The 1,153,433-nt window shown below is 41.0% G+C and overlaps 3 protein-coding genes, 8 long non-coding RNA genes, 2 other non-coding genes and 1 pseudogene across 141 annotated transcripts; 5 read left to right on the top strand and 9 right to left on the bottom strand.

The window, feature by feature from the left end:
- Positions 1 to 103,789: 103,789 nt before the first annotated feature.
- On the bottom strand, positions 103,790 to 109,670 carry LOC145532083 (uncharacterized). Its single transcript, XR_014072972.1, has 4 exons — positions 109,198 to 109,670; positions 107,666 to 107,838; positions 106,878 to 106,989; positions 103,790 to 104,109 (listed from the first exon to the last, which is right to left on the bottom strand). It is a non-coding gene; the product is annotated as an uncharacterized LOC145532083 (long non-coding RNA).
- A 53,915-nt stretch (positions 109,671 to 163,585) lies between these two features.
- On the bottom strand, positions 163,586 to 167,992 carry LOC145531552 (uncharacterized). The gene is made up of 3 exons (XR_014072522.1): positions 167,469 to 167,992; positions 164,632 to 165,405; positions 163,586 to 164,386 (listed from the first exon to the last, which is right to left on the bottom strand). It is a non-coding gene; the product is annotated as an uncharacterized LOC145531552 (long non-coding RNA).
- A 106-nt stretch (positions 167,993 to 168,098) lies between these two features.
- On the top strand, positions 168,099 to 197,569 carry LOC145531550 (uncharacterized). The gene is made up of 5 exons (XR_014072520.1): positions 168,099 to 168,457; positions 172,958 to 173,018; positions 195,059 to 195,301; positions 196,385 to 196,494; positions 196,846 to 197,569. It is a non-coding gene; the product is annotated as an uncharacterized LOC145531550 (long non-coding RNA).
- On the bottom strand, positions 194,828 to 208,158 carry LOC145531551 (uncharacterized). Its single transcript, XR_014072521.1, has 4 exons — positions 207,978 to 208,158; positions 199,683 to 199,778; positions 198,565 to 199,010; positions 194,828 to 195,257 (listed from the first exon to the last, which is right to left on the bottom strand). It is a non-coding gene; the product is annotated as an uncharacterized LOC145531551 (long non-coding RNA).
- A 112,682-nt stretch (positions 208,159 to 320,840) lies between these two features.
- Positions 320,841 to 919,226, bottom strand: PARD3 (par-3 family cell polarity regulator). Of its 30 annotated transcripts, XM_081554391.1 has the most exons (27): positions 918,917 to 919,226; positions 909,549 to 909,692; positions 792,213 to 792,314; positions 667,916 to 668,096; positions 633,704 to 633,879; positions 615,706 to 615,837; positions 578,074 to 578,165; positions 575,746 to 575,829; positions 565,146 to 565,271; positions 563,755 to 564,134; positions 559,392 to 559,531; positions 556,443 to 556,571; positions 554,123 to 554,161; positions 544,525 to 544,713; positions 542,941 to 543,111; positions 534,516 to 534,666; positions 527,965 to 528,154; positions 525,433 to 525,486; positions 523,175 to 523,326; positions 522,079 to 522,123; positions 516,698 to 516,925; positions 502,617 to 502,848; positions 470,920 to 471,030; positions 460,516 to 460,758; positions 338,741 to 338,861; positions 329,239 to 329,366; positions 320,841 to 322,880 (listed from the first exon to the last, which is right to left on the bottom strand). In XM_081554391.1, the coding sequence occupies exons 5-27, from the start codon at positions 633,875 to 633,877 to the stop codon at positions 322,484 to 322,486; spliced, it is 3,708 nt and encodes a 1,235-aa protein (XP_081410517.1). In that variant the 5' UTR covers positions 633,878 to 633,879; positions 667,916 to 668,096; positions 792,213 to 792,314; positions 909,549 to 909,692; positions 918,917 to 919,226; the 3' UTR covers positions 320,841 to 322,483. The 30 variants fall into 30 exon arrangements, with proteins under 30 accessions (XP_081410517.1, XP_081410495.1, XP_081410496.1 ...); XM_081554369.1 differs by lacking the exons at positions 909,549 to 909,692; positions 918,917 to 919,226 and adding an exon at positions 883,696 to 884,136; XM_081554370.1 differs by lacking the exons at positions 909,549 to 909,692; positions 918,917 to 919,226 and adding an exon at positions 883,696 to 884,136 and having other exon boundaries at positions 523,178 to 523,326.
- Positions 599,532 to 599,604, top strand: TRNAE-UUC (transfer RNA glutamic acid (anticodon UUC)). Its single transcript has one exon. It is a non-coding gene; the product is annotated as a tRNA-Glu (tRNA).
- On the bottom strand, positions 687,213 to 694,847 carry LOC145531549 (uncharacterized). The gene is made up of 2 exons (XR_014072519.1): positions 690,517 to 694,847; positions 687,213 to 688,306 (listed from the first exon to the last, which is right to left on the bottom strand). It is a non-coding gene; the product is annotated as an uncharacterized LOC145531549 (long non-coding RNA).
- LOC145531548 (uncharacterized) lies at positions 826,585 to 827,036 on the bottom strand. The gene is made up of 2 exons (XR_014072518.1): positions 826,895 to 827,036; positions 826,585 to 826,775 (listed from the first exon to the last, which is right to left on the bottom strand). It is a non-coding gene; the product is annotated as an uncharacterized LOC145531548 (long non-coding RNA).
- On the top strand, positions 884,271 to 919,536 carry LOC145531547 (ferritin light chain pseudogene; annotated as a pseudogene). Its single transcript, XR_014072517.1, has 2 exons — positions 884,271 to 885,002; positions 915,815 to 919,536. The product of XR_014072517.1 is annotated as a ferritin light chain pseudogene (transcript).
- Positions 919,537 to 981,428: 61,892 nt separating this feature from the next.
- CUL2 (cullin 2) lies at positions 981,429 to 1,054,539 on the bottom strand. 50 transcript variants are annotated; one of them, XM_081554349.1, is made up of 26 exons: positions 1,054,400 to 1,054,539; positions 1,053,820 to 1,053,995; positions 1,052,518 to 1,052,677; positions 1,051,645 to 1,051,785; positions 1,051,463 to 1,051,523; positions 1,049,949 to 1,049,985; positions 1,034,559 to 1,034,702; positions 1,028,876 to 1,028,978; positions 1,026,206 to 1,026,300; positions 1,020,186 to 1,020,291; positions 1,019,391 to 1,019,473; positions 1,011,037 to 1,011,133; positions 1,010,830 to 1,010,940; positions 1,008,981 to 1,009,143; positions 1,004,766 to 1,004,890; positions 1,002,838 to 1,002,945; positions 999,304 to 999,363; positions 998,486 to 998,614; positions 998,303 to 998,389; positions 996,395 to 996,547; positions 995,852 to 995,929; positions 991,681 to 991,747; positions 986,710 to 986,912; positions 984,889 to 984,990; positions 982,776 to 982,892; positions 981,429 to 982,026 (listed from the first exon to the last, which is right to left on the bottom strand). In XM_081554349.1, the coding sequence occupies exons 7-26, from the start codon at positions 1,034,675 to 1,034,677 to the stop codon at positions 981,895 to 981,897; spliced, it is 2,238 nt and encodes a 745-aa protein (XP_081410475.1). In that variant the 5' UTR covers positions 1,034,678 to 1,034,702; positions 1,049,949 to 1,049,985; positions 1,051,463 to 1,051,523; positions 1,051,645 to 1,051,785; positions 1,052,518 to 1,052,677; positions 1,053,820 to 1,053,995; positions 1,054,400 to 1,054,539; the 3' UTR covers positions 981,429 to 981,894. The 50 variants fall into 50 exon arrangements, with proteins under 50 accessions (XP_081410475.1, XP_081410452.1, XP_081410465.1 ...); XM_081554326.1 differs by having other exon boundaries at positions 1,034,559 to 1,034,699; XM_081554339.1 differs by lacking the exon at positions 1,052,518 to 1,052,677 and having other exon boundaries at positions 1,054,346 to 1,054,539.
- On the top strand, positions 1,030,901 to 1,030,973 carry TRNAM-CAU (transfer RNA methionine (anticodon CAU)). Its single transcript has one exon. It is a non-coding gene; the product is annotated as a tRNA-Met (tRNA).
- A 29,152-nt stretch (positions 1,054,540 to 1,083,691) lies between the features above and the next one.
- On the top strand, positions 1,083,692 to 1,151,260 carry CREM (cAMP responsive element modulator). Of its 50 annotated transcripts, none has more exons than XM_081554261.1 (10): positions 1,083,692 to 1,083,915; positions 1,093,477 to 1,093,576; positions 1,099,024 to 1,099,147; positions 1,118,481 to 1,118,627; positions 1,121,794 to 1,121,891; positions 1,122,033 to 1,122,175; positions 1,131,806 to 1,131,994; positions 1,142,350 to 1,142,385; positions 1,146,169 to 1,146,325; positions 1,150,513 to 1,151,260. In XM_081554261.1, the coding sequence occupies exons 2-10, from the start codon at positions 1,093,533 to 1,093,535 to the stop codon at positions 1,150,655 to 1,150,657; spliced, it is 1,083 nt and encodes a 360-aa protein (XP_081410387.1). In that variant the 5' UTR covers positions 1,083,692 to 1,083,915; positions 1,093,477 to 1,093,532; the 3' UTR covers positions 1,150,658 to 1,151,260. The 50 variants fall into 50 exon arrangements, with proteins under 50 accessions (XP_081410387.1, XP_081410388.1, XP_081410385.1 ...); XM_081554262.1 differs by having other exon boundaries at positions 1,150,092 to 1,151,260; XM_081554259.1 differs by having other exon boundaries at positions 1,083,692 to 1,083,943.
- Positions 1,103,607 to 1,116,306, bottom strand: LOC145531541 (uncharacterized). The gene is made up of 2 exons (XR_014072515.1): positions 1,114,680 to 1,116,306; positions 1,103,607 to 1,104,519 (listed from the first exon to the last, which is right to left on the bottom strand). It is a non-coding gene; the product is annotated as an uncharacterized LOC145531541 (long non-coding RNA).
- Positions 1,137,844 to 1,146,311, bottom strand: LOC145531539 (uncharacterized). The gene is made up of 2 exons (XR_014072513.1): positions 1,146,195 to 1,146,311; positions 1,137,844 to 1,138,055 (listed from the first exon to the last, which is right to left on the bottom strand). It is a non-coding gene; the product is annotated as an uncharacterized LOC145531539 (long non-coding RNA).
- Positions 1,151,261 to 1,153,433: the final 2,173 nt, after the last annotated feature.

Raw genomic sequence — 1,153,433 nt, 5'->3', positions numbered from 1 at the left:
AAAAAAAAGTTACAACATTCATTATCAGCAAGTGGCATTTAAACTCCTTCCATACTTACTCAAAACCATTATTCCAAGCATAAGGGTCTCACTAGAAATCAAAGTCCACTGAGGTTCAGTAAGAAAAACTTGCTACTGAATTCAGGAGTAAAATCTGTTTACCATTCCATATCCAAAGTCAACTTAACTGCTTGTAAGAGTTGTTCAGTCACTAAGTTGTGTCTGACTTTTCTGCAACCCCATGGACTGCAGCATTCCAGGCTTCGCTGTCCTTCACTATCTTCCAGAGTTTGCTCAGACTCATGTCTATTGAGTTGGTGATGCCATCTAACCATCTCATCCTCTGTCACCCCCTTCGCCTCTTGCCCTCAATCTTTCCCAGCATCAGGGTCTTTTCCAGTGAGTTGGCTCTTTGCGTCAGGTGGCCAAAGTATTGGAGCTTCAGCTTCAGCATCAGTCCTTAGTACACCTCTATTAACCATGGGATTAATGGAGACAGTTTGCATTATATAAGAATTTTGGAATGTGAGAAATCTCACCTTTTACAGGAAAGATTAGGTGATTTTCATTCTCTGACAGAGGTAGATGCTTTATCTAAACAATCTGGTAGGTAAAGACAACCATGACAAAAAAAAGTGCAAGCAATAAAGTATGAATAATTCTGAATGTTATGGAAATATATATGTCAATATATAAGGATATATAATATTCTTTTAACATTCAGATTTATTCATATTTTATTTATGATTTAGCATATTTATGATATAGAAGGAATTTCAGCTAATATTTATAACATAAATTAAAAGTATGTCTGTTATACATTATTATAGAGTATGTGTAATTAGGATATTCTATCTCTCTAATCTCTTTAGATCTCTGTAGAAATGTTGCTTACAGGACAATACTTAGTCGATTAGAGTTTGAGCATCTGAACAGTCCTCTGCATCTTCATCTCCAGGCTGGCAGGGCCCTGGCTCCTAACCTCTTTGTCATCCTGCCTCCCAGAAGTGAGAGATGCTATTAGTGGGAATTTGCTATTCGGGTAAATGGTGTTAGACATGAAAAAAAAAACCTCATTAGAGCTTCTACACTAAGGCAATCAACTTCTGTGCATCGTGATAATGGGTTGACTTTCCAGGGGCTTGGGTTTCTTCCAAAGGCTCAGCGTCAGCACCATCAGGTCCAGTGGCTCTCTTGTCACACCACACAGTCCTAGTGGCCATGTCTTCATGTACATGGTGCAGAAAGAACACATTAAAGCAGCACAAGGACCATGCTCGATGCCCTTTCCAGTGTCAGACTCCTGTCAAGATACTGAAGCAAGATACACCAAGGCTGAAGGTCTATAATGTACAAGATTTTATGAAGCACCTGGTGAACCCTAAACAAAATGAAAAGGGGCTGAATGTGAGGAGTCCCAAAGGGACACCTCTACTCAGTCTTCCTTAAGCTCATCATCACAGAGGAAACAGAAGACTGAATCCAGAGGGGGAAAATTCTTCAGCCTTCACTCTGGAGGTACACCCATCAAGCATCCTTACCCCTGACCACCTTACTAAATCTATACATGGACCTGAAGTTAAGCTCTTCCCAAGATCAGATTTAATCTAAACCCCAGTTCAGTGTCTTCAATGAAATAGTTCTGTAAGAATCTGAAGCTCCTAAATGGGTTGCATACACTTGGCACTTTCTGCCAATGTATGAAGTGCATGCTTTAAGCATGGTGGGGCCCCTTCATGGTTTCAGCTGGTCATTTAAGCAAGTTCACCAAGTAAATACACATCCTGAAGCATGAGGAAAAAGGCCAGCCTCTCCAATTCCTTTACAGGCTTTTCAGCCACCCTCATTGAAATAAATGTACTGGAAACAGCAGAAGTAGAAAATAACACAAAGACGATAACGTTTGCATAAAGAAGCCATTAGGAAGGTGTGCCGATGGAGCGGTTGTGTGATGTCGCATAACAAATGCACGTTTTCGTTTACTTATTTTAAAGATTCCGATTATCTAGTAGTTTTTAGCAGTTAAAGAGCATGATGCTGAATGATTCTGCTGAGATGCCAGCAGTTCTTGAAAGAGCATTCACAGAATGATTAAAAACCTAATAAAAGAGTAAATCCCAATGTAATATTTATCCAGCCCAAATTTTTGGCTTAATACATCCAAACTCATCCCATCCCCCCATCTGCACAATCACAGCTTAATAAAGGACATATTTTAAAGTGTAGGCTGTTAGAAAACAGTGAGAGGAGCCAGAAACAGAACCACAAAACTCTTCCAAATGCCTCCAACATGGAGACTTACACACCCTCGAAACCGGGTGGAGATTTCTGGGTGCTGTCTTGAAGTCCCTGTCAAAGGCGGGAGCTGAAGCATCCCGGATGGCCCAGCAGGAGTGGTCCTGCAGGAGGGTGAAGTTCAAGAAAGCTAAATGTAGATGCTCAAAAGGAATGTAGAAAAGGCAGCCTCACAAGTTATGCAGATTAAAAGAAGAAATATTTTCTCATCTATCAAATTAGCACCAAGTAGGTTGGGTTTCCCAGGTGGTGCCAGTGGTAAAGAACCCGCCTGCCAGTGCAAGAGATGTAAGAGATGTGGGTGTGATCCCTAGGTGGTGGAAGATCCCCTGGAGGAAGGCATGGCAACCCACTCCAGTATCCTTGTCTGGAGAATCCCATGGACAGAGGAGCCTGACAGGCTACAGTCCATAGGTTTGCAAAAAGTGGGGCACGACTAAAGAGACTTAGCACGCACATACAGGTGATGCCTTAACTGGGGACCCTTTAGTCTCATCTAAGATACATCTAGCAGGATAGGCTGAGTGAGCCTCACCAGCCTGGAGTCTCTCCAAGAAATTAGAAATTTCCAGGCTCCCTTCCCACTAGGAACAGCAGTCTATCACCTGCTGCCCACTATCTGGAGCTCCAAGCAAACACTCCCCCAGCCCCTCTCACTGCCCTGCTCACACCAGCCACCTTACCAGCCCTCAAATTGATGGGGGACAAGGACAACCTCAGGGCCCTTGTACCTGGTCCCCTGCTGCCTGGATGTTGTTTCCTTGCGTCTTCACAAGGCTTCTTTTCATCCTGTTCCAGGCTCAGGTGTCATTTCCTATATAAATTAGATAGATCCAGTCCAAAATAACGTCAGCCTGGGACTTCCCTGGAAGTCCAGTGGTTAAGAATCTGCACTTCCATTGCTGGGAGCACAGGGTCAATCCCTGGTCAGGGAACTAAGATCCCGCATGCCTTGTGGTGCAGCCAAAAAATAAATAAAAATAAAAATTTTAAATAGCATCAGCCAGCAAACCCTTACTCTGGTTTACTTTCTTCATAGGACTAATGGTTACACCAACAATATACTGTGAATGTATTTATTTATTTTTGTCCATCTTCCCACAGGATCTGAGTGCCTTGAAGACAGGAAACTCTGTTGTTCGTGGCTATTATCTCAAGGGCCCAGAAGCATACCCAACACACAGTAAATAAGTGCTGATGGAATGGGCTTAAATGACATGACGTGGGATCATCAAGTTTGTTCTACCTGCATTCCTGTTCCAGGACAGTGGGGAGAGATGTGGGTACAATCAGGATGGGAAATCATCTGAAACATGTTATCAAACACCTCTAAAAAGTTTCTATCCTTTGACTTCATTTACTGCTTTTAGAAATTTACACTAGAGAAATAATCAGAGATCCAGACAGGAGTTTACATATGAAGACATTCACTGTAGTGTTATTCATAACAAAGGAAAATGGAAATGATTGGAATACATAGTAATACTAGTAATGAAACAGAATGGCTACACTGATTGAGGGCAGTTATTAAGTGTCGAGTAAGGTGCTAAATGATTTAAATGTTCTATAAACAAGCTGTGTCTAGTTTGCAGATGAGGACACAGAGGTAACTAGTCCAGGGCATCATTCAGAGACTTTGGGGAAAATTGGGACTCAATTTCTTGCTGCCCAGCCTGAGCTAAGAAATCATAGACTGTCCCTGAATTACAAAGCGATGCTAAGCATCATCTAATATAGGGGAGAGGCTGACTAGGAGAAGGGAGGGTCAGGGGTGTACTGGGGAGGCCGGGATCTAGGGGTCCTTTCAGCTCTGAGCATTCCCAGCTCCCCCTTGTCCTCTGAAGTTCCTTGTATGCAAAGGACTTTGCAAATATTTCTCAGTGACCTTTAGAAGATCAACATTCAGCAAACAAACCTTTCCTCTACTCCCACCCTCCCGTCTTCCTATTGTTGCCAGGATCCATGGCTTCCTCTCAAATCCCTGAACTATCCTCCGTGGAGTCTCACTCATTTCCTGTCCAGGGAGCCTTGGCATCCAATCTGTGGGTCAGAAGCAGATGGAGGAGCCAGCAACCTCAGGGCTGGTATCTCCTCATTGTCCTTGGGGAACCTAGAGGCTATTCTGCTGGCCTCCCAGTCCTGGGTGCTGCCACCTGGGTAGAAGGCCACTGGCCCTGCCCCCAGACCTGTGGACGGGTCCCCTTCTAGCCCTGCACCCCCTCCCCTAGAAGGATACTCAGCATCCCAGACGCTTGCAGCTCCATTGACTTCCTGTCTTCAGCTCCAGATGGTCTGGATTCACTTTTCCAAATGGCTCTGCCTCTAATTCCTGTGCTCATTTTAAGATTGTGTCCCATCTATGTTTTCTCCTGCTACATTTGAAATTGTTTTAAAGTTGATGCTGCTCAGCGAATTAATCAAATTTCTGCCAGCCACACCACCCTCCATGGGCATTTCAGTATATGTGAGTGCATGTGTGAGTGTGTGTGTATAAAGGGAAAATTCCTTTCACATGGCCTCTTGTCTTCAGAAATCTGAAAGTGTCTTTGTCTTGGCAGTTGTCCCAGCAGCACCAACCTCTGCCCTTTCTTTGGCTCATTCTTAGGGTATTTTGAGAAAAGCCCAAGGGTTTTGCAACAGCTACAAGTAACAAGACCAGTTTAACCCAGTTAGGGAAATCCAAATTTACCCAACAGAGGATTTGCTGGATCCGAACTGTAACTGTTCGCCTTGGATCTTGGACCCCTTTCCTGGCTCCCTTTGGCACGTCCTCTCCCCTTGCCCCTAATTTCTGTCAGCAGAGGATCCCTAATTACAAGCAGAGGTTCCAAACCATTTCTCTTTTCCTTGCCTTGTGTCAATTCCTTGGGGACTTTCTGGGGAAAATAAAGACCTGATGTGATCAGTTCATTAAACAGGCATTCCGAGTCGATGGACAATGGTAACCTCAGGTGGTATCTCAACAATTTAACATTTTCCTGTAGTATCAACAACATCTTAATCCAAAGGGGTCCTTCTTATGGGAACTTCAACCCCATAGAGTGGACAAATATTCTCAGTCATCCCATTTCTCAAGTTGCTGTGTTTTTGGCCTCTTTCCTTTCCCTCTAAAGCACTAGGCCATGCCTCTCCATGAGAGCAGCTCTGACCTCAGCCCTGAGAGGGGAGTATTCTTGGAGGCAAAGCCCTGAAGCTACTCAGGGCTCCTCCACTCACCGTGGACATTACCCTGGGAACATGAATGTTTAAAGCAACAGATCCCATGAGAATCTGAATATGGATTGGATTTCTAGCAGTTGAGAATCAAAAGTGAACTTCCTTCCTCTTTGACTTACACTGAGGTTTTCGCTTCTCTTTGCTTTTCTCAAAGCAGGATGAAGCAGGATAGGGGAGGAACTGGCCAGAGGACAGGGCCTTCTTTCTAATACTGTTTTTATTGATGAATAGCCATCTTACCCCATTTCCTGGCGCTCTCCATGGCTGCAGTGCAGTCAATTATAATCTCAGGGTTGTCTGCTACAGAGATCATTCTGCCTTATTCTTTTAGAAATTGGTTGGAACTTCAAACAAAGGGGAACGTGTTTTTAAGGAGGAAGAGGGGAAAGACTGCTCTGTCTTTCTGGCTGCAGACAGATGACTGTTTGGTGAGTTTGCAAAATCTACCAGGCTGATGCCTTTGTGCCTGGGTTCATTTCTCCAGTTCCAAAGGATGCCCCGAGTCTCTGCCAAAAGGCCCTACTCCAAGGTATGGCACCCCCAGTTGCTGGAAATAAAGAGGCTGCATGTGGACCAGTGTGCAGGGCAGACCAGGCCCCCCTGGTTCTTCTACACCAGAATGACCAGTCAACTCAGACAGAAAAAAACATCAAACCAATCCACTAGTGTCAACAGGCAAGAAGTAAGTTGATTGAAGTCATCTTCCAGTGGTGGAATGAGTCAGTAACCAAGAGAGCTTATGTAATTTTTAGCTCTGCCACTCTGCCAACTATAGGTCACGAAACACGCCTTTCACATCCCTCCAGGTCCTAGTCTGCTACTCAGTGGGAAAAAGCTCAGAACATTGGAGCTGTAGGGAGGATAAGATAAAATGTCATTGGTGAAATATGCATCTTAGTTGTGAGTGTTAAGGATACATAAAGGGAATTCCCTGGTGGTTCTGGTAAAGAATCTGTCTGACAGTGCAGGAGAAGCAAGAGATGTGGGTTCGAACCCTGGGTCAGGAAGACCCCCAGAAGGAGGGCATGACAACCCACTCCAGTTTTCTTGCTTGAAGAGTCCCATGGACAGGGGAACCTGGTGGGTTACAGTCCATGGGATCGCAAGAGTCGGACACAAATGAACATGACGACGATGACAAGGATACATAACCTGTTGATCTGTGTAACGGGAAGTAGTTTGGTCTCAAGAGAATGTCTACCATGCCCATCCCACAAAAGGGAAGGCACCCTGTCTGGCCCCCAATCTGAAGGGGAGGAAAAGATCATGTAGGAAACTGGATAGCTCAGAGGGGTGTGTGGCCCTTTCTAACACTAAAGGAAACCATGCACTTCCTGTATAGTTTTGTAGACCTGCAGAGTCACGGTGGGGTCCATCCTGAGTCAGAGATGCAGTCTCTGTTTCTCAAGGATGCAGCATTTCTGCAAAGGACCAGCTCTCTTATACATACATAGCTGCCCGCAGGGCCTCCTTACATGGGCCCCATCAGGCCACTCCTTTCTGGTGAAGAGGAAGGAGATGCATGATTTATGGTAAAGTGGGGGTATGATTCACTTCCTGGTGTATCAGCTTCTGCAAAAGAGTATTAGCTGTGGTAACTACCAGCTAAGCATTTCTCAACTAAACTTCACAGGCCTGTAACCCTGAGGGATTAGCTCCCAGCACAAGGCTGAGCGGCCACATCCAAAATTAGTTCCAAAGACATAGCTTGGAGATTTCCAGTAGCAGTTTCTTAAACTTTAAAATAAAGCCCCAGTTTTCTGTAGTTGAGTCCTTTTATGTTTTCTTGTTCCTGAATGCTCCTTTGAAACCAAAGGTATTGATATATTCTACCCTGCAGGGAAATCAATAAAAACTTTAATCACAAAATTAAATAAAAACCAAAGCTACTGACATTACACGGTAATACTCACTGAAGCAACAACTTGAAGTTTTATGGTTCTCCTGAGGCTGGACTTATTATTTGCAGGAAAATCAATATCATCTTTAGAGTAATTTGCGATGCATCTTGTCATCACAGAAAACAAGTTCCTAGTAGGCTTTACTAAAAAAAGGTAGAGATGAGGTATCAGAATGTGTCTGCCCATCCAGAAATGGATTATTCCTTGACTGCAGGGAAAAAAATACAAGAAGAGTGGCCCCAGATGTCGTGGCCAACTGTGAGCCAAAGCTCGTCAGCATCCAGGGCTCTGGGCCGCTTTCTACAAGCAGACCCTGCTGCTCTTGTCAATGGGTCACAGGCCTTTCCTGGAATGATGAAAAGCTGGAGGCAGTACATGAGTTAAAACGTCCCCGGAAATGCTGCCCACGCTTCAGAGAACTTGCAGTAATAGCACCCATTTGTCTTATGACCTTAGTGTTGTTAGGTAACGAAAGGTCCTATTTCATGTTTCGGGGGAGGAAAAAAAACGGCTTTTGCAAGTCACAGTATCATGGAATCAGATGTAACCTTAAGAGGCCTTAAGCTCAGTTAAGTCTAGCCCCTCTGGAGCATGGGGAGCAGCCATAGCTACCCCGAGGGATGTCATTCCTCTGAACTGTCATATTTCCGGCCTCATCATTCAGCAGCGATGCAGATCCAGAAACATGTGTCTGTGTACAAACTTTTATCTTCATGAGCCGCATGCTTTCCAGTTCTAATGAATTATTAGGCTGCAAGCTTGTTCCTCTCCCCATAACCCTGTCTGTGTGGTAAGCCACAGAGCGTAAAGTGAAACCATTGGCAGGCTGTACCATCTGGAGTCTCCCAGACAGGGATGTGGTAACACACTTTCAGTGAACTTTTGGAGAACCCCAGGTTGCTACAAAGGTTTATTGGAGTCTAACTCAATATGCTCAGTACGCTTCAGTCCCCGTGCTCTTGTGTTAGAACTTCAAAACACCGAGTTTTCAGGATCTGAGGCTGCTCGCTCAGAATCAAAAGCAGAACCAGAGAAGGTGACTCACTTCATATATGGCAGGAGTCCGATGGAGCAGGAGTGGACATTTTGAAATTCAGGAAATGAAAACCAAGAAATTTTGCAAGGGTGAGAACAATCATAAACACAGCCAAGGTCAGTACGCATGGGCCTGGAGTCGCTATCCTTGAATCAGAGGAGCTGGGCTTAGAATCCAGACACTGAGCTTGAGGACTGTTTCTCAAAGCAAGAGTCAGAAATCCTTGGCTGGATGACACCATCCTTGGGAAGCAGGAGGTCTCTACATATGAGATGACTGTGAATCAGTAGGATGCTCAAGGTCTAATACCAGGGTATCATCTTTTACAGGGATTACTGGTCAGGAAGCCCACTCCTAGGACTGTGATGGGAGGCGGGCAGATAGAGGGTGTGGGACTCTCCGGGTCAGTAAGAGCAAAGAAATCAAGGGTCATTCAGACACTTGCTGGCTTCTGTGTCAGCTCCCTAGGTCAGAGCCCTTCAGTTCTAATACGCTCTTTTGGAGCAACTTTCCTGATTAAACAAATAATTGGCTCATCAAGATAACTTCCTAAAGGCAGTCTGTTCAAGAAAGTTCTTCTCATGTGCACAGTCCACACCTTCCTCTTTTGTGACCAGGAATCCCCAGCAAGTGCACCCAGTCACCTCTGCCCCTTCCTAATCCACGCTTCCTCAGAAAGGGCTGTTCAAGCCCTTTCTTATGCTAAATGGAAACAACAAACAAACAACAACCACGCATGTTTCTATCATTGAGCAACAAATTGCATCTGAAAGGTTACACCATATGAAATGGTCAATAGCCATCATTTTGGACATAAAAATGGGCATTTCGTAAGGTTCAAATGAACAATTCTCCCTCTCTGTGTCTGTATCCTCAGCCAGACAATGAGGAAAGGCTGTATTTGGTTTTCTGCTTGTATAATCAGACTTTAATATGTCCTGGCACATATTTGGTCTTGGTCAACGGCCGATGGATGAGTGATGGAGTTGAGCCTGGGCTTTGGGAGCCAGGCCATCTTCTTGGGGAGACTGTTGGGGCTGAACATCTTCTGATAATAAAGAAGCTATGTGACCTAGAAACAACCCTTCTATCTGACAGAACTATAAACAGCACACATTTCTCTGGATAATCTATTTCCTCAATAAAACCATGACCACACTGACAGATAAACACACAATTTTATGCCCTGGCCCAGTGGTTTTTCCTTCAGGTTAGCATGTCCTCAGCACCTCACGGGATGGGAGCCAGACCCGGGTCTTACTTTTTTTTTCTGCTATTTACATTTGGTAGGCTGACAACAAAGGTCGAGCGATATTGGCTGAAGACACTGTCTTTAAACATTTCCGTACAGCATCATGCACGGCCAGTCTAGTTCCTGGTTAGGTGCTGACACCCATAGAGTGTTCATTGCCTTCTCTAAAGTGTTGGCTGTTGTGAACTCATGACCCTGCTGTTTCTTATACCATATCTGCTTCAAGGAGCCATGACTAACTTGCCAATTTGTGATCAGGCTGCCTTAATCACTAACTTGTGAGATTTCTGAGAAATCTTGCTGAAGTGTCTTTAAATCAAGATATTTTCTTCATGATTATCTTTGGACTTTTCCCAGAATCAAATGAAGACATCCTTCCAACTAAACATAGGATAATTTCTAGCATAAAAACTTCTTGAGAGCTAAGTGACATCACTTAAACACCAGGAATTTCTAGGAAAAAGATGGAGGAGGACAAGGAAAAACATTCTGCTACGAAACATTTGAAGAAGATTTTGGCTAAAAACGATGCTCATTTCAAAATGCATATGTCCCTGGCTTTAACAACTCTTCAATGAATCTCTGGGTAAAATTAGCACATTTGTTTTTTTGTTCTGCTTTCACAATTTATTTTCTCTTTTTGGTGGGTGTTGTTGGGGGCAGGTTGAAAATTTCAGCAACTTTGGAAAAATAAAGTTTTTGATCTTAACATTAAAATTTCATTCCTAAAGTCAATGGAGCAATTGCTCTAATGACTAGGCTTCTTTAAGATCTCCTCAGAATTTAAGAGTCAGATACTGGTCAGAGGGAGGGTCAGGGCAACAGATGATGTGTGGGGAGGGGATGCTGCTGAGCTGGGGTGGTCATCGACATTTCAGACTGAATTTCGATGTCCACACTTGCTTTGGCTCATGAGGTGAAAGGCAGAAGCCGTTGGCGAGATCAAGCTCCACAGGATTGTAAAGGCTTGTTTTACACCAGTGAGTTGATCTGGACTTGACCTTCTGATGTCAGCACCTATCCAAGGGGAATCAAATCAGATTAGCAGTTTCTTGGTCCTGAGTGTGGTGGGTGCGTTAAGTGATGAACTATAAAGCCCACTTTAAAGTTTCAAGCGGACAGTGAAAAGCAGAGTTCCGCTTATGGATGGTGGAATTTTGTTTCCCACTGCCCCTCTGGGTCTGCCTGATTTAGGGGATCAAGAGGAACAGGTGGTGAGATCTGCCATAACGTAACATGTAGCTGAAGTCAAACGTGTTCTGTTTATGTTTGAATTTAGATGACGTGGTGCAACACCTAACTCCTGGCTTCCCAGACTCTGTCTGCCGGGGGATCATCCAGGGCTTAGGTGACAATCCCAGTGGTGTTTGGTGCTGGGGTCCCCCGCTGCTTCTTCGCTGAATTCCACATCTCTCTACCAAGGGAGGCTGAGGTTGCTTTGTCTCCCAGGTGGTTGTCACTGTACCCCTGTTCACCTGGCAGATACCTCTGCCATGTCTGGCATCATCCTGAATCAGCCGTGAAAGTTTCCCCTCTCGTCACCTGCTGATGTCATGAATAGGGGACACTGCAATCTCTCTGTGCAGAACACAAGCTCGGCTTTCTGAGGACTTAGTCTAGTTGGACCTTCTGTGCTTCTCTCTTTGTTCCAGAGTCTTTTTTTAAATAGCATAGTTGATTTATAATATTGTGTTAATTACTGCTGTACAGCAAAGTGATTCGGTTACACACACACACACACACACACGTATGCGCTCAGTTGGGTCTGACTCTTTGCAATGCCATGGACTGTAGCTCGCCAGGCTCCTCTATCCATGGGATTTCCCAGGCAAGAATACTGGAGTGGGTTCCCATTTCCTACTCCAGGGGATCTTCATGACTGAAGGATTGATTGAAACTGTGTCTCCTGCATTGGCAGGCAGATTCTTTACCACTGAGCCACCTGGGAAGCCCATACATATATATACACACACATTTTTTTTTTAATATTCTTTTCCATTGTGGTTCATCATAAGATACTGGATATAGTTCTCTGTGCTATACAATAGGACATTATTGTGTATCTATTTATGTAAAAGTTTAGATTTGCTAATGCCAACCTTCCACTCCTTCCCTCTCCCAATCCCCTCTCCCTTGGCAGCTACAAGTCTGTTCTTTGTGTCTTTGAGTCTGTTTCTGTTTCATGGTGGTGGTGGTTTAGTTGCTAAGTTGTGTCCGACTCATGCAATCCCATGGATTGTAGCCTGCCAGGCTCCTCTGTCCGTGGGATTCTCCAGGCAAGAATTCTGGAGTGGGTTGCCATTTTCTTCTCCAGAGGATCTTCCTGACCCAGGAATTGAACCTGGGTCTCCTGCATTGCAGGCAGATTCTGAGCTCATACCAACTGAGCTATGACGGACACCTCTTTCTGTTTCATAGGTAGGTTCATTTGTGCTATATTTTAGATTCCACATATAAGTGATGTTGTTGCTGTTTTTCAGTCACTAAGTTGTGTCCGACTGTTTACTACCCCACGGACTGCAGCACACCAGGCCTCCCTGTCCTTCACCATCTCCCGGAGGTTGCTCAAACTCATGCCCATTGAGTCAGTGATACCATCCAACCATCTCATCCTCTGTCACCCTTTTCTCCTCCTGCCCTCAATCTTTCCAACACATGTAAGTGATATCATATGGTATTTGTCTTTCTTTTTCTGAAGACTCTTAAGTGTCTTACTTGCGTGTCCTTAGGACTTGATTATTGTTGTTTACTTGCTAAACTGGAAGTGGTCAAACAGGAGATGACAAGAGTGAATATCAACATTCTAGGAATCAGTGAACTAAGATAGACTGGAATGGGTGAATTTAATTCCTATGACCATTATATCTACTACTGTGGGCAAGAATCCCTTAAAAGAAATGGAGTAGCCATCATAGTCAACAAAAGAGTCTGCAATGCAGTACTTGGATGCAATTTCAAAAATGACAGAATGATCTCTGTTCGTTTCCAAGGCAAACCATTCAATATCACGGTAATTCAAGTCTATGTCCTGATCAGTAACACCAAAGAAGCTGAAGTTGAACAGTTCTATGAAGACCTACAAGAACTTCTAGAACTAACACCCCAAAAAGATGTCCTTTTCATTATAGGGGACTGGAATGCAAAACTAGGAAGTCAAGAAACACCTGGAATAACAGGCAAATTTGGCCTTGGAGTACAGAATGAAACAGGGCAAAGGCTAATAGAGTTTTGCCAAGAGAACACACCAGTCATAGCAAACACCCTCTTCCAACAACACAAGAGAAGACTCTACACGTGGACATCACCAGATGGTCAACACCGAAATCAGATCGATTATATTCTTTGCAGCCAAAGATGGAGAAGCTCTATACAGTCAGCAAAAACAAGACCGGGAGCTGACTGTGGCTCAGATCATGAACTCCTTATTGCCAAATTCAGACTGAAATTGAAGAAAATGGAGAAAACCACTAGACCATTCAGGTATGACCTAAATCAAATCCCTTATGATTATACAGTAGAAGTGAGAAATAGATTTAAAGGACTAGATGTGATAGACAGAATACCTGATGAACTATGGATAGAGGTTCATGACATTGTACAGGAGACAGGAATCAAGACCATCCCCAAGAAAAAGAAATGCAAAAAGGCAAAATGGCTGTCTGAGGAGGCCTTACAAATAGCTGTGAAAAGACGGGAAGTGAAAAGCAAAGGAGAAAAGGAAAGATATACCCATTTGAATGCAGAGTTCCAAAGAATAGCAAGGAGAGATAAGAAAGCCGTCTACAGTGATCAATGCACAGAAATAGAGGAAAACAATAGAATGGGAAAGACTAGAGATCTCTTCAAGAAAATTAGAGATACCAAGGGAACATTTCATGCAAAGATGGGCTCAATAAAGGATAGAAATGGTATGGACCTAAAAGAAGCAGAAGATATTAAGAAGAGGTGGCAAGAATACACAGAAGAACTGTACAAAAAAGTTCTTCATGACCCAATCACAATGGTGTGACCACTCACCTAGAGCCAGACATCCTGGAATGTGAAGTCAAGTGGGCCTTAGGAAGCATCACTACGAACAAAGCTAGTGGAGGTGATGGAATTCCAGTTGAGCTATTTCAAATCCTGAATGGTGATGCTGTGAAAGTGCTGCACTCAACATGCCAGCAAATCTGGAAAACTCAGCAGTGGCCACAGGACTGGAAAAGGTCAATTTTCATTCCAATCCCAAGGAAAGGCAATGCCAAAGAATGCTCAACTACCGTACAGTTGCACTCATGTCACATGCTAGTAAAGTAATGCTCAAAATTCTCCAAGCCAGGCTTCAGCAATACATGAACCGTGAAATTCCAGATGTTCAAGCTGGTTTAGAAAAGGCAGAGGAACCAGAGATCAAATTGCCAACAACCGATGGATCATCGAAAAAGCAAGAGAGTTCCAGAAAAACATCTATTTCTGCTTTATTGACTATGCCAAAGCCTTTGACTCTGTGAATCACAATAAACTGTGGAAAATCCTGAAAGAGATGGGAATAGCAGGCCACCTGACCTGTCTCTTGAGAAACCTGTATGCAGGTCAGGAAGCAACAGTTAGAACTGGACATGGAACAACAGACTGGTTCCAAATAGGAAAAGGAGTACATCAAGGCTGTATATTGTCACCCTGCTTGTTTAACTTACATGCAGTGTACATCATGAGAAACGCTGGGCTGGAAGAAGCACAAGCTGGAATCAAGATTGCCGGGAGAAATATCAATAACCTCAGATATGCAGATGACACCACCCTTATGGCAGAAAGTGAAGAAGAACTAAAGAGCCTCTTGATGAAACTGAAAGTGGAGAGTGAAAAAGTTGGCTTAAAGCTCAACATTCAGAAAACTAAGATCATGGCATCCGGCCCCATCACTTCATGGCAGATAGATGGAGAAACAGTGGAACCAGTGGCTGACTTTATTTTTCTGGACTCCAAAATCACTGCAGATGGTGATTGCAGCCATGAAATTAAAAGATGCTTGCTCCTTGGAAGGAAAGTTATAATCAACCTAGATAGCATATTAAAAAGCAGAGACATTACTTTGCCAACAAAGGTCTGTCTAGTCAAGGCTATGGTTTTTCCAGTGGTCATGTATAGATGTGAGAGTTGGACTACAAAGAAACCTGAGCATCAAAGAATTGATGCTTTTGAACTGTGCTGTTGGAGAAGACCCTTGAGAGTCCCTTGGACTGCAAGGAGATCCAACCAGCCCATCCTAACGGAGATCAGTCCTGGGTGTTCATTGGAAGGACTGATGTTAAAGCTGAAACTCCAATACTTTGGCCACTTGATGCCAAGGGGTGACTCATTGGAAAAGACCCTGATGCTGGGAAAGATTGAGAGCAGGAGGAGAAGGGGACAATGGAGGATGAGATGGCTGGATGACACCATCGACTAGATGGACATGGGTTTGGGTGGACTCAGGGAGTTGGTGATGGACAGGGAGGCCTGGCATGCTGCAGTTCATGGGGTCGCAAAGAGTCGGACATGACTGAGCGACTGAACTGAACTGAACTGACTTGCTAAGTCATGTCTGACTCTTTTGTGACCCCATGAGCTGTAGCCCGCCAGACTCCTTTGTCCATGGGATTTCCCAGGCAAGAATATTGGAGTAGGTTGCCATTTTCTTCTCCAGAGGATCTTCCTGACCTAGGGATTGAACCTACCTCTGCTGCATTGGCAGGTGGATTCTTTACCCCTGTCCCACCAGGGAAGCCCTGAGGAACTGATTAGCAGTCCCCAAATTCCTTTTACCATTTCTCTGTGGGATGCATGGAGAGCATAGGATTTCATGCATTAAAAAATCTGCATTGATACACCAGAGTTCTCGAATAAAGGTTACCTTCCCCTACCCACATTTCAGACATGACCCTTAAAATAATCACAGATCTTCAAGCAGCTAGTAGAAACCTCCTAGGAATAAAATTTAACAACTCCGTTTATGGAAAAGTAAATGGAAACAAAAGTGATCGTCATTTAAATAGTGAACAATTTGTAGGGACTGGTCATTCATAGAAATGGTCCAGTTAGGAAAGAAGGCAGTGAGTTACTTGTCATTGGCCTGGTGGGACAGAGGCCACTTCCAGAATTGAACAATAACACCTGTGATGGAAGAAAAGACAAGATTCTCATTTACCTTCTCCAAGGAAAAATGGCATTTCCTTTAAAAGAAATTCTAATTTTTTTCTTTTAAATGGAAAAAAAAATGACTGGTGAATAGGCAACTATGCTTTAAAACATCCACTTGGATGTATTTTCATATGGTTTTTAGTAGATACATCCCCTTGGGCTAAAATAACATTTAAAAGAAAATCTTTGGACAATGTGTAAATGTTCAGTAGGTCATATAAATGCATGGATTTTTTATGTACTTGACTTCTCAGCATGTGAAATGTTAGGGTTGCTGACTGTATTTCATGATATCCCAGAACTACTTTGCCTGGGCTTGAATTTTAATTTTGGAAAGCTTTCTCACAGAAGTGTGGAGATTTATGCAGAAGTGAGAACCATACTTGATCAGGGGTGATAAAGCTCCTCTCCAGAGAACATACAGATGTTTCAGACAAACTCGCAGGATTTTAAAGGACTTGCTAGGAATCAGAAGCAGCCCTACAGAAGGGATTGGCCTGGGGCTTCAGCCTTGAGATAGCAAAATCCTGGGAGTTTAGAAATCACTTCCCAGAGACAATGAAGCTAAACCAGCATGTTGGAGCCAAGACTGGCCCTCAGCATAATTACAAGTTTGTTCTGAATACTTCTTTTCTTCATCTTCCCCATCCACCTGATACCGTTAAGCTCTTGAGATTTACAACTGAGAATGAAGGCCAGAGGTTCACACCTCCCCTCCGCCACCATGTTCTCTGTCTGAGCCCCCGGCCCTGAACCCTGGCTGCCTTGATGTTCGTGAACCCATCCAGGCTCGTGGATTGCCCTCCACTCGGAAGAGATGTTCATTTAAACAGGGGCACCTTGAAAAAGCTATTCGCCTACATCCAAATGAATTCAATCGTAGAAATGTTAAATACCAGAGACTCAAGTGGGGACCTATTCGGGGGGCAAGAGGGGCCCCTTAAATTACATCATGTAAATGGCTCTTCTGTCACATATAAGTGTGACATGCTCTTACACTCCGAGGAGGTCCTTTCTACATCCCCCAGACTTCAGAGATCAATGTCAGCATTATCACTAAGAGCTGTTCTTGTTCCAAGAGCAAGCGGAAACCATTCTCCCTCAGACTGTCAAAAAGGACAATCTGCATTAGCAGAGGGTGAACTGTGGAATGTGTTCCTTTTTTCAAGTGTATACAATTTATAGATCTCAATTTTTTTTTAAAGTTTAGCAGAGGTCCTTGGGGAGCTTGTTTTAATGAACTGATAAGAATGACTTGTAGTTCAGGCATTAATTGCTTATATGTAAATAGCTGCTTCTGAGATGCTGAAGGTTCTGTTTGAAACCAGTTGTTCTCTTTAAACCTTGGCCTGCCATTTAATTTGCATTTGCAGTTTACTCCCAGACACTTTATTTTGTAGCTCATGCAAAGGTAAATTTCAGCAAACTAATCCACATATGAGGTCCAAATTTCTGTGGCTTTTACCAGAGTTGCTGATTTTTGAAACCTGGGGTTTCTGATGTTTTATTATGATGGGGGCTCAGTTTTAAGGCACATTTAAAACATGCAGTTTTGCTGTCTTTGCTTTGTGATGCTAATTTTAGCCAAAGCTGCAGTTATAAAAAAATCTACATAAATAAATACATAAATAAATAAAATCTACAAGGCTTCCTGGAACTACCCCTTTCCTGAAACATTAGTTTCCAGAAATGATTCTAATTAGTGAGCATTCCATTGGCTCCAGTGGGCAGCTTTATGGATGGTTTCCATTTGCAGGAACTTGTTCACAGCACACATCTACTTTCATAAACACACACAATACACGCGTGCGTTTTTTGTTAGTTTGTTGGCTTCGAGTATGTACCATCCACAGTTCAAATCATCCTGTAGCTAAATATTAAACATGGACGTGTAGGGTTCAGCTGACACCCTGAGCACATAGCATGGTGGAAATAACACAGAGCTCTCGTTCAGAGATCTGGTTGCTGATAAATCTGTAATCCCTTTTCTAACATTTCTGTACATTGAAAAATAGAGATTCGAGATTCCAGAAATACACACAATGGAAATCCCAATGGCAACGAAAGGGATATTGTGCAGGTGGCCCCCTTCAGTCTTGGGAAAGAGTTGACTTCCCATGTAGCTCTTCCAAACAGCTGGAGAAATCCAATCCCAGTGTCAATCAGATTCCAGCGAGTGGGGGTCAGCGCTCACATCTGGCTAGCCCAGTTTCCTGCAGCATACCCTCACACTCTGCTCCTTCCCGCACGTGTTCACTCTTCAGGAAATATTTTATTTATTCCACCATCTGCAAAACAAGATGGCCTCTGGAGCATAGACGAGCATTGGACCTCTTCTTCCAATTCGTCTTAGGTCAGGGAACAACTGTGCAGCAGAAAGGAATCTTTCCACACTGACAGAGTGATTAACAGTGCTCACCTCTCTTTTGGGGGAGCTGGAGCTTTTATTACGTCTCCTATGAGCAGAGATGAAGCCATGAACTTATAGCGATTTTCTTTTACAGGGTGAGAGAACGACAGCATCATATCAATTAGTGTTGGCACAAGAAAAATGAAACTCAATAGTTTTCTATGTCCCAGCCTCAGGAAAGCACTTGCTGTCGGAGCTACCCACGAGGCTTGTGACAAGCAGCAGCCTCACCAAAGGTCCACACCCCTGACTTTCCTCTTCTGATCCAGGGGGAGGGGCTGCCAGGGCACCGCGGGCAGAGGACTGGCTCTAGACTCGGGGACTCTAAAGATGTAAATTTCTGTTTGTGTTGGAGGAGCACCTTCAAAATGTTGGCCGACCATGTAAGGGATTTTTCCTTTGTTTTGGAACTTGCTTGAATGGAACCAAGCTCTGCTGGAATTCTCGTCAGAACAGGCTCTCTCATGGTTTCTACTATTTCCTGTCTCTGGCCAGCTTGTAGCGATCCCAACAAAGCTTCTCATGGTATTTTATCCTGTTTGGACTCAGTTCCAGTACAAACCTGAGATTAAGTTGAGGCAATGGAAAATGCAAGAGAAACATTGTTGAGGAAAAACTTGGCCTGGCCCCTGCATCCCAGCTAAAAGACCGTGAAAGTTTATTATTGTTGTTTATTTTAGTGGCAGGTTGGTGGACAGGAAAGCTCACCGTATTAAAGCCAAGGACCCGAGCTCCACCTCTTATTCTGCTGTTGCCTTAGATTGAATTTGCAAAGATATTTGGCCTGATCTGTAAAGGAGACTGGAATTTCTGTAAAAGTTTATCCAGCTTTCTCAGAGCCTATGCATATTCCGGGGGCTAATGCGTTTCATTCTGAAAAGGCTTCAACACTTGGAAAGGCTATTTTTCTGACTGAGTTCTTGACAACTTAGGTTACAGCACTGATCATCCATGGAGAGTCTATAACTCAGCATTTTTACTTTACCACTGATAGTAATATTTCAAGCATGTACTCCGGGAATTAGTCACAAACACCTTAACTCTAGTTGACGGTTTTGCTGATGCAGGAAAATTCAAAGCTTTTTGTCATTTTGAAAATGGGAACATCTGGACTCCCCTGGTAGTCCAGTCATTAAGAATTCACCTGTCAAGGCAGGGGACATGGGTTCGATATCTGGTCTGGGAAGATTCTGCATGCCACAGGACAGCTAAGCCCATGTGCCTTCTGAGCCCTCGCTCTAGAACCCATGCTCTACAACAAGAGAAGCCACTGCAGCAAGAAGCCACGCACTGCAACTAGGTTAGCCCCTGATCTCTACAGGCAGATAAAGCCCTCATGCAGCAACGAAGACCCAGCATATCCAAACATAAATAAAAATTAAAAGGAAAATTTTAATGGGAAAACCTGATGTTGTTTCTCCCTTCAAATCTTTCCCTACATAACAAGATAAAAGGAGAGAAAGGGCCCCCCGTCCCAAGCTTACCCAGGTCCTCCCTGTCCAACTTCTCAGGTCGTGCACTAGACAACAACAGAAGACTTTATTCACCTGGGAGGTGGTGAAATGACACCTTTGGAATCACACAGAGTGGTGGCCTCGCCCGTCACACCTTCCTGCTCTAATCGCATTGGATGACCTGCCTTTTCTGAAACAAGTCGGACACGTTCCTGCATCTTCTATCTTTGCTCACAGATTCCCCCGCTTGAGACCTCCACTACTGCATTGGAAGTATTGCTTTTGGTCTATTTCCTCAAACACAATAAAATCCTCAAAGGTGGGCACACTGCATGGCACCTCCCCGCACAGGTAAACAGAAGTCTTCAGAAAGCAGCCTGCCTTGCTGTGTTTTGCTTCGTTTACATTTTCCAGAAAGACAACTGTTAAGAAGAGGGAGAGATCACACGTTACATTTTAAGTGACACACAATTAAAAATGCCTCCTGGGAATCTATGCAAACCAATTTCATCCTGTCTTCTCTTGCACCTGACTGAACATCCCCAACTCAGTCAGGGTCCGTCTCCCTTCATCACTGTTCTCTGTACTGGCTTGTCCTTGAGGCCCCCAATGTTCAGAATGTTCCAGAGAGGCAATAACAAGTTTCCATATTTCTTTCAGTTTGATCTTTCTTCCATTATTCTGCTTACTGCCATTTTTAACAGCATTATAATACCAAAAGAAAAAAACATAAATGAAGGCCCACAGAACATTAAAATTCAGGAAACTGGGATAAGATATAATATGTAAAGGGATCAGCAAAGATAAAATGCGTAGATGGAACTGTAATATTAGCAGAGTCCTGACAGGGACACACTACAGGACAGCAGTGAGGAGCACTGGACCCGGAACCCTACAGACTGAATCAGAGCTCTAACACCTATTTACCTTCTCTGCGCCTCAGAGTTCTCACCTTTGAAATGGAAATAATAGGGTCGTTCTAGGATTAAACACATTAACATACAGTTGAATCGTATTATCTGCAGTTATGTGCAGTATTTATGTTTTATAAAGTTGTCAAGAACTCTGAATTAGTGAATACCGAACCATGACTCTGGAAGAAACATGGGCTTAGCCTCCCTGAGTCTCTGGTCCCAACATTTTTGTCAATTGACCAATATATAACCTGTGTGTGTGTGTGTGTGTGTGTGTGTGTGTGTGTTTATGAGACTTTTTAACTGAAGTATAGTTGATTTACAATGCTGTGTTAGTTTCAGGAGTACAGCAAGCTGATTCGGTTTTATACATTCTTTTTCAGATTCTTTTCCAATGAAGGTTATTAGAAGATACTGAATATATAATTCCCTGAATTATAAAGCAGATCCTTGTTGTTAATCTATTTTATATATAGTAGTGTGTATCTGTTAATCCCAGACTCCTTGTTTATCTACCACACCCTTTTCCCCTGGTAACCACAAGTTTGTTTTCTACGGCTATTAGTCTATTTATGATTTGTAAATAATTTCATTTGTATCGCTTTCTTTAGATTTGCACATCTAAAACAATATCATATGATCTTTGTGTTTCTCTATATGTCTTACTTCACTTAGTGTGAAAATCTCTGGGTCTATCCATGTTGCTACAAATGGCATTATTTCATTCTTTTCTATGACCGAGAGATAGTCCATTTGTGTGTGTGTGTGTGTGTGTGTGTGTGTGTGTGTGTATGCTACATCTTTTTCCTTTCATCTGTCAATGGACATTTAGGTTGCTTCCATGTCTTGGCTGTTGTAAATAGTGTTGCTGTGAACAGTGGGGTGCATGTAACTTTTCAAGTTAGAGTTTCCCTTTTTTCTGGGTAAACGCCCAGTTATATGTGTTTCTTTAAATCCACTTTATTTAATATACATTGTTAATTCATTAACACTGAACTCACATTCACAGCCAATAGCACTGTGTATAGTTCATGACTGAATGAAGCTTATCCGACACCCACATTTTCTTTGTAAAGCAGCTCTCAGCCTTTTTGTCTTAGGACACTTCAGCACATGTCAGAGAGCGACTTTAAACAGCAAAGCCACCACCAAAACACACAAAAATGCAAAGCCACAGCACTAAATAGACAGTAGAAAGGACGACTATTTACAGTTGGAGCTGAAACAAGCAGGTAGAATGTTGCTCTGCTTAGCCTCGGATGTAAATATGCATGTGTGGTGACAACAATCTCTCATCTGTGTCTACAAAGGACCATGAAGTGACCACATTAATTTATTTGGAGATTATAAATAGTTTTTAGTGTGTAGATGAATTTACATATACAGAATCCACAATCAATGGATTATGGATCAATCATTTAAGAACTAAGGATTTTTCCTGGCACATGGTAAGCCCTGTATACAGTGTTTGCTATCACACAAGATATTATTATACCAGGTTTTATACCCATGTGATGGCTCATTTCTTTGCTTTGGTGGTTAATTTTATATGCCAACTAGGTTACTCAGGTATTTAACCAAATAGTTGTCTAAATGCTGCTGTGAAGATACTTTGTCGATGTGACTAACATCTGCAATTAGTTGAATAAGTAAGGGAGACTACCCTCAGCAGTGTGGGTGGGCCTCACCCAATTAGGTGAAGTCTCTAAGAGCAAATATGGAGGTTTCCTGGGAAAAAAAATTCTGCCTCAATCTGGCAGCATCAACTCCTATCTATTCAGACTGTTAGCTTGTTACTCCCCACAGTCACATGAGCAAATTCCTTAAAGTATCTCATACACACACACACAAACACACACACACACACATATGTGCACACACATACACACCTCCTATTGGTTCCTCTGGAGAGAACTAATTGATAAATTCACTTCTGATGCTCTTCTCTCTTGTGATGACACAGTCAAGTGCAAGGGGTGCTGGACTGAAAATCAGGAGGACCAGACCTTGTCTCATGTGCATTTCCCCATCCTGCGTCTAGACTGGCCATTTTCTGCAGTTTTTCCCAGCTCTCAGATTCCCCAGACAGTGGAAATACCTGAGCACAGGGCTTCCCCTCCCCCACCCTCTCTTAGGATTCTTTCCATAGAATCATGGAGTGTGAGAGTTGGATAGAACCTTGGAGATTATATCATCCAGGCTCTTTGTTTCTTTATTTCTTCAAGTACAAATGGCTCACATTCCCTTTCTCCTTCCTGACATGGGGCATAAACTCTTATAAGACCTACTCAGTCTGCTCCCAGATTCTCTGAACCTTAGGAAAGTCCTGCCAAGTGCGGCCCCAATGACAAAAAATTAGGGGAAATTAATGGTGGGGGTGGAAGGGGTAGGCGAGATGGGATTCTTTGAAAGCCCTGAAATGCTAGCAGAAAATTGATCAAAGCCGAGATGAATTTCACCCATCTCTTCTAACGAGCTGCTAATATTGGAGTGGCAGTCCTGTCAGGATAATTTGTCACACACGTCCCCGTGTGGGCTGGAGCCCCTTCAGAGTCGTCTTCCCAACCCACTGCCACAGGCAACTTGTCTGAAACAAAGCTCGAAGACATAATGGAAAGGGAAATGTGGGTGGTGGAGGGAGAGCGATGGCCACCCACTCCCCAGGTCTCCCAGCCTCCAGCATCCACCATCATTAGGCTGGAAGAACCTGATGGGACTTCCACTACGTTTGTGTTCCTGCCAAGGCTGCAATGTCCTCTGCTGCAAACATGCTGTCCAGAAAAGAACACCACCTCCTGAAAAATAACACGGTGTCAACACTAGTTAGCAGACCCATTAAGCTCTGTGATAAGCGAGACTCCTCACCGAGGCAGGCTGGCAGGAATTTCTCTGCCAGGGCAAAGTTCTCTTGGGCAGAATGAGTGCCTGTGACCCCAGAGGGGCCTGGGTCCGAGCACCCGCTGTGGGATGCTGCTTACACAGCTTGTCCATCCATCAGAGGGGACCCTGGAACTTGCCTAAGTGGCTCTCAGGCAAACCATCAATTGCAGACTCTGTTGTCACCACTGAGCCTTACAAAGGTTCCATTCTTTCTGTCTGCTTTTAACATAAAAACAGCAACAAAACATCTGTTGTGGCTTGACCAGAGAACAAAAAGATGGAACAGAATTCAAGGTGCAGTGGGTATTGGGGTTAAAAATAATGCCGATGTCAGGGGCCAGTTTATAGAAGGTCTCTTCTGGACTGAGCTGTTCAGTGCGGAGAAGAGAAGGTGAAACCTCCCCTTATTTTTCCTCAGCTTTAACAATATGCCAAATATTTAAAAAACTGTATTGTTTCTTCAAGGAAGACTTCTGAATTATCTCTATGTTTATACACCTATTTACACATACCCTGCTCCAACTAAGGGCTTCCCTGGTGGCTCAGATGGTAAAGAATCTGCCTGCAATGTGGGAGACACAGGTTTGATCCCTGGGTAGGGAAGATGTCCTAGAGAAGGGAATGGCTACACACTGCAGTATTCTTGCCTGGAGAATCCCATGGACAGAGGAGCCTGGCAAGCTACAGTCCATGGGTTCATAAAGAGACGGATATAACTGAGTGATTAACACTTTCACTTTCACTTCTCCGACCAAAGTAGGTTTGAGGATGCATCCTTTCTGAAACAATGTTAATTGCATAACCACTTTATATGGAAGCTACTTGACTAAGTAAAATTAAGGAAAGACCAGTCACAAGTGTCCAAGGATGCTGTAGCTTGAGGCAACTTCAACACCACCCATCCAGGCCAAATCCATCATTTATCAGAAAAGTGCTTTGCCCAGATTGGTGAAGTGACTTTTCAAAGCTCATATTAACATATATGTGTGGAATCTAGAAAATGGTATTTGTTTGCTGGGCAGGAATGGAGATGCAGACATAGAAAATGGACATGTGGACACTGGGTAGGGGGGATTAATTGGGAGGTTGGGATTTACATATATATACTACCGTGTATAAAAGAGATAGCTAGTGGGAAGCTGCTATATAACATTGGAATCTCAACTTGGTACTCTGTGATAACCTAGAGGGATGGAATGAGGGATGGAAGAGAGGTCTAAGAGGGAGGGGATACATGTATACATACAGCAGATTCACTTCATTGTACAGCAAAAACTAACACAAAAGTGTAAAGCAACTATATCCTAATAAATTAAAAAAAAAAACAACACTCATACGGAAGCATGTTTCAAATCTAGATGTCCTCAGAACCCAATGTTTCTCCTATGTCTTAGTGTTAGTTGCTCAGTTGTGTCCGACTCTTGTGACCCAGTGGACAGTAGCCCACCCAGCTCCTCTGTCCATGGGGTTCTCCAGGCAAGAATACTGGAGTAGGTTGCCATTTCTTTCTCCAGGGGCTCTTCCTGACCCAAGGATTGAACCCGGGTCTCCCACAGTGTAGGTAGATTCTCTACCATCTGAGCTACCCCACCATGTTAATTTTATAGGAGCAAAAAAAGAATGAAACTCTAGGAGAGCTCTCTGTGGACAGAGAGGAGCATCTCAATTCCAAATCGTCAATCAGGGCTCAAAACTCAAGCCATCTGGACTGGACAGGCAGCTAGAAATTCAGGTTTAATGCCAGACAGCAAGGAAAGAGTATCCTAGCTGGGGAAGGACATAAGAATGCAGGCAACCAGGAGATAAGACCAACTTGAATCGCTGAACAGAGACAGAATTAGGTTAATATGGAGTAGACTTGAAAATCTTAGGGAAAAATTACTCTGACTATGAAATCACTAAATCCAACTTAAATTTTACTCTAGGAAAAGTAGAGTCTATAACCTTGTGGCAAGACTCTTCTGAGTAATGTACAGGATCACTTACCCATCAGTCAAGGAGTTCCTTAACATCCAGATGTGAAATTGCCAACATTGCTGATGACTGGCAACCTAGGTAAAGTCCACTTAGAGAAAACAGCATAGGTAAGCCCCCACATCCTGTCCAAAGGTGGGTGGTGACAATGTAGGGGAAAAAAGGGAAACAAAGCTCTGATAAAGTTTTAATTAATCTTCCAGGAGGAACAGTAAGGGAGTATCATGCTATAGAAATAGCAAAGGAGAGTGAACAAATGTTTTCTTGTATCTTTACTCTGCTCTCTGCGTTTTCCTCTGCTGTATTGCATGCCTTTTTTCCATCTGGGTTTTATATAGAAGGATATATATAGCAAGTTAATTTGGTAGGCATTTTTGGGAGGCAAAAGTCCGGAGAGAAATATTCCTCTAGCTAGACATTAGAACTCAACTTTACTCATCTTTGTTCTATTATTCCTGTTTGCCCATGTTCTTCTTCCCCAGTCAGCCAGAGTCAACAGAATCTAGATGTTAATGATCTCCATGAGGCAGAGTTTTAAAGAGACCCATTTATCATCCAGCATACAAGCAAATGGGAAGCAGAGGAGTAAAAGGGTTCCGATACATGACCCCAGCAATTGGGAATCTCCTTGTCTTGCAAATTTTCCCAGCAAAGAAATTGTTGCAGAGTTTCTCATCCTTTCTTAAATCTGTTGCTGAATTGTTGAATTCACCTGCCTCTTTCTTTGACACATGAATGATCCAAATCCTCAACTGCAAAGCACAGAGAGGTTCCAAGCAGGTAAAGAAGACAATGCTTGTAAAGCACAGAGCAAAGAGCCTGGCATGTATAAGCATGTTGTAACCACCCTCGTCATACTTTCTATCCTCTACCTCCTCTTCTCTTGCTCCTTCTCATCATCTTTATTGTCTTCTCCAAGCACTGATCTGATAGGTCACATTTTGTTTTCTGAGTTTGCTGTCAAGGATGAATGAATGTTAAATTTTATTATAGCCTTTCAAACATCTCTAGGGTCTTTGATGAGTAAGCATACAGAGTTGGGGGAGTAGCTCAGGGTTTAGCAAATACAGAGTTTTCTTCTCTTTCTCTCTCTCCCTCCCTCTTACTCTTCCTCTCTTTTTCCATCTGTATCTCTCCTTAACTTATTTCCTGGTAAGATAGAATGTATTAAATATTTTGAACCAATATATGACTGTATGAGATCACATGATTTTTAATTATAAAATTTCATTCTCATGGTATATATAATTGAAAAATCATTTAAAGGTTTAGTGATCAAGTTTGACAAGTAAAACTATGAATCACCTTGCATTTAATATCATTTTGTATTATTATAACATTTATAACATTATGCAAGTAATGCAACTGCTTTCTCCATGGCTTCTCATTATTTCCCTGAAAATGTTTTTTTTTTTTTTTATTGTACTCTGTCTTTAAATGATAGTTTAGCTAGGTAGAGAAGACTAGCTTCTCTAAGTTAGGAATTGCATCCGGCTACATGAATAGCCATGTGATCAATGAGGCTGGTTTGGGAGACTTGTCAAAATAGAGATCTTTTTAATGTAGTAAGAAATTGGAGATTGGAAGTCTTATGCTATTGCAATTGCTCAGAGAAGTCATCAAAATCTTCTTCTACTTTACAAATCTGCAACCCTCACCATGTGGTCTTAGTTCTCAGTGTCATAAATGGTTCATGTATCAATAATCATTAACTCTATGTTCCAGGCAGAAAAAAGGAAAAGGATAAGGAAAACATGTGCAAGGCAATTTTGTTCTTTCTATTGGGAAAATAACTTATTTCCAGGAACCACAGCCCAAATAACTTTCTGCTTCTATTTCTGTGTCACATGGCCAATCCTAGTCCTGAGGAAGTTTGGGGAAGTGAATATTTTTAAGTGCATACGTTGCTGTTCTAAGTAATGCTAGAATTTTGTTAGTCAGCAAGAGAGGAGAATAAAATAGATACTATATAGAAAACCAACAGTGTTGGCCACACAGATTTATAATTATTTCTTTTCCATACAAGAAATTGCTCAAAATTTGTTTTAATCTAGTTGGTGGGAAACCTGATGCTAGTCTGTTTTTTAAGTCCTCTTCTGATTATTCCATTGATTCTGTAGTCTTCATGGAAATTTTTCCATTTGTTGATGGTATTGCTTCTCTTTCATTTTGTTGAATTTCATCAAATATTAGAGGATCCCCAGGTACCTGTTTCTGAAGTTGAGATTCTAGGTTAGTCCACTGGCTGCCTTTACTGTACTGCTGCTTGACTTGACCTGCCAGGGTAATTTGGGGTAACAATGTGGGAGACAACTGTAGCAGAGGATATCTCAGCATCTAGTCCTCCACATGGTACAACTCCATACTTTCTGGGAGCTGCAAGCCAGCCCAGATTCTGCCAGTTCTCTCTTTCACAAGACCTGACAGTCACTTCTTTTATGAGTCAGATGCATCTACTATTGTTGTTTGTAGGATGGGGAGAGCAAAGTTCAGGGGTAAACCCACCTGACCCCTCCCTCTGAGGTATCATAATGAATCACCCTTCTGGTTGTTCTCTCGCCTCCAGCTCCCACCACCCCCAGGTAGGAAGTTTGTTTAGTGCTTCTCCCATCTGTATGTTATGGCTTCCTCCTAGGCCTGTCCTGGTCTCCAGCTTTGTTCCTTGGCTGATGGTCCCTCTGCAGTTTTTCATTTTAAGATTTCTCATAGTTTCTGTTCTCTCTTTTTTCCAAGTAAGACAATGCATATGCATTCATTTCCATGGTTATGATGGATTGGATGTGAGAAAAGGAAATCTGCAGTCAGTGTTTTTCTCCAACTAAAAAATTAAAGCCTTCTTCAAATACATTGTGAAACACATTTATATCCTTTCTTTCATGAGATTATCTCTGTTGCCCCATAAAGTAGCTTGTGTAGTTATTATGATACACAATTCACAGATGAGGAAATAGAGAGTAGGGTTAATCATGCTTATCTCCTACATCTAAGAAATACCTTACTCGTTACATGGTATTGTTTTTATAGTTTCATTTGCTATATGTCCATCTGCTTATGTTTTCATTTCTGAAAGCTACTTATTGCACCACTGGGGAAATTTGAAAGACAAAACTGAACTCTTTCTTTTCTGAGTGATAAAGCTCAGATTCCAAATCACAACCCTAACCCACATGGCATCCCAGATCACCTCTGTCTCCTACCTTCTCTTGGGCCTGAAGTTCTTGCTTCCACATGGAGGTTTCTGCTTGATCTCTTCAGTGCTTTTTAAAACTTCTGAATCTATCTGTTTTGTGTCTTCAGCTCCTTACCGTCCAATCTAGAAAGAAGCCAGAAAAGTAACTGACCCCAAGCTTTGGTGCTTAGAACCAGAACTATAATAGTTTAAAATTCATGTCCCAAAAATTCAAGGTAGGGAGAGTCCAAAGGGAATCTAATCTTGTCCTTTACAAAGGAGAAACTCAGGGAAATGAATAACTGTTGTTAATCTCGAGGGATAAACGTGGTATTAAGATCAGAGCCAAAGAGTAAAAATATAGAAGAATAGGAAATAACTAAGAGGAACAAAAAGAAGAAGAAGGAGAAAGAGAAGAGGAGGAAGAACAGGAGGAAGAGGAGGAAGAACAGGAGGAAGAGGAGGAGAAGGAAGAAAGGGAGAGGAGGAGGAGGGGGAGGAAGAGGAGCCAAAGAACAATAATTGCCACTACTATCACCATCACCGTGGAGTAAGGGCCTTAAGCAATTTTCTCAAATTGAATTATGGTACATGAGGCTCAGTGTTCTAGCTCCTGGTAATCTGGTCCATTTGTGGGTATTGTTGGTGTCAAGACACAGGGTTGGAGTCAGCATCCCTCATCTTTTCTCTCAGGTGCCATCTCTCCATCAGACAAATTAGCTGTTCTGATGAATTTAAGAGAAGACTAATATGTTATTTTCTTCTATGTAGTATATTTAGAACTAATTTCAGGTCCTATAAACATCTCTTGAATTTACTAATAAGGTTTTGGGGCTTCACAAGAATACTAGAGTAGGTCATTTGGGAGATGTGATCATCTATATTCTGTGGAAATTTGGAATTATCTCATTGTCCAAGGCAAGCCTTCCCAAGAACAACAGTAATTATTTTCAGCTACTCTAAATGGTCCACAACTGAGTGAAGATGAGGTGTGTTTATGCCTATCATATATTAATGGAAGATACACCCATTTTGCTACAAATACCTCTTTCAAGTTAGAGCAACCAATAACAGATTTGATAATGATTAGTAATGATTAGTAAGAAGAGAAATACTAGCTTTGGAAAGCTTTGATACACTTGCAAAGCAGATATTAATGGGCAAAGTATATTTGCCCAGTTTCAGTTTAGAGCTCTTTCCCTTGACAGTTACAGACGAAAGCCTGATGAAACCGGCGGGTAGAAGGTGACAGAGCATGCTGTGTTTCTAGCATATGCTTTATAGATGATGTCTTCTTATAGATTTTGCCATCTTTCCTGGTACACATGACTCCTTTTCTTTCTCCCAGATCTAGCAAGAAAGCTTGCCTCCTGAGAGTTTGTTTTTGTAACTTCCAGGATCTTGATATTCCTGTGGCATACTGAGAAGCAGAGCCAGCAGGAAGAATGTAGGATGGCAAAAACAAACTCCAAAGTACAAAGCTCAGTTCTCTAGATCCCTTCAAACTCTTGCAGCTGTGATCCGGAGAGATGCCCATTTTGCATATTTCTTCACTAAAGTCTCTCAGGTGTACCCTCACACCACCAGCTTTGTTATGAAATAACCCCATTTTTCCTGTGGGTTCTGGAGGAAAGAGCCTGAAATGACCCGAGGGATAGACTAATGGTCCCAGAAAGAATGTTTAACGGGGATGAAGTTTGCTCCTAGCTTACTTAAATTTCATCTCCTTCATAAAAATTTATCTGACTACCCAACTGAGGATGCTTTTCCAGTTCTCTGAATTCCTAAAATCCTCAGAATATATCACAGAAATAGTAACAACATGAGGCGATAGATACGTTTATTAACTTGATTGTGGCAATCACTTCACACAGTACACCTATGTCAATCATGGTACACTTTAAATATACACATATGTATTTGTGAATATCACCTCAATAAAGTTGATAAATAAATAGATACCTACTTATATAAATGCACAAATACATACATACAAAAGGGCTTCCCTGGTGGTTCGGTGGTAAAGAATCTCAAATATAGGAGACGCAGTTTCAATCACTGGGTCAGGGAAATCTCCTGGAGAAGCGAATGGCTTCCCACTCCAGTATTCTTGCCTGCCAAATCCCAGGGACAGAGGAGCCCTGGTGGGATACAGTCCATGGGGTTACAGAAGAGTTGGAAATGATTTAGTGACTAAACAGCAACATACATACATACATTTTTAAAAGAAACTCCTTTCCACATTGAATTACCTTGGCACCTCTTTCAAAATCAGTGAGCCATATAAGAGCAAGAGTATTTCTGGATTCTCTATTTTCCATTGATACACATGTTATTTTTATGCCAGTATTCAACTTTCCTGATTACTGTAGCTTTATAGTAATGTTTGAAATCTTGTAACGTAGGTTTTTCAGCTTTATTCTAGTTCTCTTCTCTTTTTCTCAAAACAGCTTTGTTTTTTCTTTAAGCCCCTTGCTTTTATAATATCAACAGAATCTGCTTGCTCACTGGGATTTGTATTAGGATAGCACTGATTCTATTGACCAACAAAGGGAGAACTGTCATTTTAATAAGATTGAATCTGCCAATTCATGAAAAGAATATATTTCTTCATTTGTTTACAGTTTGCTTCCTTTCTCTCAGGTTTGTCATAGGCTATTCAGTCTACAGGTATTAAGTATATTTTGTTAAATTTGTCTCTAAGTATTACATGTTTTGGATACTAATAATGGTATTCTTTTATTTCGATTTTCAGCTTTTCAATCATCTCCCTTCCCACTGAGGAAGGGAGGTGGCCTACACGTGGTGGAGCTAGGGTTCCACTCCTGCTTCTTGGACCAGCTCTCACAATTCTTAACATGCGCTCTGGGAGTCTAGAACTTGGCTGTGAGAAAAAGATGTTTAATAGAGATGTGTCTTCAGGAACTCAGCTGCCTGACCATCCCTCCCCTTTGAACTTTGGTCCACAGGCTTCTTCCTCTGCCTAAGGTTTTCAATTGTTCAGAAAATTAAGACAATATTTGTTAAAGAGGTCTGCAGTGTCTAGATTCCAGTTGTTGTTTTCTAAACTGTGGCTACTAGCAACTGTGCTTGGTTGGTTCTGATTGCTACACACACTTCCTATTCTATTCATTAAGGGGTGAATCATGTGTTTATTAGTTGAAGCACACCCCCCTGAAGAGTGCTCATATTATTAGTCCCATCTGAGAGCAAAGGAAAAATTTTCAGTAAAAGCACATCATAAAAATGCCTCCTCCTTGCACATCACGCTATACCTTCGCTTGCATGAACGCATCTGCTTTTCACAGAGACCCTCCTGGTTGGGTGAGTTACTTGCTATGACTTCTGTTGCAGCAGATGAAGAGACAAGAATGGTTTGGGGCTAAGTATTAGGTCCAAGGTCCCATGGAAGGTCGGTGGAGGAGCATAAAAACAGAACATTGGCCTCCTGCTTCCTCGGCTTAACTCTCCACCCCCACATCCTCTTAAATTATAGTGACTCAGTGGGATGGCAGGATGGGGTTTGGACAGAAGACAAGGTGGCGCTGACATCAGTAAACTGAAAGGAAGCCAAGTCAAGGACATGTCCTAATTGCCCAGAAGAGGATGAGGACTCTGGTGAAGGTCCTTGCTGACTTAAAGCACATCTTTCACTGCTTGGGCACAGCTCCCAGCCCCGGGGCTCCTCCAGCCTAGAGAGATCAGGGACTAGAGCCTTGAGCTCAAGGTCTCCACACGCTACTAGCCTAGAAGCTTCTCCTGCATCACTCCTGCTTCTCCACTTCTTCCAGCCTATTGGAGCTCATCAGGAGAAGCTCTCACCAGAATGCAAGGTGACTCCAGAGGGGAGGCACCCTCAGGAAAAAGGATGCTCTCCTCTTGCCTTGGTACTGACCTGGGTTTTCACTGCAGCTAGTGTCCTTTGCTCAAGAGAGGGGAGCTGGATTTTTCTTTTTCCTAATGCATTTTCAAGCACTTAGAGAGAACTATCTCTCTAGAGAGGAAAAGGCTGATTATTAGTAGGAAGAAAGAGGTGACAGAGGAGCAAGTCCAAACAAGTTCTGCAAGAAAGTGGCTCAGTATTTCCCTTTATTTGCTCTAGTGAAAAGAAAATGCCAATGGTGACTCCAAGGTCAGCAACGGACAGCTTCTTCTCCTCTACTTTGAACGAGATTTTTGCAGCAATTCTACTTGTTTTTGGATCAGAGGCAGAAAAGGAAACTGACATTTAAAATTGACATGGGAAGAAAAATATTTGGGGAGAAGCCCAGTGAATATTGCAGTTTCAGCAAGGTGATCCCAAAGGTAACTGCAACATTTGTAAGGATAATTATTATTAAAGTAGCCACTATGTACTGGGTACACTAGCTTATCTATATATGTATATGCATATGTGTATGCACACAACTCATTAAGTAGGCATGACTACTCTTATTTTACAAATTAAAACAGAAAAACAGAAACAATTGCTCAAGCTCATCAAGGCCAAATGATTTTCCCAAGGCCTGAAGTTTGTAAATTGTGTAAATAGAGTTTGGAATTAATTCTATTTGGGTCCCCAGACCACAATCTTTGGTAAATGTTTGCATGTTTAGTGCTGTGATCAAAATGCTTATTTCTCTCAAATTGGCAATATCAGGAGCTGGTGTCCCAGACTGAGGCCATTGCACCTCAGTGGGGTTACCATATATGTCAAACATTAAGGGTTCAGAAACTCAGCTATATGCATCCATCTGATGGTGGCAAAACATTGATGAGTTGATTGGATTGAAGGCAAAAGGAGAAGGGGGCGGCAGAGGATGAAATGATTAGATAGCATCATTGACTTAATGGACATGAATTTGAGCAAACTCTAGGAGATAATGAAGGACAAGGAAGCATGGTGTGCTGCAGTGCATGGGGTCACAAAGAGTCACACACAACTTACTTACTCAACAACAACAAATGAAGCCAACTTTATAAAAGTGTGTTTTTCATACCAGTAAATTGTCCACTTTTAGCAGAGTGACTTTTCCTTTTTGAGCATGTTTAGTCAATTCCTTATAAAGATTAATCTAGCACTTGGAGGTAGATAGAATTGGATGAAATCAAAGAGGAAGATGGAGAGAGCAGTTTGAATAAATGTAATAAGTAGGATAATGGAACTGGAAATAAACAAAGAGATATTGAAACTAGACACCTCCAGACTTGGCAGATGCCTGAATTTAGGTGAAGAAAGGAAGAGGAATTAAAGATGTTTCTGGTTTTTCCTTCATGATGAACAGACAGGGGATCCCATCTTAGGGAGGTAACTGATTACAACATGAGATGCCTTTAAACTTGAACATGGGCACTTTAAAGTCCAAGTAAGTTCAACAGAAGATATCAATTTAGCACCTAACATTGCAGAATCAATTAGGATAAAACAAAGCTTTAGGGTTTTCAGGGAGCACTTCAGCTACAGAGGATACCTAGATTGAAATTTTATTGGGGGCGGGAATTATGACTATTTACTATTTGCATCCCCTGTAACACATCCACTCTACCATCCAGCCACAATGCCAACCCCATTCTCAGCACCCTAGATTCTTCTATAACATCATGTTGTGGGCTATGAACAAGCTGTGGTTACTTGATGGAGTAAAGGATATATACTGGGATGCCTTTGTTCTCAGCACTAGAGAAGCACTACCAGCTTTCAGGAAGGTGGTCTTTATTCTCGGGAGGATGTTTCCCTACTCAGTTTCGATACTGAGTATTTCTATAGGGCCACCTATAGGCTTTTCTCTTCCCCACCTGTGAAGAAAAGAAATCTTAGGAGAGGAGGATGCAGCCAGCTGATGTATTCGGTGGGTATCCCAGGGCCTATCACTTAAGGCACAGCTGGGAGACGGAAAGAGTTTTAAATACTGTGGGAAGGAGAACTGACTCCTTTCCCACATGGAGCCTCCAAACGACCTGGAAATGTCCGCGGACCAGGCATCTTGCCATAAACGGTATGAGTCAGGTTCCCTGAGGCTCTCAGACATGTCCAAAAGCCTCATTTGGCTCCTTCTCCTCTCTGAGATACTCAAGACTCAGAGCAAAATCTCACCATAGTGGAGAACAGCAAGGGCTGAGTAGAAGCATCCAGCCAGAAGGTAATTAGGAAGTCTTCCCCGTGACCATCATTTGTAAAAAAAAAATTGCTTAGTCAGAAATGCTCCCAAGACCCCCTAAACTGTTATTCTCTCTCCTTGTAAAAAACTATAGTAATAATAAAATAATTATATCTGTATATTATAATATGTATTATGTATTAGATAATATTAGCTCAGTTGGTAAAGTCAGCCTGCAATGCAGGAGACCCTGGTTTGATTCCCGGGTTGGGAAGATCTGCTGGAGAAGGGATAGTTACCTACTCCAATATTCTTGGGCTTCCCTTGTGGCTCAGCTGGTAAAGAATTACCTGCAATGTGGGAGACCTGGGTTCAATCCCTGGGTTGGGAAGAGTCCCTGGAAAAAGAAATGGCAACCCACTCCAGTATTCTTGCCTGGAGAATTCCATGGACAGAGAAGCCTAGTGGGCTACAGTCCATAGGTCACAAAGAATTGGACAAGGCTGAGTGACTAACTTTCACTTTGTCTTATTAATAATCCTCTAACAATAACAATAGTTCACACTTATTTTGTGTCAAGCACTGTGTGATGCACTTCACAGTCATCAAATTTAATCCTCACAGCAATTTTGTAAACTTTTCTTTGTTAAGTAATTTTTAATCTCTATTTTGTTACCTATTTTGTAATCCTAGACTCTCAGAAGGGAGAGCTTTTTCAAGACCATACAGGCTAGACTGAGTCGTGAACCTGGCAGTGCCTGTTATCTAAGAATAAGCCTACCTGACTCCCACTTTTTCTAGACTTCTTGAATCAACCTACCAGTTATATCTTGGATTCTATATCTCTTGGAGTGTTTGCCTCAATCTTCATCCCCCTGACTACCAATGGACACCTAATCCTGATTCCTTAAGCCCACAAGACTCTGAGAGATTCTTTTGTCCATCTAAAAATACTAAATTCATTTATTCCCATTAATCTCACCCAGTATGTGGCAGAAACCACTTCTTTATTCTGAAGTTACAGTATGCATTTGTGAATGAATGACATGCCCTGTGCAAAGCAAGTGAGGAGCCCTGCTCTGCAGTTCTGCAGTGACCTTATATGGCTTATGGCAGAAACCCTGTCAGGGGTTTATACTGACCTGCCAATGGACTTCCCTGGTGGCTTAGACGGTAGTGTCTGCCTACAATGTGGGAGACGCAGGTTCAATCCCTGGGTCAGGAAGACCTCCCGGAGAAGGAAATGGCAACCCACTCCAGTGTTCTTGCCTGGAAAATCCCATGGATGGAGGAGCCTGGTAGGCTACAGTCCATGAGGTTGCAAAGAGGACACGACTGAGAGACTTTACTTTCTTGTATACTCATATGAGCCCCCTTTTCTACCCTATCTGCACATCAGTATTGAGTTATTTGTTGTTCAGTTGCTGAGTCGTGTCCGACTGTTTGCAACCTCATGGACTGCAGCACACCAGGCTTCGCAGTCCTTCACCATCTCCCAGAGTTTGCCGAAACTCACATCCGTTAAGTCAGTGATGCCATTAAACTATCTCATTCTCTGTCATACCCTTCTCCTCCTGCCTTCACTCTTTCCCAGCATCAGGTCTTTTCCAATGAGTTGGCTCTTCTCATCAGGTGGACAAAGTATTGGAGTTTCAGTTTCAGCAACAATCCTTCCAAAGAATATTCAGGGTTGATTAATTTTAGGTTTGACTGGTTTGATCTCCTTTCTGTAAAAGGAACAGTCCAAAGAACTCTCAAAAGTCTTCTCCAACCACAGTTTGAAGAAATCATTTCTTCAGGTCTCAGCCTTTTTTATTGTCCAGCTCTCACATCCATACATGACTACTAGAAAACCATATCTTTGACTATAAGGACCTTTGTCAGCAAAGTAATATCTCTGTTTTTTAATATGCTGTCTAGGTTTGTCATTTCTTTCCTTCTAAGGAGAAAGCATCTTTTAATTTCATGGCTGCAGTCAATGTCCACAGTGATTTTGGAGCCCAAGAAAATAAAGTCAGTCACTGTTTTCATTGCTTCCCTGTCTATTTGTCATGAAGTGATGGCACCAGTTCCATGATCTTTTTGAATGCTGAGATTTAAGTCAGCTTTTTCACTCTCCTCTTTCACTTTCATCAAGAGGCTCTTTAGTTTCTCTTTGCTTTCTGCCATAAGGGTGGTGTCATCTGTATATCTGAGGTTATTGATATCTCTCCTGAAAATCTTGATTCCAGCTTGTGCTTCATCCAGCCTGGCATTTAGCATGATGTACTCTGCATATAAGTTAAATAAGCAGGGTGACAATACACAGCCTTGATGTACTCCTTTCCCAATTTGGAACCAATCCGTTGTTCCATGTCCAGTTCTAATTGTTGCTTCTTGATCTGCATACAGGTTTCTCAGGAGGCAGATAAGATGTTCTGGTATTCCCATCTCTTGAAGAATTTTTCACAGTTTGTTGTGATCTACACAGTCAAAGGCTTTAGCATATTCATGATGTAGAAGTGAATGTTTGCCTGAAATTCTCTAGCTTTTTCTATGATACAACAGATGTTGGCAATTTGATGTGGGCAAATTGAGTTATTGGGAAGTGCTTATTCAACTCCATCAATCTCTACCCTAACAAGGTCACTAACAATATAGTCACTTACCAACCAGCAAATGATGTAATTGAAAAGTATGCCCCAGAACTTCCCTGGTGACATATTGCAGAAGAATCAGCCTGCCAGTGCAGAGGACATGACTACCATCCCTGGTCTGGGAAGATCCCATATGCCACAGAGCAACTAAGCTCATGAGCCACAACTACTGAGGCCTGCATTCCTAGAGCCTATGTTCCACAATAAGAGAAACCACTGTGATGAGAAGCCCATGAACCACAACTGGAGAGCAGCCACCACTTGCCACAACTGGGGAAAAGCCCAAGTAGCAATGAGGACCCAGCACAGCCAAACATAAATAATTAAAATTAAAAAAATATATATTTAATAAAAAATTGTGAAGAAAATTATTTTTTAAAAAAGTATACCCTTGAAAATACTCCAAATCTCGATTCAGAATCTCCTCTAGGGACTACACTGATGGTTCAGTGGTTAAGAATCCACGTGCCACATGCTATGGAGCAACTAAGTCCACATACTGCAACTACTAAAGCTGTGTGCTCTAGAGCCCATTGCCACAACTAGGACCTGACCCAGCCAAATAAAATAAATAAATGTTTTTAAAAAAGAATCTCCTCTAGATGGTTAAGTCATCTATTAAATAACATAAGACAAAAGAATTTGAAATTTCACATCACAAATGTTGGCTTAGAACAGATTGGTGAGTCTCTTAACACACATGGAGTGGGGTATCCTAGATTTGAATTTGACATCATCCAGATGGATTTTGACCCACCAACACCTTGCCTACAGGCAGCTGGGTCTTGGCTGATGTAATGTGAGTTGGTAATCTGTGTGAAGGATCTAGTTGGCAGATGGCATAAGTATCCCCCACCTCCACAGCGGACATCGTTGTAGGAACTCTGAGGATGGAATTCACAGAGCAAATCGGCAGGAGCATGGGTTAAGTGGCCTCCCTCGCTGGTCAACACAAGGAGGCGGCTGTGTCATGATCCACACGTTAGCAGTGCGCCTGTGCCGAGTGGATCAAGAACAGCCAATACCCACAGTCTCAGTGAATTTCCACTTCTAGAACACTAGAGTTCAAAAGAATCCGATAGGCATTTCTTTTACCTCCCAAATTCCTTGCCAATATAGGTCCATTGAGCCAAATCATTCTGTTCAGTCTTTTTTCTACAAAGATAGCAGGGACTTGGGGTGAAGACAACTGAAGAGTGCTAGGACTGGTTTCCTGTTGGTTCAGGTATAATTTAATTGAAGAAATACTTAGTTCTACTGCAGATTTTATCATCTCTGCTTCAAAATCAGAATGGGGTGCTCTAATATGCAAACCATGATGGTTAACTTAGTGTCCTGGAGCCTTATGGCCTGCAGGAAGAATGGCCAGCTCCCCAGGCCTGATTTACTAAGAGGCATTAACTCCACTGCATCACATACCCAAGGGTTGGGAGCAACACGGAGCGTGTCCAGCTTTCTGGAAAAAACTAGTCCCTGTCTTGAAACCAGATCCACTCATGCTTAGTTTAATTGCATCTGAATTTTATTTTTCCAAGAATCCCAAATTAAACCACTTTTAAGGGCATGATTCAAATATTTCTCAATCTATGGTGGTTTCTGTGTTTTTCATCTCCATTTTGCCCATTTTTTTTTCTGCTGCAAAACAAAGGCAGACTTGAAGGGAGACAGATGGGGCAAACATGTGTAAGGTAGGGCTGCTTTAAATGACAGCTCTGGGGAAGGACAGAAATGGGCTCTCCTCACGATGTTCATGGAACACTAAATATAAAGGAATCAAGCTGCTTTAGGACTCAAATGCTTATGGTAGCTCATATTGCACTGGGAGAAAATGTTAACATTAATAAGTTATGTAAGAATAGTCTCCAAGATCAACACATTCAAGGCCAGTATAAACACCAGCATATACATTCAGATATGCAATTCCACCAGCCTCGTGAACTCACAGGAAAAGAAAATTCCAATTTGCATGGCTGTGAGGTTTCTTTCAGTTGCCAGCAATCTCAAGGGTGTATTGGAATTTTTCAAATTAACTGAGGACGTTTTACTCAATTTTATCTCTCAGTGCTTTTGTGTCACTTTTTCTTCAAGGTCTGTGCATTCTACTGATTGAAGTGCTCATACGTTAATTCCTTGCAAAGGAACAGATCATCATTATGAGATTTTTTTTTAAAGAAGAGCTTCAGAACTTTCTAAAATTCCTTTCTGTGTCTTCTCTCCATTTTGTTGCTGTTGTTTAGTCGCTAAGTCCTAGCTGATTCTTTGCGACCCCATGAACCGCAGCACACCAAGCTCCTCTGTCTTCCACTATCTCCTGGAGTTTGCTCAAATTCATGTCTATTGAATCGGTGATCCTATCTAACCATCTCATCCTCTGCCACCCTTTTCTCCTTTTGCCTTCAATCTTTCCCAGCATCAGAGTCTTTTTTCTCCATTTACTTTCCCTCTTTCTAACTCTTCCCTCTCTTTATCTCCATCACTTCCCCACTAAGTCATTTCCTATCATTTCTCTGAGAAACTTTTGCAACATCTGGTCTTTAAAAAGGATCCTTCTTAATTCTAAAGCATTCTATGAAGAATCAGCTTCCTAAAGTCAGAAGAGGATCCCCTGTGCATGCCTGGGTCTAGGACAGGGTACAGGAGACCTCGAAATGCTGGCATATTAATATAATCTTAAATTTCAAATGCTGCTCAGTGGAGCCATACTATCTGAGCTTGCTGTAAATGGTAAATAAACCCAGCTTGTAACTTAATGATCCTTGTGTTTGTGTGTCTGTGAATACATTAAGAGCTCTCAAAGCAAAAATTGTGTAATCATAAATAAAAGATAGAAGTGAATCACAGGCAGTCACATAGAAACTCTCAATGTTCCCGCTCTATCAGTGGGGTTATGGACACAAGATTCTTTCCCCGTTCAGGTCATGATGGCAACTTGAATCCCACTCCAGGATGCAGTGGCTTGGGCCGTGAGGTTTGAGGGTCTTCATTTCATATCATCTGCCCTGCAAAACTCATCCACTTTGCTTGGAATTGATTTCAAAACCAGATTCATGTGGTGCCCGCTCTACCACAATAAACAAATAAATTAGCTGCTGAGATACGGAAATTTACATGATTCAGTGTACTTAAAAACTGTTAACTGTGAACTTATTAATTGAAAAACCGCAGGACAATAATCAGCATGGCCTTCAATGGGGAAATAAAAAACGAATCTCTTGTTTAAAGTGAATTTGTAAGGCAATAAAGATGCATTTCTTCAAACAAACCTATGCCTCCAGCCACTTGATGTGATATTTTTAACTTTATCTTTGGACACCCATGCTTTGTTTGTGGACTCCATATTGATTTCCTTCTGAAAATACTTAGTAGAACTCTACTTCTCCACATGGGCTTCTTTTTTTCCCGCCGCTCCATGCAGGTTATATTCATTTCAGTCAATCTTGTTTTTCTGCCTCCTGTCTAGAGAACTTTAATTAAAATGATCCACTAAAGCTTGAATCTCTTAAAGGGAGCACTTGGAATCTTAAATGATGTTTTCATCACAGAACTCTTCAGGAACATACGCCTTCCCCTTCAAACATATGCTCCAAGGGGAATGTTTGTCTAGAAGCGACTAGGTGACACTGAGGATCGACATATAACAAACCATAGGGGGAAAATAACAATGATTTTTACATCCAGGCATTCAAGCAGGCACATTTCTGAGATCTGGCTGGTCGAGCTGGCCAACACACAATTCATCATGATCCTCGTTCAGTCTCAAAGAAGAGGTCAATAGAAGATGAGGCTGTCTGTTCACTGTCCCAGCAGGCAGATCCTGTGGCCTCTTGGAAGTTGTCTTCTAAAACTGTCCAGCTGTCGCTGATGTTCACAGACTCCCTTGAGAAGGTTCGTGAATGGTACTTTCATGTAATGATTAAAAACATGAAGTCTGGTGGTCGTGATGGTTTAGTAGCTAAGTCAGCTAAATGCCTGACTTTTGGGGCCCCATGAACTGTAGCCCACCAGGGTCCTCTGGGATTTTTCCAGACAAGAATATTGGAGTGGGTTGCCATATCCTTTTCCAGGGGATCTTACAGACCCAGGAATTGAACCTGTGCCTGCTGCATTGAAAGCTTATTTTTTACCATCTGAGCTACCGGGGAAGCCCTCATGTAATGATTCAAAAAAAACATGAAATCTGGCTTAGACCATTTAGGTTAAAATTTAGTTTAAATCTGTTTCCAATGTCTTTATCATGTTACTTTACCAATGCTACTGTTCCCTCTAAGAATTGTATGGAAACTTCCTTCACTCTTCATCTTTTTCCCTTGTATTTTCCTTTTCTGGTTGACTTATCATGAGCTACTTGTGAAGTGGAAAAAAAAAAACAAAACACCTATTGCTCTTGAGGATTTCCTTCCCACAGAATTTAATTCAGAGGGTTGTGAGTGTTTCAGGAAGGGCTGGTGCCATGAGCTGTCAGCTCTCCTGGGACAGACAGGACACCCCCACCTGTGGTGAGCTGGAGTTCCTAGCTTCAACAGCAGCTTGGCACCAGTGGCCGTGTTTAGGATTGAGCATCAGACCTCTTATGAAGACAGCATTGATGAACTGCAGAAATTATATGTATAATTCATTAGAACCTTGATTATCACATGCCACTGTAATGTACTCAACCCACCAAGTGTGTGTTAGTTGTGCAGTCATGTCTGATTCTTTGCGACCCCATGGACTATAGCCCATCAGGCTCCTTTGTCCATGGAATTCTCCAGACAAGAATACTTGAGTGGGTTGCCTTTCCCTTCCCCAGGGGATCTCCCTGACCCAGGGATAGAACCCAGGTCTCTGGCATTGCAGGCAGATTTTTTTACCTTCTGAACCACCAGCAAATTCAATGCTTTTAAGTATTCTACTGATCTTTAGACATGTCTCCAAAGCTGACACATGAAAACAAACAGAAACTCCATATGAGTCAAGCATTACAAATGTGTAGCCTTTTTATGGGCTCATCCTTCCTTTCTCTCTCTGAAGAAAGCCTTAACAAAACTGTATTCCCATTTTATAAGATTTGATAGATTTGGCAAGTTGTTAATCAGATGCCAGTTAGATGTGGTTTTTTAAAATATGACTTCAACTTCTTTGACATTATTCCACTGATAGATGGGGTACAGGGGCCTCTTTCCTTACATCTCAACAGACTGGTAACTGCTTCAACTAACACAATGAAAGATGCTTTGTGACTTGTGAGACTAGGTCAGTGAAGACTAGGCAGCTTCTCCTCTGGCTCTCTCGGGGCGCTCTCTCCAGATGCTTCTTCTTGGACCCAGTCCCATGCTGTGAGAAGCCTGAGCCATGTAGAGATGCCACATGTCAGTGCTCAGGGGACAGCCCCAGCTTAGCCCGTGTGCCTGGCGTGTGAGTGAAAAAGCCTCCAGATGATTCTGGCTCCCAGCATTTTGAGTCACCGGCGGCCATTCACATCTTCCCAGCTGAGACTCCAAACATCACAGAGCGGAGACACGCCACCCTGCTGTGCCCTGTCCAAATTCCTGAGCCATCATCTGCAAGCATCACTGAAGCAGTGATTGTTTCAGGTCACTACATCTACAAATAACTGGGACATACAAAATAACAGCTGGCAAGGAAGGTAAGTACAGAATAAAAATAAAGATGCCTTCATACATTCCAGCCAAATGCTTTTAAAGGGGAAAAGAGACTCAAAAACCACTGTCATGTCCTTTATGGTAGACTTAGATGAAGACATGGAAGGTGGCTTTATTTGCTCTGCAGCTCACACAAGGTTTAGAGGGATAGAAAAAGTGGGATTATGGAACCAGCTCAATAAGTGCTCTTCAGAATGATACAATAAACCAAATCTCACAAGATGAAATATAACAGAGATACATGCAAAATGTTCCATCTGTGTTAAAAAATGAATAACCCTGAACAATATGGTATGAAGATGTGACTTAACTAACCAGGAACAGGATAAAAGGCTTAGATGTTGAGAGTGAGCTTCGCATAAACCAAGAGCCATGGAGGTTGCCTTGAGAAAGAACGTGGACTGAGGTCACATTAAGAGAAAGGAAGTAGCCAGAATAAAAATTAGATGGTGTTTTGGAGGTCCCCCTCTGCTCTCTGGTATCTGAGAGTTCATTCTGGCCATTTCTCTTCAAGACCAACTGAAGCATCCCACATGGTCTAGACCAGTGATCCCCAACATTTTTGGTACCAGGGACCAATTTCGTGGAAGACAATTTTTTCATGAATCAAGGCAGGGGGTGGTTTTGGGATGATTAAAATGGATTAGTGCACTTTATTTCTATTATTATTACATCAGCTGCACCTCAAATTATCAGGCATTAGATCACGCATTAGTTAAAAGATCTCGGAGGCTGGGGATCCCTGGTCTAGAGGGTACTTGTGAAAGATCTCTTATGGGGAATGGATGGAGAACCTGGGATATTTACTGGGAAAATGGAAGCTAATGGGTTTCATAAAAACTGCTTTCAATTTTATGGAAGGAAGTAAAGTCACAGTGGATGAGAATCCTCATGCACAGATCCAAGGATGGGGCCATGAACACTATGAGTGAAAACTCAAGGGAGCCCCAGACGTGCATGCGTGCTAAGTGGCTTCAGTTGTGTCCGACTCTTTGTGACCCTATGGACTGGAGCCCACCAGGCTCCTCTGTCCATGGGGATTCTCCAGGCAAGAACTTTGGAGTGGGTTGCCTTACCCTCCTCCAGGGGATCTCTCCAACCCACGGATCAAACCCAAATCTCCTGCAGCTCCAGCATTGCAGGAAGATTCTTTACCGCTGAGCCACTGGTGAAACCCCAGGGAACCACATGGAACCAACATAAAGAAGAGTTTAACACAAAGTCATCCATTCCAACCAAAGCTGAAACTAAGTGCTGACAGTGGCAGTGAGTATCTCAAAAGAAAAGTGTTTGGTAGAGATGGTGCAGAGGGGATTAAAAAAACAAAGTCTTTAACATTTAGCCACTGAGTTTCTCTAATTCTTTTGGAGATTGCTTATAGTTCAATTTGTTTGGATAAAATGTCATTTATCCACTCATTTGTCCATGTATTCAATAAATAATTAAATGCCTATGAGCTAGGTACTGTGGTAGGCCATGTAGGGGTTAGAAGAATGACTAAAAATTCAACCTTACCCACTAGGATCTCTCGTTATGGTCAATGGCTTGAAGTGAATAACAGAGTTAAAAGTATAAAAGAAAAACCTGTAAAGAAGGAGAATCAAAATGCTTTTTTAAAGAAACTTTTTAATTTTATATTGGAGTATAGCCAATTAACAATAGTGATAGTTTCAGGTGAACAGAGAAGGGACTAGCCATACATACATATGTATCCACTGCCCTCCCATCTAGGCTGCCGAATAACATTGAGCAGAGTTCCCTGTGCTAAACAGTAGGACCTTGTTGGCTATCCATTTTAAACATAACAGTGTGTACATGTCCATCCCAAACTCCCAACTATCTCTTGATTACATGGAGAGTGCCGTGCAATGGTCCTGAAATGTTTCACTGTTTCCTTTTAATGGTATGCTGAGATAGACTCTGATCCACAGTACCAGCAAGAATCTCACATCACTACCTTATTTGCATCAGCTTCAGGCTCAATGTTGGGCCTCTGTGTGAGAAATCTATGAAATCTATATTAACATTTTATTCTAGAAACACTCATTCAGAGCTCCCCAGTTCCCCAATTTTCTGATTTTGGCCCCCTATAAAAACGTTTTAGCAATAGGAGATAGTGATGAATGAGGAAGGTTATTTTTGTGTGTGTGTGGTTAGAGAGAAATAAATAGAAGAGTAGGTTATCCCCTGAGTGTTTAAACCAAACACAAAGATTACAATATTCATCGCTATACTAATGATGTGCCATCCGTTGTAAGTATCACCTTAACGATAATTATATCAGCTTGCCCAGGAGAACTCTCAGTATCAAATAAATTTAAGGGACTCACTTAAGGTTGGTTTAGTGTCGAACATATTGTCTGCTCTCTTATTGCTGCAATGAAATCTCATTCCCTCCCCCTGCTTGCAAGCATAGACTACTGGGTGCTTTGACAGTTGACATCAGGGCTCTTCGCTGGCCAGCTGTCAGGGGTGTCTCTCCCCTAGGGGCGGCATGCCTTATGGAAGTGACACATGCGTGCTGCTCCTCCCAGCCTGGCAGCCAAGGCAGGCAGAGCTTCAGGCTGGCAGTCCTGGCTTCCTAGTGCCTCCTGTTGCTGCACACGGAGCACCTCAGCTCTCCATCAGGAAGGAGGACAAAGAGCCAGAGAGGGGCCTACAGCCATCTTGGTTTGGGTTTGAGAAGTTTTAGGGTCCATCCTAAAGGAAATCAACCCTGAATATTCATTGATGCTGAAGCTGAAACTCCAATACTTTGACCACCTGATGCGAAAAGCTGACTCACTGGAAAAGACCCTGATGCTGGGAAAGATTGAAGGCAGGAGGAGAAGGGGAAGACAGAGGATGAGATGGTTGGATGGCATCACCGATTCAATGGACGAGTTTGAGCAAGCTCCGGGAAATAGTGAAGGACAGGGAAGCCTGATGTTCTGCAGTCCATGTGGCCACAAAGAGTTGGACACGACTGAGTGACTAAACAACAACATCACCTATTAAACATCATTGAAAGATGGACGTTCTGAGTAGAGGGAGATCACTACCTTGGGGCAATTACTCATTCTTTCCATCTTTAAAGTCTTTTAATGAATCTGCTAAAATATTGCTTTTGTTGTTTATGTTTTGGTTTTTTAGCCATGAGGCATGTGGGATCTTAACTCCCCAACCAGGGATTGAACCTGCACCCTCTGCATTGGAAGGTGAAGTCTTAACCACTGGACCTCCAGGGAAGTCCCTCCTCATCCTTTTATAAGTTCTTTCCGTATTGAAATAAGACTGGAATCCCTATGATAGCTGATGTGGCCATCATGGTCCTGCCCTCCTCCACCTTTAGAACTTATAGAAAGTAGCATATGTCCATACCCAACCTCCAATCTTCTCCATCGAGACTAAGCAACCCTCATCCCTCTTATCATTTCTTCTATGGCCCGATTTCTATCTTCTCATCTTCACTCTTGCCTACTTGGACACTTTCTAGTTTATTCCTTGTCATGTGATTTCCAGGCTTTGATTCAATACTGCAGCTGAATTAACCTCTCCAGGGAACCATGCAGCTATCACTTCCTTAAATTGGGCACATCCTTCCTAGATTTGACATATTTATATTCTGTGTCTTCATTTCATGCCCATTCCAAGGCCAAGTCCAGGCCATACAGAGCTCAGACAGAAACCCTGATAAAGACCTTCCTCCATGTAAATATAGATCCATTGTTCAAACTGCACAAGTCCACCTAACTTCGGAATCCAAATCACTGTTTCTTTCTCTTCCTGAGGATCTTGCTTATGTGTTAATTCACCAAGATTAATTGAGTACCTATTCTGTGCTAAGTGCCATACTAACGTTGTTAAATTCTTTGCTGAAATCAATTTATGTTAAAGTTAAGACTGTTTCACATTTCTTCCTCCAAGGGGGAGGGAGATGGTTTTGATGTGGTGAAACCATGCTGTTTCCCAGCTGTTGTTGTTTAGTCTCTCTGTTGTGTCCAATTCTTTGTGACCCCCTGGACTGTAATCCACCAGACTCCTCTGTCCATGAGATTTCCTAGGCAAAAATATTGGAGTGGGTTGCCATTTCCTTCTCCAAGGGATCTTCTCGAGCCCATGTCTCCTGTATTGCAGGTGGATTCTTTACCAATTTGCCACCAGGGAAGCCCACTATTTCCCAGACATTCCTCTTATTTTCAAAGTACGTGCAAGCCCTCACATAAATTATCTATTTCAGGGGTTCCTGTGGGTCTCTATTAAGCTTATCAAACTGGGGTTGCCAACACCCTCTTTTCTCAGCTTTTTGAAGATCAGAATGTTTGCCCATCTCTAGGATCCTGATTCTCAATCTATAAATTCTCAGAAGCCCTGGGGTAAACTTCACTGAAGCCTAGAGGTCTGGACCCATTTTAAAGGTTAGATGACCTCCTTGCCCAGCTAGATGTCCACCCTTTCCAATTCTTGAAGAAGAGCAAGAAAACAAAGCAGGGCTGGGAGGCTCTCTTCCCTCTGACAGCTGTGAACTTCACACTATTGTTCAGGTAAGGATCTGGTTCCTTTCTGCCTGTTCTCTCAACAGAAGGAGAAGTTGTTTCTGTTGCCTCGGGTTCCAGCTTTTCCTACACGTGAAACTCCTTGATAATTTCATGAAGTGTATGCTTTATCTTGTACATACCCTTTTATAAGAGAACACTGTGAACAGCAGTAAAGATTCCTCTGGCCTCTGAATCCCTTTTTCTTCCTCAATGTAATCGTGAATGATTATGCTGTCAGAGTTTGCTTTTCCCTTAGATCCTTCCCTCTTTAATGAACCACATTCGCATTTATGGTCTATAACCAGGAGGCTATAACATATTTCCTTTGAAGTCTTTGAAATCTGCTTTCCTAAAATCCCATGTTTATGCTTAACTGCTGCATATTTAATTTCTTTGCTCATTTGGACTCCTGGGTGAGACTTTCACTTCATTCCAACATCTCCATTCTATCTTCATCCTCAATAAGATCACGACAAGTCTTAAGTAGACCATATCTTCTGGACCAGAGAGTTATCAGCTAGGAAAAGCAAAGCTTTATGAGCCCCTACCTTGCAGTAATAAGAATGGTTAGGTAATTTCATTTTAGCAACCACCAAGGATGCTCATATACTTATTCTCCTTTACCAATGGGGACATAGAAGTTGGCAAGGATAAGCTCCTCGTGTGAACTCGGGCAAGTGGCTTCTTTCTGGGACTGAATATGCTTCCCAGCTTCCCTTGAAGTTCAAGCCAGTGGAATGTGAGTGGAAGCAATTCACTCCATTATAGTACAACCCATTAAAAAAAAATCTCATTTACCCAATCCACGCACTTTCTTCTTCCACTGGTGTGATGCAGATGCAGGCAGGTCCTGGAAGCCAAATGTGGAATGTGGCAGAGCTAAAAAGATAAAGGAAGCTGGGTTACTAAAGCTGTGTTTGAGAAAAGTCTCCCGTTATTCAGGAACACCTTTCTGAACACAAGTAAGAATGAATTTTTCATAAACCGTTGAGAGTTGAGATTTTACCCACTACTGCCACCAATGTTACCTTCATTGAAACAGCGGAGCAATTAAAGGTACCTGGAATGAAAGTCTATATTTAATTATAATCTTCCATCTTCAAGTTTCTCCCTTATAAAAGAGGGATGGTAACCGTTCTATCTCAGTGCTTGCTATGGGCGCTGTGTGAGATAACACTGGTCAAGTGCTTGGTAATAAGCAGCATGCCAAACATTTAGTATCTGCTCAGCAAACAGTCTGATGTGACTTAGCGACTAAACCACCACCACCAGAGCAAATACATGGCAGGACTAATGCTATCACCATATTGCACTTCCATGGAGCCATATTTGCCTCTAGACCTACTGTGTAATCTCTTTACAGAGACTTTATCTATGTCATTTCCTTGGCTGTGTTGTCTGGTATATCATAATACCAGCATATTTTTTCTAATTGGTCTTCCCTTGCATATACATGCATGTTGTTCTCTGCGATTCCATCCTTAGGTTAGTGCAATCCTACATAGAAGAATGAAAACCTTTTTTTAATTGATTATTATGTGTGTAATCTATTTATTGCAGATTAACTATACCTTTTCTCTTTTGTCATCAGGAAGCTCATGTTGTCAACTATCCTTCAGTGTTCATGGGAGATTTGTGGGCACCAAAACCAAGGGATGCTCGAGTCTCGTATAAAATGGCGCGTGTGTGTTCACGTGCACGTGCTCTGTCACTTCAGTCACATCTGACTCTTGAGACCCTACGGACTCCCTGCCCTCCAGGCTCCTCTGGCCATGCGATTCTCCAGGCAAGAATACTGGAGTGGGTTCCCATGTCCTCTTCCAGGGTATCTTCTCGACCCAGGGATTGAACCACGTATCTTACATCTCCTGCATTGGCAGGTGAGATATTTACCACTAGCACCACCTAGGAAACCCATAAAATGGCATAGTATTTCCATATAACCAATGTACATACTATAATATCCTTTAAACCATTTCTAGATGACTTGCAATACCTAATAAAATGTAAGTGCTATGTAAATAGTTGCCAGCATGTGGCAAATTTAGGTTTTGCTTTTGGGAACTTTCTGGAATTAATTTTTCTGAATATTTTCAGAAAATATTCTATCAGTATTTTCTATCTGTGGTGGCTTGAATATCCAGATTCAGAACCCACAGATATGGAGGACAAATTGAATTACCTTGGAGATAAAAGCTGACTGCTTGGCTAAAATTTTCAAGTGACTTTACTCCAACTTCTGAAACAATCATCCCATTGAAGGTCTAATATAGTCTTTCAGAGCCATGCATCACAAACTTTAATTTGTAGACAAATGACTTGGAGATCTTAGTAGAATACAGAATCTGATTCAGTGGAGCTGGGGTGGAGACAGATTTTGCAGAATCAATCAGCTTGGAGCAACAAGACTCTAGAGTTTTATAAAAAAAAATTCATCAACCACCAATTTGGTCACATTTCATTTAATTCATGCCAGAAGATAAACTTGTTCTTTGCCAAAGCCCGATAAAGAGGAAACTAAGCCATTCAATAAAGAAGAGAAATTAATAGTTCTTTTACAGCCAAAATAAGAAAAGCCCATGTAGAAAATAGAACTCTATTTTCAAAAGATTTAGAAAAACAATCTCATAGTCTTTTAATGTATTATATAAGAAAGTAGAGAAATACATTAAGAATGAGAAGGATAAGAGAAAATGCTGCCTTTTATTAGCAAGAGTTCTTAAATTCTCAGAGCTAGCACACATCAGAATCACCTTAAGGCTGTTCAAAACTTGGACTGGACTTGTCTGGTGGTCCAGTGTTAAGACTCCGAGCTTTTAATGCTGGGGAATGGGTTTGACCCCTGGGTCAGGAAGATCCCTGGAGAAGAAAATGGGAACCCACTCTGGTATTCTTACCTGGAGAGTCCCATGGACAGAGGAGTCAGATGGAATATAGTCCATGGGGTTGCAAAAAGCTTGACACAACTTAGCAACTAAACCACCACCACTGGGAACTAAGATTCCACATGCCCGCTTCATGGTGCAGCCAAAAAAAAGACGAAAACATGGACTGATGATTCTGTGGTCAGATTGCCTGACACTTTGCATTTCTTCCAAGTGCCCACATAATGCAGATGCTGCTGGTCCGAGGACCATGCACTAAGAACCTCTGATGAAAGGTTGGGGAAAATTGCTGGCAAATTTCCCCAAAGTCAAGCTATTCTATTTTAGTCTAGACACAGAGAAACCTGGGAATAGAAGAAAGAAAAATGTAGCAAAATAAGAGAAGCAGTTAAAATCCATTGCAGTCCCTGACAGCTTGAACTACAAACACTTAAGAACATGCCCAGAGTAATTTCAGCATCATTAGCTATCTTTTAAAGATTTTTTTTTCTTTTGACCAAAGCAAGGATGGAACAATTCAGATTCCTCTTCAAAATGCAGAAAGAAAATAACCCCGAAAAAGCCTGGACTTCTAACTACTCTATGTAGGAAGTTAGAGAAAAAGACAGAAAAAATAATCACAAAATCTGTCAAGCACCTTGGAAAGAACAGGGCAATGAGTAATAACAAAGATTGCTTTCCAAAGAAAGCGTTCTTTCACATGGTTTTATATTTGGAAAGGACCTTAAAATCACACGACTCCAGCAACTTATTTTAAAGATAAGAAAACTGATGTACAAAGACACTTTTGGCACCCAAGTTTATGCAGCAGATAGAGATGAGGGTCTTGGTCTCCTGGGTCATTCCTACAGCAATTTTGAGTTCTGCTGCTTTCGACTGGAAGGCTCAGCTGTACCTAGAACTTGAGCCGATCTGATGATGGAAGACACCTATTGGGAGCCCCAGGGTGCATCTTGGCCAAGTTCAACCCATGTGCAGCATCCTGGGTTCTATTCCCAAGCCCTGTCCTGTATGTTGGGTGGCCACTCAGACTCTTCTAGTCATACAGGGCAGGGGAGGCAGACAATGAGCAGGTTGGGTGTCCGGGGGAAGCCTTGCATCTCACTGCCCTATGATAAGACCTCTCATTCCATGTGTGAAATAGGCTCATCAATACGAATAAGACTAAAGTTCACAGTCATCCGTCTGGCACTAATACATGCCTGCAACACACAGAGAAGCATCGCTCGATGCCTGGGAGTATGAAAGGAGAAAAGGTTTCCTTATCCTTAAGTGCTTACTGGGTCCACAGCTCTATCATCAAAGGTCCATCATCTCCACATTCATGCTTTGTACCATCTTTAACACAAAGTGTGCAATGTGAGGTGGGTTAGAACTCTTCAAGTCCGACACCTCCAGATTGCAGTGCCCACAGGTGAGGCTTGGTGCATCAGGTCATGATTCTTTGGTGAAAAACATAGACTGAGGGCCCTCCATGCCCTTCCCCCAGTGTCATTTCCCTTTAGGGATCTCTTTTACTAACATCACCACCACCATCACCATCACCATCAGCTTGTCGTTGTTGTCATTCTGTTGCTAAGTCATGTCTGACTCTTTGTGAGACCATGGACTGTAGCCCGCCAGGCTCCTCTGTCCATGAAATTCTCCAGGCAAGAATACTGGAGTGGGTTGCCATTCCCTTCTCCAGGGGATCTTCCCTTGGAGAACCAGGTCTCCTGCTTGGCAGGCAGATTCTTTACCACTGAGCCACCTGGGAAGCCCTATCACCATCAGCATCACCTCTAAATGTTGGATCAGCTGTTCCCCATAGCCTTTCCCTTGGCTCCTGTTGTGCAGTCGATAAAGGCTCTAACATCAGTCACTTTGCCGAGAACAAGAGAAGAGCAGCAGAAATAGAGCATGGGAGCAACATAGGCTGCTTTCCAAAGCACAGCTTCTGGAGTCACCTGAGCCAGCTAGCCCCCTGAGACTTATAGACGCCTTGCCATTCCAGTCCTGAGTCCAGTAAAGAGGGCCCCCTTCAGGGAAGACTCCTCACAGCCCCCTTTTAACGTCTGGCCTCTTTTTCCCAATTGAGATCAGGTCCTGAGAGGCCCTCCAGCAGTGGCTTCTGTGACAAGAAGAATGTTCTGCACGGTCCTGTCCAATGCAGCAGACACCAGTCAACAGCCAAGGAGCCACTGAGCATTCCAAAGGTGGCTTGTGCAACCGATGAAATGAATTCTTGCTGTATTTAATTTTAATCACTTTGTTTAAACTGTCATATGTGGTCAGTGGTACTACACAATAATCCCATTAAAGGCGTATTCTATTCTGCATGAGAGTTGGATGTTAAAAAAGGCTGAGTGCCAAAGAATTGATGCCTTCGGATTGTGGTACTGGAGAAGACTCTTGAGAGTCGCTTAGACTGCAAGGAGATCAAACCTGTCAATCCTAATTAACCCTGAATATTCATTTCAAGGGCTAATGCTGAAACTGAAGCTCCAATAATTTGGCCACCTGATGTGAAGAGCTGACTCACTGGAAAAGACCCGATGTCTGGAAAGATTGAGGGCAAGAAGAGAAGAGAGCGGCAGAGGATGAGATGGTTGGATGGCATCATTGACTCAATGGGCATGAGTCTGAGCAAGCTCCAGGAGACGGTGAAAGACAGAGGAGCCTGACGTACTGCAGTCCCTGGGGTCACAAAGAGTGGAACATGACTGAGTGAAAACCAGCAAAATTCTGCAGTATCTTTCAGCCTCACTCAAGTAAAAGTGAGTTCTTAGTTCTGAAATGAAAAAAAAAAAAAATTAATAGTGCCCTTTTGTGGAGTTGCTTCAGAAAGAAGGGCTGTGAAATATAGTCCCTGACCTCAACATGAGCTAGAAGACGCTGCCATTCGGCTGAGCCACAGCCTGGGTAAGAATTAAATGAACCACTAGCTTCATCACTGACAAAAACCTCTAACGCACCAACACTTGATTTGGACTGGGGGGAAAAGTCAAGTTGAAATGTCGCAACAGCCACCTTTTTTCAAGTTTCCAGCACTTCCTGATTTCTTTGGTATCAAATGACTCTGCCTGTCACATTCCTGTGACATTAGCACTTCCTGGTTCCATAAATACTGGACATGGACATTTCGGGATCCCCAAACCAAACAAAGCAAAGCACCAAGGTTTTTGTTTTTAGTAACTTAACCTTTTGAACCTCCTTGTTGTTTATTCCAATGGGTAACAAGGGCTGGACTTGGATCCCCAGATAATCTGAAAAGCAAGGAAGCAACATTTAATTCTGAGAGTTAAAAAGTAAAGGATTAGTTAAGATCTGTAATTAACATCTGAGCTCTTTAAACCCTTGGTAGTTCAGATGGTAAAGAATCTGCCTGCAATGCAGGAGACCCGGGTTTGTTCCCTGGGTCAGGAAGATCCCTTGGAAGAGGACATGGGAACCCACTCCAGTATTCTTGCCTGGAAAATTCAGATTGCAGAGCATTGAAAAACGGAAGAGGGAAGAGAGAGTAGGCCAGTGCCTCGTGGGCCCTTGGAAGCAATCCAGACCTTCACAAGTAGGGGCCACTGCATGGAGGCAGCAGATAGGATAGGACAGCCTGTGCATTCACCCCAGCCTCTCCAGCCCAAGGTCCACAGGCATAGACATGACTGAGCGACTAACATTTTCGCTTTCCTTACACCCTTAACAGTTGTCTTGACCTGAATTCACTTGCCCCTCCCTTCCCTATGTCTGGCCCCTTGAGCTCCATGCACAAGTGTTTAAGAGCTGGTCTTTGGACTCAGACTGCCTGGAGTTGAAAACTCACCTGAGTAGCTGGGTGACCTTGGGCCAGCTACTTAATACTCTGGCTATATTCTCCTCACATGCTAAATGGGGTTGAAGACAGCCTCATTCACGTTGAGAAATAGATGAGTTAATGTTCATAAAAAACTTAGAAGAAGGTTTAGTGCATTTGCTGTTGTTTACATACTAAGTCGTGTCTGACTCTTTTGCGACTCATTTCTTAACGCATTTAAGCAGTCACGATTAGTGACATGAAATTTTTGCTCTGCAGCCCAATGGTTATGGAAACTTCGTCTATGTGCTTCCCTTCTAGGATCTTCTGTTTGTCTTCATTGAAAAAGAACAATACACTCACGCTAAGAGGGCTGTCATGAAGAGCGTAGGAGAGGATGCTTGTGGAAGTGACATTAGACAGGAAGCTGGTGGACATTCTCAAAGGTTCAAGGGTAATGGCAGCTGGGCTCCCCCAGAGCCTCGGGAGTGTCCACATCCACATCCAAGTCCGCTTTGCAGACTTGAAATCTGATGGGCTGCATGAGAGGCAGACACATCCTGCAGCAGGAGGGCAGAGTGGGGTACTGACCACAGCCACACCATTGTGCGCCCCAGAAAAGGGATTTCCTGGGTGGAGGAGGTGACCCCAGGTACATCCCTCTCTGCAACAGGCTGAGGGTCCATGCTGGGTCAGACTGGTTCCTTCCTCCGGCCTGAGCACTCTCTCCCAATGCTGAAATAAGCATCGCCAAAATCTTGCCTCCCAGACCCACCCACATGGGTTGCTGATTAGCACATTGCTTCATAGATGCACATGGGCTCACTGGTTACGTCCTAGTCCTGCTGACCAGGAAGTCATCTGGTCCCTTTTTACCTTTAGATGTCGATAGCATCATTTGATGCTCACAGGGTAATCTTTTTCTTCTGCTTCTCAGGGACTGCCTCCCAAGTAGCCTATAACAAAAAGGCTAAAACAAATATGTGATTGCTTCAATGCAGCTAGTAATTAAAGGTTAAAGTTACCTCCTGAAAGCCTCTGAAGCCATTTTGTCCCTGGGGTGTGTTTATTTGTTTTCTTTGGGTGCCGATGCCTTCTCTTTGATCTTCCAGATCTACACTCTGTCTTCTCCACCCTCCTTCCTGCCCCAGAAGGCTGGTGGATATGGATTCCATCAATGGACTCCCTGACTCCAGGCTTGGCGGAAGGCAGGGAGGGCTGGGAGGAGCCCGGGTTATTTACTATCCTTGGCCCCTTTCTGAGATATTCCCGTGGCCTATTTGCATTGCTCTAGCAAACGTTTCTGCCCCTCTCCGGAAGGTCTCCTCTATTAGTGGCTTAAGAATTCCAGACACTACTGGCCCCCTCCCTCCTGTTGTCTCCCCAGTCCTAGTCGTGCTGACTTCTCTGCTGCTATTAACCCCAGGTTACTACCATATTCCTTTGTGCTTCCCCACATTTTCATAAAGGGCCTCTTTGTGAACCAACCTTTGAAATGTCCTAATTCCAGTGAGCCATCTGTTCCTTGTTGCTGTCCTGAATGATGCACTTTGTTTCGGGTCTTAGTGTTCGCAATTTTCCACGTAGATGTATGGAATGTTAACATGTTAAGTAGTGAGCGAATGACCTCACGGCAGAAATACTTCAATGGCGTGGGAGGCAGGGACGCTGGATTCCCGGGCTCAGACCCTGATGGCATCATCCACCAGCCAAAATCGCCACCCACAGCCTCATGCCCCAAGCCGCAGCTGCCAGGACACAGGAAATAAATGTCTCATCAGTGCACACGGCCCCTCCAACATCCAAAAGGACCAGTCACAGCCATGAACAGCAGCAGTAGGAAAATTCACATTCAGTGTATTTTTATTAATTACAGACTCAAAATTTTTAGTGGTAAAGAGCCTTCCTGCCAATACAGGAGACATAAGAGACTCGGGTTCAATCCCTAGGTCTGGAAGATCCCCTGCAGGAGGGCGTGGCAACCCACTCCAGTATTCTTGCTTGGAGAATCCCATGGACAGAGGAGCTTAGTGGGCTACAGGCCATAGGATTGCAAAGAGTCGGACACAACTGAAGCAACTTAGCACACACACACACAAAATTTTTAGAGCTAGAAATTTTGTTAAAGACCCCCACTTTTCAATTCCCATGTAAAGAAACAAGCTCAGTCCTCCCAAGCCATTGAGCCTAGATGTTTCACAGAACCTGGTCAGGGACCCAGCTTCTTTATTTCCAGTCCAGTAACTTCTAGAAGAATACAGCTACTCCTTAAAATTTAAGAAGCCAGTCTTCCATCAGAGGTTTTTAAACATTTAAGACATTTCACTTGCTTAATACAGAAATTGTACCAACTTGCTTTCAATTTAGAGTTCCACTAAAACTCATCAAAAATAAAAAATTAAAGCATGGGAATAAAAAGATTTTTTTCAGATATATCTATTCTATTAGCACATATGTGTGTGAAGGTATGTGTATGCCCACATGGGTGTATGTGCCTATGTGCTAACTTGTGTGTATATTTCCTTTTCAGCCTGATCTTGGCTGTCATTAGTTTAGCTTGCTGTAGCCCTGGGCATGTGCCTCTCTTTATGGCTGGTTTAGCATTCACACCTGGGAATTGTGACAGCCTTTTCCAAACCATGAGGAGCAAGTTGGATATTGGATAGAAAAATTACCCATCAAATCACATTTTCTTGATGTGAGTTAACTTACAAAAAAATTAAGAAGAATCATTTCTTAAACATGCTATCTGAAGGTAAAAAGGAACTTAAGGCAATGCCAGAATATTGAAATGTAGGCAAAATAGGGAGAATTGGGTTCACCAAAGCCTTGTCATAAGTACTTTGACTTTTTATTCAAATTTTAATTTGGGCAATTTTTAGAAATTGGAAGTTTCATTTTGTCACTTGAGAATGCCAAAAGCAAACATTTTCCATTTTGATGTAATTTTCTTGTTTGGACAAAATCAAGTTTAAAAGGCCAGATGGCATCTATGAAGAAATATTGTACTTCAAAACCCAGGACTTTAGCTAAGCCCGAACTCTGGGGGCCCAAACCCCAGGAGTCAAGGAGTGAGATTTCCTTCTGGGCTGTGTCTTGTCTCTGGTGACCTGGAAGACACAGTACCACATGGACAAAAAGACTGACTCTACGTTCTGCAACAGAAAAAGTGACTCTTCAGAAGAAAAGCCAGGAGGGGACCCATGTGAAGGGTCTGGAGACCCCTGTGCATTTTTTCAACTTCCCTCTCAGAGCAGCAGCTGCTGGACTGGGGTCCCAAGGCCTGGGGGAATCAGTGGGTAGATGTCAGGGTTGAGCCAGAGACAGCATCCAGGAGGAAGCTGTGCCGGAAAGCCCACCAGACCACTCAGAAGGGCTCTGCAGTGGCTGTTCAAGGCAAGTCCAGTTGCGAAACTGCAGGACCCAAGGCAGGAGTGAAAGTGGTTGTCATGGGGACAGAGTGGCATCTGGATGAGACACCTGAGTCACTGGAGCACAGAAACCAGGAGGCTTTACCAGGACCTCCGAGGGGCTGTTGGGATGCCTCGTTGACAGAGGGCCTCGGTTTGCAAAGCAGTTTTTCTTTGTCTGACAACTTGTATTTGGAAATGGACCTACTTAGAAAGCCAAACTAAAAGAAACTAAGGCACAAAAGGAAAGTCTAACACTTCCTTATATATTGGTTTGCAAATGTCTGGATGGCATCCAAAAGGTAGGAGTGGAATGTACTCTGGGGATGTGCCCCAGCCTTCGCTCTTCAGCTCAGCCTTGTGGAAGATTCCATGATCTTCTCCCCTTGGGTCAGGGCAGGCCCACCTGGGTGCAGTGGTTTTGCAGCATTAGAAAGAGTTCACATGGTTTGTAACCCTTAAAAGTCTGAGGACCCTTCAGAGCAAGGAGCATAGTTGCCTATGAAAGTTCCATCAAATAGACATTCCTGCCATCACGTACCACAGGGAGCCATGTAGCAATCACTAAGGAAGAGGCCTCACCCTGCAGGGACTCTGGGGCATAAAAATGGATGAAAGTGCAGCTGTTGTTGGTTTCGTTCCTGTCTTCACGACTCCCTTGCCTTTATCTACCCTCTAGTCATATCCGCAAATGAAGCATTTAAACATCTGCTGATGCCAAGACCCTGGTGAGCCTCACACACATGAACATGGCTATAATCAGACATCTAGTCCTCAGTGCTGACCACAACTTGCCGTCTGCTATTTTTCCACTTTCCTTGTTTACGTATATTTACTATGCAGCCACCATATTATCTCACTTAAAACATAGATTTAAAAGGTCTGGTGGGTTTGTGATTTTTTTCCTTCCAAAATTATTGATTTGGAGAGAGGACAAACGGCAGGAGAAACTGTCAAGTTGAGCTCCTCAAAGGACAAGATTCTGGTATGTTAAAACAGCCCTTAGGTGCCTGCTCCCCACTCTCAGATGCTGGTTTTGAAAGCCAGCCAACTGGGTTTGTGTCTTGTCTCTGCCATGGACTGGCTGTGAGAACATCTTCCATGAGCTATTAGACCTTTCCTAGCCTCGGCTTCCTCCTCTAACCACTGGGGATAATGAGAAGGTCTAGCTGAGATTGTTGGGAAGGTTAAATGTGTTTGCATCTGTAAATGTGCAGAATGGAGTGGGGCTCAGAGTAAGCATTGGGCATGGGTATGGGTGTTGGTGGTGTCTGCATCCTGTATTGGTGTGGAAACTTTCCTGGGTTCCAGGAGCTGAGTTACAAGACCAAACAGGCCTGGAATAAAGGGAACATTTTCCCTAACACTGGGAAAGCCCTGTGACACATATTTAGCTTGAAATCTTGTGCCCCTGCAGTAATGCATGCAGATACAAAGAAGAGACTTGTGGACACAGTAGGGGAAGGAGAGGGTGGGGTGAACTGAGAGAGTAGCATTGAAACATATATATTACCATATGTAAAATAGATAGCCAGTGAGAATTTGCTATATGACTCAGGGAGCTCAAACCTGGTGCTCTGTGACAACCTAGAGGGGTGGAATGGGGTGGGAGGAATGTCCAAGAGACAGGGGACATATGTATACCTATGGCTGATTCATGTTGATGTATAGCAGAAGCCAACATAATACTGTAAATAAGTTATCCTCCAATTAAAAAGAAGTAAATTAAAAAAAAAAATACTAATAGTTTTCAAGGCTCTGCAACAACCCTCTCCACTTCCCAGTGTCATTGTCAAGTATCAATGCCTTCTCCTCACTTGCATGCTGACACTTTTCCTTGAGATGTGGAGCCCTCTCTCTAAATAGATCGGCAATTGATCACCAAGGATTCTTTCAGAAATCTGTGTTTATTAATGTACTTTCATCTTCTGATCCAAATGTTCTTAATCTTGTAAATTAGTAACCAATGAAGGTGATCGCTGCTGATTTTAAATACCTCATGTTGTTTTTAATGGGTTTTACAGAGCTGGTGTCTGATGAGCATACATGTAATAAAAATACATCCTCCTCTCTTTTTTTTTTCCTTAAACACATTTTCCTCATACGATTTGGCAAAAAGGCAGATACTTATAGAGTAAGTTCTTTTGCTGTTTATATTTCTCCTGGCAGAGCTCCAAAGAGCATTTAGCAGTGTATCAATCAGCCAGAATGGGAGCTCAACAGACCACTGCATTTTCCCTACTGCACCTGAGAACTCCAGCTGACTACTCAGCACTCTTGTTGAGCCAAAAATATCTTTTCAGGGTGTATTGAATTCATGGATTGCCTAGTCTCACCTTTCCCTTCCAGGTGAAGGCAGCGATTGCTAGTGGGACCTCCTAGCCCTGGGATTGTGGCAAATGGGAACCATTTGCTCCTCTAGACATTGGGAGAAAAATGGTGGCTTGGCTCTTACTCATATTACACCTCAGACATGTTCAGCCGAATTGCCAATAAGGGTGTAAGATGAAGATAGCCATGAAAATGGGACAATGTGATTAGTTTATCCTCTCCTTCATGATGAATTTGAACAGGGGTGGCAGGAGCTAGCTAGATTTGAATGAAACTCAGCTGTTAGGTTTTAAGTAAAAATGGAATAAAAGGATGAAATGGATTTTTGATATTTTAGTACAAGAAAATCCAAAAAGTCAATTTATCTTCCTTTATTAGATTTGTGCAGATATAGGAAATATCATACATTTTAAGTAATAGTAGTAGCTTTTCTCTCTGCAAAGATGCTGTGCTTCTAGGTCTTCCCAGGCAAGAACTGCTTCTTGCCTCGTCAGTTCTTCTTGGAGACTCTTTATATAATAAGCTAAACATGTGAGTTGCCAGCTCTCAATTACACAAGAGAAAGGAACGCTGATCTCAGAGGCATTGAGAACTGGAGTAATTGCCTCGAGGAAGATGAAGTCAACAGTGTGCCCAATGCTGGCAGAAAGAGTCTAGAAGGAATAACCACCTTTTGACAGTGTTGACATATCAGCAAAGTTAAACCTCTGGACGTGAGCATTTTTTAAACTGGCCTCATTGCCTCTGCTTGTGAGGAGTGTGTGTGTGTGTGGGGGGGGGGGGGTGTGGGTGTGGGTGGGTGGGTGTGTAACGGCATTGCATGCAAAGCTATGCTGTGAAAACATAGTTTGGCTTACAAACTGCCCCAAAACAAACTTCTGAGCATAGTATTTCCTTAAAGGTATATCTTGCATACAAGGAAGTCTCCCATATTTGTATATTTTCTCTGACTTTGTTTTATTCTCGGAAATCTGAGGAGTCGATTCCCTGGAGCCTATTTATAACGATGCTTCGGGTTCAGCTGCGTGCCCTCTCTGGCTTCTCTCCTAAAGCAGAGAAGCATTTGCACAGAGCACACCAGGTGTTACTTTCATATTCTCAGACATACTAGAATACATTAACACAAACACTAAATCAAAACATAGGGAAATTAATGATCATTGCCGGGATACCTAGACCAAACTCCTTATTACCGCGCAGGGTCTGTGTGCTTTGCATCTCTGTTCTCATTTGATACTGAGATTGGACAATTTGATACTGATACTAATCAGTATTTTTAACTGTGAGTGGATGTTCACATAAATTACAGACCAGAATTCATCATCTCTTTCAATCAGCATCATGTCATCCATTTCCTTTGGCTTGTTAGATAATGACATATCCAAAGCCTGGGTTCTTTGGGTTTCATTTTGCTGGCCTGCACCCAAAGAAAACTCACCCTGCTGGCTTGAGCCCCAATTTCATGCCTGGGAGCTAAAGCACATGACAACCGTTCGTCATCCCCGTTTCTTTCTTTTATTTTTTTCCCTACTATTTGGAAACCAGTTCACCAAAGGAAACTAGTAAAAGTCTCTTGTAAAACATTAAAGAAACTGAAGCGTGTGGGTATAGCCTTCCTAAAGATGCTGAAGGGTTCAGAGATCCTGGACATTCCATAGAGCTTTCTAATTGTATCCATGCCAGCAGCTGTATATGTGCCTCGTCCTTTCAGATATAAACCATATCCCATGTAGCTCCTAGTGGTTCAGACTGTAAAGAATCTGCCTGCAGTGAAGAAGACCTGGGTTTGATCCCCTGGTCAGGAAGATCCCCTGGAGAAGGGAATGGCTACCCACTCTAGTATTCTTGCCTGGAGAATTCCATGGAGAGTGGAACTGGCGAGCTACAGTCCATGGGGTTGCAAAGAGATGGACATGACTGAGCAACTAACACTTCTACTTTCTTTCATGCAGTTAAAGCAAAAACATAATTATCTGTCACGTCTTCTATTATCTGTACATTCTTTTATTACGTACTAATACAAGTATTTCTGTATAAAATATCATTTTATTGTCTTTCTAATTACATTTTTAGCCATAGTAACCCAGAAAAAGGAAATGTAGACTTTTCTCAAAACCTATAGGTTAGGAAAATAAAATTACTATCAGGTACCTCTATTCTTCCAGCTTACAGAAACTGCAGAAGTGAACAGAATCAGTTGCCATGAAGAAGGGAATGAAAACAAATACATCTCATTTGAAGTTCTCAGTCACTGGGTGTTCCCCATTCCCCACAAAGGAATGACATTTTCTGCTTACAGTAGTGACAGAGGATTGAGGAGGATTCTGTTGATCCACTGAGAAAAATGCCAGGGAAGGATCTGATCCAGAGGATCCCTCAGCGACCACCTTTCCAGACTCTAGGTCCATCTCTCTGTCCAAGATAAACCCGAACAACAGTCCTGAGAAAGTTCCTAAAAGGCCAGGAACGTGCACTGAATGACAGGTGACCAAAGGAGATACAGAATTCCCTGAAGAAAGCAGAAAAAGATTTACTCATCAACAAGGGAGGTAGATATTGCTAAAATTATTGAGTCAAAGATTTGCCCGTTTGTTCACAGAGAAAGCTGGGGAGAGCTCACAGAAGCAGTTGGTAATTTCCAAGTTGGAGATGGAGGAAACCCTATGTAAAGGAATAACAAATATTTTGGCCTTCCAATGAGTCGAGGACTCAGAATCTTCAGGAGCTTGTGCAATTTCATTGCCCCATAGATCTGCCACTAATTTCTGAACTAAAGAGAGGATGAAATGAAGAGAATTAACCCGTCAAAGACTCCATGAGTAACTATAAATTAGAGGAACTATTTTAAAACTGAGTGAGGACAAAGAATGAGAGAGTGACAGGGCAGGGGGTATTTAGGGTCCATCCATGGTGTTTCTCTGTTACCTGCTTCCTTAACCTCCCCAATTTTCTGTCCGTTCAATATCTACTCCAAGGCACTAACCGGCAAAGGAGTTAATGTTTGGTGCATTTTCTGAGTTCCCAGGATCCTGACAAAAAGAAGACGCCTGCAACAAACCTGTTTGCCTCAGAAATTGCTGCAGGTGTTTCTTCCTACTCTTTTTTTTTTTTTTTTTCAGTTTGATTTACTTTAGTTAGAACCAAAAAGTGACTGGTATGCACTTAGTGTGTGCTAAGTTCTATGCTGGACACAGTGATACAAAAGTGGGCAGGACCAAGTCCTGACCACAGGATGCTCAGAATGTAGTGGGAGGGGCAGATGAAGAAACCAGCCAGTGACTACGTGCTGGGTGTGAAGCGGTGATGAGGAGGAGGAAGTACAGAGGAAAAGATGATTCTAACTCTGCACGAGGGGATCTGGGAAGGCTTCCTAGAGGACATCAGAGGCATGTCATAAAGGGAGGTGCAAAGTGCAGAGAGGCAAGGTGAAAAGGCATCCAGAGACAAGAGTGTGGGGAAGGGCATTAAGGAGGTACCAGGAACATGTGGGCTTTAGAAGCTACCAGGAGTTGGATGCAGATAGGTTTTTGTCTGTGGGAGATGAAAGGAAGAGAAGAGGCTGGAGAAGAGGGCAGAGTCCAGAGCCGAGCCTCACACGACAGACCAAGGAGCTCACAGTGGTCTGTAGATGATGCGGTGCCACTAAAGGACTGTAAGCAGAGAAGAAACGACACCATCAGCTCTGGGGCCAGTGTAGGGTACGAGCTGGAATCAGGCACAACTAGAAAGTTTGGGTGCTGTTAATTTAGTCACTAGGTTATGTTCAACTCTTTTGCGAACACATGGACTGTAGCCTGCCAGGCTCCTCTGTCCATGCCCATGCAGGAGACAAGGATTTGATTTCTGGGTGAGGAAGATCCCCTGGAGAAGGAAATGGCAACCCATTCCAGTATTCTTGCCTGCGAAATCCCGTGGAAAGAGGAGCATGGTGGGCTACAGTCCATAGGGTCACAAAAGAGTCAGACATGACTTAACAACTACACAACAACAACAAAAAGATAGTCCAATAGACATGAGGTCCCTGTAGTATTTCAGGTGAGGAGGAAGAACCTCCGACTGACCAGCCACCAAAAGTCCTTCTGTTGAACGGAACAGACTGAAGCAAAGGCTCTGCCTTCTATCTGGTCCTGCTTTTCCTTCTTGGAGCAGTGCTGTGATCTTCTAAGCTCCCACAGATTATGCAGGCAGGAAAGGAATCTCTGATGGTATGGAAAGAGAATAAAAATGGGCTGATTCTCTGGGCTGCAAGTGGTCCCAATGGTACCTGATGGAATATGTCCACACAAATGGTACCTGCCACAGAGTTCCATGGGTGGCGACCCTGGAGGTGACCAGGGGAGCAGCCCCCTGCCACAAAATGGCGCTCGAGTCCACTTCCCGCCTCAAGACCAACCAGAGTAAATTCACCTTCCAGGGTCACCTTAGTAAGTGCAGTGTTTTGCGCACTGGCCAATTTAAATGTATAATTCAACTAAAAAGTGAAAATAAAAAGTTTTTTGAAATTTTCTCTTATTATGATTTTCCCAAGGTTTAGAATCTACTCATCCATCAACCTCACCACGAAATTCAAGACCTGAAACAACATAAAAAAATGCTTTTCTGATTGCTTTAATAATATTTTTTATACCATAATTTTCTGCCTCTACTGGTCAACATTTAGAGCTTTAGTTCACCAATATGACATGAATTAAGGCAGGTTTCATCTGTCAGCAAGTGAACAAACATTTATGGCATGCTTATTGGGTCTGGATGTTTTCAGTTATGGAAGATCAATACCTAGTTAGGAGTGGCTTAAGCAACCACAGATAACGCCCTATCTCACATAAGAAGTCTGAAGGTGGGCTGGTTCCAAGTTTGGTTAATTGGTAGTAGCTTGACAATGTTGTTCAAGTCCCAGAGTCTCTCTCCTTCCCACTCTGCCACCAGTGGATCTTAGCTTGTGTTCTCGAGTTGGGTCCCCTCATGATGCCAAGATGGTTGCCACAGATCCAGGCACCACATTGCCCTTTTCAAGGGCAAAGGTAACAGTCACAAAAGCAGAGAACAGGTCCATTTCTAAACCAACCACTAGCAACAAGAATAGGAAAACTTAAGATTGACTTAAAATGATTAAAGCGCACCCTCTGGGCCAGTCTGAGGACTAGCTTTTCTGAAGCAGTGAAAATTAAGGATTGTGTTGGCAAGGAAGAAAGTGTGGTGGCTGATAGATAATCAATTAACAATGTTGTTTAGTTGCCAAGTTCTGCCCAACCCTTTTGTGACCCCAAGGACTGTAGTCTACCATGCTCCTCTGTCCATGGGATTCTCCAGGCAAGAATACTGTAGTGGTTTGCCTTTCTTTGTCCAGGGGATCTTCCTCACCAGGGGATTGAACTCACATTTCCTGAACTGGCAGGTGGATTCTTTACCACTGAGTCACTTGGGAAGCCCAGTCAATTAAAAAGAGTTGCTCCTTTATTCTTAGTACAGGAGACCCATTAGCACACAAGCCCCAGGAGATTCTGGCTGTCAAGAAGCTTGCCTTCTAGTTGGGGGGTGAGGATGCTAGTGGCCAACTTAGAAGAAGAGGCCAACTTAGTTGTAGAGCTACCAGCCTCATGAAGTGAAGAACATGAGGCATCTATCTCTCAGTGGGTGGGTTTTAGCTTCATCAAGGGTATACTAAATATATTAAGTATATTCAGCATACACTTAAGCAAGACGTCCCTAGCTCATCCCAATGCTTAGCCTGCTTGTGCTTCCCAGACCGGCCTCCCCTTGGTGGCCCCAGGCTTGTCTTTCAGCATCAGGGTTGTCAGTTCCTGCAGTTCCCAGCTTGTTGTCTGTCTCATAAAAAGGCCCCCACTGGGTTCCGTCACAGCTACTCCCCAGCTACTGGGGTCCTTGGCCATCCTATAGACGCTGAAAACTACGAAACAAAAGAACTGAAATTTTCCCCAGCCTAGCAGAGGTCCTTCGGCCTCACCCACTTAGAGATGTCCTGCATAGCAAGAATACTGGATCAGGCTGCAGCAAGCCTGGAGCACCAACTCTCAGGGCAATTTCAGACACATTACATAAATTGCACAGCCTGTTTAATACCTGAGTTTCACCAGCTGTAAAACAGCAAAACACTCTGACGCCTGCAAAGAATCATAAAGGTATTATGAGACCCAAACGAAATGTCACGCATGAAAGCTGTCTGAGAGGGATGAGTCAGAGGACAACGGCACGAGGTTATGGTTCCTCTAGTCCTGGTGCCACAAGCCAGTCATGAGGAGGTGCACACCCTTGCCAGGGGGCCCAGCCTGCCCTTGCCCCCCACCCATCACCACATGAGCAGCAAGGCTTGAGGATCCCTTTCAAGACACCATAGCATGGAGGCTTACACAGCACAGACCTACTTTCTCATGGCTCTGGACACTTGGAGTTCAAGGTCAAGGTGTCAGCAGGGTTGCGGTCTGATGAAGCCTCTCCTCCTGGCTTGAGGACGGCTGCCCTCTCCACCCACATAGCTTGTGTGCAAACAGGAGAGCGATCTCTGGCATCTCTTCCTCTCCTCATGAGGACACCAGTCCTATTCGTTCAGGGCCCTACCCTTACAACCTCACGGAGCCTTAATTATCCCCTCAATGGGCCCATCTCTGAGGACAGTCACATTAGCGCTTAGGTCTTCAAACCTGGATTTTAGGGGAGCCCAAGTCTTCCCTCGTGGCTCAGATGGTAAAGAATCTGCCTGCAATGCAGGAGACCTGGGTTCAATCCCTGGGTAGGTGAGACCCCCTGGAGAAAGGAATGGTAACCCACTCCAGTATTTTTGCCTGGAGAATTCCATGGACAGAGGAGATTGGCAGGCTACAGTCCATGGGGTCGCACAGAGTTGGTCATGACTGGGTGACTAAACAACAACCTGAGAACAGGGCAGTTAATTCCGCCCCAAGGCACACTTCACGGGGTGGGGTAGGGAGTGGGGGTGCAGGGGGTGAAAGGCTTGGATTCCTCTGCAGGGAAGTTAGTGACAGAAGCTGAAGGGAGCTTAGAGCCCATCATTCCTGGTACTAGGCAGATCTGAAAAGTGGCAGCCTAGGACATCACACCTCTTCAGTCAGGCTCCTGCCAGCAGGGCTGGATGGACAGGTGCAGAGGGAGCATCAGGTGAGGGAGGTGGAAGAGAGATTGGCTTCACAAGGAGGAGGGCTGCTGCTGCTAAGTCGCTTCAGTCGTGTCTGACTCTGTGCAACCCCAGAGATGGCAGCCTACTGGGCTCCTCTGTCCCTGGGACTCTCCAGGCAAGAACACTGGAGTGGGTTGCCATTTACTTCTCCAATACATTTAAGTGAAAAGTGAAAGTGAAGTCTCTCAGTCGTGTCTGACTCTTCGCGAGCCCATGGACTGAAGCCTACCAGGCTCCTCCGTTCATGGGATTTTCCAGACAAGAGTACTGGAGTGGGATGCCATTGCCTTCTCCGAAGGAGGAGGGCAAGAATATTAAAATATCGCATTTCCATTACTTCTTTGACTCCACAAGCTTGTGAGGCCGGGGCATGTGGGTTAGATGATCACAGTGCTGGATTTCAAGACCCAGATTGTGGCAGTTCAGTTCAGTCGCTCAGTCGTGTCCGACTCTTTGTGACCCCATGAATTGCAGCACGCCAGGCCTCTCTGTCCATCACCAACTCCCGGAGTCTACCCAAACCCATGTCCATCGAGTTGGTGATGCCATCCAACCATCTCATCCTCTGTCGTCCCCTTCTCCTCCCGCCCCCAATCCTACCCAGCATTAGGGTCTTTTCCAATGAGTCAACCCTGCGCATGAGGTGGCCAAAGTAGTGGAGTTTCAGCTTCAACATCAGACCTTCCAATGAACACCCAGGATTGATCTCTTTTAGGATGGATTGATTGGATCTCCTTGCAGTCCAAGGGACTCTCAAGAGTCTCCTCCAACACCACAGTTCAAAAGCATCAATTCTTCGGCGCTCAGCTTTCTTCACTGTCCAACTCTCACATCCATACATGACCACTGGAAAAACCATAGCCTTGACTAGATGGACTTTTGTTGGCAAAGTAATGTCTCTGCTTTTAAATATGCTATCTAGGTTGGCCATAACCTTCCTTCCAAGGAGTAAGCATCTTTTAATTTCATGGTGGCAATCACCATCTGCAGTGATTTTGGAGCCCAAAAAAATAAAGTCTGACACTTTCCACTGTTTCCCCATCTATTTCCCATGAAGTGATGGGACCAGATGCCATGATCTTAGTTTTCAGAACGTTGAGCTTTAAGCCAACTTTTTCACTCTCCTCTTTCACCTTCATCAAGAGGCTCTTTAGTTCTTCTTCACTTTCTGCCATAAGGGTGGTGTCATCTGCATATCTGAGGTTATTGATATTTCTCCCAGCAATCTTGATTCCAGCTTGTGTTTCTTCCAGCCCAGCGTTTCTCATGACCTACAAGACCTTCTAGAACTAACACCCAAAAAAGATGTCCTTTTCATTATAGGGGACTGGAATGCAAAAGTAGGAAGTCAAGAAACACCTGGCATAACAGGCAAGTTTGGCCTTGGAGTACAGAATGAAGCAGGGCAAAGGCTAATAGAGTTTTGCCATGAGAATGCACTGGTAATAGAAAACACCCTATTCCAACAACACAAGAGAAGACTCTACACGTGGACATCACCAGATGGTCAACACCGAAATCAGACTGATTATATTCTTTGCAGCCAAAGATGGAGAAGCTCTATACAGTCAGCAAAAACAAGACCAGGAGCAGACTGTGGCTCAGATCATGAACTGCTTATTGCCAAATTCAGACTTAAATTGAAGAAAGTAGGGAAAACCACTAGACCATTCAGGTATGACCTAGATCAAATCCCTTATGAGTATACAGTGGAAGTGACAAATAGATTTAAGGGACCAGACCTGATAGACAGAGTGCCTGATGAACTATGGACAGAGGTTCGTGATATTGTACAGGAGACAGGGATCAAGAAAATCCCCATGGAAAAGAAATGCAAAAAAGCAAAATGGCTGTCTGAGGCGGCCTTACAGATAGCTGGGAAGAGAAGAGAAGTGAAAAGCAAAGGAGAAAAGGAAAGATATTCCCATCTGAATGCAGAGTTCCAAAGAATAGCAAGGAGAGATAAGAAAGCCTTCCTCAGCGATCAGTGCAAGGAAATAGAGGAAAACAACAGATTGGGAAAGACTAGAGATCTCTTCAAGAAAATTAGATATACCAAAGGAACATTTCATGCAAAGATAGGCTCGATAAAGGACAGAAATGGTATGGACCTAACAGAAGCAGAAGATATTAAGAAGAGGTGGCAAGAATACACAGAAGAACTGTACAAAAAAGATCTTCACGACCCAGATAATCACGATGGTGTGATCACTCACCTAGAGCCAGACATGCTGGAATGTGAAGTCAAGTGGGCCTTAGAAAGCATCACTACAAACAAAGCTAGTGGAGGTGATGGAATTCCAGTTGAGCTATTTCAAATCCTCAAAGGTGATGCTGTGAAAGTGCTGCACTCAATATGCCAGCAAATTTGAAAAACTCAGCAGTGGCCACGGGACTGGAAGAAGTCAGTTTTCTTTCCAATCCCAAAGAAAGGCAATGTCAAAGAATGCTCAAACTACTGCACAATTGCACTCATCTCACATGCTAGTAAAGTAATGCTCAAAATTCTCCAAGCAAGGCTTCAGCAATATGTGAACCATGAACTTCCAGATGTTCAAGCTGGTTTTAGAAAAGGCAGAGGAACCAGAGATCAAATTGCCAATATCTGCTGGATCATCGAAAAAGCAAGAGAGTTCCAGAAAAACATCTATGTCTGCTTTATTGACTATGTCAAAGCCTTTGACTGTGTGGATCACAATTAACTGTGGAAAATTCTGAAAGAGATGGGAATACCAGAGCATCTGACCTGTCTCTTGAGAAACCTGTATGCAGGTCAGGAAGCAACAGTTAGAACTGGACATGGAACAACAGACTGGTTCCAAATAGGAAAAGGAGTCCGTCAAGGCTGTATATTGTCAGATTGCAGCAAGGAACAAGAAAAAGCAGAGAGGAGGAATTTCTGAAGATAACTGAGCCTTATCTCCCCAGTATAGATGAAGATCAATCCTTCAGATATTGATGCAGAGAGATATGAGGTGGACTCTACGGCCCCACGTCTCTTGGGACAGGACACTCATGGTGTCTAATCAAAGCATAAGGGATTAAGGAGATCAACCAGTTCAAGGATTGTGGCCAAATAAAGGATACAGGGGCCAAGGCTCTCTTCTCCCCTGGAGCAAGATCAGCAGACTCAGAAGACCCACTCTAATCTTGACCTTATTTGTCTGACCGGGGAGGGTAGCCAGTACCTATCAGAGCAAAGATTTAGCAGCTGTATCTACACCCCAATAGAGGTCAAGTGTGGGGACCTTAAACTTTAGTGATGCTTTAATGAGGGTGACAGTTTCCTTGGATGGCTCACCTGCTCATGTGAACACCATCTGAAAAAGCCCATGTGCTCAGAGCAGGGGCAGGATGCCAGGAGCAGAGCCACCTGGTGCCAGGGATGGGGCCTCAGGAACACACAGCCATAGGCTCAGAAATCTCCCTAGGCATGGCTCTGTCACCAGAGGAGACAGCCGGAGAGTGCGATGACTTAATCAGAATCAGGAGCTCCAGCCAACAGGGCAGGTGGGATGATGTTTGGAAGCTGATCTTGGAAAAGCCAGACAGAATAAGCATCCACCTCTAGTTCACTGGAGGATCTTCAGCAGGCAGGCGGGGAGGCTGGACTCTGAATAAAGCTCACGATTTCGAAAGAAAGAAAAAAAAATCTCCATTAAGATCTCCTGCTCACAATCTCTGAATGAATTCCGATTTATTTCAAGAACACATTTTCCCCTTCCCCCCAGCCCTGAAATAAGTGTGAACCGAACTGTGAAAAACAGACCGTGACCATATTGTTGTCACTAGCAATTCACAGCAACAATCTTCAGTTTCAAATTCTCACCCTCTTTTTCTTTTTTGCATGGAATGATTTGGAGATCCAAAGAAATCTCCAGCCAAGATGACTCAAAAGATTTCCAACAGGAAATCATGATCCTTCTTCTCCCAGACTGCAGTTCTGCAGAGTGTCACCCAGGGGTGCTCCCTGAGACATGCCTTGGGAGCAGAGGCCTTCCTTGCCCTGGCTTCTGGAGAGGTCCCTCCAACATAACTGAGCCCTTCTCTGCAAAGAGAGGGAACTCCCCAGTGAAGTCAGACCTCAGCAAACCTCCTGCACAAACCAAGCCTGTTCTTTTCCATCACGTCCTCAGCCCATCTGAATGCATTACAAACCACAGAGTTGCAAATTGTACTTGATTATTTATAACCATGAAATAAATGGAATAATGTAGGTCTTGTGAATTTTTTTTCAATGACAGATAAGGCAAGGAATAGAAAACCCCCTGGTGGGGCTAAATTAATAATGAATGATGAATTCATAGCCTTCTTGCCTTTGACGACATTTCTGGAACGAGTGGGAACCAGTTTCCAGGATGCAAAGCCTACCTGTAGTTTCCACAACTTTCAGATTCCTAGCCCTGAGTTCTTTCATAAAACACTGGGGTTCAGAGAAATACATAAATTTTGAAGAACAAGTATTCCAGCCCCGCACCCCCCACCCCAACCCGGGGCAGCTCATCTTCTTGTGGCTAAGGCCACAAAATAGCATCCTCTCACCTGATTCTAATTTGGGATAAAGGCAAAAATAATATGCCTAGATATTTACTTCTGAAATCATGCTGGAAGAATACTCTGAGATGAAAGGAAGTCTTGTGAGTTGCTATCTGTCATTGGTTTCCCATGATTAAAGGTAGGGTACCTATACAACCTGGACAAGCCACATCAAAGCCTTCATTAGGCCAGCAGGTACAGTCCCTAGCATCTGACTACAGTGAGGCTCTGAAGCTAATATGCTTTCATTTGATAAAAGTCCAGATTCCTGACGAAACAGCGATATGGAGACAGCGATGTTGCCCCTCTGTACTCCTTTCTTTGGATGGACATCTGTCCTTTGTGAAGCTCTGGGTAGCTGGACCACAAAATTCCCATTGTTGTTGTTGGTGTTAGCTTGATGACAGCCAACATTTGTTGACTTACACACTCAGCGCTGTGTCAAATACTCCAGCCATGTTAGCTCATGTAATCTTCCCACTGAGGGTGTGAGATGGGTTTTACAGGTAAGGAAGGTGTCTAACATCTCACAGCAAGGAAGGTGCATGGCCAGAGCCCCCAGGGGGCCCCACTTACCTAGACTGCTTCCCTATTTCAACTTCCTACTTTCCACTTGGGGAGGGGAAAGGAAAAACCCGGAGCAGACTGGCCTGTGAATTCATTCAAGGGTTTTCTCAAAGGGCCCCTAATCAGTGAGGAGTTGTGGAAAAGGCAGGTGAGCCTGACTGGAGGCCACTCTTATTTTGGAGCCAAAGCTAAGGGAAAAAAAAAATCACCATCTGATTCTATCTGTTCATAAACCTCATAATCACTGCAAAGAAATCCAAATGAGCTCAAGAACGACTCTGCCTTCCTAAAGCGTTCATAATGTCATGTGCTGTGCTGTGCTCTTCTCAGTCACTTCAGTCATGTACAGCTCTTTGCAGCCCTATGGACTGTAGCCCACCAGGCTCCTCTGGCCATGGGATTCTCCAGGCAAGAATACTGGAGAGGGTAGTCATGCCCTCCTCCAGGGGATCTCCCCAACCCAGGGATCGAACCTGGATCTCCTGAATTGCCAGAGGATATTTTATCCGCTGAGCCACTGGGGAAGCCCTCGTAATCCTATCCTGGTCCCCTACAGGTTACTATGGGCTTCCCTGGTGGCTCAGTGGTAAAGAATTTGTCTGCTAATGCAAGAGACGCTGGTTTGATTCCTGGGTTGAAGAGATCCCCTGGAGGAAGAAATGACAACCCACTCCAGTATTCTTGCCTGGGAAATCCCATGGACAGAGGAGCCTGGTGGTCCATGGGGTCACAAAAGAGTCAGACACGACTTAGCAACTGAACACGCAAGGGTTACAGCAGTGAAGATCTTACACTCCAGCAGAGGGAAAGGGAGAAGCAGTAAATATGAGAAGCTTCCACTCCCACAGCACAAGAACCCTCTTTGAGAACACTTGCTTTCCATGGGCAGACATGCAAGCTGAAAGTAATCACCTATAAAGCGGACATCCAGATTGTGAGCACTGCCAACATGCCTGTCCAGTGTGAGCTGACTGGTCATACATAGAATGCATGGACCTACTCACTGGGAGAACTCTGTCTCCTGAGCCATGCAAGTACAGCCGGCACAGCTCCCCTGAGTGTGTGTGTGTGTGTGTGTGTGTGTGTGTGTGTGTGTGTGTTTAGTTGCTCAGTCATGTCCAGCTCTTTGCAGTCCCATGGACTGTAGCCACCCAGGATCCTCTGTCCATGGGATTTTCCAGGCAAGAACACTGGAGTGGGTTCCCATTTCCTTCTCCAGGGGACCTTCCTGACCCAGGGATGGAACTCGAGTCTCCTGCATTGGCAGGTGGATTCTTGACCAGGCTTCATGGTGAAAACCACCCCCACCTCGAAAATAGACTGTTCTAGAAACTTAGCACCTCTTCTACACCTAGATATGGGACAGAATATCCACTAGGCCTCTGCAAACAGCTGTGAAGTCTAAACCCATACAGTAAATTGATGTTGCTGCTAAGCACACTTAGCACAGGGAACTACTGTGCCTATGACACTCTGTTTTCAAGCTATTTAAAATTATAATTGCTTTGCAACGTTGTGTTAGCTTCTACTGTACAACATTGTGAATCAGCCTTATGTATACATATATCCCCTCCCTGTAGAACTCCCCTCCCACCCTCCCACCCCACCCCTCTTGGTCATCACAGAGCACCGAGCTGAGCTCCCTGTGTTATGCAGCAGCTTCCCACTTGCTATCTAATTTTACACATGGAAGTGTGTATAAGTCAATGCTACCCTCTCAATTCGCCCCCCCTCTTCCCCCATTGTGTCCACAAGTCCATTCTCTATGTCAGTGCCTCTATTCCTGTCCTGCAAATAGGTTCATCGGTACCATTTTTCTAGATTCCATATATATGCGTTACTCTTAAGTGGTAACAAACTCCATGGCTGCACAGTTGGACACACATCATCTGTATACATCAACACCATCACGTTTTCTGGCATTCCCAAAAGTTCATCTAGAGAAAAATGGTCCACATCTTAATGTCTTTCCATACATTTTATTTTCCAGAATCAGGGAAAGATAAATGTTTGCTAATACAGAATTAAATTGGCAGGTGCCAAAATGCTCCAGTGCTTTCCTCTGCCCGACACTTTTGCATGGTGGGAAAACAGAAAGGTCCACCGGAAGCAGCCAGCACTGCAAGGATGCTGATGTCTCTGAAATCTGGACTTTTTTTCCTGTCTTTTATGGCTAACTTTCAGAAGTAATTAGGGCACTCATTTCTAAGCTAATGCCTTCTAATGGTCACTTAATTCTGGACAAACTGCAGAGTAGAATGCTTTTGAAACTAGAATTAATTGTTTAAAAGACATTATTGGGATTAGTCTGCTAAATGTAGAGAGAGAGAAAAAAGATGTTTTACTGAGACATTAAAAATAATGAAGTCCCCTCCAGTCTCAGACCTCATACATTTTGTGGGTTTCTTTCTTTCTTTCTCTCTCTGAAAGCAATCAGCCCAGAGAATGAGGCAATACCAGAGACCTTTACACCTGTTTATGAGAGTTCAGTGATGTCTCCTATCATCGCATCAAATCAGCCAGGCTAAGGAAGGGGACACACAGAGCAGGAATGGGCTTTGCTGCAATTATTTTTCTCTCCTCTCTCATTTCAAAACATCTATCCAATCACTGCTGTGCTGAGTCTCAAAGAAAGCCAGTATAAAGCACAAAGGGAGTAAGTTGCAATCTTCTGCAGCTGCAGGCTACCAAGGGACTAAGACATGGAAACAGCAAAGAACACTGAGGCAAAGGCTACAACCAAAGTGAAGGGAGATTTCTGTAAGGGTCGATAAAGTGAGAGAATTTTGAGTGGGGGAAAAAATGGGCAGGTTTCAAAGGCTTGACATGTATGTGGAGAAGGAAAAGAAGGAAATGCTGGATTCAGGGAACAGCTGGAGCAGAGATCCCGAAGTAGGAAAATCGACAAGGAGCTTAGGCATATCCGACTGTCCTGGGGGTAAGGTAAGAGGGTGGCCACAATGAGGGAAACTCCACACACTACAGAAAGAGTGAGGGCATTGGTGTAGGAGAAACCATGAACCGTGAATGGTTTTTGAGTAGAAAACGACATTAATCAAAGTTGTAAGTTCAAGTTGTCATGGTGATTTTCTTTTCCCCCCATAGGAAAGATAAGACAGCTATAATTGAAAGGGAAAGGAAAAAAGAGGGAGACTTCCCTGATAGTCCAGTGGTAAAGAATTCACCTTTCAGTGCAGGGGACCCGGGTTCAATCCCTGATCGGGGAACTAAGATTCCATATAAGCCCGAGTGCCACAACTAAAGAAGTTCACACACCACAACTAGAGAGAAAGCCCACACACTGTAATTAGAGATGCTTGTACACTGTAACGAAGACCCAGCACAGCCCATAAAATAAAATGAAGATAAATTTGAAAAAGGAAAGAAAATTTATTTTAAAAAAGAAAAAAGTATGAAGACTCATGGGGGAAAAGGTGGAAAACAGGACTGGGAGCCTCAGTGATACATATTTCTACTTTGTCATGCTGTTTGGAGAAAACCTTCATTTTCTTTATCTACCTTTTCATTTCCTGTTTGTTGTTAAGTGTTGACAGTCTTCTCTTTTTAACTTCTTTGCAATGTTTAAATATCACTTCAAAACTACATCACTGTACTAGACTTCCATCCTGAGCTTTTGTCCTAAATTTTCAAATGCAAACTTGGCATATGAAGATAGATACACCATTGATCTTCAAATGCAAGTTTGGCATATGAAGATAGATATACAATTGATCTTCAGACTGGACAGAGCCAAATTTCTCTTCCAAAAGCTCCCTGATTTATTCTGTCTTCCCATCACTTGACATCACCTCCATCCTCCAAATCACCCAGACAGGAACTACAGAAGTTATTTTAGGCTATGCTTCCTTTCAACCCATCAACATAAAACATCTGGTCAAATCCTGTTACAAATCCTCTCTTAATATCTCTGCATCCACCCCATTCACTTGATTCCCTCTGCTGTGGGCCTGTTTCAAGTCCACTAGCTTCTTTTCACCCCTGGACCATCAGATGAAGCTCCTGATTGGTGTCCTTGTCTCCAGTCTGTTCCCTCGCTAATCTATCCTTCAGCGTGTAGCCAAAATCACAGATCAGAAGGTGTTCGACTTTTTCTCACAAACCTTTGTTGATCTCTCCACACTGCTACACAGTAAAGGCCACCACCTGAATATGGCATCCAGGATCTTGGAAGGATCCACCCAAACCTCCATTTAGCCCTCTGTGATTTCTGGATCCCTTGTTCTCCAAACCTGTACCTTTTCCTCCAGATTTACCTGTTGAACTCCTGCTGATTTTTCAAGTCCTAGCTCATAGGTTATTCTTGTTTTTCAGTCGCTAAGTTGAATCTGACTCTTTTGCAACCCCATGGGTTATAGCCTACCAGACTCCTCTGTCCATGGATTGCCCAGGCAAGAATACTGGAGTGGGTTGCCACTTCCTTGTCCAAGGGATCTTCCTGAACCAGGGATTGAATCTGTGTCTCCTTCATTGGCAGGCAGATTCTTTACCACTGGCCCATTGGGGAAGCCCAGCTCTTAGGTTACTGCTGCCACAAAACCTTTCTGATTATTCCAGCTCAGCTGAATAAATGGCTACTTCCTCTTCATGTGCATGCAAGCATGTGTGCACACAAACACACTCAAACATACATACAAACACACACACACATATACAAACACACACAAAGAGTTCCTCAAGTGTCCTACTTCTGTCTGTTATTTATTATTTTCTATGTGTTTTTCCAATTTTAAACTCCTTGAGTATAGGGTCATGTTACATCCATCAGTATGTTCCCTATGATCTAGCATAATGGCTTGCAAGTTGTGGACTCTCAGAGAATGAATGTAGATTTGATTTATCCTTGAATTTTTTCCCAAGCATTAAACTTTCTATAATTATAATATTCCTGACCAGGAATCAAATCAACCAATTAAAATGGAAATTGTGTCCTTACCTCTTTATTAAGTAATTTGGGCCTTAAGTTCTTAATGGTTAATCAAATATGTCTTGGATCTTAACTATGCATTCTAATAAATAATTTATTCATATACTCATTAAACAAATATTTATTAAACATTGACTTTGCTCCTAGGACTGTTCTAGGTGCTACAGATATGGTAATGAACAAATGAACCAGTTCAGTTGCATCTAGTTTAATTTCTAATGGGAAACTGATGTTTAAAACTGGATAGAAACACATAGGGGGATGAAGATAAAACAGAGGAATAAGATACTTGGGTATCTTATTGGGTAGTCAGTTACTTGGGTAGTCAGTGAAATCTCTCCAAGGAGATGACATTTCATCCTACAAACCCAGGTGCCTGCAGCAACAAGGGTACATATTAGAGACTGCAAGGAACACCAGGCTTTTATTTTGTATATAGGTGAATTCCTGGATCAGAAGCAACACTGTGCATTAGACCTTAATGATACTTTCCTTTCCAAGATGGAAAGTCTGCCACTGGATTACTACTGTCTACCCATACCCTCACCCTAGGAATATACTATATCAGGGTTTCAAGGCTACTTACTGATGCTAATAATTCTCTTAGGGAGGGTAGTGTCAGATAAACTCTACTGACAAAATGTCCAAGTTGTTGAAGCTATGCTGAGTCTCACCTCTGCCACCATGGTCACTTTGGTCATACACCCATGGAGGAGTCTAAAATAGCTGGACGATGAGGTTGGCTAATATCCACAAGGATTGTTGTTGTTGTTTAGTTGCTCAGTTGTGTCTGACTCTTCGTGAACCCAGGGACTGTAGCCCATCAGACTCCTCTGTTTATGGGATTCTCCAGACAAGAATACTGGAGTTGGTTGCCATTTTCTTCTCCAGGGGATCTTCCTGACTTGAGATCAAACCCACATCTCCTGCCTTGGCAGGCAGATTTTTTTTTACCATTGAGCCACCTGGGAAGCCCCCATCCATAGAGATAACTCATCTTGAAAATCTAACAGCCAAGACATATTTCTGTCATGGAATCCTTTTGGTGAGCGTTTGTGTGAATTAAGGATATCTCAGTCTGGACCCATTCCAGTAGGTCCATCCACATGACACCCTCCCTCCCTCATTGTCTGGTGAGTCCTTCAATCTCTTTCCTCCATGAATCCAACTATAGAGCCACATCATTAACTATCCCCAGAGCATAAGCTGGTACAGATTCTGATCTCAGGCTCTCTCTCTTTTCTGACAGTGTGTCTCTGAGATATTTCTATTCAGTCATTTGTGCTGGAAAAATCTCCATTCTCCCCTCCCTTCAGGACCACCTGTGATAAATGCAGCTGTAATAACGCAGCAGGCCCTTCCCAGTGGGACCAGCACACTTGCATTTAGCAGAGCCATCTGGAAACCAGGCTTAAAAATGATGCCTCTGTAGCCATCTTTTCATGGGACCTCCTAGGAGGGTGCAGGGCAGAGTCAGGAGGGTGTGGCAGATGAGGGGGGCAGTTACCCTGGGAATGTGAGCCGTGTGCTTATATAACTGACTCGTGCCCTCACAACCTGCTGATTCCTGCCTCATAGACATTGCTTCCACGTGATGAAGGCCCTCTGGGGATGTCTGATTTTCTGGCAACAGGAATCAGATAATCCTTACTCCATCATGGGCAACGTGAGTCACATGGTGGCTTGGAGTTTGTGATACCAAAGCCGGGTATAGAAAAGCTTTCTTTCAAAAGAAGAATATGTTCTCCAAAATATGTTTTGCTCCAAAATTCTGGTGATATCCCGTTATGTGCTTTCATGTTTCATTCAGTGCTTCATGTGAGCATTTTTATTTTTTAAGACACTTAAAGCACCAGAATTCTGCTAAGCCAGGAGAATTGAATAAATGGCTCATCCTCAGCATGCACTGACCAGAGATCAACATTTTTCTGTAGCTTCACCTTGTATTAATAAATGGATTAGAGTGAGGCATGCAGACGTTGTATATATTACCTCTCAAACCCGAAGAGGCTCCCATTTAGTGATATGAAGTCCAAGTATGGTTTTTTCAGGAGCGCCTAGAAGTTAGCAGTCACCATAATGTCACCAAAGTGGTTGTGCCTATATTTTCAAGAGATTTACCTTAGATCTTCTGGTTTGCATGTGTCTTACAGGAACATCATGACCTGACCTGCAGTGGACAGCTGCAGAAAGAAAGGATTCTGACCCCACCTGGCTGTGTAAGTTCAGACTTAGAGATGGAGAAATGACAGGCATCATGTTGGAACAGGAAATGAACCAGCATAGCCCAAAGCAAAGGGTAGTGCTAAGGAAGCTTAGTGGAATTAAGACATTAAATGAATCCACGATTCGGCCATTGGAGGGTTCATCTTTAGGTATATTTGAATAATCTTAACTCCACAGAGTCCAACAGGAATGGGAAATGTTAGTAGGCATTCTAGTCGCCCCAATTCCCTAGTAACTCATTATCAAATACTAGCTCATCCAAACTCCAGGAGCAGAGGGACCATAAACATCTTTTATGAGAAGCTTTTTCTTTGATCCGTTCAGGTGAGACAGATGAATCCTCTAGTCCTTGTTCCAAGAAAGCTCTCTAACTGCTGAGACTAGACTTGGTTTCATCAATAAATGAGCTGTTAAAATCGATTTCTCCTCATTGAAAGGCACTTCATTCACAAACATCGTCTGCCACATGGAGACCGTTTTAGTCCACAATCTGGGCTGTTCCAAACGGAACTCTTTCATGACAAGCATGCCTTTCAGAACTCTTATTGGTGGTGTCAGTGTGTAAAATCCTATTTTTCCACAGATTCACAGTACTTCCAACTTGAATGTCAGTCAGTGTTTCAGGGCTCTTTCATCCTTAGAAAAAAAACTTGTGAGTTTAGAAACCCTTTTATTCCTATTGCAGCCCCCACAGTGAACTATTTGGGAAAGATGCGTGTGTGGGTGTGGGTGTGTGTATGTGTGATAGTTGCTCAGTAGTGTCTGACTCTTTGTGACCCTATGGACTACAGCCTGCCAAGCTCCTCTGTCCATGGGATTCTCCAGGCCAGAATACTGGAGTGAGTTGCCATTCCTTCTCCAGGAGACCTACCCAACCCAGGGATCAAACCCAGGTCTCCCACATTGCAGGCGGACACTTTACCGTCTGAGATACCGGGGAAGACCTCTATTTGGGAAGGATAAATATCACTTAAGGAAAGATGACTTGTGATTGTCTTCTCTGTATCTCATGATAGCACGATTCAGCGTAGCACATGAGTGAGAGAACATTTACTCTGTTACTGCCATTCTTGGGGAGAAAAACACCTCTGCCAGAATAACATTGGTCATATTTTTGGAAATCAGGGAAATGTATAAAAATTCAGCTTAAAAAAAAATGTGTGGGCTGTCAAATACCTTCTCCATTCTTTTGACAGACAGGCAAGAGCAAGAAATTAACAAGCCGGCACAGGGTTAGGAGACCTCTGCAGGGGAATCTGCCGATGGACACCGTCTCCCTGTCCCAATTTTGCTTGCTGCCTCCTTTGTTTCACTCTGAAACTCAAAGAGGGAACCTATAACAACGTGCAAATTCAATGGTGAGTACATTTGAAAAGATGTCTGGGATCAATCTATTGTGAAATAAATATAATTATGGATAGTGTCCTAAAAGTGCCTGACAAGAAATGTTTAAATTTCTAAGATGGTTAATACTGTTCAGACTCAGCAAACTCCTTGCTGAACTCCTGGTCCACTGTCCCCCTCCTCCACAGTCCAAGGTGGATGCTCCCTCTTCTCTACTCCACACCCACAAAGAGTTTTATATTTGTCTGTGCCTAGTTCTATACGTTTCTTGTGACATCTGCTGGTATTTCCATTTAAAATAAGAAGATCATTGTAATTTCCAACCATGTCTCTTCTCATTTGGAGATGTGAGCCATTTTATAGTGCCTTATCCGTGAAGGCTAGGATTTGTTTGGCTTCCATGTGAAACATCTTGGTTTAGGAAAAGGCCTTTTGTTTTTTGCAGAAATACTTGAAAACAGTCCAGGGCAGGGAGCTCAGCACTGGGGTAGGCATGGGACAATGAGGCATTCTTATTCTTATTCACCTTTTGCTTTTTCTCAAACTGTTTACAATAAGAAAGGGAGGGAAGCTTTTGTTCCTTAGAAACCGAGAAGGAAAGAAGAAAAATGATTATCCTCTACAGATAATGGGTGGTCAGCAATTATATAAAAATGGAACAAACATTCGGAAGGGCCAAGTTATTCTATCAGCACAGCTGCACAATGACAACCATATGCTCTGGCCTGAGGGGTTAACTATTACACTGAAACTGATTAGAGTAGTTTATCTTCATGGAAAACAGCTCCATCTGAACAGATCATTACCAGCAATAGGTAAACATCAATGGGTTAAGAGCTTGCTTTATGTACCTCCAACTATGCTCAGAATATTATCCAGGTTACAAGAATTGATTATCCAATCAGACTTAAATTCACATAGTAACATTAAAGAAATGTTTTAATAGCATGAGGTTCTAAACAGCTGAAAGGATTAGAAAAAAGGCAGTAGACTGTCCAAGAAAGGTTCCCATTTTGTTGGAACCCCATGTTAGAGAGATAGAGCCCTAAAAATGTTAGAAAGCGGTTCTCAGTGGATGGGAGAGATGGACAGAGCTGTCTGGGTGACTTTTTCAGTCTGTCCACCAACCTCACGCTTGCTCTCTTCAATTCTGATGTGTTTCCATAAGATTAAGCTAGTGTATGTGAGTGTGTGTGCATGTGTGTGCACATGTGTTCACAGGCCAGTCTTTTTTCCACAGTTTTTATTCTTTATCCAGAATTAGAAAATACCATGTGTGGATACAAATGGAAAGCGGCTGCTTTTCTCCTGCATTGATTAACTGATTCATCCATTCATTCAATGGCATTTATTGAGATATTGTCTTAGGTGTTGGGATATATTGGTGAATGAGACATAGAAAGGCACTAAATAAATAGTATATATAAATGTAAACTCATCTCAAACCTAAACTAGGATGTAAAGAAGGACAGAGACAATCCCTAAAGTAATCTGCATGATGAGAAAGTGGTAAAGATGATGATTATGCTCATTATTAATAATAGCATGATGCTTGTGCACTAATTTTATATGCATAGTATTTCGTTTAAAACTATTATCATGTGGTATGCCATCTGTCTACGTTATATATATCAGTTTATAATGACTTATGAGACTAATTATTTTACACTTGTATATGTGTGATATTCCTGAGTAGGTTGTAAATTCCACAAAGGCAGGTCATATGCTTTTCATTTATTTATTAGCTGATTTTTAAATTTATTTTTTAATTGGAGGAAAATTGCTCTACAATGTTGTGTTGGCCTCTGCCTTACAGCAATGCAAATCAGCCATAATTATCCATATATCACCTCCCTCCCATCCTCCCAACCCAGCCCTCTAGGTCATCCAGAGTGTCAAGCGGGGCCCCCTGTTTTATGTAGTAACTTTTTTCCAGCTATCTATTTTACCCATGGTAGTGTATATATGTTGATGCTACTTTCTCTGTTCATCCCACTCTTTCCTTCCCCCACTGTGTCCACAAGTCCGTTCTCTGTATCTGCGTCTCTGTTCCTTCCTGCAACTAGGTTCATCGATACCAATTTCTAGATTCCATATATATCCATTAATGTATGATATTTGTTTTTCGCTTTCTGATTTACTTCACTCTGTATAACAGGCTGTAGGTTCATCCACCTCTTTTCATTTCTTAATCTTTCCTAATGACTATCAACGTGCTGGGGTTAAAGTATGTAGTAAAATATTGCCTCCCATTTATACAAATTTTAATAGTTTTCAAACACTTTTATAGATTCTCTCATTTGATTTTTATAATATCTTGTTAGTGAATTCCAATGATGAGAAACGAGAGGTTCGACGAGAATACATTATTTATTTATTCAAGATCACATAATTAGTTAGAAGCAAAATCCTTTGTCTTTTGGCTTTCTCTTTTGAGTAATGCTTTTTTTTTTTTTCATTGTACCATGTGGCTTCTCATGTGGCTGTGTGTATCGGATTTTTCAGGCACATGTCAGATATGTATCAAATATCTATTTATATACTGTGAGGAATGAACTCATTTTGGGAAATTAGGGATGCAAGCAGAGAAGATTAGATTGCCTGATAACTCAAATCAAGCTGCTTATCTTCGGGTAGCCAAGATGGTCTGAGAATTATGTGAGCAAAGGCAGAGATGTGACTGCACCACAGCTGTGGTTCAGGGGGACTGATGAGCTGAGGCCATTCACAGAATAAGTCATGAACACCCAGAGTCAAATGAAGATGGGTCTCTGTCATCAAAGAACGCACTTGAGGGCGTGGCAGGAAACAAAGGGCTGTGGAAACGATAACAGGGCCAAAATCAAAGAGTTACCCCAGCCTGCATCCCAGCCTTGCTCTTCATGCCTTCTCTCTGCTTTTCTGAAAATGAATGCCAACGCCATTCCAGGGCTTTCTTCATTCATGTTGGAAGCCCCAGGTGTTGACATAAAATATATTAGTCTGTCCACAGAAATGTGTAGCTTGTGTCTGATTATCAAGCAAGAGATATAAAAACAATTAAAGCCACCACCAGCCCTAGAACTCGATGGGGGGACGGGACACAAACTGACTGTGTTTCTACTGTTTCTGAACATCACACAGTTCTAGCCAGACTCAGCCTCATTTGTTGCAAATGCATATCCAGAAAAATCAATCAGGGATTCATGTCCTGCTTTTCTACAATTTAGCAGCAAGCATCAAACAGCAGCAATGTCAGCCATGAGACATAACTTTTATGCTAGTTTCGGCTATGCCCTATAAAGATTTTTTTTTTTTTCTCAAATCCATAAGGTCACAAAGACCTTTTCCTTCAATAACATAACTTAGATGTACAAATTAAAATTCCATTTCCTGCATCCTTTCCATTCATAAGATGCAATTAAAGTAGAGGATCTAATATACTCTGTGATGTTGGCAAGGACCTTAATCTTTATTTGCCTCAATGGGTGCTGCCAAAATACCTCTTTCATTTATTAAAGCCATTTGTGATCACCACCACCTTTGAGCTGAATGGCATCCCAAGGCCAATATGTTCATTCATCCACTTGTTTCAAGAAGCAAAAACCACTAGGTGAGCCATCAACTGATTGCATGCTAAGTTGCTTTAGTCGTGTCTGACTCTTTGTGAACCCATTGACTGTAGCCCACCAGGCTCCTCTTTCCATGGAGATTCTCCAGGCAAGAGTACTGGAGTGGGTTGCCATTCTCTCCTCCAGGGGATCTTCCCAACCCAGGGATCGAACCCTCATCTCTTACATCTCCTGCATGAACAGGCGGGTTCTTCACCACTACTGCCACCTGGGAAGCCTGTGCCAGTTTTTTACATTAGCATCTTTATCTCCATATTGAAACAAAATACACAACAATGAAAACTCTTTTTTTTTTTTGCAGGAAACTGCCCTCAGCCAGAAACCCCTTTTCTTGTCAACTTAGCGAAGGTACATTGTAACTAACTTTTAAATAAGGCACCCCCAAGCTCTGGCCCTAGCACATTTTTCTAATCTTTGATCACACAATACCTTGCCTATCCTGTTGGCTCTTTCCATAGATCAAAGAAGTAGAAATGAAGAATAAGTGTTTAACAGAGGACCAGCTCTCTTCCCTAGCTTCCTCTTCAGTCATCTCATGAACAAACTGTGTGAACTGTGTGAACAAGATAACATCTGAAGATAGATCACAAGAAGCCGACAAGCTTGCACGCAGTGGGGGATGCTGATGATGCTGACTCCCTATCTCAATGAGTAACTAACTGTGAGTACATCCCTCTTTCTCTTTAACAACTACCATGGCTGAGAAGAATCTTCGGAGCTGGTTTTAGGGGACATGAGTCCACCTCCTCCCCATATTGACAGCTTTCTGATCAAAAGCAACTTTCCTTGCTACAAACACTTGCGTCTCTTTGTGTTGATTTTTGAGCACCGAGAAGATGGACAGACCTGAGTTTAGTAACAGTAAGCCTCTATAGAACATGCAAAACTGTGCCAGCAGTGACAGGGAGATTGTTCTGCAGTTTTAGCCTTTTGCTTGGGATAGTCAGAGTTTGACTACCTGTGGCAATACACCCTCAGAAATCAAGATGGACTTTATTTACCCCTGGGAGTAACAGAAGCCCACCTGGCCACCCCACATTGGGCTGCTGGTCATTGCAGGCTAGGAATCACAGAAGGCAGCTACTGTGGTAGGAAGCAAGTCTGGGGAAGAAAGCTCATGGTTTCACTTTGTGGGAAGTGAGAAAATGCACACTGATTTTCCTCTATTTGTCAGGCCCCTCCACACAAATTGGGCTTCCCTTGCGGCTCAGGTGGTAAAGAATCCGCCTGCAATGTGGGACAACTGGGTTCAATCCCTGGGTTGGGAAGATCCCCTGGAGAAGGGAACAGCTACCCACTCCAGTATTCTGGCCTGGGGAATTGCATGGACTATATAGTCCATGGGGTCGCAAAGAATCGGACATGACTGAGCAACTTTCACACAAATTATCTCATTTATTTCCCACAAGTGTGTGAACTAGGTATTATTACCCCATTATGTAGATGAAACAACCAAGGATCCGAAAGTAGCTTGACCCAACTTCAGAGAGCTACGAAGCTATGCAACCAGGCTTTCAACCTAAGTCTGGCTTACTCTGGAGTCTCTTTCTACTGCAACAGTTTTCATGTAAACTCAGTAAGATCTCTGAGTCATAAAAGTGCACTTATATACATAATACAGAAGCAGCATAACAACTCTAAAATAGCCCGAATAAGTACAGTGTGAAAATGCAAATAATAAAGTGGAGAAATACACATAGTCTTCCAACAATTATCTTAGATAGTTAGAGGCGGAAAAAACCCTTTTTTGATTATTTTATATATAGGCTTCCCAGGTAGAGCTAGTGGTAAAGAACCCACCTGCCAATGCAGGTTAGATGAAAGAAACATGGATTTGATCTCTGGGTAGGGAAGATCCCAGGAGGAAGGCATGGCAACCTGCTCCAGTATTCTTGCCTGGAGAATCCCATTGTGTCTGACTCTTTGCGATCCTGTGGACTGTAGCCCGCCAGACTTCTCAGTCCATGGGATTCTCCAGGCAAGAATACTGGAGTGGGTTGCCATTCCCTTCTCCAGGGGATCTTCCTAACCCTGAAATCAAACCTGGGTCTCCTGAATTGCAGGCAGATCCTTTACCATCTGAGCCACTAGGGAAGCACATTGATAGATAGATAGATAGATAGATAGATAGACAGATAGATAGATAGATAGATATGCATACTCTAGATATAGATATAGGCTCCAAATGGCAGGTTTGGTGAATGATAACAAAAACACTATGTTGAGGGTGGAAGCTGGAAAAAAACAGTCCATTGGAATCCTGTCCTTGATGGCAATTCCCTGAACGTTTGCCCAAAGTGGAATCCACGCGATAACCCAAGTAGAAACTGCCCAGCTCTGTGTGTGTGTGTGTGTGTGTGTGCTCAGTTGTATCTGACTCTTTGTGACCCCATGGGCTGTAATCCACCAGGCTCCTCTGTCCATGGGATTTTTCCAGGCAGGTACACTGGAGTGGGTTGCCTTTTCCTTCTCCAGGAGATGTTCCTGATTCAAGAATTGAACCCACATCTCCTTTGTCTCCTGCATTGGCAGGCAGATTTCTTTACCACTGAGCTACCTGGGGAGCCCTGCCCAGTGTCTGAGAACCCTCCAGATGGGTCTGGTAATGATTTTTTTAAAGTATTTGTTGATTCAATTCCCTCCTAAAATTTATCATACAGAAAATCTATTAGATTATCTGTCTTAACAACAGAGATCATGACTAATTTATCTTTATTTTTTATTTACTTTTAAAAAAAATTGTGGGAAAAGTCACATAATATAAAATATACTCTTTGAACCATTTTTAACTGTATATTTCAGTGTCACTAAGTACATTCACATTGTTGTGAAACTCTTGCCATCATCCATCTCCTGAATTCTTCACTTTCCTAAAAGGGAACTCTGGGCCCATTAAACACTAAGTCCCCATTCCTCCTCCCTTCCCCTCCCTCCACTCCCCACCTGCCCCCTGCCAAAGGTATCTTGGTGTGGTGGCTGTTTATTAGTATCAGGTTTAGAAAGGAACATCAGCCATGTGAAACCTACCCTTCAAGAACTGGCATCACGGTAGCTGACTTGGCCAGTCAAGCCTTCACTGGAAGCTAGCCAGTTAATCGGAACTAGAGCAAGGACACAGCCCATTTCCCCAACCAAGGGCTTAACAGTCTGGCTCAGGGAAAAAAACATATTTTGGAATCTGCCTGGCAATGCGGGAGATGCAGTTTCGATCTCTGGATGAGGAAGATCTCATGGAGAAGGAAATGACAATCCACTCCAGTATTTTTGCCTGGAAAATCCCATGGATAGAGGAGCCTGGCAGGCTACAGTCCGCAGGGTCGCAAAGAGTTGGACATGAGTGAGCACTCACACACACAGTGATACTACACAAAGGAGATACCAAAAAAAGTGTGACTGAGATCTCACTCTACAGAGAACTTATTATGCTTGGGACATCTTCTTAGTTCACAAGAATTCCTCTTTCTGATGTCCAGATCTTTCTCCAGAGAAAGCAGATACGTCTCTACAAAACACCCATCCTCTTGGCTCTAAGCCCTTCATGCAGGACTGGACCGCTGGGCAAACAAAGCTAAACTGGCTCTATCAGATTCTTCTCTGTGGGAAGTCAGAATTTCCCATCAAGTGTCTCCCGGGTAGGAGTCCTTGCAGCTGAATAATGTTGCCATTGATACTCAAGAGAGAAAGTTTATGCTGTTTGGTCCCTGAAGTCACTAGAGCTGCCCTTCTTTTCTTCCCTTCTGAAGTTTTATTTGTTCATTTTTTCCTGGAACTCTATTATATCCCTTCAATGAATTCCTTCTCTTGATTTCCTCAGAGGTGGTTTCTACGAAGTGCAACCAAAAGAAATTTCAACACTTCAGAAGTGCGGCTAGATGACTCTAAGAATCAGTGTAGCCAGAACTAAGTGAGCTGAAACTGGAAAGAAAGCAAATATGCAAAGTTGGATATAGAAAGAAACATTTTTTGTAGTACAATAGAGTGAAACAAAGCAACTCAAAGTGAAGGAATGGACTAAATGACATGGAAAACATAGCATGGAGTCAATTGGGAGACTGAGAGTGAGGAGGAGAGCTCTGTTGCCAGCGGAACCCTGGGCTCCCTGCCAACAGTCAAGAGAAGATAATTGTGATGGAGGAGGCTGGCCAGATACCTAGGTAAAATTTAAGGGTTTCTTTTTTCTGTTGTTGTTCCTTTGGTCTGGGACTGTATGAAGTAACATTCTATTTTACAGGTGCATGTCACAGGAACTTTGTGTGGTGGCTTGGCATATCATAGCACTGATGGTTTTGCTATGTGAAAGGACATTTAACAAGGAACATCTTAAATAGAACTTCAAATCTGATGGATTTCAAGGGATGAGTGACCCTGGTGCCTGTCACAGGACAGATAAACCCCACCTACAACATGGGATTACCTGGGGCTTGGCCAGGGCCTTCCACGCCATAGTGGCTAGACCTGTCCCAGTACTAGTTGAGGCAGTCGTGATCAAATGCAACATCTCGTTGGCAGGAGAGATCTCCTGGAGCCACACACTGACAAAATTGGGGAAAATTACTTCATTTGAGTGTTTTATTTAGGAAGATTCAGACCAAGCCCTGTGTTGGCCCTTGGGGGTGGGTGGGTCCAGCCCGTCTCAGTGTCAGCATGAGGAAGTGGTCCATGCAGGACAGCAATTGTGACTTCACAGCCCATCATGAGTCTGGTTTCCTCAAATCGTCATCCACTGCTGCAGCTTTTGGATTCAGTTCCCTAGCCCTGTCAGCCCAGAGAAGCATGTGAGGTTTTTATTAATTTTACTTATTTAACATAGTGAAAGCAAAGTTAGATGTATTTTGCTTAAAAAATTTAGTTCCAGGGTCCAGTTTTCCTGAACCAAGTTCATACACATCAAAAGCCCAAGAAATCAGAATGCAGTGTGTTTTTTTGTCTAAATCTATTTCTATCACATCTTCTATTCAATGTCTTCCAATATGTCCTTTGAACCCTTCCAGTAAATTTTCTTAGCCTGAGGTGTCAGAGACTAAAAGGTAATTTTGAGAGTGATGACTTACTGTATTTGACCAATTGGATCTTATTCAATTAAAAGTTAAGGCTGATGTGGTAAATTGGTACAGTTTACTGTGAAGAACAATATAGAGGGCAGTATGGAGGTTACTTAAAAAACTAAGAATGGAGCTACCATATGACCCAGAAATACCACTCCTGGCTATATATCCAGAGAAAACATAATTCAAAAAGACACAGGCACCCCAATGCTCATTGTAGCTCTAGTTCTAATAGCCAGGGCATAGAAACAACCTAAACGTTCATCAGCAGAGGCCTGGATAAAGATGTGGTACATATACACGAAGAACTATTACTCAATCATAAAAAGGAAGGAAATTGTGCCATTAACAGAGATATGGATAGACCTAGAGACTGTCACACAGAGTGAAATAAGTCAGAAAGAGAAAAACAAATATTAGTATCATATAAAATTGCTTATATGTGGAATTTAGAAAATGGTACAAATGAATTTACTTGCAAAACAGAGATAGAAACACAAATGTAGAGAACAAATGTATGAATACGAAGGGGATAAGGAGCGTGGGATGAATTGGGAGATTGGGATTGACATATATCTACCACTATATATAAAACAGATACCTAATGAGAACCAACTGTATATAGCACAGGGAACTCTACGCAACGTTCTGTGGTGACCTAAATGGGATGGAAATCCAAAAAAGAGGGATATATGTATACATATAGCTGATTCAATTTGCTGTCCAGCAGAAACTAACATAATGTTGTGAAGCAACTATAGCCCAATGAAAATTTTTCTAAAAAACCCACGACCTCCCAAATTTTACCATATGAGAACAAATTATGCCTCCAGAAAACATGACATTGGCTATCAAAATCTAATAGTATTAGTAATTTGCTTCAGGGTTCACTGACCCAGGGAGAAAATGCTTTACTTAAAAAATAATTTCTCACCATGCTAAAAGCATTTAGAGAAATGGTTAATTCTTAAAATGATAAGCAACTATTTTCATTTCAGTAGGTTTCTATAATTATAATTTTCATTGAGGGCTAAGATTTTGTTCTATAAATTTAAGTGCTAAATAAATAGCATACCCTAAGTTCAGTCTAGACTCTGTCCTGGCCCAAAGGAAACTGATGAACAATTTTTCATTTGCACAACTTTTTCTTTCTATCAGAATTCTAAGTGAAACATAGAAATATCCCCAGAAAAATCCATCCTCTTGGTATTTGCAAAGTGGCAGGAAGTTCTGAAAGTCTTCTGAGAGCAGATTAGGGAAGTTCTATGACATTTCCTGCCTACTGTAGGATATTTATCCCAACCCAAACCTTGTTTTTTAAAGAGATTCATTTGTTCTTAGTTTTGGGTTTCACACCAGGCTTTTCCACTGACCACAGAAATGCAACAATAATCTTTGCTTGAGCCTCTGCAGAAAATATTAGACATTTGAAGCAGAATCTTGAACTATAACAGCTCTTAAGTAACCAGTTCATCTTAATAACAAATCTCCCCTACAAACTTTCCAAAACCATTCCAAGGCATTTGGAGCCTGTCTTTTCATATTGTTTCTTTGAGAACAAAATGAGTTTCTCTTGCAAGATTAATTAAAACGGACATGTTGTGGAAGCACAAACAAAACTAGAATTTCTTCACTATAAATGCTTGTCATGACAACATTTGCTATAATGTCAGCCTGACATCTTGCTTTATTTCTTTAAATATGAAAAAACAAATAAGGGAGGAAGACTTGCAGTAAAAGAAAAAAAAATTACGTCAACCCCATTCCATATCACAAACATAAAGGAATGAAGGATTAAGAGTTCTCACTTCTCTCCAGTTGGATAAAAGTTGCACTAGAAAAAACAAAGAGACAAATTTGGCATTAATAAGAAGATTATTAGCAATAATCAATACAGAGAGAAATGCTCTCTAAAGACCAGTGTTTGGCAAATTTGTTGTTTTTCAGTTGTTAAGTCTTGTCTGACTCTTTGCAACCCCATGGTCTGCATCATGCCAGAATTCCCTGTCCTTCACTATCTCCTGGAGTTTGCTCAAACTCATGTCGATTGAGTTGGTAACGCTATCTAAACATCTCATCCTCTGCTGCCCTTTTCCTCTTTTGCCATCTATCTTTCCCAGCATCAGGGTCTTTTTCAGTGAATCAGCTCTTCCCATCAGGTGGCCAAAGTATTGGAGTTTCAGCTTTAGCATCAATCCTTCCAATGAATATTCAGGGTTGATTTCCTTTAGGATTGACTGATTTGATCTCCTTGCTGTCCAAAGGACTCTCAAGAGTCTTCTCCAGTACCACAATTCGAACGCATCTGTTCTTCAGCCCTCAGCCTTTTTTATGGTCCAACTCTCACATCCATACATGACTACTGGAAAAACCATAGCTTTGCCTATAATGACCTTTGTTGGCAAAGTGATGTCTTTGTTTTTTAATATGCTGTCTAGGTTTTTCATAGCTTTCCGTACAACAAGCAAGCATCGTCTAATTTTATGGCTGCAGTCACCATCTGCAGTGATTTTGGAGCCCAAGAAAATCTGTCACTGCTTCTACTTTTTCCCCTTCTATTTGCCATGAAGTGATGGGACCTGATGCCATGATCTTAGCTTTTTTAATGTTGAGTTTTATGCCAGCTTTTTCACTCTCCTCTTTCACTCTCATCAAGAGACTCTTTAGTTCCACTTCACTTTCTGCCATAAGGGTGGTATCATTGGCGTATCTGAGACTCCAGCCTGTGACTCATCCAGCCCGGCATTTTGCATGAGTACTCTGCATATAAGTTAAATAAACAGGGTGACAATATACAGCCTTATCATACTTGTTTGGCAAATAATTGCAAGCAATATAAAATAAGTGCATGTATATGTATAACTGAAGCACATTGCTGTACACCTGAAACTAACACAACATTGTTAATCAACTAGACTCCAAAATGAAATAAAAACTAAAAAGTAAGTCCTTCTAATAACTTACCTGCAGAGTAAGAGATAAGAATATGAGGCACTTTATGAAAGAAATAAGGTATAATAAGTTCTAAAGGAGTACGTCAAGGCTGTATATTGTCACCCTGCTTATTTAACTTATATGCAGAGTACATCATGAGAAACGCTGGGCTGGAGGAAGCACAAGCTGGAATCAAGATTGCCAGGAGAAATATCAATAACCTCAGATATGCAGATGACACCACCCTTATGGCAGAAAGTGAAGAAGAACTATAGAGCTTCTTGATGATGAGAGTGAAAAAGTTGGCTTAAAGTTCAACATTCAGAAAACTAAGATCATGGCATCTGGTCCCATCACTTCATGGCAAATAGATGGGGAAACAGTGGAAACAATGGCTGACTTTATTTTTCTGGACTCCAAAATCACTGCAGATGGTGACTGCAGCCATGAAATTAAAAGATGCTTGCTCCTTGGTAGGAAAGTTATGACCAACCTAGACTGCAGAGACTTTACTTTGCCAACAAAGGTCCATCTAGTCAAGGCTATGGTTTTTCCAGTGGTCATGTATCGATGTAAGAGGTGGACTATAAAGAAAGCTGAGCATCGAAGAATTGATGCTTTTGAGCTGTGGTGTTGGAGAAGACTCTTGAGAGTCCCTTGGACTGCAAGGAGATCCAACCAGTCAATCCTAAATGTGATCAGTCCTGGGTGTTCATTGGAAGGACTGATGTTGAAGCTGAAACTCCAATACTTTGGCCACCTGATGCGAAGAGCTGACTCATTTGAAAAGACTCTGATGCTGGGAAAGATTGAGGGCAGCAGGAGAAGGGGACAACAGAGGATGAGATGGCTGGATGGCATCACTGACTCAATGGACATGGGTTTGGGTAGACTCCGGGAGTTGGTGATGGACAGAGAGGCCTGGCGTGCTGCAATTCATAGGGTCGCAAAGAGTCAGACACGACTGAGCGAATGAACTGAACTAAACTGAACTGAAAATGGACTTGATTTTTGAGGTTAGGATGATTGAAAAAGACTTAGGGAAGGAAAGAAGAAAGTCTTCAAATTTGAGTATTATGTGCAAAGTCAAGGAGAAACTGACTTGAGGAGGAAGATGATAAGTTCCTTGGGAATGGAAATGTAGGGAGGGGTGCAGACTCCCCCATGCAGAGTCTGATAGAAATGGAAGCATGGAACTGGAACTCAGGGGGTCTTCTGGGCTGGCGATGGAGGCAGCAGAGGTCAGGGTGGGGACATTAAAGGAAGTCGTGATCAGAGTTGAGCCCATTCAGGAAACTGAAGGAGGGGCTTGCTCAGGACAGGTCTCTGCAATATTCCAGAGTGGAACAGGGGAAGCATTTCATGAGAAACATAAAGAAAAGAAGAAAGAAAAACAAGGAGGGAGTAGTATCATGAAAGACAAAAGAAGGACCTATGTACAATGAGAGTGTAGACAACAGTGTCAAATGTTCTGAGGGAGTAAGGGTCTGAGTGTGTGGGGTCTTCGGACCCTGTGACCTTATGCCTGCAGTGCTCTTATAAGGAAACAAAGACCAAGGAAAATTAAAGCACTTGTTAATCATACAGCCAGTTAGGAGGGAGCCAAGACCAGAACTTAGATCCTGGACTTCTTGCTATGCTGTCTCTGCTCTGTCAGCCTGCACCTTGGGTTAATGGAACCCAGTTTCACCAAAGGAAAAATGTAGATCAGGTTTAGCAAGATAAGTCCAGGTGATGCTGGAAAGATACTAAAGTAGGGGTTTTAAATGTTATTCTAAGGAATGAGGATTCACTAAAGAACTTTGAGCAGGAGAATCTTCCTAACCAAAGAGGTATTGGGGAAATATTTATGTGGTAGTTTTCACACGAACTGTCAATATTTTGCTCAGAATTAACTGCTTCCCCAAATGATTGTGTTTATTGAATAAAATGCCTTAATTTTATCTGAAATTAATAATGATAAAAAGGGTAAATCTCAATTATAAATAAAGTCATCTATTGCTTAGCTCTATCATACCACCTAAGAAATATTTAGAAATAAAATGAAAGGTCCAATGATATTTGGAATCACCCCAGTCTTTAGGTTGAAGCCTGGTTTGGCCTGAGTCCACTATAGCCTATCCTTACATACATCCATAACTCTCCTAAGACTAATGATTAGTGCCATATGGTGATAGCTTATTTTACACAATCCCTCCCTTTTTCTTCTGTACATGTGCATCTGTTAGAAAGAAGAATAAAAGCATATTCTTGCACCTTTGGAAGAATGCCTTAGGAAAAATGCCCTGCACACAGGGCAGACTTTGTCTAAAGGGGCTGCCCTCCATGAGCGGATTGCTCTGGTTCCAGCCAAAGCCCTGGATGAGCTCTGCTGGGTCCTCCTCTCTCCACTCAGATCTTTACAGCTTTGAGATTCTCCAAAGTCAACATAATGGTCTGCCTCATTGAGGGGCAATACACTGATGGGTAGAAATTGACCTGACACTACGAAAATCCCAAGGTCCCATGGTTCCCAAAGTCTGATTAGCTGGTTCATTGCAAGACGAACATCAAGCGCTGGAACACAAGGGAAAAAATGCCACAAATAGTGTTTCAAATTGATTTTAGGGTCACAGCCATCTGCACTTCTGACCCTGACTTTGACCCCCCTCACATCTTACTTTCCATCTCTGCTGCTATCCTGACTGTACACGCTCTGAGCAGAGAGGACGCCCGCTTAACATGTGCTTGGGCTGAACACTGCCTTGGGATTGTTGCCGGGCAACAGCAGCCAGAACAATTTGTTTGGTGAGCATTTTGAGAATGATTGCACTTGCGGGTTGGGGTGGGTTGGTAGTGTGTTGTCGTTCTTTTTTTTTTCTTCCTGTGGTACCTATTCCTGGATGTTGTAAATATTCATCTGAATTTTGCATATATGAGGGGAAAACGTTATTTAAATGAGCTTGGGAGGGTAATTTGCTCGGGTGCATCACTACACTCTTTTATGTTTTGCAGGCAGTCTGCTGTAGAAGGAGGAAAAGCCATTTTGTGACCGTTATTGACACAGATGACAATGCTATGCTGGCTTGTTTCAGTTCCGTAGAACAATGGGAGCAGAAGAAGATGCAGTTTAATGAAGGCATTTAGCAAATTGTTGGTAAATGGTGGGGATACAAGGGCCCCAGCAAAGTCATCAGGCACATTTCCTCTCTAATGTGGCTGCAGTTACTCTCCTGGCCTCCCCGCTCCTCCTCTCCAAGCAGCAGACTTCCTCTTCCTCTTCTTTCCACGCTGGAATACAGCACTTGCCTAAACCCAGGAGAGCTGATTTGAAAGGTAATGGAAATAAACAGTTCCTTTTAAAGATCTACAGCGCACCAATTTCAGATGAATCTGTCGGGGAGGAATCGCAAATAACTTAGAAAATCATCAGTGTCAATATTGCCCACACCCCTGGAATATTAATATGTACACACATCCACGCACCCCCCTGGAGATGCGTTTATTTCACAATTCACAAATGGTAAAGAAACCTTACCTGAATTTTTTTTTCTTAGGGACTTGGGGATCCAGGAGTAAAATTGTGATTCTTCTAAATGCTTCCCCATATGACTTAAATACTCCCATTAAAGTGAATTTCCTCAGTCTACACACATTCTGTGGGTCTTAGTGACCACCTTCCTGAATCATGAAAGAGAAACTCTTCCTTGAGGCTGCTATGTCCCCTCTCTCAGCTGTGACTTAGTCAGAAGCCTCTGACCCTATGTGACAGCATTCAAGGTTGTAACACCAGCCAAACACAACAGTTGTGTTTAGGGCTCAGTCAGTTACAAACTCCATCTCTCCATCCCCAGGGACATGTCTGTGGATATAAGACATGCCTCTGGGCCATCTGACCATGTGAGCTCCCAAGTTGTGGGCTTCTGGTCCAAATTGTGTTCAAGTAGATATTCCTTCTAAAGGAGTCCCATCCCAGGGCTATAATCCCAGATCTTTGAGTTTATTTTTTAAGCTCTCTTATACAGGAGGCAGCTTTTGGCCAAGAATTCAGTAAAATTCCTTCTGGTTCATGGTTACCTCAAGAACAAGTCAAAGATGAAGTTTCATTTTGGGTGAGAGCCCTCAAATATCCAGGATTCAAACTGGTGTGGAAGGAGCCTCCATATCATTCTCCATAGAGTTACTGTGTGTTGTTGTTCAGTTGTTCAGTCGTGTCCAACTCTTTGTGAGCCCACAGACTGCCATATGATCCAGTAATCCCACTCTAGGCATATATCCAGAGAAAACTCTAATTCAAAAAGATACATGCATCCCAATGTTCATAGCAGCACTGTTTACAATAGCCAAGACATGGAAGCAACCTAAGTGTTCATTGACAGATGAACAGATAAAGGTGTGGTAAATATATACAATGGAATATTACCCAGCCATCAAAAAAGAATGAAATAATACCATTTGCAGCAACCTGGATGGACCTAGAGATTATCATACTAAGTGAAGTAAGTCAGACTGAGAAAGACAAATATCATATGATATTACTTATATGTGGAATCTTAAAAAGAAAAAGATACAAATGAGCTTCTTTATAAAACAGAAATAGACACACAGACATAGAAAGCAAACTCATGGTTAGTAAAGGAGAAAGGTGGAGTGGGGTATAAATTAGGGAGATTAATATACACACTACTAAATATAAAATAAATATCAAATGCCTACTGTATAGCACAAAGAATTATACTCAAATTTAGTAATAACCTATAAGGGAAAAGAATCTGAAAAAGAATATATATATATTCTTATATAAATATATATGGCTGAATGTATATGAATAAATATATATATATATGACTGAATCACTTTGGTGTACACCTTGAAACTAACATGATACTATAAATCAACTGTAATTTAAATGAAACACAAACTAGGGTGAAAGGTTGACAGTAAAGGGGATAGAGATATAGGGGGAAGTGAATTCAAAAGTGAATACATTGTTTACCATTCATCAAGGCATCCAGTGCTGGATTAGAACACCAGGTCCCTCAAAGTTTCCATCTGGACACTGCCTTCAAGACGGTGTTCAAAGCCAACAGCTTCCATGAAAGTGAAAGTGAAAGTCGCTCAGTCCTGTCCGACTCTTTGCAGCCCCGTGGACTATAGAGTCAATGGAATTTTCCAGGACTGAATATTGGAGTGGGTAGCCTTTCCCTTCTCCAGTGGATCTTCCCAACTCAGGAATTGAACCGGGGTCTCCTGCGTTGCAGGTGGATTCTTTACCAACTGAGCTATCAGGCAAGCCCCCACAACTTCCATATTTCCACCAAACCTGTTTGTTGAGCATGTGTTAGGTGCAAGCCATGTTCATAGGTCTTGCATAGGCTATTTGACGGTAAAATGCAGACTCTTCCCTCAAGATTGCAGACACAGGCTTTCTCGTGACTTTGGCGGGAGAGATTCAGCCTCAGGCAACAGCACCTGCATCAATCCAGCTCTATGATACAGCACCCAGCCCCTCAGAGAGGACACCTGACTCCAGTGATGACCCGCAGCCCCCTTTGCTTCTACTTCCCTTTGAAAAATATCCTTTATCTCCTGATTCAAAGTTTACCTCCGGGAACAACCCTTCTCTTTTGCTCACACCTCTAGGCGAAAAGCATATGTCACAAATGCCACAGCCATATTTAGACGTGTCTGTTGTTCAGCTCCACTGAGCCTGCCCGCAAGTTACCTTCTCCATGGCAATTACTCATGAAATCTGAACGCGCCTGCAAATTAGTGTTAGGTTGCTTTCATTTCCCAATTAAATGCCCACCTGCTAGTATATCATTCCAGTTTGGTGTGGTCAGCCTTTCCCCCTTCAACTTTTAGGAAGAATAAAAAAAGGTATCTACCTTCTTTACACAGAGAATAATTACTGTGCAGAGCTGTTCACCTAAGGCAACAATGCAACATGCACTGTGAGTGTATTCGAAGAAGGGCCGGACAAGGATGAAGAAAGTTCCATGGTATAAATATTAGACACACAGGTGGATGGATTTGGATAGACCATATGGCCCCCTTCTGTCTTGAAACATACAGAATTATATTTTGTGAAAATCTCTTCAAGAACTATGTCTAAACAGTAAATTATGGCAAAGAAAATTCTTGTGATGTCTGAGCCGTGTCCATTATTTCGATGTCGATTTTGTATTTCTGGGGATATGTTTTCAAGATAGAGCTAACACACTTGTCATAGCCTAAATGAGGTGGCGGAGGGTAAGGAGGAGAGACAGGGAAGAGGAATTCAGTATTGTTTTCTCAAGAGAAGTGGATATATACTTGACTAACTCATAGCCGAGGAAAATGCTGGTACCCCAGTGCAGCCCCTGGAAGCAACCACTGTGATGAGAATCCAACGTTCTGAGCCGAACAACAGACACAAAATGCACCAGATAATGAGAAACAGTGTCATTTCTGGAAAACATTAGAGAATATTTTTCTCCCCCTCAGGAAAGCAGAGCATATGATTCTCATTCTCACATTATGACAGAAATGCTGCATGTACTCTATGTGGAGGATTGCCGCCTAAAATTCCGAGAGTCCATACTTGATGAGGAGCTTCAAACATGCTTCTTCAAGCCCAGTTTAACTGACACCCTGGTTGACAAGATAACAGAGTTTTGACAGCAACTCTGCACTAAAAGCATTTCTCTTCCAGTTTTCAAGAAGCTCTTCTCGTCCAGAGGTTTGGATATGAGAAGTCCATAGCCTTTCTGAGCAACATAGTCTGAGCCGTTGAAACATGGCCGGTGTTTGGTGAGACCACTCCAGCCTAAGAACAGCAGTAAGGTCCTTAGCATCGCGACAAAACGGTACTTCTCTGTCTCACTCACTTCTGGCCACGCACGGGCAGAACGGCCTGCCCCTCTAATCCTCATGCTCCCTCCCAAGGGACTCTGGAGGTTACTCCTTTATGCCTGAGGCCTCTCAGGTACTCTGTGGCCCCTTCCATGGCCCTTCGATCTGGCTTCTTGCTGAGATGCCTCCAGTTGCTACTGACACTCAACTTGTCACAGTGATCCCAGCAGCCTGATCCTTCCACTAGCACCTTAAGTGTCCAGGGCCACCGTGGTACTTCCGAGGTGGTACCAGAGCCTGCAATGCTTATGGAAATGCACCAACCCGGAAATACCTGTGTGGCTACTGGGGCAAAGGCCCTTGCTGGAGCTGTGTCACGTCCCAGCAACAAGCTGGAAGGGAGAGCATTCCCTCCGTCCACACTGGCGCTGTGCTCTTGTGCTGGCCAGGATGCTGCGGTTCCTCACATGCGATACAGGGCTCTTAGGGAAATAGCGCTTGTCTGTGACATTGAGGTCTTTGTTATTACTTCCTCTTCCTAGGGCTGCTGTTTGAGTCCTTGGAGGTTTGGGTGAAAGATATTAGAGAGATGTTACAGTGCCCTTAATCATGTTCTTCCACGTGTCTCAATACATACTCAGGCCAAGACCTTCCCCAGGAGGATTCCCCATCATCACGCAACTAGAACCTAGCAGAGTGACAACAGCACCCTCAGGACACTGGCACCAAACTGGGCCCCATGTCACAGTGCTACGAATTGAACAGAACAGTATTTCTATACACCCTTGAATTTCACTTTTATATAAACCAATACCAAATCTCCAGCAAGAAAGTCTAGCAGGTGTTAGATGATTCTACTGCAGGTAAAAAGAGAATCCATGAATCTGTAAAGAGGAATAATTTCACTTTTTCCTCTGTTCTCTTGTCATGGATGAGACTATGGGAGAGTGTCAGGAGGTAGCTCATCCCTCCGAAGTTTGGGAGAATCACATTGTCTACAACAAAGAGAAGAGCGAGTAAAATATAGTAATACTAAACATCAAAAAAGCAAATGAGCTAATCAGATAGTCTTTTCAATCTTTTGTCTACTCTGCCTCCAAAACTAATTTAGATGATAACTACAAGATATCATACCAACCTATTGGCCAGCAAGAAAAATTAGGCATTTAACCAACCCTTTTATCTATACAGGGCCAAGTAATTGCTTTGAGTCACTTTTTCCCACCAACAAGACTGATTCATAGATTGCCTTGGTTGGTTGGCATTTGATAAACACACTAACGGGAGACTCCAGAAGGAAGTCATCACCAGCCTCCGTTTTAAAATATCCTTTCTTTTTTAATGCATCAAATACAATAAAAGTAATTTTGTAGGCAATGTTATATGTTTTCTCAGTTCGTTTAATCATGCAATCCATATGGCTCAAGAAATAAGGAGCATGTTTATAACCTTTAAAGGAATATGATATCCTTCTAAACTTTTTAAAAACTTCTTCTAAGCTTCTTTTTAAAAGTTCAATCTGGGTAAAAGATAATGCTTTTCAACTATTTCTCATTATGAAAATGCCAACAGTACAAACCTCCTTGTTATATTTTATAGCTTAGACTTACTAAAGCTACGCAAGATGACTGCATTCGATATTTGTGAGAAGACCAAAGTGAGAAATCCATCTTTTAGACCCTGAAAACTGAAAAAGGGTACTGTGCCCCTCTCCATAAACAACCTAAAATGCTACCCATCAGGGTTCATCCTGAGGTTAGAAATCTGCCAGTTTCAGAGGGAGATAAGCATCTCCTTCAAGAATTTATAGCCTTTTCACCATTTCCTTGTATCACTTAACAAAACAAATACAGTCAGCTGATACGCACCCAAGAGGAGTATCAGTGTATTGCCTTTTCAGTTTCTTGTGAATTCGAAGCCATCAAAGACATAATTAAAACACTTCCACAAAAAGAAAGCCCAAACTGAGACAGCTTCAATCCACAATCCCTGTCTCTTCAGAACCTGTAATTACTCCGTGTACTCAGTGCACAAAATAAGGTTTGCTTATAATTTGGGGACCATGCTTTCTGTTTGTGTAAAGAAACCCTTGTGTCAAATGATACTCCATTTTACAGAATGGCAGCTCTTGGTGGCTCAGTGGTAAAGAATCTGCCTGCCATGCAGGAGACACAGGAGACGTGGGTTCAACTCCTGGGTCAGGAAGATCCCCTGGAGAAGGAAATGGCAACCCACTCCAGCATTCTTGCCTGGAGAATCCCATGGGCGGAGAAGCCTGGAGGGCTACAGTCTGTGGGATCGCAAAGAGTCGGACACGACTGAGCGACAACAACAACAAAGGTCTTCCTGCACTGAAAGACGACAGCACTTGGCTACCTTGATGTGGTCCCAAATGGGATGATTACAATGAATGTAACAGAACATTCTGTTATATTATGTTATCAAATGCAACACCCTTTCATAAACTACCTCAAGAGATAACAATAATTTTAATTTTCCTGATACCCTAGCTCATGGGTCTAAAATATATGTTTTTAGAAGATAAGGACAGCAGAACCCAGTGACAAAGTGTGGTAGTTACCCAAATTTTGGGAATTCCCAGGATAATTCATCTATCAGAAAAGGAGCATCAAGACTTCCCTAGCAGTCCAGTGGTTAAGAGTTTGCCTCCCAAGGCAGGGGCTGTGGGGTGGATCCCTGGTTGGAGAACTAAAATCCCACATTCCTCAATAGCCAGTAAACCAAAACCTAAAACAGAAGCAATACTGTAACAAATTCAATAAAGACTTTTAAAATGGTACACATAAAAAACTTTTTTTAAAATAGGGAGCATCATTTGTATTTGGGAAATCTGCACCAAACAGTGGCTTCTCAGATTTTCCACCATTTCTAATTTACTATGAATTATGGGCTATACTTTAGGGCCAAGGGAGGTACTAGTTTACTTGTCTCTGAGGGGGTCTGGTGAAGCACAGAGGTGGAGAGGATGGATTTTTTGTAGAGATCCCTCTGTGTCTATCCTGATAGAGTGAAGGGGTTGAAGAAGCAAAAAAAAAAAACCACAAGCATTTGTGCTCATCCACTCCCCTTAAGACATACAAAGCACCAACCAGAGTGCTCGTTTTGTGCTAAATACTGTGATAGATGCTTGAGATGAGAAGCCTTCAAATGTGCTTTACAACCAAGAGCTGGCACACATCCATTACTGGTTGAATCTCTCATTTCTCAGCTACTCTCTGATGCCTAAGTGTGAAAAAGTCAGTATGCCTGAATTGAATTTTTAGATCGCTTTACGTCAATACACATTTGTTTGTTTTCTAAATCAACAACAAATACAACAGTAAATACTTGGGCTGCTCAGTTGTGCAGCCTTGCCTGCTGCCTGGTGCTGAAACGGGGTTCAGCTTGTTCACTTCTGGATTAAGCCTCATTCCATGAAGGGGAGTAAATGATTTCCTTATAGAAAACCAGCATAGTGGTTTGTGCACACCTCTGTGTGTGTGTTTGTGCATGTGGCATATGCGCATGCGTGTATACATGCTGGCAGTTGTTTCCACATAGTTTAGAAATAGCTAAGAAACAGTGTTAAAAAGGTGGATGCAAAGGCAGTGTACTCAGTTTTGTCTGGGACTGACAGAGCCAATTGGAACCCCATATTTAGTTCTGATTTTAAAGTGAAGTTGCAGTTTGCACTGTCCACAAGCTGGAGAAAGCTCTAGTCCCTCTGAAGAAGCAAGCATGTGGGGAAAAGCTGACTGTATTAAATATCAGAAATTTTGTTTCCAATTAGTCCCACAAATCCCATGGATATAGCCTTGAGTTTTAAAAAAAAATGCAAATGTGAAAAAATCCGTAATTTAATAAAGATAAACCCTTCATGATTTCTGAAAAGAATTTCTGCCTAACCAAGCAGGGGAAGATGGACCAGCTGTTCTTGCTGAGTGAGGGAGCAATGCTGTTCCTCTCAGATCCCAGAGGGCATGCCTGCTCTCTAGGGAAGCACCACCCGCCCAAGCATCTTCTCTCCTGCTCCTTCACCCTGCAAAAGATACCAGGTTGAGAAGCTTCAGCATGGTAATTTACAGTTTGAAAGACTTCTGTTCACTTATTCATTCATTCAATTGTATATTAGCTCTTTCTATGTAAGTCTCCATCTATGTAAGTCTATAGATGCCTCCTTGCTACCAAGTTCAAGCTCATATTGCTTATCTCATGACAGCTGATAAATCAAGAGATAGGGTGTTGAGAAAAGGAATAGTACTACTATTTGGAAAGTCAGCAGATAGAGAAGATGGTGGAAAGGAAAGGAAAGGAAAGCCGCTCAGTCGTGTCCGACTCTTTGCGACCCCGTGGACTATAGCCTACCAGGCTCCTCCGTCCATGGGATTCTCCAGGCAAGAATACTGGAGTGGTTTGCCATTTCCTTCTCTAGGGGATCCTTCCCGACCCAGGGATCGAACCCAGGTCTCCTGCATTGGAGGCAGACGCTTTAACCTCTGAGCCACCAGGGAAGTAGTGTCCTAAAGAACAATCTTACCAGAGTTAGAATTCAGACTTTTTTTATACTAAAAGGGAGGGCTTGTGGCTGGTTATTTCAAACTTCTTGATGCTGGAATCCTTTGTTCTTACAGCTGTCCAATTAGGTCTGATCACAATGTTTCTGTAAACCTGCAACAAGACAACTGCTATTCTCTGTTCTGCAACTTTTTATGTCTATGCGAATGGGAAAATGTTACACCTTTAAAGGGCAGAGCCTTGCGAATGGGCTCTACTATGTATTTCAGGGTATAGGCAACATTCTTTTACAACAGGTGCAGAGCCAGCCTGGCTAAGCTCAGACAATAGAGTACAGGGTTAGAGCTAAAGGAATACATTCAATATGGAAGTCTGTTCTTCTCTCAGATTTGTTCTTCTGTTACATCCTCAGTGCCGCTTGCACTACAACGGTGATGGGGGGAAAAGACTTAAACTTCACAGCATGTCCTTGAACTGAAGTCAGAGAAAGTATCTATGGATAAAGACAGCAAAAGAAAGAAATTAAAAGAAAGGGAAATGTATTCACATCTCCTATAGTTTCCTTGCAGCTAGTCGAGTCTGACCTTCAAGATTAAAGCCATGTTTGACCATAGACTTGGTCTGCTGCACACGGTAGAGCCATGAGCAGTTTATCTATTGTGAGGGTTTCCTGCACCTGGGGTGTCAGCGAGTCCACTCCTAGATAACCTGACCAGGGATAGGCTTCCTCTGAGGATGTCTTTCCTCCGGGGCTCCCAGTCTTATTACACACATACCCTCTGATTCCCCTGCATTCATTCATAGGGAGGGAAGTGAGGTGATGTATTAGTTTCCTAGGGCTGCTCTAAGAAATTACTACAAACTGGGTGATGTGAAACAACAGGAATGTATTGTTTCGTGGTTCTGGAAATCAGAAGTCCAAATCACGGTGCTGACAGGACTGGCTCTTCTGGAGGCTCTGAGGAAGAGTCTGTTCCGTGCTCCTCTCTTAGCTCTGCTAGCTTCCCCTGCCTTGTGGTTGTATCACATGTCTCTGTAGTCACATGTTTTTCCTCTCTCTGCATGAATGTCCCTGTCTTTTTTTCCATCTTTATATGAGCCATGTTCGATTAGAGACCCACTATCCAGGATGACCTCAGTCAGTTCCGTTCAGTTCAGTCGCGCAATCGTGTCTGACTCTTTGCAACCCCATGGACTGCAGCACGCCAGGCTTCTCTGTCCATCACCAACTCTCAGAGCTTAATCAAACTCATGTCCACTGAATTGGTGATGCCATCCAACCATTTCATCTTCGGCCATCCCCTTCTCCTCCTGCCTTCAATCTTTCCCAGTATCAGGGTCTTTTCCAGTGAGTCAGATCTTCGCATCAGGTGGCCAAAGTACTGGAGCTTCAGCTTCAGCACTTTAGCATCAGTCCTTCCAATGAATAGTCAGGACTTATTTCCTTTGGGATGGACTGGTTGAATCTCCTTGAAGTCCAAGGGACTCTCAAGAGTTTTCCCCAACATCACAGTTCAAAAGCATCAATTCTTCAGCACTCAGCTTTCTTTATGGTCCACCTCTCACATCCATACATGACTACTGGAAAAAACATAGCTTTGACTAGATGGACTTTTGTCAGTGGCTTCATTTGAACTAATTGTATCTGCAAAGACCCTGTTTCCAAAAAGAGTCACATTCATAGGTATCAAAAACAGGATCTGAATCTCACTGTGGCACACAGTTCAGCCCACAATAGATGGCAAGGCATGTCGTACTCAAGGGCTTCTGTATACTAAAATTAGGTGTAATGCTTTTTCATTGGAATATAGTTGCTTTACAATATTGTGTTGATTTCTGCTGTACAGTGAAGTAAATCAGCTATATGTATTACTCAGCTATTAAAAGTAATGGAATGGAGTCATTTGTAGAGACATGGATGGACCTAGAGACTGTCCTACAAAATGAAATGTCAGAAAGAGAAAAACAAATATAATATATTAAGATATATATGTAGAATCTAGGAAAATGAGCAGATGAACCTATTTGCAGGGCAGGAAAAGAGATGCAGACATAGAAAGCAGAAATATGGATGTGGCAAGGATGGGGGATAAAATGATCCGGATATTTACATATAGTTTTAATATTATTCAGTAGGCAACACAAGGGAATCAAGGAAAGACATAGGAGACATAACAAGAGAGGAGAATCCTGGAGACCTAGACAGAGGCCATTGCGGAAGCTCAGACAGTGGAGGTGTGGCTGAAGCAGTGGCCCAGCATGAAGAGGGGAGGAGAAGCCACAAACCCCTTCTGTTTGCCTGCTCTATGAACAGGACATTCCATACACAGCCAAGGTCCAGGGCTTGGAGCTAACAGACTGTTCCTGCCACATCAAATCTACAGTTGGCTGCATGTTTATAGTGCAGTATCTTGAAAGACACAGACAAAATAACAGGGATATGTCCTACTGTTAGGGGGAGGAATTTACTTGTAAGTAACTCTAAGACCCTGAAAAACTCACAGGCAGGAGTCCTTCAGTGTTCAGATGACCCTGACTTGGGAAGAGGTGGGCACGTGTCTTCTCAAGACTCCCTTGGGATGGAGGAAGACACATGAGTGAAAGCGAAAGTCGCTCAGCCGTGTCCAACTCTTTGCCACCCCATGGACTATAGAGTCCATGGAATTCTCCAGTCCAAAATACTGGAGTGGATAGCTGTTCCCTTCTCCAGGGGATCTTCCCAAACCAGGGATTGAACCCAGGTCTCCCACATTGCAGGCAGGCTCTTTACCAGCTGAACCACCAGGCATGAGAGAGAAAGAGCCAATTCCATTTAGGAATCCCTCTGTCAGGACCTGAAAGAGAAGGAATGATGGCAGATCCCAAGCTGCAGATGGCCCTGCTCTCACTACACTCAGGGGGCAGAGCTCCCGTGGGGACTCAAGAGGCTGGTAGACAGGCTAGAAGTCCATCCAGAATTTCAGAGGCAGGAGGACCAAATGATTGATGCTTTATTCACAAGATCTGCATTCTCTGATGCTGTGTTCTGTTCAGCATATGCTTTTCATCAATTTGTGTGGATGGAAACCACCTACGAAGGACATTTTTTAAAAATATTCAGAAACTACTGAAGGGAAAGCTTCTAGAACTTGTCAGTGCTGGCTTTCACTTTAACATCACCATGGGGTTCGGTTGGCAAGGATGGGGTGAGACCAACATCATTATTTGATGTGAGAAATCTAATAGGTCCAAGGAGTGAAATTAAAGGCTGGGGCACCCCACCTTCTCTGTGAATGGTTGTACCATTTCCCATGGATTCAATCTGCTGCCCTTGACCTCTTGCCACCAACCGAAGATGGAATTTTCTATTTGTCTCTCATCATAAAGCTCATCACTTAAAAAAAAGGAAAATTGTGTTAAATTTGACTCAGGTAATAGAATTCTACAGGCTGCTGACTTGTGAGGAAAGTAAGACAGCTGTTTTCATGTGTTAAGAAGAACTTAAATCGACAGTTCACATAATCTTCTGTGAACATTTTTCCCCACTGTGTGTAGATAACTATGTTTGGCTTGCGATGTTAAATCTCTGAATTTGCACATATGTATTAATATGCAACCAGCGGCAGAGAACTAATTGTCCACAGCATAGTCTGACAGCTCATGTTCCAAATGAGCACTCTTTCCTGGGGTCAATCACCTTCAAAAAGAAAAATAAATCTTAACGTTTTCCTCTCAACCAACAGGGACCTTTCCTGTGTGCCGTTGACAAGATGTGGACGGACCTGGTCCAGGAGTCCTGAGGCTGAGACCTCACAGGTGTCTGTGCTCGTGTTCAAGCCAGCACAGTCAGTGAGAAGAGCAGCTGTCCAGCAGCCCTGAGAGTGGAGCTGAGAACTGTCCCCCTCCAGGGAGACAGGGAAGCTGGCTTAGTTGAAGGCAGGCCAGTTGGAGGGCTTGTAACAGGCAAAAAGTGCTGACTGCATTCTCTGAATTTTCAAAATGCCCAATAGGAAGGGAAACCCAGAAAAATAAGCATCAGCTCAATCAAAAAGGGGAAGATCTCAACTTACCAGAAGGAAGAAGGTCTGTGATCCAGGATATGAGATGTTTAAATGGCATACCGCATTTGGCGATCTCTAGGACAACATGGGAGCTTCCCAGGTGATGCTAGTGGTAAAGAATCCACCTGCCAATGTAGGAAACTTTAGAGATGCAGTTTTAATCCCTGGGTCAGGAAGATCCCCTGGAAAAGAGCATGGCAACCCATTCCAGTATTCTTGCCTAAAGAATCCCCACAGAGAGAGAAGCCTGGCAAGCTACACTGGCTAGTCCATAGGGTAGCAAAGAGTCATACACAACCCAAGTGACTTAGCATGCGTGCACGCATGACCACCAACTATCTTGCTCTCAGGAGATTTTCTTCTACTTTTTAAAAAATAAGGGATAGGACTGGGCAGGAAGTGGGAGGGAGATTTAAGAAGGAGGGGATTTGTGTCCACCTATGTTTAATTCATTTTGACGAATGACAGAAATCAAACCAATATTGTAAAGCAACCATCAATCAATTAAAAATAAATATTAAAAATAAATAAAATAATACTTAATAAATAAATATATAATATGTAAATCCTACAATGAAGCAATAGTGTAATATCAAGAGTAAAGTAATAAATACATGAATAAAATACATAAGTAATAAGCACTAGTTGTACAAATTATAAACATTGCAAATAAAGCTGAGCTTCGCCCAGACCATGCTCTTCCCCAGACCTGATTTCTGTTTCAAAATATGTTTTATGCAATAGGTAATCTTCTCTGTCCTTTTCCAGATCTTTGTCTTACATGCACACACATGCACACAGACAGCACATATTCTTGTAGGGAGTATTCTATTCACACATGATAGATACTGTCCTACTACATATATTATTCTATATTTTTCATTTCAAAAATATTCATCTTGCTTATCTTTCCATGTCAGTATATACTGAGCCACCTTTTGCAAAGTATCCCATGATATGGATCTAAAGAGTTTATTCCCTTATTATAGATATTTAAGCTGTTCTTAAGTTTTTTGCAGACAATGGTGAAAGTATCAACTTACAGGCAGCAGTGTATAGAGAACACATTTCCTCCCACACTTGCCAACACTTGGTATCATTATGGGGTCCTTTAAAAAGAAAGTGTAAGCCTGGTCTGTCCTGGGTGACTTGGTCAATCACTTACTGAAAGACGGAAAGTCAGAAAGAAGATCTCTCAATGTCCACAGCAACTCATTGATTCAATGATGATGAGTAAAAGGATTCTATGTGATGTTCTACAGGAAGATTACCTGGAATGGGCATATTTTTTTAAAGGGTTTTTTTTTTTTTTATGTAGACCAGCTTTAAAGTCTTTATTGAATTTGTTGCAATATTGTTTCTAAGTTTTGGTTTTTCGCTCATGAGACCTGTGGGGTCTTAGCTCCCTGGCCAGGGATTGAACCTGAGGCCCCTGCATTGGAAGGTGAAGTCTTAACCACTGGAACACCAGGGAAGTACCAGAAAGAGGTATATATTTATCAAATATGTACTTGTATTAATTTCAATACATATATACTCACTAGAGGGGACAATATTGGCCGCGGGATCAGTGGAGACATCTCTTCCCACGTTTTATCCCTAAAGCGAATCTGAATGCCATGAGAAATATCTATCATGTTAAGGCCCTTTCCCTGCCACAATGTGGGCTCAGCCAAGTGCTGGGCTCTGAAAATGGACATGAAGGACACTTTGGCCATCTCTCCTCGCAAAGAATGCACATTCAGAATCCATCAGCTTCCAGTTCAAACCACAGAGAGACTGACTTGCTGAGGCAAAGCTGCGCTGCCTGCACAGTATAGATGCCTCCTGGGAGCATTCCGAGGGTGATCATAATTATCAAACACCCACACATTCTTTATACAGGTGCTGTCAACTGCTTCGCTCCCAAACACGTCCCTTCCCTTGTCCATGAATTGCCAATAAACCCAGATTCTGCACTGGCTGCCATTTCAGAGCTGCTGTTTGAGGGCAGCCTGGGGAACCCACAGTGGCTGGACAGGGACTCCCTGAAGCCCTGAGAATGATGCAATAATTGAAAACAGGGAGGCTATGTGTCTTTGTGACCCAGAGGAAAACAGATGTTTGCACATAGTGACCGATGACCCTGGGTTACTGCCCTTCTTTAAACTTTAAGCTAACCTAGGGTAAGATAACCATGTTTTTAACTTTGAAAATCCAAAGAAAACCAACTCCTCTTTGTTGTAAGGATACCTCACATGCACCAACTTTATAAGTGAGCATATTACTTAAATCGGTACTTAGATACTGACTCAATTAAATTCACAGGTGGTAAAATCTGAATGTGCTGTAGACAGAGCAATTTATCTATAGATGCTCACGTTTTGCCGAAAATAGAATACAGCATCTTCTACAGATGCTCTTCCCATGTTAGTTCTTATTTTTTCTAAAGATTAATTGCTTCATGTAGTAGACATTCGTTATCTTTCTCCCTCACACAGAGAGGAAGGACGTTTGAGGGGGGAGCAGTTCACGTAGCTCTCCAGAGGCGGCTGGTGAGCTGAAGGGGAGATGCAGCTGTCTGCGCAAAGTTGACATCTCCCGCCAGCATCTCAATGGCCACCATTGTTCTCTCTGCCCATGAGGACCTCATTGTGGATGGATGGGCCTTCCTCCAGGGTCCATAATGAACTCTGGGCAGGTGGAGGTAACAATCAGCCTTGGATGGAACCCATTGCTGCCAAGCTCACAGAAGCTTGAGTCTGCCAACTGGGATGATACCCATGATAAATTAGAACTGTCCATTAGGATGGTCCACTCCTCGCCAAAGGAAACTGGCCCCAAATCAGCAGTTCCTGGCACGGATGACTTTGAAAAGCTGACCTGGTATCCAAACTTGAATTGCTAAAATGCTCATAATCTTTGACCTAGTCAGTCTTCTATTAGGACTTATTCTAAGAAAATGATCTATTTATCCAGCTATTTACACACAAACAGATACGCAATTGTCCACTGAGGTAAACCTTTATAATAACCAAAAATTAGAAACTCTAAGTGGCATACAATGAAGTAGTATTAATTTGGAGTATCCATAAGGTAGTAATCAGTTCGGTCTTCAAAAACCACATGTCTGATGTATAGTTAATGGTACAGTAAGTGTTGAAGATTAAAAAATGTTACATGGAAAGAGGTGGGCATATAATTGTATATTTAATATGATGCCAAAGTAGTTACTTTGTGTGTATAGGTGTGTGTTTCCCTGCCAGACTCCCAAAGTATTTAAAGGTGGTAGGATTATGAATAGTTCTATTGAAAGGCTCTTTATATTCTTCTGTATTTCCCATTTCTATCATAAACATATATTAGTTAGAAAATAAATATGTATTTAAAATCCTTAGGTTTACAGTTGAAATTTGTCTTTATCATTCAGAATCTCCTGAAGACATTTACTGGATTCCTAATTGTATTATTTTAAGAAGTGCTAACCCAGTTGTCTCAAACCACCCTAAGTCTTTCTAAAGGCTTTCTAGACCTATGGACTTTGAAATTCCAGTTTATTAATCCCTTGATACGGTCTTTGAAATATTTAGCAGTTTCAAATATTCCTCTACCTGAAGGAGATGGGTGAGGGGCAAGGGGAAAAAAATTTGTTTAAATGAAGAGTAGATATCTAGGGGATTTCCCTGACTCTCCAGTGATTAAGACTTCCTTCCAGTGCAAAGGGTGCAACCAATCCCTGGTTGGGGAACTAAGAACCCACATGCCTTGGGGCCAAAAAATGAAAACATAACAGAAGCGATATTGTAAGAAATTCAATAAAGACTAAAAATGGTCCAGATACAAAAAAAAGAGAGAGAGAGAGAAAATGTTTAATATCTCATATTTTCTCACTTATAGATCTTTAAATAAGCTTTCTGGTTGTTAGAACCTAAAAAGATGCCAGAGGTATTGACAGCCCTGAATTTTATTTACCTACTAGGTGCAACCAGGATCCTCCAATGGTATTATTCCATTCCTTTCTCACTCGGATCTTTCAGAAGCAAAGGAGTTAGGCATCAAGCAAATGCACTGAGAAAACTCGTTTATAGTTGGGCTTGATTCTCTGGGAGCCCCTCCACTCAAGCCCCGCTTCCTAGAGCTACGACTGATGGTCTCATGTCCGACAAGCACTTTACTCTGGGGTTAAGACAGCATTTGTAGCAACTCAGGACATTTACCGTGGGCTGGAGGCCTTTGTGTAAAGCACCTTGTCATTTTTATTGCCTTTCTTTGAAGAAATATTTGCCCAACAATTTTTTTTTTATTAATAGATATATTTTTCTTGTAGCAAGAAGGGATTATTTGCAGACACTAAAGTATTTATTTTTCCCATAACCTTTCAAAGTATTGGCCTCAGGTTTGGAATTCACTTTCCCTATCAGGAGACTGGGATAGAAAGAATTCCTCAAACGGGACCTGTGAAGATAAACAGGCCAGTTGAGGAGCCTGCTTTCAGCAACACCAGTCATGCGAACATCTTTGTCTTGCCAGAGCAGAAAGGGCATGTTCTGACCTTCTCCCTACTATGTTCCCTTCTGAAGGAGCCCAGGGACTCAGCCTTGAAAAAGAATGAAATAACGCCTTTTGCAGCAACATGGATGGACCTAGAGATTATCTCACTAACTGAAGTAAGGCAGACAGAGAAAGACAAATATCATATGATGTCACTTATACTTGAAATTAAAAAAAAAATGCTGCAAATGAACTTACAAAACAGAAATAGACTCACAGATATAGACAAGAAACTTATAGCTACCAAAGTGAAAAGGGAGTCAGAGGGACAAGTTAGGATTTGGGGGTTAACGTGTGTGCGTGCATGTTAAGTCGCTTCAGTCATGTCCGACTCCTTGCGACACACTGGACTGCAGCCCTCCAGGTTCCTCTGTCCATGGGGATTCTCCAGGCAAGAATACTGGAGTCAGTTGCAATGTCCTGCTCCAGAGGATCTTCCTGACCCAGGGATTGAACCTGCATTTCCTGAATTGGCAGGCAGGTTCTTTACCCCCAGCACCACCTGGAAGCCACTGGGGAGTTAACAGATACACACTGCTATATATATAATAGATAAGCAGCAAGGACCTATTGTATAGCACAGGGAACTATACTTAATATTTTATAATAACTTATAAGGGAAAAGATTCCAAAAAAGAATAAATATATGTGTGTATGTATATATGAAGAATTTTATACATATATATATATAACTGAATCACTTTTCTGTACACCTGAAACTAACATAACATTGTAAATCACCTATACTTCAATTTTATAAAATCTTAAAAAAAAAAAATGAGTGAAGGAGCCCAGGGCACTCACATACCCTGAGAGTTAAAAGGGATCCAAAAAGACTGTAGCTGAAAAATCTCCTAAGTTGATGAAAAAAGATAAGGCAAATCAAAAGGAATCAAAACGCCAAGTATGTTCCTGTTAAATTAGACTTTTAAATACGCCATTGACATCAGAGGGGTTTGAGTGCAATTGTTTCCTTAAATTTGGCAGGGAAATCATTAATCATTTGATGTTAAAATTATACAGATTGTTGAATAAATGAGCGGCAGTAGGCCCACATGGTGGTGAACCAAAAGGAAAAAAAAGAAAAGGGGGAGACGAGAGAAAGGAGAGGGAAGAAATAAAAAATGTGTTCTTTGCAGGCGACTGAAAAAGCAAACCCAATTTTCATGGTCATTTCAAGTCCCAGTCTTTGGACTCTTGCCTTCCTAAATGGCAAGTTGTTTTAAAAGTTTGAAAAAGCTTCCCAGATCCAAAGATAGAGCTTACTCTAGTATCAGGCAGCTTTTAATAGATGTGAATTCAGTGCAGATACGAGTGTTGCATAACTTCAGGGCTTATGGCGTCTACTTGCTTGTCATCTGACGAGTTGCCAGGGCTCCTGTCATCACTGGGCACCAACATGTACAGTCCAGATGCTGAACGGTGTTCAGGGGACACAACGTTTCTGCTTTAATGGGGCTTCATGAGTGTGACTTTACAACTTCCAATCCATGTGGTTCCCAGATGACACGGGTTCCCCCTGCCTCCTAACACAGCTGTACCAAACCAGGTTTAGGGACCCTGAGTTCTACTTTTGCTGTTTGCCTAACAGCATGGTGAGGGAAAGCCCTCAACCTAACACATACAGACGACAGATTAAGGAAGCCAGAGAGATAAAAATCTACCAGATTTTTGGAACAAGCTGTTTTAGCATATCTTCTATTAACAGGACATCTTATCCAGTGAAAACTGTCAGTTGTGTAAACTTCAGTAGAACAGCCGTCCTGGACCTGTTTTGTCTTGTTGACTGTATTATTCAAATGTTCACAGGTCACTCAGTCATTTATCCATCAGAATTTTTAATTGAGCATCTATGCACTCAGGTCATAACACTGTATAAATACTACAGAGATCATGGGAATGGAGATGAGTTCTCTGCCATCAAAGACCATGTCTGTACCAAGCTTGCTATCTGTTTCCTAGCAGGAATTCCCAAATCACCTCCCCTTCCAGTCAATGACATTTATTATTTTCTTGAGCAACTTGAGACTCTGAGTCATCTCAGTCAGTGAGAATATTAAGCCATCGCCAACCTTCTTTATCCACCCTCCACCCATCAGATATGTTTCCCACATTCCAGGTCGTGGTTTCCAGCCCACCTGGCCTCACTGGTGATGGTCTTCTCCTATGTCTCCAGATCTCAGGATCTGCCAATCACCGTGCAGAGGTGAACGGATTCATTTTGCAAAAATTTCAGTTCCATTATATCACTTTCCTGAAGAATCCACCGAAGCTCCTCACCAAGACCCAATCTGGATTCCTCGCTGGGCACTCAGAACGGAACCCCATTATGGCACTGATGCAAAATTAGGAGATGTGCTAAGCTGCTCAGTCATGTCCGACTCTTTGCAACCCTATGGACTGTAGCCCAGCAGGCTCCTCTGTCCATGAGATTCTCTAGGCAAGAATACTGGAGTGGATTGCCATTTCCTCCTCCAAGGGATCTTCCTGATCCAGGGATTGAACCTGAGTCTCCTGCATTGGCAGGCAGATTTTTTACCTCTGAGCTACTGGGGAAGCCCAGTAGGAGATGTGGCATAACTAAAATAATCTAGCCAGTGGAGTTCCCCACCCAGTCTGAATATGTTAAGTGAGAATCACATTTGAATTGGCCTTACCTGTGGTATTTTGGGCTGCATTAATTTTTGTGAGTGGCACCCACCTTTATGCATATAAATTGGGTAATTATACTAGTAAATTGGAACTTTTACATTTAGAATCAGCACCTGTAAATAACAGGAGGTGAGAGAAAGAAGGCCAATTGAAACTTTGGCCCTTAATATTTGAAAGCAGCACTTTGTAGACAGCTTGAAGACTGAAAGGTTTTGAAGAGACCTCACAGAAAAAGAGAGGAAACAAAAGGAGTACCTAACCATTTTGTTTGTACATTATTTTCTATTTAAAGATAATAAGGTGGTACAGAAAAGTTGAAACACGAAAATTATATATTTGGTCATCTCATCTCAACTTCCCACAGAGTAACAGTTGTCACAAAATTACCATACTTGTGTTGGACATAATTTGTTACAACTTGATGGCCTGAAAGCTCACATCTACCCTGATACTGTGAATCCTGACCTCTCTGCCTTTCCAGAAAAAGTAGAGATGATAAATGGAGTTTGTTGAGGATTAACTTTGTCAGTCAGCCATCATTGATAATATTCTGTCAGTGCTGATCTGGAGTAAATCTGGATTAAATCGAAGCCTCATTTCTGCCACGAGGAAATTGACCATTCGGGAAGTGAAATTAACATTGTAGGTAAGCCTGCAATGCATCCGGCCATTTACCTGTGTTATGTCAACTCATCTCAGTGACACTGTGAATTAGGTAGTATTGTCCTTGTCTTATAAATTTAGGAAACTAGAAAGGTTCAGTAACCTCTCCAAACTCCCTCGGCTGGTGAGTGGCAGAACTAGGACTCAACACCCTCTGGTTTAGGTGTGGGTTGGTTCTTAACTAGAGATGGAGAAGCTGGCAGAAGACATAATATCTTTTCAAGCTACCCACCTAGCAAGATGTCCCGGGGGTCAGAGGGGCAAGCCAGCTCAGTCACTGTGGCCACTAGGATCTTCTTCAGTAATTTTAACATACAAAGCAAGAGTAAAAGCTTTCAAAACTCTGCCACTATGGGTCTCCCTGACATATTAAAGTCCTCTTCCAACAATAAACATTAAGAATTTTAAATCTCTAGTCGTGAAGCATAAGGACCTTTGGATTTGGCCTCTATATCATTTTATCTCTAATATTATTTTCAAAGCCAACATAATATTCAGGCTACTCATAGCAGGACCTGAGAGACAGAGGAAACGATTTTCTTGGACAACTTTCCCTACTGGTCCAGACTCTGTGCCCCTTTCCAGGACTCTGTTTTTGGCATTAGTGTATCACCAATGTTTGCTAAAATTTAAACTGAATCTGGGAGTTAAACAAGCTCAACCACTAACATCTTTTGCAAGCCTGTGCTTGTGCTTCTATGCATACACACACACCCATACATGGACACACCCAAACGCATACGGACACAGAAAAAGACACATGTGCGCGTGCGCGCGCACACACACACACACACACACACACACGTGCTTAGGCAGTTCATGGCAACTAGATTGAGTTTGTTAGGTTATTCCTAGCCAAGTGCAGAGTCCTAAGAAGGCGGGCAAGAAAGGAAATCTGTTTAGATGGAAAATGAGATCAGAGCAGATGCAGAGCCTGGGCATTTTCTGGGTGGCCATCAGGTAGGGCACCAAGCAGCACAGAAAGAGAGCCAAAGAAGCTGATTCAGGGCCCTGAGAGGCCAGAGCAAGCCCTCTACTTTCCAGACACTCCCAGAACTGCCTCCAAGGATGCTCCGGTCCCCAGCACTCTGACTTGACTGTGTTGACTTTCAGGACCTGGACCGTTCTAATCCACTCTATATAAAGCTGTTTCGTGGCCAAGAAAGAATGAACTTGGTTTCCACAGCGCCTGCATGAGGCCTGAGACGGGAAGACACAGATGCTCTCACAGTGGCTGTGGTCCATGTGCTCTAGAAAGTTTATGTAGACGCTCTTGCGGCACTCAGAAGCCATCTTCACATACTAGTGGGGCCAAGTGTGTTTATGCAAATATCCACGTTCTGACTTAGCCGTGGTTTATCTGTGAAATCCTCATTCATGATACTAAAGAGCAAAGTTTGGCCTGGATGGGGGAACTGTGATTATTTGTTGAAATGGTTGATGCTACGTATTAAACAAAAGAGCATCTGTTTTTAGGCTCTGAAATTCTCTTTTATTTCCATAGCAGCACTTACATTCTCTACAACACACACTCCCAAGGAAAATAAAAAGAGCCATAGCCCAAAAAGGTGCTCAGAGCTCCAGAAAGCTACAGGAAGTTCAGTTCAGTCACTCAGTGGTGTCCAACTCTTTGCGACCCCATGAACCCCAGCACACCAGGCCTCCCTGTCCATCACCAACTCCTGGAGTTCACCCAAAACCATGTCCATCAAGTCGGTGATGCCATCCAGCCATCTCATCCTCTGTTGTCCCCTTCTCTTCCTGCCCCCAATCCTTCCCAGCATCAGGGTCTTTTCCAATGAGTCAACTCCTCGCATGAGGTGGCCAAAGTATTAGAGTTTCAGCTTCAACATCAGTCCTTCCAATGAACACCCAGGACTGATCTCCTTTAGGATGGACTGGTTGGATCTCCTTGCAGTCCAAGGGACTCTCAAGAGTCTTCTCCAACACCACAGTTCAAAAGCATCAATTCTTCGGTGCTCAGCTTTCTTCACAGTCCAACTTTCACATCCATACATGACTACTGGAAAACCATATCCTTGACTAGATGGACCTTTGTTGGCAAAGTAATGTCTCTGCTTTTTAATATGCTATCTAGGTTGATCATAACTTTCCTTTCAAGGAGCAAGCGTCTTTTAATTTCATGGCTGCAATCACCATCTTCAGTGATTTTGGAGCCCACAAAAATAAAGTCTGATACTGTTTCCCCATCTATTTCCCATGAAGTGATGGGACCGGATGCCATGATCTTAGTTTTCTGAATGTTGAGCTTTAAGCCAACTTTTTCACTCTCCACTTTCAGTTTCATCAAGAGGCTCTTTAGTTCTTCTTCACTTTCTGCCATAAGGGTGGTATCATCTGCATATCTGAGGTTGTTGATATTTCTCCCGGCAATCTTGATTCCAGCTTGTGTTTCTTCCAGCCCAGTGTTTCTCATGATGTACTCTGCATATAAGTTAAACAAGCAGGGTGACAATATATAGCCTTGAGGTATTCCTTTTCCTATTTGGAACCAGTCTGTTGTTCCATGTCAGGTTCTAACTGTTGCTTCCTGACCTGCATACAGGTTTCTCAAGAGACAAGTCAGGTGGTCTGCTATGTCCATCTCTCACAGTTTATTGTGATCCACACAGTCAAAGGCTTTGGCATAGTCAATACGGCAGAAATAGATGTTTTTCTGGAACTCTCTTGCTTTTTCGATGATCCAGTGGATGTTGGCAATTTGATCTCTGGTTCCTCTGCCTTTTCTAAAACTAGCTTGAACATCTGGAAGTTCACAGTTCACGTATTGCTGAAGCCTGGCTTGGAGAATTTTGAGCATTACTTTACTAGCATGTGAGATGAGTGCAATTGTGCGGTAGTTTGAGCATTCTTTGGCATTGCCTTTCTTTGGTACTGGAATGAAAACTGACCTTTTCCAGTCCTGTGGCCACTGCTGAGTTTTCCAAATTTGCTGCCGTATTGCGTGCAGCACTTTCACAGCACCATCTTTGAGGATTTGAAATAGCTCAACTGGAATTCCATCACCTCCACTAGCTTTGTTCGTAGTGATGCTTCCTAAGGCCCACTTGACTTCACATTCCAGGATGTCTGGCTCTAGGTGAGTGATCACACCATTGTGATTATCTGGGTCGCGAAGATCTTTTTTGTACAATTCTTCTGTGTATTCTTGCCACCTCTTCTTAATGTCTTCTGCTTCTGTTAGGTCCATACCATTTCTGTCCTTTTTCGAACCCATCTTTGCATGAAATGTTCCCTTGTTATCTCTAATTTTCTTGAAGACATCTGTAGTCTTTCCTAATCTGTTGTTTTCCTCTATTTCTTTGCATTGATCTCTGAGGAAGGCTTTCTTTTCTCTCCTTGCTATTCTTTGGATCTCTGCATTCAAATGGGAATATCTTTCCTTTTCTCCTTTGCTTTTTGCTTCTATTCTTTTCACAGCTATTTGTAATGCCTCCTCAGACACCCATTTTACTTTTTTGCATTTCTTTTCCATGGGGATGGTCTTGATTCCTGTCTCCTGTACAATGTCATGAACCTCTGTCCATAGTTCATCAGGCACTCTGTCTATCAGATGTAGTCCCTTAAATCTATTTCTCACTTCCACTGTATTATCATAAGGGATTTGATTTAGGTCATACCTGAATGGTCTAGTGGTTTTCCCTACTTTCTTCAATTTAAGTCTGAATTTGGCAATAACAAGTTCATGATCTGAGCCACAGTCAGCTCCCGGTCTTGTTTTTGCTGACTGTATAGAGCTTCTCCATCTTTGGCTGCAAAGAATATAATCAATCTGATTTTGGTGTCAACCATCTGATGATGTCCATGTGTAGAGTCTTCTGTTGTGCTGTTGGAAGAGGGTGTTTGCCATGACCAGTGTGTTCTCTTGGCAAAACTCCATTAGCCTTTGCCCTGCTTCATTCTGTACTCCAAGGCCAAATTTGCCTGTTACGCCAGGTGTTTCTTGACTTCCTACTTTTGCATTCCAGTCCCCTATAATGAAAAGGACATCTTTTTTGGGTGTTAGTTCTAAACGGTCTTGTAGGTCTTCATAGAACCGTTCAGCTTCAAGGAAAATAAAGCTCCAGAAAGCTACAGGAAGAGATGCCATAAATAGGAAAGTTACGTGAGACACTAATTTACTTAAAATGATGTCAGTGATAGCAGCTGTCTCCGACCTCTACATTAGTGCACTTGTTAACCCATAAACTCTCCCAACAACAACCACAGGAGGTGGGTACACATATCACCCCTATTTTATGGATGACGACACCCAGATACAGGAAGACTAAGTTGTCCAGGGTCATCGAGATATAAACCCAGACAGTTGCATCCTTACCTTCTTGAGATCTGAGTGACACACTTGGACCAAGTCATCCTGGAGGTCTTATAGCCCTGCCTTTCTGCAGAAGGGCATCTATTCCAGTGGGGGTGGGGACAGGGGTGTAAAATCAGAAGTTAATGCGAATGACCCACATCTGTGCTGCATCATATGCCAAGTCAAAATGTGGAAAACTGGAAGTTTTCACTTTCTTGGAAAACTCCCAAGTTTTCACTTTTCTTCCACTCTGGCATTTCGAGGTGATAGAATCTGTTTGTCATAAACAGACTGAAACAACAACAACAGCAACAAAAGGGACCAAAAACACACAAAAACTTAGGAACAGCTTCAAGGTTTCTCTCTTGGAACCAAATACATGCAGGATTTCTGTTATCTCAGGCATATTTTTGCAATAATCAACAAGAGATTTTCTCCCCAGGGAGAAAATGAGGACTGGAAATACCAGCTGTATTAGGCGATGTTGTTTTCTTTCTTTTTTTTATTTTTTAAACTATGGATCTATTTTCATAGAAAAATGAGCTACTGTCACCTCAAACAAGTAACTTTGCCTCTGAGTATCTTTGACAGGCCTTCTGAGAAGAGTCAAACGTGTAGTCCCTTTAGACAGGTCTCAGCATCTGTTGTTTGTGTAGAATTGTAGGCAGGGCAGGAGCTAAGAAGGCTGAAAGGAAGCTATTTAAAGAGAAAAGCCTAAACAGTATCTGAAAGCAAATTTAGAAGGTTGGAAACGCTATCTTCCTTTCTCATCAGGCAGCACTTTTTTGTAAGGAGGTTTGCAGATAATAATCTGGTCTTTGTAGGTAAAGTTTATGCTCAAAAACAACCACAGCATTTAGTTACTGTGTTACTGCAAAACTGAACCCAATTTTGACCACATCCTACTAGCAACTTGGCCTTCCCATAACCCATCAGCTCTGCCCTAGGCTTCTGCGGCCTAAGAGGCATCATTTGTTCTTTTAAGTACTGGCACTCGGCCATCTTTTCTCTCACACATTCTACGTTCACATGTCTGTCTGGTGATAGGCTTTCCACTTTTCTCTTCTTACTCCAGGAACCTGCCCTGTCCTATGGCAGGGTTTTTTTAATTGACTCTCAAATGATCTTGAAGGTAGCTCATAAAATCAGAACCCCAGGCTCTCCTCATGGCTGCCAGCTCTGAGAGCTCTGTGTGATCTTTTAAACATTTTTGAAGAAAGGTGTCTGTGTGTACTAATCCTAGCAGCCCCCAGGGACCCTTTATTCCCCAGATCCCAGTGGCCTCAGGCTGCATTTCCCATTAAGGATTTATTTTCTGCTAAGAAGTGATGTTTCTGCCCCCTTGCAAGAGGTTCTATTCCCATTTAGTGTCTGTTAGAAGCTCCCTGAGACTGGATTGAGCAGGCGGTCTCAGTGTACAGGTTTCAGTGCATATTATTCATACAGAAAATAAAATCAGGGCTGAGAAAGTCCAGTTTTGCGATAGATGGGATAGAGGCAAGCCGTCATTCCTGCTCGATCCTGGGCGATGCACTGAGCCTCTGTCTTCACCCCTCCAGAGAACAGAGGGAACCAAACTAGTTCCCCTCCCCACCTTGTGAGAGTCTCGTGCGGGCAGTGACATGATGCTTTCGGAGTTCTTCAGTGTCCTTGCCTGGGAGCTGGAAGAATGTTGGATACCACACTTACCGATGGTCCCATGTGAGATGGGCATTTTTTTGGCTGACACGCCATCAGAATGGATCTGAATTGTTTGCAATGCACCGAGGCACAGCCTGTTGATAAATAGGAATCCAGGACTCACACAAGGGCTGGCCTCGGGTAAACCACGGCTCGCGCTCTATTTTTAGTTAATAGAGCTGTGCTGAAATAAGGCACTGAGTACAAGCCTCCTCACCCGTGGTTCGTCTGGGTCACACATAATAGCTGAATAGAGGAAGGAGGTCACGCTGAGCCATGTCAAGGTACACAACAAAAACTGAGCCTGGTGTGGGGGTCAATGGCCACACACACCCCAGTGTCACTGTCTCCCTCTGGGCAGTGATTATCACCCAGTGCCCCACTGTTCTCCCCAGGAGCCTGGCCAGGTGCTCAGAGCTCACCCTGCTTTCTGCTGAGCACCCCACGCTCCCACCAAGGGTGTCCATTCTGATTGAGACAATTATGACTATCTCACTTTCTGCAGCAAATTGTCTCCATTCAGTGGCTTCATCCTTCCTGCCACAGCCAAGCCCCTGCCTGTTGACTCTGATGCATCTTTCACAGAATCTCATTTTCATCCCTGTCACCAGAGTCCAAATGCCAACGTCCTGATTATTCTCGCTGTGACAAATACACCATCTCTTCAGCAGTCTCTTCAGATCTCAGTCTCCTGGGAAAACAATTCCCTCCTCTCTGAGCCTTCTCATAATACCACACCCTCAGATCACCACCATCCTCCCGCCCCCCCCGAATCCTTCACAAGCTCATCTTGCCCATTTTTCATATCTATTCTGAGATGGCATCTTTGCCCAAGTTCCGCTTCACCTGCTTCCTGCCTGTCAGTGTGTCTCTGGGCAGCTCCTTGGTCCATGAGACATATCCTGCTGCCCCTGTAGGTGGCTGCCAGGCTTAATTTTAGTGCTCCACCAATTACAGTAAGTCCTGTCATCAGATCAAAGCATCTGGTTGCTGGCCAGAATGGGGATAATTCTTCAGACACAGCAAACAACCTCGAGAATTTCTTTTGAGTCAGCTATGGGGTGCTCAGGCATGCAAAATCACAGGGCAAGTTCACACGTTCAAACCTAATGATGGGGAGAATCATTTGATATGAAAGTCAGGCTTGTATGCTAGCTGCCCCATAGGCCAGGCTGAAGGATGTGCTTCTATGGAAACGGTTATTTGGAGCTTAGCCCATCTCAGAACACCCCCACTCAGGCAAATGTATCCTAGAAGTAAATTTGATGTCTTTTTGATGAAGAAGCCCAGAATGACTGGTCAGTCCCTCCCATCTGTGACCACAGAGATGTCTTCCTTAAACTTTTGGATTTAAAAACAGTCAAATGACTGTTTCTATAAATATTTTATCAATGTTGATAAGTTATCAATAAAAAATTATCAAATGAATTATCAACCTTGCTTCTTTCTGTTTTATATATGCCCACTAAACTTTTCAGCAAGGAAACCACCATTCAGTTTCACAAATAGCAGGTCAAGGACATTCAGATCATTGCTCAACTGGTCCACCAAGAATATCCTGGTCAGTAGACAAGGCTCAATGTGCCCATGAGGAGAGGAGGAACTCAGATTATAAAACCAGATACTTTCCCCGATTGCCTCAGCTCTAGAACTGCCCCCCTCCCCCTGGATGGTCTCAGCAAATGCCTCACTATATAGAAATGATGTGTTCCAAAGAATCTCTCCCCTGATCAGTGGCTCCAGGTTTGTAGAATCTTTTTATTAGCCTATTTTGCTATTAAAAAAACAGTTGAGAAGACCTCTCCTCGGCTCTTACCAGTGGCATTGGGGAGAGTGGTGTGTGCCCACAGCCGACTCTGGACTGTTCTCTCTGAGTATCTCTGGTATCCCAGGAATTTAAACCTTAGGGATGTTGACAGGAGGGCTGACATTTCCCATCTGAAGTCTGGAAGGAGATCAGTCCTGTGAAACAGATAGGCTGCTCTTGAAATAAAGTTCATTGGAGTATGATTAAGGGAAAATCTCAGAAGCCAAGGATTATCAGGTAACAGAGGTGACTGCAAGGCCTACTGTGAGCAGTTAAAAAATCAGAGAAGTTGCTATATATGTGAAATGTGTTTTGTTTCAAAAAATGAGTAAAATTTTAAAGATAAATCAGGGAAGTGGGTTTTTGTTCTTTTGTCCACATTCCCTTCCTTTGTCATATAAAAATGTGGAGAAAACAGATCATTTGCTCTTCTTTTTCCACCCTACTTGCTGCATATTTTTATTATCTTCCTATATATTAATTATTTAAAAAATATTTTAATCACCAAGTTAAATTAAATTTGATTCAAGTCATATAAATGAAGAAATACACAATATTAGAAGGTCCTAGAAAGGAAGGAATACTGAGTTCCAGCACTTTTCACAATGCCCAGCACATAGTAAGTACTCACTAAACAGTTCAATTAATGGATGAATGAAGGAATTTAAGAAATCTACTTTACAGGCTTGGGTTAAGAATTAAATGAGATGACTGTTCCTGGTACAGAGTAGATATTCAATACTTTCTCTTTTCCTTCCCCCACAAAATAGAGAGATCTCTCTATTTCAGGCCACCAATCAATATTCACAAATAGCAGGTCAAGGACATTCAGGTCTTTACTTGACCGGTTCACCAAGAGTATCCAGATCAACAGGCAAGGGCCAATAGGCCCATGAAGAGAGGTAGAATTCAGATTATAAAATCAAATACTGCTCTATATTGCGTGAGCTCTATAATCCCCTGGATGGTCTCAGCAAATGTCTCCCTATAGAAAAGATGTGTTTCAGAGAATCTTTCTCCCATCAGTGAGTTGCCAAGGCCGAGTCCGGCTCTGTGTCCCTGCCCGTGGCTGCCCTTGGCCAGAGAGAAGCCTGAAGAAGGAATCCAGTTCTTGTTTACCTGGTCAGCAACAAGAGCTGAGCAGCAAAGGGATGGTGAGTAATTCTAAATTGCTCTATACTTTTTATTTTAAGGATAAGTTGGGATCTTCCTCAGCTGATTTGAGTATAATCTTTACCTAAAATGTGGCAACAAGCTTCAGACCTCTTGAGTGCTTTCCATCCCTAGAAATCTTGGAATGATTTAAAATACTCACATATTAACCTAAAAGAAAAAAAACCTTGTCTGGAAGGGCCCCCTTCATTCCTCCACTGGGAAACTCCCTCAGGTGGTGGCACACACATTATTACTGAAGCATGCATGAGTACAATCTGGCCAAAGGAAACCACAGTTGAATAACTTAAACATCAAACTCCTTGGAACAATTCCTACCAACTCATCATTTTTCTCACATAAAATGGCAATACCAACTGTACATTTTGTTTAAGCAAATGTTTGAAAAGTCATTATAAAGCAACCATGGAAGATCAGGATGTTTTTATTATAAACTTAGATCAGTATTTGCACTAAAGAATCAAAGAGACATGGAACCATTATGCAACAATTTAATTTTTTTTCATGTAAAGTTTCAATCCTGTTTGATGTCAGTTTCCTTGGCTATATCTTTAAATTTTATATTAGGTAATTAAGACCACTAGGAAACAACAAGTAGAGACTGGGCAGCTGTCTTCACGACTAAGTAACCCAAGTCAACATCACCAAGCATGGGACCACAGATACACATGTTTCCCCATGTGATGCACTAAGAAGGATACGGCTTCATTTTTGTAATATTATTACCAAAAATTCATAACTTAAATCTATTCACAAGGAAACATCACATAAACGCACACTGAGAGGCGGTTTACAAAATAACTGGCCTGTATTTTCCAAAAATGGCAAGATGTGGATGACTTAGCATTGAAAGGAAGTTTCATAATCACTTCCTCTTCTACTATTCCTCCTATGCTCTCCTCCTCTCTTCATCCCCCTGTGTCTTGGCTGGGGTGAATTCATGCCTACTTATTCCATCAACAACCAGCGGAAAGGATTGGAATTTAACTTTGACCTCTGATGAGACTGGGCAGCACAACAATCCAGGTTTCACTTTGGCCAGAATCATAAGCAAAGATCAGCAAATTCTGGCTCAGATAAAAAGGAAATTTGGTTAATGATCGTTTGATGGAATGGACAGAAGGTGAGTCTTGACTGTTTTGGTTGCAGAAATTTTCACACACGACATGTGAACACCACTTGCTATCTTGCCTTGTACCTAAATAGAAACACTGGAAATGAACTGAGATATCAGAGACAGTCAGAATAATTCTTGATGTATAAGGTTTAATGTACAAAAATCTGACCCATAGAAAAATGTTGCATTAGTTCTATCAAGTTTAGATAGGAGATTCCAAGTGGGTTCCTGTAATATATAGTTTACAAATCCTTTCTAATCCTCGCACTTCCTCTCTTTTAGAGACCACAGAGAAGCAATAAATGTCAGTGACAAGTCTAAAGAGCCCTTGTTCACTCTAAGAGCGTGGGGTAGGGGGGTGGTCCACACATTTTCAATACTATGTGAGACCATTAGAAATCATGGCACCACTGCATGATTTTTTTCACACCCCTATAGACAGCACTGACCAACTGAAATAGATTACCTCAAAAAACATAAAAGAAGTAGATGTAGCACCTTTACTTTGTCAAGATAGATGAAATCAGACTCCTTGCATTTGGTACTATCATGACAAAAGGAACAATTTCAGCTTCACTGTATAATAGAAAGATTTATGGCTGGAAAGCATTCTTCTCTCCCTTGGGCAAGAACATTTGGAATTATTAACAAAAATGCTGTGACTATTTCTTGGCTGTAATTTTTTATACTACTGGTGTGGTCCAATCAACTGGAGAAAAAACTTGGTTTACATATATATAGATACTGATATATATATATATATATATATATATTGACATAGTGAGAGAGAGGAGAAAACATTTTTATAATTTAATTTATGAGTTTGGGTTTTTCATGCACAGGATTATGCTTTTAGCCATCATATTCTTGGAGTAGTTAAAAACAACAGTTTCTCAATGTAAATATTTGCAAAATTCTAGTTTAGTTCAGGGCACTTGAAAAATAGTGTATTTACAATCCTCCAATAAAGGCCTCTAAAATTACTATCAGCAGTGGGACTCTGTTTATTTGTAGTTGAGATGACCAAGAAAATTGAGGTGAGATATTAATCACAGGGCAAATTCACTTATAATGTATTCAAACATTCAAGAGATGAAACTGGCTAGTTGTAGGCCTAAATATGTTCTTTATTATGGGCAGCTTCAAAAAATACTCATGATCTGCACTTGGAACCCCTCCTTTTACTGCCCTGGCTAAATTTTTGTCTGTCTGAAGCCAAATGGAAAAGGGAGATGAAGGAAGTTAAGAACATTAATCCACTTTAGAGGTCCTGAGAGCAATGGATGAAATTGTTCAGCAAAAAGCAAAGTCTTTGGGGGCACATCAGAGGTGCTACTTAGATATATAATATGACTAAGAACTGGGGCCTCTGGTTTACATTCCCATCTAAACCCCCATGTAGATCCCCAGCTTCCTGTTGCCTCCAGGTTTGGACCACCTGGTTCCCGTGTGACAGCTTAGATGCCTCACCATCCCACCCAACATGAGGTCCCCTCCCTCCTCACATTCAAAGTTTGATGAATCCTTCTCATTATTCTGGACATTAACCATTGATTTATTTTGACCAAACTTCATCTCTGATTTAAGTGTCTCCCTTTTTTGTTTTTCTCACCAATTAATGCTTGGCCTTTTCAAAACCCTGTATAAAAAGATGTATCACCTCCAACACTTGAACTTTCTTAGTTCACTCCCCTGCAATGAACTTCACAGTTCTTTTGTTGCCTTTTTTGCTCAGCTTCAGCTATAATTATTTACTTGTTGGTGTTTTCCTTCTCTGTTATCTATTTTCCATTAAAAAAAATTTTTACTGGAGTACAGTTGATTTCCAGTGTTGAGTAAGTTTCAGATGTACAGCAGAGCAAATCAGTCATATATATGGTGGCTCAGATGGTAAAGAATCTGCCTGAAATGCAGGAGACCTGAGTTTAACCCTTGGGTCTGGAAGACCCTGGAGAAGGGAATGGCTACCCACTCCAGTATTCTTGCCTGAAAAATTCCATGGACAGAGAAGCCTTGTGGGCCACAGCTACAGTCCATGGAGTTGCAAAGTGTTGGACATGACTGAGAAAATAACACTTTCACTTTCACATACATATATGCATTCTTTTTCAGATTCTTTCCCATTAGGTCAATACAGAGTACTGAATAGCGTTCCTTGTGCTATAAGTATGTTTTTATTAGTTATCTATTCTATACATATAGTATAGAGCTTCTCCATCTTTGGCTGCAAAGAATATAATCTATCTGATTTCGTTATTGACCATCTGGTGATGTCCATGTGTAGCATCTTCTCTTGTGTTGTTGGAAGAGGGTGTTTGCTATGACCAGTGTATTCTCTTGGTAAAACTCTATTAGCATTTGCCCTGCTTCATTCTGTACTCCAAGGCCAAATTTGCCTGTTACTCCAGGTATTTCTTGACTTCCTACTTTTGGATTCCAGTTCCCTATGATGAAAAAAACATCTTTTTTGGGTGTTAGTTCTAGAAGATCTTCTAAGTCTTCATAGAACCATTAAACTTCCGCTTCTTCAGCATTACTGGTCAGGGCATAGACTTGGATTACTGTGATATTGAATGATTTGCCTTGGAAACAAACATAGATCATTCTGTCATTTTTGAGATTGCATCCAAGTACTACATTTTGGACTCTTTTGTTGACTGTGATGGCTACTCCATTTCCTCTAAGGGATTCTTGCCCACGGTAATAGATATAATGGTCATCTGAGTTAAATTCATCCATTCCAGTCCATTTTAGTTCGCTGATTCCTAAAATGCCAAAGCTTTTGATTGTGTGGATCACCACAAACTGTGGAAAATTCTTAAAGTGATGGAATACCAGACCACCTGATCTGCCTCGTGAGAAATCTGTATGCAGATCAGGAAGCAACAGTTAGAACTGGACATGGAACAACAGACTGGTTCCAAATCAGGAAAGGAATGCATCAAGGCTGTATATTGTCACCCTTCTTATTTAACACATATGCAGAGTACATCATGAGAAATGCTAGGCTGGATGAAGCACAAGCTGGAATCAAGATTGCTGGGAAAAATATCAATAACCTCAGATATGCAAATGACACCACCCTTATGGCAGAAAGTGAGGAAGAATTAAAGAGCCTCTTGATGAAAGTGAAAGAGGAGAGTGAAAAAGTTGGCTTAAAGCTCAACATTCAGAAAACTAAGATCATGGCATCTGGTCCTATCACTTCATGGCAAATAGAAGGGGAAACAGTGGAAACAGTGTCAAACTTTATTTTTCTGGGCTCCAAAATCACTGCAGATGGTGATTGCGGCCATAAAATTAAAAGACGCTTGCTCCTTGAAAGAAAAGTTATGACCAACCTAGACAGCATATTAAAAAGCAGAGACACTACTTTGGAACAAAGGTCCGTCTAGTCAAAGCAATGGTTTTTCCAGTAGTCACGTATGTATGTGAGAGTTGGACTATAAAGAAAGCTGAACACCAAAGAATTGATGCTTTTGAACTGTGGTGTTGGAGAAGACTCTTGAGAGTCCCTCAGACAGCAAAGAGATCCAACCAGTCCATTGTAAAGGAAATCAATCCTGAATATTCATTGGAAGGAATGATGCTGAAGCTGAAACTCCAATACTTTGGCCACCTGATGTGAAGAACTGACTCATTGGAAAAGACCCTGATGCTGGGCAAGATTGAAGGCAGGAGGAGAAGGGGACGGCAGAGGTTGAGATGGTTGGATGGCATCACTGACTCAATGGACATGAGTTTAAGTAAACTCCAGGAGTTGGTGATGGACAGGGAGACCTGGCTTGCTGCAGTCCATGGGGTCGCAAAGAGTCAGACACGACTGAGCGACTGAACTGAACTGGACTGAATACATATAGTAGTGCATATTTTCCATGTTTTTTCTCATCTGCTGGGATCTTTGACTCTAGAACTACGTTGAAAATCATGATGCACTTGGATATAGGTTGTGTGAAGAGAATTGCTTCAAAGAAAATTGCCCAACCGTATGACAAAATCTTCAACCTCCAGGCTTGCTCTTCCCAAAGGATTGTTTTGAGAAGCCTCTGGTTTCTACCATTTTACCTGATTTGATTAGTTTAGACATACACTTAAGAGAAAATTTTAAGTTATTAGAATGAAAAAAACCCCACAATTTTTTGTGTTTTTTTAAACAAAGTAGTGAAAGATATAAGTAAGAACATAATAAACCATTAACTGAAGACCATTGAAAAGTTCAGTTCAGTCGCTCAGTCGTGTCCAACTCTTTGCGACCCCAAGAATTGCAGCACGCCAGACCTCTCTGTCTGAAAAGGGATCTTTCTAATTTGGCAAAATGTTTAGTATTTATTCCTGATAAAATAACTTTTTAGGTCCCTCCTTGAACTGTATTCCCTGGGACAGAAAGATGGAGAAGAACTTTTGTTTCCCCTCTCAAGCTGAGAGCAGCAAGAATGCATTTTGTTAGTTGAACTTGTTGTAAATCATTGCCAAAGGGAGAAACTTTTTTGTAAGTTTGTCACGGTAAATCAATGTATTTGTCATGGGTTAAAGAATGGCAGAAGATACATGAAAACCTGATGCTGATCACTTGGTTACAAATGACTTGCAGATGTTAAAATGTGTTTCTCAATAAAAAGGGGAAAAAAAGACAAAATGCCAGGCTGCCTGGCAAGAAGGGGCCAAACACCTGCCTAAAAAAAAATGAGAATCAAAATAAGTGGCAACCACCAAGACAGTCTGGAAACTTCCTTCCTAAAAGCTAAGAATAGCCCATTCCATATTCTTTTTTTCACGTGAACCACAGATTTCTATACTAAATACATACTAATTGCATCATGCTAATTTCTTTCTCAGCACAGATGAGACTTACTTACTTTTGCAACTTTGGTGACATTGTGATTTAGCAAGGGTCTGGTTCTAATTCCCTCATTGCTCTGTCTAGTGATAGTAGAACACTCCTTCAGATATTCTGGTAAAGTCCAGCATTGGGCTCTAAGGGACTACCACCTGATTGCTTACTCTTCATGTTCATCATAGAAGTTCAGGGGAATGTTTATAATGTGACAAATATAATTGCAATAAACCCTCCGATTCTCTTACCTGTATGAGATAGAGATCATCTCTTAAGTTGGATCATTTCTCAAAAACAGGTCAATCAAATTCCTGGAAGGCATTCTAGCCTGAGACGAAGGAGCTACAGGTCACCCACCACAAAGAGCAAGTTTGTTTCTCAGGTCAAGAGGCAAATACCCAATTACCTTCTAGAATAATCAGACCTCACTGAGACCCAACTTTCACATTTATAGGCAAGTTTGATGAATAGATTAAAGGATTTGCAAGCTCAGGAAGCACATACAGAAAGTGGATTTTGATAGTCTTCAAGGATTAATCAAACATTCTGAACTTCTTATTTTACTGTAAATGTTATAAAGATATCATTGTGATATGGTTCAAGATACACTGCAGTTAGACTCTGTGAATATAAAATTTTGATTCAAAGACCAAACATAAAATCCTTTTCAAAGTCCTTTTAAAATAAATTTAGGAAAACATCAAATCAGTAAGCTCTCCAGATAAGAAGACAATAGGCATTACTTTTTAAAAGAAATCACTTTCTCTCCATAAATAGTAGGAAATGTTATTTCTTTATTCAGACACATGGGCTCTTCCTCAATGGCTCAGTGGGTAAATAATCCACCTGCCAATGCGGGAGATGCAATGGATGTGGGTTCGATCCCTGGGTCAGAAAAATCCCCTAGAGGAGAAAATGGCAACCCACTCCAATATTCTTGCCTGAAATATTCCATGGACAGAGGAGCCTGGTGGGCTACAGTCCATGGGGTTGCAAAGAGTCAGGCGTGACTGAGTGACTAAGCAAACAGGCATCTTATTTGTGCTTTGAGAGGATTTTAATTTCCAGTAGAAATTGGTATGGGGACTTTCAGAGTTTGGGTTAATGTTTATTCTTTAAATATTTGTTTTGGTCAAATGTGAACTAACTACATCTAAACCTATTTAAAAGGTATAATTAAAAATAGTTAGGATGTTGAGACCAAACATTTTTAGAGTCTATTTCTTTGGCAGTTTAATTTTATGCAAAAAAACCCAAAAAACAAAAAACAATGAAGCCCACTTAAATGAACACCTGCTCAAAGAATAGCCTTGTAGAGAAGATCGTTTCTGAAATCAAACAAATATAAATTTTAAAAATCCACACAATAAAATGATACATCATTACTCTTGGTAAGCCTATAATGAAATAATGAACATTTATACGATGCAGTGATGAAACAGAATATAGACAACCATGCAGTCATTTTTTACTTCCAGTCTCCATTAATCACAGTCATTCTTGGTAAAGCAATTCTCAGGTGAAAATACAGATATAAAAGCTATTAAAATGAAGATATTCATAAATTTATTCATAGTCTCGCATGGCACACAATGCATGATAAAAGTACACATGCAAATATCGAACCAGCAGCTGAAAAATGTCCAGAGATCTGCCTTATTAAAGTAATGTTCATTTCTAACATTTCCATAGTTTAATTAAAGGATAAGCTATCTATTTTTGGTATATCATTCTTATGGAATTTTGTAAATGTCACTTACTTTTATAAATTCAAAAACTCAGAAAAGATATGGCTTATCTTAGATATTACTTAGATATTGTCCCTCCAATTCCATCCTCTAATAGCTATTCAGAACGTTTGTACTCTAAGATTATCCTATTTTACATTATTTTTACATAAGATAAGGCTATAAATTACATTTAGGGCCCTGAGATAAGATTTCAGCTTCTCCTTGAGCATAATGATCAGATCATACTTCAAACATTTCTCCAAACAGAGTCAAAATTCTTTGGACAGAGTCCATGCATGAAAAGTAATATTTATTTCATTACAGAATTTTTTTTTCTGATGTAGAACAGGTAAGCAAAATCACTGTAGTACTTGACTCATTCTGTATTTAATTAGTCATAGAAGATGCCTGAGTTTGCATCTGAGATGGCAGCTACCTCACATGAAAACTCCAGAAGCTTTCTGACCGGCATTTCAGGAGTCCCATCTAGTAGGATTTCTACAGAGTAACACTGTCGGGAAACATGCTCTCAGAACATGTTTACAGTCTTAAAGAGCTGGCATGACTCCTGCGGTGGTTTACAGAGTTCATATCCCAAACTTACAGAAGAGGAAGTCTTGATAAGATATTGATATTAGGGGAATAAGGAGCAAAACAGGCTTTTCCTGTGATTCACACGATAGAAACATATGACCATTCTATTTTTATTTATCCCATGTTATTAGCAGAGCTTTTGTACACTCTAATTCCCCTAGAAAAACTAGGAGATTGGTAAGAATTTCTATTAAGTTTTGTAAATGCTGAAATGGAAGTGAAGTCCATTCGGGTCTGGGGGATCCAGTCAAGTTTAAGAGATTCCCATGAATAGAACTGCAGCCCCTGAGATGTGCACAAACCCTGGTGGCCACATTTTTACAGGAATACAACAAGCAGAAGGAAGGGCAGCTTGAGAGCCAGAGGCAGTGGCTTCTCATGTAATCTGTGCAATTACTTGCTGCCTTGAAGGATGCAAATTTGCCTAGAGAAGGGGCTGGCTCCTGCAAAGTGGAGGAAAATAATAGAGGAAACCCATAAACAGCAAAGAGCAATGTCTTTCTTAGCTCCTCATTCCCACTCCTGGTTCCATGATGCATCTTCTTCCTAGTTGCTAAAGACTAACCCTGGTCAAGGTGCCAACCAAGGTTCAAGCACTGATCTCTCTTCAACTTTGGCCTTTATGGACCAAATTGTCATCATAATTCAAGGCAATGAATTAATAACAACAGTATCAATATGTCTGGAGTTTCTACCATGGGTCAGGGGCTTCATACACGCTGTTGCTTAAACTTCATAATAACCCTACTAAAGAGGAATTATTCTCAGCTGTTTCAAATGAAGGCTTGGAGAGGTAAGGAATTTGTCCAATGCCAACCTCTCATCAGTGGCAAATCCGGGATTTGGAATCAGGTAGGTTGAATATCAAATCCAGTGCTCATGCCACTTCACCACACTGCTTAGGTATGAACTTTCAGAATATGTGACAAAAGATAGGGGAGAGATTGTTTTATAAAGGCATCCTTCTAGTCCACCTCTATTCCCATCACCTGTCCACCTGCCTAATTTCAAGACCATATTTCTTCCAAGTGTTGCTCAATCTATTTTATATTGCTTTACCAAATCCAAGTACAGTCTCTTAACCCATGACTCTTAACTACATGACTTAGATAGTATCCCAGATAAAAACAACTTTATAAATCATCACTAGATTAGAGTGATAGTTTAGGTTAATTCAGTGGCCCCAAACAGGGGATTTATTTCATGGTTGGGATAATTTGGTAATGCAGGGAACTGCTGCATCAAGACAGCCTCTGAATCCTCTGGCCTGGATTGGCTAAGACCAGGGAAGCCTGTTAAGGCTCCTCCCACCCCTGCCCCACACTGTATAGTGTAACTGCCCAAGGGAGATGAACTTTGTCTCATCTTCCAGTTTCTTGCTTTCAGTGCACTGCATGAGCCTCTGTTCCCCTGTCTGTTCTGTCCTTCCCCACCACAGCCTTCATCTTGTGTATCAAACTTCCTGGGTCTGTAATACTCCTATGTGTTCACTGATTCATTAATAAATATTTATTTTCTGCTATGTGTTCAGCATCATGAACACAGACAGTGAGGAAGACATAGATTTCCCAAGGGTTCTTATCTCTTACTCCTGATCGCCTTGATTGGTACAGATCAGACATAGAGCATGTTACCCAGAACCAGCTCAATGTGTCTCTTCTAGTCATAGTGCAACAGAGAAGAACAAACCTGACTCCATATTGGATGTATTCCTTTAGCTCTAACTCTGTGCTCTGTTGCCTGAGCTTAGCCATGCTGGCTCTGCACCTTGCCTAAAAGAATGTTGCCTACAACCAGGAAAGCCCATCCTCAAGGTTCTAGACTTTAAAGGTACAACATTTTTTCATTCATATAGAAATTAAAAAATTGCAGAACAGAGAATAACTATTGCCTTCTTGGAGGTTTACAGAAACAAGTGACCAGATCTATCTAGACAGGTGCAAAAACAAAGGATTCTAGCACTGAGAAGTTTGCAAGAACCAGCCACAGCCCCTCCCCTTTGACTATAAAAGAAGCCCTAATTCTAGCTCAGGTAAAATAGTAATTTGTGGTGCTAGTCCACCATTTTCTCTGTCTGCTGGCTTTTCAAATAAAGTCACTATTCCTTGCCCAAACTCCTCATCTCTCAATTTATCAGCCTGTTGTGTGGTAAGCACTATGGGCTTGGACTAGGTAACAGTAAGCATGGATGAAGTTGATAAAGAGTTAGTGGTCATTTCCAGACCTGCAAAGAGTGCTACAGAAAGTACTCCTTCCTCTGTTGCCAGAAGGGCTGGTGTCTCTTGAAAAGTGTGGATTCTTCTAAGCATCTGGGCTTGGATGATTAAAGAACATTCCTAATCTTGATAAATTGTCCCTTGGTCTTTGTTATTTTATACGCAGGTTTGATAACATCTTTTTATCTGCCAGCAGAGGGGCTTCTGAACAAGAATGGGTGGATGATTTTCTCTGGAAAATGGAGAAAGGTGATCTGGTTGGTTTCCTTTGATGTTTTTGAACAAGACAGATGATTATCCTGGGTCCAGTGATTCACATGTGTGGGAGACCCTCCTTTGTAGTAGGGAGTTTCTTTCTTCCCAGGCATTCCCTAAATGAAGTTTTATCTTACAGATCCATCTCTAATTTGAAATTCCTTGTGAATGACGTGAATAAACCTTCGGCTCTTGAACTGTATGATCCTCTTGGCTTCTTCAATATTGAAATGAATTCTTGAGTAAGATCTGTAGGAGGACAATTTGCATTAATTATGATCACATCTGAAATTCTTGTCTTGACCGTTCACTAATCTAATTATTCTCATTTTTGTCATCAACCTAAAACAGAAGGAAATGATAGAGTAGTTAGAAGGACTGGTCTGGGAGGTATTTAGATCAGTTAAGTGATTTTAAAATCGCATCCTCTTTTTTTTTTTTTTGGCAATAGTGTCCTTTCTTCCCACAGTATTATAAATTCATATATAAAAAGATCATAGAATTGTTCTTATTGAAACAGAGTACAGAACCTTCTTCCATCTTGCCCCTGCTTTCCTTTCCTCTGTCTACACTCTTTCCCATCATGTGGGACTTTGGGAAGGGTCTATATGAACATCTAGAAGTAGAGTTTGAAAATGAAAAGACTAGATTTTCTATATGTGCAATCATGCCTAGCTCTAAAATTAACATCATTGATTCCAAGGTCAGTCTCAGCCCTATCAGGATCATGTCTCTCCAACATTACTGTTTCAAAATATTTGGAATCTGAATTTTGGTGCAGATTATAATTACTGTTCCCGTCACAATGTTAGTTGTTCTTTCACTGTATCATATAAGGTGTCCATTCCCTGAGTTGCCCTAGTAAAACTGTATCTTCCATAGAACCAAGCATAGAACAAGAAACATTATATGTTTTTCAGTTTATAGATATTTGACCCCCTACAGATCAAATGTTTTTTTTAAAATGTCCTTTGCTTTATGGAATTCTCTTAACAAGCCCAAGAATTAAAAACACTATGCGGGACAAGGTTTATGAGGGCAGGAACCATGTCTGTCTTCGCACCTTTGCAGTGCCAATGGCACAGAACAGGTGCTCAATAAATGCTCATTGAATGAATAACGTTAATTAACTTCCATTAATCTACTAAATGTTCATTTTATCTTGTTTTTCTAATTTACATCACTCTATGCTTCTGTATTTTCAGCTGCAAAACAGTATCTGGCCCATAGGGGTTATTGGAGAAATTAAATGCATTTAGTGCAAAGTAGGCAGTTAGTTAATATTTGTCAATAAGAGAAGAATGCTGCCTTTTTAACATAAGCCAAGTGTTTGAATTCACTGAATTATTCATTTGCTTTATTATCCTACTGAGGTAGGATTGTTTTGCTTTTTTTTTTAACCTGGAAATCAGACTAACCAACAAATAGTAATAAATCTGCCTTTTACATAACTCTTAGAGTGTTATGGGGATCTCTGTTTGGATAACTTTCTTTGTTTAGTTTTGCAGAGATTATAAAACAAAGTATTTTACAATGGAAATAGCCATTTTGATTTAATTCACCAATAACTCAGAAGCAGCTGCAGGCAATCTTTCTCTTATGTTCCAAAAAGAAAAGAAAAAAAAAAAAAGGCCTAAAAAAAGAAGCAAGGAAGAATTTAACCCCAAAGGATAATGTTTTGGAAAGTTTCAATGGACTGAAACTTGGGATTACAATAGAAATTTCTTACAAACCTAACTACAGCTTCCACTAGAGTGAAGAGCATAATGCATATTGTGGTACCCAACTTAATTTACTCTGTAATTGTACCAGACGGCAAACAGGACACAAACAAAGAGAACAGCAACGCCTTGTAAAATGAATAGCTGGTCAGAGAATATCGACAAAGGGTATTTGTCAGCAAAAAAAAGACAGAAGTGGGGCCTATATGGACATAGTTCTTTCCTCTATTCCTTGACAAGGTATTCATTTAAAAGGAATTTGCTATTCTCTCATGTAGTTTACTTGTCAGATGGTACAATTACAGTTATTTTGCAGAGACAATTTTCTGTTATATAATCACACAGACTTGTGTCTAATGCAACAGAAAATTGCCTGGGTGGAATAACTTTCAGGTGTTGGTTTGCCTCTTAGGGGTTTCCGTTTGCTTTTTGGTCCCAAAGTTTCCTTTCTGTTCAAGTCCATCCCAGAGAAATCTGAGTTCCAGCCCCACTCAGAAGAAGCACCATGTGTAGCTGTTAAGGGAATGAGTGTTCAAATCAGATAACACTGGTGTGAAATTCTGGTCCTACCACCTATCTGCCATTTATTTGTGAGTCTATCCAGTTGCCAACACATCTTATGAGACAAAAATAAGTTTAATACCTACTGCCTTGATGGACAGTACCACCTCCAAACAGTTCTGGAAGCATCTTGGGAAGAAAAAGAGAAGATTGTATCCTACTGAGGATTTTAAGTTTAGTTCAAAGGTAAGTTTTTCAAAAGCTGAGCCCTTATTCAAATTGAGTTAAGATAGATCACAGTACGACGGTCCAGATGAACGAAAAGAGTGAGGTGAGGGTTTTCAGACCAAGGATTCAAAGAATGTTAGGACATCAACCATCCATTGATACTTTCCATTGAAGGGGTGGTGGATCTTGAGGTTAAATTCCTGACATGAACATTTCAACCATTTGGCCGGCAACACACTTCCTGGAACAATAAAGCAAGGCTAATTCTACCCGGTGACAAACTTCTTGAAAATAAGTATCATATCTCTATATTTTCTGTGCTATGGAACCGAATACACGGCCTGAGCTCAAGAAACAGCTGCTGATCAGAACAGTCTCCCCACTCCACACCTCCCTCACCCCACAACCCCTTTAATCCCAGACAGAGGGTTAAAGCCTGGGCTCAGAAGATGCCCTGTTTCCAAGGTCACAATGGAGCTGTATCTGCTTGACATTTTAACAGTGTAGTCAAATTCAGTCTAAAAATCGAACCACTCCAGATGTCTTTAATGGGGGAGACAATGCCTGAGGCTTTGGGAAACATGCTTCAAGACTTACTGTCTTCCCCTCGGTCTACTGGAGTCATTGGGAGAGGGAGCATTAGAGGTTACAAACAGGAGCTGAGGTTTTCCTGCTCAGAAGCAGACCTTCCTGTGGATCTTGGGAATCTCAGCAGTATGGAAGGCACTGCCCAAGCAACTTCTTTGTGGAAGATTTCCTGCCATTGCACATTCTCCCTGGCTGTCATGTTCCTGACTGAGCTGTGCTATGAGCCGGATGGACTTGTTCTCCTCATTAGAATCTCAAATGTCCCAGAGGAAGAAAAGGACCATTGTGTCTGGCACACCTTGGCACTATCTGGTCTCAGTTCAGTTCTGCCTATTTATTTCTCATACTTTCTCTTTCTCTGAAGCCCTTTGGTATTATTCCAGCTCTTAATAGTCTACGTTCTGATGTTTTTCCCAAACAAAGCATCCTTGTGTCAGCTGTCAAATACTTACATTCAACTTTGCTTTTTTTGGACAAATAGGAGGAGGAGAAATGTTTTAGCTCTCTTCATTACTCTAAAACAGCAATTAAGACACTGACCAGAAGTCTCTTGCGCCCTATTGGAAACAAAGCCATCCCACTCAGCCTTCCCTAGAATTGAATTATGGAAGCTTGATGTCATTTTGGTTTCCATGCAGTACAACCCCTTAAGAGCAATTTCATCCTTCCTTAGGCCTGATAACCAGTCCGAGTGCCAATTCTCTGAGGTACCAGGGATCGAATCTTACAAGACCATAATTTCATTTTCCTTATCTGTATTATATCATTTCTTGCCACGTAACGGCTCTTAACATTGTTTGTATTTTCTTTATTATATTTGTGAATGAAGTTAATAAAACTTAGGCCATTTAAAATACATGGAAGATTTTAAAATCATTTTGGTAAAATAATTTTAGCATGCTTGTTGGAGCTGGTTCACTTCTTCCAAATGATACTGCAATCACACCATTCCAACACATCATCATAATTTTTTATATTTTTCTTATGAATTAAAGTCTTCTGATCAATTTTGTTATCTACCTTATACATTTCAGCTCAGTTTAAGACTATCAATGACCAAGTTCTTTACATGTGTTTTGTACCAACCCCTTGTAATAGGTTTCAGAGTTGAAAGATCAGTCTCTTTTCTTATAGGTAACCAATTTTCATTTTAACGGAAAAATAATAATTATTTTAGTTGTACTATTTCTTTAATGGAAATAGCAATCAATGACTCTGGAACTAGTCTAACCATCTTGGCTTCACTTTGAAATAACAGTCTTATTATTACAGGAAAGAATTGAATTTCAACTATCATTTTAACTCAATCTAAAAAACAGAAAAATGTTCTACAAATTATTGTCATGGAATTGAAGAAGATTATACTGCCTTGTGACTAGTTTCCAGGAAACCAAGATGCCCATCTCTTCCTAAAGCTTGCTCTTTACCTTTTGCTAAAATCCCTTGAATCCCTTGGAAGAGGACAGGGCAGGAGCCCCTAAATATGTGTGGGCTGCCTCTGCCATCTGCTACTGTATTAGCATCTCAGGAACCAGTGAAGTGACCTGGTGAGCTATGTCAAATTATTTAATAAACTCTGCTGTAGCCATGGCTTCCTTGGTAGCTCAGTTGGTAAAGAATCCACCTGCAAAGCAGGCAACCCCAGTTTGATTCCTGGGTCAGGAAGATCTGCTGGAGAAGGGATAAGCTACCCACTCCAGTATTCTTGGGCTTCCCTTGTGGTTCAGCTGGTAAAGAATCCACCTGCAATGCAGGAGACCTGGGTTCAATCCCTGGCTTGAGAAGATCCCCTGGAGAAAGGAAAGGCTACTCACTCCAGTATTCTGGCCTGGAGAATCCCATGGACTGTATAGTCCATGGAGTCGCAAAGAGTCAAACACGACTGTAACCATGAGTGTTTTATGAATTCAGTTGTGATCCAAGTTTGTGAGGGATAAGCTATATTAAGTTTTCAAACTAATTGTTTACTAGCAGAGTTAATATGCATTTAAAGTCCTGCAAATCAAAACACAGCACTCCATCTCTATTTGAGATCTAATGAAAATTCTAGTCCTTTCTGCTAATACACAAATGTTCATTTCTGAGACAAATTAGTTTCAAATGTTTTTAAGACTTGTCTCCTGACAGAAAGGAATACTCCGGACAGCATGTGTGGGTGTTTTCCCCACACCAGGCAACTCTGTGACACCAGTAGTGTGTCCTAGAATTTAATTCAATCTGTGCTCCAGGCTTGTTTGTGTCCAACTCTTTGCACCCCGTGGACTGCAGCCTGCCAGGCTCTTCTGTCTGTGGGGTTCTCCAGGCAAGAATACTGGAGTGGATTGCCATTTCCTCCTCCAGGAGATCTTCCCGACCCAGGGATCAAACCCACATCTCCTGTGTCTCCTGCATTGGCAGGTGGATTCTTTACAATTTAACACAATTATGACACTATTTACCTGGAGGTAGCACCATGTCTCACAGGTTAAGGGCTCAGTCCCACTTGGGATGCCAGTCACAAATAGTAGGTCCCCAGATTACTTGCAACTTCCATCTGACTTGGCTACAATTCAGAGGTTCCCACAATGTCCTCCTTGGGTTCTATTAACTTGCCAGAGTAGGTCACAGAACTCAGGGAAACAGAACTTATATTCACAGTTTATTAAAGGATAGAGTGGGCTTCCCTGGTGGCTCAGTGGTAAAGAATCTTCCTGCCAATGCAGGAGATACAAGTTCGATCCCTGGGGAGGAAATATCCCCTGGAGAAGGAAATGGCAACCCACTCCAGTATTCTTGCCTGGGAAATCTCATGGACAGGGGAGGCTGGTGGGCTACAACCCATGGGCTCACAGAGTTGGACACGACTTAGTGACTAAACAACAACAAAAACAATATAGTAAACAATGCAGAAGAATAGCTAGATGAGCAGATTCATAGGGCAGTTCTGGGAGGGTCCTGAGGGCAGGCTCTTCTGTCCCGTGGAGTTGGGGTGTATCACCTCCTGGTCCGTGGATGTGTTCATCAGCCTAGATACTCCCAGAACTCCACACCACTGGGATTTTGTGGAGGTTTCATCACATACAGATCAATATGCTCGCCCTCTCCAGCTTCTCTCCCCTCTGGAGGATGGGGGTAGGGCTAAAAATTCCAAGCCTCTCATCATGATTTGGTCTTTTTGGTGACTGCCCTCTGAGTCAGGAGTCTACCTAGAATAGCCTCAGTGGAACAGAAAACACTCCTATCACCCAGGAAATCCCCAGGGATTTAGGAGCTCAGTGTCAGGAACTGGTGTCAAGGACCAAACGTTAGAACAAAGGATGATCCTGGTACTCTTATCACTTAGGAAATTACAAGGGTTTAAAAACCTCTGTCCCAGGAATTGGGGGCTGAAGCCAAACTAAAAAATATATTTTCTATGATAAGACACAATATCTTCATCATGAAAAACAGAAGCTCAGATCCTCTCAGAGAACTAAGCTGGAGTTAATATTAGTGCAAGCAGGGTTGCTGTGTACAGTTGTATATGTTCTGCACTGCACAACAAATTGAGTGGTGTTCCCTGGAGCTGTATGGAGAGCCTGTTGTCCTTCAAGTGACATGGTATAGGTGCTTCCCTTTAGCCATAGACTCAACATAAAAGGAACACACATTTTGCTTTCCTAGCAGGGCTGTTAGATGCTAACTCACTGATCTCCATTCCCTTCGTCACTGTGAAATTTGGGTGGCTGGCTCAATCAACATCTTCTGTATGCAGTGCTCATGTGAAGGAGAAGAAACTTTTATGTTATATTAATTTTTTCTCATAGTTTCAATGATACACTTCATACATCAGTTTTAAGCCAATGTGTCTCGAGAGTTATGAATTATGAGCAGATACAGATGAGGTCTCTGAGTTCACGAGAGGATGATCAAAAATTCTTTGTGGGATGGGGAATTATGTGTCATTGCAAAAAGCTATAAAATAGCCTTTTATATTAGGGAGAAACAATTTTTAGCAACATAATCTGAAGAAAGCAAAGGTTGACAAGATCTTCCTTGGGCTGATAGTCAGGTGACTTTCAGGCAGGTGGGATGTTCCCCTTCAGGAAACAGATTGGGACCCTTACAGGAAGGGGAGTAAGGGGACAGTGCTTTCATTTTTCAAAGCAACATGGAGCATGGGTTATAAAAGGAACACGTCACAAACTACCATGTGTAGATTAACCTCTAGTCTGACTGCAGGTCATATGTGCAAATGTGTTGAGATTCTATCAGAAAATAGCAATAAAAGTAGACTTGCAATCAGACGGACCCTTGGCTCTACCATCTTCTAGCTCTGTGATCTTGAACAAGTTATTTAACCTCTCTGAGCCTCAGTTTTATCATCATAAATTGGGGTTACTACTAGTCATTATCTCTTAGGAAAAACCGTATGAAAAAATAATGCACACAGAAAGCAAGTTGCAGAAAACCCTCACTTGATAGTTTAAATTTAGACCATCTTTTGATTTCATAACTGTTACCCAAACTCTTCCTTTTCTTAAAGAAATCAGAGATTCCGAATCTATTTGTGTGTATTTAAAAGTTTTAGTGTGAAATGCAAGTGACATTTGCCTGTATCCACTGTCAGAGAAAAGTCATCAGAGGCTTAGCTTACCACCAAACCAGTCACAAGAGATAAGTGAGAACGTCTGTGCCTCCAGGAAGTTCTCCTGGTGTTTGGAGGCAAAAGAGTCAATTTCCGGGAGAGAATTTCCTGGGCGCCCCGGAGCAGAGAAAAATTACCAGGCAGAAGAACACATAGGGGTGCAGTTACTTCCATAGTCAAGGGTGCTGCTTGTTTGCAGGACACAGCTCTGGACAATTTTCCAAATCCAGATAAAAGAGAGAGATATCGAGCCAACTCAGGCTCTGTCTCTTTGACTCTCCACTCCCACCCATATTCAAAGACAGCCAAAAAATCTGGCTGTGTAGATAAAATACTCATTTTCAAGTTGAATATTTCATATTTCTATTTGGATGTTTGACAGCATGTATTTATGTACTTATGTATGCCCTACGTACCACCCCCAAGGGTTCAAGATGGCAACATCACAAAGACAGCTTTAGGTTATAATTTGCTCTAAAAACCCTCCAACACATGCCTTACAAAAACAGTGTTTGAAGAGGAGTTCTGGGCCTACGTAAACATAACACCACTAATTTCGGTAGTAAATGAAATTAATAAACAATGTATTAGGCATAAAATCAAATCCACAAATGTATCTTAAAATGCCAGCATGTATGCAATCATTTTAACCAGATGAGAACGCTCATCATTATTATAAAATTAATCTGCAAACCCATTTGTATTTTTCTTCATGTCTGACACTAACACACAATTTAAAAAACAAACTTCCTAAAGCTAAAGTTATTCCCACACCACTCTGGTCAAATGTGACCAGAGCAAAAATTCAGTGGGTCCTTAAATGAAAAAAGAAAGAACATACTAGGGAATTCCCTGGGGGCTCAGTGCTTGAGACTCAGTGCTTTCAGCTCTGGGACCCGGGTTCAATTCCTAGTAGGGGACCTGAGATCTCAAGCTGTGTAGTGAAGCCAAAAAAAAAAAGGAAAGAAAGAACACACATTATATCACACCCGGATGAAGGCTTCATTTCTTCACATCAATCACATAATACAGCCAAAAATGGAGCTCATCAAATAATAAACAGTGACCACAAGAGTGACAGCCACCATCTCTAGCTGAGAGTTACAGTTTGCTTTAAATACACAAAAGATACTGGTGCTGAACAAAAGCCTACCCCTAGTCTGGGTTGGGTACTTCTCATCACTAGATCTTCATGGTCATCACTGTATTTTATTAATAACAAATTAAAAGTAAGGAAAGGGGTTAGTTTATAAATGGTACAAGCATTCAATTCTGGCCTGTAGTAGTCCAGCCGCACTCGGCAAAGGATGCATTTTCTCAGGCCAGTAGATAGAAACATTCCCGCGAGTGTGAAACTGCACCATGGCTGCCTCACCAAGATTCCGTCAGGCTCTATCCAGGCTCACGTATTTGTAGCTGTCTTCAGAGTGCATGTCTCTCTACACGCCAGACACAAAATGACCTCCTTGGGCTTCACCATAAGTCCATGAGAAAGGTGTTAGTTAGTGTGCTTGCCTTACAGTGGAAGGAATGGGAGCCCAGAGACCTCAGACGGCAAGTAGGACAGCAGAGTCCTGTCTTCTGGGTCCCAAAGGCCCTGCCTAGAACCTCCACACTGTCTACCCTGTCCCCAGACTCTTGTTGGTATTGTTATTGTTTAGTCACTAAGTTGTGTCCAACTCTTTTGCGACCCCATGAACTGTAGCCTGCCAGTCTCCTCTGTCCCTGGGATTTCCCAGGTAAGAATACTGAAATGGGTTGCCATTTCCTTCTCCACAGGATCTTCTCAACCCAGGGATTGAATTCACGTCCCCTGCATTGGCAGGAGGATTCTTTACCGCCATGTCTCAAGGAAGTCTGTCCCCACATTCTTATCTCATGTTTAATTCTTACCCTTATTTCACATGGCTTCTCATCCTCAGTACAAAGAGTATTAGTGAAATGAAGCTTATGGTCAGAGTTTTATCATTGTCTTTATTTGTCTGTGGGTAAAACTAAAACACTAAAATTATGGGCTTGGGGACTTTTCTGGTGGTCCAGTGGTTAAGACTTTGCCTTCCAAGGCAGGGGGTGTGGGTTTGATCCCTGGTTGGGGAGAAAAGATCTCACATGACTCATGGCCAAAAAACCAAAACATGAAACAGAAGCAATATTGTAACAAATTCAATAAAGACTTTAAAAATGGTCCACATTAAAAAAAAATCCTTTTAAGAAATTTTAAAAATTAAAATAAAATTATGGGCTTACAGTTCAAGGCCCTGGCATATAGACCTTGGGGTATGGCCACACCTGAAGGACAATCCACTCAATGACAAAGGAGGATAATCTGATGACCGCCATGCTGACTCTTGGTGACCAAAGTATAAACTTCTTTCACTCACAACATGGGTCTCAGTTTGCTGCCCAGAGAGACTGTCAGTTAATTGAGAACAAGGACAGAACCTTACACTGTAATTCTCCTCATGGAGGTTAAAACATGCAGCATAGTCCTGTGCTTTGATATAGTGAGTGCATATTTTTATGTGATGTGTTCAGTAAATATAACATGCTTGCATCAAGATGGTGAGGTCAGGTTCCCAGCCTGCCTCTCCACCCCATGCCACTCCAGCCCTCAGGAAATGCTGAGCAGATGACTACAGATATAAGCCTCAAGGGCACTTGAACTTAACCTCCATGACACTTTGGAAGCTCACAGTCATCACCGAAAACCCAGCCTTTTTAATAACCACAAAGAACAGCTCAGTGCTAAACCACTTCCTAATCTTACTGTTGTCTCTCTAAATTCCTTCATATTAATCTAGTCAATCATTCAGCAAAACCTTAAGGATCTAATTCCGGGCAGGAGGAAAGAGAGATGAAAGATGACTGTGCCCACCTTCAGGGATCACAGCATCCAGTGGAGAAAAGAGGAGAAAAACATCCATCGCAATCCAATGAGGTTCGAACAGGTGCCTTGGGGTCACCGTGAGGGGGTGCCTTCCTGAAAAAGTCAGTGTGGACCCTCCCCAGGCCTCCACCTGGTCAAGTGGAGTTGGTCCAAGCATCTTTCTCCTCCCCTCTCCATCCTGCATCCTGCCCCCACACTTAGAGCATCTGCAGCCCCATCTGCCCCTTCACCCTTAGCTCTTGGCTCAGCCCTGTCAATGACAGAGGAATCTAGCCACCAGGCACAAATCCCTGAACATCTCACATCCTGGAAATATATATATCACAGTGCATACTCTCTTCCTAGGTGCCTGCATGGAGCTTTGGGCTGGCACCCTCTCCTGCCTCCTCAGGGCGCTGGTTGCCTTAACAACATCTCATCCAGTTGCCCCAGCCAGAAACCAGCCTGTCAAGATCCTCACTTGCACGGCCTCCCATTGAATCAATTACAGTGTTTGGCTGCATCAGTCTCTTTCAAAAGATTTCTCTTGAATTACCTCTAGAAAGTGCCCCTTCATCTCCAAAACAATAGTAAGGTAAGCAGTGGAAGTCGGGTCACGTGACTCCTGTTGCTTTTCCATGGGCATTCAAGGCCTTTCATCATTTCACTCCTGCTTACTTCCCAGGATTCAAGTATTTCAAGGCAGACCACTTTCATTCAATGCTTTTTCATCATGTGATCCAGCCTTCTTTCTCACCAAATGCTAACTTACAGAAACCCAGAAACTACTTATCCTTCCTTGGACACGCCATGCTTTTTCACATCCTTGAGGTTTTCTTAGAGTTTGCATCTGAATTACCCTAGACCCCTTCTTTTCCTTCACTGTCATGTCCCCATGGTCACTCTGTCTAGCTACTTCTATCTCTTCAATGGCTGTTTAACATGGCATTTCTATATCAGACTAAGTCTTGTTTGCCGGCAAAATTTCCCTTCAAGGAAAATTGCTCCTGCTCCTCCAGGAACTCTTCCCTGGGACCTTTCCTCCAAAGGCTGCCTCAGGTGCTTCTTCCCGTCCTTGTTTCACAAGGGATAATCTGGCCTGGTTTTCTTGCTTGTATGCAGGTGATAGGCCCCTTGGGGTTAATGGTGACCTTGCTTCTCTGTAATCTCAGTGCCTACTATGATGGCCAGGACATAGCAAATATTCAAATTGTTGCAAAATGGATGAGTATGGTAGAATTAGGAGAAAAATTAGAATGAAATGGGAGATTTGGTCCTTCTTTCTGTCCACGGCTGTCTAAGTTTTGGGTTCTTAGTGCCTGTTCTCATGTAAAAAGTATAAATGGCCAATATTTGCCCCTGTTTCAGTCAACCCCTCCCTGACCATTGAAATGCTACTCAACTCAAAGATACGAATCGGGGGAGGGAGACAAACTGTATATGGTGGAGAGAAATTGACAAGGTTTCATGGTTTCGTTATGAGAAGGCCAGTTTAAATAACTAAGATACACACTTCCCTGGTGGTCCAGTGGCTAGGAGGCTCACTCCCAGTGCTGGGGACCCGTGTTCGATCCCTAGTCAGGGAGATGGATCCCACATGCTGCAACCAAGAGTCCACACGGCACAGGGAAGACTGGGGAATCCTAGAGTGCTGCAACTAAGACCTGGCACAACCAAATAAATAAAAGAGATTCCTTCGATCAGCCAGCCCAGCCTTTGAAGCTGAGGGTAAGAAGTGAGCCAGGGGCTGCTGTACGAACGAGGGGGCCGGGCAGTTGGTTCCACTCATATGGGTTGATGTGTGCTATTACATACAGTGACATGGCTTGCTTCCCATTCAAGGAACACAGACTTTTTTTCAAGCATTTTTCTTTCTCTATGGATTTTTCTTTGAGAATCTTGAAAAGACAATACAAAGCTGCTGTTAAACTGTGGGAACATGTAGATCATCCAGTACAAATTTGTGCCACTTCCTTCCTGCCATTTTCTCCCCCTTCTAAAGAATAGCAGGGTTTTTCACTGGTGTTTTTGAACATGATCAAAAGGGCTATCCTGCAGCACCATTGATGGAGGCCTCCCAGCCGAAAGCTTGTAGTAACCACCATTCTTACAAGCCATATCCTGCCATTGATTTTTGCATAGAACTCCCCATTGATTGCAATAGGGAGTTTTTCCCCTAGATCGATGGCAGGATATAGCTAGTGACATTAAGCATAGATAAAAGATCCTGGCATTAACTGTCAACAGAACGAAAATTTAGATGTAAACCCATTTAACAAAAATTGACTTTCAAAGGTTCATCAGAAAAGAAGGCATTTCAAAATACCTCCCCTCCACCCCTTAAGTTCAGTGTAAATAAGATTTCTTATTCCTAAATCATGATTTCCTTAGATATGTCTTTTTGCTTTTTATGTTTATCAAAATCCAGTCTTCATTAATACTTCCAATAACTTTAAAAAATTTTTTAAAAGAAATGTGGATTTTGCCCTCAAATAGCAACTGTATCTAGTGGGGAAGAGAGATGGGTGCAGGTATAATTCTAATAAAAAATGGGAGGGAAAAAGAAAGCAAAGAAGGGAGAGGGTGTTTCAAACTCCAGAGTGTTAAGAAAGATGTGTGCAGAGCATTTATATGGGTTCTCAAGTACTAGAAGGAAAAAATCAAAGATTTTACCATTCAAATTTTTCATTTTATATGACACACACATTTATCAGTCCTAATAGAATACCAATAGGTATACCTATATTCCAAGCCAAAAAAGAGAAATTACCGGTAGGCAGAATGGGAAGGAAAGCTGTGACAAAACTAGATAGCATATTAAAAAGCAGAGATATCACTTTGCCAACAAAGGTCCACATATTCAAAGCTATGGTTTTTCCAGTAGTCATGTATGAATATGAGAGTTGGACCATAAAGAAGGCTGAGCACTGAAGAGTTGATGCTTGCAAATCGTGGTGCTGGAGAAGACTCTTGAGAGTCTCCCAGACTGCAAGGAGATCAAACCAGTCAATCCTAAATGAAATCAACCCTGAATATTCATTGGAAGGACTGATGCTGAAGCTGAAGCTTCAATACTTTGGCCACCTGACGCGAAGAGCTGACTCATTGCAAAAACCCTGATGCTGGGAAAGATTGTGGGCAGGAGGAGAAAGGGGCAACAGAGGATGAGGTGGTTGGATGGCATCACTGACTGAATGGACATGAGTCTGAGCAAACTCCGGGAGATAGTGGAGAACAGGGGAACTGGCGTGCTGCAGTCCATGAAGTCACAAAGAGTAGGACATGACTTAGCAACTGAACAACAAGAGGAATGGGCTGTTAGTAGGGTCACCTTACCTCCCAGGATTTCCAGGAAGTCCCAGTTGCCCTGATGTAATAATTAAGTAATTATTAACAGTGCCCCTTACACTCTCAAAGGTAAGTCAGCTAAGCTGATAGACTCCATGCCCACACTGTTAGCAATGCTGATATCACAATCTTAGTTGTGGGAAGTGGAAAAATGAGAATAGAATAGTGGAATGTGGAGGACAATGATGTCCCAGTTGGGGGTTCAGAGCCTGGGGGCCTGAGTGCTAAGTCCTCGGTGAGGCTGGAGGGTGGGTATGCAGTGCTGGGAGTGTTGCCCCCAGGCCACCTGTGGCAGTGGAGATGGGAACCTTGAAGTGATATTAGATTCCTTTCAATCTTGCCTCTCCTTTTCCTCTTTTTTTCATTTTGTCCATAGTTCTCTCTCCTTTTCCCATTCTCTGCTTTTCCTTCCCTCCTACAGTCACCAGTTGGTTTGGTTGGTTTAGTCACTAAGTCGTGTCTGACTCTTGTGACCCCATGGACTGTAGCCTGCCAGGCTCCTCTGTCCATAGGATTTTCCAGGCAAGAATACTGGAGTGGATTGCCATTTCCTTCTCCAGAGTCACCAGTTGCTGGATGGCTAGTCCCAACATCACCTGCTCCTCTGGCCAGAATCTCTTGCTGGGAAGTCATTCTTTCAGATCTGCCAGCTGGTCTATCAACAAATGTTGATTCGACAACTGTTTGACACTGGGCAGAGTGTTAAGTACTAAGGATCTCATGGAGGAAAAGTCATCAAGAGCTGTGATTGTTTATAGATGTGGATTTTAACATGAATCGACATTGCAGGACTGGCTTCTCCGGTAGCTCAGCAGTAAAGAATCTGCCTGGAATGCAGGAGACACAGGAGATGCAGGTTCAGTCTCTAAGTCAGGAAGATCCCATGGAGGAGAGCATGGCAATCCACTCCAGTATTCTTGCCTGAGAAATCCCATGAACAGAGGAGACTGGCAGGCTACAGTTCATGAGGTCGCAAAGGGTTGGACATGACTGAATCCACTGAGCATGCACGTACGTACCATGCAAGACAGGCATATAAACATGATTTCAAATTTGTAGACAAACTTGTGGTTTCCAGTCTAGCAGATTAAGAGCTTAGAAGTCATCGCCCCATCCTAACAGCAAGTAAAACCTCAACAAACTGAAAATCCACAACAGTCCTTTGAGCCAGCCTAGAGGTGAGGTCCAGAGAAGGCGATGGCACCCCACTCCAGTACTCTTGCCTGGAAAATCCCATGGACGGAGGAGCCTGGTAGGCTGCAGTCCATGGGGTCGCAAAGTCGGACACGAATGAGTGACTTCACTTTCACTTTCCACTTTCATGCATTGGAGAAGGAAATGGCAACCCACTCCAGTGCTCTTGCCTGGAGAATCCTAGGGATGGGGGAGCATGGTGGGCTGCCGTCTTGGGGTCGCACAGGGCTAGACACGACTGAAGCGACTTAGCAGCAGCAGCAGAGGTGAGGTCACAGGACAAACTGCTGCTTCCCAAATTGGAGACACTGAGAGGCGAATACAGAAAGTCATGACTTACTGGAGCAGAAACCCACAAGCCACAACCCTCCTGGGAACCAGTGCTGGGGCAGGAAAACCTCAACTGTCATGGATTGAACTTGAACTGAATTCCTGAAGCCTCAGTGTGGACAAGTCTGAGAGTTAAAAACTCCAGGGAGGCCCAGACACAGTGGAGGGGACAAGGGAGGGCATTCCTAGCCTTGGGTGAGTTTTTGCCTCCTGGAGATCTACCTGGTTCTAAGAGGGAAGAGCAGAGAAAACTCTCCAAGTGCTTCAGTCGGGGAGGGAAAAGCAACCATCGTGAAATAGTCCAGACATTCCATTCTATTAACCAGGGCTGCCCTCAGGAGAGACGAGTTAACCTCAGCCTCACCTGCTGGGCTTTCATCAGATCCCACTGACCAGCAGGAGGGGAAATACCCAACTCCAGCCCACAGCCCTCCTGTGCTATCTAAGGGACAGACTGTGGAGCCAAGAAGCATGTTTGAAGTTCACAGTCCAGAGTCACAGACTCAACAACACCGAGACCTCTTCCTAGGAGCCCAGCACACTCCCCACCAACCACCACCCAACCTCACCATCACAGCCCTAAAGACCTCCTTACAGCAGTGCCTTCTACCCAGCTCAGCATGTCCACTATCAAGAAAAAATTCTGAATTTGCTGATAAATTTGTGAACATAACCATATAAAATTGTCTTGAAGGTTCCATCAGTCTGGACAACTTAAGTTAGAGCCAGGAACTCTGATGAAACATTTTTCGAATTAGTGGGGGAATCAGGTGGGGTTGATTCATGTATATTTGAAATTGACATTAATTTCATTCAAACATGTTTAATGAATAATCATTAAAATTTGATATAAGTAGACTTCACAAATTATTCCATTTATAACAGAGGAATTATGTGGGTAAAATGAAGCACAGGAGAGCTTTGCTCTCTGGACATAACACCATCTGAACGGCAGATTAAAAAGATTCTCTCAGGCTCATGTGTCAAAATACTTTTATATTTTTAGGTACTTTCTTTCTTTTTCCCCCTGTTCATACACCCACGTAATGAATCTCAGATTTTACACAAAATAAGCTGCTTACATTGACATCCCGGAAGTGAAATCTTAAATTTGAGGAAATGGCTACGAACCCTGGCAAACTTACAGTTAGTACATATCAGACATTTGGCTTCCAGAAATTTCAGTTCACAAAAGGAAGTTTATACAGCTCTTGAAATTATTTTACAGGAAACTGAATTGTATGGCTCTCCCATCCCAGGAGACCTGCCATTTTGTCCACTGATTACCCCCTCATTGCACCCAGCAATTCAGAACCGGCTTGGATCTGGACATTCAGATGTAAGTGTGGCATTTGGATTTAGCCTGATTTGTAAACAGCATGATTCCCAAAAACCCATGTGAGTAACGAAAGAAAGAGGACAGGGTGGTGGGAAGCTGTAATTAACATGAACTCAAGGATTCGCAAGCTGTCCACTTCTTCTGGAATGCACAGGAGAAGGCAGCTCCTGTGTTGACCTGGATTCCAGCAGAGTTTGCCACATCCATAAAGCACTAATCATGCAAAAGATAGGTTAGAGCTGAGAAGATGGATCAAAAAAGATCACCCTCTTTTTAAGGATTACCCTCCGGGTGAAGAAGGAAGGAAAGATGTGCATGACCCCCAATTTCTTCTGTGATAGATAAAAATCATTACACAAGATTAGAAACCCAGAGGGTGGGAATTGCTTCCCTACCAGAAAAGCCTTTCTGTTTCTCTCCAAACCACCAGGCTTCCTGCTGGTGTCCTGAGCGGACGGCCGGCTTTCGGCCTCCTATTTGAGACAGTTTGATTCCTCTCTCCTCTCTGGGGCAGAGATGCTCTTCAGCCATATTCGGCTGTCCCAGCCTGTTTCTAGCTCAGCAGACAGGGGTTCTTTATTACTGTTATTAATTTTTATTGGAATATAATTGTTTTACAATGTGGTCTTATTTTCTACTGTACAGCAAAGTGAATCAGCTATCCATAAACATATATTCTCTCTTTTTTGGATTTCCTCCCCATTTAGGTCACCACGGAGCATTGAGTGGAGTTCCCTAAGCTGTACAGTAGGTTCTCATTAGTTATCTATTTTATACATAGTATCAATAATGTATATATATTGACCACAATCTTCTAATTCCTCCCACCTCCTCCCTTTCCCCCTTGGTGTCCATGCGTTTGCTGTCTACATCTGTGTCTCTATCTCTGCTTTGCAAATAAAATCATCTATACCATTTTTCTAGATTCCACACATACGCATTAATATACAATATTTTTCTCTTTCTTACTTACTTCACCCTGTATACAGTCTCTAGGTCCATCCATGTCTCTACAAGTGACCTAATTTCGTTTATTTTTATGACTGAATAATATTTCATTGTATATATATGCGTCATATCTTCTTTATCCATTCCTCTGTCGATGGACATTTAGGTTGCTTCCGTGTCCTGTCTACTGTAGACAGGGGTTCTTAGAGCACAAATGAAGCAGTTCTACCGTAGTTAAACACCTGGATGCATAAGAGATTTACAGGGGCTGGGGCTAGGGCGGGTATTATTTGTGTTTCTATAAGGTTGTTTATAGTCAGTCTTAGTTCTTCACTTTTGCATGCATATATACACGCATGCACACACACACTCAGTGGAAGTTAGGAAGGGCTCTCTGGAGTTTTGCATCCCCCAACTGGCTATCTGGGGTTGGCTTGCATGCAATGTGCAGTGTTTATAGCTGTGAACATCATCAGAGCTGTCCAGGACATCTTCCTGGATTTTCTTCTGAGCACATAGTAGGATTGCAATTCCTTTCCCTCCTAGACAACTATGGGCCTGTGATCAGCTCTGGCAAGAAAAGGAATAGGAGTGACACACTCCCTTCCAGGGCAAGCCTGAAAAGCCTGCGTGTGACTCGCATTCTTTTTCCTCTCCGTTGAGTTGACTGGCAATTTTTGAGCTGATGTTCTATCAGACTAGATCCCAGGGATGGGACAAGGCAGAAAATGGACAAGTGCACAGACAGAAAGTATACCCTGTTTTTTTCACACTGCTGAGATTTAGAAGTTGCTTGTCACCCCAGTTTAACCTCGAAAATTTCCCGGACTTCTAAGAAATTCCAGTGTTTACACGGCCTGTCTTACAGCAGAGTCTCAGAGACCAACACTTTCTCTGTGTGCTTTCTTTGAATCCCGATGGAAGTCCGTCCTGCCAAGGCCAGCACAGACGCCTGCTGGTTTCCATATCAGCCAAGTGCTTCATAAAACCTCCCCAAAGCTCTTGACATCAGATTTAGGCTGTGCACCTCTTCAAAGAAGAAAGGTTCACTTTAAGAGTCTGGGCCTTTAGTTGTTGAAACGAACTCTTGGTCTTTTTCCCTTTCCTACCTGAACTCACTCTCTCATAAAATTCTAACAAAGACAACTAGCCCATTAGACATTAATAAAGACATAGGGCCGCCAATCCATTTTGGGAAATACACACTGAGTCATCCATTTCTCCACCTAACTATTCATCTGCCCCCACTTCCAGGAATTATTTCTGTCGAGAACAGCAGTTATTCATTCTCCAGTCCCCAGTCTTCCTTGGCTCGGCCATCTCTCAACCCATAATAGGGCAATTTGAAACACAAACCAACTCGGGGAAGCAGTCTGTCTCTGAGCACGTGTGTTGCTGTCTCGGTCTCCTCCAGGAGCCCCTCTGCTGGGGTTGCCCTGTCAGCAGCCTCAGCAGCTGCTCTAAGATTCTCACCTTCCATCAGCTCACAAATAATGACAGACTCTCCACATGCAGCTCTCTGCAAACTCTAGATTCATTACCCTGCATTTAAAAAAAATCAATTGATAATATCAGAACCTACTCACTCCCACAGATCTGAAAGGAAAGAAACTTAGGAGGAAAAAAGCACAGTGATGCTGGAATATTCAAATATGGGATTTACATGACAATGGAGGAATAGATTCCATTCTTCACCATGCTACCTGCAAATGATCACAGCTCCCTTGGCACAGCAAAAGCAGATCATTAGATTAAACCTGGAAGTTCAAAAGATTGATGGACATTTTTTGCTCATTTCCAAAACAAAGGCAGCAAGAGACTCCTGACTACACCCTGGATAACTGGTCTTTCTTTCCAATCTACATAACTGAGCTTTTCATCTCATGTCAAAATCCTCTCTGCTGAGACGATCTGTAAAGTGGATTCAATTATGCCACGTTGTTCTGAAGTCATTTCTGTTTCTGGAAAGTGAGGCCTCTCTCTGGATTGGATGCCCCTTCTCTATGCTGCCCCAGGAGCCCTGGCATCCTGCTTGTGTGCGCTGTTCACGCTGATGGGAGCCTAACACCCTTATCTGACTGCATTCCTTAAGGGAGGGTCCACATCTGATTTCATTGCTGCATCCTTGGCAGTGAGCATCATGCCTGGCACAGAGCAGACACTTGATAAATACTGAATGTTGAGGGCTTTCAATGATGCCACTTTTGAGTATCTCAGACTCTCCTGCTGCCAGGATGCAGTCAGGGGAGAGCTGGGGTCCCCTTACCAGCTCCCTTCCCAGGAGACTCCAAGGAGCTCTCCTCGCCAAGAAGATGGCTCAGTTACCAGGAGCATTGTGGATCTGCTGAGAAATCAAATTCAGCAGAGGGCATAACGTCTGTGATTAACAAATGGGAGTGTATTCCACTCCTAAGCCAACTGACAGCTTGATTTGGGTTCAGAGGTTACTGAAGCAGGACATGCCATCTCTTTCCATGCATGATTCATACAACAGGAAAAGCTTAAGAGAAGTGCCTTTCTTTTGCTCAATACAGCATTCTCCCAAAATAAAACACATTTCCACATGAAGTCACAGGTGCCTAATTTTTGCAAATATACAAGCAGCAACCACCTAGAATACTATAAAATGAATTTTTGTGAAATTGTGGGAGACACTCTCTCGTGCTCCTTCCAACTCTAACAATTGTATAACTTTGGAGATTTATTTCACTCGCAGAAGATTTCAGATATGCAGATATTTCTAGTTCAGTGAAAGAGAGATCAGAAAAGAATAACATTATAAATGATACAGAAGGAATTTAATCATGGCCACAGCACGCAAAAAGAGCAGCCGAGACTCCACTTTGAAGCAAGTGTCTCAGAAAATCAGGAACGGTGGTTTCATCTTCAGAGGCTGATTTGTCCAAACAGGAAGGACCAGGGCCATGGAGCCATTTCAGAGGGTGGCCACAGGACAGGCGATCAGAAAAATCAAGTCATTCTCCATCTAAAACAGTCTTAAGTAGCTATTCTTTCTTCAAGAATTTAGGGCTTCCCTGGTGGCTCTGATGGTAAAGAATCTGCCTGCAATGCAGGAGACCCAGGTTCAATTTCTGGGTCGGGAAGATCCCCTGGAGGAGGGCATGGCAACCCACTCTAGTATTCTTGCCTGGAGAAGAATCCCATGCACAGAGAAGCCTAGCAGGCTACAGTCTCTGGGGTCACAAACAGTCGGACACCCTTCAAGAATTTCTTTTTGTAGCACTGGTTCTAAAATTGAGGGAGTGCGTAGGGCAGAGACACCATAGTAGAATTAACCCAGGAGTCTTTCTAAATTACATGTCCTTTCATACAACTGACTAAAAAATGTTTAATTTCATTTAGTAATCAAAGAAAATAAAATAATTAGACTATGGGGAAATAGTCTCTTCCTTCTCAAACTCTTCAAGGATTGTTGAAAAAAGAATACATGCAATATAAATTGATACATACTATTTTGGACTCCAATTTGGCAATATATCAAGAACTTTGAAACTTTCTTTAAGCAAATGATTCCATTTTATGGAGTTTGTTCCAAAAAATAGTTTGAAATATGCACCCTGGTTTAGCTATTCAACTTATCATTACTTGTAATGATGATAATTATATACTCTATATCCCAAATAAATGGAGAAACCTGGGAAAAAATGAAATAAAAATTAAGAAATAAATATGTCCTTGTGGAGAGGCTGAGAGAGTGGGTGGGGGAGGGGTGATAAGGCGAGAGTGTGTTTGAAAGTTTCCTCAGGTGATTCTCTGCTTCAGAATCATTTCACAGAAAATAGAATAAAAAGAATTTTCCTTCCTTTCCATCTATTTTGTTAACCATTTTTCCTCCAAAGTTGGCTTCACTTTTCACATGGCCTAACTTTCCTTCTGCTGGGTAGGCTGTTAAGGAAATGACTATAACAATTTATTCAATAAAACTGTCTTAGCCAAGTCTAAAAGGTTCTCTTTTTTTTTCCCTCAATTTCAAAAACCCTATTAATTTGTGGTGATAAAAATCTTTCTCATCTCGAGAGTTCAGCAAAAAAAAATTCAAACAATACGTGATTGCCAAAAGCTGTGGTAAATTCCCTTTGTGTTGCTGCACAAGTGAAAATTTACCCCAACCAGACCTCCCATGTTTAGGGACCTTCCTCAAACCCCTTGACTTTTTAAGATTATGAAACATGCTCTGGGTCCAAGCCTCTCTGAGTCCACACCCTCCCACTCCAGGAGAAGATGGAACATCTGTTCCTCAGCTCTGTGGGAAAGTATATTAAATTATTGGATGCTTTCCTTTACAAAATGGTGCTGGCTTTTTTCTTTCCTTTTTTTCCCCCTAAAGTCTCCAGGGCACAAACAAAATAAAATAATCCCTTCGATGTTTAAATCAGATAACTGCATCCGCATCCACAAAAATAACAGTTAATAGCACAAAATCAGGTCTTCTAGACCTGCAAAGAGAATCAAGAGTCAGGTATTGCTCTTCTCAGCATCCATGAAATAAATTTACCTCAGGAGAGTTGTGGACTTCCTTGGTGGCTCAGATTGTAAAGTATATGCCTGCAATGCAGGAGACCCGGGTTTGATCCCTGATTTGGAAGTTTCCCTTGGAGGAGGCATGGCAACCCACTCCAGTATTCTTGCCTGGAGAATCCCATGGACAGTGGAGTCTGGTGGACTACCATTCATGGGGTTGCAACGGACCTGACTGAGGAACTAACACTTTTAGAAGACTTGTAGATGCGAGGGTATGCTGAAAACTGGACAGTGGGGGAGCAGGAGAAGATGATAGAATTTTGCAAATTTGAGAATCCCACAAGATTCAACTTGTGTGTTTCAATCCTGGCAGAATCTATGGAGAATTACATAGTTGCATGTGTGTGGAAGAGAGAGAGAAGGGATATGTTGGAGGAGGGTGAAAACAAACCAAGTATGTAAGTTTTCTTCCTGAGAAAACATGACATCTTCCACATCATGTTTGAAAGACTGAAGAAATGAGAAAAGGGATTTCACTGGAGTCAATCTTAAAAAAAAAAAAAAAGTTTAAGTAAGTGTGAGCGTGGCATCATTCACATTTAAACACCAACCAAGGACCAGTATCACCAGCGTTTGTAAGACCTTTGTTGTTGTTGCAGATTTGTAATGCGCCTACCGTCTTCTTTTTTAAGTCCTGCTTTTCTAAAAAAAACAACAAAAACTAGCCAAAAAGAAGTTTGCTTTTGTTTTAGCAAGAGCAGAGAGGAATAAAGGAAACACACCCCAGTTTTGATTCAGTTCTGTGGTTATTTTTGAACACCTCTAAGCCTGTCCCTGCCTTCATGAAGTGGATATTTATCAGAGACACACAATCAAAGACACTGTAGTTCACCTTGGAAAGGAAGATTCCCAGAGAAGTGTGTCCACACTTGGCTCCCAAACTCCCAGAATTTCCAGGGGAGCCTTTGAGACTGCTCAAGCTCGGATGTCTCTCTCTGGATCTTTGGAATCAAAATCTCGAGGGGAGGATTGCCTGTTCAAATTTCCCCAGGAGAAGTGGAAGCTGGGGTCCAACCCTGGGTTCTGGGAGGAGAAGAACGATAAAGGATGTCTAGGAGGCTGCAGGTGAGACAAGCTCATTGGAGGGAGAGCTGAGAACTGGATGGGAGTGCCTGGTTCTTGGGAGCAGCTCAAGCTTAGCTGCGTGATCAAACTGGAGAACTGAAGTGGACAGATCAGAAAGGGTTTATGTGTGTACTGTTAAGGTGGTTGGACTTCACCCCGGGACAATACAGTTGGGTGAATGGTGACAACCTAATGGGAGCAGCGGAAGTGCTGGAGGCTGTGGGAATAAGCTGAGTGAGAGGTGTCAGGAGCCATTCCAGATCCACACCCCTCCCCACTCAGGGGTTAGTGCCCTGTTTATCCCTCCGCCCTTCCCCTTCTGTCTACACTCTACACAATTCACCACCAGGGAAAAAAGATGAGGTGGAAACATCCGCGTTGTTTAGGATGGGCAGGTCCAGCTCCCCTTTCTCACATGAGCTAATAGAAATGCACACGGCTTCACCCACGGAGAAAAGACACAGTCCTCCATCCTTTGCACCAAACCTCTCCAGGCTGCCTGGTGTGCCTTCTTGCTCTACCTAAAACTACTTCAGATGCTCATTTTAGCTGATCTCACTAGAAAACAAATGGTTGGTTTCATTCTCTCTCTGACGCTGGTGCTCACCCACCATAGGGTGACACATATCCGGTCCTCCAGGTCACATGACCATGGCCTCGGAGTGTGAATCTCCTCTCTGGCTTCATTAGAGAGTCTTGATGGCCTAAGCATCTGAGCACATGCAGCAGGGAGGAGCAGATCTATCACAGAGGAAAGGCCGAGCTTTGTCTTCAGGTGGATTTATGCAGCTCAACCTGCGAAACTGGAAAACGGGGACAGACATTGGCAGGAAGATTTAATAAAAACATCTCATGGTAACAGGTTAGGAAGGTGGATCTTTGAAAACCACACATTTCTCTTCTGTTTAAGTAAATACACTTGTACTAATAAGAAGTGAGGTTTCCCTACGTAGAGGAAGTGAGAGATAAGTGAGAGGAAAAGAACTCCCAGATAACAGAGGTTTTTTATCTTTGGCAGTAGCCACATAGAAAACAAACTGTATTGGGGAGGATTTAAAGCCATCACACACTGCTATATTTTAAGTGGATAATCGACAAGGACCTACTGTATATCAGAGGGAACTCTGCTCAATGTTAGGTGGCAAGCCTGGATGGGAGGGAGACTTTGGGGGAGAAATGGATACATGTATATGTATGGCTAGTCCCTTCACTGTTCACCTGAAGCTATCACAACATTGTTTGCTAATATGCAATACTCCAATACAGAATAAAAAGGTTTTTTTAAAAATGAAAGCAACCCTCCTTCATCCAGGTTTGTAAACAATGCTGTTGTTGAAAGCATCAACCCTTGTGGAAAATCTCCGTTTAACGTAACTGCAGACGTTTTCTAACAGGCCACTACATTCTCCCCACAGCTGCCCATGGCTGGGTTTCATGTTCTCAACTTTACTACGCCTTCATACGTTGCCGTGGGGAAAGCAAGGAGCCAAGATGAAGAGGATTTATCAAAGAATGACTGACCCAAAACTTTGTCTTCTATGCTGAGTCTGACCCAAACAACTTGAACCCTTATTCAAAAGAAAACTCAGAAATCTCTTTCTCCCATACTCAGAAATTTTTTCTCTTAAAGCTCTGTTAGTACATTGGAAAGAATATTCAGAGGTTGAAACTAATAAAAGCCATTATGAAGATCTAGAAATTAATTTGAGTGAAAGGAAGCTTTAACCAACACATGATTTTATGGAGTAGGGAGAAGTGTCTTTGCATTAGATTCTTGTTTGGGGGAAGAAAAAAAACCTAAATGTGAATTGAGTTACTATTCAAATGCTACGATTTAATTCATTTGTTGAATGAAGCCAAGATCCAGATTAAAAGAAAGGCAGTTTAAAATACAAATCTAAAAGATGAGCTCATAAGTGAACTCTTGAAAAAAAAGAGAGAAAATCTTTCACAACAGAAGCATCCCAGTTTTGAACTATTCTCTCTTCCCAGGAGAAGAAAAGAGAAATGAAGTAATAAGCAGAAACAGAAAGACACAAGGGGGAGAGGGAAGCCAGAATATACTGTTTTCCATGGGCAGGTAACTTGTCTGTGTCTCATACCCCATGCATGCCTGCCTGCTAAGTCATTTGCGTCATGACTGACTCTTTGTGACTCTATGGGTTGTAGCCCACTAGGATCCTCCATCCATGGAATTCTTCAGGCAAGAATACTGGAGTGGGTTGCCAATCCCTCCTAAGGGGGATGCTCCCAGTCCAGGGATTGAACCCGCGTCTCCTATGGCTCCAGCATTACAGGCGAATTCTTTACCATTGAGCCACCAGGGAAGGCCATCTCACACCCCACCTGAACCTAAATGCTGAATGTATAAGTGAGACAGAATAATAACCCTTTTAGGAGGTGTTTGACATAGTCTAATAAAACTTTTGACTGTAGTTTCAGAAACATCTGTCTCCTGCTTCCATCATTTGTCTTTGGTCTGCCTTAGACTACAGTCTTGGGTGGAACTAATAGCTTAATTCTGTAAGCTCATGCCTCCAGGAGAAGGAGGTGAGAACACAGAAATATTAGGTCCACATCAGAGAAACGACTCTAAAGGCAGCAGCTGACAACGTTTAGTTTCATCGACTTAACACAGACTATGCAGCTTTTAAAAGTGAATTATGAAAGCAGTCAGGGGCTTGCTTAAGGCAAGTGTTGGCAGGTATCACAATCAGACTGCTTGTGGCTACTTCTAAGCTTCCAGCGGACAGGAGTTTGTGGTCAAGATGGCACAGAGGATTCTTCAGGTCCTGGAGTTCAGCTTTTCTTAGTCTGATGCCAAACCCAAAAGGGGCATGAAAACCAATTTTTATAGAGTCCAAGGCACCGACAGTATATAAAGTTTTATAATCTGATTTCTACAACACGATCCTTGCTGTGTAAATTCTCATCCTGCTGAGAAGGCAGAATGGAAGACATGGGTTGTGAAGGCCAAGTCTAGACCTGCTCAAAGCCCAGGGGTTAAAAAGTTGATACTGGTAATTACTTACGCGGTAAGCCTGAAAAATTCAATATCGAAATCAGGGCTGGTTCGACAGAGATAACCCTGGGTGCTAGGAAGCTGGACAGAGAGGCAGGCGTGTGGCAACTGCCTGGCCTCCAACACTTTGGAGCTGTGGGATCTTGCTAAATGTTTTTATGAAATCAAAGCAGGGCAGATTTCTATGTGCAGCCCCTTCATGCTATCCTGACAGCAAACATTGTGCAATATCAAGGCAATTGTCTTCCTTTTTGGCTCAAAAATCAGGTTAAGTACATGCGACTGAAATTTAAAAATTTAGCCTCACTAATGACCATCCCCCTCAAAAAAAGATCTGTGATATAAGCAAGTAAACAAGGTATTAATTCTGACCCTGCACAGTGATCAACCCCTCTCTAGATGTACCTGCTGATATAAATAAATCAGGTATTCATTCTGACTCTGCACTTAAAACATGCTCAGCATTAGCACTCTGCTTTTCACTTATTTTATTCGTAATTATTCAAAATCATCCACTGAGGCATAGAATGATTTCTATGGCAATTTCATGGTCCTGACTTCAAAGAAGTCACATTATTTTCTGAGATTCACCCAACAATCTGAATGACAAAATCAGAGAAGTGCTTATTTCAAGCTCTCTGCTTGGCAGGTGACCCAGATGAGTGATGGTGTGACATGGGCAAACACTTCATTTCGGATCCTGGGACCTGGTTCGGGGCCCCAGTTCCAGCCCCTCCTGACCCAGTGGTGACAGATGAATCTTCCGTGAGGCGTCCTTTTGACTTGCTTTATTTTTGTTTCCTTTAAAACCATAGAGCATTGACATATATACACTACCATGTGTAAAATAGCTAGTGGGAAGCTGCTGCATAGCATAGGGAGCTCAGCTTGGCCCTCTATGATGATCTAGAGAGGTGGGCTAGGGGGTGGGGTGAGAGGGAGGTTCAAGAGGAAAGGGATATACATATACTTACAGCTGATTCACATTATTACACACAGAAATCAGCACTAGATTATAAAGCAGTTATCCTCCAATTTAAAAAGAGAGAGAAAATAAAGGGGGAAAGTGAAGGGGGAGTCATATTCCCATTGTTTCTCTTCTGAAATTCTTTAGCCTTGCCATTAAACATTTTTACTATGCTCACTAGAATCATGCTTTTATGAAACATTGATATGCTAAAGAATACAATTTCAAGCTACCTAACCATTGCATAAATACGTCTTGGAAGGAGATACCATGGTGACTCACATAAAGTTAATGAAAAAGAACGCCTAATGTATAGCAGAGTGTTAGATGGTCTGTTTTTATGAAATCAATATCCATGCATAATTTACAGAGTAAAATGTACTACAAAGTTTATCATGGATAACTAGAGTCATTCCCTTCCCCACACCTCTTTCCACCAAAGTCCAACAGCAGAGTGACAGGAGCTTCAGCTTTTTAGCTGATTCTTTCAATGTTTGCTTTCATGTTGCTAAATATTGTAATTAAATTCAGACCGAATATATCAATTCTCTGTTAAAATAGGGGAGGATTTAACTCTCATGCTAATAAATACACACACACACACACACACACACACCACACACGTCTCTGTTACCCATTATCCTCCCACAGTATTATATAACAAATTTGTTACCCTGTGCAATTATTGTTCCCAGCTGAATCACAGAGTGAACTGACTTTTCCTCCTTCATATAAATTTTTTTTCAGTTCACAATTGCCTTAGTTTGGTTGGCTGATTTGATTGGTTCTGTATGCCCCATCACTCAATCATTCTTTGATAGAGATGAGGCCTCCTAATATGCCCACATGCGTCATAAATCCTGACCCTTTTTTTGATTCGTGTTTCTGGAGCCTTCTGTCTCTTGCTCTAATCTGTTCTGTTCCCAATGAATGGCTGCAGTTCTGTGCCTTCTCTTCACCATCAACCCGGGAACATTTTTTTTTTTCCTCCCTTTTGCACCAAATCCAGTTTCCTGGTCTCCTATCTTTCTCTTTACTCCTTTGTCTTCCTAGAGCAATTTTCTAGTGGCTTGCATAGACAAGACCTAGGGATGCTCACTGTTTTGAGATTTTAATATGCTTTTGAAAAATCTTCACTTTCATTTGCTAGTTTGATTTGCTGAAGAATATCAGGTTGGAAAACAATTGATTTACAATTTTAAGGGCATTGTAATACTGTTTTTCCAGCCTCCACTGTTGTCACTAAGTCTGGTACAATTCTAAAACTCAATCCTTTGTGTATGTGTGTGTGTGTGCGCCTGTGAGTGTGTATCTGTGTGCTTGGTTTGTATTTTTTTTTTAATCTGTAGAAGCTTCTCAGGTTTTTTCTTTATTTCTCTTGCTCTGTAATTTCATAATAATGAGTTTTGGGTGCTTTTCTTCGTATTTTTTTGTTTTTAGTATTTTGGAATCAGTGTAGAAACTCAGGTCCTTCAGTTTTGAAATTTTTATTGGATTATATCTTTGATAATTTTCTCCCTTCTTTTTTCTCTGTTTCTCTTTCTGGAATTCTTATTAATTAGATATTTTACTTACTGGATTTTAAGTAAAATACTTATGTATTACTTACTGTACTTTTCTTCTTTTTCCCCTTTGATGAGGATAAAAGTCATCTTCATTCTTCTACTTTTTGAACAATTTTTAATTTTTCCCCTCTCTGTTAAATTTTTTTTACTATTATTAATTTCTAAAAGCTCTTTCTGGTTTTCCCATTGCATATTGTTCTTATTGAACTACACGTGTTCAGTCCACCTTGATGTTGAAGAAGGACAATTTTACTATTGTCATTATTATCAGTGATAATAAGGTTATCCATTAATATTTCTGTTAATAACTGTTGCTCATGTCCTCTGGCCACTGTGAATAAGAGGTAGTTTAAAAAAGAAGTGTGAGAACTCAGAACCTGGAATATTTCACATGTTTTTTGCCTGACTCTGAATAGCTCTTTCTTCTCCTTCTCAACTTGATTGCACCTTTTCATTGGCTTTCCCCAAACTTTCTGGGCTCCTTTCCTCCAGTCACTTTCTAACTGGCCCCTGACTACACCATGACCTCGCTGTGAACCCTCTGGCTCCTGGCAAGTCTTTCTCTCACAAACCCACCTTCATGTTTCCACATTTCCTTCACCTCTTCCTGGTTCCAATTGCCCTGGTTGGCTTTCTCCTTGTCAGGTCATCAGCAGGATCTCGATAATTTGGCTCACAGATCACTGACCCAGCAAGGCATAAATGAACTTCAAATTAAGTCCTTTAATTGCGGCACGTGGCCCTGAGCTCCTCAGAGAAAAGGCTTCGTGTGGAGCGGAAAATAATCACAGAAACAAGAACAAACAATGGCTTCTCGGAACACATCCCACAATTCCACGTACAAGCAGTGAAGGGAAACTGCGTATATCCTAGTCAGAGGGGTGTATTCTCTGACCTGAGCTCATAGAGAAAACACAGAAGGGAGGTTGCTCCAAGGTCTGCGAAGACCTCATCTCTGCCCTGGATGACAGAGGGAGAAATAGTGGGGTATCTTTCCTCCTTCTTAACCTGGAGTCGTTCACTGAATCAAGCCAAAATCCTTTCTTTGCCTGGGATGTGAATTATTGGCAACCCTTCCCCATTGACCTTTGAATACAGAGACTCAGATTTCTGAAGAAAGCGTCCATTTCCTTTCCTAGGTCTTTCCGCTTTTTCTCCCTAAGTACCGCAAGGTCTTCCTTCAGAGAATTGGAATTGTGGTTGCGAATGAGATCTCTGCTCTTTTGAATATTTCTCATGCCCTTGGGATTCTCCAGCTTACTTATTTATGTATATACAACAGAGATGGGAGTGCCCCAAAAAAGACCTTCATGCACTGAAACTTCTTGGTTTTTGCGAGAGTTTTCAACTCTGGAGTGAAAGAGCAGAGGGGAAAAAAATGTGAGGAAATATCAAAAGTAACAGCACCTGCAGGTGATATGAGCGAAGGGTAATTGTTTGGCAACTTGCTACCTGAAACCACAGTGCAAGAGCAACCTAGGCAAAGACACACAGTGAATCTTGCAAGCATGTGAGTATGGTTTAATAACAATACTGTTGTCTGGCTGAAATCTCCTGAATTGTTAACTGTTTAATACAAAGAAATGCTGGCAATACCTCAAGTTAGACATCCCTGGTTGAATTAACTCTCCACTCCCACCCTCCCTCAGGAAACCTCCCAGTGAGTTCAGGAGGTTTGCCAGTCCCACAAAATATTTTGGTTTAGAATAGAAGATTGTTTATCTTGGCTGCTAACATTTCACATGTCATCTCCGAACTTTTCTTGGGTTGAAAAATACTGAATTCGCAGAAGAGATAAGAAACCTCACCCTTCAGAATAAAATAAAGAAAATACGTTTTGATTCATCGAATACTTCATAGGAAGATTAAGTCATACATGTTCTTTAAATGTTCCCCCACTCTCTGTTGCCTCCCCAGACCATACTCCCTGCAGACAGACATTAGTAAGGCTGAAAAGAGGGACTTTATACCAGCCTCAGACCATTCAGGATACACTACCTGCCCAATCACAACAGTGAAGTAGTTTTCACCATCAATATCCAATTGTGAATAAAGTAATAAAAATAATAGTGTAATTTATCCCAGAAGTGACTTTCAAATAATTCTTTCATAGACATTTTTCCTTGTACAGAAGGGATCTTTGTAAATTCTGTAGGAAAATTGAAGTAATTTATGTAAAAGAAAGTTTGGGTGCTTTTTAATCAATTGAGAGAACCATAGCCAGTGGAACAATATGGAAGATAAAAGTGATAATTTGGGGGGGGAAGTATTTCACTAACCAGCCCTTTAAAATGCCAATATGGCTAAAGTTTCTTTATCTTCCCCAAAGCAGGGACTTTAAGATTAATATTTTAAAGCCTGCCCTGCGAAAGCAAGGATGCAGCTGCTGGCCTGTTTTTCTTGGCAGGCACCGGGACCCTTTGTGGGTACTGAATAAATCCAACATTTGGGGCTGAGCAACTCTAGAACGAGGCTGCTGGATGGTTCTCCTGAGAGTTCAAACACTTTAGTGAAAAGATATGTATAAAGCTCACTTCTTGTTTGGATGCCAGGAAATATGGACACTTAACCAGGTGTGAAAACATGGCTGAGCTTCTGTAAATGTGGTATTGGATGTCACAGGTCTCAGGAGGTGATGGGAAATGCGCCTTCTCGGGCTGCAGACTCTTGGCAAAAAAAACCTCAGCTCCCCAGCCTGCACCAAGAAGTGACCATCTACGCTTTGTGGACCATCTCTACTTTGCAGTTTCCTTGTGGCTTTCAATTACGAAAACATTCCTTTTCTCTTTTGACTGTTTTCAAGTTTGGTCCAGGTCAGTAAGCACCTGAAGCTTTTTTTTTTTTGGACAACAAATAATAAGCTTCATCAGCTTCCTGATGAGGGAAAATGCTTTTGGAGTCTTAGTACTAGAGGCTTTGGCATTTTCCTGTGCTAGCTAAGGCTGGGTAATATCTAAGATCAAATGCACTTGATAAGGTTTGAAGTGCCCCAAAGCTTACTCCATTTTTTTAAAAAGAGAACTTAGTCCAATTACACTCATATAAAAGTGGACCACTTGGCTTCCTCACCAGAAAGCTACCATTTTTAAAAAAGTTTTTTTTTAGAGCCAATAGCTAAATGTATCGAGAAATTTTTGTAACAAATGAGTTGCCCCTGGATGCTAAGAAGCCCAAGAAGAGAATGCTGCCACTTGGAAGACCATTGAAAAACACAATCTGTAGAAGTTACTAAAGTATTTCATTTAAGGAGGGCTGAGAGAAATTGAAAGAACAGTTTTATAGAAATAAACAATCCTTAAGGAAATCCTGGTGGCCCTTTTACAAGCACAGCAACTGTGACTTTCTTTGGCCAGTTTACTTAGTTCAACTTGCTATTCAAAAACAAAAGACAACATTCACCATTTCATTTTTACCTGTTGTTGCTAGAATTAAATCCGTAATTCTCAGGTATTTTTCTTGATCTCTGTAAATCATTGGGTGTCCAGGATACTCTGTACGTTTCCTCACGCGGCTCACTTACAGAAGATGATCACTTTCCTGATGACCAGAGTATCTTTCAGAGCACCTGAATCAGTCCCTTCAAGATTTATCTTACCTCATTACTCATGATTAACTGATAGGCAGAGACATGCATACTGCAATTACGCTCCTTGTTAAAGAGCCGAGAACCTCCTTTCTCTAGATGTGGTCTCCAAGCCCCTGGGTGGAACTGGGAGGGAAGATCTGAGTCATCCCATTAATGGGGGGATGTGTTTCAGTCAACAGAACCACAAAGCTCATTTGCCCAGAAGACATCTATCCAGTGGCACCTGACTTGTGCTGTCCCTGTCTGGCTCTCCCTTTTAACTTCTACTTAAAAGTCTCACAAACACAACTTCCTCCTGATTCTGCCTCCTCTGGCTCACTCCAACCCCATCCTAGCCCCAAGATCTGCTCTGCACATAAGGCTCCTGGCAGTGTGCCAGGCCATGGTTGCCTCGTCCCTGCTTCATAATGACAGTGAAAGTACATTGCCATGATGTCGTGGGTAATCATGACAAAGCGAACATCATCTCTGTGGCCCAGTGGAGGGAACTAAAGGATGACACCTGTCCTGGTCAAAATCAGCCTGTTGAGAGACATGGAGAGAAATGAGAAGTGAAGTCTGTATTTTAGACAAAGCTAGGGCATGCTGGTTTGAAAATAATACCATGTTACTAGATCTCCAGCAAATAATAGTGTTTCAAATAGATTCAGCTTATTCCATATGCTGGATTACAAGAAAGTTGAGAAGAGCTGTACAAAGAGGCAAGCCTTGTGCAAGATTTTGAAGAAGAGGCAGAATAAGGACTCATCATGCAGAGGCACCTGACTTGTGCAGTCCCTTGTCTTCTTACAAGAAGAAGAAATAGTAGCAGCAAAGGTGAGAGGGCACCAGGGGACAGGGGAGGCGTGACGCCAGGAAGGCAGCTGGAAGGTCTCTGGTTGGCTAGTCTGATTTTCGTGTGGAAGTAGGTAGACTCTTCTGCAGACAAAGGGGAGCCTCTTTTGGCTTCTGAGCAGAAGATTGTCATCATCAGAGTTGTATTCTCAAGGAAGATGAATCTGACCACGCAAGTGGGGTGGAGGCAGAAGAGCAAAGCAGACAGTACCTGGGAGGCTGGGGCATTCATCTTCAAGGGAGGTGAAGGTCTGAGTCACCGGTGAAAGTGGGGCTGGAAGTAGGGGGCAAAGGATGCATCAAAGACTCGGATATGAGTTGGACTTGAGGAGTGAGGAAGGAACTGCAGTTACTCTGAGGTTCACAGCCCAAGTGACCAGGATGGCTGTGTCACCAAAGAGGGACCCGAGGAACCTATCCTAGATGTTTCAATGAGGGGACAACCAGGTGTCCAAGTCTGGCCTTGAAGACACAGGCCTGCAGGAGAGAAATGAGCTAAGAGCCAGAAATGGGGATGGGTGTGTGCTGTGGGAGGAAGGGATGGGGTCTGCATAAGGTAAGATCCCAGGGTGACTGGCAAGGTGCTACTCACCTCCTAAGTATCAGTTTCTAAAATGAATGAGAAAGGGAGAAAATATGAATATATATTCACTAGCCACCCCCCTTACAGCAAAAATGGAATCAATGAAATTCAGATACAAATAAAGGCTGGAAAATACAAGAGACACAAGGAAGCAGGTGCTCTGAAAAAACTTAGTTAAATTGAAACCATTCCTGTCATCTAGAAATTATTTAATAAAATAGGCATAACATGACGTAATTATATCACAGAGCATAACTTGCACTAATGAACGATAACAACCACTCACAAAATCCAAGAATACTTTTTAAAGTACCGAGAGTACTGCTCTGTTCAATAAATCATGTAATCAAATAGACCTATGGCATTCTTCTGAAATAGTAGGTATTTCTGAATTTGAGGATCTGAGCATCCTGCTTGCCAAAAGTGGCTTATTACATAGGATGTCCAATCTTTGGAATCTCTCATTGAGAACAATGTTTCAGGTCATCAACTGTTGTAAATAATTTGGTTTGTTTGTTTATTCCCTCCTGAAACTAGCAACATGTTATAGCAGCGAAGTTTATAGACAATAGTTATTCCTTTAAACGATTGTTTTCTTATTTCTTGAGAAGTTGGTTGTTAGTGGAAAATCTGAGTGTACTTGTCCAAAAAATTGTCAGGGGCAGAGAAGAAATGGGGACATGTAATAATATTAACAATTTGTATTTCCGCAGCATCCTCACTTGAAAGAGCTGAGGATGGTTTTAGAGCTATTTAGTAATACCAGTGTAGATGGAAAATGTGATGGTCTTCATGCTAGTGATTTTTGAGCTTGGTTAGTAAAATTTTCTATACTCTGTGTGTGATCAGTTACTGAGTCATGTTCGACTCTTTGCGACCCCATGGACTGTAGCTTGTCAGGCTTCTCTGTTCTTGGGATTTCCCAGGCAAGAATACTGGAGTGGGTTGCCATTTTCTCCTCCAGGGGATCTTCTCAACCCAGGGATCGAACCCACATCTCCAGCATGTCCTGCATTGCAGGCGGATTTTTTACCACTGAGACATCGGGGAGGCCCTTTCCATACTCCACCAATAGAGTATTATTAAGATGTCAATTCTTAGATCTGAGTCCTCTTTAAATCAAAGGTCAGTCCTTTCTAAACCTTCACGGTGAATATCTCATCTGAAATGACTTGCACTAAAGTTCCCCTGTCTGTAGGACTAAGAATTAATAATTGGAAGAATCATAGCCTTTCATTTCAAAAGAAAATAACTTTGCTGCAGGAGTGATGGTTGAGGATAGAGGTAGAAAGGAGGGCCTTTGCTAGGAGATGGGAGTTGTATAGGGAAGCCACCATATGCAAAATTTAACTTCTATCAATATGTAAATAAATAAATAGACAGATAGACATTCCAACTCTAACAGTGAAATCCAGGAACGTCTGTCTCCACTTTTTCTCAACCCAGCTGCCAGAGATAAGGTAAAATGTATTCCAGCTATTGGGATTCATAAATAATTTGTACAAAGCCCAGGCATCTTTCAACTTTTGCTTCCTTTTGTGTGGTTCTCAAACAAGTTGGCAGCTAAGGGATCTAAAATCGCTCTCAGTCACCATCCTTCCCCCACTGCCACGAAGGAGGAGAGGATGAGGTCCCCATGATTCTGCCTTCCTGGCCCATCAGGTGGTCTCCCCAAGGACAGAGGGGAGCAGAGGAATGATCTATTCCAGTTGTGAGAAAATTAGCAAAGGCGGAGAAGCCCAGCCCAGACCCTTGCACCCGAGTCCACTGACACTCATGGAGAGCTAGTCTCATGAGGGATTCCAACTCCTGCCCTTGGGGCTTCCCAAGTGGCACTAGTGGTAAAGAACCCGCCTGCCAATGCATGAGACTTAAGAGCTGAGGGTTCGATCCTTGGGTCAGGAAGATCCCCTGGAGGACAGCATGGCAATCCACTCCAGGATTCTTGCCTGGGGAATCCCGTGAACAAAGGAGCCTGACAGGCTACAGTCCATGGGGTAGCAAAGGGTCAGACATGACTGAAGCGACAGCATGCATGTGGGCAAGCATTTGCCCTTAAAGAATATATCAACAGGGAAACTAAGAAGCTCCCCATTTGCTGTCACTGTTGGAGATAGCTGGGCCAAGGGACCTTTGCTCGAAGGCCCCCTTGGGCTGTGTGTATCCCTCCCACCACCCTGCCTCTTCTCAGCCCAGGGAATGGAGAGGGCAAAAGTGTGAATTGCTTCCTTTGTCTTGGCCCCCACTCTTTTCTCTTTGTCACCATGCTGCCTCCGGTCTCCCTCACCAGCTATCTCAGAAACACCAGCTTCCAGCTCCCATCTCCCTCCTGTCTCTCAGGAAAGGGTCTGAGGTCAGTGGCTGAAGAAGAAATGCCAGCGTTAAGATCTCAGGCTTTCAGGGAGAGGTGTCAGGACAAAGGTAATTGGTTGGGAGCTACCCAAGTTACTTTTTTGTCTTCAGGCTGGATGAGAAGACTGCTTTGAAATAGATAAACAGGGCTGAGCCTGTTTCAAAACTTACAAGGAAAGGGAAGTAAAACTGGCTTCTAAGCTGCTCTGTGACGCCACCAAGGCCACAGTTGTCATTGCACTTAGTGGATGAGCTAATTGTGGTCAGAGAAAGTGCTGGGGCTTGCAATGAACTGACATTTTTTTTCTAGAAAACACAGCACACAGGTGACATCCTTATGCAATTCAAGTGTTTCTTCAAGGGTTTGGAAAGTTATTTAAACCAAAAGAGTTCAAGATAAAGGGGAAGGGGGCAGAAAGGAGTATTTGTGTGTGATTGTGAAGGTTGAGTGGTGAGCAGGAAGGGAAGTTCAAAAGAGATAGAATAATGGCTCACAAAAGACAGCAAAACGTGGGAAGGAGCAATTAATTGAATCAGTCTGTTAAGACTCAAAACAGTCTGATAGAGAGACGACGTAATATCCTGATTCCCAAGCTAGGAGCCTGAGTCTTCCATATGATTAGTAATTAAAGCCAGCTCTGGGGAAATGCATTCTTTAATTAGTATATTCAAAACGGGCAATGCAGTTAGGTCTCTGACCTCAGTCCAAACTTTCTTTTGGGAAGGTAAATTCTTCAAGATCCTTGAAAAAAAAAAAAATGTTTGGAAGCATTCTATGTAACCATGACGAACTTGAGGTCCTAAGGAAAGAACCAGGAAACAGCTTTCACTTCCTAATGTGCAGCCAACCACATCCTACCCAAACCCCAAAGTCTACCTTTGAAGACTCAACCGCTAGGCTCCGTGAACTTGAAGGAATCTTACTAACAGTGATATCGCTAGCTTTTCTATTTCTTCCTCCATCTCGTTAGCTGTCACGCATACTCTCTATACCCCGTGCGTGCTAAGTCGCGTCTGATTTGTTGCGATCTTATGGATTGTAGTCTGCTAGGCTTCTCTGTCCATGGGATTCTCCAAACAAGAATACTAGAGTGGATTGCCATGCCCTCCTCCAGGGGATCTTCCATGACCCAGAGATCAAATCGTGTCCCTGCATCTCCTTCATTGGCGGGCGGGTTCTTTACCACTAGTGCCATCTGTGAAGCCCCAGATACCCATATCCATACGCTGAAGTCACCAGGAGCCCACCGGCCAATCTGACCATAAATAGAATCATATCAGCCCTGGCTTGGGGAGAGCCATGGGTACCAGAGGAATGGTGCTCCTGATCTCTGTCAAACAAGTCACTAGCACAGTCAAGCTGAGTGTGGAAGAATGTTTGATTGTCTTATGCTGTTTGCAAACTGGATAAGGCTCCTCGTCTTCCAACTCTGGGAAGGTGAGTTATTCAAGCTTTATGAGCTAGATCACGATAAGCAAGAAAAAGCCACTTAACTGCATGGTATTGGAGAGAAAGATATAAAAAGGAAATTTTTCTTTTCTTACAGGGGGATTTTATTCTCTGCTTCCACGAATAGACAAGGGTTCTCTCCACACAATAGGGAGAAGGTAAGCATAAAGTGGCCGCAGGGTTAGGAAGAAACAATGGAGTATACACTGCACTGCCCTGCTGGTGGGCCAGTGGGTGTGCGGGATACACCAGCTGGGAGGAAGCAGTCGAAGAGCATGCAGGGACAGTCTGTGAATGAAGGTCGCATGTTGAGGATGGCTGAGAGCAAGGCCGACACCAAGGCTTAAAGAGCCCAGGGAGCAGAAGATACCTCTAATCAGGGTTCAGCATCCACGGAATCACCTGTCATCATGCTGGGAGGGAGGGGAAAGAGGGGGTAGGGCCTCCAGCCCCAGAGATTCTGGTTTGGCAGGTCTGGGATGGGGCCAATACATTTGCATGTCTGACAAACTCCCAGGTGGTGCCAAGACTGCTGGCACTGTTGATAGATACATTTCTGCAAGGGAGCTTGGTTACTATGCAGGACTATGACAGGAAACGAGGTGTCCACGTGCAACAGTCTATTCTAGCTCATCCCTGCGATGCACAGAGTGTCCACTGGGGCCCACACTCTCAGGAACCAGAGACAGGGCTCATCGCTAAGTGTCATTTCTCTGCCTCAGGGAAAAGTTTGGTTCAAATGTATACACTGCTTTTCGAGCCCTTCTCTAAACTAATGGAAAGTCTCGCTATTCTGTGGTTCCACTTCTTTGTGTTCTCCGTTTCAAGATAATTCAAGAAATCTCTATATTTTAGGCCAGGATGTTGTTTTTTTTTTCTCTCCTTCTTCAGAAGCAATGGTTTGTATCCAGGCCTATTTTAAGTCCTTGGAGATGTCTGAACACCTGTTCAGAAAACGGAGAATCACATTAGCTCTGGAAAAAGCTAATATGGCTCAACACATTGGCTGTTTGGTGTTGAGTCGCTCTCCACGGGAAATTATGGTAATACACACCATACTTTTAACTGAAAAAGTCAGTGACTCCCAGACAGATATATTCCATTTGGCCATCCAGAAATTGTGTCCGCAGGTGATCAGAGTGAGATAGTCACTTTAGCTATTGGTTCAAAAGCCTCACTTCCACTTGTTCATTAAATTTAAAACATCAAAGAGGATTTGCAAATCTGGAAAACATTTATGAAAAATTTAAATGGGGTGTCACTTTGGCAGTGTAAGTGGCAAAACTGTTTGATTTTCAACTATTTACAGATGTATCTGACTCTAGGATTAATGCCTATATTTTTCCTGGAGAAATGGTGTCGGCAAAATCTTGACCAAATTGGCCTGAAAGAAAATTGGTCTAAATATATGTAAGGTGGAACGATTCTCCTGGCTATAATCTATGTCTCTTTGTGCATGAGAAAAGAGAAGCATCTTTTTTCAAATTCATCTTGTTTTATAGCTCTTGATACCAGAAATTCTGCATCAGAAAATTGAAGGACTTCATGTCCTAGCCTCATTTTTGTTTGGAACTCCTGAGTCCCAAAGTTGCCAAATCCTTTCTTTCCTAATTCATATTTATGTTTGAGAACTTTCTTTAAATAACTATTTGGGAACTGGTCACATAAGACAGCGCCAAAAGACAATGTGAATTGGGAACATGTCTGGAAGTCCACAAGTCTAGAAGTTTTCTCTGATATTGTTTTTCTACTGTAGATTCCAGTAAATGAATGATGCTATGACTCATAGCTTCAACCCTTGGGGAAAAAGAGGAGAAAGTTCAAGTCTTAGCCTAGAATATATTTGAAAGATTAAACATTTTCTGTAACTCATATTTTAGTTATTATTTATGTCACTTCTTACTCTTAAAATGATTTGCTGTGACTTACATAAGCACATACAATACTTTTAAAAGCAAGCCAAAAAAACGAGGAAAAAAAGAAACAATAATCGCTATAAGTACACTTCACTAAAAGTCTGCTGTATATTGGGATCTGCAATTTCTAGCAGCCAGCCCAAAGAAGGAAACATTCTTTTTGAAACTATTAGGAAAGAAAGAAATTGCTCAAGAGAAGAATAATTGATTTTGGTTCCAAGACCCAAGTGAAGAGTTTAACCTGGGTCAGTTTCGAAAGAATTCTCTGTATTCTCAACAGCTTTCCTACTTGATATAATAATGATGTTTAAAAGGCTTGGATTCTATACATCCCTGAATGCATGCCAGTGGTTCAACCCCAGAGGAGAGCTCAATCAGAGAATGCCATGATGTGGTGTCCAGAGAATACCAGAACATTCCAGAAAATCCACTGTACCCTGATCTGGCTTAATCCAAGACAATGTGGTCTATTTATTAAAAAAAAAAAAAGGATGGATTGCACATCTTTAAGGCAATTATCCCTTTCAATTATCTTGAAAACAAGCCTTTGAACAACGTTAAGCACTGACTCATAATCCACCTCCTGCATTTCACTTACGGAGCTTTGAAAATGCAAACATCTTCATGGTCTTCCTGAAATCTCAATCTTCTCTGCTTTCTCTATGCTCCTGCCCTAAGTCAGGTCACTGCACCTCCCTTGGAATCACTGAACTCAAAGGTCCTTCAGTCTCAACACTTTGGGAAGAGTTAGAATAGTTCAGATGGAATTATTAATAAGTTTTAGATTTCTAAAGTACACTTCTGACTTTAAAAGTCTTATTTTCTTTCACTTACATCTTTGGATCTCAACTTGTCTTTCCAAGCATTTTTATCCTGTACAGATTCTGCCCTTCCATCTCTTTGCCAATGCTCACACTGATTCCTCTAGGGGAAATACCTCTCTGATCCCAACAGAAATGAAACCCTATACCCATCCAGCACTCAAAGTCTGTTAGCTGTGTATCCCACAGATCAAATAGAACAATGTCTTTCCCAAATTTGGTGTCCAGTTAATATTGAATAAATAAGTGAATGCATGAATGTTCATCTCAGAAGTTTCTCTTGGCTGTGTTAGGCAGAAAAGTTAGAATTCTCTCTCTTTTTACTTTATTTAACACAATCCTTTCGGGGGAAAATTGTCATTTGGGCCTGCTTTGGTATTTCTTAAAAACCGAAGAGAAAAGCTTTCATATGTGTTCCCTTCAAAAATCCCTTCAAGTGAGCCACATGTCGTACCCTCTTAAGGAGACCTTGTTTCACACTATAAATCAGAGCATCTGTGAGGGGCGAGCCCAGGAATGGCACAGGGAAACCCACAGGACAGGAATTTGCTCAGGACCTTGAAACTGGGCACCTCTGCTACTGAGCAATAGATCAGTTAGTTAGGAAACAAGCGTGCAGGTTTGCTCGTCACCTGCCTGCCATTACAGGTGTTGTGACACCACAGGACACTGTGATTTATCAAAGGAAAATTGCCTGGTAATAGGAATAGAACCTCATTAAGATGAAACAGTGTCTGATATCCTCGAGTCAGACAAAAGAGAATATGAAATTGATGTGGTCAACATTATTGCCAAGCTGCATTTGAGAAGAATCAAACCAAGTGCAATTGACAGCTCTTGAGGAAGAAAATACCCACAAATGAAACAGTAGCATGCTGAATGTAAACCTCGAGTCTTAACTGCATTAAAATATGACTTTGTGTTTGATTTCCTTCCACAGTGAGATCATTCAGAGCAAATCTGAAAAAGGAACAAGGTGTGTACACTCAACAAAGCCCTTCGGCAGAGGTTGGTGGGAGGGTTAATTTAATTACCCAACTCTCATAATCTTAAAATAAGTGTGGGCTTGTTTTTCATGCTGGAAAGACCAAAAGCACTCAGGAAAAGGTGGCAGGGAAGAACTGGTTTTGCTTGGTGATGCTTGATTTGGAGGGTACTGCTGTCATCGGCCACCACCCTTGAAAGACCCTTCACCATGAGATAAAGGCCATGTCAGTTACCTGATCTGGTTTCCAACCACCTCCCAAAATTTGTAGGTGGCATGGCGGCATTTGTCTATAGTGCCCTCAGCTTGTGAGCCATACAGTCTCTGTGTATGTACAGCTTTCATTCACAGGAATGGAAGGTGGTCGTCATGCTTCTATCCATCATTTTTTAGAAACCCACCTCATCTGAACAAGTTGATCTAAAATGAGGGAACAATGGACTTTGCTCATTTTAATCTCATTTCCTAAAGTAAATTCTTCAAAAGGACAAAGAGACAATGTAGTGACAAACAAAGCAATAGCCTGGCAATGCCGAGTTTCAGCTCTACCTGTGGATGATGAGGACCCCAGGAGTCAATTACTGAAATTGATCCAACTTTCCCCACTTGCGAGGTGAGATTCAATAACTGACTTCTCATAGATTAAAAAGCTGTCCTAATAATAATAATAATAGATAAATAAGATGGAGGAGAAGAAAGCTTCTTTTGAAAAATGCTGAACTTCATGAATCAAATCACAGTATTTACATTATTCAAGACATTTTCTTAAAAGACTCACCTTCTAGTTTTGACTCTCCTGGAAGATTTTTTTTCTAAGGAGCATTGCAATGAGAAACACTATCTTCTACTACAAGATAAAGATGGTGCATGTTATCCACGGCAAGATGAGAGGAAAGGTGAAGAACTTCATGATGAGTTGCTCTAGGAGCCTGTGCCAACAACCCTATGAAGTCATTTTGCCAGTTAAGGGGAGATGGCAGAGTCCACTCCAAAAGTGATGCTGGGGTCAGAAACAAGCAATCACTACAAAAAAATTATAACCCTATAATTCTTACTGTGGAATGTGAGCATTTTATTTTCTCTGTGTTTATCATACAGCAAAGACTTATTTGTTAATGAGTTCTGTGTTTGGGAAGGAGTTTTTGTGATTTAGGGGAAAAAAAAGTGAAAAACCCATGAATAGAAGAACCATCATTTCAACATTAATATAATTCCTTTTCCCACCCATTTCTCACAATCATGTATACTCTTGATATATTTAATCTTTTGCAATGGTTCCCATAGCAACTCCTCCTGGTAGTGGCAGAGCTGAAGGCTACTGGAATCTTGAAACTCAGCCTGCCCTGGGCAGGTTTCTCTGTCTCTCTCTCTTTCTCCATTTACTTGTTTATATTAAATCTTGGGTATTTTAGAACTCCCTTGTATTTGCCTTCAAAATCCTGCCAGAGATGAGAACATGAGAGCATGAGATCCTTTTAAGGACAAAAAGATGTATTATTTTTGTTTTGTTTCATTTGGGGGTTTCCAAGCAGAGGTCCTGACTCATTTAAATCTGAACTCTCCATTACCATTTACATATTCCTTAACAGCACTTAACCAACATGAGGAGGTATTCCTTAAAGGATAAGTAGTCATTAGAATTTGTCCCTAAAGAGTAAAATCATCACCTCTGCTCTGCCCTCAGTTCTGGGGTGACCAGAAAATAAAGGTGCTGAAAATCTGTAAAAGATTCCTGTGTGACACAGACAGGGTTTGCAAAGGCAGCTTTGGGAACATGTAATGCTTACAAATTCAAATGGTAGAACATTCTTCTCATTTCCTTCCTGCAATTTGTTTCTCTGCCTCCAGATAATACCAGCTCTGAGGAGTGGGCTTGGGGACCAGAAAATCAAATATTATTATTAATCACTGTAATTACTTTTCTTGGCCAAACTGTAGAGCTGGGAAGCAAATCAAATTCTCTTGAGTTCAGTCTTAACTAAAACACGTTACTGAGCCATGATTACTTCATCCTTAGTCATCTTAAACTAGGACTATTACTGCAAAAAAATGATTTCTAAAATATAATCGATCTTGTTTATTTACATATATTCAACTCATAAATGACAGGGTTTAAAGCACTTCTTCCTAAAGATGGAGAAAGGTCTTGTTTAATTCCCAAACGTCTTGAAAACTTCAAGAGAAACAATTTTAGTTTAAAAGTTACTTACAAATACTGGTATGAGAATACACTTCTGCTTACTAGTTGAGGAAGATTAAAATTTCAGAGTTAATAATACTTAAATGTATTGGTTGAAATTATAGCAGTTATACTTCTAGTAAATTAGTGGAGCATTCTTTTTTAAAAAAACTTACTTTATTTTTATTTATTTTATTCTTATTCCTTTTTTGCACCATGCCACATGGCTTGTGCAACCTTAGTTTCCCAACCAAGGATTGAACTTGTGCCTCCTGCATTGGGAGCATGCAGTCTTAACTGCTGGACCACCAGGGAAGTCCTTGCATTTCCCTTTTCTGATAAAAATACATCTAGGGCCTCCATTGTTGCCAAACTCGAGTGAGTGCCACTCTCATTGAAAAAAGTCATAGATTTATGCATTTATTACAACAATTCTCCAGCAAATGAGATTAAACTCCTTTGATCTTAAAGAAACTGAAAACAGCATCTTGTGACAATTTTCTGAGAGCAGAAAGCAAAATTACCCTGAGGAAAGTATATCTTTTTCTAATTTGCACAGAAGCAAATACTAAATATATTAAATGCATTCCATTTAAAGCCACTGATATGGTCTGTAGAATATACCAAAATATTTTGATTGGGATTTATGATTAGATGAAACTCATGGATATTTTGTGCTACATTCAACAATGATTCAAAAGATTGCTTGAATGTTTCAACCAGTAGATTTCACCATCAGGAAGTCAGGTTTGAGACCACATGAGTATGACATTCTAGCCATTTGTTAAAATGTCACAGTGACTTAGCTTTATAGGTGGCAGGAAACCAAAACTTTCATTTCTGTGAGCTCGTTTAGACACACTGCATTGTTATGTGATTCAGGGCACATCAATTTACCCCATCCAGGCTAGCTTCTTCACCTAAAAAATATCAATGCTGAAACCCTAAAGTCTCTTGATTGTATATTTTATAAGATTATAAATTTGATCCATAACCTTCAGAAATTCACAATTGCATTGTAGTCAAAGAGCTACAGCCTTTTAAAAAAAGCTAGTTTTTCATAGGTCAAATGGTAGCATGTGAGACATTCAAATAGGTCAGCTTCTATTTCCTTTTTGAAAAACATATATTGAGCTATAAATGATATATAATAAACTGTACATAATTAAAGTATGAAATTTGATAAGTTTTGATTCATGCGTATACCCATCATCACCACAATCAGGATAATGACCATCTCCATCACCCAGACAAATTCCTTATGTTCCTCTGTAATCCCCCTTTCCTGTCCTTCCCTTCCCCTCAACCCCATTCCAATCCCCAGGCAACCACAGATCTGCTTTTTTCACTACAGATTAGGGGGTTTTTTTTGGAATTTTATATAACATTTTTACATTTAAAAATACACAGTAGGAATTATTTTTTGGTTTGACTTCTTTCACTCAGCATAATTATTTTGAGATTCATCCCTATTCTTGAAAATACTGATAATCTATTCCTCTTTATTGTTTAGCAGTATTCGATTATATGGAGATACCAGAATTTGTTTATCCATTAACCTGTTAATGGACATCACAGTTGTTTCCAGTTTGGGTTTATTACACATAAAGCTGCTAAGAACATTTGTGTATAAATCTTTGGACATATATTTTTATTTCTAAGAACAGAGTAGCTGGATCATATAGTAGGTGTATCTTTAACTTCTTAAGAATCTGACACACTGTTTCCACAGGGATTATGTGCATATACATTCCCACCTGCAGAATATGAGAGTTCCAGTTTCTCCACATCCTTGCCAACTTTGATATCATCAGTGTTTCTAATTTTACACATTCTAATCGGTGTGCATCAAGATGGAATTGAGGCTTTAATTTGCATTTTCCTATATTCAGCATGGGCTTCTCTGGTGGCTCAGTTGGTAAAGAATCCACCTGCAATGCCGGAGACCTGGGTTCGATCCCTGGGTTGGGAAGGTCCCCTGGAGAAGGGAATGGCAACGCACTCCAGTTTTCTTGCCCAAAGAATCCCCATGGACAGAGGAGCCTGGTGGGCCACAGTCCATGGGATTGCAAAGAGTCGGGCATGACTGAGCGACTAAGCACAGCACAGCATGTTCAGCATATTTCCATGAGTTTATTTGCCGCCCATATGTCTTCTTTGATGAAATATCTATTCAAATAATTTGCTCGTTTTGATTTTGGCTGTTTATCTTATTTGTTGCTATTCAGTCACTCAGTTGTGTCCAACTCTTTGCAACCCCATGGACTGCAGCATGCCTGGCCTTGCCAGGCCTTATTACTGAGTCTTAAAACTTCTTTCTGTATTTTGAATTCTAAGTTCCATAGCTGACGTGTGATTTGCAAATATTTTGTTCCCATCAGTGGCTGACAGTTTCTGCCTTTTAATTGGAGTGTTCGGCCATTGTGATTTAATGTAATTATAGAAATGATAGGGTTATATCCACCATCATGTTTATTTTTTTTGTCCCATCTATTTCTTGTTAAATGGTTGAATTATACCTATCTTTTCACTATTTATTTGTATTTGTCCTGTCTATTTCTCCCTCTCTTTTTTCTTCTTTCTCTGCTTTCCTTTGGATACATTGTTGTTATGTGTGTGTGCTCAGTCATTCAGTCAAGTCCAACTCTATGCAACTCCATGGACTGTAGCCTGTCAGCCTCCTCTGTCCATGGTATTTTCCAGGCAAGAATACTGGAGTGGGTTGCCATTTCCTTCTCCAGGGGATCTTACCGACCCAGGGATCCAACCTGTGTCTCTTGCATTGGCAGGCGGATTCTTTATCACTGTGTCACTTAGGAAGCGACTTTAAGATACAGTATCCCTGGTGGCTCAGACAGTAAAGAATCCACCTGCAATATGGGAAACCTGGGTTCAATCCCTGGGTTGGGAAGATCCCCTGGAGGAGGGCATGGCAACCCACTCCAGTATTCTTGCTTGGAAAATCCCATGGACAGAGGAGTCTGGTGGGCTACATCGCATGGTGTCACAAAGAGTTGGACACAACTGAGTGACTAAGCAGAGCAAATTTTTAAAACTGCTTATTTATTTTAGAGCTATTCATTTTCATCTACTTGATGACAGGCATTATTCCAGACACTGGAAATACAATAGTGAGTAAAGCAGACAAAATCTCTGTTACTCCCTAGAGATGTAACCTCTAGCTGGAGAGAGAAAAGGGGACCAGGATGACTGGAGTAGGGTGTGCAAGGAGAAGATGGGAGGAAGCTGAAATAAGAGGTTCAGCCGGGACTCAGATCACATAAGATCTTGTAGATCATGTTAGGGTGTTTGCCTTTTATTCTTGGTGTCATGAGAAGCTACTGACAGGTTTTGAGCATGAAAGAAACATAATCTGGTTTACATTTTAAAAGAAAGACTCTGGTTACCGCATGGCAAACCTAGAGGAGAAGCAGAAAGTGCAATTAGGAGGCTGTTGCATTTTTCCAAGGGAGAGAGAGTGGTGGTGTAGAGTAGAATGAAGCAGTTTAGATGTTAAATGGTTGGATTCTAGCTATATTTTTAAGGCAAGATGGGCAGAACCTACCAATAGGTCAGATTTGGGGGAGAAAAAAAGAGAAATCAGGGGTGATTCCCAGGCTTTTATCTGAGCAGCTACATGAAAGCTAGCGCCATTCGCTGCAGAAGATTAGGTTTTGCTTTGGACATATGAAACTTGACGCATTTATTAGATATTCAAATGGAGAAGCCAGTTAGAATGATGGACAGGAGCCTCAAAGATGAGGGTAAAGGTCATGTTGTAGAGGAATATTTCAGAGTCACCAGGGGGCTGTGTAAACTTTTAAGAAAGTATTTCAATTGGTACATCCCAGGAGGAGAAGCACTTATTTTCTTGTGAAGCATATATGCTATGTTTCTTTGCACTCCAAGTCCAACGCACAGCTTATACTTACTACATTAGTGGAGGTTCTTTCGATCATATACAACAGAAGCTGACTCTGAATAACTAAAGCAAAAAAAAAAAAAAAAAGGGAGGGGGAAGAGATTAGCTGAAAGGAATTTCCAATACAGTCACAGAATTGAAGGAATATTGGAAACCATGACTCAGGAAGGGCAGCATGAAGGGCCAGCTTAGAGACCTCTGGGATAAGAGTTTGAGGAAATGCTATGAATAAAACTCAGAACCATTGGTGCTAAGTCCTCCATAGTCATTGCAATGCTCTAAAAAGCCAGGAGAAGGACCACCTATCCCTCATCTGTTAGAGAAAGAGATTGAAAGAAATCCTTGCTATTAACGTGTGGTCTTTTGCCAAATGTTGCAGCCAGTATTTACTTGAATACTCTTTCAGTTCCACTTTCTTTCTCTTCTTCTTCTGAGACTCCACTGATACAGATGTTAGATCTCCTGGTATTGTCCCTCAGGTCCCCGTTATTCTTTTTATTTTTTCTATTTCCTTCTGTTGTTCAGATTAGATAAATTCTACTGATCTATCCTCAATTTCACTGATTCTATCCTCTGCTATACTCACTCTACCATCGAGCCATCCACCTAGATTTTGTTTCTCTTTTTTCTTTATTTAGTTGTATAATTTCCATTTGGATCTTTCTTAAATCACTTTAATTTCTTTGCTGAGATTTTCTTTTTTTTTTTTTTTCATTTGTTTCAAGAGAATTTGTAATACCTTGGTGAGGCATCTTTATGATCACTGTTTTATTTTTTTTTAATTTTTTAAAATTTATTTTTGGTTGCGATGGGTCTTCGTTGCTGCATGTAGGCTTTCTCTAATTGCAAGAAGGGGCTACTCTTCATTGGGGTGCACGTGCTTCTCATTGCAGGGGCTTCTCTTGTTTTGGAGGAGCACAGGCCTCTAGGTACACAGGCTTCAGTAATACTGGCTTAGTTGCTCCACAGCATGTGGAATCTTCCTAAACCAGGGGTTGAACCCACGTCTCTTGCACAGGCAGGCAGATTCTTATCCACTGTACCACCAGGGAACTCCTGATCACTGCTTTAAAATTCTGGTTTTTTGTGTACAGATGGCTTTTAAAAATTATTTCCTGGACTTTTTTTTTCTTAGCAGACTCTAGGTCCTCTTTATTAGTGACTCTTTTATGATACTAGGCAGTCACCACATTTGGGTTTAGCCCACAGGTCCTGGCCTAATTTTGAGACCGTGGTTCCAATGCAACTTAGTTTTCAGGGCCATGTGATATTATTTTGTCTGCTTGTTTTCTTTGGTGCCACTGGGGTTCCCACTGGTCCCCGATGGTACTTCTCGGGGTGATGGGATGTAGTTTTCTCAAAGTATCTAGTGCCTTTAGGTGGGGGAAGGGGTTCTCTGTCCAAAAGGATCAAGAGCCATCCTGGACCAGGTTCTTATTGTGGTGGGTTCCCTTTATTTGTGCCACCCAACCACGCTGGATGGAGGATGCAAATCTCAGGCCTGGAGGGAATTAGAGCACTTCCCTGGCCAGTTGCTGTTTTGCAGTGGGATCCCCCTTGACAATGCCTCCCGGTGAGGAGAGAGAGTTCTTCTCCTGGTCGTTTATCACAGGTCTCTCAGTCAGTCCCCCTGCTGGTGCCCCCGAGCTTCTTGTGTTGCTGGCAGGACTCTCATTCAATTGAGGGGAGGTTCAGCTTCTCTAGCTGGCATCATGACCTGGAAACATTCTCCACGTCATACCCGGGGTCATTCATGGGACTCAGCCTGGCTTGTTTCCTTGTCTCATATCTCTGTCTTTTATTGCCTGGTGACCTGATGTCCAATGTCCTGAGGACTTTTGTTTCACCTATCTTTCCTAGTCTTTTAGCTTTTTGAGTGAAAGGGTAAATCTGGTCCATTTTAATTTGTCTTGGCTTACAATACAAATGTTACCCTTATGTCCTTCTATGTAGAAAAGTGACTTAGAATTAATGAGTCAATGTGGGATTTCATTTAGGAGGCTGTGTCCAAGTAAGCCTAAAGAGGGAGAGAAGTGGATGGATTTGAGAGGTATTAGGAGGACTCAACAGTATTTGGTGACTGATGGGCAGAGGAGGGAGGAGAAGATGTTAACATGGCATGGATGCACGGTGACACTGCTCGCGGACACAGGGAACTCTAGAGGAGGAGCTGGTTTGGAGCGACATAAGTTTGGTTTGGAATACGTCCAGTTTGACTTGGATAAGCAGGATGTTTATGGAGTGAGGGGTGAAAACTCATTGAAAGGGAAGGCTAGGGGATGAAATAGTCAGAAAGAAAGTAGATTATAAAGAACAGAAATAGAAGAAGATAAGAACTGTGACCATGGGACTTCCCTGGTGTTCCAGTGGTTAAGACTCTGCACTCCCACGGTGGGGAATGTGGGTTCAATCCCTGGCTGGGAAACTAAGATCCTGCATTCAGCATGATATGGTTAAAAAAAAAAAAAAGAATTACAGGCATGCCTTTTTGTAGTATTTTATGAATCATTGCTACTCTCCTTTGTGAGAGGCATTTATTTAACACTTAGAAACAGATATTTCACTGACCAATACTGAGCACTTTGAACACATCAATAAAAAGTAAAGTTGGCTTCAACTTCTTATTTTAGAATTAGCAAAGTTAAAGCTTTGTATTAATGGAATAGGTCTTTCATAATGAATTCCTTGCTAGTTGCTTTACCTTAACAAGAGTGAAAAGTCATGATTTGCACCATCAGGCTGCTATAAGCTTACATCCTATTAAGAAAACACTGATCCCAAATGTAGCTGGCAGGCTGATGTCCAGAGACGTGAGGGCATTGAGCCAAACTGACAAAGCAAGGTATGAGGATTCACCTCAGGATTCAGGCAAGGTAACGGGTTTGGTTGTAACACACCACAGAGAAAAAAGGAACCTCCTGCTGTCAACTAAGAATTTCCAAAAGTGAAAAAGTAATTACTTACAAGAAATTTTCATTATAAAGTATTTATTCCAGCAACAGGAGTAATAAAACTAACAGTCCTAATTCTAAAATTGGAGGTGGAAACCATTTCTATTTTTATTGACATGTGAAAAGCAGAATTGTTTCAGGCTGACTCTGAACGATCTGATTATTAGCCAACATCAAATGTGTAGACAGTTTTCGGCAAGGAGAGCAAACACCTGCTGAACTTCCCATCATGGTTAATACTGTGCTGAGTTTTGAGATATAAGATCAGAGTTTAAATACTTGTCTAAAGAAACAGCATCTGGCTGAAGACATTGATCTTTATTTGTCTAAAACACACAGAACACTCTCTCTCCTGTCAGTGAGCATCGCTGTCAAATGCTCTGGGTGCAGCCATGAACACTGGCAGGATTGCAAGTTGAGGCATGGATGTTAAGCATGCATTTAATCAGCTGCAGAAGGTGAGATGGAGCATCACACTGACTAATTTCAGTAGTAACTGTAATAGGTTCTTAATTACATGTAGTGTCTGGTAGATTCATTTAGTTGCTGATTGCAAGATGTAGTGGCAAATATTGAGCAGGTTGTAGATGGTGCACATTTTGAAAAGAAACCCATATTCTCAAGCCACGTTATTATGAGTCTAAATTGGGGGAACGTCTTTGGAGAGCAATTTGACAACACCTATGGAAACTGAAATGTGCTTCTATTCCCTTCAACCGAGCAATGTGGATCTAACACTCCACCCTACAGATAGTTTTACAAGTGTGCACAAAGACATATGGACAAGGATGGTTATTGCAGAGTGAAGGGTAATAGCAAAATATTGGAAACAACTTAGGTGTTCATCAGTATGGAATTGGTTGAATAAATTATGGTATTTCCATACATGGGAATAAAGTGCAGTGAGGTGGCTCAGTGGTAAAGAATCTGCCTGCCAGTGAAGGAGACATGGGTTCAATCTCTTGGTTGGGAAGATCCCCTGGAGAAGGAAATGGCAACCTGCTCCAGTATTCTTCCCTGGGAAATCTCATGGACAGAAGAGCCTGCCGGGTTGCAGTCTATGGGGTTGCAAAAGAGTTGGACACAACTTAGTGACTAAATAACAACAATAAAAATAACGAGATGGTATTTCAATAAATACCAACTTGGAACATTTTCTGAGATATGTAGATATGTAAGGAAAACAAAATTCAGAACAGTGTGTAATATACTCCTATTTGCCCAAAGAAGGAGGGGCAAGTATAAATACTCTGCATATATAAGTGTATGTTTGGAAGATACATAAGAAATGAGTAATCTTGCTTGTTTCTGAAAAATAGGGAACCACAGGCAGGGAATGTGGAAAGGTTTACTTTTCATATATAACCTTTATAGGCTTTGAATATTTTACTATGTCATATATAAGCTATTCAAATATTAAAAATTAAAAATCCATCAAATATTTAAAATTATATCAAACTCCATTATGAATTTTGACATGGTTTCATGAAAAAATACTTGCTAAGAGATGGAGTAGAGGTACTTAAGAATGTACCAAATCCTGTTAAAATTGCATATTTCAAGGAAATGAGAAGTTTCTGATAAAACAGATGATGATTAACACGGTCGGAAATATAGAAACAAAGGAGTTCCGGTGTTTCCTTGCTGGGCACATCAGCTTCACATGCTGAGGAAAAAAAAAAATATGACAGCTTTTCTGAACAGAAGATACTTAGCTCCTCACCACTCCTCCTCTTCCTCTCAGAAGTTCAGACCCAGGAGTTGCACAGCATTCATTAGGCTTTTATTAATATATAAGTTGGCCTGAACAACAAGGGAATCGGGAAAATGAGAAAAGAAACCATTTGAAAGTGTACACAAATGAAAGAGCACGTTTACTGGGATAAAACATTTTACTGGAATAAAAATACTAGAATAAAAATATTTATCAAATTTCTAGGTAGTGAACTGTAACTATCAAAATGACCTTCATTTGCATGATTTGACCTCCAAGTTTGTAGAAGAATACAGGCCATAAACAATACACATGATAAAATAGGATAAGGGAGTAGTCAGCTCCTGAACAGCCCAGTAGACCAGAGAAAGAACATCCAGGCGATGGTGAGTGAAAGTGAAAGTCACTCAGTCATGTCTGACTCTTTGAGACCAAGGACTATACAGTCCATGGAATTCTCCAGGCCAGAATACTGGAGTGGGTAGCTTTTCCCTTCTCCAGGGGATCTTCCCAATTCAGGGATCGAACCCAGGTCTCCCTCATTGCAGGCAGATGCTTTACCATCTGAGCCGCCAGGGAAGCCCAAGATTACTGGAATGAATAACCTATCCTTCCCAACCCAGGAATCGAACCAGGGTCTCCTGCATTGCAGACAGATTCTTTACCAACTGAGCCACAGGGAAAGTCCAAGAATACTGGAGTGGTGAGTAATTCTTGGCAAATTTTGCTTGAAGATACAAACTCTAAACTTAAAGTCATTATTTTGCATTCATAAATATTAAAAGCTTTGTTAACTCCTTACTTTCATATTGAAAAGAATTTTCTTTTAATGGACATGGTTCAAGACCCTAATGCATTAAGGGAGTTTTAGTTTTAATTAGACATTAAAAAAAAGGTTTTGTTTTCTTGTTTTGGCCAGTTTTAACAATTATAAGCTGATGGACTAAAAGGCCGAATAAGGACAGTAGCTACCAGTTAGAGAAGCGTGTCACCAGGTGGAGGACATGCTTCAAAAATCCAAATGGCCTGGTCATGAACTGTCAGTGAGAAAAGTCACTTTTTAGCTTAAGAATTGCCCTCATCACTCATGAGAGATGCTCAACATCGCTAATCCTCAGGGAAATGCAAATCAAAACAGCAATGAGTTATCACCCCACACCTGTCAGAACTGCTGTCATCAAGAAAGAACACAAATAACAAATGTTGATGAGGATGTGGAGAAAAGGGAACCCTCATACACTGTTGGTAGGAATGTGAATTAGTGCAGCCACTGTAGAAAATGGTCCAGAGGTTCTCAAAAACTAAAAACAGAACTATCATATGACCCAGCAATTTCTCTCCTGTGTGTACATCTTAAAAAAAAACAAAACAAAAACAAAACACTAATTCAAAAAGATACATGCACTGCAGTGTTCATAGCAGTATTATTTACAGTTGACAAGATATAGAAGCAACCTAAGTATCCACCAGTAGATGGATGGATAAAGTAGAGTGTATATATACAATGGAATACTACTCAGCCATAAAGAACAAAATTTGCCATTTGCCTGGATGGACTTGGAGGACATTATGCTAAGTGAAATAAGTCAAAGAAAAAGACTGCAGGACATCACTTACATGTGGAATCTAAAAAAATACAAGAAACTAGTGAACATAACAAAAAAGCAGCAGACTCACAGATACAGAGAACAAACTAGTGGTTACCAATGGGACAAGGGAAGAAGGGAGGGGCAATTTTATAGGGGTAGGGGATTAAGAGGTACAGGCTATTAAGTTTAAAATAAGCTACAAGGATATATTGTACAACACAGAAACACAACCAATATTTTATAATAGCTATAAATGGAGTATAACCTTTAAAAATTCTGAATCACTATATTGTACACCTATAATTTATAACATAAGATACATCAACTATACTTCAATCTAAAAATAAAAGAATTGTTTTTATCAAAGTTTAATCACATTCCACAAGTTGTTGGATGTTTTCTTGGGCATATTCCATGCTGGTAGAACTTAACCGACTCTAAAGGCAACTTAGCAGAAGATGAAAAGCATATGCTCCCCAGCACACACAGGTGGCTGCATTTGAAAGAACTGAACTGTTGCCAGAGACAGATAGCAATTTCTATGGGAGAAACACAAGAAGAGAAGAGAAGGAAAAGCAAGAGATAATGAAAAGAGGATACATCAGAGGATTAAAAAAAAAATTAATTTCCTCTAGAGAAGCCATCTCCTCCCCTTCCTTCCTGCCTCATAGCTCCTCCAGACATCAGACTCAAGTCTCACCTCCATTCACCTAATAAAAACCATTTCCACCCCCTCCTCTCCACTTGAATCTGTCTCATGCGTTCTACCCTAAACTTGAACGGTTCTTCTCCCTCTACCTTGAAGTCGTTTGCTGAACGTCTCTGCACACGTGGGGCTGCAAGATGGCAGATGAGTAACTCATGATTCATCATCAAGCTCACAGCTGAGTAAGAGTTTGATGGCCCTTGACTCTGAAGCTTCAACTCAACAAAACAGAACAGATTTCAACATAATCTATCGTGACACAAAGGTCCTACCTGTGGTACTGACTAGAACTTAGGCTAATGGCTGAATGGAAGTATCTCCTCCCACTTTGGTTATTATTATTTCTTTTCACAGATTTTCTGTAGCTCCAAACACTACGTATTTGGTATTTGCATTGCTTCCTGTGATTCAACTAGAACATGTGTCATCTACAACATGGTGGGTTAGAAATGGTCTTATAAATTCCCTCATGCCTCCAGTTTTATCAGTCTATGATTCTGTACATAGGGTAACACAAAATCAGAGTAGCCTCAGTAAATTAATCATTCACTGACTCTATAACATACTTATAGAATGTTTAGTATCTGTCAGATGCTATACAAGGCCCTTAGGATAAAAAATGTGAACAAGACATAGACCTTACTTTAAAATTGCAAGACACCGAACATGAGTGTTGAACTGAAGGAAGGGCTGGAGAAAGCAGGTCACAGAAGTAAACAAATGGCTAAAATAATGATGACCCTTGCTATGGCAGAAATACACCTTCCATGGTGGAATAGCACAAAGGAAGGAAACTTAAAACTCGGGGTCAGAGAGGATCTCTGGGAGCAAGTGGGTTGTAAAAGAAATCACTAAGTTGTAAGATGTTCAAGCTGGTTTTAGAAAAGGCAGAGGAACCAGAGATCAAATTGCCAACATCCAGTGGATCATCGAAAGAGCAAGAGAGTTCCAGAAAAACATCTATTTCTACTTCATTGACTATGCCAACGCCTTTGACTGTGTGGATCACGATAAACTGTGGAAAATTCTGAAAGAGATGGGAATACCAGACCACCTGACCTGACTCTTGAGAAACCTGTATGCAGGCCAGGAAGCAACAGTTAGAACTGGACATGGAACAACAGACTGGTTCCAAAAAGGAAAAGGAGTACGTCAAGGCTGTATATTGTCACCCTGCTTATTTAACTTATATGCCGAGTACATCATGAACAACGCTGGGCTGGAAGAAACACAAGCTGGAATCAAGATTGCCGGGAGAAATATCAGTAACCTCAGATAGGCAGATGACACCACCGTTATGGCAGAAAGTGAAGAAGAACTAAAGAGCCTCTTGACGAAAGTGAAAGAGGAGAGTGAAAAAGTTGGCTTAAAGCTCAACATTCAGAAAACTAAATCATGGCATCTGGTCCCATCACTTCATGGGAAATAGATGGAGAAACAGTGGAAACAGTGGCTGACTTTATTTTGGGGGGCTCCAAAATCACTGCAGATGGTGATTGCAGCCATTAAATTAAAAGATGCTTACTCCTTGGAAGGAAAGTTATGACCAACCTAGACAGCATATTAAAAAGCAGAGACATTGCTTTGTCAACAACGGTCAAGTCAAGGCTATGGTTTTTCCAGTAGTCATGTATGGATGTGAGAGTTGGACGGTGAAGAAAGCTGAGCACCACAGAATTGATGCTTTTGAACTGTGGTGTTGGAGAAGACTCTTGAGAGTCCCTTGGACTGCAAGGAGATCCAACCAGTCCATCCTAAAGGAGATCAGTCCTGAGTGTTCATTGGAAGGACTGATGTTGAAGCTGAAACTCCAATACTTTGGCCACCTGATGCGAAGAGTTGACTCATTGGAAAAGATCCTGATGCTGGGAAGGATTGGGGGCAGGAGGAGAAGGGGACAACAGAGGATGAGATGGCTGGATGGCATCACCGACTCGATGGACATGAGTTTGGGTAGACTCCAGGAGTTGGTGATGGACAGGGAGGCCTTGGCGTACTGCAGTTCATGGGGTCGCAAAGAGTCAGACACGACTGAGCGACTGAACTGAACTGAACTGAAATGCCATCTATCAGAGAAGGGTGAGCAGGTAACAGAGCATCCAGAAGGGATGAGTCTGTTCTGGAGAGAACTGACCAGCGGGACCCATTTGTCCACTGATTTTCTCCAGTTTTTTTTTTTGGCCACACTCTACAGCATGCATAGATCTTAGTTCCACAACCAGGGATGGAACCTGTGCCTCCTTGCAGTGAAAGCCCAGGTTCATCTTAACCACTGGACTGCTAGGGAATTCCTTGCCCCAGTTCTAACACAGACCTGCTTTACCATGTGCCATCAGTGAATGCTTGTTGAATGAATAAATGTTGATGACTAATGTGGTTGTTCTATACATCTGTAACATAAAGAGGGGGAGAGGAATGTTAAAGAACAAGGTTTTAGGAGTAATATGGTCATAAAGAGAAATATGCCTCCTGGAAAGGAGCTTGCAGTTTATGCTATAGGTGGGTTTCCCAGGTGGCACAGTGGTAGAGAATCTGCCTGCCAATGCAGGAGATGCAAGAGACATCAGCTCAATCCTTGGGTCATGAAAATCCCCTGGAGTAGGAAATAGCAACCCTTTCCAGTACTCTTGCCTGGAAAGTTCCATAGAGAAGCCTGGAGGGCTACAGTTTCTGAGGTGGCAAAGAGCTGGACATGGCACACACACTACAGGTAACACAAAACAGTGAAGAATTATCTTCAGAAACAGACTTGGAAACATTCATCATCATTTTTCCCAAGAATTAAATGCTGTGTGTCCATGCCTGTCCTGCCTCAGTCTCCAGGAGCACAAGTGACAGTACCTGGATGCATCGTTTGAGCACAACTCTGCTGGTACATCCTTCTTTGATGGAACCTTTCTGTAAGGAAGTTCAGAAGGATGAGGATCAGACTGTGTGGGTTGGTACAAAGTACAGCCATATCCTTGATATAACCCTAGCACCTTAGGGAAGGGGAGATGTTGGGTCTGTCATCTTCATCAAAGAATAAAAATCCTTAGAGGCTCTATCATACTGAGTGAAGTAAGTCAGACAAAGACAAATATCCTACACCACTTACATATGGAATCTAAACAAATGATACAAATGAACTTATTTACAAAACAGACCCATAGACTTCAGAAACAAACTTATGGTTACCAAAGGGGAAATATGGGGGGAGGGATAAATTAGGATTTTGGAATTAGCATGTATGCAATACTATGTAAAAAATACTCAACAAGGACATACTGTACAGCACAGGGAACTTTATGAAACAATGTATATGGGAAAAGAAGCTAAAAAAGAATGGATGTATGTATATATATATAACTGAATTACTACCGTACACCTGAAACTAACACAACATTGTAAATAACTATACTCCAGTATAAAATAAAAACTAATTTAAAAAATTTTAAATTAATAAGTAAAACTGAAAAAAAAGAAAATAGTTGGAGGTTAATTTCAAGGAGTCTATTGAGTCTACCTTTCCAATAAGGACGTGCCTGGGCCAGTGCCATGACCAGCCTGTTGTTCAGTTGCTAAGTCGAGTCTGACGCTTTGTGACCTCATGGACTGTAGCCCATGAGTGGGGTCTGGCCTGAGTCTCTGGGCTGCTCATGAGGGCAGTCCCAGGAGGGGTGGTTCTACCACTGTGAGTCAGGAGGCATTCCTCAAATGACTGTCCATGGAGTCACCTAGGCTGGGATTCAGATTAACTCTCAGTAAATGGGGTTGGTCAAGGCAGGAAAGTGGTGGCTTGGTGCTTCCTATGAAGAGGGGTAAAGTGGGGATGTTATCAGAGTTGCTCAGGGAAAAGAGTGAGACGGTGTAAGATGTACCTTGTGAGGGTTGGGAATCTGAGTGCCTATTCAGGGCAGCCTTGCAAGGGTTGAGCTGTTCTCCTCCCAGCATGGGTACCTGAAAACCAGAAACACCATACCTGGTAAAATAGAAAGACCCAAAATAGGAACACACCCAAAGAACAGAGAACCTGAGGGAGATAGACTTTTAAAAGACTGAGACCACTTGCCAAGGCTCTTAGTTCCCATATGTAATTTCCAGATTCATCATGCTACACATCTGTGTTTCATAAAACTCTGTACCACTGTATGGAGGAGGATGTACAAGGTTTGTGCCCTGGAGGGGGATGACCAACACTGTCCACACACCTAAAGTACTTACAGAGGCTATGATCAGAGCCAAGGACGTGATTCTAACCAAAGATGCTCTAAAGGAAGGGTGTAAATACCAAGTGTACACGAGTACACATTCAGGCATTGAGACACATGAAAGGCACAAGTGACGTGTATCTACTGATGTCCAATCCTTCCAAGTCTCTAGAAAGAACATCCTTATCTTGGGTTAAATCTCCATGTTTGCCTGTCATTTCTTCAACACCACCCTCCAAACCTCAAGATGATTTCTTGTCTGGATGCTTCAGTCAATCAGCTTTATGGTTCTCTGATACTTTAGAGACAACATTCAATCTGAAATCTGCCTATTACGGTGAACAAAGCTAGAGTGTGAAGTCACAAAGATCTTTGGAGAAATTTTTAGTTGATATTTCCTTCCTTTTTTACATCTTATAACATGAGAAATAAATTAGGTTCTTAGTTTCAAGTATTCCAAACCAGAATAGAAGATAAGTATCTCTTCTCACCTTTATTTTGAGATGTTGCCATTTGTGGATAATATTTTAAGGTTAAGAATCAGGAAATTATATAATTAACACCCTAGAAAAGCTCATTTATGGTTGAGAGGAGTTTCCATGTAGGTTATAGCACATTCTCAACAGCTCCATTTTCACATGCACATGTCAACGAATAAAAAGCAATGACTGGGTAACAGACCACAGTTACCTTGTGTGCTCAAGGGCAAATCATAAACAGTATCAGAGGCAAAGGAATTTACAACCAAGGCATGTAGCTTTATTATTAGTCATACATGTTGCTGCCTACTGTAGTATCTACTTAAAATACTTTATTCCAGATTCCAAATTATAATTATCCAATTATGTATCACCTGGTTCAAGGATTATAGGTAAAGAGACTTTGGATGATTAAATAATGCCTAAAACACTTGTCTTAAAATTTGATTCTTTGTTGTTTAAAAAGAGAGAAAACACCTTAATTTTTGGAGGGGAGAAAACCGAGAAGATGTTAATGATGGTAGCATTCAAGTCAAATCACTTTATTTAGTGTCACGTGCTATGTTCATTTCAGTTTTCCTACAGAAGAGGAAGACTCACTGAAGGCTGATCTGATATCTCCTCTCTCAGGGCTGTGGGCTCTTTTCTTTGCCATGTCTCTCTGACAAATAGATGTACACTGTTACTTTCTGAGCATGCTCGGAGGCAGTGGCTTCAGCAGAAGTCCCCTTTTCTGAATTCCGCAGATTGAACCAGTGACCCATTAGAGAAGACAGCTTTGGCATGGGATTCAGGAACCGGACTGCTGGTCTTGGCTCCTCCGTCAGCTTCCATGTGACCTTGAAGATGCCATCACCACTCTGGGGCCTGAGTCTTCATGTCAGATTGAGAGGGGGCTGCACGGGATGATCTCAAGGATCCCCCCCACCCCTCATATCATCATCTCTGGTTATGGAAAAGAACAGTCAAAGAGAGAACAGAGAACAAAGGTAAGAGACTGGTCTGGAAGGAAACTAGTTCAAGCTGAAAATCCAGGCCAGCAATGTAATCCAAAAAAAAATGGCACGTGGTGGAATTGCAAGAGCCTGTTTTTCAGTTTCACAGTTTCCATCTCAGATCTCGGAACGCCAGCATCTCCAGTCTTTTCTCCACATTGGTGTCTCTGACTCCAAGTCAGCCCTGAGCCCAACCATTGGCTCCCGAAGTCCCTAGCGAAGGCCCCTCCTGGCCCCCGCGCGTCTCTCTTCCCACGTTCCCTTTCCTCTCACACCAACTCATCAACAGTACACAGAGTGAAGGGGCTGAGAAAAAATGAAGGGAATGTGCAGACACGCAGCAATGACACAGTGAAGGGGGGAGGAAAGCTTGTGTTGCAAAGGAATCCACAGCAAACAGAGGGGAGCAAATGGATGACTACAAATTGGAGGTCTGAGACACCCCTCATCCCCCTCAGTGGGTAAATATCAGAAAATACCCAGAGGAGGAGGAGAGAGGAAGCCCTAAAGAGAGTCAGCTTCCCAGGAATGACTGACAAAAAAATCAAGAAATGGGGGTGGGGGGGAAAGATTGAATCCAGAAGAGAATATATTACCCACTCCCAAGGGAAAACACTGATGATCCCCTCCTGGCATCACTCAAATCCAAGCAAGTCCAGGCATCAGAGAGACACACCAGAGGGATCGGGTGATAGGGCTGCGTGACTTAACAAATCTTTCCTCGTGTGTCTATGCTGGTCCCTCGGTGGGAGCTGCAGCGAGGGCCCAAGGGCTCCTCGAGCAAGAACAGAATCGGCGCAATCAATTGGACCTTAGTTGATGGGGCAGGGTATTAAATCACTAGTCTGGGCCAAGGGTATAGCAATATACAAGTGTGTTTTCTCTGCGGGTACTCAAGTTCTCCATGCCATAAAAGCAAACTGCTTCTTGACGATAAACATCCACCTTTCTTAAGAACATGTGGGTCCTTGTGGGATTTTCAGGTGGCTGATGGGGTATGTTTGGGGAAGGGAGGCATTTTATGTTGCATCCATCTAACTAAACATAAAGATGTAAACCCATGTTTTTCTGACCTAGATAACATCAGGAGAAGATTCTGACAAAGACCACAGCACTTCAGCCCAAACAGAAGTGGTGACTGTCTGCAGACAGTGCAGCCCATGTCCCCTTCGCCACAAACAGCTCCTGTGAGTGCCCTGCTAAGAAAAGTAGACTGCTGCCTCATCTGTGATATCAAAGAACAGCCAGGCATGCTGGAGCCCATCCAAATGTATTCCTGTTCCTCCCAGAGGACGGTACCCTGTGACAGGACAGTGCCTGTTTTTAGAGACAGGGAACTCCCAGGGTGAGATAAAACAGGTTTGCAAGTGAATTCTGGTCTGACATGGAAGCACCAAAGAACCAAAGCAAAACAACTCAGGCAGCAACCCAGAGCCCAGGTCACCGGCTCCCCACGCCCTGGGATGGGTTTTTCTGCTGCTGTTATGGAACAGGTCAGTTCCCAGTAAACAAGAATTCCAGATTTGTTTTCCTTGCAGGTTCTAACCAAGCTCCACCTGACAAGATCTTAGATTCTAACAACCTTTCTGCAAGAATGATGCGTCTTCCAGGATGAAACCTGACCATCTTCTTAAATAGCTTGGATCCTAATGAAAGGTTATAAGAGACAATACAAGAAGTTTCCTCCCTAAAAATCCAAATTTAGGGCCCGATAATTCACTCCAAAGAAATCAGACCGACTCAAAGCTATCCCTGGGTTCATTAGAGCTTCAGTATCATACCTACTGCTGAGCTGACAACAGGCGGGGATTTTATAGAAAATCAGTGAATCCAATTAGCTGCAGGGGTCCCCAAGTCAAGCGCTCCCAGGCTACAAATTATTGGTGAAATTTCTAGACACAGATTGACAGCTGGAGCCAGGACAGCCTTCTCTTCACCTTCGGAACATGATTAGGGAGCACGTACCCTAGCCAACTTTTCTAATCTACAATAGAAAAAAAAGTGCATCCTAGGAATTTTGTCACCTCATGGACTCATGCTCAGGGGACTGGCATATGCTTACACTAATGAACCCCAAACAACCTTGTCAGAGATGTTCACATTATGCACTTGTAGGAACATACATATCCAGGCGCCCAGATTGTATAAAAATCATTATCAAGGTACAATTGTATAGTTGTTGGTTGATGATGGAGTTACTTTGAGATTCTCTCCCTGGAAAATTTTAGGCACCAGTCTTGCAATAAAGGACTTAAGAGTTCACTTGTGTTTTAGACTATTCATTCTCAAACTGTTTCCTTAAAACAACAGGGCTCCAGAAGCCAGGCCAAAATATTCCACAAGTAGTGTCCAACAATGTCAGGCAGAGACAATTGCTAGGAAAAAGATGGAGTTATGACTGTCAAGTGGGTTTCCTCACATATATCTTTCTTAAATCCTTGATGCTTGTTCCCCACAAGGCCGTTACAATACACTGGCAGATGACAACGTGGGTGAACAAATAGCAAATAGTCAAGGAAACTGAGTAACAGAGGATACTGCTGATTCAACAGCTTGTTTCTCTTCCCCTATACGTATGTGCTCATGGTGGTGGTTTTATATCACTAACATGTCACACACCTGCGTTCAGTTTTTCAAGTTTCAGAGGAGGGGCAGTGTCTCTACCCCCAGCTCAACTGACTGTTTAAAAATATCTGTCTTGAGACTTCCCTGGTGGTCCAGTGGCTAAGACTCCACGCTGCCACTGCAGGGGGCACAGACTCGGTCCCCAGTTGGGGAACGAAGATCCCACATGCTGCGTGGTGCAGCCAAAAAAAATAATAAAAAACTTTTAAAAAGTCTATCCTACCTCAAAAGGAGGAAAAGAGTACACACACACACCCGCTACCTACTCATCAGGGACTTTAACTTCACTCCTTGTCTTTCTCGGTAAGAAAAACAAGACGGAAGGAGATTTGGTCTGTCCCCTTCTGCATAATCTAAAGCAGGGGCAAGCTTTCTCTGTAAAGGCCCAGCTAGTAAATATTTCAGATCTTGTGAGCAGCATGTTCTGTTCCAACTATGTAACTGCTGTCGTACAAATGCAGGCATAGAAAATATGTGACTAAATGAGAATTATGTGTTCTGATAAGGTTTTAATTATTGATACTGAAATTGAAATTTATATAATTTTCATGCCATAATATCTTTTTTTCAACCACTTCTAAATACAAAAAAAAAATCACATTTGACCCACAGACCATAATTTACTAACTTACCGTAAGGTCTAGCTGCTTTCAAATGCATCCTTGATCACTGGAGAACAGAGTGTCTGGCTCTCTGATTTTAGTCCTTGACTAGATTACATCCACTGAATTGGCTTTGCTGCAGTTCCATCAAACCATTAATACACAAAGAAAGCTGTAGAAATGGCAGATGAACTTCCTTCTTGAAGGAAATGTTAGATAGAAGCCCAATAATGCATCCGACATGACAAGGAGTTGATTTGAGTGAAGTGGAACCACAGGCCCAGGGAAAGAGGGTATAGGGGTCACCTTACGGACAGTCACTGGGAGTGCTTATTAGAATGACAGTTTTTCGGGCTTCACTTAGAACCTCTGGATCTTCTTCTTTCAGGTGTGGAGAATGGTCATCTGTGTTTTAAATGAGATCCTTGGACTACTCTTTGAAACAGTAAAAGTTGAATAACATCACCCAAAGAGCTCTGCTAAGGATAAATGGAAAAACATAGTTCCAGGTTATAAGACCAATTACTGAAGAATTTGGAGAGAATGGGCCTAGAGAGAGGGAGCCACCTGGAATATGGGGCAGGTTCTTGGCATACATGATGATAAGATCAGCCCCAAGATACATTTGTCTGCATTCAAATCCTGGCTCTGCAGGTTACTAGTTGGGTAACCTTGGGCAAGTCACTTAACCTCTCAGTAAGTACCTTCATTCTAATTGATATCACCCATTGTAGAAGGGATGTTGATAAGCAAACCTTTGCTGGGAAGATTCTGTGAGTGCCTGTAAGCTTTTAGAATAATTCCCACTTTCCATAATCCTTCCCTGTCCAATCAGATACTTTCTAATGCCTTTCCCAATGTCTCCTCCTGTTGTTCCTCTTTCTTTTCCTCTCCTAGTCTGCTATTTTACCCTTTTGGAAATCAAAACACAACATTATAGAACCAAAGTGGAGAAAGCGAAGCTGATCCTGGTTGAAGGTGTCAGAGTCAGACTGAAGAGATGAGGAGGCTTGGAGGGAAATAAACTTTGTTACCTTGAAGCCACACTATGGTGAAAACCCCACAATATAATACATAGTATCCTGACCAGGTGTGGTTGAAGGCACTTTCGCTTCTTTATTGGACTGAGCTGAATTCTGATGACACACCTGTAGACCAAGACCAGTTTTTGGATGTCCAGCTTGAAAGTCCGGCTGAGTCCTCACTGCCCCTTATGGCCCAGCAGCAGGAGTGTCGACATTAACCTAGAGGATGTGTTCACTCAAAGAGTATAATCTTTTACTACAAGTATACATTAAGTGTAATAAATACTTTTCAAAGGACTTCCCCAGTGATCCAGTTGCCAAGACTCTGCATCCCCAAAGCAGGGGAAAGGGGGTTCAATCCCTGGTCAAGGAACTAGAGCCCACATGTCACAACTAAGAGTTCTTGACCTACAAACAAAGATCCTGCAAGCAGCGAACTGAAACCCAGCATAGCCAGATAAATAACAAGTACTTTTCAATCATTAGCAATCATTTCAATAGGTTTTTGGCTCATACAATGCCCCAAGGAAACAAAACTAAGAGTGACTTGATAGAAGTATTGTGTGTATATTTCAATATATGTAGGGAGTGGGAATACTGCCCCAAGGTGATAACATCCATTCATTGGAGGCAAAAAAATCTCAGCATTATACAATAGTTTATGGTCATTTGGGGGTTCCCCTGGTGGCTCAGGGGTAAAGAATCCACTTGCAATGCAGGAGACCTAAGTTCAACCCCAGTGTAAGGAAGATCCCCTGGAGGAGGAAAGAGCAACCCACTTCAGAATTCTTGCCTGGGAAATCCTATGGGCAAAGAGACTGGCAGTCTACAGTCCATGGGGTCGCAAAATAGTCAGACACAACTTAGCACCTAAACACAATGGTCATCTGGAGGGCCACAGCACATTGACAGGTATACAGTATATTTGAAGCATTAAAATGTCATGGGGAAAAGGAGCAATTGAGAAAAAAGGTGTCTAAAAATCTTGGCAGGGTGGTGTAGGAGAAGATTAATGAAAAAAGGTTGAGAAATACTGTTTCAGTGAACGAGGCTGATGCAAATTTGGTGGCAGAAAAAACTGAGGATGCTCAGATAAAAAGAACACTAAAATAAACCTGATGCCTGCTGAAGATTCCGAGGGGGCCCTCAGAGTTTCTGGAAGACATCCTCATTGGCAAAAGTTTTAAGACGGGCCATGATGGGGTGAAATTAAAGCAATACATCGTAAAGTACACTCCACTGTATTGTCAGTTAGCTCCAAGCCTGATTCTAAAGAGCCTTATTGCTGGAAACTGAGAAATCTTTTTTTTTCCAAGAGAAAAATCCACTCTGTATTCTTGAATTAAAAATTATGCCCCATGAATTCTGAACGATAACAATAGCTACAATAAAATGATTGAGATGCCCAAATTCATCTAATCACACATTCTGTCTGGCCTATTCAAGCACAAAAGAATGAGACCCAGCCTTTCTTCTCACTGCTATCTGTAAATAGGAAAGAATGTATGAAAGATTGTGATCAAGTTCTGTCGGAAACGCTCATATTTCCACAAAATGTCGCTTGCCTTCTAGAGAAGAAATCGGCTGCAAATTTAGTTTATTAAACCAGGATACAAACACAGGGGTTTAAAAGAGCAGTATTAATATTCTGTTCAAATCATCTCCTGATTTCTATTTTGAAGGGCACCCTCCGACAGCTTGATTTTTATTACAGTGAAGAAAAAGAAAAACGGCTCCTTGTCACTAATCAAAAGAACCAAAAAAATAAGTCTCACTAAAAGCTGACTCTGACAAGTCCAAATGGAAAGTTTGATTTTTGTGAAGAGGTAAGGAATATCTTTCGAAATATTGCAATCAATTCTGAAAAACTTAATTTTTTTTTTCCTCCATAGCTTTGCAGCTATTGGCATCGTCCATCTCGAAGGCTTCCCTGAGTGATTTCCTTCTGTCTCATGGCAGAAAATGAACTATTTAGCTCCACACATAATGGCAAACTCCATTTCAGCATAGCATTAGGCCCAGACTTGCTCATACCCCGATCGATACATTTGGTTATGAAGCATCAGTCCTTCCCGAAGTGGAGATGCTCACTGGAGATAAAGACCGGAGAGCATCCCTGATTTATGCCCTCTCAGCAGTGCACTGACAGCCCAGGCCCCAGGAAGCAGAGTGGAAAACCAGATGAGGGCGACCAGAGGGTCCTTGGGGAAATGCTGACCAGCAGGGACCCAGGATCACACCTCAAAACCAACAGAACACAGCCCTGTTGCAGCACATCCTGCCCCGTGGAAAACCTGGACTCTACATCTGGCTAAAGCAGGTCTGTGAGCCACAGGGCTCTCCTGAAGCAGCTGAGGAGCCTGTCTCCGAGGTGGGCTCATGGGGCACTCATCAGAGGGGTGCTGCTCTTGCCCCTCTGTGCTCACTTCTTACAGCTTGCTTTGACCAACAGCTAGGATCAAAGCATCATTGCAGCTACAGCTCCCTGGGTGTTGGGGCTCAGCCTAAAACACCCCGCAGATCGAACACCTCGCAGCACAGGTGGCAACAGAGAATTATCGATAGCAGAGTCCTGGTCACAGGCAGCCCCCCAATGTTGAGCAGCCCCTTCTGTTTGAGGATGTGGTACACCTTGGTCGGAGTCTGAGGTCCTTGCAGTTTCTGCCCATTCAGCATCTCCTTCTCCAGTTCTTTATCAGTTTCCCAGTCCTGGAGAAGGCCTGGTTAAGACTCAGATTTATTTCACAGGACAGGTCTGTAAAAAGTCATAAACAGTTTCTTCTTCTGAATGGCACAGAGAGAAAACTTTGCAAATATCTTGCAGTTTTGCTGGAGAACTCTGAAACTCGTTAAACGTTTTGAGGGTAGCAGTGCTAGATCAATGGGCTTTAGTAAAGACCAAAGAGTAAGAGAAAAGCAGCCATCAGGAACATTCTAGCAGCCAAGCACGGATGACCCACCTAGGCCCATGTAAAGAAGGTATATATGTTCCTGGATTTATGCTTTTATATCTTCTCGGGTAAAAGTAAGTGTTAGTTGCTCAGTTGTGTCCAACTCTTTGTGATCCCAGGGACTGTAGCCCACTAGGCTTTTCTGTCCATGGGATTTTCCAGGCAAGAACACTGGAGTGGATTGCCATGCCCTGCTCCAGGGGATATTACCCACCCAGGGATTGAAACTGCATCTATTATGTCTCCTGCATTGACAGCCAGGTTCTTTACCACTAATCCACGTGGGAAGCCCGTAAGACAAACCACAAATAGCTTTTTGCTGCTGTTGTTTAACCTGCATGTATGTGTAATACTTCATAGAGATGATTGGAACAAAAGAGTCAAACATCCAAAACCTTCAAATTCATGCTTGGCTGTTAAACAGAAAGAAAATAAGGGGCAAAACAGGTTCCTAGAAAAAAGTGATATCAAAAACTGACATTGGAGTTCAAAAGGATCCATTTGGACAAACTCACACATCGAGCACAGGAGATGAAATGATCACTCACTCCTTCCAATGCATCTGCCCATCAGCTGTTCATACAAGCACAGAGGATCCATATTTTCTGTCAGCAATTTCATACAGTATGAATGCTCTGAGGAAAATCATTGTTTAAATCAGATAACCCACATGAGGGGTACTGCACACAGTAGACAACTGATGGAGGCTAGGCTCCTTCCTATGACTTGATAAGTTATTGTTGTTCAGTCGCTAAGTGGTGTTCAACTTTTTGTGACCCCATGGACTGCAGCACACTAGGCTTCCCTGCCCTTCACCATCTCCCAGAGTTTGCTCAAACTCATGTCCATTGAGTCAGTGATGCCATCCAACTATCTCTTCCTCTGTTGTCCCCTTATCCTCCTGCCTTCAGTCTTTCCCATCATCAGAGTCTTTTCCAGTGTGTCAGCTCTTCACATCAGGTGGCCAAGTTTTAGAGCTTCAGCTTCAGCATCAGTCCTTCTAATGGACATTCAGGGTTGATTTCCTTTAGAATTGACTGCTTTGATCTCCTTGCTGTCCAAGGGACTCTCCAGAGTCTTCTCCAATACCACAGTTTGAAAGCATCAATTCTTGGGTGCTCAGGCTTCTTTGATAGGTTAATTTGCTACTTTAGAGGATATCCACCAACAGAGGGAAAAGACCAATAACAAAATCCCCCTACGCACTCCCAGAAGACCTGTATTTATTCCAACATAGTGGCCCAAACATTCCCCCTCTGGTTTTGAGGTGAATTCTGACGAGAAATATCGTTTGTGGCTGTTTCAGGTAATCCATTTGAGATGATATTTTGCCAAGTCTCTCTTTTCCTTTTCTTGTTTTGGTTTGGGTTTTCATAACAACAGCTGGGCTCTGAATCAGCTTCTTTTTGTTCCTTCTAAAGTGGCTGGAATCTGAGGGGGCTTTGAAAGATGCTTCTCCATACCATTGATCAAAGATTCTTTTCCCTGAGAAAGGGTTCCCTCCCTATCTGTACATTCATCAAATCCTCCCCTTTTTCTCAAGCTCCAAGAGTGTTTTCTTTCCCTCCCTCTAGCCTGAAGTCCGAGTCCATATTAGGAAAGTTGATGGAGTGGTTCTGTTGTGAGGGAGATCCGGAGGGGCTTTCATCTCCAAGACCACAGATTCCATCTCCCAGTTAGCAAACTCTTCAGGCTGTGCCTTATCTGTCCCCTCGGAGCCCCTCCATTGCGGGGTCAGAGTCCACACCTGAGAACTAGCAGCAACCAATCTGGCATGTTTGTGAAGCGATGACCTACAAGGGACAGCTCCCCCTCCTCCCCAGGGGGGACTTGACCCTTGAACACACATCCGCGATCCTTTTCCAAATGACAATTTCTCACTTTCTTTGCTGTCAGCCACTCAGCCATTTGTCTTCCGTGAGTCATTTTATCTTTTGCAATAAATTTTTATTGGGCAACTATAATTCTCTTAGACTTGAAGCTCTAATTAGGAATCATCTTAGTCATGTAAAACTTTGGTGTTTTGGCCAGAATAGCATTAGGTAGCCACTCTTTCATTCCACAGAGCAAATGCTTTATTTATTCCATACACAATGTTGCCTTCCTAATCGTATTCTAATTGCCTGCATTTGGACTCTTTCTGGCTTAGCCAGTCTTGTTCTGAGACTAGCCCCTCTAATTTACAATGAAGAAGTAAATAAATGGCTAGTATTTACAGAACTAAAACATTGCACCCGTCCTTTAAGAAAGGAAGAGAACTCAGCTTGGGAATCTGTTGCCTAGCAACATGGCACTAACTTTTCTCTCCATTTCCCAAACCAGTTGATAGCCTCCTGTTGTTTTGTCAGCATTCCAATGCAAAACTTCCCCCCCCCCCCACCACCTTTTTAAAATTAGGAATGAATGTTTGGTTTTTTAGTTTCAGAGAATTGACTTAAACTGTCACCACTTTTTTTTTTTTCTGAATTTCAAAGTCGTCTTGATTCCTTCATTCTCTCTAGGCCCCAGTTTGTTTTCCTTCCCTGATAAAAACTGCTCTTATCCTCCAATTAAGTACTACATCTAAGAACAATTTGCATATTTCTCAGAAAAGGACATCAGCCTCAAATAGAAGTTGAATAGATTTTAATTAATAATAATAACACCAGGCAATTAGATGGCAATATATACTTTGCAAAACTCATTCACTGAATTCAACTTTTAGAAGCTCATCCAAACTTCTTTCTTGGCTTATGACACCATGCTGAAACATCTCTCAACTTTGGTAAAGAGGTTGGTGGTACTGTTTTTGGTGATTTTGCTCTGAGTTAGGAGACGCTGTCCAGAGGATAGGCTTTCACACGGTAATGTTGGCATTCCCATCCTCAGCCTGTTCAAAAATCCAGAGGAAAATCAGAATCTTTCCTCTGCTCTTTCTTTCTTCCTCCCACATGAAGCTTGATTTTATGAGCGAGCTAGGGAAAAGCTCATTTTTCTTGCTTCTTCCATTTCCAGCCCCTCTGGGTCTTCGATGGAAAGCAATGTCACTGAGCACCCGGGACAATGGCTGAACTGAGAAGGCTCCCGGGCTCATCCTTATCTTGATGCCTTTTTCTGACTATTCAAGGCCTTTGAAATATTCTCCAGACAGAAAGTAAAGAGACACTCTGACAAAGCATCTCATTATATCTTATAGCACATTTGCTGTCAATGCCACTGTGACCCACATTAGCTGTGTTCAGTGGTTCATGAGTTTTCGTTTTGACTCTGGTCCTTCTTGGCAGTTCGCTTCAAGTGGGCTTCCACTTGACTCACAAATCCTGGGCTAGTGTAAGGGGCTACAAAACACAGTGATTCCTAGTCTTCATTCATTCGGTCAGGGAGCAGTTTCCGGGGAGGCTGGGCCCAGGTTCAGCACAATTAATAGACAAATTTATGAAAACCACCCGTGTCTCCTCTGTTCAGTGAAAATACTCGGAGAGGTTTTGGTCTTTGGTTTCAGAGGTTGGAAACAAAGCTTCAGCACAACCGGTCTCAAAACCGCTCAGGGAGTCAATGTAAAGATGTGAATAAATTAAACTAGATGAGGGAATTTTCACTTCGAAGGCCTGTGTTTAGACATCAACAAAATGTAAGAGAAACAAACGTGTCCTAAAATATCGAAATCCTTTGGCAGCTGTATTATTTGGTTTGTGTTGTAGTATATGTGAATATGTATATTTTAAGGCTCCAAATATGTAATGTTAAAAAAAAGAGAGAGAAAAAAATATTCTTAAATATTCACCCTGACATCCCACAAAGCTTTCACTGACCAAGTAAACCTTAGTAGAAATTATGCCTCTTTCATTCCTTTTTTTTTTTTCTTTCACACCAGAAAAAGGATCTCCGGAGAGTCTTTCTCATCCTCCTCCATCATTTCCCCACATCCGGCAGCTGATCTAGTCATTGCCACAAAGGGGCTCATCTCCTTAGACCGTGGAGTAACAGTGCGCATGCCTGCCTGCGGGACCGGGCCAAGCACCGAGAAAGCATCCTTTACCAGGATGAAATGTTGGAGAAGGAAATGGCAACCCACTCCAGTAGTCTTGCCAGGAAAATCCCAGGGACAGAGAAGCCTGGTGGGCTGCCGTCTATTGGGTCACACAGAGTCGGACACGACTGAAGCGACTTAGCAGCAGCAGCAATGTTCTGGTGAAGGATGAGATCCGAACCCAAATGAAATATCAACCCCTATTTCAAAAATGATTCAAGATTTCCAGGTGGCAATAGTGGACCATGAAATCAAGTCCTGCCTCTTTCTTAGCTCTGGTCCCATGCAGCAGAAACCCACCTCACCTCTCGGAGAGGAAGCCCAAGAGGCTAGAACAAGTGCCCAGGAGAGGTCTCCGAAGGAACAGGAGACAGAAGAGTGAGGCCGCTGTTCTCCCTTCATCCGCATCCTGCTGGGTTAGTAGGAAAGTAGTTTGGGTCCAGAGGACAAGAGCATCCATCAGCATCACACATGACACTGGACAGTTATATTTAATACCTGCTTTTGCAGCAAACACCAGTAACAACGTTCTGAGGAAGGTATGTCAGTTTAACCAATGAAAGAAACTCAAAGAATGGGGCACCCTTCTCAGCTTTTACAACTTAAAAGTGTTTGGAGATTGGATTTTGAATCTTGATCTGGCTTCTCCCAAAATTTGTTCCCACTGTTGTGTTCTATAGGTTCAGAAAAGCCTACTTGTAATGACCCTTCTTTTCTGTTCAATCTTTTTTTTTTCATTGTGGTAAAAAGCACATAATATAAAACATACTACTGTTACCATATTTAACTATACAGCTCAGTGGCACTAAGTACATTCACGTTGTCTTGCAACTTTCATCATTTCCCAAATTTTTCACCTTCCTAAACTGAAATTTTCTTCCCATTAAACATGAACTCTCACTCTCCCCTTTCTCCCCCCTCCCCACTCCTCCTTCCACCCCCCAAACTCCCCCCATCTACCAGTATATTTCCTGGTATACAGATCAGAAAATAGCTGTAAGTACCAGTAAACTTTCCTGGGGAACAGCGATAAAACACTTTGTATCTGATCTGTAATATCCTGTACCCTGGGAGCACTAGCCCTGCAGTGAACAAAATTGCCATTTCTGCCAAATTTCATGGTCAGTGATGCTATGATATGGAGAAATGGCCAGTATGAATTAAAATGAAATCATCAATGGCCACACACTGACAACTTATGACAGACTTGAACCATCTCTCCCAAAAGGGCATTCATAACTCACACCACTTCACCATAGAGTCCACTAAAAGAGCATCAAGTATATGGGGAAGTGTCCATATAAAAACATAATGTAGGACACTCAAACGCTCCATATTATTCTTACTGGATACACTGTACTATCTCAGAATTTCCTGAGTTCAATAGTCAAAAGTCCATCTTTGACAAAAAAAGAAGCTATACTATATGCTCCAATACAATACACTAGAAAAACATACAACTCAAGGCCTGCAGCCTCTCCTTGGTTTCCACTCAGCTCCTTTGTATTTAGAGATGGTGCTGGACTCCACACTGTCCCTGGGTCTGTGGAGTCTTCCTCCCAGCTCTGATTCCACAAATTCACTTCCACTCTCCCCAAAAGCCCCCAATCTCCAGCTTTCACTTACTACCCTAAACTTCTTACATATTACTGTCATTGTTGTTCAGCCTAAGTGACCACTTTGTGACCTCATGGACTGTAGCCTGCCAGACACCCATGGGGTTCTCCAGGCAAGAATACTGGAGTGGGTTGCCATTCCCTTTTCCAGGGGACCTTCCCAACCTAGGGATTGAACCTGCATCTCCTGCATTGGCAGGTGGATTCTTTATCACTGAGCCACTAGGGAAGCCCTCTTGCATATTTAACGAGACTCAATTACCGTTCTCATTAGAAAAAAGAAGACATCTCCTATTGTACTTAGGAGTCTCATAGTCCCCCTTAAGTTCATTTTCACTCATCATCTCACCAGACTGTTTATCTCATTTTAAGATCTGCAACCACCTTCCTGTCTCCTGAAATCCTTACCCATTTCATAACCTAGTACCGAATGAATCGTCACAGAATATCAATTTGTTTGTGCTAATTTCCTACTCAGAGGTGCTCAGTGAATGATTTCTCTTTACCTGTTGAACAGAGTCCAATCTTAAGCCTCATGGTTAAATCCCTCCCAAATGCCTTCAACTGCACTTCCCCATCAAATCTTCCACCTACTCGTCATGGTCCCTGATGACCAGGATATTTCACTCATTCTAACTCTCCACCATCCGCTTCTCTCTAGGGTTGAAGACCTCCTGCTACTTCTAGCTATTAAAAATTTATGCATTCTTAAAGACCCAACCAACTATATCTTTATTGCCCAAGCTTCTCCCCCAATTTCAGTCAGAAATATGTAGTCTCTTCCTTTTCACATGCTTATTCTCTAAGATTACATATCAAGTAGGTGATGGTGTCTCATGTCCAGAGTATTATAATTACCATATTTGTGTTTAATTTTTTCACATAGCCTAGCTTTTGCACATAGTTCACCTCTTGGATGTCTAATACTTCTATGCAAATATCACAATATTAAATACAGTGTCTCACATGCAGTAGGCATTTGAAAAGTTTTCATCAGCCAACTAAATGAATGAATGAATAAGTCATCCTTGGCAACACCTTTGCTAATAATAGACTATTCTTTCTTAAACAGTTAAAAATTTTGCTCTCTCGATATTTTTTGTGGGAGGCAAGTGGCTTCAAAAGATGTCGATACAAAAAAAAAAATAGAGTTGAGAGGTGAATGAGAATATAATTAATTAGTTACTATCAATGATGCATGCACAAGTTTTTGTTTTTCTAAGTATGGTACTTAGCATGGGTGAAAGCAGGGTTTTCCTCGGATAAATTAATCCACAATTATCAAGCATCACTAGGGGTAGCTACGTGTGGGTTCTCCTATTCCATCATAGCTAGATGCAATTGGCCAGCTTCCCTGAAACAAAATTAGTATATGACCACTAAGTTTAAAATGCCAACTTAAGTCTAGGTAAAACAATAGATACAAAAACTCATAAAGTATAAATGAGACAAGACCTCCACAGTCAATTCTAATAAACACTCATGTAAAATTTAGCACACTCTCAAAATATTTCCTCTTTTTGCTCTAGCATACTGATAAAGGGAGGTCATTGCTAGCTCAGAAATGACTAGTTTCCTGTCTCAAAAGCATGGAAGTATCCATTTGAAAGGAGATTTTATGAGATGCTGCTTGTGCTCTGTGAGTGAAGAACCATCTGTCTGGCATCAGAGTTGCTATGTTCAAATTACTAATGTGTTTCTATACGTTTAAAACCCAAAAGGATATGGAGACCAATGACATGATTTGAGCTTTTAAAACAACCATGTGGGTAATGCCTCTCCAGTAGTGTTCAGCAAAGTATGCACACTTCTAGTGTCCATAGCTTTGACACTAGTTATTCATCCAAGCAGTTGACAATTGTCAGGTGCTGTGTTAAGTTTTAGGGATAAAAAGATGGACAAGGCATGATTCTCAAGGAACTCTCAGCCTAGGCTGAGAAACTGACAAGTAACTAGCGTTTAGCATGAGGTGAGAGCTTTACAGGGGCTTCCCAGGTGGCACAAGTGGTAAAGAACCCATCTGCCAATGCAGGAGATGTCAGAGATGTGGGTTTGATTCCTGGGTTGGGAAGATCCCCTGGAGGAGATCATGGTAACCCATCCAGTATTCTTACCTGGAGAATCCCATGGATAGAGGAGCCTGGCAGGCTTCAGTCCACGGGGTCATAAAGAGTTGGACACGACTGAAGCGACTGAGCACAGCATAGCATAGGAGCTTAACAGAGGCATGTCTATGTGAGGGAAAGACACAAAAGAAGTAGCCCCCACATCTGCTAGGGAAATAGAGAGAGATTCTTATAATACCTAATACAATGTAAATGCTATGCAAATAGTTGCTGCTGTGTGGCAAATTCAAGTTTAATAGCATTTTGGAACTTTTTGGACTCGTTTTCCTGAATACGTTTCAATTTACCATTGGTTGAATCCACGGATGTGGAACCTGCAGACACAGGGGGCTGACTGCATACCAAACTAACAAGCTTTTCTCTGGGCAGTAACATAAAATATAATGTTCTATTGTATTTACATAATTTTTTTCTATTTCCTACAACTGGCATAAAAAGAAATTTTTAAACAAAAAATGCTTTAAAGTTAGCTAACTACATTCACAATTTTCAACATCTTTCTCTGAGAACCCACAGGAATATTAAAAGAAATCATAATTTAGAGAAGAAAACTAGATGATAATTAAAATAAGTCCTACAGAGCCTGTGTTTTCTTTGTTTGAAACCATATAATTTCTGAATGAAATATCGTATCTCACTCCTCCGTATGCCTCAGTCAGATCAGACCTCATGAATCATTTTGAGGAGACACAATTCACAGGGTTCATCTAACACTTTCTAAACATTCCTCTTGATCTTTTTGATTTTCTGCAATTCAACTCCTCCCAACAGTGAGTCAGAAAGTACACTACAGCCCTTCTCTTTCAAACTCCAGTTCAGTATTTATTAAGAGATTTGGATCTCAACACAGGCAGGGAAATTTGCATCTCAGCCTTGATGATGAAATTGGTTAACTACTGTGATAACCAAGGCTAGATCTCTCTGCATTTTGCTGGTAATCATCGAACTTACACCATTTTGGAAAGCAGGAAAATTTGGAGTGGCACTTACCTATTTGTTTACTTACTTTATTTCATTATTTATTATACTAAAATACAAGTCAGTTAAGTTTCAATCATGTTGTTGGCCAGCAACAGAGAATCAAAAAATCAATTCAAAAAGAGTAAATGCAGACACATTGTGTGTAGTTTCTTCACACCTTGTAAGCAGCCACTGTGAGAAAGTATAGTTTCCATCACTTGCAACCCTCTTCCTTGGCCCCTTCCACATCTTCAGATAATAACTTCATCACAATATCCATATTCTTGGGTTCTTGAGAACAGACTGGTTGAGAGGGTGTACTGTGCTGTAAAGTACGATTTGCTTGAAAGGAGATTGCCGTCTCACTCATTAATTTTACATTACCATACTGTGCTTCTATTGATGTTTATCACAATGCTTTTTACAGCTACTTACAAAGATGGCAAAAATACACAGATTGTTCTGTCATTAAGCAGAGTAAACGATTTTTTTGAGTGATTCAAGGGAAGGAAAAACTTATATGATCATTTTTTCTGACTCTAGCAAACTATTCTATGATCACAAGTGTGTGTTTGTGTGTAAACAGTTGTGGGCAACATACATCAATGTGATAGAATTACTTCATTGCCCTTGGACTGTTGAACTGTTGGAGATCTTTGGCTTTTCTGCAGAATGTTGGGTTAATGGCACATAAACAAAAGAGGCTATTGACATTGTTATAAAGATGTGACTCAATCTCAATTTTCTCTTTTATTCCTACATCATTAGAAAACGAATGAGATGCAATAGTCGTAGAACTACTAGCCTAGTTGTTTGCTTAAGATTTAGTGTATCTGTGCATGTCAATTCCTCTCTTCCCAAAAGATAAAACCATCATAGAAAGCACTTTGGAAGCAAAAATAGTAATTTTATGTAGAGAAAGCATTGGACTAGGAATCAGAAAAAGGATTTCAGATGCCCATTGGTCACTTAAGCACATTCATTTGACAAGAGTCTGAAACTGATAAATGAAACAGACCTTGATTTAAATTGAAACTCTACCACATAAATCTGTGTGACCTTCAGCAAATTACTGCTGGAGACTCAGTTTTCTGCATCTATAAAAGGGACACAATAATAGTAACCAACTCAGGAGGTTCTTGTAAACATTGCACACAATACAACATGTGAAGCATTTAGCACAGCATCTGGTACATAATAACATCCAATAAATGATCTGTATCATTATTACTCCTAAGACATTATTTCTAGGCAGCAAATTCTTCAGCCCTATGACACAACTTAGCGACTGAACAATAACATAAATGTTCATATCTGAGGGTTCATCCAGGTGTAAGAGTCTATGATTGAACTAGACAATGGCTACATGTTATGACCGAATTCTTCACGAAACAATTCAAATGACAAAAATAGCAAGTCAACTCATTCACAGAAATATCAACTGCTATTTTATTATAGAAATTTTATGAGGTAGAGATCTGATATAAATGATAGTCTGAGGGAATTAAGACCGTGTTTCTCTGTATTTGTTTATCTTTCCCAATAGACTATAAACTTTTTGAGGCAAGGATTATGTCTTATTTACCTTTGGGATCCCAATATAAATGAATGAATCACTTAATGATGGGAACAAGCAACCTAACATCTCTGATTTTGTGAAGAATATAGTCAAGTGATAGACACGTTAAAAAAAAACTATACACAACATTGATAATTATTAGAGAAATGTAAGTCAAAACTACAATGGGGTATCATCTCACACTGGTCACAATGGTCATCATCAAAAAGTCTACAAATAATAAATACTGAAGAGCGTGTGGAAGAAAAGGAGCCATCCTACATTGTTGGTGGGAATAAAAGTTGGTGCGGCCACTATGAAGAACAGTATGGAGGTCCCTTAAAAATCTAAAAATAGAACTACCATATGATGCAGCAATCCCACTCCTGGGCATATATCCAGAAACTGTGAAAATTAATTTAAAAAGACACATGCACCCCCATGTTCAAAGCAGCACTATTTAACGTAGCCAAGACACGGGAGCAATCTAAATGTCCACTGACAGATGAATGGATAAAGAAGATATGGTATGTGTGTATATATATAGTATAAATGCATATATAATATATAAATATATATGTATAAATGTATGTGTGTGCTTATAGGTCAGGTAAAATAATGACCAAGAACTGACCACTGGGATTAGCAACATGAAGGTCATTTATGACCTTGAAGATGGAGGTTGGGAGAGGTGGTGAAGCAAAAGTATGATAGAGAGGATGCAAGAGAGAATGACTAGAGGGAAATTACAGAGAACGTATGTAAGAAACTTTCAGTTTTTATAAAAAGATAAACAGAGTAGTAGCAATAGGGGAAGTGCTCTCTAGAAAGATTTCTTATTTGTTGCATTTTTTTCTCAAATGAGAAACGTAATTGCATATTCATGTGCTCATGGGAGTAGTCCACTGGAAATGGAGAATGATGGTGTAGGAGAGAAAAAAATTGTTAGAACAATGTCCTAGTTTGAGACAGGATAAGATCTAGTGGACCAAGGGAGCAGTTGGCTGTAGCTAAAGATCAAGGATGGTTCCTTCACAATCCTCATCAGTGACGGTGAAGGAGAAATAAGCAGGTTTAATCAGGTTTTTTAAATTCATTCTGTTCTAATGATGAAAATAGATTGGCTTCTTTCTTAAATTCACATGTGATTACTAGAACAGCCCTGGAGTTATTATTCCAAATTGCAGATGTTATGGAAATAATTTTAATTCAGTGAATAATAGTTTCACCTGGCTTTTCAGGAATGCATCTATTGCCTAAAGCAAACTACCACCCGACAATATAGCTCACTTCTGGAACCAGCCATGGAACAGTGATTTTTTTTTTGAGAATAGACATTTAAATTTAGATTTACTACATAGCTTATTATCTCAGTATAACAGCAATCTGTAATAATATTTCCTATCTGAATTATCGTTCTATATTATGAAGCAATAGTCTTTAAGGTTCTTTTTGATTACTCTCCATCTGCTCAGAATGCTCATAATCCTTATCAGATGTGTCATTTATTTAACACTTTATCAGCTGGAACATTGTGCATTTTATTTCATGGATGTATGATACATGTGTGTGCACACATGTCAATTAACATAATATTTATTATAACTAATTGAGAATACAGGCCACATTTTCTTGTATTTCTGCATTACTGATGATGACTGAAGTGGTGACCTAAAAACAAGCAAAACCAGGAAATCTCTGGAGAAACATCCATTGTCATTTAGCCATAAAAACAGAGGTAGAAAATAAATTTAGCTATGAATCCACAGAGAAATTATTCTGGAGTACCAGAAATAAATGGCAAGCTTATATGTATTCTTCAAAGAAGAAGGCACTTACCAAAATGAATATCCAGTCATTTTTAAAAACAGTATCTTTCTTTTAAAAATTGGAAAAAAACTTTCCTGAGAGAGTACCTGAAAATAGAATTGCTAGAATTAAAGATCTTTCATATAAACCTTACATAGAGAAGTTGGCTGCTCATATATACAGATAATGAAAGGTAAAGTATAATCCCACATTGGGAGTTGGCATTCTAAAGGTCTCCACTGGTATACTATCAAGTGAAACTTGTATGCCTCTTCTTTCCTGTCTGAGGTTGATCCTCTTCTGCATGGTAGATCATATCTACCTGCTGTGTGTTTCTCAAGGGAATATCTTATACCATCTTATGTCATGGTATCAAGTACATAAAAGCACTTGACATATATCTGTTAAATTTAATTTTCACAGAGAAATCTTCTAGGCATGACAAATATTTCTGTAGACCACAGTTTCTAAATTACTAGAGAGTACATGTCAAAGCAAAACTCAGATTTAAATTGAAGAAAGTAGGGAAAACCACTAGACCATTCAGGTATGACCTAAATCAAATCCGTTAAAATTATATGGTGGAAGTGACAAATAGATTCAAGGGGTTAGATCTGACAGACAGAATGTCTGAAGAACTATGGATGGAAGTTCGTAACATTGTTCGTAACATTGAACAAAACCAACTCCAGGAGGAAAAAATGCAAAAAGGCAAAATGGTTGTCTGAGGAGGCCTTACAGATAGCAGAGAAAAGAGAAGTGAAAGGCAAAGGAGAAAAGGAAATATAGTTCCATCTGACTGCAGAGTTCCAAAGAACAGCAAGGAAGATAAGAAAGCCTTCCTACGTGGATCAATGCAAAAAATAGAGGAAAACAATAGAATGGGAAAAACTAGCGATCTCTTCTAGAAAATTAGAGATGCCGAGGGAACATTGCAGGCAAAGAAGGGCTCAATAAAGGACAGAAATGGTATGGACCGAACATAAGCAGAAGATATGAAAAAGAGGTGGCAAGAATACACTGAAGAACTATACAAAAAAGATCTTCATGTCCCAGATAGTCACGATGGTGTCATCACTCACCTACAGCCAGATATCCTAGAATGCAAAGTAAAGTAGGCTTTAGGAAGCATCACTATGAACAAAGCTAGTGGAGGTTATGGAATTCCAGTTGAGCTATTTCAGATCCTAAAAAATAATGCTGTGAAAGTGCTGCACTCAACATGCCAGCAAATTTGGAAAACTCAGCAGTGGCCACAGGACTGGAAAAGGTCAGTTTTCATTCCAATCCCAAAGAAAGTCAATGCCAAAGAATGTTCAAACTACCACACAATTGCACTCATTTCACATGCTAGCAAAGTAATGCTCAAAATTCTCTAAGCCAGGCTACAACAGTACGTGAACCAAGAACTTCCAGATGTTCAAGCTGGATTTTAAAAAGGCAGAGGAACCAGAGATCAAATTGCCAACATCTGTCTGTTGGATCATAGAAAAAGCAAGAGAATCCCAGAAGAACATCTACTTCTGCTTCATTGACTATGCCAAATCCTTTGACTGTGTGGATCACAACAAACTGTGGAAAATTCTTCAAGAGATGGGAATACCAGACCACCTTACCTGTCTCCTGAGAAATCTGTATGCAGGTCAAGAAGCAACCTTTAGAATGGGACATGGGACAACGGACTGGTTCCAAATTGGGAAAAGAGTATGTTAAGCCTGTCTATTGTCACTTTGCTTATTTAACTTATATGCAGTGTACATCATACAGAATGATGGGTTGGATGAACTACAAGCTGAAATCAAGATTTAAGGGAAAAATGTCAATAACTTCAGCTATGCAGATGATACCACCTTTATGGCTGAAAGTGAAGAGGTACTAAAGAGCCTCTTGATAAATATGAAAGAGGAGAGTGAAAAAGCTTGCTTAAAAAGATCATGGCGTCTGGTCCCATCACTTCATGGCAAATAGATGGGGAAACAATGGAAACAGTGACAGACTTTATTTTCTTGGGCTCCAAAATCACTGCAGGTAGTGACTGCAGCCATGAAATTAAAAGATGCTGGCTCCTTGGAAGAAAAGCTAAAGCAAACCTAGGCAGCATATTAAAAAGCAGAGACATTACATTTCTGAGAAAGGTCGTCTAGTCAAAGCTATGGTTTTTCCAGTAATCATGTATGGACGTGAGAGTTGGACCATAAAGAAAGCTGAGCACTGAAGTATTGATGCTTTTGAACTGTGGTGTTGGAGAAGACTCTTGAGAGTCCCTTGGACTGCAAGGAGATCAAACCAGACAATCCTAAAGGAAGTTAGTCCTGAATATTCATTGGAAGGATTGATACTGAAGCTGAAGCTCCAATACTTTGGCCACCTGATACGAAGAACAGACTCACTGGAAAGGCCTTTGATGTTGGGAAAGATTGAAGGCAGGAGGAGAAGGGGATGACAGAGGGTGACATGGTTGGATGGCATCATTGACTCGATGGACACAAGTTTGAGCAAGCTCTGGAAGTTGGTGATAGACAGGGAAGCCTGGGGTGCTGCAGTCCATGTAGTCACAAGGAGTCAGACATGACTGAGCAACTGAACTGAACATGTCAAAGCAAAATTCTGGCGCTTATTATTTGTATTAATAAACTATAAAGTGCAAATTACTGTGTTAATCAATAGCTTCCTAAAATGATTAAAGTGATACATTTTGTTAATATTTATTAATTAGGCTTTGCTAGAAAATGTTACAAGTCATTATAGAACAATTAGGAAATATGGAAATACACAAGGAAAAAGAAAAACACAAAGAGGTAATTTAATATTATCATTCTAAAACCATGCCCCAAATTCACTAATGTTTTGCTATATCTTCCCAGTAAATATTTTTCTAGCTAGTTGGCATTTTAGTATACCTGTTTATAACATGGGTTTCTTTGACATAATTAATAATATCAATATAACATAAATGATCTTCCATGTCATTAACCATTTCTACTGACCATATCAGTTTACAAATGCACTATACCATAATTTATTTAACAAATTTTCTGTCATTGGTCATTGATTTTTTTCTAATTTTTCATCATTATGAAAGAAGCTAAAATAAATATTTCTATTAATGAATTTCCAAAATCTGAGGCTATTTCCTTAGGTTAAATTCATCAAAGTGGAATTACTTAGTTAAAAATTGGAAGTATTATTGAGACTAAATATATACTGCCAAATGACCCTATAGAGAGACTGAGTAATTTACAGTCACCACAGAGTAAGAGAAAAAAACTGTTTTCTCTGTAATGTGATATTAGTTTGGGGAAATTTCTGCCTTCTTTAAAATGAAAGGGTAGTGTCCATATTGAAAATTCTGACATGAAAAATATCTCATTTAAAAATTTTTTCATTTTGTTGAATGCTGGTGACTTGTTCCAATCCCAAAGAAAGGCAATGCCAAAGAATACTCAAACTACCACACAGTTCCACTCATCTCACATGCTAGTAAAGTAATGCTTAAAATTCTCCAAGCCAGGCTTCAGCAAACGTGAACTGTGAACTTGGAGATGTTCAAGTTGGTTTTAGAAAAGGCAGAGGAACCAGAGATCAAGTTGCCAACATCCAGTGGATCATCGAAAAAGCAAGAGAGTTCCAGAAAAACATCTATTTCTGTTTTACTGACTATGCCAAAGCCTTTGACTGTGTGGATCACAATAAACTGTGGAAAATTCTGAAAGAGATGGGAATACCAGACCATCTGACCTGTCTCTTGAGAAACCTGTATGCAGGTCAGGAAGCAACAGTTAGAACTGGACATGGAACAACAGACTGGTTCCAAATAGGAAAAGGAGTACGTCAGGGCTGTATATTGTCACCTTGCTTATTTAACTTATTTGCCGAGTACATCATGAGAAATGCTGGGCTGGAAGAAGCACAAGCTGGAATCAAGATTGCCAGGAGAAATATCAATAACCTCAGATATGAAGACGACACCACTCTTATGGCAGAAAGTGAAGAAGAACTAAAAAGCCTCTTGATGAAAGTGAAAGAAGAGAGTGAAAAAGTTGGCTTAAAGCTCAACATTCAGAAAACTAAGATTGTGGCATCCGGTCCCATCACTTCGTGGGAAATAGATGGGGAAACAGTGGAAACAGTGTCAGACTTTGTTTTGGGGGGCTCCAAAATCACTGCTGATGGTGACTGCAGCCATGAAATTAAAAGACGCTTACTCCTTGGAAGGAAAGTTATGACCAACCTAGACAGCATATTAAAAAGCAGAGACATTACTTTGTCAACAAAGGTCCATCTAGTCAAGGCTATGGTTTTTCCAGTAGTCATGTATGGATGTGAGAGTTGGACTATGAAGAAAGCTGAGCACTGAAGAATTGATGCTTTTGAACTGTGGTGTTGGAGAAGACTCTTGAGAGTCCCTCAGACAGCAAGGAGATCCAACCAGTCCATCCTAAAGGTGATCAGTCCTGGGTGTTCATTGGAAGGACTGATGCTGAAGCTGAAACTCCAGTACTTTGACCACCTTATGTGAAGAGCTGACTCATTTGAAAAGACCCTGATGCTGGGAAAGATTGAGGGCAGGAGGAGAAGGGGACGACAGAGGATGAGATGGTTGGATGGCATCACCGACTCAATGGACATGGTTTTGGGTGAACTCCAGGAGTTGGTGATGGACAGGGAGGCCTGTCGTACTGCGGTTCATGGGGTCACAAAGAGTCGGACACAACTGAGCGAATGAACTGAACTGAACTGAACTGGCTGTTTACTGTTCATGTTTTGGAAATTTTTGCTTATGTCTTTTGTATTGGGATAATCTCCTTCTACTGATGTCATCTTCTTTTACTTTTCATTTGTGCATTTATGTATTTAAGATATTAGCCTTTTGCTCTCACATGTTACAAATATTTTTTGTTTGTTTTTTCTTTAATTGTATTAAAAGGTGTTTTCGATGTACTGAACTTTTTACTGGGGAAATCTACTGGTTTTTTGGTACTAAATGTTTGTATGTTGGCTTCCCAGTATCCATATCCTCCTTAGTCAAAGTGAAAGTATTAGTCGCTCAGCCACATCTGATTATTTGAAACTTCATGGACTGTAGCCCGCCAGGCTCCTCTGTCCATGGAATTATCCAGGCAAGAATATTGGAGTGGGTAGCCTTTCCCTTCTCCAGGGCCTCTTCTCAACCCAGGGATTGAACTTGGGTCTCCTGCATTGCAGGCAGATTCTTTACCTTCTGAGCGACAAAGGATATCCTCCTTAACAGCACTCCCTTTGGATATCCTCTAGAGCAGTGGTCCCCAATCTTTTTGGCCCCAGAGACTGGTTTCATTGAAGACAATATTTTCATGGACCAGGGTGGGGGGAATTGTTTCAGGATGATTCAACAGCATTACTTTTATTGTGCACTTTATCTCTATTATTATTACATTAGCTCCATCTCAGATTGTCAGGCATCAGATCCTGGAGGTTGAGGACTCCTGCTCTAGGGGACTATAATTAGATGTTTCACCTCTCTTCGCCAGAGTGTGGATACATGATAAAAATTAGTCCTTTAGTGCATGCTGTCTTCGAAATTTAAAGTTTTACCTGGGGAACAAAAGATACTGAAAAAGATTTGATTTCCTCCAATTCCAGTTAAGTGCCCTGTTTCCTGCTACAAAATCTTAGAATTTTAATTTCCTAGTCTCCAAAGCTCTTAGGATAACTGCCTGCATACTCAGTCACTAAGTCATGTCTGACACTTTTGCAACCCCATGGACTGTAACCCATCAGGCTCCTCTGTCCATGGGATTTCCCAGGCAAGAATACTGGAGTGGGTTGCCATTTCCTTCTACAGGGGATCTTCCTGACCCAGGGATTGAACCTGCGTCTCCTGCATTGGCAGGCAGATTCTTTACCACTGGGCCACCTGGGAAGCCCCTTAGGATAACTACCATTTCCCAAGCCTGGTTATTTCCAGGCATCCACTCTATGAGCTCTGGATAGTAATCCAACAACTGTCCTTTTCCTTAATGAATTAGCCTGTGTAAGAGCAATGCTGTGGTAATTTAACAAAGAACCTGACAAACCTCGCCCAAGTTCATCTGTTACTCAAGTTCCGTGCTGTCGAGAAAGTTCTGCTCTTCAAAGCCAATCAGGACCCACACTGGCAGAACTTTCATATGAATACATATGTCCATGGCAGTAGGGGCAAAGGAAATAGTAAGTTAAACTTCTCTGAAATTTCCTGACCAGAAGTGGCAGACCATTGTTTCTGCTTACTCTTCATTGATCAGAGCAGGTCATGTGACCAAGCCAGATGTTACAGAGGCAGAAAGGTATAACCGTTACCCAGTGAACAAATGTGAGTATTTGGAAGCAATATTAGTATAATATTGACTATGCTTAATTCATCAGAGAGGTTTCCTGCTGCTTAGAACCAAAAATCTTTTATAATACAGTTTTCCTTTTGGAGATCTACCTTCAATATTATGTCTAGAAAGTCCTTCCAAACACCAAAATTATAAAAATGTATCTTGGAACTGCCCTCTAGTTTTTTTTTATTTTTTAGATTTTAAATCCAAATTTCCCAAATTGGTATTATACTTTGAAAATAAAAATAATTCTACATAATTATGCCAAATGCTGCAGTCTACTGCAGCTCCTGAATTCACAATGCACATTAACTTCATTTTTAGAGTTTTTTGCTGTAAAGAAACCAGCTTAATTTAGTTTAATTTGGCACTTCCCAAACTTATGCATCCATAGAACTAGTTTTCATGTTAATTCTATTAACAGCCTACAAGTTAATGTTCCTTTGAACATGTTTAGGAATTGCTATTTTCTCTCCTACTTGGGATTTATGCTGTTATTCAGGAGGTAGAGTTCTATATCTGTAATCCACAGAGTTAGTGAATTGTTCCAGCACCATATGTTAAATAGGTTTTAGTTTATCTAGTAATCCCGTGGACTTTGGTATCCACTGGGGGTCCTAGAACCAATCTCCCATAGATACCTAGAGATGATTGTTTCCTATTTCAATGATCTTTTTTTTTGTTCTGATACAAGCAATACTTATTTTAAACACTATGGCTTTGCTGTTATCCATTACTACAGATCCTCTGCTACTCTTTTAATATTTTTCTTCCTGGTTTCCATTCAGTATTCCGCAAAACTGCTAATGCCAGGAATTGTGACAGGCAAAAGAATACACAGGTGAATAATATACAAGAGGGTCTGCAGACACGAGACTTATACTCTTGCAGGATATGCAACCATTAAGGGGTTAATTACACAAACTATTCTTTAGAATTTTCATGCATGTGAGGAAGTATGGGGCTACAGTGAAACAAGAGGGGATGAACTGAAGTCTGCCTTGAAATATATGGTGTTGACCTGGTTCTTGGAGGACAAGGAAGACATAACCAGGGGAAGAGGAAGAGAAAGAGAGTCAAACAAAAGGAATAGTAAAGACCTTGGGATGCAAATATACTAGCAATTTGTAGACTAAAGTTACATGCCCAGAGCATCCATGTGTCAGACCAGAAAGCCAAGATGCAGTGGGCGAGGTCAGAGGGGGCTGTGTTTGGAGGACAAGGAAGACATAACCAGGGGAAGAGGAAGAGAAAGAGAGTCAAACAAAAGGAATAGTAAAGACCTTGGGATGCAAATATACTAGCAATTTGTAGACTAAAGTTACATGCCCAGAGCATCCATGTGTCAGACCAGAAAGCCAAGATGCAGTGGGCGAGGTCAGAGGGGGCTGTGTGATGCAGGACTCTGTGGACCACAGTGGGACAGAGCTTGTGTTTGAACAGCAATAAGAAGCTATGAATGCAGAAGACCCCAGTTTGATTCCTGGATCAGGGAGATCCCCTGGAGAAGGGATAGACTACCCACTCCAGTATTCTTGGGCTTCCCTTGTGGCTCAGATGGTAAAGAATCCTACAACAATGTGAGAGACCTTCCCTGGAGTTGGGAAGATCCCCTGGAGGAGGGCATGAGAACCTACTCCAGTATTCTTGCCTGGAGAATCCCCATGGACAGAGGAGCCTGGTGGGTTATAGTCCATGGGGTTGCAAAGAGTCCGACACAACTAGCGACTAAGCACAGCATAGCAAGAAGCTATGGAAGGATTTGAAGCAGTGGAGTTATAAGATCAGAGACGTTCCTTATTATTATTGTTTAAGAAAAAATAAAGAATGGAGGTTGCCAAGGGCAATGATTGAAAAGGGAGACTACTTAAGAGGCAATCCAAGAAATGATAGTTGCCTGGATGGTAGGAGAGATGACATGATGTGGAGAAATGGAAAATATTTAAGGGATTAGATAATCTATGAGATTTTCTCAGATCAATTCAGAATCCAAAACCCACTGTGATTTAATTAAGTTCAATCTATGAATAGCTTTGTGGACAGTGGATGGTTTTGAACCATATTTATCCTCTAACCAGGAACATAGTTTGCTCTTCCGTTTATTCATACCCTCCTTTATCCCCCTTTGGCAATATTTCCTTCTCTTCTTCATATAAATCACATGTACTTCTTGCAAGGCCCACATTAAGGAGCTGTGTTTTCTTGTTATGAATTAGAATCCTTTTTCCAAATGCATTTTTCACCTGATTGCCACTTTGTCTGATATACAAGAAAACTTCCAGCTTTGGTAATGATTTTGTGACTCATTACTTTGCAATAGTATTCACAATTACATCTAATTGGAGAAGGAAATGGCAACCCACTCCAGTATTCTTGCCTGGAAAATTCCATGGACAGAAGAACCTGGCAGGCTACAGTCTATGGGGTCGCAAAGAGTCAGCCATGACTGAGCACATCAACACATTACATCTAATTTTTTTTTCCAATTGATTATCTTGGAGTTTCTATAGATAACAACTACTTAATTTATCCTTTCCAATGGCTGTACTTCTCTGCCAAACCCCTTCTCCAACTTACTACAATGCCAAAAGTTCCAGAGATGATATCCAATATTCTTGTCTTGCTCCTGACTTTATGGGAGATACAAGGTACAGTACTTTTTAAAGAACATTCCATAGGATTCTGATGCATGGTTATACAAATAAGAGATTGCTGGATCAAATAAGCTTGGAAAACACCATCTTGAGCAAAGTAAAACTGATTTCTTGATTGCATTTGATTCTCAGAATACTTACATGTTAACGTTCTTTTTCTTTTTTCTTTTTTTTTGGTTAGCATTCATTTCGAACATCAAAGAAAGAACCTGGCATAGAGTCTTTCCCAAATTTACATGAACATACATACCCCTTTCCTTTTCTCTCCTCTTCAGTATCTCTTAGGCTTCATGAAACACGAATTTGGAAAATGCTGCCTGACTATTTCACCACTGTTTTTCTCTACATTGCCTCGGTTGTAGGCAAGAGCTACTCAAAGTAACTCGCTTTCAGTTTCAAACTCCTGAGATGGGGACTTTGCTGATCCTCAACTACTGCCAGGGAATCACTTCACCTCCAGGCCTGGGACAAGTCCTGCACCCATGTCCCCTGGGGCCAGTCCAAGACTGAGAAGGGACAATTCTCAATTCTCCAAGTTCTGTGAAGACAGGCTATCAGGAAAATCATCTGTGTCTTCCCACTATGGATACAGGAGGATTACTCAAGAAAAATCCGCTGTGGATTTCCTGATGCATCCCTGGTTGGCACCAAACCACTAGACTCACTTAAAAATGAAGGACTGAGTCATTTACCCTCCATCCATTTTATTCAGTGATCTATGATTCTAGCATTATCTAACTGCTTGATACTAGTCTATGAAGGTGTGAAGACTACATAAGCGGTAATAATAAATATTAGTCTTTTTAGTGATGGCATAATTCCAGGGTGATCCTTGTCCACATGACAGCTTCCCAAAATTCAACCTACTTTTAAAAAAGAAAATTTTTATTATATGGACCGTTTTTCATCTTTACTGAGTTTGTTGCAATATTGCTTCTGTTAAATGTTTTGGTTTTGTGACTGCAATGCCTGTGGGATCTTAGGTCCCCAACCAGGGATTGAACTCACATCCTCTGCTCTGGAAGGCGAAGTCTTAGCCATTGGACCACGAGGTAAGTCCTAACTTTTTATTTTAGAAATAAAAACATTCTATCGCCCTTCACTTAGCATTGCTTTTTTAAAAAAAAATCTCATATCAAAGCAACCCATTCATAGTACAAACTGTAACACAAGTTGAATGGATGTGTTAGAAGAAAAAAGTCACGTCCGTTGCTGCCTGATGAGGGAACCTAACAGGTGAGTTGTCTGGACTGGCACCGCGGTGCCTCAAAGATGCAACCTTTCTACACAAACACATTAACCATCTGCAGCAATGTCACAGCACTGGCTGTTCTCTTTGCCCAGCAACTCCCCCACAGCGCATGTACCCACAGTTACACTCAGAACTCAAATTGTTTCACACCCAGAAAGCCCCAAAATATGAATGCGTAGCTATACTATACACATAACCAAAGATGCCGCTTGAATAAAGATATTTTTATTGCCACTCATTAAATTGCTGTGTTTGAAATGTCTCAAACAAATGCTGTGGAACAGCATCGTGCCAACCTACCCACACAAACAGAAAGGCAACTCAGCTTAAAAAAACAAAGTGCTAACAGCCACCGTGCTCTGATTGGAGCCACATGGGACTCTGGGCTGCCATGTGCTGCTTTTTCCACCCGAATTCACTGGGAACATTCCCTCCTGAGGGCCCCCCTCTCCCACTTCCTCCCCACTCCCTAGTTTAGAGCACATTGCATGAAAATTGAATGCTCTTTATCTTTTACCCACGGAGAGAGGACAACGCAAATTGATTATGATCAAATAGAGAGACCTGTTTATTTTCATCCGTGAACCTCCGAGACTACATTTTACGTGTTTCAAGAAGGACTCACCCAACTATCAGCCATAATCAGGATGCAGTTCATTTTCAGGAAGACTGTTGGCCCACCTGAGGTGTAGCCCATGGTGTGAATGTTCCCAGCTGCATTCTCAATGGAGACACTGTCTGCTTACAGCACAGCCCAGGACCCTGGGGGAGAAAAGATGAGATGATGAAAACACCTTTTACTGAGGAAGAAACAGAGATGTGAAGTTTCTTTCACTTACCCAAGATCCCCAAACTCCTAACAGATGAACGAAGGACAGAGATTGAGGGTAACCGACACCAAAGCCCCAGATGTGTCTGCCCTGTGGTTTGGACTCCTGAGGTCAGCTTGCAGCAAGGTTTCCCTTTTGCCTAAGAAAACAGTGGTGGTGATGGCTTAGTCACTAAGTTGTGTCCAACTGTAGCCCACCAGGCTCCCTTGTCCATGGGATTTCCCAGACGAGAATACTGGAGTGGGTTGCCATTTCCTTCTCCAGGGGATCTTCCCGACCCAAGGATCGAACCTGTGGACTGGCACCTCCTGCATTACAGGCAGATTCTTTACCCACTGAGCCACAACGGAAGCCTCAGCCTAAGAAAACAGCATATTTTAATCATGAAATAGTCAGACATTTATTTAATTGAATATTCAATTTGCCATATTTAGGACTATTGAAAAGCAGAGTTTCACTTTTAAAAAAAAAAAAAACTTTTCTTTTGCCTTGACTTGAGCAAAGCATCCGAATCTGCTTCTTTACTGCAGGGTCTCCTAAGTGCCACTATGTGGACTATCACGACAGCACTGTAGGGTATTTTCCCCACATAATGGATGGAAGAAGTGTCTCAGGATAAGCACAACATCCAGTTGAATGCCCTGTGTCTTGCCAGTACTTGATGCAGATGGGCGTTGTGTAAACATGGTACCCTCCCCTGCAGCTCATGAGGGCAGATTCCAAAGCATTGCAGCTGCACATGTGCACTAAGTCAGCACATCCTCTGAGCACTCTCAGGAGAACGCTCAGCATTTGCACCTACACTGTCACCACCTTGCCTCCCTGTCCCTTGGCCTCCTATAAATGCCTGGACCTTTCCTGCACTTCAAGAAAAGTTAGAAGCCACTCATTTGTTGTAAAAGAGAATTTGGGGAGAGCTCCTCTGAGCCAAGAAAACATATGGTCTAATTTCCTGGAAGAAAGAATGGAAGGAAAGGATTCTAAAAGAGTTCTATGTTTAGAGGGAAAAGGTATTGAACAGGATAGTGCATTGGCTAGATTGTTTTCAAGAATAATTTTGAAAGACAGATGCGCTGGAGCAGGTGTGATGTTTCCTGAAACCAGATCACCTTAAAAAAAAAAAACTAAAAAGGAAGTACAGGTCAATGTTTCACTCCCTGGACATTGGAAGTGATAAGGTTAACCATCCATGCCACCACCTCCTTGCCACCAGCAGCCTCGATTCCTAGCTACACAACCAGGCAGGATGGAGGACAAAGGTCTACAAAGTGACCATCTCTCCCCACGAGTAGAACTCTTTCCACTCTGACCTAGCCAGGAACTTAATTATCCACCCAAAACAATGAGATTTCCAACTCCTCCCCTTACCAAAAGCACAACACAAAAACACCACAGCTATGGGCAAAAACCTAGAAAACACTCAGAAGGAGAAACCTGCAGGACCATGCAGGTAGAGAAAAGGCCATTCGTAGACATCACTGTGACACAGGATTGATGAGTGTGGGGGAGAAGCAAAGCCCCCTAGTATGCTGCTGCTGCTGCTAAGTCGCTTCAGTCGTGTCCGACTCTGTGCGACCCCATAGACGGCAGCCCACCAGGCTCCCCCGTCCCTGGAATTCTCCAGGCAATAACACTGGAGTGGGTTGCCATTTCCTTCTCCAATGCATGAAAGTGAAAAGTGAAAGTGAAGTCACCCAGTTTTGTCTGACTCTTCTGCGACCCCACAGACTGTAGCCCACCAGGCTCCTCCATCCATGGGATTTTCCAGGCAAGAGTACTGGAGTGGGGTGCCATTTTCTTCTCCAGCCCCCTAGCATATGTTTGTTAAATTTTCGTCCTCTTGGTGAACTTGGAGCACAAGCAGAGGGTGAGGTTCTCTTCCAGCTGGTTCTGGGGACCCTGATACAAGAAGTTCTCATACTAGGGCCAAAGGTAGAATTCAGAGAGGCCCACTTAGAAACAAGTCTGTTGGGTTCAAAGCAAGAGAAATACTGCCTGATTCTAAAAGCTTTCTCATCCCCAAATGAGGCTCAGCATTCTCACCAGTTGAAACTAGGAAGAAATTGGATTGTTTTCCCCAAATCCTGATAAATAGTGGGACCAGGATTCAAGTACAGACCAGGTCATTTGTTGCACAGTGATGCTTTATTAACTACATGGAAACCACACAGAAACCTCATCTCATTCCTGGGTTCACTTGTTTGTTGATTATTGTTGCTGTGTTACTGTTGTCTGAAGCGAGATGGACTCTTCCTTAGGAGGGTTGACCGGGTGACTCTCTCCTTCAAGGGTCTTGGGTACCTGTGGGGAGACCAGGGGAGTAAGCTGTGCTGATGAGTAGCCCAAGCTGACTTCAGTCTGCATGGACTACGCCTGACATAGAGAAAGGGGAACTGGGCATATAATAACGAGATGAGGTGGTCCACTAGTTTGAGAGTCTGCACTTCCAGTGCACAGGTTTGATCCCTGCTTAGGGAACTAAGATCCCACATGCTGTGCAGTGTGGCCAAAAAATTTAAAGAATAATTAAATAAAAATAATGAGATGACACATTTACTGCATTCTTAAAACACAGTCTCATATCATGTCTTTCTGCCTCAGTTGTCACCCCACAATGGCCTGAGGCCCTACACTATGGCTATCACCTCCCAAGAAGGGTCCTTAGAGAGAGACTTCTTTGGAGGGCAGGGAGCTTGGCTTGTTCATCTTTGTAGTTTGTACCCTGTATTCTGGCACTCCCACAATTCCCGGAAGAGCAGCTCCCATACCACCAGCGCTCAATAAATATTTATTGGAGTCAATCTGCCGCAACCTTCTTCATGCTAGCACTTTGACAATGCTAAACATCTTAGCCAGTCAACTTGAGAATAACAAAACTGTTTTTCTAAGGAGGAAGCATATTTCCAAATGGCACGTGTGAGCTTTTTCTGATTACAGAAGTAATACATATTCATGGTAGAAATTAGGAAAATTCAGAAAAGCATAAATAAAAAGTAAAATAATTAATACTCCCATCATTTACAAAAGAACCACTGTGAACATGCTTATTCTTCCAGGTTTCTTTCTATGCCTCTATTCACATATATTACAAAACTGGGATCATAACGATTACTATTTTTAATCTTTTTAACATAACTTATGAGCTCTATCATGCATGTCCTTAAATATTCTTGAAGAACATGATTTCTAATGGTTGCAATGTGTTCTACCATATGGATGTTTCAGCATTCTGTAATTTAACCAATTTCCTTTGTTGGGTATTTTGGTTGTTTTTAATTTCCCACTATTATAAATAAAGTTTCAGTGAACATCCTAGCACATAAATCTTTGCACCCATTTTAATTATTTCCATATGTGAAGTTCATAGAAGTGGAATGGCTCAAGGACTAAAAAGCAAGAGTATATTGAAGATGAAAAATGATACGCAGGCCAGAGTCTAACTTCATCTGTTTAGGGCGGTGAGGATGAAGTAACTATCTCTCGGCCTCAAAGCACAACCCTGACTTTTTTGGTTCATCTTCCACTCCATGAGCAGACTATTCTGTTGAGCGTTGGTGCCACTTGACAAAAGGAAGCCGTGGAGCCAGACAGATCTGTGTTCTAATCCTGACACCTCCAATAGTCAGCTATGTGACCTTGGGTAATGCCCTGAGCCCTACTTTCTCCAAAGACAGTGAAGATAACAGAAAGAAGCGTCCAAAAATGCTAACTTGTTCTCTTCTTTTTCTTACTATCAGAACCTTGTTTCTCATTTGAGGAAATATTGTACTGAGTGAAGTTATGACAAAGTCAGAGTCCCTGGACAGTTAGATGTAGATAGAGGTGGCCTTAAGTATTATAACTTAATCCTAAGATGTAGAGGGAAATTGTGGAACTCCTAAAAAGACTTTTTTCCTAGCTTTTTTAAAAAATTGGAATATAATTGCTTTACAGTGTTGTGTTAGTTTCTGCTATCCAACAATGTGAATCATATACATATATATATAATATATATATACTCCCTCCTTTTTGAGCTTCCCTCCCACCTCCCATAATACCCCCACCCCTACCACCCAGGTCATCACAGGGCACAGAGCTGAGCTCCCTGTGCTGTATGGCAAGCAGCTTCCCACTAGCTCTCTATTTTACACATGGTAGTGTATATATGTCAATGCTACTCTCTCAACTTGTCCCACCTCCTCTGTCCCCCACTGTGTCCACAAGTCCATTCTCTATATCTGTGTCTCTATTCCTGCACTACAAATAGGTTCATCAGTACCATTTTTCTAGATTCTATATATATGTGTTAATATACTATATTTGTTTTTCTCTTTCTGACTTACTTCACTCTATATGACAAACTCTAAGGTCATACACTTTACACAAATGACTCAGTTTTGTTCTTTTTTATGGCTGAGTAATATTTCATTGTATGTATATATGTACTGTGCTGTGCTGTGCTTAGTCGCTCAGTTGTGTCTGACTCTTTGTGACCCCATGGACCCTCGGCCCATGGGGATTCTCCAGGCAGAATACTGGAGTAGGTTATGCCCTACTCCAGGGGATCTTCCCAACCCAGGGATCAAACACAGGTCTCCCACATTGCAGGTGGATTCTTTACCATCTGAGCTACCAGGGTAGCCCATATATATATTACACAGACATAATTGTCATACAACATTATGCAAGTTTAAGGTGTACAACATGATGATGTAATACACATATGTATTGCAAAATGATCACCTCATTAAGATTAGTTAACACACCCATCACCACATGTACTTATCTTGTTTTGTGTGTGTGGTGAGAACATTTAAGATCTACCCTCTTAGAAACTTTCAAGTATAAGACACAATCTTATTAACTGTAGTCACCATGCCATACACGTTTTTCCAGGGCTCATTCATCCTCTAACTCAAGTTTGTACTTTTGGCTAATATCCATTTCCCCCTCACCCTTGGAAACCATCAATCTGTTCCCTATCTCTATGAGTTTTTCTTGTTCAGATTCCACATACAAGTGAGATCCTATAGTATTTGTCATCCTCTGTCTGATTTATTTCACTTAGCATAAGACCTTTAAGGTCCATTCATGTTGTTGCAAACAGCAGGATTTCCTTCCTTTTAATGACTAAACAATATTTCTGCATGTATGTGTATATGGCATTTGTAACATTTGTATAATGTCTAATATAAAAATATAATATAAATGCCATTTTCTTCATCCATTCATCTACAGATGTACACTTGAGCTGTTTTCATGTCTTGGATGTTGTAATGCTGCAATGAACTTGGGAGAACAGCTATCTCTTTTTTACTTCTTTCTCTTTTTTATTAAGGTATAAGTGACATACAATATTATGTCAGTTTCAGGTATATAACGTAATGATTCAATATTTGTACACACTATGAAATGATCAGCACAATAAGACTAGTTAACATCTGTCATAATATATAGCATTCTTTTCTTGAAATAAGAACTTATAAGATTTACTCTCCCAGCAACTTTAAAGTATGCAATACAGTATTATTAACTATAGTTGCATGCTGGAAATTATATTTCCAAGACTTGTTTATTTCATAACTGGAAGTTTGTACATTTTGACTCCCTTCACCCATTTTGCCCACTCCCCACTCCTAAATAGCTGTTTGTTCAGTTCAGTTCAGTCGCTCAGTCATGTCCGACTCTTTGCGACCCCATGAATCGCAGCACGCCAGGCCTCCCTGTCCATCACCAACTCTCGGAGTTTACCCAAACCCATGTCCATCGAGTCAGTGATGCCATCCAACCATCTCATCCTCTGTCGTCCCCTTCTCCTCCTGCCCCCAATCCTTCCCAGCATTAGGATCTTTTCCAATGAGTCAACTCTTCGCATCAGATGGCCAAAGTATTGGAGTTTCAGCTTCAACATCAGTCCTTCCAATGAACACCCAGGACTGAACTCCTTTAGGATGGACTGGTTGGATCTCCTTGCTATCTGAGGGACTCTCAAGAGTCTTCTCCAACACCACAGTTCAAAAGCATCAATTCTTCGGTGCTCAGCTTTCTTCATAGTCCAACTCTCACATCCATACATGACTACTGGAAAAACCATAGCCTTGACTAGACAGACCTTTGTTGGCAAAGTAATGTCTCTGCTTTTAAATATGCTATCTAGGTTGGTCATAACCTTCCTTCCAAGGAGTAAGCGTCTTTTAATTTCATGGCTGCAATCACCGTCAGCAGTGATTTTGGAGCCCAAAAAAATAAAGTCTGACACTGTTTCCACTTTTTCCCCATCTATTTCCCATGAAGTGATGGGACCAGGTGTCATGATCTTAGTTTTCTGAACGTTGAGCTTTAAGCCAGCTTTTTCACTCTCCTCTTTCACTTTCACCAAGAGGCTTTTTAGTTCTTCTTCACTTTCTGCCCTAAGGGTGGTGTCATCTGCATATCTGAGGTTATTGATATTTCTCCCGGCAATCTTGATTCCAGCTTGTGCTTCTTCCAGCCCAGCGTTTCTCATGATGTACTCTGCATATAAGTTAAATAAGCAGGGTGACAATATACAGACTTGACATACTCCTTTTCCTATTTGGAACGAGTCTGTTGTTCCATGTTCAGTTCTAACTGTTGCTTCCTGACCTGCATACAGGTTTCTCAAGAGGCAGGTCAGATGGTCTGGTATTCCCATCTCTTTCAGAATTTTCCACAGTTTATTGTGATCCACACAGTCAAAGGCTTTGGCATAGTCAATAAGGCAGAAATAGATGTTTTTCTGGAACTCTCTTGCTTTTTCGATGATCCAGTGGATGTTGGCAATTTGATCTCTGGTTCCTCTGCCTTTTCTAAAACCAGCTTGAACATCTGAAAGTTCACGGTTCACGTATTGCTGAAGCCTAGCTTGGAGAATTTTGAGCATTTCTTTACTAGCGTGTGAGATGAGTGCAATTGTGCTGTAGTTTGAGCATTCTTTGGCATTGCCTTTCTTTGGGATTGGAATGAAAACTGACCTTTTCCAGTCCTGTGGCCACTGCTGAGTTTTTCGGATTTGCTGGCATATCAAGTGCAGCACTTTCACAGCATCACCTTTGAGGATTTGAAATAGCTAAACTGGAATTTCATCACCTCCACTAGCTTTGTTCGTAGTGATGCTTTCTAAGGCCCACTTGACTTCACATTCCAGGATGTCTGGCTCTAGGTGAGTGATCAGATAGCTGTTTGAGATAATGATGTATTTCCTTCAGATATATATCCAGAAGTGGGATTGTTGGATCATGGTAGTTCTACTTTTATTTTTTAAGAAATCTCCATACTGTTTTCCATAGTGGCTGGCCCAATTTATGTTTGGGGAAAACATCTTAAAATCAGGACTACTTGAGAAAAAACTCTTTCATATTCCCTCCTTCCTGATACTTGGAACTCAGATGTAATGGCTGGAGCTCTAGCAGTCATCTTGTGATCTTAATGAAGCTATTCCTTAAGAATATTAGGGAAAAAAAGCTAGTGTCCAAGTCCCTTGGTATACCATGGAGCTGTCACATTTGCTCTGGACTGACTCATTCACTTTCTTATAACTGTGCCAAGAAACATTGTTTGATTAATCCAGCCTTGTTTAGAATTTTCTCTTATCAGCAGCCAAACCTAATTCTAGTCGATGAGAATACTTCTATTATATAATCATTGTGAGGACAAAATAGAGTAATTTATTAATATGCCTGGCATGGAGCTGGCTCTCAGTGAAGATTTAGTCCTTTGCTGTTCTAATTGTATCCAGTTTTTATTTCCAGCACATGCTAACCTCCTCCTGACCCTCTCCCCTTTCCCCTTTTCCCTCCCAATATGAAACCACAAAAAGACCTACTCCTCCAACTTCCAGTGGAGACTTTCTTCTTGATAATCTTAGCAGTCTACCTGCTGACACAAATTTTTCCATTTTTCACCTTTTTCTGCTTCCCCCCTTGAATGCTAGGTTTCCATTGATTTACTGGGATTTCTGGACTTATATGCCTCTTTTAGGGATTCAGAACCGTTTCTGATTTTCCAACAATTAACCCAGAAATTTACTTTCTATTTCTCATCAAGACATAGTCATTAACCACTCCAAATAGCTTCAAACAGCTATCACACACTCAGACATATTTGTGCCTGAAGTTCTAATTTACAGTTTAGATTACCTCACAGATCAGATCTGACAAATTCCCTGGTCAGAAGAAACTCAGAATACTTTATTCTCAATTTGGAAACCAGAAAAATATCTATTCATCTAAAGTATTGAGCATGCTCTACCTATCTGTCTTCTACATTCTCTTAGTGGGCTAGGAATCTGAAATGATAACCAGGAGAGGGCCAGCTTCTTGAATGGTGAGAATAAAATTAGTCTAACCAGTCAACAAAGTGACCTTATGAAATTTGATCACAGTTGTTAAATTAACAGGCAAAACCATTGTTTGAACTGAAAGTTGTCTTCAATTTTGGTTGCAAATATACACAGAATTAAAGAGAATAAATTATATTTACTATAGGTTTAATATTGAAAAATTGGAAGCTACTGAAATGTAGCAAGAGATTCATAAATATAACCATAGATATAATCATCAGTTACAGAAGTATAACTGTACATAGAGTAGATTGCAACAAGGAAAACATTTGTAGTATTAGGAAAATGAACTACACAGATGGCATAAACAACAAGGCCATTCTGTCCGTCTTAGTCACTGTTAGCTGCTGATTTTTCAGTTTCCCCCACACATTCATGGAGCATTTTGGCACCTGCTTCACAATGTTGCTCTCCACCCTATTTCTATTCAGCCTTCCTGATGGCATGGTTATCTGATACAATATACATCCACGAACCTGGTGTATGGTTCTTCAGTATCTGGAATTCCAGTGTTCCACTATCCTAAGGTTCCTGGCTTTGATTCATTTTGAGCTAACTTTGGTATATGGTGTGAGATGGGAGTCGATCTTGATGCTGTCAATACTTGAAATTCTCTCTCTTCTTGACCTTCAATCTGGCTTCCCTCCAGTTTTCACCCAATCTCACTTCACTTTCATTCTGGTTTTATAAAAAGTGTTATTTTCTTTTCTACAGGTCTCCATTGTCATTGTTGATTTAATTTTGACTCCCTTTCTTGACTGCAAGTTTGTGAACAGAAACTTCCATATTTGACTTTATATTCACCAAAACCTCTGATAAAGGCTGGAACTCTGTGGGTATTAATCCATGTTTATGTAAAAAACAAAGATGACATCAGGAAAAAGGTTTGAAAGTAAAATATAGAATATATACGTGTGTGTGTGTATGTATGTGTGTGTGTTTGTGCATACACACAGATAGATATAGATCTTGCCTTTTTTCTTGTATTTTTTTATGGTAAAGAAACATAGAAATAACAGGAAAACATCTGTATTTAAGGAGAAGAGAGAGAAGAGCTAAAATTCTGGCAAACAGGAAAAATAACTCACTATGCTGACAACTTCATGTGGTTGCGAGATCAAATGAAACCTTGTAATTGAAAGCAACCTTTATTCGTAGCTCTCTACAAACACAAGGTAAAGCTCTAACTAAACAAGCCTCAGATGTTTATGCCCTTGTCATCATCCAGTAAAGTCTGAATTCCTTTAGGGAAAGACCCATTTCATGTGGCTCTCCTGTACCTCGCACCATGTCTGGCATGGAGCAATCAAAATTCTTTTGCTTACTCAACTAATCATGTCTTGAGTAGCTACCACGTGCCAGACGATGCATTGTTCTGGAGAATATAAACATCTGCCATCGTGACCTACTGTGCAGTTGAAACAGAGAATAGGTTTATATGAACAAAACTAAATCTGTGGGTGTTCTTGACATGCTGTCTTTTCATAATCTCAATGATGATGACCATGCAACATATTTCAACTGATTTTTAAGAAAGTGGGACTTCCTTCTTAGTCCAGTGGTTGAGAATCCGCCTGCCAATGCAGGGGACACAGGTTTGATCCCTGGTCTGGGAAGTTTCCATATGCCACAGAGCAACAAATCCTGAGTGCCACAACCATGAAGCCTGTGCTCTAGAGCCCATGCTCTGCAACAAGAGAAGACACAGCAGTGAGAAGCCCATGCACCACAACTAGAGAGTAGCCCTCGCTCACCACAACCAGAGAAAGACAATGAGCAGCAAGGAGGACGCAGTGCAGCCAAAAATAAAAATTTGTCAATTAAAGAAAGATAGGTGAAGAAAAACTAAGGAAATACTGGCAAAACCAAAACCTCTTAGGCATTTCCGGAGTACCTATTCTGGGTAAATTGCCCTAGAATCTGTGAGGAATAAGAGGCTATCTGAGACTTGCCTTCTGCCTAAGAAAGTGCAAAGACCAGTGGAGAGAAGGGTGGAGGGGTAGGCTCTGAGGCATGCTGGAAGGGAGGCTTGAACAAAATGCCGAGACCGTTCAGGGCAGGGCAGGATGACAAGGAGAACATCATGTTATCTTAGGCACGTTTCTGCTCATGCCTACCTGTCGGGCCACTTAAGTGGACTAGCTTTACAAAGAGATTGGGGCACCTGTGTGGTCATCTCCCTGCCCACACTGATGGGAAGATGGCTTCTGCAGGAGTCATCACTGAACACTGGGCTCCCGTGAATGTACTGGATGAGCCCCGAGTGTGGCGGGCTTTCCATTTCTTCCAGAACAAGTAAGTGGTCAGGATGGGAAGCTGGGGACCATCTAATGCAATCTCCCACTCTGCGCTTCATTAATTGTTTGTTTTTTCTATCTCTGAGTCTATGACCTCACTCAAGGATGAACGTCTTTCGACCCCACCTTTCAAGAGACCCTTGGATTTTTTTGATGGTACCCATTTTAAAGGAAAAGTTGAAGTAATAAGCATTCAATTAAATATAACACAGACAATCTGTTTTATCAAAGCAGATTGATCATAAATCAGAAGAAGAGGTGCATTCCAAATCACATATATGAAACAGAAACTTGGCAATGGCCCCATTCTGGAGTGCCGCCCTCCCAGGTCTACACAAGGTCAATATGGTAATTCATTTCCAGAAATTACTTAATTCTAGTGTCTGTAACCAAATGGTGATTTATCTTCAAGTACAGAAGCATGTCATGTCAGGTAAAACTGTTTTTTGAAAATCCAAGTTTACACTCAGGTGAATTGTTACTATATCATAAAACTGACTCTTTTATGGAAGGAAAATTTCTTAAACATGCTAAAATTGGACTCCACTGACAAAAAATAAAAGTCCTCTCTCACTCCCTTTCCTGGAACACAGTGCCTACCCAGAGCTGGGCATATCTCTACAGAAACCTTCCACTGTGGTCAGCAGATAGTGTCTGTGCTCAGGCAAGTTCCAAAAGTCTGAGTGGTAAAAGTCTTTACACTGCCAAGCCAGACTGCTGGAGGTCAGTCATAACTTCCTTTCAAATTATAGTAATTAATAACAGATTTTCTTCCTGTTATTGACCCAAGCATAAATGCAGGCTTGAAAAATAGCCAAGACAGATTTACATGATGCCCTACAAGAAAGTTTCCCTCTATGGAACCAACATAAGCCTTACTCCAGATTTCTGGCAGAGCGCATCTCCGTCGCCTTGCTCCAGCAAAGTGGGCCTACGCACACTGCAAAATAAACTCCGAGAATGCTCAGCAATCTGCTGGCGGAGGTGCTTGCTAAGTGAGCAGCTCTCCCCTCCGCCAGCCAAAGCGTGATCATTTCTCTGTTCACCTCATTTGCATTATCTAGTGAAAAATGCACAACCTTGGACCATATTTGAAGCCATGAATTTACTAGAGCTTGACAATGAGAAGTCAAATCCAGTATGGAGGACTTCTCTGAATGCCTGTTCAATGACACAGGACAGCAGACACATTTTATGATGATGTGGGTGACATGTTTTATCTACCTGTAGAAGTTTAATGCATTTATTTAATAAACATTTAACAAACACTAAGAAGACAAGGTAAGAACCTTACCCTTTGGTAGAAAGAGATAAACTTGGGGTAGGTCAGTGGACTGGCTGGACATGACACAGTCTGAGAGTAAAGGACGGACCCTCCAGAGACAGGTTGATTCTATCTTGGGCTGGAGAATGGCTGGACTCTTTGTATATTTAATGTAAAATTTGGGGAGATAATCTACTCTGGTGACCCTATAAACATCCTGCCTTCCTTGTGCAAACATGAAAGCTTTCAAATGATGATCTCCTTAGCAGAGATACAAATCTGTTGTTGTTTTTTCCTAGAATTGAAAGTGTGTTTGGAAGAATCCCAGTGATGAGTTACAATGAAAACTCCTGTTTTTGGTTTGTTTGTTTTTTTCCAAAAAAGAAAAGGCGATCTTCTTTTGTGCAGATGTAGGACATTTCACACCCTTTCTTACTCTGCTGAGTATTCACTTTCCTACTGGAAGTTTGGTGCTGCAGGTAAGCTAATGATATCCTACTTTCCCCTCTACTCTTTAAAGGAAGGAAATGACAGCTGGACCCGACACAAGGCATTGCCATCTGTAGGCATTAGAAGAAACCAATTTAATGTTTAGGACTTCCCAAGCCTTCGAAGCTAAAGGCAAAGAAGGGAGGAAAACCAGCGTAGACTTGCTGGGATTCTGGAAGTGATTTTTCTCTCTTATGTAAACTATTAAGATGATGGAAACTGACATCATTATATTTACTCCGTAAGATCCTGTTTTGTAATTGCATTTGAATATATTAATATATTACGGCAAAGGGAATAAGGAAAAGTAAGATGGGATGCTCTGTCAGTGTGGGAGCTGAGAGACATATCCACAGCAACCTGGACTTCTGGGGCGGGGGGGGTGTTGTGGACATCAGAACATAACAGGGAATCAGAAGCCATCAACAAATCCAACATGTTGTCAATGTACGAAGTTGTTCTGTGCTCCCTACAGAAAGGCACAAGCAGAATCAATCAAACTGGGCTTTAATGAGGACACAAGTCAATCATTAGAATTAGCCAGGACTGATTCTAGCACTGTCCAAAACCAAAACCAAAAAAAAAAAAAAAATCAATTTATTGTCTTCTGCTCCTCCTGTAAAAGGGAAGTATCTGCTTGATTAGAAAAAGACTTCATTCATCCAAGACAAATGAGGAGACTCATCGCTGATGTGAAGAGGGGTAAGAATTTCTATAACTCCAAAGAACGTGTTTACAGAATTACACAGCCTCCGATGAAATTCTCCTTGCATCCCACTAGTGGAGGTAGCGGGAAGGGAGTTATCCTCATCTTTAAATGCCAAGAATATCCCACCCAATAGCCTCTCTCCACAGAGCAAGGAAATGTGTAGTTTTGGGGACTGAATGCGCATTTAGCCTCCTCTTTCTGTGTTGGTTGTATTTCTCAAATTCATTTTTATTGAACTGGTCCAGCTTAAAATGGAATTGGCTTCAGAGAAGACAAAAATAGGTCTCCTAACAGTTGCACTGAATTTTTTAAATGTAAAATAGAAAAATTAAATGATGCAAGCACATTGATTCAAGGATGCCAGTTCCAGCCCACATTATATCCCACACATGTGCAGTTCCATCCAGATGGTATATCTTTCCCTTTAAGATGCCCAGAAAATGATTACATGTGTAACCATATTAAGCAATTTATCATTTGGCTTGGAAGGAGCAATTTTACCTACATTACAGTTCTGCACTTTATTTTTTTAATTTTTGTTGAAATATAGTTGATTTACAATGTTGTGTTAGTCTCAGGTGTACAGCAAAGTAATGCAGTTATACATATATATGTTCTTTTTTACATTCTCTTCCTTTATAAGTTATTACAAGATATTGAAATAGTTCCCTGTGCTTTAGAGTAGGTCCTTGTTGGTTACCTATTTTGTGTGTGGTATTGTGTATATGTTTGTCCTTAGCTCCTAATTTATCCCTCTTCTCCACTTTAATGTAAGAAAAGCCAATACATGTAGTTGCACATTTAGCAAGAGTTCCTACCAGGGAACATCTATTAAGAATTCACTTGCAGGTATAACTGTAGTGAGTGTTCAGTAGAGCTCACATGTGTCTGAGGAAGCCAAAGTGCCTTCCTGTAAATCACATACCATGAAACATCTTATTTTGTCCTCAGAATTCAGTTTTCATGTACAGACTAAATTTTTAATGATGATCTTTTTATGTTTCTCCACCAAAATATCATTCCCAGAATATTCTTAAGAGGCAAAAAGGCATATAGTTATTTAAACTCATCCATTTTTTTCCAGTTCAACTTGCATTTTTATATTAAGATCATAGTCTTTTATATTAATAAAATGACTCTGTGTGCCGTGATGGCTCTAGTAACCTGATGGGTTGTAAAAGCTCTTGTGTTTCTTCATTCAGATTTTATTTCCTCATTTGAGAGCAAGTCAGGGCAGTTGATATGAATCAAGTCCCCAACCCAGAGAAGAGCCCCACAGATCATGGGAAAGACTCACTTGCAACACAAAGGAAAACGGTCAAAATGGTCCACTCAGGAATATTTCTCCTTATCCTTTCCTAATCTCCTTTGTAGAATGCAGCCCACACCCTCGAGATGCTTGGAAGGGAAAATACCTTCTTTCCAATATTTCTGTGGAAGTTTGTTATAGGGCTACAAACCACTTGCCCTTGTAGGAACTCCTGGCGGAGAATTGAGTGTAGACTGGCTTCTCCAAAGAGGAGGAGGAAAAATTGTTTCTCTTTCTCTGTTCCTTGTCTCCAAGCCGCTTTCTGCTCTAAGTGCCTCTCTTTGTTTTCACCTCTAACACACACCTCAAATACCTTTCCCCAGTGTGGTCTAAACTCCCCTTTCTTTAATCTTGGAGAAGGAAATGGCAATCCACTCCAGTATTCTTAACCTAGAGAATTCCATGGACAGAGGAGCCTGGCAGGCTACAGTATATGGGGTCGCAATAAGTCCGACATGACTGAGAACTACACTTTCTTTAATCTAGAATGTGATTCAACTATTCTGTCCAGTCTTCTTTACTTCTTCCAAAATAAGCCTCTATAGGATCCCTCACCTCTTTCATTGCCAAGATTTTCATTTGCTCCTTTGACAAAAGTACCATAGCACCTGTGTTCTCTCCATTCTTTGTTTGGTGTAAAACGTGGCACATCCAAGCTGAACTGGATAGCGTTGAGATGTTCATGGAGCCAGTCACAGCTATGCTCCACCAGCAGTCCCTGCCCTCTGAGACTGCCCGGCGGAGACCTCCCAAAGCACTAGGGCACAGCTTTGTGACATGAATAGCCCTCTCCAACAGCATCAGAGATAGAGAACCAACTAGAAGGGGGATTTGGGCTAGACATGCAAGGAATGGTCAGTTGATATCATTAAGAATGGAAAAAAAAGAAAATCACATCATGACAAAAGATTGTGCTAATCTTAAGGGAGCACCTATGCTGGGCTTAGTTGCTCAGTTGTGTCTGCCTCTTTGCGACTCTGAGGACTTAGTTCATGGGGATTTTCTAGGCAAGAATACTGAAGTAGGTTGCCATGCCCTCCTCCAGTAGATCTTCCCAACCCAGAGATCAAACCCAGGTCTCCCACATGGCAGGCGAATTCTTTACCGTCTGACTACTGGGGAAGCCCAAGAGAGCACCTGACCTATCTCTATTTCCATGGCTTCCATACTAGCCCACATCTATCTTGAGTGAATGTTGCTTAAGATAGAAAATGCCTAATTAAAATGTACTGGCCCATCCATTTTCTCTTGACACTCAACCTCCTTCTCCCCTCCTCCTACATCCAGGAATCCTAACACTGTTGCTGATGGCTCTAGAACTTTCTCTCCACCCCTTAACCCTTGCTCCTTTAGCAGTGCATTTCCACTCATCAATCATGGAGGTTGTTAGACACAGCTAAAGGGCACACTCCTATTCCATCTCTTGAACTCACAAGAATATCCTAAAGACACTTTAGTTAAAGGCACTGGCTAGCTGAGTGCATATGAGAACAGCTGGGAAAGACATGTATGAAATATAGAAGGCAACCAGTTTTTGGAGCTGGTATCTAAGATCTAGTGGAAGTCAGAACAAGTAAACATGTACTAGCTTAACTAGTTCCAGAAGGCAGTTTAAGCATATGAGAAAGATTGGGGGTCAGAACCAGTGATTAAAATATGGTTCAGAGTAGTCTGGAGTGATAATTCATGGACCATTTGGGAAATGCAATAGATGCCTAAATGAAGATGGTTTTGCATGATGACCATTTTCATCTCCCGGAGTTTAATTGGCAGTTTTCTTTTTCCTGGAAATTTTATTTTTTATGTTTATTTCTGGTTCCTGTTATTGGATTAAAAGCAATGAAATCAACCCATCTTAAATTGTACTAAGTAGTGTTGAGCCCTCTGCTAGTCTGCAATTTATTATCTGGGCCATCTTTACCGTACCAGTGATGGCTTGCTTTGTAATAATGTTGCAGTTTAATGCATTTTGATAAAGTGTAGATAGAGCCTATTGTGAAGGAATGAAATTTGTGTTTCTACAATAAAACAAATGTCATTTTATCTTTTAAAGCCAAAGAGACTCTCTCCTCCAACCCCTTTAATTTGATTCCACTCTGAAAAACTATCTCCTTTCCTTCGCTTCACTGGAAGATGGTATTTTTATGTAAAAGTTGATGTAGACACTTTTATTTCTTAACCCAAATTTTTGTGTCCTGTGTTCCAGGAAGCGATCAAGTCTACTTACAATGGTTGTCAGCATCTCAAGTGACCAACTGACCCCTCTTTCCAAACAATTCATTGTCAACAAAACTCATGGACACCAGGGAGATCCCATAGATTAAAATTTCATTCGCTATAGAATGCAAGTACTTGAACTAAAGGAAACCAGTCAAAGTTAATTTGGCCTTAAAATCCCCATTGAGGAGAAAAACCTATCTTTGATATTTACTTTGTGGCAGAAAATATTCCTTCAATCAATCAAAAACAACAAGGAAACTTCTTGGAGATGCATGAACTAAAACATCATTGGCTCTACTCTAATTTTGTAATTATCTCTAATTACTCTGGACAAAATTAATCTTAGTTTAGGTATGTATGTGAGCAGGCTTCCCAGGTGGCGCTAATGGTAAGAACCCACCTGCCAATGCAGGAGACATAAGAGACGTGGGTTTGATCCCTGGGTTGAGAAGATCCCTGGAGGAGGGCATGGCCACCCACTCCAGTACTCTTGCCTGGAGGATCCCACAGATGGAGAAGCCTGGTGGGCTACAGTCCATGGAGTCACAAAGACTCAGACACGACTAAAGCGACCTAGCATGCACACGCCCACATGTGTGTGAGCACACACACACAACTATGGGTTTCACAAAGCACCTGCAAAAAAAAACAGGGATTTGAAAAGCAAGGTGAAGCCAACAATATTAGAAACAAACAAAAACTGGGAATTACTGGACTAGAAAATGTACACAGATTTTTGTCCTTTGCCTTGGACTGCAAGGAGGTCAAACCAGTCAATCCTATAGGAAATCAGTCCTGAACAATCATTGGAAGGGCTGATGCTCAAGCTGAAGTTCCAATACTTCAACCACCTGATGCAAAGAACTGACTCATTGGAAAAGACCCTGATGCTGGGAAAGATTGAAGGCGGGAGGAGAAGGGGATGACAGAGGATGAGATGGTTGGATGGTATCACCGACTCAATGTACATGGGTTTGGGTAAACTCCAGGAGTTGGTGATGGACAGGGAAGCCTGGTGTGCTGCAGTCCATGGGGTTGCAAAGAGTCATATACGACTGAACGACTGAACTGTTACTTTTCAACATTAAGTGCCGCTTGAACTGCATGATGACTGGTTCTCTTCTTTCTCTGCTTCTCACATGATCTCTGTCTGCTTAGCAGAGCACAACTTCAATACGAAATAGAACAGAACAAGATGCAGATTATCCTGGCTCTGGGTCATGGCTGTAAGCCCAGGACTTCAGGTCAATGCCTGGCTGAGAGGGAGCGGTCTTGTCAGACCCAGACATCAGGCCACAGGGGGCCGACGGCCCTGCTGCCTCCCTCCCTCTGAAATAGAGTTATCCTGGAGAGTGACAGATGACCAACCCTAGAGGCGACAGTCAGGCGCTGCCTCCAACAGACAGGGAGCCTGCAGAGGGAAGGAGAGCCACATCACCTATTTCAACTGGGTCAATAGCTGGTCTTTGTTTTCAAAACTGCCCTCAGGTTACCAAGGTTTTACTCCTCCAGTCTTTTGGCTGAGCTTTTTGGAAAACTAACCACACCCATTTCCTACAAACTGGCTTAAAGCGGCAGGCAGTTTCCAACCATCTCAGCTCACATGAGATGAATAACTCTTTCTCTCATAAGAGACTGTGCCTTCCCACTCCAGACCAGGGGTCGTGTTCCATTTAGAGTGTCATCTCTTTTAAGGAGGACACTGTCTCTTCTTGGCTTCATTTCAGTTCAGTTCAGTTCAGTCGCTCAATCATCTCCGACTCTTTGCAACCCCATGGACTGCAGCACGCCAGGCTTCCCTGTCCATCACCAACTCCTGGAGCTTACTCAAACTCATGCCCATTGGGTTGGTGATGCCATCCAACCATGTCATCCTCTGTCGTCCCCTTCTCCTCCTGCCTTCAATCATTCCCACATAATAGAGAAATGTTAATAAATATTTAAAATGGGTAACCAGCAAGGACCCATTGTATAGCACAGGAAAAACTGTGCTATACCCAAGTATTTAGTGCAGGGAACTCTGCTCAATATTATTTAACAACCTAAATGGGGAAAGGATTTGGAAAAGAATAGCTACATGTGTATGTATGACTGGATCACTTTGCTCTACACCTGAATCTAACACCACATTGTTAATCAACTCTACTCCCATATAAAGTAAAAAGTAAAAGCAAAGAAAGAGTATGTTATCCTTCTCCACTCATGTTTTTGGGTCCCTTAAGTACAAAATGTTCTGATATCTGATAGATTATAATGATGATCCACAGGGAGAACAGAAGCTGGCTCTTGGGTGCAAATGGCACATACAAAATTAGTTGACTTTATCAGCTATTTGCATCTAGAATCAACAGCTCTCCCGGTTGGTGCCTCCCAGGTTTGACTACCTGGCCTGTTGATTTACAAACACACTCAGCATCCCCTTGCTAACATCTTGCCTTCAACACATGAGATGAGACAAGGTGGCCTCATCTAATTCTCACTGCTGTAAGGCAATCTGTGCACTTACGGCTTTGCTAAAAATGTCTCCCAAAAGGTCCATCTAACGAGGCTACTCCCCACTTACATCCTATTAAATTAAAAAAAAAAAAAAAGCAAATCTTTGAATACAATATTTACCTGAGTTTCTGTGTTGAATCACTGAGACATAACACCATATATTAATCATCTATTACCCAACACTTGGGAAGGGTCTGCCTGACAAAGTCATGTACACAACAAAGACAAATTGTTAGCATTATTTGGAAGAAAAAACAAGTGATATGCTACCTAAATATTTAGAACATAAAAAGTACTTCACAAAATGGTCCTTTGTGTTATGATTTCTGTCCTGACTTTTTAGGTAAAGTTGATTTACTAAATAAAGGACAGAGTAGGCTGCCACTTTCCTCCCCTGACACGGTACACTAGCCTAGAGACAATTGCTCTGTGGTTTTCAAGTTTTTTATATTTTGGCAAATGGATCAGAGAAGAACCTTACTCACGTCATTTCACAGCTCTCTCATAGGTTTTCTACACGCAATGAAGATTGATATGTTGCTTTGTAACCTACATTGAGTAGCAAAATGATACTAAATTTTTCCTTCCTGATTTTAACAGATGTACCTTTAAAAAAAAAAAAACAAACCTTGGGAATTTATCACATATTGGATTTTTAAGAATTCAATTATCAGATTCATTATTCATTTCGAAAATATTAAGGACCTACCACCTACTAGACACCAAAAAAGTAAGAAGAAAAGCTATGGTATTTATTCCACAAAATTCCCATACGACAAATGGCTAAAAACTAACCTTTCTTTTCTCCATTATCTGGTTAGGTAATGCTGAGCCCTTTCAGCAAAGGAAATGTTGAGAGAGAAGTCATAGAAAATGGGCCCCGGAAGGCTATTGGTCATCTATCTGTTAAACTGCACTGCACTTGAACTTTAGAAAAAAGGAGAAAAAGCATACCTTTGAATGAAGTAAGCTACTTGCAATATGTCAGACAAACATAATGCATTTTGTTCACACCTTTTCTTATAACAGGTTTCTTTCAAAGGTAAGGTATATTTTTATACTAGCAATTCTTTTTAAGATCAGTAAATGCTGAGTTAAAAAAAAAAAATCTGCAAAGTGCCTAATTCACATATGGACGTTTTAGGAAGGATAGAGTTGGTTAGATTCAGGAAGACGTTCAGCATTTTCTAAATGCATACTAGTTCATCACTTTCCTCAGGAGGAAAGGTGAAGGCTGGCTTGCATTTTTCCCTTGCTGGAAACATCAGTGTATTCATTTTCTGAACATAAAATAATAATGATTTATAATAGCATCCCCTCCTAGTGTAGAATCTATTGGCTAGAATCATATTACTAATGGAATTTAAGCTATTTTCACTTATTATTCATAGTTAGACTCAGGTTCAGCTCTAGGCAAAATTGTTAAATAGGCAAAACTTAACTGCTGGTGCTGTCCCCTTTGGTAGAAATTTCCCCTGGTGGGGAAATCTAGACCCATACTTACTGAGGCGTTTATAGCAAATGTAGCAAAACATTCAAATTACCTCTTCCAGAGATATTTGTGCACTAACAAGGAATTGTTAACACTCCAGGAAAAGGTAACACTTAATTTGAGATTTCAGGCCCTTATGGTCAGCCAGAGAAGAACTATTTAGTTCAGAATTGCTCCAGGAGTGCCCTTCTTGGTCTTCCATGCTTCTCTATGTTGAGCCTTACTCTTATTAAAAAAAAAAAAAAGAAGAAAAAAACAACAGCAAATGGTTGCATTTTAAGTATAAATCTTGCTTATGACTCATAAGTATGTATTAGATGAGGTATTTCAATTTGACATTACAGAATAGCACTTTGCAGAATGTTACACGATCTGATTATACATGTAGCATTCCTATTCTCCATGCTTTTTCAAAATACAGAAGGCAAGACACTCAACACATTTTCTTTGTTTATCTGAAGGAAATTTCCCTGAACTGAGGAAGAGGAGAAATTGTAGAATACAGACAACATCTGTGGTCTCCTTATCTACAGATATCTTATGCATGAGAAAGAACAACAGAATTTCTGTTGACCTGACTGACAAATCAACTCCCCACTTTTAATCACTCCCAGAGAAAGAAGTGAGTAGAATGAAATGAATTTTGGACTAAGAACCAAAGTTATAAGTTAAAATCATGGACTTCCTGCTGTGAGATCTTGAACAAACCACATCTTCCTGGGCTAGGATCTAAAATTTTCACCCAGATGGAGAGCTTGATTTCAAAAATCCCCACCAGCAATAAAGCCTCTTGAATTTAAGGACACAATATTAGACAAAAATGAATAATAGTCCAATAAAAAACCCCAATGTGGAATGACAAAGTATGGCTTTAAATCTTTGAACTACTTGGAATAATGAATGGAATCCTTTCCCAAGTTCACATTCACACCTCTTATAGCCTTCCAATTTATGATTCATTAAGGAGAAAAAAAACCTTTCTTCCTGATTTAGTGAAAAGCTCATTTTAAACGTAATTCAGGTCAAAGTTTCCTTTTCTCTGTCGGGTGAAATTGCATAACTAACTCCAGAAATAGAATTACAGAATGGGTAGGATAATAGCATTTCCAATAATTAATGAGTCTGGTTGTCTTGGTAGACGCAGTGAACATTTCATGCAGATCCGTATTTATTCTGTAGTCAAATACAGGCCAAAATGAGACAGATAGCATTTGACTTGCACATCATACTGAGGGGAAAGCCTTGCCCAGTGTCCTGCTCCTTTCCACGAATTGCTTAATATCACTTAAGTGGCTTTTGAGAAATTGGATTTTCCCCACTTTTCCTCAGGCAGGAACCAGAAACAGGAAAAGCTCTAAATACAGTTAACAGGACCCTTTCCTCCAGACTATTTCCTGAAGCTGAATACAGATCAGAGCCCAGATTGTTCCCTTTATTTTCATTTAACATCATCTTCAGAGGAACACTTTTAAATAATAATAAACTACTCTTTGAGTCTCTGATTTAAGTAGTGACTATTGATTGGCTGGTTAGAACTTCCGTGCTTTATGAATTGTTCTCTGGAGGTGATGAAATGAGGAAATCAATGCTCCTATGTGCGTTTATAGTCAGTCTAGAGAGCGAATTGGATTTTCAAACACCAGAGACAAAAGGATATTTTAGAATGCCATTACTTAAGGAATACAGCTTTAAAAGGGCTAAGCACATCAAGGCCAATATTGCTCAAAATATCCCTAAATGTTCTGAAATGAGTTGTTAATGTGGAGAGTCCATCCTCAACCACTTTCTATAAAAGAGAAATTGTCATATGCGTCTTTGTTCCCTGGCTGTTTAATTCGTGCAGAGCAACATCATCGGATGACTCAGAGCATGACTTGGAGTCACATGGACCCGGGTTGGTCCCAGCTATGGGGCCTTAAGCACGTGGCTTAGCTCATCTAAGCTTTTGAGCCTTATCTATCAAAGGGAATAATAATAGTCCTTCCTCCAAGGACTGCAAGGAGGATTAAATAATGTGAACAGTTTTTAACAAGTCTATGGGAGGTAACCTCACAGAGGGTGATTACATGCTTAGGCGTGTCCAACTCTTTGTGACCCTTTGGACTGTAGCCCACCAGGCTCCTCAGTCCATGGGGTTTTCCAGGCAAGATTACTGGAGTGGGTTGTCATTTCCTGCTCCAGGGGATCTTCCTGACCCAGGGATTGAGACTGTGCCTCCTGTGTCTCCTGCATTGCAGGCAGATTCTTACCCGCTGAGCCATCGGGGAAGCCTGATGGTAGCTGTCATATCACTATTATCGTTACTACATAGTAAGTAGATACTCAATAACTGTTGATGGAGGGAACTTTGGAAAAAATGTCTTCTCCAGTGGCTCTCCCATGGTCCACCCTCATTCCCACTGACTTAGGGTATCTATTTAGAATTTGGTGATCCAAAACAAGACCCCTGTCTCTTGCATTCGGACCTTTGGGTGGGTGTTCATTAACTGTACACATTTCTCCAACCATACTCAACCTGCTGAACCCACTTCCATACTCATCCTGTAGAACTAATCCTTCGCAGCTGGCCTTGTTTCGGTAGTCCCTAACCATGGAGCACTAAATTTAAATCCCATTTTGATGTGGGATTTGGTGCTTGAATCCGAGTTGCGCTCAATCTTTTCCCCTGCAGGGTGGAAAAGGCTGGATTTCCCCGAGATGCCACGGGGAGGAAGGGAAATGGGTACTGGGAAGAAAAGCAATAACTATCCACCAGATTACTTCTCCAGATAAAAGTAATTATAACCATGTATGATGTTAGATATTAACCAGATTTAGTGTGGTGGTGATTTTGCAACATATGCAAATATTGAATCATTAGGCAGTACACCTGAAACTATTATCAGTATAATTGATATATATGTCAGTAAAAATGATCCAGCTCAAATTTGCTTCTTTAATGTAAATTCAATTCACCTCCATTGACAGTAATTCATCTCTCCTCTAAACTCCAATTAGGGTTTGTGCCTACCTTTCTCTCTCTCTCTCTCTGGTTTCATTTTTGGCTGTGCTGCAAAACTTGTGGGATCTTAATTCCCAGACCAGGAATTGAACCTGGACCCTCAGGAGTGAAAGCGTGGAGTCCTAACCACCGGACCACCAGGGAATTCCCCGCGTCTACCTTTCTGATATCATTTGATCACATTGTGCCTAATAGACCATCATTTCTGCAAACTCCAAGGCCTGAGTCACACTATGTGATTCTTTGTATTTGCTACCCAGTGCCCCACTATAAATAGTGTTTTATAAATGTTTATCAAAGGAATAAATTAATAAATTCCCTAATGGAAGTTTTACAATCAATAATAATTTTCATTATAATAACTGGTTATTGCATTTTCTTTCCTATCATTTTTACCGGTTATTCAATCTTTCCATCAGCCACTTTCTCTAGGGAAAGAATAACTTTAAATAATCACTTGTAAAAGTTTGAATGGTTATACTAAAGTGCAGGTGAGATTTATAATACTCTCACTTAAGGGTATATATCAAACAAGGGGTTGTTTTCTTTCTCTTTTTCTCATTGTATTCTCCAAAGGAAAATGGAGTCATTTGAATGTGTTTATTATTAAGTAAAGGGAGGTGTCTATAGGGTTAAAAATAACAGCAACTGCAACCTTACTCTTAAAAATGCTCTAGGTCCGTACTTCCCTGGTGGTCCAGTGGCTAAAACTTCGCGCTCCCAAGGCAGGGGGCCTGGATTCAATCCCTGGTCGGGGAACTAGATCCCATGTGCCGCAACTAAGTGTTCGCATACCACAACTAAGACCCGGCGCAGCCAAATTAATTAATTAATTTCAAAAATTCTCCAGGTCATCTCATCTTAGTGAAAACTGAAAAAGGAATTGTTTGTGTAATGCTTCTAGAAGACAAAATTTTTTCCTGGGAATGAGAATCTCTCCCACGCTCAAAGTTCACTGATTGTAGGACAGACCAAGGAGACAAGGGACCACAGATGGATGGAGGCAAAGACTAGCTGAGCACCCAGGACTGAAGCTAGATGTACTGTCCCCTAAATGGGCTACTATTCCTTCCCCATCATGAACAGAAATGGTTGGGACAGTGAGAACTAATGTGGGAGAAAACACAGGATATGTGAAGGAGTGAAGTCCAAAGGAAACACGTTTGCGCAACTAAAGGTTATCTTCCTTAATTATCATTATAATTAAAAGTATAAAACATGCCAAACTTAACCATTAAATGTCCAAAAGATCTAGGAAATCATTGGCCTATCTCCCCACCCAATGCTGAAATCATCAATGAATCTTTATTTTACACATCATTACGGTACTCATCAACTGGATCTTCTAAAGGTCTTGAGGTTAGCATTTAATCATGTGGGTGCAATTTCTATCCAAGCTCACCTTACAATAATCTGAGCAGAGTCACAGCCCCCCAAAAATGTGTTTGAATGGACGCACTTGACAATTAGCACACTCTAATGTATTTCCTGAGTTGCACTGCAAATCGTTAACGAACATTTTAAATGACATTTCTGTGCAGCTGGAAATTCTGTATGTTATATTTTACAAGTTCTTCCCTTACTCTACTAGCCTGGGAGCTTGCTGTAAACAGTGTGAGCAACAAACATTGTTGTTGTCTAGTTGCTAAGTCACATCTGACTCTTTTGAGACCCCATGGACTGTAGCTGGCCAGGCTTCTCTGCCCATGGGATGTTCCATACAGGAGTGGGTTGCCATTTCCTTCTCCAGGGGATCTTCCTGACCCAGAGGTTGCACCCACATCACCTTCATTGGCAGGCAGATCCTTTACTGCTAAGCCACTTTGAAAGCCTAAGTGATAAATAGATAAATCAAATTCTAGGAAAGTGACTGTTTCAGAATCATCATAGCAACACCTGTTAACATAGGTTACTTCTGGATCCAGATCCTCCAGATTGCTGGAATGATACTTTTTATTATTTATATTACTAGGAGTATAAGATACATTCTATAAATATTCTCAGTGTTACCTATTTCAGTATTGTAAATGTTATATGCAAAAAAGCAAAATGGCTGTCTGAGGAGGCCTTACAAATAGCTGGGAAAAGAAGAGAAGTGAAAAGCAAAGGAGAAAAGGAAAGATATTCCCATCTGAATGCAGAGTTCCAAAGAATAGCAAGGAGAGATAAGAAAGCTTTCCTCAGAGATCAATGCAAAGAAATAGAGGAAAACAACAGAATGGGAAAGACTAGAGATCTCTTCAAGAAAATTAGAGATAGCAACCGAATATTTCATGCAAAGATGGGCTCGATAAAGGACAGAAATGGTATGGACCTAACAGAAGCAGAAGATATTAAGAAGAGGTGGCAAGAATACACAGAAGAACTGTACAAAAAAGATCTTCACGACCCAGATAATCACAATGGTGTGATCACTCACCTAGAGCCAGACATCCTGGAATGTGAAGTCAAGTGGGCCTTAGAAAGCATCACTACGAACAAAGCTAGTGGAGGTGATGGAATTCCAGTTGAGCTATTTCAAATCCTCAAAGATGATGCTATGAGAGTGCTGCACTAGATATGCCAGCAAATTTGGAAAACTCAGCAGTGGCCACAGGACTGGAAAAGGACAGTTTTCATTCCAGTCCCAAAGAAAGGCAATGCCAAAGAATGCTCAAACTACCACACAATTGCACTCATCTCACACGCTAGTAAAGTAATGCTCAAAATTCTCCAAGCCAGGCTTCAGCAATACGTGAACCGTGAACTTCCAGATGTTCAAGCTGGTTTTAGAAAAGGCAGAGGAACCAGAGATCAAATTGCCAATATCTGCTGGATCATCGAAAAAGCAAGAGAGTTCCAGAAAAACATCTATTTCTGCTTTATTGACTATGCCAAAGCCTTTGACTGTGTGGATCACAATAAACTGTGGAAAATTCTGAAAGAGATGGGAATACCAGACCATCTGACCTGTCTCTTGAGAAACCTGTGTGCAGGTCAGGAAGCAACAGTTAGAACTGGACATGGAACAACAGACTGGTTCCAAATAGGAAAAGGAATACGTCAAGTCTGTATATTGTCACTCTGTTTATTTAACTTATATGCAGAGTACATCATGAGAAACACTGGGCTGGAAGAAACACAAGCTGGAATCAAGATTGCCGGGAGAAATATCAATAACCTCAGATATGCAGATGACACCACCCTTATGGCAGAAAGTGAAGAAGAACTAAAAAGCCTCTTGATGAAAGTGAAAGAGGAGAGTGAAAAAGTTGGCTTGAAAGCTCAGTATTCAGAAAACTAAGATTGTGGCATCTGGTCCCATCACTTCATGGGAAATAGATGGGGAAAAAGTGGAAACAGTGTCAGACTTTGTTTTTGGGGGCTCCAAAATCACTGCTGATGGTGACTGCACCCATGAAATTAAAAGATGCTTACTCCTTGGAAGGAAGGTTATGACCAAGCTAGACAGCATATTAAAAAGCAGAGACATTACTTTGCCAACAAAGGTCCGCCTAGTCAAGGCTATGGTTTTTCCAGTGGTCATGTATGGATGTGAGAGTTGGACGATGAAGAAAGCTGAGTGCCGAAGAATGGATGCTTTTGAGCTGTGGTGTTGGAGAAGACTCTTGAGAGTCCCTTGGACTGCAAGGAGATCCAACCAGTCCATCCTAAGGGAGATCGGTCCTGAGTGTTCATTGGAAGGACTGATGTTGAAGCTGAAACTCCAATACTTTGGCTACCTGATGCGAAGAGTTGACTCATTGGAAAAGACCCTGATGATGGGAAGGATTGGGGGCGGGAGGAGAAGGGGACGACAGAGGATGAGATGGCTGGATGGCATCACTGACTCGATGGACATGGGTTTGGGTAAACTCCGGGAGTTGGTGATGGGCAGGGAGGCCTGGCGTGCTGCGATTCATGGGGTCGCAAAGAGTCAGACATGACTGAGTGACTGAACTGAACTGAACTGAAATGTTATCAGTTTAATTGATGCCATAAATTCCAGGGTGGAGAAGAGAGAATGAGAATTTTATGGGAAGTTTTGTGATGTTATTCTTTTTAAATTATTTACAAGGCTGGTAAAATATACGTCCAATGTTTTGATTTCAATCAGAAACAGAAGTTTCATTTCGTCGCTGCTTGTCAGTATTTCTCAGTGCAGTCAGCTTTACAGAATTTCATTCCATTTAAAATCATCTTATCTTACAAGTAAAAGTGGCAGCTCTGAGTGAAATAAAGATATTTTCTTGAGTAGAAGCAGTAATTATTTCCATTTTTCATTAAAGTAACCCATTCAGTAGTAAAGATTAAAGAAAATTTAAATTATGAAATAAAATTGCCATGAAAGCAGAAATGAGCTAATGGAAGAAAACACATAAACAAGATATTCGAATATGAATATGTTTGAAAATTAAAAGTGCAAGTAATGATAAACATTAACAACAAATACCTTGCATTTCCAAAATACCTTATATCTAAAAATGTAAGGCAAATGAGCAAACAACTGCAATGCGAAGGAAGAAAGGCAAAAGAAGACAGGATTCTCTTTCATTTCTAGAAAAAAGAACTAGAAGTCAAAAGAAAAACAAAGATTTAAGGAATTTTTTTTTCTGCCTCACTCTTCACCTTTTAACATTCTTCTGAGAAATGAATTTTCTTTGAAGATATTTGTCTCTCCATGGGTTTTCTATATTCCATAGTTCCACTGGATCGTAGAGTGAGACAGTCATGGTGTACAGGGCCAAGATAGTAATGTGTGTGTATTTTGGAAGGAATACATTCCTTTCTTGTCTAATCTCATTTTTTCTCTTTGGTGTTTCTGAATGGAGGGCAAAGACAGAATGGAAAGGCGGGAAATAAAAATCCCTCCACTCTAACTCTGAGGCTTCTGGAAATCTCCTGGAGGTAATGCAAACCCATGCCAAGCTCATCAGAAAATGGACACAAGATCTGGAAACTACAGCATTTTTTGGTTGTACCAAGTGGCAGCTCTAATACCTCAGTCTTTGGTGGCATTTTCTCTGCCATGCAAAGCCATACTGTTATTACTAGAATAAACTGTGACTATACTTTTCTCCACCAATTAGAAATTCTGGAAATATCTTAATCCCAGCTTAATTAAGAAAAGAAAAAACAGGCATCTGTTTTTTTTTTTAATCTCAAAATTCTCATCAAGATTATAGAAATTTTATCCATTCTTCTGGGTATAGTCAAGGGAAAGAAAAATATGTTAAAAGAAACAGCTCTCAGGACAAAAAGCAATGCTGTTTTGGAGCACTCTATCACCTATTACACCCCCCCAGCAGCCATCACAAAGCACAGCCACCATCTGGTTTTGTTCCCCTGGTCCCCCTACCCCACAGTGACAGAGACACTGCTCAGAGGCCCTGGGACAGTCACTGTATCCAACATGAGTCAGATTTCTCACATCCAGGTTTGGGTAAGTCACTTAATTTCTTTAGGTTTAAATTCTTTCATCTATAAGATGGAAATTATATTAGATAAGGGGGGTGGGGGCTTCCCTTGTGACTCAGCTGGTAAAGAATCTGCCTGCAATGTGGGAGACCTGGGTTCGATCCCTGGGTTGGGAAGATCCCCTGGAGAAGGGAAAGGCTACCCACTCCAGTATCCTGGCCTGGAGAAGTCCATGGACTACAGTCCATGCGGTCACAAAGAGTCAGACATGACTGAGCGACTTTCACTTCAGTGCTAGTGCTCAGCAACTATTCCATATTTCTTATTAATTCTAGCCAGTGATCATTAAGAAAGAGACAAGTCTGTTTTAGAAATATTTTTTTAGTTCACCAAATGTTTAAATGAGCAGTTGATATCCCTGAGCTCAAAAGGGAACTAAACGTAACCATTCTACTGCAGAATCAGGTAGGAGGCAACAAGAATAGAGACAGGTCAGGACTTGAACTCATTGTGAATTTCCCCTACATTCGCAAAAACCTGTAAGTCTTCTCCCCGGCGAAAGAAACAGCCAACAAATGAAAAGGCAACCTGTGGAATGGGAAAAACATACTTGCAAATCACATATCTGATAAGGGGTTAATATAAAAAACATGTAAAGAACTTACAACTCAATAGCAAACAAACAGTCCAACTAAGATATGGGCAGCAAATATTTTTCTAAAGAAGACACACAAATGGCCAACAGGTACATGAAAAGATGCTCAATATCATTAATCATCAGAGAAATGCAAATCAAAACCACAGTGAGATAACAGCTCACAGCTGTTAGAATGTCTGTTGTCAAAAAGACACGAGATAATAAGTGTTGATGAGGATGTGGAGAAAAGGGAACCCTTGTGCACTGTTGGCGAGAGTGTAAAATGGTGTAGCCACTACGGAAGAGCTTGGATACACCTCAAAAAATTAAAAATAGAACTACCATATGACCCAGCAATCTCACTTTTGGGTACATATCCAAAGAAAATGAAAACAGGATGTCAAAGAGATACTGTATTTCCATGTTCACTGCAGCATTATTCACAATGACCAAAATATGGAAACAGCCTAAGTATCTATCAATAGATGGGTGGCTAAAAGGATGAGGTATTTTTATACAATGGACTATTATTCAGTCATCAGAAAGAGGGAAATACTGTCATTTGAGATAACATAGATGGGCCTTAAGGGCGCTATGTTAAGTGAAAGAATTTGGGCAGAAAAAAAAAAATGCTGTTTGATATATAGAATCTGAAACAGAGTAGAATGGTGGTTAACCAGGGGCTGGGGAGAGGAGGGAGGGGAAGAAGAAGACAGTAGTCAAAGGTACAAATTTCCAGTTAGAAAACGAGTAAGTTCTGGGACTGTAATGTAGAGTGTGGTGATTATAGATGATAAAGCTTGATTATTCACTTGAAAGAGGCTAAGGCAGTAGATCTTAAATGTTCCCACCACAAGAAGAAATGATAATCATGAGATGCGATGTGGGTGTTAGCTAAGCTAGGGTGGTAACCATTTTATAATATAAAAGTGTATCAAATCAACTTGTACAACTTAAATTTACAGTGTTACATAAATGTAGTGGGGGCAGTGGGGCAAACCTGGGTATCAGTCCTCCAATGCCTGTGGAAGGCTGCACTTAGAAGTGACATTGTATCTTTTAGGTGCGGTGGGTACCAAGCGAGATACTCTACTGAGAAAAGTGTAATGATTACATGCATTCAGCTCCTCTCTCCTCTCATGTCTATGCAACCTTGGACAGGTCACTTAATCTTTTTAAGCAAGTGTCCGCACATCTGTAAAATGGTAGATTTACCAGAATCTTCTCTGTTGGTGGTTTTTAAGAGTCAAGTAAGCTCAAATGCTTGTCAAGCGGTAGGTTTAAAATAAAGATTGGCTGTTATTTATTAATATGATTCTCTCCTAAATTAAAAAAGGTGAGGTAGACTGAGAAAATATGTCCATAACAAGGTCAGTTCGAGGATGCTGCCCTTGACCCCGGGAGCGACCACGGCAGCACCAAGGTTCACACAGCAATGTTCTCAAATGAGAGAGATGAAATGCCTGCTCTGAAATCTGAACAAGGAGTGAGCTCTTGGCTTTTGGTTATAAAACCAGCACTCACCCCATCCATTTTAGTCCTATGCTGACCTTTCCCTTTCTTGCTCAGACAGTGACTAGGGTGGCCCACTGGCTGGTATAGGTGGAGCCATCAATACTTCAAAGTGATGGGGAGGTCCTGCAGTCAGCTGCCACGTTATCTTTGAGCAGGTGACCAGGGTCCAGAGGTGATCATCATTTCCATCTAGCTAGGAGAGGAAGAAGGAGAGAACTATAATAATGTTAGTCAGGTAGCCACTTCTACCTTATCAGCTCCAGCAGATGCAAACACGTGCAGACAAATACTATACCAGAGGGTAGGATAAGAGTGGAATTAGAAAATAGCTGCCTTCAGGAGATCCTGAGCTTCCGAACTTGATACGCAATTGTCATATAGATAACATGGAAAAACGGATAATAAACACAGCTTTTAATTCAAACATGACCTTCAAAGAGCTTTTCCCTTAGAAACACAAATGAAAGGCCCCCAGACATTAAAAAGAGCAGATTCAAAGAGTAAGCCTTCCCCTGCAGGTTCCCCATACCCCGAGCACAGGACACACCCCAGACAGCTCTTCCCAAGAACAGCGTTGGACTGTACTTTATATAACATTTTATCACAAATTCTAAAGTTCCTTATCACATGGGAAAGCTTCCTTTACCACGTTTTTATCTCATTCCATATGTATCTTATCAATATTCACTGGGGCAGTTCGTATTTCTAAGGGACAGCACAGAACAGTGTATGATAAACGGAATATTGATGCCATTCTGATCGGTGGGAGAGATCAAGAGAAAGTGGCCAGCTGGAAAAATCAGCTGGGCTCGGCCGAAGTGCCAGGATCATCTATAATGTGTATAATGTGGCAGGAGTGATGCATCGCTGAGCCCAGGGACCATTCCGAAGAGGCAGGGGACCAAGAAACCCAACTTCGGAGTGACCCAGGGTTTCCTGCAGAAGTGGCTTCCAACTGCAGCCAAGTGGAAGCCACTTAGTGTCCTTGAGAGGCAAGCAAAGCTCTGCATTAAAACTATCTTCTCCTCAAGCTGTATTTTATGGGTGCCAGAGCAGAGCATTTTAAATGAGCTGAACTACCTGCGCAGTCCTCTTAAGTATCAGGCAGGCCCTTCCCACCGTGACATTGAACCAGAGACTGTTCCCGCTCCTTAGCAGTTTGTAAATCACATTGGAAATTCTGAAAGGACCAAGTCCCCTCCCATATCCCTGTTGTCTGCCTTTGTTCTCCCCCATCTCTTTGGTTTCCATTCTGAAATGGATCGTTAGTGTCTTGCATAGAAAACTTTCCAGAGGATAGGATGGGTAAACACACAGCTTGCTCTCTCAAAACAAGCATTCAAAATGCTTTACTCCTTCCCAAGAGAACTGTAAAACATGATTTTCTTAATGAGCTTGTATGAATGGTCTGGTTAAGAAAGATGATTACACAAAGGAATTAAATTCCACCAAATATAACAAGACACACACATACTTGTTCTTGATATGAAGACCCAGAAGCATTCTCGGATGAATCAAATAAAAAGACATAAACTCGATCTGTAAGAAGTAAGAGGAATTTGATCCTAATAACGAATATATTGTTGGATCAAAAAGTAGGTGAAGTGATACCTTTCAGAAAACTTCCTAACTCTTATCAGTCCAGCCCCTGGACACCAGGTGCAAAGCCAAGCCTGAAAGTCATCATTTACGGATGACCTAGGAGGCAGGTCAGTGACCCCAGTAGACACTGGGGCCCTTTTACTGGACAGAGAAGTTGCAATTCACAAGCAATTGAGCGGAAATGATTTCCTCTCTGGGGTAGTTGAACTGGCATAACAAAGTCACGAAAGCTGTGTCTGGGTTAGCTGAGTTGTTTCAGAAACAATGCTAATGGTGTCAGGGTGGCAGGGTCAAACCCCATATGGGCACATTGTCTTTTGAGAGGGAGAAATGATAAACACAGTCAGGGAAGCTTCACAAGCAAACATCTCAGGTCACATGGGGACCCAGTACCAAGACTTCACCAAACCCCATCAGTACTTCTGGAAAAGCAATCCAAAGGACAAACTCTCTAGCTAATTTTGCCCAATATGTGTGACCCTTGGACAGGAAGACATGAAGTTATGATAGCATCGTGACAGCCAAGAATTCTGGACAAGGCAATGATCCAATTTCATTGGATGTTGTCAAGGAGATCAGAGGAAAGAAAACTGGGAAATCAGGGCCGGAAGTATGACGGTTTTAAGAAGAGACAGTGGTGTCTCCCAAATAAAATCTAATAGGATAATCATAAATAACCCCAAAGGGGATAACAAAATGAATGATCTTAAAAGGTACAAGGAGCCCCAAAGAAAGACTCTCTTATGGCTATTCTTAACAGTCAACAAAACTCTCACCTCAAGGGGGCCCTCCCCAGCCCCAAAACCTAACACAGCCTCCCTGCTCCATCACTGAATTGCACTGCTGCTTTGCAGGGTATAACAGTCTTAAGACACATGGTTCTTTCTTTTTTTGATCTGTGTTCTCAGTGTGAAGTACAATTGCTATTCAACATGTCAGTGGATACTTGTGAATAAACACCACATTCTCAAGTAACTTAGATTTTTCCCAGTTTAAGTTTTGCACCATTATGAATTAAAGATAAACTACCACCTCTAAATAGGAATCTGGTGACTCAGCTCCTGGAAAACAAATTATTTCAACAGCAACAGCATCAAAGAGCTGACAGGTAAGCATCACCACCAGTTCAGAATTCAACTCTGTTCTATAAATATGTTTAGATCCTGCCTTCCAGCCAGGCTGTTGTATGTGACAAACACAAGCCTCAGCTCTGTTTGAAAAGTGAGAAAATAAAAAGGGACCATCTTTTTTAATGATTGGTTGACCAATCATTCAGAAAGTTAGACTGGATCCTGATGCTAACTAAGCATTTCCCCAATGAACACTTACAGGAAGAAGGCCATTCTTAAAAATGTAAGGGACAACCTACAATGGCGAGGTTAGAAATCAAGCAGAGGCTGTAAGGACTCAAGATTAAGATTTGACAGCTGAGCATGAGAGATGTGTTAAGTATGTCTTTGAGAAAGTCAGTGTTTCAAATCTCAGTTTTTCTGAAGGATTACACCCTCTTCAGCCCTACAAATAAAAATAAGCTCCCTGATGTTTTTCATAGCTTCTACAATGAAGATTGCAAACAAAACAATTACATCTCTTAATCCTGGGCCATGTAAAGTTACCGCTCTCAGGCTGTGCTTCCAAATTCCACAGACCTTTGTTTTTTTATTATTAATTTCTATTAGAGCACAGTTGCTTTACAATAGTGTGTTAGTTTCTGCCATACAAAAAAATGACTCATCTATATGTTTACATTTATCCCCTCTTTTTTGGATTTCTTTTTCGTTTAGGTCACCTGCACAGGTTCTCATTAGATATCTCTTTTATACATAGTATCAACAGTGTATATGAGTCAATCTCAACCTGGATCTGTAAGAAGTGAGAGGAATTTGATCTTCCCATCCTTGGCCCCCCTCAGTATCCATATGCTTGTTCTGTACGTCTGTGTAGCTATTTCTGTATTGCAGATAAGATCTTCTATACCAGTTTTCTAGATCCCACATATATGTGTTAATATACAGTGTTTGTTTTTCTCTTTCTGATTTACTTCACTCTGTGTGACAGTGTCTAGGTCCACCCGTATCTCTCCACAGACCTTTAGGACAAAGTCTCAAGAGATCCACACCAACAGAAAGGTCTAGATATGGACACCTCTATCATTTTTATATTATTACTGAAGTATAGTTGATTTAGAATATTGTGTTAGTTTCAGGTGTACAGCAAGGTGACTTAGTTATATATCTTTTGCAGATTATTTTCCATTATAAGTCATTACAAGATGTTGAACATAATGCTCCACGCCATGCAGCAGGTCCTTGTTGTTTATGTAATCTAGTTTGTATCTGTTAATCCCATCAGTTTCAGTTCAGTCCCTCAGTCATGTCTGACTCTTTGTGACCCTATGGACTGCAGCACACCACATTTCCCTGTCCATCACCAGCTCCCGGAGCTTGCTCAGACTCATGTCCATTGAGTCGGTGATACTATCCAACCATCTCATCCTCTGTCGTCCCCTTCTCCTCCTGCCTTATTAATAGGCCTAATTTATCCCTCCTCTCTCTCCCTCTCCTTTTTGGTTATTTTCTCCCTAAGTTTGTTTTCTGTCTGTGACAGACGCATACACTTATAAATGGAATCTATGATTTGATGAATATGCTGCAAACCATTTTGCTTGAGAACATATTTCTAGCTCTCATTGAAGAGGAGAAAGTAGGAGAGAAAAGGTCAATAGCCAAAGAGATAATGCTGACATGTCAGATGATCCATATAATCAACTTAAAAAAAAAAGAAAAAAACCTGGGTAATAAGGAAAATGAGAAATGTAATTAAGCTCTCCCGGTTCTATTATAAACAGAAGAATGATTTACTGTTTCAGCATCCTAATGATTGCTGCTCACACACCTTAACAGAGTGAAGCTTTCCACAAAGGATTCAGCCTGGGGAATTTCACATTGAACCATCTCGCTCGTCAAGCCCTTCCCCTGGACTCACGATGTCACATCTGAATTCTCCCTCAGCATGACTCTAGTCCCTCCTGGGAACATGAGATTGTCTCCTTGATGTTCAGGGAAAACAGACAAGGAGCAGAAGGATTGACTGTGCTTAGGGGTGACCTAAATGGGAAGGAAATCCAAAAGGGAGGGGATACGTGTATATGCACAGCTAATTCACTTTGCTGTGTAGCAGAAACTAACACAATATTCTAAAGCAACTATACTCCAATAAAAATTAATTTAAAAAAATAAGAGGGGTCGATCCTGGGATTGACATCTTCTACAACGATGTTTTGTATTTTCAAGCCTTTTCCTGACCAGCCCAGCCCAAAATCCCTGTCTCTCTCTTCCTCTCCACAAGCTCTTATCTTAAACATTCACTAGGTACTTGCCCTAACTGGTAGAGTTAGTTGTCTGTTTATGTCAACTTATCATGCTGTCAGAGTAGAAGGTAAGCTAATTGACACAGAAGCCATTGGAAATGAGATAATGTGATAAGGTCACATATTTTTATAATTCTTCCCAACTTCATTTAACACAATAGCTTGTATAGTAAATAATCAATAGATCTGTTAATTAAACATATGTATGTAAAGTATTTTGTTGGAGAGCCAAAACTTCATTACTCAAAAACCCATTCGGGCATTTAACTTAGATGATCTTTAAATTCCTTCTCAGCTTTAATAGTCTGTGGTTCTTATTCATTAATTTGCAATCAAATGTTATACTAAGGTTTATCTTTGCACGGTATAACAGTATAAGAAAAAAAAGATGTTTGTTGAAAAACTAACAGAGTCTGACATATAAGACTCAGGGAAAATGAGCAAAAGCTTCCTTTTCTCTCTCTCTCTCTTTTTCCCCCCTGCACTTCAAGTACATCTCTTTTTTTCAAATTGATTATTTAATTATGCATCCTTATTCATTTTGATAACAGTTTCATTTGGTGCTCTAAATCAAATTATATTAAAATATATATATAATCTGTGATTCTGCGCCTAGATCACTGAAATGGATTTCACTCCAGCTAATTAGTGGCAAACTCAGGCTTCAGTCACTGATCTATTTCCCTAAGACCCACAACCTTTCGAAAATCTTGCAAGATGGAAAACATCCAAATCATCTGATTGAATTGGCTATTCAAGTCACCACCTATCCTTTCTCTGCCACATCTATTAATAACAGCTCATTCACAGCCAATTCAATAAATATTTACTAAGGGGCTATTATATTTCAGGCAATGTACTCCCCACTAGAGTCAAGAAAAACATATAAACTAGGTTACAATTCAGGAGAGGTAGGCAGAATTATACAAGCAGCCATTACTCGGCAGTCACATGATAGAGAAGAGCTGCAGACTCTCCTGGCTGCAGGAGTGGTTCCCAAAGGAAGAGCATCTTCCCAAAGGAAGAGATCCCAGCTAAAATCTGAGGGCTTAGTAGCATCTGGCAAGATGTGATAGTTCTGTCAAGGGATACTCTGTAGTCATGAATACTCTTTGGAAGGACTGATGCTCCAATACTTTGGTCATCTGATGTGAAGAGTTGACTCGTTGGAAAAGACCCTGATGCTGGGAAAGATTGAAGGCAAAAGGAGAAGAGGACAGCAGAGGATGAGATGGTTGGAGAGCATCATCAAGTCTATGAGCATGGACTTGGGCAAACTCCAGGAGATGGTGAGGGACAAGGAGGAGGCCTGGAGTGCTGCAGTCCATGGGGTCACAAAGAGTCGCACATGACTTAGCAACTGAAAAACAACAACAACAAATTCTCTAGTCAGGAGGAACTGGTCATATGAAAGAGAGGAGGTGAGAAAGAGCATGTTGTTAGGGGAGCAATGTTAAGCTGGACTGGAGTTCAAGGGTGTAGAGGTGGAAGGAAGGAAGGGAGGGAGGGAAAGAGGAGGGCAGGAGGGAGGGAGGAAAGGGGACACCAGAAAAACAAGTGTGAGCAGTGGTAAGATCAGCCAGGATCTTGTGAGCCATATTAAGAAGTTTGGACTTTATCTTCTAAGTGATGGCAAAGCCCACTGAAGTAGCCTAAGATACAGGAATAGGGACTTTCCAGGTGGCTCAGTGGTAAAGAATCCACCTGCAATAGAAGAGACACAGGGGATAGGGGTTTCATCCCTGTGTCGGGAAGATCCCCTGGAAGAGGACACAGCAACCCACTCCAGTATCCTTGCCTGGAGAATCCCATGGAGCCTCGTGGGCTATAGTCCATTGGGTCACAGAGTCAGACCCAAATGAAGCTACTGAGCACACACACATGCAAGATAAAGAAATAAAATGATACAATGATATGAAACTGTAGTGTAGATAATTAATGAAAGATGGTCAAGACGTGCCCAAGGAGAGCAGTTAGGAGAAGGTGGTGTGACCTAGGCCAGGGCAGTTGCTATGGAGACAGAGAGAAGTGGTTGGTCTTTTCAGATATCGAGGTAACATCTAGAGGAGTCAGTGACTGGTTGAATTTGGGATGAGCAGACAGAGAAGTCAAGGATGAGACCATGGGTTCTGCCTTGGGTACCTGGGCAAATTGCATCATTCACTGAGACAGAGAACACAGGATGAGGAGTGGGGACCACAAGGAGACAGTAAGTGGAGTTTCTGTGGTATTGAGTTTGAGGTACTAGTGAAACACCCACTTGGAAGTGACTGGTTGGCAACTGACTGTGTGAGTCTGCAGACCAGACAAAGTCTCCATCTTGGGTCAGATGAGCTCTGACTTGGAGATGGGATCTGGGAATCATTAACATACAAATGGCGATGGAAGTCATTAGTGGCAGAAAGAGGGAATTAAGAGGAGAAGAGAACAGGGACAAAAACCTAATTAGCAGTACCATTTAATAGTGTTTGGGGATGAAGAAATGAAAAAGCTGAGTGGGAAGACCTGGAGAAGTAGAAGGAAAACTAAGTAAGTATGTTCTCATAAACATGAAGAAAAAGACTAGTTCAAGAAGGAAAAAGAGACTGTGCTGAGTGCTACCGAGAGATGAAGGTCAAATCACAGCCATTGAGTTCAAGGGCAAAGAGGTCACTGGAGGCCTTGTTGAGAACAATTTAGTAAAGGGGTGATTAAAAGGTCCAGTTGTAAAGCTCACCCAACAGACTTCTCAACAGGACTAGCAATAGCCACCCCCTGTTTCTCTCACAAGTTTTCATTGGCATCTGGGTTTTGGCTTCTCTTCCATCCCACACGGTTCATTTCCTGGATCTTTTTCCTCCCGCTCAGGCCCACTGGGCACAGGCACTCCCCAAGGTCCAGCCCCGAGACTGCCCTGCTCCCTCCTTGCTCTTACCTACCCTCCCCAAACCCCAAGAACCCCATTCTCCACCTTCACCACTTCCATGGCCAAAACTTATCTCCTACAGCTGTTCGTCCAGGCCTTTTGCTCCCTCTGGTTCTGTCCGTCTCTTCCTTCCCATCCCTCCCTCTCCAGCTCCGACAGAAATTCCTGTGACTCCCACCACAACCACATTGAGACCTGTGTACTTTGCTTCCATAACTTCATCAACCAGAAACACCTTAAACTCAAGACAATCCACCTGAATTCTGCACTGACACTCCACCCCTCCACCTCCCAACTCCTCTATTCCTTCATTTCCCTATTTCTCACTTTGGGCCCTGGCATCCAGTCTGTGGAGAGATCCCACCTACCTCATGCCTCAAGTTTTGCTCACTCTTTCCCTACCTTCCATTATACACCCCCATTCTGGTTTAGGTCATTCTTCCTCTTTGCCAACAGATCTTTCATTGGCCGTCTTAACATTCTGTCTCTTCAGCAGGCTGTGCATTTTGGTGGAAGGTCCAGCTCCACTCATGTTTCTGCTGCTTAGAAGTTTTCATGTCTCCCCGTTGCCTGTTGAATTAAGTACAAGCCTCTCCTCTAGGCCTTCAGAGCCCTCCATAACTTGACATTTCATAGCCCACCTTTCTAGTTTACTGTTCCTCTGTCTGCTCTCTAAATCCTAAGCAAATGAGACTGTTCACCTTTCAACAAATTAAGCCCATGTTTCTCACCTTATCTCCTCTCTGGAAATCCTTCCTTTCCATGAGGACCATCTCCAACGTCACATCAACCATCAACTCCTCTCCATCAATGTGTCCCTTCCCCTTCAAAAATTGCTCATAGCATTTCTATTGTACTTCTGTTGTGACACTCACTGTTTGTTTTTTTTTCCTTAATTATAATCATTTGTGTCTTGGAATTATCACCCTCTGCTGCAATCCAAGATTCCTCTAGGCCAAATCCATGTCTGTTACCCCAGGAGCTTTGGGTGGGTAGTAATTGTCTGTTGGCCTGAATTAATGAGATTCCATTGCACATGTGTAAGCATTTGTTAATAAGAGTTAATTTTTTTCTTTTCTAGTGGCATCTAGAACAGAGGTCCCAAATTGGCAGTTAGAAGCTGAATCTGGCCCACAGATGTGTTTTGTTGAATCCACAGTTATTTTTTTTAATTGAGTCAACATTTTTCAATGGAATATTTTACGTAAAATGCCAGATTTTCAGCTTCTCTAAAAGTAGAGTGTTCTGGCAACAGCGAGCCCATATTCATTTCTGAGAGAAAACGACTAAAGTGGGAGCCAGCCTGCTCCCTTTGGATGGAGTGTGTACACCTCACTTCACCCCACTCCCCAGCCCTCCCTGGTCCACTGGCTCATTGATGCAACCAGTGCCTCCCCTATGGGCATTAGAGTCCACAACCTCTGCTCTCAAGTCCTTGCAAGGGCAATCCATAGAACCTACATTGACCCATGTTACTAGCTCAGGACTGTCCCTCAAATCAAATTTGAGGGGTACATGAATTGTGCCCTCCACAACATCTCTGCTACAGTGCCAAAAATTCTCCAAGTAACGGGCTACATTCTTCTCATCAAAACGCACCTGCCTTCTAATGCAGGTTAGATGATTAATATGTGTTCAATGTTAATGAATTAATAATGATACTATTTCCTGCATGGGTATAGTATAAGTATGACAAATCTGTGTCAAGAACAATGTAACACATGCACACACATGAACACACATAGACACCATGGCCGACATCACAAATCAACCACAGGTCTCTTTCCAGCTAGATCCCCAGAAATCATCTCTATACAGCCCTTCAGGAAGCCGCCACCAATGGCTTGGAGCTGGCACTGAGGCAGGCACCCTGCATCCTTCATGTACATCACCTCTTTATTCACATAGTAGGGAGGTGGGTGGACAGAACAGACAACATTATTATCATTTTGGTGAGAAAACTGATTCCAAACAAAATCTGCCACTTGTTCAACATTAAGGAAGATAAAGGTATCTGAGATAAATTTTAAATCCTGCCCTCAGGGTCAAAAATTCACTCCCCTATAGGAAGGGGGGAGAAGTGACTTAACTATTCAACAGGAAAGATTTAGAAGCTCTGGTTGATTTTAACTGAAAAGAAATGAAAATATGACGTGGCTCGCCTAGAGTTAATGCGAACACAGGCGCTCCCTGCTCCAGGCTTCCTAGGGCACCTATGACCTCTGATGAGCACCTGCATATCCCAGTGGCTTCCATTTAACAGAAATAAACTCACTGGGGATGGGCAGTCCAGCATGAGAACAAAGGGTGACTCAGCTGGAAGGCGGATAAGGTGGCAATTACAGGCACCACACCAGAAAACTGCCCTGGACTCAAGAAAGAGGAGATGCCAGTGCATAACGTTGCTCACTTTGTGACCCATTCATGCCACTGGAAACATAGAGGAGGCTTTAGGAGGATTTTTTCACGCACTAGGTGGGGAGAATCACTTCATGTCTTCAAGATGCCTTCCATGATTAGTATTCTGTGCTTCCACACAAAGGTCACTTAGCTAGGAAGAGTGGAAGTCCAACTTTGCTGATGCCCACTCTGGCAGGCTTTCTTTCAGATAGTATATTTGCATTTTAACAGAGGACATTGATGCCTTAGATAACATGATACATACATACAACACAATGAGCTGGAGACACACAGCTTCTGCATGTCTATGCAGGAGACACAGGTTTGATTCCTGGGTGCAGGAAGATCCCCTGGAGAAGGAAATGGAAACCCACTCCAGTGTTCTTGCCTGGGAAATCCCATGGAGCCCAGTCCATGGGGTCGCAAAGAATCAGACACAACTTCTCAACTAACAACAAAAAAGCCTATGTTGTATGTTATCTTGTATCCTGAAACTTTACTAAATTTGTTCATTAGTTCTAACAGTTTTTGATGGAATATTTGGGGGTTTCTCTATATAATACAATGCCATCTGCAAATACAGAAATTTTACTTTTTCCTTTCCTTTCCAGTTTAGATTTTGTATCCTCTCTTTTCCTTGCCTGATTGTTCTGGCTACAACTTCCAGGACTATGTTGAAGAAAAATGATGACAGTGGGCATCCTTGTCTTGTCCTGATCCTAGAAGATTTTTTTTATAGAAGATCCTAAAAAAGATTTTTTATATGATATTAGCTGTGGAACTTGTTATATATGGCCATTATCGCATTGAGGTATGTTACTTCAATACTGTTTGTTGAGCATTTTTATCGTGAAAGGATGTTGAATTTTGTTGAGTGGTTTTTCTGCATCTATTGAGATAAATGTATGATTTTATCCTTCATATTGTTAATGTGGTACATCACCTTGATTTGTGGGTGTTGAACCATCCTGTGTCCCTTAAATAAATCCCACTTGATCACGGTGTATAATCCTTGTAAGGTATTATTGAATTCAGTTTGCTAATATTTTGCTGAGGATTTTTGCATGTGTGTCCATCAGGGATATGATAAGTCATTTGAGTTGCCCCTGGCAGTCTTTCACTGTCCTTGTATTGCTTAGTCCTTCCTCATAGCCAAGGTATTTACATGATGGGATGTAAATGATGAAACTGGGGACTTGGAAGGCTCGGGGGGCCTGAAAGATGGACTATCACTCAGCCTGGAGTGATACTCCAAGGAATCAAGACCCTGAATAACGGGACATGCCACTCAGGAAGTTTTCATAGCAAAAGATACTCCATAAAAAGATTAACTGTAGTACAAAAGGGAACACAACCAGAGCAGCAGAGAAAGGATGTCTCATCACAGCACGGCAGTCAAAAAGGCAACACTTACAGCCTTTCTGTGAATGTTGGGATGAAGTGAGGAAACGGTCCAGAGCATAGAGTTTTCTGAGTTTAAGACATGGCTGTTAGTGAGTGAAGTAAGTCAGAAAGAGAAAACGAATATTGTATATTAATGTATACATATATTTATATATAGTCTAGAAAAATGGTACTGGTGGACCTATTTTCAGGGCAGGAATAGAGACACAGACATAAAGAACAGATGTGTGGACACAGCAGGAGGAAGGAACAAATTGAGAGAGTAGCACTGAAACATATACATTACCATATGGAAAATAGATAGCTAGTGGGAAGTTGCTGTATAACACAGGGAACTCAACCCGGTGCTCTGTGACAACCTAGAGGGGTGGGACTCAAGATGGAGGGGACATATGTTACCTGTAGCTAAATCATGTTGTTGCATGGCAGAAACAATGTAACATTGTAAAGCAATTATCCTCCAGTTAAACACTTAAAAAAAAAAAGGACACAACTGTGAGCCTGGGCAGTAGACAGCCCTGACAGTCACTCTCAGGCACCAACACCCAGAGGATGCTGAGTGGTTCTGCCTGTGGAGGCAGAGCTCTGGGTCAGCTAGGAGCTTCAGGGAAGCTCCCCATGAGGTCAGGAGCTGAACCCATGGCAATTATAGCCCAAAGTGTAAAGGGGCGGTGAGAGAATATGCTGCCAAGAAAGGAAACAATGTGACAGCTCAAGGACAATTCAAGCCCATTGTAATGAAGCCATCTCTCAGATTCAGGGGCCTGCTTTACAGATTCCTCATCATACCATGTGTTGACTAAGATCTTAAGAAGTAATGTAGAAGAATGACTATTACTTTCTACCTTTCCAGAGCCCAAAATCAGTAAGTACATCACTGCTAGTATATGTTTATATATTCCTGTAGGTCCTTGTACACGCACACAGGTGCGCGTACACACATACACACACACACGCACATTTTTACATATACACATTTTACTTCCTCATGTTCTGAGCCAAAATATAGCTCATCTACACAGCTTGACAAGAACACAAGTGGAGTGAAATAGAAACAGAATATTCCAGCACTTCATGATCTGGCAACACTAATCTTACGGGTAAAGCCTCACCTTCTGCTGGATTTTCAATAGTGGTAAAACCAAGCATACATTCCCAGAGAGCAAATATTCCTCTGCTTCCTATGTGGCTGTGTCCTAGACAGCACCGCACATGGCCAGCTGCCAAGTGAATGCCTTTTCATGATTCTGGTGGGACACCAAAACTCATATGATCAACACGGAGTTTTCTAGAAGAGCAGTCCCCAACCTTTTTGGCTCCAGGGACCCATTTCATGGATGATAATCTTTCTATGGATCAGGGTCGAGGAGGGATGGTTTTGGGATGATTCAAGCGCATTATGTGTATTTCTATTATTATTACATCAGCTCCACCTCAGATCATTAGGCATTAGATCCTGGAGATGGGGACCCCCATTTTAGACTGTGTAGCTACAATGGCTTGAATTCCTTGAACACTCTAGGCCAATTCCATGGAGGAGAAAGCGTTAAAAGCATCAAGCCTCACTTAAATAGTTGACTGAATAGCTCTTTCAGAAGGCAAACTAAAACTAAAAAATAAAAGAAAAAAATTTGCTTGTAAAAAATTCCAAAAATAGTGATTAATGGATATACTTAACAGGGTATTGCTTACATTCATCTCTGTCATAAGTTGCCTTGATAGCTTTTGGAGACCTTTATCTGTGTTAATTTTGAAAGAGATTATCATGAAAAGTATGTTCCGAGATGTCATCTTTCATTTCTTAGGACTGGGTGGTAGGCTTGCCAGGGGTACAGCCTGGAGCTTAATGATGAGGCCACTTCTATGCCACCACAGCTCAAGAGACTGGAGAACACTGCCCGCTCTTCTCTGAACAGAAAATACTACTGTTTCTTCCTGGGCCACATTCAAGGATAGGATCAATATCAATTTCTTAGAGTCAGGCTTGGGTGATAACTCAGTATTAAATGCTTGACTGAATGGGGTTCCTTCTAATCAGCTAGAGGAGATAATCTAAACCCACTTTCTGGGCACACAGAGGCAGAGAAAAAGGGGCTGCAAACTATCCATATACTGCATAAAGAAGAATGTGAGGTCTGCTATGAATGAGGTTGTTGGATTAGCTCAGCACGAACCTGGAACCCTGGGACTCTAATGAAACTCTGTTGTGATTTGTGGAAACAGCTAGTGGGTGATGGGGGACTATTAGTTTCAGAAGCTGGAGTTTTAATCTGGAAAAATAGTCTGATGAACCTATTTGCAGGGTAGGAATAGAGACATAGATATAGAGAATGGACTTGTGGGCGCAGAGGAAGGAGAGGGTGAGACGAATTGAGAGAGTAGCCTTGACATATATACACAATGATTTGTAAGATATTAGTAGATAACTAGTAGGAAGCTGCTATACAGCACAGGGAACTCAGCTGGGTGCTCTGGGATGACCTAGAGGGGTGGGATGGGGGGAGTGGGAGGGAGGCTGAAGAGGGAGGGGATATATGTATCCATAAAGCTGATTCACTTGTTGTACAACAGAAACTAACACAATATTGTTAAAGCAATTATAGCCCAATAAAAAGAAACAGAAAGAAAGAAAGTTGAAATTTTTGGTCTTCTTTCTGAATGTCTCCTAAAGTAATGGAGATTTTTATAAACATCCATATTCACTCAACCTCTCTTATAGAAGCAATCTAAATGAATAAAATGTTCACTCGAGATCCATTGGCCTATTTACAATCCATAAGGAAGTTATAGGCAACAAGATACAACTTTAAAGAAAGAACTCAGGAGGAAAGGAGAGGCCAAGTATCGCCAGCACCTTCCTGAGGCCTGGCCTCACCATCCAGCTGCTTCTGCTGGGCTCCGTGGCTCGTGGCAAACTCCCAGGAGGCCTGTCCACACTTGCCTGTGGTCACCACACAGATGTCACCATGCCACACAACCCAGACTCCTGGGTCATAGCCTCAGGCTGGCTTTGTAGACACAGGACACAGACTCTTTCACGGAATGGGACACATAGGGAATAGTGGCATTGCCATCCAGACAGCAAATGGCTATGATACAAATTTTGATTTAATATGGACAAATCGCAGTGCTCTTTTCACTGCAGATTCGGGTCTGCATTGAAGGTGACAACAGAATTTGAGATGGTTGGATGGCATCACTGACTCAACAGACATGAATGTGAGCAAACTCCAAGAGACTGTGAAGGACAGGGAAGCCTGATGTGCTGCAGTCCATGGGGTCACAAAGTCAGACACAACTTAGCAACTGAAAAACAACAAATGACATTTCATCAATAATTGAGCCAGTCCCCTGCTGGAGAGGCATGGTTGTAGTGCTCACTGCATGCAAAGGATACCTGTGACCCTGGTGACAATGCTGCGGTTGTTGTGACTTTACCTGTGAAAGAAACCAGGCTCAGGGAGGTTGAGGAGCTCCCCCCCAGTGCCCAGGACAAGAAAGAAACTGAACTAGAATTCAAATGGGTCTGCATGGTTGCAAAGCTCTCTCTCCATGTGATCCTTGTCATCTCTCACTGATTCGCTTGAACTTGATGTCTCTGAGGGGGGAAAGGGCTGGGGAAAGAGCACAGAAAGGAGAAACGGGAACTAGACAGTGATGTGCTCTGAGACCCCATGAGCCAATAGTGTTCAAGAGGGCAGGTCAGAAAGTCAGGGCGAGGCAAGAAACCCAGAGGCCAAGCAAAGAGCATCCTCGATGGCAGCACAGAGAAGGGATGGTGCTAGAGAAACAGACCAAGTGTCCACATGCTGGGTGCAGGTCCCAAGATGCTCTGGGAGCCGAGCTCCAGCACACGGGGAAGACAGAGCCTGATGCTCAGACAGCGGACGCCCCCACGACCAGATGTTCTTCTTCTATCTCGGCTGGCCTGGCCCTGCGGGTCCTCAGAGAGTCTGGCCTCAAGCTCCACAGGTGAGGAGAATGAGAAGCAGCTGCCGGGCAGTGCGCCGGGGAACGGGAAACAGACCCTTTTCTCTGGCAAAGGCTGTCCCCTGACAGGTGGCGGGAGGAGAAGCTGTTCCCACTCACAGGAGTTGGATGCAGGAAGTGGAGATGAAAACCAAACGCGATGCCATCCCTCAGAAATCTCCACATGCCCAGGGAAGTGGCTGCTGGCCGGACCCTGGTTGGGGAGGAGGAAGACTCCTGGCTGAGAACTGCCACCCAGACGAGGGTCAGCAGAGACCCCCACCCAGATGAGGTCCTGACTCACGGGGACAGTCGTGATCTGAGTAACAGCAGCAATCACTGAAAGTTCTTTACAACCTAACATGCGTACGCCTTTCCCTGTGTTATCACCCCAACCATCCTGGGGTTTCCCATTTCACAGGCAAGGAGCCGGTGGTCCCCAGTGGCTGAGGGACTCGCCCACGGCGAGGAGAAATGCACACTGCTGTAGAAGAATGTGTCGCAGTCTGGAAAGGATGTCAGAGCCCAGAGCCTGCACCCCTCCTGGTCTGGAAAGGATGTCAGAGCCCAGAGCCTGCACCTCTCCTGCTGCAGCCCACGGACGTGTTCTCTCCCCAGCAAGCAGCTCAGCCTGGAATTCACTGGGAAGACACACACACACACACACACACACTGAAACAGACACATACAGATACATAGACACACAAACATTCAAACGTACGTAGACACAGGTACACAAACTTATACACAGGGACACAAACGCTCAGACACACATACACACAGAGACACTGAAACAGACACACAGAGATACTCAGACACACAAACACACATAGACACACAGACACACATAGACACACAAACATACATAGATACACAGACACGCTTCCTATATCACGCTTCCTATATCACGTTTGGCAAGATTCAAAAGTAATCCCAAATCTTTTGATTTTTGAAATTACCATACACATCCCCTTTTCTCCCAGAAGACGTATCTTAAAATATACTTAAATGGAAACATACATTTTAAACAGGAATATAAAATCCTTTCTTCACATCCCTCTTAGGAGCAATTTGCTTGTTAATCTTTTCCCAAAATTTAACTTTTTTCAAAACGGAAATCATATATATCCATTTTTAAAAATTAGAAAACATTATTTTAACTTCCTAGATCCAATTTCTTTTATCCAATATTTCTTAATTATTCCAGTTGAATTCAATAATAGTTAAGGGACTTGGATAAAATTCTCGGAACTATTCCCAGCTAGTCTATTAAATTCCCTTCTTTTAGGCCAGGAATTATGGGATCTGCAAGTCAAAATATAAGTATCCTCCACATGAGAAACCACTTGAAAAGACATTTTTCCCATACCATTCACTAAAATGTGTATTTAGCACTTTTGGCCTATCAACAGGACAAGAATGAGAGAGCTTCCCGGGAAAAAATAAGTGTATCTCACTCGTTCATCAGCAAGCTCTGTTTTTAATTTTAAACACACCGTGTCTTTAGAAAATCAGTTTTGTGGAAGTTGGTTTAAGGGCACATAGACATTAATAGTGGGTTGTTCTTATCTGTCATTTTACTAACAGCAGCAGCAAGCCCCTTCAAAGAAACTTCCTACGACTGTCGTGCCTCTAAGGGGTTCCTTTACTCAGTCCCACTGTCCTTGTTCCCAAAAGGGCTCTTCCTAACAAGCACAGAAGCTGCAAACAACCCCGGAAAAAAATATCCTGGAAAATGGTAAGCAGCCTTCTAATGGATTACAGATGGGCTGGGAACCTTCCTGCCATTTTTTATTGTTTGCTAGCTTCCTTTCTTCTGTCTGCCGTTTTATTGTTTGCTTTCCTTGTTAGCCTCCTGGACGCTTGAATCAACCCACTGAATCTTTCCATTCCAGAGAGGGGGGTTGGCTGGGGGAGGCAGAGGCAGGGTGGGCTGTACTCTGTACGTGACTGCATCCAGTGGATAGATGGAGAGGGTCCTTAGGCTGTGGGCTGTGTTTCCACAGAAGGTGCTCAGATGTGTCAGACCCTGCAAGGAGGTTGTAAAGTGTATTCCCGTAAAGACATTAAACTGACGTTAACAAAAAAATTTTTTTGTTGTTTTACTCTTCACAGGGAGAAGCATGTCCTTGGAGACCAGGAAGCTTATCCAGGTCAGCTTTATTAGGTCGAATATCAATCAGTAAAGCTCAGGCTGCCGGAGGACGATTACGTTAGAAAAGTAAGTCGCCGTGTTAATGGTTCTGCCTGTTTGCAGCGTTAACTGGTTCGCAAGACTGAGAAGGATTATGACCTGCCACATGTGTATCCTTGCTGAATGTGGCATGTGATGGTTCAAACCCAGCCAACATCAACTGTGTTCCTGACACGGAAATAACAATCAACAGAGCCAGACCACAGAAGCAAAGGACGAACTTGGGAAGTGCACCGGATGACGAATCCGAAAACTTGAATCCAGTCCTCAGGGACCATCCCAGGTCCATGAAGTCACCTCCATGGGGGTTGCCCACTCCCTCCTCCACTGTTTCTTCTGGGAGATGCTCTTCCTCCCAGACATCAAGCACTTCTTCTAATGGGGATGTGGATCGGGGCGCTCACTGAATGAGACCTGAGCTGCCCTGGGAATTTCTGACCTTTAACTAAGAGAGGATGGCTCCCTGTGCTCTGTGGAGAAGCTGGGAGACACCAGTGACCACTGGTCTTCAAGCCTGTATCCTAGCACCCTGTCACCTTCTTGCAAATTTCCTTCCTCTCTGGGGCTAACTGGGTCCTGCCATGAAGGGAAGAGACTCTTAATGCCATTTTCCTGCCTTCCTTCTATGGCCATGCAGAGCCCATCATATGGTTGATCAATCAATCAATAGATAGATGGATGTCAGATATCACTGACACCTACCTAACCACACTCAAGAGTGTTGTGAGGACTGTAGTTTGAAGCTCTGGATTCAGAACACCTGGGTGCAAACCATACTTCCATCAAAGTCTTGGGCAAGTTATCCTTTCTAACCCTCAGCAGCTTAATCTTCAAAATAAAGAGGATAATATTTACCTCATGGTTTAGTTATAAGAGTTGGATGGTACATAATAAGTAGTAGATAAAGTGTAGCTGATCTGTGCCATTAAACCTGAGCTTGCTACCCACTTGGCCATCACTCTGGGGCCATCAGCATCAGCCTCCATGGCTGAGACATTCTCCCCCTCCATCCAGTCCTGGCTTCTGTCCCTGTTTGCCTGTCAGTGTTGCTGACTCGTTGCTGAGTGCGCTCAGTTCCACATGAAGCATGACACCTCCTTGGTGGTAGACCCTCAGGAGGCATTTACAGAATCAGTGAGTAAATGAGCTCAGGAATTAAATATGATGCCAACATCCACTGTTCTCTAAATACCAGGAATCTACTCGAAGCAAAACCTGTTCAGCTGCTGTGTCAATAAGCATGGTGGCCTTCCCCATGGGATCCATCCTCTGTCCTTCAGTGTCACGGTCAGAAAGGAGCCAGCTGACACATCATGCCTTCATCTCCTAGGACTTACAGGGAGAGAACCACCATGTAGGAAGTTCATACTTGGTTCTGCTGCTGCTGCTGCTGCTAAGTCGCTTCAGTCGTGTCCGACTCTGTGCGACCCCATAGACGGCAGCACACCAGGCTCCTTTGTCCCTGGGATTCCCCAGGCAAGAATACTGGAGTGGGTTGCCATTTCCTTCTCCAACTTTGTTCTAAGTTTCTGGGATTTACCCAACTCTAACACTCAGGTGGCCTCCGTGTAGACGTGAGTCAGTCAACGCAATCTGTGTTCTGACTCCTGCAGTGAAACTGCCCCACTGTGGGGGTTAGTCATTTGGGGATGAGGAAAGTAACAAGGCTGTGAATGCCACCCAGAGCTTCCCACTGGGAATGAATTCTCAGGTGCTGGCATGGTAGCTGGGAGCAGATGCTCCTGCCCTGGGAACTGCACTGGCCTCTGATAGAGAGAAGAGTAAAAAAAGGTCAGAAAGGGAAAACTTCCCTATTCAGCTTACAAATACCTGTTCCATGAACTAAGGTTCCCTCTGTCACCCCAGAGCATCACCCCTGAGCACGACCCTAGGGTTTAGAACCAAGAACAATGTCCATGAGGCTTTGCTCCACTGATCATCTCAACCTTGCTTAGGGGACCCATCCACATAGACTAAAAATACATCTCTTTTCCTCTCATTTTCTATTCTCAAGTGTAAGTATCAGGTCCTGGAAAAATTTTGAAAGCAGTAGGAAGGAAAATGGTGTTCAGAAGAGCTAGAGTAACAAAGGAGAAGAAGGAGGCAATTTGATGAAAAGAGCGTGAAGATCAAGACAGATGGAAGAAAGGTGAGAATGAATCCTGAAGAATCAGTCGGGGTTTTTACATAACCAGGAACACATGGGCCAAGGATGCTCTGCCTGGCTTATGACTGCAGGAACCCACCCACCTGCAGACCTGCAAGAGACACAGGTGATTGAACTTGGAGTTTGAGTGCATCATGGCAGAGTGAGAAACATCATCAAAATATTTCACAACCATTTCCCCTTTGCAGTCCCTACTGTCACATCAGTGGTATAAGCACAAGCAGTGTCCCCAGAGAGGTTCCGCCCCCATGAGGCATGTAGTAGCTAAGCTGCAGACTTGGCCATGGACACCTTCTCCCCACTTCCCTCTCTCATGGCTTCCATCCACTGGGCATTGCTCCAGGATCGTGTCCAGCCATGTGGCCCTAGAAGGCAGGCATGGCTACAGGGCAGGTAGGGCATTAGCTGTCACTAGGAATCAAGGACTCCCCGAGGCTCTACACATCTTAGGGCCAGCCCTACAGTTTAGGGTACAGGTTTCCCCTACTGTCCGGAAAGAGAGCTCCTTGCAAAGCCTTTCATAATTGGAGATGGCATACAGTGAAGAATAAATGACCATTTTTACCATAAAAGTGAAAATCCTCTTTAGGTTTCTTTTGACTGGTGAAAATAGAGGCTCATGTAAGTTTTTCATCAAAGCAAAGTGGTGGAAAGGGAACTTTCAAACAGTGGGGTATATCTGTATCCTGCAAGCCAAAGGGAGAGCTATTTGTTTTGGCACTTTATTTGATTCACTGTCATGGCTGATTAATGGCTGCTACACGTCAGCCTTTTCCACTGCATTGGTTACATAGGCTCTTTAAGGTTGAGGATGGTATCCAGGGGGAGTGACTTCCCACACGGTGTAGAGCTGGGGGCCAACTACATCCTGGAACAGAGCATTTGAAGGTGGACTCGTGGACATCAGGACTGAACGCTTCAGCCTTGTTCCTCATCCTGACCGTCCTCTACGTATGGAAATATGACTTCCATCTGTGGCAAAGGAGCATAGGAGTTTGCCAAAATTCTCCCCGCCGCCGAGCTTTTCTCCCGCCAAAGATGACTCATCTGGGTTTTAAGCGAAAGACCTGGAAGGCCTGTCACTTGCCGGGGCCACATGCCAAGCGCGGGATGGAAGAGCTCACATCTTTCTCTCTGCCCACGTCCCACTCCACACAGCATCAATCTCCCCTCCAGCCTCTCCTCCAGTGACCTTCCTTTTGGGAGCACAAAGGCACCAGCTCGCTCCAGGCACAGCTTTGCCAGCAATCACAGATTTCTGCACCGTGGTATCTCCCCTCTTTCCCTGGAGAGCATCCCAAACCTCCTCTCACCTTGGAATATGAGGGGCACTGGGAGCCGGGTGGGAATGACAGCGTGAGGGACAGAACGGAGCTGAACTTTCCCCTTTCCCTTCTCTACTCCAGCCTTTGCTTGTCTCAGTGGAAGTAGAGAAAGGGGGTAATTGTGAATAGCACATAGAAGACACTCTATAAATGGTGTTGAAATATTTGGTCCCCAAACACAAACTGTGATAGATTCTCAAACATCACTAAAAAGCCTGATCCTTATAGGATTCGTCCTGGGATCGTTAATTAGAGAACTCTCAAACCATGGGAAAGAATACAGTATCTGGTATGTAACATGTGTCCACATCCCTGCATGTGTGTGTGCATGCGTGCTTAGTCACTTCAGTTGTGTCCAACTCTTTGTGACCCTATGGACCGTAGCCTGCCAGGCTCCTCTGTCCATGGGATTCTCCAGGCAAGGATGCTGGAGTGGGTTGCCATTTCCTCCTCCAGGGGATCTTTCCGATCCAGGGATGGAACCCATGACTCTTCTGTCTCCTGCATTGGCAGGCAGGTTCTTTACCACTGGGAAGACCTCCACGTCAGTGGGTAATCAACAGAGAATTATTTCCCTATCATTTCTGTTAAACTCAGCAAACATTAAGTGACTGGTTTAGGCAAACCTCTGTGCCACATTCCAGACCAGAATGAGAAGGACGCAGTTTCTGCTTTCAGGCAGCACAACTATATTGGGAGAAGGAAGGGTTCACAATTCATAGAGATGTGTTGAGACCCAGGTATGGTGACACTCACTGCATGAGTCTTCCTTGAGGTGGGACTGGTGGATGGAGGCAAGGAGAGGTTGATTTACAAAGCAATGTTTTGCTAGGCTCTGAGGAAGGGCTAAGAGTTTCCTAAATATTGATATGGCGCGTTGCATGATGTGCTTGGGTGGGGCTGAGAGTGACAATGGACCAGGGTTCCTGGAAAAGGAAAGTCACAAGTAAAGGCAGGGAAGAGTGAAGACACATGGGCTCTTGGGGAGCCTGGCTGGCCCAATGTGCCTTCAGTGGAGGGTGTACAGAGATGTGGAGAGGCAGAGGCCTGGAGGGACACGAGGGTCTGACTGTAAGCACCATTGTCTTCTGTGCTTGAGAGACATCCTGGAGGCCCTAATACAATCTTCTCCAGGAAAGCACCTGATTACATCTGCATTTTATAAAATGGATTACTTTCACCTATTAAGGAACCACAAGACCCTTCCTCACCCCCATTACCAATGTATTGATACAAAAATGGCATCCTGACAAGGAAAATTAAAGCACCACTGGTGTGCTGTGTAAAGGGATGTGTATCACATTGTCCTGGCTCCAGGTGGTTCCCGAGTCCACCTGCATACCCAGAGAGGCGTGTCCTTTTCCTTTCCATTGTACTGCTGGGTGTTTAGAGTCCCACATCTTTTTTTATTTTGAACATTTTTATGTGGACCATTTTTAAAGTCTTTATGGAATCTGTTACAGTACGGCTTCTGTTTTATGTTAAGGTTTTTTGGCCTCGAGGCACGGGGGATCTTAACTCCCCAACCACGGATTGAACCTGCACCCCCTGTGTTGGGAGGCGAAGTCTTAAACACTGGACCACCAGGGAGGTCCCCTCCATGTCTTTCTCTTGAACATTTTCAAGGATATTTTCGGGGAGCTCCCCACCCACAGTTAATCAGACCGGAAGGTGTTGGTGAGGATCCAGACAGTCCTCACCAGCTGAGCAGCTGGGCGAGTTGCTGGCTCAGCCTCCCCCTGGGGAGGGAGGGCGACCTGCACCCCGGTTCTCTCCTGTCTCTCTGATCTCTTCCCATGGTCTCCATCATTTTGCTCCATCGGCCCCTACTCCTGGGCCTGGACTTCTGTCCTGGTGAAGGGGGCTGAGGGAGAACAAGCATCAACTGGGAGTCTTGTTTTTACTCATGAGGTTTTCTTCTCCCTAATTTCGTCAAGGTTGAGTCCTTGCCTTTTCCATTAAAAGGAAAAACGATCCAGGAAGACCTTTCTTTTTTTCTGTTTTCTACTCTCATTTCCCCTTTAAGAGTCAACAGTTACAGACCAGTCCAGATCTTGAATGGGAAACAGGAAAAAAATAAAAAAGGAAATATTGAGGCACAGGAAATATTGCCAATATTTTATAATAGCTATAAGTGGAGTGTAAACTTTAAAAATTGTGAATCACTATATTGTACACTTATAACTTATATAAATTGTACATTAATTATACTTCAATAAAAAATTTCTGATATTTTTCCCACAAAAAAAGAAAGATTGGGGGACAGCTGATTCATATCTCAAAAATATCCTACAGCAAAGAGATTTTTTTAAGTTTACTGGGTTTTATTAATATATGTATTATATACATAAAATACATAAAATGCAAAATTCTTGAAATTGATCAAATACTTTCCTATAGGCATTTAAACATATTCAAATCACCAGAGCACAGGTATTCATAGACCGGCAAATACTAGTAAATCCAATCTGGATGCTAATTACTACAGTTATATTTCCACAAAGATAATACTTGAATGCTTATTACAATCATTCAACCAGCTGGCTGGTTCCTCCCCAACGACATCACTACTCTGAGTGATTGTGCATAAGAAATATCTCAGCAAATCACTTTTTGTATGAAAAAGGAATTGAGAGATAATTCATTCCATCCCTCATCTGTAAATCCTAATCCAGTCTAAGTATATTCATATCTCTCAAATAGTCTCCTTAGGCTCCTTAAGCTTTTGAGTCTCTTTCCAAAAATTGCTCAGATCTGAAAAACGTCTCTTACCTGGTTCCGTGAAGTCTGCCCTGGACTCCAACCAGCTCTGGAGACCCCACCTCTGAGGTCCCAACTCTGTTGGTAAAGTCTCTGGGTGCTGTAATACTGTTCTCACATCATATTTCACCCCTTGGAAAAGTGCCAGAAGGTTTTCTTTCTGTTCTGATAGATGACATGGCCCAAAAAGTTTGAGCGAGATCACCCTCAATGTAGTCCACCCAGGAATGTCCCAGTGACCCAGTGTATTTCAAGATGCACCCACACCCAAAATCCTTAGATAGAGAGGTCATGTTAAATAGATCCTGAATCTTTGTTAAGCCTAGAGGAAGCTCTTCCAAGAGTAAGTGGGAGCCACTGATGCAGTCTATTGAAGATTCTTGCCCTGGCTTTATTTTTTCTGGGCCTAATGCAGATAGTTTTGAAAACTCTTTCTTCTATCTGGTCATCCAATCCAGACATTTTTCTGATGGCCAGGAGAGCGTGGTCTGGGAAAGATGCCTTTGACTTGGGTTCTTTACATTCTGCTTTACATTAACTGAAATTAAAGGAAGTCATAGTTCTGCTATTTTTAGGGTGCTTGATTTTCATCTGACATTGCTCTTTCCAAAATTATATGTAAGTGGAATCACTATTCACATGGTGTGGTGACAGGTAGGAAAGTCCTTCATCACTTCAAAACATTAACTTTGCACCAGTGAGTGAGTGCCTGTGCGTGTGTGTGTGTGTGTGTGTGTGTGTGTGTGTGTGTGTGTGTGAACATCTTGCCTAGAAGCCCATCATTAGAGAATCATTCACTTGGAATTAAAAAATGTATATGCTTGACCACAAAGGAATTTTTGAAGTATATCTCTAACAGGCCTAACTTATTAAGTGATTATTTCTTCAAGTATCAGAGTCCACAGGAATGTCCTTTGAAGCTACAACTTTCTAGGTCCTAATTCTATGAAGTCAGAATCTTTGGTGGCAGAGGCTAAGGATCTGTGCTTTTAATGTTATATGAGCTTTTTTAAAAAAATTTATTTATTCATTTTCTTCGGTCGCTCAGTTTTGTCCGACTTTTTGCGACCCCATGAACTGAAGCACACCAGGCTTCCCCGTCCATCACCAACTCTCAGAACTTGCTCAAACTCATGCCCATCAAGTTGGTGATGCCATCCAACCATCTCATCCTCTGTCTTCCCCTTCTCCTCCTGCCTTTACTCTTTCCCAGAATCAGGGGCTTTTCTAAGGAGTCAGTTCTTCGCATCAAGTGGCCAAAGTAATGGAGTTTCAGCTTCAGCATCAGTCCTTTCAATAAATATTCAGGACTGATTTCCTTTAGGACTGACTGGTTTGATCTCCTTGCAGTCCAAGGGATTCTCAAGAGTCTTCTCCAACACCACAGTTCAAAAGCACCAATTCTTCGGCACTCACCTTTCTTTGTAGTTCAACTCTCACATCAATACATGACTACTGGAAAAACCATAGCTTTGACTAGATGGACCTTTGTTAGCAAAGTAATATCTATCTCTGCTTTTTAATACATTTTGATTCATTTTTTTGGCTGTACTCAATTTCAGCACATGGGATCTTCATTGCCACATGCTGAAGCTGAAACTCCAATATTCTGGCCACCTGAGGCAAAGGGCTCATTTGAAAAGACCCTGATGCTGGGAAAGACTGAGGGCAGGAGGAGAAGGACAGAGGATGAGATGGTTGGATGGCATCACTGACTCAGTGGACATGACTTTGAGAAAACTCTGGGATGTAGCTTTTGTTTTTCTGTTTTTTTTTTTTTTTTTTTTTTTCTGTTGCAACATGCTGGTTCTTTAGTTCTGGCATGCAAACTCTTAGTTGCAGCATGCGGGATCTAGTTTCCTGAACAGGGGTTGCACTCAGGCCCCCAGGGTTGGAAGAGTGGAGTCTTAGCCACTGGAACGCCAGGGAAGTCCTTCTAAGAGTTTCTTACGGAACAGAAAGTCTGGAACCATCAACAAAATGAAAGGAAAATCTGCTAAACAAGAAATATTTGCAAATGAAATGACAAATAAGGGGTTAATATGCAAAATATACAAATGCTCATACAACTTAATCTCAAAAAACCCAATTGAAAAATGGGTAGAAGACTGGAATAGGTGTTTTTCCAAAGAAAATATACAGATGGCTAACAGGCACTTGAAAAGATGTTCAACACCACTAATCATCAGAGAAATGCAAATCAAACTACAAGGAGATATTATCTCACACCTGTCAAAAAGACTATCATCAAAACATCTACAAAAAACAAACTTCAGGGAGGATGCAGAGAAAAGGGACCCCTTGTACACTGGTAGTGGTAATGCAAATGGGTACAGCCACTATAGAAAACAGTATGGAATTTCTTCAAAAAAATTAAAAAGAACTACCATTGTTGTGTTGTTATTCAGTCGTGTCCAACTCTTTGTGACTCCACAGAGTCCACAGGCATGCCAGGCTTCCCTGTCCCTCACTATCTTCCTGAGTTTGTTTAAACTCACGTCCATTGAGTCAGTGATGCCATCCAACCATTTCATCCTCCGTCATCCCCTTCTCCACCTGCCCTCAATCTTTCTCAGCATCAGGGTCTTTTCCAATGTGTTGGCTCTTCACATCAGGTGGCCAGAGTATTGGAGTTTCAGCTTCAACATCAGTCCTTCCAATGAATACTCAGGGTTGATTTCCTTTTGGATTGACTAATTTGATCTCCTTGCTGTCCAAGGGACTCTCAAAAGCCTTCTTCAGCACCATAATTCAAAACCACCAATCCTTCAGCACTCTGATCCAGCAATTCCACTCCTTGATAAATATCTAAGTAAAACAAAAACACTAATTTGAAAATATATGTTCAAAGCAGCATTATTTATAATAGCCAAGATATGGAAGCAAACTAAATATCCATCAACAGATGAATAAGTAAGAAAAATGTGGTATGTGTATATATGTGCATATATATATATATATATATATATATATATACACACACACACACACACACATACAGTGGAATATTACTCAGGCACAAAAAAATGAAGTTCTGCCATTTGAAACACCATGGATGGACTTATAGGGTATTATGATTATACTTACTGAAAGAAGTCAGATAGAGAAAGACAATTACTGTATTTTAACCCTTATATGTGGAATAGAAAAAAATAAAACAAATGAACAATTATAACAAAACAGAAACAAACTCACAGATATAGTAAACAAACTAGTGGTTACCAGTGGGGAGAGGGAAGGGCAGAGGGCAAGAAAGGGGTAGGGGATTAAGAGATACAAACTACTATGAGTAAAATAAGTAAGCTACAAGCATATACTGTACAGCACAGGGAAATATAGCCATTATTTTATAATAATACTTTATAGTATTGTGTATAAAAATACTGAATTATATCATACACCTGAAACTAGTATAATTCTGTAAAACAACTATACATCAATTAAAAAAATAATAAATTAGCTGAAATTAAGAATTTGATAGTTGAGTTTTGTCTCAGATTAGGCAGAGGAAGAGAAAGAATTTTTCTCATTACCCAAAAGAGAGGAAAAAACAAAAAACTTTAAGCCTGAGAACCACTAGATCTAATACTGGCTTATATCACACACTGGAGAGATACACGTGGTTGAGCCAAACCAGAGTCCATCCTCAAGGAAGTTCTATTCCGGGGCATCTGGATGAGAACAGAAAGATACTCATGGTGTGGAGCAAGTGGAGAGCTAAGGAGGGGGGCGGGATGCGCAGTGAGGCACCACGGCCAGTTCAGGGGCAGATGGAAGGCTTCAGCGAGGTTCCCCAAAGAGGGCCATGATTTACATGGGCCCTGGAGATGGGCAGGGCTGTGACAGATGGCAGAGGGGCGGGAACAGCTGGGACCTGCTCACATAAGGGCCAGAAGCCCGCCGTGGGTGGCGCTAAGTGAACACGCTTACATCCACTCACTCCAAATGCAAATGCTGCTCCTCAGCCAGGAGGCTCTGCACACTCCTTTAGGGTCAGTACAAGGTACCGAGAAGGGCAGAGTGTTTAAACTAAGGCACAGCACTGCTTCCGCACAAGAAAGAGAAGTCCCTTTGGAGCTAATCTTCACTCTCACGAGAGGAGTCATTTGGGTTGCTTTACTTAGTTAAAGAATTGCAGAGCCAGCAGGTGCCACAAGCATAAGGGAAACCCAAAGAGACACTCAAGGTTGGAGGAATGCATGTCCCCGGAATCCTTGGTGGAGGGTTCTGCAGAGGGGGCATGGCCAATGGCCAGAATCGCTTCTGGATTCTGAAAATCGGTGAGGCCAGCCAATATGGCTAGGGACTCTGGCTGTGGACTGTGGCAGAAAAGAAGCCAAGGAGCCCGAATAGGAAGTTCATCAGGGAAGGGGGTCTGCGCTGGTGACCTGCACTCAGCCAAGGGTGAAGGTCATAGGATGGACTAGTCTAGGCCCCTCGAGATCCACGAGGCTAGGGCAGTGCAGTGTTCTGGAACACATACCTGGGGACGTGAACAGGAACTAAAGAGACCGTAATATTGAAGCCTAATCAGTATGAGTTGTGGGGCTTCCCTGGTGGCTCAGTGATAAAGAACCCACCTCCCAAAGCAGGAGAGGTGGGTTCAGTCCCTGGGTCAGGAAGATGCCCTGGAGAAGAAAATGGCCACCCACTCCAGTATTGTTGCCTGGGAAGTCCCATGGACAGAGGAGCCTGCTGGGCTACAGTAGTCATGGGGTCGCAGAGTCAGACACAACTTAGTGACTAAGCAACAACAACAACAATCACTAGGGGATCAACCATCGAGCATAATCTACAATCCAAGCTGGGAAGCCCGCTCCTCCCCCCACCCCTTCCCAACACAGAAGCATCCACCAGACAGTGCAGGACCCCTCCTCCATGTAACAACTACCTCATTCTCAGCATAGAAGCAGCTGTGCTGGGCAACTTGGAGAAAGAGAAGTGTGTTTATCACATTAGTATCAGCTGGCCAGGAAACTCCCACCATTTCCACACTGTTTTGTTCACTGCTCAACATGGATTTCAGTGTATGCCAATATTGACATGCCCACCAGTATCCATGCCATCACTTCTACATGGTGAATTCCCAGCTGAGACTGTGGCTGTGTAACATGCAGGTTCATCCTAGAGAAGGGAGGCACCCAGACCACAGAATGATTTTTGATGAGGACATTGATGAGCAAGTACTTGTTAAACATCTTAAAAATCTTTCCTGTAGCAGGTTACACGTAGATTATATTAAATTCATGAGTACAAGCCTTGTCAATTTGTCTCATTTATATTCAATCCTAGACAAAAGTCCCTTTTCTCCATGGTTTCCTGTCACCTATTATTTTTTAATCAGATAATTTAACATCAAACTACACTGATGTGGAAGAAAGCAGAAGAATGGGAGGGACACCGGGTCATTTCAACTGGTCTTCCTAGGTTCAAATCAAGGTGCTGGATAGAACAACTGGTTAAATTTTTTGGAGTCTCAAATTCACCGAGATCAATAACTATACTTGCTCACTAGCTCGCCTTATCTCCTATCTGTCTCTCAAACTGCACCATTTTGTGTGATCAAGGAGTGAAGAACAGCTCCCCAGACCCTCAGGGGACAGTTCTGGTGGGACTTGTACCTTGAATGTGCTGTCAGAAGGAACTGCAGGGGAGCAGTGACAATGGCCCGGGGCTGCTGACCTGGGGACCCTGTCTCTGGTTTCGCCAGAGACACAGGGACAGACAGCTGCTCCAGGCATGTTTGTGTACGTGTAAATATCCATATACTCCCTCTGAACCCTGAGAGCAGTCTGGCCATCTGCCACAAATTCAGTGTATGTCTCATCCATACAGCAGTGTCACAGATGGAGTTGGGGTACCCACCAGGCATCGCTGCCCCAGTCTCAAGCATGCAGACCATCCCAGAGCTGCAGTTCTCAGCATTTGAGATTTTCTCATCCTATGATTACGAAAAATAAAGACGACAATTCAAATGAAATGTTGTCCTATTGTTCCACTGTTCCTAACGGGGCGGGAAAACGCCAAAGCATTATTAACAAGCCAAGGTTGAAAACACTCACACAATAGGACATCCATACCCTCTTCCTTCTCGTTCGTTCAAAGCTGTTCTCGAAACACCACCAATAACTCTCTCTCTCTCTCTCAGATTCAAGTCAGCAGCGCATTGAGAAAGTTCCTTACTTCATATCTCAGAGACAAAAGTGAACAGCTGAGCAGAGTCCCCAGTAAATTCTATCGTGCCTCGTCCCACCCTCCCCTCACCCCCACCCCAGGCTTCGCTGCCTCAGCTCTTCTTTCTTTCCCTGGATTCTCAGCACTGCTGCCTTGTTTCCATAGAGTCACAGAAGCCAAAGCTAAAAAAGATTTTGCGTGACTTTCCGCTTCACACAAACCCCAAGGGCAAAATGTTACCAAACTCCAACACTTAGAGCCATAGCAGATTTTCCTGTGGGGCGTCGGGTCTGAGCAGAGTCACCCATGATCAGTTCTGCCTTCCGCTCAGAGAACAACACTGGGCTTGGCAGGTCTAAGACGGCTGCAGGAACACTCTCTCCTTCCAAAAGAGCTTTCATCCCTCACCTCAGTTCTCATTTCCAGCCCAGGATTCGATGTGTCAAGTTCATGTACATTTCTAAAGCACTCTCATGGCAAAATCTACCTATCACTAATGCACAGTGTATACCCCAAGCCAAGAAACACTCAGGGAGATGGGTGGAACAGGAGACAGGGGAAGGGGGCACGTCAACTCCACAAGCTTGCTCCGGTCTGTGCCACAGGGTGACCTAGGGAGCTGCCCAGCCCACGGCAGGCCAGCAGGAAGCCAACTGTTCCAGAGATGACGATATTTTGTAACATCTATCTTGGAGGCTGGTTTCCTGTGACCCACTTATATGCCTTTCCTTCCTTCCCCCAGACCAAAAACTGTCTCCTGTGCTGTTGTTCTGGGGCCCACCTTGACTGGCTTTGGGCTTCCCTTGTGGCTCAGACAGTAAAGAGTCTGCCTGCAATGCAAGAGACCCAGGTTCCATCCCCGGATTTGGAGAAGGGATTGGCCACCAACTCCAGTATTCTTGCCTGGGAAATCCCATGGACACAGGAGCCTGGCAGGCTACATACAGTCCATGGGGTCACAAAGCATTGCACATGACTGAGCAACTGACACGTTCACTTTTGACTGACTTTACAGGATCAGTAAAGTATCAAGATTTGGTTACATGACCTAGCTAGCACCTTCAATATCTTAACAGTGAAGGATTGTCTAATGACAGAAAAGTAGAGTTTTGAGGGCTGGCCAGTTTGTAAGAAATATTTCAGAACCCAAATTAGTGATAGTAGATGACCATCAGAGAAGGCAATGGCACCCCACTCCAGTACTCTTGCCTGAAAAATCCCATGGATGGAGGAGCCTGGTAGGCTACAGTCCATGGGGTCACTAAGAGTCGGACACGACTGAACGACTTCACTTTCACTTTTCACTTTCATGCATTGGAGAAGGAAATGGCAACCCACTCCAGTCTTCTTGCCTGGAGAATCCCAGGGACGGGGAAGCCTGGTGGGCTGCTGTCTATGGGGTCGCACAGAGTTGGACACAACTGAAGTGACTTAGCAGCAGTAGCAGCAGATGACCGTCAGTTGTTTGGTGGGTTCCTGTGTTTATTCTTAAGCAATAGAACAAAACATATGAAGTTGATTTTCCAGTCTTCCCATTACATGATCTTTCCATCATAGATAAGTCTCCAGGTGGTGCATCAAATATTCAGACCACAGTGACAAGAAAATATCCCCAGATTTTCTAGTCTATAAGTCTGGCAATGTGGGCATGTGTCATGGCCCAGGGCAAGTCCTTCCTGCTGGACCAGCTCACTCGGGCACTTGTGCCCACTGACCAACCCTGTCCATCTGTGGAGAGCTGGTTCACACGCAGAACAAACATTTGATCATGAGTTGTCCAATTTCACAACTGTCGGGGGTCTGCTCTCTACACCAGTCTGAAAACCAGCTCTGTTAAGAATCTCCATCAGGCCTTATCAATCACTTCTCTCAGCATCTCTTTGAGGGATTCTCTAGATACATTTGACTGAGCTGGATTTAATTTAAACACTTGGCTATCTATAGATTCTATCAGGTTAGCTTTGTGAAAATTATGACATGAAGGTCCCAGCTTCTCTAAGGGAGCGTTGAGTCCCAATGTTCTCAATGTATTGCGTTTCCCCAGCTTGAGGAAGGATTTGGGTACATCTGCTCCTCTTTTCCACATGAACTCTGAGCTACTGTCACCTACTTCATCTCACCATGCCTTCTTGTCCCCCAGATTTCTCTCTCTGATGAGCAATGGCTTTCAGAGCAGTCTCTCTCCCAAGACCACACGCCCACCACTCTCAACATTCCACTCCACTCCAAGAAGCAACTTTCCTGCCCACGTAGAAAAATAAGGCAATTTGAAGGAGCCACATCCCCTTCCTACAGTATTTTTAAAAAATCATCTTTGACACCTCTGGAGAAGGTTGTCCTAGCCCGTGTCGGCTGGCCTGATTCTTTGATTCATTGACAGTGGGGCAGAGTGGGAATTACGGGTGCGCAGAGGAGATGGATTTTCAACCCCTTCATTTTCTCAAAAATATTTCCTCTGATCGTGTGAATGGAATTTTAAAAATGATATCTAAAGCACAGCAGGAAAATAATGTAAATCTAGTGCTAGGAAATTCTTCCCTCCAGGCATCATTCAAAAGCCAAACTCATTTGAGAGAAGGTGCAGGGGTTCGGAACAGCTGAGAGGGCACTTGCTCTGCGCGGCCTGATTACATCAAAGAAAGAGAGGCCAGTACGGAGCGGGTGAGCTTGGAGACCCTGGGAGCTGGGAGCTGGGAGCATGGAGCCGTGAGTCAGCCCTGGAGACACCCACCGAAGTCAGGCATTCAGACTTGTCGAGCTGATCATCTGGAGGCGTGTGTAGGTGGAGCTCATGTTGCAGATGCTTTCAGAGTATTTTGTCATGTCATTTGTTCCATTAAGATTTGTTTAAAAGAAGAAAAATAATTCCAGGAAGCTAATGTCAACAGCTAAGAGGATTTTTTTTTAAATATCATCCCTCCCACTTCAAGTGGCATTACCTACATCAACACTTAGCCATACATCAGGAATGCTTTTGAAAGGAATTATGTGAAAACAGCAGTCAAAAGTTCCTATTATTTCAGGAAGCTTTTCCCAAAACACCTACTTTGATTTCACACTTCCGAACATGAGTAGCCAAGGCCGTCCTTTTAAGTGGAAGCCTGTTCTGAAATGGATGAATGGTGTTGCCATGAAACAGGAAGCTGGCGAACAGCAAAACACAAGTGTGACCTGGGACAGTGATGGCCCTAGTAAGCTGCCCTCTCTCTAGTCGTGTGTGCTAGCCTGGGTGAAATCCATCCCCAAGGGATGAAGATCTGAATGGTAACGGGTGCTGAGAGTCCCCTCCTGGTGGGATGGTTGCAGTAAGACCTCCAAAGCACCAGAGATGAAAGTGCTGCTGCTGCTGCTAAGTCGCTTCAGTAGTGTATGACTCTGTGTGACCCCATAGATGGCAGCCCACCAGGCTCCACCGTCCCTGGGATTCTCCAGGAAAGAACACTGGAATGGGTTGCCATTTCCTTCTCCAATGCATGAAAGTGAAAAGTGAAAGGTGAAAGTGAAGTTGTTCAGTCATGTCCGACTCCTAGCGACCCCCTGGACTGCAGCCCACCAGGCTCCTCTGTCCATGGGATTTTCCAGGCAAGAGTACTGGAGTGGGGTGCCATTGCCTTCTCCAAGATGAAAGTAAGGTTGAGTGAATTCCTAGTCTTTGGGGTAACATTTGGATTGCAAAGGACTTCTGTTTTGCTTTGTATGTTTTTTTTTTCATTTTCTCACCTAAGACCATAATCTTGTAAACTTTTCCCACTGCATCAGTGGAAGGCATCAGTGGTCATGAAAGTTGTGTTTGTTTGCTGGATTTGGGAAGCATAAGCCAAGAACTGAGAACAGTAACAAGAGGAGTAGAAATGCAACTGGCCAACAATGTGAGGCTGGAGACGGAAACCTTTGCTCCCAGTGATCTTATCAGAGAACATGGAGAGGGGATCACCTGCTAGTACTAGATGAGAACACCCTACCTTAGCTGCGGGGTTTCTGTCCCATCCCAGGGAGGGGTTTGACACCAGCTCAAGTTTCAGGGTGATTCGATCTAACTAGGATGGTCTTTCAATCTAAGGAAAGACTTTTATTCCAAATAAAAACCTGGTGTGGTCCTTTCTATTCCAACCATTTTCTGAACTGCCCAGTCCTAGAGCTGTTAGGTAAAGCAGAACAAGGGCTGGATGGAGGGGGCCACAGTGGCCCAGAGTGGGCTGAAGATGCCATAGAGGATAAGGAGGGTATTTGCATAGAAGGGTCAGCGACAAGGGTCAGTGACTAGGGATGGGACCCCTAGCTGGTTGAGGGGGTATCTATGCAGAGTTGGCTTCACTGGGGACTGGACTCACAGACAAACCTAGACTGAGTGATGTTCTACATTGCTACCAGGCTGTAATCTTTAAAAATGTCAACATCCTGATCATCAAGCAGAAACTGAGAAAATTTCCAGACAGAGACTAAAACGGCAGGATAACTAAATGCAGCGCATGTTATTGGACTGGATCCCTTTGCTATACAGGATTGGGACAATGGGTGAAACTGGAATGAAGTCAGAGGATTGAAATGTACCCTTTTCAATATCCTGATTTTGATGGTTGCTCTGTGCTTAGACAGAAAAACGTTCTTGTTTACAAGAAATATACACTGAAGTATTCAGAAATGATGAACTATTAGGTTGCCACTTGATCTCAAACAGTTCCGTTAAAAAGAATTGCTGTATTTGTAACTTGAAAACTGAGATTCTTTCAAAAAAATGTTTTAAAAGAATCTTATAAGATAGGTAAATTCTGCAAAGATTTTGCATAAGTTAATACAGCAGTGCAGCTTTCTGAATAGTGATTCTAAGCCAACAAGCATAACAGAAATGTTTCAAAAATTTTCAAAACACACACACACACACACACACACACACATATAGAGAAGTATCCAAATTTAGCTGCTAATCCAAGCAGAATGAGCTCTAGAAAGGAGACACTAATACTAAACCACAGAATTGGTCTGTGGTTATGTGCACCTATTAATATAACACAAGTGAAGGTTCAAAAGAAAAGTGAGTTAGTGCAAAGAAGCATTTGCTATCTCTTCTCTTAATGATACAGTACCCAGATTATCACACAAGACTGATAACTCCTTCTGTAATCTATATGATTAATTCTCAAAGTTTAGGTCAGAATAATAGCAGGTACTCAATAAATGGCAGCGAGTATCATTACTGTATGCCAGCAAGGCATTTATCAAGGGAAATATAATTACCCCCTAAGTGGTAAGTGCCTCCTCTGGTGGCTCAGATAGTAAAGAATCTGCCTGCAGTGCAGGAGATCTGGGTTCGATCCCTGGATCGGGAAGATCCCCTGGAGAAGGGAATGGCAACCCAGTATTCTTGTGGGGAGAATCCCCATGGACAGAGGAGCCTGGGGGGCTACAGTCCATGATGTCACAAAGAGTCGGACACAACTGAGCGACTAGCGCACACAAGTGGTAAGAACCTGTCTACCTGAGACTCAGAGAGACTCAAGTTCTTGCTCAAGGCCACACAGCTCGAAATGTCATTAGTACCTTCTCTTCCTGACCCTGGGCAGAGGCCACATAGCCCTGCCTCCAAAGTACACTTCACTCAGTTGGATGAGCCCCACATTCTTGGTAGGAAAGACCTAGAAGAAAAATATGAAGGGACTACTTTCGAAAAGCAACACTTTCTCCTGTCAGAGCACCTTGGAATTGAGCAAAGTCACTTTGCTGTCAAGACACATCGTCACACCCCACCTGGGGGGGAGACTGAGGGTGCAGCTCTCCCCTTCCCCTCTGATGGAATCACAGCGCAGCACCCGGTGGGAGCCTGAGTCCTCCCCGCCTGCCAGCCTGCTGCCCCTGGAGGAGGCAGGCTTGTCCCCACTGCCCATGCTGGGTGGTGCTACCGCCTCTCTGACTCCCGAAGTCAGCCCTCTCGCTACCTCACCTTCAAAGAAAATGTTATGGGACAAAATCGGAAGGCCTGGCCCTCACACGCCTTTTCTATCCAAGCCGTTCTAAAGCCTAAACATACCAGGTCTTTATATAACACCTTTATATAAAGGTGCTTTATATAAGCACCTTTATATATATGAACAGGGCCCACTAGCTAGGGAAATGGCAATTTTGTGAGACGTACTTAGATCTGACATTAACACCTACTCAAACCTCACATCATCTCTTGCAAACTTCCAAAAGGAAATTCCTACAGATGTTGTCTTTAAGAAGTCTGTAAACCGGATACTGCATTTCAGGCCCCATCTTCATGTCCCACGTTAGTAAACCAGCAGTTTGCATTAGCCCCAGCCATAGTTTTTGGATCAGCTCAGGTATTGGAGGACCCTCAACAAGGAAGCAAGGGAAATAAGTATGGGGACCCTGAAGGCAGTGAGAAATGGGCAGAAATGCAAATGATTAAGTGATACAAAAATGGACTCAGTTTTAAGAGTTACCTTCCAGAGGCGAATGGTCCAATCCATTCACACATTCAACAAAGATTTATCGAGAGTCTGCTGCTTATCAGGCACTGTTCTCACCTCAGAGAATACAGAGATGAACACAATAAATAAAATCTCTGTCCCTGTGGAGAATCAATTGCTCATTCACTCCACACCTGCTTATTTGCTCATACAATATTCAAAGCCCTGAGCTGGTATGGCTGGTACCTTTCTGGCTCTTCCAGCCCCAGCTCCATCCAGCTACTTAGCTTGACGGCTGTGTTGGCCACCCATGATCCTCCCCCTTCAGTCCATGAAGGAAATAGTATGGAACTCTTCCTTTCTTTCTTTCAACTAACCATACAGAAGTCAGGAGTTGACAATCATGATTTCTTTTCTTTTTCTTTTTTTTAAATATTTACTTCTTTGGCTATGTAAGGTCTTAGTTGCAGCATGTGGAATCTAGATCTTTGAGCAGGGATCAAATCCAGACCCCCTACATTGGGAGTGTGGAGTCTTAGCCACTGAGCCACCAGGGAAATCCCAGACAATATCGAGATTTCTATCTCAAAGATGAGCACAGTGATACCAGCTACCAGCTGAGTAAATTTTTTTTATGAAGAGCAACTACAGAGGAGTTCTACAGGGTCATTAATGAAAATCAGGCACTTCGTACTCTACCTGGATACTAGCATCATCTAACTGTAAAGCTTTCAATACTCCAGAAAGCAAAGCTGAAAGAGGGGCCTCCGCTCTGCAGTCTGATCAGAGTGAAACCCACCGCCGGGTCCTTGCCAGTGACAATTAACCAGCCAACCCATATACTGTCTGGGTGCTATGAGATAGCTTTCAATGAATTCCACTATTTTTATGGCAAAGACAAACTCCTCGAGTTGTCTGGGATTTATTTCAGGCCCTCCTTATGATGGGAAAGAAAAGCCTCCCTATTTGTACAAGCCACTGCGTGTTTACAGAGGGATTCTAAACATACTGCCAACTGGATGGCATGGAGCTGGCCTAGTTTTGACAAGAATCTTAATTAGTAACACCAGCAAAAAAAAAATCCCATTTGGACCAAAATTTCATGTACCAAAAGTTTTCATCTCAACTCCCCTAAGGCTTACAGATGATTATTTCTGGAACAATCTGGAGAAGAGAGAGTAAGATAATCCAACACCATATATTTATCTCATTATATCAAAGTAAAAACCTCAGGCGACTCTAAACTCACAAGTTGGAGCATGAGAATGAGTCCATATAAACACTGATGATCCAGAACCTCGGGTTCAGTTGAGAGGTCCTTCTATCTCAGAAAGTTTACCGAGAGGCCCCATCTCCTTTCCTGGCCAGGACACAGAGTCAGTTCCTCAAACTTGGTTAAGGAAGGGCGTTTTCAGTTAAAACAATGTATCTGTTTTCTAGGTCCGCATTTCTCAATCATTAATATGTATGTGAAACTACCAGGGGATCTTATTAAAAATCAGGTTTTGATTCAGGAGGTCTGGGGTGAGACCTGAAAACCCACATTCCTCAGAAGCCCTCGTAAAATGCTGCTGCTGCTGCTCCCTGGATCACAACTTTGAGGGGCAAGGTTCTAGGTGATGACCAAGTGTGAGAACTTGGTGCTACCTTATGCAGAAGTGGCTCCCAACAAGTTGGAGGAGGGATGTGGTGCTGGAGAGCTGAGCCTGGAGGAGGAATGTTCACTGGTTCTTGGACCACTTAACCCAGAGATCCTCGATATTTTTGGCACCAGGTACCCATTTTGTGGAAGACAATTTTTCTACAAAGAGTCCAGGGAGGGGATGGTTCAGGTGGTAACGCCAGTGATGGAGAGCATTGAGGAGAAGTAAATGAAGCTTCACTCGCTCGCCTACCACGTACTTCCTGCTGTGCAGCCCGGTTCCTAAAAGGCCATGGAAAAAGTACCAGGTCCACAGTCTGGGGGTTCGGGATCCCTGATAACCCATGTATATTCCCGTCCAGCCTCTCATGAGAGATGTTCCCCAACAACAAACCACCTAATGCCCAGCAAAATACTTTCAATGTTTTTCCACATACCCATCCAAGGATGCTCAAATCTTATGCTACTGGAAAATGGAGAATTCCATTGGTGATTTAGCTTTACCATTTAGGGTCTCACTTTGGAAACTTTGTTCATTAGTATAAACTGACTGACTGCCTTCCTCCCCATCTGAGCAGATTCTTTGAAAATCTTTGGTTTATTCCTTGCTCAACAAGTCAAGCACATTGATATTCCCTTGGATGTGCAGCAAGGCTAGATCACTATACAAGTTTTAGATTCTCACTTTTCTGTACTCTGTGGTGGTAACTGACAGTTTGAAGACTGGCAGTCTTTCTGGGGACCACACTTTCAGTAGCACAGTTTTAAAGAATGCACTTCAGGCAGAAGGAAAGTGATCCCATATGGGTTGTCTGAGATACAAGAAAGAAGACAGAGCCAAGAAAGTGACTGATCTTGTTGAGGACATACTGGTAAGGAATCTGAATGTCAAGTTTTACATGGGAGCAATTTCACATTTCTTTTTAAATTAAGTGAAGCTGAGTTCTCTGTGGTGGCTCATTAAAGCAGTTTTGCAACCCAGCTTTTGATACATGGCAGGAAAGAGTGAATCTCACTGCAGACAGACAGAGAGACTTTTCCTCCTCTTTACAAAATCAAATACATTGTATACTGATGCACAGTCTTTTAAGGATTATCACCTCTCCCTGATGATATAGGTAATTGTGAAAAGCCACTTGAGAAAATTGCCCCAGAAAAATCTACTAAAACAAATTTTTATATCAACTATATTTTCTCTCTCATATTATCACAAATAACAAGCTAAAACAAACTGTGGCTGGGTGATTTAAGTTATGGAGTTCTCAGGTAGAGCGCCGGTTGGGACCCGACAGTATCATAAGTGTTTCTCTTTTGATTGGTTTAATAAATAATAATGTCACAGCATAAAAGAAACATTTACAACCCAAGTCTAGTATTCTTCAAAATAATGCGAGCTTAACAATAAGATTCCGATTGCTGACTACTAAGGAGTTTATTCTATCAACTAAATCAGAAACTGGCATTCCACTAGTTTATGTCTTTTATATGAGCACCCAAAATATATATTCGGATCTCATCTTTATCTTTCCCCATCTCAACTAATTAATTAATTAATTCCCTTTGTCTTCACATACCACTTCTTTGTTGTTCAGTCGTTAAATTGTGTCTGACTCTTTGTGACCCCATGGACTGCAGCACGCCAGGCTTCCCTGCCCTTCACTATCTCCCGGAGTTTGCTCAGACTCATACTCATTGAGTCGGGGATGCCATCCAACCATCTTGTTCTCTGTCGTCCCCTTCTTGTCTTGCCCTTATCACCACAATTGCGTTTAATTTGTAATCTTATAAAACAAATATTCTTCTAAAATGCATACTGTTTTGCATGGACATCTTTATTACATGCAGATACATGCAGATAGTGTTGTCTTATATTTTTTAACAATCTGGATGGCTTCTTATTTCATTGAATCATAGATTCACAGAAGTTAAATTGACCTTTGAAGTCAAATTCATCCTTCCTCCCAAGATCATCCCCAGGACGAGGGGCTGGATGTCCAGGTTGGCTCAAATATTCTCAGTAATGAGAGCCTCAGCCTTTGTCAAGGGGCCAATTTCATGGTGATTGTCAAATTCTTTCTCCTCATTAACACCCAACCCTAAATGCCACCCATTATAAGGTCTCTGTGTCAGGACCCACAGTGGCACCATCAAGACATAGTGGTACCACTCTACCATCTCGTTCCCCAGGCTCAGGCTTAGGAACTGGGTTTTTAAAGACCTACTGCCTGACTTATAATGACTTTGCTTCCCTCGGGTCATTTCCCTATTTAGAATCCTTCCTCCTTCTCTCTGTTTCCACTGCACCACGATGCCAGGGCTCTCCCAGCCCCTTATACACCAGTCTGTCCCTCCCTGGCGCCTCCCTTGCACACCTGCATTACAACAGGCACCCATCTCTGGCTCCCATGTTCACTTTGCTGGTTCCTGCCCGCATGGATTTGTTCACACCACTCTTTTCTCCTGATACCTTTTCCTCTCTCTCTTCCAAGACCCAGGGTAACCTCCACTTTCTCGCCAAGATTTGGAGTCCCTCCTACATTGGAATTCTGGAGCTGTCCCTTAGAGCAATTGAACAAATGACTCTCTCCTGACATTTGAATCTCAAAGTAATAAAAATACAGGAAATGGTAGAAGCCACTGTGTTCTGATTTCAGTGTCCTTTAGGTAGCTTCGTCTGGATCGCTGGCTGTTCAAATGGGTTTTTAAGATATATTTGCCACTCAATATCGTTTTAATAAACTCCTTTTCAGATGAAGGTCAGCAGCGTTGCTGTTGCTAGCACTTGAAGAACCCTGGCTGTCACAGATGGAATACCACCTGCTAGGAGGGGAACAGGGAGGGGGAATGACTTCTTTTAAAAAAAACAAAAACCTCTAATTCTGTCCACTAAGAGACGTTTAAAAACCAACTTTTGAACTACTTTGATGTTATTCAGGCCATGTTTTAAACACTAAAACAACTCTCAGCCCATCACGGTGAGAAGCAGAGCATCTACTCAAGTCCTCATACTCATCAGCACCCTCAACCCCACCAGTACTTGTATCTGATTTCTTAGCAAACACATACGAATCCACCTTGTGGCCTATGGTATGCATGTGCTAGGAAAGTGCCCGCAAAACAATGTATGACCGTCCTCTGGCTCTAAAGTCAAAGAACACATTAATTTTATCAGGGCTTTCAGAGCTAGGGTTATTCACCTGCTTCTCTCACCTCCCCCTAGAGATTAAGCCAAACACTGTCTCTCAGCTGTGAAAAACAAAACAGAAAGCAATCACTATTAGGAATATTAAACTTTAATCTTTGCTTTTTTCAGTGACACTAAAGACCTTTTGCCAAAGGGATCTTCTCTCAGGTTCCTGTTCTTCACTACAGAAGAAATCGAGACTTCCCGTGAAGCAAGAATTATGAGATCAGGTCCACAGGAGACAGACAGCCCGAAGCAGGTAATGGTATTTCATTGACCTGCATCAAATGAGTACACCATTGTAATGATTTTATCATTAGGAGAGTGGTTCACTCAGACCAATAGCCTGCAAGATGTTGTTTGTTGTTTGGTCACTAAGTCATGTCCGACTCTTGGCAATCCCACAGACTGCAGCCCTCCAGGCTCCTCCATCCATGGGATTTCCCAGGCCAGAATACTGGAGTGGGTTACCATTTCCTTCTTCAAGCCTGCAAGATATCATCAGCCTATAAAGGCAAGCTAAGTTGGATTCTAGGCACAGATTGCTCAATGATGGACCATGCCTCAGAACTAGGCAGGGACTCTTGCGTTTGCAATCACAAATGAGCGCCTTGGCACCTGGTGAGGAAAACCTGGGAAGACACTTGTGTGGTATGACATGCCTGTCCCAAGAAATGGTCCACCGCCACCTGGGCACTGTGTTGTTCTCCCAACTTCTGCACGGCACATCATCATACGGAACCACTCAGTCCCATGTTCAATTAAAAGAGGGTTTCTTAGCAACCAAAACAATATTATTTTGCGACCAGAAGAAAAGCATCCAATTAGCACAAAACCCCAATTCCAAGTTCTGAATTGAGACTTCTCCCCAAACACAAGGTCCGCCCTGGATGCAAAGAGGTGTCCAAGGTGACCACCCCAAATGGGGCTTCTCCTCCCCATCCATGGCGTGGCTGGCTCCCCTCGGGGGCTGGAGGCCAGGTGGAGCAGCAGCCCCAGTGCTGGAAAAGGGTGGCAGGGGTGCTGTGGGTGGCTCAGGAGGCCCCGTACCGGAAGGACCTGAGGACATAGGCTGTCACAGAGCATTTGTAAGGCCCAGATTGTTCCCACACAGCCCCAGGCCTCCTTGTACTTTGTTCCTGGAGCCACCTCCCTCCCAGGCCTCCTGACACCATTTTAGTGGGTGTAACACGATGTCCTTGGAGCTCAGCTCTTCCCACGGCTTGAATCCCTCCCCTGGGGAGCTGGGAGCCATCCTTCTCCTGACATGAACTCAGGAGTGTCTGTCTGGGAGGAGAGACAGAGCAGACTAGGATTCTGGGCGTGGCCAAAGACCGCAAAGACTGTTTCTTGAGAAAAAAGGAAGAATTGAGTGAAAATTTGAGCAATGTTTAGGAACCAAAAAGAAGCTAGCCAACAGATTAAAACATTAGATTTTGCCAGCCAGCAATGGATACATCCAGGCTCTGGTTGGTCCCTCTGTCCAGAAGTGACTAGATCATTTCTTCGCAAACACGTTGGGCATTTTGTAAATCTGGAGAAGACACTGGCTGTACTGTCCTGCTGTCCCCACATAGGATGGGGCTGGAATTACTGTTCCAAAGCCTGGCCCGTCCACAGCACTTTGTGCATGCGTGCTAAGTCACTTCAGTCGTGTCCAGCTCTTTGTGACACTGTGGACCCTACATAGTCCACCAGTTTCCTTTGTCCATGCAATTTTCCAGGCAAGAATACTGGAGTGAGTTGTTATCCTCTCCTCCAGGGAATCTTCCTGACCCAGGGATCCAACCCACGTCTCTTACGTCTCCTGCACTTGCTGGTGGGTTCTTTACCACTAGGACCTCCTGGGAAGCCCCCACAGCACCTTTGACAACCTCACTGAAGACAACACAGCCCCTCTTCACAAACAGGTCATGTTGGATCACTGACAGACAAATGACCCATAGGCAAGCCAGTGTTTCTGTTGGTCAGTGACATCCTCCTCAAAAAATATGGAACATGCTTATCGGAACTCTGAGCTGTGAAACCAAATCAAGCCAACAGCAAGAACAGTACCTGAAAAGATGCAAAGAGAACTTCCCAGAACAGCGGGAGCTCCACATGTTTACGGATAAGATAAAAGGAGCTGGGAGGTGGAGTTGGGGTCGTGGCAAGCCAAGTGCTGAAGAAGCAGAACCTGAAAGGTACAGAAGTTTGGACAGCACGGCAGCTGCCTTTCAAAGTCTGCTCAGAACATCATACTTTTATAAAGACACTGTTGAATCTTCAGGGCCTCACTTTAGGGCTGTGTGTTCTGTTGGGAAGCCCTTAGTGTGTCATGATTTTTTTTGATGGTGGATTTGCTCTTACCTCAGAGTGCATTATGGCCACATCTTATACACGTAGTTTGACAATCAACCAGCTTGAGAGAATCACTGAGCCTCTCCCTGGGCTTCAGCTGATGAGGAATTTGGATGAGGGTCACCAAGGTCTCTTCCAGTGCTAATGTTTTCAGCACAGCTAATGTTTTCTCACCATGATTTTCACCAATGCCTTCTCCTCCTCGTTGCATCTAGACATGAAAGAATACAGGTACATTATCAAGGAGGGTGAGGCTCCCTTGAATAGGCAGATTTGGTGGAATCTGACCCTACAAAATCCACAAAATTTAGAAACCACAGCTGCTGCAGTCAATATCAGCCTATTTGGTTACTTGGCTTCCCTGTGCTACCCCTGACCGTCTATTCTTGAGCCAGGATCACAGACCTCTCTTCTCTCATATCTCAGGCTTGCTTCCAGGCAGGGGATGGTTGGAGTTACTTTTACCAACATCTCTGACCTCAGCTGCAAGACCTACATACAATTTCCAAAGGCTACGTCACCAAGGGAACATGTGATTGCAAACATCGACTTTCAATTTTCTGATTTCCTCTGTTAGCATAATTCCATAAACCTAATCCCCAGAGACCCTGGGGTACAAACACAGAAACACACATTGAGTCCAAGTTCCCAGGAAGAAGGAAGCCAGGGGACTGTGGAGAGGAGGCCAAAGACAGTGATGTGCACTGCCTCAGGCAGTTGTGAAAAGAGGAAGGATACTGCTCCCGGCTCTGGGCTCGGAAAACTCATGCCCACGCATTTGGCAGATCAGACCGCCGCATTTTCTGGACACATACACATCCGGCCTTCCTGCCTTTGCTTCTTAATCTTCTTAGCTGTTTGCTGCCGGGAAGGTTCAGGTCCAAGGCAGAAGGTGGAGATTAGATGTAATAACGCCCCCTGCACGGGGGCGTGTTATGGAGCACATGTTTGCTCTCTTAGTCACTGCATTTCCAAAGGCCTATTGGAAATGTCAGGGAAAATTAGCTTAAAAGGGTTTCTGAAGTAAAGGCTGGTCAAAGGCACCTAGCAGGAGTCCTTTATGTGCCTGTCCACCCTGTGGGGCCTGGAGCAAGATTATGCAGCAGCTTCAGGACAGAGCGAGGTGGGTGGCTGAGCAGCGCCCGCCCACCCCAGGAATGATGCCTTGGGAAGTCATGGAGCTGTTTTCTCTAATCCCCCTGCATCCATTTGGGAAGGATTTGGGTCCTGAGAGGTAGATAGCATTGAAATCTCTCATGAGGAAAAAACCACAATGGACCAGTGTCTGGAGTTCACCAGCTTTGCTAGGAAGGAAGGGCTGTTTAACAACAGCGCCAGCCTGGACTTCACTTTGTGCGACTGCATCACTGCCAGTGCCCTCAGCCGGGCGTCTAGCACAGCCACCAAGGCTGCTCTTACTCTAGGCTGAGAGGAAAGTCAGGTGGTTCCCTGATGGGCCCCAGACAAGGATGGGCAGGGCCTTCTGTGACTGATAGCCCTAGGTGCTCAGACCTGGAAACCTCAAGACCCTTTGCATTCAGTGACAGACAACACACTTTTTGCGTGCGTTCACGCTCAGTCATGTCTGACTCTCTGCAATGTCCTGGACTGTGGCCCAGCAGGCCCCTCTGTCCATGGAATTCACCAGGCACGGACACTGGAGTGGGTTGCCATTTCCTTCTCCAGGGGATCTTCCCGACCCAGGGATCGAACCTACACCTCTTGCATCTCCGGCATCGGCAGGCAGATTCTCTACCACTGAGCCACCAGGGAAGCCCATATATGTCTTTTCTGAGGATGCAAAAGAACTACACTCCCCCACACTGTTGGTGGGGGTGTAAAATGGTACAAACACTGCCAAATTACTACATAATTTCACATACGTAAAAGTCTAGGAAATTCGTACTAATCTGTCTTGACAGCATCAGTGGTTTCCTATGGATGAAGTGGACAGCAGGAAGAGGTTACAGAAGGGCACGAGAAAATCTGGGGCTAATGAGTATATTGCTTATCTTTATTGTGATGGTGATTTTGCAGGTGTAAACACAGAACAAAGTTTATCAATTACATCCTTTCAATGTGTGTGTAGTTTATTGTATGGTAATTAGGCCTCATTAAAGCTGTTTTAAAAACACCTATGTCTTTTAGCCTTCTGCCTCTTCCTTACCCTCTGAGCATTGAGCACCTTCTCTGGGAAGATTTCTTGGCCACCACCCCTCCCCATTTCCCGCCCACACTCTGTTTAGGCCCACATCATGCCCCCCCTCCATCCCTCTATGATAACACTCTTTAGGTTATTTTGTAAGGATTGATCATCTTCTGTGGTACTGGGAGTTGGGCTCCAGCTTTCATTTTTGCATCTTCGGCACCTACCATGGCACCAGGAATGTTATGTTCAGTGAATGTTTGTTGAATGAATGACTAAATGAAAGAATTTTAAATATTTACTTTGCATCTTCTAAAACACCAGATACCAAAGAATGAAGATAATATGTGCTTACTATTCAACAAAAGATGGATGGAAGGCTAGATGGATGTATGGATGGGTGAGTGGATAGGTAGATGGGTGGAAGGATGGATGGATACATGGGTAGATGAACTGGTGGATGTATGGATGGACAGACAGGTGGATGGAGGAATGGATGGATGGATGGACAGGTGGATGGATGGATAGATAGATGTATGGATGGATGAACAGGAGGATGGATGGATGAATGGACAAGTGGATGGATGCATGGATGGATGCATGGGTGATTGGATGGATGGATGCAGCCCACATCCCATGTATTAGCATGCAGGAGGCACAGTAATAACCTACCTTGCAGCTGATGTAAGCTTCCAAGTTACACACAAAATGGCCTCATCACACCTGAGCCTGCAGCATTTGAGGTTATAATTCCTCACGACCTGGAGTAAGCTTCTGAATTCTCCCCTTGAAACTTTACCAATAGTCACAGTGCCCCCAGGCCAGGTCTGCCCCCAGGCTCAGAACCCATGCTCCCTCCATGTCAGGCATCATGAGATTCAGTCCAATCCAGAGCCCTGTTGTGATGTCAAGAATTTTTCTAGGCCTTTCCAAATCAAACTTCACCTGGAAATGTTCTATTTTGTCACGGCATTGAGTGGAGAAAAATGGAATAAATTGTTCCAGTCCAATACCTTCTTTTTTTCTAATAAACCCCAATTTCCCAAATTATAATTAAAAGAAAAATATTAGAGCACAAACAGCATTATAATTTTGAATTGCTGTGTTCGGTGGAGTTTCCTCTCTAAATCCACATCAATAGGTAATTTAACAAAAGGCGAAATCTCAATGGGAGTTCAACAGATGAAATTAACACAGCACACAGCTCCAGACTAAAATATTTCTTTGCCTATGTAATTGCTTGCAGCCACCCTTGTGTAAAAGCCCCCATCAGATTACAGGATTTGTTGTATGTAAATTGAAGACTAAATGGTTGGTAGCACCTTTCAACTCTGTGATGCTGGAAATGAGTTTTTTAATAGGAAATTAGATTAGTAATATTTTAGTCAACAAAAATGTGGAAAAATTCTGCATAAAGATGAGAAAATCATTCATGCAAAGAGACTTTAGACTCAAGAACGAACAATTGTTGAAATTTGTGAATGGTTATTCACAAAAGAATTGCTCCACATTTCTCCTGGCCAAAGTCCAGGGCAGAAAAATGATTTTCTTTATACCTTTATCACAAGAGTCCACCACAATGAGTATTCTAGATAATGATAGTGGAGTCCCTTTCTCCAACTCCCAGTGTTTTGTTTGTAACCTGGAAGCTTAAATCAGCTGCAAGGTTAGGTAATTACTGTGTCTCCTGCATGCTAATACACGTGATATGGGCTGCATCCTAAGAACGTTAGCTCACAGTCTCTGGAAGGCTGGAGATGGGAACTCATTGAGAGGGGGAGGGCGTCCAGGGGAGGGAGGTGAAATCTGGTGTCTGGTTCTTTGTTCCAGCAAATGGACCTGGCTGTGTTCTAGGAACTAGGGTGAGGCACCTGTTGTTCTAGCCCAGAAGAAAAAAGAAATGATACCTAGGTCTTGCTCTAAACCCAGGAAACTTGGAAACCAGGACTGAGCACGCTGTCCTGGTAAGTGGGAGAGACCAAGACAGAGAGAACCATACTTAGGAGCTGGTCCCTGAGCCCCTGAGAGGCAGGTTGAGGGTGAGCAGATGCTGGCAGCATCCCTTCCTCACATGCTGGACTGAGGAGGCCCTCCGTTCCTGGCCACATGGGCCCCTCCGGACCGCAACTTGTCTTATCACAGGGAACATAAGAGGAAAGTCAGAGAGACAAAGTGCCAGCAGGACTGAGGTCACCATCTGTTATAACCTAGTCATGGAAAAGCCCACCACTTTTGCTGTAATTGACGCACTAGACACATGGCAGCCCGCATGTGTGTGGGGTCGGGGGGCGCGCTTCGTGCAGGGGGAGAACAGCAGGAGGTAGGGATCATGGGGAGCCATTGTAGAGGCAGCTGAGAATGGGTCTCTTCCCTAATTTGAACAATTCCTCCCTTCTGAACTGCATCTGAGGAGAAGAGAGAGCAGGTCCTAAAGAAGGGGTGCTGCTCCAGCGAGGGCATTTCCTTCCTCGACTCCGCCCCTGCCTCAAGGCCGGAGTGCGGGTCGGAGCTGTGCAGCCAGTACTGCCTGTGTGTTGAGCGAGTTACTCAGCCTCTTGCAGTGATTCTTCCTCTGTGATAGGAATGTAAGGAGAGCCTTGCAGGGACTCAGGGAATAAATGAGTTGGAATCTACATAATGCCTGATGCATAAGGAGCACTCAGTCACTTTCTTTTCCTCACTCCATGTTTTGAACTATTTGTTGTCCCTCTGACCAAAAACATCCCCCGTCCTGTCTTCTCCCCTGAAACTTCTGACTCTTCTCTAGAGCCCCCTGAGGTCTCTTCTCTGCTCCCTCACATCTTGGAACCCACACCTCTTACTACTTGTTCTACAACATATGGACTTGGGAATTTGATCAATTTAAAACTTGAATGGATATGACCTCTTATTTTGGGACAAGCATTTCCTAATTTCATATTGGAAATGATGTCTCCTAAACAGCGAGCTGTTTGAAGGGAGAAGCTGTGCCCAATATATCATCTTGTATATTCTTTTTCAGATTCTTTTAGGTTATTACAAGATGTTGAGTGGAGTTTCCTGTGCTATACAGTAGGTTCTTGTTGGTTATCTAGTTTACATATTGTAGTGTCTATATGTTAATCCCAAACTCTTAATTTATTCCTTCTCCCCCTTTCCCTTTTAGTAACCATAAGTTTGTTTTCTGTGTCTGCAAGTTTATTTCTATTCTGTAAATAAATTCCTTTGTATCATTTTTTTTAGATTCCACATATAAATGATATCAAGTGATATTTGTCTTTCTCTGTCTGGCTTACTTCACTTAGCATGATAATCTCTAGGCCATCCATGTTGCTGCAAATGACATTTCATCCTTTATTTTATACACACACACACACACACACACACATACACATATACTCAGCCAATGTATATTCTTTTTTAAAAAATATCTGGGCCTTCCCTCATGGTCCAGTGGTTGAGATCCTCCCTCCCACTGCAGTTGCAGATGATTTTGCATGCCGTGTGCCACAGCCAAAAAAAGAAAAAAATATCTGGCACAGGGTGCAGCCCATAGCACCCACTGGACTGATTTGAACTAGTTCTCCTCCGTCAATCAGAGTGAAATGGATTCCATCATATTACCTTTCTGCACCGCTGTTAGGCAGGGAATTACAGGATTGATGAGCTGACAGTTTCCCAAAGAGTCTGGACTTGCTTTAAGTTAATCAATGAATCCAAAACGTGGCAGGGATGCTTCCAGGAGAGAAGACCCACTGAGAAAACACAGACACACAGAATATGGGCTTTGCCCCAGGGAAGCTGACAGACCAGGGAGACCAGTAAGACGTGAGCACAAAGAAGCATAACCAACAATGAGAAGCTAAGCAGGAGGAGTGCTCGGTGGGTGGTGTATGCAATCTAAGAGCTGTATGTGGAGGGGAATCACGGAGCAGCTGGGCAGAGTTTTAAAGGAAGGAGACAGGAATCGAGTTGGCTGTTGAAAGGTGAGCAGGATCCAGGCGGGCAGAATAGTTGGTGGCGAGGGCAGGGCTGAGGGAGACCTTTCAGTCCAGGGAATGTCATGGACCCGAATCAGACAGGAAGGTGGGATGCAGTTTGACAGGAGGGAAAGTTAGAGATGAACCTAGAGGAGAAAGGGTCAGAAAGGCGCATCTGGACCACAGAAAGCCTTGAAGTTAAACTAAGAAAGTTGGACGTCTTGTCACAGACCATGAGGCTCCATAGGTCCCTTAAGCTGCAGAGTGACTTGATAATGTTGATTAAGGAAGGTTGGTCTAGCCTCAGGATATAGCCCCAACCGGAAGCTCCCAGTACAGATGGCACCGAATAATCTAGAGAGTCACCCTCTGGCCATGGGACAGCCTGTTCCTGACCACCAGGGACTATTCACTGCACTCCTCGCCCTGGTGTGTCCACCTGCACTGGACGGCCTCGCTCACTGTTGGATGCTCCTTCTACAGGCTTCTATGTTCCCAGAGGGGCCGTTCTTACTGCAAGAGAAACAAAACAAAAACAAAAGCAAAGGGAGCCATTTGAGAATTATTGCAACAGCTGTGCAAGCTGAGTAATGGACAAATATTCTCTTACCTGAGACTGAGCAGGAGAATTAGGAAAAAGAATGAATAGACTTAATGGGTTTTTTTTATTGTGTCCCTTCCCAAGACAATATCCAAGTGTTCCCTGCAGTAGAAAATTACTCTAGAACACAACTACCTCCCAAGAAACCAGATCATCGTAATCATTTAAGGAACTTACGCAGAATAATAAGCTTCAAAAACAAATTATGGAGTTATTTAAATGACTACCCTATCAACATGTTAGGAAATTCCCTCTGAAGCATAACAGATCCCCAAAAGGAGTTAAATATCCTGATGATCCCCCCAGCCCTCAGGAAGCAAGGGTCTGTCACTCGCCAGCAGGCTGGGCAAGTGAGCTGGCTCTTTTGGGGACAGGAGTGGTGTGGCCTCTGCTCCTGGGGTTATTGTTGAATCCTTAACGCTGGGAAAATTGTTGAGGGTTCCAGCCTGGATGCACAAGCTCTGAGCATGTGATGAATCAGAGCCTGAAGTTTCCAACAGTCAATTTCTATAAAACACATCTGCTGGAGGGGAGGAGGGAACAGGAGAGGGATCAGTGGGTGGAGGATAAAGAGCTCAGTGACTGTCTGAGGTCCAGTTTTCTAAACGTCCCTGAAAACTCTCTTCTGAGCTGTGTGGATAGAAGGGGACTGCCAGGAAAAACTGAAGGAGATACCCTTACAAAGGAAACTGTGAAGAAAAACAGCATTTGGTGGGGGCAGGGGGCACTTAGGTTTTAATCATGGGACTAAGCAGTTGCATTATTGATGAATCCTCTTAACAGCTCTGTGAGGTAGGTACTGAAATGAGGTACTGTCCCCATTTCACAGATGGGAACACTGAGGCTTCCAGAGGTTAAAATGCAAGATTATCCAGTAAGTGGCAAAGCTAGGATCCAAACTCAAGCCAGTTGACTCAAGCCCCTGTCATGTAATATTGCACAAAATTGTGTCACAAGCAAGGCTTGGGACAATACTATGCAGAACAGGAGGCAGTGGGGGGAACAACGAGCCCCAGTGATGGGTGGAGGGTCCCCCGAGACCAGGGCCTCAGGCACAGGTACTGTTGAGTCCATAGAGGGCACCACCATCAGAGGGAGTGGCTCCTTGGGGCTGCAGACAGAAGCAAAGCAGAGTGAAGACCATGGGCAAGATGGGGGTCCCAGGGACATGGTGGCTGAGTGTCCTCTGTGTGTACATAACAGTGGAAGGGGTGAGCAAGAAGGGTACAGGGAAGAGAAGAGAAAAGGGCCCAGTACAAATCCCAGAGGAATAGCAACATTTCAGGGATGAAGAGGGGGGTCAATATTCCAATAGCCCCACTGCATGTGGAATCTTCCCAACCCAGGGATCAAACCTGAGCCTCCGGCACTGGCAGGCGGACTCTTTAACACTGAGTGACCCGTGAGCCCCTCCGTAGGAATAACTCCCTAACAGTCACTCAAGAGTCTAGGGGTATTTGCCTTCTTTAAGTTTTTCTACTTCAACTGTATTTACATCTCTTTCCTTTTTTTTTTTTTATAAAGTATTTTTTATGTGGAGCATTTTTTTTTTAATTTTTTTTATTTTTGCTGTGTTGGGCCTTCATTGCGGCACACGGGATCTTAGTTCCCCAACCAGGGATTGAACCTGCATCCCCTGTACTGGGAGGCAGATTCTTAACCACTGGACCACCAGGGCAGTCCGATGTGGAGCATTTTTAAAGTCTTTATTGATTTTGTTATAATATTGCTCATGTTGTTTATGTTCTGGCCTGTGAAGCCTGTGGGATCTCAGTTCCCCAACCAGCAATCAAACCTGCACCCCCTGCATTGGAAGGCGATGTCTTAACCACTGGACCACCAGGAAAGTCCCTACATCTCTTTTCTCAAACCTTGCTCTGCCTCTTTCTGTCTCTCTCTCTCACTGTTTACAGAAACACTACACACTTGCTATAAGTGCAAAGAAGGAAATCAGAAGGATGCTATCATCAAAACTTGAAGTCCTTTAAATGAAGTTTCAGGCAAAGCATTCACTCAACAAACATTTATTGAGTGTCTACTACAAAAAGAAGTCAGGAGAAGCCAGGTTAATTTCATGGTCAATTAATTTCACCAAGTTAACCTATCAGAGGTGATGGATGCAGTGTCCTGGGTGCCATCTGGGGACAGCAAATGTGGTCCAAGGCTGGAGCATGTTTGAAGAGATGCAGCTGAGCAGCTTGGTCAAATGAAAGGACAGTGAAGGCTGAGCCCCGAAAGAAGGACTTGCACAGGAGAGATGTGAACCAAAGCCAGAAATAAGCCTGAAATACAGCGCTGGGATTAAACAAGTCCCTGAGGTTATGGGGTGAAAAGATTATTTGGATATTTAAGCATCAGTATCAGCTCTCAGGGACTTCCCTGTATGGCTCAGTTGGTAAAGAATCTGCCTGCAGTGCAGGAGACATGGGTTCTATCCCTGGGTCAGGAAGATCCCCTGGAGGAGGGCATGGCGACCCTCTCCAGTATTCTTGCCTGGAGAAATCCATTGACAGAGGAGCCTGGCAGGCTACAGTCCATAGAATCACACAGAGTCAGACACAACTGAAGCGACTTAGCATGCACGCATGCATCGGGGCCTCGGAGCTTACCTGAAATCCAGGATTCAGGTGCACCTCTGGGGTCTCCAAGGGCTTCAGCTGTTTCTAAAACAATGAACCAAAGTCTCATCTGGATTTGAATGGACCTGAGGCCTGTACAAAAAAGATCTTCACGACCCAGATGATCACGATGGTGTGATCACTCACATAGAGCCAGACATCCTGGAATGTGAAGTCAAGTGGGCCTTAGAAAGCATCACTACGAACAAAGCTAGTGGAGGTGATGGAATTCCAGTTGAGCTATTTCAAATCCTCAAAGGTGATGCTGTGAATGTGCTGCACTAGATATGCCAGCAAATTTGGAAAACTCAGCAGTGGCCACAGGACTGGAAAAGGTCAGTTTTCGTTTCAATCCCAAAGAAAGGCAATGCCAAAGAATGCTCAAACTACCGCACAATTGCACTCATCTCACATGCTAGCAAAGTAATTCTCAAAATTCTCCAAGCCAGGCTTCAGCAATACATGAACCGTGAACTTCCAGATGTTCAAGCTGGTTTTAGAAAAGGCAGAGGAACCAGAGATCAAATTGCCAATATCCACTGGATCATCAAAAAAGCAAGAGAGTTCCAGAAAAACATCTATTTCTGCTTTATTGACTATGCCAACGCCTTTGACTGTGTGGATCACAATAAACTGTGGACAATTCTGAAAGAGATGGGAATACCAGACCATCTGACCTGTCTCTTGAGAAACCTGTGTGCAGGTCAGGAAGCAACAGTTAGAACTGGACATGGAACAACAGACTGGTTCCAAATAGGAAAAGGAGTACATCAAGGCTGTATATTGTCACCCTGCTTATTTAACTTATATACAGAGTACATCATGAGAAACGCTGGGCTGGAAGAAACACAAACTGGAATCAAGATTGCCGGGAGAAATATCAATAACCTCAGATTTGCAGATGACACGACCCTTTATGGCAGGAAGTGAAGAAGAACTAAAGAGCCTCTTGATGAAGGTGAAAGAGGAGAGTGAAAAAGTTGGCTTAAAGCTCAACGTTCAGAAAACTAAGATCATGGCATCTGGTCCCATCACTTCATGGGAAATAGATGGGGAAACAGTGGAAACAGTGTCAGACTTGATTTTTTTGGGCTCCAGAATCACTGCTGATGGTGATTGCAGCCATGAAATTAAAAGACGCTTACTCCTTGGAAGGAAGGTTATGGCCAATCTAGATAGCATATTTAAAAGCAGAGACATTACTTTGCCAACAAAAGTACGTCTAGTCAAGGCTATGGTTCTTCCAGTGGTCATGTATGGATGTGAGAGTTGGACAGTGAAGAAAGCTGAGCGCTGAAGAATTGATGCTTTTGAACTGTGGTGTTGGAGAAGACTCTTGAGAGTCCCTTGGACTGCAAGGAGATCCAATCAATCCATCCTAAAAGAGATCAATCCTGGGTGTCCATTGGAAGGTCTGATGTTGAAGCTGAAACTCCAATACTTTGGCCACCTTTTGCAAAGGGTTGACTCATTGGAAAAGATCCTAATGCTGGGTAGGATTGGGGGCAGGAGGAGAAGGGGACGACAGAGAATGAGATGGTTGGATGGCATAACCGACTTGATGGACATGGGTTTGGGTAGACTCCAGGAGTTGGTGATGGACAGAGAGGCATGGCGTGCTGCAGTTCATGGGGTGGCAAAGAGTGGGACACGACTGAGCAACTGAACTGAACTGAACTGAGGCCTGCAGCCTGCAGATGGATCACTTTGCATGGTGTTGCGATATCTTATCTTCAGATTCACCAAAACGGGATTGAGCATGCATGTCCCTAAAAATCTTTGTATTCGTGGGTTTTTTTATCCAACCGATGGTCCTATTTTCACAGGAAAAACCGTAGATCTTCACAAAGTAGATTTATAAAGAAAATGGATAGAGCTTGCCTGGTGACTCAATGGTAAAGAATGCATCTGCCAATGCAGGAGACACGAGTTCAATCCCTGATCCGGGAAAATCCCACAGGCCATGGAGCAACTAAGTCTGTGCAGCACAACTATTGAGCCTGTGCTCTAGAGCCTGGGAACCACGACTGCTGAAGCTTGCATGCCTAAAAGCCTGTGCTCTGCAACAAGAGAAGCCACCTAAACAAGAAGACCATCTACTGCAACTAGAGAACAACCCTCTCTTGCTGCAACTAGAGAAAGCCTGTATAACAGCAACAAAGACCCAGAGCAGCCAAAAAGAAAATAAATAATTTAAATTATAAATTTTAAAAGAATATGGGTAAAGAGAAGATGCATGATGATTGAGTCAGAAAGACACAGCATCTGAAAGGGAAAAGGAAGACTGTCAGAGCCATTAAAGTTACATGGTGGCAACATTCGGGATGGACACTCTGGCAGCAGACACTCCTTAATGTAGAGGTTTCTTTAATGTAGGCTATTAACCATGCTGACCACCTTAGGCTTGTGCTTGCCTTGGTAAGAAACTTTTAATCAAAGAGAGAGAGTAGCATTTCCTGCCCTGTGAGGGTGATCAATACTCCCACTCATGCCAAGAGCCCATCTGCCAAAGCCAGCATTTTCGTCAGTCTCTCCAAATTTCAAAAGGAAAGTTGGCACTCCTGAGCAGAGCATGAATCTTTGACAGTCTCCTAATGGCCAACATTATTAAATAGTAATCAGACGGCTCTAGACTCCTCTGCATCTTGTCATCTCAGGATTTGAAGGCCTGCCTATGTGCCAGGCACCTGCTCCTCATCCCAGCTCCTTCATCCTCCCAAAGATGAGCTGGAAAACTTGTACCTCAACTTTCCAGCATCTTACCTGACTTCTCTGTGTCTCTGGCTCACCCTCAGTTTGAGTTCTAGCAAAAAAAAAAAATTGTCATTGTTTGAATTCATTCTGGAAAACCTGTGATTTGGGCCATAAATGAGAGGAGAGAGGTCCTAGGGAGGTCCTCACCCTGTAGAGAACGTCCAATGCTCTTCCCCCACTAGAATTGGACTCCCCATCCTGAAGATCAACCTGTAGCTAAGTGACAGCTCTTACTTCTAGCATTTGTAAAGGCAAAGCTTTTAAACAATGCTTTTTCTTACTAAACTTTAAAATGTTTTGATAAAGGCCAGTCAGAAAAGACCAGGCCAAGAGTTCATCATTGTAAGAGATGTAAACTTGTTCCAGGTACTGAATCGATGATTAAGAAAACAGGCAAATGGTATGTAAGGCTTTTGCAGCTGAACCAAACTGAGGGTTTAGAAAACTTCTCAGGCTCCTCTTTACTGCACCCAGCTTTTTTTTTTTTTAAGGAAAAAATAAAACTCTTCCAAACCCCTGAACCAACTCATCGGAAAAGACCCTGACGCTGGGATAGATTGAGGGCAGGAGGAGATGGGGACAACAGAGGATGGGGTGGTGGGATGGCATCACCAACTCAGTGGACATGGGTTTGAGCAAACTCTGGGAGATGGTGAAGGACTGGGAAGCCTGGCATGCTGCAGTTCTTTGGGTCTCAAAGAGCAGAACATCACTTCGTGACTGAACAACAACAAACCTCTCTCACACATGCTCAATGGAAAATAGTCTCTTAATTTATTTAGCTGAAGTCACTGGTTAATACCAATGAATTCCCACAGAGCAAGTAGATTTGAAGAGAAGTCAAAATAATTTTGATCAATGTCACTTACCCAGAGAACATGGGATGGTTACTAGTTAGGAAGTTGAGGCAAGAGAAATTGGAACATTTCAAGGACTTCAAATTGGCAATAACTTGAGGACCTGTGAGGGGAGCTGTTTCAGGTATAGTGGCCATAAGACTCCACTATTCTCAGTCCATAAGTAAGAAAACTCAAGGTTTTGTCAAAAGTCACCCAGTTTGAGACCTCTTCTTTCTGTGGGCTTCTTGTAACATATTATGGAACAGTAAGAACCTTAGGGAAAGAAAAGGAACTGATTAAACTGTGACATATTTGTATTATTACACATCAACAATATTTCTGATTTTGGTTATTACTCTTCATGCTAAGTGATGTAGTAAAATATATCGGTGATCTTCACGTGGTAAAGCTTTCACAATCTGCATGGAGTAACTTCCTGAGTAAAAGTTAATCTCCTACACATACATGCTACATTTAAAGCTCATTTATTGAACGTTTGAGGGCTTCCCTGATAGCTCAGTTGGTAAAGAATCCGCCTGCAATGCAGGAGACCCTGGTTCGATTCCTGGGTCTGGAAGGTCCGCTGGAGAACGGATAGACTACCCACTCCAGTATTCTTGGGCTTCCTTTGTGGCTCAGCTGGTTGAGAATCCTCCTGCAATGTGGGAGACCTGGGTTCGATCCCTGGGTTGGGAAGATCCCCTGGAGAAGGGAAAGGCTACCCACTCCAGTATTCTGGCCTGGAGAATTTAATGGACTATATAGTCATGGGGTCACGAAGAGTCAGACATGGCTGAGCGACTTTCATTATTGGACTTTTGAGATATTATTGTACCTCTGCTCAGTTGTGATCCCCATCTGCTCCCCCTGAAATAGCAGACCCCTGGTTTCCTTTGCTTCTCTATTTCCTAATCTTCCTTCATTTTCCTCATGCTAGCATCACCCTCTGACTATTATAGAAATTCCTTGTTAGAATAAGACCTGTGTTACTCACTGGAGTGTTTTTAGCATCTAACCCAACACTCGGCGCACAGCAGGAGCTACGAACGAATGAGTGAGTTTGTGAGTGAGTGAAGGAATAAATGATTTTTCCTAAACTGACTCCCTATTACACATTGTGCATTTCAGGCCCTATACAGTGGCACCTTCTTTAAAAATCAATATTGGCCTCTTCATGGGCTTACAATTACCTTGAATAGATCACACATACAGGATATCCGTGACTTTCAATTAATCCAGAGGGAACCCTAAAAGGACTTAAGATGAGCAGCAGAAGATACTCGTAGAGTGTATGAAGTAGCCAATCAGAAATGAGAAGTCCCTGGTGAGCCATCCCCTAACGAACAGAGAGAGCATTTCCTGGCTTACAGGAAGGAGAGCGGAGCCCAGGGAAGTGCCTCATACAGCTGGATTAGTTACTGGAAACTCGTTTCCTTGGGCCAGCCAGTCCTTCCAGACGCTAAGTCTGTGGCTGTCTGCGTCTGTCCTTCAGGGGCACAGATCAGGGGAACAGAGTGGGCCCTGTAGCATCAGCTGCTGGCTTCCGCCTCACAACCCCACAGTCCATTTAAAGGAGCAGAGGATGGGCACAGCTGTGAGCTGAAGCAGCAGACAAACCCCAGAGAGCCTCATGGAAGAGGTGTCCCATCCTCCTGAGCCACCCAACCCTGCTCGTTGCCTGGAAAGACACCCAGTAACAGCCTGTGTTTCTCTCCAGACGATGTGACTGTGTTTGATTAGGATCTTGAGTGAAATAAGCTGGGAATGTCTCAGAGCTAAAAGTTCCTTTCTATGCATAATTAATATTCCACCTCTTTGGAGATAAATTTTATCTATCCAACTCTGTAAATGGATCGTTTCCCCTTGGCTATTAGTATGTCGTCTCTTTACCAAAAATACAATAAAACACAAAGAAAAATGATAGGTAAAGAAGAACGCCTCGCTAAAAATGATTTACATTTTTCTTCCAACGTGAAACGCTTAAGAATGTTTTTAATGCCTGTCCAGCTTGAAACCCGCCGCAAATGTCTTACAACATTTTGTTACAGGCTTTACCCATCTGTGCTGAAAACAGCTGATGATTTAATGCAAATTGTTATTGTGTTTTTGCACAATCTCTCAGCGATCTTTTCTATTTTGTATTAGCATTTGGGGGTCTCCTTTGCATCTGCTTCAGAAACTTGCCTGCTGGGGTTGGCTTTCTGTTGAGGCCACTCTCCTCGAATGCACACTGCCTTCCGCATGGTGCAGACCCTACTCATTTTTTTTTTTTTTTTAATTTCACTGTCTTTAATCTCATAGGACTCTTTCTTTTCTCAGCATTAAAATCTGGCTGAGAAATGCATACTTTCAGGTCTAAGAGGTTTAAATAGTGAAGCGATGGATCCAAAGCATGGAACAGTGGTTTCCAACAAGGGACCCAGTGGGGTCTGCAGGTCCACACCGAGGCTTGGCTGATCATCTATTTCAAAAGGCATCTGGGGGCTAAAGTAAACTGTTATAGAACCATTATATTTATCTCACACAATGTGTATAATATATGTACATATGTAATTTTCAAGTGTATGCAAATAGTATTATGATTAATAAAATGTATTTTGAGGGTGTTGTTAATTCTCTCTTACTGCACACTATTGTGTTTGTTTGCCAATCGATGAATTACCATCAAGTAAGGAATTTTAAATTGGTTCGAAACAAAAACGCTTTCTTTTGCTAAAACCCTCATAACCCCACAGGTTCAGGACAATGGGTTCCACCTTCCAATTGGGCTGGTCGCCAACCGGCAAGTCACAAACTCTCCGGGTTTCCTCATGCGTAAAATTGGACTCTCCTTGCTCTAACGTGCTTCACAGGGTTTGGGGATGCAAAAGAAGCGAATGCTGTACAAATTGTAAAGCCCTGCACGCATAAGTCCACCCAGTAATGTGGGAGCCAGGGGCCTCTCTGCACTCTGATGGCCACTTCAGATTTTGTGTTAACACTTTGGTTGCTTGGACCAGAGGGTGAGCTCCTTAGGCTCCGATGGGAGGCCAGTCACACAGAAAACATTAAAGGAGGCTAGGAAATGGAGTTGCAAGTCAAGGGCACGTGCAGAACAAACTTACATGGAGGTGCTGCAAGCCAAATTCAAAGGTCTACATTATTCCAAAATACCTGGCTTCTGGGGTGAGTCCTCATTCCAGCCCTCTCTGGGCTGTCAGGCTGATGTTTGCTCCCATTTCATCCCAAGGTAAACAACCATGGTAAGTTTGTTACTGCTGACAGCAAGAGATAGGAACTGAATGAACCCTGAAGCCAGATAGGTCACCAAGGTCATGACTGATTTAGACATGTGGGGCTGTTTCCTTCCTGTCACTTGCCAGCAATTTATGGCACGTCCCCCTTCTAGTTTGCAGTCGGCTGGGCCCTGAGCCACGTGAGACTGTTTTTAATGGCAAAATCTTCAAAGTTGTACTTAAAATATTTGCATCATAAAATCCCACATGGAAGCCAAACTTGAGCTTCAGGAGGAGTCTCCTAGCAAGTAGCGACTGGTCTTCAGAGAGGGGAGAAGGATTCCTCCTGGGCACCGCCTTCCAGAACTGACAGCACCCCAGGAGGAGATGCAGCTCCACAGGAGACACAGTAGAGATGGGAACAAATTCCACATGGCTCTCCTAAGCCAACAACAGTGCGAGGTGACTCAGCAGCTAGCTGAGCAATTCAAAAAAGCGTGTTTTTCACACATTTAATTGATCCTGTGAGGAAATAAGTTGTTAAGGATGAAAGATGAGTAGTTGTTCAAACTCACTGTGGGAAACCTTACTCCCTGTTTCTTGTACTTTTCTCCCAAGTCCAGACTGAAATAGACACACCTGGGGAGTGACAGGCTGATGCGCAGGTAATTCGCTTTAAAAAATTAAAAATGAGGAAATAAAAATTGCTCAGTGGGATTTAAACTCAGAAAGGAAAAGAAAACTCATGAAGGAACACGATTATCCTCTTTAGCAAAAACATTTGATCTTATCCGGCTCATAGTGAAATCTTTTATAAAAATGAAATTCTCCACTATAGGGTTTCCTCTAAAACTAAGTTTATGGACAAAGGACACCCATTGATTTTTCCTTGGCTGAATATGAAAGCTGAGGGAAAAGAAAAAAGAGGCAGAAGAAGATGTATGCTGACTAGGGAGATGATGAATTTTGGAGGGAACAACAACCCTCTAACGGGAAAATAAGTTCCTTCTGTGGGGAGTGCAATGATAATCCCACCTTTTCTCCATGAAATCTGAAGTAAAATATCAGTTTCTTGTTAAAAAAATAAAAAAGCTTATGCTCAGAATCACAACCCTCATCCTCCAAGCATTAAAAAAATAAAAGTCAATTTAATTCAACCAGCTTCGTGATCTAATCATTAGTCAGACTTGAAGGTGGTTTTCCATTAAAGTGTCTCCATCACTCTCACTTTCTGACCTGCGAACGTTCTTATTAGCTGCCTTATTAAGATGATATCCTGTCTCTGAAGTAAGAAAAGAAGATTATCGCTTTACCTGACATGTCATTGTCGGAGTAATCTTTGTTAAAAAAAAAAAAGAGAGAGAGAGAACTGTTAAATAGACATTTAAATTTATGGCCCATGGTGTCATAGGAGGACACTTACGATGGGACATATGTGATGGAACCTCAGTCACTTCCTCCACTAGGACCAGCAAAGCAAGCCAGAAACAAATTGCTGTCTGCTTAAGCTTAGGTTGGTATTAACTGGAGTCAAGACTTTTTTTTCCTGATTCAACAACTTTAGTATGTTTTTAAGTTAGTGCTCCATTGCTTTTATAGCTACCCCTTTATGCTTTAAAATTCAGTAAAACAAAATATACACTCTATTGTGAGTCAGCAATCATTATGTTAAAACAAAACTCTGGCATTCTTGTTATTATACAGAGGAACTGCTGTCTTCATTTGTTAGGGACTTTAACTTACTGAGGCTATTTTTTTTTCCTTCTTTGAAATAGCAGTTTATTTCAATTCTGTTGGCTAAATAGCTAGTGGGCTTCCATGGTGGCTCAAATGGTAAAGAATCTGCTTGCAAAGCAGGAGCTACAGGAGACGCAGTTTCAATCCCTGGGCTGGGAAGATCCCCTGGAGAAGGAAATGGCAAACCACAGTAGTACTCTTGTCTTGGAGAATCCCATGGACAGAGGAGCCATGGGGTCGCAAGAGTTGGACACGACTGAGCGACTAAACCTAACCTAACCTAACATAACCTAACCTAACTTAACCTAAATAGCTAGAAATGGGATTTCTGGATCGTACAGTAGTTTTATTCCTTTTCTTTTAACTTTTTATTTTATATTAGAGTATAGTTGATTAAGACTTGGGTTTTAAGGATGAAATAAGCAACACATGAAAATAAGCAGCTAAATATAGAATTCCGTATGCATTTCACACTGGCTGCATGTACCTCTCATGTGTATATGTGAACACTCTACTTCCTACGTGAACACTCTACTTCCTAATGGCAGCTCTGGGAGGAGGGAAGCAGCCCAGGAGATGCGAGCCCTTTGGGATAAGTCACGAGGACAGACAGCCTCTGGGGCCTGGCCTCTTCTTCCCTCTGGCCTCTTGTTCAGACTTATGCTGGTGACTCATGGTTCAGACAAGTGGTGGTCAGCAAGCTTTGCTTATTTTCTGCTCATTTTCAGAAAGGGTTTGCAGTAGAACCAATGGCTCTCACTCAACAAACAAAATTCACTTGGTTTACTGACTCAGAATTGATAGACTAAAAATAAAAAAAGAATTGATAGATCTGACTTCCTTGACAGAAAACCGGAGAAGCCTGAGTTTATCTCTCTTTCCTTTTAGTGAGGCAGCCTGACAGTGGTGGGGTGCATGCACCCCTGAGCCATTGTTGGTCTACCTGACCCCAGGGAGAGGAGGTGGGTATGATGACTAGGTTATACAGACTACCCATACATTACATAATGTTGCTTTTATAATGGATAATTACACATACATATTTATAGACTTTCTATAGTCTTAATGGGCTTAGATAGGTGGTAACAGGGGGACCACCTTTTTTGAAGAACTGTTGAGTGACTGCACCTTGATCCTCAGGTTTGTGGGTGCCTTGAGGTTGACACTCACCCCCATTCAAGACTCAGGACTTCTCCTTGTGAACATGTTCTTCCACTGGTCCCAGCAAGTCCTTGTGGGATGGCCTGGAGTAGAGGCCAGTTCATTTTTAGACAAGATGGCATCATAGACATATTCTCATTTCTGTGCTGACCCATATCCATTCCTCCTCCTCTTCTCTGTGCAGCTCCAATTGTCAGTTCTAATCTACAAATCTTCTGTGATTTGGACCCCCGTAACATTCACTACTGCCTCTTCTGCTCTGCTTCTCACTGTCAGTTGAGATAAATAACCTTCGAGTTTTGGCATTTGCAGCAGGCCTCCTGGTCAGTGAGAAAATTAACAAATCTGTCCATCTTTCTCTCTCCTCCTTTCCCACACCTTGTAGGCATATAAGAACCAAAGACGTGTTATCAGTCACCTTGGCTTGCTATACACCTCTCATCACTAATCCTGAGGTAACAGAATTTGGATTTAGTGTCAAGATGAGGGTAGCTATGACGACCAGCTGATGCTTGGCTCTCCGTGGGAGGGTATTTTGAACAGGTCTTTGCAAAGCCTGCCTTTTGGGCAGGGACCCACCCAGGGATCTAGTACTGTTTGTGCCTTCAAAGCACCATACAAATGTTAACTAGTGTCCTTCTGGAAGAAGGAGCAAAGTCTCACTGTGTAATTTGGGAAATAAGAACTGGACCAGTTGAAAGTGGGCTTGAATTTGGACTTCTCTCTGAGCTCCAGGTACACATGGTTAGGACTCAGTCAGAACATTCGGCCAGTCTAAATGGTCTGTAGAGCAAAGGACAATGGTGGAACTCTTACTAACACATTGCTCTCTGTACAATTATTCTTTTATTTATTCTAGTGTATCATCAGCTCCTTCCATTCATAATTTCCCAGCTACTCTGGGCAGCCGGGCCTTCCAGTGGACTCATTAATTAGGTCCTTCTCTCTTCCCAGCTCCCTCTCTCCTCAGGTGTTCAAATAAACAATCAATCACCCATTTCCATGTTTGCACAGATAGAGATGAGGAAACGTTCAACTTTCTCTAAATATAGGGGGAAAAAAATCACATCTGCTAATAGACTTTAAAAAAACCCAGCTAGGAGAGTTTTCACAGGAATACTAGAGAGACACAGAGAACAGGAAGAAATATGCCTTTTATTAGAAGTCTCGTATGTACAGGAAAGCTGTTCCTCACAGCACAGGGGAGGCTGTGAGGAAGAGCCACTGTCGTCAGAGGTCACCACGCTTGCACCGGTCACATCATTTCAACATCACCATGCTCCGTGAACAAACAGAACCATTACACAGAGATGCAAAAGAGACGCAGGTATGGGGACGGACCCCTCACATATTTTCTAAAAACAAGTGGACACAAAAATACAATGTGCCAGTAAAAAAAAAAAAAAATAGGCATATCAGTACATGTCTTTTTTTTTTTCTTTTTGTTAACACACAATATGCTGAGCTTTCATCTCAAGTTTTTTTCACGTTGGGATTTGCAGGCACTTTAGCAATCCAGCCATGGTTTACAACAGGATGTTCAGACCAACAGATGAGAAGATGGAAACATGGGAGCAAGCTAGGTCCTCACGACCCACACGTACATTAATGTAGTGACACAAGGGCAATCTTTTGTTATCACTGTTTGGGGACACCAGAACGTTCTGTGGGATGTGGAATGACTGTCCTCTTGTTTACCTTTTCTGTTTCATGGCAGAATTCTCTAGAAGCCTGATGGCATCACCAGGCAGGGAGATGGCAGGTGGATGAATAGACAAACATCGATTCCAATAGACTTTAAAGGCCGGAGACAACAGGTGAGATTTTGGAATCCCAAAATGAGTGTCTGCCTGATCTTTGTCCCACGCTATGCCCTTCTTGCCAACTCATCAAATAAAAACTAATTAAAAGGATGACTGGAAGGTACTGGGCCAGACGCTCATCCTGGGAGAATTCTTTCTCCAGCTATCACCCCTCCACGTCATGACACACACCGAGCTGGTGGGCGAGCAGCCCCCTGCTCCAGCGGGGCTGATGCCTGTCTCCCATGTTCCCCACGCAGAGCTGTGATGACTCAACACATGTGCAAGGGAACAGGACTAAACAAGGGTATTTATAAATGCAGACAGAATGATCACATCACTGGTAACACTGAGTTATAAGGCAGTTACAAAAGGACCTCCCTGATAACCAGACAGTGTTGGAATATGGCTTAGCTTCTTTTAGATGAAGGAAATTCCCATTACAAAGAGCTGAGGAAGAAAAGGGAAACCATACTGGTCACAAAGGGGTAAAAATGACTGTGCTGGGAAGTACCACAGAGCCCCGATTTCTGGTGTATGTCACCCACTTTCATCCACCAGAGATGGAGATGTCATCTCATCTGAGAAACTCAAAGCGAAAAAAAAAGAGGGATCAACATCACCTGTGACTTCAGGATGATCTGTTGCCACAAGCTGCGCAGGCGGTAACACAAAGCCATGGCTTTGTGGCTGGGCTGGGCCATGTTCCCAGTACCCAAGAGATGAGGAGCGTAGGATGCCTTGAACAGGTGATTGTCACATGATGGGAAATTCTTCCATGAAATAGACATGTGAGACACAGTGGCAAAGACATTAAGGCCTTCCATCAAACTGCCCACACTGCTTCAAGGCACTGATACCAGCAACAGAAATACTCCGTAGTACCACCAGGGTGTTAGAAAAAAACTCCCCAATACAAGTCTTCGTAGGAAAGTGTCCTTTATTGCATGACATGAAGTGTCCTCACTCCTCCTGCTCAGGAATAGAAGGGCCTCCCTTTCTCAGGAGTCTGGAGTCTGTTCAGCCTGGCGACCTGAGAAGGCGAAGGGGGCACGTCCTGCCGGAAGGGCCCCTTGGCAGAGATGTGACTGGGGTCCTGGACTTTCTTATATGAATCATAGTTGTTGAGCCCCTCGGGGGCCGGAGGTTGCTTCTTCATCTGCTGCTCTTTCCGCCTCTGCTCCTGGCGGAGCAGCTCCTGGGTCTCCAGCATGACCCTGGCGTTGAAGCCGTGCCCGCCCAGATAGCCGTTCCGGGAACCTTGGTAGCTTGAGTACCTGGGGTTCTCCTTGGCACTCTGGAAGCCTTCCCCGGGAGGGTAGTTCTGCTCCCAAGAATCCTGGGAGACAGAGCTGGCGTTCTTCCTGCTTTGCCTAGGAAGCAAAGCCCAAGGTGAGTGTGAGTGTTGGGAAAAGGGGAGGGAGGGAGACGAAGGGGAAGAGTGAGGGGGTGGTGGTGGGGGAGCCAGAATAGCATTTCTACATCTCGACAAACATCACAGCAAGTCTTCTATATATGAACCTTAAGTCATAAACTTTCAGACATGCAAGCGCGCATTCGTGTGTCCAATCACGTAAGTTAGTTCTTGTGTCTGGCGTACATTGTCATGTGCATATATCCTCTATAAGTTGTGCTTTTGTGTACTTTACTGTGCAGGACTGGAGAGAGTACAGTAGTACAGTATCTTTACTCCAAGACCAGGATGTACGCAGACGTCACTGGATCGTTTTGTCAAGAGGGTAGATAGAACTGAATCGAGCAAGGAACCCGAACCTGTGCCGTCAATATCAGGCATGACTGAAACTGCAGCTTGCCCTCTGTCTCCTGTTGCTGATGACCCTTCAGCTCTACCATCTCCCACCCCTTCTCCCTCCTGCAGTCAGTAACTCTTCTTGCCTGTTCATTCCATGCCAGCCCCTGTATGCCAGCTGTTGTACTGGACTAATACAGTTTTCAAGGTACTGTACCCTAAGAGCAAAAATGTTTTCTTTATTTTCTGTGTTTGTTGTTTGTGTATTATTTGTGTGAAAAGTATTATAAACCTATTCCAGTACGGTACTATATAGCTGATTGTGTCAGTCAGGTACCCGGGCTAACTATGTTGGACTTACGAACAAATGGAACTTTCAAATGCACTCGCAGAATGGAACTCATTCATATGTTCCCAGTAAGGGGACTTACTGTATTTGGCTTCAGCAGATTCTCAGACATTGTGATAGGAGCTGAAGGATGAAAACATGACTGACTCTGGCAAGCTCAAGTCTGAGACAAGTCTGCATGAATAATAGCTGTACAGGAGAGACAGCAAACAGATTCCACAGCTACTCAGAAACAGGGTCTTCCTTCTGTGTCTGGGCGGGTGTGATCTGTTCTGCTTAGGGTAACAATATATCCTGCAATTTAGACTCATTGGCAGGATGCTCTATGGGGGTATTAGAGATTTGGCAGCTTCTGTACCAGCAATAATTGCTCGCTTTACAACATTACAATTCAGTTCTAAACAAGCCAAACAAATATTTTACACAGCTGCCACCCTCATGCCAGAGATGCTAGCTAATATGAAGTACATGGAATGGATTACAATATGACTTCAGTTATGAAAGATTTAAGTCTAGACTCCTCTATGATTAAAAATGCAACAGGCAGTCCCTTAAAGCCCCGGCTTTCGAGTTATATATGTCAGCAACTGACAACCTCTGGAATACACGCTCATCAAGATTGCAGAACCTGGGTATGTGAGGACTAAGCACTATTTTCTGCCCACAGTATCCTCATCCAAGGCCAGGGTAACTTACTCATACTCTGTCACCCCAAGATGGAGAAATAAATCAGAGTCCTATATAAATTTCAACTTCTTATCCTTTCTGCAATAAAGTCGCACATCATTTTCAGGAAACATTATTGTTTCGAAACATCTTTAATTTACTATCAAGTCTCTAGATGCTTTTATGAATTTACAATAAGATTGGCTATGATAAAGTAAAACAATTTTGTGCCAGAAAGACAGACCTGCCCTAATTTTTTCGCCTTGAAAATGGAAGAGAGGGAGTGAGAATTGAGTCATAAAACAAAATATATTGCTCCATTTATCAACAAAAAAATGATTTGGTGACAGTATGTATTGTTCAGCCTTTCACATCAACACACATAACATGACGGAGTGTTCAAAAAGACTCGGGTAGGGGAAAAGTAAGGTCTATGCAGCATTGGGTCTCCCATAGGAATGAAGCCATTTGCATTTCTGAACATTCAGGCGTGCCATCAACATGGTTTGGGATGAAATCCGCCCATTTTCCATATGACCTAAAATGTAGTCAAGGGTATTCTCAATAAGGAAGATGAACTACTGTTCAGGATCATCTCTGGCAATGACTGTTTAATGATGAATTAAACAGTCTAAAGTATATTCATCCTTGTAATGGGAATCAGGCCATGGGTACAATCAGCTCAGGCAAGAATCCTTAGATTTGATGGAATAGTTTATTTGCCTAAAGCACTGATTATCTCCACTTAAAGAGTCATAAATTAATCTGCTCAGAGCCGTGAATGATGGAAAGTGCCAGCATGAAACCAAGGGATTTGATATTAATCATGAAACTTTAATTAAAACAACAAACTTGTTACTGATGTTATAGCAACAACATGGGATTCTTTCATGGGTTAGCTATCAATTTAAGGATAACTGGAGATAAGCTTCTTCAACCTTGGTCCACGGGGACCCACTAGCCCTGTCCATCCTCGTCCCCAGCTGCATGAAGCCTGAGGCTTTGCTCCACGTGGTCATGCACCAGAAGTTGAATTAGTCCAGGAAGACAGAGTCTTTTTGTAGTAGGACACATTGAAAATTCATTAACAGTTTGTTTGAGATGGAAATTATGACAATGTGGGAAAAAGAATTTCTTGTAGCTAAAATTTTCTTCAGATTAAGAAGTTTAGAGAGAAGGAAGAAAACCTCTCTGAGGTTTGAAGTAAGACATGTGGGCAAAGTTCATATACACAGATGTGTACATGTGGACACATGTACATACATACACACACTACCTTGGAAAGGAAGCTAGTGTATCAGCAAGCTCTTGATTAAAGAACAGGACAAGAAATGAGCAGGTTGTAGAGAAACACGAGAAAGCAGCAGACAGTAAGTTTCCTCCACTTACTGGAAGATGTGGCACGCAGGCACGAGGCACAGTGGAGACTGGCTGGGTGTCCCAAGGACATAGATCCAGCCCTGGGTCTGCACGTGCAGCTGTGAGCCTGGGAGGGTTCTCTATTCTGGGCTTCGGTGGCTTCATCAATGCAACAGGCAGAATCTCTAACCTCATAGGGTTACGGGGAGAAATAAAAGAAATCACATCTGTAAAATGCTCACAAAAGTGTAGCATATACAGTTCATGGGTGACCAATCAGTGACTTTGCCTCCAATGATTAGGCTCTGAGTTTTGGGGGAGCATCTTTCTGACCAAGGAAAAAAAATAAACAAAAAGATTAGCATTTTGTCCTTTGGGATGGAAGGGTTGGTAGAGATCAAGGAACAAAGAAAGGCACCAAAGACAAACCGGAGAACCTTCACTCGGAGAAGCAACTCACAAACACGTCCCAGAGTGAGAAACAGAAGCAAGCCTTCCACTGTCCCGGCGTTGCTCAAAGGCCACCAATAACCACAGGGGCAACAAAGCATCATTCCTTCCAGTGAATCTCTTTACGACCAACACACAGGTTTGTTGGATCCTAGAATGAGCTCGCCGGAGATGCCTGAGGCCACCCAAAGCCCACACCCCGGTTTGGCAATAATTGCCTCTTAGTGATTATGTCTGAAGACCACCCTCACATAGAGGACACCCAGAAAAGCCCCCGCACCTGAGGAAAGCTGTCAGGCATCACGTTGAGGAGGACACAGAGGGATGAAGACAGACCTGGGCTGACAAGGTGACAAACAGTGGAGACACGTAATAAATGGGCATGGTGGGGAGACTGAGTCAGGGCGTGGAGACACAACCAGGAAGCAAGGCGTATGAGCAAGAAGCCACCAATGGCAGGAGGAAAGATGGAGAGGAAACAGACGGTGGGAAAAAGGAATAAAGAAAAACATCCCAAAAGGGTCTTGAATACACTTTTCTATCAGTGACTATGATCCAATCTACTTCTACTGCTCAGATTTAGAGCTGCCTTTTAGATACTAGAACTTCTGTGGTAGCTCAGACTGTGAAGAACCTGCCTGCAATGCAGGAGACCTGGGTTCGATCCTTGGGTTAGGAAGATCCCCTGGAGAAGGAAATGGCAATCCGCTGCAGTATTCTTAACCTGGAGAATTTCATGGACAGAGGAGCCTGGCAGGCTATATAGTACATGGGGTCACATAGAGTCGGACATGACTGAGCGACTAACACTTTAACACTTTGGATACTAAGGAATAAAGCTAGCAATTTTAAAAAAGATTTTTAAAAAAGAGAGTAAAACAGAAAAGAGAAAACTAATTTAGGAATAAAAAAAAAAATCCGCCTCCAGTTAAGAATTGAGTGTTGCGCAGCTCAGGTCTCCTTTCCCCACTGATCTCATATTACCACCTGGCTAGTGTTTCTCACTGACATTTCACAGTGGAACCTGAATTCAGCCTATAGGTTTCCCTAATCATGGCAAGACTTTACAAACCCCTCTGGCGAGTATACAGCCCTCTAATTCAAACCACCTCATCTAGCGTGCCTGATCCCAAGTCCTGACCATTTGTTTTCTTTTATGCTCCACTTTGCAACTGAACTCTGTGTGTGTGTGTGTGTGTGTGTGTGAAATCTTTTTGGTATCAAATGCCACGGCGACTTGTTTAGACCAAACTCTGTCAATTGTCCATATCCAAAGAGCAGAGGTCAAGTGTCTTTGAAAACTATCATATGTCAGAAACTGGGATTTGCTTCCAGTTCATGTGGGTCACAGCCCCCCTCAACCTCCCTCCAGCCTCTAGCTGAGTGAGGTGGCTCTGCAAGGAACCAAGCTGTGTGCAAGACCCGCATTTCTAATTTCCTCAATCAGAGGTGCACATTGGGGCGTTACGGTTGACCCTTGAACTCTGTGTGTTCGGCTGCATGAATCCACTTATACGTGGATATTTTCCAGTAATGAATACCTCAGGACAACATGTCTGTGGTTGGTTGAATCTGAGGATACAGAGAAGCCACAGATGGAACCACGGATATGGAGGGCCAACTACAGTAAGTCCCCTACATACAAACAGGTTCCGTTCTGAGAGCGTGTTCACGAGTCCAATTTGTTCTTAAGTCCAACAAAGTTGGCCTAGGTACCCAACTAACACAATTGGCCCTATAGTGCTGTACTGGAATAGGTTTATAATACTTTTCACATAAATAATATATAAAAAATAAACACACAAAATAAAGAAATCATTTTTAATCTTACAGTACAATACCTTGAAAAGTACAGTAGTTTAGTACAACAGCTGGTATACAGGGACTGGCATGGAGTGAACAGGCAAGAAGTTACTGATGGGAGGAGGGAGAGGAGGTGGGAGATGGTAGAGCTGAGGGGTCATCAGCAATATGAGACGTAGGGCAAGCTGCAATTTCACTCACGCCTAACACTGATGGAACGCATAGTCCCATCTTTGAAGGCTCACAACTTGAAGATTTGTATGTAGGGGACTTATTGTAAAAGTTATATGCAAATTACCACCCCCCCACACACACCTGTACTCTCTAAAAGGAGTGAAGAGGGTGTAGAGGTCGACCAGCCCCGCACACCTAAACTCACAGCGCTCTTTCTTTTTAAGGTTTCTACTTTTCTCCTAGCCACACAGAGTAAAATGGCTAACCAGAAGGGAGCTACAGTTGATCAAAGGGCAAGTTCTGGTTCTTTAGGGAATCACTGACTGATAGCAGTGGTCCTGCAGCAGCAAGCCTCAGGTCTGTGGACTCACAGGTGCTTCAGAGGAGAGGTGGGAGGGAGGCATGGGGTGGGGTGCAGGAGAGGGTTAGCAGTGGACATGGAGAGGGGTGCGCCAGGACGAAAGGATCGGTTTGGAGGACCAAGCAGCTTTGGAAGGTAAGCAGGAGAAACCCGGTGGATGTACTTGCTTCTCTCTTGCCCTCTTCCCAAGGTTGGAGCCCCAGGTCTCCTCCCATCTTCCCGCTAGGCCCTCCCACCCCCCCTCCCTCCTCCTCCGCTTCCCAAGTCCTGGACATTTCTCTTCTCACTTCTCACACACTTTATGTGAGCTCTCCCCCATCCCTCAAAAATTAATCTCAAACACAACTAAAATACAGGAAGCCAAACATTTTGCCAAGAAGACCACAGCCCCTTGAGCTTTTATACTAGTTACACCTGTCCTTTTGGAGAACTCTAGATTTACGAGGTCCATTTATGCTAGTTACCCCTGAGCCGTGCAAAGTAAAAGTTCTCTTTCCATTTCTCAGCGGGGGAATCTGTCTCCGGCCCCCGGGAGGTCACAGAACAAACACCAGATCCCAGGTCTGACCCTTAAGCCCCGTCCTTGCGGGGAGCAGGTCACTTCACTTCCCAGGAGGGAGCTGTCAGCTGGGGAGGCTGGCATCTCCTGAAACACCTTCCTGCCTTGTCCCCCTGCCAAGCGGTGGTCTGGCAAGTAAGCCACGGTTCCCATCGTCTATGAGCGGATCCTCGGAGGTGGAACAGCCAGTGCATTGGGAAGGAGGGATTTCCCAAGGGACAGGGACTGGGTGGGAGGGCCGGATGGGGTGTGGCTCGTACCGGGGCAGCGAGCTGTACTGGCGCTGGGCCTGCTGGAAACTCTCGCGCTCCTCCTGCCGCTGCCGTTGCATCTGCACCTCCACGGACACCGAGTGTCGCCCGCTCTGCGCTGACGGCCTGGAGTTGGGCTGCAGGAGAGAACACAACACAGGTCACGGGAAAGGAACTCCAAATGGCACAGGACTCAGTGATTATTTCAGTTCTCAGAGACTGACGTAGAAACAATATGTGACTTCCGTGAGTTTTTTAAAAATCAAGTGCAGCTTTCTCATGAGGCATCTTTTTGGTCTTGTGAGCCCCAAATATCCTATCACCCTAAATTTTAATTACCGCCTTAGAATGGTTTAAAATGGAGAGATCCACCTTTCTAGTCTGCCTAGTGAGACTTGGTAAATACTGACATTAGACACTAGTTTACATCCCTTGTATAGACAGCAAATATAGGCAAACAACCCTGCTCGGAAGACTAGGATGGTGTGTGGGAAGCTGCTGTGCAGCACAGGGAGCGCAGCTTGATGCTCTGCGATGACCTGGAGGGGTAGGATGAGGTGGGGAAGGGAGCCAAGAGGGAGGGGATATATGTATACACATAGCTGATTCACTTCCTTGTACCGCAGAAACTATTACAACATTGTAAAGCAACTACAGCCCAATTTTAAAAGTGCCAAAAACATAAAAATTTGCTTCAATAATTCACAAAGTCCCAGGCTGTACACTGGAAGGTTGGTCATGCTGGTGAAGCTTTCAGTAGTTACGCATCTTAGCTAGCAGTAGGATGCAATGTAGCTGATTTTCCTTTTGTCATGGAACGACAGTTAAATTTTGAACTGAGATTAGCTGAAACTAGGCACAGTTCACCACATACAGGTCTTCTAATCCACCGTGGCAGCCACATGCGAACAGAATAGCTTATCCAAAGAATAAACCTGCAAGCTAATAGCTCCTGGAATTGGTTGTGAAATAATACACTTTGCCTTAGTTATTAAGAAATGGCATTTTTACCCAGGTTAATTATATGCTACAGAGAAATAGTCAATCCTTCTGGCTAAACACTTCATGCCGGTTGTCTGCTGATAGCTGCCGCTGACCGAAACCAGGTACTGGGGGAGTGTATGGTGCTGGGCCATTGTGCGTGCTTTAGCTTCTAGCCAATGGCTTTGAGCTCACCTTTACAATCTTGCATTTTGAAAGCAGCTCCACTCAAAAGAGGCAACGATGCCTCTAACTTTACAAATACGCGACAAAGGTTGATCATAGCATCAATGGCATGCACTCTTAAGTAACCCTTTTTGGCACTCGCCTACCTCTGTCCCCTTTGTGTTATGCAACATTGTGCAAAGGTTTATTCCAAATAAAGAATGTCTGTGACAAACAAGTTATTGATTTTTTATTTTTTTTTTTAGAGCTAAAAGCAAATAGCAGACTTGGACTCGATAATCACTTTCTAAAATAATATGAGTCTCAGCACTCATTTGGAGCCTGGAAAGATAACACGTAGGCTTGTTCCTTAAAGAGTGGTTCCTCTGGTGGCTTTTGTGCAAAGAGAAAGGCAGTAACCTCTATTGTCCCCTTTCTGCCTGGCCAGCATATCCCATTTGTTGGTAAGCAATAATGAAGCAATATGCAGGACAAAATTTCAAAGCATATGGGCATCGTCAGCGAGCATATTAAAAATATCCTGATACAAAAATAATATGTGAAGAGATTAGACTTTACGATACCCCAGTCTCTACTAGTGGATGTTTATAACCACACACATTGGAACAAATGTTTGTTCGGAGACCCACTCCACAACACGTTTCAAATAACATCCGTGGTACCTTCAGTAAAGAAAACATGTTGCCGAATGAGTTCTGCTTATGCAAACAAAGCAGGAAGCAATTGTCCATCAGCCACATTAAGGAGACAAACAGTCTCTTCCGTGATCCTGGACGAGGCTGGCCCAGAACAGTGCTGGGGTGATCTGGTGTTGGTGGGGAGCCTGGGGAAGGGCCAGTGGACAGGAAAAGCGAAGCAAGAAAATATGCCTCCAAAAAGAACCCCATTTTCGTTTCCTTTACACTCAGTCTAAGCTACACACATGTGTCAAACAGTCTTGAAAGACCTGGCATTCTGCTGCAAGATTTACTAACCAGCTTTTCAAGCTCACGCTGTTCTGTGACACGCTGCTTGTGGAGTTGTGAAAAGAAAATGCAAGGCCTTGTAGAAATTTCAGGTGTATTTTTAAATTGCTTCTCCCAGAGGCCTGAAAATTTGATACTGGTGGAGGGAAGAAAAAAAGTTGAAGGGCTTTTGTTTCCTCCACTGTGTGTTTTCTGGGACTGTTCATCTCCAATCTTATCAATGGCATATCTCAGTGCATCTGGATGAATCCCAGGAATGAAATTATCATCGAGTGGGATCTGAAAACTTAGAATGAGGGGAGGAGTCTGGAATCCGCAAACTGACAGATTTCATTGTTTGCTTCACTCTGATGAAATACACACCCCAGCCTTGCTATTAATATTTTACTCTCTCTTTTCAGAGCGTGTCAAAGAGTAGGTTATTAGAAAGAATCACCCTTATCTTTAGGATGAAAGTTGACTGGGCCACAGATTTCCAGGGAGATTGTGTGCGTGATGGACTCGGAGCAACAGCGAAAGAAGTTCGTCCTGGCCAGTTCTCTACTTGGGCTGCATCAAAAATAATCGGATTCATGACTTCAATGAAGATCTCATAAAAATGTGAATTGTAGAAACAGTATTACCACCAGGAACCCTGACTTTAAGACACTGGGGTTTTGTGGTTTCCATCCCAATGGCAGAAATAGAATGAAATGGCAGAAATAGAAATATATAGAGTCCAAAATCACAAAAATAAAGACAGGAATGAAGAAAGAGATCACGTGTAACCCCAGAGAGAAGGGCATGTTTTCAGATAAAACAGTAACAGCAACTACAATGACAAAGCAGCATCTATATGGGGAAACATACAGGCAAAGCATAATTGTAATGATTCTAGAGATTCACCAGATAACAAGACAGCAGCTCTGTTTTAAGAGAGCAAATTATAAATAACCCTGGCCTTGTTTGTGATGAAACTGGTGACAAGCAATGACCTTTTAAGGAAAAAAATAGCCAAGGCTGCCACAGCCATAATAATGACAGAGGTTGTAATACAGAAGTAAATACATGATTATCGCTTACACAATACGCTGGAGAACCATGAATACGTGACTCTCTTCACGGCTTATGTTTAAAAACCACCAGTCAAGACTATGCAGGTTGCTTTTGTAAATGAGCTGCAAAGTACTGGTGTTTATCATGATTATGAAGAGATACTATTTATATTATATTAAAAAATTACATAAAACTTTGAAAGCTGCACAATTTTGGTATTACTTACTAGCGTAGAACAAAATGTGAAAATCTCTTCTGTGTACTATTTCAGTAAATTAAGAAATGCTTCAGCATTTCTTTCCATTAAGTAAAATCATCCTTATTTTTCCAAATTAAAAATAGATAATACATAAAAATAAAAATACAAAGCCCAAACTGTTAATATACTAAAGAAAGAACAAAAATAAATATACACCCTACAAGTTTCAGAACTGATTAGAACTAGGTGATATTATAAGACTTTTAGAGCTTCATATAAAAATGTGCCTCATGAATAAAATTCATTAGTTCTATTAACATTTACATAAAGCATTTAACAATTTTTAAATACACTAATTTTTCTTCTTATAAATAAGAAAAAGCATGTAAGAATATGTGTGTGTTCTTTTGTGTGTATTCACACATACACATATATGTAATAGTCTTATAAGTGATTATTTTGGGTGGGTTTTCTACTTAAATTATGAATAACAAAAATTTTCAGCTCTGTAATGACCTAGAAGGGATAGATGTCAGGAGGTGGGAGGGGATATATGTATATATATAGCTGATTCATGTTGTTGTATAGCAGAAACTAACACAACATTGTAAAGCAATTATATTCCAATTAAAAAATTTTTTTCAAATTTTCACATATGTACAGGGCATGTAGAGAAAGCAAAAATAAAATACAAAAAGTCTGTGTGCTTTGGATGAAAACCTGTGATGAAGACGATGATGACAATGAAGATGACAATGATAACACAAAGAACAATGACATCCCTTGAGATTTAAAGTTCTTATTTTAGCAATTCAAATAGACTGTGATCCTAGTATGAATTCCATGTTCTGATAACAAAAGGTCATTGAATCATGTCAAGGGTGTTAAGTTTTTGACTCTGTTTAAAAGTGGTCATTGCTAAGACTGGTAAATGATTTTCTATTGTGGACTTAATTGCCAACTTCTAATCCAAGCTAAGTTAACTTTTGTCTGTGGATCCTGTCCTCCCAGCCCTCCTCCCCTCTACCCATCACACACTGTACTGACAAAGCTATCGATTGAACTCTGTGGGTTCTGAATGTTGAAAAGCTTAATTGCTACTAATGATGTGAGTAATGGTTGAAAAATGGCAGTGCATACCAATTTCCCTCATCAAGATTTTATAAATATGTGTTTTGGTCTTAACACACTATTTGTCTTCTTCTCATCTTTCCCAACCAGGGCTGGGATCGCGTTTCCCGTCTTTATCAGCAGACAGATTGAAAATAAAGGAGCGGCCCTCCAGTGTCGCTGATGGGAGGCAGGCGGCCTCATGCGCTTCACCACCAGAGGGCTCCTTGGGTATAACAGCCCTCAGGTCATGGGACTGCAAGAAAGAGGGCTGCTCTGCGGCAGCACAGGGACACCCTTCCACGACTCCAGGGCACCCCTTTGCTGCAAGAATGCCTCCCTCCAGGTGGATTTCCAAGGGAGGTGATGGCCACCCAATGTGAACTAGGGTCAAACTCCACACAGTCAGGTTGTCAACTAAGAAGGTATTTCCTGAGTCCAAGCGTGGAGGCCCGCTAGGACGGGATGACAGCAGATGCCTCTAAAGTCTTAAGAAAGAGGAAGACAAAAAGAGAACCATCATTTCCTCAAACTCCCCTGGTCCAGGGAAGGCAGTCTAGGGGTGTAGGATGGCTGTGCAGTCTGACCAGCCCTCTAATTAAAGCAGGTGGTAAGACGCTAAAATGGTAAGAGGAGCCGATAAAAGTCCAAGGTGGGGACTGCCCTGATGGTGCCCTGACTAAGACTCTGTGCACCCAATACAGGGGTCCTGGATTCAATCTCTGGTCAGGGAACTAGATCCCACAGATCGCAACTAAAGACCTTGCATGCTGCAACAAAGATAGAACATCCCAAGCGCCGCAACTAAGACCCGGCACGGCCAAATAAATAAATAAACACTTAAAATAAAAGTTTCTTTAAAAACAAAAGTCCAAAGTAGGAAAATAGAGAAAGGAGCAGATTTTGTTTTATTTGTTTAAGGACAGACAGCTAGGAAGAAAGCTTGGGGGAGAAGAGGATTTTCACATTGTGGAGGATCAATTTTCTATCTGAAGGACTAAACTACTTTCAGTCCCTACCCACCCAGGATGGAAAGGATTTAGCAATAGAGCTATTAAAGGCTCCATCATCCCATCCATCAACCGTTTCAGTCAGTAAGTCTGCTTGTGGGCAACAGTCAGGTATCTGCAAAGTTTTAACAGCATACTGTACTTAGGTCTGCAGCCTGCAATTTAATTCTTTTAAAAGCAACGCACTAAGTCCTGTCCATATCAGAGCTCTGTGATAATAACCCTAACCTCAGCTATTGTTCCATTATCTTAAGAAAGATTTAAAGCAACTTGCTGCTTTATTTATGCTGCACCTGGCACTACTTGGGGAAGAAGTTGCTTTTCCTGCTACTTCTTCTTTTACTAAACTTGGGAGATAACTCACTTCAATTATGGAACTAAGGAAATTTTCTAGGCCTCTGCTCATCTAAAGACCTTTTGTGCCACAAACCAGCTCCCTCAGGCCCAAACGTTATTTTGAACAAAAGCCCGGGAACAGGTGCATTCTGTGCTGCTAGAGTCAAGAGAACATTTTGAAAAATGGAAGAGTTAAAAAGGGCCACTTGGAGGAATTTTCTGCAGCATCTCTCTCTGTGTGTGAAGTCATTGGCTTGAACCATAGACCAAGCTACATTCTGAACAACTGAGCAGCTCTTCCTAAGGCAATAATGAGAATTGGTATGAAAATTAACACACTACATAGAATTACAGTCACTTGAAGCTCATTTACATGATCTGTAGAATGGGGAGTACCCAGCAAGATCCCAACTGTTTGAAAATGAAAAAATAAATAAATAAAAAGAAAAGGTCAACTTTTGACCCACAATTTAGGAAATTATTCCATTCCCAAGGTAATCAGCCTGTCATCCAAATAATTCCCTGCTCAATAGGAAAAGATCCTACAAGCCAAGTGGTCCATCTGAAGTTGCTATGGCATTTTTGATACACAATAATTTGGCCTGTGAACTTCAGTAGTTGAGTTTCCTAATGTATAAGATAGTCTCAAATTTCCAACATGATTGCTCGTATTCAATAGATAACACAGAAATATATGCCAAAATGTTCATGTCCTACATTAAAAAGAAAACTTACAAAGATATCAAATGGATACCAAATTGTTGCCACATCTCTCAGTACAAAACTTCTAGAGCTAAGGAGTAGGAAATGCTCATTTCGCTTCCAAAAAACCTGTAGAGCTTGCATGCAGACACGATGTTACTATCCAGAAATAATTTTAATTAATCTTAGGTCCCAAAGATGGGTTCCTCTGTTTCTCGACGTTACATATTTGAAATATCTTCCAACTTCAAAGATATGTTCTTTCAAGCTTTTTGTGCACACCCACAACCAATTTGGGTGTGATTCCTTTGTGTTCAAACGTCCCTGCTTTTCCCTATCAAGACTGCATGCAGCATTCCTTTTTTCGTATCAGCTCGATTCTAGGATTCTAAGGGCTTGCTTTCTTTGTTTTCCCGAGCCAAACACAATAATAAACAGAACATAATGAACACTCAAGAAATTTGATAAGTTAAATCATTAATTTTAGAATAAAACATGCTGCTTGGAAATTCACACACCCAGGTAAAGTAAAATGGCACAACACTGCCCCTGCTGGGGTGGAGCTCTATAGAGCTGGGGGTGTGAGAACCATTCCCATATGCTTATCCCTTCAGGCTGCACTGGCCCCATCCTTCCTTTCAGCACCTTTGTGAAAATATACATAGTTAAGGATGTTTATCCCACAACACAAAAGAAGTCTGCTTTAAGAAGCCTAACAAGTCTAGGTTGAGTCATTAAGGCAAACAATAGAAGTAAATGAACATAATTCCATCCTGTTGCTACATGGGAATGACTCATTTTACTTACCATCTAGGAAAATAAACTACATATTATTAATAGTGATATTGTTGCAGAGGACAATTAGATTTTCATAGGTATTTGCGTGTTTTATAACCTAAAGTCAGCTACCATTGATTTCTTCCAGGATGCAGTTCTCATCTTGTCTCTTCCAAGGCTCCCGTCTTCCTCACCTGAACCAAGGTGAGGTCCTTCAAGCTGGGATGACTTCTCCAATTTTCCATTCTTTCATTTACAAAACGAACCACAAACTCCAACTTGATCACCAAATTCCAGATCATAATGTCTATGGGTTTCTGGCTTTGTGTGGAGTGTACTAACCATGCTGGACTTTAGGTCCAAAGAGGACAATGATCTAAACTCTGGAGCAGTGCTTCTCACAGGTGGACCACACTTGGAGAAGCTCTGAACCATGGCTGCAGTCACCTGGGTCCACGGAGACCTCTGTATGCAACCTGAGGAGCTCTACTGATATCTGATTTACACACCCAGCTTCCTTTTAAATGTTTATTCTAACAAAAGGTTTAGTAACTGACACTCAATCAGCTATTCTAACCCCCTTGGTTTACAAATAACAAAACTGATGCCCGGAGAAAAAAATTACAATTATTTTCTGACCTGGCTACTGGGCCAGCATTCTGTTCTGATACCATCCATGGTCAGACTTTCCAACTAGCATGGAAAGCTCCTACCATTTTCCCATGTTTGTCTCTCCTTCCCTACTATTATGACCACACTCAGTTCTATGTCAGCCTTTTCTCATTCTCCCTTCTCATTCTCCCAAATGTTGAGTGTAATCATATTCCCGACACAGTGAACTGAACCCATTCACTTTTGGGACCCTAATCACTCCTGTGCTTTAAGAATTTACATGCATGGATGGGACACCTTTGATCCCAACACCATCCAGATGTTCCAAGACTCCAAAAACACATTCTTTTGACTGCAGCGTCCTAGGCTTCATAATCCTAGACTGCTGATACCCCACCCCCACTCCAGCATCCTCCTGGGCTATGAGGGCAACACCTCCCTGAGCTGCACTGACCACCTGCCCAGACGGGGCAGTGCTTCACCAGCATCCTCCCCAGGCTCGCCTTCCTTGACTTTCTGCCAGGTCTGTATTGCCATCCCTCATCACAGGATTAATCTAAAAAATCATTTTTCTAAATAATAAGGTCCTACTATATTGAACTCTATTCAATATCCTGTGATAAACCATAATGGAAAAGAATGTGAAAAGAATGTATAAGTATAACTGAATCATTTGCTATACAGCAGAAATGAGCATAACACTGTAAATCAACTCTACTTCAATAAAATAAATTAAAAAAAAATTTTTCTATTCCTAGACCTTAAAGTGTTGTTGGCTATGATTCCACCACCATGTGGACTAGACTTAACTAATAGATTACTTCAGCTAGATTTTCCTGCCTCCAGCAGCCTATTTACTCATTTCTAATTGACTCTCTCCCTCAAGTTTTCAATGAGTCTTCACAATTCCCATCATCTTGAACCCCCAAATCTGCTTCAACACCTCCCATCTGCACATGTGCTATCATATCTAAGACAAAACACAAGATCAGAGCTCAAGTCTGGGGCTGGATTGGGGAGGATTAATTAGCCTGCCACACTGTGGAATCTGGACTTATCTTGGGGGCATTGAGAAGCCCGTTCAAAGCTTTGCTATAGAAAGACCACTCTGGAGGTGTTGGGAGGAAGAAATGGAATTGAGCTATAGGCAGATACATGGCAGGGGTTCAACAAATACACATAGCGGGTGGGGGAGAATCAAGAATCTCTAAATACTGTACTTTGTACAGAGTAGATAAACCATAGATACATAGAACTGATCTATTCAGGCTCTGATTCTCAGAAAAATGTACATAGAAAATATTTAGTAAACTTTAAAAAAGGCGTAGTTGAGAGTGAGAATATTCCTGCTCTGTCTTGTCATCAGGCAAATGAAATGTATTATGCAATGGACAGATGGTGTAATAAGATATGAAATGAAATTAGCAATGATGAAACCCAGAAGGAAATGAGGAAAAAGGTCAATATGTTAAAGGTCAAAGGAATTTGGCTCCATCTCGTCTGGTTTTGTAAAGGTCTGAGGTCACAGCTATTAATGGCTTTTACTGCAGGGAAGTTGTAGGACTTCCTACAGCTGTGCTGAGGCACCAGACACTCACCCAGGGTTGTTCAAAGCTATAGGTACGTCGCCGATCCTCCACGTCTTCATCCTGTTTCGCTTGCTGAAATTCTTGCCGGAGACGCTGTATCCGATCATGGTTGCTAGGAGTTGATCTGTTGCTGAAAGACAAAATGGGCAACAATGAACACTCTTCAGAAATACAATCTGTGGATGGCAGTTACTAGGAAAAAAATGGCAGCTTGCTGTGAAATGGTGCTGTTTGGGAGGAAGTGAAATTTTAAGACCATATCTAGGCATTTCAAATGTGTTCATTTTGTTCTTATGATTAAGACTTATGGAGGTAATTTCAGGCAGATATTCAAGATGGTGAGCAGTATTTTTAGACATTCCTTTTTTATGCAGCTCTTTAAAAGCCTCATTTCCTCTCTGTAATCTGGTAAGGTGTTGGCAACAACAATAGTTTAGAAAGGACATTGCATGAAAAATCATAAATACCAAGGTCCTCTATCTTCTTGGAATAAGATACAGTGCCTCTGGACTGTGGCATCTTTGTATACAGAAAGTGCACATAAGAATCCTTTCTGCTTTAAATATCACAGTTGTAACAATCAAGTGAGATAACCTCATACATTATAGCCTCACAAACATGCAGTATTATTTACATAATGCCATTATATGATGTTCTTATTTATGAGTTATCAGAGGTCTAAACACAAAAGCTCACACTCACAACATAAATAAAAAACGGTTTAAAAACAACTTCAGGTGGTAGTTGAATTGAATCAATAAGTTAATAATATTGTTGGCTTCATTTTGATAACTCTGAATTCTGTTTTATCCTCACAGAAAGCTTATAAGATAGGTACAGAAGGTAGTATTTCACACACACACACACACACACGCACGCACACACAGATATAAATTTCCAGTCAGAGAAGATAAGTAACTTGTTTGAAGTCTCTAGTCTTTCCCTGGCCAGTAGGGAAATGTGAGACTAGAATACAGAATTTTCTGGCCACTCTCAGACAGTAAAGAATCTGCCTGCAATGCAGGAGAACCAGGTTTGATGCCCAGCTCAGGAAGATCCTCTGCAGTGGAGCATGACAACCCAGTCCAGCATTCTTGCCTGGAGAATCCCTTGGACAGAGGAGCCTGTTTGGGACCCTACAGTCCATAGGGTCGCAAAGAATTGGACATGACTGAAGCTACTGAATATACACAAATCAATCTTAAATCTCACAGTGCTTTTGGTCGATTCCATTCCCTAGCACAAAATCACATCCAATCCGGACAGCTGTTCAAGCACACTTGGTATACAGTGTTCCAATGAAACTTTCAGCTTCTTGAGGACAAGAACCAAGTCTTATATTTATCACATATACCCTCCAAGCTGCTGGCAGAATGAGAAGCTGTCAGCTAACAGAAGGGTCCCTTCATGGAACACACGTTGCCCTGGTTACTTTGAGCAGATCTGACTTCTCTTGGCCACACAGCTCTTGGGGTAATGGCATTTGTGAGAGGTGGCTTAGAAAGAGAACGTTTCAGAGAAGAGAATATAAAATTCTCAAACTAACATATGTCTTTGTATTAGTTCACAAATTTTGAGGGATTCTAAACGTTTGAAAATCTCAAATTGAAATGATCACATTGAGGACCATAACATGAACACCTTCTAAGAAGACAGGATTGTCTCCCATCACTTCATCTCCCGGGTGGGTTCCTACCACCTTCAAGTTTCTATTAATGTCATGAGAATTTTTGAAATAGTTGGTTGATACATTCAATTTGATGGTTTTCCCATCAATGAAAACTCATCTTCCCTTTGTTTCTCTTCTGACAATCTTTGGGATTGATCAGCTGGAGGACATGGAAAGTTAATGCTTCTGTAAGATGTGCGACTTGACACACGAGACATCCTTCCACTGCTTCAGACTTCACCTCCACACTTCTGAGCCTGGCAGGCTGTTATTCCTATTGGCTTTTAAGTCACATATACAGCATCTTATTTCGTCCCAGCAGACACATTTTCCCAGGGTAATGCCCAATCCACAGAACTCCTCACTCTCCATGGGAAACTCTGATGGCATAGGCGTGTGTGTACACTCCTCAGACAAAGGCTAGGAGAGCCAACATTCATTCATCTCACTCCCTCTTTCCAGCTGTGACTCTCTTTTGCTCCTGACTAGCTTTACAGCTTTTTTTTTTTTGACCAGGTAGCTCAGTTTGTAGAATCTTAGTTTCCCAAACAGTGATCGAACACAGTTCCCCTGCCATGGAAACGGGGAGTCCTAACTACTGGACTGCCAGAGACTTCCCTAAGTGTTCCTCTACTGTCCTTTCATTCTTTCTTTTTGACTGTACTGGGTCTTCAATGCTGTGCATGGGTTTTCTCTAGTTGTGGTCAGTGGGGGCTACTCTTTGCTGCAGTGTGCAGGCTTTTCATTTTGATGGCTCCTCTTGTTGTGGAGCACAGGATCTAGGCACATGGCTTCAGTAATTGCAGCACAGGGCCTCAGTAGTTGCGGTTCGCAGTCCCTAGAGGGTGGGCTCAGAAGTTCTGGCACATGAGCGTTAGTTGCCTGCAGGATGTGGAATCTTCCTGGATTAGGGATTGGACCCATGTCCCCTTTATTGGCGGGTGGATTCCCATCCACTGTACTGTCAGAGAAGTTCTATTTCACAGTTTTTAGTAGAGGGATTTAGGAGGCTTGCCTGATGAAGTATTTTACAAGTCCAAGTAGAAATATTTTCCTATTATTTATTTTCATGTAGCACAGTTTTAACCCCATAATTATCAGGTCCACGAAGTCCAAGCCATTGGTGAAAACAGACCTCTTCTTACTATTTGTGATTACTTGAACACACAATCTCCCAACAAGGGAAGTGGACCCAGTGTCCTTAATGTTCAATTCTAGTGACCTTCATGTTCCTCATAGGATAAGACAAGTCCTGGAAGTCATTTCTGACCTTATTTCCAAATCTGAGCTGCTGGTGAGACAACTGTTTCACTCTCTTTTCCTCTCTTCCTTTCTTCTTATGCGCTAGAAGAAGCAGACTGACCTGCCCAAGACTAGCAAAGCACCTGGGCGTTGAAGGCTGTAGCGGTTTCCTGATGGATGGAGGTTCCCAAAGACTGGGAGCCCATTAAGCAGCCTTGGGTGACAGCAGCTGGCAGCCTGCAGGTGAGACCCCGGCTTCCAGAGATGTAACACTGCAACTGCTCAGCTCTGCCTCTTGGGTCAGGCCCTAAGCGTCAATAACTCACATCTGGATTTCTAAAGTTTTTGGTTACCTCTTCTATCAAGAAGGCCAAAGGAAATTTAAAATACTCATTAGCATTAGTGATGAGTTCCTGCAGACCCCAATCAACTTACATTTGGGTTCATCGCCAACTTAAAGTTGCTCATTATTATTACTTTTTGGTGAGGAATATAATAAAGATATCATCTAAGTTAAACAGATGGGTGAGTGAAACAATAAAACTCTTAAAGAGGAGTCAGTCAGTCAATCAATTATAATTGATTCCCCCTCATAAGGAGGGGAATCACAGAGATGCTTTTTGTGCAAAAAAATCCACACAGTTTACATTCAACACTAGCATTTAGCATGTTGGTGTTTATGCACGTGCACACACGCATGTATGTGTGTGTGTGAGGGGGTGGATGTGTGTATTTTAAACTAAATGAAGATTCTAACAGAATCAAGAAAGCGTACATTGGATCAGATACTACAGAGATCCCTAAACCACATGTACAACCTAACCTTGACTTAGATGGAACTCAGATATTTCCCATTCAATTACCATGGGGATGTACCCTTTCCTATCAGAGGTAGATCACACAGAGTGCTAAGCCTTAAAACCTTCAGACTGGACTCCTGTGATGTGCTTCACAAATAGCTGAAAGTAGCTGAAAACACCAATCCATGCCAAATGCAGCCACAATTCTATTTGTAGATAAGCATCAGAGCCCATCCTCCATCCACGCTGCACAGGCGTGTGTACTCCAGCCATCTTCCTAGGTGCCCTGAATGAGGGAAAAAACTTCATAACCGTGGCTCTCACCACTACACACGTCTTGTATATGAATCTCATCATCTAGAATGCTTGTTTAAAAATGCTGACTAAGACTCACCTTGAGATAATCTGAGCCAATCAATCCATCCACTGCAGGCCCAGGAATCTGCATGCATTTGAAAGTACTGCAAGTGCTCTGAAAACTATGCCTGCAGGCTTCATTTGTTGTTGTTCAGTTACTAAGTCGTGTCTGACTCTGTGACCCCATGGACAGCAGCATGCCAGGCTTCCCCGTCCTTCACTATCTCCCGGAGTTTGCTTAAACTCAAGTCCATTGAGTCGATGATGTTATCCAACCATGTCATCTTCTACCACCCTCTTCTCCTTTTGCCTTCAATCTTTCCCAGCATCAGAGTCTTTTCCAATGAGCTGGCTCTTCACGTCAGATAACCAAAGTTTTGGAGCTTCAGCTTTAGCATCAGTCCTTCCAATGAGTATTCAGGGTTGATTTCCTTTAGGATTGACTGGTTTGATCTTGTTGTCCAAGGGACTCTCAAGAGTCTTCTCCAGCACCACAGTTCGAAAGCATCAATTCTTCATCACTCTGCCTTCTTTATGGTCCAACTCTCACATCCGTATATGACTACTAGAAAAATCATAGCTTTGACTATATGGACCTTTGTCAGCAAAGCAATGTCTTTGCTTTCTAATATGATAGAGGAGGAAATGGCAAAGCACTCCAGTATTCTTGCCTCGAGAAGCCCGTTAACAGTACGAAAAGGCAGGCTTCATAGTTGGGACAAATTCCAATGCCTGCAGGGCAATTAACTAAAGAGCGAAGGATACCCACTGTGCTGTGACAATTGGGGGAAATATGCTTGGTCTACAAAGGGAGGCCCTTACTTGGTTCCAGTAGATTGTTGTCCGGAAAGAGTACAGGTCTGATGTTGCCTTCTAAGTTTTTTTTGAGAGAGAAGTCAGAATTACAGGCTTCCCACCTCCTAATTTTAAATGTTGGCTTGTTTTATTTTTTCAGTCCTAGGTGAGACAAAAAATATGTTTGTTGCCTGCTAGCTTGTAATCTCTACTTTATATTCTGCAGATGCTGCTTATTTTATATGTTGCCTTGCTAGTCTATTTACTTCCACTGCACCAAGATAAGGCTACTGGATCCCTAGTAACTAGGACCAAGAAACAAATATTAAATTAAAAAAAAGACCACTGAGCATTGTCCATGGAGCCTTGCCTCTGCTCCTGAGGTGTCTAACCCACGGCACACTGGCCTGCAAGCTTGAGTTCTGACCTATCTTTTCAGACCAGCATTTGTTGAGATAGAAGTGTTTGTAACATGACTGATGAATTCTTTATGGACTAAAAATACTTTACCATTTGCATGTTTAATTATGCAGAGGACATCCAGAAAGCTGGAAGAGAGGCCATGGCTTTAAGACCCAGAATCTGATGGCAGGGAGAAAAACTACTCAGGGTTCTGGACAAGGAGGTACCACACTGGGACACACTTCCCTTCCTATGGAAGGAAGGAGAGCATGAAAGGAAAGAGAGGAGCTAGACAGAGGGAGGGGATGGATCCATGGGCTCAGGAAGGGGAGAAGATTCTAGTTTCTAAGAGAAGAGAGGATCCCAAGGAAGAGAGGAGATAAATTTGCTCATATCTTTCTTTCTGCGACAACCTCTCCTTTTATTTCCATCTTTCCATTGCTACTAGGAAGTCCAAGAATTCAAATTCCACCTCCTTGAAGCCTTTCCTTACACTGCAGCCCCTGTTCATTTTTTGCTTTCAACTCCTCAGTAATCCTTGTCCTCTGACATGTATATATTTTGTACATCACATCCCCATGGTAGGTAAATTGTTAGCAAATATTTATAATGGATAGGCTTTTCAGGTGTCCCACAATCCCTGTCTCTGGGATTCACACCTTTGTGAGTGAGTCATACGCAAACAAGTGAGTGTGGACAGGGCCCGAGACTTGCTTCTATCCATAGAAACATGGCAAAGGTCATGAAATAGATATAATTACATATATGTGGTTATTTAAGAATGCAGGGTCCATCTTGCTAGTCTGTCTCTCTCCTTTTTGGCACAGAAGAAGAAAGCCACCATGAATCCTACAGCTTCCAAGAATTGAATGCTGCCAACAACTCCAGAAGTGGGAAGTGGTGCTTCCCTAGAAGAGGAGCCTCTAGGTGAGAACACAGGCTGGCTGACATCTTGGTTGCATCAGGATGAGACCCTGAGCAGGGGATTCTGCTAAGCTGTTGTCAGACTCCAGACCCATGAAAACTGATACAATAAGCATGTGTTGTTTGAAGCTGCTGAGTCTGTGTTAACTTGCTCTTCAGCAAGAAAACTGATAACCACTGATGATGGCCTTGGCCATGTGACTTGATCTGGCTGGTAGGATGTTAGTGGGTGTGATGCAAACAGGGATTTCCAATGTGATTGCATGGTGGGTCTCCCCATGGTGACCACAAAAGATAACCCATAAATTCCCTAAACTTTCCTCTCTTCCACACACACACATATCCCCCACTGCCATCACCACCACATCATCCTTTGACAATGCGAAGGGGTTGTACACACTACTAAACATCAAGTGGCCTAGAAGGGCACACAGAACTATGCCTTGCCAACACTTGCAACCTAATAAATATTGCCTGTTGCAAAGCCTATTGGATAAAAGAGGAAGAGCGAGGAAACTTACTTGATGAATGAGTTTCACCGCTACAATTTATACAGTTAGTCACTCCGAAGTTTTGGTCTTGGAGAAAAATTGCCCAAAGTAAATATAATTACACAAGATGTCTGTGAAAGATGGTAACTGCCAGATCTTAATGCATGCAACCAACAGAGCATGCTTTCCTCTCGACACCAGTTACAGCCAAAAACGCCCCATGGAAGTCTATCTAATGGCTTAGGGTGACTCCTCTTGTCAAACTCCCCATCACTTCACCAAAACACCCCACTCTGACTCTGTGCTCTCTGCAATCAGCCCTCATAAGGTCAAAGCAGCATTGCGGGGGTTTTCCCAGAGTGTAGTGAGGGCAGACCCCCCAATCTGGTTGTTTGGTAAAACTAAACTCAAGGACTCATTCTAGTTTTCTCTTTCTGGCAGAGACTGGTAACCGGCTACGATGTGGGTCACATACAACCCACAAGGAGATATTCCTGGTTAAAATGAGTTTTACTTATTTTGCCAAGGATTCAGTACATTACAAGTGGTGCAGTAGTAAAGAATCCACCTGCCAATGCAGGAGATGCAGGAGATGTGGGTTTGATCCCTGAGTTGGGAAGATCCCCTGGAGAAGGGAATGGCAACCCACTCCAATATTCATGCCTGGGAAATCCCATGGACAGAGGAGCCTGGTGGGCTACAGTCTATAGGGTCACAAAGAGATAGACACGACTGAGCAACCAAGCATGCGTGCCCTACGTAACAGATTTCCTTCAAATCCCCAATTTACAAAAGAATAGGTACATAGCAAAAATTTTGGTTAACCATATCAGCTCATACCTTCAGCCTCTTCATTTTTGTTATATACTTCTCAGCTCCACCAATTTACTTTTTTGGCCTAAGTACAAAATTCTATTCTAAATGCTAGTGAATTTCACACCTGTACTTGGCATCCAATTACTAGGGATGCAAGAGGATATTATTCTTTTTCTCAATTAAAAAATGCAAAAGCCGATTTCCAAATTATATCTGAGATGGTGGAAATAATACAGCTTCACACTGAAAGCATTTTCCTGGTGTATATCTATCACCTCCCTGCAGGTATTCCATGGGCACACCAGAGGGGAGAATTGCCAACTTTTCTGCTGAAGGTACTCTTTCTCCTCCACCTGCCGGGACTTCAAAGACCTACCCTCTCCAGATCCTAGGATTCCACAGTTAAGATGCTGAACCCTCATTATGGTCTGCATCACAGCACATTTAGAAAGGAGAGAGTAAATTAAAGCTTCCAGGACTCCATTCATTTACACCCAGATCCTGTTCTGCTGACATCTGTCTTCTCCAAGATTTGGCGATGTCTTCAGGTAACAACTCAGCCTTCATGTGAGGTTCCTGGGTTTTAGTCGACTTATTTAAGGGAAGCGTATCTTTTTATTGATTTCCTCAGTATTTACACAGATGGAAAGACTAAAGATCCAGAACCTTATGGGAACAACCCATCCTGCAAGATTACTTGTTATTTTTGGATACATTTTCATTTGAGAAAAATTAAAGCCTATTTCCCTCCCTTAATTCTTCTAACATCCTAGGAAAGGAAAATCTTTTAGTCCCTTTATTCATACCAACGGCAAGTCTAAAATTCAACTATTTCTAGGATGTCACTGAAATCAGACACCAGGACTGAAGCAGGCCAAAAGTGACACTGGGAAAAACATATGTAGGGCAGACCTGTCACATAGCTATGGAAACAGGCAGCCAGCGATGACCACAAGCGTCTCAGATCATTAAGCAATGTCTGACTGTGATGTCACGCGTGGATGTACAGAGTTGTAATCCTTTCAAAACAGACAGATTGTCAGCATGATAAAGTGGGTATAAACAAGTTCTTGAATAAGGATGACTAAAATGTTGGGGGTGGGGATGTTACTGAACTAATAAGGGATGCTGGCTCAGGGACCAGGAACCAATGCTGTTCAGAGGCTGCAGGTAAACAGCACTATTTTCACTCAGATATTTTTCCATACTGATTAGCAATTCCATCAAATATTCCTGATCTTGTAATCGCCAGACAAGAAGTTATAATCTACAGATGTCAGATCTGAGTTCTTAATTGCTGTAAATTAGTGAGCAAACACAGGTTTCTCATTAAACCCATTACACCCCGTATGGTAAAATGGAGCACGTGCCATGCGTTCTCTTTCCTGGCATCCTTTGTGAAATCCTAGGGGCAGACATAGCAGCAGAGAGAGATGGTAGGGTATGCGTGGCAGGTTCCTGTCCCTGAAGGTATGTTTATTCTAGAGGGGGAAGAAAACCTCTAAATGGCAATGAATGTGTTGCCTATATTTTAACAATGAGCTACATTGCATCCCATCTTTGCTTCTTTAAGGCAAAGTGGTGTCACCCTTCTGAAAACTTCTGCTTCTCTCAGAGCAGTGGTCCCCACCCCAACCTTTTCAGCACCAGGGATCAGTTTTGTGAAGACAGTTTTTCCACAGACCCAGATAGGGGACGGTTTGGGGATGATTCAAGCACATTACATTTGTTGTGTACTTCCTTTCTTTCTTTTTTAAATTTATTTTTAGTTGGAGGATAATTGCTTTACAATATCGTGTTGGCTTCTGCCATACAACATGAATCAAGCATAAGTAATCATGTGTCCTCTCCCTCTTGAACTCCCTCCCATTCCATCCTGCCTCTCCAGGTTGTCACACCGGGTTGAGCTCCCAGTGTTATATAGAAACTTCCCATTAGCTATCTATTTTACATATGGTAATGTACATGTTTATTTCTATTATTATTACATCAGCTGCACCTCAGATCATCAGGCATTAGATCCCAGAGGCTGGGGACCCTGTCTTAGAGGAACCTGGAGACACTTCCTCCCAAGGCCTTGTCTCCTGTCCCCTGTGTAGGCGAAGAAGCATAAATTGATAAATTAAAAGGGAAGGAAGGAACAGGCTAAAATGCCATGACAAAGCCAACTCTGAACTTCAGCTTAGCTACGCACCTTAGTGCAACCTGGCTGAGAAAACAGGCTTTCTGCTATGGCTTTACCTCTCAGACTGGAAGATTTATGAGGAATAGGGGAAAGGGTGGGAGGGTTAAACCAAGAAATGTATCAATTACCAAACTACAAATAAAAATAGCTCCTCTGCACAAGCTTCATTAAGTTTTATCAGCAAGTATCTTGGGGTTTTACACTCAAACCACAGGTCATAAATTCACAGTAAATTCTCCATATGTTCACCAAACACCTGAATTCAATTTCTCTTCTGGTTGTGAAGTAGGAATGTGGTGCTAAATTAATTATGCATGCAAAGTTAGTTTCTAACAAGGGCAGTTTTTTTGTGATGCTGAAAGGTATTTATAACATCTGAAATTTGAGGATAGATCTTTCTTCAGTCTTAGTATTTTCATACTGGCATAAATTCTCTCTTCCAAGTTTGTACAGTGAAAAAATAAAGTTGGTGAATACCTTGTTATAATATAATGTTCGCATTTTTCTGTGGATACTCTCAGATATTTATAAGATGTAACAAACAGTCTTAACGTTTACTCTAAGGATTTTAGACAAATATTTCTATGAGTAGGTACAAATCACCTTGAATTACAGGGAAAGTCTACAGTGAGACTAAATGGCTATATTTATATATGTCTATGTGTACATGTGAAATTAGCTACCTGGGAAATATCGTGTCATTTTTGGTTTATTTTCACAGTTTTACTCATCATCTGTAATATGAAAAGAATTATGAGAAACTTATGCAAATCCCAAAGGCACTTACTTTCCTCAGCTGATAAAATTCATTTTCAGATTCTGACAGCCATGATTTGTTGTCCATTTCACACCAATTTCAGTGTAATAAATCATAACAAATTAAAAACATACAGCTCTGTTCTCTGGGTTGAAAAGGTGGTCACCAAAGCTGTTAATACTGCATCTGCTTCTGATGTGATGCGTCAGAGGGAGGGTCACCTCTCTCCATCAGAAAGACCTGGGACTGTTGCGAGTCCCTCTGTGGTCATTCCGTAAAAGGGCTATCATTTTATCAGCAGCAGAATCTCAGGAATGTACCCCTCGCCCCCTTTTATTACTATCATCATTCTTCCTTATTAGCCTGTCACTGGGTTCAGGCAGGAGTGAGAAAAATTTAGCTTTACTTTTTTCGAGGGGAATTCCTCCAGTTGCAAAAAATACACACACACATAAACATACATAATTTCAGGACCCAACAATAAATACACGAAAAAAGACGTTCCATTGTGAGCCTGAGGTGGCTCCTCCTGACTAGTAAATTTCACAGAAATAATCCAAGTTGGTTGCTACCCAAAAGGGTTGCTCAGTCTTCCAGTCACACCTCCAGTGAGGCAAATGATAAAACTCCGTATCAAAAGTAATATTGTTTAGCAAGCTTTAAAAAATTATCAATGTAAAATTATCAAAGAGATCATACTCTAATAAATCTTGCTAAACAGTCTTTGAATACTGTGAGGGTGAATGTTAGAATCTAAAACCCCAGGGATGGTGGATAAATTCATATTGAACCGACACAAGCCCCTGTGAGGGAAGAGTGCTGGGCCGTAGACAGAAGCAGGGTCCTGCAGGCATGAGTCTTCCTAGCAGGCAACTCTGTGTGGCTTTAAACGAATAAATGATGGGAGAGAAAATGTTTTCCAGGTATACCTATGAATTTAAATGCATTCTTGAAAATAAAATGTTACTGCCTATAAGAAACCACATATGTCATTTTTCTTTGCACAATGCAAGAAGCAGTTATAATTTGGGGTTAATGCCCAAAGTGCATTTACTTTTCATAAATCGTGTGATTTTCTTGAACTGTCTATTAAATGGCAAGGACATGTAAGGTTATTCTAATGGGTTACAGAGTTGAGGAAAGTTTATGGATTATACTATTCATTCAATAAAACCACTGAGAATACAAAGGTTAGTGAGTTGTGACCTACAGTTAAAGTCTATGCTTCAAACTAAAATATACATTTGAGTGAATAAAGAGTGAATGGATTTTTAATATTACAGGTGAAAACCTTGAAAAACTAAAAGTAGAGTGAAAATCAGGAATACATTATGGAAATTTGAAATAAAAAAGCAATGGAAATTAAATTACAAAACCTGATGGGTTTTGATGACAAAATAAAACGATTATCATGTTCTTTTTCACATTACAGGGGTTTTATCATACAAGCATAGAAACTAATTATAGAACCATTATTTTAATTCTTTAATCATGAAATGATTACATAGAATTTAAGACTAACATTGTCTTTGTTTTTGCATTCTGTCTTTAATGACAGCATAAATGCAAAATACTATACAAAACTCAGATTTTTTTTAAGATAAAAATTCTAACGCAATGTGGTGCTTAATGCTCATAATTCTAAATAATGGTTGAATTCTATATGGCTTTTCTGAAATGACTTAAAGTGGAAAATAATGTAACAGAAGATATAATGCCTGTAGGTTTCATGAGTGTCTGACTCTAAAAGGTTTTGATACCTAAAATAAAAGTAGACACATAAATTTATTCGTTTTCTAAAAAACAGAACATTGGATGGGACCAAATAGAGAGTCTTCATCTATTATTTTCAAACATTTTAAAGAGCATTAGAATATTTTTTTGACTGGTAATTATTCTTTTTACTTCTATTTGTGCTCTGAATTAAATTCATAATTATTAGTTAATAATTTACTTTTCTTCTATTCATGATTTGACCATGCCCTAATTTACAAATTATTTATCTGGAAATAAATGAGACAAAAATGTCAATCAATTGAACTTCTCATTCCATGCTTAACTGAATTATTATGAGAAAGCACAAACTATGTGACCATATTGATTTGGAATTAATGGTGGACATCATTAATGATGCTTTTATGTTTTATGCTTATATTTTTATTGGTGTTATACATATGTATGCTGCTGCTGCGGATAAGTCGCTTCAATCGTGTCCGACTCTGTGCGACCCCATAGACGGCAGCCCTCCAGGCTCCTCCATCCCTGGGATTCTCCGGGCAAGAATACTGGAGTGGGTTGCCATTTCCTTCTCCAATGCATGCATGCATGCTAAGTCGCTTCAGTCGTGTCCGACTCCGTGCGACCCCATGGACAGCAGCCCACCAGGCTCCTCTGTCCACAGAATTCTCTAGGAAAGAATACTGGAGTGGGTTGCCATTTCCTTCTCCATACACATGTATAACATGTGTATATACACATATATATAAGCTTGGAGTCTCAGCTTTTAAAGCATTGCACTTGTAATCTGCAAGGTTCCAAATATAAGTAAATCCTACTTTAATGATTTACCCAAATCCTCAAACTTTCTCCCCTAAACACATGTTCTGACATTAACATTCAAAACAGTTTTCCTTTCTTTGACATGTGATGAGATTCACAGTTCGGCTTTATGTTTATTATACATGTTTACTCCCATTGGTGGTTATGATATATCATTTTAATCCTCTACTTCAGTATTTTCCGGGATCCACTCTTAATTGTCCTGCCCAAGAGTAACCAGCTCCCATTTGGATCTCTTAAAAGCATTTCACTGGTACTCATGACAAAGAATGTGTCATGAGTTTCCCATTGTGCAATCGTGCCCTAACTACAGAGCATACTTTTAGAATACAGCTCCAGACTCCACAGACGCCACCACGAAGCTGATATCATTGTCCAGGTAAGAGCATAGTTTTATGGCTACCACATGTGAATTAATACAAGCAAATCAAATGTGGAATGTTGTTGTTTAGTCACTAAGTAGTGTCTCTTTTGTGATCCCATGGACTATAGCCCACCAGGCTCCTCTGTCCATGAGATTTCCTGGGCAAGCATACTGGAGTGGGTTGCCATTTCCTTCTCCAGGGGAACTTCCCAACCCAGGGATAGAAACCTGCATTGGCAGGTGGGTTCTTTAAAACTGAGTCAACCAGGGAAGCCCCCCCAAAAACCTATCATGAGATCCCAAATAATCATTGTCTTAGAAGAACCAATCGATACTGATTAACTAAAAGTTTATCAAAATCTTTTTTTGTATGTTTCAATCCTTATGTTCAAAAATCCTTACAGAAAGCAATAAAGTCTCTTCCATCTTCGAAAGAAGGAAAAATGAATATCATTTAAGTTTTTAAAAAGCTTTAAGATTCTCATGGCCTTTAGTTCTGATTACTGACTACTCTGAGTAGAAAAAAGGGAAGAAATTGAGCTGAATCTTACTCTATTGACTATAGGTATTACCCCCAAAGCCTTTTCACCTTTGTAACTTTTTTCTTTTTTTTTAAACAAATTCCCCATAATGGCACTTCTTATGTACTTACTTCTTTCTCCTAAAAAGGGCAGTTTGCATGCTCATTGGCTAATTGTGGATCTGCTTAATTGAGCTCTAGTTAATGGAAACTCCGTTGTAGCACTTTGCTTAAATATTTATACATTTTAGAATTATACTGTAGCTGAATGACAAAAAAATATTTCTTTTGTTACCATAGTATTCATAGAAGAGTTTCTTTTCTTTCATTTGACTTTTTCTTTCTCAATTTCAGGGATTTTACAAATTACCAAAAAAAAAAAAATCAATAATATTGAATTCCAGACAAATTATTTAAAATGTGGAAAAGAACGTTTTGACCTATATCAGTTCAGTTCAGTTCAGTTGCTCAGTCGTGTCTGACTCTTCGCAACCCCAAGGACCGCAGCACGCCAGGCCTCCCTGTCCATCACCAACTCCCAGAGTTTACTCAAACTCATGTCTATTGAGTTGGTGATGTCATCCAACTATCTCATCCTCTGTCGTCCCCTTCTCCTCCCACCTTCAATCTTTCCCAGCATCAGGGTCTTTTCCAATGAGTCAGCTCTTCACATCAGGTGGCCAAAGTATTGGAGTTTCAGCTTCAACATCAGTCCTTCCAATGAATATTCAGGACTGATCTCCTTTAGGATGGACTGGTTGGATCTTCTTACAATCCAAGGGACTCTAAAGAGTCTTCTCCAACACCACAGTTCAAAAGCATCAATTCTGTGGCACCGTCCAACTCTCACATCCATACATGACTACTGGAAAAACCATAGCCTTGACTAGACAGACCTTTGTTGGCAAAGTAATGTCTCTGCTTTTTAGTATGCTGTCTAGCTTGGTCATAACTTTCCTTCCAAGGAGTAAGCGTCTTTTAATTTCATGGCTACAGTCACCATCTGCAGTGATTTTGGAGCCCAGAAAAATAAAGTCTGACACTGTTTCCACTGTTTCCCCATCTATTTGCCATGAAGTGATGGGACTGGATGTCATGATCTTAGTTTTCTGAATGTTGAGTTTTAAGCCAACTTTTTCACTCTCCTCTCTCACTTTCATCAAGAGGCCTTTAAGTCTTCTTTATTTTCTGCCATAATGGTGGTGTCATCTGCATATCTGAGGTTACTGATATTTCTCCCAGCAATCTTGATTCCAGCTTGTGCTGCATCCAGCCCAGCATCTCTCATGATGTACTCTGCATACAAGTTAAATAAGCAGGGTGACAATATACAGCCTTGATGTACTCCTTTTCCTATTTGGAACCAGTCTGTTGTTCCATGTCCAGTTCTAACTGTTGCTTCCTGACCTGCATACAGGTTTCTCAAGAGGCAGGTCAGGTGGTCTAGTATTCCCATCTCTTTCAGAATTTTCCACAGCTTATTGTGATTCCCACAGTCAAAGGCGTTGGCATAGTCAATAAAGCAGAAATAGATATTTTTCTGGAACTCTCTTGCTTTTTCGATGATCCAGCGGATGATGGCAATTTGATCTCTGGTTCCTCTGCCTTTTCTAAAACCAGTTTGAACATCTGAAAGTTCACAGTTCACATATTGCTGAAGCCTGGCTTGGAGAATTTTGAGCATTACTTTACTAGCGTGTGCTGCTGCTGCTGCTAAGTCGCTTCAGTTGTGTCCGACTCTGTGCGACCCCATAGACGGCAGCCGACCAGGCTCCGCCGTCCTTGGGATTCTCCAGGCAGGAATACTGGAGTGGGTTGCCATTTCCTTCTCCAGTGCATGAAAGGGAAAAGTGAAAGTGAAATTGCTCAGTCGTGTCCGACTCTTAGCGATCCCATGGACTGTAGCCTATCAGGCTCCTCCATCCATGGGATTTTCCAGGCAAGAGTACTGGAGTGGGGTGCCATTGCCTTGAGATGAGTGCAATTGTGCAGTAGGTTGAGCATTCTTTGGCATTGCCTTTTTGGAATTGGAATGAAAATGGACCTTTTCCTGTCCTGTAGCCACTGCTGAGCTTTCCAAATTTGCTGGCATATTGAGTGCAGCACTTTCACAGCATCATCTTTGAGGATTTGAAATAGCTCAACTGGAATTCCATCACCTCCACTAGCTTTGTTCGTAGTGATGCTTCCTAAGGCCCACTTGACTTCACATTCCAGGATGTCTGGCTCTAGGTGAGTGATCACACCATTGTGATTATCTGGGTTGTGAAGATCTTTTTTGTACAGTTCTTCTGTGTAGTCTTGCCACCTCTTCTTAATATCTTCTGTTTCTGTTAGGTCCATACCATTTCTGTCCTTTATTGAGCCCATCTTTGCATGAAATGTTCCCTTGGTATCTCTAATTTTCTTGAAGAGATCTCTAGTCTTTCCCATTCTATTGTTTTCCTCTGTTTCTTTGCATTGATCACTGAGGAAGGCTTTCTTATCTCTCCTTGCTATTCTTTGGAACTCTGCATTCAAATGGACATATCTTTCCTTTTCTCCTTTGCTTTTCACTTCTCTTCATTTCACAGCTATTTGTAAGGCCTCCTCAGACAGCCATTTTGCCTTTTTGCATTTCTTTTCCATGGGGATGGTCTTGACCCGTCCCTGTACAATGTCATGAACCTTTGTCCAAAGTTCATCAGGCACTCTATCAGATCTAGTCCCTTAAATCTATTTCTCACTTCCACTGTATAATTGTAAGGGATTTGATTTAGGTCATACCTGAATGGTCTAGTGGTTTTCCCTACTTTCTTCAATTTAAGTCTGAATTTAACAATAAGGAGTTCATGATCTGAGCCACAGTCAGCTCCTGGTCTTGTTTTTGCTGACTGTATAGAGTTTCTCCATCTTTGGCTGCAAAGAATATAATCAATCTGATTTCGGTGTTGACCATCTGGTGATGTCCATCTGGTGATGTCCATGTGTAGAGTCTTCTCTTGTGCTGTTGGAAGAGGGTGTTTGCTATGACCAGTGCGGTTCTCTTGGCATGATTCTATTAGCCTTTGCCCTGCTTCATTCTCTACTCCAAGGCCAAATTTGCCTGTTACTCCAGGTGTTTCTTGATTTCCTACTTTTGCATTCTAGTCCCCTATAATGAAAAGGACATCTTTTTTGGGTGTTAGTTCTAGAAAGTCTTGTAGGTCTTCATAGAACTGTTCAACTTCAGCTTCTTCAGCATTACTGGTTGGGGCATAGACTTGGATTACTGTGATATTGAATGGTTTGCCTTGGAAATGAACAGAGATCATTCTGTCGTTTTTGAGATTGCATCCAAGTAGTGCATTTTGGACTCTTTTGTTGACTATGATGCTTACTCCATTTCTTCTAAGGGATTCTTGCCCACCGTAGGAGATATAATGGTCATCTGAGTTAAATTCACCCATTCCAGTCCATTTTAGTTCACTGATTCCTAAAACGTTGATCTTTATAAGGTGATTCATATGGTGAAATTTTCACTTGTCTATGTCTAATATGGTACTCAAAGACTTTAACCTGACACTCTACTCATTTAAATAACTTTCTTTAGGGGAAAAAAACCCCCCTAATTTAACATGATTACAGAGTTTAATAAAGATTTGTTTTTCTGCCATAAACATAGAATTTTTTATTTTTTAGTTAATATTGAAGAGCTGGAAAACAGAATAACTACCCAGCCAAGGTGCTCTTGAACCATGAGTGGGAGGAGCAAAGGTCATGAGAATTCAGGTGTACATTTCAAAACCAGCCTTGATGCCTGAAGGCTCCTCAAGGCAGCCGTAGTTCCAGCAACATCTGAGGACAGCGGAGAAAGAAATGGGACAAAGCAGCTGCTAAAGCCCAGTATGGTCCCTTACAAGCAGATTGTAACACCGCCTGTCCCATATTTTTATGTTCAACTGATGTCCAAGTACTGGTGTGCAGAGAAGCTAAGCCAAGAACAAACAGAACTAATTATGTGTATAGTAGAGCAGAAGGCCAGAATAAACGTAGACATAGACTTTGACATAGATTTAGGTGTTCAGTTCAGTCGCTCAGTCGTGTCCGACTCTCTGCGACCCCATGAATTGCAGCACGCCAGGCCTCTCTGTCCATCACCAACTCCTGGAGTCTACCCAAACCCATGTTCATCGAGTCGGTGATGCCATCCAACCATCTCATCCTCTGTCGTCCCCTTCTCCTCCTGCCCCCAATCCTACCCAGCATTAGGGTCTTTTCCAATGAGTCAACCCTTCGATTTAGGTGTAAACATTAGCAATTGTCTAACACAGTCATTTATACTAAAGAACTAGTTTGGGATATTTTCTTGAGTGGCAAAAGAAGGATTTAGAAAATATATACCAAAATATTACCCATGTTTGTCACAAACCACTTAATCTGACATGAAGTTACATTGAGTCTCAGGAGTCACAGATCTCAACGATATTGTTTTGTCTTTTCTCATATTGTAATGTCTCTACAGACTGGCACTGATATTGTTTCATTTTGATATCACAATAGTGTCTCCATGGATTTTGGCTGACATTTTGTTTTGACATTACGCTACAATAGACCTCTACTGACATTTCATTTTGTCACTGCAACATTGTTTCTATAGGTTTCTGTTACATTATTTTGTTTTGACATCAAAATGTCATCTCCATGGTCTTGGCACGACATTATCTACAGAACTTTGTGAAGATGTATGGAGTCCATGGAATAGATAGGTAAATTGCAGAACATTTAATAAATTTGAAGGTGCTTTTGATAAACACAAATTTATGTGAAACTTACTGCAAATTTTGCAAAATTGTTTCCATCAAGTCACTAGGGTTTATTACAACATGGATTCAGCTAAGGAGTTGCTTTTCTATCTTTCCAATAACATGTCAAAAACTTGGAGAAGTAATCCACTACTCTTCTGTTGCCAGAATCTAGTTTTTTTTTCTTTTAATCACTATAGTCTGTTTTTTTTTTTAATGTGTTGCAAACTGAACTAAAATGTAAGAAGTATGCATGAAGTATATAATTATAACTATATTTTGCTGAATTTAAGAAATCATTAAATCGCCATTTGTAGCAACATGGATGGACCTAGAGATTATCATACTAAGCAAAGCAAGTCAGAAAGAGAAAGATAAATATTACATGATATCACTTATATGTGGAATCTAAAATATGACACAAACAAACTTGTTTAGAAGACAGAAACAGACTCAGAGATATACAAAACAAATTTATGGTTACCAAAGGGGAAAGGAGGTGGAGGAGGGATAGATTAAGACTTTGGAATTATTAGATACAAATTACTATTTATGATATAGATAAACAACAAGGCCCTACTGTATAGCACAGGGAAATGTATTCAATTTCCTATAAAAAACCACAATGAAAAAGAATATGTATATATATGTATGCGCTTCCCAGGTGGCTCAGTGGTAAAGAATCCACCTGCCTATATTTACAAACCCTATACAAACATAATCCAATTCATCATACAATTTTAATTTTATAAAGTATATATGTGAGAAATTACTCCTAACACGTAACACTGGAGAAGGTATTCCTACATATGACCTCATATCTTTCCATTTATTGCATAATTGATCATAATAAAAACATTAATAAATCTCATACAACCCTTCCATTGAAAATGGTCATTTTGTTAAGCAATTTCCCTTTTACAAGTACGTATGTTAAAAATGACTCCTGGAACTTAGTGCTAATGAGAGCATTTCTCCAAATAAACTCATACATTTCCTTTTGTCATGGAGGATGGTTTTCATGTTGTCCTTTTTCCCTCAGCTACCAATAAACTCTGAGATACACTTAATGTCCAATTAAAATTACTTGTTCAATTTTCTAATATACTTTTACTTTTGGGAGTCCTTTTAAACTTCATCTTAATAACTATTTTGAAGAACTGCTTCCAGTAATTTTTAGAAATTCGGTGGTCAATTCTCCTACAAGAATAAATTTTGTTTTACTAACGACAGTGAGTTGAGGTCCACAATGACCACTCTATTGAGTATGGACTATAAAGCCTAGAATTTCTTTCCCTAGTTTGAGTAGTTATTTATTTTGACTCTTCTAATAGAAATAACATTTGGCTAATAATATGTGTATGCGAATAATGTGAGATGATGTCTAAGAAAGCATGTAACCCAGGCACTTGATAAACACTGAAGACAATGACTTCTGAGAGAGGCACAGAGTAGGTTGTACATCTGGTCCTGTAGCTCAGGAAAGAAGTGATTTCGAAGGGAGTATCAGCTGCCATCAACACATGCCATGCATATTCAAGCCATGACAGTGGATCGGATACAGAAAGAACATGTTGAAAGAGAAGAGGGATAAATATATATGATAAATCCAACAAATATTGTTAGGAAAGGAGCGGGTTTACTTTTTGCAGCAATAGAGAAGCAAAAAGGAAGGCTGGATTGTGCTTATGAAGGGGGGGATCTCATGATATAAAAATGTGCCCGGTTTGAGCAGCATCTTAAGTAACCTGGCAGGCTCTGCTGCTAAAGGCTCATTGCAGGGAATCCCCATGGGTGCAAGCACTAGCCTCTCTGCTCCCTTCAGGCTGGGCCTTGGGCTTGTGATCCCTGGACTGCTGGTAGGTGGCATCTGCTGCTGTGCTGGTGACAAAGAAGAGTGTCCTCAGGGGTTGTCAATCTAGTTCCTTTCATGAGAGCCAAGGTTTCACTAATTGAAAGAAATTTTAGAGTAATTTAAAATTTTGTTTGAATGAACTAAACATGACAGCTCTGATATACTGTTGTCTTGAGTATCCTAGGTCCAAGTCTCTAACTTTCTCATTTCCTTGATGTTAGGTGGATATCTGTTATCAAGTATGTTCCACCAAGAGTTTGGTTAACTCTTCTCAAGAAAAGAGTACAAGAAAGAGTCTAGTATGTGTCCTCTCCTGATGAAGGTTACCATTCACTATATTCTCAGTATTTCTTTACAGATGAGTTACTCAGTTTGTATAACTTCTAAGTCCCAATGGATATTATTATGAAGGAGACTTAAAAAAAAAAGTTGATTGGACAACTTCAATTAATTTGAGCACCCCCCCCAAAAAACCCCTCAAACTTAATAAGCTTTATTTATTGTCCTTGTGACTTTTAATCTTGTAACTAAGATCTCAGGATTTTAGAAGCAATTAAAATATCATTTTAAAGATTTTTACCAACAGTGTAACTCTCATTAATGAACAAAAGGAGCACAAAAGGACAACGAGGTTTTGAATTTTTAAGAGAAAAGCCAGGATTTATCAGTAACGATGACCATAATCTGTGTTTGGAAGATCAAGATGTTTAGAATTACAGAAATCTTTTATTTGACAACATTTTAAGTAAAACTCTCATTCAAAACATGGGTGTATATGGACTGTAGCCCCCTAGGCTCCTCTGTCCATGTAATTTTTCAGGCAAGAATACTGGAGTGGGTTGCCATTTCCTCTTCCAGGAGATCTTCCTGACCCGGGGATTGAACCCACATCTCTTGAGTCTCCTGCATTGGCAGGTGGATTCTTTACCACTGAGCCACCTGGGAAAACCAAACTTTCCAACTAAAGCTTAAGTTTGACATATGCATTTGTTACCCCTTTTGTATCCACTTGTGGGGGGTGTGCTCTGAGACTTGAGTCAAATTCAATCCATGAATAACCTCCAACCCTAGTCATATCACATCTTGCCAAGTTGTAACTGATGGTATAAAGGGTTGAAAAGCTTGCATTTTAAAACAGGCAGGCATTCTCAACTTTTTGCCACAGTGTGTTCCTAAAAACCACATCGTAAAGTGAATCATATTTTCCCATAGGAGCAATCTGATAATTGGAGGTTATGTTTCTGACAAAGGAGTTGGCGCCAGACAAGGCCATGATACAGTAACAATGGCTCATATAAGCAAAGATATAATAATTCTAAATCTTTATAGTTAGCTTAATGGTAAAAGTAGACTGCAAATACTGTAAAATGAGTTAAACTGTGATCCATGTACTACTTATACAAGAAAACACAAGATTCTAGAGAATATATATATAGCTATATATATCTATAGTACTAAGAAATTTTTAGAAATTTGGTACCAAATAAATGTGCCAACTAAATATCGTAATAGTTTTTTTTTTTTTTAACCTAAAATGGCTTTACAGAGGATCAAGATCAGATTTTGTTTTGGAAGATGAAGAAAGATATCTAGTTAAATCCTTTAATTTTACCCTATAGACCCAACATGCTTTTTATGTGATTTTTCACAGGATCTTTCAGTTACTTTGAAAAAATTTCCCTGTAGCTAACAGAGACTTTCGAATAAAATAAAGCCATCAACTTCAGAACTTTTCCAAAATGCTAGAGCCAGGACAACACAGATTGTCCAATTAAGTGTTTGGGTGTGTGTTGATCTCCATCATGGCACTTAACATTTTATTCAAATGCCATTTAAAAAACAAACCCGGCTTTAAAAAAAGAAATATTAATCATTTCCTAGATAATTGGTAGAACTGGCATAGAACAACATCCAGGCTGTCCTTGGACTGTCTGGCTTTCCTGTCTTCTAGTTCAGACACCGGCTGGGAAGGTTAAGGCATTGAAAAGGAAACCATAAGTGTTTCTTACATAGGGTGGAATGAACAGCCAACACTCAAATAAATTCTATACTGCAGATTCTAGTCTACCATCACAGGACCACTTTAAAAGAAGAACTGAAGAACACTCAAATCATAAGGTAGCTTTGAGATACTTCTCTTTATCAAGGAAGAAATTGAAGCCCAGAGATAAAGTGGCCTGCCAACGTTATTAACAAACTAGGAGACGGCGGATTCAAGATGATGCAAATATACAGATTCTTAGCCCAGGGCTATGCCAGGTTGGCCCATGTCTTAACATTCTGTTGTTGCTGTTGTCTTCCTGATGCATAGAAATTGGAGAAAAAGCTTTCTCATCTGTGCCAGACTCAAAGGGGATCTCTCTCTCTCTCTCTCTCTCACACACACACACGTATATATAATTAACTTTCAGATCATAATATGAATTTAAAGCAACCATATGTTGCCACAGAGCTCTCACCCTTCAGGCATTGAGACCTCCAGACACTACCCACCATCGACTATGGCAGAAACAACCCTCAGTGTGATCTGGAAACAATCTGTCAGATCCAGGGGAAAGGGAGATTTTTAGAGGTGAGTGTAGCCTAGGGTTTGAAAGCAGAGAGCAGGGTTCCATCAGGGTTCCTCCATCTCTGATCAGTTGATAAATTGAATCAGATGACAAACTGTCTAAACCTCTTCTGTGAAGTAGGAATATCCTTGCAGGTTCACTGTGGGGATTAAATAAAGAAAAATAGAAAGAACAGCCCAACCTTTGTAAACCCTGTCTTAACAGTTTCTTCCCTCTACAGAAATCCATCCTAAAGAGGTTGGGATTAGCAAATACACACTGCTACATATAAATTAAACAACAAAGACCTACTGTATATCAGGGAACTCTACTCAATGTTCTGTAATAATAAAATAATAAAAAAATAATATTCTTTTCCTATAAGGAAAAGGAATCTGAAAAATAATATATATATAACTGAATCAGTTTGCTGTTCACATCAAACTAATATATTGTAAATCAACTATATTTCAATTTAAGAAAAGCCACCGTAAAGAGTTGAATTAAAAAAAAAAAAAACATAAAACTACTCCTTATTTATTCCACATGGGATCAACCAAGTAAAGTCTTTAATGTATATTATTCTTAAAGAGCACCATATTTGAGGTACAACAAACACAAAAATAAGAAGAACACCAGCCTCTGGCCATTTTAATGCAGATCCTCTAAAAGTCAGTCAAATTTATAGGAGCCCTTTGTCCAAGCTCTGTCTTTTATTAGTAGTCAGTTAGATTCAAAGTCTGGTAGAAAAGATGAATTAAATATTAATCAAAGTCCAGTGAATTTTAAGCATCTATCCCATTATCTTAAATGCAACTGCAGACAAACCACCAAAGCAAATCTCTTTCCTTCCCCCTAACCCTTCAACATAAATAAGCCTTTTAGTCTTTTCCCTGATGGTGTAACTCATACCAAATGATGACACTATTTACAGTATCTGCTTTAAAAGGGCATAGCTTCCATTCCTATTTCAATTAAAGCCATTGTGCAATTATGCTTTCAAGAAACAATTAACAGAGGAAAAAACCATTTCCCTGGCTCCAGCCTTTTTAGAGCTGGGTAGTGCGGGCCCTTTCTTACCACGAGTGGCATTGAAGTAATTATTTAATGTTAAGGTTCACTTCCTCGGGTGTAAATTTTGGTTTTAGTTGACACTAAAAAGAAACATCAATTTATTAGGAGATAAAACTTGTTCTGCAGTAATGGAGCAGCTGCGTACATAAATTTATCGTAGTTTAATGTTCTCACACATAAAGCAATTAGAGTTTTCTGACAAACAGACTTGCCACTGACATGACAGTGTGTATGGTGGTGGGGATGGTGGCAGGACAGGAAACAGAATATGAGGCTTCAGCGGAAAACTCTCCGAGGAAACATAAAATGATAATAATGTGTGTTGGGCAAATACAAGTGAAGCTCTCTCTTTAGTCAGTGTGAATGAAAAGAAATATTGCAAATTTTACAGCCAGGGTGAATCCTCTCAGCACCCACAGCTTTCCTGGCAATGGACCGACTTCAGAATGCCTGGAACTGAGCCCGCCTGGATTCTGAGCAAAGGACGACACAGACAGTCCCAGACAGTCATCACCTGATTCTCCCCATCAATAAGGAACGACCGCAGACAGAAAAGCAGCCGCAGAGATTTCCAATCGCTGAATGCCTGGGCCACGCTCACTGGGTAGGAAAACTAAGGCACATTTTCCCAAGAGTGTGCCTCTCCCTACACTGTCCCTGTCTTTCACACACCACCCCTCCTTTTTTTAAAAAAAAAAAATTTTATTTTTTAAATTTTTTATTTTATACTGGAGTACAGTTGATGAATGACATTATGATAGTTTCAGATGTACAGCAGAGTGATTCAGTTATACATACACATGTATCTATTCTTTTTCAAATTCTTTTCCCATTTAGGTTGTTACATAATACTGAGCAGCATAATACACAGTAGGATCTTGTCGGTTATGTATTTTAAACATAGCAGTGTGTGTACATGTTGATCCCAAACTCCCTAACCATCCCCTTTCCTCACCCTTACCCCCTGGTAACCATAAGTTCATTCCTTGTCTGTGAGTCTGTTTCTGTTTTGTAAATAAGTTCATCTGTATAATTTTTTTTAGATTCCACATATAAGCACTATCATACAATATTTCTCTTTCTCTGCCTGACTTACTTCACTCAGTGTGACGATCTCTAGGTTCACTCATGTTGTGGTAAATGGCATTATTTCATTCTTTTTATGGCTGAGAAATATTCCACTGTATATATATGTACCCTCTTTCAATGGACATTTAGGTTGTTTCTATGTCTTGGCTGTTGTAAACAGCGCTGCAATGAACATTGGGGTGCATGCATCCTTTCAGGTCATGTTTTTCTCTGGCATATGTCCAGAGAGGAGTGGGACTGCAGGATCATATGGTAGCTCTGTTTTTAGTTTCTTAAGGAAACTCCATACTATTCCAATTGGTACAGTGGCTGTACCAGTTTACATTCCCACCAATAGTGTAGAAAGGTCCTCCTTTTTAATACAAGAGAGAGAAGTGGCAGGAACATGTGTTTTATTTCTTTGCACCTCCATCCCTCCCCCAAACACCACGCCTACAGGGTCGTAGTTGCCTCATTGCTTTTGGTGGAGAACGTTCTTCCCAGTTCCTATGGGAAGGTTAGCTGAGACATAAAACTGCTATAACATATTTCTGTAATTTGTAATCCATGTCAACAATCACCACTGTAATTTACTAATCATCTATTAGATGCCAGGTATCCTGCCAATTGTGGAGAACACCAAAGTGTGAAAAATGGTGGTAGAGAATCTGCCTGCCAATGCAGGAGACACAGGTTCAATCATGCATCAGGAAGATCCCCTGGAGTAGAAAATGACAACTTGCTCCAGTATTCTTGCCTGGAAATTTCCACAGGCAGAGGAGCCTGGCGGGCTACATTCCATGGGACTGTGAAGAGCTGTATATGACTGAGTGACTAAGCACAGCATAGCATACTCAACAGTCAAGTAACATAATAAAAAATGAGGTCTTAAGTCAGAAAATAAATGTATACTTTTTTTATGATGATAAGAGGAGAAGGCAACCAACTCTTAAGGGAAGGCAGAGACCCAGCCAGGGGCATTTTCATGGGCTCCCTGGATTTGGGATGGGCTTGGAGTAAGGAACAGCAGAGAGATGGACCACAGGTGATACAGGATTGAAAAGCAAGTAGCTCAGGGGAGCCTGACTGGATGCTGAAAGTTCCTTTGGAGAGGCTGCTGAGACACCAAATGAATAGGACAGGCAGCTTGGCTCTGTTCCAAAACTCCTATAGAATAACAACAGAGGAATAAAAAGTCTTAAAACCAAAAGGATAGAAAGACTGACAATAGAGGAAAGTGAAAGTGGAAGTCGCTCAGCCGTCTCCAACTCTTTGTGATCCCATGGAGTGTAGCCCACCAGGCTCCTCTATCCATGGAATTCTCTGGGCCAGAACACTGGAGTGGGTAGCCGTTCCCTTCTCCAGAGGATCTTCGCCCATGTTGCAGGCAAATTCTTTACTGTCTGCACTACCAGGGAAGCCCAACAATAGAGGAGACTGAAATAAATAAATAAAAGATAAGATTTTAGAAGCTGGAAGGCTAAGGGACGGGACTTAGCACATCTGAGAAGGTGAAAAGCTGAGCCTTCATGGAAGAAAAACCAAGAGGCAAAGTGTCAGTTCTGCAGGACCCCAGAAGGACTCGAGAATTGAAGCCCAGGAACCTCTGAAGATGGGTGGTTGGCCAGGGAAGAAGATGATCCTTTGGGCATTTTTGATTTACATAGTTTCCCCCTTTCTCCATCCTCAGAAACCACAAGCACTTTAAAGATATGTGTGTGAGTACACATGTGTGTACATGGTATACACACAAATGTGTTTATTTATATTAATATTTTTGGTTCCCTTGGCAGCAGCAGTGGTGCCGGTGAAAGGAAGCTCAGTGGAGAAGTGTGGCCATTGGTGGACAGACAGGTCCTTTGGGAATGGGGCATCTGTGTGGGGACCATCTGCACAGATCATCTCGCTCAGAGGTAGGAGGCGGAAGCAACACCACCCATGTACAACTTGATGCTCTGCCCAAGCAGGGTGACACTCAGCTGCTCAGCACAGTCCAAAGGTCACCCCTGTGACCCTGTGACCTGGGAAGCTGCCTCCCTCTTTGACGGTCCTTGAGCAAGAAGAGGGGAAGGAGACACAAGCCACATGGTTCGCAGGCAGAGGGTCAGTATTACACTGTACAGTTCAACTTCCTATTTTTATAGAGAAGCTATAAGTCCTAGATGTTGTTGGAAAGCCACAATTTCAAATAGTCTGTCCATGAACACAGTGCTCAGGGTCAAATTGCATGCCCTGATTTTTCAGTTGGTCCTAGCTGGTCAGCCTGGTATAAGGCAAGTGCTCCCTCAAGAGAACTCAGGAGGGACAGGTGACTTGCAGGCAAGGTTCTGCATGAGGAGGTCTTGCTTCCTTGAAGCTCGTAATTGAGCATAGCTGCTCAATTCCACTTCTGGAGGGAGCAGCCCCCCTGGAGCTGCGGGGGTTGAGCTCAGCTGCTCCAAGTCTCCGGGCTGCCGGGGGATGCTCTTCTCATTAGACCAAACCACCGCCCAGGCACTCATGAAACTCCTCGTCTTTTTGGTTTACATGAATGGGAAGAATGGCTTCGGCACATTTAATCTTCTTACTATAAATACCTCGGTGAAGAAAAACGGCGACAATGAAGGCTCATCCACTCAATTTATTCTTGTTAGCATTCTTTCAGTGGAAAAAAGGAGGAGGGAAAAAAAAACCCAGCACTTGAGTATGAATGCAACATGAAAAAACCCTCTGCTGAATCACAAGTGTGATTATGATATGAAAAGATTCAAGCTGAATTTTAAAATCTCATTTTATAGCTACTTATAAATCCTTGGAATGGCTGTGCATGGAACCCAGTGAACTTCACACTCTAATGAAGGGCGGATATTCTCAAACTCAGGATGATGAAGGTGACATGGGGCAGGAGATCCCGCTTGGACCAGGGAAGGCCCCAGGGATGATGATAACACCCTTCCACACCTCCAGCCCCCACGCCCAGCTGTCTTAGTGTTTTGGCTCTCCCTGGAAACAGGCAGCAAGCTTTCTGAGTGGAGGGACCTTGCCATTTTCATGTTTGTTCCCATAGCCCTGATCCCTATGCCACGAAAATGCATGCTCCCTTAATTTGCTGAATGAATGAGAACCTGTGATCTATGCTTTCCAGGGATGTGCTCCCTTCTCTCCCATTTCCTTTGATAAGTAGTTATATTTCATGCCTGTACCTCCCAATATAGAATATCACGAGTACATTACACAGTGTTTCCCCCATGAAAACAAACAGAAAGCATTCCCTCTACTCAAATCTGCAAATTACACAACAAAACTCTTTCCATCCTATATTTGTAAGATTTCCAAACTCATGACTTATGTGTTTTGAGATTTCAGACCATCATGTGCTTCCTGGACAGGGTCCCCCACTCCAACCACACACCCCCAGAATGAGGCACTTATTTTTCATGGTTGTGATACCCAGAAAAAGATGACAAAAACCTTGACAAAGCAAGTCTAACACTATTACAGACATGGGCATTGGAAAATGAGAAAAAGAATCCTATCTATTGCATTAGCTACAATTCTAACTCAGAGTTATTCAGACTTTGACCACAACCCACAATAAAAAGCACATTTTACATAGCAACTGGTACAATGTGTATATATAAATCTATAATTGAAATAGAAATTATGAAACAAAACAAAATGTTTTCTACTCTATTCCTGCCCTTTCTCTTTAAAAACCCTTGATGCTAACCTACTAAAATGATTTTATGAACTGACAATGGGAAGTGACCCATGGCTTAAAATCTAAGAGTTTTCTATCTCTCATTTCATCTCAAGAGAGAAGTTCTGATATGATTCAAAGGACATAGGGTAATCTGAATAAAAATTTCCCAGTTTACAGTCTACGCTATCAGCCAATGCCCAGAGCTAGAATACAGCTGGCCAAAATCAGTTCTCTGTGCTATGTGTGTGCCCAGTTGCTCAGCTGTGTCTGACACTTTGCGACCCCATGGACTGTAGCCCACCAGGCTCTGTGCTCTGTCATTCATGAGTGTATCCACAGCAAAAGCAGCTAACACAGCCGTGCAACTCTTTCCACATAGGAGGCCTGTCCTAGGCATCTAATTTCCAAAGTTCTAGGAAGTGAGAACAGTTATGCACATTCAATGGGTGAAATACCGAGGAAAAAGTGGAAAAATTAAGTTACTTGTCCGAGATCAACAGCTAACTGATAGCAGAATAGGGATTAAAATGTAGGGTGCACACTTTTAATCATTATACAAAACTCCCTTTATATGAGAAGTGGGTTTTTTTTTTTTTTTACAGAGTATAGGCATCTTAACATATTCACCCAGGAACTAGTATTTAAAATAAGATAGTAACTGAACAGCATGAAGGGCACAATAGTAGAAGTGAGAAACGGTAGATGACTCTGGAAGAACTCTTATAAAAGCAGACTAAAATATTTCAACAATCTGAAGTGATTTAATACAGGAGCCATCAGTTCTTTATATCTTGCTGCTGCTGCTGCTAAGTCGCTTCGGTCATGTCCGACTCTGTGTGGCCCCATAGACGGCAGCCCACCAGGCTCCGCCGTCCCTGGGATTCTCCAGGCAAGAATACTGGAGTGGGTTGCCATTTCCTTCTCCAGTGCATGAAAGTGAAAAGTGAAAGTGAAGTCGCTCAGTTGTGTCTGACTCTTAGCGACCCCATGAGCTGTAGCCTACCAGGCTCCTCCGTCCATGGGATTTTCCAGGCAAGAGTACTGGAGTGGGGTGCCATTGCCTTCTTAGGAACCCAATAATTAATGCAAGTAGATAACTTAGAATCATTAAGTAAGTTTCAATTATCATTTGAATAACTGCTGGGGCAAGTTAGGGAGTCACCACATTTACTGAAAGAGAATTTCCATTCAGTACTGCAGATAATACAGGGAACTGTTTTAGTTTTGAAAAGCAGTAAGTTTTAGTTAATTCAAAGATTCACTATACATATGAAACCCATGAACACACGAAGTAGCTACGCAGAACTAACAGGACTTCAATAAACAAAGTGGACTGGGGTACCTCCCTGGTGGTCCAGTGGCTATGACTCTAAGCTCCCAATGCAGGGGGCTTGGGTCCCTGGTCAGTTTGCCTCCTGGTCGGCCCCTAGATTCCCACATGCTGCAACTAAGGCCCAGCACAGCTAGATAAATAAATAAATATTTTAAACAAACAAACAAAATCAAAATGGACTAGATTCAGTGTCTTCTAAGTGCTTACATTCAAAAGAGAGTCTATAGTCCAGTGCAATCAGTAGGCATCTACACAACTGCCTTCAAGAGACTTGCAGTGTCAACACTGCTGTTGGGTACATTGAAAAAATGTGCTAAAATAATGGGCCAAGGAGGTATTCTGAAATTAGATCTAACAAGGGGAGTAATTGCTGTGCTAGTCATGCTAGTCACACACCATCTTGCCGGCTGTGTTCTCACACTGAGTGAGGTGCAGAGATTGCCTTTCAAAGGCATCATCTTCTGTCATCGTACTTCAGTGTTCCACATCCTTGTTTTCCAGTGGAGGAAGAAAGCAAGAGAACAACGGTGCGTATTCCCCAGATTGCAGATATGGAAGCTCTGGCCTTTCCGTGTGCAGTTATCGGTCAGCTGGACAGAAGGACTGCAACGCTCAAGGGTAAAGAAATGCTGTGCCTTTGGGACCTGTTTCTAGGATGCAGGCCCAGCTAAGCGAGCACATAGAGAAGGCTTATTATCCCACATGACGTTCCTTTTTAGGCCTGTGCAAACTAGGGAGAAGCATCATGAAAGAAAATAAAGGTAGTATGAATTGAGGGGTGGTACTCACCTGAAATTCAATGCCGAGAGGCTAACGAATGGATTCTTCCCCACATTTCTATGGTGTATGGTGAGTGAAAGGCACAGTGTTACAACCATAGGAAATAAAAAGATGAACAAGACACAGTCTCAAGAGCAGGAAAGGTATACACATGGGTGTGTGGACCTATTCAGGTCATTACATGCCTCTCTGCAGAGTCTGTTGTGCTACATGCTGGGCACAGGTGATGCCTAGAACAGGTAAGTGTCCTGTCCTTTTAGAGTAACTGCACCCATAAAATTTTTAACTAGAATTGTGTTACGTGCCAGGAAGGAGAAAAACAAGGCCACCTGGACTGAATCCACCCGAATTCTGACTTCATGAAATGGGTTGAAATGATTATTACAAATACTCCAGTAAATGTTAACCTGATAGGCTAGAAGGACCCACAGTGATGAAAGTGCCTTCGGATGGGCATCTAAAGCCCAGCCACACACATCCGACAGGACTGTGAGAATTCAGACTTTCCCCTTAGCCCTGGGGTGAGCTGCTCGGATGGAGGTCACCCCCTTGTGGGAACCTGAAACCCCATAATTTCAGAGCTGGAGATACTTCCTCAAACTGACAAGTTGAGTTATAAGGGGATAAGGGCACATATAGCTAAAAGCCAGCTAAGACTCCATCAGAGCTGAAACAAGCCCAGGTTCTTACTGATGCCCCTGAAGGGTAGCTTTTCATATCACTATAAACTAATTTAAATGCTTCTGTAATTATCAGGTGATCTAATATGCTACGTTTGACTTTATAAACAAGTGACTGTCACCCACTAGACTACGGATGATGGGGATGTAAGCCCAGCACTCAGGCTGGGACTCAGAGCAGCCACACCCGGGAAGGGCTGAGCCCTTATCTTAGAAGTTAAGTCTGGGGGAGACACCTGAGCTCCTGGACACTCTATGGGCTGGGTTAGGACGTACCATAAGGTGCAGCACAGACAGTTAGATTGAAAGTGGAGTAATCTTTGCTGGTAGAATCAAAGAAGACTTCTTAGGTGAGGTAGCATATATGTTGGATCTTAGAAGTAGAATTTGCAAAGACTAGGAAAAGATAATGTAGACATGATGATGTGGTTGGATTTTTTTTTAAAAAAATGAATGTTAGTCAAAAATAAGGCTGAGACACATGATACTCAACTGGTGAGAGAGGAAAGTGAAAGATAGAAGTGGGAAGACACAGGGGACAAATCATTTACAGTGGGATTGAGAATTCCTAGCAAAGTTTTTCTATAAAGGGCCATATAGCAAATAATTTTGCCAAACAGTTTGTTTTAACCACTCAGCTCTGCCCTTGCAGGAGACAAAGTACCATAGACAAATAGACGATATCTCCCAAGATGGCTCGTGGGACACTTGGTCTGACCCTGTGTTAGAAGACTTCAGAAAGAGAAGATCTGCTCAAGAACAGCTGTGGGGGGGGGGGGCGGCACTGGAACAGCAGAGGTCAAATCAGGGGTGTCCTGCAGGAGGACCCAGATGAGAGGGGGTCCAGGGAGTAATGCCAGCACTCGGAAGTAAGGATTCTTGCTATTCATACCATATGGTTTCCCAAGCAATACATACTAGACAGAAAGAGGTAACAAGGAGCAAAGGAACCCAACTGGGGTATTACTCCATGTTGTTACTTTCCCTAGTTATTGTAGTCATAATATATAAAGAGTAAACATAGACCCACAAATGGTTACATGAAAAAACACACACCTTGGCTGACTTGTGGAAAGCAGTAAACAAAAATCACTGAGACAGACTTTCCCTAAAGCAGAGAATAAGCTTGTAAAAGGCTTTGTATTTCCAACAAAGGGCTACCAAACAATGAAGAAAATGATGAGACGGCCATAAAAACCATTTCTTCTCTTTTTGACTAACTTGTGAGAGATGAGTGGAAAGGTCCTATTTATCTCAGATGAGCAATTTTTCCACTGAGCTGTTCACATTGGGGAACATGCTGAAGCACGATCACGGTTTAATGCTGCCGTTGGCGAATGCAAACAGCTTCTGTGTGAACTGCCATTATGCTTGCAATTTCCAAGAATTAACCCAAAAGAGATACCTTCTGCTTATTCAATACCTTAAGACTGCTGTCCTGCAGTTGCTAAGTCATGTCCAACTCTTTGCGACCCCATGGACTGCAGCATGCCAGACTCCTCTGTTCTCCACTATCTCCTGGAGTTTGCTCAAATTTATGTCCATAGAGTCAGTGAGGTTACCTAACCATCTCACTCTCTGCTGCCCCCTTTTCCTTTTGCCTTTCCTAGCATCAGGGTCTTTTCCAAAGAGTTGGCTCTTTGCATCAGGTTGCCAAAATATTGTAGCTTCAGCATCAGTCCTTTCAATGAATATTCAGGGTTGTTTTCCTCTAGGATCGACTGGTTTGATCTCCTGGCTGTCCAAGGGTCTCTCAACAATCTTCTACAGCACCACAATTCAAAAGCATCAATTCTTCAGCACTCAACCTTCTTCATGGACCAACACTCACATACGTACATGATTACTGGAAAAGTCATGGACTACACTTATCATAAATATATTCTGTAATATATTGGAATGTTCTAAAAGAACATGGCAAAGCTTTCAATGAGGAATAGCAGCTGTTGAATCATTCTTGCCAAGATATAGGACAGTGCAAGACAAAGAATCCCAGTCTGAAGCAGAGAGAACAGGAGACCAGACCTTTTTTTTAACTTCGAGAAACATTTAAGTAAATTTCAGCAACAAGTTTTGCAGATGTTTTACAGTCACTGCTGAACACATCTTGTAGCTTTACTATGGGCAAACAATCAAAAGCTGACTGTTCTTTTCCCACCTGGACGGGAGGGGAGTTTAAGGGAGAATGGACACATGTATATGTATAACTGAGTTTCTTTACTGTCTACCAGAAACTATCACAGCATTGTTAATCAGCTATACTCCAATATAGAATAATAAAAAGGTTTTTTAAAAAAGAAATTGTTCTTTTTCAAAATTTACAAAGTAATACTTTTAGTTTCTCTCCTCATTGGATAGACACACACACACACACACACACACACAGTACTTCATAGACACACACACACACACACACACACACAGTACTTCAATTTCATAGTCCTTTGTTTGCTTGTTTCTTAAAGGCACATGGTAGCATTTCTGAAACAAACTGACTGAAAACATCCACAGATGTTATCAAGTCATTAAATGGAAAATTTTCAAGAAATGGCCTTGACCCTTGACTTCAGTAAATTGAGTATCAGTTATTTAAAACAGATAAGTCTTTCTTTTTCCTTAAAATGAGGGGGCTTTTCTCTACAGCCCCTGACAGAATCTAACCCTAACATTTCCTTAAATTCTAAGACACAAAGAAAATCTTTAATTTAAACTCATTTCACCCTTATTTTAGCTTTCAGAAGAGTAGGAAGATACTGGTCAGACTCAGCCTCATAAACCCTTTGTGTTTCTGAGAATAAGAACTAGGTCTCCATCCAGTTTTCTCTTTCATAAGCTGAGTAAATCTCAGTTCTCTAGCTTTGACATGAAGCTTCCCCTCCATCCCTTAAGTCCCATCTGTGAAGCCCGCCAGGTCCTCCACAGCCCTTTCAATAAGCAGACATCAAATTTCACTCTGGCCTTCCATCACATCTCCAGCACACCAGAACTTTCTTCTATTAAAACTTAGGAAAATAAGGAATGTAAGAAGCCAGAGTCTGTGTTTCCTGAAACCATACTGTGTATCTAGCATGTTTTGAGGCTCTGTCTTGGGGACAAACTTCATCATGGCTCAAAAGGAAAAATGGTTCATGTTATTTTTCCCAAGGCTAACTCTAGCTTTTGTGTCTTCATTTTATACTCTCCTCCACCCACCTGCCAGCACACTGCCCTCTCTACCCCTGCTCATTCTGGATGAGTAACTAGGACATCCCTACCTGAGTTGTTTTTCTCTTACATCATCAGTGCCTCCTTCATCACTGGTTGATTTAATTCAGCTTCATAAGCTTTCCTTGACTTTCCTTCCTCTTCAGCTGAGTTACAGATGCTCAGTTCCATCTCTACCTTCCATGTCCAGTGTGGCCTGAGAACCACTGTATCCCCCATGCCCTCACTTCACACTGTCTTCTCAGCACCCAGCAGGTGGGCATCGACTCCACCCACTGCACCCTCACAGGACATTCTGATAGCTACATCAGTGAATGACTTCTTTAGGAGCTCATTTCCAGCACAAATTGATGCTGCTGCCTTTCTTCCCTTGGCAAAAACATGAATCCCTCATATTTGTTAAGGAGTACCCCAGATTATGACACATCTCTTATCTTTGCTGTAGCCCTAGGCTGGCACATTCCTTTACTGCAGCTCTGAACTCTCTCCTAAAACCCACATCCATTATTCTAATGGCCTGCCTGCCTGCTGGGTATCTCACCTGCATATGCTGATGACATCTCTAACCTGGTATACACAGTTGGCCCTCTGCATCTGTGAGTTCTCCATCTTTGAACTCAACAAACTGAGGATAAATGAAAAAAATTGGAAAAAAAAAATCCAGAAAGGTCCAAAAAGCAAAACTTGAATTTGTCAAGCACAGGCAACTATATACATAGTATTAGTGTTGTCTCAGGTATTATAAGTCATCTGTGCTGTGCCGTGCTTAGCCGCTCAGTCATGTCCAGCTTTTTGCGACTCCATGCACTGTAACCCGCTAGGTTCCTCCATCCATGGGATTCTCCAGGCAAGAATATTGGAGAGGGTTGCCATGCCCTTCTCCAGGGGATCTTCCAGACCCAGGGATCGAACCCAGTCATCTAGAGATGATCTAAAGTACATGGAGGTTGTATGCAGGTTATATACAAACACCATGCCATTTTACAGCAGTGAATTTTGGTATCTGTAAGTGGGGGATCCTGGAACAATCCCCCATGGATACAGAGGGACAACCAAACAAAAATGAAGTTTTTCTACCTAGAGCTTCCCCTCTTTCTCTCATCCCTATATTGGTTAATATGACCACCATTTTGTCTTTAAAATTAGCCACTTCTTTCTTCCTAATTTTTCCCTCAAACTCAATGAGCTGGACTCAAAGATATAAAAAAGGAATAAGGGATTTTACTTTAATGTTGATAAAACAATAAACTATGGAAAATAGTTCTGTTCAGTAAAATTTATTGGAAAACAAAATTAAATTTAGTAATAAAGCATGGTGTGTCCCAAAGTATGGATGATACTTTTTCTTAAGAAGTACTGGTGGATGTTAATTCTTCTCCTGAGACTCAAAGAAAATTCTATTTTGACCTTGACAAATGGAAACACCAGAAATTTCACTTGCATTAAAAAGAGCTCATAAAAATCCCAAAGACTCTGAACCCCTGTATGGCTGTCTGAGGCCCTTTCACCCCTCTAGAGGAGAGGATGGTCACAAAACACCAGGTAAACACTCTCCACAACACACACACACAATACCTAACCTATAATTCTGAAACACTTCTTTTAATTTTTTCCCCAGATTTATTGAGAAATGATTGACATACATTACTGTATAAGTTTAAGGCACACAGCATGATGGTTTGATTTATATTTATTAAGAAATGATTACCACAGTAGATTCGGCAAATATCCATCTCCTCTTATAGACATAATGAAAAGAAAGAAAGAAAAAAAAAAAAAGATTTTTCCTTGTGATGAGAACTCTTAGGATTTACTCCCTAAAGAACTTTTCTACAGATCATATTGTACCTTACCTCCCCGGTACTTATTTTTCTCGTAACTGGAAGTTTAAAAACAAACTAAAAGTAAACCTTGCCCTTCTTTGTGACCTATGTTTGCCTCCATTTCTAGTTAAGGATAGGCAGCTGCTATTATTCAGTATCCATATTCTGAATACTCCATCTGAAATAATGCACTGTGTTGGGGCCACTATTTGAGAAAAGTCAAAAAAATAAAACTATGGTGCCAACTAAGAGAGTGATTTGTGAGAACAAATAAAGCATGGCCAATTTGTCTGGGCAGTAATGATATAAACCTGGTGCACCACGAAAGATTTACACCTGCTGCGGCGTCAGCTCAAGCTTTCCGCTGCCTTCCCCTCGGCTGCTGGCATGCTGCGTCTGTGTGTCTGTCTGAGGCAGTAACCTCAGGCAGAGGAGTAGCTGAGTTTGGCTACCGAAATTTCCCACTTATCCACAGCAGCATATTAAATATTGTTGACTAACAATTATTCATCCAGATCTTACTTCCCCAAAGACAAACTATGATTGAGTATCCTTAGCCCAAATTATACTGAGCACCTGAGGGTCACTAAGAAGGTCCACCATCATTGTCCGCTTCCGCCAGCATTTGCATGTTGGTGTGATCGGCTGCAGTGCCTGAAGGCATGCCTTGCCATGCACAGTTAGGTTCCCAGGAAAGCCTTTTCATCACACATTCTACACTACGAACAGTACTGAGTGTGTTTCAAGAAAGGGTGCTCCATAAGTGACAAGAGTTCTTCATTCTCTAAATAAAAAGAAAAAAAAAAAACCTCTGAAGTCAAGAAATTACTCCTCTGGTTAGTAGGAGAAAATGGAAAAAAGCAATATTCAGGTAAATGGAAAAAAGAACATCTTCTGAAAAGAAAAAAATTAGAAAGCACATATAGGAGCAGAACTGAGGAAAATAGAAAAATGTCTTCCTTAAGGGTAATTTATCTGTGATATAGTCTAAACTTATTCTACCAATTTCAAACAGAATAACATGTTTATGCTCGAACATGTCTCTAGTAAGGAAAGATAGTTTTATAAGACATGAATTTCTCACTTGTTTTCTAATGCAATTATTTTCATAGCTATGCATGTGTGTCCTTGGGAACAATAACAGACTCTTGGTGCTAATTGAAACACCCACTGACCCTGTCCTAAAATCTTGTACCACCATCAACAGAAAGGGCCACCCCCTGGCCTTCACTGATCCCAGGGGTGCAGGGTATTATGTTGAAACATGGATCTTTCGGAGCAAAGGTCATGTCACTAGTGATGGTTTCAGGTTCAGTTCTTCTTTTCTCCTTAAACAAAAGGCTGAATATTTGACAGAACTGTAACATGTGAGCTATCCTCTCAGTTTATAGCTTTAGTATCAGTTGCTGAAATCGAGTTCTGAGACCCTTAGCTTAAATATTTTATGAAAAATGCCTCCTCCGACAGAAATGTTAATAATTTACTGCATGATGGGCTCTACTCTATGATTCAGAAGTAGTTATTTAGTAATAGTTTTGTATTTGGTAGGAAGGCTTAGTAGATAATTCTTTTGATGTACACTTTTATCTGAAATGGTGTTTTCTGCAAAACTATGTTAGCATAAAAAGGTGTATGAGTGAATACTCATTTTAAAATGAGTTTCTAATTTTCTATTTTTTTTCTTTAATCCAGAGAACTGAGAGCATGTTTTCGGGCTATGCCAACACGTCTTGCCAAAGCCTGGTTTTGGTGTTAAATATTCAAAGACCATACATTGCTATATGGTTCCACTTAGCCAAGAACTTGCCTGAAACATCGAGGGAAATCTCCTGGACAGGCATAAGATTTGGTAAGTCATCAAGAGGGTGATGTGCTTTGCTTTGATTGTCCTGACGGGATCTCCCTGTACAGGGTTTACTGGCTCCGAGGTAGTTACTAAAGAGAGCATCTATAATCAACAGCTGTGTCCTGGTGTTTTGCCAATCTGAGCTCATAAAACATGACATTGGTAACGTATTTTAAACATGGTTTGCTTTTGTCTTTTCAACACCAAAACTCCCACTTCTGCATTTCCTTTCATCCAAGGCTTTCTAATAGTTTATGGGCATTAGTTATGCCATACAAAATCCTTCCAGAGTAATTATTGGTGTTACTGTTATTCTAATTACCCATAATACCAACAAACCCAATTTCTATATAGGATTGCATCACAGAAATACCTTCATGGAATATGCTTTAATGTTACCTAGAAACGTCTGCTGCTTTGTTGACAAAGAATTCTGAAATGCACACCACAGACTCTTCCCTCTTTCACATTGCACTTTACACATTACATTTTGGTGCTCAACTTCTTTTTCTAAAATGCCTCTTCCCTACACAGTCTTTTCCCTGTGAGTAGGAATTAAGTTCACCAGCTATACTTCATAATTAATTTCAGACAGACTGATGCTATGCACATCAAAGAAAGCAACAGCTGCTGAAAACCCAACTTTGACTTACTATCCATTGCAGGAAATACAAAGAGGAGTGCAATCTTTCTAGATGCTTACAGTTGTAGGGGAAGATCAGATGCAGAATAGAGCATAGGAGTAAGTCTGGTGTCCCATGATGGTGACAAAAGGAGACAGGAAAACAGTCTGGGAGGAAGACACATAGGGAGTGGAGATGACAAAGCAAGCTGGATATTCTGGTGATAAACTTGAAGCTGAAAGTTCAAGTTTGTTTTTATAAATATAATGAGAAACTTTTGGAAACCCTAAGGAGATGATAACATGATCCAAGGGGTGGCCAAGGAAGACCCCTTGGAGGTGGCCAGCTGTTTCCCCCTCTCTCCTGGAGACTGAATGGAGGAAAATGGGCATTGAGGGATTTAGATTACAGCAAAAGAATACATTTCCAACAGTGAGACTTTATTAAACAAATAATGGAAGAGGTTAGAGAAGGAAACTGTGAAAATGTCCTCTGTGCAAGCCTTTAAAATTGGGATATATTTTCAACAACCTAAAGAATGGAGCAGGCTTCCCAGGTGCCTCAGTGGGAAAGAATCTGCCTGCCAATGCAGGAGATGCGGGTTTGACCCTTGGGTTGGTAAGATCCCCTGGAGAAGGAAATGGCAACCCACTCCAGTGTTCTTGCCTAGGAAATCCCATGGACAGAGAAGCCTGATGGGCTACAGTCCGTGGGGTCACAAAGAGTTGGACACGACTGAGTAACAGCAACAACAACAGAATGGGGCAGTGAGGCATGGAGTGCACGGAGTCGCAAACACAACCATTAACCTCTAAGGATTAACAAAGGCTCCTTGTCTCCCTCTGCTTGGATTCCTCCTCCAGCCTTGATGGTCAGAGTGAACCCCCATGGTCCTTCACATAGCATCCCCTGACCCAGAGAGAGCTTCTGCAAGGTAACCAGCACGGGGGAGCCTGGATCGGATGCAGGGAATCAAGATTTAGCTTCTGTGTGACATGAACCCACAGCATTAGATTCGTTTGCAGAATCCTTCACAAACTCAGTCCACCTGCTCAGATTTTGAGTCTGGCATCCTCAGAAGATGTTTAGCCTTTGATTTAAGATACTATTGAAGTCACAGGTTTATCCATCCAACAACTCAGATGCTTACTGTATGTAGGTGGTAGACACAGAGTAACAGAGAGTCACCACCACCCTGGGAAAGACAGGCATGTAAACAGTTAATTATGCACCAGAGTGACCCATGTTAGGACAGAGAGAAGCTCAGAATGTGGGGGAAGCACAGATGGCAGACATTGACCCTAGACAGAGGGTACGGGGACCCTGTACAGGGACAAGCGGACACAGAGTGATCCTGGGAGAAAGAGTCAGGCAGCTGACCACAGAGCAGAAAAGGTTTCTTCCCAGATAAAGGGCAAGCATGTTGGAAGGCATTAGGTGCCATCACAAAAGAGCATGGTGAGAAAGCCTACGGCATGGGGAAATCTGGCAAAATCACCATTACAATCTCAACTGGCATTCTCTCTGCCTTCCAGAGATGACGGTGCTTTTTACAATATTTAAGTAAGAACTTCAGCCTTGATTAGAGCATCTGTCATATGAATATGTATTTGCTGGCTCCTAAGAAGAATGTGTTAGACATGGAATTCGAATGCCCTTTTGTTTATCAATGGCCACTAAGAACTGTAATCAAGCCAAGTCTTCTTATCTAAACAAAACTCACTAAATGTAAGGGTAGATGTATAAACAGAAAACATGATTTACTGATCACTGATTTCTCCTCCCGTAAACATTCACTCTTCATTCGTGACATATATTCTCATATGTGGACATATGTGTTTATGCATAATATCCATCAATCAGGGGGGAAAAAAGGGTGTCACATGGAATATATGATTTGGCAAGCTAGAACTCAAGCTTTACCAAGAGGCAAAAAGAAGCTTTAATGCATTTTTTTAAGTTTTTCTGGTTATATATCAGCTCAAACTATAAAACTCAGAGTAAACCAAAGTTGCATTTGTAGGTTCATCACAGGGCTTCTTCACAGCCTTTGTCCACTTCATCAGCATGGCTAAGAGGTCGCTAATAGGAAATATGGATAAGGTCTCTGCTGGGGGTCAAATCATAGAAATCTCACAAAGGCATATAAATTCAATTTGTACAAGAAAGGGAGAGGAATGTCAATGTATGATTAGTAGAAATATGGGTTTGGGCTACGCTGCCTGACCTACACATGTCCTGTTTCTTTTCAGCACATAAACCTGTACCATTCTCCAACCCCACCCCCATCAAAGGTGTGTAAAACAGAAACTGTCCACATGGGGAGGCTGCACAAATCCGCCTCCAGATTCAGAAGCAGGAACCCAAACCCCAACTTCTCTGGGGTCTTTCCAATGATTTTCCCCCACTTCCTTCTCCCCATTTCTTTGCCCTTATGAAGGATTTACTCAAAGCCTGAGATTTTTTTGGACAGGCAATTGCTGTTGTAACACAACCTTCTCAAGGGTTAAGTGTAAATGAATCAGAAACATGTGGCCTAAATTTCCCACAAAAATTGAATTCATATGGATTCAGATATGAAAGGGAAAACAGTGTTTTCCAAAGAATGGTTTGAGTTTTGAAAAACTTCAAGTGCTGGGGAAATGGTTTTAGGTATTCACTTTGACTTTTAACTATGGCCAGAAATCAGTCATCCATAAAACTCCACAACTTCTTTCTCTTCAATAATGCGTCATGCTCAAGGAAAACTATATATATAGCGATTATATATACTGATATATAGAGAAGCACCCATCTTCAAAATTTTGTAAAGACCTCCCACAGAATCAGATGAGAATGAAACCAAGAAAAGTGCATGTGTATTGTTTGGGAATCATGAAAATTCACTGATTCGGTAGGTCTCAGATGGGGCCTGAAATTCTGTACTGACAGCAAGCTCCCAGGTAACGCTCATGCCAATGGTCCATGGACCCCACCAGGGCAGCAAGTCCCCATGCTGATCGTCATGTAAGTCATTTAATACCATGTTTACAGATCTCTGGGCTGCCTGAGATTCCTATTTGTTTGATGACAAGAAAAAAAAAATCCAAGCAAAATTACACAAAAGAAAATTAAAATATCCTGCTAAAAAGGTGTAGATAATTACTCTGAAATTTACATGACAATATTCACTGATTAGCAGTAATGAGTAATGTATTCATTATGACACATGAACAATGAGAAAACAAATAAGAAACAGTAAATATTCATCATTACCAGCTCTGCTACCACTTTACATCCTAATCCAACTGGGAATCCTCTCACAAAATCTTCCAAATCATTCCGGACATCAGAGAGACAGCCCGTTTTGAATTCAAGCACTTTGTGTTTACCACATGACTGATTAGTAAGACATCCGCTAGTCTTTTGCACGCATGGGTTTTGCACATACAGATTTTAACCTCTGCGAGGGTGAGGACTGCCTTCTTCCTTCCTGAATTCCCCAGAACCCTCAATGTGCTTTCTCAGTTGACTGTGAAACCACCCGCAGGGCCTGTATAACCATACAGGGTCCTGGTAAACCTCAGATGGCAATTTTTCATGGCTGTCCAACAGCCATAGCCATTTCTACAGTGTCAGAATTCATGCTGCTCAGCACGCAATAAAGCAGGTTCTATTTGTCACCTGGGGGGCGGGATGAGGGCAGGGGCTGAAGCTGGAGCTGGATACGGAAACACGCATGCTCTGAGAAAACATTCTCTCTTTACCCACGAGGCTTGTTGAAAAATGGGTGACTTCTTTCCCCTCTCTGGGGTTGAATGGGCCCATTTTTCATACATGCAGCTTTAGAGGAACCTTGTTAGATGAAGAATGCTACCTTTCTCCTGCTGGGTAAATGAAAGCAGAGAAGCAGCATCTCTAGCATCCCACCACCATGGCAACATGAGCAAAGAGATGAGCAAGCCCCTCAACTTCCAAACCATGACCTCTGACTGCATCTGCAGGAGCAAAGTAATCCCAGCTTCTGAAAAACCCACTCGCAAACCTGCCATTGAAAGAGCCACTGGTCACTGTCCTTCCTTTTCCACAGAAGAGCACCTGGGCTGCACTAACACAGAAGGTCCTCCCAGGAATTGAAGAAGGGCAACCAGCCAGTGTGGCCCCAGAATCCTAGCTGTGGGTTCCCATCCCTACTCTGAGTTTTTCTGCAGCTGAGACCCCCAAGGCCACAATCCCTATCACCAAGGGAGCCACACAGTCTGCTGACCACCCTCAAGCAGGGATAGGAAACATTTCCACCTTGCAGCATGTGACATGGTTGGCCACTTGGTCATGGATATGATGTCCTATGTGCTGGTTGGCTGGTTGACCCAAGCACGGGTCACGAAACCTAATGATGCTCTCCAGGAAAATGTACCCCAATGTACAAAGGGCCAAACAGAAATAATAGTGCTATCTATTTGAGTAGCACTGTTCAAAACGAACTTTTCGAAGATACAATGTCAAATTCACCCTTCAAGTGTTAGTTGAGCAGCAACAATATGCACAGCATGATGCTAGACTAAGTTTTTGAACAGTGCTGAATTTTCTTCTTATTTTTTAACTGCGGAGGGTTGCAGTCTAGGTGGGAAGACAACAGACACATATGTAAGCAGTTAAGCTGTGTTACAGAGCCAAGGATGTTCATGTCATGAAATGGTAAGAGCTACAAGAAAGAAAGAGGGTCCTGAGCTACGTCTTGAAAGTCAGGAAAAATGAGGGAAGAAAGAGAACGGTAAAGTGTTCCAGATTGAAGGTGTGCAATCTTGAAACCCTGAGGCTCACCTGTCTGAATGGTGCAACAAGGGCAAATCAGGTAGGAATTTAGGTTGTGGTGAAAGTAAGAGAACCATCAAATCAAAGTCTGGATGCCAGCCAGAGAGTGGACACTTTCCAAATAATGCCTCAGAATTCTAAGATGCTATAGAGATGACTCAAAATTCTCAAGGACTTGTATTAAAGTATACAAGTATAATACATTTAACCTTAAAAATAAGTTCATACTAATAAAATAAGGCTGTTTTGATTAGTTCTATGTACTGAGTTTCTATATAGCTTCATTGAACAGAAAAGATTAAATGATAAGGGAGAACTATCTTTTTTAGTTATTACAGGGAGGAACAACATTAGTTAATTTCAAGTATTTTTCTTTACAATACAAATTCACTTCAAGATTAATTTAAAATTCATTGTAATTTAAAAATAATACAAATGCTTCATTTGACACTTGGAGGTCCTAGTACCTATGATGGCAAAGTTATTACAGTATCATATTATTAATTATATCAATCTGGCCACAACCCATGATATGATGAGAACTAATTAAGTCGGAACATGTACTGTTATGGCATTTAACTGCACATGGTCAAAAAGAACTGCCTCCTGCTTCCTTAAATATACAACATCCACATTAACTTCACGGGGAGTTAAGCATCAGGCAGGGCTGGCCGATGATGGGCTTTTGTCCTTGATGACTAAAGAAAGATATCAATTTCAGTTTTGCAACTCATTCAGAAAATTGCCTTGATAACTTAAAAAAGCCCTGTTTATGCTTTCTGCCTGTGTGTGTGTGTGTGTGTGTGTGTGTGTGTGTATGTGCAAACACATGTGAGTAAATGTGCATGTGTCTGAACCCAAAGAAACCATGCCAGCCGTAAAGGAAATTAAAAATAAACTTAAATATGCTTCCATATGCCAGTGCAGGGGCCCCAGAGACTCGATCATAAACTTGCACATTTAAATTGTCTCCATGAATTTTTGATTCAAAAAGTGTACCAAGCAATTTCATCATCACAATCACATAAAACAAAATATATTTCCACTTGGGGAAAAATATTCCTCGGGCAAGCAATGGGATATTTTATTTAGATGTTCAAGTATCAGACAATTTATAATAAATGAACATTCTGGATTTTAAAAAGCCTAATAAAGCTACTACTTTGCTTTGTATTAGAAGGTAATATAGAGTGATAAATATAGGAGATATAAGAAAGGGAATTTAAAACAATCAAATTTATGGGATGATTGAGAGTTTTAAAGTAAAATTATATTAACAATTTAAGTGTTAAATCCCCATGTGTCAGGTCATTCCAATCCCCTTATATTGCTAAACAGAAAACAGGTGTTTAAGTTCTTACACTACATTTTTCATACTTCCACCACTGTTTTCCTCTAGCTGTATCAAGATAATTTTCAAATAGTGACTTTTGTTACTGAGCATCCTTCATACAAGGATGACTGAAAACAACCCATCAGTAGAGAAAGACGTAATTCTCTTATTCAAATATTCAACAAACACATCCCTCGAAAATTCTATTTCAGATTTTGGGATTAAAAGTTATCTCTTTGACATGATTTTTAAAATAAGAGTTTATTATAAAACTAGAGGGTGTCACCATGCTCCTACAGTGACTGGCACTTGTCTGCATGTGGACTACTGGCACTTGATTTATTAGATTCAAGAAAATAAAAAAAGAATTGAATCAATTTAATTTTAATTCCAATTAAAAAAATGTGTCTGGCAATTAAATGACAGTCACAGACTTTCAAGCCATGAGGATGCAAAAATAGGGACAGTGAGTCTCACTAATGTGTAACGTTATTAAGAAAAATTTCAGCAAGCATCAATTAAATGGGGGAAAGGCAACAGAGCGCTGGCGATTAAATTCGTAAAAGTGCTTGTTAGCAGAAAATCCACTTGTTTATTGAGAGACAGCCTCAATTAGCTGATGGTGGAAGTGGATAATTTGTTTATTGTTTCCACTTTGAGGAAAGGTTTTCTTACGTATTTCCAACTAAAATAATGGCCCCAGTGGTGTTGTGTTTTGTCTCTGGGGCAGCTCCTGCCACCTGTACCAGCCGCCTTGGTCCCCACCCCCACCTCCACCCTAGGCTTGCCAATCACTCTCTACACCATCACACACCTTGGAAGAGGCCTGGACTTCTTCGGGTAAGGGACTTAGGTGTTGCCAAGGCTGGTGCAATCAGATCCGAAAATGACTACAATTAAAAAAAAAAAAAAAAAAGCTTGCAAGGGGTAAGCCCCGCCATAGGGATGAAAGAGAGCCAAGGATAAAGCCCTAAATAACAAAAGTGCCTGAAGTCTCAACGCTTCCAGTGCTTCTCAGTGACAATTGTCAGTGGGAAGTGATTTGCAGTTATGCACAATGAAGGTTTTTTTTCTTTAAAAATCCTTCCTAGGGTCTTCTCTGGGGATCCAGTGGTTAAGACCCTGCGTTTCCATGGCAGTGGGCATGGGTTTGATCCCTAGTCAGTGAACTAAGATCCTGCATGCCACACAGCATGGATGAAAAAATAAAATTTAAAAAACAAAATAACATTAAAAAATCCTTCCTAAGAGGAGTGCAGTTGGAGGAATCTGTGCCATTATTTGTTTTTATTATAAATGTCTTGATCTTCTAATCTAAGGCTAGTATGGATATATATACGCGGAGACATTATGTGTATTCATATGTATAAAAAGACACAACATATATATAGACATTATATATAGGCACATGGAAGGCAAGAAAGTAGCAAAAGGACATGCAGTATTCTAGAAATATACCAAATATTGAACACTGCACTCAGGCACAGCAAATGCTAAAAACGGGAGCAGGAAATAACCAAGTGCTGGGCACTGCGGTGACCCGTGCTCTGCCCACTGCCCTCCCCACCCCCTACACAGCTCCTGGGCTGCTATTCTTCTTGTGGACACATCTTGGTCTATACCTCTTTTAGAGCTGAGATTTGCATTCCTGAGTTGATGGAAGAAGATAAAAGATAAGACAAAGACCTCCCAAATCAATTTGACAAATATTCATCAAGCGGATTTCAAAATGTTTAAGAAAGAAAACCTCTATCTTAGACAAAATAAAGTTTAAAAAAAGTCATCCTTTCTTCTCTCCAATTTGGTCTGCTCACTGAGCTGCCAGCTTTCAAGCCTGACCCTTCCTTGATATCCACTTATTGTCCCCAAACCTCAACCCACTGGGCAATTATAACACAAGAACTGCTCTCCAGCCGCCGCAGTTTAGTCGAATGCCTGATCAAGGAGTTCCCTTGAAAGGGCAGGAAGCCTGCGCCAGGCTGGGGAACATCACAGCCGCTTTCAAGATGCTGCGATGTCCGCCCTCACAGTTAACAGAACGACACCAGGAAGAGGAAGTCCTTGCTTCCCTGGCCCTCACCTCTTCATCTGCTGCAGCAGCTCTGCCCTAATGGGGACTCGCAGCCCTTGGCCACTCTGATTTCTTCAAGTGCTTCCAACCTTATAAAGCTGTTTATGCAAATTACTATCACTGGGCCTAAGAATGCACTGCAATAACACATAATCTAAAGCACTGCTCCCCAACCTTCTCAGCACCAGGGACCAGTTTCGTGGAAGACAATTCTTCCATGGACCAGAGGTTTTGGGATGACTCAAGCACATCACATTTATTGTGCACTTTATTTCTTTCTATTATTGTTATATCAGCTCCACTTCAGATCATTAGGCATCAGATCTCAGAGGTTGGGGACCCCTGACCTTAAGGATACAGAAAAATACTTCTGTAGGAGTATCTTCCAGAGAAGGCAATGGCACCCCATCCATCCAGTACTCTTGCCTGGAAAATCCCATGGACGGAGGAGCCTGGTAGGCTGCAGTCCATGGGGTTGCTAGGAGTCGGACACAACTGAGTGACTTCACTTTCACTTTTCACTTTCATGCATTGGAGAAGGAAATGGCAACCCACTCCAGTGTTCTTGCCTGGAGAATCCCAGGGACGGGGGAGCCTAGTGGGCTGCCGTCTATGGGGTTGCACAGAGTCGGACACGACTGAAGCAACTTAGCAGCAGCAGCAGCAGCAGTAGTATCTTCTATTGTCTTTGCTATAAAAACTAACATATATAAATTTTTTATGTTTGATCAAAGTGATTTCATTAGAACAATATATTTTGGGTTGCAGATCTCGGTAAATTGTACATTTATAGAGACAAGGAGGTTAAAATGTGTATCATGAATAGATTGAGATTTTTCTAACAAAATAACCAATCAACTTTCCTCTAACATAATTACCTGCAGCAAAGTTGGTTTCTTTTATTCATACATCCAAGTACAGAAAATGGAAAAACCTAAGATTTCAGCAGCAAAAGGTAAGATTATGAAAGTCAAGGCACCCTGGGGACAGGTTAACCAACAGCCCACTTTCCACCAGACCACAGAGACACGCATGCATGTGGCTAAGTCAATTCAGTCTTGTCTGACTCTTTGCAACCCTATGGACTGTAACCCACCAGGTTCCTCTGTCCATGGGATTCTCCAGGCAAGAATACTGGAGTGGGTTTTCCTCCTCCAGGGGATCTTCCTTACCCAGGGATTGAACCCATGTCTCATGTCTCCTGCATTGGCAGGCAGGTTCTTTACCATTAGCCCACCTAGGAAGCCCCACAGAGATGTGGGTGCAAACATAATTTTTTTCTTTTTAAGACAAGACAATGAGGTTTCATGTTTCTGTGAAAAAAAAGAAACCCATGAGCGAGAATGCTTCACAAACACTGACCTTTAGCGTCAGAATTTCTCCTAAGGAAAATCAGGGATAAGAAAGTAATCCTCATGGATCCTCCTTACTGAGTGGCTTCTATGGAATTATCTAAAATTACCACGTAGAAATGGACAGAGCTGCCTCCGTCTAAACTCGTCATTAAATGCTGGACCTTGAGGCATAGGGGTTAGCGTTTATAGAGGATGAACACAACTCCAAAGAAGAACGCTTTGGGCTAGAAGGAATGGAAAAAACAATTTGGTGATCATGGACATATATGATCATTTTCACTTCCCAGTCTGCATGGTGTGCTGCAGTCCGTGGGGTCGCAGAGTCGGACATGACTGAGCAACTGAACTGAACTGAGTCTACGTGGTGGTTAGCTAACACAGTGCTTTCATAATTGTTAGATGATTATAACTGTTTCACTAATGATGCAGTTGAGGTTCAAAGAAGATACATGATTTGGTTAGAATGTGATATGAAAGAAGCACTGGAATGAGGACTGGATACCAGGGTCCTGGAGCTGTCAGTGACTGGTGGCCTCTGCCAGGTCACCCAGCCAGCCAGGCAAGAACACTGCCCCCACCCCTAGGTCCCCCTCACATGGGACCTGAGGGAGAGGAAAGCCAGGAATACACTAGGGCGGGGGGAAAAAAGATACTAATATTTCTCCCTGCCCTTCTAACACAGATATAGCACACGGGTGATTCATTTAGAGCAGCCACACATACGCACCAAGTTAGAAAGTGTATTTTTTAATTTGCTGCAGGTCACAGAGGCCCTGAGTGGAGGCATCTATGAATAGCATGGGGATTGGAAGGGTAGCCCTCTGGTGGAACATTTCAACTATGTGGCTGCTGCTGCTTGGAACAATCCTCAAAGACACATGGCATCCTTCAGCTGGAGACAGCCTGTGAGTGTGGCAGGCATGGAACCGAGACATGGTTTCTATCATTTGGTAACACAAGAAACCTGGGTGTTTCTGTGGAGGAAAAGCAACGCTTCACATAAATCAACTCAAAATGTAAACATACCACTTAAAGATTAATCAAGGTGATTACAGAAAAATAGTGCAGAAAATCTCTGGAACAATCCAAGATAAATAAATGTCCCCAGACTCAAAAGAAATTCAGAACTTATTTGTTCATAATGTGACTTGACTTTCTTCACATAACTCATGCTGAATATCACATGTCAGACTACATCTGTCCTAAATGAAATTACCTTCTAGTTACTATCTGATTCTCATCCAGCAAACCTACACAAAACACATATTCAGGTTTATGAATGGGGAAAACGAAGTCCAGGGTAAAAAACAAACAAACAAAATCAACAAAAATAATCACAATATCCATCAAAGAGAACCATGCTGTATTTTTAATAAAGCAAGTTTCTCAACTGCTTCCTTTGGGAACATGTGAAAAAGAAGAATGAGCATGTATGCAGGGGGCAGGTATACTTAGGCCAGTCTGTGGCTAAAACTCCTTACTAGGACAGTACACCACTAACCTAAGCAGGCAGAGAAATAGGAGAGGCCAGTTCTTAGCATCCACCAGGAGAGAAATCTCTAGAAGGGTCTGAGTTGCAGTTTTGTTGAGGCAGTGAGGTTTGATGGACTCTCCAAGAAGGAGAAAACCACATCTATGGTATATGGTGATCTGGGGAAATAGGACTGCAGACAGAAGAAAGAGGAAGTGCAAAGGCCCCGGGGCAACAAAAAAAATGTACTTTTGAACAAGAAAAGCCTCATTAGCAGGGGTATGAGTGCTCAGTTCAGTGCGCAGTACTCACCATGCATACTCAAGAGTGTTAAGCTCCTTTTCATCCTCTGAGTCCTTTCAAATTGGAGAAGGGGCTAGGTTAAGTAATCCAAGATGATTACCTAAGCTGCAACATAGTTTTGGTCACCAGGGAGGCAACTAACACAGGAACTTACTAGCTGGGTGACCTGGGGCCAGCTGCTTTACCTCTCTGAGCCTCAATGCAAAATGAGGATAACTACTGCCATCTTGATGGGATTATCATGAAGATACATGCCTGGCCCACAATAGGTGTGCTAAACTACTGTTGACATGATGTAAGTACTCCTGTCTTGACCATTCTCTTTTAAGAAGATTCTCGTGTGGATTTTCTTTTAACAAGTCATTAACTTCTCAAGACACTTTAAGCTAATGCACCAAGACCAATGACAAGAGCAGACCAATTATAAACATGGATCAGTCAGCTCTGAAGCCTTAACGTGGTGGGAAGCCATGATCCAATTAACCAACATTTGGTTTGTGGATTGCTGTTCAAAAATACGAATCCGTACAATGTCCATTTTGCAAGTTAAAACACATTCACAGGCCAAAATTCGGAGACAGATTTACAGGAAGCTTCAGTTTCCATATCTCCAGACCACTTCTGTAAAGTGCTGAAGAAGAAAAGATCCACCAAACCAGAAAGGATGCTTTCAGAAGGTAAATACAACCAAGAGTCAGTTCAGTTCAGTTCAGTTCAGTTGCTCAGTCGTGTCCGACTCTTTGCGACCCCATTAACGCCAGGCCTCCCTGTCCATCACCAACTCCCGGAGTTTACCCAAACTCATGTCCATCGAGTCGGTGATGCCATCCAGCCATCTCATTCTCTGTTGTCCCCTTCTCCTCCTGCCCCTAATCCTTCCCAGCATCAGGGTCTTTTCCAGTGAGTCAACTCTTCGCATCAGGTGGCCAAAGTATTGGAGTTTCAGCTTCAGCATCAGTCCTTCCAGTGAACACCCAGGACTGATCTCCTTTAGGATGGACTGGTTGGATCTCCTTGCAGTCCAGGGGACTCTCAAGAGTCTTCTCCAACACCACAGTTCAAAAGCATCAGTTCTTTGGCCCTCAGCCTTCTTCACAGTCCAACTCCATCACCATAATTTGTAGTTGTTTATCAGTATGTCTAGTAGATACATACTAACCTCTCCAGTTTACAAGTTTGTTTTTTTTCCCTCGCAAATCAGTTTACACCAGAAGTCTTAATGGCCATAGGTAACAAGCCATCTTTCTGGAACCTGCTGACATCTGCTTACATGGGATTGCTCTGCAACTTCATAATTCAGGAGGTCCCTACAGGAAACATTGTGTTTGACCTCTATGCAAATAACATGGGTACTTTCAGACATGCTGGTGTTGCATTTGAAAATGTTAAAATCCAGATTCTTCCAAAGGCAAGGGAAGGATAGAAAAGTCGCACAGCTGGAAACAGGATTCATCCTCAGAAATTGCCCAACTTATCATATCAGGGTCAACTAAATGTGTCAGATAAGAATTCGGTGAATTTACTTTGGCCAGTGCAGCTCTCCTTCTGAGTACTCACGGCTGGTGAAAAGCCAGATGTTTTCAATCTGCAAAGCTTAACACCACCACATAGCAAAACCAGCTGGCAACAGCCTGAAAGAAAGCGTGTGTCTTGCTGGGAGGAGTCCCAGCCCCGGCGTGTTTGATCTTTTACACGCACCAAACAGAGCTCCTCTCTTCCTGAAGTCCATGCCTCTGTCACTGTCCTGGCAGCCAGCTCAGCAAGGACTTTGGAAGCAATAGCATCACCTCATTTTTTTTGTCCTAGAGCTCAAAAGTACTTGAAAAAATATACACATCCCCCCACAAGTAGATCTCTCCTTATATACTAGTTAACCTGAAAGTAACATAAAAATGATTTAACTCCGCCCTCCAATAATTTAACTGCTTCATCTGGTTTGCCATAGTACAGATATACATGTGCATGAACACAGGACAAATCTCAGCAAGTCATATTCCGTTTATTCTTATAACTCCGGAAAAGCCAGAGCCAGAGTGAAGTTGGCTTGTGCACCAGTCTATGAAGGGTTGTTGTGTAATTACTTGTATTTTTAAAAAATCTAACACAATGGGGGAATCTCTCATAGCAAACAACTGCTATAACCAGCTCTCAAGCACTTCAAAATCACCCATCCATCCAGGTGGTACAAGGGCCCAGGTTCCATCCCTGGTCAGGAAACAAAGATCCCACAAGCCACGCAGTGTGGCAATACATAAATAAATAAGTAGAACATCTAGGGAAATACTGACTTCCTGTGTGGTCCAGCTGCTGCCCATCCTCCTATACTGAGCCAAGGTGAGCTGAGCCCAGATCCCTACTCTTAGGTTTTAAACCAAGTACAAGCAGAGCTTGGATAATGAAGAAGGAACAGCAAGAGGCGAAACAATCACACAGCACAATTCCTGACAAATGCCTGGAATCGTAGGAGAGAAGTTGAACTGTTAATGGACAGGCCTTCACTCAACCCGGTCATAAAATCCAGGTTTATTCCCCACTCAGGCTGATCCACATTCTACCTCTGTAGTTCTTTCTCCTAAAAATTCCACACAACCTCCCTGGCTCCCACACCCACAGAGCTGGACTGACTTGGATCTTCACTCTGGCACGAATCTCTGGCCCTCCTTCGTGATTGGTTACTGAAGGCATCCTCTGGCTCACAGGGGGTTTAGAGAATTAGTTAATGTTTGCAAAGTGCTTGTAGATCCACAAGCCAAGGGGTATTATATAAATGCAAATTACTAGCATTATTCTGTTTTCCATAGGGGCAGATTGCCCAGAGCACTCATTCATGTCTTAGAAGAAAACTAAGTCTCCCTATCTGGAGAAGGCAATGGCACCCCACTCCAGTACTCTTGCCTGGAAAATCCCATGGATGGAGGAGCCTGGTAGGCTACAGTCCATGGGGTCGCTAAGAGTCGGACACGACTGAGCAACTTCACTTTCACTTTTCCCTTTCATGCACTGGAGAAGGAAATGGCAACCCACTCCAGTATTCTTGCTTGGAGAATCCTAGGGACGGCGGAGCCTGGTGAGCTGCCGTCCATGGGGTCGCACAGAGTTGGACACGACTGAAGCGACTTAGCAGCAGCAGCAGCAAGTCTCCCTATCTAGGTCTTCCTCTGTGAAGTGGGTTGTGGATTTACAACCCAGATCACCAACTTCTGCACATCACCCTGAGCAGGCCTTTGTGGATTTTTAATTTTTTTTCCTCGGGGACCTATTTTGGAACTCAGGTTCCTATTTTGGTTCTCAGGCTTGAAGCCTGCAAACAAGATCAGAACTCATTATAGAGAGCAAATCCCACCTCCAGAAAGGAATTTCAGCTCTCCCCTTCTCTTCACTGGGAGGAGATAAGACGGAGGTCTCGGTTTTCTGGAAAGTTCACAGTGTCCCCTGGTAGACTCGGGAGGCCCTCGCCAAATTCCACTTTGAGTGATTACATTCTGCTCACCTCAAGGTCTACAGCCACTCAAACCATGGGAAGTATTTATTGCCACTTTCTGCCCTTGAATGTTTTGCAGTCTCTCTCGGCTCTGTTTAAACAAGTGCTGCTTGTACCTGCCGCAGCCCCTCCTCCGGAATAAGGGGAGCAGGCCACCACCACCATGGCATCGCTTTTAGGGCCTAGACCCCTGGTTTATTTTGCTATGTAGATTGGAGGAGCCATTCATATATCATGTTTACACATGTACTCTCTGCCTTATCTCTTTTATTTTCACTTTAGACCTAGGAAAACAGTTGGGAGGTTATGTAAGCATTACCCTGGGTCTCCATCCTCAAATACCTTTGGCAACTTTTACTGGTCTCTCAGAATTCCATTCCTTAGTACTGAAAACCACTCTTTTCTATCATGTCATTCTAACACAACTTTAGGGTACGCTGCCGTAGAGGTCTCCAAACATGCTAGAGGAAGGAGAAAAGGATTTACATGAGTCTTCTTGTATGTTAAAAATAGGAACAAAGGGAAAGAAAGGAATCACTGTAAGGAAGGCTTCACTTGCAGGATATTTATTGAACTTTCCTATGGAACTCAGCCATGGAAGAAGGTGACAGGGCAAGCGGTGGCCACAACTCCCACTCAGGGCTTCATCTCAGAACCAGAACAGTTAATGGGAACGTTGACAGGCTTCAGAGTAGGAAAGGAGGAACAGTTAGGATTGAAAAAGTAAAACAACTCCTTACCTATCATATTACATACACATGTGTGTACATGTCATATATTCCATGGTAGACTTTCACAGTTTTGAAAGTGCTTTATGATGTGCTCATTTAACTCTCACAACAAACCCACAAGTACTACACCCATTCAACAGACAGGGAAACTCTGCCTCCAAGGAGTGGGTGACATGCCTAAGAGCACAGAGCTGGTCGAGGTGCATGTCCCAGACTTGGACCTGGGAGCTTGTTCTCCAGGGAGCAGTAGAGAGGGGTCAGCCTCTCACACTCTAACTCAGCTGATGATATGGAGGAAGAAAACATGGAAGAGAAGAAATGCAGGTAAGGTGGGTCAGGGATGTTCAAGGAAATGGGTTTCAGCTTTCCTAGACACCAGCTTCTCACCAGCACTTCTGTCAGAAAGACTTATCCTACATGCGTCTGCTTATACAAGTTGGAATATGAGGTCTGACCCTCAGTCACTGCTCACTGTGGCCCCCTGGCCTCCACTGGCGAGTCTGAGAGGCTTTCTGGAAGAAGTCATCCCAGAGACCGTGGCTGGCCCCAGATTTTATGCCTCAGTTTCCCTCTGATCAGCCTAGAGTGAGTTACTATCCCCAGGCAACACTGAGTGGGACTGCTGGGCAGGGAGTGGGGAAGGGGAAACACGTAAGCATTGTCCACCTCAAAGGCCCACGTGACCCACTGCCTGTCCTTTGCTGGATATTGAGGGTTCAGCCATCTGCCTCCCCACCAGCCTTGCCCTTCCGGGGTCAGCTCCTGTCTCCCGTATCCTTCACATTTGATGTCTCCTCTCTCTGCTCCAACCCTTCCCAGCAGGACTGTGACTTCCTGCAGCCAGAAGTAGGACTTCGTTTTTCTTGGTATTCCATGTAATACTAACTCCAAGCCAGACATTCCAAAACTGCCTACCGAATTAGCTCCTAAAAAATCCCGAGTCCTTTCAGAAGCCACCTTTGCTCTCTCCCACTGTTCAGCTGATAGTATGGACTCTATTCAATGTGTAAGAACATTTCCTTCTGGAGATAGGACCCTGTGCCAGCTGCTACCAACAGGTTGGATTTCAGTTTATTGGTGTGTGGAGTCTTGCTCCCAGGAGGTCATGGGAGGCAGGAGTGGAGTCTTCAAGGACTGGCCCTGAAGGCTGCTGGACACCTTCACAGCTGGCCATTTAAAGACACTATAGCAGCAGCAAGAGGCAAGGTACTGAGCAAGAACTGTAACAGAACATCTTGATGCTTCTATTAATACAAGGATAATGAGTGAATTGTGGCTGAAAATTCCCATCTGTTAGAATCACGTCTGAAAGCTCCTGGCTGAGACCCACACACTCCTGGACACTCCACAAGAACAACCCAAACAGGTGCTTGGAAGCTCTTCCCAGGGACAAAGGAGGGCTCGACCCTGGTGCAGATCATTCTCTTCTGCATCTCACCTCACAGAAAAAAGTAGCAAACCACAAAATTCATCAGGACATTATCTGAAAGGGCAAAGCAATGAATTCCAGATTAGAAAGTCTTAGCATAAGGAAGTCACAAAGCATCTTCAGTGACAGCAGTCATGTGGGGGGTTATATAAACCGAGCCCCAAATGCTTTCCACCTGAATCTCCTTCTGTGACCCCAGTCTCCCCGTGTTTTCAGGATAAATTAACATGACATTTATTAATATACCCACAATAGTAAACTGCTTTCCAACTGGAAGGAAATTAGCAATACCTTCCTTCTTTTTCTAGGGCAGTGTTAACTATGCTCTCGAAAGTGAAGCCACCAGGCTTTGTTTTAAGGCATTTAACTAAATCACTTTAATCAACCTAGTCAATCAAAGATGAGCTATATATTCTCTTTCTCTCATGGCAATGAAAACCTTCCTGTCACCCTTGCCAGGGTAGGACAGCAAACCACCAGGTGGGTATGGCTGGGAAAGGAGGATGGAGCAGCAGATAATTAAAGTGCTCAGGACCACTTGCCCATTGATTTTCCTCTTGTAAAGGTAGCTCAGTTGAAATGTTCAGAATAAATCATGTGTTCAAATTATCTTCTGAAGTAAGAGCTGAGAACATATTGATTAATAATTATTTGCACTAACAGACTCAACTAAGGCAATATCATCAATTGCCTTAAAAATTGTCTCAGATCAATCACAATGGAATAAGCTGAGTTTGAAGATGCATTGTCTTCTGCTTAGTATTTTTAAAGCGATCCACAGAAAGGCTAAGCTTCAGAATGGAATCCTAGACAAGCACTGCTGGCCTGAGAAGATGACGCAACCACTTCTGCACATACATTGACCTGGACCTTTTAACTGAGGAACGAGTCTCCCACACTTCCCCTGAGTGGGAAGTCTCCATGGTAAACAAATATTTTCCACATACGATACAGGATAAATGCATATCATCCAAGGAATGTACTGCTGATGATAAAACACAAAGTAACAGGCTGGGAGGCCAACCAGTCAACGGTGCCCAAACATCCAAGCTTACATACATGGATATATGTGTATATGCATAGGATTCATCCACCAAGTAACACTCACACAGTACATACGAGAACACCCAGAAATACCTCCAATCTAATTTATTTGTGCAACTGAATATGACTTGAGTAGACAACACTCCAAAGTTTTGAAAAATGAAGATCATACTCAAACTTATACATCCACTTGGCCACTCAAAAAAACATGGCTAATTTTGGTAGTGATGCCCAGTGCCAATTTCCCAAGTCCCTGGAAGATGTTCCACCTGCAGCCACCACAGTCCCTCTAAAGTACAAATCTGACCATGTGGCTCCTTTGGTCATGTCCTTCCTGGCACAGCACTGACTATCTCTGCACCCCTGCCAAGGACCTCACCCTGACCCTCTGGTCCGATGGTACTCAAAGTGTAGTCTGTGCACTCCTGGGTCTCCAAGACCCTTTCCAAGGGTCCAGAACTATTTTATAATAATACTAAGACATTGTTTGCCTTCTGTACTGGATTAACATTTGCAGTGATGGTGCAAAAAAGTGCACCAGGGAGCTGGTGAAACAGCTAGCGGTTTGGCACAAATCAATAATCAGTATTCGGCACCAAACAATAGTGGTGGTTGTTGTGCTCTTCAGCTCCAAGCACTTGAAGGAAAATGAGTGCCATTTTCACTCAGGCACAAACTTGATGAAGTGGTAAATATTAATGTTAGTAAATTTGACCCCAAGTATACCTCTTTTTAATTTTCTCTCCTGAGAAAGCAGGCATGCATAAAGCCGCTGTGTTACATACAGACTGTAGTATGATGTTTGTCTCAAGAAAAAGCACTTGTGGGATTGAGTTGCAAGCTGAACTAGCCTTGCCCCTCTCCCCGACAAAACACTATTTTTAATTAAAAAGAACATTTTTAATGAAAAACAGCAAAAATCTGCTATTCAGACTTAACTATTTAAAAGAAACTTTCTCAAAAATAAACAAAGTGCGTATTTGTCCCTTTGAGGAAAATTAACTGACAATATTTGTGCCAATGATAAAATCTGGGCTTTTTAGTAATAATTCAAACTTTGGAAAATACACCATGAGTTTGATAACTCCCTAATACTTTCAGCTTTCCATTCTGTTTTCCCTTACTGTATAATAAAATTATCACCATTTGGAAGATCTTTAGAACTTAGTTGACCCATATTTTCCAAGTGACCAATGCCTGGTGTAAGTAAATCATTCAGGGCTCAAAAAAAAAAAAACAAAAAACAAAAAAAAGGGTTTTGAGAGCAGGAGAGATCAATATTTCAAGGTAACAGAGAAAAGTTCATTCCTGTGGTTTCAGGTTTCATGTCAGAATTGAATGAAAGAAATTACTTCATGTCAGCTTTGGTGTAGAAAACTACCCACAATCAGGTGAACTGTCTTCATAAACTTTAAACAAAACCACCCACTGAACCAGGTCGAATGTTGAGACAGTTATGAGAATCCAGCTGTCATCTCTTAGTAAGCCAGACATTCTAAAAACATGAAGAGCTTTGAAAAAATATAAAACAATGTCCATCTTCTTAGTACATTTTATTTTGAAGAATAGTTATCTTAAATAAAAATGTACTTTGTAATACCGCATAATGAATTATTGTTGATTTTAAAGGAACGAACAAATAAATGTCTCAGTTTAAATTTCAAATATGGCAAATGTCAATATCTGTTTACCACACAATAAACAAAAGGTTCTTTGAAGGCCTCAGTAGCACTATGCAATGAGCGTGTGACCAGAGGCCCAGCACGCAACAGAAGAGAACACAAAAAAGAATGAAATAATGCCACTCACAGCAACATGGATGGACCTAGAGATTATCATATTAACTGAACTAAGTCAGACAAAGAAAGACAAACATCATATGATACCACTTATACATGAAATCTAAAAAAAAAAAAAAAAATGATACAAATGAACTTATTTGCAAAACTCACAAACATAGACTCACAAACCTAGAAAGCAAACTTATGGTTACCAAAGGGGAAAGGGCGATAAATTAGGAGGTTAGGATTAAAATATACACACTACTACATATAAAATAGATAATCAACAAGGATCTACTGTATAGCACAGGGAATTATACTCAATATCTTGTAATGGAAATACCTGTAATGGAAAAGAACTTGAAAAAAAATAGATACTACATATATATGTAGTATACTACACATTTACATTTACATATATATAACTGATTCTCTTTGCTGTATATCTGAAACTAACACAACATTGTAAATAAACTGTACTTCAATAAAAATATTTTTACTTAAAAAAATTAAAAATAGAAAAGAAAGCACAACATGCCCAGCCCAGGCGGGTGACAGAAGGATCATGAAGAGGAGTAGCAGGTTCCCAGGCAGATTATGGAAGATGCTGCTGGGGAAGGAGCATTTCAGGCAGAGAAAACAGCATATGGAAAGGCTTAAAAATATGAATGACATGGCATTTTACAAGTACCAATTTGCAACAAAGAGGTGAAGCACAGAATGTGGGGAAGAATAGAGAGAGAGGACAGGTTGAATTCCATGCCCAAAAGGTGAGAACGGGTACCAGAAAGTCTTTCATCGGGGATGTGACAGATGATTTGTGTTTTAAGATAAATCTGTTCGGCCAGCAGCGTGAAAAGAACAAAGGGGCACAGGAGGAGAGTGGGAGAGAGCAGTTAGGATGCTATAGCAGTAAATTTAGGTAAGAAATAAAGCAGCCTAGGTAGTGGCATGGACAATTTGAAGGGAGAGGAGAGCAAATGGAGCATGATTAACCAGAGGGACAGGTAGGGAAGAGGCCAGTTTGGAGCAAAGTTAGCAAGTTGAATTGGGATAGGTTGATTTTGTTGAATGTGGGACCTGCAGGAAAGGGACTCCAGATGGGAAGCTAGATGGACTCTAGGCTGTGACTGTAGCAATCACTAAAACCAACTAACTGACGGAGAGGCAGTCACTGAAAGTACTAAGGAATCAGAGTGAGAGAAAGAGGAAGGTAAAGAGACAGGAAGGCACACTCTAAGCTCCATATCACAAACATCCCCTGGTCCAAGAAGGGAACATCAACAATCATGACCCTTCTGATCAAACCTAAATTGACTTGTTGGATCAAAAGTGGACATCACCAATCAGATGTTATCCCACTCACAATCCCAAAGGCTCAGTATAGTAGGAGCTTCAGCCCCAGGGGTGTGTGGGGGTGAGGATGGGTCTGGGGAAGAAGAGGGAGGAAGGATCAAGGAGGCTGGCATTGAGTCAGAAGGGTTTCTGTGACAGCTAAAAAGAGCGAACAGAGTCAACACCCCAAATGGACAACGACAGCATCACCATCACCCTTTAATTCCTCACGGCAGACACCAAGGTATTCCAGAGGAGGGAACCTAAGTCCAAGAGAGTTTCGTACATGACATGTGATCAAAACTGTTTCATAACAAGGAACTATTTTTATCTCTGAAGCCAGGAAATAGATTCTCTGGGCTAACACATGGGCTCCATTTCAATCAGAGGACTTGGTCTGAATACACAATCTGGTAGGAAGGCAGAACTTCACCATGGGAAGTGGAACTTTGTGGAATGCTTCAAAATCAAGCATCAACCACTTTCCTGCCTACTTCTCATGTGGATGTGTCTGAGGAGGAAGCAGCATCAATCTCAGAAGACAGTTCATATCTTCTCAACACAAATCTTACATTTTTCAATTATTTGCTTGTTTCATGTGTTGCAAATAAGTCTTCCACTTATTTAAAAGTTTCCAAATGGAGATCAAATTCTTCTCCTTTTCTTCTGGCCCTGGCAAGGCTGGAAGATGCCTGTGAGTGGATGGCTTGGGCTACCATCCTGCCTGTCTTGCTTAAAAAAACCTTTCTTAGGATTTATGGGTAGCTGGCTGGCTGTGGTCTGTGTTTCAAGGCTTTCCATGAACTCAGTGCACACAAGTGTCATGGGAGCTTCATGTGAAATGGATAGAAACAGTGATATCCAAATCTCCACCCTCACTCTCTTGTCTGTTAGGGGGAAAGTCATTGTAAGCAGAATGCATTTTGATGGCATGCTCACTCTTAGGTTAAACTCAATTTAAAAGTTTGGCTGAGCCAGTGACATCTCCTAAAACTGATTTTTGAAGGAAATGGGAAGACTGCTAAGAAGAAGCCTTCCCTGAATTATACAAAACATCCTTTGAATTAAACAAGTAATTCTTCCCACTGAAGTACCTAATTTGAATTTAAACATTTCTTTACATGCTACCTTAATTAGATGCACGTTTCTCTCAGCATCTTAATTTTATGCATTTTACACTTCTAAGCAGCTTGCGAGTGAGGATTGCTTATTTGCATTCATTTACATACAATTTGCAAGAAATGTTGAAAAACCTAGAAAGGGAGAGATTGTAAATTCGTGGATTTTTTCCCCCTAAATAAAAATGTCAACTCTATGAGGAAACAAACAGTGCATTTCTTCCTTGCTTGCCTATAGTACTTTCAAGACTACTTTTAATATTTGTACACACAAAGAGATCCATTTAATGACTACTGCTGTAGGAAGATTTTCCCCTGCAAGTTAATCAGAAAGATGAAAAAGTCTCCAAACTTCTAATCGCCTTCTTAATAAGAACATGAAACATCCTCAAGCAGATAATGTCTCCTCAAAAATATTATTTGCCAAGTGCATCCTCTCAGACAATAAGGACATAGTTTATCAATTCTCCTCTAAAGATTCATCCAATTTAAAAACTATTTCTACTAGCTCAGGGTATTTATTCTGTATGACTTTCACTCCAGTTAATTGGATTTTTCTCCACATCCCTCTCTCTCTTGAGCTTAAATTTATCTTCACAATAACTCCGCCATCCTTACGAGAAGCTGGGGGAACGGTTCCGGCCACTCTTTACACAAGAAAATTCAAGTTGGTTATTTTGCAGAGATGGAAGCTGTTGATACTTCCCTGGCTTTCAATGCCTTGCATTTCCACTAACATTATAAATATGGGGTGCCCCGCTCCCTGTGACCTTGAGCATGGGATCTGATGGGGCGCTGGGATGAGATTTCCTGAGGCAGCCATTTCTGCAAGGCTGCAGAGGGAGCAAAATGGTAGCACATGCTTAAAATATAAGTGCCTTCCACACTAAAATTTTATCTCTCTAATTTCACTGGAACATGGCAGGGAGTGCTCCCACCCAAGCTTCATAAAAAGCCACTGCACTTCCAGAAGGCGCTCCCTTCTCCATATTGGGAGTAATTCTGGGTTACTGGTCTGAGCTTCAGGAAAGAAAGCTGCCTGTCCTAAAGAAGACGTACCTAAGCAGAATGAGAGTTTTGACAGTCTTCTAGGTGTAAAATAATGTTAACTGGCAGATGGAGTTTATCCTTGAAAGACAGTGGAAAAGGCAGGATGGAAGCTGCCTTCACAGAGCAGTCGGGGAGGCCGGGGCCTCGGGGACTGGAGAAGGCTCCAGCAGCTTCCTGTGTGGGCTCCGAGGGTCATGTGATTCCGCTGCCTCAGTCCCCCTAATGTAAAACCAAGATCTTGCAGAGAAAGCAAAAACAGATGCTGCACTTGAGATGATCTCTCTAAAGTAAACAAATTAGGGAATTTATATGTCAGCTGTGGTCTCTGGAAATGAGCGAGAACTGAGTTTCCTAAAATAATTCAAGAAATCACTATGAATATCCTGCAACATGCCAAAGCCATGTTGTTGCTGTTCTCTTTTTTTTTTTTTTTTTTTAATGCCTTTCTCCCTCCATTCTCAAGGAGAACAGGACTTTAGGTGGATGATGGGAGACAGATTGTGAATGAAAGATCTAAGGTCTCACCCTAGCCCCTAAAGGGTACCATGAAAAAAGAAACACCATTTTTATCTTGGGGCTTTAAGAAAACTTTGTAAACTTAAATTGTACAGCAGGTGTGATTACATACATTAGAGAAAGTAAAATCGGATGAACTTAATGTATTAAGTTAAAATGTCAGCATATGCTTGTTTATGAGACAGATTTGCTACTTTTGGACTAGCAAAATAATTCCTAGTACTGATTTTGCAACTTCCTGAATTGTCTTCAAATACTTCAGGATGCTCCAAAAGTGATTTCTCCATGCTTAGTAAATGGGAGAATCCAAGTTGTTTTATTTTACAAATAAATAATGTCAAACAATGTCTCTTAAGGAAAAGCATATTGATAATCAGTCAAATAGAATAAGATGCAAAACTGAACACAACCCAATGTTTGTGGCTTCTTCCTTCAATTTTCATCTTATCTAATTCCAACCTTAAAATAAAATTTATTTTTCATATGTCATTTTCAGACTTAGACAAATAATAGGATCCTTAGTGCTGACAGTGGACTTTCTTCACCACGCCAAGCAAGGTGTCTGCTCTTTTCTGAGCTGTTCTAGCAATGTCTGGCACTTAGAACAGGCATTCTGTGAACATAATGTATAATATGCACATTCGCAGAAAGCCTGCGACGAATACACACACGCACAGTTCAAAGTACTAAAATGAATATTAACTGATGGTACACACTAGGTGCCTGTCAGAGAAAATTTCTTTAAAAGAGACAGACCATAAGTTTACATAGCATAAACAAACATTTATGGAGTGTTTATGTACTGGGGCAGGAGACACATTCACCATCCTCAAGAAACCAGTTCCAGTTTGGAAGACAAGCTCTATTTATACAACTAACAATATAAGGCATCATATGTTACATGTGAAAGAGAAGGGACAGAAGGTGCCAGAAGAAGCAACGCTTAGAAATGTATTTAGAGTCATGTATATGGGCACAAATATCCCAAACAGAATCTTAGGAAGAGGTGTGTGATGTCAGCAAACAGAACAGGACAAGCTCTGTGTATTCACAAACACACCCTCACACCCTCACAAACAGAAAAGCTTGCCACTCTGTAGCTATGAAAACTTGGGCAAGCTCATAGTCATCTCTCTAAATCTTAGTTTCCTGATCTAGTCACCGTGGATCATAGCAGTCACGCACAGAGCTGTTGTGAAAGCAAAATGTACCAATGCCACCTGAATCCATGTCAAGCACTTACATGGTGCCTGATACATGGACCACGCTTTCAAGAAATATTAGCTTTAACGGAACTGATTGACGTTAAACTTACCTCACCCCTCTTAGCCCAATTATTCACTCTCATGTCATTTGATTTGCTCTCATCATCAGCCTTGCAGCTGGCCTGGGAGCCTCTGTTCTACACTTCCTAGAAACAAGTGACCCAGGCAGAGTTTGATGTTGGTTACACAGGATGACTGAGCTGAGTGACACGCAGCTTGTAGACAGAGGGCATGGATGCAATCACACCCACCCATCTGCGATCAAATCTCATGAAAGAGCACCCTAAGGCAAGAGTCACTTTTTTTTTTTTTTTAATCACTGTTACTCTTAAGATCTCTGAATGTCTGTGCATCGTGGACTGGTTCCTGTGTTTGTGATTATTTTTGACACACTATAGGGATAATCCTACCTCCCATTATAAGCGGAACAATGTGTGAAATAAACAGGGGGAGCGGACTTCCCTGGTGGTCCAGTGGTTAAAAATTCACCTGCCAATGCAGAGGACAGGGGTTTGATCACTGGTCTGGAAAGATCCCACATGCCGAGGAGCAACAAAGCCCATGCACCAGAGCTACTGAGCCCATGCTCTAGAGCCAGGGAGCCACAAGAGAAGCCACCACACTGAGAAGCCCACACACCGAAAGGAAGAATAGACCTGTCACTGCAACTAGAAAGACCTCTGGAAACAACAAAGACACAGTGCAGCCAAAAATGATAATAAATAAATAATTAAAAAAAACAAACAAACAAGAGAAGCCTGGAACTCATTCTGTCACATAGATTTTCATGACAGTGGCATTTTGTGTTACTTATTTTTGACCTGTATTACCTTTTAAGTTACAAATACTTTGTATACTTTCTGTTCCAATTACCAAAGGCTTTAAGGGGAAGTCCAGAACTAAAACCAGTATTTATGGGGCATCCCATGAGGGGCCCCCCCTCAGCTCCTTTTGTTCCTGATGCAACTTTGCAGTGCAAGCTTTGTGCGTCCCTCTCAGGAAAGGGCTGGTTGTGCCTGGACACGGGTAGTCATCATCCTTCATCACCTTGTCCTTTCCCACCTGTACTCAATAGATGAGAAGTATGTGTACACACTTACACACACACACACACACAGACGCACAAACATCTAGCACACCATCTTGAACAACTCCTTGCAGTGACCAAACACCATGTATGTATTCTTAGGAAAACACTTGCTTTTAGGATTCAGTTGGCTTCTGAGTATACACAGATGGTCTTCATGTTTTAATTATTCAGTCTGAGGAATTGATTGGACCAGAACTGGAATGAACCCTTCAACCTCCTGTTTTTTGTCCCATCGGCACTCTGTTCAGACAACTCTTAGGACGATATATTGTTTTCCTCTAAGAAAAAATGCAGACCACCTGCCCACCTCTAACAAACTTAAAACAAAAAAAACAAACATAAAAAACACCCCACCACCAACTGCCAAGTTCCTGGCGTGGATTCCTTCAACAATGCAAATATAGTTTTCATTTAATTCCTTTGGGACAAAAAAAAATTGCTCTGTTCTGCTCTCCTACTTAAACCAGGTGCATACAGAACTAGCAAATTCAGGACTCCAGGTTAATACATAAGAGATGTTTTTTTCTTATACATAAGTTAACTAGTTATTAGTTTGAATTCTCCACTATTGTTTACTGTACAAACCTTAGTTCCTACTACAGAAGAATGTAAATCTGTTATTATTTTATGAAAAGAATGAGAAATTCTTAGACCCTGACGTTCACAATATAATTTTTAACACCGATGATAGCAGCAAGATTTTAGAAGATGGTGCAATAATTAAAGTTGTAGGGGGAAAATCTATAAGCCAAGCACAAGCAAAATTTCTAGCCAACTTACATTTAAAATTATGTTTTGATTATCAAAGAACCATAATAAATTCAGAAAATACAGCTATATAAAAAAGAAGAAAAATCATTTTTATCTCGGCAATTATGAGTTTAATGTTTTGGTCTTTTTTCCTTCTAGAGACAGACCTCATTTTATCGTGCTTACAAATAACTGCGGTTTTTTTCCTTTTTTTTTACAAATCGAAGCTGTGCAGCAACCCTTTGTGGAGCAAGTGTATTGGCACCCATTTTCCAACACCATTTGCTCACTTTATGTCTCTGTGCCACATTTTGGTAATTTTCATACTCTTTCAAACTTTTACATTATAACTTTATTTGTTTGATGATCTGTGGTCAGGGATCTTTGATGTTACTGCTACCATTGCTGAAGGCTCCAAAGATGGTTAGCAATTTTTAGCAACAGTATTAATATTTTTAATAAAGGTATGTACATTTTTTAGACACAGTGGTACTGCATACTTAATAGACTACAATATAGTGTAAACATAACTTTCATAGACACTGGGGAACCAAAACATTCTGGTGCGTTGCTTTATTGCAATAGTCACTGTATTGTAGAGGTCCAGAACCCAGCCCACACTTTCTCCAAGGAATGCCCACAGTCAACATTCAATTAGTGACACAATGGAGATTTATCATATTCAATATGTTCCACCTAGGTATCGATTTTAACTAAAATTAATTTAAAATCTAGAAGAATGCCCATTTGAAATCACTGATTGGCATGTGTACACACATAAAGACACTTCTGGAAGGATAATCCTAGAAGGATGTTGATAGGATATGGGATCACCTTAATTTTTTTCTTTATGCTTTTCTGCATTATAAATTTTTTATAATGAATAATATCTTTTATTCTTAAAAATTATTCCATTTGGTGGGAAGTTTTCACTGACTGTCATTTTGTTTTACGATTGTCCACTGAGCCCCAGATGCTCCCCAATATCCCTTTACAGGTGACAAAATTGTCACAAGCAGTTAATTTCCTCAAAAGGTGTCACAAAATAGGCAAACACAAAGGAAAAGACAAATTGCTAGGTTGAACCCCAGACCTTGAATATACTGGGGCAATACTTTAGGCCGTGGGTTCAGACTAACGTGAGTGATGCCCTGCCCCCCAGGTGGGGGCTGTTTAAACAGAGTACCGGCCCCCGCCTGGAGAAACCACAGACGTGGAGGCTGGCTCCATGGAGCTGCAGACATACCACAAGTAGCCTTGAGGGAGGACCTTCCCAGAAGCACGGACGTGAGGACCACAAGATAACCATGAGTGCTATAAGCTGACATCCATCCCCAGTGGCTGGTTAACACAGTCAGAGCCCAGAGTTAACCAGGCCACAGTCACAGCTTCAAGCTGATGACCAAGGAGCCTGCTTGGCTGACGGCCATTGATGTGCACATGCATGCTCAGTCATGTCCAACTCTTTGCACTTCCATAGGCCGTAGCCCTCCAGGCTCTTCTGTCCATGGGATTTTCCAGGCAAGAATACTGGAGTGGGTTGTCATTTCCTCCTCCAGGGGATCTTCTTAACCCAAGGATCTAATCTTTGTCTCCAGCCACTGAGGCTGCCCCCAACTCCAGTAACCTGTTAGCAAAGGTGCCTGTCGTGTTGAGGAAGCTCAAATTAAGGACATGAGAATAAAGCAATCAGAGTACTAAAACTTCACCTTCCTAAGAGGTTATCAATAGCACCCTCCCTCCTATTGTTGAGAACAGAGGATGCAACCTTTCTATTTTGAGCAGATTCTCCTGATTACAGAAGAGGAGACTCAGTAGGTGGTCTAAAGGAAGGTGTGAGTTCTTAGTTATAGCCCAGTTCTTTTTTCCTGGCATTCTCCTAGGTTCTTTAACCACAAAGACCACCCTTCAAATATGAGTAGCAGCACTGTAGCCCAACAGAAAGCTGAATATTACATCCATGAAAAATGGGCTAGTGATTCCTGAATGTCATGCATATATCCTGCATTTCACTGAGGCAAGGAAATCATCAAGATAGCCATGAAATGGGATTTGTAAGTAAAGACCTGCTCAAAAAAGTGCAATTTTATAAAAGAACTATCTTTGAGACTATGATCATGTGGATCTTTGTCACAAATAGTGAAAACAGTGAAAATTCACTGACCTCTGGCTATGTTAAGCAGTTTATACACTGTCTCACTTAAATCTCCAAGTCAACCCCAGGAGACAGGAGAACCATGATTCTTCTTTCATGGAGTACAGCTTAGACAGGCTGAGTCACTGGTCTCATGTCACCTATCAAAGTTAGGGTCAGGAAGAGTGAGCTCCCTAGAGTATTGACTTTCAAACCCCTTAACAACAGGAAAAGGAAACCATAGATTTCCTGTGGACAGTTAACTTACTGAGGGATGTGTGATATTTTCACTGGTTGGGAGGGGAGGTTAAAAGAACATGTCTGCTGAACGTGGATAGACTCAGCGATTATCACACTAAATGAAGTAAGAAAGAGAAAGAAATACTGTACGATATTGCTTATATGTGGAATCTAAAATATGACACAAAAATCTACAAAATAGAAACCAACTCACAGACATAAAGAACAGACTTGTAGTTGCTAGGGGGAGGAAGGTTGGGGAGGGATGGACTGGAAGTTCGAGATTAGCAGATGCAAACTACTACATTCAGAGTGGACAAGTTCCTACTGTAGAGCACTGCAAACTACTATATTCAGAGTGGATAAGTTCCTACTGTAGAGCACAGGGAACCGTATTCAGTATTCTGTGATAAACCATAATGGAAAAGAATATGAAAAAGAATACATATACGTATGTATAACTGAATTACTGTGCTGTATAGTAGAAATTTACACATCAATGTAAATCAATCACACTTCAATAAGATAAATTAGAAAAAAATAGCTGCAGCTCTGTGGAAATTTGCCCAAAATGGAGGGAGTTAAAACTTTACTTTAGAGAAGAAACACATCAGAAAAGGAATTTGTGTCAGTACATGGGACCTATCTGTTATTTGCTCATGTCTAGATGAGGAGTCTCAGCCTGTCTTAGAAAAAGGAAACTGTTAGCTGCCGTCCGTCCATCCATCATATGACTTGCTACCTACCAAATTCCACTAAGACATCAGTAGCTCATTGGGGTTGGTTCACTGCTCAGCTAGATATGCAATAAAGAACGGGCTTGCTGGGGGACTGAGCATCAATAGACCTTGAGCATTGACAACAGGAAGGCAGAGACAAAGCATTAGTTATTAGGCTACTGCCTCTGTCCGCCCTAGGGCTCCTGCTGCCTTATATGGAACTATGGCCCCAGGTCGCCAGCAGGGCTACGACAGCAAGTGATTTTCAGCGGGCTGTGAGGCCTGCCCAGGCACCTGGACCAGTGTGGCCTAGTTGGCATCAGTCTTCACTATTTCATGAACAGGGCAGATGTCAAACAAACTCTTTGGCAGCTTCTTGGCAAACCTCCACTTTTCTCCCTCCAATAGATGTCTAAGTGCCTGTGTGTGCAACAGACACATGCACTGGCCAAGTTATCTAATCCCTGTATCTTCTCATGAGGAGGCAGCCTGGAACAGGAAAGGTGTGGGCTTGGAGACAGAGGGAGAACTGCGTTCCAGTCTGGTCTCTGTCCCCAGAGATGATTACACTTTACATCTCTCACCTGTCAATGAAGGATGCACTCACCTACTTGCAAGGAGCTCTGAGGATGAAGTCAAGTCACAATGTACACAGTATACTCAGTGAATGCGACTCACTAAAGCTATTGTTAGGAGCTGCTGTGCAGGAAATGCTGATAAATCACATTGTATTTCCACTGTGAGAAACTTCTGGGAGGAAAACAGGTAGTCTCTCTCATTGTTTAAAAACAATATTTTATATAACAAAGGAAGATCTTTATCTCAGCATAAGTAAAACTTTAAATAAATTATTAGAAAACCAAAGAGAAATATAAACTTAAAATTAGAAAGAAATGAAAAGCCACAGATATTAAGAAGGCTGACATATTTTGGAGAGAGAAATTCCAGCTGCTGGTTTATCTCTTCAGAGTGCTGACAGTGACTCTTTCATGAGGGGAGACTTCGTTTTTTAAATTTTAAATCAACATAGAGTAAAATTGACTTTTTGTGGTTCTCTGCATTAAAATCCATAGAGTTGTACACCAAAAATGTCAACTCACTCTCAGAAAATTAATTTTTTACACATCAAGAGGTTAAATAAAAATAAAATTCAAAAAGGAAACCAACTAAAGATAAAATATATTTTAAATTAATTTTAAAATAATATTCATTAAAATAATTTTTAAAATAAAATGCATTTTTATACACCAAAAATATATTTAAAATAAAATGGACCCATTTTCAAAGTAAAACGAATTCATTTTGAAACTGAGCTTTAACCCATCAAGAGACTTGTGTAAGTACTCTACAGTCAGGCTCCAGAGTCCATCACCCTAAAAATTTAAAGAGGAGAAGTAAGGTCTGTTTAGCAGACACTCCCCAAATGCTCACTCACGCTGAATGTGTCGGGTACTCACTAGAGAGGTGAAGCTGAAGGACAGGGATCCCCACCCTAGAGCCTCGCTGCTGTTGGTGAGAAGTACTAGAAGGCTTTCAAAGTAGTTTAAAGACTTTTTTCAAGCATATTCAATGCACATCCCTTTACCATTGTACAGATGAGATGTGAGAAAGCATCATCTCTGTCTAAACATTACATTGTATAAATGAAGAATAAAACAGAGGTACAGAGAAACTAAGTGATTTCACACTGTGGACGGAGAACCAGGGCCCCAGCAGGAAACCAAAACTCCTTCCCAGCTTATCTGAAAACTCAATAAGACAAACTTTTTCTTCCTTTTATTTCAAAGGATGTTTTTGCATATGGTGGCATTCCTTATATGTGTCAATACAATTATATCAGAGAATCATTCCTTTTATGAGTTTATCTCCAATTTAATGATAGAAGAAAAGAAGGAAAATAGGTATAAATAAATGTTTAATACGTTACTTTCCTGGTAACATTTAAGCCACAATACATGGATCGGTTTCTCTTATTGTGATACATATACGGAAGACAAGTGGCTTAGATCCAGAAAAAAATAAAAGGGTCCTCTCAGCGACAGTGGCCATCCTGACCCGGCTGTAACAGAATGTCTGAGGAGCCAGAGCTGGAATCCAACCAGGTCTGCACTTGAAGACAACCATGCCAGGGATTGCTCACATCGCCTTCCCCACTGCCCTGGCCCTTCCGCCATCTGCAAACCCATAGGACACATCTTCATTTCTCCTGTGCCAAGACATCAGGACAGTTTAATTTTGAAGGTCATTTGGGGGGTGGTTACAGGGTAAAAAGGAGCTCTGTCTGCTTCTGACTCTACTAAGAGACAGAAGAGTAAAACCCTTCAGTGTATGAGCCAAGCACCTGAAGAACGAAGACAAAAGGGACTAATCGCCAACAGCTCCTCCAGAGAGATCCTCCACTCAGATCAAACGAAAGGCGATTCTGAGGCTGGTACAACTCCCCCTGACTCCTAGCCTAGCAGAGCTTCTGAAGCTAACCTCCCAAATAACATCAGAGTCATCACCACCTGGAATCCACAAATCTGAGTTCTGTTGATCTATCAAAGACCGGTTTTGCTACAGTAGAAAATATACTCAAGTTATGAAATAGGGATGATGTGAAAATGTTTTTGTTCATAAGCAAGAGAATTTGGGAAGATGTCAAATCTATTTTGAAGAATGTTCTGAATGAGTCAAAGATACCTCTCATGTTATGATTAAAAATCAATGGCAGCTAGATTGTAATTAGAATATTCAGTTAGAGCTCTATACCTTGATTAAAGGTTTCTGAATAGTAAATGTATTGACTAAGCCTAGATCTTAAGTAGAAAGTAGAAGGAGAATGGAAAGTAAAACTTAGTATATCAACATTTATTGATGGTATTGATTTCAATGATGATAATATGTTACCTTTTCAATGAAAAGTTATATGGATTAGTTTTCAAATTATCTTTCTTGATGTGGATTTAGCCATCATAAAATATTCCAACTCATGCCACCTATATTTCTGGCATATAGTCAGAAATACGTAACTTTATACGTAGAACAATTACTTGTTTGGCAAACTTTGGATCTGCTTCTCTTATATCTAGGTACAAGTTTGTTAATTTTTACAATCATATTAAAGAACTCCAGCAAAACTTTCAATGACTCAAGGGAAAGGCAGTTTTAGACAGTCAACCATAATTAAGCATAATGATTGTACCAGCTTTATTAAGGCAAATGTAAGGCATAATTTGAGTCTGGGGACAATCATCTTCAAAAAAATTGGAAAACAACATACTGTAAACCTTTGCATCATAAGCACATTTTGTCAACAGCAGCCTCAGGGCTCCAGTGAAATCAATTAGTTGTGTTACATATTTAACAATGGAAAAAAACTTTGACCTTTGTATTTCTCAACTAAGAGACATCTGACGCTGAAGCCATTGGAACTTTCAGGTGAATATCAGCAGGAACCAAGAACTTTAACACCTTTGTGTTGAACTTGCCTAATCTGACTATATTTATTCTGTTATGTTGATATCTGAACTCAAGTTTAAAATATTCCTATGCTGGCCTAAATTCTCTTGAAATGCTTCACAGGCCAGGTGTAAATGAGGAAAAACTTTTCAATGTATTAGAAAACAGTTAATAGTGTATTCAAATCTTTCTGTCTTTTTTTTTTTTTTAAGGAAAAAAACTCTTCCAACTCTATTCCCTAGATCAGTTTTCAGAAGTAAGTCCATGAACATTCATCACATAGGCCTCTGGTGAAGTGTCACATGCAAGGGCCTGGATTTTGGAGAAGGATGCCAAGTCCTAAGGAAGCGAGGGGACAGACAGGGAAATAGGATACCAGACAGAGACGGCAAAGTCAGGGTAAAGCTACGAAGGGAGCAGAGACTGGGTCCTGGAGAAATGCAAGGACTCACCTTCTGATATTGTTCCCTGGGGCTCCCCACTTTTTAAACCTCATCTGGGGTCCAGAAAAAGCAGCAGATCCCAAGGACTCTCTGCCTGGTTTCTGCTGTGGCTACCTGGTCTGGAAGGAGGCAGCACCCTGGGGCACTTGCTCTGGATAGATAGAGTTTCCCACCCCTTGGGCTGGGTGAGCTGCTGTCATCAAACCCCAGGGGGCGGTGGCTGAGGACTGATGCTGAGCGTGGGAGGAGGGGCAGTCGTGGTGGAGGGTGGGGTGAGAGGGAGGGCAAGATGATGGAGAGACGCGTGCACGGATGCACAATTTGACCTTCAACCCCACACAGCATCTCACTGGAGACTCACTTCAGTCTCCTGGGAGACAGAAGTAGGGAAGTGGTTCAGAAGCAAGTGTGAGAGGTGGCTGTACCTAAGAAGGACCGAGGTGTGCCTACCTGATGGCCCAGAGACAGCGAGGGAATTGCAGGCTGGCTGGTCTAGCGCTCTAGCGCCCCCTGGCTGTAACCCGCAGACCTTTAGTATATGGAAGTGAAGTGAAAGTCGCTCAGTCGTGTCCGCCTCTTTGCGACCCCACGGACTGGTCCATGGAATTCTCCAGGCCAGAAAACTGGAGTGGGTAGCTATTCCCTCTTCCAGGGCATCTTGCCAACCCAGGGATCGAACCCAGGTCTCCTGCATTGCAAGCGGATTCTTTACCAGCTGAGCCACAAAGGAAGCCCTTAGTACATGGGGCGTGAAACTGGTCTAGCGCTTGCAGCTGGCATCGGAGATCCTGACAGATCTAGCAGATCCAGCAGTGTCAGAAAGCAGAAGACAGGTGACATTTTCCTAGAGTGAGTCCCTAATGCCCTGGTTATGTCTCTCCCTCTGCTACTGGGAACCTGTGGAGGTGCAGGCCTGTTCCATTTGTATGATACTGTAGGAAGTTCCCCTGAGATCAGGGACCTTACTTGAGGAAGTTCCCCTGAGATCAGAGAAAACTTGTGATATCTGTGTAATTCAGGAGGAGCAATGCAGGAGGCTACGCAGATTCATCAACTAACAGGCATCTAGCCCTCCCTCGCCCTGCACCCAGTTTGAAGCCACCATCTGCTGTGGTGTATGAGTGCCCGCAGGTGTGCTTGCTGGTCTGTGTGTCAGAGAGTTTGGGCAGGTAAGTTCTCTCTGCTTACAGTTTAACTGGAGGAACAAGACTGATGAAGCTCACATCAGCAATTTGCTCCTATATATTCCCCCTTTATCTTAGAGAGGGATTTATACTTTGTTAAGATTCAGTCTTCTGATTATTTCTCATTCAGATAGTTGTTTGTTTTGAAACTCTTGGGCAAAAAAAAAAAAAGTAATAAAATAAATAAAAACAGGCAGAGCGGTGAGTGTTTTCAATAAGTAATCCTCACACTAACTGCTAGGCAGTGGAGCCCATTTTCTGCAAGCTAATTTAATGTAAACAAGTCAGGACATAGAAAAAGTGAAACCCCAGCCATGGGACTCCTGGTAAGAGCATTTACTGAGTGGGTGGAGAGCAACCCCCCCCCCCACTCCCCCTACCCTTATCCTTAGAGAGAGTGTTAGAGGTCATGACAGGCTGCGACACCATGGATTGAATTTCACTCTCAGGACAAAGCTAGTTACATAAATAAGGCTAGAGTCACCAAAGGGTTAAATGCATGTTCCACCTTTTCTTTTACCAAGAAAAGATGATTCTTCCCCCTTTTTCTACAAATCCCCCAAAGCACACTCTATTAGAGATACACAGTAAACCTTATGGGAATTCCCAATTGATATTTATCAAAAGGGTTTCATTTCAGATTTCTCAATTCCAACTTTAAATAAAAATAACCAGTATGATCTGAGTTTTTAAGATATCAATTCCCTTCAGAGTGGACACTGAGGATTTAGTAGAAAAGTTCAAATATCTGATTTTTTTTAAAAACTACTTTTTTCTAGAAAATAGATATTTGATGTCAAAAGAGGCAGTGATCTAACTTTTTAAAAAAGAAAAAAAGTAATGAGCTCTCTCTGGACAAATTATGCCTGGGATTCTTATGCAAAGAATGTACTGCTCCAATTTTTCAAAGCTTGAATATTCTCTATGGTGTAAAACAATTGTAAGTACCTTTGCTAATTAATGAGCTGATTTTAGCTATAAATCAGCAGAATTGCATTTTTTTTTTTTTTAGAAACTCATAGCCATGAATGTAAGATTTACTTTTTTTTTCCTTCTCTGTATGTGTCATTTTTAAAAAATTCGATCTTTGTCACGGACACAAGTCAAATCAGGACTAATGAGCCATTCTCTAAAATGCAAATAATAGCGTTCATTAAAGAAGAAGTATTTTAGCAAAAAGTAACTGACAATAAGGATGACGTGTAAGTGAAGATTGCCTGCAGGTGGCCCGAATGTGGGATGCTGAACTGAATTACAGAGGTTTTACATGACTATTCAATTGTTCAAGATGAGAAGAGTAATATTTCTGAGTTCTCTTCTAACATTACTAACAATATTCCTTTTGTCTTCCATCTTCAGAATCCTTGCCAACACCACCAGGGGATGCCAGGCCGTTCAGTACATCTTTAACAAGGCTTTTTACTAACATATCACACCTCATGGAATAGGTTCACCTATGGCTGATTTCTTGTGAGTCTCATTTTATACCAAGTTACCCCTGAAAGGAAAGCTATGACAAACCTAGACAGCATATTAAAAAACAGAGACATCACTTTGCTAACAAAGGTCTGTATAGTCAAACCTATGGTTTTTCCAGTAGTCATGTATGGATATGAGTCAGTCCATAAAGAAGGCTGAGTGCTGAAGAATTGATGCTTTCAAACTATGGTGCTGGAGAAGACTCTTGAGAGTCCCTTGGACTGCAAGGAGATCAAACGAGTCAATCCTAAAGGAAATCAACCCTGGTTTCCCATTGGAAGGACTGATGCTGAAGCTGAAGCTCCAGTACTTTGGCCACCTGCTTCGAAGAGCCCACTCACTGGAAAAGACCCTGATGCTGGGAAAGATTGAAGGCAAAAGGAGAACGGGGCCACAGAGGATGAGATGGTTAGATAGCATCACTGACTAAATGGACATGAATTTGAGTAAACTCTGGGAGACAGTGGAAGACAGAGGAGCCTGGAGTGCTGCAGCCCATGGGATTACAAAGAGTCAGATATGACTTAGCGACTGAACAACAACAACAACAGATAACAGACAAAGCAGAAAAGATCCAGCAAAGATGGCAGGATGTGATGGTTCCCAGGTACCCCTCTCAGGACAGTTTGGTAGTGAGCAGGAGCTGTGTACTCAGCAATCAGTCCATTACTAGTAGTATTCCAGAAATATACTTGTCTGATATATTTGAATATTTTTACCAAAGGGGAAAATTAATATTTGAGGACAACCATTTTAATGCAAACTAGACGTTCACATATGATATTCTGACACTCCCCACCCCCAGAAAAAGAGAGGTAAAACAAAGCAAACTCATCCTGTCACTTAAAATTAACTAGAAGGGGGGGAAATGGCTTCAGATTTTCTTTCTACTTTGGTAACCTTAGAATCCCTGATTCCTTTAAATTCTATTTCTTGGGTCAAGAGAGGAAGAATATATGAATGTACTGGTTGTTTTAATGAGAAACAAACTTCATTTTGCAGGAAACATCTTCTCATCAAAAGTCTAGCAGAATATTTAGTTGGAGGATTATTTGGTTATTGGGAGCCCAAAGGATTCGATCTTACTTAGCTTCTTTTAATATGATGCTATTAAGTAGTTTAGAGGTAAAGGAGGGGTGGAATTTACATGGAGATGTTATTGGTGCCAAGAGTAGAGTCTGGACCTGGGAGAGAAGTGTTTGGAGAAGCAAAGCTTGGCTGATTCTGTTCTTTGCGAGATAACTGATATTAATGTTTAACATTAATGTATTGGGGAAGAACCACCATGGGAGTAAACATCTTTTATAAATAGGGAAAAGAGTTCTTAACTCAGTTTTCTTAACCAAGAGCAAAGAAACCTGAGTCAGAGAGAGCCGGGTTCAAATGCTGCCTCAACTGTTTGGTGGTGGCTGGAGCTTGGCTGGGTCACCCCCCTAAGTCTTCTGTGTACTGTTAAATGGCTTTAAAAAGTGCCCACATCATAGAGATGGTGCAGAAAACAAAATGAGAAAATGCATGCAAATTCTTGCTCGAGCAAGCACTTAATAAATGTTAGCTATTATTAGTTATCATTAACATCCTTATTTTTATCACAAAGTTGTGGTAATGATAAAACTATATTAGGTGAGATATTCATGGACAGAAATCCAAATTAGGTACCGGGTTTGATTATCAGGCACATGGAAACTTCATCCTCAGTTACCAAAAATCCTCCCTAGTGGTGATGAGATTCACTGAAGTTTTAATATGTTGCTTTTTAAAATTATGCACATATTACAAGGATAGAAAGATTTTATAGGATTCACACCAAATTGTGAACCTTTGCATGATACTTGGTCTGCGATGTTGTCAATACAAGACCAGGACTCAGGATTTCCCAACATGTAACATAAGAAAATATCTCACACATCACTTCTGTTACCATGATAAATGTAAAGATAGGTTGTGTGTATGAGTGCATATGTGTTGGGCGTGTGTGTGTGTGTGTGTGTTTGGAGGTGGTGGAAAGGAGAGAAACTGGAACAATATTAAGTGTATTTATTTGGTTTTTCCTTCTTTACTCTGTTAGGAGGGTTGTTTAATTCCTCAGTGACAAGTTAATATAAATCTAAACTGCTCTTTCATGGGTGGATTGCCCCCACATGTCTTGCTTGTGAATGTTGGAGGAAGTATTTGATGAGACCAGAGGAGACAGAAAGTATTTCAGGTAGGTACCACCTACCAGAAAGGGAGCCCAGGGATCAGCAGCATCTGACACAGCTCAACTTGTTATGGCTCCTCCATACACAACAAGGAAAGATCTAGCCAGTGGTACAACATGTAAATAGTCTATCCTTGTCTTGTGACTGAAGGAATAAATATTAATTATCACAAATTTGCAACCTGAGAAGACGTCATGAGTGTGAAGCAGGAGTGACTCACCTGTGTGCCGCAGCAGCCACAGACTAGACTCCTTTCCCAGGGCCTTCGATGGTCTAGGAGGACCCCAACCCCCTGATTCCCAAGAAAACTAGAATTCAGTGCACAATGGCCATTCACAAACTGACAATTTCCTCTTGACCTAGATTTTCAACACAGGAAGGAAGTGAGGGGTAGTGCCAGACCCACTGTGATCCCCTCCCCCCAACACCAGGAGAAGGTGACAGTGTCCTGCTTCCTACTTGCTGTGTCATGGTGGTCACATGTGTTATCTCACTGAACGCCTGCTCCGTGGGGCTGTCAGGAGGATTGAGAACATCCCTATGTTCATTCCAGCACTATCCACAATAGCCAAGACATGGAAACAATGTAAATGTCCATCAACAGGTGAATGGATAAACAAGATGTGGTGTGTAAACGCGCACACACACACACAAAACAGAATATCACTCAGCCATAAAAAGGATGAAACAATACCATCTGCCCCAATACAAATACAACTAGAGATTAACATACTAAGTGATATAAGGAAGATGAATACTATATAATATCACTTATATGTGGAATCTAAACTATGATACAAATGAACCCTCTATGGAATAGAAACAAATTCATGGACATAGAAAACAAACCTGTGGTTGCCAAGGGGGAGGGAGTTGGGGAAGGGATGGAGTGCAAGGTTGGGGTTAGCAGATGTAAATTATTGTATATGGAATGGATAAACAGCAAGGTCCTACTGTGTAGCAAAAGGAACTCTATTTAATATCCTATGATAAGCCATAATGGAAAAGAATATTTTAAAAAAGAATGTGTATGCGTGTATATACATATATATATATATATACACATAAATGAATCACTTTGCTGTACAGTAGAAATGAGCACAGCATTGTAAATCGACCCTACTTCAATTAAGATAAAGAGACAGAGAGCATATGTATAGCCCTTTGGCCTCCACCTAGCACATTATAAGCACTGGTAAACATTCTTTCTCTGCCCTTGACCCTTAATACTTACCCTTCTATAACGTCAGTGTAATCACCCCCCAACCCATAGATTCAGAAACATGTCTCAAGTCCTCAAGACAGGAAGTCACTGAGTAAGGATTTATGCCCAGATTTGGCCCATCTGACCCCAAAGTCTGGGCAGACCCTTTCCTCTCTGCCAAGTCACCTCCTCAAGTACATGCTTCCTCTTTAAGATCAGAGCCCTGATATTAGGAAATGACTACACACTTAGAAATGCTTAGAATCTGGTGGGGGAAGGGGGGTGAAGAAATAGACAAAGCAAAAGGAGGTGGAGGGAGAAAGAAGGATAAAGAGCAGGAAACAAAGCTCCAGTTGGAAAACTGAGTAGAGATGTGGGTTCCTTTCCCACGAGTCCCCCTGATCAAGTGGCATCCCCCCACCACTCGCCCTAACGCCCCTTCCCTACCCCTGCTGTCAGGAATCTGGGAGACTGTGTTTCCTCCTTTCCATCATTACCAAAGTTGACTTTTTGGTGTTCCATGTAAGATGTTATTTCTTTAGACTCTGTCAGTGCCCTAGACCAAGGATCCCTAACCTCCAGGATCTCATGCCTGATGATCTGAGGTGGAGCTGATGTCATAATAAAGTGAAATAAAATGCACAATAATTGTAATGCACTTGAATCTTCCCAAAACCATCCCCCACACTTAGTCTGCGGAAAAATTGTCTTCCATGAAACCAGTTCTTGGTGCCAAAAAGGTTGGGGACAGTTGCCCTAGACCACTTTTTTGGGGGGGAGGGGGGAGCGCTTCTATGTAGATTTCTGCCCACTCCTCCCATTTTCATGTCTCCTTATTGCAGTGTGCTCAAATCACCCTTGTCCCAGCTAAATTTAGGGCACTATCAGATGAGCCATGTTGGGGAATCCAATGCTCATAATTATTATTCTCCCCCCACATTTTTATTTCCCTAGATTCCCACAACTTGGCCAATATATATTTTTAAAACTTCTTTAATGAACCCATGTCAGAATGTGAAGTCCTGCTATCTAGGCCCATTCCTCTGGACCTTGTGGCTGCTTTCCTATGAGACCCTGCATCTTCCACATTGTTCTAGCCTGACACCCAACAGCAATCTCTTCTAGCCCAAATTAGCTTCATTATTTTGTCCTCTGCTTTCTGTTTTCCAAGCTTTTTGTTTCCATCATTAAAAGTCAGAATATTCTTCTAGGCAGTGAGATCTAGAAAGTTATTCAGAAAAGGACCTCAATTAGGTAGGGAAATAACTCCCAAGATGAAACCACAAAATGTTGAATACAACGGAGACAAGAAATAGGTGAGGGAGATTAAAAGTAAAAACTCCCAGCTGCAAAATAAAGGAGTCACAGGTATAGAATGTATGGTGTGGGGAGTACAATCAATAACTATGTAGTATCTTTGTATGGTGACAGATGGTAACCAGACTTACTGTGGTGATCATTTTGAAATGTATAGAAATTTTGGATGACTATGTTGTGAAACAGGAACTAACAGTGTTGCAGGTCAATTATACTTCCAAAACAAACAAACTCATAGAAAAAGAGATAATATTTGTGGTTACCAGAGACAGGGGTTGAGGGTGGGGAAACTGGATGAGCCATTCAAAAGGTAAAAACTTCTAGTTATAAGTAAGCATTAAGGATGCAATGTGTGTGTGTGCTTAGTTGCTCAGTCGTATTAAACTCTTTTGTGACCCTGTGGACTATAGCCTGCCAGGCTCCTCTTTCCATGGGATTTTCCAGCCACGAATATTGGAGTGTGTTGCCATTTCCTTCTCCAGGAGAATCTTCCCAGCCCAGGGATCAAACCCGCGTCTCCTGCATTGGCAGGCAGGTTCTTTACCAGTGAGCCACTGGGGAGCCTCAGGGATGCAACATGATAAATACAATTAAACGCTACTGCATGTTATGTACGAAAATTGTTAAGAGAGGAAATCCTAAGAGTTCTCATTGCAAGGAAATTTTTTTTTCCTATTTCTTTTATTTTACATCCATATGAGATGAGGGATGTTCACTGAACTTATTGTAATAATCCTCTCATGATGTATGTAAGTCACATCATTATGCTATACATCTTAAACTCATACAGTGCTGTATGTCATTCATATCTCAGTAAATCTGGAAGGAAAAAATATATATATACGTATACACATATAAGGGAAACAAGACCAAGACATGTCTTGTATGTCTTCAGCCCTCATGGAGTAGGGAATGATGGGAAGGTGGGTGGAAGATTCACAGGGGGTGTAGGGTACGACCGTGGGAGAAGAGGACCTGGATGGGCCTCAGTTCATTGTAAGATGCTGAGATGCCTGGATACGACCCTTTAGATAATGCAGGGCATGAGGGGGCGGGGGGGGGGTGTGTGGGAGGGAGGAGCAGTGAGAAAGGCTATTCATGAATCAGCAAACCCTACACTGAGGATGGATTTGGAGAGACCAGAAACTCATGAATAAATCAGATAGGAAGCACTTGCAAAAGTCCAGGAAAGAGATATACCCCCATCAACACTTGTTCCAACCCTCAGGCTCATCAGACCCATTGGGACATTCTTCTTGAAAGCCCTTTCGTTTCCAATGTTCCTCTTCTATCCTGCTCCTAGAATCATCTTAAATCAACCTAAAATTTTCCTGGCTTCTCCTTGTTCTTCACATGACCTCAGGCCTTTAGAAAACTCCCCCAGGTCTTTTATAAGATGAAGCCAACCATAATTTCACCCCCACTTCTTGTGCTCCATTCAGACCGAGAAAACCAATTGGCCTAACTTGATTCAAGTCAATGACCAAGTAAGTGTTTACTGAGGATGCTAAGTGCAGACCTGCTGCTCATCTGGTTGTGGGGGGACGTCAGGAGAGGCTCTCCGAGACTCACAACCAGAGGCGGAGATTGGATGTCAACAACACAGAGGAGGACAAAGTACAAGCCAGCAGCTCAGAGGATGGGAGGGGAAGCAGTCACTGCTGCTCCACGTCCCAGAACCTTTCATACGATGATGACTAACTGCTGATCTTTTCTGTGACACATTTTTCAACTTGTTGAGATTTCTTATATAGTAACTTCTCATGATGGTTTCTGTACGTGGAGTCTTTTGATTAAGCAGCGTGCTTTCATTTATAGCTCTTCAGGGTCTGCAAATTGGGAGCAGGGTGGGTGTTTGTGATTTCAGAAGCCATAGTGAAGCCACTGGCATTATTAATATGGCCACGCGTGCAATTTGTATGAAAGAATTCGGCAATTCTCCCTTCCCCATTGTCAGTGACAAGTTAAACTGACCACAAAGGACTCTGTGGTTTCAAGCAAAGTGGGGTGGGGTGGGGGTGCCTGGTCTGTACACACAAGAGACCAGCAGCCCATGGGTCTCCTACCAGCCCTTCCTTCTCATTGCTACCACCATTACACAAACAGGAAGAAACTGTGTTCTCATGGCAAAAACCACTACAATACTGTAAAGTAATTAGCCTCCAATTAAAATAAATAAATAAAAAAAAAAAAAGAAACTGTGGTTCTCTTCATTGTGTTTCATATAATGAATGCCTGTAAATAGAATACATGGAGGGGCCTTGAGCAACTCTTCCTCAGGAGAAATCTAATATCAGAAAATGACATTCTTAAGATAATTAAAAACTTGACAAAGTCAGGACTTTGCAGGAAGGGAAAACTACGAGATGAACTTTCAGCAAGTCAAAGAGTCTATGCTCCTTTTTGAAAAACCTAAAGTGATCAGGCTTGGGTTCCCTTAGCGACCAGCCCTGTCAGGAAGTTAACACACAAGCTTTGCTGATGGACATCATATTAGCATTAATGGCCCGTTGACTTATTGGGTCCCCCTTGCCTATCGGCATTCCAGGCACCTTGTATAAATCCTACAATAAAACCAATTAAAAACCCATTAAAAGATAAAACCTAAAACTATGCCAATAAATGCTAAACACACTTGAAGTACATTCATTTGCATCATTCTTAGAGGGCATAAAATGGAAAAGAATGGTGTGAATGTTGCAAAGCCTCCTTGCAGACAGTGGCGGACTCAGGAGATCAAAACAGAAAATGCAATTAAATTAGTAAAATATGTCCAGACTTGTTAGATTTCCAGGTCTGGTTTTCATCAGTACCATATTTAAGGGATTTCCTAACTTTTATATGAAACTGTTTCTACCTGTAATAAAGTAAGGGAGGATTTCTGAGATAAATGTATATTGAAAAATACAGAAAATGTCACAATAAGCAAACTGAAATGTCACTTACAAAAAATTTATCCTTTTATCCAATTCATAGCACATATGTCTTACTAGAAAGCATGGAATTTGCTCTGTGAGCATCCATCTCTTACAGGAACAAGGAGTTGCATTTTAAGTATGAAACTTAACAACTTGTGTGAACAGACTCAAAGAGCTGACCCACAGAAAATTTTTGAAGAATCCCAACCTCATGGATTATAAAAATGCCTTTCTGTCACTTTCTACAGAAGTATATAAACATACGTTTGACAACTCTCCTTCCCATAATGTTTGAAGCAAGAAAAGCCACATTTCCTTTATCCAGAAAGAAAAAAAGAAAGAAAATGAAAACAAATTATATGCACAACTAAATGAGTGTTTAGTGAAGAAAAGAAATGTCTGCATGTGTGTGTATACGTGAGCAGGAGGCAGGGGGAAGTGGGAGAGAGATGTATCCAAAAATAATACCTGAAATACTCTATCCACAGCCACAAAATAATTATCACTGGAGGTGACATTTGTGTTTTTCACTGTGCTTTTCTGTATTCTCCATGCTTTGGGCCTTAAAGATATAGTGTTTAGGAAAATAAGAGCTCTCTGAAAGTACATGAGTAGGTAGTAGAAATACAAAGAAGGTAGTTGATTCAATCTACTCAATTGGCCCCCTTTAAAGGGGGGAAAAATGCACATCAAATTGCTGACACTTATTTTTGGCACTACCTGCATTCTCTCAGGTGGGCATAGCTGTGGTCCAAGATGGTGCCACCATGTCCTTGCCCTGCCACCCAATTCAATCTCTTTATGCAAATATATAAGAAACATGCATGAAATTGAGTAAGTGGGTTACACTGCTTTAACAATAACCATTCATAATGCTATTGTACTACTACCTGCAGAGAATAACACTGGATCATCTCTTTGGAAATGTTATAAATGGAACACTGTCAAATTTATAAGCAACGTTTTAGAGAGCAAATATGTGGCTTGGATTTTAGCAGTCTTAAACACTGCAAGCAGCTTACCCTTATCTCCCAGTGCCACTGCCTTCCTGGAGTAATTGATGCTTGGAGTCCCCAATTTCACATAAACCAGGCCACTGTGTTATTGTATACAGCAATCTGACTGCTGGCAGGGACAGGAAACTGCGCTGAACCCAGATCAATAGACTTGTCAACAGTAAGCGGCTTAATCTAATTCAGCCTATCTCATCTCAGGACACAGAGTTTGCAATTTTGCTGTTGGGTCCCTCTGGCAGGAAATGGTTTAGAAAGTTTAGTCTTAAGAAGTTTAAGTGATATGCTTATCCTTCAGGCTCTTGAATGTTTATTTAGCAAAATGGCTGTTTTAAATGTTTTATAAATGGCAATAATGTAAACAAGGCATGTCTGACTTCCCTCTCCTGTGAAAACTATAATGGTGATTTCCTTGACCACAGACATCGGAATTAATACCACAGCCAGTCACACTTTAGAGGAAATTGCTCTGGTTCACATGTTCTGAGCTCTAGTCATGTTTAAACTCCATCCCCACACCGCAGCCAATGGCATTCTTCCGAAAAAACTCTTCATTTCAAATACAGATTTGTTTCTTCTCTAACTCTATTTTGGACAAATGACTACTTTAGTTATGAAACCTCCAGTGATTACCCATCAAAGCATCACTCTTCTTCCTCAGAAGAGTGTGCGAGATAAAGAGTTGGTGCGTTGGGGGAAGGGTACATTCCTGGCAAGGAGGATGAGAGCCTGAAATCATGAATTCTAGCCCTGCCTGTGACCTCACCCTCTCAGAATGGGGTGGGCCACCTGACTGCCCTCCTGTCACTGAGCGCTTTCCACACTCTCCACGTCATCACTTGGGAGATGGTGGCGAGTGCTAAGGACCTGATACCGCTTGCAGTGCTGGTGCAAGCTGTGCTTCAACTGTCAAAACAGGAAGGGCACAGACCACTTCTCACACATGTAAAAAGGCTCCATTTGTACAAGTCTCCATACTTTTTGGTAAGCCTCTGGAGATGGCAATTCATTATCACAATTACCCTTAAAATGACTTTCAACAGAAGTAAACCAGGTGATGAGATACCATCTTATGGGTGGAGAGGGCATCGAGGATGAGGAACAAGATGCCTGGAGGATGGAGAAGAGGGGTCATGAGGATGGGAAGATGGGGGCAAGGAAGATTACGGATGCAGAGCAAGAAAGAGAAAGGAGAAGGGCAAAAAAACTGATTCATTCTGTGATCAGTGGTATCTGAAAATGTCAGAGTATGAGGATATTTTAAGATCAGGTCTATGTTTGAAAATTGAGTAAGGGCCCCTCTAACGTCACTTAAACCAGCCCAATACTTTCTACGGCATGACAGTGAGGAAGCCCTGCCAAGTGCCAGCTGGAAGGGAAGCTCACATAAGAGCTGAAGCATCCAAGAAAGATCCAGGTGAAAGGGCTGAGAGTCCAACTGGAAGAGACCATGTCAAGGCTGGTGCCCAGGACTAAGAGCCCAGGAAAAAGTAATAATGGGGAATGTGGAGAGCTTCAGCAATGCAAACTGAGGGCCAAAGGGCAGAGGCAAAGCTACAGATATAGCATTCACAGGCCTAGAGAAGAAGGAAAGGATTGCTTCAGACGTCTGCATTAAAAATCAAAATTCCTGGTAGGAACTGGATTTTAATCCATTAATAATTGGGAATTGTTAATTCCCCCTCTCAGTTGGGTCTGTCCATTTAACACATTAAAATCAAAATGAAAGTCTAGTAACCTTTCTTCTGGATTTCTAAATAATCTCAACCTCTCTTTTTCTTCAAGGTGAATCATACAAACATGATGCTTTTTAAGAAACCGAGAAACAATACTGACAAACTAGATATAAGAGAAGAATCCTAGGAAGAACTGGTCCCATTTATTACGGTAAGTATTTTTAATTAAAGACGACGAAAAGCCCCAAAGAAATATGTCATTAGCTCTTTCATGGTAGCTGGACTATGCATCTCCCCCTAATTATGAAACAAGGTACACCTTTATGCACCTGATGATTTTCTAGGTAACGCGTAGTACAGTGTGCAACGGGGATTGTTTTAATAGGCCTGGTAATGAGATCTGGGTGAAAAATCTCTCTGCTAATTTAGCAGTCCTCCTGAGATGTTAAAATTCTAGTTGGCAAGTGTTTTAAATTTCCTCACCAATCCTGGCCCCAGCCCGCCCCAAGCCTTGACAGTAGATTCTAAATATCACCTGTAAACTTTAATCTGCCCTCAGCAACCATCACTTCTGCTCCCTTTCTGCCTCTCTACCACTGCGAGTCTCTTTTGATTTGCCCGGTACTAACTAAAATGTTATTAAATGAATAATTCGACACTCTAATAATCCATACATTTTGAAAGCAAATCACTGCAGACTTTAAACCCTAAGATCTTTCCTATCAAAGGTAAAGCATCCTCGAACAGTCAGAATTGAAACAAGCAGCTGTGGTCACTTCTCCACCTTTTTGTTTAAGGAATACATCAGTCCCTGTAAGCAGACTTAAATAATGACTTGCAAATTAAAAGAAACATTTCTCTGATTCATTGCAGTAGCTTGCTTTTTGGGATACAAGGTTAAAAGTGAACAGTAAGCCTTTTAAGGTTATTGAAACTAAATTATTAACGCTGTGTTTCACCTTCCTTTTGTCCTCTGTGTGGCATTCTTCCTGATTACTCACTGCAACTCCACTCCTACAAGTTGTAAATCAAATGAAAAATCTTTAAAGCACAAAAACAGCTGATTAAAATGTTCAACCACGGGGGAACTACAGAGATGATGGGGAGTGGCACGCTGCATTTTTTTTTTAAATGAAGCTTTTCATATAACCATTGGAAAAAATATGTTGTGAAAATTGTACACTTTCATCTTCAGGAGGAAGTGAAAGGGACAGTCCCACTTTTGAAATCCATTTGCAACCTTCAAACTAATGAGTGCTTTTCTCCACTTGGATCCCACATAGTGCCTCACACCTAGAGTGCATTTTACCTGTATGTTTTTACACTCAAACACTGCTTAAAGGGGACTGGTGACTTATCCAGGGCTAAGAAGGAAGCTTTCTTTCAGCCCTCACATTAGGGGGTTATTGACAAAGCTCTGAAATCAGAATATGGGGATCTGTACAGTAAATGAGGAATGTCAAAGCCATGTTACCTGCCTAGGGCCTCAATTTCCTCATCTGTAAAATGGGCTGATGATATTTTCTTCTTAGGTCATAGTTGCGAGTATGCACTTCCCAGCATACATTTAATAAAATATTCATTGGAAAATCCATGCTGTACACATCTTAGAAAACTGTGGTTCTGTGATTCACAGATAGTTTGAATTAATTAAATGTATTCTGATTAATAAAGCACATCCAGGCCCATCTCTTAGAGCTGCCACATGACATCTGGAATTCCAGGGAAAGAGCTATTGAAGTGAGGAAGGGGGTAAAGTGGGGGCAGGGTCAGACTTCGAAAGATTGATTTCAAGACTCTGCATGGTCTGATTTAATTAAGAAACTTCCAAGACTAGTGTGGTTCCCAGAATCTTCCCCTTCTACAACAATGTGTAAGATACCTACCAGGGACAGGGTCAGCTCCATGGGTGTGTGACCTGGCAGACACTCAGGGCCTGTGTTACCAAAGGGCTCTGCTTCAACTGTCTTGGTCATTTATCTTTGTTGTTGTTTTTTTAAGTCTTTATTGAATTTGTTACAATTTTGCTTCTGGCTTATCTTTTGTTTATTTATTTATTTTTTTGGCCCCAAGGCATGTGGGATCTTAGTTCCCTGACTAGGGATTGAACCCTCACCTCCTACATTGGAAGGCAAAGTCTTAACCACTGGACCTTCAGGTAAGTCCCTTGATCAATCGTCTTTGAACTTGTATTGTGGAAGTGAAGTCTCATGGGACAATGGAGAGTGTGTGTGTGTGTGTGAGGACAGGAGATCCTAGCAATGTCAGGTCCAGTGAGGGTCCTCCTCACCCCATTTCCATGTCCTGTTCTGGATGCTCCCAGAGCACAGGAGCTGATGATCTGGAGAAACCATGCTTGCCATTCAAACTAGAACTTATTTCAAAGGCAGAAAAGAGGTAACAGTGTTCTAAGAAATAGGAATGTTCAGGGAGCCCTACTACATCCTTTCTTATGCGTATGCTAAGTTGCTTCAGTCGTGTTCGGCTGCTTTGCGACCCTAAGGACTGTAGCCCACCAGGCTTCTCTGTCCGTGGGATTCTGTCCAGGAGTGGATCGCCTTGCCCTCCTCCAGGGGATCTTTCCAACCCAGGGATCGAACCCATGCCCCTTATGTCTCCTGCATTGTCAGACAGATTCTTTACCACTAGCACCACCTGGGAAGCCCTGTATCCTTTCTTCTGTTAATTTCTGAACTGATGAAACACAATATAAAAAAGGTACAGAGGTAAGGGAAGGAAAAGATAGAACAACCATAGTTCCTTTTCCGTTTAATTCTTCCTTACTCCCTCAGTAAGTCAAAGGCAGGGAGTGTGAGTACAACACACATTCATCCAGTGGTTAAGACGTTACCTTAGGAAGGGGGTGTGGGTTCCATCCCTGGTCTGGGAGCTAAGATCTCACATGCCTCGCAGCCAAAAACCAAAATATAAAACAGAAGCAATATTGTAACAAATTCCATAAAGACTTTTAAAATGGTCCATATTTTATAAAAATCTTTGGGAAAAAAAAGAACATACAAACAGCAGAGTTAGTTTTGTGCAGTATTTCATTGCTCTATTGACAATGCAATCCACGTGCATGCATGCTTTATGAAAAACAAATTATATAATTTCAGTGATTCTATGCATGAGTTAAATGCTCTTCTATTTGCATTTAAAACTGGCATTGATCACTACAATGTGAATGTACTTAGCACTGCTGAGCTGAACACTCAAAAATGGTTAAGATGGTAAATTTTATGTTATGTGGTTTTGACCACAATAAAAAGTCTGGCATTGCGCAAGATAAAGATGGACGGTAAAAGTCATGCTAAGAAGCTAAAATGTCAATGTTTCTTTATTTGGAACAACATCCAATAACAAATTAAAAACATCATGACAAGTCAGAAAAGAGAAAATAGAAGAAAGGAGCTTTGAATTTTCGTGCCTTTTGCAGCGTTTTTTTCCCCCTTGCATCTCAGATAAGGGGCTCCATTTTGCATTAGGCCTTACCATGCACACAGCTGGCCCTGACCTCTAGCCAGGTGTCTGAGCACAAGTCTTTGTTCTCAGCGTGACCTGGAAAAAACTGAGGCTTGCCCCAAGGACGGGAAGCTGCCTGCCCACAGAAAACAGAGTGCAGAGCCCCTCCCATGAGGGACTGCCAGCACTGGACTCCAAGTGGAGAGACACCTTAAAGATTCAGAAACTCTTCATAGACCCTACTACTTTGGCAATAAATGCAATAACAGAAGCAGCAGAAGAGCAGCAGCTTTCTGGCACAACCGGATAATAACTCACGGAGAGAAGGAGGGATCCACCTGGTGGTGGTGAAGGGAGAGGATGCACTTCTTACTTACCTGCAGGCTACGCTGCGTCCGCAAGCATCCCTGGGGTAAGAGAGGGCCTGCTAGAGAACCAGGATGGGACCAGCAGTTTGGCTCTGGGAACAGAAGCCACCAGCAATGGCTTCTCTAACTTCCACCCTTAAAGGGCGCTTTTCTGCCCTCACAGCCCTTTGGAATTGTTGCCCCAGTCTCTTGCTCTAATGCTCCAGCTGTCTGGCTCCTTCTGAACGCCAAATCCCAGCACAATAGATCCAAATCCCACATTTGAGATGCGAAGCAGGCTCTGAGAGATGGGGTGGTACATGTGACATCACAGAGAGAGCAGGGAGATGCAGCTGAGTTTGCGGCCGCACTTCCCATCAGCGCCCAGGGCTCCTGGGCCACGAGGAAAGCACAGGCTCAGGGCAACCCGGGATGTTATACAAGACCACCAGCTGGACTGCATAAATGGCACCGTCAAAACAGACATGAAAAGGGGATGCGTGGGGGAGAACTTTCTAGATGGGAAGAATCTGAGAAAGAGTGCAAGCAAATGTACTACACGGAACTGAACTGATTCTGGATCAAAACAACTATACCAACTGGGGGAACCTGAATGTGGATTACACATTAGATACAATGGAGTCAATATTAATATATGGGGGATGAGTTTTGAAGAATGGGTTAGAGAACAAATATCAATTTCAGAACATTGCTCATGTGTTTAAGAGGGGAGGTGAATAGAATGGCAGGTGCATTGGACCATATCCATAATGCATGATTTCTTTCATAAGAAATCTAGAGCATTAAAAAAGAGAATCAAAGCAAGGGACGCTCTGTGAGGCACAGAATGCTATGTTGAGATCATACGGGTATAACAAATTCAAGTCAGCACAGAAATTGTCAAAAATATTAATAATGGTGGTCATTCAATAAGAGCTTATTATGTGCCAGGCTTAGATCCACACACCTTCTCATATTCCTCAGTCAATCTTTACAGCCTCTCCAGGTCTGAACACCATTGCTATAGAACAAGAAACAGAGACCTCGGGTCACATACTCAAGGACACACAGCCTCAAGATTCCAACCCAGATCTCCATCCAAACCCCAGCCTGATCATTATTCCACATGGCATGTTTTAAACTGAAGCAAAGGTGAGGACATAAAGGTGGATCTTAAAAAACTCCTTCTTAAACCGTGAGAATGTATTTGATCACTACTGTTTGATATGTTCAGCTACCAGAGCAGGTCAGCCTCTGGAGGGAGAATTCTAGGATTGTAGCTGCCCTTATCTTCCCGTCTCAAAATAACAAACCTTAAGAGATTGACCCAAAAGCTTTTCCTAAGATATAGTTAAGAAGATCAATATCCAGAATACACTGCTCACCGAATCCTGCTTACACTGACAATATGGAAAGATTATTTCTCAGTCGGATTTGGGAAAATCTCACCAGATTTTGCAGGGGCACATAGGGGAATTGCAGCCTTACTTCTTCTCTTTTCATCAACGTTTTAAACATATTGAAAACCCCCCATGGGGGAAGGGCCAGGTCTCAAGTGTGTGTGTGTGCATGCGTATGCTTGTGTATCTGCCATAGGGCATAGAGCTTAATACATACTAAATCCTCAGTAAGTATCTGTGGGGAAAATGAGCTAGATTCTGTCTCACCTGATCACAAAGAAATATAAACAAACCTTTATTGCAGCAAATTTAAAATAAATCCCTAAGGCCATGGCTGTTGTCTCACCTTGTGGAGTAGAAAAACGATGTGTCAGGGGCCACAGTGGGAAGCGTACAGGACAGGGAGATGGAAAAATGTGCAGCTCTGGATCAACAGGGATGAGGAGAACCCTCAGTGGAACTCAGAACAGGAGGACCATGAGTAAATAGTAATAGAGGTGGGGCTGGTCACACGACTGCTGTCGTCGGAGGGTTTCCAGGCTTTCTCAGATATACTCTTTCATCAGGTCTGTAGCAGCTATCCATCACCCTATTCAAGTCCCATCAAATCACTGTCCCTTTTTATATGTCTGTCTCACAAAGCTACAAAGTAGCTCCGCAGAAACCTGGGTCCTGTCAGCTAGAATGATTTATTCCTTTTCCTGAACAAGCTGGTTCCCTGGACTATTTTCATTGTTGCTGGTGGTTCAAATGCTAGCACATTTCAAATTTTAAAAGAGAAAAAGAGGGAAAGAGATGTTCAAATCTCGCAGAGGTTGATATTTAATCAAATTCAGCCCCGAATACTTCAGGTGCTACTAGGTTTCCAGCACTGAGGCTCTGGAGATGAAGAGTGGGGGAGACAACATAATCACATTATGATCACATGGAGTTTACATTCAACAGTAGGCAAATGTACAAAGACACAGAGGAGAAGCACGTTTCTATTCAAGTGGAGAAGAGAGGACATTGAATACATCAGAAAGAACTTAATTATCCAACTGTGTTCTCAAGGATGAATAAATGAATGAATGAATGGGTTTGCCAGGCAGACTCTTGTCTATCTTGAGTTAATTGTTGGTTAGGATACCCACGTGTAAATAAAATTACTTTAGTTCTTAATGTCACATTACACACAAAAGTCATCTGGACCACAAACTTGAATGTAGGAGTTAATTTGTAAAATTCTGGAGGAACACGTAAGAGAAACTCTTTCAGGTCTTGGATTAGTGAAAGAGTTCTTAGCTATGACCCCAAAAGTATGATCAAGAAAAGGAAAAAAGTGATAAATTGGATTAATCAAAATTAAAGACTTCAAAAGACATCATTAAGAAAACTGACAAGCTACAAACTGTGAGAAATACTGGTAAATCATTTATCTGTTCAAGTACTTACATCCAAAACGTATAAAGGATATTCTTACAACCCAATTATGAGACAACAAGCCTTATTAAAACATAGGCAAAAGATATGAATAGTTTATCAGAAAAAAGACATACAAATGGTTAATAAACAGATGAAAAGATGTTCCATGTCATTAGTCAGTAGGAAAAGCATATTAAAATCATAATACTATTTCACACCCATGAGGATGGCCATAATCAAAAAATCAGACAATAACAAGGGTTGCTGCTGCTGCTGCTGCCAAGTCACTTCAGTCATGTCCAACTCTGTGCAACCCCAGAGACAGCAGCCCACCAGGCTCCCCCATCCCTGCGATTCTCCAGGCAAGAACACTGGAGTGGGTTGCCATTTCCTTCTCCAATGCATGAAAGTGAAAAGTGAAAGTGAAGTCGCTCAGTCGTGTCCAACTCTTCGCGACCCCATGGACTGCAGCCTACCAGGCTCCTCTGTCCATGGGATTTTCCAGGCAAGAGTACGGGAGTGGGGTGAACAAGGGTTGACAAGGATGTAAATAATTGAAACTCTCATACATTGCTGGTAGGAATGTAAAATAGTATAGCCACTTTGAGAAAACAGTGTGGCAGGTTTTTTAAAAAACTAAACATAAACCAATGATATAACCCAGCAACCCCACCCCTTAATCCCTCTCCTGGATTGGGATTAAAGAGAAATAAAATGTGTGTCCACAGAAAAGTCTGTATGCAAAAGTTCATAGCAGCATTATTCATAATGCCCTCACATTGAAAAAAAAAAATCCATCTACTGGTGAACGAATTAATAAAATGTAGAATATGCGCACACTGGAATATTACGAGGCAATAAAAAGGAAGGAACTATTAATATATGCTACCATACAGATGGGGCTTCCCTGGTGGCTCAGATGGTAAAGAATCACATAGATCATACAGATCTATATAGATGAACATGAAAACAATAAGCAAAGCTAAAGACATCAAATGTAAAAAAATATAATGTATTATTCCACTTAGATTAAATGTGAAATGTCCAGAAAAGGCAAATCTATAAAGACAGAAAGCAGGTAAGTGGTTGCCTAGGGTTGGGGATGAGCAGAGAGATTACTTGCCAACAGGCACGGAGGACTTTTGGGGATGATGGAAAATGTTCTAAAACTGGATTATAACAATGGTTTCACAATTCTATCAATTTATTTTAAATAATTGAATTGTACACTTAAAACAGGTGAATTTTATGGTTTGTAAATTATACCTCAATAAAGTTATTAAAATTATTGGTTAGGGTGAAAAATAGGGAAGCAAAGATTTGGGGGCAGCATGACCGTTGATTAGCCTGGAGTGTGATAAAAATTTTTAAACAAACGAATAGAAAAATAAAAGAATGAACATCATGTCCCCAACATAATGTTGATAAATAGCCCCCATCATGTGGAAACTCTTTCATGTTCTCCTTTGTGGAAAACATGTACTTTTGTGACTGGAGGGTGACTCTGGGACTATTCTGAAGTCTCTCTCCTCTGCTTTCATTTCTGCAGTCGCCTTACTTTGCCTGAGATTGTGCTTTCTTCCTTTTATATCCCAATCACCCAAGTCCCAGAGTTACCAGCAGTGTCTCTTTATCATCTTCCTCAGCCTCAAAACCTCCAGCAACTGGTACCCTGTTCCTTTTGGTCTAAGCCTCAGCCACCCAGTTAGCTCCATGTCACAGCCCCTGGGCTGCAGCTCCCAAGCCCAGCTTCTCAGCATCAGTCCAGGATTCTTCCTCTGTGGGGAGTCTCCTCTTCTCCCCTGGGCAGTTCGTGTCTGCTTCTCCAAAGGTGGCTTAGCACTTTTCTTTCTAAACGCATCCCGCAACTATTAAGCTTACATAAGTCTCTTGAATGGTATGATTTTGTTCTTACTCATGTATCATTTTGTCATTCTTCTGTAGTTGGAGGAGTATGTGTGTGTGTGACCAGGTTGAAAGCTCAAGATCACAAACCCTGTTCTATCCTGTTTCTGATGCTTTAAACATGCCTAATCCATCTTTATTATTTTTGTTGTTGGGCAATCCAAGAGCAAACGGCCAAAGGAATGAATGGATGAAGGCAGATGCACTAAAGGAAACATTGCTTTCATTATAAATGATTCATTCAATTTGCCCATCTGAATACTTTGGGTTGCATAATAAAAGTCTTAAGTGCAAACTCTTTATCCACTAATACTTATCATGTGGCTCTCATATTAATTCATATCTACATTTGGGTGATTTGAAAACACTATAGCTTTACTTCATAATTACGCATTTGGTCAGCTATGAGGTGAGAGAGAAAAGTGAAATACATTCATGTCAAATACGGTTAACCTTTCCTCGCCCAGCTTCAGAAGACCCTGAGCAGAGAAAACAATTTGGCACTTGGGCTCTGTTTAGTATATGGAACAACTACTAATCAAAGACTGCAACCAATACAGAAACACACACAACAGAACATAAACCACCCTGGCCACAGAAACCAGGAGAACCTCAACCTGCCGATTCCCTGGATGGAGACAAATACCCCCAGCTTAGCCCAGTCCAGGCCACAGCACCAGCTGGTACCAGAAGCACTCCATCCCCATTCCATTCTCACCCTAGCTCTATCTCAGCTTGCTCTACGAAGACAGACTTCTTTCTAGATTCACACTGGTAAAGCTAAGCATTTTGTTTATATGTGTCAAAAAGCAATAGTAAAAAGGCACTTGCATATAGCCAATATCTATGTTTGCTTAGGGAAGACAGAGACTCTGGAATAAGCTCTATGAGGAAAGAATCTGAAAAAGAATGTATGTATGAATATGTTTAAATGATTCACTTTACTGTACACTGGAAGTTATGTTTCTTTTAATCCACTCGGCACCAGGCTGTCTTGCCCTTTTTTGAACTTGAATCGCTCAAGCCAGCCACCTGCAAAACAAGAACTCCTTTTCCTAGTCTCCCTAAAATGACAACAGGTTGAGAAAGCAGAGGAGAAAATGTACAAGTAATAACTTTAAAAGACATAAGTCTCCTCTAACACTGGTTTCCTTTCTTAGGTTCCTCCGCCCGCATGCAAAGGAGAGGCTCTTCCTAGCCACGGAAACCTGCCAGTTTGTCAAGTTAGATTTAGACATCCCCACATCCGTACGTGCACATGAAATTATCATCTCCACCCTTAACAGGAAAAAAGTGTATGTAACATGAGATTTTTCTCTGCTTTATCTGCCTCAAGTTTTAGTGCTAAAATCTTAAAAGACAAATACAGAACTTACTCATGAACTGTTTGGTTAACTGAACTTCATTATTTCCAGAAGTCACACTAGCTGGAAATATATGAGTTACCTCTGAAGGTCATAAAATTTTGATCAATTTTAGGATGTCAGGGCTGTCTGTGGCATGGTCTGAAAGTCAACATTCAAAGTGGCAGCTGTGGCTTAACAGTGATCATCTTTCACGTCCATCACTGCTTAAACACAGTTTTCACAAGGCGGAGACGCATAGTAAACTTGTCTGAAGCAAGGGTGGCCTCCGGACAGTCTCCAGCACTCTCCACAAACAGCCACCTGCCGTTCTCCAACATGGACAGACTTTTGCTTTAAATCTTCATCTTTTTTCGCCTGTTAATGCCCTGACCTTGGCATCTGTGCTTGAACACCAGCTAATGTGATCTGCTCCAACAATGCAGACTATTGGCAGGGAACACAAGCAGGCTCAGTGATGTCATCGAACTCATTAGGGATTTATTTGACATTTGGCCCAAGAGAACACACTTACTAAATACCACCTGAGTGAACAGCAGTGTGGCCTGTTGATAAGTGAAGGAAAACAATGCATGTTTTGTCCTCCTATAAAAGTAGCACTTTGACCGAGAGGTAGGATTTCTGCTCTTATTCCCCTAGTTATGGCAGCAAAGCAAACTGAAAGATAACTTATTCTCTAAGATGAGATAAGAGTCTAAACTCTCAAGGTTATGTCAGGCATTTTAAAGACATCCATATTAATTGATCATTTAGCGAACAATCCCCTTCCCAATCCAGGTCCAAAAGAAGAGGCAGATGTTACTAGAAAAAACATCTTATATGTACACAAGTGCATTAACGTGTATGCTCAGTCGTGTCTGACTCTTTGTGACCCCATGGACTAGCCCGTGAGGCTCCTTTATCCATGGGATTTCCCAGGCAAGAATACAGGAGTGGGTTGTCACTTCCTCCTCCAGGGGATCTTCCCAACCCAGGGATCGAACCCACATCTCTTTCGTCTCCTGCATTGGCAGGCAGATTCTTTACCACTGAGCCACCTGGGAGACCCAGAGGAACATCTAAATTATGCTTTTGGTCCAGATGGGATATTTGGGACCTGAGAAAGCTGACAAAACATCAGTTTCCAAAGACCCCATCAATGGCAGTTTTATCCCCCTGATCATTCGGTAAAGCTGGCTTCACCTGGCTGTGACTGGCAGGTAGCAAAGCTTGAAAAGGTTACGGTGACACTGCTCTCTAGCATCCCAGAACAGACCTACAAGTTTAGAAAACCTGCTAAAAATGCAACTTCACTTTGGCACTTGGGATAGGCAAGTCTTTTATTAGCTCTTAAGTCTCAGCAACATCTTTTCTGATTTTTCCAAACGAGGATTTTTCACCTGTGAATGGAGTTTTCCACATTTATTGGGCAGCATCAAGTAATGGATCTGTGAAATGTACACACTGGGAACTCAGTCAAATTATACAGTGGAGAAGCAACCTAGAAGCCTAGGCGGGATTTTCATCTCATGGCAGGTAGAGAATAAATGCAAGGAGACTATCAGGACTCCCATACATCAGTGCCAACCAGGAATAACCTTTGTGTATACATGCCTAGCTCTGCATGGGCCCCTGAGCTGGAGAAAGTGTGGCCTCTCCGTACCCTCAGGACACTTTGTGTCAGAATGGAGTGAGTGTCCTAGCCTTTTATGACGTCTTCCATCGCTCACCCTATCAAGTATGTCTTGATACTTGACATACTGTCTTCATGTGGCTACATCCAAAGCCATCCTTCTGTCCGCATCTCATTCCACCATTACAAACGGGGGACCACTGCCTCCCTCTGATTTTGGTTTCTATAGAAACACCCTGTCTTGATTTCTCTCCCACTGCTCTTGCCATCCTCATCCTTCACTCTCTCCCACTCCTGTGCTGACCTCTCACAACAGGGGAACCCCAGGGCTTGGAACTAGCCCTTCCCTCTCTTCATCCTTTCCCTAGATCAGGGATCCACAACTTCTCGGATTTAATGCCTGATTATCTGAGGAGAAGCTGACATCATCATAATAATAGAAATAAACTGCACAATAAATGTAATGTGCTTGAATCATCCCGAAACCATCCTCCACATCCCAACCCATGGAAAAATTGTCTTCCAAAAAACTGGTCCCTGGTGCCAAATGGTTGGAGACTGCTGCTCTAGATGACATAGTACATTTCTAGTTTTTAAATATTATTTGAAAATTAATGATTCCCATATTTATCTCACCTCTGACCACCTCACTCGAACCCAACAGTTTACTTGACATCTCAACTTGACAAGGAAATCAACCCTGAATATTCATTGAAAGGACTGATGCTGAAGCTCCAATACTTTGGCCACCTGATGCAAAGAGCCGACTCATTGGAAAAGACCCTGATGCTGGGAAAGATTGAAGGCAGGAGGAGCAGGCGATGGCAGAGGATGAGGTGGTTAGATGGCATCACCGACTCAATGGACATGAGTTTGAGCAAGCTCCAGGAGATGGTGAAGGACAGGGAAGCCTGGCGTGCTGCGGGGGTCACAAGGAGTCGGACATGACTGAGCGACTGAACAACTTGACATGTTCAAAATCAATCCTCCCATCCCTTGGCACACCTGCCCCTCTTGGTTTCCCAACTTCCATCCATCAGTCTAAAGCTTGGGAGTTGCTCTTAACTTCCTTCTCAGTGAAACCACACCATCACAGCAGGTCCTACTGGTTCCAGCTCCAAAATCTCTCTCAAATCAACTCCCTTCCCATCCCACAAACTAGTCCAAACCCCACTGCTTCGCCTTCAGGATTGGGCAGCTCTCCTGCATCCACTGCTGGGTATTTATCTTCCTCTGCTCCAAAGCCACCTTATACTCTACGCTGTGCTGTGAGGGCTGTTCCTGCACTTGTTATCTCCAGAAACTTCTGTGTTGTTTTTTTCCTCTGTACCCCCTGTGTCATCAGGCCCCCTTATTGTTTGAAAAGTCTAGTATCGTTTCTGTTTTCCTGACTTATATACCCACCTTATAATCTACTTTGCACGGAGCAGCCATTGGGGTACTTAAAAATTATAAACCAGATTGTGCTCACAAGGTAAAAATACTAGGCAATTCCTTGGAGTTCCAGCGGTTAGGACTTGGCGCTCTCAACGCTGAGGGCCTTGGTTCATTCAATCCCTGGTCTGGGAACTAAGATCCCACAAATTGTGTGGCATGACCAATAAATACATAAGTAAAAATAATTAAAAACTCTATAATAACTCCCTCATGACACTGAATAAAGCTCATCTCATAAGCCTTGCCTGGATAGATTCAATTTCCACACACCTTTCCAATTTCATCTCAGATCACCTTGGCTTCCTTTTAGTTTCTGGAACACAATGGCCATTTCCCTGCCTCTCACCAGCTCATGCAGCTCCCTCTGCCCAGATTGTTCTGTTCTCCACATCTGACCTCTCTCTGTCCTTCGGGATTCAGCCCAAATGGCATAATCTCAAAGAAATATCTTTCTTCGTAAAGTATTTCTACACTCTGATTACATACTTAGCATAATTGGTAACTACATATTTATTCATTGAAACTTACTTCCTTAACTCCAACCCACAGGATGTAGAAAGCGGGGGCTATGTTGAACTCACCACTGGGTCCCCAGCACAGTGACCTTCAGATGTGTTTGCTCAGTGAGTGAATGCAAGAATGAATGAGTAAATGAAGGCCTTCCAAACACCACAAATAATTTAAAAATCAGGGCTATCTCTCCTATGTCTCATAGAAGATCATTTTTTGTAAGGCAAATTCATAACATGCATATACTTCAGGGAGCAAAACCACTTAAAAATCCTAGTCCATGGTGGATTCTTTAGAAATATTGCTTTATTTACCCACTGATGTGCTATTTGTAAATTTTTCTTAGGTACTTACCAAAGCGATTTCTCCAAGGAACTCCATAAATCTGAAAGTAATTAAATTACTATTAAATTTTTTTAAGATTCTATAATTCAGGCCACTAACTTGGTTAGGTCTTTCTCCTACATAATGTGAATTTATTAAGTTTTGCTGTGCTTTCTGCATTCATTTTTTTTCAAAGTAAGATTATTTTGTTATAGAAGTATAAACATGCTTTTAATTCCAAAGGTTGGAATGTCACTAAAAGTTATCCTGAAAATATAATACTGAAACAGGGAAGAGGCAGAGAAGAGATTTGCAAAGTCAGTCCTGAGGCTGAAGATGATGTTAAGGGCTGGGAAGGTTCTAGGCCCTCTTCCAGTCTCCCAGTTGGACTTTTTGGTTTAGTCTCATTCAATTAGTGGCCTTTGTCCTGTTTTTTCCTATTCATAGGTATTTTTGCAACGGACATGACATTATTTACAGATGGTCACTCTTTGCGAATAATTTACTTTTTCTGATTCATTTATGTGTTTATAAAATGCCACATTAACTACCACTGCCATTTAGCTACTGCTGTCTAATGACTGACATAAACAAACAAACTTGTGCGTGCGTGCATGTGACTGGCATGAAACCAGATCTCACCAAGTTCTGATTAAGGATATTCACTGGTGGTCTCATTGATCTAAATACAGTGCAGGTTTACAAGAGTGAAGGTCACCATCATTGCTTTTGGCATTTGCATGTTTTTTATATCTGACATAGTATTAAATGATTTTTATTTGTACTAAGAAAATATCTGACAATATCCATGTCAATGCATTTTCCAGCTGAAACCTTTCCCCTCTAAAAGAATCCAACCATATAAAAACATTCATACATTTTTACATGTCTTTATATTAATGGAGACAGAAGTTATCAAGAAAATCCTATACAACCACCAGGTTCCAGTAGGATAGTGTCATCTGTTCCAGAGTTGGTGAAATCCTAAATGTTAGAAATAGAGTTCTTAAAGTAGGAAATGGCAACCCACTCCAGTTTCTTGCCTGGAAAACCCCATGGACAAAGGAGTCTGGCGGGCTATAGTCCATAGGACCGCAAAGAGTTGTATACGACTGAGCGCGTGCACACACACAGAATTGGAGTCACAAAAGACCTTGAGGATTATGCCTGATCCAATCCTACTAAAGTACAAGGCCAATGTTGAGGTCTGTGATCAGCTATGACAGGAGTCATCTACGGTTTAGGATGCTGAAGAACAGCGAGAGAGTCCACAGTCTGCATAGCCTGTTGTCCAGTGACACAATGTCAAACAAAGAAAACCATATGAAGTAACAGACACTATATGCCAGCTCTCAGATGCTGAAATGTACTCTTATTCCGCATCCTCAGCCACCTCTGTTTACAGGCTTGCCTGATAGGTATAGTTGTTATTTTTGTTTTTGTTTTTTTAATGTGGACCATTTTTAAAGTCTTTATTGAACTTGTTGCTACAGCATTGCTTCTGTTTTATGTTTTGGTTTGTTGGCCAAGGGCCATGTGGGATCTCAGCTCCCCAACCAGGGATGGAACCCACACCCCCTGCATCGGAAGGCGAAGTCTCAACCACTGGACTGCCAGGGGAGTGCCAGTACAGTTCTAATACCACACTTGCTCAAGTTTTCCCACAATTCTAATAAGCAAGAGGAAATTTATTTAATTGTGTCAAATGAAAGAATAAAAATAATAACATTTTCCTATAATGAGTATATAATAGCCATTAAAAGCTTTAATTTATGAAAAATGTTCTTCCACCCTAGTAAAGCAGAAGCCTTTCTGTTGTTGTTTTCCCATTTATAGTATGTACAAATCATCTTGCATAGTACGTACAAATCATCTTGTATAGTACATACAAAACTGTCTTGCAACCCTAGCTCATGGGAAGGAAGGGCCTTAAACCCATTGTGATGCTGAAGTTCAGAAAATGTGAACAGATGCCCAAATTTCTGAGCCAAGGTAAAACTTCCAAAAGTTTTAGTGGGATTCAAGAGAGAATAATGTGGGATCACAGTTTTCACAATGCTCTTGGCACTAATCAAGCCTGTTCTCCAGTCAGTCTGAGTGACTTCCATTATGCAAATATGTTATTGCCAAGGGGGGGAGGGACGGCTGAAAATTATGCATTTGGAAACTTTAAGAACAACTGAACTCCTGGAAAAATATTATTGCCAATCTTTATAATAGTGGATGTTAAAATAAGGTAGACTGAGATGCTCCACAAAGAGAAGTGTAGAATTCCCACTAAGAGCAGAGAAGCTGTAAGTGACAGATGCTGAGGTCAAATCAGGCAGCCTTTTACAGCTAATATGAGACCCATTACAGCGCTCTGTACAGAGCGCCGGGTTGTCAGAAAGAGCCTGTGTCTTTAAACTCTTAACCACAGATTAGAGGCTTGCTTCCTGAGGGTTTTTAGTTTCTTTTAAACAGATGGTCCAAAGTGAGGATGAAGGAAGCTGTTTTGATCCATTGTGTAGGTACAGAATGTTATCTTTGTTTTGTTTAAGCATTACACTGCCTAGAGTTAAATAATTGGGTGAAAATTCTCAGCTTTACTTTGAAGCCAGAGCACAGGGAAAAGAAGTGTTTGATAATTTCTCTTAGTATATTTGCATAAATGTTTACTCTCCTGCAAATATGAATATAAATACAACTATTCTTAGCGATTACACATTTATTTAAGAGATAGGCACACTTCTATATATATTGTTTATCTATTTCCTTAAGCAACTGTAATCATCTTTTGTAGAAACAGGAGAAATGCTGGCATTGAATAAAGTTCAACTAAAGATAGGAGGATAAAGCCTCAAACAGCTCTCAAAAGGTGGAAAGTCTATCTTCCTTACACTTCTTTTGATTTTACAAGCTATGGACACACACATGTGAATTTAACTCTAAAGTTTTGATTTACCTGTGAGCATTTGTCTATGACATTATTCTGATATACATTCTGATCTGAAATTACATTGTGAAAATAATAGGACTCAAAGTAGTATTTCATGCACACAGAGTTGAGAATAAAGAACACTGTCTTTTTAAGCTTAGTATTTGAATGCATTTTTTTATATGCCCCTCCTGGCTTGGCTTCACACTGGTAAATGGTGTTTCATCAAGCCCAAATGATTGGGAAGATGGTTCATGAATTTACTTTATGAATATTGACACATTTCAACCCACAAATTGGGATGTAACACTGCATTAAATTGGAGCTAAAAGGAAAAAGACTAGAGCAGCCAATAGGAAATCTAGATGAACTGAACAAAGGCACTTAATTTAATAATGAAAACCACTCCAAGCTACAATGTACTGTACTATACCTCTAGCTACTCAATTATTAAAATAAATGCATATTCAGATGTTTCCCAAAGATGCATGCCTTCTCTTTCAGATTCAAAAGAATGCCTTTCTAATCCAATACAATTCTTTTCACTCTGCATTTCAGCAGCTGCCTTTCCTGATTTCTAATCAAAGCTGATGATAACTGGCTTTGGCAACAGCCTGTAGTATCCCAAATGAGTAATTAAAGCTATAAATGGGCTCACTTCTTCCTCAAAACCCAGGGTGCATTTCAGAGTCTAACAGTTTCAGACTCAACAAGGCTCTCCCGGTTTTGAAATGTGGTCAGGATCTCTCGAGTGCGCCGGTAAAGGAATGGCGGAGGCTTTGTGTTAGCATTTCTCAATGGCGGGTCCCACTTCCACAATACAGATGTCAGGAGGGTGACAAACTCTCTCAGTCTCAGATATCTCCCACACATATGGGCCCAGAACAAAGGAGCTGGCAGCCAACATTTGGTTTAGACTAAGAAAGAGAAATATGGGGTTTGTGGGGGGTGGGGGAAGAAGATGTGTAATTTCTAGAGAAAGAATAAGAAAAATAATGGGTTGGCCAAAAAGTTCGTTTTGGTTTCCATGAAAAACCCAAACTAACTTTTTGGCCAACCTAATATTTTCAAAACCGGGAAAAAAGGGCTTTTAAAAACAATGCTGTGGCAAACACTTTAAATTTTCTCTATTTGGGATACAGGAGTCCAGGCAAGAGATGTTCACTCTCCACCCCCTATAAGAAAGATTAATTCATGAAATGGAGGGAAAAAAATAACAGATATACCGTGTCAACCTAAATAAAGCCTAAACAGGATTTTCTTTCCAACTCTAAAGACTGCATTATATGACCATGAATACAGATTTTTTAATATACAAAACTTCAGAATAGGAATTTATTTTTGACATATTTTAAAAGGGGACTAGATCTTCCTTAGAATTAGAAATGAGTATTTTTTTAAAAAAAATCCAAAATAGTAAAAATAGTCCAACATTAATAAATTTTTTACTTTCATGCTTCACCTAATGAGAGAAAAGAACATCTAAATTAAATCAAACAACTTTTTATTTAAGGTCACCTGCACTCTGAAAGATTACTGGTGAGTTCCTCAACTCTAACAGACAATTTCTTTGATCTAATACCAACCTGAGACTAGCAGCCCAATGAGCCCTGAGAGAAAAGAAATAAAGACCAGGAGGGGAGCTGTCCAGACCCAACGCAGGGGCGCTCCAGCATGTCTTTCTGGAACAGCCTAGGGGACCATTGACCTGTAGCACAAGATCCAGTGGAAGAGGCCACAGAGGCCCAGAGGCGGAGGATGAAACAGCAGGAGGGAAGTGGGAGGAACTTCTACTTTCAGAAAGAAATCTGTAGGGCAAATCCCAAAGTGTTTTAAATTCGGGATTTGCCTTCAGTAGAAATGTCCTACCATCTTTTGATTATACTATTTGAAAATGAAGAACACGTATATTTTTAGAGTTTAAAAACGTTTGATGGATGAAATGCAAGTACATATTTATATTTGCAAGAAATTGTAGACAACAGACCATAAGACATGTTAAGTTGTTGAAAGACAATAGGAAATGGATAATTATAAACTGAAACTAATAATCAATTGACATCAGTTTGAGCAGGCTCTGGGAATTGGTGATGGACAGGGAAGCCTGGCGTGCTGCAGTCCATGGGGTCACAAAGAGCTGGACATGACTGAGCGACTGAACTGAACTGAACTGAACTGAATAATCAATTGAGTACTTTCTGTGACAGGCATTATTCTCAGTACTTCCTGTGTGTTATCTCATTTAATTCCCTGAGACTGTTTAAGGCAATATTATTGTTCCTTTTTACACATGAGAAGATTAAAGCTTGGGCAGTTCAGCAATTTGAGCAAGATAAATCCATGAAATGAAATATTGGTGCAATTTTATAAAATGTTTTCTAAGAGACTATTTCCTGGCATGGAAAGATGTTTGTGACATATTAAGTAAAAGGCAAATTCCCAAAGAGGTATGTATATAACTCTATTTTCAGTTTTGTATGAGTACACATATGCAGATATCAGTCTATGTGTTTAAAAATATACTTAAAAGGTTATTATTGGCTTGGGGTGAGACCTTTAATTTTTCTGTATTTTCTAAGTTTTATACAAAAAAGTTCTACTTTAATAGTAAGATAACTTTTAGGTTTAGTGAAAGGAATTAAACCCTTACTGTGTGTTATTCCATGTTAACAGCTTCTAGAAGCTCTCCAAGACATATTATTGAAGAGGAGTTTTTAGAAGGCATGCAAGAATCAAAGCAAAATCTTTGATAAACAGCCTTTTACATATAGCTGCCTGGAGATAATGTAGGATTTTTAGATTTGGTGAAAAGGAGATGCTTTGAAAACCAGAAACAGGAAGCATCATAAAGAGAGAGGGGGCTTAAAGGACTTCCCTGCTGGTCCAGTGGTTAAGACTCCATGCTCCCAATGCAGCAGGCACAGGTTCAATATCTGGTCAGGGAACTAAGATCCCACATATTGCATGACCAGAAAATAAAATAAAATAATTTTTTTTAAAAAGAGAGGGTTGCTCTGTTCCTGGTGGGGATGATCTTCTCAGAGGCACAGCCAGTAGTCAGTCAACCCCCGCTCCCATCCAGCAGGATTTTCTGCAAGTAGGTGAATGCTTACCAGGCAAGAGGTGGGGAGCCCACACCCCACAGACAGGCAGACAATCATATAAACATACATACAAATAGACATACATGCAAACACATTCACAACACACACAATACATAAACAACACACATGCAAGCACACACAGAGAAACCCATAAAAACACATTATAAACATGCATAAAACATACCATGTACATGCATACATACATGAAACGCATGCACATGTGTATAGACATTAAACAAACAGCAGACAGCACCTGCTGCTTGCCAGCCACCATGTGAGAACTTACAGACACACAAGTGGATGCAACAGGTGGGGTCTCTGCTCCTGCAGAATTAGGAGTAATAAGACACGTGGATAAGGGGGGCATCTGGGAGAGAGGAATACACGTGCGCAAGGAATTACAGAAGAGGGACGGGCCAGAGAGGGCCTGCAGGGAGGGGTCCTGGGCAGGGAGAAAGGAATAAAAGAACCAAACTGAAGAGGAGGAAGCACCCTGAGGCAAGTAAAGGATGGAGGGAGCAGGGGCAGGGTGAGCACGTGATACAGAATGGTTCATGTGCCTCGGCCCACATGCAGTGAAGGGACACCCAGATGCTCAGTGGGAACCTGTAACAGACTGTACATGACCCCGGACACAGTCAAAGGCACCATGACCTCCCTGGCCAGTGGGAGCAGCAAGGATGACAAGGTGGGATTTAGTGGAAATGGACTTGGATGTTGCAGGCTTACCGGGTTCTCAATAAAAGGAATGATAGACATGCACATCGCACGTGCACTGTTTACTCACAGACACACAGCTGTGTCTGCTTCATTTAACTTTGAAGGAAATACGGTTATGATTCTCAAGATGGTGCATTTTGAGTTCTCTTAAAAAAAAAAAATCTCATGTGAAGTCCAGTTAGACTCTTAGTTGGTTATTACTTATAAAAATGTATTTATATCTAAATCTAGGAGTATTCCAATGAACTGCTGGCATGGTGAGATGTACTCAACTTCTCAAAGTTGCTTTCATATCCATCTTTGAATTCATTCACCCACTCAACATAATTCTATAGGTCGCGGAAGAGGTCAAGAGGCAGGCAAAATTATAACAGTATGATACAACACAGGTAGATATTTGTGTTTGTAAGTATGCTTTCACAAATATACTTTATTTGATGAGTATATATTTATTCTGTAACTGGCAAACCAGGAATGATTATTCCTGTTTTATAAATCTGTAAAAAGGCCGCTTGTGATCAAGATTTCACCCAAGGCAGCACAGCTACTTAAGGACAGCGCCCCCACCCCACCTCAGCCTGCAGGTTTCCTGACCCCCATCAGGTACTCCTGCCATGGTACCAAGACTTGCTTAACTGGAAAGATGGGGATAAGAAACATTCACCTTCTTCCACAACCCCACCCCTCTACCCCCACTTCTGTAAAACAGGAAGCTTTTAAATCAAGTTTCTTCACGCTCTAAAATGGTAGAAATCTATGATGCTAAATAAGGGCTTTTAACATAAAATTTAATGAAAACCAATATTTCATCACCCACGAAAGCAACAGTATGGCTGTCAAACCATCACTACCCCTCGATGCTGGAAACTGAAAAATGATTACCACTTTAAGAATCTTGTTAAAAAGTGTGCACATTAAAAATAATTTACAGAACCAATTCTCTGTTTGCAGCCACAGTTTAAGAAATGGGAAAATGTATTTGCATTTCTATCTTGTTAATTCCCATGTTACGCTGGTGTTGCTAATAACATAAAATATTTAAAATTTGTGTTACACACAGCCAATTATAATTATCTAGTGAGACAACAATTTTACATGGGAATCTAAAAATAACCTATTTTACCACTGCAACAGATTACACACATTATGAAATAAATTCTATTGCCAATTAATATTACAGTGGTTCATCTACTGACTGTCCAGGTTTGAAAAACTCTCATCTCAGCTGATGCCGACATTTTAGAACCATATGCAGGACACACTAGAGAAATACAGAATTGTTATCATGTACATGTGACATTGATTGGCTTCCTTGGTGGCTCAGACAGTAAAGAATCTGCCTGCAATTCAGGAGACCTGGGTTCAATCCCTGGGTCAGGAAGATCCCCTGGAGAAGAGAACGGCTACCCACTTCAGTATTCTCGCCTGGAGAACTCCACGGACAGAGGAGCCTGGTGGGCTACAGTACATGGGGTCACAAAGAGTAGGACACAACGGACATATGTGACATATTTTGAGTAAACTGCCAACTATGTCACATTCAAGGATTATCTCACTTTATTCCATAGTTAGGCTAGCAGTTTATACAGATTAAATTCCATTTAAAAACAAGTCCAAGAAGTTGTCCAAAATTTTGTAATACGTTAAAACAGAACTTATTCAAGTGACTGTGCTTCTCACTGAATTTTCAAGATCTACTTAGATATATATATATAATAGTTTGCATCTCATAACAAAGTTTGACATGAAATTTGACCTCCACCACCATTAAACATATGTATTTATAATACTGCCAGCAGTTACTATACCAAATAATTTACTTGTATTATCTCATTTATCCCACACAACCCTACAAGAGAGTTATTATTATTATTTATTTAAAATTATTATTTATTTGTATATAGTTATTTCATCTTACAAAAGAGAAATGTTGTTTCCCAAAGTCACATAATGTTGAAGTTTGAGAGAAAAAAAATTCCTTTACATCAGTATATAGTCCTTCAATGTAGTTGATCAATGAAACTGATGAACGTGCTAATAAGCTTAATGTTGTTTCTACTGTACCTCAATTTCAGTGCTGCAGTACAGTAATGGGATGTTCCTTCAGACAATGTTTAATTACCAGGACTTTTGCTTAGAATTTGAAACTAACTGGAATAGGACTTTGTTTAGTGTAAACAGACATCTCAAAAGAAGCTGATTAAGGGATTATATGTTTCTTACTCAGGAAACACTTAAAGGAAATCAGCAAAATATTGTGCCTAGTTAAACAGTGCCCAGTGGTGTTTGAGTAGCTAGCTGCACAGGAAGAAAACAGACAGGATAGAGATACTGAAGGATCCCCAAAATAACCTAAGCTCTTTGTTTCTCAGTCTTGAATCCAGCTTTATCGGTAGAAGAATTACCATTATGGCTGGCTTAAGAAATGTACAAAGAAAAAATATATATGCAACTTTATTAACACTGAATTACAATTATTTTGGGGAGAAAAGGTCCTAGCCAAAAAAAAAAAAAAAATTGTATAATAATGGATTTGTAAAGCAATCCATTCTGTTCCATGTCATTGATAGGTTACTGGAAAGTTACAGGTACTTAACATTTACGAATTGAATTATCCTTACATGTTGAAGTTGCATGTTAGGTAAATGACTCTTCTTAAATAAATCGAATCACTAAACTACTTGAAGCCAATTTTTTTTCATTCATTCATCCTACATACCCACTTTAAAATTCTCCAAACATATACAAAAGCATTTGGAAGGTATGAGGCTGAATAAGACATGATCCTTATCTTTACCTCCTTATAGATAAGTCTTCATCTCCTAACAGAAGTAACCTGTGTACATGCATAACAGAGTGATCACAACCCTATGTCTGAGATAACTTTCTAGCAGCTACTGCTGCTGCTAAGTCTCTTCAGTCGTGTCCGACTCTGTGCGACCCCACAGACAGTAGCCCACAAGGCTCCCCTGTCCCTGGGATTCTCCAGGCAAGAAAACTGGAGTGGGTTGCCATTTCTTTCTCCAATGCATGAAAGTGAAAAGTGAAAGTGAAGTCGCTCAGTCGTGTCCAACTCTTAGCGACCCCCTGGACTGCAGCCCACCAGGCCCCTCCGTCCATGGGATTTTCCAGGCAAGAGTACTGGAATGGGGTGCCATTGCTAGCAGCAGTCAAGTCCTAACTACAGTTCTCGGGAATGACTTAACAACGATATCCCATCATCGCTAAAGACAATGCCCAGAAAAATGTGGGGGAAAAAAAAATCATGCAAAAAGGAGAGGGGAGACAACTTCCAACTATGCTGTCCAAGCACTTAAGGAAGTCGTTTGTAGACATACAAACTGTTTTGAATCCAAGGAAGAGGACAGACTCATTCCAACTAGTAGTACTATACTGCAGAAAGATGGTACTTGAAGAACTGGAATTTTAACAACAGAGATAAAGGGAGCTGAATGCATCAATTCCAGACTGATCAAAAATAAACAAATAAAAGTACATGCAGTGGGAACTGAGGTAGAAAAATACTTGATGCATCCTGGGATGGTAAACAGCCTGGAGTGACTAGAGTTTTGAAGAGGACGATACCGAGGGTTAAGACCTTGATGGTTCTCTGAGGGATACTGCCACACTAAGAAGTCTAGACTTGATTCTGCAGTCAGGTTTTTTGGGGCAGAACTGATGCCACCCAAACTAAACTTTAGGGAGGTAATTCTGACTGGAGAGAACAAAATATAATCCTCCACATCCTAAATTTCAAAATATCTGACAGCTGATGAAAAAATTATTAGATATAAGAAGAAAGAGGGGCGCTTACCTAGTGGTTCAGTAGTAAAGAATCCCCCTGCCAAAGCAGGAGACATGGGTTTGATCCCCGATCTGGGAAGATCCCACATGCTGCAGAGCAACCAAGCCCATGTGCCACAGTTACTTAGCTTGTTCTATAGAGCCTGGGAGTTGCAACTATGAGGCCATGTGCTGCAACTACTGAAGCCCTGGTGCCCTAGAGCCTGTGCTCCACAACAAGAGAAGCCACCACAGTGGGAAGTCTGTACACAGCAACGAGAGAGTAGCCCCTGCTCACCGCAATTAGAGAAAAACCCACATAGCAACAAAGACCTAGCATAGCCAAAAATAAATAAATTCAAAAAAAGAAAAAGGAGGAAAATGTAACCGAGAACCAGGAAAAACATCAGTCCATAGAAACAGATCCTGAAAGGGCTGTGAGGATGGAAGAGGCAAAAGGCCTTTTTAGAAGCTAAGTTAAATATGGTATATACGCTGAAGGATGTAAAAGGAAGACACAAATATGAGGAGGAGAGAAAATGAAAGATACAAATACTCTGATGGTACGAGGAAGCTAGAAATGCCATGAACTCTTTTAAGAATTGATTGATTAGAGGACAAACTAGTCCCGTTACATCATTACATTTCTATACACAGGAATTAGTGGTTATTAATTCAGAAGAATTTGCACATTGAGCCCTTTTTATAAAAAGTTGTTATAAATGAGGGAAACACAAAGTCATTCTATTTTAAACCCTATCTCAAAAAAAAATTATTTCAAAGTATTACTAAACATGTTTATACATTCTTCCCATGTTACAACATCATTCAAAAGAACATAACCTGTACTGTGTACCCACAACCAACTGATTTAGGGTAATTTTATAACATTTTTCAGGCATCCCTAACCATAATATGTACCTTCCACTCTGGGTCATCTCATAGACAGGTGGCCTATGGTCCTTTGGTGCAACAAATTTTCAGTGACTAATGTTTGGTAATCTACACTTTATCTTTAAGATGGTGTTTATATCACCAAGAGCTTGGAAAACGGATCAATTCACAATAAAACATTTTGCTAACAACTTTCATGGTTCACTGGCAGAGAAAAGAAGGCTTATTAGCTTGGCACTCTAGATATGGCTTTGGCCATATGGTAAAAAACATACCAGATTTTTAAAAAGTCAATCAAACCATTCTGGTCTAGCTATTAGAATAAACAGCATGGTCCATAAAACCGGTTGTGTTATTTAAATCCATCTATTGTTCTCCCAAAAGACTAGAAGAGCATTACTATCAGAGGCTGGACCTGTATTTCGCTTTTACCCCCAACAGTCGCTAACACAGATCATGACGGACAGTTATAAAGAATGTATTTTCTAAATATAAAAATCAGGACACAGCTGACATATGGTCCAACAATGGGACAAAAAATTTTAAATACAGATGAGTTTAACGAGGCTTACAGAGGTTAAATAACTTGCCAAACATTCAAGTAAACGGCAGAGCCAAGATCTAAATCTAAAACCACCTCAGTGGACAATGTAACCTGCTGTGCTTCCTCAGACCTGTATTCAAGGGCAGAAGAAACAAAGACTGTTAAGCAGGACAGGCAGGGTGAGAAGATCACAGAGGTAAAGGAGAAGTCTAGCAAAGAGACCTTGTCTACTGTACCTCCACACTTGCTCCCAGAATCGTGAAGAGCATCATATGCAAAGAATAGAATTACTGAAATCTACATACTCACCCAAAGCAAGTCACGTTAACTCTAATAAATCTATTTTATGGAAAGGGTTTCCAACAAACATTCTGAAGCAATATATAAAGAGTAGCTCTGGGCAAACAATGACTTTTAATTTTTAGTGGTGGCTAATATCTCCAAATGCATAAGTCTTCTTTAAATTCTCCATAAGCAGATATCTATATATCTGTTGGTGGTTTGTTCATTTTTTTCAGTCATATTTCTGTAACAGAAATCTTGGACATAAGGAAAGTCAGCACTACTTTTTCTAGGAAATATTTAAAAGGTAAGAAAGCTTCCTGTCCAATGAAAATATTTATAATTCAATATATATTTACCGAATTTTGAAGCACACAATTTTTATTTCTTTACATGAAGTATTTTTAACTCAGCCTCAAAAATGCTACAGTGGTGAATATTAATAATATGTAATTTATACAAATTGTTTAACATGGTTATAGGAGACAGACAGAGTATTTATAGTTAATCTGGAAAAGTAAAAATATCTATCTATTAATGTATTTTTTTTTTCATTGCTAGCATCAGCTTGTCAGAATCTCAGTCTGTGTTAGGGATCTAACCTGTTTCCATGTTTTAGATGAATGACTTCTAAAAAAATGAGGACTTTCTACGCATTTAAGGAGAGGTGATTGAAATTTGGGGTTTTAAGAGGTTCCAATCAAATCCCCACCTCTTGCATGGATTGTCTGTGGCTGAGATCAAGCACATAGTCAATGGACAGTTTAAGAAGAGGAATGGCTGTCTTCCACACATGTGCCATATTAATGGGAGGATCATCTCTCAGCCTCTCTGCATCCATGCAGCACCCCCAAGGGGGCATCACAGATGCCAGAGATGATGCCAGTACCTGAGGACACAAAGGTACGCAGAGATGAAGTGCGGGTCTGCATCTAAAGCAACCAGAGAACTGTTTTGAAAACAAGGTATATGCATAAAGTATAGTCTCATCTGCTGAGTCTGCCACATACAAGATGTTTTCATATTAATGGCACAGTCTAAGAATGCACCCAAACTATTTACTTACTGACTTCTGCATATGAGAAATCAGTCCTTACTCTCAGAACATAAGAAATAGAAAATTTGCAGGTTATTACCAGATATTCAATTCATGAAAGAAAACTGCCTTTGCACACACAGACATATACACACACACACAGAGCTTTCCATAGCCTAGAACCCTCAGCTTTAAGTACAGTTTAAAGAAGAAAAAAAAAGTTGGATCAATTAGGAGCCCCATGAATGTTGGAAACATCTTAACAGTGTCTCACAGATGAAAGAGTACAACACAGAATGGGAAAAAGAGGGAAAGTTAAATTATGTCTGTAGTCATAATGAATCAAAGCCCAGAAGGAGGTCTGCAAATCAGCAGGTTCTAATGAAATATTAAGGTAAGTGATTATTGATGAAAAATGAATAAGCCTTTTTGATTTCAGCAACCTTTAAATCACACCTAGCTAATTGAAACAACTCAAACGCATTCATTGACTCCTTGATGGGCATTTAGCTATCCTTGGGTGCAGTCAGACTTGATTTTGTGAGGCACGTATGTAGCTGATGCCAGTTACATGGACGTGTGTGTCAGAAAAAGACACACCATTAAAGAAAATCATCTAGTTCCTTTTTACATTTGATTTATCATTTCTAAACTGGGAATAAAAAAAAAATCACCAGGGACATTTCCTGTGTTCCATAAATAAAACATCCATAATACTATACTACATATTAACAGTGAACCTTATTTTAATTATCATATAATGAATATAAGGCATTTATAATACCAATACTAGGCAATTAAGTGGTCATTTTTATTTAAATATATCACAGAGCTACTGAAAATTCTCTTGAAAAAATTCCAACCACACCTCCAGAGGGAAGCCAAACAGTGTCTCCAAAGGTGAGCTCATCCACACTTCACATCACAGGCTGAGGGAGGGTCTGACCACAGCCCCACCCCTCACCATCTTTCTTTGTGTCTCAAAAATCATAACCCTTGTCATCCTAGCCCCCTGGTTTAGAAATGAATCTGTGACTATTCAAGCTTAAGTCCTATACCAAATTTCTGCAGGTTAAGTTGCTTCTTAATTACAGAAATCAATCAAATGTCCTCAGCCAGGCACATTTGAGCATCCGTATAGAATGTAAAAAGCCACGGGCATCAACTGTAGCATCAAAATTTAAAGTTGAGAAACCTAAAAGTTTCACACACAAAAGATACTTTAAAAAACAGAATTCTCCAATATCATACTCATGCAAAAACAACTTTTATTTTTTTAGGCAGCAAACTGCATAATTCCTCCACAGGCCTGAGGCTCCAGCAAGGCCCCAGAATCCACTTGGAATGGCAACCAGTTTGGTGTCACCCGCCTTGCCTTCCCCCCGCCATTGAATTCATATCACTCTGTGTATAACACAGGGCGTGGTCTGTCACGTGGCACCGAGTGAGAGGAAATGGGAGGGGAATCTCCTATTCATTTCTGTATCCAGATCCCTCCCACATCCTTGTACATTGTAGCTGCCAAATAAGTGTTGGGGAGGGGGATGGACAGAGGCTAGAAGAGGAATCCATACCAGAATCCAGGGCTTGTTCAAAGAGTTTAAGCCCTTGACCACTTTGCAAAGCTTGAATATCCACGTGAAAGGAAAGCAAGAAAGAGAAGGAAAAGAGAATAATTTGAAATAAGTATTTATCCTCAGCTTTAATTTCTGTCACAAAACAGGTGATTTTTTTTTAAGCCATGCCAACACAGCGTGTAAAACCAAAACTGAAATTGGAACTCTCCTGCATCAGAATTAGAATTTTATAGAACCAAAGTCATTTCTAGGTCTTCCTTTCCTTCATAGGCCACATGGAGACTGTGAAATTTAGAGAAAACCCTCATGCCCCAAACACGGGGTGCCAGAATTCACTGTCCTGGTCTGAGTCCACAACAGCTGGCAGTTCAACAGAACTCCCCAGAGTCATGCTGTCTTGTAACTTGTTCCATGGATACCCCATGTTCTCCAGTAAGCCTCAGTTCCTTCGGCTTCCTGCGCATCTCTGCTCCCAACCTTCTTTAAGAATTCTAAGTGTTATCAGAAAAAAGCTAAGCTGAAAGAGCCACCCACCTATTCAGCCATCCTACCAAAAGGAACCACCCTGGAGATGCTTATCTGGCCCCAGGGTATTTAATTTGAAAGACAAATATTTTGAAAACTCTGTATTCCTAAGGATTCAACAATATAACCCTGTGTAGTTTATTCGCTAGAACTAATTATGAAAGGTATAAAGTGAGAAAATTGTTTTAAAAATATTTTTTGAGTTTTACAGAAATGTATATAATAATATTCATTCATTCATTCTACAAAGATTTATTGAGCCCTTTTTATGCAATTTTAAGTGTATATTAAGTAATTACTACAAAGCCACAGAATATATGAATTATCTAATCTATTTATGAATTATCTAATCTATCTATTTTCTGTTCTGTGACAATACAGAAGGTTTGGAATTTTCACACTCCTTTCTCCATTATCTGTTTTAGTGGAAGAATCTAAGGACTAAGGATTGGAAAAGAAAATAAACATCATTACTAATCAACTGCTTAAGTTACACAAAATCAACCAATGGGGCACTAAAGGAAGTAGAAAGGAAAAAGCATCGAACAGAGAATGATCAAACAGTTATCCACACTGAGGGCTGGAAGTGTCCAAGGAAAAGCTCTAGAATATCTGAGAAGTTAATTTAAAAATGGATTTTGAATTCAGATCTTGATAAGTCTCCCAAGAAGTTGAAAATGCATCTCACAATAGGGCTCCACATAAATCCTCATGAATTTATATTAAGAACAGATTGGTATTCCATCTTGGTGCAGAAGCAAGAAGGAAAGAACCACCAACCTAAGACCACTAAATACCAATAAGATTGGTACTTGAATCCACAAGTTTGGACTGTCTAAAGGACAGAAGAACCAGGTGGTTGGGTCAAAATAAAAAGACGAGTTATCATGATGAGCTGCATGTAAAGTGGGATTTTAGAGTTTCTGCGTGAAGGCTAAAATCAAATGAAATACCAAGCGGCTAAAGGGAATTTCCAAAAGTATGGCCAGCTCATCATCAAAGACCCCAAAGTTCAGTGCCTTGCAAAAGGAAAGACTTTTCAAAACGTACACACTGCTGGAGGACTGTTTGCCAAATAAGTACCAAGGTCTAAAATAGTTTCCATTTATCCTCATATTTCTGCAGAATATTTAAACTTTCTCTAAGGCTAAAATAAATATATAAACAACCCCCATTACACATTAGTTCTCCAAACAAATTATGGTTTCAGGCAATGTTAATCAACAAAAAGAATTAAACAAGAAGTCTTTAAAATTAGCCATGACCTTATTTATGGCTTCATTACTTTCAAGATTTCATTTGTTGGGTTGTTTATGTCACCTCAGCCTTTAATTTAATTGCTGCATCTCTAACTATATTAGAATAGCTTAATGAATGGTGATGGCTTGTTTTTACTCACCAAAATGTAACATTTGCAGAACATATAACACCAAAGAGCCACTTAATTCATCCATGAATTAGAAGAAGTTGGATTTATACTTTGAGGCTGATCCTCTATTAGGAAAAGTATGATGTGAGCCAATGTGACATAATTAGGGATGAGGCTAAAACGAGAGATTTCAGGGCCCATAGACATCGTGCTGAGGGCTTAGACTGCATCTTGGAGACAATGAGCAGCTGGAGAACAAATTTAAGCAAGAGAATGAAATGTCAGATTTTAATTTTAGACAGAAAACTGCAGGTATTGTGGGAATTTGAAGAGAACAAGACTGGAGGCTGGGAGAAGAGCTAGGAGATGACTGCTAGCATCCGTGTGTAAGAACAGGAGAGAAGGAGTTTGGAATTATTCCGAATGTAAAATCTTTAGGCCTTTGTCACTGATTGATGTCTGGTGAGGGAGGCTGGCTGCAGAAGAAAACATTGTCTAGAGTCGATGTACGGGTGGTGACAGCATTCTCTGCGATTAGGCTGATGATAGTAGAGGAGGTCTGGACTGAGAAACAATGAACTTGGTTTTGGATGGGAGACACAGAAAGCACATGCTGATAGTTAGCTCCAAGAATCTAGGGTTTATGGAGGACTGAGCTAGTGCAGAATAAGCATCACCAGTGCTTCAGAGCAGTTAAAGGTATAACCAAAAGGAACACATAGGAATTATCAGTGGTCAGAGCTATTTCCTCAGGCAATCCCAAATTAGGAGACAAATAGAAGAGAATCTCTAAAGAGACAGTGAAGGAGGAATCAGAAAGGAAGCAAGAGACAGCAGTACTGGACATAAAAACTAAAAGAACAGAGCTTCAAGGAGGCCAGAGTGACCCGGAGGGAAAGAACAGAAGCGTTCACTGAACCAGGAGTCCAGGATTGGGAAACTAACACACTCTGGCTGCTGTAACCCAATGCCCACAAACCTACTGCTTTAGGATAACTCCAGTTTACCACATTTGAGTGCTGGAGGTCAGAAGTCTGAAATGGATTTTGCTGGACTTAAACCATGGGGTTAACAGAGCTGGTTCCTCTGGAGGCTTTCAGGGAGAACCTGATTCCTGGCTTTTAGCAGCTTCTAGAATCCACTGCCCTCCTGGGCTCATGGCTCCTTCCTGCCTTTATGGCAGCAGTCTGCATCTTCAAGTCTCTCTCTGACCTTGATTCTCTCACCTCCTTCACCTATGATCCACTGGGCCCAGCTGGAGAATCCAGGGAAACATCCCCACTTTAAAATAATGTAATCAGATCTGCAGCATCCTTTCAGCTACATGAAGTAGCCTATTTACAGGTTCCAGGGACTAGGACAGGGCATCTTTGCAGGGGCTATTATTCTGCCTACCACATGGGGAGAACAAGATGTAGGAAAGAAGAAACAGCAGTCTCTATCAATCGTAGATTAATCTTTCAAGAAGTTTGGATTAGAAGTGAAGAGGGAAAATAGGGCAGAGAATAGCCAGAGGGTAAAAAGGATTTTTTTTTTTTAAACATCATGATCAAGACATCAGCAAGCTCACCAGCTATGAGAAAGTGGCAGCAGAGACACACAGGCTAAGAAGGGACAAAAAGGGGGACCGAGGAGCAGACTCCTTGCAGGGGTAGGATTGGGATCTGGAATAGTGTTCACAGGGCTGGCCAAGAAGAAGGAAAGTGGATCCTCAGTAAGCAGGGAGAGAGAGGTGGCCCAGGCAGATGGAGGAGGTGGATGGAGCTGGCCAAGATCAGAGATGGGTAGTAGGGACACTGAGATGGGGTCAGCATAGAGCTCATTCATCAGCAAGGGCATCGACTTGCAAAACACATGTTACAATGAGATGGATTCCATTTGAAATATCTTTCTCACACGCCAAGAAAAGCAGAGATGAAAAAAAAATACTAAGTAAATGTAAGTAAATAAAATCGTTTTTGACTTTTTGAATAGCAAATACAACTTTGTTATATGACCCAAACTTTTAAAAAAAAAGCGCATGTCTAATAATGGCCCATAGCTAAGAAAATTAGTTTGCTCTGTGTTTGGCAGACTTCCTTTTGACGCAACTGGATTCCAGTTTTTAATGGGGGAGAAAACAAGTTCACAGAGGTCTTTTCTTTTAAAATCGGCATTTTCTCTTTAGTAGTAAAATGCATGCAAAAAGCTTGTGATTATGGTATTTATGTTTCCATTAAGGTGTCCTCAGCAAGCTGGGGGAGTCTAGCCTACTATTTTCCTGCTATTTAGATTTATAGCAGCACAGTAACTATTTTATTTCAATTATATTTGAGGACAGTGCTCTCTTGGTGGCAAATGATTGCATGGTGACAGTCAGCAAATGTCCATTAGAACTGTCCTTCTGTGGAGTTTTTTTACTACAGATTCTGGGATCTTAGTATAAAAATACAAATTGTTGGTGCCTTCAAATAAATAAAAAACATTACTGACTGTCATTCCATCAATATTTTTTTTTAAAGTATTTGAAGCACATAAAACTTTTGGATTGAAATTGTATAACTTACAAAAAGAAACTTTTTGCTGAGTGTCAAGAAACATTGAATAAAGTTTATGAATAACACACCTGCAGGCTGACATTTTGAATAAAATGATGATTCGGTCATAGATAAACAATGGGCATTTATGAACGCCCAGATGAAGTCGTAGCCAATATGGAAATTATATATTATTTCACAGCTTCACTGTAAACAGACCTTACTAAACAAACTGATATTAGAGTTCTGATTTGATTTTGATCAGCTGCATCACACTCTGAAGACACAGCAATCAAATAGGATATACACTCCACCAAAGAGACATAGGATTAGGAATCACTGAAAATAGAATCTGGTTACAAGCAGGATAAAAGTTAAATATACCTAAACTTTTGTGAGTTTGAGCTTTGTTATTCATAGAAAAGAGAAGAATAGGTCTGGCTTCTCTGGCATACACCCAATATGAAAACACAGAATGTTATCAAGAGCATTAATAAATAGTAATAACAATGATGCTATGACCAAAGAGTACCGTCAGATAATAGTACACATGTCAAGTCAATTAAACAGGCACAGACATATTGCCGGACAGAGTATGAAGCTATTCTAGAAAAAATATTTTATAGATAATAGGTGGAAATGGAGAAAGTGACATTAAATTCACAGCACTTAATAAATGATCTCTAGTTATTTCCATGTGGGGCTACCAGATCCACATTTCCATCAGATCAATCAAAATGATAAGCAGTGAAATTCAGAATACGGCTTTCTTACTGAACAATAAAAATCCCAGAACAGATTCAGGCTACACTTCACACTGTCAATGGACTGGCGGTGCTCCCATGAAATCCAAAAATTTGAATAGTAAAGTTCACCTGACACCAACAGCAAACTTGGGTGAAATTTAGTTAGTTGATGGGAGATTCTTTACTGGGTATAAACACTCCCTAAGGAGTTTTAAGTTTTATGTTTCCATTATTTAACTTTTTAGAAAGTTAATAGAACCATATTCTAGGTCATCTTGTATGTTATTTCCCTGTCTGAATTTAAGTTTATAGATACAGAGGCATCAAGAAATGCTACTTTCACTGATGTCTTGAGTTAATGATAGAGAAGCAGGTTGGACTTCATGCATTAGGATACATCAATAGGGTGCACAGGTCAAAGATCACTGGCTACAGACATGCGAAAGAACTGCAGAATCTAACTGAGAAGAGCGATGGCTGAACTGAGTCAGCCCTTGGCTTGTGAGGCAAACAAACTGAAACGAATCTGCCGCTGGAGCATCCACTACCATGTTCATGATTTGTGCAAGACTTCAGATTTAAAAAAAAAAACATTATTGGCCACATTAAAGTAATGTTGTTCATTTGCATGTAATGGTTTTGCTGTTTTGTTTGTATTTAATTTGTAAAGATGTTTGGTTTTATAGTTATATAATGGCTATAAACAGAAGGAGTTCAGCCCTATTTTATTTTTATACATATTTAAGTAACATTGTAATCAAAACAATTTAATTCTATACAGCAGTATCAAGAGATCGTTTTTTGAAGAGTCTCTATGCTACTCTAGTCTGAGAAACACTTTTTTACAGCTTTTATTCTGACAGAAAAAGGCAATGGAGGTGAAGCCATTATTTCCAAGCCAAATTCATATTCAGTTATAGGTTGATGAAGAAATACTTCACAGGTACCATAATTTCCAACTTTTTGGATTAGCAATATCATTGTTCAATGGACAGCTTATCTCTGAAAAAAATAATTACAAAAACACAAAATTTAAATTTCTGTGATTTCTCCAGAATTTTGATTCTGGAAAAGGGTTAATCCATCTGTGTTTTAAGAAGCCCTCCAGGTATCTGATGCATGCTAAAGAACCACTAGTTTGAAGGGAAACCTGCTACTTTTAATGTTCAAAGCATAGCTCCACTATAGAGCAATGATTATAAGACACCATTATAAGATGGGATGGAATGAGTGTATTGTTTATGACAATAGCATGCACGTGTTCCAAATAAAAAAAAAATGAGTACTATTTTCTTCATGAACTAAATTTTATATGGTGCTTGAATGGAAAAATGGAGGGATGGAAAAAGATGTTTCTAAATGGTTTCAGATAAAATTTGAAATAAATACGTAACCATTAACATAGGGTCAGCATTGCACTTCTTTGTGCTATACTAATGTACACAATCAGATCTGTGGTTTGTTAACAAGCAGTTTGAAGACTGGCTATACTATACATCTCATTCACTAATTCTTTCATGACATGAAAATCATGTCACCAAAAAAAAAAATGGCCCAAATAAACCATAATTAGAACAAATCATGTCATTGCTCATCTATTCAACCATCATAACTAGAGGCTCACCTCACAATAACAAAAAAAATGTCTTAATTTGAAAAACCACAGTTCCAACTTTTTCTTATCTGAGTTTTAAACCACAGGTTAGTACTCCCATCTGAAACCATTTTAAGAACAAGATGAAATACACTGGGATCATGAGACAAGCTATCAAAATCTCTACTGTTCTTTCCATTAGGCTTTGATTTGTATAAACTCAATGCTCTTAGACACAACAGCTTTTTAAAGGCCGTTAATAAAAGGCAGTTCTTGCTTGAGAATTGACGAACAATCTACTTCCTTGTCACAAACTATATAATAGCTGATTTGGAAGCAATACTCTGATTGCTCCTGGCGCCTACCTGTCTGCAGGTAAAGGTTTGGAATTCCGCGGCTTCTTCACTTGGGCATACAAAGCATCCATCATATGCCCTTCTCTTGGGCTCTGGGGTCTGGTGCTGAGAGCCATGGAACCCTCATAGGAAGAAATTCCCCCGTACATCAGCTCATCATCACAGCCAAATGTCCGATGAAAGTCTTGGATTTCAGCATAGTCACGTTCCCGAGCCTGTTGCTCCCTAAATTCTCGAGTTTTGGCTTGAATCCTGTAAAATTAAAATAAGTTGGAGCAAGAAAAACTATGCTTTTCCTAAGAACTGGATATAGAACATTCATCAAAATACATTGCAAAATACATATTCTTTCATGCAGTTCTAAGAAGCTGGATAGGCTAAACAATGTTATATTCATTTTAGATTATCAAGGTAATGTCATGGATTCTCAAAAATTATCATTTCAGATAGCTTTGTTCATGTCAATAAGAAATACTCATAATTTACATCTTATTTTAAATTATCACTTATTAACTAACTCTAAAAATCAACTAGGAATAGTTTTAGGCATCCACTTGCATTTATTCATGAAATTTTTTGAGGCAAAAAGTCACTTTTTAAAAAGTTATACACACATATACTGTATTTGCATACATTTATGTATGGATATACATGTACGATCTTCACATTACAGTAATACCATACACATTCAACATACTCTGAAGCTTAAGTACGAATCCACACTATTATTCTTTATTAGTGGCAAAAGACCTCAGTTTAATGATACTGACTTTTATTTTTTGTGATATATACAGAGCTGGCAAAATCCTGAGATTAAGGACAAGAAGGCATGTATTCAACCAAATTCTGAAATCAATCTATTGATATTGTGCTAAGTTGGTCTTAGTTAGCTGAAGATAATTCAACAACCCTTGATGGAATTTTGATTACTTTTAATGGGAAAAAATATTTCTATTACATACTTATAGATTTAAATGTTTACTTAAAAGTGAAGTCTTATTTATAAAAACAACACTTTGGGCTGTGTTTAACATTTTATTGCAAAGTTATTTACTTTTTTATATTCAAAGTAGACCACTGCTAGAATAAATGATACATAAATGTATCTAAAAGAGTACAGAAAAGATAAAAAATCAGATGAACATAGTCCATTAATAAAAGAGAAAACTACAGGTCAGTATTTCTCATGAATATAGAAACAAAATTCCTTACCAAAATATTAACAAATAGAATTTGGTAATATATATAAAAAGAATTATACACCATGACAAAGTGATGTTTATTGCCTGAATGCAAGGCTGGTTCAATATTTTAAAAATCAAACAATGTACTACATCATATTAATAGATAAAGAAGAAAAATTACAAGATTATATCAACTGATGCAGAAAATGCATCTGATAAAATTCAATAGCCATCATGAGAGAATTCCTCGAAACAACTAAATAGAGCAGAACTAACTTCCTAAACTTGATAAAAAGCATCTATAAAAAACCCATTGATAACATAATGGAGAAAGACTGAATGCTTTCCCTTAAGATCAGGAAAAAGGTAAGGATATCTTCTCCCACCACCATAATTCAACATAGTGAAATTCTAGACAATGAAGTCAGCTTAGGAAAGGAAATAACTGGCATACAGACTGGAAAGGAAGAAATAAAATCATTCTTATTTGTGGACAGCATGGTGGTCTTTGTAGAAAATTCCAAGGAATCTACAAAAAAATCTCCTATAACTGAAAGGAAAGTTCAGCAAGGTAACAGAATAGTAATACAATATTAATAAGCAAAAATCCATTGTATTTCTATATGCTGGCAATGAACACAGATGCCAAAATTAAACTACAATGTCATTTATAGCCACTAAAAGAATGGTTTGTTTTTAGATATGTATAAAATACATAGGTGTAAACCTAACACAATATATACAGGACTTATATGCTGAAAATTATACAATGATGATGAAAGAAATCAAGGAAGATCTAAAAACTGTAGAGACATGATTTTCATGAATGAAAGACTCAACATAGTAAAGTCAGTTCTCACCAAGTTGATAAACAGTTAAATGTAATTGCTATAAAACTCCAGCAAGACTCTAGTAGATACAAACAAGATTATTTTTAAATTTATATGAAAAGGCAAAGGATAGAATAGCTAAACGATTGGGATAAGAACAAAAAAAGTGGGAGGAATCACACTTGATGATGTGGTTTCTATGCGGGGAGAGACACAGATCAGTTGAACAGGATAAAAAAACTCAGAAAGAGCTTACAAGTATGGCCAATTGATTTCTCATAATTATACGAAAGCAATTCAATGAAATAAGTCTTTTCAACAAATAGTGGTGGAGCAATTAGACATCCACTGGCAAAAATGAAAACAAAACCAAACAGAGCAAAACCCACATTGAATTTAAACTTCATCCCTGATACAAAGATTAACTAAAAATGGATCACAAATTTAAATGTAAAATGTAAAGCTACAGTTTACCTGTGGCCACCAACAGAGGGATACGACTCAAAGAACTGACAAATCTGGTTATTACCCTGAACCAATGTGTATTTTAATGTTCATCCTAGAAATAGATGCTAACAAAGCTTGCTGCTCCAATGGCACTTAAAGTAGAGCTTTAGAACGAGGAATGCACTGTGGTTTGGGCTCACTTTAGTGACAATTCGGCCAATAAAAGTCACACAATGATTTTATTTTATACTTTTACATTTGAATGTCTTGTTTATTATAAAGTGAGAAAAGAGACTGCAACACAACCAAAAGTTATATATTCATGTCATATATTTTCATATTTATTTTCATTGTCGTATTTTTCTCATTTCAGAAAAAAAACATTTTCAGTTCGGGAGAGAAAATGATTTTGTTTAAGGAAAATTACATAGTTTAAGGAAACTTTTCAAAAAGAGGGTGTCTTGCAGTGTAGCCCTTAACAGCTCCAGATGGTCAATGCTATAAAAAGACACCCCCTCTGCTGTTTTACGGTGACCCTGGGGTCACAAATTATCTCTAAGATGTAAGACTCATCCGTTTTTCTGAACAGTCAGGTTGTTGTTTAGCAGTATCCATCTAATTTATCTTGGGCCAAATCTCAGCAATGACAAAAGTAACTGATTAGCACAAAACTTAGCCAAAGAAATACATGTCTATTGATTTAAGCAGCCCAGAATGTCCTTCTGAGCCATAAACAAGAGAACCATTCTGAGGTTTAAATGATGGCAGACAGCTGTTCTGATGGATGGGCAACACATTCAGGCACTATTTCCCAATTCTTGGAATGTTACGAAAAAATGTGAAAACAACTACTAAAACTTTTTATTAAGACCTTTAAAAATGTTAATAAAGAATTTATCATTTCAATTTGGTATGTTCAAACATAAATATTCACACCTTTCTTTTTTGTTAGGAAAAAAAAAGTATTTTCCATTATGATAATGAAATTGCCTTGAACCTGCATAGAAAATAATACACAAAATAATGTAATATACTAAATAAAGTAATAAGGTTAATTTCTTTCCTGCTGTCACTAAATTCATGCTAACAGTCTCTCTTCAGCTTGACATCAATTAATGATTTTCATTCCAGACTCTGTCACAGTGTTCACCACCCTTTTCTCTAATTAAAATGGATGATGCATGATGAAGATAAAACATACAAGACTTCTGTTCTTGTAACATTTCTATTCATTAGAATTTTTGCTTTTACAATAAATGGCTTTTAACACTAATTGCAGTAGAGTAAAATGAAAATAACTTTTTTATGACTATGAAGTATAGTCCTTACATATCCAGAAAAGACACAAGGCTTAATAAGCACTACTATTGAGGAACCAACTTCTCAAGATAGAAAAATCAATGGTTCCTTAAATTACTCTACTGTATTCAAAATACTTCCACCTCCAACATTATAAAGCCTCAATACGTGGAATGGTCTGAATAATAAGTTTTAAAGAACTCAAAGAAGCAGAAATTGACCTTTAATGTTTTTAATTAAAAACAAAAAACAACACACTGCTCTTAACATCTACAAAGATAGGGTATACTAATATTACTTAACATACAAATTAAAATAAATTTCAGATTGCTACTGAAAGTATAAACTATTAGATAAGTGTAAACTATCTTCAAAACAATGTTCAAGAGCTTGAAATCAACTCTTTTGGGTAACATTTTGTCCCCCAACTTATTGTACTACCATTCGGAAGCCTGAGTCTGGGAATAAAGTTCCTGGATCTTTTCCCAACAATATTTCCTCTCTAAAAATCGATATTAGAGAAATTCATCAAACAAAATCCTACTTTCATGGCAGAATGAGATGTAAGCAACAAGGCAACTGGTAAAAAACAGTTTGACCAAAGAGAGGTTTGTGGTCAACTGACTGAATGCTGACTTGCCCCTCAAAACAGTTGAGTAAATGGCAGACATCAGAAATCTTCAATCTTCACCTTGCCCTGCTGGGCAAATCAAGCAACTACCATCTACCTAGACGTAAGCTGCCAATGGAGTATCTATGCTGAATTCTCAAAAGAAGGAAAATATCCCACTAAATATGAAGAGTTATTATCTGAAGTAGGATTTTAATATGTTTATAGTATTGAGGCAAAAGTTGACTTGAAAAGCCTCCCATGTTCTGAATGGATTCTTTAAAAAAAAATTCTTGAATAGGAACAATTGTTTTAAAGATACATTTCCAAATGAAGGGAAGAAGGGAGCTGTTGAAAACCACAGTGGTTATAGTAGGTTAGGGATGGGGGAGTCAAACTTCATCCCTCAAAGCTACCATGAGGGAACAGCAGATTTATAATACAAAATGATTAAAAGTTGAAAAAGAGATCAAAGAAAAGCATTCACAGAGACAATACTATCCACTAACACAACCACAATTTTTCCAGAATCTACGCAGTTATAAGAATGTACACCCATCAGCAGCCCTTTGTCTCAGCGTGGGTATAGAATTACTCACTTTGCTAAATGCTGAGTTCTTGAGAACTAGATCTAGACCCCAACTATCATCTCTGTATAGTGTTCCTTATTAACTAGCCCCACCAACCTCTCCCCTTCCCAAAGCTCTATGGTCATCAACTTTCACAATTGATTATAATGTCTTATGTTGATTTTTTAATGTTATGAGGTTTAAATCTTTTCTCCATCTTAACAAAGGTAAGAAATTCTTGACAGAGGAACAATTATAGTAAGAATAAAAATTTTATACCATAATTTTATTTATTTAATATATTGTGAGCAAGAAGAATTTCTCTTTTATGCTAATAAAACACTAGAATGATATTTGACTAACCAAAACACACACACACACACTCACTATTCTCTCTCACAGATACTTGCTCATTCACTCACATTATGTTCCAGCTTTCACAAATGTCAACGCACCTACAATTATTTCCAACTCAAAGAGATGCTATAATGCCAAATACATCTAAGAAAGCTCTAATCAAAAATAAAACTGACTGTCCTACTCCAGTTACAGACTGTCAATAAAATCTGCTTCAATTTGCCCAAGTATTGGTCTATTTTGGACTTCCATGAAGTTAATAGATTCTTTAAAAATTTGTTCACCTGCACAATAAGTTCTTAAAATATGTCTGATGAACTAATCTCATTGATTAGAACTGACTTTTCTGAAGGATTTAAGGGGCCAGAGAAAATATGAAGAATGCTATAGAAAAATATATATTTCCATTAAAAGGATAAGCTTTAAAAGTTGAGTTGTATTTGAATGACAATATGTGACCTGCATGCAAAAATTATCCAGAATATCTGGGTTCTGATGTCAGAATTCAGGGAATCTGAATCCTAAGTTTCAAGCCAGAAAGGAGTGAAAATTGTTTATTCTTTTAAATGCACAGGGAATGCACCTATTGTTGCTATATAGTTTATTCCTTCTGTAATTTCACTAATTCTTATTCATGCACTTTAAAGAAACCTTACTACTACATTCTGACACATATTTTTTAAATGATAATCCTGCAAAAACTAACAAATAAACACATGCCATCTCTGAAAAGGATCTTATCAACTAAGAAAGACCACAAAAAAAGTTTCTATCAAAATTTCAAGAACTTACTCAAAGCAGATATTGGAAACAGTTGGTAAAACTGAAAAGAGAAATGCCAGTGATTGGAAACTGGAGGCAAAAAGGCCAGAAATTTTTATTTCTTGAATGTTGTATCTATATGAGATGATGAATGTTCACTAAACTTATTGTGGTCATCATAAGAAAAAAAAAAAAACAAACCCAATTCTGATTTCTATAGCCAGTTAGATGAATGAGCTGGACATGGCTAAACTAGGAGCCAATGGTCTTGACTTGTCAAGAGTATTTCGCAAATGACTCTTAATTCTGAGAGATACTAGTATTTTGTGGGAAAAAATAGTGAAGAAGGATGTATATCTATGAGTAAATAAGTTAGGAAATGATGATTCTCTAGTCTGTGGGCTTCCCAGGTGGCGCTAGTGGTAAAGAACCTGCCTGCTGATGTATGAGATATGGATTCAACCCCTGTGTCAGGAAGATTGTCTGCAGGAGGGCATGGCAATCCACTCCAGTATTGCCTGGAGAATCCCATGGACAGAGGAGCCTGGCGGGCTACAGTCCATAGGGTCACACAGAGTCGGACACGACTGAAGCAACTTAGCGTGAACATGCCCACACACATTTTGGTGACTCAAAATGTACATGAACAGAATTAGGCTGTTGAGAAATAATGGAGTAAAGAAATATGCATAAGCTGCTTTTAACCAAGTGTTTCTCAAATATATTTGCATGTGGAGCCCTTTTTCTGCTGATGAATGCTGTTTGGGAAACCCCACACCACAATATTTATATACCATTAAAATATAAATGAAGCTATCAACAGAGCAAGAATACAGTAGAAAGCCAAAGATTACTTCTGACACTGAGTTAACAGAAAAATCCATTGATGTGCTTTATACCTGAAGCTCAGTGGGCCCAAAGTTACAGAGATCATGTAATTGAACCTGTGTTATTTGGGAATCAGAGCCCCATCCTTTTGTGAGGTGGAATGAGCTAATGTGCATGCATGCATGCTCAGTTGCTCAGTCATGTCCGACTCTTTGTGACCACACGGACTGTAGCCCACCAGGCTCCTTTGTCCATGGGATTCTCCAGGCAAGAATACTGGAGTGGGTGGCCATGCCCTTCTCCAGGGAATCTTCCTGATCCAGGGATTGAATCTGCGTCACTTGCATCTCCTGCACTGCAGTTACTGGGGGAAATCCCTAAATGTACTTAGTCACTCAGTCGTGTCTGATCCTTTGCAACCCCATGGACTGTAGCCTGCCAGGCATCTCTGTCCATGGGGATTCTCCAGACTAGAATACTGGAGTGGGTTGCCATACCCTCCTCCAGGGGATCTTCCCAACCCAGGGATTGAACTGGGGTCTCCTGCTTTGCAGGCGGATTCTTTACCAGCTGAGCTACCAGGGAAGCCCAAATGAGCTAATAGGGGCTACCAAATGTGGTCAACAGCATCACTGAACAGGTGGGGTACCAGGCTCAGCACTCAAAGCTGGAAATCAAAATAGCATATCTCAGGATCAGCTAACTTCACCCTCGCTGTTTTACTTCTCAAGAGGAGAAGTCAGGCACAGAGGCTTTGGTTCTGACAGGGGAGAGCTGGTAAAGCCCAAAGACAGACCCACACCAGGATCCTTCTCCTCTTTTCTCCAAGTAGACAGCATGTATCCGAGACCCCAGCTCCCAGTGACAGCAGTGAGTGAAAGGAAAGGCAGGGAAGTGAGCAAGAATGAAGGCAAATTCCATCTCAGACCCCTGCTCTGAAGAATCTAACTTACTTTCACTATCTAAATAGATGTTAACAAGGTAGGAAAAACCATTTTCAACTATATTTATTTGTCCTTTCGATTTTTCAATATTCTATCGAGTCATATTCAGGCTTTGTGGATTTGCAGACAAAAAAAAAATATTTTGGTTTGTGGATGTGACATAACTAATAACTAAGGAATATCAGGTTTTCTACTTTTGGATAGAATCAGCCGAAATTATTTTTGGAACTCAAATAGCTACAGTAGTAAATAATATTACAGGAGATGTTTCACTGCCCATCAGCAGTGAAGGAAAAGTGTCATGAGAATATAGGCAGTGGCTTATTTAGTTTTCTCTATTACCTCCAGTTAGGTTCTTCCCAAAGAAGCTGCAGTTTTCATTCTCAAAAGGAGCAATGTCAATGTCAATAGACAGAATAGGAAAGAGGGTTTATAAAAGCAGAATTGCTTTATCAAAATAACACACATTAAACAAGTACCACTTATGCAATTCAATGAGTCTCATATATTCCCCTGCTCAGTTACAGGATCCATGAGTTTAAATAAAACATACTTGTAAAAACTGTTATTGAAACATGCAGTCAAACAATTTTCTTAAATTATGAGGCTAATTGATTTTTTTTAATGGACCATTCACTTGTTCCTTGACCCTAAAAGATTCTTTATTCTAGGCCTCTTGTATGTTGTAAATTCATTAGGACCAACCTAGTTCCCAGAAGTACTGCATCATTAGAGGTACAGAGATGCGGATTAAAAGCAAAGTGGAGAGGTGAACTGTGCCTCAGGCAAATTAATAATACAAGTGAAGCCATTATGTAAAACCATTGTTTGGCTGTAAAAATTTGACTATGCATTATAAAGGGTTTTGGAAAACGTTGATAGAATTCCGCATTGAAACAGAGCAGTTCATCTTAAACTGCAAAAAAGGGAATATTTAGAATATGAAAAATGGTGTAGGATTAACGACACTTTCCCCCTAAGGTGGCATCAAGATAGGGAGAAGTATAATGTTTCTTCCTACCCATTAAATTATTCTCTAACTAAATCACATATTTGCTTGTGGATAAATCTGAGTTCATACATTTACCTGGTATATACTCTTCCTTAAGGGATAAGAAAGTCTTTTAAGGTAGATGTTTATACTACTGAACACTTAAATGCCATACTCTACACACCAAGAACACTACGTGTCCTGTTCTAAAAATAGTGAGTTTATTAAGTTTGGGGATGTCTAAATTGGTGAGGATTAGAGAGAGTTCAGAGAAGGAAATGGCAACCCACTCCAGTACTCTTGCCTGGAAAATCCTATGGACAGAGGAGCCTGGTAGGCTGCAGTCCATGGGGTAGCTAAGGGTTGGACACGACTGAGCGACTTCACTTTCACTTTTCACTTTCATGCATTGGAGAAGGAAATGGCAACTCACTCCAGGGTTCTTGCCTGGAGAATCCCAGGGACGGGGGAGCCTGGTGGGCTGCCGTCTACGGGGTCGCACAGAGTTGGACACGACTGAAGCGACTTAGCAGCAGAGAGAGTCAGAAAAGCAAGAAAGGTGGAATGACTTTTTTTTTTAATTGGAGAAGAACTGGAAGAATAGACTCAATTTTGTAAAACAGATTAAAAGTGCAGATTTTTTCCCCACTTATATATTTTATAAACTGCAAAGCTACAAATAGAGAATCACACCATTCCACAAAAACACAAAAACATAACCCTCAGGGGTATAAGAAAGACGAATGAAAAATATCCAAACATGAATCACTTCTGACAGAAAAGCCTGTCTTTTCTTTCTGTCCTTGTTAAGAATGAGATCAAAGGTGCCACAACTCTAGAATTATAGTAAGAATAGCCAACTTAGCCTTAGAGATGCTGGGTTACAACCCTAGCTAAGGATGACATTTAGCTTTATAACCTTGATCAAAGTAACTTTTCATCCATTTCATTGGTCTGTGGGTTCCCACCATGAAATGATTCAATAGTAGATAACAATCTTTCAGGAAGAGATGGATAAACATTTAAGTAAAAAATGTCACACAAAATATGATAGCAAAACAGGAGGAGGAAAAAGAAATAGATGTCTGACTTGATAGGAAAACAACATAGTAAAAAATCAATAGCCTCCTCAATTCTTATTAAAAATCAAAATATTTTAAATGAGATATAAAAACTCAAATAGTTTTATTTCCAGATGAATATTTCTTTAAAATTATTACAATATACTACATACTCATAGGTGAATGAGACAGAATATTACATATTTTAGCCATTTTCAGTGATCATTAATGCTGATTTATTTTCTCTTAATAACCATGCTCATATGCCCTACCATCTTCTATGCAAAGATCTTAACCAAAACCAATAAAATTCATTTCAATGCCACAAAGTAAAGTAAGTTTTTTTTCTTTTAATTGTTTTTACATTGTATTGATCCAACCATCAGTATTTGGACTGACACAGAAAAATAAAATAAAAAGGCATAAAATACAAATTTCATAAATAAATTTCTTTATATCAAAAAAAGAAAGAGCAGAAAGGAACAAAAGCGCCTCCCTTGAATGAGGTCCACCCAAATAACTGGAATCTACCTTTCCTGCTCCTGCTTCATCCGTACTCTCTCCTCTTCTGACGTAAGGGAGTCCTGTATTTTTATTTTACCCGTTTTCTCAATCTTGTCATCTTTTCGATGTTTGCCAAACCTGTTGATAACAAAAAATTCTAACTTGTCAATGTATACAAAATGCATTGTCATTCTCCTGGGATAAAGACCTATGCACTCAACGAAGTGTGAGCATCCTCAAAATGAGGCCCCAATGCCTCCTGCCCAGTATTAATATTTTCAGACAGATTACTTTAATCCACTTTAATTGCAACTTTTCAAAGAAAAATCATTTTTGGAAATGGCCTCCATAGCTGTTTTTCTTTAGCCAACAGAAAAATAACAAAATCTTTATGGTTCATCCTTATTAAACACACAATCCATAAATGTATAGAACTGAGTGCTGGAGGATAAAAATCTGCATCAGAGTGGGTTTCTCTTAGGACTACAGAATGAAGATCCACAAACATCATTTTAATGATATCTTCATAAACAACTATTCTTTATTTTCATAGTCAGGTTTATTGGCAACATGTGTCATACTTTAAACCCTGACAAACAAGGTCATATCTGCAAGGTTCAAAGCAAAAAAGGATAATTTACACTCTGACTATACTTTGGGCTTATTAAACTGAAAGCTTTAAGGCAGTCTCAACAAATACTGTTCCTAAACCTGATGAAACGCTATTGCCGAATGTGGCATCTTTGACTTGGAAATCTGTATCCGATCAAAAACAAACATGAGGAACAAACACATGATTGAAAAACAGTCCACACACATTTCCACAGATGGGCACTGAATTCTAGGCTTTCCAAGAAAACACTAATATTATTCCCTTCTGTATCCGAAATGCCTCAGAAACCCCAGCCTTGGTATCCATTCTTTTTCCTGCTTTGTTGCTTTTTTCCACTTTTCTCCAGACCAGACCATGTTGCCTGGAAGGCATGTGCTCCATCCCCAGAAATAACATTCATCTGGAGTGATTGGTCACCAGATGTTTCAAAAAACAACTCTTTTATAGACAGTTATTCAACTACACATTCACAAGTATATAAAGTATATTGAGACTTCTCAATTGAGCACAAAGTAGGAATTTGGCTTATGGTGATAATCATACTGAAAAAGAAAAGAGTAAAAGGGTAGGATCAAAGCTGATATAAAAGAGAGAGAAAAAAAAAGTGACTTTGCTGGCAGTCCAGTGGCTAGGACTCGGACTTCCGAAGCAGGAGGCATGGTTTCCATCCCTGGTGGAGGAGCTAAGATCCCACATGCCTCATAGTCAAAACATCAAAACATAAAACAGAAGCAATATTGTAACAAATTCAATAAAGGCTTTTAAAAAACTGGTTCACTTAAAAAAAAATCTTTAAAAACAAAAAAAGAGACAGAAATCTCAATTACTAGAATGCTTGGGAGCATACATCTTTCTTTTTTGATATAAATGTGATTGCAAATATGCAGGATTTGAGTACACTGGAATACCTCCTGTGTTCACTAAAGTAACACTATGTTATAAATAAGTAAGGGAAAGCATTCTGAAAAGGTTAAAACAGAAAATAGTTAAAGCATCACCACCACTATTCCTTTAAAATTATCTGTATCATTAAATGGCATTGAAAACTTCCTGTGAAATTAACTTTCACAAAGCAAACATATCCCTAAATTTTAATGTTATTCAGAAATTAGAAGATCATTTCTGTTGCAAAAAGAAAAGAAAAACTCCCTAGAAACCTAAGCCCAGAAACTAATGACTTCTTACAAGGGAGAAAATATCTAGCATGCTTTTAAAACTAATAAATACAAAGCTTTAAAAATAAAAAACTTTCTCTTTCCTTTGTTTTTGTCAATGTATCAATAATACCTAGGAGGTAAACATAATGAGTATATTTGTGGTTGTTGTTCAGTCGCTAAGTTGGGTCCAACTGGGAACCTATGGACTGCAGCATCCCAGGCTTCCCTGTCCTTCACTAACTCCCAGAGTTTGCTCAAACTCATGTCCATTGAGTCAGTAAAGCCATTCAACCATTTCATCCTGTTGTACCCTTCTCCTCCTGCCCTCAATCTTTCCCAGCACCAGGGTCTTTTCCAAGGAATCAGTTCTTTGCATCAGTTCAGTTCAGTTCAGTCACTCAGTCGTGTCCGACTCTTTGCAACTCCATGAATCACAGCACGCCAGGCCTCCCTGTCCATCACCAACACCCAGAATTTACCCAAACTCATGTCCATCGAGTCGGTGATGCCATTCAGCCATCTCATCCTCTGTCGTCCCCTTCTCCTCCTGCCCCCAATCCTTCCCAGCATCAGGGTCTTTTCCAATGAGTCAACTTTTCGCATGAGGTGGCCAAAGTATTGGAGCTTCAGCTTCAACATCAGCCCTTCCAATGAATATTCAGGCTTGATTTCCTTTAGGACTGACTGGTGTGATCTCCTTGCTGTCCAAGGGACTCTCAAGAGTCTTCTCCAGCACCACAATTTGAAAGCATTAATTCTGCGGTGTTCAACCTTCCTTATAGTCCAACTCACATCCATACATGACTACTGGAAAAATCATAGCTTTGACTGTGTGGATATTTGTCAGCAAAGTGATGTCTCTGCTTTTTAATATACTGCTCGGTTTGTCATAGCTTTTCTTCCAAGGAGCAAGAGTCTTTTAATTTCATAATGATTATCTTTATAGAATGAATTAACAAAAGAACAAACCAAAACAACTGACACATCTCAGGAGGATCCATCATCTAAAACATAATGTTCATTCATTTGACAGAAATTTATTGAGCATCTACAAGGGGTTCAGGGAAGAGTGCAGGGCTGGACAAATTAATTTGTGTGTAATCAGCATGTAGATGTTATTTAAAGCCCATGTGAATCCCATTGTGAAAATTCTGCAACACTGAGGAATCTGGAAATATAAAAGGCATTAAATTCTAACTTTAAAAAAAACGTCAAGCTCACATCTTAATGCATGCCATTTACTTATAACAGGGATTCCAAGGTAAATCATTTAACCATTTAGTTTCTCAGTTCATAAATACCCTTCAAACATCACATCGTCACCATGTTAATGGGTTTCTTTTGTGGCACTGGTTCTCATTCTGGATTATATACGTTCAATCCTGTATCATATTTAAGAAACACTACCATGGCACCAACAATATCATCTATCTGAACCAAAGTGAAAGTGAAAGTTGCACAGTTGTGTCCAACTTTTTGCAACCCCATACAGTACATGGAATTCTCCAGGCCAGAATACTGGAGTGGGTAGATTTTCCTTTCTCCAGGGGATCTTCCCAACCCAGGGATCAAACCCACGTCTCCCACAGTGCAGGCAAATCTTTACCAGCTGAGTCACAAGGGAAGCCGAACAATACTGGAGTGGGTGGTACAGCTTTATCTTACAAGAATCTGCCCTTTGAGGTAATAATCCGGGAGGAGGTTGACTTCTCCATGTTTTAAAGCAGTTTAGCTATTTTCAGCCCCAATCTAACACTGAGTTTAATTAGCTATTGTTAAGATAGTTTTTTTTCAAATGATCTTTGTCCTATTTTGTTAAGAGAGTTTCAGTTTTATAACTCAGTCTACCAACTTTCAGTTTTTTTTTAATCTAAAACACACAATTAAAAAGAAAAAAAACCTGTGAATCCCAACTCACATTTAAGAACTGAATTTTTCTTTAATTGTATTTGTTTTCAAAATATTAGTTTCCTAGGCTGTCTGCTGGGGCTTCTCAGGTGGCTCAGTGGTAAAAAATTGCCTGCTAATCAGGAGACACAGGTTCGATCCCTGGGTTGGGAAGATCCCCTCGAGAAGGAAATGGCTACCCATTCCAGTATTCTTGCCTGGAAAATCCCATGGACAGAGAATGTTGGTGGGCTACAGTCCATGCGGTCACAAATAGTCAGACACAACTTAGTGACAGACTTTTTTTTTTACTTTTCAGGCTGCTGCCAATTATCAGAATATACTATTTTATTATTTGTAAATTTATTATCAAATTGCTATACTCTCTTTTTTAAAATTACAGATTCAAATTAATATAGAAAAAAGTGAAGGAAACATAGATAAAACATGTATAGGTTAGCTTTTGGACACTGCCCTTCATGCTTGCTTTAGTTAATAAATTATGTGATTTCTTTAAGGTATATTATAAAAGCATAGCACATTACTTGATAATTGGGGTAAAAATGGATCCCTCAGCTGTAATTTGTTGACAGAATGAAATAAAGACTGTAAATGAAAAAAAATATATACCAACCATTCTACAGTATAAAAAGAAAGAAAGAAAAAAAACAGATAGCTATATCCTCATCACTCTAATTGCCAATCTATTCTAGTGTTCATCTTAATTTGCAGTTGCTTAATTCTTCCTGAAAGAGGGACAGGGGAGGTCATCGAGAAATTCCAGCTACAGTTGTACTCACACAGTCAGTTTCAGAGCTGAAATCAGTAATCAACCTATGAAGACAATCATTTAATAGCAAGATGCTTAGAAACTTGGAGGACATCAATTACATTTATTTTATTATCTTTGAAAAGCCACCAATGAATTTCAACTAGGTCATTTTCCAAGGAACAGAATAACTGAAAAAAATATTATGTTAATAATATGTCCAGGAAGCAAACCCACTCCCAGGAAAGAGTCAGTGTCATGAACTGCCTTCTGACTACCCCATACACATGTTCAAAGAGAAATCTCCACCACTTCTGGAAGAATTTGTTGGTTAAATCTTAGGACATATTAATACAGTAGAAGGATCTTTATTTGTTTTTTAATAGGGACAAAAAGAAAAATAGAGAGCTTGAGAAAAAAAATTGATAGGGAAAAATTCCTCTATTCGTACTTCCCTATAGGGAGAGACAAAAGGTGCAATGAAAAAAATGCCAACAAGCTACTGAAGACTCCTTCACAGAAAGATACAGCGGATAGCCCATCTTATCAGAGTGAAATTGATTGCAACATTGCTTAAACATATGGCTTTCTTCATAAAGGATACAGCAATGCTTTCATTCAGCTAAAGTAATCTCCACGTAATCTGCTAAATGGGTTCCACCATGACGCGCTACAAATGAGATCATGGCTGTCTGCCAGATCAGCCGTATATATTATTACTGCAAAGAGTGATGGGCAAGATGTGCACTTGTTGATGAATGGGGAAGGAAAAAAAAAAACAACCCACAAACCAACAGTCATAATGGCTTGCAACCAAATTCTATTGTTTTTTTTTTTACAGAAAGAGCTGTTGTGGGATATTAACTACTGGAAGAGGTTTGTGCTTTTCAACCAACATTTTGGTTTTTAGGAAATTAACCTCATTCTCTCTGTGGTATGAATAACACTGAACTCTTCCTATATTTTATACTGCTACTAAAATCAGAGGCTTTTTTTAATTGGATGATAATTGCTCTGTGATATTGTGTTGGTTTCTGCCATACATCAACATGAATCAGCAACAAGTTTCCATAAGTTCCGACCCTTCCAAACCCTCCCATCTCCCTCACCATCCCACCCCTCTAGGTTGTCAGAGCACTAGGTTGAGCTCCCTCACACAGCCAATTCTCGTTTGCTCTCTATTTACATATAGTAATGTACATGTTTCCGTACTATTCTCTCAATTCATCACCCTCCTCCTTCCCCAACTGAGTCCACAAGTCTGTTCTCTATGTCTGCCTCTCCATTGCTCCCCTGCAAATAGGTTTATCAGTAGCATCTCTCTAGATTCCATCCGCATGCGTTAATATACAATATTTGTCTTTCTCTTTCTGAATTACTTCACTTAGTACAATAGGCTCTAGTTTCATCCACCTCAAAATCAGAGATCTTTAGGAGGGACTAGACTGAACGATAACACACAACAGGCTGCTATAAAGAAAATAAAACTAGTTTTGTAATGAAAGGGTTTTCCTTAATATCATACTTGAAAACACAAGAGGAAAAAGAAAATCTTAAATCTGCGGCCATATTTAAAAATCAACACACAGACTCAGTCAGTTCAGTTCAGTTCAGTCGCTCAGTAGTGTCCGACTCTCTGCGACCCCATGAATTGCAGCACGCCAGGCCTCTCTGTCCATCACCAACTCCCGGAGTCTACCCAAACCCATGTTCATCGAGTCGGTGATGCCATCCAACCATCTCATCCTCTGTGGTCCCCTTCTCCTCCTGCCCCCAATCCTACCCAGCATTAGGGTCTTTTCCAATGAGTCAACCCTTTGCATGAGGTGCCCAAAGTATTGGAGTTTCAGCTTCAACATCAGACCTTCCAATGAACACCCAGGATTGATCTCTTTTAGGATGGATTGATTGGATCTCCTTGCAGTCCAAGGGACTCTCAAGAGTCTTCTCCAACACCACAGTTCAAAAGCATCAATTCTGCGGCGCTCAGCTTTCTTCACCGTCCAACTCTCACATCCATACATGACCACTGGAAAACCATAGCCTTGACTAGACGTACTTTTGTTGGCAAAGTAATGTCTCTGCTTTTAAATATGTTATCTAGGCTGGCCACAACCTTCCTTCCAAGGAGTAAGCGTCTTTTAATTTCATGGCTGCAGTCACCATCAGCAGTGATTCTGGAGCCCAAAAAAATAAAGTCTGACACTGTTTCAACACACAGAATAACCAGAACCAATTAACTTGTAAGTTTTGAGGAATAATTTTTAAAATAAGATTTTCTTGCAAAAAACTCACTGAAATGTCACCTGGATGGTATTTCTCACTGCTAATTACCGAGGTCTTCATGTCTAAGGAGGGCTTTGCTATAAGGACTTGTCTTACTATTTACCCTAAGAAATGTATAGGTTAAACGATGCTACTTGGCTGAGGAGAGAAGTGAAAATGGCAGACATTCAGTATCAGCTACCAGAAGCCTTGTGTCCCCACACCCCACGCGACCCTGTCCCCAGCCAATAGCAACTCCTGCACTGGTGTGGGCAACATGCCATCTGACTCCATCCCCTGCCCTTCATTTCTGCATACTTGCACCATTATGTGCTTTAATCACTTCCTTTCTCCAGGAACTCAGGATCTCTTTCTGGAAATTTCCAGTTTCTGGCAGACACCTGTGTGGTAGAGCCATTGTGCTACACCGTCTTCGAACACTGCTTGCTATAACATTGTGCCAAGACCCTAAGGATCCCTGGGAGATGCCAGCTACCCAGTGGGCCAAGTTCAAGAACCTGTAGAGCAAAAACTGAAGACTCTGTCCTGCATTCCTGTATCACCATGAGAAACCTGCATGCCTTGGGCAGGGCACATGTTCACACAAGCAAAATCACCTCACCAGCTTTTAACCTCATTCCTCTGTAGTCTTTTGAGTCATGTGAAATAAGTGAAAGTGTTAGTTGCTCAGTTATGTCCAACTCTTTGAGACTCCTTGGACTGTAGCCCACCAGGCTCCTCTGTCCATGGAATTCTCCAAGCAAGAACATGGAGTGGGTAGCCATTCTCTTCTCCAGGGGATCTTCCCAACCCAAGGATTGAACCTGGGTCTCCTGCATTGCAGGTGGATTCTTTACTGTCTGAGATACCAGGGAAACACTCTTTGAGCCATACGTTTCATAAATGGTTTTAGATCCAAGTTTCTCTAGAAGCTCTTTTTCAATTGATTCTGGTACAATCTTTCCCCACATTCTTGCTGTGAACAGTGACTTCCCTCAATTCAATTTGCCTTAAAGTCCTAAAAATCAACTGCTCTAAACTTTAGCTGAAGAAAATAAACATCTAGCCATGTGTCTCTGCAGACTGTTCTAGCCCATTCCTGTCCCAGGGCACTGCAGCTCTATGTGCATATCTATCTGAAGACAGAAGCCTGGAGATGAGTCCACCTTGTCTGATGTCTTTATTTGACAGTCAAGGAAATTGACGCCCAAGAGGTCTGCACTCAGAGCTGTCCAAAGTCACCTTGCAAGGAAGGAACAGAGTTCAAGTTACCTCACTGAGTTTAAGAGACCCTGGTGGCTCTGAACTTGGGCCCTCTAGAGAAAATGAAATCCCCAGACCAGTGATTTTCACTCTGTAAATCCTATATGAGACATATAATTGAGCACCTGTTGAAGGCTTTTTTGCTCATTTAATTACACTTAACTAGAATTTATTGAATTCTTCTTTATGTACTTGATCTTATTGATCCCCACAACCAGCATATTAGATAGATGTTCTCGCCTTCCTGTTTAGGGAAAACCTCAGGAAGCACAGGGAGATTTAGTGATTTAACAGGTCATCTAGCAACTAAGAGCCATGCCCAGGTGGCTCAGTGGTAAAGACTCCACCTGCCAGTGCAGGAGATGCAGAAGATTGGGTTCAATCCCTGGGTCGGGAAGATCCCCAGAAGGAAGAAATGGCAAGCCACTCCAGTATTCTTGCCTAGGAAATTCCATGGACAGAGAAGCCTGGCAGGCTACAGTCCATGGGGTCACAAAGAGTCGAACACAACTCAGTGACTGAACACACACAGAATACAGAAAATCTGGGGCTTGCCAGGTGGCCCTAGTGGTCAAGAACCTGCCTGCCAATGCAGGATATATAAGCGATGCCGGTTTGATCCCTGGGTTGGCAAGATTCCCTGGAGAAGGAAATGTCAACACACTCCAGTATTCTTGCCTGGAAAATTCCACGGACAGAGGAGCCTGGCAGGCTCCTCCACGGGTTCGCAAAGAGTTTGACACAACTGAGTACACACGCAGTCTAGCAACTAAGCAGCAAAGCCAGGATTCCAGCCTAAAGCTCTTTTTATAACCACACCCAGCCACCTCCGAAGCTTTAGAAACCAAAAACAGCTAGCCACTCTATGCCTTTATACTGAAAGCAGTTGGTTCAAACATCTTGGTTGAAATTACTGAGATAAATCTTGCTTTGCCAGTAGCAAGGAAGTGCAGGAGACATTGTTCCCGAATGGACTTTTCTATGGAGGCCAGGAGTCCAGACTTTAGGTCAAGAACTGATCCTTGAGTTTGGGGGAGAATGGATACACCTCTATGTAAGGTTGAATCCCTTTGCTGTCCACCTAAAACTATCACAGCATTGTAAATCAGCTATACTCCAACACAAAACAAAAAGTTGAAAAAAAAGGGGGGAGTCTGATCCTAACCATTGGAAAGGATCACACAAACGGCCACATCCTCATCTCTAGGACATTGCCAATATTTCTAAGTGCAGTGACACTCCAGAAGTCAAAGCAACCTGCGTGACACATGCAAATCCTGCCAGGCAACAGCAGAAGCAGGTCATATCACCCAGACCCAATCAGAGGGTAAAATAGCAAGAAGCCACTGGGTGTACTTCTCTGTATAATAATGGGCTCATGGTTTCTGGCCCTATTTTTTTTTTTTTTTTGCCTCAGCCTCCATTTTATCAATGAGAAAAAAAAAAAAAAAAAACCACTTTCCAACTTTCCAATGTATCCTTCCCATACAGGATCTTTCATATTTTAGTGACATTTAAAGAAATTGCTACCATGATCATGTACTGATTTGCTCAGCAGTGGTTTGTGGTGATGCTAGATGAATCAGGGAAGAGAGATCTGATTAGGAAAAGCAGAAAAAGCTCCCATTTAGGCAAAAAACATCTTGGTAATCAACCATGATGAGAAGCAGCCCTGGAAAGTGTACATGACAACTTGATAGTGCTTTTGTCAAATAGGATGCCGTTTTAAGCCAGCGCAGTGTAGCAGGGGTTCTCTTTAAAAGGAAATTCACAAATTTGAGGATCATTATTTGATTGTGTACAGTTTTCATCAGCACTAGTCTGATTAGATTTAATAAACGAAATTTGTGTTGCTTGGCATCCAAGAAAAAAATTGGTGACTTTTTTTTTTTTTTTAAGAAAACATAGCTTTTACTCAACCAAGCTAGAACAGCCTTCAGATATGAGATGCTCCCTTAATGGACAATGTGCCCTTCTTAGGACTCCCGTTAAGTGTCCTTACAAATGCATGTTTCCCCTGTGGAGCTTGTGTTATCAAATCAAGGCTGCCCAGATATGCCTAGTAACCCGACACAGCAGGAGTCCTGGAAGGATATAGACACGGAAATATTAAAGCAATTAAGAAACTGAACCTGGCACATTATCAATTCTGACTTTACCAGAATCATTATAAACTCCAAAGATTTTAAAAACCAAACCAAACTACACACACACACACACACACACACACACACACACACACACACACACACACACACACAGCAGAAAGCATAGGATCCAGATATAAAGACTTATGGGGGGAAAAAAGCAAGCACGATAACCTTTCAAAACACAAGATGACTACATAAATAACCTGAAATAATATTCATAATCTATATGTGGAGGCATTCAAGTCAAATGACAGGAGATGGGTGAAAGTATATCTTAATTATGATGTTAAAGCTTCCCTGACATCAGCCAGTTCATGGACCACACAATATATTTTCTGTAGTAAATAAACTCCCTCTTTGCAAAAAGGGGTCAGTCAGTAATGACTGCTCCATACAGGATTTTTATAAGGTTTGATATACTTCATTTTTTTTCAAAACATACCCACACAGGCAATCAAACCACATTAACCCAAAACACCAAAAACGCAAATGCAAAATAATTTGTTTCCCCTCCTAGCTACTACATTGACTTTATAATGAATTATATATATATATATACATACATACACACACACACGCACACTTAAATAAGGTAAAAACAAGACACAATTCTGATTTTTCTAAATGCTTAATTTGGCACTGAAATCAGCCATGTCCACTTTACATGATTTTGAGAGAGTCTTCCATCCAACTACTTCTCTGAATCCTTTCTTTACCACTATGCTCTTAATTCTTACATGGTTCATTTTAATGCATTATTGTTTCATAATACAATACTACAAATTGCAAATTACATTTGGCTCAAGGAGTGATTATGAAAAACACTATCACTGCTGCCTTTGCTCAAATAACTCTGATAATAATGAGAGATTGATTGAGCCCTAAGCAGTCCAAGTGATGAGAAGGGTCAATTTGAACATTTCTATTAAGCTTCTTTTGTTAAACCCAACACTTTGCCAGGTTAGAGGCAAATAATCATACCCTACATCTGGTTACCATGGTTTTCCTTTTCCTAAAGCATCAGAACAATTTAGTAAGTGGTACTGCCCCAAAGGCAATTCCTCAAATGCTAATGAGACCTAAGTCAAAAAACACATCTATGTAACAGGGCACTTGAGAGAAGAAAAGGTAAGAGAGAATGATACTTTACTGCACACTTTTTTTTTTTCTATTAGGACACAGAATCCGGAGTATTTAGTAACAAAAATAGATAATCCCAATAATTTCTGTAACCCTCTGCCTATCTGATACTCTCCCTGGTATCCGGGTTATACATGCTTAGAAGGGAATGCAAACACACACATACAGCTTCAGGGTATCTTTTTTGAGTCAGAAATACTCACCATCAATTAAATATGTATTGCGATTCAAATTCAATGCTTTGACACTTGATAAGAGATACCTAATGACAGGGCCAGCTTAAGCACCCTCCAATATATCCTGATGTTTACTGAGCAAATGAGAGAGGCAAAGACAGAGAGATAATGTGGTCATTGGAGTCTGGGGGCGGGGGGCGCAGGGAGAGGAAGGAAACAGATTTTTGGATAGCTCCCGGAAACTTTGAAAGATGAAAACTTCCCCAAAGAGCTCATTATCCATAAAGTGAAGGTGTCAGTCAGCACTTTTTTCTGTCGATGATAGGAAACAGTTTCTGTTGATTCACATTTCTGAGAATGCTCTCTGCAGAATAAATTAGGACACAGAGCTTTTCATTTTTTATCTTTCAGTGGATTTGCATATTCAAATTTAACATTAAGGAGCTGACATGTTCTTTTAAGGCCCAATAGGGCTGTGCAGGCAAATTACCAGGAGCTGGTGGTGGTGGTTTAGTCGCTAAGTTGTGTCCAACTCTTGCGACCCCATGGACTGTAGCCCGCCAGGCTCCTCTGTCCATGGGATCTCCCAGACACCAGTACTGGAGTGGGTGGCCATTTCCTTCTCCAGGGGATCTTTCTGATCCTGGAATCGAACCCGAGTCTCCTGCATTACAGGTAGATTCTTTTCCAACTGAGCTATGAGGGAATCCTCACCAGGAGCTGGAGGCCACACCTAATTCTTAGGCCAAGAAAAACAAGCAGGTGCCCTCAGAGGCTGCAGCCGCCCAGGCCTTGGTGCCCACACTCACCATCTACTGACACATACCACCATCTACCTGACTCACACCACCCTCTTAAAGAACAAAGCGTCAAGGTCACATATTTGGTTAAAATCAGTGTTCTTACTGGGTCCTGGTAAGTCTGCACATATAGAAGATGATCACGTGACACCAAAAAATGGCAAATGGCTAGAAAAGATTCTTTATCCTTCTGTGCTGCAGCTTCGTTCTGTCAGGATGCACAGCACTGAGTATTGTTTATGACTCAGTGTGGTAAAAACCCAGCTGGTAACTAGGATCCACAACTTAGGGATGGGTTCAGGAACTGAAGGCAGAGGCTTAGGAGGAAGAGGCGTGTTTAGGGACTCAACCCCACACAACATGCTCCTCCTGGGAAGGGCAACATGAAATCCGACAATTGGTCAACCACCCCATTTTCCCCGTATTTGGCTGAAGAGTTCAATAAGCATTCCAATACAAAACTTGTAGATTTGTGCCCTGGCCTGGAACTCCTCTCATCCCAGCTCACTCCCACCTCCTAAGAACTGTCACGTCTGTCTGCACTGCCTGCTGTGTGGTCTGAAGCTCCAGGACTCTCTGCACACAGCAAAAGTGGGGCTCCATCAGAACACTTGTGTGTGTCCAACCAACACTTCTGGAACCGAAGCCAATACCACTCACATTGGTTTAAATTCCCAAGTTGCCCCAGTTACAGCTGCTGTTACAGGGTATCATCATGTTGCTTTTCCTGGGTTGAAGTTCGATCTGTCTGGTCTAAACTAGTACAATCATGGTACGTTAGTAAACCTCACTTCATTGAGGTCAACACACATATACACTCCTCCTTGGAAGGGTAGCTCCAATTTGGTAGGGAAACGAAATACCCCTAGTTGAGATAAAACTATTTTCCCCAGCCTTTTTCAAAAAGAAGAGAAGACATTAGTTAAGAGCATGACACTGGAGCCAGATTCCTGGGTCAGAATCCCAGCTTTGCCTGTCACTAGCTATGTGACTCACTACGCTTGGCCAAGTTGCTGAATCTTTTGGCTAAAAAGCAACCACCCTCACAGCTTCATTTTGAGAATGAAGTGAATTATACATTCACTGTGTGTTGGCACAAAAAAGCACTCAGTACATATTAACTATTTTATTATCATTGTTAGTCTTTATTTCTGGCTTACAAAAATTGATGGCACTTCCAGGAAGATCCTTAAAAAGGGAGCTGCCTCCATTAGCAGCTGCCTCTTCCCCTTCTTGCTTCTTCCTGCTTAGAATTCTCATAAGACACCCAGAGTTGTCACCACGAAGTGACAGTGAGGACAGAAACACATGTCGGGAGATACGTGTTCACAGCAGCACTATTCACAACAGCCAAAAGGCAGATGCAAGCGAAGTGTCTGTGGATGAGGAAAGTGGGATCTATACACACAATGGAATGGTATTCAACCTTAAAAAGGATGGATAGTCAGACATATGTTACAACATGTTTGAAACTTAAGGACATTATGCTAAGTGAAATCAGCCAGTCACAAAAAGATAACATTGTATGATTCTACTTACATGAAATATCTCAAGTAGCGAAGCTCAGAAAGACAGAAAGGTAGAATGGTGTTTGCTAGGGATGGGGGATGCAGAATGGGAAATTACTGTTTAAAGAGGACACAGTTTGCATTTTACAAGATCAAAAGACTTCTGGAGATGGATGGTGGTGATGGTTGCCCAACCATGTGAAGATGGTTAAGATGGAGCCAAGACATGCAAGCAACCTAAATGTCCATGGGCAGATAAATGAATAAAGATGTGTGTGTGTGTGTGTGTGTGTGTGTGTGTGTGCGTGCATGTATGCATGCACAATGGAATATTATTCATCCATAAAAAGAAGGAAATACTGCCAATTGTAGCAAAATGGAGGAACCTAGAGATTAGCACATTAAGTCAGACAAAGACAAATACCGTATGATACACTTATATCTGCAATCTAAAATAAATGATACAAATGTACAAATGAACTGATCAGAAATAGACCCACAGACGTAGAAAACAAGCTTATGGTTACCAAAAGGGATGAGGAGAGGGGAAGTATATTATAAATGAATCACTTTGCTGTACACTTGAAACTAATGCAACGTTGTACATTAACTATACTTCAGTGAAAATTTTTTTAAATGGTTAAGAGGGTAAATGTTACACGTACTTTGCCACAATTTAAGAAATAAAGCAATATACATTAAGGATGGCTGAATAAAAAAGGAGGTACTGACAGTGCTGACACTCTGGGACCACCATACAAGTCTTGGATGGTCAATCTTCAGACTTCTTTTAGAGGAAAATAAGCAGTGTCTTGTTTCAACCATAGTTACTTGGGTCTGTGCTACAACTAAAGCAATTTCTTCTAGGAAAAATCATGGAGGTGAAAAGGAAAAAAAAAAAGTTTCCTTTCAGGGATTTGGCTTCCCCAACAGAGGATCTTTGTAAAAGACCCCATCTTCATGTCAATACCTCAGCTGGTTCGGTCCTACAGTTCCCGGCAACCATCTTTCTCAAGACGTCTCCCCCCACGGTCAGTCCACAATGGCCAAGGAACAGCAGGATGGAGACAACAGCCTTCCAAAAGAGAATGAGCAGAACTAACAGAAAACCAAAAACCCACCAATCGGAGCCTCTGCGATTCAGGCCAACACCGCCATTCCAGCTGACAAAGACTTCTCAGCAGATAAACAAGAAGAAAACAACATTCCCTGAGTCAGAGATGATTTCACTTCCCTTCATTGTTCCTGAGGCTATGCGGGCATTTCTCCAGTTGGGGTGCAAAAACGCCTTCACACACTTCTTTTTATTTGGCTGTTAATAGAGCTTCTCTCTAGTCAGACGGCTACCTCTCAGCTGTGTGTATTTAGGACAGTGGAGGATACTTCTAGAAGAAAATATCCTTTTCCATTACAGACCCAGAATGCTAGGAAATAATATGAAAATTCTATAACTCCTACCTTACAAGAATAATAATGTTCAAAGGGGTTTTGCCAGACTAAATAGACAAGCAGGGGTCGACTCTAAGAGAAAAAGCATAAAACTTTGACAGTGAAGATAATAAGACCCATATGGATAAAACTATATTTAAATATGGGGCCTTTCAAAAAAAGAGTTCCATAGGAAAAATGTTATATATATATATTTCTATTTGTTCATTAAAGTTGAGAAGTCAGATCTATAAGCTTTGAAAAAACCTTTTAAAGCATCACAATGGTTTCTAACTATGACCAAACAGTAGCTAACCAGTTACATTTTCTGCTCCTTAAAAATTACTTAGTTTATAATATCTTGTTACTGAAATTTAAAAGAAGGCAAAATTGTGTCACAGCAGGAAATACACACATAATTCTACACTTTCCTGGGAAATATATTTCCAGAAAGAAATCTAGTTGCAGTGTTTTTGAAAGCAACAATGGCTATAAAGTACAGAATACACAGATTGATTCATGATATTAAAAAATGCACGTAAAAAATAACATAAAGGTTCTTAACAAATGATGCACATAGGCAGAACACAGCCAGGAACCCTTCAGGAAAGGTCTACAAACTAAATAAAATCACAGGCACTGTTCTATATACCAATTCAATGGTCTATGCAAACAATTAATAGTTTGAACATACCCAAAACTTCATCCTCTCTTGAATGGAACATGAAACATGAGCTGTGTGGCCTTGAAAAGCAAAGATATCTTCAAATTACAGTATATTAAATTTTCTTTGAAGCCACAGGAAAGGCAGAACTCATAAATATTGGGGAAATCAGTCCTGGGAAAACATAGTATGAAAATGTATGCATTGTAGAGTGAGAACTCCTGACATAAATGTCGTAATGGTTAAATATCACAATATTAATAAAAATAAAAATTAAAAAAAACCTCTCACACAAGGTAGTTTTAGAGTTGGTGTTTTGATGAAGCAAGCAATTTTTTCCAACCCCAGGCCTTGTTTTGCAAGCATGAGAGAAAGCTGGAGGCGGTCCTATTGTCACTTAGCATCTGAGTCATCAGGGTCCACCCTCTCTGGTCCTGTGCATGGCAGCCCCACTACTGCCAACAGGAGGGGGCAGGGCAGAGACGAAAATGATAAGTTCTCCCACCTCTGAAGGAAAAAGAGGTCCCACAGTCAGCAAAATCATTCCATCACTCTACTCTTCCTTCCTCCAGTTACATTTTGGTAATAACTTACTCAAAAAAACAAGTTAATTCCTCGTATCCTAATTTCTATCAAAAGTGAAAGTCACTCAGTTGTGTTCGACTCTTTGCAACCTCATGGGCTATACAGTCCATGGAATTCTCCAGGCCAGGATACTAGGGTGGGTAACCTTTCCTTTCTCCAGGGGGTCTTTCCAACCCAGGGATTGAAACCTTTGTAAAAATCTGCAGTTGGGATTAACATGTGACTTAAAACATCAATTCTATTGCTCAAAAACACAGACATCTGGCACAGATTTCTGTACTTGCGTAGAGAGTGGGGGCAGTGGGGAGAAGAACTTTGCTTCTTGAAATGGGAGTTAATACATGATATCCTTGGAACAAGCATTAGTGTCCGGAGATTGCGGTGGCATCACACAGAGACACTGAACAATGAAACAACAGTAACCACTCAACACACGTCCAGGGACATCTGTCGTCAGCAGCTCCCATGCAGCCAAGGCCACGAGCACCTGTAGCCCCTGGGTGGAAGCACCGTTGTGCACATCCTTCTAGTGAATAAGAAACACACTCCTAGCCTGTTGTACAATTTAATTCCACATGTAAGTGACACCACACAGTATTCGTCTTTCTGTGATTTATTTCACTTGGCACAATAATGCCCTCCAAGTCCATCCACGCTGTTGCAAACGGCAAAATTTCACTTTTTTAAAGAAGCAGACTCACAGATAAAGAGAACTAGCGGTTACTAGGTGGAAGAGGGAAGGATGGGAGAAGTAATTTAGGGTTTAGGGGTGGGGGATGAAGAGGTACAGACTATTGGGTGTAAGACAGGCAACAAGGATCTATTATACAACACAGGGAATATAGCCAATGGTTTATAATAACTATAAATGGAGCAGAATGTTTAAAAATTGTGAATCACTATATTGACATCCTGTAATTTATAAAATACTACACAGCATATATACTGTAATTTAAAAAAATAAAATAATAAAAAAAGAGAAACGCAGCCCTGCCCTGGCTTTGACAACCACACTTCTGTTTTCCTCCTCTCTCTGCACTGGCCTCTCCTGGGTTCCCAGCCTCTCCTTCTGCCAACTGAGTCCCCACGCTGAGCCCTTGGGCCTCTGAAGGGTCCTCAGAGCTCAGCCTCTGCCTTCTGACCCACATACACTTTCTGGGCAGCCACTCGGTTGACACTGCCCCGAACTCCGAGTCATCTTTTCCATCCTCAGCTCCCAAACCTCCACATCAACAGGCCTCCCCATGTGCCCCCAGCACCTCTACTTTTACCTGCAGACAAGTAAACACCAGTTCCAACATGTCATGTCTCCCTAAATATGATCCTCTGGAGTTTTCTTGTTGGCACCTGACTATCCACCCAGCTGATTGGGCTGAAGTACAGAATTGTTGCTCACTGTTCTTTCTCTCTCATTTTTTATATCTAACCAAGGATTCAAGTCCCCTAGTTTCCGCCTGAGAAATACATATCTCATCTCTGTCCCCTCCACCACCACCACCTCTGGTGATGATTTTTACAACAGCAGCCTAGCAGAGTTTTTAAAATTAAAAATTACAATTTTCTTTAAAACTGTAAATTTTTTCAAGCCATTCTCCTTTTGCTTAAAGAGACACATGTAAAATTTGATCTATAGAAAGTTAGAAAAAAAAGACAAGTTAAACATTAACCAACTGAAATTGAGTATAGCCATATTAAAAGAGGAAAGTATAAAGTAAATAAGGTAAAAATTAGTTTTAAAAAAATAAAGGAAAATAGAGGATATGTGATTTTCTGTGCTGACTCTGCAGTGAAAATGAGGCACTGAACAAGGTTTCCCTGTTTATGTCACAAGTATTTACTGAGCATTTTCTGTGTGCCAGAAACTGTGACAGGCAAGGGGAATTGGGGGGGAAATGGCAATGATCAGGTCTTTAAGCAAAGATAAATGACAAAAACAAACCAGTAGAATAAAGAGCAAAAGATATGAATTAATAGTTCACAGAAAAGGAGTAACACATGAAAGCGTCCAATCGCACTCAACAGAGAAATGTGTATTAAAATATTTTCCACTTGTGAGATGGTCAAGCCATTCTTTTGAACAGTTTCCTAGTGTCCTCAGGATAATGTCCTAACTGTATCATGAGTCCTTGACGACAGGACACCCTGCCTCCCAAATGCCTCCAGGCTCCTCCTTCCACACCTTTGCAAACCTAGAGGACTTCTACCATCTAAACAGCATCTTTCAAATTGTGTGTTGTAATCCATTAAAGACGTAAAATTGATTTGGTGGGACTCACCTAGCATTTTTTTTAACGAATTACAGAGTAATAATGGCTACAACAGCTAGCATTTACAAAATGCATTCGTTGTGCCAGGAGGGGTTCTAAAATGCTTAGTACACATTAACTCACTTGAGTTTCCAGGCACCTCTGTGAAGCAGGCACTGTTATGATCCATACTTTACAGCTGAGAAAAGTAAAGCTCAAGGGTGTTCATGAACTTGCCCCAAACACAAGGCTGCTGAGGGTACAGCTGGAATTTGGACCTGAGCCATCTATCTTCAAAGTCCAGACCCTCGACCTCTATACCCCGTTGCCTCTCAACATCAGAGCCCATCATGAGGAGGAAGGACAAGGATCACACTGCTTAAATGTTTACTGGAGTTACTGGCATATATATGGCTTCCCCCGTGACTCAGACGGTAAAGAATCTGCCTGCAATGCAGAAGACTCGGGTTGATCACTGGATCAGAAAGATCCCCTGGAGGAGGAAATGGCAACCCACTTCAGAATTCTTGCCTGGAGAATCCCTTGGACCGAGGAGCCTGGTGGGCTACAGTCCATGGGGTCGCAAAGAGTCAGACACGACTGAAGCGACTGAGCACGCACGCACGTGTTACAGGTGCAATGTGTTTCTTGCCGGAGATCATATCAAAAGAGTTTGAATCCCTCTGATGCAAAAGGCCCATCTCCCCCAGAAGCCCCATCAGATACAGAGCTCACAACCCCTCTAGGTCCTTGGTTTTGAGGTCATCTTCTGGAAGGAGGCCGACTCTGCCTGTAGGGCTGGCCCACTTGCTCTGATCCCCAATCTCCACAGGCCCCCTCCCACTGGCTCCCTGCCTCCTGCTCTCCTTACACCCACCGCTTCATCCCCCACACCTGATGTGGAGCCTCCTCTGGAGTAAGCCTCCAGTATTTGTGGAATGTGTAGATTAAAGCTTTTACCCCTCAGTTACTGAAAAAATCATACACACTCCGTAAACAGACTTGAAAAAGATCCACCCCCTCATGCTCAGAAACAAATCTTTCCAGGTGAGCAGTGAAAATTCTCAGAATTCGTTTCACTGCCCAGGTGACGTTTGTGGGCGGTGCGTGGCTGCATATGCCTACTGCACATGCTTCTGAGTCATGTGATGTGACAGCTGACAGAGGGACACAGAGACGGGACTAGATACAGTAGGAGAAGGAGGCAGTTCCCTTGAGAAGTAATCAGTGGAAAAGAATATTTTAAAAAAATATCTGTATGTGTATAACTGAGTCATTTTACTGTACGGCAGTTTGGCACAACACTGTAAAACAACTATACTTCAATTAAAAAAATTTTTTTAATTAAAAAAAAAAGAAACCAAAAGAAAAAAAACAATCAGGAGCAGAGGCCCCTTGCCATCCCACACCAGGTAACTGCCTTTCCTGCCCAAAGCACCATCTGGGGAGCACACTACCCTTCATGGGGCTGTTTGGCTTCAGATCTACAGCCCTCAGCTGCCAGTTTGCAAAGGAGCCCCAAAAGTTAATCTTTAATAGAGTTACTCGTCAATATGACGGCCCATCAGGAGGTTTCCTGCTCATTTATACTTACCTGAACATGGAGACACATCAAACCAATTTATTTTAGGGGAATCACCTTTCCCCTGTGTGCTGAGGACAACTCAGGTGTGCAGTAGAGAGTGCCCAACACAGATGGTCATCAGTGCTCTGACACTGCCAGGCGACTGCAGCCAGGCTCCTAGACACACTCCAAAGGAAAACCGCTCCCCTGTGACAGTGCCTGTCAACAGTGATTTTACTTTCTTAAAACTGTCCCAGAATCAACCAATCCTGAGATAAAGTAAGTAGATGCTCTCATTTTCTCTGTTAAAAATGTTTTTTTATCTTCTAAACGAAGACAAAATTCAAAAGGAAAGAAAAGAAACCTGAAACTCTCAGAATTCAAAAGTACAGGTGAGATGGTTTCCTAAGGACTAAAATCAGTTATAAATGCAGGAATTAGGTCAATGAGTTCCCCGAAAGCAGCAGTGGGAATCTGTCAAGGCCGGGGGTGAGACTCTCAGGGAGCTGGATGCGGGACCAGCCTCCCAGAGTGGGGACCCAGGGCTGGGCACTTCCAAGCTCCAGGCAGGTGCTGATATGGGCGGCAGGGTCGAGAGAGGGGGAAGGACACACCAGGGGATTAGGAGAGGAAGAAGAGGCTGAGAGCTTATTCTCAGGAAAGGAAGAACTGCCTTGAAATTATTTTAATAGAAATAATAAACAAATAAAACAGCAGTGATGGAGCCAGCAGGAAGATGTGTAGAAAGAGAAGGGGAATGAGGTGTGAGAACAGAACGGAAGTCAGAGCCTTCCCAGGACGCTGGGGCCATCCTGAGACGGGGGAGCTGGAGGAAAGATGGCCTTTTTATTATCATCGTTGCCATCCAGGTCACCGCAGAGCACTGAGTAGTTCCCTGTGCTGTACAGTGGGTTCCCATTAGCCATCTGTTTAATACATAGTATCAATAGTGTATATGTGAAACTGACACAACATTGATAATGTATATGTGAAATTAGCAAAAACGTTGTAAAGCAACTAGGCTCCAATAAAAATTAACTTAAAAAATAAAATCATCATCACTAGCATTCCAGACATGGAACAGACAAGTTTGAGAGTCCATTGTGAACAAGGGGATGTGGATGTTAATTTTTAATTAACAGTTAAATTCTTGAGTCCTTAAGAATTAATTTGGAGAGAGTCGTAATGACCAGCCCATCACCCCCAAGATCAGAAACATGGACCAAGAAGTGGTAGAGGATGGAGAGCCCTCTAAATTAACTGGAAGAGCAGAAATGGAGAGAGCTTAGTACAGAAAGTGGGGATGTTTTCCAGTTAGTTTGTGTCAGGTCAGTTCAAGGTCCCTGTTCTTTTGTGTGGACAGAGAATGTAAAGTTGTTCTTTGAGTTTCTCTTTTTTAGGGACCGGAATTGTTACATAAAGCAATAGATTGTGAGAAAGAGACATGATGTTTTCCATAAAGGTGGCACATTACAGATGCTGTGGCAGGAGAGACGAAGGAGGTGAGCATCATTCCCCACCCTGGTCAAGCCACACCTCAATGGTCAGGACCATTCCAGACCCTGCGGGGCTGGGAGGGAAAAGGGGAAAGCTCCAGAGTGCCACATAGGGGTGGGGCTGTCTGTAAGCTAATCTGGTGGGAGTGGGCCCCAGAAGGGGAATAGCTAGCCACCAGGTCACTTTCTCTGGGTAAAACCCGGAGAGCTGTTTAGACAGCTTGTGAAGAGTAAAACCAAGGTTCTGACTTCTTTTAGGAACAAGATCTCACACCATCTCCTGGAGCCTGACATTTGAGGCTTAGGAAGATGGTCATAGGCAATTTTAACACTTACTCCTTGTTTGAATCTATGAGCCCCTCAACCAGACAACCCCCAGCCTGAAACTTGGGGTCTGCCCAAGACGAGAAATTTAACTCGGAAAACCTATCATCTTTTTTGCAAGTCTGATGTAATAGAAAATTCTTAAATCATTTATGGCTACTCAGAGCAGAGAAAATGGTCACTTCCATAGCAAAAGAAAGAACTTTATGTAGCTCCTTGAACATGAAAAGGCTTGCTCCCTGGGGACCATCTCCTGAGTCACAGGCTGACTCGGGAAGTGACTTCAGCTTCCAAAGGTGGGAACAAGCACAGCCCTGCCCTGGTACAGCCACTGCTCATCACCTGCAAAACCACTCCAGGCAGAAATTCCTCACGGGCACTGTCACCACTTATTCTAGCAATTTCATGGACTTATTTATCTGTTCACACAGCAAACACATTGTCTTAGTCTGGGTTTTGCCAGAAGCAGATCCTGAGTCAGGGTTCGGGGCTGTGGTCTAATGGAAGCTGAAGAATTCGGGCCAGGAAGTGGCGATGGGACAGAAGGAAGGAAAGGCAGCCGGGCAGGATGGTTCCCAAGTCTGGAAGCAGGAAGGTTGTTGCACGGACAAACTCTGGGAGCTGGAGGAGGGAAGGCCTCTCTACCCCGGGCTCCCTGGGGCAGATGAGCACAGATTCCGATGTCAGTAGGTCAGGGTGGGGTCTGGGGTTTCTGCTAGCTGCGTTTCTGCTAGGCTCCCAGGTCCTGCCATGCACATTCATGGCTAAGGGCACAGACTTAACACTCTAGCATTCTAACCCTAAGGCCATTCCGGGTCATTGGGCTTTCTTGGGTCATTGGTTGAGGCTGGCTTGAGCAGGCGTTGTTGCGGGCACTGCCAGCAGTTCTGTACGGCACAGCTGGGGCATCCGGGCAAGCCAGCATCTGGTACGTTCAGCTTTTACCCTGCGAGACTTGGAAGGCTGCTGGGGTTTGAGAGGAGGGACGTGCCATGACTTCTAGCTGCAAGGTTCAGACTGTGCGGCAGAGGAGCAAGGGCGGGAGTAGGGAGTGTAGCTGGGAGACTACTGCCCAGATCCAGGAAGAAACGAGGATGCTGCAAAGTACAAGGATTACAGAGATGTGCTGAAAACAGATCAAATAGACCTTTGCTTTCGTACGTTAAAGATTAAATGTGGAGTGTAAGGGGAAAAGGAATCAAGGAGTACTCCAAGCTTTCAGACCTAAGCAACTGAAAGAACCAAGCTGCTATTACAAGAGAAAGAAAGATGGAGAGGAATAGTCCAGAGAAACACCTGAGCCGCGTGGGGAACACAAATTAGGTTTCAGATGCCTGCTCGGCATCCAAGCAAGTGTGTGAAGAAGAGATAGCATCTGCCCATCCAGAAGTCAAAAGAAGCTGCCCAAGCGAGGGATGTAAAGTTGGGAATCGTCTGCCCACAGCCTGTCTTTAAGTCCTAAGGCTCTGTTTCCTAAGAATGCAAACATTCTGTGTTACAGAAAAGAGGAAGAGACAGAGACCAGGCCTGAGCTTTGGGCACCACAATATCTGGAGGACGGGGCAGGACCAGAACTGGCAAAGGAGGTGACGGGGTGAGCAGGGAGGAAGGAGGGCCCAGCAGCGTGATCTCAGAGAAGAGCAAGAACTGACATGCCGAATGCTCCTGCAGACCGAGGAAAGGGTGCAAATACAGCAGGAAGGTGCAGCGGGAGAGGCCGCTGCTGGCCAGATAAGAACAGGCCTTATGGAGCCACAAGGTGCAAGGGCTTCATTAAAGGGAGTTTAAGAGAAAACAGGAAAATGGAGGCAGCAGACAGAAACTGATCCCACGGTTTGCTGTAATGGGTAAAAGAGAAAATGAGGCAGTAGCTGGAAGGGGAGGTGGGGTAAGACAGATTTTCTCTAAGGTGGAGAAGAAGACAGAGTGGATGCTCCAGGAGAGAAGGGCCAGAATCAGGGTGTAGGAGAGAGAAGCAAGCATTGCTGGAGCAACTTCCTGACATAAGCAAGCTTAAAGCATGGGTCCTAGAAAAAAAAAATGTAAGTAGAAGGTTTAACAGAAGACTATAGGTTATCTCAGTATGATAGGAAATCTAACCAAATTTTACTCCTTTGCTTCTAAATTGAGCATTATTAAACATAGGTCAGAAAAAAAAAATTTCAACATTCAATTATGTAAGAGGTCACTTCCCCAGTGACTCCTTTAAAAGACAGTTGGAAAGGATCAAATGGTTTCTTTCATATAATACACTGTGGCTTGACAAAAATCCATTTAGGAATAATATGTACTTGATCCAGTACATTTAACGTAAAAATCCATAGACTCTCTCTGATGGTAACAAATAAAAACATTCAGAAAGAATATTTCCTGTCTTTGTGATGGTAAGTGTCATTAACCAAGTTTGTCTTCTAGTGCATTTTTCGATGGTGTGTGGTATTTATTTACCCCATGTTAGTAAGGAGTGAATAGTCACTGGCTTTCAATTTTCACATCAATCGCAGAAAAAAGATTCTATTTTCTACACAGTCTGGTATTGAAATTGACTTAGCATCTCAGAACTGTCAAAAATTTCTTTTACGAAAAGGTTTGCTTTACAGAGACTATAAAGCAGGTGTCATCCTTGACACTTGCATTCTGTATTCAGGCCGCTGTTCTCTGGAAAAGCAGCGTTAAAGAACGTCAGAAAAGGTCTTAGCGAGGCCCGGCCGTCACGCTCGGCGCCCCTTGGCTCCCTCTGCAGTCAGTTTCCGAGCTGGCGATATCAGAGGCTCTGTGCTTCAGCTTCTAACGAGAATGACAAGGATGCTATCAGTTTCCCAAGAACTCATCTTTGCCAACAGGTCAGTCTGTCACTTACTTTCCACTGTTAAAAATGGGAACCTCTGTTTCCATTCAAATTAGAAGTATATATTAAGTATGGGATTAAGGAATTCAGAACTTATTCCAAGGAAACCTACCAACAGGTATACTTATATAAAGGACCTATTCTCTGCCCAGATGACAAACAGAAAAACAAATAAAAGTATGCAAAATCACTCTCTTCGAGCTCTTTCTTTCCTATGACAAAGTATTGCTCCTGTGTTTCATTAAGTGTGCCTAATTTTCTCCACATTTATTTTAACTGTGTCCCCTGAATCACCAGCAGGCTGCAAGGGATGTCATTCAATTTTACCAATGAGAAACCGCTACCCTTAATCCACAGGGCAACTGGGCCTGAGGCAAAAATCCACAAGTCCAGGTATTTCTGACAGGAGCAAATGGACATTGTTGCATGTGCCTCCATCCTGCAGCAAAGAGGGCTTGCTCAGCTGGGGAGGGGGCAAGGGGACGAGCAGAGGGCTGCAAACTGCTACCAGGTCAGAGCAGAGGTGACTCCTTCTCACAGGCACCCACCCCAATACCTTAAGACCACTTAGGACATGGCTTTCCTCTTCATCATTCCACTTCTCTTTGAGTGGGATGCAGTTCTACACATCTCAGGAAACAGAGCTAACTCAGCAGTCTTTCTGAAAACCCAAGGGGCCATGAAGCATGAAGGGGCTGTGGAAGAAGGCTTTGCCCTAAAGCAGGGATCCCCAACCTTCAGAATCTAATGCCTGATGATCTGACATGGAGCTCATGTAATAATAACAGAAATAAAGTGCACAATAAATGTAATGCTCTTGAATTATCCTGAAACCATCCCCACCCCACCCCTACTCGGTAGAAAAATTGTCTTCCATGAAACCGGTCCTTGGTGCAAAAAGGTTGGGGATGGCTGCTCTAAAGGAAGGACAGTCTGAGATTCATCTGTAAGAGCTTTCACACCTGTGATGACAACACCTGGGCTGGCAGCTCTGTCCAGAAAAGTTTTTATAAAAGAACATGTGCCTTCACCCTTGGGATCCCCGCAAACCTTGGTGTCACTATTTGCCAATGTCTCTCTGCTTTTTCACACTGTGAGAACGTCCTGGTTCAGCCATCCCTGATCAAAGATATTTATTTGTTCAGAAGCTCCCCCACCCCAATTTTTCTTTGTCTAAACTGTATAATCTGTCAAGGGATGAACCTTTGCCAAAAAGTGCCTTTCAAACGGGCCCTTTTGTCCATCAATGGATGGAAGCCTATCCCAACCTACACACCTCATCACCCACAGACTGTTCCTCTGCCTGCCTATGTCCCCAGCCCTCATGTCACTCAATGAAACCAAACCAGTACATCACCTCCTCCCAAAGCACCCATCCTCACAACCCATGGGTATAGTTAGGTGAGCTCTGAATACACCAGCAGCGAGGATGATGGTTTTCCACTATGAAAAGGGGCCAAGAAAAGAGGGGATAAAAACACTTCTCTGCCAAGCGGTAAGCCCCCAAGCTTGACATCAAGAACAAAATGTTCCAGGGGACTTCCCTGGTGGTCCAGTGGCTAAGACTCTGAGCTCCCAATGCAGGGCACCCGGGTTCAAACTTTGGTTGGGGAACCAGATCCCACATGCCTCAGCTAAGACCTGGTTCAGCCAAATAAATAAATAATAAAGATATAAAAAAATAATAAAAATTTCCAAAGCAATTAACACAAACATTATGAAACCATCACAACTGCTGATGTCGTAAACAAAATTTGTCAACAGCCACTAAGAATTCATTAAAAGTAAATTTATTGTTTGTTTAAAAAAAAAAAAACTGTGCAATATGTGCTTCTCAAGACATATGGACTCTGGCTTGTTGCTCATCTCTTCTCAGGCTTCAGTTTGGCCAGGCTAAACAAGAAACACGGTACAGACACACGGTTAGTGAGCACAGGTAAGGGAGACAACCACGACGCGTGTTTGCTATTCTCTCAAAAGCCTACAAGATGTGATCCAAACTACAACATCGAGTTTTAAGATCTGATCGTGTTCATTGTGTTCTGAAGACAATTATATACTGAAAAGGGAACGACAGCCATATATCTGATTTCAACCAAACAAGGTTTCAAACGAAATTATCCTTTACCTCGTACAGAACAGAATAAAACCATGCTGGAGGGACCCAGGGAATCATTGTCAATGTAATTGGAGGATTCAATTTTAATGGTGACAAAGCACCATGGCTTTTGCTTTCATGGTCCAGGGGGCGACAGGCCCTCAGCCGTCACGTGTCACAACAGTAAACGAAGCACCCTTATAAGGCGTGAGTGGGGTCACGTCCAGGAAGCTTCAATTTCAGACGGCAGACAATTCTATGATATTGAGAATGATTCTAATTTTTCAGGCAAAGTAGCATCAAATTACACTTATTCCAGGGTGAAAAGGGGGGAAATACATAATTTTAAGTGCTTACTATCTGATTATACATTCCCAAATAAGGGAGTTTATTATCTTTTTGATTATTTCATTCTGGAGATGGAAATTCACCAAAAAACATATTGCTTAATGATGCTGTTGCTTTCTTTGAAAAGCAGACACATTTAAAACATTAAACAACAGATCTCTCTACTTCTAAAGAATAGACTAAGTTACCTCTTTGGTGGCAATTTCAGACAATTGCAGAATTCTAGGAAACATTTTATGGTATTAAATTTGAATAGCCAAGCATTCGAGAACCAGACATATCCAAAGGAATCTGTGATATATCAGAGGGCAGACAATTCCATGATATTCGAAAAAGAACGAAGGCTCTAAATCAGACCCTCCCTCTGCCCTGCACTTTCACAAAGAATGATCACATCAACAAAGTCAAGTTTATCTGTTTCGTAGAGAAACTCTGGTTTCTCAGATCCAAAGCCATTTTCATTAAGGCTGTGGGAGTGCCTTAGGGGCAAGAGAAGATGTCATACAAGGAGAAATTCGTACAAACAAGGAACACTTTACATTTGTCATTTGATTCCTTATAGATTTACATTTGTGATTTAAAACTTGCATTAAGGCAGCTTTTGCATTTCATATACCCCATAATTTATAAGCAGACATGTAAATATGACTCCTAATATTCTTTCCTAGAGCTGTTTATCGATAATCAAACCATTTTTATGACTACTATTCAATACTCAAAGTAGAAAACCATGTCATCTGTATAGACCAACAAATAAAAATACCTATTCAAGGTGCCATGGATTCCTGCAGTACAGTTTTAAAAATATATATATATTACCATGTGTAAAACAGATAGCTAGTGGGAAGCTGCTGTATCGCACAGGGAGCTCAGCTCCGAGCTCTGCGATGACTGAGAGGTGTGGGATGGAGGTGGCTCAAGAGGGAGGGGATATATGCATACAGAGAGCTGACTCCATTGTACAGCAGAAACACAACACTGTAAAGCAATCATACTCCAATAATAAAATTTTTTAAAAATATGGTATATCTATTTGGCCCTCATCGAATGTAACCAAAACTCACAGACAACTTACAGGGGAAGGAAGAGAGTGTGTGTGTTTTGGGAGCAGGGGAGGGGGCTGGGGGGGGGGGGCTGCGAGCCTAATTTGAAGGAAAGTATATCATTATTCCCTCAAGAGACTAAAAAGAAAAAGTTCACGTGCCTAAAAAGCCAGACATGTAACATCTAATGCTCCTTACCCTTACTCTTTGCTTTCTGTTAACAAAAAACAGAAACAAATCATAACATCCCCCACCACACACACACACTCCACATCTCCTTACGAAGTGTTCTAAGAAATTAAATGCACCTACACTTTTTGATTAAGGTATTTTAAAGCAACAGCACTAAGGGAATCTCATCCTGTTTTCCTCAAAAGAACAAAAAGGAAGGAAGAGATTCATTTTAAATCTTACTATCTTCCCCTCTGTTGTTACAAAAAAAAAAAAAGGAAACATAAAAGAATCAACCCAAAAGTCTATTTAGTCTCAAATAATTAGATTCAGTAGGTATGGAGGCAGTATAAAAAATGTTTTGAAATATCTAACAATGCTTTCAGAGTCTTCTCAAATACTAAGGACATATCATAATGGTATGAAGGAGTGCCAATAGACAACCAAAGAAAAAGTTTATTTTACTCTAATAAAGGGTCCTCAACTCATTTTCAAAGAGGAGTATTTGGCAAGCTTCAACCATTTCCCTAAAAAAAACCAGAGGGAAGAGGGCCATGTTCTAGGGAACTAGATAAGATACTGCAATCTGTTAGGATATATCTGCATTCTCCATGTGGTGGTGTGTGGCTCTCCCGGGAGGAAAAAACAACTGTTTTGTGGAATTCATGCACTTCCTGGGGTAAAAGGACTCCCGACACAGCAATTTGAAGCTACCTGCATGATTCATCAGCACTCTGCCAATACAGTGGGCATAAATCACCTCAAAATCAGAGATCATAGTAAAATATAAAAAAGGACTAAGAAGTGATGAGTTTTGAATATTCACTATCTTTGTCATAGAAGTTATCTAATTTTTAATAATGGCTGGGTTTAATAGTCAGTTGGCAAAATTTCCAAAAATTGAACAACTCTCACAAGTCAACATGGGCTTATTCCAGCATATCTGTCCCAGAAAAGTGTGAATGTCCATGTGTTTCTCAGTAGCCATTCTTAAGCATTGGGAGGCTATGAACCTAGTTTTTAGGAAAAAACCTTCAGCCCCTGCACTTAAACAAAAAACGTGATTTTCAACAACACTCAGGCCTTTGAAGCTGCAAATCAGCCGTCTTTGTCACAGAGCTGGCTTTCACTATAGGTTAGAGGTATAATCTATAGCATTTGATCTGGTGTATGTGTTCTCAGTCGCTAAGTTGTGTCTGACTCTTTGCAACCCTGTGGACTGTAGCCCACCAGGCTCTTCTGTGCATGGGATTTCCCAGCCAAGAATACTGGAGTAGGTTGCCATTTCCTTCTCCAGGGGATCTTCCTGACCCAGGAATTGAACCCGGTCTCTTGCATTGGCAGGCAGATTCTTTACCACTGAGCCACCAAGGAAGCCCAGAATTTGATCTAGAGAAAACGTCATATCATGTTTTATAGAACTTTTTAGTTCAAAAAAGATTGCGTAGGGTTGCATTCAGGGTCCCTTTAAAAGAAAATAAATTTGTCAAGTGCCCCCACATTCACCATTTCTCTGGCCCCGAAAAGAAAACTCTACCATAAAGCCTCTCTTATTCTGCAGTTGCATGTTACAGAAAAAAAATGTCTAATTAAAATAATGTGTAGATTTCTAACATAATTTATAAACAAACTCGAATTTTGCTTATTTCGTATTCCATGAGGAGACCAGAGCACTGAATCCATCAGATCACAGTTGGCTGATGAAGGAAACCTACAAGCCTTCAGGAAGACTTCACTCAGGAGAGGGTTGTAGAAGCAGGACTGGTCTCCAGGCCGGACATGTACATTTTAGGGGAGGTTTCCTCTTATTTCATAGTTTCTGATTCAAAGAAGACAGGGGTGCCAATTCCCTCAATGTTAATTGAGGCAACAGCCTCAATTAGGCTACAGCCTAATTTCTGTTTGTTATATAGATGCCTGATTATGAGCTAAGAAGCCTTCTGCCTAACACCAAAACGGAAATAAAGTAGCAGTTGGAGCAATTCCATCCGCCAGTGTTCCTGGACATGAAAATATAATGATGAAAGATGATCTGACTGATAATGCATTCAGGAGGAGTGGTATATCAACAAGAAAAACTCCCATGTAAAAGGATGCTAATTCTAGTGTTCTGAAGCACTGAATATGGAAATGTGATCATATTTAATTTAAAGCTGATACTGCTCATGGGCGAGGCTCTGTGTTATCAACGCCTCTAGTCTACTTCCTCCATGCACTTGACTTAGCTCTGGCTGAGTCCATCCACAGGACACATCTGGTGTGTGGGTAGCCTGCAGGTTGGGCTTGAGTCCCCAGCTTTGTGGTCTTGACTTATCTATAACTCCCTGAGTTATTGAGGTCAACCTCAGGACCATAAATCAGGAAATTCTATGAAAATAAAAACTCTTGTTCACATTTTACAATTAAAAAAAGCTAAAAGGAAGGGATTCATAATGCAGGATAACTGCTTTTTGAAGAGTTAAGTGGTGATACCATCTGTTTTCAATTTTAAACCATCATCTTGATATGTTTAGGGTTTTAATTTATGGAACAATCAAGCAATCTTTATATTTAACATTAAATACCTGAATATTATAAATCACCTCCAATGAACATTTATGGGAGAGTTTCAGAGCAACTTCTGAACAACTTGTCACTTTTATTGTGTAGCCATGATTTGTAAAAAAATGATATGCTAAGTAATCCTAGAGTATAATTTAGGGGCGCAAAAACAACTGTCAGGAAACAGCCAGAGACTGCATTTAATGAAATCTTTACCGACTGAAGTAAGAAGTATTAAATTAATCAGCACAGCTTAATTGAAGCTCTATTTGTAACATTTTTTTTAGACTTGTTATTAATGAGGCTTTATGCACTACCACTAACTTGAGCTCCATGTTCAGTGTCAACAATGAACCATTGTTCACACACACAAAAGAATAAACAGGGCTGTGAGGGCCCTTTGTCTCTGTCCCTCCTTCCTCTCAACAGTTATTTACATGGTTGCCAAGATAGCATCTTTCAGGCACTTTAAAAGGGTCTGAAATAGCTCCAGTGAAATCCTTAAGAGAGTAAAAACACGGCAGTGAAACCTTGGGAGTTAGAGAGGACTCTCAGCTGACCTCAAAGACAAAGTCCTCAAACCTGGCGCTGGCCTGGCACTCACAGTGGGGACAGGCCAGCCCCGCCCGGTAGCACCTACCTGAACATGTCTCCCAAGCCCCTCAGCTTCCCCTTCTTGGCTTTCATCTTCTCCTTCTCCTTGTCTCTGTCTTTCTTCTTTTCTTTGCCTATTTTCTCTTTCCTCCGATCTGTCTTCTCGCCTCTGTCTTGGTTTCCATTCATCTGTCTCTCCAAAGAGTGGGAAGGCTGGTCGCTGGCTGTGGATACAGATTCCCTTCCTGATCTCGAACTTTCTTCCGTGTCTTCTTCCACTTAGAAGGAAACAAACACAAAAAAAACATAAGGAACGTGGGGAACCAAAGGGATAAAAATAAGGAGGTTGAAGTCGTGTGAGGGTTTCTTTCCCATATTTCCAATGAAGCTTGCAAATGCTGTTTATACCGAGTAGAATTAGAATGGAACATGTGATGTGGATGACTACCATGCATGTGTGTACTCCAGCGTGAAGATGATGGGCCAATGGTAAGAGAGTAATAGTCACAGTAACAGTAATAGCAATGGCAACAGTATAGCATTAGTAATAGTATACTATTAGTATAGTAATAGTAATCTGAGCCTCAGACCGGATGGATTCCCTCATGTTGATACAGAGCCTGTACTGCTGTGGGGATAAGCAAGCCCTCATCACACAGCTGACCCCAAAGGTCCTCAGTAACACATTTGCAAAATGAAAACAAGCAACCTCTCACCAACAGCTTCCTTTCCTCTTGGGCAAGGGTGATGAAGCTCCACCCCAGCCCCTCATGAATTTGTTCAATTGCACCACTCACTAGTAAGCACACCAATGTCAACACAGGACTTCTTTCCTCAGCCTCCCAAATATGTCCGTTTGTGATTTCTGCATAGAGAAGACTGGATGTTCACAGCCTCTCTAACTTTCTCCTTATATTGTCACTACATTGTCATTGTGAGGCCAACATTACAAGCCAATGTTACTCTGTGTTCTAATCTGAAATAATGTTGTGTTTTGGTCAACACAATGGCAGGTGAACAGAGGTGGATGGAGCCTGAAGGTATAAATCCACAGCCTCACAGTCCTTTGAACTTTGCAGATAAAAGCTCTACTTTAGTGATAACAATATTCCATCCTTTGAAGCAACACTTAGTCAGCATATGGTCCAAGGGTATACCCCTAATTTTTTGCATGTGAAAGAATGTCAAGTTTCCACCTCCAAAAGAACTTCAGGAATTTCTATTTTAACAAGCAGTAGATGCACACATGCACAGCCATCCTCATAAATCTTTTTCCAGATTAGCTGCCTAAGGTTTTTCCAAATATAGTAGTAATTATTGGGGCTCCAGGGCACCCCTTGAAATCTGAGGTCATTTCTGACCCCTTACATCAACAAAAAAAGTAGGAATCAGTGTTTTTGAGCTTCTTTTAACACGGAACCATATAAGACAGAAATCTTTCACAAAGAACCGACCTCTAGATCAAGTTAATATACCTTCAAGTGAAATTCAGTCTTTCCTCTCCACCAGAATTTGAGTTAGCAATACACAAAATTATGTGTATAATAAGACCAGTCTCAGTATCACCTTATTTACAAGACAGAAACACTCACAGCCTTGGAAAACAAACTTAGGATTACAAAAGGGGAAGAGTTGGGGGAGGGATAAATTAGGAGTTTGTAAAATATACATGCTATTATACATAATATATATAACCAACAAGGACCCACTATATAGCAAAGGGAACTCTAGCCAATATTCTGTAATAACCTATACGGAGAAAAAGTCTGAAAAAGTACGGATATATGTATATTCATCACTGAATCACTTTGCTGTACACTGGAAACTAACACAACATGGCAAATAAACTATGTTCTAACGTGAAATAAAAATCAAATTAAAAAAAAACAACATCTTAGTATCTTAATGTTCTGCTATTAAACTCTCACAGATCTTAGAAGATACTAACAAATGATGGTACAACCTTAACCAAGTTAAAAAAAATTTTTAATGCTAATTATTTAGCTAATAACCAAAGAAAGTGTAGAATTCTTTTGTTTTCACATTTGATTAAAAACATGAAGCAACCTATTTCCCATCCCACCCCAGGCTACAGCCAAGGGGTAAAAATACCACTGTGTCTAAATCCAAAAGGTACTTTGGAAGTCACTTAGACCAACATCTTCCATTTCTTGCTAAGGAAACAGAGGTTTGGGGCCAGCACACTGCCAGTGTGGGGCTCTCTGTACTATATTCTGGCACAGTTGTACCTCAGCCAGACCTTCACGTGTTTCTTTGATCAACTCTGTTTGTGATTGCTCAATTCCATGCTTCATACAGCACGGATGCAGGTCATCTATCATCCAGTCACTCCACTCTCTGCCCAGAGAGTGGAGTGATCATTCCAGCAGCCAGTACCATATCTCAAGAAACCCACTGCCAGTCTTGTGTGGTCGTCCAGCGCTGTGACTAGTAACTGCTACTGATGAAATCTCTCGCGTAGTTCGAACCAATGTGCACAGGACCCAAGGATGGGCTTCCAACCAAAGAGATGAGCAGAAAGGCTGGCTTCCCTCTGCACTGGGATAACTAACTGAGAGCCACTCTCCCCCTCCAAGGAACAAGCTAGCATTTTCAAAAGCTGATCATTTTAGCCTCTGTCAATTCATATGGAAATAGGAATTGAGCAGGTTTGTTAGAAGAAGCCAGTTCCAACTTTCAGATGGACATTGCTAGAGAAAATCCATAGCCTTACAAACAAATGCTGAGTTAAGGCTGTAATTGTTGTGTTGTACACACAGAGCAGGAAAAGAATAATGGTCCTGGCCCAGGGAGGTCTGACTGTGTAGCCTTTTCCAATGGGCGCTCCCCAAGAGAATGTAAAATATAGCTTAAGCAGGGTTGCAGCCTCTTGTCTGAAAACATCCTTGAACTTGGCTGTGCTCTATCTGGTTACAAACCACTGCTTCCACACTTTGGGGGAAATGAGTGTGGCCTCGACTTGGAGGCAATGGACCAAATCATGATAAAACAGTTCTCAAAAGTATTCAGGAGCTACAAAACCTATTGATATATATACTCAAGTTAGATAAAGGGATGCTAATCAATATTCTACAAGTCCTGCAGGCAAAACTCATTTTACCTACCCGTCCAAAGCACTTTGTACAAACTTTTATTATTGTACTTCTCATATGATACAATCACAGGTCTGTTTCCCACTCTCTAAGCTTCTAAAATGAGGACCACTGGACAGACAGAAGCTGCCTATGAATGACTGCTTAACAGGAAGATTAGTGGTAAACTTGACTCATGACTTTATCCCAACCAGACAAACTTTCACCCAATCTCCACATATCACTATCCTCTGACTTCAGAACGATGCCTATGTTCCTCTAATTAAGCCTGACAACACCAGCCACATCCCAGTGACAGTAACCACAGGGAGGTCGTTGTTCTTGGTTAAGCTCTCATCAGTTTCTGGTAGAGTTTTATACTATTATTGTTAATGCTGTGCATATCATCTAATGGATTGTATGACCCTCTACAATGTCTGAAACTATAAACAAAAAAATGAGCTCAATAAACATAAATGACTCCGTCTTCCACAGCGACCATTATCATAAATCATGAATGGAAGATCAGGACCGATTCTGCTAGTTTTCTGCCTAATAGTTTTGGCAGAAGTACATGGGGCATATGTCTACTCTTGGCTCTGACACAGAAAAAAGGCAGCGCCTTCATAACTAACTATATGCTGAAGTCACATTTGTTGCCAATTCCTTTCATATTCCCAATAATTTCCTGGTGTATGTAATACAACTTATCTTCAAAAGTGGGTGAAGCAGAGAAAATCAGTATTAAATCATTTATTAACTCCAGGTTTTGTAATCTCATTTTGTAAAATCAAAACTCCTAGCTCAGTTTCCTGCTCAAAGCAAGTGGACTGTTTTACAATCATACTTGTGCATTTGAGAATTCTTTATGCTTGTTCTGAACATTCTGATTTAGATAATACACTATCATAGAAACTCTTCTGGGGGTGTATGGATGTAACTAATCCTTTCAAATGCCAACTAATTAAAAATATTTAGCAATATGTGGCTTCCTATGTATAAACATAAGATGTTCTTTTAGAGTATTACATTATATATGCTTCAAACACTAAAATTATTTGATAGAGAAAAATAAGAATCTCACTTTACCCCATTCCTAGGCAGAATTACTCTGGTTTTTAAAAGCTTATATAAATTGGTTACACATGCTTAATTTTTTTTTAAATGTTTATATTCAAGGTCATTGATAGACTAATCAAATTATTTTCAGTTTTAAAACCAATCTTTGTATAATTAATTCCAGCTTTATAATAAGGTAAATAAAATATTTTAGTCCCTTAAGAAAACAAAGATATTCAAATAAAGATATTCAGATAAACAATTTTCAAGGAAGAAAAGCACTGGTGATATATAACGCACAAATGACTTGATCTATTGTGTTCATACAGTAAATTACAATGAAAGAACTAATCATAAACTTACATTTAGGTAATTTACTATTTTAAATGCTATATAAATTTACATTTTTTCTCTTCAATTTTACTCTTTACATGTTCTTTGCTTTCCTTTTGCAGACTATCCGCAAAATGGAAATTTCTATTTTTGACTAACATTTCTGCCTGTTTCAACCCACTCTGTGCACTACACTATCAGTTGCTTTTCCATGTGATTATTGTGTAAAGACAGATATTCTAAAGTTTCTCTTTTTAAAGAAGGTATAACATGAAGCTGCTTATTTCTCTTCCAGGCAGCACATTCTGCAATGAAGACATACCTAATTACCATGTTTTCAACAGATACAAATACAGCACAATTAAAATTCTACTCCATGTTGCAAATTCAGCTACTCAGTTCTGCAAGTTATCCTATTAGGACTGGGTCAAGAAGTTTGGAAAAGATTAAGCCCTTAGATAGTAACAGTCATTGGGAAAATGACCTTAGGCGTCCACTGAACCTCAGAGTCCTGTAACTTCTGCCATAAATAAACACTTCGTTCAATCTGGTCATCACACACAATTCACTGTCAAGAGTTGACTCTAAGCCACATGGTCATTCACCATTTTTTTCCACTGAGAAGCAATACAACTTTGGGGACTGTAATGATCTCTGTTGTCTGCTTATCCTAAATCTATTTCTCCCTTTCTCCTTTCTAACGGAACTTTGGTTGTGTTCAGGAATGCGATTCAGCTTCGAGGGATGAATTCACTACTAGGTTTATACTGGTTTATGGGTCCCTGTCCCTGTCCACTGTTATTAGTCCAAGAATGGCCCCAACACCCTGAGAGGACATATTCTATGCTTGGGGAGATGACTCACTCCTTTCACTTGAATGTGATCAAGAAAGCACTAGGATTTTGAGCCCTGCAGTTACCTTCTGGATAAGCTGACTTGTGGATGATGTGGCAGAAGGATCAGAAAGATAGCAGCGCTTTGATAACACCGTTAGGCTGTGGAATCAGTAATCCCCGAAGCTGCCCAACTATAGAACCAGGTAAGACAGTGTATTCCCTCAAGGTTTGAACTGGTCTGAACTGATTTTTCTACTAAATGCAGCTGAAAGCATCTTAATAGGTACATTACATAAATCAAACTTCAGAGCAGCTGTGGAATATCCACTGTACTATTTATCACAAGTGTAAGATTTAGCAGTTAATATCACTCTAGGCAGCTTTGACAATTTTACTACAATTAAGTGATTTGCTCAGACTTGTTACTAGTGTGAAATGAGTTGGTACAAACATTTAGAGAAATAAAAAACAGAGAAATACAAAATTAAAATGATAACATTACTTCTTACTCATCAGTGAACAAGTACTCTTCTTTGAGGGCATAGCTCAAAAGAGTGTTATTAAATATTTGTTGAATAGATTGAACAAATAGTCCATCACATGAAAAACATCCTTTATTGCTCCCTGTTTAGAAAGAGCTACTCTAGAATAGCAATATCGAATAATAGAAACACATACTTTTGAGTAATTTACAATTTACTTTGCAAGACAAAGGATTAAAGGTAGTAATTGGACACAAGAGTACGCAGTCTTCAGAATCTACCTGCTTAAAATTTAAAATGAATGAGTTAAAATGAGGCATTAATAACTGGAAAATTTCACTAGATTTAGTAAATCCACTGACCACTACCAATTTTTACTGACTAATGTTAGTTAAAATACAGTGTAATAAAAGTAAATGAGGACTGAACTCCCAGGTACTGCAAAGTCCTGTACAGTATTTAAGAATTTTTTATTATTAATAAATATATGTGATTTTTGTTTCTTATTTTAGTAGAATATTGACTTTGGAAAAGGAATTAAAGATGTAGGAAATGAACAGCTAGTGACACAGATGGTGTCAAATAACAGGATCTGCTTTTCTGGACCCTGACTTTTAACACTAGAATGATCAGCTCTTGGAAATGGAAAAACTTAGGCTTTTCAGAACATTTGAAACACACACACACACACAAATTGGGCAAGAAACATGAAGAATTAAACAGCTTTTATACTAAAATGTGGGGTGAGAATAATAACTGATATTATGAAGAACAGAGAGTATGACTGAAAGGAGAAAAAGGCACAAAGGAAGTGGATGACATTTATCAGCAGTCTTAGAGAAGGGGTTTCTCTGACTGGAAGAATGTTCAAATAGTTGATTCCTAAAATCCAGTGTTCTAAAATTAGAATTATTTCATTAAAAAATATAACCACTTAGTTTACATTGCGGTAAGGAGTAGAGAGAACAAAAACAATAAAATCACACTTCCAAAGAGATTAAGACTTATTACCAAAAACCATTCTTCACTTCTACTTTATATTCTAAAGTTTTCTTTAATGCCTCCCTCCAGACAAACAGGCAGAATGTTCCTGGAGATCCTGGTAGAATGTCACCTCCTCTATTGCTCCCAGCCCAAGAGAATGTAGCAGAACAAACACAAGGGCAGTTGAACCCTCCAGTTTTTGAAGCTTTGTAAATTTGCTTGCAGTGTATAATTAAATTTCACATTCAAATGATGATCTATAATGGGTACTGTTTCCTGTCCACAGAGAACAACATATAAAGAAGCTGAAGGCTTTCCTTTCAACAGACCCAATGGACTGACTACACAATGAAAACAGTAGCACTTATAACCCCACTGTTGGAATTGCCACTAAGAATTTTATTTTTATCATGGATCGAACTGGTGTCAAATGTATATTTTAACATAAACAAAAAATTTATGATGTCAAGGAAAGAGAGTCCAGGTCACTGCTCTGACTCTTTTAAGTGGAAAAACAAGAGCAAAAATAAAGAACAACATAAGAATGTGCAAATGTGATGGAACAGTGAAGGGTGAGCATTGCTATTTAATGAGAAGTCAAAATGACTGCCCCCTAAAAGTCAGTGTTCTTAACTCCCATGCCATGCAACCCTTATTGAGAGATCCACAAAAATTTCTCAAGGTTATAAAAATACTAATAAGGCTCATACACAACTGTATACAGACTTTCCTTGACTTCTAGTGAGGTTATGGCACAATAAACCCCAACATAAATGGAAAACACCGAAGCCAAAAATGTACAGAATACACCAAACCTACCAAACATCACAGTTTCAGGCTCATCTACCTTAAAAGTGCTCAGAACACTGACATTAGCCCACAATTGGGCTCAGTCATCTAACACAGGGCCTAAGTTATAACAAAGTGTCAAATGTCTCATGTAATTTAGTGACTACAGTACTGAAAGTGAAAACCAGAATGGTTTTGGGCTGATTCCTCTGTGTTCATGTGGCTGAAAGGGAGCTGAGGCTGCTGCCACTGCCCATCATCTCCAGAGAAGATCTGCATTATCACCAGCCAGGAACAGATCCAAGCTGAAAGTTAGATGTACATTTCTACTAAAAGCATGTCACTTTCAAACCATTGTAAAGTCAAAAAATCCTAAGTTGAACCATCGTTAAGTCGGGGAACATCCATACTCAGAGCTTTAGAAAGTCAAGGGGAAACTAGCTAGGTTGGGGGAAAGAGTCTTGAAGAAAGAAGACAATAGTCCCATGCACAGGAGAGGGTAGAGGATAGTCAGGGTAGGGAGAAGACAAACCTCAGGGACAGCACATGGTCTGGATGAGAACATGCATGGGAGCTTGAAGGACCATGAGGACAGTGTGATTCCAGAGCTTACTCAGCAAATGGAGAGACAGTCAGACCAGTTATGAGATCCTAATAGTAACTTCAGATATTAAATAACAAGAACTGGGGTTGGATTGGGTAGAAGGAGTGAAATTATGAGATTTCATGTGGAAAAATTAAGAAAATTTGGTAATGGAGTGATTACACAGTGAGATGATAATTCTAAGTTTCTGTGCTGGAGGTACTAATGAGAAAAACCTCATCACTATCATCCATCTATATGTGTGAGATGCTAAGCATGTAAATGCAGTTTCTTCCTTTCCTCTGGCTTTGCCGAGCATCATTACTCACCTGGATTATTACATTACTGTCCTAGAACCAATCTTGCCACCAACACTGCTATTTATTGGCCCATCCCCAATAACCCACCCTTGATTCTACAGCCCCAACAGTCATATTCTTTCACTTGAAACTCTTCAAATGCTCTTTAAGGTCCTTTGTATAAACAAAAATTATTTAAACAAGACTGTCTGCAAGCTGTTCTCTGCATATGTTTTACATCTCACTCCTCACCAGGCTCTCAACTGCACACATCAACCTCAATAGGATAATGGTGGTCCAGAGATGGTTCCCCCTTCCTAAGCTCCAGACACACCCTGATGAAGACCACTCAAGCAGGATTACTCATCTCAACTCATACCTCTTGTGAGAAGCTTCTCCCCACCCTCCCCGCTTCCACACGGGCTGAGTGGGTGCCCCATGCTTTGGCGCCATGGTAACCTGTGCATTACAATGGCCCTTAACCATTAACCACACTGCTTCCCAAGAGTTGGTTTGCCCAGTGGGTTGAACCACTCTTAGCCCCTATGGAACTTACAGCCTAAATATCAGATTTTAGGTCCCATGACTCATTAATACTTTATTGCAGTTTTAGTGTAACGGATTTTCCCATTAGGAAGTTTGTTTAGTATTCTAGAAAACTTGCAGGACTGCAAATCACAAGGCATGCATTCTGATTTAATTCGTAAGTACTATCTTAGTCAAATATTTACATACTTTTTTCTTATCAGAAAATGCTTCAAATGAGGAATCTATAATTCAGACACTTCAGATGTGACTTTTTGTCACACTTTTAGCTTACCTTACTTTTCACCTAAAAAAAGAAATATAAGGAATTGACAGCTTTGGTTGTGTCACATGGTTATACTTCTATTGCATTCAGAAATGTCCTAAAATTATCCAAAGCTCCTTTTCTTAAACTGCAAGTGATACTTAAGTATACAAATTGTCATAAGAGGATTAGACAGGTTATCCTTATTCCCAGCACTTCAGAATAAATATTTTTTAATAGATCAACATCCAATTATCCAAAGAGATAGATTAACCAAATGGTAAATCCTTTATAAGGTACTTCAACTCTGAAAACCATATACTGAATTCTTCCACTATAGATTTATGGTAATCTGATGGAGTTTCTTAAGATAACTACCTAATTTACATAATTTTTGCTCAAATAGGTAGTGACAAAATATGACTAGAAATGTAGAGGATGCTAAGAGTAGAAAAATCTGAGATACTCGTGTAATCTGCTATTTTGAAGCTAACAAAATAAATGAAAATTAATCTTGAAGCTCTCAGATTAGCTAACTTCCTAACATAAATTCAGTTTCTTCAAATCTCATACTGCTAACCTAAGTTACGGATACTTTACAGCAATGCTTTTTTTTCCTCATCTCCTGTTAAGAGTACTATAAGAAAGCAGGCAAGCTCCTCAAATGCAATCTGTCTCTATGTTTTCAAGGAATACCGTTCTCACATTTAAAATTGTAAACTGGATAGACCTTAAAATCAAGAGTACAATAAATAGGACAGTCTTTGGTTTTGTTGTGTATCACCTCCTTGACCCCGACAAAAAGCTGTTCTTGAATTGATAGCAAGGCTGACGACTTGACGACTTTTAATAGAGGGTAAAAAGGGGGTGGGGGGTATACTCTATATTTTCAAAAATAAAACAAGTCAATGTTATGTAGCATCCATGTTCTTGGTTTCAACAGAAGCTGATTTATGACGGGGGCTGTAGGAGCCTCTCACTGAGAGCCAGGCGGGAAGTATGATTTGCATAGAAGAGGGAGCAGATTGTAGATGCCCTGACCTGTCAAACACAGGTAGGGCCTCGGAGATAATGGGTCCCAGAATACAAAGCTCCATCTTGATCCAGACAGACACAGACAACGTGGAGAGGCCAGATGGATTAAATGAGAGACAAAAACGCCGACTTCTGCCATCTCCACAGGAAGCACATAAGTGTTACAGAAGATGACAGATACCAGATACCACATGGATCCCGCCCGGGTCTCTTGGCCCCCATTGTTGTGTGCATGCCACGAGTGCAGCGCTGCTGAGAAGAGGCAAGCCTGCTCCAAGCCTGAAAGAGCGTCACCAGGGAGGAGCTTGACCCAGCTGACAAGAACAATCAAGTTCGCTCTCAACGTGTGTGACTCCCGCCTGTAAAGAGGGAAAGGACTGCATGGGACAGACATAGGCTGAGCGGGACAGGTTATGCCCGCACCCACCCCCCCATGCTTCCAGGGTGTACAGACGGCATCCTCACAGGACGGCCGTCTAACAGAGACCGTCAGCTCGGACAGGGTCCTCTTTCAGAGCACTGCACAACAGTGACACGGCGGCCATAACTGAGGCCCCTGAGTCCCACCTCCATACAAGAAAGGACCTCAGCCACAGGGTCCCACAAAGCACGAGGCCATCAGGGCTCAGACATGTAGCCAGGGATAACGCCCACACAGCAAGGATGCAGGGCGAGGCTGCACAGTGAGGGATGCGCAGTGAGGGCATGAGCACAGACACGAATGCAGACTGAGAAAGTGAGTATGCAGAACATGTCTCGAGAGTCCACTCTGAAAAGGGTGGGGTTTAGGAAACTAGAGGAGGGAGCCAAACAGACTCCTTTCTCACACCTGTACCTAGTCATAAGGAAAGGCAACAGTCTCATAACCACCAGCAGAAACACCAGCCTTGGCAGATCTTTTCTTAGAGAAGACCAAAGGGTTTGCTGAGGCGCGGAGGTCTTGGACACCCAGGTCCAGAGTGGGATACAAGCAGGAGGAGTGAAACGTCAAGGCCACCCCGTGTGCTGCTGCTGAAGCTCACTGTGTCTGGGCGTGTGTCTCTCATACACGCAGTGGTGCTAGTCAAGCAGGAGCCCATTCACAGATGTGACAGTCACTGACTCCGATGCTTGGCCGAGCTCTGAGCCTGGCTACGTAGGAATAAGACGTGGTGGCATCTTTCCTCGTGGATTTTACAGATGGTGAGAGAAGCAGGAAGGCAGGACTGAGGTCGGTAGGTAAGTGGAGGAGGACACAGAGTCATGGAAAGTTAAAACTGGAAAGGAACTCAGAAACGGAACCATCTAAACCAGAGCTTTTCCAGCTTTCTCTGGCAAACTGTGAACCGCCCTTTTTTAAACTTAAAATTGACAAAGAATCACAAAGTACGAAGAGGGATTTAAAAACCCCACCACTAGGAGTTCCCTGGTGGTCCAGTGGCTAGGCCTTGGTATGTTCACTGCCAAGGGCCCAGGTTCAGTCCCTGCTGGGGAACTAAGATCCCACAAGCCTCATGGGAATAAATAACCCCCCCCCCCCAAGACTGCTGCAGTGACAGCGGGTGCGGGTGGAATCTGGTGGCCTTGATAGAGACCACCCGCTCAGCCTCCCACAAGTTTGCCGACTCTCGCAAACCACCGAGTCTCCCCTCCTCACTAGACACTGAGACAATCTGAGCATTAATGGCCTCGGCATCCTAAGCTTCAGTCTCACAACTGAAGGAATTAAAGGAAACGAATTTTAAGCAACTTGACCCAAATTCCAAGTGGGTGAGAAGGATGTGGAGGGACCCCAGGCCAGTGCTCACATCACTTTAGTTGTGTAGTTTTGACAACCTGCACTGCAGACATTTGAAATATACAACAGGTGCTTTTCTCTGGCCACATCCAGAGTTCACCAGACTGGTCTGGGAGAAAACACCATCAAGTCAGGACTCTGTGGAAACCCAGCACTTTGTGGTTGCAGGTGCATGTCTCAGGGTGTGTCTCCCAGTTCTTATCTAGAACTTCCCCTCCGGTTCACACTTTGTAGTTCATCTGCTTACTTGGTTTTGTCTTGATGATAGTTGAGTACAAAAGTTTTAATATGAAATACTTAAATCAGTTATTTCCAGTTAAAACCGGAAGCTAAGTTTATGTCAGGGACAAATTTAGACATTCACACAGTGGGAAGCTCTGGAGGCTACAGAATTAAGAACATGCCTGGTACTGATCGCTATTCCATCCCCTGCTGCATTTGAAATACGTGGTATATGTGAGAAAATTGCATTCTATGAAGGAATTTAAATAACATGTGAACCAGGACAAGAAAAAAGCTCAGGAGCAAAAACTCTATTTGTTAAAAAAGCAAATACTGAGGTGCCAGAGCACTGGATCTCTTATTAAATGTGCACCCAGCACAGAGGCAAGATCTCTAAGTGATAGAGGGTCCCCACTCTAGAAAGGCAACACAAGTTACACTGGGTGAGACTGGCAAGGAGCCCCTGAGAGGCCAGGAAAAACCTGAGAGGGTTGGAAGCTCATATGACTCAGGAGCTTGGAGACCAGGCTTGGCAGCAAAAATAGGAAATATGTTCTTCATCTGGCAAGAATGAGCTGCATATATTTGAAATCACTGGCTGGATGGAGTGAAAAGCTGTCCAGATTTAAACTAAGAATTAGGTGGGGGGTGGGGAGAATGCAGCGCTCCTCTACTAAGTTTTGCTTTGCATGTTACATTATAGCAGAAATATTCATCTTCCCAAACACATTATAACTGTCATCGTTTACAATCCACCTAAATGATCTCTGCTTTAACTTTGGGTAGGGGTGCCTCCTGCTTTTCTTTATCCTTTCTTTCTTTCTTCTTCTATCTTTTCCCAAGTGTTTCTTACAATGGTTAGCTGGGTAGAGTTACTTTAAGTTAAAACACTAAAATATGAATCAGTAGTTACAAACAATATAAGCTAATCAACAGTGTTTTCTATTAGAACTCAAGTTCATTCTCTTCTAAATAAATACAATACTGAGATTCCTTCTTATGTTTAAACTGAATGGGTATTTTTAAACTCATTTATAAATGTTTAACTTCAACATCTCCCTGAAGCATACGTTTATATGTATTTATAAACGTTACTTTTTTCTCACTCTATCAATACTATGGAAAACACATTGCTCATTCACAGTAACCTTTAACTTTCAATAATCTTGGCTTAAAATATTTGGCAATTTGGAAATACACATACATAAACATATCTTGCTAGCCTAGTTCAAGGAAAGAGTAATTCATAAAAACAAAACAAAAATATGTTATCAAAATCACAGATGATTACACATATTCATTTGAGATATATTACAGATATACTGTACAGCAGTGGTTTTCAAATATTTTGGTCTCAGGATACCTTTATACTCCTAAAATTTATTAAGGGCTCAAAATTTTTCTGTGGATTCTATCAATCAATATTTACTGAACTAAAACTGAGAAAGTTTAAAAATACAAATTACTTCTTAAAAAATAATGGATTTCATGTTAGCAGAAATTACATTAAAAAAAAAAGACACCTGTATTTTCCAAAAACAATTATTGAGAAGAATGGAAAATCTCTTTAATATCTAGTTGAAAAGATTCTTCTATCTGCTCTGCATTTAGTCTCTTGCAATATCACATGACATGTTGCCTCTAGAAAAACTAACTGTACATTTGTGAGAAAATTAGAGTAAAAATGGTAAATAACATCTTCTTCATATTATGAAAATAGTTTAGACCTCCTAGATCCCTCTGAAGGGAAGCTGAGGTCCCCAAGGGTTCCCTGAAGCACACTTTAAGAACTGTTTCCCTATAGAGATGCTTGTCATGGCTATTCCTTCAGACATTGTACACTTACACGTCTCCATGCCTTCGTCGTCATCATCCACTGCAGGTTTATCATAGGACTTGTCAATGGCAGCTCTGAAGCTCTCATTGCAGCCCCTTCCTCGGATTATCCGTGGTCTAGGGCGATGGAAAGGAATGTCCCCATTCAAAGTCACCTCGGCAACTGCTGTCTGCAGACTCTCTAAAGAGCTCGACTTCTTCAGACCCAGGGAAGGCCCCACATCTCTGCTGGGGGAACCTTGGAAGTTGGCAAAAACAAAATGTTAGAATGAGTGGTGAAAATTACATGGCTGAGTATCTATGAATTGTAGAAACTATCAGGGACAAATTATTTGCTTAGTGTCAACTTCTGGAACGTGGGTGGCAAGATATAAAAAGTAAAGTGACGGTTAACTAATTTTAACTTTTCCTAAATGTGTATTAAAGTTGGTCTATTTTCTCTATTCTCATTAGGAAACATTTCAAGCTATTAGTTTCCATTTTTAGCTCAACAGATAAAACCTTTGTCAAATCATTTGCTTCAAGTTATGTTAATAATCTAAAAAACCAGAATAACCCAGAAAATCATTCTGCAAAGCAGGATGATGAAAAGGCTAAGGGAAGCAACTAAGAGTACACTTTGTAATTTAGCTGAAAACATTTTTTAGCAGGTTACAATTATTTACAATGGAAGTGAAACTTTTATCTCAGTAAGTTTCATCAAGTCGTCCTCACATGGCACAGGTTCAGATAACTCAGCAAGTGAGAAAAGCACAAGACACCACATGTCGCCAACAGGGTACCCTAGCACCAGGTAGAAACCTCTTTCTGGAAAATGGTGGTTCTCTGGGAAGAGCAATACAAGATGTGAATAAAAATAAACTACATAAGGACTTATCAAGAGAGAGAGAAGTAAAGGGGGAAAGATGCCAGAACTGCATCTGAAGACTTATGCCTCCAGGTCAGCAAAGAGAAACAGGTGATGAACAGAAGGAAGAAGACATCACAATTACCAAGAAATTTTCAGTAGAGAATTCAGAGCACTAAAATTGTGGCTTGGTGACTTGAGGATCTAGGAAGACTAAGATTGTAACCAAGCTTTAGAAGGCAATCTAAATGGATTTCTGTAACCAGGTAAGACAACTTCATCGATGATTGCCTGACCTGGCACTCAGATGAGTTTAGCCTCGAGATAACTGAAATACCAGCAATCACCAGCTGGGCAATCCAGATTACAGAACTAGTTCTTCACTTACACTGTTAACAAGGCAGGTACAAAGAAATAAAAAAGGCAGGGGGTAGGAGAGGCAAGACTGGATATCTTATCTCTACATGGGGCCATCAGCCCATATGTGGATCAATAATTAAGGAGTAACCTTGATATGTTTTCACATAGAAGACAAATAGTTCTGACATGGTCATTCCATGGCTCAGAGTATAGAACAGAATAAAAATTAAATTTGGAGAGTCAAAATAAGAATTATTTTTTTAAGATTCATTTACATGACATCTTTCACATAATCTTCACAATGGGGTAGCAGTTTTAAGTTAGAACAAGTATGTTAAAAATGTAACATAGGCAGAAAGGCAGACAGATGATTCTAATGAAGAAAAAATATTCCATAAATTAGAGTGCTTGAGAGAAAAAGATGATTTATTTAACTTTCTCCATGCAGGTTTGTCTATATTTGATTATTTCATGACAAAAATTCACAAGGAATATTTCTTGCCAGGATGATCAATCTTACTTTTTCTCTTGATAGCACTATAACGTTTGACAAGTTCATGTTTTAAATATCCATAAAAGTCATGTCACAGGAAAGAAAATGATTTTGTTCCAAAGAGCTAAAGAAAAAGTAAGAGATTAAAGAGTCAAAGAGAATGGAAAAAGATGATTCCTGGGCAGGGACATTTACCTTTACATTTTCAAGAATTAGCATTGGGAAGATCTTTTCCTGAATAAATCATGCCTATTAATTTTCATAACTTACTAGCTACATTTAGGTCTTATAAACATTTATATGGCAAACATTTGGTGTTTTCTTGGATTCATAAAGGACATATGTATGTATGTGTGTGTAATTATGTGTGTGTTTATATATATACACACATTATATCTATGTATATATCTCCAATATAGATATGTATGTATATATGCTCCCAGTAAAGATTAGCATTAAAACATAATTTATATATAAAAAATTAGCTGAGATTTGACTTAATATACTCAGCACCCTAAAAACTTTTAACAGTTAATTTCAGAAGTGGCATGAGCATTCAAATAAATGTACATATACATATTACACACATATAAATATTGATACATATATATCTGTATATATGTATTTATGAAGAAATATAAACACAAAGCAAATCTAGGATGAAAAAAAATAGTGAAATTGTAACAAAACAAGCAATAGATTATATTGTAGGAATCATTGGAAGCTTACCTAACTACTCTCTAATTCTTAACACCATAGTACAACATTTTGGCAAAATGTTGATACTTAAATAGGGTGAGTATTGGGTATAAGCGGAGAAGGCAATGGCACCCCACTCCAGTACTCTTGCCTGGAAAATCCCATGGATGGAGGAGCCTGGTAGGCTACAGTCCATGGGGTCGCTAAGAGTCGGACACGACTGAGCGACTTCACTTTCACTTTCCCCTTTCACGCACTGGAGAAGGAAATGGCAACCCACTCCAGTATTCTTGCCTGGAGAATCCCAGGGACGGTGGAGCCTGGTGGGCTGCCGTCTATGGGGTCGCACAGAGATGGACACGACTGAAGCGACTTAGCAGCAGTAGCAGTTAGCATTGGGTATAAGAGAGATTAATAAACTACAGTCTATTTATACATAGTTGAAATTTTTCATAATATTTATTATTTGTGTGTCTATAACAGGGATCAGCAAACTATGGGTCAAATCTGGAAATTTTCACTAGAACACAGCCATGGGTCCATTTGTTTCCATATTCTCCATGGCTGCCTTCACATTACAACAGAATTAAGCAATTGTTCCACAGGCTGTCTGGTTTGAAAGATCTACAATATTTACTCCCTGGTTCTTTACAGAAAGAGCTTGCTGACTCCTGGCTAAAACATAGAGTTCATTCATGTAAGGTGGTATATTCATCAAAGACACTTTAACAAAAGAGTTTGTTAAGATTGCTAAATGAAGGTCACTGAGATTTATAGCATCATAAACTTATCATAAAAGTTGAAAATGTCTTTCCCTTTACAAGGTATAGGCAAAAGATTAGTTTTATTTACACACACACAAAATCAATGTCTTTAATTTTTAAATAATATTTTGAAGCTCTTTACGTAAATCTATTAAGTCATTAGGACACTTCATTTATTTTTATATTCAAAGACTAAACTGTTAGAAACCCAGTTCTCTTATTCCCATTCTCTCTTTTCCTGTAGAAAATAAATTTACTACCAAACTATCAAACAGGATTACTAAATCCAAGAATAAAAGGGGAAATCATAATCTTACTATTTTCTTTAGGTCTCTTTTTCGACTCTTATCTTCTAATATCTCTCTTGCCAGAAAAAAAGAAGAGGATGTCTTTTGCAAGGGCAAGGGGAAATGGAATTCAATTTTCATTATGAAAGGCTTATGGCTAGACAGACAATCTACACTAAAATGCCACTGTGACTCTACTAAAAACCTTTGGACTAAACTGTAAAATCATGATAATCTTAGCAATTCAAGTGAAGTGAAGAAAGGAAAATAATAAAATCTGTTCACTGTCTAATATTGGAGGGTGGGAAGAATCCAGTGGAGATATTTTATTCATTGTAGATTTAAAATCAATAGACCAGCAAATACTTCTACCTCTATGTCATAGTTTTGGTCCTAAGTTTTTCCAGTTTAATTCAGTAAAACAGATCGCACATAATATTTTTAAAATGCTCTTTTTATCTAGGATCTAACCAACATTTTAAACACTATAAAAGCAGATGATTCAATTAGATGATAAAATCTGCCTACTCACCATAAAAGGTATTTAATGTTTTCAGTTGACATCTGGATATTATTATTATTTCTTAATCACAATAAATTGTTCTTTTCCTGTTAGTAACAGTGATTTGGTTAAATTAACTATTTTCTTCACTTTACCAATTGGCATATTATATAAAATCATGTTCTTTAACCTGAGGAGCTCAATTTGCTTTTTATAAACATTAAATTGGACAAGGGTTACTTCTTGAAAAGCACTGAGTACTATTAACTCCAAAAACTAATTACTAATTTACATATGTAAACTATCAAATAATGTTTTTCTTTAGCTCTGCTACAGAATTCCAATGAATTTTATGTTTGATAAAAGGAATAACTACTTAATAAGGGCTGAGGCTATTGTTAATTGCCTTGCACTACAGTTAATCCAGTGATTTATTGGTTGCAGTTTTTACAATCTATCTTTACAGAATGTGAAAACTCCAGGCATGTTCACAGTTATCTTTACATATGTATATGGGATACACACTTTTCAAGAAGCCTAAAACTAATTACTATTGCAGGTTAAAAAGGTGAATTGAAGCTAATTAGCGCTAAGTGGTGTAACTACATCATACTGGATCTACAATAATTAAAACTCTATCCCAAACCTATAATAATAAATCAAAATGCTCAACTGCACAAAGCACATGACTTTAATTACACATAAAGATTTTCCTCGGATGACTGTTGTAAGATAACATATAAAGTAAAATCCATGATGTAAAACCCAGGTCAACATAATCCATTATTTCTACAGAAGGATTTAGGCAGCACTTTAGCAGCAAGTTCTAAATAGTTAAAAACAAAAAAACAAAAAGCTTTTCAAGCACGTTCACAAAGTTAAGATACAGATGCAATATATAGCCTAATTCAATGCTATGTAACAAGGAACTAAAACCTGCATTAGAAAAAGAATTAAGGTTTTCTGAGTGACTAATGAGAGCTATATTGAACACTGTCCTTCAGTGAAAATATTTATATATGTGCTGTTATCCTCCTAACCAAAACCACCCTTTGACAATCATTTTTTGGATGTTAAGCTAAACGTCAGATAGATAACTTCGAAACTTAAAGAATCAACCCTAAGAGATCATGCTTTCAGAATTCTGATATTTTCTAAACTGTGACAAAACATTCCTACACAAATATAATTAAGAGAATCTGGGCTGTGTTAGCATTTCTGAAGAACTAAATTATATTTCCACTTAGTATATACTACACTGATAAATTTCTGCCCGAAGAAAATTTTCCTTTCCTTGTACAATTTGATTTCCTACAATGAAAACATCCATGGCAGCCTGGAATATTTATGTTTACAGCCATATGATTGGCAGCTCTATAATTATGATAAACTCCTTGGACCACAGTTACTATGGCAACAGTCTAAGTGTCCATTCTTACCTGCTTTCTGGTCATCCACTGTATTGAGTTTAGTCTCGTCAGCTACTGTTAAAAGGTAAATGTATAATGGTTAGCCCAGTTAGTCCCACAGCCCAACATGCTTCAACCATTCCCAGATCTTTCCAGTTAGGTGATAATTCTTAAATAATATTTCATGCAAATAATATGAAACATCAAGCAAACATAATCAAAAAAGGGGGAAAAGCTGTGTCTCCATGCAATGCCAGTCATCTTATTTCATGACACGTGTGTTACTGATATGTTAGCATATCATCATTAGCCAGGCAAGTCATCACCCAATTTTCGTTTATGCATGGGATAAATTAATGCTTTTAGTCTCAGAGTAAAAACAGCCACCAGACAACAGCGAAAATACGTTACAGTTGATTAAGAAAGGGTTTTCTAATCATTCAATCAGTGCATGTATATAATTAATTAATTTTTTGGTTTGTTTTGGTTTTTGGTGGATTTGGATTTAAAACAAGACACTACCTGATTGATATGTGATTGAACAACTAGGATTATTTTCCTTCTCTCATTTGCTTCCAAATACTTTCTACAATAAATATGCTCTCAAATTATGATTCCAATTAAAGGCCTTAATTATCAACACAGAAGAGTTTTCATTAAATAAACTTGAAAGGACAGTGATGGAAGGAAAATATCATGAAGTAACCAAACTCTAGACATGGATTGAGATAATGGTTTCTCTCCAAAACTTTTTCTTCTAGTTCAAGAATCCCCACAACCAACCAAGTCATAAGACCAATGAAATTGGTTTTAAACAGCTAAAGTGTTAAAACATTTCATTTTTTCAAATAAAGATACATGAACAGAGCATGATATGCACATGTGTTTGTTTCTTTTCTCATCAGAAAACATATATATTAACATATTGCACATGATGTAAACATGCCACTTAGGAGAAATGTAGTTATCTCAAACTTTGAGAAAAACTAATTTTTGCCAAATTGCCTCATTTCACATTTATTTTCTTTATTGCTCACAGTAAACAGACATGTGTTTGGGACCATCAGTTTTCATCCGAAAGCATCTAAACCTTATTTAGATAAAGATTCATGGAGATTGTACTCACTACCTAAATCCATGCTTTTTGATTTTCGCGTTTTAACGAAATCCAATTGACTGGCATCTGAAAATTGCTTTGTGCGTTTTTCTGACATACTCTGACGTCCAAATCCTTCTCGTTGAAAAGCAAGAACTGGATCGACGTCTGGACTCAAAGAGCTGGTGTGAAGAGGAAAGAGAAACAAAAACATTTACTGAAAATAGGAGACATGCCATTGAGCAAAGTTCATCTACACCTGTGTACATGAATGTGTGTATGTGTACGTTCCTCAGAAATATTTAAACTCAAGAGTACAAATATAGTCCATCAAAAAAACTGTGGTTGTGTAGGAGGCGATGGAAAAACAAGACATTAATTTACATTTAGAGCAATTCTTTCTCCATGTGAGAAAGATTGAATATTTGAGGAAAACCTTCATATATTAATACAAATACTGGCAACAAATAAGTGACTACATGCATTGCAACTGAATAGAAGTTTTAAAAAGGGTATGTTCTGTAGATTTGTGGTTGCCAAGGGGGAGAGGAGATGGAGGAAGGGTAGACTGGGAGTTTGGGTTTAGCAGATGCAAAATATTATTTATAGACTGGATAAACAACTAGGTCCTACTGTAGAGCACAGAGTGTGGCATGTTGTTTTATGAGGATGTAGTTTCACTGCAACACTTAATCAGCTGAGAAGAAATCAACTCAACAAGTCATAATTAGAACCTATTCAGATGGAGACATTGTGCTCTATATCAAAGTCAAGGTAATAAATAAGAAAAGATCTCTATTCCCTAAGAAAAATACCAAAGCAGAAGCAGAAAGCAGACATTGAGGATGAGTAGGAGAAAGAGTGAACAGTATTCCAGGATTTAGGCTAGATGGCATTGGATTCATGTGACACCAACACAGTAGCTCCAGCAGAGAAGATGAAGCACAGGGCAGATCAGTGGTGACAGGATACAGCATCAGGTGTTTTTGTGATGTAAGTGGCAGGGGAATCGGTCCTCCTTATAGAACCCTGGGAACAGTTTCAGAAGCACCACCAGGTGTTGTGAGCCAAGCTGCCAGAATGAACTGGTTTTTGTCTATGCTGAGCATATTGAATAAACAGAGAGCTCTCCCATCTGAGGGTGGAGCCACCTTGCATATGTGGTCAGAGAACGTCCCTCCACAGCTCACTGGACACAGTAGAATGTAGTGGCCCCTCCACCATGTCACCTTCCACTATACAAGCCTTCCTTATGCCTCTGTGGAAATCAGCTTCTCTAATCCCATATTGGCCCTATGAGAAAGACCATGCATATTAATAAAAAGGTAGTGATTTGGTTCGGATACACAGCAGAAATTTAGCTGCAATTCATGGTACATGAAATGACAGATGGCCTTACGAAAGACCTAAACCAAAAATTATGACAAGAAAGACATCAAGGCAGTGATTTCCATCAGATGACGTGGGTTGAATGCTTTGGGTCCCTATGTCTTCATTTCCAGGAAGAGAAGAATGGCCCCACTCACCAGTAAGGGCCAGTCAGGGCCACTAAGAGAATTCAAGGACCCAAGGTGAAGCCCTCTGTCAACTGCAAACCGCTACACAAGATGAGTTATTATCACCCAACAAATACTTGCTAACTCAAATTATCGATGTAATGCAAATTATGATAACAGAAATAGGGTCTTTAAAAACCAACCAAAGCCTTAAAAAGGAACTGAAAAATCCTTCTTCATCTTTTCCACCACATAGAGAGCAGGGTCCAAGGAGGAGGCAAGACAGGTGCCTGGAACTCAGGATATAAGACAGTTCTAATCTCAGGGTCCAGCAAGTTCAGGGGCCACATCTGAGTGAGACCTTACATCAGTACTACCCTGGCCACCTAGCTTGTCCACCCTCCCCCTAACCCAGAGACCACACAAAGAGCATCCCACAGTGACTAGGTGTTCAGTCCAAAGCAAAAACAACTTCTGTTATATCCCAATTCATGTTATTTTTTTGCATCCTATACAAAATCTTTGCATTTTTAATGTGCCATATTTCTCTTATAAAACTGAATAAATTTGATGTTCCAGGAAGAAGCAGGGTCATGTTCATCTTGAAGCCTCAAGTGCCCCTTCACATCCTACTCTGCTTGGACATATGTGTGTATATATGTATACACATACGTATGCATAGCTCTAGCATATATTATTTATATAAATATAGACTGCATATATTACTTATATAAATATATGTGTGTATATTAGGCTTATATAGTTGTATCTATAAGTAGTATCTAAGCTTACCATACTATGCTTATAATTTTCAGGGTACATATACCCCAGTTCGAAAACACAGCCCTAGAAGTGAAAATTTAAAATCCATATCATGAAAACTGTGATCGAATTTTGCAACAGCAAACATTAAATATTATATTTTTACTAAGAGTAATTCTTTTAAATGCTAGAAGTTGATCTCTCTAACCATTTTGCATATGCTCATCAACCCTTTTCCAAATCATGTGAAATACACTAAACCTGAACTCCAAGTAGGCATCAAATTTGTGGACAGAGCAAATCTGCAATATATTTTTAATAGAAATTATTGGTTAATGGTTTTTCAAAGGTGTGCAAATTGTTGTTGCTGAAAACTACATATTGCTGTATTTTTTAAACTAATTTTCTGTCCTCTGGAATTACATTGTCACTAAGATTAGACTATGCTGTTTTTACCTTTTTCACCTTAAAAACATTGTCTGTTATGTTTTCCTAAATCAATTCATGGATTGAATAAAAGTATATTCTGTCAATGAAGAAATGCAAAGTTTAGCCATCTGACATATTTAACCTTCCACAATTGTGCAGCGAACTGTAAACATACACAATTGAAAATGTCAAATGAGTTTGTGAGTTAATAAGCATCTTAAAATAACTAAATATTCTTAAACCATGACATAATTAATTCTGCCCTATCAATATACCTATTAAACTAATTTCAGACTCTAGAAACAATACACTAGCATACTTAGCAACTTAGTCTACAGGACTGACAGCTGACTCTTTAAAGAATGTAACCATATCCTGGCCCCCCCCCAAAGTTATTAAAATTCCAGTTATTAATCCTGCCTTATTGCCCTTTTGTTTTCATAACATTTACATCAAGGATTAGGGAGATATTGTCAGGCTGGAAAAGCTTACATTTTCTGCTGTGATTCAGAACAGCTGCCATTCTTGTTTGGATAACCCTTCATTCATATTCTTTTCCAACCCTTGCACATTCCCCATAGCAAAATCATACAAGTCCTCAGCATTTTATGAATCCCCTTAGGGATATTAATGCCACACTCCAGCCCTGTTCGTTATTCATTTATTTTCACCAATACAGAGCTTCTTAAGGCCCCAAACAGATCTATTCCTAAGGCTGTCTTCATAATTCCTCATCACAGCATCGACTTAAAGGCTTTTGTACCTATGATGAATATTGCAAATATCTAATCCTTACTTTGTCATCACTTTCACATTCAGAAAAAGGTATAAAATGCAGCAGTAAATGCGACAGCATCTGAGGATTTCAAGTGGTGGGTTTCTCCTTTAAATGGCAGTTCTTTCTCTATGCTGAACCAAAAAACTCATTCAAAGATAAGCTATTATCACGTGGACTTGAGTGTAGCTCAAAGCCACAACAATGAAATATCATTTTGCTGATAGATTCATAAAAGACCCCAGAGAAAGGGCAGTAAGAAAATTCGGGTATAATGCTTCACATGGTTTGTGTTAATTATCACTACAGCCGTCCATGGTCATCCCTAGGAGGGATGGTCCTTTTGCTTATTGATGTTTATAATTACTAGGTATGCAAATGAAGAGACACATCCTCATTTCTGTGCCCGCCCACTGACTCAATAATAACAAATACTTTCTTCTATTTTAAGAGATAGAGGAGAAAAAATAGGATTTGACCACCCCAGAAGTCATGATGTTAGACAAGTATAGGGATTTCCCTGGTGGTCCAGTGGATGCAGGAGGCGCAGGTTTGATCCTTGGCCAAGGAACTAAGATCCCACATGCAGCACCATGAGGCCAAAGTGATAATAATAATAAAAGAAGTAAGTACAAAGACTAGAACAGTCACAATACTCTAAAAAGAAAACCTTTAAAAGTCTCTTCTCCACTCCCAAAACATAACAACTATTCATTTGGCTAAAGTCATCTAACTGTTAAAAATTCTCAGTCACCATTAGGGATTTGCTTAGAATTTATTTATCGAATAGAAAAACAATTCATCAAATTAACACAGATCTAAAATAATTAAAGGGCTTCCCAAGGAGGCTCTAGTGGTATAGAACTTGACTGCCAATGCAGGAGACATAAGAGATGCAGGTTCAATCCCTGCATCAAGAAGATCCCCTGGAGGAGGGCATGGCAACCCACTCCTATATTCTTGCCTGGAAAATCCCATGGACAGAGGAGCCTGGCGGGCTATGGTTCATTGGGTCGCACAGAGTCGGACATGACTGAAGTGACTTAGTACTAAATAATTAAAAGTGAAACTTAACAAATGCGTAGGGTTTCAGAGTTAGTGAGAGTTTTCTTGTTGGTTTGGTTCAATTCCTAACCATAGACCTGGAAAAGCTAACACAATTGGGCAGGTTTATGAGGTTGAGGGAAATCTTTTGGAAATCTTTTGTTCAGAGTGATAATTATGAGTATTAAAATCATGAAAACAGAACTTAGCTATAAAAGACACCCATTTCACTGAGCTCAATGACAGAATATTTAAACATAAAATCAAGTGTGATTGCAATTACCCAATGATTTCCAGCCCTGGAGTGTTCTTACCAGTCTGCAGAGTCGCTGATGCCAACCTTGGCCCACGTGCCAGCGTCTGTCGTCACAAATCCTACATCATCATGGGAGCTGGAAGATGACTGGTCAGAGAGATGTGGTGGAAGCACTGGCAACCTGTCATCCTCAATAATGACAGTGTCATCCTGGGGCATATTCACCGTGGGGGACAGCTGGTATTTACCTGTCCAATGGAAAAACAAAAGAGACATTCTAGACATCCATCTAAGGGTGAGATGCATTAATATTAATACTGTGCTACTTCAGAAAAAGTGTGAATTTCCAAAATGTCTCAACCTGGTAGAACAAAATAGAATTAAGACAATTTATTTTTCATAAATGGATGTCCGTTGGAGACCTCTGGTCTATTCCTTCCTCTGATGCTATGGAGCTCTGGGTGTGGTATTCCATGTCTCCGGTTTTATGCTTCCTAAGGCCAGAGTTGATCTCTAGAATGACTTCTAACATGAAAATATCACATGGATTCTAAGTCATTCGAGTTGTTTGAAAATTTTACGAGGAAATTTGGAGGGAAGCCCTGCAGACTTACATCAGTCATTCACTCATTCACTCACTGGGCACCTACCAACTAGCAGATCTGTAAGAAAGACAATCTCTGTCTCTCAATGGCTCACAGCCTGCAGAAGGAGACAGACCAGATACAGTGGTAATTGACTGGTGCTGTGAGTGATGTCCCGCAAGTGCCCTGGCATTCACTAGTGTTGGTAGCTGAAGGCAGAGGATGCTGGAAATCATAGCAAAAGTCAACATCCGAGAGGGGTGTTGAATGATGACTATGATTTATTCTGCTAGAAGAAATGATGACATTCATTACAGACATCAGCAACAGCATCTTTAAATGCATGATGGAGAAAAGCCCACAGTGCACTCAGGTGACACTTCAGAGACACGTGCACACAGAATTGGGGCCTTGTGGGGAAACAGCAGGAGTGATCTTAAAGAGAAAAGGTTAGGATCTCACTGCCATGAGGTCTTTCAGGCCAAGACACAGGAGCTTGTGAATTCTGATTTATTCAATTAGGATATGGTGTTCTTGGTAAGAAAAGACCCAGAACTGTCTACATTGAAAAGTTTCTTTCAGGAAAATCTGCTCACGTTCATGGGTCAGCATGAGAGGTGTTTATCTTTCTTAGGATGAAATTGTAATTCAAGGGCCTGAATCCTTATAGATAAAGCTGGGGTCCAAATGCTGCCATCTTCCTGCCCCCAGACACCTACAGCTCTTCTGGCTTCCTCCTCAAACCCTGTGTCGTATTTCCTGAGTAAGAAATCATGGGTGAGGCTTCAGTTCACGTGAATATCTTGAGAAAGGCTGTCCTCAGAGAAACATTCATCACAGTGTGATGTGGTCACGCTGGTCTAGCTCTTCCAACAGAGCAAGGAAAATGGACACACTGCCTGTCACCTTACAGGAGGATGGAAACACCCTCATTGTAAGTCCAACATCCACATCTGTGAAATCAGCTCTCCTGGTTCCTATGCAAATAAACAGGACTGCTGCCCTTTCCAAATCCTGCCACTGTTGTAAAAGGGTACCTTTCTCCTCTATGATAAATTACTTTTAAAAACAGCACAACAGCAATGTGAAGACAGTTCATGACACTTTAATATCTGTCTTAAGATCTCATTTTTAAACATTCATAAGAGTGTGTACATAATAATTTTTGTTTTAACACCATTTTGGAAATTAGAGGATGGCATACATATAGACTTGAAGGATTTTAAATATATATTATTGTTCTAGACATTTAAACAAAGGAGCAGACACGAAGCTGATAGAGAGTTTTTCAGGACAACCCAAAGCACAATTGCTAGAAATTTCCAATGAATTCATTACTTAGCACCAACTACTCTATTACAAAAATACTATATGTTCACTGAAATCTCTCCTCAGCAAATTATCAAGAAAAATATCCAATTCTGATTTGAAATACATCCATTTTGACCAATTGTGAAAACTAGCAACTTCTTATGAATGTTCATAATAAAAATGGGAGTCGAATTTAATACTTCACTGTTTCCTTTTCCTGAATTCAAATGACTCATTTATGCCCACTCCAGTTTTAGGATATTAGTACAGAAAGACAGAAATCTATTCAATAAAATATCATTCATAAATAAGATTGGACATTGCAGCACTATTACCCAAAGAAATATTTCCTACTCAAGACATACTTCCCCACCCCCAAAAAATGTAGACAATGAAAAAACACAAGTTATCCCTAATAGCACACCACTGATGTGTCACAGCATTAAATGTCATGTCCTCACACAGGCAAAATTTATTGGAAGAAAATATTATGGTGTAATGATAGCAAACTAATTTCTGAACATAAAAATGAGAACTTGTATGCAATATATTCTGAGAGGCAGTCTAGCAAGCAATATGAAATACAGAATGGTTCTGCATGTGACAGTTTTTTTTCATGCTGTTTTGAGTAGAAATATTGTTCCTTAAGTGATCCAAAATTTTATACCTAAATAAACAGGACAAAATGTCCCTATTAACAGCAAAACAAGGACACAGCTTTTTTTCTCTCACCCATGATTCTGGAGGCTAATATTTCAAAAGACTTGAGAATACATATTTTTCCATCAATTTTCCACTTTGCAGCAATAACAAACTTGTCAGGAATATTGTTTTGGTATCCAACTTCAGGAATATATTGGGGGTAATAAATAAGTTATCAAACTACATATTCTACCAAACTCCACCTAGTTTGCAGGTACGCGGCACATCCTGAATGTGAACCCTTCGAGGGTTGACTTCAGAAGGCTTTGATCTGGTTTTTCAGTGAATGAACTTTCCTCTTTCCACAACTAGTTAAAAAACAAGCTAAGATTTAAACTGTAGCACAGTGAAACAATGCAATACTGAATGACTTTACCAAACATTTATTCATTGGTACATTCACATAGAAGGCAGCACCATGCATGACACTAGAAACCAATGAAAATTTTGCCAGTGATTTGACTTACAATAAAAAACAACATTAATGTTCCATTTCTCTATGTTTAATTTCTAACAAGTTCAAACTACTCTGAACAAAATTATTTTTGAAACTCACCACAAGTACATGAATAATAAAAACTACTGAATTACATTTGAAAATGGAGTCAACAGATTTCAGTTGTGCTTTCAACAGAAAAATTCTTCAGATAAAAAATGTTGGAAAACATGTTAAGGCTCCATGCTCCCAAATGTCAGCTTGTGATGGTGTCCTATGAAGTGCACGTGTTGGTGAAATTAGCTGCACCTATTACTGCTATTTGTTATTAGTAGTAGTAGTTAAGACAGTCCAGGATTTGTAAAATACTTTTAAGGCTTTTAAAAGGAAGAAATCCTACATAGACTCCATACAGATTTCTCTTTGATGAGTGTCCAAGATCACTCCTTGAAAATCCATGATAGTGGAGAGTCAGCCAATACGGAAGATTCCTGGAGAACTCTTGCCTTTGTTTGCAAGTCTGGCTGACCTCACCAAAAGCTAAGGAGATGAATCAGGTTCCAATAACACGAGATTCATGACTCAGAAAAATATACATCATAATTTTGGTTCAGAAACATGGAATTCTGGGGCTTCAGACCTGTCACTTAATTTCCTTAGCCCACAATTCCCCTGAACAGATGTTAAGTAGGCTGGGGCACATGGTTTGTAAGGTGGTTTCCTCTGAAACAACTTATTTGATTTAAATCACAGTGGTGGCCAGAATGGAAGATTCTGTAGACTGTCTAATGCCGGTTGCTTGAAAATGTGGATACTTAAAAATGGATGTTAATAAAGGTTAAATATCACTAACACTTACTGTGTGATCCCATTAGTCCCCAGAGAAGGCTATTTTTAGAAAGAGGAAATAGCCAAGAACAAAATAAAACTAAAATCATCATGGGATCTTGGGGCTTAGCTCTTTTATCTGTTAAGTGGGAAAGTGTGGCTGGTGACATCTGACATGTTTCCAACTCTAGAATCTCTCCCTTTTTTGGTCTGTTATTTTGGAAGCTTCTCTCCTGGGTTATGTTCCCATAGAAATGAGTCAGCTTCAAAGCTCTTTTTGGACCTAGAGTTCCACAGGAGGAATATTCTATGTGAAAATTCACCCTGTCCACATGAAATTAATCATTTCTTAATGTAGTCATCTGGAATTTCAATACAAAGTTCTATCTGAATCATAGCAGATCATGAAGCAGATACCACCATCTCCACTGGTATCCAAACAGGGGTTAAATGGATAGAAGACAACCACTAATCAAACAAGATCTGTCTGAGAAATTCTCATGCACCCAGATACTGCGCCCATTAGTAAATGATGGTGCTACCAGTTTAGCTTAACTGAAATTCAATGCTTTAATTTCTTATATTTGGTACCTTGCTTTGGTATCTTTTTGCAAGACACTAATTTTCACAAGATTTCTAACTCTAAGTGGGAAGTGACATTATGAATACTGTTTGTTTCTTAGGGTCAATGATGCTGAAATGGGGACTGACAAAGACTGAAGAATTCTCAAATTTTTAAAGCTCAAGATAAAAACTCAAATTCAGCACATACATTTCTCAGAGTAAAATATATGAGACTCCTAGTTTTCAGTACAACTTGTAAAAAAATGTCTTAAAATATCCAAATCATACAATATCAGTTTGGCCTACCATAAAAGGAGTCTGTCACCCCCAGCCCAAAACAGAACCCACAATACATTACAAAGCACAGAGCTGAAAGGGAGGTTATTACCCCAGCAGAAGCATCTGGAGTTTTAAAGTCCATTACATCTCCAGCAGAGGGAAAGGAAAACAATGCCAACTCTATAGCAAACTTAGGACTAATGAGGTCATTACTAACAAAATCAGGGCACAAGACTGAAGAAAAAGAAGGAATCCTCAACCCATATATACAGCATTTCCAAAGGTCACTAGGTGAATTGGGGGCTTTTGGTTTGTTTTTTAGTTTTAGTTTTTCGCCTTCCTCTGAAGCATCAGGGATTGGAGGCAGGATGCAGGTTACAGGAACTGGTGGACCAGTGGTCTGATTCAGTATGGCAAGTCCTATGTTCCTATAATAAAGGGGAAATTACAGCGAATCACTTTGTATGCATACAGATCCAGGGACACATATACTCTCTTTCTCGCTTAAGAGGTCTGAATTTTCAACAATAAAAAAAGTGTTTAATGAAGATCAAGTGACACACCAAAACTGGTAAAGTAGGGAAAACCTCACAGCAGTGAGGAGAGTGATTATTCATAAGTGAAGGTTAATCTAACACACCATGTACAATGCCTGTCATCTGACAGGTATGCAATACCTTCGGCATTCTTCCCCTGCTCACACTACATCAAAAAGATCAAACAAAAATGTTGACAAAATTAAACCAGAGAGCTGGCATGTCTTTATTCTATGTGTACTAAAATAAGAAATGAGAATTTAGCAGTATATCCAAACAAGAAAGCTAGAAGGATTAGAGGAAGAACAACAGAAAATTCTACTAGTCATGTTCACGTATTTTCCCGATCATGCCTGGTAGAAAGTTCTTTGAAGGCAGACTGTTTCTCACTCCTCTTTGCATCAACAACAAAAGTAAATACAGTGTCTTGCCAACAGCAGGCTTTCCATAAACATACACTGATGAGGGAAACAAATTCCTGTCCCAATGAAGCTTCCTAATGGAGACATGGATTGTATTCAATCTCCATTAAATGTGCTGAGAATGGAGTTAAATTTTGGCTTGTACTTCATATTAGAGGCTTGCAAAACACACCAGCAATCAAAGCATTTTAGATCACGTGCTATTTTAATCAAAACAGCTTCTTACATTTTAAATTTGACAACTCTCACAAGCTAATCCCAAGATGAGCAACTCAGTAAATCCAACCACTCTGGTGGCAGAGCAAGTCTTTATTAACCGGATCTGTTAGCAGAGAGCTGAACGGCTGCAGAGCAAGTGCTAATAACCTCATTACCCACTGGGGGCCACGCAGACAGTATGGTGCTGAATGCAAACAAAGGACGCAAAACACTAGCTTCAGGATTTTCAAATGAAGCCTTTGAAAAAGTCGAGATGCAGTTAAAACAGGGTAACACTTTAGTCCATAACAACCACAAAATGTGAATATTTCATATACACATATCTACGTATTTTTTCCTCTCCCTGTAAACAGTGCTATTATAAAAATATGACTTTGAAATCTTGCCATAAACCTCTAAATTTTGATTAAAAAAAAACAAACCAAAACGCAGCTTCATTTAACATCTCAGACACACTAAGAATATCTTGATCACTGGAAAGCACTTCTGTGTGATCCCCTTCTTTTTCTCCTTTCCCACGTGTTACAGGATCTAAACCTCATTTAACAAAATCAATGCATTGATTGCCTCTCTTGGCATTTACACTTCCTGAATGATTATAACGAACCTGCTCCTTTTTCTCTTGAAAACATGAGACTCCTTTACATTAATATTACATTAATAACCTCTCTGTGAACCAGTAAAAGCATAAAAATAAGATGTGACCAACAGGGTTGTACCTGACTCACCCATTATCCTACTGAGTGCAGCATTTCTTGTGGGTGATTCATCAAGACCCTCGAGCCCGCTGTAGAGGGAGTGGGAAATCCTTCGTTCTCTATCATCCAACACCGTTTCAATGGGCAGCTCGGGTCCAGAGGGGCTCCCAGGTGACTTCAGCTGCAGAGAAAGATAGAGAAAGGCAAAGTCAGAAGTGGAGGCCCAGGAGCAGCATGGGGGAATTATAACAACTTGCCCAAGGCCTGCATCCAACTGAGTACCAAATGAACTAGAACTTTTCACCCTGTACCAAAATAATTTGTGATGACAGCTCTGCCTAATGACCAACTTTCTGTGCCACTTTACACTGTGCCTCCCATGAAGTTCTGTCAGATTTCAAGCACTGGAGGAAAAATATGTATATTAAAGGCTTTTTTCCAAACTTATCTTGTTGCTTATTTTTTCAGTTTGACGGTTAAGTATCTGTTGAAGTCAATATAAGTTATGGTTTAATTCAGAATTCTTTATGACATGCTGCCCTGTGCGACACATGCTTTATCATTATCAGAATGGAAGCTGTAATTTAACTCTGCTTTTTACACATAGAATGTGTAAATACAGCTAACCATTAGCACACCATGGTGTGTGTGCAGGGGAGAATGAACACCTACACTCTAAGACCTAAAGGCCGCTCATTAGCTCAGCTGTCTTCAACAACACACTGAGCCTCCGTTTTTTCTGCTGAAATTAGAAACAAACATCCTATTCTCTCATTGTGATCCTAAGTATGAGAGAAAATAAACCATATAGGATAGGGACCTCCTTGATGGCCCAGTGGTTAAGATTTTGCCTTCCAAAGCAGGGGGTGTGGGTTCAATCCCTGGTTGGAGAACTAAGATCCCACATGCCTCATGGCCAAAAAAAGCCAAAACATAAAACAGAAGTAATACTATCACAAATTCAATAAAGACTTAAAAACCAAAAAAAAAAAAAAAAAAAAAAAAAAAAGCTATATAGGATATTGACAATACAGAAGTAAAGATCAAGTATTCTAATGAAGCAGGCAAAGATGCCTATTTCACAAACATATACAATCTGCTAGATAAGTGGAGACTATAGATTGATTCCCATCACCAAGAATTAAAATACCGAGTGGCATAACAGCTGTGCCTTATAAGTTATGAACTTCATAAAAATAATAGGAGAGAGAAATCTATGCTAGTAAGGCCATGAAACAATAGGGAACAGAACATATAAATACAAATCCTCCCAATGGGAGCTCCAAGGTTAACCCCACCTGATGCTTTGGCAAAGGCCTACAGCCAGAGGCAGGGAGGACTTAGGTAGTGGGGGCAGCATGGAGGCAGGGGGTACAGCACAGCAAAGCGAACACTGCACATTCCAAACACAGAGGAAATCACAACTGTGGCTTCTCCATTGGAACAAATTCTTATTTCTGTTAGAAGCTATCATCTGTTTAATATAAATGAGATATTTAATGAAGTTCTGAATTGTAGACTTATCTCGCCCAGTTTGATAAGCACTGGGGAGATTTAATGCATTGAAGGGTCAACACAATTACAACTGGAGGCACGTCAAACTGCAGGAGAATAATAAACGTGCAGTGCTGGCGAATTAGACTCAATAAGGTTTAAATTGTGAAATGAGGATTTGTTTTATTAGTTTTTTTTTCTTAATTGCAGATTACAACCGACAGCTTTACTGAAAAGAAAATTAAATACTCAAGGTCTCGGATATAAAAAAATAAAAGAATATTTTCTGCAAGGACACGATGCCATAATTCCAAGGGACTATGGGGAGGTAAAAACAAAAATAAACACAACAAATACCTGATATCTTTAAAAATAGACATGCATGAGTATTTTTAATGAGCCACATATATCAAAGAGACTCACTATACAAGTCTCAACATGCAAAACCTGCATCCTACACAATAATTTATTTTATCATAAGACAGACAACACATCCTTGAGTTTACTTAACAAATACATTTAACTGAACTACATAACTGCAATTTTTTAGATGATAAGCTCTTTATAAATCACCTTTATGAGAAACCCCTAAATATCCCGAGAGGCTATTTTAGAATTATAGAAAGTCAAAAATTCCATTTAAAGAATAGTACATGCAGGCTTTCCAGAGAAAAACAATAAGTTGCCTTTTCATTAGGAAAGTCATACTTGAGCACTTTCCTGGGAAAGCATCTGCACCTCCCCACCTCCTAACTGTGTCTAATTTGCATCTCAAAAGACAGATTTAAATGAAGACATCAGTGGCCTCCTACATAAATATTTAACAGAAGATACAATGCCTTTTAATTTCTTAAAAAAAAAAACAACAAAAAAGATTGGAGTACAGAGCTTTGTTTTAAATCTTTTGATGATTCTTTTTGTTGTTGCAAGCAGCAGAGTTTAAGAAAGAAGAGTGTATCACATGGGAGTGTGGGAGTGGCCACTCCCAGTAAGGCGGTCCTAGGAGAGTGGGTGGCCTTCCTGCAGTATGGTTTGCTCCCAGGCAGACCATATATTTTCCTTATATGAAAACCTTATCAAATGAAGCTTAATTCGAAGAGGACACCATAATAAAAGACCGCAATTTTCACCTTGTCTTTTCAGCTGCAAAAAAAATGTTCTTCCATGCAACAGAATTCAGTCCCAAGTAGAAGCAGAAGTTTGGGATCCCATTAACTCCAGTGCTAGGAAAATAGGAAGGCCTCTTCACCCATTAAAGAGAATTCAGCCCTAGGCTGCAACAAGATGACCTCCACTGGAGATCAGCATGGAGTGATAGAGTCTTTTCCCAAAGGAACGTGCAAGTGCATGTCACGGGCCAAGAAATACCCTACACTCTTTGACCAGTCCATTTATTTCATTTTCCAGTTACTATCCTCACAAAGTAAGAAGTTAAGTGAATAACAAAGATTCATGCCAATCAATATTTATCAGAACTTCATTTACAAAGGCATAAACATTGGGAGTTACCCCATACCTAAAAACAATGGAAATACAGCATTCTCTTAAAAAGATATTCAAATGATCATATGTGGCTTTTATAATCAGAAAATAATAAGTGCTATTTAATAACAAAAAGCTGGATATTGTCCAAATGAATATGCTTTATATTGTACACTTGGTCTACTCTTCCTGGGAAAACATGAAAGATTGGTTTCTTTTTAAAAACGAATAAAATATCTATAGGGCTTTGTAAAATCTCATGTTGTTGTAAGTGTGCATTAGCAGGTCAAATCATGCCTTTCCCATAAAGAGAATGTATCCCACCATCTCAACTATAAACAGTGAAAAGCTGGCACAGATACTGCCCTAATCCCCTTCAGCAAGCCTAAAACTGGGTCCGAGTTAGTAATTGGCACGATCTCATTATCTGACATTTCAGTCTTTATAAGCTTATTCTATTTTATCCCCAATTCCTGGCACAGAGCAGGCACTGGGTGAATAACTGGATGAACAAATTCATTTCTGAGTGAATGACTCAGAGTTTCCTTAAAATGATTTAGAGATGTCATACATCTAGGCCATGTGGAAGCAGGCCCTTAAAGCTGAGGACACAGCACAACACTGGAAGTAAAAGAAAGTTGATCGAGATTAAAACTTACACACTGTAGAAAGTACTGGTTTGGTCAAAAAGTTCGTTCAGGTTTTCCATACCACCTAAAGGAAAAACCCATACGAACTTCTTGGCCAACTCAATACTAATATCCAAAGGACAAGTCAACACAAACCAATGGATAAAAACACGGGGTTTAACTTTGGAAAAGAGTGACCAGAGTTTCAGGGCGCAGTTCTGGGTTCTGCTTTTATAAAGAACCATTGCTAATGTCCTTCACGTCTCCATGTGGTCGAGAGCAAGGACCAGAGTGTAAAGTAAGCCTGGACATGGCAGACGCAGATCAGATGGCCTACCTGACTCAGGGTTACTGTCCACACTTCCCAACACAGCCAGAGTATCAACTGCCTGAACAACGCACACGCCATCAGACCCTCTAACGTGCCTAACAGGGATGGACACCTTGCTTCTCAATTACTTAAATTACTTGCTGGCATTAAGCACGTCATTTGACCTCCCTGTGTTTATTTCTTCACACATAAAGAGAATCATAAGTGATACCTTAAGCTCCTTTCTATTCTAATACAGCTTTCTCATTCTAAGAGGATTAAACCGAGAGAGAGAATTCATTTTTAAGTAGTCCTTGGTCAGTTCAGTGAGTTTTGACAAATTGATAAATCCATGTAACATACACCTCTCTTTAGATAAAGGGCATTCCTATTACCTCATTAAATTCATCCCTATTATTTCCCACTCAATCCCAACTTGCTCAAAAGCAACCAATGATATTTTCATCCTAGTTTTCCCAGTTCTAGATTTTCATATAAATTAAGTAATGTTAATAATAATAATAAGACATTAATAACAGTATAAAAATTAATAACCCCAATTGATATCAGTTTATTCATTGCTATAAAAATGCCTGCTGGGATGATTAACAAGAGCTTATTAAATCTATAGGCCAATTTGAGAGAACTGATACATCGTGATACTGAATCTGTTAATCATGTATCACTCCACTAATTTCGATCTAACTTAATTCTTCAGCAATGTTTTATAGAATTACGAGTACAGAGACTACCTGCATTGTTCAATTCATCCCAAAGTATTTTACAGTTTTTGATATATAGAATAGGATCAGCTTGCTTTGTGGAAAGATGGTTTTTACTGCACTGTAGACAAAACGGATTGAGGGGGAAATCCTTCAGGGAGCTGCAGCCAGAGCCCTGCTCGGTGACTGGGCAACTGCAGGGGACCGAGGAGAGTGGGGGAGGAGAGATTCCAGGGGAGGAGGTGACAGAGACAAAAAAGGCATCTGAGAGGTCAGAGTCACCCCAGATTTCCAGCTCCTACAACTGAAGAAACAGTGGAGCTATTGCTTTGGGGAAGGACCACGGTAGATGAAGAACTCGAGGAGGAGCTCAAGGAGTAAAAAGTATAGGTGCCTCAGAGACACACCAGTAGACATCTCCACTGAAGAGGCGGGTCTGGAACTAGAGAAGGGCCCTGAGATGGTAACATGATCACAGGATTCATCACAACCAACAGCAGTACCAGAACACCAGGGAACAAAGGTCTCCCAGGGAGCGTGCGCAGAAGACACAGCCTAGGAAACGCCCTGAAGAATACTAACCAATAAAGGAACAGGCAGAAGAGAGCAACCATAGAGGAGACAGAAGGGCCAGACTGAAGTAGGAGAAAAACAGAATTGACAGAAAAGGATTGAAGAACGAGGCAGCGTCCATAGACTCCTGAGAAGTCAAGAGGAAGAGACTGAGAAACATCTTCTAGAAATTGTCTTGAATGTGCTGTATGGAAACAAAGAACAGAGAAGTGCAGGGGAAGATGTACCTAGTGCAAAGAGTTGCCTTTTTTTTTTTTTTTTTTAAATTTTTGGCCATACCACACAAAATGTAGGATCTTAGTTCCCTGACCAGGGATCAAACCTGCACCGCCTGCTTTGGAAGCCCTGAATCTTAATCACAGGACTCCCAGGGAATTCCCCAGAGCTGCTAATTTTTAAAGAAAACATATTGAGATAACATACAGCACTTCCCACATATAAGAGAGGGCAAGGAAAGATGTGACAAAGCATAAAAGATGAGCTTTTTGCAAATTTTCTTCTTCTCTAGCTTAAAATTAAGTATGCAAACCCTTGATTTAAAGATGAGTCAGTGAAATAAAGTTCTGTGATACTGTCCAAGGCCAGACTACACAGCTGACAGATAGACGCAGAAGGAGGGAACTTAGCACATTATTCTGGCTTGAGGTTCACGCATGACAAGACATGCTCTGGTTACATCAATATTTACGATAACATAATTTACACATACCCTCCCAGTAATTCAGGGAGATGTTTCTCCAAAGGTAATATATAATATAAGTACAACAGCAGTGAAATCATGTCTTAAGACTTATGGGAAGCTGAAACGAGCTCTTCTGTCTTCACATAATTCTTTAGTTAAATCCTGTCAGTACAAAAGGCTTTTCACTGGTATTACAAAGACAGCACAGCACTCGTGATAAGATTTTTTTTTAATCTAATTGCTTTATAAGCTTACTCTATCCTAAGAAATAGTAATAACCACCAATGTATGAAAATCATACCATAAAGAATATTGAATATTAAAGTCTATTACTGCCTACTGCCGCTGTTCCCTTACTTAAATCATTTTCATTCACATAAAATCATATGCAGAAGTGAATGAGACACAAAGATATTGCGGTGGGATTTCAATTCCATGCATCTCATAGGGCAACAGGGGATCAAATCAGTGCCTTTATCAAAACATTTTCAGGCTAGTACAGGTTTGTTTGGGGAACAAGAGGGAACCACCTGAACCAGAAGAAAGCATGTCTAGATTCAGGATGCTGACCTTGGGTCTGTTTTGTACAGTCTAAGTGCCCATATAATATTTCAATGCTTTTCTCTGAAGGAAAACTTTGAGAAGCTGATAAGAATATGATATATTGTCCAGGAGAACATCCAGGGATGGAACCCCCATCTGTTCTTTTTGTTTGTTTTTTATTTGCACTGGGTCTTAGTTGCAGCAGGTAGGATCTAGTTTCCTGAGCAGGAATCAAACCCAGACCCCCTGCACTGGGAGTTTGGAGTCTCAGACACTGGACCACCAGGGAAGCCCCCCAGTGTTTTTATTCACCGCTATACCCCCAGGATCTAACACATTTTCTCAATGAGCATCTGTCTAATGAATACAGTCTTAGGGAAAATGAAATTCTTCCATTTTTGTAAAAGACCTAATAAAGAACAATGTATCTTGTGAACTAACTGTGGAGATAGCTCTTTACAGGACTTATGTTAAAAACATCAGTGAATGATTTGGAAACCAATAAAAATTATCATTCAAGAAAATCAATCCAGTAGCCTAGTCCAAGGGACTAGCATTTATATTTATCATAAGAAAGCAAATGTTTTACTTTTCACAGTTTTCGACTATGAGGTTTCTAATTAAGATGACACTCTTCTCTTGATGTTGTGGAAATTAATTAATTAACATTAAGTCATTCTTCGTTTGGAAAATAAAAATGTAAAAGTAAGACTATGGTCAATAACTTTTCAAAAATCGGTCACCTCTCCCCTGACTACCCCCTGAGCTCAAAGAGATGTTGCAAAATCCAGTTGTATTAATGTATTGGATGAGCCATCATCATGACCTGAAAAGCTTTCTTTATATATTAAACACAGATTTTAACATTAAGAAAAACACCTAAGCAGGTTAGGTACACTTTCCAGTTTGTGCGATTTGCTAAACATTTCCTCTCAGTTGATTTAAAAATGTGGGGAGTTGAACATCAATAAAGAGAAAAACAACAAACAATACTTTCAGCAAGCAGGTCCCACTTCTTTCCTATAGATGGCACATACTTTATAAAATGTCTTTAAAAAAACATTTTTTTTTCAGGTTCTAATATTCATTAACAAATCTATATTTAATTCCCGTTAAATTTTCCAATGCTCTGCTATTGAAACATAAGTAGTATGTTTCTACTTGGTATGTTTTTGCTATTTGGGAAAACAAAAGCTCACGTCCTTCGGAAAAGAAAACCTTCCCACTCACACCTGGTTAGACGCAGCACAGGTGCAGAACCCACCATGGTTTCATGCAGCAGATATCACTGAAAAGCAGGTTCTCCAGAGGAAAATGCCCAGCCCTACAGAGGGTAAAGCGTTTGCCTACAATGCGGAAGACCTGGGTTCGATCCCTGGGTCGGGAAGATCCTCTGGAGAAGCAAATGGCAACGCACTCCAGCATTCTTGCCTGGAAAATTCCGTGGAGGGAGGAGCCTAATAGGCTACAGTCCATGGGGTCACAAAGAGTCGGACACGACTGAGCGACTTCACTTCACTTCACAGTAAAGGACGAAGTGGGCCAGGCGTGGGAAGGGAGGCTTCCACTTCTGAGCACGTCACAAGAAAAACAGACTCTCTCCCTTGAGGGACTTGGCAAGAGGCACCGAGTCTAGATAAGCAAGGGAACAAGCAATCGTTGCTTCGATGTTTTTCCCTCCTGGTTCAACACTGATGAACAGAAGAGAAACTGGACTCTGAGCAGGAATGTGTGGCTCTGTTTTCAAGGTGTGAACCCAGCTAAATAAAGGTACCTTCCAGATCCTGGCATTAACTGTTGAGATGGCAATAGAAATATTACTGCATGCTTAGGAATATTTTGATCACAGAATTAAGAAAATAAATCACAATCTAATGACAATGAAATAAACTCTAGCCACCAGAGATAACTGAGAATCTTTTGAGGTAAAGCCCAGGGACCTGTAATTCTTTGTGCGATGTTAGGACAGAACTTGGTACTATGGCCATTTCAGATGCCTTTTGTCTTTCTCATTCTTTACCTCAGTGCATTTGCTTATTCTCCTCGCCACAATGAGCTGGATCATTCCTCGCTTGTTCCCTTCAGTGGACATGGACCTCCGGAGGGTTTCCATGGCATCCTGGTTTGTCTTGCCCAACAGGGATTCTCCATTCACCGCTATCAGTTGATCATTCACCCGAAGCCTCCCATCCTGGGAAGGAAGCAGGTAAAAATAAGTGCCATTAAATAGTCTGTGATAAAAGAAGCTGCTTTCCCCTTCGTTAAAAAAATAAAATGAAGACAAAGCAAAAAAGCAAAAAACAAAGTGGGGGGAGCTTTAATACTAATGGATTATGCCCAATTGAACACTAGCATAATAATGTGTAAGCAGCCCTTGCAGCCTGTGTCTACTTCAATCATTTATACATTTGTAAATCAAGTCATTATCATAATCTGTTTACCAAAATAGCATACTAATTCAAAGGACACAAAGTGATTACTTTCCTGCTTCCACAGACACCCAGTGAGGTTATTTACAACCCAAGATGTGCAAAAGCTCCAGGCTATTAGACAATTGCAGAGAAGAGTAGCACCCCCCTCAATAGACAGCCAGGACATTTTCTCTCCTCTGGGAAAGAGAAGTGACCCATGAGAGGGGAGGAGAGATGGGGAAGGGATTAACCTTTCCTGTCAAGCAGGTCTGTGCCAGAACCTGAGCTAAGTCTCTGCAGAGATAATCTTCATTTCACTAGCATGAACATGGGCTGTGAACTCTGAGATGAAAAATGACGAGCTGAAGATAAGACTTGCATCCCCAAATGAAACATCAATGAGATTTCACTAGTTATTTGATCCTATTTGGGGTATTAGGCAAAAAGCCAGAAAACATTTAAGTGTTACAGGGGATCAGAATACACCACCCCAAAACATACCACTTTGGCATCGGGATTATTTTCAGCAGAAGGCAAGTGAGAAATGTCAGACACAGAAAGAGGACTCTGTCCTCCCTGCCTCTGGCTGAATTCAGGGTAGAAGGTCCCCCTTGTGAAGGTGCCAGTTCTCTTCTCTCTAACCTGGAAGTGGAGAACGACCCTCACACTGAAGAAGGAATTCAAAGGGCCTGGACTCCATCTTAGGCCTGTTCGTGCTGATTATGCTTGAACGCGTGGCTATAACAACACCAGAGACAGAGACTTACTGAGATGAGTCTTCAGAAACAAACCTTATAAAAGGAGACTTTGCTTCCATGGGTTTCCTTCAGAGATTTACCATTCCACAATTGACTGCCCCTGGAAGCCCAAACCATCTTTCCTTGTCTAATCCCTACTCTACAATTTATCTAAAATGTTATACAAGCTTCTAAATCTAACTGCATCCTTAGGTTTTCACTTCTTCCTGGGGAGCCCCCATACACATAAAATTGGAAATTTTACCATCAGTAAAATTTGTAAACTTTTTCTCCTATTAATCTGTTTTTTGTCGGTTTACTTCACAGGCCACAGAAACGAACACAGGGAAGAGGAACGATTTCACCCCAACCACTTAAATGTTTCCAAGGAATAGGGCTACAAATTAAACATTTTTGTGAATGCGCACAAGCTTGATAAGACTGACACTGGCTTACTTTCGATGCTGCTCCTCCATTAATAATAGACTTGACGAAGATTCCCAAATCTGCGTGGTTCTCTTTCGACCGGTTACCTTTGACACTGACGCCAAGACCGGCAGATCCTGAATCATTCAGTGGAACTTCAAACGTCAGAAATTCCCTGGTGCCGTCAGGTGTGAGAACAGTATCCTCATCTTCTGCTTTCTAACAGGAAACAAAATTGCACAGTTGTATTCCAATGTTTCTGTTATTTTGATGGACTGCTAATGAGTGGTTCTTTAATCATAACAGGCACAGTATTTCCACCGAAGTTCCACAACAGGATCCATGATAACAGCACATACTGCACCCCTTCCAGATGATTCCTGGAGCAGCTGCTAATATTTTTATGTGACACTTGTTTCAGTATTGAAACTAACCTAAACCAGTTCTGAGGAATATAGGAGAAAAAATGTAGCAGAAGGACTAAAGACATGTAGACCCTTAGAGTTTTGGTTTGTTTTTGTTTTTCGTGGGGGGTTTTCATCTGTTTATATATTCTAAACCACAGGAGAAAAACAGAAACAGCAGGAAATCAAAATAAATAAATATAACTCATTTATCCCTTTGTTTTTCACTAGGAATTTTCAGTGTTATTAATAGCTTAATGTTCATCAAGGGTGTATCATTTTATTCTCAAACAACAACAAACCCTGATGATACAAAGTCAGCAGAAAAAGGGGTTCATTTTCAGAGAGCTGCTAGAGAGTTTTAACCTTCAACATTTGTGAGACAAAGTAAAGATAAACAACTTTAGAGAATTTTCTTTTTTCCACAGTACTCTATGATACATACTGCAGCTGGTGGATATTATTCAAGCAATATTGTTTAATTAAAGAGTTGTATATGCCGACCTTGATTTCATAATAGTAGACATCAAGAGCATAAGGAGACTGCTGCAGAACCCAACACATTTGAAATGCACAAACTTTTGCCCAGCTCCTCCCAAAAAGCAAGGAGCAAGTGAATGCTTCAGGTATAACCTGATGAAACGCAGTGTGATGACATGCGGTATGTTGGACACCGGAAGAGGACGTACTCTGCCCTCTGTAATCCTTGGTAGTGTTCCCAACTCTGCGCTGGCCATCTCTAAATAGGTGAGGCCCAAATTCTTTATCAAGTTCAGCATTTCCAACCACAAAATAGACATGAGGCACAAGTTCTTTGAATCACAACTAAATGCCTCATCTAGTCTTACAAGTTTTCCTCCTTCTCTTTTCGCACTTTTGGAATATTTCTCCAGCATTATCGAAATACTGAGATTATCAAAATACGCTTGAAGAATGGTTAAACATCTAATGGTACTTAATGAGGCTGGACTACAAGGCATGCTTTGAAGATTACACTTTAAAGAAATGTTCAGTTACACATGTGTAAGCCTACTGCAGAGCAATGGAACTGTGGGTAGACTTCAGCTTTTTTCTTTGCATCTCAACAAATTTTAAAAATTTTTCTAATAATTATCAAAATTAACATAATAGTATAAAATAATTTTTAAAAGGCATTTGGAAAGTTAACATGCAATCTGAGATATCTCAATCAGATGAAATAATTTTTGGAAGTACAGAGTTTATCAGTAAGAGTCTTTTCTTAGATTATCATAATACAAGAGGTACATTATCCAAATCCACAATAATGTGATTTTTTTGTTGTTTCTAACTTACTGATACTCAATGCTAACATTCTCTGTGCCATCTGAAGACACAGCCTCAAAGTTATCAGGACAAGGTATGTTAAAAAAAAAACTCTGATATTAAAAATAGGAAAATTATATAATAAAGAATATTTTTAAAAGAACTTGAAAAGATACAGAGGGATAGTATGTTAACTATACAAAGTACTAAAATCAAAATAAATCCTATACCTGTGCATTATAAAAGCCTTCTTACGTTTAAAATATTCCCAGAGAATAATTACAGCTCAAATAAAATCAATGGATTGGGGAAAAATAAACATTAAATACTCTATTAAAATACTGACATCATATTTACTATGCAAAAGTATCTTTATATATTTGTTTTGCTCTATAAATTTTATTTTCATCCATATGGTTCAAAACAATTGGAGAGCATAAATAAAAACCTTGCATGAATGAACATAGCTACCTTAATATAAAATGGTTCTGATGTTTGAAATACAAAATAGTATCAGAACACAATACAGCCCCCCTACTTTAAATTCAGGAGAAACTGAAAGATAAAATTCACTTTGTGAATCAGAACCAGTACTTATATTCCTGGGAAAATTGCATTTGAAAAGACACAGAAACAAAAGACAGTCCCTTACAAGCGCACTTTTAAGTCTGATCATTCAGTATGTTTATTTGCCTCAAATCTGGAAGGTTCTTAATTGTCACTGACTGATTTGTAGCTTCAGTTTGACTTTTTAATGTTTACTTATATTGACATTTCCATAATGTTCTACTAAGACTTAAAATTTTCATTTTTCTTCTACTCAAAAAATCAAGATAAGGAGCTGACTGAATATGTGAACAGAAATTTTAATCAAGTTCAAATCACTTCCTGACATGTTGCCCTGCCCCAAACCTGTTTTAAAGGAGACTGTATTCTCCATGGAAAAGTTTCATTTCTTATGAAAACTGCAGGATGAGAGTAATATTCTTTTCCAGCTTACTTATCAAGTCTTAAGTCATTATTATCATTAAAAACATTTAAGTGAGAAATTGTACTTTTCCTTTGATACTGTATTATTAATCCATTTCGCTCTTGACATAAGACTGAAATTAACGCCAGCTTTTAGAACTTAATTCTCTGGCAGCAAAATGTTTTTAAAAAATACGCTCTTCAAAAACTATTTCAAAATCTACTTTATAGAGAATTTTTCCAAAAAATCTTACTAGTATGGGGATCTCTTCATTCTGATACAAGGAGAAGCTAATTTTCTATCATCTTCAATTGTTACTCCATCCACAGATTCTGTACTGTATCAACTGTTTCTTGAGTCAAGTTTTTTCCTAAAGAAACAGAATAAATATTTTGTTTCCCTTTAATTTGCTCCTTAAGCCATTTGGACATGAATGTCACTCAAATACACATCATGTCCCTCATATGCACATGTGATTTTTTTCTATCAATACAATTTGGCATGTTTTCCCTTAGCCATTACTCTATAGGCATTTTTGCCTTCTAATGTCCAGAAAAAAAGAGCATTTTTGCTAAGCATATTAGAAACAGAAAATATACTGCATGGGCAGTATGAATGCTATTTATTTTCCCACTAATCCTCAGAATGGCAGAAAAGATGCACACATATATGCAGCGAGACAGAAAAATATCCACAAGTGATCTGCACCAAAGCCTAGTTTTCCTTTCTGCCCTGAACAACAGTCCCAATAGCTGAGGGGACACAGCTGGCCCACAGGCCACTCTGAACCTGCAGTTAATTTGCAAACTTGGTAGCAAAGAAGTTGAAATTGATTATATTATGTGGCCAAAACATGATCATTGGGCAGAGATTGGTGCTAGGATGGGGAAGACAGGTAGGGCTGAAAATTTTATGATGGATCTTACAAAATAAGGACGGCATCATATTCTCATGCCTAACTTGAGTTTTCATACAAGTTAAAGGCAGAATACACTAACTCAACATCTAGAGTTTAAATAATATGCAAATATAGCAGACAAGTAATAATAACCATTTACAGTTTTAATCAAGAGCAGGATTTTTTTAAGTAAGAGATGGTACTGTGTTTATATTTTTTGCATAAAGGAATAACCCTACAGTTTGAGCTATAGATTTTATTTTATCCCATATGCAAGATGAATGTTTATGCATGATATTTGTGCTGATATTTTAAGGTTAATTACTCTTATTAGCAAAGTTTAAAATGTCACATCTGGCTTTATGTGCTCTTTTCTGATTCAAACAGTAGATCTAAAATAAATAACATTTAAAAGTTTTCTAAATGTTTTGCTTGATGCTACAAATACTGAGGAAGGAAAAAAAAAAAAAAAGGTTTTGTACCGTTGTTAATCTGTAATGTGAAGCCAGAAAAATCATTTCTCAAAGAAATCCCCACAAACCCAAATTGAGGGACATTCTCAAAGTAATTTGCTCTTCAAAAATGAAAACCAAAGATAAACTGAAGAAACGCTCTGGGTTAAGAAAGACTAAAGAGACATGACAACTAGATGCCAGGCGTGATTGTACAGTGGAAACTGGACCAGAATTTGATGCATATGTATTCATTCGTTTGTTCACCTCTGCATACCATGAAGGACAGTAACTGAGACAACAGGTAATACAACACTGTTAAGTCAATGTTGACTTCATGGCTTTGCTGACTATAACCTGGTTACATATGAAAATGTCATTCTTTAGGATACACACACTGAAAGGTTTACAGATGAAGGGGAATTATGTCAACAATTTATCTCAATTCTGAAAAAAATTATACAGTGGAAAGGAAAGATGGAGATATTAGAGGGAGGGAGAGGGAAGAATGGAAGAAAATTACATATCAAATGTGGTTAAATATTAACAAAAAGACAATTATACTGGAGCTCCTCAGGCTATTCTCGAAACTTTTCTGAAAGAATGATGTTTTTGAATAAAAATTACACATAGTAATTAATCCAGAATAGTATTGCTATATCTAAAACAGTCCTTATTTTTAACACAGACATTATTACCAATAGAATCTTTAAGATGACGTGAGTTCAATAGCAAAAAAAAAAAAATAGAATAAATTTTAAAGATAATTTTTATCACTCTACCATTAAAGAAAGACAATAAAAAATAACTAAGATATATTTCCCAAGGGAAAATACACCAAGCATTAAGAAATCTTTAACCTACTTTAGTGAAAGTAGGGAATTTCAAATGAATCCCCTAAAAATGGATACAGATTCATTATACAAAATCATTACTATTTTTGTAAGATCATGAAAATATCATTCTATCCCAATCTTGGAATAAGATTGTTTTAAAGTAAGTTTGAATCATTTGAATTGAAAAGTATTTCACTGAATCATGACTTTAACCTTGAGTACTTAAAGCACTAGAAATAGCACATATTTTATAAAATTCTTTGTGATAATAGCAATATTTGATGGTCAAAGCCAAACTATTATGATTAGTTTAACATATGATTAGGTTATCATGATTAATGTGTGATAGTAGAAATCTTCAACAAAAACTCAAATTAGAGAATTTTGTATTCTTCCATCAGTGTTAGCCAGGAGAGCCCATGTTTGATGATCAGAAATGTTTGATGATCAGTTTATCCCAAAGAATTTATACAAGGCTTTGAATGAAGAAGTGCCAATCCATAATTCAACCCCCCATTAGGCTCGCTACGTGCTTTGTCTTACTTTGGGCTATTTTGTCCCCAGCTTTCTTGAGATATATTTGACATATAACACTGTGTAAGTTTAGGATGCACAAAGTGTTCATTTGGTACGTTTATATATTGCAAAACAATCAACACCATAGTTTAGCTAACACACCTCCATCACCTCACAAAACTACATTTTTTTTGTAGTGAGAATATTTAAGATCTACTGTCTTAGCAATTTTTGAGTATACAACACAGTATTATTAGCTATAATCACCATGCTCTACATTAGACCTCCAGAACTCACTCATCCTATAACTAGTGGAAGTTTATACTCTTTGACCAGTATCTCCTTTCCCTCACTCTCCTGATCCTCCAGTCCACCATTCTTATCTCTGTCAGTGTGTAGGTCTTTCATCTCCTTGGTTAAATTTATTCCTAAGTATTTTTCTTTTATCCTATTATAAATGGGATCATTTTCTTATTTTACAACGGGGTCAACATGGTACTCTCTACTTTATCTACCACAACCATTACATTAATAAGACTATGGCCTGACTTACTGATTAGCTCATTAATTTTCCAGATCAAGATTATAACCTATCAGTTAGCTTATCCCCAAATCTCCTCAGTATATCCTTGCAGCTTCTACAGGGAGATCCTCCTGGCTCTGCAAGGGATCCCAAATGGAGATCCCATGCATGTTGAATTTTTGACCTTTGAGCATGTTTCATATCTTATCCATATGCTCTAGCATCCTCTCTAAAAACTATTATTTTCTAAAGCCCTACTTATATCCAGTAGCTCTGAATTTTTTATATACAATGATATTCTTACATGGATCTTATGAAGAGTTCTTGGGGGCCTTCCTAAGCAGTTTTGTACTGTCAATTGAAGCCCAAGGAAGAAATAGGTACTTTGGTAAGTTAAGGCCTGATAGCCTGTAGGTAAATTCACTACTTCATTGTGATGCTTAATTTTGTGTCCACTTGGAAGCTTTGTTGGGATAAGACTAATATTTAAATTTGTGAATCTGAATAAAACAGATTACCCTCCACATTATCCAATCTGTTAAAGAACAGAACAGAGTGACAGGCATGCCTGAGCAAGGGGAATTCTCAAGCAGACTGTCTTTGGACTTATCCGTGCTGTGGACTCTCCTAGGTCTCTGCCTGCTGGCCCACACTGCAGACTTAGACTTCCCAGCCTTCATAATCACACAAACCAATTCCTTATAACAAGTCTCGCTATAACTCTCTACACATCCCATTGGTCCTGTTTCTCTGGAGAATCCTGGCTAATACATCCATGTATTATCTTGTCCAACCTGGACGAGCACAAAAATAAACAATCAAGTGAATAAACTTTCCAAAGGCAAGGAGTTTGTTCAAATCATGGAATAAGTGACCTTGAGCCTATGCTAAATAATTCAGCTTTTCGTCCAGTTTTGAATAGATAACCTAAAACTCAGTAGGGTTTCTAGCTACCTGCTCTGGCTAATTAAAACAAAATTTAGAAGATGTGCAAGAAACCTATGTCTCAGATATTTAAAAGGTCTATCAGCCATTGGTACTGCTTGGCTCATCTACCTAAATGACCTTTTTTACAATTTCTAATCAGTTCTGGGAGTCATTGTGATCAACTAATTGGGCTTTAAGGCATTCCATTCTCAAGGTGCTTACAATTGCCTGAAAGTTTAACGAATATAATGTCAGAGAATTTCATGACGTGAATGAATTTAAGACTTGCCACCAAAAGGTAGAGAGAGACCCTGAAAGCCAATTTTTAAACTGCAATTTTAACATAAAACCTTTAACAGCCCAAAATGGTTTTGCCTATCAAAAGTAGAAAGAGAGACCCAGGTGTGAGACGACCAAAGAAAGAACAGTAAACCGAAAAGAAAACACTTAGACCAAAAAAAAAACTTTACCTTTTTTTACCTAGCTTGGAAAACCCTTATCAGAAACAATTTCCATTTGCAATCTCAAGTCAGATTCACATACGCACATACCATCTCTTTTGTTCAGGTGGCTGAACTGGCATTTGCTCTGGCATGCTATCATGACCACAAAAGGTTTGGGGTGAGGCACAGAATAGAGGGCACCTGGACATTCTCCATGGAATACCACCTTGAAAGCCAAAGCTGCTTTTTCCCAGTGGTGATCGAAAACTTCAGACCTAATCCTCAATTTCCTCACCAGGACTGATTACATGTTTCAAAAGAACATGCTTATCTTTACTGCTTATGGCATCATCCTCCATCTCGGATCATCTTAGGCATTAACAGATATAGTTTATTTGTGATGCCATTCACTTTTCCAAAAAATTCTATGACATTTAGATTCCAAACACCAAACAATGGTTCTTCACCCAAGGAACACACTGCTAAATACTTTTCGGTTTTAGTATCTATCTTGCAACTCTATCATGGTGCAGTTATTGCTATACAAGTTTTTTAATACATATAAACAAACCCATCAATCTGCTCTCTTAGGACATTTTGACTTTGTCATGCCAGGACAACCATTCACTAGCCAAATTTAACAGAGAAATTTTTCACATATTTCCTCAATACTTTTTGGTATGTTTTTAGATTTAATTTCATAATCAATTGAGATTTATTTTTTATGGTGAATAAAAAGGAATCTAACTTTTTTAAGTCAATGGCCAATTGTTCTAAATACTAAATAAACCACTCTTTACCACTATTTTGAAATGCCTCCTTTAACAAACATGTGTACACATGTAAACAATTGGAGCGCTTCCATCATCAATGTGTTTAAATTATCTACTTGTCTGTTCCTAGAACAACATCATGCTGTTTCAAGTGCTTAGCTTTATAGTACATTTTGCTAGCATTGTTGTTTGTTAAAATAGGAAATAAAAAAGACATTCTTAAGCCCCACTTGATTCTTTAGAATTAATCTGTCTGATTTTCCCTCAACCTACCCCACCTACACCCACACATCCACACCCACACCCCTACACACCATTGTGATTTTGATTAACTATCACAGACCTATTGATTTAATGTATAAAAAATGGAGGCTATGAATTTCCTACAACCTATACTTATAAATGGGTAATATTCTCCAGGTTGTTTCCTGACTTTTCTCTGAGGTCTGAGTATCCATCCACTTTTTGTAACAATGGAATATTTGAAAATGAAACAAATTTTGCTTGTTTTTTATGTTCAAAGCTGTCTGGCTATGAATGTGTCAATGAAAATTAAATTATGTTATGCTATTAATAGTGTTAATTATGTCATTCAGATTCATCATATTCTTACATTATTTGTCTAACACCCCAAATTTGGGAAAATATGTACTAGCATCACCCACTACAGATATGGTTTTGCAAAGTTTCATTTTCTTCACAAGGGTTTGAGAATGTTTTTGTGCTGTGATGTTTAATGTATAAAATATCCTGTCAGATTTTCTACTGGATAATATCATGTGTCAATATAAAACACCCTCTCTTTTTTTCCCCATGTAGTGCATCCACATACACAAAAAGATAAGCTTAGAAACTAATATGGCAATTCTTTCTCTTTCATTATGTTAGTACTGCCTGCTTATTCTTTTATTTTCAGCCCATATTTAGATTTGTCTTCTAAACACCTATTTTTGTATTTTAATCAAAGCTGTGAAAACTTACTTCTGTTAGGAGAATTTTTAGTCCCATATAAAATGTCATAATAACTGATAATAAATTTAAAAATTATTAAATATGTTATTATGACAATATGTTTAGTCTAACTGCTGACATATTTTAGTTTTCCTATTTATGACACATTTTTATCGTGCCTTATAGTCCTCTCTATTTTTTTTTACTTGAGTTTTCTTCTTTTTTTCATTTTTGTAGCCAGTTATAATATAGCACTTCACAACTCATAAAACACTTTACATAAATATATGTACGTATGTGTCATATATATAATATGTATGTGTGTGTGTCTTATATGTGTGTGAATGTGTGTGTGTATGAAATTACGAAGCTCGCCAATTTTAGTCCCTCTTATTATGCAAGTGAATTTGAGAGTCTTTAATGTCCCTTTTTCAGCCCTGTCTGATCAAAAATAATCATGAAATATTCTTCATTTGGGGTAGTAGCGATAAGTCACTTAAGGAAAGACCAGTTTAGGATTTAATAAATCTATGTAGGATCTATTATGAGCCAGGAAAAGAGAGGACAAGTAACTTCATAATTAATTAGTAAGAAGTTAGTTAAATTTATCTTTCCAACATCTCTGCATCCTGCAAAAGACAAAGCTCTTACCGTTTCTTTTGGAATCTGCATCTGGCCTGGCTCTGCATTCTAGAAGAATTGAAGAAAAACATAAATACAGACTGACCAAAGCCATCTTCAACACACAGGGAGACAAAGCTTTACTTACAAGGAAAAATTGTTTTTTCTTAAAATCAACAAAATATATAGAGGGTGATCAAATTATGGTTGATATATTACTCTGTCTTGCAAAGTTTCATTGATGTGGTTATGTTATCTTGTGTGTGTGTGTTGTGGGGGGTGGTTCTTTAAAAATTTTTCTCTAGATGTAAATTTTTAGTTGCTCATTTGGAGTACATCATGAATTTATTACTGGAAGGAAAACAAATCCCACAAAACTACTTCTCTATTCCTGGCACTGTTTCTAAATTTTGTTTTCTAATTTTCCTAACTAAGTCTAAATTATAAAGTATATTGTAATTTGATAGCTAGGCCAGATAATAACAGTCTGAACCACAGTCTGAACCGCAAGCATTATACTTTATAATATTACACAGGTTATAAATGTGATATGGTTTTCATGTACTATAGAGTTGCTTTAATTAATATAGTTATATGGTTGACTTACTAAAAAGGTACCTATTGATAAATTTTACTTTAGACACAGAATTTAAATACAAACACCCCAAAGAAAGGAAAAGCGTTCTGTTAACTGGATTGAAAGACCATTTTAACCACCACCCTCCACCTTTAAGTTTTCAGAATTTTCTTCTTTTAAATCTTGTATAGCAGCTGCAATGTGAATAATAAACTGACGGCCTACTGGCTCACTTCTTAATGAAAAGCTCACAAGCAATAAATTAAATAACCAAGAAAAAAAAAGAAGGCAGCAGAAGGGGAAAACAGAAGCCTGGAAGATCAAACTTGGGCCAGGAGAACCTGATTAACCTTAAGCTGGTCTATGCTGGCAGGAACTCAGGAAAGGCTGTAAGAGCAGCAGTTAAGCTTTGGCAACCTAATAATGCCAACTATCACCCAGGCTCAGATACACTGAGGAAGGACTAAAGCTTCATTGCATAGGAAGTTCAGTTTTTTTTTTTTAAGTGCTCATTTACAATTTAATAGAGACAACTCCAGATTTAGGATCAGGTGGCATTTTAAGCACAAAATTGGATAACAGTGGGGGGAAATGGAAAACTGAATTTAAATTGAGAAATAATGCATTAAACATTTTTAAACAGAAATAAAGAAGTTTTTGTCATTTCTTAAAATCTATTTAAAATACAAGTGTTCAGTTTTCAGCCCTATCACAATCTGAAATTTCCATGAAATCACAGTAAATTGTCAATGTGTGTGTCACCAAGGGATGAGATATTCCCATGACTAAAATTTGTTTTATAATAAAGGGGAATTTTTACTAACCATGACACATCTATATTTGAAGGATTAGCCTAAGAGAATTACGGTAATCAGAAGAATTTTTAAACTGCATCCCTAAAACCTACCCACTCTAGTATATATGGATTAATTATTGTTTAGTTAAAGCTAAAAGCTATCTGAAAGACAGGTCAAATGTCCTAAAATGACCCAACTAGAATATCTTTCAAAATATATAAAATACCACTTGTTTTTGAAGTAAATTGACTTTCCTACTACATCAAAACAAAAAAAATAAGGTGATTACTTATATTACCAAGAACTATGTCAATTTAATATACATATTTCACTCACACCAATACTGCATAAATACCAGTATCTAATATTTAGATACACTGACATATGTATAAAAAGTGAAATAAATAGTTTGCAAACAAATCCCTTTTCATTTATGTCATTCCAAATAATGTCTATATTAGGAATTAATGGCCCCAGGGCTTCTTGCATCTCAGGTCTTTTTACTTTCAGTAAGACTATTTAATTAAGGCCCTCTTTTTCATACAACAGTAAGCAAGTATCTTTATTTGGCTTAGTTACATGTACCATGAAAACTTGAAATATGAAAATTTGTCATATGTAGTGGAGAATATGGCAAGCTTTCAACAACAGCCTTTGAAGTGACAGTTATGGAATAATCGACATCTCTGTATTCAATCAGTGCATCTAAAAGTTTTCAGTAATAAACATTTACCGTCCTAGAAAATATTCCTGCAATTTGATTTTCAAATATTCCTGCATGCAACATTGTGGATATTTATTTCTAAAACGTAGGAAATGTGAGGAAAGAACACTTATACTATGTTAAGGCTGAAAGATATATAAAATATAGAAATGGCTTGGAAAATGTTTTAATAAACATTGGCTAGCAGGTAGCCAGCCCAGATCCCTGACTCAAGTGTGTCAGAAACCATTCATCTGCTCTGAAGTTACACACCAGTTCCCTTGGGTGGAAGGCATCTTCTTGGCGAAAGACCAGAAGGCTCACAGTCCCTTCCATCTTGGTGCTTCTCAACAAGGAAACAACTTCCTCCTGGGATTTGCCTGCTAGATCAACTCCATTAACCTAAAACAAACAAAAGGTTTTCAGCGACAATACAATGCAAACAGATTAACAGGAGGCGAGACACATTCTAGAACTGACCATGTCTGCCATGGAACAAGACTCATTGCATGGTACATTCTGCCCTGATCTGGTAACCACCAGGCTGCTGGGGCTAATAATGAAAGGCATACCAGTTATCTTGAAGCAAGGCAGGAAACAGTCAATCTTTCAGATCTCATCAATAAATCAAAAGCAAAGCCACTAGCACATTAACAAGTAATCAGAGATACAAATATACCTACAATGCCACATTGGCACAAAACTTCCTATTTTTGAACTGAGATTCCGTGATGCCCTGGTTCATCAATGATTTTCTTATATCAAAATTAAAAAGTGCCACCTTACAGGGGTAGTAAAACACACTAAAATATTTGGGTAAAAGCATCTTAGCTTTCATTGAAATGTTACTGAAAATTATGACAATAACTTTTTATCACTAATAGCAAGCACAGAAGAAGAATCTCTACAAAATAATATTTTTGGAAAGCAAGCAGTATTTCATCTCAAGATTTTTCAATGTTTTAAGAGAATTCTACCAGGAAAAAACAAGACAGAGATAGATTTTAAACAACCACTTCTTGGGGAATCTCATCATTGTTGTAGAAAGTATAACATTATCAGCAACACGACATAGCTAATAGAAATGAGAATGGAAATTTCTTTTAAAAAGTATCCTATAATACTCGCTTCAGACAGAAAGAAATAACATTGAGTAAGGCAATTAAGTGTATCACGTAAATAGTAACATCAAAACTTTCCTGTAGTTAAAATATGTTTTGAAATCTTTCGGTAGTAACAGGTTTAAAGAAAGCAAAAATTTTCTAGATCATTTTAAAAAATTAATCACATGAGATTTGTTTCAAATATACAGGCTTGAAAATATCCAGATGCTCAGAAAACTTTTTGCCCACGAAACTGCTGATATTCTGTAGATATAACTACGGATACTAGAAAGTTAGGTTAAAATATGCTTGACAGCTAGAAAAAAGAAAGCCTAATTCTGGAGAGGTACAGGTCGCAGGCCCTTCCGTTCCTCAAAAGGTATAGCAAAAGCCTCTGTAATGTGTCACAAGTAAAGCGATTACATGATGAAAGGGAGACACAAAAATAAAGCGATTACCTTCCGCGAGGAAGAAGGAGGGAGGCCGTGCAGGGAGAGGTGGGGAAAAGTGGGACAGGGAGATAGACTTTTTTTTGATTTAGGGGCAAAAAAATTACTAGGCTCACATCCCAGATGAGACACTTCCTAAATGAAACAAGCTACAACTACAAATGGGGACTAATACCCACCCCGACTCATAGCCTGAGGACAAGAGGCTCTTTGAGCAAACAATACCAGAAACACAATTTGTACTCAAACCTTTCTTTTCATTGGGCTTCTATCTGTATCCCTTTAAAATGTGGTGTCACGCTAACAGACAAAGAGGAAAGAGGAAGATTGAAGGAATCTAGGCCTAAAACGTATATGCAGGAAAAAATCTGGAAGCTATTCCTTGGTTTCATTACTTTTCAAAAAATCTTTAGGAGGAGAGCTAGAGCTGGAGAGATTCAAGCTACATATGAGACTACAAGTTAAGAAAAAAGGATAACATCATAAACATTTACCTTAACATTAGTATATTTTTTAAGTATAGTTGATTTACAATGTTGTATTAATTTCTGATATACAGCAAAGTGAGTTCATTATATACATATATACATTCTTTTTTAAAATAATCTTTTCCACCTCCATGCTCCCCATGCAGAAGGTACAGGTTCAATCCCTGTTTGGGGAACTAAGATCCCATATGTGCACAGCACAGCCAAAAAAAGAAAATACTCTTTTCCAAAGAGGGCATATATGGATATGTACAGTTGATTCACTTTGCTATACAGTAGATATTAACATAACACTGTAAAGCAACTATACTCCAATGAAAAATTTTTTAAATAATAAAATAAATAAATAAAATAAAAATAAATACTCTTTTCCAGTATCCATTTTCCAAAATCATAAGATATTGAATAAAGTTCTCTGTGTTGTACAGTAGGACCTTGTTGTTTACCCCTTCCATATATTTCACATTAGTATTTGAATGCTAGTTAATAATTACAAAACACAGCACTTACCACTAAAAATGCAGACTGTTTTCTAAGGAAAACACTAAGAAAAACCACTAATAAAGTACCCTCTTTCTCATTTTCACTTTAATTTCTACACGCACAAAACTCATGCAAACAGAAATTAGCCATCCTATATATGTCAAAGATAGCCTCAAAGACCAATGAACCAAAACCCACGAGGTACAGAAAGGAAACTTTGAAAAACTATGTTTTTTTTCCCCTGACATTTGATTTTTATGTCTCAATTCATTCTCCACGCTGACATTTCCAAATTTCCTTGTTCTTCTCATCAAGACACACTGTTTTCATTTACTTCATTTGTCTCTGCTCTGATTCCAGAGGAGATAACATTTCTATACTGCCAGACATAAATTTAAAGTCATCCAGAAATATAACCTAACAGACACTGTACTTACATAATGACAAATGTTATGTTATCTCATAAACCAAATGTCCAAGTAACTAAAAATTTATGAGTGAACTAAATGAAAGACATTTCTCATCAAATAACAAGGAGAAATGTAAAACTGAAGCAGAAATACATTGTTGTAGGATGCATACTACTTCTAAAATATATAATTTAATTTCATATTTTATGAAAATGTTAGGAAAACCTTGACCCTTAAAAAGAGAGCTTTTCAAGAATTATGGAACTTGGCATGCAGAGAAGCCACTCACCTCTATGAGTCTATCACCAGCCTTCAGTCGGCCATCTTGGATGGCAGCACCCCTTGGGAGGATGTTTTTCACATAAATTGGTGCTGAGCCACCTATTGTTACATCCCTGGAAGTGATGCTGAATCCCAAACCTTCTGTACCTGAATGTATAACAGGCAAAAAAAAAAAAAAAAAAAGTGAGATTTCACAGGTAAATATACATGCTGCTACTACTAAGTCGCTTAGTCGTGTCTGACTCTGTGCGACCCCATAGAAAGCAGCCCACCAGGCCTCCCGTCCCTGGGATTCTCCAGGCAAGAACACTGGAGTGGGTTGCCATTTCCTTCTCCAACGCATGAAAGTGAAAAGTGAAAGTGAAGTCGCTCAGTCATGTCCAACTCTTTGCGACCCCATGGACTGCAGCCCACCAGGCTCTTCTGTCCATGGGATTTTCCAGGCAAGAGTACTGGAGTGGGGTGCCATTGCCTTCTCCGAAATATACATGAAGGATTTGCTGTTATTCTCTATTTCATCTTGACATTTTGTAATTTTCACACAGGTATCCATTTCTTTTAATACTTTAAAAATTTTAATAGATTTTCAAAATAGACTAAATTGTAGCATGTTTAAATGGTACATATATGAAGATTCATTAGTCTAAGAAGAAATGGGAACATACTCAGACAGGTGAAAATAATATACAAATATGCCTGCTGAATGTTTTTAAATCTTTGATTATGAAAATAAATAATTTCTCTACATACACACACAAACACATACACAAAACAAACCCTTCTGTTAAAATTCATAGTATCTCAAATATCAAGTGTTATTGTGCAATAATGGTATTCAGATTTGAAGGGTAGGCAGTAAAGAAAAAGAAGAGAACAAGCCCAGGGAGATGGAAAAGGAACAGTGAAATGTTTCTAGGTATGGATAACAGGACCTCACCAACCTGACAGGATGAACCATATTATCTTTGCCTAGTTGTCTGCTAATTCACCTAAATCTTACCATGTATATTTCTTTAAAAAAAAAAAAAAAAAAAGCAAATTACCCATCTGAGATCATCGCTACCAAGTCTGAGGATCACCATCTAATGCCTAAAGGCACTGAAACTAGTGAGACAATTACCCATCACTATGCTGGTTTATAAAATTTCAATTCCAGGCTCTTTGGTAGCTTTCTCAACAGGCACCCTTGTAGGTTCAGTACAGTGAAAAGTTCAATACAATAAGTTCAATATCAATGAAACCAACAATGCAGCACGTCACAATAAGTCAGGATAAAGTGTGGAGATAATGACAAATTTCTAATGATTTACAGAATTTTTATCTCTTCCAATGATGATTAATTTCTACCAGAGTTTCTTAAAGAGTTATTTTTTAAGGTATTGGGTTCAATTCCAGTTAAAATGAGTCCTGGTGTGCTGTGGTTCATGGAGTTGCAAAGAGTCAGACACGACTGAGCGACTGCTGACTGACTGACTGACCAGTTAAAATGACATGAGGACAAATACTCGTTCATAAAGGGAGAATAAAGAGATTTGTAAACAGGTGAAAAATCTTTATGGACGAATTCATTAATTGGATGTAGCACTCAATAAAAAATGATAACTAAGGGTTTGAATCTCTAGGTAAACAAACATCCATGGGGAAAAAAAATATAAATAAAAATGTGGGTTAAAGAACAAACAAAGTAGAAATGAAAAAAAACATGGTACTTATAACAAAACCTACTGTAAATATTCTCAAATTCAAACAAAACATTCATTTACTTCAAGTCTGAAATCACTTTAATCTGCCTGGGCTGCTAATTTCTTAAGTCTTCTGTGAAGAGTTGAATGGCATATTGTCTATATGAAATTTTCCTAATTATTCTGCTGGGACTTTTCCATATGTCTCTGTGCTTTCATGAAACTCTAATGACTTGCAATAACATTTATTAAGAAAGAAGTCAAAAAAAAAAAAAAAAAGAAAGAAGTCTAAATGATTCTCCTTCTGTAATATTAATTTCTATGAACTACAAAGACTGATTGTTATATGAACCTCAATACTATTCAAATATCAGCAATAACCCCTAAATCTGTAAGCCAAAAGTTCAGACAATGACCTTTCAAAGAAAAATAAATAGATATTAATTTTCATTTAGCAAAGCCAACAAAACATTTTGCACTGACTGAAATAGATCACTGACCTTCTCCTCTGACTTTATTAAAAAGCTAATTTCTACAAAAGAGCAGGGTACTTGAGAATGCCAAAATGACAATAAACATTAAGAAATCATAATTATGGAAGGAAGTACATAGGGGCTATTCTCTTTTGACATGTTATATGACAGAGTCTCAAATTATGCCAAAGAATCATTATAATGAAGCCTTTCCTTAGGATTGACCTCAGTTTATGAAGAGCTTCTTTCATTCAAATTGTATCAGTTAACTTTGAACTGAATTTAAAGTTTAACACTGACAAACACTATGTTTTTGATGTACTTCATTAAAAATCTTAAATGTAGCAATAATAATTAGAAAATAGTATCTGTTAACTAAAATGAAAGCTTGCTCAACTTCAATCATTAAAGTATCTATATGCAGTACTAATCAAAGACAATGAGCATTCTTTGTCACTGTTGTTTAGAGTGAACATAGTTTACTTTTTTCATAAAATATTTGTAAGTACTGGCAGAATGCACAGGCAGTTTCTGCCTTTTGCCATACATTCTCATATTTAATAAATTAAAATCAAGCCAGATCTATGAGGCTCCATATCAGTTATATAACTCAAGGTCAGAAAAATGTTTAAAAGAAAACCATTATTTCTATTTTATGTTGATCAAGCATAATCTTTCTAAATTAGCTTCTGTAACATATGTAATTAGCTTCTGTAATACATGTAATCATATATTTTTAAACGCTATCAAAACAAACTATTCATTTCTGTATTCAAAAGAGTGATTCTTTTAATGGCAAATAAAATTTCACTTCATTTAAAAAGTTCATACTAGATCATAAGATGGTAATGTAATAATTATATGGGAAACTGTAATTAAACAATGAATATGCCTTATCAGACTGAAAAGGCAGAGATACTTAAGAACTAACATCTCTATGACAATGGAAAATATTCTTACTCTGTTGTGAGATCCCAAGCAGAATTTTATGTTGTATACAACTCTATTTGTGTTCCTTGATATGCTTTTGCTTAAAAACCAAGTCCTGTCATTTACCTGATATTCCTATATTAACAGGAGGAGAAGGGTTTAAGCTGATATGATTCTGTATTTGCAAGGGGCTTCAAAAGTGGAGTGAGGCTGTCAATTCCTGATCAGGTCAACCAAGTATTTGGAGGTTAAAAAAGCCAGTCACCAGAAAGAAGGCTTTTGTGGTTCACATAAAGTCCAATGAAAGAGTATGATTTAGGAAGGAAATAGGAATTTCAGAGTTTACAGCATCGGAACCCCTACACTAGATGAAAAGAAGAATGGTCTCAGTGTCAGGATAGGGAAAAGGTTCTAATAAGAATCTGCCACCAATGGCCAAGTGACTTGCAGCAATCACTAAACCTCTCTTGGGTTCCTTTCCAACTAACCGTGGGAGGTGGTTGGCCTCATAAAAGGAGAAACATTCCTTATAATGACACCATTTTGAGGGACATGATTTAAAAACACATAAAAATGCTCAGCTAGAAGGGATGATGAACGGCAGTGTCTGGAGGGAACAGTGACAGGGAGTCAGAAAAGAGCCTAGCAGTTTGCTTGTTCTGAGGCCAGAGCAGACATACACGTTCCCATCATGCAGGGATTCCTCATCTGCAGGTGGAGATCCTTACACAACACACTGACATAAGGCACAGGTGAAGTATTAGCCAGGGCCACTCTGATTCTCCTTGGCACATTAAGAAAGGGAAGCAACAGGATATTCCGGAAGAGCAGGAGGCAAGGGGCCAGGGGCCTCACTTCTCAGCATTCCACCAGGAATCGCCCATAGCTTCAAAGGAATCAATCCCTTCCCATCACCAAAAGACAGACCCAAAGTGGAGGAAGGGCCTCTAGTTCTCTTGGACACCAAATGGGGCACTCAAAACAGTCAAAGCCTCCCTGTTGCTTTGGGCCTGATGGTAACATCCTGAATCCCATTTCCGTCGCTGTCAACAATTGGACTGCAGTCATAACCACTACCTCTTTCCTAGAAACATCAGGTTTAAAGCCTTATCCTCTGAACCTGTACATGTAAATTTGTATACCGCAAAGGGAATCTAAAAAGCATAAAAAAACACAACTTGAAATATTTTCTTTAAAAGTCATGTCAGTTGTAATAATGAGATAAGACTTAAGGTGCTTGGGGTTAGTTGACAGAAAGCTGACTTGATGGGAAGATCAGTTGTACCTTTCTTGAGCTGGATGTTAAGCTTCTTGCCTATTTTTTTGGTGTTGTAACCACTGCTGGGACTGAACACGTGGTGTGCTGCCAGGGCCGGAGCGGCAGGCGGCTTTCCCGAGGGTTGCGCACTCTGAGGTAGGAGTCGGGGGTGAGGGTCCGCGTGCTCGGGTTGAGGGTTCAGCCGGGACGCCCTGGGCAGAGCCTGCGGCCCCGCGCTGGTCACGCCCCTGTGATCCACATGCTGGCTGTCCGGGCTGAAGCGGCTCGAGTAGTAATTGTTCCTCTCGCTTTGGGACAGTTGTTCGTACTGCTCTTTATTGGCTGCGGGAACCACATGGAACCAAATGATGGATGTCCGCATGGCTTGGCGAAACATATGTTGTGCTCTGGGTTTGAGGAAGAATAGAAAGTTAGCAGAAAAAGACTGGCAGACTCGAAGGTATTATGAACTTAATTAAGTATACGCATTAAGCAACAAGGATGGACAGATTTTGTTGAAACTAAAAACAAACAACCCCAATATAAATTTTCATTCTCGAATTAAAAATGACAAAACTATCTACGACTACAGTTAAAATGCTGGGTCCTGCACTGTCAATCATTCGGTTATACTGTAGCTTTAAGCATAAGAGGTATTATCATTTCAATATTAAGAGAAATTAAATATAACCTCTCTACAACATTATCCAATAGGACTTTTAAAAATCATTATTTAGTATTTCCTTGCAAGAAGATCAGTCAAGTTTTTAAAGAAACATACTTAAAAATACACTTCGAAAATTATATAAAGTGACTATTATTTATCAGAAAAATTAATCCAAGTCTCTACATGCAAAAAACCCTCAAGAATGCCAATGCAGCTTCAGTGACCCAAGAGCAGTTGGTCACCGTGCAACTCCGAGACCAGTACAAGAAGCTCCTCCATTTCATCTGGATCCTTAGTCAGGTCTTAAACCAGGTCCTCATGATTCCTGCTCATTCTTGCCTTATTTGATAAGAACTGGAGAATATGTATCTTTTTAATTGAGTAAGGGCTCAAATCAGGTAAGGAAAATCTGTCTACTTGTCATGTTATGTGTGATAAAGTTGGTAGTGTGAGCCAGAAGTATAATAAAAACTAGCAACCTGGTGAACTTTCCAGAAGATGAGGAAGTTGCCAAACTGTAAAGCCTAAACTTGGCCCATAACATCTGAAGAAGTGCCGTTAGACTATAGTCTAATGGTAGTGATTACCTGGAGTTTGATGAAATTTTTAAAAGCTAGAGAATGGCAGAAAATTCCCCCCTCCAGCATGAAGGCAAAGACCACAGACACAGTGGTCCGAGGCACTCCATCGCCTGCATGCACTCTGTCATCCTGATGCAGAAAAGAGCAGCAATGAGGCAGCCCACACTTACTGTTCAAATCTTCTATTTCGAAGGTCGCCATCATTAATCCTGACAATGCAATCATTCTCATGAAAAAGGTTTTCTTGTTCAGCTTTACCACCTTTCTCCAATCGTTTTACTAATAACCCCAGGGTTCTGGAACATTAAGAATGCAAATCATTACACATGTAATATTGTCACTGTGCACAATACCCTACTGCTTTAATGTTGGTATTATATTTACAAAGACTGCCTAATAAAGGGGTGCATTAAATCGCTATTCAGACATTTTAAAATAAAACCAACACAAAAATCATAATGGTATAAATGGTACATAGAAAGGGACCTTTTCAATAAATATGAGCAATTGTTTCTGGAGTATCAGAGTCATACCTCTGAAATATAGTGTACACTTCTCTCTATGCTTACAAATGCTCCCAACAGAGCCGGCCTAACCACTCGGTGGCTGAGGCAGTGGGCAGAGTGAATGAGTATGGATTTGTGAGCAGTCTGGCAGTTTCCTGTTTCAAGCCAGCTGGTACAGCGCTGATGGCAACCTCATCTTTCCATGAAAGGAAAGGTAAGGAGGAGAAGCTCACCCGGGTGCATTGCACATTTGAGAAGGAGAATTGGGAAGATTTCAAAAATAGAAGAGTTTCCATTCCTGGCATCTGAATTTGATATTGCCTCATGTTCTGAATTTCAAAACTTGTTAGGTCTCCCAGAAGTACGTAATTTGTTGCCATTATTCCCTTTGGAAGAAAATAGGAAGCCAGGGACAAGTTCCAATCTTGGCAGTCACCATTCAGCTCTCAGTGTTAAGTCAAACTTCAAGTAGAAAGAAAAGCCTGAGTGAACTTTTAGAGACCAAGATGGAGGAGAGGGAAAGATTATTGCAAATGTACTTGGTCTGGAGCACCAACTCCTTGACTGACAGTATGGACATTCTATATACCCCATAGAAATAGCAAACACTATATATGATCACAGCTTCATACGTAACAGGAATCTTCACCTAGTCCTGATGCTCTGATTTACTTGACGGTTAGCATCTATTCTGTATCATGATCGTGTTAAAATTTTTATGAATTTATTTTCGGCTTGTCCCAAGCTTAGATTTTCTTTCATAATCCTAATATTTAGAGATACAAAAAATGCCCATATGGAGACTAGCATTTAGAATCTTGCATAAATTGAAGTTGAAGACACCAAATTTCCAATCACCTATCTGTATTTTCCAACAGAGTACAATCTGCAGTATGTACTTTCCAATAGAAAGATGCTCCAATAGATAGCATCCTTCTTTTAAACCTTTGAGGTAATTGTTGCTGTTGATCTCATTGCCCCGTCATCGTTACTTATACACACATCTTATCTCTATTGTTGTCCTGTCAGCTCCTGGAAAGTGGGGAACATGGCCCTGAGCTTGTAGTAAGGTCTTGACAAATGAAAACTGAATGAATGGGTGCTTAGGTTTATCTGAGGTAAGCAAGTCTCCTAATTAGTTTTTGCAAAATAGAATAAGTGAAATAAAATGCAGAATCAGATCCTCATTTTCATGATGGTATCATTTATACCAAATACAGGACTGAGCTGAAATTCACTGAGGTGAAGGCCTTTTTGGTTTTTTGGGTGTTATTCTACAGTTTAACCCTGTTTCTTTGATGAATATTTACTGAGTCACTATTAATGTCATTCTAATTTTTATTATTAAATATAGTGAAGAGGCACAGTGTCTTACTATGGTTAAGTATGCCTACTGCAAGAATAAGAGGAGATGACATTTAAATTGCCTTTTGGTCATGTTAATAATTGGGGATTAACATATACTAGTGTAAGATCTAAGAAGCTTGGTAACTAGTGAAAAATATGGCATGGGTCATTGTTAGTTACTTGCCATCATGTATTGGAACTAAATCAATATAAAAATCCTCTAAGCTCAAAGGTAAGAAAAAGTACATTGACCCAGCAGCATGAGACTAGAGCTGTCAGAGTCCCTGCTTGGCAGGAAGTAATCTCTTACTGTGCATCACCAAAGTGCACAGTAAATGTAAAGTGACTCCTAAAATGTAATCAAGCCCACAATCTACCTTCCTAAGCTTCCTTATGATTTGTCTGTGTCTATGGGATTCCCAGGTGGCTCAGTGGTAAAGAATCCGCCTGCCAATGCAGGAGACACAGGTTTGATCCCTGAGTTGGGAAGATCCCCTGGAGAAGGAAACTGCAACCCACTCCAGTATTCTTGCCTGGAGAATCCCAGGGACAGAGGAGACTGGCAGGATAAAGTCCATGAGGCCGCAGAGTCAGATGTGAAAGAGTGACTGAGTGCACACACACGCATGGGCAACTGAACAAAGTGTTCTATCCAGAGGCATCACATCATTAAGATATACCCATGTCTCTGTTGAATGGGACAAAATAACAAGAGAAATCAAATTGAATCACAGTTATTGGTAATAGTGGAACCAGGAGAAGACATGGGGCCACTTTGCCATCCAAGCATCCACGTGAGAGCACAGCAGAAAGGAAAGATGACTCAGCCACCCACAGGCAATCCTAACAGAACCACGACTTGGTATCACTTCTGCTGCTAAAAGCTGCCTCTAGGGACCAACAACAGTTCTTTCAAGTTCATGTGTTCAGTCCCTGAGTAAAAGTATGCCCTACCAAGAGTCACTCCAGTTAATTAGTTTTTAATCAGTGAGATCATGAGCAATTTCTCAATACAGTTACAACATTGCTGTGATCTCAAGTGTCTAAAAATTATTATGTTTTTATCTATTCTGAAATACTTTGTGTATTCTGAAATAGCCCGCAGAATAATTTTAGGGAAATGGAAAAAGTCAGACCAAGTTTAATGGAAATTACTTAGCAGGTAGCTAGTATCAGTCATTTGTTTAAATTTATAAATTTATCTTCAATAAAACCTTTCAGTATCTGTAACAGTTTAAATAATCTAACTTGGAAATCTGTAATTTAATTCTACAAGTGGCATTAATACTCTTCAGATGAATAGGTCCATGGATTTATATTCATCTAGATAATCATTTTTCTTTTCTTAAATCTACTTTTCTCCCCATGGGAATCATTCCAGAATAATAATATACAGTAAAAAGGCCTGACATGCTTCATTCATGGAATGGCTTGTCTTTCTATACAAGCCCTCTTATACAACCAAATGCATGAGTAATCCTCACATACAGTAAAAATGCTACAAATCAAAAACAAGTATGCTATCATATTTACAAGAAATATTATCAAAGTTTATTAAGTGAGGTTTTAGAATCCAACATTATTAAAGTAGTCACAGAAACCTCAGAATCCTCTTTCTCAGCACTAGAGACTACAGAGCTGATGGGGTGGTTGAGAGTGGGGGGTAGAGGAGCAGAAAGAGAAAAATTTCACCCTGAGTGACACAGCAAGTGATTAGGGAAGCAACAGAACAGACTGAATTAAGGAGACGTTAGTAGCCTGCTGATTTCTAACTACTTGACCACACTATTAGAATCATTCTCTTCAAAAGAATGGATTAATTGAAAAGGAAAATGGTACAATCTGCAAAATTATCCCATTTGCTTCACTAGGTGAAAATGATTACAAAAGGAATGGGAATGAACGATCAAAAAAACTTCACAGGAAAATTGAACTGATAAGATAACAGCCAAACTGAGAGTGAAGAGGACCCTCTGAAGGGAAATCAATGGGAAATAATAACAGAGATTTTCATCTTCCTGGAAAGTTGTGTCTGCCAGCAGAGACGTCTCCACCCCGTCTCCCCCACTGCCCACGAAAAGGCAGCTCAGATAGTATTTACAATTAGAAACAAATTTTAGGAGTCTGTTTTGCAATTCAACCAGCAACTAGAATTCCCTCTAAAGGAATAAAGAAGGGAGTGCCGATGCTGTTGTGATTCCCTTAACACTCTTATTAGAGAGAATAATTCAAGGTCGTGAAGGTCAGAGCGTTTTGGCATGACTCTATGCCAGACTAGAGAGCGGTTTTCCTTCTTGGCAGTCAGTACCAGAATTCCTTATTAGGGGCAACCACTTTTCATCAGAAGAAACCACTTCGCAAAAGATAGAAGAGCGAGGAGAGGGAGAAGAGGAGTCTCGGGCAGTGGGGAGGGGAGGTCGCCTGGGGAAAGGACCAGGGGCAAAGCACCAGCCTGACTGTGCTGGCAGGTGCAGGAGGACGAGCAGGTCATTATCAACATAGCAGGAAGGTCAGCTCCGGGAAGCCACAGCATCAGGGCTCAGGGTTACATGGGGCAGCACCTCTTCACCTCCTGCATGAATCTAATGTGAACCCGACTTGGCAAGATGCTTTCTGGGCAAGTGGATTTCTTCCGGTAAATTGAAAACATCCCCTAAACTACCTCTCTTCCCTGGTCCCTCTATCTTTTCAAAAATTTAGGGGAAAACACACTGTGTCCACTATGTACAAATCCCACTTCTGAATGAATTTCCTACATTAAAAAATATGTAAATACACACATATTTCTTTGAAGTCTTTTGCCATGGCTTTTGTACAATGTTTCTTACCCCAAGAAGGGGGCAAAGAAGGAGAATACAGCCCCAGAGAGCCAGTCGTGGAAAGGCAGCATCTCTGTACATGATTTTAGATGCATAATTAGAAATTTAACTGCTTAGATTATATTAAGGATTGCACCACTACATTTTTACAAGGTTCATTAGCCTAATTATACACTTAATTAAAACAAACTCAGTCACACATGCTAACATTTTCAATCCTAAGTATAAATTACAGCCAATGATAAAACTGAAAATAAGTAACAAATGTTTTATTGACATCTAAATTGGCTGAGCAAGTCTGAGTTTTGCTTTGTAAACTCCCACAACTGCCACCCAGCTGTATGGAAATGATCATAATTCATCTTAATAAAAGCTGACACAGTGTAAACACCACAACTACAGCAAAAGCAGAGAAGGCATGAGCAGAACGAGCTCGCAGCAGCAGGACCCTATCCCCTCACTGAGCCCGGGACAGTGGGCTGGCAATGACCTACATTCAATCCTTCAGAATCACAGTCAGAACTTCAAGTTAATATAAAAAATCTTGATTTTTTTTTTAATCTTTAGTGGATGAGATAAAATGGACCAAAACAAGGTAAAGTGAAATAGAGAATTCCTTAATATTAGGGCAGAAAGGATAGGCATCATACTACTACATTGAAAGAAGCAAGTTTTATCTAAACGTAAAATACAACTTTTCTCTCTAAAACAAATGCATTTAATATGTCCCGTTGATTCAAACAAAATGAATCTGCAGCTGAGAATGAACAACTGAAATCTTCCAGACAAAAGGATACAGATTCAGTAAATAAATTGTGTTTTTTGGAAAATGAATTGAAATAGAGTACTCAAAGTGCAAGAGGATATTTATTCTTTTAAAAGTGAATATTCAACTTAAAAACTCTGAAGTGAACTGAAATATGCAAGCCTCAAATAAAGCTCTTCTTAACACCTGAGCTGTTTCCATGAAATTCAAACTGGCTGTAATTCTTCATTAACAAACACACCCAACTACCTAAATAAGTGTGTACTGAAATTCTCAAATTTATGATGTGGTAAGAGTAAATTTTCATCTCACATTCATGACAGAAGAGATCATTTTGAGATCATATTCCACCATTATACAGTCTCATTAGCACTTGCCTAGACAACCAGAACACCCAGCATTTGGAGGTAATCTTAAAGTGCATCACAGGTAGATAAGTGGAAGGTGAAATGTCAACACCATTCTTATTATATTAGCTGCCACTGCCAAATACCTCACTAAAGGAATTTTACACGCATTTTGTAAGTTCCTGTATTTTCTTATTTAAACCATACAAAGTCACAGGAGTGTCCCAGCCTTCAGATGTGAAGACTGAGGCTAAGTGAAGGAAACCTGCTCAGGCCACACTTACTCGAAAGACAGAGCCAGGAACTGCCCCAAGTATCTGTGGTCTCAAAAAAGGTGCCGTCAAAATGCGTCTCTTAGCCTGGACTATTCCTAGCAAGCCCTTGGCCAATAACATGAAGACTCAGCATGTGGTTAAGGCCATCACTGACTGCCACAAAGAGGGAAGACGGCACAGGTAACTGGGGATTCTGGAAAGAAGATGAGCTTTCTGTTTTTGATGTCTTATACAGCAAAATGTAATATAATAAAGGTTCAGTGACCTAAGAGTTAAAACTAACACTATTTATAACTCATGTAAGCATTAGAGGAGTCAAGTTCATAGAATTTCACTGAATTACTAAGTAGATGAGTATTTTTCTTAAGACCTTCCAAATATGTCTACTAACTACTCTTTTATACAGAATAGTTAAAACTTAATAAACACTTGAGTTTTTATTTGAGACAAAAATTATTCAATTATGTCCATTACAGAAAAGAGACAGAGAAGCAGGCTGCACTTTATTAAGAATAATATGCTTTAAAAAATAAAATAAAGAATAAAATTTCATTTAAAAAAGAATAATATGCTTTAGCCATATGTGTTTCCACAGGGGAAAAGATTAAGAATGTCTTCTATAAGTTAGACTGGGACCGAATAGAAGAATAAAAGCTAATCTAAAAAATAATACAATGATGTTTCTCAAAAACCTTCAACAATTTCTCTATTATTTATGGAACGAAGTCTCACAGGCCATTCATAAAATGCTTTCTAAGAGCCATTTCCAATACACTCTGTTTCAAATCATTATTTCTCAGCAAATCACGCACATTTGTATGGAACATCTTCCTTTTGTATATCCTCTTCCTGGAAAGAAGATCTTTTCAGACATCACTAGCATTAAGTCATATATTTCCTTTAAAGAACAGATCAAGTTCCGTTGCTTCACAGCTCCACTTCCTCTAAATCCTACCGCACACATGCCTCAAGTCCTTTGGACACATAGTATAGATCTCTTTATATAACACATATTTCTCAATTAGACTTTAAGTCCCTTAAAACTACAAAATCTTATTATTTCATAAGCCCAGCCCTATTTCAGAATATACATTTTATCTTGCTTTCTAAATATTTAATATTATGACATAATCATATTCCTAAGTAATTGGAAAGGCTCGGGAAAACTCATTAACATCAAGCCAGTATACATCTTTGTTTTATTTCTAATGTACATCAGATATTTATTTTTATATGTATTTTATATCAGTAGCGATGCAGAGTTAGCAGGGATAGTCACAGTAAGGTTCGCTGAGCAATACTGTTGGGCTAGGTCCTAGAAATATAAAAAATTTTAACATGAAACATGGTTTTTCTGCCAAAGGAAATGACAATTACTTGGCAGAGCCTTCCTGAAAGTAGTAGCACTTGTGATTTAAATAAGGAGGTTATGTTTGACATTTAAATCAGGAGGAAATGAAATTATATGTGTGAAGTGAAAATTGATTTCAAGGTAGCGAAACTGTGAATAAAGAATTCTGGGTAGGGATCAGCTAATTTTATATTTTTGAATAAAATACAGAATGATAACTAGAGAAAATCAGAGCATCAAGGGGTATCAACACAGTCTCTCCTGTGCAGCCATGTGTCTCCGTTTTTAGTACCCAAGGCAGTGGCTAGGGGATGGGCAGTCACAGGCCAGTTGTCACTAAAGAACATTCAACCCACTCTAGAAAATGGCCTTTTTAAAACTGATCCAGCAGAATCTTTATTCAAAAAACTTCATTACACCACAGGCCAAAATAATACCGAATACTTACGTAGCTTTAAAAATTTCTCTAACATTGACTTCACATTTTTCCAATTTCCTTGAATTATGTTTGATATTTGAGATGTTTCGCATCGAGTTTGTTCTCTTTAGGATGTGTAATTCCCATTCTGTACTGTCCCTTAAGACTTTCTGACTTTGAAATTGAAATCAGAAAGCAATACTGACATGTATATGTCACTTTTAGAAAAATAAATATTCAGTAAGTGTTATTCAATTAATTACATCTCCAAAACTGAGAGGGACCCAAGTATGACTGGAATTTTGCACAAAGAAACTTATTCTCAGAAATTTCAACTTACATCCCACAAATATGTATTCTTATATTCCCACTGGATAATATATGCAATTTCTTCAAGAGTTCCACTTAATTTACTCCTTTATGCTATACTGCATTGCTTAATTTGCCCTCACAGTCACCATGGAGCTGATGTAGCTTCCTTCATAAGGTGTCACCTCAATTAAAATCATCTTCTACAACAAGCCAGCTTCAGTTACCTAATTCAGACAACCCCTCCTCTATCAACTCTCAATGTCGGCATTTATCACATAATTAGAATAGTGTGAGTTCCTGGCTATCACTCCATCTTGACTGCAAATCCCTGGAGAGAGACCATGTCCCATTCATCTTTGTTTCCCAACACCTAACACAGGACCCGTCACTCAGTAAATGCTTGGGAAGGTTTCTGACAGACTGGGAAGAATTTACGTGCCAGCATTTCTGAGAACAAGGGAGATGGGTGTCTCTGGCTCCTGAAGATTGGCGTCTAGGATTCTGGAGGAGCCCTCCTGTTGTTCTCTGCATTTTAGGCCTCACTCCAGAGAACCAGGAATGTCAAGACAATGAGGAAGCTCAAAGACACATTACAGGTGTTACGGGGAAAGAATTCTGCTCCGTTTCCCAGTATGAAAATTGCTGATGCCTAAAAAGGATTTATAAAGAATCTCGTTGTCTTAATCTCTTTGTCCCTTTTACAAGAATGCTGTACAGGATTTTCTTCATTACATTGCCAAATCAACAGAGATTAAAAATGACACCTTCTAGTTCTGCAAAGGAATCCTTGTCTAGTTGAATGAGTTCTGTATATCAAAATGAAATGCCATGGTAACCAGTAAAAATGCCTTCCACTGAATTAATCTGCAGTAGATTTATTTTTCTATCTTACAGGTTTTTTGCCTTAGGCTTTTTACCTATCTATTTTATCCCGATATCCTTTCACAATGCAGTAGAAAATGTGTAATAAATGACAGAAAATAATATGTTTGAAATATTGGTTCAAAGCTGGTCCATACACAATTAAGTCTCAGTTGTGATGAGTTATATTCCACAAGCAGTTAAAGGCACACTAGTATTGGGAAGCTATCATCCATGCATTTTACCCTCTTAGCTTATTTTTCTACTCATGAAATAAATGGAAAAGGGATTTAACTTCTGAGATTATTTAAAATTATAATTTTTAAAGGAGATAAAGGCAAGGGCCATTTTGAAAACAACCGAGCTTATTTAAATGAAAGTTCTTTGACGAAAGTTCAATACTTCTCTAGAGTTTTAAAAAAAGAAGAAAAGAAGGAAAAAAGTAAAAGTGGTCATAAGTCTGAATTTAACACCCCGCTCTCAATTCCAGGAGAATTTCACATCTTGTTAGATAATGCTCACTTTCAAGCCTCCTACTCTAGCAGAGTTCTAGGTAAATCAATGCATCAGCTTCCAGACCTTCCATAAAGCATGTGCTTTACCAGAAACATGAAGTCTGGACACAGCACTGTCAGGAACATATACTAGAAAGGTAGTACAATTGTTCAAACACTTATTTTAAAAAATTAAACAGATAATTCAGTCACAGGCCTGTAATTGACATTCCAATGTCTCTTACAACATATTAGATGCTTATAATTCCTTGGCAAGAGTTGAAAGAACCTTCTATGCTCTCACTTACTGGCCTAAGGCAACTTTCCAGCGCCCTGTTTTTTTCTCCCAGCATAAAGGAAGTTTAAAAATAAACAGATAAAGGGATAACAATAAAAGAAAGAAGTTCAAACTAAAAAGTCAAATAGATCATAAATATGTTTCAGCAGGTAATAACTAGATGGATAAATAAGAGAGGATGAGATCAAACCTCAAAGGTTAATGCCTCTGCCCATCCCCCACCACGCCCCAGGAGGAGGCAGTATTTCACGATGATGAAAGACTCATCAAACATTTGATTAGTTGATGTGATTAGCTGCAAAATCAGTTCTTAGTATTTAAATATATATAAAACAAACAATAATTCTTTCATTGAAAACAAGCAGAAGGGTAAAGGAAACTCATGTAACATTTGACATTTTTAAGGATACATGTTCTATGAAGTAATGAAGTCATACTAGCAAACAGTGCAAAATTGTGCCATTTGAGTGGGCAGATTGAAGAGGAGACAGATCACATGGGAGGAAATAAATCTATAGCTTCTCTAACAAAAATTTTGTAACACAATTATAAAAATCATAAAAAATTAAAGAACTAAACAAACATATAAACAAATTTTCAATGAATCATTTTCTATGTTATCCAGATAACTTATACTGGATACATGTTTTCCAGAAAAATGCTTGAAGAACTTCCTTACCTTTGCACATTCAGCTGGAGTTCTGGCAATAAAGGCTATCATCAATTTGCAGCATAGTAAAATGTTTGCATGGATGTGATGAACAATAAAATTATTAGACTAATTTAAATGCCCAATTTCTTCATCAGCCTAAGTGCTCTCTGTGATTATGATGCATGTGAAGGAAGGCACAGTGGTCCCCAAATGAAAAGGCTTCTATTAAGCATATGCTAAGTCAACACTACTCTACATCTGAGCATAAATGAAGATAAAACACTGTACATTATGATTCAATTAAAAACCTGCAAGATACGTTACCTGCCGCCTCGAGCACTGAAAGGCACTACATGGATTCCCAGAGGCCCTCCATCGTTGGGGACTTGTACGAGCTTTACCATATCACTGTGAGACAATGATGAATGAGGGAGCATGAACATGTACTGTCACAAACCAAAACCAAACCAAACCAAACACAAAACTGCAACAGCACAGACACACAGTAAACAACAAAAGAGGACAAAACAAAAATTCCATGGGGCACACACGCATATACATTCACATTCTGGAATAGAAGCATGGTGATGAAAGCACATTCAACACTACATACCTGCACGCTAGTCTGATGGCATGGGAGGGGAGCAATCATCAGAAATAACTACATTAAAAATCACCCAGCACATTGCTCTCGGACCACACTCTTCTGTATAGTCCAAGTTCACATTTTGTAATCAGATCTCTAGACTTGCACTGAAAGTTTCCCACCCTAATATCTAATCAAGGGTTATGAAGACTAATGGGCTAAAGATGTTTCCATTGCACAGCACTTTATAGTTTACAAAGCGCTCCTGCACAGGTCACCTCATTGATCCTTCCAACAGTCCAGTAAGGGCACAGCTCTGCCCCTGGAGGTAGCCGTCCAGATAGGATGCCACCACCCTTACTCCTAACATCAAACCTGCTGTAAGCTCACTGCACATGCAGGTGACACAACCCCAGTGGACACCCATGAAAAATCAAACAATTACCTTAAGAGTGTTTGTGATTGAACTCTAAAGTCTTTATGCTATTATATGAAGTTACATGACTTCATTTGTAGACTTCTACTACATAACTACAGTACTTTAATATTAATATCATAAGCCCAAATTTACTGCAAAATTGGTGTAATCTGGAGAATGTAAATTTTCTAAACCATTTCAATGAGATTTCACTTTCTTTGTAGGTATTTCTGTGGGTATGAGCACAGCACAGAAATCGAAACAGTAGTGATCCAATTATCAGTATTTGGAAATACTATTTCAACTAGATATTAGGTATCTAGTTTAAGGAAACCTGGACAAACATAAGTAACTACCAATGGACTTGATCAGGATCCCAGTACAGTTCTTATGCACTGGAAAATGCCAATACTTCAACTGTATGTCTTAAATAAAAACCTGAGGTAATCCTATATACTATAAGTGCCCTGGTTATGTAAAAAAAAGACTCAAGAAAATTAAAGATAGGAATATCATGCAAATCAAAATTGAAAATATGTATATAGATTTAATGATATACACTACTTAGGACATTAGTTAATATCCTAATTAGCTAAATTAAAATTTTGTCATATTGCAAAATATTTACTAAAGTAATACTATTTACATGGATATTTAATTTTTTAACGTTTTCATAGAATGTCCTAAAATCCTATTTCAGATATCATTAATAGCATTTGAACATCTATTTAATGTCTGTTTGTCAACTAAGGATAGTATGATATTTTTAATACATTTATTTATTTCATAGGCTTTCTCAAAAGAACTACAACAGTACAAGTATTTCTTAAATGTAATTACTTAGAGAGCACTGGGTGCTGAATATCCAAACATAATCTGATTTGGGATCCTGTTTAATTTCACTGAGAAAATTCTTATAGCCCTTTCTTGGAAAACCAAGAAAAGACAAAATTAAGAGTCTAATTATTAATATCTCCACCCCAACTTTTACCCAAAGTCAAAGAGAAAATTTAGAATGACTGCTCTAAGGCAACTCAGACGAAGTCTTAAAAACATCTCCATTCAAATCTGACATTATTTAAGATAATTGCAAGGTTGTGACAGTATATGAAAGTTTTTCTTTGACCTTTTATACTTAAAATCATGTTCAAGGTCCCTAACCTCTTATAAGGTCCCCATCAAATATCTTGAGAGATTCTATTTCTTCAAATCAATAAAAACATATACTAAAATGACTAATGCTTACCTGATTCAACTAGTTTTTCAAGTAAAGTATGTCTACAATATCTTTTTTAATTTGGCAAAGTTGAAGAACAAACAAAATACTGACATACAAAAGCAACCTGAAAACAGTGACAGTGCCATGAACATGACAAACATTTTCAATCAAATACTACTTTAGACTATCATTTAATAGTATTTGCCAAGGCAGAAACTCAGAGCAGGTACATGTGCATTTCCATGCTATAGTTCTTACATTAGATCATTAACTCAGTAGATGAAAGATGCTCTTTGGAAAACAAACCAGTGCAAAGCATGTTTTAAATAAGCACAGACATTCCGCATGCCATACGCTTTCGGAATACTTGCTGCCATCAGTGAAGCTACATGGATGTTACAAACTTAGCTGAAACTGTCAGTAACTTACTCCAGAGAGAAGTTAGGGATGTTCTCCACACCGGTGTCGGCATGGCCCACGGGTTCCAGGCGGCTGCTGTCTTCCTCTGAGACATCCTCATCCTAAACAAAGAGAAGCACACCCTGGGTCAGGTTTATTCTTAGAAAGTGAACGAAAAGAAACTGGATAAAACTGGAGTCTAACAGGCATTATGATCACATTAACTACGTCTCTCGTCTAGTGAGGATGACCTTTAATGATAACATGGGTTTGAAGATGTGAAAAGTTGCATTTTAAAGCAATAAGTCTCCCGAGTTAGTATATCCCAGGGGGTGAACAAGATGCCTCTGCAATGAGGAAAGAAAACATTAGGACTTATACCTATGTTAACTCCTTATCATTTTTACTTCACCTTTTGGTGTATTTAATATGTAGAAATCAAACCCAAGATGGCGGAGCAGAAGGACATGCACACAGCTTCTCCAGTGAGAATACCAAAATTGTAACTAGCTACTGAACAACCATCGACAGGAGAATGTTGGAACCCACCGAAAAAAAGAAACCGCACAATCAAGGGCAAAGGAGAAGCTGCAACAAGATGGTAAGAGGGATCCAATCACATTTAAAATCAAACCTCATACCTGCCAGAGGTGCTTGGAGGGCACAAACATAACCCTGTGTGCACCAAGACCAAGGGAAAGGAGCACTGACCCCACGGGAGACTGAGGCAGACCTGCCTTTGAGGGTCTGAGGGTCTCCTGCAGAGGCATGAGCCAACAGTGGCCTGCCGCAGAGACAGAGGCTCTAGAAACAACAGTCCCGGGAGTCACAGCGTGTGGCATTAAGTCCTCTTGAAGGAGGTGACCATCAGCTACACTACAGAGCCGCCAGGCGGGAGACTCACAAACTGGAGAACGCCTATACCAAAGAAGTTCTCGTACTACTAGGAAAGTTCTAGACCTCACAACAGACTTCTTTCACACCTGCACATGACTACTAGAAAAACTGTACCTTTGACTATATGGATATTTGTCGGCAAAGTGATGTCTCTGCGTTTTAATACACTGTCTAGGTTTGTCATAGGTTTTTTCCCCAAGGAGTAAGCATCTTTTAATTTTGTGACTGCAGTTACTGTCCCCAGTGATTTTGGAGCCCAAGAAAATAAAGTGTGTCACTGTTTCCATTCTTTCCCCATCTATTTGTCATGAAGTGATGGGACCAGATCCCATGATCTTTGCTTTTTGAATGTTGAGTTTTAAGCCAGCTTTTCCACTCTCCTATTTCACCTTCATCAAGAGGCTCTTTAGTTCCTTTTCAATTTCTGCCATTCAAGTGGTATCATCTGCAAATCTGAGGTTGTTGATATAATATATTGGGTGTCCCTGATGGCTCAGCAGGTAAGGAATCTGCTTGCAATGCAGGAGACACAGATTCAATCTCTGGGTCAGGAAGATCCTCTGGAGGAGGAAATGGCAATCCATTCCAGTATTCTTGCCTGAAAAATTCCATGGACAGAGAAGCCTGGCAGGCTACAGTCCAAAGGGTCGCAAAGAGTCAGACATGACTGAGAGACTAAGCATAAATGTATGCATGCATACTACTGCTCTGAATATATTACTACAATGTTATAATATACAAATAAATGTACATTACACTGGGGACAGATATTTAACATTTTAGTAATACAGTTGCTGCTACTGCTGCTAAGTCGCTTCAGTCGTGTCCAACTCTGTGTGACCCCATAGATGGCAGCCCTCCAGGCTCCCCCATCCCTGGGATTCTCCAGGCAAGAACACTGGAGTGGGTTGCCATTTCCTTCTCCAATGCATGAAAGTGAAAAGTGAAAGCAAGGACGCTCAGTCGTGTCCGACTCTTAGCGACCCCATGGACTGCAGCCTACCAGGCTCCTCTGTCCACGGGATTTTCCAGGCAAGAGTACTGGAGTGGGGTGCCATTGCCAAACAGTTAAGACCATTATAAATCTTAAAGATTAGCAAAATCTCAGTCCAATTGTCAGTTCTCTAGTTCCTATTAACACAGGTTGTCGAAATGAACATGAAGTTAGTACAATCCTAGACTTAAACACTTCATTCTGTGAAATGTCACATAAGGTTATCCTAAGCCCACTGACTGATCATTTAGAAGAAAAGGCAGTAAGATCTTAGCTATGAAGAACCACTTCTGTTACAAAGGACCAGGTGCAGGGAAAGGGACAAAGACTAAGCTAACCAACTCCCAGCATTGCACTCTTCCTTTCAGAAAAGCAATAGTTTGTAAAAAAAAAAAAAGAAAAAATTATATTCCAACATGTTGTAGAAATTGAGTAAATATGCCAGTGCTACAAAAAGTACATGTGGAATAAATGTGATGGTTCATAACAGTAAATGAAATGTCACCCAAGAATATACCTCTCTTTGCCATCTTGTCCACTGTCTTCTCACTAAGCAGTTCACTAACAGTGATGTTGGCTTTGCAGGATCATCTGAATAAGGATAAACATGTCTGATGACATCAACGGTTTTATTATCCAAATTAGAATACTTAGAAAAGACTCAGAATCTCCAAACACAGTCGCTAAGAGGCTCACGTGGGCTTTACTTTGGCTCCACAGTGTCTTATACCCAGCAGGTAGTATGCAAGTATTTGCTAATGAAAACAAAATCATCCTCAGGAATCTCTGGGGTAACATGCTTCCAAATACAACTCAATGAAATTTATTTAATTTACATCTTGGAGGTTTATGTGTATAATTTACATACTCATAATTTGTTAGGTTTATCATTTTCTACTATATAAACTTGATAACAGTGAGCTTATATATGAACTTATTAAACCACCTAATGAGACTCTACCATTACAGAAAAATTGTATATTTTTAACTCATAGTATAAATGTATAAGCCATTAACAGAGACACCAACCAACAAAATGATAAGCAATGGCTCTAAGTTCAAGATAGAGCATCAAATGATATTTCAAGTCACTAAGGCAATATGAAGGCAAGGTAGTTGGTAATGCCCAATTGACATTTCCTCTGAGAATCCAGCAAAATAAGAAGCTGGATGTGCCAAGTTCTTCTATGAGTTTAGATAGACTCCATGCATCCTCAATGGTGGAGCACTGCGTGAGGCCAAGCTACTCAAAGATTGATGATCCTGTGCTTTGAGGGGCTCTGCTATGTCCTTCTTAGTCATTTGTCTCTTTTAAGCACCAGTACATAATACATTTCAAAGGTGAACCAGCATCTTGAACCTGCCTAAGAGCCACACTTACAATGTAAACAACAAACTCCCAAAATTAAGCTTTTCCATTGGGAGTTGGGATAGACAGGAGAGAAACATATAAATCAGATGGAAAACATACCAATGGTTTATGAGTTAAAGACATTTAGTTTCAGGATTCATTAATAATTTAAGCACTGCTGAAACACCACCACGATATACAACTGGCAGAAACACCTATGCGGCACTGGGAAATAGCCATATAAATGAAATGCCCCAAACTACAGTGATGAAACAGCAACTGATAATTGACACATTCACTGTTCCCACAGTGGCCATTATCAGGGCCCCAAGAGCATGGAGAATATTATTTCATGTCACTGCATATGGTGTTCAGTTATTTTGCAAAATTCACTGCCCCGAGGCTGGGCTGCAATTGCTGTGGGAACTACAGTCTCTGAATGTGTACACATCAACTCCTATACTGCTTTATTTTGTTGTTTTGTACTCTTAAGAGCTGCAACTGAACACAGTCACTTTTAGCAGGAGTTATACACTGAATTCCATTGTAACCATAGTAAATGAAGCTCAGTTATGAAATATGTCAAATCAATATGGAAAGCCTAGAGTACTAATTTAAACTACACAGTGTGAAGAAAATTTTTCAGGTGAGTCAATGTACTTTTTGTCCTATCCCGTCTAATTTACAGTAGAGAATAGTGGTTGAGAGCTCAGTTTCAAAAATTAAACAGACCTGGATGTGAACAGTGAGTGTGCCATCTGCCAATTTTACATCCTTAAACAAGTTATATACACCTTCTGTATTTCTATCCCTTCTTCTGTAAACTAGGAACAATAAAACCATCTAATTCTTCTTAAGATTACTGAGAGGAATAAGTAAGATAACCCACATCACAAATCATAACATAGTACCTGACACATGGTAATTGATAATCAATGTTAGCTGCTATTGAAAAGAGAAACAATACATGACATATAAAACATACCTCAGTAATTGTTTTAGGGTAATGTTACACAACTATAAGATATTTTAAGAGTATATATTCACCGTCTCACACTTTTTGCCTTGCAGTAAAATTTAATATTAAACATATTACGCACTCAGTTAAATACAAAATGTATCATATGCATTTTAGAAAGTTGCATAAAACCCATAATTTCTTGCACTTTGCTGTATACAAAGTACTTTTATCATAAAGGGGTTTCAAATGAGAAAACATATCAAAAATTATAAACAACAAAATGCTGTATTGTTGTTGTTGTTGTTCATTTACTAAGTCGTGTTTGACTCTTTGTGACCCCATGGACCATTAGCACGCCAGACTCCGCTGTCCTCTACTATCTCCTGGAGTTTGCTCAAATTTTTGTCCATTGAGTCAGTGATGCTCTCTAACCATCTCATCCTCTGCTGTCCCCTTCTCCTATTGCCTTCAATCTTTCTAAGCATCGGGGTCTTTTCTAATGACTTGGCTCTTCACATCAGGTGGCCAAAGTATTAGAGCTTCAGATTCAACAACAGTCCTTCCAATGAATATTCTACAATCCAATAAATGTCAGAAAAAAGAAAACACCATGGGTTGCTAGTTGAGGAAATTTTCAAACAGTGAAAATTTCAAGTCCGTCTCCATGAGAAAAATCATAATAATAATTACTCTGATATTTTTTAATATTTGGGAAATATTTTCAGAGACCTGATAGAGAATGGGGGGGGGGGTGTAGAGACACAGATTAAAGACATAGAGAAAGCAAACCAAATTGTCAAATTGCCAAAGCAATTAGCTCCAAGAACACCGAAGGAAAATGCGTAGGAAAGGAAACACAATCAGAGAACCCACTCGGCTAAGCCATGAGCAGTTCTCACATCGCCATATAATGTGACACTGGGTATTGATTCCACTTGGAATTTTCATGTAACAAGACTTAGAGGAGGGGAATCGAGAAGGTAAAGTGGCATTAAAGGGAAAACCCCATCTTCCATAATGACAAGCCAAAAGAGGTCAATAGCTAGTAACCACAAAACAACAACATAAATATTTTATTCACAAACATGGAAGTAAATACCAGAACCAACCAAGATCTGCATAAATTGGGAGTTGCTGCCTCTAGTGAGAGGGGCTGGGGGAACACAGAGAGTGCTAGTTTTTCCATTAAATGCCTTCCAATATGCTGTATTTAATTTTAATTCAAATCTGGCATCAGGTTTACTTCAAACAATGAAAGATAGGAAACCCAGCTTGCCAGGAAGGCACTATCGTGCTCGTGTCCCTGGCAGGTGCCTTCCTGGAAGCTGCCCACGACCTTCTCCTGTGGGTCCCCCAGATGACAGTTGAGATGCACAGGAAGACACTTATCGGGGCTGGATGCAAAGTGCTACCCTGGCTCAGGAGACTCCTGCCTCAGAGAAGCCAGTATGTCTCACGACATCACCAAAGGGACAGCTGCTTTTCAGATATTAACAGTTTTTCCAGTCCAGATACAATTTACCAATCAATAATTTAATTACCATACAAAGATTGTTCATGGAATCCTTTATCAGGTTTCCAGGAAAAGGGAACAAAACAAAACCAAAAACCTCACCAAAGTTTATACCCTCGTGCAGAGGGGGAAATAATTTTTGTTAACCCTTTATCTGCCATATAATACTGATCTAAGCAATGTTTTTAAGATGGAAGAGTCAAGCAGTAAGAGGAGAGGGGGAAAAGGATGAAATTAGGCTAAATCCCTAATTATCTTTCTAATTTCAAAAATTATCTAGTTGCATTTTTTCCTTCTCGGGCACTAAATATTTTCTCTATAGTCACAGATTTTTGTTAATGATATCCAAAAACTTAAGTGGATACTATTGCAAAATAGTACAGAATTGGTAGTTAGAACACTTAAAATGTGAATCCTGCTTCCATCATTCATACAAGAGGATAAACTTTGTAAACGGTTTGTTTACAAAACAAGGAAAATTGTCTGTTTTATGGAACACAATAAAAATTCACCCAGAAAGCAATCACCTGCATCTCTGCATTCATACTCTTGAGTTCTGAGGATATAAATATTTTGAATAGCTATTACTTTAAAGAAAAGCCTACAATTTCAATAAATAATTTAATTATTTTTTAATGATTTTTAAAAACTTAAGTTATACTTGCTTACTTAAATTTCCAGCATACCAATCTTTGATTTTTATGTTTAGGAAGCAAGAAAAGAAAAGAAAGTTCTGATGATATATTGCTAAACAAATTTATAATATTCTTCCTCAGATGTTTTTATTATTATTTTTCATGTAAAATAATTTAACCAGTTCAATTACACTGCTACACAAATGCTCAGCTAAATGATCTTTTTCACCTTTTTTGAGTTTTGGAATTCCAAAATTTTCCAAACTTAATGAGAGACACATTAATTCTTAGTGAGCCATAGCTTCCAGATAAAGTATTTACTTGAATGTTGACAGTATGAATTAAACGACTTTGGGGGAATCACATTGGGTGGAAAATAAATTCTGAGGGGAATCTGTTTCCAAGTCCCCTGAGTATCACAAATTGGATTCCAGACGGCTTTTGTGTTAAGGTTACCACTATTTGATTAATTAGCCTAATCCCCAGGGAAAAATAATTTCCCATCATATGTGGAAAACAATTGAAAACATTTGGGGGGGAATGGATTTCACTGTTGAAAATGATAAGTCTATAAGCAAACTTCTAAAGAAATAAAATCAGGAAATGTGTAATATAATTTTATTTAAAGATCACTGTATTCTACTAGAGTAAAAGCACTTAAAAAAAAAAGAACTAAAATGCTGTTAAGAAAAGACAATACCAGATAATAAGCAAGACTTTTAAAAATAAAACTGTTTCCTTGTATTATAGAGGGAAAATAATAGCTCTTATACCTCTAAAGGCAGTGCAGTTCATCTTAATATAAACTTGCTCCACAGAACACCAGAGTTCAATATCAAATAACTTTGGATTAAATGCAGAACAATTCAGTACCTGTGATGTTGAATATTATATGTGAGTTGCCGGCCCTCAACAGGATGGCTAACACCCTCATCTCAAGTAAATACTGATCAAATGGAATAGCAAACACAGTCCTGAACATAGTCCATGAAATTTCCACTTCCCACAGAAATGAAACATTTCCTGTCTTGAAACATACACAACATGACTCCACACAACCCAAGGCAAGAGAAGAGTCTTTTAGAAGAAGAACAGATGGTGCTGATTTATGAAGCTATCTAACCACAGAGAACAACAAATAGTATGTATCTTTGCACCTGTTACATGCACAGTGGAACCCTGAAATTAAGTTTCAAAATCTAAGCTTGCTTCTTATAGATTATTAGAGTTTCAGGGGATGGAGGAATCCTATCAGGCATACTTATTTCCGACATCCAGTCTTAAGCAGGAATCTTCCTCCACGTTTCCTGTGCTCCAAGACACATAAAGGAAGCCTTACTAAGTATTACTGGGTTCAATAACTAACTCCAGCATCCCCCCTGGCATCCTCTGCCTGACTCCTAACATATCTATCCCAAAGACTTGACCACTATCACCACTTCAACAATATGGAAGCCATTTCTTTTTCAGGAAGTAGCTCTCACTGCCCAGATTCCCTACCACACACCAAAGGCTACATGTACCCATTAGGTGACATGATTTTAACCAGCATAATCAATCTGGTTCAAGTATAGCTTCCTTATCAGACTAATACTCATTGGTTTCTTTTGAACATTCCTGAAACAAATACTCTAATTTATGGATTGGAGAAACGTACTGATTTTGTGATCTGACCAATTTTGCTGTTCTAACATTTAATCCTTACAGAGGTGACATTTTAAAATGCTTTATCTTCAGGGTGCAATCCACGAGTAAGTAAATATCTAGGTTTATATTTAAAAAACAATTTATAACTATTTTCTCTCAAAAAATAAACTTCTCCTTGGCTTAAAAATGATTTCAAAATTAATCATCAATGTGTTCATGTAGAAACTTGTTGTTGTTCACTTGCTCAGTCGTGTCCGACTCTTTGTGACCCTTTGGACTGTAGCACACCAGGCCTTCCTGCCCTTCACCAACTCCTGGAGTTTGCTCAAACTCATGTCCATTGAGTTGATGATGCCATCCAACCATCTCATCTCCTGTTGTCCCCTTCTCCTCCTGCCCTCAATCTTTCCAGCATCAGGGCTTTTCCATTCATCATCAATCTTTCCATTCATCAAAATGCTCTTTAGTTTAAATAAACTTTTACTTAAATCAGTAAGAAAGAAAAAGTCTAAACAAATATTTCTTGCTACACATAAGGACAAATCACTTCTTCAAAAGGCAAGGCACTTAGAAATTTTAAAGTTTATAAATTTTAATTAACAAAAAGTGATAATTGCTAGTATATACTGAGGACTTCTGATGTGCCAATTACTAAAGAACACACTTCTCTAGTTCTCAATACAACCTCAGTTTAATGAACAATACAACCCTTAAATATATTTCAGTAAACAAAACAGATGGGATCTTTTTTGTGAATTAAGTTTCTGCTAGTCTTTTTTCAATTATAACTGAGCAATGTAACCATGTGATAAGTTCACAAATCTTTGAGCACAACATAACTTGGATAACAGAGCTGTGTTGCTGACATGCAAGTATTCTTTAATAAAGTTTACTGAATGCTCTACGTGAAATTATAACTAGACATGTAATGGATCCACCCAGTACATTAATCAGAATTAAAGAAATACAACATTCTCCATCTCATGAGCTTACTGAAATAGATTCATGGCTATCACTACATGCAAAGCATCCTACCTATTAAAGCAAAATTTTTAGGAAAAAAAGAAAGAACTAATTTTATGAAACATCTATAACACACAACAAACTGCGTATACAATCTTTCATTTAATCCTCACAACAAGGCAGGAATTCTTATTAGGAAGAAATTAGGCCTAGAAAAGATTGCACATTTCTCTGCAGCAGCAGCCCTGTGATTTTGAGAATGGTCTTATGGCCTGTGGTTCTTCAGTTTTGTTCTTTATAACCGAGAGAAGAGGGACCAAGCACAATTCAGTACTGGATGTGACCCTAGCCAGATAGTAAGTCAGGGCCAGGGTCTGTGAGAAAATATAATAATAATCATGTTGTAACAAATATTAAACTCTGAACATATAATAAATGTACTTTCATAAAGAGTGAGAATTACTGTTAAAATATTTTTGTCTATGAATTTTCATTTTAGGCTGTTGTTCAGTAGCTCAGTTATGTCCAACTCCCTCTGATCCCATGAACTGCAGCATGCCAGGCTTCCCTGTTCTTCACTATCTCCTGGAGTTTGTTCAAATTCATGTCCATTGAGTCAATGACACCATCTAACCATCTCATCATTTTAGGAGAAACATATAAATAATGGTTTCCCAAGTGAGACAGCATTAAAGAATCTGCCTGCTGATATGGGAATCCTGGGTTTAATCCCTGGGTCGGGAAGACCCCCTGGAGAAGGAAATGGCAACCCACTCCAATATTCTTGCCTGGAAAATTCCATGGACAAATGAGCCTGGTGGACTTATATAGTCCATGGGGTCACAAACAGTCTGACACGACTGAGCACACAGCGCACACACATACATATAAACAATGAACATCAGGAAATCTTACCAATTATTACATCTGGATGGCAGTTATTTTTACTGTGTCTTTATAACATTAAGTATTTTTACAATGAGCATAAAATCTTTTAGAAATAAAGGGTATTTTTATTTTTAAAAAAGTTACAAAACTTTCATAAATTGCTTTTTATTATATGATATTGCTACTTTATAACTCCTTAGAAAAGTGACTCTACAAAGAATTAAGGATATAGAAAGAAAATTAGAACATTATAGGGAAGGAAAAAGATGGAACTGGGCATTGACACTGAATGTATAACATATTGAATTAGTTCCAGCAGAGAGTTGTTGTTTTTTCTTAATCATTTTGGTGTAGTATCTGAATGGTAGAAAAGTTTAAAAAAAGAAGATTGGTAAGATGCCATATCAAATAAATTAGAAGAAATTTCAATTTTTAAAAAAAATCAAAAAAAGAGTAAAGAAGAGTCCCCACAAGGCAAGTTTATCACTGAGCTTTGTGGTCCATAAAAACCTCACATTGCTTCCAACAGGGACTAACATGTATTTATTTAACCCTTTTCCCTTGATGGTAAATTCATATTTCACCATTATTAACTTTGAAGGGCTTATTAAAAAATTTTTGCAGTCCTCAAAGTTCTATACCTCATTATTCTATATTGTTAAGAAACAAGTAAAGAACAACACATGGGTCCCATAACAAAATCCACTCATGTAAATATCTATTAGAGTTTGTACTGGTTCATTACTTTCCAATGCAGTCTTATAATTCACATATGAAACACAGTCATTAACTTACTTGAAACGGCTTAGAGAAAGTAGCTTTCCTAAACAAAAAATCCCTCAATTTCCTAGTTAAAGTCAGTGACGCAAAAGCTACTTGGTAGCTTTCCTGGGGATCAAGAGCTCATATTCTCAAACAAAACAAAACCTATTATACATTTAACACAAGGTACATGGCAACGATGACTAGTCTGAATGCTCAGTTTTAGATCATGGTTCAAAAGTTTATAATAAATGCAGAGGTTAAAATTAATAAAGCTAATTAGCTGTGCATTGTTGTATTGTCCTAATGCTTGGAATGTGATGCAAATACCAAACAAAAATTAAGATGTTAAACAAACACGTTAACTTAAACTAATAAACATGTTGTTTTGGCACCTTAGTAAAAGTCCAAGTCACTCAGTCGTGTGGACTTTTTGCAACCCCATGGAATTCTCCAGGCCAGAATACTGGGGTGGGTAGCCTTCCCTTCTCCAGGGGATCTTCCCAACCCAGGAATCAAACCAGGGTCTCCTGCATTGCAGGTAGATTGTTTACCAGCTGAGCTACCAGCTGAGCACATTAGCCTTGTGGTTAAAAACAGAATCTCCATGCAAAATGGTTTTGACACATGATGTAACTTCTCTGACTTAGTTGACTCATTTTATAAACTGAGAAGAATAATATAATACTATCTACTGATAATGCATGAGAATAAGTTAACATAAAATGCTTGGAAAACTACCTTCTACATAAATAAAATAGGACTAAAACTTCATGTATAGAATGTGACTTCATATACAGAATAGACTCTTTGTTCTAAGGTTTAACCTTCAGAAATATTTCAACCAAAAACAGTCTGGAGAAAAGGACTATTTAGGAAGAGTACCTGCTCAGAATATCCCTTTCAACACACTTATTACTAAAACTTCTGGAATCAGAGAAATGAATTAAATGCTGGGAAATCATTTCATTAGGATTAATAACCACATCATTTGCTTTTGATTACACAATTTGATCCAATTATGTCAGTTCTTTTGGTTTCCTCAGGTTGTTCCCTTGAGATATAATTAAAACCAGAATTTGCGATTTGCACATGGCCTAAAAAACTTGAGCTCATTTTATATCCAAGACTGTCTTATCAATATTTACCAGAAAGAGAGGTCTTCAGAGCAAGAGGCTCATTTTATACAATTTTCAGTATAAAATGATTGCAGCAGTGATAGCACAAATTAAACTATTAACAGAAAACATAACATACCTGGTTACTTTCAGTTACAAAAATAAAAGTCTTGAAATATTTAAGATTTTAGGTCATTCATGGGGATAGAAACTGTTTGACTCTTGAAATGTTTAACTCCTGAATGTTGAGATAAAAGAAGATCAAGTTGTCTGCTACTTGTTCTCCAGATAAGACAGGTTGAACTGGGCTGCTAAGTGGTGGGAATTTTCTCTCTTACAAAGTTGTACCCAGCAAGTACTGTGATTCAGTAGAAAACAGACTTTGTAACTGATAACAAACTGAAATAAAATTTAAGGTATTAGACAATCCATGTATTTTTAAAAAGCTCAACAGCTATCTTTAGCATCACCACCCAGAGCGAGAACTTATTTCACCCTTGCGAACAACTTGCAGTATCTTCAGATAGAGGCAATACAAGGGAAACACCTTCAGAAACCTTTCACACTTTCCCTGTAAAGTCAGCTCAGCCTTTGTGATTCAGATTAGCTTTAAATCTAGAATACCAAATACTATTTCCTATTCCAAACCCTGAATCTGTCATTCCACAGTTTCTAAAGTAAGTCTCACACCCCTTTCATCCTGATCCTCGCCTCTCGGTGAGCCCTAGGGGTCAGATCCCTCCTTCGTGAAGTGCCTTTCCTTTCTCCCTTGGGCATTAAATGTGAAACCCAGCCTCCTCAGGCCACACTGGCCTTTGTCTCTATTCTCCATCATTTTGAAAATCATCTCCACCTGAGAATTCTTGGTCAAAATAGAACTGCAGGTGGTTTTTGCGCCTGTACATATTCTTGAGGGTAGCAATCAGATATTAATAAAATTCCAACTTCTTAAAAGAATCATTAAACAGACACTATTATAGTGAAGCTATGAAAGTTATATAGTTAAGTCAAACATGCTTGAGGAAAGAGACCTGCAATCACAGAACTCACTTCTAACAGTCTAAAGAGATACCATCAAGGTACAAATAGAGCTAGAAAGGTACAAATGTTAAAAATAGAAACACATATACTGTCCTGCACAGGTCTAAGGAGCGGGTGTCTTCTCAAGGCACTTAATCCGTGACAGTCCAAAGAATACTTGCACCCTCCCTGGCTTTTCTGATAGGACTGCAAGTTTGAAAGGGTCACATCACATCCTCATGGGGTTCCCTGATAGCTCAGTTGGTAAAGAATCCACCAGCAATGCAGGAGACCCCAGTTCAATTCCTGGGTCGGGAAGATCCGCCAGGGAAGGGATAGACTGCTGCTGCTGCTAAGTCGCTTCAGCCGTGTCCGACTCTGTGCGACCCCATAGACGTCAGCCCACCAGGCTCCCCCGTCCCTACTCCAATATTCTTGGGCTTCCCTTGTGGCTCTGCTGGTGAAGAATCCCCCCTCAATACAGGAGACCTGGGTTAGGAAGATCCCCTGGAGGAGGGAAAGGCTACCCACTCCAGTATTCTGGCCTGGAGAATTCCGTGGACTGTGTAGGCCATGGGATTGCAAAGAGTCGGACGTGACTGAGAGACTTTCACTCTCCTCAGGTCAGAGTCCTGAGGTTTCCATCAAAGCAAGGTCACGAAGAAAGCACAAGGAGATGGACCTGAACCATCCTAAGCACAGCTCTTTGGGGGGCTCCAGCAGAGAAGGTGTGGGCAGACACTGATGCGCAGAAACTCATTTGGGCTAAACAGAAGTCTGATCATCCAGGTTAAAGAAAAGTTCAATACAATGACGGGCTCTCAAAGCAGAGACCTGGAGGGATAACCAAAAAATTAGAAAGTGCCATGAAGATGTGACATGACTCGGAGTGTGCTAGAGCTGGCTCTCCAAAAAAAAAAAACAAAACAAAAACTGTTAAACAGGAAAAAGATCTTACTTGTAATGTTTGCCAATACAAATACTCCCCCCATGACAGATTGCAAACCACCAATATCATGTCACTGAACAGTTTGGAAGATGTATGACCTTCGGGTAGGAACCAGCTATGATTACCCAAGTGGGATAGGGATGAGTAAAAAAAGAGCTCTTAGCAGATTAATAACAGATATTAATAATATAAAAATACCAGCACCATGTTTGACACTTAATCATACTTGGCCAGATTACTGCTTAGTTTTATATCCTAACAGAGCTATTCATCTATCAGATGTTTATCATTTGAACCAACTAACAGATGAATTACAGATCTCCTATGGTGGAGATAGGTCCCAACAAACCCACAGTAAGTCAAAAATATTGTTAAGTCCAAAATGCATCTAATACTCCTAACCTACTGACTATCACAGCTTAGCCGAGCCTGATTTACATGTGCTCCAAACACATTAGCTGACAGAAAAGCAAAATTATCTAACACAAAGCCTATTTTATAATAAAGTGTTGGCTATCTCATGTAATTTATTGAACACTGTATTGAAAGGGAAGAACAGATGTTTGTTGGTATACTGATTGTTTACCCTCCTGATCACACACTGACTGGGAGCTGTAAATCACTGCCACCGCCCAGCATCACAAGAAAGAATGCGATGGTACATGGCTAGATCCAAATTCAAAATTCGAAGTCAGTTTCTGATGAACACGAACCGAACATTCCTAAGTTGGGAACCATGTGGACGATCAGCCAATGAATTTCTAACAACCACCACCACCACTCTGATGGCAAAGGGCAATTCTTATCTGAAATGGTAACTTGATTTCCTAAAAATCCAGTTAGAAAGAGATTAGACACCGAAGTGCATCTGGTACCTCTGTGGTACCTAAGTGAGCCTAGAGAAAGGTATTACCTTGGAGGGTCTGATGTGGGGTGCAAAACACAAGTTATAATTCACCCCAATTCTTCCCTTCAGCAAAGCAACGAAAAAGTCATGGCTTTGAGCATAACATTACTTTCAGTGTTTAATAACTGTACCTCTTAAGTGCACACATTTTGAACAAAACATTTATTTTATCTTATAGATATTTTTATTTTATCTTATAGATACTTTAGAGAAACACTGAAAAGAACTTATGTATAGAGTACTTCCCTCAGAGGATAAAGATGGGTAGGAAGAGAGAAAACACTTTATTGAGAGTTGTGATAATATTAAACATCTCCACAAATGTGCCAGGCCCTATACATATGCTGTTTCTGTTCTACAAAACAGAGAACTGCAGCTCAGAGTGATTAAGTAACCCATCCTTAGTTATACAGCCATCAGTCCACATGGTAATCTACCAGACTGAAAGGCAAGCTCCTACAGAGCAGGGCAGGTGACCTGTACAGGGCCCAAACACAAGTTCCCAGCACCACAAGGTGAAATGCAGAGACCCTACAGGCAGGGAAGGAAGGAACAACCACAATCACCCCTCCTTGTTATTCAGCAGTCAGCTACTGCTGATCCAGGTCAGAGGGCTTAAGTGGCATCTTTACAAAATCACACACTCCAACTCAGCTCCTGACTCCAGGGTCCTAACCGTGAGGCCAATCCTGGACCACTCTGGATTGCTAAAGTGACAACCTAGGGACTTTCCTGGACCAGTGGTTAAGACTTTGCCTTCCAATGCAGGGAGTGTGGGTCTGATCCCTTGTTGAGGAGCTAAGATCCCACATGCCTTGCAGCCAAAAACACCAAAACATTTAAAAAAAGAAAGAAAACAGCATATTGTAAAAGATCCTATAAAGTCCTCAAAAAAAACAAAAAAAAGGTAACAAATTAAGTGCACCATGAAAATGAAAACATGACCTGACCCAGTCTACCGAGATCCGCATCCTCACCCATTGTTGGAGACAACGGGGACAGGGAAATTATAAACAGAGGCAGCTGCAGATGAAATGGAACCTGAGTCCTGAGGCCCAATATTTCTTAAATCAAGGTCTTAAGCTGAGGCTGAAATACTTTTAACTTCCTGAGCCACAATGACCACATTCAGATAGGAATGAGTTGACTGCTGTTTTAAAGAAAATGCAAAAATTTGGATTACAGGCAACTTGCTTTCCCCTCAAATTTGGAGGGAGGTGGCGGGGGGGAGAATGTCCAACCTACAGAAAATTGAATAAATACACTCAACAGACTCTTCACCTAAATTCACTAACTGTAAACATTTGTTGTCTATCTCATATATGTTTTATTTTTAAACTTGGAAGGTGACTTGCGGATAATAAATTGTTTTCAAAAATAGAAATGGAGTGCAATTGGCCAGGTTTAGTTTTAATTTGGGGAGAAGGCAATGGCAACCCACTCCAGTCCTCTTGCCTGGAAAATCCCATGGATGGAGGAGCCTGGAACGCTGCAGTCCATGGGGTTGCTAGGAGTCGGACACGACTGAAGCGACTTAGCAGCAGCAGCAGCAGCTTTAATTTGGAGATATTTTTCTAAGAAAATGGCAAGAGTATACGTAATAATGGTTTTCAATTACCAAATGCATGAACTTCTGTTCACTTCTGCTGATATTTTAAACTATCTCTCTCAAAAAAAAAAAAAAAAAAAGGAAAGAGGAAGAGAGAGAAGTTAAGCTTAAATTACAAAAGATTAGAAATTTAGTCAAAGATTTCACAGGTGCTTTCCCATACAGTACAACTAAAAATACCCTTGTTTTAACAGATTGTAATGTGATTTTATAAAGTTTTCATAGAGGGAAATGACCCATGACCAAACTAGAAAGGATAAGGTTTGATTTCAGAGAATGTGGTTGGAAAGTAGTTAGGCAAGTCTAAATTAAAATTTTAAAGCATAAATCCAATTTCTGTTTATTAAAAGCATGTTTATAAAGGTTATTCTTAAGCCTATAAAGCAAATTCATTTATAATTATATACTTTCAAAGATCTGAATGTACTGATTCCTAAAATAACATAATTCTACATGCAAGATGGTGGGTGATAATTTTTGAGACTTAAAGAGTAAGTTTTTAAAAGTTTATAATGAAACTTTTCAAGACAGTAATCATGGTTGGTGATTACCCATTCTTTATTTTGGACACTGTCCACATTCCTGATGGAAATAGGAAGTGACTGTTATTATATCAGACTTAATCTTGTGTTTCATAAATGAGAGAAAATAAATTCATGGTCCATTTAAATATCCATGATTACAATTCTTCAGAATTAATCTGATTAGAAATCTTTAATTTACTAGTGTTTACTGTACAAAAAAGAACTATACAAAAAAGATCTTCACAACCCAGATAATCACAATAGTGTGATCACTCACCTAGAGCCAGAGAACCTGGAATGTGAAGTCAAGTGGGCCTTAAGAAGCATCACTACAAAGCTAGTGGAGGTGATGGAATTCCAGTTGAGCTATTTCAAATCCTGAGAGATGATGCTGTGAAAGTGCTGCATTCAATATGCCAGCAAATTTGAAAAACTCAGCCATGGCCATAGGACTGGAAAAGGTCAGTTTTCTCTCAGTTTTCACTATAATCCCTAAGAAAGGCAATGCCAGAGAATGCTCAAACTACTGCACAATTGCACTCATCTCACACACTAGTAAAGTAATGCTCAAAATTCTCCAAGACAGGCTTCAACAGTACATGAACCGTGAACTTCCAGATGTTCAAGCTGGATTTAGAAAAGGCAGAGGAACCAGAGATCAAATTGCCAACATCCAGTGGATCATCGAAAAAGCAAGAGAGTTCCAGAAAAACATCTACTTCTGCTTCATTGACTATGCCGAAGACTTTGACTGTGTGGATCACAATAAACTGTGGAAAATTCTGAAAGAGATAAGAATACCAGATCACCTGACCTGTCTCCTGGGAAATCTGTATGCAGGTCAGGAAGCAACAGTGAGAACTGGACATGGAACAACAGACTGGTTCCAAACAGGAAAGGAGTACGTCAAGGCTGTATATTGTCAACCTGCTTATTTAACTTATATGCAGAGTGCATCATGAAAAGCGCTGGGCTGGAGGAAGTACAAGCTGGAATCAAGATTGCTGGGGAAAATATCAATAACCTCAGATATGCAGATGATACCACCCTTATGGCAGAAAGTGAAGAAGAACTAAAAGAGCCTCTTGATGAAAGTGAAAGAGGAGAGTGAAAAAGTTGACTTAAAGCTCAACATTCAGAAAATTAAGATCATGGCATCTGGTCCCATCACTTCATGGCAAATAGATGGGGAAACAATGGAAACAGTGGCAGACTTTATTTTGGGGGGCTTCAAAAATCACTGCAGATGGTGACTGCAGCCATGAAATTAAAAGACACTTGCTCCTTGGAAGAAAAGTTATGACCAACCTAGACAGCATATTAAAAAGCAGAGACATTACTTTGCCAACAAAGATCCATCTACTCAAAGCTATGGTTTTTCCAATACTCATGTATGGATGTGGGAATTAGACTATAAAGAAAGCTGAATGCTGAAGGATTGATACTTTTGAACTGTGGTGTTGGAGAAGACTCTTGAGAGTTTCCTTGGACTGCAAGGAGATCCAACAAGTCCATCCTAAAGGAAATCAGTCCTGAATATTCATTGGAAGGACTGATGTTGAAGCTGAAACTCCAATACTTTGGCCATCTGATGTGAAGAGCTGACCATTGGAAAAGACCCTGATGCTGGGAAAGATTGAAGGCGGGAGGAGAAGGGGACATCAGAGGGTGAGATGGTTGGATGGCATCACCAACTCAATGGACATGAGTTTGAATAAACTCCGGGAGTTGGTGATGGACAGGGAGGCCTGGCGTGCTGCAGTATATGGAGTCGCAAAGAGTCAGACACGACTGAGCAACTGAACTGAACTGAACTGAACTGAAGTGTTTACTGAGTGACTACATTCACATCAGCGCACAAAACATGAGCACAGGTATCTGGTCATGTGCCACTTTTCACAGGGCAAGTGACTCCAACCTTGCATTAAACTTTTTAATGAAAGACACTATGCATTTATAAAATTGAATATAAAAAAATAGGATTATTTTTAAATATTAATTTAAAACAGATCATAAAGTAAATGTTGAAGAAGATGTTGGATGTTGAGGGAAGGATGGAACAGAAGTAATACAAAGAAACATGATCAGAAGCAGGAGAAACCAACCTACCTCAGTGTTGGAGGTGTGTCTCCTTAGCAATTTCTTTTAATGTTATAGGCTGTATTTCCCCATCATCAAATCATCTCATAAAAGATTAACTGGTGCTAAAGTATACAGAATAAAACATGGAAGTCCCATGTCATCACTACACTCCTAGTCCAAGTTTCCTCTTTAGAATGATTCACAATTGCAATTTAGAATCATACCTGCAGTTTGGAAAACGTCCCTCCAATTTCCTCTCTATACTTACATATGCATGAGATGCCCATATACTCAGGTATAATTTTTATGTGAAGTGAAACATATAATATATACTCTGTGAAACTTGTTCTTTTCATTCAATGACACATCTTGGAAATGTTTCAATACTTTTACCTCAATTCTTTTAATGGCTGCACTAAGAGTAACCCTCAGTACACATATAAAATAATTGATATAGATACTCCTCCATAAATGGACAACAGTAGATTGTTTCTAGCACTTCTTACTACTGTAACAATTAACATACTTATCCAACAGCAAACATTTCTATGTAAACAGTACTCACATTAATAAAATATTGAAATCAAAGACAGGTATTGTCAGATACACTCATCGATTAATTTCCAATCTATAGTACACAAATTTGCCTTTAGGGCCACTGCCTTATAACCACTTGGTACTAAAAAATTTTTGCTAAATTTTTTTGCTAAACTACAGTGAAAAAAAAGAAAAATCACTATTTTAATTTATACACATTAGCCTCTTAGCTAATAGTAGAAAAATAGAAGAAAGAAGCTATAGCGTTTGATGATTAACAGTTCCATCATCTCATTACATAGAGCAAAGCATTCAGAGAGTAAAAAAGAAAAAACAAAATCACCAGCCATATCATATTTTCTACCAAACAAAAAGTTCCTTAGCATGAACAGAAATTTTAATAGTCAGAATCCCTTGAGATAAGAATCAAGCCCAGTGTTATTTAATATTTCCATAGCAATCTGTTGGAAGAAATAGACAACAAGGTAAATTCTAGTAACACAAAACCATTCAGGTTAGGAGAATCAGAGGGCCTTTGGAAGACTCCAGGAGGAACTAATCAAATATGAAGCCTGATGAAAGCTGGCTTATTAATGCAAGGTAATCAAGGTTCTCTTTAAATATTGAGTGAAGAGCTCTATCCCAATGAGCAATGACTTCATACCAACAGGCAACTAGGAAACCACTCCCCCATCATTGAAAAAAACAAAATGCCTTCCTCTTTTTCTCTTAGTTTTTCATGTTTTATACCCCCTACTATTCCTCGTGCAGGCATGCCAAGTCACTTCATTGTGTCTGACTCTTTGCAACCCTCTGGACTATAGCCCCACCAGGCTCCTCTGTCCATGGGATTCTCCAGGCAAGAATACTGGAGTGGGTTGCCGTGCCCTCCTCCAAGGGATCTTCCTGACCCAGGGATCAAACTTGTGTCTCTTATGTCTCCTGCATTGGCAGGCGGGCTCTTTACCACTGGCACCACCTCAGAAGACCCACTATTCCTCAACCCCTAGAAATCTGGTGCCTGGCCCTTTGTTCTACTGAAATTATTGTCAGCAATTTTTAATATCTCAACCAGAGAAAATCACACCTTGATTATTACCAAGACCAACAGATTCTTCCTCCTGGTACCTGTCAAATTTATTCTTTTTTATCTCTGCTGCAACAGCATGGATTTAAGACATTATTTCTTATCTTCTTAATAGAGCTTTCTCATCTCAAATCCATTTTCGGTGGACTTTAATGGTTAAAGAAATTTGTTGTTTGAACCAATGTGACAGATTTGACCCCCTTTCTCCATCACCAGTGTTGCCTTTGCATAATATATATTTGAATACCTGTGCAAATCTGGACCCAACTTAACTTCTAATATCCATCTTGTCCACACATGTCACTAAAACCCAGCATATCAGATGTTTACCAACAAAATTACCCTATGTTCATGTTTCTGTAACCTGGCTCTACCAGGTGTACCACTGTCATCTTTCAAGACCCAAAGTGAATACCATCCACCACAAATACGACAATTTTTAAGAGTCAAAGAGTCAAATCAAAGTGACCATGGTTTTTCAAGGTTTAGGAGCATAAGCTGTTAACCACTATGATGAGGTCATTAAAGCTTCTGAAAAACTGTGTTAGTGAAAAAAGGGTATTAATAATTTCCCCAATTGCTCAGAGAAGGAAAGAGCCACTCATAGCAGTCAGACTAGTAAGTCCTTCAAAGCGGAAGTCGAGTCTGAGCCTTTGGCTATGAGCACATGACATCACCTCCTCTTAAGGGGCACCAGACATCTCTGACTCAAAAGCAATGAAAATAACACCTGATGGCAGGACATAAAAACTGACTGGTGCTTTGTGGAAAGATCATTAACTGAAATCAATGATTTGGAGTTGCTCAAAATTTTACCAGACTCCTTGCTCTCCAGAGAGGCTTTTGGAATATTGGTTTTCCTTAAGTGATAATTTCCATCCAGGTTATGCCTGCCCCTCTGGGAAGCTAGAGATTAAGCAGCTCATTTAGGACCCCAGGTAAGAAGCATGAACTAGGACCCAATCTGGACCTCTTCCCTGTTCTAACCACTCTGTTCTCAAGCAGAGTGATGTCTCAGAGTGAATATCCAAAATATATGTGACTTCCCTGGCGGTCCAGTGGTTAGGACTCAGCACTTTCACTGCTGAGTGTCCAGGTTCAATCCCTGGCCAGGGAACTAAGATCTCGCAAATGGTGCAGCACAGCCAAAAACAAAACGCACCAGAGACTGGATTAAGTAATTAATGACACAACGCTGACTCTAAAGGTGGGGGGACACTAGAGGCAGAAGAAAGAGAATATTCATTGAAAAGGAAGGCACAGAAGTCTGACAGAGCATAGGATATGCATGAGGTCACGGTAGGACATAAAGTCTAAAAAAAAGTTAACTAGAATTCTGGATTGCAGAATTCTCAGAACACCCAGCTAATGCGGTTAATTTTAAATCAGTGCAGGAGAGAGTTTTTTAATGCCTTTACTCTTGTAGGTGATGCAATACAAACGGTGGTTTGAAAGATGAAGCAAACAGGAAGATGCAACATTGACTAAGGAAGGGACAGATGGTGGAGAGAGACAAATGTTACGTGAGTCCAGTCAAAGGGAGTGAGGCTGAAGTGAGAACAGGTACAAAGAAAGTAGAAAGGCACAGATACCCGCCAGACTAAAGGTATAATATGTGGTACCTGGCAACAGATAAAACAAGAAGCAGTAGAAGGAAGAGAAAAAGCAAAATTAGTTTGAAACCTGGGAGACCAATGGCAAAATGGCAAAAAATAAGAAAGTCACTGACAATCATAGAATTTTCTAGCTCTAGGAAACATTCGGAAATTAACTGCAGACCATTTCACGGGGGGTGAGGTCATTCTGGCATCCAGAAGCTGCAATGGATCACACAACTGGATGTGGACGGCGGGTCAGATCCAGGCTTTACCTCACACTACCCTTCAGGCTAGGGACCACTTCCCCTCTGCTTAGGAGAAAGTGTAAAAATGGCTAAAAGACATCTAGAAAGAAGTAGTTGGCTAGTATTTGTGGGTAACATAAGGCTGGAGGGATGGGAAGAGACACTAAAAGGTCATCCCAAAGAAAAGCACATAAAATTCCATTTAGAAAAATGACCTACCTGCACACACTCAGGCAGAGCAAAAGAAAGGGGTTTCTGCAAATAAAACAGTGAGTGAGTTTAAAGACAGAATGGCGTAGAAGCCAAGAAAAAGACTTCCTAGGGATGTAGTAGATCCAAAATGCTAGTCCAGCCACTTACAGAAGGAAAAATGCACACACACCTTAAAGAAGACAGGTTCACCATCAATAAAATCCCCTGCATATTTTACAGTTTCCAATATATTGAAGGAAATAAGACGTGGGATTTATCTTTTTATAAAAATCTACAAAATAAATAATAAAAGTTAATTAAATAATTATGTATACCCTAATTCAACTTAACTCCTACTCAAGAGCAAAACTGTAAAAACTCAAATAGTCATTATATCGAGCCACAGAAAGTATATCAAATTACTGCCTAAGTCATGTCCAATATTAGACAACTAAATTAGCAAAAGTTTAACACATAACTCAGTGGAAAAATCCTTTTAAAATAACAAACATTATTTTTATTTGAATTGAGACCTATTTTTCTTGGCCAATCCGCAGAAATATGTTTCTCTTTCTATGAGTTCAGGACATTAATGCCAAACTCTCAGCCAAAGGTTTATGAAAGTATTACCGAATCAGGTCTGTTTATGATTAAAATATAAAGTTCTCAGGAAAATTAGTTCCTCCGGGGACTTAAAATAGGAGTAAGTCCAAAAGCCTAGATTTCTGCTGATATAATCTAACTTTCCTTGCCCTCCTTTCAAATTTTCCCCGACTTAATCTAGAAGAGATTCTTGAAAACTTAAACATTCAATGTAAGGAAAGATATACTATCTAAGGAATGGTATATTTTTTATCGAAATATTTGCTACAAAAACGTTTCATGAGAAGAATTGTTTTGATACAAAAATTACAAATAGGTAGCCCTTTACAAAACTACAAGTGCATTCAATGAAAGCTGTGTTTAGATGCAAAGGTTGTGAAAGAGATTCCATGTCACCAGAAGTTAAGGCATGCCTCCCTCAAAAACAGAAACCCAGATCAAGAAATACAGGCATGCTCTCTCTCATTAAAAGAAAAAGACACATTTAAAATGAAGCCTGATGCTATGCTATGCTAAACATAATTGCTGTCTTGGGAAGAAAGGGAATCAGCAGTTGCTGGGTGCACCTTCTTTTGGTTTGACCAGTAGCAAGGGGATAGGATAATGGGCCACAGGAGGCAGGTGTCAGGACCTCTCCAGAGGTGGAGCTCTCCTAGTTCTGACCAGAGGAGAGAAGTTAGGAAGAGGGGAAGGGAGAGTCAACCAGTATGTTCAAAAAGTCAGCGATGGAAGAGCAACATGAATCTGGAGACCAAAGAAGGTCCAGGCAGCTGGCAATGTGGGACTAAGAGGAAAAGCACTGGGATGTCGATGAAAGAGCAGCACGAAGACCCACCCACAACAGAAACACTAGCATCAAAACTAATACTACTGGGACTTCCCTGGCAGTCCAGTAGTTAAAACTCCATGCTTCCAACGCAGGTGATGTTGGTTTGATCCCTGATCAGGGAACTAAGATCCCACATGCCACATGGCATAGCCAAAAAACAAATAAATACAATAGAATGGAAAGAACTAAAAAACAAAAAACTAATGCTACTGGGTCTTTCATCTGTGAAGGAATAACAAGAACCTCCACCCCTACCCCTAAGGCTTCCTTTTCCTTCCAGGAAGACAGGGATTGAGTGACATGCTCTCCTGAAGAGGAAAGGAAGCCCACTCTCAGCTCACGTGCTGCCAACTGAGTCGACACTCTTCTGTTCTAGAGAGCATGGAAAGGGAGGAATTTCAAAGGCACATCTCATCAGCTGAACAGATTTCACAGAATCTCATGTTGTAAGATAACGTGACAGAGTGCATGGGGTCTCCTGGGCATTGCTGATGGGAGTATAAGCTGGTCCAATACCTACTGAGGTCAGTCTGGAAACATCCATCAAAGTTACATATGTATAAACTCTTGTACAAACCCACAACTGTATAATTTCAATTTTAGGTATCTATCCACGAGCCATTCAATGCCAAGCAGCTTAAGGACAAAGGTTATTCATTGGGGTGCAAAACCCAGTGAACAACAGAGTGCTCATCAGCAGACAATGTCCCATCTGTACAAAAGAAAATTATTAAACTGCTTCATAAAGAGACACAATTTATGTTTCAACATAAAAAGATTGCCCAGCCATTCTCAGTAGAGAAGTCAAAGCTCAGAAGATGATGGATAGTATTTATGCAAAAATGTGAGAAAAGAATATATTTTCATGTTAGCTTAGAAAAGAATGGTACTATGTGAAAGGATCCATAAGAACCCAGTAACAATGATTGCGTAAAGGGAGGAGAGCTGGACACTGGAAGGCAGTATTTTCTAATATCCTTGTGTAATGTTTGATTTGTGGACTATGAATATATCACCTTTGCCAAACTTAAATAATATAGTCTAACTATTTTTGTTTAAAAAAAGAAATCATATTATCAAATTAATTCCCATATAGTCCAACGAGTATTTTTCAGGATAACAGAGAAGCCCCTATAATTCTCATCACTCATCTCACTAGATGTCCAATGAGCCCAGAGTATGATAGGAATAAACAGGGACACCTATTAGTATTAATTTCTTTTTAAAAATTCTCTACAGACTGTGTGGGTTATCTTTCTATAAGAATCAGTTCATTTTACTAAAAAACTTCTTGTGCAGTTCCATAAGAAATAAAGGACATCACATCTCTTTTTGAAAATAATTTCTAAAATTCAATTTTACATGAAATATCCATGTATAAAAAGAGAAATGTTACTCAGAATTGAATGAAGAAAATAATATCAAAAATCTATATACTAGATCAAAAATGCTAATGGTAGCTCAGAATTTATAATATCCACATGTTATACACTGAACATGTAAATATGAAACTCCAATGTTCCCAGAATAAGAAAATTTGTCCCTAAAAGAAAATAAAATTTTTGCTAGCCTGGGGTCCAAGAGTAATAATTATAATTCATATTCATTCTAATGACAATACAAACCTCAGAACTCTCTGAAAAACAATTTTTAAACAGCTCTGAAACAAACAAAATACATGATATATTCAGGAGAGAATATATTACATTCAACTCACTTGCTTATAAAATATTAAATATAATCAAACAACTTGTTCAAATATTGTTTTCCAATTAAATGGAAAATTAATCTGTCGCTTTAGCTATAACCACAGAGTAATTTCACATTTTCTGATAATTAAATATTTTAAATATTCAAGTAATGAAAAACTTTAGAGCTGATAGAATCGATGACTATGTTGGAACATGAACAACATTTTAGGGGGCTTTTTTTTTATGTCCCACTAATGCCTCCCTTAAGTAAGTCCCAGCAGCTTGCACCTTCTACGATCATGATGTTCTCTAGAAAGCTTTAAAAGCCTGAAAAGCCTAAGGTGTCTTGCCCAGGGCAACTGTGACCTGTGACACAGCAAAAATTAAAAGGATGCAGAGACAATGCTGGTAACAGACTGCTTGGGCTCACCTTTTAACACTATGTTCAGTTACAAGACACTCTCAGGGATAGGTAAGGAGTGATTAAATAAGTCTGTAAATGACAAAGACTAAGCTCTCCATCAGACCAGGTTTTTGGTGTAAAACTTGCACCCCTTTCAAAACAAGCAAGGATATAGCCAAACACTGATGACTCAGGAGTATGACCGTGTGCATAAGGTTGACTTATGTACATGTCTTAATATTTAACAGGTTTTCTTTGCTTTACCTATAATCTGCAGTTTTTAGCTGGTAACTAATTAAAATCACAGGATCATATCATATGGCATAAAAACAGCCAATCTAGTCCACCCAACAAAGAATCAACCTGCAATACATGGATGGTATCAGGAAAAGTAAAATCATTATAGACTTTCTCCTTCAAATTTCTCAAAACACTTATTCACTCAAAAACACATGGGGGATGAGTCAGAGCTACAAACAAATAGTAACTAGGATGATGCCTGTGCCATTTTGGTGCATGGAAACAGACATAAACAAAGATAAATTCAAATTCATAAGTGTAATAAAGAAAAGGCTGATGAAAGAAGAGACAATGCCGTGAGGCTGCAGGAATGTACCCCTCCTTCAAGCATGAGGATTAAAGGCGGGGGGGTAAGGGGCTGGATACATGAAAGATAAAGAACAGAAAGAACAAACCTGTGGACACCAAGGAGGGTGGTGTGGGATGGGTTGGGAGATTGGGATCGATGCATGTACACTGTTACGTATGAGACAGATGGCTGGTGAGGGCCTACTGTGTAACATGGCCAGACGGGGTGCTGGGGGTGGGGGGGAGGCATGCAGGGGGCAGAAAGTGCAGTCTGTTTGTAGGACGTATATTAAGTTAACCTTAAAAATGCATTCCAATATACAGAAGGGACGGATGAATACTGTTTGATTCCACTTATACGAGGTACCCAGAATAGTCAAATTCATGGTCAGAAAGTACATCAGGAGATGCCAGGGGCCAGGTGGTGGGGGTAGGGCTGTGGGGAGGGGGACTTACTGTTTAACGAGGACAGAGCTTCAGTTTAGGAAGGTGAAGAATTCAGGAGATGGATGATGGTGAGAGTTGCACAACAATGTGAATGGACTTAGTGCCACTGAATTGCATAATTAAATATGGTTAAAATAGTATGTTTTATATTATGTGACTTCTACCACAATTAAAAAAAAAAGACATTAAAAAAAAAAAGGAAGGAACTGAGTCTGTGAATTGGCAGGGCAACCAAGAGACAAGAGCTTGTGGGACAGAGTCTGTGTTAATGAAGCCTATGTGCTGTGTTTAGTCGCTCAGTCATGCCTGACTCTTTGTGACCCCATGGACTGTAGTCTGCCAGGCTCCTCTGTTCGTGGGATTCTCCAGGCAAGAACATTGGAGTGGGTTGCCACGCTCTCCTCCAGGGGATCTTCCCAACCCAGGAATCAAACCCAGGTCTCCTGCATTGCAGGTGGATTCTTTACTGTCTGAGCCACCAGGGAAGCCCAAGAATACTGCAGTGGGTAGCCTATAGCTGCTGAGTAGAAGATGTAGTGCAGAGACACACACATACACGTGCTCAGGGCTGCATAGAGAGGAAATAAATGCATAGGCAAAGTCCTATGACTGAGAAGGCACAGCAGACAAAGCAGAGGTGAGGGCTGCTGACCTTAGGGAAATTTTCTCCAGGTATGAGGAGGGCGGCAGCACATGCCAAGGTAGGTGTGCAAACACAGTGCTGGGAACAGGAGGAACCAGAGAACACAAAAATGACTTCAGAGAAGTGCAGGAATACAGCAGGCAGGAAGAGACACTCTGCTTCTCAAAAGTTTTAACTTGATTCTGATAAACATCCACATTGCCATTTTATCTTATAATTTGGTAATTACAGTATTTGCTTAATAAAGAGAAAGAGAGAAAACATTACTCCATCTTTCAATCTTATGAAGCTTGATTTGCTAAAAATAAAAATATTACAAGTAATATGTTCTTATTGCAAAGGAGTATGTATTTCTACAAAAACATGAAGTAAAACCCAAAAGCCCACTCCAAACCCCTCTTCCCTTGCAACGCTGTTGAGGTTATATTATGGAAATGTGTGTGTTAGTCTCTCAGTCGTGTCCAACAATTTGCAACCCCACAGACTGTAGCCCAACAGGCTCCTCTGTCCATGGGATTCTCCAGGCAAGAAAACTGGAGTGACTTGCCACTCCCTTCTCCAGAGGATCTTCCCGACCTAAGGATTGAACCCTGGTCTCTTGCATTGCAGGCAGATTCTTTACCATTTGAGCTACAGGGAAGTCCTTTATATTAGGGAAACTACACGTTTACTTTCAGTATTTTCTTCTTTAAAATTTTTTCAGATATTGAAGAAAGCTGATCAACAACCTCCTTCAGCCATAAGAGAAGAAAGAGAAAGGAAGGAAGAAATGAGGGAAAAACTGAAGGAAAAAATAGCTCACAGATACACAGACCCAATGAAAATACTATAGGGCACATATACCCAGGCCTCAATGGGAGAAAAGAACATACAACCATTGAGCAAAATGCTTTAGTGTTTAAAAATAGTCATTTTTTTCAGGACCATTCCAGAATCCTGTTGAAGGTAGCTGGAAAAAGCCTGTATGTGACTGACTTTGAAAAACTACACCTACCTAGATCACAAAACCCCCAAATTTAAAATGGCTTGTGAGGGATTCACTTGCTATGCGCAGGCTGCAGGACATGGGCAGTGAAGACAACATACTGTAAGCTAAAGATTTTCATGCAATTTCTTCACCAAGTTTCTTTAAAAGAGAGCAGTTCACTGCTCAGTGAATGTAGAAGAGAGAGGAGAAAACCTGTATTCTTTTCATAGTCATATTTAATTGTGCAGGTCACAACAGAAATCTTGAAGACTGCCTGCAATGAATATATGAAAAGGCACCTGAGGGTCGTAGCTAAAAAAGAAAATGTGCCTTTATCCACAGCACAAGCTCTAACCATCGAGTTCTAGCAGCTGTATTCACAGGCAAGAAAATCATCAGCTACTAACAGACACCCCGTGAAGGTTAATCCACACACCACCAAAGATTTTTCACTCAGTAGAATTTCAGACGCACTTCCCTGCTGCTCCCAGGCTTTTAGCTCCATAGGCCAAAGAAGCAATAAAAAGGGCCAGTCATAAAGGAACAGGAGAATTGACTAGTTCCCATTAAACTGCACTACCCCCACCCAACACTCCAAAAACCGACGAGAAGCACTATGCCTCCAGAGCGTCTTCCATTCACAAAGGGACCCAGATGCTTAGAAAGTGACCGAGCAGAAGCCCTCATAAGACACTTAGCATTCTTAAATGGTATCCTTAGGTCTAATCAGATCAAAACCACACGTGTTTGCCAAAAACAGAAGGGAAAATAAAACACGGACACAGACACAGAGATTAACACTAATGTCATTCTTATGTCAGACTAGGTTCTTCAGAGAAGAACCAGAGATGATTTAAAATGATTAACTTTTATTCTAATTCTGATAAGATGCCATGGAAGCAAGAATCCAATTCTGGAAGGATGATGATGGCATTAAAAATACACCAGGGATGAAAACGAGCCAGTCCAGCACACCAAGTAGTATGCCTAATAATGCTAGGAGAAAATAACATTTCAGTGACTCAAAACGAGAGAGAGTTAAATGAGGCGTAACCATTAAGCCCGTTCTCCCCCAAAATGATGACAGGAAAGCAGCACCGAGCAAGTGCCCACGATGCACCAAAAGCTGGATCTGAGTTTTGGTATGTGTTCCCTCACTTCATCTGCACACATGCCAACAGTGAGCATTACCTTCCCCATTTTGTCTGTAGTGAAAATGAAGTTTGCAGAGTTTATACAACCCAGTCAAGGCCACACCAGTGAATTATGAGTTTAGATAAGGGTAAAATGCAGCTTATCACTCTCATGAAAGTGGCCCTGCATGTGTTTTGGCAAGGCTCCCCAAGAAACTCATGTGCCCTTCTCGGAAAAATGTCCACCAGCCCCTTGCCTTCCAGTCCTGATTTTGTATTTGATGCTATGAGTCCACAGTTCTTTGATAATACAAGTAGAAAATGTGTAGGGTTTATGAGAAATAATATGTGTCATGTACACAGAAGTCACTTTAAATCATGTTTTAAATCTCAACTAATGTTAAGACATGTCTCATTATGGTAGGCACCCCGTTATCAAAGTCCAAGACAATCTGCTCTTGGCATATCCAAGAGACATGACACCTCACTTCAGAGATTGTTTGGGTTTTATTTTTGGTGTTATTGTGAACATGACCGGTTTCTGCTATGAAGAAATTCTCTGGCATTTTATAATGAAAACTAAATTTAATTTTAAAATGATCAATGTTTCTTGTTTCTACATTTGCTGCTACTAGAGGGGAACGAAATTATACTTGCTTCTGCACAGGTTCTGCCAAACTTTGCCAACTAGGAAATAATATTAATAGATCCCCTACCTTTTAATACAAAACTGTAGAATTTGAGAGTTGGGAGGCAAGGACCTTTGATTATTTTTAACTAGATAATCCAGTCTCTTGGTTACTCGGTGTCTATGTGCTAAAGAAATAACAAGCAAAACACATTCTAATTACTATCTGGCAGCACCAGACCCTAACCTCCTGTTCCGTTAATGTCGGCAGAGATCACGAAGCCTGGCCAGTTCCCCGGTCAGAATTTCCATTGTGATTCCTGGTTCTAACTGGATGACCCTGCAGTAATTTCAGTGATGGGTTTGCAGCTGTTGCAATCAGGTTTCTGAGGAAGCCACCTCCTAATTTTGTCATTAAGAAAGTGTGATGAGTTCATATTCTGGAAGACAACTTATATATGTCATCTGGATGGTTCTAAGTGTCATTGAAAGGAGATTTTTTTTTTTCCCGTTTCAGTTCAGTTCAGTTCAGTTGCTCAGTCGTGTCCGACTCTTTGCGACCCCCTGAACTGCAGCACGCCAGGCCTCTCTGTCCATCACCAACTCCCGGAGTCTACCCAAACCCATGTCCATAGAGTCGGTGATGCCATCCAACCATCTCATCCTCTGTCGTCCCCTTCTCCTCCCGCCCCCAATCCTACCCAGCATTAGGGTCTTTTCCAATGAGTCAACCCTTTGCATGAGGTGGCCAAAGTATTGGAGTTTCAGCTTCAACATCAGACCTTCCAATGAACACCCAGGATTGATCTCTTTTAGGATGGATTGATTGGATCTCCTTGCAGTCCAAGGGACTCTCAAGAGTCTTCTCCAACACCACAGTTCAAAAGCATCAATTCTGCGGCGCTCAGCTTTCTTCACCGTCCAACTCTCACATCCATACATGACCACTGGAAAAACCATAGCCTTGACTAGACAGACTTTTGTTGGCAAAGTAATGTCTCTGCTTTTAAATATGCTATCTAGGTTGGCCATAACCTTCCTTCCAAGGAGTAAGCGTCTTTTAATTTCGTGGCTGCAATCACCATCAGCAGTGATTTTGGAGCCCAAAAAAATAAAGTCTGACACTGTTTCCACTGTTTCCCCATCTATTTCCCATGAAGTGATTTCCCTGTTTAGAAAAGGCTTTTAAGCACTTGGGAAAGAATGAGGATCTGCTCCTGTGCAGGAAGACAGAAGAAAAATCAGCTACAAAGAGAGGTGTGCAGACAGGGCCTACGGCGTGACCCTTGGCCTCTGTCATTCATCACACCAGGGCGAAACAGGCAAGACCTAGGACCATGAGGAATTACTGACCGACTTGCTTATTTTTTAAACTATCCCTGTATAAAAATCTGGGTAAGCTTAAAAGTTTCTCTTTCTTTTTTCTTTTATTTTTAAATAAAGCTTTTTATTTTATTTTGTATTTGTAGCCGATTAACAATGTTGTGGCAGTTTCAGGTGAACAGTGAAGGGACCCAGCCATGCCGACACACGTATCCATTCTAAAAATGTTTCTTCACACTGCTTATTCACATCCAAAACAGACTCTAACTTTTATTTTTTAATACTTATTTTTACTTATTTATTCATTTATTTATTTGGCTGCACTGGGTCTTAGTTGCAGCATTAGGACTCTTAGATGCAGTATGTGAGATCTAGTTCCCTGAACAGGAATGGAAGCCAGGCCCCCTGCATTGAGAGTGTGGACACTGGACCCCCAGGGAAGTCCCCAGGCTCTAATTTTTAAAACTTACTTCTGCCATAGATCTTCAAAAATGTGGCCTTAAACAAATTATAACGAAAAATAAAAATGAAACCCTTTCATAGTAACTTACCTTTTCTATGATTTGTGAATATATTCACTGTGTAGTACGTGAGTAGTAGTCATAATGCGTAAATATTTTCAAAACTTTATAAAGCATCAGGATAAGCAGACAATGTTGGACTCTTTTTTTTTTCTGGCGAATAAGACCAATGATAAACATTCATTCTCTGGTATTATTTTATTACATCTGTTTTCTATTTAACAGTCAATTATTTTCTCATTATAATCTCTACGACTCAACAAACACAGGCGGACATAAAAACAAACCTATCCCTCCCTGGATTAGCCACCTTCATTTCAGAAGGAAGACGTGATCATAAGTCAGAAATGTCCTGTCGACATGAAAAAATCTGGAGCAAAAGCATCATGTCTGGAGACAGTGACAGAAATACACAAAATAAGAAGGAAAAAGGCAGGTCAGTGCTTCTAAAACTCACAGCCTCATAGGCTCCAGCGGGGAAGGGGCAGCACTTTCAGTGTCAAGCCTGAATCTTGCCATCACCACACATTTAAGGTTTTCCCTGAGTCTGCCTTCCTCAGTATAACCTGCCAATTAGATGAAGTTTTAGCTTGATGGAAGAAACCTTAAAGCATGGACTTTTCTCTAAAGGTCAGGGCAGTCGTCCCCTGTAATACAGCGTAAGTGGTGGGGGGAATGTGCCTTCCACCTCACCACTCTTTCTGTTAATTGGCTTCAGGCCTGTTCACCCAGACAAGGTAGTGAAAATGGCAGGCTCCCAATTAGCTTAAATTTCCCTTAAGGTCCCTCTACAGTTCTGGTCCCAAATTCTCCCAATCACATATTGTAAAGATTCTGCCTCCTCTCTTGCAGAATTTATTAGCTGCAATAAACCGTGGGGATATAAGAACAAAGGCAGCTTATGATCTATTATCTGCCAATATTATAGTCCATGCAGAGTCAGGGAAGTGGTAATCATAAAAAGAAATTCAGATTTCTTAAAACATAGCCACACTTCAAAACTAAGGACTTCATTTCATTTTTTGTTACTTAGATCTTAGAATCAAAATTTTTAAAACAGGAGAATTTTATTTTTTTACATTTTATTTATTTAAGACCTAATTTTATTATTTTTATAAAACTTGTTGGCTGCATGGCATGTGGGATCTTAGTGCCCCTACCAGGGTTCCAACTGACGCCCCCTGCAGGGAAAGCTCAGAGTCCTAGCTACTGGACCACCAGGGAAGTTCCAGGAGAACTTTTTAAAGGCAACACAACAAAAACTGATTTAGTCTTCAAATCCTCTGTGTTTCCTCTGAGTGCTCTCAGAAGAAGGAAGTCAAATGATTGAGGTAAGAAAAGGTTGCCTTTGAAGGACGCTCTGACCTACCTTCTGAGATGATCTTGATGTAGGATGCAGCTACAGGCTATTCTGAGCCAAGTGAGTCAGTCATGATTCCATAATCATGTTAAGTTTGACTCCAAGTGCTTCCTGGGTCAGAGTTCAGTATACCACCTACCTCTGGTGACAGAGGTGTAACTTAGCAACACTCAGAGGGAAGGAAGATTCAGTGGCCCTCTTATGTAGGGTCCATCGACAAAAGGGAAAGCACCTCAGCTTCCAGATGTGCCTGCTAGCTCAGCACTCACACCCTCCTTTGTCCTTTTCATCCCTACTGTTTATTTCCATTGGCACAGCTGATGTGGGTATAATTGCCTTCAAAAAACAGAGATAATGAGAGGCAAGCACTCTAGTAGGAAATAGAGCAAAAACAAAACCACTGCAGGCATATAAAATCTGGAACTCTCTCGACCTCTTTAGGACAGATGGCATAACTAAGAGAAGATATCAGTTCCACCCTTGTGATCTCAAGTCCTAAAGGCAAGGGCTGACTTTTTTTTTAAACCATATGAACTTTTTCAAACCATTCTTTTATATACCTGATGCCACTCCTTTACTTTATTTTTAATGGCAAAATTTAAGGCGGGAAAAAAAAAAAGCCACAGAGGAGGCATCAGGCCATTAAAGCCAGATGACTCATGAGAACAGTTTAATGAATAAATGAGAATGGCTGGACTAGATTTCCAGTGTATCCAGCATAACTTATTTGTCCTCTTCTATCCAAACAACTGTGCTTACTTTAAGCCAAAGTTTTAATATGAATTTTGTTTTTGCTCTTTCTGTCTAGTTAAGTAGTTTTCAGGTTGGTTAATTATCCAGCTGATGGTAAGCCACTAAATTTAATGAATGAATCATCATTTCTTAAGCTAAGGAAAAAGATGTTGTGGGCTCAGGAATCAATTAGCAATTAGCTAATGTCGTCTACAGTGGGCTACATAGACTAAAAAAGTACTTTTTAAAAAAATGTTTTATCATAAACAAATACTTTAGATAACGTCAACAGAAGCAAAGCAAGGCTTATTTGGGGTGGGGGGAGGTGTTTGTGTGGCTTCTCAATGAATCACTTTTGCTTAAAAAGAAACTCCAAAATTACAACGAAAAACTATTTTACTTTCTTTACAGGCCCACAATCACAACAGTAAGACAAAGTTATATTTTTAGACATAATTAAATGTATCATATTTTAGAAACTGGGCTGCCAATTTTTTTCTCTGAATCTTGCAAAAAAAGAAAAAACAGATTCAGCACCTTTTCGTGAACGGAGCCCTGATTTTGTGTGTGTGTGTGTGTGTGTGTGTGTGTGTGTGTGTGTGTGTGGTTGTGTTTAGTGACAAGCAACTGTGTTTCAGGAAAGGTAAACCCCCATTTTCACACTAGTTCCAGGAGGTCAAGTTTGATTAGTCTAAACCAACACAGGTACTTTACTGCCTTTGATTTAGAAATGGGCAGGCCAGTCATGTGATTCTGAACAACAAAACTCGGAGGGCATCTGGCGGGTGAGGAAAGAGGCAAGCTGGCAGGAAAAGCTTATCTGCTTTCAAGTGAGCCACAGTGAAGAAAAGGGCACGGCCCCCTTCCTCTGCAAGGATGTGATGGTCTGAATCAGGCAGGAAAAGACTAGTGGAGAACTAAGGAGACTCCCAGAAAAGCTGGGGACCCCAGGCCTTGAGGGAGGCCACTGGGCCAAAAATGAAGCCCCCTCTGCCCTCTCCCCAGACTTCTTGTTACAGGAGCAAGGAGTGCTTCCTTATCAGGCAATCCGAGTGTTCTGTATTCACACCCAATGTTTTTCCAACAAATACACTAAGACACAGTGAGTCTTTCCGGGTACCAGGCATGACTAAACCCTCAGCAGGTATTACAGCACTGATGAGGCAGGTTCGATGATAAACTCATCTGCTATATGAATAAACTGAGTGGTCGACAAGGTGAGCAAGCGCCCAAATACCATACAAGGTGAACAGCAGGTAGCTGCCAGTCTGATCCCAGGCCCAGCTAAACCATCTTCATTTTAAAAAGTTACTTCAATGAGAGCTGACTGTATAGCACAGGGAACTCTACTCAATACTGTGCGGTGACCTAAATGAGAAGGAAATCCACAAAAGAGGGGATGTATGTATACATAGAGCTGATTCACTTTGCTGTCCAGCAGAAACTAACACTGTAAAGCAACTACACTCCAATAAAATTTTTTTTCATAAATCTATACCTCAAAACCCCTGGAGAAGGAAATGGCAACCCACTCGAGTGGGTTGCCATAGACAGAGGAGACTGGTGGGCTATAGTCCATGGGGTCACAAAGAGTCAGACATGACTGAGCGACTAACACACATACATCAGAACAACGCGAGTAAAAACTGGTAGAAACCAAATAATAGCTTAGTTAATAGTGTTGTTTCAACTTTTTGATAATGTGGTTATTTATGTCAGCTGTTATCACTAAGCCATGTGAAGTGTGCATCAGAAATCTGTGCTGTCTTTATAATTTATCATACTACTTTTTTTTCAAATAAAAAGTAAACAATAAAAAAACTTTACCTCAAAGTGATAATCTTCTCAAAACAACATAGACTTTAATAGGTATTACTATTTCATTACCACTGGTTTTTCACTTGTTTTTATCACTTGTTCTTCCAACTAGAACTTCAATGGCTTTTTAATTATTTAAAAATTTTTCAATCACACAAAGTTTTATGCTCCTTACTATAGGATAAAAATCATACCATTGCAGGTATCAAAGGCAAACTATCATTTTTTTATTGTTCAAACACCCCACATACATAGAACTATTTTAGGAGATTATACTGAAAAAATAAACTGAGATGAATTCAGTAGAATAGGGTTTCCTTCCACTGATATCATTAATCTAAATTGAAAAACAGCTTATTCCAGTATCTAGGCAACCACATTATCAATAATTTTAGAAATTACTGAAACAAATACACAACAAAGCATTCTGTCACTGAGTACTCACCTAGTTTGTGATCCATACAAACTTTTTAAAGAAAATAAGAGATGAGGGAACCAAATACACAGATTTTTTAATATCAATACTATTAAAACTACAGAGAAAACACTGGGGTTCCAACTACAGAGAAAACACTGTGACTAACAATAAACAATTAACACTTTTTTGAAAAAAATGACACTGCAAGAATTTTTTTTTACATCAAAACTTAGCAGATAACCTCTTAGTTTTCATACAAATTACAAACAGTCCCTTTCCTAAGATAGGAAGCCATTAAGTATGCTGAGTGGTGACTAATTTTTGATTTTATGAATTGGAGGTGGCTACCCTGCAGAGTGAACTAAGCAACTGTGAAAACACAGATGCCTACAACAGATCCTGGTCTTTTGTGAAAGGACAAGTCCCCAGACCTGACAATTGCTGAAACAACACTAGAATGTCATTTCTCCCATAAAGTAAAGTCAGGGATAACAGAAATTTTTATTTCGTACCTTCAGATCTTTCGACTTTATTGCCTCTCAATAGAGAGGGGAACCCATGGGTGATTTTAAGCCCCCCCTTTTTTATATAGACCATTTTTTAAGTTTTTATTAAGTTTGTTATAATATTGCTTCTGTTTTTTTTATATTTTGGTTTTTTGGCTGTGAGGCATGTGGGATCTCAGCTCCCCAACCGGGGGTTGAACCTGGTCGAACCCCCTGCACAGGAAGGCGAAGTCTTAACCGCTGCACTGCCAGGGAAGTCCCCCAGAGGTGGCCTTGGAAGTCTACTTATAAACCACATTATTCATACCAAATATCTGGGCCTCACAACCTAAAAAGCTCTATGGTGGTAATACTTGAGAACCTACAGCAACTGCTTAGGAGAAATCTTTGATCAAGGACCACCACTAAAACAGTCTACGTTTATGTTAGACACACTCAGATACAGAATCTCATATTTAACTACAGTTGGGCAGAACCACTTATCTTCAAGCATCACTGTGATGGAGGGAAACAACTAGGGGGTGGGCCAGAAGTTATACCACCGACGCATGTAGAAGGATGTGTTTATGTTACCTGTTCTTGCTTCTCCAGCCACTTGTCCACCATTGGGTGACTGGCACTCAGAGATGAGCGAGCATTGTCTCTCTGAAATTGGTTAGACCAGTTACTAGTGTCCCGTGGGAGGCTTCTGTAGTTTTCATCTTTCTATTCAAAAAGAAACAAAAAGGTGTCTTGTAAAAAACCAGACCTGGCAAATTAATGATGCACCTGGTTTTTCTAAAGTAGCAGAAAAAAATGATTCTACATATTTAAAATGTTTTCCCCGAGTCTATACCGAAGACCTGACTGAGGTCATTTCCTCCAGGTTAGACCTCAGAAATACAGTCACCTGCCTGGGAAAGGGAGTCTGATGGCTGTGGCCACACAGGTAGGAGCACAGTAGACAGAACAACACACTCTGCCCTCCTCTGGGATCAACCTCTGCAGGAAAATACTTCTATACCAGTCTTTTATCATCACTCAACCATGGCATTTCTCTTTTCTTCTTTCCAATCTTAGAATAATGCTGTGAGATGTTTCTATAATTTACCAAAAACATTTAAAACAGAGAAGATAAATGAATTTGCTCTTTATTTAGATCCTCATAGTTTCACAACTTTGGGCAAGAGATTGAAGACTCTGGGCTCTTCAGTTACCTCCTTCATAAGCTAGTTGTAAACATTAATTCAAATAGTAAGAGAAGAAAAAATTAGCCTATCCCAACACATGGTACATAATAGACACATAATTGTTCACCCCAGCATGCTTGAGATGAGATGTCTTTACATAAAAACCTAGTTGATTGATAAATATTTATTCAATATACCCCAGAGCAGCCAAGGTATTTCTTTCAAATAATAATTTGTAACAATTTGCTTTGGCTTTAGAGCTGTAAACTTAACCTCAATGTTCTGAAAAGAAATGAGAAGGCTAGGATAAGGTAGGAAAACTGAGCATTTCAGTTCAATAGCTAAATCTAAGTATCTTCTAAAGAACAAATTTAAAATGTTAGCCTCACTTCAGCTAACTTACATCACTGCCCCCCATTAAATACCCAAGTATTTTCCTTAAGAACTTGGTTGAGAGTAGTCTGGCTGTAAAAATCTTCATACACATGATTGATTCTTATTCTTCATTATTTAAACCACATTAGCAGCAAACACACACATAGAAACAAAAAGTGTAATATAATAGGATTGATGGTATCGACCTTAGGATAGGCCAGGATACTGTTTTCTGTTCCATCAGAGGATAAAACCTAAAAATGAATTGGTCATCCTGAACCTATGCCAATATTGTGACTTATGGGAAAAAAAATTTAATCTATAAATATTTGCCAGTATAAACCGTAGTGTGAAACTTCGTAACTTTTTAAAACCAAACTACGAAAGTAAACATTAAAAACACAATAGTAGAATTAACCATGAGCAGCAACTACTTTTTACTAGAGAAACTCTGTATCCTTGTGGTCACTAGGGGTCAGAGCTGTGAGGAGGCACAGCCACAGCACAGGGAACTGCCGGTGAGGTGAGGCTGCTGCTCCAGGCCCACCATGAGGTGCTGACCTCGCTTATAGGATCGTGGAAAGGGTAAAGCAAAGTAGCGGACACAGACAAAGTCTAAAGAAAAGAAGCAAGCAAATGAAGAAACTCAAGTTCACTGTATCTCAAAATATTAAGAGCCCTTCCTTGAGCATAATAACTTCAGAACAAAGCAAATCTATGTTTCCCATGGTAGTCCCTAAACTTACTGACCAGAAATTCAAATAAGTCATAAAAGGCAGATAAATTTATTAATGACAGAAACTAAAAGATCCATGAAGAGAGGAAAGATGGAAGGGTGGAGAAATAGAAGCACAAATTTACATCAAGGATCTTGGGCTCCTACCATTGACTAGCGACCTGGTTTTGCTATTCATTTCCCACCATTAGAAATTATTATTGTACCAACTCTCTACTTTGAAAATGAACAATCAAACAGAGAGCATTAAAAAAATATATCCTGCCTTTTCTGTAGGAACGATATTTCAGAGTAACCAATAGTCAAGGAGGAAAGCTTGTCCTTTCAGAAAACATGCAGAGTAATGGACATAATAATAGAATAATTAATAGAATTAGAAAAATCACCATTTGCAATTCCTAATGAAATCACTCATTCAGGCAAAGATAATCAATGAGTGCTAAAACCGTTAGGTGAAAAGTTGATAATGAACAGGGTGTGTGCAAAGTGATGAAATACCACTTGCAAAGGGGAAAATATATCTTTAAAATGATGAGACAAGATGCTACAAAACATTCTTCTTGATGTCTAGAATCCAAGAAGCTGCTGGTACTTTTGATTCCTTTTGAATCTCCATAATGATGGAGATTCCTCATCTTTTAAATGACCCTTGTGGGCTCTTACTATGGACCACTCACCACCGTCTCCCCGAACAAGCTCAAAAATGTACAGTTTCAAAATCTGCATGCATGCTAAGTCACTTCAGTTGCGTCTGACTCTTTGCAAACCTATGGACCTCAGCCTGTGAGGCTCCTCTTGTCCACGGGATTCTCCAGGCAAGATTATTGGAATGTGTTGCCATGCCCTCCTCCAGGTGATCTTCTCCATCCAGGGATGGTTCTTAAGTCTCCTACATTGGCAGGCGTGCTCTTTACCACTGGCGCATCCTGGGAAGCCCTTCAAAACCTAACCCATGAAAATATCCACACACAGGTCACCAATACTAAATATTTTTTCTGAATTCATGATGTCAATTTCCAACAGGATGTCCCAAAGATACCTCATAATCAGTAGATCAAAATGAAAACCCAACTTCTGTATCAGTTCTGGCATGCTTCTGAAAAACAGCATCACCTGTGTCTCCTCTTTCCATCCTGCCTAATCCCCACAGTTGCAAGGGCTTGTGAATCCAGAGTTCATGGCCAAGATCTTACATTTTGGCCATCACTCTTGTTCAGAATCAATGTGCCTCTCATCTGAATGATTACACCAGCCCTCAAACTGGAAGCTTCCTCAAGCCTCATCCTCTCCAACAACCTGCCACAGAGGATTCTTCTACAACGCCCTTTAGGTCAAGTCACACCTGTAACAAACACGAGGCCGAGCTGGGGATCTTCAGTGCCACAGGCCTCCCATCTCCACCAGGATCTTCCTGAGTCTAGACTCCCAGTAATGCTTCTTCTGTAAAAAAACACTCACCACTCTTCAACACCCAGTTCCCAAGCTGCTTTCTGTAAGAGGCATTCCCTGATTCTCACCAGAACTAAAAATGTCATATGTTTTGTTACCACTATATTCCAATTTTACTTCTAATTATACTTCTAACTTATAATTTAGTTAATTTTTAAAATGGCTATTTTTATGATCACAGTGACACCTGGGCAGAAGATCACCAGTCACCTTTAAACTCTTGCACTTAGCTCAGTGGCCTACACCTACGTGGATGGCTTTTTCTGGAATACCTATTATGTTTCCTATTTTCACGAGGTTTCAGAATCCCATAATTTTAAAGGAACATTTCTATCAGTTGTTTTAAAAATCAAATTGAGGGACTTCCCTGGAAGTCCAGTGGCTAGGGCTCCATGCTTCCACTGCAGGGGGCGCAGGTTCTATCTCTGGTAAGCGAACTAGGATCCCACATGCCACAGCTCGGCAAATAATCACAATAAGAAATTAATAAAATAATCTTGAAAAACATAAGAAACAACTCAAGAAATACAAATGAAAAAAATTTTAAAAATAAAAATCAAATTGATAATGGAATGCTTTAATAAAGGTATCATGACAAAATTCAGTGGAAATGCACTTTCACTGAAATACAAAGACTACTTTTAAATTTATACTAAAAGACGTATTGTTGTCATCAGCTGCTAAGTCATGTTCGACTCTTTGTGACCCCGTGGATTGCAGCATACTACTGTTAGATGCCTATTTCAATTTTACGTCACACCTACAGTACTATAGTATACAATGTCTGTGGAAAATATGATTATTTCCAACTGCATCTAAAAAGTAGTGTGGCATTTCTCCATTTATGTCAATTATGACATGTAATTCATGCAGCAGGCTACCACAAAGTAATTGTATTAAGGCAGATAAGGGCTTAAAAAAAAAAAATCAAAAGATCTATCAGTAGAATCAACTTTGAGCATTTAAATGGTAAGAAAAATAAAATAATATACCCCTCATAAAAAAAATTTTTCCTAATTCAATGTTGATATGGTAAAGTCAGTAATAAACTCATATATTAATGTGTTTACTAAAAGTCCAGTTGCAGTCAGTCACCTTAGTCATCACCAGGTAAGTGAAGAATTTCTAAAATATGTTACTAATTGTTACCCTACATTATCTGTTATTTTGTCAACTGCACCATCTCATGCTACTGGCATTTCAGCAATGTTCTTCCTCAAAATCCTGCCTGAAGTCTGGATCAAGTACAAACACTTTATAGTTCTATTAAGCTGTGATGCGTATTCAATGATGTAAGCACATACTTAAACCTAATAGCACACTATGTGTTTCTACTTATATGTTTCTACTTATACTTATATGTTTCTACATATATTTTCTAAAATATATGCATGGACAGTCACCGTTTTCAAATGAAATGTATACAGTGTGTTCTATTTTCAATTTGAAAATATTTTTTCCAGTGTAAATGATTTTAAAATTATGGTACTCTTAACTATGTCTTTGCAAGACTACATTTTCCATGGACCAAACTATAGTTAACTACATAAAAGTCAAAAATAGTTTTTGAATGTATTTGCAAAACTTATATACCAAAACCTAAAGAAAAAATAAACCAACCAAAATGTTAGTCATTGATATTTTCACACTGAATTTATAATAAATTGGAGCATGGGCTTTTAAATCTATTTTGTTCTATGATAAAATTAATGTCTCAATTCTGTATATTGGTAAACTTAAAGCAAAACATGAAATCTTTTTCTTGAGACTTATAAAAATCTAGCAGTAGGACCAATATATTAGTAGAAATAGACCAACGGACCAATAGAAAGCCCTAATAAGTACTAAATTTGCAAACAGCAAAAAATTACTGAAGCCACAACTTTATATCTAAAAGATTATATAAGAAAAATACCATAAGGAATTGCTCTTCTTTTAAATTAGAAGAGACTGGACCAAACAGCCACTTAAGCTTCTGCACAAGGTGGGAAACTTGCTCTCTTGCCAGAAAAACCCAGATGTTCCTGCTGTGATCAGGGATTTTCCTTATCATCTAAATGTACTGCCACATCATCAGGTGTCAAAAAGCCATCCAGGCTGAGAAATGCATATTAATTTGCTGCTCCCTGGTAGCAGTACCCGGGGTATGGAGTAAATCTCTTCCAGGGTAAGCAAAGTAGATCTTCCCTCTCCCCTCTTCCTGAGCCAATCACAATTCAATAAAAAGAAATCACGCAGAACCCACCCAATGCCTTGGGACAGAGGCTTATTCCTGGCATAATAAGCTGCGGCTTGGAGGCTTTATCTCTCAAAAACAGCTATTTAGCTGATGGTCAGGTTTCCTGGCAGACCTACATCCCTACTGCAGAAATAAAGGAAAATTTCATGAGCATTATAGAAGTAATGGATATTTCTAAGTTAGCACAGGAAACTCAATTCTATTTCCACTTTATCTCAAAACAAAATTCCAAACGCCTTTTAAAAAATCATTAGGAATTGTGCCACGTTTTGATACACGAAACACGTAACGCATATAGATTTCATTTGTACACCCTCTATGAATCCTATAGTTTTGAATATTCCTGTGTTGTTTTAAGATTTTAAATTTACAATATTTTTCAACTCTGCAACTGTGGTCCAAGAGAATTCAATTTTCCATTTTATTGTTGCCCCAAGAAAAGACAGACGGAAAACAAAGGAAACTCTTTTCAGGATGTCTAACCTGAGATTATGAGGCTGAAGTGAAATGAGTAGTTATAGCTTAGACCATTTTTTTTTGTAACTGCAGCAAGCTTGCTAAAATCTTCAATAGTCTTATTGTCAAGTCAGTGTGGCAGACCCAGTCCCCTTCTGGGTCAGAGTTTATCTTCTGTGCCTCTTGATGGCTACACCAGAGCGTGAGCTTGGAAGCAACGCCAAAGCTAAAGTTTCAAGATAACCATAAAATGGTCTGTAAACAGGACTGCTGTCAATGTACTGTTCTGACCGTCATACCACATCACAGATATAAATAAGAGTGGAAGGGGTTGGTCAGGAGGAGACAGAGGGTGAGGATAAATAAAGTGACTCACACACAGACAAAAACATAGGTTCAATAACCAACTTGTAAATTAAGTCAGAAAGTTTGGCAGCCCCTATCAGTTTAAAACCAACTGCATGCCTACTAAGGCATTTTTTTTTAATTTTTTTTTTTTTTTTAATGTGGACCACTTTTAAAGTCTTTATGACTTTGTTACAACATTGTTTCTGTTTTATGTTTTGGTTTTTTGGCTAAGAGGCATGTGGGGTCTTAGCTCCCTGGCCAGGAATCAAACCTGCACCCGCTGCATTGGGAGGCAAAGTCTTAACCACTGGACCACAAGGGAAGTCCCACATGAAGGCACTTTTTGAGAGCTTCCCAGGTGGCTCAACGGTAAAGAATCTGCCTGCCAGTGCAGGAGACACAGGAGACACAAGTTCAAACCCTGGTTCAGGAAGATCCCCTGGAGAAGGGAATGGCAAACCATTCCAGTATTCTTGCCTGGAGAATCCCATGGACAGAAGAGCCTGGCGGGCTACAGTCTATAGAGTTGCAAAGAACTGGACATGACTGAAGTGACTTAGCACACACATACATATTAGGCACACATCTATTTTCAAGTGGAATGAACTGAAAAGTATTATTTGAAACTCTGGTAGGTCAAGCAATCATTGCCATATTAGCAGTAATTCCCATCTATAAATGAGCATAAACACTGGTGCATATATGTATACATCTTCCTTTCCATTGTGATAATTGCCATCTTTCACAGTCATAATCAATATTAATAAGAGGGTTACAGGAGACAAAGAAAAGGATGTGTTTAAAATCTGTTCCTACTTCTGAGCAGAACTATGACAAGACAAAAAGGAAATTCAAAATTCATATTATTTTTGTCAAAGCAAAATTTTTTCTAGTAGTAGACTATATATCTATTTATAAATGATATAGTCTACTAAAATGTGGTAGACTTTGCAACAAGAGACACTAATTACGTTTTACACTGTAACTTGTTTAAAATTTTAAACTTAAAGAGTCAAAATCCAAAGATTTTGAATGCCAAAACTGTATTACAGCATGTCGTTAGCTCAAATTTCATAACTATTTTATTGTTAACTATTTTAATTTTCCTGATAAACTGAGTTTAAGTATTGAACAGGAGTTAGTAAAAAAATATTGAAAATATTAATTGATTCAAGCCAGTTTTTAAATTAAGGTATAAAGTAGTATCTCCTAGCAGGCACATCAAATTTCATCAGTTTTTCTTTTTTTTCTTTGAAATGTTAAAAGTACTATAAACAGTTCTCCAAACTCATTCTGGCCTTAAATTCTGAACTATAACTCATATCTTTTCTAGCCTTTATGATACATGTGTAACAGTTTATAGGTTGTAAAATTACACTTAGATCAGTGGGACACTGAGGAATGTTAAATACGCCAAAAAAAAAAAATCACATTGGAACTCTCCAATATGGAAGAACACATCTGAGAATAAAAATTAATTTTGCAAATAAGTTTCCTGCCACACAGCAAATCTTGCAGGTTGGTATATTCTCAAAACCAGAAGCTTGATGCTACAGTTTTATCTCACAACTTACAACTGGGCTTGGTAACAGTCTTGATATCAGGTAAGAAAAATAACCCCTGGAACACAGATGTGCATCAGGCTATGAACATAAAGGATGCGACCTTAAAGGGGGTGTTCAAATCTCTCATGGAGGTACATCTACTTATGAACGCCATAATGCTTCCAAAGGTGACCATCGGAGCACAGAGTTCTCTGAAGCTGCCAGGTCTTTTTGTGGAGCAGACCAGGAAATCCAAGAAGAAGCAAAAGATCAGTGAAACTCAGTCTCAGTCAGGCTCCTTCTTTGAACCAATGTCCCCAGCTGTTCCTAATCCACCTCAACAGTTGAATGTCATGAAAAACTTTAGAAACAGAATTTTAACAGCTGGAAGGAAAAAGGTAGAGAACATCCAACTGAACCTCTCACTGTCTAAAAGAAGAAACAGGGATTCAAGAAAGTTATAACAAATGCTGTACAGAGATTAAGATAATTAACTAGCTCCCAAGGTTCTACCTTGCCACTTCAGTGCCCAATTTCTGCATGATGACATTTCCAAGCTCTCACTCTCAATCTAAGCAGGAATCATGGTTTACCTGAGTAATGATATAATTTCTGATATCCAGCCATTCTTACACAATGACCCTCTCCCATGGGAAAGTACCACCCAAGTTCTTGGATCACAAAATATATTTACCTTAGAGATGGTTGGTTCATTGATAAATACTACATAGTCTTGGGAATAATCATGAGCAATAAAATGCTTGCTTTAAAACTGTTTTAAATACAATGATCTCTGGTCTGATACAGCTGGGATTATCTCCTTTATCCTATGAAAACACGCATCGGGGGTGAGGAGAAGGGAGAGGCGGAGGAAAATGTAATATTTTCTCAAGTTTCAAACATGCTGTCTCCATCTGGATTCTGAGCAACAAAGGAAAAGAGCTAACAGGGAAGCAGCAGTTACCAGCAGCTCCCATTTCATTTCTTTCACAGTATTTCATAAAAATCAACATGGTCACTTAGTTGGCCTGCAGCCATGTGCACCCCACAGTCAGTAAGGTGGGGTTGACCACTTGACCATCCTCCTTCCACCAAGAGCAAGTGTATAAGAAAAAAACAGGATGCAAATGCTGTGAGTCAGATCACATTGAGGAGCCTGGCTCATTTTCCAAACAATTAATACAATAAAGATGATGAGCAGCACTTGCTTGACTCTGCAAAACAAATTTGAATCTGAAACAATTTTCAAACATTTTAGAAAGTGCTACTTGTTTCTTATTTTGAAGGTACAAAATACCCATCTACAATTCATTTTCTTTCAAAAACACTTAACTCCAAATGTTCAAATCTCAAACTAAAATTGCAAGTAACAATCGCATTTCGCATCAGGAGCAAACTGCGAGGGAGGAAGGGAACAGATGCAAGGAGGTGAGGGAGAGAGAGAAAAACACTTAGAGTGGCCATCTGAATCCAAATATCTGCCGTGTTACATATCACCTAAATGTGCAATGTGAATCTCAGGTTTTTTACCTTGATTTTAAAGCATATATTATGGTAAAAGAAGGTGCTAAAATCTGAAAATATTTTCCCTTAATTTTAAAGCAATGTATATCCAAAGAACTTACTAAAATAGGCACCACATATAATTGATGTGACAATGTAAATATTTGCAGCTCCTTCTTATATTTTTCTGTTTATAATCATAAGTTCAATGGACTGAGTGGATTAGCAGAACAACTGAGTCATTTTTGTGAAAAGCTCTCAGGGACCATCTATTAATATAATTTAGTTCTGGTAAAGCTTTCCCCTTAATTGTGAAATTGTTTCCTTGGGTAAAGCATCTCCACAGATACATTTTTGAAAAATATAGAACATCATTTTTATCTCCTCTAAAACTTTCTATTAAGCAATTAAAAGGAATATAAGAACCGTCAGCACTAATCAGCAATAAGTAATAAAGTTTATTAATTATAAAGGGCTTCCCTCATAGCTCAGTCGGTAAAGAGTCTGCCTGCAATTCAGGAGACCCGGGTTCGACTCCTGGGTCGGGAAGATCCCCTGGAGAAGGAAATGGCAATCTACTCCAGTATTCTTGCCTGGAGAATCCCATGGACAGAGGAGCCTGGCAGGCTACAGTACATGGGGTAGCAAGAGATGGACACAACTTAGCGAATAAACCACCACCATCATTGCGATAAAAGTCACATAATATAAAACATACTATTTTAACTATATTTAACTGTACAGCTCAGTGGTACTCACCAATAGGATTAGTGACACTAATGAAGCTAGCGTATTTTTACTCAAGACTAAGATGCTAAGATATAATATAGACTTGGTAAGGTTTTAAAAATTATGCCAGTTTTTTAATAACAAATGCTGATTATTCTTATATTTCTATTTTAATTGCCTAACAGAAAGTTTTAGAGGTGACAGAAATGAGGTTGTTATGAAATATTTTACAGTTTAAAATATACAACTAAATGAACATTGGGCAATATGTAAAGTCTGTAAGCATGTAGGAAAGTGGGTAGTAAAATCAAGAGTACAGAACATGAAACTGGATAATCGAAATTAATAATTTTATTGTTTAGCAGTTGGTTTAATGCTAAGGTGAATTAAACTCTTTCAGACTCTACCTCTTCATCAATGAATTGCAACAATACTTAGACTTCAGAAAGTGAATAGATGAGATACAACACATAACACACCCTGCAAGTACTCAGATCAACTTGGCTATCACTACACAAAAAGACCAAAACCTCAAAAACAGTGCACTTGGAGATAGGATAGATGGAAACCACTTCTACCCCCACTCTGTAAAAAATGTTGACTGGAATACATCTCCCCCCAGGAGCCCACATGATGGCACCTAGACAACATGCAAGTTACTAATAAAATAGAGCTGGAGGGCAAACACCAGGGAACCCAGTACCAGCAGCCCACCAAGGCTCTTCTCTTTAGTGACAGGCCATGACTTCATGACCCGAATTGGTAGGTTTAGAAGCTAAAGTATTAAATATTAAAAATAGAAACCACTTAGAAAGACGAAATGAGGCCAAAATACTTTTACATGTCTAAAGAATACCTGAATTTTTCTTCAATGTAAGTTAATGAGTTCCTGGTCTCCTCCCTCAAGTTAAGAAAATGGGTTTAGTATCTTCATTTCAATCTGTACGATGTGTAACTTTGAGGGCACTAAACAAGAATCCTGACATTGCTTTGGATTTATATTTCTGGAATGGTTTGTGAGCTCTAAAAATATCACATCCAGGCTTAACCATTTTCTCAATAGCACCTTAGGATTTCATAACTATGAACACAAATTATAATATTTAAAACATGTGAAGGGAGATTACATTCCTAAATGTGGCACAGAAGTAGAAAATGAATCTAGGTTATTAAAAACAGACTAGTAGAGGTTGGCACTTGAGGCTAGCCTATTGCAGAAATGAGTAGATTCATTAAGTACTGAAAGCACAAAAATGCAGTGCATTCAAATTAAGATATTTTAATATGCAAAATAGAAGGGTGATATTTATAGTTTTAGTGGCCTTTTGCAGAAAGTACAAATGTTGTACCAGGTTAGTCATAGACCTGGGTCTCAGCTGGATTTCCCTCAAAGCTAATCAGATAGGGGAAAAGTGGAAACAGTGACATTTTTTATTTTCCTGGGCTCAAAAATCACTGCAGACGTTGACTGTAGCCACAAAATTAAAAAACGCTTGCTCCTTGGAAGAAAAGCTATGACAAACCAAGACAGTGTATTAAAAAGCAGAAACATCACTTTGCCAACAAAGGTCCGTATAGTCAAAGCTATGGTTTTTCCACTAGTCATGCATGGATGTGAGAGCTGTATCATAAAGAAGGCTGAGCAATGAAGAATCGATGCTTTTGAACTGTGGTGCTGAATAAGTCTCTTAAGAGTCCCTTGGATAGCAAGGAGACAGAGCCTATGAATCCTAAAGGAAATCAACCCTGAATATTCATTAGAAGGACTGATGCTGAAGCTCCAATATTGTGGCCACCTGATGCAAACAGCAGACTCATTGAAAGAGACCCTGAAGATGGAAAAGATTGAGGGCAAGAGGAGGAGACGACAGAGGATGAGATGGTTGGATGGCATCACTGACTCAATGGACATGAATTTGAGCAAACTCCAGGAGATAGTGAAGGACAGGGAAGCCTGGTGTGCTGCAGTTCATGGAGTCGCAAAGAGCCTGACACAACTTAGCAACTTAACAATAATCTCGCAGAAAATTAAGCACAGCTATACACAGAGAAAACATGGTTTTAAAAAACTTAGCCCATCCTTTGAGGTTTTAGATGGTTATTGTAACTAGATGGCAGCTATGGTTTGTCTACAACCAACCAGAAGATGAACAACTTTTTTTTAATAGCCTCCTGCAAAAATGGACCAGTATTTTCAAATTTACCAATATGAATGGTCTTCTACATTAGAAAGAAAAATGAGAAGAAGCAGACTAAGAAGCCAAAGGTTTGAGAAGAGGAGGAGGAAGCAAAAAAGAGCTAAATGTAGAATATCATTTTACAATGAATGAACAAATGAATGAATGACTGAGCCTGCAAGCAGCTACTTTATAATCACATGAAACAGGATTCAAAGATTATTGCTATTTTATTGTCTGCATATCAACTGTAAAAGTTTTCTTACTCCCACTCTCAATAAAACAGGTAGTCAGAGTTTTCTGGAGGTTTCTTGTGTCTAATTAGCATTGGTGACTCTAATGCTAGGAATCTGATATCCCAGAAAATAACCTTACGTATTCAAATGCACTTTCAACTAAGATTAGGGGACAGGAATGCATGCACAAATTAACAATAAACAAAAACACTGTTTTTATCATAGTTTCTATCTAGAAAAATATTTCCTGTTCTAGCTTTGTATTGATAAGAGAGGATCTGCTATCTCAATGGGGTGTTGTTATACTTTTTAAAAAGACTCAATAACAGATTTCCATTTAAAAATGATAAATATGAGCTGAGTGTGAAATGAAGTAAAATGTCACAAAATCAAATATGCTAAATGTTCCAGATTCTATTCTAAGACAGAAAACCTAGACTAAAAAGAAAACATCTCAAAAGCAGAATTATACTTTTATTTGCCTTCTCTTGACAGGCAAAGACATCATCCCTTTTGAACTGGACCCAAGATCTTTAAAAAAAGACTCTCCTGGAATCAACAGAAGAGCTTTAAATAAACACACACAAATGTCCTGAAACAGATAAATGAATCTATTGGTATCAATGTGTTTTATCTTTTAAAAGTCCATAGGTAATTCTGATGCACAGTCAAATGGAATCATTAAGCTATTCAGTAGGACAGTAAGTACTGGAATTCAGAAGTAGTACCAGTTGCTTCTTGGTGCTCTTCATTCTACCTCTCATTTCTCAGCCCACCCCTCTAGGACTTATCACAAACCTCTTTATACAACATAAGTACTTTTCACTTTATCCTTTATGAATGTATGGGAAATAATCAGTAGCTTTAAAAATGTTTGTTTCCTTGGTCAAATAAGTCTACTTAAGGAATCCATTCTAACAAAATAATCACAGATGTCAACATCTGATTGGTATATTAGGATATCCTCTGAAGGGTACTTCTAAAGATTATTTATAAGAGCAAACAAAGGAAAATGTATAAATATGTTAAATAACAACAACAACAAACACCAAAGTTAATAAACAAGTCCAAAAAATCATTACATAACAAAACATTGTGTAAGCTATCAATATTCACATGACACAGAAAAATGCTCTCAATACAACACAAATTAGCAAAAAAAGGCAGGAAATTAAACTATACTTATTGAATAGAGATACCAAGGGAACATTTCATGCAAAGATGAGCACAATAAAGGACAGAAATGGCATAGACCTAACAGAGCAGAAGATATTAAGAAGAGGTGGCAGAATATACAGAAGGACTATACGAAAAAGATCTTCATGACCCAGATAATCACGATGGTGTGATCACGCACCTAGAGCCAGACATCCTAGAATGTAAAGTCAAGTGGGCCTTAGGAAGCATCACTACGAACAAAGCTAGTGGAGGTGATGGAATTCCAGAAGAGCTATTTCAAATCCTAAAAGATGATGCTGTGAAAGTGTTGCACTCAATATGCCAGCAAATGTGGGAAATTCAGCAGTGGCCACAGGACTGGAAAAGGTCAGTTTTCATTCCATTCCCAAAGAAAGGCAATGCCAAAGAATATTCAAACTAGCACACAATTGCACTCATCTCACACGCTAGCAAAGTAATGCTCAAAATTCTCCAAGCCAGGCTTCAAGAGTATGTGAACTGAGAACTTCCAGATGTTCAAGCTGGTTTTAGAAAAGGCAGAGGAACCAGAGATCAAATTGCCAACATCCGTTGGATCATCAAAAAAGCAAGAGAGTTTCAGAAAAACATCTACTTCTACCTTAAAAAAGCAACACCTCTTATTATTCATCAGAAAGAAACTATAGCTTATAACCACTGCCCAATGAACAGAACAGAGACCTTGTCCCTGAAATATCATGGCAGGCTGGTTGTGATAAGTGTCTCATTACACTGAATTGAGTCAAACCATGTCCACATCCTAGGTGGCCACTTCATTCACAGGGGTATGGACCTAACAAGGATGGCTGAACAGGTGGCAAGACTACTGAAACATTCACACTGACTGAAATAGCTTGACTGTTTCCCAAGATGAAATATTAATTTGCACACACAAAATCTCAAAGGACAATACATCTTCTAGCAAGATACTTTCCACACAAAGTGTGAGCAAATTGTTCTCAAAGAGGTGGAAAGGGCAGTCAGCCAAAATGTGGAGAAACAGGAATGAGCCAATGTTCCAGAGAACTCTGAAAAAAAAAAAAAAAAGCCAAGATTCTCTTCCCCTGTATGTCTCACTGGCAGGTAAAACTGACAAAATTCAAGAAATTCAGAAGTTTGAGGCACTCTTGGTTTCTGAGTTCTCACCTGGCTTAGCAGCATCAAAGTCAGCGCACTGTGCCCTCTAAACTTGACAGCACAGTATCACTTTTTAACCTGGTTAGACTCCACCTCTCATCCGTGGTTTGAACCACAAGGGAGAATTCACTGTGGCTATCTTGTTCAGAAGGAAGAGGCTTTAGCTGATTGGTTACTCCAAAACCATTTTGTTTATTTAACTTGGAAAAATAGAAAACTGCTTACATATGCAGATGAGTTATACAAGAACAGAGATGATTTATACAAGCACAGAGATCAATGAATCACAGGACTGTGAACCCTTAACTAATTTATTTCCATGTTTTTATACAGAAGACCTTAATCTCTACACACTGATAAGAACTTATAACATCTTGAAATTGCTCAGCATGAGTGAGCTCTTGTGGATGCCACCAAAAAAATAAAATTTAATACAAATATAGAAGTATGCTTTCCTTCAAGCATTCTTCCTTGATACTGTAAACATCACAAGTCATTTACAGAAAATAAGACAGCACTTATCAGACATATACATGTTAAAAAAAAAAAAACACTCCTCAGACTAAACTACAAACAGCTTAAAATCTAGACCAGGAAACTTAGTAAATAGGTATTGAAAAGTAAAGCCAAAGATAATTCAAAAGACAAATTCCCTGCACACTACCTTTTACATGTGCCATACGTAAATACGATATCATCTAGAGATATGTGTGTGAATCAAGCACTTTACTAAGGAATAGTGTGGCTATCTGGCTACATTAAATACCACTCCCGATAGGAAAAAAGTTTGTTGGGTAAAGTAACCATTTTTAAAACCAATAAAATTATATTCAAGTTTATCTCATAACACTGATATTTATAATGTGAAAAAATAGTATAAATGTCCAACAATTAGAGAATGATGAAATATACTCTACACTGGAATATCTTCCATTTGTCAAAAATATTTTCTAACAAAATTCACACCAGGGGAAATCCCCAGGAAATGGAAAGAATTGTAGAAATTATCAGGATGCAACTATGTAGACAGAGAATGACTCCAACTTTGTGTGTGTGATCATTAACATCTGTATTAAGCTGAGTTTCGAAATAGGCTATTATAGTTTTGTTCTATGCTACTAGTTGCCCACATTTTTACAATGATAGATACATGTTATTTTAAAAGAAATGGCCAGAATGATCACCATCTGCTCCGGGTAGCCTCTGTGGGCTCTGGAGGCTGGAACACTAAAATTCATTTCTCAGGAAAAAAATGGCCCTATAGACAAGAGGAGCAAACATCATTCTGCTCATTTGGATTCAAGAGCCTGAGATGTTAATGATAATTGTGAAATAGAGATTTTCTTGGGGTATTGTTAGTGGCAAGCAGTGGAGATGGTGGTGTTTTCTGGGGTATTCCTGGGTTCAGGTCAGGTACACAGGTGACAGGAGGCAAGGTGAGCACATGAGGAGATGGTGCTAATGTCTAGTGAGCAGATGCAGGCATGGGGACATTAGGTCTTGTACCCACTCCTCAGACCAGCCAGACACTGTCCAGAAAGCCCCGGGGGCCCAGACTATGGCCTGCTCTGCCAGCCCTTCCAGTGATTTTCTGAACACAAATTCTCAATATTAAGTCCTTCTATGTCTAAAATAGCTCCTGTGGTTCTCTTCGCTACAAGTGAAGCTGACTCATACAGACAAGATGTTGAATGAGTTAGAAAGAAAACCTTCATTTCTTCAATGAGTTCTGACCCACTATCCTACAACTAAGCAAAAACCTTTTTAAAAGGAATAAATTTTTTTAAACGACCAACTTGACTTGTTATATATTTGTGAAGTGAAGTGAAGTGGCTCAGTCGTGTCCGATTCTTTGCGACCCCATGGACTGTAGACTACCAGGCTCCTCCATCCACGGGATTCCCCAGGCAAGAATACTGGAGTGGGTTGCCAATTCCTTCTCCAGAGGATCTTCCCAACCCAGGGATGGAACCCGAGTCTCCTGCATTGCAGGCAGACGCTTTATCGTCTGAGCCACTAGGGAAGCCATATATTTATGAATATCCAAGTAAATCAAATCTATTCTGAACATAAATGAAAGGTCATGAGGCCTATTCAGAAACCAGATTCTTTCAATTGTTTGTCGTGTGATAAAAAATTCTAAATTTTCAGGCTTATCTCAATAAGATACTCATCACATATCTAATAAAATAGGTCAGAAGAATGAGCCTAACAGTTAAACCTCTCATCCAAAATAAGCAGAGACTACAGTACATTGCTTTTTCTTAATAGAGTCTTCTCAGTTTAAACTTATATATTCCTTCTCTTTTCTTTATGCAAACTAGTACAAAAAGGAGTTTGCTGAAATGTGAAACTGAGTTAAAAGAAATTAAAAAGGTATTTTAACATAGATGCAAAGGCTAAATCAAGCAAATATCAAGCTACATTTATTTTACTATTAATATGTGATTAATATGTTTCCATACTTCTCAATAGACACAGTGCTCAGTTATAGGCTGCACTGAAAAATGGTCATTAATTCATTCAACAGATGTTCACTGAGAATCTATTTTATAAATTCAGCAGTGAAAATGACAAGCACAGGTTAAAGCTCATTGGGTAAAAGGTTAAGAGGTCTAACAGAACGGGATGATAAGGAATATATAACAAAGACCATTAACACAAAGTGGAAAAAAGTAGGCTAAATAGACTAAAATAACATTTGTTTATTTAGACTAAATAAATTAGATCATGGACAAAATTAAATCAGGTCAAAGAAGAGAATATTATTAAGACTAGACAGTGCACTTTCATTTCGTATGAAGATAAAATTATCAATTGAATAGTGAGAACAAATGACCATGGACAACATCCACTTTCATCCTTAGTAGTCCATATGCTGTGATTTCTCTAGGGTACCTCAGGGGCCAATGTGGATATACGCTTACACATTGATAAAATACCCCTTTAAGGACATGCAAAAAACTCCTAAGAGGGTTGCTGAAGAGGACAGAGACAAGGGTAATCAGGAGACAAGTTTGGAGAGGGACCTTATATATATATATTTCATGTTGTAAGTTTTCATGTTTAATCATATGAACATGTTATCTATTCAAAAAAATGGAAAAATAACACAGATTTTATCAGAAGATTCAAGTGCAATACAAAATAGGAAGTTCTCGGAACTTTGGCGTGAAGGTCACAGAGGACATGGTGGGGATGCTGTGGACACAAAGTTCCGGCCCATGGGTGCCAGCCCTCACTGGTGTGAAAGAGACACGAATGAGAGGCGCTCACCTTCCTGTCACAGGCTGCAGGACTGCCAGCAGTGTTTTGCTTGAGGAAGCCAGCGGTTGTCGACCAGCGTGTGGGGTTTTTCCTTGAAGGCTCTTCGGAGAAGTTATTATCACTGACAGACGTGGAAAGGCCAATTAACGCTGGGTCACTGCTTCGTCGGACATGAAGAGGCATATCTGTAACACAAAAAAAGCATTGTGTTTTTAAAAGATAACCTAACACCTGAAAACTGTGTGTGAGAATAAAGGTAGTTAAATCCCAAAGATTAAAAAGTAGAGTAACACTTTAAGGTGACAGTGGGTCAGCATCCTAAGTAGGAATTCCATCAGTTTCTTTAAAGACTTCACTGCAAAAGAAACAGGATGTCTACAGGATGAAAGAATACGGTATCTACAGGATGACCTGCTCTGGAGTAAGATGGCTAGGTGTATCTGCATTTCACACCTGTTACCTGTGTGGCTCCAGGCAAGTGGCTTCACTGTCCTCCCCTTGGTCCCTTCCTATACAAACAGCAATAAAACATCACTTCTCACCTAAGGGTACTGCAAGGACTAAATGAGACAGATTGCTTAAAACAGTTCCTGATACATGGTGTGCACTCAACAGAGAGTGACAAAAATAACCAGTGCTGCTATTATCATCTTGACATTGGTTTGGCTTCGCTAGTAAAGAAGTCTGTTGAATAAAATATTTCTTTTGCTCAACAAAGTATTATCAAAACGTACAGAGCGCAACCATATTTCTTATCCTTCAGATAATGAAATCTTAAAAGTAGAACACCAATACGCAAGTGTGCATGCTCAGCCAATCAGTCGTGTCCGACTCTTTGCAATCCCATGGACTATAGCCCACCAGGCTCCTCTGTCCATGGAATTTTCCAGGCAAGAATATTGGAGTGGGTTGCCATGCCTTCTCCAGGGGATCTTCCCAACCCAAGGAGCAAACTCTTGTCTCTTGCATCTCCTACATTGGCAGGCAGATTATTGACCACTGCGCCATCTGGCAGTATACTCAGGTAGTACCTGCCATATACTCACATACGCAATTACATAAAAGGTGGTGCTTTATCAGCTGTATTCTGTTTGCAATTACTCTAACAAAAATCAATAACAAATTCAGGTTAGCCTTCTATGGTAGCACTGGGTACATGCTAGCAGATATGATCACTGTGACAACAGAAAAGAAACACAACTACAAAACCAGGTAGAAGAACGCAAGCATATCCATCTGTAACACTGAGAATCAGAATCAAAAGCCCCACACATCAACTGAGCGGAAAGCATAATAAACATATGACAAAATTTTAGATTAAATTAATGCTTAGAGCAATTTGTTTACAAAAACTAGGATGCAGGGTAAATATTTATTAAAAGCCTTGAAAAAAACAGCTTTAGTGGAGAAGGAGTAAACTCATCATTTATTCTATGAGAAACAATTTTGGAACATTGATGCATCTGGTCAATGTGTGGCTAAGGAGATCCTTGAGGATGTGAAACTAAGGAAAGATGATTTATATATGTTAACGGTTACATTTAAACCATTGTCAATCCAATAGTCTCAAATATATTAAAGCAAATTAGAGACGATCAGAGAAAACATATGAATCGTCAGAGAAGCATATGAATCATAATAATGTTGCATTTAACATTTGCTTCCACATCATGAGGATTTGAGAACAATAAAGAGCCTGAGTACATAACCAGAGAAAAAAATATTTAATTATTGAACATTTAATTTAATACTATTGGTGTTTATCTTAATTTGCTAAGAGAAACACATATATGAAAATTACAGAAAAGAATAATTTCCAATTTTTAAGTGTATGTAAAAACGTGTGACAGTCTTTATTTCTTACAATTTATACCAAAAAAATAGAACCAAAACAAAACAAAGAACTATACAGTCACTCTCAAAAACAAGTTCACAAAAATATACCTCTTAGGATCTAGGTGTGTTAATAGTACTATGCTCTGACCATAAAAAAGTTCCCTCCCAATTAACAAAATTGTTCTTAGATTCAAAAATCAAAAATGTAAGCAGAAAAGCAACAAAATGGGGAGGAGGGAGAATAAAATACTTCTGGGAAATTACAATACTGCTCCTTAGATATGGGTTCTGTTGCCTCCAGTTACAGGGTTGCTGATTGCTTGGTTGTTAAGGAACTGTGTATACCTATATTTGTGTGTGTGTGTGTGTGAAGTCTAAAAGAAGCACTATTAATTCACAAAAGGCCTTAAAAATGGTCCAGAAGTAATGACTAAAAGCAGTACCGACAATAATAAAATAACCACATGAAAGTACATTTCACCCCCCAAAAAATTCAGGGACTATAAATTTCAATGAATTCGATTGGACACAATAAAACAGCTTACTCAACTTGTTTCTGAAATTCTCCCCAAAAGAAATACACTGCAGACCCGATTCAGATTAGATAAATAATTAGGATCATCATCTTCTGAAAAGTCACGATCACTGTGTTAATCTGTTAGTCTAAAACAGACACAAATAATTAGCACTTTGTACCTCTTTGCATCTGTAACCCTCAAAATTAGAGATGCAGGGGAAGAAAGTGGATTCAAGAAGAGGTAGAGTTATAGCGGGACTGCAGACCTTCGGGCTGCCCCTCCTGGGGAGATGCCGGGGCACAGACCGCAGGCAGCACTGACACAAACCACACGGTGAAGGATGCCGCAGGAGATCAAAACTCATTTTAAAAAGTAAACAATATGTTCTCAGCAAAGGAATGCCAAGTGACAGCATGATGATCTTGAAGTCAGGTTTTCTTGCAGTTGATGAACTGTAAGAACAGAGTCATCAAAGAGCACACGGGCAGCAAATATGAAGACACCGTAACACATCGCATGGCCACGCTCATGCTGGCTGCAATTTAGACAGTGTCTCACACTGATAGTGACAATTTACACTTTTACTGGTTTATAATTTCTTCGTTTTACGGCTATGTGAAAATTATGTCATTTTCATCCAGTTTATACACACGCATGCACATACTAAATAACATTAAGAAGTCAATGACTTGAAAGGATCTGAATCTTTTTTTTGTTTTAAACATTAATCCTAGTGGAGAAGGGGACTTCCCTGGTGGCTTAGTGGTAAAGAATCCGCCTGCAATGCAGGAGCTGCAGGAGCTGCAGGTTCGATCCCTGGGACAGGAAGATCTCCTGGAGGAGGGAAGAGCAACCCACTCCAGTCAGTATTCTTGCCTGGAGAATCCCATAGACAGAGGATCCTGGTGGGCGATCCATAGGGTCGCAGAGTTGGACACAACTGAAGCGACTTAGCACGCACGCAGGCCCAGTGGAGAAACATGTGACTCACTTCACAGACCGGTAAGTGGAGCCTGAGAGGTGACAGGAAGAACACGGGGAGAGTTTTCTGGCCAGAACTTGAGGCTCCTTGGTCAGCACTCCATCGCCACCCAAATCATGAAATTAATTCTATTATTCGACCATTCACTGAAAAACAAACTCCACTTCTAGCTACTTGCAGATATAAATGTCAGTCTCAATTTTGAAAAGGGGAAGAATTTTGCAGTGTTTTCAAAGTAAAATTACATACACTGAGAAATCAAACACGGATTTTAATAGCATCATTAGATTTGGGAGAGTTGAAGAACTATTACGTTAGCTATACATATAAACTGAAACAAGAGGAATCCCAATTTCAAAAATGTTAAAAGTAGAAGAAAAAAAATGAAGGAAAAAAATAAAAAAAACCTCTAATAGTTCAATAAAGGAAGTATGATGCATAAGATGACAAAGCATGCCCCAGGGGACCTATACCAGTATTTCTCAACTTTGACCACAGGACACTTTCTCACTCTAAAAGTTACTGAAGAAACCAAAAAACTTTTGTTTATGTGGGTTATAGCTAGGCATATACCATACTAGAAGTGAAAATGAAAAAAACTTTTTTTAATATTTATTCATTCATTCATTTTTAAGTTAACAATAATAAACCTATTACATGTTAACATAAACAACAGAATTTTATGAAAATGATTTTACAAAACAAAGCATATGAAGCTGGAGAGAGGCATTGTTTCACATGTTGCTTAGCAGCAGACATCTGGATTCTCATTTCTGCTTCTTCATTAACTTGCTGCAATATGATCAAGTACACAAAGAAAAAAAGAACTCCAGAAACACTTAGCTGTGACAGGAAACAGAATTTTGATAATCTTCTCAGATGGACTTCCCTGGTGGTCCAGTGGCTACGATGCCACACTCCCAATGCAAGGGGCCCAGGTTTGATCCCTGGTAAGGGAACTAGATACCACACGCAGCAACTAAGAGCCCAGGTGCCATAACTAAGTGGCTCAGCTGGTAAAGAATCTGCCTGCAATGCGGGAGACCTGGGTTCAGTCACTGGGTTGGGAAGATCCCCTGGAGAAGGGAAAGGCTACCCACTCCAGTATTCTCGCCTAGAGAACTAAGACTCAGTGCAGTCAAATAAATAAAATAAAAATTAATCTCCTTAGATAACTATAAATCTTTGATACCACACCAAAACTTGACTCGAAGGTTAGCGGCAATATAGAATGCAAACGTCTCGTTCTCTTGTGACATCTTATTCTTCGAACGGATCTTTTACCCATGAAAAATTCTGCAACAATTACTTGGAATATATTAGTAATTAGGTTAAATCAACCCTCCAAGTGTTGATATATTTCTTTATAGCAGAAAATCACATATGTGAATATCACTACCAATTGCATCAGAAAAATCAGTAAGTATAGGGACATTATCATGCTCACAATGGGATACGAGTTTTCCAAAATCTAATTCTACTAGAATTGAAAGCTCGAATGTTATCTTTGGCAATGAACACTATAAGTTGTTTTCCATGTAATGACAGGCTCAGTTCACCCATTTTCTAGAAACCCTGCCAGATAACCAAAGTCTGAATAAACACAGCTTTTCCATTCCTCTTTCAAATAAAAGCACTGCTCCATTAAAAATGGTTATGTTAACTTACAACTCAAATCATCATATACAAGTTTTTCTCAATATGTGGTTTTCCTGGTGACTCACATGAGAGAGTTCACCTGAAATGCGTGAGACCAGGGTCGGATCCCTGGGCCAGGAAGATCCCTTGGAGAAAGAAATGGCAACCCACTCTTCAACCTATTCTTGCCTGAGAAATCGCTTGGACAGAGGAGCTGTGTCTGGAGGGCTATAGTCCATGGGGTAACAAAGAGTTGGACACGACTGAGCAAGTAACACTTTCACACTTTCAATATGTACAAGTACTTTGTGCCTATCTCGTATGTTGTTACACAAAATATTAAATTCCATGTTCAACAGTCAGGACTTTTTAAAAGTTATCATTTTTCTGCCTCATCAAGAATAGTAGACAAAATGGCTTTTTTCTTTAAACTGCAGCTGTCCTGAGTGAGGAATACATTTGGGGCTACCATCTTATTTTGTGCCAAGGGGTCTCATCTTACCCATTGGTGTCTGGGCACCTTTGGTTCAGTGTCAACTCAGTGAACAACACAAAATATATTTCTAGATCACTATGAATAGAGTTTTGCCTAACAGTCTCCCTGAGATGTTCTTAGTGATGCAAAGGACCCACATCTCCATTAAAATTAATAGATGTTCATCAAATGACACCATTAGAAAGACAAAAAATTGAACACAGATTAGGAGAAGCTATGACTTGGAGTATTATAGTACTGACCATGTACTTGAACATGAACTTCCAGATGTTCAAACTGGATTTAGAAAAGGCAGAGGAACCAGAGATCAAATTGCCAACATCCGTTGGATCATCAAAAAAGCAACAGAAAAGGGAATACCAGATCACCTGACCTGCCTCCTGAGAAATCTGTATGCAGGTCAGGAAGTAACAGTTAGAACTGGACATGGAACAACAGACTGGTTCCAAATCGGGAAAGGTGTACGTCAAGGCTATATATTATCACCCTGCTTATTTAACTTACATGTAGAGTACATCATGAGAAACTTGGGCTGGATGAAGCACAAGCTGGAATCAAGATTGCTGGGAGAAATATCAATTAACCTCAGATACGCAGATGATACCACCCTTATGGCACAAAGCAAAGAAGAACTAAAGAGCCTCTTGATGAAAGTGAGAGAGGAGAGTGAAAAAGTTGGCTTAAAGTTCAACATTCAGAAAACTAAGAACATGGCATCCAGTCCCATCACTTCATAGCAAATAGATGGGGAAGCAATGGAAACAGTGACAGACTTTATTTTGGGGGGCTCCAAAATCACTGCAGATGGTGACTGCAGCCATGAAATTAAAAGACACTTACTCCTTGGAAGAAAAGTTATGACCAACCTAGACAGCTTATTAAAAAGCAGAGACATTACTTTGCCAACAAAAGTCTGTCTAGTCAAAGCTATGGTTTTTCCAGTAGTCATGTATGGGTGTGAGAATTGGACTATATAAAGAAAGCTGAGCTCCGAAGAATTGATGCTTTTGAACTGAGGTGTTGGAGAAGACTCTTGAGAGTCCCTTGGACTGCAAGGAGATCCAACTAGCCCACCCTAAAGGCCACCTGATGCAAAGAAATGACTCATTGGAAAAGACCCTAATGCTGGGAAAGATTGAAGGCAGGAGGAGAAGGGGACGCACGACAGAGGATAAGATGGTTGGATGGCATCACCGACTCTGGACACGAGTTTGAGTAAGCTCCAGGAGTTTTTTAATGGACAGGGAAGCCTGCCATGCTATAGTCCACAGGGTGGCAAAGAGTCGGAGACGACTCAGCAACTGAGCTGAACTGACCATGTACTTGGATGAAGAATTATAAAAAGCTATAATTTTTATGATTTTGGTTAACATTCACTTCAGCCTTTGCCTTTAGTTTTTGTATTCCTAGTGTGTTTCTGCTTTATTTTACAAAAACAGGATCATACTGTACGTGTTGGTTTGTACCTTTTCCCTCCTAATAGTCTATCTTGAGATGGTGAAGGACAGGGAAGACTGGTGTGCTGCAGTCCATGAGGACACAAGAGTCAGACACAACTTATCGACTGACCAACAACAGTCTATCAAGTAAGCAGATTTTAGAACTATAAGGCACAAATAAAACTGTTTAGTCTACCCTACCAAAAAAGAAAAAGAAAAAGAACCACCACCTGCCTAGATGTGTAATCCCAACATGTCAGTCCACCTCACTGGACCTCAGTGTCCCCATCTATAAAATCAGAGATTTAGCATTAAAACTAAAAATTGTATGATTCCATATAGGACCATATACTCCTATACTGATAATCATCTACCAAACCTCATGCTAACAGAATTTAAAACCATTTATGAAGAGGCACTAGAAAAAAATATAAAAGCATCTCAAAGTAGTATCATTACCAGTTGCCTCAGAGAAGAATGAAAAATGCACAAGAGTTGTGGATTATAATGCAGAAATAGCCACAACTGCCTTGAGGTCTTTGGATGACCTGAACATGATTCTAAGGAAAGAGACTACTCCAGAGGTCTGGTCTTATCAACAAAATGAACGATGAAACACAACTGCCTGATTCATTTGACAAGCTCCCCACCTCTCACTGTCCTGATAAAGCAAAATATTGCATAAAAGAACACAATTTTGTCTTGGCCTCAGAGAAATAAAATACAAATACAGCCTTTTTGCCTATAATTTGCTTCATGTTTCTAGGGCTCACAATTTTTCAGCATTGCTAATAATCCGATGCAATTTGCATTCTTGCAAGCAATTAGAAATAATGGGAGCTTCTCATTTAAGGTAATTTAGTCATTATTATTATGATTCCTTACCCTCCAATTTAGGAAAATCAATACTTTTCAAAACACAATAATAAAACTTTCTCTCCTGGTAATCTTCTGATTTATTTAATATATAGATTTTCAAAGTATGGCCTCTGAAATATTAACAAGAAAATTCAAAGATGAGGATCTTCAATAATTAAGCTACTGGATGAAGCACCCAGAGATGGGGACGATGTCACCAGGTCCCAGGTGGTGGCGGAGGCTGTTTGATGTGTGCCTTCCTTTGAAGAGTGGATAAACCTTCAAGTTCTCTGTGGCACTAATGCACTGTAAATATTGATTTGCCTCTCTAGATAAGGTGCTTTTTAAATAAGTGAAAAAATTGAACATCTAATAATGAATTAGAGCAAATACTTAAAGGTCAGATATATACATTTTTAACGGTTATACATCATACCCCTACTCCGAATCAGTTTTCCCAATGTTTCTCTTCTTTTATTCTTCCAGTGATTTTTAAATCATTTAACCACCCAAGGCAATGAAGAAACCTTTTCCAAGAAGACAGACACCAGCCATCAAGGTATTTAATCAAATCTAAAAATAATATGCAGTTGAGACACGTATTAGAACTTATGATGCAAGCAGCAAAATTATGCTTCATGCAAAATGAAGACCATCTCCACCATCTTTGGCAATTATACATTTCTTAAAGACACATATCACAGTGAGGAGAGAAGTTATTAACACAAGCCATGGGGAGAAAAACATGACATCAGAATTGCCACCTTCTAATATAAGAGTCCCCCTTTATATAAAGGTATTTATCTGTATTTCACTTACTGAGATGAAATCCTTAGAAGAAATCTGAGGAAAGGCAAGACAGGAAATAAGCTCGAAAAAACAGCAGATGACTCAGAGAGAAGGACATAAAATGAATTTTATTACCCTGTTATCATATATATATATATATGGAAGGTATCTGAGAGATGAATTGAAATATCACATTTACAGATGAGTGCACTGAGACCAGAAAGAGAGCACAGGGCTGGGTCAAAGGTGACACTACCCCTCTGAGATTAGCTGTCCCTGGAGTGCTTGTCAATGGACACCCCATCCCGTGTCATTTGGATATGACCACACTGCTATCCAGGAAGAATTAAGATGTGTCAAAGCCACCACAGTACGCTTACCCTTCACTAGAAATAACAGGAGATTTCTTGGGAAGACTGAGTTTAAAACCCATTTCTATAGATAAGAGGATGAGTTCAAAGGTCCTACTGAATCTTAGATACATATGAGGAAGGAAAAGAGAGTCAAGAGGGAAATAAATATTCAGTGTTTTAATGTTACATGAATATTTACAAAGAAAAACCCAAGAATTTCTCTGAGGCATATGAAATTGGAATCATTAGGATTCCCATTCTAGAAAAAAATAATACATCCACCCTCATCAGGAACCTCCCAAATATTCATATGAGTACAAGTAAACGGAGAGAAGTGAATAAGGTCAGTGGGTTGTCTCAGTGTTGTTAGGATCTAAAACTTCAGTGTTTCAAAATCTTACCAGTGAGGGAAATAGACAAGGGATCTCTACATATTATTTCTTACAGCTGCATGTAATTCTCAGTTCTCTCAATTTAAAATATTAAATAAAAGCCCCCCCAAAAAAAACAGAAAGCCCCAGGTGAGATGTCTTGAGGTCTAGGCCTGTAGCCACCAGGACTGAAGACATCTTTCTAACCCTGTCTTCTAGAACAGTCTCCTCACCTCTGCACACAGCCACGTGCTTTGCTGACCGTCCACACTGATGGCTCCCCGAAATGTGCTCCCAGCTTAGATGTCTCCATGTCTCCCCTCCTGGGGGGCCTCTGGCGTCCATCCACCCCGGTCCTCACTGCCCAGGCACCCCGCGCGGCTGCTCCTTAAAGGGCACCAACTCCTCAAACCCATCTAATCCAGCAGCAGATTCAGAAAGAGGCAATTAAAGGGAAATTTAAAGGAAGGACAAATATACAGCAGGATTGAGGAAAAGCAGCTGGGGGGTGGGGGGTGGAGGCTAGGTAATGAAGTGCCCGAGAGAGAAGAGTTGGTAGCATGCACGGGGAGCCAGGAGCAGGCAGGAGCTACTCCTGAGCTACTTTCCTGAGAAAATGAACACAATATGGGAAAGGACAGGAGAAGGCATGTGCTGCGGCCGGGAGGACTTTGTGTTATTGTGAGCGGTAATGCTTCCCCCCACAGATGAGTGCTGGGCCCTGCACACACCCTCTATTTCCAGGGACCGTCGCCCAGCTGTCGGGGAGGGCTCGAGGGTCAAGTCCAGCTCTGTCTCTCCTCGTTGCCTGATCCCAGGACCCGGAGTGGCCCCTAGAAGAGAAAGTCCCTGATTGCTGCCGCTCGTGGCTGCCAAGCTGTGAGGCCGCTGCCCTCCCTCCCTGAACTCAGAACACTGAGGCCTTGGTCCAGGAGGGGCCACGGGGGAGGTTGGAGCCTCTGCATGGCCATGTTTTCTGTGAGTTTCTGTTTAAAGACGCTTCATCACATTGATATGGTTGATTCGTGAATGTTAAACTCAGCCAACAGGACTAAATCTCATGCCTGGCTGAAGCTGAAATAACATGTATTTTCTCCATGAGGTACATCAGATTTGCTGGGTTTAGGAGCACAAAACTGCATTTTACATTCGGGGGGTCATTTTGAATGACAAGATCACCAACCAAAAGCACAAAAATGTGAAAAACGTGGCAACCAATAGACCATGAAAGGGACCTTGTTTACAGTATAAGCACTGAAAAAGAGGCAAGATCCTTGCTCACCATCAGCTGGAGATACATGCATTGGGATTCAATAATATTTGTGGGAACCTCCATAAAGAGTGAGGTCCAACTGTACCTTCTTCCATTAATATTTGTCGATTGAATAATCAACTCAGAAATCTTAAGAACTGACCCCACTTCCTCCAAGTTCCTCTCCAGATGCTGCTCTCTTGTCTTTCCTTGATAAGCAACTTTGGAGAAAGAAGGCTGCTTTATCCTCACATTTCCTTTAACCCACTCTCGTGTGGGTTAAAGCCTTCTCCCCACCAGCCCACAATACAGAACCATAAACCGCCCTCTCTTCCTCAGTGGATGCTTTTGACCACCAGTCCCCGGGGAGCTCAGTGTGTGGCACAGACATGGCTCTGCCCTCCTGGAGGCTGTGTTGCCATGGAGAGGGCAGATTAATCACCCAGCCCTGTGCAGGGTGACACAGTGCTAAAGGAGAAATACTGAGAGCCTCAGGGAGGGTGCGGGTGGGGCACTTTCCAAGAGCATCCTCGAAGCCTTCAGACAGAAGGGACAGCTCAATCTTGCCCTGCTATCCTTTCTCACTCTTGATGTCTCCCCCCTTAGGAAGCCACTAACCACATCTTCAGCAGCAAGGTGCTCCTTTAATGGCCTGACTCCACCAGAGTATCTGCCATGCTGTCACCCTGAGTTTGGGGGTCTGCCTTCCCTAAGCACACAGCTCCTAGAAAATAACACTACACTTGTACTGTCACAACTCCCCAGAGGGTCGCCCTGAAGAAGCATTTGCTGAACCAGCAAAGAAGTGAATAAGTCATCAGAACTGAAGGTTTGGGTTTGTCTGTTTGGGGTTTTGTTTTGTCGTGGAGATAGTGGTGTTTGGTCAGTGGGATGGTGAGAGAGGAAGAAAACACATAGCTAGAGAAAACTGCAGGGACAGAGGGCAGATGCTTAATTCTACACAATTAAAAGGACTGCAAGAAATCTGTATGGCTAAAATGTAGCGTTAAAGAAGTGATGGAGAAAGGGAACACCAGGGAGGGAGCCCTGGATGAGCCAACCAGGGTTGTTTAAGTCAGAAATTCTCCAACTTTAATGTGCATACAACACACCAAGGGATCTTGTTAGGATGATTCCACAGATCTTGGGTCATGGAAGATGAAATTCTGCATTTCTAGTGTAACCGTGACATCCAGGCTGCTGCTCCGCCACTGCACTTGAAGACTCCGCAGGGCTGTGCGTGTGCTCAGTCTCTCAGTCAGGTCCAACTCTTTGCAATCCCATTGGCTATGCCCAGGCTTCTGGGTTGATGGGATTTTCCAGGCAAGAATACCAGAGTGGGTTTCCATTTCCTTCTCCAGGGGATCTTCCCAACCCAGGGATTGAACCCTCGTCTCTCGCATCTCCTGCATTGGGAAGGCGGATTCTTTACCACTATGCCATATGTTAAAACTGTCTTTAGCTATGCTACAACATTTTGATGGGCTCTCATCAGCTCGTGTGTTCCTTGCCTCCAGCCCAGACCTCTGAATGCATGAATGCATCCTCTGCATATCACTCACAACACCTTTACTAAAGTACATGTCAGATGTCACAACTCAGAGAGGTTGATCCAGTGGGGTCACAAGACATCAGATTAAGCCCTGGCACCTCTCCACCCAATGCTGAGATCCAGCTGGAGTGCTCTGAAGTGACCAGAAGCCACAGATCCCTCCATCCCTTCTTGTCCATTGTCTTGACCTCTCTAACAGCCTGGAGGGCACCTCCTTCTCTAAGGAGTCCCTAGGTTTTGAAAGCATAGTGAATCCACGCTTTGTGTTAATTTCACTGATTAGAACCAGTGCTCTCTTACCCGTCTCCCTTGTTAATCTCAGAGGTTCCACCCTTAGATGCCAGCCCAGCAAATGTTTGCTAAAATGTTGTATGAATGAATGTGACTACCCATCTATCTCCATCCTTTTCACATTGACTGTCTCAAGTATTATAAGGGCAACCTTTTTAGCAAAGAAAAAATAATTACTGATATTACATGGGCAGAGAAGACCAAAAAAAAAGGGGGGGGCGTGGTTTCTGCTAGGAGAAGCTCAAAGAATTACGAATTGGCATATTAGTGATTAACTCTCTCGTCAAGAATCTCAGCAACATTCTACTTACTTTTTATTATTAACTTTGTACTACTGTTCTTCACTCAGTGTTTGCTCTCCTCTGAGAATATTTGGGCTCAAGTAAATCTAAATTAATTCTTCATACATAAAGTTATATGTATATCTATCAAATCCCTCATATGACTTCCACTGTACCAATTTAGCTCAATCACCATGTAAATTAAATTTTGAAATTATCAGCTTCACCTGACAAGTCATTTGTCTTTCAAAATTGATGTTACCTATTGATGGTTTCGGAGATACTCTCTAAATGCACAATGCCCTTTCTCCTTTGACATTTGTCTTTTATTATTTTATTAAGGATTCAAGTAACTCAGTAACTGTCAAGTTAACTTTTGATTAGCATTATTCTCCCATTCCTTTATTATTTTAACCTTTATTTCATAATACTCTACAAAAGTGTAATATTTTTCTCCCACAGATTTTTACCTATTTCATGAGCCAATTTTCTATTCTTTAAGAATGTACATTCTCTAAGGATGTAATCCTTTCTATTATTTAAGGAAAGTACAACTTTCTGTTATATAAGGAAGGTCCTCTATGTAAGTAGATTTTATAATTATTTCACGAGCACATTAACCATCATCAGCTACTTGACAATGGCAAGGAACTCCTTTTTAAGTTTTTTTTTTTTTTTAATGTGGACTATTTTTAAAATCTTTATTGAATGTGTTACAATTTTGCTTCTGTTTTATGTTTTTGTTTCTTGGCCACAAGGCACGTGGGATCTTAGCTGCTCAACAAGGGATCAAACCCACACCCCCTACACTGGAAGGCAAAGTCTTCACCACTGGGCTGCCAGGGAATTTCTTAGCTGGAAGGGCCAGCTAAAAAGCAAAGCCATTCTTAGCACTCAGGTGTTAAACTTCCACCAGAGTCTCTACACATCATTATGCTCATATATAGATTCCTTATCTTGAACTTGAATCTTCATGGTACTAAAGGTATCAAAGGTATACAGAAGGTATCAAAAGTCATTCATTCAATACAAATATCTGATAAGCACCTACTGTGTGCTAGGCACACTTCTAGTTGCTTCCAGTAAGTGATCCCTCAAGGGCTATACATTCTGGTGATACATATCACGAGAGAGATTCCTTGTCCATTTCCCTTACTAGTGATGAGAGGACAATGGATAAACAAATAAGAACAGATAATGTCACGAGGTGATCAGTGCTGTAAAGTGAAGCTGAGGAAGGAATCAGGGGCTGGAGAAGGTAGAGAAATGCTAGTTTATCTGGGAGAGTCTGACAGCAGCACTAAGAAAGCATTCAAACAGCTCATTATCCACTTTCCTGCCCTGAGTGTTCCAGTTTCAAATTAATTCCTTGCCACAAGCCTCATACATCCTGGCTATTCATAAAGCCATTTGGCCCTGGTTGCTGCAAGGCGGCAATAAGACTGGATACTTCTGAAACATATGGCCTCGTGTCTGTTTGTGTTACCTTCAAAGCGCTGAGATCTTTCAGAGCTAATCAAATCCATTCCTCCTTTTTGTTGAGGAAGAATCATGTAAAAGTAAATACATCCTGATGATTTGTAACGAGCCAATTAAGTCTGTAATCACTAACACTCACTGAACATTTACTATGGGGTCATGTGTGTGCTAAGAATCTTACTGCATTAATTGATAATCTCCTCAGAACAAGGCTAAATACAGGTTACATTATTACTCCCACTTAATAAGTAGGGAAACTGGTGAAGCTAACCTACCACTAACTGGTGGAGACAAATCCAAGCCATGATAGTCAAGCCATGGAGAGCACACCCCTTTCTGGGAAGCATGGAGTCCTGCAACACCAAGAACTGAAAGATCAGGGCTCTGACTTCCCTGCCAACCTGGAAGAAGAGCAGTAAATGCATGTGGATTTGCTCAGGGCTGCAGGAACACCACTGTGTCACTAAGCTAGCGGCTCCCCTGATGTTAGGATCTTTGCAATCCTTTGGAATCCTTTCCACGAGTAAAAAGAAAGGTCATGAAAGACCTTCAGAATGAGACATTTCCCTTCAGCTAAGACTGGTAGACAAATGAGACTTTTAACTTCATCACAATTTATTTTATTCTTAGGGGATTTGTGGGGAGAAATGGGCAGTGGCACACACTGAAGTGGGGTGACATCGTGGAGTGTGTGTGTGTGTGTGTGTGTGTGTAAAACTGAATGCTTCAGGCTTCATATCTATATAGAGAACATGGATCGAGATTAATAGGTTCAATCTATATATTCACACAGTATGTCACTACAGCCTTGTGATGTAGGCTATATATTTGCCGAAAGACTCTTTTCAGTCAAATACGTAGTCTGTTTAGGACAATAATGCCTGGAATATACTAAGTACTCAGCAAGGGCTAATTCTCTCATCTGCAGCCTTGCTATACCTGACCTTAATAAAAGGTCAGAAATGCAGGTCAGTACTAAGTTCTTCCCATCCCCACTGTGCTCTTGTTTGTAACTCTTCGAGTTACACCCATGGGTGCAAACAATCACTAGTCATTAAAAATTATCTAGGAGTATCCTGTAAAATGTGGGTTCCTGGGCCCCCAAAAAGAAATCCTGAAACTTGGGTCTAGGGTTTAGGACAAAGTCCAGACATTACTTTTACAAGCTCTCCAGGAAATTCTATTTGCAGCCAAGATGGGGAATCACTGCTCTCAACCAGAGAGCACTGCACATCTAACTGGGAGATCTTGTTAAAAATACAGGTGCTGATTCAGTAGGCTCTGGGCAGGGCTGAGAGACTGAATTTCTAATAAGGCCCCAAGTGGTGCCTTGGACTAGCAAGACCCCTATTTGTGCTGCCAGGTAGGTAGCCACTAGCCACAGTGTGCAAAACATGTCATTGCAAGTTCTTATATAATAAACAATTCTGTCAGATACTGAATTTAGCTAAACAAAAATATAATTAAATAATCAGTAATTTTATACTCTCCGTTTTATTAACTACTAATCACTAAGAAAGGATAAGATGTGAAATGGTCCTCCTGCATCTTTTTAATTTGAAAATGTTATAAAGAGAAAACAATCTTTCAACTTGTTAGACATAGGGCTAATAATTTGCATTTTCTAAAATCTCATTGGATTTTTATGTTTATATTTGCATTTTGGAGAATCGTAATACATGACCATAACTCCCCAAAGAAACAGATATTTACAGAACAATTTTTTTATTAAATTGCTATATTTGGAATAAACCTATGTGACGATTCAAATCCTACTGCAAATCTGTATACAACATAGAAAATTCCAATAGTAATAGGACGTGGGGAGGAATCCTCTATTTATTATTTTAAGAAAACCAAACAACTGCTTCGCTGCCTTTTTAATTGAGGAGATAAAGCACTTTAATATAGATAAAACATTTCTAATATTTAGGAAGCACTTTTCCAACTATAAAGTCACGAACTTTACCCATAACTCTGACAGCCTGACAAGCAAGCAAACAGAATTCAACCCAATAGTAGTTTCCTAGGCAACAAGCACAGATACGACCAATGGAAAAAATGAAAAGGAGAAAAAGCATTGCAGCATTTCCAGTGGGCTTGAGAAACACATTTTAATTGTCAAAATGCCACAAAGACAACAATATTGAAAATCATTTCACTGAAAACGATTCAAAGCAGAAAGCCATTTTCATTACAGCAAACGAGGTGTGGAAAAATAGAAAAATTAGGTTCCCTTCCTTTGCTCTGAATTAAGTAGGGACGGTGATCAATCTTGGCTGATTTTACAAAATTTATCTACATTAGTACAGATTTTTAATATGCCTCCTTAGCTTTCTCGACAACTGGGATCGTACATTAATTCAACGGACAAAAGAAGAGAGTCACCCAGAAAGACGAGGTAGCACAGGATACAGGGTGCGTCTGAGCATCTTCTTTACAAAGACATGCTCATACCTGCTTAGGTCTTAATTCAAACAGTAAACCACACACTTCACAACACAGACTGCAAAGCACTAGGCTGTCCATATTCTCACCTGGCTTCTGTTTCTTCATCTGTAACAAGAAGGGCTTGGATTCCATCGCAAAACCCCTTCTGGCTCTAACAGCTTTTGATTTTTAGAAATAAAGTATAGAAGGGCTGTTTTGTCTAAAAACACTGAGAACAAAACAAAGGCTAGATTCTAAGCCATTTTAAAACTTTTTCTTCACAGGACGTAAACTTTGACAGCTAACCTTTAGAAAATAATATTGGAAATGTTCTACTACACAGCTATTTAAATGTCTACGTTTTACATCAGCTTTTGTGATGGCATTTGCGCTTATATTTAGGTCAGGAACATTTACTTGGATTAACTAAAATGTGTTGGATGCTCATAATCTATATTTTCACACAATGTGTCACTACAAGCTTGTGAAATAGTCTATATTTTCACCAAGAGTCTTTTCAGCCAAACGTTTAGTCAATTTAGGAACTTAGGCTGAATTGATCAAGTAATTCAGGCAAAACTACCAATTTAGTAGCTGCAGGCAAACGTCACTGAAATGTTTTCCTGATAATTCACCTTTCAATGATTGATGAATTAAGGAAATGAATAGCAAAATGGTGCTTCCAAACAAAAATATGTTCACAGTTTTTCTTTTTCTCTCTAGTCTACCCAACAAACTCAGATGAATAAATTATAATTCATTCTCCAAAGCCAATCACCTACCCTTGAACGTCATTGAAGTGAAGTTAAGAAGTGAAGTGAAGTCACTCAGTCATGTCCAACTCTTTGCAACCCCATGGACTGTAGCCTACCAGGTTCCTCTGTCCATGGGATTTTCCAGGCAAGAGTACTGGAGTGGGTTGCTATTTCCTTCTCCAGGTGATCTTTCCGACCCAGGGATTGAACCCGGGTCTCCCACATGGTAAGCAGATGCTTTACCATCTGAGCCACCAGGGAAGTCATTAGATCCCTTTAATTTCTTCAGGAATCAGGTGCTTCCCTGAAATCAACTTGGGTATCTGGGTGCACTGGCATGCCTCCCTGTTTTTTATATATACACACTTGTTCTCATGTAAAAGTTATTACAATGAAAGACATGTAAGTTACAACAGAAAAAGTTAATAATTCAAAAGCTGAGACATAGGCATTCCGTGAAATATCAGCACATATGTTGGTAAGTGGGGGCTTCCCTGGTAGCTGAGCTGGTAAAGGACCTCCCTGCAATGCAATCCTGGTTCAATTCCTGGGTTGAGAAGATTCCCGGGAGAAGAGATAGACTACCCATTCCAGTATTCTTGAGCTTCCCTGGTGACTCGGATGGTAAAGAATCCGCCTGCAATGCAGGAGACCTCGGTTCAATTCCTGGGTGGGGAAGATCCCCTGGGGGAGGGCATAGCAAACCCACTCCGGTATTCTTGCCTAGAGAACCCCCATGAACAGAGGAGCCTGGTGGGCTGCAGTCCATGGGGTCACAAAGAGCTGGACACGCCTGAGTGACTAAGCACAGCACAGCACAGCATGTTGGTAAGCACATCCTTATAAATTAACTTTGGTTCACTTATAATTGCCTTTCTTTTTGCTTTTTATCTTACTATCTAGATTCTTCAACTGTCTACCCTTCAGAACACTGAACATCATTAAGCATCCATAGAAATAAGCTCTTTCATATGTGATACATATAAGGTCAGCTGAAAGAAAATTTAAGCAATTTGGCCATTAAAAGAAAAATGAGCAGAGTAAATCCTAAAAGAATCTCATGAGTAGACAGACTGAAATTATATGTATGTCTGTGAGGAGTCTGACAAAGCCTGACTTGATTAGGAAGGAAATATTAAAAGATTTCTTTCCCTTTTCATGTGAGCTGCCAGGAAGCAAACCCAAAGATTTGTTTGGGTTTAACATAGATTTAACTACTATGTGATAGGTGATATAGATATATAGATTACATACAGATAAAATTTTCTTTGTCTTGGTTTTCAACTTATATTTTCCTTTTTCACAATTCTCTATTTTTATTTTCTAGTTATTGTTTTTAGTGTTATTTTTAGAAATTCAACATAAATCCACCTGTGCTAGATAATCAGAGAACATATCTAACATTATTGAGTCTGTACAGTATCAACAATATAATTATACAAAGGAAGATAAGGTTTAAAGTATCAAAATTTACAGGATATATACAACTGATTTATTCTAACATATCTAGAACTTAATATGTTCAAAAAGTATATGTTAAAGAAATCAGTTAATTGGCATTTATTTATTCCAAGCAACAATATTCCAATTAAGCATCACACATTTCACAAGAGACCTGGGACTGAATACAGGTCTTCCTTTATGAAAAAAAAAGGTAACAGCAAATCTTTGAATCCTCAAATTTCAAAAACTCTCATATGCTCTAAAGCAAATTATGGGGAAAAAAATGATCATGACCTAAGAGTAAGATCTTTACAAGGGATTAAACAGTGACTTAACAAGCCACAAACTTTTTGTGCTTGCATTTCTAAAAAGAGAAATTCCTATTGAAGAAAAAAATAGTATTCAGTATCTTCGGAGAAGGCAATGGCACCCCACTCCAGTACTCTCGCCTGGAAAATCCCATGGATGGAGGAGCCTGGTAGGCTGCAGTCCATGGGGTCGCTAAGAGTCGGACACGACTGAGCAACTTCACTTTCACTTCTCACTTTCATGCATTGGAGAAGGAAATGGCAACCCACTCCAGTATTCTTGCCTAGAGAATCCCATGGACAGAGGAGCCTGGTGGGCTACAGTCCACAGCATTGCAAAGAGTTGGACGCAACTGAATGACTAAGCATGCATGCATGTATGATCACAGAGGAATCCTCGCCTAGCCCTGATGCTCTGACTTACCCGATGGTTAACATCTATTCTGTATCATGATCATGTTAAAATTTTTATGAATTTATTTTTGGTTTGTCCAAAGCTTGCATTTTCTTTCATAATCCTAATATTTAGAGACCAAAAAAAATGCCCATACAGAGACTAGGATTTAGAATCCTGCATAAATTAAAGTTGAAGACACCAAACTCCCAATCGCCTATCTGTATTTCCCGACAGAAAACAATTTGCAGTACCCTGTATTTGTTTTCCAGTAGAAAGATACTCCAATTGATAGCATCCTTCTTCTTTTAAACCTTTGCAGTAATTGTTGTTGATCCAGAGGGTCACAAAGAGTCGGACACGACTAAAGCAACTTAGCACACACACATGAATGCATAATTAAATAGATTTTATAAAACACTCCAGTATTCTTGGGCTTTCCTGGTGGCTCAGCTAGTAGATTCCACCTGCCATGTGGGAGACCTGGGTTGGATCTCTGGATTGGGAAGATCCCTTGGGGAAGGGAAAGGCTACCCACTCCAGTATTCTGGCCTGGAGAATGCCATGGATTGTATAGTCCATGGGGTCGCAAAGAGTCGGACATGACTGTGTGACTTTCACTTTCACTTCAAAACACATCACTTTCCAAGTCCTTTACAACAACTTTTCATTATGTATGCTCGTGGTACATCGATTGCATCTGTGTGGTGGAAAGACCGTATGGTAGTGCATTTCGCACCAATTCTGTGCTCAGGGACATGGCGCTGGGAACATAAAACTGGCCAGTGAGAATATTTACACCATGGAAATGGGCAAATGCCACAAGCCAGGTCTTCTTCGGTTTTCAGAGACACAGCTGTTAAAAGGTTACCAGCGCACCAGTGGATCTGCAGAACCCGACAAATCTTCTTCTCCTGGAGGCAAGAAAAGCACAAGACACCACAGGACTGCACTGCGAATCTGTGCGATCAAGAAAGACCACGGGAGAAACTGTGACTTCGAGCAGAGTCCTGAGAGATAAGCCGAGGTGAGGGAGGTGAGCAGCAAGGACAGAGAAGCAGCTTCAACACACTTGTGGGGAAGCAGGGAGCTTAGGGCCCCGAAGGCCTGAGACCCATCCAAGAAACTCAAGCAAGGGAACTTGTTACACGATAAAAAAAGACAGACACAAGACAGTTCTTGTGAACTTTACCAAAACTTACTGATGTTAACTGTATTTAAAAATATTGGGAAGCCACAGAAGGTTTTGAGACACTGGGGTGAAAAGATGAGATGCAGGGGTTACAACAATCACTCCTGCTATTGCAGAATGGACTGCAGGGCTGTCCTACAGAGGATATGGAGAGAACAGCCAGAGATGGGCCCGGGCGCTCTGCTTTCCAGACAACAGAGCACTAACAGCAAAATCTTGAGCGTGCAGGTTTTTGTTTATTTATTATTTAAATGCATGCTCAACTACCAGAGGCACTATCAACCACATACAAGCAATGGTAAATTCTCGAATACAAGAAAGTAAACAATAAACTAACGCAAAGTTCTAGTATTCTGTTTCCCTACATCCCCAGTCATGACCCCACTGCAGAGACCACCAGCAACACCATCTTTGGAAGCTCAAAGGCAGGTCGTGAAGTCACAGGACCTGGTGAGGCTGTGAGAGCTGGGGACAGCACCACCCTCAGTGACAGTTACAACAGACCTCTCCAGACTCCAGCATCCCTGGCCAAGGCCATATTCCCCTAGAGTGCCCACCAGAGATGGCACAGTGATCTGGAGCCACCTTAGTTTCACCAGGGGCACATATAGTGCCAAACTCACTGACTGAGAGGCCATTTCTTCTTCACAACTTGAACAACAACCAAAAAAATGAAAACACTGGTTCCAGGTCATGATACAAACACCCTGGATCCCTTTTGAGGGACTCCCTGCAAATACCAGCTGCTGGCAGCTCTGTGTTCTGGCCTCTACTGACAGCCAAGCAGAACGTCCACCAACGCTTCTGACACCTGCTGAGGACGACCTCATCACATTCACGGTCACAGTGTCCAGGGAAACATGACAGAGTTCTTTTTTCTTTTTTCCCAGCTGTGCCTCACAGCTTGCAGGATCTCAGTTCCCCAAGCAGGGACTGAACCCGGGTCCTGGCAGTGAAAGCATGTAGTCCTAACCACTGGACCACCAGGAAACTCACAACACCAGTCTTACAATTACCAAAAAAACTGCACCACCCAAATAAAGGAAACCTGGAATTGGCATGAACAACTTATGCTGACTAGTACCATTAGAAAGACTCACTCTCAAATAATTAAATCATCATACACTTTGAGGCACCACTTTGAAAACTGAAATTAGACCAGGATGCTCTTAATTTTAACTCACTTCTAGGCTTAGTAAAATAAAACCAATGTACCCACACAGCGGTCTCTGAATACCTTTCCCCATTAAAAGGACAAGGCTGCTTCAGGAAGTGACTGATTGTAGATGTGGGGCAGAAAATATATAAGATGAACATGGAACACATTTCATGGCAGAAAGTGAGGATGCTGCCATTAAGGGCACTCGGGAGCCAGTTTAGAGAGGTCATATCACTACAAATATGGACAATCTGAACAATAACAGAACAGATGGAAACAAGAACTATACTAGAGCTTATGAGTTCTTGTGACTTTTTTAAAGAGGGAAACAGGAAAAAATGAAACCAGGAGAATGCCAGCCAAAAACAAAACCAACAAACAAAAGAACACGTTATTGTGAAAACTAGAGACAGAATCGGGTATTTAGTCTGTTCTTCTTGGACATAGGGTATCTCAGAGTAACAAACCAGTTGACAAAAAGATTAACTTTATAGAAATAATGTGGGCAATAAGTTTAAGAACTGGAATATCAACATGCTGCAAACATTAAAAAATAATAATAATAATGGATCTAGGCAAAAATTACCAACGCTGCTAATATCACAAAATGAGAAACACCAACCAGGTGGTATATGTCTCCTGAGTGCACCATACAATAGCACCCAGAGACACTGTTGTCAGAGAATCAAACCAGAAACAAATTAAGACACTGCATTTAGTAACTACCAGGTTACAAGAAGCACAGGGTACATGAGGATACAGAAGTTGCCACAGGGATGTTGCTGTTCATTGTTGTTCAGTCACTCAGTTGGGTCCGACTCTTTGCAACCCCATGGACTGCAGCACAGCAGGCTTCCCTGTCCATCACCATCTTCCAGGGCTTGGCCAAACTCATGTGCATTGAGTCCATGATGCCATCCAACCATCTCATCCTCTGTCATCCCCTTCTCCTCCCACCTTCAATCTTTCCCAGCATCGGAGTCTTTTCTAATGATGGGCTTGGCGGAGGAAAAGCACAGGAAAAACAGTCCAAGGAATAATTTGCAGTGTGTGTGTGTGTGTGTGTGTGTGTATACATATACTCAGACCCATGTATAGATACATGCAGACACACACACAGAAAGAGGAACACGTAGACCAAAAGAAACCTATCAATCAGATGTAGTGTGTGGATTTTCCAAAGATGCTGATTTAAACAAGCCAAACAGAAAAACTACATTTACAAAATAGAGTAATTTTAATACTAATATCACATTACATAGCATTAAGAAAGTATTATATAAGGTTATATATTTAAAGTTTTACTTTTTAGAAATAAGCACAGTACTGAAATATTTTCAGAAGAAATGATATAAGATCCAGAACTTACTTTGAAATAATGCTATTTGGGGGAGTACAGATGAAACAAGATTGGCCACCAACTGATAATTGTTTGAACTGAGAGTGAGGTATGGCATTTCCTTACACTGTTCTCTTTAATCATGTGTGTGCTTGAAATTTTCTATGATGAAAAACTGAACAGAAGACAAGTGATCTTGCAATATTGAAAATTATAAAGACAAGTGAAAATAAGCAATGTAATGATACTGAGTAATAGTCTTTTTTTCTCAATTAGGATTAAATTTTTTAAAAAGCTATGCAAAGTTGCATATTCATCATGACAGTTTCTTTAATATTTCGTGTACTACAATTGAATGAATCTCCTCCAAACAGACTGTGTGGACTTTATGCATTTAGTCAGAAGAGGCTCGGTTTCCCTGAAAAGATTTGCTAAGTCAAGCCTCTTAAAATGCTGCTTCTCACAAATTACAGGGCTAAGGAGCAGCAAGAAGTTTAACAACATGATTAGTGGATCCAAGTGTGGCCCTTGAACCCCATTTACTCAGCTGTGCCTTGATTTTGAAAAGGTAAGAAACAAGTGCTAGTGTAGTCTGATTTCTCCCATTTTTCAGAAAGATGAAGCACATTTGATCAAAATCAAGGTACAGATATAAAGCAGTTGCATTTTCCCATCACACACTTAGTAGATCTTTTCAAGCAGCAATGGAGTGACAGACAGTAATGGTAGAGAAGTGAAAAATATTCTTACATTATTTTGATGTCTTAAAGTTTATTATGAGAAAATGCTCATAAATATAATAGTTACCAATATAGTTAGCAGATGAGTAGACAGCAGCAGCATAAAAACTTAAAGCTTGGAGCCCATAGAAATTGAAAGCAAATTACAAAAACCAGTCACATGTAGATAGAGAGTCTTCACTGTTTATTAGCTTCATCTGATTAATAACTTCCTCAAAAGTCTGATGTGTACTTATTTCAAGGGCAGAGTTTATGAGAGTAAATGAAGAAAAAAATCTAGATAGACATTTCATTTATTCAGAAATGTAACATATACATCATACAGAAAAAAAAAAAACTGTCCGATTAGTTTTATGAGAAATATCTTCATGTTATGTAATATTCTTTAATATAGCTATGGACATTTGAAGTTAAAAAGCCCATATTAAAATTCAGTTTTCTGTCCCTCAAAAAGGGCAACACTTGTGAAAATACAAAAACAAAGACAAAGAATCACAGCAAATCACACATATACACACACACCTTCTCCAGACATGTTTAGTACACCACTGTCATGACAGTCCTGACTCTTGCATATGAAAGTAGATTCCACACACCAACATTTGTGTTACCCATGATAGTGAAGCATCATTTGCTGTAAATAAGTAAATAGGGATCAAGGTCAACAATAGCCAAGTTCCAGAGGATAAAACTATGCCACTAGTAGTTACTCTATTTGTAGCTCAAAATGTTTTTTCCCCTAAGTATATACTCTGTCTTTAAAATTGGTAAGGTATAATAACCGCAACTACGAAACCATCTATAGCTAAACCAAACTTCTCCTCTGAAACAATTAAGTCTTATAGTAAGATGTAACACAAATGCAGTGATTCAGTATGTCTTGATAATAAAGGAAGTGAATGAAGACGGATGATGTAACCATCAAACAGAGAGCGGTCATTTTAGATGTGTTTTCAGTAGATATTTTTCCTAATTAAGGGTCTCAATTTTCTACACTAATAGGGGATTGCATCAAGCATATCCAATTGAGGATATAAATGCTGAAAAGTGAAAGTGTTAGTCACTCAGTCGTGTCTGACTCTTTGCAACCCCTGGGCTGTAGCCTGCCAGGATCCCCTGTCCATGGAATTCTCCAGGCAAGAATACTGAAGTGAGTTGCCATTCCCTTCTCTGGGGGATCTTCCCCACTCAGGAATCAAACCCAAGTCTCATGAATTGCAGGCAGATTCTTTACCAACTGAGCCACCAGGGAAGCCCTACAGATGACTATTTGCAAAGTTTTCATATAAATGTACAGTCTTTGAGAATGTAGGAATATTGAAACATATATAAAATTGTGTTCAACTGCAAATGTTATCAAACATTTCCTCAGTGTACAAAAAACTCCTATTAAAGGAATGTTAGCAGAAGGAAATGGCAACCCACTCCAGTACTCTTGCCTAGAAACTTCCATGGATGGAGGAGCCTGGTAGGCTGCAGTCCATGGGGTCGCTAAGGTTCGGACATGACTGAGCAACTTCACTTTCACTTTTCACTTTCATGCATTGGAGAAGGAAATGGCAACCCACTCCAGTGTTCTTGCCTGGAGAATCCCAGGGACGGGGGAGCCTGGTGGGCTACCATCTATGGGGTCGCACAGAGTCGGACACGACTGAAGCGACTTAGCAGCAGCAGCAGCAACACCCTTGTAAATAAAATTAAGAGATCAAATACATATTTGAACTTGGATCAGTTGAAATTTTATGTTCAAAGTTATAAAGAGTCTTTTATCACATTTCATTATACAGCAACTGAACTGCCAGAGAGGTACATAAGCAGTTACAAAATAAAGCAGCGTATCAGGAAACCCAGAAACAGGAAAGAGCACTGTGTTTTAGAAAATGTTTCTTTTAAAAAAATTTAGTAAATGCCTAACAATCTGCTTCTTTACAAGCAAATGAATAAAGAAGATGCAGTAACACAAAATAAAAGGTCTTTAGATGAATGAGGCCATGAAGGCTTATTAGAAGTGGTCTTCAATCACTTCAACACCTCTGTTCAAAGCAGAATTATTAGAAACTCCTAGGAAAGCTCAAGAATGTGAACTGGAGGTGATATGGAGGTTCAAGAATGAAAATTACATCTAATACTCACAAGTTCCATCAATTTATGTAATCATCCTAGAAGTCATGCAGATCTTAGTTCCTTAACCAGAGATTGAACCTGTGCCTTCAGCAGTGGAAGCATGGACTCCTAACCACTGGACCACCAGGGAAGTCCCAGTGACTCATCACTGACCTTGCTTCTGTGTCCCATTCCCAACTTCCTGACTCTGGTTACAAAAAGAACAGTTATTATCCAGCATTAGTAGATAACCCTATACTACTTATGCAAACCGATCACCAGCTGGTTTTTGTTGTTCTAAATCATAAATCTTTAGGCTGTAACATCTCTGCCAAGTAAGAGAAAATTCTTTTCTAATGCATTTAATACAAATTCTGTATTTGAAATAAATACTTCTCAAGCTGATCTAAATAACAAATTAACCAGTAGATCAGCTATGGCACAAATTGACATTTTAATTAAATGTGATGATGGGCTGACTAATCTAGCAGTAGTCTGAAATGCCCTTTGGCTCCTGCTCTTTCCATATTATGATTAGTCCTAGATGGATCCAGTTGTAATCTTCCATCTTTGAACACCTGAATTATCTCTACAAAAATGATTATTTTCCTGAAGGTACATGCTACTCCTATACTCCCTCCTCATATAACCTCACTAAGTATCAGCTATATATGGTGTATATGTATTGGGTGGGCCAAAAAAGTTCATTCGAGTTTTTCCAAAAGATTGTATGGAAAAACCCAACGAACATTTTGGCCAACCCTAACCATACAAACACTTATTACTATGGTACCACTATAATGACAAGAAAACAACGCTTATATAATACTGTTGAAACAGAACTGCAGCCCAGGCAACAAGCTGTAATTACTGTATTTACCCTTGACTCTGTAAGAAAGAGCTGAAAAATAACATATCGAGATTGCTTAATCCTCAGAACAGATAGAAAACATAGGGTGATACAGAAAAATGTAGAGATAGAAAGCTTTCTACAAAGTTTAGAGAGAACACAAATGGAAAGGCATTCCCCTGAGGAACAAGCAGGGTGGCAGTATCTGAGAATAAGCCAGGTCCATGGTCTGGATCATTTTTGAGACCAAGAGAGACAGACAGGAGGGTTTGGTAAATGGATACACGGTCCCCTTTTTGCTGTTATGAAAATTCTGGATTCAAGTCCTGTCAAATGCCAACAGGAGGGAACTACACAACAGAAGCATCAACTCTAAGCCACAGAAAGTGCTGGATAGATATGGTCTCATTGTAAGAAGGGGCTGTCCTCTCTCACATGTGTTTGGGCCCATAAGCACTCATGCCACTATGCCCACACGCCACAGCGCCCAGGCTCTGTGTTAAGGAGAAAGACAATTTGCTGAAATATAGGCAATGAAGTGGTAAATCATAATTAAATTAACTTAAACATCAATATAAATGAAATCTGTAAATGCAAAATAATTTAATGAATTCATACAGTGATTTAGACATGTAGGTTTTCCTTCAAAACGTGGTCACGTTTCTTCAAAACGTGGAATGGACAGAGATCACTAGCTGTCCATTCCAGGAAAAAGGCAGAAGGGGTGACAACCTCAGGGATGCCTTTAAAAATCTCCCTGCCTCTGGGTCCCTCCCCATTTGGGACTAACACAGGGATTCTGAGAGATGGAGTCGGTCTCTAGCTGCAGACAGGAGCAAACAGGATGAGGAGCACAAGGCTGTTTCTGACATTAAAAGCAATGAAAGAATAAATAAGCAAACACAGTTTCAAGAAGAGCTATACAAGAGATCTATATCAAGTGCAACAAGAGAAGAAAAGATGTTATCTGCCAGGCTTTCATGCTGACAAAATAATCCACATATGGGTCTCTCTGTGACATCCGCTAATAGAAAAAAGAATCTAGATACCTGGTTAGAAAGGAGGATGAAAATAAAAAAGAAAGCCTGTTTACAATCCAATCGTGTCTGCTCAAACATTTTCATACAATTATTTTCCCTCTGTAATGCACTTCTTATTGCGATGTGAAAATGGGCTTTCTTGCTTCGATTTAAATTGCACCTTCTCAACGTATCTATAGCTATATCACTTTTACAAATTTTCAAGTGTCAGTAAGTGTTTCTGTACCTGATAAACAGATAAACATTGGGCACTTAAGGTGTATTCCCATACAAAGGCAAGAGTACAAGGCAAGACTTCAGGGTCAAGTAAAATATACTAGCCAAGGACAAAAAGAAGTGAAGCATACAGAGATGATTGGACCATGGGGAAATCTTGGGCTTGGGGGTGGGGAGAGGCGGGAAATCTGTAAAATTGCTCTTCCCTAGATTTCAGCAGGTGTGACAGACACAGAGCGCTCCATGCACAGGTGTCCAGTTCTCTAAGGTTTAGGGTGTGGAGACCACACACAGGTGGTGCTGTGAACCCTACAGGAAACCTTTTCACTGACCGAGGATCACCTGCTAACTACAGTCCCAAGTCCATCTGACCACACGAGGCAGAGAGTTTCTAAAATATACTCCTCCTCCTAATGGTCCACAGTTATCATTATTAAGAGTAAAATATTGCATACATGTGATGTGTGGAGGTTTGTTTTTTTTAAATTAAGTACTTCACAGAAATGCAGTTAAGCAATGTAGGAAACAAGTAGTTATTCTGCTGAAAGATAACTGGGAAATACTGGTATCAGATAGGAAGTGCGACAGTGCTCTGACTCCAAGTCTGGTATCTCGAAATGTCACAAAGGGACCTTGGTGTACAGTAAGTATCCATGCATTTTCAGCAATAACTCCACTTGTCTTGAACGTGAAGACATGTACTATGGTTGCACCGTAAGCACAGCCTGTGTTAGTTCACTCCACTGAGCCTCAGACGCCCGACGGTAAAGTAGGGGAGAGGGACCTGGTGGTTTCCCAAGGGACTGCCCCCCACTACAAGGATATGGAAACCTGTCCCAGCATCCCTTTTACAATACACTGACAGCCTCTGTGGGGAGAAGCCATCCATATGCCTAGACTTTCATGTGCTGCATGGAAGGAAAGGATTCTTGTGTTAGAGAAGCAGATATAAATGACACAGTTTGCTGAAAAGACTACACTGCTTCTTTGTGGAGTGTTAAGTTCCAACTTAAAGACCACAGACAAAATGCTTCAGCCCAAGGAAGCAAGGATGGCTTACATCTTATCAGCATTTTAAAACCTAACATTTCCTGTGTTCTGGTGTGGGGGAAACATATATTGGCCTTTTTTTCTTTTTTTAATGGATGAACCGTATGAAAAGGCAAGTTTAAAAATAATTTTGCAACCAAAATCGCCATATGTTGATGTCTGGTTACTTCACTGGAAAATCGACGGATGAAATGAACATATTTGCCACACCAGATATCAACCAAAAAAGCTTTCTTTATGGTATTGAAATGCTGTCTCTGGAACAAGCATCTTGGTCTGCAGACAGTACGCCTGCTGCTGAACTGCTGTCGCCTGACAGCCCGTCTTATCTGCCAAATTGCTCATTAGGCCTGGCAATTTTCACCTGCGCCTCCAGTTTATACTCCAGCAGGGAATAAACATCAGTCTGCTTGCACCATCCTAGGTAGTGAGCTTCCAACACCCCTTCAGTAAACCGGCCCCCAGCCACCAGGAATTCTCCAAACACACTCACCTTGTGTACACACCATTATTTTTAAAATGTCAATTCGGCTTCCAGCTCTTAGAAGCTCGCTTAGTTTAAATGAAGCAAAAAAACACACAAAAAAGAGATGATATGCAAAATAAGCCATATATTGCAATGCAAAATGGGCTGACCAATAATTTATGTAATTATTCATGCCAAAAAAGAACATAAACAATGTGAATGGAGTGAAGAATGTTCATTTTGGGGAGTATTTCTGAGTGCACAGGTGACAACAGAGCAGAGCGCAGGAGCCCTCTTCCAATTGGCTATGACCCATTCAACCTTGACTGTAAGTCTGAAAGGAAAGTGCTCGAATTTATAAATAAACAATAGAGGTACCGTGGCAACCAGAACAAAGAGGCAGTGAGCGTACTCCAGGCTCTCTGCCTTTGCTGCCTCCACAGATGCCTGCCAATGAGCACTCTGACATCCAAAGAGGGACTGATACACAAAAAATAGATACAAAAGAGGTACTTTGTGGGCAAAAAGCACCAAAGATATGAAACAAAATGTCTGAAACCCCATAGAACAACTTCTGATGGAATACTGTTTTTCATTTTGCAGAAGTAAAATATTCACCACCAACCCTACAATTAGCTAGAAAATTACAATAATTACAGCAATTTTGTATCCCATCTCCAATCCAATTAATAGATATATGACCTTGTCAACATGTAATAACCAGATTGCATCTACAACAAAACTGGATGAGTTTTATAGGCTGAATAGAACTTGCACAGTAAGAAGGTAATTATTTGAAATACTGAGAATGCCATTTGTATGCCATGCTCCACTTCACAAGTTAAAAGGAAATACAATAGGAATATTATTTCTATTTTCAATATATATTTAAATTAAATCTGGAAAATAGTGTTCTAATATCAGTTAAGAGGATAGATCTCTAACCCAAAGATCTTAGATCTCCTAGCAAGACAAAACCAATCTGTATATTCTTGAGTAAGAAAAAAATTTAGAGTTCAAGAATGAGGCAGGGGGGCTAACTTTATAACACAAGCTTGTATAGCAATTCTTGGTGTCTCTGTAAGTTCTAAAAGCTAGGGAGCTAGTAAAATCTTACCAACTAGTTAAAGAGCACCATTTCAGCAACATTTTGCCAGAAATGGTAAAAATTCACTATAAAATTAAAATAGCTCAGAAAAGTTAAAATGTTAAAAGACAAGCTAATCAGATACTTTGTTTCTCAGAACTTTTACAGCAATTTTATTTCTAGGACTTTTTCCATCACTAGGGCAGATGCCACTGCCAAGGTATCTTGAATCTTTAGTGTGGCTCTTCCAAAGGAAATACTAAATCAGCATTCTGGCGTGAAAAGGAATCCTGCCAGCATTCTAAAGCTAGACTACCCTCAGAATGTCTGGCCCTATAAACAGCCTTTAGAAATCTTTTTAAAAAAGAAAAAAACACCATAGAGTGAGAAAAATAAGACTTGGTCTCAATGATCTGCTCCAGAAATTGTGCCCCTGAGCACAGTAAGTCTCTCTAAATTTGGATTTGTGAACATTAAAAACAGAGGAAGCTAAGTACCTATCACAGAACTGTGAGGTTAGGAGAACACAGTTCCAAATTCATTCTATATGAGAGTACTCCACCCAACACCACCCAAGAAAGGCAATGTGTTCTATCCAGGAAAACACATCCTATATACTTGGGCCCTGTAACTCCTCAAACCTTTAAAACATCCATAAGAACTGGATCTGCACTCAAGAGATGTCATTATCACCATCCCCTTTCTACAATTTCCCATTACTCTAGTGTTCATCATGTGTCAGACACTATCAAGAGTTCAAGCATCTCATTTACTCTTCACGGTCCTAGGACAGGTACCCCGAGATGAAGGAACTGAGGCCAAGCGAGGCCACTGATTGCGCTTGATGTGGTTTTGCCTTACTTTTTCTGAACCATGAATACTCTAAACCGTGTTCTAGAAAGGAGTGTCTGCAGAGTCAGCTCATGTTAAAAGTGTAAAATACAATAGACTCTCAAACTTATCAAAAGTCTGTTTAAAAAAAAAAAAAAAGAACAGGTTATCAGCATCTGGTTGTCATTAAATCAAAGTATACCTATCTATGACTGAAGGATGCAGAAACCTGCCAAGAGATGCCAGAACAACAGTTTTAAGTGTTTGCTGTCAAATTATTACCTTCCTCATTTGCCACTCCTTAAAATGGCTCTATTGGCCTGAAAACCTCTGGATTTCTCCACTGTGGCAGAGGAGATCCAATGGCCCACAGCACTTCTGGAGGCCCAAATGTCTTGATTATTTTAATCAGAAGAGGAAAAGTAAATTTTGGGAGAAAAAGAAAGCGTTTTCATTTTTTTTCTCAAATCACAAGACAATGATACTTCTAGAGTTTTCTTAGCTTCCATCAGTTCCTTATAGAATAAAAGAGATGAGTGAATTAATCCATAGAAAAATCATCACTTTATTTCTTCAAGATAAGTATTGAGGCTTATTTATCTGAAATCGTTATTAACAATGCCTCTAACTGCAGTTGATTATCGCATGACTAAACAGATCTCTACATATTGTTGGTTTCTTTCTTTTCATACCTGAAAATGAGGAAGATCACTGAACACAAACTCCTTGATAGCAAAGACTTATTCACTCAACTCTAGACTCTGATCGCCTAGTACAAAGCCTGGCCAGCACTGACTGACCCTTGTTTTATTTCTGAATGAATAAGATTAATACTATAGAAAATGACTCATACATATTAAGTAACTTTTACGTAGCCACCAAACCTTGTACTTAGTACATGTTTAACATGCATTTACCCAATGCCTGCCAAGGACCTAAAATCTAAATAACCTTAGCAAATAAAAGTCAGAGCTTCTTATTCTTAATATTTGTGTATTTTCCCACTGGTGGCTACAAGACAACACATATGCTTCAAATATAGCTTCCTTTTCTCAATAAAAACAAGGTAAAAGAGATATTTGGGGTTGAAAACAGCATTTAAATTTTAACACACAGAGCCAGACAAATGCGGGTGGTGGTAGTGTAGAAATCATGTTGAATCAGTGAAGTCAAAAGATACAAACAGATGGGCAGAAAGCCATTCAAATTCTTCCTAACTTAAAGATAGGACTGGCCTTTCTTCCAGCACATATCTAAATTTAAGGTGCATCTTACTATATAAAACACCTGAATAAAAAAACTACAATAACACAACAAAAAGCTCTGTACTTCATTATATATATTGGTGTAATTACTCACATTAAGACACTGCTTTCCAAACATCAGGCACCTATGAATACTTACACTATTATTTAATTAAAATTTTCTTTAAATCGAAACCAGGCAATCCATTTTTTAAATGGATTGTTTGCTCCAAGCAGATAATCATTAAAGCATGGACTTATTGAGTTAGTATATAATAAAAGAAAATGATCTGTGCACAACGTACATAATACTTCATATACCATACATGGCACACGTATCACATTTTGGATCATCAGATGTGTTAACTATTAAATTGATGTTCTTTCCTTATTCTCCATAGATAGACAGAAATATGGAGATATTATATAGTAATACATTAATATATATGTGTGTGTGTCTATATATATATATGCCTATATATCTTCAAGGGACAGTGGAAACAGAAATAGTTTATAGACATCTAGAAGCAAATTACCAAGATGCTGTAGGCTGCTACCAATACAGAAAGTGGGGACAAAGATACATTTTGCAAGAAAAAACTGCATATTTTCAAAATTATCTAACTATATTCTAGATATTACTTTTACATATTATTCCATACCTCTATGTGAAGATGCACTGAAGACTACCAGTAACATCACACAGGACTAAATCTTCTACTTGAAAACTGAAATGTTTCTAAATAGATGTGCCTAAAAGATAAGTGATTTCTAACATAAATTTGTTGCAATAGGCCTTTTTTCTCTTACCAACTGCTCAATGATAAGATTATACAATTACAAACACTAAATATTATGTTTAGCAGACATTCTTCACATTTGTGAGTAAAGGAAGGGAAGGAATGGTAGGAGTGGCTATAGAATTCTTCAAGCTAGTGTGCTGGAACTTGGGCCCTCTGCATCCTAGGATTTCTACTATAAAGTCACTAAGTCCGATATTTTCTTTCCTTGAGGTGGTATCTCATAGCAGCTCTTCCAGATCCCTGAAGATAACGATGGCCCCCTCCAGATAAAGATCAAGAGACAATTATAACCAAGTTGACTGTCAATCAAACATGCTCTGCTTTGTTTCAATGGAAGGCTTTGGATTACTTCCATTTGTTGCAGCATTCAGACAAAAACATAGCAAGAAAAATTCAAGTAATATCACTTTATATTATCCTTACTGATCTTTAGTGAGCTATTAAAAGTTTACCAGTCCAAAGTAATCTAAGCTCAATCCAAAAATGTAAAGAATCTTACTCATCTCTCTTGCAAAAGACATCTGCCCAGATTCTAAACTTAATCAATTTTAAACAGATAATGAATTCCATTCACAGGAGCATGCCTGAATAACAAAAGTTGGCATCCCTGTAAATGAAGATGAAATATGCACTTACTCGCACGAAGGACTGAAGGGGTGACCTCGATCTCACTTGTTGCTTGGTAAGGCTGGAAAGCTGAGACATTGTTGGTGCCGAGCTCACTGCCGAATATCTCTGGGCTCTGGGTGCCTGTGGAGCTGGCACTGGTGCCATCACCTCCATGATGTGGGTCTTGTTCATCAAACACAGCTACCAGCTAGAAATGAAAGGTGAATTTGCAATTATACACAAAGGCATTTAAAAGGACAACCCCTAACTTACACCATCTTTGGTGTAAATAGTGATATTTACACACCCAGGAATGTTATATTTTGGGAAGAGGAACTTCAGAGAAATAGGCTTGCCCTGGGTTTTGATACTTTTCTTTTACATTTCTAAGTTGTACATTTCATATGCAAAATTCTACAGGTGGAAAATAATAAAATGGTTTTGTATCACAGAATGCTAAAGGGGATAGAGTAGATTTAAATCTTTTTGTCGATAGTATATCAAGCGAAAAAGAAAGTGTATATACCTGCATATAAATACATATACATATATATGACATGTAGTATACACAGCATAGGGTAATAAGGGACCCTTCATGTGGGAAGAAGGGGATATGAACTGTCATAAAGCATCTGCTCATGGTGCATAAGAAACACAGGAAGGACAAAAGAAACTCATTAGGCTGGTAGCCTACAGGGAGTTAGAGGGAACGAGGCAGAAAGAAAGAGAATGGGAGCAGGTAATGAAGATAATGGGGTGGTGACACTTTCCTGAACATATTTTTCTGTAACTCTGACTCTTAGAGCCACCATAATAATTAAAATATTTAAAACAAATAAATAATTGAAATCAACCAAGAGGCAAGGTGGGGGTCTGGAGGCCGGATGATCTAAAATGGAACACAAACAAATAAACCTATTACAAATGAAAAACACAACCACACAGAAAAAGGTGGGGAAGAAAAGAACTAAGTAACTCTGGAAAGTTATTTTCACTGTTTAAAGTACATCTAAAGCAAAAAGGACAGGAACAGAAATATTGTATTCAATCAGTAAGCTTGTTTCTCACAAGCATATGGTTTAGAAATTCATGCTACTCCTACTACTACCATTACTACTACTATTACTATTCCTTCTCCTCCTCCTACTACACACACACCTCAAGAATGAATGAAAAAGAAAAATATTTTGGACAATGAGAGCCAAAGTTCTTACAAAGTTCAGAAACAGAAGTGAAAAAAAAGAAAGAAATTAACTGTAGTATTAGATTTGAATTGGAGGCATCAGTGTGAACTCAAGGTTCTCATAAGTAGGTAGGTACACAGGTACAGATGGATGTGAATCCACATGTGGTATAGAGACCACACATGTATGTCCTAGTTCTGTCCACTGAGACATCCTTGAAGCAATGACATTGCTTCAATGGATACGAATGACCAGATCTTGGTTTCTAATACCATTTTCCAGTAAATGAACTAGAAGTCTGTAGAAAAACAGTTAACTCCAGGGGCAGGGTAAGAAAAATACATGATGAGCCTAGAACGCCTCATGATGCTAAAGAGAACATCTAAGGGAATCAGGGGCCAACCTGAAGGAGCTCTGAATCACCAAAGCCATTTGGGACGCTTGTAAACAAATAATGATAGCATTAGATTATAACCCAAGATAAAACTAAACCTCCTTGAGTTCATAATGATATAATCAAATAATCAAAGAAATAAATGATGGAGAATGGACAGCTCTTCCTTACTGGAGCATCCAAATTAATAAACATGGAGAAAATAACCAAAAGAGAAATCATCACTAGGCAATCTCCACAGTCAGAACTGTCGCAGGCAAGATCTACCAGTGGATGCTAACATTAATTATAAGAAAATGATCAGAGGTGGACATATCTCAGAGTATCTCCCCATAAGATGCTTTTTAATTAAAAAGAGAAAATAGTATCTCGCAGGGCAGAAACTTGGCAGACAGCACTTCTCTAAGTAATAAGACGTATTGACAGCATGTACTCTCTGAAAAATACACCAAGAAGTATACGACGTTACTTCCATGGTGCTCCTGCCCAAAACACATAACTTTGATCTAATTGTGAGGAAACATCAGACAAATCCAAACTGAGGAACATTCCATAAAATAACTCCTATTCTTTAAAAATATCAAGACCAGGAAAGTAAAGGGCTGACCAAATTGTGCACCTTGGAGGAGACTGGGGAGAAATACAAGCTGCGTGCAGTACGGGGTCTTTGCCTGGATCCTGGACTAGAAAACGGGCATTAGCGGAAAAGAGGCAAAATTCAGATGAGGGCTATAGATGAGTCAGTAGTATGTACTCAGTACTCTTTGGTTCCTAACTTTGATAACTATACTATGGTTATGTCAGATGTTAATATTAGGGATAGGTGAAGAGTACATGAAAACACTCTGTACTATTTTTGTAACTTTTCTGAAAATTGAAAAATTTCATAATACAGTATTACCAAGTACGGTATAAATTCACTCTATTTAAACTCACTCTATTTCTTCTTACAACTAAACAGTGGCAGCGCTTCTTTAAAATCTCAAAGAGGAAAAAAGTTCTATGGTACAGAACACCTTGGTCGTTCACCCTCCAATCCCATGCCTAGAAAACTCAGCTTAGCCTTCCAAGGGAAGAAAAGATAGGACCACACCCCTAAAGAACCAAGCCTTCAGCTTCCAACCCAAGCCTTTTCAACTCCTTTTAGTTAACAGACTGAAAGAAGAAGTCACAAATGATGAAAAGTATTTATATTACAGTTTGAATTAATTCTATTTACATCCATCAATTCATAAGGCAAAAAAGAAAGCCACCATAAGGTCATAGAGATATGCAGACAAACAGGAAGCTCAGAATCCTGCTGTGGCATCTTATATAATTAGCTGATTAAACAACCTGAAGGAAGGCTAAGTGGTAAGAAGAAATTAAAGTCGGATGAGGAGTTGGGCCACTCAACCTTATAATAAGCATCATCAGTGAGAAAAGAAATCCTTAGCAATTGTAAAAAATGGAAAGGTATTTGTATGTATACACTAGTTTTCACAAGTGGTATATATATGTTTTCATGGTATATATATGTATATATATCTATACCGTAAACGGTATACATTATCAACCTGTTTATCTCACAAGCATCTCCTCTGATTAATAATAGGCATTCTACAGATCAGGGTCAGCAAACATTTTTCTAAAAATGTACAGAGACTAAATAATTTTGGAGCTGTACAAGTCATACAGTCTCTGTCACACGATTCTACTTTGCATTGTATCATGAAAATAGCCATTCACAATACATAAATAAATGATAGTGACTATGTTTAAATAAAACTTTATTTACAAAGCAGATAATGAACCAAACTTAACCCATGGGTCATAGTTTGATGATCCTGCACTAGATTGCTCATCCCTCTAGTAACATCCAATTTAAAATTTTCCATTTGGGAAATAAAACTAAAAGTCAAGGCACATTGGTAACCCTGCTAAGCTAAGAATATTCATTTCAAGCTCTTCATCAGGATTTTGAATTTCTGTACTTGATTTTAATTTCATCAGACTTCTTACAAGGTGTGTGGCTTCATATGCATTTGAAGATATTAAGTTTTGACATTTTGGCGCTTAATTGGAAGCAAATGAAATTCAAGTTTTGTTATTAACTTTTCACAATGATGTGTTCTCCTAAGAATAAAGTCTTTTCTGCAAACGGAAAATGGAGATTGAAAATTACAAAGAATGAGTCTTTAAATGCCACACATGATGGAAGAACTTATACACGTATATTAGTTTCAATAATTATCTCCAGCATTTTTAGAAAACACAAGTATCATGAAATCTGGACTGTGTCACGAACAAATGCTGTTTGAATTTCAGTGGCAGAATCACAGTTGGTGATTTGCAATATGCCAAAAACATACAATTCTACAGCTTTCTTTTAAATCGAAATTTAAGTGCCAGGTGCAGATATAAAGTAATTTTGTGTTAAATTGGGAAGGATATATAATTTTAGAAAATCCACTCTACAAGAATACACAGTAGCACAGCAAAAGAAAACAAGACCTTCACAAAAACATCATTTAAAAACATTAAAAAACTATCACGCCCTTCAAAAAATAAAGGAAACGTCTTGCTCTTAAATTTGTGAAACGTGACTCAAACCCATATTTTAACAGATGGAATCTTCACTGCTGCCCATGAAGTAGACTGTTTTTGAAAGTTCATTTTTAATTTCGACAGCTATTATTTCATCACTCTTGTGATCCATTCACCCAAAAAGTCTCCACAAGAAAAGAGAGGCAGAATTTAGGATAACAGCCATGATGAAAGTGAAAGTGACAGTTGCTCAGTCATGTCCGCCTCTTTGCGACCCCGTGGACTGTAGCCCAACGGGCTTCTCTGTCCGTGGAAACACCTAAGATGACCCACCTATATATAAAACTCCAAACTTGGCCACACATTTCCACCTCCCTTGGAACAAGTCATTTCAGCTGCCTGAGACACCAGAACCTTCCAGCAGAAAATTCATCTCGTAAATATCGTGTGCGAATGCATACGTAAACCACTGGAGGATCAAGGATGGCCTCCTTTATGAATAAAAAAACTGCATGGAGCAAAGTGGCTAAGGACATAGAATTCACAATCAAAGAGAACTACAATCAAAACCAGCTCTAACCTTACTTTTTGAATGGATGTTGGCCCAATCCACTGGCCTCTCTGCCATCCCTAAGGCTTACATCTCCTCATCTCAAAAGAGGATGGTGGTGAGGTTGGCAGAATAATGCTCATGACTGTCCACCTAAGTCCTCAGGATCTGTGGGTACTACCCTTCCACAGTGAAAGAGACTTGAAGATGTGATTCAGGTTAAGGACTTTCAAACAGGGAGACTGTCCAGTGGGCCCCATCTAATCACACAAGTCTGGATAAATGGAGACTCTTTCCCGGCTGTGGTCAGAGAGAAAAAATGTGACAATGGTTAGACACACAGTACACTCCTGGCTCTCAGGAAGGTGGGGGTCTCCGGAAGGCAAGAGAATGAATTCTCCCCTTGGGCCTCCAGGAGAGAATGAAGCTCTGCTCACACCTTGATTTTACCTATGTCAGACTCCTACCCTACAGAATTGTAAATTTAAAGATGTGTGATGCAGCTGGAGAGCATGTGTACCACAACTACTGAGCAAACATGCCACAACTAGAGAGCCTGAGTGCCACACGAAGATTCCACATGCCACAACGAAGACTCAATGCAGCCAAATAAATATTATTCAAAAATGATAGATATTAATAAATGTGTGGTGTTTTAAACCACTAGTCTGTGGGAATTTGCTGTGGCAGCAACAGGAAACTACTCAAAGCCCTGGCCTCTCCTCCTGGACTTGGGACATATGCACATCAGCTTCCAGAACACAAGCACACCCTCACTGTTACCTAAAATTAAAGCGATATCGTGATGGTTGATAAACACAGACTTCTGGAATTTTGAGGATCAGTTCCAAGAGTAACTGAAGACTGAGGCAAAGTTCTTTGACACCAGTAATAAGAGGGGAAAACAACAGGAAAAGGAAAGGAGAAGGCTTGCTGGAAAAATTCAGCATCGCAATAACCACAGAGTGAAGCTCTTCTGCAGATGCCCTGCAACCTGCCTCAACCCCTCACAGAAACACGAAGCAGCTTTTTACATTCTGTTTCAGGGAAAAGAAAACTGAGACTCAGAAAGATTCATATGACTAGAGTTTAGCTAGACGTATATGATGAATCTGAAATTGGAAGTTCAAATCTATCTAACTTCAAAGATGCTATTTTCTCCCTACCTCGCCACCCTGGAGCATCTAAAAAATCAACAGCATGGCCTGCGGGGAATCTCCAGGCTATGAGCACCTGCAAATCTTGGAATTGAATGCTGTTCATTCAGGATAAACCACAGATAATATCCCACCTTACCAGGTTCACATTATTTTGATACTACTACGTGAAAGTTTCTGAACATACTTGAGGGTAACCGTGCTAAAGATATTGTCACTCAGTTTTAATCAGAAAAGCCTTCTATTTATTTGGGAATTGGGGTGACATGTAGGATCCTAGTTCCCCCACACAGAGATCAAACCCATGCCCCCTGCATTAGAAGCACAGAGTCTTAATCACTGGAGCCCCAGGGAAGTCCCAGAAGAATTTTTTCTTTTTTAAAGAATCAAAAGATCTTGTGGATTCTATCTTCATACAGGAAATGGCAGGGGACTTAAGTAGCTGTCTAAGTGAAGTCACCAAGACCCTAGGCCTGGGTTCCACACACCCTCCAAAGCTGTTTTACTGCCCCAGCCATTAAGTAATCCACCTGTCTCTGTTGATTTCTTCATGTACAGTCTGCATATATCCAGAAAAGGTTGATTATTATGGGTCTCATGAATGTCTTTAGCATGTTCAACATTAATGTACTGAATTGTTTGACTTTGAAATAAAGACCTATAACTCTTTGGAAAGGCATCATATTTCTGGCCCTGGAGAAAGTCCAACGCATATGGAAAAATACTAAAAATGACAAGGAACTTGAAGATGCCTTCAAGAGCCTTTCTTCACCTATGAAACATGAGTAAGCCAGACTTCACTGAATCACTTGGTCTACGGTACCAAAGCAAAACCACCAATCACCAAAAAAGACTGACTGTGCTTCTGGTGGGGAGCTTTGTTTGCCACATTTTTTCAATATTTTTATTCAATATTCAATATAATATTCGATATTCTTCCTAACAGGAGACTATGGTGATGATGCTTTTGAACCCCAAAGTAATGATGACATCATGTAAAATAACACCTCTCTGAACAATGGCAGGGAGGTTTCATAGGCAGATGTGCCTATAAAGAAGAAGGTAACAGAGAGAAAATGCATTACAAAGGTGGGAGCTGTAGCACAGTGCAGCATTCCCAAAAAATAACAATAAAAATCAAGTAGTTGGAGATACATGTATTTCATGACAAAAGTGAGGCTGTTCTGTAACATACTATTCTAAACTATCACTATTCCAAAAATGACGTTTCCTTCCCCTAGGTCAATCTGAGTTTCTATAGTTAAGATCACACATAGCAATACCTTTACTTTTTTTTGTCTTTTGACTCAAGGCGGCACTTTTAAAAACAAGGTAAAGTAGATCAAGTATTTAGGTTCCTGGATTTTGCTTTGTCCATTCCTTAAAAAAAAAAAATTCCACACACAGTTGTTTCCCATAAAGTACACTTGATAACCTGTGGCACACAAATAAAAGAAAAACTAGAGAAGTCCCTAGTGGCCCAGTGGTTAGGACTCGGTGCTTTCACTGCCATGGGCCCAGGTTCAATCCCTGATCCAACAACTAAAATCCTGTAAGCCATATAGCACGCCCAAAAAAAAAAAGAAAGCTAAGAGACACTAGCAGATTATGTTATCTACTCACAAAAAGGGAAACTAACGAGAAAAATATTTAATAGTGCCATTTCAAACAATGGCGGGGGGGAGATATTCCCCTTGCTACCTGAGCAACCAAGGAGACCAACACGATCAGAAGCTCCCACCTGCCGATGATCAAAGTCACTGTCCCACAAGAGCTAACAGCATCCCTTAAGAAGGTACCATTTCTTGGTCACAGATGCCTAATAAATATATTATGCTTCATCCGGAAGTCACAGTGAAATATATATTCACCTATGACACTCAGCAGCTTACATTTCAGAACTGGGATTTAATTCTGCTGTCCCTCAGGGTGACACACTCTGTCACCCACTGAGCCTTCAGACTAATTAGATTCCTAATTTGAGTTATGCTCAACTAATAGCCTTGAGTGTGTCAACCGCAAACCACAATGAATATATGCAAGTGCTGTAGCCATGAGCTGGCTGACCCACTTGTCAGACAATGCAAACTTCTCCCCCTCCCAGGCCCATCCCCAAGGGCCACTGTTCTATTTGTACCCATCCATGAGGTTACAACTACATTACACTATTGTTGAAGTGTTAATAAAAAGCAAGACTGCACAGTAAGACAGAACAAAGTAATCCTGAAACTGGCTAATCAAACGTATATAGGTTGACTCCAAATTGGAGGAGGTGGTGTTTGTTGTGACTTTACCTTGAACACATGCAGGTTTCCCTTGAAGAGATGATGTTAAAATTGGGAAAGAATCATATGAACCTCAGAATCAAATGTGATGATGTAATAACAAATTATTACATAGACATGACAAAAAAAAACCACCCATTAAATCAATTCATAAGCTTTCTAATGATTGAATTCACTTTAAAGATGGGGCAACACTAAATCCTTAGCCATTCTCTGAGCCTTACTTGCTCTCATGGTTCATTAAAAACTCATTTAAATAGAGCTACTATTTTTACTGGTCAAGTAAGCAAAGCATTAGTAAAAGAATATATTTGCATCAGAGGTGTTTTATAATAGTAGTAGTAGTACTGGTAAAAGCTAACTCATGGCAGACAGAGAATCTCAAGTTTGCCACTGAAAAACTTTAAATGTTATGTATGCAAGATTAATTCTCTGCTTCATCAGCACTTCAAGAATTAAGTGTATTTTGTCTGATGCAAAAAAAAAAAAGACACCAACAACAAAAAACAAGACCAAAACAAAAAAGCCTAAAGCTTAGAAAAGAACTCTAAATGCCATAAGCACACTGAAGGCTTAGCTATTTTTCCCTCCTGGCTAAGCTAGGAACAGCAAAGAGTGGGAGTCCTTTCCCTGCACAGTACCAGGAGCTTTGACCTCAATCTGTCTTCACCTCCAGCTGCAGAGCTTAAGATTTGAGAGGCAGCAGGTCCTCACCCATGGGTACCCCCCTGCCACCTTGCTGCTCTTCCAACCTTCTCACATACATCTCTCCAAAAATCAGCAAGATATGTAGACAGGATTCAACCACAAGTTGTTTTAATCTGTGCACAATCTAGCTTGACAATCAATAAGTGTTACATATTGGCTCAGAAACAGCTGCATCAACAAATCACAAATTAGAGATTCCAGCAAGAGGGACTCCTTCATGAGTGCCGCAGTCTGGGGGTTAGGGATCTAAATTAAAAAATATATATGTTATTAACAAAAAGCCCAACATCACACAGGAAACAGACAGACACAATGGCAAGTCAAAATCATATGCACACATAGAAAAGACACACAGAGAGAGACTTTCCATCAATACCTTACTCTGAACTGTGATTTAAAGGTTCACTACCAAAACCCACAGCCCCAACCATGCCACCTGAGCTTTGAGGAGTAAGTATGCATGAGTGACACCTCCCTTCTTTGTCCCACAAAGATGTGTCATTTCTGGGGCGCCAGACTCAACTCTCCTCAAACCCCAACACACAGTCCTAAGGGATGACAGCTGCAATATGATTGCTCAGCCCAGAAACACAGCACCACAATTACCACCAGGCAGGACCACTGGGTCGTGAGAGGTAAGAGCTCATCCTGCCATCCTGCACTTCTGGACCTCTGCCTCCATTTGGAAAGTCTGCAGAAGCCAACTTGAGGCCTCCGTCAGGAAGGCCTCTAGTCTTTTTACCTCCTCAGCTAACCAGGTAAATTCAGCCAGGGCCTCTTCCACTGGCCTGAAAGCCTTGTCTCCATATGACCTCATGACCCCCTGCACCTAGCATGAAAGAAACATCTATGTAAGAGGGAAGCAGGAGTGCATTTAAGCTTCAAGTCACAAGCGCAGCCTCCCACCAACCAGCGCCCTGCCTCTGTGCTCGATGGAGTGCAGATCAAGTGACTCCAGGCTCCCAGGAGAAACCCACCTGATTCATCAAAATAACCATCTAACAGAACAATGCATTCGCTTCCTCTCCCTAATCATCCATCACTGATCCCACTGTTGAATATATGACGCATCGCTAAAATTCCTTGCCAGTCAAATCCAGGGAGCCATAGTACTTTCATTTTTTTGGCAATCAGCAAAGGAAAATTTCCCATCCTAAAATAGAAATTTAAAGGATCGCTTCCTTAGTTCTAAATTTTGCAAATTATGCTTAAAATTAAAAGTACGAGAAATGAAAACTTGGCTCTGCCTCCATCAAGGCATCAGTACTGAGGAGTCAAGCAGAAAGCCTCTCAGTACAACGCTAGTCCTAGAGGTGGTGCAATAAAGGTAAAAGCCATCATCCCCTGCATTTACACTTCCAACTAAAGGAACCAGCCTGTTTCCAAGGCAACTTGCCATTTGTATAGGGGACTTACTCAGGGTTAGTAATCCTTTAACTGCTGACTTCACAATTTGAACGAGACTCCCACTGATAGCTTAGCTTCCAACTAAAAAGCATCATCGGAGAAAAAGAGAGTTCAACTGCTTTAACAGACAGAAATTCAGAAGATTCTATGGCATTGACTTTGAGGAGCAGCTGGGAACACAGGAGAAAAAAGATGACTCAGAAAAGCACAGAAGAACTGGGAGTCACTGCTTCTCAGTGATTTCTTTCCCACTGAAAACGCATCAAACCCATCACTTCTGCTCCCTCCAAGTGCTGAATGAAAGTTGGGTTTGTGCTGATAAATAACAAAGAGTCAGTCTTCATTCTGACAACCACAAGCCAATATTAGTAAAAGATCAGAGTTCAACAAATTTGTTTTGTAAAATATAACTCTAATGTTACATTACAAAATGACTTTCAGATTAATTTGCATGCAAAAAGACAAAGTGTGATTTTTAAATATCCAGCCAGAGGCAGAGATGAAAAACTTCAAACATGTTCTGACTCCTTTTTGCTACACTCATTATCTCACCACCTTCCACAAAGAAGAGAGAATGTGTCCTTGACATTATCCCAAATTATCTTCAGTATGCAACACAATACTGATTAAATTAGGCTCATTTTAATCAGTTGGCAGGTTTATTCAAAAAGTAACTAAATAATAAAATTTTTATAACAACTCTTCATTAGTATAACCTGCTTAGTACTGTTTAAAAAAAAAAATGAACACAGAATAAATACTAATTGTGTGTCAATCCTTTATCTCCCAATTTGACAGATGAAAAGAAATACCTTAGAAGTTAAACATATCCCCCAATCCGCAAATCGCTTTAAATACTAAAACTGCACAAAAATCTTTTGAAATCCAGTGCCACCTAATGGATTTAGACAAGCACAAAGAGTTTGGAAAGCTTAACTTTTAGGAGAATGTATTCTAAAGATAGCCAAACTCTCTGCTTCCATTTACGTCTCACAGAAAACTTCCCCACAGCAGACCTGGAATAGGGGTTCAAGTCAAGGTCACCCCATCATGTGCAGTGTCCTCCACTCATTTCAATAGGGCGAGATTGCCAGTCTTGGATGGGTTTCCTGGGATGGGTGAGGCTCATAGAGATGACCCCCAGCTGGAGGACCCAGACAGCTCCTCCTCACTCGTCTCTGCACTGCACAGGACTGTTTCGTGTGTTATTTAATTCTGACCAAGTTCTCGGAAGTTCCTACAAGTTACAAGTACTCAATAAACGTCAGCTACCCTGATGATTTGAGAGAGAGAGATTCAAGAGATTGAGGCTTTCAATGGAGGGAGATGAAGGGCTGCCGTGGGGCAACCCTAAATGCACAGCAGTGCGATCTGCATTTATTCTGCAGAAGGTTTGGAGGAGTTTGGAGAAATGACTGGAAGGGTAAACACACACAGCTTGTTAGCCCAATAATGAAGAAGTCAGGAGAAGTTAGACTCATGGGAAAGCAGTGGAGTGAAAAGACAATTAAATAATTATGAAAATACAGAATTGAGACTTAGTTAAAAGGCTTTGGTACTTGGTAGATGGGTGCCACTGTGGAGGAGAGAGGATCAAACCTAAGATGTCTAGGTTTGTGTGCCTTGGGTGGCTGGTCAGGGGGTAAGGACAAGGACAAAGAAGTTTGAGACAAAAGATGATGCATTCAGCTGAGATACCCCCTGGATTCAGTTCCCAGTAGACACCTGGAGATGGGGTTCCAGGGTGGGAAGGGGAGTTCAAGGTTAAAGATATGGAACTGGTGATGTCATCAGTGGGTGGTGGGTGAAACCAGGAGTTTAGTTAAGGTCCCAAACTGGATGTGGAACACGTAGGAAACTCCAAACCAAACCGGCACAAAGCAGAGATGGCAGGCTTCTCTTCTCTTCCTCCAATTTCACTTTGGAAGAAATTTAAGAATTGACTAGGGAATAGAAGTAAACTCAAGGAAACATGGTTTCGCAGAAGCCAGGAAAAGGAGTGTATCATGCAGTCATGATCAGTAGTACTGAAATACCACGACGAGGCACATTAGCACTTTCTCAAGGAAGGTGACATCAATATGTATTTTCAACAAGTGAGACCTAAAGTTACTGTAACACTTATGCTAAAGTAATTTTACTGATAGGGGATGAATAATAAAAGAATAGGAAAAAACTAAATTGTTAGTCCACTGATATACAAAAAATAGACGCTCAAATATTTGTTCAAATAACACTAAGTAGGTAATTCATCTTCATAACATGCTTGTCTCAACAAATGAGGATTCTGTAAACAGCTCTTGGTTTTTTTGCGAAAGGGTCTATTTCTTTCACCTCTGTGTCCCACCCTGCTCCTGTCTGAAAGGTGCTGCAATAAAGACATGATGAATTAATGTCACACTGCATAATGATTTTGCAACCCCTTTGAGAAGTGCTTGCCTACAAGCAAGAAGCTGATACCAGCAGCTGATTCACTGCAAGTCCTCTGGGCCCCATGCCCTGACCTCACCCCTCTGCTCACACACCCAGAAAACCACAGCCTGCAAGAAGAGAGACGTGAGCAGCTCGGCATGTACCTCAGTTCAAGGATTCAGACCAATTGCCCATGTTACCGTCCTCCTGCTTTTCAACATCCTAACATCCAGATCTCATTATTCTCAGAAGCCAGAAGTACGTTTCAACTATACTGAGTCTAGAATCCCAGGAAACAGTAGACTGATGCAAAACAAGGGGTCTTGCATGTTCCTGGAGCCCCTGACCCTCCAGCTGTGATTTCTGCCTTTCATATAAGAAGGATCACAACGCATTGCTGATTATACAATGCTACACCGATCATAAGGCTAAAGCTCATCACCTGCTTCACTTTATTTATTCTTTTACTCACATCACACACCTACTATGTGCCAAGCAATGAATGAATGTACCTTCTCCACAGAACAAAACTGCACAGACACATTGCATTCTGGATGTAATTTCAGCAGGTTCACAGATCTCCCCTCTAAGACAATGAAGACAGAATTTAAAACACATTTTGTAACATTCAATTAAATATCAATTCATATTTCTTAAGTTCTATCACATCACTCTGATAAGCACAGTTACATAGTAGCAGAGTGTACATCTCTTCTCAATATCCTCAAATTCTTTTTATTTCCTTGAAGCACGCCCCTGCTATTTTTTCTGCTTCATCTTCTCATTTTACTCTATAAATGTTCAATGTTAAAACCTAGAAATAAGGTTTCACTTTACACAGATTAGAATAAAAGTAAGAGAACCATAAACAAAGTTCCTAACTATTTAAAAAATGTGAATACAGTAATAGCAATAGCAACCAACTTATACTAAATGACAGGAGCTGACCCTTCTTAGCCTCAAAATACAAAGAGCATCCACTCAATACTGGCAGGGCTTCCCTGGTGGTCCAGTGGTTAAGACTTCGCTTTCCAACACAAGGGATGCAGGTTCGATCCCTGATGAGGGAATTAAAACCACACATATCTCACAGCCAAAAGACCAAAATATAAAACAGAAGCCACATTATAACAAATTCAATAGACTTTAAAAATGGTCCACATCAAAAAAACAAACAAACAGTGAAAGGGAAACCTACAGGGTTGCATTAACTGGCTCTGATCCAGCACTGCTTATACATAGCAGAACTGCCCATGTGCATTTAAGACCAATGGTTTGGCTTCAAACCCTGCAGGATACTGCCCAGGACACACCCTCCATCATGGCCAACAAGCAGAGGGGCCTTGCTAAGGGCAGCAACAGATATTCAAGAAGAACAATGTTAAAGCAAAACAGTTTTAAAAAACTAGCATTTGATTTGCAACAATCTTGAAAATACACTTAGGCTGTAAAAAGTCAAATCTGAGTACACTGAACTCAAAATGCATACATTTTTGTTGGTACTTGTACTAAATCTACAGAACAATTACTCAAACCAGTTTTTGTAAAGGAATTAAGTTAGTGTTGTTAGTGTTTTTCCTTTAAATGTGAGCATAAAAGTGTAGAGTATCCTGTGGTCAGAAGCATGAGGAAATAGTCCAAACACAATCCATCCCAAGTGCTTAGTACTGATCCACTTTGGGATCTAGTACACCAGTCACCTCAGCCTCTAGTTACTACCTGTGTTTCCACAAAGCAGAACCAATGTGTAGGGTTTAAGTATAGCGTAATAATATTTTAAATATTCTAATTGTTTATCTCCCCTCAAACATAAGCATGTATATTGAAGTGAAGTGAATTGAAGTCGCTCAGTCGTGTCCGACTCTTTGTGACCCCAGGGACTGTAGCCCACCAGGCTCCTCGGTCCATGGGATTTTCCAGGCATGAATACTGGAGTGGGTTGCCATGTCCTTCTCCAGGGGATCTTCCCGACCCAGGGATCGAAACCGGGTCTCCCGCATTGTAGGCAGACGCTTCACTGTCTGAGAAAGATATTTAAATCACCGAGTGCTAGTATGCTTTCAAATCAAAAAGTGACATAAATTTATCAAACATAAGAAAATCTGGGGAAGATTTAAGGCTATATTAACAATCACCCCAACCATCTACAAAAGGAGAAATGGGCTGTAGTCCTTCCCAAAACCAATATGTCTCCAATGACATAAAGATATCAAGGACACAATCAGAACCAGAACTGAGCTCTTTACAGCCTCAACCATTCAGTTTTCTATAGATATTAATACTATACCAAGGCAATATAAGGAGACATAGCTCAGAACCATTATCTCCCATAGGTTCCTTTTAGAAGGATCTCACACTTCTTTAGAAGACAGCACCCACCTCAGAAAACCAACCACCACGTGGGGTCCTGAACCCTGGATTCAACGATCCTGGGTGGAACCTCTGCGGTGACACTTCACCCCATCTGGGAGGGCACATCATCTCAGCACATCGCCCTGCTCTCCTCTGAGGAAGTGAACATACTCAATACATTGGACATAAAGAATTTAAAACAGCAGTCCGAATGACCCAGGACTAAAAGGAAAGGTGAGAGAGACAATATAAAAGAAATTAACAAGAGGAAACCACCTGCAAGCTGAGGAGACTTTGGTGTTTTGGATCCAGCAGCAGACCAACCGAGAAGGCAATGGCACCCCACTCCAGTACTCTTGCCTGGAAAATCCCATGGACGGAGGAGCCCAGTAGGCTGCAGTCCATGGGGTCGCTAAGAGTCAGACACGACTGAGAGGCTTCACTTTCACTTTTCACTTTCATGCACTGGAGAAGGAACTGGCAACCCACTCCAGTGTTCTTGCCTGGAGAATCCCAGGGACGGGGGAGCCTGGTGGGCTACCGTCTATGGGGTCGCACAGAGTCGGACACGACTGAAGTGACTTAGCAGCAGCAGCAGACCAACCAGTGGATGCTGTGGAGCCCACATGCCTCATCAACAGTTTTATCTCTGAAGCCACAGAAAATGCTGGAAATGTCTTAATGACCCAGAAGCTGGAAACTGCTCAGACGATAAAATCGCCTCACATACAAGAGACTCCACAGAGCACAAGGTCTGCCTACACAGGTGTGAGAGCAAAAGCAGAAAAGGCCATGGCTTGGATATGTAAACACAGTCCCTATGCTTGCAAAATAGCCTGAAAGATAGGAAAACACAAACTCCTCAACTGGCCAGATCAGTGTTTACTGTAAAACACAAATCTGATGAGACAATTAGCATCAAAATTGCCAGACATAAACACAAATTTCATGTAAACAAACCATTAATAGGCTGCTGCTTTTTCTTTGGAAGAAGCACATTATTTATAAATTGCTGCCACCTTAAAACTTGCCTGAATCCTGTCAGACAGTGAAACACACTTAGGCAAGTGGTAAATTAAGAGGGAGAAAAGTCACTTCACAAATTGTGGCATTGCTAAGTGTAATAAATGAATTAAATTGACTATTATGCAGGATTGTGAAATCTTAATATATAATATTTTCACCAAGAAAGGTTGAATTAAACTTCCACATAAAGTGATTATAAAACATAAGTTCAGCTAAATTATTAGTCTGCCCACAGAAAATAATATTAACGAAGGGAATTCACTGGCAGTCCAGTGGTTAAGACTCTGTGCTTCTAAGGCAAGGGGTGCAGATTCAATCCCTGGTTGGGTAACTAAGACCCCACATGCCTGCCATGCAGTCCAATAAATAAATAATAAATAAAATAAATACTAATGGAAAACCTCTGAAATTAGTGATTTAGAGTTCCTGTTCTCAAACATTCCCAGCAGAACCTTAAAAACCACAAGAGAGTAAGGAAAGCTGAATGCCACCACGCACGGGTGCTCCAGAAGACTGGCTGCTCTTCCCTAATGCGGTCGCCTTCATGGATGCCACCACAGACATAAATAATGTCCCTTGGATATATGATCCTTGTAAACAAGTGTGCAAGGAAACGGGTCTGATTGATGAGAATCTCACTGAAGCTGTCTCAGGAGTTGAAAGGAAAGAAGCTTTGTTAAGACACAACTCCAAGCAGTTGGAATGAACTGCCCCTGGGAATCAGATCTTCAGAGGGAGCTGTCCACTCCAATCCACTTCCTGGAGGATGAGCTCGGGGGGCTGGACCCCAGATGCTGTGGCCTCTGCACCATCAGTGCTCAGCTGGATACTGCAAACACTGGGTGAGAAAAGCAGCAGTAGCAGGGTGTGCAGATCAGTGGTCCCCAAACTTTTTGGCACCAGGGACCAGTTTCGTGGAAGATACCCCTTTCTAATTACATTATTGTATTTCACTGCTATGTGTCATCTGAGGATATGTATATCTACCTCATCCATGCATCTGTGCTCAGTTGAGTCTAACTCTTTGTAGCCCGTCAGGCTCCTCTGTCCATGGGAGTCTCCAGGCAAGAATACTGGAATGGGTTGCCATGCTCTCCTCCAGGGGATCTTCCTGACCCATGAATCGAACACATGTCACCTCTGGTTCCTGCATTGGCAGGTGGATTCTTTACCACTGAGCCACCTGGGAAGCACATCTACCTCATCCAAAGAGAAAAAATACTACAAAATGGTATGTATGGTGTGTTTACAAATCCACACTCACTGACATCACACTCGTTCTTGAAACTGGCTGCAGTAAAGCATTCACACCACAGAAACCAATGAACACTACAAATACGTTGGATGTTAGACATCTACAAGCACATCGGCGCTTTCGGCTCTCTTGACACTGCAAAGACAAAGATGAACGAAGACGACGTCAGGACGGCAGGGCTCAGGAATGGCTCCGTGCATAACAGACAGACTGCAAGGGAAATTTGGGAGCCAGGTTGATGGAGCAGATGCTTCAGGAACCCCAGAGCCCCTTTTCCAAGGTTCTATTGGCCATTGGAGAACAAGACCTCAAGGCAGCCTCCTTCCTGGCCTCCTACCTCATTCCCAGGGCACAAAATTAGAGGTCAGTTCCCAACTGCCAGTAGGCACTGGGGGAGGGACTAGCATCATTTTATTTGATGCTAGGGTCTCAACCAGTGCCTTGCAAATAGTAGGGACACAGTAAATATTTACTACAGGAATGAATAAATCCTCCAGAGCCCCTTGTGGTTCAATACACCCTATATTTCAAATCCTGTAAAGTAAGAAAAGGGGCTTCCCTAGTGGCTTAGAGGCAAAGAATCCTCCTGCCAATGCAGGAGATGCGGTTCGATCCCAGGATTGGGAAGATCCCCTGGAGAAGGAAATGGCAATCCAGTCCAGTATTCTTGCCTGGGAAATTCCAGGGACAGAGGAGCCTGGATGGCTATACTCCATGGAGTTGCAAAGAGTCAGACATAGCTGACTGACTAAACAACAAGGTAAGAAAAAGTGCAAAACAAATATACCGTTTGCTAAACTTCTTTTCGTTGGAGAATTCATGAGGGAAAAAATGAGTGTATGAAATTTCCTTTACTTTCTGGTTTAAGTAAGTTTTTTGCTTGAGTCTAAAACCTTACTTTCAATATTGTTTCTGTGAAAAAGGTAACAGAGTTCCAAATAACTGATTTTAAAATGAGGTTTTAGACTGTAAATCCATTCCTAAATTAGAGAAAAAAGCCTAAAGATATAGTCACCATAGCAACTTTTTCACAAGCTCTCATAGCTTTAATCAGAGATACAGGTAAAATTTTAAAGGAAAAAAAAATCATCCAAAAAAATTAAATAATTGAAACGTTCCATAAAGATACATTCAAAAGAATGTTGAAAATGCAGGGGCTGATTTTTCAGGAGATGAATTAATGCTTCTTTTTGAATCTTAACACATTATTTTTAAGGCAGTTGGAAGGTTTCTTATTTGTGGCCTAGGAGGATCATTATCTCGTACATAACTGTGCACAATTGATATTTCACACATAATATTTGCATAAGAAAAACAAATTCAAAGAGAAGGGAAGAACTTCCAATGCACACACACCTAACATCATAAATGCTTCCTTTAGAGAAATGAAACTAAATGTTGTGGTATGAGACTCAAAAAGCCTTCTATCCCAAGATCTAATCTATGTCCCTAAAGGAATAACAACATTCTCTTGTTCTATGGATGCTCTACAGATGAAGAGCCGACTCACTGGAAAAGACCCTGACGCTGGGAAAGATTGAGGGCAGGAGGAGAAGGAGGTGACAGAGGATGAGATGGTTGGATGGAATCATCGACTCAGTGGACTTGAGTTTGAGCAAACTCAGGGAAATAGCAAAGGACAGGGAATGCTGGCATGCTTCAGTCCATGGAGTCTTAAAGAGTCAGACATGACTGAGCGACTAAACAACAACAGATGAATTCTAGCCTCACAGGCATCTTCCAATGTGAACCATGTGCAAAATCCCTGAAGCCCAAAACAACACCCCTTCTCCTGCTAACAGCATAAACTGCTTCCTAAACCAAGGCAGCCACACTTCTAGACCAGGCCGAGCCACCTTGAGTGGTGTGCGTTGGGCCACAGGTTGGAGGGGCCCTGGGCAGCTTTGCTGCCTCACCTGATGCTGCTGTTCAGAGCCATCTCTGCACAGAGCAGCTACTGGTAGCCCAGGAAAACATGTTCTTCAGCCCGGTGCCTCACTTTAAGAAAACCCTTAGTAAATCATTATCCCTACACTCTACACAATGTGAAGAAGCCAACAATTTCAGATTTTCTCTTTTTTTTTTTTGACTTGACAGTCCTTCCATCATCAAAATCACCAGAGTAAGTTACTAGAATTGACTAAAAAATCCTAAAACAGAAGGTGGTACATGAGAAAGGGAGGACCAGAAAAAGAGAAATAAAGCAGAAAAAATAAAAAAAACCAAGTCAGGAAAACACAAGCAGAAACCAACTTCCTATTCACCACTCATGCTTTTCAAAATACAATGTGAGCTGGAGGTTTTCTGGTTTGAAACTGCTAAACTTCACACCTGCAGACAGAGGCTCTACCTTGGAAAAGCACAGCCTGATGAAGGACTGAACACAGACAAGCTCCTCTTTGCTTTTCAAACTGCTGAGAAAGAGACAAGGCAACAGAACCACCAACTATACAGTTGCAAGTTAAGGATTTTGTTTAAGGTCTTTTTTAACCACAGTCCAGTCTAATACATTTTAATCATTATATTTAAAAGAAACCTAATCACATTCAAAAGAAAAGTAGATGTGTTTTCTGTCACTAACGAGATCTCAGGGCATGCAAATTTTTCAGAAGCAGCAGCTAGTATCCAAGGGTGCATTTTCTTCATCATTTGCATTAAGCAGAAATTTTATCAGAAGGCCAATTAATAGTCAATGTAATAGCTTTGTGGAAGGAGTACTAAATTAAGTATGTCAACACCATACACTCATGCCTGCCCCTCCCTGTCTTGCACTCATCAAGAAAATTACGAGTGAAGCTTTGTTCTCACAGATGATGGCTAATCACTGGCAACTCATGACAATACTCTAGATGATTCCAGTTGCTTTAAACATCTGGCAGAAATAATGCCGTGAGAGGAGCCTAGTCCCTGCAGATCTTTCACAGGAAGCAAAAAAATATTCAAGGCTCACAGTCTAATATTATTTTAAATTCTGCATCTATTTTAAAATTCTGGGGAAAAAAACCTCATGTTCAAATGTTCTAGATCCATCAGAAATATATACAGAGCCCATGTCAAAGGAAAATGACTTTTATTAAACCATTCTCTTTAAAAATTAAGCCAATATTGGTGACTCAGACGGTAAAGAATTCGCCTGCAATACAGGAGACCTCGGTTCAATCCCTGGATTGGGAAGATCCCCTGGAGAAGGGAACAGCCAGCCATTTCAGTATTCTTGCCTAGAGAATTCCATGAACAGAGGAGCCTGGAAGGCTACAATCCATGGGGTCACAAAGAGTCAAACACAACTGAGTGACTAAGCACATTATATACTCATATAATATTGCATACTCATATATTATGTATATACTTAAAGGCTATCAAAATCCTCAAAATTCTAGACTTTATTTAAGTTCTAAAATTTAAAATAACTATGTAATTCTAGCTTTAAATTTGTACAATAATCCAAAACAATTCAGATCTGACCACTTACAAAAAATGGGACTAGATGATAAGTTGGAAGTGATTTAAATGTTATCTATGCAGGTGGCCAAAAAGAAAGAGTTCGATCATATACTGGTTCAAAATAATACCTGCCCTTATAATGCTCTAAGGTTCTCAGAGTGTGGTCTCTGGCCAGGAGCATCAGCACCATGTGGGAACTCATTAGAAATGTAAATGCTTAGGCCTCAGCCCAGACCTACTGAGAAAGAAATTTGGGGCTGGAAGTCTGTTTTCCCAAACCCTCCAGCAACTCTAATCCAAAGTCAAGTTGGAGAAGTGCTATCCTAACCTGCAGGTAAGTGCTAAGACTTCCTGGGCTAAGCAACATCCACAACTTAGCCCATTTCACTCTTATGATAGTTTCATGACGAAGGAACTCATATTCTCATGACCCTGGAGCAGCTCTGGCTCAGTCATATTAAACATTAAGCTGAGGCTCTAAGAAGCAGTGTGAAACCAAAGTCTACTGTTAACCACTATTGCCCACCACACACGGGGAGTGTCCCTCCCTTCCTGCTTTCAAAGAACCAGGCTCATCCACTTGGTAACTAACACAAGCTTTGTGCAGATGGATAGCTTTCCTAAGGATGTAATTTCAGTTTCTATAACACGTAGAAAGTCCCACACTCATTGATGCTACGCATTCCTCAAAAAATAGGCAGGGTGTAGATTTCAGATAGCCATTGCAATCTTCTTCCATTAGTTCAAATTTTTATTTAATTGCTTGACTAAACAGTAATTTATGTGCAGCCCATCTTGTCATCTTTACAATGTGATTACCCATTCCTAAATCAAAGACAAGTTTCCACAACTCGCTCATCTCTAACCAAAATCCCAACTGCTTCAATTTAAGGGGCGAGTTGAGAGAGTCAGAAGTAACAGGCACTCTGGGAGCCGAGCTTTCAAAGTAGCCTGAGGCCCCTAAAGATCTGGGAAATGAGAGATGTGAGGAACCAAATATCACATTGCTGGAAAGCACTCGTCAACACAGATATATGGAAGAGATTTCCTTGAGAATCTAGCCACATGGATATTGAGAGGGAAAACACCGAGAAAAATTCTATCACAAATTCATAACCACACTCTTAACTAGACACAGTAGGAGATGTTTTAAATAAGTCACTGAACATCCATAGTATTTTAAACCAATATAGCTATTAAAATATATATCCATAGACATTGAAAGGAGAACAAATGATATACTCCAAAATATTAAGTTTTTAAAATAATTTTTATCATTTTTTGGCTGCCCCTCTGCTGCATGCAGGATCTTCATTCCCAAAGAGGGATGGAACCCGAGCCCTCTGCAGTGGAAATGCAGAGTCTTAATCACTAGACTGTGAGGGAAGTCCCCAAAATATTAACATATTGTAGTCAACAACTGATATTGTAGAATTACAGGAGATTTATTTTCCAGCTTTTACTACTTTGTTTTTCAATACCTTATACTCCTGCATTGCAGGCGGACTCTTTACCATCTGAGCCACCAGCAAAGCCCATCTTACACTACATGAATGTTTTAATGTACAATGTATATTTACAATAAAATGAAATTAGAAAAAAAATACCATACGTAAATTACATGTTCTATACTTCTAGAACATAGTAAATACTCAACATATAGAGTGATGTCAACGTAATAATAAAAAATTGTTTAAAATTCTGAAGTTAATACTTTATATTACTCACTAAAACACCGAATATACTAGATGAAAGAAGAAAAATAGTACTTTACAGATCATAGCAATTAGCAATACTCATTTTATTAACAAGATTCAGGGTTCCACTGAAAATAAACATGTAGGTTTTGTTTTCACTGTATTAACTAAGTAGCATGTCTCTCCTTTTATACTGTTTCAGACATTTAATGTATTCTCCTGGTTCAATACAATGAATGAGCACATTAGAATTTAAGGCCACTTATTACTGCCAGAACACAAATTAAATTATCTGAAAAGGCAAGAAATTATTAGCCTGCTGTCTCGTTTTCAAACACACAAAGCAAGAAATATTTTTAAATTGCTTAACTTACTACAAGAGTTATTTTTATAAAATTTACTTATTCAATATTTGATAAGATTGCAGAAATGTTCCTAGTATCCAGTGACAAATGAAACTTTCAAATCTTCATGCAAATTTATGCAAGGGGTGACATTATTGAACTATCCATCAAAACGTTAGGGGGACACTCCCACTGTCAGCCAGTTCCCACCAGCCAGTCAATTCAATGAACGTTCACCATCTATAGTAACTGACAAGAGGAAACAGGTAGAAACAAGATTACTCTGCTTAGTTTCTTTATTTTCATACAACTGTTTAAAAATAGAACAGTAGGAGTGTTTCAAAGACAGATACATAAAATTTTTTACCAAACATTTTAAGGATAAACAATATAAATAATCTGCCAGAATTACACATCATTTTTCCCCTTGGGAAGATAAATGTTACATATACCATGTGTATTAAATAATTATGGCTGGAGATAATCACAGTACACATAAAACATATGCATCACTGCCAAGAATTCACCTAGAGATTTATGATACTGAGACATACAGCTTCTAAGCTCTGTTAAGAAATTGCACGTTTAGCTCTTAATAATACCTAGAAATGCTCATCAAGACTGAGGAAGACTACCAGGGGGCAAAGTAGCAGGGAGACTGGGATTGACAAATATACATGACTATATATAAAACAGATAACTAATAAGGACTTACTGTCTAGCACAGGGAACTCTACTCAATACTCTGTAATGGCCTAAACGGGAAAAAAAAATCTAAAAAAGAGAAGATATATGTACATGTGTAACTAAGTCACTGTGCTGTATAGCAGAAACTAACACAACATGTAAATCAACTATACTCCAATAAATTTTTTTAAAAAAAGAAAAAACAGATTGGCGAGGCAACGCTAAGTTTGCAATCGGATGGGTTACTACCGAGAGTTTTCTTCTTCTCCTCAAATAACCTGACATCTATTGCTCAAGTGGCAACTCAAATTAAAATACTGCTTAATGATGAGAGAAAAAATATGCTGTGTAACAGAAAAACATACTTCAGGCAATGACTATGTTTAAATTGGCTAATTAACTAGCAAACTTTGACCATCACTTCTAGTAACTATCGAAAAATTAGCTGACATTAAACAATTCCCCATGACTTCATATATGTATGTGGTTGTGCTTCTCTGGGCTCTAAAAGCTAACAAGATGGTGACAAACAAGTTATACAATGGGGGCCTCAGTCTCTACTGATCAAGCTCACCAACTCCCCATTTGATGTTTTGGATTTTATCAGTTAGCCAGCCTGTTCTTTAAAAATTTACTTGAAAGCAGTAACATTGATTTACCCTGGAAACCCAGTTTTCTGTAATTCAAAACAATCTCTTTCTCTCTTCCTTTCATTTTTAAATATCATTTCCCACAGAAGTTTCTCCACTGTTTAAAAGAGGACGAAGCTCACTCCCCGAACAGCATTAAAATCTGACCTTAAGCATAGTGGTTTATGAACAGTCCTCTTCAACACACCAGCCTTCGGAACAAGCAGTTCTGTTCTCTTTTATTTGAAGACCAACGTGAAGAACTAAAGAAAAGCGGTAGTTGAGTCTCCTTTGCTTGACTTTACTTTGTAAACACTTTGAACAGGATTGCCCCCTACAAGTTCTTGTTTAGTCTCTATCACATCCCAAATCCTCTTGCCTGTTCATCACTCTCAGAAGTTAGGTCATCTGTAGTGATCAGCTTTCAAATGACCAGGAGCAGAATGATTCAGGAATATCCACCACTGGATCTTCTTTCTGCTGAATCAGACCAACCAAACTACCCAAACATCTATAAAGAAGATGAGCAGGAGCTGGAAAACCAAACTGCAACTATCAGATAGCTCTCATCTCAACAGTCACACTTTACAATGTTTTTAGCTGATATCTTTCAACAATGGAAACTTCAAGCCACTATGTCTTTCCAATTATTAACTGTGATATCTTTTAAAATCCAGTATCTTGGAAACTGCTCACAAATAATACTGATTCTCCCATAAGAAACTCTGTATTACAAGCCCTGCTGGGATACGCTATGGGTTTATCTCAACAGAACTCGGATGGTTCCCTTTGATTTGGAGCACTTGACCACAAAGCTTTATTTAAATAATACACAGCAAAGGCAATGTTCAGTAATTTCCTCTTCTGAAGGGCTTAGATTTTATGATGCACCTTTTATCTAAAGTTGAAAATACGATATAGTCCCACACCTTCACTTTACAGAGGTGAGAATCTCCTGTTTGTGTTGAATCCACAACAGTAAAACCAAAATATGATGGGCTTCCTGTTGGCTCAGTGGTAAAGAACCCACCTGCCAATGCAGAAGACTCAAGAGACCGAGTTCTATCCCTGGGTCAGGAAGATCCCCTAGAGAAGGAAATGGCAAACTCACTCCAGTATTCTTGCCTGGAAAATTCCACAGTCAGAGGATCCTGGCAGGCTACAGTCCATGGGGTCACAAAGAGTCAGACATGACTGAGCATGCACACATGCATGCACACAATACGTGAAGGAATGAGTTTTGTTGCTGTTGTTGAACTTGGCTTTAGGAATTGATTAGCAGCCAGGTTCAGAGCTGGGAAATGACTGACTGTGAGTCACAGTGGTCACCAGACAGGGCTCCCAGATCAAAACCAGTGCAGACGTGGTTGACAGAGGAACCCCAGGCCTCCGCTCCGGTCCACTGAACCTGAGTCCCCAGGGCAGGCCCCAGGAGATACACAAGAAAACAGCCTGGAGCTGGGGGTTCCTAGTCAGGTTCTACCTGCAGAGGAGAAAAGGCCTTTGTACATCTCTGAACAATAACAAAATAATTGCAAAAATGATGTATTGGATAAACTGCAAATTCTCAGGGAAAGTACAGAGAGGTAAAGTGGGATGAACAGATGAGGCGGACAAGATGCCTGGCTCAGTGGAATATGACCCATCTGAAGGATGTTTGCATGTTTTTATGAAACATGCAAATGACACTGGGAGAAAATGTGGGAAGAATAACAAGCATGAAACAAAAAGCAAGAGTGAGAAACAAAAGATGACGTTAATCACATACTCGAGTTTTAGAAGAAAGGTAGGGTTTTTTTTTGTTTTTATAAAGTCCATTGGGCCAAATAAGCTGTAACACATAAACAGGCAATGTTCTGTTCAAAAAAAAATCAGAACTTCACCATAACATTTACAATTCTACAAAAGAATCCATCAAATTCTGCCGAGGAAGACCCCATGGCTGGCATCGAGGCTCTGGAAAGGTAAAAGCTGAAACTGTACACTGCCATTTTATGCATTTTACTGCTAGGCCAGGATGCATTTAATGCACAAATGCCAGCAACTCCAGGGCAGGATACAAAAATTTATTATGGATGTGCTTAAGTTAATGTTTACTATCCATCAGCTATTCTAGTGCCAATTAGCACCTTTAAAATCATGTGTAAATATTTGAAAAATAAGTTAGCAATTAAAGAGAGGAAATATTCCACATTAAAATCAGGAAGAGGCTTTAGGTTAAATGCTAAAAGGTAACTACATTCTCAGAACATCAAGTTTCATGGCATAACACAAAATGCTATATGTGCTCTAAACCAAAAATACAATGTGTAGATCCCATTTAAAATTCAGTAAATGCCAATTATTATTTACTGCTTTCAAAGCTAACAGGTCCTCTAATTGAATATAAGAGGTTTTAAACCTAGTGCATCATTAACTTATACTCCATGTTAGTGATGAAGTGTTGACAAATGCTTTCAGTGAACTAAGAAGGTGAAAAATTCTGAAGAAATGTAGCTTAGGTTCTTTCTTTGTACTAACCTTTTAATGCTTGCCTTTTTTAAATAATAGAAAAAGTTAGAGTGCCTGGCACATGGCTTAATGTCAAGCTTCCTTCTTATGCAATCTAAAAAGAAAATAAATTCTTCATCATTTAAAGAGTTTATTTTCTAAGAAGAGTAATTCCCATAGTTAAAAAAAGAAATGTAATATAAATCAAAAGAAACTTAATATGCCAAGTTAACCAACTTACAATTAAGGACAATGACAACTCAATAGCCTTTCATTAGGAATAAGGATACCACAGAATGGGGGCCATTTTTTAAGTGTTGAGCTTTAAGACTGGGACAAAAAACTTTTAATAGTAGGAACTGATATAGTTTTATTAAACCACACCAACATTTTCACAATGAGAAAAATAGCCAAAATCATTCACTCAAGGGGAAAAATCTAGAATACTAATCGTAAGATATTTTGATGGTAGTGAATAAAATATTTGAAGATCAATTAATTGATTGAAAATGGATAGATAGTTTTGTCTTTTAAAAATAGTAACTGTAATGTTAGCTTTCAAGACATGGACTGTGGTCCCAATCCATTCAAACAGAACGATGCTGCCACTATTCTACTTGAAGAAAATGTTGGGAAGTTATACTTCCATTTTTAAAAATTCCATTAGAAAACAAAATCTTGTCTATTGCACGTATGGCAAAATGATCTAGAAAAAATTTAAATCAAAATAACCAAGGAACAAAACAAAGTTATAAGATCAAAGAAGAATGAATACTTCAAGTTTTGCTTCAACTACTACAAACTCTTTTTCCAAAGAGGTGGATCATGAAACTTTCACAACTGAATACATACCTTCCATTATTATTTTATTATCCTTATTGTTTTCTAATGTTCTCAAGATGTGTCAGAGTTTTTTTATAATCATAGGACCACTTTGCGCAAGTTCAGTGCCATTTCTCATTTTCTGAGAAACACCTCCACTTAACTGCACACCCACCAGCCTACCACCCATCCAAAGGGGTGTGCATCAGGTGTTCTGAGTGGGTCTACTTCATCTCCACAGACACTGTCTTCATCACTGCATCCACACCATCCCCTTCCAGCGACAATGATGACATCAGAGGTGGACCTTTGATCTAAACTAGACCAACTGAAAACTTACAAGGAAACTTACATGTGGGACTGACAGACTGAAAGAGGCTGAGACTAATATAAGGCACAGGAGGGGATGCTGAGACAGACAAATAATAATGTGGAAACAGGAGTGAAGAAAGATGCTCTTGGGGAGGAAAAATAAAGAAGAATTCCAGAAGCAAGCAAGAAATCACAGCATAAAAAGAGGGACTTTTGGTTTTCCTAAGGCCTTTACAGTCTCTGTTCCTATTAACTTCTTGCACTATTGAGGTCATGAAGAACACCTCTGGTACTGTCCCAATTCCATTTTTCTTATGCTAATCTGATTTGGCTGTTGTTATGTGGAATATCAAGGAACTCAACTGAATAGGCCCTAACATCCTATGTGCAACAAAGATTTAATATATGCAACATGCTACCCCTCTTCAATCCCATGGCTTAAGATCTTTTAGATGGAGAACATTATTACGATTGAGTTTTTTATGTCCAGGCCTGTTTCAATCATGAATCTCAAGGGTGATAACTAACTCTCCCCAGCACGCTCGTTCCCCTCTCCCCCCAGCCCACTGTCCTTCATTTTTCTAAGTTCCATCCAAAATACCTATACAAGGATACTTCTGATTCACAGATAGTCTATATTTCATTCAAAATCTTTCCGAACACATACACGTATCAGACCCCAACCCACCGGCAGGGACGGGTAGTAAAAACAGGTATAATAGTCGGTTTAACTATTTCTCACAGCCAGTAGCACAGCAATGCTTAAAGGACCCAGAGGTTCACACAGAACAGAGGAGTGTCCAAACAACATTCATTCCAAAGGAGGTTATTGTTACCACTATAAGGTGTTTTTATCCTGAGTGGTTTGGGCATGAAGATAGATGAGGATTACTAACTACTTGAAAAGTAGGAACTTTATTCAATAATTGTTCAAGAAAATAAATTCAACTTTATTCAATAAAGTTCAAATTTATTCAAAATTGCTTTATTCAGTTTTGTATCCTTGGCACCCAATACATCTTGTAGAATATAGTACATGCACAGAAAATAATTACCAATCAGAATAACTAGAAAATACAAAAAGCATGATATAATTATGGTCATGATGATGCCAGGATTGTTTCTCAATCAATGATGCAGACAACTGTGGTGTTCCTTTTGTTGTTGCTGTTGTTTAGCAGCCCAGTCACGTCTGACTCTTTGCAACCCCGTGGACTGTAGCCCACCAGGCTCCTCTGTCCATGGGATTTCCCAGGCAAGAATACAGGAGGAGGTTGCCATTTCCTTCTCCAGGGGATCTTCCCAATCCAGGGACTGAACTCAGGTCTCCTGCATTGCAGGTGAATTCTTTATCACTTAGCCACCTGGGAAGCCCATTTTTTTTTGACTGTGGCACACAGCATGCTAGATTATAGTTCCCCAACCATGGATCAAACCTGTACCACCTACAGTGAAGACACAGAGTCTTAACCTCTGGACCACTTGGCCATATATAATACGTATGGGTAAAGAAAGACCTTCCAAAACATACTTCTCTGTAGAAGATGCCAAATATTTCTCAGCCCCTACTTACTCGTGCATGTGGTTGCACATGTCTTTGTTCAAAAGTATTGAATGAGTCCTTATACCCTTCATTGTTACAGCCCAAATGATCTAGCACAGCCTCGTCAGAGGTGCATTTGTGACTGGAGTATTCCAAAACCACTTGGAGAGGATGCCATTACAACGTTGTAGTTCTTAACAGAAATACTGCTTTGTTTTATCAGCTATTGTAAACTATCATCATTGCCTTCATCTTTAGGACAGATAAAATTCTTACCATTCCTACTAATTCCTTTTCTCAACTTGTTAAGTCCTAAATAATCTGAGAACAAGTTCTATTTCCTTTCTGACAGTCCCCTTGACTCTCTAATATGCAAGAGTGTGAAGGTGCCTACTGCAAACACAGTGTCTGTGCCTCAGCGTCCATGATGTCCCCTCCCCTAAGCGGGCACACTCAGCTTTTATTCCAATTACAGGGAACCAGAGATCAATTAGATGCTCACTTCCAAACCCACACATTTGCTATTTCTTCTCCCTGAGATAAACAACTCATCTAGAATTAAAAGACTTTTTTTTCCAAAGTCTTAAGTTTTCTGGAGGCTCTATCCCAAAGCACTCCCTCATGTCATTCTTCTGTCCTTGGTCCACACACGCTGTTAATGCTGGCCCCACACTCTGCCTTCTACTCCAGCTCACTGTGCACCTCTTACAAGAGATCGAACTGCCTGAATTGATTTTATTGGCAAAGTAGTATTTTTCATGGATCTAAGATAAACAGGCTTGTAGGCTAACTGGTGCAAATTTGTTATGATTTTCTATAACCCATGGCTGAGGTGTCTTGCTCTCCTATCTGTAACTGCTAAGTACCTGGGTATTTTTAGGCAAGGGTCATAAAGTCTAGTGGAGAAGGAAATGGCAACCCACTCCAGTATTCTTGCCTGGAGAATTCCATGGATAGAGGAGCCTGGCAGGTGATGGTCCATGGGGTCACAGAGAGTCAGACACGACTGAGTGACTAACACTCACTCACTCATAAATTCTAGAGAATTAGACAGAGATGGTTTTTAAGCCAAATTTTATTGTAAACTGCCAGCATCTAGAGCTTTTATAACACTTTCTAAAAGAAAAATAAAACATTGAGTTGTAAATTCTACCTGAGTCACAATAGTTACCAGTCAGAATAGACACACACCAACGAAAGAAAAAAACAATATTACTGCCTTTTTAACATCTCAGCAAATCAAAGTTCCTTAAGTGAATGCCCACTTGTCAATGCCACAATTTCCTCCGTAAATCATTATTTCATAGTTTAATAAAGAGTTACTCATCGAACAGAAAGACACACAATAACTGGTGAAAAGAATCACTCCCAGGACAGCAATATAATCTGACGTTACTTACTCAATGAGAACAGAAATGATTATAACAACAAAAACACACTTGAGAGGCTTCTACCACTTGTCAAAGTGAAGAAGATTGGGTGCATTTAAGAAGAAATGGATGTATTTATTTTAAGATGATCCTGGAAGCTGAACGAAGATCCTTCACGTTGTATAGAAATGGGCATTTAAAATGAGTCTGGAAAGAGAGTTTTCTTTTTTAACAAAATATTGTTTACAAAGTAAAATAATTTTTAAGCTTGAATTAGAAGCTGACATAGGTCATGCGCTTTAATTATGTGCATCATAAACACCAGTATATTCTACTGAGTAACTCAAAATAGTGGTAAATGTTTGGTTTCGTGGGCAAAAAAAAAAAAGTGATTAATTTATAAGAATTATATATGAGGAATCGTAACTAACCATGATTCCTGAAGAAGGAATCAGAGTGCAAAGCAGCATTTTTGGGACACTTTTCCTAACCTTTTGAAGGCTGGCTTTACCATATCCTGAATATTTTCTCTAGTATGTTCTGTACTGGCATATTGGCACATAATATCACTACTTCTCAAACCCAGAACAATTGTTTTTCAAAACTAGGCCATGCAGAAAAAGTTAATGATACCAAATATCAAAAGCAAATACTTTTATATATGTTAATTCTAATTCTTAATCTCTAATGCTTAAAGAGTTTAAGGGGTTGTTACATGTGTAGGGCTTGATAATGAAAAAAAGACACAAGCCTAGTACAGACAATGTCACAGAAAACTAAAACAATCTGCTAAATGTAAATATATTCATTTTTAGTTTCCTCCATGTAATGCATTTTTTAAATTTATCTTTTTAATCCATGAATCAGGACAATATTTTACTATTTATGGGTACAAAGCAACACTCTCCAAGGTATACAAGGGTATACTTAAGTCTGTAACATCATTAACTACAGTAAATGTACTTTACTAGGCACTGTATCAAAGTAGGATTAACTAAAGATATATTTCAATTAGAAAATGCTTTAAAGTAACAAAGTCGATGAAAATTTAAATTTATTCTGTCAAATATAAATGTTTGTCACTGTATGTGTGTAAATTATACTGTCAGTCTCAACACAGCCATGTGCTTTGTAAGGTGCAAAAAATTAATAAGCAATTCTCTAAAGGGTATACCAAAAACTTCCAGAATACACCAGATATCTAGTCATAGATAAAGGATTTTTTTTTTTAATTTTGATACATGGTTCTAGTATTAAAAAAAAATTTCCTATGTTTGAAAGTTAATGTCAACAGATGCAAGAACTTTATGTTTAAAACTCCAGGGAGACAAAGCCTTGCAAGAATGGGGCCAGTACCCTGTCATCTAGTTTGGGACTGGGGGAGTGACTGGGAGCAGCAGAAGGCACGCAGCTCCAGGGAGCTCTTTTATGCCTTTTTAAGACAATAGTATTAAATTTAGATCACGTTTTTATGAGTTCCAAAGGATAGCAAGGGGAATAAAGTGTCAGCTCTCCTTTTGATCTGAGGCATTTGGAACTAACTCAGCATTTTTATGCAAAAATGACAGAATCTAAGGTCAAATTAGTCTCTATCTTTTCCTTCTGGGAATGTACTCAGATGAGGGCTTTCTCAAACCACTCTTTAGGGTAAGGTTTTAGAGCAAAAACAAACAAAAAGATTAAAATTTAATTAATTAAACAAATAGCATTGTTTAAACAAATTAAACAATACTATTGGTAAAAACAGGTGACACAGCTAGTCAACATTAAGAATGCCAACAGCTGAGTTTCTGATCCTGAGAAGGGGACAGGGACCAGAAATACTCTTGATTACTCCAATTACTGATGCAGATTACATCTTGTCCCAATCTTGGGGGCAGTGAGGTAAGAAGAGGATTGATAACAAGAAATCCCCTTTACCACGACCAAACATTTTGTGTTGCAGGAATTAAATTATTCCAACCTTAGTGTTCATCATGGCAATAGTAAAGGTGAAATGATGGGAATCTTATCTCGCTAAAAGTTGACTGACTGCTTTGCCTTTTTTCTCTAATTTCGAACCAGAATCTGATTTGTCACTTCCAATTTCCATTTATCCTTGTCCAAAATCATATTCAGTAAACCAAGTACAGGGTAGAAGCCATGTTGAAATGTCATCCTCCAAATTATTGGAGGAACACTTAGGACCATCAGTGGAAGCCACCACACCCTCCTCCAAGGACAGGCATACAGATCTCTTGATTACTCTATTCGTCCATTTCAGTTTTCCATCTTCCAAGTTTCTTATAGGAAATTTCACAAGAGGGATCACCATTTAAAGTTTTTTTAAGTCTATCATTTATATGACTATTAAAACCATTTTTTAAACCAATCAGAACATAAATAGTTTCAACCAAATGAATCATCATCTTCTGGTAGGAAAATGAGAGGCATAAAGAAAAATATGGTCTTACTAAACTTACTAAAAGGAACGAGATTTGTTTAACTTAACTAAAGTAAAACATCATTCTAGTTACATGAACACCAGTTAATTCTGCTCTATACTAACCATGACACTATGACACTCTATACTAACCACAATCTCAGAAAACTAACCCATCGAATCACATGGACCTCAGCCTTGTCTAACTCAATGAAACTATGAGCCATGCCGTGTAGGGCCACCCAAGACAGACAGGTCATGGTGGAGAGTTCTGATAAAATGTGGTCCACTGGAGAAGGGAATGGCAAACCACTTCAGTATTCTTGCCTTGAGAACCCCATGAACAGTATGAAAAGGCAAAAAGATAGAACAGTGAAAGATGAACTCCCCAGGTCGGTAGGGGTCCAATATGCTACTGGACATAAGTGGAGAAATAACTCCAGAAAGAATGAAGAGACGGAGCCAAAGCAAAAACAACCCCCAGTTCCGGATATGACTGGTGATGGAAGCAAGGTCCGATACTGTAAAGAGCAATATTGCATAGGAACCTGGAATGTTAGGTCCATGAATCAGGGCAAATTGGAAGTGGTCAAACAGGAGATGACAAGAGTAAAAGTCGACATTTTAGGAATCAGTGAACTAAACTGGACTGGAATGGGTGACTTTAACTCAGATGACCATTATATCTATTACTGTGGGCAAGAATCCCTTAGAAGAAATGGAGTAGCCATCATACTCAACAAAAGAGTCCAAAATGCACTACTTGGATGCAATCTCAAAAACAACAGAATGATCTCTGTTCTTTTCCAAGGCAAACCATTCCATATCACGGTAATCCAATTCTATGCCCCAACCAGTAATGCTGTAGAAGCTGAAGGTGAACGGTTATATGAACACCTACAAGATCTTTTAGAACTAACACCCAAAAAAGATGTCCTTTTCATTATAGGGGACTGGAATGCAAAAGTAGGAAGTCAAGAAACACCTGGAGTAACAGGCAAATTTGGCCTTGGAATACAGAATGAAACAGGGCAAAGACTAAAAGAGCTCTGCCAAGAGAACGCACTGGTCATAACAAACACCCTCTTCCAACAGCACAAGAGAAGACTCTAGACATGGACATCACCAGATGGTCAACACCAAAATCAGACTGATTATATTCTTTGCAACCGAAGATGGAGAAGCTCTATACAGTCAGCAAAAACAAGACCAGGAGCAGACTGTGGCTCAGATCATGAACTCCTTATTGCCAAATTCAGACTGAAATTGAAGAAAGTAGGGAAAACCACTAGACCATTCAGATATGACCTAAATCAAATCCTTAACGACTATACAGTGGAAGTAAGAAACAGATTTAAGGGACTAGATCTGATAGACAGAGTGCCTGATGAACTATGGACTGAGGTTCATGACATTGTACAGGAGACAGGGATCAAGATCATCCCCAAGAAAAAGAAAAGCAAAAAAGCAAAATGGCTATATGAGAGGCCTTACAAGTAGCTATAAAACGAAGAGAAGTGAAAAGCAAAAGAGAAAAGGAAAGATACACCCATTTGAATGCAGAGTTCCAAAGAATAGCAAGGAGAGGTAAGAACGCCTTCCTCAGTGATCAGTGCAAAGAAATAGAGGAAAACAACAGAATGGGAAAGATTAGAGATCTCTTCAAGATATTAGAGATACCAAGGGAACATTTCATGCAAAGATGGGCTCAATAAAGGACAGAAATGGCATGAACCTAACAGAAACAGACATGGACGGAGGAGCCTGGTAGGCTGAAGTCCATGGGGTCGCTAAGAGTTGGAGAAGACTGAGCGACTTCACTTTCACTTTTCACTTTCGTGCATTGGAGAAGGAAATGGCAACCCACTCCAGTATTCTTGCCTGGAGAATCCCAGGGATGGGGAAGCTTAGTGGGCTGTCATCTAAGGGCTCGCACAGAGTCGGACACGACTGAAGTGACTTAGCAGCAGCAGCAGCAACAGAAACAGAAGATATTAAGAGGTGGAAAGAATACACAGAAGAACTATACAAAAAAGATCTTCACGACCCAGATAATTACAGTAGTGTGATCACTTACCTAGAGCCAAACATCCTGAAATGTGAAGTTAAGTGGGCCTTAGGAAGCATCACTACAAACAAAGCTAGTAGAGGTGATGGAATTCCAGTTGAGCTATTTCAAATCGTAAAAGATGATGCTGTGAAAGTGCTGCACTCAATATGCCAACAAATTTGGAAAACTCAGCAGTAGCCGCAGGACTGGAAAAGGTCAGTTTTCATTCCAATCCCAAAGAAAGGCAATGCCAAAGAATGCTCAAACTACCACACAGTTGCACTCATCTCACACGCTAGTAAAGTAATGTTCAAAATTCTCCAAGCCAGCCTTCAACAATACATGAACAATACATGATCAAGCTGGATTTAGAAAAGCCAGAGGAACCAGAGATCAAATTGTCAACATCTGCTGGATCGTCAAAAAAGCAAGAGAGTTCCAGAAAAACATTTACTTCTGCTTTATTGACTACGCCAAAGCCTTTGACTGTGTGGATCACAATCAACTGTGGACAATTCTGAAAGAATGGGAATACCAGACCACCTGTCCTACCTCTTGAGAAATCTGTATGCAGGTCAGGAAGCAACAGTTAGAACTGGACATGGAACAACAAATAGGAAAAGGAGTATGTCAAGGCTGTATATTGTCACCCTGCTCATTTAACTTATATGCAGAGTACATCATGAGAAATGTTGGACTGGATGAAGCACAAGCTGGAATTAAGATTGCCAGGAGAAATATCAATAACCTCAGATATGCAGATGACACCACCCTTATGGCAGAAAGTGAAGAACTTAGGAGCCTCTTGATGAAAGTGAAAGAGGAGAGTCAAAAAGTTGGCTTAAAGCTCAACATTCAGAAAACTAATATATTGGCATCTGGTCCCATCACTTTATGGCAGATAGATGGGGAAACAGTGGAAACAGTAGCTGACTTTATTTTGGGGGGCTCCTAAATCACTGTAGAATGTAACTGCAGCCATGAAATTAAAAGACACTTGCTCCTTGGAAGGAAAGTTATGACCAACCTAGACAGCTTATTAAAAAGCAGAGACATTACTTGGCCAACAAAGGTGCGTCTAGTCAAGGTTATGGTTTTTCCAGTAGTCATGTATAGATGTAAGAGTTGGACTATAAAGAAAGCTGAGTGCTGAAGAATTGATGCTTTTGAACTGTGGTGTTGGAGAAAACTCTTGAGAGTCCCTTGGACTGCAAGGAGATCCAACCAGTCCACCCTAACGGAGATCAGTCCTGAATGTTCATTGGAAGGACTGATGTTGAAGCTGAAACTCCAATACTTTGGCCACCTCATGCGAAGAGCTGACTCATTTGAAAAGACCCTGATGTTGGGAAAGATTGAGGGCAGGAGGAGAAGGGGATGACAGAGGTTGAGATGGTTAGATGGCATCACTGACTCAATGGACATGAGTTTGAGTAAACTCCAGGAGTTGGTGATGGACAGGGAGGCCTGGTGTGCTGCAGTCCATGGGGTCGCAGAGAGTCGGACATGACTGTGCAACTGAACTGAACTGAGCCGTGACACTGCAATCATTCAACCTTCTAAATGCAGCCATATTTTGTATTGCCATTCTTTTAGCTACCCAGGTAATAAACATAATATGTTGAGGGTAGAGAAAACTGACTCTTTGAGGGGATTTTGTTTTAACGTCTTGAAAATTAGAAGTTAAAATATGTGCTTTAGATTGAGTTGCTGGAGTCACAGCGTTAAACAGAAGGACTTACATATTCTCTGTAAGATTATTATGAAGCATTTCACAAGTTTATATCCAATTTCCATTTAATGAAACAGTTTATTCATTAGGAAAATTTTTGCCAATATGAGAATAAGCAACACTATGTCTTGGAGATAGAATCTGTTTATACATGAAATTCATACCTGTTTTCAAAAAGAACTAAGGTAAATCAGTTTACCATAAAGTAAAATTAAGAGCATCAGTTAATATTCTGATGTCCAAAAGGAATAAGAAATTGCATTTTATAATAGAAAGAGCTTCAACTTCAGAGAACCACGTTTCTTTCAGCACATTCTGGTCCCACCATCTTGGACTGCTTGACCGTGTCTATCCATGAAATGGAGTTAATAGTTTCTACCTCATGGGGATTTTATGAGGAGAAATTATATAATAATTAATTCATCCTCTGGTTGGTAGGCTCCATATACCCAAATATTAGCTTTTGTTCACATATAAATAAATACTATTTGTCTATGTATTTATAATGCGTCTGACTATGGATCAGAAAATTCCAGGTTCGTCTCCTGGCTGGTTCAGTGGGACAAGTGCTCTTTGGGCTTACCAGGTGGCGCTAGTGGTAAAGAACTCACTGCCAACGCAGGACCCATAGGAGATGCAGGTTCAATCCCTTGGTTGGGAATGATCCCCTGGAGGAGGGCATGGCAATCCACTTCTGTATTCTTGGCTGAAGAGTCCCTGGACAGAGGAGCCCAGCAGCCTACAGTCCATAGGGTTGCAAAGAGTCAGACACGACTGAAGCAACTTAGCACACACGCATGCAGTTACATATCAGTAAAATATAAAAATAAATGCTACAGTGTTACTATCCTTTCCAAACTCTTGTGTCACTAACTGAACCCCAATTTTTCAGTATCTATTTGTCTCTGATTGGCTCTATGACTTCTTATAATTTCATTTTCGAGGTCTGCTTAGAGAAGAATAAGGGATTCAATTCTAGCCCACAGGTCAGCAGGTGAAGCCTTCCTAGGGCTTTGGAGATGGGCTTCAAACTCATACTGCTGGAATGTGCGAGATGGAGCCACTACACTTCTTTTGTGATTCTTGGAAGAACCAGCCTAGATGCTGAGGACGACAGAAAAGAAAGAGTTGGGTCCCTCTTATTGAACATTATTGAATTACATGATTAATGAAATAATCTCAGTCTATAGTTATATCATTAATATGATAATTTTTCATTTATTGATAGAATAAAAACAAGCAACACTTCTCAAATGTTCACTGTAATTATGTATTTCTTACTACAAAGTTATGTGCTAAGTATATCTCTTATCCCCACTTTAGAGACAGGTCAACTTAGGCCCAAAAAAGCCAAGTAACTTGTCCAAATGCACAGAAATATTAACTTGATGAGTCAAAATTAAGTTTAGGAAACTGGCTCTCAAGTCCACTCAGTATCGTTAACCAATACTGTCTGTCAAAGGAATAGCATTAAAACAAATTCAGACCATCAGTGATATTCACTGCTGGCCAGAAACCCAAGATAATTTATTGTCCGATTATACTCAATTATGAGAGCTAGTTTAATTATATAAAGACAGTTCTTCATCTGGTCACTACTAAAAACCATATGGCCAGATAGAAGATATAACGTTGAAAGATTTAATACCATTTTTCTGGTCTCAATAAACTCAAGAAAACACAGAATCATTTGTAGCAACTCTGTGCTGCAAATTATTCATTCCTAATTCTTAAAATCTGACTTTTCAGAAAGTGCTTTTGATGCATAGTACACCTGGGAACCTCTGCCTTGGGTTTTTATGGATGATGACCTTCACTTTTCAAATGGGAAAGGACAGTGGTGCTTTCCTTTAAGAATGTGTGTAAGTGCACAACACTAATTAGAGCACCAGACTTGGTGCAAGGAAGACAGCCTTCAAAAAAATGTAGAATTCAAATTATCATGATTACTGGCTTTTCCTAATTTGGCCCATTTTCTAGATGGCGAAAAAACAAAAATGAAAGTCAGGATTCAACTATTATTTCACTCTATCAAAAGGAAAATACCAGTCAATGATTAAACAAAATCCAATGAACTGACCCTTTAAAGTCCAACTGAACACATTCCACTGATCCTAGGGTCACCCCAAGGAAAAAGCAGGAAGGGGGCTCTTCATAGTGTTGGGGGGGATTTCAAGGTTCAGTCAACAACCCCCTGCAGCATGGGTGAGGGAACAATGGCCAGCTCTGTCAACACTATTGCACAGTATGAAAATTTGTACTTTGCAGAAAGTTTTGAACTATTTTTTTTTTCAGAGATTGACAGATAGAGTTGTGCATTCTTGAAAATGATGTGAAAGCAACATGAAGCACCCCTTGAGGGACATTTCTCTAAAGGTCATTATAAGTGTCTGCAAAGAGGCGTAATCTTACAGAAAAGCACAGATAGTGACTAATTCCAAATACAGATTAAAAATCCTTAAAAACCAAGTCAGGGTCATGACTTGACCCTTTGACAGGCAAGTGCAAAAACATCCTGCGGGAAACAAGGAAACAAGGTGGAGAGTCACAGGTATGAGGAGTAAAATGTATGGTCAATACATTATTCAGGAAATGCAGTGAGAATGTCTGACAAAAGGTGGTAAAGAAAGTGGTGCAAAATGGATCATAGTGCAAAATTTACCTGTGTAATGTCAAAACAAAGAAGAAAAGCAGGTTTTGAACATGAGTTGTGTGTTTTCTTCTTCATATACTGCTTTTGCTTTTGCAATGGAAAAATATCACGTAGAAGTTCCATGGTAGCTCATCTATGGTATTCTATCTGGATACTAATTAAACAAGTTAATCCAAGAGTTTTTGCAATTGGCACATCACCCCTGCATCAGGCCAAACAACACACATGATGCTGATCAGATAGCTATAAAGCCAATATTGCTTTAAGAAAACATGTCTTTAAATGTCTTTTGAATGTACTATATTAAGGGGTAAACTTTTTTAAAATAAAATTCTGTAACTGTTCAGATACTTTCCGGATGTTTTTTTTTAATGTATTTTAGGATAAAATTTAACTTCTCTATTTATAGTTACTTCCTCTATAAAGACTTAGAAATAAAGAGCACTATCGACTAGTTAAGAAAGATTGCTACACAGGAAACTAATAACAGGAAATGCAATTTATAGCTGCTAGCACAGTGCCCCACGCAAAGAAAACAAGAGGTTAATGAGATCTTGTCGCGCCAACCTTCCCTGAAAACAGGGTTGCTAGTTAATGTGCGACAGAGAAAAAAGATATTCAACAGAGTGTCAATATCAACCTTTGGAGCATAGTCCTATTATACCATGAACTGATTTAGTATATGTTCTGAAAACAAACTCTGAACCTACTAAAAAAAAAATTAAAAAAACAATGTCAATATAGACAAGCACTCATGTCAAAACTAGTGATAAGAACAGAGACCATTTTAAATTAAAAAGTGAAGCTGCTCAGTCATGCCCGACTCTTTGCAACCCCATGGACTGTAGCCTACCAGGCTCCTCCATCCATGGGATTTTCCAGGCAAGAATACTGGAGTGGGTTGCCATTTCCTTCTCCAGGAGATCTTCCTGACCCAGGGATTGAAGCCGGGTCTCCTGCATTGTAGGCAGACGCTTTACCATCTGAGCCACCAGGGGGTGGTTTTAAATTAAAATAGTATAGTAACTAAATATGTGTGTGGGCATACATATGAGTGTTTGCGTGAGTGTAACATGTATTATAAAAATTTAAATCCCCAAGACATTTCCAAAACAGTTTTAATCCTTAAGAAATCTGAGTGCTTTGACAACATTTTCTTTTTACACTGATTTGACTTCACATTAAACAACTGGCCTAGATAGAATTTCAAACATTCAGAGGCTAAACTCATCCTTAGAGTACTACCTCAGATCATTCATTAACACAAATACAGAGAGAAGGAAACATCAGTTATGTGCTTTGACAATTTAATCTAATTTTAAAATTTCCAGTGGCTTTTAAAGCAGTAAGAGCATTATTCATTTAAATAATAAGATAAACATAGGAAGAGCAGAAACCAGCAGCTACAGCTGGACACTAAGCTATCAATATTTTAGCAAGAAGCCTTGCACCACAGACTTAACTTGACATTTACAGATTTATGCTCCAGCCATCTGTCCTCAGATCGTAAGATGTGTGTCATTGTTGGAGGAGCTAGCTAGCAAGCACGAGTAGTTGACTACCAAGTATAGTATGTTCTGCCTGACAAAGAACTGATATGTGGGCTAAAAGAGAAGGAAACCAACTATCCTCCATTCACTATGCATTTCTCTTCCTGCTGCTGCTGCTGCTGCTAAGTAGCTTCAGTCATGTCCGACTCTGTGCGACCCCATAGACGGCAGCCCAGCAGGCTCCGCCGTCCCTGGGATTCTCCAGGCAAGAATACTGGGGTGGGTTGCCATTTCCTTCTCCAGCGCATGAAAGGGAAAAGTGAAAGTGAAGTCCCTCAGTCGTGTCTGACTCTTAGAGACCCCATGGACTGCAGCCCACCAGGCTCCTCCATCCATGGGATTTTCCAAGCAAGAGTACTGGAGTGGGGTGCCATTGTGGGGCCATCAAATAGACATTGTACCTCACCCTCCCTTCCAGAGTCCATCAGTCACCATCAGGACCAACCTTCCACCCTGCTATCTACTCTTCCTACTGAATAGAGGAGGAGTTTCAGGAACTGCCTTCCCAAAAAACTGCATTTTATCTGGGCTGGGATTATCAGTGGACAGAAGAGTGAAATCAAAATTCACCCAACTGAAGTTAGTATTACAGATGTGAATGACCTCCACCACAATGATCACACTTTGACAATCAACCAGTGCTGTAGGAATTGTGCCATTACTGGCAAAAGAGACACCCTATGAAGAAGCTTGAATTCATTATGATTTTAAATACTTTTGACATGAACTAAAACCTTGCTCAATTTGAAAGTGTCTATACAATAAAAGGAAATGGCAACGCACTCCAGTACTCTTGCCTGGAGAATCCCAGGGACGGGGGAGCCTGGTGGGCTGCCGTCTATGGGGTCGCACAGAGTCGGACACGACTGACGCGACTTAGCAGCAGTAGCAGCAGCATACAATAAAAAAGAAAATGTATCTCTTTGCCAGTTACACCAGGAAACATAAATTGTACCTTTAAAGTTTTAAAGAAGTAATTAAAAAGGGAATATTTTATTTTTAAAAAACCTTGGAGATTACTTTCATAAGTGATACAACTCTGAGGTCTAAGGATAAGAATAACAACGTGAGAATTAATAATATACTAACAGAGTCACACAGCCAAGAGGTGGAAGAGCGGGGGTGACCCGCTCTGTTCTTCTCAGATGCAGCAATTTGCAAGTTAAAGAACAGAGACACTCGAGTCAGACTCGGAAGTTCTGTTCCAGAACTTGCTCGCTGTTTGACTTCAGGCAATTAACCTCTCTGAACTTCAATTCCCTGAGCTGTAGGAAGGATGCACTCAAATGTCAATTGCCCAATGCCCTTCCTAACTTTTATTTCTAATAATACTGAGTATGAAATACTTCAACTGACACAAGCAATTACAATTACAGTGTGTATTATTATCTCTAGATAAAAATGTTAATAAAGCCTTCCAAAAACAAAAAATCATTTCTCAGAATGTTTAATAATTAACAGGTATTAATATTCAAAGCTAAACTCATCATACTACTTTTCATATCATCTAAAAATGTATGAAAACTTTTTAAATGACAGATAAACAGCCAGAGCCCTTCAGAACAAGAAAAGACAGTAACACAACATTGCTGCTGCTGCCGCTTCAGTCGTGTCCAACTCTGTGCGGCCCCATAGACGGCAGCTCACCAGGCTCCGCCGTCCCTAGGATTCTCCAGGCAAGAATACTGGAGTGGGTTGCCATTTCCTTCTCCAGTGCATGAAAGGGAAAAGTGAAAGTGAAGTCGCTCAGTCGTGTCCGACTCTTAGCGACCCCATGCACTGTAGCCTACAAGGCTCCTCTGTCCATGGGATTTTCCAGGCAAGAGTACTGGAGTGGGGGGCCATTGCCTTCTCCGAACACAACATTAGCCAAGTGCAAAATAAGAAAAGTTTTACTGCATTAACATTTAAACATCAGCATATGGAAACTATAGAGAAATGGAAAAATAATCCTACGGAAGAATGAGGGCAGGGGATGGGGTGATCTTCCTACCACAAGAAAATTTAGATAGACAAGGTTTTGATTTTTAAATTATGAGGGAGAAAATGATTCAAAATAAATATGCAATGCTATGTAATCCTGTGTTATAAGTGACAGTAATTTTTTAAAAAGTCAATACAAGTCACCATCACTAAATGTTACCAGAACATGAAGAAAAATTGTAGTATCAGAAAAAATGAAGAAACTAAGTTCTTCCTCACCCAAATGAGCGAGGATTAGCTGATCATTGGTTAAGCAAGGCTTTCCTTTCTACTCAGACAACTAGAAACAATATACTACATGTAAATATTTTCCATACCACTACTAAAGATTTTGTATGGAAATCTTGCTAAAATAAAAGCAGGAATAAGTGATTCTAATGCCACCAATAGATACTTTTACTTTCCTCAAACAGGGACAAATAATAGGCTCAGATGAAGTTTTCTAAAAGTAGAAAAACTAAACAACACACATGTATCTAATCATATAGTAATTTTCAGTCTTAAACTCCCAAAGTTGCTTCCTCACTTAGTTTTAGCCAAAACACTTGAAAATATTTTCAAAGTTTTACCTGTTGTTTGAGTTCTTTCATAAAAGACAATGCAGTAAGCTATGTTAGTTTACAACAGTGCTGAGCAATGTTTTCCTTCTTAGTGGTGAAGGTGGGCTACAAACGACTATTCAGGAAAAATTAAGAAGCGATGGACTGTTTTTGTCTCCACTCAAAACTCCAATAGGTTATTAAGTTCCAGTCATTTATTCTTAAAGCTAGATCAAAGTGAATTAGAATCAGTACCCCTCTTCACATAGTAAAAATTTAAATCCTGGGATTCTATGAAAAGTTACACAGAAGTGGGTTTTTAATTTTTTATCCTCATGCCTCAGAGAACAAATGGAGCTACAAAGCTTGGCCGCAACCTGGGACCAAGGAGTCGCTGGCTTACACCTCACCTGTTGTGACCAAAGTTAGATGCTTCAGGAATATTTCTGCTCTAAGAAGTTAGCGGAAACTCCAGAGCTTTTGTTTATGTGAGGTATGTCGTTTAGTCACTAAGTCATGTCTAACTCTTTGAGAGCCCATGGAATGTAGCTTGCCAAGTTCCTTTCTCCATGGGATTCTCTAGGCAAGAATACTGCAGTGGATTGCCATTTCCTTCTCCCGGGGATCATCCTGACCCAAGGATTGAACCCACATCTCCTGCAGTGTAAGCAGGTTCTTTACCATTGAGCCACTGGGGGAGCCCTTCACGGGGTATACCTGTCGACATTACCCATTTCAGAAATTAACATTTAGATGTTGTCAGATCACACTGAGAACCCACAGAACTAAATCAAGTGTCTTGTGGATTTATCAACCATAGAAAAATCACCCTGTGCCAAGAAGACAGCACAGGAGCAGAAATAAATACATCAGGCACTTACAGTCCTATGAATAGGAAAGTTTTTAAAGTGTTTAATTGATTATAAGCTTGGCAAAGACATACTTAGATGACTAAATTCTCTCTTCTGGAGAAGTTAAAGGGATAATATGGATTAATATTAACAGATTAACAGATATTAACAGATTAATCATGATAACAGTGTAATTATGATGATGTTGTGATAATGTCAACAGCTAACACTAATGTACACACTTAATATGGGCTAAGCATTGCTCCAAGCCTTTTATGCATATAATTCATTTGGTCTTTATAACCCTGTGAGGTAGCACCAAGCACTGTACATCTTACTATAAAACATAAACAGGGATTTCCCTGGTGGCCCAATGGTTAAGAATCCATGCTTCCACTGCAGGGGGCATGGGGTTCCATTCCATGGTCAGGGAACTAAGATCCCTCATGCCGTTTGGCAAAAAAAAATTAATAAATGCATAAAATTAAATAAATAAATAACACAATCACAAGACTTCTTCTTCAGCATGAGGTCATAAAACTGAGCTGTGACTGAGTTAATCTTAGAATATCCAACATCATGTTCATAGCTTTGTTGCTCTGTTCATCATCTCTAACACAAGATCTGATAAAATGATTTTTTTCTGGAAAAAAAAAGATTAATAAAATACTAGATGTCACAGTAAAAGTAAATGATAGTGAAGCTGTCAAATCTAATGATGCAATGTGATATAAAATTCATTTTGATAGAAATTTTTTAACAATGATTTATTTTATTTCTATACTAAAGGAAGCATCTAATGTTTTCTGCCTTATATAACATATTTTGTGGGGCTCATTATATTATATTATACACTGGTATTACAATTTTTGGAGATTTAAAATAGTCTCTGTAATGTACACCGGAAATTTCAAGGATCCATTATAGCTGTGGTTTAGAAGGAAATCAAAGTGTCACCTTCAATGCAGTTTCTGGATTGAATTGCTTCATGCATCCCCTTTTCATGACACACTATCAAGAAGTGTAACCTTAACAGGGAGCTCGCCAAGAGGTCTTTTGATACTGTGAAGCCATTTGTTTTCTGGTCAGATAAGGCTTGAACATTTCCATTTGGGATTAATATTTTTATTATAAGTAACTTTCTTTCCATTTGCAATCTTATTATGATAGGTCACTAATTAGCATATAATATAATCCACCATATATACATTAACATTATAGATTAATATAATAAATCCTATAAGAATTTAGAAAATTTTCTTTTCTACTAAATCAGAATCTGCCAAGAGCAAGACAAAGAATAAGCACTGATTTTTCAAGCTCCACAGGTGATTCTTATGTGTTGTCTTGAAGAAAGAAGAATCGGTTTTAAATGTGCTTGGAAGGTCCCTGGTAGCCTAGTGGTTAGGATTCCAGGCTTTCGCTGCCTTGGCCTGGGTTCAATCCCTGGTGAGGGAACTGAGATCCCAGAGGCCACACAGTGTGTGTTAAACATCGTTATAATCTTTAATAAATATATACATATATTAAAGATATTAGGGCCTCCCCAAAGTTCAATGCATTCATTTCAATGGGAGTCCTTGGTAGAACACATTCATGACCAAAGGCATTAGGCTTTCAACACACAAGCTGGCTTAGGCATTGCACAGGAGAGGGCTACAGACCCAAAACAAATTCGTCCCCTTGGCTTGCCTCTAGCCCCTCTTCCTAACCCAGGTCAACCCATTCTAACCTCAGAGAGGTGGCAGCTTGTTTACCTAACTTTCTCTCACCTGCTCTGTTCCTCTTTCAGCTTTTAAGAGATTGTAACAGCCAAATCAGAAAAATCTTTAAAGAAGAATTCAAGTCCAATAAAATCAACCACAGAAACACATCGTATTCATGACTTCACCTTTTAGGGCAAGACATTTTTGAAGATGACAATCTGACCAGAAGGGGTGGAGAAGAGAAAAAAGTGACAAAAGAATTTTTGGCTGGGGGCTGGTTTTCATCTCAGCCCTCTCCCCCACCCCAATTTCACGTGTCACTCCCTGACTGCGCTAATCAGAACTCTATTGAAGGAGACGGCTGTGTGAATTTATTGGAAACCAAAGAAATCACTACAGAAACAGTCTCCAAAACCAAAGAGGATTCTGTAAGCTGACCAGTGTCAAGATCTGAATACTAACACATACAAATCCAAATTTAGATGCCTCTACAATCGTTTTAGTTTCAGTGCAAGGAGTCACTGTATAGTTTCTCCACATCCAACACATAAAAAGGAAAGGGAATCCGGTTTTCAACATCACACAACATCTAAAACAACTTGCAATCAATTAACGTTGTCAGCAGCAAAACTCAATTTTCTCCCCTGCGTGCAGAGGTGAACACACAGGACAGATTGATAATTCCCGTGGAGAGTGTGGCTAAGTATTTCTAAGCAACCTTGCTCCATCATCTTCCCTGACAAAAACAAGGGAAAAGAGTCTGAGCTGTGGGCTGATGAATACTAATGATCAGGCAAAGAGGAGAGCTGCCTCACCGACTTTGGGGAGAGACACATATGAGCAACTTCTAGTTGTGAATTGTGCAACTCCTACTACTGAACCCAAGCCTACCGATGACGTTCCCTGCGACTGTCCATCCACATAAGCAGGCTCTTTCATGTACCTGTATGTTTAGCTTAGCAAATGATTCCTGTGTGTTTTCTGGAAATTAACGTGGGGTGAAAAACCTTCTAAACATGTCCATTTATTTGCTATGGAAATTTGTTTAATCCTCTTAGGAAAATTCAGACTGGTAACATTCTTAAATTAGTATCTTTGCCCAAGAGACCATTCCAGTCACAAGCATTGAACTATATGACAACACAGAAGCAAAATTTAAAACGTTGCAAAAAGCTGGCCATGCTGGAAACGCCACACAGCACAGCAGAAATGAATCCAATTTGAATGAGAATCAAGGATGCCTGCCTCCTCACATCCTTTTCCTTCTCTGCAAATCCATCACTTTCACTGCTCTTATAAGTACCATTTTATGACTCATCTTCCCTGCCTGTAAAATGTGAAGGAGAAATAACTTTTTCCAATAAAAAGAACCCCCAAAACATTTTATTTTATTTAAATATATGTGTTTAAAACTATATATATGTATGTGTGTGTGTGTGTGTGTGTATACATATATATGAAACAGTTTTATACTGTTCAGGGATATGAATCATTCATTTAATGTGTCAATTGATGCTAGAATAAATTAAAAACTGTAACACTTCCTCAATACTTCAACTACTGCTGAATAAAAATATCAGAAAATTTTTTGAAAATGTTTGAAAATTTTAAAGGAAACTAGTTTTTAACTGAATCATATTTGAGGCTCACGGGAGAAAAAATATCTATTTAGAGGACTTCTACAGAGTTTTTAAAATAAGTAACATAAAAAATACACCCAATATTAATTAGTAAGTCTTCATTTCTTATTTTTAAAGTTCTTAACACATGTTATTTTTCTTGACTCAAATGAGAAGGCATTCCCATGCCAATAAACAATAAACTTACCCCCAAAAGACATTATAAAAGAACAAGAGCAACTCAAATATTGCCAAGCACTATGCTTATGATTCAAACATATCATTCACTTTAACTTGACAGCCCTGAAGTAAGTTTAACATATGTGGAAACTGAGGCTCTTAAGTGGTCATATGTCAAGTAGTTGGTGGAGCTAGGATTCAAACCCAGGGTCTCTGTCTACACAGCCTGTGCCTTTAATTAACACTGATATTTGAAATTCTCCAAATGCACTCAGTCCCTGAGGTAACATACATGCCTTACATTTCTAAGAGTATTAGGATGCACACAAGTACATGTACTGGGCTTTCCAAGTGGCACTAGTAATAAAGAACCCACCTGCCAATGCAGGAGACATAAGAGACAAGGGTTCAATCCCTGGATAGGGAAGATCCCCTGGAGGAGGGCAAGGCAACCCACTCCAGTCTTCTTGCCTGGAGAATCCCATGGACAGGGGAGCTTGATGGGCTACAGTCCACAGGGTCGCAAAGAGTTGTACACAACTACAGAGACTTAGCACAGTACAGCATAAATAACGTATTAATCAGATTTTATGTGGGCAATTTTTTTTTTTTTTTTTTCTGAATCAGTTCAAGCTGAATTCCTATTACTTAGAAGTTCTAAGGTAGGGGAAGAGGAAGATATACCAGTTATATAAAATTTCAAGACATCTGCTTAATCAGGAAAGCAAAATATTAAATAAACCACTTTAGCAACATCCTCCTCAGTACTCTCAGATAAGGATGAGCCCCCCTCAACTCTGCCTTCCTGTCACTCACTCTAGATGACCTCAGTTTCCCCACCTGTAAAATAGGTGTGAACCCTCTGGAGATATTAAATGAAAAACATAAATGTGAAGAGGCTAGTTCATTGCCAGAGAGTAGATACTAAGTAAATAATACCTACCATTTTCACTAAAAATAATTTTAAATCTCCCAATTAAATATTCCAGATAAAAATCTCAAAAAGCACTTTAACCCATTTGCTAAAAATTGCAAAATGAAATTTCTTTTTTGAAGGCTGTATCTCTTCCCCCACAGTTTTTACTAATCCTGGCTGTTATCCTTAAAATCTATTCTAAAAACCTGAACTCTCTCATATTTAAATTCTTTAAGTTTGAAATCGTGAGCACACAGATAAAGCACATAAAGATTTATAAAGACAACAGACACATTGTACTCAGGAAAGGGACCAAGCTTCAGAATAATGGCAGCTGCTAATCCAAGGAAACTTGCTGTTTGAATACAAATAAAATTGAATATCATCAAGGAGGCTGACAGACTATTAGGCTTTTGAGATGGTTCCTCCTTATCTGACTTCAGTAATTCAACACATTTTAAACAGAAACACATTTCTAACAGAAAATGTAGAATATGATTAGGGTTTGAAAGTAACATGTCGTTGCAACTTTTTTTCCCCACAAAATATAGGTATCATAAAAATTAAGCTTAGCTACTTGAGCTCATAATCACAAATATTCCAACTTTTTTTTACTTCAATTCCTTTTAAAAAGCTAATAATTTAATAACTTAAATGTAGCATCTTTAAATATAAATTAACATGTTTGGGATTATTGGAAAAACATGTTCTAGAAAAATTTTTTGCTAATTTTTAAAGAAACCATTTGCACTGAGTTTCAGATTTTCATAAGTGGAAGAGAATAATACTGTAACTCAAGTTATTGTTTTAAATGTGAAAATACTGACGCCTCAAAACACACATCAATTTGCCTTAATTTATACCTTGTCCTTCGACAGCAAATCTAGAACTAAGATCCAGGTCTTTGAGAAGCTAGGACTTGCTCTGCTGGTTTAGAGCTGAACCTGATGAAAATAGATTGTAAGAAAGAACCAGAAGGCTGGGAGCCTGGACGAGCAGAGGTGGAAAGGAAGGATTTCACTTGGTTATGGATGAGAAAGAGAATCTCACAATTATGACATTATGGGCAATCCCTCAAGTGCCTAAAAACTACTACTTAGTATGTTTGACACAGAAACACACATGAGTTGATTCATAGTCTTACTAAAAGGCATTCTTTGTAACACAGCAAGCTTTTTTCCCACTAGCTCTACAAAGAAAGGAACGAAAGAATAGAAAGCTGATATTAACTATTTAAAAATTTACACCAAGCACCAAGGAATTCCCCAGTAGAAATATAAAGACTTGCTGGAAGTTTCATTATGTGAATTTATTGCCAATTCAGTTGTCTTAAAAGTTGTGCTATAAAACATATTGTCCTTTGCTGTTCCAAATCACATTTAAGAGAAAATAATAACTTTCTTAAGAGTGTTTCTGGAATTTTCTTCTATGCTCCACAGCCAAATCTCAGACCTTAAAGACACAGTGGCTGGCATTTTGCCCATTGTTCTCTATGCACTTTATTATTCCTTTAAAGAAAAAGGAGAGGAAATCACATAGAAAACTATTCTAGCATCAAGCTGCTCGCATTTCCCCCCTGAAGCCTTAGGAAATAATGTAAAAATTAGAAACAGTACAGAAATCTAGCCTTACACAGTGACTTCTGAGAACAAATACACTCTCCTTTTACAGGCACAAGTTTAAATGAATCAGGTGATTCTTCTAATATATGTGCACCTCTACATGAAGAGCGGTAAGTCACAGCACCTTACCATTATAAACCGATTGGTGCAGCCAGACAATGGACAGACTGCAGAGGCACCCTCAATGCTCATCAATGGTGTCCTCCATCACATGCGCAAGATGAGAGGTCCTTGCACCAGCACTCACTCTCCTCTCCACTCAGTAAGGAACTCTGGTCTTGAGCTGAGCTTACCTAGCAACAAGTTGTTCCTCATCGGCCATCTAACTAGAGCTGGAATAAAAACAGGAAAGCTATTTGGTATATCAAAAAAACATCCTAAAAGGGAAATCAGGCACCCTTCTTCCTTCCTGATGCCTAGAATGTGGACCTGATGGTTAACACTCAAGCAACCCCTCTGGACCACGAGGTTGACAGTCTGAAGATTACACTGAAGTGAGTCAGGCATCTGGTTCTCTGCCTCTGGAGCTGTCACACAAATCAGTTCTGGGATGCAGACTGCTTGACTTCTTTATGTAAGAGGGAAATAAACTTTTAGCATGTTTAAGATCCTGCTGTTATTTGGGGAATCAGGGGTTGTATAGTGCCATGCTTAATCCTAACTAACAAAGTCAGAGAGTCACAAAAAAGTATTTACAAAATATTTAGTAAATATAATTATGAAAAGAATGATACAGAGATCTCAATTTTTGTTTTAATGAGATGAAATATAAATCCAGTATAAGCATATGCCAGTAAAACAAGACGCTGAGGAGAAAAAACAAAATTGACTTTGCAGAACAGCCAGCCAAAGCAAATTCCTCCCCAAGGCACAGCAAGAAGGCCCTGCTCCACTGCCAAGTTTGAAGACACACGTGTTCCCTGCTTTCCTTGTCTTTGGGTTGTATTTTGTTTTCAGCCTTTGGAAAAAGAAGTGAGATTGCTGGCGAAATCATTTCAGGGGTAGTTTCTATCATCTAGAATCTCTAGCTCTTCCTTTCCTCTGTCTCCTTAAATATCCCATCATACACCTAATACGTCCAGCCTTCGAAATTGAGGAAATGGAGTTCAATCAATCTGCTTTTAGACAGAGTTAAGAAATAGGCAGTAAAAAACATAATTAGGAAATCTTGTCTTCCAGAGGTCGTTGCACAGATGAAATATGAGAATATATGCGAATCCACTTGGTAAACACTAAAGTACAATACAAACAACGTTAGTATTGATTCTATGCTAAACTCAAGAGAGGGAAAAAAAGAACATTTTCTATCAGAAGGAGAGTGTGCTTTACAGTTTTCTATCACTTTAATTCTTCAAAAGTTTCCATAAGTTAGGGACTAATTTTAATTCTAGCATCTCCACCAGTTTAACATATATCAATAATGCTACATTCTGGGTTATTTATTTATTACAGCCTTTGGTATACATGAGTCATGCACTATGATAAATTCTCAGGATCATTCAGGTTAGAATATCTATGCTTGATTCACAAATTTGATGACACAAAAATGACTGGCATGTCCTCCTGACTTTTCCAGCTATTATATTTCAAACTACTGTTTCTTCCTGGTCCAAAGCAGACATGAATTTGTTGCCGGAAGACTCTGTAAGTCAAAAGGGCAACCCATCATGACTGCCTTAGAGACTGAAATCTTATCCTCCTCCTTGTCCGTGCAGACATAATACACCTAACTGCTTGCTAACAAGAAGAATGACTACTGATGTTACCTCAGGAAATCCAGTGCAAAGACTCTCTAGTCTAGTAAGCAGGAGACAACTATTTGCTTAAACACCCGTAGACTGTCTATAACACACTTCATAAGACACTGCAACTTCTCTAAGCTAAAGCCCAACTGTGTAAAACAGGGAAAACATCTACGACGAAGGCCATTCAGAAGCCAGCTCCTTGGTCCCACTGCACTTTCTCAAGTGATCGTGTGCAGTTCCTTTAGGAAGACAGCAACACGGTACCCAACTCGTGCTGATAATTCACGATAAAGCAAAGGTCATGTGCCTCAACAAGTTTTCACGTGTCTCTACAAAGTATGTCCACTTTATTTTCTCAGTTGAAAGACATTTCTTTTTAGAAAATTTTCCTTTATTGCAGTACAACCTCTTGCTTTTGCGGTCAAGATGCCATCTAATGATGGGATTGTAATGGAACTGACAAATATGTATAATATTATTCCTAGATTAGCACTTGATGTTTGTTCATCATATGGACTAAAAATCTTTAGGTTAATTGTACATCAAGAACTTATCAAATTCACATAATAATGAACTGCTATTATACTGCCATCTCCTGAAATGGTCATCTGGTCACTATGTTTTTCCTTCCCTTGACCCATTGATTTGATGATTTCTCTCAAATACAGTAGATTTTTGAAAATAAACCTGTTTCACCTTTTGCTGTTATACTAAACGTGCATTTTGACTCCTATGTTCATTCTCACTAATACAAAAAAAAAAAAAGAGGCACCCTCCCATTTACCATTATCTGTAGATGCCATTAATACACTGCTTAGCTAATTCTTCCAGATCATTAAAAAATATATACACATTACCTTGTGGGTCTCTTCAATTTGATATGTTTTCAATAATCATTATCTCTTTGGATAGTTCATTATACATTTACCATTTCTTATCCAATTCAGTTAATTTGGTACATAAGATTTCAAAAAACACTGTTTTCTTAAAATCATGATATTTAACATATATAGCCTTTTTTAATCAAGTAATTGTATAAAGCTATCAAGGAAAGCAATCAGGTTTTTGTGTGATGATTACTGCTTTAAAGTCTTTGGTTCTGTTTCCATTATCTTATAGATGTTTACACATTCTTGTTAATGTTATTTCATCAGTCTATTAGGAACTGAAATGAAACAAACTGGATGATAATTTTTCTTTTTAAAAACAATCTACTAAATTTCCCCTGGTAATTCTTTATTATTTCTAATACAAAAGCCCACCACTTTTTCTAATATTCCTTTTTTTGGGCAAAACTCTGAAAGCCTAGGAATAGCACCAACTCTAAGTACAGTAAGAAAAGGTGACTGTGGCAGCAGGTAGGATCTCTGGCTACTGAGCACACACACTTCTCACCCCTCACATCTTCCACCTCCACTGCTTACAGTCCTGAAGGTTATTACCTTTCACAAAATCCTGTATTATAGTTTAAATAATTTTTAAAATGTGCAAAACCATGAAAATAGTTTGCTAGTATAAAATGAGGGAAGGGTGTGTGCATTTGCTCATGTAAGCCTAAGCTAACTTAGCGGACACACACACAGTGGGGAGCCTTCAAGGACGGCTTGAGGATGGTCGTGACAATCATACCTTTTGAATTTTGAGCTGTATGGACAAACATAGACAGCATATTAAAAAGCAGAGACATCACTTTGCCAACAAAGGTCCATATAGTCAAAACTATAGTTTCTCCAGTAGTCATGTACAGATGTGAGAGTTGGACCATAAAGAAGGCTGAGCACTAAAGAATCAATGCTTTCAAACTATGGTGCTAGAGAAGACTCCTGAGAGTCCTTGGAGAGAAAGGAGATCAAACTAGTCAATCCCAAAGGAAATCAACCCTGAACATTCATTGGAAGGACTGATGCTAAAGCTGAAACTCCAATACTTTGGCCACCTGATGCAAAAGCTGACTCACCGGAAAAGACCCTGATGCTGGGAAAGATTGAGGGCAAAAGGAGAAGGGGGTGGCAAAGGAGGACATGGTTAGACAAGTCACCAACTCAATAGACATGAATTTGAGCAAACTCCAGGAGATACTGGAGGACAGGGGAGCCTAGGTGCTGCAGCCCATCGGGTCGCAAAGAGTAAGACACGACTTGGTGACTGAATAACAATGACAAATGGAAATAGCACTTATTCAAAAAATTCAGGTTACCATTCCAGACCAAGGCAATCACAATTCTCCACAAGATGTTTACCAGAATTTTTTTAAGAAACTATTTTCCCTTAAATAGCATAATTCAGGGACTTCCCTGGTGGTCCAGTGGTTAAGACTCCATGCTTCCACTGCAGGAAGTACTGGTTTGATCCCTGGTCACAAGGAAGATCCCACATGCTACACAGCATGACCAAAGAAATTAATTTACAAAAATTCCATAATTCATATAGAAATAAGACACCTGGAGATAAAGATATGGGAGAGAAGTATTAAAAAACACAACTATAAAGGAAGTAATCACTCCATAGAAACCTGACCGTTGTCTTTGCAATAATTACTTGATTACAGGAACTCAGTACCAAGGACTTGGAAAAGTACCAAGAAATCTAGCAGGATGAAAGAGTAGGAAGAGACCTCAGACCATTCTCATCAAACCTCGGGTTTCTCCTTGGGCTAATCCTAAATGAAAAATATTTCCTCAGCTTCTGGAATTATCTACCTATACAGTTCTCTTAATGAAGAGGAGAGGAGGGGAGAAGGAAGCAGGAAAATGGGGAGACAACTCTAAGATGTACGACTCAGTACATGGGTGGTTGTGTTCCCTGCACAGAAAATTAACAAATCCATGTATATGAGTAACCCAAGTTTTTAAAACTTTATATTATTATAATTATCTTCATCTCAAAAAAAAAAAAAAAATGCAATGGATTTCGCTCCTAGAGTTAAAACTCAGCTATAAAAAGAAGGCTTAGTGCTATCTCAAGGACAAAAAGAAGAATCATCATTTTTGCCGAGGAATTCACATGTCATGGCCTAGATGCCTTTGAACCTTTCCAAATGAAGGATGAGTTGTATATCATAGTCACTGTGCTGGTGGGGACAAAGTTCTGTTTTATACACAGGGATATGCAGAGTGTCAGGGCAACTCTATTTATACCTCCCACGTGTTCATGCTTCCCCACATCTTCAGAGTTTTGTGCAAACATTATGCAAAACCATGAGTGATTAGCAGTACAAAGATTTTATATGGGTCAATAAGGGTAATCATTTCACAGATCAGTGTGAGTAAGTGACCTGAGATCTCTTCCACTAGCGCTCGGACAGCAGCTCAGGGCTGGCTCGTGGGCTAATGGTGTCACAGCACAGGGTTCCATGCACTTAGTTTAATGCTCTGCTGGTACAGTTTCAAATTTATTAATCATTTTTGAAAATGAGGAACCACACTCTGATTCTGCACTGTGACCTGTCACCTGTGTAGTCCTGCCTGCTTCTCAAGGTGTGGTCTCAGCAGCATCAGTACCATCCAGAGTACAAGTGAGATGCAGCATCTCAGCCTCTAAGTAAGACCTGGCGAATTGACACCTGCATGTGAACAAGATCTCTCCAATAGTAACGTGCACGTTAAAGTCTGAGGCATGCTGCTCTGTCAGAAGTAATTCTACATGAAAATACAAAGTACCTTCAGAATACTGTGCTGTGGAAGATACATGACAAATGGGTCAGTTCCTCTGAGCTTAATGTGATTAATCAAGTATTCTGTTTTGCAGAAATCAATATAAGAAGTTATATTGGTTAAGCAGAGCTGGTCTATCCTTCCCTTTGCCAAGAAAAGCCAATTCATTTAACAAGAGCTTCAAATCACATTTTAAAAGTGTTGCACTCTTAGAAGACTACCCATATTCCCCACCCCACCCTGCTCAAATTCATATGTCAAAATCCTAACTTCTAGTACTTCAGAATGTGACTGTATTTGAAGTCTTTAAAGAGGTAACTAAAATAGGTCATACGGGTGGGCCCTAATGCTGTATGACCGGTGTCCTTATAAGACGAGGACACTCACATATTAGGGACACCTAGGACAGAACATTCAAACACAGCCAACTATGAAAGCCTACTACATTCTAGGCAACACATAAGGAATTTCACTTACATAATCTTATTAACCCTCAATCCAATGACATGGGTATAATAATGCATATTTTTCAAATAAAGAACTAAATAGAGGAAACAACTGGTCCAAAGTGATGCAAAAGGGGCAGAATCATAGAATGAATTTTCCCCAGGACCCTGGACATTGCCCTGGTTTCTTCACATTCCACATTCATTCAACACTGAATACATTCATTCAATGGTGCATACCTACATTGGTCCAGAAACTGCTCAGATCCTATAGGTGCCAAAGTGAACAAAATGAAACTGCACCATACTGTAACCTTTCCAAAGAAGCAAGTAGTGAGAAAGACACAAGTATGTTATTAACATGGTTTTAGGCAAAAATGTCATGGATTAGGGAGTACGAGGGGGTGGGAGGAAAATAAAAGCTATAAATGAGGGAAATGATGGATTATGGAAAACTAATGTTTGCATGATAGCAGTTCACAGTATAACCAAATAAGAATAAATCCTGAACTTTCTTGAAAATAAATCATTAAACATAGATATCAATATTGACAAATATATAGATATAGACAGATATTTATGTCCACATCTGCATATGAACATCCATAGTTAAAGGTTTTATAAAAATTCAACAAATAGTTCTTAATGGAGCACTACTTTGTATTGGGTGTATAACGTAATCAGTGTTACACTGACAGGCACAAATAAACCATATTAACAGTCACCATAGAGTTAATACATATTTTTATAGTATAGAATGTGTATCATTTGTAACCATCTATTTAGATTAACTACTGCACACAAACACACACAGAAATACACACACCTTCCAGCATCGAAACCTATAAATCACTGAATACCTCAGAGCTATTAGAAAACATTAATTCAATTCCTCGAGCTAAATTACATTTTACCATTTCCATCAATGGACTTGAATAGAACCTTGAGATGATTAATGTTTCATCAGTGATTACCCAAACAGCAGAACAGAGAGAATGCCATCTCGAATTTAGAATGTTAGCTCAGCGCCACTGAGGAAGTGCTGGCCTGAGCTATCATCTATAAGAAGCATTATTATTATTCAAATTTAGTAAAAAAATTTGAAAAAGTTTAACTTATTTAGGAATCCATTTTTGTCATTTAAGACTCGGTATTTGTTTTCTTGCAGGAAGCCAAGAGACTGGAGATTGTAAGAAGCCTTCAAAATCTCATGGCTTAAAAAAAAGAGGAAGAATTCGTCTGTGATCTGGGCCCCAGAAAGGAGGATTGGGGCACAGTTTTACAAGCTTCAGCCACTCGGCTGTTTGAAACTGAACTATTTCTCATGAATTTACATTTATTACAGCCTTCAATTATGACTTACGCCTTTTCCCAAACAGACTACAGACTTCCTTTCAGCTCTCAGACAGCAAAGAGAAGGTTTATTACTTCAACAGTCAATCGCATGCCCTGAGGACAATGCCAAGCACTGGGAAAGTGTGCGGCTGGTAAAGACTCTGTTCAGTCCAATACTGCTACATGAAAGACCTAGCATATGTGTCATCAATCTGTAAAAACAATGTCTTTGAAATGACCCACAATTTATACTTAATGGCTATTACATTTCAACTCTCATTTCCAACTTGTACTGGAAAGCTTCAATAGAATAGTATACAGGCAGTTTTGTCATAAGGAAGTGTACTTGGGTGGACTCTGAGGCTCATTTAACACTAATACATCACTGAAGCCTGGGTAAAAAGCTCTTCAACTCTCCTCTCATACAACTTAGCTAGAAAACAGAAAAACCCACGAACAAGCAGTAAGTGATGCCAACAGTTAGAGAGAGAGGGCCATGAAGTCCCTCTGAAGGCAGATGGGGACAGTGAAAGGACATGGCCCTAAAATAAGTCAGACTTGGGCTTTTATCTTAACACTGGCCTTTTGAATGCAGGGCATCTTGGCCCAGCAACTCTTCAAAGTTTAGTTTCTTCAGATCAGCACCATGGAGTTATTTGCCTGTTGAATAAACAGCAACATTTAAAACACCTAGGACAGAGCCAAGTGAATAGCACACACAGAGTAAAGGACAATAGTAAAGGACACTGTCATCACCATCATTATTATCCAGTTCTTTAACTTAAACTCTACACTTGAGGTTGCAGTCCTGTGGTCCAGGAATATATGAGAACTACTTAAGGCTTCAAAATCAAAATATTCCCTAAAAATTACTCAGATTGTCACTGGTGAAATTCTGTCTCCAATCCTCGTTCTAGTTTTAAAGTCAAATCAGCCTTGATTAAATTTTTTAAAGTCATTCTTGTCAGATGGGGGAGAGGGAAAGAGATTTATTTTTCTCTCAGCATAGCAAAGATTAATCAACTGAACATATGAAATACTATACTACAGTAGAAATCTCTGCTGCAAAATATTGGCCTAAGTATTCACAGAATATTCAGAGTCTTAAAGAAATCCTTCAGAAATTTAGAAATAAAAGATTTTTTCGTTTCCAACTACAACTTCTGAAATCTACTAAAAAGTACTACAAAACCCTGGTGGCTCAGAGGTTAAAGCGTCTGCCTGCAATGCGGGAGACCTGGGTTCGATCCCTGGGTTGGGAAGACCCCCTAGAGAAGGAAATGGCAACCCACTTCTGTATTCTTGCCTGGAAAATCCCAGGGACAGAGGAGCCTAGTGGGCTACAGTCCACGGGGTCGCAAAGAGTCGGACACGACTAAGCGTCTTCACTTTCACTACAAAACATGGCTACACTCCATAAAGCACCCTACAAAGTATGATGTCTCCAAGTTGGTTAAATTTCAAGTTGATTTCTTGACATTTTCTCCTTTATCCTCATGCATACCCAATGGCATTTCAAATACCAATTACGGTGTTGGTGGTGGTGGTGGTGCTAGTGGTCAGAATTACCCATCTAAAATATTTCAAGGAAGGAGGGTGTGTGTTACCATAACTAAGTCACTTTTTTTTAATAAAAAGTAAAGTTTATTATAGTGTAGTGTAATAAGTTTTTTCATTGAAACAGACATAAAGGAAAATTTTATTTTTCACTTTGTTACCTCAAATAGAGCTCATTATTTAGGTCAAAAAATATTCCGCCTAGGTTTTTGCTTTAGAATTACTGCAGTTTTCTTTTTCCTCTTCTTGCTCAAATATCAAATAAATGAGAATAAAAACTTAATTTTATCCTTAATTTTTTTTCCAAAAAAAAAAAAAACAGTGAGTGTTCCAGTCATTGCTTTTGTTCCTGAGCCCTAATTCCAGTTAAACCCTATACAGTCATGATGGATCCAGTGAGATTTGGCATGTCTGTGCAGATAACCTTGGGAGCATTCGAGTTTGCAATCAATATTCATCCAACTCTAATTTTTACCTCTTTTTGGAATATGTGCTTGTTTAAACATAACTGCATCAGACTTTCCTTCTATTACATACACACACATTTCCCTGTAGGAAATGTGAACACACACCAAAGGTGCCTAATCCAGTTCTAGAGTGGAGAAGATGACAAAGTGGTGGGAGATGGGGGTGGACGGTGTCCCTTAATAAAGGGACCTCACAGAGCAGCAGAGGCATGCCCCAGCAGTGTTTCAATGCATTATCTCCATCTTAAATAAATCTAGAGGAAGATTGCAAACGAGAGAAGGGATTTGACTAGCTTTAGGCACATAAATAAGAAATCGCTCCCAGCTGTAGAGTTTAAATGGAAAGAGGGTAGATTTTGCACTCCCAGTGCCAAAGACATTGCAAGAATCTGCTTAATCAAAGAAACACAGAAAAGTCGCAAAGTCTCTAGGTTCCTAACAGAATGGTCAAGGAAATGGTCCTGGAGGGCTAAACTGGAACAAGGAATGAGTTAGTAGCTTATGATAGGCTTGCAAGGTAACACTGGAATAAGAGCTGGGACTGTGGTGTTCTCAACATCACTGTGGTGCTGGCAGAACCAGGGCTGCAGAGGCTGCTAAGAGAAGCTGGATGGATGACTATACCTCCATGCTTATGTTTATAATTTGTTACTGATTTGTTGGTTTTGCTTATATAATACTATTATATATTCTATAATGTAATATATGTTATATATGTATATATATTGCTTGTTTTACTGGGACAAACAATTTATTTAGAAAAACACTTTTCAGGAATTCCCTGGTGGCTCAGTGGTTAGGACTCAGCCCTTTCAGTCCCAGAACTAGAGTTCAATCCCTGGTCAGGAAACTAAGATATATACATACTTCAATGTTTAAAGGCCTTTTCTACTGTCCATATAATGCCCACAATGAATAGAAAGAGAAACTGAGGTTCAGAACAGTGTAAAATATGTATCCAACATCACTAGGACTTAAAATTGTTATAGTTTAAAATAGTTGACAAATAGTAATGCTGTAGTTTTAAAGTTCAAAATGTTGTTTCCTTTCGTGTGATTGTTTGGTAGAAAGAGATGAATGTAAAGAAGAAATACCATTGAATACTACAGCAGCAAATGGCTATCAAAATTAAGCACTGTATGTAGGACCTGAGAGAGTGTATCTGAAAAATTTTGTTGTGGTTTGAAAATTATTCTTTGCTGGCAGCTTGTCAAGGTGTCCCAGAGTAAAGCAATGGCACCTGGGTGGGCTGCAAAGTTTTTGAATTAGAAGGGACCCCCTGCCTGGTGCTTTGCAGTTCCAGTGCTAATAAAGTTGCATCCTTGTTTCCCTGAAGAGTTCATCTTTGTCCTCGATGGCACCCTGCCCTTGGCAGAAAAGATCTGACATATTCCAAGAATCCCAGGTGTTAATACTCTTTGCCCAATGACAACATTAACTTGCCTGGGTTTAATCTGCAAAGACTGTCCCTTCTTCCTAGTTCCCTCCAAAATCATTCAGAAAAGGAAGGCAAGGGTAAAGCAACATACTGAAATGTGGATATGCAGTTCAGGATGGGGCTCCTAAGTCTATCAGAGTTCAAAACTCAGAAGGAATCTCAGTTATCTAAGCAGTCCATTAGCAGAGGGGACTCGGACAACTCACTTCTTTGCCAAAGAGTTCATAACCAGAAACATGTAACAGGATGGGAGGTTATCATATCCACCCAGCACACCAGACAGGGAGTAGAAGGAGCAGGGGAGATAAAGCGAGGAAGGAGTGGAAATAGGAAAAACATACTGGAAAACGTATGTGTAGCAGTCGTGGGGAAAAGAAATAGGTGCGAAGATGTTAAGCTGGTGTAGACCACCACTCCGGGTTCAGAGAAAGACAATTACACGTAAAAATTCATCTGACATGCCACCAACCCCTTTACACCCATATCCTGGAGGAATAAGGTGACTGAAGATGCTTTCAGTCCCAGATACTTTCAAGAACAAGAAATTCAAAAAACCTCGTTTCCTCCCACCCTCGCCAAACATGGCTACCGTGAAATTTTAACAAGGAAGTTGATTCCCTCATTTCACAAAAGGGCGCCCAAAGCAAAGGACACACACCCAAATATACTCTATGAGAGTTATAAAACTGTGCCCAGCCAACCGGCAAATGCAAGTGATTTCTTGTTAGTCTTGCTGGTTTTCCTAACATCTGTTCATGCGCACAGGTGCCGGGGAGAGGGGGACACATGTGGGAGCCTGGGTCCCTCAAACTAAGAGAGCAACCAAGAGAAAGGGGAGGTGGAGACAGATGAGCTGGAAGTTGGAAAGCACACCTGACCCAATCCCCTCCATCAAGTCCACATGCTGTGCAGCATGCATTTCCAAGATTTCTCATTTTTGGTGGTTCTTTGGTTCTTCATGCGTTTAGCGGGGCAGAGAAGTTAACACTACCCAAGAGACAGCCCTAACATAGCTGGGACGTGGAAGGCATGGCCCAGATCCACAGATAGATGTGTTGTTTTTGTGGTGCAAGGAGAACTTGAGAAATGAGCTTTGGCGTAAATCTTCATCTTTGGGGGCCCATCTAAGTGCCTCAAAAGGCAAGACCAAGCTTTCTGCATTTTACAGATTTCAAAACTGTCAGAGCTTCACCTCATCCCACCCACAAAGTTATTACTCCAGGTACATTAAAACCATAAAAATATTCCATCATTTTACAGATAAATTCACAACACATGTGATCTGTGTTTGCAAACAACCCTCCAGGGTACATACAAATGTGCTAAAAACCACATTTCATGGTCATATCAGAAATAATAAGGATGAGTGCATTCCCAAGACGAGGCTTAAGTGATGGGTTTTGTGCCAACAATAGGAATTCTTAATGTGCAACAGCTAGAAGCACAGTTAAATAATTTAGTAACTTCCTGGGATTCTTGGGAGGGAAAACAGTGTGAATGGAAAATGAATAGATTAAAAGAAAGGGATCCTCCGTGTTTTATACAAACTCTACTAATTATACAAATTCTGAATGGCAGTTATCTGAGGTGATGTCTGTTTTTATGATCCTTTTTCTGTTCCAAGTGTGTTGAGAAAAGGAAGGAAAGGTAAATTCCTCTATTGGCACCTCTCAGACATTTCTGCTAGTGTGCCTGGCACCTCTCAGAGCTCATTCTGTAGCTGGGGGAAGACTGGGGGTGAATCAGCAGGGAAAACTCAATTCTAAGATCTGGAATAGGGCTTCCCTGATGTCTCAGATGGGAAAGAATTTCTGTGTAATGCAGGAGATATGGTTTCGATCCTTGGGTCAGGAAGATGCCCTGGAAGAGGGAATGACTACCTGTTCCAATATTCTTGCCTGGAGAATCCCATGGACAGAGAAGCCTGGCATCCGTGGGGATGCAGAGTTGGATACGACTGAGCAACTAACACTTAACTCTGCTCAGGCCTCTAGCATTAGAATTGAGAAAGCTTTGTGAGAAACATTTAGGTGTTCTTCATTTGTTTGAGAGGAAGAGCAGGGCGGGCTTCAGAGGTGCACCCACCCAGGCCTCAGCACAGAGCCCCACACTGTGTTTACACTCTGTTGTTGATGTCTTCAACGGTGACTTTTTGAATCAAGTACCGGGCACTTTGAATCACTCTGCACGGGGCATCCCAGCAAGTTACTCAGCCGGTCCTGAGTGAGGGTCTGGTGCTCACTAGTCTCTGGCTGCTCCTCAGAGTCTTCTACATGTGAACATGTGAAACATGCTAGGCTGTGTCCCTGTTCAAAATGACAGAAAAGAGCAACACTCATCAAAACCCGGTGGGCACTGTGCAACCAGGACCCTCTTCAAAACAAGAAATCTTGATGCACAGTCTCAGCAGAAACCAGCCTTCCAGGACAGGATTAGCAAATACACCCCAAAATGTTACCTGTAGACATGTGTCAATCACAGGAAAAGAGGCAGGTCTGTGCAGAGAAGTCATAGGAGGAAAATTCGAAGGAACCAATAGGATCAGGGTTGAACTAGATTCATGTTCCAAAGAACATTTATGGAGCTCCTACAGTGTGCTGTCAGGAGGTTTTTTTCATGATAGGAAGGAAGCATTTTGTTTTGTTTCACGTCATGATTGTCATTGACTGTAAAATGAAACTGCTGAATGCTGTATATGATTAACTCTAGGTTTTATAGAGTGTAGTACCAAATGGAACAACTAGAAAATAGCCATAGATTTTGATTATTTAAAATTTAACACAAAGATTATTTATATTTGCAGATCCAGTTGACAAGGCTGTGTGTGTGTGTGTGTGTGCTGACAGCAAACTTGAAAATTTTCAACTCTTCCGTGACTTTAAAAAGTAAGCAGCACCAAGGGAAATACATTCATACAAAAGGGGGAAAAAAATGGATGGTTTTCTTTTCTGTGTAAAGTGTTGCAGAAAACATCCTAGTCCCTAAGCAATTTAGGAGATAAATCAGTCTACTGCCACGATGCCTGCCAAACTCAGCACTAAAAACGGAAGAAACCCATGAATCTACGATTAGGCAAAATAAGGACCAATTTATTTTTACATTCATTGTTCAATGCTTACATAAAAGTAAAAATCAGTGATGGCTAAGAAATTTAATTATAGTTTTCAGAAGTATTCTGTGTTTACTAGTTACTTGTAAAACACAAGGTCATACAAATATGAATGTTTTTCCATCCCAATTTTGTACCATTTTAGGAACATAACCTTGCCTAACAACTAAGTCAGTTTACTGTTAAACAACTGTAGTCCTCGACCTAAAAATGGAGAGAAGGTAAGCTAACCAAAATGTGAAGTTTTAATTTTTTCTAGAAATTCAAGACAATAAGACCCTTAGAGATGCATTATCTACCCAAGCATTATCTGGACAAAACTGGAAGACAGAAGAGATTAAAAACCAAACTATTAAAAGGCACAGGAGTACTCATATATCAAGGAAGGCAAGGAAAAGAAGCCTAAGCGAGTTATTTTAGATTTTCCTAATTCCTTTTCAAATTTCAGATATGGCCAGAAGAATTAACTTGGTAAATTAAAAAATATCATTTTTAGAATTACTTTCCTATGAATTTCTAATAGGACAAATTAGAGTAAAAGTATAAGAGGTCCAGGGAAAATTTTAGATCTTGGACCAACCACAAGAATTCCACCCTTGAGGCCCTAACTGTGCATAATGAAATCAGGGGGAGGCAGCTAAAAACTGTTAAATTTATCATAATCCATGTACACAAAAGTGAGAAATAAACTTAACGCCTGACATTTAGAATAAAGTAGTTCAAATATAGTGTGTGTTCAGTCGCTCAGTCGTGTCTGACTCTTTGCAACCCCATAGACTGTAGCTCACCAGGCTCCTCTGTCCATGGAATTCTCCAGGCAAGAATACTGGAGTGGGTTGTCATTTCCTACTCCAGGGGATCTTCCCGAGCCAGGGATCGAACCCATGTCTCTTGCATCTCCTGCATTGGTAAGCGGATTCTTTACCACTGCGCCACCTGGAAAGTCCTCCATATATATAGTACACAACTATAAACACAGTGTGTAAGATATAAACATAGACAGAAGTAAGAAATATGTATAAATAACTGTATGCATACACCAAAGTGTTCTAAAGCTATGTTTAAAATGCATTAAAAATATAAAATTTAAAAACATATAAAATCTTTTAGCAAATATACCCCCAAATCCTTAAACATACAGACTTTTGCCCTATCAGTGAGAAATTATCCCTTAGGAAGAGGAAAACCATGATTTTTGAAAAGGCAAAAAAAATGCCCAAGACAATGTCATATTTAAAAAATTAGTTTTCACCTCTTCACACACTTTTCTCCAGCGGTTACTGTGGCTCTATAACAACCACAACAACATGAGAGGATGGGTCTGGGTGATCTGCGTGCACTGTCCCAACACAGTGTCTTAGGAACTGTGTGCAACCCTGGGCACGCGTGGGGAACCTGCATGATTCACTTCCTTAGTGGGAAAACTAGGGCAACAATTTCTACCCAAAAATGCAGCAGCAAGGTTTAATGGCAGAATAGAAGCAGAAAGCCTCTTAATTCTGATGCACAGTACTGGACCCAGCGAGTGGAATCTAATATTGCTACTCACTACAGGAACACAGCAACGTGAGTCTCCTTATTCTCTTTACGGGAAATATGACAACCCAGGACACTAAGCTAGTTGCAAAATGATTGGGCAACCTTGGGCTTGAAACGAGCTGAAGGGGAGATGATAAAGTACTCTGCCAGCCAATCAAGCCAACAATAGTAATTAATCTTAAATGAAAATTAAATGTAATTAATCTTTCAAGTTAATGTACATAATTCTCCAAGCAGCTAGCTATAAAACTTAAACCCATATAGGTGACCATAATTCAACCAAAGCTACTTACAGTACAAACACTAATAAATATTTAAACTTAAAGTCCATCACACAAAATAACTTCGTTTCTGAATTCAAAAGCGAGCTCAGAGCAAATCCACAATGGCTGAATTGTTTCAAGTACTTTAAGTCATTCACAAAAACTTACTCTTGCACTCTTATAAAAATATGTAAAAACATAGAAAAATATGTAAAAACTGACTTTAAAAATAAGTCACTCACAAAAACTTACTTTTGCACTTTTATAAAAATATGTTAAACAGCACACAAATCAAGCCAACATGCATCCTGATTAAAGTCCATCACATGTGTGCTACTGGCCACCTGCTTTCTTTTCCATTCACCTCTCAGTTTTCACCTTTCTGAGGTCTAATCTGTGAAACACAAAGATACATGAAACCTTATTTTCATTAGAAAGCAGTCCTAGAATATTTTTATGACTTGAAATTTGAGCTCAACGACATCTGTGCGATTACAAAGTATATCTTATATGAACAATAGAGCTATGTATCATAAATACGTACCAGTAGCCCAATGTTAAAATCATTAAGTTTTATTTAATTACAACCCACTCTCAGACATGAGACATGGTCTAGCTCACAATTAATCATAATTATTCAACCCCACAGCATAGCACCACACAGCATCAAGAGGATTAGCAAATGTGTGGCCTTCTTACTCTTTCTGCCCATTATGAGTACAGAATAGAAATTCAGACAATATGGCACCACAGGAAAAGAGCAAACACATTCATTTCCTGTAGAATAAAAAAAGGCTTAAAAAAATGGTTTTCTGCCCAATATTCTCTAGGGACCAGCTTCCAAGTTTCTAAATTTATGGAGGAAACCCTTTAGGGTCAAAATATCAAAAATATTTTGCAAATGAAAATAAATAAATAAATAATTTTTTAATAAAAAAAAAGTTTTGAATAAGTCCCATGTAGTTCTAAAACAAAACACACACATACATATTTTGCATCTTTTTCTAAAACCATTGTCACTTATTTTAATTTGCTTTTTGACATTATGATGCATCACAAGCTACAGATGTATAATGCTCTATTGATCAGTAGACCCTCCCTTTTGTGAATAAACTTATACAAATTACTAAAATTAAAGCAATCACTAAGAATATACTCCAAGGCCATACTAATAGGACAAGTTTATAAACACTGAAATGTGTTAACAAACATACTCATATACTCATATTTGTTCATATGGATGTGTTTGCTTTGCTGGATCCAGCTTTCAAAGGCAAAGAGCTAAATTTGGAGAGAGGGGAAAAAAATGTTTTTTCTCCTTTAAAGTTTTGTTTCTTCTGGGAAAAAGTGTTCGTGACATTTGAAGTCAGCCAACATCCGTCATTCAAGTGCACAAACCCCCTCCTTCTGCTCCTCTGGGTGGGGCGGCAGGAGGACCACAGGTCTCCAAGGAAGAGACAGAATCCTCTGGGAAATTATTTCAGAGCTGCCTATGAAGAAGAGCTAATAAGAGCTGAAGCTCTGGAGACGACAAATTTGAATATATCAGGAAGTTCTCTGACAGAAAATTGAGAGAAAAGGAATATAAAGTTCAAGGAACATTAGAGTGAGACCAAAAAAGAATGCTGTTCAAGCTTAAAAAAACTAATGAATAATGGCGACATTTATTAACAAATAATCTAAAGGTACCCAGATCATTTCTTTTAAGTCATATTCTAAATGTCTAGCATGTATTTTTAAAGCACTGTTAACACTAATTAACATTTTTACCTAACTTTTTCAAAAAGAAAGTTATTTCTAAGTATACTTCAATGGGCAATCTGGCCCACAGAACCGATCAGCTTACTGTTGCACAAACTGAAGCAGAGAGTTCCCATGGTAGGGGGGAGTTTTTTCACAGGACTGGTCTTGGACGCTTAGATTCACAAAGGGACAGCCACCCTCAGAGAGTACGGGGCTAGTCTCCAGGCCTCAGAGCTTCAAGAGATCAAACTTAGAGCTTTAAATTTTTATTTTTAAACTCTTTAACTTCTTAGTTTTGGTAAAAAAAACTGTGAGAAAAGTCAAATGCAATTCATCTTGAAAAAAATTTTTAAAGGAAAAGGTTTGAAAGTATCAGCTATGGCTTCTCTAAAAATACTGATACTCAACTGTATTGTCTGGTGCAAAATTACAGTATAACGACAGAGGATCCTCAAAACCATGGCCTTTTGAAGCCATAGCGCTAGATGGGCAGGGGGAAGGAGGAGGAAGGAGAAGGCGGGAAAGCACAGTTCCTCTAACACTTCCTCTGAAATGCAGGCTTCCCCATCTTTATTTTAAAACATTAGGGCCTTCACACTTGATTCTATGTGTTTATATAAATGTCCAATGACGGTCCACCAGTAATGCCCTAGAAACAAAGGACCAGAATAAAATCCAAAGCCTTTTAACAAGACCTCCCGAGAACGCACAAGTGCCCGAGCTCCTTAGAAATTCTCAGCTTTGTTCGAAAACTCTGGGGCTCCTTTAAAACTTGAAACACATTTCCTTTCCCGCCCCACTTAAAATAGCTGTTCTCAGCTCCTGGTGACATCAAGTGGCATCTTACACCAGTGAAGCCAGCATGTGAGAATACTTCCATAACGGTGACAGTCAGTCACAATCAGTGCAGAAATGAGAAAGTGATAAACGCCAATGAATCCATGTGAAAAGAAAATGGACCCAAAAAAGAATAGACCCCCAAATGCACTCAATGTACATTTAAACTGGCAAACAGATGAGCCACTAACAAAACGTAAGATGTCTTTTTAGCTATGATACGTCCCTGATGGACTCTGTACAGTCGGATCTCCACGTCATTTTCGCCTAGTCCTCGCTCCTCTCCGGCAGGGGCAAAAACTTTTCTAAATGCGCTTGAACCACACACACCTCTCCCTCCACACTGGATCACAGGATCAACTCAGCGCCTGGGCGACACCTGAGGTCAACCATGATATGACTTCCTGCCTGGTTTCCCTGCATTATTTCTTAAGCAAGGTTTCCTCACTGTTGGAGGCACATTCCCACACCAGCTTTCCACACTTCCCACTGCCCACTGCTGATGCTCTCATGTAATTTCTTCACAGTCAGCCCAACCCCATTCTCAGATTTTGCTGTTCTCTCCAACTACAAACATGACCCCTGTATCTATAATGCTTATGGGCATTCAAATTTTAATTGAATGAATGGTTTAAATATCCTAAATTTCATCGTATCTCTTTATAACTTGTTATTCACTAAGTTTTATTTTTAAATTTTTATCTTACTATCAAGATGCGGTTGGGAATACCCAAGCCTAGGTAGGCATCTCATTGCACACACTGCGGGAACTCTCCCTGGTGACTCACACATTGTTATGGAAACAGGAGATGCTCAAATATTTAATGGAGTCTCAGAATATAAATAGCACTTTAGAATCATCTGCCTTAACTGACCATTAAAACTATTTGAGTGCCCTCTGCTCTATTTCCACCACTCACCCTCTGCTTGCAGTCCCTCCCTCCCCAGGCAGCTCACAGCTCACAGCAATCTCAGGGAGCTCTGACTCAGATTTTCCTAACACAGGACTGTGCACTTCCCCCCCCTCGCCCCCGGCACTGAGCAGAGCAAGCCTGGGTCTGTGTCTGCATGATAGCAGAATCTACTTCTAGGTGTATGCCTTCATTTATTTATTCATCAAACACTTCCTGAGGACCTACTATGAGCTCCCACCTCTATTCCAGGCACCAGGAATGTAATGAACACTCCCACCAGCTCTGCAGCAAGACCCATTGGCCCTGCTCTTGTGAAGTGAAAACAAGTGGAAAAACAGGCATTGTTCAGACAACCCCATATAAGAGGTGTGCCCAGGTCATCAGTCACTTGTGCATGATGTCATCTTGCCTCCCTTTGGCTTCTCCTTCTCAAATGCTACCAACTTATTACCAAAAAGAGGAAAACAAGCAACAAATTGCATCCTGCATACCTAACAACCAAGAGGTGACTCACACCATCAACAGCTCAGAGCAGTTGAACCCACACCAAGTCTGTGCTCTCCAGATTTCATCCACACCTTTTCCTGCCTTGTTTCCAGATGCACTTGCTCCAAACTCTCTGTCATTGGAGAACAAGAGGTCTGGGCGTATGGAGGGCATGCCTCTCTTTCTGAATCACTGTACAATAAAAACCTTCCACAGGGTCCTCATACACAGACAAGCTAAAATCTAGACTTACATAAATTTATCTTTTCATTTGGAATGTATATCATTTCTTATTAAAAAGACTACAGAAGAAAACAATGCTGCTATTTGATGAGCACAACAGAAAAGTCAAAACGGGTTGACCGTTTCATCTACCTCAGAATCCTGTTTCTGCATTTCTGTTCTGCTTCCAAGATACCAGCTTAAAAGTCTCAGAGATAAACAGACAGAAGCTCACCCTGCAATTTCAGGGCACTTTTTAATTAAAACCAATTCCAAAGCTTGAAAGAGAAGTGGAAAATTTCTGATTCCAAGTTAAATCACTAATGATGAACCAGCTCTCATTCTTTATGAAAGCTACAGGAGATGAGAAGCACTTCAATCTTAAAATAGGATAGCAGGGCCACGTGCATGCCCAGGCACCTCACTGAGCAGGCCTGCAAGTGCCCTCAAGCCCACAGGCAGTCTTCTTTCCCCCAGGTAGGCTGGCATGACCTCTTCCTTTGTCATGATCCAATGAAGAGAAACCTCTGAACAGAGATGGAAGGAGAATCCCACTCTATTCTAGGTTTGTGCACACACACACACACACACACAAATCAAATCAGGAGGGCCCATTAAAGAATTCATAGTTCCAACATTCAACAACAGCAGAACATGACCTACCTGCACATTCCTAGCTGCTCAAGAACACCCTTGAAAACTGTTAAGACAGAATCCAGATGCCAGACTCACACCATGACCTGAAATAAACAGCACCTCTGCCTTCTCACCTCCTTAAAATGATCACGTTAATTCTTTCATGTAAATATATGCCTTCTAAAGAAGCACGTACAGTATGTTTCTATGCTCTAGAAGTTTCCATGGCAGGCTATACCAATAAGGACAAATACAGTCATATGATGCACAGATTTCTTTCTCTTTTTTTTCAGTGTCAGACTTTTGTCTTTTTAAATATACTTTGCAGTACCTAAACTGAAAAAAAAGATTGTATACCTAAATATAATTTCATTTAAAATATATGTGGATGAAATAAGTATCAAAACCCTGGTGCTCATGTTTATATAACATTCTGTGCCAGCTGAGGGAGAAAGAGTTCTCAAGCAACACATGAATCCCAATCAGTTATTTAATCATTATTTAATTTTCACACCTTTCCTAAAATTCAGTAGAAGAACTAGGTACTTCTACAGGTGGCCATTCCTGCACTTGTTTTCAATTAGAGTTTTTTACTTATTAACCCAAGTCACACTCATGTCTGACCACATTCCTTGCTAAAAACAAAGAACAGAATTCCTCAAGACAGGGCAACATTACCAATCTATTAGAAACATATAGAAAGAAAGATACATTTACAGAACTTAATTTGGAAAATACTCTAGTGACAGAAATCCAAGATCATCATTTACTCTGAAGAACTTCATTTTTTTCTGACTTACACATTTTGCATAAGTTTCATAGAAGTATCAACTTTGGATTTCCAGGCCAATGCTGCTTTAAATTAAAACCCAAAGTCTCAAGATATCATGAATTAACATAGAAAAGAGATATCAAATAAGAAAATTATATGTGAGAAAGGAAATTATGTTTCCTTTATTGAAGCTTCTGAAAATAATTCTATACTGTAACTTTCACCTAAAATGTCAGCCATTTCAATTCTTACAAAGGATGACAGATAATATTTGTCAGAAGTTTTTTTCCCCTTTCTATGGGGACAGGGAGGAGCCACTGCAGAGATAAAGATGAGTTTGTATCTGTAAGCAAGATAACAATTACAATTAGTCCCATTGGGCTACATACAAACACTGAATAAATTAGGGTTGAGAGAATATATTGGATAAACTTTAGTCAGCTGCTTTTCGTGTCTTTTATAAAAACAAGAAGCTCCAGGGAAAAACAAGAAGATTCTGCAAAGACCAAATGCATGACAGGACAATACCGCCTGGGATGCATTTGGTTTTTAGTGCTCAGGGCATGCATAGTCCGTATTAATAGTATTTCTCATAATCCTCCTGAGAAAATCACTGGAGAAGAGTGGGAATTAAGCTCTGGGGGGACCTTTTTCACTTATTTCTTTTTTCCTGACAAATAGTCTGTTTTCTTTCTCCTGGCCCTTCAGTGCCGTGTCAGAAGCTTGAGAGTTTGCAGGTCACGTGTGAGACATCAGTGTTTCTGGCTCCTGAAGGCAGAGTAAGAAAAGTGATGAAATAGCAAAAATCTGCCCCAAAGTGCTCTACAAAGACACACAAAAACATATGGGAATATATGTTGGGCTTCAGCAGCTCAGAAGTGAAAACTAAAACTTCACAAGGTTGTGTCTGCAGCACGTGGGGCAGGGAGCCACGGAACAGCCTCCAAGGCTGTTCCCACACATGAAGGAACAGCATCGCACCCTGTCTGACGGCATCTATTTATAGCAGACCTGCCTACTCCAGACACACGATTATTTATGCACATTAAATATGCATTATTTAACAATGCAACTAAACCAAAATGGGGATTTTCTAGGCATCTTTTAATAGGCTATCAAACTTTCTTCCCCTATATAATTATGTTCAGTTTTAAATAACTTCAATATTCGACTTTAATCATGAACAAGGCATTCGAAATGAAAACCTCTAGGACAACAACGTTTTATCATCTGAACAAAAGTGGCTAAAGGCACGTGGGGTGCGGGAGGGTGTCGGGGGTGTCTGTGTAAACAGTGGAATTCATTCAGTACAGCAAGATGTTGGCACTGGGCAGCCAGAAGGCGCTGGGATGGACGGAAGAGCAGGTTTCACTGGATGCTCATTCTCAATCCATCCACTGAGTTGGAAGGGCAGGTCCACAGGCAATCCTTCTGGAATTACTCTGTGTGCTTCCTTGCTCTCACCTCCTTTCTATGTGGGGAAATGTATTCTCTGTCTTTCTCACTCTCTGACTCTCATCCTCTCTCTCTCCAAGAATAAAACTTGTCTTTTCTAATCTCTTTCTTTCTAGAGAGGACAGGGGAAGGAAATAGAACAAAAAGAACAATATCGTTGGACACGATTATGTGGTTAACTCATAGTTCTACATACATTTGGCAGTACAGAGTCTCTGAAAGCACTCACAGAATATGTGTTATAGCTAAGATGTAAAATCAAGAAGAAAATTCTGACTGGTTTGAAGGCTGAAACTCACATTTGGATACAAATATCTGAAAATTGGCCAAGAAAATGACAAAACACATGAGAAGAACGTGGTTACAATCCTGACATCTACATACTTGCGTGCACTGTAATTTCAGGGCAAACTTTCAAAAACAGTTCCTTTCTTTCTAACCATATCCAAACATACGAACGTGCATATCCATAAAGAGACGTGGTGACCAATACAATCAACACATGAGCCCATTTATGAAGCCTCAGCAATCATTTCCAACACTGTCTTAGCTCAGAGAATGACATGTTACCTTTTCTTGGCCATGTTTCTGTACAACTTCACTTTTGAGGCCAAACATCCTTTTGAATTATACTGATCTGAGATACCCATCTATTATGCATTGAATTGTGTCCCCTTGAAACGATATGTGAAAGTCCTGAGCCCCAGGACCTCAGAAAGTGACCTTATTTGGAGATAGGGTCTTCAAAGAAGCAATTAAGTTCACAAGAATTCACTACAACAGGCCCTAGTGAAACACAACTGGCATCCTTATAAATCGGGGAAATTTGAACACAGAGATGGACAGACATCAAGGTAAGACAACGTGAACACACACAGGACTGGAATGATGTGTCCTCAAGCCAAGGAGCACGTGCGGCACCACAAGCCAGGCAGAGGCTAGGAGCACTCCTTCTCCTGAGGCTTCAGAGGAAAGGCAGCCCTGCCAACACATTGACCAGATATCTCATCTCGGGAACTGTGAGACAACACATTTCTGTTGTTTAACCCACCCAGCTCTGGGTCCTCTGTTACAGCATCCCTCCGACACTAATAAAGCATCCATAAGCACTCAGATTAAAACGGTTTTTCAAGTTTCATGTGAGAAATAGGATCAACGATTTTAGCAGGATGTGAAGTACACACAGAAGTTGCCCTGTCAGTTTTTTGAAATGTCTGAAGCTGTTGGTACACACGTTTATCAGCTCACTCTATGGGCGTGGCCTGTCTTCCCATCTGAAGGCAGACAGACGGCAAGCTTCTCACTGGTTCCCACCTCACCTGCCTGACTCTCCAGGGACCTGCACCACCAAGACTACGGGACTAATTCTCAATGCATGTGGGATGCCCATCCATGCTACCTGGGAATATTTTCCAGTCCAGAAACTTACTTCCTCAAGTCTTCCCTTTTCCGCTGAGAGGTGCCACACAGAAGCTTACACAACATTCACACTTAACAGTGAAGTGACAGGATGATACACATCTGTGTGGACTGATGCACATGCTCTGATGGCTCTTCACCACAGGTGCCCCAGGAGCCCAAGCACCCAGGACCAGCGGTTTTGTTTCTATACTAAGTAAAACCTGATTGGGAAGTCTTTCATACACCAATTCATTCAGCAGCTAGTAAATATCTACTATGATTTAGATCAGGGGTCAGCAACCTTTTCTTGAGAAGGACCTGACAGCAGGTGTTGTAGGCTCTGAGGCAACTTCTTAACAACACCCAGTGCTGCACAGTGAAAGCGGCCACGGACAGTGCATGGGAACAGCAGCCGGGTCCAACAACCCGGCGGGTTTGGCACGTGGGCTGTAGTTTGCCACCCCGACTTTGATGATGGAGACTAGCAATGTGTCCCCTACAAGAGTGGCCATACCTGTGCTTCAAACGTGTGATATGGGCAAGAAAATTGGAAGTCAACAAAAAGAGGGAAGAAAAGGATAGAAAGGAGAGGGGAAAAAAAAAGATGCAGCAAAATGCACTACAGATGGGAGGGGGGTCACAACACACCATTCAATGTCACAGGTGACACTAATATGATGTGTCTACATACTTCATATATGATTTTTTAAATCCCGGTGAAAAGCCAAATGATCTAAGAATAGGTCCATAAACCCTCCCCCAGGAGGGGGAGACAAGGTGTTAAATCCCCCTTCACCGCGGTCTCCAGCAGCCGTTCAATATTGCAGAGTTACAAGGTGACTGCAACATGCTGGTCAGGGCAGCAATGAGGGTCCCAGGAGGGACCTGAGTGCCCATCCCCAAGGATGCTGATTTAACAAGCCCACAGGTGATTTACTGCCTCGACTCTCATGTTAAACATTTTCAATATCTTTCAGCAGTTTGATAAAACCTGTTAAAATTAAATTCTAACCACAACGCACTCATCCACACCTTAAGGGGCAAAGGTTATACTAATATGATCTCTCTTTATAGCCCTTGCCAAAAAAAGAGGAAGTCTTCCAGTCTTCATTACAAAAGCAGTAATCCCAAAGCACAGGGGTGGGGGATTCTCTTAACACACACACACACACACACACACACACACACACACACACACACACACACACACACACACACACACACACACACACACACACACACACACACACACACACACACACACACACACACACACACACACACACACACACACACACACACACACACACACACACACACACACACACACACACACACACACACACACACACAAGGACAGTGTGGTACTGTGGTCTCCTGCTCAGAACATCTACTGACTGGAACCCCAGAAAGAAAACAACAGTCTGCTAGCAGAGAGCCTCACAGAGAGGGCCTTGCTAAGCATATTTCATACTGATGTACACTAATTCATCAAAACTAATATCACATTGCATTATCTGAAAGCCAAGGAAAAGAGACCACCCAGTCACTCAAATGTTTCAGATAAAACACCCATCCGGTTGCCGTAACCTCTGTTTAGTGACCTGATTTAAATAACAAGCACCAAAATACTCAAGACCCTCAGCTTTCATTAGTTTTTTAAGACTATTTTTTTAATAATTTGTCATTTTCCTGAGGTCAACAGTACATAGCATTTAGTTATTCGCTAAGCAACATTATAGATCTTTAGATACTGAATTATATGCAGGATGTAGACGTTTAGATAAATATCTAATGCTGGGATAAAATACATGGGAATAGACATAGCTGTCCCCACTGTGCTAGTGAACGTGGCCTGTATCCCCTCCATAATGAGCAGCCTCTGCAGAAGTCACCTGACCATACAGACCATCAATCGAGAAGAGGACGAGGAGCCAGTGGTGGGACAGGAGATCTACCAGGAGAAACAGGAACCCAGAGCTTTGGGATTAACGTTTCAAATTCCTATGGGCCTGGAGCTGGTCCTCAGGTCACCAAAACTGGAAAAACAGATTCCCTCTGCATCTGCTGCCAGGCCACATTTGGTTTGACAGAGGTTTAATCCATGGCCACAGCCCCTGCCCAGATCTAGCGGGCACAGAGAGAAGGCACCTCCCACCTGTCCAGGTTCCCAACCTCCAAAGACACTACCAGGATTCCAGGCTGGCCCCTCACTCAGCCTCTGTCTTTTTAGGACCCACTGGAAGGAGCAAACACACAAGGTGATTTCTGTGAACAAAGATCTTTGTTTTCCAACATTCCCATCCTGGCTGAGTGACCACAGAGGCAAAGCACCCACGTAGTCAACTTGCCAAAAGCACCCACTTGGCCTCCCCCTGCTGCCCTCCATGCACCGGCCAGCTGTTTCCTTCTGATTATGGTATGAAACCGCAGTCACATGTGGCCCAGGAAGGTAAAGATGGGAAGGCAAGTGGACCAATGAGGATAAAGTGAGAAGCAGAGGACAGTATAGAGAGAATATTCTCCAGGCCAAGCAGTCAGCCCGCACACCTCAGCAGGGTCGGGGACTACAGGGGATCCCAGAGCCTTGTTTTTCTATTTCTGTTCCAGTGAGGACCTGACCCCACTTTCCTACCAGCTGCTGCCCCAGTAACTGGCATCCACAGCATCACAGGAACTACAAACAAATCCTGCTACTCTGACATGACGCATACAGGGCTGGGATTAGGCTTGGAATAACTGGGTGTGCTTGCATGTGCTGAGTCACTTCAGTTGTATCCGACTCTTCACGACCCTATGAACCACAGCCTGCCAAGTTCCTCTGTCCATGGGATTCCCCAGGCAAGAATACTGGAGTGGGTTGCCACACCCTCCTCTAGGGGATCTTCCTGACCCAGGGATCGAATCTGTGTCTCTTACATCTCCTGCATTGGCAGGCAAGATCTTTACCACCTGGGAAGCCCCTGAACGACTGGGCACCTACACTCAAACATCAATAGGAGAGACCTAGAAATTCACAGTGCTGTCAGTTATAAAAAAAAAAAAGAGAAAGAAAAACCTCAGCTATTACAACCACACTGACTGGCTCTTCACAGGCTTTACTTGTTCCACTTTCCGGGTCTCCTCCTGGCCCCATCACCCAAACCCAGAATCCAACTCAAAATCCATGCCAAGGGGACGCCACAACCTCTATGTCACTTCATAGTCAAAAGAGGCTGCCTTTTCCCCAAGCGCTTCAGACAGGCTTAGAATAAAGGAATTAATATTGATTTTAAGAGCCTGACACAAAACATACAGAAAACAAAAGTCAATAAGATGGTCTGAATAGTTTGACACAGATGATCATAGATAAAGGTACTCACACTAGTTCTGTGGCATTTATACCAGGTAGCTAACACTCAGAAATGTTGCTTTTTAGAGAGAAATTAGGAAATGGATTAGCTAAAAGTGCATATTTTTAAGGCAAGAATCTTAAGCAGTTGAAAGCTAATTATACTGATTATACACAAATACAAATTCTCAGTCACATACAGTTCTAGAAGATGAACCTAGTAAGCTATACTGTCATAGAAACATTGATAATATTTACACTGGTTCAAATAAAAGGAGTCAATTATATTTTTAATTGTAATTTTTTTTTTCTAATGCACTCTTTGACTGCCTTTTTATGTCCCACTGAATTCAGATGGTGAACAGAGCCCCGTGGCCAAAGACAACTCAGAAAAGAACAAAGAGGGTGAGACCTAAAGGGGGACCCAGGTCACTGGTCAAATAACTGGGCAGAGATTTCACCTCCAGCAGTTCTCCTGAGTTGGAGGCTCCAGTTTTTAACACTGTGCATAACAGGTCATTGCTCCGTCTTGATCCCCAATTCCCTGTCCAACTGCATTTGCCTCTGGTGGCCAACTTAAGTTCTGAGACCCATGCCTTTCTTATTATGAATGTAATTGGTAACACACCTAAGTAACTGAAAGCCACAAAAAGTTGAGTGGATGACATTAGTAGACAAAACTCTCCCTAAAGGAAGCAGGGCTGGAAGAGCACTGAACACAGGAAGTGGTACAGGGAGAGCCATGGGAATGGATCCAGAGCATCTTGCTTTGGAACCAAAAAAATAGGAGAGTTGTAAGAAATTATCCCCTAATTACTAAGGAGCTGCTAACAGATGAAGTCAATCTATATTTGCTGATGTGGAAACACATCCAAGATATACTGGCAGAACAGTATGTAGAGCAAGAAACCATTTGTGTGTGGGGGTGTGTTTAAAATGCTCATATATGTGCAGAAATTTCTGGAAGAATGCTGCCAAAAAAGAAAAAAGATGATTGTGTTTTCCCTTCAAGGGAGGGTAGGGGTGTGGTATTCAGGGCATTTTTTTGTTATTTTCCATTTTATACACTTTTTTTTCCCCATCAGTATTACAATTTAGAGGGAAGATAAAAAAAAAAAACCCTCAGACTTTAAAGGAACAGAGAGATTCTGAGAGTAGAGTTTTTAAGAGATGTTCTGTTGAATAAGAAGAAAAGAAAGAGCACCATGGCTCAGAGTCCCCTCACAGGCACCAGGAGTAACAGACAACAAAAACACCTCCAGTGAAAAACGGGGATGGCTTTGCTTTTTTGCAGAGACCCTACAGGTGGTGCTTCCAAATACTTCCGTATTCAGTGAAAGCCACAAAATTCCATTCCCACGATTGGAAGTCTTTTCAATTGGTTGGATGATTCCTAGTTAAGATTGAAGCTGTGGTGCTTGGAACAAAACGATCAAGAAACAAAGCGGAGACAGCCCTATGTGAAGGAGGTGGAGGCAGGCAGGGGCCAGCGCGGGCACCTGCCCAGTTCTCTACCCTAGATCTTCACCAAACACATGGCTCCAAAGGGAGGAGGACCCAGGGTCCCCTTTTGGCCTCCGCACAGGTTTCTCCTGCACGGCAGCCGCAAGTGGCCACGTGGCCTGTGCTCTGACCATATTTCAGGAAAGGGCCCACGGGTGCAAGATTTAGAGTGGCAGGAGCAGAACACATGAGTTCAGGCTGCTTTCGCGAGGTCAGCTCTGGGCTACCTCTGTGGGTGCGGGGCTTGGCCCTGGGGCCACACAGCGGACATCTGAGTCCCCACCCCTTCTTTTCAAGACACAGAAAGGTTTCCTGGGCTTCCTGACTGTTCCGAGTGACCTCAGGGGTGAAAGGAGGGTAATAAGTTGATGGAGGTGGTTAAAAGGACTCAGTGAGATAAGAAAGCACTCAGAACCTGGTACCAGGTCACTCATCAGTCAAATCTCCTGAACTGTTCGTTCCTTCAGATCAGACAACTAGCACGTAGGAAGTAATGTATTTGTTTTGATGCTCATTTTTTCCATTAATTCAGCTGTAAAGGATGATGGAGAGAGAGAACATGTGAGTGTCTGCTGGAATGCACCAGGCAGCGTGCTGGGTTTCTACAAACACGATGTGACATCGTCCCACAAGCTGCGTGGGCACAGAGCACACACACTAGTGGGCAAAATCGGGGACGGATCTGGTCACAGAGGTGATGGTGAAGAGCAAACCGAACCCTCAGGCCCACACGCCCCCAGAACAGCACCATGGGGTTTGGTCTAATGAGGATGAGGATGCTGTCTCAGTGCATTGTTCTTCTTTAAAAAAGCAAAACCCAAAAACTCTATACTGGTCTTTCTTACTCTGCCGGAAGGTTATGTGCAAGCTTTGTTTTAGCCAAACCAACAGTCAGCCGCAGGTCCCTGGACACCCAAATTCAAGAGCTGCCCTCCCCCAGTCGAGCGCAGCAGCTCCGTTCTCAGCCAGGTCTCAGCCACCCAGGCCATCCACGTGGCCGCAGGAGCCCACCTTCTCCACCAGGCCCGAGGCCAGCACCTTGTCGGGCTACAGGGCGGTACCGGCCTCTGACACCGGTTCACCACTGGCATGTCGCCGATCTCACACCGGTGGGTGAGAGGTTTTGAAAACCTTGGACAAATAACTGAGCCGCAACTGAGCAGCAACTGAGCCGGTGACTGCACAAGCGCTTCTGCAGGGCTGGAGGAAGACAAACAAAGCCACACTGAACCTCAAGTCATCTCACGCAGAGTCAAAGCAACAGTGATGCTGAAGATAACCCACAGTTCTCGTCAGCCTGTTGTCAACCAATTAGTAGGATAAACTGATTTACTTCACGATGCTCTATGCTCTATGTTCCTGCTCTATGCCTGTGGAACCAGCAAGGAAAGAGCCAGTGGGCGTGGCACGAGGCCGTGATGGACAGGCAAGAAGACCCGGATGCAGGCGCATCAGCGCAGAGAGAGGGAAAAGTATGTTAACAGGAAAACTGAGCCCGGTGGGGGGAGCGGGAGATGGTGCTGTCGTTCATATAAAAGCCTATCAAACAAATGTTGGCTATGACTTACATTCAAAACTCTACGTTAGGCACTAAGATCGCTGGGGGAAAAAAGAAAAACATGAAACCTAAAGAAAGGAACTTAAAATCAAGATGACAGTCCAAGACACGAGTTACACAAGTAACACAGAAACACATCTGATACTGTAATTATACCCCTTTGTAAAGATTTACTAGTTAAATGGTCCAGTTTCCAGAAATCAACAAGTAAAATAAGTCTGTCAGCAAGGACTCCCTCAGGTGCTGTGAGTGTAGTTTCCTGCAAGACGGATAAAGTGATCCATATGCCTTTATTTGCGAGTATTTTCCATTCCTTTCACAAACAAGGATGAATCCAGATAACAAGCCTCCTCCCAACTAGCTCTTATTTCTGCACCTCATAAGTATTCAAGGGATAAGAGGCGCTGGCTCCGCGGGCTTGCCACCGCTTTCCAAAGCCCCACAATGAGCCGCCCGGTAACGTAGGCGCTCACCCCATCCACAAGTGTGAGCTTTAATTACAAGTGATCAGTGTCTCAGGCTCGCCCTAGAGACCAGTCCCGGGGACCCTGAGAATTTTCCCGGATCGTGTATTTGAATTCACGACAATGCTCTGTCGCTGGGGGTTTCTGTGTTCGGTAATAATGTGCTTTGTTCTCACAAGTGCCCCTCGCACCTGCCAACTGAACAGAAAGCCCCTAGACTTTGCCGGGCAGTGTGCAGTCCTGCTGCCCTCCAGCGGACCAGGCCGGCCCAGCGCCTATAAAGGAGAAGGGCAGAGAGGCAGGGAAAGCTTGGGAACTGGATCAAGGAGAAAAAAAAAGAAAGAAAGAAACACAAGCTAACCCCAGAAAATATAAAGAGGTCTCTCCTAAAAATTCGAAATGTGATGGACATCAAATAATCAAGTTTTACAGGCATGAAAGATACTCAAACCTCAGAAATGTATGGACATGCCAACACATCACTTAAAATTTCTCACACTAAAGAACTTAAGCCAAAATGTATCTGCATCCATATGCGTATGTGTAGACAAAACATACATATACACATAGACATCTACCGCACCCACCGCTCTTGTGCTAAGAAACACTGACAAATCAAGTCCACAGAATATACGGGTTGTGTGGGTCTGGCAGACAAAGCACAGGAGAGAGAACGTGGACACTGTAGGGAAGGGGGAAGTGGACGTAACAAAGTCATGTAAGTCTCCATATAAGATGCAATCACCAGGACCCAGAGCTGGTAAAGAAATACTTGAAATTTAAGAACAATTAAAAATCAACAGGAAATCACAAAGCCACCAATAAGGAATTGTCATTCTTTCCTTTTTGCTACATATTAAAAATTACCCCCCAAATTGTATGCATCCCCTGAATTCAAATTAGTAAGATTTCCTTTACAAAACCCAAATCAAGCTGGGGGGCGGGGGAGGGAGCGGGCTAAGTAGAGATTCAAGCCATAGTCAGTAACAACCCCTTTTGTTCTTTGTGACCCCATGAATTGCAGCACACCAGACTTCCCTGTCCTTCACTATCTCCTGGAGTTTGCTCAAACTCATATCCATTGAGTCGGTGATGCCATCCAACCAATTTTATGTCAAACCTCACTGGGTAGCTAACTGCAAAATGTTCATTATATTCAGGTAACAAAAAACAGTCCCATCTTCTGAGATACCTTACAAATGCTATTATGACATCTGTAATAACCTTCATGATAACATCCTAAAATAAAATCTAACTATTTGCACATCACACTCAGATCCACTTCCTCTGGAAAGCACCGCATGCAGACAGGCCCACTGAACTGCCAGCAGTAAAACTCAATGACAAACTGGCAGTGCTCTCTGCTGGAAGGTCCAGAAATCACACCCTGAAAACAGACGGTATTGACTTTCCTTTGTGGGTATTCTGAAATAAAAATATCACCAAACAGCACAACTACTTAGTCTTATAATAGCCCCTTAAACTGGGTGTTACAAAGCACTTGAAAAGCTTAGCTTTTAAGTGGGTTTGCTTTGATTTGAAAATCAGTTATGAATTGAGTTCTGTCACCCACAAACATCTTTGTTAGTATTCATGTGATTTATAGTTCTCCCTCCAGGAAAAATAAAATTAAATTCCTTTCCAATTCTTAGAAGAGAATATATAAAATATGAAATATGCCTGTGAGAGTTCATTTCAAAGAATATTTCTTACTAGGCCTAAGGTTCTCGTGCCATTGGCATAATATCTAAGATTTTCTCTGGCTTCAAAGTCATCCTATCTACGAAATAAGATCTGATGAGACATGAAGGTGGATACATAAAGATGACAAAAAACCTCTTGAAAAAGTGTGCATAGGAAAGCACAACACATATTATGACCATTACTCTTTTATAAAATGCACAGGAGGGGCTTTCCTGGCAGTCCAATGGTTAAGACACCACACTTCCACTGCAGGGGGCACAGATTTGATCCCCGGTGGGGAATTAAGATTCCACAAATCCTTACAGTGGGGACAAAAACAAAGAAAGAATTTTAAAAAGTAAAAATAAATAAAATGCATAGGAAAATACAAGGGGAAATATAACACATGCTTTTAAACCAACAGGACTGGGGCAGCTCTCCCGTCTGCATGCAGGAGGGTACAGTGTTAGGGACCACCTCTCAGGTGAGTGGCCAGAGCCCTGCTTCCTGCTAAAACCCGGGAACCAGCAGCCACTGAGCAGAGCTGTTATGAGAATCCATGTGTGCACCTCGCCAGCACACATCCACACTTAACAGGAGACTTTTGTGCACACACACACACACACACTCACACACACAGAAGACAGAGCTCCACCCTTTTCCCCACGAAGTCTTCCAAGGTTCCCTGTTCAGGGCAGAGGTCCACCCAGGCAGAGGTTCTCCCAGACCAGCACTGCTCAGCTCTCCCCTGAGATGGTCTAGCGAGCAGAAGGGCTTCTGCTGCATGAGGCAGAAATGATGTGGCTTCGAGCTGCTTCCTGATGCTCTCCTGTGATGGATGACTTTCTTATCATGAGCACACTGTGTTGTATAATTAAAACAACTCCCATCTTGAATTCTTGCTTTGGCTAAAACACATCTGAGGCTGGCAAGGAAACCACAGAGGCCAAAACTGCAAAGCAATTAAATGGAGCTGCCTTCCTCCCGGCAACTGCGGCAGCCTGTCTGTGGGGGAGGACGAGCCCATCTCTGCTCCTTCTGTGCAAAATCTCCATCCTCCCTTGGCCGACTCCTGCACAGGTGGAAGCTGAGAGCATCCAAGCTCTACCTGCCCATCCAATCTCCTCCCAGATGGTGGCCTTGTCCTTGGCTGGCAGATTGTGCAATTCTAACTCATACCAGCTGAGAGTTGCGGGGCCCTAGGGTGACCCATCCTCAGAGCACACACCCCAGAGACGGGGGGCATGGAGAAAACTGAGCAGAAGGCCGCAAGCGAACTCGCCCCAATGCCACATCCCGGTGCTCCGAGGGCCACCAGAAGTGCTGGGCCAGCCGGGATGCAGCTCCTCATCTCTAAGTCGGTCCCCTGGTCTATAAAGTGGGGAGGCTGGGAGGGAGGTGTTGTACGGCAGCACTAAGCAGTTAACTGCTGACTGATCCTTAATCCTGTGCTGTGTGTTATTAAGTGTAGGACGCAATGTGCTGAGAGCAAAAGGTGGGCAAGAGGCGCTGGTGATGTGCTTCAAGGGATCAGAAAATGCACCAAGGTCCCCCTACCAGGAGGCAGACATCTCCCCAGCAAACTCCCACGGGACTGGGAGGACTCAGAGGCACGTGGGCACCAGGTCCCTGCAAATGCATGCCTGCACCCGAGGGGCGGCACCGGGTCTCCTGTATCTCGTGCATGCAGCCATCCCGCCTCCTTAGTGCCCTGGACTAACCACCAACTCTGCCCCGCTGCCCCCACCTCCTCTGCTCCCCCACCAGTCCCTCCAGCTGCCTGTGAACGTGCTGTTGCCACCAACCCTTCGCTTTCCACTTCCTCCCAGCCCCCTCGCCACCCCCCCGCCGCCCCAGCCCAGCTGCTTCCCTCACCCCTCAACCCCCTCCCCACTGTGGTTCCCCCAGCCTGGGGACTCAGACCCACTCAGCAGGCATCCTTCCCCACCCACCTTCTCCGGTCCCCAGGGTCCCCACTGAAGTGTGGGGCTCATCCTTGCTGGAAGCCCCAAGGCTCAGCCTGGGACCTCATCACTTTCATTGACCTAGGCTCTCCCTAGACCATCTCGCCAATCCTCAGCCACACCCAATTTCACCACCCTGGCCTAGACCTCTCCTCATAGCCCCAAATCTGATCACCTGCTCAATGGAGCAATTTGAACACTACACAGCACATGCCAAAATGTCCCTCATGATCACCAGCACCCCCTAACTTTGATCCCGTTTCTGCTGTACTAGCCAGAAACTGTGGCCTGTCACTCCACTTCCTAACTAGCCTCTCAGATCCACCCACTCTTCCATCTTTTCTTGGCCAGAGCTGCCCTCTTCCCACCTCCTAGATTCTGCAAGAGCCTTGTAATTGCTTTATGGTCTGCAGAGGAGCCAGACCACCTTTATAAAGACACATCTTGTCACTCCCCAGAGCCCGCTCCATGCTTCCTGTGCTCTTATTACTGATCCAGAAACTCTAATACACCTTCAAGGGCCTCTGCTGGCATGTGGCCCCATCAGAGAAAATGGACTCAGGCAGCCTATCAGAACAGCACCCACCTCTGGTCACTCTGTCTCCCTTATTTACGGGTGTTGTCAGTACTCAGGCCTCCTGACGCTCTCCATGTCATTTCTGTAACTGCCCGTGCCTGCCCCCCAAACATGAAGATCACAGTTTCCCTGAACCTCCGATCACGCTGGCCCCTGCAGTCCTCCGATGTCTCCTGAGGGACAGGGTGGCCCTGCTGCCCTAACCATCCACCTGAGCCCTCCCACTCTGCTGAGGAGCCCTCCAACACTGCTGGCTTCCCACCAGGAAGGAAAGATCCATCCTCCCCCTCCGAGCTTCCCTTCCCCCACCTATCCATCACCTGCTGACTGACTCCTTCCCAAGCCTTTGGTTTAAAAGTAGGCATCTCAGGGGCTGCTTTCCTGACAATCCCCCAGGATGAAGTCATGGGAGCATGGGAGTGCCCTAACGGCACAGCCTCAGCTCCTGAACAGTGAGAGTCTGCTATGCCGGGGCACCTCGTGGGCTGCACACAGCAGGGCCTGGGTGTCCTTTGCCTGGAGTTGGCCTGGTGCACCTGTAACAGCTCATACACAGAAAGGGTTCAAGGCAATTAAGCAAGAAGAAGAAATTAAAGGCATCCAAATTGAAAAGGAAAACTGTCTCTATTTGCAGATGACATGATATTATACACAGAAAACCCTAAAGACTCTACCAAAAGAAAAAAAAAAAAACTGTGAGAGCTAGTAAAAAAATTCAGTAAGATTACAGGATACAAACCAATATACAAATATCCATTGCATTTCAATAAAATACTTAGGAATAAACTTAACCAACGGGGTGAAAGATAATGGTGAAAAAATTAAAGGAGACACATACATTGGAAGAATTAATATTATTGAAATGCCTACACTACCTAAAGCTATCTATAGATGGAAAATTGTATGGAGGTTACTAAACAAAAAAATTAAAAAAAACTACTATTTCATCCAGCAATCTCACCGCTGGGTATATATCCAGAGGAAATGAAATCACTCTCTTGAAGAGACATCTGAATCCCTATGTTCATTGCATCATTATTCACAGTAGCTGAGATGGAAAAACAATGTGCCTGTCAATGGATAAAGGGACAAAGAAAATATGCTATGTATGTGCAACGGAATATTATTCAGCCATGAGAAAGAAGAAAGTCCTGACATTTGTGACAATGTGGATGAAACTTAAGGGTGTTGTGCTAAGTGAAAAATAAGCCAGAGAGAGAAAGACCAATACTGTATGATCTCATTCAGAAGTGGAAACTAAAAAAACTGAACTAATGGAAACAGGGTTGACTGGCAGTTACCAGAGCCTGGGGGTGAGGGCGAAGAGAGGAGATGTTAGCCAAAAGGCAAAAACTTCCAGCTTTAGGATGAATCAATAAATTCTGGGGATGTAATCTACTGTCTTGTATATATGGAGGTTGCACAGACAGGAGTTCTTGATCTCATCTCACAGACACACACAAACACACAGTACCTCTGTGAAGTGATAGGTGTGTTAACCAACCTTAGTGTGATATCATTATACAACATATCAGTACATTGTACACCTTAAACTTACAGTGTTATATGTCAGTTACATCTCAATAAAGGTGGAGAAAAAGAAATAGTTCAGGGAACATCTATGCAGTGAGTAAACAAGAGATTCTGTGTACATTTTAGTTCTACATTGACTAAATATATTAAAGTGTCCTTTACTGGCAGAAATATAAAATAAACAAGTCAATGGAGCACAAAGACCTTTTCTAATTCTGTTACTGTCTGTTTTCACTCTTACAAATACAATAACACTGAATTTCCTTCTCCACATTTTAAAATAATATATTTCCTCATGTAAATCTAACAGAGAATTTAAAAAAAAATAAAATGAAAAAGAAGTATAACCTGTACAAAAGACCCCAAAGTGGTGAGATACGTATATTGTGTCTGTGTGTCAGATTTTTTTTTTTTTATTTACTGCCTGCATGATATTTTTAGGCTGCAAAACCTGGCAAAGCTGTCCACAGTGACCAGGTATTGAACCCTGAGACAAACACGCCAAATTCAGAACCATCTCCCTGTGCCTTTGGGGGCTTCCAGAGTCAAACCTGCCAGTTCCACATCCCAGGGCCTGAGCCTCAGCCAAAGTGGGGAGCAGGGGGGCGGGGGAGCGGGGGGACAGGGGGGCGGGGAGGGGGGATGTCTGCCCTGCAGCCGGAAACCAATAAAACAGGCAAGACCCAAAGGACACAAAGTCTTTATCCAGCTCAGCAGGAGTTTTCCAAGCTTAATATATTAAAACTGCTTCACAGAGGTAGCAACTGGGTCCCCAGGGCCCAGCACAGCGCCCTGACAACCATCTGACCACTGAGATACAAGTGAGACTGGCCAATGGACGTGGCCAAGGATAACTGCAGAGGGGAGCTGGTTCCAAGGGCCCAGACACCTTGGCACTGCATGCATCGCTGTGCACCTAGGGCCCTGGGATTCTTCCTGGCAGCTCAGGCACCCCTCTACGGAATAAGGATAAAGCATGCACCCCATTTCCAGGATGCCGTTTACAGGGTACACAATAGCTATGCAGTCTTTACAATAAATACCCCCCTGACCAACAGAACTGGGCAACCATTTGGCCTGAGGGTCTCTGCTGGTGCCACAGCATTCTCAGTGATAAGGAAACTAGCATTCAGTGTCTTAAGCCATTTATGAATATTAAGAAATTTATTTGCCAAATAAGTGAGGGTAAAAATACATATTTTATACAAGTAAAAGAAAGCTTGTGTATTTCACAAAGTTTCTTCATGGTGCTAGGATGCTCACCAAATTTCCCAAGGGAAGAGGGGATGTCTGTCATGATCATAGCAGCAGACAGTACATACAGTTTAAAGAAAATGACAATAAAGATACTGATAAATATAATGATAAAGATAAATCTCAACCAAGATAATGAGGTTCCAGACTCAACATTGCCACTAAAAACAGTCAAGAATTTTTTGCAGGCATGTGTTTCCACCAGCACATTAAGAAACCAAGTTTTTCATATGCACAGACATACAGAACATAAGACTTATAGATGCCAGGGGTAGAGGTGGGGGGTGGAGAGGGATAGACTGGAGTTAGGGGCTAGCAGATATAAACTGTCATATATAGAAGGTCCTATCACATAGCACGTGGAACTATACTCAACATCCTATGATAAACCATAATGGAAAAGAATATGAAAAAAGAATGTGCGTATGTATATAACCAAGTCACTTTGCTGTACAGCAGAAATTAGCACAACATTGTTAATCAACTATACTTCAATTAAAACAAAGAAAGAAAGAAAGAAACAAAGTTTTTCAAATTAGAAATAGCAATCTGGCAATGAGTCCACCTGGGGCTCCTGGTCTCAATTCCTAGAGCCAGGGGGTTCAAGGAGACTCTGCCCAGCCCCTCAGTGTTACCATCACGCTCCTCCTGGGGAGAGCAGAGACGGGGCACCACTCAGCTTCCTGGGCCTCTGCAAGGCACTCAGGGTGGGAGACAGCACAACCCCCCATTATCCCAGAGGGCCTGATGCCAGGGCGGGTCCAGCTTGGCCCCTGCCTCATAGTTGGAAGGTGACCCAGTGAGGGGGGAGGAGAAGGCTGGCAGGGGGGCAGCTGCCTCAATGCAAGCACAGCAAGACCCTCTTGGCTCCTTTAAATATTAGATCAATGAGCGAATAAAAGCCCTCCTAAGAAATAAGGGGGGAAAAAGAAGAAATTCAGGTAAGCAAAGATTACCTATTAACAGATTTTTAGAGCAAATTATTAAAGTGTGTTACTATATTTGACATGTTCTAATTCTTCCCTGTTACATGGTTATAGAATATTTGACTACTAAGAGTAAAACTTCAGGCTAAAATCTGAAATGGAAAAGAAAATCTCTTTAACTGATTAGGTCTCTGGAGAATCACTAGGGCAAGACTGAAGCTTGATAAAAGTATATATGATAGTAAGTAGGACATAATTTCCCCCAACACAGTAAGAGTGCAGAAATATGACTTTTCACAAAAGAAGCAAGATAAAAATACTAAGGACGTGATTATAATATCTAAGTGCTTACAGTCAAACGATTAATTGTGTTTTCTCTAAATAACTACATTAATAACTTTTCTTTTTTGTTTTTGGATTAGTACAGAAGAGTGACTACAATTAACCAAACTTGGGGGGGGGGGGAGTAGCCATAATTAAGTCCAGGTATATGAAAAAACAGATTCTCATGAATAGTTTAGAAAATAACACACTTTTATTGAAATTTTGCCCTGAAGCTTTCTCTCCTGTCCAAATAATTTCCAAACTGCATTTCAAATTAAACTCCCAAGTTTTCATCTCTCCCCCCAGGGTGTTCCTCCACATTACAACATATTTTAATATGTGTAAATGATAGCAATGCTATAAAGTGTTATTTCTCATTGCAAATGGTCATTAATATCACTTCATACCTCAGAGAGCATAATAGTCATTTGGCAATAAAACGAAGTGTGAGCATCATCCACTAATAACCTGAGAGGGGCCCTGCTAGGACTTTACATCTCTCACAGAATTTTCTTCACATAAAGCATATTCTGGTCATTACTTAGATGGGAACATGGCCCCATCATGCTGCTAATGTAGTAACTGCAGAATCTTTTATGAGATTATCGATTCCCTCTCCAAATTTCCATTTACCTCTCATGGTCCTCTCTAGCATCACAGCCATACGCCTTCCACTTAGTACTGCTTTTTTGGGAAATGTGGAAGGATCTGCTCTTATTTAAGAGAGCTTTACTAATTACTCTTCCACCTTGATTGCTACTACACATGTAGGAAAGAGAGGAGGGTAAGTTGCTTTAAATATAACTAGAGAGCTGCTCACACGTGAAACTTCATTCTATCTGCACGGAGTGGAACCTCATCGTGAACTGCACCCACAATACCTCCCTCCCCAAACTCTCCGTCACCATGTGCACAGCTGGCATGCGGGCTCTCAGGGCAGGGCTCTGCCCCTGGCTGCCATGTCCCTCATCTGGAGGACACATTACAAGATTCACAAATGGCAGTCTGGCTGAATTAAATAAAGCAAGCAACTTCAGAATGTCTGCTGGGTGAAGCTTTCACAAAATCAGCACCCCTACCAATACAACTCCACTGACTTATAGCTGTTCTGTATTCTAAGATATAACCAATACCCAGGGGCTGACAATGGAATCTTTAAAGCCTTCCCTTCAAGCCCCCAGGAGGAGATCTACACCAGACATAAAAATCCAGAAAAAATCTGAAAAGCCCTCTTTTCGTGTCAGAACCAGGCTGACATGCACCCTTAATTTCCTTGTGATTTTTGAGCTAAAATGCCAGCAAGCATAACATACCTTCACTCTTTGTCTTCTAATCAATATGAGCAACTGCTAAGACCTATGTGAGAGAAATTCTAGGACATGTCAGCTTTTGAAAATATTCAATCAAGAAATGATAAACATATTTGGAAACCAAGTTTTGTACTGTTTGAAACTGCAGTTGGGAGTGAGAGCATTTAAGCGTTGTTTCTACTAAAACCTTCAAGAATAGGGTCCAAGGTGTATGTGTGTGGCAGGAGGGGGGGTGGGAATCATTATTCTCTGTAGAGATTGCTCCTAGATAGACATGCAATCTGCAAATCACACCTAAAATCCTCACCAGCATATTTGTTTATAAATAGAAACACATTCTTCAGCCCGATATTGCCATGTGGCACGCACATGGGTTTGAAGACTGCATTTGGTTTTTATAAACAGACTGAAACAGCATATAATGCTATATCATCTTAAAACACATATGGGAACCCAAGATTAAAAACCTATAAAGCAGAGTTGAACTGCAGAGTGACTGTAATAAATGCTACAATGTTAAGTCAGCTTCAAAGCAATTCTTAAAAGGGCTCCAAAAACTTTCATGACTGTTTTATGCTTTATTTTTCATATTGATTCATTTCATCTGAAAACAAATGCCAAGCGCTGTGGGAAAGCTCCTCTTTTCATGTCGGCCACGCTCTGAGGAGTCCGTGATAAGACCCCATGACACGTGGAGATCTAAGGAACCCCACGCCAACTGCAAGCACCTTCCCCCAGCACATGGCACTTTATAGAGGCTGGGACATCAGCGCACACTTTCTGGGGCACTGCCCTTGGGGAGCGGCTGGGATGAACTTATCACAGTCGCTGTCCAATGACACCTCTGAAATGGGAAGCCGTGTCCTCGGTTTTATGCATGGTGGTGGAGTTATGCATCCTCTGAGTTAAACAGGCCGAGTCAGAAGATTCCTGAACTTCTGGGACTCCCAGTAACCTCCCTTGCCCCACGCCGGTGCAGCCAGAGAAGTGCATCACTGGGTACTTGCATCCCCGTGAGTGACCACGATGCCCAGAGACCTAATGTGTCTCAAATGATGAACTCAAGCACAGTGGAGCTGCTGGCTGGGCAGTGGAGCAACCCCAAAGATGGAAGGGCATGTTTTTTAAGGTGCTTAAATACCATAGAAGGCCTAGGAAAACTGAGCGCCTTTAGGGTGAGCCTAGAAACTATCTTCACCATCAACTCATTCAGCAATGCAGCTGCTACCAGTGCTGGGGTCAGAAAACACAGGAACAGGGAGGGAGAACTGAGAAGCCTGACCCCAGGACCACGATCACACTCTAGTGGTCTGACCATGGTGTCCCTGCTGTGACAGCTGAGGAAAGGCGCCTCCAACACTCCAGCCCATACTCAGGGACCCATGGGCATAGCTCACTTGCTCCCAGCATCACTGACACAAAAAGGAGATATGTTTTTTTGGCTCCAAAAGGCAAAAATCAACATAAACAAAGACTTCCCATGTGCTTTTCCACTGGTCTGAGCAGAGAATGACACACTTGCCCTCACATGGGGGCATGTGACCCCCCACTTCTCTCAGGAATTCCTCCCACAGAACAGCCCACCAGCCTCCCCAGGCAGCTGCACAGAGAAGGACAGTCCCCACTCCCCTCCCCGCCCCCACACAGAGAAGGCTCACCCTCACCGAGAGGGTCCCTGCAGAGAAGTCCCCACGAGCCTGACGTTCACTCCGTGGCCAGACCCAGTGGCAGCACCTTCAGGCCCCGGGACCCTGGGAGCTGGTCCACACAGCCGACTCAGGAAGGCCTCCCAGACTCTGGGGCCGCACAGCACTGAGACCACCCTCTAGCCAGAGGTGCCAAGTGACGGAGCCACCACCTGCATCCTCTGGAACCAAGCTGCCTTCAGTGAATAAGACCACGAACTCAGCTGCTGAATCACAAAGGCACACCACCCAGGAGGCTGAGTTCCCTGAGCAATTTTACTACTGCGAGAGACAAGGACAGGCTTTAGGAAATGTTCATCAGATTAATTACTTTAGGGTCTCTTTTGTTTTGGATAACGAAAGTTCAGGTTTTTTTTTTTTTTTTCCAGAACAAAATGAGCCAATCAGTCCCCTATCGCCTACTCACACTGTAGACCTCAGCACACGCTACCAACCCTCCACACAAATGTCACACTCAGCACACAGTCCCGTGGTTGGTAGCTGGCCCCCAAAGAGAAGCAAGTCCCAAGGAGAAGACACGGCACTATTCGTGCTGGACAAACAGCCCCTCACCTCCGGCATCTCCCTCCCAGTTCTCCCACAGCCACGAGCCAGCCGGCTCTGATTGTGCAGACATGCCCAGTCTGTGCACAACTTCAGGACATAGGGCCACTTCACAGTCCACTGTTGGCCACGGAGAGACAGGTCAGTATATGCGGATGGTCTGGGCTGAAGGCAAGAACAAGGTGATGGCCCCAGAAGCCTTCATGTCTTTTTTTCCTTTTCCTTTTTTTGTTAAAAATCTATATTTTACTCCTAAAGAGTTCAGAAGTAAATACATCATTTTCCCTAAATTTCTAGAAAAGAAAGTTTAAAAAAAAAAAAAAAAAAAGCTCCTCTCTTTATGCAAAGACCTAAAGACTATTTTGATAATCTGGCTGTGAGTGAGTCACCAGCTCAACCAAGATGATTCACAACCTGGAAGGATCTCTGAGGGAACAGGCAAGCAGCCTGGAACCCCCTTGCTCGCCCATACCTATTCATCTTTTTCCCGGTTTTGACAAACTTTGCCTCCTCTGAAAAGAAAATGCTCCCACAACAAACATAACAATAGCACGGTGTGCCCATGGAGGGGCATTTGGAAGGGAGAGATGAAGGACTCAGATGCACGGAACACCTCTACAAAGATGCTCACAGAGATCAAACCCATGGCCTGGGCAAGCCCAGAGGACCCTGGCGCAGCTCTTGGGGTGGCCATGGGGCACCCAGCTGTGAAGGAAGAGTCCGTTCTCTGTGACCTGTTACCCAGAGATGCAATTACAGGGCAGAAAGAAATCTGGAAGAGACATGCTTGTACCCATGTACACACACATGTACATAGACTCACTCAATGATAGTAGAATCTTTAAATTTGCTTAACACAGAGGCATGAGCTAACAGAATAATTCACACCTTGTCTTTATTAATTGCTCTAATAGTAAACTGACAACCTTTATAAAAATATGACTATGATTACATGGTTCTAATAGGGATTGGGTGAAAATAAACACATTTGGTGCCAGTAAAATTGTGAAAAACTGTTCAGAAGTATCATAAAGATGATGCCACCATTGGTTTCTGGGGAAGGCTATGCAAATACAAAAAGAATGAAATAATAACAGCTAACATATATAAAGGGGCTTCCCTAATGGCTCAGCAGTAAAGATTCCAGCTGCAACGTAGGAGATACAGGTTGGACCCCTGGGTCGGAAAGACTCCTGGAGGAAGAAATGGCAGCCCACTCCAGTATTCTTGTTGGTAAAATCCCATGGACAGAGGAGCCTGGCGGGCTACAGTCCACAGGGTCACAAGAGTCGGACATGACTTAGCGACTAAATTACCACCAATATATATAATGCAACACGACGGACCACGCACTGTTTTCACCCTCACAACCACCCCCTTGCAAATAGTACTATTATATTATAATCACTGCCATTTTGCAGATGGATAGAAAGTTTTGGTAACTTGCCCAAAGTCACAAAGACAGATATCTGGGCTGAACTTGAACCCGAGCCATCTGAATCCAGACTGTGCTCTAGAGTTCAAGGTGCACTCCCAGCCTTTCTATGGAAAAATATCTGTGACTCTCAGTAGAAAGGCTGAGGAAAAACAAAACCAGAGCACCATGGTTGCTGTACTGCTAAATTCGATCAAGCCGAACATCAAATCCAATCACAAAATCTGTTTCCTTCTGTCTCTCCATCCTTTTCCTTATGAGCACCTGGCACTTTTTCCTAAACTCAGCTCTGACGTCTGCCTTTCAAGATCTTCCATTTGGGCTCTTCTCCAGCTGCTTCCTAGGAACACAGCCCACCGCCACACAGGCACACAACGAGCATTTCCACAGCTGCACTCCCCTAATGCTGGTGCCCAAAACATTTGTGACCCCTGTGCCTCTCCTTTCTAAAATCACAGTCCATTCCTGATTGCTCATCCCCTTCTACCTGCCAACTGTCTAATAACAGAACCATAAAATTTGTGATAAAAATCACTAGTCTTTCCCATGATGAAAATAGAAGAGCACATGACAAATGCTTTTCGGAGCCCAAAACTCTGCCCAAGATCCATGAAGCACAGCTTGGGACAATATTTGCCCTTCAAACCCCTGTTATGAAAACAGCCATTCCCCTTACATAATCAAGTGATTCTTCTGTGCTTACCCGTGTGACACTGCTCGAAAGAGAAGTGAGCTTAGCTTCCTATCAAACCATTGCAAACTCCTAAAAAGTGGAGCTTGAACTACTTAACACAAAGACTGGATGAGAAGGTCTCCTCTAGGGTCACCTGGTTAGCGTTTGCACACTGCACAATGTTTGTCTATAAATCTTTTCAGCATATTAGTTCTCAGTGATTTATTTGTGTGTTTTCTCTGTAAAAGACAACAGGAATGGCCCTAGTCTGCATTTCTCCTGATCAGAGGGTGCGGTAAGGGGTGTCATGTGCATGATATTACTACAAAACGTGTGAAATAGGGCAGAATGCTGGGAAGAGTCAATAAGGAAATGAGAACTCTGAAGGATATGGTCATTTGCACTTCGGTGGGCCTTTTACCAAGAGCCTTGGGAATGACAATACAGAGGTTGCCCACAGCAGGGAGCCAGTGGGTCCATCTTCAAAGTAACTGGACACTAGGAAATTTGGTTTAAAAACCAAAACTTTACCTTAACATTAAACTTTAAATTCCACTAAGACAAACCACAAGAGTGGTAATGAAAAAATACTAAGAGTAACAACAGGAGCAGTGAGAGAAATCAGTAAAGACTAACATACAGGAATTCCCTATGCTCCTCAGAACTGAATTCAAAAAAGGACTTTTTAGAGTAATTTCAGTGTGAGCTCAAAAACAAACATTTCAGAAGGATGGCTTGACAACAGCCCTTTCACATAGTAGTTAAAAGTAAAAATTTTTTATGACATACAAACTTGAGATTGAAGAAAGTCAAATAAACGAGCATTTTCTTCAAAATTTCCTTCCTTTGACAAGTTTCATTACTAGGACCACTCTCACATGCCACCAAAAAATTTAAAAATTATAATGTTAACAGAATGGTTGTAAATTCATTCTAACAGATTTCTCTCGACCTCTCCTATTTTGCATTTTGTTTTTAACCTTCAAAATTAAAAAAAGAATCTGGAACACATTCCATTACAATATTTTCTTGAGGTTCCAGACAACTGACCTTAATTCTAGAAAATATTATCTGATAAATATATTGTCAGTAAAGATTTAAATATTGCTACTAAATATGTAATTATAGATGTTCAAGTTTTCATACTACTGAAGCACATTAATTAAAACTTGGCACAGCTGAAGAAAATCAGGAAACAAATGAAAAGGAAGATGGCGTGCATTTCACATTGAGTGTAGCATAATTATTACCTCTTTTTGATAAAGATATTCAGAGGAAGGCTCCAGCATTGTGCCTGTAATCACTTTAATCATCGTTCAACACAGAAGAACCAATCCGTCAAAATCCAAAGGGATTTGCTTATTGTTATGCTTTTAGAAAGCTCACCAGGTATTTCCAAATGCTTTCTAATGACAATAATTAAACATCTGGTAATGGTGACCTACTTGTGGCTGCTAAACTTCCTGGGATAGTCTCTTCCATTAATTATGTACATGCTGGGAACCGGGAGAGAGTTTACGTTATGAATAATAACTCAAGACACAGGAGGAGTCAGAAGCCGACAGGGGCAGCTCCCTGCTGTCTTGACTGCTATCTGTATTAAGGTCTTGTTAGCGCCCTCGGATTGGGGAACAGATGCTACATAAAAATTGCAAAAGCACCAAGCTAAGGCATGCATGCAAACTCGATGGAAACTCGGTGTGAAAAAACAGCCTTTTATTAAACATTCCAAACTATGCCTGAGGGGGGAGAACCAAGCTGTCACAGTTCTACTTTTTACTCCACAAGGAATTAAGTTCAGATGCAAACTTGGACCCTAAACTTTTGCTACAGTAACCGGGTCTTTTAGAGTCTCGGCAAAGGCACAAATAAGAAAAGCCAGAACAAGCACACACACACTTTCAAGCGCTGTTTCATGCTTCCTTAAATTTAGGGTGAAGAGAAAAGAATTTAGACATAGAGGTTTGTGATCAAAGATCATGAAGTTTGAAATTCATTTGATAAAATAATTTTTTTAGGTCCAACTGGAGTTCATTAAAATCAACTGATATTTGTTTATTCTAATTGGATCAGCAGCTTTCCCAAAAGCCACAGATTTTCAATAATTAATATATGAGAACTATCTCCTACTTTTTCCCAGACTCATTTTAACTTTTTTGGAGCTCAGTAAAGGAATCATTCCATTTTTTAAAAAAGATGGTTTGGGTTTTATATCCTTTGGCAAATATTTGAAAATACATACTAGTACTAATTCATAACTAGATACTGGTTTAAATTACAATATTTCTTAGGATAAGTTCACCAAAATTATTTTATTAGCTAATATGCTTAATCCTGAATATTATTTAATATATGCCAAAAGAGAAATCAGGGTCCAGTAAGGAAAACAGAAGTCACAAGAGAGAGTATAAGGAAGGGTAAACAGGTGAGCTTGGAGCTGGGGATACCAGAGGAGGAGGGAGATGGGGGTTCGCACAACCAAGAGCCTTGGAGGAAGTTCCTGGGCAGCTGGTACCCACGCCAGAGCAGAGGGTGCTGCCTGCTGGGGCTGAGATGTAGGGCACTTGGTGGAGGGATTTTGTGGAACAAGGACACAGCAGGATGGGCTGGCCCCTAGGAGCTCGGAGGAAGCTCACAGCAGAGAGTGTGCTGGGGCATCTGAGAGGGGAACTTGGCTGCTGCCTCCTGGGATGGTTCTGGGGCTTCCAGAAAAAGAGCTGAAAGCTAGAATCAGTTACCACTGAATTGTCCTGGCTGGGCGAAGCTGACAGGAAGAGCAAACAAGAAAAACCAGGTGCCTCCTCCCCATCCTTCCTTCTAGACCTCCTCCAGCACCAACAACAGGGAGCAGCAAACAAGCAGGACATACAATGCAGAGCTTAGTGCCCTGGTCGGGGCTGATAGATAATAGCTTATCCTGGCACATTTCACAGCGCCGCGGTTTCCTCACCCAGGAAATGGAGAAGATACCAGAACCCGCTCACAGATGGTGTGCATCATGTTTGTTAAAAAGTCCTTATAGTTATGCCTGGCACAGGATAAGTGTTAAATTTATACATGACATTAGTTTATTTTCAAAGTATTTGTTATTTAATTTGTATGACTTTATTGGTTAGAATTCACACACCAAATCCACTTTAGTAGAAAACTCTCATGCAAAGCAAAAGCACACGCAGCCTGGGTGTGGACTGCACCCTCAGGAAGCAAGCTCTAAAAAGGAGCTGGGCTTTAAGGAGTGAGGCCCCAGGAGACTCTGGCCTGCGGCCAGTCCTGTCTCCAACACACCACCTGGGCCTGTGGTTCTTTCCCCGAAGGAGGAAGCCTGATAAACATTTATTTCTAAACTTCCTTCCAGTGTTTGAAATTTTTATAATTATAAAAATCCTCTTTAATTTCAAATTTGAAACTAATTTCCTCAAAGTCTTTTGTTTTAATGAAGGCATCTCATAGGACAGAAGTTGGGTTGAATCACATACAGCATCAACATAAATGCCTGCACTCCATGTTTCTTTTTCTGAAGAGACAGACCATTTAAAACTTAGATTAAAATTTTAGAACATAAAGGACATTTTAAACGTGGCAGCATTTTCTGAGGAGCATCCGCTGAGGAGTACATGACTGTGTACAAGGCTGCCACGTACACGGGGTGCACAGGGTGTTTCCCCCCAACCCTGTTGTTGGGGGAGCTGTACGGGTGGGCCCTGAGTGCAGAGCCACTGAAAGTCACAGCTGAAACGGGCACAGTGGAGACACACGCGAGGATGAAGACTGTCATTCTCTCACTGACACCGGCACGCAGCAGTGAACACGTGGATAGACAGCCTCGGGTTTCCATGTGTAGGCTTTCTGTGGCTCAACCAGCCTGACCAGACTCCCGTGAGCCCGTCAGCACCCAGGGTATGCCTCCGGCAGCAAAAACTTAGGAACTGAACCACCCAACACAGCCATCCTCAGTTCGGTCCAGACTCAGAAGCATGATGCTCTAGTTCAATATTCTAAGCCATTTTTGCAGTGGTAGATGCTATAACCCAATTTGCCCCTCGTATTCTGTGCTGGGGTATCAGGATGGACCCTGCTGACCCCGTCAACAAGGAACTAATAGACGTTCTTTCACACATTAAATTATCTACCAAAAGCCCCTTCTTACATGTGGCGGAAGGGCTAGGATTATAACTAAGTGGACTGACAGAAATAATGTGAAGATTTGGTCAAACAAATATGCTTTCATCTTTGCACATAATACAGCCCTTCAGGTCATACTGGACACCTCAAATCAAAAACTACTTCTTAATTGAAGCTGCAGTTATTCTCCCTGAAAAACAAAAGACAGAAAAGATGCATCTCCTGTACCCAACATGCTAACAAAGCTAGTTCTTCTGTAACTAATAAAGCAGCAGCTTCTTAGGAAATAAAACGTACTTGCATACATCCTAAAATGAACGAAAAAAGAAACCTGGGACATCTGTGCAGCAAAAATGCAAACTTTTTTTTGCCCTGAACTGGCCTGATGAAGGACCTGTGGTTTTTCCCAAACTGCTCACATCTAGTCAAAGGAGGGCTTGAGGGTCATGGCAGAGAAACTGAGACAAACCCCTTTCTATGGAGGTCAGGAAAGTAGGTGACAACAATTAAGCATCAATTTTGCATAAAATAAAGGGGAAAGAAAAAACAACGGATGGGATCTATTTATTCATCTGTAGCCAAAACTGGGCCTTGGTTGTCGTCCACAGGCCTTCATCCAAGTTCAGTGACACAGAGGAAAGAACCACAGAAGGAGAGTTGTTATCACCATGGTTTTGCACAGAGCTCAGGGTCAGTGAACTTTGCTGCAGTGAAAAGGGAGACATGGACAAGAGCCCTTGACCTTCAGGTAAGCCCTTTAGGGGAGGGAGGGGTTGGCATAGTCAGTGATGCACAGAGGGAGTGGTGCACAGAAAGGGGTCCACCTCCTGAAAATATCGCACACCCTTAGGAAGAGGGACAGACCTCGCTCCTCTGACCTCAGTACCTAAAATGTGCGGGCAGAGAGCCACACCCCACACCTTCCTGGAGGTATACATGTCACGGGACCAGTGATCAATTTCCCTAAAGCAGGCTAAGCTACATCTGAGGTTGGCTGAAAGGGTGGCCCTTTCTCTCTCCATGATCAGCTTTTGTTGTTGTTCAGTCACTCAGTCATGTCCGACTCTTTGTGACCTCATGGACTGCAGCACACCAGGCTTCTCTGTCCTTCACTATCTCCCGGAGTTTGCTCAAACATTTGTTCATTGAGTCAGTGATGCCATCCAACCATCTCATCCTCTGTCGCCCCCTTCTCTTCCCGCCCTCAATCTTTCCCAGCATCAGGGTCTTTTCCAGTGAGTCAGCTCTTTGCATCAAGTGGCCAAAGGATTGGAGCTTCAGCTTCAGGATCAGTCCTTCCAATGTATATTTGGGGATTGATTTCCTTTAGGATTGCCTGGTTTGATCTCCTTGCAGTCCAAGGGACTCTCAACAGTCTTCTCCAACACCACAGTTCAAAAGCATCAATTCTTCAGTGCTCAGCCTTCTTTATGGTCCAACTCTCACATCCATACATGACTACGGGAAAAACCACAGCTTTGACTATTCAGACCTTTGTCAGCAAAGTGATGTCTCTGCTTTTTAATACACTGTATAGATTGGTCATACCTTTGTCACAATGGACAAAACTTGGTCCACTGAAGAAGAGAATGGCGAATCACTTCAACATTCTTGCCTTGAGAACCCCAAGAACAGTACGATCAGCTTTCCTCAGTCTCAAAACACCCCCTCTCTCTACTTCCAGACACTTGTTATAAGCAAACACTGATGTGACAAGCAGGCACAGTGAACACAAGAGGTGGGCTCTTGTGTGTGACTCACCTGGCCTGGGAGGCACCAGGCATGGCAAATGTTTTAAAGACATTGTGTCATCCTATTCATCCACAAAATGCTCCACTTTCTACTTTTTTTTCCAAAAAGAGTGCTTTTAATATATTTATGTCAATGTCAGTATCAACAGCAATTGCAATCAGAATCTGTTTGTTAGACAAATTAGTGGCCACTGCTTCCATCATCCTAGACAAGGCTATTAAGAGGCTCATCCTAAGCAAGTCTTTCTGTGCAAAATATTAAATACCTCTTCCCAAAGACTTCTGGGTTCTCAAGCACACTCTGTCCTACTCTCTGTAACAGCTTACACAGAATCTGCAGACAGTTCAGAAATGCTTCATAAAGTACGTACATGTTTACATGTGTGTCTTAGCTAGAAGGATAGATAGCCCAAAAGGTAGAATGAGCACCTTTCTACAAAGGCATCCCATTAAATAGGGACACAACATAAATAAAACCACAACTACCAGGAAAATCATATCTTTTAAGTAAAAAGAAAACTTGCCTGGAGAAGTTTTCTGTTTTAATATAATCTGTGCAAGTTTCTAATAATAAAGATTTCTAGATTGTCTTTATCAAAACAGGTATAGCAATTCAAATAAGCTAGAGGCTAATGACACTATAGTAGAGATTCTCATGAATTACCTAATTTACTTCTAAATAAAAGTCAATCCTCCAAAAACCCCAGTTTAAATATAGGAAATATATTACTGAGACACAAATTACTTTTTAAACTATAGCATGTGTATTCATGCAATACATATTGACTAATTATGTGGCTAATCAAGGAGCAAGAAATTGCTGGGGACTTGTTGCTTTTGGTTCCTAACACAATACAAAGTATCTAAGAATCTCAACCTCTCTTTCTGTCAAAGCCAGGGGAAAGCCTGGTGCTGGCTCAGTTCAGTTCAGTCCCTCAGTCGTGTCCGACTCTTTGCGACCCCATGAACCGCAGCACGCCAGGCCTCCCTGTCCATCACCAACTCCCAGAGTCCACCCAAACCCATGTCCATCTAGTCGATGATGCCATCCAACCATCTCATCCTCTGTCGTCCCCTTCTCCTCCTGCCCCCAATCCTACCCAGCATCAGGGTCTTTTCCAATGAGTCAGCTCTTCACATGAGGTGGCCAAAGTATTGGAGTTTCAGCTTCAACATCAGTCCTTCCATGAACACCCAGGACCAATCTCCTTTAGGATGGACTGGTTGGATCTCCTTGCAGTCCAAGGGACTCTCAAGAGTCTTCTCCAACACCACAGTTCAAAAGCATCAATTCTTCGGCGCTCAGCTTTCTTCACCGTCCAACTCTCACACCCATAAATGACCACTGGTAAAACCATACCCTTAACTAGATGGACCTTTGAGGGCAAAGTAATGTCTCTGCTTTTTTAATTTGCTGTCTAGGTTGAGTAAGCGTCTTTTAATTTCATGGCTGCAATCACCATCTGCAGTGATTTCGGAGCCCAGAAAAATAAAGTCAGCCACTGTTTCCACTGTTTCCCCATCTATCTCCCATGAAGTGATGGGACCAGATGCCATGATCTTAGTTTTCTGAATGTTGAGCTTTAAGCCAACTTTTTCACTCTCCTCTCTGACTTACATCAAGCGGCTCTTTAGTTCTTCTTCACTTTCTGCCATAAGGGTGGTGTCATCTGCATATCTCAGGTTATTGATATTTTTCCCAGCAATCCTGATTCCAGCTTGTGCTTCCTCCAGCCCAGTGTTTCTCATGATGTACCCTGCATATAAGTTAAATAAGCAGGGTGACAATATACAGCCTTGACGTACTCCTTTTCCTATTTGGAACCAGTCTGTTGTTCCATGTCCAGTTCTAACTGTTGCTTCCTGACAGGCATACAGATTTCTCAGGAGGCAGGTCAGGTGGCCTGGTATTTCCATCTCTTTCAGAATTTTCCACAGTTTATTGTGATCCACACAGTCAAAGGCTTTGGCATAGTCAATAAAGCAGAAATAGATGTTTTTCTGGAACTCTCTTGCTTTTTCGATGATCCATAGGATGTTGGCAATTTGATCTCTGGTTCCTCTGCCTTTTCTAAAACTGGCTGAACAGGAGCTAATGCAGTATCACTCTCAGACTCTAGATGGTGCTATAGGAATCATTCAACAAGACTAAACTTCAAATGTTCAGGTTTGTCCTATTCACCTTCTACTATCTATCCAGTGAGGGCTCCTCATTTCTTGTTCTGCTCCTGGGCTTGATTACCTACTCCTCAACCTTAAAGGCAGGAAGAGTGGGAGTAGGACATGTACACATCATACAGGATTGGGAGTTTCAGAAACTAAAGATGGATGTTTTGAACAAGACCTTGTTTGGACCTAAATTGATACCTGACCTTGATATGCATATCCAACAACCAAAATATCTGCTCCAGGTCTTTCAGAAACATGCTAAGGTTAAGTTATAACATAATTACTGACACACAGGTTGAGAAATTGGTTTGGAAATTCAAGAAAAAAATCCAAAACACTAAAATGAACCACTCAACAAGGGCCTATCAGCTGGAAGAAGAAGCAAGCTTTCTGTTTCCACAATGTCAGAAATTAGAATTTGATGTCTAAGGAAAGAATGGACTGTATTCCAAGCGTCATTCCGTAGTTCCTCAAGACATACTGATCAACATCCAGAGCAAGCAGTGGTGCTGAGACCACTGGCACCTACAGCAGCATTCTCTGTGGCTGCACCAGCAGCAGCACAACAGTCTGGGACCACAGTGTTGTCACCTTATTCACCACTAAGTCAAAAGAACATTATGCAAAGAGATATTTTTATTGGCTAGCCTTTAGCACGGAAAAATGCACAATGATTTTAAATGGTTTTGTATCTAGCATATTTGAGAAATGTTTGCAGTAGAGAATTCTAAGCATCAAAGTGCTCACACGTGGGTGTCATGGGACAAAGCCAGAGGGCACCCCTTTCGAGCCCAGTCCAGCTGGAGGCACCCAATGACTGACAGCTGAATGTCCAACTGAGGTAGACTGGGTCTTCGTAAATTAAGCCAAATGTAAATAGTAGCTACCGTAGCTAATGTTTATTCTTAAATTCCACAGGAAATGTTTATTACACTGTGATGACTTTGTTAAAAGTAATTATAATAAGCTTTATCGTAAGTTCCATTCTCATTTGCAAGGCCTGAAGGAGAAATTACCTGCTGCTTTACTGTTCTCAGGTCATAACAGAAAGAAGTGAGATGGATGGATTTTCAAAAAACCAAGGGAGGAAGGAGATACCGCACAGCTGTGTGGCACATCTCTCCTTGGTCCTTTACCTTCCTGGAGGAGTTGATGATGGACATGGGTTTTCACCAGTAGCCTGCAGTGATTAAGGTAAAAGGTGGGTGGAAGAGTAACCACTACCTGTTTACAGCCTAACCTACAAAGACAAGTGAAAACAACAAAGACCAGGACAGGCCCAGACAAACCACAACTCGGGTCAGTTTTTTGGCCATAATAAAAAAAAGTCCATTTCCACCAGCATAAAAACCTTACTGTAAATGCACACAATATAAATGTCTCCAGAGCCTTCTTTGTAGTTATATTTGAAGCCAATGGCAAATATTTAATTAGATAAGCAAAAGCAGAAGTGAAAAAACATATTCACACAATCAGGCCTTCTCAAAGCAAAGATATTTTGGGCAATATCTCTATTCTGACTCATTCAACAAATATTTGAGCCTGGCCTCTGTGCCAGGCATTGTTCTAGGTTGAGGATACAAGAGATGAAAATACGGGAGACAGAAAAGGGGAGAGGGGAATTCCTGTAATACTGGGATAATTATTAGGAGTTGAGTTCATTGAAATACCTTAAATGTGACAGAAACCACATATCCATGAGCCAGAGTAGATTTGGGGCAGGTAAGTAGTGAACAAGGGCTCCCCCCATGACTCAGTGGTAAAGAATTCACCTGCAATGCAGGAGCTGTGGGAGATATGGGTTCCATCCCTGGGTCAGGAAGATCCTCTGGAGGAGGCATGGCAAGCCATTCCAGTATTCTTGCCTGGAGAATCCCATGAACAGACGAGCCCGGCAGGCTATAGTCCATAGGGTCGCAAAGAGTCACAACTAAAGCGACTTAGCACGCACATACAGTAGTAAACAATGGTGATTTTACTGATTTTTACTCTCTGGAAAGAGAGATAACACAATTTCAGAAGGTGCAACTAGGTGTATAAGGTTAAGAATCACTTTCACTGCAACCAGAATAGTCTTGTGCACAGAACAGGTGCTTGAGGTGTTGGGACTAAAAAAATGTAAGCTGGTAAACTTTCTGTTTTTCCTCAAGGCTGGCTTAAGTATAAAACTGCTTTTTTAAACACTTGAAAAGTTAAAGGATTTGTTTTATTTATGAAATAATACATTTACTAATGTAACTATCATTGTAAGAAAAGGAGGTGATAGTTTAGAATTAATGAAAAGAAATAGGATCCTTTGACAAAAATGCCAGTTTTCCCACATTTTGGTGACTTGTGTGTTCCCAAGATCAGCATCATGTTATTTTTTAAAAAATACATTTTATCTAAGGTATCTAGACTCCTCAGATGGTCTTCAATTTAAAGGAGCTAAGAATCTTATTTCTGTTAAAATCATGGCACCAATGAAAGGGTAAGTTGCATGATAAGGCCAGACCACTGCTTTTGTATTTAAGAAATAGTTTTGAATCAAGGAAAACCCAAATGTATCAGCAGATATTCCAACTGTATAGAAATGCCAATTTCAGTAAGGAAAAATAAAGTGATATCCCACAAATCAAATTTTAAAAGACGGTGAATTAGAATTTCAAACCAATTTCCTCAAATAATGCATTAATCTCCTCCATAAAGTTCAAAAACCTAAAAACAAAAACAAATAAACAAACAAAAAAAACCCTTGAAAGTTTGCTTGGCTCTTGATATTTAGAACATAGTCCTAAAAAACATTTAAAAATTTTTTTACTCTTTGCATCACAGTAATATGTATTTCAAACTTCATGTGAAAATTAAATTCAAAAAAATTTTAAACCTAAGAGCCAATGTTAACATGGCTGCAAGAGACACTAAAACATCAGGGTTAGGAGAAACTGGAATGGGAAAATGCTTGCCAAAATATGATTATATGTGTTTCCAAATCAGAGAGAACTGATTGTTTGAAAATGAATGTCAGTCATTCCAGCTGTTACAAAGAGCCACACAAGCTGTAAGGGCTAAAGAATCAGGAGCAGAGCTCCTAGGGGACAGAGAAACAGGTCGCAAATTTCAAAATCAACTTGTTTTGTGGTTTTAAAGACACAGCTTGGAAATTGATATATCACTTTAAAAAAAGCTGAGTTTATTTACCTATGACTCTGATTCAAAAGGTTAACCACTATCCCTTTCCCCAGGAACACTGTTATTCATGCACACTTCTTCATCTCTCTTACCCACCCTTATGATCAAGTACAAAATTGAAGACTTTTAAAAGCACAAATTAACATAAATTACAGTACATTTACTTCACAGCCCAAAAGGGTAAACAAGGAATTTACCACCAGCCGAGCACCCAGTCACTCTCACCAGGCAACCGCAGGTCCCACGTGGCAGAACAACCATTCGTTCTAATCCAACAGAGAAGACTTCTCCTTGGGAACATGTATAGCCAACAGTACATAAAATATAAATCATATCCACTGCATGGATGGGCTGCATTGCTTCCACCCTGTTTGAAGACACTCCCTATGCAAGAGCTGCTGCCTTTCAAAAGAACATACATCCTCCAACTACATGGCCTTAATTTTTTACTCAAAATGAGCCACATTTCATGCTGGTCCTTTTTTCTTGATCACCAAGGCCTGCTTGGGCTGGTATTATGATGTGGTGAGGACTTCCCTGGTGGCTCAGATAGTAAAGACTCTCTGTACCTGTAATACAGAAGATCTGGGTTCGATCCCTGGGTCAGGAAAATCCCCTGGAGAAGTGAATGGCAAGCCACTCCAGTATTTTTGCCTAGAGAATTCCATGGACAGAGGAGCCTGGCGGGCTACAGTCCATGGGAGTCATAGAGAATCGGACAGGACTGAGCAACTAACACACATGATGTGGTGAGATGCTAAGAACAGTAAGGGGTATAGAATAAGAGAAGTTAAAGACCCTGGCCCCATTTGATTCTTTCTGAAGCACTGTTCAACAGTCTTCCTTTGCTCACCTCAAGGATTATACATTTCATCACTAACACCTACAGGCATTTCACTTCCCCTTATGTATTAAAAGCTCTGGATTAATCTATTCTTAAAATCAAAATTATCTCAGCCTACTTTAACTTGGCTGCTATTTCAGATCAAACTACCTAATCAAGAAATGTCAAAGTATAACTAAGGAGTACAATTAATGCTGGAACAAACCCCTCAAAAAATAACTAAAGAGAACTTACTTCAATCCAAATCAGAACTCTCTCAATCTGGGGACAGCGTGCTTTTGAAAGAAAATGTATTTGACCTAGAATAATGTGAGGGTATTAAATACTAAAGGTTTGTATTTTTTAAACTGATATTTTGTGTAATACCATCTGCACATTTTCACCTAATTACACAGGGTAAAGCTAAACTTAATATTAAACAATATATAAGCTATTCTTGAAAACATGAATTGCATTTAAGTTTAGGAGCTTCTCATTAATTGAGGTTGTGAAAAAAGCAAGAATATACAACTTTTGCAACACAAGAGTGAAAGAGACTAGAACCTGATGACATTTTATTATGTACACAGCAAAGCTATGTCACAAAACTCATCAAGAACACACTTCTTCCCATCTGGGTGACATCAGCAGCACTATCTTTTCTGCTATGATTAGAAAACTATTCTGGTAACAAAAAAAAAAAAAAAGAAAAATTCTTCCAAGTTATCCACACATACACATTCTATTTCTAAATCACTCCCTGTTTAAAAAAAAAAAAAATGTGGCTACATTTTATGAAATAAGAGAACTGTTACATATTCCTAACTTGTTAAACATTTTCAAAGTAGTTTTCTAAAAAGCACTGAACAAGGACATATGTTTTAGTGTTTTACAATAAACAGTGCTATACATCAAATTATTCTGGACATAACTGCAACCTCTCACTGATGAGTAGTGGCACTGTCTATCGTTAAGGAATGGTTGGTATAAGGAAACAACTTCGTTCAACCAGAGCTACACTTTGACCAACTGTGATCCTTCTACATGTCACTCTTAATGAAACATGGAAAAAGACTTAGCATGTTATCTTGACACACACACACTATAGATAGTACAATTTTCTACTTTGTTTGAATACAAAATCCACGCAATTTCCTTTGCTTTGTACCTGAAGATAATCAACAAATAGATCCAAAATAATTACCTTCAGGCCCTAAAAGACCAAGGCAACTTTATTCTAAGGTCTTTGCCTTCTACTTAAAAACGAAGGCTCTTTAGCAGATAAAATACATGTCTATATAACTTAAGGCTCTTAAGGTTCCTTTTTGTTGAATTTAAAAACCATCTTTCTGAGTTAGCTTCCTTGTTCTTCCATCATTAAGCAACCTTGTCAGAATGTGTCATTCTGCTGACTTCTGAGTCTACATTCTGATTTTCTATATAATCAGGATGTAGAAGTAAGTCAGCATAGAGACAGAGACATACAGATGAATGATTGCAATGACGGTGTCACAGTAAATGATTGAAATCCACACGCCGGACCACACACAGATCCTGGATGCACAAATTCTGACCATTTACTCCAAAAACCTTGGTTGTGTTTTTGCTAAGACAGATTTTTCAACCACACACACTTTAAACCGCTTTGCCTTGTGAGCCCAGCAAACTGTCCAATATACAACATTTCTGCTTTTCTTAGTTTTTTCCACTTAATATGAGATCTTAATTCCCTTGACAAGTCTCAGAAGTATTACACTCTTGTCCTAACCATTACCCCCCCACAATCAAAACTATACAAAACCCTGATTTTGAAACCTACGGAAACCTTTCCTAAATCAAAACAATGCAGGAATCTGAAATTAAATGGCTGCTGACATTTCACTGGCTTCAAGGAGAGAAACAAGGCTCTGAGGAGGCGATGTCTCTTCCATGGAGGGAGGGCAGGTGCCTTTCTTGGTCAGGAGTGTCACCAACTGTACATACAAGATGACCCAGGAACTCTGCATAGGAATCTGAGCTCGTCACCAATACAGCCGACATCCCCGTGCGTCCTCCAAAAAACTAAGTCTTTTTCATCTTTAACATGAAAAAGTAATCTCATCTTCCCCGACAGGTTGGAATGTAATCACTTAAACACATGTTTACCAGAGCAGAACACCATCACTATTATTACCACCGCTGGAACTACAAGCAATTAGAATGTGTTTCAAGCAGGAAGTTAGAAATACTCAGCAGAATTTAATTAGACAAATTGGATTTTGGCGGAGAACTGGAGGTGAACACCCTACTTCTGTAAACAATGCCGTGGAATCATTAATGAAAAGACAGGGTGCTCCTGTTGAAATTCTCAAGCACAGAATGCTGACACACAGGTCCCACCCTCAAGTTCAAGCAGAATTTTCAACTCGGTACTTCCTCGAGGATGTAGAGAAAAGATTCTGACAACTGAATCAGCGCCTTTGATTTCCTCATTAATTTCTCATCTTCTTTTTTGTACACTCTACATAGAAGGTTTAATTTCTTAAAAACAGGTTTTAATCTGTGTCCGCAATTCAAATTACACTGATCTGCCCATAAATAACTAGAAAAAAAATCAGGATTGTTGAGAATCCCTAATCAACAAACATCTATGGCTGTAATTTCTTCTGGAGGAAATAGGTTAGTGATTTGGAATGTCTTGGACTTGATTTGTATCTGATATGTCAATGTTCTCCACGGTAAAAAGGAAAAGAAGAGGAAAAAGAAGAAATTAAAATTACTCAATATTAGCAGTCAGGTCCAAAATAAGGATCGAAGTGATGGTACATATTAACATGAGTTTTCACTGTCCACTCGTATAAACCACTGAGAGATGTTCCAAAACACACATCCTTCAGAAAGTATCCAAATAAATATCACATATTTGAGCTGAGTCTGAATTATATGAAGGAAGTTGTTCTGAAGAACTTCTCTGTAATGTTGAAAGCACAATTCTTGCCCTAGTAGTGGTGTGGATATTACGACTGCTTCTTAATGGAGCTCAAAAATAACCGTTCTACAGGAGGCCACTGGGGGGCACATATAACCCATGGCCCTTGTCCAGAGATAAATGATGAAGTAAAAAGAAAATCACATTCTATGCGAGATGTTAGTTGACTTCTTATCAATTATTACTGTTACTTGGTAACTGAAAAGGAGCTCCAAAAATATTAACATTAAGAAGAGGAATCTTTTCAATCCTAATAGACAATACTATTTAAAAAATTCTAAGTACTATTTTGGGCTTCCCTGGTGGCTCAGATGGTAAAGAATCCGCCTGCAATGCAGGAGACCTGGGTTCAATCCCTGGATTGGGAAGATCCCCTCTAGGAGGGCATGGCAACCCACTCCAGTATTCTTGCCTGGAGAATCCCCATGGACAGCGGAGCTTGGCGGACTACAGTTCATGGGGTCACAAAGAGTTGGACATGACTGAGCGACTAAGCACAGCACACAGCACATGTATTAACAGCCATTAAGTTACATACTCAATACATAGATAGTAAAACTAAACAAGAAAGCACACAGCCAGAATCGCTTCCTATCATTTTTTTATGTTCCCAAGGAGTAGCCTCCAATTATTTTTAAGTCAGTTTAATTCCACATAGTCCTATGGAACAATATTCCTATGAAAGTATATAAACACTAATTTGCATTTATTGTAATATTTTGTTTATGCACAAAAGTCAACTAATCCTTTCAGTGAGATGTTTTGGCACTATGAGAGTCTTCATTGAAACAAACTTTTAGGAGAAGAATTCATATTAGGAATCAGAATCTTCTGATACCATGACAACTTTGTGTTGTAACAGTGAATAATTTAAACCCATGTAATAAATGAACAAACATACACACAAATAATAAACATCCATTAACTGACGAATGGCGCAGAAAATAGCAATGTTTTTGAAACCTTAAAAGAATTTTCAAATTAAATTTTCAAATCAAATTTTCAAAGCTTTTCTGAAAAGTTTCAACTACTTTCAACTCCAAAGGAAAACTTGAAGGGATCAGAAATTTCTGTACCAACCTGCCTTTTGCTGATTTCTGAAGTGGCTCTTTTAACGTTCAATGACCTTGAAAACCTCAGGGCCTTCACTGAATCTTTCCGAGAGGTTCCAGAAAAGGAGTAATATCTCTTCGCAGGTTTCCTTGTCAATCTGTCTGCCATCTCAGTCCATCAGAAGGCAAAATCCAAAGTGACTCAGGTTCCAAAACTAACTACAGGAGAAAAAAAAATGATCCCCCAAACCCAGATACAAGACCTGTGTTTTGCTCAGTCCTCTAGAAAGGGCAACAAATGAGAAACAAGTGGGAAACACGGGAAAGAACCCTTTCCATATACATAACCCCCCAGGAACACAGAGCTTTGCATAGGGCAGGGAGACCAAGGACACGGCTTCCTCTGCACCATACGAAGAAAACACCCTCCACCAGTTAAACAGGCCGGAGGTAGTTGTCAGGAGTGACACAAGGTGTAACAACACACCTAGGAGTCAGCAGGGTGTGAGTAAACACAGCAGGCTCAAAGAAGTCTCTTTAACTCATTCCTTGCCAAAACAGACAGCTGGCTCCAGGACAGGATGGAGCCCCAACCCCTACTTCAAAGTCAGAGCCCCCTTACTTAGCAAACACTGTTTTCTAAAAACTCCTCGAACATTCTCTTCTTTCAATGAATGAGAACTGAAGCAATCTGATGCTCAAATACTTTCACCCAGAAAAGCATAGGACAAAAGAATCACAAGAAAAATGAATAGAAGTCTGGAATACCTGTCCTCTGCCCAGAAAGGAGAGGAGGGTTTTTACATCCTTTCCAAAGGCAGCATCATACCTTCAGTTTGCCTCAAGTCCAACTGAATGAAGCTTGAGTGGGAGGAGGGGGGCAGGAAAATGAAAGATGAAAAATCAGAGAACTCAATTACAAATATTCACAACACAATGAATGCTCCTGGCACGGTTAATACTAGAGTCTCCCACAAAACTCAATGCTTTTGGACACACACAGCCTAACCCAAGGACTGAAAGGAAGTACAGTCAAGGTAATATTTTTAAATTTAGCTCATAATCCTAAGAGTTCATTTTTGTAACAAGTGGTGTAACATTATTGTTTTTAAAAACACACATATACCAATCACTAAAGAAACTATATAATTGTAAAAACTACATAACCAAACATTAGATTATACCAGAATATATAGCTGATAAATCATACAAGTACAAGAACTTTAATGGGGACAATACTAAACAAAGCAATCATCTGCTATGTCAAATGAAGGTAGAATTATGTTTACTTAAGACTGCTGCTCTGTAAGAGGGAAAGTCAGAAATGGCACACAGGATTAGAAGCACTTTCATCTTCCTGTTTTACGATGGATGGTGAAAAGTAAGCCTTTGTCGATTCCCTTCAATATCTCAAGTTCTGCCTGGAATGGAACAGGTGCTCAAAAACACATCCGAGTTAAATTAAAGAAAATGATGCTGTTATTAGCGCAGCTAGGTTTCAGTCTCAAGTTCCTAGAACTGAGAAATCTCTGCTGACACTACACACTACTGCTAATAAAAAAATGCCTGAGAACAGTCAGCATTTGACTATCCCCTTTAAAAGAAGTGTTGCTTAATATTTTATAAGAAATTAAGCAATCTATTGGGCATTCCAATGGAAGGACTATCAAAATTCTGAAATACAGGATACAGGCTATAGGATCCTGCTATTCCAGGTGGGTGTCTGATTTTAACTATGTGCTTTTATTGTATTAAATAAGCTCTTTCTTAGGAGGCAATCATGTCCGGGCCATCTAAGATCAAATGGTTACAGCATTCACACATTTCTGTGCATGTCTTAGAAATAATACTACCACTGTCTTGTGTCTGAGGCATCATCTCCCTGAGCTGTCTCTCTATAGCCTTTTATACTCAGTTGTTTCCCTCAATATCTAAACCTCGAGTTATTCTAATTCAAATGTTTTGACTCAGAAGAATTTAAGGAGTTTCTTTTCCACATTTTAATACTAACTTCTAATTAAAATGTTACTAGTATTTTCCATCACAGTGAAGGCAAGCAATAAGATGAGGGTGTACACTCTTGGAGGAACCAATAAAGGTGACCAGATTAGAATGATTACAAACTTTGCCACATGGAAACACTATTTGTCACACGCCTTTGAATACCATCTACTCTATGTAGTAGCTATTTCCAAATTCATATCTCCAACTACGATCTTCCCCTTGAGCTTCAGAATTATATGTCCAATGACCTACCTAACATCTCTGTTTGGATGTCTCACAGGCATTGCAAAATCAGTTCAATGTCTCAACAGAAGGAAGACCTGACTGTCCCCAACCCTGAATCCTCATTCCACTTGTGACATCTTCCATGTATATGAAATGGAACCTCTGTATATCCAACCTTGCTCCAGTTAAGACTCTAAAATCATTCTCAATATACCTGCTTTGCCCTCATTCCTCACACCTAGAATGCATTCTTCCCAAATCCACCTTCTAAAATTATACCTCTGTGTCACCTCTCAGTTTGACAGTTTAATGGCTTCCTATTGAATTTAGTAGCTTAATATAGTCCTCAATACCTGCCTTCCTCTCCAACCCCACCACTTCCCCTCTCCCAGCTGCTCACTGCATCCCAGCCACACTCATCCCCTTCAGATCCCGCAACCTTTTTTCCATTGCAGGTTGCTGCTCCCTCTGCCTCCGGTTATTCCCAGATCTGCTCCTTCTCATTCACTGAAATCAGCACACCTGTGTCCTGAGAGCTGTCCTTCCCTCCTATGCTCCATTATAGCCCAGACTCACTGCCTTCAGAGTCTCTTTTTCTCACTGCAAGGAGAGCTTTGTTAGATAAGAGGACATCACACCACAAACATGCTCTCAGCACCTCCATTTGTTTCTCCGGAATATTAGACATATGAATGTCAGAAGGATGAAGTGAACGAAGAAATGAGTGAATCTGTAAGATCTGCTTAATCTTTGTTCAAACAGATGCTGTAATTTTAGTCTTACATAGCAACATGGGGCATCAATAATTGTGATAATAATCAATCATTGTGATAATAATCATTGCAATACAATTACACACGACAAAACTCTTGGCATTTGAATATTCATATAAGATTACATACAAGTAGTCTGACAAAATTAAATATAGTAGTTAAAATCAATGTATTTTTACTAGCTAAACTAGCCTCTTTCTCCAACCCCAATCAGCAATTAAAATGTTTGTTATCTGAGGCCAGGCAGGATCCCAAAGAAGTGAAAGAGATTTGCAGGTTTTTAGAAAGTATATCTGGTTCTCCCACTTCTCAAACCAAGGACACTACCATACCCAACTCCCAGGGCGGATACAAAGTTACATCTCTATCTTGCTACAGAATGTAGCACATGAGAGTTCAGTTTTATCAGTTGACTTATTTTGGAATTATAAGAGGGTCAAAGGAGTGCCAAAGAATTGATGCTTTTGAACTGTGGTGTTGGAGAAGACTCTTGAGAGTCCCTTGGACTGCAGGGAGATCCAACCAGTCCATCCTAAAGGAGATCAGTCCTGAGTGTTCATTGGGAGGACTGATTTTGAAGCTGAAACTCCAATACTTTGGCCACCTCATGCGAAGAGTTGACTCATTGGAAAAGACCCTAATGCTGGGAAGGATTGGGGGCAGGAGGAGAAGGGGACGACAGAGGATGAGATGGTTGGATGGCATCACTGACTCGATGGACATGGGTTTGGGTAAACTCCGGGAGTTGGTGATGGACAGGGAGGCCTGGCATGCTGCGATTCATGGGGTTGCAAAGAGTCAAACACGACTGAGCAACTAAACTGAACTGAACTGAAAGGATCCACACTTTTCCTATTTTCCCTCCTTTTTTACTACACAATCCAGGAAGGGGAAAAAATTGCTACTTTCTACATGATTTCTATCCTTTATTAATAGTTGCATGAATGAACGGGGTGATCGTGTTTATCATTTATAATTACTTCTCCAAAATTATTTACAAAATATCAATGAGGAAGAAGCCAACAATCATCTATCTTCCTCCTTTTTTTTCCTTTTTGTGATGATAACAGTTTATTGTATACATGAAAAGTTGAATTTTATACATTGCACTTGAGATATGACAGAAAGGAAAACCTACGCAAAACATTTTAAAAGATGAAAGTTGTTATAAAATACCTTCTCATAGCATTTATTCAGGAGCACTTGTTTTGGGATGTCCTGTTTTTTCTGGAGAACTGTTGGTGTTGGCCAAGTAATATTTTAAAACCATAAACAAGGCCTTCCTTCCCATCCTTCCCCAGCTTGAGTTACATCTGACATATGACATTATGTAAGTTTAAGGTGTACGAAGTGTTGATTTAATGCACTGATTATACTGCAAAACAATTATCACTGGAGTATTAGTAACATTTGCATCACAGCACATAGTTACCATATCTTTCTTGGGTGAGAACATTTAAAATCTACTGTCATAGCAACTTTCAAGCATGTAACACAATATTACTAACTCTAATCATTATGTTGTTCTTATTCATCTTAATTGTGTACCCTTTAACCAACATCACCCCTTTTCTCCCACCTTTCAGCCCCTAGTAACCATCATTCTTTTAATCTCTGCTTCTGCAGGTTTGGCTTTTTTTGGATTCTATATACAAATGAGATCATACAATACATATTTGTCTTTCTCTGACTTATTTCATAAATTCCCTAAGGTCCACCCACATTATCACAAATGATGGGATTTTTTTCTTCCTTATGGCTGAATAATATTCCTGTGAGTGTGTGTGTGTGTGTGTGTGTGTGTGTGTGTTTAAACACTCTTTTATCCATTTATCCATGGATGACACTTGGGTTGTTTCTATATCTCGGCAACTATGAATAATATAGTTCAATGAACATGGGAGGGCAGATACCATTTCAAGACAGTGTTTTCATTTGATTTACATAAATACACAGAGGAAGGATTGCTGGATCCTCTGGTAATTTTAGTTTTGACTTTTTGAGAATTTTACATACAGTTTTTCATTGCAGCAACACCGATTTATATTCCCATCAACGGTGAACAAGGCCTCGATCTCCCTTTCCCCGACATCCCCACCAAAACATGCTGTCTCCTGTTTTCTGATACCAGCCACTCTGACAGGTGCGAGCTGATGCTGTGGTTTTGAGTTGTGTTTCCCTGATGATCAGTCATGTTGAGCGCATGTTTGCATACCTGGTGGTAATTTTGCATGTCTTCTTTGGAAAAATATCTTCATTTCCTCAGTCCATTACTTGACCCAGTTGGGTTTTGTTTTGGGGGTTCTTTTTTTAGTTATTTGAGTTATTAGATATATGGTTTCCAAATATTTTTTCCCATTCTGTAGGTTGCGTTTTCCTAATATTGGTAGTTTCCTTTGCTGAGCAGAAGCTTTTTAATTTGATATATTCCTACTGGTTTATTTTTGCTTTTTGTTGACTTTGCTTTTGATGTCAAAACTTTTGGTTCGGTTTGTTAGAAAATAACCTATTTCCTCCCTCAACTTTTCCTGAGCATCTATTTCGTACCAAGTTCTCTTCAAATTGATAGAAATACTAAAATAAGTAAATGAAAATGAATTATCCATAGAAATTCTTTTTATAAAACAAATACCTAAGATAGCCCAGCTTATATGTTTGTTTTTAAATCATTAGAAGGTGGTATTTAAGAATGAATAGTTTTGCTAATTCAAAGATGGTGGCAGCAACAGTGATCAAGGATGATCAAATTACCATCTCCTGGGGTCTTATTTTTATCAAGCACAATGCTAAAACCTTAACACAAATTCTCAGGTTTAAACTTAATACAAACTTACAAGGTAATACAGTTACTATTCACCATTTAGAGATGGGAAAACTGAGGTTACAGAGATTATACACTTTGCCAAAGGTCATAAAGAAGTCAGGATTTGCCATAGGTCATTAAGAAGTCAGTCCAGGATTCCGACAGGGGCACTGTGGCCTCTTCGCCACCCCCCAGCAGCCACCCCCAAGATGCCCCTGGCTGATGAAGCAATAGAAAAGCACCAGGCAGCAGACCAGGGAACCCAGCCCCAGCCTCCCATTAACCATGATAACTGACCCCCACTCCTCCTGACTCACTGGGTGGCCCCAGCCAAGCTAAGTCCTCAAGGCCTCCCCCAGGAAGGCTGCCCAGCCAAGATTTCACAGGCAGCACCCCCCGCCTCCCCTCCCCGCCCCCCCACGGCAGGTCCTACTTCTTCCGTCCCCCTCGGCTAACTCCCCTCACCCACCACCACCTCGGATACACCTGGCCCTGTGCTCCCTGACCCACCCACCCACAAACTAATGAGCAGTGGGTGAACCAGTACTCACGAAGTAATTAAATGTTGGGAAATAATCCTTCGAGTTAATTAATTAGCCATTTAGTGCTCTGCTGGCATTTAATTTAAATATTTTCTTATTTAGAACCTAACTCAAATAAATCCATTTAGGAGGAAATTAATCAAGTCATCTAGTTAAATGAAGTCTATTTATACAAATTATTTCAATTTCAAGTTAGCAAATTCTTTAAATCATTGCTATGCCAATTCACACTAAAGTTTTGTTTTTCTGTTTTGTTTTGTTTTTTTTAAAGAAAAAAAGGGTGTTTCTATATAACCTAAATTTAGAACTGACTAATGCTCTCTTCATACTGGAATTAGGCAGAAGGAGAACTACAGAGAAATTTTAAAAAAGAAAGTAACAAAATCTCCAGTTATTCACCTATCCCACCCTCAGAGGTAACTATTTCAATCGGTCCCTTAAAACTTTTCCAAAGGTGTATAATTATTTCCATTAAAATTAGACTATATTTTGAATGCTGTTTTAATCTGATTTTTTAACAATTTTATATCAGATTCACACATTTATCTGTGCTTTGGTTCCAAATATTCACCTGCCAAACTGATCCTCCAAGGCACCTCAACCAGCTAAAGTCAGGACTAAATCCTGATCCCCCACCTGGGTCCACCCCAACACTCCCGACCTTGGGGAATAATCCCACCATTAAATTTATCTATTAAACCACTCCAGATCTGCCTACCTATCTACTTCCCACTTCACCACCAGATCCAATCTCCTTTCATCTCCCATCCCCCACAAAGCCCACCAACTGGACCCCCTGGGTCCACTATGCCTCCTGCTCATTCATTCCTTTTTTAATTTCTTGCCAAACCACCCAGTTTATAGGATCACAGCTCCCAGCCCAGGGATGGAACCCATAACTGCTTTGGAAGTGCAGAATTTTAACCAATGGACCACCAATGGACCACCTTCGCCCATTCATTCTTGACACATTCAGCTGGGGATATTTCTCAAATGTAAATCTGAACACCTAACACCCCCTTGTTCTCGCCTGGCTGTCCTTCAAATTCCAGCTCGCTCACATTTTTTTTAAGTATTGTTTCCCCTTGAGCATGGTCAGGGGACTTTGTCACGGGTTTCACAGGACCGTTCCTTTTCCTCAAAATCATTATCTATCAGTAAGTCTGACTCTCTCAATAGATCCTAAGCCCCAAGAAAGCAGGAACTATATCTACTTGAGTGTTCAACAATGTACCATGGCACTAAGCACAATATCTGACACTCGTTAGGTGTTCCGTCAATAAATAGGTTAAATTAACTAAAAAACTGTTTGAAAATACATATCAAAAGTCTTATCTTTCAAAGGAAATTATTATATGTGTTGTCTTCTCATTATTATTATTATTATTCAGCACCCTGATTTGAAAACTTCTCCACTTAACCTTTCTTCAACAGCAGGAGGGGCACTTGGCTTTGGTTGAACAATGCAGTTTTAACTTGTCTATTCCACAAATGTCTCTGTGCTAGCTTCCACAGACAAGTGGAAACGGTTGCTTGTTCACAATGCCAATACTTTTTAAAAGTTGCTTTTTCTCAATATTATTCTATGTGAGGACATTGGCCAGCCAGACTGTCCCCCAAAGAATACTGGCTTTTTTCCAACAAGCAGCAGACAGCCGGCTCCACAGCAACCAACCCTTCGACAACCCAACCCCATTCTAAACATACAAACTCTTCAAAGAGTTGAAATTGCTATCCCATCTAACCCTTCCTACAAAGAGCTAGATATGGATAAATGAAAGATATTTCCCAAGGTCATCACCAAGATAGAACCACATGACATCATCCTTGGTCAAAACAAAACTACATCCCAGTATGACAGAGGAAATGCTTGATACCACATCTTAAATCACCTTCAACACCGAAGACTTAACAGAAGACAATGCTGTGAGTGAGAAAAAGACTCTCTTCCTGCTGACTGCTCCCCTACAAAGCATCCTTCCCCGACTCTTAAGTGCTGATCACTTCCTCCTGAAACATCTATTTCCACCCTTTGGTCAGTGTAAGGTGCCAGCTTGCAGGGAGAAGTAAATGCCCAGTATTCTTACCCAGACATCTATGTACCCAGTTTACTGGAGTTTACAGAGGGAATGACAGGAGGGACAGAGAACTAAGAGAAGCTCAGAGATAGTAAATAATAAATAACGGAGAGCAAATCAGGAAGAAATTCAGACAAAACATAGTGCATCATTCAAGAAGGCTCGAGTTACAGCTGCTGTCAACCATGCTAGAGAACATGTGAAAGCCACTTTGGTTTTTCACAATTTGGCAGGATGTCAATGAGAAGACTGAGAATCAGATTCTGAGAGTAAACAGACCGGCGTAACAGCACGTGCAAGCTGACTCTGTACCCTGCCTGGAAGAATCAATGTCCAGAAGAGATGAACACACAGGGCACATCCTCATGCCCAATGTAACTCTAGAATATTCTGTGTCTTGGGAAATCAAACCTACTCCAAGAACCCAGGACAACCCACACTCACACCATTTTGAATACATTTGGGTAAGCCCTGGAACTGGAATTGCATAGACACTAAATGAAAACTTCTTGGTGCTATGCATTGAACTTTAACAACTTAAGGATAGTGACCAAAATTACTGCTAAATAGATACTTCAATTTTCTTCTGTGACCATTTGAATTATTTCCTCTTAATCCTAACTTCCCTCTGTTAAAAATATTTTTTCATAATTTTACAAATTCAACAACGAGGTATAAAATCTGTATCTCTGAGTTTGCCCTTTTACAGAGACTGCCAGGCAGACAAGCCAATGAAGCCTTGTCTTCACAGTTTGGGAGCAAACACAGCACCTGGGGCACTTGAGGAGTTGTTGCTCAGTCACTGAGTTGTGTCCATCTCTTTGCAACCCCATGGACTGCAGCACGCCAGGCTTCCCTGTTCTTCGTTATCACCAGGAGTTTGCTCAAACTCATGCACACTGAGTCGGTGATGCCATCCAACCATCTCATCCTCTGTCACCCTCTTCTCCTCCTGCCCTCAAACTTTCCCAGCATCAGGGTCTTTCCAATGAGTTGGCTCACTTGAGGGGTGGAGGGTATAAAATGCAAGAGCCCAGAGGAGTTCCAAAAAACAGGACTTTTTTTTTTAAGAGGGATTGTATTATTTATTTAGAAGATTGCTTTTCCAACCTAAAAGCAAAATAGGTGTCAAGATTCTTCGTCAGAGAACCTGCCAAAAAAAGTTGAAAACACTCCAAGGTGATTATACAGAATCAAATTTCAGAACCATGGAAAACAGCCATGCAGCTGACTACACACGATCCCTCACTTTGAATAACTTTATCATTTCAAATAATAAACTCTCAATAATACACTTCTCTTTGAACTCAAAATAATACACAAAATAATACAACAATCACCCACCAACACTCGTGTGGTGCTGAGATTCTGGATTAGTTATATTTTTTTAGTTATAACTTAAAGTGGGTCCATGAAGATGCTCCTTTGAAAACTTAAATTAATTATATACATACACATATTTGGGCTTCTCTTATGGCTCAGATGGTAAAGAATCTGCCTGCATTGCAGAAGACCTGGGTTCAATCCCTGGGTTGGGAAGATCCCCTGGAGAAGGCAATAGCTACCTGCTCCAGTATTCTTGTCTGGAGAATCCCATGGACAGAAGAGCCTGGTGGGCTACAGTCCATGGGGTCACAAAGATTTGGACACAACTAAGCGGCTAACACACATGCAGGCACACACACATTTAAATATTTCTGAACAAATAAAACAATGATTTAAAAACTATTTTAGTCAGTGGTATTTTTCTCTTTGAAAACTAAATTTAATCTATATGATATAAAGTTGTCTGAAAACTTATTTCTCTTACTAATATCTTAAGTATTTCTTTCTCAGGTTAAAAATATATTTTTTGACCTATAAAGGATATATAAAAAAAGATTCCAGAAAATGTAGATTCAGCATCATCAAATTGACATAAGAATATAAAATCTAAAACACAGTTTATTAAATACCCTATGATTTGAATATGCAACTGTTTTAGATCACAGTTTGCCTTATTCTCCCTCTCCCTCTCTTTTCTTTTTTCTTTCTCTCCCCCTACCCCCACCTTCTCTTTCTCTCCTTATCGCTCCCTCTCTCTTCCTCTCTCTCTGAACACACCCACCAAAAAGACCATATACTGGGATGTAAAATAAGTCTCAATATCCCAAAGTCAGTAACTCAATAACACCTACGTCTCAATACTGACTCAGAATGTGAACTGTGTCTAGAGTGTGAACGCTGATGGGGGTGCTTCATGAACCCACCAGGTGCTATATCATCCTGCTCCTATGGCAACCGCGGTCCCGACAACACACCAGGGCATGACACGGCATGGAGGCAATCTCAGAGCCAGTTCTTACTCACTCTCTTTACTTGGATATAAAGTCAAAATGTAGAGTGAAAAGGTACCAACTTGGGGGAAATCTACATTTGTGCTCTACCCAGAAAAGAAATAGTTTTCAAAATCCTGTAATAACCGATAATGGAATATCGGAAAAGAATATATACACAAATGTAACTGAATCACTCTGCTGTACACATGAAACTAACACAAAATTGTAAATTAACTATACTTCAATTGAAAGGAAACAGGTGGAGAAACAGGCATGCTCATCACTGCCACTGGGGGCAGGGACACCCCCAGGACCCCAGGGCCTCCTCCACAGAAATCCAAGAATCCAAACCAAGAAGAATGAACCAGCACAAAACTCCCTAAAACAGAACACTGTGCAGCTCTGTCAGCAAAGTCACCATCAATGGACAGGAAATATATTTATAAGCAACTCCAAAAAGGCAGGCTACTACTCACTCGCTCCTATTTAAGAGAAAAAGTGTGTGTGTATCTGAAGGAAAAAAGTGTCAGGAAAAACAAAGCCCACTCAAACAGCAGCAGTAACGAGCTTCAGGCAGCAATGGGGTCACAGGTAGCTATGTCCTTGACAGTATTTTTCTCTTTCTGAACAAGAAGCCATATTATCTTACAGAAGAAAAACAACCGAAAAAAGCAAAGAAGGAAGAGGAAGGGAGAAGAAAAAATATTAAAAGATCAATACAACATTAGCTCATCTCTTTGCAGCATTATGACTGGGAAAGGACACCTGTTTAAATTCTTCATAAGTTCTGGAGCTGAGCTGCATAATAAAATGACTGTAATTTGAGTCTCAAGAGGGGCCTCTTCATGTGGATTGCAGCAAAAGGACTTGAGAGCCTCTTGCTCCTGGAGCCTCACGAGGAGAACTGACACCTGGAGAAACAGCAGCAAATCACATATGGGCAGGAAAGTTCTGTATTTTCAACACAATGTGCTCCCAACCCATGGGAGCTGCAGGGGACAAACCCCACTATGGCAGGTGCTAGTGAATCAAATATCTGTGACGTTACACAATACCTGGTACTTGGAAATTTTCCTTTTCCTTAAGATTTCAAGAAAACACATAAGACAAATGCCAGTTCCAAGCCAGGCACCATGCTAACTGTCGGGAATGTAGATGTAAAGAAGACGTAGCAGCCCACAGCCCAGGAGGCAAGGGGCCAGTGGTTGGACTGATCACCTGGGAGGAACAGGAGTGATCGCTGGGAGATTTACCTTCCTTGATTCTATGACGTAACATCACTGTGGAGCCCACCCTGAGCTATCACAGGCCATGATGAACAGGTGAGGATGTGGCCGCCAGTCCTCCCCATCATCTCACTGCCCGTCAAACATGAGGGGGCGTGGCCACAGCCTGCTCAAGTCAGCACCTCAGCCAATCAAGAATTTGCACTACTTCAGTTTTATCACATGCAGTCTCTTGATCAAGCCTATTTTTAAACTCTGGTAGAGTATCATATTATGCATATTGCCAGCTGCAGAACTGGTATTGCTTATCTCAGCAAAAGAGATTGTTTGCATGGAAAGATCAATGGCACTCATTAACTTTCTAATACTTCACACTTTTTGAAATGTTTAGTTTTTATGTGATTATATTTAAAACTTTAATAAATACTGAAATAAAATCATATTAACCAGCTGCCTTAAAAAAAAGGTGGGGGAGAGGTTTGAGGGGGTGGAATCTGTTAATTCCTGTGCCAGAGCCCAACATCCCCTCACACTCCTAACACATTCTGAGTCATTCCTCTGCCCCTCCCTCAGTGAGGACAGACAGGAGGTGGATCCAGACCACGGCTTAAGTGCTGACAGTGAAGATAGTGTTGCAGTATGACACTACTCAAAGAGGAGCTACAGAGGAAAGGGTGGCTTCCTGGAAGCCAAGCCCACTGGGAGGACGCTGGAATGGAGCCAGGGAATGCCAGCCACTGGGATCAAAACAGAAATGGTGATCATAATGACAGGCCTGAGTTGTCAAGAAAGATGTTACATTTGGCAAAAATAAGGGGGGAATGGCATGGAAACCTCTTAAAATGTTTCCATTTAAAACGCTGCAATTTAAAAATTCCCAAAACCTAGTATTGAGTTCCCGGGGTTCAGGAAAGCAAAGATTCATGATACTTACGATAAAACAAACAAACCAGTATGAGTGACCCAAATGTTCTTTAAAGTACGTGAGTCTGAAACAGAAAGGAAAGTGCTCTCCTCCACCCACACCCTCCACAGTCCTCACAAAATGCACCGGAGCCGCTTCCCTGGATTTGAACTCACTCTGTCTTTGTCATCTGCCACATCACAAAGGATGTCGTCAAGATCCAGAATTCCTCCATCTCCATGTTCCAGTCGATGCACTTGTATCCAGTAGTTTGGATCCTGCACAAGAGTATACGGCAAGTTAGCACCACCAAAAGGGAACGCAACAATTTAAACTGGGATAAACTCTTGCCATGAAAAGGAACTGACCTCATCAACAATACTGCACTTGAATGAAAATTCAGGTGGCTCCCTATGTTTGGTTGAGTCCATTTTGCTTTTTTTATGATGGAGTCACTCATGCATGTACATCCCTTTGGCTCAGACACCAATATACTATGGTGATAGGAGCTGCAGCAACCAGCACAACTCACGGCACACAAAATAGTAATTCCTCTGAAGTGTGCTGAGTTTCCCATGGTCCAACATGAAATACTTTATAATCTCCCCAATCCAATCTATTGTGACATTCTAATAAGCAAGCAACACATACTGTGTGTCTGAAAAACTCGTGTTGCAGCCTATCTGAAGAAAAGGAGGCTGTCTGCCTTGCTGGCTCTAAGTAATCACTACAAACAGGTCTAAAATATACTGACACAGAAGAATATTAAGACCAGAAGTGAACACAGCAAGCTCAGAACAGCGTGTGTGCTTGAGTCTGTTTTATAAAGACAAAATTACATATACTCGTATGTGTGCATATAAAAATGTCCCCAGATATACACACCAACATTTTAATATTTATCCCTGAGGGGTGGGGCTCCAGAAGAAGGAAGACAAAGGACTTCATTTGAAGTGTTACACACTTCTACCTGGGTGTGTGTGCACACTTATGCATGTACACATATACACATGCACACACACAACATATATACCACAGAATATAACATCAAACCAAGTTCTAAAATGATGTGAGGAAAAAACATAGCTGTTTTTCAGCTTCTACAATCATTCTCATTTGTATACTCAAAAATGAAAATACACTAAACTATAACCTTTGCCATTAGCTACTGAATCATCCATAGCACAGAATTACTAATAAAAAGTTCAGTTCACGTTAACACTCTATTTTACCAACTTAAACAGTAATGTCAGGTACAGCTCTTTCTGAAAGGAAGGGCTGGGGTGGAGGAGGCACAAGATTAATGACAGTTATTAATAAAAACACAGACTATGGACCCTACCCCATATCTACTGACTCAAACTTTCCAAGGGTGAAGCCAGGGAATCCAAAGCCCTCCAAGGGAATCATTAAAATGGAACATGTTTTATCAATCCCTGTCACTTTTTAACCAGCACAGAAAACAGTTCAGGTTCCAGTTCTCAAAGTTATTAAACATGATCGTAGAAACCACTATGCCAACACTCCACAGTTGCTCTGCATGCACCCTCATTTATCTAGACTTCTTCAAAAGGAAATTCAGGGAATTCCCTGGAGGTGCAGAGGTTAAGACTCAGCACTTCCAGTTGGGGAACTAAGATGCCACACAGCCAAAAAATTTAAACAGAGAAAGAGATTCAGTACTGAAATCAACTGTTCATCCAGAACACAGACAGTAAGCTTGTAGAACACACACGTGCGTCCACACACACAGACACACACAGACACACACACACACACACACACACAGACACACACACACACCCCTCTCTTGGCATTCCCTTCATACATGGGCCTTACTCGGCTAATTCCCTGGTTATATTAATCACGTCACCTAGAGAGTTCTTAGGAAACCCATTGCTGTGAGTCCAGCCAGGCTCCAGAATTTTTCATTTCTAGATTTGTTGAGCTGTTAAAGAACAAAGTCCTGAAACAAACTGTACTTCTACTCTTCCTTCCCAAGTGGTATTCATTCTGCAAGAGAAAAGGGGAGGAATGAATAACCCAGGGGGTGAACAAAGAGAAGGTGGTCCTTACCATCATATCAGCCATTTATCAGATCCACCCTGTCCTCTGCTTCCCCCAAGCAGGATGACCTAACCAGCTTAAATATCCGCTTTCATTTCTAAAACACTTTTATGTACACAAAAGCAGCGTGTGTGCGTGCTGAGTTGTGTCCGATTGTTTGCAATCCCATGGAGCACGCCAGGCTCCTCTGTCCATGGAATTTCCCAGGCAAGAATACTGGAGTGGGTTGCCATTTCCTACTCCAACACAGAAGCAGACTGACCTCTAAAATGCAGCTTATAAAACACATTCTTAAAGCCTCTTAACCCTGCTCACTCTTTCCACATGAGATCATAATCTACTGCCTTTCTATAACATTTGGAGGTAATCTCTGAAAATAAATTCCCTCGTAAAGATTTTCCAATCTCTTAAATTGATACTGGAGAACCTACCACAGTCCAGCTTCCTTTGTACCGCTTCCCCTCTCGCAGCCTGCACTGTGTCCTGTATAAATGCACCCCGCCTCACGGTGCCCAATGTTTGGAGCCCCACTTACCCCCCAGGCTGACCATTTCCATCCCTCAAGACTCCTCAGCCATCCTCTTCCCCAAGAGCTTCTCCTGACTGGAACATCCCAAGAAAGGTTAAAAGTCTATCTCCAGCCTTACTGTTAAAGTTCCTAAAAACCGTAACAGTATGATGCAAACTAGCATATATCAGATGGAAAAACAAGGTCCCCTTATATAGCACAGGGAACTATAGTCAATGTACCTGTGATAAACCTTAATGGGAAAGAGTATTTTTTGAAAAGGATGTATATATGTATGTGACTGAATCAGTCATACAGTAGAAATTAACACAACAGTGTAAATCAACTATACTTCAATAAAGTTAATTTTTTAAAAACCATAACAGCATGGAAAATAGCACTCAGATGTCAACTCGGAGTCTTCAAAAGTTGTTAATACTGTATTTTTGCAGATGCTAAAATAATTGTATGAAATCTTCTATGGATCCTATTTTTGTCCTTGAGCTACCACACTTTGATCCTCCTGACAGCAAAATTTTTTAAAGATCTGTCATGATTCTTCTCCTATAGCCCCATTACAGTCAGGCTTCCTCCCCAGCACAAGTACCAAAACCATCCATCAATGTCACCGACAGCCTCCATGTTGCTAGTGAGTTCTCAAGACCCATCTTCCTTGGTCTATCAGCAGAATTCGACACTGCTGGTCACTCCCTCCTCCTTGAAATAGCCTCCAAACTCGGCTTATCATCCTTCAACTGTCGGATCAGGGTGTGTCCAATTCTGAGATTCAGGTGTTGATTTCTGCCTCCAGAGAAGTCCTGATTCAGCGGTCAGCTATGCCAAAGTAGCCATGACAACACCATGTCAAGGAATTCATCAGGCTGGTACTTATTAAATGTCACTCTATACCATGTGCTGAATGGAGACAACCACTTGGAGAGAAGGCACAGAGTGGGAATCATCAGTAATCCTAACAGAGCAAAGGACACAAAAACAAGTCAGATCTGGGCAGCACACATGAAAATTACCTCCTCCCACGAGTGAATAAAACCAGGATGTCCTTCGCCACTGAGAAATACATCTCCTTGGAAGAGTTGTCTCTCAGGAGATGTTAACTGACAGCCTTTGTCCACACAATCCTCTCTAAATACCCAGAGGACTAGCTGTATTTTCAAGAACAGTCAAGTACCCATGAGAAAAACTTGTTTTCTAAACAAGTTGGAGCATACTCATTGATTCTACTTCACTGTAGTTTGCACTAAGTCTGAAATAATTACTAGCAGAAATCATTACTGTTCTGGCTATAGAAACTCATACATATAACTGAACAGAAAGCAGTGACAAGCCACTTTTAAAAATGCCAAAAACATTAATTCTACAATCAGTAGACTTGTCATTGGATTAAAAAATAAATGTGACACAATACTAACAATTTTTTAAAAACATTTCACTTATAGTATGTACATATAAAATAACCAAAGATTTGAACAGTAACAATAAGTTTACATTATGATGAACAAAAATCCAGAAATGAGAGACAAAGTTCGCAACAAGTGGCTGGATAGAGGACTACCAAGAAGCAAATGTCCCCTCCAGGCAACACTCCCCAAGATGGATCCGAGCCCAGAGAAGAAACCAGGAGACAAACCCACACACAGAATCACTGCTTCTCACCCAAAATGACTGGGGAAAAGATGGAGGGGATGTTTCCATGATCAGCTAGAAAGAAAGCACAGAGATTTGATAAGATGCAAATTGCAAAGGGTGCTGATGCCCACTCTATCCCAGGACACAGAAAGAGAAACAGAAAAGGTCATAATGAAAGAATGATTCCTATCCAAATTTCAAGAAATCTCTCACCACTCCACAAAGAGCATCACCACACTGTTCAGTTCAGTCGCCCAGTCATGTCTGACTCTTTGCGACCTCATGAACCTGAGCACGTCAGGACTCCCTGTCCATCACCAACTCCTGGAGCTTACTCAAATTCATGTCCATTGAGTCAGTGATGTCACCCAACCATCTCATCCTCTGTTGTCCCCTTCTCCTCCTGCCCTCAGTCTTTCCCAGCATCAGGGTCTTTACCAATGAGTCAGTTCTTCCCATCAGGTGGCCAAAGCATTGGAGTTTCAGCTTCAGCATCAGTCCTTCCAATGAATATTCAGGACTGATTTCCTTTAGGATGGACTGGTTGGATCTCCTTGCTGTCCAAGGGACTCTCAAGACACCACACTGTACAACAAGGTAATGAGTTTTTCCAAGTGGTGACACACAAGGGCTGCATATTTTATGCCCATGTGAGTTTTAAGAAAAGCATCTGCAAATGGAAACAGTACCCTACTCTTGCCTCAATCACGGTGTATAGTAATGGTCTGCTGCTGCTGCTGCTGCTGCTAAGTCGCTTCAGTCGTGTCCGACTCTGTGCGACCCCATAGATGGCAGCCCACCAGGCTCCACTGTCCCTGGGATTCTCCAGGCAAGAATACTGGAGTGGGTTGCCATTTCCTTCTCCAGTGCATGAAAGGGAAAAGTGAAAGTGAAGTCGCTCAGTCGTATCCGACTCTTAGCGACCCCATGGACTGTAGCCTACCAGGCTCCTTCGTCCATGGGATTTTCCAGGCAAGAGTACTGGAGTGGGATGCCATTGCCTTCTCCGAGTAATGGTCTATATCCTGTCAAATCTTCAAAGGGGAATAGACTTGGAAACGTATGACTAGAAAATTCATATTGATCCAAAAAAAAAATTGAGTATAAGCACTGACAATCATGACCTACTGTGAGAAATTAAAATGTATCAGATAAAAAAAAAAACAGTTAAAAACAGACAGACCATGGGTCATAAAATGAAACATAAAAATGAGTTGTGAAGGTTAAAGAGGGAAAGAAAGCATGTATACCTGCCGGTGACTCATGCTGATGTACGGGAGACGCTTCACAACACTGTGAAGCAATTTTCCTCCCCTTCAAAATAAGGAAGTTAAAAAAAATGCTTTGTGAGTTCTGAAGAGAAAAAGATTACATTCAGTGAGGAGATTTGGGAAAGGTTGGTGGTGAGGTTTTAGGAGAATCAGATCCCAGAAATGGAGGGATGGAATGAAGGAATGAAGAAAGGAAGGAACTTCCAGAAAGTAAAATAACAAATCACCACAACAAAAAGAAAAGGAGTCAGAAATCAGAATGGGCTGGACCTTATTAAGAGCAACACCAAAATCTATATGATAACAGCACACTGACTTCAAAACTCCTAAGAGAAATGTCATACAACATAGAATTCTAGACCTCACCGACCAGGTATCAGTAAAGCATGAGTGCCGGTAGAAAACAACATTTTCAGAAATGAAGGGTCACCAAAAAGTTACCCTCTCTCTTTCTCAGGTGAGTACTAGAAGATGTATGCCAACAAAGACCTAACCATGAATGAGGACACCATGGCATGTGAAGCAGGGGACAGACCCATGAGAGAACCCACAGGATGCTTACCAGGGGTGGGAAGAGCAGGTCATGGTGGGAGCTGCCGTCGAGACAGGCCAGGAGAGGACTCCATGCAGTTCAACACAATGAGATGCTACTTAACAGCTGGCCAAGCTGGGATGGAATTAGCTGCAAGTTCACAAAAAACCAACCAAGGTGGGGGGGGCATTGTTCATTCCAGAGAAAACACAAAAGTTGTCAAAGAATGAGTAATCAAGGTAGCTTATGTGGTTCAGCTCTGAGCAGTTTAAAAGAAAATAATGTGACATCAAACATCACATTTGTGTGTGTGTGTGTGTGTGTGTGTGTGTGAGAGAGAGAGAGAGAAATCCAAGAAGTGGTTGCGAGAGAGGGAGGCAAAGCACACACAGGGCAGTGAAACAGGGTTAAATCTTCCACACTAAGTCAAAAGACAGATAAAAAGAAGAAGTAATGTAACTGCTCACATAGAAATATGGAGGAGAACATGGAAAGGACCAGGCACAAAGTTGGAAAAGACAACTTCTCTAGGAGGTGCCGCTCTTTTTCATGAGAATCCTGGTAGAACCACTTGACTCTGAACATCTATAATGTTCAGAAACCAAAAGGCAAAAAATTGTTTGAAAACATCCTTAAAATAATGGGCATGGTGGCACAGGGCTTCAAGGTTAGCATTTGTCCATCCCATGAGCCAAGGAAAATTATGTTGCAGAGACAAATGAAGTCACTGGTAATGATATCACAAATAGAAAGCATATTCTCTTTAAAGTCAGTAAAAGAGCAATAGAAAGTCAGTAGGATTGATGCCTCATACTAGATTATCTTGGTAAGTATCTTTCCAATCTACTTACACCAAAAGCAAGAAACTTTAAGTATGTTGTAAAGTTCTTTTTTTTTTTTTTAATGAACATTGGTAGTTCAAGATAGACATGATATAGTCCTCCCTCAGTATGGGGTTCCAAGACTTACAGGGACAGCAAAATCCACAGATGCTCAATGCCTGGTACAAAATGATGTAGTATTAGTATATAACTTACCACCTCCTCCTGTATACTTTAGATGATGTATAATACCTAAAACAATGCAAGAACTGTGTAAATAGTCATCTGTGGGGATGGCAAATTCAAGCTATGCTTTTGGAATTTTCTGGGATTTTTAAGAATATTTTCAATTGAAATCTATAGATCAATTGATCAATCTCTGCTGCCCCCCTTTTACACCCCAAACCACACCCAACACTCATGACACCACCTCACCACCACAACACAACAGAGCAAACCACAAACCTGCTGCCTCCCTTGAAGGGTAGACGGCTTCATTTAATACGTCGATCAAAAAAGAAAAAGGCAGCCTGAAGCCAAAGGTAAATTCCAACCTCAAGGAAATAACTGTCTGGCATTCTGCTTTATTAGAACCAGCACATAATTACTCTACAGTCGCACATTAGCCCAGCAATATGGGAAAACAGCCCATGATTGACCTCTGTACCTGTGACACTACTTTTATAACAGCAAAGACATCACCCAAGCCACGGATGCTCCCCAATTCCTGCTCGACTCCATAGAAATCATCTAACAAAGATCACAGAGTTGGCTTGGGACAGAGCCAAGGCAAGAATGAGAATGTAGTAACCCCCAGTTAGATTTGCATTATATTTGTGTGCACCATCTAATGTGATGCAAGGGTTTATAACCCCCATTTTCAGATGAGAAAATTGAGACTCAGAGAGCATAAATTGCTGCCAAGAAGTCACAACTAATAAACGCTGTCAGCCAAGACTGGGCCCCAGGTCTGCCGATGATTCCTAGCCCTTTCTCAGACCCACATGGGTGGTTTCCAACAGCAGCATCACAGTTCCTCTTCCTACAGCCCGTTCTCTCAATCTCTTCCCAATAGCATCATTTTTTAATGTTTTGCATAGTGAGTAGGTCCATAAAATATTTATTTTAATAAAAAAGCTCTGATTGTTTAAAAAATCAAGTTTGAAAAACCACTCACCTAAGTATTATATTACAGTTTGAACCTCATCCTAGTTGAAGCAATGGTTCTCTAAGTAGGATTCCATCCTGGATCAGCATCACCTGACTACTAGTCAGAAGTTCCAAATCTCAGCTCTACTGAATTAGAACTTCTCAAGGCTGAAATGCTTTCTATTTCTTCTAGGTACTATTATTATTATGTTTCAGCTCACAAATTCATGGGCTCATGCTCTCACGAACACTTCTTTTCTTTCCCACACCATGTGGCATGCAGGATCTTAATCCCTTGACCAGCTGTCAGATCCGTGCCCCCTGCAGTGGAAGCGCGGTGTCCTAACCACTGGACTGCCAGGGAAGTCCCATGAACATTTCTTAAATTAAACAGATGTTTGTTACCACATCTTAAAAAACATCACCATGAATACATACATATATATTTCACATTCCTGTGATGATCACATAGATGATTATACATGTAATCACAGTCAGTGTCAGATATAAACTCTTTCTCAGAGTCATTTCACCTCAAAGCTCTCCCGACACCCAAACATCAACCTCTCTCACTGGACACAACTTTGGGAGCTGTCTGAGTTCCCCAGGGAGCTTGTTTTGATTACTTGCCAGGAAATTTTAATGCAATGAATAAAAGGATATCCATTTGGGAATAACTGATAACTGACAATATTTTTATCAAGTCCTATTTTAATTCTAATTTATGAAGCTTATATCCCTTCTCTTCCCCCTAAAATTAACATTTTGTCTTCATTCCTACTGACAGTACCATCCTCCTCTGACTTAACCTAATCAAGCCATAAACCTCACCTCCCCACAGGAAATACAGGGGACAGAAAATCAAGTCAAATGACACCACAAGGAAACAACCAGACAAGTCCAGAATATGAGACCTTAATAACACAACTGCACTGATTTCTTCTTTAAAAATGCACACTGTCTAATATCTAGATGCAATGTATGATACTAGAGTAGATCCTGCATCTGGAGAGAAATTTTATTAAAAAAAAAAAAAGCTGAGACAATTAAGAATCTGTCATATCATGACAGAATTGATGAATGGAAGATTTCCTGGAAGTGATCAGTACGTGACCCAGGAATTTAAAATGTTTGTCTACATGGTCAAGATGTATATAGGAAATCAGATGTTTTAATAAACAGTAGTACAAAATAGGAAAACAGCTACACACCCAACAATTAGAAATTGAGGACATATAATCCATGAAACACTGCACAGTAATTTAAATACTGTGCACAGAACACCATGAAAGGTATCATCTCATCTTTAGCCTGAAGAGAGTGGAATATGCAGCCGTAGACAATAGGAAAGAACTGCTAAACACAATTCTGATTTTCCATAAGAAACATATATGTGTATTTTATAATTTTATCACCTCAAGTAACAAGTGAACACATCCCTTCCTTTCCCCTTCCTTCTTCTCTTGTTCTCAATAATGGAATCACCTTCTAACTCATCTCACTGCTTCCAGGCTCCTCTCTTAATCCTCTCCACATCCTTAGACTGCATTCATCTTCAGAAAACAACTATTTCATCCTGTCCCTGCCCTGTGATGAGTCACTTCCAGTGACTCACTACATCCTAAATACTAAAACCCAACATCCTCGGCCAAGCACTCAACACTCTCTCCAAGCCTGCTTTTCCGGGCTCTCTGTGGATCCTACCCCAAGCACCCAGAGCCAAGCCCAAGACAGAGCAGGTGCTCAGTAAATACTGGTTCCTTCCACTCCACACAGCTGAGAGAATTCACCCCACGATTCCAGTGACCCAGGCTGTCCATACCTCTCCCGACCAAGATCACAACCACCTTCCTGTGAAATGGCCCCCAATCCCAAAGCATTCATCTAGACCACAGATGTGTCACATAATAGCCTATTTCCTTGCACATGCATGGTGATGTTTTTTATCTCTAGAAAAGTTCTCCAAATGCAGGGACCATCTTCTTCTCTTTAGCACAAAACAATGAACAAAACACCACGTTGTTGCACAAATAATGTATAAAATATGTATAATAAATAACCCAATTGGACAAAAAAAGAAATTTCAACAAGACTTTCTCAGAAAACTAGAATCCACAAACAGGCTTATGCTCCCCTAACCACCAAAAGAAACCCCATGGACATGGGCACCTTGTTGGGATCAATGCCCCCTTCATCCTGTATCCTCTGACTTCAGAACTCGCTCAAGAACCTCAGTGTGACTATCCTGGCTGACACTCCAGATGGCCTGAGCTGTGGGGAAACAAGCCTTCCAGGTACTCTATCCTTCCAATGTAAAGGAACCCAATTTCCTGCAGAAACACCTTCATGCTCACACGCAGAGCTGCGTCCCCAGCACCGCTGGCCTGGAAGACCAGGCAGAAGCGAGTTTATGCTGGTCACACCTGCTTACAACCTAGAAAAAGGAGAGCCAGACAACAGCTTACTGGGGCCAGCCATGTCCTCCCCGATCACATTCTGGTGAGGGTCAGGATGCCCAGGGCAAAGGGTGGGCGGTACTGTCACCTGTTGGGCCAGAGGCACTGGGAAGGGGCATGAGACAGTTAATGAGGCTGAGACCCAAAACCAGCATGGACCTACAGGAGTGTTCTCCCCAGCTCCAAGCCTCTCAGACCCGAAACCAGCATGGACCGACAGGAGTGTTCTCCCCAGCTCCAAGCCTCTCAGACCCGAAACCAGCATGGACCTACAGGAGTGTTCTCCCCAGCTCCAAGCCTCTCAGACCCGAAACCAGCATGGACCTACAGGAGTGTTCTCCCCAGCTCCAAGCCTCTCAGACCCAAAACCAGCATGGACCTACAGGAGTGTTCTCCACAGCTCCAAGCCTCTCCTTCCAGGCCTGGGGACCACCAGAGAGCTGAAGGTGGGTGCCTGCACTGGGCCTCCCTGGGCCTCCGTAACCCTCCCCAGACTCCACGAGGGGCCAGCCGTGGGGCCACTCATGCACAGCGATGGTTTTCATGACACTCATTCAAGGTAAACGCTTCCGGCTCCATGTGCAGATGTGAGGCCAGGGGAGCAGGAAACCCAACTTGTCTGAGATCATCAAGGAGGAAAGGAAGTTTCAGCTCAGATGTCACTCTGACTTCTCAGCGACTGCTGTGCTCTTTTGGACACACTGCTTCTTGCACAAAGATCAAACGGATTTGTCAGGAGGACGCGGGAAGAAGGGAAAAACTGATCAGGATAGAGTCCTTTCTTTTCTTTCTTTCATTTTTTTTTTTTCACTTAGAATGGAAAAAAAAAAAAAATGAAAAATATATAACCTAAGTCTACATGTATATATAGACTTGACTAACTTCAGTATAAGGAAGTAATGTTTTACCCCCATGTTACCTATAAAGACATAAACATTTAAGAAGCATGTCATTCCAGCCATGCACCTGGAAGTGTTGGATTCCAAGCTGCAGGAAAAAAAGCAAAAAACCCATAACCATTAAAGGGCTTCCCAGGTGGCGCTAGTGGTAAAGTATCTGCCTGCCAATGCAAGAGACATAAGAGACCCCTGGGTCGGGAAGATCCCCTGGAGGAGGACAGGGCAACCCACTCCAGTATTCTTGCCTGGAGAATCCTATGGACAGAGGAGCCTGACAAGCTACAGTCCATAAGGTTGTGAAGAGTCAGACACAACTGAAGCGACTTAGCACACACATACAACCATTAAAACCAGGCCTCAGACCCCTCAGGGCAGAGACCCACCCTGGGACATCAGCAGCCCACAGCACCTGTGCAGATTAGGCAACAACTGAGATCTTCTCAAGTGAACTAAGATGCTGAATGTTTTTCTACTGTTTATAAAGAAATAACCAACCTAAGAGATCCTCAAGGTTCTCACCCAGTTTCACAAAAGAAATATCTCCCCTCTCCTATTTACTCTCCAACCAGCCAACAAGAGAGGCTGACTCAGACCAAAAGGAATTTCTCCGACGGAAAGAAAGCCTCCCTGAAACATGATAAACTCTAATAGCGCAGAATTCTAAAACAAACCAACCAAATTTGACCCCAAAGCAGCTCTCCGCTCCCCCATCCTATGACTTAATCCAAAAACCACCTCCCAGTTTTTCTTTAAAGATGTTATCTCAAGTTGCTTAAAAATCCACAATTAATTCCTTACATCTGGCAGTACCCAACTGGACTGAATCAGAAGAATGACTCTTGAACTAATAGAGGAGACTGTGAGGCAACGGTGGGTTTTGATAGATAACTTGCACCTACCTGGGGTCTCCTTTTTAGAAGCCTGGGCACACAGCCATCCAGCCGCACTCTGTGGCCCCTACACTCAAACGCGGCATAGCCCTCGCTGCGCAGGGTCCGGCGGGGAGGGCCACAGCACCACCACATCACAGGGGTGGTCCCAAGGCGGGGGACAGCAGATGCTGGTGCTCAGAACGCGGCTCCAGCTGCAGGCACTCGGGAGAGTGGAGGGGCCTGTCCCAGTGTGTCCTGGGACCGCTGCTGCCAGAGGTGGAGCACCCTCCTCCTCCCAGGACACTCCCAGCATGGGTCCAGGGCGGGAGCTATGATGGTATCTTCAAAAGATGTGCCAGAGACCAGAGTCCTCTCGGAGTCTCATTACCATTGACATATTTGCAGGCAAGGAACACGCATTGGCTTTTAGGATGATTTTCAGCAGAGAAGAGAGTGACAGACAGACAAAGTGCACAGTCACCACAAACACCGAGATCCAGGCCGGTGAATCCACGGCATCTCCTTGTCACTCGGACTTGCTATAGCTCGTTCGTACCCTCCTGGAAAGCCACTCGCACCTTTTCCCCCATGGAAAGCTTACCCAAATGTCAATTCCTGCTAACATCTACCTCTGCACAGCATCAGTCTCCAATCTCATTTTGTCTCCTGCCCTATCTCTCCATAGCACTCACAACAGTGTCTTGAAGATGTGCGTGTTTTACAATATCACCCTGATCAAGCCTCAGGACCTGATTCACACACTCATGGAGCATCTATTCAATGGAAGGCACTGAACAAACACAGGGTTACAGCAGCAAATGGCCCCTAGTCCCAAGTCACTTAAACACAGCCCCACACCCCAAAACTCATCGGTACGTGTTACTGGTGATCCCATACCAAAGATCAATTTGTATTCCTTTGCTCATCTGTTTCCAAGTGCGTTGGCACTTAAAATTTTTCCTTGAAAATCCCTAGTGTGACTCACAAACTTGTCTGGCTTCATCTGGTCAATTTCAAATTCATTTGAAATGGGGGAATTTGAAAGAAAGGGCTTCAAGATCCTTTATGAAATATGTGAGGAGATTATAGAGGTTAATGCCATATCATTTCTTAGTCCCTTAGATACACAGTTAGTTTGCTGTCCTTGTAAAGTTTTCCTTTATGAGGTATTTGAAATTTAGTTAACTGTGCCTTCAATGTATGACTTCTAAGAAAATATGATGCACAGTGTTTCCAAAGAAACAAAACAGAATGCTAAGGAGTACAATCGAAGCACTAAAACAGGAAACATAGCAGTCACAGACCCAACACATTCTGCATCCAACCTAAAGTCTCTGATAAAAATCCTGCATGGAAGTAAAGAAACAAATTGGCTGTTTGGGAACTCAGGCAAAACCTAATTATACAACCAGTAATTAAAGCATGAAATGGACTACCTCAAACAACAATAAACTGTGTCACTATAAACTTATCAGACAGGGTGGGAAGACAGCAAAACAGAAGCAAAGCTGGTTTGTGAAGCACTGAAGATGCATAGATACAGTGGACTGGGCACAAAGGCACAGATTTAATGACACAGGCACCCAGTGGGCAGGTAGCCTGTCTATCAAGAGCCACAAAGAAAAGGCAGTGAAAAGACCCCAGGGACTCAGTGGCCCAATGATGCACAGTCATTTCCTATCTGCAGCCACTCGAGGCCGTGTGTGTAGCAATGAAGGAGGTAAGTTATCACTGAGGGTCACACATTGCTTAAGCAGACACAAAAATTGAACACACTCCAAATAGCTCTCCTTTTCAAAGTGGAAGGAAGATAAGCATTTTCACAACCACCATAATCTGATCTTGAAAGCAACTCGTCATACAAAATTAAAACTACCTAAGCTCCCCTACCTACAACATCCTCTGCTGAGCACATGTTTACAGACATATGTCCTGGCAATAGCAGAGTTCTGAGCTGTCGATCCATCCACCTTTCCAAACACAGCGAGCCTTCTGATGGCAGCAGAACCATGCTCTGCACCATCCCGAGTAGGAAGCAGGAAGCAAGGCTACGGGCCCATCCAAGTTTCTGGAAGCAGGAACAGTTCTGTTCTGTTCTGTTCTGCCAGCAGGAACAGTTGAGGATATGAAAGAACATCCATTAGGAGGCTCCTAATGACTGAAAACACCGTACTCTTATTACCCAGCTTAACAGCTGCAAGTGACAGGATGGCATGTGACATGCCACCAGCCAATGAAAAGCTTAAGGCTCAGCCTCAAAGTCAAGCTTGTGTTTTAGGATAAAGGGGTCCAGCCAGGTCTATGGAGGCCCCTGCCCTCCAAGACTTCAAATCAACTTTGGGAGGTAAACTACAGGTGTGTGGAAAGTTCACTAACAATTCCTAGGTATCAAAATTAAATGCCAACCAAGTGGTACAGGAATTACAAAAACAAATACCAGAGACAAAGAACACTTCACAAAGGAATTATGTCCCCTCAAGGGGGGGACATCTTCAGACAAAGGTGAGGAGGCCAAGATGTACATGGCATGTTTGGACAGCGGGGAGTAAAGCCCAGACATGACACACACACACACCCTCAGCACCAGTCTTGTATTCGACTCCTCTCTTCACAGGATCGGGATGTGGGGAGCTGAGCCGCACACACAGGAACTCTAGGGGCCTGGCTGCAGAAGAGGCTCTCTAAACCTGAGTGGAACTCACTGACATTCAAGCCCCCAACCCAAACATCATCTCCAGCTTTGTGTTTGCTCTAAACAACTATTTAAGCAAGCTAAGATGTCACCCACAGAAGCTGCACATGTGAACCCACAGTTTGAGATCCAACAAGCATTTTGAAAGACCCCTAGTCACACTGGTTAAAATTCCAAAGTTGTAAGGATCATGGGATTATCTTGGGTTACATTCTCCAACGCCTCATCTCTCCTCTTTTTAAAATGAAATCCTATATGGGCTTAACAGTAAAAGTCCTTCAGACACCCCCTCTCAGCCTTGCAGCAGTACTTTCTGTTTATCAAAAGACTAAAGTGAAAAGCAGGTCAACAAGACTCCACAAGGAAAACAGAAAACCCGTCTGACATGTGCTGTGTGAGCCAGAGAAGCATCCCCACCTTTCAGTCACCAGCCCCACATACCGGCGGCATCAGGCGTGTCCAGCCCAGCCCTCTGACCACATCCCACCACCAAGACAGGGCTCTGTTCACATCACAGCAGAGCCTGGACTAGCACACAGGAGACTGAAGTAGCATAACATCAACATATCCAAGCATCTCAACACCAGAGCCCATTCTTAACTAAAAATCTCCTACAAACAAGAGGCAAAGTCCATTTGGACCAGGTGAGTGTTTGTTTTGACACAAAGCCTCTCTGGGGCCCATCTCACAGTCACGTGACATTCCTGCAAAAACCAGTCTCCATTCTGGAAGGAACCCCACACCAGGGTACTGGCACCAAAATTTCAGTTTATGGTGCAAGATATGTGGGAAACAATTGCTCCCATGGGTAAATATAAATAAAGCATAGACTACTGGCACTCATTTTTCTTTTTTTCCCTTTACTTTTGAGAAAAAAAAAAAAGTGCCTTGGAATTGATACCATTTTGTTTGTACCTTGTCAAAAATTCTTCTCACCGCATCTAAAATAATACCTATAGATACACATATAAATGCCACTAGAGTCCTAAAAATGTGCCCAGTTATTTAGGAAAGCAAAATCCATCTTAATTTAAATAAGATAATTTGCCTTTAAGGACTGTCACTGTCATTTAATGAGAAGTCACAATGTTATGAACTAAGAAAGAAATTTTCAGACTGATTTGAGGGCACTTGACACAACTTTGAGCCCCATCACAGCAAAAAGGCAATGGAAGTACCTTGAGAAGGGCGATGCATTATTTCTGAATCTACAGCAAATACTCAAGCCCCCTTGGCAAAGCTTATGGAAAGGTATATGATATTGAAGCAAATTTGACTAGGTTACATATAAATCCTAAGCAAGGTCCACTCTTCACAAAAACCAGTGACAACCAAATGAAATCAATTCCAGGGCTGAGGAGACTACATTCTAAAAGTAACAGAATTCTAACCTTTCTATCCTGTATCTCCATGCTGTCTTTGAAAAGAGTCAAACAACTGTGGAAAGAATACAGTGTAAATTAAACCATGTGAAAAGAAGGAAAATGATGGAGGCTAACGCTGCAGGGATGTTTGACTGGCACCTGGGTTTAGCAAGACAGCAAGCAGGAGGACACGGAAGAACTGACCCCTTTCCTGCAAAGATGGGTGAGCAGGCTGAGTTGGATGAGGAGGGGCAGGATTGGGGCTGAGAGGTGGGGGGAGGGGGTCCCTCTCCCTGTGAGTGTCCAGTGTGCACAAGGGATGACCAAGTGACCACGGAACTCAATCTCCACAAGGTCAACAGGCCAGCAAGGCACTGAGGTTCCACTGCTCAAGCCACAGAGGCTGCTGGAGCATTATCTCCTGGAGCTGTGAGAAGTCATGCTTTCACCAATCAGGACAAGACTGAAGAAGAATGTGAGAGATCTAACAAGTAGGTGGATTCAGTAACTGATGGAAGATACAAAGCATTAAGTATCACTGCCAATCTGCGTTAGATGAAAAAAAAAAAGGTGTACTTGGGTTATACCAATACCTTTAATGAAGCATATATTAAATTGCAATCATATAAGCTATAACACTAGAAAAACACTGGCTTTGTTATTTTCTAAATAGTAATAAGTAAGATTTCACCCACCGCCACCACCCTTTCTTTCACCCTTGGACTTCCAGGGAAAGTCACCTACAGAGAAAACAAGTTATAGTTTATCTACTGCACATTTTAAGAGTAAATTGGTTCAGTGCAAGGGGTCCCTGCCAACCACAATCACAGGAAGCATTCATGGAGGCATCTTGACTGACAGGGACAGAGGGAAAGACCTGGCTGCTCCATCTCCAGTGTGGGCAGGGCTACTCACACTTCCTCCTCATGTCAGGACACATTCTCAAGGCCTCCATCTCAAAAACTTTTAACTTCAAATTATTTGCTTCTGCATCTGGCATATGCAGAGCTTGTTTAAAACCCCATTCCAAAATATAATCATCTTAACAAAGCACAGCCAAGAGCAGGGTGTTCTTAGGTCACTGGTCTTGTTTGCCAAATACGTATATTGACTTGAAGGGTAGAGGCTGCCCTTGATTCACATGTAAAACCATAAGAGGAAAAGTAGTCATTGACAGCTGAAACACACACAGCAGCAGCAAGCAGCAGCAAAGTCATCACGCCTATTATGACTTTCTGGAGTTTTTCCCGTTAAACAAACACAGTGCCTTACTAACTCCCCAGATTTTCTCTGTCAGAAATCGTCTTTCAACTTCTTTCAACTCCGATCACTGTATAATTCTAGCAATCTCGTGAAAAACATAATGTATTAAGTATCAGTCAGATCAGAATAATTAATCTTGGCTTTATTATGTCAAGAAAACTTTGAAACTTCTCAGTTTCACTAGTTCAATGTTTTGGAGGTGGTGGGGAAAACCCAATTACCTCATAAATTTTGCATTATCCTGGTACATTGTGTTTTAAAATACACTCAAGTATTGATCACAATGATGCAGCAGAGGTACTGAAGGTACCCATTGCCCTGGGCTTGGCAACTCCACAGGGAGCCAGGAAGGGGATGGGGAGACAGGACTGGGATGGGGAGGCAGGATGGGGATGGGGAGACAGGACCGGGATGGGGAGGCAGGACGGGGATGGGGAGACAGGACCGGGATGGGGAGGCAGGACGGGGATGGGGACACAGGAAGGGGATGGGGATACAGGACTGGGATGGGGAGGCAGGACCGGGATGGGGAGGCAGGACCGGGATGGGGAGGCAGGACCGGGATGGGGAGGCAGGACGGGGATGGGGATACAGGACTGGGATCAGGAGGCAGGACGGGGATGGGGAGGCAGGACTGGGATGGGGAGACAGGACAGAGATGGGGAGACAGGACCAGGATGGGGAGGCAGGATGAGGATGGGGATACAGGACAGGGATGGGGAGGCAGGTCGGGGATGGGGATGCAGGATGGGGATGAGGAGGCATGATAGGGATAGGGAGGCAGGACCAGGATGGGGAGGCAAGACCAAGATGGGGAGGCAGGACAGGGATGGGGCTGCTCCGTCCCTCCTCAGGGGCTGCCTTACACTCTAGGCCCCAGGGCAAAGGGATGCTGCTGCTGGGAGTGGGTGCTAAAGTGCCTTTGACTCTCAAGCCCACGTTCCTTCTGTTACTTAGAGGATGCTGGATTTGTGACTACTACTAAAACCCAGAGCCACCAGCAGAGTGCACTCTGCGAGCAGAGGTTCCTTCCCTCTGCGGAGGGAAACAGTTCTTCACCCCAATCAAAGCAAAATGCATTCTTAACTGATACTTCATATTCAGCATGGGAACAATTTAATAAGAAATTATAATAAACTCGTGTTCATGAGAAAATAAACAGGCAATTTGAGGATGCTACAAAATAAATCCTATACTGTTTAAAACATTTTTCTATACAAAACACTTTTTAAGGGTGGGGTAAACCCAGAGCAGTACATCTAGAAGCTGCATTGTGGTCTACGACTTTCTCCATGCAATTAAAATGTCCTTCCAAATCATGCCCACGTTGAAGGACTTGTAGAACCATCCACTCTCTCATGATGGTAGAGACAAAGCTCTTTATTTCCCTTCAGTTCCCTACATGACTAGGTTTTTCAAAAAAAAGCTCATACATTTCTATTTTTGTTAGTAAAATGTTTCTAAATTTATTAGTACTTTTCTAAAGTTGTTTGTAAAAAATTAAATTATATGTAATAAACCTCTCTGTTCCTAACCTCCATAAGCTATTTAAATAACTTGATTACTGGGACTTCCCTGGTGGTCGGTCCAGTGGCTAAGACTCCAGGTTCTCAATGCAGGGGGCCCAGGTTTGATTTCTGTCCAGGGAACTAGATCCCACATGCTGCAACTAAAAAAAGGTCTCATGTGCCACAACTAAGACCGGGTACAGCCAAATCAATAAATATTTGTTTAAAAAATAACAATTATAATTACAGTAAACATAGCACAGAAAGCCACAGGAACTGCTACGGTGAATATATATATATTCACACATATGTATACATACACACGTGGTGCAGAACAACTCCGGGATAAGCCCGCCCTGCAGCAGGTGTTTCCAGAACTCTTGCACATCGTAGAGGGTTCTGGCCGCCATGGTCTAGGACACGCTGTGGAGCAAGTGCACAAACAGTAGAAACGCCAACGCTTTGAATCAGCCTCATGAGCTGAGGGGCTTCTGTGGATCATCAACATGAAGGGAGGGTTAGCTGCTTCCAAACAAGCAACAGAGCCTGGAGTCAGCGTCCAGGCTCTGGGCCTCACTGGAGCCAACTACTGAACCTCTTCTCACAGCACTCTCCTCGGCTGAGAAATGTGAGTAACAGAGAGTCCCCAACACACATAGTGGTTAAAACAATTACAGGAGTCTAAACCTTTAAAGCAGTTAAAATAGCTCATGGGATTGAGTCATTGCTCAGCAAGTTTAGTTACTATTATTATAGCCAAGGTTCCTTCCTCAACTGTGGATGGGTATTGTACATTGCAAACCCTACACTTCTGGGGTGAAAATATCTAGGGCCAATCTACTTCAAAAGGGAGTGAGGTTGTACACAGCAGTTCTCATTCCTGACTATCCGAAACACCCACAGCTTTATTAATTAGCTACCCAACACCCCAACCCAGACCATCTGGTCTAGGAATGAGCACGGGGAACTCCCCCCACCACCCCATAAGGGTTATAACTGAATAAAAAGGTTCTGTGCAACCCAGAATATGATTTCCTTGATGTGGACTGACTCTGCTGTCCTGGGTAAGTGCACTCCTGGTTTATAAAGAAATCCCCTGTTCCCCTATTCTCAGCCCTGCAACAGCTACACACACTATCTAAGCATAAATTTCTCTAGACTGAGAATTGATCCAAGCTTAAAGGGTCAGTACAGATCATCAATTAGCTCCTCGTAGATTTCGGCCTAAATGTAACCATCAACAGCCAATCGTCTCTGAGCCAGATGTAATATAACATTTCTAAAGCTCTTAGTGATAACTACATTTATCCTTAGAAGTTGGCGGTTTCCTAAAACAAAAGCTGATTTCTCTTAGACGTAGGGGACTGGCGAACATTTCATCTGTCCAGCATCTTCCGTGAGCCCAGCCCTGGATGGGGCTCTATTAAGGCCACAGTATCCCTGAGCCCCGACAGCTGGCAGCTTTCCACAAGATTCTGCGGACTGGAGTCAGCTCTAGTCCCTGATTGGCCAATAACTAGCTGTGTGCGCTCAGGCAATTAAAAGCTCTGGCCATTTCCCCATCTGTAATCACAGAGGAGCAGCACAAGATCTAAGGGCCCCACTACCCTGAACATATATCATCCTGTAAGCCACAGTAACTGGAGCACGCGTTCCCCTTCACAGTGGGCTGGGCCAGTCCATCGTTGGGAGAAGTCAAGCTTACACACTCTGGCACAAGAGTCCCAAGCACACATGACTACGAGAACCGAGAAAGCAAATGATGGGGGTGGGAGGGGGGTTCCGGCAGCCTGGAGGGGAAAATCAGGCGTGTGTGGTGGGCTTGCTCCTGCTTCGATGCCCCGGGTCTCAGGAGAAGCTGCACATTGTGAGGGCCACGGGGGATCTTCTCACCTGCTCAGATGGCCGTGACAGACACCATCGAAGCCCTGCTGTCCAGACCACCTCCACCTGCAGGCAGGGCAAGTCCCACTGGACTCCAAGCAGGCCTGTCCTCCCAGGCTTAAGCCTGAAAGCTCAACCAATTCCCACCTGGTATTTTGGAAAGAGGTCAAAATTCATTTCACTGGAACAAGTCTGAGCACAGCCCCCAGAGAGATCACTGAGTTTTTTTCTTCATCAATGATTTATGGGCAGCTCAAAGCCTTTTTGATTTTCTTTCTGTCTCTGGTCACTTCTTTCTCCATCCCAGATCCTTTAATGGGACCAGAATAAAACTCTTCTGGCCCTGTTGTTAAACACTGTCTTTGACAACTGTAAGTGAGTTTCCTATTGGAAATGATGGAAGTATTAATCCCACTCCACCACCACATGCCCCTCCATCACCACTGTGTACTGGGCACATCTGACATCAGACCTTAACACCAGACGCCTGCATGCATTCTGGTTTAAAGACCATATTTATTCCATCTATTTGATTAGATTTCACCAATTTGAGGCTTAGTAGTGTGTAGTGTATGATAGATCATAGGTAAGGATCATGCAGAGGAAAAGCCCTTCATTCTGTCTTCCTCAATTTCTCATCATTAATAAAGCACAGTTTTTAGAAAAAGCTCCCACATTTTGGCTGTCAAACACTTAGTAAAGGTATACAGTGCTTCAAATACATACAAATAGCCTTTAGGAAACCTATAGATTGAAACACAACAAATAAAACTTGTAACAGACTCCGATAATGAGTGTTATTTGTGAACATCTTCACAGATTAGAAAAAGCCAGGTTAGTAGCCAGCGAGTCCCAATCTTAAATATTTCCACTGACTACAACAAAACAGGGCACTTTAGAAACTGAAGCAGCAAAATTCTCTTCAATCCTGAAACATCTTCTAAAAGATGAATATAAGAGAATGGAACATACACACCTAAAAGTGCCTTTCCACTTTAAAAAGATTCATTCCCAATAAGCTACTACCCAGTTTTGGAGAAGGAAATGGCAACCCACTCCTGCCTGGAGAATCCCATGGACAGAGAAGCCTAGCAAGCTACAGTCCATAAAGTCGCAGAGTCGGACACGACTGAAGCAACTTAGCACACACGCACGCACTACCCAGTTCACAGTAAATGTGTCACATTGTTGCTTATTTTTAAATGCTCCCCAATTTGCTGTCATGGCAGGCTGCAGTAAAATGTTTCTGTTTTCCAATAGAACACAACCATTTGGATACTTAACTATTTTTTTCTTATTACCTAGAAGCAGCAACGGAGAAGGCAATGGCACCCCACTCCAGTACTCTTGCCTGGAAAATCCCATGGACGGAGGAGCCTGGTAGGCTGCAATCCATGGGGTCGCTAAGAGTTGGACACGACTGAGCAACTTCACTTTCACTTTTCACTTTCATGCATTGGAGAAGGAAATGGCAACCCACTCCAGTGTTCTTGCCTGGAGAATCCCAGGGACGGGGGAGCCTGGAGGGCTGCCGTCTATGGGGTCGCATAGAGTCGGACATGACTGAAACGACTTAGCAGCGGCAGCAGCAGCAGAAGCAGCAAACAAAGATTCCACACTTTAGGAAGCCCGTTAATGTTTAAAATAGTTTGTCATGTGTGTGTGCTACATCACTTCGGTCATGTCCGACTCTATGCGACCCTATGGGCTGTAGCCCACCAGGCTCCTCTGTCCATGGGCTTCTCCGGGCAAGAATATTGGAGTGGGTTTCCATGCCCTCCTCCAGGGGATCTTCCCGACCCAGGGATCAAACCGGTATCTCTTACATCTCTGTCTCTTGCATTGGCAGGCAGGTTTTTTACCATTAGCGCCACCATGTGTAGCACAATATTCTGAATCCTCACATTAGGCAAAATTATCGAATTATCCTCAAATGTAAAACCCTTCAAATGCTGAAAGTAGTCTATCCTTTTAAAAAAGATAATGCTCTGAATAAAAATCTCTTGTAAGAACTTGAAATAGTCTGTATGTGAAATATACGCTAAATATCTTCAAATAGTGTGCCTTGACTTAATATAGAAAGTTTACTATAAGCCAATCTGACCAGCAGCTCACTTGGTAAAGAATCTGCCTGCAATGCAGGAGACCCGGGTTCTTTTCTTGGATTGGGAAGATCCTCTGGAGAAGGAAATGGCAACCCACTCCAGCACTCTTGCCTGGAGAATTCCACAGACAGAGGAGGCTGGCAGGCTACTGTACATGGGGTCATAAGAGTCAGACACAACTTAGCAACTAAATCACCACCAATCTGACCAGTACATGCTCACAAAAACTCCACTTTATTAAAAACACACTAAGGAAGTTACAACAAATTAACTCATTATGCAATGAACAACCTTCTACAGGAGCCAGAAAGTAATCTCACAGCAGCCCAACAGCTAGCTCACTGTGCTCACTCTGGCGGTTGTGGACTCATCTGTGATCAACCCCCAGGGAGAGATTCAATTTAAAAGGATGGGAAAAGAAGGGAGGATCCTTCTTAGAAAAACACTTCCAACATCCCCCTTGCCTCGCTTTTGCAAAATCATGGGCTTTTCAATATGTACTACAGAATTTTTATAGGTCTTATCATCTAAATCAGAACTAAAGAGCATTTCATAAAGAATTTTTGTGTGTTTCTTAAAATGTTCAAGAAAATAATTTCTCAGGGCTATATCCTGACCCAAGATAAGTGTTATCAGTCACGGAGCATCTCATAGCACAGAGAAATACCAAGGTTTGGCTTTTGAAATGTGAGATACTTCTGATGCCTGTATCAGATCTAATCTTCAGGCTCATCTTTTAGAAATTATGCCCTTCTGGACAAACATATACAGATGTGGGAATGCCACACTGTTAAGAGTGAGACTCTGGGCCTGGAAAACACATCAAGAGGCAATAAAAATTTAATGTTACCAAGGTTTCCAAAAAATATAGTTGATATTTCAAAACTTTCAACTAGGAAATAAATCCACGAGTGGTTGAAATCAGACTTTTACACCAGTGCCTCCTTTGCCCTTTATTCACCCTAATGGGAGCTGAACAATACATTAGCATTATTAGTATTGAGGTAGAAACTTTGGTTGCAGTTGTGATTTGCCATGAATTTAAAATTATCACAATTCAGTATGAGCAAAATGCTTTTTAAAAAATTCACTGTTTAGAGATTAGTGAAATTCAGTTAGGTCAGTATTCCTAGAAAACAAAATGTATGTTGCCAAGTAGCTTTATTTACCTGACAGAGTCCGTTGTTCATCTAAGTTCTGTGAGAGGAGGTGATGATCGTTTCTGTCCTGACTATCCCAGGGAACTTATTCTACCTGCCTCCCTCTAGCTACAGAATTCTAAGTTAAGACAGAAAAGGCTCAAGGCATCAAATTTTAGTATTTATTTTAATAGGAAATGCATAGTGGAAAAATTGTTATTTCACAACAAAACAGTCTGAGTCATCCACCTATATGAAATTATCATCCTTAGCACAGGTATATTAAGCTGTCTGTACCCCCAGGTTCTGTATCCAAGGATTCAAGCAACTATATGGATCAAAAATATTCAGGAAAAAAATTTTTCCAGAAAGGTTTACAAGCAAAACTTGAATTTGTCACGTTTCAGTGTATTTGCATAGCATTTACATTTTATTGGTAATCTAATAAATAATATAGAGATGATTTAAAGTATACAGGAGGATGTGCTTAGGTTACACACAAATACCATGCCATTTTATATAAGGGACTTGAGCATCCACAGATCTTGGTGTCCAAGGGGCTATTGGAACTAAGTCCCCATGGATACTGAGGGACAATTGTATGTATAATATTACATGAAAGCCCTCCTGCTAAAAAATGGAATTCCAGTAAGATGAATTATTCCTACGATTTCTTGAGTTGCCCACAGAATGAGCAAATTTGCAATTTGAGGAAGGAACCAATTAAGCAATCTTCCTTCTATAGACTACAATTGCCTCCTGTTTCGTTATTACAGTTTTGCGGTCAATCATACAGCGAGGGGACCCCATATCCCCTCCCACATAAAATACACCAAGAAAGTCATTGTGAACAGAGCTGCCTGCATCACTCCCACACCTCAGCCTGGAGAAAGATGTTGTTTTGTTCTCAGTCCAACCTGTCTTTCCTTTTCTGGCTAAAATAAGAAGCAAAAATGGCTTCAAGTGCACATGGAACATTCACCCAGATTCAACCACAGGCTGAATTATAAACAAGTCTCAGTAAGTTTCAAAGGACTGAAATAATACAGCGTATGCTCTCTAGTCACAGAGTTAAATTATAAATCAATGATAAAGATATTTGGAAAATCTCCAAATGTTTGGATAGTTGAAGGTTAAGGGACATACTTATAAATAACCCAAGGCTAAAAGAAATCACAAGGGAAATTAAAAAGATTTTGAACCAAATAATAATAAAAATACAACATATCACAATTTGTGGACTGGAGCTAAAGCTTGATGGTGAATTTATAGGTCTATGTGTTTATTTTAAAAAGAAAAAAAAAGGTAGATGGCAAGATAGAGAGCAAGTGGGAGTTTGCTGTGTGACACAGGGAGCTCAGTCAGTGATCTGTGACAACCTAGAGCGACGGGATGGGGTGGGAGATGGGAGGGGGATTCAGGGGTGAGGGGATATATATATACACGTGTGGCTGATTCATGTTGACATGTGGCAGAGGCCAACACGATATTGTAAAGCAATTAACCTCCAATTAAAAAAAAGAAGAAAAAAGGCCTAAAAACAATTATCTATGGTTCTAGCTTAAAAAGCTTGAAAAACAGACAAGCAAATTAAACCAAAGTAAGCAGAAAAGAAATACTAAGGTTAATTGAGAAATCAATAAAATAGAAAGTGGACAAATACAGAATATAAACCAAAGGTTGGGTCCTTGAAAATTAATAAAAGTGATAAACCCCTAGCTATACTAATCAAAGAAAAAGTGAAATCACAGATTATACCTGTGAATGCAAAAGGGACATCATTACAAATCCTAGATATTAAACAGTTAATAATAGAATATTATGAGCAGCTTTATGCTGATAAATTTGACAACTTGGAAGAAATGACCAATTCCTTGAAAGACACCAAAACTGATACCAAAAGATATAGAAAATTTGAATAACCCTGTTAAACATAGATTCATAATTTTAGACTTTTCCACAAAGAAAACTCCAAATTTGAATGGTTTCACTGCTGAATTCTCTCATAAACATTTAAGGGAGAATTAATGTCAATTTTACATAAACTCTCTACATAAATATGAGGGAAAACTTCTCAACCCATGATGAAAGGTCGGCATAACCTGATACCAAAATCAGACAAAGTCATTAAAATATATGTTATCTCCCTCATGAACACAGGCACAAAAATCCTTAACAAAATATTAGCAAAGTAAAGCCAGCAACATTTAAAAGCAATCAGATATAAAGTGATTTCATCCACAACCACAACTCTTAAGACTCTCTCCCTCTCCAAAATCCAAACCTTTTTTTGTTTTCTAATGGATAAATTAACTATGTGTGGAAATCAATGAGCCTGCATTTTAGACTGTACTATACAGCTACAAAGTTGCATAATGCAGTAGGATCATTTTTTAATAATCCAAAATCAAGAGTAGAGAAATTAAATTTAGAAAACTACAACGAAGCCAAAGGTATTCAAAATGACCTCCATAAAGTCTCCAGACTGGCTTAGGAGGAAATCCAGCAGCCTGGCCTAGGAGGGAATCCCTCTCACTGAGTACAGACATGTAAAAGGCAAACCACCAGTGTGTGTCACCAAGAAGAAGTTTCCCTTACAGATTCCCAAGATGAATGTGGTGTGAGACATAGTAAACTCATGTCCTCAAGACCATTCTTTAATAAACCTAACATTGAGTTTCATGTGTGTGTTTATTTTACAGTCTCCCAATTAAAAGGAAATGACCTATTGCAATGGGGAGGTACAGGAGTCCAAAATTTGATCTGGTTACACATCTCTACCACTGTAAGTTATCCAACTTTGTACCCCAAAGTTAAGAATTTTACAGCTACAAATTGCCATCAGCAAGGTTTCTGTATCATAAAGGTATTTGTATCTGTGTGAATGTATACATTTATAAACATCCGTAAAATATGCTTTGAGCTATTTCTTTAAACTATTTTCTCTGTGCCTATCATTTTTCTCTGATTCAGGAAACTGTCAGAACATGAAATGATGACTGATCATATTCTTTCAAGAACTCTCTTATAGAGCAGGTCTGAGTTTGAGGCTGTATGCAAAGAAAATGTATTCTAGCATGAGATCTTCAGTTCCCCTATCAATTCCACTCAGTTCTTATTTGGCAAGGGGTTCTTTTACACAAGTCCTTTACACTAAGTGCTGACATTGCTGCCTGAACTACTGTACCAAGATTTTTTAGAAGCAGAGCAAAAAAAAAAAAATCCTTTATGTCCTATAAATTAGGGTTCTTCCTAAAACAACACTTTTTAGGCCATAAAAGAATATAAAACAAATTTTATTTGCCATTAATACCACCAAGATTTAAGCAAACACAAAGAATTTGTAGGTCATGAATAACAATTGAAAAAGTCAAGGCTCAAAATTTAATGTTAACTGGTGACCAAGATCTAAAAACTTCCAACTCCCAAATACTATTCCAATAATTCTTCAGCATGCCACACATTTTGCCAAAATCTTTTTTAAAAAAAAAACTTAAATCACAGGGAAAGTAAATACTGTAATGAATTTGCAAATATTTACAAGAGGAGAGCAAAGAATTAAGTCAACTAAATTTAAGGAGACAGACATAGTAAGAAATAAGCCCCAGGTTCAGGGGTCCCTGCTTCTCAAAATTGACAGGGCAAAAACAAAAGGAAAAGGAATAATCTTGCAAGGCGAAATGTTGAAAAGAATAGTTTTTGCAAAATTAATCACAGCTATTGGCGCAGGAGCGGCAGCTGCAAAGGAATTGATGCTTTTGAACTGTGGTGTTGGAGAAGACTCTTGAGCATCCCTTGGACTGCAAGGAGATCCAACCAGTCCATCCTAAGGGAGATGAGTCCTGGGTGTTCATTGGAAGGACTGATGTTGAAGCTGAAACTCCAATACTTTGGCCACCTGATGCGAAGAGCTGACTCATTTCAAAAGACCCTGGTGCTAGGAAGGATTGAGGGCAGGAGGAGAAGGGGATGACAGAGGATGAGATGGTTGGATGGCATCACCGACTCAATGGACATGGGTTTGGGTGGACTCCAGGAGTTGGTGATGGACATGGAGGCCTGGCGTGCTGTGCTTCATGGGATCGCAAAGAGTCGGACATGACTGAGCGACTGAACTGAACTGAATCACAGCTATTAACTATTCTTTGAAAAACAGACAGCAGGGAAGCCCCCTTCTCTCTAACCTAAAAGATTCAATGAAAGAGCTATTAGAGGAAACACCACCAGGATGTGCAAGCTTATGAAAATGTAAAACTAAGAAACAGTCAACGCACTCCATGCACTGATAATCCATGTTTGGTTAGACTGAATTTAGAGTTAATTTTTCTCATTAACAAACTGTGTTATAAAAGAAATCAGACAGAAACAGATTGCTTAAATAATTGCATGGCGTGGCAGGCTCAGGTGTGTCTGACTCTTTGCAATCCCACGGACTGTATCCCACCAGGCTCCTCTGTCCATGGAATTTTCCAGGCAAGAATACTGGAGTGCAGTGCCATTTCCTCCTCCAGGGAAATCTTCTTGACCCAGGGGTTGAACCCGAGTCTCCTGAAACTCCTACATTGGCAGACAGATAATTAATTTTGCACTATTGTCTATGTTCAATAAAAAGTGACAACTACAGAGAAGAAACTTGAAGAATGATCTCGAAATGCTGGAAACAGGTTACTTTAGACATTCCAGAACGTGGGAAGCAACCAGTCTCATGCCTCCATCTCTGTTTATAGCTGAGAACCACAGTATCCAAACCCAGGCTCAGAAACATGAACGACCAGAGCCAGAGGGACACAGGGAGAAGCGGGACAGTGTGCGGTGCGGATCTGGTCCCAGGGAGTCGCTCTGAGCTGTGTATTTAGGTGGCTGAGCTAACAGTTGTGAGGGCAAAGGTATCTCACTCGTACAATTTGCCTTTCATTTTTTAACAGAAGCCAAAGTTTATTCTGTGATTATGCGGTCAGGCAAGGAGGATTTCCTATTTCGGCAGTTACAATAGGCAAAAGCAGAAAGCCCTTCTAGGTACTTGGCTACATTCACCTTCAAGGACAGGTGAAGTCATGCCCTTAACCTTGGCCCAAACAAGGAATGGAAAAGAGGTCTGCCACAAACTCCCCAGAGCAGCACTTATCCCGAGGCTGGAGAGACAAAAGGCAGATCCCCTTCCTCAACACACTTATATTACTGTGGAGGCAAAACCACAGCAAGGCAATCTGATGCACATTTAAGAGAACAGGGACATGAGCATGCCGGGTGCACGCCCAGAAGCCTGGGACGGAGGACGCTCCTGGGCTAAGAGCGAGGAGGCAGGCAAGACCAGGTGCGGGGGTCTCACTGGACAAGTGAAGGCTCTGAATTTTTCCTAAAGGCTATAGGTCTTACTACACGCAATGTCCTCAACTATTTTCTTTTCCTTTTTGTTTTAAATGCCGGTTTTAACCTACTAAGAAACAAACTCCCCTCCTTCTCCCATATGAACTATCCTACATGATACCTGCATCTATAATTTTAAGGAAAATACCTTTATTAGCTAGCTGGATGGAACGATCATACTTTTACAAGTACCACTGGTCTTGGAAAAGCTGGTACTAGACTCATCCATCATACAAATAGAATCCTAGATTTTTTTTTTTTTAAGTATAGCTGATTTACAATGTTGTGTTAGTTTCAGGTGTACAGCACAGTGATTCAGTTATTATATATATATTTTTTTCAGATTCTTCTCCCTTATAAATCATTACAAAATATTGATAAAATCCCACTTTCAGCTCCATGGCACACAAAACTACTGTGTATTCAAACCTCATTAAAATGCAGGGAAGTGTGTTGCCACTTCATACAAAATATTGCTAATTTTACTTGTAAATATAAAGTGTTTAAAGAACACACTATTTCAAAACATAAACCAGAGCAAATACAAATGAGGATGTTCAGTGAAAGGCTATGGATGATGTATCTGAACAAAATACCAACCAGAGGAAGTGAGGAAAGATGACACCCAGGAGAAGGTAACTAACTCTCTGTATCAACATCCCCTTAAATAATATAACTAAGCACTGAAACATAAGTTTTTATTAATGTACAGTCAACAACTAACTAAAATGGAACAGAAAGGGGACATTAATGGAAAAACTAGTGAAAACCAAATAAAATCTGGAGTTAAATAACACAAGCCACAGTAAGCAGTGGGAGAAGTGCGGGCACAGATGCCAACCACTAGGCTCACCGGAGGCAAAGCAGAGCAGAGGATGTCAGAGACTTTAGTCAAGAGAGAAAACACAAAGAGAGCAGCTGGTGGCAGCCAGGTCCTCCACCCACCCCAAAGGAGGAGGGAAGGAAATATGAAACCAGTGCAAGCGGGCAATGGGGGGGTTGGGGTCCTTTCCAGATGACCACCAGCGCAGCAAGAGCTGAGAGGCAGATACATCTCCCTGGAAAAAGCTCCAAGCTGAGTGGCAGGAGATGTCCCTAACAGCTCTCCTAGATGCGGAGATAGTAGTTAATTCAAGCAGACCCAGATGCTCTGAATGCAAAATAATGAAAAAGTGTATCAGCGGATCTGCTCCCAGGAAATACATGTGCTGTTAGGGTTCAGCCTCCTTCACGACCCAAGTATCTCAAAGTCACCAGTCTTTTGAATCGGTGGCAGTGGCTCTAGACAACTTTCTCGGTCAATCACCTTTGCAGTTACAACAAAACAGAGGTTTACCATGAGTTCTTGGCAGGACTGTAAGAATGGTCTTTTGGCTCCACCCCATCTCACACCCCTAGTCCTCCCACCTGCCAGCCCTGGATCTCCTCCCCACTCATGGCAATCTATTTTGAAGCTTCACAACGTCTCCCCTACCAGCCTCTTCTGTATTCTATGAACAACAAACTGTTTCCTTCCCTCTCCTCCTGAGGGCTCAAAGACGAATTTTTATTCTGAGCCAAAAAAAAAATTAATTGGCATATCTTTTTTTTTACTTCAACAGTGATCTCAAATGTTTAAAATGTGAAACAACCCTACAAGTCTATTTATGAAGAAATATCACTACATCAATAATCTACTGGCACACAACACTGGAGGGGTCTCAAATTGCTGGCTTTTTTTTTTTTGCTGCACCACCCAACATGTGAGATCTTAGCTCCTGAACTACGGATCCAACCTACATCCCATGGATTGGGAGCACAGAGTCTTAACCACTGGACCACCAAGGAAGTTCCTCAAACCGCTGACTCTTTGAACAGTCTCAGGCTCCATTTACTGCCAAAGGTCCTCCTTGTATGATGTGAAGATAGCACCTAGTTCATGGGTTACAAATCTGAGTTACAAAGGTCTAGGAGAGTGCACTGGACTTAGATGACATTCAGTTAAAGTATATTATCATCTTCTCATTATTCTCCACTACATCTTTCTCCCAAACAGGAAACTTTTGGAAAGTCTGGGTTCCAGGGCATGTACACAAAAAGGACCAGAAGCTGAGCAAAACCCCACACCCAGGCCTCGGCGTTTGTCTGTCCCTGTCTTTGTGTGTGTATGTGTGTGTGTGTTTAGTCAGTCCTGTCCAACTCTTTGTGACCCTTTGGACTGTAGCCAACCAGGCTCCTCTGTCTATGGGATTTTCCAGGCAAGAATAGCAGAGTGGGTTGCCATTTCCTCCCACAGGAGATCTTCCTGACCCAGGGATCAAACCCGAGTTTCCTGTGTCTCCTGCACTGCAGGCGGATTCTTTACCCGCTGAGCCATCAAAGCCGTTTTCTAAGGAACCAGAGCCAAAGGTCTCGTCAGTAACTTCAGTCCTCTCATCTGCACAGCTCAGAGTCAAAGACCCAACAGAGCTTCCTCAGATCAGGACAGAAGCCTGAGACCAGCTTCTGCAATAGATCTGATAAATAGCTGGATTTAGGATAAATCAACCCTGATAAGACCCCACTTGATGAAGTGATTGGCCCCCAACTAAAATAAATAAATTTATAAAAAAAAAAAAAAAAAAAGACCCCACTTGATCAGTACCTGACATACTGACAGCTGTCCCTCTCACTTGTCTTTCAAAATGAATTGAAATCAACTCTAAATTTCAGACCTTTAAAACTCCTGCAAATTAATGCAGCACACAGAGCCAAAGGCAAGCAGCCAAGTTCTCCTCGACCTAAAACCTACATCCTCTGAACACCAGACGATCCTCACCAGCTGTGATGGATTTTTACATGCAGCACTGACTAGGAATGGCTATCGGAAGCTGAAGTGATGGCTGCAGGTAACATGAAGACTGATCCTGCATATCAGCTGCCGAAAGTCAATGCCACCGTCAGGGGACTTCCCTGGCAGTCCAGGGTTAAACTTCACCTTCCAATGCAAAGGGCTCGGGTTCAGTTCCTGGTCAGAGAGCTAAGATCCCATATGCCTCCTGGCCAAAAAACCAAAGCATAAAGCAGAAGCAATGTTGTAATAAATCCAGTAAAGACTTTAAAAATGGTCCACATTAAAAAAAAAAAAAGTCAGTGCCACGGTCAGAGGAGGGAAGAGGAAAACAGAGCTGGCCTGAGGGCTGGCAAGCCACATGACTGCCCCTGCATGGTTCTGCATCCCCGGTGGGTCCTCCCACCGCGGCCCGTCCCTGCCTTATACAGCAGCGCTGGGCACCTGGCACAGACACCGTCCGCACTCAGGACCGCCCGCAAGACTGCTCCAAGGAGAAGCGTGTTTCTGCTCGTCGAAGAGATTCCCAGGTACAACTGAGCCCATGCGAGCAGCAGCAAACAGCCGGCCTGGGTCCTCCTGGTGACACGCAGAGCACAGCAATCCCAGGGCCCAGCAAGCCAGCGCCAGCCCCACTCCCGCATCTCCTTCTGCTTATGGACCCTCCACGATATCACTCAAAAATGATCATAAATAGCACAACAGCTCAATTTTACAGTTAAAGGCAACAAACCAGATGGCTATGTTTCTCTTAACATCACTCATGTTGGAGGAAGATTTGCATTATCTATGTAAATCTTGAAATATTTGCCATTAAGAAATCCCAGTTTAAAAAAAAAAATGTTCACTACGAAGAGGAATTCAGTAGCAAGAACATTATATTTCCCATCTCAAAAGTAATAACATTTTTAAGTTAGTCCAATATTTGGCTGTTTACCTTCCAGGATTGAAAGACTGCAAGGTTTCCTTTCACTGCTAATGGGGGAGACTGCTGCCCTGACCACAGCCCGCCTCACTGCTGTCTTCACTTCAGGGTTCTGCAACTGCTATTGCCTGGCCACTAGATCAGCATAAACAGGCATCTGTTTACCAGCATATCAGTGAAATCTCTTGTCTACACCTCCAAATTACCTGGCTTTGATAACCACTCTTTATGACAAACAACAAAGAATTATAGTCTTTACAAGCCCGTGACTGGAGCAGGGCCAGGACTGGGGTGAGACAAGAGGGACCTGTCTAGGAGACAAAATTTAAGTGGGGTGGGGGCAGAATCTCAGCAGTTGTGATAAACACTTTCAATGAAAATTTTGAAAAAAAAATCAAAATTAATGTCAAAATCCATGATGAATAAAATGTCAAAATCTCAAATAAAAACAGGACCATTTGAGGAGAGTTTAGAAAACTTCCCTCCAAATGTTCATTATAATCACAGGCCACATTGCTCCCCCCAGGGATCAGAAGAGGGTCAGCTGGTACCACTATACTTTTCAAGGTACTGTACTGTGAGATTAAAAACATTTTAATTTTTGTTTTTGAATATATTATTTATGTGAAAAGTATTATAAACCTATTACAATACAGTCCTATATATAGTCTATTGTGTTAGTTGAGTACTTAGGCTAACTTGGTTGGCTTAAGAAACGTGCTCTCGGAACAGAACTCATTTGCATGTAGGGACTTACTGTATGTAATTGTATGACAGTAATTAACCTTGAAATTTTTCTATGCAAAAAAGCTTTCCTCATTTGTCCTCTTCAGTTACAACTCTTCAAAAATCAAAATTAGAGCAGTAACTAAATAATACTCTCTAATATACTAGAACTTCTAACAGAATTATTTGCCTCGTTCCAGCAGGAACAGCCTTGGAAATGCATATGTGCAACTTTTAAACTTTTAACTTCTTTCAGACATTTCTAATATTTTAACCTACTGGCAGTCCTGTTTCATGGCCATTTCACATGACACTTTTGGCTAAAAAACTAAAGAACTGATGCTTTGCAGCCTTTAAAACAGCTGGTTACAGTTTTGTAATAATGCCAGCAAAACGAACAACAGTTTGCAACTGTCAGGTATTCATCATCAACAGCAACAAGTATTCTCTCTGTCCCAATATAACCGTCAGGTGACCAACACACTCTTCTTCAAGTGCCCACGTTTCTCCCTTTTGTTTCCCATTATAAGAAATAACTGTAAAATGCATCGTTAGGTTTTATTTTTAAAAATCACTTTGGAGTTAGCAGATATTCCCATTTTACAAAGATCTGCAAGTTGCAACACAAAAGTCTCCTGAAGTTGCTTTTTATAGCGCATGCTGAGTGATGATGTGTGGTCCACAACTCCTCTGAGACGGTCCCATAGATGTCACTTTTAGCGTACAGCATCTCGTCTAAGGGAACAGGCAACAGAATCTTGAGTTCTCAGATCAGGGGGCCCAGGCTCCCTCTTCCCCTGGAGGTTAGCCCCCACCACCACAACGTGTGCTTTGCAGTTAAGTGGTCACATTACCTCACAGCCCGAGACCTGACCTCCTCCACCCCAGCCAGGAACTCCAGTCAGACATTCCGAGGTTCCAATCCTGCCCATCTCACCCACAGGCTCTGAGAGACGGTGTCAATTACTTAACCACACCAAGCTTCAATTTCATCTCCTATCAAAATGGGGATAATATCACCTACATCATAGGATCAGTGTGAGGATTTAATCAAATAACGTACACAAAACCCCTAGACTGTGATATATCCCGGCAATCAACACCACTGTCTCCCCCAGAACACTGGAATCCCAAATGCCTTGCAACACAGCCAAAAAATTAAATTAAAAAATAAAACAAAACAGTTCCTAATACTGTTGTCAGAATATTGAAAACATTATTTTTAAACCATGGAAGTCAAACGTTTCCTCCTTAAACAACATAAAAGCAAACACTGGGTGCTGACTTTTTATAGCACTAACTTCTCTGCCACCCTCACCGCTGCTCATCCAAAATTGAGTATTACCACGTTACAACTCTACAGAAGTTTGCTGATATTCTTCCTGAGCTTCCAGCAGCATCCTCGAGACCTGGCCCAACACCCTCAAACTTCCCAGAACTCCCTTCCTTCTTCCCCAAACTCAAAGCAGTCTTTTCATCGTATATTCATCCGACTGTGCTCTCTCTCCTCACAGGAGTTCATTCAATCAAAGGACCCATGACTAACAGTGACTGAAAGTCACTCATGAAAGAAAGACGCTGAGACAGGTTCACGATAGTCAGAGGATGGCTCACCTCCGCTCTTACATCCTGGCTCTGTGGGGAGACCTGCAAAACGCCTTGCTCTCTGTCCACTCTGACACCCTGTGCCCTTGGCTGGCTTCCCGGAGGTGGACAGAGAAGCTCAAGCCTTGTGCCCACTGCTCTGTGACCCAGGAGACCCAATACCAGCTGTCTGAAGATGGAGTGTAGGCGTAGGGTTTGGGCAGCACTTGGACCATCCTCTTTCCTATCTTCACAGCATGAAACACAGAGAAACTAGGTGCAGGAGCCAATGGCAGCCAGTCTCTCCACCCTCACCCTGAGGACTGCAACCCAATCTCAGCCACCAGGAGCCCTCCACCCTGCCCCCACTCCACCTGCCTCTGCAAAGCCCCACATGGCAAACAGGACCCCCGTCCAGACCCCATCTGAAACAGTTCACCTGCATCTGGCTCTCCACCTCTGAGCAGCAGCCCCTCCCTCTCCTCCCACCTTCCTTTCCCTTCATTTACTGAGCCCCTCTCTGTCGCAGGCACTTCATGAAAGGATGCCATCTTCAGAGCATCCAACAGAAATGGAGCCTGATGCGCAGCTGGTTTCAGAATCCTGACTGACTCAGCAGGCGGACACACAGCCTCCCGTGCAACCCTTCTGCCTGGACTGACCTTACTTTTCTTCCATTAGATTGTCTCATTATTTACTCCTCAAATTCTAGTCCTAGTCTATTACTTGCCCCCTGTACTTTGGTTTCAATTTACTTTCTCTTTATCCATTTTCACAGTTTTAAATTTAACAGTTAACGTGTTTTTATGGTAGACCTTGATATCCTCTATACCAAAACCATTATTATGTGTCTGGCATATAGTCGACTGGATGCTCATTAACACCACTCTCACTTAACATTACCCTGAAAGTGCTAGCCAGGAAATAAACAGAGAAGTAAATATTTGCTAAGAATACAGAAAAGGAAACAAAATTATCATTATTTGCATATGATAAAATTACATACCTGGAAAACCCAAAAGAATAACTTGAATTATTATAAAACTAAAATAATAAATTTTATAAAAATTAAATACATTAACTGCTTCCCTATATATAAATTATAGCCACTTTGAAAATATGATGAGGGGAAAAAACAAAAACATTATGAGAAAAGTTGTCAATGGCAATCAAAAGGGTTTAAGTACCTAGGAAATAAATGTATTAGACTTACATGATATTTAGAATTCTAAGTGGCCAAAAAAGACTTAAGTAAAAGGGAAATTACACATATTCTTGGAATTTTCTTTTGTTTCTTTTCTTCTTATGTTTTTTTGGTTAGACTTAACTATTTTAAAGATGTCAGGACTTCCCTAGCAGTGCAATGGTGAAGATTCCACTGCAGGGGAAACAGGTTCCAAGCCTGGTTAGGGAACTAAGATCTCGCTAACTTGAAGGTTTGAGCAAATAAATAAATTAAATAAAGATCTCAACTCCTTCCCTGAAGTAACTGATCATTGCAATGCATTCTCAATTACAATATTAATAGATTTCCATCTGTTTTGTTTCTGTGGAATGGGTCAGCTTTGGCAAAATGAGTCTAAAGTTATAGTCTTAAAAAGGAAAAAGGAAAAATTTAGAAAAATTATGAAAACAAAAAGTAACATGAGGTGCTTTGTCAGAATTAAAAATAGTTTGGGACTGAGGGGTGGAAAGGAGAAAAAATAAACAGAATAGATACAGAATACAGAAAAAGAATCAAACATATCTTAACTTGTGGAAGATACAACATTTCAAGCAAAGGTAAAAATGCGAGACTATGAAAAGAAAGATGGCCCAGCAATTTCACTTCTAGAAAGCAGCAGACCTGCTTGTAGTATTACCAAAATTGGGATTATATCCTCCCCTCTCCTCTGTCTGACACACACACACATGCACACACACCCCTGCCTAAAAGCCTAGAAGGCTGCAAGGCTACGCAGAAGCCACAATTAATGCATTTACATTTGGAGGCGAGGAGCTAGAGCAGGAGCCTTTATTTCTTGTTTGTACTGATTAAGCTGTCTAAATGTTTATACACTAAGTCCATCTGGATTATTCTTGGAGGTGACATAAGAAACATTTTTCTTTTCTTATTTATAACTCTTTCGTATTGTAAATTCGGAGTGGGAGGCACGTAAGGAAGCACAGGCATTGACATCAGACAAAACCAGGCTCAAAATCCCTCACTTCCAGGCACTGCTGACATGAGCCTGGGGCAGTTGCTAAGGCAACTTCATCTGCAAGATGAAGACGAAGCCCTCACCGAGTTGCTCTAAGAATTAAATACAAAAATACTCAGCCTAGTACCTGGCACATAATTACCCAATAGAAGGAAACAGCTGATGTGCTGATGAGGACTATGCTTAAAACAGCAAGAGCAGGGGAACTCCCTGGTGGTCCAGTGACTAAGACTCCGAGCTCCCAATGCACAGGGCCGGGGTTTGATCCCTGGTCAGGGAACCAGAGCCCACACGCCACAACTAAAGATCCCTCATGCTGCAACAAAGATCGAAGATTCTACATGCTGCAACTAAGACCTGGCACATCAAAAACAGAAAAAAATTTAAATTTTTAATTTAAAATAAAAACCCACAAAAGCACCTCAACCCTGCGTAGTGCAGTACAAGTACTGCACACTTGTAAGACAGGGAGGTCAAACTGGTTACACATATGAGATTTGTAGTTCTCCTAATTTGTTAATCTATTGCTTATCCCAGTAAACTAAAATTTAGTTTTATTTTCTTAGAGAATAATTTATTTTTGCAGGAGATTTTTCTGTGGGACAACAAAAACCCAGTTTCTCAGGTGACCATGAACTAGAAGCACTAGTGGGGACAAGCTTAACCAGGAGAGAGCAACCCATCTGCTAATCACAGACGTGTACAAGAAAGGCCGTCTCCTGCTTGTCCCCAGTTCAAACTCAGTGAGACAACCTGAAAATAACGTATTCACGGCAGCCTATTATTGTGCAGATAGCATTTCCCACCTGGCAGCTCCACCAACTTAAGGCAGCTTTTTGTATTATTTAAGGATAAGTTTTTATGAAGTCATTTAAATGCCCCGAAACCAGAACAAAAGCTAAGAAAGTATTGAAAAAAAAACAAATATATATATATATAGTATTTATACTTTAAGGTACTTACACTGAGCTTGTTGGAGCTGATGGATGTGAAGACCATTTTAGAGTGTCTTATGGGGTCAAGTGTAATCACTGACCTCAAATACTTCTGTCTCTCAATTCAACGGAATCTCTTTACAAAATATCCAAACAAAATTCAAGAGGCAGATCCAACTCATGACACCTGTCCTTAACCAGCAGGAGGATGCTGTCACCTGTCACACCACCAAACCTGAAAAGACTGGTATTTGGCAACCCCGGAAGACAGTGTTTTGATGCATGGCCATTCTCCCCAAGTGCACGGCCAGAGGCTGTCTGAGAATACCTCAGCCAAAAGTTTTCATTCCAGGAAGCCTATACTTACTAACCCAAATACTGACAGGGACTGGTCTCCAATTCAGAGTGGAAACCCTTCTTCTACCACAACCAATTTTTCCAAATGTCCCATCATGAGATGTCATAATGGAAGAAAGGAACCAGAGCAGCAGGTGAACCCCTCCTGATGCACTCGGCGGCCTCGGCCTTGCGGTCTCGGACCCAGGACAGGCCTCAGAACCCAACCCGGCTACACGTGTGCACACAGGAAGCCTCTCCTCTCCACCCACAATGCTGAGGAGCAGAACTGGATGACACACTAGCCACGACCCAAGGCCACTGGGACTGACAAATGGAAAAACAAACCAAGCGCACAAGGCACCCTTGGAGAAGCCGGCAGCCAAGCTCCGGGCAAACCTCGAAGAACAGGTGTGCTGGCGCCAATCGTGAGCCAGGGGTGCCACTTCTGCCTGACACACCATTGATTTTACCTCCACATCCCGCCACCACATGAGACCAACCACTGTAAGTAAAGTCTCAAATGCAGCCATTCAAAACGCCAAAGGCACAAATATTCCGGACATCTTACCACGTGGCATGGAAAGTAACACAGAAAGGAACTCAAGCTCTGGTTAATTAATGCAATTGTATAGTTTGTTGCTGCCTATCTATCAAAATACCAGTTGGGATACAGGTAAGTATTTAGCTATTTACAACAGTTGTAACAGGACACCAGTTAGAGCCTGCACAAATTTTAGCAGAGGACTGGAAGCAAAGTTTTTACCAAGACTGAAAGGGTAAAGGAAATGTTTTAATTCTCATTGATTTAGCAATGCTTTCTTCTCCTCCCACCTCCCTTCAATCCTAACCCACCAAACGAAGTATACACACACACCAGTGACTTCATACCACAAAATGCGAGCTCTACTGTACACGGTTAAAGCCTTCATTTTAAGGATGTGGGCATTTTTGTTTCTAACCTAAACAATCTTCAACTGATCTGGGCTGAATCTTTTGGTAGAAGGCTTCACCAAAAACAAGATTATTTAACCCTCCTTCCTCTGTGCCTCCATGTGCTTTCCAGGGCTAGTTTCTCAGTCTGGATTCTGAGACTTCATAACTGAACATCAGTATGAACTAAAAATAAATAAATAAAGTTTGCATTCTTATACAACAGTATCTGGTGAAGGAAATTCACAGAAGCTGTGAACTCAGGGACCTACCTGCCCCTCACCTCCTGTCTCTTATCCACTCACTGAGACTCTGAAACAATCTGTTTTCTTAAAGAGTACATCCTGAAAACCACTGCAAATTCCCCTGGAAAATCTAAAACCATGCCCAAGATTCTGGTCCCCTCTTGCCCTTCGTAAGGGACACATTTTTTCTCACAACTGTTGTAAAATACTCAACATGTGATGCCTCATTTTGCCCTTACACCCGGATGGATTCACTGTTGGTGCTTCACAGAGATGTTTTAAAAATCTCTCTTTTAAGGCAAAGCTGCCTTTTTTACACATGAAGTTTGGGGGCATGAAATCTGCTTTTCTAAACTAACTCCTTACTGTCAGCTCAGTTATGAGCCCACCTTGCTCTTTACTTCTAAATCACATCTGTTCCTGACCTGCTATACCTGCTCGCTGTTTCTCTGTTATTCACTAGCTGCCTAGACCATGCTGGACATGCTACCATCATCATCGACAGGTGCCACTTTAACAAAACTTCACACAACCCAGGTCGTAGCATTGACACAGAAGGAATCAACTGAATAAAGAGAGAGTGTGGCTGCTGCTGCTGCTGCTGCTGCTAAGTCGCTTCAGTCGTATCCGACTCTGTGCGACCTCATAGACGGCAGCCCACCAGGCTCCTCCATCCCTGGGATTCTCCAGGCAAGAATACTGGAGTGGGTTGTCATTTCCTTCTCCAATGCATGCAAGCATGCTAAGTCGCTTCAGTCATGACCAACTCTGTGCAACCCCACAGACAGCAGCCCACCAGGCTTCTCCGTCCACAGGATCCTCCATCCACAGGATCCTCCAGGCAAGAATACTGGAGTAGGGTGCCACTTCCTTCTCTGGAGAAAGTGTGGAATACCCACCAATTACCACCCACTGTGTGAGATGTTATTTCACACATTCTTATAAAACCTCCAGCCAAGCTCTCAAGGAAACTGGCATTCTCCCCATTTTACAGATGAGGAAACCCAGGTCCAGAGAGGTTAAGTAATTTTTCCAAGCACTGTGGCTGCAAAGTGGTAGGTAATTCCAAAACCTCCCCACCACACTGAGGTCCATCTGACGCTCAAGTGAAGGACAGAAGTTTCGAAATGAAGGACCTTAGAGAAGCTGAGTGAATTTCAGAGTCGCTGTTTCACCGGCAGTTTCCTTTTTGCTCTATCACGTCATGCTCTCTACATAACTACACCTGATGATGAATCATTTTCTCACTGGGGCAGCTAAGTACTATGGACCTTTGACTTACAGTGTAATATGTAAATGTGTTTTCATTTCAGCACTGAGCTTGGATTAATTTCACTGTTACTCATTTACAGAAAAAGCAATCCCTAAGATGAGCTCCCACCTAAAATGTAAGATCTGGAGAGTTCTGACCCTGCCCTCTGAAAGGCACACCTTGGACCCCAGGGACAAGGAGGGCTTAACAGCACTGGAAATCCCCCATTGTATAAAGGGTGTGACCGAAACAGCTAAACCAAGTCGTGACAGAAGGCTGTGTCAGACAAAATAGGTTATGCAAACAGAGCATTCACTAGGGATGCTTTTAGATACTGCTGCCCAAGAAGAGCAGAAAGGGGAAAGAGAAAAGAAAAGCTATGGAAGCACAGAAAAGCTAAATGAGGACTGAAATAAACAAAGAGAAAATACTACTGCTTCCATTAGTCAACACGCAATACTAAAAGTAGAAATAGAAAACCACAGAAATATACTGCATAGAAGAGAATACAAAGAGATCTGACAGAGGATTTTAGCCACAATATCAAATCTCTAAACTTAGGACCTAATGATCACCTTCAAAGAAAAACTAAGTATAAACGTAACCAATAAATACTGTATCTGCACTTAATAGATTTCATAGTAGATACAATGTACTCTTGAGACCTCTTTCACAAGAGGCCCTGCTTAAGGAAAACATCTCATCTTTGGTTAGAATCCTCCAGATTATTTCCCAGGAGACTTGTAGTCTATTCAGCACCTCAGCGAAAAGAGAAAATAAGCTTCTAGAACTTTCTGCCTCAAACATTTCATTTAAGGATGACATACTTAGCAATCAAATACTCCAAATTAAAGCAAGTGAAAAGAGGGTAAAGAAAAAGTATCAATCTAAAAAAGAATTGAGAGAACTGATTTAGGGCAGCCAATTTATCACCCTGTACCCAAAATCAAGGCAAAATTCTCTGAAGCAAACAACACGTTAAGTGCTCGGATTTCAGCCCACATAATAATGCCAAGGTAAAAACTAATATTAGAGAAGATGACTGAACGAAAGCTCACCCCTAGTGGTGATTCATAAGTCAGTTCAGATATGAATTATAAGTCTTACAGTGTAATGTTTTAATATAGTGAGAAGCTCTGCATATACCACTACATTTTCTGTTTCCCCTTTACTTTCAAGATCAGCTCCGAACATTTATGAATTTTAAAAATCCTTCATTTTCCTTGGAGATTTCTTTATTAATTTTCAGAAATATAACTTTACCCATCAAAATCTTTCACGTTGCCATGGGGCATTCAGTTTTCAAAAAGTTCACTATAATTCCAAGATCTAGCAAACTGTACCTTATATAAGTAAATGTAATATGGGAGACAGCCTCTAAAACACCCCTGTGATCTTCATCTCTTGTTTATGCCCCTGTGTGATCCCTTCTCCTTGGTCTGCTTCTAATGAACAGAATACAGAAGAAGGAACAGGCTGTCGCTTCCAAATTGGTTATAAAAAGCAGGTGGCCTCTGTTTTAGGTGCTCATTGACTGTAGTGAGGAACCAAGGCCTCCAGCCAACAGCCACCTGAGTGGAGCTCAGCAGGCTCCCCAGTCCCACTCTCACCTTCAGTCTCCTAAGAGATGAGCCAAAGCCCCCAGCCCAGCCAAGCTTCAGGTCCTGCCCCCCAGAAACAAGTTAATAAGCACCTGGCATTTTAAGCCATTACAGTTTGGGATAATCTTTATTCCACAATAGATAAATTAGGTAATTAAGATACCTTTTTGTACAGAGCCCATCATAGAAGATAAAACATTATTTGGGCATAAAGTTCAACCAATCTTTTTGTTTGTTTAAGGCACAAATATATTCAAGTATCTGGCCTTATTGAAAACAAAAAGAATCCTAATTTGGATTTATTATTTTTCAAACATTAAAAAAAAAGGTTACACACATTTTATTAGCTAAGGTAGTTTAAAACTAAGCAATTAGGATTTATTCTTTAACTCTAAGAAAATGATCAGTGAAATATTTTAGAAGTATAGCCAAATTATAGTACTCCTAGATTTTCAGAGGCAAATGATGGCACATTTCTTCTACGAAATCACATAAATGATACTAGCATTCCTCACATGACACTTAAATGAGTAGATTTCCCTGGAGAATCAGCGTTAAGCAAAGACATATGCCTTCCTTCTGTGATATCTTTGTAGTATTTTATGCTCTTCTCCCCCTAAAAAGGTCTATTACTTTCTATTTAAGAATAGGATATCTCAAAGGAACAAAGTGCTATGACAGAGGAAATGATGGATGCCATGATAAAGGAACTAGGGAGGAAGAGGGTTCAAGGATGGAGCTTGAAAAACTGCTTCCACATGCATAGGCAGCTTTACACAAACCGCTTGAAAACCCATGAGATGTATCAACATAACACATACACGTATATGAAAAACACCCACAAAAGAGAATCCAATTCCACTTAACAGTGCTATTTTGATGCACTAGTTTACACTCATAATTTTAACGCCACAAACAAGTTCATCTTGACCACAAGTCTGTTCTCTATGTCTGTGACTCTCGAAAACCTATACTTTCAAACAAAAACTGTCCACAGACACTACACATCCCAGGGAACAGCTGGCACAATCAGCACCTTAGAAAGCAAAATAAAGCCCAGCTGGGTAGACCACACAGAGGTCTCAGCTGGACACTCCTTATTCAGATCTGGCCCTTATTCCAGTCTCGTACTGTGCACATGGGCAGCGAGAGCTCCAATTTCTCAGATGAGGATGGCAATGATGATACATTGATGATATTAGTGACAGAGCTAACATTTCTGCAATGACTATGAGCCAGTAAGCATTCTTGGCACTTTCCATTCATGAGCTCATGTAACCCCTACTCAGTCCGAAAAGCAATACTATTATTCCCACCCCTGCTCACTCCCATTTTACAGATGAGGAAACTGAAGCACAGCATTGCAAGGTCATGCCTATATCTACATTGGTCTTATGACACAGCTAACTTTCAAAACCAGGCAACCCACCAACAGCCTGAGTTCAACAGATAATCTCAAGAGTCAAACTATATTTAAGTGAAATGACTTTCTCAGTGTTATGATCAATAGCTCATGTTAACACTGTGTTAATCAACAAATTACCACTTACCCAGTCAATCAAGACATTGGACTTGCATTCAGATAAGCACTTGGATTAACCAATACTAACTTACTTATGTTCTATTCATACCTTATCAGACTCCTTTGTAAGGATCTATGTAGCCCCTCAACAGGGAAAATCACCCAAAACTGAAACAAGTAGGTCAGAAGTGAGTATTTGCCAAGGGAAACACCTCAAGGTACAAGAGCAGATTAAAATGCTCTGATTCAACACAGACATCTGTTCCGTCATAAGCGACCATCTGCTTCATATCCCAGACAGCAAAACATTTCAATAGGAAGTGTCAAATCTGACTCCTAATCAGGAAACAATTATCTACATTTGCTACCAGCCCCAAAGCTGATCCGAAACTCCTGGGGCAAAGCTTAATGGAAAAACCACAGTACAGGTACATATTCTAATGAATGAGGCTAGATATTGGCCAAGATTCCCACCGGCTGTAATATTTTAACTATTTCACGGACCAAAAAATATACAACTGAAGCGATAAAATGAGAAACAAATTGAGAAATTTTCGGGGGCGGGGAGGGGAGACAATTTGAGAAACAAAGATTTTGAATGACAAGTCCAGTGGGCCTTTAGCTGCCTGAGCCCCAAGCACTGCTGGGCCAGGAACTTGGGTGAGCAGGGAGTCCCCACTCTAGAGGCACAAAGACATAACCACACACAGTTAGAAGGCACTTTTAAGACACAGGATGACTTTCTGGAATGCAGAGAAGCAAGACTAGAGCCAGTTAGGATGTGAGGGAAGGTTTTGTCAGGTATATCAGCAAAACACTGAGTTGAATGCTAAACACTCAACAAGCCCTCTGCCAGGCCCCATGTGAAAGGAGGCGTCAGAGACAGGAGGCCCCCGGGCAGCAGGGCACCACAGGCAGGGTGCACACGTGGATGCAGGGCAGTGTCATTCAGGAAGATGCTCTTGGAAAGCCACTGGGGCAAACTGAAGATGGGGTGACAGTCTATACTTGTCTCCACGGGCAACAGGGAGCCTCCTTCAGCACCTCTTACAGGCCAGATTCTGGGGAAACAGCACAAGCCAGAAAAACCAAGTGCTTCTTATAATAGAGCCTGGATTCTAAGGGGACAAGACTGAATCAAAGACGTAAATGATTTTAGTTGGAAGACGGGCACTTAAAAATTAGACGGGAAAAGGAGACAGAGGGGCAGGAGGAGCCAGCAGCTGATCAATGTGGCAGCTCACTCCTCTGGGTGCAGGGAAGCAAGAAACAAATGCAGCTCTGGGGTTCTGAGGGACGGACAGGCCCCCGCGAAGTGCTCCTGCACTCTAAGCATCCCAAGAAAGTCAACCGACTCCATGTCTTTTTAATTCAACCTCAATTAACTGAACTAATTCGAGGCAACCAATGACTTCTTGCTACTACCAACACAGCATCTTGAAAAGTGGCCTCCCGTTCTCTCTGGGGTTTTAGTTGACCAACATGTCCACTCCTGCTACTGTTGCAATCCAAACACTGCTGGACACAAGTGTAGCAGGGGACGTATGTATGTATGTATGTATGTGTGTGTGTGTATGTATGTGTGTGTGTGTGTGTGTGTGTGTATGTGTGTGTGTGTGTGTGTATGTATGTATGTATGTATGTATGTATTTGGCTGGACCAGGCCTTGGTTGCCACACGCGGGATGTTTAGTTGGAGCGTGCGGATCTTGTAGTTGGCGGCATGTGGGATCTAGTTTCCCGACCAGGGACAAACCCGTGTCCCCTGCACTGGGAGCCCAGTCTTAAGCACTGGACCACCAGGACAGCAGACTTTTTAATTACGATTTCTGAATAAATTTAGCAAAAAAATTTAAATGATATAATCCAGTAAGAGAAAGGTGAAATGAAGCATTACCTTCATAAATGTTGGTATGCTGGTGAGACTATACAATTACAGCCCGTCTAAAAAGAACACGGCAATATATGCAATTTGTTTCTTTAGAATAATTCCTCTTTTAGAATCTAAAGACTATATTGGACATTTAGATAAGTATTTACATACAAACAAGCTCAATGCAGGGTTATTTATAAGAACAATTTAAATATCTCAGAAGAAAAGTAAATAGTATATCCATACAAAGAAACATGTAAGTCATTGAGAATGTTTAATATTAATAGAAGAAAACTTATGTCTTTAAAGTAGTAAATAATCATCTTTGTGTGACCTCCAAATTCCTAAGAATATGAGAGAAATAAAAGATCAAAATACAAAATGTTAGGTGATGAGATTCCAATCTATCTGAAAGAACCATGAGTTTGTTTTTTAAAGGGACACACACAGCTCTTTTGTCTCCTTATGTTGTCTGTTCCATTACTTCACTGGACTTCAGTGTTCAAAAGATCTTCCGAGGTCCAAGTTTTCCATATACAGCCCTGGAAGTATCGCTCAGAGTGTCACCACAGAGGGACAGGGAAAAGAGCCCTGACTTGGCCCTTGTCCACCTTTATCCTCAAACAGCTTGGTCGCTGGCTCCCAGCCCTGGCTGCAGCCCTGCACACATGCCACCACCTGTGAGAGCACAGTCAGGGTGTGGCTCCAGCCCGGCACAGAGATAGAGCTCTAATAGGTGTGACTCCCTTAGGTCTAAACAGGTAGATCCCCAGTTCTCAGCGCTGAGCCCAAGTTCACTATCAAACTCTGTGCTCAGCCCTCACAGCTCACCAAACAGAGAACACACACGCACATCACCTTCCCTTCCTAGGCTTCCGTCAGTAAATTCAATAAACTCCTTTGATGCCAGCCTCCTGTCAAAGCCGAACGATGTCCATCATCCCATCCAATCTCAACCTCAAACTTATGTCACTGTCAACAAAGCCAGGGTCTCCATAGAAATACACTGGCCCACGTTCTGCTCTGAGGCAGGCTCTGCAGCTGTCCAACAGGGGTGAAGACATGGCTGAACCTCAGGCCTCACGCTCTGCCAGTGACACGGCACACTGCAGCCTCAGCCACAGTGCTGAGACTCCCACCCTGACCAACTCTATCACCACCTACTGACCCACCTCTACAACCAAGTTCTCACTTAAAAGACTACCTTCAACGAATTTACTTGCAAGTCTCTGAACACAAAATTCAGCATCACTGAAGAACGCAGCCAGCCCTGAATTCATTCTGAGCCCCCTTCTACCATACTCACATTTACACCCCTATTCAAAAGGTGCCAGTCTTTATTAAACTGGTGAACAAGAGCTGGCCCAACTTTTGCCCACTGTCCAAAATGTCATCAGTGACTCTTCAATTAGACTGACCCTGGACCACAGACACACTCTTATAAATGTCATGGGTTCTACATTTGTATATTACACTACCATTTCAGTGACAGCACTTCCAGGATCAAGGCATGATTAATATTTTTCATGTACCTTCCACTGCTTCGCACAGCACTGCAAGCCCTATGAGTGCCCTAAAATAATCTATCTGAAGGCTTTTCACAAGCATTAAGATATGAAAATGAAGAGGTCATCAATGCCCTTTCTGTATCCTCTGATATTCTCTGGGTGACCTATAAGCCTCACTCTTCTGAACTATAAAGTAAGGGAAGGAATGCCCAACAGTATCTACTTCCCTCATATACTGAAGCATTTGCATATATTCCAGCAATTACAAGAGCTCTCATTTTACTCCCAAAAGCCCACTCGAGTTTCACTGTAAGTGCATATTGGTTCCTCAGTTTATTTGACATCCACTGAGCACGTACAAAGCGGGGTGGAAGATGAACAGGATCTGTGCTCTCATGGAGACCATGGTCTGATAGGAATACAAGTGGGTGAGAGCACGCAGAACAACATGTTACATACAGTAAAAGCACACCAGAAATCGAAGGGATCACTAAGAACAACAGGCTTGGGTGAGGCAGGGTGAGAAAAAGACTGAGTAAAAGACTGTGTTTAAGGAGGTAGCAGGAGGGGGGACATTTAGGGAAGATGGGTTTGGTCAAAAAAGACTTCTTAACCAAACACTGATGGAGATTCACTGAAGAAAGTCACAACAGAACACAGAATCACCCTCTTCTCCATCAAACTACTTCAGCTGGAAAAGGATCATACAAATGAAAAGGCCTCAAGGTTTCTCAAGTTCTTCCATTCGAAGAATAGAACAATACTTTTAGCACTTTACATACCATGAAAAAAACAACCAAAACACTCCAAATAACTCAAAGGTCTTTAAAAAAAAAAAAAAAAGGTTATACATCAGCACAGTCATTAACCCTGACAGACTGATTACTGAGACTTCTAAAGAATGACATTAGACAAAAACCTGTCCCTTTTTTCTTTGTTTAAAACCATACCCAGTGTTCTTCAATTGTGCATCCATCCACATCACACACAACACGCCACAACCATCCCACACTCCCAAGAATGACAACTCCCCACATTGTGCCCTCTAATTAACACTCGCTTCAGCAGCACAATTGCTGCCATTTACTTTCAAAAAGCTCGCTCCAGCATATCCTCCTCCTAGACTGACAACATCCATTTGTGTCTGAAATTGGGTGTGAGGCCTAAGTGCCTCTAAGGCCTAAACCCTCAGCTGCTGAGTCTCTGTGGCTCTTTCCCTAAATGACATTAACTCAGAATGAGGGGGAGGGGTCCTCTGTTCTGATCTGCCCTTACCACCAAAGCCAGCTTTGTCTTACTAAAATATAGCCCCGATTACTTAATTCCCCTGCTCAAAAATCTTCAGTGGCTCCCAATAACTTCCTAAATTAGATTTCAGCTGATGGCCCTACATTCAAGACCGTTTATGACAGATGCCGTTTTTCCATCTTGTCTGCCACATGCAGCTACATTATCCAGCCGAATATTCCCTGCACCTCAGATATGAGCCATTCTGCCACCTCTGAGGCTCACCACGCTGTCTCAGCCAATATGCCCACTTATCTGTTCTTCTATTAAGATCTTAGTAAGTGCTATCTCCCCTCCAACATCTTTCCTCGTTATTCAGCCAATGATCATCTCTCCAGCATGTGAGCTGCAAAAGCATTTCCTCCCTCTGTGTAAAATCATTCCTTTTGCCTGGTATTCTCAATATTCCTGAACTCAGCTTATACCTCTAGCCCTGAGCTTGCCTGTAAACTCCTTGAAGACAGAGCTTTGAGCTCTGATCATCCCATCGCTTCTGCTAAGCGCCCTGAACAGAATGGCTTACCTGGATTTGATAAAGCATCCTTCACCCAACTTTTCATGTTGGCTGGCCATTTTTGAGCAGCTGCGTCATGGGCTTGGAGCTCACTCGCAGAGCAGCAGGATGGCCTACTAGAGCGGAAAGCACGAGACCAGGAGTCCAAACTCGCCTGCCACTTACCAGGTATGTAACTGCGGACAGATGACTCACCCCGCGGACCACAGGAACCTGACCCAGAATGTCTGCACTGAGAGTAAATGAGAGGGGACGAATAAACTGCATGTCAAGTTCCAGTTTCAATGTCCCGGTAGTGGTGTCTGCAATGACTGAGGTTACGTGGGGACTCCAGACAGAGAGCATGCGACCAGTTCTCAGAAACCACTGGATTCGAAAGTTGGGCAGAAACAAGAGGCCATCCATGGATTTGCCATCCTCGGACTCCATGACCTTCAAGGTCTAAAATCACCGGATTTGGGGAGGTTTTGTGATGTTCCTCTGGGAACTCAAACCCTAAAAGTCTATGAGGTTGCTCTGGAATGAACAACCAAACAACAATCAAATGCTCTTCTGGCTGATGAGGAGGAGGGGGTGAGGGAGGAAGACCTGGTATTAAAATCTGTCATTTTAGGGACTTCCCTAGAGGCCCAGTGATTAAGACTCCAATCTTCCACTGCAAGGAGTGTGGGTTCAATCCTGGTTGGGGAGTTAAGATCCCACAGGCCTCATGGCCAAAAAAACCCAAACATAAAACAAGCAATGTGTTAACAAATTCAATAAATATTTTTTTTAAATGGTCCACATCAAAAAAAAGAAAAAAATCTTAAAAAAAAAAATAGAATCTGTCATTTTAAAATATGCAAGCATTCACAATTTTCTTTGAGAAACTACACAAAATTCATAGCAGTTTTTAAGTTTATACTCCTTTGATTTTAAGTGTTCTGGCCTCTGAAGGCAAATGTGGACAAAGCACAGCAGTAATGAAGCCATTCACCAGGATGGGTACCCTGCAAAGGCAGGGATGCAGCTCTGCCCATCCCAGCTGTTAGACTCAGCATCTCTCAGCCTCCCAGGTTCATGTTCTGAGAACAACAGTAATCATCACACCCGCCAGATGGGAGACACTGAAGGAGTCTCCCTGTGTGAAGCACCATGCCTGGCACCTGGGCATAAGCAATGGACATTTGCTGCTCCTATCACCACCACTGTCAAGATCACTGCCGTGCAATTAGCAGGGCACATCAGTCTGCATGTTGTTAGTGCAAAACAATTTTCTAAAGCCAAAAATACTTAGCACAGAACTAAGAAAGAAAAGTAACGTCGGCCAGTCCCACCCATGTAAGCCTTACAACAACTTGCTACTTTTTTTTTTTTGGTGTCTGCTTTTAATGCCAGCTGAGGAACAGTTTTCCCTGCCTCTTCCAATTCTGTGGTATATCTTATGAAGCAATAGGTGTTTAGGCAAAGACACACACATGCCCAGGCTGGTATATTTAAAGGAACTGATCTGATAGAAATGAACGCCCTGTCCTTTAAGGCAGAAACAAAGGAGTTTTTCCATGGGGTGAGCTCAGACCTTGTTTAATGGAGCTTCACAGAAATAGAGCAAATTAAAATGACAGTATTTCCCAACAGCTCACAGGATAAGCCAACAAAGATGGGTCATACCTGGAAACAAGCTCAAGTCAGCCCTTGACAGTGGAAAGAAGTCATGGATCCAAATACCAAGGAAGTTTTTCAACCTGGAAGGCAGGACTGCCTATGCTCATCCCAACTAGCAAAGGGTTCTGCTTTTAGCAACAACTCTGTAATGCCTCGGTCCATTCTACAGCAGAAATATACCCATCATATTACAATACCTGCTTAAAATAGACACTCAGTCCCATGTGAACTGAATGAATAAACCAAATGAACAAAGTTGGATATAAACAGGATTCAAAGATTTAAAAAAAAGATTTTGCACAGTACACATTATCAGGTTTGAAGCCCACCGTCTCAAGGCAGCTAATCTCTGAAATCCTCTGCGTTGGAGCAAAATTTCCCACATTTGCCATGGAAGCAACGGATAAAGCAGTTGGCAGGCAGGCTGGTCCATCGGCAGCAGCCAGAGCTAACCGAACTGGGGCAGGAGCAATGTCTGCCCTACATTAAATGTGTGTATACATACTGTTTTCTTGTTGCCACTATAGGTGGATGACACCTAGAACTTGAGCCAGTAACTCTTTAAAACAGCTAGGGCAAATGTAACTATACTAGAGTTTGAGCAAACGGAATTACACTAAAGTTGGCAAAAATCAAGTTGTTCCCTGAGAGATTCAATTATACTAAAAATTCGAACGGGAAATCACCCAAGTAACTTTATTACCAGACTATCAAAATGTTGTATTTCCTATTCAGAAGTGGATCTACAACTCCATATATCAAGGATGTTCTTCAAGTTTCTATATACACATCCTTCAGAATTCTTAATACAATAAAAAGAAGGTATCAGTTTAATAAGGTGACCCCTTTTAAGGTTGATTACCAATACATGAAATATATATTTAGGTGTGTGTGTAATTTCCCGGCAGTCCAGTGGTTAGCACTTTGTGCATCCACGGCAAGGGCAGTGTGTTCAATCCCTGGTTGGGGATGCCACAAGACAGTGGCATGACCAAAAAAAATAAAAATTTTTTTAAATATATAAAGTATCTTAAGTACCTAAATGTTAGCAATTAAACAATAAACAGATTAAATTTTTCCAAAATACCAAGTAATTTAAAAATGGATGCTAGAAATTGGATAAGTTTAATACTTTCTTAACCTGTTTCTTTTCTTTTTTTTTTAATTGGAGCATAATTGCTTTACAATACTGTGCTGGCCTCTGCCATACATCAACATGAATCAGCCACAGGTATACATATGTCACCTCCCTCCTGAACTCCCAACTTGTTTTTTTAAAATTGATTTCTCTGTATTTCCTTTTATTTAAAATGCCTATTTATAGATATTTCTCTTTTAAAAAGATAATAAAATCAAGAGCTAACACCCAAAGAAAGGAAAACTTCATTCTGTACTATGATTACCTTCTTAAACAGCTAAAATCGCTTTTGCTTCAAATCATTTTCCACCAAAATATGACAGGTACACAGTGATGTTGAAAATTTCACTAACCTAATTCCAAAATTTTTCATAGGACATCATTTTATTCCACTGTGCAGTCATGATTCAAAATAAAAGGAAGCCATTTTGCTTGAAACTATTAAAATAAACCCTGCTCATTTTTCTTGTGTCTACTCTGAACTGCAGGTTGCAGAAAGTCATTTGGAAACATACTATACATATACTGAAGCTACTATTAAGCAACTTAGGTTCCTTCAATGGTAGAAAGTATCACTATTCAAACCTCAAGTTTATTTTAATAGGTAAAACTTCTAAATATTAACATTTCTATAATGCAAGTTCTAGAAGGGAGATAGGGGGATTCTTTTTGATATTTCAGTAATATGGAGATCAGGTTGCAAATGAAATCCACCTTTAAAGCAATGTTCAAACACTAAAAGCCTGAAGCAGTAGAGTTCCTTCCCATCATCAAAAAGTAATCTTCAAAGCATGCAGTTTAAGTAGAAGCATCCTGCAGAGCCCTGCTGTGCCTGACCATAAAAGGTCCAGCATCACCTGCACCACCTGGGACCCTGTCTAAAGCAGAGACTCTTGGTCCACCTTGGACCTGCTGAGTCAGAATCGGCACTTTCACAAGATTCCCAGTGTGCAGGTGAGCTGAGGAAGTGCTGCCGTAGAGGAGTATGGCATTTTGAAAACATAGTAAACTCTGAAACAAGAGAAGCCACCACAAAGACAATGCCTCGTACTGCAGCTAGAGAAAGTCCACGAGAGACAACCAAGACCCAGCACAAACAATAATAAATAAAATTTTCTTTCTTTCAAATAAAATAAAAAAAATTAAACCCACAGGGGAAAAAATGTAATAAAATATCAGCAGCAAAACAGTAAAACTCATCAAACAGGATCACTCCCACATGTGGCAGTGATGAAATCCCAACAGTCTTCCTATAATATCCCGCCGACAAAATGTGTACACCAAAAATCAGGGGTCAGAAATTATCCTCAATCACAAGCTAGGACTGTCCTCTGAAAATAGGAAGTGTGATTACAGAAAAGTGGATAATCATTGCACTTCCAAGTTTAAGGGAACCTTCGGGTTAATTTTGTAGTCTCTAAGTGAGAAAATTGACATGCAGGGTTACAAAAATGATTGCTGACCTGGAATTGAGTTATGATTGAATAATTCTCCATCCCTGTCTCTCAGTCCAAATTCCAAGTGGCATCTTTGCCTCCCTCCTCTCACGTTGTATCAAAAGAAGCATCCATGTCTCTTGCATTAGCCCTTTCTATTCCCACTGATATCTTAGTTAGATTCTCCAGGCAAGAATACTGGAGTGGGTTGCCATTTCCTTCTCCATAGATGCTCATCGCTCACTGCCTAATATAACATACTTCCCCAGGGTCCTCTGGCTAATCCCTGCAACTGAGATCACCCTACAGGGCCCTGCCCACAGTCTTGCTCAGATAGCATCAGGAATCCATCTGCCCCAAACTTCACAAGATCCCATTTCTTAGGGAATAAAGGAGAAAAGGCCAAGTCTACATATGCAGCCTGCCACACAGGTAGGTCTCTCCCACCTCAACTTCCAGGACACCAACTGCCCATTCTGTGCACTGGGCCACCTGTCATATGTAGATCACAATATCCTGCAGATTCCTTATTGCTCAGACTTGTCTCCTGACCTGTAACAGTTTCTCTATAAATCCACTTTAAGTTTGTACAGTAAGGAAAATACATACAAATAAAAAACTCAACTGGGAGGTCACCAATATACAGTGAGCATGCGTGCTCAGCCATGTCCGACTTCTTGGACTGTAGCCCCTGGGACTCCTCTGTCCATAAGATTTTCCAGGCAAGAATAATGGAATGGGTTACCATTTCCTCCTCCAGGGTGTCTTCCCAACCAAGGGATTGAATTCACATCTCCACTGAGCCACTTTGGCTAAGACCCACTTACATTGCATGAATAAGCATTTATGCAAATTTCAACCTTCATCCAAAAATGTGTGATCTTAATTACTTAGTAAGGGTTGAATATCTTTGAGAGATTTGTATAAAGAAAAATGTAGTAACTACTTCACTAAAAAGCATTTCATTAATCTATCAGTTACATATCACAAGTAGGACAGAACTTCTGCAAACAGGATAATAGAAATGATCCAAAATGAGGAGTAAAAGAGAGTCAAAATATTTGATGATTCAAAGATTTACTCTAAAACACTTAAGAAAAAAAAACATCTATTCCTATATGGTTCTCTGGTTTGTATTCTCATTAGAGCAAAGGAAGATGTAATAAATACCTTTAGCAAAAACAAACATTCAGCAGATAGAATTTGAACTTTAAAATATGGCCTCAACATGTTCATTGAGCTACCAAAATTACTTCTCATTCATATCTGGGTAATAGGAAAGCAAAATCCACTTAGAGAGCAAATGAACTGCTGGCAGAACCAGGCGGCACACCAAAGGAGCTGACACATTCCCTTGGATTCAAAATGTAGTCATCCCAGCATCTCGTTTTCATCCTACCATAGCCTTATCTAATTCTTTAATTTTCTCTTTACTTTGATGAAGCTCTTGATTATAAACAAAAAAAATCTATTAACTCTCCACCCTTCAACAAATAACATTTGGGTTTTACCTTAGCATGTTTAACATTTTTCTAACTGTAGGGTACACTTTAATTTTGTACCTTTTTTCACTTAACTTAGCATAACCTTTTTTCACTTTGCTATAAAGCCTTTATATCCATTTAAAGGCTACATACTATTTCTTCTAATGGATAAACTGTGGCTTACATAATGATTTTCCTGACCTTTGAAGTCATGCTGAGGATTTCAGAATTTAAATAATGCTGGCTGAATATCCTCACCCATGATTTTAACTTCCTAGGGATAAACAATATCTCAGAGGACAATATTCCAGGAACTGAATGAAAGGGTAGGAACATTTTTGCAGATCTTCATCATCTTGCCAAATTGCTTTTCGAAGGAAATATACAGTTGCACAAGAGCACCAGCAATGACATGATGATCCAAATACACAGGGTCACTGTGACTTTGGAGCATTGAGTATGTTATGCAGTTTCTGTTTTACCAATTTAATAAGACAAATGATAGTTTAATTTGTGAGTCTGTGAATAGCATGTTTATTCAATGTTTTTCCACGGTTTTTTACTAGTTGATTCTCTCCTTTTAAACTGCCCATTTTGAGTCCTTTGGCCAACCATCCACTGGGCTCTTAATATTCTTCTCTTTAGTTTGGTGGAATCAAAGTGCCCCGTAAGCGCCTTGCATTTTCAGTGAGAAGCTTTCATGTTAAGCAAAGAATAATAGGGACTTAATTCTACCACTGCAGTTGTATGAATGTTCAGAAGTAAACAACACATCACCATTCCCAGGGACTCCCACCTCTTTGCTTTAAACTAGTGGCTCTCCAGTTTACTTAACACAGCCCACATTTCTCAGCCATTACTACTTCTCAACAGAAAACAAGCTCAATGACAAAACTGTACTGTCACTGTGTGAACAAACTGAGGGTGAAAATATATAGCTATTTAAACAGGGTCATGGACGGTTCATGCTTGAACAGCAAAGCATACCTAGCTTAAATTCTCAATATTGAAAAAGTATAATCTTTCAATGCTATTGATAATAAAGTACACCACTACACCCTGTAGATCTGGCCAAAGAATTCACAGCAAACCTTTTATGCAGAGCTTCTAAGACCAAGGCTAAGGTTTAAGACAAAATCATCCCTGAAAGTTACTTGAATAGACCACACAATCCAGCACGTGTGGTGCTCTGAGTTCTGCCCTCTCTCCCGCAAAGGCCAGTCTGCCAGTGGTGCCAGTGCTGCCAGTGTTTCCGTGGGGTTGGAAGAGACTGCACTTTCTTTGGTTGAATACAAGAAGTATGGTAAACACAAGTCTGATTTGTTTAAGAGCGTGTTGCATGGAAAATACATATATATTATTAATTATTTTTAAGCAAACTTTTACAGTTAAATTAGCATAAGTTAAATACACATGACCCAATCCCACTGTAAATAGATAATGATGATGCCAAGTGAACTAATTTGTCATTTAAAAGCAGCCATTGAAAGCCACAACCAACTCAAAGACCACACTGATCTTATGCTGGTAAAACAGTTTTACCTGAATTAAAGTCACATGCATGCACATACCTGTCACTGTTTTGCAATCCTGCCAAATATAATACTGACATCCAGACATTAAAATACTGAACTCAAATCACACACTAATTTTTCATTTACAGATACCAAATATCAGTCACTCAAATGTTTAGTTTTTTTAAAAAAAAATGAAAGTATATGAAATGGAAAAACCTAAGAGATACTCTGCATCAACATTTCAGGCTTGTCAGAAGTTATGCTTTGAAGATAAGTATCAACCAGATAAAGGGAACATACTTTGAGGGAAAAGAGAAGCAATTTTAACTCCAAAATCCCTTTTCTCTGGAGACTGGTACAACACAGAAAGAAGTAGCATAGTACCCAGTAGTTCAAGGTTATGCAACAGAGAACTTGCTCAAAATACAGCAATACTCTATGTGCTGTTAGATAAAGACTGATCAGCAAAAAAAAGAAAAAATTCTTTATAGGATCAAGACTGGACAGACAATGGAACACAAGGCTGCCAGTTAAAGGTAGCCCTTTGTTCAGAAAATGTATCATAAGGGGAAATATTGGATGTACTTGTGGGAGCATGAAGAAATTTGAGTGCAAATAAGAATGAAACAAAATAGACAAAGCCCTGCTAAAAGCATTTGCCACTTACTGTCCAGAGAAAACAAAGATAGAGAGATAGATAGATATACAAAAAAGATCTTCATGACCCAGATAATCACGATGGTGTAATCACTCACCTAGAGTCAGACATCCTGGAAGTCAAGAGGGCCTTAGGAAGCATCACTATCAACAAAGCTAGTGGAGGTGATGGAATTCCATTTGAGTTATTTCAAATCCTCAAAGATGATGCTGTGAAAGTGCTGCACTCAATATACCAGCAAATTTGGAAAACTCAGCAGTGGCCACAAGACTGGAAAAGGTCAGTTTTCATTCCAATCCCAAAGAAAGGCAATGCCAAAGAATGTTCAAACTACCACACAATTGCACTCATCTCATACGCTAGCAGGGATGGGGGAGCCTGGTGGGCTGCCGTCTGTGGGGTCACACAGAGTCGGACATGACTGAAGTGACTTAGCTTAGCACACACTAGCAAAGTAATGTTCAAAATTCTCCAAGCCAGGCTTCAACAGTATGTGAACCGTGAACTTCCAGATGTTCAAGCTGGTTTTAGAAAAGGCAGAGGAACCAGAGATCAAATTGCCAACATCTGTTGGATCATCGAGAAAGCAAGAGAGTTCCAGAAAAACATCTATTTCTGCTTTATTGACTATGCCAAAGCCTTTGACTGTGTGGAAAATTCTTCAAGACCACCTGACCTGCCTCTTGAGAAATCCGTATGTAGGTCAAGAAGCAACAGTTAGAACTGGACATGGAACACTGGACTGGTTCTAAATAGGGAAAGGAATACGTCAAGGCTGTATGTTGTCACGCTGCTTATTTAACTTATATGCAAAGTATAGCATGAGAAATGTTGGACTGGATGAAGCACAAGCTGGAATCAAGATTACCGGGAGAAATATCAATAACCTCAGATGACACCACCCTTATGGCAGAAAGTGAAGTAAAGAGCCTCCTAATGAAAGTGAAAGAGGAGAGTGAAAATGTTGGCTTAAAACTCAACATTCAGAAAACTAAGATCATGGCATCTGGTCCCATCACTTCATGGCAAATAGATGGGGAAACAGTGGAAACAGTGACAGACTTTATTTTTGGGTGCTCCAAAATCACTGCAGATAGTGACTGCAGCCATGAAATTAAAAGATGCTTACTCCTTGGAAGAAAAGTTATGACCAACCTACACAGCTTATTAAAAAGCAGAAACATTACTTTGCCAACAAAGGTCCATCTTGTCAAAGCTATGGTTTTTCCAGTAGTCACGTATGGATGTGAGAGTTGGACTAAAAGAAAGCTGAGTGCCGAAGAATTGATGCTTTTGAACTGTGGTATTGGAGAGGACTCTTGAGAGTCCCTTGGGCAGCAAGGAGATCCAACCAGTCCATCCTAAAGGAGATCAGTCCTGAATATTCATTGGAAGGACTGATGCTGAAGCTGAGACTCCAATACTTGGGCCAGTTGATGCGAAGAACTGACTCATTTAAAAAGACTGTGATGCTAGGAAAGATTGAAGGTGGGAGGAGAAGGGAACAACAGAGGATGAGATGGTTGGATGACATCACCGACTCAATGGACATGAGTTTGAGTAATATATCTGTATATATCAAACTCTCTTATTTTTAACCACAAATTTTCATAGAATCAAGACACAGGAAACCTCCAGGTATGAGTCTAGAATTCTAAGAGCATGTCATAAGAACTCTTGACTTGCCTCTGAAGAAGCAGTAAGAAAAGCTATCATTCTCAGTTTCATTCTTTGTAATTAATAACACTTTGTTCTTTAACAAAATTAATGTAGCTCATTGAAGAATGTTGGAAAAGTATGAAGAGAATCAAATTCACCCCTAATTTGGACCACACAGGAACTCATCAGTCAGACCGTCAAGACCCCTGGAAGAAAGTGAGAATCCAGTTGTGGAACTAGTAATAACAATACAAGGGACTAAGCAGACACCATCTCTAGACTTAAATTTGAAAAGTCCAAGGAAAAACACATTACACATCTGAAAGGAATCACTGCTTTTGCAGCACTCGAGAAACTAAAGCATGACAATCTGAGAAAGATGAATCGGCATTATCCAAAGCAATTAATCTGACTAACTGGGTAGTTCCATTTTTAAAACAGTTTATCTAAAAACTGGAGGGGCAGGCCCATAGCCAAGAAGGAAACAAAAATGTGGTATGAACCACAAAGAACTCTGTCAGAAAGATAAACCCCAGAATTAGCTGAAGAGCAGGAACAATTTTTTTTAAGAAACTAAAGGAGGAAAGTAAGATTCTAAGCTATATTTGGAGCTTGAAAGAGGCAGGCTACAGTGTGGAGAGTGTAGGCTGCTACTAACCAATTGTATTTCTTGTTGGTCTTTTATAACAGAAGAATTTCAAGCTGAAGAAGGAACAAGAAAATCAGTAGCCTCTCTCTCACTCCAAAATAATAAAAATAATAAACTAAGAACATTTCCAAAGCATTTTCAGTAATTTTGTGCTATTTCCCCCACTTTAGAACCTTCATCTGCTTGGAGGCAGGTACAAATTCCTCTGCTGGGCAATAAGCCCCTTCCCTCCAAGGTCAGTCCCTCTTCCCCTGGAGGACTCACCCAAATCCACCCCCAACATCATCTTCTCTGGATGGGCTCTTACTTGCCATCAGACTGGGAAGAACAAAGGTGACCTTCCCTGGGTCCCACGACACGCGGGGCCATTTCCCACTCTTGCTGATGCTGTTTCCCCCAGACTGGAGGTCTGAGTGGACATCTTCATATCACTAACACCATGAACTCAGTAAGAGATGTTCATTTCTTAATCAATCACCTAATGACTGATTCCCTGAGGAATGGTCATGAGACCAGGAAAAAGATCAGAAAATGAAGATGAGCAGTGCTGCCTCCCCAAGGACATGGCGACCAGTTAGGCTCTGAGTTAGAGCTTTATTCTCCAACATCCTTCCAAGGGAGGGAGTGCCCTGCCCTTCAAAAAAAGAAAAAGCTGCAACTCAGTGGCTGAGTAACTTGTCTGAGCTAAGAAATGGTTCCAAACCCCATACATGTCTCTAAAGCTTCAACCGTCTCCCTTCGATTCCAGTGAACTCTGAACATCCGAAAGGGGCAGGGACGCTGTGACCTGCCCTGGGACCACTCAGACCAGGTTCATGAAACTAGCATCGTTTTTTCCTACTGTGGCTGTCAAATCTCAGCAAGCTATTTTTAAAATTTCCCAAATTACTATTATTACATGAAACAGTGAAACCGTGAACAAATAGTAAATGTCCTTGAGTGTCAAACCTGGTCAAAACCATACTCAGAAACAAGAGCTAGCAACTTCCAACACAGAGATCAAAGTATGTTTTCGCTATTGAACCCAGACCTGAAACAAAACTCACCAAGCTCACAGCCAGTATGTGTGGCTTTGGACAGTACATGTAAGCTTGTGGGGTCTCCTGGTGTCCCCCGTAAGTGGGCAGGGAGGGATGCAGGGAGGGAGGGAACACCAGGTGACCTCCAGGTCTGACTTGCAGTCTGTTTGATTCTACACCCCTTGGCCAAGAACAAATGTAAGACAGCAGCTGGTTCGGAGTCACTTGTGTGGCAAACAGCAATATCTCTGTGCTGCCTGATTCTCATGTTGGGTTCTTAGCGTCCAGATCTGGGTGTCACAGATGGAGGTGAAGAGACTTGTCTGTCTTGCTGAATGATAAGCAACATGAATTGCAAAGGATGAAAATGAAGCAGGTATCAATCAGGCCAACAGAACTTTTCCAGTAAGAGTTTTTAACTCTTTGAACTGGCTGCTGTGAGCAATGCTGAATGTATCACCACAGATGTGATTCCTGGGCAAACATTTGGTGAAGAAAGTATGTCTGCAGTGCTGAGAAGGCCTACATACTTAGAAGCCATCTCTTAGGATCCACGGTTACCCCACATTCTATTCTATCAGTTACACAGGTAATCGCATGTATGCTGAACTGATGTAAATGACAAATCATATTTTCAATGAAGAACTTGCTGTTTAAACGACCTAGTGTGTTTTTTTTCCCTCTTAGTGCATTCTGTTTAAAAATGCATCTCCTTTCCCTTAAAAATGCATCTCCATTCCCTTACAATGAGGCAGATAAACCAGGATTTTTGCTCATGAGGGATGGTTAATTGTCAATAATAGTTAATTGTCAAAACTGACAGACTCTGACTTAGAATAACCTAGCGTCCTACAGCATATACAATATATGTAATCAATCAAGATTAATATCGATAAAGTTACAGTCACCACCCATATAACAGAAAGGAACTATGTGTAAATCATTCACTTCTGAATTTGCTATAAGAACCCATGGAATTCACTTCTATGAAGTGACATGTAGACAGTGAAACCAATAGGAGATACTCGTTGTAACATTTCAATCACATCATGGAAAACTACAAATACTATCCAGATGAGATTCACACCTGAAAAAAACCCAACACAGCTCTCTCACTTGGCACTTTCAGGAAGATGTGCTTATTTCAGAGAAATTCCTATATGGGGCAAATTCCTCCATGGTTTTCCTGGGTCCCTGTCTTCTTTGACCCCTTGTAACTGAGGATCCAGATGCTTAGAAATGAATGAATGATGACACTGATGCCACCAAGTGACACATGTAATCAACACTTGCCATCATACTCTGTGTATTCTCTCCATCAACTTCTTTGAACAGGAGATGCCTTATACCTATTGGCTATCCCCATGGAAACACTGTGAAGTTTGTTTTGAATCTACATCTTTTATATGAATTGTTTTAAAGTTGCTGATACATATTTATTTTGCCCTTGACCTAACCTAACCTCAAAAACCAATCACCAAATAAGTCCCTGGGTTCCCATTTCTTCCCGAAAAGTTGGATACTATTCAACAATGGGAGTGTGGGTACAACTTGTTAGGCGCTTTGAGGACATGATGGATAATGTCTATAAGTCCAAGTACTGCTCTATGGGAGAACTCTTGGTCAACAGTCTTCTCAGTGCATTTTTTGAAATGATGGAGACTGTAAGATAACAATTTACATGATAAGGTACACAAGCATTTCCCTTGCACTACTAATAAAATTTTATGGTATTTTTTTTTTCTGGAGATAAACATCTAATTATTACAAGCCTGTAATCAGAAAAAGGTCATATGAGTACTTTATAAAGAATTGTTATCTTGGAGGTCATCAAGAATTATAATAGGAGGAAATCCTGCTCTGTTGTTAAAACTCTACTGGGATTCATTAATAAAACCATTGCTAAGTGGAAAAGGAGTCGCCTTTGGTCCCCTGCCTAGTTTATCCCAAGGAACAACAGAACACCCCTTTTCTCCTGCCGCGGGTTTTACAGAAGTGATATTTTTAAAAAATAAAAACGGAGAGAGCTGCAATTCAAAATTGCTGTTATTTTTCTGTTCTCCTTCTCTGGGTAAAACAGGACTTCTAAACTAACAACAATCATCTGTGCGGGTGAGAAATACAATACACTGTAACAAGGAAACACTGAAAATCAACCCCTAGGATGCCACACAGTAAAAGGAGCTGAAGTTCAATGTTTCGGCTAAATTGCAAGATATTATTTCACACAGCTGTGAGGGGAAACATAAAAGCGACTGGGGATTTCCTGTATTTGAAGGGAAGTACTTCCGTTTAATATGTACTTTTCTTGAACTTGAGGCGGGGCAGATGCCTCTCCCATCCCAGGCTTCCCAGTCCCAGCACAGCATCCAAGTGAAGCTCTGCCCCTTCGGGGATCTGGGGACCCCCTCCCCCCAGCTCCCTGAGTGTCTGCATCTGCACAGGCTCACAGGAGCATCAATCTAGGAATCCGGGTGACACCGAGAGGCTGCCCAGCTGCAGGCGCTGCGGGTCGGGGGCAGAACGCCCCCTGCAGAGGCAGCTGTGCTACTCCCTCCCCCTCTGACCTAGGGCTCACAAAGAGCTGCGGTGCTCCGCTAGGGAAACTGGTATTTCCTGTCTGCTCTCCAGACACTTCCCATTCTCTTTTATTTGTTTCTGGGAGTGGGGTGGGGGTGGGGGTGTTAAAGAGGCCCACCAGATTTTGGCTTTCTTTCTTAGCTAGTACTTGATGCAAAAGGAAAACTGATAGGTGAAGACCTCTAAAACCAAGATCCTACAACAGAATGTTTAAACAAAGTTAGATCTGAATCTCTCAATTCATCATGCCTTTTCCTATAAGACATTTAACTTGAGTTCTTTGAATAAACAAGGCTTTCTGGGAGTAAAAGTGGGGGGTGGAAGTAGGACAGAAATTAGCAATTTCTCAGCACAGCCCATACTCAGTGTATAAAAGACACAGAGCATCACCCCTGGCCTGGAGCTCACGGTTCTGTGGAGGAAAGAGGGCTCCTGAACCCAGGGGAGCACAAGAGCCACTCTGAATCCTAGGACCGACCTACCTGGTCCCAGCAAGACAGCAGTAGGGATGATTTTTAACTTATTAGAAAAAAAGAACTTTATGATTAATGGATTTCTCTCTTCACTGCACTTAAGCACTCTAAAAGGTGATACCTAAATCTGGCACCAATAAGAAATTGTGAAATGCCTGCCATACTTTTTAGATATTTTTAACTTGTAAAACGCAGAGTAAGGGAATGCACTTTGACTCCACTATTTATCACATAATTGTTCTTCAGATATCATCTTAACTTGCTTCTGGACCCAACTGCATCCTAGCAGAAGTCTCCTACAAATTGCAGAGGCCTGATTTAAGGTCAGGGTGTAACCCAAGCCCAGTCTGATCAAGCAGCTTGAGAAGACCTGCCCATCTAAAGATCCTGAGAGGCCCTAGGAGAGGAGAGGCAGCACCCAGCCTCCTCCACTGGGTGCTGGAGATAAGTTTTAGAAAGGCTGCAATGGAGTCTGGAATCCCCAGTACCCTCCGAGGTACTCAACCAACACTGGGGCACAGAGAAAGGTCTTCTTTGAGGAGCTCCATCTTCCATAATCTCCAGGGTTGAGATGAGCTCTACACCTATTCTTTATAACTAACTGCAATTCTCACAATGATATCCACACACCTAAGAGCTGGCCACTCCACTTCCAGATACTCAGATCTTCAGTACTAGCAATTATGCTCCCAACACATTAGTCCTGTCACTTTTACCCAATGACTTACATACAAAGGTTTCCTCCTACATGCCAACTATATTCCAAGAAGAACTTACGGTAAGCATTTTTTTAAACTTTTATTTTATATTGGAGTATAGATGATTAACAATGTTGTGTTAGTTTCAGGTGTACAGCAAAGTGATTCTGTTATACATATGTGTGCATGCTCAGTCACTTCAGTTGTGCTCTTTGCAACTCTATGGACTGTAGCCCACCATGCTCCTCTGTCCATTGGATTCTCCAGGCAAGAATACTAGAGAGGGTAGCTATGCCCTCCTCCAGGGCTTCTTCCCAACACAGGGATTGAACCTCTAACTCTTGCATTGCAGGCGGATTCTTTACCACTGAGCCACCAGGGAAGCCCTCAGTTATACATATATGTTTCAAATTCTTTTACCATTTAGGTTATTACAGAGCACTGAGCAGAGTTCCCTGTGCTATACAGTAGGTCCTTGTTGGTTGTCTATTTTAAATAGAGAGGCTTGTACATTTAAACTTTAGCTTAAAACATTTTTAAAATACCACTTTTATCAGTGTGCTAAAACTAAAACCTTGATTGGGTCAAGTTGAATTTATTTTCATCCAAGGGACAATAGTTAAAAAGCATTAATTTGGGACTGATGTAACTCCTATCTAGAAATTTTTGGTTTCTAAATATTTTCTCTTTCAGATATTTGATTTCAATTTTAATGTGGCATAATCAGGGTGTATACTATTTGAGACTATAATAAGTCCTCTAGCACATTTAAAATAAAAGCAAGAGAGTATACAGTTTTCATTTACCACAAATATATATAACCACATTATAAAAATTTTAGAATAAAAAAAGGGAAAACCACTCTATTTCATCACTTTAAAGCAAATACTGTTGTTGGTCTAGTATGCTTCCAAATCATCTAATGTCTTCCTTTAACTACGTGCAAGCAAACTCTGTATAAAACGTGCATCTTATAAGCGGTTTCTGAAACAGCTACAGTTTTTATAACCATCATTCTAATGGGTAAAGTAGGCAATAAATAAATAAAAATAAAAACGCTAGTTCCCTGCAAGATGGCAGGAGAAAACTCAAGTGTTTTAGGATGTTTTGCTTTGTCCTAAGAAGATCTGAATAACAAAAGAGCAGGTGTAAGTGGAGATGAGCATTCTCCTGGTATTTTAAAATATATTTGTTTAAAGATTTTCTTCCCTTTTCTTTTCCTATGTCTCTATCTAATCTTGTGGAACTGGAAATGTATCTTGAACTTTCCCACACATGAACATAACTGTTCAAGGGCACTGAAACCCTCTTAAAAAATGCATTTCAGTAGTAATAATTCCTAGTATTTATTCCTCTCAACCTTCACCTCAATGTCCTCTTTGAAAAGCTGGTGCCAGAAATCCAGTCACCAACTAAGCTTCCTCACTGCCCTAAAACTGTTGGAAATGGTTTAAGTGGATATTGGAATTTATTTAAATTCATTTATGGGAGTATTAAAGTGCTTCACACTAGAAAATAATGACTAGAGCTTCATAAAAATGCCATTAATCATTCAGTCCACACAGTGAAGCTACCTGGGACATTAGGTGACGTTTTTACTTAAATATACAAAGAAGAATGATTTCATACTTTTAAAAATGAATGCTTTCAGGGGATATATGAATACTTGTAACTGATTCATGGTTTTGTACAGCAGAAACTAACACAACATTGTAAAGCAATTATCCTCCAACAAAAAAAAAAAACATTTAAAAAATGTTTTTTCTAATCTCAAATGACCTCAATCTCCCAAACTAGCACAAGTATCACATAGTCATATTTTGAAACCCCAGACATCTAAATCTATGATTTTAACAGTTTTCTTATTTCCTTAACTTTGCACTTTGAAATTCATACTCCAGTAGCAGCTTGGGATGGGACTTCCCCACTGGCTCGGTGGTAAAGAATCCACCTGCAATGCAGGAGTTGGAGGAGACGCAGATTCAGTCTCTGGGTCAGGAAGATCCCCTGGAGTAGGAAATGGCAACCCACTCCAGTATTCTTGCCTGGAGAATCCCCATGGACAGGGGAACCCAGTGGGCTACAGTCCTTAGAGTTGCAAAGAGTCAGACATGACTGAAGTGACTTAGCACACATGCACGCATGCACGCAGCAGCTTGGGATAACCCAACTGACTCTTTCTGGCAACCATTTTTTAACTCTGGCCAAAGTTTTGACCCATAATCACTGACTGAAAGTGGCCAAGCAATGCTAGAGCATCGTATGCTGGAAGAGCCCAAGTCAACACACAACACCCCAATGGTCTGAGTGATGTGAGTCTCATGAGGGAAAGGCAAGTGGGCTCTAACAGTCTGAAAGGCACTAGAACCACCACCACCACCTGGGAGGACTGGCCAGCAGTTTTATGAATGGCAGTTGAAAGTAACTAGAGTCAGAGGCATCCTGTTACATCTGGGGATTAGAAAGGAACAGAGGTGCCTGCCAGTGTCTAATGGTGCAGGAGAGCCACACACAGATTCTTATCCCATTCAAGTAACAAGCCCAAAAGATCCACTTAAAATCTACCCATTTCTGACACTCACTGCCTCTTTAGAAACTTAAAAATGGACTTTAGGATTCTATGTCTATTTCTTCTCCAATATGCACATACAGATTTGCTTTCAGAAGTCCAAAGATGTCATGGCAGACTTCAGTGAAAATGTGACTGCTGTGCATCATTATATCAGGAGAATCAAACACTCGAAAGTGGGACACACAGCTTCAAGGCTTGAAAAGAGTTCTCCAAAGCAATTAGTCTAAAAACTAGCACCACATCCAGTTCAGAGTCAAATAACTGAAAAGCTACTGGGTGTTTGCCAACTTTTCTCAGCCCTAGGAAATTTAACAAAAATCCTCATTGATCTATTATGCACCTTAAGAATACAAAGATAAAACCCAGTTCATATGAACACTACTAAGGTGGCACAGACTGATCCAAACACAGTAGATAACAAGGACATACCCTTTACATATCATGGGGAGATGGGAAACACTTAAAAGAATGAAACAAGTATGATTCTAACAGCAGAATCTGAACAAAAGATGGAGTGTTGATCAGATAACACCTCAGTGAGGTGAGTGGCTTAGAGCTATCATGGAAATGCTAAGACCAGATGTGCTTTACAATTCACTAAGGTCTGGGAGCATGTAAGCTGGACAAACAATGGTGAAGATATGGAGTGTTTCTGTATCTCAGGCAAGATGGAAGGAATCCTAGAAAACCATAATGGCAAAGGAAATGTTTTAAGTCTTAAAGTGGAAAACAGACACTGTACAGTCATAACCCAGTCAGACTAGCAGGAAAGTTGTAGAAAATGTCATTCCACACCCAAAGCTCAGGGCAGAGGGGCACCATAGTGCACTGATGAAGCACTGCAGGGTCCGTAAAATGCAGGGGGTCCATGTGGACGGGGGGGAGATGCTCTAGACTCACCTTTGCATTTCATGCACAGAGCATCCTCAGGAAAAAAAGTTATTTTGTTCTATTTTTTAATATTAAACTTTGGTTGTCAAACTGTTTTACACAGAATCCCAGTTCAGAAAAGCACTTGTGCCTCTTCCTGAAAGACAAGTTGATACAGTTACCATTCATCTCCCAAGTCACTGCCTTGCTCCAGTAACAGGGAAGAATCTAAATGCTGTACATAAGATCAGTCATCTTCTCCACAACAACCAAGCACCAGATGCCTGCACTGGACAAGCTCAGGGTCACACCCTTTACATAAGTGTCTCTCTTTAATCTTCAAAGAGAAGGTGCAGATGTATCACAGCCCAGCTAACAGATGATCAAAATGAGGCTGCAGACTTCATTCCTGGGCCCAGGGGCTCACAGCTGTGAGTGTGGTGAACCACCTACTAAGCCACGAGGTCTCCCCAGAGGAGGCAGGAAGAATCTCCCAGGCCAGCCAAGCATGCATTGGTGCAACTTCTGGAAAGCAAACTGGCAAAATGCATAAACTGAGAGCCTTAAAAAAGTTCATGACTCCCTCACCCCCAAAAAACTATACACTTAATTTAAATAAATAATCCAAACCACTGACCAAATTTTATGCACTAGGATTGTTACAATATTTTTAAATGGTGAAAAATGGGGCAACAAATTTCCAATAGGCAAATATGTAGATATTGACACAGTGAAATACTATATAGCCTTTAAATTTTGTTATGACAATTTTTAAAAGACATGAGAAGGACTGGAGGGGACCATGTTCAATCCCTAGTCAGGGAACTAAGATTCTGCATGCCACACAACAAGGCCAAAAACAAAAAACAAAAGAAAAAGACATGGGAAAACATGAACATATCAAGTAACAAAGTCGGAACAATCATACACCATGATTCCAACTTATTTTTAAAAAGCATCTGTATTTATATACACACAAACATACAGAAATTAAGACTGAAAATACTCAAATTTTAGATTATTCTGGGTGGTGGGACTGTAGGTGAGGTAATATGCTCTACAAAAACATCTGTACACTGCAAACTCCCTATAATAAGTATTTATGTTCTTGTAAATAATTAATGCAAACAAACATTTTTCAAGAAAGCATTCATCACACCTCTCAAATCAGCATCTCTGAGGAAGAATTCAGCATTCACAGATGCTTCAGAGAGATTTCATCTGCACAGGCAGACTGTCTCAAACTCTCTGCAGCTTTGGATTGGGATAAAACTTCTCATATTCCTGGTTAATTATTGATGAATGTGGAAATTGCCTCATTTATTAAAGACTTATGTGCTTCCAAAGGCAAAGCAACACACTCTGAGGCTTGTAATCTGGTGTGAGCAAGCAGTTTCTAGTCTGTAATAGGATTACTTATGGCGTTGTCATTCAAAGGACAAAATCCAATAAAATAAATTGTAGAGTGTGTTTGTTTAAGTAAAACACTTGTGCATTGTCTTCCACTTCCTCTGCCAGCTCTGATTTACCAATCAGTCAGATTCCCAAAGAGGCAGGCACAACAATGATGCTGATGCATAAACAAGGGGGGGAAAGATGCTGAAATGACTTCACGGGTGCACCGAGCACCCACGCAGATGATCAGAGAGGCAGAGGGGGCCTCAGAGGCTCCGCCCTGTGTGGAACTGGCATTCATGCAACACAGCGCTTGTAAGTAAATGAGAAGTTTGTAAATGAAGCAGGGAAAATCCAGTTACAGCTGAGCTAATACAAACTGGGGGCGGGGGTAATGAAGCTTTTTGTGAATTGTTTTCTAAATATTTCAGCAATGTATCCCAGTATAAATGGATTTTTAAAAGATTTAATAAGCCATACAAAAACTGACTCATTTCTTTAATCCATGGAATTACATGAGAGGCATTTATTCCCTGGAAGACAAAAAAAGCCAGTCTATGACTGTGAAATAAATCCCAAGTCTTTGACCAAAGAACTCACACAGTGCAGTAACCACTTTCCACCCCAGCCTCTCACACAGACACATATACATGATGCACCCACACTTTGGTTGATAGTTTAAGAGCATCACAAAATAGACAATCACCCCATTGGGAGAAAAAGAAACCAAACTGAAGGCCTAGAAAGATTGAAGGCGGGAGGAGAAGGGGACGACAGAGGATGAGATGGTTGGATGGCATCACCGACTCAATGGACATAAGTTTGAGCAAGCTCCGGGGGTTGGTGATGGACAGGGAAGCCTGGCGTGGTGCAGTCCATGAGGTCGCAAAGAGTCAGACACGACTGAGCAACTGAACTGAACTGAACTCTCCTATACAACATTCCATCATCTAACTGCTCCAACCCATTTCACTGCCCGTAACCCATTGTTACCAAAACACCAGTCCATGGGCCCAACGCACAGCGAGGCCAAACAACACCAAACTGTCAGAGTTTGGAGCAGAGAAAGGTTTACTTTAGGGTCACGCAAGGAGATGAGTGGCTTATGCCCTCAAAAACCCCAAATTCCCCAAGAACTCTCAGCAAAGCCCTTTCCTAGAGAAGGAGAGGGAGGGGCGAGTGAGTTGTTCCAAATGTCTTGGTGGCAGAGCCTGTGTTCCTGAGGTCAGGTCACACACAGTAAGGGAACGATGCTCCTGTAAACCTCCACCAACTGAATGTTATTCTCTGTTCTGACAAGAAAGGACACGGTCCCCAGGCACAACCATCGCCTCCGAGGTCCAGTCCTGGCTGAGATGAGCAGATCTCAGCTGACAGCTCCCTCAGAGCCAGGTCCTCAGACCCTGTCCAGCCGTCATCACTGAGGGAGCCAGGGCACAGGATCCAACCAGTCCTCAGGCTCTTCAGGCCACCCATACATTGGTGGGAGGAAGAGCAGGTCCCACAGATGGTGACCCATACCATGAGGTTGCAGAGGTGGGGGTGGGGGAGAGGGTCATCACCACCTCAAGGCCTAGGCACAGCTAGTGGGTGGCTTTAGTGAGGGCTCTGGAGCCTGCAGGACATGGCCCCCAGCCTTTTCCCTGGGCCCCCAGCTCACCTGCTGGTTTGAGGCCAGATGAGCTGGAGGGGCCCGGGGAGAAGGCCAGAATCTGCCTCTTACTTCTCTCGCTGCCTGATGACCACTACTCTACAGGAAGTTGACTGAATGCCTCACTAACGATCCCTCACTGACAGTTGGTTGCTTGTGGGTAGGGTCTAGCACCAACCAATGGCTGAGAGGGACCTCTACCGGTCACTCATTGACAGTTGGTTGCTTGGGGGAGGGGCCCAGAGCTGTGCCAATCAATGGCTGAGCCGGACCACTGACAGTCATGCAGTAATAGGGTGCAGGTTAATGGCAGCACAGCAATGGCCAGTGCTAAGGTCTGTGCCCAGCCATGCTCTATTACACCATCATCTAACCGCCCCTGATGCATAGTCTAACTGCCCTGCTCCATCACCTACCTGTCCCTGACCTATTGTCTAACTGCTCCGATCCATCGGGATGCAGCCACAGCATTGTGGAAGGTGCCTTTGCACCACTCACTCTGCATGGACCTCCTGCTCTGCCCAACCCTGGGGCTAAGGAGATGGGTGATAATAGAACAGAGTCCAAAGGGTCTTGCCAATTCTCTGAGGTAAGAACAGATGAACATTTCAAATAACGGGTTCAGGCTACCAGTTCACTCTCCTCCCTCAATTCAAAAATGGTCATTAATCAAGCAGCACCTGTTCTCCCTCTCTTGGAGCTTCACAGACTCCACTCCTCAGCATAGCAAATGCAAAAAAAAAAACTTAATATTCATTCAGGTCTAACGCTGAGCTGTGCTTAATCGCTCAGTCAAGTTCGACTCTTTGCGATCCCATGGACTGTAGCCCGTCAGGCTCCTCTGTCCATGAGATTCTCCAGGCAAGAATACTGGAGTGGGTAACCTATCCCTTCTCCAGGGGATCTTCCCTGGAATCAAACCGGGGTCTCCTGCATTGCAGGCAGATTCTTTACCAGCTGAGCTACCAAGAAAGCCCCGATAAAAGACACAAACACATAAAAAAGTGGCTCCTCACCGCCAGAGGAGTATTTCTTAACCAATTCCAGCATTAGTCATAACTGTGGTGCAGTTTCCAAGGACACTGTTTTTCCACTAAGGACATACCTCCCCCTCATTTAGCCACTTTATGGAAAAGTCATCCACCCCCTGGAACGTGCTTACCCACCCACAATCTTTACAGTGACATCTGAGCACAGTAAATCCAACATGTCAAGCCACAGTTGTCAGCATGGGAAGGTGGACAGCACTAAGGATTCCCAGTGGAGACTGCTAGAACCAGCACCATACTGCAGAAGGAACATTCAAAAGGTCCTTCTTGATGGTGTCAGCACACTGTCTCTTAAAAATTCATTCATGTATGCTCAGACACTCAGTCGTGTCTCTTTGCAACCCATGGACTGTAGCCCACTAGGTTCTGTTCCCAGGTAAGAATACTGGAGTGGGTTGCCATTTCGTTTTCCAGGGGATCATCCCGACCCAGAGATTGAACCCCCGTCTCCTGTGTCTCCTGCACTGGCAGGCAGATTCTTATCACTGACCCACCTGGGAAGCCCCTTAAAAGTTCAGCCTCTTCTAATTATTTACAAGTAATAAAACACATAAAAACACAGTCCTTTCAAAAAGAAAATGTTTGTGTTAGTGACACTTTATATCCCTGTAACTGGATGTGTCTGTTTTTGGATCTCTCTGTTTGTGGGTGGAGAGGAGCAGAGGGTACCTTTTGGGCCACACCTGGGTCTGTGGCATAGATGACCCTGAGTGGTCCAAGCAATGGCACATGGTGCCAGACAAGGAGAAACAGAGACTGGGGCAGAGCCTTGAATCCTCCCTGGGAGGGTGGGAGGAAGACTGTCCTGGGGGCAACAGGGAAGCCCTGAATCTATCTGAACATAAAGGCGCAGCTCTGTCAACAACACAGAGGAAAGAATGGGAGAACCCAAATGAGAAGAGAAATGGGGACAAGAGGATTCCAGGCTAGGGAACCAGGAAACAGCACAACTTTGGGGAAATATAAGAGTCCATTCTATTAAGATGGGCAGGTGAAGAGAGGTGGTGGGAGTCAACAGCAGGGGCTGTTTTCAGGCTGATACAGGTTGTTTTTGCCTGGAAGGCCCTGACAAGCCTCATGGACTTCTCTGAGCTGGAGACTGTTGTGATGAAAGCTGTCCTCGGGGACTTTCCCTGCTGGGAACATGCAGGGTGGGTCACTGCACACATGGGGGGTGAGGGGGTCATGCAGATGCCCTTAACAAGTAGTGACTGGAGAACTTTATTCCCAAAGCCTGATACCTATCAATTACATGTAAAGCATTTCATTTTAAGTAAAACTGAATGAATGTAACCACCACCACATTTAGAGCATTACAGTGGAGCAGTCTATTACCCAAAAGTAAGGCACTAAGTAGCATGGTGAGCTTAACATATGGTTAAACTACTCCCTGAAAACTCCACTGAATCACCCATAAGCACCAGGGGATGCTCCCACAATGAGAGGACTCGGGAATGGACACCACACAGGGGACAAGGTTCTCCCACTTCCGAAGCCACCCTCTATCCACAGCACACACTCATGGGAGAGCAGCTGCCTTCACCAGGCCTACCGTCGGCCTATCTCTGCTGAGCCCACAGAACTTAATTCATTATAGTGAAACACCCCAGTGATGCTATATCCACAAGCTTCTACCCCTGCCCCCCCCAAAAAAAATCCACATTAGAAAAATAACTAACTCTTCTTTAAACTTGACACTGGTTTTAGCAGGAGACATATAATTCAAAATACTATCAAATGTTCAAAAGTCCATCTCCACCATCTTCCAGAAACCCCTCTAAAAAAGGTAAACTCATACTCCAGTTGTAATTAGTACATGGAACATTGGAAGAGCTGCCTTCTGAACACTGTTGCTTAGCAGATTGATAGAATTACTTCATTTCCTCGAAGATATATGACTTGAAGATATATGACTAATTTACCTCACGAGACACTCCAATAAAGGAATCTTGAGTGGCGGAGCCACTTTGAACCTCTCAGAGGAGATGCCATGTAAACCCAAGGTGTTATTATTTTTATCTCTTTCTGCTGTACAGCCTGGGAAAGCTGACAGATCTCTGGACTCGTGAATTAGGAACTCCAATGACTTCTTAGATTCGTCAGCATTGACAGTTCAGGATATACACTTTATTACTGTGCCCAACCAAGAAAAGGAGAACTTTACAACATGACACAGAATTAAAAGACTGAATGTTTGATATTATCTGCAATACACACATACACACACACACCCCTCTACAGTGACAGCAAAATAAAGATGGTTACAAGTTCCTGGACTCTCCTGGCTTTGAGAAGTGCAGCCAGCATCCCCTGCGCTGGAATCTCTGCTCTTTAGTGACTGGTTTGGCACAGAGAATATAAGGTTAGTGATTCTGTGCTGGCTTCCATGTTAGGGTCTTTATAGAGTGACAGCTTCTTCTTCTCACTCATAAGACACCCTCTCCAGGAGCCCTGAGCCCTCCATGCTGGAGATGCAAAAACTGGGTGCCCTGGTCAACAGTCCCAGTGAACCCCAAGCTTCTACCAACCCCACCAGCACCAAACATGTGAATGAATGCAGCCATCTAGGACCTTCCAGACCAGGTCACCTGCCAGCTGAATATCCCCAAGTAACTCCAAATAAAGCAGAAGAATCACCCAGCTGAGCCCTGACCAAATCCTGACCCACTACATCATGAGATATAATTAGTTATTGATTTAAGCCATGAAATTCTGGGTAGTTTGTTAATCAGCAATACCTAAACATACATAAATTTTCAAACAACATTTTTACTAATCAACTCATGGTTAAGTGCTATTTGAAACTGCCAAATAAGAAAAAATTCTCACAAGGGCAGTGCTCCCAAACATGTTACACCTTTAACTAAAGTAATTTCTAACAGGTCTATAAGTAAGTTCTTATAGCTGCAGTACCTTTGAAGACACTTTTAAATATTGCACTTTGCATCTCTGAAATCTCCCTTGAGGAAAGTATGTCCTGTCTTTATCATCTCTGGCTGGTGAGCCCTGTACAGGGTCTTCCTGGCACTGTGACTAGGGTTGGGGTCGGGGTGGGGAGGTGGGGGGCAGGAAGCCCCATCCCACATGCAAACTTTTCAAATGAAGGTCAGTTGGCAAATGCATGTGAAGAATGACAGCTGGTCATCTGTCCTCTTTTTCCTACTTCAAGTAACAAAGGAAACGTATAAAAATGTAGGGATAGTATAAGGACCTACAATGCCAGGAAAAGCAAAGACTACAATGCCATTAGTTGTTGTCTTTGTTGTTGTGCAGTCACCAAGTCAAGTCTGACTCTTTGCAACCCCGTGGAGTATGTCATGCTCCTCTGTCCTTTACTATCTCCTGGAGTTTGCTCAGATTCATGTCCACTGAGTCAGTGATATCTAACCATCTCATTCTCTGTCACTCTTCTCCTTTTGCCTTCAATCTTTCCCAACATCAGGGTCTTTTCTAATGAGTCGGCTCTTTGCATCGGGTGGCCAAAGTATTGGAGCTTCAGCTTCAGCATCCGTCCTTCCAATGAATATTCAGGGTTGATTTTCTATAGAATCAACTGGTTTGATCTCCTTGCATTCCAAGGGACTCTCAAGAGTCTTCTCCAACACCACAATTTGAAAGCATCAATTCTTCATTGCTCAGCCTTCTTAATGGTCCAACTCTCACATTCATACATGACTACTGGAAAAACCATAGCTTTGATATATGCACCTTTGTTGGCAAAGTGATGTCTTTGCTTTTTAAATACACTGTCTAGGTTTGTCATAGCTTTCCTTCCAAGGAGCAAACGTCTTTTAATTTCATGCCCAAGTTAATAAAATGGACCCAGCGGGGCAGGCACATTCTCTGACCCACGTTCAGGTCCCTGAGGCCTCAGGCCAGAGGCACCTGTTGCCCTTGCTCCCTGGTGTGGGGGTGGGGACTGTCTGACTGGAATATTCCAACAAGCTGAGCGTGGATGTGTGTGATAGGAATGCCCTTTGGCCTGGTGAGGGTGTGCCTTCTCCTACACAGGCAGGCACAGCCACAAACAAGCCTGAAGAGAAGCTCTAGCAAAAGGAGTGCTCGGTCCACTGCTCACAAGCCTGCTTTACCCACAACCAAAAGTCTTAGCTGTCCTGTCCCTACACATCACAAACACCAAGGGGACATCACATGACTTGTACCAAATCTCACATGTTTGACTCAATACGACCTTTCCTTTCCCCCCTTATTTCTGTCTCTTGGGCTGTCAGTTTTACTGCTCCTCCTGAACCTTTTAAGTCATCTCTGTCATTAAACTCAGACTAAATGTCCTTAAGAGTTAACGGCTGAAACCTCAGGAATACCTAGTACTGGGGCTGTCAACTGCATCCACAAATAAAACTCAAAATTAATTAACAGGCAGGAGAAGAGAGTGATTTCATTTTGAAAAAGAATAGATTCTTGTATATTTATACCTTGAATCACTTTTGCTGTACACTAGAAACTAACACAAAACCGTCAATCAACTATGAGTTCAGTTCAGTCGCTCAGTTGTGTAGTTGTGTCCGACTCTTTGAAACCCCATGGACTGCAGCACATCAGGGTTCCCTGTCCATCACCAACTCCGGGAGCTTGCTCAAACTCATGCCCATCGATCAGTGATGCCATCCAACCATCTCATCCTCTGTCGTCCCCTTCTCCTCCCTCCTTCAATCCTTCCCAGCATCAGGGTCTTTTCAAATGAGTTGGTTCTTCACATCAGGTCAATCAACTATACTCCAATATAAAATAAAAAAAATTTAAGTGGGGGAGTGACTTCAAAAGTCAGAAATGAAAATGTATAGATGGAGCCATTGTCACTTAAGTGACCAGCCTGTGAGCACCCTGGCTGATCCCCTCAACTTATGTTCTGGAAATTTCCATGCATAGCTACAAGGCAGCAGGTCCCAGGTCACATAACACAACAACCCCTAAGGGCCTGGAGGCTGCTCTAAACCAGTGGTTCTCCACCCTAGAAGCACAGAGAAACCCCCGAGGAGCTTCATAGCAATACCAGTATCCACTCCAACCTGGAGATCTGATTCCCTTGGTTCGTGGGAAGCCTGAGCATCCAGTTCTTAAAACCCTTTCAGATGTTCCTACCGGCAGCCAGAGTTGAGAGCAATTGCTCTGAATCATCTGTTGTTGTTTTAGTCAATAAGTTGTGTCCAACTCTTTGCAATCCTGTGGATTATAGACTGCCAGGCTCCTCTTTCCATGGGATTCTCCAGGCAAGAACAGCAGAGTGGGTTGCCATTTACTCCTCCAGGGGATCTTCCTGGCCCATGGATCAAACTCAAGTCTCCTTCATTGGTAGGCAGGTTCTTTATCACTGAGCCACCAGCGAAGCCCCTGGAATCATCTAAGTGAGTGAAAGTCTCTCTGTTGTGTCCAACTCTTTGTGACCCCATGAACTGTAGCCTGCTGTAGGCTCCCTGCCCATGGAATTCTCCAGGCCACAATACTGGAGTGGGTAGCCATTTGGATTCTTTACCAGCTGAGCTACCAAGGAAGCTCAGAATCATCTGAGAATCTGACTAAAATGCAGATTTTGAGAGCATCTGTCTAAGATGGGGTCCATGATTCTCCATTCCTAGCAATCTTCCAAGCAAAGCCAGTGCTGCTGATCCATAGACCACACATGAGCAGCAAGGGGCTTTGACGTCTAGCCTCCTTGACCCAGCAGGCTCCATCATCCCAAAGGTGCACTTCTTCCCATCACTCATGAGCCACTAGATGAAACCTAGATCAGAAAAGAACTTGTCTTCTCCAATGGGCGCTGTTCATTCTTTCCTATAGAACAGTACAGGCTCTCCAGCCAGAGGGGTCACATCAGATGTACAACTGTTTGCCACCTTCTTAATCTTCTTTAGCCCAAGTATCCTTACCCATAAACTCAAGAGTTGCCTCACTACCACTCCATGGGTTTAATGAGCATAAGCCCAGACTTAGGGCCTGATGTTACAAAATGCCCCCAGAGTGCTAACCAACCCTGGTGATAATAAGCATTATCACTGCTACTCTTACCTGATATCACTGTGTCCTGGTTCCCCTCCTACCTGTTAGAAACTCCTCAACAAATTGGGACTGAGATGTGTTGGGTATCACTGTTAAAGGTACTTTCTCAACAGCTCCCCAATGTGACAGGCAGATAAATAATGCCCTTGATACAGCACCTCTTGTGCAAGAGCTTTCGATCATCCATCCTGACCTAAAAAGGTTATTGACACCAAAAGACTGACCTGAAAATACCACTCCCCTGAATCTATAAAGGAGGCGGCTTCCCTCCTCATAGGTGGAAAAACAGGCCAGGACCAAAAACTTTTCTGCTTTAGACTAAAATTCCACCCCAATCACCCATCAGAACAGATCTGCCTAAAATGCTCCCAAGTCAGAGTACAATTTACATGTTCTCAGAGAACATAAACAAATACTCAAGGTGAGATGGATGTGTTAATTAACTCAATGAGAGGAAGTCTGCACAATATACAGGTGTATCAAATAACGCTGTTACAATTTTATTTGTTAATTACACCTCAATAAAGCTGGGGAGAAAAAAACTCCCCCAGAGTTATTTCTCTACAGTTTTGTTACAAAATGCTGGGGTATTCTGGAAAGGTTATGAAAGCACTATTTATCGCTTTCATTACAAAGCACAAAAACACAGGAAATTGTGAATGGAAAAGATATGTATAAATTCCAAGCAACCATGTTGCTGTTATCTCTTTTTAGGCCTTGTGTGAATAAAAAGCTTTAGATTTCAAATGCACTCACCTGACACAATGTTTATAAACAAATACTGGAAGGAATCAAAGTCACAATATGAATGCTGCACAACTAGATAAGCTTTATTGTTTTAACCACTACCTAGCAACTTCCCTAAACACATATGCAGAGAGGGAGGAAGCTTGAATTAATAAGGTGTGTAAAGTCCTCAAAGAGAGGAAGACAACTCTCAATACTGTGAAAGGGAAAAGGTAAGTAAGAAGAGGTGGTCCTCTTGGGCATGAACTCAGTTGAGTTTTGATGAGTTGGCAAGTCTGGCATTTTAGCACAGCCCCACCCAGAACCCTGAGGAAGCCTCCCAGGCACCACTCCTGGTTCAGAATGATAAATAGGTCAACTCTTGGGCGAAGTCTTCAGATGATTGGCATTTGGTGCCTTTAGCTGAACTAAAGTAGTAAAAGCTGTATCAATCTGTCACCCTTACAACTACCTACTCAAGCAAAAGTTGTTCTGTGTTCATTTACTGCTGATTTAGCTTCCCCAAATCACCATCTTAAAGATACAGAAAAGAATAAAGAAGTGTTATGGGCATGTGAATTATAGAGGTCTATAGAATAAAGGATTAGAGGGGTCACAAAACTGTCAACCTTCCCATTTTTTTTATAACTCAGATTATCCATTTGAGCTCTCAGAACTACTAGTTAATAAATGTTAAAGGTCTTTAAAACAGCTGTCTTAAAGATCTTTAGGGTTTTTTTTAAAATCAATAGTATTTACAATTTCTAGTTTTACTCTTTCCAACTTTTAAAAGATTTCTTTAATGGAAAAAATGTGTAACCAGTGCCTTTTAAAATATTGTAAATATTGCAAAGAAAGGTTCCATAATCTCCATTCATCTAGCAGTACGGCAGCTTATTTTAGAAAATAAGAAGGGCTAATAGGACTTCCCTGGTGGTCCAGTGGTTAAAAATCTGCATGCCAATGCAAGGGACATGAGTTCAATCCCTGGTCCAGGTAGATCCCATACGCCTCAGAGCAACTAAGCTCGAGCGCAACTACCGAAACCCACTCACCCTAGAGCCTGAGCTCTGCAACAGGAGAAGTCACCGAAATTAGAAGCCACAAGGAGTAGCCCCAGCTTGCCACAACTCGAGAAAGTCCACAGGCAGCAACGAAGACTCAGCATGGCCAAAAATAAACAAATAACGTTAAAAAAAAAAAGCTAATAACAGAAAAAGCTACAGAGTTAGGATAAACACACTTCTTGATCTGTAAAAGAATCAGCTACTGGGTTATTAGAATGTTCTTTCTTCCTATTTCCAACTGATTTAGTAAAAGTACCAAAACCGGAATACTAAATACTGGAATTTCTGTAGTACTTTTAAGAAGAAAGTGGTAACTCTTTGACAAACCATCTTGAAAAATGACAACTGAAATTATAAATCAAATAAAAATCAAGTTGATTTTATGCTGCTGCTTCTGCTAAGTCACTTCAGTCATGTCCGACTCTGTGCGACCCCATAGACGGAAGCCCACCAGGCTCCCCCATCCCTGGGATTCTCCAGGCAAGAACACTGGAGTGGGTTGCCATTTCCTTCTCCAAGGCATGAGAGTGAAAAGTGAAAGTGAAGTCGCTCAGTCATGTCTGACTCTTAGCGACCCCATGGACTGCAGCCTACCAGGCTCCTCCGTCCATGGGATTTTCTGGGCAAGAGTACTGCAGTGGGGTGCCATTGCCTTCTCTGGTTGATTTTATGAATTAGCCATTAAAGTGTATCTAATTTCTGTGTTAAACTTGAGAGAAAGGAAAAGATCTAAAATTGACTAAGAGTCTATAACATGGCAGGGGAATTATCTATATTAAATCCCTTGATCTTCATGACTGCTGACTAAAGAAAATATTCCCAAATTACAAATGAGAAAACTGAGGCTCAGAGAGCTGGTGAGACTTATCAAAGTTCAAAACTACCATGGCCAAAACCAAAACGAGAAAAGATATTCCTCTCTGGACATCTTTGGAGCATCTATAACAATGTCATTGGGATTTTATTTCTCAAACAGCAGAATGCTTTCAAGACTTTTAAAGGGAGAACTCTTTTTTTCCCCCAAATATTCAATATTCCACATCTAGAGCAGTTCTAAGGAAGATGAGAAGAAACAGTTTAGAAGCATTTATTCAAGTGAGCCTTAATCACTTGCGACCCTACTTAGCAAAAGCGAAAGAACAGTACAGCACTCAGTCTCTCTGTTTTACTTCCTACAATGCCTTTTTATAACAATCTCTTTAAACCTTCACAACAATCCCATCAAGGACATGGATCCTGGGCTGACAGAGATTACCGTTCTTGCTTTCAGATACACAAATGATGTAATCTGTTCTTCTGAATCCTGGCCCAGACTGTGTCATACTGATGTGCTTGCCTCCTAGAAGGAAAAAAACAAAAAACAACCACCACCAAACTTTCCGCCTCCAGCTAATTGTGTTTTACCAAACATCTGTGTTTTTAAAGAGTGGGTCATGAAATATAAAAGATAAAACTGACTCCACTAGAAAAAGTTCAGGGTTTTATTAGCTTTCCAGGTTTCCTTGAAAAAAAATATTCCCAATAGTATGTGCCTTCATAATTTAAAATATGACTCATTTCATATTCCTCAGGCCATACAAATGCAGAAATGCCACCATCTTCCAGATGCAGTTGTTTAAGTAGTTATCAATCCAAATGAGGCACTTTCATGTAGAGAGCCCCTTGATTTGTCTGAAAGGTTTTTTCCCAGATCTCTAGCAAAGCGGTAAAAATACCAAATCCTACATTGAGCTTTCATGGATTTAGTGATTAGTCATATCCTGTATGGTGGTTCACCAGGAACCAATAACCTGCACATCTCCCCTCCTTCTTCTGCAGATGCTGCTGGCTAGAATGACAGAATCTCAGGTTAGACTATACCCCAGTTGGGCAGGAACCTGGCTAAGTATTATTCACATATGACTTTGCACAACAGGTGTCAGAATTACAAATGCTACATTTTAAAAGCCTTCTGTGTTCCCTGGGAAATGGATTATTTTTTAATTCTGGATTCAATATTAGATTTAGAAAAAATTAAATCATGAACATGAAAAAATATTTCCCAGTTTTTATTGTATACTGCAAAGAACTAGAACAAAATAGCCCATTCTCATCTCAACCACTTACATGGAAACAGCCTTTCTGTGTTTTTCATCTGTTAATACCACATATTTTTAGTATTTAGGAAGCTTAGGTTTTTTTACATAGAGTGAGTTGTTTTCTAAAATAAACAGAGAAGGAAACATTGCTTTGTATCATAGAATATCTCAAAGAAGTCTTTTCAGATACATAAACCCTATCATACAGGGATGCAGTACAAAAACAAGAAAAACTACACACCAGGAAAAAATAAACCTGAGTTCCAAAAACTTGCCTTTCATTTCTGAATATTAAAGAACATTAAAAGTAGGGACCAGTCATCTCTAAAACCCCTTAAATTGATATCACCATAAAAATACCAAATTCATGAATATATTTGTGCATGTATGTGTACACACATGCCATACATTTAGAATCATGCAGAATCATACATTTAGTTACACTTCACAAAGGACACAGTCTTATTAAGTTACTTCTGAGCATGTAATTTGTTTTAAAAGATATTCATCTTGGGACAGTAAGGAATTCTGAGGGACAGTCCAGGCAAAATACATTCTAACTTTCAAACAGCATATGTTTGACCTACGGGTCAGGCCCATCATTTCAAAGTAAAGGAAGAAAAATATTCTCACAGGGAGGGCTGGGGGAGTTGAGATCTACTCTGTTCACGCCTCTGAAAAGCCTCTCATGCCTGATGGTCCCACGGGAACAACCCACGCAGACTCAGGGTGGCTCTTGCCCAGGGGGACAGAAAGCAGAAGCCCAGCCCAGAACTTCTGAGTATGGGGAGATGAAGATAGGAAAACAGATGCGCACAGAGCTTGTGAGATCTGCCAAAGCCCCAAACCAAAAACTGGAAAAGTTCTTCCATGATGGACATCTTAGGTCATCTGAATCAACTGCCAAGGCAGCTGGTGGACTGGGCTGAGGGAGAACAAGGCAAAATAGGTGAATGGTTAGTTGGCGAAGCCTTTACAGGGGGCACTAGGGATCGCAGATTCTCAGCAGGCAAGCGCTTAGCAGACAGCACCAGGACAGAGCAGGCAACCTCGAGAAAGCAGGTTCACACATTGTATGGAAAACTCCTAAAAATAGCCAGTCTTCATTTGAGCATCTCTGACACAGAAAAACATGTTTTATGTGACTCTCAGAACTATAAAATACCTAAAAAGTGGAGCTCTGTCTACAGTGGCTTATGCAGTCTATTTTTTTTTTAACATCTTTATTGAGACATAACAATATATTACAAAATTCACCCATTTAAAGTATACAATTCAATGATGTTTATAGTATACTTACAGAGGCATACACAATTATCACCACTATCTAAATTGAGAACATTTTCATCATCCCAAAGATCAACTCCATCCCCATAAACAGTCATCTACCATTCTTCAACCCCCAGGGCCTGGCAACCACTACTCTACTTTCTGTATTTACAGATTTGCCTATTCTGGTCATTTTGTAAATTTGGACTCATATAGTTCAGTTCAGTTCAGTCGCTCAGTCGTGTCTGACTCTTTGCGACCCCATGAATTGCAGCATGCCAGGCCTCTCTGTCCATCACCAACTCCCGGAGTTTACCCAAACCCCATGTCCATCAAGTCAGTGATGCCATCCAACCATCTCATCCTCTGTCGTCCCCTTCTCCTCCTGCCCGCAATCCTTCCCAGCATTAGGGTCTTTTCCAATGAGTCAACTCTTCGCATGAGGTGGCCAAAGTATTGGAGTTGCAGCTTCAACATCAGTCCTTCCAATGAACACCCAGGATTGATCTCCTTTAGCATGGATTGACTGGATCTCCTTGCAGTCCAAGAGACTCTCAAGAGTCTTCTCCGACACCACAGTTCAAAAGCATCAATACTGCGGTGCTCAGCTTTCTTCATCGTCCAACTCTCACATCCATACATGACCACTGGAAAAACCATAGCCTAGACTAGACGGACTTTTGTTGGCAAAGTAATGTCTCTGCTTTTAAATATGCTATGTAGGTTGGCCATAACCTTCCTTCCAAGGAGTAAGCGTCTTTTAATTTCATGGCTGCAATCACCATCAGCAGTGATTTTGGAGCCCCAAAAAATAAAGTCTGACACTGTTTCCACTGTTTCCCCATCTATTTCCCGTGAAGTGATGGGACCAGATGCCATGATCTTAGTTTTCTGAACGTTGAGCTTTAAGCCAACTTTTTCACTCTCTTTCACTTTCATCAAGAGGCTCTTTAGTTCTTCTTCACTTTCTGCCATAAGGGTGGTGTCATCTGCATATCTGAGGTTATTGATATTTCTCCCAGCAATCTGGATTCCAGCTTGTGTTTCTTCCAGCCCAGCGTTTCTCATGATGTACTCTGCATATAAGTTAAATAAGCAGGGTGACAATATACAGCCTTGACGTACTCCTTTTCCTATTTGGAACCAGTCTGTTGTTCCATGTCCAGTTCTAACTGTTGCTTCCTGACCTGCATACAGGTTACTCATATAGTAGGTGGACCTTTATGACTGGCTTCCTTTATGTAGCATATTGTTTGCAAGGTGCATCTCTAGTGAGGCATGCATCATAGCTTCAGTCATCTCTACAGCTTAATAATATTCTAATGTATAGATATACCACATTTTCTTCTGTTGATGACTTGTTCTATTTTTTGGCTGTTATGAATCATGTCATAAACATTCATGTACATATTTTTTCTATAGATGTGTTTTCAATGTCTCATGTGTGTGTATAAGCTATTATTGAGAGAGAAAAACTAAATAATTCACATTTCAAGTCATTTGGAAAGAAGCTGGAAATTGTATTTCTAAGTTCCAATATTAGTTGATGGAGGAGAAAAGAATAAACAAAAGTAATATTTAATGGCAGGAACACATAAAGATGGAAGGTCAGATACAGGAAGACAGAGCCATGAAGGAAAAGCATTTTTACATAATCCTTCCAAATGGAAAAAATTTTTCAATGGGATAAAATAATGACTATAAGACAAAAAACAATCACCTTCCTACTATGATCATAGAACTTTGCATTTCTTTTTATTAAGATTTTTCTCTTTTCCATGTAAAACAGAAAAGATACCAAAAATTGGTAAAATGCATAAATTTTCTGAGCCCTGTTCTACTGCCATTGACCTTGGTGGCACCTCGGACTGCTGCATGAGTGGCCAAGTGGGAGAAAAGTCGCCTGTGTGGGCTGCCCACCTCTACCCTACAGAAAAGCACCTCCACTTGGGGAAAGCACTTTCCTAGACCAATCGTATGTGTTTCTTTCCATCCCTGAAAAAGGGCAGAGGGCTCGGGTCATCTTCCAAGTGTTCACCACCACCCACCTGCATCCACCTCTAGGCTTGAACAAACCTTCTAGCACAGATGGAGATTCTGCGCATGTGGGGCTTTGACATACACAGGTTACCTCCCGTGCCCAACTCACCACATTCACAAGCCAAGAAGCACCTCGTGTTGCCAGATTCTCCCTGTGAATCTCAGATCCTAAACATTTCCGCTTACTCCTGGCACTTACCCATGGATCCCAACTGACAGAATTAGAAGCGCCAGACCCAGCACAGGTGTGTCTTGGGGCCAGATTCCTGCACTGCCCTGGCCGCCAGCCTTGAAACAGGCCCAAAGCAAACCCCAAGATGATTGCTCTGCTCTGGCTGAAAAACGGACCAAACTCCTTGAAAACAAATGACACAGAAGAATAACTTCCAGGTAACTCAAAACCACACTAAATCAATCCCTTTGTCCCAAATTGCCAAACATACCAAACTTTAAAGTCTTCAAAATCATACAGTCTTCCAAGCAAAAGTGCACTTTTTGTGTGAGAATACATTCCACGTATTTATTCTCAATTTTGCACCTACTCAGCTTGTAAGATGACTACGTGGCAGATATCAGTAAGACTGAGGCAGAACCATCACCTTCAAGCACCTCACCTGGAGGAGAAGAGGCACAGTTCTATTCCAAAACAAACACCCCGAAGCACCCACAACAAAGCACATTCCTCCAGGTCAGTACAGGAGCTGTGGGAAGCAGGGAGAACCTCAAGCAGCCTTGGGTGCAGGGCCAGTCTGAGCTGAGCTGAGGCTCAAGAGAGGAGCAGATGTGAAGCAAGCAAGTCATCTAGGCGGGAGAAACGGAAAATGCCAGAGCAAAGGCAAGAAAGTGCAAGCAAGGCCAAATGGGTAGGGATGAAGTGGGAGGGTCTGGGGTGGAAGATGCAGGGGGGGGACAGGTGGCAGGACCTGCCCTCTGGGGAAAACTGATAATGGGGTCCTTAAGCATAAGAGTACATGGAGATGTGTATTTTAGAAAGATCAACCTTTCAGACATGTTTCTTCTTTTTTTCTTTTTGAAGAGGAAGATGAGAAAACGTTAACAAAATAATAAAACATATTTCATTTCACTATTCAAAAATACGGTCATTCAAACTCTGCAACAATCTATTTTCCTAAAAGTTTCAATAAACTTGTGAATGTGTAACAACATGCAGTCATCCATCTGTCCACAAGAAATCACACACCAACCACAAGATTCTTCATACAAACCGTGATTTACATGGTTTTGGTAATCAACAGTCCTCTCCGCCCCCAAAAAAGGAAAGTATATTTTCAAAAGTTACTGCCCATAAATTTATGTTTGTGTTTTTTTTTATACCAACAACTGAAAGTGAAAGTTGCTCAGTCGTGTCCAACTCTTTTCTCCAGGCCAGAATACTGGCCAGGGGATCTTCTTCCCAATCCAGGGATCGAGCCCAGGTCTCCCGCATTGCAAGTGGATTCTTTACCAGCTGAGCCACAAATAAATTGCTATTAAATAACTCGTAAGGTTTCCATGCTCAAGGGACAGAAGCTGCTGCTGCTAAGTCACTTCAGTCGTGTCCGACTCTGTGCAACCCCATAGACGGCAGCCCACCAGGCTCCGCCGTCCCTGGGATTCTCCAGGCAAGAATACTGGAGTGGGTTGCCGTTTCCTTCTCCAGTGCATGAAAGGGAAAAGTGAAAGTGAAGTCGCTCAGTCGTATCCGACTCTTAGCGACCCCATGGACTGCAGCCTACCAGGTTCCTCTGTCCATGGGATTTTCCAGGCAAGAGTACTGGAGTGGGGTGCCATTGCCTTCTCCAGGAACAGAAGCAGTGCTCCCCCAAATAAAACTGGAGGCCCAGAAGTCAACCCAGAGTAAAGCTGTAACATCTGCAGTTTTTACATTCTCTACTTTACAAACACATAAACAATTTGCTCTTCTGATTGTGGTGTTGCTTAGGCAAATATTAACATTCCTACCTATTCTTTAATTAAATTACATACTGTCTTCCTAAGCAAAGAGGAAAAACCCAAACAGGACTAGCAGACTACTCAGGAAAGTCTCGCAGGCAGTAAAACCATTTGGTGAGTAAAACCAATTAGGGATCCAGATGCAGAGCTGAGCAGCTGCCCATTCATCACCCCTCAGTACTCAGAGGAACCCTGCAGGGGAGGAACCTGTTCAAGAGATGAGGAAATGAGGTGGTCTCATCCATAGGGCTGGTCTGCCCAAGGTTAAATGGTGAAAAAACCCAGGTCTCCAAACTCAATCCAAAGCTCCCCCTCAACCCCTAAAAGAGGTCTGGGGGTGGGGCAGAGGGGAGATAAGAGGTTTCAGTCACTCCCCTCTCTCACTTCTGTCTTCCATTCATTAGTCCTAAGCAATCAGCAGTGTTTCTGTGCACTGAAGGTGATCCTGGTCCTCTGCCTAGAAGGGAACTAGTCCTACCCGAACACTTTAGTCCGCCCCAACCATCAGACTGTACAAAGCCTCGGGGTCTCATCCTGGCATTCCCGGTCCTCCTCAGCTTGGTCCTGACCCACCATCTGACAGGACGGCAGCACAGGAGCCAAACTAGTCCTGATGCTTACCTGCAATGCCCTCTCTTTCACCTCTCAGCATGGCAGCCAACACACTCCAGATTCACATGCCTGGACCCATTGAACACCTATCAAACCAGGACACCTGGCTGGGCCAGGCAGGTGGTTTTGGGGGTCACCCCACTACCCAGTCAGGAAGTGCTATCCTAAATCCAGGCCAGCCTTCCCACTGACTAAGCCTAGTATATGCAAACCCCAGTGATTCCAGGAGATTGCTACCCTGAGGCTATAATGACCACTTCCATCTCTGAAATCCAGAAGCAACTACTCTCTGTATGTACCACCCTGTTGCTAATTAATGTTATTCCCTACTGTTGTTTATAGTTTAATATATTCACCCTGTTTCCCAGATTACATTCTTCTTGAGAGCAAGAATTCAGCCTTACATTTCTTCATAGAGCATGACATTTTGCACACAGTAGCCCTTCAACAAATAAACAATTAGAAAAAAAAGAATGGAGATTTTTTTCCTGCTAACCAGAGTTGAGGTGCACATCAGAAAAAAATGGGAAGTCTCAGGCTAGCCCTGATCCACTGAGAATAAAGAAAGAGCAGGCAAAGCCCTGAGAAGCCAAGTCACCACATTACAGAGTCCAGGCAGTTGGTGCTCTGCACACTGTGTCCATCGGGGACCATGGATGAGTCAGGCCACAGGTAGGAGCAGAACAGTCCACATGACATGGCCCTCCATGTCTAGCAGGGCACCCTCCTCAGAGATGGTCTGGATGAGGATGGGTGGATGGGGAAGAACAGCCAACCCATTTTCACCCATCAGAAATCATAAACAGAAAAACAGTTTTTAACTGGAGGGGGAAGAAAAGTGCTATGAATAACTAAGCCTTCAAATATCTGCTTATTGAGGACACTTCTGGTATTAAGTCACACCACTCCACTGCCCAGAAAAACATATTTGTTTAACCTGAAAACAGCTTAAATATAATGCCAAAAATTAGCCCCACCACACCACAAAATGCTCACTGCAGAGATAGTCTTAGTGGCTTGGGATCATTCTCTTTCCTGTTCCTTTTCTTAATTTCTTTCTTTCTTTTTCCAGCTTAGCTGGTTTTTATACAAAGCCATAAACATGATCTTGCCCCATTTTTCCCCACCAGATGGGAGTTTGGCATGGCATATGTCACCTAGCAACCAAACACCACTCTACAGCTACCCAGTTACCAGTTCTTCATACAAAATTTATCTTGTTCTATTAACAGTAAGGGGTAAGGAAGAGATAAGAGGATAAAAGTTAAAACAAGTGTTAATAAGTGTTTGCTTCATAACCATTTTAAAGGAGGTGGGCAAAATGGAAAGAGCCAGTAGAGTTTCATCTTAGCCATTACCTAATCATTTAAGAGGAAAAAAATACAAACGGACCTGGAAGAAACTCCAGCTCTTGCAACATTGGAGAGTCAACAGTCTTGTGATCCGATGACTGAACTTTGTAGACCACAAAGCCCATTTTAAAATTTACCTGCTGAACTGTGAATTGCACTTAAAGAGAATTTAAACAATTTTGGAAGCCCCTGAATCATCTCTGAGTCCTTTATATCCAACTCCAATAATACCGTCACTCTCTGAGCATGATCCTTCCTTCCTTCCATCTCCACCAGGAAAAGTAATCAGTCTCATGCCTACTCTTCAAAACTCAGCTCTGATGCTCCTTCTCTTGGGTGCCTTCCCAGGTGCCCTGCAGAAACCTATGCTTCCTTCTTCATGCTCCCCAGTCATTGCAAAACCACCACCACTGATACCTAAAGACAAAGTCCAGCTCTCTCACCAAGGCCTCTCAACTCCATCTACTCAAAACCCCAGAGGCCTGTCTTCTCCCCACTGCACTGTAACTGGCCAGTCCAAAGGCTGGCCACCCTCACTTGCAGGACTGTGTAGCCTCTCTCCTTGAGTCTCACAGTCCAATTTCCACAAGCTGCCAGTGGATCTCACAGATGTCCAGCACCCAGAACAATGCCTCAGTCACAGAAAATGCTGAAGAATTTCTGTGGAGCATACAAATGACCCAAACAACTACATTTGTATCTCCCAAACAAGCTGTTCCACCCACATGCATCGTGTGCATAATGAAATATGACTAATGTTAAGCATGTTAATCTTTAAGCATGTAAATGACTAATGTTAAGCAGGTCCATTTTAAGCATGTAAGCCAAGAAACGTCCATCACTCCTCTGTACTCGGCAACCTGGGCACACTGCAAAGTATATATTATTCTCTTTCCTCTCACGGTTTATTTTGTTGGTTTCCTGAGTACATGTGCAATCTGATTATTGGTACCGAACATTTAGATCACAAACTGTCATCCATAAACAATCCTTTAAAATGCTCGAGGTAGGTTCAGAGGTTGACAGTGATTCAAAATAAGCAGGTGCCCAATTTCCACTAATTTTATTTGATTTTCAATAAAAGTTCAACCAACTGTAAGGAACATTTTAGAGCCCTGAAGTAAAGTCAGCATCTTCCATCACTGTGTCAGGTTCTTAAATATCCCCAAGATTATCTTTAAAAGGCCAAACGTGTGCTAATTTTCCTCTCTCCTCAAAACAGGATTGTAAAAAAATTTTTTCCTCTGTGGTCCCCAGACCCACAGGGCCCAAACCACTCCAAGATCGGGGACAAAACGGGAATTCTGAAAGTGACTGTGCTTTCCAACCAACGTTCCTCTGGCGCAAAGGAAATATCCTCAGGTGCCTGAGAGAAACTTGGGAGGCGTGAGCTGTTGTCAAACAGACACAGACGATAAAACAATTTAACAAAAAGCCTTTTCACTTCTGACACATTGTAGAGGAATGCAGGGAAGTGGAGACAATGTTATCATTCCACGGGGAAAAGGGAAATCCACTCCACTCCAGGCCGGGGCGCGGCCCGGGCTCCGCAGGGAGCTCGGTGCAGACCGGTCCACGGCGAGGTGCCGGCAGGAACACTCGGAATTCGGTGACCCATCTCGAGACTGTGCTCCTCCCAGGAGCCAACTGTGCTCCCGGGCCTCTCGGTCTCCGAAGTGCTCGGCTCCAGCGACGACCGGGAGCCAGCTGGAGCTGGTCGCTCCCGGGGCCGCGCCCCCACCCGCCCCGGGACCCCCGCCCGGCAGGGCACGCAGGAGGGGCTCCCCCCACCGCCCGGCGGGGGGCGCAGAGGCACCAGCAAGCCACTCTCCCCGCGCGCGGGGCGAACTCCGCTCCAGCAGGAAAAGTTCCCTCGCCCGGCCTCCGCCCGCGGCCCAGGGCGGGGAGCCGGGGCCGCAGCCCGCGGCCGGGAGCAGGCTCCGCACGCCCCGCCGCGGCTCGGGCTCGGCTCCCCGGAGGCTCGGGGCGCTGGCGGCCGGGCCCCGAAGGAACAGCGGGGGCCGAAGCGCGGGGGCCGGGACGCGGGGGCCGGGCGCGGGGAAGTTTGCGGCCCGCAGCCCGGGCCGGGGGCGCAGGCCGGGCCGGCCGCCGCGCGCTCCCTCTCCCCGCCTCCGCCGCCGCCTCCCCTTCCAGGAAGCGCCATATTGATCCCGGCGCCTTCCCTCCTCCCGCTCCTCCTCCCCTCCTCCGCCCCCTCGGCCGCCCGCCCGCCCCCGCCCGCACCCCTGGCCCCTCACCTTGGCGATGGCCTTCCGGTAGCGGGTCACCGCTTGCTGGATGAGGCTGAAAACTTTCATGTGGCCGTCCCCGCACGGCACGACCACCCGGGTCCTCCCGAAGCACACGGTCACTTTCATGCCGCCGCCGCCGCCGCCGCCGCGGGCCGGCCCGCGCCCCTCGGTGACCGCGGCCGGAGGGGCCGGAGCGCCCTGGGCCGAGGCGACTGCACGCGGGGCGCGCGGCGCGGGGCGCGGGGCGCGAGGCTAGGGGCCGCGGCCAGGGGCCCGATCGGCTTGCATGCCCGGCCTGCCGCCCTCGCCGCGCCTAGCCCGGCCTGGCCCCGGGCTCGCCCGCCTGTGCCCGCGCGGCGCCGCAGCCTCCGGCCACCTGTTCGGTGTGTGTCGTCGCGCTCGGCGGCCGGGCCGTGTGGCGCTGGCGCGGCGCTCGCTCCGGGCCGCGGGGGAGGGGACGGCAGCGAGGGGAGGGACGGGGAGGAGGCGAGGGGAGGGGAGAGGAGGGGAGGGACGAGGAGGGAGGAGAAGGGACCAGACGGGAGGGAGGGGAGGGGAGGGGCGCGGCCGGCCCACAACACACTGCACACACGGAGACCTGGCGCGGGGCGCGGGGCGGCCTCCCTCCTCCGCCGCCCCCAGCCTGGGCGCCGCAGCCCCCGGCCCCCGCCTCCCGCACCCCCCTTCCTTTGTCGCTGTGGATCCCCCTCCTGGCGCTGGAGGGGCCCAGGCGGAATCTCGGCTGACTCCACACTACCCCAGAGGTCTGGGGTGGGCTCCCGCCCGATCCCCGCAACTCCTGACCCCCCCACCCCGCCTCCGGAGGCCAGGAGTGAGGGGGCTGCTCTGCGGGGAGGCCTTTCTCCCCAGGCCACCACTTACCTTGAAGCTCCTGTGACCCACCCGCTTCGTCGTGTGCAACTCCGACATCAGCAATTTGCATCGTTTTATTTCTTAGAATTCTGCAACCCAAGCAATCTGAACGCAAAGTTAGGAACAATGGACTAGGAAGGCCACCGCAGCCCTGGGGAAGAAAGCAGCGCCGCACGGAGTCACCTGCGTGGAGACCCGCGACAGTTAATAGAGGAACCGACACCACGTCAAGAAAAGTAACTGAGGCTCCTCTCTGTTATGGCAGGAATCTCAGTGTTACTGTCAACTGTGTGTCTCTCTGTTCAGAGAATGCAAGTGTCAACAAAGAGTCATCGCCGGCCCAGGTCTGTCCCAAACGATAGTGGATTCATTTTTGCCAGCATCTCTAGGGCTTGTGAAAGTGATCAACAGCTCCGTGGGCTCGAGGAGAACTTCAGCAGGTATAATTGGTGACCGTCCACCTCCGTTTTTAAACTAAGGAAACAAGACAGGTTAATCTGCTTTTTGGATCCCTGCACTTTCCACTGCCCCAGGTATAGTGCGGTTTGTCATACACAAGGTACTTCCACTCCTCTGCAGCCCTTGACCATTACAATCAATTATCCTGGCAAAGCAGTGCAATAAGTAGGCAGCATGTGTCATCATCCCATCTTACCCCAGGATGCTAAGGAGTGTTGAAATCACTAGCCCAAGGCCACCCAGAAAAAGCTAGAGGATGACCCAGAAAGAGAGCCCAAGTTTCCTGCCATGCATTCATGGGAAATGCTCTCTTACTCGTCTTCTGTTTAGAGGCAACCTTCAACATTTCTACCCAATAATTAAGTTTGTGACAGCGACAACAACAAATCTTGCAGAGGTCTCCTTGCTTCTGTATTAATACTTGGATCCACAACAACAATTACTGATAATTATAGATGTTGTCTCTGTTTTAATGCTTTGGGGAGAGAGGAGTATACTTGTTTAGAGTGGGGCTTTCTCAAAATAGTTCTGGTTGAAAGGCAAGTTCAGGAGTAGCCAAAGGACACCAGACAATGCTGGGATGTAGGTAGAAATAGTAATTGTACCATTTACTTGTGCTTTAGACATGCCACTCAATCTCTCTCCAGCCTCAGTTTTATTTGCTGAAAAGTGGGGCTGATGATCTCCATAAATTATGAGATAAATTATTAAGATTAAAATAATGTGTTAAGATACTTAGTGCATGCTGCCATGTGGGAGTGTGTATTTTAGTAGAGTCCAGTTACAGTAATGTAGGGCTTCCCAGGTGGCGCAGTGGTGAAGAATCCACCTGCCAGTGCTGGAGACAGGTTTGATCCCTGTGTCTGGAAGATCCCCTGGAGAAGGGAATGGCAACTGGCTTCAGTATTCTTGCCTGGAAAATTCCATGGACAGAAGAGCCTGGCAGGCTACAGTTCATGGGGTCACAAAGAGTCAGACACGACTAAAGGACTGAGCACACACGCATACTTCATGATGTGGGTGAAGGTTAACAAAGTCAGGACCAGATAGCAAAGGAGGATGCTGAGGGGGAGGGATAGTCTGGGAGAGGAGTCCAAGACTCAGAGAAATTGCTGGATTGGTGATACAGCTGTTTGGTGTCTGGCAGGACTCATGACCTTCAATCAAGCCTGTACTCACTTCCCTTAATTTGATCCCACACGCAGTTAGAGAACTTCCATGTGGAAAGCAGAATTTTTTTTAAGTAAGAAAAATATAGATTTTAAAATAAGATAGCTACTCCAACAACTGTAATTCAAGACATTACAAATTCAAGCCAGCAAAATGTTTACAGCCGAACTGGGGAGGGAGGCCTGAATTCAGAAAAGAGACAGCATCCAAGTACTCCTGTACCATTTTACATTCATCAATTCCTTCCATTATTAAATCATTAATAAGTTTAGACAGCTTTTCAAAAATATCATAAAATTAATAATTACAATGTGACTTAACTAACCAGATAAAACTTTAAGTCTTTATTTAAGTCTACCTAGTTTATCTAGATACAGTGATGCCCTCTATATTAATAACTGATGAAAAATTAATGCTGTGTTAATTTTAGATACCAGACACTTTTGTGTCTTGAGTCAAATTCATAAAATTTTCTCACAAATAATGAATCTGTTTTCACTAATACACTTATCTAACGTCTAACCATAAAGATGCATTAGGGCCAAGCTGCGTTCACATCTACAAAATGTTCAGTTTGACCATATTGCTTCTGACCTGAGATGAGCATAAAAGCAAACCCAGGCCCCTGAGAAGCAAACTCATCAAAGTTAAGGGTCAAATGTTAAGTAAATATTATCTAGTGTGTTTACTGTCTTAAATTGTGCTTATTTTGGTTAAAAAAATTATGACTCTTACCTAACTTATACTTCTCTTTTATAATTGATTGATTTCAATTGGTTTTGAAAACATTAGAGAATTATGAAAATTAATTAGAATCTAGCTGGGGTTTGTACCTATTTTGTAAACGGGCAGGTATGACCACATGGACCATAAATTCAACTCTATCTAGCAGCATTCATGTACACTGTGAAATAAATACACACCCCATGTGTGTAGGAACAGTATTGAATTACCTAACATCATACCCTTAAAAGTTTTAATAATTAGGAATAAAATATTTCCAGGAATTTTTAAAATTCATATGTATTTTAGAAATTATCTCTGAAATGTTTCCATGTACTTAAGACCACATTAACAATCATAAATGCCTTGCCTCACACAAGTTTATTCTAATAGGAGCAATTGATCAGTATTCACCAATTAATTATTGTCTGTCTATTTTATAACAAGCACAGCACTGTGGGCTGGGTATGAAAGTTCCTCCTTCAAGAGGTTCTGACACTGGAAACGGTGTCAGACATGAATAGGCAGCCACTAGGATATGAGAGGTGCTACATAGGGAGATGATGATGGTACCTAGAGGAAATGCTCCTTCCTGGGAGAGAGGAAAGTGAAGGGGGTAGAAGCAGGCCATCTAGAATGAAACTGTCCAAGAGAAACATCAATCAAACCATATTCCTAACTTTAAATCTTCTAGTAGCCACAGACGGAGAAGGCAATGGCACCCCACTCCGGTACTCTTTTGCCTGGAAAATCCCATGGACGGAGGAGCCTGGCAGGCTTCAGTCCATGGGGTAGCTAGGAGTTGGACACGACTGAGCGATTTCACTTTCCCTTTTCCCTTTCATGCACTGGAGAAGGAAACGGCAACCCATTCCAGTATTCTTGTCTGGAGAATCCCAGGGATGGCGGAGCCTGGTGGGCTGCCGTCTATGGGGTTGCACAGAGTCGGACACAACTAAAGCGACTTAGCAGCAGCAGCAGCAGTAGCCACAGATGAAATTAATTTCAATAATATATTTTATTCAACCCACTATATCCTATTATCATTTCAACATATAGTCAACTTTTAAAAAATACTAATGAATGTTTTCCTTGCAGGACACTTGGTCCTGTCCAAAACATCATGAGGGCTTCCCAGGTGGCACTAGTGGTAAAGAACATGCCTGCCAATGCAGGAGACATAAGAGACACAGGTTCAAGCCCTGGGTCAGGAAGATCCCCTGGAGGAGGGCACGGCAACCCACTCCAGTATTCTTGCTTGGAGAATCCCATGGACAGAGGAGCCTGGCAGGCTACAGTCGATAGGGTTGCAAAGAGTCGGACAGGACTGAATCAATGTAGCACGCACGCACAGAAAACATCATGGGCATATTTGATCCATGCCAGATGGTTTGGGACAGGACCAAATATCAAGGACCTTCTGACATGGACCAAATGTCTCCATGGATGTTTTGGGCAGGGCCAAAAGTGACCAAATATCGAGAACCTTTTGGTGTAGACCAAATGTCCTGTGAAAGTTTTGGACAGAACCAAATGTCTACTAACCACTATTTTTCATACATGTTTTTGCCTACTAATTCTTCATGACCCTGTGCATAGTTTAAACATACAGCACATCTTCCTTTGAACCAGTCCTCCATATTCATTCATTCATGCATTCACTCATCCGTCAAAGACAGTAACCAGCACATGTCTGACCTTGTGAGAGCTCAGTGGCTGCATGTGGCTGGTGGCTGCCAGATTGGACAGCAAAGCTCTACAGGATGAAACTGCTAATGGCTGGAAGCCACATGCACTGTTAAGTGCCCTCTCTGAGGGCAGAGGTGGTACTATTCGAGCACTTCCCCAGAATTGTTCTCCCAAGGCTATCTGCACACTAGTTTCTAAGTGTGATGAATGAGTGAATGAATACAGAAGAATGGGGGAAAGATGGCTTCTTAACATATGTACAAATATTGTAATAGTAAAGCTGTTTAGGATAGAATGCAAAGATTGAGGGAAATTAGAATGGCACATAAGGGACTTCCCTGGTGGTCCTTTGATTAAGACTCCACACTTCCACTGCAGGTAACCCGGGTTCAATCCCTGGTCGGCAAACTAAGATCCAAAGCCGAGTCACAGCCAAAAAAAAAAAAAAAAGAATGGCACTTAGACTCCTCAGATTGTCTCTGTTGTGCAACATTAAATGAAAGTCTAAAAACAGTGATTTTTCTAATGAAGCTTGAGCTCATATGAATTGTATGGCTGAGAGTAATAAGTCAATGAAAGAAAAGGAAAAGAACAAGAGACAGGAGGAGCCTTAATGATCCCTCATCATCAGACATGAAAAGTACATGGATTGACCTGGTTCCAATCAGAAGAAAATCTCATGGGATGAGGTGGGCCCATCTTTTCCCTCGCATCCCTTGTGTCTTTACCCTAGAGGCTGGTGTAATCCAAAAGGCACCTGACTCACCAGCTTGTGATTTCTGATGGGGTGGTGTTGACTTTCATACCCAACCATGGGCATCCAAGTCCTCCCTTCAAAATAGTCCAGGTTGCCCTCAACCAGTCCATCAGTAGTCACCAGAGTATCTACCGTATTCTTGCTGTCCTATGTCAGTCCCCAGAAATGCCCATAAGCCGTGTCAGCCCCACTGCCTTGCTTGGAAAACCACTTCTAGATGCCCCCATGTCACCCAACCTCAGTGTGCAGGAAGAGATCCAAGTTCCTTACAGAAAGCCATCTCCTGCATCCTTCTATCCATCCATCCAGCATCGTGATCCACCACTCAAGAGCCATGGTTCCATCATCAAATGCCTCTCTGCTTCCCATGCACCAAAGGCTAACAACAAGGGAGCTTGTCAATCAAGTCCTCAAAGGCCAGCCCAGCAGCACATGGAGCAGAGTTAAGGCGGCACCACTGGTGATGTTAAAACCCAGCTATTGGAGACAGGTATGACCTAGATCAAATCCCTTATGAGTATACAGTGGAAGTGACAAATAGATTTAAGGGACTAGACCTGATAGACAGAGTGCCTGATGAACTATGGACAGAGGTTTGTGACATTGTACAGGAGACAGGGATCAAGAAAATCCCCATGGAAAAGAAATGCAAAAAAGCAAAATGGCTATCTGAGGAGGCCTTACAGATAGCTGGGAAGAGAAGAGAAGTGAAAAGCAAAGGAGAAAAGGAAAGATATTCCCATCTGAATGCAGAGTTCCAAAGAATAGCAAGGAGAGATAAGAAAGCCTTCCTCAGCGATCAGTGCAAGGAAATAGAGGAAAACAACAGATTGGGAAAGATTAGAGATCTCTTCAAGAAAATTAGAGATACCAAAGGAACATTTCATGCAAAGATAGGCTCGATAAAGGACAGAAATGGTATGGACCTAACAGAAGCAGAAGATATTAAGAAAAGGTGGCAAGAATACACAGAAGAACTGTACAAAAAAGATCTTCATGACCCAGATAATCACGATGGTGTGATCACTCACCTAGAGCCAGACATCCTGGAATGTGAAGTCAAGTGGGCCTTAGAAAGCATCACTACGAACAAAGCTAGTGGAGGTGATGGAATTCCAGTTGAGCTATTTCAAATCCTGAAAGATGATGCTGTGAAAGTGTTGCACTCGATATGCCAGCAAATTTGGAAAACTTAGCAGTGGCCACAGGACTGGAAGAGGTCAGTCTTCGTTCCAATCCCAAAGAAAGGCAATGCCAAAGAATGCTCAAATTACTGCACAATTGTACTCATCTCACACGCTAGTAAAGTAACGCTCAAAATTCTCCAAGCCAGGCTTCAGCAATACGTGAACCGTGAACTTCCAGATGTTCAAGCTGGTTTTAGAAAAGGCAGAGGAACCAGAGATCAAATTGCCAACATCCAATGGATCATCGAAAAAGCAAGAGAGTTCCAGAAAAACATCTATTTCTGCTTTATTGACTATGCCAAAGCCTTTGACTGTGTGGATCACAATAAACTGTGGAAAATTCTGAAAGAGATGGGAATACCAGGCCATCTGACCTGTCTCTTGAGAAGCCTGTATGCCTGTCAGGAAGCAACAGTCGAACTGGACATGGAACAACAGACTCGTTCCAAATAGGAAAAGGAGTACATCAAGGCTGTATATTGTCACCCTGCTTATTTAACTTATATGCAGAGTACATCATGAGACACGCTGGGCTGGAAGAAACACAAGCTGGAATCAAGATTGCCGGGAGAAATATCAATAACCTCAGATATGCAGATGACACCACCCTTATGGCAGAAAGTGAAGAACTAAAGAGCCTCTTGATGAAAGTGAAAGAGGAGAGTGAAAAAGTTGGCTTAAAGCTCAACATTCAGAAATCTAAGATCATGGCATCTGATCCCATCACTTCATGGGAAATAGATGGGGAAACAGTGGAAACAGTGTCAGACTTTATTTTTGGGGGCTCCAAAATCACTGCTGATGGTGATTGCAGCCATGAAATTAAAAGACGCTTACTCCTTGGAAGGAAGGTTATGGTCAACCTACATAGCATATTTAAAAGCAGAGACATTACTTTGCCAACAAAAGTACGTCTAGTCAAGGCTATGGTTTTTCCAGTGGTCATGTATGGATGTGAGAGTTGGACGGTGAAGAAAGCTGAGCGCCGAAGAATTGATGCTTTTGAACTGTGGTGTTGGAGAGGACGCTTGAGAGTCCCTTGGACTGCAAGGAGATCCAATCAATCCATCCTAAAAGAGATCAATCCTGGGTGTTCATTGGAAGGTCTGATGTTGAAGCTGCAACTCCACTACTTTGGCCACCTCATGCGAAGGGTTGACTCATTGGAAAAGACCCTAATGCTGGGAAGGATTGGGGGCGGGAGGAGAAGGGGATGACAGAGGATGAGATGGTTGGATGGCATAACCAACTCAATGGTCATGGGTTTGGCTAGACTCCGGGAGTTGGTGATGGACAGAGAGGCCTGGTGTGCTGCAATTCATGGGGTTGCAAGGAGTCGGACACGACTGAGCGACTGAACTGAACTGATTGGAGACAGATCTGTAAGAAAGGGAAAGTCGCTCAGTCGTGTCCAACTCTTTGTGACCCCATGGACTGCACAGTCCATGGAATTCTCCAGGCCGGAATACTAGAGTGGGTAACCTTTCCCTTCTCCAGAGGATTGTCCCAACCCAGGAATCGAGCCCAGGTCTCCCACATTGCAGGCAGCTTTACCAGCTAAGCCACAAGAGAAGCCCAAGAATACTGGAGTGGACAGCCTATCCCTTCTCCAGCAGATCTTCCAGACCCAGGAATAGAACCAGGGTCTCCTACATTGAAGGCGGATTCTTTACCAACTGAGCTATTGGAGACAGATCTGCAGGAGAGTCAAGCAAAGCAGTCTGAGCTGCCTACTTCCCAGGGGCCACTTGACCCGAGGCCGATGGGAGCAGCCAGTGGTGTGGAGAGGTGTCTCCACCTGAGGTTCTTTCAGCTGAATCTTTGAGAGCAAAGTCCTGGGTCAAGTTCTCCAGCAAGGCCTAGAGTGCTGGCCTTCTAAGCTGGAGGAGTCCAGAGGCATAGGAAGTGAGACTCCTAGTCTGAATTGGGATTTCCAGCTGGGAGGACCACTCTGTCTTCTCTCCAAGGTGGGCGTGGCTCTCCTAGAAGCACAGTACTGAAGTCATTGTTTGTTTTTTATTTTTACTCCAAGACTTTGAGAAAGTGAGGCGGGAAGGGGAATAGATCAAGGAAATGATTGTAATCACTACTTAAGAAGAGAAATTCTCCTCGCCCAGAGGACACTTAACCTTTGATGATTAAAAGGAAAAGGATGAAATGAGTTCACATAAAGCCTCGCACCAATGCTTAGATAAATCTCAGCTCTAAAGGACTTCGGGTCAGGGGATATGAATCAGCATTTAAAGATTGTTTTTTTTAGCAAATGTGGCTGAGCAGCTTCATTCAGAAAAGAAGGGAAAAAATGCATTGTGGTTGATCATTGGAACAATATACTTTTTCTCGACCTTGTCAAGATCAGATGTCTGAAATTCTCAAGTCTTGAAACAATGAGGCTGGGTGACAGGGAAGCTTTAATTGCAGTCACCGTGGTGGAATTAACCATGCGGCAGGACTTCCCCAGTGGTCCAGTGGATAAGAATCCACCTTGCAATGCAGGGGACGTGGGTTCAATCTCTGGTTAGGGAACTAAGATCCCACATGTCCAGGGGCAACTAAGCCCACATGCCACAACTAAGACCCGATGCGGCCAAATTAATCAACATTAAAAAAACAACCAACCATGCAGGACCTTCGCCGAGGGCTCCTGGGCAGTGGGCCAACCTGGGTTACCCCTCCTGAGACACACCCAAAGCCCCCCTCCTCCACCCTCACACAAAGTTCCCCACCTCTACCCCCACCCTCACCCAGCTGATGAAGGGAAGTCTTCCTTCCACAAAGCCAGACCTGCTCATGTCAGAAGGAGCCACGTGGCAGCAAGGCTGCTCTGTGATAAAATCCAGCACCCGGGTGCTGGTGTTCTAGGCAGTAATGCAAGTGTGCTGGACCAGTGCACACCCAGCCCAGCTGCTCCTCTGCCCCTGACATGAGGTGGCTGAGTCACCCTCCCTCCTCTGTCAGGTTACTACTCTGCTAAGCTAGGAGTTCAATTTCAAATCTCGCTCTCTCTGCTTTGGAATGTCATCTGCTCAGCATCTCAGCAGAGGCTACCAACTTGTTCCGGATGGGGAAGTTCACCGAGGCAAGCCAACCTTTGTGGCCCTGGGTCTCTGCTCAGCTCAGAGATAGCGTGGAGACATTCCTGCCAGCATCCTGAGGGTGGCTCCCCGGAACTTCAGGAAGGGAGTCCCACTGAGCAAGAAGCAGGATGATCCAGGCTTTGGGCAATGCAGTGATGAGCAGACAGGCCTTATGGAAGTGGAGGATTCTTGGAAGTGAGTGGCTGGAGGTAAAGGGTGAAAATGTGTATTAGGGGCCTTTTATACCAAAGTCTCTTTTTTAGGACTTCCTTGGTAGTCCAATGGTTAAGAGGCTGCCTGCCAATGCAAGAGACATGGGTTCAATCCCTGGACTGGAAAGATCCTACATGCGGTGGTACAACGTGGCTGTCTCTCTCCCTCTGACACCCAGCACTCTTTTTCCCACTTGTGACACCCAGAGTTCATGTGCTTCAAAGATGTCCCTTTGTAAAAAATTTACTCATTCACTCATTCAACTTTTATTCAGTTCAGTTCAGTCGCTCAGTTGTGTCCGACTCTTTGCAACCCCATGAATTGCAGCACGCCAGGCCTCCCTGTCCATCACCGACTCCCGGAGTTCACTCAAACTCATGTCCATCAAGTCGGTGATGCCACCCAACCATCTCATCCTCTGTCATCCCCTTCTCCTCCTGCCCCCAATCCTTCCCAGCATTAGGGTCTTTTCCAATGAGTCAACCCTTCGCATGAGGTGGCCAAAGTAGTGGAGTTTCAGCTTCAACATCAGTCCTTCCAATGAACAACCAATGAACTGATCTCTTTTAGGATGGATTGATTGGATCTCCTTGCAGTCCAAGGGACTCTCAAGCGTCCTCTCCAACACCACAGTTCAAAAGCATCAGTTCTTCGGCGCTCAGCTTTCTTCACCGTCCAACTCTCACATCCATACATGACCACTGGAAAAACCATAGCCTTGACTAGATGGACCTTTGTTGGCAGAGTAATGTCTCTGCTTTTAAATATGCTATGTAGGTTGGCCATAACCTTCCTTCCAAGGAGTAAGTGTCTTTTAATTTCATGGCTGCAATCACCATCAGCAGTGATTTTGGAGCCCCCAAAAATAAAGTCTGACACTGTTTCCACTGTTTCCCCATCTATTTCCCATGAAGTGATGGGATCAGATGCCATGATCTTAGTTTTCTGAATGTTGAGCTTTAAGCCAACTTTTTCACTCTCCTCTTTCACTTTCATCAAGAGGCTCTTTAGTTCTTCACTTTCTGCCATAAGGGTGGTGTCATCTGCATATCTGAGGTTATTGATATTTCTCCCGGCAATCTTGATTCCAGCTTGTGTTTCTTCCAGCCCAGCGTGTCTCATGATGTACTCTGCATATAAGTTAAATAAGCAGGGTGACAATATACAGCCTTGACGTACTCCTTTTCCTATTTGGAACGAGTCTGTTGTTCCATGTCCAGTTCGACTGTTGCTTCCTGACAGGCATACAGGCTTCTCAAGAGACAGGTCAGGTGATCTGGTATTCCCATCTCTTTCAGAATTTTCCACAGTTTATTGTGATCCACACAGTCAAAGGCTTTGGCATAGTCAATAAAGCAGAAATAGATGTTTTTCTGGAACTCTCTTGCTTTTTCGATGATCCATTGGATGTTGGCAATTTGATCTCTGGTTCCTCTGCCTTTTCTAAAACCAGCTTGAACATCTGGAAGTTCACGGTTCACGTATTGCTGAAGCCTGGCTTGGAGAATTTTGAGCGTTACTTTACTAGCGTGTGAGATGAGTACAATTGTGCAGTAATTTGAGCATTCTTTGGCATTGCCTTTCTTAGGGATTGGAATGAAAACTGACCTCTTCCAATCCTGTGGCCACTGCTGAGTTTTCCAAATTTGCTGGCATATCGAGTGCAACACTTTCACAGCATCATCTTTCAGGATTTGAAATAGCTCAACTGGAATTCCATCACCTCCACTAGCTTTGTTCGTAGTGATGCTTTCTAAGGCCCACTTGACTTCACATTCCAGGATGTCTGGCTCTACGTGACTTTTATTGGGAATTAGTATTTTGCCAAGCACTATGATAAATAGTGATAAAAGGTAAGATGTAATCACTGTCCTCAAGGATGTCCTTCTTCTTGGGATGGAGACAGCCAGAGATCAATGTGAAAAGACCATTATAACACAGAGTGTAGTTTACCATGGAAACACACAGGCTGAAGCCTCAGTGGTCAGACAAAGCTTCCAGAAAAGGGCAATTTTTAAAATGGACAACTGGCAGTGAGCCATATAGGAAATTAAACGTCTGAACCAAGGGGGGATGTCCAATCCATGGAAATGGATTATGAACAGATCTAAGTTCCTCTAGGAGAGACGCTAAAAGACTTAAAAATGACCAACTTTGGAATAAAATGAGATGGAGAAATCAAGGAAAACTGAAGTTTGAGACTGTGATACTGGAAAAATGATGGAGTCATTGACAGGCAAGGCATCCGGCAAGAATATCAGTTTGAAGGTGGGAGGAAACACATAGAGATCCTCTTTAAAGAGGAAAGTGGAATATAATTCAGAAAAATACTGTTAATGCAGGCCATGCCAACATGGCTTTATTGTGAAATGTGCACCAGGGGACCACATACCCTCCACAGGGAGTGGGCTGGGCGAATGCTTCCTGACAACTAAATATTCTTTCAGGGCAGCACTTGATGTTATGCAATAGGAGGAATATGGGACTCACCATCAGAGACTTAAATTTGAGCCTTCTCATTACTAGCAGTGTTGTTGGCCAAGCAAAGTAACCAACAATTATGACTGTTTCTGTTTCTACATCTGCACAATGTGAATAATTCAAATGCATATCTCCAGGGTCGCTGAAACAATCAAATGAGATCATTAAGATGAAAATCTTTTGGAAAATGGAATGGCCTCTACAAATGTTAGCTACAATGATTGCTATTTTGTTTTTCAACTTGCTCTCTTTCTCGCCATATTTTTTTTCACTCATGGAGATGACTTTTCCCCCTAGTATTTTAGATGGGCATATTCGTCATCACGGCTTTTCTGATTGCAAAAGTCACCGTGCTCTGCTTCCATAATTCAGACAGTGGAAACAGATAAGAGAAAAAGAGGACAACTTCCTGTCCCCACCCCGCTGGAGATAACCAGAGCTGGTGGGTCCTCTTCTGGGACCTCTTACCTTGTTTATGAAACCAGTCTTTCCATGAAGCACAACGAAGAGGTGTGAGAATAACACTGTTGTATTTTTGTTTCCAAAGCCCCATAAAGTTGATCCAGCGGGGAAATTTTCCCTGCCACTGGCTAAACGCTGGGCAGTCTCCTCAATTTTCTTGCTCAGTTTTTAGGAACTAGACTGTCATGCAATCTGAAAACACAGTAGTAAATCAGAAACTAGATATCCAGTCCAAGATTTGGTTCATCAATTCAGCCTTCGTTCAAAGAAGATAACTTCCTTTCCTGCAAATGGTGCATCTGGTTCTCTCTCTTTTTTTTTTCTCCTCACGGTGGCTCAGATGGTAAAGTGTCTGCCAGCAATGCGGGAGACCCGGGTTCGATCCCTAGTTCAGGAAGATCCCCTGGAGAAGGAAATGGCAACCCACTCCATGGGTTGCCTGGAAAATTCCATTCTTTCTCCAAAAGAGTCGGACATGATTGAGTGACTTCACTTTCTTTCCACTCGCTGGCTTGGACAAGTCGAGGGTGGGAAACACAAGTGATGAGAGATGCGGACCTCCCCACTCAGCTGCTGGCTACTACATTAGGCGGAAAAAACACTTCGAGTCAACACGTCCTTCCCGGGGTGTTTCAGGGTCATCTTGTGGGTCCCCTGCTAGGCCCTCAGGCCTAGAGAATGCCTCTGCTTCGACTGGATCCTGCCCAGTTTCAGGTCTCAGGATCCACTCCTGGCTCAGACTCTCTGTGATGGAGGCCCTGGCCCTTCCCACCCCTCCTTTTGGACATTAATGGACTTTAAGTGACAGCAGACTGGCTCTCTCACCAGGATCTGCAAGAAACAGCCATGCCTTACACGTCCATACACACAGGTCCATGGGAGCGTGGTCACTTCGCAAAAACAGCCCTCTGCTCTCTGCCCTGCCACAAGCCGCTTTTGCTTTGTCAGGCATGAATCAGGCACCAATCCATGAGGTCCCCCAACTCTGAGGGACACAAACCCAGCTCTGCAAGGGTCTGGAGGAGCCCATCCTCGAGGGGCTCCAGCACTTCCCCATTCCTGGCCTCGGTAGCAGAACTCTTCAAATTCACTCCCTCCCAAAACCCTCCATCTCCACTCGCTTATATTCTCAAAATGGGTGCCAGGATTCAAGGGTCCCAGAACTAGTTTTCTGTATTTACTTTGAAGATTCCTCCAGGGTGACCTGTGTCAGGCTCCACGTGGTATCTGACATCTATCCTACCTACAGTGTTGATGTCATTGAATCTTTCGTTTTAATGTCCAGTTCCACGAACTAATATATATGTCAATACCAATATTTTGGCAAAATGTTCTATTATAGATACAGTTTTGCGCATTTTGGTTCCCTTAATATATCTCGGGCAGCTTTTCACGTTAGTACAAGTAGATTCATCTCATTAACGGAGATTGTTGTACTCTGGATAGTGTGTAACCTACAGACGCAAGACAGTGGTTTAAGACAGTGCTTCTGGAAAGGATGGTCATCTAATGTTGGTTTAGACCTTGGCAGAGCATTGGAGGTGGTGGCTCCGGGCCTGGGCTGGGCAGCAGTGATTCGGTGGGTGGGGTGGTGGAGAGGGAGGTTGGAGGGAGCATGACGGCATTCCCTGAAGGGCTGTAATTAGAGCAGCAGTTGCAGGGAGCTACGCCTTGGTCCCTGGGGTGTGCTGAGAATTTAAATTATGGGATGGGGACTAAAGGTGCAATCCTCCTACCCTTTCTCAGGGCCTAAATCCATGTACTCATTGTTTAAGGGGCCCAATGTCTCTTAGAGAAGCACTTTTATCTTCCACGCCCTTCTAGGCTCTCTCCTCCAGTGCTTGGGGTTGGGGAAAAGAGTGGCTGGTAGTAACTGTGGCTAACAGACTTGGGGTTGAAACAGGAGGAAGGATGTTATTCCAGAGAAATATGGAACATTGAAAGAGCTGAATGGGATGAAGTGAGAAAGGCAGTTAAAAGCGAATTCTCTTCTGTATGTGTGAGCGATCGGTCATGTCCGGCTCTTTGCGACCCCATGGACTGTAGCCCGCCAGGCTCCTCTGCCCATGGGATTTCCCAAGCAAGAATACTGGGTGGGCTGCATTGTTTCCTTCTCCAGGGGATCTTCCCAACCCAGGGATCGAAACTACATCTCTTATATCTCCTGCGTTGGTAATCAAATTATTTACCACTCGCGCCACCTGGGAAGCCTAATTTTTTCTTTCTTTCCCCTTCTCCCTCCATCCCGCCACTTCAAATTGGGATGGGCAAATATTTTTATCTTAACTCCAAAATCACATAATTTAGAGAAACAACAACCAAAATGGGCCACTGATGGAGCTCCATGCACAACCACAATGATGTCTCTTTCGGCTCCATGCCCACGTCTCCATTGCCATCTAAGTCACCAAGGTCATAAGTCATTAAGGATCTGATGGTCTGAGGTTATACACATCTGGTTTAGATGTGCACGGGGCAAAACTGTAATCTCATAAAATAGCTGGGTTTTCATGGAAACAATATTGGACAACCGTCCTCATCACAGGCAGCGCTGTGGAGCAGGGAAGGTCCACCCAGGTTGGACTGTTGAAGATGGAAGAGAGTCCACAAGGGTAATGAAGATGGGGCTTCAGAAAAGAATGATTTGAATATCAAAGGATTAAGAAAGGCCCTTGGGAAAACTGATGAAACTAGGGCACAGTACTTTTTATGGTCAGAGTGTAAAATCAGCAGAGGATTATACAATTGTGTCAGAAAAGTTCTCTCTCTCCTCAGGTTAAATAATTTACTTAGAGTTTATTCTGAGACTTAGTTCAGGGCTTCCCTGGTGGCTCAGTGGTAAAGAATCTGCCTGCCAGTGCAGGAGAGACACAGGTTTGATCCCTGATCCAGGAAGATCCCACATGCCACGGAGCAACTAAGCCTGTGCACCACAACTATTAAGCCTGTGCTCTAGAGCCTGGGAGCCACAACTACTGAAGCCCTTGCATGCTGAAGCCCATGCTCCACAACAAAAGAAGCCTCTACAATGAGAAGCCCAGACACTGCAACCAAACAGTAGCCCTGGCTCACCAAAGCTGGAGAAAGCGCAAGCAGCAACGAAAACCCAACACAGACAAAAATAGATAAACAACATTATTTTTTAAAAAGACATAGTTCACATTATCAGTTCAGTTCAGTCGCTCAGTCGTGTCCGACTCTTTGCGGCCCCATGAATTGCAGCATGCCAGGCCTCTCTGTCCATCACCAACTCCCGGAGTCTACCCAAACCCATGTCCATCGAGTCGGTGATGCCATCCAACCATCTCATCCTCTGTCGTCCCCTTCTCCTCCCGCCCCCAATCCTTCCCAGCATTAGGGTCTTTTCCAATGAGTCAACCCTTCACATGAGGTGGCCAAAGTAGTGGAGTTTCAGCTTCAACATCAGACCTTCCAATGAACACCCAAGATTGATCTCTTTTAGGATGGATTGATTGGATCTCTTTGCAGTCCAAGGGACTCTCAAGAGTCTTCTCCAACACCACAATTCAAAAGCATCAATTCTTCGGCGCTCAGCTTTCTTCACCGTCCAACTCTCACATCCATACATGACCACTGGAAAAACCATAGCCTTGACTAGACGTACTTTTGTTGGCAAAGTAATGTCTCTGCTTTTAAATATGCTATGTAGGTTGGCCATAACCTTCCTTCCAAGGAGTAAGCGTCTTTTAATTTCATGGCTGCAATCACCATCAGCAGTGATTTTGGAGCCCAAAAAAATAAAGTCTGACACTGTTTCCACTGTTTTCCCATCTATTTCCCATGAAGTGATGGGACCAGATGCCATGATCTTAGTTTTCTGAACGTTGAGCCTTAAGCCAACTTTTTCACTCTCCTCTTTCACCTTCATCAAGAGGCTCTTTAGTTCTTCTTCACTTTCTGCCATAAGGGTGGTGTCATCCGCATATCTGCATATCCGCATATAATATTCATATTATAATGAATACGCATATCCGCATATCTGCATATAATATTCATATTATAATGTGACCTAATCTAAACCTTCTTAATATACATTTTAAAAAATTTAGTTTTTATGCTATCTAGTTTCATTTTTCTAGATAAATCCCAATCAAAAAAATCTAAAAAATTTAATTAATATGAAGCCTATGTGTGAAAAGAAGGTAAATAAGAGTAGATATAACACATTCATTTTGCTGTACACCTGAAACTAATACAACATTGTAAATCTACTAACCCCAATAATTTTTTTTTATTTAACTAATATGAAAATTGTGTTCCACATTGGAAGTGGATTCCATTTTATTAGTTTTTTATGCTCAGATAATGAGGGCTTTTTCTATGACATACATTGCACCAAAAAAAAAAAGATTTTCAAGGTTTAGCAGTCAATCGATCATTCCCCAGGTTGATGTTAAAAATTTGTTCAATCAAAGGTCCAATCCAATAAGGTTCTCATTCCCTGGAGTTATTCATGACCTAGACAGGAGGAAATTCAGTAAGAGTCTAAGATTTCTGCACACACTTGCCATCAGCCAGACAGCAGCTCCACTGTTGAACACCTCTTCAGAATACCAAGCTCTTAGAGAAAGATAAAGGAAATATAAAAACATTGAAAAACACAATTCCTGATCTCCAGAAGATTGCCATACAAAGATGCACATTTATCTATGAACTTGAAATAAGGAGCCTTTGGAAAGTACAAATAATCTTAAACACAGCTTGCTAGAACTTGTCCTGAACAGGTCGTCTTTATTCTCATAGGACTTTTTGTTTGAGGCAATAGCGTACGTGAAAATAGCTCTTGCATTAACAGTGGTAACAATTTCAGTCATGGGAGAGATAACATAACCATTTCAAATGGGAAAAAATGTTCTAAACAGAACAGTGGGACAGGTTCCCAATTGTGGTACATCTTGCTCTATGGGAGCAACAACCCAGGGCCTATGGGGTTTGCAGAAGCACGGGGCAGCGGGGGGAGGGGGGGGCGCTTGCCAGACCCAGATCTGAACATCACTGGGCAGTCAGAGCACCTGGGCATTAACTAAGAGTCTAGATTTGGATCCTAGACCGGCCATCTATTCATCACCTATCTGTCACTTATTCACTGCCAGCCCATGAAATGTTCTGAGTCTCAACTTCTTGTTTTGTAAACATTTCAAAAAATAAATACATAAATCTGGGGACTTCCCTGGTGGTCCAGTGGTTAAGACTTCACCTTCCAATGTAGGGGGTATGGGTTTGACCCCTGATTGGGGGCTAAGATCCCACATACCTCACGACCAAAACATAAAACAGAAGCAAAAAAAACAACAACAGAAGCAATATCATAACAAATTCAATAAAGAGTTTAAAAAAATGGTCCACATCAAGAAAAAAATCTTAATAAATTTTTCATCTGTGTGTTGTCAGAGCAATACAGTGACTAAAGCAGCAGAGTCTCTGACTTACAGAAGGTACTTGATAAAAATGGTTCTTACCTCACATTGTCGTTATTGTTATTATTAATATTTACTTTATAGTCTATTTTATAGAGTTAGGGAGAATGATTTTTTTCAAAACACATTTTTAGTAACACTCATGTTGACAATAATCTGAATTCTATGTTCCTTATATAATCCTCTTGCCTTGAGAACGTTGGTCCCCAAATTTTTTATCAGAATTTCCCTCTGTTGTTAAATCATTCCTATTAGCATACAAACAAGTTCCAAAAACTCATATCTTGAACAAAAAATGAAAAGTCCAACACCTTCCTTTGTCCCCACATCTCCCAGAAAGGACTTCCATTTCTCTGCTGCTCTTTAGAGCATGACTTTGTAAAGGACTGACTTGGTTCAGCCACCCTCACTCTCAGTCCCATTTTCTCTTAAATCTTCTTGAATCATGTTCCTGTCTCCACAATTCCACTGAGATCCCTCAAGGTCACACACACTTTCCTTGTTTCCGCATCCAACGGTCTTTTCTTACTTGACCCTTGTACTTGGCACTGTCTCTTCCTCTGAAAGCACTTCTTTCAGGAGCTTCCAGGATATCACACACCTAGATCTTTTTCCTGCTATTCTGGCCACTCCTTTTCCATGATCTTGGCTGGATATCTCAAGTCTAAAGAATCATTAAATGGTGGAGTACAGCAAGGTTCAGCCCCAATATCTTCTCCATCTCTCTTGGCTGCCTAGATAGCCCATCCAGTCCATGGGCTTAGATAGCATTCTTGATCTTGATTCTGATGGTGAGACAGACAGATGGGAGGATAGAAGGATGGACATAGGAATCCAGCCCCCCCCCCCCCCGCCGGATTCTCAGACTCCTTCTTCCATCTGCTCATAAGATACTACCTCCTGGATGTAGAAAATGCATATGCAATCTAAAAAGAACCCTGGATACCTGCCCCACTCTTCTAGGCTTCCAAATCTCAGTAAGTGGCACTGCCATCTGCCCAGGTGCTCCAGCCATAAACCTGAAAATCACCCAGAGTTCTCCCTCCCCTGCCTTCCCCTCCACAGGCACAGCTACCCTGAATTTGCCCAGTTTGCTCGAGATTCTTTGTGAACACTACCTAGGATGTATTTCTCAGGAGTAGGACATCTTGGTTGTAGGTCCTGCACATGTTGGCTTCACTAGTCACTGCCGAATTTGTTTCCCAAGTGGAAATTTCCATCTCTCTACATCTTCTCCAGTATGTAGGATTGTTCCACTTTTTAACTTGAGGGTGAGTGTGAAATCATATCTAATTGGTGCCTTTAATTTTCCTTACCTTGATTGCTATATGAGATTGTGCAGCTTTTCATGTATTTATGGACCACTCGTGTTGCCTTTTCTATGAGGTACATTTTTATGCCTTTGCCTGTTTCCCTATTGGGTGGTCTGTCTTATTTTTGTACCTACTTGTTTTATTAATTTGTATATTGATCCTTTGTCTGTGCTATGTATTTCAAATGTCCTACCCCAGTTTGTTACTTTCTTTTTAACTCTCCTAAGTTGTCTTATAATGAGCAAACATTTTTATTTTTAATATAGTTCAACTTATCTTTATTTTCCTTCACAGTTTGTTTTTTGCATCTTATTTTAAAAATCTGTACCTACTTCAAGCTTATATATTCTCCTAATTGTCTTGTAAAATTTTTTCATAGTTTTGCCTTTTGATATTGTCTTTAAATTTATATAGAATGGATTTTTAATTTGAGAGGAAGCAATCCAACTTCATGTTTTTCTGTATATATAGCCAATTGTTTGCATCAATAGCATTTGCTGACTTGCACACTCTTTTTCTCACAAATCTTTGATACCTCTCCAGTCATAAATAGTTTCCATATTTGCATTAGGCTGTCCATTTGTCTGTCTAGCCTTGTGCCAATACCAACAGTCTTTGCTGCCATATGATGAGTCTTATGTAACTAGTCAAGACACATTTTCAGGAGTCTCTTGACCATTCTTCACCCTTTGCTCTTCTTCATTCATTTTAGAATCATTTTGTCAAGTTTCCATTCAGGAGGGATGGGGCAGAACCTTTGGGATCTTGATTTAGAATGACCATTATAGGAACACTTGATATTGACTCTTTCCATCTATGAATATAACACTTCTTTCCACTTACTTTGTCCTTCTTTAGCATCATTCCACAAAGTTCTAAAATGTTTTCATAAAGAGCTTACTCATTTTGCAAGATTTCTCCCTTGTTCCTTCATACTTTTGCTGCTGCTGTAATTGTTTTTTCGTTTTTTCAAAATTATACTTTCTACTTTTGCTGGTATATAAAAAGGCAATTGGCATTAGTGTGTTGATTTTGTATTCAACAGCCTAGCCAAACTCTTATTGATTTTCATAATTTTTCTATATATTCTTTTGGGTTTTCTATGTAGACAAGCATATCATCAATAAATAATAAGAGGTTTATTTCTTCCTTTCTAATCTTCATGTGGTAGACAAAGACGAAAAATACTTTGTAGTTGTAATCAGAAAGCCCTGAGATTTGTTGGATTGAAAGGGTGAGAAAAAAGGGAAGAATGAGAATATTTCCCTATCTAGATTCTTTAGATTCTATATGATGGCAGATGGTGTCTCTATCTGAAGGCTACAAATGAAGTTCAGTTCAGTTCAGTCGCTCAGTCATGTCTGACTCTTTGCAACCCCATGAACTGCAGCACACCAGGCCTCCCTGTCCATCACCAACTCCCAGAGTCCACCCAAACCCATGTCCATTGAGTCGGTGATGCCATCCAACCATCTCATCCTCTGTCATCCCCTTCTCCTTCTGCCCTCAATCTTTCCCAGCATCAGGGTCTTTTCAAATGAGTCAGCTCTTCGCATCAGGTGGCCAAAGCATTGGAGTTTCAGCTTCAACATCAATCCTTCCAATGACGCCTTAACTAAAAACAAGCAATATACACAGACAGGTAAATGAAACTTGCTTTAATCTATATAATGGAACCATATCCTTAGCTTTTATCATCACCAGCTTTTCCGAGTGATGCTGATATAGTCAGGTCTATATTATGTGATTGCAAAGTACAACATCTTTCAAGTGTAACCATGTAGATTCATTTTCCAAGGAATTTTGGAAAATAAATGAGCAATATTTTTATCACCTCATTACCATGGTCTCCTTTTAAAACTTAACTGTGTCACTTCAGTGTAAATATTGTACATCATGGTGTTATCATATAAACTCTATTGAGATAGTACATCTTTGAAGGTATTTCTTTTCAATCTCTCTACGAAAAGCTGAAAGGTGAGGGGAGGAGATGAATCTCAGGTCAGTGAATATATGCTTTTAGGAAGTGGTGGGGTGGCCCTATCTGGGGAGGAGAAGAGATCTCAGTAGATATTTGGAAATGGTCTTTGGAGGAGGGCAATAAAAACTAAAGATGTAGAGATTTGGATTAGAAACTTTAAGGTCTGCACCCTCTTAAATATCTTCAGACCCAATCAAAGGAGTACAAAATAAATCAAAGATAAAAATCTAATGTTTTTAACAAGGAAACTTGACAAAACTAGTCAATGAAAATTATCTGGTAAGAAAAAGGTTTGTGTTTTTCCAAAATGTCTACATTTACAAAGAAAGAATTTTCTACAATTACAAAAAGAGAAAACTGCTGAAGAGTCTCTCATAATGTGAGACATAAATATTCAACCAGATTTCCTGATATTGGTTTGAAAAATAAAAGCAGGAGATGAACTGCTTTCTCATGGAAGAGATTCTTCTAATTTAGTGTGTAGGGGAGCAATGGGCTTTGGGATCTGACAATTTCGTGGCATATTTTTCTACACATTCAATATGACTCAGACTTCACATTTGCATTATCTCAGAAGTTTAGTCAATTGGAGAAGTTTAAACTAATAGTGAGTGAATGAAGCTTGAAGACCAGTAGTATGGAGAAGGGGACTCTGGGGTTGGATTGCCTGGGTCCGATTCTGCCTCTGCCCCTGTAGCCATGTGACCTTGGACAATCTAAAGTCACCTCTCTGTAACTCAGTTAGCTCATCTGTAAAACAGAAAGAATCACAAATATCTTCTGAATAGAATAGCGATGAAGTTTAAATGAACCAGTGAAGTCCTTAGAGTACTACCTGCCAATGCGCAACAGGTGTTTGTTTACCCATCCATTCAGTCCCCAAACATCTAACAAGCATCTACCGTGTACCCCACACTATTCCAGGAACTGTAGCCACTTCAACGAACAGATCCAGTAGACACCTCTGCCCTCACCAAGTTTACATTCGCATGAGGACAGAGAGACTCTGACGCTTGTGGGGTTTTTTGTTCTTGTTGAAGGTAGAAAGCTCAGTCAGTGATACTGATTTTAATTTTGTTATTGTTATTATTAGAGAAAAAGACCACAAAATCCATGAAATAATCATTAAAGGGATTTGGACTGATTCAGTTCGTGATGATTATGAAAGCTGTGAATCTAACTGAAGAAACATTCTGTTCCCTGTTCACTCAAGGAACTAAAGACGCGTCAGGAACAGTCCGAGACAGCTCAGGCACCGGACGCAGGGCACCCTACATTCAGACCGTGTGCTCTCCACCCCTCGGGGTCTCTGCTCCTTGTCTTTCCTTCACCCCAGAGCTTCTTCCCCGTGATTGCTTCAGGTCGCACCCAGCCTCCTGACTGGGTCTTTGTGTTTGGTTGCTTTCTGCCGCTTCCTGAATTTCTGTCAGGAATCCAGTTTTACAAATTGCTTGGCTGAGATCTGTGTTTGTCGTCTTTCCTTTGAAACTGTGATTCACAGCGTACACCCTTTACACAGAATCCTCGCAGCCGAGAGACTGAAAAGCGTGTTTTCAAAACAAATTGCAGAACAGGCCAGCTACCCGGGGTTTCCACGCAGCTGCTCAAATGGTCAAATGTAATTAAGGGAGCACGTTCAAGATCTCTATTTTTTTTAACTTAGCCAAAATGCTTTTAGATGCTGATCAGATGGTGATGTCACTTCACCCACAATCTAGTCAGCTGAGAAAACAAACTTGAAGAAGAAAAAGAGAACACTTGGGCTTGAGGATTTGCATAAGAGGCATACAGACTGGACTTTTTTGTTTTTTTATTTTTATTATTTTAGGACTTTTTATGTGGACCATTTTTAAAAGTCTGTATTGAATTTGTTACAATATTGCTTCTGTTGTATGTTTTGGGGGTTTTTGGCCCCAAGGCATGTGGGCTGTTAGGTCCCCGACCGGGGATCAAACCCACACCCTCTGCACTGGAAGCTCAGAGTCCTAACCACTGGACTGCCAGGGAAGTCCTGAGACAGGGCTTTTTAATTGAGTAAGAAAAGGGTGATGATCACAGTAAGCTTGTAGGATCCTTGGTTCCTAACCTTTTAACTTAGGACAGACACAGGAATAGCTCTTGTCCCATTCCGTCAAGTGTAGGATGGGAAGTAATGGCACTAACTTCTGCATACTATTTTGGGGTTAAGTAAGACTGTGCATGTAAACACTCAGTGCCACGCCTGGGGCAGGCAAATGTTGCACAGGTGTTGCTGTCATTGTTATTATTTATTGCATGACCTGATCTGCGTGCACTTGCCCGAGGGGGAAGTAGGGTCACGGTAACAAAGTATATGTTCATGACATTGTCCACTGGCAGAATTTAAGAACCAGCTTCTGGTGGACAGAAGTCCCAGTGGTTCACAGAAGCCCTAGGAGTGTCATAGATCTGTTTGAGAAGTGAACCGTCTTGGTTGCTACAAAAGAGATCTCATTTTCCTCCGCCTGGTCCCTGAACCCATCCCCGATGAATCCTGCATCTTCAAATGCCCTGACAAGGGCTGTGCAACCCACATATCCTCCCTGAGCCTCGGGCCTCCAGTCCTCTCAAGGTGGCCAGTACGTTCTGCCCCCCACCCCCTGCTCCACAGCCCCCTAAGAAGCCCTCCTGGAAACAGACCTTTCATTTTTACCACCTGCTTAATTCAGTGCTCCTGTACCAGCCCCCTGGGACAGTGTGGGCTGGACACTCACATCCCCTCCTTTCCTGGCCCGTTTCTGTCTCCCAGATGTGGGGATTGGCTCACCCTGTTCTCCAGAATGCTGGAACACTTCAGACTTTCAGACTGAGGTTACACCTCCTACTTCTGGAAAGGCAGCAAACATACACAGTGATGAAGGAAGGAGATGGACAGACGTGGGTGCCGGATGCAGCTCAGCCTCCTGTGTAACTGTGGGCAGCCCACCCCACGCTTCTGCATCCCGGTCCCCCTCTCACCTGGGGATCCTCCCCCCTAGGGGCTGCTGTAAGTGCCAATGGCACAAACCCAGTCAAGGGTCAGCTCAGCTCTGCTGAGAGAGCACTCACTGCTCCATACCCAGACCCCTGAGACCACAGGACGACTCCAACCTGAGCATCATCCTCCTTCCTTGCTTCATCCAGCATCGTAACATCCTGCCATTTCTAGTCCAAAAACAGCTCCAGGTTCTACTGACCCCTCCTATCACCACCAGCACCTTCTTCCTTCAGACCTTAGGGGTTCCCAGAAGCACTGCTCCAGCCTCCTAACTAAACATCAACTCCTGTCTTGGCTCCTTTCCTTCCGGAACGTTCTCCACACTGCAAAGGTGTGCAGACAGTCTACCAGCTCACCCTCACCTGCAGGGGAAGGCAGAATGCAACACCTCAGAAAAGTCATCAAAGACACTTCATGAGCCCTGAGCCTGCACCTCTCAGCCCCGAGGGCGTCTGTGCTGCCCTGGGTTGGCTTCTGCAAACCAGTCCCCTCAAGCTCACCCTCCCCTCCAGCTGTCAGGGTTTGTACCATGACCTCCGCTCAGGCGAGTCATTTCACAAGCTTCTGGGGCCTCATAAGTTTGGTGGTCCCTCTTGGAAATGAGTTAGTGCCCTGCTCCCGGTCTGAGCATCAGAGTTATGAGTGATCGCTGCTTTCATCTTTTGCTGAGCCCTGAGCAGTGTGGCTGGTGGGGGTACCTGCTCAACAGAGAGAGAAGGGTACCGTGCCCTGGTCGCCCCAGACTTCTCACTCGTCTGATCAGTAATCCGCGGTCTTGGCTGACTGTTAACCTTTTGCACATGCTATACAGCATCTTTCTAGAATGGCCTTTTCTCCCATTTTCATCTTGACAAACTCCTACTTATCCTCCAAGTAATAATATCGCTCACTCATTTCACCTTGTTCTTACATTCATACCTGGGGTTTCCCAGGTGGCAGAGTGGTAAAGAATCTGTCTGCAATGCAGTAGACTAAGGTTCGCTCTCTGGGTCAGGAAGATCCCCTGGAGTAGGAAATGGCAACCTATTCGAGTGTTCTTACCTGGAAAATTCCATGGACAGAGGAGCCTGGTGGGCTACAGTCCCAGGGGTCTCAAAGAGCTGGACACGATTGAGCCACTGAGCATGCTTCCATCACTAAGTTCCTCAAAGTTAATGAACTTGTTCATCTTTGGATATCCAATCCCTGGAAAACAACATAATAACTTCTCAACAAATATGTGTTGTTGTTCCATCTCTAAGGCTTGTCTGACTCTTTGCAACCCCATGGGCTGCAGCACACCAGGCTTCCCTGTCCTTCACTGTCTCTGGGAGTTTGCTCAAATTCATGTCCATTGAGTCAGTGATGCCATCTAACCTGGAAGCTGGAGTTTTTGCTTGTCTTTTCTTTATGGATAAGTCACAGTTCCAAGACTTTGTGTTCTGTGAAAGTAGAAAATAGTTCTTTACAAAAGGCAGGTTCCCAGGGCTCTGAAACAAGTTCCCAGATAAATCTCACTAACCTGACCTATCTGAAAGCTACCTTCATTCTCTGCTTGGCTTTGTGTTGGGGGAGCAGGTCCTTGGGCATCTGACAAGAAGGGCCAGCTACATTAGAACCTTGGAAGGTTGTCCTACAATGTGAATCTAGACCTCTGGGCAGACTCAATAAAATGCAAAAGTTCCTGCTATTTTAGAGTTTTAGAGAAACAAACATGGGGTCTTGAAAATAAATCTCTAGAGAAATGTGGAGTGCTTTCTAGCTGTGGCCTGTCCTCCACAGAGTGTTGCAAGACCTGCAGGGAAAGAGGGATTAAACCTCATGGCAAGTGAACGAAAGTAATAATAATAGATTAATGTTACAGTGCATCTGAGGCTGACTGTGAGAGAAGCATTTTAAGTGCTTTAAAAATGCATTAACTCAGCTCTTGCAATCATCATGACAACCCCATTTACAGACAAGTAAACTGAGCAAACCCCCAGTCTGATCCCCAGTTAGTGCCCTGGACCTTACCCTTGTACCTCCCCCACTCCCAAAAAAGGGATAGAACTCAAAAATTCTCTATTGAGAGCTACATTTACAGTCTTAATGTTGTCTCTCACAGTATTGCTTTTTTTAAAAGGAAACTCCAATTAGCGTGAGATCTGCACTCAAATTCTAAAGTCTGATAAGGCTGCTGCCCACAAAACCATGGCAAGACGGGCAGTCCCCCACTCAAGGGTACCCTCCCACCACTATATCCATACAGCCCGTTTCTCCATGGGGCAGAGGGAAAGCACAGCCAGCCTCTCTGGGTGTGTCTAGCTGCCCTGGAGCACCACTCTGCTCCATGACGAGGGTCTGGTCAGACAGGGCATCTAGGGCCCCCTATCCAAAAAGCTCTCGATGCGGACCTCGATGCATCCACACGAGGTTATCTTTCTGTTCAACTCCCTTGGAGAATGGAACTCACTACCTGCTTCTTCCATTCATACCTACTGAACCTCACAAAAAAAGAAGTATGGGACTCAAACATGAAAAAAATAAATAAATAAAGAGAAAGAAAACCTTCCTTCCTTCTGATTCAGGTCAGTAGACTGGGTTTGGGCTTCTCCCATCCTCCCAGCCAGAATGAAGACAGAACTTCAGTGGCCTCTGCAGTGAGAGGAGCTAAAGATGCTGCCAGGTACAGAAGCTGAAATAATAGCAATAACAATGGCCAGATCTACTAATTTATGTTAAATGGTAGATATTTATCACTGTGTGCTGTGCTTAGTCGCTCAGTCATGTCTCTTTGCAACCCCATGGACTGTAGCCCACCAGGCTCCTCTGTCCATGGGGATTCTCCAGGCAAGAATACTGGAGTGGGTTGCCATGCCCTCCTCCAGGGGATCTTTCCAACCCAGGGATCAAACCCAGGTTTCCCACATTGCAGGCGGATTCTTTACCGTCTGAGCCACCAGGGAAGCCCATATTTGTCACTACTAAATAGTATATAATAGTATAGTATATTCAGAAAACTAAGATCATGGCTTCCAGCCCTGTCACTTCATGGTAAATAGATAGGGAAACAGTGGAAACAGTGGCTGACTTTATTTTGGGGGGGCTCCACAATCACTGCAGATGTGATTTCAGCCATGAAATTAAAAGACGCTTACTCCTTGGAAGGAAAGTTATGACCAACCTAGACAGCATATTAAAGAGCAGAGACATTACTTTGCCAACAAAGGTCCATCTAGTCAAGGCAATGGTTTTTCCAGTAGTCACATATGGATGTGAGAGTTGGACGGTGAAGAAAGCTGAGTGCCGAAGAATTGATGCTTTTGAACTGTGGTGTTGGTGCAGACTCTTGAGAGTCCCTTGGACTGCAAGGAGATCCAACCAGTCCATCTTAAAGGAGGTCAGTCCTGGTTGTTCATTGGAAGGACTGATGTTAAAGCTGAAACTCCAATATTTGGCCACCTGATGTGAAGAGCTGACTCAATAGAAAAGACCCTGATGCTGGGAAAGATTGAGGGCAGGAGGAGAAGGGGATGACAGAGGATGAGATGGTTGGATGGCATCACCGACTCAATGGACATGAGTTTAGGTGGGCTCCAGGAGTTGGTGATGGACAGGGAGGCCTGGCGTGCTGCGGTTCATGGGGTTGCAAAGAGTCAGACAAAACTGAGCGACTGAACTGAACTGAAATAGTCTATGTTTAAGGGCCCAGAAAATCCAGTGTTCTATCAGATAAAAACCAAATAGGACATAATCACATGGAAGACTTCAAAGGAGACCCCCATTCTATTTTTCAAAGTGACAAGTACCACACTTGATCCAGTTTGGGCAAATAGGACTCTTGGAACTGCCTCTGAAACCAGCTACCTTCTCAGGGGTGTGGCCCTGCCTTCTGTACTTACATGTCCCAAGAGGCATCAGCCTGCTCCCTGAAATCCAAGCACACAGTGTCAACGCATGGCTCCCATGCAAATATTTGCTGCAGGAAAAAAAAGTCTTAAATGCCTGTTCACCCAATTTTCTAGCAGGCGGCAGAATGAAAAGGAGAATTCATGCGTGCATTGAGAGATTTCTTATCTTGGTCCTATCAACCCCGCTCTGCCTTCATCACCGCACACTAAATGGCTTTTTCCTTCCTCCCTCCCCTCTCCCTCTCACCTGGCTCTCCTATTAATAATAAAAAGCACGCTAAGACTTTAGCTCTGTTGGCAAGGAGAATTAAATTGCTATTTGCCACCTGGTGTTGTCTTACTTAACGTATTTCCAAATTGTTATTAAATCTCCCTTTGGAATTCTGAGTATAAATACTGGAAAGAAGGGAAGGGAGTAAGAAGAAAGAAAAACAGTAGTACAGCAGAAACTAACACAACACAAGCAAATATACTCCAATAAAAAATTGTTTAATTAAAAAAAAGAAACAGATTAAAAAATAAAAAATAAAGTGACTCAGCTATAGTAATTCCTCCATAATTATTTGCTCATTGTAATATTAAAAATAGCCAGGCAAGAATACTGGAGTGGGTTGCCATGCCCTCCTTCAGGGGATCTTTCCAACCCAGAGACTGAACCCAGGTCTCCTGCATTGCAGGTGGATTCTTTACCATCGGAGCTACCAGGGAAGCCCATATTTATCACTACTAAATAGTATATGTTTGATCAGACATCTTGAGATCAGATGTCTGATCTCAAGTTTGAAGAATAAAGTTGGGAGATTTATCTCTGAAAAAAATGAAAAGAAAAACAGAAATGTGAGCGAATTTGCTTCATTTCTGTTTATTTTCCTTTTAGCAGACCCATCTGGTTTTCTTCTTTGCCTTTATTTTCTATTCACCTCATTCAACTTCTCCTGGCATTCATTTTTCTTTTACCCCTTTTCTTTCTCTAAAATTTTATTCAAAAAAAGAAACACATGCTTTCCCCATGACAAAAATCATACTCATGCTCACAATGGTCTAAATGTTTTTAATTAAATTTCATCCCAGGAGCTGAGATCTTACATCATGACTGTTTTTAAATTTTCAGGGCTCCTTTTCATTCATTTATTCAGCAAACATTTGTTGAGAATCTATTCCTGCCTGGCACTGTGCTCTCTTCTTTTTCCTCTGTTTTCTGACTTATTTCCTTTTCCGTTCAATTATCAACTACAGGGAATGAGTAAAGTAATAAATTTAAAGAATTCACATGAAAAAATTCCATTCTTAGCAACTGTAAGGCATTCTTCTTTCTACAGCTTTTGGTAATAAAATGAGGTATTATAATTAGCACAAAGTTCTAGAAGTCTCATTAAATGACAAATACTTAATTTCTACTAAAATGTGTTACTTTCAAGGGGTAAAACTGAGTCATTCTCCATGACCCATTTAAAGTGATGTTTGGGGGACTTCCCCAGTGGTCCAGTGGTTAAGACTCTACCTTTCAACTCAGGAGGCATTGGTTCAACCCCTGGTGGGGGAACTAAGGTTCCCCATGCTGTGACATGCAACCAAAAATAAAAAAAATAATAAAGGGATGTTTTCATTCTGAGTGAGGTTTCTATGTGTTCTCAGAGGCCCATTGGAACCTGCATTTCATTCATTACAGTGGCAACTTTCTGACGCTTACACCAGAAATGAAGGGGGAAAAAAATCAGTTGACAAACCAATAGCAATCACAGAATCAATGTTAGGCCCCTTAGGGAATTTAAAATCAGAGGGAAAAGATGATAGGGCCCAAGGATGAAAACAAACCATAGTAAAGCACCAGCCTTCACTTATGGACTGCCCAGTAATGGGAACAAACCCAGCCAGGTTACACAGCATGGAGAGAAATTGTAGCTTTCAAACAAGCTGGACAGACCTGGGATGGGAAGGAGCCTCTCTGACATGTTTGGACTCATCCTGTTAACGAGATGTTTAAGATGTTTAGAATTAGGATTATTTTATTCAACTCCGAGGGAGAAGGTCTGCCTTAGTGGGACTTCAGTGAAGACAGATGAAGTATCAGGTCTGTACTTCAGCCTGGAGGGCATATCCATGTCCCTCTAACCAGGGCTGATGGGGAGAAGAGTCTGAGTTGGGCTGCTCTGAAAAACCAGAAGCAAGGCTTGGGTGTTGAGAACCTCATAGCTGCTTGGGGGCATTCGAGGCTTCTAGCAAGGAGCAGGGAGATGTTAAGGAGGTAATTAACATCTGCATTCTAAATAGCAGTGAGTACAGGTTGAAACAGATGGGTTCAAAAACCATAAAAATAGCCTGGGATAGTCTGTAGGTAGAAGAAAGAGCTTAATATGCGTGAGCATGTGAGCGACAAGATACTACAGGAAATGGTTCATTAGGGTGTCTTTTCTCTAAACCCTTGCTTTTACTGTGTAGTTTTGCCATTAAAGAGAAAATGTCTCTTGTATTATCATCTAAATGAATAACTCCTCTGAAAAAAGTACCCGTAAATGTTAATGAGTGTGTATCTTTGCATCTCTCTTATCTGCATCTGGAAGTCAATTCAATCCCTGTCAGGAACAATCCATAAAATAGCAGAAATTGTTAGTCCAAAAGCCATATGTACATAGAGTATCTTGTAGGAGTCTCATTCTATATGCAGTCCTTCACCATGAAAAGTTCACCTTCGGTAAAAGGTGTTGGGTAAAATCTAGAGAACGTGAGTGGGTTCATATATGAAAGTCAGTCGAAAATGTGTCAAAAATGATAGAAGAAAAGTCTCATGCAGTTAAGTAAAACCTAGCAGAAGCACTTGCTTTCAAAAGGTTAAATTCTAAATAGCAAAGAATTCACTGATTCTGTGGACATTAAAAAAAAAAAATCTAAATGTTATCGCTTCAGAAGCACCTTGAATCAACTTATATACACTAATATATAAACATAAGAGATAATCAATAGGAACCTACTGGAGAGCACAGGGAACTATACTTAATATTTGGTAATGACCTATAATGGAAAAGAATCTGAAAAAGAATATATACATATGAAAAAGAATGCATATGTAAATAACTGAATCACTTGGCTGTGCACCTAAACTAACACAACATTGTAAATCCACTCTACATCAATTTAAAAAACAAGGAAGCACCTTGAATTTTGAAGAGCTCAGAATAGAGAAAGTGTAGGTGCTCAGAGGAAAACATTAATTCACATCTGGTCTTGTTTTTCTGCTTAATGAGGTACTTCACAGGAGGACTTTGAGTTTGCAATAAGACAAAATGACATTTAAAAATAAAACAAAACATTTCATTACCAGTTAACACAATTATCTGTGTGCTTAACCCTCATTTAAGTTGAATGCTTCAAGCTAATTCTTTTTCTATAGAAGCATGTCTTGTCCCAAATGCTCTCCCTTACCATATTCTTTATTTACAGACAATTAAACGTATAAATGTTACTGAATGCTGAAGTTGAAGCTCCAGTATTTTGATCATCTGATGCGAACAGACGACTCATTGGAAAAGATCCTGATGCTGGGAAAGATTGAGGGCAGAAGAAGAGGATATCAGAGGATGAGATGGCTGTATGGCATCACTGGTGCAATGAACATGAACTTGGGCAAACTCCAGGAGATGGTGAGGGACAGGGGGGCCTGGTGTGCTGCAGTCCATGGAGTCCCAGAGTCGGGCACAACTGGGTGACTGAACAACAACAACAATAAATGTGTAAATACAGCCACTAATAAGACATGGATCGACGAATTTGAAAACAGGGAGTATTTTTTTTTTTTTTTGTCTAGAAAGTTTCCCAGGATCATAGTAACTAAAGTGCCATGAAGATAGAGCAAATCCAAACTAAATATTGCCACCTACAAGGATTTGATCAATTTTCTAACTTGCTAAAAACACTTGACAATGTACTATTTATCTCTACGTTTTTATTCCACAGGTTGTTAAATTAGATTTGCAATGTGATCATGATAGCAGAAAGGCATGTTCATTTGGTGTTTGCTGGAAAGAAAAATTTCAACAGTAATTAGCATGCAGTAATTACCAAGTAATACTGGAAATTCTATAAGTTTGTATTGAAAACTGAAACTGAATCCCAGAGGCTGGAACACAGGAAAGAGGACCATTTGGAAGCAGGCCTCAAAAACGAGAACACATCTCACTGGCAATGGGTCCGTGGACTTATGAAGGCAAGCCAATAGGATGCATGGAGGAGAGAATGACTTGGTTGAAATAGAGGAGTGGAATTTGGGATGAAGCATCAGAGGAAAGGATCTACACCAGCCTCCTGGGTCCTCCTTCTTGTAAAAGGAATTGTTTAAACTACCAATGTCAAATGACATTTCCCGTGTAGATCACTGACAATTTTTTAACAGTGACAAAGGGCTATGTTTCACCTATTTCCAGAATTTGATGCTTTCTCACCTCCTCTGCTGTCCCCTCTCCGGTCCAAGCCACCTGCTCTTCTCACCTGAATGGTCATCATAGCCCCCTTGCATGCATGCTTACCTCCATCACACTGAGGTGATATGAAAATACACAAGAACACACACCAGGCCCCAGTGCCTCCTGGCTGAAGAACAGCTTTGCTTCGGACAGTTGCCAACAGAGCAGCTGCAGTAACCCTGCTATAGCAGACGTCTGATTGGGCCGTTTCTCTCACCAGAAGCCTCCATCGCTGCCAGTGAATCTTGACAATGGCCCTGAGGCCCTGCACTGACTGTGACCCCACGTCTTATTGCTTATTCTCCTTCATCCTGCTCCCCAGTTCATTCTCTGCCCCAGGGCCTTTGCACCTATAACCCCTGCTTCCTGGACTGGGGCTCTGCACATTACTAGAATAATCCCCTGAATCCTTCGAGTCTTTACAAAATGTCACCTCCTCAGGAATCCTAGCCCAGCCACCCGAGTGCTGAATTGAAACCCCAGACAGTTCAGTCTTCTATCTCCTCCCTGCTTTAGTTTCTTCCACAGCTCACTATTTCAAATCTGTCCGTATTACTGTGTTACTCTAACCACAGTGGACACTTTATTTGTGGAATGAATAAATGATTGACTGAATGAACAAATAATGGTGAGTAAGAGGAAAACATCCCGAAGACTTATATCATGATTATGCTGCAGGGATTAGGGAGAGGATTACAGGGGTAAAAATGAGCCAGAGTAATATATATATGTATGTATATATTCATACAAAATGGACAAAGAAATGACACCAATAAAAATGAGGATAATGAAAAACTAGGCATTTTTTAAAAGCAGATATCATTCCCTAAAGGAATTATAATACCTTAATATAATATAGAATAACTTTATAGAAAAGTACATTTGGTCTGTTAAAAACCCAAGTTAAAATAGGTTAAAATAATTTAAAATAAATTCAGGTGTAAACTGAGTCTTTTTAGCAGAGATAGATGCAGAAAGGGCTTCCCAGGCATCTCAGTGTTAAAGAATCTGCCTGCCAGTGCAGGAGACGCAGGAAACTCATGTTCGATCCCTGGGTCAGGAAGACAGCTGGAGAAGGAAATGGCAACCCACTCCAGTATTCTTGCCTGGAAAATTTCATAGGCAGAGGAGCCTGGCAGGCTACAGTCCATAGGGTTGCGGAGAGTCAGACACGACAGAGCGCAGCCGCAGACAAGATAATTAGCAGTGTTTCTACTGGGACACACCCTCTCCCCACTTACTCAAAGAGAGGTAAAGAACCTCCCTGTGGCTCCCCTTCCCCCTCAGCCTTCCCCTCCTTTCCCTCTACATCCGTTCTGTCTTTTTATCCCTTCACACTGTTCACTATTCACTTACCTTCTCTCGCTAGACTCCTTGTGGCCACACCCAAAATAAGTCCAAGTCCTGCAACTAGCAAGACCTGTCAGTGTTGCTCATCACAGCACACTGGCTCGGGCGCTCAAGTCTGAACTCTTGAGAAGCAGCAGCTGATTGGCCCAGGTGTGTGGGGCGTCCACCTGGTTTAATCACTTGTGGCCGGAGGAGGAGGGGCAAGATCACACCTGTCTTGGTCTGTGGCTTCTAGGGCTGTGGAAGTTTCTTTAAATTAGGACAATGGTACCTCTGGTGGGAGGAGAAGTGAGGAGAGGTACCCAAGTGTCTGCAACTACTTTAGTTTGTGTTTATTTGTTAAATTCTGTGTTGGGTTCCCTGGTGTTTGTTATATTCTTTTTCACCTCATTTTGAATGTCTGAAATTCTTCTTGAAAGTTTCCAAATGAAAAGAAAAGTGCGAAGTGCGCTTGGCGGCCCCGCGGATCTGTCTCTTGCTTCAACAGTGCTTGGACGGAACAGACCCAGGGACGCCCCTTGCTCCAGCCTCCGACCACCCTCCAACATTTTTCACAGTCGCAACTCCGGAGTCAGCCACTTAGCTGTCCGCGATCATCGGGACCAGCCACCATTTTTTAACTCCTTGTTACCGACCAATCATGAGCTCCCAGATTCGTCAGAATTATTCCACCAAGGTGGAGGCCGCCATCAACCGCCTGGTTAACATACAACTGCGGGCCTCCTACACCTACCTCTCTCTGGGCTTCTATTTCCACCGCGACGATGTAGCCCTAGAGGTTGTGGGTCACTTTTTTCGTGAATTGGCCAAGGAGAAGAGCGAGGGCGCGGAGCGTCTCTTGAAACTGCAAAACCAGCGTGGCGGCTGCGCCCTCTTCCTGGACGTGCAGAAGCCATCTTAAGATGAGTAGGGTAAAACACAGGACGCTATAGAAGCCTCCCTTCTCGTAGAGAAGAACCTGAATCAAGCCCTGTTGGCTCTGCATGGCCTGGCTGCTGCCCGCGGAGATCCCCACATCTGTGACTTCCTGGAGAACCACTTCCTAGATGAGAAAGGGAAACTCATCAAGAAGATGGGTGACCACCTGACCAACCTCCGCAGGCTGGCTGGTCCCCATGCTGGGTTGAGCGAGTATCTCTTGGAAAGGCTCACCTTCAAGCACGACTAGGAGCTTCTGGAGACCAGTGGCCTTTGAAGAACCCACCTAACATCAGGGCTGCCTGAAGCCCCTCTCTGCAGCCACTTTTTAACACCCTGGAGCCCTCTCTCAAGCCTTGGACCAAATGGAAATAATAAAGCTTTTTGCAGCATAAAAAAATAAAAAGAAAGAAAAGAAAATTGCACTTCTTGAAATTAAAAGGAAGAAAACTTGAATAAAATTGCATGTATATGGACACTGACATTTCTACTTGTGATCAGGGTTTTTTTTAGTGTTTTTAATGTTTACTTAAGCATTTACTTGCATTTCCTGCTCTCTTTATTATTAATTTTTTGATGGCATTTTGTTGTTGTTTTATTTTTATTCATTTATTTATCTTTAGGCTGTGCCACATGTGGTATCTTAGTTCCCCGACCAGGGGGATCAAACCCGGGCCCCTGCATTGGGAGCTCGGAGTCATTACCCCTGGGCTACCAGGGAAATCCCTGATCAGCAGAATTTAACAGGGTTATCAGATCATTCTGCACCTATCCTTTGGTTCTTGAACCCTAGTTTACTGATAGGCATGAATTTTTTCAGGAATTGGTGATACAATCATTCATTGAGCAAGAACTGATTGTCTGCCCACCACGTGCCACGAATGGGTTCACAGATGAAGCTGAGGTTCTGAGGCTTAAACAGGAGACAGCCGTGCAGTATGATGGAGTCCTTTTTTTTTTTTTTAAGCCTAAAATGAGCTTCCATTTAAAAGTTTCTCACAGTCTCTATTTAGGAAAACCCTCAGTTATTCAGGGATAAATCATCTTCGTGTTGGAAAGGCTCACTTGAGTGGCCCTTCTTGGTCACAGGAGGTGAGCGACTCCTTTACTCTAGAGCAAGGGGATGGAAGGCCCATGTCTGTGTGCCTGACTGCAGCCTCCTCCTCCTCCAGGGAAGCGGGTGAGGGCAACTCAGACAGGGGCCAGGCCTTCTTGGGATGAAGGGGAAGGAGACCTTGATATGGATGAAGATTGTACGGCCTGGAGGATGAAATGGTTTCAGCCATCAGCTAGCAGAGAAAATGTCAAGGGTGCTGATGGGAGCTCATCTTGGGGAGGGGGGTCTCAAGTCCCCTCCTGCAGCCATGGACCCTGAGGTGAAAGCATTTATCAGTACATGTTTCCAGGGTGTGGCTTGTGGGTAGGAGGCAGGACCACAAAGAGACAAGGAGGGAGGAAAAGTAGCTGGGTCCCACAAAGGACATTGGAGTGTAAGCTGTCTACACTGCAGCAGGCTGGAGTCCTCAGGGATCTCCCCTGAGCCCATTGTCCAGTGTCTCGAAGCAGCTGTGTCGGCTGTAGGGCCTGTTACAGAACCAGGACACCCATGGCCACTGGGCAGGGGTGGGACGCCGGGGCTGAGCACCGGAGTCACACCAGACACCCCCTCATGCAGTGTGCCCCAAAGTGTGAGCTCAGCCAATGAAGGTGGACCAGCAGCAGTGGACACTGACCCCTCAAGGTGCATGGGGTCAGCTCTCAACAAGGAGCACAGCCCTTTAAAACCACCAGGACTTCTCTGGTGGTCCAGTCCTTAAGAATCTGCCTTGCAATGCAGGGAACATGGGTTCAATCCCTGACTGGGGAACTAACTTTCCTGCTGGAACCTGCATGCCACAATTGAATAATTCATATTAAATAAATAGTTATTTGTTTTTAAATAAATATTTTTAAAATTTTAAAACTAAGTCAACTACTTTATAAAAAGTAAAATAAGGGAGCCAACTATTGAACTCATCAGAGGCTCCAACTGACTCTTTTTCTTTTTGTTTTAATTTTTAGTGGAGCATAGCTACTTTACAATGTTGTGTTCGTTTCTACTGTACAGCAAATTGAATCCGCTATATGTTTATATATATCCACTCTTTTTTGGATTTCCTTCCCATTTGGGTCACCACCAAGCACTGAGTAGAGTTCCCTGTGCTATACAGCAGGTTCTCCTTAGTCATCTACTTTATACATAGTACTCTTGATGAGATGTTTGGGGTCAGGACTGGCCCCTTTGAAGTGAGTAAACCCCTGAAGTTATTGGACAATTTGATGGGAAAAGAACCTCCCCTAACCTCAGGAAGGGCGTAAGCTTCCTGGAAATCTGGCTCATGGAACCAGAGCCAGTTCTGACTTGAAGATTTAAGCACTGTGACTTAATTTTCACCCCAAGCTGGTGAAGCAGGTCATACCAGTTATGCACAGGAAGGGAAAATAATTTCAAATTGTGATAAGTGCCATGGTTGTAAAACATAGGTTAAAAAGAGACAGGATAATAGGGAGATACCATTGGATAAGGGGCTTAGAGGGGCCTCTCTAAAAGTGTGGTATTTCAACACATCCTGAAGAACCAGTAGTGGGGGGGGGGGCCTTGTGTTAAAGAACACTGTTTGTGCAAAGGTCCTGAGGCAGGAAACCATTTGATGTGCCTGACAAAAGAGGCCCCGGAAGAGTAAGTGAGAAGAAAATGGCTCCCGCAAGGCTGAAAAGAATGTGGCAGGGTGTTATGAACTATATCAAGCATTTTCTACTTTTTAAATAAGTCCACTGTCCCTAGGCTTCAGAATCACCAGCATAGGGATGCATATATGCAATTTCTATGTAATGTTCTAGGTCTCTTGAGGGAATATGACACAAATTTCTTCCAATAATGTTTTTTAAACCTTGAACTGCATTGCCAATATCTTGGGCACAAAATATGAATTGATATGGCTCTGAAGATCTTATGTCAATAGACCACAAGATAGGCCAGTAGGGGCAAGTAAACATTTAGCTGTGATAAAGATAATGAAATCAAGAATGACGTGATTTTTCATGGCCAACCAACACCAAGTCAAGCTGAGAACTACATTCCTGTGCATCACGGACAGCCAGCAGGCTCCCACTAAATTTCATGGATCCTGGACCAATTAGATTAATTTTTTTAAAAAGAAAGTTTGTTAGCTGATACTTCTGGGTAGACTGGGATACAGCTAGTTGCAGACCAAGCTGAGTCCAGATGCTCAGGGGATGTTATCAGGCTCATCTCTACCTCTTGGCTCTGTTTCTGCCTGCTTGGCTGGTGAAAGTCGCTCAGTCATATGCAACTCTTTGCGACCCCATGGACTATACAGTTCATGGAATTCTCCAGGCCAGAATACTGGAGTGGGTAGCCTTTCCCTTCTCCAGGGGATCTTCCCAACCCAGGGATCAAACCCAGGTCTCCCACATCGCAGGCAGATTCTCTACCAGCTGAGCTACAAGGGAAGCCCCGCTCAGCTAGTGGTGGCTAACAAATCCAGACTTAAGTCCTTTAAGGGGAAAGAATAGCTCCACTGAAATCCCAGCAGGAAATAAATGGCACACTTCAAGTTAGGTGATGTGAGGGTTATCTAACGAAGGGGCTGTTCATGATGGTGAGTACAAGTTTTAAGGACAGCTAGTGTTGTCCTTGGTGCTATAAACCACAGAACCTGTCATTAATGTAATATTATTCCCAGGCCTGAGGACGCTGGAGAAAGCAGCAGTTTGGAGCAGCTGGAGTGGGAGAGGTGTGGAGAGGGCTTACTGGCAGGAGCCATGGCATTTTGGGGGAGTACAGTGAACCCAGGCTATCTGGCCTTTACTTGCCCTTTCACTGGTTTCCAGGGAGCCCCCCACGGGTTCAGTCCAGTAGAAGGCTGCTAGATCAGAGAGCCTCTCCAGACAGTGAGCAGGCAAACGTAGGTCAAGAATATGTCTGGACAGGCAACAGAAGACAGGCAGCACAGAGGGGTTTTCCCCCTTGGATCTGGTATTAATAGTAACCACACTGGCCTTGCTTGAGCTCCGATGACTATCTTTGTAGTCAGATGGAGGACACCATGATAGACCAGCCCCACAAATGAGAGGGAGGTGATTCTCTTAAGAAGTGCTTTCAGACAAATACCACATGGTCCCTCCAGACCCACACCCACAACCTCAGTCTCAACAAAAGCAAAGTCCTTTGCTTGAATGGATAGAGAAGTCTGCTAGAACTTTCTTCTTTCTATCCCTTTCTTTATAAATATGTTTGTTCTTGTTCATTGTATAATTCCATAACAAAATCAGGGACTCAATAGGGAGCTACCCAGCCAAACGGTCAATCATTTGTGAAGGGGAATCATGACATTTTTAGATATGTGAAGTCTCCAAAAAATTTGCCTTCTATGCATATTACTTTGCTGACAAAGGTCCGTCTAGTCAAAGCTATGGTTTCTCCAGTAGTCATGTATGGATGTGAGAGTTGGGCCATAAAGAAAGCTGAGCACTGAAGAAATGATGCTTTCAATGCTGTTGTGGTGTTGGAGAAGACTTTTGAGAGTCCCTTGGACTGCAAGGAGATGAAACCAGTCAATCCTAAAGGAAATCAGTCCTGAATATTCATTGGAAGGACTGATGCTGAAGATGAAACTCCAATACTTTGGCTACCTGATGGGAAGAATTGACTCATTGGAAAAGACCCTGATGCTGGGAAAGATTGAAGGCAGGAGGAGAAGGGGACAACAGAGGATGAGATGGTTGGATGGCATCACAAATTCAATGGACATGAGTTTGAGCAAGCTCCAGAAGTTAGTGATAGACAGGGAAGCCTGGGCGTGCTGCAGTCCATAGGGTTGCAAAGAATCAGACACGACTGAGCAACTGAACTGATGCACTTTCTTAGGAATATCCTAGAGGATATGCTTCATCCAATGAGAGAATAAACCAAAAAATAAGACATAAGACTCAGGACACAAGAAGTCTAGGATGGGAGGGAAAGAAAGTAATTTCTAGAAGGGCTATCACAGGTTGACAACTGTGGGGAGAACAGCTAAAAGGGAGTGAAGGCTGAGGCAGAGGATTTCAGAAGACATGTCCTCAAGGGGAAAAAACAAACATAAAAAAAGTAGATTACTTAATGATTCTGAATGTATCAGAGATTTATTGTGGAAGTTAGGAGGTGAGTCAGCAATAGGTAAATGCAAAATAAAGTGAACAAAACTCAGATGAACCAAGGAACGAAATCCAAGTCAATTACTATCACTAGGGGAAAATAGTACAAGAAAGAAAATGTATTCCTGGTAGAACCAGTGACTCTGTTGTGAATAATATCACGCATGATCATAAAATATGAACAATGAATTTGAATTTAACAAAAATTGTGATATAACCCTACAGATAAGATGAGGGTGTCAATAGGAAGTGATAATGTGTGTGGAGTAGAAAATAACTAAATCCTTTCTTCCACTTGCAGCCAGTGTATGGAATGAATTAGCACAGAGAAATTTTATTGTTATCAAACCACTGCCCTTTTTTCAAATACACTCTAGCTGAATTATTTTTTGCTATCCAAGACAACAAGTTCACACAGATCTCACAGTTTACCTTCAGTTAATAACTGGAAGTCTCTTTTTTTTGTATATTAAAGGTCTAATCATGTCTATTCTGATAGCAAAACTGCAATCAAAATTCTGCTTTCCTTCCTTCCTTCCTTCCCTCCTTTCTTTCTCTCATTCTTTCTTTCTTTCTCTCTCTCTCACATCAGACCCCTCAAGCCATATGGCATTCAGGGGTCCCCTCTCCCTCTGGTCATTACCATGCTCCCGTGAGTTCCTCAGTGACCCGCATGGAGGAAATGCAGCTGCTCTCTCCAGTCCTCCCAGACGTCTGTAGCTATTTCTGTAGCAAAATCTCATTAGAATTTCTTCTTCCCTTTAAAAAAAAAAGACTGTCTCTAGACTTAATGGACTAAAACACAATCAGACAAGCCCTCACTCACCCTCTCTGTAGGAAACCTGAATATGAAACAAGAAGTACTGGAGACTGAACAGAAGCTGACAGTCTGGGGGTTTAGGGGGTAGGGTACACATTTATTGGGGAAGGTGAGGTGAGGGCCATGCAAGTAAGTGCCCATCTCCGGCATTTTATCAAGGGCTAAGGCTGGTCCATGCAGCCCGCACAGCTGCACTGTGGCAAACAAGGAAAACCCCACAGGTTTTCTATACTGAAAAACAAGAAAAATAAAGACAGGAAGCCGGAAAAATGAGGGCAAGAAATGGTGAAGAGAGCAACAGGGGAGAAATGGTGAATGGTGAAGAGAGCAACAGGGGAGTCCCAGGAGGGAGAAACTCAGAGGTGGGATCCTTCGTTGGTCTCTGACAGACCCTGAGCCATGTGTATGTGAAACAGGCTTAAGTCAGCTCAGCTAAGGAAATAAGATCTAGACTGAGACCAGTATTCACATCGAAAAACTGAATATTCCCGTAAAACTCTCCTGTGAACATATGAAACACACTCACTGAAGAACAATAGCAGAATCCAGAATCTCTACAACCTAACATTCATAATGTTCAGGATGAGTCCAAAATGACCTGTCGTCTGAAAAATCAAGAAAATGGAATTTGTTCTCAAGAGGAAAGAGAAGCAACAAAGCCATATCTCAATATGAACCCAAGATGGAACCCACAGGCGAGACTTTGAAGTGAATATTGTAGCTATTGTCTGTGAAGTGAAAGAAATATGTTTTAAATAAATGGAAAACAAGACATCTCATCAGAGATACTGACACAGTGTTTTAAAAAACTAAATGGAAATTCTAGAACTGAAACCCCCCAAAATTTCTGAAATAAAAATTTCACAGGGATAGACTTATGCTGGAATAGACATACCAGAGGAAAGACTAAATGAAATAAATGCAAGATAGGTCAATTAAAATGATTCAAAATGAAGAACACAGAGGAAAGAAAATTCTGAAGTTTGAACAGAAATTCAAGGACCAGTTAAATGATATCAAGTGGTCTAATACTTGAGTCACTGGAACACTAAAGGGAGAAGAGAGAGAATGGGCAGAAAAAAATTTTTGAAGAAATAAAGGACAAAATTTCCCCAAATTGGATGAAGTATAGAACTTTGTAGATGCAAAATGATAAACACCAAACAGGATAAACATAAAGAAGCTTATGAGTTACATCCAAGTCAAACTGTTAAAAACCAAGAATAAAGAGTAGTATTTGAATATTTCAGTTCATCCACAGCAACCAGTAGACAAAGGACATCATTTAAAGTCCTGCAGTCTTTGGCCTGCTTGTTCTCAGGTACAATCCTTGCCCTTTGGCTCCTCTGGTCAATATCACAAGAAGGCTGATCCCAGCAAGTTGTGTGGCTGCATCCTGGGCCTGATGGCTGTGGCTGGGTTGCTAGGAGAAGGGGCTTGTGGGAGGCTGGAGGGTGGGGGCAGGGAAGGCTTGGGCAACAGTAGCTGCGTCTCTCCTAGGGCAGCACCTCCAGGTATGTCTGGTCCCTGACTCAGTAACACCACCTCCTCCCAGCCCCGAGAGGAAGTACCAACTTATCACTTTTACTAATCTGCAGAGTCCTACTGGGGCTTCTTAGCATTTCTGCCACCTGTGTACCCACTTCCTTGGTTTACAGTCATGCGTGCTCAGTCGTTCAGTTGTGTCCAACTCTTTGCGACCCTATGGACTGTAACCCACCAGGGTTGTTGTCCTCTGTCCATGGGATTTTCCAGGCAAGAATACTGGAGTGTGCTGCCATTTCTTCCTCCAAGGGTTCTTCCTGATCCAATCATTTTGTTTTAAGGACTTTATCATGGTTTCTGTTTTCCTAGGCCCTGACTGACATAAGAGCTGACAGCTCAAGTTAAAAAACTAGAAACTTATTTAAAGAACAAAGATGGATTGTAACAAATATTAAATTATTGTTGAAAATGAGGTAGTAGTAGAACAATGAGGAGGAGGAAACATACTAATTTTGCCATTGCTTGTAGTAGGGAAATAATCAGTTCAGTTCAGTTCAGCCGCTCAGTCGTGTCCGATTCTTTGTGATCCCACGGACTGCAGCATGCCGGGCTTCCCTGTCCATCATCAAGTCCCAGAGCTTGCTCAAACTCATGTCCATCGAGCCAGTGATGCCATCCAACTATCTCATCCACTATCATCCCCTTCTCCTCCCGCCTTCAATCTTTCCCAGCAGCAGGGTCTTTTCCAATAAGTCTGTTCTTCACATCAGGTGGGCAAAGTATTGAAGCTTCAGCTTCAGCATCAGTCCTTCCAATGAATATTCAGGACTGATTTCCTTTAGGATGGACTGGGTTGATCTCCTTGCAGTCCAAGGGACTCTCAAGAGGGATGGGATGGGGAAGGAGGTGAAAGGGGGGTTCTGGAAGGGGAAAACATGTACACCCATGGTGGATTCATGTCAATGTATGGCAAAACAAATACAATATTGTTAAGTTAAAAAATAGAAAATAAACTAATTTAAAAGAAAAAAAAAGAATCAATTCTTTGGCACTCGGCATTCTTTATAGTCCAACTCTCACATTCATACATGACTACTAGAAAAACCATAGCTTTGACTAGACAGACCTTGGTTGCCAAAATAATGTCTTTGCTGTTTAATATGCTGTCTAGAAGAGATTAGTAACAGTGATAAGTTGCTTAGGGAACTAACAGATATTTTCTATACAAATATTGGGTTTGTTATTATAAAGATATCTACTAGAAAATATATTAATTTCCTAAATATCACAAAGATTACACTAAGAAACAAAGGCAAACAAACGGACCAACAAATAAAATGGAATTATGTTGACTTATAAAGAAACTCTAAAACCAAATCATAATATAAAACAATATAACAGAACTAAGACTAAACACACACTAGTTTCATCAATAAATGAATACAAACAAGGTTAATGCTCAAAGAGAAAGAATATTTTCAGATTTGATTATAAAGCAGAGCTGAATTCTATATACCTGGGACACAACTAAAACAAATCAAAATATTGAAAGTAAAAGGGTAAGTAAAGGTAGTTTAGTGGCAAATACACCCAAAGTCTTCCCTAGTGGCTCAGGTGGTAAAGAATCTCCCTGCAATGTGGGAAACCTGGGTTCGGTCCCTGGGTTGGAAAGATCCCCTGGGGGAGGGCATGGCAACCCACTCTAGTATTCTTGCCTGGAGACTCCCCATGGACAGAAGAGCCTGGCGAGTTACAGTCCATGGGGTCACAAAGAGTTGGACACGACTGAGTGACTAAGCACACACAGCACACCCAAAGGAAGCAGGGGTCCTGATTTTTCAGGCAAGTTGGAATTCAGGCCAAAAAAGTGATTAAGCAAGACCAATAAAAGCACCTTATAAAGCTAAAGGGCGTGATTCACAGTGAAGATAAAATAGCTATAAGTTTATAACTATTAGTCTATATAAATATAAATAGATTAAATAGTTATAAAGCACCAAATAACCAAGCAATAGCTGCCATAAACTTGAAATTATAGGAGAGGAAAGGAGAAATAAAGAGAAACATGCTGGCCTCCTCCCGTATCTCTATGTCTTGTAAATCAAGTGGGTAAAATGAAATCAGTAATTTAGAACTTTTGTATAACCTATAGTAAATATGATAGCTCTGATTAATACGTGTATCAAACTCTCTTCTCTACACATAGAGTATTCTGATCTTCTTTCTATTGGGGGGCGGGAGTGATTACATTTTTATTATGTATCAGATTGATGTTGTTCACTTGCTAAGTCATGTTCTACTCTTTGCAACCCCAGGGACTGCAGCATGCCAGGCTCCTGTGTCCTGCACTATCTCTCCGAGTTTACTCAAATTCATGTCCATTGAGTCAGTGATACTATCTAACCATATCATCCTTTGTTGCCCCCTTCTGATTTTGGCTTCAGTCTTTCCTAGCATCAGGGTTTTTTCAAATGAGCCGGCTGTTCGTATCAGGTGGCCAAAGTATTGGAGCTTCAGCTTCAGCATCCGTCTTTCCTGTGAATGTTCAGGATAGATGTCCTTTCAGATTGACTGGTTTGATTTCCTTGCTGTTCAGAGGCTCACAAGTGTCTTCTCCAGCACAATTCGAAAACGTCAGTTCTTCAGCACTCAGCCATCTTTATGGTCCAACAAGTGGTAAAGAATCTGCCTGCCCATGTAGGAGACACAGGAGACACAGGTTCAATCCCTGGGTTGGGAAGATCCCCTGGAGTAGGAAATGACAACTACAACAGTATTCTTGCCCAGAAAATTCCATGGACATGGACAGAAGAGCCTGGTAGGCTACAGTCCAGGATGTCGAAATGAGTCGGACACAACTGAGCGACTGAGCACACACATATGTATCAGGGTTTAGATGATAAACGTGGGTGGATTTCCTTGCCTCTTCAGTTGAATAAATGATTTCAGCACTAGCAATACTGTGGCCTGTTAAGAAGAAGAACCTTGGGGAGAGAGGTGGGAGGGACGTTCAGGATGGGGAACACATGTACACCCATGGTTGATTCATGTCAATGTATGGCAAAAACCACCACAATATTGTAAAGTAATTAGCCTCCAATTAAAATAAGTTAATTTTTTTTTTAAAAGAAGAAGAAAATGGCAAAAAAAAAATAAAAAGAAGAACCTTGAGCCCTGTAGGTACCTGCTGCCCCTCACCTTACACAGTATTCGTGGGGTCTGGTATTTCTAGCACAGCCTGGATGGGGTGATGGTGAGAACAGCACTTTCCCAGGGCACCTCATCTAAATCACGACTGCCAAGTACGCACTGTCCAGGATTTCAGAGATTTCTCCCCTTTGGGGCAGTTCCGGGTTGAATATGTGCATGGGGGTCGGGGTCCTCACCACCCAGAAATGGAGGAACCTCTGCCCTTTTCCTCCTGGCATCGATGCAGGAAGCAGGGCACCCAAAGCTGGTGGTCTGGGACAGCATAGAGGGATAGGGTATGGAGGACAGTGGCGGGGGTACACATTTATACCTATCTCTGATTCATGTTGAGGTATGGCAAAAAACCGTCACAATATTGTCAAGTAATTATCCTCTAATTAAACAAATAAATTAACTTTAAAAAATTGACAAGTCTACAGCTCCTGGTTAAATGCAATCAATTAGCCACATACATGTATTTCCTTTCCCTTCAAAATAAAAAATATACAAAGCCACACAGGCAAAGATTTTGGTAGAGGAGATACCAGAGGATGAAAGATTTGAACACATTTCTGAGAGCTACAGGTGGAAGGCTGGCCAATTTGCAGAGTAAAGAAAGACAAACTGGATCAATGGTCCAGTTTGCAGGTTGACTCACAGCCGTTTCCCTGTCCTGCACCTGGATGGAGTGCATCCAGTAGGCTGGAAAGGGACTGGCAGACAGACTCGGCAGTCCCCACCCTTTGGAAGAAGCCCCCGCAAGCTGTTCTCTGTTTCAGGCTGGACTTGCTTGGCCAGGTGGGATCTGGCTTCAGGGAAGGGCTGTAGACACCCCAGAGTTTCAGCACTCTTCCAGGACTGCCTGTGGACAACCGTGCCTGTCCCAGCACCCACCACCAATGCATATTTGCTGATTTGCTTTTTAGTTTCTTCAGTCCACCCTTCCTCTGCCCTGGAGCTGTGCTCTGTGTATGCAGCCCCAGGCACAGAATGACTTGTGTTAGAAGCACAGAGGGGAAGGACACAAGAAGATTTTCAGGGAAAAAAGGATTTCAGATTTATAGACACAAACATTTGCAGCCCTATGGTCTTCCAAACAGACCATCACCTCCTCTTGGACCTCAGCTATACAAGGATTTTAGAACAGGAGGCAGACTCTGGGCCCCATCAGCGGGGCACAGGGAGAAAACCAGCCTGCCCAGGGCCTTTCCTGGGATGGTGCAGCAGTCTCTGCCACTGTGGGCAGAAGAAAGACATGCAAATCAGAAAAACAGGAGACTGTGGTAGGAGATCAGCTTTTAAAATCTGGGCTGTGGTCATAATAAGCTGGAGACACAATCCCATCAGAACACCTAGGGCGGGACAAGAGGGAAATTCCATTTTAAAACCACAGGAGTTGCTTGATTTCCAGTACTTTGATGGCTCCAACTGCTTTCACAAAGAAACCCAAAGACATCTTAGGATGGGTGGATAAGCCCTGCCCTCTGCATCATATCAGCAGACTCGAGATAAATGCTCACCTGAGTTTAACCCATAAGAACAAATGTGACTAAAAATGGTTTTATTCCACTGGAAGATGCCAAGTCCAATTCACCAACATGGGGGACTGTGTGGTTTAAAATAAACCTGGTCACCACAAGACATATCTATGAAGAATCTTGGTGGGGTGAGGCGGGGGACTCCACCCTCTCATGGGCACAGGAGCCTGACCTGTGATACAGGTGTGCTATGCTAGTCACTCAGTTGTGTCCAACTCTTTGCGACCCCATGGACTGCAGCCCACCAGGCTCCACTGTCCATGGGATTTTTTCAGGCAAGAATACTGGAGTGGGTTTCCATTTCCTCCTCCAGGGGATCTTCCCAACGTAGGGGTCAAATCTGCATTTCCTGCATTGCAAGCGGATTCTTTACTATTTGAGCCATTTGGGACACAGGAGTGGAGTGAAAGTTCCAGCCCACAAGCCAGTCAGGGCACACAAAGTGTGGCAAAGAGAAGGAGGCTGATGTCTGACCACACGGCAGAGCCCAGGCCCGAGGGAGCCCCCAAGGCAGCTCTCTCACCCCTGAGATGGAACCAGGGGCTCAGCATGCCTCGGGAGACTTGGGAAGTAGCAAGATTTGAGGTGTTCAGTCTCTCTGAGGGAGGGGAGCAATTCAAGCCCATTGACATCATCCTAACAAGAACAGAAATGCTCCCTGAGCAAACTGGAGAAATATCAGCTGGCGTAATGCACAGCTGCCTGGCCACCAGCATCACTCCCCTTTTCATCTTTGCAAATAGAACCCTACCCTTTTTTTTTCTTTTCTTGATCACAAGGCTTGTAGGATCTCAGTTGCCTGACCAGGGATCAAACCCAGGCTCCCTGCAGTAGAAGCACAAAGTCTTAACCACCGGACCACCGGAGAACTCTTAAGAGAACCCTACTTTTGTCGCCACAGTGTCTGGGCTTCTCTATGACTCATGGATAAGCCAGTCCTAATGGCTCCATCCCCTGGACAGTGACTTATCTAGGGATGTCCCTGTGCCCATTTCTGGTCATATGTCATAACGGGAGGTCTTCTGGAGGAGGAGGGAATTCTAAGAAACACTTTCTTGTTTATGAAAAGTGTCACAAGTGAAGGAATGATCATTTTTCTTCCACCCACATGGCTGTATCTGGATGTGAGGTTTGGGTCTACTGTCATGATCTTGTGAACATGGGGTGAGTAGCCAGAGTTTTTGCTGAGGCTGCAAGGGAGGAAAGAATGGAGACCCCTGCTGACAGTGACTAAATGAACTAGACCCAAAGTTCTCAGAAAATATTGTGATCGCAAAAACATGATATTGATACATAGGACTATAAAATAAGCCAAATATATGGAAATATATGTATTAAAATATTTAAGCAGAGTTCCCTGGTCACTTAGTTGTTAGGACTCAGCATTTTCACTGTTGTGGTCCAGGTTCAATCCCTGATCAGGGAACTGAGATCCTGCAAGTCAAGTGGCATGGCCAAAAAAAATTAAGTTGTTACCTCATGCTTCTATTAAAAAAATAAGACCGACAGATCTGATGAGTACCATAATTTCCAGTGATCATAATTTCCAAATCATAATTAGAGGTACCCACAACCACTGTTTTGTGATATGAAAACATCAGAGATTTCTGTTGGTAATGAAGTTAATGAATATTTCCATTACTTATCTCTGTTGTTTGTTGCAGCATTCATGATTGAATTTCACCTAGAAGTTATTGCAAATACAGATATGTAAAAAAATAATATGATATTTCTCCCATCCAACTTCATGCACATTCTAACCACAGACTCCCCCCACTACCACCATTCCATGTATCCCAAGTTAAGAAAGTGTGAGTCAAGAGATTTTTCTCTGCCTTTCTGATGTATCATCTTTGCCTAAAGTCATGAACGTGGCTGACCAACCTAGGGAAGGTCTAAAAGATGAAAGGAAGTTTCCAGAAACAGAATTTCATCCTGCCTCAGTTGGGAGAATAACCCATCCAGTTCCTCCGGTTGCTGAGTGGACACTGGACAGGTCACCACCTGGAAGTGTAGGAACCCTCTGCTCTGTCCCTCCTTTCACTGGTGCCAGTGAAATTACTTCAGCAAAACTGGTGTGTCTAAGGCTCCTGGTTAAATGCGATCAATTAGACACATATGTGCATCTCCTTTCCCTTTAAAATAAAAAATATACAAAGCCACAAGGACAAAGGTTTTGGTAGAGGGGACATCAGAAGATGAAAGATTTGAACACATTTCTGAAAGCTACAGGCAGTTAACATGCAGAGTGAAAGAATAGAGATCACCGGAATAGTGATCAGTACTGGGTCAGTACTTTGCAGTGAAGTGTTAGTTGCTCAGTCATGGCTAACTCTTTGCAACCCTATGGACTGTAGCCCTCCAGGCTCCTCTGCCCATGGGATTTTCCAGGCAAGAATAATGGAGTGGGTTGCCATTCCCTTCTCCACGGGATTTTCCTGAGCTAGGGATAGAACCCAGGTCTCCCACACTGTAAGCAGGTTCTTCACTGTCTAAGCCATCAGGAAGCCCATATAGTTTGAAGAGGGGATGCTAAAAAAAGCATCAGTTTTTCCCATGGGATTCAGGAAGGCTCAGAACCGAAGACAGGGAGGTGGGAGGTGGAGTTCATTCCCCCACCCCTGCCCAGAAATCAGGAGACTGCCCACTCCTCCCCATCCCCACCCATGCACCCTCCTTACCACCCCAAATGCCAAGAGACCAGAAGTAGATAGAGAGAAAGCCGGATGAGCCTGGGGCTTGAACACATGGTTATTAAGTGAAATTCTTCTAGTTGACTCCCTTCATTCCTAATCTGCTTCTAGAATCCCAGCAGGATGCCCTCTGGCCCCTTGGAAAGTGGAGGGCAGGAGCGATTGGGATTGTAGGAGTCTTCTCCTAACACCTTGAAAATGCTGACTTAGGGGCCAACAACGAGGCCACACAATCATTCAATGCACAAGTTCCTGAGCTGACAAGCTCCATCTGCATAGAGAGCTTCCAAAGAACATCCCAAGGACCTCCTTCTCAAATAGAGATGGACAGGCAAAGAGCAAAGAGCACCTGAGAAAAGTCTCCAATATGAGTTTTGCACAGACTCAAATTTACCTACCATACATTATTCTACAAGAATGAAGCATTTCTCCCTGCAAATCAAGAGCATAAATGAAGAACAAAAGCAACTCAGGAAGCAGGATTCAATACAGACAGCAGTAAGTAGTAAAGGTCTTTTCTATGAGGACAGCTTTGTCCAGGCCAGTACAGAGGGGAACAGTTTGTAAAAAAGCAAAACAAACAAACAAACAAAAAACCGTAACAACAAAACACTGATTATGTATTCCAGGAAAAGGGGAAATGATGTATGAGAAAGGAAACAGCACACTCCATGGCTCAGCAGTGAACAGTAATTAAAAGTGCCTAACAATGCTGACACTATTAACACAGCCTCCTCTTTTTTAAAAATTTATTTGATTGAACTATAGCTGACTTACAATGTTGTATTAATTTTGACTGTACAGCAAAATGACTCAGTTATACACGTATATACATTATTTTTCATATTCTTTGCCATTATGGTTTGTCACAGGATACTGAACATAGTTCCCTGTGCAATACAACAGGACCTTTTTGTTTATCCATCCTATATGTACTAGTTTGCATCAATGCAGTTCTCTCAAGATACAACAGCTGAATGGAGAAGGGAGGAAGAAGAGTATGTTATAGAGAATGCTCAGCTGTTAGAAGTCAACAGAAAATGTCTGGATGTGATGAAATGAAAAACAGCAGAGAAAGTGAGAAATATGAAGGTAAAGACTGGAAGAAAGAGCCACAAGAAACTAAAGTGTTTGCCCCAGGAAGTACACAACGGGGGACTCCTTACTGGACCGAGCTGCCAGGAAGAAGCAACATGAGAGAAAGCAGAGTTGGTGACGGACAGGGAAGTCTGGTATGCAGCAGTCCATGGGGTCGCCAAGAGGCAGACACAACTGAGTGACTGAACTGAACTGATCAGGCAGATGCTGTGAGACAGAGCCTGGACTCTTAACCAGCCGCTCCCCAGATCCCAGTGTGGGATGGCTGCCCCCACTCTGCTTAGGTTAGCTGTTAGCTGACTTCTTACCAAATGAATCAGAGTTTCAGATGAAGCTCCTATAAAACCATGGGCCACTTAGAGACTGCAAATTGCTAACAGATGTCTTTTGGGTTACAGTACAGTCACATTCCTGCCAACGATAAAAATGAGGGGTTAGAGAACAGATCATTTTATTATCACACAAAGAAAACCAGCCAATTGTGCATTTGTGTTTTTCAGGTATATGTGGAGTGAATTTTGAAATCTCCTGAAAAGGACCATATTTTCAAAGTTAAAGAAGACCTTGGCTATTAGAGGTGTCCTGTGTATCTAAATTTTATTAATTCAAAAATAGAGTGAAATAGAGTGTGTGTGTCTGCATTGCTTATATATTGGGATGGGGGGTTCTTTAAACTTTATTTATGCTCTGCTACCACAGACCATTCCAACATATTTTATTGATAAAATTTCATCAGTGCCTAAACCATTTCCGTATTTGTCCCTATTCTATAATCATATACAATAAACTACAGGATTTCAGCTAAAAGAAGATATGTGTATGTACATGTATAAGCTATAATTTTTCCCTTTGTGGCTAATGGGTGAGGTGTCCATTGCATATTTTTACTTATCCAGCTTACAGTGTGGTTATCATACGATTGCTATTTTAAGAGCACTTATTAGCCTGGTTAAACACTCCTAAAATGTTCATTGTCAAAAAAACCTTTAAAATTAATCGGCTGAGCTTGATTAGGGCAAGCTCAATTTAGCAATTAGTCTGACCAAATTGTCTTTTACTAAGAAGAGTTTACAATAAAGAACATTCCTCTGTATAATTATTTTTGCCAGGCACAATTATTCCAAAAATCAAAACCCATACACATATGGAGTCAGCTCCAAGCAAAGAGATGCCAGCTAAAAATGTCACTAGCTTATAACGAAATTCAGATCCTCGGTGTTCCAGGTTAAACCTAAAGACGAAGATAAACATTGCAGTGTCAAAATTACCAGGGGAGTTAGACTTTCCCTGTGCTGTTTGAATGTACACAGTCACTAGCTCCCTTGTAGCTGGAGTTAGGAAGTTCAGAGGGGGGAATTTTGACCATATTTTTGATTAGTTCATTCTGCCAGAAGCCAGCAGGCCTGTAGCACTTTTTTTTTTTTTTTTGGTTGCAGAGAGCCCTGAGCGAGAGAAGACAGCAAAGCCTGGGTTTGCCACAGGTACAATCTCTTCCCCTGCCCCCACCCCACCTCCACCAAGGCTTGTTAGTCCTGAGGCTTTGAGCACTTTGATGCCCTCTGGATTTAATCATGCAAATATGAGTCTTGGAGCTGGGTGGCTTGGAGGAAGAGGTCTCTGGGGCTAAGTTGGGTGCAGCCCAACCCTCAAAAGCCCGTCGTCCATCACCCTATCCCTGGGAGGATGCACTGCAGTGACCTAAGCAAAAAGCAGGGTGCTCCAATCAATCAACCAATCAGACACCCACTCAATCAATCAATTGATCGATCGCTCTGTTTATTAAGCATCTGCCAACTGCCCAGCTCTTTGCACTTTACACACCATACCTGGAGGTGAAGATGAGTGAGTGGAAAAGAGGGGTCGCTGCATCACCAGGAAACAAAAGCAGTATTTGCTGACGCAGTGCCAACAGCCTAATTCAGAAATAACACCAAACAGTGCAATGTGAGGAAGACGTTCTGGGGAAGGCAGAAGTTCAGAGGAGAATGACAGTGAGGGAGCATGGCGTGTCTGGAGCAGCCACTCCCCAGAGTTAGCAGGGTGGGGGGCGAGAGCTCCAAGCTCGGCAGCCACCAGCCCCTCACTCCAGGCAGGTCCCAGCCAGAAGGGACTCAGGGACTCTGTCCTATGTCCCCAAGTAGTAGGATCCACATCATATCCATATATGAACCCTGGTGAACACACATCACAAATATGAGCTTTCAGAAAAGGCAACTGTCGAGACGGCCATCTAGGTGGATCAACTTCCAAGTTCCAATCCAGCCACCAACTGAGGCAGTTTGGCTGAGAATTAATTAACTCCTCTGAGTGGACTCATAGGGACAGTGACAGGCATTGTCATCACGAATCACAGGCTGGAATCTGGACCTTTCCTCCCCAGTGGCTGAGCACCTGGCCTCATACATGAGGGACTGGCTTGTGGGATGCTTGGGAGGAGGGAAAGGGGCACCCATGTCTCATTTTGATTAAAAATGATCATCCCTTAGCTTCATCTTAATGTATTTTCAGATTAGCCTCCATCTGTCCAATTATACTAGCATAATAGTGAAACGCGCATGGAAAACAACACCTGGCCCCTTAAATGATCAATTTTGCTGACCATTTTGAGTAGTGAAAAATAGTGAAAGTGCTAGTTGTTTAGTCCTGTCCGACTCTTTGCGACCGCACGGACTGTAGCCTGCCAGGCTCCTCGGTCCATGTAATTCTCCAGGCAAGAATACTGGAATGGTTAGCCATTTCCTTCTCCGGGAGATCTTTGCAGCCCAGGGAATGAACCCAGGTCTCCTGCATTGCAGGCAGATTCTTTACCATTTGAGCCACCAGGGAAGCCCATTTTGAGGAGATGATCAAGCAATTCCAATGGTAACTGTTTCCCTGAGCATCTCTGAAGTAGAGTCACAGAGAAATACGACTCATTTTCAGAAAAGTCACCTTAATGATATTTACTTGCTTCTTTATGGCAGACTGAAAACTTGTCTTAGTTTTCTAAAACTAAAAGTACTAGGAGAATACTAGGGAGAGTACTAGGAAAGTCTCCTTTGTGTGCTAATATTCTCACCCTGCCTGCTGTGAACCCTTTGATGTGCAAATCTGTGCCAGAAGGCCAATCCCACTGACAATATGCACTTTTTGAAGAAGTCAAAAGATGGTGAGTTATTTCTACCCATTCTTTTCCATTCTAAAACTAGTTATTCAGGGAAACAGAATTGGCACTGGTCCTTACGGAAGCACTAAACCTGCCAGCATGGTTTAATAGTATAATGTGGATAATAATGGAAGCAAAATTTAAACCCCAAGTAATTTACAGCCAAGTAATTATAAAACCAGGAAAAGCCCTCAGAATTTGGGAGGGGGAGGTGTTCTTTTGTTTGAGGCTTCCCTCATGGCCCAGCAGTAAAAAATCCGCCTGCAATGCAGGAGACGCGGGTTTGATCTCTGGATGGGAAAGATCCCCTGGAGGAGGAAATGGCAACCCATTCCAGTATACTTGTCTGGAGAATCCCATGGACTGGTGGGCTACAGTCCATAGGGTTGCAGAGTCAGACATGACTGAGAAGGCACAGTTTTGTCTACTTGAAGCAAAAAGGCAAGGGTGGGTCCTGAATGGTAAGTTTATTTCTGCAAATGTGTGACCACCTCACAAGCGGAGAAGGATCCAGAAGATGTACCTCTTAAAGAAAATTGAAGTCCATAGGATAAAAAACGGAGTATCCTCTACTCTCACTGAAGACCAAGATTCCTACACAGACAGCGAAAGAGCTTTAACTCAGCAGACTTACTCCTATATACGTCCACTCAGATTCTTACAGACAGAACTTAGAAAGTTTAGCTTATAAGCCTTCTAGCTACTTCTTCCCTTCTGCAGTCCAAGTAAAAGTTGTCACTGATGGCAAGAAGAGATGCCACTTGGAAATCCCCTTATCTACATAAAAAATGGTATTTTCCATTTTTCTTTCAATCTGAGTTCCTTTAGACTTGGCTCAGTTCTGTTCAGGCCCTGAAACAGCGAGTCAAAATCAATTTGTTGAGCAGACCTACATGTTTTGAGTTTCGATAGTGTTACACAAGAAAGAAAACAAGGACAGAAGGACTATTTCAGCATCTGAATTTATTAGTTCCACGTGACATGTGTCTGAGAATGGCCTCTGAGTGACACAGTGTTGATGTTTCTGCATGTGTTGGATTTTGTGATTTCACTAACAGCTTGAATTTTTAAAAAACTGCTTCTGACTCATGCACAGGTGGTGCCTGACATGAGCCCACACACCATTTGCTCACAAATATGTCGAAGATCTCATTCACTAAGAGCCTTGTCCTGAAAACCCCGGGCCCAAACTACCAGGAAACTATTCCAGTAACTCTAAAGTCTAGCAACTCCCTCACCTCTCAGCTCCTTGTTCAGAGGTGCTGTGTTAACATGGGGTTCTCCCTTACAGACACATGCACAGATTTGGCAAGATGCTGTGTTGGTCTGGTGAACTCTGAGTTGACGTTAGGGATTTTTTTTTTTTTTTCTGAGTATTGAAGATATACAGATACCATCTGTTTATCTTTGGTGAGATGTCTGTTCAGGTCCTTTGCCCACCTTTTAATAAGACAATCTTTTGAAAATCCAGTTCTTATCTGAGTAGATTGGGCTTTCCAGGTGGCCCAGTGGTAAAGAATTTGCCTGCTAATGCAGGAGACATGGGTTCAATTGCTGGGTTGTGAAGATTCCCTAGGGGAGGAAATGGCAACCCACTCCAGTCTTCTTGCCTGGGAAATCTCATGGACAGAGGAGCCTAGCAGGGCTACAAGTCCATGAGGCTGTGAAAGAGTCAGGTACAATTTAGCAACTAAAACAACAACAACAATAAAATCGGAGTAGACTATAGGCCTCAGAGGGAGAAGGCAATGGCAACCCACTCCAATACTCTTGCCTGGAAAATCCCATGGACAGAGGAGCCTGGTAGGCTGCTGTCTATGGGATTGCACAGAGTCAGACACAACTAAAGCGACTTAGCAGCAGCAGCAGCATAGGCCTCAGAGAGAAGCCAGGTGCAGGGAGATTACACGTGCAGACTCTGGAGGCAGACTGTATGGATTTGAAACTCATATCTGCCCCTTTCTAGCTGTGTGTCTTTGAGCAAGTTCCTCACCTCTCTGAGCCTCCATTTCCTTATCTCTAAAATGGGAATAAAAATAATAGTATCTACCTTGGAGTGTTGTTGTTATGAGAGTTCCACACATTAATACATATCAATCACTTTGATCAGTGCTGGGCATTTGGGGTGCACTTGGCATTCAGCAAGCCTTCCAAACAAAGGACACCCACCTAAGATCTGCTCTGTTACCAACTTATCCTCAACGCTCACCCATAAAGGCCCATCAATTAGTAAGAGCATTCTTCCAGGTCATGAATTTTAATCTTGAATTTGGTATTATTTCCTCCATTTGATAACTGAAGAAGACAGTGACCCACACTGGACAGCCAGGAGGTAGCATCAGGGTTTCAACTCAGGCCTCTCTGATTCAGTTTGAGATTCAAACTGAATTCCTAATCACTTCTGTGGTCCCGTATGCTATTAGTTAAAATAATTTATCTGTTTCTTTCAATCTGACATCTATTAGGTGAACTCCAAGAGACTGCTGATTTTTGACCACTGCTGCCCTCAATTTTGTATGGATCATCCTAGTAGTGAAAAGCTACTTTATTTAGAACATGATCCACGAGGGGTCTGGAGAAAGATGGCTGTGCTGAGCATCCCAGAGAAGAAAATGCTTGTTCCAGATAGCTGTGGAGGTTCCTGGGAGCAGTGGGCACTCATTCCTGGGGGGCGGTTCCTAAGAGCTGGACCTGGGTGGGACAGACCAGCACTGTCCACTTCCCCACATGGCCAAGGGCAGCTCCTGTGGGTCCACCCAGCTGGAAAGAGCAGCATGCACAGGCTCAGCCATTCGAAAATCAGGGGGGAAGATTTCTTTTTTATCTAAAAAACTGTGATTACTGTGCTTTCAAAACTGACTCTGAGAGCAAGAATCATCTTATTAGATACCCTATAAATAGTATTTGGCTCATTTGAAAGCTTAATAGATATTTTAGAATTAGAAGAAAAGTCATAATAAGTCCTTTGTTTCTGGAAACACAAGAGCTCTCTGGCTTCTGCCGGCTCCCCTTCCCAACCCCAAGGGGGCTCTGAGATGCCCAGATGCAGATGGTGGGCCGGACTGGTTGAGCCCATGAAGGACCATCTCCCCTCAGTCCCCAGTCCCTGCATCTTCCGTCTGGGGTTCTCCTCCACTTCTGTCCGGGAAATGATGGTCCCACCATCTAATCAGAGGCAGTCACTTTAATTCCAACTTGGGTTAGACTAACAGGACACCCTGCAAAACTATTATATACTGTCAACACCACCTTTTCTATCTTGTGACCAAAAAAGCAGGTGCTCAGGGTTTCCTTAAATCTCCCCTCCGGCTACTTCCACCAGACAAACAGATGGAGCATTTTCTGCCCTTGGGGTTAAGAATCTACTCAGGCAAGACTGACCGATGTGGCAGGCAGTTAGAGACACATTGTCACTCCTGAGTGTGAAATTCGGAGGAAATCAGTGACACCCTGCCTGGGGAACAATTACAGCTAAAACTCAGGGAGAGCTGGATCTGAAAGGCGATGAGGAAATGGAGGCAGCAGGAAGATGATTGGGGAGAGCGGGTGTGTGTGTGTGTGCGCGAGCACATGCGCGTGCATGGGGACAGGGAGAGGGGTGTGGGGGCGGAGCTTGGGCAGGAGCAGGGATTCCCAGAAGCCCCATGTCCCCAGCATGAGGGCTGCCCTACAGTTGGCACTGCCCACTATAGTGGGCAGATCGTCCACTTCGCTCACTCCCCTCACTTGACCCCAAATGACCATCTGAGACCTGTCTTGTCCCCGTTTTCAGATGGGGACACTGAACTCAGGACACGACCACGGCCACACAGTTTGCAAGAGGCAGAACCTACACAATCCAGGTTCAACCCCAAATGCTCTATGTTCTTTGCACGGAGATCCACTGCTCACAGGAGGAACAGTCATTCCTGGCCAGGCCCTTTCCAACCTGTGGTCCAGTAATAACCACAGTGCCTCACATGTGTGACTCTTCACCCAGCTCTTCACTCTGATCACAGGTCTATTACTGACACCCAATTGATGCATTATTGATTTTCTCTTCTCTTTTCACAGAACCAATAATTGTGGGGAAATGACACTAAAAACTTAATGTTCCAACAGCCGTTTCTGAAAAAATAATCTGTCGGTCTGGGTACCAGGTAGCATCCATGGAAAGGCAGTTGGGCCAGGAGCTGAAGAACATCCGTGAGGATGTAGTAATAACCAGGGCAAGGATGCTGCCTGCGCTCCAGGACTTGAGCCATGCCTCAATTAGCAGTTTTTACAGGAGCCACAGAAGTGGATTAACCTCGTGACCTGAGGACTTGCTCAGAAGTGAGCTCTTTTTCCACTCTCCCTGCCTCTGTGGACGGCTGGCTTCATCCCTTAATACCCAATGTGAAATGAAATATGTGAAACAGTAATCAAATCACTGACACCAGATGTGATGCCAAATGTTCGGAATTATCCAAAACAGCTGAATCGGGGTCGCTGTCCTCACTTCCCCAGCTTCCGGCCTGGAGGATGGCCCGGTGGGGTCCACTGGGACTGCGGCCGCAGCTGTCACCTGGTGGCTCAACCCCAGATCCCTGCCTTCCCGGCCTGCCAGGTTGGTGGCGCTATCTGGGACCGTGACCCCCGACCCCGGAGGCTCCCCTGCAGCTGCTCTCCTTTTGTGTAATTAGCAGTGCACCCCCTGGTAGGGCTTCACAGCTGCCCCGGGAAAGAGCCACCTCCCACACCCAAGCCCTTTGTTCTCACTGCATTTTCCTGAGAAGTCAGAACTTGCACTGTCTTATCAAGAGACTAATGAATTGAAGAGGCCAAGACGTCCCCTTAGATGTCACTAAATGCCCACCGCTCGGAGCACAGCTGTGTCTTCCACGCATCCCTTGCACATTCCGCCGGCGCTGGACATCTGATGGACGTGTGGAAGCTTTGTCCCGCTCTGTGCAGATGCCACTCTGTACCACACATCAAAGGAGGGGCATTTCCACCCGCGTCTCCTGGCGCACTGTGTGAGGCATTTGAGGGAGTTTTCAGGAATTGTCTGAGCAAGTACTTGCACTTAATAAGATTCACCCTTCATTTGCTCCCCCTCTCAGCAAAATGGTTTTGCATTAACAAAATTATAAGCCCATAGCGCTCCATTTTAATTACGGCCAGCGACAGCTGGCACCCCAGTTCATGTTAATGACATGCAACTCGCAGACACTGATTCCTACTCAAAGTTGGGAGCACTCTGTCAAGGGGCAGACCCGAGACTGGAAGGGCTAACCTGAACGTCACCAGCCAGGCTGGACAAATGGTTACATTCAAGCAAATAATCCCCCCGGCTGCCGTGCTACATGATACCCATGCTCCCCATCCCTTCGGTAAACCTTCATTCCCTCTTAGTACGCACACATTTCTGCTTACTTTCTTCATTTATTGTTTGTCTTCTCACTAAAATATAAGCTCCAAGAGGCAGGAACATTCTCTCTTGTTCTATCTGTGGTGCCTAGAGAATGCTCAGCCCTCAACAACAGACAGCAGGCACTGGATGATAACTGTCCCATGAACGAGTGAAACTTCCACTCGGGAATTCAGTGCTCCTGCCCATAAGCACACACCGCTGGGGCACAAGGCCTGTGTCCATACATGCTGATGAGAGAGAATCGGCCACAGGAGTGACCCTTCAGTGGCCTGTCCAGCCCTTGAAAGCCCAGATGAGGGCCAGTGGAGACAGAGCTGAGCTCGGTGGGCCCCAGGACATCACCCTCCAGAGGAAGATGGGCACTTTCTTTGCAAAACTCCTATTAAAAGTATTTTTGGGGACTTCCCTGGTGGCCCGGTGGCTAAGCCTCCGAGCTCCTAATGCAGGGGGCTGGGGTTCGATCCCTGGTCAGGGAACTAGAGCTCACATGCTGCAACTAAGACTCCACGCAGCCAAATAAATAAAAAATCTTAAAAAAAATAATAAATAAATAAAAGTATTTTTGAAGAAAGGGTACTGGAATTTTTCTGATCAGTCACTGTCCTTCGGGCACCATGCGTCAAAGCCAAGACTCTGTTTGTTTTCATGTGTGTGGTTTCAGATCAGCAGATCAAGATCAGTATTGTCAAACTGACCAAAAGAACAGTTGCGTCTATTTCCATGCTATTAACCCCACTGAGCATATACCTTGCTAATGTACAAATGGCAAATGACATTGACACTACTTGTTTCTACACTTGGAGGAATCCAACAGCTTAGACAGGATGGTGACCCCTCTTTGAAAATATGGTGGACACCACGTAATTAAACTTTACATAAAAATTCTGAAGAAAATACAGATGTTTCGTTTCTAATTTCCTTATAGGAGACTAAATGGAAAACCAATATCTTCTTCTTATAGAAGCTGAGAATAGCCCATGGGTTTTATTAGGCCAAGAGTCACAATGCCCTTGGACTTGAGCCGAGACAATTGTACATGAACCTTTCCAGTTTATCTACATTTAGTGCCCAGAATTTATTTCCATCAACTGAAGAACATTAGGACAGAGATGACACTGTTAACAGCAAGTAGAGGTGAGGCTGAGTCCTACTCCAACAGAACTAGACTCAGTAGGATCTTTTAAGCAGTAAACCACATTACAGGAACAGCAACTTTTAGGAGTCTGCCAGCCCCCTGGTGTAGGATTTAGAGACCTTAGGCAACGCGAAGCTAGAGTTTTATCTTTGGGAAGACCCGCCACCATCACGAGGTCTTTCTGCGTATCTTCTCCCCAACATCTTATTTGTCTCCTCTTGCCACTCTTCACTCCAGTATTCTTGCCTGGAGAATCCCGGGGATGGCAGAGCCTGGTGGGCTGCTGTCTATGGGGTCACACAGAGTTGGACACGACTGAAGCGACTTAGCGGCAGCAGCCACTCTTCACATGGGAACATACATGCCTAAGCTTTCCCAGTTCCTGCTCCTTCCTCTGCATCTCCAGAATTTATACTAACAAAGAGATTGTGTTTACTATGACCCTCCTCTGGCCACACATTGGTGTTTTTAAGGCACCTAATCTGAAGTCACTTAGAAACCTCAGAGAAACATCTTTCATGGTGAGGCCCTCTGTCAGTGGGAGAGAAATACTCCACAAGGCTGACTGGACTCTAATTAGATTTGCGATCTACGGGGACACTTCGAAAGATTTCGTCTTGTGCTGTTATTCATTTTCAGGGCTTTGAAAATGCACTCAGAGTTTTATAGAAAGCAGACAAGACTCCAGGCCCCGAGAGAGACCGCACACGGAGTGCACTCCTCACGGCCTCACCAGAGCTTCAGGGCTCATCCTGGACAACACGTGAAGCCTGGCATTTCTCATCACTCATACCCTGGAGCCATCACTAAAATGTAGTCAAGAATAATTTTCCATTGAATGTAAATCATATTTGTTTGAGTAATAAACACTTTGTTAAGAGATGGGTATTAGAGCATGTGGGCTTCCCAGGTAGTCAGGGGTAAAGAATCCATCTGCCAGTTCAGGAGATGCAACAGACATTCCCTGGGTTGGGAGGATCCCCTGGAGAAGGACATGGCAACCTACTCCAGTATTCTTGCCTGGGAAATCCCATGGACAGAGGAACCTGGTGGGCGGCAGTCCATGGGGTCTCAAAGAGTCAGACATGACTGAGTGACCGAGCATGCATGCATTAGAGTAGGTACCAATAACAATGTCAAGAGATGCAGACGACCTTCCTCAGAAGCCTCAGTTGATGTGCGCTTACTCAGGCCATGAGTCATGGGGATCTTGGGAGAGATAGAGACCTAGACATGAGGAATCCTGGGTATAACTGCTAATAATAGTTGTAATAATACGCTATGATTTAATAATTGCTTCTCTCCACAAAAAGCTTAATTAAGATCATTCTAAAGGCTGTACGATATTTAATACATAACTATGTCAGTGTGTATGTGTATTGTATGTGGATAGATAGATGATATGTGGATAGATAGATGATAGATGGATAGATAAGTAGATACATAATCAGTAAGTTCAGTCACTCAGTCATGTCCAACTCTTTGCGACCCCATGGACTGCAGCATGCCAGGCTTCCCTGTCCTTCACCAACTCCCGGAGCTTGTTTAAACTCATGTCCATAGAGTTGGTGATGCCATCCAACCATCTCATCCTCTGTCATCCCCTTCTCCTCCCACCCTTCAATCTTTCCCAGCATCAGGGTCTTTTCCAATGAGTCAGTTCTTCGCATCAGGTGGCCAGAGTATTAGGGTTTCAGCTTCAGCATCAGTCCTTCCAATGAATATTCAGGACTGATTTTCTTTAGGGTGGACTGGTTTGATCTCCTTGCAGTCCAAGGGATTCTCAAGAGTCTTCTCCAACACCACAGTTCAAAAGCATCAATTCTTTGGCTCTCAGCTTTCTTCATAGTCCAGCTCTCGCATCCATACATGACTACTGGAAAAACCATAGCTTTGACTAGACAGACCTTTGTTACTAAAGTAATGTCTCTGCTTTTTAATATGCTGTCTAGGTTTGTCATAGCTTTTCTTCCAAGGAGCAAGTGTCTTTTAATTTCATGGATGCAGTCACCATCTGCAGTGATTTTGGAGACAAGAGTAAATCTGGTTTTTAAAAAAGTATTCTCTCACTTACTGATTTGTTGGTTTATAACAAATGGATTAAGGAAATTTTCCTTTGAGAGGAAAATGTAAATTCTATACTCACAGAATAAACATAAAACTATTCATGGTAGACAAGATTTTTTCTAATATGCCTCTATTAACAGAAGGTGCCTTTGGGGATGAGTATGGGGAGGAAGTTTCATGTTTTTCTTTTTGTTTTTTATATACTTCTACAGTTTGATTTTTTTGGTCCCAAGCATTTGAAAATTGCATTGTCTATTTTGAAATGAAAATGATATTTTAACAATAATATTGCATATTTCCCTTTCAAGCATAGTCACATAACATAGGAGTGAAAGACAGAAAAAGTGAAGACAAGTGAGAGAAAAAGAAAATCTAAAGTAAAAATAAGATTGATAGCAGTTTGAGCAACTTTAGAGAATAACCTTTCAAGCATTCTAAAACAGTTTGGAAATATTCGGTTACTAATTTTCCTCAGCAGTGATTTAGAGTTAATTTTTGCAGAGCCACTTCTGGGCTACTTTTGTTTCAGTCATCTTGTACAGATATCTAAAAAGTTTATAATTCATATCGTTCTTTTCTTAGTGGAACTGAAAAGTACAACTGGGGTGTGCAGAATTCCAGCCTCACTGCACCATAGCCTAAGGTTTCTCAGGAAGGTATGGGGTGAGCGATGTGGAGCCATCTGCTGCCTTCAGGGTTTAAGGATGGTGAGCACATGGCTTCATCAACTGCTGACATCACTTGAGACTAGGAATCACTTGAGACTAGGCATCACCTCAGGATGGATATTTCCATTATATAAGTCAATGGCCACAAATAGATGAACTTATTTTCAAACCGGAAATAAAAACACAGACATAGAGAACAAACATATGGACACCAAGACCGGGAAGGAGGGTAGGATGAATTGGAAGATTGGGATTGATTCATTCACTATTATGAATAAAACAGATAACTAATGAGAACCTGCTGTATAGCATAGGAAATTCTACTCAATGCTCTGCAGTGACAAAGAGAGGATCTATGTATACGTATAGCTGATTCACTTAGCTACACAGCAGAAACTAACACAATATTGCAAAGCAACTTCAATAAAAAAATTAAAAAATTTAAAAATAAGCCAGTTACTACCACTAGCCTTTTTTGTGTGCACTAAAATTGTTTGGTTATCCCATGACCAAGAAAAAGAAAGCCTTCATTGCTAACTTCAAGATGAATAGTCAAGTGTTATTTTGTATTGCATTCATGGTGTTCCATGTAAAGTTCAACGTACAGCCCTCCTCTATCAAGGAGGGGCCTTATGTTGCCCTCTTGCTTGCTCTCTCTCTCCTAGCAAAGAACCTCTAACTTCTCAGACCCTCCGACCTCCCCTCTCTCTCTTCTTGGACACAAGCACAAGCTTGAGTTTCTCACACTTCCTTCTTTACACTCAAGTCGCCCCTATCTGTGCCTACAGCAGATATTCGTAATACATCGCAGTTTTCTTCTCCACTGAACCTGAAAAATCTTAATTTAGTGCTCCAAGAAACCATTAAGAATTAATTACAGGTAATATGGGAATGAAAACGGATTGTCTGTCCTTCTCTTGAATTAGATTCTCACCGCGTGGGGCCCCAGACACTCAGCCCTCCATCCAGTGGTTCACCCTTTGGGATGGGACCTGGGGTTTCAGTAGCATCACTCACTCCATGTACCAGCTCTGACCTTCCATTCCCCAAGGGGAGTCTTCCAGGCTGGACTTCTGGAATGTACCAGTGTCGCCCGCCGCTGGCCCTAGGAAGTCTTATTTTTATTCTGCAGGGGGATAGGGCCCACTGCACCCTACCCTCAGAGGAGAAATGCTGGCAGGGCTGTGAGGTGTGACTGGGATCTGCTCACTGTTTGTGCTCCAGCCTCACTCTAATGTGCCTCCTGTCCCGGGACCTAGGATAGGAAAGGGCACTTCACAAGCTCCTGAGCAGCTAGGGCTCTACATGAGATTCAGCTGCTGCTAACTGGAGGCACTCACACAAGACTTGAATTTAGAAGGGAATTATATGGGGGAGAGGCGGGGCACAGAGCCCCCAGCCTGCTGGTGTGTACTGTAGCCAAATCCTGTAGATCTGGGGCCAGTCGCAGCAGGGGAGGTCTCCCAGGTCTGCAGGCAGCTTCCTCATGTGGCTGGGCCCTCAGCTCCCCTGCGCCCGCTCCTGGAATGTGGGAGCTGGCCATTCAGCCCAACTCTGCTTCTTCTGTCCTCCCGCTGCTCCTTTCAGCCAGTCAATACCCTGTACTAAATCCCTCCTGCTTCAAGCACAACTGCACAGTATGGACACGGGATGTAGTCATGAGATACTTCCCAAACATATTCCTGTTGCTTCTTTGATCTGACCTGGCTCCACTCTTTTCCAGAAATTGTTGGGCTGCGAAGAGTGAGAGTGCAGGACCACGCCAGATAATCTAGTTGCCAACATCATAGATAAGAAAGGAAATACGGTAAGTTTTTGGCAGTCCTTGGCCAGAAGATACGTTGAATATAGGAGAACACAGAAGGTTCTTGATTGATTACTGCAAAGAATGAATTGTTTCTTTTTAAAATGGGAGAACTTATTTGAAGCACAGGGAGAAAATGATAATGATAATTGTAACCTTAATGAATCACAGGACACCTCCCATGCTTGTTCGATATTTATGTTGAGAACTCTTTTTCCACTGTGCTCCTACCAAAATACGACCATTACTTTCACATTACACATTACACACAGTTTTAGCAGCTGAGATACCTGTATTTTCCCTGGTATCATTTCTGTTCATACACACTCAACAGAAACTGGAAGGCTCTTATAAAAGTTTTCTTATTTATGAACACCTTTTAAAAACCTGGCCAAGAAATTAATGCCGACACTAAAATGAGGTCCATACAGGTATTACGCTTCCTCATGTGGAACCCATACACACATTCTGGGATCTCCATCTTATTAGATAATCATAAAATATCAGAATTTATATAAACTCGATCTCTCTCCAACTCACTTAGGCTCACACTGGCTGAGATGAAGACACATAACTTTAAATGCTTACAGTATTGCCCATCAGGAAATTTTAAAGTATGCTGTTATTTATAGCCCACCTGAGAAAGGCAAAATATCTTGAAAGTTAAAAAGTCCAGTTGTTAAAATTACTAATAGAGTAGAGAGAGAGCTGGAATTCTTTCCAGAACTCTAAAAGCACATCTGAAAACAAGATCTGTCTGCAGTTGTTGGCCCAATCTTGCCTAAAACAGGATGGACCAGAGTGAAGACATGAACATCTCCTAGGAGCAGGCAGCGGGGTGGTGCCCTGCTGCCTACTTAATCCCTCAGAGTGCACAGCCTGCTTGCTGGGCGTGTAGGTTCACCATTCCCCAAGAAGGGTAAGGCAAGTCCCCTACACCTTAGGAAACAGGCTTGCAGAGAGGAAGTAAGTTAACAGAACCCAACAGCTTTTAAGGAGCAAAGCCAAGAACCAAACCCAGGTCCACCTGGGTTCACTGAGAAGCCAAGAACCAAACCCAGATCCACCTGGGTCCGCTGAGAACAGATCCTAATTCATTGGCACTTTACCATTTACTGAGAAGCATTTCTGCATCTGATTAAAAAGAAATTCTTCTGTCAAAGGCTTTGGGAAACCTTTTCACTTCCATTTTACTTTAATTTTATTTTATTTTTGCAGCTTTTGCAAGATGAGATCAACAGACCCTGACAGCTGCACAGAAGACTGCATTTCCACCTTCACCAGTTCTCCTGCCCTGAACTCAGGCTCAGAAGAAGATCCTGGGGGCTGAGCTGTGGAGTCCTTCTCCCTGACTTGATTGCAAGGCAGCCAGCAAGACTAGTCAGTAACTACCTCCCAGGTGATTGTACAATGTCTGCGGGTGCCTTGCAAAGCTGGTTGGGAGCCATGTAGATACGTGCAGGCTGAGAAGTCTCTGCATGACAGGATCTGCTGCTGCCTGCATGGCTTCTGCCACCCCCAAGGGGATGATAAGGAGATAACTGGATGGGCCATGCTGGAGTCTTGTTTGGTGATCACACACAGGGGACCCAGCTCTCAGAAAGTTAGACCCTAAAGATCTTAACTGTCCTTGACATTTACATAGCAAACACTGGTGTTTGAAACATTTGGAATAAATCTACAGATGGAGCACCAGATTTCATTGTGTTTCTAATGGCAAATGTGGATGTGAACTGAGATTGCGTAAATGAAAGTCCCCTGACAGGACCTCCCTGGTGGTGTAAGAACAGTTCTTTTCATGGCCAGGCTGTAAAATCGGCAAAGAATGCTATATTATACGATTGTATCAGAAAAGCGCTCCCCCTCCCCAAATAAATAATTAACTAAGAGTTTACTCTAAGACTTAGTTCAGGGCTTCCCTGATGGCTCAGTAGTAAAGAATCTGCCTGCCAAATGCAGGAGAGACACAGGTTTGATCCCTGATGCAGGAAGATTCCACATGCCACGGAGCAACTAAGGCCGTGCTCCGCAACTATTGAGCCTGTGCTCTAGAGCCTGTGAGCTGCAATTACTGAAGCCCGCTAGACCCAGGGCCCATGCTCCACAACAAGAGAAGCCACCGCAGTGAGGGGCCTATGCTCCACAACTAGAGAGCAGCCTCCACTTGCCACAACTAGAGAAAAGCCCACCCGGCAACAGACCCGGGACAGCCAAAAATAAATGAAATTATAAAAACAGATTCAAAAAAGTAAAGTCCCTTGACAAAAGCAGAGAGAGGGGGAAGGGAGAGACAGCTGGAGCAAAGCCTCTGGTCCTTCATGATGCCTTTGCACTATTGGAACTTTTAAACCAGATGTATGTACCATTGTGACCATGTTAAGTAACTTATTAAAGACAAGAAATAAATCATTTATATCCAGCCAGCAGCCCACAACAAGGGACAGAAGGCAACCTGGGCCTTTGGAGTCTGGGGACCATATTTCAAGACATCCCTGACGTGAAGTACTTCGTGTTTCTTGAAGATGGAGGCTATACAAATACCCATGATGCTTTTCTCTTACTCTGTTCCATTTCACGTTGAAGACACCGGTTCTTCACCACTTGTTTCAGGAAGTTTTAAGGAATGAGGACAGACATTCAACCAGAGAAGTGCTCAGAAGGCAATCAGCCCTCATAATCCAAGCTGGTAGGAGCCTAACTCCAAGACCCTTGGCCTCCCCATAATCAACCCCTACCAGGAATGTGGGAGGCAGCGAGCTTAGCACAGAGTGTTCTGGGGTTTCTAGTCTTTGAGGATTAATTACCGCAAGTAGTTGCAGGCAGGCCAGGCTGACCCCTTGCCAAAGGTCAGGCAGCCCCTGGCTCCTCCTGCCTCTTTGTCAGAAAGAATATTTTTTATGTCTTGATATGATTCTAAATCTGTTCTGTAGAAGGCTCTCCCTGGAAAAGGAGATTTTGACATTCTGAAAAACATGTCAGCAGTCTCTGCAAAAGCCATCAGAACATGGGGTGTTAATAGCAGTTCTTGGCTGCATCACAAGTGGCAGCCTACCTCCTGGGGCCAGAGAGGGCTTGGTGGAGGATGAAGGGCCAGGTCAGGCTGCTTGTGACCTGCATCCTGGTCAGGGGCTATTAGTGGACCCTGGCAGGACACTGGAACCACTGTTGTTCCAGATAATTTTTCTTTTTCCTGCCAATAAGTCCCAAGGAGTCCACATACTGTTTCTCCAACGATCATCCAAACCCTAGAAGAATGGAAACTCCCCATGTCCCCAAGAATGATGGCTTTTCTGGTGCCAGATGAATGGTAGAAAGGATGAGTCTCTTCTAAATGAACCAAGCACCCTGAGTAATTTGCCTTTAAAAGCATCCTTAAAAATTCCCAACCTTTACTTTTTAAAGAATACTGCTAGAATGTTATTTTTCCTTCAGGTTTACAAACACCACCTTCAAGACATTTCTTTTTCTTTACAGGACTTTCCCTGCAATGAAGAGTATGTGGCTGCAAGGTGGCCCTGTGGCTCTGGCTGCCTGGGTTCAACCAGCTCATGAGCTGTGTGGTTAACTACTCTCTCAAGAGCAAAAATCTTTACATAAAGGTGGTTATGTAAACCAATGTTAAAGACTGCTTTATTTCAAAAGATTGAGTTTTCTGCGAAAAAAGGTAAAGAAATAGATATTCATTCATCAGTGAGGCTATTCAACAAATCTTTATGGAGTGGGTGCCACTCTATATCAGGCCTGGTCTCAGTCTGGGGCCACAGTGATGAACAACAGAAAAAACAATTCCTACTCTCCCAGGACACAACCTAGTGGCAGAAGACCGATAATAAACAAGCAAACCGTACGCTGTGTTCGATGGTGACAGTGCTATGGAGAAATCAGAGCCGCAAATGGAGAGCAACTGTGGTGGCGAAGGGGGTAGGCAACCCCAGTAGGGTGGTCAGGGAAGGCCTCCTGCAAGAGAGGAGGACACAGGTGCATGAGGAACAGCTGGAAAGCAGGGTGACTAGATCGAAGGATGCTGAGTTCAGAAAGGACATGGCAGAGGGGGGATATAGATGTAAAGGCTTGGAGGCCATTCTTCTGTGTTTTTTTTTTTTCTTACAAAATGTGTTTTTAAAATTTATTTTTAATTGATAATTGCTTTACAATATTGTGTTGGTTTCTGCCATACATCATCAATCAGTCATAGGTTCTTTTTTTTAAAAAGTATCAACCATTTTTGAAGTCTTTCTTGGATTTGTTACTATATTGCTTCTGTTGTATATGTTATGGTTTTTTGGCTCTGAGGCACGTGGGATCCTAGCTCCCTACCCCTCAGAGGTTGAACAGGAACCCTTCAAGTTTTAGCCACTGGACTGCTAGGGAAGTCCCCCTGGAGGCCATTCTTAAAGATGAAGGCTTTTCTCTGAACAAGAGGAGAAGCCTATGCAAGGTGCTCAAGCCCAGAAGTGACACACTCTGTTTCAGCAATAGAAGCATTGCTCTGGCAATAATGCCATTTGCAGAAATATGGATGGACCTAGAGATGATCATTCTAAGTGAAGTAAATCAGAAAGACAAAGACATATAATAGCATTCAGATGTGGAATCTAAAAACATGATACAAATGAACTTATTTACAAAACAGAAACAGACTCATAGACATAGAAAGCAAACATGGTTACTAAAGGGGAGGAGAGGTGGGGATAAATTAAAAGTTTGGAATTAACACATACTCAATACTATACATGGCTTCCCAGGTCTCAGTGGTAAAGAATCCACCTGCCAATGCAGGAGACACAGGAGACGCCAGTTCAATCCCTGGGTCAGGAAGATCCCCTGTAGGAGGAAATGGCAACCCTCTCCAGGATTTTCCCTGAAAAATCCCACAAACAGAGGAGCATGGTGGACTACATTTCACAGGGTTGTAAACAGTTGGACATGACTGAGCATGCAGGCACACACCAGTATATATAAAACATAACAAGGACCAAAACTGTACAGTACAGGGAACTATATTCAATATCTTATAATAATCTACAATAGGGAAGAATCTGAAAAATAGTTTCACTTCACTGTACACCAGAAACTAACACATTGTAAATCAACTATTTGTTGTCCAGTCACTATGTCATGTATAACTCTTTGCAACCCCATGAACTGTAGCCCGCCAGGCTCTTCTGTCCATGGGATTCTCCAGGAAGGAATACTGGAGTGGGTTGCAATTTCCTCCTCCAGGGAAATCTTCCCAGACCAGGGATTGAACCCCATCTCCTCAATTGGCAGGCAAATTCTTTACGACTGAGCCATCAGGGAAGCCTAAATCAACTATACTTCAATAAAAAATAAATACATAAGTAAATAAAATAAAAGCGTTACTCTGGCTATTTTGTTTTGTTTTTTGTTTTAGTTTGTTTATTTTGATAAGAAAACAGACTAGGGTGTGGATGTGACAAATCCAGCATAGAAAGATGAACTAAGAGGTTATGGCAATCACCCAATAGCCTGAACACTGTCTGTGATTAGCGGCAGGTAAAGTTGAATGTAGTTTGAAGACAAATTTGTTGACAGGTCTCTCTGTGTCTCCTTCTCTTCTTAAAAGGATGCCGATTCTATGGAATCAGAGCTATCTTTATGACCTCATTGAACCTTAACTCACCATAAGGTTTTCTCTCCAGTACACTCACTTGGGGGGCCTAGGGCTTCAATATATAAATTTGGGGGACACAATTCAGTCCAAAACAGCAACTGAAAGCACAAAGTTGTCATTTATTAAAATGAGAAGCAGCAAGATTTGGCGGAAGGAGAAAAGCCTGGAGGCGTGATTCTGAGACTATGCCCTTTCTATTTTTAAAATGTCAACACATCCTTTGTTTTGTGACATGAAGGTGATTTTAAATAGTCAGGTCTTTTTTTTTTTTTTTCTTTTAACATTCTTCCTGGACAAAATCAAGTTTGTGTTCCTAAGTCAAAGAAAAAAAAGAAAAGTTGGAGGCTTGAGATGCCTACTCACCTAGGGTTTTGCCTACAAATTTGGAAATAAGGGGGCAAGTCTGGGCCAGAGATATGAACGTGGAAGACATCACACTACTGCTGGCCAGGAGACTAATGAGATCCCTGGAAGGAAGAAGGACTCATGACTATGCCCAAGCATCCCAATGGGCAGCATTTGGGGGTGAGGAAGCACAGCACTTGAGATGCCAAAGCAGCAGTGAGGGACAGAGGAGAAAACCAAGGGAGCGTGGTGTTCCCCAAGCCAACTGAAAACAATCATGTCATGAGGAGGAACTGGTCGAATGTGGCAGGAGCCACAAATCGGTCAAGAAAGAGGAAGACTGAGATGTGTGGGTTGATGGAACCCCACGAAGGTCACTGGGGACTCTGTCATTGGTAGTCTTCACAGAGTAAAGGCTAATGGAGCAGGCAGGAGAGAGAACAAGACAAAGCCCAGGAGGATGGTGCATGAGGCAGCCCTCACTGGGAGTCCTGCTGTGGACGTAGGAGGGAAGGGAGGACCTTCCGGGAACCGGGAGTAGACAGAGGAGAGAGGATGCAGTAACTGAAGGGGCACGTGGGCCAAAGAGGGATCCCTTTCTGGGAAACGTCATTGACATCACATTTGCATGTTGAGAAGAGGGGGAATGATGATGAAAAACTACAATTTTTCTCCTCTCACTAGGTGATTGCTGATTAAACTTTCTCTTCTTGATTGAACCATAGAAGCTGTTCTACCCTCACCTGCCATGTTTGGGCTTGTTCAAAACTGAGCTTTGCTTGTTAGGCTCGATCTGGTTCACCCCATCCTGCACCTGGTTTCTCTACTGTTTCTGCACGATGCTGACCTTCATGAGTGCTAAGGGCCAGAATCTACAGCTCCCCACTAATTTAATCTTCGATACGGTCATTTGTGGTAAAGAACTCGCCTGCCAATGCAGGAGACATATGAGATACAGGTGCAATCGCTGGGTTGGGAAGACGCCCTGGAGGAGGGCATGGCAACTCATTCCAATATTTGTGCCTGGGGAAGCTTCATGGACAGGGGAGCCTGGCAGGCTACAGTCCATAGGCTGGCAGAGAGTCGAACATGACTGAAATGACTTAGCAGGCACACAGATACGCATGGTCATTTGTGGGCTTCCTGGTGGCTCAGTGGTAAAGAATTCATCTGCTAATGCAGGAGATGTAGGTTCAATCCCTAAGTTGGGAAGATTCCCTGGAGAAGAAAATGGCAACCCACTTCAGTATTCTTGCCTGGAAAACACTATGGATAAAGGAACTTGGTGGGCTCCAGTCCATGGGATGGCAAAGAGTCAGACACAGCTTTAGTGACTCAACAACAACATGGTCCTTTATATATGGGACAGTGAGAGAGAACCATCTATCGAATGTCTGTCACATGATAACATCTCAAGGGTTTTGCCCATATTTTCTTGGTTTTCACCCAAGCTCATTTCCATCTTGCACAGGAGAAGCTGAAGCTCAGAGGTTAGGTTAACAAGGTCAAGATCCCACATTAACGAGTGGAGAAGCTGAGAACAGGAGCTGGTTCCTCTCATTCCAAGTCTGTGTGGGCTCCCTATGTGACTGCTAAGTTGCTTCAGTCGTGTCCGACTGTGCGACCCCATAGATGGCAGCCCACCAGGCTCCCCCGTCCCTTAGATTCTCCAGGCAAGAACACTGGAGTGGGTTTCCATTTCCTTCTCCAATGCATGAAAGTGAAGTCGCTCAGTCATGTCCAACCCTATGTGACACTGGCTCCTGAATCCAAACTCACTCCGGACTGGCTCATGGCACTGCCAAGTATTAACACACTCACTCCCAAGGGAGACGTGCATTGTGACCGGACATGTTTTAACCAGTCATCAGCCCTGTCTCTCCCCAGAAAGAAAACACATGTGGAAATGCAAAGGAAGCCAAGAAAGTTACTTACTGGATATAAAGACAGATCAAAGGAGACCCGATATCCTTAAATGATCCCCTTATCAGGTCCTTTTGGCTGTTGATGTCCTGCTGCAACTGAAGGTCGAGGTCAGCCTGCTGGGGCAGCCGCTTCTGACACATCCCTGGAGTCGCCCGGCAAACCCTTGTGCCGACTTCTCCTTGTGACCACATTTTCTCACCTGTGATTCACTCTCCCTTGCCCAGCTACAGCTGAAACATGTCACAACTCATGGCTTGTTTGGCATCAGGTACATTTTAGGTTGCCTGCTTCTTACTGGGCTCTGGGGAGCCTCTTTGCCCCTCTCCAGACAATAGCTAGGAGGCATTGTCTCCGGGAAATGGTGAGCTCTTTAAATCTCATCTACAGGGCTTTCCTGGTGGCTCAGAGGTAAAGAATACACCTGCTGATGCAGGAGACACGGGTTTGATCCCTGATCTGGGAAGATTCCACTTGCCAAGGAACAACTAAGCCTATGTGCCACAATGATTGAGCCTGTGCTCTGGAGCCCGGGAGCCACAAATACTGAAGCCCTTGGACCCTAAAGCCAGTGCTCTGCAACAAGAAAAGCTGCCAAGATGAGAGGCCCGAGCACCACAACAAGAGAGCAGTCTCTACTTGCCACAATTAGAGAAAAGTCCATGCACAGTGAAGACCCAGCACAGCCAAAAGTAAATAAATAAAATTATATATAAAAAAAACCTCATATACAGTAAGTGCACCAAGTAAATTTCACTGACTTTGGACCCTGCTTGGATGGCTCCCAGAGCCAATGAAAATTTCAATTTCCTTCGGTCTGTAGAAGCCACTGTTTACCAGGCACAGCCATTGTTTTGGGGTTTTTTGGTTGATTTTTAATGACAGCATGTGCTCATATTAAATTTAACAGTATAAAAGGACATTCTGTGCAAAGAAACTCTCCTGCCCACTGACCTCCTGACCTCTGATCCCCAGTTGACTCTCCCTAGAGGCAATGGGTCTTTCCCACTGTTGGGGCATATTTACATTTAGTTTTTAAAATCAAAAGAACAGTGTGGGGGCTTCCCAGATGGTCCAGTGGTTAAGAATCCGCCTTCTGTAAAATAGATAGCCAGTGGGAATTTACTGTATGACTCAGGGAACTTGAAACGGGGCTCTGTGACAACCTAGAGGGGTGGGATGGGGTGGGAGGTGGGAAGGAGGTTCAAGAGCGAGGGGACAAGTGTATACCTATGGCTCATTCACGCTGATGTATGGCAGAAACCAACTCAATATTGTAAAGCAATTATTCTTCAATTAAAAATAAATAAATTTTTTTAAAAAAGAAAAAGAATCTTCCTTCCGATGTAGAGGTCGAAGATTTGATCCCTGGTCGAGGAACTAAGATCCCATGTGCCTCAGGGCGACTAAGCCCGTGCACCACAGTTACTGAAGCCTGCATGCCTAGAGCCTGTCCTCTGCAACAAGAGTAGCCACTGCAATGAGAAGCCCACACGCCACAGCTAGAGAGCAGCCCTCATTCACCGCAGCTGGAGAAAGACCTCGCACATCAACGAAGACCCAGCACAGCCAAAAATAATAAATAAATAAATAGGTTTTTTTTTAAGTAGCAATGTGTGTTTCAAAGAATAGTCACGTGTGTCCAGATTACATGCTGCTGCTGCTGCTAAGTCGCTTCAGTCGTGTCCGATTCTGTGCGACCCCATAGATGGCAGCCCACCAGGCTCCGCCATCCCTGGGATTCTCCAGGCAAGAATACTGGAGTGGGTTGCCATTTCCTTCTCCAGTGCATGAAAGGGAAAAGTGAAAGTGAAGTCGTTCAGTCGTGTCCGACTCTCAGCGACTCCATGGACTGTAGCCTACCAGGCTCCTCCGTCCATGGGATTTTCCAGGCAAGAGTACTGGAGTGGGGTGCCATTGCCTTCTCCGGTCCAGATTACATAGACACGTCATAAATGTTAACTCTGTTTCTGACCTAAGCCCTGACTCTGCCTCTAGCAGCCAGCTCCTCTCCTTGGTACTGTTTGTGCAAGCCTTAGCTAACCTGGACAACAGAACTGAGATCCATTTGGCACCCTGACAGTAGATCAATCTGGCAATGGACTTAGTACACAAAGAAGCTGAATTCAGGAACTTTCCTGGCTATCCCATGATTAGGACTCCACAGTTCTAATGCAGGGGCCTGGATTCGATTCTTGGTCAGGGAACTAGATAACGTATGCTGAAATGAAGACTCAGAACAGCCAAATACATAAATAAATAAATATTTAAAAAATAAAGAATGATTCTGAAGATTTGGCCTCAGCAAGTAAAAATGTGCAGTTGCCATCCATTTAGGCTAGAAATTATTTATGCAGCATTGTCTATATATTGTAATAAAGGATGCAATCCTCCTAAAAAGACACTTAAACCCTGAATCTGCCTGAATCATCATAAAATAGAATATAAAGCATGATCCAATATCACTGATGTGTAGCAAACTGCTAGGACGTAAGTAGAAAAGTTGAAATCTGGAGACCATGCCTGACTCTTTAAAGTGTATACTAAGAACATGTGGCACATGGTTTTTCTGTGAGGTAAATTTCCAGAAACATTCTTGCACCCAAATCTAATCATAGAACCTACTAAATGAGTGGCAAATAGAACATTAAGAACATTCTCTGAGGGTTTAAAGTACGTATAAACAGTGTCAACTATCCGCATCTTTTAATCTGAGTTTTATCATGTATCTCATTTCCCGAGTGAAAATAGACATTTGCTTTTTATGGCAACTGCAGAAAATAAATTAGATCCCAGATTATCCCTTTCCTAATTGTCTGTGTCGATGTGAATACAGAAGGATATTTTCTATCATGTATATTATACCCTGGGGAATGGTATAATTCTTTTTTCACTTAGATCTAACTATCCATGGTAAAAATCCTAAAATAAGTTAAATAGCATATAGCCAGATATGGGCAATTTAAAAAGGAAGTAGAGTCTTCTAAAATGTATTTTTCTACCCTAAAGATTTTTTTTTAATTTTTTCAGAGTGAAATATAAAATAATACGTCAGTCCCTGGATTGATAAAGGGAACCTGAACATATTTTTGCAGCTTTAGTTATGACTCCCTAAAATACAGATAAGCTGTGCCAAATTCCAGGAGTGTGTGGGTCTATGTGTTGGATATCTGCAGCTAATATGATTGCCAAAATTATTGATTTGCCACACTGTCTCACATATAGATAGGGAAATTGTATTCAGTACAGTTGTACATTGTGTATGTGAAAGTCACTCACGACACAAATCAACTGTTGGTGTTACATGCATTTTTATGTCCTTAACATTAGTTCATTCTTTAAACACCCAGTGTACCTGTTGGATGAGATTTCTGAAGACAGATACCCAAATTCCACTAATTTCACCCTCACTAACTCTTTCTGGATGGTCTCATTGGCCTTTTGAGCCATTTCTCTGCCTTTTGCCATTTTCTCAATGAGTTGTCCCTCTCCCATGAGAGACCCTGAGCCGTCCTGCCCAAAAGACAGCAAAACCACAAGTAGAAAGCAGGTCAGCCCTTCTGGGTGGAGTGAATGGGTGGGCCAGCCCTGAGCAGGGTAAGATTTCTTGATTCAGCAGAAGGCCTCCTGAACCTCTTCAAACTGTGTTTCCATGAGACATAAGTTTTTGTCTCATATTTCTTCTTAGATTTTTTTGAATGTGTACCATTTTTAAAGTCTTCATTGACTTTGTTACCATATTGCTTCTGTTTTATGTTTTGGTTTCTTGGCCCCAAGGCATGTGGGATCTTAGTTCCCTGACCAGGGATCAAACCCAAACCCTCTGGATTGGAAGGTGAAATCTCAACCACTGGACTGCGAGGAAAATTCCCATATTTGTTTTCTTTAAAACCAAGTTTTTTTCTCCATTCTTCAATTTCCATGGTGCTGCTTTAAATTAAACATCAGCCTGTTAGGATGCAGGCAGGACCACATAAGGAGACCCTTGTGTCTCAAACACAGCTCAGTTCTAGGAATTCAACTGAGAGGTAGCTCCCCAGGCTGGCAGGGGTGTGAGCTTCGGAAGAAATGGTCCCAGATTTCAGTCTGGGCCTTGCTGCTCACAAGGTCATTGCTAACTTGGCCAGCTGCTCAGGGTGCATCCCCAGAACTCCCAGCCAAGTGCAGCACGGTGGGACAGCCTGCCTGGAATTGCCTTCTCTTCCCTTCTCTGGCCATGACCTGAGGCCTTGCATTGATCACCCTTTCTGCCTGGCCCAAACAATGTCACTGCTGCCCAGGCCTGGGCCTCCAGCTTCTTTTCAAACAGCACCTCCACCAGCTGTTGACAAACTGGAACTTCACAGATGAGCTACGTAGCTTCGTAGCTTCGTGCCAGAGGAGGGGCCCGTCTCTGTGTTTACCTCTAGCACAACGTGGAGGCTAGAACAGTCATCTTTTGTCTTAATTCACAGGTTTAGTCACTAACCCAGGAAAGTGCTCTCAAAGCTGCAGAGCGTCACTCAAATACCAAGTGGTGTTTTGATTGCCGCGGCTGGCCTGCTATAATCTGGCTGCTGTTGGATTTCACAATCTCCTTCCCTCTGAAAGTGTGCGTTTGTAAAGACTGCAAGGTGTGAGCTTATTTGAAAGTGCAGGGACTTAAAATCGTTTTAGTTTTAGAATTTCACAATTGCCCTTGGAATAAAGACACCTGGGGGTGTCCTAAAACCCGGCTCTGGTATTCATTGACTTTAACCACTTGGAAAGTTGTATAAACAGGGTTGGGTGCCCAGGCAGACTTGAAAATCGAGTTTGCTTTTTTTTCCACAGCTCTCTGTCAGCTGGCCACTGTTGTCACTCCTGTGTTGTTTTTTGCTTTGGGGTCTGGGAAGGTAGGGGTGAGTAGGAAGAAACAGGGAGAGGACGCAGGGGGTTTGATACATACAACTCTCCGCTTTTGTCAGGGTCTCTGGGCAGCTTCCCAAGGAGGACCCTGCTGACTCCTTTCTTTTGAGCACCCAGAGGCACCCATGGGCGCAATAATTATTTTTCTAAATGCTCAGAACTGTGGTTGCCCAGCTCCCCAGAGCAAAGCCTGACCCCACTGCCCAGCCACGGTATGTGCGAGATGCAGGGAATGAGACTCACGTCTGCTCCCTCCCAGGTCTCCTGTTGGTATGCTTCTTCCCAGCTCTCTCTCTTGAAAAAAACACCTCTTTTAGAGTTCATGTGTGGGTCCCCCCCAGGCGCTCCTTGATCAGGCCTCCTCTTCCCTGTGTGTTTTCCTCTTTTTGGCCCTGTCCTCTCCCCAGGGCAGCATATCAGGGGCTCCTGGCTTCATTCCCTGGATGACTAACCCTGGTGGGCGGTACCTCGGAGCTGGCATCATGTGTGTCAGTGAGTCCAGGCCTGCAACAGGGCTCCCAAGGTCTGTTCTGCATCCACATCCCTCATGGGGACTTACTCTGCAGTGGGTCCCCCTAGGGTGGGCAAAGGTCCTCCTCCTGTCTTCCTGGCAGCTTTTTTCTTCCTTCCGAAAGTGGTTTTTGTGATTTGCAACAGTGTCTTCACCACAAAAGCAGTTTTCTCTAATGTCCCCTCTCTCTCGGGAAGTTTGTTTCAATAGATACAATACAATGTATGTCAGTGACAGACCTGCCAATAAGTCTTATTATGAATAAAGAGTAACAGTGGGGACCTCCCTGGTGGTCCAGTGGTTGAGACTTTTCTTTCCAATGCAGGGGGTGCAGGCTCCATCCCTGTTCGGGGAGAGAAGATCCCACATGCCTCGTAGCCAAAAACTCAAAACATAAAACAGAAGCAGTATTGTAACAAATTCAATAAAGACTTTAAAAATGGTCCACATTAAACAAAAACAAAAACAAAAAAAAGTTGCGGATGATGATGGGTATTAATGAAACATCACCATGATCATTTCTCAATACATATCTATACATATATCAAGTATGCTGTACACCTAAAACTAAGACGATGCCATATGTTCATTATCTCTCAGTAAAGCTCGGGGGAAAACATCATGATGACATGTGAAGCTCTTCGGAAAGTCCTCCCCTGCCCTGCGGATTTCATATACATGTCCTGCAACTCCCCTCGATGTTCCACGATCTGAGCTCCAACTGGCGAAGATGTGGGCTGAGACCTCAGGCTGCAGGTGGCTGGTCACCTCCAGTGGTCCGACCTCCAGGCTGCCCATCTCTTGAGGCTTTCTGTGGCAAGGGGCTTTCTCCCCACTCCACTCAGACTTCAGCACCTCAGGCCTCACTCATCAGAGTGAGGTCCCCACACCATCTCAACAGTCCCAGGCTTTGGGACCAGGCTGCTTGTATTTTTAATTCCAGCTGCTATAAATATACACCTTGGTGGATCCACTTGCTCCCTCCTTCACAGACACCTGTCCTGGCAGGCCTCAATCGGCCATCTTCCCTGACACAGTGCGGTTTAAGATGACTGCTTTAGGATAATCAGGTCTCAAATGTCAATCTTGAGGGGCCTGCGGAAGGAGGAGGGTCAGGAGCCTGGAATAAAACCAAAGAGAAGGCATTGGCTTTGCAAACGCTTTTTTTTTTCCTACATAAGGACTAGACTCATGAATGCAGTTGCTCTTGAATGCAGCCAGCAAGAGGGCTACACACATCCTTCAAGAGGAAGGGAGCTAAAAACCCATCTTCAAATAACTTTCCGCCGACCACGTGAAAATGCCAACTCATCCTATTAAGAGTACTTGATAAGTCTAGAAGCTGGCTCTACTTCCAGCTCACAAAGCCGTTTTCTTTTTTCATTCCTTTTATTTTTATCAAAGTAACAAGTATGCTTGGCTTCAAAAAATAAAATCCGTTTGAACAGTTCCACATCATGAAAACCTGCCTTCCCAGCAGTGTTTAAGCCTTGATGCTTCTCAGCATGGCTCTAGACTGTGGGAGGTGGGTTCTGCCCATCACCTGACCTGGAGCCTGGCAAGGGGGACCTGTATTTTGTGGCCCAGGTTGTGGCGAGGAGGCTGCTGCTGACAGCAGCGCAGCGGGCATCCAGGCAGTGGCCATTTCTGCAGCCCAGCATGGGACCCACCATACAAAGCAAGCCTCTTCACATCTCCCTGAGATTCTTGGAGCTCCAGCTAGTCCTTAAACTCCTGTCTTCTTAAGAAAAAAGCTAGAGTAGATTGTTATCTCAACTAAGAACCCTGACAGTCAAGGATTATGGGTTTATAATGAAAAACAGCAGCCCCACCCTAAGCCCCACTCCAAGTGGAAACACAGAAAGCATTTTAGCTTCTGGTACATATTAACTTTAGCGCCAATGTTTTCACACAACTACCTACTTCTATTTTTCTTCTTTCATTCTCCAAATATATTTATATGTTAACAATCCATTTTATATTAATTATGTAAATATTTACTGTTGAGTTAAGCGGTATGTTTCCCTTCTCATGAGATTTTTATGTCTTAACTGTTTTCCGGTTTAACTTTTCTAAGCAAAATAAAAAGATCTATTGCTCTTATTTCCAAATATTTTAAAAGATCCAGGATAAGAATATTTACGTATTTTGCCCAAGATGCCCCAGAGAACAAAGGCTAAAATTTGCAATGAGAACATAGTTTGTGTTCTGAAGGGGCTTGCCATCCTCAGGTACCCAAATTTATGAAAGACACCCGAAAAAGCCATAAGGTCAGCAGTAATACACAGGAGACAAAATCCAGAGCTGAGTTCTATTCTAACAAGATGATGGTGGCCAAGGCAACACCACAGACTCTCCACATCTATTGATTTACAGCTATTCGCAAAAGATTATAAAAGTCAATGACGTGGCATAATGCAGTTTTGCTGAGCCTCATTTCTTTCATTTTCTCTTGGGCTTCAAATATTTATTTGTATGGATTGATTGATTTTAATATTGTATTGCTTCTTAAGAATTATCAAGGTAATAAATGGCTCTGGATCAAAGTTGAATGGCTTCCCAGGTGGCCCTAGTGGTAAACAACCCCACCTGCCAATGTGGGAGACATAAGAGATTCAGTTTCGATCCCTGAAGGACATGGCAACCCACTCCAGTATTCTTGCCTAGAGAATCCCATGGACAGAGGAGCCTGGTGGGCTATAGTCCATAGGGTCGCAAAGATTCAGACATGACTTAGCAATTGAACAACATTAAAAAAATTAAGAAAGTGATCGTTCTCAACCAGGAAAATCAAAAATGGGGGTAAACTAAGGGGTGGATTTTAGCTACGGTGTTGCCTTAGAACAAGGATGTGGACCTTGCTCTACTCTATGAACAGAAAAATGAACGAGGACAGTACCTGTGGAACTCTCCTCAGCAGGGGCTCTCAGGGGAGCAGAATCGAGCAGGTGAGAAATATTCCTGAAAATCCAAGCTCTGATTGCCCTTGCAGAGAGGACAGTCCTGGAAACCACGAGAAACCAGATGGAAAGAGGTGTGACCAGCAGTCACAACAAACACCTTCTTAGCCAAAACGTGGACAGATGATAAAAATCTCCAATGTATCCCTTGAAGATCCTTTTCTGGTACCCGAGGAAACTGCCAGAGAAAGAGGGGGACTTGCGAGGCTGGACTCAGGGCGGTGCAGAGACTGAGCTGTGAGGGGAGGGTCTGAGGGCCACTCTTCACGGGGAGCACCCACCAGGCGCCCAGGGGCTCAGTTCCCTTCATCCCGTCCCAGAAGGAGGGGTCCGCTCTTACCTCTGACCTCAACTGCCCCAAGCCCGTGCCCCTCACCTTTCCCCGTGTATACTCTCAGAAAAGAATATGATGAATTTATTTACACTCATGAGGGCTACGGAGGATTCATCCATGCCCTTCACAGGCAAGGTTGCCAGAGAGAATACAGGACACTCGGTTAAATCTGAATTTCAGATCAACAATGAATAATTTTTAGTTTAAGTATGAAAATATTACATGGGACATCCTAAAACTAAAATGATGAATAATCTTTAATGTGTATGTGCCCCAATTATTGCACGGGACATACTAAAAAAAAAAAAGTTGTTTATCTGAAATTACGATTTAACCAGTGCCCTGTATTTTTATCTGCCAAATCTGGCAGCTCTATCCCAGTCAACAAAGAAAGTACTTCTCATCAACACTCAATAAACATCCACGTACAGGAGAAAGAAATCCACGGGGCTGCAGAGAAAAGCAGGAATATCTAAACAGGCAGGAACATGGCAAACTAAGCTCCTCTTCCTGCCTCAAACAGCTTGAAGGTCGTGGTGATGACAGCCCTTGAGAAACTCAACCCAAACAGTCCTTTTTTTCCAGACCAAATCCTAGTAAGTTGCAGGAAATCTCGGCTTCTTTTACGATTCTACCCAAAGACACCATCTTGAATGTAGCTGGCCACGCCAAGGACGTGGTTTGGGACGGGGCCCAGCGCAGTTTTTCCCAGAGCTATTATAAGGAAGTAGTCATGAAACAAAACGAATCTGTGTGGTTGAAAACTGCAGTGCTGACCCAAAATATTTCTAATGTGTGGAACCAGCTGGCAAGCTGAGAGCCTGAGAAAACACAAAGAGCGGTCTGGCCGCTCCGAGATGCCCAGCGCCTTCCAGGGTGGCTTTCGCTCCACGCTATTAGCTGTGTTCCAACAGGCAGGGAGCCAAGGCGGGCAACTCCAGGGGAGATGCGTTGGCAGACACAGTTCGGCCTTGACAGCTTCATTTGGGGGACAAGCAAGGGTGAGAGGAAGGGAGCACCAGGGGAGCAGAGGCCCCAGCCTCCCTCCGGGTGGCGCAGCAGGCTCTATGTTTCCTCCATTCCACAGATGGGCAAAGGGAGGTTCCCTCGGTCATCTGAGGGTTAAAGGTCAAACTCAACTCTTTGCAATCACACTTTATTTATCTTTTGCCCATGGTTCAAAATCCAAAATGTACTTTCTTATCATTGTTTCTGTCACTAAGTCATGTCTGACTCTTTGCAACCCCATGGACTGTAGTCCTGCTAGGCTCCTCTGTCCATGGGATTTTCCCAGGCAAGAATACTGGAAAGTGAGAGTCACTCAGTCGTGTCCAACCCTTTGCGACCCCGTGGACTGTAGTCCATGGAATTCTCCAGCCCAGAATACTGGAGTAGGTAGCATTTCCCTTCTTCAGGGGATCTTCCCAACCCAGGGATCGAACCCAGGTCTCCCACATTGCAGTTGGATTCTTTACCAGCTGAACCACAAGCGAAGCCCAAGAATACCAGAATGGGTAGCCTATCCCTCCTCCAGCGGATCTTCCTGACCCAGTAATCAAACTGGGGTCTCCTGCATTGCAGGCAGATTCTTTACCAACTGAGCTATGAGGGAAGCCCTGAAGGCATTTCCAGGGGATCTTTCCAACCCAGGGATTGAACCTGCATCTCCTGTATTAGCAGGCAGATTCCCTACTACTGAGCCATCTGGGAAGCTCCAAAACGTACTTAGGGACTTGGTGAAAAGCCTGCCTCCCCAGGCCCTGGCCTCCTAGCTCCCCTCCAAGGAAGTGATTGACATTGCCCATATATAATATGTCCTTCAAGAGAGATTTTATAAGTATATGTTTTTTTCTGATTTTCTTTTTCTAGACAGATGACCATTTAATATACATATTATTCTGCCTAAAAAAGCTTTTTCAGTCTTTCTAACTAAAAAAAAAGATAAAAGAAAAAAAGTATTCTCCCATTACAAAATATAGACAATTCAAGAAATTAGAGAAAATGGAACCAATACACTATCATCCCCTGCCCCACTGCCCAGAGGCCACCACTGTTAACCATTTGGCTTTTCACTCCAGAATTTTCAGAGAGATGTTATCTGGAAATGACTGTGTGTTCTCTTCCTACAGCACCATAGTCATCACTGTGGACAGAGAGGCAAAGAAAAGAAGAGACGAAGAAACAGGAGCAAATAATTTGTCCAGAGGGCATGGAGCGTGTGGGCAGGAGAGGTCAGTCAGTCTGGGGAGGAAGTGAACACTTACTCATATATTTGAGAACACTTTTTTTTTTTTTTGAGCCTCAAGCACCTGCTCTGTGGGAATGCAGATCCGATCATAAATCAGAGAGCAGGGGAAAATAATAAATCAACAGCCCATTTCAACACTGTGTGATAAGTGTTAAAACAACAGGAAGCCTGGGGAGGTGGGAGGCAGAGCCAGGTCCCTGGGTGGGGGGTAGTGGCATTGGAGCTGAGCTTTGACCCAGAGACCCCTGGAGTTAAGCCAGTTGATGAGTGGAGGGGGCATCCCCATGGAGAAAGGGAATGCAGAATTAGAAACTGGTGAGTAAGGTGGCAGGAATGGCAAGAGACAGGAAAGGACAGGTGTGTAATATGTAAGGAATGCTGGCTTTATCCTGAGAATAACATGAAGCTTCTGCAAGTCACAGGCAGGAAATGGACATGATTGGATCTGCACTTTGACAATGACCCAGTGTGGCTCCTGAGGGAGGAGTACATTAGGAGTGGACATGCCAGAGGGGCATCCGGAGACTGGAGAACTAGTTAGGGCAGTGCCGTGTCCATCCAGGTGAGAGAAAGTGGTGGCTGAACAGAGGTGTGGTGACCTAACAGATGGAGAGACTTGCTCGGTTCTTAAAGCAGTTGAGGATGTAGATTTGTTGACTGATTGGGGAAAAGAATGCCTTCCAGATTGAGTCTTGGGCATTTCTTGACTCAAAATTGTTCTCTGGTTCCTCTTGTTCTATAAAAGTTTAAGCTTCTGAGCTTGACCTGAAGACCATCAATGACATCATTTCAACCTTCCTTTGATAATATCCTATCTCTGTCTCCCTCTTTCTCTCTCAACTTGTACTTGAGCCATAGTAGAAAGCTAGTGACTCCTCAAACACACCCTGTCTCTGCCCAATGTCCTCTTCCACCTTTCTGGACTTTCTGAAGCCTTCAAGCCCAGCTCAGTGCCACCTCCTCCAAGAAGCCTTCCCAGACCTGCCCTACCCCTTTCCCTCTACTCATTTGGAAATAGTATCTCCCTCTCAGCTCCAGTAGCACTTTGCTTCTTCACCAGCTGAAATATTCACCACATCACATATTTTGATCTTCTGTGGAAGTGTCTTATTTTCACTACAAATTTAAAGGTTTCTTGAAGGCAGAGACTGAAACTCTCCTGGAATCTCAAGGAATGTTTGTTGAGAATGTTTGTTCAGTAGGGTGTGTGAGTGCTAAATCACTTCAGTTGTGTCCATCTCTTTGCGACCCTATGGACTGTAATCCGCTAGGCTCCTCTGTCCATGAAATTCTCCAGGCAAGAATACTGGGGTGGGTTGCCATGCCCTCCTCCAGGGGATCTTCCTAACCCCAGAATTAAACCCTCATCTCTTATGTCTCCTGCATTGACAGGTGGGTTCTTTACCACTAGTGCCACCTGGGAAGCCCTCAGTGGGGTCAGTTCAGCTGCTCAGTTGTGTCCTACTCGTTGCGACCCCATGGATTGCAACACGTCAGGCTTCCCTGTCCATCACCAACTCCAGAAGCTTGCTTAAACTCATGTCTATCGAGTCAGTGATGTCATCCAACCATCTTATCCTCTGTCGTCCCCTTCTTCTACCTTCAATCTGTCCCAGCATCAGGGTCTTTTCCAATGAGTCAGCTCTTCACATCAGAAGGCCAAAGTATTGGAGCTTCAGCTTCATCATTGGTCCTTCCAATGGATATTCAGGATTGATTTCCTTTAGGATAGACTGGTTTGATCTCTTTGCAATCCAAGGGACTCTCAAGAGCCTTCTCCAACACCACAGTTCAAAAGCAATTCTTCAACACTCAGCTTTCTTTATGGTCCAACTCTCATGGGGTAAATAGGGTCAAACCTGTGAGAAGATCCTGAGGGCAGGAAGGATCAGCAAGATCCTATTAAGGCTGTGACCTCGGGCTCTAAAGAAAGAGCAGGATTTTTATCAGGGTTTTTATCTGAATCAGCTCAGAGATGAAAAGGAAGAGACAGTAAGGAGGCAACAGCCACAGTCAGTAAAGAGATGACAGCTGAGAGGCCGTGAGAGGAGAAGCAGGAGAAAGAGAGAGACCTTGGGATGAGTCCAGCCTCTTATGAACTGAGGCATCAAGCAACACTCAAGAGCTAGGCATGGCCTGAGGTGGAACTAGAAAAAGCCGTAGAAAAGGGCCCGAGGGTCAGAGGAGGGAGACTCTGGCATGTCCAGTGCCCTTTAGGAATGTCCTACATCACATGGCCTGTGACTGGGGACTCCTGGGTTAGGAAACCCTCTGCAGGTCTTGGAGTCCCATCCTCCCCGAGGTCCCAGCGCAGGTGAGGGGCCTCAGCCAGCTCACCTGTCTCCAAGGCCCCCCACTGGTCCAGGTCCTCTCAAACCTGGTAAGGGGAAAGGGCAGAGGCTGCCACCCACCCCGACTCCCAGCCCTGAACCCCACCCTGAGCCAGCAAGGTCCTCAACTTCGGCTCCCCAGGGCCTGTTGACAGCAGCCAGCAGGGAGGTGGGGCCCCACCCAGTTCCCTAACTTCCAGGGAGGCTCAATCAGCTGCTCAAGACCTCAGAGCCTCAGGAAGTAGAAGCCAGCTTCAAACTGGGGGTAGAGGCGGATACTGGTCCCAGCAGGTATTCCCTCGGGGGCAGCCAGGTGAGTGAGTGGAGGGTGGAGACCCAACTCACCTGTTCAAAACCTCAGCTCGCTCTCCTCTATAAAAGTCTCATGATAACCACCTCGGGGGTTGATTCTAGATTTAAATCATTGTTAAAATCCTGGAGAGGGGGACTTCCCTGGTGCTTCCACTGCAGGGGCACGGATTCGATCCCTAATTAGGGAACTAAGATCCCACAAGCTGCTTGGCGAGGCCAAAAATCAATAAATAAAACAATTTTTTAAATACAGAGGGAAATGTGGGAAGCAGACCCTGGTGCAGAGTATAATTGAGCCAATCCCCTCGCCACTGCCGCCCCCCCACCTCCCGCCTTCTGCTGAGAAAGTGGCGGAGGAAGCAGGGCGGGGAGGCTGTTCCCCTGTCTATCCACTTCACAGCAACTCTGGGTCGCAGGGCCCAGAGCCCAGTCCCGAGATCAGAGAGGCCATGGAGCTCTGGAGGAGCGCCATTCACAGGCAAAGAGATGGGACCCCAGAGAGGAGGAAGGACCCTGTGACCTTCCAGTCGAGGCGGAGGTGGGGCCGTGCAGCCTCAGACAGTGGTCATGGAGCCCTCGCTCCAAGGGCCCAGGCCATCAGAGCCCCAGCCTCGTGGGCCGTCCAGGCTGCCGCGTACCTGCCCTCATGGAGCGTGCACTCTAGCAGGAGGGTAACCATAAGTCAGCACTGCTGAGATGGGGAGCCTGGGGATGAGGTCCAGTATTGGGACTGCTTTTGCCTGGGAACTTCATGCCCTTGATTCCTGTCTCATTCTAGATCTTGTCCCTCGTGACTCTTCCCTGTCTGGTTCTTTCAGGCTTTTAGGAAGACTATGTTTTTTAAACACATTGGCTTTTTCCTGGCTTTAGTCAGGCGATTGGAGTATTAAGTAGTTCAGCCCAGACCTAGTGGTAGAGAGGAGTCACTATTCTTTTTTTTTTAAAATATTATTTATTTATTTGGCTGTGCTAGGTCTTAGTTTCAGCATGCGAGATCTTTTGTTGTGGCCTGTGGCATCTAGTTCTCTACCCAGGGATCGAACCCAGGCCCCCTGCATTGGGGGTGGAGTGTTAGTCACTGGACCACCAGGGAAGTCCCGCATCATTCATTCTTTACTGGAAACAGTCTTTATTGTGTCCTGTGGGCCATCTGTAGGCTTAGTTCCTACCCTGTAGCATCATTTCCCCAGGAAGTCATCTTTGAACATGCACCTTCACCTCCCACAATACCCTGGGCATATTTAATTATCAACTTAATACAGTTAGACTGTGAGTTGCTTGAGGGTAAGAACTGCTCCACCGTTTTCTCATAGCCTTAGTATTGACTATGGTACGTTGCACATAGGAGGTATTTGAAACAGCTACCTGAGGTGAAGTTATGATTAATAACGGCTTTGTTCTGATTTCTTCAATTTTTGACATTTCCTCTGAAAAGTCGATCTTATCTCTGGGAGCAAGAGTTCAACCTGCTCTTCAAGGACTGAGTCTTAAAGGAGACCTAAGGAACGTGCCCAGGCTCGCTCTGGGTGCCTGTCCGTCCTCTCTCACACAGAGTGAATCTCTGCTCCACGGATTACTTCCTTTTCAGGTCATCCTGTTCCAGCACGTCAGGAGGTGCATGATGAGACGTGAACGTGATGTCAATAAGAAGTCAGCCTGGGATCACACAACAGATTTTTAAAAGTCCACACACAGAGAATTTATTTATTTCAAAACGCTGTCCAAAGTATTTTGGGGCCTCAGTTGAGAGGATCAATCAAAGATGACCAGAAGCACCTGGTGCCCTGTGACAAGGTAGAGGGGTGGGGTGGGGGAGGGTGGGAGAGAGGTTCAAGAGGGAGAGGATTTATGTATACTTATGACTGATTCGCGTTGTTGTACAGCAGAAACCAACACAACATCATAAAGCAGTTATCCTCCAATTAAAACTAAATTTAAAAAAAACATAAAAAAGATGACCAGGAGCATCCCTGTGTTTGGACTAGCTGGCCTTATTCTTCATCACAGCAAAGCATGTTAGGAGGACCTAACATGTTAGGAGGACAGGGTTTGGTACAGGCTTTCCAGGTGGTGCTAGTGGTAAAGAACCTGCCTGCCAATGCAGGAAAGGTAAGAGACGCGGGTTTGATCCCTGGGTTGGGAAGATCCTCTGGAGGAAGGCATGGCAACCCACTCCAGTATTCTTGCCTAGAGAATCCCATGGACAGAGGAAACCTGGAGGTTTCTGTTCTGTCTATGGGGAGGGCAGGCTAGAGAAGCCATCACTCACTAGCCAGAGGGGGCATCTGGTACATTGTGGCTTTGGCGATGGTCATGTTTTGTCTGTCTTCAGACATGATCATAGGGTGGTTTTGTCTTTGCCATGATCCAGTGTGGTTATAGAGTGCCCCTGGGGTTCTGCGAGATGGCTGGGCCTCAGCAAGAGGACACCGACCCCTTCCTGTGGGTGCTGGCCTCTCAAGAGCACCACCAGCGCCCAACCAGTGGTAGCTGCCAGCGCCTAGGTGCCAGGGTGCTTCTCCTTCTCAGAGACATTCTGTAGAACTGCCTTCTGCCTTTCATCAGCTCACGAAGGACAAAGAAATACTGAGAAACATTTCCACGTTGAAATAGACCAAAGAGAAACGATACTGCCTGATCTGGGCTTCCATTCCAGATGAGAAAAATATGAAACGTGAATGGAGGTTGTCACTAGTGATGTTTTATAAATGTTGTCTCCTGCTTCTGATCACCCTGTGGTTATACAAGAGAACACACTCAGCTATTTAGGGCACACGGGTACAGGATCAGCACCTTATTCTCAATCAGTTCAGGAAGAAGAATATTTCCATAGATAAATAATAAACCAAACTGAGCAAAATGTAAATAATTGGCGCATCTGAGAGGGGGCATCACAGAGTTCTTTGTGCTATGCTTCCAACATTTTTGCATGCTTGCAATTACAAAAAAAAAAAAGAATATTCACCACCACCACCCCCCACACCACCAAAAGGGCAAACCCTAAACAAAGAATGGATTTTCTTAATTTTCTTTTTTGCAAATAGTGACAAAAACATAGCCCTGCAGCTGGGCCTCCAGAGCTTGTACTTGCCTGAAACAGGTTGGACTCAGGCTCTGGTTTCTCCAGGAGGCACAGGGAAGGGAGAGGAGCTGGAAACCACGGGTCTCTGTGTCCTCTGCTGCTCTGACCTGGCAGCTTCAGCCAGAAGTGGGTCCATCACCATTCCAGTCTCAGGCATCACTTAGACTAATTTTTCTTATCCAGGCGTGAAAATCCTACCATAATTTTCCATTTCACTAGTGGATATCATTCTATACCTGGTACAATGGACACCTATTTCTCTACCGCTATATGTAACAACAGAAACGCCGTGCAAATGATGTCTCTCCACTACAAAACTCCACTCTTTCATCAGTAAGAAACCTTGAGAACATTACAGCTACCCTGCAGGCTACCAGGCCCAGATGGGACACGCGGGCCACTGCTCCACCAGGTAGTTCAGTGTTTTTATTTCCTGGCTACTATCATGGTTTTGCTCGTAGAATTGTTTCTATTCTAAGATCTTTAGCTAGCATTCATTTCTGACCATGGTATCACTTTACATGTATCACAACACGCACTCTGCAAAGCTCCTTGCCCACCACACCAACCTTGAGGTCTTTTTTTTTCTGCTTTATTTATAGTCTGATTAGAGTTCTCAAGTATTTTCATCAAATGGAAGTAGATGTGCAATTTATTCTCTGAATCTTTGCATAAAGAATATTCGCCTTTTACCTTAATTTTGGCTTCTTTCCTCTGAGCAGTTTTAAATGTTATTCCACCGTTTCTGGCTTTCAATGTTTTGGAAGACAAATCCGGTGCAAGCTGATTCTTTCCCTTTTAGTCCAGAGTATGGGAGATTTTTCTCTTTTTCCTTGAAATTCAGGAATTTTTGCCAGGATATTCCTTAAGTGGCTGTTTTATTAATCCAGCCTGGGATTTGGTAAAGGTACTTGCTTTGAGCACTCAAGTCTTTTTTAGCACAGAGGAATTTATCATTATTGCTTCTTCCCTGCCTGACTCTTTTTTATCTTTCTGGAAATTTTACTACCCATGTGTAAGGTCTTGCCTCTACCAGGTCTCTGCTGGTTGTTTCTGATGCTCATGGCTGCATCACTCCGATCTCTGCCTGTCTTCACATGGCTGTCTCTCCTGCGTGCCTGCGTCCAAACTTACCTTTCCCTACAACAACAGCCATCATTGTATCAGGGCTCACACTAACCCGGTATGATCTTCCTATAAGGACCCCATCATTGTATCAGGGCTCACACTAACCCGGCATGACCTCAACTTAGCTTGATTACAACTGCAAAGACCCTATTTACAAACAAGGTCACATTTAGAGGGTCTGGGTGGACATGCAGTTTGGGGGGGCACTATCCAACACAGTGCAGTAAGTAGGAACAATATGTGGGTTTCCCTGGTGGCTCAGTGGTAAAGCATCTGCCTGCCAATGCAGGAATGCAGGTTCAATTCCTGAGTTGGGAAGATCCCCTGGAGAAGGAAATGGCAACACATTCCAGTATTCTTGCCTGGGGAATCCCATGGACAGAGGAGCCTGGCAAGCTACAGTCCACCAGGTCACAAAGGAGTCAGACATGACTGAGCGATTTGACAACAATCAGTATGCAACTAAAGTCAGTATCAGATGAGTCTAATGAAAATGAACATACACACCCACCCACTGCAAAACAAAGTGGTTAACGAAGTAAGTCCTTCAGGCAGAAAAGGACTGACCCCAATCCTCTGAGTTCACACCACACCTCGCATCCCTCCAGTGTATACTCAGAAACCTCAGCACACTGCTCTGCCGAGTTCCCTGAGCTTCCTGGTTGGTCCCATCCTTGCCTCTTGAGAGTCACCCCTGGAAGGAGTGATAGTCTCACAGGGACAAAGATGCATTAGCTAGTGGCCTGGTCCTTGAGTGCCGCTGCTGGGATTGGTGGCTACAAGGAATTCAATTGGTGTCAGAGCTTTTGGACGGAGCCAGCTGGGATTTAAGTGACTAGGTCAGCAGTGAGCCTGACTGACTTTTCCAGAGCAAGTCTGGCCTCCTGGAGGTGCCGCCTCCTCAGGAATACAAACAGGCTCTCTCCGATGGGACCTGGGCCGATGCCAGCAGGGAAGAGGGCAGAGGCGATGAGTTAGGCTGCGGACACCTCTTCCTCTCACCCTGCTTCATGGGGCAGTGCTGGGGGTTGGGGGGCAAGCCGAGTGGAGCAGGTGCTGTGCATTCAGGGACTGCATGTCCCCCCACCCCACCCCTGTCCTGGTCCCTTCCTACTCCACTGCACGTCCAGTTTACCATTGCACCAGGGGGCTGGAGGGCTGGTATCTTTCTTGGCTGCCAACATTGAGATGGGTATTGTAAAATGTACAGTCTAAATAAGGTGTCTCCAAAGTTTCCTCCATGCATAGCATAGATTTGAATTTAGTCACCTCAGGAGTATATAAACAGCTAAAACAGCCTTTATTTTTTCCTATTCAGCATCCAACTTTTTCTTTATCAGAGCACTTCTCCTGCATGGGTGACCTCCTTGGACCACATGTTAGGTACACTTCAGTTCAGTTCAGTTGCTCACTTCTGTCTGACTCTTTGCAACCTCATGGACTGCAGCACATCAGGGTTCCCTGTCCATCACCAACTCCTGGAGCTTGCTCAAACTCATGTCCATCGAGTTAGTGATGCCATCCAACCATCTCATCCTCTGTCGTCCCCTTCTCCTCCTGCCTTCAATCTTTCCAACTTGTTGGGTCTTTTCCAACGAGTCAGTTCTTCGCATCAGGTGGCCAAAATTAGGTACAGTTGATGCTAAACCAGCTTATTTCTGCTAAAAGTAGATCTTTGCTTTTCAAGCTTGTCCTTTCTTCCCCAAAAGATAAACTAATAAAGCCCACCCACTCTGAGGTCAGCCCGTCTGCGCAGTGCTGAGGTGGGCAATCCCACAAAGCGAGTGATACCTCAACAGGGAGGTTACAAAAATCACAGAACATTTCCATCATTTTCCTATAACCCCAAAGTTCTTCCAAGGAAAATACTGAACTGACCACATGGGATAAAATTAGCAACCCATTCGCTTTACCCACCCTCCCCTGGACTGTGAACCTCTGACACAGGCTACAATTCTTCAATTACTGTAACTATAAACAGGAAGAACTGGAGAAAAAGAAAACAATAAAGAATCGAAAACTGAACAAACCCTGCCTGCCTTCCTTATTTGAGTTCTTTTCCACAAGCTAGTTCTCAAATGTTTCTTCCTTTTGCTGAAAAATTGTACCATTAATGTTTTCAGGAGAATGCAAAACACTAATATGTTCCTCTCTCAAGGTTACCACTTAACGCTAACAAAGATTGTGAACATAAGAAATAATCATATAACGGAGTGACCTATGGCTCAATTCCTCTACTTCTACAAACATGTCCTTGCCTCCAAGTAGGGTGACAAGGACCACACTCTGAAGTTCTAGGAAGACAGACCCTAGAACATGTGTTCAGTCGATCAGTCATATCTGACTCTTTGCAACCCCACAGGCTGCACCACACCATGCTTCCCTGTCCTTCACTATCTCCCAGAGTTTGCTCAAACTCATGTCCATTGAGTCGGTGATGCCGTCCAACCATCTCATCCTCTGTCGCCCCCTTCTCCTCCTGCCTTCAGTCTTTCCCAGCATCAGGGTCTTTTCCAATGAGTCGGCTTTCTTCACTTCAGGTGGCCAAAGTATTGGAGCTTCAGCTTCAGCATCAGTCCTTTCAATAAATATTCAGGGTTGATTTCCTTTAGGATTGACTGGTTTGATCTCCTTGCAGTCCAAGGAACTCTCAAGACATGTACAAACGACAAAATATTCTCATTCTTGTTGGTTCTTGCTTTTATGATGTAAGATGTTATGTACTGTACTTGTGTGGTAGTAAATGTCTACTACTATGTAGTCACAGTTATCCAGGACACTAATTCAAGGGCTGAAGAGTCAGGGGAAAGAGGATGGATTCAGAAGCCTCTACGATTGGCTTCTGAGATTCAGGATCAGAGCACCTACATCAGGAGCATCAGGCCCCTGGGACCAACTGCCAGCTCCACCGGGTTATCTTACACACACATCACAGGTATCTGGAACCAGGCTCACCCTGCTCCTTCTCCACCTTCGTCTCTGTCCAGATGCCCCATCTCGCTGGATGGTATTTGCTGTGACAGCCAAGAGTCTCGGGACCTCTCTGTCTCACCTCTCCCCTCACTCACCCAGTCCACTGGGAAGTGGTGTCACTTTACCCATTGCCCCTGGAGGGCGCCACTGGCCCTCTCCTAACTGCCCACTCCCGCCTGGGCCTCCTGCGTCCCGTGCGGACGTCTTCCGCCTTCCCTCCAGAGTCCGTTCTGCACACAGTGTCTCCATTTCCCACTGAAACTGCAAATACTCTGCAACAGTTCACAAACACCAAAGAAAAAACAGAAATATGTACACTATACAGCATCAGCAAAGGAAATATTCACGCACCCACCACCTATGCTTTAAACAACATCGTCATCCGTTTTTTTCTGATACAAATGTAACTCGCCCAAGTAAACTGTGTGAACACCAGCCGCTCAAGCTCAGCAGGTGTTCTGGCCGCTGCTGCCTACTTGGCGCTCTCCCACCTTCATTTTCTGCCTTTAACTTCTCCTACCCGACCTCCCACAAGAGCCCAGGAGTTCCCTTCATCAGCACTTTCACTTGGAATGCTCTGTTCAAATCTGACCAACACAAGTCTAAATGCCCCACTGGGGCACAGATCATACCTTGGCTGATGATGATCAGAGCCATGGTACCCACACAAGACCTGGCCCCAGGGCATGGCTGTTAGGCAACAAAGGAAGGGGGGTTGCCTGACCCCCAGAGGGAGGCCAGGGAGGTAAACCTTACCTTTTCCCAGACAGCAGTCACCGAATGTGAACATCATCTCTGCCCACCAGTGAAGCCCACCTTTAATGAATTCCAACCAATGCGGCTTCTGTCTCACATGAGGATTTAATTGATTCAGCCTTAGATATGCCCCATGAACACGCCAGTCCTCAACCAGAGAGCTTTTCCATATTCATTCCCACCCAGTTAGCTATGGCCCACATACAGCTGCCCTTACAACTACTGTTTTAAAAGCTCATATCCTTTTTTTGCTGTGAAGAGCCAAATCGGACTTCATGTTGGAACAGTTTCTTTGACTTGTTTTCCGTTGCTTTTGTTATTATGATCATACATAATGGCCTGTCTCAGAGAATCCCGTCCCTCTGCCTGACTGTTAAAAGTGCTTTTGTTCAGGACTCTGTCCACCTGTAGATGAAGGAGGTTTTGAGCCAACTCACTTAACCATGTATATTTACAGCTTAAATAAGTATCTCAAGAAACTAAAATAGCAAGTGTTTATTACTCTCAAATTAACTGGACACAAACTTTTATTATGAAAAGTTAGGAAAAATGATCATTCTTCGCGTATAAAATGAAGTTCTTTCTACCTAATTCATAGGATACACTGTATTAGGCCCACAGTTTTGCCTTGGTTTTAACTTTAGGTTATGCAGTTTCTGGCAATGACTCCTGGAAAGCACTCTAATTTCCTAATCTATGAAAAGAGAGGAATGCTGCTTATTTTTCAGGGCTATCTGAAGATTGCAAACAAATAACATGTAGAAGCAGCAGTCACAGTCTGCATTCAATAAAGGTCAAAAAAAAAAATTAACGGAAATGTTACAGCACTGTAGCATATACAGGTTATAAAATCCTATTAAGACCATAAGTTATAAGGTAAAACACAAAGTCCAGAATGTCTATTCTACTATTCATATTAGAGCGACTGTCATACAATATTGGACCAAACTCTAGAATAAATCTGCACCTACAGTAGCAATGGAAATATCTGGGTTCGAAAGGAAAAGACACAGTGCTGACAAGAGCTATACGTTGTATGGCCCTAAGACAGATCTCTGACTCACGTTAACCACCCCAGTATGCACGACTTTTTAACTTCTCAGAGTTTTGGTCACATTCTTTTTTTCTGAGGCGAAGCACTGACAGCCTTTCCTGTCCTCCCTTGTTTTGCCCTTCTGTCGTTCTGACCCTTCCTGCCCATGGCACCAGGCACCAAGCACAGGGCCGTGTGCCAAGGTTTGGTTGGTGCCATGATGTCGCCTGCCTGACCCACCCGACCCCACAGCCTCAGCTCTTCCCCAGCTCCTTGCTGCTCAACAGAAGGTGCATGACATCCATCCTCTCGGAAGAGGCCTTTGTTAGGGCACCTGGTTCCTTCCTCACAGATGACAACCGTGCCTTCAATATGTCTCCTTTCAAGTGAAACGGAAAAAGATGGGACAAAAACTCCTGTCAGTCATTTCTGTCGACCTCGGCACAAGCATTTTCTCCATTTATCAATATATTTTCTTGACAATTAGATAGCAGGGTAAGACTTAACATTTATAAGTATTTAAGAAAAAAGGAATCAATTTAGAAAACTTTATCAACAAGTTATCAAAACAAAGGTTTGTTTTTTGACAGTGGATGTACAATATTGTATGATTTGTCATTATTTCCTCTCTAGGGGATAAAAGGGAAAATGAGAAATACAGTAGAGAAGTCATTAAAAGCTCAACAGATTCTTTTTTAAACACTTAAGAGACATGAGTTAGAAAAAGTACCATCAAACAAACCAACTGAAAAAACCACTTTGGCAACAATAAGAGAAACTGGACTACAAGCCATATATGAGATGATATTAAGTAATTATTGTTTTTTTGTTAAGTGTAGTTAAGTAACTGTGGCTGTTTTTCTACAGGCCTTTTCTGTGACTGAAGTATTGCAAGTGAAATGATCCACGAAGGATATGCTTTAAAATATCTCAGCTTTTTAAAAAAATGTGTGTGTAGTGGTGGAGGAAGGGTAGATAATAAATATGGAAATAAACCAGAGTATTCTAATACTGCTGTCGATATACATAAACAAAATAATGAACTTTCATGTCAATAAAAGCGGCACCTGGTGTAATGCACTATATAGAGGAAAGAAAAAAAAGTATTTCAGTTATGCATTGCTAAGAGTATCTGTGATACAGGAGTGAATCTAGTGTTAAAATGGTAGGAGGTGGGAGAGTAACAAGCAGGCAAGGGCACGGGAAGACAATGGTACTGCAGGATGACCTACGACCCCGAGGAAGGGGGAAAGGGAAGGAGCAGAGGGGCGTCAGACCTCATTAGAACTGATGTGCTGTGGAGACAGAAGTAACACAACCCGGGAATGATGGCTCTTTCTAAGCCAGATGTGAGGTCACCACAGTCCCCTCGCTCTTGGTTCTGCGCTGCAGCAGGACACCACCAGAAACTCGAGACAGAATTACACCCTCACTCCGCACAAGGCTCACATCCAATGTAGTTCTAATCCATAAAAAGAAAACATCATTTATCCTGAACGCATCCTTTATGTTGAAGGCATTCAGAAACAATAACCGAGACTTTTTCATGTAGGATTTAACCAGGAGCATAAGGACTCACAGACATTTCTGAGCATTATATTGTGATACTCCATCCACATAAAAAAGGCATTCTATTTCTTTATTTTTTTATTTGACAAGCAGCAATATCATGTTTGTCATTTTAATGTAGATACAATTATTAGGTTATCTGTCATATTACAATATTTAGGGTTTTTTTTTTAATCTTATGTCCTTTAAGATACATTAAAAAAAAAAAAAAACAAAAAAAACCCACACATCAACTGCAAACGTGAAGGGGAGAAAAAGCATGGTACCCAGCCAGATTTCCACATTTCAGCAATACTTCACTCATCCTTTTTTAATAAAGTTTTAAGAAATGTCATAATGACATGAGCTTGAAATATCTCTAGGCATTTTCTCTGACGCTCATGACGTGGCACTGGTGATGTTGTAAACAGCAGAGAAACAGGGGCTGCCAAATGACCAAATTATGGAGGCACAGGCCTGCTTTCTCCCACAGGAACACACCGGATGCTGATGGCGATGACCTTCTCATACCCACACTGGAGAAGCGTGGCGTCACGCGACGTAGCTGTACTCATCTGCGGACGCCTGGCTGCGTTCGATGTACTGTTTGTCTATCAGGACTTCAATACACTTCTTAATCATGCTGATACTAGGGTTAAACCGAGCTCTTGACTGGCTAATCACCTGTGGGAGAGAGGCACATGGTAAAAATGCTCTTCTCGCCAGGAGCACTTAGTTCAACTCTGATGCAACGCACAAAAATACCTTTTCATGCAAACTATGGGAAAAGTCTTAATGTTGAGGCTGTGAAGGAATTTAAATGGTGAAGGGCACAGATACAGCCAAACCTAGTAACATACTAAATCAAATCACAAACTAATTAATCTAACTATTCATACACGCCCTCGAGCTTCCATTGAATCCCTCTGCAACTTCTGGCTCTTAGCTGAAGGAACACCTGCTCAAGAAAGCTTTCCCTAACACCCCCTGAGTCAAGACCTGTGTACACTCTCATTGTACCATATGCCTTTTCTTTGTTGCACATCAGTGTAATTTTACAGTTACTCACACATCACTTCAGTAATGCATTTCTTCCTTATGACACTGAACTCCCAAAGGGCAGAAGCCATGTCCTGAGCCGGTGTGCACCCCACGGCGATCAGTGCTCCACCAAACGGGAGACACGCGTGTATTCCAGGAATGAGTGAGTGTTGGATACGGTCGACCTCCTTCAATAACTGGACATGAGGCTCAGACCTCTACATCTAAATGTGAATTTAATACTGGATTTATGAGCACTGTTCTCTTTCAGTAACAAAAAGCATTTCTTTATGCTATACAGGAGTCACAGGTTTCTGTATCATAGTCACAAAGAAACATGCCTAATCCTAATACCCTCTCCCCAAGAAGTCTTCAGGACTTTCCCCTTTTACCTCTTGAATAAGGGCGTTATGCCGCAGTACTTTTCTCGCTTTCATGATACGAACTATAGCAGCCTGGAGGTACATTTTCCGGTCTTCGTCTACAGCACTTCTCGTCTGCTCCATTTCCTGTTTTATGAAGCCCATAAAAAGTCACTGCACTTGTTTTTAACTCATTTTATTTGTGAGTTTAAATAAATCTCCAATCAATACTGAGAATCAAACTATACAATTACCTGCCCAATATAACATAACCATTATGATGAGTTATATATAATTTCTCAAGTTAAAGTGGGAAGGCTATTTTTAAAAAAATGAACACTATTTTACATTGTATTCAGTGTAAATAGTCAAGAAAGTAGAACTTAAGTGACACAGAGTAATAAGTCTCAAGACCACGGACCTATGAGTGAGTCAAGACTTATACCACAAAGCTTGCAGACTTTAACAACTGGCTCCAAGTGGATACTGGATCAGGCTTCAAGGGCAAGAGCTGGGAAGGGCTCCATTTGACTCAAGCAGAGAAGCCAGGAAGGCTGGGCCAGAAGGGCCTCTCTCCATGGAGCTCAAGGGAAGACAGTGGTGGGAAGGCACAGAAGCAGGCAATGCCACATTAATAGGGATCTCACAGCAGCTTAACAGATAAAATACACGTTATCACCATTAGCCTACAGGGGTATGAGATCTTGACCATTTTAGGGGTCAAACTGAATAGCAACTGATTAACATTTGACCTTGGGGGGGGAAGTTAAGTTCCCAGAGGAGCCTGACATATCTGATACCTTCACAACCTGCCTCAAGCCCAAGGTCAGGATGGCACATGGGAAGCAGTAAGGAAATCCCCAGCCATACGAAGAGGCAGCCTGAGAATAACCACCACATCAACAGCAGATGTTCACGGTGCACACTGGCTCATCCCAGGTCGGACTCTACTCCAGACCTATACGAGCTCATCACAGTTTGAGTTTTAACATGATCTCCATGCAGTCCATTTGCACAGAGAAGTCTGAGAAGCATTTTCAACAGTTTTTCTTTGATGTGGTGTACACACACACACAATGGTATATTACTCAGTGATAAAAAAAGAATAAATAAAATCTTGCCATTTGTGACAACACAGACAGAACCAGAGAGTATTATGCTGAGTGAAATGACTCAGACAGAGAAAGATATGTCTCCATGGGTTAATGTATATGTAAAATCTAATCTAAAAAAAAAAAAAAAACAAACATAGCAAAATAGAGTTATAGATACAAATAAACAGGTGGTTGGAAGGGGGATAGGGGAAAGAGAAAAATCAGTGAGGGAGATGAAGAGGTATAAACTTCCAGCAGCAAAATAAATGAGTGTTGGGTATGAAATGTGCAGTGTGGGGAAATTTATGTGGTATCTTTGTATGGTGATATATTGTAACTAGGCTTCTCATGGTGATCATTTTGAAATGTACAGAAATAAATCACTATGTTGTGTAACAGGAACTAACATAGAATCAATTATACTTCAAAGACAAACACACTCATAGAAAAAGAGACCACATTTGGTGTTACCAGAGGCAGGGGTTGGTGAGGGAGGGGAGGAAAACTGTACGAAGGCAGTTAGAAGGTACAGACTCCCAATTATAAAATGAGTATTAGAGATGTAATGTACAACATGATAAATATAATCAATGCTGCTGTGTATTATATATGAGAGCGGTTAAGAGAGTAAATCCTGAGTCTTCATCACAAGGAAGTTTTTTTCCTCCTTCTTTAATTTTGTCTCTATATGAGGTGATCAATATTCTCTAAACTGACTGTGATAATCATCTCATTATATATGTAAATGAAATCATTATGCTGTACAGCTTAAACTTATACTGTGATGTATGGTAATTATATCTCAATAAAACTGGGAGAAAAAAAACAAAAAGGCAAATATGACTAAACTACGACACCTTTTTCCTAAGATTATACTACTGTTTTTAAAATCCAAAATACTGTTTGTGAGGCCAGTCAATGCAAAGAATAAACCAGAAAAGATGTATCATAATTTTGATGTGCAAAATTCTCCATTGGTCTCAATGTTACTGCTTATAAAGTCTGATGCTTAAATATTTCCAAAAGAAATGACATCAGAAAGCACTTACCTGTGGTGTGTCTTTCTGCATTGATGTAGTAATTTTAAATTTTGTTCTTTTACTGCTAAAGTTCATATTTAATGAAAATGAAGATTCTGCATCGATGTCTTCCTATAATTAAAAATAATTCATTTACACTTATAAAAATAAAATCATCAAATAACAATTGCTGCAAATAACACGCCATGAAGTTAAATAACGACCAAGCAAAAAACACTGAACTCTCATAATCTCTTATATTATAAATATTATTTAAGAGAAAATAATTGTCTTCTGTCAAACCATGAAGGAGAAAACAATTCTTTCCTAACTTTACACTTGATAGAATTTTAATCAGTTTAGATTCAGAAAACTTTTTCTGGCCCAACTATTTAGCGTAATTTTAATATTTTAATTTTTATTAAATACCAAGGCTCATAATTTTTCCATTACATTTTGAAAAATCGAATAACCAAAATTTTTTTGAATGCTACAATAACAAAATACCAATTAAAAACAACCTAACAACAGAAGCCGGCTGGTTTCAATGGCACGCAAGCTCACTTCCTACCACCCAGTGCAATTCTGACATTACCCTCTAATGCACATTTTATCCACTCTGCCAGAAGCCAGTGGTCTTTTCTCAAGTGGAAGTTGTTAAGCCAATCTTTAGCTCTTAAGCTCTACTGAGCTTAAGAAAGCCACTTTTGTCATACACTGGAATTTCTCCACCAGCAGGACCATGGAGCACTTGGCAGATGGAACTATCTCAGTAATAACCACAAAAAGTCTATTAAAGAAATGACAGCTTTGTATTTTACATTTGATGTGCACACAACCTATCAATGTTTATTTTGTACATTACTGAGCAGCAAAAATATATAACATGCTTTAGAAAAATACTTACCTTTTTAAGCATTTTTATTTAGCTTAATAATTTAAACTTAAATTTTAAGCTTAAAAGCTTTTACTCATAATTAATTAAAACTTTAATATTAAGGATTCAGTATTCTGCTAAGTTTCTGAAGTCAGAAAAATCAATCATTTCTCAAAATTAAGAAAAGCTTGATTTGAATTACAGCATGCATGCCATTCAGAGGCTACAAAAGTCATCTTTAGCAAGATGAACTGGTACTGTAGGCCATGAACTAAAATAAAAACGCAACATCATCTGCAAGAAGTTTTTCTTACAGGCACAATAATCAGAAACAGGAGATTGAAACCACATCTGTTGCTTTTTTAACTATTCAAATATCTATACTATAAAAACAAAAACATGTTATTAGGGGAAAAAAGTTATAAAGAAAAAAAGAAATGTACTATCAGTTTGCTAGTCCCGTGACAGATACTAAAACTATATGGGGTTGAGTTGAATCCTAGAGTTTAGAACTCTAAATTAAATGTGAGAGTGACAGCATCTGAGATGGTGGGAGTTAACACAGTGCAAATATGCACAGAATAGACATCAGTAAGCTGTCATTTCCTATCACAGAACCATGTAATTAAATATTAACTAACCAAGAAGAGCCCAGAAAAATTTATGACAGACTACAGTTTTAAAACCTCAATTAATCAGAGTCCTTCTGATGTCAACTCTTAAATAATTTTTCAGTAAACCGTCACAAGATAAACAAATAAAACTGATCTACAAAGGGCACATGAGTACCAACTGACAGAGCCTTCTCTGAGACACTGAAAGAGCCTGAAGTAACGCAGCTTTCAAGTGCTGCAAAGTACAAAGGGCATTAACGATTATAACTTAACGATTATAACTTTACGTTTGAAACTCCAAATGTCCCATGAAGCTTTAATGTTTATAATACTTAAATTTCTTAAAGTATTACCCCATACCTTTTCTGAATCATGGTTAATCATTTTCACATCGAGTAATGATTTGATTGTTTTCGTCAGTTCCTTTTCATTCATCTGAGTGCTGTCCTGAAGCTCTTTATAGCTGACGGTTTCACTGTTGTTGAAGGCAAGAAGAACTGCCATTTGGTATGTTGTAACCATAGCTACGTATGGTTTGCCCAAATAGTTCATTTTAACTTCACCTATAATTAAAACAAAATTGTGACAATAAGCTGATCACTCAAAGAAGCGTTCCAAAATTACCTGATAAATAGTTGTTTATTTCCAATATTTTCTCTTGAAAGAGTGAACCAAGAACTTAATTATTGCAAAGTTATTCCTGCTAGCAAGGTAGCATTTGTTTGCTGAGGGGGTGGGGGAGGAGGGAGAATTGAATGGAGGGGTATTAGTTTGGGGTATCTAGTATAATCACAGTTAAGCTATCAAACAGTTAATAGGAAAGCTAAGACCTGGGCAGAAAAAACAGTAAGAAGTGGAGGTGGAAGAGAAACAGACAAAAAGAGAACATGACAGCCTGCTACCAGCAACTGCCTCCTGGGTGTCTATCTGGTCTACCCCAGGGAAGGTTCGTGCCTATAGGAGGACACCTCTATTGCAGCTCTGGCTAAAGCGTAATTTCTGCTAAACTATAACAATGTTATTTTATCTCATAAATTAAGTTTTTCTCCCCAGTAATCTTCTAGAAACAAACACAAATGTGAGGCGAGACAAACAGGCAGATTCATTATTTTGTTGAAATCAGTTCAGTTCAGTTGCTCAGTCGTGTCTGACTCTTTGTGACCCCATTGACTGCAGCACGCCAGGCCTCTCTGTCAATCACCAACTCCGGGAGCTTACTCAAATTCATGTCCATTGAGTCAGTGATGCTCTCCAACCATCTCATCCTCTGTCGTCCCCTTCTCCTCCCGCCTTCAATCGTTCCCAGCATCAGGATCTTTTCAAATGAGTCAGTTCTTCACATCAGGTGGCCAAAGTATTGGAGTTTCAGCTTCAGCATCAGTCCTTCCAATGAATATTCAGGATGGATTTCCTTTAGGATAGACTGGTTGGATCTCCTTGCAGTCCAAGAGACTCTCAAGAGTCTTCTCCAATACCACAGTTCAAAAGCATCAATTCTTCAGCCCTCAGCTTTTTTTATAGTCCAACTCTCACATCCATACGTGACTACTGGAAAAACCGCAGCTTTGACTAGACAGACTTTTGTTGGTAAAGTAATGTCTCTGCTTTTTAATATGCTATCTAGGTTGGTCATAGCTTTTCTTCTAAGGAGCAAGCGTCTTTTAATTTCATGGATGCAGTCACCATCTGCAGTGATTCTGGAGCCCAAAAAATAAAGTCTTTTACTGTTTCCATTGTTTCCCCATCTATTTGCCATGAAGTGATGGGACCAGATGCCATGATCTTAGTTTTCTCAACGTTGAGTTTTAAGCCAACTTTTTCACTCTCTTCTTTCACTTTCAACAAGAGGCTCTTTAGTTCTTCTTTGCTTTCTGCCATAGGGCTTCCCTTGTGGCTCAGCTGGTAAAGAATTCACCTGCAATGTGGGAGACCTGGGTTCGATCCCTGGGTTGGGAAGATCCCCTGGAGAAGGAAAAGGCTACCCACTCCAGTATCCTGGCCTGGAGAATTCCATGGATTACAGTCCACGCAGTCACAAAGAGTCAGACACAATTGAACAAGTTTGTTGGAATAGTTGATGGAAATAAAAATGTTCTAGACCCTACACTACCCTGAGAGCTATAAAAACACATCAGGCTTCAGTCAACTACAGTTCTACCCATCTGGGGGCACAGGGGGTGGTGGGTGAGCTCACTGAAGAGCTTGTAGCCAACACTGTTGTCAAACAGATATGCACTTGTAACATAAGAAACAGTTACTACAAGTCAAAGAATCGCTTCCTAAAGCACAAAGTTGTGGTTTAGTGATTGCATTTCTCTTTCTCTTACACGCACATACACATCCTACATTATTTGACTTTTACTGAATTATAAAGTAAATCAGTATGAGACCTGGTTTTTCAGGTTCTACATGAACTTACCCCAAAGGCTCTGTTAGTGATAAACAGCAACTCTGGTCAAGATTTTGTGCTTCTTTTATTATTTAATAATATATATTTCATTCATTATATAATTAAAGAATTTAAAGGAGATAAGTCAATTCTCCAACTTACTATCACCAGATAGATACGCTTATTCTAACTTGCACTTTGCCTCAACTTTTTTTTTAAAAAAAACTAACACTCAGAAATGTTTTTCAAAATTATTGAACGCCTAGAGAAAAAAAAAATTCTAATCTCTAAATTTCCACAAAAGGAGGTTTTAATACTTAATGGAAATACCCAATTCACATAAAGTTTAAGAATATTACCATTAGGATTGTCCTACTAATAACTGGAGAAGGCAATGGCACCCCACTCCAGTACTCTTGCCTGAAGAATCCCATGGATGGAGGAGCCTGGTAGGCTACAGTCCATGGGGTCGCTGGGAGTCGGACACGACTGAGCGACTTCACTTTCACTTTTCCCTTTCATGCACTGGAGAAGGAAATGGCAACCCACTCCAGTATTCTTGCCTGGAGAATCCCAGGGACAGCGGAGCCTGGTGGGCTGCCGTCTATGGGGTCGCACAGAGTCGGACACGACTGAAGCGACTTAGCAGCAGCAGCAGCAGCACTAACAATTAGTATAAAGAGCATTTTAAGAGCTTCATCTCAACATTAAAGTTTAGGAAATGTGGTGAGAGGCAAAAAAATAAACCACATAAATGGCATTAGACCATTTGTGCAATGACTGCTTGATCATATCGCAGAAACAAAGTATAAAATAATGCCTCAAGTATCTAGATGATTAAGCTAGGACCATCACCCAGCTGTCACAGATGTTGCAACGTACTGCCCAGGGTCTGGAAACAGAGTGAGTCTCTGCCACAAGAACCCAGAGGGCATCAGGAGACAACGCAATTAAGGGCTGAAAGTATCATTCACTGATATCAACTCCACTCTGCAACCCTTAGAGAAAAAATGAAAACTTATTAATTTTTTTGCTATTTTCCAATACATTACTGGTATCAGAGGTACATGGACCTCTTCTCACTTTTTTCAGCACCATTCTCTTATTACTCCGCTCAGAGCTGAAAAGACTGGGGAAAGGGTGAGGAGCATGTGGGGCAGGGAAGAAAACCGAAATCTGGATGATTCGCTTAATTACTGCTGGCTAAACACGAAAGGAGAATGACAAAGAGATCATTTAACCTTTAGAACAGGCTGACAAACTCTAAGAGACTCCAAACTAGAATAAAACATTCTGATACATACATACTTGAAAAATTGCATAATTCAAGTGGTATTAGCAGCTGCCAGAAATAAAGAGTAGGCAGAACTCTCAAAACACTTTCATCTGAGTTTCTCCCTCATTACCTATCAGCAACCTAGTCTCTAGCGGAAAGTTTTTCATTATAGAACAATGTCAGCTGCTAAACTGCTGAGTGCATGACAGTGTCACCGATCTGCAACCAGGAGCAAGATACCTGATTCAAGCCATGATCACCAGTGGATGCTGCAGCCACGGGTGATCAGGACCCCCAAAGAGATATTCTCATCAATATCTTAATACAACTAGTTTCTAAACACCAAAAAGTTAAGTCCCTCATTAAAACTACTTGAAGAGACAGACTTGATTACTGCTGAAATAACTGCAAAGAGAGTTTAAACTCCCCAAGATAGCTATTTAGGGAAAGTAAAAGTAACTTTAATTCAAGTACATTAAAACACTGGTCCAGCAATGTATTGTTCCTTAAAACTAATTTACTAAATGAGAATATAAAAATTCACAACAGGTATAAAACTAAAGGCCAACTACTAAGTGACCACATACTAAGAATATCAGCAAACATCTCTTTATTTCACAAACAACTGAAAAAATGCTCAACTTGTTCATTAAAGATACACTTGTATAAATATGTATTACTATGTACTAATTAGCATTATTAACATAATGAGATATCATATTTCCAATATAAAGTAATCAAATAAATGGTACTTATGTTTCTCTTTCCAACCCAGGGATCAATCTGCATATCCTGCATTGGCAGGTGGATTCTTTACCACTGAGCCACCAGAAATTTCTCTTGAGTGAATTTCCTGACAAAGGTATGGCAACTAATCAGATTTTCCTGTATCATTTCTAAGAGACATTAACATACATGGATATCCTTTCTTTCTTATACAAACTGAAAGATGATTCAATGTACTTTTCAAAGCATAGCTTTAGCGAAAGTAGAGAAAATTCTGAGTAGTTTGCTTTGGCTCACATCTTCAGGCAGCTCAGAGCAACTGCATACAAGCTCTCACCACCCAAAATATTAATCCTACTTTCCAACAAGAAGCTAAGGAAATGATTAGATTTTGATTAAACTTTTCTAAAATTGGGAAGTACTGGAAGTTAATTGGGACATTTTGGAAAAAGCATTTTCTACAGCAGTTCACTACAGTACCACAAATAAAAATCAAATGGTTAGGTCTCCTTGTGATGCTGTAATAATTAATGGACTTTCTGAGGATATCTGGCATATCTAGAAAGAACAGGTTTTTTGAAGAATATCTGACTCATCAAGTCAGATATTTTTATTTACTTAATTTAATATTTATTTTATTCTAAATAAAATTCCAAATATCTATAAAAAGTGGCTTGTTACAGAAATGTAGGAAACCATTATAAAATTCAGAAATTCTTGATCAGCAGCACACTATTAAAAGTGCTGCATGTGAACTTCTTTATCGTTGCTTTAAGGGTAACCAGAAAGATAGATGAAGAAGAAAAGGTTAAAAACTATAATTAGAAAGGAAAAAAAAAAGACAACTATAATTAGGCTCTAAGAAATCTCTATCCAAAATTTTAAAATAATCATTATCAGGTAAATTTCATTAAATTAGATATAATTAAATGCATTTTACCTGTACAGAGATAGTGTAACCATGTAAGTTTCCTTCCACTGAAATGTTGGCTGTAAAATAATTCAAACTGTAAAAAAGAAAAAAGGAATCAAATTATTTTCAGCTATGACAACCTAACTTACTTGGCTATCACTACACTAAAAAATCAAAAAGAAAATTCATGTTAGAAAAAGACATTAGAGCCCACAGAGTATATTTACTCATTTTATAGATGAGAAAACACAAAACACATTAAAGCTCCTGATAAAGATTATGCAAGTATCAGACCAGCCCTTTTCACTTACAACTCAGTCTGTGGTTTTCACTGCCAAACCACAGTCCTGCAAATCTGACTTTTTGTATAAATTCAGAAATTATTGTTTTGAATGATATCAATTTGAACTTTATAAATACAAGTGAAAGTTGCTCAGTCATGTCAGACTCCTTGTGACCCCATGGACTGTAGCCTGCCGGCTCCTCTATCCACAGAGTTCTCTAGGCCAGAATACTGGGGTGGGTAGCTGCTCCCTTCTCCCGGGGATCTTCCCAACCCAGGGATAGAACCCAGGTCTGCCACATTGCAGGCAGATTTTTTACCATCTGAGCCAGGAGGGAAGCCCAAGAATACTGGAGTGGGTAGCCACGCCCTTCTCCAGCAGATCTTCCCGACCCAGGAATCAAACCGGGGTCTCCTGAATTGTAGGTGGATTCTTTACCAGCTGAGCTACCAGGGAAGCCTATAAAGCACTAAGCAAAAAACATTACCGCACACATTTCAATATGAAAATATAAATCATAAAATCATATCTTCATCTCTAGTCTCTATAACATATACCTTTGTTGAAGGGACAGGTTGACTAGCGTCAACAGTTACTCCAAAAGTGACAACCATGATTTAACTTCTACATACAGTCAAACACTAATACAAGCAAAGCATGAGTCTTCACTTTGTATCTTTTGTTGATACTATTGTGGAAAATTAAACATTCTATTAACATAACTTTGAGATTAAAAAAATTCCTCCCTCTGACTGAATGTGGGACCATCAGTCCAAAAAGTAGAGAGCTCTTTTTAAAGAGCTAGTACATAATCTACAGTGAGAAAATGATACTGAAATTGGACTTACTAGGAAAAAACAAAGGACAAACTCCCTCTACTGGTACTGAGAGAAAGTTCAAATGGAGAAAACAATATTCTTGAAATCAAGATTTTACAGTCAGAAAGAAACTCACTTTTTGTTTGTAAATAAAGATACTGGAACCTGGGGGTGGTCATATGTTAATAAGCGAAGTTTAAGGGGTTTATTCCAGAACTCCAATAAGTACTGGAAAATAATTATTTCAAGGAGAAAGAAAAGAATGACAAAGTTACAAGGAAACTATTACTACTTCTGCTCCCAACTTCTTTAATCTCAATTGGCAAAGTAGGCTCTTAAGAAGAAACAAGTTTTAAGACTGTCAAAGGTGAGTGGTCGGTCAGTCTTCTAAGTCTACCTTATGCATGGTATCTTAAAATACACCTGACTGTTTATATTATGCTCGCCTGCTGTTACCACTACTGTCAGTATTAGTATCAACTACTACTTCTACTATCAGCTACTGTTTACTGAGTACTTACTTTACACATCTCACTTTATCTTCATATCAGCACTCTGAGTATTAGTATCATTACTTAACAGAAAATTAGAAAGTTATTTGCCCTGAGTCACAGAGCACAGTAAATGGCAGAATTAACATGTAAAACCAGGATTTATGATTCCAAAGCTTACACTGTTATTTGATTTATATCCTTACTTTTAAAGAAACAAAAATATACATAATTCAAAGATTCAAATGGCACGTTTTGAACTTCTCTAAGAAACAGTGTAATGAAGTAACATTTTCAATTTATTTTATTTCTTTATTTTTAACTGAAGGATAATTGCTTTACAATACTGGGTTGGTTTCTGCCATACATCAACATGAATCAGCCGTAAGTATAAATATGTCCCCTCCCTCTGGAACCCCCCTCCCCACCTCTCACCCCATCGCACTCCTCCAGGGCACCAGTCTGAGCTCCCTAAGTCATACAGCAAATTCCCACTGGCTACCTGTTTTACATATGGTAGTGTGTATGTTTCCATGCAACTCTCTCCATTTTCATTTTAAATAACATATGCATACCTCACTGGTTCACAATCTCAAGTTATTGCCCAAATAAAAGACTACTAAAAGATTATGAAAGCCTTTTGGATACATATATATGAATGACTGAGTCACCTTCACCGTTTACCTGAAACTATCACAAGATTGTTAATCAGCTGTGAAGGTGAAATTATCACAAGATTGTTAGTTGGCAGTGAAACTGAAAGTTGCCTGGTCATGTCCAACTCTTTGTGACCCCATGGACTATATATAGTCCATGGATTCTCCAGGCCAGAATACTGGAGTGGGTAGCCTTTCTCTTCTCCAGGAATCGAATGCAGGTCTACTGCATTGCAGGCAGATTCTTTACCAGCTGAGTCACAAGGGAAGTCCAAGAATACTGGAGTGAGTAGCCAATCCCTTCTCCAGTGGATCTTCCCAACCTACGAATTGAACCAGGGTCTCCTCCATTGCAGGCAGATTCCTTACCAGCTGAGCTACCAGGGAAGCTCTGGTTAGTCGGCTATACTCCAACATAAAATAAAAAGTTAATGAAAAGGATAATGAAGATTTTGCTAGAAAAAAAGAAAATGCTACCTAAACTTCCATCCAATCAAGAAATAAGAAGCCTTGTTTAGTGAGTTAGAGAATCAAAAAGGGTCAGTTGGAAGAGAAATGGAAACATGTCCATCCATTCAAAAACTTGTACATGAATGTTCAGAGTAGCATGACTTATACACCCAAAAGATCAAAACAGCTCAAACATCCATCAACTGATGTTGGATGAGTCAATAAAATGCGGTGACTCCATACAATGGAACATTATTTGGCAGTATTGAGCATAGGCTAAAACATGGATGAGCTGTGACATTCTGCAAAGTGAATGAAGGCAGTCACAAAAGACCACGTATGACATAGCACTACACCAGATGTCCAGAATGGGTAAATCTATAGAGAAAGAAAGCAGATTGCCTAGGGCTGGGGAGGGGGTAGGGAGTTGGTGAAGGTGAAGAGTGACTACTAATGGGTAGGGGGTTTCTTTCAGGGTAATTAAACAATTAAAATGTTCTAAAATTAATGGTGCTGACAAACATACTGTGACTATACTGAAAACCACTGAAAGTGTACACGTTAAATGAATTGTGTAGTGCTGTGGCCTGAATGTTTGTGTCTCCCCAAATTCGTATGTTGAAATCCTGATGCCCAATGTGATGGTTTTAGAAGGTGGGGCCTTTGGGAGGTGCTTAGATCACCTCATCTAAGGCATTAAGCCCCACAGAGCTCCCCAGCTCCCGCTACCACGTGAGGACACAGTCTGTCCCCTTAGAGGGCCTTCGCCTCACCATGCTGTCATCCTGGCCTCGAACTTCAAGCCTCCAAAACCATGAGAAATCAATCTCTGTTGTTTATAAGCTGCCCAGGCTGTGGTATTTTGTTACAGCAGCCTGATAAAATGACTACACAACCATATGACTAAGCCATATGGTACATGAATTATAGCTCAACAGCTGCTGACAACAGAGTCTCTACAGTCTCTGAAAACGCTTTACGTTAGAATTCTAAGGTTTCTATTCAGTCACATTTTAAGACCATGTTTACTTGTATTTTCCATCTTCATTTTTTTTCTAGAATATTTCCCATTCCCTATATATTTACCCAAATTATAGCCCAGAAACAAAAATAACTATTATAAAGGATAAATGAATTATAAAAATGGCTCCACATTCAAGTGAAAAATTAGAAGATGACTGCTTTAAGTCCTGGATTCTAAAACTTTCTTCTAATATCAAAATTTTTGTAATTTAGAATTACTTATGACAGACAATCGATTTACAAGAGTAAGAGACAAGTTCTGACAACGAACTGACACCACTAAGTGTTTTAGTTTAGCGTTAATTAGAAAGTATTATCATTTATAGTCTTCCTACAAGGCAGAATAATCATAACTTGTGAATATGTTTTTATATCACATGAGCCCTTATGACTTTGAAGAAATATTTAAAATGACATAACATGAAGACAATTATTAAAATTCCTAAGGTCTTCCAATATATCTTCTGTCCACTTACCATCTGTACACTTTTTTCCAATTCCTGGGGAATTGCAAATGTAGATGAAGGAGCCTGAGTAAGAGGCCATGCACCAGCCTAAAAGGAGAAGAATAAAATTGTTAAATAGATACATTTCTCACTTGAAAGTGAATGTTTACAAAATGATGCAAGCAACTACAATGGGAATCCCTGGTGGCTCAGCAGTAAAGAATCTGCCTGCAATGCAGGAGACTCGAGTTTGATCCCTGGGTTGGAAAGATCCCCTGGAGAAGGACATGCCAGCTCACTCCAGTATTCAGTCCATGGGCTCTTAAGAGCTGGTCACGACTTACCAACTAACACCACCATCACAAACAACTAAAACAACTTTTTCTCCTTCCTCCAAATGCTGATAAAACCCATCAGCATGACTATCAGGGCACAGTTCATTTCAAATCAATGTAATGTGTTACCTTCAGAAGCTATAACCCTCTGACTGAAAGAAAGGTAATCAGGCATCCATCTATTAATCAGTCCTCTGTATCACAAATGATTAGTAAATGCCCACAATAAAACACATACCTGTAGAACATATATTTGAAAACTAATTCCCAAATCTATTACTGTGTCCTGATTTTTGATAAAATTGTTGAACTTATTGTTGAGATCTGCACTGACACTCATATCTGTATACATCCGATGTAGCTTGCTGGTAAATTCATAACCACAGGCTTGCTGTAGAAGAAAGTTTTAAAGATTTAAAAACAAAACTAATAAACCATACTGATTATTAAAAATGTTGTGCTACTGCTATGTCTCTGGTCAAACATCTGGCCTGTACACTCACACCGAAGGCCTGGATTATTCATCATGCAAAGCAGTTATTCAAAATATTTCAAAAATTCCTTTCTTCTTTTTTTTAACACAGATTAAATAAGTGAATGAAAACAAGTATTCATGAAATAACAAATTTCCATTTAAAACAAGAACTTTTCTATAAATCTGCATGTCATTTCAATACTAAACACTGCTTCATTACTGTAGGATACCTTATAAGGTTTACAGACAGTATCGAATACACATAAAAGATAACTGGGAATATTTGAGCCAGTAGTTAATGTTATAAGGAGGACATTGAGGAAGATTTTTAATACTATCAACTGAATAATGAAGAAATCTATTTCTTTGAAATTATTCCAAACTCTGTAATCATCAGGCCAAAAAATCTGCATCTCTAATCTTGGGATATAAAAAGCTTTGTTAACATTATCTTTAAAAATTAAAAGTTATTTTTGGTATCTTTGAAAAGGACCGCATATTCAATGTCTGCTATACAGGAAGACTATCACTATTGAATAACTCAGGATAAATATGAATCAGTTCAGTTCAGTTCAGTCGCTCAGTCATGTCCGACTCTTTGCAACCCCATGAATTGCAGCACGCCAGGCCTCTCTGTCCATCACCAACTCCCAGAGTCCACCCAAACCCATGTCCATCGAGTCAGTGATGCCATCCAGCCATCTCACCCTCTCTCGTCCCCTTCTCCTCCTGCCCCCAATCCTTCCCAGCATTAGGTTCTTTTCCAATGAGTCAACTCTTCCCATGAGGTGGCCAAAGTATTGAAGTTTCAGCTTCAACATCAGTCCTTCCAATGAACACCCAGAAGTGATCTCCTTTAGGATGGACTGGTTGGACCTCCTTGCAGTCCAAGGGACTCTCAAGAGTCTTCTCCAACACCACAGTTCAAAAGCATCGATTCTTCGGTGCTCAGCTTTCTTCACCATCCAACTCTCACATCCATACATGACTACTGGAAAAACCATAGCCTTAACTAGACGGACCTTTGTTGGCAGAGTAATGTCTCTGCTTTTCAATATGCTGTCTAGGTTGGTCATAACCTTCCTTCCAAGGAGTAAGCATCTTTTAATTTCATGGCTGCAATCACCATCAGCAGTGATTTTGGAGCCCCCAAAAATAAAGTCTGACACTGTTTGCACTGTTTCCCCATCTATTTCCCATGAAGTGATGGGACCAGATGCCATGATCTTAGTTTTCTGAATGTTGAGCTTTAAGCCAACTTTTTCACTCTCCTCTCTCACTTTCATCAAGAGGCTCTTTAGTTCTTCTCCGCTTTCTGCCATAAGGGTGGTGTCATCTGCATATCTGACGTTATTGATATTGAATCAGCAACTGCTTATCTCATCAGTCTGTAAGCTAAAATCACGTAAAAGTGAACTGAAATTCAAATGCCCTCCACAAAACTTGTACTTAAAACTTGTACAAATCTTATCTTGTAGGTGATTCTATATCAACATATAGAGCGATTCTGTCCTTTAATACAGCATTTGCACGTGCTAACATGAAACTACACTTTACGTTTAACCAGTCAACTGCTGATGAATTATTTCTTGTTATTACTCATATTGTGAAAATGACCATCTCTGTGTGCTAGTGAAATAACTTCTAAGACATATGAAAGTCCTACAGTACCTTTAATTTATTGATCATGGCTTCTTCAGAATCCATAGACATAGATAATCCATGAATTAAACGCTTCGCCAACATTCTTGCGTAGAACTACATTAAAAAAGATTAAAAGATTATTTCCTTTCTGATTTAAAGTTCAAAGATTAATCAAAGCTGACACATAAAACTTTCAGACTCAAAAATTACCTTTTGAAAAACATCTTTATCGTCGATATATTTGAAGACAGTGATAAAGCTCGTGAGCTTGTCCTCTACTTCATTCTCTGTCATTCCCTTTGCTGATTTCTTCAGCAAGTTGTCACAGTATTTAGCGAGCTCAAATAGAAATTGACAGTAACTCTTACTAAGGGTCCTTCTCAAAGGATGCACCATGGTAACAACGCAAAATAAGATCATGGGTTTTTGTCATACTCAAGCTTATGTTTTGAAATTATGCACTAAAACTTAAAATACATGTCACTGGGTAAATTTTTTTTAAAAAAACTATAAACAAGTAAAATCTAATCAACACTGAAAGATCCACTGGAGCACTGATATAAGTAACTAGGTTTTGATGCAACACCTAGGTGAGTTTTGAGCAGCACTATCATTTCTGACATTAAAAAATACTTACTAAAAATCTTATTATAACCTTATAAGCAAGTTTCCTTTACAGATTTTCATTGGTCATCAAATTCCCCCTTTAGAGTTCAGATAAAATTAAACCTCTATGAAATGTGATGCAAATTATTTTAAAGCAGTCATCCTTTTCAACTCAAACTTTGTAGGATGGAATATTTTCTCCTTCAATTATTTTTTAAGAAAAGTCTACAGAGATGACCTACTGAATCCCTTATACAAATGTCAAATTAAATACAATGTTGATCAGTTTTTATTTTTAATAATTAATTTCATCGATTTTTCCAAAAACACGTTACAAAAAAACAAATCTGACATTCATCTCAGCTTGCATCCTCTAATGCCAATTTTTCATAAGATTACATTTATGCAACCATCAAACTTACCAATTCAGGTGCTTTGCAAACAGACTTGGGTTCTCTGTAATTTACAACTGATGTAAGGGCCTAAATAGAAGACAGAACAGGAATTAGTCACCAGCAACAGGGTAAAAGACCTTTTAGAACTAACACCCAAAAAAGATGTCCTTTTCATTATAGGGGACTGGAATGCAAAAGTAGGAAGTCAGGAAACACCTGGAGTAACAGGCAAATTTGGCCTTGGAGTACAGAATGAAGCAGGGCAAAGGCTAATAGAGTTTTGCCAAGAGAATGCACTGGTCATAGCAAACACCCTCTTCCAACAACACAAGAGAAGACTCTACTTATGGATATCACCAGATGTCCATCAGATTGATTATATTCTTTGCAACCAAAGATGGAGAAGCTCTATACAGTCAGCAAAAACAAGACCGGGAGCTGACTGTGGCTCAGATCATGAACTTCTTATTGCCAAATTCAGACTTAGACTGAAGAAACTGGGGGAAAACCACTAGACCATTCAGGTATGATCTAAATCAAATCCCTTATGATTATACAGTGGAAGTGAGAAATAGATTTAAGGGACTAGATCTGATAGACAAGAGTGCCTGATGAACTATGGACGGAGGTACGTGACACTGTACAGGAGACAGGAATCAAGACCATCCCCAAGAAAAAGAAATGCAAAAAAGCAAAATGGCTGGCTGAGGAGGCCTTACAAATAGCTGTGAAAAGAAGAGAAGCTCAAGGCAAAGGAGAAAAGGAAAGATATACCCATTTGAATGCAGAGTTCCAAAGAACAGCAAGGAGATAAGAAAGCCTTCCTCAGCGTTCACTGCAAAGAAATAGAGGAAAACAATAGAATGGGAAAGACTAGAGATCTCTTCAAGAAAATCAAAGATACCAAGGGAACATTTCATGCAAAGATGGGTTCAATAAAGGACAGAAATGGTATGGACCTAACAGAAGCAGAAGATATTAAGAAGAGGTGGCAAGAATACACAGAAGAACTATACAAAAAAGATCTTCACGACCCAGATAATCACGATGGTATGATCACTCACCTAGAGCCAGACATCCTGAAATGTAAGTCAAGTGGGCCTTAGGAAGCATCTGCTGTTGCTGCTGCTGCTGCTAAGTCGCTTCAGTCGTGTCCGACTCTGTGCGACCCCATAGACGGCAGCCCACCAGGCTCCTTCGTCTCTGGGATTCTCCAGGCAAGAATATTGGAGTGGGTTGCCATTTCCTTCTCCAGTGCGTGAAAGTGAAAAGTGAAAGTGAAGTCGCTCAGTCGTGTCTGACTCTTCGTGACCCCATGGGCTGCAGCCTACCAGGCTTCTCCGTCCATGGGGTTTCCCAGGCAAGAGTACTGGAGTGGGGTGCCATTACCATCTCTGTAGGAAGCATCACTACGAACAAAGATAGTGGAGGTGATGGAATTCCAGCTGAACTATTTCAAGTCCTAAAAGACGATGCTGTGAAAGTGCCGCACTCAATATGTCAGCAAATTTGGAAAACTCAGCAGTAGCCACAGGACTGGAAAAGGTCAGTTTTCATTCCAATCCCAAAGAAAGGCAATGCCAAAGAATGCTCAAACTACCGCACAATTGCATTCATCTCGTATGCTAGTAAACTGATGCTCAAAATTCTCCAAGCCAGGTTTCAACAGTACATGAACCGTGAACTTCCAGATGTCCAAGCTGGTTTTAGAAAAGGCAGAGGAACCAGAGATCAAATTGCCACATCCGCTGGATCATCGAAAAAGCAAGAGAGTTCCAGAAAAACATCTATTTCTGCTTTATTGACTATGCCAAAGCCTTTGACTGTGTGGATCACAATAAACTGGAAAATTCTGAAAGACATGGGAATACCAGAGAACCTGACCTGCCTCTTGAGAAATCTGTATGCAGGTCAGGAAGCAACTGTTAGAACTAGACATGGAACAGACTGGTTCCAAATGGTAAAAGGAGTATGTCAAGGCTGTATATAGTCACCCTGCTTATTTAACTTATATGCAGAGTTCATCATGAGAAGCACTGGGCTGGATGAAGCACAAGCTGGAATCAAGATTGCCGGGAGAAATATCAATAACCTCAGATATGCAGATGATACCACCCTTATGGCAGAAAGTGAAGAAGAACTTAAGAGCTTCTTGATGAAAGTGAAAGAGGAGCATGAAAAAGTTGGCTTAAAGCTCAACGTTCAGAAAACGAAGATCATGGCATCCAGTCCCATCACTTCATGGGAAATAGATGGGGAAACAGTGGAAACAGTGGCTGACTTTACTTTTTTGGGCTCCAAAATCACTGCAGATGGTGATTGCAGCCATGAAATTAAAAGACACTTACTCCTTGGAAGGAAAGTGATGACCAACCTAGACAGCATATTAAAAAGCAGAGACATTACTTCGTCAACAAAGGTCCGTCTAGTCAAAGTTATGGTTTTTCCAGTAGTCATGTATGGATGCGAGAGCTGGACTATGAAGAAAGCTGAGAGCCAAAGAATTGATGCTTTTGAACTGTGGTGTTGGAGAAGACTCTTAAGAGTCCCTTGGACTGCAAGGAGATCCAACCAGTCCATCCTAAGGGAGATCAGCCCTGGGTATTCATTGGAAGGACTGATGTTGAAGCTGAAACTCCAATACTTCGGCCACCTGATGCGAAGAGCTGACTCATTTGAAAGGACCCTGATGCTGGGAAAGATTGAGGGCAGGAGGAGAAGGGGATGACAGAGGATGAGATGGTTGGATGGCATCACCGACTCAATGGACATGAGTTTGGGTGGGCTCCAGGAGTTGGTGATGGACAGGGAGGCCTGGCGTGCTGCAGTTCATGGGGTCACAAAGAGTCGGCCACAACTGAGTGACTGAACTGAACTGAACAGGGTAAAAATACAGTGGGCTTAATATATGCTATAATTGGTACATCCAGAAATTACTACCCCACACAAATCATGGCATTTTGGTGGTAGTTTGTTAATAATCTTTTCATATATAATACAGAGTAAACTCCTATCCTTGTATGCCTAATGGCAATTATATAATGATTATATATATCCTGTTCCTACTGAAAGATGCTCTTCATACTTCATTTCTAATATGTGAACACAGACAAAATAAAACTATATTTTAAAAAATCTTACAAAACATGTAAGCAAATTTAAATTCAAGTTTGTAAAATATATTTATTTTTCTTTCAAGTATTATTCAATAATAGCCTAAGTATTATATTCAAAGGAAAGAAGAGCACTAAATACTACTAAAATTATACATGTAATTTTCAGAATGTACTAGTGTATTAACAAGTCTCCTTTTACAGCAAAATCATGGGAAATTCAATTCCCATATAATTCAAGCATTTAATTTTAATAATTCAGTTCTTTATCTAAAAGTTATAAGTTATATACTTCTGACTTCCACTATGAGTTGATTGGTTAAGGTTAATCTTCATGTACAGATTAGAAATCTCATAATTAGTAGCCCTATTTCTGAAACTACTTAAAGAATAATGATTAAATTAGGAGAATTATATATAGATAGAGATACATGTATTGAAAAGTTACCTTATCCAATGCACTCATAAAGTGCTGATCACCATTCAAAACAGTGTTGATAAGTTGAACAAATTTACCATGTACTTCTAAAACTGACTCCACAAATAGTGTTGGCATCTAAAAGTAAGAAATACAAAACCACATTTTAAGAAGTTCAGGGATATAACAATTAGGCTTAGTAAAGACTGCTTAAGGGTAAAGTTTTCCCCCAGCGAACAATGTTACACACAACACACATCCTCAAAAAATGTTTTTAGCTAAGACAGTCAAAATCTAAAACTTCGATGTTGAAATTAGCTGTCATTCAACACCAGAAATGGAGGACTGTGGTTCCTCTTCCAGAAGAACCCATGGAAAACCCACTTCTCTCTGATGCTGGGATTCTGTATCATAAGGGTAACAAGATACAATCTCAGAACTACCAGGCCTATCAATTTCATAGGGGATTATGTAAACAAAAACGGCCTTCAAAGCCACTAAAGGCTGAGAGAGGGGAGAGGTTAAAAAGATATTATCTGTGAAAACTGAGACTCTCAAGAGTTGGGCAGTACAGTTCCCCACATCTCACAGGGAAGAAATACCTAGTAGTGCAAAAGTGAGTTTTCACTATTAATGGAGGTAACTATGAAGTTAGACATAAGACTTCTAAGTCAGCTAAAATTTTCTGAGTTTCCATGAACACATTGTCTTGTACTTGGATCTCCCAGGCCATGACACTAAACTCTATGCCTCTATGACCAATGTCATTCCACACCCTGAACCTGTAAAACTAACATAAACTAAGAAAACTAACAAATAATACAGGCTATTAGATCTAAACAATATAAACCAACAGTTTAACAAAAACAGAAAAGTTTATGCATTACTGTGACAGGACATGACATCTAAGAATTATCTGCCAAAATTATTACAGCTAAGGAGAAGAGCATTCATAAATGCTCCTGATCAGTAAGGTCTATAGGGCTTCCCTGATAGCTCAGTTGGTAAAGAATCCCTCTGCAGTGCAGGAGACCCAGGTTCGATTCCTGGGTCGGGAAGATCTGCTGGAGAAGGGATAGGCTACCCACTCCAGTATTCTTGGACTCCCCTTGTGGCTCAGCTGGTAAAAAATCCACCTGCAATGCTGGAGACCTGGGTTTGACCCCTGGGTCGGGAAGATACCCTGGAGAAGGGAAAGGCTACCCCTTCAGTATTCTGGCCTGGAGAATTCCATGGACTGTATAGTCCACGAGGTCGCAAAGAGTCAGACACGACTGAATGACATCTCTTCTTTTTTTTAAATAAGGTCTATACACAGATCACTCCTCACAGGGGAGCAAACAGTTCTACTTAGGGAAGACAAGTGACATATGATGTCATGTCTACCTTAGTTGTCATCCATTACTAGTAAAACCAAGGAAGGTGGTGCAACAAAATTTGATAACAGGAGCATACGTTGATAGGAAAGACACCTTGTTGTAAACTGTCATTTAAATGGCAGGGAACTCTTCAGAAAGACAGGAATTGGGGACATGAGGGTCACTGTTGAGTATTTTGGGTAGTAAGCATATATTCAGGAAAGATAGTTTTAATCCAAATTTGCTTCCTGGGCTATCATACCCAGGGCATGTAAAAGGAAACCAAATTGTAAGTTGTCTATATGATCAGTGATTAATACCATTACTACTACAGTTAACTAAACATAGATGCTAGTTATATAGAAACACAACTGTTTTGAGATAGCAAACATAATTTTCTGTGAGAAATTAACAAAGAATTTCTAAATGAACACAGTAGTGTGTAAGAAGTCTTACTCACTGATTTCCTAATCACTGATAATTCTAAAATATGTCCAACAAATTCTAGGTTTGAACATTTTAATAAACAGTAAAGTCAAAAGAAAAACTCCATGATAGTCTGATTAAGAGAAAAATCTTCCCGTTCCTTATGTCACTCACATTTTCCTGAGTAAGATTACTGGTTGCTCTAAGGCCCTCATCATGGATATGATTTTGCAGCTCCTGAATCATATGAGGTAAACCAGTGGACACAGCACGGAGTAAGACATACATATTTGCCATGTCTGAGAGGAGAAAGAAATTTATTATGAAATTTACAAACAGTTTAAAAAATATTTTTAATACAATGGTAATACATGGTTCAAAACACAGAATTAAAGAAGCATATGCAGACAAGTCCCCCACACCTTTCTCCTAATCAGCTGGTACTCCTCCCCTGGGAAAGCAATGTTGTGGCTGTTTAGTATCTTCTCAGAGCTGTTTCCTACCCATTCAAGCACTAGTCTTCCCTCTGCCCACCTTTTTTAATAAACAGTGTAGCGTATTTCATATACTATTTGAGACTGCAGAACACAACATTTTAACTTGAAGCATTTCCTCATATTTTACAACTGCTTAACACTCCATTTGACAGCTATATGACAATTATTTAACAACTCATGGGAATTTGGTTGTTTCCAATCTTTTGATATTTACATTGTTACAATTAATAATCCTGCATATGGGCAAGAGTATCCATAGTATAAATTCCCAGAAGTGGCACTGCTGTGAAAAAGCTGTCTTACAGAAGGACCTTGTAGACAGAGCCCTCAGGTGCCAGGAGCTGTGTCAACAAATGCTTTGACCTTCACACAGAGAGGTGCAAAATGACATCTCAGGGTAGTGGGTTTTATTTTAAACTTTTTATTGAAGTATAACACACATATGGAAGAGTATACAATCCCTAAGTGTATAGCTCAATGAATTACCACAACTGACCCCCCTCCCTGGCCATGTTCTCACCACCCACAGCAAGAAATGGACACAACCTCCTCCCAGAAGCCCCCTTGCCTTCACTACTCCTCCTATTCTTCCACAATGGTAATCACAGTCGTGACAACACTATTCAACTAAACCACAGATTTGATTTGCCTGTTTGAAACTATTTATAAGAACAAAATCATCCAATTCTTGCATGTTTGGTTTCTTTGGTTCAATATACAAGGTTCATCTGAGTTGTATGCAGCTATCAGGTGTTCCACTCTTCTATAATATTCCATCGTATGACTGTGTGGTACTTTATTCATTCTACAGTTACAGGACATTTGCGCTGTTTCCAGTCTGGGGCTATTACAAACAATGCTGTTGTGAGCATGCTTGCACATATTCTTCTGTGCATGTGTGCATGCATTTTGGGTGGGCGTGTTGAACACCTAGGAGAGCAATGGCCGTAACAGATATGTTTATTGTTAGTGGTTACTCATTGTCAAGAGTTTCAATGTGGCTGCTATCAATTTATACTCTACGTCCAATGTATAACAATGTATAACAAGTTCCTGCTACTCTGCTGCTGCTGCTGCTGCTGCTAAGTTGCATCAGTTGTGTCTGACTCTATACACTTCCAAACACTATTTTCAGTCTTTTTCATTTTATATCAAAATGTGATTAATTACTGATACCATAGTGTGATTTTAATTTGTATTTCCCTGTTTTAGTGAGATTGAGAGACTTTTTTATGTGTTTATTGGCCATCTGGATATCTTCTATTCTTCAGTGCCTGTTCAAATGTCCTAATTATTTTATATTTTGGACATAAACCTTTTTCAATAATTGCAAATATATAACCCTATGACTGTCTTTTTTTAAAGTATAACTGACATATTAGTTTAAGGATTATAACAAAATGATTTTCAATACTGTTATATACTGCAAAATGATCATTATAATCAGTCTAGTTAACATCTTTCACCATACATATTTATAATTTTTTTTCCTGTGATGAGAACTTTTAAAATCTATTCTCTTTGCAACTTTCAAATACGTAAAACAGTATTATTAACTAGTCACCATGCAACATATTATTATATCCCCATGACTTATTTTTTAGATTCCATATACAAGTGAGATCTCACGGTATTTGTCTTTGTCTGACATTTCACTTAGCACAATGCCCTGGAGATCCTTCCATGTTGTTACAAAATAGCAATACTTCATTTTGTTTACATAGCTGAATGGTATTTTCTATGTTTGTGTGTTTATTTTCCTCCACTCATCTACTGACAGACACTTAAGTTGTTTCCTTATTTTGGCTCTTGTAAATAACACTGCAATGAACATTGGGATGCCTATATCTATTTTAGTGTGTCTTTTTTTTCTTTTTCTTTTTGGATAAATACCCAGAGGTAGAACTGCTGGATCACATGAAAGTTTTACTTTTTAATTTCTGAGAAACTTCCATACTGTTCTTCATACTGGATCCACCAATTTTCATTCTCACCAACAGTACACAAGAGCTCCCTTTTCTTTATATCCTCGCCAACATCTGTTATTTCTAGTCTTTTGGATAACGGCCATGCTAACAGGTGCTAGGTGATATCTCACTGTGGTTTGGATTTGTATTTCCCTGATGATTAATGATGGTGAGCACCTTTTCATGTACCTGTTGGCCATTTGGAGGTCTTCTTTAGAAAAATGCCTATTCAGGTGTTCTGCTCATTTTTCAATTTTTTTGCTATTGAGTTGTATGAGTCCCTTATCAGATACGTGATTTTCTCCCATTCAGTAGGTCGCTTTTTCATTTTGTTAATGGTTCCCTTTGCTGGGCAGAAGCTTTTTAGTTTGATACAGAACCACGTGTTCATTTTTGCTTCCGTTGTGGCTCAGCTGGTAAAGAAGCAGGCTGCAACGCAGGAGACCTGGGTTCGATCCCTGGGTTGGGAAGATCCCCTGGAGAAGGGAAACGCTACCCACTCCAGTATTCTGGCCTGGAGAACCCACGGATAGTCCATGGGGTCGCAAAGAGTAGAACACAACTGAGTGGCTTTCACTTTCATTTTAGTGTCAGATTCAAAATATCATCACCAAGACAAGTATCAAGAAGCTTATCACCTTTGCTTTCTTCTAGGAGTTTTATGGCTTCAGGTTTTAAGTTAAAGTGTTTAATTCATTTTGAGTTAATTTTTGTATACGGTATTAATCGGTCATCCAGTTTCTTCAAAAACATTTATGAAAGAGACTGTCCTTTCCACGTTGTATATTCTTGGCTCCTTTGTCCTATGACTCATTGTGATGCTCTTTTGATGATCCAATGGGTCTTATGGTTTTGTATTGATTTTAAGCTTTTAATGATTAAGTAATAAACTTGATCATCTTTCCCTGTGGTTAGTGCTTTCTGTGTCTCATTTAAAATATCTTTCTCTCCCCCCAAGTCCTGAAGTTATTCTCCTATGTTATCTTCTGGAAGTGTTATTGCTTTACACTAAGATCAAAAGCCCAAAGTGAACTGACTGACTCTGTATACAGTGTCTGAAGCATGGATCAAATTTCACTTTTCCCCCAACTGGTTATCCAAGGGACCTGGCACTATGTGTTCAAAAGACCGTCTTCCACCCACTGCTCTGCAGGCCGCCCTGGTCTTAAATGAAGTATCTTCGTATGCTTGAGTTACTTCCTGGCTTTTTATTTTATTCCATTGGTCACTTTGACTACCCTTGTGCCACTTCCTTTTCTTAATTACTGTAATTTTTAGAAGTCATGCTATCCTGCAAAGGTTTCTCACTGTGCTCTTCAAAACTGTCTTGACTGTTCAGGCTAACAGTGTAACTTTCAGAGTTTAACAAAAATAATCTTGGGTTTTGCGAAGTTTGCCCTGGATCTATCAATGCTGCTTTCAACGATGTTCAGTTTTCTGTGACAGTCTGGCACATATCTTGTTACATTTATTCCCTATTATTGAAAAATTCTCATTGCTTTTTTCTAAAAAATTTCCATTTTTTCACTGTTTATTGTTAACATCTCATATCTTCACTTTGTACTTCTATTTTGCCTGAGGCTGAGCATCTTCAGATATTTAAAATCTACTTTTATTTCCCTTTCATGTTCTTTGTTTTTTCTCCTTCTAGAAACTCTTGATGTATTAAAGAAATTAGTCCCTGTGATTTCTAAAATGTGCAAACACACTTTCCCAGTTTTTCTTTTGACTTTAGAAAATAGTTCGAAATACAGTTTTCTAAACAGTCTTTTAAAATAGATAATTAATAATCTGTAAAAAGGCATATTGAAAAATGTATCAACTATTACTTAAATATGTTTGAAGCCTCAGGTAGCTTGGAAGATGATATTAAAAGTGGGTTTATAATTTCACTCCTATTCATATTGATGTTTGGTATCACTTACCATTTTTTTTTTCTTGTCGGATGATATTATGACATTCTGCATGTAAGAATTGTAAGTGGTCTGCTACCATTCGTTGCTGACATTCGTGAATCACTTTAGTATATGAACTTGGATTTAAGTATTTTCGACACCGAATTTCTTCATCTTTTAATCTACCTAGAACCTTTAGAAATATATTCTTACAGTCATGAACTACTATGAGAAAACACCTGAAATATCAGTAAGTAACTTACATGGCAAATTAACAAATAGAATTATTTATATAATTCTATTCACAATTCAAAGTCACATTACATAAATCATTTCACAATCTTATTTAAGCTACACTTTAGCACTGCCTTATGAAAAAGAACAAAAATTAACTGGTCTGCATTTTTTCCCTTATATATTGACTCCAATTGTCCTATATATACAATTCAATGATTTTTGGTATATTATTAGTGTTTTAAATTGTGGTCAAATATGTGTAACACAAAATTTGTCATTTTAACCATTTTTAAGTAAACAATCTAGTAGCACTAATTGCATTTACAATGTTGCACAACTGTCTATTCCCAAAACTTTTTCATTACACCCAACAGAAGCTCAGAAACCATTAAGCTATAACTCCCTGTTCTCCCCTCCCAAAAACTTTTAACCTACTTTCTGCCTCTCTGACTTTGTCTATTCGAGACATTTTATATAAGTTGAACCATAAGATATTTGTTCTTTTGTGTCTGGCTTCTTTAATTCAGCATAATGTCTTCAAAGTTAATCCATGCTGCAGCATGTGTCAGAACTTTATTGTTTTCTAAGTCTGAATAATAGTTGATTGTATGTACATACATTTTGCCTGTCTTTTCAACTCTTGACAGACATTTGGGTTGTTTTCAGTGTTTGCCAACAGCCTGTTTTTGAGAGTCAGATATAATGATGAGAGTTTATATATCACTGATACTCTGTGTACCTTTCAAGACTGGATCTAGAACCTTTAGTAAGAGTCTAAGATGTAAAAAGGGCTAAAAGCTAAGACCCACTGACTTAGTGTAACCTGCACTTAATGGAGGAAAATGTCCTCGATAACTTACTCAAGGTCCCAGAGCTAATCACTGACAAAGCAAAAGAGAATTAAGCAATTCCTGGGCCTGGGTTTGTGGAACAGACACCAGTGTATCATTCAGTAAGTACTGATATTTCCTGATCTATGTCCTATGGATGCTTCACTACAGCTTTTCCACTTCAAACATTTCTTAAAGGTAAACAAACTAACAAAAATCATCTGATAATAAAATGCCTGAGATCCAACACTGTGGAAGAAAAAAACTAGTTAAAATGTATAACATATCCAATGACTGAATTTATAATCTTGACTATTCTTTTACTGAGAAAATATACATAGCCATTTTAAATATGGTTATCAATGTGTTGGCTTAATGATTAAAATTTCTCATGCAAGTTTTGTGCAGTCTTCCACAAACTTAACAGACCAAAAGACCAAGTATCTAGAATTATTATATTTTTACTATTTTCTTTCCTTCTATTTTAGAGGAAGAAAGATAAAAACTCGCAATACCTAGCTTTTGTACTTAGCCTATTCTCTTATCTACTAAGCATAAAGTATAGCTTATTATTTTGTCAAGAATATGAAATATATTAATTTTAGATTAATCAGGATTATCAGAAAACCCTGACCACAATGAAAACTGGAACAGCACTTTTTCTCATGGAAAATGTCAAGCAAGAACAATGATTGATCAAGAAAAACGGAACCTTTTCCACCAAAAAAAAAAAATTAACTAAGGTAACTAATTTTAAATAAGCCACACCTGATATATAATAGATGACAATAGTTAACATAATGCTTTCCTACCTTTTCCATATACTGTGAGCAGTTGGATTCTTGTAATAAATTTGAAGCTTCTTGTTTGTAATACTCTCCTGTTTCAGTCAGAAAGGGAGACTCAAAGATTTCCTGATAAAACTAAATAAATCAATTAAATCATATTTTAAAAATCAGAACAAACAACCTAAGAAATTAAAGGTCTAATACTTTATGTTTTAAAGGAAGCTTTGTTACCTTTAAAGGGAATTTTTTCTTATACTGTTCAACATGAACAAAGGAGTTAATAACCCCATGGATTACTTTCTGGTTTGGGTCTTCTCCACCACGATCACTAAAACAAGGTAAAACAAAAAACATTCTTGAGAATACAAGTATCCATGGAAATATACCAAAGTATGCCAAAATATGGCTGCTTATTCTATTGGTCTAATCACTTTATTTACGAAGTATTTTAAAGGTCAATGCATGTATGATACTTAAAATGCAATATTTAATATTGCAGCTTAATTAATATTTATGACAGTTAATGTACCCATTAGATGTCATTTCAATAAACAACAGAAAAGCTTAATTGTAAAATTAAAGATACTATGTTGATACTAAGATAATTCTTCAATTTTAATAGAGTAGCTATGAGCCCATCAATTCAAGACTTGCAATACCAGTGGTTAAGAATATTTGAATTTCACTCACCACAAACTCTGTTACTAGAGGATTTGGTCTGAGAATCCAGTTTTTAAACCATCACAAGTATGCCTACAGTAATCTGACGGGACTCATTCCTCACAAGTACACTCTATATAGTATTTTGCTCATTGAAATGACTAATATCTATTGTTCTCTAAGAGATCTGCTAGAATCACTGAGTTGTTTTCATCTAAGCACAAAGGTAATTCTCTACTTAGAATTTACTGAGATATGCTTTAATGTTTCTATATTCTTTTACAGTTACAAAGGGATCTAAAATCATCTCAATTATTCATGTGACTTTTGATAAGCTTCTACTCAGTCAAACGCACTACTGGGATGCAAGTCTTAATCACAATAAGAAATGTAAGTGAATTTTTGATTTTTCTAATCATAGAAATAGGAAAAAAAAAGGTTTGCCTAAAGCCACAGTAAAATAGCCTGGCTCTATGTTGGAAGGTTCTGAATCCAGTAATAATACCTAAATCAAACCATTATCCAGTCAAAGGTTTACCTTTCTATTGGTAATCTTCCACCTCACTTTAAAATATTTTCTTTCTTTGAATGAATAATTATTTTACGAAAAAAGCAACAGAAAAGCATATTATCATCATTTCTAATAGAATCATCTGGGTTTTATACTGGGATAGAAAGACTTTCTAGCATTTAGGAAAATTACTGAGGCAATAACCTTTGTAAGTTAGTATCCCTCCCTGTCTCCACCTCCCTCTAAGCCTCTTCCCTTCTTCCTTTAATTATCTGGATATTCTGGGAAAAGTTTTTTGTGATTGAATTAATATGGCTGCAGTCCTCCTGACAGTCACAAAATCTTGGTTACAAAGTCTACATTTTGTTATCACTAATTAGAACAATAAATACATACAAGGTGACACTAGGTGAGCTCATGTCTTCTGCTCACCTTCCCTCTTAAGCCCAAATTAAATCTGGTGAAAAAATGATATGACTTAATTTATCAATTTGGAGCACATAGCTCTTTGCCTTTTAACTCTGTCTGGGACAAAGTGAGAAGTATCTAAATCAGGTTACCTAAAGTTATTTTCCTGACCAAATCCTACTTTCCCTGCTCAGCACCGACAAAACATCCACTCCTACTCCTACGCTTTGTTTCTGAACCCAAAAGGCCCAGAGAAGCAGGAATCTGGTAAGGTATTGCCTAGAAAGAATATCAATATTCCTAATGCTTAATGACTAAGTTGTCTTCTACTGTAAGAATAACACCTGAACTCAGAAACCCTTAGGCATAATTATTCAATCTTTAAGATTACCACATACTTTTATAACTGCACAAATGTACAACAAAATCATTATAATTTATTTCTATTACGTTGACAGATCATGAAAATAAACTGAAATGCTGCTGCTGCTGCTGCTGCTGCTAAGTCGCTTCAGTCGTGTCCACCTCTGTGTGACCCCATAGATGGCAGCCCACCAGGCTCCCCCGTCCCTGGGATTCTCCAGGCAAGAATACTGGAGTGGGTTGCCATTTCCTTCTCCAATGCATGAAAGTGAAAAGTGAAAGTGAAGTCGCTCAGTCGTGTCTGACTCTTAGCGACCCCATGGATTGCAGCCTACCAGGCTCCTCTGTCCATAGGATTTTCCAGGCAAAATGATGCTAAGGTAGTACTATAGAAAAGCAATGACTAAGCTGATTATGTGAATAAGCGCTGGATTTATCTAAGAACAGCGATCCCAAGAGATGAACCCTGAGAAAAGAATATAAAGAATTTTTATTATGTGGATCATTATTTGATCTTGACAGAACTAAGTGGAAAATGCCTACAACAACCATAATGGAATCACTCTGCTGGGAGCTTATACGATTGTTTACTGTAGCCCTTAAGACCCGGATTTCGGAGTCCGGCTGCCTGGGCTCAAGCTCTGGCTGCATCAATGTGTCATGGCGCGCAGGTGCTTAACTCTTAGTGCTCAGAGGTTTCTTCTTCTGTAAAGCGGGGATAAGAAATGCACCCACTCTCAAGAGGATATGGTAAAGATTACACATAATCCAAGAAAGTATGTAGCACAGTGCCTAGTAAATGAGTGAAGCATCACTAAGGTAGTATTTTAAGTACAGAGTGAGCAAAATGGAAGCAGGAGAAGAAAGCTAAGAGACCAAAAAAAAAAGCACTGAGTGTGACTTTAAACCAAGGCATTTAAGAGGGCAGACTAGGTTTGCGTTGGTCATTAAAAGTTAGGCTGAGGGACTTCCCCGGTGTAGCTGTGGTTAAGAGTCTGCCTGCCAATGCAGGGGACATGGGTGTAGTTCCTGGTTCGGGGAGATCCAATACGCCCAAGGAGGCAACTAAGCCTGTGCATCTCAGCTACTAAGCCTGTGCTCCAGAGCCCATGCTCCACAGCAAGAGAAGCCACCACACCACAACTCGAGAGCAGTCCCCGCTCACTCCAACTGGGGAAAGCCCTCACGCAGCAACGAAGACCCAGTGCAGCCAAAAACAAAATTAAATTAAAAAAAAAAAAAGGCTGAAACTCTCGTAAGTCCTGATTCTGCTATGTGACAATGGGCAGATTAATCTCTTGGTGAAACCTTCATTTGCCCCCTGTGATTAAGATGAGAAGATTAAATTAAATGCAGTCTCCTGCCTCAATCCAAACCTGAGAAGTGATAGGAAGGATACTTTTTCATATTCCATTGTTGGCAGTAGCCCTTGGACCTGTAGAAATTGAAAATAAGATGGAATGAAGACTAGATAGCACAGAAAGACAAAAATGCACAAGAGAAAGGACGGCTACAAGAAGGGGGTGGAAGACATGAAGGAGGTGGAAGACGTGAAGGAGCATGGGCAAGGAGTGGCGTTACTGAAAGCAGGCTGGCGCAAAACCCGTGAGCTCACTGGCAGACTAGCTGCTCAGTGCGTCCCTGCAGGAGCAGTGAGCATAGTCCCAGGAGGAAGGAAACTGCCTGCACCCAGACTCTGGTATCCACTCGAGGGCACCTCTGGTGGTACCGATGAATCAAGGACTAGCAAGATTTGGTAGCATCAAGGCTTGATGAGTGGTAGAGAAATGGGTTCCCATACTCTGCCTTTGGAAGAACAGGTACTTTATAGAGGGCAAAATTCTAAATGCATACACTCTGTGGCTCTAAAAAGCTGCACATGTGCATAACAGAACTAAGAGTTGTACTAATGGAAAAACTGGAAACAACCTAATATACATCACTAGGGGAAGAGTTTAATAAAATGAGGTGGAACCATACTAGATATAGAGTTTAGGAAGAAGGAGGAAGGTAAGATCTCTATGTACAATCACAGAAAAATTATCAAGATAGATAAATCAGCATGTCATAAATGATTTTTAAAAGTTAGGAAAAAATGAAAAAATTATACACTTGAAAAAAGAAAACAAAAAAATATTCCGTATCGTATTTATTTCTGTACATAGATATAAAAATTCATAGGAAAAAGTTTGAAAAGACAGTTAACCAAATGATAAAAGGGATTACCTCCATGGAGAGAAAAAGATCTGGAGCATTCAATGTTTTTCAAGAATGTATTTACATATCATTTGTGTATTTGGAACTAAGTTTTTCACTGAGTAGCTGGTGCCAGGTCTGAGGAAGAAAATGTACAAGATAAGTCTGGAACATCCTGACATACAAGATAGCAAGAAAGTTATCAAGGATGACAAGGGTCATAGCAAAAAGACTCTGGCACCAAATAACCAAACAGAGGCTATTCAAACTTTAATAAAATCGAGACAATAGAAACAAATCAAATATATTTAAGTCTTTAAGTTTCATCATGATAAATTGGGTGGAAAAAGCTAACTGGCCACTTTCTGAAGATGACAGAAAACCAATTCATTATCCTGACAAATGGGTAAAGAAAAGGAAAAAAGCAATTATTTCGTCTTTCATATATGATAACCAAATAATAGACCATGGTAAGTATATTTTTATAAAATTTTTCAAGTTAAAAAAGGAAAATCAAACAACAGCATTAAAGTGGCACCATTTTACAAACCTCAATAAACTAAAAGATGCCAGCATTTAGCATCAGTGGCTGCTTAAATTTAAAAAAGAGTAAAAAATCATACATTATGAAAGAACAAAATATCTTGGTTTGCCAGCGAGAACGAACCTGAGTCTGAGTAGGCCACTTAACTGCCAATTTACAGGAAACACTCAGGATAAAGGAACACAAATAAATGGGCCTCCTGCACTCAACTGGCGAAATCTAGACAGTGGGAAAGTGTAAGGATCAAATAGCCAGGATTCATGAACAAATGTATTACAAGTGGAAAAAAAATAAAGGATGGAGGAGAAATCTGTTGATTAAAAGGTTTTTTAGGATAAACACGGAGAAGGCAATGGCACCCCACTCCAGTACTCTTGCCTGGAAAATCCTATGGACGGAGGAGCCTGGTAGGCTACAGTCCATGGGGTCGCTAAGAGTCAGACACGACTGGGAGACTTCACTTTCACTTTTCCCTTTCATGCACTGGAGAAGGAAATGGCAACCCACTCCAGTATTCTTGCCTGGAGAATCCTAGGGACGACGGAGCCTGGTGAGCTGCCGTCTATGGGGTTGCGCAGAGTCGGACACGACTGAAGCGACTTAGCAGTAGGATGAACAGGACTAAACTATAGCATCTAGGAATGCACACACGGGTGAAAAAACCATAAAGAAACAGAGGAAAGTGACTGCGCAAAAGTCAGGACAGCTGTTCCTCTGGGAGAAAGGCAGGGGCTGGGACACACATGGTTTCAGGGGAGGCCGGCATGACTCCAGTTCTTAACCTGGGTGGCAGTCAGAAGCGCATGTGCCTGTTCCTCTGGGAAAAAGGCAGGGGCTGGGACATACACAGTTTCAGGGGAGGCCGGCATGGCTCCAGTTCTTAACCTGGGTGGCAGTCAGAAGCGCATGGGCCTTTCAACAATTCATTCAGCTATACATTTGTGTTGTATGGTCTCCTCTATCTATATTTAATTTTACACTAAGAAGGCTAAATGATACACACACACACACACAACAAAATCCCCCAAAATCCAAGGAAACTGTTATAACAATATTAACATGTGACAGAACATGGAAAAAGAGCACAAGATAGATAAAGTTTACTAAGTAACAGTAAAAACCATGAAGAGAATAATCCTCATATTTATTCAACTAACAACAGAGGCCCAAAATTCATAAAGCAAAAATAGCCACTGCAAGGATGAAAATCAGTAAATCTAAAATGAGCTGGGAAATTTAAACCTCTCTTAGAAACTGAGATACGAAAGAATTAAGCCTACTACATTACATTTCATGAGACCCTCATGGTTTAGATGGTGAAGAATCTGCCTGCAATGCAGGAGACCTGGGTTCGATCCCTGGGTCAGGAAGATCCCCTGGAGAAAGAAATGGCAACCCACTCCAGAATTCTTGCCTAGAGAATTCCACAGACAGATGAGTCTGACTGGCTATAGTCCATGGAGTTGCAAAGAGTCAGACACAACTGAGTGACTAATACACACACATTAAATTTTATTTTTATCCAAGATTATATTTTTCTTCAATGAAATCTATATTTTTCCTCAATGAAATATTAACAGTTTAGAAATAGAATAAAAAGCCTATGAACATGTCAGAGGAAACACAAATCAGTCACAGCAGCCTATGTTATAAATTGCTCCTAATTCACAGGTGAACAAAGAATTTTATTTAAAGTTTTTATTTTTGCTCAAAGACTATCTGACACTAGAAAGTTAACTTCAGAGCTACTGGGAAAAAGGAAAACAATTTTGAATCCATTTAACATTAAAGAGTTTGGGTTTTCAGTAGTATCCTTAAGGATATAAACAGTTCCTATACTTGCATTAAGAAACTGATCTGCTTTCTTCTCTCCAATTTCACGTTCTTACACCGTAACATTTAGATCCATGAAATTACAGCATTTTATTTATTAAAATTATCAATGTTAGGCTGTTACTACAATGAAAGTCCCAGTTGGCATTCTACTATTTTACTATAAAAGACAAGTTATTATATGAATAGAATTACTTCTATCTTTCCTTAGTAAAACAGACACTATGAAAATATGCTGACGCACAATCTATGACTCCATCACTTGCTTCTTTCTTCCTGAAATAGAAGGAGCAACTTTACTTTTGGATTATCAATTAAATTTTGTGTGTACAGATTTAATGATACCACAAAAAACAAAAATTAAACTAAGAGTTGTTTCATTGACTCTCTTAAGCAAACAAAAAAATTCTGCAATCTATATTCCGCTTTTGAAAAAAATCCTCCATTAGTCTGACAGATAACTTTACCTCAAGGCTGAGATGGCCCTCAACTTTCTGAAATCTTCAAAGAAGATTAACACATTATAAATGGTAAATCATACCAGTCTCCTAGGGTGGTGAGGATTAAATGGGATTTGCATGTAAAACTTCAGTCGCTGCTTGGTACACAGTTTCCATATTTTATTATTATTATTAAGCCTTAGTACCTCTCGCTAGAAAATGTAAGGTAATACCTACTTAATAAAGTAGACATAAAAAAATAAATGAGATATTAGTAAAGCATGTCAAATAATACTGCAAAGGAAACTGATTATAACAACAAAACTAAAATGAGTTGGTCTAATGTCTCTGACCATAGTCTCTATGTCTTTTCCAGAATCAGAATCCTATAGTTGTATTGTTTTTCTTACACAGTCACGCTTTCCTTAATTTTTCATTAAATTCACTTTTAACAAGCTAACAATCACACTTAAAAATTCTACTAGGTTGGACCAAAATTGTTATAAAAGAGACATTCATTAAAAGTGCATTTAGAAAATTTATAACAATATTTCCATTATGCTTGTAAAATAGCTGAATTTCAAGAATGAAGTTAATATTTTTAGCAAAGGAAACTATATTAGAGCCTAAAACCCTTGTTGGGAGTGCCCTTCTAGTCATTCACAGTTCAGCAGAGAAAAGAGGAAGGAAGAAAACAGTTCCACCCTACTGCTCCACTGCCTCTTTTCTCTCTCATCCCCTTTGGAAACAGTGGAATTATTAAAGTGTGAGTGACCACTCTTAAAAACCAAGTTATTAATTCCTACCACATACTTCCTATTTGGTATTAACATTAACTATTAAAATAGTGTCTTATCCTCTTTTTTGAACATTTTTTCCATAACCCCTTATTTCCTATTAGGAGCCCCATAGTAAGAATAATGTTTTCCTTTTTTTCCTCACATAAAAAACTCCTTATTTGGGTCTTCTTAAAGAAAGTAGTTTCAGAGGGAGTGGCCATTATAATGTGGCAATTCACTGGTCTAGGGAATTCCCTTCACAGCAGTTCCAGTCACCTAAGGTCTAGTAAGAATCTTCTGGGCCACACCTGAGCCAAAGACGCTCTGGACCCCACAGGAAAACTTACACTGTGCCACAATCCATTCACACAGCAGCTTAGACAGGCCATCCTCTCTGGGCCACAAGCAGGATCAACCATTCTAGAGCCATTTTCTCATAAATTTGCCTCATGGGTTAACTGGTTATAAAGGTAACCAACTAACTAGAAGAATCTCTTTTCCTGAGCAGGTTATCGTCATCAGGGTTTCAACTGAGAGTATGTTCAAACAACTCAGCAGCACTGCCTAGAGGATCCAAGAGGTTTCAGGACTACAGAAGAAGTCACTTCTTTCGGGGACTTACTTATTTACTAAGCATATGATGTCATAGTAAAATCTTGTTGGTTTTGCCCCCCAAAACCAAAAGATTATAAAACCACTTTAAAATATTGGCTTTATTAAAATGGAAAAAGAGGATCATTACAGTAAAATGGGGCCTATGTGCAGTGGACAGCCAGGCCAGTGTTCACTATTTTAAACCATTTCAATCAGCAAATCAGAACCAACTCAAGAAGATTGATGTCAACACTCACTTTTTGATTTCTCGGAGCAACATCCGGATAAGGATGGTCTGAAGTGGTTCAACCATCAATTTCCTCCACATGTCCAATGCTAGCTGCCAGGAAAAATGAAAATCATCAAGGCTGAATTACTCAGTGTTTGCTTTAAACATTTGTAAAAGTAAATACCCCTCAGAAGAAGTATTTATAACTCTATTTCAAAACTCAAATAAAAATTGGATATACATAAGGAAAATAAATGTCCTTAACGTTTTAAATGTTAATTTAAAATGACACTGACTCTCATGTCGGACATTCTCAATAAGGAACAGAATTAAGGTTTTACCATTAACTGAAAATCTTACAGAAATAAATGATTTTTTATAAAACCTTAGTTAAAATAGGTTTGCTGCATCCACAGATTTCTATTTCATCTCTTCTGGGCTCTCTTTTAAGTCCATGTCCTTCACTTTTTTTTTTTTTAAACTTTAAAAGTCTCAACACTTGCTAAATATATTTCATGAACTTCTTCACACAGCAGAACTATTAACCTTCTGTCATTCATCCACCATTAATTCAATTATTAAAATAATACTCACCCCACATCTTTTCTGTTCTTCTCATCTATGTGAAAGTCTTAGTAAATCATAACAGCATTTCATTTATTTAACATTTAAAATGTTCTTTCATTTATTTAACATTTAGGATGTTTTAAATCTTGACAATTTTAAGACAGTCAACTCAGTGTTCTTAAGAAGACAGTGAATCACATTACCTCAGTATCTAAAAACATGTTTATGTTTGCCAGTCTTTTAAAGAATTTCCTACCTCTCCTATTTCCATAAGTGGTTCATTCATATCTACACCACCATAACCATACTGAAGGTCAGCTTCTGTCAGTTTATTCTTTTTAATAAACTGTGTGTTGAGATACCTGAAAAACAAATGTAGTGTCAAGATGCTATGTCAAAATCAGTAGGAAAGAAATAACTTGGAACTTTATAACAATAACTTTAGGGTTATAATCAACTACAGAATAGTTCAGTAATACACCTCAAAGAAATTAGAAATATAATTTTTAAAAAAGATAAAAATTATCAGCCAAACTCCCTTTGCAAGGCCCTAAGAGACAAAAAGTAAGACCTCTAGGGTAGGAAAAAAAAATCCTATTACCACAGTCCCACTTAAAAAAACTCAAGGGTTTTGCGCCAAAATTTTCCAGTACTCTTAGAGCTCAACAGCTGCTATCCAAGGGTCAGACACTCTACAAGTTAATTTGCTCATTCTCAGACTCTCCTTAAATAAGCTGAGTTCACTTTGCAAAGAATTAAACAGAAAATGCTTAAAAAGATCAAATTCAAGTAAGTTCTCTAATTTATATTTTATCACCATTAAATATGTAACTTTTCATTTTTGAACCAAAAACAAAATCACAATCACTAGGTAAGAAAATGGAATAGACTGTTACAGACAGGTAGAAGGAAAAATGGACAGAATTAAGATCACTTGTCAACCAGACAGAAACAGCTTTATAAAGACAGACCAACTGTGATGAACTCTTAGAATCACTGAGATGAACAGAGTTCTAAGATTAAAGGAAATGTGTGCAAAGGGTGGGCAATATTCAAGTACCACTTGCCACCATCCCAGATTTCACAAGGCCCTTCATGCTCACCTCTTAAAACTATTCGTTGGACAGGTTCTGCCAAGGTGAAAACGGCTATTGACAATACAAGTATTTAGGCAACAACCACGAAATCTCTGTATTAAAACACACACGTTTGCTGCATCAAAATCAAAGGTCTACTCAGTGTTCACAGACAACTGAAACTGAAAACAAAGACAACAAAAATCTCAACGGCATAACTCCGCTGCCAATTCTAGGAAACGAGGGAAAATAATAAAGCACAAGGCCACAATCGTTTACACACATTCCCTCCCACCTTCACTCATTTGAAGCTCTGGCCTCCAGGGCTTACACCGTGGAGCTTCATTCAACATTTTAGTCTCTTCTGTCCACTACCTATAAAGTCATTTCCTTCCAAGTACCACTGAACCTTCCCTTTCATTCTCACTAGAACCCTCATAATTTCCTGCTGAGTTTCCAACCATGCTTTTCAGCTGAGGAAAGGGGAACAGGAGAGAGAGAGGAAGCCTCAGCTCGAGAGAAAAACACCTGCTACCCCTGAAACCAGACTCCCTGGGTTAGGGAGGCACCTCTGGCCTAGGTCACTCTGGTCTTGGCTCACACACCTCTCAGGCCTGACCTGACCCCAAGCCAAACCAGCCTTCACTTCCCACCCCTCAGTTAAGTTAGTATCTGTTACACAACTGTTTTCTTTTCTTCACAGTACTTGCCACTATGTGAAATGACCCTGTTCTTTATCTGCATATACTCTCTAGAATGTGAGGGTTGCCAGACGGTGTCCAGAACAGTGGCAGGCAGACAGGCAGTCCTTGAAAAATACTTCTTCGAATTAACGAAATGAATAAACGGGTAACATTCCAGCAAGCATGGATGGCAAAAGGTAACAGTAGAACACAAATCTGGAAAAGCAGCCTGGAGGCACATCATAAAAGTCATGAATGCCAGGAAATAAAAACAGTCACTAACAGTTATGGAGTGCCTATTATGCATCAGATACAGCCCTAAGCATTGCAGCTGGCTGAATAATAGGAGGTAGGTATTTGTGGTACCATTAGGATCCCCATTTTATGTGTAAGAAAACTGCAGCTTAGAGAGTTTAAAGAATTCGACAGAGGTCCATCCACTACTAAGTGGCAGAGTTGACTCAGAAAATTCAGGAGGGCTCCCTCTTTTATTCAGCAAGTACTGACCAAATGCATACTACACACCAGGTACAACAAGGCAATGGGGACAGAAAAAAAGAAAAACAAAAATGTAATTTCTGCCCAGTGAGCTTACCCATCTGGCAGGACATAATAACGCAAAGAAATGTAACATTTCTGAGTAGGGGGAACTTGACTGTCACACCTGCACCATTACATGTGCCTTTCTGTAAGAGCCTCTGCTCCAAACCACTCCTTTTCTGGTCAGCGTACCACGGCCATCAGGAATCCTACCTAGAACGTTAGCACCACTTACCTCATGCTCCATTTTATCTCCTTTCCATCAGCTGGTCCTCCTGTTCTAAACTATTCATCACTTCCTCCCGTTATTTTCTTTTCTCACTTCCCATGCATTTGCTGACTCTTCGTTTGGATCAAGTGCAACATTCTCATGACTGGCCTCTGTTTCACATTTCTGGCATCTCTCATTCATCTGAAAACTCTGTTTTCAGGATACCAACTTCCTATCCAGAAGCCTACAGCAGCCCCCTTATTCCTATATTAAATGTAAACTTCTTAGCACTGCTGACTTGGAAGAGAAGCTGCTAGATCTGCAGAAGTCTGGATTCACTGATCCCTTCCCAAGGTCTGTGTGTACATTTCAGAGCCAGTACCCTGTGTCGGGGAGCTTCATATGCTGTGTTATTTCAGAGGACAAGTCACTATTCTCTTTCCCTCATGGGATAAATTGTAAACTAACTTTTATCATCTAGATCCTTCTCATTCCAGATCTTCTACTCTTGACAGCTTAAGCTTGATAGAGAAGCTTTTAAAATAATTTATAGATATAACTGAAAAAAGTAGGGTAGTTTTTCATTCTGATTCAGACATGATTCTTTATTTCTAAGTCACTGTAGCACTTCACAATAGAATTTATTAACCACACATTTGTTTTTAAACAAATATATATATACTTTGAGATCGTAAAATAGCTTCCAATAAATTCTTTAAATAGTCTTTACTCTTTTGCACAGGTAAGACCTCACTGCTCAGGTGCAACTCATGCAGTAGTACACATTTTTATAACTCATCCTGGCTCAAAGTGGTTAATAATTATCCTTTGCTTTTCTGGGGTACTAGCAGTAACCCAACAGCATTAACTAACAAGAACTAAGAGCCTAAAGGTAAATTTGAAGCCTCTAAGAAATCAGGCATTACGAGAACTGTTCTCATGCTAATACCTACTGGATTCCAGGAGTTGTTAGTTCTCAAGCTAATTCCTCCAGTCCATGAGGTCGAAAAGTGTCGGACACAACTTAGGACTAAACAAATAACCTTGTGTCCCAGCAGTTCCATCAAGGGCCAGCAGGGCCTAAACAGGTATGGAGTAGCAGGAAAAGTGGGACAGGAACATTATTATTTTCCTTTAAGATCAGGATCCTTAAGTCACCTATGCTAAGGCACATCCATCTTATATATCAACCAGAGTAAAGAAGAGGCTAGAAATTACTTCAAAATAATATTGAAAAACACTTCTGAAACAAAATTGATTTTTTTTTTTCCTTTACATTTCTTTACACAGATTTCCTTGTAGACTAAGATTGGTAACAAGATAGCCTGGATAACCTACTATCCAACAAGTATCAAACACTTTTCATGTATTACTGCCAAATGTACCTCCATGAGATCTCATGACTCAGTCTACCAGTGCAATTAAACAATGATGATCATCACATGAAGTCAACCACATGGAAGTCAAACAAAGCACTCTAAGTGAATCCCGTGAGCCACTGACTCTAAGTCTTTGCTACAGACAATGGAAAGGTACTAAACGATCAAATCTGCACCTAAGAAATTTACTAAATAGAATAATTTAGAAATTAAAAGCTGGGAAACTGGTTACATTATCATTAATATACAGGTGAGAAACGATAAAAAGGTTGAACTACCATACTATAATAGCAATGCAAAGGAAGTAATAAATTTAAGAGACACTTGGAGGATTTGACCAAGAGGCATCAGGCAGAGAAGATAACCCCAGGTGACGGAAAACTGACTTCTGGCACATACATCTGGGTGTCCAGTACTACCATTAACTGAGATGAGCATTACTGGGGGCAGTGTGTGCATAAAAGATAACAAGTTGTGAACATCTGCAGCAGTACGACGTACCCACAGAACACCTTGGAGGTACAGGTTGCCAGGTAAGAGTACTCCTCTGAAACTCAGGCTGCCTGCAATAAACATCTATTTTGGTGGTAATCAATATACAGGTTGTAGTGAAAACCAGGAGTAACTGAGATCACCCTAGAAAGAATAAGGAGTGTGGCTAAGGAATGAGAATAGAACCTACATGACTACAGTCTCTATCTAGAATGAGACTAGGCAGAATGAAGGCGTTGAATGGACTTACTCAGGCTGATCTGGGTTTAAATTCTCCCCTTGTCATTCTTCCAGCTCAGGGACCTTGAGCAAAGACATTTAACCTCTCTGACCCATAGTTTTCCTCCACTGTAAAAAATCACCTCATATGGCTTTATTTGTATGCACATATATGTGTGCATCATATATAAAACTTAATAAAAGTTCTTTGACAGTACTAATTTCAATAGCACCAAATTGATTTTGGTCAAGAGAGATGCAGAAGAACCAAGAGAATGCTGTCTCAGAAAACTAAGAACGAACAGAAAAATAACTTGGATTTCCGGTGAAGCATCTCAGCTAACGAGGGGTCCCACTGCCCACATACAGGTGAAGCACTTTCTTTTGTCATGTGTACACCAGCGACCCCAGCTTCTCAGGAGGTGCAAAGGCACACGTGTGCCCTCACTCTGATCCTTAAACCTCCCTCTGCTCTCCTTCATAGTTTAGCTAAGGAATTCTCAAAGTTCTATTTATTACTAGGTCACTTTGGTGGATGAGGTAGGGAAAAAAATCAAATGGTCAGGATGTTTAATGGTTGGCAGACACCATTTTATAAAAGCCAAAGCTGCAGTAAGCCATGCCTTTTTGTTAGCCATTGCTGGTTTCTGGTTTGATTTTACTACATTTTGCTCTTCTTCTAAGAAGAAACAGAGCTACTGGCTATTTAGAATTAAGCTCCAGTTTCTAACATAAGCAACTTACATCTAGTAAAGTCCAACGCTGATATAAAAACAAAAGGAAACAAAAAACCCACAAAGCAAAGAAGGACAAACATAAGGAGGCGTCCATACCTTGGCCCCAGTGTGGCTTCCTGCAAAGCATCGTGTAAATGTGCAAGTCAGCTCGGCTTCTCAGTTTCTCCTCAGTAAGAAACTGAGGCAGCGGTTCATCTGTGGCCCAAGCCACAATGCAGAGGGCACAGTTCTCACTGCAGCCATCACAGGCCACTGGGGCCAGTATCATTCCTTTATTTATCCACGATCCTTCAACAAAGGGGATTCTGCCTGTGTACCCCAGTACCCATTTCCAGTGTTGGCGTGAATGAGTTAGAGAGGACCAGGCCAGAGTGCCGCGGAAACATGTAGGAGGGGGGCAGTTAAGACAGGAGATCTAAGCAGGAGACCTCGGCAAGAAGTTCAGGGCAGGGAATGGGGATTAGTCACACAGGGAAAGGAAGAAAAGCAATCCAGACAGACGGACAGAAAGCCGTGAGGAAAGGCAGGATGAGATGAGGCTGGGTACCTCCATGAGACATAAAATATTGAATCCTGGAGTCAAACAGGAACACGCTGGAGGAGGGTGCTGGCTTAGATCCACTAGAATTTTCATCCAAGCTGAAGTTTCACTTTGGATCTGTCAAGATTTAATGCGTGCTACCCAGCCCCAGACAACTGAAGAAACAGAGCTATGCCATCAAATACAGCTTCAGTTTTTACAGACTAAGTTTCCACACACGGCCTGGCTCCCAAATATCCACTTGACCCACACTATAGACCTTTCCCCTTAGCAGAGAAAAGTCCATACATCGTGAAATGCTTCAGTTCTGGGCATTTTAATAGGTCATAAAAGCAAAGACTCCTTCAACTACCAAATACAGGCGTCTGTCAGGGGAGTGAAAGTGAAAGTGCACTTACCTGTACAAGCAGTCCATATAGTCTGCACCCTTGCTATATTCCTCCCAATACCTATGATACATAACAAGCACTTGCTCTTCAGACTCCAGAACTCTCTAGATAAAGAAGAAAAACACTTTTTACTCACAAAGCAGTGATCACTTTCATTTGTAAGCGATGAAATTTATCAAAAACTAATGTTCTTACATAAGTGACATAATTTGGGCATTATATATTATATCTACAAATTACATTCTAATTTAACTACCTTCAGTAACAATGAAAGAGCTAGAAAAAAAAAAGTGAATCTTAGAGATGAAAATGAAATATCCAAATTACAGACTAAATGCTTCATTTCCTAAGATAAAAAAATAAAATGTAATGGTTTGATGCTGTTCCTTGGGCCAGACTACTAGGTCAGATTAAAACAGAATGTAATTCTATTGCCATGTCTATTTCCTCATGTACATCAATTTTGATCAGACTGCTAGTTGTACATCATCACCTCACATTATTCACTTCTGTGAATACGACTATGAAAACTGACAACTTTTCCACATTCTCCAAATAAGTTATTGTATATTTACTTAATAAAATAAAAATAAAAGCCTACTATCTTTTGAAAAATGAAAATCAAACTGAAATCTGAGGCCTGGTATTTAAAAAGTTAATTTTAATGGAAATTTAGTATAACAACAAAAATTCACTGGCTAGGACAGACATTCCCAAAGTCACCACTTCTTGTACCTCAATTGTCCTTCCATCAACTGTCCATGTGACCTTGGGCAAGTCCTGACCTCAATGCTCATCTAATTAACTCTGATGAAATGCTATGCTTTTAAACTTAGGATTTTAACAATTAAAGCTCACAATGATAGGAATAGCCAACAAATCGTACTTTTTTGCCTACCACGTGGTAAATAAATTAAAAATACCAACCACTATTAATAATGGCACACTTCCCAGGTGGCATAGTATGGTACAGAATCCACCTGCCAATGCAGGAGACACAGGTTCGATCCCTGGGTCAGGAAGACCCCCTAGAGTAGGAAAGGGCAACCCACTCCAGTATTCTTTTCTGGGAAATTCCATGGACAGAGGAGCCTGGCAGGCTATGGTCCACGGCATCGCAGAGTCGGACACAACTGAGAGGCTGACGTAGCACAGCATTAACAATGCTAGGGGACAGGGCCCCCTTAGGAACTGATGCGACTTAGCAGCAGCAGCAGCAGCAGGAACTTCTGCGGCTGGTGGGATAAAATATAAATCCAAGAACAATTTCTTACTACAATCATTCCTGAGTATTAGCAGGGACTGTTTGTAGGATGCCCCATGGATACCAAAACCCACAGAGGCTCAAGTCCCCTACAGTCAGGCCTCTACATCCACCAATATGAAGACACAGACATGGAAGACCAACTGCATTAAGTCAAAAAAATAAAAAATGTTCATGACTTAAGACCTAGTAATTCTAAGTCTAGGGACTTACCCTATTTAGAAATAATAATAAACAAATAGATAAAACAGGCTTAGAAAAATGAGCTTTTCTTCAAAGGTTATAAGGGAAATATCACAGGATCAATTGTGCTCTACTTATAGGTTATTACCCTTTGAAAAAGGCCTCATCCTAGTCATGTGCAGGGTTAGACACACTACACAGTTTATGTTACTTTATCTCTATTATATAGATAAAAGAACTTAAAGTTCAATTCACGAGGTAGGTTACGTGAGTTGCCCAGGGTCACAGGGCTAATAAAAGGTGGTTAACTTTCTAGCTCAAACAATAAATGATCTCATCCAGTTCCCGATAAGATCACTAATCTGAAATAAGTTAGAAATGCTGCCGCTAGTCAAATACTCGGAGAAGGCAATGGCAACCCACTCCAGTACCCTTGGCTGGAAACTCCCATGGACGGAGGAGCCTGGTAGGCTGTAGTCCATGGGGTCGCGAAGAGTTGGACACGACTGAGGGACTTCACTTTCATTTTTCACTTTCATGCACTGGAGAAGGAAATGGCAACCCACTCCAGTGTTCTTGCCTGGAGAATCCCAGGGATGGCGGAGCCTGGTGGACTGCCGTCTATGGGGTCGCACAGAGTCCGGCACGACTGAAGCAACTTAGCAGTAGCAGCAGCAACCAAATACTGCAAATTCGTTCGCCACGTATACGCAGATCATTAAGTCTGTGATGCTTCCCTCCATGTGCATGGCACAATGACCGAAATACTGGTCACAGGAAGTTCATGTCGTACTTTTTCATTTATCATTCTCCTTTTTAATCCTAGGATTTTCAAGACCTTACATAGGATATTAAGAGGCAGCCAAAAGGTTGATTACAAAGACAGAGATTCACCAAGAGGTGGCGAAGGGACAGTAAAAACAAAAAAACTTGTTTCTACAAACACCATCCAAAGAACATGTGAGGACTCGATTTCAAGTTGAACAAACCTTGATTTGAAACTCTCCTCACTTACTAGTAGCATGACCTTGACCAACTAAACTGATTTTCCTTGGAGAACCTAACCACACAGTACTTGACTCATAGCTCTTGATACATTTTAGAAAAATGCTATTTAGGAAACAAAACAAATAACCTTAACTTGATACAAGTTCTGCACTGGAAAACAGTGAACTAGTCAAATAACTATGTAGCCATAAACACATTTACATCATGTATACAGCAGTCCTTACCTTGTGCAAATGCCGTACATGATTTTCCAAAAAAATCTTAGTTTCTGTATAAAGTCTTTCTCCAAGGGGTTCAGGATAGGCCACACATAAAGCATAGATATCTCTAGTTAAATTGTTAAGGTTTTCATATCCACTAGAGACATTACTTTAAAACAAATGCGATTTAACTCAAGTTTGAACTCAAGTTAAAAAATGAAAAACCTTTATTTCACTCTTATAGTTTAGGATTATATAGATGCATACAGAATGAAGGACACTGAACCAACATGTGATAGGATAGGATCACATAAGGTAAGTCACACACCCCAAAAAATGATTTGTAAAAAATTAAGTGCTAACATAGGGTGGTGTACAATTTTCAGAGAAGGGTGGTTGTTTTTTTTTTCCAGTTTCAAAATATGAAAGATTTATTGCCGCTAAAATTTCTACCTAAAATATCTGAGTATTGAAGCCAACCTTATATTCTTGGGCAAAATAACAGGAAATGGAGAGAAACTGGCTGTAGAACAATTAGGAACACAGTTCTTTATTTTTCAAAATAAAATTTTAAAACTGAGATTCCAAGTTTGCTGTTTGCACAGACATTTTTTTATTTCAGAGGAGGAGCAGAAAACTCACGATCACGTCAAGAGTAATTGAACCATCTTAAACAGATCAAATAATAAACAACAGAAATATCAATAACTGAAGGGACTTTTCAAGGAAGCTATCTCAAAACCATTTACAAACCAACAAGTAACTATATATTCTGTAGAATAAGCACACATTTAATTATTTCATTCTCTTTAACTTATACTCATTTTCTCTTGTCATCTTCTATGACCAACTCCTTCTCTTCTCTTTCTACTCATTATTTTAGTTAAAATAGCCTTAAAAGTACCTAAGTACTTGCCTCGCCCAACCTCATTCATGCACAAGTAACTTTTAACACTTTTCTACTAAGATTCCCATCAGAAACAGTTCATGATGTTCCACACACACACACACACACAAAAACTTAAAAGAGACTAGTTCAATAATAAGGTCTTCAAAGGCAAAATCCATTATTATTATCTAGATACAATGGAAAGTACAAGAAATCAGATGTTAGAAATCTTGCATACGAGTCTGTGCTCCATCAATGACTACCAGCAGAGCCTGGGTGAGTCCCTTTACTCCTGAGTACCAGTTTCCACATCTATTATATCTGCCCCACTGATCTGATAGGCGTGTTTGGGGCACCAAATAACACTAAAAATGTAAAAGATCTCTGCGAACTATGAGGCCTTCTAGAAAAGTTACCATCATTTTCTGTATCTGTAGTGACTAGAACACAGGTAGCCTATCAAATGTTTCTTACTGACAACTGCAACAGTAATGAATTCATTGTTCCTGCACCAACATTCGGTTTAATATTAACAACTGGGTTAGGCATTGACAACAAGTTGAATCACTCTTATGAAATCCCAGCCTTTCTAGATAGCACACACCTTGTTCAGAGAGGCAGCCATCCTTCAGCCCCAGGGCACTGCTGGAGGGGCAGTGAGCAGGAGAGGACAGGAACCTCCATCCACACTCTGGTAATAACACCTTCACGTCTCATCTTCCCTTTAGATGGAAAGAGTCTCTGGTTCCTGCAGGGTCTACTCAGTCCGTAAGGCCTCCTACAGGGCCCTTCAACCCAGAGACCAGGCCTCAAACCTAATCCCTTCCTTCATCCTGGGATGTGGAATGTGTGACGGTCCCTGTGGTAGAAGGTGAAGGCAGGTCAGCAGTCTGCCAGGGCTGCCCCGAGGCCCTCCCAGCCACGGCACCTGGCAGACACTGGGCAGAGCTGCTGAGACAGCCACCCAAGGCTACCTGCGGCTGAGGGTTCCTAGAGATTGCTTTAACCTCCCAAATACTAAGAAGCTAAAGTACTGGAATGCTGTGGGTTTCTTCCAGAGTATATATCCTGGGTACTGGAGGTCACACTGTGTTTTTACCTATATAATACATATATATAATGATATTATTAATACTATAATAAACATAATATACATGTCTGCCCTTTTAGCACAGGAGGCAGCACATCAGTCTCATAATCTGAAGGTCCTGAGTTCGAACCTCAGAAAGGGCAGATCACTCTTTTAGGGCTTCCCTGATAGCTCAGTTGGTAAAGAATCCACCTGCAATGCAAGAGACCCCAGTTCGATTCCTGTGTTGGAAAGATCTTTTGGAAAAGGGATAGGCTACCCACTCCAGTATTCTTGGGCTTCCCTTGTGGCTCAGCTGGTAAAGAATCCATCTGCAATGTGGGAGACCTGGGTTCAATCCCTGGGTTGGGAAGATCCCCTGGAGAAGGAAAGGCTACCCACTCCAGTATTCTGGCCTGGAGAATTCCATGGACTGTATGGGCCAAGGGGTCGCAAAGAGTCGGACAAGACTGAGCAACTTTCACTTTCACTTTCGTATACATACATTATATTCAGTTTAGTTCAGTTCAGTCACTCAGTTGTGTCCAACTCATTGTAACTCCATGGACTGCAGCACGCCAGGCCTCCCCATCCATCACGAAGTCCCAGAGCTTACTCAAACTCGTGTCCATCGCGTCGGTGATGCCATCCAACCATCTAATCCTCTGTCATCCCCTTCTCCTCCCGCTTTCAATCTTTCCCAGCATCAGGATCTTTTCAAGTGAGTCAGTTCTTCACATCAGGTGTCCAAAGTATTGAAGTTTCAAGCTTCAGTATCAGTCCTTCCAATGAATAGTAACGACTGATTTCCCTTAGGATTGACTGGTTTGATCTCCTTGCAGTTCAAGGGACTCTCAAGAGTCTTCTCTAACACCACAGTTCAAAAGCATCAATTCTTCAGTGCTCAGCTTTCTCTATAGTCCAACTCTCACATCCATACATGACTATTGGAAAAACCATAGCTTTCACTAGACGGACCTTTGCTGGCAAAGTAATGTCTCTGCTTTTTAATATGCTATCTAGGTTGGTCATAGCTTTTCTTCCAAGGAGTAAGCATCTTTTAATTTCATGGCTGCAGTCACCACCTGCAGTGATTTTGGAGCCCCCAAAAATAAAGTCTGTCACTGTTTCCATTATTTCCCCATCTATTTGCCATGAAGTGATGGGACCAGATGTCATGATCTTAGTTTTCTGAATGCTGAGTTTTAAGCCAACTTTTTCACTCCTTTCACTTTCAACAAGAGGCTCTTTAGTTCTTCCTCACTTTCTGCCATAAGGGTGGTGTCATCTGCATATCTGAGGTTATCGATATTTCTCCTGACAATCTTGATTCCAGCTTGTGCTTCATTCAGTCCAGCATTTCTCAAGATGTACTCTGCATATAAGTTAAATAAGCAGGGTGACAATATAGAGCCTTGACGTACTCCTTTCCCAATTTGGAACCAGTCTGTTGTTCCATGTCCAGTTCTAACTGTTGCTTCCCGATCTGCATACAGATTTCTCAGGAAGGAGGTCAAGTGGTCTGGTATTCCCGTCTCTTTCAGAATTTTCCAGTTTGTTGTGATTCACATAGTCAAAGGCTTTGGCATAGTCAATAAAGCAGAAACAGATGTTTTTCTGGCACTCTCTTGCTTTTTTCAATGATCCAGCGGATGTTGGCAATTTGACCTCTGGCTCCTCTGCCTTTTCTAAATCCAGCTTGAACATCTGGATGTCACGGTTCACGTATTGCTGAAGCCTGGCTTGGAGAATTTTGAGCATTATTTTACTAGCGTGTGAGATGAGTGCAATTGTGTGGTAGTTCGAGCATTCTTTGGCATTTCCTTTGGGATTGGAATGAAAACTGACCTTTTCCAGTCCTGTGGCCACTGCTGAGGTTTCCATATTTGCTGGCATGTTGAGTGCAGCACTTTCACAGCATCGTTTTTTAGGATTTGAAGTAGTTCAACTGGAATTCCGTCACCTCCACTAGCTTTGGTCATAGTGATGCTTCGTAAGGCCCACTGACTTCACATTCCAGAATGTCTGGTTCTAGGTGAGTGATCACACTATCATGGTTATCTGGGTCATGAAGATCTTTTTTGTATAGTTCTTCTGTGTATTCTTGCCACCTCTTCTTTTTTTGGGGGGGGGGGGGTTAACTGATGATTTTATCTTGAGTTTCCTCAAACAGATGAAACTTTGGAATAAACAACTTTGAGCTTTTGTGAGGAGCATAAAGTAACCTACCAACAAAGGGAGTTCACATAATCAGTTGTTTTCAATACAAGTGAAAGAAGGTGAAGTCCCTCAGTCGTGTCCAACTCTTTGTGACCCTATTGACTGCAGCCTACTAGGCTCCCGGGTCCATGGGATTTTTCCAGGCAAGAATACTGGAGGGGGTTGCCATTTCCTTCTCCAGCCACCTCTTCTTAATATCTTCTGCTTCTGTTAGGTCTATACCATTTCTGTCCTTTATTGAGCCCATCTTTGCATGAAATGTTCCCTTGGTATCTCTAAATTTCTTGACGAGATCTCTAGTCTTTCCCATTCTATTGTTTTCCTCTATTTCTTTGCACTGATCACTGAGGAAGGCTTTATCTCTCCTTGCTATTCTGCTATTCTTTGGAACTCTGCATTCAAATGGTTATATCTTTCGTTTTCTCTTTCGTCTTTCACTTCTCTTCTTTTCACAGCTACTTGTAAGGCCTCATCAGACAACCATTTGGCCTTTTTGCATTTTTTTTCTTGGGGATGGTCTTGATCACTGCCTCCTGTACAATGTCACGAACCTCCGTCCATAGTTCATCAGGCACTCTATCAGAACTAATCCCTTGAACCCAATCCCTTGAATCTATTTGTCACTTCCACTGTATAATCTTAAGGGATTTGATTTAGGTCATACATGAATGGTCTAGTGGTTTTCTCTGCTTTCTTCAATTTAAATCTGAATTTGGCAATAAGGAGTTCATGATCTGAGCCACAGTCAGCTCCTGGTCTTATTTTTGCTGACTGTATAGAGCTTCTCCATATTAGGTATAGTATATACATGTGTATGTATATAAATTTTTTAAAATAAGATTGCTGTCATGTAGGAATGCAGGGCAGCAGGTTTTAGACCATAGGGAAACTACCAGTTTATGTTTTCATATACAACCCCTAACTCACAAATGTAGACAACTCGGTTAAGAACTGTTTCCGTCTCACAGTCGCTGAATGTGGCTCTCTGCCTGGAACGCTGCCCCTAGGTCTCTGTGTTACCTGCTCCCTCCCTCTGTCCTAGTCTTTGCTCAAGTTTTATCACCATCCTCAGAGAGACCGTCCCTGACCACCATCTGCAGAGTCGCACATACACTCCAGCCACACTCAGACCCTTGCCCTGCTTCACTCCTCCCCACCCTCCACCCCAATATTTAACCTGTTATGATTAATAGAAGCACTGGCATTAGGTTTGCTTTACATCTGTTTAATGCCTATCTCCTTCAGTAGAATGAAGGGAAAGTGGCTTGTTTTGTTCACAGCTGTACTCCCAAAGCCTAAAGCAGTGTCTGACATACGTTAAATCTCAGTAAAGTATTTGTTGAACAAAAGGTTATGGAAGATTGCTGACTGCCACATATGGGCAATAAACTTGTAACTGTGAACAATAATACATTTGAAAATAGTCATACTGGAAAGTTCTTCCACTTAGGAAAGCTTAAACCTGTTTTCAACAAGCTTATGAACCCAGCACGCTGAAGGGCGCAGGCGTAGGTGCCACCAAAGGATACGAGAAGCGGTCATTCCACGTTGCTCTCTCCACGTACTCCAACATGACCACAGCTTTGATTGTCGTGAGGAGTTTGTTCCAGGTTTCATCAAAATCCACTACTCTTGGTTTCAAAGACATTGTGCAAGTTTAGCCTTGAAATCTGCTAAAGACAATGCTAACATTAGCATGAATTCCACGGGGTCAGTCACTTGTCTCTGAAACAATCGCATCATTAGCAGGATTCAGGAAGGGATGAGAACAGAGCCTGGCACATGGTAAGAACAATTAACATTGGCTCCCGTCTTTTCAAGACTGTCCAGACAAGGAATTCCTCAGAATGTTTGTATTCACTACAAATTCTAAGAAATAGAGAGCTTTTAACACAAATTATTTATAATTCAGGGTGGTCCAAAGAATGAGAAGCTTAACGTGCTGAGAGAAAAAAAGCTGAGACTCAATGAGCCAAAAAGTTAAACTCCAACATGAGAAATACACAGCAGATACTCGGTAAAGACAAAAAGGCTTCAGCCCCAAATCCTTGCAGTTTGCACTCCTTAAACTGGAGACCAAGCGCACATATATGAGGAAACACAAAACCATTAAAGGGTTTCTTTTCTTGAAGCATCAGTTTAGCTGGATTCCAAATCCTTCTCCATAACACACCGGAAGAACAGAATTAAAAGAAAAATCTCTTAAAGCCACATTTAATTGCACAAGGGAGCATTTTTCCAGCACAAGCCTTCACATCCTCCCTGAAGTTTTCCCTCACTACCGGGACTGTGAAGCACCAAGTTAGTCTGTAGCCAGGGCCAAACAAGGAGGGAACATTCTTCCTCTTTGTGTCCCACTGTGGGGAAAAAAGGAGGTAAAGAGACAGCAGGGAGAAGGCAGAATGCATAGAGAGAAAGGAAACAAGACAAGAGACCAGTTGCTTGGTCCATGAACTGGAGGCAGCCCTGGGCCCTTCTTACGTGGTGAAGAAAAGAATTCCAGAGCCCAGGGAACAGACCTCAAGGAAGAAAAGAAAAAGAGCCAGAGAGGTCAAACAAAAGCCCAAAGAGGGTGTGTCACACCGAATCAACTCTCTCCCACAGTACCTCCAGGCCTTAAACTTCCTCTAACTAGCAGTAATCCGTGTGTGTGTGTGTGTGTGTGTGTGTGTGTGTGTGTGTGTGTGTGTGTGTGTGTGTGTGTGTGTGTGTGTGTGTGTGTGTGTGTGTGTGTGTGTGTGTGTGTGTGTGTGTGTGTGTGTGTGTGTGTTGCGGGAACAAGAGAACCTAAAGCTCCAGTTTTAAATCAGAAAATTAACCTTAACTCCTCATGCTGTTCACACATTCTATCTAACTGTGTGTGGGATTTTCCCTTAAATCCTTCCATTCTCGTGCAACCAACCCCATGAAAGCTCTGGGGTCAGGCCCTCAACAGTTCTAGTTTGCATTCATCTTTTATTTATCAAAGAAGTACTAATAACTGTTAATATTTATACAGTACTTACTATGAAAGTCACTCAGTCGTGTCTCTTTGTGACTGTAGACTCCATGGAATTAATTCTCCAGGCCAGAATACTGGAGTGGGTAGACTTTCCCTTCTCCAGGGGATCTTCCCAACACAGGGATCAAACCCAGGTCTTCCACATTGCATACGGATTCTTTACTAGCTGAACCACAAGGGAAGCCCAAGAATACTAGAGTGGGTAGCCTATCCCTTCTCCAGCGGATCTTCCCGACCCAGGAATCGAACCGGGGTCTCCTGCATTGCAGGCAGATTCTTTACCAACTGAGCTATCAGGGAAGCCCATACTTACTATGAGCCAAACACGAATTTAAGTGCTTTATATGGAGAAGGCAATGGCACCCCACTCCAGTACTCTTGCCTGGAAAATCCCATGGACGGAGGAAGCTGGTGGGCTATAGTCCATGGGGTCGCTAAGAATCGGACACAACTGAGCAACTTCACTTTTACTTTTCACTTTCACGCATTGGAGAAGGAAGTGGCAACCCACTCCAGTGTTCTTGCCTGGAGAATTCCAGGGACGGGGGAGCCTGGTGGGCTGCCATCTATGGGGTCGCACAGAGTCAGACACAAATGAAGCGACTTAGCAGCAGCAGCACCAAGTACTTCATATAAACTCAATCCTCCCAACAATCTGATGAAGTAGGGCCCACTGTTCCCTCCATTTTCTGGATAAGAAAACTAATTACATAGTGATTAACAAACTTGCTTAAGGTCACAGAGCTATTTATTGATGGCATCAAGAGGATTCAGACCTGCGCTGGAACCCCTGTCCTCAACTGCCATATACAACTATGTGCTGTGTGTTCAGTGACGGCCAACTCCTTGCAACCCTATGAACTGTAGCCCACCAGGTTTCTCTGTCCATGGGATTTCCCAGGCAAGAATACTGGGAGTGGGTAGCCATGTCCTACTCCAGGAGACTTAGTAACATCCTTAGTGAGTACTTAGATACATGCCAGGCATTGTACTAGGTGAGGATAACAGTGGTCAACAAACAGAGTTCTTGACTTTTAAGAAAGTTAGACTCTTGGATCTGGCATTCAGCAACAAAAACAACATACCTAAACCACAGAGCTGACGATGTCACTCTGGTACTTAAAGCAGCTTGAGATTTTCCACTATGGATAGCTCTGGTTTAAGCTCATTGGCAACATGGCTCATCAAGCTTCCATGATGTGACCTTGGACTAAAGCCCCTCCTCACCTTGCTCTTCTCATGGGACTCCCTTCCTTGACATCATAATCTGGAAACTTCTTTGCTTAGAGGTCACTGAACACAACAGGCTGATTCACAAACACTGAGTGTTACCCTGATTGCTTTCTGTACCTAAAATTCTTCTCTTCTCCATGCCGCCGCCTTTCAATCCATTCATCTAACTCCTACTGATATTTTAGCCTTGGCCCAGAATATTAGCTTTTAAGAAATTTTCTGGGCCCACTTAAGCTAGGTAAGGTGTCCTCTTCTGTATGACTTGAGAACTCTCTTTAACCACTCTTAGAGAATTAAACTACCCTCAGCCAACTCAATGGATATGAATTTGAGCAAGCTCCAGGAGTTGGTGACAGACAGGGAAGCCTGGCATGTTGCAGTCCACGGAGTCACAAAGAGTCAGACACGACTGAGCAACTGAACTGAACTGAGCCATGACTATCTGAGTGTTTCCTCAGGGTAGGGAGACTACTGTGTAACTATGTACCAAAAAGCTATCACTGTTTGCTTCACATTCCATTCCTCCCCCTATAAGAATGGGATCATACTACACACCCTACTTATACATTATTTTAATGGTTGCAAAGATTACCTTTTAGCTTTATTCAAGCTTTAGCAGCATCAGACTGGCACTAATTTCTCTGTTGAGATCAACAGAGAGAATGGGTTTATGTACAGTGATAATCTTAGATGGATGGAAAATGTGAACACCAAGGTGAGAGAAGCATCAGCCCAGGGAAATATACTAAAAACTAACAAACCAGTAACAGGAAGTATGCTAAAACAGTCTGTTAGCTTCTATGCCTGCCCAATAGAAAGCTCCTTTATTTAAACTCCTTAAATAAAATGTATGCTTCTTCATCTTATTTAAATTATTTAAATGATCACTTACTCATGGAGAATTTATATCAGGATGTAAAAGAGAGAGGGCAAAGAAAGAAATGTTATGACAAATACATTTATGAAATTTTCATTACATGTGAAAATGATTCATAGATTAGATTTTCTCACTGAGAGCACCATTTCTAAGTATTGTATGGCTGTTAACAATAATTACAAAAGTGATTTATATAAACACAGAGCTACCACATGACTCAGTAATTCATTCCTATACAAAAGAAAACATGTCCACACAAAAACTTGGACATTTCCTGGTGGCTCAGTGGTAAAGAATCCACATGGCAATGCAAGAGACTCTGGTTCAATCCCTGATCCAGGAAGATCCCACATGCCACGGAGCAACTAAAGCCCGGGAGCCACAACTACTGACCCCACTTGCCACAACTACTGAAGCTCAAGTGCCCTCGAGCCTTGATCTGCAACACAAAGAAGCCACTGCAGTGAGAAGCCCAACCACCACGACTAGAGAAAAGCCCAAACAGCAATAAAGACCCAGCCCAGCCAAAAATAAATAAAATAAAAAACATAGAACCTTGGACACAAACGTTCATAGCAGCATTTATTCCTAAGGGCCAAAAAAGTGGAAATCACTCAAATATCTATCAAATAAAAAATGGATAAATAAAATGTAGTACATCCATACAATGATTATTCTGTAATACAAAGGAATGGAGTACTGATAGATGCTACAATATAGATAAACCTCAAAAACATATTCTGTGAATAAAGTTGGTCATAAAAGACCACCTATTACAGCATTCCGTTTAAATGAAATATCCAGAATAGACAAATCAGTAGACACAGGAAGTACTTTAGTGTTTGCACAGGGTTAGAGGATCTGGATAAAAATGGGAAGTGACTGCTAATTAGGTGATGAAAATGTTTTAAAACTGACTGTCATCCTGTTTGCACAACCCTAAAATGTGCTAAAAACCACTGAACTCATTTGAACCAGTTCAAATGAGTACACTGAATGGTATGTGAAGGATAACTCAATAAAGCTGTTAAGACACTTAAGGTGAAATAACCATACCAAAAGTTTCGGAGCAATTTAATGTGGAGGGGAATGTAGGGGAGAACAAGTACATTTACATGATTGCAAATTCTGAAATCTCAGTCTCCCACTCACTCCCATGCTAGAGTCACCAGGTCCCATCACTAGAGGAATCTATTATATGTGTCTGGGAGTATTTTATTCATATATGTCATTATTTCCCCTTTTTACATAATTGAATATAGAGATGGTCTTTCTTCATCTGTTTTAGATAAATGGCATCACACCACTTACTTAATAATATATTCACTTAACAATACATTTGGAAAGTTCAGTTCAGTTGCTCAGTCGTGTCCGACTCTTTGCAACCCCATGAATCGCAGCATGCCAGGCCTCCCTGTCCATCACCAACTCTCGGAGTTTACCCAAACCCATGTCCATCGAGTCGGTGATGCCATCCAACCATCTCATCCTGTCGACCCCTTCTCCTCCTGCCCGCAATCCTTCCCAGCATTAGCGTCTTTTCCAATGAGTCAACTCTTCCCATGAAGCGGCCAAAGTATCGGAGTTTCAGCTTCAACAGCAGTGCTTCCAATGAACACGCAGGACTGATCTCTTTTAGGATGGACTGGTTGGATCTCCTTGCAGTCCAAGGGACTCTCAAGAGTCTTCTCCAGCAGCACAGTTCAAAAGCATCAATTCTTCGGGGCTCAGCTTTCTTCACCGTCCAACACTCACATCCATACATGACCACTGGAAAAACCATAGCCTTGACTAGACGGACCTCTGTTGACAAAGTAATGTCTCTGCATTTAATATGCTATCGAGGTTGGTCATAACCTTCCTTCCAAGGAGTAAGCGTCTTTTAATTTCATGGCTGCAATCACCATCAGCAGTGATTTTGGAGCCCACAAAAATAAAGTCTGACACTGTTTCCACTGTTTCCCCATCTATCTGCCATGAAGCGATGGGACCAGATGCCATGATCTTAGTTTTCTGAACGTTGAGCTTTAAGCCAACTTTTTCACTCTCCTCTTTCACTTTCATCAAGAGGCTCTTTAATTCTTCTTCGCTTTCCGCCATAAGGGTGGTGTCATCTGCATATCTGAGGTTATTGATATTTCTCCCAGCAATCTCGATTCCAGCTTGTGTTTCTTCCAGCCCAGTGTTTCTCATGATGTACTCTGCATATAAGGTAAATAAGCAGGGTGACAATATACAGCCTTGACATACTCCTTTTCCTATTTGGAACCAGTCTGTTGTTCCATATCCAGTTCTAACTGTTGCTTCCTGACCTGCATACAGGTTTCTCAAGAGGCAGGTCAGGTGGTCTGGTATTCCCATCTCTTTCAGAATTTTCCACAGTTTATTGTGATCCACACAGTCAAAGGCTTTGGCATAGTCAATAAAGTAGAAATAGATGTTTTTCTGGAACTCTTGCTTTTTCGATGATCCACTGGATGTTGGCAATTTGATCTCTGGTTCCTCTGCCTTTTCTAAAATCAGCTTGAACATCTGGAAGTTCACGGTTCACGTATTGCTGAAGCCTGGCTTGGAGAATTTTGAGCATTACTCTACTAGAGTGTGAGATGAGTGCAATTGTGCGGTAGCTCAAGCATTCTTTGGCATTGCCTTTGCTTGGGATTAGAATGAAAACTGACCTTTTCCAGTCCTATGGCCACTGCTGAGTTTTCCATATTTGCTGGCATATTGAGTGCAGCACTTTCACAGCATCATCTTTTAGGATTTGAAAGAGCTTAACTGGAATTCCATCACCTCCACTAGCTTTGTTCGTAGTGATGCTTTCTAAGGCCCACTTGACTTCACATTCCAGGATGTCTGGCTCTAGGTGAGTGATCACACCATTGTGATTATTTGGGCCATGAAGATCTTTTTTGTACAGTTCTTCTGTGTATTCTTGCCACCTCTTCTTAATATATTCTGCTTCTGTTAGTTCCATACCATTTCTGTCCTTTATCGAATCCATTTTTGTATGAAATGTTCCCTTGGTATCTCTAATTTTCTTGAAGAGATCGCTAGTCTTTCCCATTCTGTTGTTTTCCTCTATTTCTTTGCATTGATCGCTGAGGAAGGCTTTCTTATCTCTCCTTGCTATTCTCTGGAACTCTGCATTCAGATGGGAATATCTTTCCTTTTCTCCTTTGCTTTTTGCTTCTCTTCTTTTCACAGCTACTTGTAAGGCCTCCTCAGACAGCCATTTTGCTTTTTTGCATTTCTTTTCCATGGGGATGGTCTTGATCCCTGTCTCCTGTACAATGTCACGAACCTCTGTCCATAGTTCATCAGGCACTCTATCAGATCTAGTCCCTTAAATCTATTAGTCACTTCCACTGTATAATCATAAGGGATTTGATTTAGGTCATAACTGAATGGTCTAGTGGTTTTCCCTACTTTCTTCAAATTTAAGTCTGAATTTGGCAATAAGTCTGAATTTGATCTGAGCCACAGTCTGCTCCCGGTCTTGTTTTGGCTGACTGTATAGAGCTTCTCCATCTTTGGCTGCAAAGAATATAATCAATCTGATTTCGATGTTGACCATCTGGTGATGTCCATGTGTAGAGTCTTCTCTTGTGTTGTTGGAAGAGGGTGTTTGCTATGACCAGTGTGTTCTCTTGGCAAAACTCTATTAGCCTTTTCCCTGCTTCATTCTGTACTCTAAGGCCAAATTTGCCTGTTACACCAGGTGTTTCCTGACTTCCTACTTTTGCATTCCAATCCCCTATAATGAAAAGGACATCTTTTTTGGGTGTTAGTTCTAAAAGGTCTTGTAGGTCTTCACAGAACTGTTCAACTTCAGCTTCTTCGGCGTTACTGGTCGGGGCATAGACTTGGATTACCGTGATATGGAATGGTTTGCCTTGGAAATGAACAGAGATCATTCTGTCGTTTTTGAGATTGCATCCAAGTACTGCATTTTAGACCCTTTTGTTGACAGTGATGGCTACTCCATTTCTTCTAAGGGATTCCTACCCACAGTAGTAGATATAATGGTCATCTGAGTTAAATTCACCCATTCCAGTCCATCTCAGTTCACCGAGTCCTAGAATGTCGACGTTCACTCTTGCCACCTCCCATTTGACCACTTCCATTTTGCCTTGATTCATGGACCTCACATTCCAGGTTCCTATGCAATATTGCTCTCTACAGCATCGGACTTTGCTTCTATCACCAGTCACATCCACAGCTGGGTATTGTTTTTGCTTTGGCTCCATCCCATCATTCTTTCTGGAGTTATTTCTCCACGGATCTCCAGTAGCATACTGGGCACCTACCGTCCTGGGGAGTTCATCTTTCAGTGTCCTATCTTTTTGCCTTTTCATACTGTTCATGGGGTTCTTAAGGCAAGAATACTGAAGTGGTTTGCCATGCCCTTCTCCAGTGGACCACATTCTGTCAGAAAAGCACTCCATATTAATACATAAGGATTTCTTTAATCCTAATAGCATTTCTTGGAGAAGGAAATGGCAACCCACTCCAGCATTCTTGCCTGGAGAATCCCATGGACTGAGGAGCCTCGCGGGCTACAGTCCATGCAGTCGCAAAGAGTTGGACTCGACCAAGTGACTAGACAAATAGCATTTCACTGCTTGGCTGTACTTGGATTCATTCTCTTATGTTTGATATGATATGTGATGAGTCCTCCAAAATTAAAGTACCTAGTTTAATATTCGGAGAAGGCAATGGCACCCCACTCCAGTACTCTTGCCTGGAAAACCCCATGGACGGAGGAGCCTGGTGGGCTGCAGTCCATGGGGCCACTGAGAGTTGGACACAACTGAGCGACTTCTCTTTCACTTTTCACTTTCATGCACTGGAGAAGGAAATGGCAACCCACTCCAGTGTTCTTGCCTGGAGAATCACAGGGACGGGGGAGCCTGGTGGGCTTCCGTCTATGGGGTCGCACAGAGTCGGCCACGACTGAAGCTACTTAGCAGCAGCAGCAGTTCAATATTAGTATTTTTGAGTTTAAATAGTTTTTTAAATGGATTAGTAAGTTCTTTTCACGTTGACATCAACAAAGTTTTCTTCTAAAGATACTGTTAACACAACTTAAGTTACAATTGCTATAAATACTTATTAATAAGAAAATTACAATTTATCATTAGCCTTACTGTTCATTAAATACCTTCTGAATTCCTCCTATGCGATACATATTATATATACAAACATTACTAACCATCAACCTGCAAGTCAGCAAAATCTAGACTACAGGAAACTACTGGATAATCAGATTTCTCAATAATTTATGCATGCACATAAGATAAGAGAAAAGAAAATGAGAGTGAGAGATATTTATGGAGGAGAAATTAAAGTAAAATAGACTGAAAAGGCACATTAATTTACCATAGTATGATTGTTCCTATTTGGATCTAGATTTACGCTCTTTTTAAAAATTTATATTTATGATAACCCTGGAAATCTGAAAACACTGAGGGGCTATTTCATGACCTTAAAAATATTTTTTATAACAATTATGAGAGCTTTAAAAATGAGAGTTCTTATCTGTCAAAGACACATTCCAAAATACTTATGAATGTAATAAATACTTCTGAGACCTACCTCAAAATTAAACAGCTTCTTTATGAACTGATTGATTATTGTTGAGAATGAGTGACAAGTACATTAGGCATTATTAAACTATTCATTCTCTCTATATGTTTGCAATTTTTCAAAGTAAAAGGGTTTAAAAAAAAAATCTTGACCATCATCATCAACAGTTCCATAAATATGAGGAAGAGTGGGGAGCACATAAAAGAAATAAGAATCAGAAAGTTTTTTTAAAAAGTATTATTAATCCAAAAGATCTAACATTCAATTAATATGCATTCTAGAAAATCAGAATGAGAGGTAATTATCAAAGAAAAAATACTGCAGAACTAATGAACATTAGTTTTCCAACTTAGAAGGGCATATTGAGTACCCAGAATATTTGATTTTAAAAATAACAAGGCACCACTTTTTGGCACACTAAACTACTGAGGATAAAGAAAAGAGTTCATAATTTTTCAGAAAAGAAAAAAGTCACAACCGACTATAAATTATATCTAGATTTACAACTGCAACACTGGATGCTGGAAGGTAATATAAAGCAACGCCTTCAAAATGCTAAGGGGAAAATGACTAATCACCTAGAATTCTCTATCCAGAGTGGTATCAAATAATTTACATGAAATCATTTTACTCATGAATCTATTGGAAGATATCCTCTATCAGGAGGAAATTAACGAACCAAGAAAGACTTGGGATCCCAGAAAAAGAGGGATCTAACACAGAAGAGAAGAACAGGAATTTTTCAGGACAGCAGCTTGACAGATTTTAAAAACAACCCGTCTATACAGACACAGAACAAAGGGCTCCAGGAGGGTTCTTTCCAAGAAAAAAAAGAGGGAAGGATACTTCCAAACTCTTGTTACAAGGCCAGCATTACCATGATTACCAAAGGACACCACAAGAAAAGAAAATCTAGATACATATGTATGTATGGCTGAGTCCCTTCACTGTTCACCTGAAATTTTATATTTGTTATCAGCTATACCTCAATACAAAATAAAAAGTTTCAAATAAATAAATAAACAAAATGGGTATATAAAAAAAAAATACACACACACCAAAAAGAAAAGAAAGCTACATGCCAATATTCCTGATGAACATAGATGCAAAAATTTGCAAAAAAAAAAAAAAAATTTAGCAAGCCAAATTCAACAACACATTAAAAGGATTGATACACCATGATCAACTGTGATACGTTCCAGGGATACAAGATTCAACATCCACAGATCAATCAGCAACATTAATAAAATGAAGAATGAAAATCATCCGATGATCTCAACAGATGCAGAAAAAGCATCTGACAAAATTCAACAATCATTTATGACAAAAACTCTCAACAAAGTGGGCATAGAGGGAATGTACCTCAACATAATAAAGGTCATATAAGACAAGCCCACAGCTTACATACTAAACAGTGACAAGCTGCCTAATAACCACTTAGGCAGTTTCTATTCAAGTTAAGCATACACTTTCCAAGGGATCCAGCAATTCCATTTCTGGGTTATTTACACAGGAGAAATGAAGACATACATTTAAAGGAAAACCTAAACACAAATTTTTAGAGCACATTTATTAATAACTACCAAAATGCACAAACCCAAATGTCCCATCAACTAGTGGATGGAAAACAAAATGTGGTGAATTGACACAACAGTATACTATTCAGTATTAAAGCAGGACAAATCACTGATATGTGGACAACAACAGATGATTCTCAAAAGCATTATGCCACGTGAAAGCAGACATACTCATTAGGTTATGTATTGTATGGTTGCTGAAAAAGTAAAAAATAGAAAAACATACATCAAATCACTGATTGTCAGAGACTCAGGACAGATACTTGACTAGTATTCTGACAACAAACACTTTATAATCAGTTACTAGTTCTATTTTATAATCAGTTACTAGAATAGACAGGTAACCCAAGGTAAAGACAAAAATCAAACTGATAAGTTATCTAGATTTCTGATAGCAATGTTCTAAAATCTCTTTTCCTTTTAACTTTTTCTCTTCACACACCTATCTCACTCCCTGGAACACAAAAGAGATCCCCTGGAGGAGGAAATAGCAACCCACTCCAGTAATCTTGCCTGGAGAATCCCATGGACAGAGAAGCCTGGTGGGTCCATGGACTCACAGAAGAATTGGACATGACTGAGCAACTGATTATGCACGAACGCACTAACCTTTCCTTTCTCCCGAGAATCTTAACTTTGAGGCACAGGTGTTGAAAGAGCTCTGAAACAACATGGTACTGTCCCAAAGTGCTAACACAGCCTGACAATGTGTTACCATGTGTTAACACAGCCTGACAAAATTCCCACCCCAACAATGTTTAAAGAAAACAAAGTTGCCAGCAATAGCAGAAATACAAAAGATACAATTTTGCCAATATCGGATGGATTTTAATTTGAAGTGATACTGTTTTTCACTTAGAGATTTTTCATACAAAGAAGTGATTTGGATAATTACACTTCAGCAGGTAAAGCAGTAACAGCATCTCAAAACATTTCATTTTAAGAACAGAACTGATGCTGGTACATAATTAAATATCTGAAGCACAAACTATTTGAGCAAAATGTATAACCATGTTCAACATACTGATCAGTATGACTACAACTTAATTACTGATAAACATTTCAGTTGCCTTCCAAAAGTATAATTATCAACAAATGTAAATGGCTAAACACTTAATGTCATCTTTTTTTAGTAAAAAAATAAAATAAAAATAAATAAAACAAAAAACCTATCAAATTTAACTTTTTATTTCAGTACTGATCATTCCCAGCAATAAAATTCTGGCATTCCAAAAATTATCAAAAGAATACTGGGGCCTAAATAAATTTCAGGTAAGTCAATATACCCTAGTAAGTTTTTAAAATGACATCCAGGGGGCTTATCGAGCAGGTTATAGTCTAAATACACAAAATAAGGAAAATATTTAATACCTAATCAAAGAGCGTTATTAATTCTGCAATATTTTCCATTTCTAAGACTGTCTCTGGTATACACTGATCAAAAGTTATCATGATTTCATATGAAAATAAGCTCCAAGTATGCATCTCAACACTTTCATCTTACTGTACTGAATGTGTGACCCATGAGCTATAGCCAAGAGGTATCCTTGTTAGCTGGAGGCTCAGGGTATAATGCTTACTGTTGCAATAAGGCTTGACATACACAGCTCCACACCACAAATGTCAATTCCATCATGTGACCTGCTTACTTAAGAATTTCTAGGGGACCTCCCTGGTGGTCCAGTGGCTACGAGTCCATGTTCCCAATGCAGGGGGTCCAGGCTCGATTCCTGGTCCGGGAACTAGATCCCATATGCTGCAACTAACAGTTCACAGGCAACAACTAGAGATTACACATGCTGCAACCAAAATCTGGTGCAGCCAAATAAATAAAAACTTTTTAAAATTAAAAATAAATAAAAATAACTTCTAGTAGTGTGTTTTTTTAAAAAAAGGAGGACACTGGTAAAAAAAAAAACAGTCAAGAGAAACAGAGTGGTCTGTAACTCCAATTGGCAAAATGTACAGTGCACGAAGAAAACCTTAGGAAGGGGGGACAGTAGGAAGTATGGAATATATTTATAATACAACAAAGAAATTATAAAAGAATCTGCTTCCAAACTAAAGTCAACTTGACCAGAATTAAAGACCCCTCTCCTCAATGACTTGAGACTCTCCCACATGTCTACAGACAGTATTTCTTTCCATGGCTCTTATCTGAATGAAGTTTTATGTCTTTTTCACTTACTTTCTCACTTTTTTCCAATTTTAATAAGCTAGGCAGGAATTTAAGACTCCACCTAGCTTTAAAAAATTCTTACATATGTTTCAAGGATGAGTTTGAGAACTTGAATTAATCTGAGTTTCTCATGAGTAGGCAAGCCCACCCACTTTGGCACACAGGTTAGACAAAGCTGTGACCAATAAGCCTCTTCACAAATAAACATTAAGACTGAATTTTCTTTCTAGTCCTGGCCTTCTATACAAATATTAAAAAGGATTACTCGAATTATACTCTAGTTATCCTTTTTAACAACACAATGACTTGCAATACTTGTTATCCTATTCTGAGAGCTAAATTAAGTCACATATATCTAAAAACTTTGGACTCATTTTGGTAACTTCAAACCATTATTATGACTATTGGAAAAGTATGCTCCATTTCTATCAGAAAACAGCAGTTATAAATAAAAGGGGACAGCCAGTGTAAATGCTATAGTGTTTTGACTGGAATGAGAGTTATCAGTATGGTTTTTAACACATACACAGGGATGAAAAGATATAAAAACAAATAGATGTTGTGTATGCATGGATTAGTACTCATACATATATTTCTAGCTCTGTTCACTGAGAGGGCTTAGGAGCAATGACACTCAGTGGCAATCAGCACACAGAGCATCTAGATCTTGGTTTCTAAAAACCGTTCTCCAAGAGAAGGAACCAGAGCTCACTGGAGAAATGATCGGTTCCAGGGCTGCAGCAGGACAATATAATGAGTCTGGACATGTTAAGATGTCAGAAAACAGAAAGTGCTTTCCTAAAGAGGTTGGAGGATGTTAAAAAGACAAAGAGCCAACTTGAAAGCCATAGCAGAACAATCTGAGTGATTCAATAAAGATAAAATTAAATTATAAACCATAGAGTAAAACAAATATCTCTGACTCAGTTCAGTTCAGTTCAGTCGCTCAGTCGTGTCCGACTCTTTGCAACCCCATGAACTGCAGCACGCCAGGCCTCTCTGTTCATCACCAACTCCCAGAGTCTACCCAAACCCATGTCCATCGAGTCAGTGATGCCATCCAACCATCTCATCCTCTGTCGTCCCCTTCTCCTCCTGCCCCCGATCCTACCCAGCATTAGGGTCTTTTCCAATGAGTCAACTCTTCGCATGAGGTGGCCAAAGTGTTGGAGTTTCAGCTTCAACATCAGTCCCTCCAATGAACACCCAGAATTGATCTCCGACTCAACATGGATACAAATATGGATGAATACCCAGGATTGATCTCTGACCCAACATGGATACAAATATGGAGAAGGGACAGTTCTCCCTTACAGAAGAATTACAATTAATAAATGTAGAAGGAAATGAGGAAAATATAAAATTGCCATCAGGTGAACACTGCTATAATTATTGTTACAAGCAAGAACTACTCAAGAACGCTGCAATGAAATAACAAAAATTTGAGAACAGGATTTCTGCATAGTTTCAAAGAATCTCCCCCAGGATATCCAGTAATTACAAAGAGAAAAATGGTAACTTTTACAAGCAGAGAAATTTAACAGACATGACCTTAATGAGAGCTAACATCACCTCTAATACAATATACTGACATCCTGTATCCTGCAATGTGATATGCTGTAGACTCAGCATCACTTCTTTAGTATGCCTGCCAAAAATGTACCACCTCAATCTAACTATAAGAAACCATCAGAGAAACCCAAATTGAGTCATTCTACAAAATAAACTGACCATTCATTGCAAGCATGAAGATGATGAAAGATAAGAAAAGATCATCACAGATTAGAAGAGACTAGGGAGACAGATGCTAAATGCTGTGTCTGATCCTGAACTGAATCTTGAAAAGGTAAAGGACATTACAGGAAAACTGGTGGGATTCACATAAAGGTCTGTAGCTTAATTAACAGCATAGTACTAATGTTAATTTTCCTTGTTTTGATCACTGTGCCCTGGTTATATAAGCTGTTAGCATTAGGGAAATCTGGGGAAAGGTGTACCTGAGCTTTCTGTACCATTTGTGCAACTTCTCTGTAGAGTCTAAAATTATTTCAACATTTAAATTTAGGGGACTTCCCTGGCAGTCCAGTGCTTCCCTGAGCCTCAGCACTTCTGCTTCAGGGGCCATGTGTTTGATCCCTGGTTGGGGAACTAAAATTCCACTTGCTATGTGGTGCAGCCAAATCAACAAAAAAGAAATAAAAATAAAATTAAAAAAAAAATTAAGTATCTTGTGCTTTCCATCAACTGAAGTAAAGCAAAACTGAGAAATTCAAGAAATATTTACACACGGTAAATCTGACATTTCTATTTGAAAAGCAACCTACATTAGAACAAGACTTAAGTCACTGAGTTAATAGATATTTATTAAGTATTCACAATACTCAGACCTCTATCAGGTATTAAAGATGTTGCCTTCAAGAAGCTTACAGCGGATAAGAGAAACAAAGATGATAAGCTACTAACCTGACTGTATATGTGTCAGAATTTTTCATCAGTCAGGCTGTAATTCAATGATTAAATAACAACAGTTAATATTTACACTGTTAAAGTATATAAGCGAAAATTCTCTGGATAACTAAAATCTTCAAATAGAACATTAACATCTACATTTACAGAGTTTAAGTAAGCTTAATACACTAAACACACATATTTCATACTACTAATAATTACTAATGCTTCAAAAAAGAAAAACTAAGTATTTTTTAAGATATTTCTCCAACCTAGAAACTAAATGCTTACTTATCTCAGACGAAAAAGAAAAAAAGGAGGTAACAATAACATAAATAAAATCAAACTGAACAAAACAGTTCATAAATACAGAACAATTTGAAAAAAAAAAAACCCAAAGAGGTAGATCAATTTACATAGAAAGTGTCTGGCTAAAGACAGCTAAGTGAAAATCAAAATGTCAACCAATATAAAAAATGGTATTAAATTTAGTAGAGAACACAATGAGTCTGAGTTTTTTAATTCTTCAAAAAAATAAAGCTTAAAGCAACTTACAGAAAATATTCCATCTCCCCTCCTCTGGGCCAATCAACAGGGGGAGCTAACATCAACTGCACCCCAAAAGTTGTAGCAGATGCTAATATCATGACCTTAACTCTAGTCATTGCCTCAAAACTTTTAAGACTTAAAGGAACTTCACTGTTCCAGTATCTCCAACAGGCGTTCCCAAATACAAAGTGGTAACATAGTCTGAATCTTATATAGATCTTCTTCAACTTAAGATCAGGTTATGTCTCCCTAAATACATCAAAAGTTACAAATATCGTCAGGTCGAGATGCATTTAATACACCTCACCTACCAAACATCATAGCTTAGCCTAGCCTACCTTAAAAGTGCTCAGGATGCTTACATGAGCCCACAGTTGGGCAAATCATCTAACAGAAAGCCTACTTTGTAATAACATGTCGACTATCTCATGTAATTTTGTGACTATTACATTGATGAAAAACAAAATGGTTGTCCATGTGCAGGATGATTGTTAAGTGTACTGGTTGTTCCCTCTCATGACCGCTTGGCTTTCTGGGAGCTAAGGCTCGCTGCCACTGCCCAGCATCACAAGACTATCATACTCCATATTGCTAGACCAAGAAAAGATCAAAATTCAAAATAGGGTTCTACTGAATGTATATTGCTTTTGTACCACCATAAAGTTGAAAAATTGTTAAGGCAAATCATCGTAAATTGGGATGTATTCCTAAAGATGGTAACATAAGAATTATGCTAACATCTGCAACACAACAGAAACTTGTCTGTTAAGATTCAAACCCAGGCAAAGGGCCAGACGACTCTGAACAGATAGTCTGATTATTAACTGATTACTGAGAGAGAATTCAGTCATACATCTCATGTCATACATACTTTTGTCTCATGAAAACATTCCAAATTTCTGCTTGTTTTCCCAAGATTTAACATTAGCCAAACTTCCTCAAAACATTAAGATTCAATGCTGGTCTTTTTATCAACTTACTTGAATTTAACTGACAGTACATTCACAGAAATGCTGCTTTCGATCATAATCAAACATTTTTCTAGCAAATAAAGAAAACAGGCAGATAAGAAAGGTGAAACACACAAGAAACAGTGCAAAGTTTTGTTAAAAAAAAAAAAAAGCCTCACCAAAACAACAGCTCTTTAAACTCAACTCCATACCTGCAGGTCCTAAACTCACAGAAGATAGCGACCAAATTAGAAAATGCTGCGGTGCCCCAGGACTGTCTCCTCTTCTTTCGTACATTCTTATTTCAGATGGTCTCATACTGTTTCATAACCTTTTAAATACTATTTAATACTCTAAAAAATACAAGGTGTCAAATCAAAGCAAGTATGCTACCATTTTTGCCAAGTGGGGAGAAGAAACCTACACACATTTGTCTACATGTGCACAAAATATATCTATGGAAAGCTGTGTTGAGAGACCGCCAAAGTATTTGGCCTCAAATATGCTGGGACAAGAAATAGCGACTCTCATTCTATACTCCATCAAACATTTCAAATTCTGAATCATGTGAATATAGTTTGTATCTGAAGATAATTATAACATGAAACAAAACAGAGGAGTTTTTTTTAATTCTTTTAAAAAATTAACATAATTATAATAACCAAGATAGTCAGATGACTCCCCATATCTTTCTCTAACTAGAAGTTAAATCCTATGAAGGCAGAGATTTTTGTCTATTTTTTCACTATGGTGTATCCCCACTGCCTAGTCCGTAGCTGGTGCTTAAAAAATACTTGTTGAATGAATGAACGAATGAATGCCTCCCTAATCTCTCCACTGAATTCCAGACTTGTGTATCCAATCGCCTGCTTCTCATCTCTACATGAATACTGAATAGGTCCTACTTCAAGTGTTCTATCCAACCCTACACCCATACAACAACCTGCTTCCCTCACTTCCCCATCTCAATCCATGGCATCACCACGTTCCAGGTGAAGCCTCAAACCCAGGAGTCACCCCCATCCCAGGCAACTGTATTCCCATCTGAGCCAGGCCAGATCACCACTTTCAACTCCAAAATATACCTCAGCATCTTTTTTCCTTGACTCTGGTCACTACTCAGATCTGCCCCAGCCTTCTCACAGATAGCCCAACTTCTTTCCTCTTATCCAATCTCCTTCACAGATTGTAAACCAGACCGTATCACTCCCAGCTTTGCAAAAAGGTAACAGCTTTTCAATGTTCCTTAAGAATAAAAGCCAAACAAACTCCTTTGGATAACAGACCTCACATGACCTGTCCCATGGCTACCACCTAACCTCTTCTTTCTCATGAGGGTCTCAGCCCACCTTCATGAGTTGCTTTCAGTTTGCTGAACCTAAGCTTGAAACTACCTTTGGGTATATCCATTTGCTGTTCCCTCAGACTTCCAGGGGCCATATCCTTCCCACTTTTCAGATATCAGGTCAAAAGTCTCCTCAGACAGGTCTTTCCTGACCACAGCATCTGAGGCAGTCTCTCCTAGTCACTACTACGACTCCCTATTTTACTTCTTTTATAGTACTTATGATTGGCTGAAACTTTTTCTATTTCTTACTTTCTGACTTTCCCTTACCTCCCAGAACTGAAGCTCCAAGAAAGCAGAAATTTCACATGTCTTGTTTATAGCTATATCCCTAAGGTCTCAGGTAATGCTTGTCATACAAACCAGGTGCTTAATAAATAGTGAACTGATAGACAAGGCAAAACAGACTTTGAAGAAGGCCTACAACATTCCATTTAGTGACACACTGGTGAAGATAAAAAAAACATGAATAAACTACCTTCCCGCAGAAAACACTTAAAAATCACCAGAGGGTGGAGAGTGAAGTAAAAGCATTTCAGATGCATGTGAGCATTCAGACATGGAAAGGGTGTTTTTCACATACTATGTACAGATGTCCTTCCAACTTATAAACAGTATCTGGGGTAGGGAAGAGTTAACTAAGAACACCGTGTACATCTACTATTTTATCTCTGACTCTTTCTGAAGGGTCTTCCAACACCGTATTTGGGCAAAAGAGGCAAAATATAAACAATCTGTTCGATTGTCTGCCTTGGAAAGAAACGTGAGCTAGTAAAGAGGAGGGAGCAGTCTTTTGAGTGTTCTTAAATGGCTATTGTGTAGTCGGTGATAAGTCAGAACTAAGTGATTATTTCCCCTATGTTACTATGGGACTGGTCTAGTTCAAAGATGCTTACACTGTGAAGCCAAAGTCTGTCGTGAATGTTAATAGTCTTTAATCTTCTTATCAAAACCTAAACTTCCAAGGTTCTCCCTTACAACTAGGTATTAGTACTCCCTGGGGAAAGGAGAGGATTTAACGACAAAACTGTCTGCAACTCACAAGTGTTTTCTGTACATGCACGTATTTGCAGGGTGGTAGGGAATGGTCCAGATTCCCTAGTGTGTAACTAAGTGCTCTTAAGAGTCTAAAGATCTTATTTCACCAGACCCCAAGGGTTGAGACAGGTCTAGCATGCACGCAGGGCACTCCTCCCCAGAGCTATCAATCTTCGCTGTCTGCGGAAACAAAAGTGAAGACACTCGTGGTAAGGATGTAAGAGATTGATGCCCCCCGCCCCCCGCCTCACACCGCAAACACACAGAGCTGTGTAACCGCGTGAGCGCGTAAATAAAAGAGAACACGCACTCGCACCTTCCCTCCCTGGGAGCAAAATGGGGCCGAGGGAGGGGCGGCCAAGGCCGGCTGGAGGCCCGGGATACAGTCCGGGGGCGGCCAGGCCCCGGGGCCGGCGCTCCTGGAGCCGGGGTCACCCTCAGGACACCCGGTCCCCGGCCTCCCCCCATGCCTCCCCTCCCCCTCCGCGACCCCAACTCCTCTCCCCGCCCCAGCCCCGCCACCCACTAACCGGGAGAGGAAGTTTCCCGGAGCCCGCAGCTGGCTCCGGGCCTTCAGCGGTTACCTGCTGCAGAGGCGGGACGCGGGGCAGGGAGCAGGGGAGGGAGACAGTCCGAGGGCGCGCAGGACGGTGCCCGGCGAGGAGGGTGGGCGGCGGCGGCTGTCAGCTCCGTCCCTGCTCACCGCGCTGCCATTACTGCGCGCAGGCGCCTCCCCGCCGGCCGCCACCACCGCCGAGGAGCTAGGGGGGGAGCCCGGCCCGGGGCCGGGGGCCGGGGCGCTCACCCGCCGTCGCGGGAACAAGGGAGAGCTCTCGGATGGAACGGCGCGGTGGGGAGCGGACAGGGGAGAAGGGCGGGCGAACCACGCGAGCCGTGAAACAACCGTCCTCCGAAGCCCTGCTTTCCCGGCACACCCTCGGAGTTCCTTTTCCGCGACCACCAAACCACCCCCCTGCGCCGACGTTGGTAGAGTCCGAGTAAGGCGAGGGCCGAGGGCCATTCTTCTGCGGTCGCGGAAGGCCGAGGGAACGTTGCTCCAAGCCACTGCGAGCGGCCCCAGCTGCCCCCGAGCGCTCGCGGTTCGCTGAGCTGGCGACTGAGGACCCCTAAGCCTGGGGGCTGCTGATAACAATGTGTTAGACAAGTGGTTTCAACACAGGATTTTTCCCTAAAGTTCTTTTATAACTACGTGAACATTCTGATACACCACCATCTCCTTGCCACCTACTTCTATGGGCTTTTCAAAGGATTGATAGGTATTAGCAAAATTAGTTTCCTCGGACATACTTCCTTTTCCGGTGGGTTTTTATCTGCAGACATTCTGAGACATAAATATGTATTTTCAGTAGAGGCCCGTCCCTTCAAAGCCTGTGACCCCCAACTCCCCGCCTCCCTGCACCTGTCAATCCAGGGATGTTCTTCGCCTACAATTGCTCGGGGTGATGTTGACAAAAGTTCAGACAACACCCATCTCCTCCCTAGTACGCACAGCGCCCCAGGGAACAAAAGCCTGGCTTTATTCTTTTATCAACCTTTGGTATCCAAAGATCTCAGAAGTCAGTCTTGTCTTCTCTGTGCGTTTTGAGCCTTTCCCATCCAACACCCTTTCTTAAAACTCTGTACGGTTCCTTCAATGCATGCGTGTACGCTTAGTCCCTTCAGTCGTGTCCGACTCTTTGAGACCCCATGGACTGTAGCCCGCCAGGCTCCGCTGTCCATGAGATTTTCCAGGCAAGAATACTGGAGTGGGTTCCATTCCTTCAAGGTCCACGTAAAATCTCCCGACCTGGTAAATCCCACCGATCTTTCTCCTCTTCTAATCTGCCTCTCACAGCACTTGAAGTCTGCAATACTTATTTTAAGAAAGCTATCATATGTTAAAATCAACCCCACTATATGACCTGTTTTCTCACATGGTCTCTTTCTTTTAATTCAGCAATTCTCTAAGTATGGCCCTCAGATCTCTAGAAATCTGAGATCTTTCCAGGAGTCCCAATGTTAAAAACAATCTTCTTTGTAAATGACACGTTCTTTGTCATTTTTTTTCTGGGTTCACAAAACCCAGCTGACATCTCCTCAGGCAGAATCAAGAGGGTGGCAAGAGACATTCCCTAGCCAACCAGTGGTTAGGCCTCTGCACTTTTACTGCCGGGGCCTGGGTTTGCTTCCTGGTGGGGAAACTAAGATGCCACAAGCTGCCTGGCAAGGTCAAAAAAAAAAGAGGGTGGCACAAATCTATCTTGTTGGTCATTGCATTGATGCCACACACTCCCAGTTTGGTACTTTGTTCTTGTTTTGTATTAGGAATATCCTTGATGAAGTAGTAAAAAGTACTAATTTTATCAATTTCAACCCTGAGTACAGGTCTTCTAACATTGTGAGGGAAGAAACAGGAAGCACACGCCTACTCTTGCTGAATACCACAGTAGGACTGTGGTCTTGAAGAAAAACACTTGAGTGGCTGAGTTACTAGCTGAACTAGCTATTTTTTCATGGAGTGCCATTTTTCCTTGAAAGAACAGTTGATAGAAATGCTAACATTACTCTGTCTTGGACATTTCTACAAAATGAGTAACATGAGCCTAACACTTCAAGCAAAACAACTGATAGTATTTGTTGCCAATGATAAAATTTCACTTGCAAGTGAAATTTGAAAATGTGGGAAATTTGTGTCAATACTGTCAACTGAGATAATCAATAAACAATCTATAATAGGAATAGAAAAGAGTTTTATTCCAGCCAAACTGAGAATGATAGCCCGAGAGTCACAGATTCAGGCTCAAAAATGAGGGAGGCTTGTATGGGCAAAACCCACAAAGTTAACCTAAGTTGTCAGGACTTAGGATTAGAAATAGCAAAAATTAAGGATGCTTGTTAGGTAAGGATTGGTTGGGATCCAAAATTGTTGCATAGTTAAAAGGGAAGACCTTGAGACCATAAGGCTGCAGCCGTCAGCTGCTAACAGATAATTGTGTTTGAGAACTGCTGTCCTTGAGTTCAGAAAATTCAAGTTCTCAGTGATGGAGTAACAAGTGTGAAACTATATCCATAATGGCAACCTGGCTCCCTTTTGAATGCCTGAACCACAGTTACTCCAATTTCATTTTTTTTTTAAATAAATTTATTTATTTTAGTTGGGGGCTAATTACTTTACAATATTGTAATAGTTTTTGCCATACATTGACATGAATCAGCCATGGGTTTACATGTGTTCCCCTTCCTGGACCCCCCACCCACCTCCCTCCCCATCCCATCCCTCTGGGTCATCCCATTGCCCCGGCCCTGAGCATTTGTCTCATGCATCGAACATGGAATGGTGTTCTGTTTCACATATGATAATATACATGTTTCAATGCTATTCTCCCAGAACGTCCCACCCTCACCTTCTCCCTCAGAGTCCATAAGACTGTTCTATGCATCTGTGTCTCTTATTCTGCATATATTTTTAAGGGTTAAAGTAGACACACCTTGTACCTTCGATAAGCCATAAGACAGGCTGTTCCAGTTAGCCTAAAGTTCAAGCCAGAATGACTTCACCATACTTCAGATGTGAAAATGTCTTCCATCACCACCATGAGCTTGACAGCTTAAAAAGTTTTCTGATGAGACTGTAGTGCTATTAATGATTGTGATTTTTTGATATTATATGATAAGCTATCTCAATACATGGAAGATCTACATGACACAGTGAACCAATATTTTCCAAATAATTGATGCAGGCCACTTTAAAATCACCCTTGGATAAAATATCGATTCAAAGTGAAAGATAGATTAGAGGATAGATAGGTGCGGGAGTGTGTGTGTGTACATACACATAAAATACAGAGTACAAAAGATTACCTGATGTGGTTGCAGATTTTCATTGCAACTAACCCTTAAGAAACATCCACCTGTCAAATTTTCTGTATCAGATAAGAATATCGACAATCACCCCAAAAGACAATTGAATTCTCCACCTGTCTTTCTATTTTCTTCCTACACTTCAATCATAGAGAATCTAGCTGTCTTTTATTAAGCCAGATATTAAAGAGATACACAAAAACAGAAAGCAATGCCTTACTTCTCACTAAAAGAATGAAAACTCACAGAATCTTTTTATTTTGGAAATATGAGAGGTTGGTTTAAGATGGCAGAGTAGGAGGATGTACACTCATCTCCTCCTGTAAGAGCACCAAAATCACAACTAGCTGTTGAACAACCATCAACGGGAGGAAGCTGGAACCTACCAAAAAAAGATATTCCATATTCAAAAGCAAAAGAGAAGCCACAAGAAGACAGTAGAGGGGACCATCATGATAAAATCAAATCCCATACCTACTGGGTGGGCAATCCACAATCTGGAGAACAGTAATAACAGAGATGCTCTCCCACTGTTGGCAAGATTCTGAGCCCTACATCAGGCTTCCCAGCCTGGGGATCCGGCAAAGGGACAGGGAATCCCCGGGGAATCTGACTTTGAAGGCCAGTGGGATTTGATTACAGGACTTCCACAGGTCTGAGGGAAACAGACTCCGCTCTTGGAGGGCACAGACAAAACCTTGTGCATACCAAGACCCAGGGCAAAGGAGCAGTGACTCCACAGGAGACTGAACCAGACCTACCTGCTAGTGTTGGAGGGTCTCTTGCAGAAGTGTGGGTCGACAGTAGCTCTCTGTGGGAACACGAACTCTGGTAACAGTGTCCTACACCATGAGTCCTCCTATTGGTCATCATTAACCCTATCATAGAGTTTTTAGACTCCTGGGCTGGGTCACCTCAGGCTAAACAACTAAGTGGGAGGGATTGAAGCCACACCCATCAGCAGACAATCTGATTCAAGTTTTATGGAGAGAAAATATGATTTTCTGCCCACCAGAGAAAATACGATTATTTTTCATAAATTTCAGTTTGTTAAAATGTGTTTGTTTCTTAAAATTAATGTTTTAAAAATCTTCTCTTTTTAATTCTGATATGGTAACTAGTGCTAGATATAACCCACATAAACACAGCTCTTTGAGTTACCCAATAATATTTGAGAGTATAAAGTGGTCCAGGGACTAAAAAGTTTGATAACAGTTGCCCTGAATTCAGGAAACACCTCTGCTCTCCCCACCTTCCTTGCAAACTCCAGCTGAAGGTGTGGATTAGCACAGTGAGTGCCAAACCTGAATCACTGTAACACTCATATTTCTCTTCTAGTTTTAAGATTTCTTTATTTTATTATTATTATTATTATTTATTTATTTATTTTTGGCTGTGCTGGGTCTTGCAGTGCATAGGCTTTCTCTAGTGGGTGAGCTGGAGCTACTCTTGTTCCCGTGCATGGGCTTCTCATTGGGGTTGCTTCTCTTGTTGCAGAGCACAGGCTCTAGATAGTCTGAACCCGGTAGTTGTGGCGCATGAGGTTAGTTGCTCCGTGGCATAAGGGATCTTCCCAGACTGAGGATCAAACTTGTGTCCCCTGCAATGGCAGACAAATTCTTAACCACTGAAGCCCATCACTCTTCTATTTCCAAATTCTAGAGACCTTTCTCGAATTGATACCTTCTCCAAACTGTAAAATAGGGAAATTACATTTCGAAAAGTTATAGCCTTCATATTAAATTGAGATTACTTCTTCCTTCCAGAAAAACAAAGTTATCCTTTCTAATCAACCCTTCAAGCCACTGCTTTAAGCAATATTTGGTCTTTACCTTCAAACCAAACCTTAAACTCTAGTTCATCTCTGAGTCCTCTTCTTGTTTTACTTCTTAGCAAAAGCTACATATATTACTTAAAAATGTGTTTTGGCTTTGTGTGATATTTACTGAACTCCTTTATTTTTTTCTAATTTCAAAAGTAATAAATGTTTTTTTGTTAAAAAAAAAAGCAAACAAATTCTTTAAAATGACCAATATTACAGAAATAGATAACCATGTTTAGGCTGATAAATATTCCTCAAGATTTTTCTATAAATGATTAAATATGTTTACACAACTCTGAACATATTATAGATTTGCCACTTTGTAGCCAGCTATTTTTACTTCTGAATCTTTCTGATTTTGGTCTTTATGAGAACATTTAAGTAATTCTCAGACAGTCATAGTAATTTATAAATTTATATTTAAAATAAATTAATGAAAAGCATTTTAAATAGAATATCTTAAAATTTCATTCATAACTCAGTAAACCAAGTATAACTATTTCTATTCATTTTCCACTTATGAGTGTACATAGTTTTCTCTTTTCATTTCATGATCCACAAATAATACCCACCATTCAAGCAGCCCAGCCAGAATCATTTTCTGTGCTTCTAAGCATGCTTTATAGACGTGAAACCCAAGGAGCCCTGATTTTCTGGGACTTATGATTTCAAATAATTTTATCTCCTTTTTATAATCTATATACTAAAATTGAATCATCTTTTCTTAAACCTTTACTGGAAATTTGCATTTCATAGTTACATCATTTATTAAAACACTTTTCCATCTTTTGTTTCTAGTAAACTAAAAAAGAAAAACAGAGATTGAAGAACTGTCTTCATGTTTGGAGTAGCTGATTAAGGAGCTGTTTTATGCTTATAAAAGTGCAAGGCTCCTCTTTGGAGAAACATCTAACTGCAGGGCCAGGGCAGGAAATATACAAGATGAGTCTGGAACATCTTGTAGTGTGAGAAAATAAGGAAGTGCTCAAAAATAAAAACATCCACATTGATAGGAGTAGGTCAAAGGACACAGAAGGCAACTGAAAAAGCTCCCATGAGTCAGAACTAGAACAATGTAAGCAAGAAAATAACGAGTCAAAGATGATAATCCAAAGTAGAAAGTAAACATCCATGAAAAGTGAAAGTGAAAGTCGTTTAGTCGTGTCCGACTCTTTGCCACCCCGTGGACTATATAGTCCATGGAATTCTCGAGGCCAGAATACTGGAGTGGCTAGTCTTTCCCCTTCTCCAGGGGATCTTCCCAACTCAAGGATCAAACCCAAGTCTCCCGCATTGCAGGCAGATACTTTACCAGCTGAGCCACAAGGGAAGCCCAAAGTATCCATCAGTCCATACTAATATAAAGGAATGACTGAATAAGCCTTATATGAGAGAAAAAAAACAATCTCATGCAGGAGAATGCCGAATAAATTATGTAGGTATTCCACCTAAAGGAAAGGGACCGTAAGTCCCTGCTTCTTAAGTATAGGCCAGGAAAAGTGATTTCCTTCCAAAGAATACAGTACAAAAAGGGAATTTAAAAGAGAAACTTTATAGTGGAGAAACATGACAAATGTCACATTAGCCAGATGATGGTCAACACTGATAATGACAACTCATTGCTGATCCTATGTCCCTTTGATGTGATGGGATGGGACTGGCCCTTTTACTGTGATCATCCTACCCCAACCTCCAAATTTCAGTCTAATCACGAGAAAAATTCTAATACAGGGAGGAGCATTCCACAAAATACCTGCCCAGTACACCTCAAAACTGTCAAGGTCATCAAAAACAAGATAAGTTGTATCTCAATAAATCTGAACAGAAAACAAAAACAGAAACAAGATAAGTCTGAGAAACTGTCACAGCCAAGAGGAAACAGGACTGCTGAATGTAATGTGGGGTTTCTGGAGAGGATCCTGGGTCAGAAAAAAGACGGTGGGTAAAAACTAAGGAAACAGAGCTGCTGAATGTAATGTGGGGTTTCTGGAGAGGATCCTGGGTCAGAAAAAGACATTACGTAAAAACTAACGAAAATTTCAATCATATGTTAATAATAGTATATCAAAATACATTGACTAATTGTAACAAATGTGCCATCTCAATGTAAGATGTTAATAGGGAAGACCAGGGATGGGGGAAGAGAGGAGGTGGAAACTATTATCTGCTCACTTTCTGTGTAAATCTAAAGCTATTCTAAAAAATAAAGTCTGTTAATTAAAAATAAAAACCTCATCTAAACGTACACTTAAATAAAGAAAAAGTCTGAGGTCTCTAATCAGAAAAGCTAAGAGCGCCTAACATTTTCTATATGGCGCAGTGGAACCAGATGCCAAGTTTACATGTAGATAATTCTGGTTGAAAGTTATTAAAAAAGAAAAGGAAAAGTATCCTCTTTTAAATTAGAAAAAAAATTGCTTTAATTAAAAAAAAATAACTCTGAATCCTTTATATTTCTTTGCAGTCACATTCAGACAGGTAATTTAACAAAATCAAAGCTGTGTCAAAAGAGAGCTCATTTCAAAGAAATACACCCACAGCATTGTAAATCAACTATTCAATAAAAATTTTTTTAAACAAGAAAGAAAAATGAAATATCCATAAAGTTTACTGTCTGAGATAATGCATTTAGAAGGTGATTTCCCAGAATTGGGAATCAAGAGTGACTCTGAGTAATAGATTACAATAAATAATATGTGATATATGAAAGAAAGAGAGATGACATTTTTCTCAACTGTTATATTATATTAAAAATATATGTGTCACTAGAGTGGAAATGAATCATGATCCACCCAGAGAAGTGTGATGAGAGAAGATGGGAAAACTTGTAACTTAATGAAAATAAGAAATGTGGTCCATCCCATTCTAGGAGAAAGGGATCAAAGAAACAGAGCAAATCAAATGTGGCAAGTCTGGAAGGAAGGAAGGAAGCTAATTTTGTGAAAGAGTAAATGGAAAAGCATAACTGACTCAATGGACATGAATTTGAGCAAACTCCAGGAGATAGCGGAGGACAGAGAAGCCTGGCACGCTGCAGTCCATGGGGTCGCAAAGAGTCGGACACGACTTATGACTGAACAACAGCCACAACAAATGGCAAAGACACAATCTCTGAGCAAAAGAAGGAGGTCGATTAATAAAGTCAAATTGTGCAGAGTGGGTCCTAAGTGCTTCATCTGCTCAACACCAACGCTGAAGATAAGAACTGTGCACCATTATGCAACGGTATTTCTAAAGTAGCATATTTATTAATAGGTATGGCAAGGTCATGTCCAGCTCTTTGTGACTCCATGGACTGTAGCCCACCAGGTCTTCTGTCTATGGAATTCTCCAGGCAAGAATACTGGAGTGGGTAGCCATTCCCTTCTCTAGGGGATCCTCCCAATCCTCCCAGGATCAAACTCCAGTCTCCCACATTGCAGGAAGATTCTTTACAGTCTGATCCACCAGGGAACCCCATGGCAAGAGCAAGAGCCAGTAAATAGAATGCAAGTCAAGTAAGAAAAAAAGAGAGAGAGAGAGAAAGTGACATTCACATAGTCATACAATATGTAAGTAGTCTTAGAAATCAGCATGTGTAGCCTATACTATTTCTAACAAATAGCCACTTTGTAACCTGGATCCTCATCACATTTCCCTTATGACTGTTTAGGAAAATAAGAAAGATGAGAAGCCTGACTCTTTGCACTGTTTTACACTTTGTTTTCATTTAATTTTTTGTTTGTTTGTTTTCATTTAATTTTAAATTATCATGCAGTAACATTGATTAGGGGAGAGATATACATTTTTTTTTTTTTTACCAATTTGAACACTGTTTAAAGACTTTTTTTTAATGTGGAGCATTTTTAAAGTCTTTATTGAATTTGTTACAATGTTGCTTCTGTTGTTTATGTTTTGTTTTTTGTTATGTTTTGGTTTTCCCAAGGCATGTGAGCTCCCCAACCAGGGATTGAGCCTGCACTTGCCTTCACTGGAAGCCAAAGTCTCAACCACTGAATTACCAGGGAAGTCCCTGAACACTGTTTAGATCTGTGGTGCCGCCACCACCATGGAATTCAAAAAAGCTCCATCACCCTGGCAAGCTCTCTCTCACTACTCATTTATATCACTCTACTTCTTTCCGTGTCATCCTGGGTTCTCATCCAAGTTCTTTCTCATGTACATTTTCCTCCAATTTACCTAATCTTTTCTGACCAATCGATCCCATAAAAGAACAGGGGAGCAGGACAATGCCCATCTGTGTAAATGGGTACCTGGAGGACTCAGGAGAAGGAGGAGGATGAGAAAATGAGAAGAGAGATCTTCCGGGAGGTAGGGAAGCAGAGAATGTATTTAGAACACAGTGTTCAGTCTTCCATCTGAGCAGCTCTCATAACCTTCAAGGAAGTCTCAGGTTTCTCATCCACGAAAACCAGGAGTTGGAGAAGTTAAACTTGTTTGAGAGATACAATACCTGGAAGTCAAGATGAATGACATATAACCTTGTGTGAGTTTAAAGTGTACAACCTGTCGCTTTGATACACTTACATGTTGTGAAATGGTTATCACCATAGCATGGCTAACACCTCCATCAACTCACAAAATTACCATTTCCTTTTTGTAGTGAGAACATTTAAGATCTACTGTCTTAGTAACTTTTGATATATAGGACAGTAGTGTTAACTATAATGCTGTGCATTAGATCCCCAGAACATATTCATCTTATAACTGGGAGTATCACCCTCTGACCAATAGCTCTCCATTTCCCCACCCCATAGCCCCTGGGAACTACCACTTGACTATCAGATTTTTTTAGATTCTACATGTTAAGAGAGAATACGCAGTATTTCTTTCTCTATTATTTTACTTGTTTCATCCAAGTTGTCATGAATGGCAGGATTTCCTTCTTGCTCATGAAAATGTTACCACAAGATCAGCCTCTATGTATACTGGTGCTGAATCAAATCCCAGAGACAGAATTTTGGGTGAAGTAGAAAAGGACAACTTCATAGCTTTGGCAGGCAAAGGAAGACACACTGGTCTTCAGCCTCGAAAAACTGCATCTCCACCATAAAGAATTTGATGAGGGTTTTTAAAACAGTGGGCCATAATATAGTGAAAATGAGTATACTACCCAAAGCAATCTATAGATTCAATGCAATCCCTATCAAGCTACCAATGGTATTTTTCACAGAACTAGAACAAATCATCTCACAATTTGTATGGAAATATAAGAAACCTCGAATAGCCAAAGCAATCTTGAGGAAGAAGAATGGAACTGGAGGAATCAACCTGCCTGACTTCAGGCTCTACTACAAAGCCACAGTCATCAAGACAGTATGGTACTGGCACAAAGATAGAAATATAGATCAATGGAACAAAATAGAAAGCCCAGAGATAAACCCACGCACCTATGGACACCTTATCTTCGACAAAGGAGGCAAGAATATTCAATGGAGAAAAGACAATCTCTTTAACAAGTGGTGCTGGGAAAACTGGTCAACCACTTGTAAAAGAATGAAACTAGAACATTTCCTAACACCGTACACAAAAATAAACTCAAAATGGATTAAAGATCTAAATGTAAGACCAGAAACAATAAAACTCCTAGAGGAAAACATAGGCAAAACACTCTCCGACATAAATCACAGCAGGATCCTCCATGACCCACCTCCTAGAATATTGGAAATAAAAGCAAAAATAAACAAATGGGACCTAATTAAAATTAAAAGCTTTTGCACAACAAAGGAAACTATAAACAAGGTGAAAAGACAGCCTTCAGAATGGGAGAAAATAATAGCAAATGAAGCAACAGACAAACAATTAATATCAAAAATATACAAGCAACTTCTGCAGCTGAATTCCCGAAAAATAAACGACCCAATCAAAAAATGGGCCAAAGAACTAAACAGACATTTCTCCAAAGAAGACATACAGATGGCTAACAAACACATGAAAAGATGCTCAACATCACTCATTATTAGAGAAATGCAAATCAAAACCACAATGAGGTATCATTTCACACCAGTCAGAATGGCTGCTATCCAAAAGTCTACAAGCAATAAATGCTGGAGAGGGTGTGGAGAAAAGGGAACCCTCTTACACTGTTGGTGGGAATGCAAACTAGTACAGCCACTATGGAGAACAGTGTGGAGATTCCTTAAAAAACTGGGAATAGAACTGCCATATGACCCAGCAATCCCACTGCTGGGCATATACACCGAGGAAACCAGAATTGAAAGAGACGCGTGTACCCCAATGTTCATCGCAGCACTGTTTACAATAGCCAGGACATGGAAGCAACCTAGATGTCCATCGGCAGACGAATGGATAAGGAAGCTGTGGTACATATACACAATGGAATATTACTCAGCCATTAAAAAAAATACATTTGAATCGGTTCTACTGAGATGGATGAAACTGGAGCCCATTATACAGAGTGAAGTAAGCCAGAAAGAAAAACAACAATACAGTATACTAATGCATATATATGGAATTTGAAAGATGGTAACGATAACCCTATATGCGAGACAGAATAAGAGACACAGATGCATGGAACAATTTTATGGACTCTGAGGGAGAAGGTGAGGGTGGGACGTTCTGGGAGAATAGCATTGAAACATGTATATTATCATATGTGAAACAGAACACCATTCCATGTTCGATGCATGAGACAAGGGCTCAGGGCCGGGGCAATGGGATGATCCAGAAGGATGGGATGGGGAGGGAGGTGGGTGGGGGGTCCAGGAGGGGGAACACATGTAAACCCATGGCTGATTCATGTCAATGTATGGCAAAAACTATTGCAATGTTGTGAAGTGATTGGCCCCCAACTAAAATAAATAAATTTATTAAAAAAAAAAAAAAAAAAAAAAAAACAGTGGGCCAAAGGTGGGGTCTGACAAGATCAGAATGTGAGCAGACCTCTGTTATGGCTGGTTGCTCAGTCATGTCAGTCTTTGCGATCCAATGGACTGCAGCATGCCAGGCTTCCCTGTCCTTTACCATCTCCCAGAGTTTGCTCAAGTTCATGTCCATCGAGTCATTGATGCCATCCAACCATCTCATCCTCTGTCGCCCCCTTCTCTTCCTGCCTTCAATCTTTCCCAGCATCAGGGTCTTTTCCAATGAGTCGGCTCTTCACATCAGGTAGTCAAAGTATCGGAGTTTCAGCTTCAGTATCTGTCCTTCCAGTGAATATTCAGGGTTGATTTCTTTTAGGATTGACTAGCTTGATCTCCTTGCAGTCCAAGGGACTCTCAAGAGTCTTCAGCACCACAGTTCGAAAGTGTCTCCTTGTATTCCCTTAATCTCGTCTCAGGCGGTCCCTCTCCTAATCTTGATAAGCTTCTCTGGTCCCTTTAATCTGCCTCAGGTGGTTTTATGGCTGCTCCTCCTTGGTTAGCAACTGTTCCAATCCATCCTTTGGAAGTCAGGGGAGGAGTCTTGCCTACAAGAAATGGAGGACAGAAAGGCCCCAATCCTTGGGAGCTCCACAGGGTCCTGCTTGGTTTCAGAGATTTGGCAATATTCTCATCTCCTCCAGGAAGTCTCCCCTTCTAGCTCTATTGAAGCTCCTCACCTTTGAGCTTTCATAGCTTTTATGATTGTGACGTGCAACACAACACAAACGTTTGTATTGGTGAGTCTTCTGAATCTGAATGATGAGCACCCTCGGGAGAATGATGGTGAATAATCACAGACTTGCCATAGTGCCAGGACAATTCTGAGGTCATTATGAAAGGGAATGTCGCTCAGTCGTGTCCAACTCTTTGTGACCCTGTGGACTATACAGTGCATGGAATTCTCCAGGCCAGAATACTGGAGTGGGTAGCCTTTCCCTTCTCCAGGGGATCTTCCCAACCCAGGAAATATGTTATTTATTCATTAATTTAACTAAACAAGTATCAAGAGAGTCTATTTTTTCTTAGATTCTTATTCTCTGAGATACCAGAGAAAATCATACAGTTACTGCATCTAGGAACCTATTATTGACTTAGTTGTTTAGTCTCAAAGTCTTGTCTGACTCTTTTGTGACCCAATGGACTGTAGCCCGCCAGGCTCCTTCATCCATAGGATTTCCCAGGCAAGAATACTGGAGGGATCTTCCCAACCCAGGTATTGAACCCGTATCTCCTGCATTGGCAGGAGAGTTCTTCACCATTGAACCACCAGGGAAGCAAAGCAATTGACTTAAGAAATGCAAATATGTCTCATTATTCAACTTCATGATAGATGGGAGAAGGATGGGAGAGATATCCAAGAAGGGGACATAGGTATACATATAGCTGATTCACTTCATTTATAGCAGAAACCAACACAAAAGCAACCTGGACTTCCCTGTTAGCACAGTGGATAGGAATCCACCTGCCAATGTATATTTGTTCCCTGGTCCAGGAAGATTCCACATGCCGTGGAGCAAAGACCCATGCTAAGTCGCTTGAGTCATGTCCAACGCTTTGCCAGCCTATGGACTATAGCCTGCCAGCCTGCTCTATCCATGGGCTTCTCCAGGCAAGAATATTGGAGTGGGTAAATAAATAAATAAAGCTGTGCGCACATGTCAAAAAAATTTTTTTAAAGAAATATATACAGTCCTGTGGGAGTGCAATGTAAACCCTGCTGGCCTCCAGACAAGCTGATCTTGAGGTGTCCCTGTGGTGAAGTTGCAAAATTTGGGGCTCCAGAGGAGTGTATGTGCTTCTTTCTGGGAGATATTGGTGAGCTGCAGGGAGGCCAAGGGAGCACACACAGATGACCTCTGTCCCCTGAGAGCACCACTGGAGTCTCTAAACACGCGGTAAACCTGAAGCCTGCTCCTCAGGCTGAAGTAAATAATAAAAGACAGGACCAGTAAATAGGCCTTTTTCATGAGACGACTGGGGGCACTTTTCAGTCTGCTGCCTGTGCCATGCCCTGGGGGTGGCAGCCTGACCACAATGAGAGACCCTCCCAACAAGCCTTTGCCCCACTGGCAGATGATTTATGATAAGCAAGTGAATTGCCTTCTCATGGGGTCTAGATACTTTTCACATTGCTGCTTTTGCACTGGGTCCTGAGGTGAATAAGTTTGCACTTGAGCCGGTTAAGAGTGGGGCTCTCAGCTCCCTCCAGCCTTTTGGGTCTCCTGGAGGTAAGCCCCATTGGTTTTCAAAGCAAGATGTTCTGGGGGCTCATCTCTTTGGTACTGGTCCCAGTGGCTGCAGTGCCTGATGTGGAGTGTGAACCCCTTGCTTCTTAGGGAGAAGCTCCATATTTGTGAGATCCTCCTGATTGTGGGTCACCACGCTGTGGGTGAAGTATTTGTTGAGACCTTTTCTCCTCCCCATCTCAATGTGGCCCTTTTATCCTTTGTTGTGCAGGAACTGCTCAGCTAGTTTCCGATCTTTTTCAGAGGGAATGGTTCCACAAGCAGCTGGGGATTTGGTGTGTCTGTGGGAGGAGGCAAGCTCAGGATCTTCCTACACCACCATGTTGAACTGCCTCCTCAATTCTATTTTTAAAAATTGAAAGCACAAATTGTTTAAAAATTTGTGGGAAGAAAAACAGAAATTTGAAATACTAGGTCTCCTAGCCTAATGCCTTTTACTAACTAAGATAATTATTTTTCACGTTTAGTGGTATGTGTGTGGTGTCAGTCACTAAGTCATTTCTAACTCTTTGTGACCCCAGGAACTATAGCCCACCAGGCTTCTCTGTCCATGGGATTTCCAGGCAAGAATACTGGAGTGGATTGCTATTTAATTCTCCAGGGGATCTTCCCAACTCAGGGATTGAACCTGTATCTCCTGCATGTCTTGCATTGCAGGTGGATTTTTAACTGCTGAGCTAGTGGTGAAGTGAAAGTCGCTCAGTCGTATCTGACTGTTTGTGACCCCATGGACAGTCTATGGAATTCTCCAGGCCAGAATACTGGACTGGGTGGCCTTTCCCTTCTCCAGGGGATCTTCCCAACCCAGGGATTGAACCCAGGTCTCCCGCATTGCAGGCAGATTCTTAAATCCAGCATACAAAGACTAGACTAGACTAGAAGAATCCTAAGTCTATTTCCATGTTCCATATTTTACAATTCTATGTATAGGCTTTACCTATCAGTGCTAGGAAAGAATGTATAAATTATAAAGGTGATGATTGATAGTTGGAAAGAGAGACAACTTAAGCCATAGCACTTGATCTTAAAATAAGACATTTTTCAAGCAGTTTAAAATGTGTTTGAAATATATATATATACGTATACATTAAAAAGATGGGAATACCAGACCACCTTACCTGCCTCCTGAGAAACCTGTATGCAGGTCAAAACCAACAGTTAGAACCAGACATGGAGCAATGGACGGGATCAAAATTGGGAAAGGAGTACGACAAGGCTATATGTTTTCACCCTGCTTATTTAACTTATGTGCAGAGTACATCACGTGGAATGCCAGGCTGGATGAATCACATGCTGGAATCAAGATTGCCAGCAGAAATACCAACAGCCTCAGATATGCAGACAATACCACTCTAACAGCAGAAAGTGAAGAGGAACTAAAGAGCCTCTTGATAAAGGCGGAAGAGGAGAGTGAAAAAGCTGGCTTAGAACTCAACATTCAAAAAACTAAGATTATGGCATCCAGTCCCACCACTTCATGGCAAATAGAAAAGGAAAAAGTGGAAAGTGACAGATTTTATTTTCTTGGGCTCCAAAATCACTGTGGATGGTGACCGCAGCCATGAAGTTAAAAGACACTTGCTGTGCTGAATAAAAGTGGCCAGAGTGGGCATCCTTGTCTTGTTCCTGATCTTACGGGAAATGCTTTCAGCTTTTCAACATTGAGTATAATGTTAGCTGTGGGTTTGTCATATATGGCCTTTATTATGTTGACATGTTCCCTCTGTGCCCACTCTCTGAAGAGTTTCTATCATAAATGGATATTGACTACAGCAGCTGCTTTTGACACTGGTAGTAGCAGAGCTAGTGTTCAGTTTATTGCTCTAATTCTAGCACACCAAACAGAATGGTTTCTAACTAGAGAGAGTAGACATAATAGAGCACAAGAAACAGGAGATCTGTTTTGTAGCTATAACATCACACTTAAAGTCATTTAAATGTCTGTGCCTCAGGACTCTGCTGGCAGTCCAGTGGTTAAGCATCCGCTTGCCAATGCAGGGGTCACAGGTTCAATCCCTGGTTGGGGAACTAAGATCCCACATGCTGTGGGGCAACTCAGCCCGTGTGCCACAACTACTGAACCTTGTGCACCCTAGAGCCTGTGCTCCACAAGAGAAGCCACGGGGAAGCTAGGGCACCACAAGAAAGACTAGCCCCTGCTCGCTGCAACTAGAGAAAAGCCTGCACAGCAGTGAAGACCCAGCACAGCCAAAAATAAATAAACTAATAAAATTAAAAAAAATAAATATCTGTGCCTCCGTGATAAAATAAGAAACTTGAACTAGGTGACCTTCAACGTTATTTCCATTCCAAATTGTTGAAATTCCATAAAACCTAAACTGAATAATGCTACCTTTTAAGGGAAAGAGCTAGTTATAAAACCAGTAGGGAAAAAGCCCTATACTTTGATATTTTTTCATTCGAAATCTAATCAGTTGGATTTTTGCAAATTCTCTAAGCCAAAGACCAATGAGCCTTCCAGGTAGTCCCACCCAAAATCTACTTGACTCAAAATGCGTTCATTCAGCTTCTTGGATCTAATATTAACCTCATATTCTATCCTCCATTCATCCTTCCCCCTCTATACTTAATCTAAATTTTCACAATAAAATGTAACCTCGCCAGATCCAGGATTTGAGAGGTTGTCCTTAAGAAAAAGAATATAAAATTACAAATAAATATATTAGGACTCCACAGAGTGCCTTGGAAAGGAAATTAAAGCTGCATTAACTTTATGGTGAATCATTTCTGTCTCTGACATCTGGAAGAGTTCAAATACAGTATATTAGCTATACAAAAACAATGTTACTATGAGACACGTACACACTTAACAACATACACACACACATATACAGAAGATGGTGCAAGACATTTCTTTACTTTTCCCGTTGAGCTTAGCATCTTGACTTTTGGTCTCTTTCTTTTCTCTTTTCTCTCCTGCCCTCTGCCTGCTCAGTCTTTTTGACTTCTCATTTTTCTTGGTTGCCTAGAAACTTGGTGTGGTGGGAAGAAGGGACTGCTGCTGCTGCTGCTGCTGCTAAGTCGCTTCAGTCATGTCTGACTCTGTGCGACCCCATAGACGGCAGCCCACCAGGCTCCGCCATCCCTGGGATTCTCCAAGCAAGAACACTAGAGTGGGTTGCCATTTCCTTCTCCAGAAGAAGGGACTGCTGGCCCTCTTTTCCGGTTCTTCGTTGTGTTAAAGATAGATGAAATTTTAGGAAAGTATAGTAATGTGCAAATACTAGGTGCTCAATTAATGTTGAGTTAATTCAATTTATGGGTTTTCCCAGGTAGCTCAGTGGTAAAGGATCTGCCTGCTGATGCAAGAGACATGGGTTTGATCCCTGGGTCAGGAAGATCCCCTGCAGAAGGAAATGGCAACCCATTCCAATATCCTTGCCTGAGAAATCCCATGGACAGAGGAGCCTGGCAGACTACAGTCCATGGGGTCCCAGAAGACCTGGACATGACTCAGCGATTAAACAGCAACAGTTCAATTCATAGGTCAAGGCAAAAACCGCTACAATATTGTAAAGTAATTAGCCTCCAATTAAAATAAATAAATTAAAAAAAAATAAAGGAACTCACAACAGACAGAAGAAAGACATCAGAATTGTATCACCTGAGAGCCTAGATTCTTGCTAACAACGCTGTTTACTTTGTTGATCTTGCAGTGGTTCAATTTTAGCTAGAATCACTTAGGGAATCTTTTAAAAAATCCCTCCCAGATCGCAACTCAGATTAAATAAATCAAAATCTCTGGAAAAAAAATTTATAGGTCAATGCAGAATAAAGATACTTAAAGACATATTCAGGGTCCAGAAATGAAACAAATAGCATTCAACAAGGGTTAAATGTGATGCCCTGGATTTGGGTTCCCCCCCTCCAAATTAAATAATTATATACAATAAAGGGAGTACAGTTAATGTTACACTTTTAATGAAAAGTGATGAATCTGGTTCCTGAAAGAAGCAGCCTCCTTAAATTAAAAAAAAATCAATAAACACTATAAGAAAAAAAAAATTCACACACAAAATATGTGACAATGTATTTTATATGTAAAATACAAAGAGTTATGAAATGTAAACAGTTAAAAAAATTAAAATTTTGGTTTATAAAATATAAAGAGAGTTATGAAAGGTGAGAAAAAATATATCCTCAACAATTACTGAAACAAAGAATAAACGGTTAGACGATTGGAGGCTAAATCAAAAAATGTGTGGGTAGGACCTTGTATGTTATGATGAGAAGTTTAGAGTTCATTCTAACCACGTGGGAAATCTTTGGAGGTTTTTAAGCACGGGTGACGGTCTTCCCAGGTGGTGCTAGTGGAAAAGAATCTGCCTGCAAATGCAGTATACTTAAGAGATGCAGGTTTGATCCCTGAGTCAGGAAGATCCCCTGGAGGAGGGCATGGTAACCAACTCCAGTATTCTTGCCTGGAAAATCCCATGGACAGAGGAGCTGGGAGGCTGTGGTACATAAGAGCTGTAAAGAGACAGGCACAATGAAGCAACTTAGCACACACGCATAGGTAACAATAAGCAAATGAAAATTCGCAGGGCTATAGGAGGATGGATTAGTTTTCTAGGGATGCCACAACAAAAACACAATGCACTGGGTTCCCTTAAACAACAGAAGTTTGTTTCCTCACAGTTTCAGAGGCCAGAAGTCCAAGATCAAGGAGCCAGGGGGCTGGTTTCCTCTGAGGGCCATAAGAGGAGGAACTGTCCCAGGGCCCTCTCCTTGACTTGCAGATGGCTTCCTTTCTCTCCCCATGTCCACCCCTCTGGGCACACACTGCTGGGATCTCTTTCTCTTCTTATGAGAACACCAGTCATATGGGATTAGGTCCCCACGCTAATGGCCTCATTTTAACTTAATCACCTCTTTGAAGACCTTAGCTCCAAATGGGATTACATTCAGATGTTATGGGGACATACAAATTTGAGTGGGGAGACCAAATTTGGTCTGTAACATGGTGAAGAATGGAAATAGAGAGACCAGTTAGGATATTACTGCAGTGTTTCAGCAAAAGATACTAGTGTTTTGGATTAGGGTTTTGAGCATAGAAGATAGAAGTGGATGGATTAGGGAATTATTTTAGAGGTAGCATGGATGGATTTGCCACTTTTCTTTGACCACATCCATGCTGCTTGCAGGGTCTTAGTTCCCAGACTAAGATCAAACCCAGGCACTCTCTCCCACCCGTAGTGGTAGTGCAGAGTCTTATCCACTGGACACCAGGAAATTCCCAAGTTTGCCATTTCTAAGTGAGAGAAAGAAAAGACTCAGGGATTATTATCAGATTTTTGGTCTAAGCAATGAAGCTGCATGTGCTGAGATGAAGATTCTTTTCCTTAGACTATATTGCTCTCCTGAGCCAGGTTGAGATGATTCTGTTTACATTAAAAAGGGTGGATTATAACCCACCAGGTTCCTCTGTCCATGGGATTTTCCAGGCAAGAATACCTAGAACATGGCAAAAAAAGACTTTGGACTTTGATTTCTTTTTCACAGTCTCCTAACCATAAATAAAGGCAATTTTAACAGCCTGGTTGGTAAAATCTGAAATTATTATTCTTCTGGAAGAAAACCCACGAGAAAAATCTTTGTTCTCCAGGCAAAGATTTCCTAGGTATGACACTGAAGGCTTGATTCATAAAAACAAATTAATTGATTGGATTTCTTCATCAAAGTTTAAAATTTCTCTTCAAAGTCCATTATTAGGAAAATAAAGAGACAGCCTGAGACAGGGAAGAAATACTTGCAAAGGACGTACATAATAAGGACTTTTATTGGAATGTGTAAATAATTCTCATAGACCAATGTTACAAAAAAAAACAATTTAAAAATAAACAAAGGCCCTTCACCTATGATATAGAGAGGGAAAATGAGCACATGAAAAGTTACTCAACTTAACATCCTTAGTCATTAGGGAAGTTGCAAATTAAAATGATGAGATACCTCTGCACAACTGCAGAATGGCTAATTGTGACATAATAAGAAATGTGTATTTAGAGACTTGGCAATCCAGTGGTTAAGACTCCATGCTTCCACTGGAGGGGGCATGGGTTCCATCCCCGGTCGGGAAACTAAGATACTTCATGCTGCATGACACAGTCAAAAAAGAAAAAAAAAGAAATATACGTTTGGTCACCTATGCATCCCTGGCTCCTGACACAAAGTTCCATGGGTCCCTTAGAATTTACTGAGTGACAGAAGCATCTTTGGTGGCCTCTGGATAGCTTCAGGATGGAGGCTGGTCTCCAGGAAGACCAAGTCAGGATTTGAAGCTTGGAACTTCAAGCTTACAGTGAGGGAAGGGAGCTGACGTTCTCGTGCACAATGCAGTTGCCATAAAAATCTTCAAACTGTGAGATTCTGAGAGTTTCCAGGTTGGTAAAAACACCCTTGTGTTGGGCCTGGTAGGGTGGTTCAGTTCAGTCACTCAGTCGTGTCCGACTCTTTGCAACCACATGACCTCAGGACACCAGGCCTCCCTGTCCATCACCAACTCCCAGAGTTTACCCAAACTCATGTCCATTGAGTCAGTGATGCCATCCAGCCATTTTATCCTTTGTCGTCCCCTTCTCCTTCTGCCCTCAATCTTTCCCAGCATCAGGGTCTTTTCTATTGAGTCAGCTCTTCACATCAGGTGGCCAAAGTATTGGAGTTTCAGCTTCAACATCAGTCCTTCCAATGAACACTCAGGACTGATCTCCTTTAGGATGGATTGGTTGGATCTCCTTACAGTCCAAGAGACTCTCAAGAGTCTTCTCCAGAAGCACAGTTCAAAAGCATCAATTCTTCAGCACTCAGCTTTCTTTATAGTTCAGCTCTCACATCCATACACGACTACTGGAAAAAACATTGCCTTGACTAGATGGACCTTTGTTGACAAAGTAATGTCTCTGCTTTTTAATATGCTGTCTAGGTTGGTCATAACTTTCCTTCCAAGGAGTAAGCGTCTTTTAATTTCACAGCTGCAATCACCATCTGCACTGATTTTGGAGCCCAGAAAAATAAAGTCAGCCACTGTTTCCACTGTTTCCCCATCTATTTGCCATGAAGTGATGGGACTGGATGCCATGATCTTAGTTTTCTGAACGTTGAGCTTTAAGCCAACTTTTTCACTCTCCTCCTTCACTTTCATCAAGAGGCTCTTTAGCTCTTCTTCACTTTCCGCCATTAGGGTGGTGTCATCTGCATATCTGAGGTTATTGATATTTCTCCCGGCAATCTTGATTCCAGCCTGTGCTTCTTCCAGCCCAGCATTTCTCATGATGTACTCTGCATATAAGTTAAGCAAGCAGGGTGACAATATACAGCCTTGATATACTCCTTTTCCTATTTGGAACCAGTCTGTTGTTCCATATCCAGTTCTAACTGTTGCTTCCTGACCTGCATACAGGTTTCTCAAGAGGCAGGTCAGGTGGTCTGTTATTCCCATCTCTTTCAGAATTTTCCCCAGTTTATTGTGATCCACACAGTCAAAGACTTTGGCATAGTCAATAAAGTAGAAATAGATGTTTTTCTGGAACTCTCTTGCTTTTTTGATGATCCAGCGGATGTTGGCAATTTGGTCTCTGGTTCCTCTGCCTTTTCTAAAACCAGCTTGAACATCTGGAAGTTCACGGTTCACGTATTGCTGAAGCCTGGCTTGGAGAATTTTGAGCTTTATTTTACTAGCGTGTGCAATTGTGCAGTAGTTTGAGCATTCTTTGGCATTGCCTTTCTTTGGGATTGGAATGAAAACTGACCTTTTCCAGTCCTGTGGCCACTGCTGAGCTTTCCAAATTTGCTGGTGTATTGAGTGCAGCACTTTCACAGCATCATCTTTTAGGATTTGAAGTAGCTCAACTGGAATTCCATCACATCCACTAGCTTTGTTCATAGTGATGCTTCCTAAGGCCCACTTGAGTTCACATTCCAGGATATCTGGCTCTAGGTGAGTGATCACACCATCGTGATGATCTGGGTCGTGAAGATCTTTTTTGTATAGTTCTTCTGTGTATTCTTGCCACCTCTTCTTAATATCTTCTGCTTCTGTTAGGTCCATACCATTTCTGTCCTTTATTGAGCCCATCTTTGCATGAAATGTTCCCTTGGTATCTCTGATTTTCTTGACGAGATCTCTAGTCTTTCTCATTCTATTGTTTTCCTCTATTTCTTTGCATTGATTGCTGAGGAAGGCTTTCTTATCTCTCCTTGCTATTCTTTGGAACTCTGCATTCAGATGGGAATATCTTTCCTTTTCTCCTTTGCCTTGAGCTTCTCTTCTTTTCACAGCTATTTGTAAGGCCTCCTCAGACAGCCATTTTGCTTTTTTGCATTTCTTTTTCTTGGGGATGATCTTGATCCCTGTCTCCTGTACAATGTCATGAACCTCCATCCATAGTTCATCAGGCACTCTGTCTATCAGATCTAGCCCCTTAAATCTATTTCTCACTTCTACTGTATAATCATAAGGGATTTGATTTAGGTCATACCTGAATGGTCTAGTGGTTTTCCCCACTTTCTTCAGTTTAAGTCTGAATTTGGCAATAAGGAGTTCGTGATCTGAGCCACAGTCAGCTCCCGATCTTGTTTTTGCTGACTGTATAGAGCTTCTCCATCTTTGGCTGCAAAGAATATAATCAATCTGATTTCGGTGTTGGCCATCTGGTGATGTCCATGTGTAGTGTCTTCTCTTGTGTTGTTGGAAGAGGGTATTTGCTATGACCAGTGCATTCTCTTGGCAAAACTCTATAGCCTTTGCCCTGCTTCATTCTGGCATACCCCAACTCCAAGGGACAGAAGAAGCTCCTGCACTGGGACCCTTCCAGACATATGTGTCTCTTCATCTAGCTAATCATCTGTATGCTTTATTATTTAATTTTTAAAATTTACTTAGTTATGGATGTGCTATGTCTTCACTGCTCTGAGGTCTCTTCTCTAGTTGCGGAGAGTGGGGGCTACTCGCTAGTCGTAGTGTGGTGGCTTCTCATTACAGTGGCTTCACTTGCTGTGGAGCACAGGGTCTAGTGTGTGTAGACTTTTGTACTTGCAGCTCCCGGGCTCTAGATCACAGGTTCAGTAGCTGTGCACTCGGGCCCAGTTGCTCTGAGGCATGTGGGATCCTCCCGGATTGAACCCATGTCTCCTGCGTTGGCAGGTGGATTCTTACACACACAAAAAAACCTGACGATCATAGGGATTGCAGGCATCTTCAAGCTATTGTATTTCGTAAGGTTTCTTTTATCATTTAAACGAATGTTTCCAAATTCTGCATGCTCACAACGAAGATTCAGAAGTCCCCAAATGAAACTTCACTCAGCCAGTCTTAGGAACTAGTACTGAATTATAAGTAGTGCCTGGGTGTGGGATGGCTGGGTTTCCAGTCATAGTGTTCTAGTCTCTATTACAAAAATGTTACATTTCATTTTAGGAAAATCAAGTATCCACATGATGGCACTATAACCTACAAAATAAGAGGCTGTCAGTTTATGAAGATCAAGGGCTTCCCAGGTGGCATTAGTGGTAAAGAATCTGCCTGCCAATGCACCAGACCAAGAGACCCGGGTTTGATTCCTGGGTCAGGAAGATCTCCTGGAGAAGGAAATGGCAACCCACCCCAGCATGCTTGCCTGGAAAAAATCCCATGCACAGAGGAGCCTGGCGGGCTGTATAGTCCATGGGGTGCAAAAGGGTCAGACACAACTTATTTCCTCTGTCAAATTCTTTATTTGCATAAAGTACTTGTCAGTAGCAGCAAGGACCTGGTAAATTCTAGTTGTTGTTGTTTAGTTGCTAAGTTGTGTCCTACCTTTGTGACCCCATGGACGGCAGCACACCAGGCTTCCCTATCCCTCACTGTCTCCTGGAGTTTGCTCAAATTCATGTCCACTGAATCCGTGATGCCACCCAATCATCTCATCCTCTGCCCCCCACTTTTCTTCCTGCCCTCAATCTTTCCCAGCATCAGGGTCTTTTCTAATGAGTTGGCTCTTCACATCAGGTGGCCAAAGTATTGGAGTTTCAGCTTCAACATCAGTCCTTCCAATGAACACCCAGGGTTGATCTCCTTTAGGATGGACTGGTTGGATCTCCTTGCAGTCCAAGGGACTCTCAAGAGTCTTCTCCAATACCACAGTTCAAAAGCATCAATTCTTCGGTGCTCAGCCTTCTTTATGGTCCAACTTTCACATCCATACATAATTACCAGAAAACCCATAGCTTTGACTATACAGGCATGTGTCAGCAAAGTAATGTCTCTGTATTTTAATAAATTGTCTAGGTTTGTCATAGCCTTAAATTTTTTAATTTTAAATTCTAGTTAAAATACTTATTATTGATGGAGCATGCATATATATAAGGCATTTTAGAGACTTTCCTGGTGGTCCAGTGGTTAAGAATATGCCTTCCAATGCAGGGGACATGAGTTCCATCCCTGGTTGGGGAACTAAGACCGCACATGCCTCAGGGCAACTAAACCTGCCTGCCATAACTACTGAGCCAGAGAGCCCAGAGGGAAACCAAAATTTCTCCAAGCTGCAACTAAGAGCCAATTCAGTCAATTAAATAGATGTATTTTCTAAATAGGCATTTTATATACAAAATAATATGGATATCATTTCCCTTGTGTTTTACAGAGAGGCATTGGCTAATCTTTCATTTCAAGCACATTTTTCACATGGTTCATTTGATAATAGGATCTTATTCCTCATCTTTTTAGAAAATAGTTATTAATCATCTCTAGCACATGGCCCTGAACTGAGTAAGTAGAACAAAAGCAGGTGAACAGCTATGTAAGAGCCTAATATGAGGATGCAACTGTATTGGGAGCTACTTAATGTGTTACCCATAATATCATTTCTGCCTATTGTTGAATTAAGGAATAACTCAGAAGTTATCAGGGAAACTGCATTGGATAGGACAGATGTCATCATGGAGTTTACATTCTGGCAAGGGAGATGGGCTTTAAATACATGATGACATAATTACTTAGTTAAACTTATGATAAGTGCTACAAAAGATAAATCTAATAAAATGAGAATACATAAATGGTTAAAGGGGCTGAATTCAGTCTGCCAAGTAAAGGGAAGCTTCATTGAACAAGACACAGTGAGCTAAGCTCTGAAGGATGAATAGACATTAACTAGGAAAAAAGAAAAGGGAAAAGTTTAACAGTCAGAGGGAATGGGCACATGCAAAGGGACTGCAGTGGCCTGTTCCAGGAGGTAAAAGCATGAAAAAAAATCCATCCTATCTTGATTATCATCAGTCAAGAGTTAGTTAAGGACATTTTATCACCAATTCATTAATCTCTGAATTTGAACATAACATCAAATTTATAGATGACCTATATTCTAAAAGTTTGATGAGAAATTAATTGTTTAGAAGGAAAAATATTTTCCCATGACAAAAATAGTAGAAATAATAGTATCATGAAGCCTATTTAACCCATAAGGTAATTTCTATTGACTGTTCTCCTTGAAGTCTGTTCTCCATAAATAGTTTTTTTAAATTGCCCTTTTACAAAATAACTGGACTATTCTATTTAAAATATCAAGGTTAAGACAGAAAAGGTTGAGGAATAGTTCCATAATAAAGAGATATAAACAGATAAGTGCAATGCATGACTACATACGGGATCATGGATGGGAGAAGACAGTTATTGAGAATAATGTTGGGAAAATTGATAAAATTTGAATATAAGTCACAGATCAAGCCTGGGATACCATGATAGGAGAGAGCCACCCATCTTGGGCACAGAATTTATGATGGCACAGAACTCAGTAATCAAAATAAATGACATTTGAATGTAATATTTAAAAAGAATATTTAACGCGAAAATCCATAATGAACATTAGATATGTGTTCTGGCTTTCTAAATGAAATAGAATCAGAGAAAGTAAGGAAGAAAGGTGTTTTTGATTTTCTCCTCTAGTAACTAAATGATAGTCAAAAGGGAAAAAAGGAGAAACTAAAGAGTGAGAGTGTGGGGATGGGGTTTGGGCAAAGATGTGGGGATAGGAGGAATAACAGGAAGCCATAGGTGTGGGGTGCAAGAGGAAAGCAGAGATGTAGGGGTGTATGAGGAAGGCACAGGTGTGTATGAGGAAGGCACAGGTATGGATGTGGAAGAAAAAGGCATACATGTGGGATTTATGAGGAAAGCACAGCATGAGAGAGGGAGAACACTGTTCCCACGGTGGACCTAACTGTTGGGAAAGGGAGTGTGGCAGGCATAAAAAAAATCTCTCCAATGAAGAAAGTCAGAGAAGAAAAGGAAGGGCAATCAGACTGTTTCCTGCCTTCATGGGTGGGAAATATCCTTGCATCCTTGACTGCAAGGATATTGGATATTTAATGATTTAATGGCTCCCTGTGACTTGTCAGATAAACAAAGCTAACACTAGTGAAAGTGGTTTTAATCACCTATCTACTATGCACCTGCATGCTAAGTTGCTTCAGTTGTGTCCAACGCATTTTGAGACTATCGACTGTAGCCTGCCAGGCTCCTGTGTCCATGGGAGTCTCCAGGCAAAAATACTGGAGTGTGTTGCCATGTCCTCCTCCAGGGGATCTTCCTGATCCAGAGATCAAACCTGTGTCCCTTACGTCTCCAACATTGGCAGGTAGATTCTTTACCACTCAGCCACCAGGGAAGCCCCCTATTTACTACAGCAATAGAGAAAAAGAGTCTGCTGCTACGTCACTTCAGTCGTGTCCAACTCTGTGCGACCGCATAGATGGCAGCCCACCAGGCTCTTCCGTCCCTAGGATTCTCCAGGCAAGAATAATGGATGAGTTGCCATTTCCTTCTCCAATGTGTGAAAGTGAAAAGTGAAAGTGAAGTCGCTCAGTCGTGTCAGACTCTTAGTGACCCCCTGGACTGCAGCCCACCAGACCCCTCCATCCATGAGCTTTTCCAGGCAAGAGTACTGGAGTGGGGTGCCGTTGCCTTCTCCGGAAAAAGAGTCTAACATGAACTTAATTCAACATCCATTTTAGAGAGGCAATTGAGTGTTTTAAAGGAGAATGGAAGAATAGCGAGGGGCTGAATGGGGCTGAGAAGAGTCAGGGAAGTGATCAATTATAAAAAGCCAGAAGGCAACATTGGGTCACTTGGATCTATTTGGGCATGTTAATTGGTGCTTATGGAAGCTCCTAAGGATGCAAGAATAGATGCTTTCGAAATGAGGTGCTGGAGAAGACTCTTGAGGGTCCCCTGGACTGCAAGGAGATCAAACCAGTCAATCCCAAAGGAAATCAACCCGGAATATTCACTGGAAAGACTGAGGCTGAAGAAGCTGAAGCTCCCGTACTTTGGCCACTTGATTCGAAGAGCCAACTCACTGGAAAAGACCCTGATGCTGGGAAGACTGAAGGCAAAAGGAGAAGGGGGCAGCAGAGGATGAGATGGCTGGATAGCATTACCTACTCAATGGACATGCATGTGAGCAAATTCCGGGAGATAGTGGAAGACAGAAGAGGCTGAAGCGCCACAGTTGCAGAGTGCATGGGATCCCAAAGAGTTGGTCATGACTTAGCAACTGAACAACAACGGGGATACAGGCTCTCTGTCTTGAGTTGTCACCAGAACGGGCTGCAAATTCTTTTCGGCCCCCTCTGATTCATATTTGCATTTGAAGCCCTCTGTCTGATGGAGTCTATCTACAAAGAATGTATACTTGGTTTAAAAAAATTTAGTGATAAACAAGTAGGTGGAGAACAATGTTTTGGGAAGGAGAGTGATCACAATTTCCCATTAATCACTGGAAGCTAAAAATCTATTCTTCCAGCACATGGTCAACCTTGACCAAAACAAAGGTTATGACTTTTCAGGTTTAGCATTCTTTTTTTCTTTAGCGGTCTTTTTTTCCTTCTCATTCCTTCTAATGGCTCTCTCTCTCTTTTTCTGAACTAAAATGAGCTTCATTGATTACTTACGAATAAATACCCTGTGCCAGCCTTACCTCAGCACACATAGAAAAAGGACTTGGTTAACTTTCTTATTAGCTTTGTAATGTCCCTCATTTTTAGCAGGAGGAGACAGGCATCTACTATTGTCCTGGAAGAATTTCAAAGCTCTGCCAATGTGGAAAGGAGGACGTGAACTGACCAGGTTATTACCCTCTCATCTCTGCTAGCAGGCATTTACTGCTGACAGTAGGTTGAATGGCCATAATCTAGCACTGAACAGTTCAGGATTCTCCCCTTCTGGGAGAACCGCACTGGGATCCTACTATTTCTCAAAGCTGCCCTTCTCCACCTGGCACTACGTGGATTATGCTCTTATTTTCTTTACTCAGCAACTTTTCAAATAGCGTCCTTGACAGCAGTTCTCGGTGTGACCCACTCCTGAGAACCTAAGGTCGGGCGTTGGGTCACCGTTATAACAGGGTTCCTGGTATACAACAGGTGACCGTTTTATCGGCCGGGACCGCCCCTATTACTAGAAAACCCCGTGTTTCCAGCTAGACGAAAACGAAACTCCCCCCTCTTCCAGGCGGGGGTTTTGCTTGTTACCAAAAAGCCTTCCTGTCCTCCGTCAAATCACTAAGTGGGGACCCCGAGACCCTGACAAGGTCGCCGAGAATCGGCGGCGGGCGGGGCCTCCGGGGCTCGTGGCCGGCGGCGGCGGGATGGTGTCCGTAGGATGCGCTCCCGGGCCTCGCCTGGCAGCTGGGGACAATCCAAAGGGAAGCCACTTCGGCACACACAACGGCACCACCTGGGTTAGCAGTTTCCAACGGATTGACTTCCGGGAGCAGGTGCCACCAGGCAACTTCCGGTTTCTGCCGCACCGCCTCAGAACCCGCCCGCAACGCGGTCCTCTTCCCCGCCCAGCCTACTTCCTTCTCCCGGCCCCGCCCCTGGCCCCTCCTCCCCACCTTAGATCCCGCCCCCAGCCCATTCCCCAGGCCCCGCCCTCCTCCCCACCTCAGACCCCTCCTCCCAGTCCACCCTCAGGCCCCGCCCCTCATCCCCCCCCCACCCCGTTCCATTCAATTGTTGGATTGTCGGCGCCGCACTCCCACCGGCGGCCGGCAGGGGGCGGGGTTCGAGCGTGGATTTCCCCGGCGGCCCCTGGGCAGGGACAGGCGCGGAGCGGGGCGGGCGGGTGGACGCGCGGCCTTCAGGCCGCGAGCGAGCGGGCGGCTGCGACGCCGCGTTAGGTCGCGCTCGGCGGGGAGGCCGCGGCCGCATCAGCGCTGACGTGGGGCGACGTGGGCCAGCGGCAGTCCCGGTGGGGCTCGTCGTCCCACCTCCTCGCGTCCGTAAGCAGTGACGAGGTGCGCTACGTAAATCGCTTCGTTGCGGGTAAGTGGCGCGCCGGCCAGAGGGACCCGCGGGGCCTGAGGCGGCGGCGCCGGAGCGGGGGCGGGGCGGAGCGGAGCGGGTAGCCGGGGGCCGTTTGCCCCGCGCACCTCAAGGGCTTTTTCCGAGGGGCCGCCGCTCCGGCTCCTGGGAGGGGAGAGCAGGCGGGCGACGCGAGTCGATCGGCTTCGCTCACTCGCCGGAGCCGCCGCCCCCAATCCTCGCTACCCGAGACAGACCGAGCGGTGCTTCTGGAAGGGGCGCCACCTTCCTTCCCCGTGCCCCGCTGGCGCCGGGACCAGCCAGCCCGGCGACCGCGGTCCCGACCGCGACTCAGAAGGACGAGCGTCCTCGGACGTCTTCACCGCTCTCCCCGCCGGACCCGGATCCCTAGTGTGAGCCACTTCCCTCCCTGGTCGGCTTGGACAGCGGCGGTCGGCCGGCCCGGGGGTGAGCGATGCCGCCCGGCGGAACCAGCTCGGCCCACACCCGAGGCCCCGTAACCGAGCGGCTCACCCAAGCGGCTTTCGAACATCTCTGGCTTCCCCGCCCCATTCGCTGGGCTCCTGGGAGTGCAGCCAGCCTCCCTGGAAATAAACACAAACCGAGATGCGCAGGGCTGGAGGTCCAAGGTGAAGACCGTGTTAGAAGACAGGAAGGTCGTGTTCTCTGGTTGTTCCCCTGTGGGTACCACATCTTTGGCCTAGTCTCCATGCTGCTTTTGAATAACAAGCTGCTTTCCCCTCATAAGTCACAGTCTTTGAATTTTTGAACTTAGAAGGAACTTTTTCCCACTCAGTTCAGTTCAGTCGCTCAGTCATGTCCGACTCTTTGCGACTCCATGGACTGCAGCACGCCAGGCTTCCCTGTCCATCATCAACTCCCGGAGCCTACTCAAACTCATGTCCATCCCGTCGGTGATGCCATCCAACCATCTCATCCTCTGTCGTCCCCTTGTCCTCCCGCCTTCAATCTGTCCCAGCATCAGGGTCTTTTCCAATGAGTCAGTTCTTCGCATCAGGTGGCCAAAGTATTGGAATTTAAGTTTCAGCATCCAGTGAATCCAGTTCCAATATTCAGGACTGATCTCCTTTAGGATGGACTGGTTGGATCTCCTTGCAGTCCAAGGGACTCTCAAGAGTCTTCTCCAACACCACAGTTCAAAAGCATCAATTCATCGGCGATCAGCTTTCCACTACAGAAAGGCAGTCTGCAAACAATGTGTTTTGGCCTTTTTATAAGAAGTAGTAAAAATACTGATGTCTAAAGAGCTACTTGGTGATCCAGACATAGATTTTGAGAAGATATTTCAGTGGGTTTGATCCTGGATAAGTAAACATTGAGACCATTGTCATGTTAAGGGATGGTAATGACACATTTTTGGTGCATCTGTAAAATAGTTAAGAGTAAGCAAATGCTTGCACAAGGACTTGCTCTTCAACCTGGAGTTGCTTTGGTGAGTGTGAAGTTGTAATTACATGGATGTTTTGTGTACACATTTTGTAAGAGTGTATGAATAAATTTTTATTGACTGTGTAAACAAAGAGGAGCGCTTTAGTCTTTCTGTTTCCCTATTGCCCCAGAAGCTTTCCTGAAATCTGGTGAATTTAACAAATTCCAGACTTCATAGACTAGTTTCCTACTGAGGCAAATCATTGTATGATTAAAATATGAAATCATGTTTAGAATTATGGACATTTCATGAATAGTTGGGAAGAGTTTCAGGTTAACATACAGAAGGAATCTTGACTGAATCTTTTATCAGTATAGACATATATTCCTGATCCTGTTTTCTCCAACCTCATGTTCTCTACAAGTTAACATTGGGCCAGTTCAACTGGGGATTGTGCTCAAATGTCTTGGCCCATTTAGATAAACTTTGAAAAATAAAACTGAACAATGCAAACACTTAACAACTGCACTGTTGATGATTTGACATGCAATCAGTATTGGTCATTAAGAAAATAAACCTGAAATGTCATTGAATCCTGTTAACTGTTCCTACTTAATGGGATTTCTGTTGACCGATATAAAAGTCAACTTTGAGAAGAGTTAGGATCCTACATTGAATCCAGTTTCAATATTATCAGTACAAGTATATATATTGTAAAAATATAGATTTTAAGGGAAGTGTTTCTCATCCCTTATACATATGTAGATAACTTTGAAGAAACTGAGATATACATTTTAAATCATTTTGTTAATTCCCTTTTAAAGCACACAAAGTATGTAAAATACTTTCACAATGAACAGTGAGAATTTCACAATGAACAGTGCCCTGTTTTTAAATCTTTCATTCATGGGTTTTCTTTTAATGATGCTATAGGATATCCAGTAGAAAGTAAGAGAGGATGAAGAGAATAATCTAAGGATGACATTACTGGGGATTTATCTTAGTATTATTCATGAAGACAAGTTGAGTCTTACGGTATAATTCAGTTATAGCAAATTTTTAAAATATCTTTTGCAAATCTCTTGACTGACCATCCCAGGAGTGTTACAGGAAATTACTGGCAAGGTGCATACAAAACAGCTTTGAAGAGAAGCATGGGCTGGTAAGGTTATTTGGAACTGTTTAAAATAACTGTCTCACTGGTGAGAAAGGATGCATGCCTCCAAGAAAACCTTACTAGCAACTTTTTGTGAGGCTCTCCTGAAGTCTCTCTCTCCAAATGAGAAAGAAGCAGCTTCACGCACACTTTCTGAACAGTGAACAGACCAATCAAATGTCAAAATGAAATCCTGCTAAATTTTAACAGTGGGGTTCATGTGAGTCTGATATTTTTACTTTTGAGGATTCCTGAAAATAAACTCAGTTTCTTCAAAGTTATCTTAACTCAGCAGTTATCAAACTCAGCAGACTTAAAATTAGAACATCCTAACTCAGAATGTCAAATGTCATAGAGTTTTGTTCACATTCTCAAACAGCTTCAATTTTTTTCCCACTGGTAGCACAAAAATTATTTTTTCCACCTAGAAATGCTTAGTAATTTATAGCATAGCATTGATTATCATGAAAGTTTCCAGCCCTGGCATCGGGACAACTATGTATCACGCATAATGACACTTGGGATGCTTTTGCACCTCTTAAAATTATTGGAGGAGTGAAGTTTAACTTATTTAGACATGTGTCTGCACTTGGACACTAATTTTGTTCGTATACACAAGATAGGACCAACCTGAGTATCACAACATTGAAATTCATTTCTATAAACTTTAGCTAATTCCAGTGTCTTACCTACTCTATCCCAGATTTACTAGTTAGTAGTCAATGCAGTTTTACTTTATATGTAGGTAAGTGTTTTGAAATATACCTGAAGTGCCGCAATGGAGCATGCTGTTGAAAAACCCTACAGTGATTATTAGTCAAGCAATAACTTCCCCCAAAGATTGAAAGTTTTGTTTCCTTTCATGAATTGGGGCTGGGGCAGGGAAGGGGGACTTGGAGATGAGGAGATAGGCCATGATTATTTGAATTTCATTTTTCATTTCCTCCTTAGTAGCAGATTCTGCTGTTCATTGACTGAAATAGACAAAAGCAGGCACCAGGAGGGGAATGAACTGAGAATGAGATGCTTGAATAATTTTTAATCCTTTGGTGATTTTAGTAAAGAGTTAATATTTCTTAAATAATAATAGGTATCTGAGGTGGCTCAGTGGTAAAGAATATGCCTGCCAATGCAGGAGACGCAGGAGACATGGGTTCAATCCCTGGGTTGAGAAGATCCACTGGAGGAGGAAATGGCAACCCACTCCAGTATCCTTGCCTGGGAAATTCCATGGAGAGGGGGAGCCTGGCGGCCTGCAGCCCATGGGATCACAAAGAGTCCAACATAACTGAGTGACTGAGCATGCATACGAGCATAATAGGTATCTGAAGCAATTAAACTGGGTGGTCTTGAATCTGTATTAGAATGTTGCTTGATTTTCTGGATGATTCATGTTCAAAATAGTAAAGACAGTATTTACAAGTGTTTCAAATAACTATTTACAGAAACTATTCCTGACCACTTTTATTTTTACAGAGAAGTGTAAAAATTGTTATTGAAAGTTATTCTAATTTTGCTTCACAAAGATTACAAAAAGTTAAAAGTGGCATGATTTCCTGTTACTTCTGTATTTTTTATTCTTCCTGAACTCATCTTCACCTAAAAATACATAATAATCATAGGCTCATCCCTGTCAACTTCACATATATGGCTTTTGGTAATTGAAGTTGACTCTTGAACAACATGGGGGTTAGAGGCGCCAACCCCTGAATATCCCCATATACTTTTTGACTCCCCTAAAACTTAACTGCTAATAGCCTATTATTAACCAGAAACCTCACCAATAACATAAACAGTCAATTGAAATGTATTTTCTATGTTATATGTATTATATACTATATTCTTACAATGAAGAAGCTAGAGAAAAGAAAATGTTATTAAGAAAACCATAAGGAAGAGAAACATTTATAGGATTGTACTGTATTTATCAGTACTATAAATTGACAAGATGAATCATTTGTCAGTACATCAATACTATCTTAGATGATATAAAACACTGTAGCTGTTATATGTATTCCTAACACTAGACATCAAAAATGAAAAGATAATATGAAAAGAAATTTTGTTTCATTTATAGATATAATGATTCATGCATTGACAGTGGCACAGTAGCCTAGGCTATACACTAATGAATGAATCATTATAGAAATTTATGGCATATAATATTACAGTCATTTATAATACAGTATTGGAAACATTGTTACATTAAAAAAACAAAACACCCACCTAACATGACAGTTTCTCCAATTATGAGAGTGAGGCATACTGAATGGTCATGTAATCCTCTGAAAGCAGTTATGAAACAGTAAGAAAACTAACACATTGTATTAAGTGCCTACTACTCACCTCATGGGAGAAGGCAATGGCAACCCACTCCAGTATACTCTTGCCTGGAAAATCCCATGGACAGAGGAGCCTGGTAGGCTGCAGTCCATGGGGTCGCGAAGAGTCGGAAATGACTGAGCGACTTCACTTTCACGCATTGGAGAAGGAAATGGCAACCCACTCCGGTGTTCTTGCCTGGAGAATCCGAGGGACAGCGGAGCCTAGTGGGCTGCCGTCGATGTAGATGGGGTCACACAGAGTCGGACATGACTGAAGCGACTTAGCAGCAGCAGCACTCACCTTATGCCTATGTTCAGCTAGATTAGAATCTCCGTATATTTTATGCGTTCATGACATACCTTTTTTTAAAAAGTATTTTCAATATTTGTAGGCTATGAGTTTCACCTGAGAGTTTTTTCAAATTGTTGCCTGTTTCCCCCAAATTTCCAATATATTTATTGAAAAGAATCCGCATATAAGTGGACCCACACTGTTTCAATCCTGTGTTGTTTAAAGGTCAACCGTACTTCTCTTTTCTAGCTAGCCTGCCCTTCCCCAATTTTTTAATTGACTTGGTTGAGAAGAACCAGCTTTACCTTATGAACTTCATAGTCTTCTCCTATGTTCATCCAAACCTTACTGTTGCTACTTAAATCAAAGAGCTAGAATCTTTCTTCAACCACAGCCCAAGAAATAGATTGTACCTTTCTATGTTCTCTCTTTTCCTGCTTCCGTTAGAGATGTACTGCCCTTTATTCCACATTCTTTTCATTTTGACTATGCTAATTGTAGTGGGACTTCAGTTTTGTCTTTCTTGCAAAAACCATAGTCCAATAAGGGCTAGAACTCAAGTTGACACCCAGATCAGCCTGCAGTGCTGTGCTGTTTATATCGCACACTGTGCTGCTATGTATGACCATTAGACCGCACTGCTGCCTCAGGAACTGGGGACAGACAAAGGAAGCGGGAGTGAAGGCAGAGGATGCCTAGATACGGTGCCTGAGGCCATGGTGACGTCAGTCTCCAACTGAGATAAAAAATATAGCAGGAAGGGAGATGTAGAGCAAGGGAGTTGAGGTTAGTTTTAAATATTTCAGGCTTGAGGATCTGTCACTTCATGGGAAATAGATGGGGAAACAGTGGAAACAGTGTCAGACTTTATTTTTTTGGGCTCCAAAATCACTGCAGATGGTGATTGCAGCCATGAAATTAAAAGACGCTTACTCCTTGGAAGGAAGGTTATGGCCAACCTAGATAGCATATTGAAAAGCAGAGACATTACTTTGCCAACAAAAGTCCGTCTAGTCAAGGCTATGGTCTTTCCAGTGGTCATGTATGGATGTGAGAGTTGGACGGTGAAGAAAGCTGAGCGCTGAAGAATTGATGCTTTTGAACTGTGGTGTTGGAGACGACTCTTGAGAGTCCCTTGGACTGCAGGAGATCCAATCAATCCATCCTAAAAGAGATCAATCCTGGGTGTTCATTGGAAGGTCTGATGTTGAAGCTGAAACTCCAATACTTTGGGCACCTCATGCGAAGGGTTGACTCATTGGAAAAGACCCTAATGCTGGGTAGGATTGGGGGCGGGAGGAGAAGGGGCCGACAGAGGATGAGATGGTTGGATGGCATCACCGACTCGATGGACATGGGTTTGGGTAGACTCCGGGAGTTGGTGATGGACAGAGAGGCCTGGCGTGCTGCAATTCATGGGGTCGCAGAGAGTCGGACACGACTGAGCGACTGAACTGAACTGAACTGAGGATCTGTGAACAAACTGTTGAGAGATGTCAAATAGGCAGGTACATACAGGCCCAGATGGTGCTGGTGGTACTGCCAATACAAGAGACAAAGGTTTGATCCCTGGGTCAGGACGATTCCCCTGGAGGAGGAAATGGCTACTCTCTCCAGTATTCTTGCCTGGGAAATCCCATGCACAGAGGAGCTTCCATGGCATTGCAGAAGAGTCGGATACTACTAGCATTTGACCAGAAAGGGATCAGGATGGAGGTGAGATTTGAGACTCATCTAGCCAGGATGAAGCAGTCTTGAGGGAGAGTGTTTTTGTGACTGGGCTCATGGAAACATCAACCCTTAAAGAATGGGCCAAAGGAGACTGGGGCAAAGGACTGGAAAACTTGGACGGGAAGCTTGAATGTGGTGCCCTGAAGAGTTCAAAGAGGACAAAATTTGGCGGGTAGGAAATGCTGTAGGCATATTAAGGAAGATAGAGACTAAACATGATTGCTTTAGATGTGGCAAGCAGGCAGTCATTGATGACTTCTTAGAGTATTGGGAATGAAATAATTCTTTGACGAGCCTGAGTCAGGATCAGGTTTAACTGATGGTCACTGTTCTGTTGTGAGGTTAATCATTTTCTCTCTTGATGTCTGGTGGCAGGGGTGGCAGGAAGCTGGGAAGAGGAAATGGGTGGCTGGTCCTGGGACTTGATCAAATGCCTTTTTCTACTCGAGTTTCAAATGATAATGTATTACTTACTCAGAAATTAAACTCAAGAAAATGGTATTTCCAAGAGAAATTGGGAGTTACTTCTCCCCTCTTAGATGGTGTCATGTTATTGTTCTTCACTTGCTGAGTCATGTCCGACTCTTTGCAACGTCATGGACTGCAGCATGCCAGGCTTCCCTGTCCTTCACTATCTCCCAGAGTTTGCTCAAACTCATGTCCATTGAGTTGGTGATGCCATCCAACCATCTCATCCTCTGTCGTCCCCTTCTCCTCCAGTCCTCAATCTTTCCCAGCATCGTGGTCTTTTCCCGTGAGTCGGCTCTTTACATCAGGTGGCCAAAGTACTGCTGGATGGTGTCAGGCCCATCATCATTATTCAGATGATATTATCATTATTCCTTGTTTAAATGTTTGTCTTCTTCATTAGAATCCAAGCTCCTGGAGATCAGAGACATCTTATTATCTGTGCCTGGGTGCCTATCACAAGGGCTGGCGTGCCAATTTATTTATTGTGCTAAGTCGCTTCAGTCGTGTCTGACTCTTTGCAACCCTATGGACTGTAGCCCACCAGGCTCTTCTGTCCATGGGGTTTTCCAGGCAAGAATGCTGGAGTGGGGAGAGGGGAGGAGAGGGTGAGATGTAGGGAAAGAGTAACATGGAAACTTATATTACCATATGTAAAATAGACAGCCAACGGGAATTTGCTGTATGGCTCAGGAAACTCAAACAGGGTCTCTGTATCAACCTAGAGGGGTGGGATGGGGAGGGAGATGGGAGGGAGGTTCAAAAGGGAGGGGATATATGTATACCTATGGCTGATTCATGTTGAGGTTTGACAGAAAACGACAAAATTCTGTAAAGCAATTATCCTTCAATTAAAAAATAAATTAAAAAAAAAAGTGCTGGAGTGGGTTGCCATTTCCTTCTCCAGGAGGATCTTCCCGACCCAGGGATCGAACCTTGGTTTCCTCTATTGCAGGCAATCTCCTGCTGTGCAGGCGGATTTTTTACTAATTGAGCCACTAGCCGGGGAAGCCGGGGAAGCCTGGTTTGGTTCAAATGCCCTACCTTTTCTCATCCCTGTTATAGAGTAGGGGCAGGTGGTAACAATAATCATTGTCCTGGTGCCCCTAGTGAGGGGTAGCACACCTGACTGCCAACTCAGTTTCCAAATTGGGTGGGATGGTGTAACATTATTATAAAGGGACCATTATAAAGGGCTGTGAGGGAGCCCTGAAAATAGCCTGTTTGTGGCAGAGCACCCAGTGCTGGCATAGATGCCCAGAAGGAACTTAGGAATGCCAGTGTTTGTCCTTTCAAACCTGAAATAAATTGAGAGCTCACTGCTCTCCTTTGGTCTTTTTCTTTGTCGATTTTATTTCATTCAGCATGTCGAGGGCTTCCCTGGTGGTGCAGTGGTAGAGAATCCACCTGCCAATGCAGGAGGCACAAAAGATGCAGGTTTGATCCCTGAGTGAGGAAGATCCCCTGGAGGAGGAAATGGCAACCCACTCTGGTATTTTTGCCTGGAGCATTCCATGGACAGAGGAGCCTGGTGGGCTACAGTCCATGGGGTCACAGAGAGTCCGACACGACTGAGCACAGCACAGCAGCAGCGGCATGGCAAATGTACATTTTAAAGAGATATTAGTAAAAAAAAATGGAGTTTAATTTCTACAGTGTCTAAAACAGCTTTTTAAAATAGATTGAAGGCTGTCAGAGGAGATTTTAAAGGAAAAATTACTATTTTGTTTGAGTTAAAATTTTTTAACAAAACCCAGTTTTGAAGTTAAGGTATATGAAAAACAGTTGACAAATTTGTTTCTGTGAAATGAAATTTGAGAAAACGATAATTCATTCAGTTTATTAAATGTTTATTATCATTGTAAAATAGAGCTGATAGAAGGGAAGCACTTTGCAGTGTGTATTAAATGATTCAAGCAGCACTGCTCTGTTCAGTAGCAAATAATCTGGTAAATAGCACACAATTTAATTTTTCTGAAATTTTTTTTCCTCCAAAGATAAGGAAATTGGGTAGAAGTAAGTTTGAAAAAAAAAAATACAAACATTTTCAGCTTTCTTTTTTTTTTTTTAGTTTTATGGAACTAGGGTATTTTGCTGTAGTTGTGAGAGATTTTAATTTTTTTAAAATAAAATCTTATGATCCCCCAATTCAACATTATAATTTTACTGCAGGATAAATAAAGAAGAAAACAGGAAGGAGCAAAGCATTGATTATAAATGTCTTAATAATGAGCAAATGTGGCAGGAAAAAATATATGAAGACAAATCTAAGGTAGGTAGATATGTTATTTTTCTATTCTTTTGAAAGTTCTACTTAGCTTAAAGTTAAAATGGATAAATTAATAGTGTGTGTATATATGTATATGTGTTTGTGTATGTATATGGGTGTGTGTATATGTGTGTGTATATATATATATATTTTTTTTTTAAATGAAACTGTAACAGTATGTACCCAAATTGCTCAGCTGTTCAATTAGGGAGTTTGTCTTCTACCATGTGTTGTGCTAGGCAACATAGGAGTTGAGTGGTCAGTCACGGTCAGCTCGTTCTAAGTGCTAGCCTTTTCAGTTAGAAAGGAGATGGTATATGTGGAAGTGGACGGAGTTTTCATTTTCATTCTTGCCTTTAGTCAACACCTGTACCTAAAGTTGTAAAACAGCACATCTCTACCAATGTTTTCTGGAAACCCAAATATTATTTTTCAGGTTTTCTTTTAGTTATTTTCAGAGACATTCTGGTTCATCAGTTGGGTCTAGCAGCAAAAAGAAAATGAATTTTTCATGACAGTTTTTATAAAACTATTTAAAAAGAGAGAATAAAAACAACTTTAATTATTTTTCCTTTTATTGCTAGATTCTGTTTTTTAAGCAGGTGAAAAAGTTTTGCTTGGATAAATGTAGTTGCTCTGCAGTATAATTTATCTTTGCAAACTGGATACAACTAAGATTTTCAAAGTTATTAATTGTATACTTTAATTATAACTAGGAAACTACTTTTATTTTTCATTTATATATTTTTGGCTTTTATGTCTTTTCTTTGTTTCTTTGTTTCTTTTTTTTTCTTCCTTTCTTTAAAGAATATCTTCCTGGGTAACTAGGATAGAATTTTTCAAAAATGTTTTTCCTTTTTCTTCTCATTTTCCCTTCTTTTTAAATATCTTGTGGGTGCTTGGTACATAGGTATGCCAAAATAACTTTGGTCATTAATTATCTCAAGGGACTTCCCTGGTGCCTCAGTCGGTAAAGTGTCTGCCTACAATGTGGGAGACCCGGGTTCGATCCCTGGGTCGGGAAGATCCTCTGGAGAAGGAAATGGCAACCCACTCCAGTACTCTTGCCTGAAAAATCCCGTGGATGGAGGAGCCTGGTAGGCTACAGTCCGTGGCGTCACAAAGAGTCGGACACGACTGAGCGACTAAACTTTCACAAAAACTTTATCTCAGTATTTCTATAATTATATAAACATAATTTTTACAAATATACTCCTTTGTATTCATTTCTTCAAAGTGTGTTATATAAATCATATATAAACAATACTGTACTGTTTGCTGTAGTTCAGTATTTTGGGGAGTTTTTGAAATATGACATAGATGTTCTTCTAAAAACCTAGAAAATAACAGAGTAACCCACAAATACAATTCTACCCGCACTAAAGGTAGTTCACCCTAGAAGACTTTGAAAATTGTGCAACTGGGTGGATCCTGTTCTTTTTAAACAGTGATTATATTAACATTTATTAAAATGAGTCCCAATTTTTCAAAACATGTTGGGATAACATTTACTTTTATACTGAAGAAGAGAATGGTTTGCTAATAAATAAAGATTTCAGAAGAAATATTTAACTTTCATAAGAAAAGAATGCTGCTACTACCATTAATCATTTATAAGTTTAAATATGCCCATGTTAGCAAATCCTTATCTGTTCTTTAGAATTGTAGAACCAAACGTTTGCCAGTATTTTGCTTACTTATAGATTATAGTGCTTAATGGACTTTTAACTTTGTTTTAGTTTTTATCATTTTGTATGTGTTTATTTTTAAATATTCTGTAGTTTCTATTTCCTAATTGGTTTTTTTCTCACTTGTATTTAAGATTGAAATATTATATAATTAATTAATATACAGATTATTAATACTAGTACAACTGTGTTTAAAATTTGGTATAGAAAGTGAGATTTGGGGGAAAATATTTTATGATTCACCTCTTTAATTTTTGCTGTAAAGTAGGTAAGTGAACAGTGCAAGATTAAAATGGGTCTTTCTCTTTACTTGGTAAACAAAGTCCATTGGAACTAGCTGAGACTGATTTACAGATATTAGTGTTGATATGTGTCATTTCCATCTGAGGTCTGGGCCCTTTATTTCCTGCTGGATTAGTGTCTGAAAATGCCCAGTACGGTGCCTGACCCATATTGAGCACTCAAATGTTAGTTCAATCTTCTGCCCCGAGTCTTGGTCTGGGGTTGGCTTTTAGTGGGTTTAGAAAGTTGTACTGGAGAGCAGTTGGGTATAGATCAGCAGAATGAACTTATTTGAAGATGACAGGCTGTATAAATTGGTAATGCTGACCTTGCTCTTCTGTAGATGATTTTTACTTTGAAATAAATTGATTTAGTAACAAACTTGGACTGAATGACATGTACTGGGCCCTGTACAAGCCTCTCCAGGAGAATAAAATGGGATAAAATTAGAGTCTGTACATCCTACTGTGAAAGACAAGGCCCATTTGAGTGAAGACTGTGACAGCAGTGGCAGCATACTGAGAAGCACACCATTTTGGTAAGACATGTCTAAACAGGAATACTGCTCAGGGTCCCAGCTATGGAAGGAACCCTGGAGTCACAAACACCAGACCTCCTGTTCACCCTCTGTCATGCAGTCTTCTGTGAGCCCTGGAGAAAGACATTGAATCTCTCTGAACCTTCTTGTTATTATTTTAGTAACACCTGACAGTCATATAGTCTTCTGGAATAGTTGATTAATTAATTCCCCTACTTAATGATTATGGTAGATTCTATTCTAGGCACTGGGAATACATTGAAATCTAAGATGTTGTGTCTGTTCCTCACACTACTGCTAGACCTTTGTGGACAGATGAATATGCTAGACAAGTGCTGAAATGGAGGGATTGCACAAGATGCTTTAGGACCTCAGGACAGAAGAATTCTGCCCAAGGCTGTCAGAATAGACTTTTTAAAGATGGTGTCCTTGATCCAGACTTTGAAGAATGAGTAGAGATGTGCCCATTGGACAAAGAAAGACTGAAGGGCATCTGAGGAAGAGAGAAGTACAGATATAGAAAATTAGAATTGGGGAAATAAGATGTGTATTTGACCAAAGACACCGCTCGTAAGGAGGCTGGAATGCAGAATGTGGGAAGGAATGGAGTGACTGGAGATGAGGCTGTAAAGATAAAGTGAGCTCATGTTGTGAGAGAGATTAAATGGCAGTTTGGTTTGGTCATTGGAAATACGTTTTGGGAAAAGACCTCGGTTCGAAACCTGGCTTTGCCACTTAATCCCTTTGTCGAAAATCAGATTCTAAACCTCTTCATGTCTCCTTTTCCTCACCTTTATAAGAAGAACTAACTATATGGCCCTTTAGAAGTTGTTAAGGATGAAAACTAGCAGGCTCCCGCATGCTCACCAGATTGTCTACTCCAGTCAGCTACTCTGTTGTCCAAATATGCTCTGTATTCTCCTTCCTCTTTTGGTTGTCCTGTTCTTTCTTCCCTCTCCTTCTTCAGCATACAACTCATATGGCCCCATCCTCAGACCTATTTCAGTTTTCCTGTGTTTCCCAAAGCATTTCATACATAGCACCCTTCACACAATTTGTGTTCATTACAGGTCTAACCAATAGCATTTACCAATAAGCTAAGTTTTTCTCAAATTTTAATAGCTATCAGAAACTCTTAGATATAAAAATTAGACCCCTTAGGAAGTTTGAATCAGTAGGTTTGGGGTTGAGCCTGGGAATCTGCTTTTTTTTTTTTTTTCCTTTACAAGTGTCTGTGTCAATTCTAAGACAGGTTGTCCAAGGACTCTTGGTGAAACTAAGGCCCAAGTGGAGAACAGTGTCCTTGAGAGCAAGGATTGTAACTTACCCACTTTTGTATTCTCAGGGCCTGTCATGTAGATGGTGCTAAAGGAATGTTTCTGAAAGGAGGAAGGCCTTTCAGCGGATAATGTTTGAGTGGAGACTCAAGTTCTTGACAGAACCTGAAGAGCTTTTAATAAAGATGTAATAAGAAGCATAAGACAACATTTCTCACACTCTTTCCAAACCATTTCTGCTAGGACTCGCTTTGTAGGGAAAGGGTTTGGGGTGGTTCTTTTGGAAAATGCTGTTGACTGGATCTGCATCATCCTTCCCAAGTCAAACTGGAATAGTCAAGCTTAAGAGAAAGTTCTGCGGCCAAGAAACCCTTTTAATCCCAGATATTTTAAACTCTGACCAAGTGTTTTCCCCCTTACACTCTTCCCAGATAATATCTTTTCATATCCTGCAGAATCAAATGTTCTAGGTATTCTCCTTGGAAACTGCTCACAAGCAAAAGTGGAACCTCAGGAATTGGCAGTTTTTGCAGGGGGATGGCCTCTGCTTACCTAGAATTAGAAGGTCCATGCTGGGAAATAATAAGAGATAAAAGAATTGGGGAACATTGAGGGAAAGACATTTTTTCATAGTAGACTCTAGATTTTTATAATTGCTCTAAACTGTCACAGTCAGTTGTATTAAACTGTCTGAATAGAGAGAAGTAATTCTAGGTGTAGTGCAGACTATAGCAGACAGCCTTGAGAACAGAAGACTTGGATTCAGGTGATACCTCTTGAAATGCAAAAGAATTCAATCTGGAAAAAATGTCTGGACATTTCAATTTAAACTTCTAAGTTGCCTGTGTACTTTTGGGATATATATTTAGGCTACTGAGGTGAAAAAAACACACTATATTATTAACGATTGAAAAGATACACAATTGCAGGGAGTAGTTCCTATAAGTTTTTAAAATTTTATTTTGTTGATTTTGTTTGCATTTTATATTGTCTCGTAGTAGGGTAACATTATAATGTGGCTTACCTTCTGTCTAGAAAGAGCCTATATAGAAATCATTAACTTAAGTTGAAATTATAAGCAAAAAATTTATAAGTTTTTCCTGGAAAAATTAGATTCTCCTCTCTAAGTGAAGGGGGAGCTGCAGGACAAGTGGTCCACTCTGAGTGATTCAATTTGACGGGTTTTTTTAAATCTTTCTATTTAGTGCTGACAAAGCCAGACACATCTTTATATCATAACACATTTAATGTGGGTAAAGTGGAAATTCTTTCATACTAAATCATAGTATAAAACAGGTTTATTAGGCCATGAGAGTCATAGGATATTTAAACTTCATGTAAAATATAAAACCTAACTTGGTCGCTAATTTATGCTAGAGAGCTTAAAATAATTATCAAGGAGACTTTATTGTAAGGTTAAAAAATTTTCAAATACACTAATTCTCATGGGACATTGTGCAGTGCTTGCTTGGTACAGTGTTCATATCCAGTGAGCAGAGAAGGTGCCTTTACCTTTGGAGAGTTAGAGCTTTGCCACTGAATCTATTTCTTGAAAAACAGGGTAGAACAATTGGATGATAGAAATGAATATCAACCAGAAAGCCAGGTGAAAACAGGTATTTCAGATAGGGCCTTAATTCTTCTTCCTTTTTATTGTCTTTTCAGACAAATGACCATGGAAACAATTGACTCTCAGCAGGATGGAAGTTTACCAGATTCTGTGGCAGAGAGTGAATCTGCTCACCTGCAGATGCAGACTGGTCAAAATTCAATCCCCACTTTAGCTCAGGTAAACTCAATGTAGGCATCAGGCAGGCACCTATGAAAGTCAGCCTGTGTGGAAATGAGAATTACACATAGATTCTGTTTTCTTGCCATTGATCTTAAGTTTCCCCTGTTCCCTGGATATCAGCCATTCTTACTGATTTGCCTTCAAAGAGAAGATATGTGTTTGAATTACTTTTGCATTGTAACAGACACTATGCAAAGGAGAAACAAACCCTCCTGCATAGTGTGTAGTCCTCAAATTACTATTTGGTAAGGTTGGTAATTCAAACTTGATGTAGTTTTATATTATCAGCTCTAAAGATGACAGAAATCTTGCCATTTGCCCAGTATATGCTTGGTTTAATCTTTAGTTTCTTTTTATTTATTTTTTTTTAAGTCTTTATTGAATTTGTTGCTTTTGTTTTATGTTTTGGTTTTTGGCCATGAGGCATGTGGGACCTTGGCTCCCTGACATGGGATTGAACCCATACCTCTTGCATTGGAAGGTGAAGTCTTAACCACTGGACCACCAGGGAAATCTCTTACTTTCTTTTTAGTTAGGCCTTAAACTTTGAATTGGTTTCATTTAGAGAGCACCAATATGAGTTAGCTGTTTTTCAGCTCTTAAACCTCATTTCTGAGATATCTATAAAAATATATAGTAAAAACAGATACATTTATTTAGTTCATCAACTACTCACTGAGCCCCTTCTGTATCCAGGTGGTGTTTTGGATGCATGAGGCTCTGGATTTCCTGGACTTGACATCTCATGGTTTAGTGGGAAGGGGTGTTTAAGGGATAAGTCTCGCCATGTAAGAAGTGCTGCAAGATGCTATATATAAATGACTGAGTTATGCAGAGGGGAAGCAGCTGGGTGACCAGGAGTGCTCTGTTCTTGTTCAGTCGCTCAGTCATGTCTGACTCTTTGTGACGCCATGGACTGCAACACGCCAGGCTTCCCTGTCCTTCACCATCTCCCAGAGCTTGTTCAAACTCATGTCCATTGAGTCAGTGATGCCATCCAACCGTCTCGTCTTCTGTTGTCCCCTTCTCCTCCTGCCTTCTATCTTTCCCAGCATCAAGGTCTTTTCCAGTGAGTCAGTTCTTTGCTATCAAGGGCCAAAATATTGGAGCTTCACCTTGAGCATCAGTCCTTCCAATGAATATTCAGGGTTGATTTCCTGAATATTCAGAGTGCTCTGTAGAGGCTTTTATTATGAAGGGTGAGTAGAGGTCGCTGGGTATATAAGGAGAGGGAAGCATATTCTCTAGGCCAGGGAAGAGTATACAGAAGGCAGAGGATGGGGGCAGGAACTGCTAGCGTTGAGGCCAAGTGGAGCTGTATCTGGGCTGGGAAGTGGAGCTGGTCAGGGTTAAGTGGAGGGTGGTATGCATCTGAGAGAGTGGACCATCCCGTGTTCTAAGTGTTCACCAAAGCAGGATACCTGCGGCCAGGTGGTGTTGGGTGGGACATCAGCGAGCCGGGAGCAGGGACCTCATTTGGGTGGCATCACAGTATCATGAGTTCGAGCAGTAGAGAGACTTTGCAGTATCTGGAAGAGAGACTAGGAAGGACCCATGGCTGCCTGGAAGGCCCGGGGCAGTGCCAGGCAACTCCTGGGTTGTCTCCGGCCAACCTGGTTCCTGCACGGTCTGGACTTTTCCAAAACGCCCTGCACCCAGCCTGCCGTTTTTCCCTCTTTCAGGCTCCTGACACCCACTTGCTCCCTGGGGTTTCCTCCTCACTAGTGCTCTATGGAGCTGCATCTCCCTGGCAACACCCTTCTTTGTTACCCTGGAAAACAGGCATGCAGACCATGCTGTTTTTCAAGAAAGCAGCCTTTTTCTCTTTAGAAAAAAAAAAGTTCATTGTAGCAAATTGGCAAAATGTGTATTATTAAATGAAGAAGAAAATTAAAGCCACCTATAGTCTTTACATGCAGAAATTTAATTGTTGTTAGCATCTTGATGTTTATCCTATTGTCTTTTTGTCTGCAAAAAGAGTATTAATAGAATATACATATATCTTTTGATTAATCTAGGGTCTTCTAGTGTTTTCTTTTAAGGTTTTTAAAATAACATTTATTTCTTAAAAGTTAACCTGTGCATAATAGGAAACCAAAACAAAAACCAGTGTCATCCAGAATCATAAGCACTTTACCGTCTGATGCATCCTTTTAAATCTCATTTGTGTATTTACACAACCAAGTGTCCATTTTTATGTAATTAAGATCATACAGTTATGTATCATGCTTTTTCACACATCACAAATATTTACCATTTCAAGGTCCCAAGTGTGTTAGTCACCCAGTCATGTCTGACTCTTTGGGACCCCATGGACTGTAGCCCGCAAAGCTCTTCTGTCTATGGGATTCTCTGGGCAAGAACACTGGAGTGGGTTGCCATTTCCTTCTCCAGGGGATCTTCCCAACCTAGGGATTGAATCTGGGTCTCCTGCATTGCAGGCAGATTCTTTACTGTCTGAGCTACCAGGGAAGTCCAATCTTGCCTTTCTTGGTGACAAAAATTTCAGAAAAGACAAAAATGGCATCTCGAGTTTTTATAACTGTGATTCCAGATCTGTATTTCACCTTTTGCTGAAGTGCTAGTTGAGAGCAACTCTTCCTCCTGTGCCCACTTTTCTTCCTGTAGGTACTGCTTCCCTGTCCTCTACACGTGCCTTTTCCTCCAACCTTCAGCTTGGGTGACACCCAGCTCTGTGAGCCTTGGTCAGAAGTTGCTGAAGAAGTCAAGTAATGTAAAGTCTGAAAAATAACCTCGGATTAATGAGGTTTTTGAAATCTCACAGGAGTCTAGTTAATAAAAACCAGGTGTTAGTAGGTTACAGAATAACTGAGAGAGAAAGTAGAAATTGGAAGTATAGATTCTTCAAGAAATTTTCCTGTGAAAGAGAAAGATGGATCTGGGAGACAAAGGAGTGTGAGCTGGGGTGTGGGGAAGTTTGAAGAGTTAAATAAAACAGAAGGGCTCAGAAATAGAGACTTGTGAGAAGGCTGAACCACAAAGCAAGGAAAAGGCTGTGGTTTACATTCATAATGTTTACTTCCTTAAAAATCTCAAGTATATCAAATGTTGATAGTCATTACATCTGGATAACAAGTTCATAGACCTGCTATCTTATTCTGTTTTCCATATATTTAAAATACTTGATCAAAAAATATATCATGGTGTTTATCTTTCACATACTAGGAATGTTAAGAGATTAAGAAGAAATCTGTATGCTGATTCATTGATTCTTTTGATTAAATAAGACTTATCCTCCATGGATGTGAGGCCATAAATCCTTTATGGATCATGATATTTTGCAGAATTAAGACACAGTTCTTAGCAGTCAAAATTTTCTAAACATTATTATCAATTTAGATTCTTGTGATGCCTGAAGCTGTTCATTTGTGAGTATTCATTATTATGCAATATTATATGATAGAAAGATTAGGAAATCAAGCTGAAATCTTCATTAAGCCTATAATGTATGCTAAAAGTGACTGACTCTTCTGAATAATTCCTGATATTTTGTACATTCTTGCCACTTATTTTAAACTAGAGGATTGTGAATTCCCAGATGTTTTAGACTTAAATTCAGTCTTGTATAAAGCAGAATTTATGACACTTACTTTCCTTTTCACATGGTCTATTTATCATTAAATAGTGTGAGAACAAAAGATATAACCCAGAGTTTCAGTGAGTCTGATCCTTTGCCCCTAGTCATTCGATAGTAGTAGTTTTGCCTATCCAGGCCTTTCCAGGGCTTCTGCTAATCAAGTTAACGCTGCAAATCATCCCGGTTATAAAGATGTGAAAACTTGAGCTTGCTCTTGGTCCTCATACCTCTTCTCTGCTGACTGATGGAGGGAGGCTAGAGTTCTCAGTTTGCAGTTTTTCTGTTTTATAACTTCCCAGGTATCAGTGGAGTCTGCCCCTTCTGTCTGTATCCAAAAGCAAATAGAGATCATGTGGTAACAGTATCCAAGGGCTAGAGGCTGGTGTGGAAGATCATTGAGGTTTGAGTACTGTGACTTGTGTATTTTCTTGCTTTGAATTATTTTTATGTTGATTTTTTTTTTTTAATTGAAGCTGGAGTCTTATCTAAGTGTATGTGTTGATATGTATGTAAGACTATAGTCTACTCTTCTCTCCCCCTGGAAAAACTGTTGGTGATAAGTTAAGAGAATCTATTTTATATCACCAAGCCAGGAGGAAACCCTTTCCCAAAGCCAAAATAGTGAAAAGCAAAATTACTGTATATACAGGTAGTCTTAAAAGTCACACATAACTTTGGAAATAATATAATCCTTTGGAAATAATATAATCCTTAAATGGGTAATGGGAACTTATCATTTCTTTTGTGATGAAAGATTTCAGACATATGTAAGAGTAGAATAAGACTTTGACATTTATAGAAACTTAAAATTAAGGTTTTGTAGCAGTTGCTACAAAATTTATATTTTTTTAATTTATCTTTTCTTTTTCCCTTTTTGTGGAAGAATTTTAAGCAGCTCTACAGATCTCAGACATCACGTCATCTCATTCCTCCTTTCTTTTGGATATGCAACGCTTATGGATATTGTCTAAAATAACCAAATGTCATGATCATACCTAATAAAATTGAGCGTAATTCCTTGGCATAATATGCTCACCATACTCATGTTTTCCCATTTATCTCACAATGTGTAATCTGCTCTGAAAGCAGCAGTGATGGCCCCCTGTCCTTTCTTTGTCCCATGTCTCTTGGGAATTGATAATGCTGCCACGAAGCTCTTGGCTGAGTGAGGGAACCCGGATGGAGCCCCGGGAGAGGGTGTGCTGTCCGGGGTTTCATGCCTTACAGCTCCTGGTGCAGCCCAAGGCCTGACTCGGAAGGCTCAATAACTCTGCTGTGTAAATGACCAATTCTCAAAGTTTCAGCCAAGATAGGAAGGAAGGATGCAAGAAGCAGAACCACAGGGATCATAGAGCTGGAAGGAAACTCGAGAGCATCAAGGTCAGCACAGTGCCTTGAGAGACAGTTCTCATATAAAATCCCACCTTTCCGACACCCTCTGTAGTCTTGGAACAAGAGGACTCTGTGGAGCAGGGGAAGCCACTAGGGAGCGTTGTTCGGGGATTGCGGTCTGCTCACTCCTTCCTTACCCTGTCTGCTGTAGATGCCAACGGTGTGTTAAAGAAGCGCCTCAGACGAAAGCAGGCCTGGCTTGCAGTGAGGGATTGGAGTAGGAACGATTGATTTAACAAGGGATAGGTTTCAGTGTATGACTTACATGTTTGCTGTTTCAAACTGGTGGAAAATTGGGATGGCATTTCTCACTGTTTTGCCAGCTGTGCCAAAAGTCTATCTCCTCTGTCCTAAGTAGGACCAGGAATAATATGGATAGCTGTCAGAAAACAAAACAAGCAACGTTTGTTATTGCTAATTGGCCAGCGACATCATATTTGTATATGATGGTCTGCATCATGTTGATTTGTTATATTTATTATTGGCTGAGTACATCTAGCTCAAGCTCAGTGTTTAATTGAATCTTGTTTTTTAAACCTCAGTATGCGGATTCCGTGACTTGAGAGGCTCTTACTGAAGGAGGAAATATTCCTCTTAAGATTGTAAAATAAAAAGTTTCATTTTATTGTTGACTCTTTCTATTGCTCTTTAATTTTATGTATTCTTTCCCCTGGTTATTTTTAAGTGCCATAATTTAATTTTTTGATCATAATATTTGTATTCACTTAGCTCTAAAAATTAACATAAATTAGGAGGAAAAAATAGAACACTGATTTTTTTTTTTCAGTGAATGCTAAATCTTCGTTGTTCCTTAGCTAATTCAAGAAAATGTACTACTTTGACATGTAATTCATTCTTGAAGGTAATTCAGGGTTTAAGAGACATAAGTAAAAATAATTTGTGAACTATTAATATTAGTGACCATTTTGTTCGATTTGAATAATAATTTTTTATATAATCTGTACTCATATTTTGATAACTTTGTATATAATAGCTAGTTGTGTTGTTGTTCAGTCTCTAAGTCATGTCTGACTCTTTGCAACCCCAGGGACTGCAGCATGCCCAGCTTCCCTGTCCTCCACTATCTCCCAGAGTTTGCTCAAATTCTTGTCCATTGAGTTGGTGATGCCATCCAACCATCTCATCCTCTGTCACCCCCTTCTCCTCCTAATAATAATAGCTAGTATATTTTGCTAGTATATTTCTTTCAGTTCAGTTCAATTGCTCAGTCGTGTCCGACTCTTTGCGACCCCATGAACCGCAGCATGCCAGGCCTCCCTGTCCATCACCAACTCCCGGAGTCCACCCAAACTCATGTCCATTGAGTAACTGATGCCATCCAACCATCTCATCCTCTGTCAACCCCTTCTCCTTCTGCCCTCAATCTTTCCCAGAATCAGGGTCTTTTCAATGAGTCAGATCTTCTCATCAGGTGGCCAAAGTATTGGAATTTCAGCTTCAACATCAGTCCTTCCAGTGAAAACCCAGGACTGATCTGATCTCTTTAGGACGGACTGGTTGGATCTCCTTGCAGTCCAAGGGACTCTCAAGAGTCTTCTCCAACACCACAGCTCAAAAGCATCAATTCTTCGGTGCTCAGCTTTCTTTATAGTCCAACTCTCACATCCATACATGACTACTAGAAAAACCATAGCCTTGAGGAGACGGACCTTTGTTGACAAAGTAATGTCTCTGCTTTTTAATATGCTGTCTAGGTTGGTCATAACTTTCCTTCCAAGGAGTAAGCGTCTTTTAATTTCATGGCTGCAGTCATCATCTGCAATGATTTTGGAGCCCCCAAAAATAAAGTCAGCCACTGTTTCCCCATCTATTTGCCATGAAGTGATGAGACTGGATGCCATGATCTTAGTTTTCTGAATGTTGAGCTTTAAGCCAACTTTTTCACTCTCCTCTTTCACTTTCATCAAGAGACTCTTTAGTTCTTCTTCACCTTCTGCCTCTTTAAAGGTTAATTTTTGGCTTTAAAACACGCTCTGTATTTTCATCCCAGTGTATTAAATGTGATAATACTTTGCTTTGAATGAAAATTGATGTTTCAAGAACTTCCCTGGTGCCCCAGTGATTAAGAATCCACTTTCTAATTTAGGGAACACAGATTTGATCCTGGTCAGGGAACTAAGATCCCATAGACCGAGGAGCAACTTAGCCCATGTGCCACAACTAAGACTTGATGCAGCCAAATAAATGCTTTTTAAAAAATAAGAAAATTGATGTTTCAAAGATAATTTCAGCAGGTATAAAGCAAAGTCAAATTTCAGAAAAAGGTTTTGTTTTTTCACTTCTTACAATCAGAAAAAAAACTGCATACAAATCTGTTTTAGTGTTTAAGAGATTGTTAGAGATTTTCTGTCATTTGTAACGATTTTAGATACTTTTTGTTTGATGCTCAAGTCTTAGTTTTAGTAGCAGGTGGTTTGTCACTAACACTAATGGAAAAATAACTGAGTATAAAGTTACATTTTTTACCCTTTCTCTGATTTTTACTAGTTAAAGAGTAGGTTGTGGGGAGAGAATACAGGAGATGCTATTGATTAAGGGCTATAGTTCCTGATTTGCAGGATAAAAATGTTCTGGAGATCTTTTACAAAAGTATGAATATGATGAACTGTACACTTAAAGTGGTTAAGATGATTAATTTTATATTATGTATTTTTTTACCACAATAAAAAAAGAACAGCAAAAACAAAAATAGTAGACTAGACACTGAAATTTTTTAATATTAGAAATGTTAATTTTTATAGTTTCTTCCTTGAGTAAGATTCAGTTTGTTTACTTTGCCTCACTTCAGTTTTTGCTGCTACAACCTCTGTAAGCCCCAAACTATTAAAGGAATTACATCTGGGAAGCACAGAGGCTTTGGGAAATTTTCACTCATTGATTAATTGTGATGACAGCATCTTAGTAATGATCTTCAGAAATGTATGAGTTTTCTGAGCCCTCCCCCACTCCCAGAGGTACAACATATGGTTCTCCAAAAAGGCATAGAAGAGAAAAGCCTGGTTGTGAGGTCGAAAATATGGAGTTGGCCAAAAAGTTTGTTCAGGTTTTGCCTGAACAAACTTTTTGGCCAACCCAATGCTAAGTAAAGACAATATCAGGTGAAAATAGGGCAAGCAGAAATAGTTCAGGAAAAGCACTTGCCTTTAAGTAGGTAAGTTCTATACAGCAGTAGGCCTCTTTCTAAATACCTTTTGAAAACTAATGGTTATTTATTTGATATCAGATATGTTAATATACGATGATAGGTACTGCCAATATAATTTGGCCTCCCAGTTCCTCAGAACTTTCTAGTTTTACCTTTTCTAAGGGCTTGTTTCCTACTTTCTACTTGGTATAAGGAAAAAGAGCCCTAACTTACACCAATACTCAGTTTGAATTAAGTGTTTCACACATAGCTCAGTTCTCACAACAACTCTATAAAAAGGTACTGTTTTCATTATCTTTTGCAGTCGAGGAAAATAAGGTACAGAGAGGCTGAGTAACTTGTCACAGGTCACACAGCTAGTAAAAGGCAGAGCCCAGGAAACCTGGCTTTAGATTGCATTAAACATTTCTATTACTTCTATGATAATACATAGGTACTCAGTGTTGAACCAGATTATTTCAGAGGACATTACCTGGGAACATGCATGATCAGCAAAGAGTAATCATAATTACATGCTACATATAGTTACTATGGGGCTTCCCTGGTGGCTTAGCTGGTGAAGAACCCGCCTGCAATTCAGGAGATCCTGGTTTTATTCCTGGGTTGGGAAGTTCTGCTGGAGAAGGGATAGGCTACCCACTCCAGTATTTTTTGGCTTCCCTGGTGGCTCAGATGGTAAAGAATCTGCCTGCTGTGCAGGAGACCCAAGTTCAGTCCCTGAGTCCGGAAGATCCCCTGGAGAAGGGAATGGCTACTCACTCCAGTATTCTTGCCTGGAGAATTCTATGGACAGAGGAGCCTAGCAGGCTACATCTATGGGGTTGAAGAGTTGGACAACAGACTGAGCAACTAACACTTTTCACTTTCAAGACAGTTTCATGTTTAGGTCCCAGTTCAGCTTCTGATCTTGGAAATATGAAGAGCGTAGAAGATTTAAACTTTATCCATTTTGATGTATTAGTAACTGGTTCATATAAATCCTGGCACAAATAGCCAATCTAAGTATTCAGCAGTAATTCTGGGGCCAGGAGCATGAGAGCGCCCAGAGCTTTAGAATTATGTTTTATAAAATGATGGGGAAGTCAGTCTCATTGCCTTTGGTAAAATCAATTGATTATCTTCTAGGCAATGAGCCAGCTAATTATCATATACAGCAAATGTGGAGCAATAAGTTATTGTTATTTTTGTGTATGGTTGAAGAAAAGACATAAAATCCGCAGTCTTAACAAGTTCAAGTTTATAGTTCAGTAGTGTTCGCTGTAATGTACTCGCATTGTTGTGACACAAATCTCCAGATCTTTTTCATCTTGCAGATCTAACAGTCTGTACCTATTAAACAACAACGCCTTTTTACATGCCCCCCCAACCTCCTGTAACTACCATTCTATGTTTGGTTTCTATGAATTTGCCTACTTTTGGATACCTCATATAAGAGGAATCATCAATATTTGTCTTTTCAGTTCAGTTCAGTCACTTAGTTGTGTCCGACTCTTTGAGACCTCGTGGACTGCAGCACGCCAGGCCTCCCTGTCCATCACCAACTCCCGGAGATTATTCAAACTCATGTCCATTGAGTCGGTGATGCCATCCAACCATCTCATCCTCTGTCGTCCCCTTCTCCTCCTGCCCTCAATCTTTCCCAGCATCAGGGTCTTTTCAAATGAGTCAGCTCTTCACATCAGGTGGCCAAAGTAATAGAATTTCATCTTCAGCATCAGTCCTTCCAATGAACACCCAGGACTGATCTCCTTTAGGATGGACTGCTTGGATCTCTTTGTAGTCCAAGGGACTCTCAAGAGTCTTCTCCAACACCACAGTTCAAAAGCATCAATTCTTCGGCGCTCAGCTTTCTTTATAGTCCAACTCTCACATCCATACGTGACTACTGGAAAAACCATAGCTTTGACTAGACAGACCTTTGTTGGTAAAGTTCAGTTCAGTTTAGTTCAGTTGCTCAGTTGTGTCTGACTCTTTGCGACCCCATGAACCGCAGCACGCCAGGCCTCCCTGTCCATCACCAACTCCCGGAGTTTACCCAAACCGATGTCCATCGAGTCAGCGATGCCATCCAGCAATCTCATCCTCTGTCGTCCCCTTCTCCTCTTGCCCTCAATCTTTCCCAGCATCAGGGTCTTTTCAAATGAGTCAGCTCTTCTCATCAGATGGCCAAACTATTGGAGTTTCAGCTTCAACATCAGTCCTTCCAATGAACACCCAGGACTGATCTCCTTTAGGATGGACTGGTTGGATCTCCTTGCAGTCCAAGGGACTCTCAAGAGTCTTCTCCAACACCACAGTTCAAAAGCATCAATTCTTCGGTGCTCAGCTTTCTTTATAGTCCAACTCTCACATCCATACATGACCACTGGAAAAATCATAGCCTTGACTAAATGGACCTTTGTTGGCAAAGTAATGTCTCTGCTTTTTAGTATGCTGTCTAGGTTGGTCATAACTTTCCTTCCAAGGAGTAAGCGTCTTTGAATTTCATGGCTGCAGTCACCATCTGCAGTGATTTTGGAGTCCAGAAAAATAAAGTCAGCCACTGTTTCCACTGTTTCCCCATCTATCTGCCATGAAGTGATGGGACCAGATGCCATGATCTTAGTTTTCTGAATGTTGAGCTTTAAGCCAACTTTTTCACTTTCCTCTTTCACTTTCATCAAGAGGCTCTTTAGTTCTTCTTCACTTTCAGGCATAAGTGTGGTGTCATCTGCATATCTGAGGTTATTGATATTTCTCCCAGCAATCTTGATTCCAGCTTGTGTTTCTTCCAGCCCTGCATTTCTCATGATGTGCTCTGCATATAAGTTAAACAAGCAGGGTCACAATATACAGCCTTGACGTACTCCCTTTCCTATTTGGAACCAGTCTGTTGTTCCATGTCCAGTTCTAACTGTTACTTCCTGACCTGCATACAGATTTCTCAAGAGGAAGGTCAGGTAGTCTGGTATTCCCATCTCTTTAAGAATTTTCCAGAGTTTGTTGTGGTCCACACAGTCAGAAGCTTTGGCATAGTCAATAAAGTAGAAATAGATATTTTTCTGGAACTCTGTTGCTTTTTCGATGATCCAGTGGATGTTGGCAATTTGATTTCTGGTTCCTCTGCCTTTTCTAAAACCAGCTTGACTGTCTGGAAATTTGTGATTCAAGTACTGTTGAATCCTGGCTTGGAGAATTTTGAGCATTACTTGACTAGCGTGTGAGATGAATACAATTGTGCGGTAGTTTGAGCATTCTTTGGCATGGCCTTTCTTTGGGATTGGAATGAAAACTGACCTTTTCCAGTCCTGTGGCCACTGCTGAGTTTTTCAAATTTCCTGGCATATCGAGTACAGCACTTTCACAGCATTATCTTTTAGGATTTGAAGTAGCTCAACTGGAATTCCATCACATCCACTAGCTTTGTTCGTAGTGATGCTTTCTAAGGCCCACTTGACTTCACATTCCAGGATGTCTGGCTCTAGGTGAGTGATCACACCATCGTGATTATCTGGGTCATGAAGATCTTTTTTGTATAGTTCTTCTGTGTATTCTTGCCACCTCTTCTTAATATCTTCTGCTTCTGTTAGGTCCATACCATTTCTGTCCTTTATTGAACCCATCTTTACATGAAATGTTCCCTTGGTATCTCTAAATATCTTGAAGAGATCTCTAGACGTTCCCCTTCTATTGTTTCCCTCTGTTTCTTTGCACTGATCACTGAGGAAGCCTTTCTTATCTCTCCTTCCTGTTCTTTGGAACTCTGCATTCAAATGGGTATATCTTTCCTTTTCTCCTTTGCCTTTTGCTTCTCTTCTATTCATAGCTATTTGTATGGCCTCCTCAGACAACCTTTTGTCTCTGCATTTCTTTTCCTCATCTTTTTGTGATTGGCTTATTTCACTTCACATAGTGTCCTGAAAGTTTATCTGTATTGTATGTGATAGGAATTCCTTCCTCTTTGTATGTACACACCCCATTTTGTTTATTATTACTGTTTTTTTAATGTTGTTTTTGTTAAGTCAGTAATCTTTAGGGCTTATACCAAGTGATTGGTAGAAAAATTAATGTAGGATATTTCAAGTGAATTGAAGTTTCCTTCATAGGCTTTCCTATGAGTTGATACTGTGTTGGTGGTTTGGTTGCTAAGTCGTTTCTGACTCTTGGACCCTCCTGGACTGTAGCCTGCCAGGCTCCTCTGTCCATGGAATTCTCCAGGCAAGAATACTGGAGTGGATTGCCATTTCCTTCTCCAAGGGATCTTCCTGATCCAGGAATCGAACCCGGGTCTCCTGCCTTTCAGGCAGATTCTTTACCCACTGAGCTACGAGAGAAGATCCCAGTAAGTTGATAGTGGTCAGAAATAAAGGTAAGTGGCTTTAGGCATTCTGTAGCTTCAGACTTTTGGCGTGTACATTTCTTCCTCAATATTAGAAATGAATCCTATCTATATCATTGTTAAGAGTAGTTTTAATATCCACTGTTTGTCCATATAAGCCAACTGTTGGGTAAATGTCATTTTGGGCTCAGGATCTCATAGCAACCTACTTCACTATGTGCATTTATTACTTTGTAATAGAGTTAGCTAGAAAATTATGATCAGTTTTAGTTTCAGTCTTATTGAAATCAATATATAAGATTGATTTTTAAAAGTCTAGAGCTAAAAGAATTTTGACTTCCATGAAGATCATGTTCATAGTCAGTCTTTACAAATATAAGTAAAACACGTATCATATGAGAATATAAAACGATACTCCAAGTACTATTAATAGGAAATGATAAGGATCAGCTAGGAAAAAAAATTCGCTAGAGCGTTGTTTTTCAAAGCATAAAGAAACCCTGATTTTGTCATCACCAGTCACCACAGTGATCACCACTGCTTATTGGAAGTATTATCAGCATAGACGATATAATTAAGAATGACTTGCTTCTGATATTTGCTTTGCTTTCAAGAGGGGAATTTTTTAAGAGACATATTTGGCCATTTATAATTACAGAAACAGAATTACTTCCTTTTTAAATTCAGATTATAGATTTTAGATAGTTTTTGTTTATTCCCTATACACAGAAAGGATTCAAAGATCATATTGTAGTTCTCCTTACAATTTTAATATAGATATAAAAATATCAGTCTTATGTGTCCAACTCTGTTATCAGTGCTTTTAGTTGATATTTACAAGGTAAAATTTAACTCCATTGATTTTTGCAATTTGTTAGTCACACTGTTTAAAAAAACCAGAACCTCAATATGGGAAGGAAAAACACTAAAGACACTACACTGATACCAATTTTATATTTTTCATGTTGTGTTTGTCTTCATTTAATGCAACTAAAAACAACTTTTTAAAAAAATTTTATTTATTTGTTTGGCTGTACCAGGTCTTTGTTGTGGCCTGTGAGATTTAGTTCCCTGACTAGAGATCAAACCTGGGCCCCCTGCATTGGGAGCATGGAGTCTTAGCCACTGGACCACTAGGGGAGTCCCTAACTACAACTTTAAAAAAAAATGAAGTGAAATATTTCGCGTCTTTTTTAAAGTGTACACACTTATAATATTATTTTCCTGATTTCAGCCTTATTCTTTAAATACCTCTTTTTTCCCCAAAGAAGAAACAGACTCTTTTTGAGAATCCTATCTTAATACACAGAAATCAAGATATTTTTCCAGCTCCTCCCATAGGGTATTACTGGGTTTTCATTGGAGTCCTTGGAATTAAAATAGATAATGTATAGATTTGATTTTTCAGGCAGCAGAGTTGATAGTGAAGTCTGCTAGACCATGCATTCACATCTTCTCATCCTTTATTAACTGTCTGGAATGCGGGCTCAGTGGCTGTGTGACACATTCAGCTGCACTGTGACATCATAAATCCCATGATAAGGGAACCTAGCTACGGATTGGTGCCAGTCCACTAGGTGCTAATCAAATGCTGTGTTACAACATTGTGAGGTTTTACCAGTTATAAGTGTCATTATTAGGAGAGCTTTTTTTTTTTAATTGCAAAGCCAAGTGAGGCTGTCAACTGCATCATCTTCATTTATTTCATCACATTAACTCCTGTCTCTAAGTGGGGTTTTTGGTGGATGTGGTGGCATCAGCATAATCTATGTTTCAGGCATCTTATAGAAGAGGATTATTCTTCAGGGGATCTGGAAAAAAAGGTAAACTGTCCTGCCTGAGTTCATTTTTGCACTTTTTAGAGCCTCATAAATAGAGGTGTAAAATTATAAAATATAAAATACACCCATTTTATGTGTTTGGTTTTTGAGCAGTTGCCTGCTTGATTGTTGGAATGTGATGAGTATATTGATAGATCTTCCCATGGCCTTCTTTCCTGCTTTTCTTTTAGACTCTTTTTTTGCACAGAAGTTCCCTCCTCTGAGAAGCTTTCCACAGTAGGTATACCTTAACGTAGCCTCCTTCCACCCTCCCTCTACCTCATTAGCTGTTGTTGATTAGTCTCTTAGTTGTGTCCAGTTCTTTGTGACTGTATGGACTGTAGCCCACCAGTTTCCTCTGTCCGTTGGATTTTCCCAGGCAAGAATACTGGAGTAGGTTGCCATTTCCTTCTCCCGGGGATCTTTCCGACCCAGGGATCAAACTCATGTCTCCTGCATTGGCAGGTGGATTCTCTATCCCTGAGACACCAGGGAAGCCCACCTCACTAGTTACCCTTCTTTATTTTTCTTTTAAGAATTTGGCACCTCTCCCAAATTATGTTTTTGTCTCTTCATCTGTTTTCTGTATCCTTCTGATTTAGGAGAGCAGACTTTTCTTGTTTACTACTTTATCTCTGCTGTCTAGACTAGTCCATAAGGCAGGCTTCCAACATTTGTTGAGGGAACAAAAGAATGAGTTAATTTGTAAGTATGACTTGTTTCTGTGAGATTTACTTATTAAAAATTCTTGGAATGAATATATGATGTTTATAAGAAAAATGGGGCTTCCCAGGTACCTCAATGGGCAAAGACTCCACCTGCAATGCAGGAGACACAGGAAACTTGGGTTCGAACCCTGGTTTGGGAAGATCCCCTGGAGGAGGAAATGGCAACCCACTCCAGTATTCTTGCCTGGAGAATTCCATGGACAGAGGGGCCTGGTGGATTACAGTCCATGAGGTCACAAATAGTCGGACACAACTAAGCACACGCTCACATGAGCTTCTTCACTGCCCAGAGTATGGACATTGAGTATTCATTGCAGATACAGTTTCATATAACTCATCTCCAGAATTCTGGGAATTCAGTTTGGTTCCAGTGGGTATAGCTCTCTCTTCTACAGCAGAGTTTCTTCTCACTAAGCCATTTTGATGGAGCAGTGTTTAATAATGTAAAGTCCTGAAAATTACACTTGAAAGACAATGAGAGCAACTTTAAGCATGATTTATACTTACCAAAACCCCCATTAATCTTTCTTGAGTTGTTCTTGAGAATATCTAATTTTTCTGCAGCAGGGTCATTTCCACGAAAGTATATGTAGCACTAACTGCATCTCAAGCCACAGGTCTCATCTGTAGGAATACTGGTGATGCTCTTGGGTATAATGTACCTTCTGTTTTGCTCAATCTTTGACATAGGAATGTTCTATCAAGATTACTGTGGGTGGTGATTTTGGCCATGCTGCTGTGGTGGAGCTAAAATCGCAGCCCGTTTCTTCACTCTGTGCTTTGAGCTGTGAGCAGGGCCCAGAGGCTGCATGAGAACAGAGCAGCAGTTTTCAAAGTGTGATCCAGGGAACCCTGGAAGAGACTCCAAGGACCCAGTGTTTTCCAAATAACTACTACATGATGTTACACAATCATGCCTGTAGGTTTTGGAGGACAAACCTATTTTCATAATAATACTAAGATTTTTTTTTTCTCTGTATTGGCATTTGCCCTTATGGCGCAAAAACAGTGGGGGTTAAAACTGTTGGTGCCTCATCCCAGTCACGTAAGTGGCACCAAACTTTGTTAGTGGTCATTACAGTCTTCACTGCATTCACTTGCAGTTTCTTTTTTAAAAATGTCTGTTCCACTTAAGACTGTCCATGATGAAGCAGTAAACATTACCAATTATATTAAATCTTGACCCTCAAGTACATGTTGTTTTAATATTCTGTGTTCTGGAAGTGGAACATTCATTGAAAGCATTTCTGCCACTTACTGAAGATCAGTGGTGATCTCGAGAAAAAACACAAGTTATTGTCTGAGGGACAAGATGAACTATCTGCATTCACACACACACACCTGCCCCTGCCACAGGATATAATTTTTCTCAAAGCAGTGGCAAATAACTAAATTATATCTATGTCTGTTCAAACTTGAGTATTTGAAAAATTTTCTCAAAAGCAAATGAAGTAAGCTTGTCACATCGAGGAAAACAGTTAACAGAGTTTATTGCTGATGATAAAATTCAGGCTTTTAGCAGAAGTTTCAAATTGTGGCAGTTCTTCATCTGCCATTTTGAGCTTGATAACTTGCCAATATTTTATAGTTTTCTGGTGAAGTGATGTTGATTTTAATGAATGTAGTTTTCTGATAGTGTATCATGAAATTTATGAGCATTTGGGAGATCTACTTAATTCAGTAACTCAGTATTTTCCAAGTAGCTACTACATGACATTACAAAATCATGCCTGGCTAAAGAACCATCTGAAGTATAAGACAGAGCAATGGATTTCTTTTTTTTTTTTTTTTTAGCATTTATTTATTCGGCTGCGTCACGTCTTAGTTGTTCCACGCAGGATCTTTAGTTGAAGTGAGTGGGATCCAGTTCCCTGACCAGGGATTGAACCTGGATTCCCTGCACTGGGAGTGCGTTGTGTTAGCCGTTGGACCCCCAGGGAAGTCCCAGATCAATCGATTTTAACGTAACTAAGTTTTCAGATTCCACATGGCCACTAACCTTTGAGAAAAACAACCACTTGTTGAGTTTTGGGGTAGTATCCAAGAAGAATACTCACATTTTTCTGAAAAAGCTATTGATACACTCCACCTTTCCTAATCATACATGTGTATAAGGCATATTCATATACCAATTAAAATAACTTATTGCAACAGATTCAGTGCAGAAATAGGTATGAAAACCCAGCTTGTTTTAAGTTAAACCAGACATTAAAAGAATTTGTAAAAATGTAAAACATTGACATTCTTGTCACTAATTACTATGTCTTTGAAAATAGTCTTCAGAAAATGCTACTTATGTTAGCTATGATGGAATTATTGTTATTTTTAAATTAATTACTAAGTATTTTAAAAATTTCTCAGTTTTAATTTCTATTTAGTAAATATCAATATTATATATATATACACATATAATATAACAGCTTATATATATAAGAGCTGAGCTGCTTGTCATAGCCAGTTGTGCACATCTTTTTCCAGCTTTGTGTTCAGTGTCATCCATTGGCAGCTTAAAATATGCATAGTAGGAGTATTTTCATTACAGAAATCCACAAAGTTACCCATAGCATTTTCCCCTCCCAGGAGCTGGCTGTACATTTACAGGATCCTGCTGGATGTAACAAACAAAAGTTATTTGAGGTCATCAGTCATTTTTAGGAGTGTAAAGGTGTCCTGACACTAAAAAGTCAGCCTTAGTCATTTGGCAGCAGAATACCTTTTTTTTTTGGCAATTGCTTCACAAAGAGAAGGATCCCTTTATATAGTTCATGCAGGGAACATTTGTAGAATAAATCTAGTGGCTTTTAAACTTCTGGATGTCAAATCTGAGGGCTCCATTATGGGATGCCCTTTTTCTTTCTCCTGAAATCTAAAGTTGGCAGTAATACTCCAGCGGGCTGAATTTGCCCATGGGGCTCCATGGCGGGTGGTCTCTGCCCCAGTTTCTCACTTTTCTGTCCAGCTGTTATCCAGAACATAGCAAGGCCCAGCTCAAGGGGCAGCTTCTCCACAACACCTCCACTTGTTCAGACTCCTGCTGATCTTTCTGTTTTGTATTCCTGTGGTTTTCATGACCTGGACAATTGAGCAATTAGTTCTCTACTGTTTGTGTGCTATTGTTTCTTAGGTGTTGGTTTTAGCAATTCTGCTTTCCACCCTGGTGCACCTAGCTCAGTGCTCTCCATGTAGATTCTCTTGCGTGGATAGAAGACTTTACTTCTAGACTGCCAAAGAAGTTTGCCTTCCAAGGGAATGATGTAAATACATCTGATTATTTGTTATAAACCCAGTTTTTAGTAATTTTTAAAAAGTATTTGTATAAGTTGATTGGAAATGATTGGTTTTCCTTCAAGTGAGGGCCCACAGAGGCTTTCTTCAAAATTTGTTTTAGATTCTGTGGTCTGCCACCACTCATGATAGAAACTAGTAGAAACTTTCACATCCAAAGTCTCTGTCTGTTCTGAGGAAGTCATAATGAATAGTGAAACTTAGTAAAATGGGGCAGAGTTGGTAAGATTACACCGACTTTTAGGACTGAGTTGATTACCAATTAGAAACTTGGCAGGTTCTGAGTCCAGAGAAGTGAACAAAACAAAACACATTTTAATGTGTTTTGCTGGCAGGGCTCTTTGTTGCAAGCACCCGAGGTGGTGGGAAACAGCTGTATCTTCTCTCTGTGCAAACCAAGTGATGGTTCTGCATGCTCAAGCTGTGGGGGAGGGGGGTGTGCAAAGACCACACAGTCTCCAGGGCATGAGCGTTCCCTGGTTTGGAGATGCTAAGGGCCTGAGAGGTCCTGGGATTTCTTTGACCTATGCCTTTTTTTGTGACCATTGGGGCATAAAAATAACTGCAATTTTCATCAGTATAGAGACAGGGCATTAGCTTGTATCTGGAGTAATACTCTAATATCAAATGTCAGAAGTTGCACTTATTAAAAAACTAATTTACCATATTTAAGTTCTGTCTCTGATTGCTCTTAAGAAGTTAGAGAGAGTGGTTTATACTCTGGCCTAAAGAAGGCTTCACTGTTAGTAGACTTGAGGTCGTAGTGAGGTAGTTTAACTGCTTTAGAACTTTGGGCTTGGAACATTCTTAGCCACTGAAGCATGGGAACCGAAAGTGAGACGCATGGGTTCTTTAATATCTGTCACATCAGAGAATGACTGTTCCAGCACAGTAACCATCTCCTAATGGTGAGTACCCTGGCTTGCTGGTCATTTCTTAGAAGCAGGGAAAATAGGCAGATTGTAACAGTGGGGTGGGGGGCAAATGTTCAGCCTTAATCCTCAATGCTGTTGGTTTTTGCAGGTTTCTGTAGCTGGATCCAACACCGGAAGAGGCTCCCCAGCTGTAACTCTAGTACAGTTACCTTCTGGCCAGACCGTCCATGTCCAGGGAGTAATTCAGACACCTCAGCCATCCGTTATTCAGTCACCACAAATACAAACTGTTCAGGTTAGCCTCCTTCCTAAATGACTTCTCTTTGACTTTCTTGAGCTTTTATTTTTTCTTTTAGTAATTCATTTATCCTTTTTTTTTCCTGTAGATTTGATGCTCTTTTTTTTTTTTTTTTAACCATATAAGGAACAATCTATTAGTATGGTGGTAATTTCTTTTTGTTATGTCAACACTGGCTTCTTTATTTATTTTGAAATTGCACATTTGCCTATGTTCATTGAAAGAAAAATTATAAAATACAGAAAAGAAGAAAGTAAAAATAATCTCAACACTCAGATATAAGTACTATTAGCATTTGGTTGAAAGTCTTCCATATATGTTTTCTATGTGCATACATAAACATATTTTAATGGCATGCTAGTATTCTATTATTTATATGTACTATATTATTACCAAATTATAATGTAATAATGTTACCAATTATATGTAGTGACATTTTTTAGTCATAGATGATCTAATATCAATTATTTTAACACAATTCAACATAATGTAACAATTTCCATATTTTAAAGTATTTTTAAGTTTTTAACACCTTGAGAAATGTTATTTATACACATCCCTGTGTTTATCTAAATATATGTACATAAGCTATATTTGTACATTTGCCTAAAAATTTCTTTAGGATAAATTCTAAGTGGCTGAACTGGTGGGCATGGAAAAGAGTGATGCTCAACTCTTGTTATTAAACATTTGGAAAAATTTTCTTTTTATTTCTGTTGAAGTTTTTTTTTTTTAAAGTCCCTCAGTCATGTCCGACTCTTTGCTACTCCATGGACTGTAGCACGCCAGGCTCCTCTATCCATGGAATTCAGGCCAGAATACTGGAGTGGGTAGCTGTTCCCTTCTCCAGGGGATCTTCCCACCCCAGGCTTTGAACCCAGGTCTCCCACATTGCCTGGTGGGCTCCCATCTATGGGGTCGCACAGAGTCGGACACGACTGAAGCGACTTAGCAGCAGCAGCAGCTCCCACATTGCAGGCAGATTCCTTTTTCTTTGTGAAGTGCTTAGTGTCCTATTGGATACAGAGATTGACTCGAGCTGCAGTTTTGTTGTCAGCTCTTAATTTGCAGGTCCAGTCATTCTCCTTTAAATTGTTGCTCTTTGCTCAAACTCAGATTCATTTAGCAAAGCTCTCCAAAAATGCTTAAAAGTACTTTGAGGCTTCTTTGGAGATGTCTGATAAACATCGTAATGTAAATATTGTAGTACTGACACTGTTTTCACCAATACTCACAGTAAAGTGTAGAAATTTAGGTTTATTGTTCATTCAGTATGTGTGCCATGATATTATTGTTAATTGCTGTTGCATTTATACATCAGATTACACCTTGGTTTTTTTAGATGTGGTTAGTGTTGCGGTTGTGATCCAGAGACATGTTTTGTTATTTATTGTCACCAAAGTTGGTCATAAATTCTTAACATTTCTTAAGCAAAAACATTCTTTTTTGCATCAACAGATATAAATTATTAAGTATGCAGTTTTAAAGCATACTGTTCTCTTTTACTAAATTTATTTCTGTTCCTTTTTAAGGTCAGTTTGTCTTTACTCTTTAAATATTGAAATTATTTGAACCTATCTGATGACAAAAAGATCTATGAAGAAAACGTAGTCGCTTATACTTAATTGGTCTTGTCCTTTTCTTGTGTACTTGAATCCAGTTTGTTGCAGAGTAAGGATAAGGGTTGCACCACGATACTTGAAGTAATAAATCCATGTGCAATAAAAGTCTGTTTATCTTTGTGGCACAGATGTCTCTTCTGAGTTGTTCAAAAGTTTGAGTGATTCTCAGTAGTGTCTTTTTTTTTTTTTCCTTTCTTGTGAGGACCTTGATTCTGGGAGCTTCTGACTCTTTCTGACTCTGATTATAAAACAAGACTTTCCACTCTCCTTTTTGTGACTTTTATTAGGTTGCAGGTATTTCTACTTAGCTTTAACCTTGCTGGCACTGGAAGAGAGAGTATTATCTCATTTTCAATAGGCTGTTTCAGATTTTGTTAAATGGGTGACTTAATTATCTTTACAGAGGTAGGTGCCTATGGATCTTGTCTTAGAATTCCGACCTGGTGAGTGATGAACTTCAGTTTTCACTTTCTACAGTAATAGCCTACCTTGCACAAAGAGGTGGTTATGATTATATAAGAGATGTGTGAAAGCCCAATGGAAAGTGATAAATAGTTGGTGATGATGTATGGTTGTCTGACTGCCACAATAGTTTTCTCTAATAAGTTCTCTTCATGCCTGAGTGTGCTTATGTATAGGGTATCCATGACCAAAGATGCATGATCATACATGTGGGCAAACATACATGCACATCCATGTGCCTTGGGAAGTATATGTTCCTGTTTACATTGTTGGTATTTTAATATGATTTTTTGATTATACCCAAATTAAATCCCATGGCCTTATAATATTCATTGGAGGAATTTTGTAAACTCAGAACTAGATGATAGATGATATTAATAGGTAGTTTTGTAAACTCAGAACCTATGATAGATGGCTGAATATATTGAGAACAGTCATGTTGTGGAGAGATTTATTATTTTAGTTTCCTTTCTTTAATACTCATGTTATTATACTATTCCTTCAAAAAATGAAATTGTGTTTAAAACTGATCTTTCTTTTAAGGAGTAATTCCTTATTTTGACAAGACCTACTGACATCAAGCCCAACCTACTTCTTGTAATATAAATCGTAACTTTAACCAGGCTTGTTAACACAAGTATTTACCTACTTAATATTCTTTCTTCCTTGGATCTATCTAATGTCTAATTTGAAGACCCAGCCTAAGTCAGCAGTGGTATTGTTTTCTCCTCTGTCACTTGCTAGCTCACCCTCTGCTGGATTTGTGAGACATTTTCAGGGTTGGGTCTTAGGCCTTGTGTGTCTTACATTCAGTGTTTTCCTGAAGGCTGTCTGACACGTGTGCATTTCTGTAGCATTTGACATCTGTGTCATCCTTGGTACACAGGCTGGCTTCCAGGTAAGTGTCAGTGTCTGCACTCCCGCTCCTGAGCCAGCTTGTGAGCATGGTTAGCCCGGTTCAGTGTGTGCTGTTGGCAGTGCCAACTTTGTGCTGCGCACAGAGCCCCTCAGACACCGGGTTGTGAGTGAAAGAGACACCATGGGTTTAATGATGCATCTCAGGAACTCTTGTGTTGTAGGTAGCAACCATTGCAGAAACAGATGAGTCTGCAGAATCAGAAGGTGTAATTGATTCTCATAAACGTAGAGAAATCCTTTCACGAAGACCCTCTTACAGGTAAGTTAAGTTTCCTACAGTCATGAAAAGTTTTTCCAAAAAGGGAGAGATAAAGATACCTCAGATTCTCCCATGATAGCTTTTATGTTTTAAATCTCATTCGTGTATCTTAATTCTTTGTATTGTTGAATTATATTTTAGAAAAATACTGAATGAACTTTCCTCTGATGTGCCTGGTGTTCCCAAGATTGAAGAAGAAAAATCAGAGGAAGAAGGAACACCGCCTAACATCACTGCTATGGCAATGCCGACTAGCATATATCAGACTAGCACGGGGCAATACAGTATGTATGCGGCAATTCCATATGACATAGTGCTAGCTTTAAGTCTCTCATTTCCCTGAAGCAGCTTGGGTTTTGGCACTAAACTGTTCCATTTAAAAAACGCATCATAATACCTAAATTGTGTATCACAGTGTGAAAAGTACATGTTAAAGAAGTGAGAGATTTGTACTGACAGTTGTCATATACTTCTGAAAAATAACAAAAAAAAAATTTGTTTACTAAATATAGAAGAAAACTTTGGGGTCAAAATAAAGGGAAGGTTTTTCTTATTTATATATTTGTATTCACATCTAGTAAACACTTAAAACTTACTATTTTTGTCTCTATGATGCATGTGAACACAATAAGATATAAATGTCTGTATTTTGTTCTTGTTGACTTTTGTCACCAACAATTACTTCTTATACTTACTAATCTAAAAGAGGTGCCTATGTTTTCTAAACTATGTTTTAAATGTAATTCTGTTTTCACTACTCTCTACTATGTTAATTTGTGCTGCAGCTTTTTCTAGAAAAGAATGGAAAAATGACATTTTTTTAAACTAACGCAATTGGACAGATCATTTTATTTGAAATTTTAAGCACCAAAAGCTGTAAATAAACAGATACATTCACATTTAGTCTTGTGCATTTTAATGGACTGTTTGTGCTTTGTGATCCACTTAAAGCACTAGTCTTTCCCAAAATCAAGAACATTTGATATAAAAAATACTTTAGTAAAAAAAGAAAGAAAAGTGGGGAGGAAAAGAGAGAAAAGGGCAGGAAAAAAGTTTTTTAAAAAAAGCTAGTTAGGTACAGAAATATGTGTGATATTAATGACTGTGTTGATCCAAGTACAGTGTTAATATTTTAGATTTATTTTCTGTTTTCCCTTTAAAAAGTAATAATACCTACAAAAAATCTCAAGTCTTAACTTACGACCTGGCTGCTGTAATCTGTGGGAAAGCCTTATACAGTCATTAGTTTTTTCTTTTAGTGGTGGTAGATTTGCAGTATTAGGCAAACTCTGCTTTGGTGATTCTGGTTCTTTGGGTAACTCCTACCCTGATAATAGGCAGAACTGGGCTATAATATAATTTGTCCACGTCCTGTACAGAGCGCTGATTGGACATGTCCAAAGTCACTGTCGGGAAAAAAGAACTCTCCATGGTCTGTAAGAGTTAGACCTTGAGGTTTTCCCCTTCATTTCTCTTTTATCACTTCTCTGATTTATATGCCTTTTTTTGTCTGACCCATGGGAGTAGATGGTGGGAGTTTTAGAACCAGTGTGACTGGGAGGGGCTTGGAGATGCTGGAACCTCCTGGCTAGTCAGTTCTGGCCTTGAGCAGTGAGCTGTTACCATCTTATCATTGTCTCTTTTGTGTCATGACTGGGAAAATGTTGGAAATTACTGCTGAAATTATGCTAAGATATCTTAAAGTTTGGAGGGTGATTAAGATGCTGTCATCTTACACATCTTTCTGGCATATCCTGACGCTGCTTAGCAATTGATCTGTTTCTAAGTGACATGGGCGAGGACGCTGTGAGTGAATTTGCCTAGATTATTAGCTGAGAATTTGGAGTCGTGAGAACATGTTGGCTTGAGAGGATGTTGAAGCTGGCGATGATATGGGGAAGGCGGTGGTACATGGTCCTGCCAGTCACTGCCTGGTATAATTTCACATCTCAGGTTTTTAGTCTTTGAAGTGTGACTAACACTAAATTGCCAAGCTTAGGGTTAATGTGAGAAAAAAAGGAGACAACAGATTTTACCTGTGGGGGTAAAATCTTTTGACTCTTCATGTCAAAAGAGATATACTGCTTTTGACATGAAACAGAAATGTAAGACAGCTGTGGCAGTGTCTCACTCACTGTCATTAAACTGTCCTCTCCAGTAGCATTTCTTGAGCTCTTAGCGCACGCTTGGAGCTGGGGATTCAATATTGTTGTCACTGCCTTGGGCGTGGAGTATGTGGGTGTCAGGGAGTGGAGGGGTTCTGGTTGAGAACTAGAAAATCAAATGTTTAGAAATTAGGGTATATATCTATTTGCCACATTAGAAGTCATGGACAATTTTTTTTTCCTTAGCATAGAAGTTCAGGCATATTTATTTACTGTTTACCATACAGTTTCTCCATAAGATGTCATGGACAGTTTGTTACTTAGTTTTCTTAATTTGGACCCATACAGTATGATCCTGGCAATTATTTTAACAAAAAGTTGTGTTTGTCCAATATGTGCTGTCCGCAGGTTAAAAACTGCCATTTTATGGGTTCTCAAAAAAGGGATATTGCCTATATTAAAAACGGATTTCTTCGATACTTAGTGACACTTGTTTATGTTGATAATTCTTTCATTTGACAAGTGAATACTAATATTTAAGTTTTTCTTTAGAAGACTTTGCTTTAAATGTATATTTATACAAGATCCATTTTCATCAAACATTTCTTTTTTTCTTTTTTTTTTTTTTAATAAATTTATTTATTTTAGTTGGGGGCTAATTACTTTACAATATTGTAATAGTTTTTGCCATACATTGACATGAATCAGCCATGAGTTTACATGTGTTCCCCTTCCTGGACCCCCTACCCACCTCCCTCCCCATCCCATCCCTCTGGGTCATCCCATTGCCCCGGCCCTGAGCCTTTGTCTCATGCATCGAACATGGAATGGCATCAACCATTTCTTACTAGCAATAGCTTAACAGAAATTAATGATTAAATGTTCTTAAATATCTAGAAATAGAAAGAGTTACTGGTGTCCTTTGGTTTTTAGATTAGAGTTTATTTTACTAGAATTTCTGGAGATTTTCCTGTGTATTTCTATGTACCTAGTTTTGAGATTGTTTTATAAACTTTTATTATAAAAAGATTTTAATTGTTTCTTAAACTTTTATCCATGGATAAAAAAACTACCAAAATTATTATATATAAATTATAATTATTATTTATTTATTATAATTATTATTATTTATTTTAATTTGATACAGTGAGTTTGTTGGTGTTCAAAACAAAGGAACTGTAAAAGTTGAAGAAATAAAATAAAAGATAAAAAAATGAAGTGTACTTAAGTTTTCTCATATACAAGTAGTTGCATTTTTAGTAGTTGAAAGTGAGATATTTACAGAAGTTGGCCTTATTATTTCAACTTATTTTTTAAATGACAAAAGCAAGAAGTGAAAGTTAGAACAGGCTATTTCCAGGAGTAGGGAAATAACTTAAAATAGGCCGGGATTCATTTTTGCAACACCAAGAAAGTGAGCTACACTTGTGAAACTTTACTGGAAGTACTGATCTTAGTGACAGGTTTGCTGTATGCCAATTAAGTCATTCTGGTCAAAGAAAAATCTGATTTGTCTCAAGAGACTATTTCTGAATGATGGTGGTTCAGACAGTCTTAGAATTAGCAAAGAATGTTACTTGTTGCATGACATGCATTGAGTGGGAATGAATTCATGAATAGAAGTGGTTATTCTATTTGTGCTGTTGCAGGTAAAGAAATTCAAATGTTTGAAGTTTCTTCATTAAATTTTCTCTAAAGACAATTGTTTTTTTCATCCATTGTCAATCTAACCCTACTTCTTCCCTTACCAGTTAAGGGCTATCATCCAAGACTTCAAATTATTTTTTCCTAAATGTCCCTGTCTCTTTTCTTGCTCCTACTTTGTTTTCCTAGGAATCTTGTTAAGAGTGAGTCTCTATTAACTCATCTTTATGCTAACGGTAAGTAAGTTCATCCTAAATCCACCATTATGAAGAAAGGTTATCTGTGACCTTCGTGGACTGCTTGAAGAATTCAGAATTCTCAGGAAGCTTGAATGAATAAGCACGCATTCCATTTCTTCATAAGAGGAATTGGCATGATCGGCTTGTGCATTCCAAAGTAAATGCAGTCGCATTTATTGCTGTTAGGAATGACTTTGCTTTCGTGCTCCCAAGGTACCTTTCAAAGCAAACTTTGGATGGTATCTGCTTAGTGTAAATCTGGTTCTTTACCTTTGGTGTTGCTGTTCTTGTTGTAGCACCAGGCTGTTTTAGTCTTTCAGTTACTCACAGTTGCTGTGTTGTGCTTGCTTTTTGAATTTCAGTCTGAGAATTCACTGGAATAAGGTCTATTCTTTCTTTTTTTTTGGCTGTTCCTTTTTAAAGTTCATTCAATGAGGTTTTATTTATGAATCCTTTCATTGCAATTGGAATAAAGGTGGTTTTAAATTGTAAATTGTAAGTAATTAAACATTTACATGTTTATGTGTTTGAATTAGCTCATATATAGCAGTAGTGGTAGTGTTAGTCGCTCAGTCGTGTCCGACTCTTTGTGACCCCCATGGACTGTGGCCCGCCAGGCTCCTCTGTCCATGGGATTCTCCAGGCAAGAATACTGGAGTGGATTGCCATTCCCTTCTCCAGAGGACCTTTCTGACCCAGGGATCGAACCTGGGTCGTCTTCATTGCAGGCAGATTCTTTACCGTCTGAGCTATAGGATCCTGTAGTTTTAATTAGCTCATATATGCAGATTTAGATTTAAAAAGATGTATCATGTGAAAAGAGGTCAGATGAAATCTTAAATTTTGCTTCTTCCTCATTTGGTCATGCATTTTTTTTTTCAGTTTCCATCTTTATTTTTCTCCTCCTCCTTCTTTATTGTTTATATATGCCTTTAAAATATTATTTTTTAATTAAATTTTTTTTTACCAAAGTTCTTGAATTTTCATCCTATAAGTAGTGTTTTCCTTGCTTCAGTGATACTACTTCCTTTACGAAGAGAAGTGTGCCATGGCAGTGAATAGTAGAAGTAGCAGATTTTTTTAAACAGTTTTTTATACCAAGAATTTTTGAAGAATTCATTGCTTAGACTAGTTGGTATGGTATCATCCTGGTTACCATGGGATATGGTAAGTTGGGGATGGGGAGACCATACCTGTTAATTCTGATTTGAAACTAAATATCATGGCTATGTCAGAATGTACATGAAGACATCTGTGTAACCACTAAAACTGACTTATGGAAAAATACTTCTTAACTAATGAATTAAACTCTCTCTAGACAAACTTTTTTTTTTTTTTAATGTAAGGTCAGTGTGTTCAACATTCAGTCTGTGGGTATAGAGCGACCTACTTAATTATGGGGTGTAGTTCACCTGAGACTTTAGGGGACAGAAAGTTAGGCATCTCCCAGAGCAACTGGAACACAGAGCTTAACCTCTGCCCGCCACTACTATGAGCAGATAGTATACCATCAGGCTTGAGTCAACTCATAATGGACAGTGAAGTAGAATTTAACTGATCGTGTAATCTAACCATTCAGTTTTCCTTCAGTTGAGATTATTTCATCAAATCGTAATGTTATTAAGGCTTACTTAGAAGAGAAAAATAAGTGTGCATGTGTTAAGTGGCCTAAAATAATACACTACTTTACCTCTGCTTGCATCCTAATCACTATTCACAGGCCCGTGAGGCTCTCCATTATGAACAATAAAGTGGCCATAAGTATAAGCTTTTATGCCTCAGTTGCATGCCCACCAGGCTGCTCTGTTCATGGAATTCTCCAGGCAAGACTACTGGATGGGTAGCCGTTCCCTTCTTCAGGGGATCTTCCTGACCCAGGGATCAAACCTAAGTCTCCTGCATTTCAAGTGGATTTTTTACTGTCTGAGCCACCAGGGCAGCCCTTTCAGTCCAAGACAGCATTAGTAAAACCTGGGTCCCCAAGGACCTAGGAATTAGTAGGAAATACAAAGCTATTTTATTTTCATTGGTCCCTAATGGCCTTGATATGGGCCAGTGATTTTATTTTAAAATGATTTGCCAGACCTGATGTCTGAGATTGGTTTTAAAATACTCTAGACACCCTGCCACCTGAAAAAAAAAGGTTTGGAATAAGTGGGTATGGCAAATAATTGACACAAAATTCTTTTACCTTTTACATTCACTAGAAAATTTCTGTAAGTTTATAAAGCTAATAATTAGCATCGAAAAAGCAAGAGAGTACAAGAAAAACATCTATTTCTGCTTTACTGACTATGCCAAAGCCTTTGACTGTGTGGATCACAATAAACTGTGGAAAATTCTGAAAGAGATGGGAATACCAGACCACCTGACCTGCCTCTTGAGAAACCTGTATGCAGGTCAGGAAGCAACAGTTAGAACTGGACATGGAACAACAGACTGGTTCCAAATAGGAAAAGGAGTACATCAAGGCTGTATATTGTCACCCTGCTTATTTAACTTATATGCAGAGTACATCATGAGAAATGCTGGGCTGGATGAAGCACAAGCTGGAATCAAGATTGCTGGGAGAAATATCAATAACCTCAGATATGCAGATGACACCACCCTTACGGGAGAAAGTGAAGAAGAACGAAAGAGCCTCTTGATGAAAGTGAAAGAGGAGAGTGAAAAAGTTGGCTTAAAACTCAACATTCAGAAAACTAAGATCATGGCATCCAGTCCCATCACTTCATGGCAGACAGATGGGGAAACAGTGGAAACAGTGGCTGACTTTATTTTTCTGGACTCCAAAATCACTGCAGATGGTGACTGCAGCCATGAAATTCAAAGACGCTTACTCCTTGGAAGGAAAGTTATGACCAACCTAGACAGCATATTAAAAAGCAGAGACATTACTTTGCTAACAAAGGTCCATCTAGCAAGGCTATGGTTTTTCCAGTGGTCATGTATGGATGTGAGAGTTGGACTATAAAGAAAGCTGAGTGCCGAAGAATTGATGCTCTTGAGCTGTGGTGTTGGAGAAGACTCTTGAGAGTCCCTTGGACTGCAAGGAGATCCAACCAGTCCATTCTGAAGGAGATCAGTCCTGAATATTCATTGGAAGGACTGATGTTGAAGCTGAAACTCCAATAGTTTGGCCATCTGATGAGAAGAGCTGACTCATTGGAAAAGACCCTGATGCTAGGAAAGATTGAGGGCAGGAGAAGAAGGGGACGACAGAGGATGAGATGGCTGGATGGCATCGCCGACTCGATGGACATGGGTTTGGGTGGACTCAGGGAGTTGGTGATGGACAGGGAGGCCTGGCGTGCTGCGGTTCATGGGGTCACAAAGAGTTGGACATGACTGAGCAACTGAACTGAACTTATAAAGCTAATAATTAGCTAAGATATGACTAAACTCACTCAGTTAATTTCATTTTTGTTTTTCCTACTACTTAATTTATACTGATGTGTTTATTGAAAACATGTTATGCTATCCTTGAAAATTTTGTAACCTAAAAATTTTCCTCCTTACATCTTTTGAAATATGCACACATGCTCACAAAGCCTATTTCTGGGATCCTGAAGCACTGAGAAATCTTTCAGCATTGGGGATATTGTCAGTTGAGAGATAATATTTTTAAATGGGAGAGCCCTCTGTCATTTGCTTATGCCAAAATCAAGAGTGCCTTTGATATAAAAAAAAAATAAAAAGTTAGGCTAAAGGAGAAGACTCATCAGTAGAAACATTTTCTCTCTAGAGCCAGCTTCTGTGTGCCTGCATGTCTTTTGTTTCCCATGTCTAATTATATAATGATCAGAAAAATAAAATGATAAGAAGAACAGATTCAGTTTTTCACAGCGTGAAAGCAAAGAAATTTGGTTAGATCTATTGGGAAAACATTGAAAACTAAGAGTTAAAAAAATGAAGTATGAAAAGAAAGAAAGGATCTTTTACCTATTTCATGGTTCTTATCCTTGGAAGCAACTACTTAGATCTGTTACTAGTTCAGAAGCTTGGTAATATTGTCAATATGGAAAATTAAGTTGTATAATTACAATTTGAAACCATACTTCATTTAACTCTTCTATACTCACATGTGGCTTAAGTTTTTATCTGTCCTGTCTTGAGGAAATGATAGCCATTCACTCATCAATCATATTTATTGAGTGCCTGCTGTGTGCTAGCCTTTGTGCTTCTTAACATGGTGGGTACACTGCCCATGCCTGTTCTTTATAAAGCACTGCTTCTTTGACATCCAACTATCAACTGAAAATATGCATTCAAATATATAACAACATATGACATTCATTCATGTCCAGCCATGAAGATCCAAAGAGGCAGTATCTCTTCTTTTTTTAGATTTCTCTCAAACCCTTTTATTATTAAGAGTGAGTCCTGAGACCCTTAAATCTTTGGACAGTCATGGTGAAATCTTGTTTTGAAAATGTGTACAAAATATAATGCTCTAGATGAACCAGACAAATAAAGTGAGATTACTTCAGAGTTTCTCAACTATTGACATTTTGGTAACTGATTCTTCAGTTTCTATCAATCTTGTGGTAGCCTGCCAGTGAACTAAAACCAGATAGTGCCTCTGTGTTGAAATCTTTTTTTAAAATGTTAACTCATCTTTCTGTGTTGGCCCTAGAACTTTAGGTCAAAGAACTGAAGATTTGGTGGTGGTGGTTGTTATTGTTACTAATAGTTCTGACAGTTTTATCCGATCAGATTGTTACCTTTGCTTAGATGCCATAACAAAGTTAGAAAATGACTCTGAAATATTCAGAATATACCTTAGACACTACCACAGCATCCCTGTAAGGCACTTACATTAAATTATAGGTGTCGTGTTACTCTGATTATGTGTTAACTTCTATCTTCATTGTAAAGTCTAGTTAGCTGGTTTATATGTGATTTTTTTTTAAAGACTAGCCCTTGTTCCACTTAACCTCTAGTGTCTAAACTAAAACATGGAGTCGTCATCTTTATGTTAAAGTATATAGAGCTCTCAGATATTTTCAATAGTACTTATTTGTCTATTAGAGTGAAATTTTAAAACACAACATTTGATCAGTTATTCATTTGAAACTTTCTGTTAATATGTCAACTTTTAAACATGGTTGGTAAGTCTCAATATTTAAGGGAAGTCTACCTCATATCTGTTGCCATAGCTACAGTTATTTAAGATACTTTGTAGAGGTAAATACTGTAGCACAAATTCTTTCCATACAGTTACCTTTTAAGGTTCTTTCCAACTTAGCATTTTATATTTCAGGATTCTCCTGACATAGTCAAAATGGTAAAGGTTACAGTTTTACAGACTTGCACTTTAAAACCTCATGTCTAAATATATATTTATATATACACACACATATGTTTTATTAAATATGTAAGTACACATATATTTTAATAAATATATAGGCTTTAAAGCTATATATTAAATATATATTCCATTAAAAGGTACTTTCTTTTGATGATAAATTAGACAGGTAGTTAGCTGAAGGTACAGATTTATTGTAATTATAATGCTCGATGGATTTTAACTGACCATTTCTTAAATCTTAGAAGAATGTTGTTTATAACTAATAATATATGAGAAAGAAAGGAAAAAGTCAAAACCTGGACTTTCTCCCTGCCTGCATCTCCATTCTTCCTCTTAAATACTATACATATGGATGCCAGGGAGGAGGAAGAACTCCCTGAGTTCTGTGTATTTCAAGCAGTTCTGAATATAAGACATTTTCAAGTGTTTTGAGCTTTTTCAGTGTGTTGTCCCATGAAGGAGGGTCCCTTGATCAATCTAGCATAGAGAATTAAGGGTAACTTGAGAATGAGAAGCTTTGGTCATATATAGGTCCAGAGTATATATTCTTCCAATATGGGGTTGTTAAGAACAAATCTTGAAATTCTCTAATACTTCTTTTCTTTTTCTGTTAAGTTGCTATAGCCCAAGGTGGAACAATCCAGATTTCTAACCCAGGATCTGATGGTGTTCAGGGACTGCAGGCATTAACAATGACAAATTCAGGAGCTCCTCCACCAGGTGCCACAATTGTGCAGTACGCAGCACAGTCAGCAGATGGCACACACCAGTTCTTTGTCCCAGGCAGCCAGGTGGTGGTTCAAGGTATATGTCATTCATCTAATACATTTAGAATACCTGTGGGTTACTGGAGCACGCCATTTAGTGGTGATTTCATAGTCCTCTGAAACATACAGGATGTAGATTTGGGGAGGGAGGGAGGGGGGTAGGGAGGACTTAAAAAGGCTTGGGGAAGTATTTTAGCATACTAAACCAAAAGTTAAATAAACTATAGAGTTTTTGATTTTTAGCAGATTTTATTGGCTCTAAAGAAAAGTTAAATTCAGAGTAACATAATGGAAAAAAAGGAGTTGGAAACATGAAGCTTTTAAGTAAATATTCTTCCTCTGGGGATTAGAAATGTACTGAATATGTTTTTAGTACCTAGTCTTAGGAAGATTTAAGTATCCAGTCCACAATGCACTGAATTTGGGTTTTTCCCCGGTTGTTACACTCAAGCCTACTTTCTAGACATCTTATTCCAAAACAAATGCTGATTTTGTGCTTTCTTTCGAGCATTTTTAGTACATTTGAATTCTGAGGTACCTATTCTATCTCTTGTGAAAGCTAAGAGTAGTGAAATGAAGCAGTTGTGATATAGCCTTAAGTTTTTCGGGTAACCCAAGATTTCAATGAAAATTGAAGTATACAGTATTTTTTATTTCATTCAGTTGTGCTCAAATAACTATAATGTGTTCAAGGCAACTTTCAAAAATCCTGTGTTTAGTTCAATTCTATTCCCCTTGGTCTATTCGCACTCATTTTAAGAGGGGGGGTAACATCAGTTCTTTTAGTTTGAAAGTTTTGCAAGTATAGAAAACAGCAGATTACAATTGATGAATCTCTTGATAATTTAGATTTACTCTGAAGTATTTGGGGCACTATTCATAAAAGTGTATGAAAAGCTAAACTGGTGACATTTATGGAGTTAAAAAAAAATCAATAGTATTTACTCAGTGCTTTAATGTTTTCTTTTAAATATAAAATTAAAGCACCTATTCTATTTATCTGATATTCATAAATCCTTTATACCTAAATGAAAAATCATAAAAAATGTTCTCATTTCTTCTCACTTTATCTTTTTTTAATATGGAAAATGTACTGAAAACTTGCTACTTTAAGAAGGAGAGTTTTTTAAATGTTTTGTGTTGTGCATCAACAATACACACGTAAGTCTTATATATGGGGGGGTTTTAACAAGTCTTTTTCTTCCATAAGTCACAAAGGATATTTTTCAGCATTGATTCTATCAGCTTTATGGCTTTACCTTTCATATTATGTTGTTAATCTACCTGTGATGCACCTCTGTGTGTACTCTTGGGTGAAAACCTGTTTTTATTTTTTTCTCTCCGCATATGCAGCCAGTTATGCGCAGTAAGTAGGCCTTGTGCAGTCATGAAATGTTTCAGCATTCTCACTGCTGCATGCCAGCACTACACTGCTTTTGTTGTCATAGAACAAGCGCCCCTTTTTTGTCTTTTTAACTTTTTGTTTTTAGTGCTGTTTTCACTTTCATGAACTATTCTCTCATATGCGTTGGGAATAAGTTTGAATTTCTAAATACTAATAGTGTAACACAGTAAGAAAACCAATGATGAGATTATACTCAATTTACCAATTGACTTAGGGAGAACTGAAGTCTTTTTTCTTATTGAGGTATACCTGACACGTAACATTTTTGTTAATTTCAGGTGTATAGCATAATGTTCCTACATTTGTATAGTCACAGTTAGTGATCACCGTGATAAGGATATTTATTATAACATACTTAACCGTGTATAGTTACAGACTTTTTTTGTGTGTGCTGAGGACTTTTAAGACTTACTCTTAGCACCTTTCAAATATACAACACAATATTAGTAACTCTAGTCACCAATTTGTACATTACATTCCTGGGACTTATTTTATAACTAGAATTTGTACCTTTTGACATCCCCTTCACCCTTTTTTGCTCTCCCCCATTCCCTACCTTTGGCACCCACCAGTCTGTTCTCTCTGTCTGTGAGTTTGAGTTTTGTTTGTTTAAATTTCACATATAAATGATATCATACAGCATTTGTCTTTCTCTGTCTGACTGATTTTACTTAGCATAATGCTCTTCTCAGGGTCCATCTATGCTGTCACAAGTGGCAGAATTTCCTTCTTTTTTATAGTTGATTAAAATTACATATATATATATATATATATATATATATATATATACACACACACACACACATATACCACATCTTCTTTAATTATCTGTCAATAGACACTTAGATTGTTTCCATGTTTTGGCTATTGTAAATATTGCTGCAGTGAACATGAGGGTGTAGATATCTTTTTGAGTTAGTATTTTTATTTTCTTCAGATAAATACCCAGAAATAGGATTGCTGGATCATAGGGTTGTTTTATTTTTAATTTTTTGAGGAACCCCCATAGTGTTTTCCATAGTGGCTGCACCAATTTATATTCCCACCAAACAGAGCATAACTTATTCAGATCTTAACTTTTTTTAACAGTTTAAAATTTTCTCCATGGCAGTGGGGGGTGGGTCCTCTCATACTCTGAACAGTGTTCAATTAGTTCTTAAATATTTGATGGGGTTGGGTTTTTGTTTTTGCTATTAGGAGTGGTAGCTCTTGGTTACATTTTCTGGCTGCTGGTATAGAGAAATTGATTTTTTTTTAAAGTTTATCTTTTATCTATGAACCTTGCTAAAACTCTAATTACTTCTACTGCTAATAATATTCTGATTCATGGTGAATCTCCCTGTGATCCTTCATGAATGTTTATATCAAACACAAATAAGATGTAAATAAATATTCCTCTTGTTCTTTCTCCTTGCCTTTACTTTTATCTTCTCCTTCTCCATCTGAAAAATAATGGTGGCCAGGGGTTCTACTTCTTCCTTAAACCCAGCAGGGTCCGTGGGCATTCTTGTCTTACTCTCTGTCCACCTTCCACCCTGTCAGTCCCTTGAAAGGTCACAGCAGTTTCTCTGTGAGTCTCTCTGCTCATCTTTTTTTTTTTTTCACATTATGCCACATAATGCTTTTGAATGCAAAGTGTTCCTGTACAACAGAAGTTTATAAATGCCTACTTCTTAAACAGCTTTCTAGACCCCAGGGGTCTGGAAATGTTTCATACTTTTATTTCTTAACAGTTTAGGTCAAAATTTAATAATAATACAAATGTATTCTGGATCATCTGAATAAGCTACACCTATGCTCCTGTATTATGCTGGTTACCTGTACATTTTTTATTTTGCTTGTGTTAGAGAGAAATAGTTTTACTGTCTCTGTCGTCATCTTGATGGCCCCCTCCCTCTGCAGTACTGACCTCTGCTGACCTCTGCTTCCTACACTTTCTGGGTAACCCTGCCCCTCTTCTGGTCCCCTTGGCCCAGCTCCCAATGTGTCGGCAGTTGTGGTGGAGCTCAGGCTGCATCCCGGGCCCTCTTTCGCCTGGGTTGAGTGCTCCCTCTGGATGACCTCATCCCTGCTCCCGGCTCACATCTCTTGACGTCTGAGGTCCAAAACCCCACATTAATTTTTCCCACCGCACTTCCCCTTCTGTTACCCTGTTTCATTCAGTAACTGTCCATCCTGTTACTTCATGCGGAATCCTGGATGTCACCCATCACTCTCCTGCCCCTTCTTCATCCCTCCTTCTTGCTAAAGAGCTCATCTCTTCATTCCTCCCCACCTCCACTGTCACAGTCCTCTTTCTGGACCTCGATGATTCCTGGCCACTTCCCGGTGGCTGCCCTGAAGCTGGCAGCTATGGAGCAGCACCCTGATTTTCTTCCTCATGCCAGAAGCAGCAGCTCCCTTGTTGGCCTGGTGTTTTGGGAATTGCTCCTGAAAGTTTAGCTAGGCTCCCTTTACTCATCCTGCCCAGTGATTTTGGGAGCTACTAATATTTCTTAGAAACAAAAGTCTCTGTCTCCACCATTTCCTCTTTCCCATTCTACTCTCCCTTCTGCAGTTCAGAGTGGTGTTTGTAAAATTTTCAAGTGTGAAATCACATCAACCTCTTCTGCTCAAAACCCTTCTGTGAATGCCTGTTACTTGTTAAGACAGAATCCCTAACAAAGCCCTCTGCTTGGTCCAGGCTTTCCTTCCTCACTGGACTCCTCCCTACACTTCTCCCTCTTCTGTGCAGAGTTCCTTTCATCTCCTGTCCTGTGCCATGCGCCCTCTCCCCTCTAGGGCCCTCACCTCGAGTCATGTGCCCTGGCAGGAGCACTTCCCCCATCGCTTCATGCTGGAAAACACTTTCCTAGGCAGCCTTCCCCAACCTTCTACATCTGGCTGCTGGGACTCTTGACAGCCCTGACGTGGGATAAATGTTCAATAACCATTTCCTGAACAAAAGTGAAATAGTCTACCTCTGTAAAAATGTGACTAACTAGTTCCATGTGCTGATTAACCAAGTTTATCTAGTCCAGGGGATTTATTAAAACTGTACCAATAGCAGTAGTCAGCCAAGCAACCAACCCCCCTTCTTCCTTTCCTTCCTCTACTCTTTTTTAAAAATATATTTATATTTATTTACTTGGCTCCTCTGAGTCTTAGCTGCGGCATGCAGGATCTAGTTCCCTGACCAGGGATCAAACCTAGGCCCCCTGTATTGGGAGTCTTAGCCACTGGACCACCAGGGAAGTACCCCCCTTTTTTTTTTTTACATGAATAGGTTTGAGCACCCAAGTGCCAATTTAAAGAAATGTTGAGATTAAAATCAATGTGAACTTTCTCAGATTTGAAATAAAGACCTCAGGCATGGCTGGGATGAAAGAGTCCCTCGTGGACTCTCCATTGGTCTCCAGACTTTCTTTCCTAGTCAGGATGTTTTTAGTTTCTGTGCTTTGGAGAATTACTAGAACCATGGATCCTTCATCATGTTTTGCCTCCCAAGTGTCTGAATGTGAAGTCTCTGCCTTACTAGAAGTACTTCAGTGAATAAAGCAAGAAGGAGGTAGTGGAATGAATACCCTTTCACTGATGTAACATTGAATTGAATCCTAGTCCTACAGGGAATGGACTTTGTAAGCCCACTGATAAGGATACAAGATCAGTGACAGATCACTTATTTTTGTGCAGTAGAGATGTAAATCATTTTCTTCCCCAGGGCTGTAGTCTGTTTTTCTGTTGAACATGTGCCAATCTTTTGTCTAACTTTGTAATAGTTAAATTTCCAGAGTGATCCAGCTCTTCCTTTATTAAGTGATCCAAATAAAACTGGATGTATTTTTTAAATGTATGAGTAGTAATTGTGATTTATGAGTTTTTTAAACCACAAAATTCTTTTCAAGGGATTTTAATTGAGAAAAATAGCATATTAGACTGAGCCACATGAAATTGCTATTTTTATGGGCCAAAAAGGTTAACTATCAGCCAATTCATATGATTCAATCTAATTTTTCTGGAAGAATGTTATATAATACTTGCTACTTTTGGCAGAGTGAATTTTTAAAATTTCAGTATGTATTTCCTTCAAGTGAAATTAGCAAATTCTGTGTCATCCTATGAACAGCTGGATTTTATGATATTGTAGCAAATAAAAATGTATTAAGTCAACTAAGGTGGCTGGGTATTCCTTACCTGGTGTGTTTAGAAGCGTCAATGAAATACACTTCTGTGTGTTTCAAAGATTTTTCTGGGCTGATTGTCAGTTTCTTTTTTTAAATCTGTAAGTGCTTTTTATCTTTCTGTGAGTTACGAAAAATATTTAAGGTTTATGCCTACTTTGCTTACTTAGAAACATTGGACCTCACAATAATTAAAAGTAGCCCCATAAAAAACAGCCAGGTAACTAACTATTAATGCTAATGAGATGGTTTTTCGTGTGTTTTTTTTTGCCAGAGCCCAACTCGATTTTTATGTAAAAATGAGGAACTAGAACACTGAGATGATTTATTACAGGAAGGGTTTTAATAGGGTTTGGTTTCAGTGAGCTCGTGTGTGACAAAGCAAATTGATGGCAATGATAGGCTAGTGATGTCATTGTGATGTCAGTACTCCTACTCACTCCGCGCGAGCTTGCTGGTTTGGAACACTTTATGTGGACCCGCGGCAGGGGAAGCCAGGCGGTGCTGTATGCAGAAGCCCATCATGGCTGTAACTGGGGATGAAACAGGTAAGAATTTTAAAGAGGGATTTACATTCCGCAGAATTTTTTTTTAAAGTTTAGAAAAATTATTTAGGGACCTCTTGAGTATTTCCCAAAGTATCAACTTTCTCGTAGCTGAGAAGTAAGACGTTTCTTCTCATCTGTAACCGTATCTGCTCGGCACCCTGTGAAGGCATCTGAGTGTAGTTGTTTCTTTGCTCAGTATTGAGCTGCTTCCTTAGCCAAAGCGGTAAACCGCCGCCCCCCACCCCCAACGCCCCTTTCTCTCTCTCCATTTGCTCTACTAAAATAAGCTGTTGATTCATCTGCAACCTGTTGCAGATCCAGTGCAGCTGCGAGTGAAACACACATTCTGTTTGAGTTGTAAAAAAAAAAAAAAAGTCAAAGTCAGCTTCCGATTTTTTTCACGCTGTGTTCAAATGTAGCTGCAAAACAGAATAAGGAACCCAGCGCGTCAAGGGTGTTGGTGAGCCTGCCGTTCCTTCCGTCCTGTGGAAAACGGTCTGCTGCTCAGCTCACCGGGTTCAGAGGGCCGACGTCATTACATTTCCTGGAATCGGTGCAGCGGGGAGTGGAAAGTTAAACTGCAGGCGAGCTGCACGCTGACGTCAGTCCGAGTCACGCCGTAATTGACTCAGTTCTTTCCGCTCGGCCGCGCGCAGGTGGGGGTGGCCACCCTCCTCAACTGCGCCCTTAGCTCCCCGCTGGTCCCGTAAGCCTTGCCTTCACTTTGCGCCCCAGGTAAGTGTGTGCCCAGCGGGGCCAAGCGGCCTGCGCAGGTGCCTGGGGACGGAGCGCCCGCTCGCGCTCGGCCCGGGGAGTGCACGTCTTTGATTGGCCGCCCCCACCTACCCTACCCCCACCTTCACTTCTTCCCGGGGTTGATGCTCTCAGTTACAGGTAATGCTTGTGATTTAGTGACTTGCAGTTGAGTGCCAGACCCGTACTAAACTTGCAGTCCAATTTCTTAAGAAAGGGTGACTGTAAACACCTTTTAGCTGTTCCCTCGGTGGATCTCGCTCTCTTCCCGAAGGGAACATTCCATTGTCTTGAGCAAGTAAAGCCTGTGTTAAATTGTTTTTCTCAAAGAAGTTTTTGTGAGGTTTTGGAAGATTGCAGAAGCCCTCAGATGACAGGCTTATTGTAAGAGATAGATGGACTTAATCTCAAATACTGCATGTCATATGATTTTAGGACCAAAGGCATTTTTGTGCATGCATTTATTTTCTAAAAATCATTAGTTGGTGGGTCTTTCTTTACTAAGCCTTTAATTTCAATTTTCATGTCCAAACATGAGAAACAAATCATAGCAAAAAATAAAATTAAATGATTGGAGGATACCTAGAATATATTTAAACATTAAATTTTAAAGTAAAAATGTGCATACATTTTTAACCATTGCTTGTAAATAAGAGAACATTTATGTTTACAGAGTGAACATACTACTATCCTTGAAAAGATTTTTTTCTCACAGTTTTGCCCACAATGCTTATACCTGATTTACCCATTGCAATTTAAAATTTTCAGAATGCTGAAATTTTTAACATGTCAAACGTTTTTCACAAGACCTCATTGTGTCTTCAGAAATCATTATTTTTGGAAATCTGGTCAGTTCTCACAGAATCAGCTCTGTTTAAAATGCTATTTGAGAATGAAAAGCATATTTTATTTGCTTTTTTGAGGAGCTCCCAAAACACAGGATTTAAGGGGCCTTTTGAAGGCAGTAGTGCAGCTTTGGGCCCCACCTTTGGACTCCCAGTTTCACCCCCTCTCCATCCGGATTTCAAAGGGATGGATGGAGCTGGATCTTTTGACTTGCCAACTTTTTGACCATGTGTGCTAAGTCTCTTCAGTTGTGTCTGACTCTTTGTGACCCTATGGACTATGGACCCCCAGGCTTCTCTGTCCATGGGATTCTCCAGGCAAGGATACTGGAGTGGGTTGCTATTCCTTCCTCCAGGGGATCATCCCCACCCAGTTTTGACCACGATGCACATTTTACATCATGCTGCAGTAGACTTTGTGTGTGTGTGTTTATATAAAACAAATACATTTATATAAAACCAGTTTCAAAAATAGTGCTTACGCTCTGTGATATACTTGTGTATTCTATTCTTTTTTTAATGCTGTTCTTGACCCATGAAACTAATGAATTACTTATAGTCTACAACTTATAGTTTGAAAAGCTTATCTAGACCAAAGTCAGGCTCCAGAATAATGACTGGCCTGGAAAAAGTTTTAGGAAGATTTGCTTATAGGATCATGGAATTGAATGTGAGAGTGAATATCCATGGTTTATAGAATTATATTATTGATTCTGTTGGTTATATTTTAAATTTTTATCAGAAATACTTTTTGTCATAGTATTCAGCCTGGACTTCTGAATTGTTAAAAAGTTATAACTTACTCAAATTTGGAAAACAGTATCTTAATTAATATTTGATGCATGAGAATGAGCATACATTTCACCTTTGTGAAAAGGGGCTGCTGGAAAAGGTTTTAGTTTGGAGATTTTCACATGAAAAAATGTTTTGGATCAGGTTGTAACTGCGTGGAAGGTATACAGATATTGCCATTGTGTTATTTCCACACTGTTTTTGAAAAAACATTTTAATGAAATATAATTTTGGATGCTTGTTTCACTTTGCCCAGTTTTATATGCCTATATGAATATGTTGCCTAATAAAATAATTGTGATGATACTTTGCATTTATGTAAACTTAAAAAAAATCACTTACTGTTACAAATAAACAAATACAAATGTGGCAAGTGCTATAAGAAAGCTGGCACAGCATGAGAGACCACGAGAAGCAGGTAACAGGATTAAGGGATCAGGAAAATCCCCATTGAGGAAACTATATTTAAATAGGTGAGAGGAAAAGCACTTCCCATGCCTTGTCATTGAGGTACTGACTGCAGATGATATTACTCTTATTTGCATCTAACTGAACAGGGATCAGCTCACAGAGTTAGCAAGCTATGAACCCATTTGGATTTTCAGACTCCTTGTTGGGTCCTGTTCACACCATACCACGTTGCTTTTTTCTAGAATATTTATTATTACTCTTCTAGGATGATAGAGTATATATTTGCTATTGTATAGAACTTTAAATTTTGATATTCATAATTTCATCTTTTACATAGACTTTTTTTTTTACTTGAATAGTTTTACTTAATAAACAATTCAGGAAGGTCCTTTATGAGTAACTTAAAAAATTGTACTGGCTCAATTCTATGGGGTCTATGTGTTACAGTAATTATAACAAATTTGAAAGTGTTCAGTATTTAGTTACATTTACATAGGATTTCATTTACCTGGGAAAAGTGGGGGGCAGTGGAGGAGGGGAAGTTTTGGATGCTGTGAGACACCAGGCGAGGACAAGCCTGGTCTGGGCATTTTGAGTCCTGGTGTGGTGGCAGGGAAGAAGGGGACCAGAAAAGAAAAATGAGGATGTTGTTGGTTTGCTGGAGTCAGGGCAAGCAACCCCTGCTAACCAGTATGACTACTAAGTCACCTCCATTCCTTGCATTTCTCCAGTGTGTTTGGGAGTAGCCACATAGAGCAACATGACACATGAAGGTAGGAGCCGTATGCAGAAAAAAAGATCTTTATTCAGCTAATGTGCTCAGAGAATTCAATAAACAAATAAATAAGCAAGTAATGTCACCATCACTAGGGGTGTTGATGAATCATTTCACTTTGGAAGCTGTCAAGTAAGGCGTTTGGCTGGGTTTCCTCTTTCCTTTGTTAGGAAGAAAGAAGCACCTCTGACTTGTGGGATTTTCCGTTTTCTTATTACCAGGCCAATGAGACTGTACCATCTGTTTACCTGTGATTCTTCACCTTTGAGGCTCTCTTTTAAATGATTATACACCTTAAGAAAGATGTTTTCTATTATTGTTTAATAATTTATTCTCTAAAGGGATAGAATATATAGTAGAAATTTTTATAGTAGAAATTTTTAAAGTTTTTTAAGAGGCATATTTTTTTAAAAGCAAAATAAGTAATAAGAGCCCCACATTTCAGCCATTTCTATTACCCAGGTTTGTTAGAAGGGAAGCTCCAGCAGGAAATATATTTATGGTTGTTATATGCCTTTGAACTAATATATACAGTATAAGCATAATCTGGAATATTGTCTTTCAGAACTTAAGGAAGGGAAGAGGAAGGGAACTAACATTTGCTGAAAATCTACCATGTGACAGGCACTGTGCTAGACACTTTGACATACATTACAGGGTTTATTGTGAGTATTAAATGAGACCATGTATCCCCATTTTACAGATGAGGAAACTGAACTTGCCCCAAGTCACATGGCTGGTAAGTGGCAGAGCTGACTAGAACCCAAACTCCAAGCCCCATGCGTTTTCTGCTGTACCGCGTTTAAAGCTTGCGAAGAGAGGTATGAAGTTACTGACCAGAACTGAGAGTTCTAGGAATTTTCTTTCTCATGAAATATTGATGCTAAACCTCAACATTTCTTTTTTTCATGTCAGGAGTTAGATGGTTGGAATCGCACTATAAGTAGAACTTCTCTACTTCTATAATGCCAGGTTAGATGACTACTATCTAAGGGAAGACCGAAGAAATAATGCCTTTTTATCAAGAAGTCTGAATAAACACATGGCACCTTATCGAGCTTTCCATGGCTTAGTGTTAAAGACTTAGCTATAATAACAATAGCTTATTATGGTCTTATAATCGTAATATTGCTTACTTTAGACATTCTGAATGACATTGGGCTTTTGCAAAACCCTAGGAAGTTCAAAATTTACTCCGTGTGGTGCACATGTAAACTCACTGGGCACTCATAATATCAAAGACCAAGCTAGACTCTAGGGGATACCAAGGTAAAAAAGATGTCTCTGACTTGTCTTTAAAGTTTGCACCCTTAGAATAAAATTAGTGTATCAATATCTTTTTCTTGTTTTTCTTTGATCATGAGTTTAAAGCCCCCACAGATGGTCTACTTATTTTCAGAAATAATGTGTACAGTGAAATTCTAGAATAAAAAATAATTTGGGCACTTTTAGTAGTTAGAAGGAATAGGAATTGGCCTTTGTAAGAATCCATGGATCAGAGTATGACATCGAAGAATGTAGTAGGTTTCTTTCAACTGTGATCCTCAACATCTAACCTGCTTTAAATCACCACTTAATCACTTCATTGAAAACTAAAGCTAAGACAAAAACTTTGATAACTTGTTTCAAAAACAAAACTTTTTGACATTTGGATTTCCTTAACACAAAAGATTCTCTTTGTCCATATTAACATGAGTAACAAGATCATATTTAAATATATGGAATTCATCCTTTGATCCTTATTCAGTAACCATTAGACATTAGAATAGCACCATCATATAGATTATTTGGGATGTTATAGGAATTGATGCTAAGTCCTACTAATTTACATTAATTCCTATTTCTGGCTTGAACTAATGCACTGCAGGGTGATTTTTTGTTGAAGGAAATAGAATGAATATATTCTAGGTCTGAAAAATTGTAATAAAACCTAGTTTTGTTAGCCAATAATCTAGAACTAATACATCCAAATACAACATTCCTTTCCAAGGTATCATTTTAAAGCTGTATTTTTTCCTGAGCTGTTGCTCAAAATGTTTTAAGAATACTTCTTTAAAAAGTGCCGCTGTTCTTCATGGTGCCAAGTTTGGCCCTTGGAGGGTAGTTTCAGCTTTTGGAAACAGGCACAAGTTCAGAACCATTTCTGGCTTTAAGACCAGTGAATGAACTTTATTTTTTCACCTGCAAAATATTCCTCCCCCTACCCCTTTTCCTTTTTTAAAAAATGGATACTCTTTAACTTTTTTATATCATATAATCAGTCTGCTGTAACTTACAGTACCAAAAATAGCAGATATACACAAAACTAGAGCAAGCATCCTGAACCCCTCTGTACCTTGCTGTTAATTTTTATTGCACTCTTTGTGAGCAGTGTTTGGCCAGAACAACCCTAGACCAAGGTCTGCATCCTTGCCGCCTGCAAATGTCAGCACAGCGACGACACATGAACTTCTCATTCGTCACAGGCCATTGTTCCAATTTTAGAAAGCCTCTGTGGCCTCCAGCTGTTCTATTGTTTAACCTTTATTAACCCATAACCACCTTCCCCTGATGTGAGTACAGAGAAAGGAGACAACTGTGTTGTTCTGTGCGCCATTCTAGTTCCCCTGGCAATATGATTTGAAGTTTTTCTAAAAAATCTTTAGGAAGTTAACAGTTTACAACTGATTTTTTAAAATATCTTCTTAAATAATTTCAAAATATTTCAAAAATTTTTTTGCAACATATAATAAGACATCTGTGTACACAATGTTTTAAATAGTCACAAAAATAAATTTAGGATTTTTCCCAAGTTTACTAATATTAAATTTTGCTAGTGATTGTTATATCTATCACAGTTACTGTTTATCACGATTGTTTATTAAATTATATACAGAAGGGAGAAATTTATAAGTGGTGGTTTTGTTAATCTTACAAAGACCTTGTTATCTTCGCTCAAAGCCATATTTTTATTCTTTCACCTAATTTTCAAGCCCTAGAGGGAAAAAAAACCCTGGTATATATCCAAAAGAAGCACATAGATCATTTTTGATGAACCTTTTAAACTGGTTGGCTATTTTAAGTGATAATATTCCACTTTACTGAAAAAGTCTTTGTCTCCCTTTTGGGCTTTTGGGTAAAATTTTGTTTCTTACTCAATGGGTATAATACATGTCAATGACACATAGTGATGATGCCTTTCATATTTTGATTGGCACTAGGTTCAGACCAATTTTTATAGAACTTGATAACTTTTTAAACCTTTCTTGCATTTAACTTTGAGAGAGCACGCATTTTGTAATATCTCATCAACATGTCAATTAACTATGGACCATTCATTCTCAAAGTTGAAAAGTTGGTGTTAAAAAAATGTTTCATGACTTAAATCCATCTGTCCTTTCTAGGAAGCTGTGTTTATGGCAGTGGATAGACAAATTTTGAAATTAGGACACTTTGAGGACTTTTAGTATTCAGTCTGAATACTAAATATTTGAATCTATCATTTAGCTATGATTATACTATAATTAGAAAATGTGTTTTAAAAAATGATTGCTTAGAAATGTGTTATTATTCTAAGGAACCTAGGAAAGATAAAAATTATTATTCCGCAGAGAAACCAGTTTTAAGTAGAGCTTTCCTGTTCTTATTTTGTTCTTGTTTTTAAGCTGAAAATACAGTAAGCTAGTATTTTCCTTCCAGCACCCCAGTCAGTCATCATCTGTTAATAACACTTGCACTTAAAGATTTTCAGGAACTGTTTCAGGTATGATGTAGGCTATGGGAAAATCTCTTCACTGTGCTATTCAAAGAATACAGACGTTCTGCTTAAGTAAAATTCTTGCAGTGGTGTGCTAGGGCCAGCTCCCACTGGTTTGCTGGTATCAATGATTACATTTTCAGGATTTTTATGAACTGATTGCAAAAACAGCCATCAGTAAAAATTAGATGTATTGATAATACACATACACTTAACAAATAAATTACATTAATAAATACTTAAAACTCATCCTTTCTAATAATTATGTCCATGATCTTGAGGTTATTTACATCTGTTTTGTCTGCATGGTGTGCCCCTTACACTACATCTAGTGAAGTCACACTGGTAGCTTGAAACTGGCCATGGTGAAAGTGTTCACATCCTGGGATTTGATCAACACTACAGACCAGGGCTTTTTTTTCCCTCCTGGATAGCTTGTGGTTAAATATGTATCAGTACACCACTGATTTTAGGCTAAATGAACTGTCAATTCAAAAGCCTCCCTACTTTAGCCTTTGATTTAAAAAAAAAAAAAAACCTTTCTAAAAAGTGTTAGGGCATTTTTCTATTAAATGTATAGACCATCCTGAGTATCATTGTTCCAAATGCTCATGGGATCCTTCATACCTAAGATTTCTATAATGCCCTGAACAGTCATCTTAAATATTGGCAAGATCACCTCTCACAACATGTAGAAAGAAGTTTGTTATTTCCAGGTCAACTTTATATAACATATATCAAGTGGGGGATTGTTTATATGACTTGTGCCATTTTGTTTCATTGCAGCTGCCACTGGCGACATGCCGACTTACCAGATCCGAGCTCCGACTACTGCTTTGCCACAGGGAGTGGTGATGGCTGCCTCCCCCGGAAGCCTGCACAGTCCCCAGCAGCTAGCAGAGGAAGCGACACGCAAACGGGAGCTGAGGCTAATGAAAAACAGGTAAGGCGTTTCATTAGAAACTGCGGCCACCTAGGGGACATATCATTTACTGCTTGTCCTCAGTCAGCTATTTCTCCCACGTTACGTGTTCTGTGGCATTTTGTGTCGACGCCTGCTCTGCTTGTGCTCATAGGTAAATTTTCATATCAGAGCCATGAAACTCTTTCATCAGCTGAGGTACATCCCCCTGTGTTGTAGGGTGATATCTAAATGATACATTAAATTTTTAAAATGATAACAAGGATTTTATTACAAATAAAGATTCGTTTTATACTTGGTATTTACTTTGTGAAATAGGTAATAAGTAATTTTTAGCTTCTTAGCAACTATACTCAATAAAAATTAATTTAAAATAATCATTATTTTAAAAAATTATCATTTGTCAATTAGTATGATCAATATAATTATCATTATTATGAAATAAGACATTCAGATACAATGAAAACCTTAGAAAATGGTTCAATGATGACAATGAAGTACTTCTATACTTTATACAAAAAGAGTGAAATAAAATGATTATCTGACTTGTTTTTATTTATTTTTAATTGGAGAATAATTGTTTTACAATACTGTGTTGGTTTCTGCCGTACATCAGCATGAATCAGCCATACGCATACATATGTCCCCTTCCTCTTGAACCTTCTTCCCACCTCCCACCCCATCCCACCCCATCCCACTCCTCTGACTTGTTAAATAAAGATCCTGTAAAAAAAAAAAAGCTTCTTTATGAGCAAAATAAATCTGAGTGTGAGTTCAGAATTTTCTAAGTCTTTTACATGTAGTTTTCTATCCATTTTGTAACTTCGTTTTTTTCTCTATTATACCAAAGTACAGTCTATTCTGAAAAATTCTAGCTGAGTGCAGGGACAAAGCAAGAGGAAGAATTAAAATTGCCCACAGCCCCACCACGTAGAGACACCTCCTTTAGTACATATACTTCTAGTTCCCTCTCTCATTTTCTCACATGTTCTTGCACATTTCCTTGGCTAGAAATAACTGAGACAGTCCCTAGGTGCAAGGAATTCTGAAAAGGGTCTATTTTAGCTTCCAGATTTCAGTTTCAGAGCAGGACAAGAGAAAAGCAGATGACAAATGGCTATTCGGTTGCTCAGTATCTGTTGAGCAAGTTTTCAATGCTTGTTTTCTACCATTTCTTTAACTCGCAGGCACAAAGCTTTCACATGAGAATAGGTCTAGTTATTCTCCTTACTTTTCATGGGCTTCCCTGGTGGCTCAGACCATAAGGAATCTGCCTGCAAAGCAGGAGACCTGGGTTCGATCCCTGGGTCAGGAAGATACTCTGGAGAAGGCAATGGTTACCCACTCCAGTATTTGTGCCTGGGAAATCCCATAGACAGAGGAGCCTGGTGGGCCACAGTCCATGGGGTTGCAAAGAGTCAGACATGACTGAGCGTACACACACACACATACATTCTCCTTACTTTACAGATGAGCAGCTGAGGTTCAGAGAGGTCAGGTAACAAGCTGGCTAAGATCACACAGCCCAAACTGCACGGAACCTGGAACTGCATTCAGGTTGTCTTTACCCAGAGCCCACACAGCACTAACACTGAGCTCCCCTGCAGGAGACCTTGGTGTCAGTTGCACACTTAGGTGTGTGGCCTTACAGAAAGAGTTAAAATTATCCATAGCCCCACCACATGTAAAAGGCCTGTTACACATTCTCTCTTTAAAAAGACTAAATTCTTTGGCTGGCATTCATAATAGATACTTAATTGTATTTCTACCAGTCCCACGATGGTTTTTATTTCTTTAACAAGCTTGTCAGCTTTTCCTCTTTGCTGTGTATTTCTTCTCCACGCCAAGGATATCTTCAGACAAATGCAAGACCTGAAAGCTGAGCTAACTATTAATAGAAGAAACAGGTGTTTTCCATAGCTGAGACAACTTAGGAATGTACCACCTACTGGTATGACCGTCCAGAGCTTTGTGCCTAGAACATTTTGACTCTGGTAACACGCATGCAGACGCACGAAACATGAAGTACGGATATTTCACTAGAAATAGTCCTGTGCCTAGAACATTTTGACTCTGGTAACATGCAGGCAGACACATGAAACACAAAGTATGGATATTTCCCTAGAAATAGTCCACCTTGGTAAATAAAACTTGAAAAATTAGACATCCCACGACACTGCTCTTCAATATTTAAAATTTCATTTCATAGTAACTTGCTTTATAAAATGACTATTTTCCTTCCTGATCTAGAATTTTATATGATGATTTAATCATGAAAAGCTTGGTATTCAGAAACGTGTTTTCATTTCTTTGTGAAAGAGTTGAATTATGTTCCCAAACTGCCAAGTGTGATTGGAGTTATTCTTGACTTTGCCATGTGAATCATTTAGATTAACTTAATCTGTGTTTATCAGATTGGGCTCACTTTTACACTGTTAATTTTTTTGTTAACCATTTGAGAAGTCCGAGAACATCTTAAATTCACAGGGTGACGCATTGTTCTCAGCTAGGCAGTAAGGCTTGATCTCTTCCTGCAGTTCATTGGGATTTCAAGGTCTCTCTTCTGCTGACCCTTACTTCCCACAGAGAAAACACAGATCACCAGTTGTTAGTGAGCGTCAACTACCCCCAAACATAAAACAGAATCGGCCAAGTGTGTTGCACACGTCAGTCCTAGTTCAGCATTGCAGCAGAGGTAACTGGCATTACAGTAGCTGGTGATTAGACATTCGACACAACTTTTGTTTATATATTTGAATTATCTGTTTCAACATAGGCTTTTTGATACGATGAGTACCTGAAAGGCAGTTCTTCTCAAGGGAATGCTCCAAAATAAAGCTGTGATCAAAGGGTATCTTCTGCAGAGGAGTTAAATGATGTGGTTGCCACCTCCTCCCTCCCTGAAAAAAAAAAAAAAGAAGAAGAGAAAATGTTGGCTGTGTCCATTGTTTTTTGGTGGGGTTATGCATGAAAATGACTAACTTGGCTCTGGGTTCATTTGTATGTGTTGCTTTGGCTGCTGGTCTGGTCTTCCTTTGAGCATGTCTGCACTGCTTTCAATCCTGGTTTGCAGATGAATGTCTCATGTCCTTTCCATGATTTCTGTCATGGCATTCTCACATTTCCAGGTTTAAGTTGTCTGAATTACTGAGGGTTGTATTCTGTACCCTTTCTTCTCTCCTTTAATTTTCAAAAGCCGAGTCCCTTTCATTTTGGTTTATGAAAATGTGCATGACCTGTTATTCTTATCTGTGTTGTTTTTCCAGCCAATAAATTGTTGCTTGCCATCCCAATTGATTTTGTCTTAACTGAGATTTAGTCTTGAAGAATGAAAACCTCCCATACTGAGGTTTAAGGTTGCTGAGGATTAATTTTTCTAACCATTTTTGATCAAAGTTAACTCATGATGGAACATGTGGCTTTTGGTGGACAAAGCTAATTAAGAGAATTGAACAGATCTGTAATTTTTTTTTTTTTTTTTTTATAAATTCATGTGGGGATGTGTTCCTATTATTTCGGTTACTGAAAACCTTTCTGGTCCCTGTGACCCAGGGCCACGTGCCCTAAGGAAACACCTTGTACCACAGATGCCGGGCTAGTTGTTGTCACTCTGCCATCACTCCTGCTGGCTGAGGGTGACCACACACCCAGGCACGTGCTTGGTCACAGCTGTCGTGCAGCTCTGTCCAGACCTGACCGAGGACTGCCTGGTGGTTGAGCCCGGGGGGCCACTCTGGACTGCGCTGAGAGGTTGTTCCCCTTGTCACTTGCCTTGTGTTGGTTCCAGGGAAGCTGCCCGGGAGTGTCGCAGGAAGAAGAAAGAATATGTCAAGTGTCTTGAAAACCGCGTGGCTGTGCTTGAAAACCAAAACAAGACCCTCATTGAGGAACTCAAGGCCCTCAAAGATCTTTATTGCCATAAAGCAGAGTAACTGTCTTTGACTCGGACCTTGTTTGCTCTGAACTCTAATCAAGGCAGGAGGTGCAGCCATGCTACTAATTGCCATGCGGAATGACTTGTGGAAGGGACCCCAGTGACCCTTGAGAACCCAGTTTGTCTTTAGTGTTTGAAATTGAATGAGACCTCTTGTCCCAGGATGGGGAACGCAACCATGATCACACTTCCCAAGCCTCCTTCAGCCTCCTTGTCAGTAGCATGCATGCGAAAAAATGTTTTGTTTGCCCTTTTGCTTTCTATTTTCTTTCAGGGAAGCTGCTAAAGAATGTCGACGTCGAAAGAAAGAATATGTCAAGTGTCTGGAGAGTCGAGTCGCGGTGCTGGAAGTTCAAAACAAGAAGCTTATAGAGGAACTGGAAACCTTGAAAGACATTTGCTCTCCCAAAACAGATTAGTAGAAATATTTAACTATGAACTGATTACAACCTGTACAGTTGCTTTTGAAGGCAATACAATATATAGCCGGCAAGAATTATGGCTTTTTTTTTCTCCTTTGTATCATTCAGCGTATTTTCTAATCTCTAACATTCCCAAACTGCTGCAGTATACGTAGTTAACTCTTAGCTGTAACTTCAATTTTTTTTTAAAAGAGACAAACTATAAAAAAAAGTCTGTAACACATTCTTAAAATGCAATATTTGTAAGACTTGTTCCAATGCCACATATTTGCAGTTTCCAATCTCTGTGTCATGAATAGTGTCCTATGCAATAAAAATTTTTTGCAGATCTTTAAAAATCGTTTTAGGAAAGGGTGATCAAAGATAAATGCATCCAGCAGTACAATAAAAATAAACCACAAAAAAATACCTCAGGAGAGAATGGAAAGAAAGAAGGAATGGAAAGAATCTAGTGACATGCCTATATGAAAATAATAGCCTATAAATGAATTTATGGCATTTGCAGATTTTTATATTGGTTGCTTTGTAAAGAAAATATTGTATTGCTGTCCTTGAATGCCAGAGTTGATGACAGTTTTTAATAGAACCATGTTGGTTACATTTTGTAGTGTTTGGTGCTCTTTTAACTATCCGAACATTGACTACAGTTTTTACTCTATGGTGTAATATAAAAGATCTTGCAGAAGCTTTTAGTGTCGGTTTGCTCTTAAGGTGATGAAAGGTGACACATATTTTAATACCTGTGCTGAGTTACAAGTTTGAATTGTATTTGGAGACCTTCACGGGCTCCACTGCCAATTGCCACAGTGGGCCATGTTTTCTGCCACGTGTTCTTTCTGCTGTCGTCTCAGAAACCCAGCCCCAGGGCTTAGATACAGCAGAGTAGCTCTGAGAGATTCAGCTGGTGTGACGGACTAGGCCTCTCTGCTGCTGCTGCTAAGTCGCTTCAGTCGTGTCCGACTCTGTGCGACCCCATAGACGGCAGCCCACCAGGCTCCCCCGTCCCTGGGATTCTCCAGGCAAGAACACTGGAGTGGGTTGCCATTTCCTTCTCCAATGCATGAAAGTGAAAAGGGAAAGTGAAGTCGCTCAGTCATGTCCAACTTGTTGCAAACCCATGGACTGCAGCCTACCAGACTCCTCTGTCCACAGGAGTTTTCCAGGCAAGAGTACTGGAGTGGGTTGCCATTGCCTTCTCCAAGGCCTCTCTGCACATGATCTGGAAATCTGCTGGTGACCCTCTATTTTGAGTTTTGGCTAACAACCATGGGAGGGTTTGGTTTTTTTTTTTAATATGTATTTATTTGGCTGCGTCAGGGCTTAGTTGTGACACACGGGATGTTTTGCTGCTACATGGACTCTCTAGTTGTAGCAAATGGGCTTAGTTGCCCCACAGACTGTGGGATCTTAGTTCCCCGATCAGGGATCCAATCCAAGCCCCTTGTATTGCAAGGCAGATTCTTAACCACTGGACCACAAGGGAAGTCCCACCATAGGAATTTTAAAGGAAAATCTAAGACAACTCAAGATTTTATTTTTCACTTTGAAACAGCTACTTGTAGATCAAATACTTTTGAGTCAGCACTTTCAGATGAAGTTCATTATATCGAGTGGATTATTACTGGTATTTACATCTCATCCTGCTTTTATAGTAAAAAAACCTCGAAGACACGTGTAAGCCCAAAGCCCTGACTACAAGATACTCTGTCACCTCACTCACTCGTGGGACATCTGCTGAAGGCCTCCTGTGGGATGGACTCGCCTTAGTTTCTGCTGTAACTCCCAACCTGTGAAGGATGCTTCTCCCCCAGTTTCAGCAGTGGAACTGGTTTGTGTGTGGAGGAGTGTGGGGTGCAGGACAGGAGGCCGCTGTGTGACATCCCCACGTCGTCATCCCTTATCTGTAACTCCCAGGAGGCCAGGCATACCGTTTGTGGCTTTCTCTAGAAATATTTAATCCACCCATCAGAGCCTGAGCTCTGAATCTCTTTTATCTCAATGTTTGTCTTTCATTCTACAGAGAAGTAAGATGAGGAAAGAAGATAAGAAAGAAAAGAGGAAAGGAAAACTCCAGGTTTCAAGTGAAGGAGAAGGGTGCTTGGTACTCATGCAGTCATCATTCACTCCATCACTCAACCTTTCATTCAGTCGCTCAGAGTCCGTGTAAATGAGATGTATGTTCAGAAGTGTGGACACTGAAGGTGACCCAGGGGTCAGCAGACAGGGCATAAACAAGTTGATGCAGGAGATGCAGTAGGTCAGAATGGGAGGCAGATGTGGGTGGAGCCAGATGGGCTGTTCCTGAAGGAGGCAGACTTGGGAGTGAGTGGAAACGCAGCGGGTGAGGGTGGGTGCATCTAGATGGGGTACGGAGCAGACACCCCCTCCTAGGAGAAGAGTGAAGGAGATGGAGGAGGTGAAGTTAGGACTCATGGGGGGGGCCCATTTGGTTTGATAGAGGCTGTGTGTGTACATGTGTACCCCACTCTGTCATTTCAGGGGAAGGAGATTGCATCTGACTACTTGGGACCCCCAGATAGCCAATGCCCCCCCTTTTCCCCAGTGGTTTAAACATGAGGAAATGTTATCATCTCACAAGACACCAGGCCCAGAGATTCAGTGGGAGATTCAGTGGCTCAACATGGCCTCAGGAGCATCGGCTCCCTGTGTAGGCTGGTCTCCCAATCCTGATATTGTTGCCTGGATACCAGAGGGCAGCTGGCAGCACCTCTTCTGGTTGTCCTGTCTTCAGAGCAAAGAAAACCTGCACAGA

The sequence above is a fragment of the Giraffa tippelskirchi genome, chromosome 13, assembly GCF_054371585.1.
Source record: "Giraffa tippelskirchi isolate mGirTip1 chromosome 13, T2T-mGirTip1v1.2.pri, whole genome shotgun sequence".
Taxonomy (NCBI): domain Eukaryota; kingdom Metazoa; phylum Chordata; class Mammalia; order Artiodactyla; family Giraffidae; genus Giraffa; species Giraffa tippelskirchi.
This window is presented reverse-complemented; position numbering and strand designations above follow the sequence as displayed.

Bases quoted from the DNA above. Each gene is read 5' to 3' on its own strand.
- PARD3 (XM_081554369.1), bottom strand. From the start codon at position 883,815: ATGAAAGTGACCGTGTGCTTCGGGAGGACCCGGGTGGTCGTGCCGTGC. The intron at 668,097-792,212 runs GTGAGTTCAAAT...TTTCATTTCTAG, and splicing joins TGGCAGATGACAAAGACAGA to CTGGTAGCTGTGTTTGATGA. The intron at 559,532-563,754 runs GTACAACTGATC...TTATACATTCAG, and splicing joins TAACATCCAGCTCAAGAAAG to GTACAGAAGGTTTGGGATTC.
- CUL2 (XM_081554345.1), bottom strand. From the start codon at position 1,034,677: ATGTCTTTGAAACCAAGAGTAGTGGATTTTGATGAAACCTGGAACAAA. The intron at 1,002,946-1,004,765 runs GTGAGTGACATA...TCTTACTTTTAG, and splicing joins GTAATCTTACTCAGGAAAAT to ATGCCAACACTATTTGTGGA. The intron at 986,913-991,680 runs GTAAAATGCATT...TTTTAATTATAG, and splicing joins GTTACACTATCTCTGTACAG to GTGAAGTTAAAATGAACTAT.
- CREM (XM_081554261.1), top strand. From the start codon at position 1,093,533: ATGAGCAAATGTGGCAGGAAAAAATATATGAAGACAAATCTAAG. The intron at 1,093,577-1,099,023 runs GTAGGTAGATAT...TTGTCTTTTCAG, and splicing joins TATATGAAGACAAATCTAAG to ACAAATGACCATGGAAACAA. The intron at 1,121,892-1,122,032 runs GTAAGTTAAGTT...ATTATATTTTAG, and splicing joins TCACGAAGACCCTCTTACAG to AAAAATACTGAATGAACTTT.